General features: G+C 44.0%; 1 protein-coding gene across 1 annotated transcript; it reads right to left on the bottom strand.

Annotated features, from left to right (window-relative positions):
• Positions 1 to 275,452: 275,452 nt before the first annotated feature.
• On the bottom strand, positions 275,453 to 862,567 carry LOC147692287 (serine/threonine-protein kinase D3-like). Its single transcript, XM_086938546.1, has 18 exons — positions 862,029 to 862,567; positions 557,458 to 557,596; positions 550,875 to 551,003; positions 548,585 to 548,742; positions 526,248 to 526,443; positions 441,024 to 441,107; positions 410,570 to 410,732; positions 389,812 to 389,935; positions 389,348 to 389,425; positions 386,513 to 386,783; positions 386,164 to 386,192; positions 361,519 to 361,591; positions 358,241 to 358,347; positions 330,730 to 330,891; positions 329,961 to 330,059; positions 320,263 to 320,530; positions 318,766 to 318,851; positions 275,453 to 278,247 (listed from the first exon to the last, which is right to left on the bottom strand). The coding sequence occupies exons 1-18, from the start codon at positions 862,167 to 862,169 to the stop codon at positions 278,068 to 278,070; spliced, it is 2,487 nt and encodes an 828-aa protein (XP_086794672.1). The 5' UTR covers positions 862,170 to 862,567; the 3' UTR covers positions 275,453 to 278,067.
• Between the last annotated feature and the right edge of the window lie 290,866 nt (positions 862,568 to 1,153,433).

The following is a 1,153,433-nucleotide window of genomic DNA, read 5'->3' as shown; positions in this document are numbered from 1 at the left end:
TGCGGGAACGGGCACACGAACAGCAGGAGGGGGGGCGGCGGGAACGGCCAGCACTCACCTGGACCTGGACTTCCTCCGGCTGTGGTCGGCCGCGGAATGACCAAAAGAAACCTGGACAAACAAAAAAAAAACCCCGCCCACCGCCGCACTGACGTGATACAGAGGGCTGGATGAGAAAAAATCTCAGGAACGCCTACGAGTTGCCTCGCAAAATGACGGATGCCTCTCTCTTCCAATGGCTAGCCTCCATTTATGGAGCTAGCCAATGGAACAGAGAGGCGGGACTTTTGTCCATACTGGTAAACAAATGTTTTCGCCTGCACGAAACGCTGCTTGCGCAGCTGTTCGCCAGGCGAAACCTAAAAAGTAGTCCACTGCATTGCCAGTGGTGGTAGGCCTGTGCTTTTATTTCTGCTTTAATTTTTATTTCTTTTAATTCGTTTGGTGATGGGTCACTTCCTACCTATTTTTCTTTTAGAACTCTTTTATTTTTTACTACTTTGAAACTTTTTACAACTATTGCATATATTTGTGAAAATTGTTTTTAAAGCAAACTTGCCAGAACTATTGACTTTGTTGCGTCTGGTTTTCACTGGGTATCTTTTTTCACATATTGGTCAAAAATAATATTTACATGTAATTTTTAGTTTTTTGTGTTATTTAAAATTCGAATATACACGCATTTTAAAACAAACATTTTGCAATTTTTGCTCATGCTGTTCCATAAGGAGTGGGTATTGACCCATTGCTTTTGATGCACTCTAATGAACTCTGGTTCCCCTCCAATGTTGTCAGTAAATTTAAACAAGACAGAGAAGTAGACACTGACTGCCATCACACTCAAGTTTAAACAGTGGCGGCTGCCTCTGAATGGGGTAGTGAGGGGGGAGCGGGTGGGGGTGGTTGGGGGAGATTAAAAGAAAAAGAAACGTACCTTCTCTAATGCCGCAGCACGCCTTCCTTGTCCCCGCACTTCTGCAGCTCTGGAAGCACCAAGGCTTCCAGACTCTGCCAGCCAATCACAATGTTTCAGGAGCAGCCTCGTGATTGGTTTGAGAGTCCTGTTTGGATGCTCATGCATTGCCTTGTGAGGCTGGGCATGTTCTCCACTAGGCTGTGGAACATAGCCCAATGGAGAACATGCCAAGTGTGCATGAGGTTTTGGCCAGCCCTAGAGGGCCGGTCAAAGCGTCATTGCACACTTAAGAATGGGCAAACCACTCCTGCTTCCTCTGGGGTGGGGAGCCCAGCCCTGTCCTGCCCGACCTGGCTGTGGTCTAAAGAAAAATAAAATGATAATAACTGCTGGTATTACCATTTTTTTTCTTTTGCAAAGCTCAAACGAGCAGTGGTGTAATGCTCCTCTGCCTTAGCGGAGGGGCCGCCACTGAGTTTAAATTGCACCATGAAATTTCCTATAGTTACTTGCATAATACTTATGGTATCAGTATTTAATGCGCACTTTATTGCCCGATACAGTGTTTAACTAATCAAATCTGTTTAACCTGATTTACTAAATGTTTGTTATTAGACATTGTCTTATGGACTGATTCAGAGTTTTGATTGATATCCCATCTGACATATTTTTCATACTTTTCTGAATATAGCGACCAAACATATTGACTGCACATAATCATTTTTAAGTAAGAAGTGATTTGTAAGAAATAATGAAGGAAGATAGCAGGGGGTTCCGGACTTTTGTTGAGACTGGAATTTTGTTAAAGATCTATATTCTTTAAAGGGGTTGCTGTGAGTAATAGCAGTTAAAGAGATTGCAATACTGTTAGCCTCAGGTCTCGCCATAAAAGCTCGCCTTAAAACAAAATGACATGTAACCATTGAACTCTACATAATGCTGATACTGATTCTTTTTTATTTCCCTTCATTTTATGGAGCTATATCAAAGGCTATACATTTAAGTGAAAAGAAGTATCCAGTAGAAAGCAAGTAAAAAAAGTATCAGTTTTACCAAAAAGATGCTGATTCCGAAACTATCTATGGTGTAGGATGCCAATTAGGAAATTACACCTGACTGTTTGCTTTGAAGAACTGTTAGAAAAAATGTGTGCAACTAAAACGGACTCTTGAGAAGGTTTTTGATTTAACGCCCTAAGGAAGAAAAGGTGTCAAGAAATACATGTCAGCTGGATTTGTGTATGATAAATCTTTACATCCAAGAAATATTAGCAAAATGTTACTTTAATTGGACTTGGGTCCTTATTTGAGTTTGGTGGAAGGGACACTTAATCACAAACATTACCCCCAGGTCCCTCCTGTCCTCGTCCCATTCCGAAACATAGTGGCGATCACTATCTCTGCGACAGAAAAAAAGAACAGGAGCATGCTGGGATACCTAACCCGCTCCCTCCCGCCGGGAGTACATAAGCAGTACCAACCCAGCATGCAGCCTGAAAATACCAAGCCAACAACCGGAAGGCCGGGCGCCAGGAAGGGAGGGGGGGGGGGTGTTAGGAATGGGACGAGGACAACGGAACCAGGAGTAATGAAGATTACCGGTAAGTAATAGGACATTACCCCCAGGTCCCTCCTGTCCTTATCCCATTCCTAAACATAGTGGAGAATACCAAAGCAAATAACCCGCCCTTCCCGACACCCACCAAAGCCAGGGGCATCAGACCGAGAAACAAAATGGCACTCAACCGAAGCAGAAGGGAGCCCACAAGAAAACCCAGGCAGGAGCACAACCAGCCATGCCTCTACCCAAGCCCACAGAGCCAATACTCCAAACAAGCGGGGGACGACTCAGAAAGGACCGCAAACAAGCACAAGAACTCCCAAGGCAAGCTCGAAGAAGGCCATGCACCCAGAGCCAAGCCCCAAGGGAGCACCCAGCGGGGCAGAAAGAACCCCCCTGAACTACCTGAGGAAGGGAGCCCTGGAGAAGCGGAAGCACCCCAACGGAGCAGCACAGCCAGGAAGGACAAAAGATCAGGGAGAAAAACACCAAGGGAGAAACCCACAGCCCCAGGCACCGCCAAGCAGCCGTCCCACCAGGGACAAAACAGGCCAACCTGGCAAAACGTCCGAGTATACCCTGCCACACCTATAGTGGCCAAAAACGATTCAGAAAAGGGGGTGGTGATGAACAGAGTGTCTGAATTAAGCTGACCACTCTTACCCAGTCCCAAGATCAGGGCTTGATCCATCACTGTTATTTAGCTCACTGCACCATCCCAGCTCAGAACCTGGCTATATGCAAATCAGTCTGTCCCTGGCCCAGTGCATCATGGAAACAGGGCAGACTAAACTACCAAGCCAATTCTTCACTAGAAAGGAGACAAGCTTCCGGGGACCGCTTTCTGGCATTTCAGCCGTCGTCGGCCCGGCTTGCTTGAATCCTGATGGTGCAGTGAGCAAGGGACTCATGTCTGAGTATACCCTGCCACACCTATAGGGGCCAAAAACGATTCAGAAAAGGGGGTGGTGATGAACAGAGTGTCTGAATTAAGCTGACCACTCTTACCCAGTCCAAAGATCAGGGCTTGATCCATCACTGGTTTTTAGCTCACTGCACCATCCCAGCTCAGAACCTGGCTATATGCAAATCAGTCTGTCCCTGGCCCAGTGCATCATGGAAACAGGGCAGACTACTCACTGCACCATCCCAGCTCAGAACCTGGCTATATGCAAATCAGTCTGTCCCTGGCCCAGTGCATCATGGAAACAGGGCAGACTAAACTACCAAGCCAATTCTTCACCAGAAAGGAGACAAGCTTCCGGGGACCGGTTTCTGGCATTTCAGCTGTCGTCGGCCCGGCTTGCTTGAATCCTGATGGTGCAGTGAGCAAGGGACTCATGTCTGAGTATACCCTGCCACACCTATAGTGGCCAAAAACAATTCAGAAAAGGGGGTGGTGATGAACAGAGTGTCTGAATTAAGCAGACCACTCTTACCCAGTCCAAAGATCAGGGCTTGATCCATCACCGTTATTTAGCCTACTGCACCATCCCAGCTCAGAACCTGGCTATATGCAAATCAGTCTGTCCCTGGCCCAGTGCATCATGGGAACAGGGCAGACTAAACTACCAAGCCAATTCTTCACCAGAAAGGAGACAAGCTTCCGGGGACCGGTTTCTGGCATTTCAGCCGTCGTCGGCCCGGCTTGCTTGAATCCTGATGGTGCAGTGAGCAAGGGACTCATGTCTGAGTATACCCTGCCACACCTATAGTGGCCAAAAACGATTCAGAAAAGGGGGTGGTGATGAACAGAGTGTCTGAATTAAGCAGACCACTCTTACCCAGTCCAAAGATCAGGGCTTGATCCATCACCGTTATTTAGCTCACTGCACCATGCCAGCTCAGAACCTGGCTATATGCAAATCAGTCTGTCCCTGGCCCAGTGCATCATGGGAACAGGGCAGACTAAACTACCAAGCCAATTCTTCACCAGAAAGGAGACAAGCTTCCGGGGACCGGTTTCTGGCATTTCAGCCGTCGTCGGCCCGGCTTGCTTGAATCCTGATGGTGCAGTGAGCAAGAGACTCATGTCTGAGTATACCCTGCCACACCTATAGTGGCCAAAAACGATTCAGAAAAGGGGGTGGTGATGAACAGAGTGTCTGAATGACGCAGCTATGTTTAGGAATGGGATAAGGACAGGAGGGACCTGGGGGTAATGTCCTATTACTTACCGGTAATCTTCATTACTCCTGGTTCCGTTGTCCTCGTCCCATTCCTAACACCCCCCCCTCCCTTCCTGGCGCCCGGCCTTCCGGTTGTTGGCTTGGTATTTTCAGGCTGCATGCTGGGTTGGTGCCGCTTATGTACTCCCGGCGGGAGGGAGCGGGTTAGGTATCCCAGCATGCTCCTGTTCTTTTTTTCTGTTGCGGAGATAGTGATCTCCACTATGTTTAGGAATGGGACGAGGACAACGGGACCAGGAGAAATGAAGATTACCGGTAAGTAATAGGACATGATGACCCATCCACCACAATGCAGGTCCATCATAGCATATGGCACTTGTCTTATGATGGAAGGGACATCCTCCACATTTTGATGGCATATTCCATACACAAATTCTAATTAAGACCCTGAGCAATGGTGAAAAGAAATTCTGTTGATCAAAGAGTTAAATTTAGAAGACAATACAAATTTGTTTGCTGCCTCCTTCTCTAGCACATTTAAACATTTACGAATAAAAGGGCGAATGAACATAAACTGTCAGTTTTTAACTTCCTGAATATGTGTTGGAGGTAAAAGTCTTTGTTTGGTGTAGTCCTTCTGGCGTGACCTGAATTTTTTATTTGATATCACTGAACAACACAGTGATTATGAGGCTAGAAAGATTGAGGTTCAGACGCTGTCAAACAAATGTATTGTACTCAAGTGAGAACGGTTACCCTATGACACAGGCCCCCTGTTAAGATATTCAGAAATTGCCTAGATTAAATTAAGTTTAATCTAGGCATAAGTCACTTTGGCATAGGGCAGATCAGCAAGCTGACTTGCTGTTTTGCCGTACTCGAAATCGCCATAAAAGAGGGCCTATATTTGTAGGGCATCATTGCAAGTCGCAGGAATTTGTGCCTGAATCTGGTGACAAACTGTGTAGGAAAAAATACAAACTGGAGGAACTTTCTTCATACCCATTTCACCACGAAAATCTGATATAATGTACTCATTACAAGCCAAACACTAGAAGGGACAGATGTAATAAATTCCGAAGCAGGGCCGGACGGACTACCGGGCGTTTTGCAATGCTGCCGAGCATATTTTCACTCGTTGCTATTGAAGACAGAAAGTTCAGTTTGCTCTCGGCACAGAGAATTTGGGGGAAGCCAGCTGTTTTTCGCACATCCACAAACTCAGAACCTGACACATTGCACAGCGTGAATTCAACAACCTGTGGTATCTGTATGCACCAGTTGTGGTATAACCACGCCAATAGCTGGACAAACTCCGGTTTTCGTTAACCCAATAGGAAATTAAGATCCTCCTGAGACACGCTGAAAATCATTGGAGGACTATTTAAGTCAGATAAAGCTTCATACCTTCCCCAGACGTTTGCTAGCGCGATTACAATTAGGCAGTCCAAAGCAGACTTTAATCAACAAAATGGTAGAAGATCCCAGCTCATGACAAACCTCCACAATCTCCGCCTTCAAAAAACCTAATTTTCGGGGGGCGTGGCTAGCAGCCGAGTAAAATGGCTGCTGACTAAAGGAGCTCTGTTGCAGCCGTAGCCTTCTGCACTGATCCGGACATCTATCTGCAACACACATGTACCCCAGGGACTCGCGCTGAGGCCCTGGACCGAGCAGCAGCTGCAGAAGGAATTCCAGTCAGATTCCGACACCGGAATCGTGCACGACGAAGAGCGACCGTCAGCGGCCTACAGACCACGCTGCCGCCGGGGACTGGATTACAGGGCGAAGACGGCACAGGGCATAACTGTGGCGGCAGACTGAAGGATTCAGGGGCGGCGCCGGAGCACCTCGGAGCCAGGTAGAAGAGTGTGTGATCTGCCCTGGTGCCGGAGCAAACGCTGGAGCCCGAAGCCTCGGAGAGGGAGGAGAAGGCAGCGAGGTGAGGCCAGCCAGCCGCACAAATGCTGGGGACTAGAGTGACTGAGAACCTCTGAGGCCTACTCGGACCGACGATGTGGAGGCCAACACCTCAGTAGCAACCGGGGTGGCAGTACCTGCACCAGCGGGGGGACCCAGTATACACCCCTCCCCCCCCTACCTACATGACCGCATGGTGAGAGATCCTGACATCTGCGGGGGTGGAATTCAGAAGGCGCACATGCACGGCCCACACGCTGAAGGCAGTTGATTGAATGGCCGATTACGGACACTGCTATTGGGCTCGGTGGCCGGCAATTAATCTGGGCAGAGACAGATCTGGATGAACGGCGACCCCCCCTCCCCGCCTCTTACGGGCCAAACTCAACCCCTGGGTGGGCGCCCAATATCAGACGAGGGGCCCTGGGTACATCGCTGGACTGAAGGTGCTGATCAGCCCGAGAACAACGCAGTGCCTCATAGCAGGGTACCCTAACCAAACACCAAAGGCATAATGACGGGCAGGGGCCCACGGACTCAGGCCATGCAATCTAAACTAGACAAGTATACCTATGGAATGGACTTTCCGCCACTTCCGAAACGAAGAAATTCCACGGAGAAGGTCCCCGGAGGCGACGGTTCCAAAAAAGTGACGTTGGAAGATATAATGGCAGCCCTTACAAGTGTCCGGACAACGGGGGGTTCAATCTCCACGGACGTCTCCCTATTGAGAGCGGATTTCGAGAAAATGACAGCTCGAGTCACGGAAGTCGAACAGGTCACCAAAACTCTGGTGACCGACACTGCTGCCCTGCGAAAAATAGTATCACGGCTCGAAACCGAGAATAAATTGTTGGCTGAGAAGCTGGACGATCAAGAAGGGCGCTCTCGTAGAAACAACGTCCGAATTCTAGGAATTCCGGAGAGTGAAGGGAACCTGGCAATAGACCTCTACGTGGAGGACCTTATAAAGAACCGGCTACAATCAAAGGGACTATCAACCTTCTTTTCAGTAGAAAGAGCCCACAGAGTGCTGGGGGGAAGGTCCAAACCGGGGGCACCCCTCAGACCAGTGCTTGCCCGCTTGTTTAACTTTCGCAATTGGGACGCCATACTGCAAATGGCCAGAGTGGCCCCACCAATCCGAATCCAGACCTCAGCAGTATACTTCTTTCCTGACTACATGACGGTGGTCTCCAGGCGCTGCCGCAGTTTTCTAGAAGTCAAAAAAAGAATTACGAGCCAAAGACCTGCCTTACGCAGTGCTATTCCCAGCAAAACTTAGAGTGGTGGCGGAGGGCAAAACATGGTTTTTCGAGCCGCCCGAGGAGGCACATAACTGGCTAGATGGCTGACGTTGAACGGATGGACCGCGATGTGGGACAAGAGGCGAGCGCCACCGAGGCAAGAGAAAAGACACGGACGGTCAGGATCAACGGTGACCAGACGATTAATGTTTACAACACACCCAAAATGAAGACTCCGGTCAAGGATACCGCTGGCGACTTGGAAAAGAAATGATAATTCAAAGCACGAACACAGACAAAATGCAGATATGCTGGCTCTGGACACTGGGCTGATGCAATCTATGGGGGGACGGGAAGGACTCCGCTTCTCATTGGACCCATTACCCCCTTCACGCAAGTACAATGTTCGGGGTTGGGATTGAGCGCTCTGCTAAGTTGGGTTAGGCGGGCAGTTCGAAGTCCGTCGGGCAGGGAGGCAGAGTGGGAGGGAGGGACACGGGGTTGGGTTGTATGGGTTTTGAGTTTCTTGGTTCTAGTTTATAATGGCAATGACGGAATGGCATCGTACTCGCTGGCTGCTATGCTGACACATTCTGCGGATGAGGTAAAACACACAGCCCCTGACTACCGAACGGGCCCACAACACACGGTCAGATTAGAGCTTCTGCTCCTTCAATACCTTACACATGGTGACACCTATCCCAGTTGAGAGCGTGTCGGAGCTGCCCACTAGTGCTCCGGTGACCCCCCTAACACTGCTTACTTGGAACGTTCACGGCTTGAGAGATAAGATAAAGAGGGGCCTTGTACTGCAGGCCCTCAAGCGCCAGGCCCCAACGCTGGCCCTCTTACAGGAAACACATCTCACTGGCACTGCATGTAAGGCGCTAGATAGGTGGGGATACAAGATGGTGGTGCATTCTGAGTTCTCATCTGGCTCTAGAGGGGTCGGCATATTGATGCGGAAAAATGCCTCCTTCTTAATACATCACAAAAAGAGATGACCAGGGGAGATTTGCAGCCCTTCAGGGTCAGTGTGAGGGCAGGCCAGTAAATGTGGTGTCGGTCTATATCCCCCCGGTTCTACACGCGGTGGCATTACCAGCTCTTGGGGACTTTCTGCTTGCGCTGCCAGAGGGTGATCTTATAATTGGGGGCGATTTTAATGCCATGATGGATAATAACCTAGATAGACACCCAGTGAGGACACACACACACCAGGCACCTCCCGCCTGCGGGGATTCGTGGAGGCCCTATGGCTGATCGATGTCTGGAGGCACCGCACAATACAACACGACAATACACTTTTCACTCGAACGCACACAATAGCCTATCCAGAATAGATTACTTCCTGAAAACCACGAACAGCCTGCAAAGTGTCGACAACATAATTATAAAACCCAGAGGTATCTCAGATCACTCGCCAATTCTATTGACCTTTTCGCACCATCGTGAGACCCGTAGACGACTCTACCCTATACGCCTGGGCTACCTACAGGTTCTGAAAATCCGAAAAGAGCTCTGCAAAACCACAAAGTACTTTTTCGAGGAAAACACTGCATCTGTTAGCTCCCCTGCTACTCTGTGGGAAGCTTATAAGACCGTACTAAGGGGACAGGCAATAGTCACGATTGTAGGGCATAAACGAGAGAAGCAGCGAGAACTGTAAGACCTGGAATTGGAACTGCATGAAGCTGAGACACGACATGCGGTAGACCCCAAGCCAACATCTTCACATACACTAAGCCTTAAGCAACAACAATATAGGGACCATTACAAAGAAATGGTCTATGCACAGCTCGTGTCCACCAGACATAGGGTATACGACGTTGGGGACAAGGCTGGGAAACTCCTCGCTTGGCTAGACAGACGGGAACAGGGAGCTAAGGGAATAGCACAAATACGGATGGCGGATGGGCAGCTCACAACAGACCCTCGAGACATTATACATACAATGGTAGGGCACTTCCGGACAATGTGCACCCCTATAGCTAACATTACAGAGGAGGAAGCTGCAAATACCATTAAAGATATAGTTATGCCCAAGCTGGCCCCAGAGGCCGCCCTTGAACTAGAGGCTGACCTCACGGAGGAGGAACTGCAAACCGCGATTCGATCACTGCAGTCAGGCAAAGCAATGGGACCGAATGGGGTCCCGATTGAGTTCTATAAACATATGATGGGCATTGTTACTCCCCACCTGTTGCGGATGTATGTGAACAGCTTAGATAGGGGAGAATTGCCACCGACCAGCGATTGGCCACGATAGTGGCGATCCCAAAACCCAGGAAACCCCCGACTAAATGCCCCTCATATCGCCCAATTTCAGTCCTCAATGCAGAGGTTAAGATACTCGCTAAGGTACTGGCCAGCAGGCTAATGCCTCACCTCCCAGACCTTATTCACTCTGACTAATCCAGCTTTTTTCCAGACAGAAACACTTCCTTAAACCTCAGACGCCTGCATGGGGTACTGGCTAGGATCCCAGCCCTGCAGGAACCAGCGGTGTTGATCTCTCTGGATGCGAGGAAGGCCTTTGAAATGGTTGAATGGAATTTCCTCTTCGCAGTCCTTCACCATCTGGGTTTTGGACCCAAGTTCTGTGCATGGATCCGCTTCTTATATACCAGACCCTTGGCATGCGTGACAGCCAACGGCCATCTCTCTGATAACATTCCACTAGCTAGAGGGACGCGCCAGGGGTGCCGGCTATCGCCGATTCTTTTTGCATTAGCTCTGGAGCCCCTGGCGGCGTGCATCAGGGGAGAACCACTGATGAAAGGCATTCACTGGGCGGATGGGTGGTAAGACCGTATCTCACTCTACCCAGATGACATTTTGGTGTACTTGTCCAATCCTGAGCATTCCTTGCAAGTCATCCTTCAGATTTGTGATAACTTCGGGAAAGTGTTGGGATACACCATAACTGGGTCAAATCCATTATGTATGTGTTAAGTGGCCCCATACCCCGTCTTCCAGTAGACTGCGCACGTCTGGTGGCACAGGACTCGTTCAAATATCTTGCGGATTTCTTTGCCAAAAAGTTGGTGCCCCCACTGGAGCGTTTGAGGAGAGATGTGACATATTGGGAATCGCTCCCCTTACCATTGCTGGGGAAAGCGGCATTGTTCAAAATGATGGCCCTTCCCCCGATTTTTATACATCCTTGAGAACACACCACTTCCAGTGCCTCTGAAATATTTTAAGCAAATAGCGGCTCAGGTGTTCAACACTGCTATGGGGCAATAAGCCAGCGCGAATTGCGCAGGCAAAGCTACACAGGGGGTGGTACGATGGAGGGGTGGCGCTCCCTAATATCCAATTGTATTATTGGGCGGCACACCTTAAGGTTATTAACCAATGGATACACGCCTCCCAGGATGATCCAGCATATCAGGCAGACAGGGTCCTGCTGGACATGGGGAATATACTGGCGGCTCTCTACAACAAAGGCCAGATTCCAAAGCTAATTGGTCCAACAAAACACACAGTCATGATATGGCACACAGCGCAGACACGGTTGGGATGGGAGGGAGTCATTACACGACTCACCCTGCTTTGGGACACCAAACGACTAGGGCACCTGAGAAATACCAAGGGCTTTGACCAATGGGACAACATAGGCATCTCTACGGTGGGCGACCTATGAGACAAAGAGACGGTAATCCCATTTGCGCAACTCAGAAAGCAATATGACCTTGCACCTTCTGAAGCTTTTCGTTATGCGCAGATTAAACATGCACTGTTAACGGTACTACCCCCGGACACCGACCTCCCAGAGGCCTCTCCGTTAGAGGACAGGCTTCTCACTGAATACACGCAAAAGCTGGCCACATCCTTCACATATCGCAAACTAATAATTAATTTACCGGATCCGACAGTCGCCCTCCGAGAGAAAAGGGTGACGGACATGGGAGAGTTGGACGATACAGAGTGGCAGGAGGCATTGTCCTCCCGCAAAGAGATGGGCATAACCTCACGACTCAGGCTGGTACAGCTCAAAATACTACACCGCACATATCATACCAGGCGCAATCTATACAAAACGGACAGAGCGCAGGATCCATATTGTTTGAGAGGGTTTGGGGAGGAGGGTTCCTTTTTTCACGCATTGTGGGATTGTCCCGTGATAGCCGATTATTGGAAAAAGATCTTACGAACAGTGTCACAGACGGTGGGGATATCACTGGTCCCTGAACCACGCAGATGCCTGCTAAATGTGTGGGAACCCAATGATTTAACGCGCCCTGCGCAAACATGGGCCACTATGGGCCTAATACTGTTTAAGCGCAATATAGCGCAGAAATTGGGAGCGGTGGCGGGACCATCACTGATGAATTGGTGTAAGGACATGGACATGGCCATGATGGCTGAAAAAACAGTATTCGAAAATCGGAAATGTCCCCGAAAATGGAACAGAATATGGGGACCATGGAACAAATATAGGGTGGACATATGTGAGCCACCACTAGAGGTGGAAGACAGTTCCGACGATGAGGATTAATGTAAATAGGGGGAGTGGGGTTACAGGAAGGTCCGATGTGTTGCCAGCAATTGATCAAATTTGTATGAGCGTTGGAAAGATATGGAGATGGTGGGGTAGTAAGTGCACTGTAATTTATGATATTAGAAAACAAAGTCAAGAGCACACAACAAATGTAATGATATGAGTGATCACAGTATGGTGTTTAAGGATAAGATCGCACAAGAGTGTTCTTTCTATCTTGTTTTAATGGATATGTGGATAGTCCTCCTACGAAAGGAGACCCACGGAGCAAGAAATCAGCCAACACGTGTTTCGTCAGATCGGGTGTTAACCCGTGACTCTTCAGTGCTGAATACATGTGGAAAAACGTGGTATCGGGGGACCGGTGATATTTCCAACCCGGTCCTAGTCGGGTCTTTACACCAAGTATAAGCACCAAGGTGCGTTATGTGGCGAAGGCTGTAGGGTAAACAGCGCGTGTTGAATAGAGGCGGGTAATGCCTTCTATTGAAGCAAAAGCGGCTGAATGCCGATGAGTAGCGATCGAGGTTTGCCGGATGTCGTAATTAATGATATTGTACGATCTGACCTTATTGCCGAAGTTGTTCATGAAAACAATAAACAGATTTTTTTTTAACCTAATTGTCTCCCCAGTTCTAGACCACAATTGCACATATTCTATCACACCATAGCTTCATATTTTCTCACCAAAAAGAAACCATTTATAACATGCTGCTATTTCCACTCATCTCTGATAATAACACTTCTTCAGTGTGCGAGCTATGTCAGGTCTGGGAGTCCTTTCAGCCGTTACAATGGAATGAAACTCTGGAGCTCCTTGTCAAATCTAAAGCAGGCTCTCCCCGTGGCCCATGCGTGATGGAGGTGTTGTAGAAACTGACAGCTTCTATAAGCAGCAACATCACAAACGTTTTCAACTAGAAAATAAAATGTCAAACCAGGTGACTTAACAAAAGGTGAAGTGATGGCGGCCCAGCTCTCAATGTTTGCCCGTAACAGCCAGAGATGCCGACTTTGAAGCTTGGGAACCAAGTTCAAGTCTTGGCGTTGAATCAATATCCAATGATTCTGAACAAATCATTTAATCTCATGTGCCTTCAAAAAATGAATGTGTCCTTTTGTAATGTTACTGGTGTTCATGCAAACCGCTTCAATACCTTCGGGTCGAGCTTGCGCTATATCACAACTGCAAAATAAAGCATTGAACATTGGCGGAGGGAAGACTGAATCTTCTCTTCTCTTCTCTGAGGCCTCCCTGATAAGAGACCTGCCTGATTTAGGATGATCGACACACCGCAACTTTGATCTTATTAGATCTTACAGCACCTTTGATACAATGGACTACGAAATTCAGATTAACCGCATGACACACAGACTGGTTCTCTTTTGATTCAAATTCTTTTGACCGACCGTACCCAATTCCTGTCTCTACCATATTTTAACTCAGGCAAGGGGGCCTCGATGCAGAGTTCCTCAGGACTCAGGGGTCTTTCCTTATCACCACTGATCTTTTTTATTTTTTTATTTCAGTAATTTTTTATTGAAAAAAAAGCATATATACATGGTGCAGAGTGAAACACATGGGGGGATGGGAAAAGACAGGGAAAAAAGCGCCCTGGGGGGGGGGGGGGGTGGCCGGGGGGGGGGGACCAAGCATTGTCCTGGTTTGCTTGTGCCTGTTCTGTTTGTCCATGTTCTCGTGCTTGCCTCTTCTTCTTCTCGCCAGTGCTTCAGGCTTCCCCCCTACCCATAACAAACTGTCTGATTGTCTTTTGCTCCCCTGGTGGCGTGAAGAGAAAAGAGAGGTGTAGAGATATAAAGAGTAAAGAGAGAGAGGAGGCAGATTGTGTCGCATAGTAGGTGATGCGTGTGGTTTATGCCGTGTTACCTGGTATGACCGTTCAGGGTGGCTTATGGGAGGACAGGTAGTTGTGTAGCGACAGCCACATCTCGCTTTTTTTCTCTGAGTTGGGTAGGCTGTTGGTTGTTATGGTGTCAGCTCCTCGTAGGAATATGACCCAGTTGAACCATGCTTTAAAAGTGGCCTTTGCTGTGTCTTTCCAATTGTTCAACACCGTCTTGACCACCGCTGTGAGCAGGAGGTCAATCAGGTCCCTGTCATTATCTGTTGTTATGGAGGTGTCGGTGTACCCTAGTGCTAGATGGTGAAAGTCCAGTGTTAGTGTGGCTCCTGTTACGTCATTAATTAGAGTATTTATTGAATCCCAGAATCTCCTGATCTTGGTGCAGTGGAAGAGGAGGTGTGCCAGGTCCCCCTTCTGCTTATTGCAGTTCCAGCAGGAGTTTGTCTCCCTGATACCCATGGTGGCTAGACGTGCCGGGGTCCAGTAGGCCCTGTGTAATAGCCAGAATTTTGTCTGATCTAGAGTTGTCCGATCTAGAGTTGATCACCACTGATCTTTAACTTCTGCATAGATTCCCTTCCTCAGCTTATCTGATCCTTTGGATCCAGAGCTTTTTCTTACATAGATCATTGTTAGACTAACCAATCTAGACCTGGTATCTGCATTTAACTAAAGGATTGTCTGGTCTCGGTACAACAGTGAAAAACAGCAAAAGGTCACCATTTCTGAAAACCTAGTGCTTGATAAACAGAACTTCTACATTTGTGCAACATCGATGCCCACTGGTACAATGTGTTTTGGGCCTCCAAACTTGACTTACAGTCGCAATAGCTTCTAAAGCGTGGTGCATCTATGAATAAAGACTCCTAGGTACTTTATTCATACTTTTTAAAATGTCAAATATAAGGACGATTCTATCCTTTCTGTCTGCTGACAAATATTCCGGGACCAAAGTAACCAGGACACACATTGGCCCTTTCGAACTGGCCCATTTGACAATGCCAGACTGGCCCGAAAAGCCAGTCCCACGCTAGTATCTGCTAAAAACTAGCAAGACCTGAATTAAGCAGCATTTTTGTGCCCTTTACTCCTGTCCAGGTTCTCCTGTTCAATCTCCCCAGAGTAAAAAAAAATCTTGCCGGGCGGCAGCTACTTCTACTTTCTCGCGCCTACTGTTGGAACTCCCTTCCGCTGAGGATCCTGAAACTGCTCAACCACTTAGCTTTCAGGTGAGCATTGTAATCAGTACTTTTTTGTAACAATTGTTTTCTGTAGCTCACTATTCCTCTTACGTTTAGGTTGCTCATCCTTCTCAGTTAGATAATACCCTAACGGCCTTAGTGCACTTTATAATTAAAACATCAATTAAATATTAAATAACTTGTAATGAGACCCAGAGAAAGTTACATATAGTCTGAAAAACAAAAAACTCTAACATTGGGGAGGGCACTGTGACGCTTAAGACACCAATGCACAAACCCGCCAGAAAGTATGAGACAGGCGCAGATTTAGCAGCGAGGGGAAGGAGATATTTGACCAGTTTATTTCATTCAAATGCTGTGTTTGCACTACAGTTCAGAATTTTCCAAAACATCCTCACATCCAGGAGCACAATGAACATGGCGCCCAAATATGCACGTCATAACATTCACATATATACCAAAAACATACCTCTACTCATGCTCTTTGGCGCATGGAAATCAATCAATCAATCAATCAATCATAACATTTGTATAGCGCACTACTCACCCAGCAGGGTCTCAAGGCGCTTGGGGGAAGGGGTCCGCTATTGCTCGAACAGCCAGGTCTTGAGTTGTCTCCTGAAGGCGAGATGGTCCTGGGTCAGCCGAAGATGGATGGGGAGGGAGTGCCATGTCTTGGCCGCCAGGTAGGAGAAGGATCTGCCTCCGGCGGTGGCTCTTCGGATGCGTGGTACGGCGGCGAGGGAGAGGCTTGTAGAACGTAGCTGGCGGGTGGGCGTGTAGAAGGTCAAGCGGTCGTTGAGGTACCTGGGGCCCAGGTCGTGGAGAGACTTGTGTGCGTGGGTGAGGAGCCTGAACGTGATCCTCTTGCTGACGGGGAGCCAGTGCAGGTCCTTCAGATGGCCGGAGATGTGGCTGCATCGGGGGATGTCCAGGATGAGTCAGGTGGAGGCGTTCTGTATGCGTTGGAGTCTTTTCTGTAGCTTGGCTGTGGTTCCGGCGTAGAGGGTGTTTCTGTAGTCCAGTCGGCTGGTGACGAGTGCCTGGGTGACCGTCTTCCTGGTTTCGGTCGGGATCCATCGGAAGATCTTGCGGAGCATGCGCAGGGTGTTGAAGCATGATGAGGAGACGGCGTTGACTTGTCTGGTCATCGAGAGGGAGGAGTCCAGGATGAAGCCCAGGTTGCGTGCGTGGTCTGTTGGCTTGGGAGTGGCGCCCAGGGCGGGGGACCACCAGGAGTCGCCCCAGGCGGAGGGCGATGGTCCCAGGACACAACCCACATGTTTCCCACCAGCACAAAAGCAACTGTCCATTTGGACAGCAGCAGGAAAATGTCAGTGGGGTAATGCAAAAAGGTGGGACCACGCTGAAAAATGTGATGAGGGACCCCTTAGTCGCCCATGTCTCACTGATACTCATTGGCATTGGGCTGAAAGGGGAGACCCTGAAGGGTTGGTGCCCCCTGAAGGATTTGTTTGCACCCCTAGAGGTGGGCAAGCCACCTAAAGGTCTAGCCAGGCTCGAGCCAGTTGCCGGGCTCTGACCCAGCTCGAGGTGCACTAGGAACCTCGAGTAAAAGCGAGCCAAGCTTTATGTGGCATCCGCCCGCTACCTCTATCCTCGTGCACAACGTTAAAAACAAAACATTAATGTATGAGGTTAAAAGGAGAGGGAAATAGATACCCATTTAATGGATAATCTGTACAAAGTGCAACCAGAAAACCTGGGAATCATCCAGGCTTAATCAAACTGCATGACCTAAGACAAAAAGGTTTGTTTCATCAATCATCCCTTTTTTCTGCAAAGCTCTCAATTAACCCATAATAAAACCAACGTTTTAATTTCAAAGCTACTGCACGTTAAAGAAATGTTTTTATTTTTGTTATATTCTGAAGAGGCTTTATCTATTCTACCTAATGTTTGTTCCATGATTTACATGGTAAACATGTACAGGGCTCGCCTCTGACATGCTCCCAGTTAATTTGTTGATTGAAATTGAAATTAAAATATTTATAAAGCGCACATACACCGAGCGGTTTCTTGGCGCTAGGGACACAGACCATAGGACAGTGGGAAGGAGGAACTACTAGTGTGGGAAGGCTTGAGCAAAAAGAAATGTTTTCAGAGCTTTCCGAAACTCTGGATAATGGGGGGAGGACCTGAGGAACGGGGGAAGAGTATTCCAGAAGGTAGGCGCGAGCGTGGAGAATTTAACGCCTCCTGACTTCTTCTTCTTGAAACGAGGGACAACCAAAAGAGATTGTGAAGAAGAACGCAACTCTCTGGTAGGACGGTAGGCCTTGATCTCAGAGGAAATAAAGCCAGGGGCTGTCCCCGCCCTGGCCTGGAAGGTGATACAACCCATCTTAAACAGGGCACGGTGATTGGCCACCTCTATGCACCCATGCACAGCAGGTGCTGCAGAGGTCTGTGTTACTCCCCTCGGAGCAGAGCCATGGGTCACACAGGACATGCTGGTCAATAGAAAGAAATGCATCTTCATAATCATCCCCATGCAAACAGCACAACGGAACTACGCATGTGTGACTCATCTCGCGAGAATAACATCATCCAGAGAGCTCTTCACCTATGAGAAGGGGGAGCTGACGGTACTCGGCTAGAAACTCTCCTGGGAACAGAAAAGGCTCAACGAGCTGAACTGTCTATAAAAGCAGTTGTGAGATACAGCATTACTGACAGGTAAACAACGATGTTCATGCTTCTCAGAACACTTTAATCAGCAGCTGGCAAAACCCTCCCCCTCCCGGCTTGTTGGGTATGGAGGAATCGGGCTGCAGTTTCCGTGTAGCTTGAAGGCCTCTACGCCCTCGGCGCTGAGCGAACATCAGTAAAGGAGACAGCCATGCCTCGGTGATAAATCAACGTGTTTCGTTATCCCGGCCCAGGATAGACGTTTAGCATCCCTGGAAATGTTTTCACCTGCCCTCTCTGGCTTTCACACGCCGTCGGATTTGTGCGGTTGCCGCTAGAGTATTTTTATCCCTCGCGCCGCAGTTGCCAGGCTGGGATCGCGATCTATCATCCTGTATCTCGGAAGACTGCATCTAAGCGGCCTTTTTTTTCCCTTCTATATGTGTGCTATGCCTGGGTTGAAACGTGCTGAGTAGAGTGTTCTTGTGTTTCTGTCTTCGCCCGGGTGAAATAGAGGTCTGTCGGGATAGCGAACGGTGTGGGATTGATGGTATCGAGACTTGCCATACCCTGCCGCCAGGACCAGGGGCTCGGTGCCCCTTAACTGTGATCCTTCCCGAGAAAGACGCGTATGATTCAGTGGCTTTGCAAGGGTTCAATGGGTCCGAATCCAAGCAAGGAAACTGAGGCGCCCCTATTATCTTGGTTTTGTACTGCAAAGAAGTCACTAATAGGCTAATTGGGGTGAGGAGGCCCTCGCTCCCATGGGCCGGGTGCTACTGCACCAGCTGAACTATCGATAGCTACGCCCCTGTTATAACTGGATGTAAGTTGGCAACGGACCTTCCAGCTGGTGTCTATGGCTATGCGAACTCCGGGCGGAGTAACCAGTCGGAAACGAGGGACTGGGGCACTGCTTTACCGCGCTTTTCGAGTAAGAGACAGGTGATCAGACAGTTTGCAATCGCTGTCTGTTATTATTAAGTGCCGTGTGAGCGTTATGAGACCCGAGGATGTGTAGTAGACACACACACAGCCACGGCACATGGCGAAAGAAGCGGCACCTAACGACCAGTTAGAGTTTGATCTCGACTGGCTTTGACAGAGGTCCAGTAAGTATGTACTCGGGTGCCACAGTCTGACACTCGAAGACAACAAACAAACGCACAGCAACAGCGATTCGAAATGTCGGAGGATTGCATTGGAAAGAGGACGGCTTTGCAGCAAAGACAACCAGAAAACACTGGTGCGTCAGTGACATCCAGTGGTCGGTGACGGTTTGACATTGATGGAAGTCGTGACAAATGGTGGGACGTATTCACATTTACATGCAATGGGTGGGAACAATCACTACAGTCTAGGCCAGAGGTCTTTAAACTTTTGAAGGTTGAGCCCCCCAGCTGAATTTTTTAAAATGTCGGGCCCCCCCACCACCTGACAGAAATTTCCTTGAACATTTGCCCCTCAGTTCTTTGATCTGCATGCTACACCTTCTTTGCAGCAGGCACAATAACCCTCTGTGCTGTGAGGGTGGCAGTAGTGCTCATGTGAGTGCACAGTGAGGTATGCGACAGTGTGAGATTAGGGTAAGTGGAGTGACTGCAGGGTGAGTGAGGTGACCATATGAATTTGGGTGTGCATGTTAGTGCAGAGTGGGACTAATGAATACATGGTTAGTGATGGGCTTGTTTAAGTGAGATTGCAGATTGAGCAGTGAGGAGGACAGGTGAGTGAAGTGGTACATGAGTGCAGGGTGGGTAGTGTGCTTGTGTGGCTGCAGGTGAGGTACAGGGAAAACCGCTGAAGTGCATTGTGAGAGCAGAGTGATCACTGAGTGCAGGGTAAATGGTGTGAGTGCATGGGGGTCAGGATGAGGGAATTGTGATCGCTGTGAGTGCAGGGTGAGCATGAAAGGGAAGGGCGAGAATGAGGAGCAAGTTGTCTGAATGCAGGGTGCATTGCCAGACACTTGCAGTAACTCAGCATGTTATTGACGGCAGCACAGGGTTTCAGATATGTTAAACTATTGCTATTGCAATTATGGCATTAACCAGGGATCGAGGGTGGAGGAAATAAATACTGGGCTGATCTTGAAACAAACTTCCAGTTTTATGGTTAGGGTTGCCAGCTAATTATTTTGATGCCCCAGGTGGTACAAAAATAAGCAGACACCGAAAGCTCTATTTTCAGCACTTACCTGTGCATACTATGAACAGCAAATATAAATAGAAAGCATTTTAAATTGTGTTTTAGGGCTACCTGAGTGATATGACTGATAATAAAAGGGAATAAAGATAGAAAAGTCACATCATAAATGAATACATACTTCTTTACAACCCATATTTAGTGTCAAGCAATTTTCAGGCTGTTTAAACACCTGACTGGGATTTGTCTTTTGGCAACTTAAAACACTTTTAGCCCTGTGATCATTGTGCTCCTGCCAGTGTAATTTAAAAAGCAACATTTTCGCCTGGGTTAAATTCCTAGGGCTAAAATGCTTCAGCTGCAGTGGGAGGCAGGAAGCCTTCTCTGCTAAAACTGAAAGTAAGTGACAGACCTTCATTTCATCTGCAGTGTGAGGCGAGGAGTCTTTTCTGCTCTGAAATAGTCGCTTTCAGTTTTAGCAAAGGGGGCTTCTTGCCTCACACTGCAGCTAAAGCATTTCAGCTGAACCAGTATAGCCCCCCCCACCCCGTGTGTGGCAGCCTGGATGAGACAGCGGTGCACACAGCCACAAGTATGTCACAGGTCTTTAAAAGACCTTTTTCTTGTTAATGAGGCGTTAATGGTTTTCACCCCTTCTTAGGGCCCCTGCAGCTCCACTCTGCCGTTTGTTTGAAGAGGACAAAGGTGAGATTTTAGGGAGGAGTGCGCGCCCCCCATGAGACGGTGTCGCGCCCCCCAAGGGGGCGCGCCCCACAGATTGAAGAACTCTGGTCTAGGTGGTGGCGGGCCAGCAGGCATAACTTTTGCAGTGGCGTAATAACCATAGCCCCCGCAGCTCCTGGGGGGGGAGGGAAGCTCCAGTGGGACCTCCCCCGACACTGTGCACAGGCTACAGGCTCCTGTCCCAACAGCTCCTGATTGGGTTCGGACAGTGGTCGAAGTGGGGAAAAAAAAGTAGGGGAACTGTGGGTGGAGAATCAGGGGGTAGGAATAAACGAAGGTTGAATCAGTGGGCGGAGTCAGGGGTGTGGCTAGAAGTAGCAAAACATACCAATTTTTTGTATGTTTAGCATTTCACTGACCAGTTACAGCTTATAACGTTATTTAATTCAAACAATGGATGAACATGTTTATTTGAGGTTTAATTCAGGAAAAAGCAAACACTCAATGGGTATACAGGTTTATGTAAAGCGTGCGAAATATAAGCAGGAACAACATGTTACATTAATGCTTTCACTCTCATTGTTCAGAAATCCATGATTATTTTTTGTCTCAAACATTAAGGTCACGAATACAGGGCTCCTCCTGTACACATGTGTTAAGCAGGGCTCAGAAGAGACAGGGACTCTTCAGGAGAATCTAGACTCACAGAAACCCACAAAGGTTCCTTCACATTCATGTCAGCCAAGTAGCAGCTCAATTTTAATATAGCAAAAAGAATAACTAGTGGACAAAATGCAGAACACAATGTCATACATTCACCCCAGTACAGAGATCTGGGCCTAAATCCATCATTTCTTTGCTCGCCATTCCAGTCTGGCCCCAGCCATATTCAAACCAGTCTTGACCCTGTGCCTCATGGAAACAGTCCAGCCCGAACTGTCAGGCCAGGTCCTCCCTGGACTGGAAACAAGCATCCTGGGACTGGTTTCGGGCTTTCAGCCCTCATCAGCCAGGATAGCTTGATTCCAGTGGCATGGAGAGCACAGGACTCACGTCTGGGCATACTTGTCCCACTCGGGGTGACAAATTCCAAAAGAACATTTGATGGACAGAATGCAGAAAAATGTCATACATTCACCCCAGTTCAGAGATCTGGGCTTAAATCCATCGTTTTTTGACCACCATGCCATTCCAGTTTGGACCCAGCCATACGCAAATCAGTCTTGATCCTGCACCCAATGTGAACAGTCCAGCCCGAACTGCCAGGCCATATGTATTCAAGTGTCCTTTCATTCGGGAAGTGAACACAAAGCAGTACCCACTGAACTATGCACATAAAATATTTCTCTTTGTTATGCATGGTGCATGTTCTTTGCAGCAGGAATATTACCCCTCTGCGCTACCTTAGATGAGTAAAACAGCCACTAGACAAAGCATGCTACCATCTCTCTCCAGCAGGTACATTGATCACCAAAGTTATCTTGGCACTTATTGTTGACCGAAACCTGCTGAATATACGAAGAACTTTGCAGTATTTTTAAAACTCCTGCACTTGTACAAAACCGGTCCCACAAACTAAACCAGCCCCCTACCCTTCCAGTCGCCCTGGAAAAGGCCTGCTCCTGCCCTTTCACTGCTCCTGTTCAGTCAGTACTCCTGATCATGCTCGATCAACACCTCCTGCTTCGTCAATTTCCCGGCCCCCTCCCTTCTCATGCCCCATCACTTCTCCTGGTGCTTCACTTCTCCTGCCCGTCACTTCTAATGCCCCGTTCACTGCTCCTGTCCGTTTACCGCTCCTGCCCGGTTACCACTCCTGCTCATGCCTAATCATCTCTCCTGCCCCATTACTTCTCTTGCCATGTCACCTCTCCTGCCCATCACCTCTCTTGCCCATCACATCACCTGCCTATCATGTCACCTTCCCATCACTTCTTGTGCCCGGTCACCTCTCCTGCCCAGTTGCCTCTCCTTCCCCGTCACCACTCCTGCCCCATCACTTCTCCTGTCCCGTCACTGCTCTGCCCTGTTCACTGCTCCTGTCCTTTCACCGTTCCTATCCTTTCACCGCTCCCACCGGTTACCGCTCCTGCTCATGCGCCGTCACCTCTCCTGCACCGTCACCTCTCCTGCACCGTCACCTCTCCTGCACCGTCACCTCTCCTGCCCCGTCACCTCTCCTGCCCATCACCTCTCTTGCCCATCACATCACCTGCCTGTCATGTCACCTGCCCATCACTTCTTGTGCCCGGTCACCTCTCCTGCGCGGTCACCTCTCCTGCCCCATCACCTCTCCTGCCCAGTCACTTCTCCTGCTCTGTCACTTTTCCTGCCCGGTCACCTCTCCTGCCCAGTCACCTCTCCTGCCCAGTCACCTCTCCTGCCCAGTCACCTCTCCTTTCCTGTTGCCTCTCCTGCCCTGTCACTGCTCCTGGCCTGTCACTTTTCCTGCCTCGTCACATTTCCTGACCCGTCACTTTTCCTGCCCCGTCACCGCTTCTGCCCGTTCACTGCTCCTGCCCATTCACTGCTCCTGCCTGGTCCGCACTCCTGCCCGATCATCGCTCCAGCCCCATCACTTCTCCTGTCCCATCCCTTCTCCTGCCCCGTTCACTTCTCTTATCAGTTTACTGCCCCTATCCGTTCACTGCTCCTGCCTGGTTACCGCTCCTGCCCATGCCTAATCACCGCTTCTGCCGCCTTCACTTCTCCTGCCGCATCTCTTGTCCTGCCCCGTCACCTCTCCTGCCCTGTCACCTCTCCTGCCCTGTCACCTTTCCTGCCCTGTCACCTCTTCTGCCCTGTCACCTCTCCTGCCCTGTCACCTCTCCTGCCCTGTCACCCCTCCTGCCCTGGTCACTTCTCGTGTCCCATCACTTCTGCCCTGTTCACTGCTCCTGCCCTGTTCACTGCTCCTGCCCCGGTCACTGCTCCTGCCCCATTCACTGCTCCTGCCCGTTTTCCGCTCCTGCACTTGCCTTATCACCGCTCCTGCCCCTTCACTTCTCCTGCCCCATCACCTCTCCTTTCCCGTCACCTCTCCTTTCCCGTCACCTCTCCTTTCCCGTCACCTCTCCTGTCCGTTACTTCTCCTGCCCGTCACTTCTCCTGCTCCGGTCACCTCTCCTGCCCTATTACTTCTCATTTCCTGTTGCCTCTTCTGTCCCATCACTGCTCTGCACAGTATCTACTGAAAGGTATATCAGGGATGCTTCTCCTTTGCTTTTCTAACATCCTGCCACTCCAGGCTGTTTCTGCATTAATTCTATGTTTTTGTGTAGTACAAGTAGGCTTTCTTCTTATCAAAGTGCCGCAGAACCTCGCGCTTTTGTGATTGTGTAACAGGTGCCAAAAGATGCCAACCATTGGCAAGAGGTCTCTGCCCGGAGTCAAAGAGTGAACAGGAATTACAACCTGCTGCCACTCATTCCTGCTGTTGCAGAAATTATGCTTTCCTGGACAGCCACGGAGGGCAAAATGGGGTCCTGTAGCTCTACCACCACAATTTTCAGGTTCACAAATCTTGTAGTGACTAACAGAAGCAGATGCTCGCTTCGCTACTAGATCTTCTAGGGGGAGTTTGAAAGGGGACTTTAAACTCACAAAGGTGCCAAGTAATTGTGGGAAAAACATACCTTGCTAAACAAGAGTGGAAGTGGTCACGTATTCTCCCATTGGTACTCATTAAATATGGTTACAGTCATGAAATTTATAGAGTGCACTTTCACCCGAAGGTATCATGGCACTAATACTCCGGGAAGAGCAGACATTATGTGTCAGAGCCAAACACTTTACTGAATAGCCAAGTTTTAAGTTAGCACGGCTGGCGCATTGTCATTCAAAAGGGGCTAATCGGCCTCAATCGGAATGACAATGGGCCTGCCCTCAGTCTGTGTGAGCTAAGGGAAGCAGAAAGAAAAAAAAAAGTGCTCGTTTTTAAGGAGGACTATTCCTACTGTCCCGGGATGCTTTTTTGAAAGTAAGAATTAGGGGAACGGACTAGAATAATTTTTAGAAGTAGGGGCACGCCGTGTCCTTCCGTCCCCGCTCACTTTCACCACTGTGTTTGGAGCATGATGCCACCCCCATGTATTTGCCCCCACTCCATGTATTTTACATACATGCCCCTCTCAAGTTTCATGATGCCACTGGATGCTTGTTAAATTGAATATTGACCTGACCGGTTACCTTACTTTGGAAGGAAGTGAAGATCACACAGCAAAGGCCACTCAAGGAGCCATCACCATGTCACAGCGGTGTGGTCAGGACTCTGGATAATAGTGATGAAGTGACAAAGCCAATAGATTTGACACAGATAGACACACCAGCGCTCTCAAAAGAAAAATAATGCACACTGCTGTAAAAAACAATTAAAACAAGCATTGCCAGAGCCAGTATTATCTTAGCAAGCCTGCACATTTTTTTAAATTCATGTATCCTACGAACACATGCAGTCAAAATTAAAAGCCTACTTTTTTTTTAAGTGGTGAGTGTATGTGTGCAAAAGTATGTAAAATGAATCAATAGTGAACCATTGCCCATCACTATCAGAATCAACTGGTTTCCGGAAAACGCGTTTGGTGCATTGTTGTGCATTGTGGACTCGAGCAGAGCAGAGACCTTCAGCCCGCCAAGGAGACCAGACAGCGGTGGAGCCGTGAGTACTTTCAAACCGCGGATCGAGCAAGTATTTCCAAACGCGGCAGGAACCGCAAGAGCGTTTTTGCAACACGGCCGGAGCGGCAAACATTTCCATCGCGGCAGGAGGCACCCCAAGCCGTAAGAAGCAAGAGCGACAGGCGGCAGGCGGTAAACGCGGCAAACGCCAGGGGTTGTAAGCTCCTTTCCCGTTGATCCCCGCCCTTGTGTTCGGCGGGAGCCTGCCTGCTGCCCGATGCGGCTGGACGCAGCGAGAGCTCCCCAGAGCAGGAGCCACCTGCGGAGGGGTGGCGCAGTTGGAGGATTTTCGCTGGTCATTTTCTAAACTCCGCAAGACCCCCCCTCCTCCCAGGCCGCACAGCGCCTCTTCCGGGAAAGCCGCGAGGTAGCTCTACTGTATTGAAGAAATACTTGTGGGCAGAAATATCTACCACCAGTCAAATTTTCAGGGCAGCAGGAGCTGCTAAACCCTTTTTCTGGCGCTAAAAAAAATATATTTTACGGGGGCAGTAGGAGCTGCAAGTTCTTCCTTCTAGTGCAGCAGGAGCTGGAGCTGCAAAAGCCTTGTATTTGGTGTGCAAAAAAACTGCAGATTTTTTACTGGAGCAGTAGGAACAGTGCAGGAGTAGTGCAGAGCAGCGCAGGAGCAGCGTGGTGAAGCTCCAGTGCAGTGCTAAGCAAACGAGGGCCAAGTGCCAAGTGAAGTCAATCTCTGGTGAGTCTAAACCAGCCACTCTCCAATTTAACCTTAATTCAATCTCAGTATATTGCATTGGTGGGAAGGTGGAACTCTCAATAGCTTTCAGGTTGAGCTGGGTCGAGTCGGGTCTGAGTGGGCGAGCATTAGAACCAGGAACCGGGAACTGAGAGTTATCGCATAAACCAAAACACAAGCACAAAAATAAACAAAAAGGGGGTGCAAGCGAACTGTAAGTTCTCCACAAAGTCAACTGCAAGTCAGTGCAAGTTTCAAATAACAAAACGAAAAAAAACAACACCAAAAACGCAAAATCAAACAACATAGTTGCAGCACAGTATTGCAAAGTATGAGGTCAGGACGTGTGCGTGGAGGAGGTACATCTACAAATAATTCCAGCAAGCGGAAGGGAAGCTGAAAGTACCTGCTGGCACTGTGGACGAACCACAGGCAAAAACCAGACCAACTACACAAAACCCTGACGCCATATTTGAATTAACTCCATACACTAAAAAGTTAAACAACACAAACAAGATAACTTCAGGGGAATTTTTTTTTAAAGTATCATCTTTTTCAGCCCAAAATAGACACGAAATTCTGTTTCTTAAAAAATGCCGCCGACACTCTTCTTTCAGGCCCTACTCCTACAATGGGCCTTTTGACTCCCCTACAGCCCCTTTACCAACTGGGAAGTAGAGACAGTGAAGGAAACATATATCAAAGCAGTGGGGCGGAAGCTACTGTTCTAAACAGTCCACACATCTTACCAACAAATCAACAAATAAACAAACAATTGTACAGGATCTAGTTAGCTCAGCCCCCAGGAGGTCTTAGACCGCGGGAAATAAACGCAAGGAAGATGCTACAGAACTAACAAGGGAGATGTATACAAAGATAAAGATTGGAGACGAATGGGAAGTCACAGCTGAAAGTATAGGGCTTCAGAACCTCGAAGAAAAAGTCATTTCAAAGAGCAAATCACAATACAAGGCCGAAGGGGGTAACTGCGTTATAACAGAGGTTCTAAGCATTCATGAGCTAGACAGCTTTGAAGAAAACCAACAGGCAATGGAAGGAACACATACGCCTGCCAAGGAAAAAGAAAATACAAAAAAGACAGAGGGTGCACCCGAAACCCAAAACGAAAACTAGGGCTTTGAATACAAAAAACTGTCTGTTACATCACTAACTCAACACAATCTTGTAACACTCCATCCCAGCGAATGGAGCAAGCTGGACGCGAGCAATAATCTGGATACATTTTCAGAACTTGATAAGGAAGAATGGGAGGCACTCCTTGAAACCTACTCTCAGGACAACGGTAGGAACAACACCATAGCAGACAAAAAAGGTAGAGGAGCAAGTGGGGCGCATGTTCCAGAATAGAGGAGAGGGGCCGCAAGCAAAAATGAACGTATCTGGTTGTCTAAAGAGTGCGCCCGAGAAACAACCCGAAAACACGCATCAATCAGATAATGGGAATGCCTGAGCAAGTTTGCTAAAAACAGTGCAACTCCTGGTGGAGGCCCTGCAATATCAGTCCGACAAAATGGACACCCAAGTAACTTTAATGAACACATTGGCAGTGTTTGTGGTTGCAATTGACAGTAAGCTTGGCACACTGAACACCTCCCTGCAGAACATTCAGGACTATGCTTTAGCCAACAGTCAAAGCTGCGGATGCAGCCCGATCATAGACAAACTAGCCACTCTCCCGACAATGTTGAGCGATCTATGCGCACAAATAAAAAATGTTCAAATAATCAATTAGAAACTATAAAGACATGACAACTCACCAACTTGCACCCATCAAGGGCGAGAATCAACCCACTAAGACTAAACCATTTAAAAACAATGGTAAAAAAATGACCGGCAAAAAAACACAGACTGAAAATACAGTGCCAGAGACTTCCGGAGAGGAGAAAGGGGAAAACAAATTGAATGCAAAACAAAGACGAGCACAAAAGAGAAAAGGTCGGAAACCGAAAACAAATCTTTGACAAAAATGGATTCATGCACCTCTTCAGGAAAACAACAACTGAGAGAGTGCTTGACCAACAAAATACATTGACACTGGAGACAACTAAAACTAAAGGATTTAACATGAAGTCGGTATCAAGTCATACTTCTACATTCAGGACCACAGAAGCTAGAGCGATGGAGCAACTAGGAGAGGCAGTTGATACAGACTCTACACAGCCATCTTCAGAAAGGAGCAGCATTACAAAATGCTGCAAAAACTCTAACCTAGAAACTATGGGGAGAAACCAGTCGCAAGAATACAATCAGGCTGACATGCCAACTGGAATTTCGCAAAATCCAACTACTAATGGTCATGTTTCTGGGGGAAGCAAAGCAAATTTGGACAATCAAGATATTACTTGTACGGATTTATAGATCACAAAGAGGGCCCATCACTTCAACCAGGTCATGGTCCACAGGGAAATGGAGAATACTAGCACTTATCAACCTCGAAGTGAGGTCATGACAGACATACTTGTTAAAATATAATCGACAGACATGAACATCGCCGGCACCATCTTGCCTAACAAGAGCCACTGTATGCACGTAAACGGCACCCATTTTAGATTCTGCGGCCATTTCATGCAATGCTGATCACCAGCGCATCACCCTGACCTCGCAATCATCCCCCGGGCTCTGCCAACCCCCAAGCACACATGCTGGAACTCCCTCCCCACCCACCTTTGGCGAACCCAAGACCATCTCTCCTTCAGGAAGCAGCTCAAGACCTGGCTGTTCGAGCAGTAATATACTCCTCTCCCCCAGCGCCTTGAGACCCTACCGGGTGAGTAGCGCGCTTTACAAATGCCGCGATTGATTGATTGATTGCTAGAGTCATAAAGCATCCTCAGCGTGACCCAGCCCCGGAGCCTCTTCCTGTGCCTAACGCCCATGCCCTTTCATCTCCTCGCACGAACAGGCCCATTGATAACCTCCTCCCCTGCACCTGGTTGTTCGATCCGGTCCCAGGCAATAACCAGCCCTTGCAGATGAAGTTTATTACTCCGTACAGTAGAAACTCGCTCCCCATCAAAGGAGTCGGAATTAATCAATGACACAACCCTCTTAGATCTGACAGATTCCACATACTTCAGACCCTGGCAAAATGCCCAGATGCGCGATAACAATCACCTGCTGAGACCAGGGTGGGAGACATTTGCTGGCGTGTATATGCTGCATGCAGAATCAATCTCAGTGCCAGTGAACTAGTTCCCCCTTCATCAGCAGCTCATGCTGTAAATTTGCTCTATTCAGACTCAACACAAGTAACAGATCTCAACATTATAATAATCAATGTTTACAATCAACCAAAACGTAAAAGCAAACTAATAAAAGAAATGTGCAATTTGGTGGAAACATATATTACAAAAGGACCAACAACAGATCTTATTGTTACGGGTGATCTAAACTTAAATTAAATGGGATCCTCCATGGATGTCGAAATGTCCATACAAAATACCATCTGGAATATCCCAATGCAAGGGAAGCCGCTTTCTAGTAGGCAATCAAAGGTGGGACAGTCGGCCCTGGAGGAATTGGAACACCTAAACTTAAGAGCACTATATGCAAAAACAACAGTTGATGGACAGAATGCAGAACAATGTCATACATTCACCCCAGTACAGAGATCTGGGCCTAAATCCATCGTTTTTTTGCTCACCAAGCCACCCCAGTTCAGACATGGCCATATGCAAACCAGCCTTGACCCTGTTCCTCATGGGAACAGTCCAGCCCGAGCTGCCAAGCCATGTCTTCCCTGGACCGAAATCAAGCATCCTAGGACCGGGCTCTGGCTTTCAGCCGTCATCAGCCAAGATAGCTTGACTCCAGTGGCGTGGAGAGCACAGGACTCACGTCTGAGCATACCCGTCCCACTCGGATGACAAATGCAAAAACAACAGTTGATGGACAGAATGCAGAACAATGTCATACATTCACCCCAATATAGAGATCTGGGACTAAATCCATCGTTTTGTTTTGCTCGCCTTTCGTAACGCTTTTTTCGTCCTAAGTCTGCAGGGTATGCACAGACGTGGGTCCCTTGCTCACCTTGCCACTGGATTCAAGCTAGCCTGGCTGATGACATCTGATTAGCCAGAAACCGGTCCCTGGATGCCTGTTTACGGTCCAGGGAAGACATGGCTTGGCAGTTCGGGTTGGACTGTTTCCATGAGGCACAGGATCAGACTGATTTGCATATGGCCATGTCTGAACTGGGGTGGTGGAGTGAGCTAAAGAATGATGATGGATTAAACCCAGATCAGTTGACTGGGGGTGAGTGTTTGATTTGCTCAAGCGCTCTGTCCATCATCCCCTTTGGTATCGCTTTTTTCGCCCTAAGTTGGCAGGGTAGGTCCAGAAGTGGGTCCCTTGCTCACTTTGCCACTGGATTCAAGCTAGCCGGGCTGATGACGGCTTATTAGCCAGAAACCGGTCCCTGGATGCCTGTTTACGGTCCAGGGAAGACATGGCTTGGCAGTTCGGGTTGGACTGTTCCCATGAGGCACAGGATCAGACTGATTTACATATGGCCATGTCTGAACTGGGGTGGTGGAGTGAGCTAAAGAATGATGATGGATTAAACCCAGATCAGTTGACTGGGGGTGAGTGTTTGATTTGCTCAAGCACTCCGTCCATCATCCCCTTTGGTATCGCTTTTTTCGCCCTAAGTTGGCAGGGTATGCCCAGACGTGGGTCCCTTGCTCACTTTGCCACTGGATTCAAGCTAGCCTGGATGATGAAGGCTGATTAGACAGAAACCGGCCCCAGGATGCTTGTTTACGGTCCAGGGAAGACATGGCTTGGCAGTTCGGGATGGACTGTTGCCATGAGGCACAGGATCAGACTGATTTGCATATGGCTATGTCTGAACTGGGGTGGTGGAGTGAGCTAAAGCATGATATTGGATTAAACCCAGATCAGTTGACTGGGGGTGAATGTTTTATTTGCTCAAGCACTCCGTCCATCATCCCCTTTGGTATCGCTTAAGAGTAAACGGCCGATCAGGAGGAGATAATCCCCCGTAGCAACACACTGCTCATTCAGAATGAACAGTATACTTTATTACACTTTTGTCTCCCTTGATTTGTTCCACCAAAATACCCTATTTCATTTAGGTGACAAAGGAGACAGTGATCACCGGCCACAAGAAAACGAGCTCAGAACAACTGTTTATATGTTCGAGCAGTGGAGCAGACTACACTATCAACCTTAAGAGAATCAAATTTAGGACTGCCAAACACTTCAGAATGTTGGGAATTGCTAAAGAACACTTGACTTGAAGGCCAGACTAGACGAGGTCAAGAAGTGGGAAAGTTTCACGGATACCATGGCAGTCTATGCAACCAATATCAATCCCAAAACCCAAAAGAGGCTCGGCGGTGCGAAGTCTATATCACAATCTGCTCTGAAAGAAATCAAGGAGCCAAGAGAGTTATCTATCGCTCATTGAGACAGCTATGGTGTAACCCTCAAGATACAACACAACTAAACTCATTGCGAAAGAAAACGGCTCTGTTGAAAAAACAAAAAAGGGATGCTAACAGGGACATAGAGAACGTTCTGTGGGCAAAACTGCATGCTGATATTAAACAAAATAACGGCGCACGTTTTTGGAAAACCATAAATCAATTTTTTCATCCTAACAACAATGGAATTACCTCAAATATTTCGGAGGCAGTCTGGACGAAATATCTTTGGTCTCATTTCCATGAAGACACAGAGTTTAGCACAACAGGGAAAACTCCTTGGGCGCATCTGACGGTCTTAACATCAGTGCAGCGTATGCAAGAATCAACCAGATCACACCACGCATAGCCGAAGAAGACATCCTAATTGATGACTCACCAATAAATCGAACCAAGATCATCGAAAGGCAAATAGGCAAGTGAAGGAGAGAAGGGGCACCCGGCCCAAACAGAATACCACCGCTGCTCTACAAGCAAGAGTCAACGTTCTGGGCTGAAGCATTTGAACCACTGTTCAGGGAAATAAGGATGACAAACATCCTGCCAGAGTCCTGAGAGGATCTAACATTGCACCAATTCACAAGACAGGGGATAGGTCAAAGTCTCAGAACTATCGACTAGTGGCACTAATGGACAATGAGGCAACATTTTTCGCCGGTATGCTACTGGAAGAGCTCCAGGCATGGGCAGAAGAAAAAAATCTGCCATTCCTATAAACCAGATCGGTTTTGTAAAAAATGTAGGGACAACCACAAATATAATACCAATGGCAATGCTCTTTGAAAAGGCTAAAATGACAAGGAGCTCCCTGCATTTGTGCTTTATTGAATATAAAGCAGCCTTTGATCACGTAAATCGAAACAGACTGTGGTCCAAACTGCATAGCTGGGGGCTCCCCCAATCCCTTCTAAACCTGCTGATAAACCTGCATACCAATACCTGGGTCCAGATCAAGCTGGGTGACGGAACACACCTGTCGAGACGCATTCCAGTGAACTAAGGGCTTAAACAAGGTTGTGTTTTGGCACCTACACTATTCAACATGTTCATAGCTGATCTTGTACCGATATTAAACGCCTGTAACTCACATGCTCCAAAATTGGGAGACATCTTATTGCCATGCCTCCTATACGCGGACAACATAGTCCTTATTAGTCAAACAAGAGTAGGCCTTCAACACCTTATAAACACTACACAGGACTAATCAAAAGTAAATGATCTAACAATAAATCTTGACAAAACAAAAACCATTACAGTCAGTAAAAAAAAGGGAAAAACCTACAGCATGGTTCTGTGGTAACACCCGAATAGAGGGCATCATGGAATATAAATACCTGGGTGTAAAGATAGACAAAGGCTGTCAATTCCTTGCGCAGAGAAACAGCCTCAGGCATAAAGGCATTGCCCTGGAAATCTCCCTAAAAAATCTGAATTCTAAACTAACCGGTCCGTCGATTCTGCCTATAGCGCAGGTGATCTGTGCAAAGTTACTGCCAACAATTACTTACGGAAGCGAAGCCCAGAAAGGAAGAGATGCCACACTACTGGACTCCACAGTAACCACTAAGTATAGGATTATTTTTGGGCTGCCTAAATACACCTCCCCCTTGCAAATTAGGCTTGAATTCGGCATACAGAAGCAATCTATTGCGAGACAAGGGGCATACATTATAGCGTGGGACAAAATACGAAAAGCCGCTCCTGGGTCACTAAATGCACAGTTATGGAAAGAGATAAACCGTTACACCACCTCACCCGCAGCGAGATATCTCAAATATGGATTAAACAAATTGGGACTGAACCAACTGTGGGAAACACCCTCTAGTACCAGTGTGCTTAAGAAACTAGTCTGGAAAACAGTCAAACACCTTTCGTGGCTGGAGGACAAAGCCTCACTCGCAGAAAGGTCTCACGGATGGATGACTTTCAATACCTACTGTGAGCCAGCAGCTCAGAAGTACTTCAACTTGGGTTATGCCAAGTATACAGAAATGAGTTTTATGAAGTTCAGACTTGGCCTGCTACCCTGTACTTAGCATATCTCACCCTGGATAAAGGAGAAGACGGATCCTAGGTGCCGCTTATGCCGGTCAGCACTGGAAGATCTGCTGCACCTACTATGCTCCAGCAAACAATTCTCACAAGAACGGAAACAACTGCTGAAAGATAAATTCAACCAGCGTGGAATTCGAACTAGGAGGCAGGCTGGCCTGGCTTGTTTCGCACCAAGTGATCCTCAACAAGACTGTGGTTTGGTAAAATTTTTGATGACATGCGAGAAGAAAATGCCGGAAATCAAATTCTTGGCAGACCATTAACTCACTAAATTAATTTTCGCATGTATAAATAATCAACACATTAAGGGACTATCGTGGACAAACAAATGAGACATGCACTGCGGGTCATAACGCGCCTAAAAACTAGACTTGCATCATTTGAATAAGTATAGTACAGTCTTTTAACAGAATTTTAACGCTTTTAGAACTATGGAGTTTTTACATTGTCTTGTAATGAAATATCTTTGTATTGCAATGGTTTTAATGAACTATGCAAATAAAATAAACTTGAAACTTGAATCAATAGTGAACAAAAATAGAAATGAAATGAGACATTGTTCTACCATCCTTTGGGTGGCACTGAAATCCACTACTTTTTAAGCTGATTTTCTTATGTTATTACGAATAATGCTCTCGCTGGGAAAAAGCAAAAAGCAAAGGTCAATTCAACAGACCAGTGAACGACGAGGGCTTAATCATTGCCCCTACCTGTGTGTAGTTATGTTTTTCTTTTTTATTATGCAAGAGGTTGGCAAGGCAGCTAAAGTTGACTGAAGGCCAGATTTGAAAAAACTATTGCTTTATACATTTGTGCATGGATGAGATAAAAATTCAATATGTAATGACAGAGTTTACTTTTCAAACGAAATATAGTCCCTCTTGCATTCCAATGGAGGTGAATGGATGTACCTAAACAGCCAGCAGAATGATGGAGAGAATAAAATATTTCTGTGGGCTTCCTATATGTTGTGGTAGAAGAAAGCAATATATTAATGATTATTTAATAGACCAATGGATGAAGAGGGCTGACTCAAAGGCTCTCTATGTCTGTTTATATGTATGTATTTTTATTCAGGAATTGTTTTAAATACTTGACGCTATCAAAAACCTTAAGCTCTCTCTAGACCAGACCTAAAAAGGATTGCCTTCTCTACATAAACTTGCAATGAGGCTCTAAGTAGCTCTAACTCTGAGTTATTAACATTTTATTTGTTTCTTGTTGCGGCAGCTTTGTGGGCGGGGCAGACCAGGACTGTTCTGCTGACAGAGCAGGAGAGGGGATGAGTGGTTTGCACTCCCTAAAGTGAGCATGAATGTTTGGCTGGCCCTCTGGGACCAGCCAAACATTCATGCGCACTTTGAATGTTCTCCATGCAGGCTGCATTACAGACTGCATGGAGGACATGCCCATCCTCCGCTCTCTGGCTGATCGCCGATGCACGGCGCTCAGTCAAATCACAACGCTGCATTGTAGCATTGTGATTGACTATCGGGAGGCTGGGAGCAGGGTGATCCTGCTTCCTGCCCTGGAAGTGGGGACGAGGAGCGAGAGGAAACTTCGGCGGGCAGGCGGAAGCGGCAGACAGGTAAGGATGTATTTTTTCATTCCCTCCTCTCCCTTCCCCTGTGACCTGCCCCTGTGCCTTCCAATACCAGCCACCACTGAATCTAGCCATAGACCCTCACCCACTGCCTTGCCTCAGTTCTTACATTTCTGAATATGTACTAAAGAGTCATGCCTCCAACTGGAGCCATGTATCTCAATAAAAAGATGCACCCTGTCCACAGTAATGCAAAACCATAATTTCTAATGCATCTCCAGGGCTCCAGGTATCGAAGGGAACTAATGTGAAACTGCATCCTGAAATAAAGGTGCTGACGGTTGTCCAAGCTTCAGCTCAGCAAATATCGGAACTGGCATTTCTTTCCAAACTTTAACCACAAGACTTCCATGCTTCTGGTGAACCCACTCCGTATATAGCAACGGCCCCTCGCGGTGGGATGCCTGGCTTTCACCTTGTGGATACCCTGCCAGGGTTATCTCACAGGGGAATACCAGGACGGGTTCCCTAAGCAAGCGCTGAGATGCCCCAGGGTAAGTCGTGCGCTATATAAGTTTCATTCATTTCATATGACCAGGAAGACCCCAGCTCTCTTGCTTAGAGACAGAAAATCGTCTATAACCAAGATCTATCGGTGGTCTTGGAAGATTGTATTAATAAGCAAATAATTCCAAATTGGTAAAGAGATGATCATTCTGCTGAACAATTGACAAATGGTCTAAGTACATCGTCACAGCCACATTTAGTAGATGCTGATGAACCCTGGTTCCTGGAACAGCTCCCGGAATAAAAGCAAGCACAATACTTTCCTGAACCTTGTGAAAAACAACAACAATCTTGGAAATGAAAAATGGTTCCGACATTTGGATCCTTCAGTTTGAAATGATCCTCCAATAGAAAGATTTGCACTGTAACCTTCAGAAGTAGAACAGACACTTTCCATTTTAGAATACTATCAAGGACAAAAGCGTTCTTTAAAGACATTTCACTGATACCTACAGTGTGTGTTGAAATCATGGTTTCTGCAAAGCGGCCATCACCAGGTCAAGATCTCAGGGAGACATTTTTGCATATGCAATTAGTCACAGCTAGGAAAACAACCTTATTAACATGGCAGCTACAGCTTCTATATATGCCAGACCTTCACTGGCACCCACAATGCACAGATTGCCACTTACTGCCTCCTCAAGGTGGCAATACAATCATAGATCAAAGCTATCGTACACTGTGTTTAATATAAATCGAGGGTCGCCCTGAAGTGGTACCACATTCTCACTCTAAAACCAGTGGTTGAAAGAGAGCCAATGGTGGTCATAAGCCATCTACATGCCTGGCATATCCGAGGCCTGAGCAGGCTGTGAACTGGATAGGGCTAAAGTGCTGAAGGACTGAGAGCTGACAGGATTCAGAGCCTGTGAACTTGGCACACGCTGAGGATTCAGATATGCTTATGTAAGAGTATTGTCCATCCTGACTCTCACCACTGATTATTTCTGTACAAAGTAATATTAGAACTCTCTAAACTGCTGGTAATTCTCACTAACTGGACAATGCTGTTGGGTCAGTTGGACTGAGTACCCATGTGCTGCGCAGGTTTTCAGTGTTTCTCCCAACCCAGTGGCATCAGGTGTTATCACTACTGTTGTGGTGCCAGGGACAAAAAAATCACTGCACTGCATGTGATAGTCATTGATTGTGTCAACTACTGAATGTGATTAGGGATCTCTTCTGATATGGTTATCCCATATACAGAGTTTGGTGATTCTGCCAAAATCGTAGGACACTAGGGATCATGAGACCAAGATTCACATGAACCCAATCAATCAATCAAATAATAAATCAATCATGGGAATGGTAAGCATGCCACTCACCCGCTAGGGTCTCAAGGCACTGGGGGGGGGGGCATGGGGGATAAACAGCTCCGTTCAGTCAAAAAGCCAGGTCTTGAACGTCTTCCTGAAGATGTTTAGGAAGGAGGCACATCTGATGTTGAGTGGGAGTTCGTTCCAGGTCTTGGCTGCGATGTAGAAGGTTCTTCCACCTGTTCTTGTTCTGCGGATGCATGGGATTTCGGCGAGGTCGGTGGATCTGAGGTTTCTTTTTGGTACGTGGTGGGAGATTCTCTCATTGCGGTATTGGGGTCTGGTGTTGTAGATGCATGTGTGGGCTTTGGATGAGCATCTTGAAAGTGGCTCTCTTCTCAACAGGGAGCCAATGGAGGTTCTGGAGGTGTTGGGTGGTGTGCTTGTGTCTAGAAATGTCGAGGATGAGTCTGGCTGCGGAGTTCTGTATGGTCTGGAGCCAGCGGATCAGAGACTTGTTGATCCCGGCTTAGAGGGTGTTTCCCTAGTCCAGTCTGCTGGTGATGAATGTGAGGGTGACGGCCTTCATTGATTCGTGGGGGATCCACTTGAAGGTCTTTCATAGGATTCGGAGGGTGTTGAAATAGCTGGAGGCGACAGCGTTGCCCTGTCGGGTCATGGAGAGGGAAGAGTAGAGAACAATGCTCAGGTTTCGGGTGTGGTTTGTGGGTGTTGGGGGGCTGCAGAGGGCAGTAGAACACCAAGTGTTGTCCCATACCAAGGGGGAGGGTCAAAGGACAAGGACTTCAGTCGTCTCCAAGTTGAACTTAATGCAGTTTCTGCTCATCCAGGATGCAACGTCCTTCATTCCTTCCTGGAAGTTGAGTCTAGTGGGTATTGGGCCCTTGGTGAGGGAGAGGACGAGGTGGGTGTCGTTGACCTAGGATACTATGCTGAGTCTATACTGTCTGACGATGGTGGCGAGGGGGGCCATGTAGATGTTGAAGAGCGTGGGGCTGAGCGATGATCCTTGGGGCACTCTGCAGTTGATTCCCGTGGGTTCAGAGAGGAAGGGTGTTAGTCTGATTCCTTGGGTTCTGCCAGTGAGGAAATAGCAGATCCAGTCAAGGGCGGTTCCTTGTATGTCGGCGTTGTGGAGTCTGGCAGTGAATGTGCGGTGGGAGACGATGTTGAATGCTGCAGAGAGGTCGAGTAGGATCAGGGCTGTGGTGTGTCCTTGGTTGAGGAAGGTGTGGATTTTGTATGTGGCAGCGAGTAGGTCGGTTCCGGTGCTGTGGTTGCTGCGGAATCCGGATTGGTAGGGGGCGAGGATGACGTTTTCTTCGATGAAATTGGTTAGTTGTGCGTTGACGATCTTCTCTGTGACCTTGGCTGTGAAGGGGAGGAGGGAGTTGGGTCGGTAGTTCTTGAGGTCAGTGGGGTCTGCTGAGGGCTTCTTGAGCAGGGGACTGACTTCTGTGCTTTTCCAGTCGTCGGGAAGGGTCCTGGTCTTATAGATGGTGTTAAAAGTGTGTCGTAGTTTGGGAGCGATGGCGGTGGCTGCTCTGTGGAAAATGTGCAGGGGGCAGGGGTCCGTGGGGGCCTTTCATGTTTGAAGTGGTGTCTTCGATGGTGACTGGGGTCCAGGAGGAGATGGTGGGCTGGATGGCATTGCTGGAGCAGGAAGTGGATTCAGAGTTGGATGTCTGGTCGTTGAAGTTGTCGTAGAGTGCCTTGATTTTCAGAGGAAAGTAGGATACAAGCTTGTCACAGAGGTCCTGGGAAGAGGTGATGTCTGTGGTTTCGCTGGGGGCTTGGTGAATTCCTGGATGACGCTGAAGAGTTGCTTGGAGTTGCCGGCATTGGCAAGGATCTTGTTTTGGATGAAGGTCCTTTTGGTGGATCTGATGTGTTGGTGGTATTCCATCATGGCGTTTTGTAGGTGGTGTGGTCTTCTGGCGTTTTGCTGTTTCTCCAGTTCTTCTCAAGATGTCTACAGGTGCGTCTGGAGTCTTGGAGACCGGCGGTGAACCAGGTGGCTTTTCTGTGGCGTTGTCTGTTGGGGTTGCGTAGTGGTGCAAGCGTATCTGCGCAGCTGCAGATCCGTATGTTGAGTTCTTTGGGTACAAGGATGGTGTCGATGTGGTGGGGGTATTGCAGTTGAGGGTGGAGTTGAGGTGTTCCTCAGTGACTTTTGTTCCGGTTCCTTAACGGGGGGCACAGTGCAGGTTTGGGCAGCGTGGGTTTGTCGACGTGGAAGTGTGCGCAGTGGTGGTCTGTCCAAGGGGGTCGCATGGTGTGGTTGAAGTGGATGTTGTTGCCTCCTATGAAGATGGGGTCAAGGGCGTGTCCTGCCTTGTGGGTGGGCCTGGCGACGAGCTGTTTCAGTCCGATGTTGGCGAGGCTGTCCAGGAGGGTGGTGGAGTTGGGATCGCTGGGGTTATTGAGGTAGAAGTTCAGGTCTCCATTGAGTATGTAGGCCATGGCGTGGGGTGCGGTGAGGTTGGCGATGGTAGATGCGAACAAAGCGCGGGGTCCAGAGGGTCTGTAGGCGAGGGTACTGCGTAGTGAGGTTCTGGTGCTGGTCTGAATCTGAAAGTGAAGTGGAGGTGTTGAGTGGTGAGGAAGGAGTCCTTTGTGGTGGATGGGGAGAGATGGAGGGAGCTCTTGTGTACGATGATGGTGAGTCCTCCTCTTGGGCGGTAGGGGAGGTCCTCACTCTGGATCTTGTACCCGTTGGGGATGGCGGTGGTGATGTGGGAAACGGAGGAGGCGTAAAGAAGGTGACATCTGGTGAGTGGGAGTCGAGGAGATCCCAGATCTCTACGGCATGTCTGTGCAAGGACATTGAGTAGGATGCACTTCAGGGCTTCGTGTTGTTGACATTTTGTGCGGGGGCCATGGAGGTGCGGTCGGCGGTGAAGAATTGACGGCAGTGACAGTAGGAGAACTGGCCGTGGGTGGTGTTCGGCGTTGATCGCTGGCAGTTGTTGTTCCTTCCAGGGTTGACTGTGAGGAGGGCAGTGGAGTTGTAGCGGTGGGAGGTTGTAGATCCAGGGTTCCTGGAGCTGGCTGCATTCGGGTCATGGATGGGCACAGGCGGGATTTCCTTTGGTGCGTTCGGTTCACCGATGGGCACAGGCGGGCTTGCCTTTGGTGCGCCAGTGGCACGGCCGCACATCGGCCGGCATTAAGTGGTGAGGGAAGCGGGAAACCGGCTGCTGGGTCAGCAGTGGCTGGAAAGGGCACGGAGAGCAACGTGCACAGAAGACTGAAAAAGGCTAAAATATGCGCACAGGTACAACAACTGCAACAATAAAAAAAAAGTGAAGAGGCTACAAGAAAGACAGAAAATGGGCACAGAAAGACAGAAAGACATAAAAACAGCACAGAGACAGACAGCAACGGCCAGGAGAAGAGCAAGGATCTCCCACTGGACCACCAGGGATGAGGCACAGGCAGGAACCTGCAGGTGGAGGAGGGCCTCGAACAGCTACCTGCACAGGGACAGCAGCAGCAGCACTACCACGGAGCTGCTGGGAGAGAGCGAGCAGATCTCTGACCTGGAGGTCAGGGGACTAGCCCAGGAAGTCATGAAGACCTGAGAGGCCTGTAAAAGAGAAATAACAGCAAGCTGACATTTGGTCAAAGCCTCCTATGTAGAACAACCTAGAGTTTTTATGTTTCTATGTTCCTGGAGCCATTCCTTGTCTGATGCGTCATTCCTCAGCCACAATCGGCCCAATCAAATCCTCAGCTAGTTGGCCAGGCCTTCCCAGCAGAAAACCCATGCCAAAGACAGAAGTAAGCCCCAATATACTCCAAATTACCTCCTCATCTCAAATGTCTTACTCTTTGAGGAGATGACCCGCCTCCTTAGACCAGCAAGGTTCCAAACATTCTTGCTTGTTTCTTACTTTGCTCCACCAACGACAGGGGCCATAAAGGACCCTTGTGCCTAGATTATATCTGTTTTTGTTTGTGGCCACCCTCAGAAAAGCACCTCCAGACTCCGGTTGGTGTAGAGCCCCTTCACACATGAAGTTATTGCACGTTTCTCTTTTTTGAAACCTAGGGTACGCGTTTAAGTCTTTCCTTGGGATCTCCTAAGAGTTTTCTTAGCCCTATAGGTAATGTCCTTGGAACTGATGAGGGCGCTGTAGATTAACTTTCAAAGGTCCACTGATAATCGCCAGAATGATAGGCATTCAGTTTTTAGGTGCTCAAGAGGGGTTGCAAATTCTCCTTGGCTACTCTGGGTTGACGGATGAGGTCGATGATTTTCTTGAATGATGATTCTGAATCAAATCATGTGCAGAACGCTCATATTCAGACATACTAGGCTGTTCATTGTTTCGTCTTTCCGGTCTTAAAACAATCCTGTGTAAATCTTTACTTTGTACAGGAGTGCCTATAATTCTAGCTTCTCCTATTGGTGTACTCGGGACATATCTTGTTTCTATTCTTTCAGGGAAATCTCTGAAATTTAATGGCTGTCCTGACTAAGCATGGGCTGAAAATTCGTTCCGCTCGCGGAATTTGCGGATTTTCCACAATTTCGCGATCCGCGAATCTCGCAAAATCGCGGTAAAATCCGCTAATCAGCGGGGACGAATTTTCAGCCAAGCACTTACAGGGTTACAGCAGCAGGTGCAAAAGTTGAAGCTAAATTTTTGTAACCATTTACAAAAGGGTTACAAAGAAATTAACTTCAACTTGGGCACCTGCTGCTGTAAGCCTGTAAGTGCTTCCTGGCGCCTCGTTGCTTACTTACAACTATTCTCTGATCCTGCTTTGACCCTTGAAGCAGGGTCAGAGAATAGTTACAAGTAGGCAATGAGGCGCCTGTCACGAAAATTAAACCTCAACAGGAAGCACTGACAGATATAAAAACAAGCATTTGCAATGCAATAGGTCTCGCATTAGGAAAGTTTGAGCTGTTGGTCTTGTAAATGACAATTTTTTTTATTTATGTGTTGGTTTTGAAAATAGCTAAATTAATAGCTTTGTCATTTACAATGCCAATAGTTATAACTTTCGCAAATGTGACACCTATAGCATTTGTAATACAACATGTTTTGTATTTACGTGACTTAGCTGTATTGATATTACAAATACAATGGCTTTTAATTTTTTTAAATAATTAATACTTAAATAAAAGTGATTTTAATTTATAATGGCAATAGCTTAAACTTTTGTAAATAATTTTTTAAAGATTATTTTCAGTGTATTTTATTGTGACGAAAATCCAAGAACAGAAGTGAAATATTAACATCTTTTTGTGACATTTGTAATAAAGTTTGAAACATTGAGAGAACATATTTAATTTTAAACCAGTTGTTGTTGAATGGTTGCGCAGATTGATGCTGGGGTGGCGCTGAGTGGTGCTGTGGTGGCGCTGAGTTGTGCTGTGGTGATGCTGAGTGGTGCTGTGGTGGTGCTGAGTGATACTGGGATGGTGCTGAGTGATGCTGGGGTGGCGCTGAGTGGTGCTGTGGTGGTGCTGAGTGATGCTGTGGTGGTGCTGAGTGATAATGTGGTGGTGCTGAGTGATAATGTGGTGGCACTAAGTGATGCTGTGGTGGCGCTGAGTGATGCTGTGGTAGCGCTGTGTGGTGCTGTGGTGGTGCTGAGTGATAATGTGGTGGTGCTGAGTGATAATGTGGTGGTGCTTAGTGATGCTGGGCTAGCGCTGAGTGATGATGTGGTGATGCAGAGGGCAGAAAAGCACAAAAAGCAGTTTAACAAAGGGCAGAAGGGCAGAAAAACAAGAGAAAAACAAGTCTAACAGAGGGCAGAATGGCACAAAAAACCAGTCTAACAGAGGACAAAAGGGCAGAAAAACAAGGGAAAAACGAGTCTAACGGAGGGCAGAAGGACCCAAAAAACTAATCTAACGGGGCAGACAGGCACAAAAACGAGTCTAACAGGGCAGAAGGGCACAAAAATCGAGTCTAATAGAGGGCAGAAGGGCACAAAAACAAGGGAATAACAGAGGGCAGAAGGGCCCAAAAAACGAGTCTAACAGAGGGCAGAAGGGCAGAAAAACAAGGGAAAAATGAGTCTAACAGAGGGCAGAAGGGCACAAAAAACGAGTCTAACAGGGGGCAGAAGGTCACAAAAAACGAGTCTAACAGGGGGCAGAATGAATCCCGCCCTGCGTGTTTGTCCACAAAGATGCCACCTTTTTGTGCAATACCTCTACTCAACTGGAGTACTTTCTACTGTCTAATCAGTAAGTGCTCCCTCGTTGGCTAAATGAATAGGGGCGGATTTACAATAACTGGCGCATCCCCAGGGATGCACCAGCTATTGTGCACCGCAGCTCCGCCACCCATGGTGCGCCGCATTTACAATGCAGCGCACCATGTGGCAAAAACAACACAGATGCGTCACGAATCTGTGCCATAAAAGCAGCGCATTGCTGGAGCTGCATCGAGCTTGCGACGCAGCTCCAGCAATGCTCTGGGGGACCCTATCTCCCCAATGCTGCATCAAGCCTTGCGCCTGCTTCAAGCAGGCGCAGGGTTTTGACGCAGTATTGGCCTAAAAGTGACTGAGTGAATTCTTGTAGATTTCACTCAGCCACTTTTAGGAGGCGTTCCTGCGCAGGAACGCCCTCCCCTGTGCCGGAACGCCTCCTGATGGCACAGGGCTTTACAACGTGATGCATCTCTCAGATGCATCTCGTTGTTAATACCCAGCACCATGGCGCATCTTTTGTGCTGCCGCTGCGTCACAAAAGACCTCGGTAGAGGGTGGGAGTGGTGAACCAGAGGGTGGCAGTGATGAACCAGAGGGTGGCAGGGGTGAACCAGAGGGTGGCATTGAAGAACCAGATGGTGGCAGGGGTGAACCAGAGGGTGGCAGTGCTGATCCAGAGGGTGGCAGGGGTGAACCAGAGGGTGGCAGTGAAGAACCAGATGGTGGCAGGGGTGAACCAGAGGGTGGCAGTGGTGAACCAGAGGGTGGCATTGGGGAACCAGAGGTTGGCAGTGGTGCACCAGAGAGCCGCAGTGGTGAACCAGAAGGTGGCAGTGCTGGACCAGACGGTGACAGTGGTTAACCAGAGGGTGACAGTGGTGAACCAGAGGTGCTGTGATGAACCAGAGGGTTGCAGTCATGAACCAGAGGGTGGCAGTGGTGAACCAGAGGGTGACAGTGCTGTACTAGAGGTTGGCAGGGGTGAACCAGAGGGTGCTGTGATGAACCAGAGGGTGGCAGTGGTGAACCAGAGGGTGGCAGGGGTGAACCAGAGGGTGGCAGTGGTAAACCAGAGGGTGGCAATGCTGAACCAGAGGGTGCCAGGTGTTAACCAGAAGGTGGCAGTGGTGAACCAGAGGTGCTGTGATGAACCAGAGGGTGGCAGTCGTGAACTAGAGGGTGGCAGTGGTGAACCAGAGGGTGACAGTGCTGTACCAGAGGGTGGCAGGGGTGAACCAGAGGTGCTGTGATGAACCAGAGGGTGGCAGTCATGAACCAGAGGGTGGCAGTGGTGAACCAGAGGGTGACAGTGCGGTACCAGAGGGTGGCAGGGGTGAACCAGAGGGTGCTGTGATGAACCAGAGGGCGGCAGTGGTGAACTAGAGGGTGGCAGGGGTGAACCAAAGGGTGGCAGTGGTGAACTAGAGGGTGGCAGTGCTGAACCAGAGGGAGACAGTGATTAACCAGAGGGTGGCAGTGGTGAACCAGAGGTGCTGTGATGAACCAGAGGGTGGCAATCGTGAACCAGAGGGTGGCAGTGGTGAACCAGAGGGTGACAGTGCTGAACCAGAAGATGGCAGGGGTGAACCAGAGAGTGGCAGTGCTGAACCAGAGGGTGGCAGTGGTGAACCAGAGGGTGGCAGGGGTGAACCAGAGGGTGGCAGGGGTGAACCAGAGGGTGGCAGTGATGAACCAGAGGGTGGCAGTGGTGAACCAGAGGGTGCTGTGCCCATACACGACCGCATGGGTAACTTCGCCATGCAAGCGGCCCGCGAACACGCAAAAAGCCCCGTGAACACGCAAAAAACCCCGTGAACACGCAAAAAAACAAAATTCTGCAAATTCGCACGAATACGCGGAATTTGCGGAATGCGAATTCGATTTCGCGCGAATTCGCAGAACGCGAATTCGCACATTTCGCCCATACTTAGTCCTGACGTTTCATTAACTTTTTCTTCTGTCATTGGGGCATTCTGGGTAGTCCGTAAAGAACTTGGTTGATATGGTGGCGGTCTTCTATTTAATATTTCCTCTAACACAGCATCCTCTGATTCACTTTCACCATAGCTTTGATTTCCTAATTCAATATTCTTCTTCTTCTTCGCTGCATTTTTCCGTCCCTCATATTCTTCTACCAATCTGACCGGATACATGCCATCGCACATGCTACTATCTCTCTATCTTCGCATTCTAGTCTCATGTGTCTCTCTCCACAAATCTCTACCTCTACCTCTCAGTCTAAGATGCCTGCTCAACCTTTCACTTTCCATTTCATGCATCTCATATTCCCACTCAACCAATGCTTCAAACTGAGTTGGTCTAGGTCTCGGTTCAAGTTTCATCATTTTGTCTCTCAAATATCTCAAAATTGCCACAGCAAACGATCCTCCTTCTGGAAAGGCTAACACACCATCATCCTTGGTATACTGTATCCAATTATCCAACCAAACACATGTATGATATCCATATTTCGTCAACATGTAAGAAGCAGTTGTTTTCGGTGAAGGAAGTATCTTTCCCTCTCTTGTAACTACCTCCTTGTCTTTTACAAACACGTTTTTCAGTTTTTTAAACCATGAAGGTTTCTTCTTGTCATTGTCATAATAGTATTATGACATTTTTGGTAAACTTTCCCTTCTCTCAAAAGATATCGTACTATTCTGCCGCTGATTCCGTAACACCAACCTATCACAGCACGGTTTGCACGAATGCACCAGTAAGAACACGATGCGTCACTATAATGCTTAACCAATAGCTTCTGCTGCTTTCTGTGATGAACCCATCAGCTCCTACTCTGTCTTGGTCACGCGGACCAATCCCAGCGCGACACTTCTGACGTCACCAGCGCTCCGGCTCCTACAGCGCTGACTGACCCCTCCTTTACAAGGATTTTTCAGGGAGACGTATTTACAAGATATTTTACAAAATCTGTTAGTAACTTACACAAAACAATTGCACTAATCTGTTTAGCTAATAAAGTAATAGAATTTTCAATCACACAAGTATTCTGTAACCGGAGTAGACGACGCTTATCTCCTCAGAATTTTTAGACTCGCCGATAAAGCAAGACTACTGGCCTTACCCTTCTGTCGGGCAATATTGATCTCGTTTCTTTAGGAAAGTACATACAGAGCTCTTTTTCACCTCCTTAGAGGCAATCCCAGAGTTTCACTTGAACGCGTATTGCAATTACATTTACACACGTTCATACGGAAAACCCTATTCATATGTACATGAACTCTGTTCACCAGTAGGCAGCCCATCCATCTAACCCACCACAGAATTCCTCTATTGTTATCAAAAAGAGACGCCGCTCCTTTTACCCTTCAATCAAGCTCGGGTTAAGACCTATTACTCTCCCAGCAGTAAGTTTTAATCAGGATGCACGGAATGATCCCTATGCTTGAAGGCTGAAATTTCATAGACTGTCCTCACTATACATTTATCCTTTCACACCTAAGGTCCCTAAACAGTGATATGCGACAATACCACCGCAGTATTCAACAATACTCCTTTTTGAAACAGACTAATTCACTGTGCAACTTTACCTTGCCACACTTCCTCCGTCTGCACACTTGGAAGCCTTTTTCAAACTACATATAACATAATACAAACTCAACAGATGTTAGTCATAAATCTATGCATCAAATTATACATAGTATTTTATACATAACCCTAGCTAATTTCCTTAGCAACCACTACTCTGCTGCCAAGATATAACTGCTACAGCGCGGCTCCAGAAATTATTTCTAATCATCACTCACCATTTCCCTGAAACCTTTAAACACACAAAACATGCACCACTGGGGCCCATAACACTGCGCATTTACTCTGCTCACTTACACTTGGCTTCAAGGCTTTTGGTGAATCCCAATGGAGAAATGCTGTAACATTTGGTGGAGCGTCCAAACCTATTTAACTAATTATTATTTACAGCTGCAATTTTTAAAAACAATTTATCATAGTCTATTAAAACATTTGATTATTCAGACACAACACCATAATGGCAATGGATCTGCTAGAAAGAAAATTAGGCGTAGGAAAATCACAAGACCAGCTTGTAAGATTCCATTTCCCAATTTTATTAAAAGCAAAACTTTATTATGTCTGACATTTATGCATTAGTCAAATCTTTATTTAGTAAAATCTTAATCTTTATTTCAATAATGATAATTTTATTCAGCGCTCAAGAAAAATCACTTCAGTTTAGATTTCAGTAAAGTTTAGCAAAGAACAGATAGTTCCAACTTCATTCTCTCCTAACACCCCTGTCTAACACCCTCATCTTATCCTTAAGTCCTGCAAAGCAAGCAAGGTAAAATTGATAGAGTCTGACATCCAGGAATCGGTCAGCAAACGGGCAGCATCTCCGATAGAAATTGAAAAAGCGACCCCTTCTAGTCAAATCCAGGGGTTTTTATACCTTAATTCTCCTAACTTCATCTATCTAAAAGTAACTTGTCAGTCCTCATTCAAGTTCTCATTGGACAGTTCCGGGGTGGGTGAGCATCATCTCACCATTACAACATACTTTTCTCAACGTGTCAGCAGAAAAATAAAGGGTCTTTGTTATGTTCAGTTTGCGGCCTAGGCGCATCCTCGATTAGCAACATCGATCATCTTTCCCAGGCTCTTGAGCATTACATCGTCCATGCTTGGCACCCATCCTAGGTTCCGGGCCACATCAGCCTTAAACTTTCTCGGACACAAGCAGTTCACTCTGACTTGCAGATTTTAGCACGCCTGCGCTATTCAGCTCTTGCTCACACGTCCATTTTGTTTAGGCCTCAGAGGCCACTTTTTGGAACTATCATAGAAACAAACACAAATTCATGTTAGTTATTGAATTGAAACCCATTCTGTTTACCTCCCACCATACTAATGTTTCCCATTAGTTGTTACCTAGCAAATAAGCCACACAAATGCATTTTATACTTACATAATTGGCCTTCTCTTTTCACAATACGTGTACAAAAAACACATTTACATAGCATTTTGTTTATAACTAAACAGCACATTAGTTCACAATACAATAACATTACATATTAGCTAGGTTTATTGCAACATGCAAGCAATATTAGTGTTCTCGTGTGAAAAAATAAAATAATGAGTACATCTTACCCTATGGTTGATTATTTTCACAAAACATGCAATTAGTAAACATTATTGTTATGGGACATTGACTTCAAGAGGGGTACACAAAATTTTGTGTTTGCCACCTCGCTCCATCAGTGACCACCACATCTTCACATTCATTAACCTTCACCTCACTTTGGGCTGCGACTACCACAATTTCCCATCCATTAAACTCCACCTCCCTTTGGGCTGCGACCACCACATCTCACCATCCATTAAGCTCTAGTAGTCAGGCTGCCAAGATGGAGGCATTTGAAATATATTGGCAAGGCTAAAAAGGTAATTGCATTTGTAATTCTGTCTCTGAGCAGTTTACGTGTGGACATTGTACATCTGTTATTTCAGCGCCAAGATGCCCCGTTGCTGGGGCGAACGTGCGCTTTACAAATACACCTGTTATGTTATGTTATGTTATGTTGTCTGTCTGCGTATGCCTGAATGAAGCATTTTGCTTACAACCAAACTGGACTCGGTCAATTCCACCAGTACCACAGTAACACTTTCTTAAATGCTGTAACTCTTGTTCCATTGCGTCACCCATCACTGCATGTCCAATATCGGGCCTGGCAGAGGCTGCTATAACAGGGCGATGTCCTTCAAGCTATAGCATAAGATCAATTATATAGCGGCTGGCAGAGCTCGGTGCACCTGGGCCGGGTTCAGCTACCTTATCAGTACATTTTGCACAATGCACTTTAGCTTCTATTTTTGCTGCTCATAACAGTTTTAAAAGGATCAAATCTGATGCTCTACCCTCTGGATTGGGGCATAGCCCAGTGTTTTCACATTTCACTGACTGTAACCATTCTTTGTATTGGTTTGCCCCAGGTGTGCACTGCCTGGACTGTATTAGGTCAGCCTTTGAGCAAGACAAGTTTGTGACCTGTTTTCGTTTAGTACTGTTTGCAGATCTGTCATTCCTCAACAGGCCTGCGTATTTTGCACATTGGTTTATAATCTACGCGTAAAAATGTGATCCATTACTTGCACTACCCTTAAAAATATTGTTGAGCTGATGTTCCTTGCCTGTACTCTGTAGATCTGTTGTTTCGCAACAGGTCTGTGTGCTGAGCATTTTGCATACTGTTTTAATTCCATGCTTTCTTGCCAACTTTTTAAAAAATCGGTGCAGCTGAATCCTCTCTGCTTGTATTCAGTAATGCTTGTTTTCGTCATATGGTTTTATCATTGTATGCTGTATACTTGTATCTCTTTTTAGAAGTTTGTAAAGGTTTTACATAACCATATATTAAATTTGACTATTACTATGATGAAGCATTTCTGCTTGCTGAACTGTAGGTGTCTGCTGGAAAGTGCCCCTTTTGACATGGGCAGCCCTCACTTTTTGCCAAATGCATGATGTGATTTTGAATGTAAGTGCGCTGGGTCCCTGCTAACCAGATTCCCAGTGCTAGATCTCTTTCCTAAAACTATACCACGATTGGTACAACTTGCTCATCCCCTGTAAGTCCCTAGTAAATGGTACCTCTGGTATCTAGGGCATTGGTACCTAAGAGGGTCCTCTAGATCTGCAGCACAGATTGTGCCACCCTAGGAAACCCTTTCCAAGACCATGCAAACTGACATTGCAAGCCTGATATCGAAGACCCAGCAGGGACTTCAGAGGGCCATTGGGGTTTTCGAATCGTTTTGCACAGACCATGGCCTTGTTATTAATACAAGTAAAACAAAATTTATGGTTTTGCATAAACGGAGACACATCAGAGGGAAGGTCATTATGGACGGGGTCCAGCTTGAACAGACTCAGGTCTTCAAGTACCTCGGAATCAATCTGTCCTATAATTTAGACTGGAAACAACATACTAATGAGCTAGCCACAAAACACGCTCAATTGACAGGAGCCCTCACTAAGGAGCTTTTCTCATCACACACTAAACCAATTAGACCTGTCCTAAATATCTACAACGCAAAGGTTGGAGCGGCAGTTCTTTATGGAGCTGAACTCTGGGGGCCCAGTAATCTTACTAAGTTGACGGTAGCACAGAATAAATTCCTCCGCAACATTACTGGATTATCCATGTCAACCCCCTTGATACCTCTTAACTATGATTTGGGGTTTTATAGCTTTATGGACATGGCCACGTATAGATCAGTGGCCTACTGGAGAAGACTATGGGTAACCCCAGAACTCTCCCAGTATGCCCAAGGCTTCTTAGAGGTGAGAACCCTGGATACAAGTTGTAAGATAGTCTGGATGAGAGAGGTAAAATTTTTATATAGGGCAATGGGTTTATCTCAACTGTGGGATGATCCCGTAAATAATGCATTTCCACCCAAAAAGACACTTCGAGATCTATATTGGAGCATGTTAGAGATTAAGTGTTTTAGAAATCATATTGATCGTTCTTTTACTTATGATTACCTAGAACTCAAGCATGCACCGGCTCTAGAATCTTATTGGGACTGGATTACCGTTCCAGGGGACCAGAAGAGGTACCATCAGTTGAGGGTGGGGACGCTACCTTTAAATGCCCTAACTGCGAAATGGAAAAAGATACAAACTTCAAGGTGCCCCTTTTGTCCGGATCATAATGAAAACATTGGTCATGTGCTGTTTGCTTGTCCCGAATATAGTGTCCCTAGACGATCATGGCTAAAACCAATCTGCACTCAGCTAGGCTTAAGAACTGCAAATGAGGCTGTTAGGATTTTAAGAACTGACACCTCTCAGCCTGTTGTTATAGCCATGGCAAAATTTCTCCACTGGATGCGGATAATTCGGGCACGCAAAATGAGTCTGGAGTAATTGTAGGATAGATATTGTCTGCTGTTATTGTCTGCTGCTATTTAAATTTGCACTCTGTATTAATAAGTGATTAACTACGTACATTGCATAAGTAACTGTTATTTTTGTATTTTTGTACCAATGAATTTAGCTTTTACAACTGTTTTTAAAAATTGCTTTTAACAGTTTTCTTTTAAGAATATGTAAAAATGTAAATAGGATGAGTTAGGGAGATATTTAATCTTCCTTTTCTTTTTATTGTAATAATTCACTGTGGATCCTGTACCTCTGTGGGGCGGGGGTGGGGGGTGGGATCAAAAACAACAATTTTTAATTGTAAAATGTCTTTTATGATTGAAAAATATCGAAAAAAGACTATTTAAATTGAATTGACATTGCAGGCCGTATGTCTTTTTGCAGAGAAACCAAAGAGTCACCATGGCACACAGACCTGTGTGCCAAGCCCACATACACTGCATGAGGTAAAGGTAAGTCACCCCTACTGCAGGCCTTACGGCCCTAGGGCAGGGAGCACTATATCCCATGTGTGGACATATCTGCATGAACAGATATGACCCTGCAATATCTGAGCTATTCTTGGATTTTGTAGGTGCACAGGGAAGCTATAGAGAGTACATGGACTGGATACTTGCCATTATGAGTTTCCTAGCTCCATGATGGCTTCACTATACCCTAAGATGTTTGGTACCAAACATCTCATCTTAATAAATGCTCACTGCTGCCAGTGTTGGATTTAATATTAAATGGACACAGGAGACCCATTAAGAGGGTCCCCTGAAAACCTACCATACACTGGTGTGGTCTCAGACTAGTCTTAGCCAGCCAGCCACCACCAGTCATGCTTCTAACCTCATGGGTGGAGAGCCAGCACTCTCAGGGGCCTGGAACAAAGCCTCCATTGAGCCGAGGTGCTTCACACCTCTTCCAGGCTGAGATCGCCTGCTAAGGCAGGAAACCTCAAAGGTGATGCCACCTTTAAAATGCAACCCAGGCCTCTCCAGATAGTGGGGGATGCCAACACTCTTTCCTACTCCCCTTTGGAAGGAGGACAGGCGGAAAAATTAGTTAGAGTAGGAAGGGTGCCCGTATTCAGCCAACACCCCCCATAAGGTGGTGCAGGAGATGAGGACACTACTTTTCCATTTCCTACACCATCAAATATTAGGAAATCAACCTATCTGGGCTAGGGTAGTGCCCCTTTCCACAGAATGTGGTCACTTAGAGGGTGAAGACACCCTAATGGTAGGTAGCATGTTGACTACCTGTCACTCCCTTTAATGCCCCTAAAATGGAATTTAGGTGGCATTCCTGGACCGTTAACTTAGATCTGGCAGTGCTAAGAAGAGCAATAGACAAAGAAAAGTTTCTGTACCAAGAACCGAAGACCTGCTGCAGAACATTGGTGTCAAACCCTCCCAGCTGCTTCAAGGACTGAACAATTGTTGTGTGCTGTCACTTCCGGCAACTGTGAGGCCTCCCAACAACCCTGGAGCCCCTCCAGCCTTCAACCAATTGGTGAGAACCTCCTTTGAAGTAGAGCTACCTGCATGCACCAAACGACGAAGTTTGGTTTATCAACTTGCTGCTCCCTTGCAACTCTAAAGCAGCAACCAAGCCAGAAAAGGTACATCAGCTCTAGAGGGTCAGATATGCCCCCCCACTAAGTGAGAGGACACCAGGATCTACTGGACCGTATCTTGTCAATACAATGGGCACTGGACCCCTTACACAAAAGACCAAGAATATAGAGTCCAATTTGGAATACAACTTCGCAGGATGCACACACCCATCAAGGGACTTCGAGAACCCTGAGACCCGCTCCATGAGTGGTCCACCATCCGGGCACCGTCCCTGCAACCTGCCTGCCCTGACAGCCAGGACCATCTTGACGCACAATGCTTGGCTGCCGTATCTGCTCTGTACCCAGCCCTGCCAGCCTGGGTAACAATGAACCAGCTGTGCTTCCTTGGTGCTGAGGCCCTTTCAACATGCTCCCTCGAGTAGGATCAATGGGCTTACCTTTAAGTCCCTCTGTGCAGCATGTTTTCAAGTGGGTCCCTGCTTTGTTGCACACCTGCTATTAATAACCACAGCACCCTGTTCCTGGTTGAATCTGGGATGCCCGCAATCTTCAGCTGCTATAACATTGGACTTTGCCTTGCTGCTTACCGAAATCCAGAAGGTGAACTTTGAGAACCCACTTAGCTATTTCATATCCTTTTTCCTATTTTCTCCCATTGACTTCTATTGTGCGTAATTGCACCTAACAGTGATTTATTTTGTGAACTTTGAAAAATCATATCTTATAAAGAACTTACCTTAGAACGAAGTACCTAGTCTGAAATATCATGTTAAATTGCAGTTATGTTTATAAATTGGTGTTGGATTTATTCTTGAGTTTGTGTCTCATTTTTTACCTCTGTGAGCACAATAAATGCTTAGCACTACCCTCGGATAAGCCTAACTGCTCACCCACACTACCTTTACATTAGTATTATCTACTTTTGTATCTGTACACTAGTAAGGGATCCAATGGAGTCTCTGCACGCTGTACTTCATTGTAGTACACTATATAGAGATCCAGCTTCCTACAAACAATGCCAATGTATTGTCCACTGCTACTGTCCTGTTTGTGTGAAATGCTTGCATGACTGCTCTCTGTACTGTAACTGTTCTATGTTGGCAAACGTGTGCAACAGTGCTAATGTGTGTGCACTTGAAAATGACACAATTGAAAATAATGAAACTTTCAACAAAGATCTAATTCTGAATTAAAAGAATAGCAGTATTGTTGAGCAGTCCAGGTATTTACCATTAATAATAAATCATCTCTGCTGAGAGGTACTGACAATTACATTTAAAAAATATAGCAGTCATATTGAGAAGTTTTGATACTGTCCACTTTAAAGTATTTCCCCTGAAAAGCCAAAGTACTGCCCCATTCAGCTTAAGGCAGTGCTGTTGTGGGAAACTTGTATTACCTCACTAGTTGTTCAGCAGTATCAACAAGGCATTTAAAACAATCACCTTAAAATTAGAAATTCCATCTATGAGGGGCTGTAAATCTCCCACTGAAAGCACAGTAGCACCATTATAAAGTTCATGTACTACCCGATTTAATTCACAGGAGCCCCACTGAGATGTTTCCACACTGTCTCAATAAAAAGTCCAGCAGTCCAGCTAAGAAGTGCAATTAGTGCCCTATGAAAGCTCTAGCAACTCTGCTAAAAGGGCAGATCTGTCAGATTTCGAGTAGGACAGCCCAGCTGGGCAGTGTCTATTTGTTTTTAAAACAGATTTTATTGATTGTACATTCAACAAATATGGGGCCAAGGAGTCGTGCCCCTGCCAGTTAGCAAAGTTACAATCAGGTTATTTGAGATAAAAGTGTGGCAACATATGATGTCTATGGCATCATTCCATTCGTGTTATACTGTTAGCACGATATTTATTCTCATCAGCTGCAAACACCCATCCCTATCTGCCCCCTCCCCACCCTTCCCACCCCCCCAGGCGAGTCACTTAAGACCAATTCGTTAAGGTACAGAAGGTCTACTTGGACTGTGGGGCTTCGACATTGAACGGGGTAGTGCAGTGGTAGAGCGCGCTCTAACTTGGCAGTAGAGTGCCATCTCTGGCAGTGAGGCTTCAGACCCTAATATGTCTAGTACTGTCCCCGCAGTGGGCACTGTCTATATGTTATAAAATAGGTTTAATCGGTGTTAACCCCTTGAAACACATAGACACTGTCTATACTGTTTAATTGCATGAACCATAGCCTTACAAGGAAATGTTGATACTATCCAATTTAAGGTATCATAGCTATGGTAAGAATTTTTGATTCTGCCCATTTAATTGTCGGAGCTTTGCTGAGAAGCGTAGAACCAGTCCAGTTAAACGTATAACAGTCCCAATGAAAAGGGAAGTTTGTTTCTCACACGTTGTACTATGTGCCCTATATCTGCTTACGAAGGTAACATGGGGATCAGACCTGGGAATAATTCAATTCGCTGCCTTTGCCACTAAGACTACTAACAAATTAATGTATATTCTTCAGATACACAACCGTACATTTTTTTGATGCACAACAAACTTTGAAACTCATTTGATCAACACTTTTCATTGAAAAAATCTGTTCAACTGGTTTTGTCACTGTTTGTTAAGGAACGGTCCTCGAATTTAATCCATACATTAGATGGTATTTACAAGGCTATAAGCTGGAATTTGTGGAAACCTACAGATACCTTGGCGTCTTATTCAATGATAACTGCTCCTTTCATCGACATAGGCAGGAGCAACAATGCAAGGGTAGTCCTCTAACCTTGCCATTTCGAACATTACAGAGATCCTTGGATGGCCCAAATGTATAACTCTTTTAAAGGTAATAGCAGCAAAATTAACCCTAAGCTTGTCTTATGGAAGGGAGGCTCTACGAGGCAGAGATGCAATGGCCCTGAATTCAATCACCACAAAAACTTACAGACTCCTCTTTTATCTTCCTCCCAACAGCCCTCCAGCTCAGATCAGACTCGAGTTTGGTCTGGCAAATCATCAAATTGCTAGAAAGGTAGCATACATCAAAACATGGAAGATAATACAATCCTCGGTAGGCAACCCATTGACCAAAGCCCTCTCGTACAAAATTCAAAAATAGCCAAACATGCTCCTGCTCGTCTGTACCTAGAGTCTGGCATTGATGATTTGGGAGTGCGGGCATTATTACATAAGAACACTTCCCCAGGGGTCTTTCAAAAAATGAATAAATTCCATTAGTAAGAAAATCTCAGCTGTCAGTGATTAAGAGACACGATCAACCAGATCATACGCCTGGACCGTCCTAAATAATTACAAAGCCCTTAAACCCCAGCCTTATCTGGAGGCCGGATGGTCCAAGAAGTTAGAGGAAACCTTTATCAGGTACCACTTTGGCCATCTACCGGGCTCGCCAACACGAGCCTTGGCTCCGGAAAACAGAACCCTAACCACTTCTGTACAGAGTACAGACTGTGTCTCATGGCAGAGTAAATTGATACTTGTATAGCGCATTACTCACCCGCAAGAATAAAAAGTAGAATATTGTACATCTATTGTGTATCTGCCCTAACCTGAATGATAGAAGGGAATCTTTGAGAGCACTTTTTAAACAACAAGCCATCTGATCATGTAGATGGGCCGTTATTACTTGTTTTAACTCAGCTGATGCCATTTTGAACTGTTTTGGAAGCTAATTAAAATAGTCACAGACACAGATGAATTTAAAAGGCAGCTTTGTACATATATGCGGGAACAGATTGCATGGAAAACGCAAATGTCCGAATTGCAGAAGTTCAATACATTCTTTTATGCACCCAAACCGCAAAAGGCGTTTCATTCTCTGTCACAAAAATTAGAGCTCAAATTCAAATTTATTTATTATGTTTTGGCTCTCAAAGAGGGCCACATAAACATATACAAGCAAAGCAACACAATCACCAAAAGTACAAGAATTATAAAAACATAATATTCGAACCGAAATAGCTACACTGCAAGCCATCAGTCCAACAAGGCCGGGCAGACACAGTTTTCTAGAGAAATTAATAAATAGCTAAAAATCCTTTAAAAAAGTTAAAAACATAAGCACAAAACATTTCATTTGGTGGGCAATAAAGTGCATGAAGAAAATCTTGTAAAGTGACAATGCTGAGGCGGAGACAGATTACTTTAAGCCATCGATTGCGCAAGTTACGTAACATAGGACAAATCAAAAGTACATGCATACAGTCCTGGTTATTCAATTTACATAAATTGCACAAAGGTGAAGTGCCATGCCATTTGGACAACAACACGTTAAGAGGGATTAAGTCATAACGTAATAAAAACCAAAACCTACGTATCCCATGTGGTAAGTTCCATAGGGCATAAGGTTGAGGCTGTTTCAACCTATAGGAGGAGATGAGCGGCTCCACATTCCTTTTATCTCCAACTGTTTTTTTGTCGGATAGAAAACAATACTCCCACGAAGCCTCCTTAAGGACCTGCTTTAACTGTGTGGGAGAGTAGGAGAAAAGAGCGCTTTCATCCAGTTTAAGGATTTTCACCGCCCCTCTAAAATTACTAACGAGTTTAGAGAACTCCCTAAAATTGCCCAAAAGTTCATTTTTGAGTAAAACTCGCAGGGTTCCCTCTCTCGCTCTGGCCAAACTGGCTACCCACCTTATTAGGGCGCACAGCCCCTGAACCCAGGCACTCCTGAGTCCAAAATCCAGCCTGCAGGCGGCCAGTGGACAGGCATTGTTAAGAGTCGAGAGGGATCTTAGGAGTTTTCCCTCAGTCTTGTGGCAAAAGTCCCAATATTTTATCTCTATTATTTCTATACCGTACAAGATGGTTGCGGGGATTTTAGCTCTAAATACTTCTAGAAGGCTAGAAAAATGTCTTTTCCCCGTTGCCAGGTATAGGGACTTTAACCCATTGCCATGGGCAAGAGCTTTGCGAGAGCAGTGCTCTATATGGAGATTCTCGCTCATATTGGCTGAGAATATTTTCCCTAAAAAGGTATAACAAGTTACAACCTCCAATCTATGCCCTCCAATAGCCCAACCAAAATTTGTCGAACGGCATTTCTTCCTACCAGCAATACACATCACTTTACTTTTGTTAGTATTGATCTTCATATGATGCTCCCCGGCAAAGTCCTGAAGGGCCTGAAGCCGGTTTGCCAGACCCGTGGGAGTCAAGTCGAGCAGCAACACATCGTCGGCATACATCAGACAGGATATTGGTGCCCCTCCTATCAACGGCGCGATCCCCTCACTGCGAGACACAGCAGCAGGGAGGTCAGTTGTATATAGGGAAAACAAAAGGGGTGCCAATAAGCAGCCTTGTTTAAGGCCATTCTGAGATGGTATTTTGGCCGAAAGCCCCCTTTCGCCCCCCATTAAGACCCTGCACCAGGTCTCAGTGTGCAGAGCCCGCACCAATTCCAACAGGGGAGTAGGGACACCCAGCGTCGCCAATTTTCTCCACAGCGTTCCACGATCTACTTTATCGAACGCTGTGGAGAAATCAATGAAGGCGGCGTATACAACACCCCCTCTCACCTGGACATATTAATCAGTAATCACCTGAAGGGCAGTCAGGTTATCCAGAGTGCCATGCTCCCTTCGGAAACCATATTTACAACAAGGGGTGGTGAGGGACAGAGTCTCTGAATTAAGCAGAAAGCTCTCACCCAGTCAAGAGATCAGGGCTAGATCCAACACCGTTTTTGAGCTCACTGCACCATCCCAGTTTCAGAACCTGGCTGTATGCAAATTAGTCTGTTCCTGTCCCAGTGCATGATGGGAACAGGGCAAACCAAACTACAAAAGCCAATTCTTACACTGGGAAGGAAACAAGCTCCCGGGGACCGGTTTCTGGCATTACAGCCGTCTTCGGCCCGGTTTGCTTGAATCCTGATGGTGCAATGAGCAAGGGTCTCACATCTGAGAATACCCTTCCACGCTTAGGGTGGACAAAAATATTTACAACAAGGGGTGGTGAGGGACAGAGTCTCTGAATTAAGCAGAAAGCTCTCACCCAGTCAAGAGATCAGGGCTAGATCCAACACCGTTTTTTAGCTCACTGCACCATCCCAGTTTCAGAACCTGGCTGTATACAAATTAGTCTGTTCCTGTCCCAGTGCATGATGGGAACAGGGCAAACCAAACTACAAAAGCCAATTCTTACACTGGGAAGGAAACAAGCTCCCGGGGACCGGTTTCTGGCATTACAGCCGTCTTCGGCCCGGTTTGCTTGAATCCTGATGGTGCAATGAGCAAGGGTCTCACATCTGAGAATACCCTTCCACGCTTAGGGTGGACAAAAATATTTACAACAAGGGGTGGTGAGGGACAGAGTCTCTGAATTAAGCAGAAAGCTCTCATCCAGTCAAGAGATCAGGGCTAGATCCAACACCGTTTTTTAGCTCACTGCACCATCCCAGTTTCAGAACCTGGCTGTATGCAAATTAGTCTGTTCCTGTCCCAGTGCATGATGGGAACAGGGCAAACCAAACTACAATAGCCAATTCTTACACTGGGAAGGAAACAAGCTCCCGGGGACCGGTTTCTGGCATTACAGCCGTCTTCGGCCCGGTTTGCTTGAATCCTGATGGTGCAATGAGCAAGGGTCTCACATCTGAGAATACCCTTCCACGCTTAGGGTGGACAAAAATATTTACAACAAGGGGTGGTGAAGGACAGAGTCTCTGGATTAAGCAGAAAGCTCTCACCCAGTCAAGAGATCAGGGCTAGATCCAACACCGTTTTTTAGCTCACTGCACCATCCCAGTTTCAGAACCTGGCTGTATGCAAATTAGTCTGTTCCTGTCCCAGTGCATGATGGGAACAGGGCAAACCAAACTACAAAAGCCAATTCTTACACTGGGAAGGAAACAAGCTCCCGGGGACCGGTTTCTGGCATTACAGCTGTCTTCGGCCCGGTTTGCTTGAATCCTGATGGTGCAATGAGCAAGGGTCTCACATCTGAGAATACCCTTCCACGCTTAGGGTGGACAAAAATATTTACAACAAGGGGTGGTGAGGGACAGAGTCTCTGAATTAAGCAGAAAGCTCTCACCCAGTCAAGAGATCAGGGCTAGATCCAACACCGTTTTTTAGCTCACTGCACCATCCCAGTTTCAGAACCTGGCTGTATGCAAATTAGTCTGTTCCTGTCCCAGTGCATGATGGGAACAGGGCAAACCAAACTACAAAAGCCAATTCTTACACTGGGAAGGAAACCAGTCTGTTCCAACGGCAAAATGTTGCGCTCCTCGACCCAATCAGAAAGAGAACTGAGGAGACATTTCGCAAAGACCTTTCCGATGGAGTCGAGGAGCGCAATCAAGCGATAATTACTGGGGCTGTCCCTTGCCCCCTTTTTGAAGATAGGGACCAGGATGCTTCCTCTCCAAGAAGCAGGAACACATTTGGAAAGATGGCATGCCCTAAACAGGGGGTACAAGATTTTGCTCCAGCTTAAGGGGTCTTGTTTTAGGACCGTCATCGGAAGCTCATCCGGTCCCATGGCCCCAGAGGATCGCATATTTTTTATAGCCGTCTCGATTTCTTTCTCGGAGGGAAAGAAAACCAGGTCATCAGGGGCAGCATACATGAAGTTATCCACACCTGTGGTCCCGTTCCCTGCATATAGTTCTCGGATATGAGAGGACCATAGATCTTCTGGTATAGATATGGGGGTAGGGGAGTGGCGTGTACCACATCCTTTCCCGATTATTGCCCAAAAATCTTTAATGTTGCCATGTGCAGCAGATTCCCTTAATTTAATCCATACTTCATCCTCCCTGTCCCTTTTAATTTTTAGCTTAAGTCTGCTTCTCTTTCTTTTTAACCTAGCAATATCTTTCCCACGTTCCAGTACCCTTTCAACGTACTGTTCACGTATTAGTTTATTTAATTCCCTATTCAGATTACGCAATGTCAGAGGAACTACCTCTCCTTTTTTCCTAGGGGGGACAGTTTTTTTAGCATTCAATAAAATCTTTAACATAAATTCCTCAAAACAAACTATTTCATTTCCGTTCCACTCTTCTATTCCCCTAAGGGTATCGGTCAGTAGATCCTGCACCCCATTGATGGCAGCATTATTCCAGAAGCATCTTCCAGATGTAAAGTGGAAAGTAGCCTCCTTGCCATTTAGCGACCAGGACGCCGTATTCAGAGAGTTTAAAGAAACTGATAGTAACAATATACTATGGTCGCTCAGAGTCGTGGGTATGATCTTTAAGTCAAGAGTATGGGGAAACAGACCATAGCTGGCGATAGCATAGTCCAAAATTGATGACCCAAAGGGGGATTTGTGGGTATAATTTGCGGGGACGTCAGATGGAAGTCTTCCATTTAGAATAATACCATCCCCGATCGCTAGTTCTTTTAGCAAGATCTTCCCCCTTTTATTTGTCCTTAAGTTTTCCGGGAAAAGCGTCTGGGGGATGCAATGTACTTCCTCCTTAGCTTTATCCCTGAAGAGTTTTAGACTAGCGTTTGAAATTTTACAATTCAAATCACCTATAAGCAAAATTACAGGAAAAGGAGGGGAATTTTTTATCTTTTCCATATACTGGAGAACCCGCTGCAATTTATCATTAAAACATTCCTCAGGCGGAATATACACATTAAAAATTACCACGGAGTATTTTACATTATCATGGAACAAATTTTCTAATGTTATTGTGTGGAAAAGTCTACTGGAATCAATATAATGGGAAAATCTCCATTGAAACTTATTTGACAGTAAACAGGCGAGCCCCCCCCCTAGCATGCCCTTTCTTAGAGGGCGCAGCCGGAACTTCCAAAACATAAAAATCTTTTAAAGGCGTTAACCTATCTATGCACCATGTTTCCTGGATGCACACTATATCAGCCTCCAGAGTGGATAGAAAGGCCATTTTCTCCGGGCTGCTGTGGAATCCGGCCGCGTTCCAGGAGATTATGTTTAATGCTGGGTTAAAGATGGTGGAACAATTTGGGGTTATCCTTAGTTTTTGTTGATAATGCACTATGGAGCCAATTCCACCGGTTATTATCATCATTGAGTGTGGAATTCTCAATTAGTGGAAGAGGCTTCACGTGCGATACTGAGCGTTTTCCCCTGGAAACCCAAATTTTCAGGTCTCTCAGAGGAGAGGTTACCCCGTTTTGCTCACCACCCCTTAACCCCTGCTTACCGAAAGAGTTTGGCTTGCCTGGGGTAGAGATAGGGAGAATATCAATACCTAAACGTTGAAAATTTTCAGCCTGTTCTAGTATCAAATTTGTTATGATAGGGGAATAAAATTTCATCCGAATACTCAAAACCCGACTTCCACCCAACAGAGACACCAGTTCTATGTCTCTAGACTGAATGTGATAGAGACTTTCAACCTCACTGAAACGCTTAAGAAGCCAGGCTCTATTTAACAAAAGGTCAGTATCGAATAATGGAACAAAATCTAGTACACGCACATCCACAGGGGCCTTTGACATATTTACAGGCCGGGCCAGAGGGCAAGAATTTTCAGAATCAATTGTTACCACAAAGGGGGGGGCCAAAGGGTTTAAAGTCCCGGATGGATAAGAAATTGGTCCTCCTAGTGCACTCCGTGAGGGAGAGCCTGGGAGAGAGCCCCCAATTTGTGGTAAATCTTCCTGAGTAAGCAGGCTACATTGTTCATTTTCCTCCTCCACTGAGGTTGAAGCGGTTAAGTTCACATCCATGTCTACTTTTAAGGAAGTAGACAAGGATTCCCCATTCCTTATTTCATTCTCCCTTGCCTCTGTGCATTTTTGGAAAATGATCCTCCGTTGCTTCTTCTTTCTATATTTTCGAATTGGTTTCCTCTTACTGGCTTTGGTACTTTTTTGTTTACCATATTTTCTCTTTTCTTCATTGACCTCAGGTTTGTCGGCCGGGAGATCTTTTCCGCATTCCGGGACAAAGATAGGAAATAACTCCTGGACCGTTTTGGGGCCAGGCAAGACTTTATCCTCCTCCTCTATCTCCAGGACTATATTTTTGATACAGTTAGATGCTGCAGTATGAGGCACCTCCTTGTGAGGGACCATAGAAGGCACTTCATTTTTCCGATCTAATTCGCTTCTAATGTCTGTGTATTTCCCCTCAGATACAAATTGTTCAGGCTTAGGGGGAGAGGCCTTACTCATATCCGGCGCTTTCTGCAGCAATAACTTTAGGATTTGGGTAACTGATTCAAGAATACAGTCCGAGCTGCCTACAAATTTCCCTAGAAGCAGCAAAATTGAAGCAAGAAGTTGTTCCAGCGCGATCATGGACTCAGAGATCGGCTTTTCTCTCGCTTCCGCAGTGCAAATATTATCCAGGAGATTAAGGTCGGGGCTCTTGGAGGAGATTAGCAAGTCAGATATTTCATGTCTATTTAGCGACGGGGTGCTACTATACAGCATTAACCCTGAAGGGGTGGCTCCCCCCGGAACTTTAAATTGCTCCAGTGATTCCACTTTAGCAGGGCTTACGTAGCGTCCCCATAGTTCCAGATCAATGGATAGTGCAGACAGGTCATCCCCCGGCCTGTCATTCATAGGTAACTGAGGAATCGATGGTATGTGCACTGGCTCACTTACAATCATCAGCTTCCCGTCTGTGGGGTCCCGAAAGGGAGACCCCCCTACCGTAGTTTGGGGGGCCCCCTGCTGAACCTGGGGAGATCGGGGGTCTGTGGTCGTTGGTAAGTGTACTTCCAGGGCTTTAGTATCTGGTTTATCTAGAGTCGCACATTTGGTTGTTTTTATACCAGATAGATCCCAGAGTTCAAATAACCGACATTGTCCTTTCAATGGTGGGTTGTTTACTGACTTGTTTCTTGTGCGGATGGTAGTTAATTTTCGGGCAGGTTTTTCTCCCACTACCCTTCCTGATCGTAAAGTTTTAGACATTTTCCACAGTAATAAGTTTAAAAAGAAGTGTAGAAATATAAAACGTATAAAAGTCTGGAATAACGTCAGTCCCTGTCGGACCAGGTAGGACCAGGGTGCAGTATAGCTATCGCAGTATTTGCATCAATTTACCCTCCTACTCAAGTGGGCACAAATGCAAACAGGTACTAACAGTGAATAAAATAAAATATAAGGGACCGGGCCCAGCCCGGCCTACCTCGGTCACTGAGGGTCACAGAGGGCCCGCCCTTTGCCCGGGCTTAGCCCGGCGACGCCCGCGCGCGTCCCGCGATGCGCGGGCCTCCAGCAGAATTAAAGGCAGGTGAGGGGGGCGTGGCGATGAGGTGCTCCAAGCCCAACTGGCTTGTGGGCAATGATGTTTCCACAGGTCGCCTGCAGCCCCACAATAGCGAGTGTTTCCCGCGAAGCGGGAAACACGAGAAGTTAATCACCAGCGCTGTTGGAATTCGCCTTCAGGGCAGCGTTTTACCGCTACAACTTCAGAGCACCAGGCTGCAAGATAGCGCTTACAGGGTAGCGTCCTCTCCACAAAACAGCGTTCTCAGCCAAACGAACACAGCAGCAGTCACCGTGAATCACCCTTTCACAGCGGGCCTCCAGCAGAATTAAAGGCAGGTGAGGGGGGCGTGGCGATGAGGTGCTCCAAGCCCAACTGGCTTGTGGGCAATGATGTTTCCACAGGTCGCCTGCAGCCCCACAATAGCGAGTGTTTCCCGCGAAGCGGGAAACACGAGAAGTTAATCACCAGCGCTGTTGGAATTCGCCTTCAGGGCAGCGTTTTACCGCTACAACTTCAGAGCACCAGGCTGCAAGATAGCGCTTACAGGGTAGCGTCCTCTCCACAAAACAGCGTTCTCAGCCAAACGAACACAGCAGCAGTCAGCGTGAATCACCCTTTCACAGCGGGCCTCCAGCAGAATTAAAGGCAGGTGAGGGGGGCGTGGCGATGAGGTGCTCCAAGCCCAACTGGCTTGTGTGCAATGATGTTTCCACAGGTCGCCTGCAGCCCCACAATAGCGAGTGTTTCCCGCGAAGCGGGAAACACGAGAAGTTAATCACCAGCGCTGTTGGAATTCGCCTTCAGGGCAGCGTTTTACCGCTACAACTTCAGAGCACCAGGCTGCAAGATAGCGCTTACAGGGTAGCGTCCTCTCCACAAAACAGCGTTCTCAGCCAAACGAACACAGCAGCAGTCAGCGTGAATCAAAAATTAGAGCGTTCTCGGCAGTGTTTGATTATATGCCACAAGAATAGGAGAGTTTCTTGGCAGCTAAGAACTAATATATCATGTGTCTATGCTATGGACAGTTCAGGTGACACAATTATGAGATACAGAGTCAATCAGAAGAAGCTAATATTGCGTGCTACCTGCATGTTACAAGGTGGTGGTGGTCACATCCTTGCCACTTGTCCATATCGGGACAGTAGGGTATTTCCAAGCTTAAGCAATGTGCTAGTAATGGTGAATGCTGTCTGAAAGGTTTGTAATACTTGTCAAATCAGGGACACATAGGCTTTGCCACTTCTAAATATGGTGTCGCCAAATGTCTGCTGCTAAGCTAGCATCATGTGCTGTGTGCATATTGTCTTTCAGCAAGCCTTGCATTGCGATGCCAGCTTACTTACAGTAGAGTATATCAGCTCACAAACGTTCGAAATTTAAGCTGTGCACATTCTACTGGCAATATCAACATTGAATATCATAGAACTCAGCAAGACAAAATGGATTCCCATGCATGACAGATAGACATGATTCCACATTATGCCCTCTGATAATTAATGATGCATCTCACACATGTTCCCCCATTGACTATTTGCCTCCCTCCTCTTCTGTCTCCTATTTCATATCTTTTGTCAGGGAAGTGGCATTGGAGGATGTCTAGAGCAATGCTATTCTATATCACCACAGCTCCCACTGCATTAAGCTTCTTTGTAATGTTCCCTAGGGCTGACACTATGGATCCTGTCGGATCTTTGATCAGTCCAACCAGCTTACATATAAGGGTGGCATAGGCCACTCCTGCTGGGGGCAATAGAACTCCCATTCCCGTCATCATTTTATCCACCCACAAGGCTGTTCTTCTGTGTCAGGCTTTTAGGTGGGCCTGGAATCCTATCTGTGACAGGGTGATGATGTGCGTCATCTGTGGCAATACAAATGAGAGGCAGCAGCTGCCATACCATCCGGTTGGCATGCGAAAGTATGACAACCCTTTGTATCCCACTAACTCTGGTGACAGATGTAGGGACCCATTTTTATCCTTCCTAAATTGGCATAATGTGCCCATTTGCTATTATCTACAGAAATATTCGGCTTTGGCATCCTACGAATTCGGCCTTCCACACTCGTCCCACTTGTCCCTCAGGATGTCATAACACTGTTAATATGGGTGGTCCCTACATTCTTACCAACCTTGTTTGCCCCTGATTAGTTCCTGAAGTGTACCCGGTAATGGGGCTCCTCAACAATCAGGGTGTTGTATCTAGTTATTGTCTCCTTAAGCACCAATGTACTGTCATGTGGAGAAGTGGAGACGTGTGGCTGAATGATTAGAGCGGCAGACCCTGATGCAGAGGTCTAGCCCGGGACCAGGGTTCAATTCCCCGCCTCGGCGGGTCTTGGGCATAAAATTCCACGGACCTGATAATTCTCACCTCAGTGCCTATTCCAATCATGGAGTCCCACTCTTCAACTCTGGGCAATAGCTTGCTTACAGCCCGATTTATCAAGCGAAATTGCGCTCGCAAAGGGCCAGATTCCGAGAATCTGGCCCTTTGCGAGTGCAATTTTTGAATTTGGGATTCATCATCCCAAATGCAAAAATCGCTATTAGCGAAATCGCATATTTGCGAGGAATTGGATTTAAGGAATCTCTAATAGAGATTCCTTATATGCAATTCATCAACCAATTTGAAATTGCAAATTCGCAATATTTGGTCGCAATTTACCACGAAGTCTGACTTTGTGGTAAATTGAGAAAAAAGAGTAAAAAGCACCTTAGTGCATTTTTTTCTTTTGCATGTTACACACACACATGTCCTTTGGACATGTGTGTGCGCAACACCTTTTTAAATTTTCATTTAAGGGGTGCTACAGGGTGTCCTTTGGACACCCCTGGCACCCTTTAAATCGCTATCTTATTTGCGATTAGCAAATTGCTAATCGCAAATAAGGAATACTCCCAATTCATTCCTATGGGCCTTAGGAATGAATGGGGAGTTATTCCTTATTTGCGATTAGCAATTTGCTAAACGCAAATAAGGAATGTGTAGGAATCGCATTTTATTTTGCGATTCCTACATGAATCCCGTTTTGCGAGTCTGTAATAGCGATTCCTTATGAATCGCTATTAAAGACTCGCAAAACGGGTCTTTGATGAATCTGGCTGTCCACAAAGGCCCCCACAACGCTAAGGATGCCTGGCCTCCACCTTGGGGGTACCCAGGAGTGGACGCCTCACAGGGAAAGCCAGGATGGGTTCCACAGCGGTATTCGTACAAGCGCCTTGAGACCCTTGCGGGTGAGTAGTGCGCTATACAAGTATCAATTTACATTTACAATTTACATTTACATGGTGCCCTCCACTCTCAGACCTGGTACCCCTAGGTCCTCCGCCTTCTTCTCTCTAGAGAAGTAACAAGCCGCTTAGACTGTTCCCCTGCCAAACCTTACCTTTGGCTTCTTACAAAACCAGCTAACAGCAACTCATCCCCCTTAGTGGGCTGCAAGTGCACACATGTAGTGGCTATAGTGCAGTGTGCCCAGGTTCATTGTAGTTCTATTCTGCTCGGTGAGGGATATGGTCCTGACCATAGTGCAATCTACATTGTTCAACATTGGTAACAGGTATCATAATTTATTCGTTACGAATGTAATGTCTGGCATATGTGACTGTTCTACCTTAGTGAGCTATTAGTATTGCTATGTAGTACTATCTATGGTGCCCTTTGGTCAGTATTTGGTGCATAGCCGATACATTGCTATCAATTACATTTTGGGAAATATGTGTCTTATGAAACGTAGTCATTCATTAGTTACCTGTTTGGTGTGAACTTTTCTAACCTTTCCTAATGCAATTCCTAAATGTGGAAGTCTCTAAAACTTTCTTCTTGACATCCATTCTTATCAGATAGGAAATGGAACTTCCATGTAGGTGTATTTACTCTATAGTTATAGATGGTAAATTGTGATGTACCCAATTACTCTGCAAGTCATTGTCTACTAAGCACTGTTGGAACTGGTGTGCGCAAATACTGGATGACATAATACATGTACCTAACTGTGCATCATTTTATAAAAATAGTATTTTCCCTTCAAAGCATGTTTTACTTTTCATTTTTTTCATATTCCTAAATCAATGGTAGAAGTTTAATCTCAGTGTCATTCAATGTTCCTAGTTGAAGATCTTTAGATGAAATCCGTAGGCACCATGAGCAATTAAATAGCACAAATAACTGTTGAGCCTCAGAGCTATTTCTTGGCGACCTTGCATTGGTGGCAGTCATTGGTGACTTGAAGAATTGCAAAAGAAACCTTTAAAATGATCAATCTCCTGTACCTTTTTTATTACATCAAAGGTCACCAGTGTTTGAGCAATAGGTACTCTAAAACGAGGGTGAGGTGCGTAAAGGAAGGAGACTCTGGCAGAATCTTTCAGCCAGAACCGCAGATGATGAAGGCGATGAAGGCTTGTAACTACCTAGCATGTTCCACACTCCTATTGAGGCGGGCACCAGCAATTTTTGTGCCAAAACGCAATGAAAGGTTAATCTTCCTTTTAGGTGGTACCTGATCCTATGGCTCAAGAGGTTTACCAGCACTTTGGCCATTCAGATACTGTTAACTTGACAAATTACAACAATGGTGTCCTGTTGCTGCTGCTTTGGCCAAGGGCATGGAGGCTGGCTTTTAGTCATTGATGTTCAGGGCCCACTTGCACATTATGCTCTCCAGGTGATGTACAGCACAAGTAGCCCTCTTTAGCTCCTAGTTGCCGCTTGGGTGGAGTGGACGTTGTACTGCAGGGTGCACCAGAAGCTGCTGTTGGTGCAGTTGATGCTGTTGATGCTTGGTGTTCTTGTTCCGTTCCTGATACTTTCTTGGTGTGAGGGCCATGACTGTCTCCGACTTGAACCAATTATTCCATACTCCTACCACACTAACCTATCTCACTTAAACATGCAACCATTCACCTTCTTCTCACCACATCTCTGTCCTTGTATGTTCCAGGGAAGAAAAGAATAGAGAATTAATAAAGAAGTTCCCCCATCGCCTGCGGCAAACTGTATCCCCATCATGCTCCACACCTCCTCTTATCCATTGGACAAGATCCATCAGCAAAGAGGTACCTACCAGCACCGGGCAGTAGCAATAACAAATAAACAATAAGAGATAAAGAGGGAGAAATATTTGATATTGGTATTTTCAATACTGAAGGCCATTGTGGACAGTATGCAGCCGCGACCTGCTTACATATTGAGGCCAATCCATGGCACCTTACTTAATATATTAGGATGTACCCCCCAAAAACTCCCACAAACATTAAAAATAACACAGAGCATAACAGAGACAGACACCTATAAAAACACATCATCTGCTCTGTCATGTTATGAAACTTAGGGAAAAAGAAACATGGAGGGGGCGTGGCTAACATGGCAACATGGCAACCGAGTGAGATGTCTCTCCTTTAGTATCCTCCCATGCACTGAAAGAGATCACAGGCCCCAGGTTATCTCTCTCAACACAAGGCCAGGGACTCATAAACCAGCCCCCCAACCTGTCAGGGAATATATACCGAAAATCTAAAGCGACTGAAGTGGATCGACGACATCAGCCCTAAAATTTTACAAGTGTGCATGGATTTCATAAAAGACGGTAACAATCTAGATGCCTCACTGATTGCTACATGGACAACGCTCTGCTCCCATCTGACCAGCAGTTTTCCAGCTAAAACGCAGGTTCATAGCCGAACTCAGTCTCATACGTCTGTAGCATCTACAAAAACAAAATCGCTTAAAAAGGCAAGAAACAACTTGCTACGGCTACTCGTTAAATTCCCCGGGAACAGTGAGATCTTAAACACATATCACAGAACCTAAAAGGCTTTTAGGCTGGGGATTACCAAGGACAAGCGCGGACCCACGAAAATCAATTTCTGGTGTAATCTGGTGTGGGAGAGTAAGAGCAAAAGCTCAAGGAAATTCTGAGCCCTAATTAACCATTCAAACTCGAGTTTTTCAAGCTTTGGAACTGCAAATATCCAAGAAGCAGAATGGGTTAATTTCCTTACGGACCACTTCAAGTCACAAGCCCATCTAGACTCTGCAGGCCATGGATCGCAAGGAGAAACGGGCACTGGTCTCGGCACCAAAGGGAGTACCCCCACCGAGCCATCACACGTGTCTGACGAGGCTTACCAGATGCCCGAAGATAGGGTCATTATTGCATTGACAAAGGCTAGACAAGACGGAGCACCCGGGCCCAACGGCATCCCACAAAATCTTTTTAAATTGGACATAATCTTTTGGTCTGGATTGTTAACAAATCTTTTTAACTATGCATTGAGAACTGCAACAATCCCAGACTCGTGGCGGGGTGCACAAATTCACCCTATTTATAAATCTGGTTCGCGTGCTGTCCCTAATAATTACAGACTCATAGCCCTTTTGGACATTGAGGCAAAACACTACGCAGGGCTCCTTTTGGAGGACCTGAGGCATTGGGCAAAAGATCATAACCGGGTGCCAATGAACCAAACCGGGTTCACTGCCAACTCGGGGACCATGACCAATTTATTAGCGGTGTCATCCATTGTCGACAAAGCCCTCTCTACATCTAGGTTTGTGTTCTGTTGCTTTGTCGACTTCAAAGCCACCTTCGATAGGGTCCCTAGGGAGGCCGTTTGGGAAAAGCTGAAGAAGTGGGGAATCCCAGACAAATTATTGAATGAAATCATTCTACTGCACTCACGTACCTGGGTTCGAGTAAAGTTAGGGTCTGGCACACATCTCTCGTGAAAAATTTCAACAACGAGAGGCGTTAAGCAGGGATGCTTGCTGGCCCCTCTCCTTTTCAACCTGTTCATGGCCGACTTATCTAGCACCCTGGATGATGTTAATAGCCACCCACCTAAGGTAGGGGGCACGGCATTAAGTAATCTCCTATATGCCGACGATCTGGTGCTGTTCAGCCTCACAAGGGTGGGGTTGCAAAGGCTTCTTGACTCATTGCTGCAATATACGATTAAGTATCAACTAGAAGTCAACATGAAGAAAACCCAGGTAGTTCCGTTTGGGAAGAAGCGATATGCCGGCGGCGGATGGTCATTTAATAACAATAGCCTCGCCATAGGTAAATCGTACAAATATCTGGGGGTCCATTTAGACTCCAGGGGTAACCTCACAAAGCAGCGTGATGAGATCGCGGTCAAAGCAACGATGCTCGCAGTGTCATTGACTAAGCTTTCGAAAAATCTGTCAGGTCTCACTTTGTCACCCCTTCTGGAAGTCCTGAAAGCGAAAATTGGCCCCACCCTGTCTTATGGCTTAGGGATATTCAAGGGCAAACTGAACACTGTTCTAAATCAGCATACAATCAAAATTTATAATAAGGTCCTTCAGTTGCCATATTCTGCTTCTCCTCCACAGATTAGACTAGAGATGGGGTTATTGAACTATGATGCTTCCAGTATCGGGGTATTTCTTAATCTTTGCCACAAACTGAGACAATCCATCCAAGGCACATTAGAGTTCCTAGTATGGCAAGAAATAAGTGAGAAAAACCCAGGAAGAACATTTGGCCTTCTTTTTAAGGATTATATCCAACAAATGTCAGCAGACGGCCTCTGGGCCCTTAACCCCAGTCAGTCAGCATTTAAGCTCGCAATTAAAAAATGTGTAAGAACGCGATCTCTTATTAGTGACAAAGCACTGTTCTCAAAAAGAAGTCACTCATGGGCAGTTATTAATTCTTATAATCGGCTAATCTCTGCCTCCTACCTCTCCAGCCCTTACTCACTGTTTTTAAAACGCAGTTTCATAACAATTAGAATGGGTGACTGCGGATTTTTGCAAAATGTACCCCCCTGGCATCGTACGGAGGCGGATACAATATGTAGAGGGTGCAGCGAAGCAGCTGAAACGCTACTGCATGTGGTTTGCATTTGCCCCGCCTTCGACCTCCAGCGTAGGTTTAAGCTGAGGGGGGAATGGAATCGGCTGGGTGTCCGGACCTGCAGGCAAGCCATCATTGCGGCTTTGAGCCCAGATAACACAGATCTAAACATAAGACTGACAAACTTGATCCAGCTGGCATATCGCATTTTTAAACAAAAGTGACCAGTTACAGCTTTCCCCTAACCTTTTTTAACTTAATCAACACTTTTAAAAAATCTCAAACCAATAGGCAATTAGCGACAAGAACAGTTTAAATAGCTCCTTGTGACCATGGTTTGTTTTATGTATGTAATCACAGCTTAGGGGAGCAGTTTTAATAATTTTTGCAACTAGGAGACCGAGGAGATGATCATTTATATTTTTGCTGTGTATTTGATTGTTTGTACTGTTTTTAGCATTTGTAAATAACATGAACCTGAAATTTCATTTTAAAGATATTTGTTTTATATCTAAATAAAGGTTTTTGATTTTTTTTTGAAAAAACGTTTTTTTTAAAATGTCTCTCCTTGTCGCTCAAGCACCGCTGCTGATCTGCCACTGTCCAGGCTCCGTAACTCCCCCAAGTTGCCATCACAAGGGACAGGAACGCTGGGAGCACCACCTGCACCCTTTTATTGAGCCTGCCAAGTCTGGCAAACTGCCCTGAAATGAGCAAGTCGAATGAGGGAGGGGAGGCCTACTGGGCCTGATTGCGCCAGCTGGCATGGGAGGATGGGTCCGACCTAACGACGGCACCGGGTAGCTGGAGTGCACTTCCCCTACTCGCCATGGCTCAGCTTGGACCCCCTGCTAAAAGCAACAGCGCACCGGCAGCGGTGGGAGTCTGATCGAGCTCAGCACGGCTCGGGCCCTGGATGCAGAGAGGCGGGACTGGCAGAGACAGGAGATATGACGGAGCCAGGCTTGGCTCATCGGAAAGAGACGGAGCTGTGATCGCTCCTCTGCCCCGCCCCCGCTGGGACGTGGACCCTGACAGCTGCATGTAGAGACGACAGCCTAGACTGGGCAGGACACCGTGAGTGTGTGGGGCCTGCGTCTGGAGGCCCGAGAGCGTGGAGCACCACTTGCCCTCACAGTACCAGGCTCGGTGTGAGCAAGGTGGGATGATCCCCAACCCCGAGGGGGAAGAGATAACACTGCTAGGGTCAGAGAGGCTTCTCTGAGGCTCCTGGTCGTGGATGTGCAACATGGTGAACTCTGCAGACTGAGACCCAGAGATGACCCTACCATACAAGGGGGTGAGGAGACCAGTTGGGAGCACAGCTAGAGCCCAGGCCCAGCACACGTGGGATCCTCCTTCCACCTACTGCCATTGTCGGGACTGCAGGGGTGCCCAATATGTCTGCAGAGAGACCCACAGTACCAGGCTCGGCATGAGCAAGGCAGAATGAGCCTTAACCCTGAGGGGGAAGACATAACACAGCGGGACTCGGAGGGGTTTCTCTGAGGCTCCCAGTCGCGGGTGTGCAATGAGGTGAACTCTGCAGGCTTAAACCCAGAAATGACCCAACCATACAAGGGGGTGAGGAGAACAGTTGGGTGCACAGACCCCAGGCCAAGCACACATGGGATCCCCCTTCTACCTACTGCTATTGGCGGGACTGCGGGGGTGCTCTATTGGTCTTCCAAGAGATAGAAGCACACAGCGCCGGCCGGCACTCGGACTAGAGGGTGGGGCCCCCCCTTTTTTCCGCTTAGATGCAGCACCCTACTTGTGCCTGGTCACATTGCGATTACGCTGCCCTTCACTGGTGCAGTAGACCCGGCCTTTGGCGGCTCTTCCACACCGGTCTCCGGAATAGATTTCAACATGTCTGGGCAGCCCCAGGAGTTTGTGGTTGTGTTTGCCTGGGCTGGGAGGATAGCCCACACACCATAGACGGCTCTTGACTTCTGCCCCATGATTACTACCCGGTCTCGCTAAAGGACTGCCGAGAGGACTACTGCTAGCCCTAAAAAGGACAGGTCGCTTAGGGACATGCTTATCAAACAAAGCAGTGGGACCCCTCGACCTAACGTGCAAGCAGTTCAACAGAACCAAGAGGAAGACGAGATGGGGTAGCCGGTGACTAGGACCTTCCTTGAGTCGCTATTCGCAACTCTCCAAGAGGATTTGCGGGAGGTCAAAAAGGACTTATCAAGCGATATTCGAGTCCTGCTGAGAGACATGGACAGCCTGAGGGACAGAGTGGCGACCCTGGTGGAACAAGGTGGTGGCCACACTGAAGAAGTTGAGATGCTACAGCTATAAATCCGGGCTAAAGGGGGTACAAGGGAACAAAGAGGTTGATAAGAGCCTTGGGTAGTAATTTCTAAACCAACAATGGTCCTTAAACAGAACTGTAAGAACTTACAGATATAATATAGTCTTCAATAAGCACTATATTCATTAGTGTCCAGCCGGACATATTTAAGCAATCAAACAGAATTCACAAAATAATCGTAATGTTGCGGACAAATAATACAGTGGGACACAATCCTGCATCCAATTTACATGAAAGAACAAACAATGCAGTGGGACAGAATCCTGTATCCGCTTTACACAGAAATAAAATAAAAGGAAAATATGGGTTAAATACAAACAAAAAGTATTTTCAAGCAACAGTTTGGCGAGAGCTTAAGGTCAATGAGAACATATAGACAAGCTATCCGCGACAGCTAGCACACTAATAGGACACAATAGTCGACTGTGTGAAACTATACAGATGGTCATCGGTGTTTCGATCACATAAGACATATAGTAGGATTATCATCTGGACTTGTTGCAATTCACATGCCTGAATTGTATTACTGCCTTTTAGGAAAAGGGGGTAGAGAAGGCAGAAATAAACATGGAGCTCAATAGAACGTGCAGCTAGTAAAATAGTTCTTCGTAGGAGACCATGCAGTACTCATGACAATGCAATGCGAGGGAGCATAGCGAGAGGTGAGATCTAGTGAAGAGACCAAATAATGCTACTAGTGACAATGAGGGATAAGGTGACTAGGTAGGAAATGAAATGGATAGTGAGCCGGTGTTCAGCGTCTCAAGCAGTAGTGAGCCTAATAAGTAATGGGCCGCATCGCAGGCCGTATTAAAAACCATGTTGTGAGGCCGATGGTTACTGACGGGGTGTCGGTGCTCTTAAAGATCCCCGGCATCGGGTTTTGCGGCACGCTATGAGTGGGCGATGGGGCCTACAAATGCGCATAGTGCCCGAATAGTTCACGGAGAGAGCGGCAGTGATCTAATGGTGATCCGAGATGAGGCAAACCGGAAACTGTGTTTGCCTAAAGCCAAGTAGAAAAGTCCTCGAGTTTGAGTTCCGGCGTACACAAGTGAAGATGTTGTGATCGAGTGATGAATACACTATAAAGAATGTCAAACCTCGGTGAGGTCAGTGCTCTAGCGTGCTGTGGCGGTAGGCGTGGGTGAAGTAGATCATCAAGGTGCCGCACCTAGAGGGACAGAGGAATCTGTGAAGGAGCGTAACACGGTACGGGTGAGGGATAAATAAAACAAGCATGGGAGAGGCCGTTACCTTTGGTAATTGGTGAGTGTTAGACCTGACATCATTGGCTTGAGTCTCTCCTCCATTTTTTCTGTTTGCCTCCACTGTTTTTCGATGTTTTGCTGGTATATGCTTTGGGCGCTGTGCCACGGCTGATCTGTGCCACAGCACAAGTGCTCCCTATGTTAAATTGATGTATCTATTGTATCCATGTTTGGCTTATTTGGTTTACTGTCAGTCCCTATTCTAAGTGCACCAGGAGTGCCGGGGCTTGTAAATACAAATGCCGCTCGTGGGCTTGCAGCACGTGTTGTGCCACCCACAGGAGCGGCCTCGTAAAAGAATGTCTACGGGTCGGTCATTGCGAGACCCACGTACAGTCTGGTACTGTCACGCGGGCTGCGCGAGTATACCTACTTGCCAGCCCCTCAAACCTTTCCTTGACTTCATGTTAGTCACCCCTATGGTAGGCCCACGGGCAGGGTGCATTTTAAGTATAAGGTAGGACACGCCTGACCAAGTCCTAATAGTGAATTACAGCCATCTTCGTTCTTCACTATTGCGAGGTAGCCTGCTCTCCGTTGGGTAGAATGGACCACCGGGATTATTAACGCTATGATCCTAGCTGGCTCGGGAGCATGGTGCAATGTCGAGTTTGGTATCCCTGAACTCGGGGTTTAAATACGCATCCGTTGGTATGGATGGTTTTTGGACTCTGGGTTTGAAAATAGCACTTTTAGAAAGTGTCTATTTTCTTGTCTAAGCATATCTGGTTTCTGCTGGTCTTGCGTGTGTGTGACAGGAGCTGGGTGGCTCCACAGGTCTGGATGAGTCAGTGTGGGATGAGTGGGACATTTGCGTTGAGAGTAGGGGGAGAGTAGTTGTTGATAGCCTGCCCTGCCTGGTACAATGCTGGCTCCACCTCCTGCCAAGCGGCTGATGGCTCTGTGCTTGCCATGGACGATCCTAGCCCCACCTCCTGCCAGGAGTCCGATAGCTCTGCTCCTGCCAGTGTCAATGCTGGCTCCACCTCCTGCTGGGCGTCTGAGGACCCAGCCCTGCTCAGTGAATAGGCCAGGTGCTTCTGCCTGGCTCCACCCACAACAGACCCAGGATGTTGGGAAATCCCCGGCATGGACAAAGGGATCAAAGCCGGAAAGGGGTATAAGAGAAGGACCCCTGAACGAAGAATTTAGATCACTTCTGACAAGGAACCCTGTAACCAAAGACAAGAGGCCTGCTGATCTGAGGACTTGCCTACCCCTTCTGCCAGTGTGCTGTTTGCTGGGGGGAATCCTGCAGTGCTTCTTTATTTTTGCCAAGGAACCAGGAGAGAGGAACTGTGTGTGTACTCTCACGCTTGCTAAGAAAATCTCCAAGGACGGGAAGAGTGCCAGTCTCCTGCTGAAGTCACAGGGCTAAAGGACTTCATCTGCTAAAGTGCTATTTGCTGGAATCGTGAATCCAGCACCTCTGAAGGAACCAGCAATCTCGACGCCGACGGACGTCGCCGAATCCAGCTCGACGCAGTGGGTAACGGCCCCAGTGTCCCGCTCCCTCGACGACCGGCCGCCGGGCCCGACCAACGCCAGCAGCAACGCCAGTGAGTGGGAGTACGGCTCTAGCTCCAAGGGACCTCGTGTCTGCACCGCTGCTGATCGCATCAACTGTGTGCCCTCTCAACGCCGTGAGCGCTGCTCACTCTGTGCAACCGCATCATCGACGACGCCTGCTGAGGCCTGATCGACACCGAAGACGCGACGCCGGATTGCTCGACGCCGCTGATCATCGTGTGCTTCATTTTCCTAAAGGTACTGTGTTGTTGGGGGTCCGTGTGACTCCGGGCTCGACGTAGCGCTCCTTGCGGTCGACGTCGAACCTTTGGAATAACTTTGCCTCGACGTCGTGTAGCCCCCGTGTGGGTTACCCTGTTGCTAAGAACTGTATTGCCAAGAAGAATATTTGCTTTGATACGAAAGACTTTGTTCTAAAGAAGAAACTACCTTTGAACTATTTTTCCCTTCCCAGAGTATTTATTAAGATTGTGTACATTTTTGTCGTTATTTGGTCTTGTGCCAAGCCTTATATAAAAATACTTATTTTTATAATACTACTGTGTCGTGTCCATTTGTAGTGTATTCACTTTATTACTGTATGTGGTCATAAATGCTTAACACACAGCCTCTGAGATAAGCCTGTCTGCTCTGCCAAGCTACCAAGGGGGTGAGCAGGGGTTATCGAAGGGTGTGATCCCCTTGCCCTGACTAGAAAAGGTGTGTCCCTATTTGTCAGAAGTGTATACCTCTGCCAACTAGAGACAGCCGGTTCTAACAGTGAGACTAATGGCGTGTGGGCAAGGTTGCTGATGAGGTTATTTAGAAGAACAACCAGCCAAAAGTGGATGAACAAGGTACCACATCTGGGGATAAAAAAGGAACTTAGTGAAGGAGCTTAGACCGGATCAGGTGAAGGTGATTAGAACAAACAAGGCAGCAGCCGTTACCTTGGTTAAATGGTGAGACTTCCGACGTCAATGCGGGTTGCTATGAAAGTATTCAGATAAAGAACCAGCGGATAAGGACAATGCCTACGGGTGGAAAAGAACGTGTTAGAGTCCGTGTGGGCGAGGTGAACCCAGGAGCGAGGATCATGTAGGGATTGCTATTACCTTACGGGACCGCACAATGGCTCCCGACCGCTACCAATAACGCAATGGCACGAGCTGCTCTAGCGTGGGGGTGTGGCCTCGTATTTAAATACTAGTGAGTGCGGGTCCCGAAAGTGTGGCGGCCATATTGAGTGAGTGTGAAGAGCTGTGGATAGTATAAAAAAGGAACAAGGAAATATAGTTTGAGTTCGATTCTCCTGTGAGCTCTGATTCAAAAACATTTCATAAAACAAAGATATGCTGATAGGATTTAACCATAATTTAACATTAGGGGAAATCATTTTAAAACAGGAATGTGTCCCACTGTATTATTCCTGCTTATTGTCCCACAATACGTCTTATGGGACCGAAACGCTGTCGACCACCTGTATAGTTTTACACAGTCAACTATTGTGTCCTATTAGGGTGCTAACTATCACGGATAGCTTGTCTATATGTTTCCATTGACCTTAAGCTCCCGCCAAACTGTTGCCTGAAAATACTTTTTGTTTGTATCTAACCCACATTTTCCTTTTATGTTATTTCTGTGTAAAGTGGATACAGAATTGTATCCCACTGCATTGTTTGTTCTTTCGTATAAATTGGATGCAGGATTGTGTCCCACTGTATTATTTGTCTGCAACATTACGATCATTTTGTGAATTCTGTTTGATTGATTAAATGTGTCCGGCTGGACACTAATGAATATAGTGTTTATTGAAGACTATATTTTATCTGTAAGTTCTTACAGTTCTGTTTAATGACCATTGTTGCTTTAGAAACAGCTATAAATCCTGCAGCTCCGAGACCAAGAATTGGATCTACAGGCGAACACGGAGGACCTCAAAAACAGATCCTGGCGCAATAACATCTGAGTCCAGGGTGTGCAGTCCAAAGCTGAATGTGCTGGCATTAAAGAATTCCTAACCCATCTCTTTCGCTTAATTCTGGGCACCGAGCCATCCCTAGAAATCAAGATGCCCCACGCGCACCGAGTGGGATCCCAGTGCTCGGGCAATGCTCCCCCAGCTGACATCCTGGCTTACCTCCAAGATTATGAACTGAAGGAGGAGAAAAATCCTATCACCTTTCAGAATCAATCAGTGACGCTATACCAGGACCTTGCGGCGTCCGCACTACAGAAGAGGCATACTTTTTGGCCAGTAACTGCATTTTTGCATAGTAAAGGCAAAGCTTACTCCTTTCGACTTATCTTTCACTGGGACAGTCGCCTACTTCAAATAGCCTCCTACGAGGAGACATGCAGAGTCCTGGACCTGGCTGAGGATGAGCAAACGGAGCAGGCCTCTGAACACAACACCTCTGATTGGGTGCACTGGTGCACAAGAGGCCCCAGATTCCAAATCACCAAGCCTGATCCGGACACCATAGCTTAAGGCCAGCAAGACACAGTGGAGGCACTACCCAAGGCCTTAAAACAGTCAGACCCGTCTTGAGGCAATTGGGTTAATCGCTTTGACTGCTTCGTGGGCGGCGGCCTGGCGGCGAGTCGGGGGTGGGGGAAGTAAGGCCACGCAGATGCCCCAAGATGAACCATTCAACTATGGACTGTGAGTATATGCACCCTCTACACCACTGGCATTCCATCCTCATTTCCTTTTTTTGCATGATAAGGGTGCCATCGATAGAGCACACAAAATGGGCATTAAGACACTGGGGGATCTATATCCAAATGGCACTTTTTTGAGGCAGCGGGATGGTCAGGCCAGGGAAAGAACTCTGGTTCCGGAATGGAAAGCACTCCATCCCACTTTTACACCCCCACCCCCTCTATCCGGATGTACCATGTTACAACGCATACTATTACGACTACCTACCATTACAACTCAACTTTTACAACGCAAATACTTTTACAACGCATGTATTTACAAAGCATTTTTTTACAACGCAGGTACCTTTACAACGCATACCATTACAACGTAAGTATTTGTAAGTATATATTAATTTAATAATCGTAAATAAATTTTTAAAAAATAAGTTAATGTTATTTAATATAATTTAATATCAAATAATTAATTTAATTTAATTTTAATTTTAATTTATTTTTACCCTGTACCCCTGTACCCCAAAAATTAAAAACTGTCCCTGAACCCTAAAAATACCCCTTTACCCAAAAACTCAAAACTGACCCTGAACCCCAAAAATACCCCTTTACCCAAAAACTAAAAACTGACCCTGAACCCTAAAAATACCCCTTTACCCAAAAACTAAAAACTGACCCTGAACCCCAAAAATACCCCTTTACCCAAAAACTGATCCTGAACCCCAAAAATACCCCTTTACCCAAAAACTAAAAACTGACCCTGAACCCTAAAAATACCCCTTTACCCAAAAACTAAAAGCTGACCCTGAACCCTAAAAATACCCCTTTTACCCAAAAACTAAAAACTGACCCTGAACCCCCAAAAAAACCCTTTACCCAAAAACTAAAAACTGACCCTGAACCCCAAAAATACCCATTTACCCAAAAACTAAAAACTGACCCTGAACCCTAAAAATACCCCTTTACCCAAAAACTAAAAACTGACCCTGAACCCCAAAAATACCCCTTTACCCAAAAACTAAAAACTGACCCTGAACCCCCAAAATACCCCTTTACCCAAAAACTAAAAACTGACCCTGAACCCTAAAAATACCCCTTTACCCAAAAACTAAAAACTGACCCTGAACCCCAAAAATACCCCTTTACCCAAAAACTAAAAACTGACCCTGAACCCCAAAAATACCCCTTTACCCAAAAACTAAAAACTGACCCTGAACCCCAAAAATACCCCTTTACCCAAAAACTAAAAACTGACCCTGAACCCCAAAAATACCCCTTTTCCCAAAAACTAAAAACTGACCCTGAACCCTAAAAATACCCCTTTACCCAAAAACTAAAAACTGACCCTGAACTCCAAAAATACCCCTTTACCCAAAAACTAAAAACTGACCCTGAACCCCAAAAATACCCCTTTACCCAAAAACTAAAAACTGACCCTGAACCCTAAAAATACCCCTTTACCCAAAAACTAAAAACTGACCCTGAACCCCAAAAATACCCCTTTACCCAAAAACTAAAAACTGACCCTGAACCCTAAAAAAACCCCTTTACACAAAAACTAAAAACTGACCCTGAACCCTAAAAATACCCCTTTACCCAAAAACTAAAAACTGACCCTAAACCCTAAAAATACCCCTTTACCCAAAAACTAAAAACTGACCCTAAACCCTAAAAATACCCCTTTACCCCAAACATATAACATTTAAAATATAATTATATACTTACCAATACTTGCGTTGTAATGGTATGCGTTGTAAAGGTACCTGCGTTGTAAATACATGCGTTGTAAATACATGCGTTGTAAAAGTTTTTGCGTTGTAAAAGATGAGTTGTAATGGTAGGTAGTCGTAAAAGTTGCGTTGTAACGGGTGTATACCCCTCCATCCACTAGAACACCTATTGGTCGCAACGTCCCCTAAAAAATTTAGTCACTAGGCTTTATGTCCAGACGCAGGCACACACTCCGTGGACAGGGCACTGGCAAAGTGGAGATCCGAGCTCCTAGGCCAGCAAACCGACGATCAATGGGCATTTTGTTGCTTACAGATAAAGCATTTTTCCCCTAACTACAAACTAAAGCTCATACACTTTAAATTCCTACATCACTATTATCGTACCTCTCTACAGTTATTTAAATTGAAACTGAGAACTGCTTTTACCTGTTGGAAGTGTAGACGAGAGGGGGCTGCATTCTTACACATAGCATGGGAATGTCCTGCGGTCTCCCGATACTGGGGGGAGGTGTGTGATGCAATCCAGGATATTTCAGGCCAGCCCATTGAATGCTCCCCACTGGTAATGCTGTTGGGCTATGTGGAGCAGTCCCTGCCTACGGTTCACCGTCTGACTGCAATGTGGCTAATCCTTGCACGGCGCCGTTTGGCAATCCCCTGGGGTGCTCCCGGATGCCCACATGTTAAGAAGTGGATTAAAGATGTCGCTTATTGCCAAGAACAATTAGCAAGCTATGGGACCTTATGCCTATGGCGTCTTTCCCTAAAGATATCTGGGAACCTTTCACAAACTGGCTTACGATGAAAGACTCCGCTCCTGATAATGATGCATCAGCGCTACCAGTTTCTGGTTTTCCGGAGATTGCCCAATAGAGGTCCAATGTAGACATACTAATAATGGGGCGCTTGTGGTGGACAAGTGCGGTGACTTAAGATCGAGCCTTCCTCTCCGTTTTCGTTCCAAATATGTGAGGGTGCTCTATATGGATGGGATTGTGCATTTTTGTTTCTGGTGAAATGTAAACTGATGTAGTGTCCTGTTATGTTTTATGTTTCTGTATTATTGGTTGCTACTGTGCTTATTCAGCATCACCATGTCCACTATGTGTTGCACATATGCATATAGTTATTCATGTGCGCATACTCTGTATTTATCTGGCTGTCTCTTCAAAAATCATAAATAAAAACAAAAAACAAAAATATGGACTGTGAGTCTTGTACCTCTTTCATTTTTTCTTGTTTCTAGTCTGTTTACTGTTTGCGAGTTGGGATTCACGGGGCACACACCTCGTAGCTTTGCACTCATATCATCACAATCACGAGCTTTCCCTGGTGGACGGGGGATAGATGCTCCGGATTAACAAATAGCATGACTTGGCTACCTCACAGTAACTTCCCACAAAACACTTGACAATGGGTAACCCTCTGAATATTGTTACTCTAAATGTTAAGGGCCTCAATAACCCAGTGAAAAGGAGAGCGGCCCTTTCCTACATAGAGAGTACTGGAGCCAATGTATGCTTCTTGCAGGAAACCCATCTCCTACCACAAGACTACCATAGGTTTAGATCACAGTCCTTCCCCACTCAGTTCTTCTTGTCCACCCGCTCCAAGATGGCTGGGTGGCTTTCTTGGTCTCCCACACCTTTAAAGGTACCGTAGGAGATAAAGTTGCTGAAATAAAGGGACAGCTGCTAACATTCCGGGTGACAATAGGCATATGGTCCGGGGTTGTAGCCTCTCTATATTCACCAAATGAAGGTCAGGAGGCGTTTATTTACACAGCCCTAGCTGAGACACTGTGACATGACAGGAATGTGCTCATGGGGGATATTTTAATCTGGTCCTAGACAACGACCTCGATAGATCCACATCCAGATTTGGATCCCTCTCCCCGGGTGGCTGCAGGGCGCTTAGGGACTTGGGGTTTAGTGACAACTGGAGATCCCACCAGTCCCAGCTTCGCAAATACTCTTACTACTCACACTCCCAAAAGACATATGCTAGATTAGATCTCTTTTTAGACACAGCCAAACTATTACACCTAACGCCCTCAACTGTAATCCTCCCTTCTGCATTATAAGATCACTCGGCGGTGCAGTTGTCCCTTGACATCCTTCCCATTTCCTTCCCTCAATGAGTTTGGCTGCTGCAGGACACTTTACTATCTCGCAAGGAGATGGTCCAATGAATAGAAAACACCATTACGGAGTACCTGTCCTTTAATGACACCCCAGACACAGCGACCTCTGCCCTATGGGAGATGCTCAAAGCAGTGATCCGAGGAGAGTTTATAGCAATTTCCACGACTGATAATAAATTGCACTCGGAGAAGAGGGAGCAATTGGCGGGACGGGTTAGAGAATAAGAATGCATACATCAACGGACCGAGGCCCTATGGGTTTGGAGGCAGCTGACCGAGGCGCATGCCCAGTTGACCAGCATAGATATGGATAAGGCTGAGTTTGCAGCCCTGCGTCTCTGACACAACTATTACACAGGGGGCAACAATTTTGGGCGCTTACTGGCAGCCCGCCTGCAAGCTCAGAAAAAGTGCGCTGCGGTCCGTTCATTGCTGGATCCAACTGGCTCGGTTGTTACTGAGAATGCAGCTATCGCTGATGTATTCCAACAATTTTATGCAGAGTTGTACACTGACCATCAGTTGGATTTAGAGGGGACTGACGCTTACCTGGGGGAGGCCTGCACATCCTCCCTCACAACAGAGCAATCTGAAACACTGGAGTAAGACATCCGAATCGAGGAGGTTGTTTCTGCCATCTCCAGGTTAAGCGTAGCCAAACCTCAGGGCCCTGACGGCTTCTACCCTCTATTTTATAAAACCTTCTGCACGAAACTGGACCCCATCCTTACTCGGTTATTCAATAGTTTCTCATCACCTGGGGGGATCTCCGACAACATGCTTACCGCCACCATTTCTGTTATTCCCAAATCTGGGTAGGATAGGCAACGCTGTGGTTAATACGCCCTATCTTGCACCTCAACGTAGATCTTAAACTTTTTACTAGCATCCTTACCTCACGGTTGGGGCCCCAACTCACTTATATTATAGACCGGGACCAAACCGGCTTCATCCCCCAGCACTAAACTAGTGACAATACGAGGAGGGTACTGTACCTAACTGCTTACAGAACCACTTCTTATTTAATGGGGACATCTATAGGCAGACTCTTGGGACAGCTATGGGCACTTGCTTTGCCCCCAGTTTTGCTAATTTGTTTCTGGGGGCATGGGAAGAAGGAATCAGGAGTGGTCCCACCCTTGCCAGGGATTTTGAACAGGTTGTCGTATGGCTTAGATACATCGACACCCTGTTCATTATCTCGGATGGTACTGAGCCTGAAGCCAATCTCAATCTGTTCATACAGAAACTCAATACTAACAACATCAACTTGAAACTTACCGGCAATATGAGTACTACTTCGGTGGAGTTCTTGGATGTTAAGGTTGAAATTATAAACAACCAATTGCAGACCAGACTTTTCAGGAAGGCTACTGCTGGCAATAGTTTACTCCATGCATTGAGCAGTCACCCAGAAAACCTCAAATGGAGCATCCCCTATGGGCAATTGCAACACTGAGGAGGCCTTTGTACAAAACCAAGCTGTCATGCTGAGTAGATTTGCCGAAAGAGGGTATCCCAAATGGGTTCTCGGCAGAGCTGTGGAGAAGGCCCAGTTGGTCCAAATCCACCACTGGAAGAAAAGCCAAATCTACCATCACGATTCCCTCACAGGATGACAATGATACCACCAGGGTCATCCTCACGTATAGTAACAATGCCAATGATGTCCAAAAAATACTAACCAGAAATTGGAAAATCCTGACCAAAGATCCCATCAAAGGGAATTCCATCACGGAAAGACCACGAATCACCTATCGCAAGGGACGCAATCTTAGTGCATAGTGACAACACCACGTATGCCAGTCCCAAAAAATTTGCCCTGCAGGGATTTTTTCCCTGCAGTCACTGCAAGGTCTGCCACAACAGCACGATGAGAAAAGAATACCCCAACAAAACCAGAGGGATCAATATTCACAGCAGTCAATTTCTCACATGCTGTTCCACTCATGTGGTATATGTCATTGAGTGTCTGTGCGACTTGCGGTACATAGGGAGTACCAAGCACATGGCCAAGAAACGTGTTTTTGGAACACATGCAAGACACAGGCAACAAATACCAGCGTTACCCCATTGCGAGGCACTTTGAAGCTTTTCACTATTCTCACAGTTCCAAACTCAAGTACTTTATCATAGAACAGATCCTCACCAATACCCGGGTGGGTAATAGAGAACTTGCACTGAGGAAAAGGGAGTCTAAACAAATAATTGATCTAGGTACTCGCCATCTGGGGAGGACACAACATCGACAAAGAGATGGCAATTCACCTGTATAACGAATGATATGTATGTCACTCCCTTCAGACCCATGGTCCTCTGTTCTATTCTGCTCCCTGTACCTAGCAACCTTTCCCTATTTTCTCCAACTTTTTTGTCTCCAACTTTCTCCTGAATATTTACTTTATGAGATTTTCATCTTCAAGAAACATGATCTTCCATTCCAGCTCTACGGACATAGTTAAACAACGTATTGTTTTTTCAAATTTCTTCCTGATTATGTATATTTTACCCGCCGGTACTAACTTCTTTTCCGTTCACTTCTGTTCCATCTGTATATCCTACTGTCTTCTGTCACATAGGTTCTACAATGTTTTTCTAGAGGCACATTGTTTTTTACTGTTTTTAACTTGTACATTTGAATTGATGCTATATTGCAGACAGAGAGACAGTGTTTGATTTTTCTCTTCTTACAGGAGAAACGGAAGGGACCATCAGACCCGATTTTTCAGCTTTTGGGATTCCTACCCTTTTCTTTGTATCGGATTACCACTTTGGATTTGATCTCATCTACCCCAGATAAGAACTGTTCCATTTTTTGCACATTTTTATTTTGTTTTCTTCATACAGCATGCATACTGGATGCATCATTCACTCCCACTACGGGGTTACCTTTTATTGCCTTGGACTGTGATATGAACTTTCTACCAGCTATGATATTCATACACTGTGGATACCAAGTTTCGAGCTATCTGTTTGCCCACTTGGGGAATGCAGTGACCGATACAAATTGTATACACTGGTTACAACGTGTGTGTTTCAGAGAGATGTCCACATCTCAGACACTGCGGTTGTGACTATACTGTTTACCAGTTTAGATTTTGATTCTGGGCAACATTTCCTATGGTATGTTATCACAACATGAGCTTAATCGATTTCATTTTTCATTATGAACTTTCATGGTGTCCAATTATCATGTCACTTTCATTTAGCAATGCATTCTCCGCTGCATGTGTTTCCACTCCAATATGGCCGACATAGTTTCTGCAGCATTGGTGCATTTTGGAATGTAGTCCTTTTTCATTGTTTATTCTCATTTGTATATAATGCACTCCAGTATATGCTTTCACTTATGTGATCAAGGCCGCTTGACGGCCGAAACACGTTGTGGATTTATGAAGGAATAAATCTTCTTTTCCTTCAAATCTGGTGTCACTGAGAGCGCGCTTTATTCTACTTTGTTCACGCAATATATACTTAAATATGTGCAATACAGAGAGTTTTTGTTTACAATGCGATAATAGTATGTTGTCCATGTTTACCTTATGCAAACTGAGCACTAGCACTTTAAAAATGACAATCACAGTTTGAGCCGTGTCATGTGACCAAGGCCGTGGGACTGCTGAAAAGCGTCATGGCGGACTAGCTTGGTGGCAATAAAGAACTTTGAAGCACGGATTGGGTCTACGCTCGATTTTTCTGTGGAGGAATGTATAACGAGGAATTCTCAATATATATATGTAGAGATATATATTGGGAGGATGTGGCCTAATGGCTAGGGCGGGCGACCTCAAATCTGGGGAACCGGGTTTGAGTCTCGGCAAGGGCACCAACATCCTGTGATTCTGGGCAAATCACTTAATCTCCCGTGCCTAAAAAAAATTAATGTGTGCTCATGTAAGGCAATTGGTCTTCGTGTAAAGCGCTCTGATACCTGATACCTTCGGGTCAAGCTCAGTAATTAAATTAAATACAAAATTATATATATATATATATATATATATCTTTCACCAAACTTTTCACGAAGAAAAGAAATGAGCCACCTGGATTTTGACAAACGCGGCATCCTTTATTTCAAATAACAGCGATGAGCGGCATGACGCGTTTCAGCATTGTGTGCTTTCCTCAGATGCCTTCTTAGATGTCGTGCTCTGTGTCCACTGTTTTATGCAGGGCGCCTCACTAACGATTGGTAGAGGCACTCTGTCCAGCGCGGAGAGGAGGTGTTAGAGAACTCGTTGCTCCGAGTTCCCGCTGCAGACTCAGTCTCGTAAGTACAGACTCAAGTGGGCGGGGTCTGCAGCTTCACTCAATCCACCTGGGGCCAGGATGAAAAAAGAGGGTGCCCTTTGCCCAATCCATCGTCCCGCCGCATTCTGCCACCACATACTTGGATAGCAACAGGTAAGTAGATGTTGCCATCGACGTGAAGTCACATCCCAGGGTAGAGCTGGCTTGATTCCTGATGCAGCGGCATGTGGCGGTTCGGCGCATTCCCAAACATTGAGACAGTCCAAAAAATGCTATGCCACTATTGCGCCGAACACTTGGGGGACGGGGGCTCCTGGGTGCTCGTGGCCGCACCCTAACATCTTTCACCAAACTTTTCACGAAGAAAAGAAATGAGCCACCTGGATTTTGACAAACGCGGCATCCTTTATTTCAAATAACAGCGATGAGCGGCATGACGCGTTTCAGCATTGTGTGCTTTCCTCAGATGCCTTCTTAGATGTCGTGCTCTGTGTCCACTGTTTTATGCAGGGCGCCTCACTAACGATTGGTAGAGGCACTCTGTCCAGCGTGGAGAGGAGGTGTTAGAGAACTCGTTGCTCCGAGTTCCCGCTGCAGACTCAGTCTCGTAAGTACAGACCCAAGTGGGCGGGGTCTGCAGCTTCACTCAATCCACCTGGGGCCAGGATGAAAAAAGAGGGTGCCCTTTGCCCAATCCATCGTCCCGCCGCATTCTGCCACCACATACTTGGATAGCAACAGGTAAGTAGATGTTGCCATCGACGTGAAGTCACATCCCAGGGTAGAGCTGGCTTGATTCCTGATGCAGCGGCATGTGGCGGTTCGGCGCATTCCCAAACATTGAGACAGTCCAAAAAACGCTATGCCACTATTGCGCCGAACACTTGGGGGACGGGGGCTCCTGGGTGCTCGTGGCCGCACCCTAACATCTTTCACCAAACTTTTCACGAAGAAAAGAAATGAGCCACCTGGATTTTGACAAACGCGGCATCCTTTATTTCAAATAACAGCGATGAGCGGCATGACGCGTTTCAGCATTGTGTGCTTTCCTCAGATGCCTTCTTAGATGTCGTGCTCTGTGTCCACTGTTTTATGCAGGGCGCCTCACTAACGATTGGTAGAGGCACTCTGTCCAGCGCGGAGAGGAGGTGTTAGAGAACTCGTTGCTCCGAGTTCCCGCTGCAGACTCAGTCTCGTAAGTACAGACCCAAGTGGGCGGGGTCTGCAGCTTCACTCAATCCACCTGGGGCCAGGATGAAAAAAGAGGGTGCCCTTTGCCCAATCCATCGTCCCGCCGCATTCTGCCACCACATACTTGGATAGCAACAGGTAAGTAGATGTTGCCATCGACGTGAAGTCACATCCCAGGGTAGAGCTGGCTTGATTCCTGATGCAGCGGCATGTGGCGGTTCGGCGCATTCCCAAACATTGAGACAGTCCAAAAAACGCTATGCCACTATTGCGCCGAACACTTGGGGGACGGGGGCTCCTGGGTGCTCGTGGCCGCACCCTAACATCTTTCACCAAACTTTTCACGAAGAAAAGAAATGAGCCACCTGGATTTTGACAAACGCGGCATCCTTTATTTCAAATAACAGCGATGAGCGGCATGACGCGTTTCAGCATTGTGTGCTTTCCTCAGATGCCTTCTTAGATGTTGTGCTCTGTGTCCACTGTTTTATGCAGGGCGCCTCACTAACGATTGGTAGAGGCACTCTGTCCAGCGCGGAGAGGAGGTGTTAGAGAACTCGTTGCTCCGAGTTCCCGCTGCAGACTCAGTCTCGTAAGTACAGACCCAAGTGGGCGGGGTCTGCAGCTTCACTCAATCCACCTGGGGCCAGGATGAAAAAAGAGGGTGCCCTTTGCCCAATCCATCGTCCCGCCGCATTCTGCCACCACATACTTGGATAGCAACAGGTAAGTAGATGTTGCCATCGACGTGAAGTCACATCCCAGGGTAGAGCTGGCTTGATTCCTGATGCAGCGGCATGTGGCGGTTCGGCGCATTCCCAAACATTGAGACAGTCCAAAAAACGCTATGCCACTATTGCGCCGAACACTTGGGGGACGGGGGCTCCTGGGTGCTCGTGGCCGCACCCTAACATCTTTCACCAAACTTTTCACGAAGAAAAGAAATGAGCCACCTGGATTTTGACAAACGCGGCATCCTTTATTTCAAATAACAGCGATGAGCGGCATGACGCGTTTCAGCATTGTGTGCTTTCCTCAGATGCCTTCTTAGATGTCGTGCTCTGTGTCCACTGTTTTATGCAGGGCGCCTCACTAACGATTGGTAGAGGCACTCTGTCCAGCGCGGAGAGGAGGTGTTAGAGAACTCGTTGCTCCGAGTTCCCGCTGCAGACTCAGTCTCGTAAGTACAGACCCAAGTGGGCGGGGTCTGCAGCTTCACTCAATCCACCTGGGGCCAGGATGAAAAAAGAGGGTGCCCTTTGCCCAATCCATCGTCCCGCCGCATTCTGCCACCACATACTTGGATAGCAACAGGTAAGTAGATGTTGCCATCGACGTGAAGTCACATCCCAGGGTAGAGCTGGCTTGATTCCTGATGCAGCGGCATGTGGCGGTTCGGCGCGTTCCCAAACATTGAGACAGTCCAAAAAACGCTATGCCACTATTGCGCCGAACACTTGGGGGACGGGGGCTCCTGGGTGCTCGTGGCCGCACCCTAACATCTTTCACCAAACTTTTCACGAAGAAAAGAAATGAGCCACCTGGATTTTGACAAACGCGGCATCCTTTATTTCAAATAACAGCGATGAGCGGCATGACGCGTTTCAGCATTGTGTGCTTTCCTCAGATGCCTTCTTAGATGTCGTGCTCTGTGTCCACTGTTTTATGCAGGGCGCCTCACTAACGATTGGTAGAGGCACTCTGTCCAGCGCGGAGAGGAGGTGTTAGAGAACTCGTTGCTCCGAGTTCCCGCTGCAGACTCAGTCTCGTAAGTACAGACCCAAGTGGGCGGGGTCTGCAGCTTCACTCAATCCACCTGGGGCCAGGATGAAAAAAGAGGGTGCCCTTTGCCCAATCCATCGTCCCGCCGCATTCTGCCACCACATACTTGGATAGCAACAGGTAAGTAGATGTTGCCATCGACGTGAAGTCACATCCCAGGGTAGAGCTGGCTTGATTCCTGATGCAGCGGCATGTGGCGGTTCGGCGCATTCCCAAACATTGAGACAGTCCAAAAAACGCTATGCCACTATTGCGCCGAACACTTGGGGGACGGGGGCTCCTGGGTGCTCGTGGCCGCACCCTAACATCTTTCACCAAACTTTTCACGAAGAAAAGAAATGAGCCACCTGGATTTTGACAAACGCGGCATCCTTTATTTCAAATAACAGCGATGAGCGGCATGACGCGTTTCAGCATTGTGTGCTTTCCTCAGATGCCTTATATATATGAGGGATACTGAAAAAACATTGGCCATTACTTAAAACCAACATCAGTTTAGCTTCTCTGATACCGGATGAACCCTCTATTGTGTTCAAAAGAGCTCCCTCGATGAGGGACGCCCTGATTAGATCTAGTCCAGAGGTGGTTTCTAAAACTAACTGGCTATCAGATAAATGCGGATTTTTCAAGTGCATCTCTTGCAGAGCATGCAAGTTTGTTATGAATACCAGTGAATTCCATTATGCATTTGATCCCAAACCCATTAAAATCAGGAATCATTACACCTGCCGTACTGATTTTGCGGTTTACATGCTCCAATGTACTTGTGGACTCAAGTATATATATATTTTACCTACTGGCGGTCGCCAGTAGGTATATATAGTTAGGATTTTTTCTCTATGGGATTTTTGAAAATTCTATGTCTAATAACTTTGGCGTTTGTGGACAGAATTGGCTGAAATTTTCAGGAAAATGGCACATTTTGTTTCTGAGCAGCCCCTGAAAATTTGGGGGGGTTCGTCAAGGGGGGCCGAGAAAAAAGGGGGGTCCCAAAACGCGTTTTTCCCATGTTCATTTCCATAGGGCGGTTGGCCTCACTTTTAGCTCGAATGGCTGAATGGATTTGCATGAAACTTGGCAAAATTGTAGGGACTGTTAGCCCGATGTGCCTTTGCTAGGTCTCAATATATGTGCTCCAGTGGATTTTGATAAATTAACGTTCAAAAAAATATATATATCTGTGACAGCGCTCCGGGTAGCGCTCCGGTTCGCGTACTTGACGCGTAACGGAACTTCGCGAAGCGAAGCTGATTGGCTCTCCGGTGTCTTTCAACATTCTAAACAGTCCGGAGCGGCCGCCATCTTGTCTCTCGGTAGGATCGAGAGACAAGAGGAGACCAAAACGAAGGGGGAAATGACCATAAGGGGGCATAGTAGATCCTCCCTGACCCCCTAGGTTTGATGTGGAGGCTTTAAAAGGGCCCCGCGGGGCAAAAAAATAAAAAAATCATTTTTTTTTGCGTGGGGAGCGCCCGGTACGCTTTTGTGCAATGGACGGTGGTAATCTAAATGATGAGGAGGGGGGGGGCATCGTTCAAAGCACATCAGCGTGCATAAACACGAAAATGTTTTTATCTACCACGTACTTGACTTATCTCTCTGATATGCATTCCCTTGTGTTTCGGCAATGGTAGTCTGTTCATTACATAGATCGCCCGAGGGCGGTAGTACAGACCGCGCGTAGGAAAGGGTCAAAAGCCAGGGGTATAGGAGTATGTAACAAGCGAGCCATTTAATTGAAAAAACTAAAAGTGACAAACGGTTGCAGGATCAGTGAAGGTTGATTTTATAATTGAAAGTATAACAGGATCAGTTACAATAAAATCGTCCATACGCACACCATGGGCGAGTATCATGGGTAATATTATTTCGAAGCTTTATTAATACAATAATCAATAATGAAAAATCGACATCAATAGGGTTGTCTGTATTCACAGTCAGTACCGTGGAGAAGTGTGGCTCACTGGTTAGAGGAGGCAGACCCAGAAGCAGAGGTCGGACCCGGGACCAGGGTTCAATTCCTGACGCGGCAGGGTCTTGAGCCCAAATGTCCACAGACTTGATAATTCTCGATTCGGTGCCCACTCGAATCATGGGTTCACACTCTGCAACTCTGGGCATTAGCTTGCTTAATCTCCACAACGGCCCCCCGCGGCGGGATGCCTGGCTTTCACCTTGGGGATGGGTTATCTCACAGGGAAAAGCCAGGACGGGTTCCCAAGGCAAGCGCCGAGATGCTCCAGGGTAAGTCGAGCGCTATATAAGACTGTACAATAATAATAATAATAACAATAATAATACCCTTCCCCGCCCACCATGTGCACAAAGACCACATAGATCCCCCATAACGTCAAGGCTAAGTAACTAGAACGTCATAAGGAGTTGCAAGTCGCTCCCATACTGGCGCCATTTTGGTCGAGGCCAGGCAGGTTCAGAGTATAGTTCAATGTCTCCAATAAGTAGCGGCAGGACCAGAATCCCTTTCGGCAGTTCTGGCTTCGTCATTACGAGCACTAGAAAACAAAACATTCTGGGCAATACCACTCTTGACGCAGCCCTTTATTCCTCAAGTGGTGTCTTTCAAAAGCCAGGGGTATAGGAGTATGTAACAAGCGAGCCATTTAATTGAAAAAACTAAACGTGACAAACGGTTGTAGGATCAGTGAAGGTTGATTTTTTAATTGAAAGTATACCAGGATCAGTTACAATAAAATCGTACATACGCATAACATGGGCGAGTATCATGGGTTACATTACTTCGAAGCTTTATTAATACAATAATCAATAATGAAAAATCGACATCAATAGGGTTGTCCGTATTCCCAGTCAGTACCCTTCCCCGCCCGCCATGTGCACAAAGACCGCATACATCCCCCATAACGTCAAGGCTAAGTAACTAGAACGTCATAAGGAGATGCAAGTCGCTCCCATACTGGAGCCATTTTGGTCGAGGCCAGGCAGGTCCAGAGTATAGTTTAATGTCTCCATAAGTAACGGCAGGACCAGAATCCCTTTCGGCAGTTCTGGCTTTGTTATTACGAGCACTAGAAAACAAGACATTCTGGGCAATACCACCCTTGACGCAGCCCTTTATTCTACAAGATGGTGTCTTTCAAAAGCCAGGGGTATAGAAGTATGTAACAAGCGAGCCATTTAATTGAAAACACTAAACGTGACAAACGGTTGCAGGATCAGTGAAGGTTGATTTTTTAATTGAAAGTATAACAGGATCAGTTACAATAAAATCGTCCATACGCACACCATGGGCGAGTATCATGGGTAACATTACTTCGAAGCTTTATTAATACAATAATCAATAATGAAAAAACTAAACGTGATAAACGGTTGTAGGATCAGTGAAGGTTGATTTTTTAATTGAAAGTATAACAGGATCAGTTACAATAAAATCGTCCATACGCACACCATGGGCGAGTATCATGGGTTACATTACTTCGAAGCTTTATTAATACAATAATCAATAATGAAAAATCGACATCAATAGGGTTGTCCGTATTCCCAGTCAGTACCCTTCCCCGCCCGCCATGTGCACAAAGACCGCATACATCCCCCATAACGTCAAGGCTAAGTAACTAGAACGTCATAAGGAGTTGCAAGTCGCTCCCATACTGGCGCCATTTTGGTCGAGGCCAGGCAGGTCCAGAGTATAGTTTAATGTCTCCAATAAGTAGCGGCAGGACCAGAATTACATTTATGAAGAATGTTGAAGAGTAGTATGTTGAAAATCTGAAGCCATTGTTCTACAAACTCTCAACCAGCATTGGATGGAAAAATCCTGAAGAATGTACAAACTGAAAACCAGTTTTTGTCTGCATACCATCAGCAGCAACACTTGAGTCAGCTTTGTGTGAAGCCGCCATCTTGATCCAATCAATACCGTCCCCTTGCACACATTCAGGGACCAGGCCGCAGGACGTGTCTTCAGATCAAACGGATTGTGGGACAAGGTCCAGAATGGAAGAGTCATCAAAAGGCAAAAAGTTCCGCCGGACCCCGGGAGCCGGCCGCCTATGTCGGGGGCGATCTCAGGCCACACCAGGGCAACAAGACTTGGGGAGGGGGCAGGAGCCAAGTGCCCCTCCCAGTCCGCGCTACCACACCGCCCCTCGGGGGCCTCCGTCAAGCGGTTCAGGGAGGCACCGCAGGCAGCTGTTCTTCAGATCAGTGGCTCCCACCGGCAAGGCTCCCCTCCGTTAGCAGCGATCGTTGGCGCTGTGGTTGCGGCCGGAGGCCCCGCCTAGTCAACGCCCCGGCCTCTCCATGTCGTAGGCCGCAAGAGTGGTCGCAACTCTGCTGGCCGAGCGAGAAATACCGTCCCCTTGCACACATTCAGGGACCAGGCCGCATTGCGAGGGCACCGCAGGACGTGTCTTCAGGTCAAACGGATTGTGGGACAAGGTCCAGAATGGAAGAGTCGCTGTATCGCAAGAGTGGGTGAAATTTAGCCGGATGGCGGGTGAGACGCTGTAATAGCAAGAGCAGGCTCAACTCAGCTGGCCGAGAGAGACTTGGGGAGGGGGCAGGAGCTAAGCGCCCCCTCCCAGTCCGCGCCACCACAGCGCCCCTAGGGGGCCTCCGTCAAGCGGTTCAGGGAGGCACCGCAGGCAGCCGTTCTTCAGATCAGTGGCTCTCACCGGCAAGGCTCCCCTCCGTCAGCAGCAATCGTTGGCGCTGTGGTTGCGGCCGGAGGCTCCGCCTAGTCAACGCCCCGGCCTCTCCATGTCGTAGGCTGCAAGAGTGGTTGCAACTCAGCTGGCCGAGCGAGACTTGGGGAGGGGGCAGGAGCCAAGTGCCCCCTCCCAGTCTGCGCCACTACACCGCCCCTCGGGGGCCTCCGTCAAGCGGCTCAGTGAGGCACCGCAGGCAGCGGTTCTTCAGATCACAACAGAGTCTCATGCTTGATCGATTGAGCTGGCCGAATCAGGCAACAAGAAGGTGTGGGGGGGCACCTCTTGCTCAACCACCACCTGAGGAAGTGGTACTCTCTTCCTAGGAGGTGGTGGGGATGCACCAGCTGAAGCTACAACACTTGCTATTGCTAAGTGATGAAAAAAGGTCTTCCTCTCACAAAGATGAAAGTCAGAGTGAGGAAACAAGGAGGGGTTTTCATCATTTGGGACAAAAATAGTTCTCAACCAATGAAAAGTGTTATTTTTAGGTCACATGACCTAGTCTTACATCATTAGGAACCCAAAAGTGAAATGAACCAATGAAAAGTTTTATTAACAAGTCACATGACCTGTTATGCTTACGTTACGCGCTCCGCGCCTCGCCCGGGATCGCTTCCGGGAAGCTGCGCTCCGCGCCTCGCGCACCGGAGCACTTCCAGGTGCGCTAACGCGGCGCATCATATGACAGAAGGGACAGGCAACAAGAACCATCAGTCAAAGAGGGGAGGGCAAGTTCTTCTCTACCGGGTCACGTTGGGGCTCCACCGGAACTGATCGAATTGGTAGTCTACAGTGTTTCTGGATGTTTCAGACTGAAGCTGGCGTCAGCATGAGAGCATTCCGTGGCTACGTCGTGGCCATTCCGCGAGCAATCATGGCAGTCGCTCCCCACCGGAAGTCTGCGGGAGTCGGGGGCCCCGGTGACTCTTGTAGAATCTTCAAGGCTGAGGGGACGCTTTTGGGAATGGGGCCCATGCCCTAGCAGTCAAGCGTCCGAGTTCCAGGGTTGCCCTGAGCCATCCTTGCAGGCCAGGCCCAAGTCTGTGGAGCCGACCGCCATTTCCTGAGCTCCGTGGGAGCCGCCTATCGCTGTACCGCAAGAGTGGGTGCAATTCATCCGGATGGCGGGTGAGACGCTGTAATAACAAGAGCAGGCGCAATTCAGCTGGCCGAGCGAGGCCCTGTGCCGCAGGAGCGGGAGCAACTCAGGTGGCCGAGTGAAGCGCTGGGGTGTAGCTCAGAAACCTCCACCTGGGGAGGTGGGGGAGGCTCGTTTGCGCCGCCTCTCCCTTCCAGTGCACCCCACGCCGTCTCCTGGCGCAGGCATATGTGATGGTTGGACCAGGGCACCGCAGGACGTGTCTTCAGGTCAAACGGATTGTGGGACAAGGTCCAAAATGGAAGAGTCACCAAAAGGCAACAAGTTCCGCCTGACCCAGGGAGCCGACCTCTTATGTCGGGGGCGATCTCAGGCCACACCAGGGCAACAAGACTTGGGGAGGGGGCAGGAGTCAAGCGCCCCCTCCGAGTCCGCACCAGCACACCTCCCCTCGGGGGCCTCCGTCAAGCTGCTCAGGGAGGCACCGCAGGCAGCGGTTCTTCAAATCAGTGGCTGTCACCGGCAAGGCTCCCCTCCGTCAGCAGCGATCGTTGGCGCTGTGGTTGCGGCCGGAGGCCCCGCCTAGTCAACGCCCCGGCCTCTCCATCTCGTAGGCCGCAGAGTAGTCGGGGAGAAATCCCGGGAACGGCGGCATGCATTTGGATCGATGTTGCAGCAGGCTGCCATGTAAATAGTTATTTAATAAAACGTTTTACCCTGTTACTTTGCTGGTGTGTTGTATATATTTATAATATTTGCATAGGGTTTGTCGTTGTTTTGGGCGGGGTGGGCTGCGGAGCCGAGCTGTCTTGCAGCCATCATGGCGTCGAGCTCAGTTCCTCTCACTAGTTTCATATTTCTCATGAAGGGTTGTTCCTAATGTTTCTATTTTAGCGAGGTCAAAAAGAGATCCCATTAGTGGCCTACTGATTTTGCTTGATTCCTTTTGTTTTTTCTAACGATTTTTCACTATCTGCAAAGACTAAACAGAGTATTGCGACTCTGTGCTTGTTTGTAAATAGAGAATGAACCAAAGAGAACCAATTCCAAAACAGTAAATGCTTGGATAACAATTAATCAAATGGAGAGGGAAGCAGGCACGACAGATTACAACGGGGGCAAAGGCCTGCGTTACCTACCCTTCACTATCTGCAAAGAGAGAATACTCCTAAAAGAAAAGAGGGGGGGGGCAGCGTTCAAAGCACATCAGCGTGCATAGACACGAAAATGTTTTTATCTACCACGTACTTGACATTTTACAGCTTTTGATATTTGCTATTAAAAAACCATTGAAATTCACTGAAAAAACCATAGGTTATAGACCATATATAGTTAGGAATTAGCATTTACAAAACCTTGAAAATTCACTGAAAAAACCATGGGTTATAGACCATATATAGTTAGGAATTAGCATTTACAAAACCTTATTTTACTCACACAAAACCATTGAAATTCCATATATAGTTAGTTGCACTAACTATATATCGCGCACCCGCAATCCACTGCTGATGATGTCACATATTACATCATTCATGACATGGTCAGTGACATCACTGATGACATCACTGATGACAACTCAAATGACATCACTGACAACATCACTGATAATATCATTCATGTGATAATACGATGAACCTCTTCAGACTCTAATATAACCTTAGATACAATCAGTGTAAACAGACACTCACAGATTGTCACTCATCCATGGAGTTACTCATACATCTAAAAAGTCATGCAAAGAATCAATCACACCTCCATTCCCTCAACTATACAGTTATACACACCTTACTAATTCAAACATATTCTAACACATATTTACTCTCCTATACAATCCCTGATACAAGTTCACAATGATCAATACAGCCACTCACACATTCACTGGCTCTTATGCACAGTTATTTATATATGTCAACTCTCACATGTACTGTGTTTTACATATGTACTTACTTTGACATGTAGCACTGAGATATCCATTCACTCACCAATACACTCATGCACACAGTCAACTGCCCATGCAGCTGTTTCCACATGCACTTTTGAACCCATACATCTAGTGAATCAACTGCTCACACATCTATGCACAGAGTCATACACCTCCCAGCCACTCACACACATACTCAAATACTTGGGCAACCATTGAATAACCCATATAGTTACTCATACAGCTACTGATTAACACATTCAGCAGTTTACAGAACAACAGACATAATGATGCACAAATTAAGACAGTTTAATCACTAACCCATGCACTCAGTGAGACACATTTAATCACTCTCTCATACAGTCAGTCATGCACCTACTAAATCCTTCATCCAGACACTTATACATCCACTCATTCTTCAATATGTAAGACATATTTTTAACTTTACAGAAACATACAGTCATTGGATAATGTCATCAGTGATGTCATTTGAGTTGTCATCAGTGATGTCATCAGTGATGTCACTGACCATGTCATGAATGATGTAATATGTGACATCATCATCAGCAGTGGATTGCGGGTGCTCGATATATAGTTAGTGCAACTAACTATATATGGAATTTCAATTGTTTTGTGTGAGTAAAATAAGGTTTTGTAAATGCTAATTCCTAACTATATATGGTCTATAACCCATGTTTTTTTTCAGTGAATATATATATATATATACACACACACACACAAATGCAGGCAGAATATACAAGGGCCATCAAAGACAATCAGCTCAACTTAAGAATAACTAGTCATTTCAGCAGAGCAGAGGTTGCCTTTTTGGATCTCCTGGTATTTGTGTCAGAGGGCAAACTGTGTACAAAACTTTACAGAAAGCCAGCTGCTGGGAATACGTCCTACATCCACAGAGCCAACATCCACGCAATCTCATTAACAGTATACCCTACGGTGAACTATTGAGATAGAAACACAATTGCTCCCGCCCAGTAGATCACACCACAGCAGAAAGAGACTCCCTCCAAAGATTTAGTGAGAGGGGCTATGCAGATTAGTCTGCGAGATGCCACAGTGAAAGCACTGTCATGGGAGAGGAAAGATCTTCTGGCCTTGAGAGAGAAGAGGTCTGCCATAGAGCAAGGAGATTCCAAGGTCAGACTGATTCTCTTCTTTTCAGCCGAATCTCAGCAGATCCATAGCCTGATTAATAAAAACTTGGCATCCTAAAAGCAGATGGGGTGATTGGGTAGACTCTACCGAGTAGACCTGATATAACCTACAGGAAGAGTTCCTCATTGAAGGACATTCTTGTCTAGAGTCATTACATTGATAAACCTCAATGTAATTTGGACATCAAAGGCTTTTTTCCTTGTACCAAGTGCATAGGCTTCAAAGGCAGATCGAAGGTAAAGTATTTCCGGGTCCCAGGGAAGAAAGAAATGTGGAAGATCAACAAATTGCAGAATTGCAATTCCAACTTTATAGTCTACTGCCAGGTGTGTCCTTGTGGCCTCCAGTACGTTGGAAGCACCATACACCCGGCAAAAAAAACGTATTTTAGAGCACATAGGGGTTATCACGAATGGTGACTCAGCATATCCAGTCGCCAGACATTTTGCCGAAAAACATGAGGGAAGAAGTGATAAAGTAAATTTTTCAGTATTGATCAGGTAGCTCAGAAAGAGAGAGGGGGTGACCTTGTTAAACTCTTGCGACAGCTGGAGTCTAAGTACATTGTGGAGCTCAGGACTCGATCACCTCTTGGACTGAACTGCGAAGGGGAGCTAGGCTGACCTTTACTCTGAGCTGGCGGGTGAATTGTCCTTGAGAAACTGGTTCCAAATCCAGTTACCAACAGTTGGGCTACCCTGAGGGCTTTGGATATATGGGCAGACCAGTAGGGGTTTCTGAACAAACAAGGCAACAGGCAGCAGACCGAACCACATGAGGCAATTGCTATGTTATTTAATCTCGATGTTCTGAGGATATCATTGGAGATGTTTTTCCGTGGGATAAATATGGAGAACTACATATCAGTAGTAGAGGGATCAATGTAGGCCCATTCAGGGTGCAATTACGACTTTCCCTATTGATTGGATATCCAGTACTGCTACTTAGGCCATATCAAGGGTCCATATGGTTCCATTGGAACTTAGGCTTGTAACAACATGGCACCAGCAATCGATCAATATGGACACTCCCAGTAAACTATTCACTATTTCTCCCAATAAGATGTTGAAAACAGATATTGGATTTTCCCAGGAATGTACTGATAGATTGTACTGCAACTTTTATACAATCCTCTATATCATTATCTTGCAAATTTGCACAGTTCGAATTGATTTTTCAATATGTATTTGTTGATTTCTGGGTCAGACCCAATAGGTATAATAATGTGTTGTGGGCATGCATCTGAATGGTTCATATACAACGATTGACGTTTTAAGATGCAACTTTTATACAATCCTCTATATCATTATCTTGCAAATTTACACAATTCGAATTGATTTATCAATATGTAGTTTTTGATTTCTGGATATCTGGGTTAGACCCAATAGGTATAATAATGTGTTGTGGGCATGCATCTGAATGGTTCATATACAACGATTGGCGTTTTAAGATGGCATTCATGCTGCTCCAGTCAGTTTTCTATTTTAAGTAATGAATTGTTAACCAATCACAAAGTAAAGTGTTAAAGGTTGTCTGTCACTCAGGGACACTGACATTGACAAAGGCCAGGAGGCCGGAACGCGTGTGTCAGTTCAATGTGGTTGCACTGGTTTAAGAAATAAATAACTTTAATCAAATATCCCACGAGTGCCCAGTATTGTCTTTACAACGGTTCTCTTGATGTGTGGCGCGAGACCGCCACCGCGAACCGAGGCACCCGCTGTGTTGTGAGCGGCGTTGTGTGGGCGGAAAACGTGAGAGAATACATATATATTTACATATATATATATATATATATTATATATATATCTATACTACTATTATAAAGGAAGAACTTTGAGGCTTTGAGGCGGGTAAACTCGGGAACCACAGCGCCAATCCACACACCCGATACATCGTTGTAATCCTCAGGGTGTGCAGATGGACATAGGCTATATAGATAAAAAATAAATAAGTTATTTAAAAACTATAAGTTAAAAAAAAAAGTAGTCCCTTTAAAGTAGCGCCGGCCGCGACGTGCGTGCTGACATCAGCGCGGGGAGGAGCAGTGACGAGCGGAGGAGCAGCGGACATGAGCGGGGGACAGGCGGTGAGGATCGTGGGCAGGCAGTGAGGAGCGGCGGCTGGGAGGAGCGGTGAGCGGCGGATGAGGTAGGGCGCCAAGTAAGCAGTGAGCAAAGCAAACGTGAGGGAGGAGCGGCGGCGGGAGGAGCGGTGAGCGAAGCCACAGGTACCAAATGGGGCATTACAGGAGGAAAAAGAAACGTGTTTAGGTTACAAAAGTGTACAAAGTGGAGCGGTCAGCTTAAAGCTAAAATGACAATCGGGAGAAGGTAGCAAATGGGGCATTACAGGAGGAAAAAGTGACGTGGGCAGTGACGTGGGCAGGTACCAAACGGGGCATTACAGGAGGAAAAAGAAACGTGTGCAGGTTACAAAAGCGTACAAAGTGGAGCGGTCAGCTTAAAGCTAAAATGACAATCGGGAGAAGGTACCAAATGGAGCATTACAGGAGGAAAAAGTGACGTGGGCAGTGACGTGGGCAGGTTACAAAAGCGTACAAGGTAAACATAGAGGCATAATACTGCACAACATCAGGGCGGGCGGGGGCCCTGAGCCATGATTGCTCCCGGACAACGTCGGGACGGGCTGCTAGTATATATATATATCCCTGCATACAGGGTGCATTTATATTTGGAAAAATCAAATAAAGTCAGAATATTGCGACAGTGTACAACATACCTATCCAGTTGTGCATTTGTATTTCATTTCTCCACTACGAACAATACAAACTGAACTTGTCAGGCTACCTTGCACATGAAGTATACAGCTATCAGCAGTCACAGGATATCATTACATTTGCGCAGCTGTGCTCTTAGAACAACGTGCAGGGTCCGAGGCTAGCCAGAGTGAATCAGCCTCAAAAGGGGAAGTTAAACTCTACAGGCATATCTATTATGAAGGCGCTTGTATATGTTCCTATTCTTTTAATATTATAATACATTCTAATTTGCATGAATTGTGGCTATTTTACCTTTCATATTAGTCGGGAAATTAAAGGGCATATTAGCAACAGACGGCGATAAATATCGCAAAGCGCGCTTAGCGCTTTCATATTTATCGCCACCTATCACTGTTATTTATCGCCTGGTTAGCAAGTTATTTCCAACGTGCATAACCTAGGTGATAAATATTCCAGTGTTAGCGCAAAAATGGGCAAACATTGCTGGAAAACCAGCGATATTCACCCAAAAACAGCTAAAACATTGCTGATACGAGCATGTGGTCGTAACCACATAATCTACATCCCATGTAAAGTATACCCTAGTCTGAATTTTAACAGACATTAAAATCCAGAGCTACGGGCGCGTAAGCGTGATTAAGGTTATCGCTATGCCAGATTTGGGGTCCTTGTAAATATCGATAAAGCTGGTTCAGCGATATTTTCCCTTGGAGTATTGTCCGGCACGCCTCCTTTGCATCTCATCAAAGATGCGATGCGAGGCGTGCTGACAACGGGCGCTAAGACAAGGAAACACGCTTTAGCGTGTCCTTGTTAATAAAGCGATAATATTATCGCCGCTTTTCGCCCGAAAACGGACGCCAAACCAGCGATAATATTATCGCCAGCCCTTGATAACATGCACCTAAGTTTGCTGGTCTCTCAGGTGGATTATCATCACACAGAAAGAGAGGGGAAAAAAACATGAGAGGGGGAGCCCCCAACTGGCAATGCATCTGGACAGTCGCTAGTTTGTCTGGACTGGTGCTCGGTATGGGATGCGAATACTCTTTCCAATAGACCCTGACCCTCTGCCACTAAACCACAGGCCAACTGAGCCAAATTGCGATACTCTCTCAACAGAGAAACAGCAAGATGATCAATGTAAATGGTATCTCATTGTGTATCCAATCCATGTGTTACGTTGGAGGCAGAGAGCAGCTCAGTGGGTTCTATGCCTGTTGCAACTTTCACTGCTTGTGGCACTAATCTGAATTCCAAAGCCTTAATAACGGCACTGAATGGCCAATCATGCTCCTCGAACATTGTTTTCCCCTCCTCTTCATTTAAGTCAGGGAACAGGCTTTACAACCGCTGTAAGTTCAGTTCCTCGCTCTTTCAGTCTAATGAGTCATCAGGATGGCATGTGGTGCAGGGTGCTAAGTTTGCAACCGAGTTGTACTGTGGCCATCTTCTCTCACAGCACTCCGGTTGGTACATTAGGGAGCAGGTGCTACGCCAATGGCCAGGCTTGTTGCAGTTAAAGCAAGTGGCCCCTGGTGGTATTTGGGGTGTTGTCCTTTTGCTTCTAGATCTATCTCTACCCCTGTGTTTACCCTTATTGCTATTATGTGTTACAGTCCCAGATCGCATTTTCTCCAAATCCTTGCTATAGTCCTCCAATCGACTATATTATAATATTTCAGTAAACATTCCTGCCATCGTTCGAGCAGCCCCATACCATGTACGTAAAGCCCTTTAGCAAAGTCTATGGTCTCCTGTAGAAGAGATGGTACTGCTTTCTTATTGAGACCCAGGAGGGGTGATGCCTCCTGCATTCCTGAAGATACAATAGCTGTCCCTACCACATTACAACAGTTTCACTCACACTAGACACCACAACACAAGTTAATTCGCTGAAGGTAGGTCTCAGAGGTTATGACCACAGACACCGACAAAAGGGTGGGGAAGAGAGGAAGAGAAACACATTTGCATACATTTCTCATTCAGCCTTGCACAATATCATTAGTAGAAAGCAAGATGTGCAGTCAGCCATGCCGGCATTCTGAAAACAGATAGTGTGTTACTCATTAATTAGAAAGCACTCAGTTAAGTATCTATGCATACAAAGAAAAGCAGTCAAGTGACCCTGTTCTCCCAGGTCTACTAGACGTGTCCTACCCACACACCACAAGTCCCAAAGCCCTATCCCAGGGAACAATTGGAGGGGAAAAATAGTCGCTGCATAGTACAAACACAGAAAAAAATATTAGCAATATATACCATGTGGCAATAAAAAAAAGCTAAACCGTCATAACAAATGTACGTTATTTATAAAGTATGACAAAGACATCATCAACAAAAAAATACAAAAATATGTAATACACCCTAATCTCACCCGTTTATTGCCATAAAATGTAAATTACCCTAATCTACTTGTCACCCTCCTCTTGCAACCAGGGCGAATCTGCAACTGAATACAACCGGACACCCCCAGGGTACAGGTCCCTAAAACTTAGTGGAAGATACTCAACCGTCAAGCGCACCTTTGGTATGTGTGAATCTCAATGTCGACAGAAGAGACATTCCAAAATCAGCGGAGCACCCCCTGCTCCCTGCAAATCTGGAAGGGCCATCGCCTTCCACTACTGGCCAGTACGACTCACCACAAGCTGCACATATCTACACCTGGGAAAGCCCCCAGAGAACACCACAGTAACTCACCCGGGACACATGCCAGCACAAAATCGAAGGAAAAAACCCTTCCTGAGGACCTTTCCCCCCCTCCCACCCAAACCTACACAGTAACTGCCCTGGCATCCAAGTGGAGGACTACAGACCTACTGGAACTGTCTCGAGGATGGGTATCACATGGCATAAACACCAAGTGATGGTCGCCCAAACGAGAAGGAACCTGCTCGGTACAAAGTGTGCCACGTGGTGCCTGGAGGTCATTGTGTCAGGGAGGGAAAACCAAAACCACAGCAAGGAAACTATTACAGCATCACAACATTACATCTAGCAGGATATCCTGACAAGAGTCTCACAGCACATGGGTGGGGAAGGCAGGGAGAGATGTCAGGTCAGAGGCAGGTGCCTTGCAGCGACTTTCCACCGATCCAGAGCGATCGCCACTGAAGGACACCACTCCAGGACCGCAATTCTTCACCAAAATGTGGAAGCTAAATAAAAAAAGTCACAGACGCAGGTACATTTAAAAGGCAGCTTTATATGTATATATGGACACAGATGGCATGGAAAAACCAAATGTCTGAAGTGCAGAAGTTCAATACAGTTTTTTATGCTACCAAACCACGAAAGTTATAGTTAACAGGAGTATGACCCATATACCTGATTGGGACTGGGTAAGGAAGGTATAGTCAAAAAACAATGTCCCAATAGGTAAAATTTAAACAGTCAATTAAACAAGCATGCACTTCGCATTGCTACCAAGAAAGAAGGAGAACACTCTAAAACTTTTTAAGACAAGATAGTCAAAATCATCTTATTTATAACATACGGTCATGGTCGAGAGTATACAGTTATATAAGCAGCACTGTGTAAACTCAATTACGTGACAACTATAGAAACTTGGTGCTCTACAAAAGTGACTGTTGTGAAAGTGAAAGTGGCGACGCAAGTGAAGAAGTAAACAGCGTGAACGGCGCACTGTGAGTAAAGTGCAAATTATCTACAGTGGGTGGCTCGTATCATGTGACAAGGTGATATCACAGACTACAGTTTTTTTCCCTTATTTGAACCACATTGGTAAAGTACGCCAATTATTAAGCTGTGGAGTCGACGGCGTTTCGATCCACGTTAATGAGGATCATCATCAGGACTTGGTTGTCTAACTCTGGAAGTGCTGCAAGGGAAAGAGAGTGTGTCAAGGACTGGGTGAAAGGGACTGGGGGTGTTGGGTTGTGGGAAAATATGGTGAATAGATCAAAGAAGAGAGCATGGTATTGCCATCGTGATGTCCTACTCACGACTCAACCCAAGAAATCCATGTCAAGGATCCCATTTGTCTCTACATTTAGTCCACACAGTAACAAGGTCAGCGCAATTATCAAGAAGAATTGGCCCCTCCTTCGCGCCAACGAACATTTTCATGAAGCCCCGCTATTCTCTTACCAACGCAGTGACAATCTGGCCAGTCACTTAGTACATGCCATCACTTGGCCAGAAACCAATCTAAAAAGAAACACCATCACAGCAGCCTGGGGCCTTGACCCGATTGTGGGACATTACAAATGCCAAAACTGTAGTGTGTGCAGTTTAACCTTCAACACAAAGGAATTCAAAATCAATGAACGCTATACCAAACCACGAAAGACATTTTATTATATGTCACAAGAAAAAGAGAGTTTTTCGGCAACTATGGACTGGTATATCACATGTCCATGCTACAGACAGTTCATGTTACACAATTATTAGATACAGAGCCAATCAGGAGAAGCTAACATTGTGTGCTGCCTGCATGTTACAAGGTGGTGGTGTTCCCATCCTTCCCATGTGTCCAGATTGGGACGGTATGGTTTCTCCCAAGCTTAAGAAATGCGCTAGTAACGGTAAATGCTGTCTGAAAGATTTTGCAATATTTGTCCAATCAGGGACATATAAGCTTTGCCACTACTAAATATGGCGTGGCAAAATGCCTGTTGCCAAGGGAAGACTGTATAGGGCCACTGGGAACTTTATACAAGAGTCAATGGCCACTACCGGCATTAATCATTGGAAAAATACGCTCTAATTACGTGTCCTCCACTCCAAGATGCATGACCATAACATATTTGTCCTCCGATGATGTTGGCACAACAAATCCATTGAGCGCACTCTATCTACTGTCTTTAACTAATTAGGCACAGTAGATGGTCCCCAGCTTTGGCCAATTACGACAGATCACTCACCTGGAAATAAGCATTTGGTAAAAGAGGCATTCTGACAAGTCGCTGAGCTGCAGATCCCCAGCCACATATCCATACTATATACTAAAGACCAGCTTAGATTTCAGGCGATGCTTAGGATTGTATGGAAAAATGAAATGCGTAAAATGTCATGTCAGTGGACAAGAGTGATAAGATGATTAAACTAATACATAGTTCAAGGTAGCCCTTCTACATCCTTAACATTTTTTTCATGCGGAAAGGGATGGGGGACAAGAGGGCGTTGGATATAGAGCATAGAGTGGTTTTGTTTACTGAATTGATATATTGTTTCAATTCAGTCACTATGAGGTTTTGTAGTTGGGTAATTGTCTCTCCCTTTAAGGGTCGACCCAAGTTGTCATAATAGGTATGTCACCGGACTAAGGATGGGTTCCTCTGGGAGGGGCACGGGTGGGATCACAGGGTTGGGAGCATAATGGGAGAAAATAAAAAAAATATTAAAAAGGGTAAAAAGAAAATCCTCATTGCTGGCCGGGTACAAAATACCATGTGGCCATTGTACATTTTAGAGCCCTGACGAAGTCGTGGGTGTACCACCCTGACGAAACACGTGTTGGCTTGGCGTTGCAAATAAACTCTGAACTGAAGACTAACATCAATCAAGAACATATCAACTTCATTGACTCTGTGCTATATTGTGCATGATTTGCCTGTCAATACTGTACAGGGAGATAGCTTACGTGTGCACAGATCCTATGTTTTGTTGCATCTAAGGACCTAGGTCCACTTGGGGGGTTTCAGGCTATTCCTCCTTTCTGGGGCACCGTCATTAATTGATTGTTTAAAACTAAAATACGTGACACACGGCAGGCGCCATAGCTGGTCGGTCTCTTTAAAAAGCCTTGTTGTTTGTTGCTACAATAAAGTGAAGGTAGAGGTGGGAGGGTCAAGAATTCAAACATATGGGACAAGGGCAGAAGCCTGTAACAGCTAAAATAATGACATGGAATGTCAATGGCTGGCGTTGTAGTAGTAGTATGCAGAAGCTAATATGCCAGTATTTGGAAGATACCCCTGCACAGGTAATAATACTCAATGAAACTGATTTCACACTGACAGAATGCCAGGCGATATTAAGTAAACAAGACTGGGGTTAACAAGTGGCTAGTACAGATCAATCAATGTGTGCGAGAGGTGCAGTGATCATAGTTCAGGAGAGATGCCAGAGTGGAATTGGTCGGACATAGGGCAGATTTTGGCCTCAGGTGGATAATTGGCAAATTAGCATCCAGGCAGAGCACTTTCACCTGTTCAGGCTATTACAGTCTGAATTGTGACAATATAGAGGCATTGAATACTATGGTGATGATTTTGTTCGATTTCTCAGTACCTTTTTGATTGTTGGAGATTTAAAAATCATTTTCAGTAGCGATTTGGATAGGTCGGCCAGAGGAGGTACCAAAGTCCAAAGTCGAAAAGCTCCTAAGAAATGTAATACATGATGTTAGTCTGTGTAATAAATGGCGTAGAAGAGCAGGGAAGAAGATAGATTATACTTTTCTTAGTTTAAAAAAATCAGACCTCCTCAAGAATAACAGAGGTTGGCATCATCCCAAATCATTGCTCTGATCATTCAGCTGTCATCTTGGAATTAAAACACCTGAGCCCTAACATTAATGTGAAGTGGACAGTGGATAGAGCCATCCTTTCAAACCCAGAAGTGGTTGATGTGCTGAGAAGAGAGTCTAAGTTGTATTTTGATATTAGTGTGAGCACCGCACATCACAACATAGTGTGGGATGCCTATAAACATTGGTTGAGGCATAATATAAAAATTGGGAGCTTATAAAAAAGAGGCTGGAAATATAAGAATCTAAGCCAATTGAAGAGGAGAGCATGCAGCTATTAAAGAATTTATGGAGCCATTATTAAAGGAGGAAAAGCAGAGGGTAAACGTAACATTGGCCAAACAGCAAAACGTTTTTTACGATAGTGATGGAGACGAGGAGTAGAGCTAGATTCGGGGTGAGCAGCTTAAAGAATTTCAAAAAGAGATGAAAAGAGTGGTCGCATCCTGGCAGGATGGATGGGGGAAGACATGAAGGGGCATATTATCAAGGGGGTTTATCTCTGCTTTTTTGGCTTTAAAAGCCAAGAAAGCGGCGATAAAATTATCTCCCTATTACCTAGCTGTCGCTAACACCAGTTAGCGACAGCTAGTAGGAGATAGCGACCATCTTGGGCCCCGCTTTGCATGTCAGTGATATTTATCACTAATGACATGCAAAGTGGGCGTGCCAAGATGTTAGCGACTGGAAACAGTCGCTAACATCACTATCTCCTATTACCAACTTTTGGAGATATTCGCGCTAAGCGCGAATATCTCCAAAAGCTAACACCTGCCACTGAGCAATTCTTAGCCATGTTATACAATGGTAGGTGGATAACATGGCTAAGAGCATTAGCTCGGTAATGCATGAATATCGCTGACTTTTCAACGATATTCATGCATTGCGGCCGATTTTTATCGCTTAGGACATAAACCTTGATAATAGCAAGGTTCCTAAGTGATAAAAATCACCGCAGCTCGGCGATAATAATATTGCCGCTAAACCAACATAGCGATAATTATCGCTAGTTGTTGGTAATATGCCCCGAAATTAGAGAATTGGTAGTCAATTATATAGGTAGTAGGTCTGATCATGTTGATGAGGTGAAAACCTGTGGTCTGAGAGCATTTGAGACTTTATATACAAAGATGTCATTGAAGAGAGCAGAATTGGGTGAAATGGTTAGAAGATAAGCAGCTTCAGAGATTTATAGCTTCAGACTGTCAGTTTATGCAGGAGGAAATTAGTGATTAATGAAATATGATACCATTAAATAGAGCTAGTAATGGTAAGGTAGCTGTCCCGATGCCTTACCTGATGAACTTGACAAGGCAATCCAGTAACTTATTATTCCTATATGGGTGAAACTGTTTAATGAATTTATTTGCGAAAGGAGACAATACCCCCCTCTTGGATGGAAGCCACTATATCCTGAATTGTAAAGCCTAAAAAAGACACAAATGTGATAGATACAAATAGGCCAATAACATTGTTAAGCTTTGTTTATAAGATCAATGGGGGTATCCTTGCTAGGAGACTCCCAAGTGTACTCAAACATGCACAATTTAACTCATCTCTTAATTTTTGTAATTGATTGGGCCTCTACTAACAATAGTCCACTGGCAATCATTATCCTCGATACCGCTAAACCTTTTGATACCGAAAGCTGGGATTTTTTGTGGGAGGTGATGATAGCATTTGGTTTGCCCACAGTATTTAAAGAGGCTATAAAACAACTGTACACTGGCCCATCAGGCAGGATTTTGATAATGGGGCACTTTACAAGAAGGATCAACATTTCCAGAGGCACTAGACAGGGCTGCCTCCTCTCCCCGCTGCTATTTAACATTTATATAGAATCATTTGTGCAGGCTCTAAGGAAAGATGAGGAGATAGTTCCTTTTGCATGTGGGAATCAGGTGAAGAATATTGTTCTGTATGCAGATCATGTAACAGTATATACTGTAGATCTTAATAAAGCGTTACCTAGGCTCGAAGAACTCTCAGATGCCTTTGGTAGATTTTTGGGGTATTAAATCATTACATCCAAAAAATAAATAATGGGTTGGAACTTGAAAAATATAAGATCTCATCCTCAACCCAAAATTAGATATTTGGAATTCGAGGTGACCCAGATGATCGAGTAGGTGCCAAAAGTAATCGGCAAATCTCCCTTTGACAGTACAAGGGAGGGTGAATCTAATAAAAATGACGGTTTTGTCAAAACTGACCTTCCTCTTTGATGATAACTGCTCAATAATAGCCTTCTCATGAGTCATGAACCTGTGGACATTCCAATCAATCAATCAATCAATCAATCAATCAGGGAATTGTAAGTGCACTACTCACCTCAATGCGCTGGGGGGGGGGGGGGAACAGCGGTTCCGATCAATCGAAGAGTCCGGTCTTGAGCGCCTTCCTGAAGGTGTTCAAGGAGGGGGCGCGTCTGATGTCGATGGGGAGCTCATTCCAGGTCTTGGCCATGATGTAGGAGAAGGCTTTTCCCCTTGTTCTGGCTCTGTGGGTGCGCAGGGTTTCAGCGAGGGTGAGGTTTCCAGAGTGGAGGTTATGTTTTGGTGCATGGAAGGCGATTCTCTTGTTGAGGTATTGAGGTCTTGTGTTGTGGAGGCATTTATAGTTTGATTTGATTTGATTTGATTTTGGGTTTTATAGAGCGCATAGCTACCCTAGGGCATCCCAGCGCTGGTGACCACGGTCCTGTAGGGTGAGGAAACATGGAAGGAGTGCTCAGGGGAAGAGTAGGGTCTTTGTGGGTGAGTATCTTGAAAGTGACTCTCTTCTCAGCGGGGAGCCAGTGGAGGTTTCGTAGAAGTTGGCTGATGCGCTTGTGTCGGGGGATGCCGTGGACGATTCTGGCTGCGGTGTTTTGTATCGTCTGGGGCTTGTGGAGTAGAGACTTGTTGATTCGGGCGTAGAGGGCATTTCCACAGTCCAATCTGCTGGTCACGAGTGCGTGAGTTACGGTTTTTCTTGACTTGGGGGGATCCATATGAAGGTCTTTCGGAGGATGCAGAGGGTGTTGAAACAACTGCGTATGACGGCGTTGACCTGCTTGTTCATGGACAGGGAGGTGGCGAGTACTATGCGGAGGTTTCTGGTGTGGTCGGTGGGGGTTGGCGGGCTGCAGAGTGCGGTGGGCCACCGGGTGTTGTTCCATGTTGATAGGGTGGTTCAGAGTACGAGGACATCTGTCTTCTCCGAGTTGAGCTTCAGGCAGCTGTTGCTCATCCAGGAAGCAACGTCTGCATTCCTTCCTGGAAGTTGAGTCTGGTGGTGTTGGGTTCTTTGGTGAGGGAGAGGATGAGCTGGGTGGCATCGGCGTAGGGTACTATGCTGAGGCCATGCTGTCTGACGATGACAGCGAAGGGGGCCATGTTGATGGTGAAGAGGGTAGGGCTGAGGATGATCCTTGGGTTACTCCGCAGTTGATTTCTGTGGGTTCGGAGAGGAAGGGTGGCAGTCTGATTAGTTGGCTTTTGCCGGTGAGGTATGAGAAGATCTAGTCGAGGTACATTCCTTGTATGCCGGCGCCATGTAGTCTGCAGGCAAGTGTGCGGTGTGAGACGGTGTCGAAAGCTGCTGACAGGTCGATTCGAATCAAGGCTGAGGTGTGGCCTTGGTCGAGAAGAGTGCAGATGTCATCTGTGGCGGCAAGTAGGGAGGTCACAGTGCTGTAGTTGCTGCGGAATCCGGATTGGGAGGGGTCGAGGATGGAGTTGTCTTCAATGAACTTTGTGAGTTGTGCATTGACGGTCTTCTCAGTGACTTTTGCTGTGAAGGGGTGGAGAGAGATGGGACAGTAGTTTTTGAGGTCCGTGGGATCTGCTGAGGGTTTCTAGGCAGGGGTCGTACTTCTGCCCGTTTTCAGTCGTCAGGGAAGGGGCCGGTCGTGAAAGTGGTGTTGATGGTGTGTCGTAATTCTGGTGCGATGGCGGCTCTGTGGCAGAGCTGAGGTGGGCATGGGTTTGTGGGGGCCCCCGAGTGGATGGCTTTCATGGTGGAGGCGGTCTCTTCAGTCATGACTGGTGTCCAGGAGGCGATGGTGGGCTGGCTGGTGTTGCTGGGTGAGGTGGTTGTGGCGTGAGGTGTTTGGTCGTTGAAGTTGTCGTAGGGGTTTTTGATTTTCAGTTGGAAGTATGATCCAAGCATGTCACAGAGGTCCTGGGAGGGAGTGATATCTGTGGTTTCTCTGGGGGGTTTGGTGAATTCCTGGATGATGCTGAAAAGCTCCTTGGAGTTGCTGGCGTTGGTGAGGATTTTGTTGTGGATGAAGGTTCTGAATAAGGACTGCCTCGTTCTTCAGAGGACTGCCTTGCTGCTTGATGAGGACTGCCCTGATGCTCGAGGCCTGCTATGCTCTCCAGAGGACCGCCATGCTGCCTGAGGCCAGCCTTGTTCTTCGAAGGACTGCCCCACTGACTGAGGTCGGCCCTACTCTCCGAGAAAGAATACTAGACCTGCTCTTGTCACCCCAGGCTAACCTGAGTGACTCCAAAGGTCAGTTGGCTTACCTCCTCTTCTGAGCTGCAGGGACACAACAAGCTCCAGAGGCCTCCCTGCAACTATCCAGTTGACATGCTGAAACTGGCACTGTTTTGATCTGCAACTGGACCGGCTTGACTCTGCACAAGGACCTACCTGAACTCGGCTGGTTTCTGCTGATGTGAGTTCCTGATCATCCACAAGAGGTACTTCCCCAGGTTATGGGCCTATGGCAGACATCAGTTGAGCTTATCCTGTGAAATCCTGAAGTTTTGAACTCTGTGCGCCAGACTTTGAGAAGGTAACTTTTTCAGTGGGACTAACCTAGTCTCTGTAACTGTACTGCACTCCATTGAGGTCGGCCTTGAATTTTGACTTTGCCCAGGTCTTACTCCTCCAGATAACCCCAGTTAGGGCTTTCTGCTTCTTGGTGTACTTTGTGCTTAAACGTTTAAAATTACATAAATATGGTTATACTAATGGGATTTTTGACATTTTAGTGTCATTATATCTATTAAATTTGACTCTATTTTCTAAACTGGTGTTGGATATCTCTTGTGTTGTGTTTTCACTTTATTTCTGTTTGTGCGATAGGGAAATACTTAACACAGTGCCTCTAAGTTAAGCCTGCCTGCTTTTGTACCAAGCTACCAGCGGATTAAGCACAGGTCAATTTAATGACTTTTAAGGTTCACCCTGACAAGCATTGTGGTTGTTTCTTGAGAAGGATTTTCTACCCCTCCTTCAACTAATAACACAATTTCTTACAGTGGTAGATGAGAATGGCTGACTTGATCATACGTGCTGCCGCTGGTGGATGCCAAATTATTAGAAAGGACCGGAAAATTACCTTTTCATTAAATAACAGGGAGGCAGTTCAAAACAAAATACTCTTTAGCCAAGAACACAAAAAAGTATTGCTCCATTTCTGGAGATTAGGGAAATATCTTATTGAGTGGGCGAGGAGGATGGAGATATACTTGTGCACACATATCACTACACAAATATGATACATGAGGCATAATACAGCAGATTCTTTAGCAATAATTTGTATCTCGATGACTGTGATTTTAAACACTTAGGGCCTTATTATGACTACGGCGGTCCATCGGACTGCCATAGCCATGGTGGCAGTCCAGGCACTGCGGCACCGGCAGTCCAATCGCCCCATTATGACTTGGGCATTCAGACCACATTAGCATTGGTGTTGCAGCGGTATTGAGGACCTGTTACGCATATTACTAGTTCCCCCCCCTGCCACTGTTTTCATGGTGGTGAGCCCACCATGAAAAGAGTGGTGGAGACGTAACAGAGGGGCCCTACGGACCCCCTGTTGCCTCTGTGCCAGGTTTGCATGCAGGGGGGGGGCATGGTGTGCTCCCCTGTCTGCATGCACCCCTAGTTCCTGCAGGGCAAGGACTTGACCATCCATGCCCTGCAGGAACCTGCAATGGCGTACCCACCACAGTGCCTGTTAGGGCTCTCCAATGAGCCTTTAAACAAGCACTGCTGTGGGCCAGCTGCCAAAGGACTACGTGACCTGGATTCCAGTCTGAAACCAGCTGGCGGTCTGATTATGGCTCTGGCGGCGCAGGTCCTGGCTTTGAGGCCTGCACCCGCACCACCAAAGTCATAATAATGCCCTTAAGTAGGGCAAGTAGTATGCCTTCACTGTCTGTAGAAAGCAATGAGCTGAGGCGCATGGGTGCTTGATTTGTAAACAAAATAAGTGTAGGGGCCCAAAGTTTTTCAGAGGAGTCCACAAACGGCTCTGCAGAACCCTGGAAGGTTGCTGAATTCCAAGGCTACATAGTCTTTATTCAACATCATACTATCTCCTTCCAGGACTTTAAACTTCATGTCTGTTCAACTCATTCATGAAGGTTCTTCTTCATCCCTATGTCATTGTTTTCCAATGTTTCTCTATTTTACTTCTGTTACCACCTTTCTTCATCTTGCTCCATGTCAAATTCTGATGATGGAAAATAAATTCCAGTCCCTAAAAATGAATGTCTATGACTACCACGTGCAAAAACTGACACAATTAAAGAACTGAGGGCGGTCCTGTGCATTCATTAAGACAGGGCTAGTGGGATAAAAAACAAGCATTGAAAATGCAATAGGTCTCGCCTTTGATTAAGTTAAGGCCATTTGCTTTGCTAATGGTATCGTACAGCAAAGCACATGACTTTAACTTAATGAAAGGCGAGACCTATTGCATTTTCAATGTTTGTTCCGTTTTGCTCCAAATGCTCGGTATCTTTTGGTCGGTGCCTTCCTCAGGTGCCCAGGTTTCCATACTACATTCTGTTTGCTCTACTTGCCCTGTTTCCACGAATGACGCTAACAACTTCATTTTAAGCCTTCAATTTCAAATTTCTTCTGATTTATAGAGCGTTTAAAATGTTTACTTTTTGCAGTTGATCTTTTTATGTATCTGTGCTTTGTTAATCTGCTAATATTTCATTATCTTAACACAACCCCTGGCAACCCCTTCCTCGAAAAGGCATCACAGTCTATTTGGGGTCTGTGGACCTTAAATTATGAAGCGCAGCTATGAGGAGCACATATACATAAGGTAACCTCGCGCTTAGGAGCTGCAGGGGAGCATAGATGTGGGTCAAGCCTAGACCTGGATATGTGCCTGCGTGAGGGGGAGTGGAGGGATTCACCATACTATGGAAAACACAGTTCTGAAAATCTGACGAACTCCCCGGAGGTAATACAGAATTTGAAAATATATTGTTTTCGTATTCTTAGTTGATCTGGTCATGAAATAAACAGAGCACCGCAAAATGATTCTGTCCCAGTTTAATTATCTTTGCTTATATTGATTTTGTGACTACATTCCCACGGAAAAGGCGCACATATTTCTGCAAGACTACAGACATTCAGGGCAACATTTCCTGTATTGCATTCAGTGGCCTAGGTTTCACAGTTTCAGACAAGCATTAAAAAGTAATGGCAATATTGCCATATTTTCCCATTATATCTTCATGCTGCTGTAGGTATTGCCCATCTATAGCACTCTGTGACTAAAAAAACAGTTTGCATGGGTGCGGAAGGCAGTCGAAGAGTTGCTTGTGTTTAAAAATCAATTACGTTGTTCACACAAAAAGCTTTTTAACAGAGGGGCAAAAATGCCTGCATTGAAAGGCTGAATAGCATTTTTTCGACTGTCTGTACGATTGTTATAACTAGTCTGAATCTGTTCTTGCACTTGCTCTAGTCATTCATCCATTAAATCACTTTTACAATTCATATTTTCCCCTTTATGTACTCTCAAACACAATTACCCACACCCACACAACAACGCATGAGCAGCCCAAAGGATGGTGGGTTAAAACTTTTCAACAATGAATTCCAACTCTAGCCCACTGCACAATAGCTCAAATCCTTAAGAGGCTGAGACCAGGCAAACAGCTATCTAGTTAGTTCCAAGATCCCCCCCCCCCTGCTTCTAGTTCAACAGACGGTGACTGGTCAGGCAGAATAAGGATGAAAGGCGTGTCATTGTAGATGAAAGGTGCACAATCTCAGATGGCATGTCATATGGAAAAAGGATTAGGATGTGGTTGGCTTCCTTCTTTTATTTTATTTTCATTCCTCTTTTACAATCTAAGTATTAATATTCCAGAAGAAGTTTGGAGCTGCTTTCACAAGGAAGTTGAATAAGTATGCAGACAATGTGTAAGGTCCATAGTTACTGATCACGAAAGTGAAACTCAAAGGGGCATGGGCTATGGAATTAAGGGCGTGGTTTAAAACCAAAACTAGAAGCCTGTGCTTAGCAGAGGGTGCTGCCCGCTGGTATTTTGCTGCTGCTGGTATTGTTACCATATATATATATATATATATATATATATACTACTGCAGGTGACATTGCACCTATAACATGCCAGGACTATTGGGTGTGTCAATAGTTGTTAGTTGTATAAGATAAATAAGCAACAGCTATGGCTTTGTTGTATAGAATATTGAAAAAGCTTAAGGTCTGAAATGGTTATACTATGAAAGAACTGTAACGAATCTCTTCGAAGTTGCATCTAAGGGTGGCAGAGTTAAGACTGTATTTCGGTCTGAGGGTAAGGGCAAAAATGGAGAGCCCGATAGGGACACGTCTCTGCACCTCCTTTTTAGAACTGCTGGTGCTGAGCACCAACAGGACCTGGCCCACTTAAAGCCATGGTTCCGGCACTGTTTCTTTGTGATGTGCCTTCACGATTGCCCGATGGCATCTGCCTTTAGAATTGCCCTCAATGGTCTAGGACATTTTTTGGCGGCGCCGTAACTAGAGCCGGTGATTGTCGGTAAGTCTTCTAAGCACAACGCAGGTGAAGGTCAAGAGGACAATGCTGGTCACATCCAGAAGCATTCCGCATATGCAGTTTCAACACTCTGTGTAAACACACAGCACAGAGCCGCAAGGCCGCATTTCAAAGAGCTATTAGTGAACGGCACCACGCTGCATTTTTCGGTAACCGCTCCTCGTGCTTTTCAAGGCCTGGCCATGGCCCCTGCTTCTGTCGGTAATCAAGGCTACGCCAGTCGTAAGTACAGGGTTTTGTCACGCACTTTGTAGGCTCTTAAGAGTAGGGATTACACAGAACAGTCATAAACTGAGCATGTGATGGGCTAATTTAAGATATCTGTGCTCCAGCGTTTTGGGCTGGTTGGTGCACCAGCAAGTATACTGTGATGCTGCACGCCATAGGGGCGAGTGGAGTGAGCTTAGGGTGGAGGGTTTTCAAAGGCGTAGCTACAAAACTAAATATTTTTCGATGTTTCACCCACAGCTAACTACATATAAAATAATGCAAACCTTAAAGCTGTCCCGGTGCCAAAAAAAAACCAAAGCCCTGCTCCCACAGCCCTCTCTCTGCCAGAGACCTGTGCGACGGGATGAAAACACAGCAACAAGCACAATCCGCTTTCACTTTCGTCCGTCGTGAAAGCTTTCTTGTCTTTATGGGGCCATGTGAAACACATGGCCCCATAACGATAAGAAACCTTTCATGGCAGAAGGAAGGCAGACAAGCCCGTCCATGTGGGCCATCTGTAAAAGAGAAAAGTCCACCTCACAATAAGTTCTTTCCAAATGGCTGGCCACCATTTAGCATAAACGGTGACACCGTCAATGGGAAAGAGGGGCGGGCTTAAAGCCCTTTAATGAAAGCCCTCTAAATCATGAAATCTTGCCAGTGAGACTGTGCATGTGCGCAGCCCACGCCAGTTGAGACCTACAAAGGAGTAGTCTCTCAAAAAGGCATGGGCGATGTAAATGAAGGGTGTGGCTTAAAAACACATAAGCTAAAAATCTTTGCTTAGCATAGTGTGCAACCTGGCTGGAATTGTGTTGCTTCTGTCATTGCATTCAGATATATGATAAAACAAGTAACATTACACCTACAACAAGCCAGGGCTATTGCTGTTGTCAATGGTTGTTAGTTGCATATGATAAATAAGCACCAACTACAGCTTAGTTGTATATAATATGGTAAATGCTTCAGTTCTGACATTATGAGACTATGAAAGAATTCTTGATCAAAGGCAAAAAAGGGTGGTACTTGATCAAAGGCAGTAAAGACTTTTTTTTCACCCTGAGGGTGAGGGCAAAAATTTAGAGCCTGATACAGATCCGTCTCAGCACCTGCTTTCAAAAACTGCTGTTGCTGAGCACCTGCAGGACCCGACCCACTTAAAGCCATGAATTGGCTGGTATTCAGGCGTAAACTATCACTGGAGCCAAGTGTGGGAGAAACTGGTGTTTGCAGGGAATATATGACCTTACAACGCAAACAATTAAAACGCATGCCTTTACAACTCGGTTTTTACATCGCAACTACCATTACAACCCATGATTTTACAATGCATGCCATTACAACGCATTTTTAGAAACTATCATTACAATGCATACCATTACAACGCATACCATTACAATGCATAATATTTTGGGGGCAACAGTGGAGTAAGTGTTGGATAGTGTAGGGGTAAAAATTACTATTCCCTCTCCAGTGAGTGCAATGGTAGGGTAAGTATTGGATAGTATAGGGGTACAAATGACTATTCCCACTCCAGTGAGTGCAACAGTAGGGAAAGTGTTGGATAGTGTAGGGGTAAAAATACTATCCCCATGTACTCCAAAACCCATACCCACCCTAAAACAAAAAAATACCCATTACTTACCTTATAATGCGCTGTAATGGCATGTGTTGTAATGGCATGCGTTGTAGTGGCATGCGTTGTGGTGGCATGCATTGTAAGGTCATGCGTTGTATTGAAATGCAATGTAAAGGCAGTTGCGTTGTAACAGCTGCCTTTGAAGGTAGTGCGTTGTAAGGACTGCATTGTAATGGTTGTTTCCTGTTTGCAGGGCCTTAATACAAACAGTTCCATCCATGCGCCACTTTGAAGGATGATGCCCTGGCCGTGCGGCTGTGCCAAGATGCAGCAGTGTTCCTCAGGACCAATCTATGGTCCATTGCATAATGGCACCCTGGACCCACTCGACTTGAGCATCATGCCACTGGTCACCACTCACCGCTATTTGGCCCTTTACCTCTTTCCTGCCTGTGCACCTGTCACCTCGAGTCTGTTTATTGGCGTCACACAGTTCGCCACGTTAGATTCCTTCAGACTTTGACAAGTAAAGAGTGCCTCCGAGTGCCACGCTTCGCTTTCCTCCACGATGTCTTCATCCCCGAAGCGCGAGAGACGGATAGGGCTTTCACAGTAATCACACCAGGCACCCAGACATAATCTAATATGTATCACAATTACCAATGTGAAGTGTCCTGGCGCTTGAGCTGTCAGACGCTGCCCGAGGTTAGTGAGAGGGGGTCGGGGGTCTCCTTCGCTCATTCAACGTTCGAGGAAGCGTCAGGCATAGCACGGGAGATTTGGGAGCTGGGGAAACAAAATGGAGTTTCCTGACAAGCGTCTCTGGAGCTGCTGTCGGAAAGGCTTTACCTCAGTCTGCTGCGCCCCGGGCAGCGTGCAGAGGTGGTGTACAATTAGGGCAGACGGGAGCTAGCAAGAAGAACGTAAACAAACGAGAAGCGGGAGGGCCAGCCTGTCTTCCCATGCTCTGTTAGGAAAGTGGGACATCCTGCAATATATCTCGTGGTCATGGAAGTCTCAGGGACCGGAGCAGGCTGCAGCTATCACCTAGATCTGGATCCTGTGACCGGTTGCTACCCAACGCCGAGTCTAGTCCTCTGCCCCACCTGCCCCGCTGAAGAAGGTGCGATGTCTGGCTGTAATGCGTTATAAATCACAGTGACCGCAGCCTCACCTCAAAACAATTCAGCCATACAGAAAGCGATTTCCATTTGCGCCAGCAGTAATGTCTCCATTTTTTCCTTTCTCACAAAATTTCCCTTGTGAAATCTCTGATGTGATTTCTGGCCTCCTGCATGCTATTAATACTAGCTTCCTAAAAAATAAGTTAGCAATAGTAGCAACTAAGAGCAACAATAACACACGGCCATGGCTCATCTTTGTCTGCGACATCAAAACTACAAAACCCTTCACTGGCTTCCTGTCAAGAAAAGATCACAGTTCAAGACAGCGTACCTATCCCACAAGGCACTTTCTGATCAAAGCCCTGCAGGTCAGTCAGCACTATCCAAGACCCATGATTTAGCGCAAAAATATATTTCTTATTGTAGGGGTGCGTTGTAATCGCACGTGTAAACTGCACCCACATGTAATCTTTTGTTGTGTTAGCTTAAGGGTTAACTTCTTGTTAGTTTAAGTTTTAGATTCTTGTAAGGTGATAACATTAGTGTGATGTGTTTAGGTCAAATATAGAATACCTGAAGAAAATAACATGGAAAATGAATGTATTAGCAGAGAATATAATCTGAACACACTTGCTGTGCCATAGACAAATATTTTATTACTGAGTATTCTTACTTATCGTACCATTTTAGATGTAGGGGAAATTATTAAGTGTACATGGTTCAATTTCTATATAACTTCGAATAGTTCATGCTCACTTCTCTTATGTTAGCTGAATTCTGTAGGCTTGAAATGGATTTTCCCTGGAAGCTCTCGCATTAGAATTAATAACTGAATTTCATGTGCATGTTGGATTCTGATCTTTCCCATGTTTCTGTTGCAGGTGGTAGAATCATCCTTGTCAGTTAGAATAATGTCTTTGTTTTAGGAGTTAGGCAAGGAGAGAAGGGGGTACATTGAGTGTTGATCCAGGTAATGGAGAACTGTTGCATTTTCTCACCGGAGAGAGCCAGGGAATCAAGGTCATCTCACTACCGCTCAGGAGCATCGCTGCCCAATGGAAAAGTACCTTTGAGGATGTGACCTGACCAGATGTCGTGACCATAAAGGATCTTGGGAAGTCACCTGTGCTCTTGATGTATCGTAACTAGGGAAAGGGCCCCAGCACTTCTTCTCTGCCTAGAGAGAGAGAGAGAGAGCATCCTAGAATGAGCTCTGTAGCTTCAGGCTGCTTGACCCGCTAGTTGTGGGGAGACTTCTAAGGAAGACCTCACACATGGACACCTTAATTAATCCTGCCCAGCACAATACTTATTTAGGGATGTCACGTTGGTGCTAGTGTAGGGACAGATTAATACTTTATTCCCACAAAACTTTGATGCAGGGGAACTTGGACATTTGTTCCTTAATCTTTTGTATCCTGATTCTTCAACTAATGATCTTGTGCATGTTGCACCACCTTAATTTCATTTGTAGATTTGGCTTTGTATTAGTTCCAATGTATTTCTACACCCTCATCTTGAGGTATCTGTACGTTCTGTTAGTTTGGGCTTTGTAATAAACCAACTAACCTCATTTTTTAGTCTGTGGTTCTTAAGAAACCTTTTGCGAATCACAATTGAAATGATTGACCAGCTAACGATTCCCCTCCCCCCACACACTTTCATGCTGATAGAAAGTACCATCGACTCTAGATTCTAGAGCAGATCTAGATTGTGGAAACTTGGCTTCTTCACCCACAAACCCGAAGCCAGACATTTTAAAATAAGTGCCATCTATCCACTGAGTTGTAAAAGTTTTAGAGGCATTTCTCAGGCTGTCCAGTCAGAAGAATAACATTAGCCAGCATTTTCCTGCCAAGTCCTGGCTCGTTCATACATTTTTCATGGCTCTATACACTAAAGGGATGTCATTTTGCTAACTTCTATTGAGTCTTTTAATCCATAATTCAGCTTTGAGGATATGTTAATTTAGCTCAATCCTTCCAACTATAAACAGAGGGTAGTGATTACCTGGATAGGCCAGATTGGCCCTAGTGTGGAGCAACCAGTGGCGGATGTGGCTGAGTGGGCAGTGGATGAGGAGGTGTGACTGAGGGTTCCATGTTTAAACATCAATAACAAAAATATAGTTAACAAAAACATTGATTAAAAAAATATCGACTCCCTATACTTAAACAGGTAAGTACAATAATATTGACTCAAAAATATAGATGTAAAAAAAATAGATGTAAAAAATATTGACTTTAAAAAATAACAAAACTTAAATAAAAAAAATTAAATAATATTATTATTATTAACAAAATAAATTAAATAAAATTTATATTTTAACTAATTATAACATATAAACTTAATTTAATAAATATAAACACAAAAAATGTGTACATATACTTATATTTACTTAAATACATGTTATTAACTATTATCTTTATTTAATTTTATTTAATTCATAAACTTTAATAATGATATACAAATAAAATAAACACATATATGAAATATTTTAAATAAAATAAAATATTCTACATTTAATTAACACAATAAACTATAATAAATACATTTAATAACAAAATAAAAACATTAGTAGTTAAAACATTGGATAGCGAAGCGATAACAATTACTATTCCCACTCCAGTGAGTGCATCAGTAGGGAAAGCGCTGGATAGCCTAGAGGTAAAAATTACTATTCCCACTCCAGTGAGTGCAAGAGTAGGGAAAGCGTTGGAGAGCGGTGGGGTAAAAATTACTATTTTCACTCAAGAGAGTGCAAGAGTAGGGAAAGCTCTGGATAGCGGAGGGGTAAAAATTACTATTCCCACTCCAGTGGGAGAGAGTTAGGGAAGTTACACAGACTATGTGAGGTTGAAACTCCTGGTCCCGGGGTTAATTGTAACAACAATGGAGGAGTACCCCCTAAGGGAAAAAAGCTGAAAAATCTCTGCTTCTAGAGCTGAAAGCTCAGGTCAGCACAGTGTGCCCCAACCCGTTACCGGACAATGCATGTCCTTTAAGAAGACCCCTCACTCACCAACCTGGTTGGTGACATGCTTCATCATCGGGGTCCTACCCTATAGGCCGAGTGCCCATAGGGTGTGCTGCGACACCTGACTACAGTGGAGCGGGTTTCTTTTTTCTTTTATATGTGCATAAAATTACAGTGAAAAGTGTGTTAAAAAGGGGCCAATACTACTCACTTCAAGACTTTATTCCTGAGTGCATGAACCCCTATAAAACCAGTGTGGCACCCGTGCCTAATTAGGAAGGCTTTGGTGTCTCATAAAGTGTAATACGTTAAAAATAGCGAAGTGTGCTATGTGAATATTATAAGAAAAAATAATAAGGTCTACATGTTTCAACCATTAAAAAGATTCTATGGTTTTCGTCAGGACCGTGAAGATTGGATGGGGTGGTACGCACACGCTAAGGTGCGCCCAGCCCTCGTGCAATTTAAAGACCACAAATTTGTGATCTGGTGTAAAAGGGTGTGTCTTTTCCTCATTCAGGAGAAAAACACTTGAGGCGGTAACTATCGCTTCATGGGCATCAGAACTTCCAAGACGGCAAGTGTTCATCACTTGCGGCTTCCGATCGACTGGCGGTAAACCTACTTGGTTACTGCTCGAGATGCCCCATGGGTGAATTATCTCATGTTTATGAAGGAGCTCGATTTGGGTGCAATGTTCCCACGATATTGCCTGACACAAACTTTACAGACCATACCTATCTGTGACATGGTTGGAGATGGATAGTGTACATGTAACTGTTTTTGTTCCTTTTGACAAAATCAATAAATAACGTCTTTTTAAAATAATCCTTTAAACCGCCTGGTTTAGACCTGGTGCTTACCAGGAATAAACCAGAGTTTTCATTTGACTTTTACTAACAGACTCATAATTATCACATCTTAAAACATGCTCTTGCACCAGTTGTATTATATGTAATGCTCCAGCTCTCCATCCCTGCAAGGCACTCTGATATAGTTTCTATCTATGTGAGTTCTACGCTGTTAGGCCTGCCAGCCTTAGGGTGGTTTCCCCTCAAACTTTTTGCCTTTTCCCATTTCAATTCTTTCTGACCTCAATTATGCTGGTCTTAGGACACTGTGCACTTTACCGCTGTTAACCAGTGCTAATGCACGTGTGGCCTTTCCCCCACACATGGTAGAATTGGCTTACATCCTATTGGCACATTTAATTTACTTATAAGTCCCTAGTAGAGTGGTACCAGATATACCCAGTGCCTGTAAATTAAATGCTGCTAGTGGGCCTGCAGCATTGATTGTTCCTCCCACTTAAGTAGTCCTTGTAAACATATGTTAGCCACTGCAGCCATTTTGTGCAGTTTTTAAACTGCCATTTCGTAGGACCAGTGCTTAATTGGTGGTTTCCGGTGCTCGGCACAGGCACTTTATTGTCAACACCTGCCCTTATGACAGCCTGACACATGATGGCACTGGTTAGCTTATTTTTCGAGGAGCACAATACCTGTTGTTTAATAATTATATATGCATTACAATCACTTATACCTCCCACCGAGTCTGTTTTATCACACTTGTATGAGTGTGATGGCAAGTACTGATAATACTGTCATTGGCAGCACTTGTGGGAGCAATGGGTGGTGCAAGATACACTGACCTCCAGACAAGGCCTTGGCACTTCTTTTTTTTACAAATTAAGTACTAAGAAAGATACGTTGTCTTGCCAGGTTTAACCCTTCCTTTTCAATACATATAAGCTACCCCTAAGTGAGGCCCTGAATAGCCCCAAGAGTAAGGGTGCAGTGTATGTAAAAAGTTGGACATGTTCTTTTAAGTTTTACATGTCCCAGTTGTGAAAAACTCCTAAATAAATTTTTCACTACTGCCAGGTCTACGTCTCATATAGGATAACGTGGGAGTTACCTTATCACATTTAAAAAGCTGTAACTTCCAATTGGGAGCAGGTAGATAGTTCGAATTTGGTGTATAAGGACTAGTAACTAAAAACCCTCTTTAATAGTAAAGTCATATTTTTTATCACAATTCTGAAAACACCAACATTAGAAAGATGGTATTCTCTTGTCTCATGTTAGCAATCAATGAGAACTAGCTCTGGTTTAAATTGTTTGTATGTCTGCGGGTGGAGGAAAACCATTAGGTTTTATGAAGGCCCTCACCCACCAACCTAGTTGGTGGCATGCTTCATCATCGGGCCCCACTGGAGGTACCGAGTGTGCCTCAGGTGTGCTTCGATGCCAGATTACTGCGTAGCGTTTTTTTTTTGGTTTGTGAGGATGCTGTGAGTGTGCTGTGAGTGAGGTTTAAAATACTGTCCTAGGTGTCCCAAAGACTGTTTTAATGGTGGGCTCCAGGCAGTCAATTAAAACAAAGGCTTTCGGATGTGCACGGTAGACTTATGGCCTCTGACGTGCGGTCAACTAGTTTCAGCCAGCCTTTTCTTCTATTGGCTTTCGTCAGGACCAATCAATCAATCAATCAATCAATCAGTACATTTATAGAGCGCGCTACTACCCGTGAGGGTCTCAAGGCGCTGGAGGGAGGGGGGGTGTCGCTACTGCCTGAAAAGCCAGGTCTTGAGGTGTTTCCTGAAGGTGAGATGGTCCTCGGTCAGTCGTAGGTGTCCGGGGAGGGATTTCCATGTTTTGGCTGCCAGGTAGGAGAACGATCTTCCTCCGGTGTTGGTTCTGCAGATCCGTGGGACGGTGGCAAGGGCGAGGCTGGCAGAGCGTAGCTGGCGGGTGGGGGTGTAGAACGAGAGGCGGTTGTTGAGGTATTCGGGCCATTTTCGTGGAGTGCTTTGTGTGCGTGGGTGAGCAGCCTGAACGTGATCCTCTTGCTGACGGGGAGCCAGTGCAGGTTTCTCAGGTGGGCGGATATGTGGCTGTGGATGTTGAGGATGAGTCATGCGGAGGAGTTCTGTATGCGCTGGAGTCGTTTCTGAAGTTTGGCTGTGGTTCCTGCATATAGGTCGTTTCCTTAGTGCAGTCGGCTGGTGACGAGTGCCTGGATGATGGTCTTTCTGGTTTCGGTGGGGATCCACCAAAAGATCTTACGGAGCATGCGCATGGTGTTGAAGCAAGATGACGAGACGGCGTTGACTTGCTTGGTCATTGTGAGGGAGGAGTCTAGGATGAATCCCAGGTTGCGTGCGTGGTCCGTGGGTTTTGGTGCGGAGCCCAGCGCTGTGGGCCAACAGGAGTCGTCCCAGGCGGAAGGGGATTGTCCGAGGATGAGGACCTCCGTCTTGTCTGAGTTCAACTTCAGGCGACTGAGTTTCATCCATTCTGCGACGTCTTTCATTCCTTCCTGGAGGTTGGTTTTGGCTGTGGCTGGATCTTTGAAATGAAATGAAATGAAATGAAAAACGATTTTTAACGCGCAACTAAGCCCAGATGGGCGTCAAGGCGCCTAACCAAATAATACCAGATAACAGAGACTGATCCTAATTACGGATAAGCCCTGACAAAACACCAGGTCTTGAGCGCCTTTTTAAAGGAAGACAGAGAAGGTTGCATCTTAATCTCAAGAGGTAACAAGTTCCATAGTTTGGGAGCAGCAATGGAAAAAGCTCTGTTTCCCCAACGAACCCTTTTGGTACGTGGGACAACCAACAGATTCATCTCAGAAGATCTTAAAGATCTACCCGGCTGATACCGGGTCAGCAGGGCACCAAGAGGGTCAGAAGAGCCCTCTGCCAGAGCTCGATAGACAAGACAGAGGATCTTAAACGAGATCCTGAGATGAATGGGCAACCAATGAAGGATCTTTCTGGCCATCGTAGCAGATGAAGCTTTGGGAAGTGCTAAAACAAAGCGAGCAGCCGCATTTTGAACTACCTGTAATCGCTGAATGAGCCCCTTGTTGGAGTCTACATAGAGCGCATTACAGTAGTCCAACCTTGAACCTATCAATGCTACTGCCACCTGTTTGCGTGCTGAGGGAGAGAGATAGTGAAGGATCCTACTGAGAATCTTTAACACTCCCCAGCAGGTGGCCATCGTACGGTTGACCTGCAGAGTCATGGATAAGGAGGTGTCAAAGATTACCCCAAGATTTCTTGCTGACTGGGAGGGGGATGGACAGGTTCCCAGTGAGGCCGGCCACCACTCATCCGACCAGATATCCTGGTCCTTGCCAAAGACCAGGATCTCAGTTTTGTCACCATTTAACTTCAGGGAGTTCTGAAGCATCCAATCAGAGACTGTCTGCATACAGATCCTGAAGTTGGTGGCGGATGATGATACTGAGTGGGCCAGTGACACCATAATCTTTGGTGAGGGAGAGTATCAGTTGGGTGTTGTCAGCGTAGAAGATGATGTTGATGTTGTGTTTGCGTGCGATGGCGGCGAGGGGGCTCATGTAGATATTGAAGAGGGTTGGGCTGAGCGAGGAGCCTTGAGGTATGCCGCAGATGATCTCGGTGGCCGCTGAGCGGAAAGGAGGTAGGTGGACTTTCTGGGTTCTGTCGGAGAGGAATAAGGTGATCCAGTCCAGGGCCTTTCCTTAGATCCCTGTGTTGAAGAGGCGGGTTATCTGGGTGTGGTGGCATACGGTGTCAAAGGCAGCAGAGAGGTCTAGGAGGATGAGAGCAGTTGTTTTTCCGTTGTCCATCAGGGTCCTGATGTCATCGGTGGCGAGATGAGGACGGTCTCGGTGCTGTGGTTGGTTCGAAATCCGGACTGGGACGGGTCGAGCGAGTTGTTTGCCTCGAGGAAAGCAGTCAGCTGTTTATTGACGGTCTTCTCGATGACTTTAGCCGGGAAGGGAAAAAGAGAGATGGGGCGGAAGTTCTTGAGGTCTTTGGGGTCCGCTGTGGGTTTCTTCAGAAGGGCGTTGATTTCTCTGTGCTTCCAGCTCTCAGGGAAGGTGGCTGACGTGAAGGAGTTGTTTATGATCTTCCGGAGGTGGGGTGCGATGATGATGTCAGCTTTGTTGAAGATGTGATGGGGTAAGGGTCAGAGGGGGAGCCAGAGTGTATGGTGTTCATGACTTGGGTGGTGTCTTCAGGGCTGATGTGGGTCCAGGTGCTGAGGATGGTGGTGGGGTCGGTGGTTCGGTGACTGGAGTCCGGGTCTGGGGTAAGAAGCTGTTGTGTATGTCTGTGATTTTGCGGTGGAAGAACGTGGCGAGGGAGTTGCAGAGGTCTTGTGATGGTGTGATGTTGTTGTTGCTGGCGCTGGGTTTGGAGAGCTCTTTGACGATGCTGAAGAGTTTGTTGCTGTTGTGGGTGTTGCTGTCTAGCCGCTCTTTGAACAATGCCCTTTTAGTGGTGCGGATCAGCTGGTTGTGTTTGCGAGTGGGGTTCTTGAGGGCAGTCATGTTTTCGGTAGTCTGATTGTGGCGCCAGGTTTTTTCTAGTGTTCGGCAGGATTTCTTTGAGTTTTTGAGGGTGTCGGTGAACCATGAGGATTTCCTGTTGCGGGACTCGTCTGGGGGGTTCTTCTGTGGAGTGAGGTCATTGGCGCAATCGGTGATCCACTGTGCGAGGTTGTGGGCTGCGTTGTTGGTGTCTGCGGTGTCGGCTGGCAGGTTCTGGTTCAGTGATGAGAGGAGCTGGTCTGTGGTGATTTTGCTCCAGCATCTGCGGGGGGATTTGTTGGGTGTGGAGGTTGGATGTAGTCTTTTTGAAGGTGAAGTCAATGCATCTGTGATCCACTGTGCAAGGTTGTGGGCTGCGTTGTTGGTGTCCGCGGTGTCGGCTGGCGGGTTCTGGCTCAGTGATGAGAGGAGCTGGTCTGTGGTGATTTTGCTCCAGCATCTGTGGGTGATTTGTTGCGTGTGGAGGTGGGATGTAGTCTTTTTGAAGGTGAAGTGAATGCATCTGTGGTCGGTCCAGTGTAGCCCGGTGAAGTGGCTGAAGGAGACGTGGTTGTTGGCGGAGAAGATGGGGTCGAGCTTGTGGCCAGGTAGGTGGGTTGGGGTGTTCACCAGTTGCTTGAGTCTGAGGTTGGTGAGGTTGTCGAGCAGGGTGGTGGTGTTGTTGTCGTTGTTTTTCTCCAGGTGGAAGTTCAGGTCCCCTAGGAGGATGCATTCTGGTGAGGCTAGGGCATGCGGGCTGATGAAGTCGGCGATGGTTTCGCTGAATTGTGTGCGCGGGCCCGGGGGTCTGTAGATGAGCGTTCCTCTAAGGGTGGTCTTGGGGTCGGTGTGAATCTGGAAGTGTAGGTGTTCGGCGGCGGCTGAGAGTGTGTCTTCGTCGTTGATTGTGATGTTGAAGGTGTTCCTGTAGATGATGGCAATTCCTCCTCCGGTTTGGTTGACGCGGTCCTCCGGGTGATCTTGTAGCCTTCTGGGATGGCTATGGCGATGTCGGGGGCTGAGGAGGCGGTAATCCAGGTTTCCGTGAGGAAGGCGACGTCTGGTGCTGTTCTGTCGAGGAGGTCCCAGAGTTCAACGGCGTGCTTGTGGACAGAGCGGGTGTTGAGGAGGATGCACTTGAGGTGGTTGTTGTCGATGTTAGGTCTGGTGGTAGGCCTGCAGGTTCAGAGGCAGGTGAATTTTCAGGCTTGACAGGTGAAGCGTCCGTGAGTTCGATTCGGGGTGGCTCGGTAGCAGGTGGGTGGTCGTCCGGTGTTGAGTGTGTTGAGGGCGGCGGAGTCGTATCTCAGTCGGATAGGTTGGCTTCGCCGGGGGCCAGGGGTACTGGCGCTGGGCGCGGTCCAGGTGCGGACGGGCACAGACGGGCTTGCCTTAGGCGCAGCTTCGGCACGCCACCGTCGCGCCCGCTGCTCGGCCTCCATAAGATGGGCTGTTGGAGGGAGGAGCAGCTGGGAGGTGGGTGCGGGGCGGCGGATGGGAACAGCGGGGGGCGGGGCTGCAGGGACGCAGAGGCGGGAATGGTGGCACAGAGCGGAAAACGGGAAAGAGGATACAGAAGGTAAATTGGGGTAAATGGGGCACAAAGGGCACAACAGGTGAAGGGGGTACAAAATAAAGGCAACAAGGCAGCAAGAACGGAAAACGGAAAGAATGGAAAATGGGGAACAAAGGCGCAGAAGGCAAATCGGGGTAATGGGGGGCACAAGGGGCACTACAGTAGAAAGAAAGGTGGTACAAAACAGATGGCAACAGGCAACAAAATGTAAAGGCACAAGACAACAGGAGAAACGTGGGACAAAGACCAGAGGAGGCGAAAGGGGACGGCGAAGGACTCACATTACAGCAGGCACGAGCAGGCGGCAGCTAACAGCGGGGGCAGCAACACAGGGGGACCTTGTGGCGGCTGGGAGGGCGACCTACCTGCTGTCAGGGTCAAGGTCGCTCCCCTCACTGCTGCGTGGCCTCCATATGAGGGGATGTGGGAGGGAGGAGCAGCTGGGAGGCGGGAGCGGGGCGGCGAATGGGAACAGCGGGGATGGGGCTGCAGGGACGCAGTGGCGGGAAAGGTGGCACAGAGCGGAAAATGGGGAAGAGGATACAGAAGGTAAATCGGGGTAAAGAGGGGCACAAAGGGCACAACAGGTGAAGGGGGTACAAAATAAAGGCAACAAGACAGCAAGAATGGAAAACGAAAAGAACAGAAAACGGGGAAAAAAGGCACAGAAGGCAAATCGGGGTAAAGGGGGCACAAGGGGCACTACAGTAGAAAGAAATGTGGTACAAAACAGATGGCAACAGGCAACAGAATGTAGAGGCACAAGGCAACAGGAGAAACGGGGGACAAAGACCAGAGGAGGCGAAAGGGGACAGCGAGGGACTCACGTTACAGCAGGCAGGAGCTGGCGACAGCTAACAGCGGGGGCAGCGACACAGGGGGACCGTGTGGCGGCTGGGGGGTCGACCTACCTGATGGCAGGGTTATAAGGACCTAATATGTGTAGGGTGTTACAGGGGTTTGTATGAGTTTGTCAGTGCCCTGTGTGTAAAGCACACACTACGGTGCTTATATGTGCAAGAGGTGTTCCCTCTGGAGATGTACCTGTGGGGGGTAAAAAATGACAGACATAACATTTAAGTAAAGGCTCCTTGTATAGGGCTAAAAGCATTCAGTGAGGCCGCGCTGGGTGCCTAGAGGTGACCACGGACAAGGCGGTAGTGTTGGCGTCAGTGGCGGGCAGTGAAAGTGTGGCCGGTCTCACAATATGCGTAATTATATGTGAAATTAGGTCTAAGTACCGTAACCGGAGTAGGCGTAAACAGTGTTGAAGGAATAAAAAACATAAAAATAGAGTTGCTTACACCTGATTTTAATGAACAACACAGCATGGAGCTCAGCCGGGGGCCAGGACCATGTGCACTCTAAATTGGGGGAAAATAAAGGCAAAAGGCTGTTGGGGAGGGGGGTAGTCTGGACCCAACAAGGTAGCGGTAAAAGGATGCACACACAGACACGGCCTGGGGCAGCATAAATGGTGGCTGTACCGTTAACAAAGTCGAGTTCAGGTACTTACTGCGCAATGTCGCTGGGTCCGCAATGAACCTGTTGTCCGGGCAGAGGCTCAGTGAGAAGTGAGTTTCAGTGTAGAGAGCGCTTAAATACCAGTAGAAAGCATCAGGTGTTGCTTGTTAGCTGTGTCAGGTGTTCTGGCCTGGGCATGTGTAACGGGGCGTGTTCAGCTTCCTGTTGTCTCGAGGAGATGCCTGTAGTAGAGGAAATAGAAGAAAGACTCGCATGCAGGTGTATGTTCAGCTTCCTGTTGTCTCAAGGAGGTGCCTGTAGTAGAGGAAATAGAAGAAAGGCTTGCATGCAGGTGTATGTAGCGCTCTCTCTATTTATTTACATGGCGAAGTTGAATGTCTAGATCGCTTACATGTGCGTGCAAATGTGCGGTCATCTAGAAGAGTGCTAATCCATATAGGGGAGTCTCGCTCCATGTGTGCACTATAATGGAGGGGCGCCCTCTCTATTTGTGTATAAAGAGGCTACTAGGCAGGGCTATGGTGGTAACGTACACTAATGTGCAGTGATGTTGCTACATATTGGCTCTGCCATGAGTGGAGGTGATGAAGCCACTGTGTGGGGGGGCTCATGAGATAGCACATGGGGGGGGACATTGTGGGGTCATAATAGTCTTGTGTGGGTATATACCCTGGCACAGTGTAGTGGGTCCAGGCCGGCCATGGAGATTGAGTGCCCTGCCGGGTGGAGTAAGATTCAGGGGGCATCAGTGGGCGGGATCTGGTATCGTCCCACAGAGTGATGGTTTAGCACATTTTGAGAAGGAGCTGTGAGTGAGTTGGTCACAACCTAGGTGTTAGAGCCAGTATGTCACACTGAGGACGTTTGGTGTTGGGACATGTAACAGGGCAGGGTCATCCCAGGCCCTGCGAGGGCGCTGTTAGCGAGATGGCACTGGGAGAGTGGAAATGATGTGTCAGGTGTTGACAGAAGGGGGGCCTCATCTGCTGAGGCTGTTCCAGGGAATATTCTCATTCAGTCCCTCCGTGTGCTTCTTCAACATGACGGATGTTGTGTGTGTGATTATTCCACATTACGCGGAGTGAGGCGGGGAATCTCAGCTGGGCACGCGCCCGCAATGAATTCAAAGTCGTGAGTCTCTTCCCGATCTCCCATTGTTTTGTCGCAGTAATATGAGAGACATCAGAGCGCATTGTGAAAGAGAAGGGGGTAAAAAAGGATGTTGATCTTATTGAGCCTGCTTTGAGGGCCAAGGAAGGAATCTTCTCTTTGATGGTATATGTCAAAAAATTGACAAGGATGTTCCTAGGACGCTCCTTCGCAGGGTTCTTTCTATACGGATCCCGATGGACACTCTGAATGTCCGTCAATAAATCTTGATCAACATCGGTTGAGTTCTTTAGGATTGTTGTTTTCAGAACAGCAACGATAAACGCCTTAATATCATTTCCCTCGAGATCCTCAGGCACATTCAGGAATTTTAGATTATTCTTCCTTGAATGGTTTTCAAGTCTTTCAAGGTCATCCTGCATTTCTCGGTTTTGTTGAACCAGTTTATCCATGGCATCTGAGGAAGGGGCAATTGCTTCTTTGATCTTGGGGAGCTCTGCTTCCAGGGCGTCAGTCCTTAAAGAAACCTCCTCCACCTTTTTGGCCACGGCCTCACACGAGGCCTGAATGGCCATCTGATTCGTCTCTGATATGGAGAAACGCTTCCCTATGTCCTCCTTCAGGTCCAATAAAATAGCTGCCAAGGTCCCCGGGATAAAAACTGTCTGAGTGGTATCGCTAGCAGATGTACCGCTATTAGTTGGACCTGTGCTCTCTGGGTTATGATTACTCCCAACCTCCTTTCGGTTAGATGAGTCATTCTTGGATTCTCCCGGATCTCTCACAGCTATATCCTGCTCCTCTTGACCATCGTGGACATCATGGATATCAAGGGCGGAAAAGCTGTTGGAAAGTTCTATTGCGGGATGATCTGTGTCCGCTAATGGCGATGATGACATCTGTATCTTGTCGCTAGATTTAGATATCTCACCCTCGGTGTTCAATGCAGTCAAAACAGTATCTGCCTGTATTTTACTCGAAGTAGGAGTAACATTAATTACATCAATTTCAATTAGAGTAGGTGCAGCGTTATTTGCAGCCATTGTCTTTGACTTTTCAGAGCCAGACGAAGAGAGGACTTTGTAATAGGATTTCAACGATGGAGTTACTTTCACTGAGGCAGAGGTACCGCCTTTAGGTTTCCTCCAGCCTTTTCCTCTTCCAGGAGGAGTACCCGCTCCAGTATGCCCCCCTCCCCTTCCCTCTATGTGAAGTAGACTTAACCTGAATTATAGGAGGGGAGAGGGATGGGTTTTTGTTTAGTGAATTTAATGGAGCTGATGTTAAATTGGCAACCCGATTTCTTAATGTACTGGGGGTAGCTCTCGTTTGATGTATAGTTCTTTGGGCTAATGCCGATGCCGATGCCGTTGTAGAGCCCAATTCTAGTACGGGAGCTTCGGGGTCACAAGCCACTGCACATTCGCCATCTGTCTCCATACAAGACTTCGTCCTGCTGTCGGATTGGGGATCGCTAATGAAATCAGGATGTGGGTACCCACTGGCGGAGTACTTATTGGATTCGTCCCCGATATTGATACTTATTATACTCAAGGTCCTAGAAGAAACCCTGACCAACTCTCAATGGGAACACACCACAGCTAGAGAATTTGTCCTAGACTGCGCAAGATTGGCATTAAAAGAAAACTTTTTTGAATTTGAGGGAACATACTATCTCCAAACAAATGGAACGTCCATGGGCAGTATTTTTGCGCCCAGTGTGGCGGGACTATACATCTACCACCTGGAACAGTCACACATCCTCGAGCCCAACAACCCTTTCACGGAATCAATACTTTTCTGGCGTTTACATTGATGACGTCCTCATGATATGGGAAGGCTCGGAGGAGTCCTTGAAGAACTTCCTGACCTGGCTCAACACACCTGATCCCTACCTACGCTTCACGTACACCAGCAGCAAAGACCAGTTACCTTTCCTGGACCTACTGATCAAGGCCACCAATGGTAAACTGTCCACCACCACGTATTACAAACCCACGGCAAGAAATTCATTACTGGCCTTTGAAAGTTTCCACCCTCGACCACTAAGGGAGAACCTGTCCTATGGCCAATTTCTGCGCATAAGGCGCAATTGCAGCAATAGGGAGGACTACAACACACAGGCCACAGACCTTTCCCACAGACTACAACAACAGGGCTATCCAACAAGGATCATCGACAGGACCAAGAAACGGACAAAAAAACAAAATAGAGACGCCCTCCTGGAAACACCGACCCGTCAACAAACAACAACACCATTGACCTGTGTCACCACGTACAACCCTATCTCCAATACAGTGGCTAAAATCATTAAGAAAAATTGGAGAATCACCAACACGGGCAAACGAGAATCAGACCTGCCCCTCTTTGCCTATAAAAAATGGAACAGCCTACGGGATCAACTCATCTCTACACGGCCTAGAACTACGGAAACCACCATCAACCCCACACTACATCAAGTGTGGAACCTCCCCAAAGTCACAGGTTACTACCCCTGTGGCGATTGCAGCATTTGCCATCTCACGACACATACCAAAAACCTCAATCTGGAAACGGGAGAACATGGCACCAATGCAAGCACACGAAATGCAATTCAACCAACCTAGTGTACTTGATTGAGTGCCCATGCCAGCTCCGATACGTGGGGATGACCACGAGAAAAGTATGCACCAGAATCACTGAACACAGAAGCACGATTCGGTGCAAGAAAGCTATCAGCAAACTCACAGACCACTTTCTTAGGCTGGGACACACCACCAATGACCTCAGATGGACAGTCATCGAACAGATCCCTGTCCACCTTTCAGACAACGAGAAGCAGCTACTGTCCAAAGAACAACGCTGGATCTACATATTGCCAACCCACACGGAGGGACTGAATGATAATATTCAGTGGAACAGCCTCAGCAGATGAGGCCCCCCTCTGTCAACACCTGAAACATAATTTTCACTCTCCCAGTGCCATCTCACCAACAGCACCCTCGCAGGGCCTGGGATGACCCTGCCCTAGTACATGTCCCAACACCAAACATCCTCAGTGCGACGTACTGGCTCTAACACGTAGGTTAGTGACCAACTCACTCACAGCTCCTTCTCAAAATGCGCTAAAACATCACTCTGTGGGACGACACCAGATCCCACCCACTGATGCCCCCTGAACCTAACTCCACCCGGCAGGGCACTTAATCTCCACGGCCCGCCTGGACCCACTACACTGTGCCAGGGTATACACCCACACGAGACTATTATGACCCCGGGATGTCCCCCCCATGTGCTATCTAATGAGCCCCCCACACAGTGGGTTCATCACCTCCACTCATGGCAGAGCCAATATGCAGCAACATCACTGCACATTAGCCTACGTTACCACCTTAGCCCCGCCTAGTAGCCACTTTATACACAAATAGAGAAGGCGCCCCTCCATTATAGTGCACACATGGAGCGCGACTCCCCTATATGGATTAACACTGTTCTAGATGACCGCACATTTGCACGTGCAAGTAAGCGATCTAGACATTCAACTGCGTCATGTAAATAAATAGAGAGAGCGCTACATACACCTGCATGCAAGCCTTTCTTCTATTTCCTCTACTACAGGCACATCCTGGAGACAACAGGAAGCTGAACATACACCTGCATGCAAGTCTTTCTTCTATTTCCTCTACTACAGGCATCTCCTCGAGACAACAGGAAGCTGAACACGCCCCTTTACATGTGCCCAGGCCAGAACACCTGACACAGCTAACAAGCATTAGCTGGCGCTTCTAACTGGTATTTAAGCGCTCTCTACACTGAAGCTCACTACTCACGGAGCCTCTGCCCGGACAACAGGTTCATTGTGGGCCCAGTGACATTGCGCAGTAAGTACCTGAACTCGATTTTATTAACGGTACAGCCACCATTCATGCTGCCCCAGGCCGTGTCTGTGTGTGCATCCTCATACCGTTGCCTTGTTGGATCCAGACTACCCCCTCCCCCAACAGCCTTTTTCCTTTTCTTCCCCCAATTTAGAGTGCACATGGTCCTGGCCCCTGGCTGAGCTCCATGCCGAGTTGTTCGTAAAAAACAGGTGTAAGCCGCTATGTCCCGCTTGGCCACCGCTAATGCCGTGCCCAACAAACACTTATAAGCTCAGGAGCCGTCTAGGCCATCAAACACCCCTAGTAGGAGACGGGTGGGATCATGTGAGACTTGCCACCCCAAAGTGTTTGTGAGGTCGGTTTCTACACATGCCCAAAAGGAGGCAAGATCTGGGCATTGCCAGGCCATGTGGAAAAAGTCTGCTGGGGCCTGGCCACAACGTGTCCAATTCGGTGAGGGGCGTAAACCCGCCCTGTGCATGCGAACGGGGTGAGGTATGCAGTGTAGAGGTAGTACAGCTGGATGAGGCATAGTTTTGAGGAGCATGTCAGAGTTTTATAGGCTATCAGGGCATCACGCCAGTCCACTTCCTCTAGGGGACCCACCCATCCCTCCCAGTGGGCCCGCAAAGCATCCAAAGTGACAGGCCGTTATTCACTAGAGAGCGATATATTTGTGATTCTCCCCCTTTACCCAAATTGGCCATCATGACCTGGGCTTCCAACGGATTGAATTCAGGGAGTGAGGTATCAGATGTGACATGTGTAGTAAGGGTGTGATGAAGTTCTAAGTATTTGTAGAATTGAGTAGGGAGAAGGGAGTAGCGTTGCCACAGGTGAGAGAAGGCCCGGATGTGATCTCCCACCCAGATGTCCCCAAGAAGTGTAATCCTGATCCTATCCCATCTTTGGAACCCGTGGTGAGCCGAAATGTCACACAGCCATGTACCATGCCACAAGGGTGTGTGCCGGGTAAGATTCTTATCCCATTGTGTGTGACGCAGAACAGTGCACCAGGCTATCAGAACCGCTCAGGTGATTGGTGGGATGGTCAGTGGAATGGGGGTCCCATAGAGATAGGCTAAAATCTGTGGAAAGTCCATAATCCTGAGCTCAGTTCCGTATGCCAGATTTGACCAACCTCCAGTGAACCAGTCATGGATATCAATAATACGGGTGACCAGGTAATAAAGGTGAAGGTTGGTCACTCCCATACCCCCATCAAAGGGAAGTATCGGACAGCTGGACAAGGCCATGCGCTGTCTCCCATTCCCTCACAGAAACTTGGTCAGTACACCATCGAACTCACGGAACCAATTACCCGGGAGATGGATAGTGGTATTTTGGAGGATGTGTAAAAAGCGAGGGAGGATAATCATTTTAAAAAGGGGCCCTCTGCCCAGGGGGTTGAGCGGGATGGACTACCAGCATTTAAGGTCAGATTTGTCTTTCGTGACCAGGGGTGTGAGGCTAAAAGCCCACTCCAATTCGGGAAGTAGGGCTATCCAAATTCCCAGATATTTGAACGATTGCCTCCAAGAGGGATAGAGGAATGTCAATCAAAGCAGGCCCTCGAGGGGTGCAGGGGGACCAAGGTGGACTTCGCCGGGTTTAGCGCAGACCTGAGGTTGTCTCAAAATTCCAAAGCACCTCCAGACAGCGAGGGCTGGAGGTATCCGGGTCGGCCAAGAAAAGCAGAACATCGTCCGCGTATAAGGCAATTTTGTCAGTCTGGTTGGGGTCCCAGGACTACCCTTGGATTTGAGGGTCGCTACATATGAGGCATACCAGCGGTTCCATTGCCAGCGCAAATAAAAGCAGTGAGATGGGGCAGCCCTGAAGGGTGCCTCTGCGGATGGGGAATGCTTCTGAGAGGGCACCGTTGGTCACAACCCTTGCCCTAGGACTCGAGTACAGGACTCGAATAAGATGTCTGAAATGTGGGGGCCGAAACCCATCGTGACCAGTACATCCTCCAAGCAGCCCCAATCCACTGTATCAAAGGCCTTCCCAAAGTCTATTAGCAACAGGGTCAAATATGGGGTGAGCAGGTGGCGATGGGCCAAGGCAAGGTGGAGGCGCCATATGCAGTGCTGAGTACCGCAAGCGGGCATGAAATCACACTGGTCTCAGTGAATCAGCTCATGTAACAAGTGACGGGGACGTTGCGCCTACGCTGTGGAGAAGATTTTCATCTCAGTGTTAATGAGAGATATTGGGCGATACTCTGTGCAGGAAAGTGAAGGGGTTGGGTTTTAGGAATGACCACTATGGTGGCCACGTCAGTCTCAGGAGGAAAAGAGCCAGACTCTGCTACATATTGAAAAAGGTCAAACATATGAGGGACCAGCACGTCGCAATAGGTTGTGTAATAATCCTGCAGAAAACCATCAGGTCCCGGCGTCCTCTCAAAGTTGAGGAGGGAGATAGCGCCCTGGATCTCTTCAGGGGTAAGGGGGAGGTCGAGGTCTGCCAAAGCGGTATGGGGTGCACAAGGGAGGTGTGCTCCGCTTCTATTCAGCAGGCTGGCCAAGGAGGCACCGGGGGGCCGAGCTGAATAGAGCTGCCAATAATAGCCCGCAAAGGCTTGGGCGATAGCCACCAGGGTACAATGGGAGGTATCCGTAGCATCTCGGATTTCAGGAATAATTCTATTCGCTCTGGGGTAGGAGACCAGATTATGGAGTAGCTTACCATTTTGCTCACCTCATCCATAGACACGTGCCACGGAGGAGCACTTGGCCGAGTCCAGGGAAATCTGGTGGATTTCATCACGGAGCACCGCCAATTGTCAAGCTAGGTGGGCGTCTTCTGAATCACCCGAGGTCACCTCCAGTCGGGTGGCTTGCGCCTCGATTTGGATCAGGCGTGCATTTTGCTCCGCCCGTTTTGCATGGACCAGGCCTCTAGCCACTCCACGCAAGGTGGAATTGCCGGCCTCCCATAGCATGCCTGCAGAGGAAACTAAGCCCATGTTGGTCAAAAAATAGTGTTTCAGCTCCACGGCAAGGGCATCCCTGAGGTCCGCGTCTTGCAGAAACCATGCCTTGAAACTCCATGCTGAGGGCAGACTCTTGGAGGTGTGTCCCAGGTGGAGAGAGATAGCGGAGTGGTCCGAGATTCCCAGCGGGAAAATGGAAACACCAGAGACCAGCTTGCAGTCGGTGGCGTGTAGGAGGAGCAGGTCAATACGGGAATGGGTATGATGTTCCGCCGAAGTGTGAGTGTACTGCTTTAGGCAGGGGTGACAGATCCTCCAAGCGTCACACAGACTGAGGGTGGACGACCAGTCTGATAGTCATTTCGAACAGGCAAGTCATGATGAGGAGGGAACACATGTGGCGTCGAGGGTCGGTTGCATTACAGCGTTCACGTCCCCCCCTATTATGGTGTGGCCTTGGGGCAGGGCGGAGATTGCCTCCGTAAGATGACGGTGAGTAGAAGGAAGCGTGGCCATAGGAGTATATGTGGAAAGAAAGTTGAAGACTTGTCCCTCAATCCGACTGGAGAGGGCCACATAAGGGCCCTGTGTATCAGTTCTTACTTGGATAGGGGTAAAGGAAAGCCCACGCTGAGTAAGTATGGCCACCCACGAGATCCCCGTGCGAAACCCGAGTGCCCGACCCCCCAAAACCATATCAGGCAAGGACAGAGCATTGGGTTCCCAGGAGATGCATCTCCTGGAGGAGAAGTATATCAGTAAATGCTTTTGAGAGATTTAATAAGACCAAAACACTTGCCCGCTAAGGCTGCAATTTGACTCTCGAAAGTGAGTTTATCGTCAAACCAAAAACCGAAGTTTTTAACCTTGGGTTTAGGCTGAGGAAAAGGGCCCTGAGACTCCGACCACCAGGCCAAGGACCATATCAAGGGCTGATTGCCGAAGATTGGAACCTATGTCCTACCTGCTTTTAATTTCAGGCAAATTAGGTTCTTCCAGTGAGACACTTCTGACAAGCAAGCCCTCAAAGAGTCGGCTACAGCAGTAGAATTATGTGACAAGGTGATGATCAACTGAGTATCATCGGCATAAGATAATATTTCAAAGCATACCGCATGAAGCTGTCTTATAGGGGTGGATGTACAAGTTAAACAGCGTAGGGCTCTACAAGGAGCCCTGTGGAACACCCTGAGACAGAGGTACCATCTTGGAACAAAAAGGCTTCTGGAGGACCTGGAAAGTGCGACCATAAAGAAAAGATACCAGGGGCCTCATTTATGAAAAGTGACACATCGCTGCGTGAAAACAGCGATGCGTCACTTTTCACTGCGCACTCCTTGCGACACCAATGATGCGTCATATTTAATGTATGATGCATCATGTCGCAAGGACTTACAGATACGTCAGTATTTCTGACGTATCTGTAAGCGCAAAAGTGACGCATTGCTGGAGTGTGTCACAAAAGTGACGCAAGTCCAGCAATGCGTCCTTTCACATGGGGAAAGCCCCATGTGAAAGGGCTTGCGTCAGTCTTACGCCTGCTGTGAGGCAGGCGCAAGATTTTGACGCAACAGCATCCTAAAAGTGACGCAGTGAAATCTCATAGATTTCACTGCGTCACTATTACGAGGCTTTTTGCGGGGGAACGCCCCCTCTGCATACATTATACCTGACGCAGGTATAATGTGGCGCAGGGTTTTAAAAAGTGACGCATCTACCTAGATGCGTCACTTTTTAAATATGGCGCAACAAGGCGCATATTTTACGCCGCTGGTGCGTCACAAAAAGTGACGCACCGGTGGCGCAAAACTGACGCAAGGCCTCATAAATAAGGGCCCTGCTACTTTAGGGCTTTATGGCCGACACCGTAACCTCACAGCTGATCTAAAAGGTGACAGTGGGTATGGTGCCAAAGACTAAACTTAAATCCAGAAGTAATAGAGTTTTTGTGTCCCCTCTGATCATAATCTGGTGCATAAATTCTGAAGCTAGCAGAAGTGCCGAGTCTATACTATACTGAGGGCAGAATCCAGATTGTGTTCTGTGTATGAGATCCCTCTCCTCAATAAAACATGACAGTTGCCGATTGTTATATTTTTCACCCACTTTTGATAAAAAAAAGGAAGTAGAGAAATTGGCCTATAAATCTGGTTTAGTAGGATCTAGAGAAGGTTTTTTAAGCAAAGGAATGACCAAGGCCTGTTTCCAGTTTAGAGGTATCCCTGAGCTGCCTCAAAAAAACTGTTAAGCAGTTCTTTGAATACAGGAAGAAGTTTGGCAGCTTCACGCTCAAGGATACTGGGAGTAGCCGGGTCAAAAGAAGAATCCAACTTAATAGAAGAAATGCACACCTTTAGATCATCCCCATCAATGGTTTGAACTAGAGCAGGCAGTTGCTTTCATTAGAAGGCTCAAAGACCATTTAACAACAAGGTACATTTCTAGCTTCCTCCAGATAGGAGGAATAAATACTGGCAACCTTGTCTGAAAATACATTTGCCAGCATGTCACAGCTTTCCTCAGAGGATGGTGTTGTGCAGAAATTTGATCCAACAATGGTAATGTTTTGACAATAGAGAAAATCTCTCTACAGGAATTTTGAGCCATCTAATTTTTATTAGCGTAAAATATTCATGCTGCACTTACCTAATATGACTATGGTCCCTACTGGTCTGATCAAAAGTCCTGCACCAAATGTGTTCACAGTGCTTGCAGCTCTTTCTAAGCATAGCCAATTCCTCATCACGCTTAAATTGAGCAAGCAGAGGTTATGTCTTCAAGAGATCAATTACTTGGGTCATGTCATTTCAGCCCAAGGTGAGAGACCTAAGGATAGTTTGGTTAAGACCGTTCCTGAACTTGCTCCTCCAGAGGAAAAAGAAGAGATACAGACTATCCTAGGCATGGCAGACTTTTATAGTAAATTTTTGTGGAGAAGTTTGCAAAACTTATTTCCACCATCAGAAACTTGCTAAAGAAAGTGGTCCATTTTGTGTGGACAGAGGAGTATTAAAAGGAATTTGTGGATGTTAAGGAGAGTTTATGTGTGGCCCAGCATTTGAGAAGTTTTGCACCTTTTGGACGTTCGTGTTTCCTCCTCACTGATACAGTGGAAAAGGACTAGGGGCGGTGCTCAAACAAGTTCAGGATGCTGATTTGGTCACCATTGCATTTGCGATTCAGAAAAGGGGGTGGTGATGGACAGAGTATCTGAATTAAACAGAACACTCCTACCCAGTCAAGAGATCAGGGCTTGATCCATCACCGTTTTTTAGCTCACTGCACCATCCCAGCTCAGAACCTGGCTACATGCAAATTAGTCTGTCCCTGGCCCAGTGCATCATGGGAACAGGGCAGACCAAACTACCAAGCCAATTCTTATACTGGAAAGGAAACAAGCTTCCGGGGACCGGTTTCTGGCATTACAGCCGTCTTCAGCCCGGCTTGCTTGAATCCTGATGGTGCAGTGAGCAAGGGACTCACATCTGAGTATACCCTTCCACGCTTATGGTGGACAAAACGATTCAGAAAAGGGGGTGGTGATGGACAGAGTATCTGAATTAAACAGAACACTCCTACCCAGTCAAGAGATCAGGGCTTGATCCATCACCATTTTTTAGCTCACTGCACCATCCCAGCTCAGAACCTGGCTACATGCAAATTAGTCGGTCCTTGGCCCAGTGCATCATGGGAACAGGGCATACCAAACTACCAAGCCAATTCTTATACTGGAAAGGAAACAAGCTTCCGGGGACTGGTTTCTGGCATTACAGCCGTCTTCGGCCCGGCTTGCTTGAATCCTGATGGTGCAGTGAGCAAGGGACTCACATCTGAGTATACCCTTCCACGCTTATGGTGGACAAAACGATTCAGAAAAGGGGGTGGTGATGGACAGAGTATCTGAATTAAACAGAACACTCCTACCCAGTCAAGAGATCAGGGCTTGATCCATCACCACCCCCTTTTCTGAATCGTTTTTGGGCACTATAGGTGTGGCAAACAAATATGTGCAACTTTCAATTATCATCGCTGTGCGTCTGGATTTGGGGTGTAGTGACGCCCCATCTACTTTATTGTATTGTTAACCCTCACGTGGCAAAGGGCGGACCACGTTATCCAGGGAGCACGCAAAGAGGTTTAAAAATGCTAAACAATGACTACAACCGTTCAAACAGCAAAAAAAAGGGTGTGCACGGCAACCCATGTCATGATTTTCAAAACTACTGCCCACTCGCACGTAGCACCCACGAAAAGAAGGAACCAGTCAAATCACTGATTAACAGATTCCGTTCTGAAAAACGCATGTGAAAAGCATATCTTTAATGCCGAAGAAACTTGCTGGGGAACATTTTGTTTTCGTGTTTACAAAGCATGAACATAAACATTACGAACTTCTGCTTTGGACGTGGTTTTATTGTTTATCTTTTAAATTGGTTTACTTGTCCAATGTAAAATGCATAAACTGTATGATTAATTCAACGTTTTCGGCACATATGATAAGATCAACAGGGTGGGCGGGGGATAGTTAAGAATCAGTTGGAATAATCACGCACAGGTGCATTCACCGGGTTTTGTGTACAAAGGCATTCTGGGGGATGTAGGATGATAGCGTGGAGGTCATTGATAGGTTGTGACACATGAGGGAGATAAGACGGGGCATCATCCAAGAAGTTAAATTAGTGGAAGAAGACGGCGTGCAGTTAACGCCGCCATCGTGTGCACAAATGAAGCTTAACGCTACAGGTATGGAGAGGTAGCAATCTCTGGGTGAATAGCGAGGGGGGATTAAAACGTAGACCACTGGGGTGGCACATTGGGCCCCGTTCGTAAGGTTATGGAGGGTTTAACATCGAACAAGGGAGTGAATTTAGAGGATTCTTTTCAATCTAATCACGGTTGCATTTCTGCTCCGTTTTCTGAGGGCAGTGCTTAAAACGTTCATAATCACGGGGAGATTTCAAAAGCAGTACAGTCATGTTATTGGGTTATGAATTGCATTCAAAATGTTTATAGCAACGTTTTTTAAATTTTACAGTGAACCCCTGAGGAAGGACTTTGTAAAGTATAATATTCAATGAAGTAACCATTAATGCGAAGGAATTATGCACTTGCAACACCCAGAATGTGGTCTACTTAATTGTATGCCCCTGTAATCTGGGGTATGTGGGTGAGACCTCTCGAGCGATAAAAACACGCTTAACTGAGCATAGATCTGCAATCAAAACAAAAAAATCACTGGCACCTCTGGTAACCCATTATTTGGAATACAAACATCTACCTACAGCCATGAAATGGTGCATTCTGGAAAAAATACAAATACCGGAATCTAAAGGAGGTAACAAAATTCGCAAAAAGAAAGAGGTCTACTGGATCTTCACCCTCAATACCTTTAATCAGGGATTGAATCTTGAACTCCCATGGGAAAATGCTATTTTGTAAGGATTCTATCCCTGGGTAGACAGTAATTATATGTTATCTCTATATAAAATTCCACGACTTCTGTACAAATCTTATTCGCGTGTGACACCCATTAGAATCTGGGCGAACTAGTAAAGTAATGATTGTCTTTTCGCTAGCGGAACAGTCAAATTCAGCTGTAGAAATATTTGATAAATAGTTGTTCATGTTCTCGATAGGTGATTTAATAACCAGATAGGTATTCTCTGCCTCGCTTAAACATATTTGGCTTACGGTTGTGCTAATGCCCTTGTTGGTCACTGGCCTTCCGTAATCTATCAGTGTAGCCCTTTAACATATTTGTCCTACGGTTGTGCTAATGCCTGTGGTGGTCACTGGCCTTCCGTAATTTAACAGTGTAGCCCTTTAAGAAAGGGGAGGTTTGAGTCCTGTTACCGAATGGGCCGGGTGCTATAAATTCACCAATCAGCAGTTTCCTCACATTCCCTCATCTCTGCCACGGACACTTTTGCCGCCATCAACCACGCCGGACTGCTATCAATTAACAGGTATGCGCCTCGCGTTCCTTCAAACAATGCCGTTCACAAGTACTTATCCAGGCCTCCTTTTAATTCCGTGTGTGAAACACACTACACGCTCGTATAATAGGCAGTATGAGTGAGCGTATGCTAATATTGGTGTATTATTCCGGTTACCATTTAAAAATGTTCACTTCCTAACAATTTATGAATAATTTTGCCCTTAGCGAGGCATACATGAGAAAAGAACAGTTGTTTCTCGCCCCTTTTTAAGAATTATCCCAATGGGTAGAAATACTAATATTAAACTCAGTCAATCGAGTGTGTGTCTACCGGCGCAGGTTTCCACTTGCAATCCGTCTGAATTATGTTTTCGTCTGTTTCGCCAACCATAGAAACCGCGCTATTGGAGCACGTCTAGCTTGCTTTGAACTGTAGCCGCCTTTGCAACAATGTTACACGTCGACTGCCAGCGGACTGACTCTATGTACGTGCTTTTCTTTCCTACTCACTAATATCAAAGCTCGGTTTATGTAGGCATCTCAATTAAACACAAGCCTTTTTCTTGTTTACTTTTTTACAAAAAGGTAAATACATTGGCAAAACTCGTGTGACGCTATCCATTATCCCGTACTCTGGAGATTTTTGAGAGCACGCTCAGATTAAGTGCGAAGGTAAGCTGTTTACGTTAGAAACCACCTCGTTTATATAGAGTGGCTGTAGGAAATATTTAATTCTATACACTGTATCGGTTCTCCTACAGAACTAATGACTATTCATGAGATGAGTATCGAACATTGAAGATTCCTGACATATTAACAGGACCCATATATTCCACTTATAAAGGTAATTTTTGGAGATATCACTGAAATGTCAGCAATCAGGTGAATTTTGGTCAGATCATTTGTATAACCTTAACTGAGATACCCTGTGTTCTTACTTCCTTAATAGCGGAATGACTGAAATTTTATGACACTGCCTTTTAATCGTCTGAATTTATAAACTTTGAAGATTCCTTTGAGAAACAGCTTCAGGTATGCATTAGTTATAAAAATAAATTAAGATGCTGCACTACCTAGCTTTATAGACTCTATAAAAGATGTTCTGTCGATGATTACAGAATAAGAACTCTATAAATACTTTAATTTGGACATACTTTTTCAACCATGGAATCAGCAATGATAACATAGACTAATAGCTGTAGTACAATATAAACCGGAGGAAAACCCAAATTCTAAAAAGTGAGTTTACTATCCCCCAATTGATTAGATATTTAGAATATGAGTCAACACCATTCCTGTCTTTTTTCCCGTATTGATAAAACTTAGTAAAAAGAATGTGCCCCCGCTTCTTGCTAAAATAGTTTATAAATCAGGTAGGATACCAATACTTAGGATCCATCCCCTACTTTCGTCCTCTATACTCTAAGGACCAGAATATATACTAATTATGTTTGTTCCAATGTGACCTATTTATGATTTTTCTTGTGTATATAATGATGTGTGTATATGTTTGAGTCTTTTTACAAGGTTACCAAAAGATCGTGCCAAAATATAGTAATCTTTAGGTAGCACTTAATATGTATAAAAAACTGTTAAGAACTAAATGTATATACTTTGCTACTTTGTCTTTCTCTCATGTCCTTTTTTGCGGTAAAATTTATTATAAATACTCTCTGGCGTTAAATGTTAGTGCAATTTATCAAATTTGATGAAACGTATCGATTTAAACACAAGTAAAAGCTTTCCTGTTATCCCTCCATATGTTTAGAAATGTGCTGATAAGGTGCTGATAAGGTCCTGATGAAGACACTTTGTGTCGAAACGCGTTGACACCGACCCGAGCCATCAGCAGTGGGAACCATTTCAGTTTCCACCTCTGCCTTTGAGACAAAGAAAATAGTTTATCCGTGTTCTCTCTCAATGTCATTTTTATGTTTGATGTTAATAATGTAACATTTTTATCAATTTATATTAATGGTATTAAATTTGATATGTGATTATAATCAATGGTTATTCTGATTTCTTTTACTTGTGTTTATATAATATTGCACTATACTGTTTTTTTGCCAGATTATTCTCATTGCCTGGATACTATTGTTCTTTATCACTTGTTGTTCCCTGATCCAGGAATCTGACTTTGCTCAGGGGGTCCCTGTTTAACACAATAATGAAATGCATTGGGTGACATCATCATTGTATATTGAGGATATTATATGTTCGACGCATGCCCGGAAAAAGGCCTGTTGTGGCATATCCGTGGTATGAGAAGTGTCTTAAAAACATTGGCTAATCATGTGTGGACGTTACATTGGAATTAAAAAACTGATACAACTCAAAATATGGAGTAAAATGGATTTATTAGCAAAAGGAACTGAGAAAAAGCAAACAAATATGTGCAACTTTCAATTATCATCGCTGTGCGTCTGGATTCGGGGTGTAGTGACGCCCCATCTACTTTATTGTATTGTTAACCCTCACGTGGCAAAGGGCGGACCACGTTATCCAGGGAGCACGCAAAGAGGTTTAAAAATGCTAAACAATGACTACAACCGTTCAAACAGCAAAAAAAAGGGTGTGCACGGCAACCCATGTCATGATTTTCATTACATTTCCACACATTTTGTGTACACATTTCTAGAAGAGGTATTCTATAATGATGGTTTCACCAGCTACATTCTCACAGACAATGGTGTGCAGTTCACCTCGCCTGAAATGGAGTCCTTTTTAAAGCAAAGGGGAATTGGCCACGACAATTGCTCATTGTACTATCCAGAAACAAAATGAATGATTGAAAAATGTAACCCCACTTTGAACGAGCCTATTCAGATTTCTAAGTATCATGGCGAAAATTGAGTTGTGAAGATGTTGGACCAGGTTTTAGAGTACAGGTTCACCCCACATTCCACCATAGGTCTCTTTCCTTTTGAAATGTGGGGACCCACATCAACCACCGCATGCAGGGGAAACTTCAGCCCCCACACTGCCCTGCTGTTCTTTGCGCCTGGAGGCGCCACTAACCTTCTGCGTGCCCGGAGGCGCATAAAGGCAATCGAGAATCCCTTTTTGCGGGACCCGCATCACCACCGCACGCAGGGGGAACTTCAGCCTCCAGACTGTCCTTCTGTTCTTTGCGCCTGGAGGCGCCACCACCTTCCTGCGCACCCGGAGGTGCATAAAGGCAATTGCGGCTGCTGCTACACCAAGGGCGGGCCTGTCCTTCCCCGTCATCGACAGGAAAAGGCAGAGCAGGGCCACCCCCCTTTCATCTTACAGCTGGTACGAGCATTTCTTTTTATGGTTATTGTGTGTAATTATCCCTCGGCTTTGGTGTCTCTGAACACACTGTAGCTGTTTACTTTTTCGTCGGAACTCCATCTTTTGGGCTTAATCTGCATCTGCTGTTATTGACATTCGAACATTGGTAACATTTTTGAATTTCTTGTGGAAGAACAATTATATGGAATTTGCCCAACTTATTTCTGTTGAACTATGGGGAAACTGAAAACTATGGAGGGCACAGAGGCGGTTATTAACACTAACAGTGGGGTAGGCAAGGTGAAAAGGGCTAGGAAAAATCTGAAGCACTGAGCTGGTACCTGTGTCATAGACAGAATTGATACTCTCATCACTGAGGGTGAGGATATCCTAGCCACAGAACCCTCATTAGCACGTCCTAATGGTCATTATTCTCCTACCCACGCCAGCCAGCCATGCCCAAAAATTATCCCCGCAATGTTCCAGAAACATCTTGGAAAGGGTAATCCCGATAGTGGAAGTATCCTATCAGATTTTCAAGGAAAAGGACATGCACATGGGCAGGTGGAGGACACTAATATCCCAGAGTCTTCTATTGGTACTCTCAAGTGTGTACCCCAACCTGTAGTCTCATGTTCAAATAGGTTTGCTTTGTTGGCCACGCTCGACCCCAACACAAATAGAGATAAACAGTTGATAAGCCCAGAACCAGTACACCCACATGCACAAGGCAGTGAAGACCAACAATCTTCTAATTTGCAGGATATTTCCCTAACTGTTAATTCACTTAAGGGCTAAATAATAACTTTAAGACAGATGATGGAAGATCTCACTGTGTTGGTTAAACTTTTATTGCCACTAGTCCCGATTTGCCAGCAGCAAGTAAACGTTTGGCTTCATTTTAATCATCCTAATCAAAACAAGCATTTACAATGCAATGGTTTTGCCTTTGTTAAAGTTTGAGCTATTGGCAATGCTCTTGACATTATTTTTATATATGTTTTTTTTTTAACATAAATAAATGGCGTTGTCATTTGCAATGCCAATAGCTTTATCTTTCGCAAATGGCACCCACAAACACCTACAGAGAGCCCCCCCAACACACACCCACACAGAGCCCCCCCACACACTGCGAGCCCCCCCACACACGGGCCATCAAACTAAAGAGGGTTTTATGTGAGTACTGGGCTATTTACACCATTCAATCACTTGTTAGCTTGGTTCACACCACAGAAGTTCTAAAACATAAAAAGAAACATAACTGATGTCAAGGTGTAGATGTGTTAAAACTAAACGATGTTTTGAAATTAACTTTTGATCCACTTAAAAATGTAAATACATTACAGTTAATATGTACGAATAATATTTTTTATTCATGTACCCAACTATGCGTTATTCATAAAAAAGACTAACAAAATTTAAGGAAAAAAAAAAAAGAATCTAGTGCTAGTCGTGACATGAAACCGGACTAATACAGGAAAAAATTGTCATCAAGAGGAAATGGTCATTAAGCTACAATAGGAATATTTAGCCCAACACAGGTATCAGCAAGCAAAGCTGCGCTGTAAAGTTAACTCTTCAAAGAGCATCTCTTGCCAATAACAAAGAACCTCATCTCCTTCTGCCCTCTAGAGCAACGCTTTTGTAAATGATATTGAATCGTTCCCACTCTGCTACTTCTCAAAACAGCACGCTTCAGGTATGGAGCAGGTTTGCTTTCCCATGTATGTCTGTATTTGAGGTGAGCTGCATGAAAAAGATGCATCACCTTATCAAAGAGGAACTCCAATAGCCCCCAGCACCTCCCTTTGCCTGGAGGATGTGAACTCCTACACAGAAGCAGGGCAGAGTCCTCCATGCTGGGCCCTTGGCCCAGGATAGAAGGAGACGCATTCTATGGAGAATGACAATGTGCTAAATGGGGACCCTGCCCCAGACCTGACAAACAACACCTACATCTGACCTCGGGAATTTGTCCTCGGGCCCCAGAGAATAAATCCGACCTTGGCTGAAGCCTTAGGCCGGTCAGCAGGTCGAAAGCAGCAGGGCCGTCATCCCATGCAGATGTCAACAGTGGAAGTGCGCAGTTTTTCTGTCGACCTAAACTTCTCCCCCGTGTCCCCTCCACTCCAAAATCTAGGGGGGGAGGGGATAAATCCCTTACGCTTCCTGTTCCCATCAACGAAGATAGTCAGAGCAGTCACAACAGACACACATGGACATGGTCATACACGAGCAGTCACCGAGCAGGAGCTCACACAGACGTGTAGGCGCACACAAACCGGTGGTGTCACTAGCAGCATTGAAGTTTGACAACTCGTCTGGACATCATTTAACAATAGTATTAGACAGGGGGCTTCTTGCAGACAGTCACAGGGCCTCGAGAAGAACCACCCATAGGTCCCCGACAGACGTTCGTAGTCTTTACGGTCTATGGGGGCGGACATTTCCAGTGTCCTGCGGATCCTGCTTTGGAGGTGTTTATGGGATGGGGAAAGAGACGAACACCCCCACCCCGCCTTCTTTTTTTTTATTCAGTCTTGGTACACGCACTCTTCCTGTGCGCTGGGTTTGCCCTAGTTGCATCCAAATTATGAGCACGAGGGGCAAATATGAGTGTATCCAGACCATTCAATCCTTGGCCTCTATTTAGAAACAAGAACCTCCCACCCCGTTCCCCCCCCCCACACACACACACACTTCTTCGGGCAAGAAAGTCGTGCCATTTCCAGGGAATTCCAAGGTTAGGAGACAGAGACGACTGCTGACATGACACCGTGCCAGCCCCTCCGCCTCGCCTCCTCCTGCTCTTCCTCTTTTTACCTCACCAGATCGTACCCGCAAGAACCTTATCTGCTTTGGGAGTCGCTGGGCCTCAACCCTCCGCGCTGCCAGATGTTCCTCAATGCAAATCCCTTGCCTACATGTTTGTTGTCCCTGGCCCTTCGGATTGTGGCAAGCGTCTTCCCCGGGAGAGAAACGCAGCGCTGAGCGCTCCACGTCCGAGATAAGGCGAGGAGTGACGCACTACATCTGCAACAGATTGCTTACCACACACCTTTCTCGTACAATTCATCTTTCCAATGAAAGACAGGTTCGTCGTCAAATTGTTTGTCCCTTATGTGGTGGTTAGAATGCAGTGCATGTTTAGAGGCCTTTCTGAATCACTGACGATCCCTTAACACTAGATTGCATGGTCACTGTCAGGGCCCACTGCTCAAACCTGCAACTGCAGTACTCTCGATCGATGTCCGCATTTGACATGCTAGAAGTAAAATAATCCATTTGCCCCTCACAAGCGTAACAAATATGAAATCAGGTGACCTGCATGTAACTGCCAAAATGTAAACAAGCCTATTCGGAGAGCGGGAGGGGGGCGGGAACGGGCATTGTAGAGCAAAGCACGGGCACCAGCGGGAGGGGGGCCGGAACGGGGCCGGAGACACGGAGAGCGGGAGAGGCAGCGGGAGGGGGGCGGGAACGGGCATTGTAGAGCAAAGCATGGGCACCAGCGGGAGGGGGGCGGGAACGGGGGCCGGAGACACGGAGAGCGGGAGAGGCAGAGGGAGGGGTGCAGGAACGGGCGTTGTAGAGCAAAGCACGGGCACCAGCGTGAGGGGGGCGGGAACGGGGGCCGGAGACACGGAGAGCAGGAGAGGGGGTGGGAACGGCCAAAAAATAAAAGCAAGCACTCACCTGGACTTCTTTACATCTAAGAACACACAGAAAATTACAAGGGGCAACGTTTTGGTAATCGCATGCGTAATAATGCAGCAATATCCATCACCACGGGGAATCTAGCGGGTCTGACCTAAAGATTATCAGACAAAAATATCATTCCCTAAATATTGTTCGCCCACAAAATTGCCTCACTGGAGTTAATACTGGTAAACCTAACCTAAAAGGAGCAATGTTTTTTGCAAATAATATTTACAACACAATATTTACGTCAGGTGATAATTTTGTTATCGATACTCTGACATACAACCAATCCAGTGCCGTCCCGTTAAATTCCTGTAGGACTAAAACAGGCCCCTCCAGTTGATATTAAACACAGCCGAGATGCAAGAACACAGAAAGCGTGTTCATGGATGGCCCCAATAAAGCAATGTATGCCATACGCAATAAACGGCATCTCAGTAGGATTTTGTCCAAATGTTCCATCTGCTTCAAGGCACCTCTCGCTCATATGGTGGCCGGGTCTCACTTTGCGTATGTCAATGGTTTGCATTTCTTTCCTGTGTGTATGCCGTTAGTGGGTGAAAATGTAAATGGAGCCCTCCGCGGTGTTGTGGCCTACCACACCAAGCCAAAGGAAACGTGTGGAGGACAGAGCGGCCTCGACGGCTAAGGTACAAGTCAACAGCAAACTTTGAAAATAGATATATTTTGCCTTTAAAGCTCTTTGTGGTCTTGTGCTATTCAGTTGACCGCATTTGAGCCTCTATTCCTAGGTAGACGCTGAGATGTGGAAGGCTGAAAGACGATTACAATAAAGAGGAAAATAAGTAATTTTAGAAACGACGCCAGAAACTTGTCAGTAATGACTGCTCTTATAGTGTTCCAATGTTTACCGCACTATATTATTGCACTCACGCTGTATTGAAATATATCGGACATGTTTGTAGGCATGAAGCCTCCCTGTGGCTGGCACGTGACGCTGTGTCACTCGTACCTGGAAGGGGAGGGCATGACGGAGGTCACTCCGACGATAATGAACTCCAGCACACCGGACCCCGCGCAGGGCTACTGGACGGTGACGTGTCCGCATCAATTATCCCTCATTGGAATCCATGATGCGTGGCCTTTGTACTGGCTTCTTCTGTAAAGGTGATCGCTGTTGGTCCTTCTTCGAGGCTGTAGCCAATGGATGCGCCACTCTCAGGGCGAGCCTCCGATGGTGGCGAAGCTGCGGCCAATGGCAGCGCGGCTCCAGCGATGACGCGGCGGCTCGAGAACGACTCCTAGCGCGGCGGCACTGAGGAGGCTCGACCACCTCAGCCAATGGGAGATGATTCAGAAAAGGGGGTGGTGATGGACAGAGTATCTGAATTAAGCAGAACACTCCTACCCAGTGCAAAGATCAGGGCTTGATCCATCACCGTTTTTTAGCTCACTGCACCATCCCAGCTCAGAACCTAGCTATATGCAAATTAGTCTGTCCCTGGCCCAGATAAATAACGGTGATGGATCAAGCCCTGATCTTTGGACTGGGTAAGAGTGGTCTGCTTAATTCAGACACTCTGTTCATCACCACCCCCTTTTCTGAATCGTTTTTGGCCACTATAGGTGTGGCAGGGTATACTCAGACATGAGTCCCTTTCTCACTGCACCATCAGGATTCAAGCAAGCCGGGCTGAAGACGGCTGAAATACCAGAAACCGGTCCCCGGTAGCTTGTCTCCTTTCTGGTGAAGAATTGGCTTGGTAGTTTAGTCTGCCCTGTTCCTATGATGCACTGGGCCAGGGACAGACTGATTTGCATATAGCCAGGTTCTGAGCTGGGATGGTGCAGTGAGATAAATAACGGTGATGGATCAAGCCCTGATCTTTGGACTGGGTAAGAGTGGTCTGCTTAATTCAGACACTCTGTTCATCACCACCCCCTTTTCTGAATCGTCAGCCAATGGGAGGGCAGCTCCTTCGTTCTTGCTCTCCGCGGCCCCGGCGAGGTCCTCAAGTTATTCTCGGCCCCGGGCAGCGGCGGCAATCAGGGAGGCAGCGTTTGCACCGTAGTAGGAGGCGGCAGAGCGCTCGGGTGCCACTAGTGCCTTACCAGATTCGGGGGCGTTCCCGAGAATCGGCTTTCGGCTGACGTAGCGTGACGTAGCCAAAAGCCAAAAATTCTCGGGAATTCCCCCGAATCTGGTCCGAGATTGACGGACAGAGCCTTCTCCCAATGGCTAGCCTCCATTTATGGAGCTAGCCAATGAGAGAGTGGGGACGGTCCAGTCCCCACACACAGATATCATTAAGTTTTTCCTAGCGCATGCGTACTTCGTACGCATTGGCTAGGCAAAACCTAAAAAGGAATCGCCAAACAAAATTCTTCCATCTGGAAGGACTAAATCAAATGGAGCCCCGATTCCCTGTGCTTCATTCCCCACAAATTCTATCTCCCAAACTTTGAAACCCAATAATCATATAAATAATACTGTATTAAAAGGCTCAAACATACTAAAGCCCAACACATCCAGAAAGCGCCTTAACCAAACTGCCTCCAGAACACGATCGGACCAAGTAAGCTATGGTCGCACACCCTTGGTAAGAAACATTCGGGCTAAATTACACCGGCAGACTCACTACCCACCCGTTGCTCCCCAGTCACAGGGACAAACCATTCTTATAACTAAAGTTCCCAAGCTTAATCCTAATGCTGCTAAAGAAAGTCCTGACCCCTTAACAAACAAAGTAATACACTGGATCTGTCACACAAGGGGTTGCCCCTCGTTGATACTCGAGGATATCATCTACACACGTAGATGTTCAACCCCCGCGCAAACATATGATTACATTGAACTTACACTTTGTTCCAGCGATCTGGCAGAGAATCTGCTTGCCCTGGAATTCAGAACCTGTCCCCAGTCAGCTTCATCCATACAATTCAGGAGCAGACGCTCTCACTTTGGGGGTGGGTCAACTGATATTCCTGAGCAAGGGACATCTTTAGAAGCAGTTGACTGACTAGAGACCGCCCACTGTTCTAATATGGACCTAAGTCCCATTCCCTTGGTTCTACATACAACCCACAAACTCCTTTACCTAAGTCTGACGCACAAGGCATAGCATTGGGTAATCATGTGAATAGGGGACTAAGTGACCACCTTGAGACTGTTCAAAGGATATATGGGACTGGATTAAGTAAATCTTTAGTTCATCCTGAAATGCCTGATCCGCAGGAGCAGCCAAGCTTGCTTCAATCGACAAACGATAATTTGGCTGTGACTCCCTCTACCACTAAGCTTAGGATTATATTGTGGAATGTAGCAGGTTTACAAAATAAACTCCTACTTCTGCACCGGAATGAACTTATTGAGGGATTTGATATCTGTATCTTTCAAGAGATATGGAGTTTGGTGTCATTACAGAAAACAGGTTATGCCTACTATTGCATTCTTGCTACCACTATGGGGAGAAGGCGTCCCTCAGGGGGTTTGATTGTTTGGGTGAATATGGCCCTAGGCTGTCGTATTCTCACGCACCCATCCCCAACTAATGATATCATGAGACTGACTATTAGGGGCTTAAATGGGGGGGATATTTTAGACTTGTTTAATGTCTGTATCAGAGGAACCAAGGGGGGGCAATCAATCGCCCACTGTTCTGCTTTTAGAGCAGGCTATATCTAGCTGTTCTCCTGGCAATCACATTATGATTGTAGGCGATTTTAACTGCACCTTTGAGCCTTTGAGCTTAGACGATATGCTGAGTACGATAGGGCTGATGATAAAGGGACAGTCCCTCCACTTAATATAACTCCCATTAAAAATTGACCAATTTAGCCATTCAACTTAATGCATTAGTCACATAGTTTGATCTTAGGGCAACCAATGGTAGAAACCCTTCGGACACACAGGGAGCAAACACCTTTAACACAGTCTGTTGCCCCTCACGAATCGACTATATTTTACTTGATGTAAATTTGTGGGATGAGATAACTGACATGTCTGTGGGTACACCGACTGACAGCGACCACAATCCTCTATGTATGACCATCAGGAATCTGTGGGCTCCTCCTCCAGACCCTCAGATTAGTCAGGCAGTGACCCGTATTACCAACATCGTCCCCTCTAACTATAAAAGGCACCTAAAGCGGGACAAGATCTCTTTGCATTAATCAAATCTATTGGCTAACCGCAAGACCTTGTCCAAAAAAACAGCTGAACTCCAGGCTGCGGTCATAGATACAGCTGGGTGTGACATGGTTCCTGCTGTCCATTCTTGTACTGTAGAGTCATTAAGTTCCTATTTTCAGGCCCCTTGCAAGAATAACACTCCTCGTGTTCACCAAAAAAAACAGCACTCGTGGTATACTAAAGACTGCAAGCTCAAAAGACAATCTCTGACCTTAGCAATCAGAACTAAAAATTGCACCAGGGTTAAAATGGCCAGGAAGGATTATAAGGCTCCTATGCATAAATGCAAAGATCGAGTGGGATGAACGGTATTGGCAAGAGCTGAGGTATACAAGTCTGGGGAAGAACAAGAACCTCTTCTGGTCCTTAGTGAGTCGGAGAATGAATAGGGACTTAGGCACTAAGCCCACCCATATTAGCAGTCACAAATGGCAAAATCATTCTGCGAAACTATATTCCACTTCAGAGGACGGATGTCTGGAGGAGCCATGCGTCACCACAGACATCCCTCCTATAGAGAATGTTAGTGAACCCTTTTCGCGGGCTAAAATAGAGGCTACGATTTTGAAATTAGTTCCCGCTAAAGCCCCATGGCCAGACGGGTTGACAGGAGACCTATTTTTGTTCGTTCCTAGAAGGTGGTCGTGTTATTTTCCGCTATTGTTTAATGCCATAGCTGCAGGTTGCCCGGTCCCAGAAACCTTGAAAGGCGCAGAAGTAGTTCCAATCTACAAAAAAAGGTGACAAGGAAGACCCCTCAAAAACAGGCCCATAAGACTAACTGATGTAATGCAAAAAGTGTTAGGTAGGGTCCTCTTACAGATAATTCAATTATGGTCTGAAGAGGAGTACATTCTTTCGCAGTACCAGGGGGCTTTAGAGCCAGTACCGGAACGATTGACCAATGCTTATATTTTGGAAAGTAATTTTAATTGGAAAAGGCAGCCTCTACCTGGCCTTCATTGACTTAAAAACAGTGTTTGGCCTGGTACCTAGGGCAAAATTGTAGCAGATTTTAAAAGATATGAGTATTCCATCGTTAATTCTTAATTTACTAATCCGTCTTCATGAGGGAACCTATGCCCAGGTGAGATGGGTGCCCAAGGTCAGATGACGGAGCAGATTCCTGTTGGCAAGGGAGTCAGCCAGGACTGTGTTATGGCATCACCCTGTTCTCTTTGTATGTGAACGGGGTGGTGAAGTTTCTGCAGGAAGATCCAGCTTATGGCCTAATACTGGCTGGCGACAAAGTGCCAACGCTTCTGTTCGCAGACGACACCCTGTTGATATCAAAGACCCAGTTGGGCTACAAAAACGAATGAATAGATATCAATCTTTTTGTAATGCACTGGGCTTAGTTATTAATATCACCAAGACAAAGCTCATGGGTTTTAACCCCCATAAATGTTTTAGGAATAATTTTATGCTGAATGGTACCCCTTTGGAGAGAGTCGGGAACTTTGAATATCTTGGCATACGACTCTCTGACAAAATGCACTGGAGGCCCCATATAACCAAAATGCTTTCGAACCACAAATGCGTGACCGGGGCACTAAGCAAAGAACATAGCTCCTCGCATTGTAGGCCAGTTGCCCCGGCACTCGTAGTTTATGAAGCAAAAGCATTTAGCTCGACTCTGTATGGAGCCGAGCTATGGGGGTTAAAAAATGTGGATGAAATAAGTAGGTCTTAGCATACATTTTTGAGGGATTTGATAATGTTCTCCCATAACACCCCATTAACACCTCTAATGTATGACATGGGCAGGCAACCATTTATAGAAATTGTGTGTCCCTTTACCTTACCTGAGCCGCCGCTGGGGGCAATATTTGAGGCTTGCGTGCAGTAAGGGCTCCCGCTCGTCCCTCTGTGCGCACCCGCTCCCGCCCCGACTCCAATGTGCCCCTTTACCTTACCTGAGCCGCCGCTCCTCCCCGCGCTCCTCACTTCACCGCTGCTCCTCCTCGTCATGACGCACCTGAGCCGCCGCTTCTCCCCGCGCTCCTCACTTCACCGCTGCTCCATGTCCGCCACTCCTCCTCGTCATCACGCACGTCGCGCCGTAAACCCTCTATAAATACATCTGTGGTGCTCCATGTTTCTTGGAGACACACTATGTTGTGTGTATTAATACAATCCTTCCAACCTGGCATATTGATCTTATTTACCAAACCAGCCGTATTCCATGGTACGATTGAAAATCCCCCCCCTTGATTAAGTACTACAGGGTAATCTGAGATACCTTTACTAACTGTCTCAGTGGGGTCTTCTAGTGATGTTATTAATGGTCCATCTACTATCATACCTACTCTTTTACACACAACCTCCTCTGTCTGGTTTGCTTTCACAATTATATCGTCATTGTTTTCTAACATTGGCTTATAATTTACAGGTCTACTTCTTTGTGTACTGGACTCTAAAGGTACCTCGATGGAACAGTAACTATTTCTCATATCAATATCAGAGAATTTCAATAGAAGCCCATGTTCACACTAGAACATGGGCTTCTATGGGAATTCATAAGGGCATATTATCAAGCCCATTATCGCCACTTTAGCGTCAGTTTCCTGCGGCTAAAGCGGTGAAAAGTTAATGCTGTTTTTTGATAATATTCCCCTGAGGAAGGCCCTAAATGCACATCCCAGGTGAGGTCTGAGATTCATTAGGCATGTTGAGAGTATAAAACTGCTCTGCTACTTAGGAAGAGGAAACTGTACAGTAAGGACTGGGAGTCATTGGAAAGTGCAGCACTTGGGAAGGACAGTAAGTCCTTTTGGGGCCTTGTAAAACACATTTGTTCTAGGAATTCCTGCAAATCCACTCTTGCAAAATAATATTTCAGGTTTAAACTGGGTTTCTCATTTTACTTCCATATATCACATTGAGGATTGTCCGAATATGTTAGCTTCTCTGTGTAATAGATTACAGAATTTACCCCCCACCGCCTTTTATTATATCTTTGCAGGAAGTGGTACTAGTCATTCAAGACAGTATGCAATTGAAACTTGATATTTTTTCTTAGTTGTAATGCTATTAAAATAAATATGAAAACCAAGGTAAGTTCTTATGTGTTGTTTGCTTGAAAGAACTGCCTTAGATGTGATGCATTCACTTTCCATGATTCTGCTGACATTCAAGGTAAATGGTGGATGACTGTTATATAAAAAACGTGTTAATATCAAATTGTTCATCTATATCCTTGGTAGTCATTTGTCTTCCAGAAACAATTCTAACAATTCTATGCCAATTATTCCAATGATTTCTCTTATAGAAACAGTTGCAGTAATTATTCAGTTCTTAGTCAAACCCGATGACTCTTTGTAGGAATAATACAGTGCAAGGTAGAGTTTATAATCCTGCTGGGTGATTCCTTGTGAAAACAAGTGACCTATTGATACTTGAGAGCGTCGTAAAAAAATCAAACTTTGGGACTGCACTTGATGATGACAAGATGGTTGACGTCAATATTTATTATTTAGAGTCACATCCTAAGGCAAACATGGAAGGATCCTTGTATTGGATATTGCAGAAAACTGGATGGATTTTCTACCCTTAACCCACTTTGAGGGAGAAACAAGACCTGGATCTGTACCAGTTCAAAGCACCAGGGTCTTTATTAACAGGAGGGTACATGATCCTGTGCCATAACGCATATGAACTGGAGCAATGGGCTGGGTGATGCATGACGGGGTTGTGCATCTAATTAACCACAACTAGATAACAGATTGCACCCAACTTGATGTGACCTCAAACTGCATCCTCTCAGATGATGTCAGATTGCACCCACCCTGGTGGTGGTGTAGAGGGCCCTCACTTATTGCCAGAGTCCATCTGCACAGGTACTAACAGAGTGGCTTGGCAGCCACCCATGTTGTTTTTAAAGGTGTGCTCTGCATGTGAGTGGTCTGTCCCACTGCCCACACTCGACTGGTGCAGGACACCCAGTATCCTGATTTTTGCTCCTCATGGTTGGCTGACAGACGAGTCACCTCGAGGCACCTGGCAGGGTGTCCCCATCATTGTATTTCAGGCATATATGAGTTATGAAAGAGGTGCCTGTCTGTGGCAGGTAGGAAGTGGATACAGAACAGGAAGAGTTCTGCCCAATGTAGCATAAGGGACACAATGACCCTTGGAGATGCTGATAGGGAATATGGAGAGCTGCAATTAAATAACCATGAATGTATGAAGAAAACCATGCTGGGGCCATATGATAACAATAAACATTGTGTGTTTCTTCAACTAAGCCACCTTCAATGTGCCCACAGATTATCAGCTCAGAGGACACAAGCACACAGAGGGTACAACTTTCCCTAGATCAAAAAATATTGAAAATTTGAGACCCAAAATTGCAATGCAGCAGTGTTTGTTCCAAGGGTGGTGACGGTGTTGACTTGGTCATGTTGAGTTTGTTGTCAATGACAATCCTGAGGTTTCTGGCATAGGTTCTGGGGGTGGATCTTGGCCCTAGCTCTGTTAGCCACCAGGTAGAGCCCTTTGGTGAAGTGTTCTTTCAGAAGATCATAATTTCGGTCTTGTTAAGTTCAGTTCTAGACAGTTGGTCTCCATCCAGTGAACAATGTCAGTCATGTAGGTATTGAGCTGGACCTGGGTACTGCTGTCTTGTCCCTGATAAAGAGAATGAGTTGAGTGTAGTCGACATAGGAGAGGATGTTGTGAGAGTGCATTATGCTGGCTAGAGTGATCATGTATGCATTGAAGAGGGTCAAGGAGGAACATTGCAGAACTCTGCAAATGAGGTTGTGGGATTCCGAGGTGTACGGAGCCAGGCTGACTGACTTCTCCTTCCAGTCAGTAGGGAGCAGATCCATCAGAGTGCGTGTTCTTGGATTCCAGTGTCGTACAGGCTTTTGATGAAGATGAGGTGGGAAACCATGTCAAACAATGAGCAGAGGTCCAGGAAGATGAGGACCATTGTGCCTCTTCTCTCCAGAGTCATGTAGATGTCATCCATGGTGGTGAGTTTTTCTGATGAGTTGGTTGTCATTGAGGTATTCAGTAAGGTGTCTGTTGATGAGTTTCTCTAAGATTGGGAATGGTAGCAAGAAGATTGGGCTGCAGTTTGCAAGCTTCAAATGGTATGCAAGGGTTCCTTTAGCAATTGGAGGACAGTTACATGTTTCCAAGGACCTGAGAAGGTCACGGAAAAGGAGGAGACATTCAGAATGGGTGTGAGCATGGCACTGATGGGTTGCAGTCCTCTGAAGTAGGTGTGGTGAGGGGAAGGGTCTGGTGGGGTCCCTGGGTGGATGGACTTTTGGATAAGATCAGGAGGTATTTGGCGAGGTCTGTCGGGTCCTGTTGCGGTTTGAAGTTGCTATAAATTATGGTAATTTTGTTGCTAAAGAGTTATGAGAGATTGTTGCAGAGGTCCAACAAGGGTGTGATCGAATTGAGGTGACTGCTGGTGAGGTAAAATCCTTCACAATGACGAAGAATTCTTTCCTTCTGTTAGTGCTGGCACCAATGCTATCCTCCAGAGAGGTGCTTTTGGTGGTCTGGATCATTTGGTGTTAGCATCTCAGGGTGGATTTGCATGTGCTCCTGTCTGCAATGTCTTGGCTCAGGCTTCATTTATGCTTCAGTTGTTTGCAGTGATATTTCATCAGTCTGTGTTCCTCTATTGACCAACCGCCCGGGAATCTAGATCTTCTTGTATCGCTGTATTTGAGGGTGCCAGGGTGTCAGTGAAAAGGTTTCTCCAGTTTTTGAAATTCTTAATGGTTTTGGCGAGATTGTTAGTGTACTTGGGTTGTTGGGTGCTGAAAGCGGTGTTCCAGTCTTTGTCACTGATGCTGTTCCAGTTTCGGTACGGTACAAAAGGGGGTGGTGATGGACGGAGCCTCTGAACCAACCAAACACTCACACCCAGTCAACAGATCTGGGTTTAATCCATCACCGTTCTCTAGCCCACTCTGCCACCCCAGTTCAGACATGGCCATATGCAAATCAGTCTGACCCTGTGCCTCATGGGAACAGTCCAGCCCGAACTGCCAAGCCATGCCTTCCCTGGACCGGAAACAAGCTTCCGAGGACGGGTTTCTGGCAGGTCAGCCGTCTTCAGCCCAGCTGGTCTGTTGTGGTGTGTGGGCAATGGACCGGGACGAAGATGCTGCACTTGACACAGGTGTGGTCTGTCCAAAAGACTGGTGTGGGTTCATCAACTCTAATGGTAATGAAGGTGGTGAAAATAGGGTCTAGGAGGTGTCCAGCAATATGGGTATGTCCCTTTACTTATTGGATAAGGCCCAGCCTTCCAAGGTCTTTGATGAGTGTTGTTGAGTTTGGGTCAGCGTGGTTGCCTAGGAAGAATTTCAGTAGGATGAAATTGTTAGTGTTAAGAGAAAATTGTGCGTCAAAGTCCATGACCGAAGTGAAGTTTGTGCGCATTCCCTGTGGTCTATAAATGAGAGTGCCACTTAGGGTGAAGTTGACCGTAATGTGTTGCTTAAACAACACGTGTTCCAATTTGAAGGATGATGTGTCCCTGGAGGTGCTGCAGTTGATGTCGTTCTTGAGGATGATAGCAATTCCGCCTCCATGCTTGTAAAGTCTGTCTTGCCTGATGATCTTTGAGCCAGTGTGTGGGAATGGCTGTGGCAATGTCTGGAGCCAATGCAGGGTTTAGCAAGGTTTCCGTGAGGAAAAGTATGGCAGGGGCATCGTTGTGCAGCAGGCCATAGATCACTTGCATGCTTGGTGAGTGAGCTGGTTCTGAGGAGCATGCATGTGATTATGGAGTGTTTTGTGGCTGGTTGCAGAACTGAGAACTGTGAAAGCATGGGGTATTGGGTGCTTTCGGTGCACGTATGGTAAGTGTTGGGTGCGGGTAAGAGCATATAAACTTGCAGGAATCATAGGATACCACTCCATGGTTGTAGTGTGGTGCGGCGAGGCAGCGGTGTGTGGAGTGGTAGCCAGAGTTGAGAGCATGGAGGGTCATAGTTGGCTAGCCTCGGGATGGGGGAAGACCAGGGTTCCTCACGCTGGGTGCAGTTGAGGTGGGAACGGGCGCAAATAGGCTTCTCTTTTGCGAACAAGTGGTAAGTCTACTGCGCCTGTCCACTATCAGTGCGACCTGCGGCTGCCATTAAGTAGATCCTGGGAGAAAGGAGGAATGATATCACTTCCTGTGCTGAAGAATGATGATAAATCCAGTAGTGTCACTTCCTTCTCAGATGGATGATGGGAAATCCAGTGATGTCACTTCCTGTGCAGATAAACGATGGAAATGAGTCCTTTTACTTGGCTCCTTCTTATAAAGACAGTTTTGGCAAGAAACCAGTGAAGGTACTTCCTGTGCATGTGGATTATGGGAAATCCAGGGATGTCAATTCCTGTGCAAATGGATGATGGGAAATTCAGTGATGCAACTTCCTGTGCAGATGGATGATGGAAATTAGTCCTCCAATCTGGGTTCTTTTTAATGAACTATCAGTGTTATGTATAGGCTTTGCAGCCTTGCTTTGAATGGTCGACTGGTACCTCCCCACCCATAGGGTTCCAGCAGAATATGAGTGAACACTCCATAGAGTCTATGGAAATATTCTTGCCTCCTCTCAAAAGTAATTCAGGGTTGGTGCAGTATATCTACCCCACTGCCTCAGTGGCACACATTTAGAGAGTGCCAGAGTGCATTTTTTCTTTAATAATATGACACATGTGCATGTCAAAAGGATTCCCTCATTTGCATATGCCACAACCCCATGAAAATGAAAATTGTGCCCTAACTGTTTGCCTGCACAGTGTATATCATAAAGGGGAGTGGAGAAGTGTGGCTCAGGGGTTAGAGGCGGCAGACCCGGAAGCTGAGATTGACCCTGGACCAGGGTTCAATTCCCTGCCTCGGCGGGTCTTGGGCTCAAAAATTCCACGGACTTGATAATTCTCGCTCCGGTGCCTACTCGACTCACGAGTTCACACTCTGCGACTCTGGGCAATAGCTTGCTTAATCTCCACTAAGGCCCCTCGCGGTGGGATGCCTGGCTTTCACCTTGTGGATACCCTGCCGGGGTTATCTCACAGGGGAATACCAGGATGGGTTCCCTAAGCAAGCGCTTAGATACCGACCTCGGTTGGTGATTTGCACTATATAAATACATGTACAAGGGTGTCACACCTACACCTGAAGACCGTTGTGTATATTGTCCCAAGAGCACAAACATGTGCCCACATGATTGTTGAGCACCCAGTGCAAATAACATAATATGGTTCCAGATACCCTGCCTGACTTAATCTGTGAAGAGATTTTCTTTGCTTCCTCAAAGCAATGTGTACCATATTTATAAAAGATAGTGCAGCTGTCAGTGGAAGTGCCTGGATCCCAGACATTGCATAAAAAACACGTTTACTATCTTCCGTGTGCATTTCCCTTCAGCAGATGGCACCCAACTTGAATAATGGTGCAACGACTGCAAGGTGAAGTAGAGTTTGTCACAAAGACAAAAAAATACTATCAGAAACTTGTCTCAGATGAATATAAAATGCAAAAGAGCCTGCCTGTGTGGAAAACAGACTCTGCGGGTATTAAAAAAAATGAAGTGTTTTTGAGTCCCAGAACCCATATGGTAAAAACTGTTAAATAAAAGCAGTGAATGGCTGATTCTTGGCAAACTGGCACGTACAGCGTACAAAAGAAATGTAAACTGAAAATAATGTGGGTAGTACACTGGAAGCTGGGTGTTAAGGGCGAAAGTCCACAGCTCTCTGTCACAGTAGTATCATCCAACAACTTTCCCTTTTTCTACTTGTGAATTGTTATGTTATGTTATATTAAAAGTATTTCTACCGCGCACGGACACCAATTGGTTTCATGGCGCTCAGAGACAAAAGCAGGGAGGGTGGGCAGCGAGGGTTATTCGTAGGCTAGCTGGAAGAGGTGGGCTTTAAGTAGTTTACGGAAGCAGGTGTAGCTGGGACTGAGTCGGATAGTAGTGGGGAGGGAGTTCCAGGTTGAGGGGGCAAGGAAAGAAAAGCAAGAGCCTCCGTGCTTTTTGCGTTTGAACCTGGGGACGGTTAGGAGGTTAAGTGTAGAGGACCGAAGATTCCTAGACGGAATGTGACGCTTGAGGCTGAGGGAATTCCCATGTTGCAATATTTTTGGCATGAAGGTCACAGGTGACATTTGGCAGAGGGGAGGGGTTGTATGTGGAGCATCGCCACCCTTCTTATTTCCTCCACTGGAGAGTAGAGCACTTGGCGGGTCAGAGGTGGCTGCATAATCAATGGGCAAGTAACTCTTTCAGTCATCCCTTCGAATGAGAGCTACTGCCTGAACCCGGTAAACCCCTGTTCCATGTGCTTGTGTGTGTCTGCCTGAGTGTCTGTGTGAATTAGAATTCTGTTACCAGGGAAGGGTGCATGAGACTTTTTCCCTACTGCAGGGCAGACCCCACTTTTAGGGCTTCATTTGCCACTGGAGCGTCACTTTTTCTGCCTCTCTCAGGGTGCACGCCTCTCAATCCTATCTATGAAGCAAAGCAAAGCCACCCTGCATGGATTTGCATGGCCTCATAGCTATGGAGTAAGGCAAGGCAGCACAAAGCGCTGTCTTGCCTTACTCTACATCATGGAGGCATTCCATTGGCGTCAGAGGCGCAACTAGAGCCAAATTTCGGGGGGGCTAAGAAAAAATTTCGGAGGGGGGCTGAACCTTTAATCAGTAGGCAGAGTGGAGCTGCAGGGGCTCTTAGAAGGGGTGAAACAACTGCAGGGCCTAATTAACATTCGAATGGTCTTTTAAAGACCTGTGAAACGTTCGGGTGCGGCTCTGTGTGTGCCCGGGGTCTGTCTCATCCCGGGCTGCCACACACGACTGGGGGGGGGGGTGGGCTGAAGCCCGGTGAGTCCAATGGGTGTTGCACGCCTGATTGGCGTTGCTGTGGGGTTTCCCAAGCAACACCCATAGCTTTTGACACATTCTCAGATTTACAAGGATCTGTAAACCTGGGAATGCGTCAAAACTTTATTTCTCCTCATTTTTTCCTCTTTCGATGCGTGCTGCATTCTGAAGCATACAAAGAAAGAGGAAAACACCTTCATTGATTCTTTTTGTGCAGGAAGGTGTCACTTCCTGCAAAAAAACAATTGTATCAAGTACGCAGGCACCCTTGCATCATGGTGCAAGGGTGCTTGCGTTTGCCCTAGGAACCAATTGGTGGTCCGGCGCAGACAGAGAGGACAGAAATGCACTATATTTGATTAATACAGCAAATTCCTGCCCTTTCTGTTTGATGCAGGGCAGTGTAGCAAGGAGACTTGTGGCACTGCCCTATGCCCTAAAGTAGTAAATGACGCCCAAAGGGTGCCTCTGTGCTGTGGCGAATTTGTCATGGTTCTTTGCGGTAGGGCAGCATAGGTACATAGAAAAAGAGAGACAGCCCACCTTAAAAACACTGCTCTATTTCAAGAGTCAAATACATATAATAATAATACAAAAATACTTTTTTATATGTAGAATAAATCTTGTACTTGATTTTCTTTATAAATTCATAATTGTAATCAATATATTAGAACATAGTACCTTGAACATAATCATTTAGCAAAGGAGAACTATCACTCCTTCATGAACTAAAATTCATCACACTCACCGACTTCATACATATCATTCACACCTAACACATCATTCAACAATTTAATAAAACTATATTGTACCACGCCTCTTTGACGTACAAGAAACATGAACCAAAAGAAAATGAATTTTTAGAAATTATACAGTCTAATGAAAAATTAATCATACATTTTGAAAGGCTAGTAGATGGAAAAATTTGCAGGCCACAGTGAGGCACATCTTCATTTAATTTATAGTATTAATACAATTTATGGCATATGGTTATTTCTGTAGTCTTGATCAATAGTATTCTATTGCCATGGCAGAGAGACAGAAACTCAGGTTCTGAGGCGTATTTTGTTGTATAGTTGCCAGCCGACCGCCCACCTTATAGAGGGCACAGGCTGGAAGTTCCAACCAAGATTAAAAACAAGGGATAAGGGATAAAGGTATTTCCCACTCGTTCTCTAAAAATAGAAATAAATATTTGTGTTCTGTGCATACATAGGTACCTCAGAGGTAACACCCAAGAGAGAAGACAGAGTGCAGGACAAAATACAGTAACCATATACTTATACTAACTTATATCCTTCATACATACACCCAAAGAGTGAACCAATCACAAAAAATGTCAGGGAAACATAAATAACCATCACCAAACCAAGTGGCAAATAATGCCCCCCATCATCAGCCAAAATTGGTGCATTTCACTTTAGGCCCCAGTGTCCAAAATTCACTACATCACCTTCTAATCCCATTATTAGTAATATAGAGATATATGAAAATATACACCTCTTTTCACAGGGATAAACCAACACTTTGACATCAATAGCTGGTATCAGTAAAGTGTAAATAAAGTAGATATTTTCAAAACGGTCACAGGACTCATAAATTCCTACCAAAAAGAGTCAATAAAGAAATAGAAATCAATGGATTAGACCATTATGAATCTAAGAGGCAGGAAATCCTCCAAGTTAACAAAGAATATGGAAAAGAAAAATATACCTCCTGTCGCATTTTTCTATAGCTACGCATAGATGTAAACCTCACAAGGAAGGCACGAAGAAGAAAATGGGATGCAAAATGATCCTAGAATATGAGAAAAATGTGGCCATCCTTAAAGATTAACGGGCATATTTACAAGGGCTTTATCTCCGCTTTTTTTGCTTACAAAGCCTAAAAAGCGGAGATAAAACCAGTGCCATATTTACAAGAGGGTGCTAACATGCATAATCGCATGTTAGCACCCTTCTTCCCAATGCCATCCTTTGCATCTCCAATGATGTGCAAAGTGGGCGTTACTTGGCGTACCCCAGATGGACTACCTTGCAAGTATTACTTATGTTTACATTGCGATATTTACAAGGCAGCCCACATGATTTTAGCACGCATTAGATTTTGGCGAAAACTGCTGTTTTCGCCCAAATTTTAACGGCTGCTAAAATCCTGATTTAGCCATCCCTAACATAGAGGGTGGATTATGCTTATACGACCCTGTGGGTCGTATCAGCAAGGTTATCGCCCTTTTACTGGGAACATCGCTGGAAAACCAGCGATGTTCCCTGCAAAAGGGAGATAACCTCGCTATCTCTGGAATTTTTATCGCCCTGGAGTAACGCGTTGTTAATTACGCGCTACCAGGGCGATAAATACCAGCGATAGCCTGCGATAATATCATTATCGCTAAGCACGTCCAGCGATGATTATCGCTGCCCGTTGTTAATATGCCCCAAATTTCTTTAAAGAGGGTACACTTGAAGACTCATGCGGGATGAGTATAAGATGACCAAGTATTGCCATTGCAAAAGTATATTTGAGAACCAGCATAAAAAAAGCAAGGCAATCTGGTTTGTGCCATTAGTCACTAATGTTAACAACAAGATTAGACAAGTGATCAGTGCCCGGTGGCATATTTGGAATATGAGCGACGATGGCCTGATGTTACCTAAACCGGTTTTTGCATTTAGACATAATAGGAATCTGCAGGACAGACAGGTTGTTATGTTATGTTATGTTAAACAAATTTGTAAGGCGCAACTAACACCATTAGGTTTCTTGGCGCCATAATGAAGAGAGCAGATGAGGGAGCAACAGAGAACATTTATTTGTAGGATTCAGTAAAAAGAAGAGTTTTGAGTGAAGATCTGAATTTGGGATACGGAGTAGACAATCTGAGAGACAGAGGGAGGGAATTTCAAAAGGTGGGGGCCAGGAAGGAGAACTTGAGCCCACCGTGTTTCTTCCTTTTGTATCTAGGAGTGGATAACAAGGCCAGTTGGGAAGAACGGAGAGTGCGAGGAGGGACGTAGGGTTGAAGGAGGGAAGAAATAAAGAGGGGGCCCTGACCGGCAAGGGATTTGAAGATAATGCAGCCCAACTTAAACTTGCAGCGGGCAGCTACCGGAAGCCAATGGAGGCTTTTTAGAAAGGGGCGGATGTGTTGATCTCTTGGGAGGGAGTGATTCAGGCGGGCAGCCTGATTCTGAATCAGCTGGAGCCGCCTAAGTTGGTAGGCTGGAATGCCAACATAGAGCGCGTTGGCGTAGTCAATCCTCGATATTACTAGCGCAAGCAGGGCCAGGGTAAGGGCCTCAGAAGTGAGTAGCCGGGAGATTTTCCTAATTTTTCTTAATTGAAAATGGCTGGAGGAGACTACTGCGCTAATCTGGGGCGTCATGAAGAGGTCGCTGCTAATGACGACTCCCAGACTTTTGGCACAGTTGGCAGGGCGGGGTGGACTGCCAAGGCTGACTGGCCAGAAGAAAGAGTCCCAAGGTTATAGCTAGACCTAAAAAATCAGTCACAGTTTGACCAGAAGTCCATCTCAGGTGACAACCCTATCAAAGAAAATGAGCACTGTGTCCAATGCTAAAGTTTACAGCTCACGGATCTACACCAACTCAATGAGCACACTACTTTTTATATTTAGGTAAGCAGGGCTTTAAGTGGGATGAAAAAATGGTGGAGCCTTTCAAAGGGGCATGGCTGATGTAATTAGAGGTGTGGCTTAAAAACACATAGGTTAAAAATCTGTGCTTAGCATAGTGTGCAACCTGACTGGTATTTTGCTGTTTCTGTCATTGCATCCAAATATATAATACAAGTAACATTATTGAAAATGCTTCAGAATGAGGAGACTCTGAAACAGTTATAACAAGTCTCTTTAAAGTTACATCAAAAGCAGTGAAGGGTAATACTGCTGCAGAGTTAAGACTTTACTTTGAGGAAGAGGGCAAAAGTGGAGAGCCAACGCTGATCATTGGCCGTACCTGTCCCACTTAAATGCCTTTAAGCAACCTAAGGAGGACTGACCTATCATTAGCCTGAGTATAATATAGTATTGTTAACACCTTGGCTGCTCACGATATTCCTCCTCTGTGCTGGAAGTCAATGAAGATGGGTGTGGTCATGACGAGCTCAGCTCGTCATGAGTACACGAGCACTGTGCCTCATGACGGGCTCAGCTCGTCATGAGTACCGAAGGGGTTAATTCATATATAACGATTCAGTCTCATATTAATAATAATACAATAACAATCAGCGGTTGGCAGCCAACTGTGGCGTAATCCTTGTATACTCACATAAGACAGATCAGCTATGGGTCTTGTCCATGATTCGGTATTGTAGCAGCCAATAAACCAGTCATCACCAATTGAATAGGCATGGAATAACTGCAAAGATCTGCCCCACACAGCTGGCCAATCAGAGGACTCTAATTTAGTCCATTACTGCAGTGCTCAACTAACTATGCACTATGACCACTTTTTTTCATCTCACAATGATATTCAGATAAGGAATGATAGTAACTAAGCTCATCCTAGCAGATCTCCCCATAGCTTCTCTCTCCAACAATGCCTGCTCAGGACCCAAAAACTTGTAACAAAAAATAAAGTTAGACCGCCCAGTGCAGTAACCTGCTAACTAGACTCTGATCATAAGAAATACGGTAAAGGAACCTGCAGAGCTCCTCAGAGCTGTTAGATTACTGAAAACCATAAAATGTGCATCTATCACTCAGGCCTCTTCATCACCATATTGCTAAGAGCTGCATCCCATCACCCAAGGCGGTCATCACGTACCATGATGGAGCAAGGTGGAAACAACATTTTTTGTATACCCCTAGTTAAGTCAATTCCCCATAACAGTAACATGTATTAATCGTGTGGTATTAAAATTAACCAACATAAAATAGAATGCCCCTACACAAATACACGTGGGATACTAAATTGCATGCAATGGCCAAGTGTAATTTACTACTTTGTTATGCATCTCGTTATAAAAAATAAGCATTTGTCATAATCTAATCGGAAATTACATGAATGTGCTTTCTGTCTGTTTATTTGTGGCATAAATCATGAAGATTGGTAAGTGAATTCATGCATATGTGTTGCTTAAAGCTAGGTGAATACTAACTGAGATACTATTAGAAGGGGGAGGTAAACAGAAGGGCTTTATTATTTCTCAAATTTACTTTTATTTGTGTTTGTTTCTATAATAGTTCCCAAATTGAGGCCTATGTGGCCTAAGAAAATGGAAGCGGACTGTGACTCTGAGGTGGCGATCTAAACGTGCATGCGGTAAGAAGAAGAGCGAGCTGCCTGTGCCTGTGTAGAATGGGTCAAGGACAGTGTGGCTTGCCACTTGGAACAGATACCAATTTTTTTTTAATGTCAGCATCTTGAACGTGAGAATAGGGCATCGAATAACTAATTAAAGGACACAATGGAAGAAGCATGACATGATCAATGGGTTTACTATTTTTTTCTATTATAACGATGACCATGCGGGAATTGAACAGTAAGGCAATGAGATGATGCTCATCCACCCCTTAATTGACCAATCACTGACACTCCAGGACCCTAGAGTTTCAAATTTTAGATAGATAAGTTAGTGAAAAGGGGTATAAAAGAGGACATTTGGGACGATGAAATTAGCTTGCTTTTCGATCTAATCTTTGCACCCTGAGATGCTGTCGGACTGCACAATTTTCCTGTGTCGCAGGAACTTTGAAATTTTTCTGAACTTTAATTTCTGAATGGGTGCGGAGTCCTATGTGAGGGGAACATCGAGAGAGATAGAGAGGTGTTCTTTTGGAACTATTCTGTCTTACGCTGATATCTGCGTTTATACACCTTGGTAATATTATTTTTTATTATTTTCCGAACTGTCATGCTAATAAATGAATGTTTTGAATTTCAAACTTTCCTTTCAGGTTATTAATGCATAATTGAATGTTTCCTTTGAAATAAAACATAGAGGTCATACTAGGAGATTTTATTTCTAAATAAAGCTTAAATAAATGGATTAAGCAGGTCTTGTTATCCTTTAGTTAACTTTTACTAGCAGATCCATTGACAAATAATGGTGGGGTGTTTTAAATGTTTTCCTTTAAATCAAAACCATGGTATTAAAATTAAACTGCAGATGTAAATAATGTATACAATTTTAGTTCGAGACACTCCGCTATAATCCAGCATGCTCTCCTTCAGTCGTGTTTATGAGTGATTTGCAGTGTTAGGGGCCCACTGATAAGTAAATTGTGAATAGCTCCCTGGATTAAGGTGGTGGTTTATAGAAAATTTCTGGAGCCGCGCTGGACCAACCACATGGAGACATTTCCCACATAGGATCGAACAAAATGAAGACAACACCCTTCGAACCACACACCCTACAATGCAGTAGCTGGCTGCCACACAGGAATAGGGAGAGCTAATATAATGCTGCAATACAATACAATAAAATATGACACCTCACATCCCAACAGAGGCTTTATTGTTTCGGCCTGCACGCATCCCCCACATTCTCAATCAGACTTTTCTTCTGACATGTTGTTGTAAGCACTGCTCTTTTGAGTGAAACCTGGACTCCTGTCCAGCTTCCACCCTTAAGCCAAATACACATGCACAGAAACCAGACTCTTATCCAGGTACCTCAAATTTGGCCTAAGGTGGCTAGTGTGGATGAACTCCTGATTTGTAACTCTGTACAGCCTGTCTTCCTCCAGCTGGGACGAAGTTCTGCCTGAAGGATTAACTGGAGATATAAGAACACCCCAGCAAGAGAAGCTGATATTAGTCCACAACCATCTGCCCACCACATAGGGACCTGAATGTTGCCTAAGTCAAGGACAGTGACAGTGAATGAAGTTGATCCAGTGGTCCTGAAAGTTAAAAAAATCCAAGTATGTTTTTTTCCATTATTTGCTCCTGTGAAATTTTAGCAATGTGCACCAGTTCACTGGTTCTGAAACTTGCCCAGTAGAACAAATTCATGAAAAACTGACAAATGTGCCCTGTAAGCAAAACTTCTCCACAGGTGGATTTCGCTCTCTCATCAGCGTCCTATATCGTCACAACCAAAATTAGAAGACATAGGAAGAGGTAACACAGAGAACGAGAGTGGACACACAAACAAACACTAAGGAACCTCCAACAACAGGTCTTTCTTTTCAGACCGCACAATTTATTTAGGGCTATGAGTGCAAAGACACAGGTTAAGGCTGAGGAGTGCAAAACTTTTTTCCACGTGACAGTATCCTGCTTTCTGGACCATCCCATTATACAAATAGTAACACCAGAAAGTAGTGCGAAAAAACGGTGGCAAATGATGGACTGTGTCCGATACAAAATCTCTGTAACATAAACATAATATAGTAATCTCTACCAGGGTAAGATTGGGATGGTGGGTCAGTCGGGCATTGTAGAATGGGCTGGTGCCTCAGGGTCATTGTGGCCCATTTTTAGGGCCTCTGTAAACCAGCCCCAGAGACTTAGGCACAGATTCTGAAAGAAGTCAGGAAACACAACACAGCAGCCAAAAATGGTGTGCTGCGTTGCAAGACAGGGAGAGAGCAGGTGAGTGTCATTTTCAGAGAGATATCGCTCACTAATCCCCCATACCTAGCACTGGTGCTGATTTCAACTGCCATGTGCCAGCTCCATAGTGCTAGGGTGCGTACCTGAGGGATGTATGACATTACAACGCATGCTTTTACCACGCATGCCTTTACAACGCTGTTTTTACAACGCATGCCTTTACAACACATAGTGTGCTTTGGGGCGCTGGATAGTGAATAGTTTAATTTACTATTCCAACTCCAGTCCCCGTGGATAGTAGGGAAGGTGTTGGATAGTAAATTAAACCTATTCCCTATCCTAGAACGCCCCCCAGCGCAATGCGTTTTAATGGTTTCATTGTAAAAGTTGCGTCGTAAAGGCACTTCGTGTTAAAAGTTGCGTTGTAAAGGATGTTTCCCGTACCTGAGTCTACCATAGGGTTTGTACAGGAAGGGTAACCTTCCTGTACAAAATACTATGGCTAGACACACCTTAAGCTTTCCTACTTTGTATGTGTGCCCCACAGTGCAGCAGGCATGAAAAGTCTTAAAAAGGGGAAACGGAAATATTTCTCCTTTTAACGACTACTTTCCAGCTGCGTTAATTTTTTGTATGCTGGGACCTTGGTGGGAAGGGGCAGTGATTTTTTGCTGTTGGGCAATTCTCACCTATGCGCCCCTGAAGCAGCAGCAGTTGTGTGTGCTTTTCTACACCCTGCCAACCAGGTCACCGCCCTGAGGCTATGCTGGGCTGTGGAGGGAAGGGGTAAGTAAGAGAAGTAGCCTCAATAGTGGACTCAGTGTTTTTAGGAATTTTTTTAAGGAGTGGGGGCGTGCCTTAAGCCTCTTAACTACTTGCTAACTTTCTAGATTCCAATGAGACTAGCTGGATGGTGATCCATGAAAGGGGCAATATGGGAATGTGGGCCACTTTTTTGGGAGTGCCCTGGACTAATTGTGATACCAATCTGACCCTGATCTCTCCTCATTTCTTTCTCGAACCCACTCATTTCCCACTTCATCTCCTGACCCCTTTTTCGTTGCTCATTTAACCATACATGCCAAGTCTCCCGTTCAGACAGCCGACTACCGATTTGAAAGGTAGTCTCCCACCTCCCGAATCCTGGATGCAAAAACCTGTTTCCTCGGCAGGCTTCAGAAAGCTGAGGCTGGTCTTGTGTGACCTGGATTATGCACTTCCAGTAACCTGCTCCTGGAAGCAATCGCACAACATTTTTATCACGCTTTCTCTGCCTGCCATAGCAATTTCTATGTGCTCCTGACAGGTATGGAAAAAAGATGTTTGAATTTCTGATTTCTGATCCTGCAGCAGCACACGTGCAAGTCCCATACACCAGTGGTGGCACCTCCGCTAAGGCGGAGGAGCGTTGCCTTACAAGAAAAATAAAATGATAATAACGCCAGGTTATTATAATTTTATTTTTCCCAAGCAGATCTCCAGGTGCGGGTCAGGGCTGGGCTGCCCAAAGAGCAGGGGAACAGTCGTAGCCTCTCCCCAAGTGCACATGAAAGTTTGGCCGGCCGTCTCGGGCAGGCCAAAGAGTTATGTGCACTGTGCATGCTCCCCACCCTGCTGTAATGCAGAGCATGGGGAGGAACATGCCCAGGCTCTCATTCCCCATCTGAGTGCTAAGCCACAGCGCTCAGACCAATCACGACACTGCATAGTAGCGTTGTGATTGGCTAGAGGAGTTTGGAAGCCTGGATGCTTTCTGTTCCTGCATCGTGGAAGAAGGACGGAGGAGAGGCAGGCACCAGTAAGGTTAGTATATTTTCTTTTACATTTTTCAGTTTTTCATTTTTTTAACCCCCCCCCCCCCAGCCTCCCTCCTGCCCCACCAATGATGCAAGGTAGGAGCCACTTCTGCCATCTACACCAATAGACCCAATGCAGGTCCTACTAGAAGTCGATGGGAGAAATACATTCTCCTGATTATTATGTTTTAAATCTCCAACTTTCCTCTTCCAGAATGTTGGCATGTATGATTTAACACTTCTCCATTTCTGTTTGCTACAAATCCGTCCCCTAATTCTTTTTGTGTGTCTTCTCAACAGTATGCTTAGTAGCAGTTTCTATTTGCTTTCCTCTCATAGGGGCATATTATCAAGCCCCAGCGATAATTATCGCTAAGCGCCCTTAACACGCTTTTAATTATCACCCCCTATCGCTGGAATATATCGTCAAGCTAACGCGCTGTATTATCAACGCTTTAGCACTTTGTCGATAAATATTCCAGCGATAGTTGGGTTTTCCATGGAATATCACTGGTTTTCCAGCGATGTTCCATGGAAAACGACGATAAGCTTGATAATAGGCCCTGTGGCCTTAGCCCCACAATCCACCTCCCATGTTAGGTATGCCTTAGTCAGTAATTTAGCAGACATTAAATTCCTGAGTTAAGGCAGAGTTAGCACAATTTAAATTATCGCTACGCCTCGTTGTTAAGATCGCAAAGCTGCCTTCGCGATATTTTCCTATGTTGTTTTCATAGCCACGCCTACTTTGCATCTCATTATCGATGCGAGGCAAGGCGTTCAAAAAACGGGAGTTAATTCAAGGAAACAAGCGTGTCCTTGTAAATAAAGCAATATAATTATCGCCACTTTGCGCCCGAAAACCGATACTAAAGCGGCAATAGTTGTATCGCCGGCCCTTGGTAATGTGCCCCATACTTTTTTAGGAGTGCCAGGCGTGACCGGGCTGGGAACAGCGATGGCAGATTGCTGTTCGGTTGGTCTGGAGAGAGGGGGGTGGGGAGGGTGGGGGGGACACACACATTGGTACTTCCACTTTTGTTACAGGGAACCGATATTGCTGCACTGCTTCAAAGCCAGCCCCCACCCCTCCAGCCCACCGGCGAAACGGCCGGTGCCCCCTCCGGCCAGTCCGGCCTCTGGTGCCCGGGCCTAATTGTGATCCCAATCCAACCCTGATTTCTCCTCATTTCTGTCTCGAACCCGCTCATCTCCCACTTCATCTCCCGTCCCCTGAGCTCTTCATTTTCATTTGCTACGCATCCGACCCCTGATTTTTTTTGTGTGTATGTGTTCTCAACACTATGCTTACCAGCCGTTTCTCTTTGCCTTCCTCGCTTGCTTTGTTTTTATGGTCACAATTTTTTTCGGGCAATAGCTTGTATTTATTTCCTCCACGCTTCTTTCCATTTCTCAATTTCTTTTTATTTTTCCCACGTTTGGTAAATATCTTTCTTTATAATGTTCCTCTGTATCTCTTTCTCTCGCGCCCTTTCTCCTATTTCTTCTATTGCTGTTCCTCTGTTTTTTCACAAATGTTATATGTATCATTCTGCCGCAAACTCCCCATGCCTGTGTCTGTTATGTTGAGCCATTAAAAAGATAAACGCTGGGACATTGGGGAGAATGTGTAGCCTGTGTTCCAAGACTACAAAGTTATCTTTTAGAGATACATTTTGCTCTCAAGTCATAATAACAGCGACTTATTTCACTGTTAAACCATTAGCCCATATCATTGTTTATGAAGCTCTACTGACCTCTAGTGGAAAACATTGTGAAGTGCGTCTTCTTTTGACTTTCTACAATTAGTGCCAGATAAATTAACTGAACATATGGGCCCGTCTGTTTCATTGTCTGCTTTGCTAAAATATATGTGTACTTCTTTCATTCATGCTACTCTGTGCACTACATGTTTACATGTTTTTTTTAATGTACAATACTTCTTCCTTCACGCTCACACACCCCCTGGATGGCTCTCCAGATGTTAATTCTTACTGCTAGTGCTAATTCGTTTCATTGTTTGACATGCTTGATGCCCCTGAGGAGAACTCATACACAGATAAATGTGAATGTATCACGACTGTCTCGGCACAGAAATGTCTGTGTTGTTCATGTTGCTGTGTGGAAGAGGACAGTGACTATACATGGGTGCACCCGTGGAATGATAATGTCTAGAATTTAGGCTTATATTCTTCAGTCTTTCCCCTACTGCAACAAACCCTAAATACTCAGGGCCTGATTTATGAAAGTGTTGCGATTAAGCAGGGATACACCAGTTCTCTGTACACCCTCCTTTCGACACAATGGAAGCACCGTATTTACTGTACAAAAAAGAACAATTGATGGACAGAATGCAGAACAATGTCATACATTCACCCCAGTACAGAGCTCTGGGCCTAAATCCATCGTTTTGTTGCTCACCATGCCATTCCAGTGTGGACCCAGCCATATGCAAATCAGTCTTCACCCTGTGCCCAATGGGAACAATCCAGCTCAAGCTGCCAGGCCAGGACCTCCCTGGACTGGAAACATGCATCCTAGGACCGGTTTCGGGCTTTCAGCCCTCATCAGCCAGGATAGCTTGACTCCAGTTTCATGGAGAGCACAGGACTCACGTCTGGGCATCCCTGTCCCACTCGAGGGACAAATGCAAAAAGAACAATTGATGGACAGAATGCAGAACAATGTCATACTTTCACCCCAGTACAGAAATCTGGGCCTGAATCCATCATTTTTTTGCTCACCATGCCATTCCAGTTTGGACCCAGCCATATGCAAATCAGTCTTGACCCTGCGCCCAATGGGAACAGTCCAGCCCGAACTGCTAGGCCAGGTCTTCAGTCCTTCGCCTACTGCAACAAATCCTAAATACACAGGGCCTTATTTATTAAAGTGTTGCGATTAAGCAGCGATACAACACTTTTCCGTACACCCTCCTTGCGACACAATGGAAGCACTGTATTTACTGTACTGGCCATCGAGTTGCAAGGAGTTACAGATACGTCAGTATTACTGACGTATCTGTATGTGCAAAAGTGGCACATTGCTGGGGTGTGTCTCAAAGCAGACACAACTCCAGCAATGTGTTCTTTCACATGGGCAAAGCCCAATGTGAAAGGGCCTACGTCACACTTACGCCTGCCGTGAGGCAGACATAAGGGTTTGATGCAATGGCGTCCTAGAAGTGGCACAGTGAAATCTTATAGATTTCATTGCACCACTTCTACAAGGCTGTGATGCATGGGAGCACCCACCCTGCATGAATTATACCTGACATAGGTATAATGTAGCGCAGGGATTTACAAAGTGACGCATCGGTCTAGATGCGTCACTTCGTAAATATGGAGCAAAGTGGTCCATTATTTACGCCGCCGCAGCCTCACAAAAATTGACTCAACAGTGGAGTAAATTTGACGCAGGGCATCATATATACTCCCCTCAACACCAATAAACCCATTTCAACATGTAGTTGAAATGGGTTTATTGGTGAGGCTTACCTCGCTTTGTCTTTTCCAGCCCCAGAAGCACCAACTGACCAGTAGTACAAAATTCCCAGCCAGCCCCCACCTGCATTTCTTAATGCAGATAGAACCCCCATGATATCATATGATCACCAAGCATAAACTTAATGGTTAAAAGAGCAAAACATGCAGGTGAATCTAATGTAACCAGAAAAAGAAAAGAGGGAAAATGTGGCTGTCCAAAGAATAATATGAAAGAATCCCCCTTCTTGACCTACAACGCAGGAACATGCTCAGCACTGCAAACCACCTATCACTCACGCACAAACCACACAAGCACATGCACATCACAATTCGGGAACTACGAGCAACCAAAAGAATGAATGGATAAGACACCAGGAATAACTAAAATCTTGGCATCTGAGCAGTAACATCCCCTAACTACTTTACTCCACTATCCCTGCAGACTCGCCTCCATCTTTCATTATCCCATGCGTTCTCCTACTTCACGATGAATGTGGTAAAAAACTCCTCTGATTTACTCCGCAAAGAAACCATATGCCCTGGAAAGCATTTGCATTCTTGCATACCTGCCGCTAGCCTCGCCAACCTAGTCATAATTTACTAAAAAACCTTGTTGCACACTTTGCAGTACTTTGTTTCTCATTTTTAATCAACTTAACGGCCTTCTCCACAATATATGCTAGAATATGGTGCTTCCTAAAGAACTGCTAATGCTGTCTGTTTAGTGAAAAATGAGTCTCTCTCTGATACATTCAATGCAGATGAGGCAAACAACACTGAACATTGGCCAGACTCTCTTGCACAAAAATGGCACCTACAGCTCATGCGTCCACAATAATCCTTGATTATTATTTCCTAACATTATTCATAGAATGGGAATATTTATAATATCTTGTTTCGCCCTTCTGAATACTGAAATACCCCAAATTCAAATTTCGTTCCTGTGTGTACCATCAAATGCAACAATTCTGTCTTTGTAGCACAATTGTGCTTAAATTCAGTGCTATCCGTCCTTATCCATTGATGATTGAAGCATCCTGCCCAGCTTTAGTACTCACCAATGACTATGCCACACACAGCATTCTACGCCTGCATTCACCTCGTTTTGCTCTAACACTTACGTTTCAAATATATACACAATCATAGCTCTTCAATAAGATTTAGTTGCACTTTTATCACCCGTTCTGACTGTGTCTTCGGAACCTGGAGACAGGAAGTAGAAGTGCCTATGACCTGCGTTGGTGATGTGGTAACAATTTCAATCAGGGGATTTTGACTTGTCCGTTCAGACCCAGTCTCTTTATTGACACCAATGCCTAACGAGCAATAAGCCACATGTCAGAAATGTGAGGAATCTCACATAATAGACTTTGCAGGATGTTTGGCAGTCACCATGTGTCCTTTGGTGGTCAGAACATGAAAGGGCTCAGCATCAAAGGGTGCATCAGATTCCCTTTTCTATGTTGAGAACAAGCACTCGATCTCCTCTAGTGAACGTAACATCTTTTGCATGTCACCGCTTGTCTGCATAGACCGCAATTTTCCTTTTACGATCCAAGTTTTCCTGTGGGTTTCTTCGGCCCCCAGCGCCTTGAAACCCTTAATGGGTGATATGTTGGAAATTTACACATAGGGATTATTATTATTATTATTCCTCAGTACTTGATCTTCTATTGGTCCAATGAGGTAACTTGTTTGCCATTGCTCTCCCAAACATCAAAGTTGCAGGGCTTTTCCTGTGGTCTAGTGAAGGGTTGCACAATAAGCTCAAAGAGTAGAGTTCAAGACAGTCTTAAGAGCGAGCTTTTACAATACAGCCCGCATAACAGCTTTCTTAAGCATACTCATGAAATGTTCGACAAGGCCATTGGCTTATGTCCAAAAGGTGTGCTATTCGGATGCTTAACATAAAGATGACAAAGAAAGTCTCTCAATTCTCGACTGTTGAAATGTGGACCGTTGTCAGATTTTAAGTTTGCAGGAACATCCCATGATTCGAAGATGCAATCTAATCTCATGAAGACTCTCTCTTGAGTGATAGTTGAGAGATCTTCAATGAAAATGGGAGTATTCATCAATAATCACCATTAAGTGATGTCCATAGTCATGAGAACTGAAAAAGTGAACAGCAATTCTTTCCCATGCATGGTTTAGCAACTTGGGCATGTTTAAGGTATGTTGAGTAATTTTCGATAAAAGGCAGTTGCATAGGTGACAGAACTTCAATTCTTTTACAACTCTCCCATTGAGATGTGGAAACAGACTCAGTCTTGGAGAGCTCATTTGGTAGCCTTGATTCTGTGACGTCCTTCAACACCCACTTCAACTATCTGTTGTTGCAGACTGTCCAGACTAGCAACTCTCAAACCTCTTGGGATAATACCTTCCTGAGTAACGGACAGTTAATCTTTGACATTTTTAAGCTTCTGTTATTCACTGTAATTGGTAAGAGGTCAATAGTGCTGGTGCCACGATGTATGTGTAATAATGCCTTTCAGTTTTAACATCTCACTGTCTTGACTCGTGCCAGAGACAATTTGTTCCAACGAAATGGCAGCTAGGCTGCTTGATTTCACAATGAAATTAATGTATGTTTCAGCCAACTTGGAATGGGTGCCTGGGACTGCACAGGCACTCGTGAGAAGTAGTCAGCAGGGTTTTGATTTTTCGCTGGGCGGAGCGCGATTTTGCAGTTGTATTTTTGTAATCATAGATGCGAGGAGGCATCTTTGGATTGCCAAAGATGGTCAACAATGCTTGATGACCTGTCACAAGCTTGAAAGACTTCCCTCATAAGTATACCTTGAAATGTTCACAGCCCACACCACTGGTAAGCTTTCTTTCTCAGGTTGTGAATAATCATGTTCAGTTTGTGACAAACCTTTGCTGCATATGCCACAATATGTCTTCAAAAATTTGGGTGTCCACTGTATTGAGCAAGGATTGTGCCTTACCTGACATGGCTAGCACTAACAACAACCTGGGTATGATTCTTTGTATCATAGAATGCCATTTCAGTAGCATCCTCAATAGTTTATTTATTTTTTGGAAACTTTGCTCTCATTCATTTGAGCAATTAAAAGAAACATTCCTTTTCATCAAATCTCTTAATGGTGGACTGACAGTGGCAAAGTCTTGTATATATCTTGAACAGTAGCTGGCAATGAAAATGAATAAACATAACATGGAATCTTGTGGGTGACTAGCAGTTGACAACGCTTGCACTTTAGCTGGATCAAGTGTCATACCCCCATCAGAAAAGATATGGACAAAGAATTTTAGCTTTGTCTTATGGCACTCATATTTCTCAGCATTCACAGTTAAGCCTGCATCAGTGATAGGAGTGGGCTGTAAACTCCACTCCGTTCGCGAGTTTGTGGAGTTTTCTGTACTCCACGCTCTGCACAGTTTGCAGAGTGCAGAAAACTCCGCTCCGAGTAGTGCAGTGGAGTTTTTTACTCGCTCACGAATGCTAAATTCGTGAGCACGAGCTGCATGCTCGGGTAGAATTTCTACCTGAGGGCAGGAAGACCAGCATGAATGGCAGTTCTCACAGCACTCCAACACTTGCGGAACTCTGTGTAGTTTTTTTGTCACTTCGCGGAGCTCCGTGTAGCAAAACTCTGCAAGCTATGTCCAGGCCTGATCAGTGAGCAAATGACACAATTGCGTGAGAGCTTTATCGTGCTTCTTCTGTGATGCTCTGAAAACCATTATGTCATCACTATATAAGCATTCATGGCAGGTTGTATGACACGCTGATTGATATCTTGAAACAGCTCTGCAGCTGACAAAACACAGAAACGTAGTCTTTTGTAATGGAACAGAACAATATGTGTAGAAAGGATTGTAATTTACCTGCAATTCTCCTCAAATTCCTACTGATGATATTCTTTATTCAAATCAAGGCGAGAGAACATCTTTTCACCATTCAATTGTGTTATCATGTTAGCAATATGTCTACTGGGCATAACCAGGCATAACTCACAAAAGGAAACTATCAACAAATGTCTAGACCTGGCACTCGGTCTCGCTAAACGCAGACTAGCCATGGCCTGGAAATCCAACTCACCCCCACATTTGCATATTTTGATCACCGACCTCAGCAGGGCACTGAGAGTTGGCACAAGACAACTTCAAAAACATTCTACAGACACTAAAGGTCCAGACAGGAATCAAAACGGGACCAAACTACACCAAACTCTGGGCCCTTACAGGATTCATCCTATAATGAATGGCAGCTGACTAGCCACCCTCCTGTTGCTATCATCCCACCACACTCCCCCGTTGACCAGAAAGGATGCACACCCTAGTCACACTCATGCGGCTACGCAACCAGACTGAGACCCACCCCCGCACACACTCACAACTTGCCCAGACTCCATGTCTTTAGATCAAAAATCTTTGGTAAAGCATATCCGATACCCTACCAAGCCCCCTTGATCTGCCTGGACATCTTCACAGGCACACGATAGTCGCAAAGGTATTATAAACTATATTTGTAGTGTTGTATTGTATTGCAATAGTCTATAATGGAGCTACTGTCAGCTTTATAAGAATGTTAAATGCAGCAATTGACATATTGCATTATGTTGCCATGTAATGCCAATACGTAGTCTTCAGGATCCCAAAAAATGTAGAAAGAGACTTAAAACCTTTCTGTTCAATTAAGCTTTTTTCTCCTTTCTCTGCTGGTTTCGTCTCCCTTTTGCTATTTCCACTTTAGGCTCAAACCGGGACACTTTTTGAGTAGCTGTGCGCATTATAAACTCTTATAACATAACATTACCTCAATGCTATTTAAATTAAAGCACAAAAACACTAAACACTACTTAAAAAAAATCAGGCTAGCAATGTGTGTACCTGGATGTCGTTCTATTTCAATTGCCATGTTCGCTTGACACGCATCCACGCATATGCGTAAAGTTCCTTCACTGTCCTGTTTAGGTACTACCACTATCTATGGGAGAAACCCTTGGAATTGGACCAATGGAACGCTCAATTATATCATGTTTGAGTAAGGATTCAAATTCTTTTTCAGCAGCTTCCTGTAAATGAAAGGCAATTTGTCTGTGTCTTTGAACAATATGACAAATGGCCTCATTAATGTGTAATTGTACTTTCATAGTGTTGAGTTTTCCTAACTCCTGAAACAACAAAGGGAACTTACTATTTCTTGATGAGTATTCATGTTATAGTTAACTGATATCAGTCCCATATCAGCAGCGGTGCTGAAGCTGAGTAAACAGGCACTTGATGCTGTACCTTGAAGTACATGAATGGTTGCTTGTACTTTTGCTTTCTTGTGTTTCATTGTTGCTACAAATGAACCTTGAATTTTTAATGGCATTGATTCAGCCCATCTATACACTTTAGTTTTCTATGGCATGTGTCTGGGCAACGGAGAGAGTTTATTGTATTTTTCCTCAGGCATAATGTTTATCGACGCACCACTGACGATAATAAAAGGTATTAAGCAACTACTGACTTTTAATGTGACATTCGGACAATGCTTGAATGACTTTACCGCTTTGTCATGTCATTTTTTCTTTGACTGGCAGTTTTCCTCACATGCAGCCAGTCCAACATGTGCACATCACTCTGAGGTAAACATCGGCATTGCACATCCATATTTTTCACATTCACCTGACATTGATACTGAGGAACTGTTTGACGATGATCCAGATGATGATCGACTTTGTTCGGTGTTGATTTGCCTCAGCTGGTGTGGTCGCTTGTCCTTGTGGTTGTGCGTCGAACATCGTTCCTGGAACTTTTGGTAGGCTATTTTGTCTTGGCGCCATGACTTACTTTTTCCTTCACCTTGAAGACTGTTACAAAATGGTTCTCCTTCCCACAGCCTTTGCAGATCTGTCCAGTGGAGGGACATTTACCTTCATGTGGAAACGAACAGGAGCATCTAGCATGGCTCACAGGTGGCGGGGCAGGGCGGTAGGGTCAGGGTGCATGGGGGTGCAATGTAAAAAAATGAATAAACACTTACCTTGCCGCCGGGTCGAGCATCTCTTCTCCACCTCTCCTTATCGGACTCAAGGAACAGGAAGCACAGCCAGGCCCCCCTGACCAATCACAATGCTGCAATGCAACATTGTGATTGTTAAGCACTCGGGCTCCCCTGACCAATCACAACACTGCAATGCAGCCTAGCGATTGGTCTGAGCATCCTGGTTTGACGCTCAGCCAGGGAATGAGGGCCTGGGAATGTTCTCTGCGCAGGCTGTATTGCAGTCTGCCTGGAGAACAGGGAAAGTGTACATGACTGTTTTGGGTAGCCCGAGAGGGCCGGCCAAACAGTCATGTGCATTTTGGAGTTGGTAAACCACTCCTCCCTTGCCCTGTTCAGAGAGCAAAGCAGCCCCACCCACCAGCCTGCCCACAAAGCAGCATGGAAACCAGCACTGACGGAAAAATAAAATGATAATAACTCAAAGTTATTATCATTTTCTGTTCCTTTACTTTGCACTTCTTAAAAGCAGTGGCGCGATGCTCCTCCGCCACAGTGGAGGAGCCACCATTGGAAATGAAAATCCACACCTGTAGCCCAAATTATTTTTCTGTGTCCTTCTGCCTTGTGCATTGACTTACTTTCAATGTTCATGACTGACTCACTTTGGGCGCCTCCGGCCTCCATGTCAGCAGCTTGTCGATCAGCATATTCTTCAGCTATGGCAGCCAGGAGAACTCGCTCCAGACTGAGTTCCTCTCAGCATTTGTCTCTCACTCTGAGGCATATAGCTTCCTCATAATTAAATTCATGGGGGCAGATTTACAATTACTGGCGCATCCCTGCTAATCAGCAGGGATGCGCCAGTAATTGGGCCCCGCAGCTCCGCCACCCTTGATGGGGTGGCAGAGCTGCGGGCTGCATGGGGCATGGGGCAAAAATGGCACAGATGTGTGACACATCTGTGCCATAAAAGCAGCGCATTGCTGGAGTTGCGTCAGAAGCACGACACAGCTCCAGCAATGATCAGGGGGGCCCTATGTGCACAATGCTGCTTCAAGCAGGCGCAGGGTTTTGACGCAGCATGGGCCCAAAAGTGACTGAGTGAAATCTTGTAGATTTCACTCATCCACTTCTGGGAGGCGTTCCTACACCAGAACACCTCCCCCTGCGATGGTAAGCCTCTTCTGGAGCAGGGCTTTACAACTTGACGCATCTGGGAGATGCGTCATGTTGTAAATAGTTTACCCCGCACCATGGCGCATCTTTTGCGCCGCCGCTGCATCACAAAAGTGATGCAACGGCGGCGTAAAAGCGGCGCAAGGGGCTTGTAAATCTGCCCCATTGATTTAAAGTGTTTCATGATCATATCCAGTCTTTCAACAAATGTGTCAATGGTTTCATTTACCTTCTGTCGTCCTTGACTGAAAAAGTATAATTTGTAATCTACATTTGGCATTAAATTGAACTTGAGATTCAACACTGCTTTGATTTGACAGTATGTAATTTCGTCAGCTTGCGGCATTTTCTTAATGACTTCTTTACACCTTCACCAGCAAGATTCTTAAGCTATTTAATAATCTTCCTGTTATCTACTTCTTCTATCACATCAAATAAATCATCAAATGTCTCTATCGAAGCAGTCCATCTGTCGCCAATATGTCACTTTTGGGGATTTCGAATGGTGGTGGTGGTTTCAAGAAAATGGTGGCATTGTAACCATTTATGAGGTTGGCTGCCATTGAAGGTGAAGTTCTCTCCGACACTGTATGCTGTTAGCTAGGATCTGCTTCATACATACCATCTCTAAGGCCCTGTGCTGCGCTGGACTTTGGGTCATCTTGGACTGTCTGTGGAACCTTGACTTCCCTCTTAGTCCCCAGGGGAGCCGTTTACTTTTCTGGAAACCTTTGGAGTTGTTTTGAGCCAACACTAGGCAGCTTTTGTGATGTGCTGCTTCGGGTATGGATGGCTCTGTGAAGCATAACCCTGGGCACTTCTTTGCCCAGTGCTGTGGTATGACGAATTTCATGAATCAGTTCTGGTAAGCAGATGACTGTTTCTTATATCTGGTTCACTATTCTTTTAGGTGTCTCTGTGTGCTGTCTGACACAGTGGCGGCTCCTCCACTAAGGCGGAGGAGCATCGCCCACTACTTTGAAGCAGGGAAATAAAGGAGAAATACATTTTTTTTTCCTGCAGTGGCAGCTATGCGTGATGGGTGGGCTGCTCTGTTCACAGAGCAGAGCAGGGGAGGAGTGATAGCCCCCTCCTAGGTGCGCAATGATGGCTTTGCCAGCCCTCTTGGACTGTGTATAGTATGTATGAGATATTGAAAATCTCAGGAGCCTATTAAGGTGTAGGAAAGTAGGACCTCATTCTTATGGTTACCCCCACTTATTGTTTGATGTTACACTGTTTTTGACTAGTCTGACTGGGATCCTGCTAATCATGACCCCAGTCTATCTGCTTTCTCCTTACAATGGTATGCATGTACTTAGATACACTACTGATTAGATACTGGGGTACCCATGTCAACCCCTAGTATATGGTACACAAATACCCAGGGCATAGGTACCCCAGAGGCCTCACATGGGCTGAAGCATGTATTATGTCACCCATGAGAGGCCATGCAAAATGGACCTACAGGCCTGCCATTGCAGCCTGTGTAAGCTGGTGCTTGCACCACTTAAGTTAGATATAGGTTTACTATATCTATAGGCCACTATACTTAAAACCTATAAGTCACCCCTCTGGCAGGCCTTGACAATCCTGAAGGCAGGGTGCTGAGTTTTATGTGAGAGGGTGCCCCTACATGAGCAGAGCCCCTCTGCAGCCTTCGGAGACCATTCTCCCGAGTTGTCGGTGACACAGCCAGACATATAGGTAGAGGTGCATTATATGCTCAAGTAAAACACTATCTCAAAAACAGCTGCACCAAAACATGTTGTGTTTGATATCAAACACCTTGGAATCATACCTCCACATCGGTAACCGGTGTGGGAAGTATGATTCCACCCCTCTGAAGCAAGCTTTGTGGGGTCACTGGTCTTTCCAGTACTAGCCTTCTCTTCCCAGGCAGCACAAATAGGTTGCTGCTGACCACAGACACATTTCTGCCCTCCTGGTTCTGAGCCAAGCTCGTGCAGGGAAAAGCTGGACAATGGGCATCCTGTCACCACCTCCCAGACAGGATTTATTGTATTGGGGGTGGGTGGGTGCACTTCCAAAGTGCCTGAAAGTCTGCATCTCAGGCACACTTGGTGTCCCTGTGTATAGTCCAGTTCAAACCAGTCCTGGGAACCATTGATTCCTGCTTTGGCACAAATGTGGACTAAGGACATGGGAGTATCCTTCCTACAGTCCTGGCTCTCCCCTGGGAAGGGTCCCCTGAATCTGTCCAACGCTCTCCCGTCAGTAAAAAAGGTCTTACCTGGCTTTTGAACCCTATAAATGAAGCCATCACAACCGAATGGGTTACCGCACACCACTGCCGGCAGCAACAGAAGCAGATATCCCCTACTCCCCCACATCAAATCGCCATACGCGTTTCGAGCGTTATATTTGCTCTTCATCATTGGCTTTAACAAAATCACGGAGACAGCGGTTACAGCGGACAGACTCTTATTATTCAAAGTCCCGCCCAAATGGGCGCATGGCCTCCTGGATATAGTAGTCCATGAAATGTTTACCAGAACTTATAAATCCATCTTGATCCCAAGTGGGTATCGCATTATTCATGAAAACAATTTACCCAAGTGGGAATGTATTGATGATGTCTCTCCCATGTTGGTGTAGGCACGTAAGAAAATAGCTGTCATGCTCCCCATAGTGTCCCGACAGTGAGGCCCCTTTCGTTCCACACAGTGCCCGCCGTTGTGAGCACCTAGGATCCGCCTTGCACCCGGCGGGACATCTTTGTGATGGTCAGACGCACTATTTCAAAACCAAGGTGTGCCCAAATGAAGACATCACACCCGAATGGGTTACCGCACACCACTGCCGCAGCAACAGAAGCAGAGATCCCCCATTCCTCCACATCAAATCGCAATACGTGTTTTGAGCAGTATATTTGCTCTTCATCATTGGCTTTAACAAAATCACGGAGACAGCGGGTACAGCAGACGCACTCTTTTTATTCAAAGAATGACATGGCCCTGGATATAGTAGTCCATGAAATGTTTGCCAGTACTTATAAATCCATCTGGAACCCTAGTGGGTACTGCATACTTCATGAAAAGAATTTACCCAAGTGGGAATGTATTGATGATGTCTTTCCCATGTGGGTGTAGGCACTTGGGGAAATAGTTATCCTGCTCCCCATAGTGCCCCGACAGTGAGGCCCCTTTCGTTCCACACAGTGCCCGCCATTGCGTGCACCTAGGATCCGCCTGGCACACGGAGGGACATCTTTGTGGGTGGACCAGCTGCACTATTTCAAAACCAAGGGGTGCCCAAATGAAGACATCACACCCGAATGGGTAACCGCACATCACTTCCGGCAGCAACAGAAGCAGATATCCCCCACTGCTCCACATCAAATCGCCATACACGTTTCGAGCAGTATATATGCTCTTCATCAGTGGCTTTAACAAAATCACGGAGACAGCGGTTGCAGCTGACACACTCTTTTTATTCAAAGTCCCGCTCAAATGGGTGCAAGGCATCCTGGATATAGAAGTACATGAAATGTTTGCCAGAACTTTTAAATCCATCTGGAACCCCAGTGGGTACCGCATACTTCATGAAAACAATTTACCCAAGTGGGAATGTATTGATGATGTCTCTCCCATGTGGGTGTAGGCACGTAGGGAAATAGCTGTCCTGCTCCCCATAGTGTCCCGACAGTGAGGCCCCTTTGATTCCACACAGTGCCCGCCGTTGCAAGCTACTAGGATCTGCCTTGCACGCGGCGGGACATCTTCGCTGCCAGACCAGCTGCACTATTTCAAAACCAAGGGGTACCCAAATGAAGACATCAGAACCGAATGGGTTACCCCTCACCACTGCTGGCAGAAACTGAAGCAGATATCCCCCACATCAAATCGCCATACGCGTTTTGAGCGTTATATTTGCTCTTCTTCATTGGCTATAACAAAATCACGGAGATGGCGGTTACAGCGGACGCACTCTTTTTATTCAAAGTCCCGCCCAAATGGGCGCATGGCATCCTGGATATAGTAGTCCATGAAATGTTTACCAGAACTTATAAATCCATCTTGAACCCCAGTGGGTATCGCATTATTCATGAAAACAATTTACCCAAGTGGGAATGTATTGATGATGTTCCTCCCATGTGGGTGTAGGCACGTAGGAAAATAGCTGTCCTGCTCCCAATAGTGTCCCGACAGTGAGGCCCCTTTCGTTCTGCAAGCTACAAGGATCCGCCTTGCACGCGGCGGGACATCTTCGCGGCCGGACCAGCTGCACTATTTCAAAACCTCAAGGAATGCCCACATGAAGACATCACACCCGAATGGGTTACCGCACACCATTGCGGCAGCAACAGAAGCAGATATCCACCACTCCTACACATCAAATCACCATACGCATTTCAAGCAGTATATTTGCTCTTCATCAGTGGCTTTAACAAAATCACAGAGACAGCAGTTACAGCAGTTACAGATACTTGGGTTGGCAGACTACATCACTCTGGACACAGACTCCAAAACAAACTTGAGATACCAAGGTGGAATGTCTGTGACAGCACTTTTGCACAAGAAGTCAAAATAAATAATGCAGTGGAAGGATGACACAATACCTTCCAATCCTCACTAAGCAGAAAAACCCAACCTACAGTTTATAAATTTGTAGAAGCCCTACAAAAAGAGTGAAGCTACCAACAACTATGAATGGAGAAATCTGTCACCCAAATTCTAACTAAACTTAGCAAACAAAAAACAAATGAACTTCTGACATGCTACAATTTAAAGCTAAACTCTTCATAAATATCAAAGGAGTAAATTACCTGGCCATAATAGCCAAAAACATATTATAAAATAAATACTAACCTACAAAACTCCCCAAAAATTATAATATAGTCTTAGCCAGCATGAAAAATCATTTTTATATAAATAATAAACATAATATTTTTTTCCCTGTCATGTGGTGGTATCAAAGCTGCATGGATGCCATCAATGGATCCAATCACATGTGGCATGTAAGCAAATCCATAAAACGCTGCCTTCACATTTGCCAAATCCTCATATCTGGGGAACTAGATTAGCTGTCAATGTGTCATATCAAAGAAGAAATGACTTCTCCTAGAACACCACTGAACATTGGTGATGACATACCAACAGATATTGTCACTGTGTACTGGAATGAACCGGTGACAAACAATGCAGTGCTGCCATTAGTTTCACTATTGGTGGGATACATGTTGTGTTGTGAGGCAGAGGATCAGGCTCCAACCTATGACATACATCATGGATTGCTTGTCTATTCAGGCCAAACTTTTTTATTACATCCCTACCTTCCATTGCCTGTTGGTCTGGAAATGGGCTGTACACTGGAGGCTGCTTTCTACTCCATCTCCCAGGGTACCTATGTGTGAAGTGACAACATATCAGTACAATGATCATAATAACATATGTGCAATTTCAAAAAAGTAATCATATGACACAGCATAATTGGTGAACTATTTAATGTACACATGTGATGTTAGTAGTCTCCTGTCCAACATCGATCAATAATTCCCATTGTACACTTTACATGTTTTTTCGGCATTGATGTGTAAATATTGCCTCACAAACGTGATATTTGCACCTTTTTATTTATTTATCAATAATTTTTGGGCAAATGAAGGGTATATGGGGCACATTCTGGACGGCACAATAGTTAGGTCACATAAGGTCTAATTAGTTTTGCTCATAAGAATGGGGAAACATTATAAGAAGGTTAATCAATTGTTAATTGACAACCGTCACAGCCTAGGGACCCTCCTGCTATTAAACCGTAAGCAGTAGTCCAATCCTCTTCTTGCTTGAATGTTACCCAGAGCCGAGTCCTCCGTTTCTCGTATTATAATGGCAAAGTCCTTACCTGTCCGCTTGGCAAAACATCCTGTATTTTCACCAGTTTGTATAAAATTCAACAAACCAGATCTTACCGTTATAGTTTATGTACCCTGATCTAAGTACACCAGGGGCGGCTGGTGTTCAGGGGCAAGATGGGCATCACCCTGCCACCCTAAGGGGGAGTAAAAAAATCTGATATAGAACACAGAGCAGCTAGCAATAAAATGTGCTGGCTGCTCCGTGAACAAACATGTAAATTTGTGTTTTTGTTTGCACACGTGGGGGAATATCGCCCTTGGCTCTGTGCATATCTTGGCTAGGTGAAGATTTATTTGCCCTGGAGCCCGAAAGCAGGGCAGTGAGGACACACTGGTGGGCGCGGTATGTGTAACACAGCCAGAATAGTGTTTTAGTTTGGGCGTTATTCACGTAGTCTAGGGAGGAGTCGGAAGACTTAGATTCATTTCAATGGCTGGGGGCGGGGCTGCAAGCTTAAACAATGTAGGAGTGGGGGGTTGTCAGTGGCCTCTGATTCTCCCACGAGACCCAGCAAAAGTTGTTCATTTTAAAAATGATTGGTTGGGTGGGGTCTGGGGGAGGAGTCGAAATCCAGAATTTTCTAGTTCCTTCCAGGCTTGTGCCATGCTGTCTGCAGTCCAGTCATGCGGAGGAGCCTGGTGCAAGAACATTCTATTGGTGAGTTATCTATTTATTGACATTTCCACACTGTTTTTTCTGCTTCCATCTCTCTTTCCATTTAGCTGCTTAAACAAGCCTGCCGTCCGCATTAGCTTTGACGAGAGTGGCAGCGTTCGGTCCACAGGGGCTGCAGAGTGTTTGCACAGATAAAGGCGGGAGGGAATAAGTTTCTAATCCATTTCAAAGGGTGGCACAAATGAGGCTTCAGAGGAGCCTAGCTCGGCGGGTCCTGCTTGAGAAACGGGGGCGGGAGGGGGGAGCGCATCATCAGCAGAAGCTGATCCCGGCCCTATCAGCGTTCCGCGGGGCGGCCCGTACCTTACAAATTTAAGCGCTTCTCGGCTCCCCTCTGAACATGTTCTCTCGCGCCTTGTGACCTTGGGGCGTTGGTTGAGGCCTTGTCAGCTGCGTTACTCAGCAGCCATTTCTCTAGACATAAAGGGCCATGTTCACAATGATTAATTTTCTCAGTAGGTGACAAGAATAGAGCCAAGGTGTCCCGGTAAAGTTCATTTTGCTGTTGGAACACTCCCCTTAAAAACTCGAATTTTCTTGCATGGTAGTGAACCTGCATCCTTACTCGCCTGCCAGCTCATCTGAGTGAAACGTTCCCTTGATTTTCCGTGAATACGCAAAATCTATAAAGGGTCTTTCTGGATCGAGACCACGGACAATAAGTATTTGGTCTGCAGTACATTATATTGATCAAGAGAGAGAGAGAGAGACTGTTTTAAAATGACCGAGCCCTCTCCAAGGCTTTTATTCACCAACTGCTCGAGTGCTAGCTCTGCTTTCAGAGCCAGAGATAAAGGTAATTTAGTTAAGACGGATATATGTGAGGCCTTTCCTGCCAAGAAATTTTGAAATTATGAGGCCTTTCCTACCATGCATCCTTGGGTTCTTTTTAGGTCTCGCTCTCGAGACCTATTGTTGTTGAGATGCCTCTCAAGGGAGACAGACCGAGGCACGCGCAGATTCTTGCAGATTCTGCTTTGTGGACACGCACGTGAGGCGCACCTGCCACAAAGCGTGTGCGGGCGGCGCCATGTGGCAGAATCTTCACTCTACATTTACCTCCGGTGCCCGACAGCGCCCCTGCCCATCTCCGCACCCACCGCTGTCCCGTCCCACACCACCACGCCCCATTTAATTTTATTTATTACTTCATTTATGCGTTTTTATATAGCGCCGACTTTACCAGAAGGTGTCAGAGTGCTTCACAAAAGAAACAGGACTGATATAAGAGAACATTAGAAGTGAACAAATTACAAAAGCAAAAGTTACATTACATGAGGCAAAAGTCGCAATCGTAAGTGAACAAAGTACAAGAGAAAGCTAACGGTGCATTACAGGAGGGAAAACTGACATGTGTGCAGGTTACAAAAGCGTACAAACTACAAGTAGAGGTGTAATACTGCAATAAATGGAGGACACTCAAATACAAGAACAAACGTTACATAGGCAATGGTAGCACTTTCCACCACTCCCACACTGAGGATGAGCCCCCCACCGCCGCATCCCAACAGCAGAGCCTCTAAAATTCCTCTCTACGACAAAGCAGCCTCTGTTGACTGCCCATCAACGCGCAGCAAAGCGCTCCTCCCTCGCCACTACACTGCACCCTGGCATCCCCCACAACACCCCCGACCACAGTAGCAGTACCTCTGCGGCTCCCACCTCCGAGTCCTCTGCAAACCGCAGCACACTATGTGTCCTTGCCCCGGCAGCCCCCTCCCTGGGCCGCACGACCTGCGTAGCACACACCGACCTGAGCACGGTGAAGCCTGCAGGCGCCGCCACTGGGCACGAGCCGCAGACCACGGCAATGTGCATGCCCACAATGCGTGCGCGTCTCTCCCACCCCTCCCCATTCAAGCAGCAAGCTGCCCATTGTATTCTTGTTTTTTTTAGGTCTCGTGACCTACAATACGCGCAAGCGCATTGAGGGAACGAGAATTCAAGTGGCCAAAATCCTCTTCAAACCACGGGCTTTCAGCCGCGGTTTTCTTTAAGTTCACGTGAATCACGTGATTAAACATGCACGCGCATCGGCAGCATTTCTCCTGCACAAGGCTCGCAAAAGGCTCTCCTCCCTCCCCACATCAAAGGCATCAATCACCCTCCCACAGGCTTCCCCAGCGCTGCCCCGCCCCCTGCTTCACGGCCAGGCCATCTGTTCCCTGCCAGACCTCTCACACCTCCGTCACAGCATGCCTGTGCACTTCAAAGGCTTATCACTTCACACGGCCGGCCGCAGGCCGTGCAACCAGAGCACTTCAGTTGGTGCGCAGCCCCCCTCCCAGCACTGCCTTGTTACTCTCGGCAGCCGTGAGTCCCTAAACACTTTTTGTATTTAATTAGCAGCAGCAGCATTTCTCCTGCGCCAGGCCACATCAAAGGCTCTGTGCCACTTTCACCCACACAGCACCACTTTCAGACACGCAACGCCACTCACACCCACGCAAGCCCACTATCACCCACGCAACACCACACTCACCCACGCAACGCCACTCACCCAAGCAACACCACTCACACACGCAACGCAACTCATCCACGCAACCCCACTCATCCACGCAACCCCACTCATCCACGCAAGCCCACTCATCGAAGCAACGCCACTCATCCACGCAACGCCACTCATCCACGCAACGCCACTCATCCACGCAACGCCACTCACACATGCAACGCCACTCACCCATGCAACACCACTCACACATGCAACGCCACTCACCCACGCAACGCCACTCACTCACTCACTCACGCAAAGCCACTCACACCCACGCAGTGCCACTTTCACCCACACAGCACCACTTTCAGACACGCAACGCCACTCACAACCACGCAAGCCCACTATCACCCACGCAATGCCACACTCACCCAAGCAACGCCACTCACCCAAGCAACACCACTCACACACGCAACACAACTCACCCACGCAACCCCACTCATCCACGCAACGCCACTCACCCACGCAACGCCACTCATCCACGCAACGCCACTCACACACGCAACGCCACTCATCCACGCAACGCCACTCACACACACAACGCCACTCACACATGCAACGCCACTCACACATGCAACGCCACTCACACATGCAACGCCACTCACACATGCAACGCCACTCACACATGCACATGCAACGCCACTCGCACATGCAACGCCACTCACACATGCACATGCAACACCACTCACACATGCACATGCAACGCCACTCGCACACGCAACGCCACTCACACATGCACATGCAATGCCACTCACACATGCACATGCAACGCCACTCACACATGCAACGCAACTCACACATGCAACGCCACTCACACATGCACATGCAACACCACTCACACATGCACATGCAACGCCACTCACACATGCAACGCCACTCACACATGCAACGCCACTCACACATGCAACGCCACACACACATGCAACGCCACTCACACATGCAATGCCACTCACCCACGCAACGCCACTCACCCACGCAATGCCACTCACCCACGCAACGCCACTCACCCACGCAACGCCACTCACCCACGCAACACCACTCACCCACGCAAATCCACTCACACCCACGCAGTGCCACTTTTACCCACACAGCACCACTTTCAGACACACAACGCCACTCACACCCACGCAAGCCCACTCTCACACACGCAACGCCACACTCACCCATGCAATGCCACTCACCCATGCAATGCCACTCACCCACGCAACGCCACTCACCCACGCAATGCCACTCACCCACGCAACGCAACTCACTCAAAGCCACTCACACACACGCAGTGCCACTTTCACCCACACTGTGCAGTGCACAATAGGTCTCGCAGTAGGAAAGTTGGAGCTATTGGTTTTGTAAATGACAAAGCCCTTTATGTTTTTAAAATGAAAACAAAAATAAAAGGCATTGTTATTTGCAATTGTAATAGCTCCAACTTTCCTACTGCGAGACCTATTGGCAACGCCAGTGCTTGTTTCTTTATGCGTTTTAATATAGCGCTGACTTTACCCGAAGGTGTCAGAGCGCTTTACAAAAGGAACAGAACTGATATAAGAGAACAATACAAGTGAACAAATTTCAAAAGTTACATTATATGAGGCAAAAGTGACAATTGTGAGTGAACAAAGTACAAGTGGTTGCAAACGGTGCATTACAGGAGGAAAAAGTGACATGTGTGCAGATCACAAAAGCGTACAAAGTATAAGTAGAGGTATAATGCTGCAATAAATGGAGGACGCTCAAACACAAGAAGAAACTTTACATAGGGAATGGTGGCACTTGGGCAAATATCGAAAGCCAACAAAAAGTACGAGGTAGCAAACTGTGTGAACGCGCTTTCCACGAGAAGATTCTGGTCTGTGAACATGCTTCACTTGAATAACTTTTGTGCATTCATTGAATTAGAGTGCTACTCTCTGGAAGACTTGCTGTGTTAATTATAGGTCCTTTCCGTGAGAGGTGCTATTAGTTAGCACCGTGGGGCGCCTGCCAGTGGTGAAGTAGTGCGGCTCACTGGTTAGAGGCGGCAGACCCGAGAGCAGAGGACGGCCCGGGACCAGGGTTCGATTCCCGGCGCGGCAGGTTTCTGGACCAGGGTCAGCGGACTCGATAATTCTCTCGCCTCGGTGCCCACTCTGATCAGCGATCACACTCGGCAACTCTGGGCATTAGCTTGCCTCATCTTCACTAACGGCCCCACCAGACCGCCGGGGATGCCTGGTCTCACCCTGGAGATACCCATTAAGGGACCATCTCTCAGGGAAGCCAGGAAGGGTTTCGCAGCGGTCGAAGCGCCTTGGGACCCTACTGGTAAGTAGTGCGCTATATAAATGCCAATACATTTACATTTACAGTCCGCATGCTGTGATAATGACTTTCTTTGATCTGAGGGAGCATTGTCTTGTTGTTAGGTCTCGCGCGCCGACAAGCGCTGTTAACGCGCGCGACGCCGGCCAGCCTCCCTTGCGTTGAGCTCGGCACAGGAGCTGGCCGCCCGCTGACAAGCGCTGGGAGTGCACGCACGGCATCAGCTTCCCTCGCGACAGGACCTGTGCACTCGCCTGTCGACAAGCGCTGCGAGCGCATGTGGCGGCGTGCGCTTGTTTTCTTCTTTCAGTTCTCCCTTATTGCAGTGTTAGTCAGCCTATTGAGCTGCTATCCAGGTGCAGCCAAGAAACTCACAGCAACAGGAAGCGTGTAAAGTGAAGTGAAGTGAAAGCCGGAACGAAGACGTGCCAAAGAGACGTTCCAGCCAGTACCTGTGAGAGAACGAGAGCTCTGACAGCCGCAATGTTTACTTCCAGTCAGCTGCTGGCGTGGCCGACAGAATACTTCGACTCCTTTATGAGCTGCTCTCTATTGTAATACCATCAAGCTCTTTTATATGACATAATTTATATTTTCAATGAAATATTTTATATCTGCATACCTGCAATGCTTTTTACTAACTGTGCATTAACAATAAATAAATAAATACTGGTATTCTTCAGGCACGCTTGGCAATGTTATGCCCTCCTGTACCTCTGCACATGTTCCCTGCCTCTGCTACCTGGTGTGAACCTGCTCATACTCAGACTTTAGGTTTCTTTGCATGGTCAATGTTCTGATGGAGTAGTGGCCTCCTGCCCCATGACTCAGCTTCATTTTGCATCCTCAAGAGTAAACAATGCTCACATATCAAATGCTTGTCTTTTTTGCTGACTTTGTTAAGGCCCTGCACGTCTTTCTCATCTGCTGCAGCTTCACTCAATGGTGCAGGCGGACTTGACTCTCTTGACTGTGCAACAGCTGGGAAAAATTTGAGCAGTGATTTCCTGAAACACCCTCTTAAGTCTCCTGCTTCTCACAAAATGGGGCTACTGCCTCTAGTTGCCAGGAAGAAAGATTGCCTACCTGATTCTGGCAGCCAATCAGAAAGGAGAGAGGCATTTCCCTTGTTTGTATTTATATTCATCCATTCACACTCCTCTATGTCAACATAGCCATAGCTTTACTATACAGTTGCTAATAAAAAATTATAATATGGTCTAGTGTGCACTTTTTTTCTTTAAATAATCATTCCACTGCAAAAACACATTACCATTTACAATGCCAATAGCTCCAATTACAACAAATGCGAGACCTATTGCATTGCAAATGCTTGTTTGTGGTGTGTCTTTGCTGCATAGCCCTCCTCACATTTGCGTATTGACCTTGTCTCCATTATGTAAGTCGGAATGCAGAGAATGCACATCAAACACTACATGGCATGAGACTGACATATATTGCACTAATGGGGAGTATGTGCTGTATGTCTCGATAATCCTTAACATCTTGGGCCTTGACAACTTTTGGCCAGGAGCAATATCGAGCTCGGACCAGCACTGTGCGGTAAGTCTGAGGGGTCAGGGAGGAAGCAGGGGCTGCCAGGGTACCAGCACGGGAGGAGAGAGGGAGAGGAAGAGTATAGCAGGCGGGAGACCAGCAGGAGAGACATGAATGTGGTAGTGAAAGAACACCAGAGGTGGGCAGAGAGCAGGTGAAATAGAGAGGAAGCGGAGAGTAGAGACGGAGAGTTGGAGGGCAGGGAGATTAAAACCAACAAGAGAGCACGAGGGAGAGGACGAAAGACGCACCTGACAGATAGGAAGAGAGGAGGAAATAGAGAGAGCGCAGGAGAGGGACGGGTACAATTGGGGCGAGAAGTGAGGAGATGGCGTGATAGAAGGAGAAAAAAGATAGAACAATTGAGGGAATGCACGAGCGGGAGAGCGGGCAAGTAAAGAAGAAAACCGGAACACAATATAGACAGGAAGGAATGTATGGGGAGAGAAGAAGGAAGGCGGGTAAAGCAGGTGAGAGATTAAAGAGCAGGAGAGTGCATGATAGAAAGAGGGATAGAGAAACAAACAGCAAGAGCGCAGGAGAGGGAGCAGGGGCAAAAGAAGATAAGGCATGAGAACAATAGAGCGAGCAAGGAAGAGGTGGGATATAAGAGGATAATGACCAGAGGAGGAGAAAGGACACAAGATTGGTGAAAGAGAGGAGGGAAGAGGAGGAGAAAGCGGAGATACAGCAGAACAGACACAGAGGAGAGAAAGAGGGGGACAGGCTGCATGAGAGACTGAACATGGTAAGAGATCACGAGGAGGCTGTGGAATGCAAAAAAACGACAGAGTGAGAACAGAGATAGATTTGGGGTGATATTGTGGGCCATGGGTAGACCACAGGAGGGAGGCCAAGGGAGCATGTGGTATTTGTTTTGTTGTTGACCTTATCATTAAAAGATGTGTGGTATAAGCTAGAAGGGCAGGGAGAGGGTGTGGCCTAGCAGCTAGAGCAATCAACCTTGAAGCTGGGGAACCAGGTTCGAGTCTCAACAGGGATGCTCAACATCCTGTGATTCTGGGCAAGTCACTTATTCTCCCCCTGCCTAACAAAAAAAATGAGTAAGTCCATCTGTAACCAACTGGTGTTCAGGTAAAGCACTCTGATACCTTGGGTCTAGTTTGTGCTATTTAAACACCCCCCCTTCCCCAATAAAAAAGGCCTGCTTGCTTTTATTTGCTCACAACATTTGTTAGACTTCTTACCTGGGATCAGACTTACCGGCTATATCCAGAAATCTGGTGATGTAATTGTGATATGTGGATTTTCAGTGTAGCCCTTCATCTCGTGAGGTACGTTCAGCCAGAGATGTGGACCACCCTCCAAAAACACTTATCTCCTTTGCTTTTCCTTGTGTTCCTGTGGATCTGTAGTATAGTGGCTTAATCAGAGTGGATGTAATTGGTTCTGTTTTAAGTTTTTTTTGGCGGTAGCTGGTTCCTGGTCCTTTTATTGGTGACTTATAGAATCTTTAAGGTAATTTTGGCCTGCGACAAAAGCCATTGAAGATTTCTGACTTGGAGGGAGGGCAAGTGCATGTTAGAGTGTCTGCTGTGGTCTGTTGGAAAAACAAGCATTGGCAAAACAAACGTGTGTAAATGGCATCACCCAGTGTATTGATTTGTATTGATCGTGTTAAAATATTTGTTTACAGCAAACCTCAGGATTACAAAAAAATGTGGTTCATTTGTGCTTGCTAATTCTGAAATATTTGCAGAGTTCATTTACAGACATTTGAATTATGTTTTGTGATAAAAGTATTTCCTTTCAAACCCTAGATTGAGTTTTCAGTTATTCTCTTTTAATGTTTGAGTAATTTCATTTTGAGGTAAAACTCAAGACAAATGAAAAGACACCATACCTCAAGCATCTTAAGAATGTGCCAAGTAAGCTCACAGTTTGACCTTGGCTTGTACACACCTTTACTTGCACACTGCTGTGCACACCATGTGCACAAAGGTATTGTGATCATGTGCGGTCTGAAGGCGATCTTAGGCAACTTCTTTGCAGTACCCTAATCTGCCAGGCCTGTCAGACCCATCACAGCCTACCCTATCCCGCACTATCGTGACATAACCCAGGAAGCATTGACTACAGTACCAAGGAATCAGAAATACAGTATAGAGGAAAGGCCACATCGCCCCCATGATTACCAGATGCATCCACGGGTCACTAGGATGGCTACCCACCTGAGCTCATGAGGGTAGTGCCGGGCTCAAAACCTCTAAAGGGTTAGGATAGGGCAGAGCAATGTTTGGACCAGTCAGGTTTTTCAAAATAATCACTGCCTCCAACACAAGGATTGGGAGAGCAAGTCAGGACTGCATCCTCAGTAAATCTGACAGACTGTGTGAAGTAAACAAAGGACCTGAATCTGCCCGGGCTGTCAGACTGTCAGAGGCACTGATCTGACATATGATTGACACCATCCCATCCCTACCAGCCTATCCGAAGCACTGATCTGGCCACTGATTTTTGATCCGTTCAGCCTGGCTTCCCTAGCGTCCTACAGTAGCCACACTGCACACATGGCATTAAGCAGTATAAGAGATCCTCCGCTTTTTATGCTGGCCTGTTTCCGTTGGTTGGGTGTGCTTTGCATGGGGGTCATTTTGCAAGCAAACCAGTTTGAGGAATGGGCACATTTTTCATTTGTTTCTAATGTTTACTTCACACTTGTGCTTTAAAATGCTATTTTTGGATCCCTTTTTGAAACAAGTTGCAGTAACTATGCGGCATAAAGGCCACAATTTGAATCAATTTTTTTCAAAACTTTCTTGCCGGAGTAAAATCACCCCCACCCTTCTTTTACACTTCTGGCTCGCTGCGCTCGCTCATTATACTAGGGTACACAAAATTACGCCCCGCCACTTCCAAAATCCACCAGCCACCACTGTAATCAGCCCATTTTCTATAGACTCCGCCCGGGGTTTGAATTCCGGGTCGGACAGCTCTTCTGGTATTCGGAGTAAACATAGAAAACGGGTATTCATTTTCCTACACTAGCGTGTTTAAGGGAAGTTGCCGCCATACTGGAGTGTATCGCTTATCTCCATATGTTATATATGTTGTCTGTCCATCTGAGTTACAATATATCACACGACTCATGAGTTCCCTACACTATCATTTAGTTTATATTCTGCTATATGTTGTCAAATGCAATACTGTAAAAATTGATTTCCATAGTCTCAGTGTATTTTTTCTCCAATCTGCCTAATTAATACTCACTCCCTGCTCGTTCTAAGTATATTTTAGAAGACATACACCAGGGGGAAGACTCTCATATTCAGGTGTGTCATTTCTCCTCATTTATCTATACGATGTCTATATATCTAGACTGTTATCTGTCGCCTGACTATCACATATCTACTATTTAATGCATCACTATCACTATAGTTCGTGTTATTTTGTGTTTACTCTGATACAATGTCATAAGAGGGCTTACACGCTCCAAGTGTTTCTTTACAGGTACTATTAAATCGGTACTATCTCCCTACTCGTCATTATGTATATTCTATTCTATTTGTTGACCACTTTCTATTAGGCATCGAGTGTATCCTACCAGATGCTGCTAAATCAGTACTAGCTCCCTATTCGTCAGTGAGTGTGTGATATATTCCTTATTGACCTCCCTCTGTTAGGCATCACGTTCATTGTGGAAGGACATCCAATCCCCGGGTAGTAAATCGCTGTTTCCCCATCTATGTATACATTTCAGAGAAAACTAGCTTTAAAAATATGGCCAGCTTACACAATGAAGGACATCCAGTCCTCTCTGGAGTTCAAACCTGTGTTTATAGTGTCATGTTTACACATATACCATTGCTCTCTCTTTTTTCTGTTCTTATCTGTATCACCTCCTCATCTATTTATTATCATTTTGTTCCAGGATGAAACACTTGAAATCATCACACTGATGACTGAATTTAGAGTAGTGTTCAGTAAGTGGCAAATGTTCTTTTTTTGTTCGCAAGGCTGATTTATGTTCGAAAAGTCTCCATCTGAGTTGCCGGCTTGTCTTGCCCAAGCAGCCTAAACGACATCAGCAGATCAAGAGATACACTAGATTTTTACTGCAACCGTTGTTCAGTGATTTTGAGGTACATTTATATCATTAAAAACAAAGATTTGTGCGGTTATGCAATGTTCGCAGATCGAACAAGTTCTGCATTTTTGGTTGTTTACGGTAGTCTGAGCACTTTCTTCACTATCTTTATAGGTATAGACTAGGGAGTTTTGTATATTTTGATTCTGTCTAAATGCATATGATGGTTTGTCTAGACGGTTTTCTCTCTCATTGTTAAGAATTTTTCAATTCCTATTTATTATATTTTTATTTGATGGCTAACATTGGAGAATTGACTCACAAACACTACTTTTTCTGTGTCTTCCTTCTTTTTTCTCTCTCTATTCATATCGAGCATGTAATCTCGATCGTAAATCCTGGCTCTCTTGAAAGAATTTTTAATGATTTATTTTGGGGAGCCTCTATCTCCCAATTTTTTCATAAGGACCTCTGAATGTGCACAGAAATCTTCTATTGGCCTGCAATTCCTGTGCAAGCTTAGGAATTCCCCAAAGGGAATGTTGTCCTTTTGTGATTTTGGTTACTCCCATAGTGCAGGAGTGTGTTTTTATCTGTAGGTTTTGTATACAACTCTACAGCCAATTAATGATTGTTGGGAACTATACATTGTGGATGTGCCATCACCATTGTTTGGGGGAAAATATGAAAAGGCCTGGAGGCCATATTTGGTGTAAGTAGCCATATATGCCTTCATACATTTCATGGTTCCCGTGATAGTATTACAATTCTGATAATGCCAAAAATGACAACAACATCAGAGTCATCCTCCGGTGGACACTCTGGAGTGGTGGAGAACCCCACAGGAAATATACCACCATCTTCCTTGTTTGCCAACCCACTTTACTGCTCTGCCCTCTCAATTGATCCCCACCCAGTTGAACGGGTCCTGTTCCCTAAAAGAGGACACATCTCCTTTGCTCCAGGCACCTCAGCCCTGCCCTTGTCTCTCCCCGCTGTGCTGAGTGAGGAGGCTATTTATCTCCTGAGGAACATCTCTGTCTGTGGGCCATACTTCACTGCTGAATGCCTTCCAGGGGCAAGGCAGCCATCTGCAGCAGATGGTGGCCTACCTGGAAGGCATACCCAGTGTCACGTCAAGCCTACGGGGACCTTATCAGGCTCTAGCCTCCTCACTGACTGCAGCCTCCCCTGCCCCACAAACTTGTATTTGTCCCCCTGCCTCTCTTCGATCCCAATATCCCATACCCATTTGCACACACCCACCCATGCAGACACAAGCAGCACATCTACACACAAGAACGAATAGCACACAAAAGGGGAACATGCATCCAAACATACATACACTGCACCTACATACTCCCACTACTCGCCCATCACATCCCCACATTGGATAGGGGGCACACCACACACAAACACACACACCACCCACACACTATTGCACCATCACCCACCATAGACACACCCATAGCCACAGTCAGCACAACCTCACCATTCACAACACCCATACCCAGCACTACCACTGCAGCAACGTCAATAGCCACACTACCCACACTGTACACACCTAAAACATAGAGGTGCACACAATCAAGGACCTAGCATACACCAGATAAAAAAGACATACCCATACAAGTAGCACATATACCTGACAAATATGCACCTACAACAGACCCAAGCACATTACTCAAGGTTACTTCCTCTACCTTCAAGTCCCCACTCCTTCCCACACCCCCTCCCAAGTTCCCTACAAAAGACCCTTCCTTTTCCCTTGCCCCCACCTCTACCAAACCTCCTCCCACCCCTTACTCCTCCTGCCCCAGCCTAGACCACCGCTTCAACCTCAAAATCCACCCATGTTCCTGAACTATCCACCCCTTCCAATTACCCAGCATCCCCCTTTTAAATTTCGCTAAAACCTTTTCCGACTCAAAACCCTCCTCTCCTAAATGCCAGTCCACCCCTTCCTCTTCCAAAGTCACACCTCCACAATCCAAGGATACCCCTTTCAAATGCAAAAGTTATTTCCCTAAAAAGATCATTGAGGGGCCTGATATGCCCAACTCATGCCCTTTTGTGAGGAGGGTCCCTGGTAGCGTCATGAAGGGCAAGTTTAGTGGCACAGCAGTGTTAGAGACCACATAATGAGGTCATGGACTGGCCATTGGCCTTTGGTTTACTCCATCAGGTTAATTTGGAGAAATAAGACATTTGTTTACTTTACAACACCCACATCAGTCCTGCCATTACGTTTCTAAATATTTCATGTTCATGTATACTTTGGGATGTGTGACTACAGTTGTGTTTGTTTCACCCTGATTGCTGTTCCATTTGAAGGGATTTGTGTAATCTGACATTGGAACCAGTGCTGGAGTTATACAGGAGAAGGGTAACTGTTCTAAGGATAGTTATGTGGGATGAATTCCAAATGGGGCTTACATTACATTGGGTGGGATATCATATGGTCACTATTTCTGCTTACCTAGGGCAATGTGAACATCATTTAGCTTGCAGTTCTCCCGATGATGTAGCTTGGACGGTAAACATTGTGTACCCCCAATGTGAAACAAAGCATGCCCTTACAAAGCGGCCATTACAATGACTACGTTGTTACATCTCATTCCATTACAACACGAGCTGTTACTGCGGCTTGCTGTAGGGGGCAGAAGTTGTTGGATTTTAATCGAACACCTTCTCTACAGCGCCCCCCCTACAGCAAGTCATTGTAATGACTTGTGTATTAATGGTATGCGATGTAACAATGAGGTCATTGTAATGACTGCATCGTTATGGCACGCATTCTAAATGCAGGCGTTATAACGTGGCATATTCAGATTGGTTTTGTGTTTGATGTGTGCAAGTTAGTTATTTGTTGAGCCACACGTGGAGGGTGGTGGATAGTCAAGGCTTTTTACACTTTAGTTTATGGACAAGTGTCCTTTTTAGTGTGATTAGCTTACACCTACTTAATATATGTTTGTGACAAATGATGTCAGCGCTGTGTTTGCTTTCATGGCTTGCACTTACACATTATCCACATATGCATGGCACTTGGTTATGATTAGGCTGTCCTGTTTTAAGTTCAAACTTATAATAACTGATAAAACCCCACTGAAAGGGATATAGCTCCCACCGGTGTAAAAATATAAACACTGAAAAAGCACCTGTATAACCACAAATTAAATGCCATTCAAAGAAAGGAAAAGGAGAGTGAAAGAGTAATTTATATTCCTTCTTGAAGCGGCTAATACAATGTAACCTAATTGGACAAGGTAGCAGTAAGAAAGACTGGGCTAATATTATTCTGCTTGAGTTTTGTTGTTTAGGGATGTCACTAAAATATGGTTACGTCTTCCTTTGGCTTTTTTTCAGTTTTGCGGTCTTTTGCCTGAAAATACAGGGTTTTGAAGCATGTTTTAGGTCCTATTTAATTATTTTATAAACTGTAGCGAAACCGGAAATATCAAAATCATATTTGATATTTTGGCTATGTTTGATTCTTTCACCGATAGGTTAAAGGGCTGGTTTCATAAGAATCGTTCCCAATATGTATCCATCACATTTCCTCACAGACAGAGAATGGGTGAAACTCTTTGATACATAAGCCATGTTTAATAGCGAGTGAGTATTGATAGTAGGTGAATTGCCAAACACCCCAGGCTTTAAGTAGTCAATGCAAGGTGTAGTGACAGGTATATAAGAAAAGAGTCCTGTCACCAAGCACAGCACCGGACACCGTGGCCAGCGGGCTCGATGAAACATTTTGGACTATGCCCCCCTAGATGGAAACTATAACCTATCTGTATCTACTCCGGTGCCCGAGAAAACTCTGGCCGATGACCGGTGGAGCTCTCCCATGCAGCTATAGAGGAGTTTGGCTCTGGTTCATCCCTCGGCTGTCGCCTATCCAGCCGTATGTTCGGACACTGTTTTTCCTCGTTTCCCAGTTGTGCCTCCTATACCCTCACCCTCCTCCTCCCTCGATTATTCTCCTCTACCGCCCCTATTCCTTCGCTCTCTCCCCTATTCTTCACCCCCTTGCCTATTTTTTTGTTTTTATTTTTTTCCTCATGATTATGCTATGCCTTTGTACTCATGTAATTCCTGTAACTACGCTTCAGTAACTGATGTTACTTTGTAACCATGTTCTGAAACAATGTTTCTTCCTCATGTAAAGTGCTATGATACCTCCGGGTCTAGCCAACCCTGTATAAAACTCAATGAATAAATAAATAGTGACAACATGACACCAGACTTTTGGAAAACATGGAATGCAGAGTCACTTGGAATGCTGCTGCAAAAAGTTATTTCTAAGTTCAACAAAGATTGGAGAGATATTGTTTGTATTTGCAGTGATTCAGCTATGTATATGAATAAGATGTGTTATGACCTGTCAAAATTGGTACCCGAGCTGAAGTGCTTCCCTGTAAGAGATCCTTGCCACTTGCTATATGGTATGCTGAAAGCATTTTTACAATCTTCAGAGTTAATGAAGAATGCCATTGACTTTGTAGTTCATTCTGTTTTGTTATGCGCATGATCTAAAACACAAATATTTCTCATTTTGTGCTTTATGTGGCATCAAAGAAAAAGTCAACACAGCTGTGTCATTTAGCCAGTGGTTTTCATCCCTAGAGGCTGTGAGTGCTAGATAGTATGCATGTGGTGATCATTTACTGAATTTTTGCTTAGTGATGATGCCAAAGGCAAGAAATGTGAGGCTCTTCAGTCGAATATTGATAGTGATGTGAAAAAAGTAACACTCTACTCCATTCTTGTACTTTTACAAGAAAAAATAACTGCTGTAGTGGACATAATAAAAAACTAGAGTCTGAAAACACACTTGTCTCCCAAGTGTTCAGTGTAATTGGTGTAGATTTGAAACAGCTTATTGAGAGTAGGCAGGCGATACATTTAGTGACTGTTCCATGTTGGAATGCCACTGGTCAGAAAAGAAATGTTGAGTAGCAATTCAGAAAATGTTATTTTATAATGCATGAAAATGGCTTGCAATGATGCATAGAAATGTCCCTTCACCAACCATGGCATTTGAAGTCAATGAAGCCTCATGGCGGCACGCTGCACAAGTTCTAAATCCCTTCAGTAAAGGGAATATTTCTCCAGACTTTGAAAAGTACTGCTTCGTTTTTGATCACTTCAATAACTCTGAGGTCATATGTGCCCAGTTCAATCGATATGTTTCAGTACCTGTCCCAGGGAATCACAATCTTTAGGTGCACCAGTATTGGCATGGAAAGCTATATCAGTGGCCTGAGTTAGCAAATCGTATACTGGCTGTTTTGGTGTTGCCTGTCTCAAGTGCCAATGTTGAGAGGGCATTTTTACAGATAAAGTTTACATGGGAAGGAAAGAGCGAGCTTGCATGACCAAAGACTCACTGAAGAAGCATTGTATAGTGTACTACAATAGGTTTGATTTGGAAAAAGTATTTGGACCTCATATACACTGTAAGTACAGTGTCTACATACCATCCATGATCAGTAAAGAAAGCAAGCAATAATAAAAGCACAATGTTCCATAAACATCTGAAAAACACTGTTTATGATGTTTTTAATGGCGCTAAAATATGTAACCATTGATAACCACTGTTTTTTAACATATTGAAAACACTGAAAAAATCTCACCAGAATTGACCAAAAATAGAAACTGAAAACAGGAAGTAGTTATGACATAGGCTGTAACTGAAATATACTTCAAGCCACAGGTCCTGTGCACCAAGAGGTTTTGAGGCATGTGCAAAGTGGACTGTGGCAAAAAGGGCCCAGCTTCTCAGTGGTCCCCCTGGTAGAGGCAAGCCTATTCTACAGAGAGTGTTCACTTTGTGACCTGTGTATGCTTCTCACACAAATTATTTGACATTCCTCTTACATCACATTTACTTTTTATGTGGGTCATGTGTAAGAGTCTAGTACATATTTTTATCAGAGAGAGTGTGTTTAAGTTTCATGACAGGTCTATCCAGAAGTCTCTTTGACTATAAAGGACCTATCAAGTGGTAAATGTGAGGGTGTCATGGAGATGAATAGCTGGGATATTAATTGAAAGGTGCTGTTATGTAAGACCAATCAATGCACACACCAGTAACCTGTCCAAAGAGGGCATCATGGAGCAGTGCTTGGATCATACATTCAGATTTATTGGGAACGCGCTGCCACATGACATGTTTGGGCCAGGGACCCCATACACCTTCGCATGTCCAATTACGAACCAACTATTTGCTGAGGAGTCAATGGGAACAGGTAACTATATGGCTTACCATTGGTTGCATCCACGACGGTGTTGGTCGTCATCAAACAGCAGTGGCAGGCTGTTGAGGGCCGGCTCCATGGAGGTACGGAACGTGTGAAGGTCAGTGAAGGTGACTTTTTGCCTTATATCCTTCCCGTTCCGCCTGCTCAGGTGTGGAGGATTAACTGCCACAGTCATGTCGGTGGTAAGGCACATTGTAATAGGGCAGGTGGGAAAACTGTCAGTCTGCCTTTGACAGACACATTGGCCTATCCCGCCACAGACTCTGTCAGAATTTATTGAGGTGGCAGCGGTGCCACAACAGTCTTTAGTCGTTTGGAGTGCATGGATCATAACAGGGCGGTCGAACCGCCTATTCGGCGGTGGTGATTCTGATAACAATTCTACAGCGGTCGCGTTAACACCAAACTCGAAATCCGGCCCATAGTCTTAACCATGTAAGGTTAAATCTATGCTCAGAATTCTCTGTCCAAAAAGATATGGCTCCAGGCCTGGAGTGGTAGAGAGAGGCACATATTTGAGAACAGAAACCATATTGAGCAATTTAGTTAATCTTGTTTCCTCTCTATGTTCAGTGAACCTTTGTTTTATCAGCTTTTATCATGAGGACCGTTATCACCAGGGGCATCGAAAAGTTGGCTCAAGCCTAGATATAAGAGGGTATACTTAACATATGGCAGCCAGCGAATAGCTGACATATTCCTTAAATTAAGACAATCCTCCATTACATTTTTGTTTCTTTTCTGTTTTTTGTCCTCATTATGCAACAGATTAAAGTTTGGAGATTATCAGGATCCTTTCTCTTACTCAGACCTTCCTTTGTTTGTTCATGGGTCTGGCCCACGACTTTCCGGTATTTCAGAGAAAAGGAGCCCTTTACTTCCAGATACTTTTATGGAGAAGGACTCTTTTTTCGATCAAGGGTAAGGTAGCGATTATGGCTACTTTTTAGGAGCCTTCATATGTTGTTGCATTAGCGTAATCATTGGACTTAGAAAAGTATATGGAAGAGCCCAAACAGATATATACTAAGACATTTGCAGAACCCACTTTATAACTTAAATCAAATCAAACCCTATGAAACTCCTCCCATATTTCCCAGAATTTAAATTTCTTAGAAAATAGTTTATTTTTTCTGTCCAAATTATGAACTTTAAGGACTGACGCTAGCCAATCACTGTGAGTAGGAGGTGCGGGACTTATCCAATTTATGCAGACCTCCCTCCTTGCCAGGAGGATCAACATAAAGATTAGATTTTCCTGGGCTTTAGTTAATGTTCTTAAAGTATTTATGCCTGTAACCCCAAAAATAACTAAATCCATACTTATAGTTAGTTGTTTTCCCATTACCCCTTCTAAGGTGTTTCCCACATCCTTCCAGAAACCATCGAGACTGGGACACTGCCAGAACATGTGCAGGTCATCGGCCTTCTGTAATCCACATTTTGGGCAGCTCTTTACCGTGGACCCATTCAGTTTGGATAGTCTTTTCGGAGTCCAGTAGGCTCTATGAATGGTGAGTAAATGGTTTCTTTTAAGAGCGGCAGAAGTTACAATCGACCAGCATTTGCTCATAGATACTTGCCATATGTTGTTCGTATCCAGCTTCGGCAGGTCTTTCCCCCAGATGCTCTCCGGAATCTGGAAGTCCTCCTCCCCAGCTGAAATTAGGGCCCAATACCAAAAGGATACTTCTTTCGGGAACGGCTTATTGCCCAACATCTTTACTTCAAGTGAGATGTTACCTTTTATGGTCTCTTTGTTTGATTTGGTCCAGCTCAACAGTTGTAATATTTAAATTTCGATAATGTGGAGTTCGTATATTCTGATAGTATTTCCCAATCTAGAAGCTTGTTCTGAAATAAGAGTTGCCCCATTCTAGTTGTCCAGCCTATTTTAAAGGTATCGCTAAGCTATCCTTAAGGCACTCTGGTGTAGTCTGGAAATCCCAGATCGGGGCCTTATCGCTATAGAGGGGAATGTCCAAAGTGGATCTAATACAGTACCATAACCTAGCGGCTTTTTAAAGAATGTCGGGTGACCGAATTTGTACAAAAAGTGGCTAGTATTATTTGTAAGTTTCTGGAGAAATATAGGATAGGTTTCGTAAGGGCCCAGCAGAGCCTGCTGGATTTGAATTGGAAGGCCCTACAATATTCTAAGAGATCAGGACTGGCCAGACCTCTCTGCTCCTTTTTCCTCCTTATTTTATGCCAGGCGATTCTTGGTCTTTTTGAGGACCAAATAAAACTGGATAAATCTCCCTGAATCTTTTTTAAGGTTTCTCTTTTAAACTCCAGCGGGATAGAGCTAAAAATGAAAGTGAATTTCGGCAAGATTGCCATTTTTATAATATTGGATTTACCCAAGAATGTTAAAGGTAGCCCACTCCATACTTTCAACAACTTTTTTACCTCAATTTCTATCCTGTGAATGTTAGTGTGGGGTATTTTATCCAGGTCTTTTATGAGATCAATACCCAAATATCTTATTTTGTCTTTGCAGAATGGGGATATAAATTCTTCATTCCAGCTCATGGTTTCAGTTTTAGTTTGGTTTATTTGGTAACCAGACAATTTCCCAAAACCAATCAGAGTCTCCTCTGTTGCTTTAAGAGCCTCTTTTAGATCTGATGTAAAGATCATGAGGTCATCCGCATAGAGAGCTACTTTTTATGCCACCCTTGATATTCGAAGGGGGAGATTGTTGGGAGGTTTCTAAGACATTCTGACACAATATAGATATTAAAGAGCAGGGGAGAGAATGGACATCCCTGGCGAGTTCCTCCTTCTATCTAAATGTTATCTGTTAAATTGCCATTGATAAATATTTTGGCTTTAGGAGAGTTATAGATGTTTTCTACCATTTTCAGAATGTTTACCCCTAGATTAAATTTCTTTAGGACCTCGCTTAAATACTTCCAGTTAACTCTATCGAACGCTTTAGCAGCGTCAATTGTAATCATCGATAGAAGAGTTTTCTCAGTAGTGGCAATATCTATTGCACCGATCTACTCATGGGTGAGGTCTTGAAGGTGTCTTCCTGCCATGAAGCCTTTTTGGTTAGAGTTTATCAGTTTCCCCGCGATTTTCCCCAGTCTTTTGGCCATGATTTGGGTGAAGATCTTATGATCACAATTTAATATAGATATTGGGCGGTAGGACTCGCACTTTTTTGGGGTTTTACCCGGTTTTTAAAGAATGTAGATGGTAGCATCATTCCAAGTCTCTGGGATTTTAGCCTCATTTAAGAAGATTTTATTGAAAAGAGTTGTTAATTGAGGGACCAATATATATTTTATATCATATAGAAATCATTTGGGAGGGCATCCGGACCTGCCGCCTTACCTCTTTTTAAATTTTTTATAACTCTGTCTAATTTAATTTCTAATTTAAAACATTTCTAAAGCGCAGCATACACCGTGCGGTTTCTTGGCGCTACCTCATCTGTTGTTATTTCACTGTTTAGTGTATCTTTCAGTTTAGTGTATCTTTCTCTTCAGAGAATAGGGTGGGGCTGTTTTGTACATCTAGAAATGTTATTATTTCTTCAACTTCCGGGATACAATCCTCCTTATATAATTTTGTAATGAAGACTGAGAATTCCTCTCTTATTACCGCCTCCTCAGAACCATTTCGGAAACTGTCTATTGGGTCTATACTGCCAATTTTATTGCTTGCTTGATCTGATTTAATCTTCCAAGCGAGCATTTTCCCACAACCTTCTCCATATTCATAATGAGCGAGCTTATTACACTCCCATCTCTCTCTAACTTTAACCTCTAGTATCGTCGATAAATTTTCCTTAAGGTTAAGCCTTTCCCTTTCTAGAACTTGACTTCTCAGGGATGTAATATCTGAGGATATCTGCCAATCCAGTGTTTTTATATTGGCTTCTATTTTCTGGATCTCTTTTTTAAGTTCCCTTGATTTATGTATAGTCAGTCCACAGATCTTGCCCCTAATTACTGCCTTATATGCCTCCCATACCATTTGAGGTGAGGCACTCCCGTTGTTATTCTCAAAGTATAGTTCCGTCTCTTGTATGAGTTAGTCAATATTTATGGGGTCTAGGAGGGCTGAGCGGTCCAGTGTCCATCTCGGTGTCGTTAAGACATTTTTTATTCTTAATGTAATTTGGACGGCGGAGTGATCCGAAAGATGTGCAGGAAGGTGAGATACATTTTGAGTATTCTCTAATAACCCTTGATCTATTAGAAAATAATCAATTCTAGATTGTATGCCAAGCTTCTTATTTTTAAAAGTAAATTTATCTTGTTTAGCCCTCTTCTCTTTCCATATATCGATAAGGCTTAGGTCTCTTTTGTAAATTCCAAACTACTCTCTCATTTTTGGTAAACTTGCCTGATTACCTCTGGGGTACAGATCCACTTTTGGATCTAAAATAATATTAAAATCTCTGCCCAAAATCACTGGAGATGTTACCGAAATCAATTGAGAGTATAGCGATTGGAGTGGCATGGGATCATCTGTATTTGGTCCATAGTATCCTACCACGGTGAATGCATCGCCAAGTATGCTGACGTTGGCAATAGCCCATCTCCCCTTTAAGTCTGAATCAGACGAGGTTATTCTTGCTTTTAGGGATTTTTTTAAAAGGATAGCTACACCTTTTATGACACATTCTTGGTTGGTGCATATGTAGGAATCAACCCAGTAGAGAGTTTTCACTATCTCTTCCCACTCTTTTTTTAATAGATGTGTTTCCTTTAGTATTAGAATCTTGCTATCAATAGATTTCAAGTATTCAAAGATTTTCCAACGCCTGCTCTTGGTTCTTAGCCCGTTAACATTCCAGGAAGTTATTTTTATATTTTTAAACTTTCCTTCCATCTCTTCCTGGTTTTAGCCAATTTTCGCAAATTATCTCGTACCCTGATTACCCCCTTTCCTTCGGACTCAACATTTTGCTGAGGACATTTTTTTTTATTTTTCCCTACTTTGCTCCCTTCTCCCATGTAACCCCCACCCCTTTCTTCCCTCTAGTGTATACATTAAACCAAATGTGTATGTGCAAAATAAACAAGAGAAAAAAAAGAAGGCACAGGGGTGCACTCTCCCTCCTAGGGGAAGCCTCCCTTTCTTTTGGGCCTTACTAATAGCCCACTGCGAGTCCCGTGCCTGGGTGATTACAATTCTATGTAAATGCTATGAGAGAGCTGTTACTATTGCTACTACTGCCATTTTTATCACTATTGATTACATTTGAGCTAGGAATGTGGGTGTGTTTGGATCTGGTCACGCATCTGTTCTAAAAGCGTATCGACTTCCTGAGGATCTCTGATGTTGTGCATCCTATTTCTCCACATAATCCTAAGTGAGGCCAGGAACTTCATTTGAACAGTTGCCCCAAGCGCTTTCAAATCGGGCATTTTTTGTCCTAACTCCCATTGCCTGTCTTGGGTCACTTTCGCAATATCGGATCGAATCCTAAAAGACTAGTCATCTTTTCTGTAGACCCCACTTTTCAGAGCCTCGCCCAGGATTCTCTCTTTGAGACTATAAGCTCAAAATTTATCCGAATTTTCCTTGGATTTTTCCTCTCTTTGGGCTTTCCAAAAGGGTCCCGATGAACCCGCTGAATGTCTTCTTCCAAACCAAGGGTTTTGCTCCATGGGAAATGCTCCTCTATAAGTGCTATTACAAGTTTCTTTATGTCCGACCCTTCTTGCCCTTCTGGAATATTAAGAAATCTGAGGTTGCACCTTCGGGACTGATTTTCTAAAGCTTCCAGCTTTTCATCTATGCTTTTGTCTTTTGCCTTTAGAGTTCTAATGTTCTTCTCAGATTGCTCTAATTTCCTAGTCAGACCCTCAACTTCTGCTTCCACTGAAGAGACTCTGTCATTTAAAGCTGTTAATTTAGAGTCCAAGTATTCAAATCTTTCGTGAAATTTGTTTTGATTATCTTCTGATATTTAAAACCTGGACCTTATTTCATCGAGCATTTTTTCCAAAATAACGTCTGTACTGCTTCGTGAATCACTTTGCAGATTGGTGGAACTAGTAGAATTAGTTGAAGTAGGAAGACTTTTTAAAGGACTATTAGGTGTGATTCTCGTGGGGTCCTTAAGCGAGCCTTGAGCCTGGCTCGTGTTGTGACTAGAGGATGAGCTCTGGGTTGTGGTCTGTTTTAGGACCGTAGGCTGCGACCCTTCCTGTAGCCATAGTTGTTCTATTGGCTCCCTTACGGAGACCTCTGCGGGGGCATTAGCAACCGTTGGAGCTTTCACTATCACTGGAGGAACAGAGATTTCCATGGAGAGTTTGTTTTGACCCCTCTCTTGCACTTTAAAATATGACCTTAACGAGGGAGTGATTTTTAATTTGGCGGTTTTTCCCCCTTCGCCTACTTCCAATTTATCTTCACCAAGCCCCCTTTTACGTAATATTTGCCTGCTTGTACTTTCAGCGATTTTCGTGAAACTCTTTTTGTGACTCGTGGTATTACAGGTTGTTTAGCCACAGATGGGAAGTTGGTTTTAAGGAACTGCCTGCTTCTCAAGCAGTATGAGGACCTTAGTTCAGGGTCAGCTATGATACCCTTATCCACCTTAGCCACCTTAAGTGCAGTTATTATTATTTCTTGTTCATTGAATTTGTCCAACGGCAAGTCTATTAGGTTGGGTGATGGATAGGTTATGCTATCTGTATTATCTTTTTCCCCTCCACTTTTACTACACAAGACCTTCATGTAATATTTATATTTTGGTGAGGTGGTGAAAAAAATAAATGAGGGCAAGATTCCTGTTCTAATGCGTCTAGTGAGCCTTCTATCTGATCAGTCAGGTTAGGATCTCTCAAATGGTTTAACCTGCTCCGGAGTTTAGAGTTAAAGTGAAAATCTGTTAACTGCACCCCGTTTTGGTGCTGGAGCAATTCAAAATCAGACCGACTTCCTAGGTAGGTTTTAAAATTTTTAGATTCCCAAGACTGCTGTACTAGATTGTCCCGTACCTCTGCTACCCCCGCCTTACCTCTCACAAACACCGAGATCCGGCTCGCTGCTCTCCTACAGTTTTGACGAGCCTGCGACGCCGCCTCCCAACAACAACCAGTGTTTGGGCAGAATGCCGATTCGTGGATGAGAGATCCTCACTGTGGAGACCAAGGATTTTGATCCAGTACTTCCGCAATGTCGGCACCCCCAAACAAAGCGCTGGAAAAGATTACGCTTCCTTTGCCCAGCCCCGGTGAGTTTTTTTCCGGTAAAGGAACGGGAACCCCTCGAAAGATAATTGTTAATGGGCTTTGGTGCTCGCCCGTAGTTCAATGGCGTGTGTAACAATGCGAGAGTGCTAGAACGCGAGAAGCATTAGCATCGACAGAATAAAAGCAAAAAGTGAGGAGAACGTCTTTTAGAAATCCTCGGGCTTCTCAGAGTGGCCACAATCCTAGAATTATTAAAACTACGGGTTAGGACTGTTAGGCATAGCAGTTCCTCTCTGTAGCGTCATTTCTGCAGGGCTCAGGCACGGAGCTCCCGACCGAGCCTATCGACCGGCCGCCATCTTCCCCCGTCAATCCTCCATTACCTTGCAAGAAAAAAACTCTGGGGTGGTCCATACTTTTAGCCATAATAAGATGGGGGCCAAACTGATATCATCCTCTAAATAACATAAGCCTAACTCTTGGTGTAAGTTGAGGCTGGACTTTGATTTGGGGATAGCCAGTAGTCTACACAGGAATTTGTTTTCAACTTACTGTAGCACACTCTGGCTTGCAGAGCTCCACACCTCTGTCCCATAAGTGCCAGCTTATAGGCATTTACCACTATATAATGAGGACATCTCTTTGAGTGACTCATGGTCTAACTTTTTTGCGAAGCTGAAAATCACTTCACAGGAAGCCGCCATCTTCTGATATCTTTGGGTGACTAGCCTATCCCAGTTCAAATTAGCATCAAACCGAATACCCAAGTAATTTAAGTTGGAAATCTTAGCTACAGGAGTCCCCCAGTGTAAAACCTTTTAGAGCAAGTGTTTTTTGAACCGTAGGTCAAAGTAAAAGAATTTTTATGATTAATCTGCACTGTTAGATCCCTCATAAAATCATTAAATCCATCTGAAAGGGGTGAAACCTGTTGGTTGATTGTGCAATAATGACCATGTCAGAAGTACAGGTACAAAATCGGAACCTATTTTAGGGACATCAAAAGTGCGGGAGGTTAAAAACAAGTCTAAGTTGTAAAATAAAAATATAAAGGGTTTCAATGCGCAGCCCTGTCTTATCCCATGTGTGACCCTTAGAGGGTGAGTGCAATTGCCAGTTGGGGTATGGATGTATCCCAAAGGAGTCACTTTAAAAGGTTAATAAGGGTGGGTCACTACCTGCTACTTCCATCAAAACCCACATCACATTACTTCAGTCAAAACATTAAATAAAACTCTAATCTTAAATAAAATAATATGTAAATTATTTATATTAAAATCTAAACCTCGCTAACCCAAAAGCTTAAAGAACAAACCCAATGCATTGCCTAAAATAATTATATCACTTAAAATACACATTTCCAAACAACCATCAAATAATAGTAATGCAAATAATAAAATATGATATTTCCCACCCAAAACAAATTATTTAAATATGACTTACTGTTCTGTAGTTGCAGATCATCCTCTGTATCCAAGTACTCAAAAAGTATTATCCATCAAAAACAAGAAACTTATTTTCAAATAAGCCCCCCAAAAATTCAAAATTAAAACCATTCCAATAGAGATCCCTCGAAGCAATCCAAAGTTTCTAGAAACTATAAAACAATTGGGAAAAGTGTTTAAACAAAGAAACACTGCTGGATATCAGATTTATTTTGTACAAATATTGGTTTATAATAAACCAAAAGAAATGTTCTTAAAAAAAAAAAAACTGTAAATGCAAATGCTCTAAGGACACCTTCATCTAGAAAATTCCTGCAAAGTAAAACAGAAAACCCACCCGCAAAGAGTTTTACATTCCCAAAAATACATATGCATTGCACTTAATAATTATAAAGCAAGTAACATAACACAACATACTATAACATATTGTTACAGTCTAAAAGAGTGTACAAAAACCCATATTTACACATTAGTCAAAAACATTACAAATAATACATCTAACTGTACATAAACCCCACAAACTAACATCTAGACCTCCCCTACCTGCTCCCAATCCTCCAAACCCTAAACAAAAATTTTAAAAGGGCTTGTTCCGATGAACAGAAGACCCATACCTTGACCTCGATCCTGGAATATAAACAAAAAATGACACAAATAGCCTACAAAAAAGAAGGTAGCAATAAAAAACAAAAATCGCTCCTAAATAAAACTAAAAAATGACTACCTCCTCATAAAATGAATGGGAATATTAGTGAAAAATGTTGAATAAATGTATTTAAAATGAAAAAAAGTAATAAACATGTAAAGAATGTAAAAAAGGATGGTAAAACTAATGAAATTAAATAATAGTGTGACGATTTTACAATTATTTATTATATACTGGTAAAACCTATGTTAAAATGATGATAATATTATGTATATGAAACAACGTAAGAATTGTTAAAAAAAAGAATGTTAAAAAGTAAAAACAAAACTTGGAAAATATACAACATACTATACAATTAAAAGGATTTACTTTGTTTATTTATTAATACAAATGTATTAGGAATTGTTTTATCAATATAAAAAGGTTTTATTTTTACTAAAAATATATATGTTTACAAATGTAAAGATATACATTAAATAACCTTTGAAAAAAGAAATACAAATTGAAAAAATGTGTTACATGTCTTTATTATAAGACAATGTGTCAATAATAAGGTGGCCGATTACGATATTCGTTGGTCAGACTGTTGACCACTGTTGCGATAGTCAGAAGACCTTCCGACAAGCAATCGCGGGTTCAATCACCGAATCATGATGTCACCGCCTTGCTGGTGGTCAGGAAAGTGCACTTTTACATTGTGACTTTGGCTGCAGCCCAGGAAAAGGGGCACAGTAAAAGTAACAGTGTAAATGGGCACTTTGTGCACATCCATGCACCGTGTGCAAGGCACCATGAATTGCCTGGCACACGGTGCATGAATGTGCGTGGAAGCACTACATGAGCCCCTAGGGCCACTTATCAGTGGCCCACGGAGGACGGGGTCCTGCTTGGGGCCTACAAACTCTGTTTCCGACAGCCATTTCATGGCGTTCGGACCGCCATGAAATGGCAGATGTACGGGACATCCTAATCCCTACAACAATGCCTGTGCAGGCAACGCCTCCATGGAAGGAATAGGATTCCAACCACCACCCCAATAGGATCTTGGATTCTGTAGGAGGCAGCTGTCTTTCCCCCCAACCTCTGCTATCTGACCATCTGCATTGTAATACGGCGGTTGGACCGTTGGCCTACCTGCCGGGCAGATTCCCACCGATGGCCTGTCAGTGGAGGTCCGTCTGACATCGTCAATCAGGCCCTATGTCATTTATTAAACACATACAACTTAGGGACTCATTGCGTGTTTAGTGATGAGGGAGTGGAGCGCCCCGTCCCAGCACCGCTAAACCCGTGGTTGAACCGCCCTCCAGATTAGGAGTTTTCTCCTTGCTGGTGGCCGGTTCATTGGTGTTCCAAGGGTGGTGCTTATGAAATAGGCACCGCAATGGGAAAGTCAAAATCAGTACCAGCCGGCAGGGACTGCTGCAGTCCATGCTGTGCAGGTACTGGGGGTGCATGCACACAGGGGGCGTACTATGTGCCCCCCTGCATGCACCCCATGGCCCTGATGCAACAGGGGTCCCTGTGGGGCCCCTTTTCTTTCCTCTCCATCACGGTTTTCATTGCAGGCTCACCACCATGAAAACCATGGTAGAGAGGAGACCTGTAGTATGTTTGGCGGGGCGGTGGTCCTCCAAGCATATTTCAACCTCATGACTGCCACACCACCACAAGGAATCTCCGATCCCTGGAGGTTGCAGTGGTTCTAGCGCACCCTAATCACCCTGGTTGTGAGAGGGCAGTTGGACGACCAGCACTGATGCACCCCCGGGAGTCTGGCGGTCCATGGACTGCCAGACTCATAAAGAGGCCCTAAGTATTTTTTACTTATCTTTCTAAACACAAACAATACAAAATAAATAAAATACTTTTACTACATCCAAATACATTTTAACAAAAGTGTTTCACATGAAAATGGTTAAATTACATAATCACTCTCCAACATAAACCATTTAGAAGAAAGTGTTGGACATTAAAGTAGTGACATTTACTATTCACACTCCACTCTCAACTAATTTGAGGAAGGTGTTGGGCACTAAATCAATGACATTTACTATTCCCACTCCAGTCTAATACAATTTGGGGCAGGCGTTGGACACTAAAGGGGTAACATTAACCATTCCCACTCCAATCTATACTAATTTAAGGAAGTTGTTGGATATTTACGTGTGACTTGTACTATTCGTACTCCAAACCAAACCAATTTGGAGAAGGTGTTGGATACAAAGGGGAAACATTTACTATACCCACTCCAGTCTAACCCAATTTGGGGAAGGTGTTGGACACTAAAGGGGTGACATTTTACTATTTCCACTCCAATCTAAACCAATTTAGGGAAGGTGTTGGACACTAAAGGGGTGACAGTTACTATTTCTGCTCCAATCTAAACCAATTTTGGGAAGGAGTTGGACACTAAAGATGTGTAAAGTACTACTCCCATTCCAATATAAACCAACGTCAAGAATGTATTGGACACTAAGGGGTCTATTACAATGTTCGGTGAAAAGCTTCCTCCTGAAAGTCAGAATCTCCACGACGACCGAGACAGAGCTCTTCCAACCGACTAAATCGGTTTCCATTCCGACCGCCCGATTACAATATTCGCGGTCGGAATGTAAACCGTGCGGTCATTCAGAATTGGTTCAGAGTGACTCGCGGAGTATTCGTGTAGGTCAGAATGGCATCATAAATCCCTATAGACAGCGTTTACTCCCTCGGGATTACAATGCCGTTTCTAATAGCCCTTCCACATCAACCTGACTAAGAGGGAAAGTTTGTCGGAAAGTGACATTGAGGGCCCCTGGCAGGGCCCCCTTGCCCCTGGGGCCCACGGTTGATGGCCGAGGCAGTACCTAAGGGGCCCCCTGGAAAAGCCTGGACTGTGTGGCAGGCATTTGAGGTGCCTGCAACAGGGTACAGGGTTTTCCGCAAACACTCCATTTCCCCATAAGAGCCTGTGTTACGGCTGGTTGACGGGTGGAACACAAGCTCCCATAGGGAACAATGGGACACCACCGAACAGTGTTTGGTTGTATCGTAATCCTGCAGTTGGAACGTCTACCCCAAGTCAGTCAGTCCCGATTTCGAGTCGGTGTCGGGCAGAGGCTTCCCGCCCGACATCATAATGAGTTCCTAAATGGGTCACATTTGCCATTCCCACCGCAATTTAAACCAAATTTGTGTGAGCTATTGGACACTAAAAGGGAGACATTTACTATTCCTATTCCAATGTAAAACACATTTGTGGAAGGTGTTGGACACTAAAGGAGTGACATTTACTATTCCTACTTCAATCTAAATCAATTTGTAGAAGGTATTGGACACTAAAGAGGTGACATTTACTTTTCCTACTCCAATCTAAAACAATTTAGGTAAGCTGTTGGATACTAAAGGGGTGGAATTAGTATTCACACTACAATCTAAACACAATCTAAACACATTTTTAGAAGGTGTTATACTCTAAAGGGGTGACATATACTGTTTTCGCTACAACCTAAAAGATTTTTTGCAAGGTATTGGATACAATATTTTTTATATACAATCAATACTCCACAATCACATATAATTGTTGATATATAAAGTGAATTAAAATGACTTAAAAAACGTAATAATCCAAATTAAAAACCTATATATTTATATCTAAACATTAGCATATAAAATGGTATGTTTCTCACTACTAATAATGATATACTTTAAATCATATTCACTAATATTTGTAAACTTGGGAACATAAAATTTTAAAAAATCATACCGCAAAAAGGAAAATCCTAAAAGCAGAAAAAAACGTGTAACTATTTTTCAAATTAATATTAATAATCTTTTATACATAAAAGTAATACATTTTAAAAGATATATTCCGAACAGAAAAATCTATTCCAATAATTATTATTATATATTTTGAATGTTACCAATATTTCTATACTTTACACAAGTATGTTTATATTCACAATAACAATGTTTGTTAACATTTAATATGATTTATATATACTTTCATATTTAGAAAAAAATATTCTCATAGCAAAATTAATAAATACATTTCACAATATGCATTTGCATATCATTGACATGATTTATATGAATTTTAATTAAACTAAAATATCCACTTTTTAAAACAAATCTCCCTACCCTAATGCCCTAAAAACCCAACAACCGGTAACTAAAAAATAGTAATAAATAATAATAACATATACATTATTTTTAAACATTAATAACCACACTATAATCAAATACAAAATATTTTTTTTTTATTTGCTTACCTTTGATATTCCTGTTGATGATATTTCTGATATCCGATATTCTTGGCACAAAATATTTTTTGGATCAAAATATTTTTCATTCAATATATTGATTAAACACCCTTCAGACTGTCAGACTTATCTAGCGCCGAAATTCTGACATAGCCTTTTTTCCAATTCAGGACTACAAAGTAAACCCTGGCTATCCCAAACAGGAAAAACTAAAAACGTCCCTCACATCCTTGGAGTAAAATTCCAGTGTCAAGACAAACATTTTTTTAGAGTTAATAAACAAATGCTGCCTTGCAGTTTGTTTTTTGCAAAACAAAATGTTGACTGAGCAGCTGCTCAAAAGATGGCTAACACTTTTATTGCCTTCAGAGGAATCACTGTAGTGGCAGTTCCTCAGAAGGTACAACGATCATCACCAGGCATGTGGGTGACAAGGTGGTGGATGTTATTTCTCTGTCACCCTGGCAGAACAGCACACCCCCCCACAAAACTCTAAATAACCCCCTAAAAGTATTTTGATGCATTCATCTAGACAAGATCAGCTAGAGATGTGTTTTACTATACCAGGGTATAGCCCATCTTTAGCACTTAATTGCTCACTCAAAATATACAAGAAGGAAAAACTCAGGAGACAGGCATACAATCCGAGTATCTTGCAAAATAACTATAATAGATAAAATATTTATGGAATAATAGCAAATCTTTATCCTTATTTGTCATCCTTCTGTGGATACTCTAACTACCTGTAGATTCCTCCCCTCTAGAATCTCTTCCAGATAGCAGACTGGATACATATAAGGTTGAAATAGCTCTCTAGAGCAGACAGGTGGCGCTAAAGCTCCGCCAAGGACATGACAACACAGATCCACAGTACTTTAAATGGGCTGGTACTCACCTGCACTTTTTCATTTTGTCCCCTTGAGTACCGGTTCTTTTCCTAGAACGAAGAGAGTATCGGTACTCATGGGACCAGACTTCCACCGGGGCAGCGCTTCCTTCATCCCTCCACTACCTCTGCAGCTCCTTTAACAAGCACTGCAGGGAATTAATCACGGGAGCTCTTGTCACCAGTAACCAGCGTGAGCTGCTTTGGAAGTCATCAGGGGGGGGGGGATCTACAGAGTGGCTATCGGATCCATTGTTCTTTCACAGTTGGGCTGAGAGGGGGCTGTACCATCAAATGGGTGGCGGTGGGACGCACTGTTGAGGTAATATAAATGTTGTGATCGATTGTGTCCCCTATCTTAGACCCCAACGACTCCGTGTACACGCTACAAGTACATGTATGTTCCCTCCACTTCAAGCTATGAAGACGCAAATACATTTGCGTCCAACGCTAACATGTCCTCTTTCAGATCCACCATGAATGGGTCAAATAGTCCGTTCCTAAATATGCCATGCCAACGTCTTTATGTAGTGTACTTTACACGTTTTTCAGTTCTGGCGAAGTAGGCCCTGAATTCTGCCATCGAGCCTTTTCCTGCCTTCTGACTCTGAATCTCAAACCTGGGCCTGCATCTGTACCCGTGACCTCTGCCTTACTCCTTGTGCGGCTAACGGTGCTTGGCTCAGCCTGTTGCCTGCCAAGACTGTATTCAACCTTCGAATTATCTGCTCCACTCCTCGAAAATACATTCCTGTCTAGTAGTTTCATGTCAACATCCTTCCAGCTGCAGAGCAAAGGGCTCGGCCTCACTGTCTCTGTGCAAGTAATTCATGGCTCTGTTTCCATGGTAGGCCCATGCCCTCCCTCGCACCCCTCGCATCTCATGCAGACACGTAGACGCTCATAGTCAGTATAGAATAGCCTCTTGTCCGAAAGACCTTTTCCTTCCAGATAATACAATTCCTTAAACATGAGATATTAGATACGATTTGGGATTAGGTTGATCTGACATCCAGACATCTGTCTCCACATGTAGGGCTAAATGTCAAGTCCCCCTTCACCCCTCAAGTTACACGTACATTACACGTCATACTGCTGCGCGCGCATCTCTGCCATGTATTTCTGCTGACACTGCCGGATTCACTCATGGATCCGCCTACTTGTGACATCATGATAAATGACGTTCTTGTTCACGCCTTCATGCACGCCTATTGTAACGCCTTTTTGTATTACGTATATGGACTCTTATCTCTCTTCTCAGCTGTTACGCCTCCTGCATATGCCTTTACTGTAATGCATTGACTATATATATGAATGCCTGTCAATAATGTATCGTCGCATACTTGCATACTCGCATATTACCATTGACTCTGTAAGTCTGTCCCTTCCCGAACCTGCGTGGTGACGGAACGGTATGCCACCTTGGCTCGAGCCAATATGCTAATCACCCAATTCCTTTTTAAGGAATAAAACCCTTTTTGAGAAACCTCAAATATCACGGATTTTGCCTCTTATTTATTATGAGTTATTCTTATTGACTTTACCGCATAGAAATTCAGTACCAGGTAATTAAATTTACCACATAATTGGCGCCCGAATAGGGACCCCTCCCCCATCTCACCCGCCGGAGGTGCTTTGCAGGCTTAGTCCCCTGCCACAGCCGGACGGAAACTACGCGTACCCGCAGGATTTCCTGTATCTCCCTCAGGCCAACGGAGGTGACTGAGGCCGCGATCGACACCCAGACGAGGCGGTGAGAAGTGCGGAGGATCCCGACCAGAGCCTAGCTGAGAGAGCAAGATCCGAGGTATACGGAGGCCCACCAGGTTCCGAAGTTCCGAAGTATCTGCGTCACGAGTCGAGTCCGAATCCAGTCCGAATCCAGTCGAGTCCAGTCCAGTGTTTCCGAGGCCTTCTGTTTCTGTGCTTCCCGGTGAGTACCGTTGCTGGGGACGCATCTAGACGTGCGCATTAGGTTGTGCCGGTCAAGACAGGTTTGGGTACACAGACCTGGTCTGCACTGTTTTAGACAGTGTATCTGTACTGTTTAGCAGTATATCCAGTCTGCACTGTTGAGCAGTGTATCTAGTATTATGCAGTTAGCGAGTTACATTCTAATTGTTATTGTTCATCTCAAAATGTTTTAATGTGTCTCAAAATGTCGTGGAATGAGTGATTGTTCGATCGTCATTATTGTGATTATTGTGTTCATTGTGTTCATATCTGAGTAAGCACCAAGTAGCCAGATTTTTAAGATGCCGTTATTCTCCAAATTAAGACAGATAAAGACTAGAAAAGGGATACTCGAGGAAGCTGTTCCCATTCCACCTAGGGACACTCCAGGGTACTTTATGTACCACAAGCACGGCCTAGATGCCGTTCTATTTCTCGATTTATGGGTGGACTACACTAAAGATCTAGCAGAGAATCAGAGATGGCCCGCTGCAGGGACATGGGATTCAGATTGCATCATAAGAGTAGAAGAAGCATTACGGAAGAAGAAAGCCAGACAGTCACAGAAAGATGCCATCGAATTATGGCGTAAAGAATCGCATAGGCGTACAGAAAAAGCACTTAGAAAAGAAGAGAAAAGGAAAGAGGATTCAGACAAGGCCCAAGAAAACGTATTAGTTGAGGAAGGTATCCGAGTAAAAATAGAACAAGTAGACAGACAACTAAACACCCTTAGGAATGGTATGTATCCTCTCCTGACCGAAGGTTTACCTAAGGCCACTCCGGAAGTACCAAAAGATCTACCACCTCCCATGCTCCCGACTAAAATGCATCCCAAAACCGCGAAGGACATTTTCCTTTCTTCCTATCTAGATGATGTAGCGCCCGCATATGCTAATGCCGCACCGCCGCGCACACCTCCTACTGGCGGCGCTCGACCCCGAGACAATCAGCCCCTACCCCCGCGACAAGCTACTCCTCCACCTCTTCCTCCCGTTCCGAATGTCCCTCCTGGTCATCCTCCCGTTCTTCCAGCTCTTCCCGCATCCATTCCTCCCACTTTTCACCCGGACAACCCCTTCGGAGCCAGTGCCTCAGGAGGCGCGTCCGGAGGGGCGATAGGTTTCCAGACACCTCCACAAGTACATAGATTGACTTACAGGGATCTAGCACAACAACGTACACTTCGATCAGTCGATTTTGATATAATAAAAGAACGCCTCGGGGATTGTAGATATGATCCAGTACCCGGTAGAAATGATGAAAGATTAATACTAGCATCAGTACGACTAAGACGGGTCACCAACTTTTTGTTGACCCTACCCGGAATGGTTGAACATCTAGACAGAATATATCATTTTGTCCAAACAGGGCAAGGACCTGAAAGTATTAAGGAAGCCATGGCTCACCAGAAAGTTGACACTCAAGCCAAGATATTACGGTTTTTTATAAACTGCTTAATAAGAGAACAAGATAGGCCGGGGATGGACCCGGAGGAAATGAAAGCACTTCATAGATGGGGTCAGAATATAGCAGACGGGAGCCATGATAAACAGAATTGTATAAAAAACATGTATCAAAGAATCAGAAGCGTAGTAATAAAAATACATGAAACAAGACAGTTAGAACCAGAAAATGAATCAGACAAGTTTGAGTCCTCAGAAGAGGAGCAACCAGAAGAAGCTACAGGACAAGCACAATTACCAGTTAGAGAAACGATAGCGTATGTAGGTAAAGGAAGACCCTTTAATAATTCAATGCGCCCAGTGCGTCCAGAAAGTAAAAGAATTTTTCAAGAAGCCATGTGTAACCCAAGAACTCCTGAGCACTTATTTCAAGCTACTGATAACAGACTCCGAGAACGAATGGGGTACCATGTACTAGATTCTATGGATGAACAAGAATTAGCGAGGTCAGCAGTACAATGGGCTGACAGTCCCGAGAAATATAGTGATGATGCGTTAGCACACACATTTTTGAACATGACACCAAGTGAACAGCGTTTAGCTGGTACATACATGATACAACACCTACTTCTATTGTATAGAAGCCAACATTCCGATCCAGGCCCCCTGCCTGATATATTAGCAGAACTACTCATGAATAAGTGGAGAGGTCTAGGTACCGATCTAATTAAGGTAATTCTAGAACATCGGCACAGATATAGTGCCTTTCTATGTCCACAATCTGATTCAGCACACTCCATGGAAAGAAAAATGTACTACATGGATAGACAGAATCCGTTACGAGAAGTGCACCCAGTTCAGAATACCGATAATACACTTAGACATGTGTTTGTGTTCACACCCATAACCAAAATAGAATTATTGGAAATGAAAAAACTAGTACCTAGCCATGATAAAGACCCCGCAGGTTTTCACCGTGAAATAAAAGACATGTTACTCATGGGTGACTATACTTATCCCGACCTTATGAAGATATTGAAAGTATTACTGCCTCCTGGTATTTATGAGAAACTTAAAGAAAAAGAATGGGAAGAGGGAAATGCAAAGATTGATTGGACTGCATTAGAAAACGAAGAAAATACTAGAATTCCGGGCCAAGGGCTTGGGGATAAGGGTAAAGCATTACCAGGATTGTTAGTACAAGTGTTGCCACGTTTATTAAGTACGAAAAAGGAAGATTGGGGTGCAATCTCAGCCTGTAAACAGAAACCCGATGAAGACACTAGTGATTTTTATACTCCATTTGAGAAATGTTTTGGTATTAATAGCGGCCTGAAACCAAGCAGCGAGTCATATCCACACCTTTTTGTAACGAAATTAGTCGAGAATTCACTGCCCCAGGTTAAGAACAGAGTACTGAAAGTCGAAAGCACTTGGCAAGCTAACACCCCTTCACAAATGTTACAAATGTTACAGTACCACCAGAATAGAATTAGAGAAGAACAAGAACATGAACAGAGACGTATGAAAGACACGAAAATGAAAATGTTAGTTGCCCAGTCAGTTCCTGCTGATGGTCACAAAAAGGGTGTGACCCAGCCTAGTAATTCGACGGCTCCTGTTAAAGGGACATGTAACTATTGTAAACAGCCAGGTCATTATGTAAACGATTGTGCAGTTCTGAAACACAATATCTCCACGGGTAAGACCAAGGAGAGACCGCGCGCACCTAGACAAGATCAGGCCCAGCAACAAGTACCACAGAATATACAACATATTCCGCCTATGCCAGCTTCATCACAAACTGTAGCAGTACCACAGCAACAGCCTATTACTGCAACACAGAACACGACACAACAGATGTACCAGTATGCACAGAATGACTACCCCGATTATCAGCGATACACATGAAACGGCCTAGAGAGGGAGTTTGGCTTGCCCCTTATTGAAGTTCCTGTAGATCAAGAGGGTCCTTATGTACACAGTCAAGTGTTAGGAAAAGACAGAAAGTTTTTAATTGACACAGGGGCAAGCAGGACCACAATCAGTCACAATGAGGTTCCAGGGGCACCCCTCTCAGGCTCACAGAATGTTGCCCTTGGATTTTCAGGAAAGCCTATTATTAATGAAGTATCACAGCCACTTCCCCTTGCAGTTGGTCCTTTGACACGGACTACAGATTTATTGCTTACAAAATCATGTCCAGAAAACTTGTTAGGTATAAAGACACTGAAAGCTCTAGGAGCTATAATATGCTGTTCTCCGGAAGGAGTACGATTATTCTTGCGAGACTTTAAAGGCCATTATGTATTAAGAGACATGGATCCCCGGTTACAGAATGTACCTGCACACTTGTGGGCGCAAGGCCCCACTGATGTAGGTTGTATGCACATTACACCATATCAAGTCACACTCAAAGCAGGAGTGGTATTACCACGAATTCGACAATACAAGTTACCTCCAGATGCTGTAGTGGCTTTACTGAGAATAATTGACGAGCTCATTGCACAAGGAGTGGTCGTGGAAACCGGCTCCAATGTATGTAATTCTCCTATTATTCCAGTTCGTAAACGTACTGATCCAAATGCACCACCTGTTTATCGATTAGTTATTGATCTGCGCGAATTGAATAAATGCATTGTACCACAGTATCCTGTGGTTCCAGATATCTCTTCATTACTGACAGCTATTGATTCAGAAGTGACGTTCTTTACTGTAATTGACCTCAAGAACGCCTTCTTTAGCGTCCCAATTGATCCAGAAAGCCAATACTTGTTTGGATTCAGTTTAAATGGACGAAGTTTCAAATTTTCACGCGCACCTCAAGGATTCACAGAAAGCCCCAGCATCTATAGCCAAGCACTGAAAAGACAACTTGACAGTATCCATATGCCTGTTAACACCGCCCTACTCCAGTATGTCGATGATCTGCTGATCACCGCACGAAGCGAACCCGAATGTGAAACAGCATCACTGACGGTTTTAAATTTCCTGGCTGACAAGGGGCACAAGGTTTCCCCTTCAAAGCTGCAATTCTGTGTTCAGCAAGTTGTGTACCTGGGTCACTTGCTGCTCACCCCAGATCGCATTCAGTTAATTGTAAACATGTCACCACCGAAAACACAAAAGGAGGTGCGGGCTTTCATAGGCCTCACCTCGTACTGCAGACAATGGATTCCCCAATATGCATTTCTAGCAAAGCCACTCATTCAGTTGACGACTCAGGAGGCAGCGACATCGACTGTCCTCCCTTGGACTCAGGAACATACACAAGCTTTTGAAGACTTAAAGAAAGCCTTATGTCAAGCACCAGTTTTAGCAACACCATGTTACAGTAAGCCCTTTACACTTTTTGTTACAGAACGTGAAGGTACTGCCTTGTCAGTCCTCACTCAGGAACAAGCAGGTTCACACAAACCGTGTGCTTACTTTTCTAGCACATTAGATCCAGTAGCCCAAGCTTTACCTACATGTTTGAAATCAGTCGCAGCGACAGCTTTAGCAATCAGACAGAGCGATTCCATAGTATTAGACATCAATTGACAGTACAAGTTCCACATTCCGTGGAAGTTCTTTTAAATCGTACACAGACCCAACACTTGACCATAGCAAGACTGACAGGTTATGAATTGACATTGTTTCAACCACACATAGACGCTGCAGCACATTGAATCCTGCCACACTTTTGCCATTAAGCGGTGTAGACCCACTGAAGCATGATTGTATCGAAGTCATCACTATTACGACGAAACCCAGACAAGACTTGACAGATGTCCCATTACCAGACCCAGACCTGACACTTTATGTGGATGGTTCATGTATGAGAACAGGTACAGGAGAATTAGTGGCAGCTTACGCAGTCACGACAGACACCGAAGTTATAGAAACAAATTGTATCGACACCCTGTCAGCTCAAGCAGCAGAGCTCATCGCTCTGACACAAGCCTGTATTCAAGCCAAAAATAAGAGAGTTAACATATACACTGATTCACGTTATGCATTCGGAGTCGTTCACGATTTCGGAGTCCTCTGGCGAGAGAGAGGTTACTTGACTTCTCACGGTGCCAACATTCAACACGGTCCCCTCATTCAAGCCTTGTTAGATGCAATACATCTACCTACTGCGATATCTATTATGAAGTGTAAGGCACATACAAAGGTTACCGATACGATCTCCCAGGGTAACGACCTGGCAGACCGAACAGCTAAGCAAACTGCCCAGAATCGAATGCATGCAACTGACTTGACAAAGACAATAGTTCCGACACAATTACACTGCATGACAGTCAAGGATCCCGCACATGATGTAATTGACATACAGACACATGCCACACCAGATGAAATCAAGAAGTGGACTGAACTAGGAGGGATCCAAACAGATCAGGGATGGATGACGAAGGGAAAATCTACATGGTTTCTTCCCGATTCTATGGTTCAAATCATCATTAACACTATACATAGCCCAGCACACCTAGGAGAAAAGGCAATGCTAGATAGCATTCAACACATATGGTACAATAAGAACTTACGAGCCGCAGCGAAACAAAAAGTGCGTACTTGCATGATTTGTTGTCAGTTCAATCCAGGTAAAAGCATTCCTGTAGAGAAAGGTGGATTTCAGCCTCCCGATCACCCTTTTGAAGTCCTCCAGATGGATTATATCCAGATGGAACGTTGTCGAGGATTCAAGTATGTCCTCGTAGTCGTATGTGCACTTTCCCGATGGACAGAAGCATATCCAGTCCCAGATTACACTGCTCCGACCACTGCCAAGCAGCTGGCTCGCGAGTTCTTCCCACGGTATGGTTTGCCCCGTATCGTGTACTCAGATAACGGTCAGCCATTCTCATCCGAGCTTGTGAAACACATAACACTCCTGTTAGGGTATCAGTGGAAGTTCCACTGTGTCCGGCATCCCGAGGCAGCAGGTCTCGTGGAGCGCCATAATCAGACTCTAAAGATCCGACTTTCAAAAATATGTAGAGAGAAAGGCGTTGACTGGATAGTAGCCTTGCCAGTTGCCCTTTTCTATATGAGGATGGTTGCGCACTCTCGAACCGGGCTATCCCCGTATGAAGTGGTCTTTGGTAGGCCACCAAATATGTGGGGGACGCCTATACCTCGTAAAATCACAGATGTTGATTGCGTTATGCTGACAGATTACCTTGCCTCCTTGATGTCTGCACTACAATCTTGTCGTTCACAGGTAGCTGCAGCCTTTCCCGACAACACCGAGGTGAAGCCCCATGAAGTGGTCCCTGGCGATTTTGTGTTCGTGCGGAACTTTGACCGGAGAAGTCCACTGGAGCCCCGCTGGCAGACCCCGAAGTTGGTTCTTCTGACGACAAGGACGGCTGTTAAATTGGAGGGCAGAAAAGGATGGCTGCACTCGAGCCACATCAAAAAGTTTCACGGACTTCCTTCGGACTTGGACTCTAAGCCCTGCCCTCCTCCACAAACTGACTCAAAACTCCCCCTGGTTGAGAAAACCGCCTCCGAAGAATATAGACTAAAGTTACGGTCTAGCAAGTCAGACAGTTTAATTGTTTAAGTCCTCCCCTAGGTGAATCGGTTAAATTAGTTTCTGACATGTATCCCCTAGACCGAGATAGAGAGAGAGATAGACAGAGACAGCTCAAGAAACGTGCATATTGTAAATCACTTCGTAGTCACTGTATAGTGACATTATTGATTATGTTTTTTCTAAGCTTTCTTATTATTGCTGCCAGTATATTATTGCACATGTACTACCCTATTTTCAAGCGTGCACAATCTGCTTACAATGTCACTGTCGAACATTCCTTTAGCGAATTACCTCCCCATGAATTGTCTTACAGACTTGCGCTGCGCAACAACACATTCATTAGTATGTTACATCACTTCCATCAGACTAACAATGCTACAAACTGCTGGATATGTGGCCGACTCCCTCCCTACCAGAAATACAAGGGAGTTCTGCCCCTCTTTCCGTACCCGTTCACTCACAATGGCTCCTGTGGGGCATGGTTTAGATTGATTAATTCCCTAGATTCTGACATTGCTGTTTACGATGGGAATTGGGTCTGGGGAAACCTGAACTTAGTTCTACTTAAAGTCTGTTACCCTGACAAGAAGGGACTTCCCACTAGAACAGGAACTGATCTAGAAAATGAAGTATATGGATTAGGTAATTACACAATTAACCTCATGATTCTAACTGTTGAATCCGAAGCCGCACCAGTATTGCCTGCTATGTCAGTGTTACCAGTCAAAGGTGAATTATGTATCAGAAAGAATGGTTCCATACACTTAGGTCATAGTAAATGTACTACTGTGATCGAATTCAGTGATCAAGGCAAATCCACGTTTAGAGCTACTCGTCATTCCTACTTTGTCTGTGGCCATACCGCATACATACGTTTGCCTCCAGATTGGGATGGTACCTGTTACATTGCATTCCTTCTGCCACCTGTTTTCCTAGCTCCTCCTGATTATCACAGAAATACCAATCTAGTAAACAATAGACTCTGAAGAGATCTCCCGATTGTCGACTACACTGAAACGGCATGGGAGCAATACACAGACTTCAATAAAGGTTTCTTCCCCTACATAGGTACTGTTACTAATAGTAAACTGATACGTAGATTAACTAGAACACTCGAAGCAGTAGTGAATGAAGCTACTTCCGCTCTAGGTAACTTAACAGAGGAACAGTCTGCCATGCGGGTTGTTGTTCTTCAAAATCGTCTCGTCATTGACGTCATCCTAGCTGATAGGGGTGGAGCTTGTAAGGTCATCGGGTCAAGTTGCTGTGTTTTCATTCCAGAAAACGTGCCAACGGTATATAAAGCTATAACACGTCTCCATAAAATTGCAAGTCTGATACATCGGAATCCAGGCACCTGGACTTGGTCCGGTTGGTTCTGGACAACGTTGACCGCTTGGGGATGGAAGATCCTATCCTTCCTAGGCATTGGCCTTCTCATAGTATTCAGTTGCTGCCTGTGTTTACAATGTGGACCGGCGATTTGCGGCCTGTGCGCCACATCATGTATTCCGCATTCAAATTCCCATTCAAAACGTCAAAAGAAGAAAGAAGAGCAAATGATGTTACATGAACAGATTGATCGATTCATGCAGATCGATATATCATGAAGGGTCCGTAGGGGACAAGGAGGGAATGAGGTAATATACATTTTGTGATCGATTGTGTCCCCTATCTTAGACCCCAACGACTCTGTGTACACGCTACAAGTACATGTATGTTCCCTCCACTTCAAGCTATGAAGACGCAAATACATGTGCGTCCAACGTTAACATGTCCTCTTTCAGATCCACCATGAATGGGTCAAATAGTCCGTTCCTAAATATGCCATGCCAACGTCTTTATGTAGTGTACTTTACACGTTTTTCAGTTCTGGCGAAGTAGGCCCTGAATTCTGCCATCGAGCCTTTTCCTGCCTTCTGACTCTGAATCTCAAACCTGGGCCTGCATCTGTACCCGTGACCTCTGCCTTACTCCTTGTGCGGCTAACGGTGCTTTGCTCAGCCTGTTGCCTGCCAAGACTGTATTCAACCTTCGAATTATCTGCTCCACTCCTCGAAAATACATTCCTGTCTAGTAGTTTCATGTCAACATCCTTCCAGCTGCAGAGCAAAGGGCTCGGCCTCACTGTCTCTGTGCAAGTAATTCATGGCTCTGTTTCCATGGTAGGCCCATGCCCTCCCTCGCACCCCTCGCATCTCATGCAGACACGTAGACGCTCATACACGCACTCACAGTCAGTATAGAATAGCCTCTTGTCCGAAAGACCTTTTCCTTCCAGATAATACAATTCCTTAAACATGAGATATTAGATACGATTTGGGATTAGGTTGATCTGACATCCAGACATCTGTCTCCACATGTAGGGCTAAATGTCAAGTCCCCCTTCACCCCTCAAGTTACACGTACATTACACGTCATACTGCTGCGCGCGCATCTCTGCCATGTATTTCTGCTGACACTGCCGGATTCACTCATGGATCCGCCTACTTGTGACATCATGATAAATGACGTTCTTGTTCACGCCTTCATGCACGCCTATTGTAACGCCTTTTTGTATTACGTATATGCACTCTTATCTCTCTTCTCAGCTGTTACGCCTCCTGCATATGCCTTTACTGTAATGCATTGACTATATATATGAATGCCTGTCAATAATGTATCGTCGCATACTTGCATACTCGCATATTACCATTGACTCTGTCAGTCTGTCCCTTCCCGAACCTGCGTGGTGACGGAACGGTATGCCACCTTGGCTCGAGCCAATATGCTAATCACCCAATTCCTTTTTAAGGAATAAAACCCTTTTTGAGAAACCTCAAATATCACGGATTTTGCCTCTTATTTATTATGAGTTATTCTTATTGACTTTACCGCATAGAAATTCAGTACCAGGTAATTAAATTTACCACACTGTTCAGGATTGAATATTCCTTGGACAGAACAGATTTAAAAGTGGATTTATGGCTGTGGGAGTGATATCCACTGAGTGTTATCTCACAGCGGCACATTGAGCGCACTCTGGCTGCTGTTTCAGAATGAGTCACAGGAATGAACGCAGTTCACTCGGAAGAACACACTCTTCGGAAACCCTTAAATTTTACACAAAAAAAAAAAAATGTTCATGAAATTCTCGATTTCACTGTTGCACAAATAGAACACACTCCGCAAATAGACAACCACCATAGGCAAACACAGTAGTGACGCACACAACACAGTATCGGATACATGCTCACAAACCATAATGCACAGATGCGGAGGAGTACATACTGCACAGATGTACATTCACCAAAGATTCATGCCCAAGCACGCACATGCAAACACTTGCGAAAACCACACACGGACACACAGCACACACATTCCATCGGTAGACGCACACAACATGCACACATCCAATTAAAAACATACCAAACGCATAGGAACTCACAAAAGAAACTATGGAGCTTCTACTGGTCACCTTACAGTATCTTGCTGCGCCTTTCTTCACAGCATAACATTTCATGACGCCACATTTTCTTTATGGTTATCTTGATAAATAACTACCACCTATAGTGTGTGCTGTACAAACTGAGCAAAAGACACACATTTGATGGACGGAATGCAGAACAAATCAAAACATTACTGTTTTTGTTGATAGAGCCTTGTGTTACCTGCAGGTCAAAAGTTAAGATCCTCGTAATATAGCTTAGTGAGTTATGACCCTGCAGCAAGGACCTGCCTGCAAACAATAAGGCATATGTTTAGAACCTCGCTGTTATTTACTCAACCTTTTCTTATTTTAAAGATGCTAAAAAAGGCTACTTTGGGTGGTAATAAACACTTATTAGTAAGTGATATATATATAGGTATTAGTGAGATAACTTATGGACAGATACATCCGACATTCTAACAATGCATGCAGATTTTGTGCATACAACCTTGGCAACGTCAAAAAGTTAACCCCACCCCTTGTCCCACCTTAGCACCTCCTTAACTCTGCCCACTGCTCCTTTTGGGGAGTACCTGCACTTATCTTTTTCCATTTAAGGCACTGTAGATCCATATGTGGCACCATCCAAACTCCCGATCTTCCTTAACGTTGCTGATATTTACAAATAATTCAGAGTGCAAGAATATACTTTGGACCTATTTAAAAAAATGTAAGAACACGGCTCAGAACTGGAAGGTGTGCAGGTCGAGTGAAGAATCTGAAGACAGACAAAATATCCATTTGAAAGATTGATATTGAAGGTAAGTAACTTGTTCTTATAATGGATACTTCAATAAGAAGTTTCTTGAATCAATACCCAATAAGTACTTCACATGAGGGGGTACAAACCAACGCACACATGTTGCACTGCCGCTCACACCCTTACGCCGAGGCTAGCTCATATTTATCCACTTGCACAGGCACCCCTCGCTGCACACAGGAAGATCTGTCTCCTAGGCCTACATCATAGGGACAAAAAACACAGGGCAACTTCCTGCTTCCTTGACTTGGGTTTATTGTTGGCCAATCTCTCATTCACATGAAAATGAAAATTGCCTACACCCCCAACGTTGTCACATGGGATCAAGCAGAGAGTGTTGCCCTGCAAAGTGAAGACACCAAGGGCTTGTGCAAATATCCCATTGCAGCCAACCGGTACACTATCCTGAATGACCTTCAAACTGCTTTACAACAAACAAATGACACCCCGGACACTGGAGACCAGGGAAGTAGCAGCAGATATGTAGGGGGCCCTTCAGACAACTAACATTCACAAGACACAGTGACAATCCTGCACCAATCGATCTAATGTACATATCTGAAACGTATTTTACCTGCTATCTTGCTGGACAGTACCACATGCTGTTGAGTTGACGGATATGCATCCGGGTCTCATTAATTACTGTTAGTAGGTTAACACTTTATTTCTTTTTTCCTACTTGAGTACTATTGAATCTCCCAGTTCTGATGCAATTGCTTGCAACATAGACAATAGGTATGGACATGTCTACTGAACTGTACACTTGGGTCGATTCCGATTCGGGAAACTAATCCGTACGACGATTCGTATTCATAGCTGTTTCCGTACGAATAGTAGTAATCCGTACGAATCGCGTAGTACGATCCGTAGGTCAAAAATCCGTCCGAATCCTCACAAACCGTATGAAAAACAAAGGAATATCCATACGATATACACCCTTACAGTGAACCTTACGATTCGTAAACATGCCGTACGACCGGCAAGGTACGATCCGGACCAGGGACTGTGTACGCGATTTGTACGGAAAACGTTGCGTATAGGCAATTCTTACGGAGAGCCACACAATAACATATGCACCATACCCCTAAATTCAAGGGGTGTATGCACGGGGTATAAGCACTATACACCTACATACTTGGGGGGTATGGACCGTACCCCTAGGCACCGTACAACGACATTCATGGGGTGTACGCACGGGGACATACTCACCGTACCCCTGAAATCCAGGGGTGTACACACTGTACACCGATGCACCATACCCCTGCTATCAAGCCCCTAGGTATCGCCTTATGCTGTCTGACATAAACTGCTGCACTAATTTGATGTCCATTTCTATGGGATGCTACCCATACAAACGTGTTACACGTATTGATGTATATGATATTTGTTAAGCTTAAAACCTAATAAACAGATTCAAACAAAAAATAGCGGGTTCAAACAAAAGAGTCTTGCAACACAGATCTAGCAAAATGGGCGTTTCTTGGGATTTCAAAATCAGAACAGTAATGGCTGGTGAAAAGTGTGGACCAAAGCCCACTTGGCAACTCAGCAAATATCCAACAATGGCAATTTCCGGACCCAACAGAAAGTTGAACAAGTGACCTGTGACTTTGTGAAAAGGGCCCTCATGCCCATTCCACATTCTTGGTGAAGGCTCAGCAGATCTTGATGCATAGAATGATCCAGCAGGGAATAATTTGCTTATAAATAGCCTTGCCCTTCCTGAAGCCTGTGTAGCCCAGGAAATATTGGTTATAAATCCAAAAGGCCAGGGTTCAGTTAATGTAAAGACCTATCCTGTAAGGGTACAGATAGTGCAATCATTCTCCTCCTTGGAGAAATAAAGAGACAGTTAGAACATCAGAAAACTGATCAAATGGCCCACATGAAATGGAGTAACCACTTTGGGAAGGAAGAACAGGCTGGACTGGTCTGCAAAAATGAAGGGAATGGAGGTCAAAAAAACAAAGCCTACAGCTGAATAACATGATAGGCCAAGGCAATACCAATCACAAAAACTGTCTTCAGAGTGAGAAGCCTCATAAGGCAGCTGTGTATAGGCTGCAGAGTTGAACCTGTCTGAAAAGTGAGCATAAGAATAAAGACCCACTGTGCCATGACAAATGGTAAAGGGAAAAATGTGTCAGCCCCTTCTAAAAAGCATATCAATGGGAGACTTGAACAGCGGCATCTGATTCCGCAAACAAATGCTGCAAGAGGGGGAGGGGGAGGGGTGAAATAATCATTAATATTGCAGCCAGCAAAACCTCACAAGCCCAGGAATAGAGAAAAGTGCAACACAACCCACATATACAACCATGGGAGGTTGAACTCCCTACCCAGTGGACCAAATAACAAATATTGACATGTGTCCAGAATGCAGTCATAGTTGAGACTTTGCAGGAAGGTCAAAAGAACTGAGGGTGCCCTCCTCAGTCTAAAGGTGTGTAGTTGGTGTCTCTGGACATTTAAAAGTAGAAATTGCACCCCCTACTGCAAGAGAAGCTCCACCCTGAGTGGAACGGGCGGTCACAAGAATAGGTGGAGTCAATCCAAATAACACACTATCCATAGCAAGTCCAGTGCGATCAAGATAATCGGCATGCACCACTGATGCAGAGTCCTCAGAACCGGAGAAATCAAAGGGTTGAGTTAAAACATGTACTGTAGAAGGAAAATCAGGGCTACACATCTCCAAAGGATCCTCCCAGTGAAAACCTGAAAGCACAGAACAGAGGGCAGTCAGGGTTCTTCTGAGCTGTAAATGAGTCCACCAGAGGGGTGCAATAAGAGGAACAAGGACTTAATCACCTTTGGATGGAGATGCCACTCGAGATCAGCTAGATGAGTACAACTGAGATCGTCTGCCTGAATATTAAGGAAGTTCGCCAGATGTTGAACAGTCAGACAGCATAAGATTGTGCACAAGCCCAACATTTTGAGGCCTCCAGACACAGTGGGTGTGAGCCCACATCACCTTGTTTGTTGGCATAACTCCTTGTGTGTGTGCTGTCTACTTGAACTGAATAACTGCGGAAAGAAGGCAAAAATGTTTTGAGTGCTGGGAAGATCACGATGCACCAGCAGACTGAGATGAGACCAGCAGTAGTTGGGAGATCACAAGGCTCTATCTCCAAGGCATCAAGGTGATCAATTCAAGTGATGAAAGAGGCATTAGTCTGCACTGTGGCCACTGCTGGTGGAAGGCAGAAGGCTCTCTTGTCACCTTCAGGGAGATCCACATTTTATCCATCATGCCCCCCCCCGACCTGGGCCCACGGAAAGTTAAGACAGCACTAAAGCACTTGCATATGCCACTGAGTATGGGAACCAGCAAAATGCACAATATGGGCATAAACAAGAGGCAAAATATTGAACTCATTGTGCAGATAAGGGAACGTTTTGAGGGAGACAGCGTCCTACTCCACCCTGATAAAGATGAGATGCTGAATGGGCTGGAGGTGAAAATTAAAGCGGTCAATAGAAAGCTCAAGATCAAAGAGCAGAGTGGTCATGGTTGGAAAGTAGTCCAACACAAGCTGTGTCAAGCCAGCCTTCAGAAGCCAATCTTCAAGGGTATGATAGGATAATATCTATAAAGCGCACCGATACCCGAGGGTGTCAAGGCGCTAAACAGACGTGGGAGGAGGGAGAAGTGTTAACATGCAGCTAAGAAGCAAATAGCCAGGTCTTCAAAAGTTTCCTAAAGACCGGAAGAGAGTCCGCCTTGGAGACGGAAGGAGGCAAGGAGTTCCAGATTTTGGTGGCTGCCACCGAAAAGAAGCAACCGCCCCATCTGGACCTGTGAAATCTATGAAAAAAATGTTTTTTCTGTGAGGAGGATCTCAAGGTCATCGATGGACTGTACCACTGAAACATGGTTTTTAAATGTGATGAGCCTTTGCTATGCATAGCCTCATATACCATATTCAGGACCTTGAAGGGAATGCGCCTCCTGATGGGGAGCCAGTGCAAGGCTTGAATCCCTTCCCTAGTAGACTGATACTTTGGGATGTTAAAAATCTGCCTTACCGCTGAATTCTGTACTACCGGACGCTTGTTCAGGGATACTGGGCTGATGTTAAGGTACAGGGCGTTGCAGTAGTCCAGCAGGGAGGTGACTGGTGCGATGATAATGGATTGATGCAGTTCAGATGGAATATACGTCAGCATCTTTCTCAGGGTTTTTAAGATGTAAAACAGGTGCTGGCTGTATGGTTGACCTGGGCATCAAAGGTCAGACCCTCATCAAAAGTGACCTTCAGATTATTTGCTGTTCTGACCAGACAGGAAGGGACCACCATTTTCAGGCCACCAGGCCTTAGACCAGATAGAATTCTGAGGGCCAAAAACTAGCACCTTAGCTTTATCCACATTTTTAATGAATTGCCCTTCAAACAGCATATAATGCTCCACATATATTGATTCAATCAATCAATCAATAATGGTTTTTGTAAGCACAGCTACTCATCCAGAAGGGTCCCAAGGAGCTGGTGGAAGGGGGAGGGCAGCTCCTAGGCACTCCAGGAGTGTTGGCGGAGGCCAAGTGGGTCAGAGGTCTTCACTGGCCTTTAAGGGTATGTGCAGTACCGGATGCTCATGTTGATTTGTTGAAGAGCCAGGTCTTGATGTCCTTCAGGAACTTGGAGAGAGTAGGTGTCCGGTGGAGGTGAAGAGGGAGGGTGTTCCATGCCTGTGCCACGGGCATGGAGAAGGAATGACCTCCTGTTCTGGTCTTCTTGATACAGTGTACTGTGGCGAGGGAGAGCTGGGCTGAGTGTAGGAATCTTTGGGGTGCATGCAATGAGAGGCGGTGGTTCATGTAGGCCCGGCCTCTGTTGTGGAGAGCTTTGTGGGTGTGGGTAAAAGGTTTGTAAGTGAGACTCTTCTTGAAGGAGAGCAAATGTAGAGTCTGCAGGTGTTAGGTGGTGTGGCAATGTCGCAGTAGGTTGAGGACTAGTCTGGCGGCAGCGTTCTGGAGTTTGTGGGTGAAGTTCTTGTTGATCCTGGTGTAGAGTGCGTTGCTGTAGTCCTGTCTGCTGCTGATGAGGGTGTAGTACTAGAAAAATATACCATACAGCTATACTTACCAATAGCCCATATACCTCATTTATCATACATAAATCAGCCGGCAATGGAAATGGTTCAATTGTTTATTTTGTAAAGCGTCCTGTACAGGGGAGCCTCCCACTCGCCACAGCTCTCAAAGGTGTGCAGAGGAGACTGCTGGATCACGGTCAAAACAGTGCATATATACTTTCGACATACCTCATAGAAACCCCGTACATGGAAAAGTACCAGTTCAAGAGAGACCAACAGGAACACCCATATAAGGCACAATAGATTGGTTCGAAACTCTGCTAAAGCTATTCCGGGGGTAGGTCAGTAAAGGTGCCTCCCTTTCGTTCTGGTGCATGGGAGTACAAGCATGGCGCCTGCAGGAATGTGCTCATCCTACAAGAAAGAGCAGATGTGACCTTGGGTTTCCCAAGTTAGAATCAATGCTCTGTTCATAGCCTAGGCCGACCTTTCAGACTCTCCTCTTAGCAACATGTCACGTGTTTTCCTTACTAACGAAAGAGGCCTCGGGAAACAAAACCAAGATGGCGTTTGCTCAATTCGGCCCGATTCTTAAGATGTACATGGGTCGAGTGTATTTACAAGAGGCTTTTATCGAAGTTGCAGATATATATTGGATATGTTATGCCAACATTATATAGTATCGATTTTATATTCCTACAGACCACCCTTTTGGCATAATGTAGCCAATATATAAAGACTGGTCTTCTAATCTAAAAACACACCCTCATCTATCTGCATGAGGTCCGCCACCTCCTTCTGCACTAACTGCCTTTCAATTTTAGTCTGTCGGGAAATTGTTAATGCGGAAGTAAGTTTGGCTGCACAATAGGAGCAACATGCCGGGCCACAATGAAGGCACAGGCAACAAACAAATACCACTACCAGTGCTCCAGCCATAATCATGAAAATCTTTCAGCCCCAAGTAGAGAGGAGATCCCAAAACCACCCGGTAAAAGACCAAGTGCCAGTGTCAGCATGGACTTCTGCAGCTAAGCTACGTGATTTTTGAATAGCTAGAGGTACAGTGGGAGCAAAATCTGGAATATATACACAGCAGGAGCTGCAGATCACGCAACATGCTCCTCCTCGATCAGCTAGGATGACGTCGAGCACCATCCGATTTTGGAGCGAGACAAGCCTCGTAGCCTGAAGCTCTACCGTGAGGTTAGTCAAAATCCCAGCAGTAGTTTGAGCTACATTTTCTACTACTGTAGAGAGACGCCTAACATCTCTACTAGTGAAAATGGGACACCATATTGGAAAGAGACCCTTCGCTATGTCCATAAACTGCTGAGCAGCAGTATCAGTCTGATCAGTGCCTTCAGTACTAACACTTCTGTATACTCGATAAGGACCTAAACTCTTTTTAGTCAGCTGGTCTGTTTTGTGATAGTTAGAAGGAGCTATATAAACTGTAGGATACAAGAAGGACAGGTAACATTTTCCGTCCCACCCTCTCGGCAGCCAAGTATAGGCGTTCTCTCCACATACAAAATATACATTGGGAGGAGTAATTAGAGGTGGTGTACTGGTAGTATGCAAAATGCAAGTAGAGTTACATCTACTATTCCCTACATTAACATGACCTTTCCCTTGTATACAAAAGAAAGCAGTACTATTCAGCATAGGAACTGGCATTGCCTTATCATCGGTGACATTTCGATCCTGGAAATGCTGAAAATATTGGGTAGAATTGAATTGTTAAAAGTCCTACATTTCCTCCTTTAATCAAGTAGCATTTTCATAAGAGGTTTAAATATTCATACAAGCATCCAGGTCTAAAGATCCCTCCCCTTGGTTCCCCTGTGCATCAAATCCCTGATGTTGTTCTATATATTTTAGAACAGCTTCATAATCCTTTTCAGTATATCTTTTGGGGTCAGCTACATAATGCAAATACATGAGGGATAGTAACTGAAACCAGGCTTCACAACTTGCCAAGTGTGATAATGGTAAGGAAATAAACAAATCATGGCGATGCATTACAGATGGCAAGAGACCACATACCCAGCGGTTTGTCTTATTTGTAGTGCTATGAGCCTCATGCAACATTTCTATAAAAGCATTTTTAACATAAGTTTCTCGCTGTCGCTCTTTATGGGGAGGCAAAGTATAAAAGAAATGCTCACCTAAAACATGGTGCATTGGGTATTGAAATTCTAAATATATAAACACGCTCATTAAGATTATCATAATTACTGCAATAGTTATTACAAAGGCTATCTTCACTCTGGTAGCCCAACCGGAAAACATAGGAATATTCTCAATAAAAGGTCTGGGTGCAAGAGGTAGCTCATCTTCAAGAGCAAACCGGGCAAAGGGATACATCCTAACTATAAGTCCAAACTAAACTCGGGAATAGATGCAAGCCATCCACAAAATGATGTTCCCAGTAATTTCACTGTTGCAATTTAGGCCCTTTGAAGTACAGTCTTTCTTTCTGAACAGAGCAATGTGTTAGTTCCAAGCTCTCAATGGGTTCAGTCCAGTGTCTTGCTCAATACCCCAGAAAAGCTTATCTTTCACCCTACAACTCGAGTCTTTCCCTTTCTCCTGCAATCCGAAACTGGGGTATTGCGTGATTTTCGGGGCCATAAATTGTATTGCAGATAGCCAGGTTGTTCCTGATCATGGAACAACACAGCAGCAGGGACATTTGGTGCAGCACAATTTTCAGAAGCCTCAGGGGGGTCAGCTTTATCACAAGTTTCAGAAATCAAGTCTGATTCACCTCTTTGTGATATCGACAATCCTTCCTCTTGCCCAATTTCAATGAAATCCGAGAAATCCGAGAAAGGCACAAACTGTACCCTTTGTTCTCCCTCTTGTGTTAGAACCCCGTCTCGGTTCTGTTGATCAGAGGGAAGCGGTAAGAGTAGCTTCTTCACATGTGATGCATGGATCCAGTTCTTCTTCCCATCCATATTCACTGCTGTCCGAGTGGCCAAGAGGATCTGGTAGGGGCGGCTCCACCTCGGTTCCAGACCCAATTTTCATTGGTAATTCCATACAAGGACCCACTGTCCTGGCTCCATGCGATGTCCGGGACCCTCCGGCAGCGGCTGAAGTACTGCTGAGACCTGTTGATGAATAGAACGCAGATCTTTAGTTAAAGCGTACAGGTTGTCTGTCATCATAGGGTAATCAAGATCACGGAAGGATTTGGGTCTTGGGACACTCCACACGTTGGCTGGTTGTCCAAAAACAACCTCATAAGGTGACAGCCCAGCTCGAGACTGGGGGGTTACTCGTATCGACATTAATGCTAGGGGCAGCACATCAGGCCAACTTAAACCTGTACTCTCCTGTATCTTTGCCATTTTCAATTTCAATATGCCATTATATTTCTCGACCGATCCTGCAGATTGTGGGTGTCGTGCTGCATGAAATTTTTGTTTTATTTGCAACCCCGCACAAACATGCTCAATGATTTCTGCATTAAAATGTACCCCATTATCTGTCCATATAATTCGGGGTAAACCGAATTGGGGCAGAAATTCCTTCATTAAGGCTTTTGCAGTAGCTAGGGCAGTGTTTTCCTTGGTGGGGTAGGCGTCGACCCATTTACTAAATGCACACACCACCACCAGTACATACTTGAGATTATTTACTCTATCAAATTGAATATAATCATTCTGTAATACTTCAAATGGTAAAGAAGGGGGGGCAAAATTTCCACTATGGACTGTCTCTCTTACTCCAGGATTATGCTCCAAACAAACCATGCAACATTTAACTACATGGGCGGCAGTTTTAGGATTATTCGAGTTGTTCCACACTGGGTCCAATAATGAACAAATATCTTTTGCGCCAATATGGGCAGTGCCAAGGGCCATCACTACTACAGCATACACCAGGGCATTAGGCAATAGTCATCTCTGCCTGTCCGTCAAATCAATCCAACAATCATTTTTGTCTAACCCCCCTATTTCCTGTTCCCATCTTAACAGTTCATCAGACGTGGCCTCTTTCTGCAATTCCTTAACACTTTCAATAGTGTTATCAAACACTGTAGTCTCTGCCACCCATCGAGTTGCTACACTGGGGAACATCGTGGACGTTTTAGTTTTTGCTGTTTCTTTCGCTACTTGATTAGCAAAAGCATATCCTTCTCCTGTAGTATCAATGATTTTCTTATGGGCACTACACTTGATGATAGCTACCTTTTTCCGGTAATGTTAAAGCATATAACAGTCTTTCAATCAACTGGCCATGTTGTATTCTTTGACTGTGAGAAGTAAGAAATCCTCGTTCCCTCCACAGCCGCCCAAAACTATGGGCCATACCAAAGGCTTATCGGCTGTCAGTAAAGATACTTACTCTTAACCCTTCACTCAGCTCACAGGCCCACAATAATGCTATTAGTTCAGCTGCTTGCGCTGAGTGCTGAGAAACCCAAGCGGTCTCTACTACCTTTCTAAGAGTAGTTATAGCATAAGCAGCTGTGGTTGTGCCATCTGGTAACTTGAAGAGCCATCCACATACACTTCCCCTTGTGGGTCAGATAAAGGGGAGTCGGCGAGGTCTACACGTCCCTTCGTTTCTTCTTCCGTCCGAAATATACAATCATGGACATCGTCCTTTTGATCACTCGAAGGGAGGAGTAGTAACGTGGCTGGGTTCAGAGAGGCACATTGTTTAATTTTAATGTGGGCTGCAAAAAAGTTAATTCATAACCAGTCAATCGTGCACTTGTGAGTTGCTGAGTTTTTGTTCTGTTCAAAAATATGTCCACAGCGTGCGGTACCATCACTGTGAGATCAGTATTTAAACCGATCCCCTCCGACTGTCGAATGGCCACCGCCATAGCAGCAGTAGCCCTCAGACAGCTAGGAAGGACTCGGGCAACATTATCCAATACTGCTGAGAAATATGCACAGGGTCGTTGTTTTCCGCCAAAATCCTGGGTTAACACTGAAAGAGAACAACCATCCACTTCATGCACATAAAGTACAAAAGGTTTTCGGTAGTCCGGAGTACCCAGAACAGGTGCAGAGCAAAGAGCAGATTTCAAAGAATTAAAAGCATCTTCACATTCATCCGTCCAGGGTAAGGGTTCATGCACATCTTTTGTAACCAAGTGCAACAGAGGTTTAGTCCGAAGAGAAAAATTAGGAATCCATTGGCGACAGTAAGAGGTTATGCCTAGAAAAGCACGAACATCACGTTGAGTACGTGGTACAGACATGTTAGTAATAACAGTTATTCGTTCAGGAGTTAATCGTCTCCCCGCTTTTGACAGTAAGTGACCAAGGTAGGTCACTTCCTGTCGACAATACTGAAATTTGTACAGGGATACTTTATTACCATGAGTAGCCAGATGATGCAACAATTTAACAGTGGACTCCTTACAACCATCCGCCGTATCAGATGCCACCAAAATATCATCCACATATTGGATGAGGACATTACCAGAAGGGAGGACTAACTCATCCAGTACCGCTTTTAGAGCCTGGCTATAAATGCTAGGACTTTCAGTGTAGCCTTGGGGTGTGTGACAAAATCTAAATCTGCGGCCAGATAATGAGAATCCAAAAATGTGACAGCTGTCTGGATGTATCGGGATACTAAAGAAAGCGTTCTTTAGATCGATCACCGAAAAATACTGCGCGGTAGGGGGAATCATAGTCAAGATGGCAGTGATATCAGGGACCAAAGGATATTGAGGAATCACTATTTTATTAACCTCTCTAAGGTCAATTACAAAACGATAAGTATCTTTATAATCCGGGTCACCATCTAAAGGTGCCTTTTTCAAAATCGGCAAAATGGGACTATTACAAATATTTGATGCTGTTTCCTCTACAACTCCTTTCTTAATCAAATCACAAATAACATGCAATAAAGCCTGTTCACCTTCAGGCAAAATTCGATATTGGGGAATACATGGTAAATGCGCATTTGGTTTTAGGGTTATGGATACAGGTGGTATTTTCAATAATCCGACATCCATGTCCCCTTTTGCCCAAAGAGTGGACGGTATATCTGAGCACTCAGGAGGGAGGGGTGCATTTTTTACTAAACATTGACATACACGTTAAATGGGAGGCTGCAGTGTTAGGTACACACCATCAGGAGAACAATAAATACGAGCATGCAACTTCTTCAATATGTCCAAGCCTAGCAAATTTTCGCCGCAACTAGAGGTAAGCAAAAACGGTGATTCTACAGTAACGGGTCCAATGATAAAGGGAAGTGGTTTTGAAACGGGGCTGACCACGAGAATTCCTGAAAATCTCACTGATACTTTATTTTGCCCAGACAGAGCAGCCCCTGGGACCAATGTATGAGCCACAGAACTATTCATAGCTCCAGTATCCACTAAAAACTTCTCAGATGTCCCCATCAATTTGCCCTGGACATAAGGCCCCTGCTGGTCAACTGGTACTGATATATGGCCCCTGCTCTGTCCTTGGCTGTCTCATGCATAATTGTTTCCACAGTAGCTGTTTTCTTGATAATCCTCATTGTAGTACTGCCTTCCTTGAAAATCATCAAAATAATTTTTACCTGCCTCATCGCCGGACCGGTCACCAAGTTTCATAATACTCCAATCAGTACCTCCTTTTCCTCGTCCACTATTGAAACCACCCCGTTCATACAATAAAGGACACTGGGCTCGCCAGTGTCCCTCCTGTCTGCAATTGGAGCACTGATCATACCTTAAAGGGGGTCCCTGTCCTCCACCTCCTCTCATCATTGCGCCCCTAGGGAAAGGGCCCCTGCTCGCTCTTCTTCCATTTTGCCCTCTGCTAACTTGCTGCAGCAGCACATGAGTTTTCAAGTCCTTAACCTTTTTATCCGACTTATCCTTACTCTAATTTTCCCGATGCTCATAATACTGAGCCATGCTAAGGATACCTGAAGGGGTTGATGTAGTCCAAGTACTTTTTCGGCAGCCTGTAAGCGGGTCTTTATTTCTGGTAACAAATTAGTGACAAATCTATTAACAAATAGCCGTATGCCACCTTCGGTGGACAAATCCTGTCCACTGAAGTCAATAAATACTTTCTCAAACCGGGTAAAGAAATCTGACACATTCTCATCCTTCTTTTGGATGCAGGCTGTTAACTTATCCCCATCTACCTGCCGCGGGGGAATTAGGGTTTGCACAAATGTAATAATTTGAGCCGGTACAGCTAGAATCTCGTCTTTAGGTTTATTGCAAGGCTTTCGATCTTTGTCCCATGCCTTAATTTGATCCCAGGTCCCTCCAAGTTCGGCGGCATGATCTGAATAATGAACTTGTCTTCATATATCCACTTGTGCTAAAAGAGCAAAAAATAACTCGATGTCATCTAAAGTCATAACGGCCAAATTCGCCGCTTCAGTTAATTCTTTATAATAAGCTGCAGGATTTTTCCGAGGGTCAGGGAGCTGAGCTTTTAAAATAAGGACTTCACTCTGTTTTCCAAGGGGTATACACCCACTGGTCTTGGAAATGTGCCTCTACACATGCTCTAATGATCTGGCCTCCTCCGTACAATACTTCGGGAACCTCGGGGTGAAAGAGGGGGTGCACTTCTCTCATAGGGTACTGTTTCCCTGCATCTGGGCATCTCCTAACCATTCGGTCCCGATAATTTATAAGAGTTTCAACATTCTGGAACACATCATTGACCTGTAATTTGAACTTAAATGCTCGATCTCTGATGTCACACAATATCTGAGGGGCCAGACCTTCATGAAAGCATTGTTCCCATAAAGAAATCAGTCTTATTGCCATGTGTTCTAATGCTAGTTTTTGAGTAACTGGTTCAAAATCTTTCATAGTACTTCAAATGTCCTCTAGAGTATAAATTGGATTCAGCATCCATTGGGACTCCTGAATCACTACGGCCCGTCTTTCTTCATCACCTAAAGATGATTGAGTAAAAACTTGAAGACCTTCCATCCCTCCCATAGGGCGTCGCGGGGTGTCATCTGAAGAGGCAGCGGTCATCCCGCTATGGGGTAACCGTCGTTACTCTAGCCTGGGGTGTCAAGAATACTGGGGAGGCAGGAGAAGCGACCACCGTCCCGGGTAACAAGGTGATTAATTCTGAGGGAGTGGGACGGAGGGTAGGAGGGACAGACAACGGGGCAGGAGGGTGCACAGCTACTGGAGCAGTCGCAACCGCTGCTCCTATCCCTCCCTTTCGATCCACTGGAACTGCTGGGTACAAACCCAGGGGCGCATATGGTGGCGGAGGGCGAGTCTCCAACAGTTCCTCTATTTCATCTTCCGCTTCGGTTCGGGTCACATAACTTTTATAAGTCTGTAATCTACACTGTCTATCTAATTGTTCGATATTCTTCTCTACTTTTTCCTTTTCGTACACCACTGCCTTTTGGGTTACAGTCTGTCCTGCTTTAATTTTTTCTAATTTCTCTCCTTGTATTCGCCGTCGCTTCGCCTCCTTGACCCATACGGTCAAGGAGTCAAACATACTCTGACAGCTCCTTCTTAAAAATATTTTTTTTGCAAGTAATTTATTTTCCTTTCATCAAAAGACCCTGTTAAAGGCCACTGTAATTCTGCATTGTCTTTAGTATATTTGTTCCACAATGTATTAAACACAATAGGAGTAAGACCATTTTTAACATACATATCAAAACTAGGACAGCCTTCCGGAGGAGCGGGCTGTCTTTCTTCCAGCCGCCCCCTTTTCTGTCGGCAGCACCCTCTAAACTGTTATAATGGTGGTTCCCAGGAAGATGAATATTTGACTCACCCGCACTTTGAACACTCTGCAAAAGGGGGTGCCCTAGAAGAATTACTGATAAATTTGGATATGTCAGAACCCGCTTTTGTGAACCCAAAAGACAGAGTGGTAACTTATAGTGCTAGAGGTAGTAACACTATCATTGATTTTATCTTTGGATCACCTAGCATTCTCAAAAATGTCATCTCATATAACGCCATTTTGACGGTATTTAGTGACCATAATCCGGTTATTATGGAATTGACTAATACTAATCCTACCATAATAAATACTGGTCAGCAATCAATCTACCCCACTGCAATCCGGGCTTACGACCAAGGTAGACGAGTTAAATGGTCTAGGATTAACGCCGAGGACTTTTTTAATGACCTGTGTGATAAACTAAGTGTTGAACTAAATATATGCAGGGATCCATTGACCACAGGAGAGAATGTCATTAAAGCTTTTGAAACCATATGTAAAAATGTCGCACTGACACTTACAAGCGTTTCCGTGGGAGGTACCGAAAAGCATTGGAGACTCTGCTTCATAGGATCAGTTTCTGAGCTTTCCTTAAAGTCGTGACCAGAAGTCAGATGTCCAGAGAAGTTAGCATAAATGGTGGTTATTTTCCCGGAGAAATACTGCGCTATTTTATTGCAGGTTTCAACCGAGTCATTACAGGATTGGTTGTCATTGGTAAGCACCGAAATTTCTTTGAAAATTTTGAAAAGCTCTTTAGAGGAGTTCTCAGCCTCCCCTATGCGAATTTTATAGTGGAGAGCTCCTCCAAAGCTCTCCACTATAAAATTCGCATAGGGGAGGCTGAGAACTCCTCTAAAGAGCTTTTCAAAATTTTCAAAGAAATTTCGGTGCTTACCAATGACAACCAATCCTGTAATGACTCGGTTGAAACCTGCAATAAAATAGCGCAGTATTTCTCCGGGAAAATAACCACCATTTATGCTAACTTCTCTGGACATCTGACTTCTGGTCACGACTTTAAGGAAAGCTCAGAAACTGATCCTATGAAGCAGAGTCTCCAATGCTTTTCGGTACCTCCCACGGAAACGCTTATAAACATATGCAAAAGCGTTAAATCAGGATCCCCCCGGGACCCAGCCCCTCCAAAAGTTCTAACCACTAGCCTACAAGTACTGGAACCCCACTTCAGGCATGTCATTCAAGTATTTTTTTCCTTGGCTTGCCTTCTGGAGGATTGGAAAAAAGCGATAGTATTGCCCATTAAAAAGAAACCTAACGTCAGTCAAGACACTTTAGAAAATCTCCGACCTATCTCCCTCCTTCCCTATCTCGCGAAAGTGGCCGAGAAAATTGCAAACAAACAACTTATGGCCCACTTAGAATCCAATAACTCCCTACATGGATCCCAATCTGGTTTCAGAACGAACTACTCTACGGAGACAGCCCTCCTAAGAGCGACTGAAACTCTTCGGGCAGGAGCTGACGAGGGTCACACAATGGCACTCATCATGCTGGACCTCAGTGCTGCGTTTGACACTGTAGCACATTCCATCTTGCTACAGTGTCTAAACAAAGCTGGGGTCACCAAGACAGCGCTAGGTTGGCTTAAAGCTTTCCTCTTGGGCCGCAGCTTTCAGGTCCAAAGAGGATCATTCCTCTCAGACAGCATTGCTCTTGAACAGGGGGTGCCTCAGGGCTCTGCCCTGAGCCCTACCCTGTTCAATCTGTATATGGCCCCTCTGGCAGATGTGGTACAATCGTATGGCATAAAATTAGTATCCTACGCCGACGATACCCAACTGCTCATCTCGCTATCCCAAGCCCCTACCTTAGCTGCAACCAACTTCAAAAACTGCATGCAGGAGCTGGCAGGTTGGATGAACCAACATTGCCTAAAACTCAATGGCTCCAAAACAGAGGTTCTTGTGATAGGTGGTAGCGATACCAGCTGGACTCAGGATTGGTGGCCCTCTTGTCTGGGACCTCTACCTACCCCCGGCAAGGAAGCCAAGAATTTGGGGGTCTGGGTTGACCCCAAACTCTCTTTTGACAGTCACGTCCACAAAGTGGTAGGGAAGTGCTTTGGGGTGCTAAAAACCTTAAATCGAACTCTAGACCTCCTTCCTCCAGAGGCCAGACGCACCCTGACCCAAGCACTAGTCACCTCCCGTATTGATTACGGTAATGTGCTACTTTTAGGGACAACAGAAAAGAATATGAAAAAGCTTCAAGTCCTACAAAATACGGCAGCACGGTTAGTCCCCAGGCTACCTAAAAGAGCTCCCTCTAAACCCACCTTAGATGCTCTTCATTGGCTTCCTATAAAAAAAAAGGATCCTCTTTAAAGCATTGCTCATATGCTACAGGATTAACTCCATGAAAGCCCCTGAATACCTCAAGGACTTAGCTATACCCTATGAGCCAAATAGAGCACTTCGCTCTATGGGAACTGGTCTCCTCAAAATTCCTCGTATAAAGAAGGCCAGGATGGGAGGACGTTCCTTTCGTGTGCTGGCGGCAAAAAACTGGAATGTCCTTCCCATGAACATCAGACTAGCTGGAACAGAAACAATTTTCAGGAAACTCTTAAAAACCTACCTGTACACCCTATAACTTTGCCCTCCGTCCTGCTACTCTCTCCACAGCGCGGGGACACGCCGGGATGGCGTCACCAGGCGCTTTACAAACTCCTTTATTATTATTATTATGCAAATCCACTAATAAGTTATGCAAAGTACAGGGATGGTTTAATACCGAATGTACCAAGGCACATAAAAACCTTCTAGAAGCCCTGAAATGCAAGCCACGTAATTTAATAGAAGTGTCCAAATTAAGGAAAGAATATAAAAGTACGACCGAGGCTCGAAAAAGAGAAATAAAAGATAAGGCCTGGGAAGCACTATATGATAATCTAACATTAAGGGATAGTGCCAAATTTTGGTCTATAGTGAACTCTCCTCTATTTAATGGTAGAGAGAATGAAGCACTAGAGGTGAATATCACTGAGAAACAATGGCTAGACCATTTTGAAACCATCTATGGAAGTAAGATCACTACTACTCCTTTTACCCCTATAGATTCCTTAACCACAGACAATCCACTAAGAGTAACGGTGAAAGAAGTACTAAATGCCATAGAAAACACTGCTGGCGGGAAAGCCCCCGGCCCGGATGGGGTTCCCGCTGATATGTATAAAGCACACCCTTATATATGGTCCATAGTACTTGCAAATGTTTTTAATTTAGCTTGTATGAATACGTCTGACATACCGATCTCTTGGTCACACTCGGTCATCATCCCAATTTTTAAAAAGGGGTGATCCTAGGTGTTATAGACCGATATCGTTACTCGATTCGTCATTTAAGATTCTTGGCAAGGTCATTTTAAATAAAATCAACATGTGGGAAAAGGAAAATGAAATTTTATGCAATACCCAATATGGATTTAGAACGGGGAGGGGTACTGAGGAACAGTGTCTTAATTTATACATGACCATTTGTAAATATACTGTCGCTGCTAGGGGGTCGGTCCATCTGGCTTTTATGGACTTGTCCACAGCGTTCGACCTAGTAAATAGGTCGAAGCTGTGGACGATTCTCTCAGAGTTGGGTTTGGACCCTGCATTGGTAAACTTTCAAGCCTACCTGCACAGTGACTTGACTGCATCAGTGCGTATGACAATGGATGGTAAATGCACCGCTGGGTTTAGATCAGCAAGAGGGGTTAGACAGGGGTGCATTTTGGCCCCCATGTTATTTTCATTGTATATCAACTCTCTGTATTCAGTTTTAGCAACAGCTACCCCAGATATACCTAACATGGGTGGGTCCCCTCTGCCCGTACTGATGTATGCCGATGACACGGTCCTCATTGCCAGAACCCCTAATGGTTTACAGTCGCTCCTTGATTCTTTTGGGGCTTTTATGAAAAAACTAGACCTGGTTGTAAATATGGAAAAGTCGCACGTTATGTCTATTGGGAAAGGAAAGAAAACTACAAAAACCCTGCGATGTAATGGAGTGATATTGACCAAAGTTAAAACATTCACATACCTTGGTGTTATTTTTGATGATTTGGGCACCTGGACCCCACAGATTGTAAATAAAGCGATGGCTATACGAAGGTCATTTGCAGCCATATTGGGCTTTGCAAAGAGATTGGGGGGGAAACCTACTGAAGCCATACTCACCCTGTATAGAGCCAAAACCTTGGCCCTGGCTAGATACGGGGCTGGGATTTGGGGATATAGGGACCTAGTCCCGATACAGAAAGAAGAGAATAGGTCCATGCGCTCTTTATTGGGTCTACCGCAGTCTACACCCTCTTTCTCTGTCCTGTCAGAATTAGGGCAAGGATATATCGAGGATACCCTCAACCTGGCCCCACTACTTCTTTGGGTGAAACTATGGCTGAACCCCAGCTTGACTCTAAACCGCCAAATCATCAGTGACTGCATGGGGAGAGATAGAGTTAAAGATATAAAATGGCTGAACTATATCAAATCTGTTGCTACTCAATTGGGCCGTACTGAATTGTATAGTAACCCGGAAAGGCTGTGTAAAGATGATATTACATGGATTAAAGCTCAATTTTTAAAATTTAGAAACATGCATCGTGAAGCCCAGGAAATTGAGAAAATCACTGTAAGGGCTCACTACACGGTAATCTCAACCATGTCCATCCAGCCTTATTTGATGGTAGTGAATAGGCCATATCACCGGTGGCTTCTAACGAAATTCCGTTTCAATCAGATGCATCTCCTTCTGGGTGAATACCCGAAATGGAATAAGCCAAGGGATCACGCTCCATGCAAATGTGATGCTTTTACTGACCAAGACCTGACTCATTTTGTATTTTTCTGTCTTTTTTTTACGGAGGGGAGAGAAAAATACATTCTACCACTTTTGAGGAACAGGGGATTTATGCAAGTGAAACCCGCCCTGTTGTTTCTACAACTCATGGAGACCCCTATTGTGATGTTTGGGGTTGCCAACTTTTTGGTAGCAGCGATGAGAGCCAAACGGCTTAGATTATTGAATATCTCAATCACTGAATGTACTCTGTAAATAGCCAAGGTTTAGATCAACCTTTTCCCTTATGTATCGTACATTTTTGTCCCCTGAAGAATCAAAGTAATATGGGAATGGTAATGAAATTATCTATAGAACCAAAAGTGATGGATTAATTAAGGTACATGACCTATTGTTTACAAGAAAAAAGTAATAATTGAACCTGACTTCTCCCTGCACAAATGTTCTTAACCGTTTTTAACGTTTTTACAAATGCTTGCTATGTATTGAACAGTATTGTCTTATAAATGTATGTATGTCTTTTCTATTTTAAAATGTGTGTGTAGTATACTTTTATGATTTTAATTAATCGAATAAAGTATTTTTGACTCTGACTCTGACTCTAACTCTGTCGGCAGCACCCAAAACATAATTTACTAAAACAAGACATTTTGATAGATATTCAACAGATCATATCATTCCAATTGCAGTCACACTCATAGACGCGTCTACTCACCATACACTTTTTCACTTTTTCCACTTACGACAAGTCAATATACATACTATACTTAAAGTGCATAAATTTCGATCGAGAGAAAATACTCCGGTCATGACCTTATGATTTCATACGACATGTCTCATACGCGAACAGAGCCCGTTGACTCCTGTTCGGGGAATCTATAACCCTGGATTCCAGACCACCAAAAGATTTCACAAAAGAGACAGTCCAGAGACTGCCCTGGGATCATCTGACAGGCGAACCACGGACCCTCTTACAGACTATACCCCAGTCCTGTGCTGGTTGGGCCAGGCATTATGGGCGCCACCCCAGACTCTGCGCTTACCCAGTTGCTCCTGGGGGCCTTTCCAAAGAGGATACGGCCGAGTAAGCACCCACCGTGCAACACAAAGGCGTCCGACGTTCTCCCAATTATTCACCAAACAAGTCTGTGGAGCATCTGCCCATCAGACCCCTAGATTCCCTTGTGGTTCACCAACCACCATACCATACGCAGTTAACTGTTCTTCTGAGCCACTTCTCAAAAGAGCTCATTTCATATCATACAATTCACTCACATGGTGCACGCAGGTCTGATTGAACGTTCTCCACCGCCAACTTCCTTTATAGACCAACACGGTCAGCTGTTCCCTGGTTAAGCCCGAAGGACTCAGGCGAAAGGTTATTTAGCAGCTGGGAAGGTCTCTGGGTCGAAGAGTGGAATTTTCCGCTTCTACCACAAACTGGTTTCACAATTAGGATTCTTTTTCATTCCACCCCCTCAACCAGAACCCCACTCCGTCCCTCTTCTCCCGTTTACGGGAGGGGATAACCCTATTGCGGAGTCCCGGCGGAGTCGCCAACTGAAGTACTAGAAAAATATACCATAGAGCTATACTTACCAATAGCCCATATACCTCATTTACTATACATAAATCAGCCGGCAATAGAAAAGGTTCAATCGTTTATTTTGCAAAGTGCCCTGTACAGGGGAGCCTCCTTCTCGCCGCAGCTCTCAAAGGTGTGCAGAGGAGACTGCTGGATCACGTTCAAAACAGTGCATATATACTTTCGACCTACCTCATAGAAACCCCGTACATGGAAAAGTACCAGTTCAAGAGAGACCAACAGGAACACCCATATAAGGCACAATAGATTGGTTCGAAACTCTGCTAAAGCTATTTCGGGGGTAGGTCAGTAAAGGTGCCTCCCTTTAGTTCTGGTGCATGGGAGTACAAGCATGGAGCCTGCAGGAATGTGCTCATCCTACAAGAAAGAGCAGATGTGACCTTGAGTTTCCTAAGTTAGAATCAAAGCTCTGTTCATAGCCTAGGCCGACCTTTCAGACTCTCCTCTTAACAATATGTCACGTGTTTTCCTTTCTAACAAAAGAGGCCTCGGGAAACGAAACCAAGATGACGTTTGCTCAATTCGGGCCGGATTATTAAGATGTACATGGGTCGAGTGTATTTACAAGGGGCTTTTATCGTAGTTGCAGATATATATTGGATATGTTATGACAGCATTATATAGTATCGATTTTATATTCCTTCAAGGGTGTGGGTGATGTTTTTCTGTGTTCGAGGGGATCCAGTTGAAGGTTTTTCGTAGGAGATGGAAGGTGTGCAAACAGGAAGAGGTGACGGCGTTGATCTGGCGGTCCATTTTGAGTTTGGAGTCCAGAATGATTCTCTGAGGTTGCGTGCGTGGTCCGCAGGTGGGGGTGGGTTCCCCTAGGGATGGGTGCCACCAAGGTGTCGTTCCAGGCATTGGGATGTGGGCCTATGATGAGTACTTTGGTTTTGTCTGTGTTCAGTTTTAGGCAGCTGTTCTTCATCAAGGCGACTGCTTCAATTCTTTCTTGAAAGTTGTGTTTTGCAATGTTGGGATCATTGCATAGTGAGAGGATGAGTTGCGTGTCGTCTGCGTATGATACAATGTTGAGTCTGTGTGATCTGACGATGAAGGTGAGAGGAGCCATGTACACGTTGAACAGAGTAGGGTTGATAGAGGATCCTTGGGGGACTCTGTAGGTGGTTGGCGTGTGCTCCGAGATGAAGTGAGACAGTCTGACCTGCTGCGTTCTGCTGGAGAGGAAACAGCAGATTCATTTGACCACTTGGTTCCGGATTCCTGCATTGTGGAGTCTGTGGGCTAGGGTTGGGTGTGAGACTGTGTGGAAGGCTGCGGAGAGGTCCAGGAGGATGAAGGCCAGTGTCTTCTCTGTGGAGGAGGCAGCGGATGGCATCTGTCGTGGAGATGAGGGCTGTTTCTGTGCTTTCGTTCTTCCTGAAGCCTGATTGGAAGGAGTCGAGGATGTTGTTCTCATCGATAAAGGAAGCGAGTTGGCTGTTGACAGTTATTTCAATGACTTTTTCCGGATAGAGAAGTAGGGAGATCAGTCTGTTGTTCTTGAGGTCGGTGGGGTCCGTTGATGGTTTCTTTAGGAGAGGGTTGATCTCAGAGTGTTTCCAGTCGTCAGGAAGGAGGCAGTCTCGAAAGGTCGGTTGATGATTCTTTGTAGCTCTGGGGTGATGATGTCTGTGGCTCTGTGATAGATGTGGTGGGGGCAGGGGTCCGTGGGGGCCCCGGAGTGGGTGGTCCTCATAGTCTTTAGGGTGTCTTCAATGCTGAGGACGGTCCAGCTGTCAAGCGTCAGCTGTGTGGTACAGGGAGTGGTGGGGGTGGGTCCCTCGTTGAGGTTGTTGTTGTTGAAGTTGTCATAGATGGTCTTGATTTTGTGATGGAAAAAGGTGATGAGTTTGTCGCAGAGGTCCTGGGAGGGTGGGATGTTGGTGGATTTACTGTTGGTTTGGGTGAACTCTTTGATGATGCCGAAGAGTTCTTTGCTGTTGTGTGCGTGGGTTGAGTTTCTGTCCTGGAGTGCTTTCTTCCTTGAGTGTCTGATGAGTTTGTGGTGGGCAGTGGTGGCTGTTTTCTAGTTGTTGAGGTTTGCTGGGGTATTTTGTACGTCTGCAGGTTCGTCTGGCTTCCCGGAGTTCGGTGGAGAACCAACTAGCCTTCTTGGCCTGAGGATTGGAGGATTTTTTGAGGGGGGTGATGGTGTTGGTGCAGTCAGTGATCCATTTGTGTAGGGTGCGGGAGGCGGTGGTGGGGTGGTTGTCCGAGTCAGTGGTCGTGGAGCCACTGAGGGTGGTGGTGAGCTGCTCATCGGAGATCTTGTTCCAGATTCTGCGTTGGAGCTGGGGGGAGTGACCGATTGCAAATCATTTGTTATGGAAACAATTATTTCTACGTAGGAGAGCACCTTGAATCCGAACGAGCTCACCAACTCGGCCAGAGGAGACACATAGAGGTTAAAAAGAGTGTGGCTAAGTGAGGATCCCTGGGGACCTCACAAGGAAAGCCAAAGACCTTTGCTCTGAAGCCGCCACAACTAACAGTGTGCATTCTGCCGGTCCTAAAAGAGTGGACAAGCTGCAACCATTCCAGTAACTCCCACTTCCTGAAGTCACTGAACCATGTGTACTAGGGAGACAGTGTTGAATGCCACCCAATGGTCGAGCAAAATCACCACCCCAGATCTACCTTGGTCAAACTGCATACTAATACAGTCAGCGGCTGCTACTAAGGCGGTTTTGGTGCTGTGACCGGCATGAAACCCGTTCTGAGAGCTGTCAAGGGTTGCCTGTGATTCAATGTGTTTCATCAGTTCCAAATTGATGAATTTCTCCAATATTTTGCCAGGAGCGGGGAGAAGGGAGATGGTTCAAATGTTCTTCAAGTCTGAGGGGTCAGCGTTAGGTTTTTTAAGAAGAGGTGAGACAATTGCTTCCTTCCAGGTGGCTGGGTAGTTGCTGGACCGGAGTGTGTCATTGACGACCTTGCACAGGAAGTTGGCTATTAGGTCAGGAGCAAGTCTGAGTATGGAGGGCGTACAAGGGTCCGAAGGAGCTCCGGACTTTAGTCCGAGTAAGATTTCCTTGGATGCAGAGCTGTGATTTGTGGAAAAGAGGACAGGGCATACTTCCAGAAGACCTGGGTAAGTTTCCCCTTGAGCAGATCATCACTTTCCCCTTTGGCTACCCCTGTGGTAGGATTATCACCTATATTAGGGGTGAACTCATGAAAGATTTTATGGACTTTAACCTGGAAGTAGGTTGCTACTCTGTCACAGAAGTCTTGGGAGTGGTTCAGGAGCTGTGTCCCTAGTGGCTCAGCAATCTCCCTTATTAGCCTGAATAGCATGCTGGAGGAGTTGTCTGCCGACATGATCTTTTCAATGAGGAAACAGGATTAGGCCTGAAAGATAGCGTCTTTATTGTCCTGCAGAAAATATTTCTGCTTGGCCTTTTCCCAAGGGCAGGAGTCATCACGCCATTTTCGTTCTTGTCTATGGCATTAACACCTGAGAGGCATGAGCTCTTCCGAGAACCATGGAGCCGGGGGTTTTGCTCTTTTGATGACAGTCTTTGAATAGACCAAGTTTGTCTAAGGCCTCGCTGATCCAATCAAGAAAACCCTCTGGCGTGGGAGGATGAGCGATGTAATTCCCATCAGAAACTGAAGCCAAGGCGGACTCCCAGTTGGTGGCTGTAACCTTGTTTAGTGCCCTGCAACGTATATGTTTTAGGGGATAACCCTCATTCGCTTTAGTGAATTGAGGGACAATTATTTTGAACTCGACCAGCCAGTGGTCAACCCAGCTGAGAGTCTGAACTGCCTCAATCATTAGATTGTTGTGATGAGCAAAAATGCCATCCAAGGTATGGACAGCATTATTGGTGGATGAACAGACTAATTGCTTAAACCACATGGATGTCATAAGATCTAAATGGTGAGCAGAGTCATTGTCCTGTCTGTTTTCGAGATGAAAATTGAAATGCCCAAGAATGATGTAATGAGCCGTGGTGACAAATGGTTTTACAGTTTGGCACCATGTCTCCAGAAACTTGCCTCTAGGCCCAGGAGGACGAAATACCAGAAGGCCTGAAAGGTCAAAACATGGAAACATCCATACTAATGAACATCTGACACACCACTTACAATGACTTGGCAAAGACACAATGGGCCAATGTCACCATGAAGAGAAAGACAGCAAATTGATAGCGGGTGAACCATACCATTTCCTGCATGACTGTAGGATTGGTACATGAAAATATGCATCCTGCATATCAATGGACAACATCCAGTCTTTCTGTTCCTAAGTCATGGTGATCTGCACAAGGGAGAACAGCTTGAAATTCACCTTACAAAGGAAAAAATCCAGGACATGAAGATCCAGCAAGTGATCAAGAAAGTAACAAAAGTAAGACCTGGGCCCAATATCATTCTCTACAACCTACAGTAGGACCTCCTTGCTCAACAGCATGAGAACCTTCTGCTAAAGAATGGGGACATGGTTGCTTAATGTAATGTAAGGAACAAAGGGTAGAGGAAAGAAAAGCCATGGAAGGGGAGGGTATAAACCCACTTCAAGTTCTGGAAGACCCAAAGGTCTATGGTGATGAGCTGCCAGTTTGTCAAGTAAAAGGGCACCTTCACCTCAAAAGCTATACATGCACCCTCACGGGCGAACAAAATGGTTTGGTGGCAGGGCCAGGAGAAGAGGAGAAGAAAGAGGACTATTCTTGCTGTCTTAACAACACTTGGAACTGCAAAAAAGCTTGTTGGGTTTTTGCTCCAGTTTCAAGGACTGACATTGCCCTAGGAATATCCTATGAATGTCAAATATTGCTGGTGAAATCGGAGTGCTGGGCAAATCAAAGCCCATGGAGCTTGCAGTGTCCTAGCTTAGCATTAGCTTAGCAAAGGATCAAAGCAGCCTTCTGGATGAAGAGGGAAGCTCCATCAAATGGCATGTCCATGTTTGTCCATTTAACAAAATGCCTGGACTAGCGGAAGTGACATCATACGCCATTTCATCTTTATGTTCACTTACACAGACATGCTTAAACATACACACAAAATCACGCATAGACATGTCTCACATAAACATACTCTTACCCAAATGCACGCACACAACATACCTTTAAAAGCCTTATTTTACTTACTTTTTCTGCCAGGAAAGGTCATATTCTAACTAATTGCACTCCATTTTTAATAATAATGAATAATATAATTGTATTCACTACTAGCTTACCCGTTGCGCGTTGCTGCGATCTCAGAAGAAAGGAAATTCAATGAAACTTGTTATGATAACATTAAATTTACATTGTGTCATTGTTATTGAAACTTATTCATTTTATTTTTGACAACATTTCTAAGTGTGGCTTGAGCAATGCGTCCCAGATTGGCTTCCAATCTTGATTCTGGTTGCTTGTTCGTTTGAGAAGAACGGGCTTGAGCAGTGAGTACTCGATCGGCTTACAATCTTGATTCTCGTTGCTCGTTCATTTGAGAATTACGGGCTTGAGCAGTTTGTATTCAAACAGCTTCTAATCTTGCTTCCTGTTGCTCGTCTGTTTCTGAAGCTCGTAACGCCTTTTTCTTTCGTGCTTCTGATGTAGATTGACCAATCGATTTCCGTTTGGGGGTCATAACTGTTGACGATGCTCGCAAATTCGCAGTCTATTTCAGTATTCAAAAGATTATAAGGGCCGTGGGGGGCCAATTTTAAAAAAATGTTTTAACAGAAACCTTTGCGGGAGTGTACTCAACAACTTCCCAAAGTTTCATGGCGATCGAATGAATGGTGTAGTAATGCATAAAGGACAAACAGACATACTTTCGTTTTTATATATGTAAATAGATTAACAAAATAACCAAAAACAAGGATATTGGAGCCCCATGTTCCGGACGAGCTGCCACTGTTTTCCTGCTATTGAGTTTGCTACCTCTAATGCCAGCAGTCGCAATTGCAGTGGCAGAGGTTGCAATGGGCAAGCCATGGATCGCAGCAGCGACCGCTGACGGCTCGCTAATGATGTCAATGGGTATGTCCCTCTGAGTCGCCTAGATTTCACCCGTAAATTCTGAGGAGGTAATTCAGGCATTGCAACAGATAGCCATAGAGGAACCCATGAACTATATCATTGAGTTCAACATATTCAGGTCCCATTAGTGGACCAAATTAGTAAGCTGCCTGAAAGGATGCCCTTCTTCCCCATAGCTTCACTCCGCTTTGATTACCTGCCATACAGAGTGGAATGGAAAGGGTCAGAATTCTGTTTAGAGAAAGAGGACGCTTCAACAAATGACGCTCCAGGGAAGGTGATCCATTAGGTTGGATCATCAAGCACCTGACAATGCCAGCCAGTATCATGGAGATTTACTCCATGTGACCATGATAGTCATCATGATGTTCTTTCGCCTAACAGAATCTGTCTCCTAACGTCCACTCTGATTCGTCAGCCTCCACTGCTAACGGAGGGACCCTTCAACAGAACACTACATCATCAGAGAATAATGTAGGAAGTGGCTTATCCCGCCATTCTTGTTTCTCCACAGTGGCTTCACTGGTATTTTACGCAGGACTTCACCACAGCCTTCCTGGTGGCTAGCCGAGGGCCCATCATCGCCATGAGGCTGCTGCTGCTGGAGGGGTCAGCCACGGGCTTCCTGCACCACTTCCTGATTTTCATGGTAAGAGGCTGAGGCAGGGTCAGGGGGTCACAAGCATTGTATTTATTACTGTAGCTCAATTTTCAAAAGACAAAGATAGCCACGCGTTCACCGTATTAAAAAAAATCACACCACATTTAAAGTTCCGATGTTGTATAAACATATGCCGCTGTAAACACAGAGATTGGCAAACAAAACCTGTGTTAAGTGTAGCATATTGATATTATGCACACTGGTACCCTGGTAGCTCTGGGCAGACTTGGAACAGGAACTACGTCATATGCAGGGAGGTGTTAGGGTGTGGATATTATTGAGTTTGTGATAATGCACCTTGTGTGAGTGTATGCTGAGGGATAAAAAAAAGTGTTTAACTGCAGCTACCGTGTGGTACATCTTAGTTGCATTCTCCAGGGCTGGGGAAGACACCACATTAAGATTGTTTAGGTTGACTCATAGCCTGCCCACGTTCCTCTCTCATTCACTAAAGGTAAACCACTATATTTAAAACTCATGTAGACCCAATAAAGTTCAGCCTTTACATTTTACTTTCAAAAGCACTTTGAAAGGTCCAGGTGTGTTCTTTTTACATCTATTAATTTTCTGGATGTTCTAAGTAGAAAGTCTGAAGCTGAGGTTGCAGTTGAGATTGTAACCTGATGGAGGTGACATGTTCATTATGTTCTGCACTAATAAACCACCGGTTGGAGGAGTGGTTGCGGGTCAGTGGCAGCCGAAGCAGCCACTGTCACGGGAGTGGGAACTTTGCATTGTGTTATTGACTCCTCTGTGAAGTTTTACCATTCATTGAGCATAAGCCATGAGCTAGCTCGTTGACGCTGATTACCGTAAAGATAAGCTTCAAGGGTTATTTCTCTATTGTTAGCCTACGGCGCTTGAAATTACATTTCTGGGACACAGGGTGTGTCGTAACGGCCAGAACCGCCGACTTTGGAACTGAGGAACCAAGTTCAAGTCTTGGCGTCAGCTCAAATTCCTGTGATTCTGGACAAATTACTTAATTTCGCAGTGCATTAAAAAATGAATGTGTCCTTTTGCAGTGTAACTGTTTCTCATGTGAAGCCCTCCAATGCATTTGGGCCAAGTTTGTGTTCAATAAAACTGAAAAAAACCTAAAGAGATCACTTGTGTAAATTCCAAATATATATACACAGATAAATAAAATTTAGAGAAATGGAGATATTTAAAAAGCGTGGAGGCCTGTGACGTTCTTTAAAACGTTTACCTAACTACCTTGGTACATACTAACTGGGTGATTGTTACTTGGTGTCATAAATATCACTGCTGCACTATTACAGTTTTCACCACAACCCCTGCAAGGAGAGTTGGTAAAAGACAGCCTATTAAGCAGAGCATCAGCTGTCACTCGGTAAATGTAAAGGGATGACTATCTTTCCAGCTCCCTTTCTATTGACATTCTGGTAATTGAAAGTTCAGTTATTTGTTCATAAGGAAAGGTACATTGAAATACGTTAAGATTTCAAACGTCTTTTCAGGCTGATCTCCAGTCACATCCTTTGTGTAGTGATGCTCCTCACAGCAGGGCTGTCTCCAGCCTCGAGTGCCCATAGCGGAGGCGCAAAGGGGTGTTAGGGCTCTTCATGGAAGTGTTGGCAAGGTAGACAAAGGCTTGGCCTCGCCTAAAGGGCCCCCTCAACCTGCAGCTCCACCCCTACACACCCATAGCATCCACAGAAAGGCCAGTGCTTCAGGAAGACTAATCAGCAGCCATTTGGTAACACAAGTGTTCCTTGAATTTGTGGAGGGAACCCTTTTCATCATCTCCACACTCACACCAGTCTTTGCATCTTAGGCCCTCCTGCGTCTGGAATGCAGGTAATACACTTCCACTGTCTGGAAAGCTGTTCTTATCTTTCATTTGGTGCCAATGCAAGCCTAAGTCATTCAAATGCATTCCACTCTGCTGTATAATTAATACTGTGAGTCAAAACTGAGGATGCACACTAAAATCTTTTTCAATGTGTACATTATTCCCCATGTATTTTCTCGACATATACGTCCAGCCAATATTTTTCACTTTCAACCCTTGAGCTAATCAACTAACCTGGGTGTATAATTGGCGTAGCAGTAGCCTAGCAGCAGAGGCATGGTTTATCTGATCCTAACACTTATCAAAAACTCCTTTATTAAAACTTCTGTTTGTTACCTCTCCGATTTTTTTCTTCTCTCTTTCAAATGCCCCTCTGCTTCCCTAACATCCTCTGCATGCCTCCTATCTCTGAGCACAATCTACTCTGACAAAGGCATGTTTGCTTATTCTCTATTATAGAATGTCTGCAAATTTCCCAGAACTCATTTACAAGATCACAATCACTCCTATTCCTCTGAAAGTCATACCTATGCAAACCAGCAAAACCTAATCTAACTCCTCTATTAATCCCACCAACCATGTGCATGAGCTTACTCCCCCACTAATAATCGCAACCATCCACTATTAACTCCATCCATGCTCATGACGAGCTCAGCTCGTCATGAGGCACGGTGCTCCGGTGCTCATGACGAGCTGAGCTCGGCATGAGCCTTGGAACGCTCACACGCGGGGATAATTCCCCTGCTGTGCTGAGCGTTCCACAGGAATGGGTGTGGTCATGACAAGCTCAGCTCGTCATGACAACACGAGCTCTGTGCCTCATGACGAGCAGCTCGTCATGAGCACGGGTGCGCTGTGCGCGCCCCCCAGCACAGCCGGGGAATTACCCCCGCTGCGAAGGGGTTAATTTAGTCCATCATAAAGAAACTGGAATGACTGCATGGAATTGTCTGCTTTGACCCCACAAGACTAATCCAATAACTAACAGGAAACAATAACACTGGACTAGCCACTAATCTGGGACTTCAGAGCAACATTCTGTCCGGCATTAAAGTGCTTTCAAACCTCGTCAGGGGTAGTAAAGTCTATATAATTTCTATTAGAATTATAATGGGATCCATCAAAGCTATGTTGAAGGGAAGTAAGGCTCCATGGAAGAGGAGGCAGGTTTCAGGGTTTTCATGAGCAGCGTTGCTTTGTTTTCCTTCACCATCCAAGACAATTCCAGAAGCTTGACAGCCTTGCACAAACCAACCATAAAAGAGGCCACCGCCTCAGTGGGAGTCCGATGCACGTTTCAGAACCACATCAGTAGAGTATGTGGCACAGTGGCACCGAGCAGGGCCTAATAGTGACCAGCGTCAATGACTGTAGGGGGTAGAAGATTACACATCTCACTACTGTCATCATCATCATCGTCATCATCATTATAAACTATGTCAGGCATCTGAAAGACTCCGAACCAAAGATCTCATCCACCCGACCAAAGTACTCACCATGAGGTAAGAGTAAATTTCAGGATTCTTCCTCAGCTGCCTGTCTTCGCTTATACATCTTGAACTAAAAAAATGACAATTGTTTTTGGAAAGTTTGATACATTTTGCATCAAATTTGAAGTTGGTGCTAGAGATGTTGAGTATGGCTCTGGTACCGGTGGCACAGTAACAAGCAAGGTCTTCAGAGATGGAGGAGGAGCTGCCAGTACCAGGATGGCATTAGAACAAGGCAGAACAGGGCCTTCACCAGGACAGGTACTGGTAGCAGAAGACCCATTGAGTGTCTCAAATGATCTCTGTAGCAGCCTCAAAGCACACCAGAGAGAGATGTAACAGAGCCAGTATGGCATGGATGAATCCGACAATCTGAGCAGGGTCAGCGCCAAGTGCTGAAAACCCTGGGAAGGCAGTGCTGGCCCCTGGAACAACAGCTGATTAGGAGCAGGTTCCCTACTTGTTTTTCACCAATGCTGATTCTGAAGAAGACTCAGGTGCCAGATTTTGGGAGAGATGCCGCTGACTGACATACCTCCTCCTTCCGAGGTCTCAGCATTGAAGTGTGGGAGAGTCCTTCTTGTGTTGCTTCCTGTGGGATGACTTGTCTTTGAAGGCTACCCCTGCAAAGTCTATAGATGGCAAACCATTGGGTTGGCACCTAGTGAAGCATCTGGAATGGTGACAACATCATGGTCCTGAGCCATGAAGAGCTTAGCTTCTCACTACCTCGTGGCCTTGGTGTGCATGAGGTCGTGTTTCTCATAGGATGGGGAGCCATGTTTCAACCCCTAGCAGCAGCTGCAGATGTTTTGGGTGCCCAAGATCAACATCTGTTTGTTGCAGGAATGACAATAGTGAAACCCTGACAATTTTGGGGGAAGCCATCTACAACACCAGATCCACGTTGAATGGCACTGCAAACACATAAACTGATGTCAGTGAGCCGTATATGGCTCCATGACGTATGTCTCGGGTTCGCCGCAGAGACAAGTCAACAAATTGGCATCACCTGTCAGGTCAGGGGAGCTATTTTTACTTTCTTACGCTCAAGTCTGTTGCCTAAGGACATTCAAGTGCTGAACAATCTGCAGGTGGAAGGTTCCATCTGAAATGACACCAAGAATTCTGTATTTATAAGTGTACAAGGAAAATGTCAATGTTCATGTTATTTTAGTTATGTTAGTGGGCCTGAAAAACAGTGGGGCATATTATCAAGGAGGTTTATCTCTACTTTTTTGACTTTGAAAGCCAAGAAAGCGGAGATAAAATTATCTCCCTATTACCTAGCTGTCGCTAATACCAGTTAGCGACAGCTAGTCGGAGATAGCGATCATCTTGGGGCCCGCTTTGCATGTCAGTGATATTTATCACTAATGACATGCAAAGTGGGCGTGCCAAGATGTTAGCGACTGGAAACAGCCGCTAACATCGCTATCTCCTATTACCAACTTTTGGAGATATTTGCGCTAAGCGCGAATATCTCCAAAAGCTAACACCTGCCCCTGAGCAGTTCTTAGCCATGTTATCCAATGGTAGCTGGATAACATGGCTAAGAGCATTAGCTCGCTAATGCATGAATATCGCTGACTTTTCAGCGATATTCATGCATCTCGGCCGATTTTGATCGATTAGGAGATAAAGCTTGATAATAGCAAGGTTCCTAAGCGATAAAAATCGCCACAGCTCAGCGATAAAAATATCGCCGCTAAACCAACATAGCGATAATTATCGCTAGTTGTTGGTAATATGCCCCAGTGCCTCGAGGTTTTCTTGGGCTTTTTTGGCTTAGGCCAATATTTAATTTGAATAATGTTATTGGACTTTCTAAGGCAGACGAGTTGAGTATTTCCGGTTTACTTGGTGCGATGTATAAAGTTACTTTGTGTGTTAGTGTACATGGCATAAGAAAAGCTGCAAAAGTCTCTGTTGAATGGTGTGAATTGGAGCTTTCATGAATTTCTGTAGGCTGTTTGAGTGGGTTCATTATGCAGTGTTTGTTCCGCTGTTGATTGGATTGGTCTCCTATGAGTATAAGTTGGGAAGTTATTTCACTCTTCATAAATGTTGTTATTAAAGGTACATCCAGACTCCTTGTAGTATCATAAAAAGGTCTAATGTTCGCAAGCGCCTCATGCACAACTTGCTTATCTCCTGAAGTCCGGCTATCTTCTCAAAGATGCAGCCATTAGATTCCATCTCACTTGGCAACACCTCCAGAAAAGTATAACATTTTATTGGATAAGAATAATACACACCTCATCTGTACAAATCAACACATATTTCCATCATGTTATTCACACATATTTTACTCAAATAGATATATAGATATATTGTATTACGAAGTGTACACAATATGAATTAAAAGGTGAGTTAGCATTGTTGACTTACGTACGCAACCTAACAAAAATGACTAAATCTGCTCAAAAAAATGTGTGTGTGGTTGTCTATACTTTCATTAAAAACTGAATGCACATCAAGTAAGATGTACTTTAGTGATGGTCTCGCTGTAAAACGTTGTCCTTCCAGTAGTTCGATTTATTGTTTGTTCTCCGTGCTCTCTGTTTATAATTCTCTCCTTTGAAACTTTTTCTTCTCCTGTTAAGTACCTCCTTCTAAACTATACTTCCTATCTATTGCTTTATCTTCGTCTCTATCAGCCTGATTCATCAAAGGGCCGTTTTGCGAGTCAGTAATAGCGATTCATAAGGAATCGCTATTACTGACTTGCAAAACGGCATTCATGTAGGAATCGCAAAATAAAAAGCGATTCCTACATATTCCTTATTTGCGATTAGCTAATTGCCAATTGCAAATAAGGAATAACTCCCCATTCATTCCTATGGGCCAAAAGGCCCATAGGAATGAATGGGGAGTATTCCTTATTTGCGATTAGCAATTAGCTAATCGCAAATAAGATAGCGATTTAAAGGGTGCCAGGGGTGTCCAAAGGACACCCTGTAGCACCCCTTAAATGCAAATACAAACAGGTGTTGCACACACACATGTCCAAAGGACATGTGTGTGTGCAACATGCAACTTACGTTTTCGCTATTTACCACGAGGTTTGACCTCGCGGAAAATAGCCGCCCGAAATTGCGAATTCGCAATTGAAAAATGGATGATGAATTGCATTTAAGGAATCTCTAATAGAGATTCCTTGAATGTAATTCCTCGCAAAATAGCGAAATCGCTATTACCGATTTTTGCATTTGGGATGATGAATACCAAATGCAAAAATAGCGCTCGCAAAGGGCCAGATTCTCAGAATCTGGCCCTTTGCGAGCCCATTTCGGCTTGATGAATCAGGCTGTATCTTCTTGTTGATGTCGCACCCTGACCACTCTTACATAAGTTCCTAATTCAATAGTCTTCTGCTAGTAAAGATCTTTCTGACTTGCAACAGTTTTGTACATTTTGACCATTTATTTTTCTCCACAGACCTTTTTATTTTCATCATGTCTCCCACTTTCACTAAGGCACGATTCACAAAGGTAAACGTAGACGTTTGGTCTAAACTGAGACCAAACGTCAAAGTTTACGACTTTGGGAATTTACAAAGGGCATTTACGAGTACTATCTTTAAGTCCACACTAGGGCCGGATTTCCGCCCAGAGTGCGGACAAAGATAGTATTAGTAAATGACCTTTGTGAATTCCCAAACTCGTAAACTTAGACGTTTAGGTCTAAGTTTAGACCAAACATCTAGGTTTATCTTGTGAATTGGGACCTGCGGGTTTAACTGAGTTCCCTCAAACAACAGGCTTTTATCTTCTCTTTGTGCTGTTTACTTTCCTTTTTCTCCACTCTCTTTTCTTGCTTTTTCTTGGAGATATCCTTTATCTGTTGCTATTCATTTACCGATGGTGTTCATACAAAGATTGTTGATCTTCCTTTTAATAATTCAAATATTGATTTACCTGTGAGAAACAAAAAATGACATTTCGCAGCACTCAAAACAGAACCAGCACCAACCAACAGCCCTCGGCTGCGGGTTTCAATTAAAACATATCCGAGTAGAGGGCATGGTCATGAAGGCCAAGATGGTGGATGCTCCGCTTTGTGCCCCTGTCCCCTGGCCAGGATTGCTGTACATCCTCGGTGCTGGCAGGGTTCACTTGGGATCCTAAGGACCCCTTTCCTCTCCTGACAACTTGGTCTGGAGGATTGCCGAAGATCCAGTGGTTGTCCACCGGAGGTGGACCCACCATGCAGTTTGCAGGTTACCAGTGCAGTGATGCCAAGATGATGCAGCATGTCTTTCTTGAAAGCCATTGCAGTTTCACCAGTGGAACCAGTGACTCTGCATGCATTGGGATATGGTGTGAAATCTGATCCTCAGTAGGAGACCAGGACTGAGTGGCACTTTGATGTCCCCGCGACTTCTCTGATCGAGAGTAGCAGAATGAGGGAAAATCCTGCTTTGACTTATTTTTAGACTTGGTCTAACCGGTTGATGAATGCGAGGAGGAACTTTCACAGGAGAAGGTTTGAGAATGGGAATGGGAAAGGGTCAGAATCCCCAGTTTTGACCATGATTGGACCTCCTGCCCCTTCAGAATGCTTTTGATAACTTAGAGATTGGCTTTGAAGTCCCAAATCTCTTTTGGATTCATCTGGGCACAGTGAACGCAAGACTTTGAGTGTGCAAGGACCCTAGGCACCAGAGACATACCTGGTGGGGTTCTGTCACAGACATCTGCTTGTGACACTCCATACAACGCTTAAACCCTGTAGTTTTCGATGGGGACATGTTCACTTACGTACTATAGAGGAAAACGTTTTGTTAAAAAATTATTCAAAGATAGAAAGAAAGTTAAGGTACTAGTTCCAGATCCGCGTACCAAGGCACTGAAAGACATTAACTGGTGTTAGAGCACAGAGGTGGTGCTTATATCCTGCCCTAATATAATTTCCAGGATGGAAGGAAGAAAATGCAAAGCCGCACACCGACACTTACCAGCACATTGGAGCAATGCTATGAAAAACATCCGGATCCAGTCTGGCACCTGGGGGAATTCACAGGGTTAGGAGTCTCCAGTTAAAAGCATTCATCAAAATTCAACAGCTTCTTTGACAGTTAATAATGGGTGTTAGTGTTCTGTGAGATGTCTGCTAGAATATCCTTCCTTCAGTAATGAAACTACTTGAAGCAGAGATTGTCTAAAGCCTTACCTGAACTTCTCTAACATTAAATTAAGGGCACGATTACGAGTTTGACGGGGCGGTGGCGGGACTGTCCCACGGCCACACCACAAAACCCACCTGAGAACCGCCCGCCGTATAGTTACTTTTTTAGATATTGTCAGGCGTTTCCTTTGCCATTCGCGTGGCAGTGCCTAAAAAATAGACACAGCAATGGGAAAGTCAAAGGAAGTTCCAGCACGGCATGGAATGTGAAGTCCATGGCGTGCTCGAACTGGGGGTGCATAAACACAGGAGGGCACATGTTTTGTCCCATTGGGTGCATCCACATGGAGCGAGGCACATGGGGGCCCTTTATGGCCAAAGAGCCCCTTATTTCCCTACTGCCACTTTTTTCATGGAGAAAAGACCACCATGAAATCAGTGGCAGTGAAGAAAGTTGTAATATGCTTGGTGGGACAGCAATATTTACAACAAGGGGTGGTGAGGGGCAGAGTCTCTGAATTAAACAGAAAGCTCTCACCCAGTCAAGAGATCAGGGCTAGATCCAACACCGTTTTTTAGCTCACTGCACCATCCCAGTTTCAGAACCTGGCTGTATGCAAATTAGTCTGTTCCTGTCCCAGTGCATGATGGGAACAGGGCAAACCAAACTACAAAAGCCAATTCTTACACTGGGAAGGAAACAAGCTCCCGGGGACCGGTTTCTGGCATTACAGCCGTCTTCGGCCCAGTTTGCTTGAATCCTGATGGTGCAATGAGCAAGGGTCTCACATCTGAGAATACCCTTCCACGCTTAGGGTGGACAAAAATATTTACAACAAGGGGTGGTGAGGGACAGAGTCTCTGAATTAAACAGAAAGCTCTCACCCAGTCAAGAGATCAGGGCTAGATCCAACACCATTTTTTAGCTCACTGCACCCTCCCAGTTTCAGAACCTGGCTGTATGCAAATTAGTCTGTTCCTGTCCCAGTGCATGATGGGAACAGGGCAAACCAAACTACAAAAGCCAATTCTTACACTGGGAAGGAAACAAGCTCCCGGGGACCGGTTTCTGGCATTACAGCCGTCTTCGGCCCAGTTTGCTTGAATCCTGATGGTGCAATGAGCAAGGGTCTCACATCTGAGAATACCCTTCCACGCTTAGGGTGGACGAAAATATTTACAACAAGGGGTGGTGAGGGACAGAGTCTCTGAATTAAACAGAAAGCTCTCACCCAGTCAAGAGATCAGGGCTAGATCCAACACCGTTTTTTAGCTCACTGCACCCTCCCAGTTTCAGAACCTGGCTGTATGCAAATTAGTCTGTTCCTGTCCCAGTGCATGATGGGAACAGGGCAAACCAAACTACAAAAGCCAATTCTTACACTGGGAAGGAAACAAGCTCCCGGGGACCGGTTTCTGGCATTACAGCCGTCTTCGGCCCAGTTTGCTTGAATCCTGATGGTGCAATGAGCAAGGGTCTCACATCTGAGAATACCCTTCCACGCTTAGGGTGGACAAAAATATTTACAACAAGGGGTGGTGAGGGACAGAGTCTCTGAATTAAACAGAAAGCTCTCACCCAGTCAAGAGATCAGGGCTAGATCCAACACCGTTTTTTAGCTCACTGCACCCTCCCAGTTTCAGAACCTGGCTGTATGCAAATTAGTCTGTTCCTGTCCCAGTGCATGATGGGAACAGGGCAAACCAAACTACAAAAGCCAATTCTTACACTGGGAAGGAAACAAGCTCCCGGGGACCGGTTTCTGGCATTACAGCCGTCTTCGGCCCAGTTTGCTTGAATCCTGATGGTGCAATGAGCAAGGGTCTCACATCTGAGAATACCCTTCCACGCTTAGGGTGGACAAAAATATTTACAACAAGGGGTGGTGAGGGACAGAGTCTCTGAATTAAACAGAAAGCTCTCACCCAGTCAAGAGATCAGGGCTAGATCCAACACCGTTTTTTAGCTCACTGCACCATCCCAGTTTCAGAACCTGGCTGTATGCAAATTAGTCTGTTCCTGTCCCAGTGCATGATGGGAACAGGGCAAACCAAACTACAAAAGTCAATTCTTACACTGGGAAGGAAACAAGCTCCCGGGGACCGGTTTCTGGCATTACAGCCGTCTTCGGCCCAGTTTGCTTGAATCCTGATGGTGCAATGAGCAAGGGTCTCACATCTGAGAATACCCTTCCACGCTTAGGGTGGACAAAAATATTTACAACAAGGGGTGGTGAGGGACAGAGTCTCTGAATTAAACAGAAAGCTCTCACCCAGTCAAGAGATCAGGGCTAGATCCAACACCGTTTTTTAGCTCACTGCACCATCCCAGTTTCAGAACCTGGCTGTATGCAAATTAGTCTGTTCCTGTCCCAGTGCATGATGGGAACAGGGCAAACCAAACTACAAAAGCCAATTCTTACACTGGGAAGGAAACAAGCTCCCGGGGACCGGTTTCTGGCATTACAGCCGTCTTCGGCCAGTGCGACACGACCGGCAAGGGCGTAATGTGGAGGTCGGAAGACCGTCACTGCCTCCCCACCATGAGTCTGGCGTTCCGAGGACCGCCAGACTCCTAATTAGGCCCTAAGTGTGAGAATATCTCCGGGACCCAAGATTTACTTCAGAGCAAAGTAATGGGTTTAGAAAGCCGTTGGAGATCCATCTCTTGAACCTATGATCAGAGCTGCTCAATGTGGTTACTGTAGCCAGCATCTGACTACATAAACAGGATTATAGCGTTAAATACAGTGGAAGCATTCACTTTTATGAATGCAGGACTAGTGCTGCTTTAAAGCAGATTTCAGTGTTATTGGTATTTTATTGAGAATACCAAAGTAATTCAATACAAATAAAAGAAAGAGGCAGACAGCATGATAACAATTTACATTTTAATAGTTGTTTTAGGTGGAAAAGCTTCAGCTGATTTATCATGAATTCCTTCTCAGCAGTCACTAATGTAATGAATGGAAAAGGGAAAAGCCTAATACATGTTCACTTGATTTTTTCTAGGGTGTTAGCATACAATAGGAGCTTTTCAAAGAAAATGAACCTACGCTTACCATAGGGCAAAGGTGATTTGTTTCACTTGCAAAATCCTGAAAAACCTGCCTTACATTTCTCATCCCCACCCCCACTCTTCGAGGACACACCCATACAAAAAGAAGATTTGTACACAACCAAACTTAGAACCACACCATACACTTCAAGCAGTTCATCCTTTATGACTGCAAGTAGGTGCCTTAAACTCCCATTGGTTAGAAAATGCGCCCAGTCCATGTGGGGATCTAGGAACAGGGTTTAAGCTTTCGATTCGTGGTATACGTAGGGAGGGTTTCCTGTTTCAAATAAAGCCCCACTTTTAACCTCAGTGGTGTGATCAGTGAGGCAGAGTCCATGAGAGAAACGGAGAAAGGAGAGTAAGAAACAGAGAAAGGGGTGGGGGTAAAAGATCAGATTAAGAGATACATAGGGGGAAGAGTGTACTGGAGGTTTAGAGGCAATTTACTATATTAGAACCAGATTTGTGGCATAGCTGACTCTCACTGTTTTCCGGGCCAACTCACTTTTTAAATCTATGTTATGTTTAGCCCCTTCGCTGCAGGGCTAATTCCCCTGTGGCGCGGGGGAGGGGTGCTGCAGTGCTCATGACGCGCTCGGCTCGTCATGACTCCGCCCACAATATGGAACGCTTGCACAGGAGGGGAATTATCCCCATGTGGGCGTTCCACGGCAGTCATGAAGAGCTCAGCTCGTCAGAAGTACAGCTCCACTGTGCAGCGCCGAAGGGGTTAATCAGTCCTGCATCAGGAACAGTTGATCCTGAGAGATAGCTAAGGCCTCTGGCTCTGGCGACAGTTCTTCTGTCTAAGTTCTGAAGTTATATATTCAGTGTCACTTAAGGGATAATTCTCCTGACATCTGATCATATATATTCAGTGCCACCTGGTTGATAGATCTTCTGTATTTTGCCAAACCTGTGTCTCCCGAGAGATAGCTCTGCTGTCTAAAGCAAATACATGTATGATCTAAGTAACCTGAGAGAAATCTTATGTTGTAAAATCTGAAGTCTGCATGTTTGGTGTTCCGTGAGGGACTCTTGGGCACTTTGATGCCTGCTCCTGTTAACTTTTGGAAACTGGGGACCCAGCTCTACAACCTCAAGTTAAAGCCTGATTAACCTGACAGATAGATCTCCCGGTTTAGGCCTAGGCTGTAAGCGCCCGATTCACAGAACTAACTTAAAACAAAATCCTAAACCTACTACTTTTGGTATTCACAGAAGTTAGGATTTTGTCTTAAGTTTGTCTTAAGACAGACTTAAGACAGACTTAAGACAAAATCCTAACTTAAGTCTGTCTTAAGTCTGTTTTAAGACAAATTTAAGACAAAATCCTAACTTCTGTGAATACCAAAAGTAGTAAGTTTAGGATTTTGTCTTAAGTTAATTCTGTGAATCGGGCCCTAAGTGCTTTGTAACCTGTGGTGCAGCTTTGTTGCTTGACATCGTAGGTTGTGCTTTTAACTCCAGAATGATAGCTAGGTCTGTTCTGTAAACCCTAACACTGTAAAGAATTGCGTAACACAAGGAAGAGCTGTAACAACTAAATTAAAGCCTTTCGGCCTTTGGGGTTGCTCTGTGGTGTGGGCATTAACCATTTGCTTCTCTATCGCCATATTACTTCAAGTATTTGATAGTTTTCTCTGTGGAGGACAAGAATGCCCCCATCCTTTAAAATTAGGTCTTTCATTAATATTCGTTGTACAATGTATTCCCTCCCCCTTTGAAACTCCTGAGTTTTTAGCCAGGCCAAGGGGACATTTTTGTCAGATACCTGAACATTTGGTGCAGAATGCTTCATGAATGCAATGTCACATCACACAGTCAGCTGTTTCTCTATTTGCCACTAAATGGAAGATCTCCAAGACTTCTGCCTGTTTCAGTGTTTGCTTGGGTGAAAACATCTGTTTCAACAATGCCAAAATATACAATATGAGACAAACACAATTTTCTTGGTCCTTGTAAGCAAACTATAGTGGAGAAGGCCATTCTGGTTTCTGTGAGGCCTTGATTTCCTCACACCACCAGAGAGGCCATGTGACCCCAATTTCCATACAACCTCAGGACACACCTGTTCCAATGGTAAATGAAACAAACCAAGCTCAATGTCGACCATTTGATTCATTTTTTTTTCGGTTGTACTTATTTTCTATAACTTATTAGCATTGTCTACTGGATTGTTTTCGCCCCCAATTGCCACTAGTTGAAATAAAATAATATTGTTAAAACCTTCATCAGTTCCTCGGATAAAGAGTAGCATTCACTTTGAGTGGTATGTTGTCCCCAGATAAGCCAAACACTTCACTTTGGCGATCACTCCTGTTTCAGTCCTTACGACAGTCAATCTGTTGGGCAGCTGGAGAGAGGTCAGTGCCAAACAGTGTTTTGCGCTTTCTCTGAGCCCTCCTTCTAAAAGGAGAAATTATGTTTCTCAAGCTTGTTCCTCCTCCTCCAGCTCATCCATGCTAGGGTCCATGATAAAATTATCGGGGTAGTCCAGTCCATAATCCTCTGCGTACTTGCGCCAGCGATTGTCATCGCTTTCGTGGGTGATGTAGCGTTTGCCGACCCGCGTCTCCAGCTCCCGAAGGTCCAGCCATGTCTGGAAGTCCTGTGAAGTAACCAACAGTGGATTCAGACGACAAGATCGATCCTTTTAGACTGTTACTGCCCACTAACCCATGTTTATAGTCATCCCACCATTTTGTTTACAATTGATATATTTCCCTGCCAATTTAATTAAGAAAAATTCAATCTTCAGTCCCATGTTTTACCTTAAAAAGCATTCACTTCTAAAATGTAATTCACTATTCCTCAATTGTGATCATCACTGGCCTCTAAAATATACTTATTTAGCCTCAAAGCAGCTACGAATCTACACTTGAAATGGTCATTCACCTGCTCATAGTGTCAATCGTGTACCCCTCTGATTGACACTCATTTGCCCATACACCACTACATATTTTGCCAGCAAGAATCACTTAATTGTCTTTCACCATTATGAATGTCCCTAAATAATACTATGTTTTCCTCCCAACACGGTCATATTGAACTATCACTGGCCAGTCATAAATAGGGCCGGGGAAATTGTGTTTACGCTGGCGTAATCTCACATGCTCACTTTTGGTACACTTGTTACACGAAATGCCTGAGTTTCCGACATTGTGCCACATCGCGTAAAATAGATGTACTTAGTACTTGAGGTAAAAATCATAGCATTGGAACAATGTGAACGAATAGAACACAAACAGCAATTGTTTTCTTCACGTGTGATCTTAAGCTATCAAACTTTTTTGGACCTTTGCAGAAATTACTTAAATTTCCCTTAGGCCTAATCATAAGCCATCAGTCATTTTCTTACGAACCATTCATCAGTGGCTACCCCAAACAGTCACTTAATGAGCTCCCCAAACGCCCATTCATTTTTACACCAAACCCAGTCTTTAATAACTTTGCATGTGAAGCCATTTGTTATCTGCTGTCCAAACCCGTCGTCACTCATTTGATTACCCTGACAAGAAAATCAGCAAGATAGGTCTTGTCACTGATAAAAACTTAGCCAGGATGTACTTTAGCAGAGCAAATACAAAACATAGAATTATTGTAATTCTGCTCTGTTAGTCATATTTCTCCTTAATTTACAACTAGTTGGGAGCGCCGCTAGTTTTAGGCAGGGTTGAAAATTTAAAAGTGACCTCCCACAAAACACGTTCCTGCACACCAAAGCGGCCATTCCTAACCAGCATCTGCCTAGCACCAATTGCCTGTACTCCATTCATGTTTCTCCAATAGGAACAGTTGAGTTACAGTAGATGTGTGGGTGCTGTGTAGGAGAGAGAGGGATGAGGAAGTAACGGAGTAACCAAGAAAGTATTTGTAGGTCGAGCCTGGGCAGCGCATACGGCTGCTCTGCAGTATGCTGTATTGGAGTATGGTATAGAAGCCCCGCCCACTCCACCCCTATTTGTCATTGGCTTGTGTCAGTGTCCTTCATAAATGCTGGCTTCTGATTTGTTAATAGGCTTGCTAGTCCCTCCTTAGTACCGCCTTGTCTTCATTCCTTACCTCCCATGGGGACTGGCTCTGTTACTTCAGTTATTACACAGTATGTCTTTTTCAGTCTGTATGCACTATTTTCTTTAATGAGTTTCTAATCCTGCAAGCACTACAGGCTTTCCTGCAACTTTCAGCGTGCCGTGCGTGCTTTCACTTTCCGAGCAGCCGGAACAATGACGGCTGCTTCTTTGAATAGGTCTTGCATTTAAAAGAGTTGGAGCAAATTGGCATTGTAAATGACAATGCCTTTTATTTATGTGTTAATTAGCAAAACAGATAAATAAAAGGCATTTTCTTTTACACTGCCAATAGCTTAAAGTCTCGCAAATGCGAGATCTATTGCATTGCAAATGCTTGTTCCTTTACTTGTGGTCTTGTTTTTAACCATTTTATCAACTGTTTATGATCTTAGTTGCAAAGCACTAGAAGGAGGAGATAAAATACGAAAAGTTCATTCCAAGAAAAAGTGGTTGCTTAGACCGACCTCATCTAGATAAGCTATCTTTATGGAGGATGCGCTTAAGGAGTACACTGGACTGGAAGCATTTAGTGTAGCCCATGTTGCTGCCCTACAAATTTCAGAAACATTTGCTCTAGTTTAATGAGCCTGTTGTCCAAGGCGTAATCAAGCACCCGCTATACCAATTTGAGAGCGGCTGGTAGAATAATACAGTTGTATGGCTCTTCTGAACTTTGAACTGTGACTCCTTGGTTCAGGACAGAAGGAGAAGCAAAAAATAATAAATAACAGAAAAAATATACCATGAGGCAGCTGTGGGTGTGGGCCTAGGGTAAGAAACAGACACAATAAGGATGGACAGAAAAAGAGGAATGAGGGAAATGTAAGTGAGAGGCAAATGGAGTGGGAGCACAATAGAAGAAATGAAACAAAAAAGGAAGGAAAGGTACAATAGAAAGGAGAAAAGAGAAGGAAAGAAGAAAGGAAGGAAAATTTATTTGGGGAGACAATTCCTGGGATCTTAGGGTCAGGATTTGCACGAGTTGCTCTCTCACTTTTTGGCAGCCATATTTATTTATTTATTTATTTATTAGTGACATTTCTGAAGCGCAAACAAAGGCCCGTGGGCGTCTCGGCGCTGAGATATCTGTTGTATTTAACTTGAGAAGGGGAAGCGGTGTCTAATGGTTGAAAAGCCAGGTCTTAAGTTGCTTACGAAAGATCCAGAGAGAGGGACTGGCTTTAATCGAGTGAGGCAATGTGTTCCACAACTTTGGAGCTGACACCAGGAATCTTCTGTCACCCCATGAAACTGTTTTGGTGCGAGGAACCACGAGATCAATGAGAGTTGAAGAACGTAGTGTTCCGGACGGACAATAGGGAATCAGATTTTGGACAAGATAATCTGGTCCCAGATTATGCAGGGCCTTGTACACAATACGGAGAGTTTTAAATTTTATTTGGTTTCTGATGGGTAACCAGTGTAACTCTCTGATGGTGTCAGAGGCGGATTGATATTTGGGGATTTTTCCCAGAAGCCTGGCAGCTGAGTTTTGTATTATTTGCAATTTGTTTAAGACTCCTTCTTGTGTATTGAGAAATAAAGCATTGCAATAGTCCAATATGGACAATACAAGGGAAGTGACCAATGTTTTACCAGCTGTGTCAGGAAGGAAGGGAAGTATTTTTTTGATGAGTCTCAGTTTGTGAAAGGCTGAAGAGGTGATCTTGTTAGCATGTGGATGAAAAGTGAGACGGTCATCAAAGATGACACCTAAATTCCTCACCTTGCTGACAGGCTCGGGAGGAGAGCCTAGTGAAGATGGCCACCAGTTGGATGACCATTCAGGAGTCAGCGGTCCGAAGATGACTACTTCCGTCTTATCGGAATTTAATTTTAAACAATTGGAAGCCATCCAACTCCCAATTGCTACCATGCCTGATTTAAGATCTTCCGCTATTTCGTGGCCGTTGTTCTTAATGGCCAGGACCAACTGTGTGTCATCTGCATATAGTTGAAGGTGGGGGATATTTATTTTTTTGTGTTCCCCCTTCCTGTTTGCCTGTGCTCAAATCAAATTCCTCAAATTGCCTAACTCTTGGACATGCAAGATACTATCTAACTGGTAGAATTGGCATCATTGCTTTATTAGCATGGGCAAGTCCGCTATAAACAATAGCCCTGAACGAACGTGCAACTCCAATACCCTTGAAATATCGAAACGATCCAAATTATCTCCAGAGGAAGAGCACGAGGCTTATGATGAAAACTGCATCACATTCTCTTGATGTAGGAAGAATTGGGTCACAATTTAAGGACAAAATAAAAAACTTGTTTTCAGATCTACCTTGTCATGCGAAAGACAAAACATGATAGTTTGTATGACAATGTCTGGAGTTAGTTATTCTTCCAAGAAGAAGTCATAGAAACCTAAATTGTTATCTTCCGAGTATGATGATGTAAGTGAAAGGAACGAACAAAATATATATATTAATAGTTATAAAATACTTGCAGACTCTGCCCACTACTGGCAGCTGATGGCCCTATCTATTTCTCGAGTACTTGATTGGTCGATTGAACAGACACCCAAAATTGCCCTATTGGGACTCCTAGAGGAGGTGTGTGTTGCGGGGTGGGAGTGGGGGGAGGGGAGGCAGTCACAGAGGGGACCGTACACTCCTGGGTATGGCTACAATGGTAGCCAGGAGAGACTTGGGGGCATATTATCAAGAAAAAGCGTTAACATTAAGGACGCTTTAGCGGCAGAAAACTCCAGCTAAAGCGGCGATAATGGGCTTGATAATACGCCCTTGTGAATTCCCATAGAAGCTCATGTTCTGGTGTGAACATGGGTTTCTATGGGAATTCTCTATGGTAGGTAAAAAGCTTTATTTTGATATGAAATATCTTAAAAAGTACATGGCAGTTAAAATACAATTCATTTTTAAAAACATTACATAGTACTTAAACGAGCATATAAGAATAAAAACAAAATTAAACCAGATGCAGCTTTGGACGTGATTAAAAAGCAGTTGCCTCATAAAATTATCTTAGGGCTTTCAATCTGATCACCCATGCCCAACTAAGAAATTTAGCCACCCGACAGGCTAGGGTGGTGTTAGGATCGGTCTGCAAGATTCTAAGGGCAAAGTTGTGATTCTTGGTCTCAAGCAGATGGCAAACAGGTTTTAACCATTTCGACCTAGGTTTGTTATAGGCGCAACATAGGAAGAAGAAGTGTGGGATGGTTTCGGGTGCATCGGTACAAAACGGGCAATTGGCAGGTGTTTGGTTAGGGGGTTTCCACTTGCAGGTACGTTCACGAACCGGAAGAGTTCCCAGTCTGAACTGAATATATAAGGCCCTATCTCTGGGTTTCCTAATGAAATCCAGATAGGGTTCAAGATGATGTACTGTCTTGTGTAGACGGAACTCATCTGTCAACCTGCCCAGGTTGGTATCTCTGAAATCTTGGACATCAACCCATAGCCAATAAGCTCTCTTGATCTCCAGTTTAGACACTGATACACCTGTCTCCCATGCAATATTAAAACCAATAGCCAATAAAAACTTCTTTACCCTAGTAAGCCAAATTCTCTATGGCGTATTATCAAGCCCATTATCGCCGCTTTAGCAGCAGTTTTCTGCCGCTAAAGTGGCAATAATGTTAACACCCTGCTTGATAATATGCCCCTTAGTGCACAAACGGAACCACCGACAACTCCCAACATCGCCCGAGTGGAGAGCCAGCATAGACTAGTATGCCAAGTAGGAAGAGCCAATCTATATTGTCAGGGGATGCCCTCGTAAATTTGAGAAGATATGGGGCAAATGAGGCAATTACTTTGGACTGTCGATTGGGTCTGCGGGCACAACCCCCAGCTGTGGTGATTTCGCTCGATCTTCCTGTTGATCCGTGTGCAGGGAAGCGATGTGGAACTTTGTTGTTTGACACTGTTGCACTCATTGTGCTCTTCAACGTCTGTCTAAAATCACGTTAAAAAATAAAACAAAATACTTGCAGACTATTGGATGACTCATATCCAAGGCTAATGGGTTATACAGATAGTTTCGGTAGGACATCAACTAGAATACAAACATCTCCTTCCATGCGCATATTTTGGTAAACTCCTCAGCCTAAAGATCAATCCAAAAAAGGGCCTCTTCTAGTAAGAATATAAAAAGGCAATCACAAAAGTACCCAAAAGGAAAAAAAGTGGAGTGATTTACTCAATTCTGTTTCCATGAAGAGACCCTTTCGAGGAAATGAGGCCCGTTTGAACTTGAAAGGAGTACATATTTCCCTAGAGGTTCAAAATTGGGTCATTATCCTCAGTCATCCCTCAAGTAGCTCCTGGAAACTTTCTAGCCACACTGGACCTTCATCCTTCTTCATAGAGTCATGTTTTTTTGCTCTGGGTATACAGTCCTACACTTTAGCCTATCCACGTCACCTAGAATTTTCAAAAACGTATTAGCCCCAGTTTTTTGCTTTTTGCAATTAAAAGGTATTCACATATTTCCATAGCTGAATGACTGGGTAATTGTGTTCCTTCTTTGTTAAAGGCACTGGAACAGATAGTAGTGGTTTGCACAATTCTACAGAAATGTGTGTTCATAAGAACAGGTAAAAGTGGCACCTATGGCCAGCTCAAGAACACCACTTTATAGGTGCATATTTTTGCATAGATCTGGGAAAGGTGTTCCTGCAATAGAAACAATTACTGGTGCTTAAGTCGCAGCTTTCAGGTCTTCTGGCAGCAGACTAGGGGCTGTGAAACACTTCCTAAAGGTGAGGAGTTTATGTCCTTACTACACCAGTGCTGCCTTGGGCTCAGCTGCATCTGAAGCTTCTTGATCAACATCTATAATAGCACTTGGATCCAGCTAGACAGCACATAAATTAATTCCAGCCAATTTGTGAGAATGTTAAGAACTTGTTGAGTATACCTTCTAAGCCCACCCGAGCTACCCCTTATCGTTGGTTTGATCATTCTTGCTTCAAAGCTCAAAGAGATCTGATTTGTGCTTTGAAAAAAATAACCTAGGGTACCGAATGAGGTAATAACTTGCAGAGCTGCTTTTAGATAAGCAGTCAAAGGTAGAAAAAGATTGCTTCAGCAGGAGGCCTGGGATCAGCTCTAGTATGTTAGTGTATCAAAAAACTCGGCCCTTTTTTGAGAAATTATTCATCGTCCTCTTTTTCCATCCAACCAAGAAAACAATATGGAGCATATTATCAAGCAGGGGTTGAACAATTATCATTGTTTTAGTGGCAGAAAACTGGCACTAAAGCGGCGATAATGGGCTTGATAATATGGCCTTGTGAATTTCAATAGAAACCCATGTTCTGGTGTGAACATGGGCTTGTATTGGTATTCTCCACGGCATATTATCAAGCCCATTATCACCGCTTTAGCGGCAGTTTTCTGCCTCTAAAACTGCGATAATTTGAACGTCCTGCTTGATGATATGCCCCCATATGTGCTCACATCCCTGCGGATCAGAGGGTTAGTCATTTTGAGGGAATATATGATCTTCCCAGTTGTTCATCTTCAAGCCATGTCCCCTTTAGTACATCTGTAGCCTCATGTCTGCAGGTTACGGTAGAGGAGGTAATAGAGGCGATTAAAGTGTCTTCTAAAAATAAAGCTCCAGGACCCGATGGTGCCGGCTGGTTTATTTCAGAAAGAAGTTTTGCTCTGGGCTCCACTTAAAAATATCATTAAATCTGCAGTGACACGTAGTCTTCCCAACTCCTTTCATTGATTGTGCCTGCCTTCTATAATGGTGATAAGGCTGACCCTTGTTGTTATAGGCCAATCTCCCTGATAGACTCAACAAATAAAATCTTGGGATGAATAGTTCTAAACTAACTGACCTAATTGGGGGGGCGGAGAATCAGGTACTTTCTGAAATTCAGTATAGTTTTAGGTCAGGCCTAGGGACGATTAATAAGTGCCTAAATCTTTACATGATTATCAACAAATATACAATGGTGAAGAACGGATCTTTACATGTTACCTTCATTGCCCATAGTTCAGCTTATGATAGGGTCAATAAGGAAAAACTATGGAACATTATGATCTCCCTAGGTGTTGAGCCAGAAATTGTATATTTTCTGCGAGCTCTTCACCAGAATTTGATGGCTTTAGTTAGATATAGGCAGGGAGGGGAATACTCCATTTTGTTTAGACTAAAAAGGGGGGTTTGCCAGGGCTGCATTCGTTTTACTCTTTATAGCAATCAATTCGAATACACTCTAGTACAGGGTGATCATGATGTGCCCATTGTGAACGCCATCCACTCCTGTATTATTGTACGCAGACAATACCGTCTTAATAGCCAGAACGGTATTAGGACTCCAACACTTATTAACTTCTTTTGTGGCTTTTTATGTACTCCATTGTCTTAAACACTAATTAAACAATTTCACATGTAATGGTGTTTGGCCCTAGGCATATCAAATCTTGAGTTTTTAAGTGAATGAAAACATTATCAGCAAGGTTAGTTTGTATCCTTATTTAGGACTGTCATTTGGTTTTCCTTGAACCTGGTCTTCTCTTGTATCATCTAGACCAATTACATTTAAGAGATCGATCTTTTCTGTTATGGACTTTGCAACCAGACTCAGCAATAGATTTTTAGCAGCTATTTTGAAGATATATGAGGCAAAATATATTTCTATTGCCTCTTATGTATGCATATCAAGGTCAGTATTACTTATACTACTTAGTACACGGTGCGCTATTTGGCATGGTGATTTACACTTATTGAGAAATTTGACTCATGTACTCACTATAATTGGGTCTTTGAGAATCCTGTGAACGGATATGTACTTACTCTTGGATTACAAATATCGTTCTGTGGGATTTCTCTTTATGTGACACATTTAATTCAAGGGGTTCTTTTGGAGCCTTTTCTCTGTTGCTGGATTGTTATTGCTTTTCACATGTAACTTAATGGGTTTTGAAGAAAGAACAGTGAATTAGCCCGCTTATTGGTTAAGCGGTACTGAACTATTCCACTTTTCTTCTATTCATCTTTTTCATTATGAGTGTCCAACGTTTCCCTGCTAGCCCTCCTCAAGCATTTTGGCCGGCTGGTGGGGAGGCTTGTATAAAATGGCCAGAAAGAATATTTTGCAATTATTTAGTTACTATAGAAGCAAGTGTTATGTCCACATAACAGAAACATCTTCCATACCCTAGGAGTCGAAGTGTTAAAATGCTTAATGAAATAACAAGCAAGTGATGCTGGTGATGCAAATGCTTTTGATAATGTAATTGCAGACTTTGATAATTATTTTACACCAAACGTCTGCAATGAAATTGTAAGATTTTTTTTCCCAGATAACAACATCTGAATGAGCCTATAGATGAATATATCTGCCAGCAGTCTGGAAGCTTTCTCTTGATTGTAAGTTTGATACCCTTCAAAAAGACTTATCGGGAGCCAAGTAATAATGAATTCAAGTGCCCCTGCAATCCAAGAGAGATAATGGGTTCATGAGGACTCAGAGTTTAAATGACATTTTAGCCAATGTGAGAAAGGCACACTGGTTGGAATGTGTGCTGAAGCTGTTATATTACGGTAAAAAGGGATGAGTGTGAGAATGCTGGGAAAGTCATGGTATGGACAATATTAAGAATTTTAAAACTTGTAAAAGAAGAAATATTTTGTGGGAGAAATTGGTATCCAATTTTTCCAGCTGATATACAACCCGAGGGGTACACTGGAGCGAATATTGAGATGTTAGGGTACAGAACACTTATTTTCAAGTTTAAAAACTGGCACACAGTAGGAAAAATGTACATTGCTAATAAAGGTCCATTTATTTTAGGATGGTTTGACTGAGGGAACCTTCACATGGTTTTTTAATCCTGACAGTGAGTAGCCAGTATTAGTAGTGGATGAGGGGAGACCAATAGTAAAAGGATGTTGTAGAAGATACGATCGTTAATGTGTTCAGTGTCACCACAGGGAAACTGATTGGATTTTAATTTAAGATAATTCTAAAGGCTGATGCCTGTTCAAAAATACTCAAAGCCTGAAACATTCCCATGTATTTAAGGCAGGAAGTTTTAAAAAAGCTAGATCATTTGGTAGATTCGGGTATAATAGAACCTTAAACGCCTTCAGTCGGGTTTCTCCTCAGGTTATTACAGGCTGCGGTAATGGTAAGATTAGGATGTGTATTGACCTTCAGCACTTAAAAAATAGTACTGTGGTGGATAGCTTTTCTCTTCCTAAAATGTCTGAGATGTTAGTCTTGGTGTGAGGGGCTAAGTGGTTCTCTACTATAGAGCTGTGAAACTCTTATAGTCCGATTCCTCAACAACATGATTTCATGAAGTACAAAGCCCTGTGCACTACTTCCACTATAAGCATATACCATTTGGCTGTTGGCAGTCGTATTTCGGGGGTTAATGTTTTCATTGTTTGAGAAGATGGAAGGAGTTCATTGCTTTAAATGCAATACATATATATATTTTTTTTTAAATTATTAGTCCTCATTACGCAACATTTAAAAGTCAGGAGTTTTCAGGGATCCTTCTCGATATTCGTGGCACCCTTGAGAAAGGAAACTCCTTACGTCCACATACTTATAGGAAGGAGGCATAGTTGGTCATAGTGGGTTGAGCTAGCCATTTTTGCTACTCTTACAAGCCTTTCTCATCATTGTTGCGATGGCGTAATCATTGGACCGTAAACAGAGGAGATGATTCGGAGAGCCAGGAGTAATGCCTTCAAATTTCAAATAAACATTTTATTTACCACACCCTTTAGTTCAATGCTTATGGTATTCTTCCCACAGGTCCCAGAATCTATATTTTTTTGAGGTATACCTCTTATTTTTATCTAAATTAAACACTTTCAAAATTGAGGCCAACCATTCATTATGAGTAGGGGCAACCGGAGTTATCCATTTTACACAGATCTCTCTCCTTGCCAAGAGAATCAGAATGAAAAGTAAATTCTCTTGGGCTTTAGTAAGAGGCCTTCCCACAATTGTTCTTGAGGTCCCAAAAATAACTAGGTCCATACTTACAGAGAGTTGTCTTCCAAATACCCCTTCTAAGGTAGTACCCACTTCATTCCAAAAGGCATCCAGGCTGGGACAACGCCAAAACATATGTAAATCGTCAGCCCTCTGCAGACCGCACTTTGGGAAATTCTTCACTGTGGCCCCGTTAAATTTGGATAATCTTTTCGGAGTCCAGTAGGCTCTGTGTACAGTGAGCAAATGGTTTCTTTTAAGAGCAGCAGATGTTACGATTGACCAGCACATGTTCATAGATACTTGCCATATGTTACTTGTATCCAGCGTCGGCAGATCTTTTCCCCAGATGTCTTCTGGGATTCGGAAGTCTTCCTCCCCGGCCGAGATTAGGGCCCAGTACCAGAAGGAAGTTTCTTTCAAAAATGATTTAGACGTCCACATCTTCATCTCCAGAGTAGTATTACCTTTTCTAGTTTCTTTGAGAGACTTACTCCAACTCTGTAGTTGGTAGTATTTAAATTTAGAAAGAGTGAAGTTTGTGCTCTTAGATAATATATCCCAGTCAAGCAAGTTATTCTGAAACAGAAGTTGACCCCATTCCTTTATTCCTGCTGATCTTAGCGATGTCGCTAAACTATTCTTGAGGCAGTCTGGTGTAGTATGTGAATCCCAGATTGGGGCCTTTTCACTGTAAAAGGGGATATCCAACGTAGATCTAATACAGTACCATACTCTTGCGGCAGATTTCAGGACCTTTAGTTTAATTTTTTTAAAGAACTTTGGATGTCCGAATTTGTATAAAAAGTGGCTGGTGTTGTTTGTTAATACACATAAGAATGGTGGGTAATTTTCATATGGACCCAACAATACCCTACTACTTTTAAATTGGAAGGCTCTACAATATTCTAGTAGGTCTGGGCTTGCTATTCCTCCTTGCTCTTTTGATCTTCTTAATTTACGCCATGCAATTCTTGGTTTTTTAGATGTCCATATGAAGCTGGATAAGTCTCCCTGGATCTTTTTTATCTTATCTCTATTGTGCTCAAGCGGGATGGCATTAAAAATAAAGGTGAATTTTGGTAGAATTGCCATTTTTATGATATTTGATTTCCCCAGGAATGTTAAGGGCAAAGCTCTCCAGACATTCAGTAATTTTTTTACTTCAACCTCTACCCTATGTAGATTTATTTGTGTAATTTTATCAATCTCCTTTACCAGATCAATACCCAGGTATCTTATTTTGTCTTTACTAAAGGGGGATACGAAGTTTTCATTCCAGCTTATGGTTTCAGTTTTTGTTTGATTTATCTGGTAACCAGATATCCTACCAAAATTCAACAAGGTCTCTTCTGTTGTTATAAGAGCCTCTTTTAGGTCTGCGGTAAAGATCATGAGATCGTCCGCATATAATGCGACTTTCTTGTGCCACCCTTGGTAAGAGAATGGGGAGATTAAAGGAAGGTTCCTAAGGTGTTCTGCGATCGGCTCAATATAAAAGTTAAAGAGTAGAGGGGAGAGTGGGCAACCCTGGCGTGTACCTCTACCTATCAGAATGTTATTAGTAAGGTGACCATTAATTAATATTTTAGCTCTGGGCGAGTTATAAATATTGGCTACTGCATTTACGATGTTTTCCCCTATATTGAATTTCTTTAGTACTTCATTTAGATAGGACCAATTTACTCTATCGAATGCTTTAGCAGCATCTATTGTAATTATTGATAGAGGAATCTTTTCTGTTATAGAGATGTCGATTGCTGCGATTAACTCGTGAGTGAGGTCTTGTAAGTGCCTTCCTGCCATGAAGCCTTTCTGGTTAGAATTTATTAAGGTCCCCGCTATTTTCCCTAACCTTTTTGCCAGGATTTGAGTAAAAATCTTGTAATCACAATTCAAGATGGATATTGGGCGGTAAGATTCGCATTGTTTTGGATTTTTTCCTGGTTTTAATATGATAGAGATGATGGCGTCATTCCATGACTCCGGGATTTTAGCATTGTTTATGAAAATCTGGTTGACTAGTGTTGTTAAATGGGGGACAAGCGTATCTTTTAACTTTAAATAGAATTCGTTGGGGAGGGCATCAGGCCCTGCTGCTTTTCCTCTCTTTAGCTCTTTAATCGCTTGGGCAACTTCCTCTGATTTTATTTCACCATTTAAAGTTATTTTTTCCTCTGGAGTTAGAACTGGCATATTTTGTGATTGCAGGAAGTTAGTTATTTCTTCAACTTTTGGGTTGCAATCCTCAGCGTAGAGTTTAGTAAAGAAAGCCGAGAATTCTTCTTTTATTATTTTCTCTTCAAACCCATTATGAGAATTGTCTGTTGGGTGAATGTAATTTATTTTATTTCTAACTTGGTCTGATTTGAGTTTCCATGCGAGCATCTTTCCACAACCCTCTCCATACTCGTAATTAGCAAGTTTACTACATTCCCATCTCTCCCTAATTTTCCCTTCCAATAGTGATGATAATTTTTCCTTCTGGTTGAGCCTTTCCCTCATTAATTCTTGACATCTCGGTGAGGACGTATCTAACAAGATCTGCCTATCCAAATTTTTTATGTTTTCTTCCATTTTCTGGATCTCTTTTTTTGCCTCTCTTGATTTATGTGTTGCCAGGCTACAAATCTTACCCCTGATTACAGCCTTATATGCATCCCAGATCATTTGGGGTGAAGCACTTCCAGTATTATCGTGAAAATACTGATCTGTCTCTTGTATAAGTAAATCAATTATTGTAGTATCCAGGAGGATCGAGCGGTCTAAAGTCCATCTTGTTATAGATTTAACATCATTTATTTTTAATATCATTTGCACAGCCGAATGGTCTGAGAGATGGGCGGGGAGGCAAGTCAGTTTATGAGTATTCTCTACCAGTCCCTGATCTATTAAGAAATAGTCAATTCTTGATTGTGTTCTCAATTTTTTATTGTTAAAAGTAAATTTATCCTGTTTGGAGCCCCTTTGGTCCCATACATCAATGAGATTTAAATCTCTTTTGTATATTGTCAGCCATTCTCTCATTTTGGGCAAGGTGTTTTGTTTCCCTTTTGGTATCCGATCTGTGTTTGGGTTTAAGATTATATTAAAATCACCTCCTAGGATCACAGGATAATTTACCGCGATTAATTGAGAGTATAAAGATTGTAATGGGGTGGGGTCGTCTAAGTTAGGGCCATAATACCCGGCTAAAATAAAGGTATTGTTGAAAAAAGTTATCTTGGCCATGGCCCATCTCCCTTTAGGGTCTATCTCAGAGGATAATATTTTAGCTTTCAGGGATTTTTTTATAAGAATAACAACCCCCTTTGAGGCGCATTGTTGGTCAGTACAGACGTAATCTTCAACCCAATAAAGAGTTTTAATGAGCTCTTCCCATTCTTTTTTCATTAGATGAGTTTCTTGTAGGATTAATATTTTGCTATCGGCAAGTTTTAAGTATTCAAAGATTTTCCTTCTTCTGCTCTTGACTCTTAACCCGTTAACATTCCAGGTAATTATTTTTATATTCTTCAGGTTTTTTTCCATCCCCCTCTGTAAGGTATAAGGCGCTTTTTATTGATCATCTGGTTCCCGATTTTCTTCTCTATTTTGCGATGAGGACATTTTTTGTTTTTTTCCCTAGTTTGCTCCCAAACCCCATGTGCTCCCCCCCACTCCTTCCTCCCCTTTTAAAATGGCTGAAAGCCATTCGTGTTCGTGAGTTTTTATTAAAAAATGTAGAAAAGAAAAGAAAAAAGGAGGGACGTGGAGACACACACCCTCCCTGGGAAAGCCTCCCTTTCCTTTGGGCCTTAATTATGGCCCTCTTTGAGCTCCGTGCCCGAAAAGGAGAAAGACTAGATAAGGATGCTAATGTGAAAAATATATCCTAATTGTACAGTTAGATTTCATAGAATCATAATAAATGTGATCTCCCACAGCAAGTGTATTTAGCTTTATGCCTAGGAGTGGGCTTGAGATTGTATTTGAATCTGGTCCCGCATTAGTATTATCAAGTTATCAACCTCTAGAGGATCTCTTATATTGTACATCTTGTTTCTCCACATTATTCTAAGTGAGGCCAGGAACTTCATTTGAACTGTTGCCCCCAGTGATTTTAATTCGGGCATTTTTTGGCCCAACTCCCATTGCCTGTCTTGTGTCACCTTTGCAATGTCAGATCGGATTCTAAAAGACCAGTCATCTCTGTTGAATGTTCCTGTTTTTAGAGCCTCGCTCAGAATCCTTTCTTTGATGTTGTATGATTTAAAATTCACCAGAATCTTCCTAGGGTTCTTTCTTTCTTTAGGTTTCCCAAAAGGGTCACGGTGAACCCGCTGGATGTCATTTTCTAGGTCTGAAGATTTACACCACGGGAAGTATTCCTCTAGTAGGGAGTTGATAAATTTCTTTACATCTGGCCCTTCTCTGCCTTCTGGCACATTAAGAAATCTCAAGTTTGACCTCCTAGACTGGTTCTCCAAAGCTTCCAGTTTTTCCTCCATACTTTTGTCCTTTGCTCTTAAATCTCTTATATTTTTTTCAGATGCTTCCACCCTCTTTGTTAGACCCACAGCTACAGCTTCTACTGTAGAGACTCTCTCGTTTAGTGCCAGTAACTTTGAGTCCAGAGATTCAAACCTTTCATGAAGTTTGGTTTGGTTATCTTCTGATATCCTAAATCTGGATGTCATCTCTGTGAAATTTTTTTCCATAAGTATCTCCATACTACTGCTGCTAGACTCACAGAGATTTTTAGCAGAATTAGCTAATTTATCAGATTTGTTCGGGTTAGAGTCGGGGTTAGCATCAGGGTTAGAATTAGTGTTAAATATATCCAAAGTGATAACGTCAAGGGATACAGAATTTGTAACATTCTCTAGATCTGGAGTAGTCGGCATAGTGGAACAACCAGGGACTGAGACAGGTTCATTTCCAAGGGAGCCTAGAGGAGTAGTCGTAATGAGAGACTGATTTTGACTAGTAGTTTGATTCTGAGGTTGATCTATCATCTGTGATTCCTCAAGATCCTGACTTTCTATTTCCTTCATTGAGAACTCAGACAAAAAGATTCCCGGATCGCTTATATCCCCCACTAGTGGCTGAGGTAACATTGGTACTTCTGGTGAGGCAGACTTTTCCATAACAGGTACAAAGTGTGTTCTGTCTTGGGGTTTATCCTGCATTTTAAAATAAGTCCTCAGAGAAGGTGTAATTTTTATTGCAGATTTTTTTCTTCTTTCCGCTAGTTCCTGCCTAACCTCCGAAGTTTCTTTCTTATTTATTGGTATTCCTTTATCTGATTTAGGGGCTTTACGCGAAACTCTCTTTGTGATTCGCGGGATTACCGTTTGTTTGAGAGCAGGGGGAGCTGATTTTTTAAGAAAAAGCCTATTCCTTAGACAATAGGAGGACTTCTCCTGTTGACATAAATCGAGATGAAGCTCAGATTTAGTGTCCAATTCAGTAATGTCAGCACCTACGGTTTCAATTCTGTCTGCACCTGAGGGACTTTTGTTGAAAAGAACTCTTGCCTGTATAGCCTGTGTTGCCAGCTCTGGGATTACTGGAGGTGTGGTGGCGCAGATTGTGCTTTCCTTCTGTCCCTCCACTTTTATTCCGGCCAATCTCCCTACAGCGATGTGCTGCAATTGTGATTGTAGTTGTAATTGTAACTGAAGGGATTGTAATAATATTTTACTCCCACAGGCTCCTGGCTGGAAAGTCAGCTGGGGTAAATCAACCGAGTTGATTAAACTGTATTTTTTATGTAACCCCCCCAAAACTGGAATGTCAATTGAAGAACAGGAGCAAGTCTCAAGATCAAAGTTCTTCACTGAACAAGATGTCCAGTTTCTAAGTGCTTCAACAGTCCCCACCTTACCTCCGGCACAGAAGGAAAATCGGCTTGCCGCTTTCCTGCAGACTCGACGAGCATGCAGCGCCGCCTCCCACTTTCCAGTGTCTGAGCCAGCTGAGAACTTTGAATCGAGCTCCGAATCGCCGATGGAAGGGCGCCTCTCACCGGAGCTCTCTGTCCTAATGGCGGAGGTTGAGTGGGAATCCTGAGCGCTAACACTAGCGCTAAGCGGGGTCAGCATCTGATAAAATTGAACGCACACAGCAGGTAAGCGTCGGGCTCACTTTTTTCTTTCCTTAACCCGCTGCCTTAAGCTGTCCACAACGTAGCCACAGCCAGAGGGCAAAAAAAAAAAAAAAAAGAAAAGGAAGCAAACTCCGCTGCTGACTTCGCTGCGTCCACTGTGCCTGCGTCCACTGCGCCCGCCACGTCCGTTAGAGCCAACGGCCCTCAATAGCCCTTAATAGCTGCAACCGACTTTCCGGAATCACGCAACCCCCTGCATATCAGTCCATCACGGGTATTGCAGAAGCATCACACAAGTATCAAGATCTTGATTTCACAAGTGATTTTTCGAATTTTGCAGGCATCCTTCTTCTACACATAACTGCATACGGAGCTCAGGCACGGAGCTCCCGACCGGTCTCAGCAGCCGGCCGCCATCTTTCCCCCTCTTTAAATGCAATACATATATTAGTATTTGGAAAGCACAAGAAAGAACATGGTGAGATATTGAAGTGTGTGGTAGTTGTTTTGGAAAGGAGAGGTCTGACTGTGGAATTCACTAAATGTAAATTTGCTGAACCATATGTAACATATTTAGTACATGTTTTAAGCGAAGATGTGGTTAAAACAATACCTTAATTGGTGAAGTCAATGTGAATGCACCAGCAAATAGAAGCAAATCTGAGGTATATTCTTTCCTTGGGCTTACAGAGCTCTACTCAAAATAAATGAAGGGTTTGCTGAAAGACAATTCCATATCCAAAGTTTAAATCGAATGGAGAGAAAGTTATCAAAGTAATTTTGAAGTTCCTTAGTAGGCAATTGCCAGGGCATTCACCTAAAAGGGTTTGGTCCATCATCGGAGAGTGGCATTAATACTGGTGCCAGCTGCATGGACATGGGTGCTGTCTTGTTGCAGAGGGATAATGAAGGGAAAGAGGTGATTGCTTATGCATCTCACTCATTGTCACCTGTGGATTAAAAGTACTCACTGAGGAGACTCTTGTCTGTGTATGGGCTTTAAAACACTTTTGGCCTTCATTTGGGGTAAACCATTCATACTCTGCAGTGACCACAAATGTTTGGTCAGGCTGAAGGAGAATGTAATCGCTGATTTTCTTTCAAGGATGCCCATGGAAGTAAAAGAACATAAGCATGAGGAGTGGGATGACAAGCCGGTTGCTACTGTTCATGACTGTGATATACGCTTTAAAGAAAAAAGAACGATCTTGTGAATATACGAACTACCCTTTGTTTACTTTAAATTAAATTGTATTCGAAAAACATGGATGATCCTACGAAGCAGCAAGCAAAGACCCATCAATAAGGTCAAATTTCATATAATACAGGGGTGCAAGTAAAACTGGAAATATGAAAACAAAATAAAGCCCCTCAACAATTGCCAACCAACCCTTTAAAACAGCGGACGCACTCTACTGCATGGTTGGAGCCTCCACTTGTCTCAGTCATTTCTTTGCTGGATTACCTGCAATGAGAGATAGATCCAGCCCACTAATATCTGAGAATTGATTCTATCAGCTAGCTGCCAATAAGAGGATTAGTGTCCAGCCAAAGTTGTGCAATGCATACACTAGCAGTATTTATCACAAAAACCCCAATACCAGCAGACTTTGCAGGAACAAGCTCAGACCTACTGAGAATGATTAGTTGGATTAGTGGCCATCAAACCTTCCTCAAAAACCCGTTTCCAGGAGGAAAATAGATGGCAACAGGAAGAAAATATATGGGTAGTGGCAGCCATAGGTTCTCCACACCAAAAGCATTGAGAGTTCTGCTGGCAACCCCATTTAAATAGCCCAAATGGGAATATAGTAAAGATCTTGTATAACTTTCAAATGATGCATGTTCAATCCAGATACATTCCCACACAGGTTGTTGAGTCGAGTTGTTATAAAATAAGGGGCATGTCTCCCTGAATGGATAAGTTATAAGACTGTTAAAATGCCAGCAAAGATACATTATCAGATTGATAACGGGCTGTTTATAAACTTTGCTCAACGTACCCTTGCATTGATTGTTATCAAGATTTCAATGCATGGTATTTTAACCAGCAACTGGAGAAAAAAGGTTTAATTTGGATATATTTAAAAATACACATTGTAGGAATTATCTGCTGTGCATATAAATCAGAAAATAATTGATGGCCCCTAAATAGCTACCCTACATTTTGAAGATCAGACTTCGCCCAAGCATCAGTATGAAGATCATGTAGAAGGAAATTAAAATCTGAATTATACCATAAAGATGTATATGTTGTCACTGACTGTAATGCCCACTTATCCTTTATATTTTCCCAAACCGATAACACTGCTGACAAAGTCTTTAAAAAAGTGTGTTTAAAAATACAAAGGGTCATAAAACCTTGGCCTGGAGCCTGATACAAATTGAAGTGGCCACAAATATCAAGTATCATGAAATGGTATAGCACAAGAAAGTTGGTCCTCAAAAGCGGACCAAAAGTATAATTTGAGATTTGAGAGAGACAAACCTCCCTCATCCATCATAAGTTACAATAAGGCAATTGAGAGTGGATGATGCTTATATTGCCAATTAAACTTGCTTCGAGAGTTCTCCGCCTAATAAAAGAAATCAGTAGTCAAATTCAGTGGTATTGCTCTACACAAACATAGAAATTTTGAAAAATTAGCATTTTGATTAAATTGCATCTCGCGGTCAGACCCAAGTGTAGTCTGTTCCATTGCTCAATATTTGTTTGGAATTGTAGAGGAGTGGTTCTTAATTCAATAGAGTAATATCTGAAATCAGAGAAGATACCTGAGCACCCAAATATGAAGATGAACCAACATAAGGATTATTCCTCGATGGTTTGGTCTGACTGTATATTATTTGAGTTTTGGATGTATTAAGTTTATAGCCAGACAATGCACCCAAGGAAGTGGCTTCTTTCTTCAATCCCCCAAATGGCCCTTGAAGGATTAAAGGTAAAAACAGCTAACTCACCGGCATAGACAACAAGACTAAAGATTGCCAAGTTGATGTTAAACTGAGACTGTTAGTCGGAATTCCTCAAGTGGTGCAAATAAGGTTCAAGATAAATCGCAAATAGCAGTGGGACGAGAAGACACTCATGACGTATTCCTCTCATTATTCTTACCTTTTCCAGTATCATGCCCAACTAATTTTCTTGGCAGAAAGGTTTGAGTAGAGTACTCAAACGATTGACAGCATTTTTATACCAGAGCCCATAACTAACAAGGTTGCCGATATCAGAGGTCAAGAGTCCATATCAAACACCTTCTCAGCATACAACATTATCATGCCTGCTGGGACCCCAAGTGTAATGGCGATATCGAAAATGTAATTTGACACATTTTTGTGAGCTCATCAAGGGATGAACCTGTGCTGCTATCAACACAAACTGCAATTCTTGTTGCAATCCAATTCATCAGAATTTTAGAGTACATCTTGGCATTGGAGTTAATCAACAATAAGGGTTGATATGGGGAGCAGATCTGAGGATCTTTCCCCTTTTTGGGGAAAATGGCTATAAATGTTTCACAAAACAACAGAGGTATCACCCCAGCTTCTTCCATGTATTCTAGTAGTTAGTGGAAATGGTAAAAAAATGACGTTAGATAAATCTTTATAGAAATCTGATTGAATCGCATCGTGCAAAGCTGCCTAGCACCCTGAAGTTATTTAATAGCTTTATGTATTCCCAAAGCTGGGATTGGAGAATCTCGGCCAAGGGCAATTCTAATTTATATTGAGAACATTATATTTTGACAACTCTATCAGTCAGCACTACCCAATAACCTGAGCAGGGTTCAGTAACATTAGTGTTTTTGTGACATCTGATTTCTATCCAGCTACAGTAACTTAACAATGGCAGCTCTGTTGAATACTTAACTTTAGGAACTAGGTACCTTGGTGTTCTTACAAGAGCCAGCAAAGTAAAAAGTTGCTTATAATGGACATACTTTTTTTCTGTAACAGATACTCATGCTAAAGAACTTTTTGTGCACAGGGCCGGACTGACTACCGGGCAGTTTGGAATGCTCCAAATGAATAGAAAACGTATGACCGCAGAGGACAGGTCCTATCTTGTTATGTGCGGAGTTCTCCGCCCGACTGCAGAATATCCACAGTCATAAACTTACTATTACATTGAAATGTGTGAACAACAAAAACATCGTAAACTTACACAAAAGTGTAAGCTTACCTTTATCAAGCAGGCCCTATATGTCTACCATTTTGTAATAACTTCTTCATGGACAATGGAAGTGTTGGAAACTGAGTTCTTGTTGCAGCCCCCTCCCCCACTTTTTGCCTGGTTTATGATGCAACTTTTACCGAGGTATACTGGGTACCTACTAACCAGGTTCTGAGTACTCGTGTTTTTTCTCTAAACTTGTACCAAAATTGGCACAACTTCAGCAACACCTCTAACTCCCTAGTAAATGGCACCCCTGGCACCTAAGGCATTGGGAGTGAAGAGGGTTCACTGGGGCAGCAGCACAAAGTGTGCCAACCCAAAGACCCCTCACCAAGACAATGCAAACTGCCATTGCAGGATGCGTGTCCTGGTGCAGAGAAAACTGAAGAGTCAACATGGCACACATCCCTGTGTGCCATGCTCACAGACACGGCATGAGGTATAGGAAAGTGACCCCTACGGCAGGTCTTATAGCCCTAAGGCAGGGTGCACTATGTCCCTGTGTGGACATAGCTCCTTGAGCAGATATGACCCTGCAATATCTGAGCCATTCTTGGATATAGTGGGTGCACAGGGAAGCCATAGAGAGTACATGAGCTGGATACTGGTCATTACAAGTTTCCTAGATCCACAATGTACCCTAAGATATTTGGTACCAAACATCTTGTCTTAATAAATCCTCACTGATGCCAGTGTTGGATTTATTAATAAATGCACACAAGAGACACTTTAGAGGCTCCCCAGAAAACTTACCAAGCACTGGTGTGGTCTTTGACTAGTCTTAGCCAGCCTGCTACCACCAGACAAGTGCTTGACCTCATGGGGTGAGTATCAGCACTCTTAGAGGCTCGGAACAAAGCCTCTTCAGGGTGGTGGTGCTTCCCAACTCCCCCAGGACAGGGTGGCCTTCTGAGGTGGGAAGCTTCATAGGCGATGCCACCTTTGAAATGTGACCCATGCAGCTCCAGCTAGGGAAGGATGCCAACCCCCCCTTTCTGCTCCATATTTCATCTGAGGACAAGCTGGAAAGTTATGTAAATTAGGAGGTGGATCTCCATTCAGCCACACCACCCCAAAAATGGGGCAGGTGATAGCGACCCCACGTTTAATTTCCATCCATCTTGGTTTGAGGGGTATTAGACAATTAGGGTCAGGGTAGTGCCCCTTCCTGCAGGAAGTGGTCACTTAGAGGCTGTAGACACCCTAAAGATAGGTAGCCCATTGGATACTACCTGTCTACCCCAGTAAAGCCTCTAAATTTAGTATTTAGGTGGCATCCCTGGACCCTGAACTTAGATTCGATGGACACAATGAAGAAAAAGACAAAAAAGAGCTGCTGACCCGAGAACTGAAGCCCTGCTGCAGAACAGTGGTGCTAAACCCTGCCTGCTACCATAAGGATTCAACAATTGTAATGTGCTGTCTTGTCCGGCAACTCTGAGGCCTCCAAGAACTCTGGAGCAACGCCATCCTTCTACAAATTGCCAAAGAACTCCCTTGGAGTGGAGGTATCAATCCCACGTAGCCCACAGGCACCGAACGGCAGAATCCATTGGCACCTACTCGCTGCTCCCACGCAATTCTGACACAGGACCAATACCCGCTGTACGGGACCCTCTGCAGCATTCGCCAAGACTAAGAGTCCAATCCGGACTCCAAATGCAGAGGAAGCAAGCACCTGTTGAGGAACGTTTGGACCCCTGAGACCCACTTTGTGATAGGCTCAGCTGTCCCAAATTCGCCTCCCAAGCTGCCTGCTCCTGTCCCAAAATCGCCTCTCCAAGCTGCCTGGCTCCTGACTGCAAGGATATCTTGACACACGCTGCCCGGCTGACCTATCCACTCGCCATCCAGCCTGCCTTGCCTGGGTACCTATGATCCAGCTGTGCTCCCATGGTCCTAATGCCCATGTGACAGGCGCCCTTGAGTGGGACCCCTTGGACTTATCTTTAAGTACCCTTGTTCATTTGCATTATCTGGTGGCCCCCTTAATCATAGTGGACCAGCTACCAATGACCTCAGCAGCCTGGCCCCGGCCGAATCTGGGACACTAGCAAGAATTTGCAGGTGGAACATTGGGCCTGGCCTTGCTACTTACGTAAATCCGGAAGGTGAACCTTGAATCCAACTGTTAGATTTTATATGGATTTTCTTGTTTCTTCCCATGGACTTCAATGGTGCAGAATTGTGCACAAAAATAATTCATTTAGAAAACTTGAAAAATTCATAATGTAAAAAGTACTTACTGTAGAACCAAATTCTTGGCCTACAAAATTACATAAATATCAGTTGTATTGTTATAAATTGGTCTCGGATTTATTCTTGAGTGTGTGTCTCATTTATTGCCTTTGTGAGTACAACACATGCTTAGCACTATATTCTGATTAGCCAAACTGTTTGCCCACACTACCACAAATAGAGCATTAGTATTATCTTTTTTGCTTCTATATACCAATCTGAGTCTCACTGGACTCTCTACACAGTGTACTTCAGTTTAGTGCACTATATAGAGAACAAGCGTCCAACACGAAGATCTACTTCTCCTGCTATTGCACGGGATGCCATTAAAGCCGTAGTGTGATTCACAGCACTAAGCTTTGTAATATGTAGGGATATGGAGTTGTGTAAACAGGACAACTTTTTCAGCCGGATGTTATTGGGCTTAGAACTGGTACATGAATATACACTATGTCAAAAGAAACTGGATATAGAAATCATCGGTTTACAACAGAGGTTAAACTTAATTAAAAACAAACTCCAGCAAGTAATTTGGGACAAGATTGTTAAAATTTCTCATAACACAATTTCTTTTGAGAATAGGGAAGATATGGGACGCCTCCTGTCCATGCAAATAAGGGAAAAAAGGATTGAGTCTGTCATGCAGTCTACTAGGGATGCTAGTCATAAACTCCAAATGGGGTCCGACAAGATAACACAGGTTTTTTAAGAGTATTATGGTGTGCTATATGGAGAGGAAACAGTAGCCCCTTTAGAAAATATTCAATCCATACATTACTGTAGTGACTGCAAAGTTAATCTCTGATGCAGAATAAATTAACAACTCAGTTTAGCAAGACGTTTTGGGTTAAGTGAATGGATGGCTCAATAAAGCTATGCTCAGTCCTGTGCTGAAATCTTTTTGGGAAGCTGTGTGATTGAGTGACAGAAAGGTTTGGACTCTTTAAAGGGTGACATTTGGCATGAAGCTAAATTTCCAACTAGTGGAATGGTGGATGATGCATGTTTTGAAGGTGCCCTTCAGACTGAGAGTGCTTGTGGTTATTTTGGTTACAGCTCAGCTACTGTCAATAAAAGTGAAGTTACTTCTATGTGTAACATGGGTGACCAGGAGGAGTGTTCCCTTTCTGGTGGTGTATCAGAAGGATCAGAGAAGGAGCTGCATGGACATGATCCTTGCGAAAGTAATATAAGTGAAGGACAATTTGAAGAGGGTGGTGTGTTTGTTGAAGGTATGATGAGTAAAAGGGTGAAGAAACCCCCTGAGTGGTTGGAAGATTATGTTTCTGATGTGGATGTTAAAATCTAGTACTCCATTTTGAAGGATTTGGTTTTTACACATTTTCCTTAGAACCGTATAACTAATTTCTTTCATATTCTTTCTTTTTGTTTTTCTTTATTTTATGTTTCCTATGTATGTGAGTATCACTTCGTGTGCTCTTTCTTGTATTGCACAATTTATTATTTTGCTGAAAATGTGTTCTGTTGTGCTCCTCACACTATATGTGAGCATCAATAAATATAAAAATACAATGAAATTTATATTGCGTTGTCCAGCCATAATGACCACATGGTGATCCCGCTATCTTACGTATAGGATTGAAACGTCATCAACTACTTGACACCTTAACACAATCCTATGTATCATTCTAAGTGTGCTAGGGTGTTTTTCTTTATTTATGCTTGCCAATGTGTTGTTTTCTTTATCAAGCGTTAAGATATGACTTAGTCGTTCTGTGTGTTTGTACTCCGATTTACACAGAGTTTGTGTTCCCACTTTATTGTTGTGTCACAGATTCTTCTAAGATTCAATTATTCTTACCAGGCTGGACAAAGCAATATACATTTCATTCTATTTTTATATTTATTGATGCTCGCCTATTCCCTTTGTGAGGGACCAATGTGTTTGTAAAATACTTATTCCCAAGCTCCCTGACCAATCCAATTGGTTTCCCTTGTTTGTGAATAATACCTCTGAAAAGAAGAGCCTTCTGAGATTTCTTTTTTTGTTGCAGTTTATTATAAATGACATCTCCAGCACAGAGCAGCATACATCTTCTTCAAGTGCTCCTCAACTGATATTACTAGAATTCTAACAAAAGAACCCTTGAAATGGAACATGTGCACATTCTATGACATATCTCCCTTTTTCCATCACAAAATTAAAATTAGAGAACACTAGTGATATTAATAAAACATTGTACTAAACATCCTAAAATAAGTCTAAATAGAAAGAAAAATTAACATCACAAATACAATGTTCGTATAGCTCTACAAACTAAAACATCAACATTGATTCACATTAAATATAATCATTTACAAAAATATCTTATCTTATCAATAAAATGACCTTATGGTTCGCATAATTTGCATATATTTCCCAAACTCCATGTAGCACCATCATCCAATTTGACAACACTTCCTTTAATATTCTTGACTTGGAAAGGTCCTAAATATTTACTTTCACCCTTCCAAACCCACTCATTTTTCCAAACAACCACCCAATCTCCTGTTTGAACCCATATTTTTGTTACTCCTTTGTTAAACTTATAAACTCTTTCCATTTTCTCTTGACTTCTCTCAACTCTCTCTTTGACTTCCATACGATTAATCCAAATTCAATTTGTTTTACTAACCACACTGGACATTCTTTCTTAACAGGTTTTCTCCCTTTCATAGAATCAAACGGAGGTGCACCAGAAACTGAATGTGGACTGACCCTATGGGTCCACATCATCTTCCTTAATTCCTCTTGCCAAGACAACCCATTAGCAACAAAAAGTTGAATGTTGTCCATTATAAGACAATGTACTCTCTCCACTAAACCATTCACATGTGGTCTGAAAAGAGCTACTCTTTCATGTTTAATTCCCATCCTTTTCAAGTACTACTCCATTTCTCTGGAGATAAATTGCACTCCATTATCAGATACTAAGGACGTAGGTATTCCTTCTTCTAAAAAAATCCTCTCCAAAAATCTCACTAGACTTCCAGTATTGACTTCACTCATGGTCTCTACCACAAACAACTTAGAATGGTAATCCACCAACACGAGAATATACCTATTCCTGTACCCTAATTTACTTGCAGGTCCAATAAAATCAATGGCCAATCTTTCCCATGGTCTAGTCGAATATTCAGTACACACTAGAGGGGGTTGTCTTACAATTTCAGATTTGTCACTATTAGCACATATGTGACAATCTTTTACTACAACCTCCACATCTCCATCCATTCCAGGCCACAAGAATGATTCTCTGAGCCTGCGTTCAGGCATATTACGACCAGGATGCCCTTCATGAATTATATTTGAATATGATTCTGTATACTCCTAGGAGGAACTAGCTGGTGTCTTCTTCTAACTTTTCCTTCAGATATGCTTAACTCATCTCTCACCTTAAAGAACTCACTTAATCCATGATCCCTACCATCTTCAATATTCCAACCTTGAACAATCCTCTTTTCAACTTCCAATAACACAAAATCACATTCTCTTGCTTTCTCCCACTCCTCAGAACACAAAGCAAATTCTCCACTGTTAACCACATCTACATGGTCATTGATAATTTCATTCCAATCTTTTTCTAATAGCATCCTTGATAAATAATCTGCAACCACATTCCTTGTGCCTTTTACATACTCTACTTCAAAATTAAATTCCATAACAGACAACAACCACCTTGAAATGCAGGGTGTTACGCTACCTTCCATGTAGAGATGTCATAGAATGTGCACATGTTCCATTTTAAGGGTTCTTTTGTTAGAATTGTAGTAATATCAGTTGAGGAGCACTTGAAGAAGATGTATGCTGCTCTGTGCTGGAGATGTCATTTATAATACACTACAACCAAAAGAAACCTCAGAAGGTTCTTCTTTTCATGGCGACGATTTTCCTGTGCAGGGAGCAGGTACCGACATCTTCATCCCTTGAATTTTATGACTGAAGATTTTTTTTCCTTATCTACTTTCCTTTGAGTAATCTCCTTTCTTCTATCTGGACATTAATTGACTTTAGCAAAGAGGGAAGAAAAAATTTCCTCATTTGGGACTAATGCTGCTTGATTTTGGTGTGATTTATTGTTTTTTCTAAATCAAATAACATTGTCTGGCATAGTGCGTCAAACTCCGCTCACGCTGTATACATTCAAATGTTTACCAGAGAAGCTGCCAAAGAGCGTGCCTTCTCGAGATCTTGCACAAGTTTATTTTGTTGCTAGGACACGACTTCCTCAAGCTTGCGCATGCTATGGACTTGGAATTCTGCATGTGTTTATTGTGTTGCTAGGAGACAATTTCTTCTCGAGTCTGTGCACACGATCGTCTCTAAAGTGTGACTCTATTGCCCAACAATCTGGTATCTCTGTTCAATAACCAATTCTATCGGCCGTCTTCAACTAAATTTTGTCATTCCTTTGGAAATCAGATTGGAAGAGTGGAGTTTGCTGCCTCCTCGTGGTTCTTTATTGACCTTCATCAAAATTCACCTACTGAACAGCTATTTTCATCTCAAGGAATACTAGAGGAAAAATTACATAAGAAATATGTAACAATACTTAAGGAGTATAATAGAAGAATATAAAGAATATAAAGTGATACATGAGGAAGAATTACATACGAAATATATAACAATACTTAAGGAATATAATAGAATATAAAGAATATAAGGAATATAAATAAATACATGAGGAAGAATTATACAAGGAGTACAAAAGAAGGCCCAAAGGATTTGTTTTTATTTTAGATTTTTAATGTTTAATTGTTATTTTAGATCGTTATTTTGAATTTTTATTTTTGATTATTATTTTGTGTGTTCTTTTGCAGGTATTATATTACTATGTCTGATCAAGGTATGTCCTCTCCTCCTCCTTTTTTGGCGACTTCAGGTGACACACCGATTCCATGGAAACAGTGGAAAAAATATTTATAACTTATTTATTGGCAACAGGTGGGGAAAAATATGGACCTGTAAGGCGATAAGCAATACTTCTTCATCACCTTGGTGTTGAGGGAAGAAGTATAAATGAAGAGTTATCAGAAATCTCTTTAGGAATGGACGATGGACAGTCTAACAATATATATGATATGTCAGTCAAGAAATGCATTTTACTCCAAAGACCAATGTTGTATTAGAACGTCACAATTTTTTTTGCAGAAGCCAAAGAACAGATGAAGACATTTCTTCATACGTATCTTTTTTACGAGGTTTAGCATTAATATGCAATTTTGAACAATCCAATGATTCCTTAATAGGAGACCAAATAGTTAGATGTACTAGTAATAAAAAGATAAAGGAAAAATTGTTAATGAAGGAATATAGTTTAGACAAGGCTGTTCGAATAGCTAAAGGAATGGAATACGCTGTGTTATGGATTAAAGAAATGGGAAATTCTACTGCCACGAAAACTGGGATGGTAGAAGCTGTTGAAAAAAAAATTGAGAATAAAAAAATAGATGTTTGATCTGGGAATGATTCAAAGGGATCACAAATAGAAAGAAAAACTTTTCAGGTAGAGATATCAAATGTTTCCGTTGTGGGTCCCTGGGTCATATTGCATCTTGTTTAAGGTGTATGGCTAGAAGTACACTATGCAGGAATTGTGGAAAGAGAGGGCATTTTCCAAAGTTCTCTCGTACCAAAATGCCAGAAAATAATAAAATACAAGAAGTTGATGATACTTGTGAAAATGTGGATGAAATTGTGTCAACAATTGATGATGTCATTGAATGTAGTCAAAATAATACTGTAGAAACGATCAAATTCGATCCTGTAGTGAAAATGGAGAGTCAGGATAAGTTAGAGAAACCTCACTGCAAAATTTCTAATGAAGGAAAGGAGATAAAAGTGTTAGCAGATTCCGGAAGTTTATACACTCTTATTTCCAATGCATCTCATGTTCAAAATTGGCCAGCTTTATGTAATTTTGATATTCGAGCTGTAGTTTATGCTGGTAAAAGGATTGAGATCAGAGGGATATGTTGGATGATTATGAAGTTCAAGGGAGAAGCTACACAAGCTCCCTGACCAATCTAATTGGTTTCCCTTGTTTGTGGAAAGGGGCGACCAACTCGGTCCCCCCGAACGTATGGCCGAGTGCCTCGATCCCCCCGGGAAGCCATTTTTGGGCGGGAGGCGCGCCTCAGCTGGTATGCCCGAAGCGGCGTAGCTGGGGCGCGCTCGTTCCCGCCCTAGAGTGGGCTGGCCTAGACACCGACGTAGCCAGCCACGCCCTCGGGGCAGGCAGGGGCGGGTATACGCCCGCCCTGAAGACGGATAAAAAGGGACGCAAGACCAGAAGACATCCTCTTGTTCTTGTGCTCTGAAGCTGCACCTCCTCGCTGCACGTGAGCTCGGGACAGAACGAAGAGCCAATTTTGAGCGTTTTAATCTTTCTTTTGTCTTCTAGATACTTCGTTTGAAAAATGCCCAAGAAAGGCGCGAAGAGAATGTCGACTGACCAGATGGTTCGGGTTCTCATGAAAGAAATGTCCGAGATAAAGAAGCAGTTGGCGGGGCGAGACGGTGAGGAGGGATCGGGGCGTCCACCGGCCGGAGGGAGGCCTAAGAGGCCGAGAAGGGGGCCGGTCGGGGGAGACGTCCCGGTTCCCTGTTCCCCGCTCGAGCCGCCGGCCCCGGGACCGGTACCGCAGGAAGGGAATCCGATTCCGGTTGTAGTCACCCCGACATCCGCTGAGGATATGCCTCCCGAGTTGGCGGCACAGTTAGCAGCGTGGTTGGGGGACAGTAGCGAGGGCGCCACGGCTGCCGAAGCGCAAGCACTCATGAAACAGTTGCGCGAGAAACGTGATACAGCCAAGGTGCCCGCGCCGGATGCGGTGATAGACAAACCACGAGGGGCGGAAGTAGCGTCCGGTGCAGGTAAGCGGCCATTGCCGATCGCAAGGGATGAGTCAACACCCTCTCGTAGAGAAAAATTGGGGCAACATGTTCCTTTGGCAATAAAGGAAAAGATTTGGGCGGGGGAATACGTAAACATTTTCTCCCTGCTCGTTGATCATTATGAGGTCGAAACTGTTAAGGGTCAAAAGGATCTGATGCATCCGAGTGTTTGGCGCGCCAAAATGGCCGCCTTTAAAGTGAATGAGAATATTGGCAACTGGGGTAATGCTTGGGGAATTTTTACGTCAATTTTGGGGGAACGTAGGCCTGAATTGCTCCCTGAATTTCCAGTATATCAGTCACGAATTATGGGGTACTCGACATCGCACCAAGGTAACCAATGGTTCTGTTATGACAACCTTTTCAGGAAAGCGATGGAGCATAACAAAAGTTTAACCTGGGACTGTTACGATTCTTTGACATGGAATAAAATGAAAGAGTCGGGGATGTTGAAAGTGCCGTTGGTGGGGAGTACTGTTGGTGAATCCTCCCGCCAAAATGGGGGGACGCCCTTTCGGTCGGGTACGGGTACAGACGATTATCCGAGACCCGCCGGCAATACAGGGAAGAGGGGTTTCTGTTTCAATTTCAACAAAAGTAAATGTACTAGGCCCCCGGGATCTTGTAAATTCAAACACGAATGTAGTGGTTGTGGGGCACCCCATCCTGAGTCCTCGTGCAGAGCCAAATCGGGTGAAAATGGGGGTAGAGGAGGCGCCAAACAGGTCTAATATAGTCCGAGGGGCGCCTTTACCAACCCCGATTGATACCCTGGCGATGATTCCCTGGCTCAGCGAATACCCAGATCGTACTTCTGCTGGGGTGCTACGAAACGGTTTTTCATACGGTTTCCGCATCCCGGTGGGGGACTTTCAGGGTGTCGGGACGTGCAAAAACCAGCTTTCCGTCTTGCAGCATTCGACTGTAGTACAGGATAAGATCCGGAAAGAGGTTACCCGAGGTCGGGTTGCCGGCCCGTTTAGTGTTCCCCCGGTACAGAATTTTGTTTGTTCTCCTTTAGGGGTGGTCCCCAAGAAGGACCCAGGTGAGTTTCGATTGATTCACAATTTATCAGCTCCTCATGGCCTTTCTGTAAACGACGCAATTGATCCAGAGATATGTTCGGTGCGATACGCATCATTCGATGAGGCCGTAGCCATTTTGAATTGCCTGGGGCCCGGGACGCTGATGGCGAAATCAGATATCGAGTCAGCGTTCCGTTTGCTCCCGGTATACCCGGAAGACCAACGTCTTTTGGGATTCATGTTTCAAGGTTCGTATTACATGGATAGGTGTATGCCGATGGGGTGCTCTATATCTTGTGCATATTTCGAGAAATTCAGTAGTTTTCTACAATGGGTTTACACGAAGAAAACGGGTTTTCGAAATGTGATGCATTACCTCGATGACTTTCTGTTCCTTGGGGCCGCTGGGGATGATGAATGTGCCCGGGCCTTGACTGAATTTTGTGTTTTAATGAATCAATTTGGCGTGCCATTGGCACCAGGTAAAACTGTGGGTCCCACGACTTGCCTCGAGTTTCTCGGGATCGAGTTGGACTCTAGTGAGGGTTGTTTTCGTTTACCAGCTGCCAAAGTGTCGAAATTCAGGGCAGCCCTGCAAATGTGTATTACTGCATCTAAAGTTACGCTGCATCAATTGCAGCAATTGGTGGGGAAGTTGAATTTTGCCCTAAGGGTGATCCCAATGGCCCGCCCCTTTTCCCGTTCGATTGCCCAGGCGATGGTCGGCCTAAAGGAGGGTCATCATCGCACAAGACTATCGGCCGAGGTCCGCCAAGATATGCGTATTTGGTTAGCATTTTTGGCGGATTTCAATGGTCGAGTCGTCTGGTACAAACCAGCCTTGTCCTCTGAAGAGCTTGGTCTATGGACGGATTCAGCGGGAAGCATAGGTTTCGGCGCCATCTTCGGCACAAAATGGTCGGCACAAAGGTGGCCAACATGGTGGCATGAAGAGGGGCTGACGAGTAATATTGCTTTCCTTGAACTGTTTCCCATTTTTGTGGCCCTCAGAACCTGGCCCGATGGAATCAAAAATCACTCTGTCATATTCTGGTCTGACAATATGACCGTTGTAGAATGCATCAATAGTCAGGCGGCACGTTGTAAAATGATTTTAAGGCTGCTTAAAGAAATTGTCTTACTGTGTATGCAACTGAACGTGGTGTTCAGAGCAAAACATGTCCCAGGGGTGATGAATCAGGCTGCAGATGCACTGTCTCGTTTTCAAATGCAGGCTTTCTCGGGTTTCCTTCCCTCAGCGGACCCCGAGCCAGCACCCTTTCCCGAAGCTCTATGGTCTCTCGGTGCCCCGAACTTCGTTACCTCGTGGGAGAGAGTCTAGCACCAAGGACGAGGAAGGCATACGAAGGGGCGTTTCGGGCTTATTTAGCCTTTTTGGGGACTGAGAGAGGGGGACTTTGGGGGCATGAGGATTGGGTAGTACATTTTCTGATGTCCTTGCGTAAGGCTGGGAAGTCGGTGGCTACAGCCCAGAGGCATCGTGCTGCCATTTCCTTTGTTGCCAGGGCTCACAATATCCAGGACCCGACAGCGTCTTTTGTGGTACAGAAAGCGCTGCGTGGGTGGCAACGCCTTGAGGGTCGCAAAGTAGATGAGAGGCGCCCGATAGGTCTGGATAGGTTGTCCCAGTTGCTGGCAACACTCCCCGCCACATGCTCGTCTCAGTTCGAGGCCTGTTTGTTCCGAGCTGCTTTTACGCTTGCATTTCACGGGGCAATGAGGATAAGTGAGCTGGTAGCAAGGAGCAAGCGGGATGTGGTGGGGGGATTGTGCCGGGAACACGTTCAGATCAGGGGTGAGACGATGACTGTATCCTTTGTCAAGTCAAAAACCGATCAAAGTGGGGTGGGAGACTGCATAATCATTCGCAGAATTCCAGGGTCTTCCATGTGTCCGGTGAAGTGTTTAGAAGATTACCTAACACGAAGGGTGGCATCATGGGGGGGGACATTGTTGAGACACGCGGACGCCACCCCACTGACGAGGTTTCAGTTTCAGCGGGTGCTCGCGATGTCAATTACCGCAGCGGGCTTGGACCCGGGTGAGTTTGGGACCCATTCCTTTCGGATAGGGGCTGCCACTGAAGCTACAGCCAGGGGTCTTAATGTGGAACAAGTAAAACGAGTGGGGCGTTGGTCCTCCAATTGTTATAAGAGGTATGTGCGGTTGCACATGTTGTGAAGCTGTAATAATGTACTCACGCTTCTTGTCTTTTGTTTGGTTTTCAGTTACGCAAGCCTTCGAGGCGGGGCGGACTATGCAGTCGACCCAACACCCGGCCAGCGGTCAGACATCACCGGCTGTGAGAAAGGAGGTGTGGGTCGTGGGCCACTCATACGTGAGGCGTGCCGCAGACGTATTCGAAGCAGGTGACATGATTCATGTAGCTGGGGAATACGGGTACAGAATGTCCTTCTACGGATGGGGCGGTCTCTGTATTGACCAGTTTCAGGCATTCTTTGAGGGTTTGTTAGGGCGGACGAGGTCACCGCCGTCTATAGTCATAGTGCATTTAGGGGGCAATGATTTGGTCACCACCGGTAGACGACTTCTCCTGGAGGCAATGCTTTCCACTGTAAGTTGGTTGGCGAGGAAAGTTCCGGGGTGCATAATTGCGTGGTCTCATATGATCCCACGAAAAGTGTGGCGGGGGGCTATTTCGATCCCTGCTTTGAACCATTCTGTTAGAAAACTTAATAACAAAGTGAGTAGGTTGTTCCGTTCCAAGACATTGCATTCTATCTCGCATGGTTGTATTAACGATGACAGTATGTATCTGGGGGATGGTGTGCATTTGTCTCGGGTGGGAAATGAGTTACTTATAGGAGACTTCTTAGCATGGTTAAAAACGTTGGAACATGACCTTTAGCTAGGAGTTTTTGTGGGGGGCCCGGATAGCCGGTCAACTATCCGGGCCTGTGGCGGTAAGGTCATGATCGGTGAGCACTAATTAGTAGATCCCTATGAGTGGGCGTCACCCAACACGGATGGGAGCGCTCGGGAGAGGTGGCCATTGGCCCCTCAGTGGGGAGGCGGTCCCTTCTAAGGATGGGTCGCCGGAAGTAAAGGAAAGGCGGTCAAGGCCCCTTCCTTTGTAGGAGGGGTTACAGCCCCCTCCTGGGGAATTTCCCGGGGCCAGTGACATCTGCGACGGCAGATGCGGTAAGTTGTGTGGGGTTGGGATAAGGTCTACGGTACCTTCTAGATACCTCACACGAGTATTCGAACGACCGTTAACTGGCGTCGAGTCTTTAGGTGCCCCCGTACAGTCAAGGGAAATTGGTAATAGTTGCACTTGAGGTACGCCTCCGTGCTGTCGCCCAGCCCCAGTGGGAGGGGTAAGTCTGGTTAGGGATCTTGACACCGGTTATGACCTTGCCGTTGGCCCTTAAACGTTAGGTTGTACAATTTCAATATGTCAAGAAATGTTTTGTAAGATGCTAGTTCGGCTAGGAGAACCTCTGTATTAGAGAATCTGTTAAGGTTAGCCAAACATCGCAATATGGTAATGAAATTGTACATAACATGAAACGTTTAATGTTTTAATTTTGTTTTAATAAATACGGCCGGGATGGTCACTCCATCCCACTTCCAAAAACTTCAAGAACTGTTTCCGGTTTCCCTCCTTTCGGGGATTGTGTTGAGAGGGGGTGGCGGGTATCTCGGCCATATGAATAATACCTCACACTATATGTGCCAGCTGTTCTACTTTTTAGAATCAGAATGCATTTAACTATACATCTAAGTCTAACTTAATAAAACAAAAAGCTACTGTAAACAACTTTGGAGTCTCGATTGCTGGTACCCAACAAATAATTCATCCCAGAACAAAATTTCAAATGGGCAGTTCAAGTCCAAGTTCTATCAAGACTGGACTCCATTGTAACTCAATGCTAATTGTAATCTTCAAAGCGTATTTCACTCCCCTCAAAGTAGGCCGGCAGACAGCAGCGTGACTAGCCTCAGGAGCAAGGAAATGTTACCATATATCTTCCATCTTTATCTCACTGATGTGTCTCCCAGTTGTGGCAAAAAATATATTTAAATTAGCTTGCATCACTCACAGAGTAATACACTAAACTATCTCACAGGCAAATTACGGAGTTCATGTTTTCCACATCATATCATGGAAGAAATCTACTATGATAAATGAGTCCTCCACCAGAAAAACTCCCAGACTCTGGAATTCCACCCCTCTGGAGATCAGGACAATATCATTCTTCAAACTGAAACTGAAAAACTAATGCTTGAACACCACCATGTCACTTACGCAATCAATGCTCGTCTCCCGGACTGAGAAAAGGGAGTGCTCCTAATCCACACATTTATTGGAGCCTTGTTCTACAGTCTTGTCTCCATTTTCGAAAGATTTGGATGCAGAAAACACTGCAATGCTACCACCTCGCTATTCTTATATATAGTAACTCTTGGTTTTATCATACTCCATGACGTATTTTCTTTCTTTACAATTAAATGTTTCAGGGCAAGCAAGTTTGACCATAAGACCAGTTGGGAACATCACTCAATATTTATTTGACTTGCTGCTGCATTGTTTGCCTTGTCCCTGCTTTATAAAAACAAATACATTCATGAATAAGAGGGAAGTGTTTAATACTCTTGCAACAAATCTACATTCAATTTTCAAAACCTTGTGCAGAAGAAAGAGAAAGCTGGGGGAAGTTGAGCGTAGTGCCTTCTCTGAAATAAATGGAGAACCTTATGGTGTTTTATATGTGTTCATTAATGAAAAGAAAGCAGGACAGTCTGAGTCTAATTGAAGATGTATGTTTGTATGTTCCATAATGAAAGGAGAAGTAACATAAATCCGCCAATGGAGTCAAGGTGACCACTTAGTTGACTTTTGAGGACGTGTAAAGAGTTTGGGTTGTTAGATAATTTTGTTCTGTTTTTAAAATTATGCTATAGTTTTTGCTATAAAGTTGTCTTTTTTTGTAAGCCATGACTTAAATGCTTGAAAGGATGTTAAAGTTATTTCCTAGCTGGCAACAACGAGCAGCAATTTCACTCACAGGCTGACTGTGAACTCCTGTTTTGTTTAGATTGAGCTGGTAAATCTTTGCAAGTGAACAAAATGGTGAAGGTACAATAGTTTTAATTCCCTGTGGTACTTGTGATTACTTCACAAGTTGCCCATCACTACAAGTGGCTCATCATTAGGAGTCTTGCAATCAGTGAATTAGTGCATGAAGTGACGGCTAAGAATGACAATTCTTACAGAGAAACTAGTAACACTTGATCACTGATGCATCCAAAATCAACATATACTAAGGGTCTTGTTATGAGTTTGGGGGTGCAGGAGTGGGACCGCCCCACTCCTGCACAGCCAAACCCATGTAGAAACCGCCCACTAGATTAGGGGTTTCTCCCGTTTGGTGGCCGGTTCCTTGGCATTCCCTGGGCGGTGGTTATGAAATAGGCACTGCAATGGGAACATCAAAGTCATGCCCACAGGGGGCACACAGGGGAACACATGTTGTGCTCCCCTGTGTTCATCCACTTGGCGTGAGAAACAAGAGGGCCCTGTAGGGCCCCCTTTGTTTCCTTACCACCACACTTTGCATGGCAGTTAAAAATGTGATGAAGAGGAAACTCATAATATGCTTGGCTGGCCGCTCATACCACCGCACCACTGCCAGGGATCTCTGATCCCTAGTGGTTGTGGTGATGCCAGGGCGGTCCAACCACCCTGGTTGTAATGAGGTGGTTGGAAGACCGCCACCACTGTGCCCCCATAAGTCTGGCAGTCCGTGGACTGCCAAACTCGTAATAAAGCCCCAACTCACAGATACATGTGCAAATCTAAAGAAAATGTAAGAACAGCTATGTTTGGGGCCATTGCTCAAAATAAGAGCCTGCAGAACTTGAAACATTAACACATTTTAAAAATGTTTCATAAACATAGGCCGAGTTTGACTATACTTTGAACTCAGTGGCGGCTCCTCGAGGGAGTACTGCCGGGCGGTGAGGCGGGGGAGGGGGAGGGGCAGGGTGGGGAGTAGTCAAATCTGGCATAGGGCCGAACCGAGTTAAATACATAAATAAATAAATCAAACAAATTACATTGTGCGCTCTGCAACCTAATCAGCGCTGCAGCGCGTTCAATGTAATTTGTTTAATTTATTTATTTATGTAATTAACTTGGTTCGGCCGTATGCCGGATTTTACTAAACCCCCTCCCCTCCCCCTCCCTGCCCCACCGCCCCGCAGAACTCCCTCAAGGAGTCACCACTGTTTGAACTGCAGAATCGGTTTCATAAGAATCATAGGTTTCTCTAGATGGCCGAGGCTTGTGAACTGTAGGTATCAAAAAAGGAACCACATCTTCAAGAATCTGGGTACTGGAATGGAAGGGTCCAGTAGAATAGGAAGCTAATGCACAGGCAAATTGATATGAATGTCTTTATGACGGCATAAGAAATCTCTTTAGCCAAATAAATAGCATATCCTTAAGGATCTGGAATAGGCTCCACATAGAGACATCTGAAAGGTTTCTCAGTTTCTTGTTCATGGACGCGAATGGAAAATGTTATATTAAGGGATGGCCATTATTACTTATATCGTAAGAGACAAAGGTGTTTCATACCAGGACGTTTGTCAAATAGGCAAGCGAAACTTGCTGAAGACTGAAACACTGTGAGGAACATGTGTGCCAAATCAGAAGATTACAACTGTGATGCAGGGGAATTAGACTTGCAATTGGGATTTTCGAGACATGAAGTGTTATAGTGCACATCTCATGGAACTCTGCTACCAATTTCCAGGTACTAAGGGGCTCATTACGATGGCAGGCAGACTGATGTCTGCCCGCCATCGTTGTGATGCTGGGACTGCCTGCCAGACGTCCAGCGGTCCCACCACATATATTAGGATGAGCCCGCCATACTTGCAGGCGCATCCTGGGCTTTTAACATTGCGAACGGTGCTGCTGGCTGCAGCACCATACGCAATGTTAAAAGAGCATGCACTGCATTTCCCGGCACCACGTGGCAGGTACCACACGGTGGCTGTCACTTGGTGCATGGAAATACAGGAGGGTTCCATGGGTACCCCCCAGTGCAGCCACCCCCCTCCCCCAAACACAGGGGTTCCGTAATGGGCCCCAAACCCAGTCCTTGCTAGCCTTTCCATGGCGGCATCGCCGCCATGGAAAGGCCTTTACTGAAACTCACATTCTGATGTGGCGGACGGTGCCTGCTAGGTACCGCCACCATTTCAGGGGGCCTGAACCGTCCGCCAGGCAATTGGTGCGATTGCCTGTGGCGGTAAAGCGGCAGACTGACTTTGCGTACGCCACCGTACACACCGCCATCGTAATTTGGCAGTGGGTAAATCACTATGTGATGGCGGAAGGACCGCCACCGCCGGCCCGGACATCATAATGACCCCCTAGGATCTTGAAGCCTTCTCAGCCTACTTTTTTGGTAAAGAATTGACCAAAGCCTTATCAAACATGCTGGCACACCTGATCAAATCTTTGACAACCACAAGATGCTCCATGCTGGTTTAGATTGGTATCAGGGTAGAACCATGCCTCTGCATGGATATAGTGGCCAAATAAGTACTTGAATAGGATGTCCTGTCCTGCAGAGGTTTGCTTCTTGCAAGATAAGCTTTTTCTATAAGGTATTTTCAAATGGCAGATGCTAATGCCACACCTGTCACCAAATCCCTCTTCCCTATATTAGACCATCTGCTATCTGAATCAAAGTTATGTTACCTGTGCTGCTTGACACTCCTTCAATGTAGATTGATATGTTTTCGTCAGTTGTCTCAGCTTAGTTTTAGAACAGAATGTGGAAGAACTCGTTCGATGGAATTTAATGCAGCAGAAAACACAGACTCTTTGTGCACCTTGGCTTCACATTCCCCTCTGCACTCAGTACATTGCTCAATTTCGCTGCCATAATTAAAATTGTAGAGGGAGGCAAAGTTATTCCCTTTTGATTTTTGACATGCCAATCAAAAGTTAATCAAATTACAGGGAATAATTGAAAAGTACTCTTTTCAGGAAGCCTTTACAGCAAAGAGAAATGCCAGACAACACTCTTTTTTATTGAAGGTACATTTTATGAACAGTTTTTACCGTTAGTAACACACAGTGTCCAATCGTTGTGTGAAAACACATTGAGAGCAAATGGAAAAAAAAGGAAAAAAAAATATTTTTTTTTTAAATGAACTCTATTTTTCAAAATGTAACAAATAATTGTGCAAATTGTTTACAGATAGAGTATCTGTATTTTCCGAATGGGGAAATAGTGCAGTATTCCTAGGTTTACCAGGATGGGTCTGCTGAGAATTGGTAGCTTATGCAGGGGTGGTACATTTAGTACAATGAAGGGTAACAGTGGCATAATGAAACTTGAGGGGGCCCCCTGCAAAGTATATACCAGGGTGCTCCGCTCTCCAGACCTAGTCTGGGGCTCTCAGGTCAGGGACCTGCCAGTGCTCAGGGTCTCCCCACACAGCAGGGGGCTGTGGGGGCTTTTATAACATCACTGAAGGGTAAGGGTTTCTTAATGACATTTACAGCAGTCACCCCATCTTTTAGAGCATTCTTCTCCAAACCTATCTTCAGACACACACATTTTCATGCAGATGGCAAGGAGAGAGAGGAGAACAATAGAGCAAAAGACGGTTTAATGATACAAGTTCTCTTTGGTACATATAATGGTGAGGTCAACATAACTAAACTAGGCCTGGGCGGGGTGGAAAAAATCCTCCGCCAAGCTACGTGGAGTTCAGCAAGCAACTGAGCGCGTTACCCTGCGTCGTTCGCACTGATTTTTAGTACCGGATGTGTGTCCCGCGCTGTAAAGTCAGTGTGAACTGCATCATGTGCAGCGCAAAAGGGCGCTTCTTCTTTCTGCCGCTCGAGTAGAAGTTCTACTTGAGGGGCAGCTTCCTCAATGCGAATGGAAGGTTTCTCAACAAGAGTGGTAGGAACCATCTGCGACCACCCGCGTTGAGAAATCTAGCTGGGAAGTGGTCTAGCGTTGGATTTTCCTCGCTCCTGCTCGCCAACTTACAGTTGGCAAGGATGGAAAAACTCTGCTCCGCTACTTGAAGTGGAGTCTTTCAGAACCTTGCAAGTTCTGCAGAGTGTGGAATCTAAAATCTCTGCGTACTCCGTGAACGAAGCGGAGTTCATCAACCAGGCCTAAACTAATCATAATTCAAACATCTATGCATGTTAAAATCAACGTAGAAAAGGGGAAACCTGGTGTATTATGTGGTCAAATTGACAGCTGGCAGTATAACAAGTTATTCTCTAAAGTTTCTTGTAGGCTTTGAGTATCCATAAATAACTTCACCAAGATGCAACTTGAATAGCCATGCTACCAACATTAGTGCATGATTGAGGTTCTAAGTAGCCAGCGGGGTTGTGCGTCCAAATGTCAAAAATGCCATCTGAAATACATAACATTTACCAAAATAGTATTCCATTGGGTGTAGATTTTTTATTATTAACTAGAATGGAGCAATATTCTGTAAAAAATATAGTGGACATGATATTTATGTTAGACAATATTCTGACTGCAATATTCTGGCACTACAGTGCCAAGAGTGCTATTTTGCAGTTAAGTGCCCAAGACTGACGTGAGTGTGGGAATTCGAACACGCACTACCACCCAAATCCTTACCTGCAGCCAGTTGTGACTTAGAGATTTTTCCACACTGAAGCGTTTGCGGATCTTCACCTGTAGCAGACTATTGATCAAGTTCACAGCTGTAGGAAGGAGAACAACCAGAAAAGCCATAAACAGATAAGAAACATTAGGTGCTGCATGTCTTCAGTTGCAGGCATTATAGCCTAATGAAAAACCCAGGCATGCAGAGTGCTGAGCCCATCAGATTACAAGCATTTTGCAAACCAAATAGTTCTGGCATCAGTTGTCACTCTTTTGGCTTTGTTAATGCTTTTTTATTTTGTTATGGCTTTTGCAAAACTGTTTTGCTGGGGAAGCTGCCACTCCAATCAATCTAAAAAAATCTGTCCTCCTTGGAGAAGGGCATAGCAGGCGCAGCAGCACAGGTAAGAGTGGTGGGATGGGCAGGGGTGGGGAGGGCAGGGGGGGAGTCAACAGACAACGGGATACGCGAAATAAAACTCAGCAATGTGGCAAGCGCAAAATAAGTGGTTTTATTTATTTATTTACTTTATTTTACCTATCCCGTCATCCATCGACTTGCCCCACCTGCCCAGTCCACCACCCGCCCCACTGCTCTTACCTGTACCGGACGCTCCTGGGGCAGAGAGTCATCACTCACAGTGATGATAGCTAATAGATGAAGCTGGGTAACCTACTGCTCTGTGCTGTATGCTGTAGTGGGCGGAAGAAAATGTGAATGACATATTTACAGACTAATGGGCAAAGATGGCTAGCTTAAAACACCTATAAGTAAGCATATCATATATGTATTTTTATTAAAATAAAAAAAACTAGGCTCCTGGCAGACCTAAAAATGAGAGATCAAGACTAGTTTAAGCTTTTTCTAAGAACATGCTGGTTTCTTTTATTTACAGACATCTCTCTGAGGGTTGAAAGCATGAGGCAAAATAGGTTCTGTACTTTGCTTACACGGTTATAGAGTAGGTTTTGCATGAACCTCCTATGGTTTTTAAAGACACACATTAGGAGTGGCCAGTGATTCCAGCCTCTGTAGTCAACATGACCGAGCAGTACCGGCCATCTTAGAGTCAGAAATACTGAGCCACTTCAAGTTGGACTCTGAGGCTCTACTAGGAAATGGGAAATTGCAGGCAAATCAAATTTACCATATCCACTTCTCCTTCCGTGTCCATTTTTCACAGGGAGATTTTGGTAGCTTTGAGCAGTCAGAGCCTCAGTGGAAATTGTATGGGCTCACAGGTTTACTGCTTTACCAGTATCACAACTGGCCCAGTAACTCCTGCTACTGGGCTTATCAGAGATTATGAGCAGCTCATAGTGAGCCCCAAATGTTGAGATCTAAACAACATCCTCACAATAAGTATACATTTTGGAGTGAACAAAACGCAAGATAGCAGAGTTGAGTATTGTGAACCTAAAGCTGCACACCAGATCATTTCACATACTGTGTCCTTATTCCGGATCTACTTTTGATGAGTTTGAACAATATGAATTATGATATCTCACCTTCCTCAGAAATTTCATTCCAGGGGTACTTGGGGTACATGAAAGCAGCATTCTGGATCTGATCATTGATGTCTTCCTCCTCATTGAAGGGAAAGGTGCCGCTTAGACTGACGTAAATTATCACCCCTACAGACCACATGTCCAGCGAACGGTTGTAACCCTTATTCCGGATAACCTCTGGGGCTAGGTAGGCAGGAGTACCCACCACTGAGCGGCGAAAGGACTTCTCCCCAATGATGCGTGCAAAGCCAAAGTCACATAGCTTTACCTTTGGGATTATGGAAAGAAAATGTATTTAGAGGTGTAGAAATTCAAAGAACACTATACCAAGGTTACCAAAACAGCAGTTACTGTGCTCCCACAAATTTCTCACCTTTCCACCATTTTGGCTCAAATAATTAGCATTGTATTGCTTGTGTTTTCTTGCATTACCTAAATCTAATTAAAGACTTTCCCGTTTTTCTGCAAGCATACCTGAATAATATCCACAATATCTGCATTTCAAATATGCCCTCTCTCAGGTAGTGCAGTGAGTATCAAGTGTTGAAGGAAATAGAAAGAATTAAAAATAAGTATAGCCAAAGTGAATAGGTAGTGGCTTTAAAAGCTATTTGTCTTTGCTAATGCTTTTTTCCCAATTTCCCAAGAGGGGTGCACATGCATAGTTCCCACTGTTGGAATTGGTTTTCAATTAAAGAAGATATATTGGAAGATAATGGCTGGTGCACACAGACATGCATTGCAACACTGCAGCTTGACAAAGCATGAAAAAAAAGAGTGGGCAGCCCAGTGGGACTCTGCAGCTGCTGGTACCTCATAAAACACAATGCAAAGAAAAAATAAAAAACAGTAACAATTTCAACATAGGGGCGAGTGAAATGTGGGATGGAGAGCAAGGAGGGCAGCAACAGGAAGAGGGGGAGGAGGAAGTAGGGAAGATAAGAGAGCACGCCAGGAAGAGGAAGGTGTAGAGAGAGCTAGGACATACATGCACTTATGTGGAGTGCTAATTGTTAAATTAAAAAAGAAGCCCCTCAAGTATGCAGTGGAAGGATACAACTCATGCAATCAGAACAATGTGTCCATGAAATGCTCCTAGGCAAGACAAATATGAGAATAGGGAGGAAAGGCATTGAATCAGAAGCAGGAAAGTAAGATAGCTAACAAATCAATCTGAATATGAGTCAGGGACTTACTCAAAGGCCAACTGATATATTTGTGGTGTACTGAACATAATAGGCCTGGCCAACAGAGAGGTAAATCTGCCTCAAGTCGAGATCTAAAGATGGCCTCACCAATCCTGGGTGTGTCATACTTATTTGCCCTGATTTAAAGTATTTCGGTAAACCTGCGGTATTACACAAATTTGTTAACTGTAGTACAGCATGTGATGCACATGTTATTGCCGCATATAAAGGTTTGGAGTTAGGACATAGAGGAGCACAATTTAGGCTTCACCCTTACAGATCAATATAATGCAAATATGGTAAATGGTCAAAATATCGATTCCAAAATATAGACTAACCTAAATATCGACTCTAAAATATAGAATGGACCAAATATCGAATGGACAGAATATAGACATAAAAAATATCGTTTTGAAGGTAAGTAATGTAATATCGATTTTAAAAATATAGACAGTCAAAATATCGAAGTACATAATATAGTTTATTAAAAATATCGAATTTTGAATAATATCGAATTTTTTTAAGTGTTATGTATGTTAGTATATGTGTGAAAAGTATATATATTTTTGTAATTTATTTTAAGTAATTCATTTTATGTTATTTAATTTTTGCGTGATTTAATTCTGTAGCGGGTTTGGGGTTTATGGGGAATAGGGTGGGAAGTATTTTAATTATAATTAATTAAATATGTTAATTAATTAATTTGTATTTATTTAGAATGAATGATTTAATTAATTTTTAATTGGTAATTAATAAATTCTTAATTGATAATTAATTTTTATTAATTGATAATTATGTGAATTAAATTAATTTATTTTCTGTAGCGGGTTGTGGGTTTGTAGGGGAATAGGGTGAGAAGTAATTTAATTATAATTAATTAAATATGTTAATTAATTAATTGCTACTCATTTAGAATACATTGTAAATTAATTTTTAATTGGATATTAATTAATTCCTAATTGATAATTAATTTTTATTAATTGATTAATTGATAATTATGTGAATTAAATTAATTTATTTTCTGTAGCGGGTTGTGGGTTTATAGGGGAATAGGGTGGGAAGTAATTTAATTATAATTAATTAAATATGTTAATTAATTTATTGGTATTTATTTTGAATAAATTGTTAATTAATTTTTAATTGATAATGAATTCTTAATTGATAATTAATTTTTATTAATTGATTAATTGATAATTATGTGAATTATATTAATTTATTTTCACTAGAGTGGGAATAGTAAAATTTACCCCTATGCTATCCAACGCTTTCCCTACTGTTGCACTTACTGGAGTGGGAATAGTAATTTTTACCCCTACGCTATCCAACGCTTTCCCTACTGTTGCACTCTCTGGAGTGGGAATAGTAATTTTTACCCCTATGCTATCCAAGGCTTTCCCTACTGTTGCTCTCTCTGGAGCGGGAATAGTAATTGTTACATCTACGCTATCCAACGCTTTCCCTACTGTTGCCTCCTCTGGAGTTGGAATCATAATTTTTACCCCTACGCTATCCAACGCTTTCCCTACTATTGCACTCTCTGGAGTGGGAATAGTAATTTTTACCCCTACGCTATCCAACGCTTTCCCTACTGTTGCACTATCTGGAGTGGGAATAGTAATTTTAAACCCCCACGCTATCCTACGGTAATAATATTGTGTATTTTTCATTAATATTATGTTAATATATATATGTTTTAACAGATATGATTGTATATTCTTTTTTTATAAGTTAAATTAGTTATTTAATAATTTTAAGGTAATTTAAGTATTTTTAAGTATATTTTAGCTATTTATTTTTAATATCTTTTTAATTTTACATTATTTTTAGGAAATTCGATATTTTTACAAAGTATATATATATAAACTGTATTTTGGGTGCGATATTTTGGTACTTACCTGTTTGTAGATAGGAATTCGATATTTTGTCTGTCGATATTTTGGAATCTATATTTTGGGTAATCTAATTTTGTCCCTCGATATTTAGTCAGTGATCCGCAAATATATACTCATACCAGACATTATATTATTGTGTGCCCTAACTTCATTAATATGTGTTAGCATTTGAACATATTAATGGACTGAAACCATTGTAGGGGTTAGAGATTTATACATCTGGACGCTAATGTTTAGTTGGCACATGTAAAAATGTAGGGGGAGATTTTCAAAAAAAGTCACGCAACTCAGCGCAGCCCCCGTGATGCTGCGCTGCATTGTGTGACAGTGAGGGAGCAAGAGAGTGGCATATCTTCAGAGATATGGCTCTCTCACCCCTTTCCCTTGCGACGGTGCCGATTTCAGCTGCCCTGCACCATGCACACACCTTAGTGCCGCAGAGCTAGGGTGTGTGCATGAGTGTAGCATAGGTTTTGTACAGGAAGGGTACTCTTCCTGTATAAAAAACTTTGTTAGGCACAATACAAATCTTTTCCTATTACATACGTCCTGCACAGTGCATTTCGCATCTAAAGTCGGAAAAGCATCGAGAAATAAAAGCATTTCTCCTGTTAGCGCCTCCTTTGAAGGGGCGTTAACTTTTGGCGCAAAACCATGTTTACAAAATATGGTTTGTAAATATGGTTTTGCAGTACAAGGCATTGGTGGTTGTATGGGAATGCCCATGTAACGCCGGTGCAAAGTAATGCAAAGCAGTGATTTGCGCTGCTTTGTGCTACTTAGAGGGCGCTTTTCAGGGCAAATTGTGCTGGCGAGAAGATAGCAACGAAAAATTTGCGCTGGTTAGCATCCCTTTTCGGATGCTAAACCAGCACAAAAGGTTTGAAAATCTCCCCTATACTCTTTTACTCACATTTTTCACCTATTCCTCACATTATACGCGTGGATGTATTCAAGTTTATATAAACTGTTCAGCTAACTTAGCCTGACGACAGGCCTCAATTGATGTGTATTTTGCCTTGCCAGCATATTCTTTCCTTCTTTGCAGGTGTATTATCATGATCTTCGCTAGTTAGAGAAAGGCTTATTGGTTGTACTAGACTGCTGATAGTGAGGCCTGGAGGGTACACCTTGGCAGTGAACGTGGAAGGAGAACTAAGGATCGATAGAGGCTTTTGGCTCATCATGTACCAGGCCGGAGAGATGCTCAAGATTGAGTAATGAGTTGGTTGGTTCCTGGTGGTGTGAAAGGAGATAAGGATGTTTCTCAATCCCGGGTACTCTAATTAGTGTTCGCACAGTTAGGATGGCAGATTCCTTTTAGACTTCAAGAGGTATAGACTTCTGCTTGCCTTATTCTTGTGAGTGTGAAGTTTTAAGATGAACACTTATTCCTTTTCCAAGACTTCTATTGAAGTCTAATCAACTTCTATGCTCCCTAAATAGAAACCCTGGGTAGGTATCCCTGTAGCTGATTCATGTTTAGAAGAGAGAAGGGAAGTTTCTTTACGGAACACCTGTTTGGTTTAATTTTTTCTTTATTCTTGTGGTGTCGCTACTATGTATCTAATTTAGTTACATATTCATTTACTGAGATATTTCAGCTTATCTGATGTATTGCTGTATCTTTTGAACTTAATATTGGTTTTCTTACATACTGAATTGATTGGTAATCTAAAATAAATCCCTTTGAAAGTATTGTTGATGTCTGGTCGTTTACAGTGCTTCACGTCAACCAGCAAAGGTCCATCTGACCAATGGGGAAAAATCTTTGACAACTTCATTAAGAGATTGCTTTGTAAGTATCAGTATGCTGTCAGACACTTTATTTCTGGTTCTGTACTTTTTTCTCATGCTTTATTGGTAGTATTATTCCATTTGTAATGGACTTTTACCACATCAAATTAAATTCTATCCCTTTTACCACACATTTACCAGATATTCTGTACACATTACACCATTTTATTTATTTTTATTACTAATTTTTAGAGTTTTCTATAGCGTGTACCAGACCCAAGGTAGGGTATCAGAGCATTTTACATAGTGAGCAAAATATTGGAGAGCACATATAGTAAACATGTGGCATAACAAACAAAAACCACATCATATAAGGTGGTCAACAAAGCATAACCTAGTTCAGGGAAAAAGTAGAAAAGAGAGTAATTCTGAGCGATAAAAGTCAATTTGAGACTGTGCGAGTCTTAGCTTTTAAATATCAGTAGACGGAGAGTGTAGTCAAGTTTAAGGTTGTAAGCAGGTGTGGTGATTGTGCTGATTTAAGGGAGGAAATTGCTCGTCAAGAATAGTTTTACTTCCTTTTTGAAGCGAGGTATCGGGACGATTATTTGTGGTGGATGACGGAAGCGAGTGCCAGATTCTTGGCACCACTCCCGAAAATGCTCTGTTGGAGGTTTTAGTCTTGTTGAACCGCGAGGCTTTCAGGAGTAGATTGTCTGCACTCCTGGAGTGTCTTTTTCCTCCAGATAAGGTACGTTTCTGGGCTAGGTATTGTGGAGTAATGCCTTGTGAGTGATGCATACCATCTTTAAGTGAATGGGAGCTTCATAAGGTACAACAAAGAAACTTAGGGGTCTAAGCTAGAAATCCTTTGGTGATTTCTTAGAGTTATCCTAATGCAAGCTTCATAAGGTAGCCAGTTGAGAGCCTTTAGGTGTGGCGATATGCAGTCAAATTTCCTAGATCCTGTTATGAGTCTTGCTGCGGCATTGAGACAGGCTTTTAGAGGGGCGATTGAGATTTTGGGAAGCCCTGAGAGGGTAGAACATCTGTACTCCAGCCTTGATATGACTAAGGACTGGACTGCAGTTTTGAGGTCCGGGTTTTCGATGAATGGCTTCATTTTTCTGAGATAGCTGAGATGAAAGTAAGCATTTTTAGCCATCAGGTTGATCTTGCATGTTAAGGTTCTTATTCAGTGTGATTCCAAGTGATATTATAGAGTCCACCAATGTTGGTGTACTGTTCAGAGCAGAGATCATTTTGGTTCATTCCTTTGCTTCCCTGGAGTTGTTGGGGGTGGGGGAGATTAGATGAAAGTCAGTTTTTTATGAGTTTAGCTTGTGGGAGTTGGTTGCTAACCATTGGACTGTTTTTTCGAGAGCTAGATTCATTGTCTTTATCTCTTCGATGAAGGTGATCCTAATGTACAGTTGAGTTTCGTCCGCGTATATATGGTAGGAGATGTTGGCCTGTTGTAATAGAACGGCAAGTGGTTTGATGTATAAGTTAAATAGTGTAGGGGAGAGGGTCGAACCTTGTGGTACTCCTAGTAGGTTAGGTGAGGAGAGCGAAAGAATCTTGTTGGTCATGAACGATTGGGTTCTGTTTTCCAGAAAGGATTTGAACCATAGAAGGACTGTGCCAGATAAACCAATCCTGTCTTCTAGTCTTCTTAGGAGTTTGTCATGATTGACCGTGTTGAAGGCTGAGGAGAGGTCGAGCAGGACTACTAGACAGGTTTCAATGCTATCAAGGGCTAGGAGGGCCTTGTCTACTATATGCAGGATGGCTGTTTCAGTGCGATGCCCAGGTCTGAAACCCGGCTGGTTGATGTTCAGTAGACTGAAATTTGTGATGTGTTAGTTCAGTGAGGTGTTAGCTGTTGGTTTTTTGAGGATGACTCAAAAAACTGGTCAAGGTGACTTGCCCAGTTTTTAGGCAGTCCGGAATGTGACCTTGTGTTAATGAGGCATTGATGATTTTGGTCCATAGAGGGGTGATGATATGGTAGATGTGGGGTAGGCAATTTGTTGGGGCAGGGTCATTGAAGCGGCTGTTGAGTTTGATAGTCTTTAGAATTTTGGTGATGTCATTGAGATCATAAAGTTTGAAAGTAGACCAGTGAGAGTTATCCTTGGGCAGGGTTAACTCATGTTGTACCATATTGATGGCTAGAGTGATCTTTGGGGAGGCTGAGTTGATTGCCCCGTACTAAGTTCGAGAAGGAGGGAATTCATTTTTGCTGCGAAGAATGTGGAAAATTCTTCACTACTCGGCTGTGAGGTTAATGTTAAGAGTGATGATTTAGCCAATTTGTTCAATTGTTGTTTCAGAATTTCGAAGAGTTTTTTTGTTCTATTTTTGGCATTCTCTAGCTCTGATTTAAAGAAGTCTTTTTTTGATTGTAGAATACTTTTATTGTATGAGTTTCTGGTTTTCCTGAGTAGTTTAAGATGGAGGGGGAAGGATGTTGCCTCCATTTCCGTTCTGTTGATCTGAGTTTGTGTCTCTCTTAATTCAGAGCTTCGCTGAACCATGGATTTTTATCTTTGGCCTGAATTCTTTTAAGTTTTGGCGGAGCGGCTTGGTCGAATACTTTGGTCATCATGGAGTTATAGTGAGCAGTGAGGGCATGAACGTCTGATATGTTATTGGGGGGGGGGTAAGAGCCTTCTCACAGTGGGAGGCAAGATTGTTCCAGTCGATGTTGTTTGTGTCTCTTATCCATTTTTTTGGCTTGATTTGCTGCAAGAAAGTTTTTGTGTTATTGGAGGGAATTTGGAAGGTGATAATGTGATGGTCTGACCAGTCACAAGGGCTGATTGAGATCGATTCAATTGTATTTTGTTTAGAGATTAGCCAGTCAAGAGTGGCACCTTTTATGTGAGTAGGCTCTGAGATAGCTTGGATCAGAGAATGGTCTGCAAGGAAGCTTTTGAGGGTGTTAACCTGCTTGTCCAGTGGGTTCTCCCAGTGGAGATTGAAATCTCCAAGGAATATGTCATTGGAATGAGGGGAAGAGTTTGCAGTGATGATTTCCATAAGTTGTTCTGTGAAAATTGTGTTCAAGCTTGGCGGGTGGTTGAGTACATGTAGTTTGTGAGAGCGGTTACTTGACGATTTCACAGAAATCCCAAGGTATTCACAGGAGTCCAGGGGTTCCAATTGAAACTTTGAGATGGAGATGTCAGAGCGGTGTATGCAGGCTAAGCCTCCGCCTATTTTGTGTGGTCTGTCTAGTCTAATGATGTAGTAGTCTGTAGGGACAAGTAGGTCTAGGCAAGTTGAGGAAGAATCCTTGAGCCAAGTTTCTGTGAGGATGATTATGTCCATTTTCATGTTAAGGACAAGGTCAGCAATGTCAGATGCGTGTTTAGTGGCTGAACGGCAGTTTAGTAGAAGGCAAGAGATCTGGTTTGAGGAATTTTTTGAAGTAGGCTCCTGACTATCGTGGTTCGGGGTTATAGAATGAACATTATTCTGGTTTATTTCTCTATTGATTGGATGGGATGTTCTGCTTGGGTTGATGGGGATTGGGAGAATTGCGTATTCCTCTTTGTCTATGATCGGGCAGGAAGGACCTTCGTATATCAGTAGAAGTGTTTAAATTTCCTGGTCTGATAAGTAGTTGGGGAGTTTGCGTGTGCACGAGAGTCAATTGGTTAGCAGCAGGGGGACAGTTTTTGTCACGTTGTCTGTCGCTAGCGAGTTTCGAAGATGCTTAAGTTTAGCAAGAGATTTTGCCGCAATTTGTAGAAAGGTTCAGATTTCTAGGATAACGTTTTGTAGGTTCCTGGAGTTGAGGTAAGACTGGGTTTTGAGTGAGTCGTTTTCAATCTGCTGCTGTGGATGGGGAGACCAGATGTTGGGTGTTGATGGAGTCGTGTTGTTGTTTGCTCTCATGGCATTTCTAGGCGATGGTGTTAGAGCGGTGTGTGTTAAGTAAGGAGAGTTAGTGGTGTTTCTATCATCAGTTATGGGTGAGGGAAGGGGTCGGGGCACTTCAGGAGAAGGGGGTGGGGGTATTAAGGTTCTGAGAGGCGCTGTGTGGGGTAGCTGAGGGTGTCCGTGCGGTGCGTGGTAAGGGAGGAGAGTTGGTGATGGTTCTTTCACCAGATCTGGCTGAGGGAGGGGGTCGCTGTGAGGCGCTGCGTGGGTTAGATGACGGTGTTGGTGCAATGTGTGATAAGGAAGAAGTGTTGGTGATGCTTCTTTCATCGGATCTGGGTGAGGGATGGGGTCGTTTATTTTTAGGCGCGGAACAGGTGGTGGGTTTAGTAGGTTCCTGAGAAGTGTTGCATGAGGTGGTGGTGTGGGTTCTCAGTGTGATGAAGTATTTGTCGAATAGTTCTAGGTCCTTGTTAGCAGCTTAAATAAGTACAGTGCCATTTTTGTAGGACGTTCTATTCAAGGTGGCTCTGAACTTCTGTGTGGGTGTCGTTGTAATCCTGGTTCCGTAGGGAATGATTTTGTGGTCATGGATGGTTAGTAGCTTGTAGAAGGCAGATCACCATTTGGCTATTTTTCTTGTGAAAAATATGAGGTTATTGATTATAATGCCTTTTTAGCATTGAAGGTGGTCAATGCTTAGATTTTACTATTTTCCAATGTAAAAATAGAGGACATATGGTGAGTCAAGATGTAACAATGACCTTGAGAACTAGTGTGTTTCTCCTTATAGAAATGTATGCATTGATTGTACATTGTTTTAGAGTATTTTACAAAAGATATGATAGGAGAAAATTATAGAAAGACCCTTACAACATGTCTGCTGCTATGAGGTAACAGAACAGGCTATGTTTATCTTAGCTGATAATCTGGATTCCTAAATCTCCGAAGGGATCAACAGAGATGAGGGACTATCAGGCTCCATATGTACCTGTGGGAAGGCATCGTCCGAAGACAGCAGGACATTCTCTGGCTTCAGGTCACAATGTGCGATGCTCATGAAGTGAAGGTGTCGGAGAGCCATTAAGATCTAAGGAGAGAAATATGGAAAAACATGAATGTACGTTTTGTGTGTTCTCTATACGTTATATCTGTGTTGAACCTTCCACTACTTTCTTTCAGATGCCCTTTCAAGTCAGTCTTTGATTGAGGCACACTGTTAAAATACAGAGCAAATGAAACAAAGATGAAACCCTCTTTATTGCAGCCCCCGTCCGGTGTATCCAGCATTCTCATTAATTGTACAAGATAAAGGTATTCACTTGAAGACAACGCCAGAGACATGTTATAGTATGAAAAAAAGCTGAGCAGTAATGCAGTACATGGGCCCTACTGTACTGTATTAATCTTCACGACAAGCGTCATTCAGTGACCAAGGACATTGTGGTTGGAAACTGCTGAAGTATCATAGAGGACATAATTTAGACTTGTGGTCAATGTTCTTACATTAAAAAGCTCTTAGTTAGAAATAACAATATCAGGGTCAGGCAAATTCACTTTTTGATGTCCTGGAAAAATGAGTCTTTGCCTGTACCACGTGTCCGCAAATAACCTTCCAAGGTGTTTAATATCAATATTAACCTTTTGTTAAATGTGTTCACTGACTTAATTGAAAGTGTGGTGTACATTTTACCAATGCACAGATGTGTTAATAGATTTTCAATAAACCTACCCAGACCTATCAGAGAAAGGACACCCACCTGGGTTGTGATGAATTTTGTGATCCGTTCAGGGAGCCGCCCCTTCTCACTTGACAGGATCATCTCTAGCATATCCCCATGCAGCTTCTCCATGATGACAAACACCCTGTCAGGTGTCTCAAACATGGCCTCTAGATTAACAACTCCTGGGAAGCGCAAAGCCTGAAGAAGAAAATAGGGAAAGTTATCCATGTTGGAAAAGCCTGCAAATTAAACCTGATAAGAAAAAGCAAATGTAGAGTTTAATGCTAAGTTTGAGGGCTTGTCTGTTGAAGACTCCAGGCTATGACCCACCCAACATTGTGACTATGAGAACAAAATCTAGAACTTCTGGAGCCTCCCATTTTAACCTGTGAAAGGGATGCCCCAACTGTGACGTGACAACCTACAGAGAACGTAACATTATAAATTGCCTGGCTGTGATACATACACAAACATCAAGCTTTATTTAATTCAAGAATAGATTGTGCTAATAGATTGTGGGCTCCACTTCCCAAACAACAGTTTATCTGATTACAAAAGTTTGAAATGAGCCTGCAAGAGAAAGGTTTTGTCTTCGGAGATGTAATTCAGCATTTAATATTCAAAACCCTCAACAATAAAGTTACAATTCCACAAGACGGATACAATCCATGACTTAGTGCAACATATTTTAAATGCGTCTATATCGAAAAGATTGATGATTTGCACCATGCTGCTATGAAAATCGTCCAGTCTTCCGAATCGACTTCCCAATGTTACACAATGATCATGTCTGATGATACCAGGACAGGAACCCCCAAAAAAAGATTGAGACATCCATTTCTGATACAATCAAGGGTAAATGAAAACATAGTACCACAGTAAGCCAAATTGGTAGGAGTGTGGGAGATATGTAAGGCACACAGCATTATTGAGCTCTTAGTGAGTGACTGATCAAAGAGGAAAAATAGCTGTAGCTGAGGAAAGATAAGTAAGACATTAACTGATCTTTAACTTCAAGCCATCCCAACCAAATTGGGAAGTCTGAGGGGCATATTTACAAGATAAGTGCAGAAGCGTGTCGTTAAGCCAAGAAGGCCAACAACAAGCTCCGTAACTTCAGAAACCCCGGGTGGACCATATTTATACGAATATGGTGCATCCCTGCGTTTCCCCCTGCGCTGGCGCTAAATTTAACTGCTTAGCGCCAATGCAGGCACCCTTGCATCATAATGCAAGGGTGTCTGCGTTGCAGGGAAATGATTGTGTATGAGCAGGAAAGTGTCCCTTCCTGTACACAATCTTTAAATACTGTTTTCTAACTTCTATGTGCGCTGCTCAATGCAGCCCCCATAGAAGTTGCAATACATATTTTTTTTTAATGATTGTTTATGTGCAGGAAGTGACACCTTGCTGCACATAAACAATCATTGGCGTTTTGCTCTTTCCATATGTGCGGAACAACGCAGCACAAATGGAAACAGCAAAAACAAGTAGAAAATAAACATTTTCCCCCATTGTGCCAGGGTAAGACAAGGTTTTCCTTGGTCTTAATTTTGGCACTGCCCCATATTTACGCTGCTCTTGTTAATATGGGGCAGCATCAAAATCAATGGGTGTCGTGATGGAACACACCCAGCAACACAGTAACTTGTTACGAGGTGTTTTTGCTTTGCGTGTATAATACTGTGATCCCTGTGGATGCTGCTGCACGTTCGCACTTTACTTTCATATATCTTTTAAATTGATGAAAGCTATCTCTAACTGTTTTTAAATACTGTTCATACATTTTAGTTTGTTTTAAAACTATAAATACCTTTACTGGCTCCTTCGACCTCGCTGTGTCCGTCTGTCAGAGCAGGCCTGTTTATTAAGAGGTCAACACTCTAGCTTCTCCACGCTTTGCACCCATAAAAGCTCCATGCTGGTTTGGCCACGCAGCGTGTTACAAGGTGTTTCTGCTTTGCGAGTATAATACTGGGATCCCTGTTAATGCTGCTGCACGTTCGCACTTTACTTTCGTAAATTTATGAAAGCTATCCCTAACTGTCCATACATTTTAGGCTGTTTTAAAACTATAAATACCTTTATCGGCTCCTTCGACCTCGTGGTACCCGTTTACTCAGAGGTCAACGCTCTATTTTCTCCATGCTCCGCTCCCTTAAAAGTGACACGCTGGCGTGGCCGCGCAGTGGATGCGCGCAGTGGGCATGCCACCAGCGCGCCAAAGGCAAGCCCGTCTGCGCCCATCCGCGCACCTATCACGCACAGCGCCATCCACCCTGCCCGTTTGAAAAAAGTCGGAGCTGGAGACTGGAGGTATTATTATCCCATGAAACAGCTGCTTGAGATTGGGGCAGCAGGGGGTAGGAGAGGCAGGTTCAGGTTAGAGGAGACTGCAGAGCCTGAATCTGACTTTGTGAGAGGAGGTAGTCTTAGATGTGGGTTGCTTAAGGTTAGATCCCTGCCAGGCACCATCTGGAAACTCAATTGATAATAGAAAGGCATGAACTAGATGTGTTGTTTATGACTGAAACGTGGACACACCCTGGTTCAGATTTGGAAATGGGATTAGCTTGCCCACCTGGATATAAAGCCTTCCACAAGCCTCGACTAAGTGGCAGAGGAGGCGGTGTGGGGGACATTTTCAAAGAAATCTGGGACTTTTCTCCTTTTAATATTGATGAGCTAGAGAGCATTGAACTTTTGGGATTCCTAATAAAGGACCCCAAAGGACAAGTATTGAATGGCATAGTCAGCTATAGACCTCCTGGAACAGCCAGTCCTCAATTACAGCAGGGGTTTATTGAGGCCCTGAGCAATCTGGCATTGACCCACTCCAGACAGCTTGTCGTAGGGGACTTTAACTTGTGGCCCAACGGGATCTTGGATTCGGGATATTATAATCTTATCCAATGCAGTGGAAATTTAAATTTACAACAATGGGTTACGTAGCCCACACATAATTGGGGACACACACTGGATTTAGTATTCTCTGATGAACAGACAATGGGAACAGTAGATGTCTTACCAGTGTATTGGTCAGACCATAATCTGATTGTTTTCCAGCTATATAACCCCATGTTGAATAAACTGACTCCTAAGAAAAGCAGGAACTTTCAAAGCAGGTACTGTGATGTAAATAAGCAGGTGGAAGAGAAGTATGTAACATATTGTGAACAAATAACAACTAGGCTGGACCAAGTTGCCCCGGTCAAAAATCATTAAAAAATGAGGTTGACAGTCAGCCACATGGTTCAATGAAAAAGTGAGAGACCTGAAGCTGGGCTGTAAAGAAGCGGAAAGGAAATGGCGTAGGGAATATGCAAATGAGGAGAAAACTTCCTAGAAGATGGCAATAGCTGAGTATAAAAAAGAAATTCTTGTAGCAAAAACTTCGTTTTTTGCAGACTCTATTCTGAAGGCACAAAACAGTACTCAAAGTGTCTTTAGGATAGCAGATAATATGATCAATCCAGACTGCTCAAAGAATAAGATTGTCCCTAGTCAGGAATTATGTGACAACTTGGCAACCTTTTTTGAGGATAAGATTAGTAACATTATTGATGGACTTAAATTGGGTAATTCGCCAAAGGAATCTCCATCTGCAAGACAGGCAAGGGTAGATAAATCTTATTCCCTGGATCACTTTAACACACTTTCTATGGAAGAATTAAATAAAATGGCCATGGGGGTATCTTCAGGTTACCCCTGGATCCCTGCCACATAAAATCTGGAAGGAGTTGGCCCCAGAATGCTTCCCGGTACTACGGCAAATTTGCAATCAATCGTTGACTAGTGGATCTGTGCCTACTTGCTGGAAACAGGCGTTGGTGACGCCCCTACTGAAAAAAGCATCACTTGACACAACCTGTCCAAAAAGCTACAGACCTATTTCTCTTCTACCATACCCAGTTAGAATCTTGGAACGATTAGTTAGTAAAGCACTTTCCCAGTTCTTAGAAACAAACAACTTTCTGGACAAGGTGCAAATTGGATTTCGCCCAGGCCATGGAATGGAGACCGCCTTGGGGACCGTTATGGACGATCTACGCATGCATGCAGACAGGGGACAGTCAGCTATACTGATTCTTCATGACCTGTCTGCCGCATTTGATATGGTAAGCCATGAGATTCTTCTGTACAGGCTTGAAGAGGAGGGGATTATGGGCACTGCCTTTAAGTGGTTTCGATCGTATCTATCTAACAGACAACAGGCAGTAGCCCTCCCCCTTTTCACTCAAAGTTTTTTAACACCCTGCATGGAGTCCCACAAGGATGTGCGACTAGTCCCATATTATTCAACATCTATATGAGCCCTTTACTTGCTATTATAAGGGCTCATAACGTAAACCTTGTGAACTACGCAGATGACACCAGGCTTATCTTGTCTCTAGAGGGTGAGCAATCTGTATCCCTAGAAAACTTTCACGCCTGTCTGCAGGACACAGCACCCTGGCTTAGGGAGAATTCTCTTCAATTTAATTCTGATAAGACAGAGATCCTACACTGTGCAGCAGGTAGAATTTCCCCTACATTCCTGTTTAACTTCTGGCCTACTCCCACTGCTATTTCATGGGTTCCCAGCAACACAGTACGTAACCTGGGAGTCATGTTTGATAATAAACTCACACTTAAAAATCATGTTAACAAAACAGCTTGACTAGAGCACTTTGGAAAATGTTCCCGATGTTCTAAAAACAGGCTAGATAGTTAGAAGTACTATCCTCAGTAGATTGGACTATTATACTGCTTTGCAGTTGGAATCACCAAAGTATCTGATCAAGAGATTACAGAAAATACAGACCATGGTGGCCAAGCTGGCATTGATGAGATCACGCTGCTCTTCCGCCTCCCAGGCACTCTCAGAGTTGCACTGGCTTCCAATCTTGCTGAGGATACAATTTAAGGCATTGTGTATAGTGTTCAAAACCTTGCATGACCGTGGACCCAAATCACTGCAGGATAAGTTCGCATGGTATGCCACCCCCAAATGGTTTGTTCCTCTTCGGCCAATCTGGTGAAGGTGCCCAGAGTCTGGAAAATTAAATCATGAGGCAGGGCTTTTAGTACGGCAGCCTTACACCTCTGGAACGAACTTCCATCTGATATCAGAAAAATGGTGGTGGTGGTGGTGGTGCTCAGAGTTGATTATCCTATTTTTTCATTATTGGTGTCATTCCTCGAATGCATATGAGGTGATATTAATGTGTATATTTTTCAGTGAAAAACAGTTCGACTGCATTCATATTTGTTATAAAAGGTCTCATGTTTATTTAGGGCTCTCGCCAAATATCCACCAAATATTATGGCTGCCTCTAGATTGAAGTTTGTAACTTGGAACATATGTGGTTTAAATGATCCCAAGAAACGCAGAGTTTTCTATGAGTTGTTGAAGGTAATGCAGGTGGATATTATCTGCCTGCAGGAAACCCATATCCCATGGGGTAATCGGGCATGTCTTAGATTTTTGGGTTATGAGTTGGTTTCCTGTACCCGACAGACCTCTACAATCAGGGGAGTTGCTATTATTTTAAAAACTGGGCTAGGACTTGTCAAAAGAGTAAAACAAGACAATTTTGGTAGATGGCTAATAGTAGAATTATCAATTAAGGGCCGTCTTTTTTCTATTTGTTCAATATATGCCTCTAATCTAGATGACCCACAGGTCATAAGGAATCTAAATTTAGAGCTAGCTATGTGGCCTCACCCGTTGTTTTTCTATGGAGACTTTAATATAAACATTCCCAGTCATTTAGATATAATAAAACATAATATATATGTCGGACGGAAGCCTCAAGTGTATAAGGCACTCCGGACTCTCCTGGTTGAACATGGATTATCGGATACATGGCATTACCATCATCCAAATCAGGCGGGTTTTACTTATTATTCGATACCTCATAGCAAAATGGTCCGCATTGATTATGTCTTCACCTCTCTTCAAATTGTTGGATCTGGTAAGATTGAAATCAATCCAAGAACAATATCTGATCATAACCCTATTCTCTTTAGCTTTCCTTGGGATCGTCCAATTAATCAAATCAGATCATGGACATTCGATAGGAAACTCTTAGCTGACAAACTATATCAAGAACAACCTAATTCATGGATCTCAGAGTTTTTTTCAATTAATACTGGTACTGCTCCGGTCGGTATTGTCTGGATACATTCAAAGCCGCATTACGCGGTGAAACCAAAAGATTTGCCTCTTATCGTTGGTAGACTGAGCAGCAAGCTGTAAAAACTAGACTCTCAGCTCTCCAACAAGCTGAATTGGATCTAAGTTCTAATATTCGTAAGGGAGAAGACATAGCAGCCAGCATGAAATTAGTTGCTATAGCCAAATCTAATTTATTAGAACCCTTATATAAAGATGTAGCAACTAAATACTTTCAATTTCGAACTACTATGTATGAATTGGGTGAAAATTTGGGTAAGGTCTTAGCAAAACGTCTACGACAAAGGGCCATAGCTAATCAGATTATTAAGGTCAAAGATAGTTCTGGTACTATCCAGGACACAATTGCCGGTGTTTTAGATGTTTTTGTTGACTTCTACACAACTCTATATACGGAAGAAACCAATATAACCTTACAGCAACAAACTGGGCTAGATCAATTTGTCCAATCTTTGGATACTCTGAGAGTTACAGATGACCAGAATCAAATCCTGGCTGAACCTATCAGCTGGGAGGAAGTTCTGATGGCCATGAAATCTCTTTCCAATGGTAAAGCTGCAGGGCCAGATCTTATTCATCTTGAATTTTATAAGACTTTCTCACATCTATTCAGGCAGCAAATGTTAGAAGTCTTTCGTCTTGCTCAGTCTGGATCAATTCCTGATTCATGGCGACACTCGACTATTGTACTTTTTAGGAAGAAAGGTAAGGATGAACTAAACCCAGCTTCATATCGACCGATTGCATTAATCAATACAGACAGTAAAATCTATTCAAGGATACTCGCCTTTCGCCTAAACCAAAACAATTCTCCCTTTGGTTTCTATCCGCCAACACTGGTTTTTTCCCGGTCGGGATATGACAGATCACATTAGGCGAGTAGTGGCACTTCTGGATTTGGCAAGGACCACAAATTCTGCCCTCGGGGTGATCCTGTTGGATGCCGAGAAGGCATTTGATAGGGTCTCCTGGGGGTATTTGTGGTCCGTTATGTCCTGGAAGGGCTATGCACCCGAATTTATCCAAGCTTTACAAGCTTTATTTATATCTCCAATGGCTAAAATCTGTATTTCTGGTAATGAATCATATTATATTTCTATTAGCAGGGGCACCAGGCAAGGTTCCCCCTGTTCTCCCCTTCTTTTTGCTTTATTTATTGACCCGTTTTGTATCCTTAATAGAAAACTCCCAGCTCATTACCCCTGTTACAGTGCATGGAGCTAAATATAAGTCATTGGCATATGCGGATGATATTGTAGTGCTAACTGACAATGTCCCTCAATCCTTTCCTGCACTGGAGATTCTGGCAGCTCAATTTGGTATAATCTCGGGGTACAAATTAAATATCGCAAAAACCCAAATTTTACAATCCTTGGCTATGCCTATTTCACAAGCTCTGTTGCAACATATCTTGGGGTTCAAATCTCGCCTGATGTAGATCAGATTCCAGATTTGAATTATTCTTCTACTATTGATTCTCTTCATAACAAATTGGAACGGCTTGATCACCTACATCTCTCGCTGTTTGGTCGGTCTAATATTCTCAAAATGTTTGTCCTCCCTAAATTTTTATATTTTTTAGATCTATCCCATTATTAATACCATCTCTAATTTTGAAGAAAGCGGAAAGAATATGCCAACGATTTTTATGGTCATATCGCAAACCAAGACGGGCAGCTAAATGGACATGCCTTCCACAGGACCGCGGGGGGTGGACAGTCCCAAATTTAACATTTTACTACTGGGCAGCCATGGTTCAACATTTTGCTGTCCCTCTTCTAGGGGATGTTGTTGAACTTCCAGTTCATCTTTCTCCTTCAATATATTCAATATCCTTGGGAGACCCTATAAAAGGGGTACTTACTCGCATACTCGAACCTAGTTATTTAAAAAAAAAAAAAAAATTTAAGGTATTATGGGCATTATTTTCAATATGGCAAAAAGTCTGACGACATTTTCACATTTCTAAGATCATGTACTATACCCCATTAACAGCGTCTAGACTACTCCCAATGATCTTTCAAGAGGGGGTGGCAAATATTTGGATAACTCTTGGTTTAAGGGAGATAGGTGATTTAACCGATTCAGGCCAAATAGCTTCCTTTTTGTTTTTAAAGGAGAAATTTCATCTCCATTCTAATCATTTTTTTAAATATCTTCAATTGAGAAGTTTTTTAGATAAAAAGCTTCCTCAACACCCAATAATGTTTCAAAAACTTGTTATAGTTGAATCTATCAGAAGGAAAATGAAAATTGGCAATTTATATCAAACTTTTTTATCCCAACTTCCTGACGATCTTAATTATCAGAATAACAAATGGGCGACAAAATTTGGACTACCCATTATTGATCTAAAATATCCACTTGTATTAGCCAGGTCAGTTTTGGTATCAGGCACCCTTCGATCTCAAAGCTATATGTCCATGTTCAATCTGTATTACACGCCGGCAAAACTTGTTAAATGGGGGGTGGTCCGTGGGGGTAAAGGGTCATTCTGTGCCAGATGTAAATTTCCTTCTGCAGATTCTGTTCATATGTTTTACAGTTGTCCGGAGTTATCTTTTTTCTTTAATCAAATTGAAACCTTTCTCATGCAGATTACTCACATTTCTGTTAAAATAACCGCTGAAATGGTAATCACTGGCTATGAATACTCTATGGCTTTGGAAAAAACAAGACACTTACAAGCTTTTATTTTTATATCTATGGCAATGATTAGACTTTGTGTTACGTCGCTCTGGATAAATCCTGAACCTCCTACTTTTTGTCATTGGAAAGCTGGATGCTGGCTTGGTATAAACTTGAGACTTCAGTTCAGCCCTTCAGAGGAACGAGAAGACGCCTAATCGCCTCTAAGAACTGGGCATCATTTGAAAAATGGGTTGCAAATTAATTAATTAATTTTTATCATTATTTTCTCATTATGCTTATATATTTTCTTCTTTATGTTCTTGTTTGATGTATGCTTTGATGATCTACCTCTTCCCACCACCACGGGATGAAAGGGGGAAAAAACAATAATAAATAAAAGATATCAGAAAAATGGATGATTTCCTGCAGTTTAGAAAAAGAATAAAGACATGGCTTTATCTCCAAGTATGATCTCTGACATCTTGTTAATCTTCCTTCGGGTAAGGGAATTCCATTGATATCTGCACTTAGCGAGACATTCGTATCACAGTGCCAGGGTACTTGTAAGGTGCTAGTTGCGCTCTATAAGTGTCGATAATAATAATAATAAATATGGGAAAGCGTCAAAATCAATGGGTGTTGCGATGGAACACACACAGTAACACCCATTGCTCTCCCCTTTCACGCTAAGTGTAGCGTGAAAGGGTGCCTCATTTACAAGGAATCGTTAAGCCACATTAAGTGGCTTAACGCTGCCTTGTAAATAAGGTAAGGCCGCTATCGCCACTACAAGTCCCGAAAGATTTACTTGTGGTGGTGATAGGGGCTTGTAAATATGCCCCTGAGTCTTTTAAATGTACAAATGCTTTAGGTACATCATCCGGAGGAATTTATAGTTCCAAAGATGGCTGTCTCAATGGAACTGGAGGGCCATCAAATGACGACAACCATGGATAAACACTCAGACGTCACTCTAGTGTACAAACGTATCCACAGAAGACATCTTGAATGTCTGATCCTGTAACTGGGTGGGCAGGCAGGCTTTTGCATGGGAGACCAGAGATACAACGTGCCAAACATGAGACACCATAAGTAAACTCAAGGTGTATAAAATAAACACTGCATAAACAATAATTTGCCCTTTTGAACAGAATTGTCAATTAATCATAGGCACAAACTCAGCCATGTTTAAGGACTTCAACGAGCTGTGCTGAGACATGACTTGCCCTGATGTTGTTGGCAATTTTGAATTATTACTGCTTGAATAGTTGTGTGCAACTCGACCTAAGATTTCCGCAAAGTTGCGGAGCTCCGCGCCGCACCCGACATCGCGGCTCCAATTTGGCCGGTTCTAGCGCCGTTTTCTTCATCTCACAGATGTATTCCTGAAGCAGAATACCTACTCTCCTGGAGGATGTCTCTACTGAACTTCATATCCCTGAAATAAGTCACATTTCCTTTTATTGACTGTTTAGTGGCTTTGCGGCTGACATTTAGTTTTTCTTCCTGAATGGTTTGTCTTCAAACTTTGAATGGAATGTACCCTGGACTGTTATTTTTGATATAATTCTCTGCTACTTTGTCACATTAACTTTGACTGAGCTGTATCCTTATATTGGAAGGTAAAAATGAATTAGTCCAATTTAGGACTTTTCTGCAATAATTTACATCCCCAAAATATTTCTTCTCTTACTTCCCCACCATTTACTAATAATTCCTCTCAGCCTTCTGAGGAATTTTCACCAGCGGCGTTCTCAAGTCCTTCAGATCTACCGAACATGGCGTTCAAATCCCAACTACCTGTGTCTACTATCAAAAGAATTGAACAGGATCCTCACTCTTCTCCAAAATCTACTTATCCTGTTTCTTTGGATATCGTTTTGTAGGAAATTCACGCTCTACGACCATTTATTGAGGAAACAAACTTTTGAGTGCAAACGCTGGCCAATAAATGGCACTTATCGCACATTTATCAGCAACACTCCAACTTCCCTAGACCGACTGCGGGCTCAGTGGGATGATTGAGTGTGCACCCTGGAGGAAGAGGTTTGGCGTGATGCCCTTATTGCCCCTAGGACGTTCACCTCCTTCTGCCAGGCTACGCTCAGTACAGCTCTGTTACCTACATGCTGCATACCTCACCCCGGTGCGCCTTCTCCAGTGCGGGATTTAGCCCGACCTCTGCCTGTACTAGGTGTGGCCATGACCCAGCTGATTTCCACCACATGGTATGGGCATGCCCCCGCTTGCTGCGGTTCTGGGGGGAAATCGTGGAAGAACTCACTGAGGTCTTGGGGTGGGAGGTTCCCCATGACCCAAAACACACGATCCTGGGCATCACTGATGGGTTGGATGGGTCTTGGGATGAGAAGTTGTTCTTCACTACAGCAATGGTGGTTGCCAAAAAGGACATTGCGCCCTCCTGTTAATGCCCTGAATCCCCGAGTGTTGGAAGATGGAGGACTGGGGTGGACTGGTACGCCACGGTAGAGAAAGTCATGAATGAGGCGGGTGGGTGTCCCAAGAAATATTGTAGGGTCTGGGGAAATGGTTTGGGGTGTGGTTTAGTCACAAAGGGAACGCCCAAATTCATGTTGTTTTGCATTTATTAGAGTCTGTAAACTGGGTGGCGCAAACTCTTATATGTACTCCTGGATTCTCATGGTATTGTGATGACTGGCTGGTGTCTTCTTTCATTTCATCAAAATCAATAAAAATGTGTTTATCAATAAATGGTCATCTATGGATTCCCGCATCTCTGTGGTAGAACAACAAATCAGCGACGTACAGGATTCATCTTCCAGAATTTCAATTTTGTAGAGGGAGGTCCTGCAACTAAGAAGAGCTTCTGAAGATCTTAAAAATAGAAATCGCCGTAACAACCTTCGCTTATACGGTGTTCCTGAGGGTCTTCAGGGTGATGACCCAGTGACATACAATATTTAATTTCTTCCACAGCTCTTGAACCTTCCTACTACAACCAAATTAAATATTCAGCGTGTTCATAGACTGGGACCACATCTATCCTCCTCATCTACTTCATCTAAACCTCGTGGAGTGATTCTCCTATTTCTGCAATTCACTGATATCCTAAAGGTTTTCAACAAAGCTAAATCCATGAAACAGATGAACTGGGTTGGTACAAAATTGTTTATCTCTCAAGATGTTTCCTCAGCCACCGCTAAACGACGCAAAGAATTCCTGGACCTTCGTCCTGCTCTTCGGTCTCTGGGTGCTCGTTAGAGCCTATTTCATCCGTGCTTATTTAAAGTCACCTTTATGAACAAAACTTCTACATTTGAAGATTCTGCTGATCTCAGGAAATTTATTCATTTTCATTCATCTTCTTCGATGCAGATCGCAGGTCCTTCCCCGAATACTTTACTTTATTCATATCTTTTATTTGTTCTTGTATTGAAGCATGTGGCCTAGTTACATTATACTTTTGTTTCTATGACCTTTCACCTTATGACCTTTTGATTCTTATTGCATGTTCTTTGGCATCTTGTACCTGCCTCATTTCCCGTTCCTATTTATGTTTCATTGATGTTCCGGTGTGGTGTGTTGCCCTCTGTTGGGTGTACCGTCCTTGTCGTCCGTTGCCGCCTCTCATCTTTCACTTGTGTTCCCCTGTAAAGGTATGTATTGCAGTCGTCAGATTAACATGTACTGTCTCGTTTGACTCTTACTTTTTTCCCCTGTTTCTTTTTCTTTCTCTGTCTTCTTTCCTATCTTTTTCCTGGTGTCACTTCAACATTTTCTCTCTACAATTTTTTCTTCACATGATCACTCGATATCTCTCATTGCTTCATCTCTTTTCCTTTCCTTGACATCATTCCAGTGTACTCTTATCCTTTATCTGTCTTTCTCCTCTCTCCTACATTATTATCTTATTGTTGAACGATTTGCTCTGTATATATTGTTGATTTTTTTCATTCAGAGTTATTGCATGGAATGTGAATGGTTTAATTAATCCAATCAAAAAACAGAGAATATTATCTCATCTTGCTTCTTACAATCCTGACTTGGTGTTTTTACAAGAAACCCATCTCACGGAACCTGAAGCCTTAAAATTGAAAAGGGGCTGGTTTGGTTCTGTCCTAGTATCCCCCACTTCATCTAAAAAAACAGTGTCATCATTCTGTGTCATAAAAAACTGAAATGTAAAATTCTATCACAAGAAACTGATACAGAGGGGAGATGGTTATAAGCCAAGCTACTTATTAATAATATTTCTTTGACTGTATTTAATATATATGGCCCTATGCAACCAGATTATTCCGTTTGGCTTACGATTACACAAAAATATATTCCGTTTAGATATGATCTCTTTATTCTTGGAGGCGATTGCAATCAAGCTGTTAATCCCTTTAATGACCGCAAATCCCAGGTGTGCTTCATCCCTCATAAATCTCATAAGCAATTTCTTAATTGTATCTTGCAATCACATCTTGTTGATTCCTGGAGGCTTTCCCACCCTGACACTATTGATTTTTCCTTTTGCTCTCCTCCTCATAACTCTCTTTCCTGCTTATACCATATCTTTCTTTCAAAATATCTATCTCAAAATCTTATTTCTTCCTCAATCAAACCTATTGTTATTTCTGATCATGCTCCAATTGTCACTGATTTAGATTTGCTCCCTCTGCAGCCTAGATCTTCCCACTGGCTCTTTAATAACTCCCTTTTGCTGGACCCTTTCTTCTCCTCTGCATTTACCTCCTTTGCAGAAGAATCTTTTGTATTAAATAATAATCACAATACTCCAATTCATATAATATGGGAATCCTTTAAAGCTACTGCTTGAGGTTTTATTATAGATTTTGTCTCCCAAAAAAAAACCGTTTCCTTCAAAAACACAAATTTACACTGGGAAATATCAAATCCCTAGAACATAAATTTTATACATCTCCTTCAGACTCTGTTCTCCAAGAACTTGTTTGTGCTAAATTAAAATGTAATAAAGCCAACACTGACAATACTTCATCTATACTGCTCCAAAGCAGTGCTCGCTATTATGGCGGTCATAATAAAATGGGTAAACTGCTGTCTAATTATCTTAAATTACGGAAAGATCATACTCTATTTACTCTTCCGATGGGAAGCTTATCCATAAAGACAAGGATATACTTGACCACTTTATGTTATTTTATTAAGACTTATACACTCCGGAATCCCCTCCTTCCATTCCTCTTATTCAATCTTATCTTGATAATATCCCTACCCAATCTAATATTTATCTCAATTTCCCTAAACTTGAATCGGATCTATCTCTTGAAGAAATTTCTAGTGCCCTAACAAATCTAAAGAAATGTAAAATTCCTGGCCCGGACGGCTTCACGGTTGAGTATTATTTACATTTTTCTACTTTAATAATCCCTAAACTTCGCCACCTCTTTCATTCATTTACTCTCTCTGGCAATAGGAGTGGCACCTTCCAAGAAGCTATGCTTTGTTTAATCCACAAAGAAGGTTGAGATACTATGTTTTGTAAAAACTACCGCTCTATATCCCTTGATAATTTTGACTATAAAATATTTGCTAGATTGATTGCTTCAAGACTGGAACCCCTTATACCCCACTTAGTTGGTAAAGAGTAATGTGGCTTTGTCAAGGGTAGGCTTACCTCAGATAATTCTCGAAATTTTTTTAATGTATTAAATAAAATTCCTTCTCTCTGCACCTCCCTAGCCGATGGTCCGTTGATGCTTAAAAAGCATTTGATAGGGTAGATTGGTCCTTTTTATTTTAATCTCTTAACTGCCATGGTTTCGGTCCAAACTAATATCTCTTATTTCTGTTACATTCTGCCCCTAGAGCTTCCGTATTAGTTAATGGCTGCACATCCTCCTATTTTTCTTTACAACGTGGAGTTCATCAAAGCTGTCTCCTCTCCCCTCTTCTTTTCATCCTAGCTCTCGAAACGTTTCTATCTTCTATACCGTAACAAGGATTCTATATCCGTTTTTCCTATGGTGATCACCATTTGAAACTTTCAGCTTATGCAGATTACATTTTACTTTTCATTTCCAACCCGGAAATATCTATACCTTCCTTATTAAATGAAATCTCTTCATTCTCCTTAGTTTCAGGCTATAAGATTAATTCTGATAAAACTGAACTTACAAAATTTTGTACTCAACATTTGTTTTACAACTGGGTTTTCCTGGAATAGATCTAAAATTTTATATTTAGGAACATGTGGCCAGATGTAGGTAATCTCAATTTACTTATTCTTAAATACCGAATTTTACCGATTCTGTATTTAAGAATAGGTAAATGGGATGTAGATAATTTTTCGGTAAAAATTACCGAATCAGTAAGATTCGGTAATTAAGAATCGGTATTTAGCGATTCGGTATTTACTGAATCGGTAAATAGCTATTCAGTAATTCCCATTCATTCCTTTGGGCCTGGAGGCCCATAGGAATGAATGCGAATTACTGATTCAGTAAATACCGAATCGGTTAATACCGAATCGGTAATAGGGCGAACCCTATCAAGGGTGGCAGGGTGTCACATTTAGATCCCGTTGCACCCCTGAATAGTGCATGGGTGCGTGGGTTGCCTGAACACACTACTGACCTTGCTGCTGTGGTTGCCCTTGCTCCGTGCTGTGCCCTGATTGCTCCTATTGTACTTGGCTACCGTTTCCCCCGCTGCCGCTGCCGTTTGCGATCAGGCGTGGCCGCCGAGAGAGGGGGAGCGGTGACTACACTTCCCAGGAACCTCTACTCCGTGCATGACCACAAGGTGCCAGGAGGCATTTAAAAACTCGGCAAAAATCCCGCGTCGCGGGACGCGCGCGGGCCAAGCCTGGGCCAAGGGCGGGCCCATCTAAGCCCGTCCAAGACCGATCAGGGCCGGGCTGGGCCACCCATTTTGGTTCTACCATCCTGAACCTCCAGGACTAAGGACTTGGTAAGGGAACTTTTGCATAATAAAAGCCGGGCACCTGGACCCTATTTGGGGAGTTTGTGTGTGTGATACTCACGATAGAACTAATAAAATGTCCACTGAACCGGTCAAAGGGAGGAAGGAGCGTGGGGGGGGAGTGTGAGAGGGACTTTGGACACTTATCTTACTAAGGCTGTTTCAACCTGGACCATGAAATCTCCATCGCTGAGTGTCGCCTGTCTTTAGAGTTCCAGCAACATAACAGGCGTTCTTTCATGGGCCCTTTAATATTTTCCACTTCACCTACTGCAAATAGCACACAGAGTGTAGGGAACACTTTTAGGGCAGATTTTAGCATCCCTCTCTTACTACAGGATACATCTCAATCCTCACCCCAAGGGTCAATCTTGAGGTTGGACCACTCCATCGTCGATCTGGACCCCTCAATAGATTTATCCCTGGAAGAGCCTTCTCTACTAAAATTGCTCAACCCTACGGCCCTGTGAGCAAAAATAGTAAAGCCCCTCAAAAGGTGCTGGGGAAAGCAACACCACAGAAAAGGAAGAGGAGGGGATTATCGCATCGGGGTAGGAGAACTAAGGTACCTAGAACAACTATAAGCCCGCCTCGTAATAAAACTATTCCTGAACACCTGAAAGATTTACCCCTCCTCTAAGTTAACCGCACAGGGGACAAAAAGCTCTCCTGAAATACTGAAGGGGAGCTCGGAACAACAACAATGCACGGTCCAGAACATAGAACATCTTGTTAGATCGTTACTCCTCCGGTTATTTGAAAGGATAAAAAGGTTAGGTGATCAGGTAAACATGCTAATGGAAGAAACAACACTAAATACCAAACTCTTAAAAGGGTTGACATGCCATAGGCAGAGCACCGGAAAGGGGGGGAGAAACCTAACACAATTGCCTCGGCGCGGGATATTTTATCTCGCCCAAAAACACCTAGTAAAAAGAAGGTGGCTGAGCTTGCAGCCTCTGGGATTAAGTAGATACGGGGCAATTTAACCCGCTCAAAGAACGTCAGTAAGCCAACTGAAAAATCAGCTGTAACATCAAAGGAGACGAGGGGTAGAGATCCAATTAGTAATGCATCTAAACACCAAATAATACCAACTAGAGCTTTGAACCTGGATGAAGCTTATTCTCGTGATAAGGCACCAACAAGGATAGGAAGTCATATTGACCTGCCACCTGAGGCCGCCCCATATGTGATAATCCTTACAGGGGTCCCAGAACTGAAAGATGGGAAGAGGGAAGATTATACTGAGCTAAAAAAATAAAGTAATTTATTGGCTCAGGCATAATAGACCCCTCCCCAGTAATTTGAATGGGGAAATAGCACATGTGCGAAGACTTGCATGGGTAGGATCAAGACCCAAAGACATTGATGGGGACATAATTGAAATCAATTTTAGAGATTGTAGGGTGGTAACATATATCACAGACTGGTATCAACAGCGTGGAGGTAGTGAGATATCTGCCCGGCCCTTAACCTACTTTTATCCCGAGTCACTGTTACACCCACAGGGCTCTGTGGCTTCTTCCATCAAACCCAAATACCCTTTCCACACTTCCTATCCCTCACATAATAATCATCAGAGACTAAACCATCCGGTCTATGGATATATGGACAGGCCTGTTACTCACTGGGGAACTAGGATACGTCAAGGCTCATACACCCCTCATTGGTCAATCCCCTTATCCAACCGGTATAGCGCTTTCTCTGGTCTGGACGATCTGGACTGACTCCCGGGACATATCGAGGTGGAGAAACCACTAATATACATAGAGCGGCATACTATGCTACCAAATCAACCATCAAGGCATGTGGCCAGGGGGACGGGAAAGGCTTTAAATAATTCAAGGTGTGTCACTGTGGGGGAAGCCACTACGGACAGTAAGGAAACTAGGCTTATTACAACGACCAACATACCGACAATCGCTGACCCCATGTTGGAATTCGAGGTTGATACTTCCCCCCAGCTTATCACTGGAGACAGAGTAGACCTGCCCCTAGAGAGTAACTCCCTAAAGCAGACGGATAATATATCCACCTTCCTTTCTTGGAATGTAGCTGGCCTAGCAAGAAAATTGACACAAAAACAGCGGCTAGACCTTGTTACTGAACACAGAATTTTCTGTCTGCAGGAAACATGGTATATTGAAGAAAGACATATATTGGGGTTCCAAACTTTTCATACCCCAGCAGGGGCAAGTGTTCAGGGTCGAAATAGACGGGGGCTCTGCACATATGTGTCTACATCTGGGGCTTGAAAGTACATACTTTTCTGTTTACAGAATTCTACCAGATCCTGCTGCTAAGCTGGGGCCACCTAAAAAATATGATTGTAGTAAACTTTTATAACAACATGCCTTCTTTGTTGATAGAGCCTATGATTAATAAGGTCTTGTTGAGCCTAATCGCCTTAAATGACCAGATAGCTGGAGAAAAGGTTATGCTATGGGTGGGTGATTTTAATTGTATGGTCTGTCATCATGGCTCGACAGGCATGTGCGGCCTTTTCGAGCATGGGGAAGACAGTCTCACCCACTTTAATCATATGAAACTAGGTAGTGCTCTTAATAATATTCTTTTTTATTTTAATTTGTCCTTTATAAATGAGGCATGCAGCCCGAGTATTCCATTCAAGCCGACCTTTAACGGAAGGGGGTCCAATTCCACAATTGATTTCACATTAATTTCTGCTGCCCATACAGGGCTGGTCGTATCCTGGGTAACTGGCGGCTCCCCGCTCAGTGATAACTATCCCATATCATTTAGGTTAAAAATTAAAAATCAAACACGTAGGATAGGAACTACCACTCCATATTCAACAGAAATTAGACTGGCATCTAAAAATGGTTATACTATCAAATGGAACAGGGTGGAGTCTCTGGATTTCCTTGAAAAATTAGTTACGGCATGCCCGGAAGATATCTCAATTTGTCTGGCATATGACGAGGAACCAGAAAAGGTACTGGCTTTTTTTTTAAATTACAAGCTGCCATAAAACACTATTAACAAAAGAACACCTAGGTGAGACAAAAAGGGCTCAAGGGTGGTTTGACACTAAGTGTACAAAGTCACTTTCAATCCTTAAAAAGGTCTTACATGCGAAACCAAGAAACCCTGGGCTAATTAGGAAGGCCACAAAGTCTTACAAAGACACAATAAAGGAGAGGAAGGCCACTTTGAAGAAAGAGGCATGGGTGGCCTCAAAAGAAGCATCCAATAAAAGAGATAGCACAGCCTTTTGGAAGGTGATAAATACGCCTTACTTTCAAAATAAAGAGGCGGATATGATAGACATCGCTATAACGGGGGACACCTGGGTGACGTATTTTACCTACCTGAATGAAAAAGTTACCCCACTTGAAGGAGAGCAGGCTAATAACAACAAGACTGCTAGCCCTCTGGTCAGTAATCACCATTGCCCATTCCCACTACCTATATCCTTTAGTTGCCAGGAGGTCACTAAAGCAATAAAGGATAGCTCCTCGGGAAAGGCCCCGGGCCCGGATTGGGTACCGATTGATGTTTTTAAGGCTGAACTTGACCTCTGGGCACCGATGTTAACGAATGTTTTAAACAAGGCCAACCACTGTGGCTTCATACCCTCCTGGGCGGATGCTATTGTGGTCCCCGTCTTTAAAAAGGGTGACAGGAATGACCCTGTATGCTACCGGCCATTTTCTTTGTTGGATGCTTCGATGAAGGTGGTAGGATGAATTATCCTGAATAGGATTCAAACCTGGGGGGAGGAGAATAATATCATCTCGAATCTCCAGTATGGGTTTAGACCTGGTAAGGGGACTGTTGAACAATGCTTAAACCTAGCCCTACTGAATTCAAAGTACACTCAGGCAAAGAACTGGAACCTTTTTGTTACTTTTATTGATTTAAGTTACGCTTTTGATTGTGTAGATCATGAGTTTATGTGGGACACTTTGAGTGATATAGGGGTTGACACCCACCTGATTTTGTTTATAAAGGAAATCTATAGGGGAGCTGGTGCTAGTGTAAGGTATGGATTGAAGGGGGAGTGTTCTGACAAATTTCCTATAATGAGGGGGGTAAGACAGGGGGGCATTTTGGCACCCCTGCTATTCACCATATATATAAACACAGTTGGAGATTACCTTAGAGAGTAGCAGCATGATTATCAAACTATTGATGGGATCCCTACACCAATATTGCTGTATGCGGACGATGCAACATTATTGTCGCGGACCAGATTAGGACTGCAGAAGACAGTGGATAAATTCTCCGGTTTTATGAGGGCTAGAGGCCTCAAAATTAACATATCAAAAACCTTCACAATGACTTGTGGGAAGGGCTCAAAGAAGGTGCCCTGCCTGATTTACTTAGAGGGTAAGAGAATTAAATCCACAGATAAGTTCACTTATTTAGGTGTAAATTTTGAGAGGAGGGGAACTTAGCACGCAGCAGTACATGCTAGGCATCTGTCCTTTATGCGTTCCATGGGAGCGATAAGAAATTTTGCTTCAAAACTAGGGGGGAAACCAGTAAAAGAGTTGATTCATGTATATAAAGCTAAATGTGTCCCCGTAGCAACATATGGAGCAGGAGTGTGGGGAGGAGAAAATGCTCAGGTCCTACAAACCGGCGAAAATCAATTCATTTGTCATCTTTTGGGACTTCCTAAAACGACTTCTACATACATGACACACATAGAAGTAGGACTATCCTACATATTGGATACCATCAGGATCACCCCTATACTTCTTTGGCACAAGGTCTGGGTTACCAGTGAGACCGCTTTAAACAGAGACCTAATAAAGGATTGTCTATCTCTGGACGGGGTCTCTAACATTTCATGGCTCTGCTACCTTAGACGTATGTTTAATGAGATGGGACATCCAGAATTCTTCGAGAAGCCGGCTAGTTTAGAGATGGTGTCGAGAGGTTCCCTCAAAAAGATGGCTTTAGACCACTTAGTTGATGTTAGGTGGAACCTTGAAAAAAGGGAAAAATACCACTCTCAGATATCAACAAATTACTGAACAAGAAGGGCTTCAGAAGTATCTCCTGGTCGAAAATAGTCCATATGCTCGCTTGCTGCTGACCCGGTTTAGGCTAGGTATCTTCTTTCGTTTAGTTACCTTTCCCCAATGTAATAATTGGTCAATGGATAAACTTCTTTGTCCCTGTGATGATGTTTCTTACCAAACAAATGTACATGTTATTTTGTTTTGTAAATTTTATCATGCTCCACGTAGGGCCTTCTTATTACCTGTTCTTAAATCCTGGGGGATTAGATCATGCTCTGCAGCTTTCATTAAGCTTCAAAAACTAGATGAAGATCATGTTATTCTCGCAGTTACTAGTTTTTAAAGCTTGTGATTAAATTTCGGAACACAATGTAATGTCCTTTTTATCAATATTTATTGTTTTTAAATAGGATTCTCTTTTTAGTTTTACTGTAGACTTGCTGTATTTTTTATTCAATTACCTAAGATTCTAAGAGCTAGATGTCGGTAAATCTAATTTACCGATTCATAAATACCGAATTTTACCGATTCGGTATTGATGAATCAGTAAATTGGAAGGAGGCAGATGTAGGTAATTTCTAAAATACAATTACCGAATCTGTAAGATTCGGTATTTACCGATTCGGTAAATACCGAATCGGTATTGCCCATTGATTCCTTTGGGCCTTGAAGCCCATAGGAATCAATGGGAAATACCGATTCGGTATTTACCGAATCGGTAAATACCGAATCCTGCAAGGTTGCAGGGGGTGTCACTTTGACACCCTCTAGCACCCCAAGTACAGGCTTGTGTGACATGTGGCACACATACATGCCCTAAGGGCATGTCTGTGTGTCACATTGCACAAGTGTGCATGCACACCTGAATTCGGTATTTTACCACCGAATAGGATTGGGTGGTAAAATACCACCTCTTAAGGGCCTGTGGCACTCTTAGGAGTGTCACCTACATAAGGATTTACCGAATCGGTAAATATACGATTCGGTCTTTTACTGATTCTGTAAATTTACCGATTCGGTAAATTTACAGAATCGGTAAAATATAGGCCCCCTACATCAGAAAACCCTAATACCGGCCGGTAACGGCCGGATTCGGCCGTTACCGACAAGTATTAGGGCTCCTACATCTGGCCCTAGTCATAATTATGTCTTGTATACTGGCTTTCTGTCCGAATGCTGTCAAATGTTTTTATATCATGCGCTTTTATGATTTGACATTTTAAATCGAATAAAGCGTGTTTGAATTGAATTGCATGGGTGCACATGTGGCACACATACATGCCCTAAGGCCATGTATGTCTGCCACATGGCACTGAATAAAAAGCAAAAAAATTGCTTTTTTAAAGTAATTTGTTAGTAATAGTTGGTGGTAAATAACGAATCCTTAAATGTAAGAAGCACTCACTTGAGTGCTCCGTACATTACGGATTCAATAATTTACAGAATCAGTATTTTAAGAATTCGGTAATTTACTGATTTCTTAAATTACCAATTCGGTAAATTACCGAATCCTACAATTTGGCCACCTACATCTGAAAAGCCTAATTCCGGTCGGTAACGGCCAAAATTCGGTAATTTCGGCCATTACCGACCGGAATTAGGCTTCCTACATCTGGCCCATGGTTTTCTAACTCTATATCTTCTGCAGTCAAACTCAATATGACAGAAGCTCTGTACGCATTGACAAACTAATTTCTTCTTGGAATCCTCGGTTTCTTTCTTAGTGGGGATGGCTTGATGCCATCAAAATGATGATAACTCCTATTTTACTTTATATTTTTTCTATGCTTCCTGTGTTTATTCCTTCTTGATGTTTCAAGAAAATAGATTCTCTTCTTTCCAAATTTCTTTGGAAAGTAAAAAATCAAGAATATCTTTATCATTGCTTCGGAAGACAAAATCCAATAGTGGTGTCAATTTTGTAGATTTTAGAAATGATAATAAATCCGTTAGCCTTCATCAAGCTTCCAAATGGCTTCTCTCAGATCCCTCTCCCTTCCCACCTTTATGGCTTACTATTGAACAATCCTTACTTCTATCCTTCTCTATGAAGGAGATATTGGCCTTTTCTGCCAAAACCCCTCTAACTTCGCTTCCTCTTTTCAAACACATGTGCTCCCTATTAAAACCATTTACTCAACCAATGACTAATTCGAGAGAATCCTTTTTATGCTTACCTTTATGGCATAATCGCTTTATTACTATCAATAATAGAACTTTATTTTGGAAATCCTGGAGACTTCGGGGAATAACTTGGGTCAATAACCTATTGGATGGTACGTCCCCTTGTTCATTTCCTCAATTCCAATCCACTTTCAACTGTCCTTGTTCCTTCTGGTACAGATTCTCTACTCTAATGGCAATCATCCTTGACATGTACTATTCGCTTCCTTCAACTCCTTGATCTTCAAGGGAAAATTCTCTCCTTAAGATTCTTGTTACCCTTCCTGAGGCTCACTGATATATAAGCACATTTTATCTTCTGATCCAGCCAGCTCTAAGAGTACAGAGAAACTGGCCTGCGATTAGAGCATCGCCTTTTAGGACAAGTTTTGGGGCCAATCTTTGAAAAATCTCTAGATCTGTCTCTGTCACTCAATCTATGTTTTTCTTACATCAAAGGCTATAATTTACTCCTATTGCTACTTTCTCTCATTCCTCTACCACGAATTGTTGGACATGCGATTCCCCCTCTGCTGATCTAATGCACCGTCTCTTCCTTTGCCCTAATGTTATTAATTTTTGGAAGAAAATGTGGTACTATATTTCTCTTATCTTTACAATGCGCCTCCCCTTTCTAATACCACCCTTTTATTAGGAAGCTTAATAAAGTCCATAGACCTTCCTACTCATAATCATGACCTATTTGACCTTATACTGCCTTTAGCTTTTCAACAAATTACACTCAATTGAAAGATTCAGCTAAACTTTCTGTCCAACAGTAGTGGAATAATTTATGCCACTACCACTGACTTGATATTGCTTTTGCCTCCTCCTGCAAACCATTTGTTAATAGAGAACTCTTCTGCTTGACACTTAAAACATATTTAGATAAGAATATAAAAAGTTCTTGGATTTGTGCTGAAAATGTAAAACCTCTATATTTGGTTTTTTTTCTCTGTTCCTTTCTTACTAATTCTTGTTGGCACATTGGTGTTCTAATTAGTATAAGCAGGTTTTTGAAATCATTTAATATTATGCAATATAACACGTTCTTCATTTATAAGCGTTTGCCCCTCTCCATCACTCCCTGTTCCCCTTTATTCTCTTTTATTTTCTTGCCTGTATTTTTGCTATAAAATATAAATAGCTTTCCTTGTTGTTCTTAATTCTGGTTATACTTTGAATTCAATTACTGAATGACTCGTATTACTGTATATTGGCTGGTCTTATTTATCTCTCTCATGTTATTCAATAAAGCTTTTTAAACACAAAACAAAAAGATTACTGCTGCTTATGCTAGGGTGTCTACCACTATATGTTGCCCGAGTAGAATGGGAGTCCTTAAGGCCATGGGCAAAGGCAGACTCTGGCTCTATCTGCAACAGGACCCCATGACTCGACTGGTCATTCTGAGGCAGTTGCACTCAAATTTTAGCACTGTGACATTCAGTCACAACTACTAAGTACCAAGTGAGATCTCAACTACTGGACAGCCAAGAGAGGGCATTCCTCTCATCAGTGTTGATGGACAGGATTGCCCACACAAAATACACTACCAGAAGGGTCTGGACGCCCGGCCCCTTTTTAGCTTTATCGTGCAGGTAAGCTACCCATGAACATATACTTTTATACTTTTTTAGTCTATGGCATCTGGTGCTTTATATGTAAACTAAGCGAACGTTTATTTTCTTGGGATGTCGCCTAAAGCGCAGGACGTCACAGGAAGTTAAAAGACTGCTAAATGTTTTTAAGCATGCTCTATTCGGTTATAGGATGATATATCAGAGAATGTGCCTTTGGCAGCTGTCAAAAATACAGTGGACTCCCTGTTAGCCAAACACAGACTGCAATACCATAATACCAATGTAATGTTTTAGAAGTGGAACAAAGTGGAGGAAGGACCTGTCGCTGTTGCAGGGCCTAAGCAGTATATGTTTCATGTTCACTTTTGCACCAACTGTTTCTAATATGGTAGCTATTATAAGGGTATTATGCACCCAAGTAACCAAAACTGTGCTTCTTGGACTAAGGATTTCAGCAGTACTGACTTAGGACCTGACCTGATTTGGACTTTGGCGGATTGGATGCACAGTCACAAATGTGGCGGATATCCTGTTCATCGTATTAAAAGTGTATGATATCCTACTTCCGTTATAATACGGCGGACAGGATACCCGTCACATTTGTAACAGAGTTACCCAACCATCAAAATCTAAATCAGGCCCTAAATATTTATGGCAGTGATGATTGTGTACCGATGTATTTACCGAAATTGGAGATGTGAACTTCTTTCATTGCTTTTGGAAAAAAAAATGTATTTTTAAGTAGTGCCATTGTTCTCATACATGTCAGGCACACATGGACAATTCAACCCTTAAAAGTGTTTGCCTTGATCACGTGTCACTTAAGTATGTCACACTGTCGAGATAAGCAGCTCTTCAGGGACGGAGTTCGAACAGTAGCTGTGCTTGGCGCCAACTGACCTCAGGATAGCTGTAATAATTGATCGACTGCAGCTGCTATGTATTATGTTGCTCTTTAATGTTGTGGTGGTCACTGGTGGTCACTGAATAACATCCATTTTAAAAAATGCCTTCAGAAAGATATTATGCTTTTGAATCATCCAACAGTTACGCAAGCCAAGGTGTCTCCTTGCCACCACAGAAGCACTAGAAGCTACAGCCACTGCTCTCTGGCCAACTGGAATTACATCAAATCCATGATCTCAGAGCAGTAGAGCTGGAGTGCTGTAAAGAATGGATCTATATATTTTCCCAAGGACCATGCGATAGGTAGAATAGGTACATTCCCTTATTGTAAGATTTGCACCACATCAATCTTTTTATCTGTCGGATCCGAGTAGCATCTTTGGTGTAAGTTGAGGCATGACCTAAACAGCTACGTAGCTTCAAATCTACCATAAGGCATTATGAACACTCAATCTCTGTACTAGGGATGCGTGAAATTCGTGTAAATTGCTTCTGTTAAAAATTGCATGAAATGTAAGAAAAATGATGCAAAGTACGCATGATTATGCAATATGCAGAGCTGGTATTTAGCACATTATTTTAGAAGGAAATATGTCCTTGAGTCAATTTTGGAATCAACGATACACTTGACGCTAAAAAATGTAGTCTCAAAAACACATGTGCTGCAAACAGCTCTCACTTGCATTCTGGTCATTCACTGGGTTCCCTTGTGCTCGTGCTAGTTTGTTCCCATGAACAGAGCATAATTACGCAATTATGCAACATGGCTCAAAACATAATTTCACTTAGTATGAAATCTGAAAGTACCAAAACTACGCAAAATTACACCAGCATAACAGAAACTTTGCCCAAGCCTACTGCATACCTTCCAGGAGGTAAGGCCTGATCTTGAAATTGGAAACTAAATGTATGCCTTGGTCCCTGGATACAACTATAGTAACTAGAAGTAACTATACAGCAGTGCGACCTTGTACGTTACATAGTAGATATTTGTTTAAACTACTAGACTATCGCACTGGTTTTATTATCTTGGAAGCAGAGAGGTACTAATTAAACAAATGTTCCTCTTTTCTCTCCAATTTTAACTTTATTCACTACTTTTGTTATTTTCATATTTTTTCACGCACTGCTGTATAGTTACTTCCACTTGCCCATATACTTTCAGCTCAATGGGATACCCATTGCTACAAGCGAAATCAATGTTTGAATGGGCACGAGCTTTTACCCTTCCTGGTGAGAAAAATCCCAGATGATAACAAGGGCGGTACCGGTCATAAACTGATGGGTATTTTTCACAAACGGAAAGTATCCAGCTGATCTAGTGTCATTATTCTCCTAAGTCAGTTACATGTCTAGTCAATAGTGTGTGCTTGTTTGACCCACAGCTACTTTGTGTTTGCTATAAGTGTTGTACTTGGGGGTTGTAGCTGTGCCAGGTCGGTAAACATCCCCTTGGACCCTCCTCTTCACTGTTTTGTTTATGTGCTTGGATGTACCCTTGAGTCATTCTAGGCACTGCAGTATTCTTTAACACTTTCAGTTGAGCCTGGGAAAAAGGTGACATTTCCCTGTGAGTATAATTGGATGAGAAAGAGTTCGCTTCAGTCATTTTTCCTGAAACTGGATTGTGAAATAGCATCATAGCTGCAAGAATGCCGGCACGTGTTTTCTGGCACTGCCCATCTTCATAATTGCAGTTCTAAGTTCCACCAAACAAACCCACTACAGAAATTAGAAGTACCTTAAGTACTCACTTCAACGATCCATGTAGTGGGGTACAACCAATGGCAAGCACGCCCTATGTTTCCATGCAATGATCCTCAAGGTTTCCTTTCCACTGCAGATGGACCACCTACACAGTGATGGCAGTAGTGAGCCATGAAAAAAGAATCTTGTAGGTGCTAGTAGGGGTCTTTTTTTCTGTGACATAGTCACTAAACCTGTGAAAGCCCCCGCTCCTCACTGACTACTTCCTTTCATCCAGAAAAAGAGCTCACACTGCCTTTCAAGAGGAGATGACCACCACTGGTCAAGTACCAAAGAGACTTTACTTCCCCCTCCACCATAATTAGTATTTTCTGTTCCAAATATTCCTTGTTTTGGTTGCAAGACTACTATTGCTTACATTAACCATGATGTGCCTTGGGGAAACTTACCTGCAGGATAGCCACCTCGTTCCGCAGCTGGCTTTCTTGCCGTGTTGGGAATCGCAATTTGTCAATTACTTTAATAGCCACGTTCCTCCCAGACTTCCTGTGTTTCCCTACAGCAGATCAAACGGGTTGGTTAGTTAGTGTTTCTGGTGACCTTATAAAGCATGTTTTGAACGAGTCCCCATGATTTTACTGGTGGTCATTTTAGAAGGTAGGAAAGCCTGCATTCTCTCAATATGTCATTTTCCCCACCCTTTGAAATAATCTGTCAGATGAAAGACTGCAAGAATAATGTCATAGTCTTATATCATAGTCTATTCTTCTGCTGCCTTACCTTTCTGATACATAGGCACTCCCTTGGAAATTGAGTTGTTGGAATCCTTGCTTCCCTCTACTTTTCAAAGCCTGCACATGCCCAGTTTATGAAGTCATTAAGAGAGATGGCTTGGTGAGTTCCATAAGCGTGAAGATGGCACTTAGCTAGTGGTGTTGTCTGGGTAAATAAAGAGCAGGGGAATCTAGCAGTCACTGATACTCCCAGATGCAAAGTCGAACAAATCACATCAAACTAGCCAGTTACCCAGTGCCTTCATTACCCTCCAGTTCCATTGTTCATCATATGCCCTCGGTTTTACCAATAGAGCAATCTACATCAAGGCCACATCTACATTTAATCCCACTTTAAGAAACCACCAACCAATCCAAAACTTTAGATCTACATGCATATCTGCTTCTAAATATTCATGAGACACTCCCAGAAGAGGGTCAATGTGAGCTCTCGTTTTTTTTTGGCTAAAACACTATGACAAAACATCAGTCTACACTTGTACTTCCTCGCCATTTAAACTACTGAAATCTCCCCACTTTACTCTAAACACATTGGAACCTATTCACAAAAGTACATTTCGCTGTAGACACATCTTAGTGGTCCCTTAGAAAAAGTGTTAGGTGGTGGGCCAGGGAGGGGGGGCTCCATGTACTTTGCATGGGGGGCTCTCAAGTTTCGTTATGCCACTGGTTTACATTAGAGTTGTATTAACACCTACAGACATGGCTGATTGTAGTCATTCACAGTCTCCTTCCATTTCCGTTTCTTCTCTTCAAAGGTTTAGAGATTTGATTTAGCTAATGGCTGGCGTAACAACCCTTCTAGAGTGAGAAGGGATCTTATCTCCACTAGATTTTCTGGCAGTGTAAGTAAGTATTTTTTTCCAAATGGAAAATATTGGTGAAAAAATGTGCCTTTGCACAGGTAACTATATTCCTCGGGCCTCATTTATGTGGCTGTGCGTCACTTTTACGCAGCTGGTGCGTCACTTTTTGTGACACACCAGTGGCGTAAAAAATGCACCTTGTTGCGCCATATTTACAAAGTGACGCATCTAGGTAGATGCGTCACTTTGTAAACCCCAGCGCCACATTATACCTGCGCCAGGTATAATGTATGCAAGGGGGGCGTTTTGACGCAAGAAAGGGTAATGGAAGTGACGCAGTGAAATCTATAGGATTTCACTGCGCCATATCTTGGCCGCTAATGCGTCAAAATCTTACACTTGCTTCATGGCAGGCATAAGACTGACGCAGGCACTAACAACATGGGCCCTTCTTTATGAGGCCTTGCGTCAGTTTTGCGCCGCCGGTGCGTCACTTTTTCTGACGCACCAGCAGCGTAAAAAATGCACCTTGTTGCGCCATATTTAAAAAGTGACGCATCTAGGTAGATGCGTCACTTTTTAAACCCCTGCGCCACATTATACCTGCGTCAGGTATAATGTATGCAGAGGGGGCGTTCCCCCGCAAAAAGCCTCGTAAATAGTGATGCAGTGAAATCTATGAGATTTCACTGCGTCACTTTTAGGATGTTGTTGCGTCAAAATCTTGCGCCTGCCTCACAGCAGGCGTAAGACTGACGCAAGCCCTTTCACATGGGGCTTTCCCCATGTGAAAGGACGCATTGCTGGAGTTGCGTCACTTTTGTGACACACTCCAGCAATGCGTCACTTTTGCGCTTACAGATACGTCAGAAATACTGACGTATCTGTAAGTCCTTGCGACATGATGCGTCATACATTAAATATGACGCATCATTGGTGTCGCAAGGAGTGCGCAGTGAAAAGTGACGCATCGCTGTTTTTATGCAGCGATGCGTCACTTTTCATAAATGAGGCCCATGGGACTTGCCCATGTGAAAGTACACATTCCTGAAGTTGCGTCACTTTTGTGACACACTCCAGCAATGCGTCACTTTTGCGCCTACAGATACGTCAGAAATACTGACGTATCTGTATCTGTATCTGATGTATCTGTAACTCCTTGCGACATGATGCGTCATATTATAAATATGACGCATCAATCATGACTCAAGGAGTGCGTACTGAGAAGTGGCGCATCACTGCTTTCACGCAGCGATGCATCATTTCTCATGCATGAGGCCCCTCGTGTGGAGTTCTCCACAATGGAGAACGCAACAAAGAGGGAAAAGGATCCAGCTGGGAATGTCATGGGAATACATTTGAAAACGTTCGCTCAGTGAAGCTTTCCTAGCATATTCCTGGGAATGTTTGTGAATTCCAGGAAGTCATGAATCTACACTCGGACATACGTGCAGATCTGCCAGAGTAGATTTACAACTTTTTTGTGATCTAGGCTCAATGTTTTAAACGAGAAAGTTGGGCAAGAAAGAAAATGATAGAAAACTGCTGCTGGAACAGGAAGGCAAAATGATTATGTAAGAGAAAGTCAGGCGTTAAAAGTTACGGGATGGGGCAAGATGGAATAAAATAGAAAGACATAAAAGAAGAAAGGTTTAACAAATTAAAATCAAAGAGTGATGGTCCGCAAAGAGACGTCAAAATAGTGACGATGAAAAGACAAACAAAAGAGAATAGATTTGAGAATTACTCACAAAAGGGAAAAAAATAAAAAGTGGAAGGCAGGATACTTACATTAGTGAAAGAGGACTGGGGATCCGATTGAAAGATAATGGGAAAGAGGGAGAGAATGAAAGAATGAAAAAAAGTCAACACAGAGGGTTGAAGAAATAAGAACGTGTAGAAAGAGAGGGAAACTGAAGAAGGAGGAAGAGACTGCAACATTACAGATAGAAAGATGACTATAAAAGGGAGTCAAGACGAAGGAGGGTAGATTGTTAAAGAAGTAAAGAAAAAGGAGAGTAATCGAACAATGTCAATGTACCTTGAAAATGTAAATGGAATGACTGTCAAACAGAAAGAGGAACAAAGCCCGAAATAAATTGTTGGAGAGGTTTACAAGTAACGTACCTCCGTACACAGTACCGAACTGTCCAGAACCAAGGACATCATCTGGGAAGATCTGATACAGATTACTGATATCCTGAATAAGAAGGTAAAATAATGTCAGTTAATGATTGAGACCCAAGACTTGCCTGCCACACACCTGCTTATTTGCATAGACGCTCTTTTCATAGAAAAAAATAAATGTTGGCGGCTTAATAAATAATAATACATAAACTATGTTTGAGTGAAAGTATTTTCTGAGAATACAATCTCTACTTCTATTCTCAGTATCTTCCCAAACAGGGAATTCAAAAACACCAAAGTACAGCTGGCGTGCCTTACCCACAGAAAAGGGAGCAGTAGCAATGCATGGGAACCCAAGGTAAAGCTAAACACCAACTTCTTGGAACCTACCATCACAATTTATACATACTTTTGTGCAATATCCTATTATTTTTAAAAGAATGATCTTCCACCTTCATTTCAATGTATACATAAATCGGAAGAGCAAGAGGGGAGATTTACTCACATTTTGCTCTGGGTTTGCAACACCATTATGGAAGTGGTGTTAACTTTGATAAATACCTTTGGTACTCCAAACTTTGCTGACTTTGTATGTATGCTGAACTATTAAACACGCATCCAATGGGGAAACAGTTTTAAAGTTTGTCTAGTCCTAGTATTTTGGAATGGATGGGTATCTTTTCAGTACAAAACCTATGCTAGACATCATCCAGACACCACTGCACTATGATGCAAATGCTTATGCATGGCACAAAGCAGCCAAACTGTGAGTCAGTGCAGGGAAGGGAGCAGGAAAGTGCTATTTCTTTAAATATAATGGCCCTTATTTATGAGGCCTTGCGTCAGTTTTGCTCTGCCGGTGCGTCACTTTTTGTGACGCACCAGCGGCGTAAAAAATGCGCCTTGTTGCGCCATATTTAAAAAGTGACGCATCTAGGTAGATGCGTCACTTTTTAAACCCCTGCGCCACATTATACCTGCGTCAGGTATAATGTATGCAGAGGGGGCGTTCCCCCGCAAAAAGCCTCGTAATAGTGACGCAGTGAAATCTATGAGATTTCACAGCGTCACTTTTAGGATGCTGTTGCGTCAAAATCTGCTGCCTGCCTCACAGCAGGCGTAAGACTGACGCAAGCCCTTTCACATGGGGCTTTCTCCATGTGAAAGGACGCATTGCTGGAGTTGCTTCACTTTTGTGACACACTCCAGCAATGCGTCACTTTTGCGCTTACAGATTCGTCAGAAATACTGACGTATCTGTAAGTCCTTGCGACATGATGCGTCATACATTAAATATGACGCATCATTGGTGTCGCATGGAGTGCGCAGTGAAAAGTGACGCATCGCTGTTTTCACGCAGCGATGCGTCACTTTTCATAAATGAGGCCCATTGCACTTTCCTGTTCTCTTCCTCTCACACAACCCAGAGCAGCAACTTTCTCTGTTTATTATTGCACTTCTGTCAATACAGAGGGTTTGTAATGCTGAAAGGCCCATGAAGTATTGGTGGCCTGAAGCTCACGAGTAGGGACATCTTGCTTGATTTTGTAAGTACCTGTACAAGCAAGCTGTCTCACAATACCAGGGCATGAGGTTTCATATTTGTCGTATTGGTTTTTACCTGGGTTTTTTTTTTTAGCATGGTTTAGAATATGTTAGATATGTAAGGAGCAATCTGTTTAGTTTGGCCATACGGGCAGAACACTAAAGCTTAATTATGAGTTAGGATTAAACTACGATTTGCGTCCAAATGTTAGTTTCAACAGGAAATATGTATATTATGGGGAATATGGTGGGATAAATAATGATCATGAATCTCAAACCTTGATGATGCATGTTATGCCTCATTTCTGAGTGCAAACCTCAGGATAGAAGGTATTTACCTCATCCAGTAATACCTGAGTGGAATCAGTATTTCATGGTAAAATTGTATAGGTTCCAGGTAATAGCAATATCTAAGACTTTGCGTTGAATATGAGGTTTGATTCTACAATGCTTTTGCTCCACTGTGTTAGAGCAAAGATTCACCATTTGTGGGGTAGTGGGACTGGAATATGCAGTGGTGTAGCATGGGTTGCCAGCGCCCAGGGCAAGACAATGTATCCTTCCACTTTTCTTACAAAATTTAGCGCCCTTATAAAAAGTTGCACCCCTAAAAATACCCCTAAGAATTTTGTGCCTGGGGCAACCTCCCCTGTGGCCCCCGCTACACCACTGGGTAAAGGGAGCCTTGAAAAATGTAGACAAAATATGGCCAGGTTCGGATACAAGCACACATTTTTTTTTGGCTGTTGGATGCTTTTTCATCATTTTTTTGGCCTGGGAGTGGTATTGTTTTGCTTTTTTATAAATATAAATTAAATGAAGGCAGATCATTCAGTATGACGCCACAGTGGGCAAGTATTTGGATGTTCAACATTGAGAGCTCCATTGTCGTGCCCGTGTCTCAGAAGCGTGGGTGTGATAACATTGAAAGGAGGCTGCTGGATCAACATAGCATCAGAAGGTGGCCTACATTTGCATGTGTGGAAACGATCACAAAAATATCAAGACAGCATCTTTAGGCACTTCTGAATATAGATGTTGTAACTTGAAGTTTACAGTTATCCATGTTGCCTATTGGTATGAACCCTCCACCCCTCCCTTTCCCGCAGAGTGTTGTTACCCACGGTGGAACGCTCGATAGGAGCTCACCATAGAACGTTGAGTGAGGAGGCGATCGTGCCATGGTCAGAACGCAATAAACTTGCTCTTCATCTTCATGCGTCTGAGAAGTTATTTATGAGCAGTTTTAACAAAGTGGCGATGGGTCTGCGCAGGGGGCAGTGTCTGACCTTCCCCTGTTTATTCTGCACGAACCTTCCGAGCCCGAGGAGCGACATTGACGAAGAGCTCTGGCGGGCTGTGAATCCAGCGAAGTGAGCCAAGGCTGGTAAGCAGTATCAGCGTAAAAAAAAACTAACGGCACATCAGGATGTTATATCAAGGCATACTGAACGAAGGGTGCAGATAAAAAATGAGCTAATGATGTGAATCTGGCACTGGACCGTTTTGAGGATATTGCCGGTTGACTTAAGTGACTGGAAGGAAATACGTGAAGTACGAAAGTGTAGGAATTGACGAATATTGAGGAAATATTGAGCGCTTATACGTGTGAAAATTTGAAAATGAAAGAGACTGTTTTGTAGGAAGAACATGGCAGAAGCGCATTAACAGAACTGTTGTTGAGTTCGTGCTGCTGTATATGCTGCGGGGTCATACGCTGCACCAATTTAGAGAAGGAAGTTGCCTGCGCGCGTGACAGTAAGGGATCCCGCATAGCACTGACAGCGTGCAATCGGTAGATCAGTGATCGGACCGGTACAGCGTGAGGAAGTGACAGCGTTTTCCCTCAGCTGACAAGTCTGGTGGGCGCTCCGTTCTTAGCGCTAGAGGGCGATCTGGTCTGCCGATGAACTGTTCTTCAATTGAGCCTTAGTGCGAGGCGTCGGTGCGCATAAAAGTTGAAAAGGAGGAAAATACCCTAAATTAAAGGACAATTAGGAGTAAGTGCAAGAGGAAGACATCACTTTTCAGCCCATAGTCGTGGTTTGTGCTGATAGGCTCGGCATTGTTCAGTAAAGAGCCTGCGTGCAAGGTACTTTTAACCCACTACCCCGACAGGAAAATTTGGGTGAGGAAGGGTGAGAAAAGGACAAAGGTCAGCGAGCTGGCACAGGAAAAACATACTAAGTCACCGAAGTATCGCAAGAGGCATAGTTTGGAAGTGTATGGGTTCATGATGTTAAGAGTACATTCTGAATAACGAAGAAAAAAAACAAGCATTGGTAAAGGGTAAATGTGAATTGTAATTTCATTTATCTCCTCAGCCACATATGTATGTGAGAAATTTTGCCTGCAATTAGCATCTGTACAAGGCTCGCACTACCCCTTAGTTCTTCCAGGGCCCCCTAGAGCATATATATAGCTACTGCCTCTCACCCCTTGTTTAACTATGGCATCTTCAATGACATTGTCACAGCCACCTCCATTCCTGAGTGAGGATGGTGAACCTCTCACCGCATGGAAAAATTGGGTAAATATATTTGAGTCATATTTAATCGCGATAGGTGGAAACAGATTCTCATCAGTACGTAAACTACACATATTGCTACATAATTTAGGAAGACATGCAAGGGAAATTTATGACAATTTACCGGACACTATAATTGAATTGGGAGCTGAAGAGGGAGAAAGTGAGGGCACCCCCTGATGTTTTCAAAATAGCTTTGAAAAAGTTTGAGGCACAATTTGGCAAGAAAATCAATGTGGTGCTTGAACGCCACAAATTTTTCTCAAGATCACAAGGGAAAAATGAAAGGGTAGCTAATTATATTGCAGTGCTAAGGGGGTTGTCGACCACGTGCGATTTTGGAACCCTAACTGATTCTCTTATAAGAGACCAGCTAGTGAGGTGCACATCTGACAAAAAAATACAGGAGAAGTTACTAGTGGATGCACCTGATTTAAAACAGGCGGTGGACATAGCGAAAAGCATTGAACACACAGCGTTCTGCATGAACGAAATGAAGGAATCTGTTGAGGTTAAGCAAGGTTGTGAAGGGGAAGTGTTGAAGGTGAATATGAAGGGAGATAAAAACAGAGGTGCACATGCAGGAAGTTCAAATCGAAAATCTGAGACACAAAGTGTTACCTTTGTGGTAATCCAAATCACTTAGCAAATAGTGTGAAGTGCCCTGCAAGAAGTGCCTTGTGCAGAACATGTAACAAATGTGGTCATTTTACTAAGGTGTGTCATGATGCGAGAAAGGACATAACTCATGTCATTCATGAAGAAGAGGTACAAAGGGGGGATATTGTGTTCCAAGTTAATGAACTTCTTGAGAGCTCTACTAGCAATTACCCTGAATGTAAAATTTTGCTTGACAATGTATCTTATGATGTTTTTGCTGATTCATGCTCACAGTATACTCTCATAAGTGAAGAAACTTTCAAAAGTAAATCAGGATATAGGGAGTATGTTTTGTTACCTCCAGACATGAACCCGGGGGGATACAACCGGGATTCAATACCCCTGGTTGGCATGCTGATTATGCAAATGAACTTCAAGGACCGGTTCACGGTTGGTAAGGTATATATAACAAAACAGGGTTCAAACTTATCAGGGTGGAAACATCAAAAAGACCTTGGCATTAAGTTGGATTCGAATGCCTCAGACCCGGTGTACTTGGTGGAACGACCTAGCATAGGTGCTGATGTGGGTGGAGAGTTTCCTGAGGTATTTTCGAAGGATCTAGGTTTGATGAAGGTGTTCTCCATAAAATAAAGTTGAAAAAACATTTAAAACCATCGGTGCATAAGGCCAGATTGGTACCCTTGGTAGTGAGAGATTCCCTCAAGGATGAATTGGAGAAGTTGGAGTCTATGGGGGTAATTGAGAAGATTGAAAGTTCAGAGTGGCTCGCCCCCAATGTGGTCGCGGCCAAGGCATTCGATTATGTGTGGACCTCAGGGATCTCAATGCCAACATCTGGGTGGAGAGACATCCTCTCCCCAAGATAAATGAGATGCTCAGTGTCATACAGGGAGCCAAGTTCTTCAGCGTCCTAGACCTCTCAGCGGCATATCACCAGGGAGCCCTACATCCAGAGTCAAAACAGCTGACTTCTTTTATAACACCATTCGGGGCATACCAGTACAACAGGATGCCATTCGGATTGGCATCCGCAGCTGCCGTATTCCAACGGATTATGCATCACATACTTGATGGTCTAAGAAAAATATTGTGTTTCCAAGACAATATTTTGATTTATGGTTATTCAGAACTTGAACATAACGAGAACCTTAAAAAAGTGTAGAAAAAACTGAGCAAGGCAGGATTTACGACCCAAATAGACAAGTGTAAAATTGGGGTCAAGTCCGTAACTTACTTAGGACACACCATTTCAGGAGAAGGAATCAAGCCCAAGTCTAGTTTGATGGATTCTGTTGTTTTGGTCCCGGCTCCATCGAATAAAGACGAGCTTAGAACCTTCTTAGGCTTAGTGGAGTACTTGAACAAGTTCATAGAAAATTTTGCTGGTCACACAAGTGCCAAGAGAGAGCTTTTAAAGAAGGGTTCTTCTTTTGAGTGGAGTACGAAGTGGCAACAAGAATTCCAGTATGTCAAGGCAGCCACCCACACTAGGCATGTTTGACCCAAATGCGAAAACTACCCTTACCACGGATGCTAGCATAAAGGGGTTGGGTGCACCCCTTACTCAAGTGGTGGACGCATGCGAGAAAATAATTGCATTCGCATCTAGAGCCCTGAAGGAAGCAGAATCAAATTATTCCACAATCGAGAGGGAGGCCCTGGCGTGCTATTGGGCGATAAACCACTTCAAATTTTTCTTGTGGGGTATTCCTTTCACTTTACGCACCGACCACAAACCCCTCATCCCACTATTTTCTACAAAAAACATTGAGAAGGTCACTCCTCGCATCTCGAAGTGGGTTTTGGCATTGCAGGGTTACAATTTCACGATGTGTTATGTGGCAGGTGTTAAAAACACAATTGCTGACTGCATGTCAAGGTTACCCATACCTGGTGATGATTCAACATGCAGTCCACCTGATGAGGTTGTTTTTTCCATTGAATACCCTGCCATCAACAGGAAGGAGTGGGAGAAGGAAGCAGAGGAAGATCAGGTGCTGAGAGAGTTGAGAGTGATGATTGAGAAGGGGTGGCCCAGAACTTCAAACGAGCTACCAGATGCTCTCAAACCTTTCTGGATTGTGAGAAATGAACTATCCCTAACAGGGGGCCAAGTGTATAGGGGAACAAGAATCATTCCCCCAGGTAGCATGAAAAAACGAGTGATTGACATCGCGCATGAGGGACACCCAGGTAGAAGCATGACCAAGAGCAAAATTAGGCAACACTATTGGTTTCCCAAAATGGATTGGTTGGTTGAAAGTACAGTGAAAGAGTGTGTTTCCTGTGGAATGAGTAACAAATCTAAAGTGGTACAAAAAGCACCCCTTATCCCTGTGGTGGTGCCGTCTAAGCCATGGGATAAGCTCGGCCTAGATAATATAGGTCCATTGAATCATCTCAGCAGTCCCCAAAGATTTATGTTTGTACTTATTGATTATCATGCCCATTTGATTACTACTAAACTTGTGCCCTCTATAACCACTTAAGACCTAACTGAGTTCCTTAAAGAAATATTTTCAAAAGAAGGAGTACCTAGTGCCCTCGTAACGGACAATGGTGTTCAAATTACATCAGAAATGATGAGAGAATTCTAAGAAGGTTTAGCCATTACGCATGTAAAGACACCCCTCTACTGTCCCAAGGCCAACGGGATGGTGGCAAGAGCTAATAGAATGTTAAAAAACACTATCCAGATGGCCGTCACTTTGTGAAAGCCAGTTGAGGAAACCATCAGGAAAACATTATGGTCACATCACTCATCCCTGAATGCTGTGAGTGGAGTGTCTCGTTTTGTGTCCCTCAAGGGGAGAAACTCAGGGTCCAAACTCACCCCTAACTGGCTCAATGGGGGCAGTCCGGTATGGGTGGACAGAGATTCTACTATGAGAAAGGTGGTTCAATACCAAGTGGAGTACAAAACTAGACATGACCAGAAATGGGGAACCTCCAGTAGGAGATTTCATGAGGGACAGTGGGTGGTGATCAAAAAACCTGGTATAGGGCGTGCCAAGGTCTCCTCCTTCTCCAAACCATCGAGAATCAAGAGGGTTGGCAGAAACTCTGTTGTTTTGGAGGATGGCAGCACTTGGAGTATGGACAATGTGAGTAATTGCCCCAATGTGTGTGTACCTGTACCCGATTGTGATGAAATTCCAGAGGATGCACCATCCAGTGGTTGTTTGCCCAAAGACTCTAGAATATGCCGGCCGCCACGGTGGCAGGAGGTCTATGTCAAATAGCATTGGTGTAAATAGATGCCTCCTCCGGAGAAAATGTATACAGTAATTCTCTTTTGGTTTTTACAGAGGGAGATGTGTTGTAACTTGAAGTTTACAGTTATCCATGTTGCCTATTGGTATGAACCCTCCACCCCTCCCTTTCCCACAGAGTGTTGTTACCCATGGTGGAACTCTCAATAGGAGCTCACCATAGAACGTTGAGTGAGGAGGCGATCGTGCCAAGGTCAGAACGCAATAAACTTGCTCTTCATCTTCATGCGTCTGGGAAGTTATTTATGAGCAGTTTTAACAATAGCTATAATCTTTTAATAGAAGATGGATGAAGGTTATATGTACATGTCACCGCAGTATGTGCATGTGTTCATGAGGTGGCCATTACATCTGTGATATTCTGACATTTAGAGATGGCTTAGAAATGTCAAGAATGGGGAGAATTGCCTTTTTTGGCTTTTGTGTGCATTTCCAGCGGGTGGGCCTAATGAAGGAACAATCTAGCTACCATACTGATTTTCTTTTTACCACATTTATTCAGCAATATTTTCTTTACAGGCTGTGCTTTTGAAATAAAAATATATTTTAATACATTTCTTATTCAGTAAAAGCTAGCACCATTTGTCATGAGGCTCAAATGGAAGAGATACATAAGTTAAGCTCCAAATCCGTTGGTCCCCCTTTGCCTAAACAGGGTAAATCTTGGTTGAAAACACTAAATCAAGAAATTAACCGACTAGTCCGAAAACAACATTTCCATTTCTCTATGGATCAACAGCAGGAAATTAACTGCCTTAAGCGAGTAAGAAGTCGCTGCAAACTTAGCGACAAGAGAAGAGAGTTTGACGCTAAGTGGATCGGGTTGAGGGAAGCCGCAAGGGCTAAAGACTCAAGAAACTACTGGCATTTGATCACGGAATATTGTGAATCAAGACAGAGGGCTCTCCCTATACTGATCCCAGAAAAGGAATGGGTGGATTATATTTCATCATTATATAAAAACAATATCCAAGTAGTTACTGTGACATTTGTTGTAGAGGAGTCTTCCTCTTCTTTTCTTGAATACGGTCCCCCGTCAGGGGATGAAGTAGTGGATTTTATAACGAACGCCAGAACCTCCGGTGCGGAAGGGCCAGATGGAATTCCGACTGTGTTAATTAAAAAGGAGCCAGCGGCATCGGGAGCCCTCTTAGCACCATTGTTTAATTTCTGTTTTCGAACAAGCAATATTTCCCCTTCTTGGAAGGGGAGTTTTATGGTCCAGCTGTATAAAAAGGGCCCGAAAACTTTACCAACTAGCATCAGACAGAATGCATTGTTGGATGCCTCGGGCAAATTATTTGCAAAAAGTTTATTATGTTGTCTGCATCAATGGGCCCATAATCAGAATATTTTACCACCAGAACAAGCTGGTTTTAGAAAGAACCATGGTACTCTGGACAATATTGTGGTTGTCCAGACCATTGTAGAGAAATATGTTTTCACATGAAGTTTGCAAGTTTATATGGCATTTATTGATTTATCCACGGCTTTTGACAAAGTGGGTTGCCAAACTCTGTGGAGAAAGCTCTCCCATCTAGGTATACCACACCATCTTTTGGGTCTCATCGTAGAATTACATACAGACGCCAGGTGCCAAGTTCTGATGGGAGGTTCGCTGGGCTTATCATGTAAGATGAAAACATATAATGGGCTTAAGCAGGGTTGCCTGCTGGCCCCTCTTTTGGTTTTTTTGTACACATTTGTTCTCCTCGGTGCTTTGAACTCAGTAAGGGGGCATGCCCCCAGAATTAGTGCAATGTCCATTTGTTCTTTATTATATGCGGACAAAGTGGCAATCTTTGATCTAATGCCCATTGGTCTGCAACATTGTTTGGATGCTTTAACTAAATATGCAGAAGAACATTTTTTGAAAATTAATGTTGCCAAAAGCAAAATCTTGGTCTCCCGCAAGAAAGGGCTTAGATTAAACAGAGGGTATAAGTGGATGTTGGTGTTTGATGAACTGGAACTAGTTGACTTCTATCTATATTTGGGGAAGGTCTTTTAAAAAACTGGACGAGATATAGAGCATATTAATCTATGTGTTAGTAAGGCTGTCTACCAGTCTGCAGCTTTGAACAGATTTAGCAAAACTTGTGGGAGACGCCACTTCAGTCATGTTCTATCAGTATTTAAGGTTAAAATTCTCCCTTCATTAACATATGCTGTTGAAGTACTGGATATGAATCACCGGCTTTCCTTTGATAAGGCTGAAGACCAAATTCTACGCCAAATCTGTAATTAAATTCTATGGCTGCTTCACATGTACTACATTTGGAATTTGGTCTAGTCTCTTCATATACTTTATCCGTGGCAGTGGTCCTGAAGTGGGGTAACTCCCTCTGTTGGGAGTACAAGGGCACTCTTAGGGCTATTTTGAGAATGGAAATTTTTGATAAATTGAAAGAACAATCAACATTTTTCACGTTCTTTGCATAAGCAAATGATTTATTCGGGCTTAGCTTAAATGTTCATTACCTTATGCCATAGTCTGCACTGAAGCTGTTTCTAAAAAAGTCTATAACTTCTATTAGCACGATTAGAGATATTGCTTTAAGTCAGTCCAAGCCCTGTGATGAAGTGGTCTGTGGGATTGCTTTGGGGAGTAAACCACAGCTGTATTTAACCCAGAACCTTCCTCATGGGATCAGAAGGCTGATACTTCTATTGAGAACTAACTTGTTGCCTTTAAGAGTAGTTACAGGTATATGGGACAAAATACCAAGAGAAGAGAGAATTTGCGAAATGTGCTCTTTACAAATTCAGGATCTTAATCATGTGCTATTTGTGTGCCCGGCACTACAAAGGGCCAGGCTTAATATCTCTTCTGCTCGGGAGGCTCGTGCATTTGTTTTGGCCCCACCAAATGAAATGGTTTGCCATAGGTTATATCAATTTTTTAAAACATTCTTGGTTATTTATTAGGTAACTTTTCAAGTCCATTTTTGTATGTTGTAATATCTAATGGTTGGATATTGAAGAAATGTGTTGTGTGTATATATAGTATGTCCTTTTATCTATTTTAACTTTTTGAAGTACTTTTGAAGAATTGTGTACTATATATAAAGTATGTCCTTTTAATTTATTGGCGTACTTTTTTGGACCTCCGTCGGAGTTCCATATCAAAATAAAATAAATTATATTGAATTGAATTGTATGTCATACCTTAACTAAGACATGCTTTGTAATTTACTGTATTGTTTTTTTCAATATCTTTTTATTGGCAATCTTTAAACAGATACAATGTTCAATAGACCTTGAATCATAATCATATACCGAAATATTGCACAGTATACACTAGTGAGTGTGATTTGCTAGAATTTTACATCAATATAGTCTTCTAAGTTAACTGCCCACTCACCTCCCTTAAATCTACCTCCCAAACTATCCAACCCCTATCCCAATCTTTTCCTTCTAATTGTAAGTGGCAGAGTGGGCAGTCCCTGTGGTAAATATGCAGTCACCGACTTTTCCGGCGCATCAAATAGTCAGTTTGACTCTAAGCTAATCTACATAGAAATCTAGCTATCTGTATACTCGGTTCAGTCTGTTTCCAATAAGGTGGGAAACCCGTGAGATAGTGTGACTGTAGTGAGTCGCTAAAGGGGGATGTGTATCCGCTCTAAAAGTGGGACTAAATTTCTCGGCCAAAGAATTCCAATCTTGGGCAATGGGGTGTTTACGTATGCCTTGATCTTTTCCTGATGTAGGTGGACACTTTCAGATGTCAATCAGGGGTGGTTGCCTCACCCCAGGACTATATTGGAAAGATGGATAAGAATCAGCTATTTTGTCAATCCAATTACATCTATACAAGTTTTCAGGACATGGATGGCCAATTTCTCCAGTATAGGGCAGCTAGAAATCCATCCACATAAATGATAGAACGCCATAAGTGTGTACATCAGCCAGTGTTCTCAAAACTGAACAAAATATAAACTTGCATTACTAACATAGAGAACCATTGCAAGGCATAGTAAAAATCAGCCATTTCCTGTTAAGGGAAAGGTGGGTCGCTGACATACATAAGAACTTACAGGTCAACAATGATAAAGGCTTGGTTATTTTACATAGAAAGGATCTCATAATGCAAGCAGTAAATATATTCAATATAATTATAACCATGGGAAATACCTGACACTTGAGGTACAAAATTAAGATGTTTGGATAAATACATGTGGCTGAGATGTAAACTAATGACTACAGATGTCCTACATATAATGTGGTTGTGCAAGCGATTTTGGAATTACTTGGGGAAATTACTAACAAACGCACAATCTAATGTATAAAGTAGGATCGCCCCATGCCAAAATATACCTATTGGGGTTCATATTATCTACAAAGGGGAGAAATACATGGTGAGGTTCTCTGACACAGCAGTTTTAGTTGGCCGAAAGGAATATAGTTATGGTGTGTAAGCCAAATTAGAGTCTCTCATTCATGGGATAGATGTCTGATCTTCATAAGGGACGCCTAAAAGAGACACCAGCAGTGCTAGGGAAGTATGGGCCCTGAAGGCACCCTACTGATGAAAGAGTGTGTTGAACATTTTACACCAACAGAGGGGTAGATAAATGTATTGGATTCTCTTAAAAAAGGTACAGAATTCTCCAAAACTGAGCTGATGCAAGGTTTAGCTATTGAGACAACTCTCCTCACAGCAATTAAAATTTAAATTTAAGTCCATTCTCTTGATAGAAGACTTTTGAGTGATTGGGGCATACGGATTTTAGTGTGATGAGTAAGATTGAGACCAAACTAAAAAATAAACAAACATTTCCAGATAATTGATTCAAATATGTCAAAATAAATGGGCAGCTTCAGAAAATATATCTAAAGACCCTGAGATTGCCATCAAGAGCGTAGAAAAGGGGGTCATCTGGCTAATCTGAACACACATGATTACATTAGGGAAGTATGCAATTATTTGAATGATGTGAGAATATATGTTACAGTCAAAGTGTGAAATCCTGAATTCTATAGAATGCCTAGGTAATGTATAGAATGCCTGAAAATGCCTAAAAATCGAACGTCAAAGTATGAAATTATTGATATTTTATACATTGCCTAGGCATTGCATACTTTGCCGGATTGTCTGCCGGCAAAGTATATAATACGCCTAATCCCGCCATTTTATTCCCGCCCGGCAATGTGTGAAATTCGGCATTCTATAGAATGGCTAGGTATTGTATAGAATGCCTGAAAATCGAACGTCAAAGTATGGAATGATTGACATTTTATACATTGCCTAGGCATTGTATACTTTGCCGGATTGTCTGCCGGCAAAGTATATAATACACCTAATCCCGGAGACAGCACAAGTTATCAGCAAGCGAGGGGCAGAATGCCAAAATAAGAGGTGCCTTTGTGTGAAAAAGAAAATCAAATGCAATTCAAAATGTCACTCTAGCCTTCCCTGCTGCAACAAGTAGGTCATGCCAGTTATGCTTTGTGTTTCACCGGTAACAGTATTCTGTTCACATTCTTCTTTAAGTCGGGAAATGTATATACAAGATCAAAGTGCCAAAATAGAAGGTGTTTTTGTGCAGCAACAAGTAGGTCATGCCAGTTCTGCTTTGTGTTTTACCGGTAACAATATTCTGCTTGCATTCTTCTTTAAGTCGTGAAATGTATGTACAAGATCAAAGTGCCAAAATAGAAGGTGTTTTTGTGTGAAGAATAAAAGTGAGTACAATTCCACATGTTACTCTGGCCTTTATAAGTGTAACAAGTACTTCAATCTCAGTTCTGCTTTCATTGTTTTCCGGTAAGAATATCCTGTGCTTAATTTCGTAGTTTTGTTCTTTCAGTTTTCAAATGCGTATTAATTAATAAAGGCTTCTCATCTTGTGTCCTTTTAACACTTTGCGTAAATGGTACTGGTCATTCTGTATAATACCTAGGAATTGTATAGAATGCCTAGGAAAGGTATGTAACATTTTCACAAAAAACTTATATTTCATAGTTTGCCTCTAAACCATCAGGCATTCTATACATTACCTAGGCATTCTATACATTACCTAGGCATTCTATACAATGCCGGGATTTCACACTTTGCCGAATGCCTAGGAATCTCATCTTGTGGCATTTTAACACTTTGCGTAAATGGTACTGGTCATTCTGTATAAAGCCTAGGAATTGTATAGAATGCCTAGGAAAAGTATGTAACATGTTCACAAAAAACTTATATTTCATAGTTTGCCGAAAACCATCAGGCATTCTATACTTTACCTAGGCATTCTATACAATACTGGGATTTCACACTTTGACTGTAACATATATAAAATGTTTTAAGGGATACCTCTAACTCCTTTTGTGTCTGTGCTACATTTTTTACTACCGGAATGGTTAAACAATAGTTTGTTGATTAGAAAAGAACTGTCTTTGTCAAACTCTGAACCACCTGCATAGTCTTCTTCAGACTGTGGGTACTCAGCATGGGGGGCACAGGTGGAAGAAAATGGGAGCAGAGGTCACAACCTGGCCTAATGAAATGGCCACAAAGAGAGTGGGTTGTTCCATAGCAAGAAAGGGCCACACTCTGAGAGTTTAATTGAAGACTCCCCCCTTAATGTGAAAACCTTCCGAGTGGAGTGCTTTACAGAAGTGTAGGAGCAGACAGGAGCCCTAATGACCTTGAATATTTATAAACAGATTGTTTTAAATACCGTTTTCCTTTAATTTATTTATAATGTGGGCGATGTGTGAGGGTCTATTTAAGACATTTTGCAGAGCAATATTGTGTTTATGTTTCATCCAACAACCTTAAAACACTTTTTTTTAGATAAAACAGTACTCCACATATGAGAAATGTAGGGTGTCACAGAGATTATTTGCAGTAATATTAGTGAACTGCTGCTGTGTTCCAATATTGAAAAGACACATCGCTACTTGCGTTACATGGCTAAAGAGGGCTTGAAAGAAATGAATTTGTATCATAAATTCAAAACAGTTTCAAACAGGGTCCCCCAAATACGTTTTGTCCAGGGCCCCTGAAATCCTTATGATGTACCTAATCATGGGACTGTTTGAGATAGGGCCTGGGCACCACCCCGACACCTAGATCCCTGCAGGATACAGGTCCGATGGCAAGGGCACACACTCCCAAAATCGAAGAGCAAAACAGTTAGTATGTTGTGACTGGCTGGCATGTGGGAGAGAGGTCAGAGGTTGAAAGGGGAACCCCCTGACTCAAGAAGTTGGATGATTAAAGGTACATTTTCTAAGCGGACTGGCTGCAGAGAAAGCGATGGGGACACTGAGCCGAACTGCGGCGGTGCTGGTTACAGTGATTCAAATACGTGGATAGGCAATATGCCAAGAGCTGAGGGCAAAGACCCCATTTGCCAGTATGAAACAATGGGACAGTGGGTTGCAGGGGACACCTCAGAGTTTGCGTTTGGAAGAGAGTGAACTAGATCATTCAGAAGATCAATACAGAGATGCAGGGGAAAGAGGTGAGCTGTCCAGCAGGAGACTGAGTAGGGATCTGCCCATAGGGTGAATGATCAGGGAGCCAGAGCAATTTCCATGGCAGGGTTGAAGATAACTTTTGAGACAGGTGGAAACTGGAGCATGAAAAAGAGTCCTCATGTGTTGATGAGGGACCTGCACCCTCTACTTATTTATGTCACAATGTTGTTAAAGACAAAGCTAGCAATTATCTATAAATTGCCAAAGAAATTCCCATATGAGATTATGGAAAATGTGACAAGGACTTTGTTACATGCAGCATGAGATACCCTCGTGGTTCACATTCCATAGACAAAATAAGCACAAAGGGCAAAAAACTATGGATAGCGTGCGTATGCCTTTCTAATGACAACTGGGTCAAGAGATTAGACTCACCTGAAAAGACTTAATGTAGTTTAGGAACTTTTTATCTTTATGTAAAATAATTACATGGCACTATTGCAATGCTATACTATGACATGTAGCAAATGATTTCAAATTACAGCATGCTATTTAAATTTTGCATTGTATTTGTACTTTAATTTTCCTTTTTATTGAATAGTTTAATTCGCCATTGTGTTCTGTTTTTATAGAACATACGGTAAACTTTAACAACCTTACAAAATGGTTCTGTGAATAATTTGGAGAATCCTTGAATACATAAGAAGAAAACCAAGATTCTGATTCGATTATTTCTCTTCAGAAATCCAAAACGATTTTGTACATTTAATGTAGAGGTGGATGCCACATTATTTCTTTGAACCTAAACAATGTGGTATACAATGCTCTAGGGGTCTGTTTATGACACCTGAAGATTTCCATAAAATGGTATGTTTAGTAGTGTGGATATGTAATGTCTGAGTGTCAATTAAATGTAAATGGTCTAGTATCGTACACAGTGCGATTCAGAAAAGGGGGTGGTGGTGAACAGAGTGTCTGAATTAAGCAGACCACTCTTACCCAGTCCAAAGATCAGGGCTTGATCCATCACCGTTATTTAGCTCACTGCACCATCCCAGCTCAGAACCTGGCTATATGCAAATTAGTCTGTCCCTGGCCCAGTGCATCATGGGAACAGGGCAGACCAAACTACCAAGCCAATTCTTCACCGGAAAGGAGACAAGCTTCCGGGGACCGGTTTCTGGCATTTCAGCCGTCGTCGGCCCGGCTTGCTTGAATCCTGATGGTGCAGTGAGCAAGGGACTCATGTCTGAGTATACCCTGCCACACCTATAGTGGCCAAAAACGATTCAGAAAAGGGGGTGGTGGTGAACAGACAGTCTGAATTAAGCAGACCACTCTTACCCAGTCCAAAGATCAGGGCTTGATCCCTCACCGTTATTTAGCTCACTGCACCATCCCAGCTCAGAACCTGGCTATATGCAAATTAGTCTGTCCCTGGCCCAGTGCATCATGGGAACACGGCAGACCAAACTACCAAGCCAATTCTTCACCGGAAAGGAGACAAGCTTCCGGGGACCGGTTTCTGGCATTTCAGCCGTCGTCGGCCCGGCTTGCTTGAATCCTGATGGTGCAGTGAGCAAGGGACTCATGTCTGAGTATACCCTGCCACACCTATAGTGGCCAAAAACGATTCAGAAAAGGGGGTGGTGGTGAACAGAGTGTCTGAATTTAGCAGACCACTCTTACCCAGTCCAAAGATCAGGGCTTGATCCATCACCGTTATTTAGCTCACTGCACCATCCCAGCTCAGAACCTGGCTATATGCAAATTAGTCTGTCCCTGGCCCAGTGCATCATGGGAACAGGGCAGACCAAACTACCAAGCCAATTCTTCACCGGAAAGGAGACAAGCTTCCGGGGACCGGTTTCTGGCATGGACAGGAATAGACTAATTTGCATATAGCCAGGTTCTGAGCTGGGATGGTGCAGTGAGCTAAAAAACGGTGTTGGATCTAGCCCTGATCTCTCGACTGGGTGAGAGTATTCTGATTAATTCAGAAACTCTGTCCATCACCACCCCTTGTTGTTAAGTCGTACACAGTGCAGCACTTGTTGAACAGCTGTAATGTTAACTGGACAAGGCTTCCCTGTGTCCTCTCTTGAAATACAAGCTACTTCCCAATTCTTGGTATTAATGTGTGTCTACGTTGTTACTCTGTTCCAGGCTTTCAGAGCCAAGTTTAGATTTGGGCTGTGAGAAGGTGGCCTGGTATATGCTGTCCACTAATTAAAGTGGGCATCTTGTACCAGTCCACGTGACCCTTATGATGTATGAGGTCAAAGATAACCTTTAGAAAGCTATCCTAGTGGTAGCTGTGGTGAGCAGCCTTCAGGAGAACCACACAGTAGTTATATAAAAATATTTATTTATTAATATAACTATCTCCACTAATCTCTACACGAGATTAGATCATAAAGGACACAATACTGTATCAATAGAACATTCGTAAGTAGCACTATACACAGATGGCTCCAGGGTGAGACCGACCCATATACTAACAGAATTTTATACCAATCACAACGTCAATAGACACAGTGCCTAGAGTACGTAGAATCGCTGGGACCCCAAGGAACCACCCATGGCAGTGACACTGGGAGCCCACTGAGGACAGGTGCAGTGAGGAAACACGACAGCCTGCTCTGTACAACTCTATGGGAAAGTCGTGTTTGCAAACTTAAAGTTTAAGGACACTTCTACGAGGACTTCAAGCAAACCCTTTGGAACATAGGAGGTTGTAGAGCTAACCACCAGTGAGAACAAAAGTACCTGTGTTATCTATCCCAGAGGAGCCGGGTGTATAGGGGTCAAGTGGTGTTGGAAACCTTCGTCAGTTTCAATGGAGAGCTACAAAGAAGTACTGCTGCCAGGAAAGCAAGGAGTGTCCGGTGGAATCCAAGCCTGGAGTCTAGGTGAGAGGAATCTGAAAGCAGAGGGGACAGAGTCTGAGTCATGTCAGGTGCCCAGGGATTCGGTAGTCAAATGCCCACCTATGTCGGGTTTTTCAAGTGTGAAGGGATGCTTGACGCTGCAGTCACGGGGACCAGGAGACATTGATGATGACCAGGATATGGAGTTGAGCTGTGCCACAAAGGATACTGAGTGCTGAGGAGTCGGTGTCAGGCTGGAGCACCAACAAGTCTTGCTAAATGCAACCCATGCGGGTAGAGAAAACAGGTTACGGTGTGGACCAGCAAGGTCCAGGAGACTCTACAGGCAATGGGAGTCAGGACACATCTGGTGCGACTAGGTAAGCCCAAGAAAAAAACAAGGTGACACTCACCAGGATGACCAAAACCAATACCTTAAGTTTACTGTTGAGTTCAGCCATGAGAGAACATTCTGGTTGCAACAATTTTTCCTAAATGGTTTCATGCTCAACCATTGTTTATAACACGCTGCACCTTGGCCATGTAGTTTGGGGAGAGAGTGTCTATTTTTAAAACAACTGGGGTACGTTAATATTGTATAGAAATGAGGGAGCAAGTTAGCTACACATCGCAAATATTATTTTGACGGTGGTTCTCAATTCACTTTTCCATTTCCATTTAACAGAGCAGGGCCTCATTTTTCCCGAGCGGGTGCCGGGTGAGGTGAGGTTACTTCCCACATAATGCTTGGTGAGTATGATACTTTAAAAACATACTTGTGAATTTTATCATAGAAGCCTGGAGGACTGCAGCCATCTGTGAAGCGTTGAGACTTTTTCTTCGCTATTTATGTGTTGTCTGTACTGTTTTCTTTGTCACTTAGGGATCACTGTAGACAAATTTATCATATCATATATTCTGTGCACTGTTTCCCTCTCTTGTTGGATAGGACAAATAATTCATTTTCCACCAGCTTACATTGGGGATCCAAGTTCCTGGTAGGAGTATTTTGATTTAATATTGCACAGTATTCTTATTATTATAATTTTCACGTTTAACTCACTAGTATCCTTTTGCAGTCGCTATTAGAACTCGGTCCTAAAGAAAGCTGGACAGTTTGTTCCATACAGCTGAAACATGTCGACCCCAATGCACTGCGCCATTATATAGTCATATTTTCAGACTATCAGGCGTCATTTTAATCTTGACACTAGGACAGTGCCTATTAAACTTATTTTCTGCTCTAGTAGCCAATTTTATATTCTCTCACTCACTTTTTTCACAGCACTGCACACCATCTGCACCACTTGAAAGACACTGTGGCTAGAGGACTATCTCGGAAATCCATCTCTGCACCATCATTAGATGGGTTGGGCGAGATTTGGATCACCATCCGTATCCTACGTGATGATATTCCGCCATAAGGGTGGGCTGATGGGAGTTTCTCAGCCCAGTGTATTTTCATGTTGTTGGTACATGATCCCTTTGTGTCTTTAGCTTCAGAACAGCACACATTTATCATTGTGAACAGACATCTCCTGTTATTTTCATCTGACACTCACCAGGACCCAGAGACCAACGGACCAGGGATCGGAGGAGACCTCAAGCGAGTTTGCAAACCATCAGCCCACAGAGTACTCAGTGAGTGGAAGCTGGATATCTGTGGTGCAAATACTGCTCGTGGTCAGGACTACACGGAGTCCAAGCACAAGTTTGGGAATCACCAACAAGCATATGCACTTGCAAATGTGCGTGGTGCACAGGGGTTCGGGTTGCACAGTCCCCACGAGAGATACTGGTATTGTAGTGTAGTTCCTATATTCCCAATAGGCTCTGCGCATTGGAATAATATATCCTATAGATTATACGTAGGACTGAGATCAACTAGGTCTCTATCGAATATATTAAACTTAATAGTGAGTGCCAGCTAGCTCAGAGGTCACTAGAAACTTTCTCGAATTCAAAAGAAAGGATTAGTTTCTGACAACCGCATAAACATGACAACTTTGTTTCCCAAGAATAAGAAATATATCTCTAGACTCGTGCAAACAATAGATAAGTATTTCACTCAGTCACTCGTGCATGCTTCGTTTCTACAGAGATTCAGAGAAAGATAGAGACAAGTGTTTTCAATAAAAAGGTTTTATTGAACAGTCTTCTTTCTCATGCAAGTAAAGTGAACTACTACAATTGTAATACAGAATGTAAAGTATAATACGTACAGCGAGAACAATATTATGAAATAATACTGTAAGAGCATTGTAAGGTTTCTAACCCATATATAAATACATACATAAATAACAATGGCTAAAAATGCACAACTGGTGCTTCTAAAGTACGCCTACCGCAATGTACCTAACCTAAGTCTAGTACGTGGGAAGAATTAAGTATTGTGTAGTATAGGTTTAGTTTTCTTTGCCAAGAATCTATCCAAGATTTCTCTAGGTTCTAATCAGCCCCATACCTTAGTTTAGAATGAAGGAGGTGTGGTATCTCAGGAGCTCTGGAGAAGCAAGCCGGTCAGATGCGCTTAGGTGCCTGCTACTGCAGGGGAGTAACTCCTTTACTCCAAGGGAGATTCTTCAGTCGTGCAATCGTTGTGCAGGCATTCAAAGTACTTGGTTTCTTCTTAGCAGAATCTTGTCCAGGTAAAATCTAAAGTCCTGTAGCCAGGTAACCTACTTTATACCCATGGGAAGGGGTGAAAAAGATTCTAGGGACCCTCCTAGGGGAGGGGCAGGACAGAGGGGTGGCTACACCCATGTCGTTTGTCTAGTTTCATGCCAGAGCAGCAGCAATGGCTCCCAGAACTGGTTTCAGATGGATTATGCACAGGGACACCAAATGTGCCCCCAATGCAGACTTTCTGGAACTCTCAGAGTGCACCCACCCAGCCCCAATACACTAATTCCTGTCTGAGAGGTGGTTACACCTCCCTGTGACAGGATGCCTATTGTCATGCCTTCCTCTACTCGAACTTGGCTCAGCAGCAGGAGAGCAGAATCGTGTCTGTGGCTGGCAGCGTCCATTTTTTACTGCCCAGGTCAAGAAAGCTGGTACCGGGTAGACCAGTGACCCACAGTAGTGGTTTCAGAAGGGTGGAATCATACCTCCCACACCAGTTACTGGTGTGGAGGTATGATCCAAGGTGTTTGACACCAAACACGGCATGTTTCTAAGCAGCCGTTTTAAAGTTAGCATTTACTGCGAGGTTATAAAGCACTTAGACCTGTATATCTGGCTGCATCACAGACAACCCCGGGGAACGGTCTCCGAAGGCTGTAGAGGGGCGCTATTCTTGTAGGGGCACCCTCTCACATAAAGCCCAGCACCCTGCCTTCAGGATTGATAAGGCATGCCATAGGTGGAGAAGTGTGGCTCACTGGTTAGAGCAGGCAGACCCTGAAGCAGAGGTCAGACCCGGGACCAGGGTTCGATTCCCGACGCGGCAGGGTGTTGAGCTCAAAATGTCCACGGACTCGATAATTCTCGCTTCGGTGCCTGACCTAATCATGGGTTCACACTCTGCAACTCTGGGCATTAAGCTTGCTTAATCTCCACAACGGCCCCCCCGCGGCGGGATGCCTGGCTTTCACCTTGGGGATGCCCTGTAGGGGCTATCTCACAGGGAAAAACCAGGACGGGTTCCCAAGGCAAGCGCGGAGATACCCCTTCGGGGGTCGATTCTGGCGCTATATAAGAAATATAATAATAATAATAATAATAGGGGTGACTGATTATTAAGTGTAGTGATTTAGATAGATATAGTGAACCTATATCTAAGTAAGTGGTAATACCTGATGGGACATGGGTCACAGCTGGCCAAATGGCTGTCTCAGGGTATCCGTACCATAGCGGCAATCTCATTGGAACCCTTCCGTGACAAATGGGTAAGAGACGTGCGCTGTGCATTTTACAGACAAAGAATGGGACATCATAATAGGTTATCGCAAGAAGGTGTCTCGTAATCCCAAATTTAAATTCATCCAATTGATGCTGCTACACAGAGCCGATCTGACCCCACGTAGACTATGCACCATGTTTCTGGGAATGAGGGACACCTGCCCACGATGTCACACATGCAACGCGGGACTGATACACATGGTATGGGACTACTCGAGTTTAGGGCATTACTGGACATCTGTATGTCAGATACTGAAGGATATTGCCCCAGTGTGAAATAATGACTCAATGGAATATTTTATACTGGGCCTAGGGCCCCATGGAAAAAAGGGTAATCCAATACATAAGTTCGCTAATCTTGCGCTTTTCCTAGCTAAAAGGAACATTGCAACACGTTGGAAAGCCACTAGGGCGCCATGCTTACAAGACTGGCATGCGGAAATGGTCAGATGGGGAAGGGCGGAAGGGCTGAGTTACAAAGAGAAGGGCATAGGGGGTTGCGAAAAACACCAATATCTATGCCTTGAAATGCACTGATGGAGGAATATGTTGCGATTGACATACTATCATACTGAGAGAGTATAGTTGCACCTAGCCGGGCCCCGGACTACAAGCGGTGATCACACATGTCATCAATGTCAGTACTTCCCATTACAGAAAGAAATGAGGTGCAAACCGGAATGCATACAGAGATACTATATATGCAGGAACATGATATGGGCATGTGAATATACTATTAATGGGTAGGTTTGGCCGGGTTAGTGGGAGGAGGGAGGGACAGGGAAGTTTGTTCTTATAAGTTAGTAATAAAATGAGAAGATTTGATTTTTGCAAATTAAAAAAGTTATATAATGGCTGATTTTTGTTAGTTGAGCGGGAGGCATAAGATTGCACATTGTTTTAAAGCCATGGACCTACTTTATTGTACTCAAGAAATAAAACAATGTTAATTGAGCAATGTATAAGAATCTCGGGGATACTGTTGGAAACCGCTGTATAACTGATGTAAACGCATACGACATGTGCTGTACGAATATGATGCTAAATTCTCGCCTTTTTCTTATATCGGTAACTGATGTACAAAAGCAATAAAAATATGTTTAAAAAATCAATGAGAAACAGTTTTTAGATGCAAAACAGTGTGTTAACATGCCGTTATCAATAAACATATGTGTTATACCTGCTGCTCAGCCAGTGTGACTGGGGTGTGGAATGTTGGTGTGTGGTGATGCTGTGGAATGTTGGATGTTGAGAGAGTCAGTTTGCGAATGGGCTGAGCAGCAGGAAGACTGCTCATGGTGGGGCTCTTCATTATATCTCGTGATCTTAACATCTTTATAAATCATATTACTTAATCTAAAAAAAAAAATCTAAGTGGTGCAAGCACCAGCTTACATTAGCTGCTGTAGCAGACCTGTTGTGTCATTTTGAATGGCCTTTCATGGGTGGCATAATACATGCTACACGCTGGGGTAGTACCTATGCCATGAGTACATGGTGTACCATATACTAGGGACTGATAGGGGTACCACAGTATCCAATGTGGAGTGTACCTAAAGTACATACATAGTCATTTAAGGGAGAAAGCAGATAGACTGGGGTCCTGGATAGCAGTATCCCAGTCAGACTAGCCCAAAAGCAGTGCTACATCAGCAAAAAGTGGGGGTAGCCATAAGAAGCAGATCCTACTTTCCTACATGGGTGTTATCCTTAATATATATCTTACACAGTTATGATTTTCAGTTTGTACGAATGAAATCGGAATTCAGTAGATAGTGTTATCCTGAAAATTGAAATTAGAAGACTGCTTCTCCCTCAAAATTAGACATAAATTGATAAATAACACAATATCCATTTATTTTATATTCTCTTGATATACTATTTTGGTTTCCCATTTATTGTTGTGCTCCATTTTTTTTAAGTAAGTCTCCCTGTCCTGATAGCCCCTTACTTTATAGAGCAATTTTAAGTTTTCTTAGCTTCGGGGTAAAGCTGAAACATTGTACTGGGGAATGAGTACCTTGACAGTCCATTTATGAGTGTTGACACCCAGACAAAACCAGAGATAGTTAGGCAGCATCGATTTGCCGCTCTTGGATAAAGGTCTATCTTCTATCTAGAGACATCTTTCAGACCTCACTCCATTCTTGTTCAAAGTCAGTTAAGACTGAATGCTTCTCCCCCAGGGAGATGATTGCTGCTACAGGCTGAGCCATTACAGTCAATGACAGGCACTAAATGACTTTACCTTGGAAGTCCATTCTTCTGATAGAACAAGGCAATGAATTCTGGTAGCGGAAAGGGGCACATAAATAAAGTAGGTGAAAAAAGCACACTGATCACACCGGCTCAGTCAACCCAAGACTTCGAGTTCACCATAGTAAGTGTAGTCCATTGTGGTGTACATGGTATATAAATAGCCTACCTGCAGAAACAGAGCTCATTACATGGAGTTAGGGGTACAAATGTTATTTTGTAAAGAACTTACCATGTTCGTCTGCAGCCCTAATCCGCTGCCTGTGTGATGAAAAAGAGAACAGAACTTCAAGTAAAGAAATAAATCACTATACTGAATACTCAAGCATTGAAGGCAATTCACTCGAATGTAAATTGTAAGCAATGACAGGAACTCAAATATTGGTCCATGGACTTACATTATTGGTGTAATTGTACCATCAAATAATTTCTAAAAACCTAAGATTAATCTTTATATTTTCAAGGGAGCTTCAGACCTCACAGGCTGTATCGGGGTTACAGACAGACATTCAGCATACCTCCCAACATACAGACTAGAGTTGACCCCCAGAATGTTGAAGAGTCAAAGTCTTCCTTCTTACCACCATCCTTAGGCTGGCCGGGCAGTGGAGATGCACTGGATTCGTTCATGCCAGGCCTTAGGGCTTGCCTGATCACTTTTTCCCAAGCCCCTCCCACTTCGTTCCCCAACCAAGGTTGGCCTGGCTCAGGGTTGATGGAGCGCTCTCCTACATAGTACACCATGGTATCGGTGAGTAGCTCGAAGCAGTGGGGGCTTCCTCCCTCAGTCGGCGGAGCTGATGACGATGCCTTCCAGGCTTGGATATCAAGTATGTTAGACAATGGCAGCTCCTACAGGAGAATGGTACACGAGACAGAAAAATATGTGCAGACTCTGCCTAAAAAGTACTGGGAATTATGCTGATGTCATGAATAAGCACAGCAGATATTTCAACATCTAATATACACTCCCTAGGCCCTCACTCTGAAGTCAACTGTCCCATGTTAATTGAGGTGAAGACAAGGAGATAAAAGTCACACTGATTTTAAGTTCAGCTTTTGAGACTCTGATTATCTTTTGAGCACTAGTTACTAGCAAAGCATAACAATGTATCCCTGAGTGGAAAAGTAGGAATAAGGCAAATTACTCCCTGAGCTCAAATGTGGCCCCCTGGCTTAGTCATTACTAATACTTTACCAAACATCAGAAGCAACTATGCTCCAGCATAGAATGCTTCATAGATTCACATACTATGAAAATATTGAAGTGTGAGTCTAAAAGTTCTTTCAGATCCCGATCTGGCTCTGTTCTAAGTGAAGCTATGAAATATGCTAACAATGGATTTGTAAATTAAGAGATAGGTCAGGTAAGTGACTGTTTCATACCATGTCTTCATAAGGCGTATATACCCGCCATTGATTAACGCTGCCCAAACTGCCTCAGCGGCGAGCAACTCACATACTATAACAACTGAAACACTTTCCTTCTAACTATAGTCCGTGTGCACACACTCTCTTCTTTAATTCATGACTGAACAGGATCCCTATTAAATCATTTTGAGACAACGATAAATACTACGCATAGATAATGAAGCAGCATAATCAATGAAGTGCAGATATGCATACACAGAAGATATGGGGGGGGCAAATTTAAAAGATGGCCGATATCGCTACCAAACTGGATTGGGAAACCCGTGTTCTGAAGATAATAATTAAATGGGATACATGTAAAGCTTCTTTAACTTTGTAATGCGGGTGAATTATAATCTGACATCTTGATTTTATATATATCTAGAGAATGAACACATTTATAGTCGCTCGTATTCAATGAATATTGTGTTGCGAATGAAACAGAATATTTGAATCTACTCAAGCAGTTATGTACTATGACTATACAGAGGCAGAGCCACATAGTTTCTTTCTCCATAATTAAGGGTAATAGTGTATTGCAGCGCAAAATCAATTGTGTTCGCAAGTCTCTCCACAATGGATCAAACCTTCATAAGATGGCCGCCGCTGTTGTATCCTTAGCTGTATGAAACCTGCCCACCATGCCAGGTTTTTCTTGACGTTTCCCGCAGTATCTATGTAATGTTACATTGAATAAAGTCCAGACTTAAGGACAGTGGACACTTATGAATACAAAGTCACCAACTACATTTGCAAATGAAGACTGCTGAAACCAAAAGCTCCGCAACTCAGTGATGTTCTAATTATTGAAAGATTTAGTGTAACTCATCTTGTATTGACTTCCCTGGATTTCTGCTTTTTACTATGGAAGTCAGATTTCAAGATTAGAATGAGGGTTAGGACGTTATATATGTATGATCTCTTTGATCTATAGACACATGATCTAAATTCTAAATTGAGTGATACATGGTTTATGTAGACTAAACACCAATGTGAGTGTACATTTAAAAAAAAGAAGATGCATGTTATTTATATAAATATCTATACTAAACATAAAAAGATGAGATTTTTTTCCTACTCTATATGTCTGCTACTTCAGAGTCTTTGACATTTATAGAAACCTTATGACTACTGGATTTGAAATTTTACGACCTTCTAAAGAACATATTGTATGCCATACGTTGAAGGTACGGGGTTATCATTATCATACTAATGTTTCTATGGAGCCTCCTCTCTCTTTTTTTTAATATACTTTATGACTATTCTTGTTTTTTAACAAACCATGCTAACTGTTTAACTCAGTGATCATAACCATACAAAAACGCTTGTAGACAAATATTGTTTTTTGAATGCATTATAATTTGATTTTTGTATGTTCAATGGATGTGCTTATAGGATGTGTTTTGAAGGAAGTAATCATGTACACGTTTTTGTAAGAATGTACGTCTGTAGTAATGTTTGTTCTATCTTATGTAACTGTTATTGATGGGTTTAGGCTCATTTTTTTAAACTATATTAGTATGTATTTTTTAATAGCCCTGAAAAAGTCTCTTGGGAGACGAAAAGCGTTGGCTATGATCGTTTATTCATGGAACATTAAAGAAAAAACCCTTTTGTGATAACTAAAGAGAAAGTTCGTCAAGAAATATACATCCTGGATCTGGACGTTTCTTTATGCGCCAATTGTTTTTGAAGTTTGATGTGACACGATTATATCATCTTATATAGTGCTGAAACTTATTGCATTAGACAAAGATAAATACTATAATGGTCCTCAAACATCATCAATCTCCTACTAAGGAAACCACAACCCTAAGCTGTTGAACATCTCCTCCTAATCACAGCCTCCCAACCATTCAACTAATTTATGGTGCAACTTTTTCAAATTGTTAATACTTCATTTCTTCCTGTCACCGTGGTATAGGTGTAAAGCTAGTCTTAAATTCCATGGCTTTTGATATTGGATTCAATGTGCTCAAAAGAGGAAGCTATGAGCTGAGGCCTACCTTATAGAATTTTCCTCCAGTTTCATTGTGGAAAAGTGTGATACATTTGCTGTCCAGCTGCCAATAATGGCGCTTCCGCTGCAGAAAAAATTTACAAAACATGTTTGGTTAGAAAAGTCAGACAAGTGATGCAGTGATGTTATGAGTATTGGAAATAAACAACTGCAAAGTGGAGTCGGTAAGAGCACAGTTTCTAGAAAGGGCAACTGCTGGAGACCTTAAATGGGTCTAAAGTGAAAAATTCAAAGGCGCTATTGATGCCGGCCAAAAGAGTATCAATGAAGAGGACATCTCTTCCTGCAGACTACAACTATCTTTTAAGCAAAATAAAATCTAGTGACTTGCACAGTCCTTCCTGAGATGTAGGTTTTATATCATCCTGAAGGGACAGAACGTGTACCAGATTGAATGAATCTGAAAAAGCATTTTATATTTCCCTATCAAGAAGAACCTGAAACACTAACCATAGAATCTTTGCTGGTGAAGTGAACCATCCAGCCTTCCATGAGCATGTAACTGTTCTTCCTCTTGACGTTGCGGACAGACTGGACGACTCTCATCAGAGGGATGAAATTGCTGAAACTTGGGCTGCAAGACAGCATCGCAGAGCTCAGACATACATTAGGGATCAAATTGTATAGTCAAAGTGAACATATCAAAGCACAATTTATTACTGACCACATTTATACAGTACATTCTGACTTCCCTTCTCCACCACACACTTTTAAACATAAGCATTTTGTTTCTTAAATTAAACACCAAAACACTAAAACAGCAATATCAAACACAGTGTCATTACAGCACTAAAACATTAGGTGGTGGGATTAAGGACCCCAAATATGGGGCATTGCACAGTAGTTATAATCAGGTGCCTCTAAGAGTCAGTCTCACTAAAACCTGGTATAGATAATATGACCACCCTAAACTGTAAGGGGGGAAGGAGATCCACTATAGGACCACCCTGCCTAGGTCTCTACAGTCACACATCAGCAAAAATTATAGAGTGCCTCAAGTATACCCACACAGATGCAGAAGCCTCACAAAAATATAACTTTATAAGCCATTGAAGAGGAGTTGCTCTCCCGTGCTAATAACTACAACTTTGGAGGTGGTATAGCAAAATATTGCTTTTTTGATATCAAACTGCTCTGCACAGTGGCATCTACCAACATAACATCAAAGTAAGAAGATGTGCAGTTGAGGATATGTAATTTACACTTTACTATTTATTTTTAGGTGGAAATATCACTCTGCTACAGAAATGCTGAAGTGTTAGCAACGGATTTAGTTTCAGTTTTGGGGGCAGTTTCAGGCCTCAGGGCGAGTGGGATGGGTCAAGGTAGTTTACTGTGGTAGGATACAGTTTTTAGGGCTCAGGACGGGTGGGCTCGGGTTGTGTATGTTTAGGGTGCAGGGACAGTATTTAGGGCTCAGGGCGGGCCGGGGAAAAGGGAAAGATTTAAGGGCTATGGGCAGTTTTGTGCCTAGGCCTCAGGGCGGGGTGGGCTGGGTCGGGATTGGGATACCTTATGGATGTAGAGGGCATTTTTTAGGGCTCAGGGCAGGAGGGAGCTGGGGACAGGGTCGTTTTTAGGGCATGGGGTTTATTTTTAGGGCTCAGGGCGGGGTGGGGGAAAGGGACAGTTTTCAGGGCTAGGGGTAGGGGTATGATCTTTAGCACACATGTCCCTTTACCAATCAAAACTTTACCACACAATTGCGTGGTTAAGGCATGCTTGGTAAAGGCCTGTGTAGTAAAGACGTGGCATGGTTAAGACCTCATGATTCAGGGGCAAACAAGGTGTCCAATACATAGTCCAGTTCAAACCGGTGCTGGGGCACCCCAGCCCCAGCTCTGGCGCGAAACTGGACAAAGGGAAAGGGGTGTAACCACCCCCTTCCCTGGGCCCACCCATAGGAGGGAATAGCAGGTAATCCAGCCCCTAGATTTGGTATATAGGTAGGAACTGAGTCCCAAGACTTTAGATTTGATCCTGACTGAAACTTGAAACGAAACTCTGAACCTTCGACATTCTACCTGAAGATAGAAGACTGAAGAATCTCCCTTGTGGTCAAGGAGTGACCACCCTGCACAAGCAGGCACCATCCAGCGATCAATGGCTTGCTTTGTCGACTCTCCCGCCAGAGCCCAAGCACAGAGCCTGACAAGAACCGGACTTCCAGACTTCCAGACTTCCTTCAGCCCGATACACAGTCCCAGCAAAGCTGAGACCCGTGGAGGCGACGCGAGACGTGGGACCGGCCATCTTGAAAAGTCAACGACTTGCTTTCCGTGCAGCTCCTGAGGCATCCTCAAAGCTCTGCATAGGGGATTGAGAAGCCCCAGCCCCGAGCATCATCTGCACCGAAGATCAGCCCTGCACACTCCGTGAGTTCTGCGTGGGGCCCTTCTGCATTTTCCTGCTCGACGCGTCTGTCCGGTCACTTGCCCGTTGGCTAGTGGCCATCTTGACGACGAAACCTTGAATTTACACCACTGGTCTGGTTGCTCCAGACTGGCCCCTGCTTCCCTGAAAAGAAGCAGCCCATCAGACCTTGCTGGTCTGATAAAGAAGCCAACTTCGATTCCTGTGTGGGTTGCCTTTGCCAAGGCTTGTTGACTCCAATCCCGAAGCTGACACCGCCGACAGCGAGAACCTTTGTGGGACAGTCCGTGCCTGACTCCTGGTCATCGTCGACGCCTCCTGGTCCACGTGGCTGCAGAGACAAGCTTCACGACATCACCTGATTGCTTCGCGACATCGCCTGGTTCCTTCCTGGTTCCTTCCTGGTCACTGGCAAGTGACCCAAACTCTGTCCCCTCTGCTTTCAGGTACTCTTCACCCTTGATCCGCCCTTGGATCCAACCAGACACTTCTCTCCTGGTCGCCTGCAGCATCTTTCTTCACAGCTCCATAGGATTCAACGACGAAACCCGACACACTTTGACACCTATTCACCCGCTTCCTGTGGGTGAGGTAACGCGAGTACTTTGGTGCTCCTGTGGGTATTGACTATCCAACTGTCTAGGTTTCAAGTAACTTTCATCGAGTCCAGTCAGAAGTGTCCTAAAAGAACTAGTTTCTAACTCTTTCATTCCCATTCATTCTCGATGGTAACCTGCGTGTGAGTAAAGACTCTACACACGCCTCCCGTGGGCCTCCTGCTTCCTATCACTTGGTAGCACAGCGTAGCCCCAGCGATTCCCTAGGCCCTAGGTCTATTCATTTTCCGAGCAGTAGTACTTATACCACTATTTTAGTATATGGTTTAGCGTGCCCCTAGGGCTCCACTGTATTTTGTGCAACTTATTGTATTTTAATTAAGTATCTTGTTATGTGCTTGTGCCTCTGACCTCATAAAGAGTTCAGAGGGATTGTCTAGAAATAAATACATATATATTGTATATATATCCTGTGTGGTGTCCTTTCATTTGGTATTAAAGGGGTTACATATGGTAAAACAGCTGGCTTCACATGCCCTCTTGAGTTTAGCCTAAGACTGCTTTGTCCATGCTTCCACTAGGATAGCTGGTCTATAAGGTTGACTTTACAACCATCACCATAAGGGTTGTTTGGACTGTTGCAAGGTGCTCACTAGAATAGTGAACATCATATACCAGGCCAACTTCTCACACTGGGCATTCTAATCGGTCATTAGGAAATGTGTTTGATTAGTTCAGAAACCAAGGTTCTGAATCGGATTCTGCAATACTGAATCCCATTTCAAGCCTTTCCAAATGACATCGTAATCGGACCCTTAATAGTGAGTAAATGGCCTCATCTAGATTATAAGGACAGAGTACTCCACCACAAATGTGGAGCAGTTCCACGTTCTCAATACTGATGGTCCACCTACCTCTATTTAAAGACGGGTAGACAGTTATGTTGGGTCAGCAGTGCCCCTGGGGACTCCGTTAGTGGAAATCTTACTGACAGCCCAACGGAATTGGAGACATTGGCGTAAGTACTGCAGGCCATTCATCCTGTTTATGTCTGGCTTGCTGATGTACTTTATTACTGTTCCCGACCTCCCAAAAAACAGAAGGACCTGAATATAAGAAAATGACCACATACACTCCGAGGATTAGTCTTTTTCCCATAAATAAAAAGGTTGCAGAGAGGCCCCATGGAACATAGCGGCCATTCAGCAATCTTTTAGTGCCATTCAGAGAAGTCGATTTGGTGCTGACCCATCTAAAGGCACCGAGCCCATGCTTGCAGCAATCTCTACATATTTACAGGTTGTACATACACCAGGGTGGTGGATTTGAGACAGCCCACAAGTCTGGAATGAGGTAACCCTCTGATAACTGGCCACAGTGCCTGACCATTCATGAGCTCATTCGCAGAGGTTGGAGGCCCTTAGAAGTGTGTCCTGCAGCACAGTACTGTTGTTTTGCTTAGATACCAGGAATATTTGACTAGCAAGCATTCTTGGAATGTTTGTGTTGAACTGTTCATGCAAGGGTTGGGACAGTTGAAGGGAGGACAACAGGAATGCTGGACTTGTTCTTCTGTACTTCTCAGCAGATAAAGCTATTCTATTAGAAGCAGGGCCGGACTGGGTACCACAACCGGCCCCGGCAAAGTGCTCGGCCAGCCCCCCCCCCCCCCCGACTGGGGGGGGGGAGGGTTTGGAGGTGCGGCTTAGTGCGCTGCTAGCGCCGCTTTTCGGCCGATTTTGTTGCACGGCCCTGTAACAAGATCGCCCCTAGGGGCCCAAAATCGGCCCCCCACCCGTGCGTCGCACCGGGGGATTGCCCGGTGCCCGTTCTGGCCAGTCCGGCCCTGATTAGAAGGACTGTGCGGGGTCCTTTTTGACACTGCTGACAAGCGCTGAAGAACTGCGAGGATTCATGTGTGCAGCGGAGTTAAAGGAGTTTTTTTTAAATTTCATGTTTTTCACATCAGATACTAAAGGCAGCTGTAAGCTTCAGATGACGTGTATTTTTGGCTGATCACGTGGAATTGGGGAAGCACAACTCACTTGTGAAGGTGCCAGTTGAATTTAAGGCGTGCATTCCTGAAGATGGCGAATCGCTGGCATGCGCGGATTCCTGGTGCCATTGCAGTCAGTTACCTCCGCTGGGTATGCGAACCACTCACGGCAGCATGGGAGCAAGTTGGCCTCCCTGCGCTTTGCAATGCCTGTGTGGTGCTCTCTGGAGTTGTTGGACGACGCAGCCTCAGGCTGTGACGAGATGTAGGAAGTGACTTCATCACGCGAGGTCATGCAGTGTGACATCACAAGCAGGCATTTTGTTTATTTTAATATCAAATTTCCTATCTCCTCATTGGAATAGCAGCATTTCAGCAGAGATGTCAATGACCTGAATTTTGAAACAAGGAATTTCAAGATAACTGGAATGCATTTGGTTTCAATGGAATTTACCTAATACATTTCTATATTTTTTTGTCTTCATCTGGTTGGTTCATTTTCATTATTTTGTAGCCTTTATATATTTTTGTGGGAGACTATATTTACCTATTTCATACTTATATCAGCCTGCCTGGGTACCTCTTGTGTTGTGAAGGAAAAGACAGTGAACTAGTCCTTGAGTGAAGTGTAGATAATGGACAAGTCCATAAACTATGATTACCCAAAATTATAATATCAGTCCACCTCAAGCATTTTGGGCAGCTGGTTCAGAAACCTCTATTAAATGGCTGGAATGGAGGGCATATTTTACGAACTACATAGAGGCTGTGGATGAGGCTGGAAAAATTGCGACAGCTCAGAAAAAAGATACTTTTACTGTTGTTAGTGCCAGCAGTATTGAAAGTGTATAATCAAATGACTAAACCTGTGATTGCTGGTGACATAAATGTATATGATCTAGCCTTGGTACACTTAGATAAATATTTTGCACCCCAGGTATGTATTGGTTTTACCAGATTCACATTTTTCCAAAGTAAATAAGGTAAATCTGAGGCGGTCGATAGCTATGTTTCAGAACTTAAAACATTAGCATTAGATTGTAAGTTTGGAGGATTGCACAACGATGTTGTTAGAGATCAGGTTTTTATGCATGCATAAAACTCCGCAACACAATAAAGGCTTTGGGTTAACGGTGATGCACCTTTGGAAGAAGTCCTAGCGATAGTACGCAAAGCAGAAATGTCTAGTAGATGTGCGGTCGTTTTGAAAGGAGATGCACCAGATACCTTGTTGGTAAGTAAAGTGAACTTGGGTAGGGATAGACAGGAGAAACAAGGGGTTTCAAGATATGATCGTGGAAAACCAAGAACTAAAGAACAGGTAAGGTGTTACAGATGTAATAGCTTAGACCACTGTGTAGAAAAGTAGGATTTGCTCCTTAGCAGCCTTCGGAAACCATTCTCCCGGGCTGTTGCTGACGCAGCCAGACATATAGTTAGAGGTGCATTATATGTTCGCGTAAAATGCTATCTCGAAAACAGCTGCAACAAAACATTTTATGTTTGGTATCAAACACCTTGGAATCATACCTCCACACCGGTAACTGGTGTTGGAGGTATGATTCCACCCTTTTGAAGCAAGTTTTATGGGGTCACTGGTCTTCCCGGTACCCGCATTCTCGACCCGGGCAGCACAAAATGGTTACTGCTGACCAGAGACACATTTCTGCCCTCCTGCTGCTGAGCAAAGCTCGAGCAGGGGAAGGCTGGACAATAGGCATCCTGTCACAGGGAGATGTGACCGCCTCCAAGACAGAATTTAGAGTACTGGGTCTGGGTGGGTGCACTTCCAACGTGCTTGAAAGTCTGCATCTGGGGCACACTTGGTGTCCCTGTGCATAGTCCAGTTAAAACCAGTCCTCTGACCCGTTTGCTCCTGCTGTGGCATGAAACTTGACGAAGGACATGGGAGTATCCTCCTCACTATCCTGACCCTCCACTGGGAGGGCCCCCTGAATTTGTCCAACCCTCTCCCATGGGTACAAAAGGGCTTACCTGGCTAAAGGACCCTAGATTCAACGTGGACAGGATTCTCAATGAGAAACCACTGAACTTAGATCATCTGGACACTCTGGACTTCGACTGAGCCTGACTTTGTCTCCCTCTCCGTCCAAAGCATCGTCTGTGCCCGTGCACCATACAGGCTACGTGCAGGACCTGTGGTGATTCAAGGACAACTGAAGAATCTCCCTTGGGGTGAAGTAGTCACTCCGCTGCATTCGCAAGCACCATTATGAAACTGACCGGTCTGCTGATCCTTAGCTCCTGGAGACTCTGAAGGCTCCAGCGACACAGGAGGGGGATTCCTAAGTTCCTTGAGGTTGAGCTGCCCTCTCACCAAGTTTTAGGCAAGTATCCCTCGTGGCCACCTCATAACCCGGACCCTTGTGCACTGAGTACTTTTGCAATTGCATATGCTTTTTAGCGTTCCCCAACTAAGTGCATTGGAATATCGATAACCCTAATCTCTGTCCACATTTTGTACAAAGGATTTTTGCCTATTTGCACTCTTTACCCTACAAGATGTTACTTTGTGAAAATACTAGAGGTTCCCTTGTGACACCTGTGCCTCCTGCCTGTGGGTTCAGTTGAGGGACAACACTTCTTTTCTTGGGCTCCTCAGGTTGCTCCAGGCCTACCCTGACTCCCCTTGCTGTGGTGAGTTTTCTAGTCCTTGCTGGGCCAGACCGTAACCTTACTTGACCTTCTCCATGGGTTGCTGCTGCCAATGCTTGTTGGTGCTCCTTCCGGACACCGACCCCTCAGCACTCGACATCCTTTGTGGGACAGCTTGTATCCCACTCCTGGTTTTCCTCAACATCTCCTGGTCCCCGTGGCTGCAGAGTCAAGGTCCCCATCTTCCAACTGAAGCACCCAACATCGGTGGGCATTTTATCTACCGAGCCCCTGGTCACTCCTGAGTAACCCAGGCTATGTTCCCTGTGCTTTCAGGTTCCTTCCATGAAGAATACACCTGTAGGTTCCACCGGACACTTTTTTTCTGTCCAGCAGTGGCATTTCTTTGAAGAATACCATTGAGATCGACAACTGTTTCCAACGCCACTTCAGCCCTATGTACCCGGCTTCCCTGGGATAGGTAGCTCTGGTACTTTGATATTCACGGGTGGGGTGGCTCTCCAACCTTCTATGTTCTAAAGGGTTTCTTCATGATCCACTGGGAAGGGTCCTTAAACACTAAAACTGCAACTGCGACTCTCCCATTGAACTCTACGTAGCACGCGGTCGTGTTCTCACACTGTACCCTTCCCCTATGGGGTCCCTCCTTACTCACCTTGGGTGGTTCCTTGGGGTCCCAGTGATTCTACACCCTGTAGACACTGTCTTGACTTGAGTCATGCTTCTTATACCACTATTTTAGTATATGGTTTTGTCTCCCCCTGGAGCCCACTATGTATTAGTGCTAATTACGTTTGTTTCTGTGCTACAGTATTGTGTGCTTTGTGTTAATCTGCGTGTAGCAGATACTGTGAGGTATTTAAGGTGTGTTATAATAATAAATACATATTTTTATAACTACTGTGTGGTTCTCCTTTCATTTAGGCAATACAATAAGGTTGCATACTGGTTAAACAAGCTGCTTATCCATAAAGAATTTCCACAGATTACCAACACACTGTATAGGCAGAACAAAACCAAACTCTGTAACACTCCTTCTCTCAAAGAATTTAACAAACTTACAAAAGAGGACACCCTCGTTCTACTCTGTAGGATGAAATCGGGTTCACCTACTGACCCTGCATTCTCACAGATTTTATCCAAAATTGGTCCAGCACTCATCCCCAACCTAACCCATATCTTGAACCTCTCACTCTCAGAATCCACTGTGCCTGCACACTGGAAGTAAGATATCATCAGACCCTTCCTAAAAAAACACAACAGCTGACCCCAAACAACACGCCGACTATAGACCTATCTCTCTCCTACCTCTTTTTGGTAAGGTAATGGAAGCAGCAGTTAACCAGCAGTTATCAACATATCTGGAAAAAAAAACATTGAATCCATCCCAATCAGGCTTCTGATCCTATCATAGTACTAAGACAGCTTTGGTGGAGATTATTGATAACATCAGGCTCTCCCTGGATGCCAGACAGTCGGCTATTCTCATCCTGCTAGACTTGTCGGCGGCCTTTGACACCATCTCGCATGGCATCCTTCTGGAACGTCTATGGGAGCTTGGTGTCGAGGGCCTGGCCCTGAAATGGCTGGAGAGCTAACTGTTGGAACAGTCTACAAAAGTACAAATAGGGGGCTTCTGTTCCAAAAGTCAACCTATTGATAAAGGCATCCCCCAGGGATCCATTTTGAGTCCCACAGTTTTTAACCTTTACGTGTCGCCCCTGGCCAAGATTATCAGAGACTATGGCTTTGATACAATCTCCTATGCCGACGACACGCAGTTGTTGATCACTCTTGATCCAGATCCCACTGACACGCAACACAGGTTTAAACAGTGCATGTCATCAGTAAACAAATGGATGTCAACTAACCATTTACTCCTAAACGCAAGCAAAACAGAAATTATGCTCTTCGGAGATGTACAACATGCATGGACCATGGCCTGGAGGCCCTCTTCACTGGGACCATGCCCTCCACCCAAAATAGCAGTTCGTAATCTAGGAGTTATCATGGACAATAAACTTGAAGGACCACATTAACTCCTTGGTCCATACTAGTTACGGAATAATGCGCTCCTTAAAGAAAATCTTTAAATGGATTCCCCTCTGCTCTAGACTGCCCCTTGTACAGGGCTTAATCATCAATCGATTGGATTATGGTAATGCGCTGTTTGCACCCATAAATAAAGGACTCCTGACAAAACTACAAGTGTTGCAAAACACGGCAGCTAGATTGGTCCTGAATTTGCCTTCCCGCTTTCCATCAGCTCCGAGCCTTAAAGCCCTCCATTGGTTACCCATAAGGAGTAGGATCTCCTTTAAACTATGCTGTCTGACTCACAAAACCTTGAATAACCAGGGTCCGACCTATCTAGCAAAGAAACTGGTTAAATATCAGTCAGGGCGCTCCCTCCGCTCATAAAACAAACACTTGTTGAGGATCCCTGTGAGAAGTTGGCCTGATATATGATGTTTCCAATTCTGGAACCACCTTGTATCAGTCCAAACAATCCCTTATGGTGTCTGGTTGTAAGTCAACCTTATAGACAAGCTATCCTAATGGTAGCATGGACTAAGCAGCCTTAAAGGCTTAACTCTAGAGGTCGTGTTAAGCAAGCTGTTTTACCAATCACAATCCCATAATATCTAATGAAAGGACACCACACAAGTATATATTATAAAAATATATGTATTTATTACTAGAATAATCCTCTGTACTATTTATAAGTGCAGAGGCACAAGTGTTTAAACAAAAGCACAGTTAAACATATGAAAGTTGCACAATTATGGATGAGGCCGGGAGGCCACGCAAACCATACATTAAAAAAGTGGTATAAGAGATACCAATCGAACAGTGGTTAGGCCTGGGGCCTAGGGAATCGCTGGGAGCAGTCGGGACTAGCAATGCTGAAGTCGGGAAAAGCCCGCGGGATTCGGGTGCAGCGCTTAAAGCACAAGCATGCACCAATGCAAAGTGTTGACACCGGCGTTGATGAGTTACCTCACCCACAGGAAGCGGGTGCACAGGTGTGAAGTAGTGTCGGGTTTTGTCACGCTGGTTGATGGTGCTTGAAGCTGAAGATGCTGCAGGCGTCGTGAAGGTGAAGTGTCTGGTGTGATCCAAGGGTGAATCGGAGTTGTAGAGTACCTGAAAGAAGAGGGGACAGAGTCCGGGTCACTCAGCAGAGACCAGGGTGGAACCAGGACGGAACCAGGCAATGTCGGGTGCAATCAGGTGGTTGTCGAGGAGCTTCTCTCCGCTGCCACGTGGACTCTAGGGCATCTGCGACGTCCAGGGGTGGATCACGAGCTGTCCCACAAAGGCTCTCGCTGTCAGCGGTGTCGGCTTCAGGATTGGAGCAAACAACACTTGGCAAGAGCAATCCACACAGGACTGGAAGATTGCTTCTCACTCAGACCAGGAGGGTCAGAGCGGGTGCTCCTTTTGAGAGGAACGAGTGCAAGTCTGGAGCAGCCAGAATCACAAGTTAGATTTTGTAGTTTGTCGGCACAGGGGCCACAAGCCAACGGGCAAGTGACCGGGCCAAAGTGTTGAGCCAAAAGATGCAGAAGGGCCCCACGCAGCACTCGGTGAGTGTAGAGGGGTGAGCTTCGGTGCAAGAGTGGCTCAGGGCTGGGGCTTCTCAAACCCCGATGTACAGCTTCGAGGGTCACTCGTGGGCTGCACGGTCAGCGTCTCGTGGTCTTGCCAAGATGGCGGGCCCCACGCTTCCGGTCACCTCCACGGGTCTCAGCTCTGCAGGGACTGTGGATTGGGCTGTTAGAAGGCAGGCACGCTTGGTCTTGTTGATCTCTGTCACTTGAGTTCCGGCGGGAACTGCAACAAAGCAAATGTTGAGGCTCTGGATGGTGCCTGTTTGCACAGGGTGGTCATTCCTTGACCACAAGGGAGATTCTTCAGTCTTCTACGTCGAGTAGGATGTCGAAGGGTCCAGAGTTTCGTTTAATAAATTTCAGTCAGGATAATCTGAGTGCTTTGGCACTGCTCGCATTCTTATACCAATCTAGGGGGCTGGATTACCTGCTAGGTCCCCTCCTATGGGTGGTACCCAGGAAGGAGGTGGTTACACCCCTTTCCCTTTGTCCAGGTCGCGCTAGGACTGGGGCTGGTATGCCCCAGAACCGGTTTGACCGGGTTATGCAAGGGGAAGCCTTGTGCTCCCCAGGCAGTGTCTGGTTTCTTTCAAACCTCCCTGCTACAATCCACTATCTCCTGTCTGGGGTGGTGTGACACCTCCCTGTGACAGGAAACCCTTTGTCCAGACCTCCTTGGCTGAGTTTCGGTCAGCAGCAGGAGGTCAGACCCGTGTCTGTGGCAGAAGCATCCATTTTGTGGTGCTGAGGCTCCTTTTAAAATCTACCGCGTTTTAGCAAAGTAACATGTCGCCTCCCTCTAGAGGGGTGGAATGCTATCCCCATTGACAGGACTGTCGAGGGGATAGTATTCCAAATCGTATGACACCCTACACGACATGTTTTGATAAAGCCAAGCCAAAGTTAACATATAACCGCGAGGATTATAATGCACTTAATAGTATATGGTATGGCATTATCCCGGAACAGCTTTGGGAATTGGGCCCGACAGCTGCAGACAGGCTCAGCTCATGCTAGAGCACCATCTCACATAAAACCAAGCACTCTGCCTCCAGGATTGTTAAGGCCTTCCACAGGAGTGATTTATAGGGATATATGTGTCCAGATAGGTTTAGATATAGGTATAATATATCTACGCAAGAGGTGATTACACCAACCTGCCCCAGCTGAGTGATCAGCCAGTTTTGTCAATTTTGGATAGCCTGCCAGGGGTGGCAAAAGATATGCTGCAGCCCCTGGTAGGCCTTGGATGCACCTAGGCCCTGGGCACCTATAGTGCACTGTACAGGTGCAGATAAGGAGACCCAAGCCAATTTAGTTATGCACCTAGGGTACATGGAATCCATTTTACGGAGAGAGCAGATAGCCTGGGGCCCTGATTAGCAGGAAGCCAGGCCAACTAAGTTGAAAACCAGCTAAACACAAGGCAAAAAATCTGGGGTAACCATAGTCAGGTATCCACCTTCCTACAATCCCCAAAGTTCGGACTGTAAAACACGGGGATAGATCTTTTTCTAAAACTGCACCAGAACTATGGAACTCACTGCCGCTACGACTTCGCCAGGAAACAAACCACAAAACATTTCGGAAAGATCTCAAAACATGGTTATTTTAAGTTCTGTCTCTTCCTTTATTACCTGTGTTGACAAAGCGCTATGAGACCTAAGGGTGAAATAGGCGCTCAATAAATATCTACTACTACATAACATTCTTTCAAGACTAAGCCTGAAGGCTGCTCTCCACAGCTACCACTTGAATAGCTTTCTAAGGTTATCTTTGACCTCTTAAATCACCATAAGGATTGTTTGGACTGGTGCAAGGTGCCCACTATAATTAGTGGACATCATATAACAGGCCAACTTCTCACAACTTGGCATACAGTAAAAACTGTCCTGCAGCTAAGCAAAAATGTAGCAACTGTAGCCTTTTTGCCCATTATGCTAAGGTGTTCGGGAAAACACGAAAATTACATTTATAAGTGAATTGGAAGAAGATCCTGGTATGTCGGGTAATTCAGGAGAAGACGCATCCGTCAATAGTCTTGTTATAAATGTTAGGAACAACCGTGTGTTAAACATCAATGATGTCGTATGTGGGAACAAGCAGGAATGTTGGATGATGTTTGGTGGAGTTAAACTAAAAGGTTTTACCGTTTCTGGCTGACCCTATACGATTATCAATGAAGGTTTATGGAAAACATCATTTGTAAATAAAGTAGGGAAGCACTTATTGGAACCTGACGTACATCCTGAGGGTTAGAGTGGGGAGAAGATGGATTTGATTGGCTTCAGGTCCTTCACATTCCAATTCAAAAATAGACAAAATTGGGGAAAACTGTATGTTGCAAAAACTGGTCCACCTGTTTTGGCTTTGGTTTGACCGGACAATGTTACATATCATACTGGATCCTAAAAGTAAGGAACAGGTTTTAACTGTAGATGAAGGCAGTAAATTAGGGAAAGAATCCAGGATCAATTGTCCACCATTTTTAGTAACAAATTGGGGAATCTTTTGGGTTTTGAGCATCTAATTCGTCTCACGGAGGCATGCTGTTTCCAAAAAAATCAAAGTCGTAATGTGCCCTTGTTGGTAAGAGATGAATTTGCAGAGGAACTTTGGAAATAAATTGATGCTGATGTAATCGAACCTATTGAAGCTTCCGATTGGATCTCTCTGGTAGTTATCGCTAGACGGGGAAATGGCAAAATTAGACTTTGTGTGGACTTGCGGCACTTGAACCATAACATAGTGATTGACAGGTTTCCACTACCGAAATCAATGAAATGGTCACATGCTTAAAAGGGGCTGAATGGTTCTCCACCATTGACCTTTCATCAGCATACCACCAGAATTCCTTGACACCTGAATCCAGGAAATATACGTCATTCATTACTTCTTTTGGCTGCTATCAGTATAAGTGCAAGCCTTTTGGGTTAGCTTCAGCGGCAGCTGTATTTCAGCGTCTGATGTTTTAATTGTTCAATGGGAAAGAAGGTGTTACCTTTTTCCAAGATGATAGCCAGGTTTTTGGTGCAAGTGAAAAGGAACATGAAGCTAGACTTCTTAATGTTTTAAGGATTTTAGGAAAAAAGGCCTCACTGTGGGGTATTCAAAATATAATTTTGCCAGCAATAGTGTTATCTATTTGGATCATGTGATAGATGAATTTGGGTTTAAATCAAAACCCACATTGGTAGCAGCTATCGAAAATGAATCTACACCTGCTAGCAAGGATGATGTGAGATAATTTGTAGGCATGGCAGAATTCTGTACAAAGTATATTCCTAATTTTGCTGAGAAAACATATAACATTCACCAGTTACTCAAGAATGAGTGCCATTTTCAATGGGCTCCTGATTGTGAGAATTATTTCTGATTTCTTCAGTTGGCAGTAGTTAATGCTACAGCCTTAAGCAGTTTTGACCCTGCTGATAACAGCATAATCACTACGGATGTGAGTAATAAAGGTCTGGGGGCGGTTTTGTCCTAGTTGGTTGACAAAGGAACGGAATGAATATTAGCTTACACTTCTAGATATTTATTTCCTTGTGAGGAGAAATACCCTATCATTGAAAAGAAGCATTATCTTGTGCCTGGGCCTTGGAGCACTTCAGATCTTTCATTTGGGGTAAGGGTTGTACTTTGAGATGTGATCACAACCCCTCAATTATGATTCTGACATCTATGGGGTCGGAGAATGTTTCTGCAGGGTTGGCAAGAATTTCTATGTAAAAGTAAAATGTTACTTACAGAATTATCTATTCCCCTGGGAAGGATAATGTTGTAGCTGACTTTTTCTCTAGAATGTCTGCAATGCTAGAATAGTGAGAGGATAACAAGTGGAATGACTTTCAAGTAGCTTTGATTCATGATCAAGGGCGTTCGGCAATAAATAAGACTGAGTGGGAGTTGGAATTCCAAAAGGATTTAATTTTACTAGAAGTTGTCTCATATGTAATGAATGGTTGGTCTACGAAGGAATCGCTCAGTGAAGCCACAAAACTCTTTTGTCAGATCAGAACTAACTTTGGATGAGGGATGTTTGTTGAGAAGTGAGAGGATCATTCAGTCAGGTAGTTTACGTGCAGGGATTGTTGAGTTATGTCATGAGGGGCATTCGGGGATTACCAGATTTAAGTCTATCTTGAAAAATACATTTTGGTGGCCTGGGCTGGATGCTGCTGCTGAAAGGGTGGCAAGGGAGTGATGTGCTTGCAGTAGGGCAGACACATCCTTTCAAACTTTGAAACCACCAATTTGTGGAGGATTCATTCATAAGGAACCATGTGAGACAGCTAGTTGCAATTGATATCATGGGGCCTGTAATTGATTCTAACCATGGTTTCCGAAGGTATTTAATCGTCTTGATGGATTGGTTGTCACAATGGCCTATCATTAAAGTAGTGGACAAGGCAGACACTGAATCAGTATTACAATTTTTGCATGAAACCTTTATGTCTCTAGGTATTCCAGCATGCATTGTAAGTGATAATAGAGTTGAATTTTTATCTAACAAAGCCAGGACGTATTTTAAAAGATTGGACATTAGGCACAGGACCACTGTCTGATATAATCCCAGTGGGAATGGAATGGTGGAAAGATTTAACCGTGTGTTGAAGGAAACCATATAATTAGCTATGAATGGAAGTGAAGCTTGGATTACGCAAGTGGGGAAGATGGTTTGAACCTACTGTGTCACATGTTAGAAAGCTACAGGGTTACCATCCTTTGTAATAATGTGAGGACGACAACCTAGATCTAATTTTAATCCGGCTTGGGTGTGTTTGTCTGGAGTTGAATCTGGGTCGAATGAAGAAGTAAGGAGCAGATTGGAACGAATGCATGACAGGAGTAAACAATATTATGATATGAAACATGGTTTGAAACCCAAAAAGATTGAAGTGTGTGACTGGGTTTGGGTTAAAAAAACTGGCTTAGTTAGAAAAGGGGAGAATTGATTTGTTTTATGCAGAAGAGGTTGTGGAAGCGCTACAAAATGCTGTGAGACTTAGGAATGGTAAAGTTTGGAATCTCAAAAGGATGGCTAAAAGTAGGAGGATGGATGAGAATGATGAACAAGATGGTGGAACCAACTGGGAAAGGCTGATGGATGATGGTTACTTGGATTTGGTTTCTGAAGCAAATGTATACTCTTCACAAAATGTTGGTACATCCAATGAAAATATAAATGAAGGAACAGGATCTGCCATATCAGAGGAGCAGGTTGGTGTAGAGGCACCTTGTGTCCATAACGATGTTAGAGCGAATCATCAGGGGGTCTCTTGTCTTTATCCACTTCTCATGTTTTAGACTGCAACAACTGCAAAAGATCCCACACTGCGCATGGGAACAACATTGTCTTGTCACACACAGTCCATGTCGCAACGTTGCTGAATAGGCTCTTCAGTTAATGCTCAGGCTCTCCATGTTCTTTCATCAAGGTCTTCTTCTCAGTCTCTTTCTCTATCACTAGTACAGTAATGTGTCTATTCTTCAACAAACAATGCATGTCAATACGTGCAAGAAATGTCATGTTAGCAGAAAATGAAGACCAGTACTTTATGCAGCATGAAGAATTATAGACCTAAACTGTCAACTTAAAATATTAAAGCAAGAGTGCACATTTATTATGCGTGTGCACATTTAAACACAAGCAAAGGTAAAATGCTACATTACATTCAGATTGCATAGGGCATACAGTAAAGATCTTAGAAACACGTTTGTAAGCATGGCTAAGAACAACATTTAAATGCAATACATGAAACATTAATGCACACATTGCATAAAATCTTTGTTGTTTCCAGTTCAATCATTATTCACAGAGAAGGGGAGAGGGTCAAACATAAACTCTACTTCCCCTGAATCCCCAAGGTAAAGCTGTACACACACAAGAAGGGTGGAGAGATTAGAACACATGTTTAATAGTACAAAACAGAGAAAAATTCATCTGTTTTGAAAAACTGCCCTCACTCACAGACCGAAATGTGTGACATGCTTCATCATTGGGTCTGCTTACAATACGGCCTGGTGTAGCCACACTCAGGGCGGAGCATAAGGGAGGGGGTAAAAATAAAAAATGGTACAAAATCACAAGACACAACACATACAGAAATATGACGCACACTGTGGTCAAGTGCCAATTCTCACCCTGTAACTAGGAATGGTGATACGACAAAAGTGCAGTTAATGGGAAAGTGCTCTAAAACTGGTTTGGGGATACCAATCAAAACCTTTATTCATAGGTTCCACAACCAGGATTAAAAGAAAGAAAGGATGGGTTGTGTTTAGAGGAGAAATAAGGTTCTCAAAACACCCTTCCTATTACTGCTTGTGCCAACATGTTTCGACCGACTTACTGTGCCTCGAAAGGTCACCCCTGTCTTCGTCAGCACGCCTGTCATTCCCAATCCTGGACTTGGCCAAGCCACAATTCGGTCAATGTGCCAAGTTTAAAAAAAATATTTTTTTTGAAAATGATCGTAGTTTGATCATCACTTGTAGTGGAGAATCCCAATAATACGGGATGCATATACAAGTATATCAAAGTTCAAAACCCGAAACGGCACCCGGCAGGGAGGTCTCCCAAGAACACAACTGTTCTGTGGGAGCAACCTCTCGTCACTGCCTGATTCTGAGTTGCAGTGCAGTTTTCAGTGTAATCACATTCTACCTACATGAGGATGGTTCTTATCCAATTATCTAAACCATAAATGTTGTTCAATACATTAATTTCAAAAATTGAGGGGAGTTAGGCCCACAGGACAAGGGATAGGCAGGGCCGTTATATTGTGAAGCAACCAGGGATAAGCCTATTCCTCGACGTTTTCAAGCATAAACAATTTTTAGCTTAAAGGATTAACGCTTCTTCTTTATGTTTATCCTGGTATATTTATTTATACCTTCTACTTTATATTTTAGTTTTACATTTCCTTAAACATTTTACATTAATGTAAAATGGTTTTTATGTAGTGTCTTTTCTATGTGACTATGAAGTGACAATGTCTTCATTTTCCATGTGTTAATGTTTGTGGAAATGAAAAACTAAAATATAAAGTAAAAGGTATAAATAAGTATACCAGGATAAACATAAAGAAGAAGTGTTAATCCTTTAAACTAAAAATTGTTTATGCTTGAAAAAGTCAAGGTATAGGCTTATACCTGGTTGCTGTTCAATACATTAAGGCACACATTAAGAAAGTCAAATTTTATCTTGATAGTGAATACATGTCTACTAAGTAGAGATGGTTTATTAATTTCTCATTTAATACAGCTAAACACATAGGAGCATATTTTTAAGAAATGAAACACAGCAGCGTTGCTTCAGCAAATTGTCAAAACAACTTGTGCTTTGGTACGACAGAATCCTACACAATAGATGCGTTGTATTTACAACATGGTGCACCATGGCATTAGGATATGTGTGCATAAAAAAAATGATGTATCTGTGTGTACTATGTCTTAAGGACATCTGACACTTCTGCTGCAAAAGAGACATTTACGCAAATCGGCCCTACATCACTTTTGAGTGCAGTAGTTAAAAAAACTGGCTTAGTTAGAAAAGGGGAGAATTGTTTTTTTGATGCAGAAGAGGTTGTGGAAGCGCTACAAAATGCTGTGAGACTTAGGAATGGTAAAGTTTGGAATCTCAAAAGGGTGGCTAAAGGAAGGAGGATGGATGAGAATGATGAACAAGATGGTGGAACCAACTGGGAAAGGCTGATGGATGATGGTGACTTGGATTTGGTTTCTGAAGCAGATGTATACTCTTCACAAAATGTTGGTACATCCAATAGAAACATGCAAGCACTAGGAAGTGTTTGCAGACATACTGCGTTCCCTTCAAACACACCAAGCATGAGATCTAGCCTCTTTACACGTTATGCATATTCTCTTACACCATTGTGATGCTATCCCTACAACAGTGACAGGGGCATTTTTGTATTCTTATGTCTGTAATTTTCACAGGTTTAGCCGTGATTTTGCACATATTGCTGTCCTTTGTAATTTTTAGACCATCATTTTTTATGCTTCTGATGTAAATGTAAATTGATACTTGTATAGCACACTACTCACCCGCAAGGGTCTCAAAGGCGCTTGTACGAATACCACTGTGGAACCCATCCTGGCTTTCCCTGTGAGGCTTCCACTCCTGGGCACCCCCAAGTTGGAGGCCAGGCATCCTTAGCGTTGTGGGGGCCGTTGTGGAGATTAAGCAAGCTATTGCCCAGAGTTGCAGAGTGGGACTCCATGATTGGAATAGGCACCGAGGCGAGATTTATCAGGTCCGTGGAATTTTGAGCCCAAGACCCGCCGAGGCGGGGAATTGAACCCTGGTCCCGGGCTAGACCTCTGCAACAGGGTCTGCCGCTCTAACCATTGAGCCACACTTCACTGGTACTGATGACATTTTAATGTGATTTGGAAAAACTGGGGAAGTAGACTGATACTGTTGGTGCTCTACATACACCCATAATATCCTATGTTTGCGACACCACTGTGGTTTTATGCGCATCTTGGGCATGTTTCCCTGCTAGGCTAGAATGACCCCCGAATGTCAGACAAGTGGTAACTCTTCAATCCCCTTTGTCTAAGACTGCACTTGCAGAACATTGAAGCGCGTTTTGGTCTAGGCATCCACTGAGAAACTATAACTGGAGGAGGTCCTTGAACAAGGCCTGGATGAAGGCTCAAAGCCTCACTACGATTGATCCCTGTTGCGGCAGACTGTACCAATGGTGACAGGTGTCTGCACATGAGTGTCCTCTGGGGAACTGATGCTTAATCCTATTGTGCTTCCTTTCTAGAAAGATATAGAAGGCCAATATGTGCAGCCAAAAATGCAAGAAATTATTCTTCAGGTTCTAGGGATATTTGGTGATAAAGCCTGAAAAAAAAGTTGTATAAAATGTTCGGGAACGTGAACGGGGCCCCTGCAGAGTATCCTAACTTCAAAACCCTTTAAAAACAAACTATGCTTTGCATTGGTGTTTCAGTTCCTGTCCAGATCATAAAAGATATCTCATTAGTGTGAAGGAAGACAGACAGGACCTACGAGTCTTTGAATGCAACAATGGACAAATACTTTTATAGGGGTAAACCCCACCTCTAGGAGTGAATATTTAATACAGCTAAACAATGAAGGACACTTTACCATTAAGCAACAGCCACTGTTCTCAGGTGCACACCAAAACTGGACACATTTTCCATTTTAAGATGCCTTAAATAACATGCACCTGTGCACTGAATCACAAACTGATATGGTCCTGTGTTTTCAGAAAACTTGTTGTTGTCATATATTTCCTACATAGCAAGTGGGCCATTTCTACAGTAGATTCTAATATCTTCTATCTATTAACACATTTCTCAAGGTCTCTTGCAAAGCTCACTCACCACAATTTCTCTCTAAAAATAACTTCCAAATTTTCAGGAAGAATTGGGATGCAAAAAAATCTTTTCCTCAATTTGCCCGGGCTGTTGCTGATAGTTTTTTATATTTTATCTCATATGGAAAACTTCTAAAAATGAATCCTAGGGGCATATTATCAAGCACGGCGTTAACATTATCGTCACCTTTGTGGCAGAAAACTGCTGCTAAAGGGACGATAATGGGCTTGATAATACGCCCTTGGGAATAGAAGCCCATGTTCTGGTGTGAACATGGGCTTCTATAGGAATTCTCTACGGCGTATTATCAAGCCCATTATCGCCCCTTTAGCGGCAGTTTTCTGCCACAAAAGTGACAATAATGTTAACGCCGTGGCTTGATAATATGCCCCGTAATTTACAAATGCTAACGAGCTCCGAACTCTGGGTGGTTTGTATTTTGCCTTTACCACTTTGCCCAGGCCTTCTTGTAGGATCAGACATTAGATAGTAGACTACTTCTCAAGTTAAAGGCAATAGATATGTAGCCTTTAGACTGTATTTGTAACCCTAATACGCCAACCTAAAGAACATCATGATCTAATAAGTGCAAAAATATGCCATTCAACGATCAGTAGTTCTGATACTTTATATAAAAAGTACTATACCTAAGGGATGTGCGTAAATCCATTTCGCTAAAGCTTGTCGATAACTCCATGTCTTCCTTATTAGGAGAGCCCACCTGCTCAGGGCCGTTCTCACTGACACTATTATGGCTGATATCCGAGTCTGGGTCCATCTCCTCGTTATGATTGTCATTGCAGTCAACATCTAGAAAGGATAGCCAAGCAAAATAAGACAAGTTACTTGCCTGTAGCTTGGATCTTGATACATTAAATAGTTCCACATGGTTGGTAGAATTTTCACAGCACTCTAAACATTAAACAATGGAGCAATACCAAAGGTGAGAACAGGATAGCACATGCCATAATATAGCAAGACACAATTACGAATGTCATAAGAGGCTTTATAGAAGACACCCACACTGTATAGGGGAAAGTTAGCCACAGTTCCTCTGTCCTGTAGAGCCATAATACTATGGAAAATCGCAGCAAAAGAACTGGCAAAATGCGACCCTGCCAAGCAGCCAACTAATTAGCAGATTTCTCCCAAATGCATTGTTATATTCGTCATTATTTTTAAAATAAGTATCTCCTTATTCTGACATCAACTTTAAGTTTTTTTAGGTTTTTTAAAATGTATATTCCAAAGCACTGCATTTTATGATGGCTGTCCATCCTTTTATGATTTTTTTAATGAATCAAATAAAAAAAAAGTATAGGGGAAAGTTAGCCACAAGTAACACTTGTTCTTGATCCTCGCTTGGTCTTGAAACATTGCAACAAGTTTGTTCTAACCCTTCAGCAGTGGTAGAGTAGTCCATAGAAATGAGAGATCACTTCAAGTGAATGGCTAGTATTCTACCTAGTAAAAGAGCTGTCACGATGTATTATCAAGAATCTGCACGAGGTTATTAAGAATGGGCAGGAGTTCATACTACATACATACATACAAAAAATTATTATGTATGATACTCTAGGAAATTGCAGAATACATATGTTTTTGGCAGATAGATACATTATCATCCGGTAGATTTGTCATCTTGGTGTATGTAATTATTTGTAGCAGTCATCGCTCACTGAAGGGATATGTCGGCTCAATAAGGTGCTGACGGACAATTGACGTTAGTTCTGTCCAACTTCTCCGCTCCATAGTGGCTGGGAAGAAAGTCTTGAGCCTAGTAAAATCATAATCAAAGAGCAACTAAACCAAAGAAAACACAAAAGAGTAATGAGAAGGCAGAATATCTATCAGAAAAAGCATTACAGAATGTAATTTGGTTTCAATTTGATACTTCTTCCTGTAGATTCCACATATGGAAATGCTCTTCGAAGAAAGGGGAAGGGTCTCAAGAGCACTATACAATTTTTTGTATTTGTAAATATTCCTTTACTGATTTGTCTTACATTGACAATGCATAATGTTGCCAGCATAAAGGGGCAGATTTATGAGTTCTGGCGCATCTCTGCAAATCAGCAGGGATGCGCCAGAACTGATGCGTCACGCTATTCCCTCCTTGCGGCACCAAAGATGCGCCGCATTTACATGCAAAGAAAGGAGGGGTTTGGCCCAGTAGGGAAGAGGGTAGGTAGGGCCTATTAATGCCAAAAAAGTAGAATTTACCTATGCCTCTATATACATGATTACGACATTTAATGTTGATCAAAGAGAAAAACCCACACTGTTAGTTAACTCAGACAATTGATTTATGTCGATTATTTTTTGAAGTTCATAAATTGTCCATGATTTACGACAGGAAAAAATACATAGTCAACTTTACATTTAACACACAGAAAAAGATTTTTGCAAGGGAAAAAGCACAACAAACAACGTGTAAACCATAATTGTGTGAATTATAGTGAACATATCACCAAAAAGTGCATATACATTGTACACAGTGATTGAGCAATTGTATCAAAACAGTAAACAACAGGCTTTCATAAATTATAATGAGATAATGAACAGTTTTGGGGGTACGTCTTATTCAATACCTGCCCAACTTCCTGTAACACTATTTATTATGGGATTATGATTGTGTGGGTGAATACAGGAAAAAGGAAAAACCAAACATCAATTAGGACATGCCAATAATTTTGGGCAAAACAATGATGCTAAATGCCAACGCGTTTCGAATACCAATGTACAAATCATCGGATTCTCATCAGGGCGTGGAGTTTATCCGTTGGTACTGTTTGGGGAGAGAGGACAAGGAATTGGATTTAGAAAGATGAACATTTAAAATAAGAAAGCTTTTTCCATATGAATGCATCGTCCGATGCAGCATACCTTATGCGACCAAAGGATTGTGGTCGTTTGAGTCTTTTAGGAAATAGTCATCATGTGCCGTGGGAGTCAACCTGCAATGTAGTGACATTGGCATGGTGAGTGTTTGTCAAATGAAATATAGGCCGGCACTACTACGTGCATGCATTTATGAAATTGAGAAGATTACCTCTGTGTATGGAGCAGCAGCTCCGAGGTCGAGGCCGGGAAGGATGCGGTTCTCAGTACAATAATGTCCCTTTATGAAAATCTAAAAACACAAGGAGATTGTGTGTTTTAGCGAGGACGCGTGGTGTGTCTTATGCCCCGGAAAATTAAAGAAAGTGGTGAATCGCTTACTTTTCTCCAAGGATTTAGAAGGCGAAATATATCTTCACCGTATTCTGTGAAAAAAAGAGGAAACAGGCGGGGAGCTGATCAATGCCCTGTCTCTAGTTATGCCAAACAGAGAAGAAACAAATTCGGTTGTACGCCGTGCGGCGTCTTACCGTGGATTGTGACCCTCGGTGCATCGGGTCACCCGTCTGCTTAAAGGGCAGAAGTCTTGATCAAAATTGATTCCTGTGGGGGAGGGGAACCAAGCAGGTTAATGCCCGGTCGCGCCCGAGAGCAAGCGCGTGTATGTGCGCTAGCCGCAAAGCGGGTCTTACCTTAGGTTATTGGATGACCGCATTGTATTTTCGAAATTGGGATGGACACAACAGCTCGCCGCCGCGAGTGAAATAGACTAAGTTGTGTCTGTTGGTCACATGGTGCCGGGAACCAACCAGCGTGAAGGGCCCTCTCGCTAGGGGTTATGGGATATGTAGTCATTGATTTTAAACCGATGATAGGAAGCCAGTTATATGCTAGTGACTTCGCTAAGAACATTTAGCCCATTGTTAACAGTAATAAATTTCAAAAGGAGGTAGGCCTCCTTGCGTAGTAGTACCGCCTCAATGTCCTGTACATACTGTTTAGGATCAGCCCATGTAAGGACCGTCCATTTGAAATCATTTTCCCCATGGTTATGACTTGTGAAATGTTCAACCATGGGTGCAGAACACACTTTTTTCCTTATTCGGGATCGGTGTTGTGTGATGCGTGAATTGACAGGTTGACAAGTTTTGCCTATGTACACCTTGTCACAGGGACAAACCACGGCATAGATGACATTTTTTGTACGACAATTGGTAAACATCTCATGCTTCCATGTGACCCCATCATGGTCAAATATGTTACCTTCCAAGGTAGAGGAACACGATATACAGTTGCCACACTTGTGATGCCCGCTTATGGGTTTTAAGTTCCATTGCGAAATCAAATCGCTTTTGGGTTTTGGAATGTAGCTGTCTGCTCTAATCAGTTGTTGACCAATGCTTTTATTTTTGCGCATGGCAAAAATGGGTTTCTTTAGAGGACTTGGTAAATCTTCCAATAGGTGCCAATTTTTCAAAATAATGCGTTTGAACTGATTTGTGTGTGATCCATAAGTTGTAACACACACCAGCTCAGTCAATTCATTTTTTTCTTTTTTTACCAGGAGATTCTCCCTAGCGGTGCATCTGGCACGTTTTTTAGAATGGTTAAGAAGTTTCTTTGGGTAACCCCTTTTGGCCATTTCTGCGCAAAAATTTGTAGCATGTTGATCAAAGTCAGAAATTTCAGTACAATTCCTTCTTATTCTTAACAATTGCCCAAAAGGGAGATTTTCCTTCAGGCACTGTGGATGCGAGCTTTTAAAGTGAAGGATGGTGTTTCTGTCTGTAAGTTTCTTGTGTAAGGTCGTTGTTAGGATATTGTCGCGGACGCCTACTGTGATGTCCAAGAAAGTCATTTTACTTGTGCTGGATGCTATAGAGAAACCAATGTCTCTGTGCCTGGAGTTAAGCCAATTGTAGAACTGGTCTAGTTCCGTCTGGCTCCCCTGCCACAGGAGCCAGACGTCATCAATGTATCTAAGCCATTGGATTATATGGCCAACAAATGGATTGTTCTCAAATATGAATCTTTGTTTATATTGTGCCATATAAAGTACCGCCATCTCAGGTGCGTATGGACAGCCCATAGCAATGCCTTTTATTTGGATGAAGAACGCATTCTCAAATTTAAAATAGTTACTGCGTAACGTGATTTCAGCCAGTGAAAGGATAAAAGAAGTGGGGACCCGGTGCCGTCTTTCTCGTTGTTCAAGGTATATTTCTAAGACCTGCAATGCCTCATCCTGAGGGATTTGGGTGTAAAGTGAGGTGACGTCTAGGGTTAGACGTCACCTCACATTACACCCAAATCCCTCAGGATGAGGCATTGCAGGTCTTAGAAATGCAGGGGTCTCCAAACCGGTCCTGGAGGGCCGGATCCATGCCAGATTTTTAAAATAACTACATGTATCTCAATGGGGATATCCAAAAAATCTGGCATGGATCCGGCCCTCCAGGACCGGTTTGGAGACCCCTGGTCTAATGGCTAGAGCGTTTTATGGGATGGAACCCTGCACTCCCAGTGAGCAGCTGCCGTGATTTAGTGCATGAAGGTTTGTTGCTGGAGAGAGGTGAGAGTTCACCGATCAAAGATGCTTAGCAGATATTTACGGCAGCACCGACTTTAAGGACAAATTGGCCTTTGTTCCAATAGCCATCATGCATGGTCTAAAGTTTTAAAGATGATTCTTGAGGCAAGCAGTATTTGGTTTAAGCCTTTCATGGCTGATTTATTATGTTCATGTTTCTGCAGACTCATGCATGTCCTGCTGAATTCTTTGTAGTCTGACCTTTTTGGGAGGACTCGAACACATTTAATTACAAAAATTTGGTTGTGGCATCAATAGATTTCTTTTCAATTCAGGGAGCAGACAACTAGAGAGGTAGGACTTTGCTAAGCATTGCTCACGATCCTGTCTGCCAGGTTGATTGGTGTACAGGGATGCAAGAGAGGCCCAAGTCTGCAGAGTGGAGTGTGGCACAAGTAGTGGATTGACACACTAGAGCAATAGTCATCAAAGATCTGCACAAAGGTGTCCCTGAGAAGAAACCACAGTGGCAACTAAAATGAAAGAAACGCTGCCTACGGATGAACTCTTTGGGGCAAATATTAGGAAACACTGAGACGCCCTCCCAAGAAGGTATGGTGGGTTGTATGGACCCTGACCTTTCAAAGGGTAAAAGAGTCCTGGTAACATTGCTGGACAGCATCCATAAAAAAGTGCATGCCCGGGAAGTCAAAGATACAGCAGTAGAGGTGATGAGCTCTTATCGAAGTCAGTAGAAAGTGGCTACATGGGCCCTTGAAAACAGAACATCCACACTGGAGTCTTTCACTACTGCGCGCCAAAACACCAATGACTCTGGTGATACCTTTCAGCCTATGCTGTCACTTCCATCATGAATGTTATAACTAGAGTGAAAAGATTTGAAAATGCAGAAAGTCCGACTTTTAGCATGTATGAACATTCAGGGGTACATTTACAAGGGAATAGCGCCACCAGAATGTCACTTTTACCGACGTTCTGGTAACGCTTTATGTGGTATGTTATTATTCGAAGTTGGCATGGGCGCACACGCACGCATGTCAACTTGGAATAATATTCGCGTGGATGTTTTTGTTTGAATGTAGTCGCGTGTGAGTATGGCAACATGCTGGCTGCCGCGAGTGTGTTGTATGTGTTTGAATGGGTCGAGCGTGTGAGCTGTAACAGAGTTGATGGCCGCGAGGTATGTATGGGTTTGAATGTGTGAGGAAAATATATATACAGGAGAAAGAACAGTTGGGTTTATTCATTTTGTGAAAGACTACCGTAAATTGGGGGTCTAAAGGGGTAGTTTATAGACCACTAGGTGTACGTTCCCTGATACAAGCTCAACACTAAATTGTACACCTATAGTCTCAGACATATGTGTGTAAAAAAATGTGAGTAGTGTCTCAACCAACAAACTGCTACAGGAAAAACATGACTGGGGGAGACATCCCTTAAGGATAAGAACCCTCACTCACCCAAGGGTGACATGCTTCATCATATGGGTCCTCCTTACCAGTGTGGAAAACCTAGTCACCACTGGGAGCTACTACTTCGGTGTTTAACACCTTGGCTGCTAATGGTTTTCCCCTCCTGTGCTGAGTGGCTTTGAAAGCCACTGATGACGAGCTCAGCTCGTCATAAGCACAGCTCCACTGTGCCTCATGACGAGCTGAGCTCATCATGAGCATGGAAGGGGTTAAGGAAGGAACACAGAGATGTTTTTTAAAAATAAGGATGGTAATCCCATACGTGAGAAGATTGGTGTAATGAGGTATGCAGCGCTGTGTGAAGGATAGATAGGTGAAATTAAAACTATCTAAGTGGAGACACTATATAACTTTATTGATGTGTTCCACTTGACAGGGTTAAAAAGGAAACAGCACAGTGGTATGGATATAGAACCACTGTCACTTAATGGTCAACATGTTTCAGCCAATTGATCTACAAAAGAGTATCAGCGGCTTTCTTCAGGACCAGATCAAATATGTGCAAATGTTGCTGCAAAAATAAGTGATAACTAATGAATCTAATAGAATAAAGTAAAGTTTATACAACACCGGTATTCCTGCTTTTCATTTGTTGGTCAGGTCATACCCAGGTATCTAGAATGAAACACAGGTAGCAAGAGAGAGAAAGAAAGAGAGAGACACGCATACACATTGCTTGGGTAACATATGTGTTATTTGGCAGACTAAATTTGTTCGTCGCTAATTACTAGTATAATAATGCTTATAACTAGTCAGGACTTACCCTAAAAAGTAGGAAAATCCTGCCTCACCTCTACCTGGCTGGCTGCTCTGGAAGGAGGCCCAGCGCTGCAGGGAAAAATGCAAGTGTCTGATAAGGTACACCATAGAAACTTCCAAAGACTAAGTGCTACAACAAACAGGAGGACCAAAGCTCCTCTCAGGCACACATAGTGCTGCCCCAAGGTTTATACAACATTTAAGTGAAGACTACTAGTACAACACTAGGAGAAGTCTATGTCTATGGCAGGAGACCTATTCTAGGCATTCCATCAATTTAAAATGTCCAAATAGATCATAGGATAGTCAAAGCCTAAAGTCTTACCTGTCCGTCGGTACCTCGAAACCCAGTAGAGCTCGCCCCGGGAGGTACCGATCGGAAGGAAGACTGCTCTTTAAATAACGCACATCTAATTACCAGCAGCTGTGCGTGTGGGTCCTGCCGAGTTAGCCGTCTTGATCAGCGCCGGTATACACTCTGCGCATGCATCGGGGAAAAGTGGTAAAGCCCAGCGCGTGCGTGATACGAGAGCGGACACTGGTCCTAGAGAGACACTCAGTATTTTGCCCCTTTTAATGGAAATTAGTAAATCCATGAACCGATTATAGTTGTCTCAGGCTCATATTACACACATAAGAGCATTCCTTACATGGCTCTTCGTTTAGTACTCTCAAATGAAAGTGTTGCGAGGGATTGTTGTCTCCTCGCACTCGATGGATATACTAATTTCCTTTAAAAGGGGCACAATACTGAGTGTCTCTCTTCACTATCATCTCTCTCATCAAATGTTTTATATTATGTATATCAACTCTTACAGTGTTCCAAGATCAGTTCGGGATGTACAGCAAGCGCATATCGTTCATCTTCACGCATGCACACAAGGTCCAGTGTCTGTCCTCGCGTTCGTACTACCATGCATGCGCGGGGTTTTACCACTGCTCCCCGACGCATGCGTAGCTTGCATACTAGGACCAGTGTCCGCTCTCGTATCACGCACGCGCTGGGCTTTACCATTTTTCCCCGACGCATGCGCAGAGTGTATACCGGCGCTGATCAAGACGGCTAACTCGGCAGGACCCACACGCACAGCTGCTGGTAATTAGATGTGCGTTATTTAAAGAGCAGTCTTCCTTCCGATCGGTACCTCCCGGGGCGAGCTCTACTGGGTTTCGAGGTAACGACGGACAGGTAAGACTTTAGGCTTTGACTATCCTATGATCCATTTGGACATTTTAAAGTGATGGAATGCCTAGAATAGGTCTCCTGCCATAGACATAGACTTCTCCTAGTGTTGTACTAGTAGTCTTCCCTGAAATGTTGTATAAACCTTGGGGCAGCACTATGTGTGCCTGAGAGGATCTTTGGTCCTCCTGTTTGTTGTAGCACTTAGTCTTTGGAAGTTTCTATGGTGTACCTTATCAGACACCTGCATTTTTCCCTGCAGCCCGGGGCATCCTTCCAGAGCAGCCAGCCAGGTAGAGGTGAGGCAGGATTTTCCTACTTTTGAGGGTAAATCCTGACTAGTTGTAAGCATTATTATACTAGTAATTAGCGACGAACAAATTTAGTCTGCCAAATAACACATATGTTAACCAAGCAATGTGTATGCGTGTCTCTCTCTTTCTTTCTCTCCCTTGCTACCTGTGTTTCATTCTAGATACCTGGGTATGACCTGACCAACAAATGAAAAGCAGGAATACCGGTGTTGTATAAACTTTACTTTATTCTATTAGATTCATTAGTTATCAGTTATTTTTCCAGCAGCATTTGCACATATTTGATCTGGTCCTGAAGAAAGCTGCTGATACTCTTTTGTAGATCAATAGGCTGAAACATGTTGGCCATTAAGTGACAGTGGTTCTATATCCATACCACTGTGCTGTTTCCTTTTTAACCCTGTCAAGTGGAACACATCAATAAAGTTATATAGTGTCTCCACTTAGATAGTTTTAATTTCACCTATCTATCCTTCACACAGCGCTGCATACCTCATTACACCAATCTTCTCACGTATGGGATTACCATCCTTATTTTTAAAAAACATCTCTGAGCTCCTTCCTTAAACACCGAAGTAGTAGCTCCCAGTGGTGACTAGGTTTTCCACACTGGTAAGGAGGACCCATATGATGAAGCATGTCACCCTTGGGTGAGTGAGGGTTCTTATCCTTAAGGGATGTCTCCCCCAGTCATGTTTTTACTGTAGCAGTTTGTTGATTGAGAGAGACACTACTCACATTTTTTTACACACATATGTCTGAGACTATAGGTGTACTATTTAGTGTTGAGCGTTATTCATTTTGTACCTGAGCTGTTAACTGGATGCAAATAAATGCTTCTACGGATCATCTTCTGTTTCCTGGTTTATTCGACATATTTTTTGGAAAGAATTACCTTTGTTACAAAGTGGTGCTAAGCCACTTTGAGTTGCATAACACCGCCTTGCAAATATCGCCCCTGTACATGCATCACTTTTCATGAAAGGGGCGTGCAATGGGTGTTGCTGTGGGCGTTGCACCACAACTCCCATTGCTTTTTGATGCAGCCCCAGATTTACAAATATGTGTAAATCTGAGGCAGCGTCAAAAACTAACGTCATGCAACAGCAGGCGTTAGAAAGGTGCAACGAGGAGAAATACTTTTATTTCTCCACGTTTTTGTTTTTCTGTGTGCTGCAATCTGCAGTACACATAGAAAAAGCAAAACACCATTAATCATTGTTTATGTGCAGGTAGGTGCCTCTTCCTGCACATACACAATCAGTTAATATGACGATTTGCTACTTCTATGTGCTCTGCAAAATGCAGCACACATAGAAGTAACAAATCACCATTATTGATTGTTTATGTGCAGGGAGGGACCTTTCTGCACATAAACAATCATTCCCTGCAAAGCAGGCACCCTTGCACTATGGTGTAAGGGTTCCTGCATTGGTGCTAGGCAGCTACTTATAGTGTCAACGCTAGGAAAAACACAGGGGTTCGCAATTTGTTGTAAATATGGACATCCCTGCATTTTGAAAATGGCAGAGCGCGGCGGTCCAAATTTGGCACAGCTCCGTTCTCCGCCATTTCCTTGTAAATATGTCCGAAGTTCAATAGAAACTTTTCTTGGATGGCCATGGACCTTTGAGATGGGTGGCACAATTGCCAATGAGAAACAAATCTGTTGATGTGGCTAATATCCGAACTGCACTGACTATGTAAGACAAGACAAGTACAAGTGCAATCAGGCCCTGAGGTGGGCCACAAATCAAGGGTACTGGGTATTGCATAGGATGCAGAGTTTGCTCTTCTGTCTGGATGTCCTGAAATCCACAGTTAACAGTTACCTGTACACAGTGCCAACCATCTATTCAATTGTGGTCTCTATTCTGAGGAACGATATGGCATACAGATGAACAAATTGAAGGCTACATGTTGTTGTGCAACAGCTCTAATGGATTTCTCCCTGCATTTGTGGTCCGTGATTCAGATAGCATAGCAATTAATCAATTATCGTTTTTTGCCAGAATTATTTTGAGTTGTGTATATCATCTTATGCACACCCTTCTACAAGGAATAGCAGTCTGGTTGGTTTCGCTGTAGTGATTCGATGGTGAATTGGAGGTAATGTTTAACTCGATGGATTGTTTCTTGCATTTGTGATCTGTGATTTAGCAGTACTTCTAGTTCTCCTCTTCTGTGTTGGAGTTATTTCGAGTCGAGTGGAATATTATTACCATGTCCTATAAACATACTGTTTGGAAATATTAGTTGAAATAATTTGCGCACCACAAAATGGTGCTTGTGTTTTCCAAATATTAAAAAAGTGTCTAGAATTGCTGCCGCACAGAGCATGCGCATTTAGAAAACCAGGCAGACACAAGATAGAATATTTGTTTTACACATATATTTCAGCACTGATAAAGCATCTTGTTGCAATCCCCAATTATTGTGATGAACAAAGGAATATAATTACTTAGTTGGCGGCTCAGTAACAATGTAATGGAGAGCCTTGGTGTGAAGTCACGGTATAGTTGTTTTTGTCGGGATATACCGTTTCAGTTCTATACTCTGGAAATGGTAGGGATTGGTTTATATATTAATTGATTTGTCAAGAGGGTAGCTACAATTTTCCACCCATGAGTATGCCATTGATAATCCCAACATTATTTTAGCAGGTGATTTAAATCAGTGGTTAGACCCTTTTAACAACAGAAAATCTAAATGCAAATTTAATCCTGATAAATCCCATAAGGCATTTCAATCAGCCATTACCACTTGTCCATAATTTGATGTCTGGAAATCTTGTAATCCTGATACCTATGAGTTTAAATTTTTCTCTAGTGTACACCATAACATGTCCAGGATAGATTATATTTTAGTTACCAAGTCCTTTCTTCCTTCTATTCAGTCCTCAGATATTGGTTCCATTTTTATTTCAGACCATACTCCTGTTTTAGCTACATTTGATTTAAATTTAAAAAACTTCATAATGGGTCGCTGTAGATTCAGAAACTTCCTGTTATCAGATCAAACTTTTTTAGCAGAAGCAACTGCTTTTATTAGATAGTTATTGGGATGTTTTTAAAGCCTACTTCTGGGCCTTCACTGTAGTGTATTAAGCTAAAAGGAAAAAGAAATGAACATACTTACTTCAGCTCTAGATCCTTTTCTGTTTTACATGAACTGATTTCAGCCAAATCTACTCTAAATACACTTGCTACCATTTATGCATTTAATATCATACCTAAGGATAAATCTAAGTTTCATGGTGGTCAAAAAATAAAGCAGGTAAAATGGTGGCTAACTGCTTAAAAATTAAATCTGAGTGTAAAAATATTGGGCCCATCCGTAACAAGTTCACTAACAACCTTGCAACCTCTGATTTGGATATTTCTAATCTCTTCTAAGAATAATACAAAGCAGTGTAAACAGAAGATACCAATCCCTCAGCCCATGATATAAATACTTTTAATAATGGTCTTCCTAATCCTCCTTCGATCCCCAATGCCTTCAAAGCCCTGCAAACCAACATAACTCTTTGAGAAATTGTTAATGCACTCAAATTCCTAAAAAAGATGAAGCTCTGGGCCCAGATGGATTTTCTATTGAATGAATTTCTTCCTTTTCATCCTTTTTTGCCCCAAAACGGCTTGAGCCTTATAATTCTTTTTGTGGGATTCAAAGGCCAGTGTCTCTTTCTTGGAAGCCCTGATTGTTATTATCCATAAGCCTGATAAAGATTACACCCTTTTTAAATTGTTTGAAAAGATTTCATGGATCAACTATGATTGTAAAATATTTGCAAAAATCCTAGATTCTTGCCTTGAAAATGTTGTTCCCCTACTTTTTAAATCTAATCAACCTGGTTTCATTAACACCTTGGCTGCTATGGGTTTTCCCGCTGGGTACTGAACTCTTTGAGATTACATTGTTTATGACAGAGCCAGCTCGTCATAAGCACAGGGCAGGTAACACCCATGACGAGCTGGCTTTGTCATCAGCACTGAAGGGATTAAGGTCAGACTTGTTGTGGACAATGCCAGAATTGTCTGGCATTGACTAAGAAATATTAATCCCCCTTGCAGCCCCTACCCCTTGATGCTGAAAAAGCATTTGACCTCAATATTTGGCAATTTATGTTCACCACTCTCTATTAGTTAGGTTTGGTACCTAAATTTATCTAATTTATAAAACAATTACACTCTTGTGTCAGCGTTTTTGTTAAAGGATGATTTTCCCCTATATTTTAACTTGCATTGAGGTACCAGGTAAGGCAGTCCCCTCTCTCCTTTGCCTTTTATTCTTTATCTAGACCCTTCCTTGAACTCATTCATTGTAACACATATCTCCGGCTTTAAATATAATTTCCTCAATACTAAGCTATCGGCATATGGTGACGATATTTTAATATACCTGTCTAATCCCCTGTCCTTCTTAAATCTTTTTTTACAAGACATTACCTTAAATTCTAATATCCCTGGTTACGAACTAAACTTTTTCAAAAATGGAAGCCTTACCATTGAATTTTTCGTGTTATCAATATATGTTTGCAAACACTAACTTTACATGGTGCCCTTCCAGAACAAAATACTTGGGTTTGTGGTATTCTCCTACTATTTCCAGCATCATTTACCTTATTTCCCTGTTCTCTCCTGTATTTATCATGGTGGGGCAGATTAGATGCCCTCACGATCTATACAACAGACTTTTTCATCTTCCTTCATTAAGGGTTCCTAGTAAAGTCTCATCTACTATCTCAGCCACAGTAACCAGACGAAATCCCCTGCAAGTTCTGGGAAAAGTTTTACAGATTGGACCCAGGCTAATGTACTTTATTCAGCTTTATTAAAAGCGATAACATCGACGACACCACAATGTTTGCGAAAGCAGAAGCAGCACAGCTTTCTTGGATTCCATTAAACCAAGGTTTTAAGCATTATTGAACAACATTGCTGGTGTGTGTGTTCTCTCTTTCTGCCAACTGTCTTGGGGGCATTCTGTACCTTCATAAATTAATTTGTGTTCACATTTTCCAGCACCTGTTTGTTAGTCTTCTAGCTCAAAAGGGAATTCACAACTATTGAAGAGCTTGTAAACCTTTCGCAAAAATCCACTGACCCGAGGCCACACAGTCATTTCCAACCCCTACATAGTCTGTACTTGTGTTTTTGCTATTCACTAAATGCTTTGCAGTAATGAGGTTCTTCTTAAGCACAACATTTGATTACCACAGTTGAGGTACTTTGGTAGCATTGTGATAGGTTTAAAGCAATGAATAACAGAAATCAACATAGTCCCAATAATACCAGTCTATTCCTAGCTTGTTTAAATGAGGGAGACGCCAACAATCTCACTCAGTTTTGATGCTGACAGGGCCTTTGATGTCATTGTGAGGGTTCATTTTTGCCACAATAGACACTTTCTGTTGTGGCCTAAATTTTAGATAAACTCTTAACGCGTAGTTATGAAGGTACTCTGGTGAAAAATGTGATAAATGGTAAGCTATCATTATCAATCAAAGTAGGATGTGGATTAGTGGTCGGCGATGAATTCCGCATCACCAGCGGAGTTTTAGCCACTCTGCTATATTCTTGTAATGCAAGGTTTTGGCCAAACTCTGCCAACCACCAGTGGGGGAGTTTTTTCTCAAGCGGAAGTGAGAATTGGCGTCCCCTAGTGACATTTTTGGGTGCTAGTTTTTCTCAATGAGGGTGGTCGCGACCGTTCACAGTGTCAAAGCTGCTGCTTGAGTAGAAAATCTACTAGAGCAGCAGTAAAGAAGCAGCACACTCTGGCATGGTGCCATTGGCGCTGATTTTGCAGCTTGGAACAAGACCCCAGTGCTAAAAATTAGCGTGAGCAGCATGATTTGTCAATTTTTGCCCGCTCACGGAACTCTACTTAATCTCACAGAGTTTTCATGTAACTCAACGAAATTCACTGGAGGGGAACTCCTTGAGTTCTACCCACCACTAATAAGGATCAAAAAAGGTGCTTCTCACTCTTCTTTTGCACAAGATGATTGAAGAAACACGACAGTGGCTTAAAGTTGAATTTCTTTTACTAAGATGACATGATAGAATCTATAGGTTCAAAACATTGATGTATGCTGGTGACATGATGCTTGCTGGTGGCAATTAATCCTAAATGTTTGTAACATGGAGAGCAAATGAAAAATGTCAACAGATATAAAATCAGATGGTATAAGTTTAAATCAATGTCAGTATCGGTACACAGACAAAATATCGATTTTTAAATATCGATATACAAAAATATCGAAGTTTAAATATCGATGGGACAAAATATCGAAGGTAAGTAATATCGACAGTCTTAATATCGATATTAGTATGATATCAGTAATATCGAAGTTGTAAATATCGATGTCAATAATATCGAAATAAATAACTTCAATGTTACTAATATCAATTTTTAAATAAATTTAGTGTGTATTATATTGTATTTATTATGTTTTATTATTTATTTTTAATGTAATTTAATTAAATATTGTCTTTTACTACTGTAGCGGGTTGTGGGTTTATAGGGGAATAGGGTGGGAAGTAATTTAATTATGTTAAATTAATTATTAATTAGTAGGAATTATTAATTAGTTAATTGAGAAATAATTTTTAATTATTTTTAATTAATTGATTAATTGATAAATATGTTCTGTAGCGGGTTATGGGTTTATAGGGGAATAGGGTGGTAAGTAATTTAATAATAATTAATTAATTGATATATGTTTGTACATATTTTAATTAATAATTAATTGGTAATTAATTTCTATTAATTAGTTAATTAATTTATATAATTTTGTACATATTTATAATTATTAATTAGTTGGTAATTAATTAATATTAATTATTTAATTACATTAAATATAATAATTTTTTTATATATAATGTATTGTTATTCTTAAGTAATTAATTGGGAAAAATAATATTAATTATTAAATTAAATTAATTACAGCAAATGTGCTAATATATTTACTTTATTGTTATTGTTAATTAATAATGAATTGGTAATTAAATAATATTAATTAATTTTGGGTAAAGGAGTATTTTTAGGGTTCAGGGTCAGTTTTCAGTTTTTGGGTAAAGGGGTATTTTTAGGGTTCTGGGTCAGTTTTCAGTTTTTGGGTAAAGGGGTATTTTTAGGGTTCAGGGTCAGTTTTCAGTTCATGGGTAAAGGGGTATTTTTAGGGTTCAGGGTCAGTTTTCAGTTTTTGGGTAAAGGGGTATTTTTAGGGTTCAGGGTCAGTTTTCAGTTTTTGGGTAAAGGGGTATTTTTAGGGTTCTGGGTCAGTTTTCAGTTTTTGGGTAAAGGGGTATTTTTAGGGTTCTGGGTCAGTTTTCAGTTCATGGGTAAAAGGGTATTTTTAGGGTTCAGGGTCAGTTTTCAGTTTTTGGGTAAAGGGGTATTTTTAGGGTTTAGGGTCAGTTTTCAGTTTTTGGGTAAAGGGGTATTTTTAGGGTTCAGGGTCAGTTTTCAGTTTTTGGGTAAAGGGGTATTTTTAGGGATAAGGGTCAGTTTTCAGTTTTTGGGTAAAGGGGTATTTTTAGGTTTCAGGGTCAGTTTTGGGTTTTTGGGGTACAGGGATATTTTTAGGGTTCAGGGTCAGTTTTGGGTTTTTGGGGTACAGGCGTACAGGGTAAAAACAAAAAATTATTACATTAAATCAAATAAATTAAATGAAAAAAATTAAAATTACATTAAATTATTAAGTGTTTTATTTATTTTAAATGTATATGTATTAGTTTTAATTTTGTTTTAATATTTTTATTTAATATTTGTAAAATTATATGTATTTTAAAATTATTTTTACATTATTATTAATACATTTAAAAAAACGATATTTTTGATTCCGATATTTTTGTACTACAATATTATTTTTTCGATATTTTTGTACTTACCTTAATGAAGATAGGATTCCGATATTTTTGCTGTCAATATTTTTGCTCCGATATTTTTGCATTTCGATATTCTGTCTGTCGATATTATGTCAGACATTCGTCAGTATCAATTACTAATTTTAGATCAATCATATTTGCCAGCAGTTTGAGTGGACTGCAGAGTACATTCAATAAATATGCATTAAATTCTACAATAACTGATTAAAAGTGTGAGTGTAATTCTAAATCCACTGTAAGCAGGGTTTCAAATGACATAGAAAGATCGTGTTATTTGAAAGTATGCTACACAATTCTACCATAGCTTGGGAAATCTTTTGTGTCCGAACCCAGACAGCAAACACATCTCATTTGGGGACATTTTGAAATGAAAGTTTCAAGTTTATAGGACACATTTTGTCAGTCTTTCAGCAGCTAACTGTTCCAGTCTAAAAGTGTGGAGACCCTTAATTTGGGATTGATGAAGAAGCATGTGTAATATGAAATGTAGAACTTTTACAAATGTTTAGGAAGGACTAAAAAACAAAAGCTTTTTCTGAAAGCAGAAAAGTATCTAAAAATGTACATTGCTGCATTAAATATGTTAGACTATTGATAATGAGCTCAAAATGGACCTGACTCTGATTATGTCTGCAGGAGTTTGAGAATGGGGAAGTACTTACTTACCAGGAAAAGAATGGACAGAGCATAGGACTGTATTTGTAAAACAAATTTTGGAAAAAAGGGTATCAACATTTTTGACCAATGTGCATGTGATTTATTTGGATGGAAAAGGAAAATGTTTGAAGACATACAATAACGTGAACAATGGGGCACCCACTGTACACGGGACGGGTATGCCCAGATGTGGGTCCCAAGCTTCTTGTGTTACTGGAACCAATCTATACCTGGCTGATGAGGCATAACTAGGGCAAAATTGGTACTGGGTTGTTTGTGTTCCGTTTCAAGGAGGACCTGGATTCGTTGTTTGGGGTGGCCTGATCCGATTGGAGCAGGGTCAAGACTGATTTACAAATAGCTTGGTTCAAACTGAGGTGACATGGTGTGCAAAATAACAATGGATTGGAATGCAGCCCAATTAATGTCCAGTGGCTGAGATTAATTCAAGTATTCCATCCATCGATCTTTTGTATACAGTTTGTCACCCAGAGTGGGGCGGGTATGCCCAGGCACCGGTCCCATGCACACTGTGTCAATCTACTTCACTCCACTCCAGTCTACCCTAGTCCAATTTACCTAACTCCATTTCATTGTTACCCTACTCCTCTCCAAACTCCACTGCAATTATCCAACTCCTCTCCACTCTAATCTAACCCACTCCAGTCCATCACACTCCAATCAACCTATTCTACTCCATTTCACTCTAATATGCCACATTCCAATCTACTCTACCCACATCTACCCCTCTTCACTTCACTCCAATCTATCACACTCCAATCTACCACACTCCATTCAAATCTAACCCACTCCACTCCAATCTAACCCACTCCACTTCATTCTGCCCAACTCCACTCTACTCTACCCCACTTCACTCTACCACACTCCAATCCACTGTACCCAAATATACCCCACTCCCCATCACTCCAATCTACCACACTCCACTCACATATACCCCCCTCCACTACAATCTAACCCACTCCACCCCCACAATCTACCCCACCCCACTCCACCCCAATCTACCCTACTCTATCCTACTCTACCCCTATCTAATCCACTCCAATGCCCTCTACTCCACTCCAATCGACCCCCCTACCCCAGTCTACTCCACTCCACCCCACCTTGGTGTAATCTCCCCCACCCCACTCCAGTCCAAACCACTCCTCTCCAATCTTCCGCACTCCACTTCAGTCTACCCCACTCCAATCTACCCCACTCCATTCCAGTCTATCCACTCCATTTCAATCCACCCTACTCTAATCCATCCAATCTACCCCACTCCACCCTAATCTACCATGCTATGCTCCAATCCAATCTGCCCCACTCCAATCTTCCCCAAACTATCTCACTCCACTCCAATCTATCCCACTTGACCCCAATATACCCCACTCCAATCTACCCACTCCAATTCACCCAATCTATGCCACTCCACTCTATCTCAATCTACCACACTCCATTCCACTCTACCCAATCTACCACACTCCATTTCACTACACTCTACCACAAGCCACAAAATCTACCACACTCTAGTCTAATCTAACCCATTACACCCCACTTCATCCCATTCCAGTCCACACTACTCCATTCCACCCCAAACTACCCTACTCCAATTGACCGATCCACCCCACTCCAATCTACCCCATTTCAGTGCACCCCAATCTACTCCACTGCAATCTACTTCACTCCACTCTACCCCACCCTAACCCAATCTACCCCCTTCAATATAACCAACCCAATAAAATCTACCTCATGCCACTCTATCCAAATCTACTCCAATCTACTCAACTCTAATCTACCCCACTCAACCCAATCTACCCCACTTCAATCTACCCCATTTCAAACTACCCCACTCCAATCTACCCCATTCCAAACTACTGCACTCCGGTCTATCTCACTCCAATCTACCCCACTCCACTTCCATCTGCCTCACTTCATTCCAATTTACCCTACCTTAATCCACCCAGTCTATCCCTCTCCAATCTACCCGACTCCACCCTAATTTCCACCACACCACTTCAATCTACTCCTCTCCACTCCTCTCCACCCCACTCCAATCTACCCCACTCCACTCTCCCCAATATACCCACTTCACTCAAGTCTACCCCAATATATCCCACTCCATTCTACCCCAATATACCAAACTCCAATCTACCCCGCTCCACTCAAAACTACTCCACTCTACCCACTCCAATTCACCCAATCTATGCCACTCCGCTCTATCTCAATCTACCACACTCCATTCCACTCTACCCAATCTACCCCACTCCATTCACTACACTCTACCACAAGCCACAAAATCTACCACACTCTAGTCTAATCTAACCCATTACACCCCACTTCATCCCATTCCAGTCCACACTACTCCATTCCACGCCAAACTACCCTACTCCAATTGACCGATCCACCCCACTCCAATCTACCCCATTTCAGTGCACCCCAATCTACTCCACTGCAATCTACTTCACTGCACTCTACCCCACCCTAACTCAATCTACCCCCTTCAATATAACCAACCCAATAAAATCTACCTCATGCCACTCCATCCAAATCTACTCCAATCTACTCAACTCTAATCTACCCCACTCAACCCAATCTACCCCACTCCAATCTACCCCATTTCAATCTACCCAACTCCACCCCATTCATCCCCAATGCACTCTACTTCACCCATGCCTACCCCAATGCAATCTACAGTACTCCCCCACTCCAATCTCCCCCACTCCAATCTACTCCAATATATCCCACTCCACTCTACCCTAATATATCCGACTCCACTCTACCCTGATCTACCCCACTCCAATTTACTCAACTCCACTCCAATCTACTACAATCTACCCCACTCTACCCCAACCTACCCCAATCTATTCCACTTCAATCTACCACACTCCAGCCCAATCTACCCCATACCACTCCAATCTACCCCTCTCCACCCCACTCCAAAATACCCCAATCTACCCCATTTTATTCCATTGCATCCTACTATAATCCACCCAATCTACCTCACTCCAATCTAACTGACTCCACTCCAGACTACCCCACTCGACTCCAATCTAACCCAATCCACCCCACTCTACTCTTTTCCAAACTAGCCCACTCCACTCCAACCTACTACAATATATTCCACTCCACTCTTCCCCAATCTACTTTGATCTACCCTCCTACTATTTACCCCACTCCAGTCTGCCCCACTTTAATCTACCCAATTGACTCCACTCCAATCTAGCACACTCTACACCAACCTACCCCACTCTACCCGAATCTATCCTACCCCACCCCACTCCATTCTACAGCACTCCATCCCAATCTACCCATACCACTCCAATCTACCCCTCTCCACTGCACCCCAATCTAACCCACCCCAAACTACCCCAATCTACCCCACTTCATTCCATTGTACCCTACTATAATCCACCCAATCTACCACACTCTAATCTACCCCACTCAACTCTAATCCTCTAATCTAACCGACTCCACTCTAGATTACTCTACTCCACTCCAATTTATCCCAATCCTCCCCACTCTACCCTTTCCCAATCTAGCCCACTCCACTCCAACCTACTGCAATATATTCCACTCCACTCTTCCCCAATCTACTTTGATCTACCCTCCTACTATTTACCCCACTCCAATCTGCCCCACTTTAATCTACCCAATTGACTCCACTCCAATCTAGCCCACTCTACACCAACCTACCCCACTCTACCGCAATCTATCCTACCCACCCCACTCCATTCTACAGCACTCCATCCCAATCTACCCCATACCACTCCAATCTACCCCTCTCCACTACACCCCAATCTAACCCACCCCAAACTACCCCAATCTACCACACTACAATCTACCCCACTCAACTCTAATCCTCTAATCTAACCGACTCCACTCTAGACTACTCCACTCCACTTCAATTTATCCCAATCCACCCCACTCTACCCTTTCCCAATTTAGCCCACTCCACCCCAATCTACTGCAATATATCTCGATCCACTCTTCCCCAATCTACCTCGATCTACCCTACTCCTATCTGCCCAAATGTAATCTATCCCAAATCAACCCCACTTCAATGACCCCAATCTACCCAACTCCATTTTACCCTCACTACACTCTACGTCAGTTTACCCCACTCCACTCTACCCCAATATACCCCATTCTACTCTACCCTGATCTTTCCCACTCCAATCAACACTACCCCACTCTACGCCACTAACTTTTAGCCGTACTGAATAGCAGCCACACTGGAGTGCATAATGGCTAAAACACATTGGGGTAGATTACGATCTCGTTCGGGAAGCATACCAAAGCACCCAGTCCAGAATGCTTCATAACGACTCAGATTGGGGGAGTCGGACCAAACAAATACGATGCATTTGAATGCATCCGGATACGATTCGGTTGGGCTCCCATTGGCTTCAGTGGGAGCCTGTGTTTCGAACGAGAACGCAGGCTCACATTGACTAAAGGGGGGGTTGGGGATAATCGTGCACCCTGTGGCGGGCATCCCTTGGTGCCTGCCACACTGTGCATGGTCTGAAAGCGAGGACCCATGGGTACCCCCACGGGCCTATTTTGGAGGACCCGGGTAAAGGGGGGCCTGCTACAGGACCCCAAAGACCTATTCCAGCAGCCTTTTTGTTTCGGGCAAGCCAATTCGGAAAGGCTGTCTGAATCGTTCATCGTACTTGCTTGCTTGCAAGTCCATAGAGCTGTAGGAATCGGCTCTGGAAAGGCTCTATCTCTTCAAATGCCTTTCGAAAATGATTCGGTCAACGCTAAGGGTTCCCAGGCATTGTACTTGGTTGTTTGGAACTGGGAAAGAGTCGGTCGGAAACAAGGGCTCCGGATCTGTTTATGCAAAGCCAAATCCGATTCGGAGCCCTTCCGACCGAGATCGGAATCAACCCCATTGTCAAAGCCAATAACTCTTGCATAGGTGAGACCTATTGGTTTTTCCAATGCTTGGTATATACTGCCTCCGGATCCAAGAATAGACTATTTGTAACTCACTACCCAATTTTGTTTGCCTCTCTACATACTCAAGCTGCTAACGTTGCCATTGTTGGAGATCTCAATATCTATTTTGATGAATTCACTCTTCCCCAAACCAGCGCCTTCTTGAATATTAAGAGATGCTCGGACTCCAGCAGTTATTCACGGCCCTTCTGACTTTGCCAGTCACAGACTAACCACGCCCCCTTTATACCTGAGACACCCCTTCCTCTACAACAAACATATAACCGTAATGAGATCATGCCCCAAAGATCCACCCGCCAAGCGAGCCTTGCGAAACTTATGTAGCCGATGGAGCAAGAATGCGATTGCCCAATCATTTCACACAAAACAAATTTGACATAGCCTGTAAACTAAGCGTCTGATATATAGTTGGGGACGGGTCACTCCATTACGTTTGTGACTGACCGCTCGTCAAGGAGTCACTGACCTGTGCTGCTGCTGGCCGTTTGGAGCCCCGTAGGACATCGGAAACGCTGCAGGGGAGTGCTTGTTGCAGGAGGACGGGACTGCGAGGCCCACCAGGTTGTGCGCGTCACACCAAGCACACCTGCTGCCTCTTCCCGTGTCTCCGCCCCCTGCTTGTGCTGACGCTGATAACTCCTCGCGGCGCCCGCTCCGCGGGTGCCGCTCGTCAAGGAGTCACTGACCTGTGCTGCTGCTGGCCGTTTGGAGCCCCGTAGGACATCGGAAACGCTGCAGGGGAGTGCTTGTTGCAGGAGGACGGGACTGCGAGGCCCACCAGGTTGTGCGCGTCACACCAAGCACACCTGCTGCCTCTTCCCGTGTCTCCGCCCCCTGCTTGTGCTGACGCTGATAACTCCTCGCGGCCCCCGCTCCGCGGGTGCCGCTCGTCAAGGAGTCACTGACCTGTGCTGCTGCTGGCCGTTTGGAGCCCCGTAGGACATCGGAAACGCTGCAGGGGAGTGCTTGTTGCAGGAGGACGGGACTGCGAGGCCCACCAGGTTGTGCGCGTCACACCAAGCACACCTGCTGCCTCTTCCCGTGTCTCCGCCCCCTGCTTGTGCTGACGCTGATAACTCCTCGCGGCCCCCGCTCCGCGGGTGCCGCTCGTCAAGGAGTCACTGACCTGTGCTGCTGCTGGCCGTTTGGAGCCCCGTAGGACATCGGAAACGCTGCAGGGGAGTGCTTGTTGCAGGAGGACGGGACTGCGAGGCCCACCAGGTTGTGCGCGTCACACCAAGCACACCTGCTGCCTCTTCCCGTGTCTCCGCCCCCTGCTTGTGCTGACGCTGATAACTCCTCGCGGCGCCCGCTCCGCGGGTGCCGCTCGTCAAGGAGTCACTGACCTGTGCTGCTGCTGGCCGTTTGGAGCCCCGTAGGACATCGGAAACGCTGCAGGGGAGTGCTTGTTGCAGGAGGACGGGACTGCGAGGCCCACCAGGTTGTGCGCGTCACACCAAGCACACCTGCTGCCTCTTCCCGTGTCTCCGCCCCCTGCTTGTGCTGACGCTGATAACTCCTCGCGGCCCCCGCTCCGCGGGTGCCGCTCGTCAAGGAGTCACTGACCTGTGCTGCTGCTGGCCGTTTGGAGCCCCGTAGGACATCGGAAACGCTGCAGGGGAGTGCTTGTTGCAGGAGGACGGGACTGCGAGGCCCACCAGGTTGTGCGCGTCACACCAAGCACACCTGCTGCCTCTTCCCGTGTCTCCGCCCCCTGCTTGTGCTGACGCTGATAACTCCTCGCGGCCCCCGCTCCGCGGGTGCCGCTCGTCAAGGAGTCACTGACCTGTGCTGCTGCTGGCCGTTTGGAGCCCCGTAGGACATCGGAAACGCTGCAGGGGAGTGCTTGTTGCAGGAGGACGGGACTGCGAGGCCCACCAGGTTGTGCGCGTCACACCAAGCACACCTGCTGCCTCTTCCCGTGTCTCCGCCCCCTGCTTGTGCTGACGCTGATAACTCCTCGCGGCCCCCGCTCCGCGGGTGCCGCTCGTCAAGGAGTCACTGACCTGTGCTGCTGCTGGCCGTTTGGAGCCCCGTAGGACATCGGAAACGCTGCAGGGGAGTGCTTGTTGCAGGAGGACGGGACTGCGAGGCCCACCAGGTTGTGCGCGTCACACCAAGCACACCTGCTGCCTCTTCCCGTGTCTCCGCCCCCTCCCTTCTTCATCCTGCATAAGATCAGGCTTAGCCACGCGTTAGCGGGACGCGTGTGCGGGACATTACCCGGGACAAAGCCCGGACTAAGGGCGGACCCTCTGAGACCCTCCGAGAATCGAGGAGACTGGACTGGCCACAAACCTTGGCCTATAAGGTACTTTTTGTTGCCATCACGTTTTATATCTTTGATTGCCTTGGCCCCTTACCGTAGCCTATGCGAATGGCTTCGGTAATTTTAGATCTGGCTGTACCTGACAAACAGGGAGTGTTGCTAAATGGCACTCTAGATAATTATTTCTCCAAATCATCCCCCGACATTGCTAGGGAGTCGGTCCTGGCTGAGAAGAGGGCCGACCGACGCCGCTCTGTGGAAAATATAAAAAATGGCCTAGTTCCTTTGCCCTTGCTTCCAGCTAATGGTTCTAATGACACTGACATTGATCTAACAGTAAATGACTCAGCCTCTTTATTGGATAGCCAGCCTTTGGAAGCTAATGTCATTGTGCTTACACAAAGCTCTTTATCCGCCCCAGATGCGAGTATGTCATCTTTACTTTCTAATAACCAAAGTTCATCAAAAGGAGAAGCTTCGCCTGTTGTAAAAATAACTCGCTCTAAGGTTAAAAAACTGATTCCTGCTCAAAAAACCTATGGTCCTCCACCGAATAAAAAACCGCGGAAAAGGGGAGATCCGCTCCAACCAAAGCTAAGCTGCCGCGACTTTGGCAAGAAAATAAGTAATGCTGTTAAAGAACTTAATACGCCACATACAGATTGTGAGGGAGGTACTGCTTCAATAATTTCTCCTGCCATGCCAACTACTCCACTAACTAATGAAGATTCAATGGACATATCCTCGGCTACTAATGCACCTATTGCGAGCAGGGACCCTGTGTCCCTACTTGACATAGAGAGTTTGATTAAGTCTTACTCAGCAAGCATACTGGAGAGGTTGATGGAGGTGGAATGTAGATTGTGTAACATTGAGCGTGTCTTGGGTAAAAAGGATGATGTAATTAACATCGGTTTGGGTAATGCGACTAAAACAACTGTAGCAAATGTCCCTCAAAATATATCAGCCAAAGCTCAAGCACCCAAAGCTACTAGTACTCTTACTAATATCCCACCCCCTAATGCATCTACTTCTAAAACCATGGGTAATATGCAGATGACGACTGTACAAACTCTCCCACCCCTTAATCCTCCTCACCCAAAAAACCTTGTTGCTATACCATCTTTAAATGTTACAAATAAAAACACTGGCAACATATCCAATCCACCTTTGGTGAAACCAACAAGGGAAGCGGGAGATACGAGCCATGCTTGGGGGAAAGCTAGAAGGACACCTCTGCCCGAACTTCCACCAGAGGCAGTACCCTACGTGGTAGTTTTAACAGGGGTGCCCGTGCTTGGACCAAACAAGAGGGAAGGTTTTGCCCAATTAAAAAATAAGATCATGCATTGGCTTAGCTTGTATAGGCCCATTGCAAAGCATGTAAATGGAGAAATTGTTCATGTACGTCGCCTGCAATGGCTGGGGGGTAGACCCAAAGATATTGATGGTGATGTAGTGGTGGTGAACTTTAGGGATCCAAACGCTGTCCAGTTCATATTGAACTGGCAAGCTGGAAATTCTAATAACATAATAATCCCAAAACCATTAACTTATTTTTATCCAAGGTCAGTGGTTTTTCCTTCACAGTTTTTCTTGCCGCAGAATCAGCAACCACACCACCTACCCACAATCCAACCAAATAACCATTCCATTGTACAAAATGCTGGGAGTAATTGTTATCCGTCATATGCCCCGCCTCTGCAGAATGTAAATAATATGCACTACATACCATGCCCCACGATAGCACCAGATCCATTGGGATGGAACTATGTATCGGCCAAAAACACCCAGAGGGGCAGAATGGATAATCTGAAACCATTTACACCGCTAGAAACCTCCAATAGATATGACATCTTTAGCGGTCTAGACAACTGTGATTGATGCCATGAGATGCTGGGGGGTGCGGGGTTAGATATACTGAATGGTGATGACGTGAGTGATATCACTCAGAATGTATTGGCTAATACTGTGTTTATTAATGAAGTGAATGATGTATTGGTTAATTCATCTCCTTGTTGTATGGGTGGAATTGACAATGATAATGTTACTGTACCCCACGATGTCATTCCAAATCCCCAGGCAGTGACGCCTAGGACTTTCCCTGAGAGATTAGTAACCCCCGATATTCCGATAAACATGATCTGCTGGAATATAGCCGGAGTTGATAAAAATTTAAGGGATCCAGAGTGGGCCACCTACATAGAGTCCTTTGATTTCTGCCTTCTGCAGGAAACTTGGGCTGTGGAGACACCTCACAGGGTAGGTTACAAGACTTATGGGATTGGTGCGATACCCTCTAGAAGTGGTAGGCCGTCAGGGGGACTTTTGATATGGGTGAAAATAAATATAAGGGTAAACATTGAGGAGATATCCACTAACTCCGTAGACATACTGGCCTTAAAGATTACAGCTTGCAATGGGAGGAACCTATTTCTAATAAATGTTTATAATAGGCCTTCACCTTCCTCAAAAGAATCACCGACCATTGCCAATTTAGATTGCTTTCTGAATAGATTGGACCCCAGGGAGGACTTTGTCATCTTGGCTGGTGATTTAAATTGTAATTTTGAGCCAGTCTTAGGCCTTAGTGAAATCTTTGATGATGAAGACCAGGCAAACAAAATCCCTATCCTGGAGAACGTAAAACAGGTTAAATGTACAACTCTGAGCTTACAACTTATGAATTTATGTACGGAACACTCCCTTAGGGCATGTAACGGACGGTTACCCTCCGACAGCTTAAAAAAACCAACATTCACCAGGAACAACTATAAAAGCAATTTAGATTTTGTGATTGCCTCTATTCCCCTTTGGCCTCATCTTATAGACCTCAAAGTAATGGAACGGTATGAAAGTGATCATTTTCCCTTAAACCTGACTCTGGATGCCTATTTGTTGAATGACATGGTCCAATATTCAACATCTGAGGAAGATGAAGTCGCTAATCCGGAGATCCTTATCAGTAATAATAGAAGGTCCCTAAAATGGCCATTTATATTGGATCATAGTGATATTTTAAGTGAAATATACACGCTTTTGGCAGACACCTTTGGTCCTTACTTAGAAAGAATAGGCGATAATGATGGTTTTACTTCATTTCTCCAAATCCACCAAAATTTTTTTGTCGATCTGAAGTTATTAGTCACTAAGATGCCTAAAAAAATCAAGCAGAAGACACAGAATTTGTCCCATAGTAAGCCCTGGTATGACAGATCCTGCAGAGAGTCAAAGAGGGAACTACTATTGGCAATTAAGACCAAACCTCCAATAGACGTAAAAAAAGCAAGGAGTGACTACAAATCTGTTCAAAGGGCTGCAAAGATAGCTTGGGAGGAAGATAAATGGGCTGAATTGCTGCTAGCCGCCAAGTCACGTGATAATGTGGCCTTTTGGAGGCTGGTCGCTAATGGGAACCATGTAGGTAGGGTATCTAAAGATGTTTTCTTGGATGAGTTAACATGGGTCACTCATTTCACGAATTTATATAAAAAATATGATGACCCATACAGGAATATGAGTGTGGAAAATCTTGAATCTCCAACTGAACATCTGGTTTTTACTATAGGGGAATCAGAGCTGGCAATATCTCAAATCAAATCCGGTAAAGCTCCAGGTTTGGATAAAATCCCAGGGGACTTGTATAAGCACAACCTTGAAGTGTGGGCACCTTATATTAACTACTTGTGTAATACATTTTCTTGCACTTTAGAATTTCCAGAAAGTTGGAAGGGAGCAGAAATTGTTTTAATTTTTAAAAAAGGAGATAGGATGGACCCTTGTAATTATCGGCCAATAAGTCTAATGGACATTTTACAGAAAATATACTCACGACACATTCTAATACGAGTGAGTAATTGGCTAGATGAAAACTCCTTTTTAACCAAATTCCAAGCCGGTTTCAGATCCAAGGTCAGCACAATAGACCAAATTTTTAGATTTTGCTGCCTCTACTGGAAGTACGTAGTGATTGAGAGGTGCCATTTATATGTAGCCTTTGTAGATTTAAGGGCTGCATTTGATTTGGTGCCCCGCAGTCTCCTATGGGCTACCTTGAGTGCAGCAGGCTTGCCAAAAAATCTTGTCGCCCCGATAAAAGAGTTACATAATGGGAACTTCGCGAGAGTTAGATGGGGTCCAAACGGCGAATTAACTCAAAAAATACCCATTGAACGAGGAGTACGCCAGGGTTGTGTTCTGGCCCCGACGCTATTTTCCATTTTTGTAAACGACATCCCCTCTTTTTTAGAGAGATGTAAAAATGATGCTCCAAAATTGAATGGTGAAAAGGTGACATCCTTGCTATTTGCCGACGATACCATTCTGATCTCCCAAACTAAAAATGGGCTGCAGACATTATTAAACACCTTTAATGAATATTGCAGCCAAAAGGGATTGGAGATCAATGGCAAGAAGACCAAATGCATGGCCCTAAATCCTATCAAACCAGATAAGGGCTGTCTAACACTTAAAGGAGTCACGCTTGAATCAGTGCCACATTTCTCTTATTTAGGGGTGACCTTGGACTCAAACTTTACTTGGAAAGCCCAAATTGACAAAAGTAAATTAACATATATGCAAAACGTCAAACCAATACTTAAGGAGCAAAGTATGAGTACTAGTAAAGCGGTATCCCCAGTGATGGAATTATTTAAATTTAAGGTCCAAGCATCTGTACTTTACGGTGCTGAAATATGGGGTCCCGGGTCTAGGGAATCTTTTAGTGTTTTAGATAACAATTTTATGCGTAGCTTGGTTAGGGTCCCCAGAGGCACCCCTTTAATTCCCCTGGAGCTTGATTTAAACCTCAAAAGGACTGATCACCAAGTTTTGATTCGACCTTTAATGCTGTGGGTGAGACTATGGCAAGTGCCCGAACTTCAAGATTACCGAGATGGGTTAAAAGAAATCATGATTCTTGACAGCCAGAGTACCACTCCATGGCTAAGGCACATCAAGACATGGTTGAACAATATAGGTTTGAAACATTTTTGGGAGAATCCTGAACAACTACCTGCTAATCCCAAATTAATCCTAAAAAGAGCCTTTTGGAGTTTCATGCTAAGTAGGACTGTAAATATTGCAACCAGTGGTACCTTAGTCGCAAAGTTCCTAAACTTTAAGGATGAACCGCTCTACGAGACGTTTATGGATGAGATCGAGCCGCCACTCGCAAAAACTTTATTTTTAAAGTTTCGTTATGGTAATCTACTGATCAAAACTACTTTGGCACGGTGGGCTAGAAATCGTGACACAGCAGCCCCAGAAATGGACGAACTCTGCCCAATGTGCGACCAAAAACAGACCGAAAATGAACAGCATATTCTTTTTTTCTGCCCCTTATATGCTCAAGCTAGAAGGAGGTGGATTAAACCAATATGCTTACTTTTGGGCTTGAGGTCATGCTCCCAGGCTCTTAGAATCTTACTAACAAATACATCACAACAAATAACATTCAGTGTCAGTAGATTTTTGCTCTCTATCTTTTATCAAAGGAAAAAAATAGGGCATCAACTGTAACTGTATCGATGCTGGGATTGACATGATGGTCCTCTTTATCTCCTTACGAATGCATGTATCTGCTCAAATTACTCCCAACTTGTATTGTATTTTATATTTTGTGTTTTATGTATTCAAGTGATAATATGTTTTTAACTATTAATGAAATGCAATGTAATGTATGCACTGTCTTTTATGGCATATTAGCCGAAATAAAGAATTTAATGAATGAATGACTGAGTCACCCGCCCGCCGAGCTCTAAATCAGGTTCTAGGTTTGCTTGTCTTATATGGGCAGTAGGAGTTGCTGTAAAGTGCTGTCCTGTATTTGGACACCAAGACAGTGAACGGATGTGCAGTAGTTAACCTCTGTGTAATAAAGTAGGAATGCATGTGTGTGCAGTGTGATCGAGTGTCAAATCAATTTGCATGACTTCCAGCTTTAAATTGAATGAATTATCTTTTAGTACTCTGTGTGTAACTGTTCAAACTGATGCAGTATCAGAACGTTTTTTTTATCGGCATGTGCAGAATAATTGATGCCTATGGAAATTGCCTAGTGTTGGATAACTGCTTTGTGCAAAGCATTTGATGTTATTTAGTATATGGTACAGGGAGATACAGAAACTGAAATGAAGCATTACCACAGAGGAAGAAAAAGTACCATGCTTACGTGTACTATTATATACATACCATCGGCCTCAGAGGAGTTGCTCTCACCAATGCAGTCATCTGGAATAAATGGGATACAGCGCCTGTGGCAGTTGAATCTACAATCTGCAATAAACAACATTAGAATATATAACATGATATACATTAATATACAACATTAGAATAAACAATAGAAGGCGGGGCCAGTCGACACAGTGACTGCCTGCTGAAAGATGCCATTCTGCAAGCCATCTATGAGGTGACCTCTAAGGCTGAACTTACCAGGATCGAATGGGATCTTAACTGTTCAATAGTGTAAATGATTTGGACAAGCACTTTCACAGTTCCAGTACTTTTCATTTTTGCAATTAAACCATATCTTTTTATTTCATCATTCTATTCGATCATGGGTACTCTCAGCCGTTTTCCCAGGGGCCAAAATATTTGGTCTGTTATGTGACCAAGGGCAATATTGATGCCACGAGGGTAGGGGTCTGGGCTGGGGTAGGAGGGTAGACTTGAGGAGAGGAGGGAGAGTGTGGGTGGTATGGTGGATATAGAGGAAGCTACATACACACACACACACACACATATATATATATATATATGCGGCTGAACTGCGCAATGTGAAACCAGAAATCATGGGATTAATCCCGGCTACCCCACTTTACTAAATTGTGTGACCCTAGGCAAATGTTTTATTTCACTTTCCATCCTTTTTCTTCATTATTACATTTAAGAGGACCTTGAAATTCATGACTTCAGGATGTGTGCAGTGCAAAACCACCTCCTGGGTTTGATTTAATAAACTATAATGTTCATGAACAAGAGGAACCCAGGCCACCTAGAGGGTGTATGTAACAATTAACTTGCCTCTTTAGTTCACTAGTGGCTTTGTTGTCAGGGTAGGTGGAAGAATGAACTTCCTAAATTCACGTTTGACAACTATCACTTTTAAAATAATACTTCTCAATGCACTGATATAATCTCACATACTAAGGAGAAATGGTTCTGCTTGTTCATGAAATACCCTTTTTGAATTTTAAAATAACTTTGTCATATTTGTACAGGTTTGTTGCAGGATGCTTTCACTTTAAAGAAATGCTTGCCAGTTTATTTACATTTTTTTAAATGTTAGTGCTGAGTCGAGTAAACAGAAGTGCTGGACTGCTGTGGACCAGGGGGTCGGATGAAAAGGTTAGGAGGGCCGCATGCGGCTCCCGGGCCGTACTTTGAGTATCCCTGTAATAGATACTTTATTTAAGGCATATTATTGTATATGTACTCCTGCTGAGCATAGCCATCTAGATATCAATGTCTTTTGACCAAAAATAGCTAAATGAAAACGATCTGGAAGACCCACTTTTCTGCCTATTCTCCCTGGAACTGTTGTACTTTAGTCCATTTCTCTTCACATCTTTTCTGCACCGTTAGTACCATGTTATTGGGGGGGTCAGATCATGCAACCAGCACATTGTGAATGCATGCACCCATCACTTTATGCTACACCCCTTTGTGTGCTCTTTATCTCCATTATGCTACTCACGCCCTAGTTACAGTGTAGCGCCCCTGCATTCAGGGACTACATAGAGGAAACACTTGCTGGAATGCCCTACAACCGCAGACCAACCCCTATCCCTGAACCTAACCCCATTAGACTTACAGGAGCACCATATGATGTCCGTCTCCAATCCTATCTGCCTCTCCCTGAGTGTTCTCGCCTCGCCTCAGTTGCCAACCAAGGGAGTAGCCAGCAAATTAAAATACCCCCCATTTTTATCCATACCTCGAATGTCATTGGGTGAACGTAGTAAGGAAGTCCTACCCATTGTAGATGAGGTACCTTATAAACACCTTTCGTTCATCTTTAAGCCTTTCATATATACATTCATCCATCCATCTTTTCATACTTTCATCCATACTTTTACCTTTCCATCCATCTACCCTTTCATTATTAATTTTCAATCCATCTATCCTCCCACTCCCACTTCCAAAAATTCAAACATCCTTTTACTCATTCATCCATCCATTCTTCTTTTATCAATCCAGCAATCCATCCTTCCACATCTCCACCCAGGGCACAATATGCACAACACACAGAGGACAACCTGAAACCCACCCCTCAGCCACTCTCCCTTGTGCTCATTCTCCAAAATTCTCCTCATCCCCTAGAATGGATTCACCCTCACATTTTCTGCATATAGTGTTGATCTCATCCTAGGTTCTGCGTTCATTCAACCAAGTTAACTGCGGCGCAGCATGCTAGCGGTTATCATACAGCAGTTATGGTTAACCCTGGGCAAGAACTCCACTCCGCTTGCAGAGTTTTGCAGAATCCATGTTACGCGGAGATCGTGGTGTTCCAAAAACATCCACTTCACGGAATGGAGCTTTTTTCCTTGCTTTTGTTCGTCAACATCATGTTGGCAAATGCGAGCAAGGAAAATCAACCTCCCGGTGAGATTTTTCCTTGTTCGCAATCGTCAACATCAATTGGCGAGTGCGAGCAGGGAAAATCAACCTCCCAGCGAGATTTCTCAATGCAGGGGTTCAGATTTCTCATTGCGAGTGGTCATCTATCGTCACGACGGCTCGCGTTGGGAAACTGTCCATTTGCGTTGAGAAAGCTGCACCTCGAGTGAAAATCTACTCGAGCGGCAGAAGGGAAAGGAGCACCCGCTTGCGCTATACATGGTGCCATTCGCAATGATTGCACAGTGCGGATAAGCATCCGGCACCGCATATCACTGCAAACAGCATTTTACTATCGCACTCCCCCGCTTGAAGAGCTCCGCATAGCGCAGCAGAGTTTTTTTTCCACTTCACCATAACAGACCCCGGGCAGAGTTTGCCAGACCAATGCAGAAGTCTGGCGAACTCTGCCCAAGGTTTGTTATGGTGTCTGACGCTCCCTTGCAGCGTAGTAGTGAACAGCATATATGAGCAAGGGAGTAAACAAATAGGGTTGCACACGGCTGTGTCGGTTGTTGCATGCGACCGAGAGAGCTGTGAATGATCCGTGGCATAGGGTTCAACTCCAGGCACCCCACCAGAATCGGGGCTAACCTTAGGTCTTCCTTTCCCTAACCCCACCCTTGCATCTCTCACTCAGGGTTGGATTTGGATCAAAAATCGTCCGGGCACACCAAAAAAAAGTGGCCCACATTGGTGTATTGCCTTTCCGAAAAACACTGCTTCAGCAAAGTTTTCTGAAAAGAAAGGGAGTGGGGGCTTGTTTTATTAACTTTACTTAGATAAAAAAAAAATGCACAGAATAGTTCATACTGCTGAGCCACACATGAATGCAAGTGAGACCATTTCTGCTCAGGCCCCCTGTCCACGCTCAATCAGCATACCTTAATGGGCCGGCCCAGGAAGAATAAGGGAGTGATGCCTCCACCCATCTGCCTCTAGAAAGGCCCCTCAAGCCCCCAATGGGCCTCTGGCAGCATCCTAAGAGCACAGACAGCCCCCAGGCTTCCCAAAAAAGCGGCCACGGTTAGAACTTGGCTACAGACCCTTTGCCTTTTCCCGAGGGCCCGCATTATCAATCCGACCCTGCTCACATTACAACCAATCACCAATTTGCCTGCAGGACTTGTCTGGTCACGAACTTCCCTTGGGTGAAGACTGGTGGACGAGGTGCAGCACAGCTGTGCCTTCAACTGCAGTCCTCCTTGTTAACTAAGACGAACACTGGAAGGTAATTCCACCTCCCTCATTTTGCTTTTCTCTAGTTCTCTAAACTGATCATGTGTCTTGCAAATAGTTATTTAACCTTTCTGAAAGCATTTTTTGTGGTTGCCCTGGGTGCACCTGTTTTGTGATAGAAAATGGTCATTCTGAAGTGGCAATGAGAACTAAAGGAGGTGGAGACGTGGTAATCGAGTGAAGGGAAAGTATACTGTGTGCTTTGGGGTACCCCATCGTTTTCCCCCATTCAATTCTCTACTTTGGCCAGGACTGCCTTTGACTTCCATATGAGCACCCAGTGTCCAGCCCCTTGCTGTCCATCTATAATGAAGTCAAGCATGCGAGCACAGTCTCCTTTGTACATAGAGGAACGTGGACAGCAAGCAGCTCAAGCGGGATGTATGATGTAATAATGCGATCATTTAGATCGCGGTACATTACATCGCTGTTTTTACAACGAAAGTCGTTACCACAACTTGCGCTGTAGGGCGCTGGACTTAGGAATAGTATGATTTAGTATTGCAACTCCAGCCTACGTACAGTAGGGAAGATGTTGAAATAGTAAATCACACTATTCCTTAGTCCAGAGCGCCCTCCAGTGAAAGTCGTTGTAACGACTTGCGTTATAAAAGCAGCAATCTAAATGTACTGCAGTGTTTTGACCGCATTGTTAAGGTCGTTTCCCTCTCTAGAGAGATAAAAGATAAGACTCAAAACCTCAAACTAATATAATATATGGAACTCCTCCTGACCTCACAAACCCAGCTTTTCTTCAGGCCAGGGCGCCCAGTGGAAAAGACACAAAGCAGTGTGTGGTAGTACTTGAAAGATTCTAGTTATGAGCTGGAGCAACACGAAGAGATTGCTATTCAGTCTGAAATTTACACAAATCATCACAGCTACATAAAAGTCATGATGGTGTCCATTGAGAAAATTAGAATTTGTCAATGATATTGTTTGCTCCAGTCTGGGCCTTTGAGCTGGCACCCTTTTGTTTCTTTTGTCTTCCCAATGTATCTTCTCTTCACCTTTGTTTGAGGGAACTTAAGTCACAAAATCTTACAAAATGCCATCCTTGAACCTTTGCACCCAGCATAACAGTGGCACATACATCATCCTGCCCATGGGTCAAGTGAACCTTCTGTCTTTGGCTTGCTGTGAGTGTCATCTCTGATACTGTTTGCCCCATTCTGAACCACAGAGTTGTTAACCCTTTTTGAACCTTCACATTAATTTGTATACCCCATCCTCACAGTGGACTAAATCATGAAATCCTAATCAGTTTCCCATTTTAGACTTCTCCTATCTCTGCACATCTTTATTCTTTGCTTACGATTCTGACTACTTTCCATCTATTACGTAACAACATGCACTTGCCCATCCCTAATCACAAGTGATGGTGACGTATAAAGGATGTACTACCTTGGGACTAATGAAAGCAAAGAAAATACCCCCCTTGTTCCGGTTTGTTAGTACCACACAGCTCTAATTGTGGTGCAGTGGCCCTCTCAACCCCCTGAACACCAGTGCCCTGCACATGCTACACTTATTGTAATGATGGGAGCAGTCTAGTAGCTGGGTGTGGGTGGAGCTAGGGGGTTGGAGGAAGAGGAGGAGCGAGGACAGGAAAAGGGCAGTTAGAGTAGGGACAGCGACGTGTGAGGAGTGGATTAATGAAGCTCCATAAACATCAAGTAAGTGTCTTCCATTATTGCATGCACAACACTACAGCTGGCGACGAGAGTGGGATGCTGTGACCTGCCATCCCTGGATGATTAAAAGTAAACGTCCTGTCCCGGGCAGCACAAGAAAAGAGGTCGCCGTCGCAACACGTGTGCCCCCAGAGAAACCGCCGCCTGAAGCCAAAGGCCAGCGGTAAGCGCCTCAGCTCCGCGATTCGTTGATCGCGTGGAGCCCTGCCTGACCAGCGTGAGTGAGCGCTGAAAAGAATCGGAGCCGAGCGCTACTTCGCGCCAAAGTTGGGAGCTCACCCCAGATGCGTGCAATTTGGCATGGCGTCGGAAATGGCCCGAGAGTGAAGAAGTGAAGTCGGGAGCCCACCCCGATCCTACCCGGATGGTCCAGCAAGTGAGGGTGTGTGGAGCGCTGCCACCGTGTTGCTGCCTGCAAGACCGGTTCTTCGGTGAGTCCCGGTGACTGAATCGGCGTGAGGGGAATGAATGAAGCTGAAATCTCGGGGGAACCGAGATTTCCTTAGCGGCGGCCATCTTGGAACCAGGCAGCTGATAGGACAACCCCTCTGTGCAGATTGCAAGCGGCCATCTTGAGGTTAGGCAGTACAAGACATCACAAAACAAGCATTGGCAAAGGCCAAACAAGCATTGGCAAAGACAAGAGGCAAGCAAGCATTGGTAAATGCAAAACAAGCATTGGCGAAGACAAGAAGTAAGCAAACAGGCATTGGCAATGCAAACCAAGCATTAGTGAAGACAAGAAGTAAGCAAACAAGTATTAGTAAATGCAAAACGAGTATTGGCAAAAGCAAGAAGCAAGCAAACAAGCATTGGCAAAGACCAAACAAGCACTGGTGAAGACAAGAGGCAAACAAGCATTGGTACATGCAAAACAAGCACTGGCAAAAGCAAGAAGTAAGCAAACAAGCATTGGTAAATGCAAAACAAGCAGTGGCAAGAACCAAACAAGCACTGGCAAAGACAAGGGCCAGTAAACAAACATTGGTAAAAGCACAACAGGCACCGGCAAAGGCAAGAAATAAGCAAACAAGCAGTGGCAAAGAGGCAAGCAGGTGGAGAGTGTCATTGACACAGTCGCACTGAAATGGAGAACTCACCTCCCCGGAATGGCGACGGTGCAGCTGCAGCCACACCAGTTGCGATGGGAGTTTCACATCTGCACCCCCCGGAACCCCTGACTCTGGTAGCTGGCGGAAGCATGGGCCCCAGGTGGCAAGAGTGGTTCAAAGACTTTGAAGACTATATTGAAGGATCAAAGGTCATGGGAGACAGAGATAAATTAATTGCACTGCGCAATCTGGTGGGAAAGGAAGTCTGCAAACTGATCAAAGAGTTGCCGACAGACGATACAGGAACATATGACAAAGTGCGAGATGCTTTAAACAAAAAGTTCTTACACAAAAGGAACGTGGATTATGAGAGATACATCTTCCATCAGGCCCGTCAAGAGAAGGAGGAAATGATGAGCACATTCATCTCTAGGCTACGCCGACTGTCTCGGTATTGCAACTTTGACGCGTTCTCAACGGAGGATGCCATCCGACTGCGAGTCATTGATGGTTGTCACTCAGAGACACTTCGAAGGCGGTTGCTGAGGAAAAGCCATAATGTCGATGAGATTGAGGAGATGACCAGGGTGCATGATCAGGCGGAGGAACATGCCAAAAGAATGGAGACAGGGCGTAGTGAAAGAAGAGAACAAGCATAAAGGATGCAAGCCCACAGCACTCGCAGAAGATCAAACGAACGACAGAGAAAGTCCCGACCAGTATCCCGCCATCAATACACAAGACACAGACGTTCACGGGGCTTGGAAAAATGAACAAATGCTTGATTTGACTACACATTAATGAGCAAGTGCATCCTGTGGCACAACACCCCAGGCGAGTGCCTTTTCATCTTCAGCAAGCGGTAGAGGATGAAATTCAGGAGTTGTTAAAGGCAGACATCATTGAAAGAACTGAAGGCCCCACACCCTGGGTATGACCTGTCGTCATTGTACCAAAGAAGGGCACCCCTGAGAAGGTGCGTCTATGTGTGGACATGAGGCTTCCCAACACCGCCATAGAAAGAGAGCGTCACCCAAGACCCCACTTGAGTGACATGATATCCGCATTGAATCGAGAAAAAGTCTTCTCCAAACTTGATTTAAACAAGGGGCACCACCAGCTGGAATTACATGAGAAGTCGCGATACATAACAACGTACGCCACTCATCTGGGTTTGTTTCGATACAAACGGCTGAGTTTTGGTATCACCTCTGCGGCGGAAATATTTCAAGAAGTCATTCATCAGACTATCAGACACATACCCAATACGCTCTACTACAGTGATGACATCTTGGTGTATGGGTCAAACACCCAGGAACATGACAAAGCATTAGATCGAGTATGCCATGCTCTCCTGGAAGCCAACCTTACCCTCAATAAGGACAAGTGTGAGTTCCATCAATCCACTCTCAAGTTCTTCGGACATGTGTTCTCTGGAGCCGGGATGAAGCCTGACCCAGAGAAAGTGACAGCACTCAATGACACTAAGAGCCCCCAGGATGTGAGTGAGATCCGATCGTTTCTGGGCATGGCCAGCTATTGTGCCAGATACATAAAAGATTACGCCACCATCAGTCACCCACTACGAGCTCTCACCAAGCAAGGACAACCGTTTGTTTGGACTTCCCAGTGTGAGCGGGCATTTCAGGAGATTAAACAAGCTGTAGAATCAGCGGACAATTTGGCCTATTTTAGCCCCAAGAGGAAGACGGAGATAACGGTGGATGCCAGTCCAGTGGGACTGGGTGCAATACTGGCTCAGTATGACAATCACACTGATCAACGACACATAGTGGCCTATGCCAGCCGCAGCCTATCAGACACTGAGAAGGCTTATTCCCAACCCGAAAAAGAAAGCCTTGTGGTTGTGTGGGCCTGCGAACATTTTCATGTATTTATCTATGGCAAACATTTTACTGTGGCGCTCTTCACCATCTTTGGAAACCCCAGAGCCAAGATGCCACCTCGAATCGAACTGTGGGGTTTGCGCCTACAGGAATACACCTACACAATAATACACAAACCGGGGAAGTCAGTGAATCCTGCGGATTACATGTCCCGACATCTTCAAGCATCCAAGGTCTCACCTCCCTCAATCGCGGAAGAATACATACACTTCGTAGTGGGCGTAGCCCGGCCACCGGCGGTTCCTCTGGAAGCGATACAGGAAGCCACTGCACAGGACAACATCCTTCAGAAGGTGGTGCGCCGACTGCAAACACACCACTGGAGACATGACAGTGAGGAAGAAAGGAATGACCCTCAGGTTCGCCAACAGATGCAAGCGTTCAGGCACATCAGCGAAGAGTTATCTGCCACCTCAGAGGGGCTCCTACTGAGAGATCATCAGATCGTCATCCCGAGGCAGTTACGCCAAGGCGTTATCAACTTAGCCCTCGAGGGCCACCGTGGAGTGGTTGCGACAAAAAGAGCTCTCCGAGAAAGAGTGTGATTTCCACTGCTGGATCAAATGGTGGAGCTCACCTTAAAGGACTGTCCGCAGTGTCAATTGGTTAGCCACGGTGATCCGCCCGCTCCTCTCCAAATGACTAAGCTACCCAGTGGAGTATGGCAAGAGCTTGCCATGGACTTTTATGGACCCCTCCAGTCAGGCAAATATGTCCTGGCAATAATGGACGAATACTCGAGGTTTCCAATAGCACAGTTTGTATCTTCCACCAATGCCTCCAGCACGATTGCTGTGCTAGATGAAGTATTCGCTGCCTGGGGCGTCCCCAAGGAACTCAAGACAGACAATGGGCCTCCTTTCAACGGACATGACTTTAGTGAATTCGTGAAGCACCTCAACTTCAGGCATCGCATGATCACGCCCCTGTGGCCACAGGCCAATAGCACCATTGAAAGATTCATGGCGACTTTGAAAAATACATTTCAACAAGCTACCTTGGACAAAAGGGACTTACAGGTGGCTCTCAATGAGGTTCTGAGAGCGTTTCGGACTACCCCACATGCCACCACAGGAAAGTGTTCTGCTACGCTCATGTTGGGGCGACCCATTCGAATGCGGATCCCGACATGGGAAGGAGCGTTGTGACCAGTGTCTCCAGCATGTGCCCATCAAGAGCAAAATGAAAGTCTATGCAGCCACTCGGAGGAGAGCAAAATCTCCATCCTTTCAAGAAGGAGACTGTGTGGTGGCTAAACAAGACCAGCTAAAGAAAACGGACTGTAAATTCAAAGATGAACCCTTGGTAAACACTAAGCAGAAGGGTACAATGATTACTGCGGAGTCAGAGAATAGACGGATTACCCGAAATGTCTCGCATTTCCAAAAGTGTACACCTGCCATGAAAGAGGTTCTTGACAGAACACTAGACCAACGAGAGTCAGAGGGACCTGATCAAGTGGTTGCAGTACAGAGACCTGAAAGTCAGATTGAAGTTGCGTCTGGAGATCTCGGCGTGAATCTCCATCTTTGAAGGAACATTCAAAAGCCCAAGAGGCTAATTGAAGAACTCTGATCCAGTCAGTTATTTCTTTTGTTAACAAAGGGGGAGATGTATTGATGTGAGCAGTCTAGTAGCTGGATGTGGGTGGAGCTAGGGGGTTGGAGGAAGAGGAGGAGCGAGGACAGGAAAAGGGCAGTTAAAATAGGGACAGCGACGAGTGAGGAGTGTATTAATAAAGCTCCATAAACATCAAGTAAGTGTCTTCCATTATTGCATGCACAACACTACACTTATGGTAGCCAGGACCCTGGCAAATTGATGACGGGCAGGCCCGGACTGGCCGTTGCAGTCACCGGGCAAACCCCCGGTGGGCCGCATGGTTGGGGGCCGTTTTTGGGCCCCTGGGGGCCATTTTATATTACAGGGCCGTTTTTGCATCTATGCTGCAAAAACGGCCCTGTAACAAAAACGGCCGAAAACCGGCCCTGGCACAGAGTGTGGTCGCACCCCACCCCGCCCCCCGTCCTCCCAGAGGGGGGAGGGGGGCCGGCCGAGCACTTTGCCAGGGCCGGTTCTGGTTCCCAGTCCGGCCCTGATGACGGGGTAAATTTTTCTGGCAACAATCATTTGAGCGACTGCTTAATTCCCTTTCAACTTGTTCCCCGTTCTCTTGACCGTCCAGCGAGCAGAGCCTGAGTGCGGTGCGCCCACGTTCCTGGAATGTACCTGATCCCTCTTTAGAGCCACCCGGGAAGCCTTAAACAATCTTTCTAACATGACACATCGTAAAACATGGGCCTAATATCCGAATAAGGCTATAAGGGTTACATGGTATTTTGCCATAGAGAAAAATACAATAAACAGGTTGGTAAACGGCTGGTTTCTTCACAGTGCACAGGAATACGGATGTGCGCACAGGTTAGGTTATACGAAGGTAGGTGTTTACAATGCACATGTTCTGAACCACAGAACTTCCAGGAAACATTACACACGTATGTTACATTCCACTAGAAGTCCCCAGGAGTACAACCATTGAGCATAAAATAAATGCAATTTTTTGACTGAAATATTATGTGTGCTTCACTGGCGTAAAAATAGCCCCGCGGTGCGCGGGCCCCGAGGTTTAGGGGGCCTCCTTACCACAAATACAAACTGGCCAATTAGTTTATTTAGCAGCAGCAATGTCACTGAGTGAAACACAGCCCCCCGCCCCCCACACAGTCTCTGCGCCAGTTTTTACATGCCTGCCGCCACACCCGTGCACCGCAAGTGCTGTATTATGACCATGGGCCTGGCCAGCAGGCCATTATTAATGTAATATGTGTCCCCCTGGCCTGCCTGGAGACGAAGGTTCGGCTCCCACGGCCGCACAATGCTGCACGCTCACATTTGTGCATGACACGCATGCAGTGCTGCGCCGCTGCTGCGCCGTGGCGGTGACCACAGGCACCGTGGTCTTCAATGTGGGCACAGGAGGATGGGTTAGTCATGTGCGAGTGTCGGTTGTGTGCAAGAATTCGAAACTGGACCGTAATGAATGAGTGGCACGTCTATTCTGCGCCTGGCCCTGCCACTGCTTAGATTGCTGCCAATAACATGGTAGTAAGTGTGAAGTAAGTGAAGCAAAGCAGAGCAGCCTGCAATGTAATTGGTACTACTACACCGGCACCTGACCCATCAAGGTACCGACGTGCAGTATATTTCCAGTCACCTCACCAAGACCCATTGAATGGTGCTGTTGGCGGTGCAGGTTATCTGGGGAGTGTACCGGGCCTGTGGCAGTGTTATTATTGATGCCTCCTTCCTTGCCCCTCCAGGCTCCCCTATTAATATCATGAAAACATAGCAGCTCAGGGCAAGCTGCTTTTTCTGTGCCGGGCCCAGTTACTTGCCACAGGTCTGATATGTGCTGCAGGGAGAGGGTGAGTCTTCCTTTCAGATACATTCAGAGATGTTTTAAGGCTTGGGCAAAGTGGGCTCTAGCCCAAAGCCCCAGCCTTCCAGCGCCCCCCTGATAGAGCCGGCTCTGTTCTGTAGAGACATAGAGTCTTGCACTAATGACTTTGAATCATAAACAGATAGTTTTAAATAAGTTTTCCTAGGATGTATTCTTAATTTGGGTGATGTGTGAGAGTCTGTTACATGTATTTTGTAGAGACATGTTTTCTTTGTGTTTCATGCAACATCCATAAAAGTATTTTTTTTAGATCAAAACAGGACCTCACATATGCTGGTTTGATTTTTATGCTGCTGAACTTGTTGTTTCACCAGTCAGTTTAAAATGTTTGCACCTTCAAAAAGGTGATTGTTTGTTTCAACTGGTTTGATTTTTATGCTGCTGAACTTGTTTCATTAGTCACGTTCAAACATTTGTGCCTTCAAAAATGGAATTGTTTACTAAAACTGGCTTGATTTTTATGCTGCTGAACTTGTTTTGTTTCACCATTTACTTTGAAATATTTGTGCCTTCAAAGAGGGAATTGTTTGCTTCAACTGGTTTAATGTTTATGCTGCTGAACTTGTTATTGTGTTGCCAGTCACTTTGAAATATTTGCACCTTCATGCACAAACCAAAGGGGCATAGGTTGACTAGACTGGATTTATGTTTGTATGCTGATGCCTGCTGTTTTAACAGTCACTTTGAAATGTTTACATCTTCATGCACAAACCAAAGGGGAATAGTTTGATAAACTAGTTTGAATTTTGTAAGCTGTTTCACCTGTTTTTGTTTGATAAGTCACTATGAAATATTTGCGCCTTCCAGCACAAACCAAAGGGGGAATCGATTTACTAACTTTGCTTCATTTTTTAAATACTACTGGACTTGTTTTTATCATGCACTTTGAAAGTATTTGCACCTTGAGGCAAGAAGAAACAAGCATTTGCAATGCAATAGGTCTCGCAATGACATTGTTTTGAGCTATTGGCATTGAAAATGTTATTGTTTTTTTCCCCTTCGTGAACTATTATTCAAGTAATGGCATTGTAAATGACAATGTCTTTTAGCCCCTGTTGACCCCCGCATACAGACATACATAGAAACCGCACTACAAACGGGCACACATGCATACATACGCTGAGAAACACACGCACCACGTGAAACAGACACACTAATACATAGAGGCACATGGGTCCATGGGTGCACCAAAGCACATGATCACACATGCAGGCACACTGAGTCACAGGCACACTGAAGCTTTGGGTCTGAATGGCCCGTTCAAACCTGGCTGAAGCCTGACTGATTCCCTCCCAGTCCGACCATCATTTTGAAGGTTGATAGGAGGAAGGATTACACAACCCCAACTCTGTAACACTGTTACAGTTGAGTCAGGCATGTGGCTGACTTTCTGTCACTTTTAGGAATTTAACAAGCGACCCTGCCCCAGTCAGTCTGGAATAAATGAAGTGTCCAATTGTCAGAGAAGCTCCCAGAGATGAAGCGGCTCATATGACCCAGGCGGGGCCCGCGTCTAGTCTGGAGACCCCGGGACTAGAGGGCCCCTGGGCTACCCATGTCAGGTCTTTGAGTCCGCTCTGCTGCACCCCTGTGGTGCTGTGCTGGTTAGTGGCCCCTCAGCACCCCAAACTGGGAGGAAGCAGCGCTCTGAGGCCTGGGATTTTAGCGCCTTCATCGGGGCGCTGGCTGACGTCACAGGGGTCTGTGCAGACTGAGGGCCCCATGTCTCCCCCACATGAAGCTGGTCCTCTCAGAGGCCTCTCTGTGGAATGGGAAAGGAAGGAGCAAGAATGCAGAGCAGCTATGGAAACGGGGGAAGGTGAGGGAAGAATGCGGGCACTGGTCCTTTAAGAGAGGAAGGGAGCACTCAGCAGACCCCAGAGGGAGATGGCCGGGCGGGAGAGGAGGGGACAATGGATGGCGGGAGCAGGGGCATGGGACGGAGAGGTGGGGAAGAGGTCAGAGGACTCTGGGGTTGCAGGGGAGAAAGGGTATAGACTATGGGTAGGCAGCGGAGGGTTGGGGGGTGTTGAAAATGGAGAGGAGAGACCCAGAGATGAGGAAGAGCCTAGAGCAACAGATGGTGGGAGGAAGAGGTGGCTACACTCAGTAAAGTGCTTCAGTGCCTCGTCAGGAGGAGGAAGCGCTATATAGTTCCACTTACTGTACACCACGGAGAGGAAAGCACCTGCTGCGAGAGCTTGCGCCGGAGAGAAAAGGAGGCGGGAGGGGTTGGGGAGGAAAGGGAGGTGGGGGTTGGGAGGGACAGGAAGAGGGGGCGGAGCAGGACGGGGGTGAATGCAGAGAGAGAAGGGGCGAGGGAACAGCCTGGACTGAGAGTCCCAAAGTCTTCCAGAGAGGGAGAGAGAGTCCTGCTGAGAGTGAGGGGTGTGAGGTATGGGGCACCGAGTGAGGTACTGCAGCCGGGACGGGGCCTCAAGAGCGTGACCTGGAGGGATGGAGGTGGACCAAAGGCAAAGGACCGGGCCGGACGTGACTGATACAGCTAAAAGTAACAGAACCGGGCCAAAGGAAACAGAACAGGGACAAAAACATTAAAAATAAGTGGGAACCAGCTCTCGCCATTGCGGGAAGGCAAAGGGTCATCTGTTTTCACGCGGCTGAGTGAAAACAGATTCCCCCCTAAATATAAGAAATTGCTTCATGACAGCCCCAAAGCAGACGAGCCTGTCCGGATGGGCAGTCTGGAAAGGAGAAAGGGCAGTGACTACAAAACCCCATTTCCAATGGCAGGCGACGGTTTAGCATAAACAGTGATGCCAGACAATGAAAATGAGGTGCAGGGTTGGCGCCCCCTTCTCAATTCTCCTCTCTAACCATATGTCTCTCCGAGCGTTCAGCGCATGCGCTGCAACGCTAGGGGAGACCTAAAATGGATTGTTTTACAAAACATACTTGATTTTTGTATATTGCTGGATTGGTGATTGTTTTATTATGCATTTTGAAAGTATTTTCACTTTTTCCATTTCTTCACAAACTACAATTAGTTTAGATTCTGTCTTTAGGTACTTGCTAATATGGTTTGTTTATGTTCTACATGATGTGCTATTTACGGTGTTGTTTGCACTTGTCTGTAATATGTGTGCCTTAAATCTTGTGTTTGAAAACAACTGGGGATGGCTCTAATCGGTAAGGCTGAGCCGTAATCACTAAACAACAGAGAGAAAGTGCCAATACTGATCATCTATTTATCTTCTTATTCTAACATCCGAAGCGAAGACACCTTATCAAAGCTGGGGCATACTATTCAAAAGCTTTTTTTATTTTAGCAAAATCATTTTAGAAAGTACATTTATTTTAATCATATACTGTCACTAGAAACAAAACATTTTTCAATAACAAAGAAAATTAGGACACAAAAATAAAGCATTAAAATCAGACATGCATTCCATACTCAATCATATCACAATCATACCACAACCGTTCATACATTCAATACACAATACTAAGCCCTATTGAATACCAATAGACAAACGGGCTGAGTATTAGGTCTGCTACGTAATATACAATTATTTACAAGGAATTATAGGTAATGGATCTGATAATGTATCTGATACAGTAACTCTGATTTTAAAGGCACTGCTGAATAATAAAACAGGATCAGAAGATGTTACTCATCAAAAAATTATCACTCCACCCAACCTAGATGTAGAAGGAACCGGGGAAGTAAAAACAAAGGAGAATACATTGACTAATACTCCACCCTCTATCTTCTCCATTTTCATTCCACAATTTAATAAAGAAACTTCAACCCTCCCTGTTGTTTCGGATAAAATCTCTCCATTAAAGGAGAAAAAAACGGAAATAGCACTATCTAAAAAACAACGATGTAAAAAAAGAAAACCAAATCGTAGATTTTATAAAAAAAGGCAAAGGAAAATAATTTTTAATTGTGAACAAGAACCTTCGTCGGATATTTCTAATCCTGTAGATTTCTACTCTAACCTGTCCCATGAGCCAGTGGGAACTATAAAGATGACCTCTACAGACATACAACAAGATCCTATACCTCATATAATTCAACAGCATCTAGATGAGCAGTTAAAATTGGTGAAGGACCAAAAATCTACATTAATTATAGATCCTAAACCAAAATCAACCCTTAACCCCCTGGCGAGTTCTTTTTCAGACGTAGTTGCAACTGAATATGCAGCTAAGACAGTGCCTAAGACTAGGATAAATGTGAATACCCTCTTCCTTGATTTTATACCTATTTTTGACCCACACCTCATCTTAAATAGATCTGCTTTAGTTAATTGCTTTCATGAAATAGAGAGCTTAAAATTGATTCAATCTGCAGATCTAGATATAATAACATTAATAAATTTAGAAAATGGGATGAAATCACGGGTAAAATTTCACTCAAAACTGGTAACAAATCACGTCCTACAATGGGCGGAAGAACTTCAAATAAGAGGAATCGATGTTGATCCTTTTATTCGGTCAAAATAGAAAGTTATAAATTCCAAAAAATGTTACCTTATCAGGGTAAAAAATCTGGTCCTCTAGATGGTTCCTCTACAGTGACCGAAGAGTTAAAAATACGGATATCAAAAAATGAGCGACAGGTGATAGTAAATAATCCGCTACCCATTAAACAAACTAGGGTAAAGGATGCCGATCTGGAGTGGAGCTGGTTGCCCGCTGTTTTATCAGATAAATCTGGTTTTGTACCTAAAATGAATTCAGAAATTTAGCGATAACTTAAAAATAATATCGTGGAACACTGCTGGTCTAAACCAGAGCACAGAAAAGTTGTCATACTTGCACTCTCTAAATGCTGACATTATTTGTTTGCAAGAAACGTGGTTGGTAGGGAATTTCCCGGCTGTAAAAGATTATTATGTATTAGAGAGTAATGCTACTCCCTCTACGAGGGGTCGAGCAAAGGGAGGGTTAGCCTGTCTTTTGACAAACAAAGTTAAATGGAATTATACCCACTATATTGATTCAAATAAATTATTTCAGGCAATAACCTTAATAAATTTTGCTAAAGATGTTCCTCAGAAATCACTGGTAATAATTAATGCTTACTTACCTCCAGATATAAACTATAATCCGGGTATTAAGATGATTTGTTCTTTTATTTCAAATCTTCAGGAATCTATTTCCCCTCCTCATATTTTATTATTAGGTGATCTAAATGGTAAAATATCTAATAGTGCCATGGAATTATTTAGGAATAAGGAAAAAGAGGAGACATTCACGATACCTAAAGCCATATTTCCGGAGAATATTAAAACAAATAAAAGGGGGAAATTAATCTTGGAGAGTCTAGCAGAAGTAGACTGTATCATAATCAATGGAAGGCTTCCTTCGGATAGTCCCGCTCATTTTACTCATAAGTTAGGGAAAGGCGGTTCAATCCTAGACTACATGATAGTTGATAGTTCCTTTTTTGGCTTTTTAGAGGATTTTTCTGTACTTGTCACTGATCTTAGTGATCATAATGTTCTTCTCGCAAAATTAAATGCAATCTCACCACAAAGAGATTTATGGAATATTGGAGATGACTTATTGAACCTTAATAATAAAAAAAGGAAATGTTATTGGAATTCAGGGTCTATTAGAAGTTTGTTCAATATATTAGAACATACAGCAAAGAACATAATCCATTGGGAAGGTAGAGAACTACTCTGTTTTGCATCCCTTTTACATACTTTAAAATCTAAAGTTCAAAAGCCTCCACTTGGAAAGATAATTCCTAAAATCCCTTTTGATCTACGTCGTTTAAATACAGAAATAAATAAACTAGTTAGGGCCCAGTATCTTTCCTTTATACCTGAACGTAGTAGAAGAATATCCCTTTTGAAAAGAGGGAGAAAAAGGATAAAGGCGAGATTAAAACAGGAGAAAGAAAATGCCCTCTGGATCAAACTTCGCGAGGCATCTAAATGTGGGCAGGCCAAGACCTTTTGGTCATAAATTGGAGAAGGATGTGGGGTAAGATCTAGACCCTCTCTGATATCTATTAACGAGCAGACATGGGTTGATTTTATACAGCAACTATATAGCAGTAATGGTGAGAAGTTTGGCCCTGGTAAGCTGCAGGAGGATTCATTTCCATACGATCCTCCGTCTGAACTGGAAATAGTTGCTGCAATAAAAGCTTTACGCACTTCTGGAGCATTAGGCCCAGATGAAATTCCGATTTCAGTGTTAAAATCATACAGTATGCTGTGGGGGAAAATGTTATACCCAGTCTTCAAAACTTGCTTTATTAATGGCACTGTCCCGTATTCCTGGAAGGGGAGTTTATTAATCCCTCTCTATAAAAAGGGGGCTAGAAACTTACCCCAAAACTATAGAAAAAATAGCCCTCTTAGATGCCATAGGCAAAGTTTTTGCTAAATGTTTATTGAACTCTTTAAATGACTGAGTATCAGCGTCTGCAATGCTTCTGCTAGAACAAACTGGCTTTAGGAAACAACATGGTACCCTGGACAATCTTACTGCCCTTCAAATCCTGGTGGAAAAATATGTTACAGTTTGTAGAGGGAGTGTATATGGGGCCTTTATTAACTTCTCCACGGCTTTTGATAAGGTAGATAGTCCTTGCTGTGGAGTAAGTTAACTAAACTAGAGATGCCCCCTAGTCTATTGAAGTTAGTCATTGCACTACACACAGACACTAGGGGGGTCATTATGATTGCGGATTTTCCGCATCCTCGGGGCCGGCGGAAGCCACCGCCGGCCCCGAGGATGCGGAAAATCCGCAGCGGACTGACCAAAGACCCACCGCCAGATTAGGATGGCTGGTGGGTCCTGGTTTCCGTCCGCAGCTTTTCCGCCGCGGTCGTATTACAACCGCGGCGGAAAAGCTCTAATATGGTGACGGTGTCTCTCAGACACCGTCCACCATATTAGGATGGCCAGTAAAGTATGCTTTTCCGCATACGGAACTTCACTGCGGGGGCCCGTTGCGGGCCCCCTAGGTGAAGGGGGGGTGGGGGGTGCACATGGGGGGTACCTATGGTACCCCCCTGCATTTGCATGCAGAAAGCGGCAGGCACCGCACGGTGCCTGCCTCTTTCTGCATGCAAATGCAATGCGTGCATTTTTAACATTGCCGCGGGTGCAGCTTGAAGCTGCACCCGCGGCAATGTTAAAAATAGAGGATGTGACCGCCAGGGTGGCGGTCACATCCTAATTGCACAGGAGGGAACTCCGCATGCCATGCGGAGGTTCCCTCCTGCTCTGGGGTCGCGGACAGACGCAAGTCCGTCCGCGATCCTAATCGACCCCTTGGTGTAGAGTTTTAATGGGTGGTGAGAGAGGACTGTCCCGGGTTATACCCACTAATAATGGACTAAAACAGGGCTGCCTATTGGCTCCCCTGTTGTTCTCCCTATATATTGCTGACCTCCCTAAGGCTATATTATCATCTAGTAACGGATTGCACCTATTTTGGGGAGAACTCCAATAGCGTGCTTAATGTACGCTGATGACATTTTAATGCTGGACCTCACCCCAAAAGGTTTGAATGACCGTTTGCAAGCTCTGTCCTCCTATGCTGAGGCTCACTTCTTGAAAATAAACATTTCAAAGAGTAAAATTATGTGCTTCCATGGAAGGAGAAAACCCAAATATGAAAATTATTATTGGTCCATAGGGGGTGAAAGGTTAGAAGTAGTGAAATCATATCCCTTTCTTGGAAAGATTGTCATGAGCAATTTAAGCGAAAAAACCCACATTGAGAACAATAGCAGAAAAGCCCTTGTTCAAGGGAAGAGCCTTATTTCCTTTTACAAATTAACAGGTAGAAGGCATTTTTCCACACTGCTCGAGGTCTACAGAGCAAAAATCCCTGCATCCCTAATCTATGGACTAGAAATAGTGGATATGGTATGTTGGAAATTTTTGGATTCTACCGAAGGAAAAATATTACGTAACTTAGCTTCTGTAAATACTGCAAATTCTACGTCTTCGTTAAGACGAGAATTTGGTATGCGCAGCTCTCGGGCCCAGGCAGCTGCTAGTGTGGTACGTTGGGTTTTCAATATTGCTGGAGGAACGCCTGGTACTTTGAGATATTTAATAAGAAGTGAGCTGTTGGGTTCCTTTAATGCTTATTCCTCTATTGTAAGGAATTTCCGACAGGCTGTTACCTTACTACAGCTAGATGAACAAAACCTATTTTTACAAACTGCTGCCCAACTAAGGTTATCCTTAAAATCTGCATCTTGGGAGTTGAGCTTTAGAGTTGATAGTGGGTCAAGTAAAACTGCGAGCAGAATGTTCCCCATTGGTAAATTCTGTGAAATAAAAAAAAACCCAACCATACATATGTTGGAACCTCCCCCATGGAGTTAGGCGTTTTATTCTTTTGTTAAGGTATAACTTACTTCCTCTGAACTGTCTTCTGTCCAAATGGCATGGTGGTTCAGATATTTGTAATTTCTGTAATTGTAATTCCCAGGATTTGTACCATGTTGTCTTTGTTTGTCCGGCTCTTATGGCATTTAGCCGCAAATGGTTGAGACCTATGTGCCTCCAATTGGGTATTTCCACTGCTTATGATTTTATTGAAGCAATGCTTAATCCTCCAAACGAAATGTTTTGTTTTAAATTGTTTAACTTTTTTAAATGTTTTTTAACATTATATTGATAACTGAATATTCTGTAAAACTTCTTTCTTGTATTCTCATGAAATTTGTTGTTTATTCTTTATTGAATTTTTATGTGGACCTCAATTGAGTTCCATTATCATAAATAAACAAAAATTTGAAATTTGAAAAAATTTGATACAAGGAATTATAAAGTAAACTCATACTTCTAGATATAAATCAAATTAATCATGATAATCAAGTGGAACAGTCAGTCAGAGTAAATAAGAGATTCAAAACCAATAGTGTAACAGTATATTAACACTAAGGGAAAACCAGGAAGAGCAGACACTAAGCATGAAAGGGCCTACGCGTTTCGAATCCCTAGGGGTTGGAAGGGATTCTCATCAGGGCCATGTCGCTCTGCAAAAAGAAAAAGAGAACTTTGTGTACATTTGTTTAAAAAGAATCTAACGAGCACTGTACCACCCAGAGTAACCTCTGCTTACCACTATGGAGATTATCCAGAGATCGAGGGATAGATGTCACCTGTGTTAACAACAGAAGAAGAAAAATAGAAAAGGTGTGTATCTAAGCTACAGCTCTGTATTTAGTGTCATCCCTGCAGCATAGGCATATTCACAAATTTACCTTAGGTGTACAAAAAGGTGTGTCCAAGCGTGTCGTTGTTACGGCAGAAAGGTCTGGAAGGCCTGTAAAAGATGTAGGCTGTTTAATGTCTAAATAGTTTTTTTGAAGATGACCCTCAAGGTAAAATAAATGGGAGTTCTTCTTACCTAGAAGTTTTGAACAGCCACGTCGAAAGACGGGGGTCTGTAATTAATTCAGTCGGAAGTAAATTTTCAACCAGCTTCTTTGAGATAAATGAGAGAAAAGCGTGTCAAACAATGGTTTCACACGTGTAAATTACCAATATTAATGAAGTGCGAAAACAGTCTGGGCTTACCGGCTAGTTAGGTCCTAGTTTTTGGCGAGTTTTACCGGCGTCTACAACCGCACTGATCTCTCGCGCATGCATAGAGTGTATCGGCTGAAGTAGGACTTCTCTATTTGATGGAAACACTATGTTGTTGCGCATGCGTGTTGTTCCAAAAGTGTCCCATCGGCTTAGAGATGAACGAATCTGCCCAAGTAACATGGTGTGTTCCTAAGGTATAGCTGGGCACTCCGGGGCCTTGAAAAACGGCATGGATTTTTAATGCCAAAGATACTTATAGTGTCATGTGCTTCAGTTCCCAGGATTGTATTTAGGAGGCAACTAATGTGAAAACTATCGATGCTATGCAGGTGTGATTTCCACATCAAAAGTAAAACTGTACAGGGACAAATAACAGCCAGGCATTGACTCCCTAAAGTTTATATATCTCTGATAATTCGTTAGGTCCCCTAACTGCTGTATCGAACTTGACAATTAGATAGGCTTCTCTTTTTGAAAGTTTTTGATCCAGATCCCCACCGCGCAAGTCTTTTTCAACGTGGGAGATGACAGTCCATTTCATGTCACTTATGAGATGTTTGCAATGTCTCCAGGGATTCACCAGCGGTGCAGTTTCTACTCCATTTTTTATTCTAGATTTGTGTTGGGCGATTCTGTTACGAATTTCTTGGTTAGTCTTTCCTATATATAGGAGTCCACAGGGGCAAACAATTCCATATACTACGAACTTAGACTTACAATTACTGAAGGTTTCGTGTTTCCATGAGATGCCACTATGTTGAAACAATGATCCTTCTATTGTTAGATCACAGCACAAGCATGTGCCACATTTGTGGTGGCCGACAATGGGGGCTAATCCCATCATTCATCTTAGGGATGGTTGTTCTTCTTTTTTCATTCATGCTCTTATTATGTGGTTAGCCACACTGTTCTCCTTTTTAAAGGCGAATATCGGGCGAGCGTGTAAACTTTCATCCAAGTTTTTTATTAGATGCCAATTTTGTCCTATGATTTTTTAAGGTTGTTAGCATTAGGGCAATAGGTAGTTACACAAACCTGCTGGTTGGGCTTGGGTTTAGTTTTTCGTTCAAGAAGACTGTCCCTTGGTGTCCATCTTGCCCTTTAAATAAAATTGCGGACCAATTTTTGGGGGTAACCGCGGTCACATAATTTGGATACAAGATTTTCGGCGTGGAATTTGTAGTCCTCATTGGAAGAACAGTTTCTACGAATTCGTAGAAATTGGCCGAAAGGCAAATTTTCTTTTAAACTCCGCGGATGGTTGCTGGAGAAGAGCAATGCCTTGTTGCGATCTGTGGGCTTGGTAAATAAAGATGTTGCTAATTTACCATTCAATGGAAAAACTTCTACATCCAGAAAAGAGATCTTAGTTGCTGAATGTGATATACTGAATTGTATGTCTAGTGTTCTTGTATTGAGCCAATTGAAGAAAGATGTTAAAATTTCTTCTCCGCCAGTCCAAATCATGAAGACGTCGTCTATGAAGCGCCACCAAGTGGCAATGTATTCCTTAAAAGGATTGTTGTTATGAATGTAGGTATCTTCATAGAGCGACATAAACAACACCGCCAGCTCGGGGGCAAAAGGGCACCCCATGGCGACTCCTTTTATTTGGAGGTAAAATTCATTATCAAAGCTGAAGTAGTTCTTTTTTAGAGCAAACGTAGCTAGATCCACTAGGAATTTGGTTGGCACCCTAACCGGTCTGGGTCTTAAGTCTAAAAAATATTCCAGTACCCCCACAGCTTCATCTTGAGGTATTTGCGTATAAAGCTGTGTGACATCCAAAGTGACTAAGAAGTCATTGTCTCTATCAAATTCAGCACCTTCCAACTTATTAATGAAGTCAGTCGTATCCTTTAGATACGACACAACACAGTCCATGAATTGTTTTAAGAAGCAGTCGACGTACTTGGCTAGTGGCTCCAGCAAGGAATCGCACCCTGCCACAATAGGTCTACCTGGTAGCTTGGTCAGATATTTATGGACCTTGCGTAGGACTTAGAACATGGGTATTTTAGGGTGTCTATTTTGTAAGTATTCCAGTTCTTTCGGGCCTAGGAATCCTGCTTCAAAACCTTCTTTAAGAATGGGAAATAAAAGATTTTGTAATTCTGATGTAGGGTCCTTACCAATTTTACGATAACAAGTCTGATCGTCTAGTTGCCTCCTGACTACGGCTGTGTAGTCGTTGGTGTCCCAAAACACGATAGAGCCGCCTTTGTCGGCTTGTTTAATTGTTACTGTGCTGTCATTTCTTAAAGTTGTTAGGGCTTTCGTTTCATCTTTGGAAATATTGAATTTTACGAACTTTCTTTGTTTCTCCATCTCTGAAATGGCAGAAAGGACTGTCCTTTCAAAAATTACAATTTCTTTTGGTACTTTGTTTCCTGGGGGGCAAAAAGTAGATTTTTTCCGAAGTCCTGTGACTTCAGATGGTGTTGCGGTGGGATTTGCTGAGAAGAACATCGTGAGGCTCAATTTACTGCAAAACTCTATGAATTCGGTCTTCATCTTAACAAAGTCAGTTCTTTTAGACGGTACAAATGATAATCCTTTGGACAGGATACTTTCCTTGGCCGATGTTAGGGCTCTATTAGAGAGATTGAAAATTGGGGATACCGCTAGTTTTTGTAGTGTTGGCGGCGGGTGGTCATTTCCCATGGTTGGTTGTATCGTTGCCTTCCCCTGGAGCTCGTTTGGCGTCTCCCTAAAAAAGAGTTTGAAGATTGTCCCTGAGGTTGTTGCATCTGATTCCATTTTTGGTTCTTATTTTGTCTGCTGTTATTGGTATCACTGTCTTCCCCTGAGGATGAAGTGTCCGAAAATGTGATGAACTTTTTACGAGATCTACCTCGATTGTCTGAGAGGTATCGCCTAGAGTCCGTTTTGGTATAGAAATCCGGTTGAAGGAAAGGATACACGTTTTCAATAGAAAAGTTTTTTTTGTCTTTCTCGAATTGGTTTGTTTTTGTATGATAGTGAAGTCCTTGAATTCCTGAATTTCTTTATCTACTTTTTCTAGTAGACCCTTTGAGTCCGTGATTGTTTGGTTAGTACTGATTTCTTCCTCTAATTTAGCGATTTCTTCAAGTTCGATTTTAGAAATCCTAGCCGCTGTTTCAATTGTAAGGACCATAAGGTCCCTACTACACTTTGTTTCAATGAAACTAAACCCCTTCTTAAACACGGGATCCTCAGTGAATATGACAGGAATATTTTTTATCTGAAGCCTCCCTGGAATGGTACCCTCACGGAGATGTTTTAGCAAGAAATGCCCGTGTAGGTCAGTTTTATGTGCTTCTTTTTTAATCTTAAAAGTCTATCAGACTCGTTCTGTGAAGTAGCCGAAGTGCTTAGGGAGACTGAGGAAAAAATGGGTGGGTCGCTCAAAAGATTCTTGATATGGTCCTCGCTATAAGCAAAGGTGTCCTTCTCTGTCATATCGTGTAAATAGTGAAAAAAATATAATCAAAAAGTGCAACTAACAGAAAAAAAGGAGAAAGAGACATATATGACAGTGAATGATAGAAGGTGGGCAGAGACAGCTGAAAACCGCCACCAATTTGAAAGCAAGAGTTAGAATCCTCTTGGTCCTACTCTTGTAGGGTTACAAAAACCTCGCGAGACAACTCCCGCTATAACAATCTGAAAACAACTGGGGTTGGCTCTAATCAGTAAGGCTGAGCCGTAATCACTAAACAACAGAGAGAAAGTGCCAATACTGATCATCTATTTATCTTCTTATTCTAGCATCAGAAGCAAAGACACCTTATCAAAGCTGGGGCATACTATTCAATAGCTTTTTTTATTTTAGCAAAATCATTTTAGAAAGTACATTTATTTTAATCATATACTGTCAATAGAAACAAAACATTTTTCAATAACAAAGAAAATTAGGACACAAAAATAAAGCATTAAAATCAGACATGCATTCGATACTCAATCATATCACAATCATACCACAACCGTTCATACATTCAAAACACAATACTAAGCCCTATTGAATACCAATAGACAAACGGGCTGAGTATTAGGTCTGCTACGTAATATACAATTATTTACAAGGAATTATAAAGTAAACTCATACTTCTAGATATAAATCAAATTAATCATGATAATCAAGTGGAACAGTCAGTCAGAGTAAATAAGAGATTCAAAACCAATAGTGTAAAAGTATAGTAACACTAAGGGAAAACCAGGAAGAGCAGACACTAAGCATGAAAGGGCCTACGCGTTTCGAATCCTTAGGGGTTGGAAGGGATTCTCATCAGGGCCAGGTCGCTCTGCAAAATGAAAAAGAGAACTTTGTGTACATTTGTTTAAAAAGAATCTAACGAGCATTGTACCACCCAGAGTAACCTCGGCTTACCACTATGGAGATTATCCAGAGATCGAGGGATAGATGTCACCTGTGTTAACAACAGAAGAAGAAAAAATATAAAAAGATGTGTATCTAAGCTACAGCTCTGTATTTAGTGTCATCCCTGCAGCATAGGCATATTCACAAATTTACCTTAGGTGTACAAAAAGGCGTGTCCAAGCGTGTCGTTGTTAGGGCAGAAAGGTCTGGAAGGCCTGTAAAAGATGTAGGCTGTTTAATGTCTAAATAGTTTTTTTGAAGATGACCCTCAAGGTAAAATAAATGGGCGTTCTTCTTACCAGGAAGTTTTGAACAGCCACGTCGAAAGACGGGGGTCTGTAATTAATTCAGTCGGAAGGTAATTTTCAACCAGCCTCTTTGAGATAAATGAGAGAAAAGCATGTCAAACAATGGTTTCACACGTGTAAATTACCAATATTAATGAAGTGCGAAAACAGTCTGGGCTTACCGGCTAGTTAGTTCCTAGTTTTTGGCGAGTTTTACCGGCGTCTACAATCGCACTGATCTCTCGCGCATGCGTAGAGTGTATCGGCTGAAGTAGGACTTCTCTATTTGATGGAAACACTATGTTGTTGCGCATGCGTGTTGTTCCAAAAGTGTCCCATCGGCTTAGAGATGAACGAATCTGCCCAAGTAACATAGTGTGTTCCTAAGGTATAGCTGGGCACTCCGGGACCTTGAAAAACGGCATGGATTTTTAATGCCAAAGACACTTATAGTGTCATGTGCTTCAGTTCCCAGGATTGTATTTAGGAGGCAACTAATGTGAAAACTATCGATGCTGTGCAGGTGTGATTTCCACATCAAAAGTAAAACTGTACAGGGACAAATAACAGCCAGGCATTGACTCCCTAAAGTTTATATATCTCTGATAATTCGTTAGGTCCCCTAACTGCTGTATCGAACTTGACGATTAGATAGGCTTCTCTTTTTGAAAGTTTTTGATCCAGATCCCCACCGCGCAGGTCTTTTTCAACGCGGGAGATGACAGTCCATTTCATGTCACTTATGAGATGTTTGCAACGTCTCCAGTGATTCACCAGCGGTGCAGTTTCTACTCCATTTTTTATTCTAGATTTGTGTTGGGTGATTCTGTTACGAATTTCTTGGTTAGTCTTTCCTATATATAGGAGTCCACAGGGGCAAACGATTCCATATACTACGAACTTAGACTTACAATTACTGAAGGTTTTGTGTTTCCATGAGATGCCACGATGTTGAAACAATGATCCTTCTATTGTTAGATCACAGCACAAGCACGTGCCACATTTGTGGTGGCCGACAATGGGGGCTAATCCCATCATTCGTCTTAGGGATGGTTGTTCTTCTTTTTTCATTCCTGCTCTTATTATGTGGTTTGCCACACTGTTCTCCTTTTTAAAGGCGAATATCAGGCGAGCGTGTAAACTTTCATCCAAGTTTTTAATTAGATGCCAATTTTGTCCTATGATTTTTTTAAGGTTGTTAGCATTAGGGCAATAGGTAGTTACACAAACCTGCCGGTTGGGCTTGGGTTTAGTTTTTCGTTCAAGAAGACTGTCCCTTGGTATCCATCTTGCCCTTTAAATAAAATTGCAGACCAATTTTTTGGAGTAACCGCGGTCACATAATTTGGATACAAGATTTTCGGCGTGGAATTTGTAGTCCTCATTGGAAGAACAGTTTCTACGAATTCGTAGAAATTGGCCGAAAGGCAAACTTTCTTTTAAACTCCGCGGATGGTTGCTGGAGAAGAGCAATGCCTTGTTGTGATCTGTGGGCTTGGTAAATAAAGATGTTGCTAATTTACCATTCAATGGAAAAACTTCTACATCCGGAAAAGAGATCTTAGTTGCTGAATGTGATATACTGAATTGTATGTCTAGTGTTCTTGTATTGAGCCAATTGAAGAAAGATGTTAAAATTTCTTCTCCGCCAGTCCAAATCATGAAGACGTCGTCTATGAAGCGCCACCAAGTGGCAATGTATTCCTTAAAAGGATTGTTGTTATGAATGTAGGTATCTTCATAGAGCGACATAAACAACACCACCAGCTCTGGGGCAAAAGGGCACCCCATGGCGACTCCTTTTATTTGGAGGTAAAATTCATTATCAAAGCTGAAGTAGTTCTTTTTTAGAGCAAACGTAGCTAGATCCACTAGGAATTTGGTTGGCACCCTAACCGGTCTGGGTCTTAAGTCTAAAAAATATTCCAGTACCCCCACAGCTTCATCTTGAGGTATTTGCGTATAAAGCTGTGTGACATCCAAAGTGACTAAGAAGTCATTGTCTCTATCAAATTCAGCACCTTCCAACTTATTAATGAAGTCAGTCGTATCCTTTAGATACGACACAACACAGTCCATGAATTGTTTTAAGAAGCAGTCGACGTACTTGGCTAGTGGCTCCAGCAAGGAATCGCACCCTGCCACAATAGGTCTACCTGGTAGCTTGGTCAGATATTTATGGACCTTGCGGAGGACATAGAACATGGGTATTTCAGGGTGTCTATTTTGTAAGTATTCCAGTTCTTTCGGGCCTAGGAATCCTGCTTCAAAACTTTCTTTAAGAATGGGAAATAAAAGATTTTGTAATTCTGATGTAGGGTCCTTACCAATTTTACGATAACAAGTCTGATCGTCTAGTTGCCTCCTGACTACGGCTGTGTAGTCGTTGGTGTCCCAAATCACGATAGAGCCGCCTTTGTCGGCTTCTTTAATTGTTACTGTGCTGTCATTTCTTAAAGTTGTTAGGGCTTTCGTTTCATCTTTGGAAATATTGAATTTTACGAACTTTCTTTGTTTCTCCATCTCTGAAACGGCAGAAAGGACTGTCCTTTCAAAAATTACAATTTCTTTTGGTACTTTGTTTCCTGGGGGGCAAAAAGTAGATTTTTTCCGAAGTCCTGTGACTTCAGATGGTGTTGCGGTGGGATTTGCTGAGAAGAACATCGTGAGGCTCAATTTACGGCAAAACTCTATGAATTCGGTCTTCATCTTAACAAAGTCAGTTCTTTTAGATGGTACAAATGATAATCCTTTGGACAGGATACTTTCCTTTGCCGATGTTAGGGCTCTATTAGAGAGATTGAAAATTGGGGATACCGCTAGTTTTTGTAGTGTTGGCGGCGGGTGGTCATTTCCCATGGTTGGTTGTATCGTTGCCTTCCCCTGGAGCTCGTTTGGCGTCTCCCTAAAAAAGAGTTTGAAGATTGTCCCTGAGGTTGTTGCATCTGATTCCATTTTCGGTTCTTATTTTGTCTGCTGTTATTGGTATCACTGTCTTCCCCTGAGGATGAAGTGTCCGAAAATGTGATGAACTTATTACGAGATTGACCTTGATTGTCTGAGAGGTATCGCCTAGAGTCCGTTTTGGTATAGAAATCCGGTTGAAGGAAAGGATACACGTTTTCAATAGAAACGTTTTTTTTGTCTTTCTCGAATTGGTTTGTTTTTGTATGATAGTGAAGTCCTTGAATTCCTGAATTTCTTTATCTACTTTTTCTAGTAGAGCCTTTGAGTCCGTGATTGTTTGGTTAGTACTGATTTCTTCCTCTAATTTAGCGATTTCTTCAAGTTCGATTTTAGAAATCCTAGCCGCTGTTTCAATTGTAAGGACCATAAGGTCCCTACTACACTTTGTTTCAATGAAACTAAACCCCTTCTTAAACACGGGATCCTCAGTGAATATGACAGGAATATTTTTTATCTGAAGCCCCCCTGGAATGGTACCCTCACGGAGATGTTTTAGCAAGAAATGCCTGTGTAGGTCAGTTCTTATTTGCTTCTTTTTTAATCTTAAAAGTCTATCAGACTCGTTCTGTGAAGTAGCCGAAGTGCTTAGGGAGACTGAGGAAAAAATGGGTGGGTCGCTCAAAAGATTCTTGATATGGTCCTCGCTATAAGCAAAGGTGTCCTTCTCTGTCATATCGTGTAAATAGTGAAAAAAATATAATCAAAAAGTGCAACTAACAGAAAAAAAGGAGAAAGAGACATATATGACAGTGAATGATAGAAGGTGGGCAGAGACAGATGAAAACCGCCACCAATTCGAAAGCAAGAGTTAGAATCCTCTTGGTCCTACTCTTGTAGGGTTACAAAAACCTTGCGAGACAACTCCCGCTATAACAACCTGAAAACAACTGGGGTTGGCTCTAATCAGTAAGGCTGAGCCGTAATCACTAAACAACAGAGAGAAAGTGCCAATACTGATCATCTATTTATCTTCTTATTCTAGCATCAGAAGCAAAGACACCTTATCAAAGCTGGGGCATACTATTCAATAGCTTTTTTTATTTTAGCAAAATCATTTTAGAAAGTACATTTATTTTAATCATATACTGTCAATAGAAACAAAACATTTTTCAATAACAAAGAAAATTAGGACACAAAAATAAAGCATTAAAATCAGACATGCATTCCATACTCAATCATATCACAATCATACCACAACCGTTCATACATTCAAAACACAATACTAAGCCCTATTGAATACCAATAGACAAACGGGCTGAGTATTAGGTCTGCTACGTAATATACAATTATTTACAAGGAATTATAAAGTAAACTCATACTTCTAGATATAAATCAAATTAATCATGATAATCAAGTGGAACAGTCAGTCAGAGTAAATAAGAGATTCAAAACCAATAGTGTAACAGTATATTAACACTAAGGGAAAACCAGGAAGAGCAGACACTAAGCATGAAAGGGCCTACGCGTTTCGAATCCTTAGGAGTTGGAAGGGATTCTCATCAGGGCCAGGTCGCTCTGCAAAATGAAAAAGAGAACTTTGTGTACATTTGTTTAAAAAGAATCTAACGAGCACTGTACCACCCAGAGTAACCTCGGCTTACCACTATGGAGATTATCCAGAGATCGAGGGATAGATGTCACCTGTGTTAACAACAGAAGAAGAAAAAATTGAAAATATGTGTATCTAAGCTACAGCTCTGTATTTAGTGTCATCCCTGCAGCATAGGCCTATTCACAAATTTACCTTAGGTGTACAAAAAGGCGTGTCCAAGCGTGTTGGGGCAGAAAGGTCTGGAAGGCCTGTAAAAGATGTAGGCTGTTTAATGTCTAAATAGTTTTTTTGAAGATGACCCTCAAGGTAAAATAAATGGGCGTTCTTCTTACCGGGAAGTTTTGAACAGCCACGTCGAAAGACGGGGGTCTGTAATTAATTCAGTCGGAAGGTAATTTTCAACCAGCCTCTTTGAGATAAATGAGAGAAAAGCATGTCAAACAATGGTTTCACACGTGTAAATTACCAATATTAATGAAGTGCGAAAACAGTCTGGGCTTACCGGCTAGTTAGTTCCTAGTTTTTGGCGAGTTTTACCGGCGTCTACAATCGCACTGATCTCTCGCGCATGCGTAGAGTGTATCGACTGAAGTAGGACTTCTCTATTTGATGGAAACACTATGTTGTTGCGCATGCGTGTTGTTCCAAAAGTGTCCCATCGGCTTAGAGATGAACGAATCTGCCCAAGTAACATAGTGTGTTCCTAAGGTATAGCTGGGCACTCCGGGACCTTGAAAAACGGCATGGATGTTTAATGCCAAAGACACTTATAGTGTCATGTGCTTCAGTTCCCAGGATTGTATTTAGGAGGCAACTAATGTGAAAACTATTGATGCTATGCAGGTGTGATTTCCACATCAAAAGTAAAACTGTACAGGGACAAATAACAACCAGGCATTGACAACCTAAAGTTTATATATCTCTGATAATTCGTTAAGTCCCCTAACTGCTGTATCGAACTTGACGATTAGATAGGCTTCTCTTTTTGAACGTTTTTGATCCAGATCCCCACCGCGCAGGTCTTAGATTCGTTCATCTCTAAGCCGATGGGACACTTTTGGAACAACACGCATGCGCAACAACATAGTGTTTCCATCAAATAGAGAAGTCCTACTTCAGCCGATACACTCTACGCATGCGCGAGAGATCAGTGCGATTGTAGACGCCGGTGAAACTCGCCAAAAACTAGGACCTAACTAGCCGGTAAGCCCAGACTGCTTTCGCACTTCATTAATATTGGTAATTTACACGTTTGAAACCATTGTTTGACACGCTTTTCTCTCATTTATCTCAAAGAGGCTGGTTGAAAATTACCTTCCGACTAAATTAATTACAGACCCCCGTCTTTCGACGTGGCTGTTCAAAACTTCCCGGTAAGAAGAACGCCCATTTATTTTACCTTGAGGGTCATCTTCAAAAAAACTATTTAGACATTAAACAGCCTACATCTTTCACAGGCCTTCCAGACCTTTCTGCCCTAACAATGACACGCTTGGACACACCTTTTTGTACACCTAAGGTAAATTTGTGAATATGCCTATGCTGCAGGGATGACACTAAATACAGAGCTTTAGCTTAGATACACATCTTTTCTATTTTTCTTCTTCTGTTTTTAACACAGGTGACATCTATCCCTCGATCTCTGGATAATCTCCATAGTGGTAAGCAGAGGTTACTCTCGGTGGTACAGTGCTCGTTAGATTCTTTTTAAACGAATGTACACAAAGTTCTCTTTTTCTTTTTGCAGAGCGACCAGGCCCTGATGAGAATCCCTTCCAACCCCTAGGGATTTGAAACACGTAGGCCCTTTCATGCTTAGTGTCTGCTCTTCCTGGTTTTCCCTTAATGTTAATATACTGTTACACTATTGGTTTTGAATCTCTTATTTACTGACTGACTGTTCCACTTGATTATCATGATTAATTTGATTTATATCTAGAAGTATGAGTTTACTTTATAATTCCTTGTAAATAATTTTATATTACGTAGCAGACCTAATTCTCAGCCCGTTTGTCTATTGGTATTCAATAGGGCTTAGTATTGTGTTTTGAATGTATGAACGGTTGTGGTATGATTGTGAAATGATTGAGTATGGAATGCATGTCTGATTGTAATGCTTTATTTTTGTGTCCTAATTTTCTTTGTTATTGGAAAATGTTTTGTTTCTATTGACAGTATATGATTAAAATAAATGTACTTTCTAAAATGATTTTGCTAAAATAAAAAAAGCTATTGAATAGTATGCCCCAGCTTTGATAAGGTGTCTTTGCTTCGGATGTTAGAATAAGAAGATAAATAGATGATCAGTATTGGCACTTTCTCTCTGTTGTTTATTAAATCTTGTGTTTAGCATTATTTAAACTACAGCCATGATAAATACAAACAGACAAACATCAGCATCAATGTTCTCAAGCATCCAAGCAATTTTTATCCTAAGCCTTGTTTGCCTTCCTGTTTTGTCCTGCTTACTAAAAAATCCATGATGGTTGAAATGACCTCCTCAGTTGATTTTAAATACTATAGAGTGGTTTTTATCATGCTCAACCACAAACAGGCAAAAGTGTGTGGCATGCAGATAATTCACACCAATGTATTTCTCTTGGAGCTGACTGGATACTGAGTTATATCTTATGTACTCCTTGTGTACATTGTCAGTCGAGTTTTTGAAATTGCAGGTTTGTGTTTGTCTCTCAAATTTCCAAGTTATTTTCCATCAATGTAATTTCTATTTCAGACCCTATGCATGTGTTCTTTGTTCTTCAGCAAAAGGCAGTTCCTGAAACAACATGACTGCTCCTGGGCATTGTTCTGTTTGCTGTCTCAGTTGACTAATCTACACTTCACAATAATGTTACAAAAAAAGTAGCTTATGTGTTAAGGGTGTTTCTCACTTTCTTATTAGAACTTTGCGCAAGACAATATAGAGGCATTTCAATTAATGTTGGAGGTTTCAATTTTAAAAAATGAGATTTTTGGGAGGTGGCGCAAAGTTATAGGTGGTGGACCGGAGAGAGCCTCCTCCATGTACTTTGCAGGGCGGCCCCCTCAGGTTTCGTTTCTCCACTGATGTGCTCCAAAAGAATCATCACATAAAATAACTCTCAAACAACAAAGAGGCAACTGTCAATAAAGTTTTTCTAAATTGTGACAAACAATAATACTAATAATATCTGACTTCCAATATCATCTCCCCTCATCAAAAGACCACCAATGCCTGTGTAATCTGCATGCTGAAGAGCATGTGGCTAAACTCTATGCAAACGCTCCTCACTACCCTTCAATCCTACTAATACTTCACACATACCCATCTGTGTCTGAGTATCTGAGTCTTAACAACACTGAGTCTTAACAACACTGACTCAGTGGACGTATTCCAAAGAACTATGTCCCACATATTGAGTTGGATGAGCTGCAATCATCTGAAGCTCAACCCGGGCAAGACCGAGCTGGTCCTGCCCGGACAGAGCCCACTAAGCTGGAACCCTAACTTCTGGCCCACTAACATGGGAGCCCCCCCCACTAAATCTTCCGTGGTCAAAAACCTAGGCATTTTCATCAGCGAGGATCTCTCGCTAAAAAGACAGGTTGGAGCGGTGGTATCTTCCAGCATTTTTCAACTGAAGAAAATAAGAAAAATTGCTCGCTTTTTCTCTTCAGCAGCCCTTACACAGATTGTCCTCTCCTTGGTCCTGTCCAGGCTGGATTTCTCTAACAGTCTTTACCTCGGCCTCCAAATTGGTGAGCTTAAACGCCTCCAGCTTGTTCAGAACCAAGCTGCCAGGCTACTGCTGAATATATCCAGGAGGCAATCCATCAGACCTGGCCTTAAGCAACTACACTGGTTGCCAGTTGAGCAACGTGTGGCCTTTAAGGCTGGGTGTATTCTGTTCCGTTCTCTGAACGACTCTGGCCCTTCTTTTATCAGAGATCTTTTCAAAAAATATTGCCCCTCCCGTCACCTTCGATCCACCTACAAATCACTTTTGATTGTTCCTCCATTCAAAAGGAAACGCCTCGGAGGCAGCTGCTTCGACCATCAAGCTGCTGTACTCTGGAATTCTCTTCCTCTCCATATAAAGCAGAATGATAACATCCTCAGCTTTAGGCAATCTCTGAAGACCTGGTTGTTTTCTCAAGCTTACTACTGATAGCACTGCTTATCCTTTGACTGTCTTGTTTGGCTCCTTCTACAGCGCCATGAAGCCTCCGGGCGTACGAGCGCTTAACAAATCCCAACTAACATTAACATTAACATTAACCCAGAAATATGAAAGCTTTAACCTCTGGGTGGGCTTCTTGAACAGAGCATTTTAGATTATTCACGTTTGCAATTCTGTTTCCAGTTTTGTAAATGCTTACATTTATGATTTCTTTTTTCATTTTATATACAGTTTATTTCTCAATTTCAAGTGAATAATTAAGAGTTGTTCTCACTTGAGTTGATAAAAAAGGTAGTTTGTTTTAAGTCCATTTTATATTTCTTTGTGCCATTCTGAAAGGGCACACTGGGTCAGAGTGGTCAATGCATTCTCCTGCTTTGAATTAAATAAGTGCCTCACCAGATTACATGCACTGGCAAAAAGAAAAACACATATATGAAAAACAAATAAGCAGACTACTGGGTAATTACTCTCAATGGAGTGTAGCACCTATATTTAGTCGCCACCTATACGAGCGGTGATTTTGTCAGGTGAACCTTTGGGTCTCTTCCTATTTTGCTAAACTCTATATTCTCTTTGTATGAAAGATGGAGTGAGTGGGGTGCCTGAAAACCTTGGAAGACTTGCTGGAGTATCGGAGCTCAGTTCTGCCTGGTTAGCTCTGCCTTCTCAGAACCAGCATCTCAGGCACACTGGGTGTGGTCAAATATGAGCAACCATGTGAGCAGACACCCGGAAGCCTGTAGGAGTGCTTGCTACAACATATTGCCTTTAGCTGCATAGAAATGCAACCACCAGCTTTGGGTTCAACAACCATTACAGAACAGTAGCAAGCTTAGGCAGAATCCTGAGGCTCTTGAGCTCAGAGAACTGCCTAGAGAAAAGGTTTGTCCTCATGGACAGAACTGGGAGGCTCTGGTACTAGAAAATTATTAAAAATCCTAAACTAAAATGTGTCCTCGAGTCCTGTCTCCTTTTCACTTGTTATGTTATGTTATTAGTTTTGTAGAGTGCATAGCTGTCCCAGCAAAGGGGAGTCCCAGCGCTGATCCTAATTCAAACAGAGAGCCAAGGAGCCGCTGGAAGAGAGGAGGAGGTTATTTTGGAGGGAGATATGTTTTTATAGTCTTTTGGAATGACAGATGATTTTGGAGGCTTCTGATGTTAACAAGAAGGGCAATCCGGAGCTTAGGAGCGAGGGCACTGAGGGAGCACCCTCCGGCTAGGGCCCTCTTAACACGAGGAACTTACGCCAGGTGTTGACCCATAGGTCACAGCTGACGGTTGGGTATGTAGGGTGTGAGAAGATCGGCTATAATATTGGGGCCTGGGCATTTAGGATTCCATGGGAGATGCACAGGGCTCTGAAATTAATTTGTTTCTCCACCGGGAGCCAGTGCACACGGCGTACAATGCTTGAAATAGAGCAGGTTCTCAGCAGGCCAAAGAGCCTCCGGGCAGCAGCATTTTGTGCCCTTTGTAGGCGATGAATTTCTGCTTTATTGGCCCCTAGGTACAGAGAGATTGCGTAATACAGCTTTGATATTATAGTAGCCTGGATAAAAACCTGGCGGGTGTTGGCGTTGAAGAATCCAAGCAGTAATTGAGACTGCGTAGGAGTCCAAAACAGACTCTGACTTCCACCTCTTGTTTGAGACTGGTAGATTGACGCAGAGTCGAACCATATGCCCAGATTTTTTTACCGTCTGTTTGGGAAAAGGCGGGGGCCTAGGTTGGACGGCCACCAGTGTTCGCTCCACAGATGAGTGTTTTTGCCCACCAGGAGGATCTCATATTTGTTGGCATTCAATTGAAGACAGTTGGCTGTCATCCAGTCCACAATAGCTGTCAAGTAGTTTTTAAATTTGGTAGCATCCGTGCGGATTGATCAGCTAACGCAACTACTAACTGTGTGTCATCAGCATAGGAGACCACAGTTAGGCCCCTGTCCTTGGCCACTGCAGCCAGAGGTTGATTGTAAACATTGAATAAAGTAGGACTCAGACCAGAGTCTTGTGGGACCCCTAGGTGCACAGCGTGCATTTTGAGAGCAAAAGAGGGGGGGGGATCACTTGAAAGCATCTCTCATCTAGAAAGGAGGAGAACGAGCTTAAGGCCGAGCCACCAATCCAAATATCCTCTAAGCACTGCAAAAGGATCTGATGAGACACCATATTGAATGCAGCGCTCAAATCCAGAAGGCTTAGAGCCGAAGCACGCCCTTCATCCAGTGAGCTCCGAAGATTTTCCATAACTGCCAGAAAGGAAATTTTGGTACTATGTCGTGGACAGAAAACATTTTGGGAGGGGTTTAGCAGATCGTTGGCTTCTATGAAAGTAGTGAGAATGGAGTTAATATAGGATTTGGTGACTTTAAATACCAGAGGAAGAAGAGAGATATGGCAAAAAAAATTCCAGCTTGGAATCATCCAGATCGGATTTTTTGAGTAGTAGAAAGAACCTTTGCATGTTTCCAGAAGGTGGGGACTACAGCAGAGGACTAATACAGGTTTATAAGATCGCAGAAGGTGGGGTAGAAGCTGAGGTAGAACTTTCTGAAATGGATCAGGTTTGAGGGGATCCGCTGGGGATCCTGATTTAATTTTATTGCAAATGGTGAGTATTAGTTCCTGGGAGAGTGCACGAAAGGTAGAGAGTGAAGATCATGTTGATCAGGGTTAAGGAGCCTACCTTAATCATAGTAGGGGGAAAGGCTTTGTAAATGTCCTCGATCTTCTTAACAAAGAACAAGGCCAGTCCCGCTCATTGCTGGTTGGAAGAGAAGGGGAATTTATTGGGTTGCCCAGAAGATTTGAGATCATTAAGCGAGGAATAGATGCATTTTGCCGGATTGCTGCTATTTTTGATTTTATCTGCAAAGTAGTCGGCTCTTGATTTCTGAATGAATTTTTGGTAATTTTTAATAGCCACCCGATATTGTACACCCTGTAGTGTCATGGATACCAGACAGTGGTCAGTCCAGCTCATGGGAATGGGAAGACTGGCTGTTCGGGAAGGTAAGTTAGAGAAAATGGGATCTAAAAGATGCCCTGCCGAGTGTGTGCTGTTCGAGACGCGTTGTGTTAGTTGGCACACTTGTATACCGTTTTGAGCCACATTTTCCGAAAGTTTTTATTTTTATTTTAATGGTCTTTCATATAGTGCAGATTACACCCATCCAGGTATCAGAAGGCCGCAGAGGAGATGTGGACACATTTGCTGTGTGTCACATAACAGGTGAATGTTAGCATAGTACAACATTGGTCAGCAGTAACGCCAGAGGTGACACTGCAGCACATGGAATGTATACTTTAATTAGATTAGAGATTTATATCCATCCAAGAAACGTAGACATTTTGGAAAAGTGAGAATGCAAGACACAGGCAGCATGCATATATTCAATGACAGATACATGTCCAACATAGAAGACATCTACCTGGCTACATTCTAATGGCGTTTTAAGGAAGCAACCAAGATCATATGTTCAAACCAGAATTCACATGTTCAGTTTATATAGTGTCAGGCATCAAAAAACGTATTTAGGAGTGAGGAGGCAAGTAATCAGGATGATGGAAGGGAAGGAAAAAACAATAACTGGATCAAGGTGCATTACACATGAATCACATGTTTGGTTACAGAGTAAGGCAGAAAAAGTATTTCTAGAGCATTGTATCACGAGGGCACGAAACTGGACCTGAAACTGCTACACTAGTTAAAAATCAAAGAAAGACTCAGATTGGTTCTTTCTGCATTAGTTTTGTTGGTGGCTCTTTGAAGGGATATTAAAAATGCATTTATTCAAGGGCTAATTTCTTCAACTATTTGATTTGTTTCAGGCCATAATTTATTGTGTCCTATTGCATTGCTCTCAAAAAGGAAGACTGAGGAAAGTAACACCACCTTCTTTGCCTTGACAAAGATAACATTGTATCCACTTGAAATGAGACTATATGGATCAAAACTCCTGTTTAATGCTATCACCTGGCAAATGCCTGGAAAACATTATTTTTCCTTTCAAATTTAGTCCAGCCTTAAGTTTTATTAGTACACGTTTTAGATTTGTATGCCTTCATACCATATAGCCGAAATGCCAAATTTAGTTTGCCTTGAATGAATTTCAAGTTTTATTTCTACTTTAGTTTGTCTTCCGCTAAAAGTTCACTGATTGCATTATTTCTGAAGATTCGTTTCAGTTACAGAGAAAGAGATATAGGTGTCTCGTGTTAGATTCCAGCCGGCCCAAGCACTGCAGGAACGTAGCATGCACCAGTCCCCTTTACCTGCCCACTGGACACCCACAGGTCAAACTCTATGGGTGCCCCAATGGACCCGAAAAGAGGGTGGTAATGTTGAGGAGACACCAAGTCTTCCCCCCATAAAGGTAACCGGACACAGCTCCCTCCTGTCTTTACGCCTCTGCACCTATGTACAACAGGGGGAAAGCATAACATTCATATATGCTGTTTATACGGGTGTATCCCAACCTCCAATGACCATGCCTTACCACACAAACAGCATCCTCCTTACCAGTAAAGAGCGCAGGCTTTGCCTCGTAAAGATGTGGAGTGAAATAACAGCAAGTCGTGGTACTCCAAAATCTGTGCTATTAAATCATAGCGGAAGTAGGGAAGGAGCCTTCGAAAATATGTCCAAGTACCAAAAATTAAATAAAGGGGAAAAAAGGTCTGTCAGATGGCAACTAGCCAATACCTAAAAAAACCCTTTTTCTGATAAGGGAAAACGAAGGGACAGGGAGCAGGGAAGCCCTCCTTACCGCTACACAACCAACGCTTTCGGCAATGAGACTAACGCGGAATGACCCAAAAGGTCACTTCCGCACATAACGAGGAAAAGCGTCTTACCGCAAAGACGCTCTTGAAACAACAGCGAGTCTCAGGAAAGCCGCGTAGTGTGTAACGCTCGCTAGAGTGCGCGGGAGCCCCCGGACACTCAGCGAATCCAAATAATAAACTTGGTTACAAAAAGGGGAAGGGAGGAGAGAAGGGGACACCAGGAACCCGCTAACTGTCTAGACAAATGGAAATAACGAACGGGGACGGGGAAGGACAAAAATAGATCGGGAATAAGTGCGATCCCTTCTCACGAGCCCGTGAGGAAGGGCAAATCAGCAACAAGGCTTCAAAACAGCAGGAAGGGCTCTGCTCAGCAGCACTCAGCAACCAACAACCAGGAAAGGAATCCAAACACTGGCAATAACGCGCAATGAGCCAAAGGTAGGACTAACTTTTATCCTCCCTTCCCCTGTCATGTGATGTTAAGGCATGGTCATTAACATAGGACTAGCTTGATTCCTAAAAGTACCCCCCCCTACAATCCTCCCCACAGGCCGGGGCTTAGAGGAGTGTAGTCTATGGAACAACCGAACCAACCGCGGAGCGTGCACACCCCCAGCTGGCTCCCATGTCCTGTCCTCCTTTGAGTACCCTTTCCAGTCTACCAGGTATAAAAGCCGACCCCTAACCCTCTTTGAATCGAGAATAGCCTGAACCTCAAATTCCTCCTGCCCATCAATCAGCACAGGGGCAGGGGGTGGCAACACCTGTCCTGTTGGTACATAGGGTTTAAGCAAGGAGGTATGAAAAACGGGGTGCACCCCGAACTCCTGTGGTAACTTAAGCTTCATTGCTACGGGGTTAATCACCTGGAGGATGGGATATGGACCCACAAACCGGGGCTGCAACTTACGGGATCCCTGAAGTCTCAAATTGCGCGAAGCTAGCCATACTAGATCCCCTATCTTGTATGCAGGAGCAGGGACTCGATGTTTATCTGCCTGTGTTTTCATAGCCTCCTTTGCCGCCAATAAGCTTTTTCCAGCCAAGGCCCATATATCTCCCAGTTGCTTACACACATCATCAATGGCTGGCACGCGACCCGTGGGCTATATAGCCACTGCCCTAGGATGATAACCAAGAGAACAAAAAAAAGGTGTCATGCCCAAGGCGGAATGCACACTGTTGTTATAGGCGAACTCCGCAATGGGCAGAGCTGTTACCAAATCACAGGACAAAGATGTTATCAGACACCTTAAATATTGTTCCATTGTCTGGTTAGTGCGCTCCGTCTGACCGTCGGATTGAGGGTGGTAAGCTGAGGACAAACGTATCTCTGTTTTAAGCACCTGACACAACTCGGTCCAAAAGTGTGAAACGAACTGAGCCCCCCTGTCCGATACAATTACTTCAGGCAACCCGTGCAATAGCACCACCGAAGACATAAACACCACCGCCATCTCCTTTGCAGAAGGGATTTTAGGAAGCGGTATAAAGTGGGCCATTTTGGTGAACAAATCCACCACCACCAATACGGCGGTGAAACCCGAGACAGAGGGCAAGTCCGTTACAAAATCCATACTCAAAGAATGCCATGGGCCCGGCGGTACTTTCAAAGGCTGTAAGAGTCCCGAGGGTTTACAATGCGAAGGCTTGCTAGTCGCACACACAGGACAAGCACTCACATAACCCAATATATCCTTAGTCATGGACTCCCACCAAAACCACCTCATGCACATTTCCTTGGTTTTCCTTATACCTGGATGAGCTGCCAGGGCTGAGGAATGACACCACTCCAACACCTCATCCCTCAAGGCAGGGGGAATGAACAACCTGTCTTCCTTATACAAAAGTCCATCTTGCATTGTTACCTGAGGTATAGACACCCAGGGAGCCAGATCTAATTGGCTCATTTGATCTTTCACTAGCGCAGGGAAATACTCCACTACCAATGCCCCTATGATCCTTTCCTTAGCAATCATAGCCCTGCTCACGTTCAAAGAGCCTTCTTCCTTTACATCCACATGTATGCGAGAAAGAGCATCAGATTTCACCTGTTGGGCCGCAGATCTGTATGTTATAATGAAGTCGTACTCATTAAAGAATAAAACCCATCTCATCTGACGAGGAGTCAATGCCCTAGCGGAACGAAAGAATTCTAAATTCTTATGGTCTGTGTAGATGGTGATAACGTGTCTGGCACCCCATAAATAATGGCGCCATTCTTCAAACGCCAATTTGACCGCCAGCAGCTCTCTTTCTGCCACAGTATAATTACGTTCAGCTGGCAATAAAGTTTTGGAAAAGAACGCAATCGGATGCATATGGCCAGTAGCTTCATCCCGCTGTGACAACACCCCACCTACAGCACATAAAGATGCATCGGTCTCTACAAAGTACGGCAGGGCAGGATCAGGATGCACCAATACTGGAGCAGACACAAACTGCCTTAGTAACATACGAAAAGTATCCTGAGTCTCATTCGTCCAATCGAAAGGGACGCCCTTTCTCAAAAGGCGAGTCATCGGAGCCACTATGTCAGAAAAATGCAGGATAAACCGCCGATAGAAATCAGCGAAACCCAGGAGCACCTGTATTTGTTTCACATTCGTTGGCACTGGCCAGGTCTCTATCGCCTGGATCTTTTTTGGGTCCATCCGGATACCTGCAGCGGATATGACAAATCCCAAAAACTCTACTTCAGGAACGCTGAACTGGCACTTCTCCAGTTTAGCGTATAAATGATGTTCTTGTAACGTCTGTAGAACCTGTAACACATGCTTGGTATGATCAAGCCCTTTCTCTGAATAAATAAGGATGTCATCCAAATACACTATGACTGTCTGATCCAGGTACCTACCAAGGACTTCGTTAATAAAGAACTGAAACGCCGCTGGCGCATTGCACAAGCCAAACGGCATTACGGTATACTCGAACAGTCCATACTTTGTTTTAAAAGCCGTCTTCCACTCATCTCCCGGTCGGACCCTTATAAGATGGTAAGCGCCCGCAAGTCTAATTTGGTGAATACCGTAGCCTTGCGGAGCTGGTCAAGTAACACGGAGATGAGCGGAAGAGGGTACCTGTTCTTAACTGTAGCAGAATTCAATGTTCGATAGTCCACACACGCCCTCAAAGACCCCTCCTTCTTGGGTATGAAAAATATAGCCGATGACACTGGCAAGGAAGAAGGACGAATATACCCCAACAACAACATTTCGTCTACATACGTCTTCAGATGAGCCTCCTCAGGCTCCGACAGCGCGTAAACCCGACTGCATGGCAACAGAGCCCCTGGTATTAGTCAATCTTACAGTCGTACGACCTATGCAGAGGAAGGCCTTGGGCACATCCCTTATCAAACACGTCCTTAAAGGCCGAATACTGGGGAGGAATCCTACCTGTCTCGACCATGGCACAGGACAAGGGATCAATCTGTTCAGCTGCCACAACATAGCAATTCTTTAAACAATGTACCGAGTCCAACGTTACCAGCCTTTGCACCCAGTCGATCCTCGGGTTGTGTGTTTGCAGCCATGGGACCCCCAATACCAGCCCAAACGAGGGTGCGTCGATCAAATCAAAAATCACGGATTCCACATGCCCATTGTCAGACAATAAACCTAATGGTTCAGTCTGTCGGGTAATACACCCGAGGTCAACTCCGTCCCATCAATAGCCCTTACTGGCTCGGGTTGTTCTTTAAGGTGGCAAGGAACCATCAACTTCTCTGCCATCGAGATATCCATAAAGTTCCCCGTGGCCCCGGAATCTAGTAACACTGACACAGGGACACGGTTCTGAGCCGATATCAGCAATTGGGCGTTAATCACAAAATGTCTGGGGGCTTGATCTATGGCCCCCACCACTTCATACTGAGCTTTCCTGTCTTTATCTGGGCTTACATCCACTTGAATACATGCCACCTTTTTACCAAACCCCATGCCAGAAGGTTTCACGGGGCAATCACGTGCAAAATGCCCCCCCTGCCCGCAATACAGACACAAATTCTTCTCACGCCTTCTTTTCTTTTCTTCTGAAGTCAGGGGGCCCCGTACTCCACCTATTTCCATTGGCTCAGGGACTGCTCTACTCTCTCCTCCTGCCTTGACCTCTGGCTTCACATAACCACCCCGGGAAGACTGGAACCGGCAACGTTCACCTCGCCGTTCCGTCACTCGATGATTCAATTTCACCACCAGGTCGATAAAAGCCGCACAATCCTCAGGCGGATCCACCACCTGCGACACTATGTCTTTCAACGCTTCACAAAGACCCTGATAGAAAAGAGACGTCCTCTTCTCGGTCGGCCAATGCGTCTCCGATACCAATCGATTAAAATTGGCTATATAAGACAATAAGTCCTGCCTGCCCTGCCGTAATTTCAGTAGTTCAGCATCACTGGCCTGCATGAACGCATGTTTAGCGAAAAGACTACGCATCAATTCTTTAAATGCCTGATAGTTGTACAGCACACGGTCGTTATTTTCTACCAATGGAATCGCTCATTGGGCCGCGTTACCAGCCAGGTATGACAGTATAAACGCAATCTTTGCAGAATCGTCAGGAAAGGCGTTCGTTCTACACATAAAGTGTAGCTGACACTGATTCATAAAGGTACCAAACTTATCACTCTCTCCTGTGAATCTCTCTGGGGGAGCTAAAGGTACTGCTACGGGGGTTGATACTGTCACCGCTATGGGGGAGCCGCTTGCAGTACTAGATCCCGCCCCTCCTGTGTACTGGAACGTGGCGGGCTGTATCACTGGACCTGTTACCCTATGCTGTGACTGTTCTCTGGCCCTTACGGCCACTAACTCCTGTTTCAGCCCCACATTCTCTTGTTGTAACTCTTGTACCTGTGCCTGTAGGGTATGTACAGCGCCCATTATATCTTGCATCGAGGGACCACCCGTCCCCCCACCCAGCGCGTTCCCATCCTCATCCATGCTAGTCCGGGCAGTGCGGTTTAAACGTGGGCTCGTTATTCTGTTAGATTCCAGCCGGCCCAAGCACTGCAGGAACGTAGCATGCACCAGTCCCCTTTACCTGCCCACTGGACACCCACAGGTCAAACTCTATGGGTGCCCCAATGGACCCGAAAAGAGGGTGGTAATGTTGAGGAGACACCAAGTCTTCCACCCATAAAGGTAACCGGACACAGCTCCCTCCTGTCTTTACGCCTCTGCACCTATGTACAACAGGGGGAAAGCATAAAATTCATATATGCTGTTTATAAGGGTGTATCCCAACCTCCAATGACCATGCCTTACCACACAAACAGCATCCTCCTTACCAGTAAAGAGCGCAGGCTTTGCCTCGTAAATATGTGGAGTGAAATAACAGCAAGTCGTGGTACTCCAAAATCTGCGCTATTAAATCATAGCGGAAGTAGGGAAGGAGCCTTCGAAAATATGTCCAAGTACCAAAAATTAAATAAAGGGGAAAAAGGTCTGTCAGATGGCAACTAGCCAATACCTAAAAAACCCCTTTTTCTGATAAGGGAAAACGAAGGGACAGGGAGCAGGGAAGCCCTCCTTACCGCTACACAACCAACGCTTTCGGCGATGAGACTACCGCGGAATGACCCAAAAGGTCACTTCCGCACATAACGAGGAAAAGCGTCTTACCGCAAAGACGTCTTGAAACAACAGCGAGTCTCAGGAAAGCCGCGTAGTGTGTAACGCTCGCTAGAGTGCGCGGGAGCCCCCGGACACTCAGCGAATCCAAATAATAAACTCGGTTACAAAAAGGGGAAGGGAGGAGAGAAGGGGACACCAGGAACCCGCTAACTGTCTAGACAAAGGGAAATAACGAACGGGGACGGGGAAGGACAAAAATAGATCGGGAATAAGTGCGATCCCTTCTCACGCGCCCGTGAGGAAGGGCAAATCAGCAACAAGGCTTCAAAACAGCAGGAAGGGCTCTGCTCAGCAGCACTCAGCAACCAACAACCAGGAAAGGAATCCAAACACTGGCAATAACGAGCAATGAGCCAAAGGTAGGACTAACTTTTATCCTCCCTTCCCCTGTCATGTGATGTTAAGGCATGGTCATTAACATAGGACTAGCTTGATTCCTAACATCTCGTCACATTGCAAAGTTATGTTAACAAAGCATTGGCTAAGCGACCTCGTCAAATCTTCCATCGGCCACAGTGCAAAGAGGCTTTACGCAAGGATTTTCAAAAGTCCTGCCTCGTCATTATTCATGGTGTAGGATTTTTTTAGTGAATCCATACAACTGGTTGTGAAGATACAGATAGAGTAAAACAAACAACAGATTTCAATCTTATATATCTCATTTCAGTGAGTGCAACAGTAAGGAAAGCGTTGTATAGCGTAGGGGTAGAAATTACTATACCCAGTCCAGAGAGTACAACAGTAGGGATAGTGTTGGATAGCGTACACATAAAATTTACTATTCCCACTCCAGTGAGTGCAACAGTAGGGAAAGCGTTGGATAGCGTAGGGTAAACATTACTATTCCCACTCCAGAGAGTGCGACAGTAGGGAAACCGTTGGATAGCATAGAGGTACAAATTACTATTCCCACTCCAGTGAGTGCAACAGTAGGGAAAGGATTGGATAGCGTAGGGGTAAAAATTACTATCCCCACTCCAATGAGTGTAACAGTAGGGAAAGCGTTGGATAGCGGGAGAGTAACATTTACTATTCCCACTCCAGAGAGTGCAACAGTAGGGAAAGCATTGGAAAGCGTAGGGGTAAAAAATTTACTATTCCCACTCCAGTGAGTGCAACAGTAGGGAAAGCGTTGGATAGCGGGAGAGTAAAAATTACTATTCCCACTCCAGAGAGTGCAACAGTAGGGAAAGCATTGGATAGCCTAGGGGTAAAAATGACTATTCCCACTCCAGTGAGTGCAACAGTAGAGAAAACTTTGGATAGCGTAGGGGTAAAAATTACTATTCCCACTCCAGAGAGTGCAACAGTAGGGAAAGCGTTGGATAGCGGGAGAGTAAAAATTACTATTCCCACTCCAGTGAGTGCAACAGTAGGGAAAGCGTTGGATAGCGTAGGGGTAAAAATTACTATTCCCACTCCAGTGAGTGCAACAGTAGGGAAAGCATTGGATAGCGTAGGGGTAAAAATTACTATTCCCACTCCAGAGAGTGCAACAGTAGGGAAAACTTTGGATAGCGTAGGCGTAAAATTTACTATTCCCACTCCAGTGAGTGCAACAGTAGGGAAAGCGTTGGATAGCCGGAGGGTAAAAATTACTATTCCCACGCCAGAGAGTGCAACAGTAGAGAAAGTGTTGGATAGCACAGAGGTACAAATGACTATTCCCACTCGAATTAGTGCAACAGTATGGAAAGCATTGGATAGCGTAGGGATAAAAATTACTATTCCCACTCCAATGAGTGCAACAGTAGGGAAAGAGCTGGATAGCGGGAGAGTAAAAATTACTATTCCCAAGCCAATGAGTCCAACAGTAGGGAAAGCATCGGATAGCGTAGGGGTAAAAATTACTATTCTCACTCCAATGAGTCCAACAGTATGGAAAGAGTTGGATAGAGGGAGAGTAAAAATTACTATTCCCACTCCGGAGAGTGCAACAGTAGGGAAAGCATGGGATAGTGTTGGGGTAAAAATTACTATTCCCACTCCAGTGAGTGCAACAGTAGAGAAAAAGTTGGATAGCGAAGGGGTAAAAATTACTATTCCCACTCCAGTGAGTGCAACAGTAGGGAAAGCGTTGGATAGCGTAGGGGTAAAAATTACTATTCCCACTCCAGAGAGTGCAACAGTAGGGAAAGTAAATACTTCATATACGAATAAAAATAAATTAAATTAAATATTAATACCAATTATAAATAATTTAAAATAATTATTAATTTTATATAATATATTAATTAATCAATTAAAAATACAAATGAAAATTAATTAATAAATAAAATTACCTACCAATACAAATTATTCACCAATTAACAATACATTAATTAACAATTAAAAAATTATTAAAAATGACAACAAAAATAACCAATACATTTAAAAATGTAACTATTTATAATTCAATTACTTCCCACCCTATTCCCCTATAAACCCACAACCCGCTACAGAAAATACATTAAAAAATAACGTAATTATCAATTAACCAATTAATTAAAATAATTACCAATTATATTTTAATTAATTACCAATTAATAATTAATTACCAATTAATTTAAAATGAATACCAATAAATAAATTAACATATTTAATTAATTATAATTAAATTACTTTCCACCCTATTCCCCTATAAACCCACAACCCGCTACAGAAAATACATTAATATAATTAACATAATTATCAATCAATCAATTAATAAAAATTAATTACCAATTATATTTTAATTAATTACCAATTAATAATTAATTAACAATTCATTCTAAATAAATACCAATAAATAAATTAACATATTTATTAATTATAATTAAATTACTTCCCACCCTATTCCCCTATAAACCCACAAACCGCTACAGAATTATATTACGCACAAATTAAATACCATAACATTAATTAATTAAAATAAATTATAAAATAAATATACACTTTTCACACATATAGTAACATAAAAAACACTTTAAAAAATTGATATTAACTTACTTACCTCAAATTCAATATTTTTGTTGTGCTATATTCTGTCCATTCTATATTTTTGTTGTCTATATTCTGTCCATTCTATATTTTTGTTGTCTATATTCTGCCCATTCGATATTTTGTCCATTCTATATTTAGGATTCGATATTAATGGTATTCTATTCGATATTTTTGTAGTCTATATTCTGTCCATTCGATATTGTGTCCATTCTATATTTTTAATTTGATATTAATGTAACTCGATATTTAAAACTCGATATTTTGAGTGTATACCATTTTATTTTTCATTGCTGTCAGCCTGTTTCAGGTCTAATGGTAGGGTGGGGCCATTGCTGCTGAATTTGAGCATCAGGGAGGAGTAATGGCACTGATAGGCCACTCAAAGTGCACATATCAGTTTGGCCGAAGAACATGACATGCACATTTTAAACGGGAGACATTGTTTACTTTGCATGCATTACATCGTGCGCCATTACAACACGGTCATTACAACGACTGTGTTGTTACATCGCATACGATTACATCGCAAGTTGTAACAACAACTTGCTGTAAGGGGCAGAAGGTGTTGGATTTACAATCCAACACCTTCCCTGCTGTTGCATAAACTGGATTACGAAAAGTAAATTATACTATTCCTAAATCCAGCACGCCCCTTACAGCAAGTCGTTATAACGACTTCCGATGTAATCGTATGCGATGTAACAACGCGATTGTTGTTACGACCGAATTGTAATGGCATGTGATGTAACAGATTCTTTATAATGACATATATTCCTTTAAACCTCTTCAACCTGAGCTGTGTTACACAGCCAAGTGGAGAGCAGAAACAGGCCCTCAGCATCTGAATGAGTACTGGGCCAGCCCGTTCCAACCAGTCCTAGAACTCTCCTCATGCTGGGTATTATTATTTACTGCATGAGAGCAGGGTCTAGATTGGTTAGGGGTGTTAAATCAGGGCTCTGAGCGGAGAGTCACAGACTGAAGAGGAACACCGAGGCAGTAGGTAAGTACACTTTTTATTTTCAAATAGAAATTCCTTTTGACTCACTGACAGGCACTGTGAGAAACTTGCACTGCCTTAAGCTCCAACTCTGGAGCTCTCAATCGTTGTCTGTTATAAACACTGGTGCGTATTTACAAAGAAATTGGTCTAGCACTGCACTGCCCTATACCAATTTGAAAGGGCAGGAATGCACAGTATTTGAGCATTCCTGTCCTTTCAGCCAGCGTGCAATTAGCAGCTGTGTGCCAATGCAGACACCCTTGCGCCATTGTGCAAGGGTGCCTGTATTGTTGGCATGATTGCTTTTGTGAAGGAAGGGACATCTCCCTGCACAAAAACAATAACGAGAGGCATTTTCTTCTTTCTATGAATGCTGCAGATTGCATGTGGAAAGAGGAAACAATTAGGAGAAATGTAAATATTTCTCCTTGTTACGCCTGCTCTAGGGAGGCGCAAGGTTTTTGCGCTGCCCATAGGTAATGAGTTATTGTAAATCTGTAACAGAGTCAAAGTCCATGGGTGTTGCGTGGGAACACTCAGCCAACACCCATGGAACGCCTCTTTACGACTTGCGCTGCTTTTCCTACTCCATATCTACAAGGCTATTCAAAGACATCCAGGGTGGCTTTATGTGGCCTTGTAGATATGGCTAAGACCTGTGCAGCACCAGGACGTCACAAAAAGTGACTTTCTAGTGGCTCACAGGATTTGTAAATATGCCCCACTGCTTATAATGTACTACAATTGAGAGCTTTGGCTTTGAGCCTAAGTGCATTGAAAGTTTCTCACAGTATCTGTCAGTGGGTCAAAAGGCTTGCTCCAACACTTTCAAATGTCAGCGGCCACCTCTGCTGTAGGCAGATATTTGGTTACAGGGAATCTTACAGATTACCATAGTAGTCAAAGTTGTGGTGTAAATGAGTCACTTGAACAAACCTTGGGATAGAACATTTGCAGAGCGAACTTATTACACCCTTTGAGAAGGAATTTTATAATGTGTTGATAAATCTAATTTTGTACATAATTGTATCTTTGTTATGGTATATCTCATTACTGCCTTGTGGTGGTTTCTTGAGGTGAATGCAGAAAGTCGGAGTTGGTTTTGGTATCAAGTCAATAATAAAGGCTGTAGGCTTGAAAGGTTCATTGAAAAAGTTATTTCTGATGGCATAGAACAGACTGGTTATTATGGAAAGTTACAGCAAAGGTGGTAGGCCTGGTTTATTCTGAAACACGTATTAAAGCCATAATGCTCTGAATAGTGAATTGATACTGCAGCAAGTTAAAGCCTGAAAATATATTTTGTTTCAAAAATCTCACAGATTACCTTTGTAGGAAAACATTTTTCTGCTGATTTGACAAACTTTGGGGCTATAAGATGTGCGCTGTAATAATTACTGACAGAATCCCTTCCGAATGCCTGACAGCCTTAGTTGTATGCCAGGATCCTATAACTAAAAAAATGATTAAACACACACACACACAGACACACACACTTTGAGGTATCCCTGTTCTGCAATTGTTCTATTTTAGAGTAATTTGCAATCTGCTTCCATCCATGAGAGCATGCAGCAATGGGCAGAAGGTCAGGAATTGCTTCCCTTGGCTAATAAGTGATACCATTTCTCTGATCACATGTGCACATCTGCCTGAAACTAAGGGTGTGCTTCAGCAGCATGACTGGTGGTAGGGTTTTCTTTTTTCTCCTTTATAAGTCCCTTTTAATTTCGTTCCTTCTCTTTTTATTTCTATTTGTATAGCATATGACAGCACCCCAGACAGTGCTAATGGTAAACTTGCTTGCTGCTCATTCCATCTGTAGTGATCCATAACCTGCATAGTTACTGGCAGTTAAGTAGAGAGCTTATTTATGAGAGCCGTACGTCACTTTTGCACCACGTAAAGTGGTATGTGCATGACGAAGGTCTCTCACAAAGATGTTCGATGCCATGTAAAGCAACCCTGTGTGGCTTTGAGTATCCTCACAAATTATGAGTAAGGCTACGTAGCGCAAATCACTGCATCACATTACTCTGAGCACGGGAGGCCTTCTATGGGCATTGCAGTGGGTTTCGCATGCAACACCCATGGAATTTGATGCTACCCCAGATTTATCAAATGATGTAACCCAGAGGAAGTGCCAAATCCATACGTCTCCTGAGGTGAGGCATAAGGAGAAGAAATATGTTCATTTCTCCTTGCTTTTCCTCTTTCCATTTGTGCTGCATTTTGCAGCACACATGGAAAGAGAAAAACACTGTGTGCTCCTTCCTGCACAAAAACAATTCTACATGCACCAAAAGCGCCCTTGCTTCATGGTGTGCTGGTGCCTATATTGACGCTAGGCTGCCAAAATGGCGCCAGCGCAGGCTGAAAGGACAGAAATCCACCATATTGCTTAAATACGGTGCCTTCCTGCCCTTTCACTTTGGCGTAGGGCATTGCAGCAATATGCCTTATTGTTCTGCTGTACACAATAATGCCATAAATGAGACCCTAGGCATCCATCAAGGAATGGCATTTTCCATTGTGTATCATTATTGTACCATCCCAGGATGGACAAACATTGGTTCTTAAAACGATTGCATGCTGGAACTTTAAAACAATGATACATTAAGAACAATATATTTTAAAGACAGTTACCAGATGCTCTGTTAATCTCTTTTTATTGCAGTATATGGCCACCATGTTGAGGTGGCAGCGTGTTCCACTTTTTTACTCTTTTAATTTTCCTTGCATATTTTGTTAAATTTGTGGTTGTGCAAGGGGGTGAATGCAAGAATGAATCAGTGGGTTGGTGAATGAATGCATGACTGCAAAGATGGGTGAAATTGCATGTGTAATTAACTATTGAGTGCCTAAACTCATCAATGAAGGAAGAGGTACTTATAACCCAGACTATTGGCACGCACTGCCAATGCTTGTTTCGAAATGTTTTCGGGGAGAAAATCTCCACACCTCCGGATGAACTCAAGCTCTGCATCAGATTCAAACGTCACCAGCCATCATTATTCAAGGCACACACTGCTTTAATTATGTCACAGCAATCTGAAAGTTCTCAAGCCACACTGACCATAAATTACTAGCTTTTCTCGATACACTCTCAATAAAATTTGGTTGAAATAAAAAACCTGCCCTGACAGCTGGCTTTGAAGTGCTTTAATAGGTCGGTAGGTGGTGCTGTAAGCCCTTATTCAAATGAAATTGAAATGTTCGAATTCATGTTGGCTACTGAAATGCAGGGAAGTGCGCTTGTCGGTGTTGCATAATTACAGTGCTGTGTTTGCATAATGACAGTGCTCTGTTGTGCACCAAACGTTTACAACTTGCCTATGCGTAGTAACGCTCTGTTTTCGTCAATGTGATCTATCCACCTTGTGTTTTCATGATGCTCTTCTCAGGAGGTGCAGGAAGGAAGTCAGTGCAATCTAAGAACATGACTGATGGGCAATTTCAAAACAAGCACAAAAATAGAGGCAGAGTGGAAATGAATACACAAAGGGCGGAAACGAGGCCCTTGAGCAGAAACATGCACGGGGGGTTGAGGAGGGTCAGAGGAAGACTTGAACCGGGGACCTGTGAAGTAGAAATCCCCAAGGGGCTCTCGTACGTGACTCAGTGGGACCAGGTCGAGAGCTATCATGCAGGAAACCTCAGTCTGTCCTGTACCGCGAGCACTACAGAAAGGCCATGTTTAGTCAGGGCACCCAACCAAAGCTGCGGGCGAAGAACGAAGGTTTCCTGACATGACATACTGTGTCAAGGCAGAGGACAGAACACGTTTATGTATTTATAAAGCGCGCATTCACCCGTTGGCTTTTCTTGGCGCTGGATAACAGATATTTGTTGTTACCCAGGGATCTCATTTTATTGACTATGGAAGGATGAAAAGCGGAGTGGATCTGCTGAGATGAGGACCTCTGACTAAGAGGTCAAACACATATTGCTGCAGTGTGTATTATCCAACTGACACATACATTTCAGCTCAGTGTCAGTGTACACATGGAAAGCTAGGCCACAGCTATGCTCCCAGGTGGTGCCTATGTGAGTGCACGACAGCGGTTTTTACCACACACTGTACTGCGTGCAAAGGTAAGATTCAAATGCAGCCCCCCCCCCCCTTCCTTCCTTGCCAGTGCGGTGCTCTCCCAGTAGAGGGTGCTTCGCCAGCTTTAATGCGTGACGTAAAAAAGGCTACACTGCACCCGAGGCCAGTGATAGGATCCCATAAAGTTTGTATGACTGGAAGGAGGTGTAGTCAGGGGTTGAAGTGCATTGAAGCAGACAGTGGCAAAGCCAATAGGTCTCGCTTATGCAAAAGATCAATTGGCTTTGCCAATGTCATTTTTTCCTTTTTTTCTGTTTAGAATGCTTTTTTTAAATTGTGCAGGTACAGCAATAAGAAAAGGTGTGCAAGCACTTCAATTCAAGCAGAATTAGTGAAAAAAAATAAGAACAGCCAATAACTCTAATAATTAAAAGTGAACAATTATCTAAACATAAAACTGCCAATGTCCTTTTAGCCGTGTTTTTATCTTTTATTTTTTTTTACTTATTAGTTTTTTCAAAGTATAGAGAATAAATGCATCTTCAATTCCATCATGTTACCAAAACATTTCATACATTTTAGCCATTTCACCATGTCACATATATGGAGACGGATTGTTGTGCAGCCATGTTGTTTGTGTTAGAATAAAGAGCAATTGCAAAAGTTTAGGTCTCAGCCATCATCATCAACAGGAGCGCAGTTAATGGACCCCATGTATCTCTTGGCCTCGAGGGCTGTGGGAGTTCCTCAGAATAATAGTCCAGTTGATCACTACAGTAAGCCATATCTTTCACCCACCTGTCAAGTTTAGGGACTGCTCTTACACCCCAGTGAATGTCCACCCTCCTTTTTGCCAGCAATAATGCCACAGCTACTGGACCTCTATTGACTGGCTGGAGAGATTTAACAAGACCAAGAAGAGACAGGTGGGGGGTGCATGCCATTTGTTCCATCACCATAGCTGAGAGACCCTGTGTCACCTGTATCCAGTAGCGATTAATGGGGTTGCATGACCTAGCCAAGTGAAGGAAGTCTGCTTCCATATCACGGCAGCAAATGCATTGTGCATCCGTTCAAGGCTCATACTTTTGCAGTCAGAGGGGAGGGGAAACATCCATTTTCGTGGTGGGAGATAAAAAAGTGTCTAACTGAGGTCTTTGCGTGGCTGCAACTTAATCAGCTGAAGTGCAATTCAGAAAAATCCGAAATTATTTTCTTTGGTTGCACCCATTATGAGGACTGGAATGCATGGTGGCCTAGTGATATGTCTCCTCCTTCAGCCCCAGTTAGCTCGGTGAAAAATCTAGGAGTCAAATTGGATTCAAGCCTGGCAATGAAGGCCCAAATTCAAGCGGTCGCTGGCACTTGTTTTGACTTGATAAAAATGGTAAAGAATTTTCTTCCTCTCCTCCCGATGGAATCCCGTAAAATTGTTGTGCAAACCTTATTTACATCTAGGCTGGACTACGTGAACATCCTGTACCTGGGGTTGCCTGAGTATTTGCTCAACCGGCTGCAGGTTGTGCAGAACAATGCTGCCAGAGCTATACTTATGGTAAACACCAGAACACGTATGTCACCCCACTTGAAGGCCCTACACTGGCTCCCGGTGAGGAAGAGGGTTCAGTTTAATGCCTTAGTGCTTGCTTATCGTGCCTTTCATGATACAGGTGCAGTATATCTGAGGAACAGGATCCAGTGTTACCAGTCTCAACGGGTCCTTAGATCCTCCAAGCAATCACTCATGGTGATTCCTAAGTTTACAAAAGCTTGGATAGGAGGAAGGTCATTCCAGGTTCAAGCGCCACCTTTGTGGAATGAATTACCTTTACATCTTAGACAGGCTCAGGACTTGCTGTTGTATAGAAAACAACTGAAAACGTGGCTGTTCCAACAATAACTACTGGTGGGGCGATTCTTCAGGAAGCTTCAGTTTTGAGACTAGCGACCGGACACTCTTAGTGAGTATCTGTGCGCTATGTAAATATTTCATTTCATTTCAGTACAATGAAATTTGTTCGCGTACCATTACTACGCACAAGTTAGTACGCATGCGATGTAACAACGCGTCGCCTTTAGTACACGTGCTGTTACATCGCATGTGTTGTACAACGCAGGCGTAGGGGGCGGGCGCCGCTTTTGGTGGTCGTCTGCTGGTGCTTTTCCGGGTCTGCTGCTGGTGCTTTTCCAGGGCTGCTGCTGCTTTTCCGGGTGCAGGCGAGGACATAGGAAGCCCACAACGGAGGAAGCCGGAGGAAGCAGGAAGGGGGAGAAGATTGGAACCAAGCGTGGTAAGAGGTAAGTGGGACAGTGTAGGGTCGTGTAGGGGCTATGTAGGGTCGTGCAGGGTTGTGTACTTGTGAAGGGTTGTGTACTTGTGTTTTTGTAATGTAGAGTAGTGTTGGGGGTCATGCAGGGTAGTGTACCTGTGTTTGTCTGGTGTAGAGTAGGGACAAGACTGAAGCTAGGGGCAGAGTCGTGCTGGGGGGTAGTGTTGTAGGGTTTAGGGTAGTGTTCTGATGTTAGTGTAGTGTAGGGTACTGTTTTAAGGTGGTGTCGTGCAGGGTAGTGTTTGGGAGTAGGGACGGTTGTGTAGGTGTAGTGTAGAGTAGTTTATTTGGGTGTAGGGTAGTGCAGGGGGTCATGAAAGGTAGTGTGGGAGGAGGGAACGGACTGGGGTAGGGTCAGGGTTGTGCAGGGGTTAGTGTTTTGGGGTTTAGGGTAGTGTTGTGTTGTTAGTGTAGTGTAGGGTAGTTTTTTAGGGTTTAGGGCAGTGTTGGGATGTCATGCAGGGTAGTGTTTCAGTGTAGGGACAGGACTAGGGGTAGGGGCAGGGTCGTGTTGGGGGTAGTGTTTTAGAGTTTAGGGTAGTGTTGTGGGGTTAGTGTAGTGTAGGGTAGTGTTTTAGGGTTTAGGGTAGTGTCTGGGGTTGTGCAGAGTAGTGTATTTGGGTGTAGGGTAGTGTAGTGTTTTAGGGTTTAGGGTAGTGTAGTGGGGTTAGTGTAGTTAGGGTAGTGTTTTAGGGTTTTTGGGTCGAGGGTTGTGCAGGGTAGTGTTTGGGAGTAGGGACAGGTCTGGGGCTAGGGGCAGGGTCGTACTGGGGGTAGTGTTTTAAGGTTTAGGGTAGTGTTGTAGTGTTAGTGTAGTGCAGTTTACTGTTTTAGTGTTTAGTGTGGTGCCGGGGGTTATGATGGGTAGTGAATGAGTGTAGGGAACAGAGTAGGGGAATGTGTATGTTAGTGCAGGGGGTAGTGATTTAGGGTTTAGGGTAGTGTAGTGGTGTTTCAGTAGTGCAGGGTAGTGTAGTGTTTTAGTGTTTTGGTAGTGTTTTAGATGTGTAGGGTAGTTTATTTTCTATAGTGTTGTGTTTTAAACATTTGTTTTTTAAATATGCCATGTTATTCCGCATACCATTTTTATTACTAGGCAAGTTTTTACTTCGGATACATTAACACTATCAATGTAATGGTATGAGAAGTAAAAACTTGCCTAGTAACAGTTATTGCTAAGTAATAACTGCGTAGTAATAGCATGCGAAGTAATGCCATGCAAAATAACGTCTCATATTCGGAGGGGAGAGTAGTACATTTGTTGCAGGTACTTAAAATGCATGATTCTTAAATAGCAATTAGATGTTAGTCCACACGTTAAGGTACAAAAAAAAAATCTCAAACCGCTAGTGTGGTTGAGTCATCTAAAAGTGGATTCCACCTATCCAGTACAGCGGTCAGGTCTAATGTTCTGTCTTACTAGGAGGCATTGTATAATCTGGAAATGATACTCTTACGCGTATTGCAGGTGAGTAGCACATGTAGTGCCCCTAGCATTGTCCGTTCATGCGGGAACTGCAGATAAAAGGCCTCATGGCTGCACAGAGTCAATAACACATAGAAGTCAAGAGTTGGGTCTGGCTCTGTGTGTTGAAGAAGTCCTCAAGTGTTATGAAGCCCCCTGCCCCCTAATCCCCCCCCCCCCCCCCCCCCACCGCCGCCGGCTAGGCATCCGCCCAGCCGCAGCAGGCACAGGTAAGCGCGGTGAACGGGGCAGGGCACGGTCACATTGGTCTCCTCTGACCAGTCAGATAGATTCAATGCACTATATAGGGTGTATACAGCTTATCTTGGGACTGGTCCTAGCTTCTTTTTGGACAAATACATAATTAGTTGTATGAACCCTCAGAAAGGGCCTTTTGTCATTGCATCTGACTTCACTGACCCTGTTGAAGCATGCATTATACCATTATACAACGAGGCCAAGGGGGTGGTGGTTGAGGGGCAAAGAGGGTCAGGTGGCGGTGGGTACCTAAGGAGGAAGAAGGTGCATCTGACAGAGTAGGGAGAGTCCTATGGAGTCCTGTCCAGACGGGACAGGTAGGAAACTGACTGATTTTAGCCCAGAGCGCCTGCACAGTAGGGAGAATTGCCTAGCATGAGTGCCGGTGTGTATGTGGATGTGGGCATCGATGAATTGTTTGAGTATGAGGAGGAGGAATTGAAAGAAGGTGAACTGAGGAAGGCTGCTGACAACGAAGCAGCAAGGTGGTTGGCGCCCAGTGAACTACACCATGGGATGCCTGGGGCATTATGATGGTGCTTCTGTTAGTGTTTTGCAGGCCATGAATAAGGAAACAAAGACTACAGAATCTGCTCTTCAAATTAAGAAGGATGGACGGCAGGGCAGTGGACCGCAGTTCCGGTCATGACATTAAAGCCAGGTAAAACAAGCATATTGGGGCCGACAGCAGGATGTCAGTCAGTAGTAGGAGTGGGCACAGGGGAAGGTGGGTAGGAAGCGGTGATCAGGTTAGTAAAAGGGAAATATGACCAGGATCAAGGGACAGAGCAGAAAGCTAAGGCCCAGATTGGGAATGATGACAAGGAGGTAGGTTCTGAGGCAAGAGACGCTGAGTTAGACAAGAGGAAGGAGACAAAAAAGGAAGGAGGTCATACATAAGAAGCACCCATACACTGGCATCACAAAAGCGTTAGTGGCCCATCTTACCATGGCCACAAAAGAGATAATATGGAAGGTTGAGTATATTGAAAAGTTCAAGTTGCTATATAGAGAAGGGAGGACATACGATGATTCAAAAGAAGCAAAATAGGAGTTGTCCAAGAGCCCAAAGGTGTCAGTTAACATTGAAAAATGGACAATTGCCTTTTGATATATGCAAGCGTCTATTGGGAGAAGTTTCCGTAACAATGTGTGGCATTGTTCAAATATTTGGATGTTGTGCTCATGGTGCAGATTACCCTTGGTGGTTGGGCATAGGTCAGGTATGATGAAGAATTTAGAGCAAGAGTAGCAGACGATGCAGATGGTGTTTGGGGAGACTGGGTAAAAAGTTGTTTTTGCAAAACATTTTGCCAGCAAGGCCAGCCCCAACGACATACACAGCTAGTGGGATGCCTGTGATTTGCAAGCACTTTCGTGACCGTCCCACTACATAGGGCGTGGGATCCACTGGGAAACGACAGGCAAATGCAAAAGGGACATGCTGGGAAATTAATAAGGGGACATGCAATAGGGAGTATTGCTGTTTTCGACACAAACTTTCCCAATGCAGAGGGAGACATCCTGTTTTGCAGTGCGGTCCTCAAAAAGTGAACAGTCAAGAGGGCGCCCAAGGGAGTCTGTTCAATAGTGGGGGCAAGTGGCAGAATAGCAGTGACAGGGGCAGAGGGAGAGTTTGTGTACATACCATAGAAAAGGCTTGTAGCCCATTAGGCTCAATCATTTGAGGTACTGAATACATTACTGTGCACTGATAGACAAAGTCGGACCCCTGTTACAAAGTTTTGATGATGGATTTACGTTGGGCTATGAAGGTCCACAAGAGCATCACTTGGCTGAGAATTCACATTCCGTCCAGGGACAGGAGGAGCTTGTATGGCTCAAATTGTTGAAAGACGTTGTTGAAGGGAGAATGGTTGTCCCTTTTTCCGATTGGCCATTGCCACCCTAGATTATTTCTCCCGTTGGGGTGATACCTAAGAAAGAGCCAGGAGAGTTTATGGTGATTTTAGGATGATCCAAAATCTTTCGTGGCCAGAGGGGCAGTCTGTCAATAATTTATATTCTTCAAGAAAGGAGCAGGGTGCACTATGCATCTGTGGACTCAATAAACGCCATGATAAGGAAAGCGGGTTGAAGCATGCTGATGCCAAAATGTGACATCAAATCAGCCTTTTGGCTGGTGCCGGTCTACCCAGGTGGCTTTGAGATGTTGGGCTGTTCTGTTCTGTTTCTTGCCCATTGTTTGAAGCTTTCAGTCTACAACAGTTGTTTCAAATTGTAATAAGCTCAGATGCCCTGGCACAATATTTACTTGATTTTTCCTTGGTGAGAGCACCACATTCCTAGGAGTGCAAAATATTGTTGGACAGATTGCAGGGCTTATTGCAGGATTTGAGAGTTCCTATTGCTCCAGAAAACACTTGTGGACCGGTGGAGGTTTTGACCTTCTTGGAAGTGCAATTGGATTTTTTTTTTTTTAATTGCATTTTAACCCCATTTTTCTCCCAGGCAGATTGGGATACATACAAAATATTCATCATGATTATGGTTCAATTCAAAACATAAAATAAGAGCAATAAAAGTAAATCATATCTCTACTATCATTAATCAGCCCTCCCTGCATACCTAAATTAAACCTTCAAGTTTCAGTTGTTTTGATCACCCCCATTCGGACCCCCCAACCGTCCCGACATCCAATCCAAAATGGGAGCCCAGATTTTAGCACCCAGTCTTCTCTTCCTTCTCCCTTAAGTTCTGTACATTGACGATTCAAAATTATACTTAGCCAGCAATCTAGCTCTCCAATTCAAGAAAGTTGGAGGAGCTAATCCACTCATTAGTGATACATGCTCGAACCACTGCCATCATGATAAACAAAAGTGCACTTGAAGAGTCGCTTCTTATTTTGGCCCCTGAGTCCAAGCCCACCCCAATAACCACTAGGTCGCCCGTAATCACTATGTGGGTTTGAAATATAATACTTAAAAATCCCTCCAGATCTTGGTAGAACCCCCCCAGTCTTGGACAAGAGAAAAACATATGAATTGAGTCAGCCGCAAACAGCCCACAACGATTACACTTATCCCCTGCTGTTGCTCCCCACCGAGAAACTTTTCTAGGGGAGTAATATAGATCAAATAGAGCCATATAATGCTGGCGACGTGATCTACCTGTCATTAAAACACTGTTAGCAAGATCCAGCGACTTACTCATATTAAGTCCTACCACACCAAGTTTATGCTCCCATTTCATTTGACAATCCTCCAAATCATCTCGAAGGGCTGCGACCAATTGTTGATAATACTGCCCAATCGGAGTCTTCTTCTTAATTTTCTCAATTAGAGCGTTTTTCACAAATTGCTTATCCATATTTGAATCAAATTTACCCATAAAACTCTGGATTTGAAGATATTTAAAAAATATTGCTTGTCTAGGGCAAACTTCTCTCTAAGATCTGAAAATGCCAACAAACCAACTTGGTCCAGCAGATCCCCTAGACAAGATATGCCTTTTAGACCCCATTTGAATGCAACATGATCCCGAAAGATTACCGGTAGCAACCCAGAGGCCTTAAAGGGAGTATAGAAATGTATTTTGGGATGTGATATAATCGTTTGACTTGTACCCAAACTCTATAAGCTGCCTTCAAAATCTTAAATCTTGTTTTTTGTAATAACTTGGCTCTACAATAGTCACTAAACAGCCATTGGCTTCATCACCTATCCCAAATTTATAGATCGATGGACAATGACTTATCGAAGTAGGGGCTTTGCTCCCCACAACCAACGGCCCCATAATCTGTATCATGACAGCCCAGTAATACATTATAAAGTGTGGAATACCCCAGCCACCATGGTATCTTAGAAGAATTATTTTCTTGTGGGCCCTTCTCATTCTTCGGTACCCCACAAGAATCTGGAACACAACCTCTCCAATTTTATAAACAATGAATTAGAGAATTCTAAGGGAATTGTTCTGAATATATACAAACATTTGGGGAGAACCAGCATTTTTAAGGCATTGCATCTACCGTGAAGGGAAAGGTGAAGATGATCCAAGTGTTCCAGAGTGGTATTTACCTTCTCAATGACTGGGAGAATGTTCAAGCCTGAGATCTTATCCACAGTAGGAGTAAATATAATCCCAAATATGTTGCCTCCGATGTTACCACCACACCTGCCGGGGGATCTTGGCCAGAGTAAAGAATCTGAGTTTTTTCAATATTTGGCTTATACCCCGAAAAATGACCAATAATGCTAATGCTTTTATTGCTGGGAGGACAGTTGCAAGATCACTAGATACTATAAATATATCATCGGCATAGGCGAGTGCTCTATATTCGACACCACTAAAACTAATCGGTTTAATACCAGTATGACAATTTAATTTACACAAAAATAAATCAATATATAAGGCAAATAAAAAGGGGGAGCACGGACAACCTTGTCTTGTACCTCTACTGATGTTAAATCCATCAGATTCCAGCCCTGATATAACTATAGTAGCCACCGGACTTAGGTATGAAAGCTTTATTGCTTGAATTAATTCTGGACAAAAACCTTTCCAATGCAGGACCTCCCACAAATATTGCCAGGAGACCCTGTCAAACGCCTTTTCAGCGTCCAACAGGATCGCGCCGAGTCGGTTGCCTGCGCCCAGTCCAAAAGATCAATAACCCTTGTTACATGATTAGCAGTATCCCTCCCTGGATAAAGCCATGTTGCACACTAGATACAAGTGGAGTGATAACTGTCCCTAAACGTAAAGCAAGGATTTTTGAATTTTTTTTACTATCCAAATTGATCAGTGATATTCGTCTATAAGAAGAGGGAGAAAGCTCAGGCTTACCCTTTTAAAAATAAAACAATAATCATAGTTTTTTGCCATGACTCTGGTGCTATCCTATGATGGGCATCAAGAAATAATGTCATAAACTCTGGCATTTTGATCTTGTGTAACTTTATTCATTTCCATATTGCCACAAAATTCTTCCATTTGCCCTCCTGCGCTAGTTGTTATATCCTCTGTATAGAGGCCAGTATAAAATCTACGGAAAACATTCAAAACTTTGGCTGGTGAATCCTGTATCCTATTGTGATGATCCTGTATCCTACATATTCAATTCAAATTCTCCCTTTGGTGCATTCTTTTAGCTAGGATTCTGCCTGCCTCTTCCCCTAATTCATACACCTGAGCTCTATATGTAGCCAGCTTTGTTGCGATCTTTGTTACAAAGTGTTAGTGAATTTTTATTTTCAGAAGGGCAACAAAGGTATCATCTGTATTTTGCTGATTTGACAGCTGACCCATAAACTGAATCTCCAAAAGCCTAAGCTGCTTCATCCCCTCATTAGTTTCCATGAGTAGTTTACGTTGTTTGGCTATCAAATAACTCAATGTAGCTCCCCTCACTCCAGCTTTAAATGTATCCCAAACAATAGGGTCTGAAGCTGTTCCCCGATTAATTAAAAAAAATTCTGAGATCCACTCACACATATATTCACAATATCCGGAATCTAGCAGAGGATTGCGTTCAAAGGTCCATACTTTTAAGTGCTTCCTTGCTTTTAAATCAAATTCCAATACCACCGGATTATGATCCGAGATTATCCTTGGTATTATCTCTATTTTAGCATTTGCCACATTCTTAGTCGAAAAAAAAAAGATATCTAAATGAACATTCTTCTAATGGGGAGCGGAGTAAAAAGTATTACCGGGAGCACTGTTCTTCTGAGCGACCCATGCATCAGCCAAACCAAACTCTTTAGCTAAACCTTTGATGGCTTTGAAAACTTTGGTCTTTTTTCACATGTAAGGGCTATTGCTCATAATGTCAAAATCTCCCTCGAGGTGAAGATTAAAATCCCCGCAAAAGATGAAGGGGGCTGGCCAAGCCACCAGTTCGATGCTTAAATAATGTAACACCCCTGAATCATCCAAATTGGGTCCGTAAATTGAACAAACTGTCAACGGAGAACCATTGATAGCCAATTCCACAATTACCCAGTGCCCCAAGGCATCCTCTTTTACCCGCCTCCTCACCCCTAACCTGTGTCTCGTAAAAATTGCCACCCCTCTTATATTAGAGCCTTGTTTGGTACATACTAAAACATCCATACCAAGATTATTAAGCCACTTTCGATTGTTTCAAGCTACATGCGTTTCTTGTACACATAACAAATCATATCGCTGCATCCGCAGCATTTGAGCCATCACCCCCTTTTTCTTTTGTCATTTGGGCCACAAATGTTCCGTGAACAAATAAAAAATTGACCCATATTTCTTATTTGGTCAGGCAATCTTGTCTACCCTTCCTTCGCCATACAATACTGAAACAAAGCATTTCCTGCCTCAAACTCATTAGTACCATAACCATTCTACACACAATTAACCACAACCAACCCTCCGTGCCTTCCCCTCCACCCTCACCACCCACCTTCCCTTCCACCTGCAACTACCCCCAGCCCCCTCCCACCCAAATGAGGCATAAGGACTGAGTCCTCAATGATGGATAGTGTATTGAAAACCGTACCCCCAACCACCCCTTGACTCTCCACACACCCAAAACAAACATTTTGGATCAGCTCACTTTGCAATTGGAGATCATATAGCTACTTCAAATACATGTTATCATCACATTGCCTTCAGAAATTCCTCTGCTAGTACTTCTGACAAAAAGTACTGATTCCTTATAAATTACTTTTAACTTCACAGGATGCAACAGAAAAGCCTGCCCCCCTTTTGACTGAAAAGATGAGATCAATTGGCGAAGCTTCCATCTCTGTTGAGCAGTAACCTGACAGAAGTCTGGACGGACAAATAAGTCACACCCCTTACCAGTCCTCCTCCTGTCTGGCCCAACCAAATCATACAATGCCTCTCGTAGCAAATAATTGTTCAAACAAATAAGTATCGTCCTAGGTTTTTCATTAGATCGCCCAGCCTTCCCTCTTTAAACAAAAGGAAATCTATGTACTCTGATGATCTCTGTCTCCCAACTCCACTGCTTAGGATCTGGAAATTCTTCAGAGAATAGCTCAATAACATATTGCCTAATGTCCTTCCCCTCCCGTCCCTCTGGAATGCCCAACACCCGTAAATTATTCCTTCTGGAACGATTTTCTAAGTCTTGTTTCCAGTAGGTGTCTTCTTTTAAGTTTTGCCATGCTGCAATCGTCGCCTTCTGTTGTACTATCTGGTCTTCCATTGTAGATATCCTCTCCTCGGCTTACCCAACCCTAGTCGATATGTCAGTACATGTCTTCACGACTCGTCGCACCGTATTCTCGCGCTTGCGAACCGCACCCTGAGTTCGCAGCCCTTCAGCTTTAGTTTCTTCTCTGTGTGCCATTATCAATTAATCTATCGTACTGAGAGTGATTTCACTTTTTCCATCTTTTGCTATATTGAGCATCGCAACAGAGCTATCAACAACAACTTCACCATCCATCTCCAGCTGAGAGGAGGGTGAGCAGTCCCACACCAGGGGTCCAGCTGGGGTCGGATTTCCATTCACAGAAGGGTTACCAGGATCTTGAGTTTTCCGAACTGTCTCGATTCATAGATAATTCAAAGCTTAGATCATCCTCATCTCGTTGGGAACTATTTTCATCAGACCAGTCCCTTTCATTCTCAGAGGAGTTGGAAACATCGGACATTGAGTAGAACTTCCCCCCAGAATTGCCTGATTCTATATAATTTAGCATCTCCTCAACTTGATTTTCCGGATTTTGTAAATTTTCCGCCATATTTGGCACTTTAGCCCCTGGGCTAGCCCGAACTTTAGTGCTACAGTCAACTCCCACCTCCTTTCCACAATTTCTGGCTGAGCTGTTGGTCGACTCTACAATTGGCAACATTGTTTCACTCTTAGCTATCTAATCTCCCACAGCAACAGATACATTATTTCCACAGGACCCCCCTTTCTTCTGACCTGCCAGTTTATTATCCAATTGATCCTCCGGTTTGCCTCTCCCTGCGGGTTTCTTTTCAAAGATAGCCGGCACCGTTCGCACTTTCTGAGGCATACCACGTTGTTGTAGATCACTGCTATGTGGCGGGGAGAAGACAACCTCCCCCGCACCTTCAAGCTGCCGTCCGCTCTCCACTCCAGCGACCTCGGATCGACTGCCGATATGCCGCCTCTCTCTTTCCGCAAGGGGGAGGCGCCGATACTGCTGCCGGAATGGCAGATACTGGAGCTGCTTCCACTGCGGCTGCTGCACCTCGGGTCTTTGCGCCCTTGCTACTCCCTTTCGGGGCCATTCCGCTCAACACCCGTCTCTCTGTACCTTTCAGAGCCCTTTTGTTGCTGGAGCCGCTGGAGCCGCCTCGGAACCGCCACTGAGCCACAGCTGAGTACGGCTGCAGGAAAGATAAACGCCATAGGCTACTTCTCGCGCCCATACCGGTTCCTGCACTCGCAAAGACTCTAAGGAGGTGCTGCCACAAAATTACCCACTTGGTGCACACATCTCAGCGGGTAAAGGATAGCCACAGGTGAGGAGGAATCCACGAGGATGTTTTTTGCGGGGAGCACGTCTCGAAAGCCACTCACTCAGCCACAGCCACGGCCGCCATATTGGCTCCCTCATCGGAAGTGCAATTGGATTAAATGAGAAAGGAGGTGAGGTTGCCTGAGAATAAGAGAGTAACATAGTTGAGATTGTTGAATGAGATGCTGGCAAATGACAAAGCAAAGGCAACAAATGTTCAGGTGTTGCTAGGACAACTCTATTTTGCTTGCAGAGAAGTTTAGGCAGGGAAAACATTTTGTCCCAGGTTAGGTTTGGCTTTGTCTGGGGCTTCGTTTCAACATCATAGTCAGGCTTAAGGTAGGGGTGAAGGACGATTTGATGGTCTGGTAAACCTTTTTGCTGGATTTTAATGGAATATCAATAGAAGGGATGGGTGACGAACTAGAGTAGTCCCTGGAATTGTTTTCTGATGCAGCTGACAGAGTAAGTTTGGAATATTTTGGAAAGCGCATTGGAGTGCAGAGAAATGGCCTGACAAGTAGATTAATGGAGGATGTAGCATTGTATTTCTGGAAAACTTTCCCTTGGTGGTTGCAGTTTGTGTTTGAGCCGAGAATTTCTCAACAAGAAAGTGCTTTTTCATGTGGACAATTTGGCAGTGGTGCACATTGTGAATAAACAGTTAGCAAGGGATATGCACTTTTTAAAGCTTTTAACAGTTTTTGGGTTAGAATGTTTGTGACTGAATCTGGTCTTTAGGGCACAGCATATTACAGGAGTAGACAATAGCATGGCCAATGCTCTTTCTCATTCCCAGCGGCAGTGATTCAGTGGGCTTGCACCTGGGGCCGATGCAGAGAAGACATCGATGCCTGGCTACCTGTGGACCATCGGAGAAAAAAGTTGATGCAGCTGATTAGGGGTCACTTGTCTGATTCTACATGGTGAGCATACACTCAGGCCTGGAAGGAATTCAGAGAGACAGGCACATGTAAGAGGGGACTAGAGGAAGTGGGACATTTGCAAATAGAGGATTTGGTGAAATTCATTATGATATTGAGAGAGGTTTGTCGTCAGTGAAAATTGTGGGTAAGCTAGCAGGTTTGGCCTCTTTTGGGAAACTCTATGGGGGGTATAAACCGTCTGCAAGAGAGTTGAGGAGATTGTTAGAAGGCTTGGCCAGAGATTGGGGTCCACATGGACGTGTGAGGAGACCAGTAAATCTAAGTTAGTTGAAACAATTGATTGGGGTGTTGCCACAAGTCTGTCACTGAGAGAAAGAGAGCGAGAGCATTCTGTTTTCGGTGGTGATGGTGTTGCTGTTTTTTGGGGCATTCCATGTAGGTGAAGTATTAGAATTGGGGGTCTCAGTTGGCAGAGGTAGGTACCTTTGTCCAACTTGGGACCCTTGCTTCTAGTCAGGGTAAGGAGGATACACACTTTAAGTTTAAATGTATGTATTGAGTTTTCCACAAATAGAAAACCATACAGAGGCAGGATTGAAAACACAGTATAAAATTATATACATTCCATAGCTTGTCTTGTGGCAGGAAATAGCATATCGACATCATAAAATACAAATTAGAGAAAGCATGTGCATAGCCGGGAGAGGAGTGCAACGTGAATTGCTCTGTCCCTGTCGGAAACCAAAAACATCAACCCCCCTCCCACCCCGTCTGTTAGCCTCAGCAACACATTGGTAAAGTCCCATTTCTACATCTGTAACAGCGCCAGCTACTCAGTGGGTGGGATTGGTGGGTCCTTCCAAAGATCTGATAGTCGTAACACTCTTAGGTATTTGGGCTGTATGATCTCATTGAATTCTGACGAAAGCAGTTTTAGGACTGGACCCCAGATTTTCTGAAAGGAGGTGGTAGAATTGTTTAGAGTAGCTGAGATGTTCTCTATCCCCAGGATGTACCAAAGCCTATGTAGTCAACCTGTGTGTGTAGGAGAAGTGGAGGATCCTCAATGTGATAAGATATTTTGCAGTGCTGCCCCTAGTGCCAGCCCTATCTGGCGTCCTCTCGTGCTTTTAAGTGGATAGCTAATTGGATTCGAAAGGCCTGAAACCAAATAGACGGGAAACCTCTGGATCTTTGTGTCAAATAGTTCATCTATCTGGTCTAGGATCATGGTCCAATAGCTAGACAGTAGTTCGCACTCCCATAATATATGTAAAAGTATTCCCTCAGCATCACAGCTACGCCAGCAAGTGGAGCTCCGTTGCAGATTGCCTCTATGTAAATGTGAAGGCATGAGGTACCAATGCATGGCTATTTTCACAACTGTTTCTATACTAGCTACATTCCGGGCTATATTATCTCCCTATAATAAATCCCTTCCCAGCCCTTCTGTGTGAGGTCCCCCCCTACTTCTCTCCCTCATCTCCTCTGGACCGGCATGACTTGCGACGGGGGTTGTGTCTAACTATGTCAAACAGTTTGGAGATCAGCCCCTTATCAGTAAGTTTAGCAATAAGCCATTTCTCGAATTTAGTCAGTCGATGGCCCCCCTGTTCCCTCACCTCCGGATGAAGTACCCAGTGCTGTAGTTGCCAGTAGCGCAATTGCTTGGACTCAGGGATCCCATAGTCAAGCTTCACCTGAGCGAATGAGAGGAATCCAGAGAGGTCAAATAGATTCCCACAGAATGGCAGGAGGTGTCCCGCCAAGCCTGGTAAGATTTGTCAGACAGGCCAGGTGTGAATTCGCTGTTCCCGAACAGGGGAGTTACAGAAGGAAAAGTTGTAAATTTCTTGGTTATTGCCACCCATCCCAGACCGACACCATTGACTTGGTGATTCCCCTCTCGATGCAGGGAGCTTGATGGAGTTTTCCTGCTGATATGAGCAGAATTGGGCGGAGGGGAGCTGGGAGACTCAGGGAGACACGTCTTACCCGCTCACCATATTAGCCGCACCCCAGGATACACACTTTAGATAACCCCTGCTTACCCCCTGGGTAGCTTAGAACGAACAGACAGACTTATCCCAAAGGTAATGAGTAAAGTATTAGTACTCAAAACACACAATAATACAGTAATAACACCATAAATGGACACCACACCAGCTTATGAAAATTAAAGTATCTTGATCTAAACTCAACAAGACCAAAATGACACAAATCCAACATACATGTAATAAGAATATGACTTTTCAAAGGTTTCAATTAACTGGGTCCATAGAAAACTATGTATGCATGAGTCTACACAAAGTACATGTAGATAAGTCAAAATTCACAAAGCCAAACACCCGCCGAGATGGGAAGCGTCATGAAACAAAGAGATGCGCAAGTTCCTGAGACCTTGGGAAGACGATTCCAACAGTTCTGCTGCATGCAGGAGAAGTGATGCTGTAGGGGGAAGTGATGTATCGACTCCAAGAAAATTCTGGTCGGCAGGTGATATGTCGGGAAAATTTGCCACACAGGTGCGATTCATGGAAATCCGGGATGCATTGGTGATCGATGCAACTGCGCCAAGCGCAGCTGCATCAGTTGCTTCAGCCATGATCCCCCAATGCATCAGTTCTTGCAGCTGCGACAGGCACTGCTTCAGCTCGGCAGTGGCAATGCGTGAAGATTCTTCTCACAAGGCGGTGCTGCGTTTGGAAAAACTGCTGCATGAAGAGTGATGTGTCTATTTCTTCAGTTCTTTGGGTTTCTTCCAGTTCACAACAGCGGGAACAACTTCCAGAGGCCCGCAACTGAAATAGGCACCTCCTGGCAGGTCAGAACTTTCAGCAGCAGAGTTCAGGGGAGCTGGTGGTGAAGTCTTTGTGTCCCTGAGATTTCGGAACAGGAGGGCCACACACACAGGCCCATGGAGATCATATTCAAGCAGGTTCGAAGCAAAGTTCCAGGCTTTGTCCTTTAATTGGCAGAAACAGCAACTGCATACCAACCCCACACAGCACACCGCAAAGGGGCAGTACTCCTCCTCAAAGCTCTTCAGCTCTTCTCCTTGGCTAAGGTTCCTCTTGAGTCCAGAAGAGATCTAAAGTTTTGGGGTTCAAGGTCTACTACATATACCCCATGTTGCCTTTCTTCTCTTTGTGCAAGGGTCTCTAAGCCCAGTCCAAACCAGTTCTGTCTTCACTGATGTAATTTGACCACAGGAGGTGGGTACAGCATTGTGCAAGGAAGACAGGCTCTATTAAGGTGCAAGGAAAACTCCTCCCACTACTCTAAATAAGTCAAATCCCATACAGCTCAGCTCTGAGTCATCCAGTAAGGGTCAGGCACACCTCTACCCCCCAGTGGCGGTCTACAGTAAATGCATATTCCCAGCCCCTGCCACTCCAAAACCAGACAGTCAATCCACAAACAGGCAGAGGCACACAGATTGGTTAAAAAAGAAAATGCCTACTTTCTAAAAGTGGTATTTTCAAACACACAATTTAAAAAACATCTATACCAAAAGTTGTGTTATTAAATTCTGAGTTCAGAGAGCCTAAACTTTGTTTCTCTATCTTGTCTCAACTCAAGTTGAAGTTATACTTGTAAGATGTTACAAAGTATTTCCCATTCTATCCTATGGGGCAGATAGCCTTTCAATAGTGAAAAACTAAATTGGCAGTATTTTACTATCAGGACATCACACACACCAGTACATGTCCTACATTTTACATACACTGCACCCTGCCCATGGAGGTACCTTGGGCCCACCATAGGGGTTTCTTACATGTAAAAAAGGGAAGGTTAGGGTTTGGCAAGTGGGTGCACTTGCCAGGTTGACATGACAGTTTAAACTGCTCACCGACACTGCAGTGGCAGTTCTGAGATACCTTTTCAGGGCTACTCGTGTGTGTGGCACAATCAGTGCTGCAGGCATACTAGTGCATTTAATTTACAGGCCCTGGCACATTCAATGCGCTTTACTAGGGGCTTACCAGTAAATCAAATATGCTAATCAGAGAGAACCAATTGCAATAAAATTTTACACAGGGGGCACTTGCACTTTACACTGATCAGCAGTGGCAGGTGCCCAAAGCATCTAAGCCATAAAAAACGAAATCCAGACAGCATCAAAAATACAGGAGGCAGAGGTAAAAAGTCTGGGTAAACAAGCCAAAGATGCTAAACCTAACATGAAGTGATTGGACCAAGAGGAATGGGGACATTCAAGAGAAGGGTGTTTGTGTGTTGCAGAATGAAGTATGGGTGTAGCTGCCTAAGTCAAAGACAGATCAGAGAGATGCATGATGCTTAGGAGATACCCTGACAAGGCAGTACGCCTGGACAAATGGTGAGAAAATTACGCAGGTGGGGTATCTACAGTAGGTAAAATATTTCACCATGCCTTGAGGAGAAAGGGTATTTGGGATGCGAATACAAAGACACTAACTATGCAGATATGGAGCCACCAATGTAATTTCTATATACTCATAGAATCATGCAGATACTGCGTTTATTCTGAGGGAATCACCTAGGCACTATCCATGCACTTTTCCAGTCATCCAGGGAATATTGTTGGACTCAACTAGAAAAATATGCATTTGCAAGTTTTAGTGAGGTATATGTTCTGTTTTAACACAATCTGGTGAATTATTTATGTAGCCTGTCAGACATTGCTTGCATGTAATCTGAAGAATTAGTAAACTATATGCTGTGATACAGATTAATGTGCAGATTTTGATATGCAGTGCTTCTTAAAATGTAAATCTTACACATCTAAGTAGGAAAGTACTGAAACACTATATTTACCAGTGCCACAGTGGTAGAGAGGCACATAAATCGCTCTAATGTTGTATTTTTCATATTTACTGTATTGAGACACTGCATGTACATTTACATTTTGAGTGATGTTTATTTTAAAATTTAGTACAAAAGGGATAAAGTGTTATTTTAATGTGTATAAGTGAGAACTGAGATATGGTGCATCTGTGTTGTAGGAGAGGGTGCTATAATATTAAAAGGTAACTAATAAATAAAGTTTTGTGTTTTGGGTTTGGTACATTGAAGCAAGTAAGTGCTTGTAGTTATGTAGCTAGGTTCTGTAGGTTTAAAACTGCAACATACATAAAAACTCTTTTGTATTATAAATAAGCCAGTACTAAAGTAGTTGATAAATTGGCTAGAATAACAGTTTTAATATACATTTTTTCATTTGTATAGAACAATATCTGTGTAACTACAGACAGAATGCCTTCAAAAGCCCTGGGGGAAAAAGGAATAAAAGCAACTACAGTATCTATGCAGAACAGAGACGCAAAGGGAAAAATGCATAAAAGGTGGTAAAAGAAAAAGAGCTACTGGTAAGAGGACAAAGTAATTTCTTAAAAATATATGTGGACATTTCCAAAGATTACAAAATAATGAAAATAAAATTCAAACTATAATAAAAAATAACAGTGGGCAAAATCTATGTAACAAGAACAGGAAAGAATGTAACAAAGACGGACACACCTTAACCAGGAGATAGAATCAGTTTAAGGAAATCAGAGCCAGGATGTTTCGTAGTAGAGTAGTTATAAATCTACTAAGAACTATGAAAAAGTAGAGAGGAGGTAGAGATGCACTGAAACAGAAATAACAAAGTGAGGGCGTAGTTGATAAGGCATTTGCTTTGAAGAGTAAGCTTTTCATTTTGATAATAAACAGAATGAAGAATCTTGACAAAATGGTGTTGTGCATGAGCAGACAAAACCAGAAAAAAGATTAGTGAATAAAAGTAACTAATGTTGTATTTTACTCTAGAGGTACGATCCTTCTCTTTGTTTAAAACCAAATTGAAATCTCCTCCAATTATTATTGGCCCTGTAGTATTCATCAGACTAGCCTCTAATCTTTGAAGAGCCCCTGGATTATCCTCGTTCGGGCCATAGTAGACTGCACAGATTAGGGGTGAATCAAAAACTGTCAGAGTAGCAACCAACCACCTCTCTGAATTATCCGACTCTTGTTTTATGACCCTGATGCCTGCATTGCTCCTAATGATCAAAGCCACCCCTCTGGTACTCCCCCCGTTTGTCAGAACAAAGATTTTAATTTACTCAATATATGGAGAAGATCGAATCATGACATTAGTGACTTTACTTTCTATAGTCAAAAATATAAGCATCATTCGAGAATTGATTTTTTTTTGGTAGATTACGCATTGTGTTCAGAGGTTAAAGACATTAAACACGTTCCGGCAATATTGTTAGATCACTCCGTAGTTATTGGACAGTGATGTGATAACAGAGATGATTAATAAAACAGACGAGTATTTCAGATTTAATATCGGTACAGCGTAAGCTCAGACGGTATGGGAGGCTTATAAAGCTTATATAAGAGGTGTTTTTAGGTCTATCTCGGCCGGCAGAAAGAGAACTATGAGAAATGAAGAAATGGATACAATTAAGAAGATTAAGAATAAAGAAATAGAACTACAGAAAGCATCCATGGATGCCAGAGGGCCCACAGAAGTTGTCTTACTCCTAGAAAAAGAATTAGATAAACTTCGCGCGGAGTTTCAAGCCAAGATTGAAAAGAAACTATTAGATAAGTGGAAAGCCAGCAAGCTTCAGCATTTTGCTTATGGAGAAAAATGTTGTCCTTTGTTAGCTTGGAAGGCAAGAGCGGACAGGGCTAGGAATTTGATAAAGAGTTTAATTTTGCAGGGCTCTGGCAGACCAATTTGTAGTGAGGATGAGATTTTAGAGGAAGCAAGAAGTTTCATGAATGACCTATATAAAGAGGATATAAGCTTAGCACAAGAGGGAGTAGAAAGATGGTTAGAATTAGTGGCGCTTCCCCAGTTGCCGGAAGAATTTTGTGCCTTTTTACAAACTGGTATTACGGAAGAAGAGATCTGAGCCCAATGTAGAAGAACAACTAGGGGAAAGGCAGCGGGTCCAGATGGGCTCCCTAGTGAGTTTTACCTAGGGGGTTTGGAGAGTCTAATACCAACTTTGAAAACGCTCTTTAATAAAAATCTATATGGACGGCAAAAATACACCAGGCTCATGGGCAGAGGCCACTGTTACATTAATACTAAAACCTAACAAAGATCCTCAATCGAAAGAGTCCTATAGACCTATATCTTTATTAAATTCGGACTGCAAACTTTTCACTGGTATATTGGCGTCCAGAATGGTAAAGGTTATTAAGACGGTATTCCATTCCGATCAGAGAGTTTTTATACCGGGGAGGCAGCTTAACGAACTGACCTTTCAGGTAATGGGGGATTTTGACATTGCTATAAATAAGAAAGTTCCCCTGACAATAGTTGCTATAGACGCTGCTAAAGCATTCAACCAGGTTAATTGGTTATATCTTTGGGGAACCTTAAAAAGATTTGGTTTTCCCCATAACTTTGTTCAAGCAATTAAGAGCGTTTACCTTTCCCCCAAAGCTAAGGTTTTGGCAAACGGAATGTTGACAGACTGGTTTAACATCGGGTGAGGCACAAGACAGGGGTGCCCTCTGTCACCACTTTTATTTAATCTTTACATTGAACCTTTTGTTACTATGCTTAGGCAAGATACTGTTATTTAGCCTTATAGAATGGGGGGGGGTTAGAACTTAAAACTGCTCTTTATGCAGACGATCTGCTCCTGTATACTACTAATCTTACAGAGACCATTCCACGGTTATTTGAGAAGGCAGAAACATTTGGACAGGTTTTAGGCTATAAAATTAAGAAAGAAAAGACAGAAATAATGGAGTGGAATCAACCTAACAGTTATCAAGGGGTGAAGGGCCAAATTAGGTATTTAGGGGTCCAGCTAGTGCAGAACTTAGAGGATATTCCAAAAGTCAATTGGAGGAGGACCTCAAAAGAGGTAGCCAGTTTACAAGATGGGCCAATCTCCCCTTAAACATTTTTGGGAGAGTTAATCTTATAAAAATTATCATTCTGCCGAAAATTACCTTCCTACACAATGCAATCCCTTTAACATTTAAGACAGAAGATATAGCCATATTGCAAGGTAAAATAGGCACTTTTATATGGGCAACAAAAAGTTCCAGGATAGCCTGGAAAAAATTGAGAAAAGGCCTTAAAGTGGGTGGGCTCGCCCTACCAGATCTATTAATTTATTGTTATGCCTTTCATTTTAAAAATTTCAGGATTCTGGCGAATAAACCCGACTCTTCACCATTAGGTCTTTTGTTTGAAGCAATGCTAAAGGATGTGCTTTATGGGCAGGTTTCCTTCCTATACAAATATGGTGATCCTAAATTCTACAAAAAAGTAAGGTTAAAAATATTGATCACTGCACTGAAAACCTGGGTGTTTATAAGGAACAAAATGGATATCCCGTATTATACTATGCAGGCGCCAGTTTGGGACTCTCCTGGCACTCCAGAGTGCCTACAAGATCAATTGAGCCTGCCACTAAAAGTAGGTGGAATAAAGTGTTGGGGGGACCTACAAGATGGTTGTAATCTTATAAGTTGGGAGGCACTAAGTAGGTTAACCCAAGGATTACTGACAAGGTTTAAATATTATCGGATTTCATCTTGGTGGTCAAGGCAGAGTTGGCAGGAGGAGGAGATTAATTTAAATGTGTTAGATCAAGTGGCAAGAAGAGGCACCTGGAAAAAGGAAGTTTCTTACTGGTATGCAGAAATCTTGAACACTGAAGATCAGGGAGAATCTGAAGTACGTAGACTATGGGGGGAGGAAAATGAAGGGAATGGAAGGGATGTATATAAGGTGTGGTCTAACTCCTTTGTTATGTTACAGGACATAGTAAAACCAGCAGCATTGCGGAGAAATCATCTATAAACTGTGTATAGAGTATATTGGTCCCCGAAAAAGTTGTCCAAGGTGACTGGGATGGCTTACAGCTGTCCAAGGTGTAAACACCCAGATGCAGTTGTTGTTCATATATTTAAGGAATGCCCAGAAATTAAACCTTATTAGACGGAGGTATGTGAATTTTTAGAATCTGTATTGGAAAGACCAATTGTTATAAGTACCAGCCTGATTTTTTTTGGTTTACCACATGATTACCACATGAGTACACCTATGTTTAACTTTATATTTTACGTGATCATTCTAGCGAGGAGAGAAATCTGCAGGGCTTGGAATTCAGAACATCCTCCGACTTGCTCAGAATTTTTAAGAAATGTTATCTGTACTAGTGAGACAGACATGGTATGTGATCTAAAAAGTAAGATGAAGACCTGGGCAGATCTGTTGTATTGGAGAGAAAAAGGCACAGGGTCCAATGATTAAGCCATTACACCGTCGGACCTAGCCTCCTCAGTAACTTGGACGGTAGTAGCCGGACAAAAGTGAACAGGAGAGGGAGAAGGTAACGGTGTCATGTATGAGGGAAAGCTCTATCTCTCTCCAATGCCTCTACGTAGGGCCGGTAAAGAATGGTATGGAGTAGTTGGAGGTATCCCTTCTTGAGTTTTTGGCAGTATGAGGACACAAAAAAAATAAAGTAACTTATGGACAGTTTTTAGTGGAGAATACATACTTACTTCTAGTACAGAGCATTTCTTTAATGAAGCAAGCTATCTCCAGGATAACAGATTATTTCATGCTATTGAAATCTGAGGAAGATGTTTGAAATGAAAAATGGCAGTCCTATAGCAAAAGAGGTGATGGTACCTAGAAATGTCGAAGAATTTATTGGAGAAGAGGTCAAAGGAAGGCAGAGTCAGGCACCTGTATACAAATGAAATTGTAGTTGTGTTGGTAGTATTCAACAGCAATCCATTGATATAATAAGGAAATTTCTGCATATCTTTCCAAGGCGAACTTTAAAACACTAAATAAGTACTTTACGAGGATTGCATTCTTGCAAGATTAGAAAGCATACAAATTTGCAAGGACACCCACTAGCGACCAGATAACACTCATGGTGAATAGCAATTCCTTGCACGCTATTATCACTCTGCTTTTAATCATACCACCTTGATGGACAGACCCAATAAAGTTTTCCTATGACATCAAGATAGGTATTTTTTCTTGCATGCTATTATCACTCTGCTTTTAATCATACCACCTTGATGGACAGACCTAATAAAATTTTCCTATGACATCAAGATAGGTATTTTTAACCACTTGGATTATTTTCCTTTTTCTTTTCATTTTTTCACTATTTCTGAACACTGCAACTTTGCCCCTTCAGCCTTTCACTCTGTCATCTTTTGTGGTTGAGGGTCCAACCATTGGGTCCTTGATTTGCCAGCCTCAGGTTTGTCCTGATGAGAGGCATATTGGACACCAGCTTCCAAAAAAAACCCAGATGAAGAAGTTCCACTAATGAGTGGGCTGATGGGTACACTTTTCATCTTTGTATTCTGTATCTTTTCTCCTTGTTTTACCTGCACAAAGGTCTCTCTTTAGGATTAACCTTGTTTGATCCTATCATTCATGTGGAACACTTGATAGGTTCCAAGCTAAGTAGACTTCTGGTACCTTCCGTGTGTTTAAAAGAAATTAAAAGAGCACCTTTGCATGGTACTGTGGCAGACGTAGAAAAAGTTTGCGATTATGTGCAGTTTCATTTCTTTGGTCCTGAGCAGGATTCTAGAGAAAATTAAGATTTGTTAAGACAAGGAGCTGCAGAACAGTACTCAGATATTACAGTTGATAGTTTTGACGAAGAGATAACAAAATTGAATACAGTGTGGTCTGAAAAACCAGAGTTTGTTTGTATATGTTATCGATGGACTCACTACAACATTCAAACATGGACTTTTGACTTGTATTTAAAATGTGAAAAAGAAAATAATGATAACTAGATAAAGTTAGCTGTGTGTTTATTTGTAGAGGAATGCTTTGACTTTTCCATACAGCAAGTTATATGTAAGTACTGTTACAATAAATTAGAAGATAATAAAAGGCCTGCTAGTGTAGAAAAATTATGAAGAGCAAAACAAAAAATCAACATTTATGATTCTTTGCAGCATTTTGGAAGGCTGTTATGGACTGCTCTCCATCACTCACTGCAAATCCACAATCCATGCAGTAAGATGCCATCCAGGAAAACTCTGGAGCCACATCTTGAAGTTGGGATTAAACCTCTGAAGGGACTCTCTGCCCCGATGTTGTTGCGCTGCTATTGAAGTTGAGGGTCCTTCAGCCTTGCGTTGCCTTCTTGCTGCTTTTAGATGATTGTCATGGCTTGTTTTTAGATGGTAAGCATGGACATAGTCCCTCAAGAATATTTTTGATTTGTATCCCTTGACAATGTCTTGTCACATATAATGCTTTGCGCAAAATTTGGCAACTGTTTCTCCCTACGGAATCCAGAAGAAATCCCAGGCAATCCTTGATTTCTTCTGGGGAGGCCCCTCATCTTCAGATTCACCAGAATCCACCTCTTGGACTTCCTGGTCTAGCTGCTTCTCCACCAGATATCCATTTTCTGGCTGAGTAGCCAAAACATGCAAAAAACACTCCAACAAATGTTAGTAAGCTGCTCACCATGAACTCCTCTTAAAGAATGTTGAAGATAGATAAATGGGCATGTTCTTCCTATTCTTATAGTTGAAAAGTGTATCATCCAATCATATCCGTTTATTTCCTGGTCACATGGTTTTCGCAATAATCAGTGTCTTTTTTTAGAAATAGTGAAAAAAACATTTTTTAAACAGCACTATTTTTAAAATGAGTTTGGGTAACAATGGGTAGTTTGATGGGTGTTTGGTAACTGTTCTATTCGTGAGTTCAGATGTTGAATGTTGCTTTTAGAAACTTGTTTTTTACAAATGTGCTGTTAAAATATAGTTAAACCAATATGTTACTAAATAGCTAGACTCAAACGAGGTGTAAAATATGTTTGTATATCTGTTTTACACTTTTTCGTTTGTATTTATGACTACTGATGTCATTGCGACCTCCAGTGTTGCTGTGAAGAAGGAAAATGTATTTCTGATCAGTTATTTCAACAAATTAATACAAAGAGGAAAGTTAAGTTAGTAGCTTACTAAATAGCTACACTGAAATTTTATGTAACATATGTCAATATTTATGTTTTACACATTGCCAAAAACGCACGGTATTTGCAGTGTCTCCTTGGCAATTGCACTCATTGAATTACACAGACACTACCCATGCAATCATAAAATCACCCAGGCACTACTCATGCACTTGCGTAATTACCAGACGTTACACACTCACTAACAGAGACATACAGCCACTCACACGCCCACTCTCAAAAAGTTTATAGGTTACAGGTAGGGAAAAAGAAATACCTTCGAAATTCACTGAAAAAAACAAAGCTTACAGGGACATTTTAGTTCAGAATTAGCATTTTAAAAACCTTAGAAATTCACTGAAAAAAACAAAGGTTACAGAGAAGTTATAGTTAGGAAATATAATTAAATAAACCTTAGAAATTCTCTTAAAAACAAAAGTTAAAGAGACATTATATTTAGGCATAAGTTTCACTCGTACAAAACCAATGACATTCAGCAGTTATAGTTAGTTGAGCTAACTATAACTCGTGCCCGCAATGCACTGCTTATGACCTCACATATTGCATCACACATGAGATGGTCAGTGACTTCACTGATGACATCTCAAATTACATCACTGGTGACATCATCCATAGAATTTCTGATAAACCAACTCACACTCCAATATAACTTTTATACACCCACTCCAAATTCCACACTACCATTCTCAACACCATTGACACACCCATATCAGTACTTACATCCCACTCACTGATTCATAGGTCTACACACACATCCACTCATAAATGCATACAGCTACTTATATACCAACTCACTCATTAAAACAGCCAAATATATCCACTCATATACTCATATAGCCACTCACACACTGTCAGTCACCCATAGAACCTACGCAGACACCTACTCACTCACCTATAGAGTCAATCACACAGCCACTTACTAACCCATACAGTTATACACACACCCACACACTTATTCCTACAGATACTAACACATACTCACTCACCCATACTGTCAGTGGCACAAGCACACACTCACCCATACAGTCACTCTCACAATCCCTCACTCACACATATAGACACTCATATACTCCAAAACTCACCTATACTGCTTTTCACATATGCAGTTACTCACCCATATACTACTGACACATCAATTCACTCACTAGCACAACCATTCACTTAGTTATTCACCCATACAGCTCCTCACAGAGGCACTCATTAACCCATACAGCCACTGACTCACCCACTCACTCACTCACTCATCCATGCAGACAGTCACACACACCCTCACTCACCCATACAGACATTCATACACCTATTCAGGTACTCAGACAACCAATGAATTACCCATACAGCCTTCATGTACCCACTCACCAACCCTTAGAGCCACTTAGACACCAACAGATAGACTGATACAGACATTCGGACAACCGAGTCACTCACCCATACATTCACTGAGACACCTAATCTCTCACTTAAACAATCAGTCATGCACCTGCTGAAACGTCCATACAGGCACACTTACACCCAATGATTCATCAATACACCTTAGTATATATATTTAACACTCATGAACCTTTTAAAAACACTCACAGTCACTGGATTATGTCATCAGTAATGTTATTTGAGATGTCATCAGTGATGTCAAAAGTGATGTCACTGACCTTGTTGTAGGAAAGCAGAATCTGCTTCTTATGGTTAGCCCAACTTTTTCCTTGATGTTACACTGTTTTGACTAGTCTGACTGGGATCCTGCTAATCAGGACCCCTGTCTATCGGCTTTCTCCTTAAAATGTATGCCATGTACTTTGGTTCACTCCATATTATATTATATTATATTATACACTGGGGTGCCCTTATAAGTCCCTAGTGTATGGTACACATGTACCCAGGGCACAGGTACCCCAGAGGCCTCCCATGGGCTGAAGCATGTATTATGCCACCCATGAGAGGCCATGCAAAATGGAATTACTGGTCTGCCACTGCAGCCGGTGTAAGCTGGTGCTTGCACCACTTGCTTTAGATATAGGTTCGTTATATCTATAGGTTATTACACTTAAAACTTATAAGTCACACCTATAGCAGGCCTTAACAATCCTGAAGGCAGGGTGCTGGGTTGTATGTGAGAGGGTGCCCCTACATGAGCAAAGCCCCTCTGCAGCCTTCGAAGACCATTCTCCTGGGTTGTCTGTGACTCAGCCAGACATATAATTAGAGGTGCATTATAACCTCGCTGTAAATGCTATCTTGAAAACAGCTGAAACAAAACATGTCGTGTTTGGAATCAAACACCTTGGAATCATACCGCCACACCAGTAACGGGAGTGGGAGGTATGATTCCACCCTTCTAAAGTGAGCTTCATAAGGTCACTGGTCTTTCTGGTGCCAGCCTTCTTGACCCGGTCAGCACAAAATGGATGCTTCCGACCAGAGACACATTTCTGTCCTCCTGCTGCTGAGCCATGCTCAAGCAGAGGAAGGCAGCACAATAGACATCTTGTCACAGGGTGGTGTGACCACCACCCAGACAGGATTTAATGTATTGGGTCTGGGTGGGTGCACTTAAAAAGTGGCTGAAAGTCTGCACCTGGGGCACATTTGCATAGTCCAGCTCAAACCAGTTCTGGGAGCCATTGGCTCCAGCTCTGGCGCAAAACTGGACAAAGGACAATGGAGTAACCTCCCCTCTGTCCTGACCCTCCCTAGGGGTGTCCCATAAATCTGTCCAACCCTCTTCCGTGGGTACATATAGGCTTACCTGGCTGTAAGACTTTAGATATTACGTGGACAAGATTATGCAGCAAGAAACCACTGACCTTCGACCGTCTGGACACTCTGGACTTCGCTGGACTTCGACTGAGCCCAACTTCATCTCCCTCTCTGTCCAAAGCATTGTCTGTGCCCTTGTACCATACAAACTCCGTACAGGAGCTGCGGAGCACAAAGTACAACTGAAGATTCTCCTCTGGGGTAAATGAGTCACTCCCCTGCATTCCCAGGCACCATAACGCAACTGACCGTTCTGCTGATCCTGAGCTCCTGCGGACTTCAAAGGCTCCAGCAACTCAGGAGGTGGTTTCTGAAGTTCCGTGAGGTCGAGCTGCCCTCTCACCCAGTATCCCTCGTGGGGACAGCATAACCCAAACCCCTGTGCACCGCATTGTTTTGCAAGTGCATATGCTTGTTTGCAATTCCTGAGCTTGCGCATTGGACTCTGTGTAGTCCTGATCCTGAGCAGTATTTCCACCAAAGAACTCCAGCCTCCTCACACCTTTCTCTCTCCTCACACGAGTGCTCCGTCGGCAGGTACTTGGTGATCTTGCTTGAGGTCCAGTCCCGACTCCTGGTCATTCGACCTCTGGGTCCTCTTGAAGCTCATATTGGTTTCAATTGGGCTTTCCTGGTTGTTCCAGACATGCCCTCACTCTCCATTGCTTGGTGAGTCCCCTGGACCTTGCTGGTCCACGCCGCAACCTGCTTGACCTTCCTGCCTGGGTTGCTGTTGCCAAGGCTTGTTGGTGCTCCCCCCGGACAATGACCCCTTAGCACTCAACATCCTTAATGGGACACCTCACATCTGGCTCCTGGTTGCCCTCAATGTTTCCTGGACCTCGTGGCTGAAGAGTCAAGCATCCCTTCTTCGCACCTGAAGTACCCGACATCCGTGGGCATTCGTCTACTGAGCCCCTAGTCACCCTAAAGTGACCCAAACTCTGTCCCCTGTGCTTTTAGGTTCCTGCCATCGCGAATCCACCCTTGGATTCCTACGGACATTTTCTTCCTTCCCGAAAGCAGCTCTTATTTGAAGCACTCCATTGAGAACTATGGCAGTTTCCGACACTACTCCAGACCTATGGATCCGGCAACTCTGGGATAGGTAACTCTGGTACTCTGGTATCCACAGGTGGAGTGGCTCTCCAACCTCTTCAGTTCCAAAGGGTTTCCTCGAAGTCCACCAAGAAGGGTCCTTAAACCTTTAAAAGTGTAACCGCAACTTCCCCATAGAATCGTACGGAGCCCACGATCGTGTTAATACACTGCACCCGTCCTCCATAGGGTCCATTTCTACTCACCTTGGGTGGTTCCTTGGGGTCCCGGCGATTCTACGTGTTCTAGACACTGGCTTGACTCCAGTCGTGGTTCTTTTACCAATATTTTAGTATATGGTTTGGTCTCCCTCTGTAACCCACTGGGTATAGTGCTACTTATAACAGTTTTTTTGCTAAAGTATTGTGTGCTTTGTGTTGTATCCTGTTGTGGAGGTTACTAGTGAGTGTTATATAAATAAATACATGTTTTTTTATAACTAATGTGTGGTTCTCCTTTCATTTAGTTCGAACTTTAGGTAATATTCTGGTAAATCAAGCAGCTTTACATTCCTTCAAGACTAAGCCTGAAGGCTGCTCTCCACAGCTACCACTAGGATAGCTTTATAAAGGTCATCTTTGCCCTCATGCATTATAAGGGTAGTTTGGACTGGTGCAAGGTGCCCACTTTAATTAGTGAGCAGCATATACCAGGCCAACTTCTCACACATGTCATGAGTGATGGAATATGTGAGGCCATAAGTAGTGCATTGCGGGGGTGTGAATTTTCCTGCTTTTGTGCGAGTGAAACTTGAGCCTAACTATAACGTCTCTGTAACTTTTGGTTTTTTCATCGAATATCTATATATGCGTGTGTGTGAAATTTTGGGGACAATGCCACATAGTGTTGCACAGGGCTTTAAGTGGACCGGGTCTCACCGGTGCTGAGCACCAGCTAATTTTTAAACAGTGCCTTGAAACGGGTCTCTATCTGGCTCTGTTTGTGCCCTGGCACAGGTGGTCCGGGATTTTTCAGACTGCAGGGACAGCAGGCACAATCAGTGTGCACGTGCTCACACTGCTCAATTCTCAGTAGTGAAGTTACGGCATGACGTCATGCCAGGTGAGCATTCTAGGGGTAGGGAAATCCTTTTAAGAGAGTCATTTTCTCTCTGGATTTCCCTTCTCTTTTTGAAACTCAGGAGCAGCAACATTGCCCTGGTGTCACCTGGGCTTTAAGTGAAAGCTTTTTCAATATAATAAACAACAAGCCATATTTGCTGCTTTTTATCGTATGCAACTAACAACCAATGACAAAGCCAATAGTCCAGACTTGTTGTAGGTATGATAACACTTGTTGTATCATATATCTGGATGCGATGACAGAAACAGAAAAATACAAGTCGGACGGCACACTATGCTAAGCACAGATTATTAGCTTACGTGTTTTAAGCCATGCCCCTAATTACATTGGCCCGCCCCCTTTGAGAGACCCCCCCCAGTTTTTTCATCCCACTTAAAGCCCTGGTGTTACATGTATTTAAGTACTTTTCCATTTCAAGGAAAACACACTGACGGACTTAAAGTGGCCTGAACTGAATTGAAAATATGCACCTTATGAACAGCTCAGTAACTACTGCATGTTGGCCAGGTGGTCTTATATTATAATGTAGATATTTTAGGCACACAGATGGGTTTGGAAAAAGTTTTTTAAATATTTTGCACATAGGATATCCTAACCCATACATTAATGTCAAAAGTGTTTTTTTAGAGACGTCTTAGTCTTTGTAATTTTGGAAGAAGAACACTTTTTGCTCCCTCAGTATTAATATCCACTTTCTTCATTTTCGTATTGTGGAAAGGATTTTGATGAGTAGAATTTTAACATGGTTTTAATGATACAAAGGATTTAGTTTACCGTGCAAATAAACTTGAAACACTGACTGAATACTGATTTATTGAGTGCTATGTGTTGCATTGCAGAGTAAAGAGTTTTTAACCCACACCAAAGCAGTCCCCCCTGATTGTTCTGCCTAGATACCCAGAGAACCAATGCGAAAAGGGGTTCTTGGTTCCCTGTTGTGTGGCTGACAGTACAGGTACCCCAGAACATCAGCAGCAAACGATATTGGCTGTTTGATACAACTGGGGCCTAGCAGCTTCTTTTTGTCTTAGGTCCCCTGGACACAGATTTCCCACATTTTGTCTCTGGAAAAATTAGACAATAGCTAGTAGCCTGCCATTATTTATTTTTGCCTAAGGTGTTTCCACCAGGTTGGTGGACGCAGTTTCAAGGACAATAACCCACCCATCCAGTGGAATACTTTTTGGGGAGTTGGGTGGGAGAAATCTTGCTTTGCTGGATGGCAAAGGTCTATGCAGTAGACTTTCCATTCAGTGGTCCAGGGTGCAACTAGAAAAGCTATACTTGGCATTTGTTTCATCTTTCTGGCCTTGAGAGGCCTGTCTAAAGGGCTTGGCCAAGCAGCACTATAGGGTCTGCCAGATGCTCCATCCTTGACATATCATGTAGCTGTTATGCTATTATATGCTGCACTCCCCTTATCAAGCCACTATACATATAGGGCCTGATTAACAAAGGGCTTCCTTCCGCTCTGGTGGCGGAAGCGCCGCAGTTGCGGGGGAGTATCCGCACTCGGTAAAATGAAAATCCAGTATTTGTAAAGCGCACAGCTACCCGTAGGCATCCTGGCACTGAGGGCCATCTGGAAGATTAAGCAAGCTAATACCCAGAGTCTCATGGTGGTGGTGGAAACCATGATCCCCAGCATTCCAACATCAGTCGGCCTGGCCGCTGCGCCACACCTCTTTCCGTAATGAGATGACTCAGACTCCCCATGCGATGGGCCTTTGCGAATCAGGCCCTCTATAGTTGAATTTATGTTTGTATTGTGCTACCGGTTATCATACTCTGAATGACGGCCTTACCTTTGCACTGCATTCCTTGGCGGAATAGGCCTTTCAGGAGACGGCGGCAGTGCTGGCAGATGGTCGGGCGAGTGTATGAATGAATCTGGAAGGTGTGTGGGACTTTCACCCTGTTTCGGTCCAGCCAGTCCCTCCAGATAGGGCGTCCGCTGAATGAAGGCACCCGAGCACTGTGCCCACGCTTCCTTTCATTTATCTGAGGAAAAAGGATGAAACGAATATTTAATGAAAATGGCAACTAAGAAAATTCTGAAGTTTAGTACACAAGGCCAGCTAAGGGTTTAGGAGACCCTCCTTTATTTATTCATGTTTCTTTACTTTTATGTTGTCCCACACATCATAAGTGTATCAGGTCACTGCAGAGGCAATTGAGAAAGATAAACAGTAATTCAAACACAAAGCCATGGTGTCAGACTGTGTTAAGGATTGCACTGTGTGAGCAGGCTGAGTCTTCAAGCGGTTGTGGTAAAGTTTTGTGATAATATCAAGAAGGGTTTGTTTGGGTGTGGATGAAAGCAGGTGCCATGCATGGAATAATATCTAAACAGTTTGCAAATGTCCCTGATCTGGGGCAGGCCTGTGGTCACCGTCTGTTGTAAGCTTGTTTAACACGCTTTTGGATTTTGTCTGTATTTGTGTGTGTCCAATTTGTATGTTTGTATGCAAAGCTTTGGCATGCATAATTAGCATGAATTGATCGGGAGATAAGGTGGAACTAGAACAGTTGCGTTGTAAAAGGATGTCCGAATTTCATGCCAGAGTGTAAATGCTGTAAAATTCTGGATACCAAGGAAGGATGAATTGTTTAACTAAAGACAGGGATCTAGGTAGCCTTGCCTTGTTAGTTTTAATGTATGCTTTATCTATTATTGATCGCATGGACATGATTAAGGACTAAGAGGCATATTATCAAAACAGGCAATAAAATTATCGCCGCTTTAGTTTATATCAAAACCTCTGTCAGACAGCTGCAGCAGTCTTTAGCCAGACAAGCATAGTATGTTGACCACTTTCCACCAAAACTGTTTCTCCATTGAGGATTTTGATAATTTCAAGCAAAAAAAAAATTCATATATATACTGGAAAACAAAGTCCACCCAGCATTTAAATAGTCACATTATCCATATGGATATTAAGGCCATTTCTTTAGAGTAATCACAATCACATGTTCAAATATTTAATAAACAGAGGTTGACTTATATCAAGTGTACATGACAGTTCCACATGTTTCGATATAAACTATTCAAGATTTATGAAACTGTAAATAATGTAATGTCTTTTTGTGCGCATGTTTTATAATGTGTTCCCAATTAAGAAAAATATAATAATATCGATCGTTGTAGGTATTGTGCATTTCTTAGCCAGTCTGTTCTTGTTACACTGCACAGTAGAAGTTGTTGGGGCATATTATCAAGACAGGCGATAAAATTATCGCCGGTTTAGCGGCAGAAAACTGCAGCTAAAACGCCGATAATGGGCTTGATATTATGCTCTCTGGAATTCCAATTGAAGCCCATGTTAGATGTGAAGGACATCTAACATGGGCTTCAATTGGAATTCCATAGAGCATATCATCAAGCACATTATCGCCGTTTTAGCGGCAGTTTTCTGCCGCTAAACCGGCGATAATTTTATCGCCTGTCTTGATAATATGCCCCAAAAACTTCTACTGTGCAGTGTAACAAGAATAGACTGGCTAAGAAATGCACAATACCTACAACGATCGATATTATTATATTTTTCTTAATTGGGAACACATTATAAAACATGCGCACAAATAGACATTAAATTATATTTACAGTTTCATAAATCTTGAATAGTTTATATCGAAACAAATGGAACTGTCATGTACACTTGATATAAGTCAACCTCTCTTTATTAAATATTTGAACATGTGATTGTGATTACTCTAAAGAAATGGCCTTAATATCCATATGGATAATGTGACTATTTAAATGCTGGGTGGACTTTGTTTTCCAGTATATATATGATTTTTTTTTGCTTGAAATTATCAAAATCCTCAATGGAGAAACAGTTTTGGTGAAAAGTGGTCAACATAGTATGCTTGTCTGGCTAAAGACTGCTGCAGCTGTCTGACAGAGGTTTTGATATAAACAAACAAAATACACACAGAGAGGCATTAAGTCAACTCCTTCAACCATTGCTTGGTTTAGGTCAGTGCTATGCAGTCACTCATTGAGAAAAGTGTCATTCACATATTGGATCAGCTCAGAAGAGAATTTCCTCTTCACTTTCCTACAGCCATTTAGGCGGTTCACTGCTTGTGTGAGTTTGCCTAGGGACTGTTTCCTATGCAATATATGGACAGTTGAGAGTCTTTGTACTGCAATGGGAGGTCATTTGTTTTTATATTTTTATGCTTGACTTTTATGACCCCTTCTGATAATGTGGGTACTGCTATCACTGTAGACGTCCACTGGAGCATTTTTCCTCCTTTTAGTCTGCCATCTTTTTTTAAGGTCAATAAAATCACGATTAGCTTGCAGTAAAGAATGCCACCTACAATTAGTTTGGCATGAGTTCGGCCAAACCTAAATCCTGCCCACTGACCCATAAAAGACAACACACACACACACGTACACTGTTTCATAGTAAGTCATTGTACTGAGAGCTCTATATGTGTAGTGGGGTCAGTGTACTGTTGTTAAAGCACAGAAAGGACAGTGGTGAACACAGAAGCCAAAACCGAGGAAAAGAGGACAGGACGCCAATTGCTTTTAAACAGCGCCACACCACATTTATTTTGCTTCAGGAAGAGCCTTCTAAACACACACAGGGGACAGCAATGGCTAGGAGGGAGGTCAGGCGTTGCTAGCATACACCACAAAAGCTTGTGCACTTTAGTAAAGGCTCTAGAAAATCTGTGAACGTGGCACAAACTTGGTCTCTGTCTTATAACATAATGTTCTACTGTAAACTGCAGTGCTGTCACCCCACAGCAGCCACTTTTCTCCATCAGAAGTTTCTCAGTATATGTGTATGAAGTTCTCACTGGTGCTGGTTGAAGTGTTCCTTTTGTGTACCTGCTTAGGGAATGTTTTAATGACACTGATTATCTTGTACGTGTTTTGCTTGTGGAAGTCTTACACTTTCTGGGTGTGCGTGCATGCGTATGTGTGAGTATATGGGGCTGTGCACGGACAGTGTGCCTCACACCTGCTCAGAAGTAAGAATCGGCTTCATGCCCATTCAATCGTTGGCCTCTCTGCTGCAGCAAAAAACAGTGGCTGGGGTGTTTTATTAAAAGAACAGCATTCTGTTGTGCAGAAAATCTCCCTTTGGGAGTCAGCTTTGCATTCCTGATTCTTTTTTGGACTACATAATGTGTTTTTTTCTGTCCAATAATAATTTAGAGACAGCAAGGAGATGGATGCTCCACCTATGTTGCTCGGGCTCCTAAGGAAAGCACAAGGCTCGGCTGACAGAGACATATGTGGATTAGACCTCGGTGAGAGAGCCTGCTCGGGAGCCACGAGGATCCACAGACCAGCTGACCTCGACAGGACATGAGCGATCAGATGGATATTTGTATCATGAGAGGGTTCAGGGTGTGCCAAGGACACCACAAGAATGAGCCGGGTGATGAACCTGTACTAACCAGAGCTGTCCCTTGTACACCTGTCCTTTGCCCTCATTGGCCCTCTTGACAAGCAGCCAGTATTTCCCAACGAGGCCGGTAACAAGAGCTCCCTACTGTATCAGGAATCACACATTGTGCTGTATTACTCTACTGAGTGTTTCCTGGTGTTATAGAACTTCAAGTTTTACTGGGGACAAATCCTTCTGGTCTCACCTGGAGGACATTTTCCCAGGCAAATACAATGGTATTATGAGTGTCAGTGTGGTACCACCGATTGATTTCTACATGGTGTTTCCCATGGCATTGGAGTCCATAGGGGTAAAGTGTGACACCTGGTACTGTTGACAATCACAGTATCGGGATTACTGTGTGGTGTACTAATCGGTGAGCAGTCAAGATATTGAATTTTTAATATCGATCTACAATTATATTGAGTTTACAATATCATAGGGACAGAATATTGATGTCAATAATATCGTTGACCAGAATATCGACCTTAAGGTAAGTAATACAGTTTTTTTTTATATCGGAGTTAGTAATATCGAAGTGAGTAATATCGTAAGCAAAAATGTTGTTGTCATTAACATCGATATTTATATTAGTGTTATGTATTTTAGTATGTATTTTATATGTATGTTTAACATTTTTTGTAATGTATATGAATTATTATTAAATATCTGTATTACATGTTTAGAAATTAGTACTTTTTTTAAGAGTAAATTTTGTATTTTAGTATCAGAGCGGGTTGTGGGTTTATAGGGGAATAGGGTGGGAAGTAATTTAATCATAATTAATTAATTCATATTTTATTTATTTATAGTTATTTATTACTAAATTATTGTGAATAAATTATTAATTGGTAATACATTTTTCATAATTGATTAATGTATCATTATATTAATTATAATAATGTATTTTTTTATGTATTCATTGTTATTGTTAATTAATTAACAATTGGTCATTCATTTTTATTAATTGATCAATAGATAATTACATTATTAAAAGTTAATCAATATGTTTTAATTTATTCTAATCGATAAATAATTTATTGTTAATCAATTATTAATTGGTAGCTAATTTGTATTAATTGAATAATTTATAATTATATTAATTATAATTAATTTACAATTGTTTTTATTTGTTTTAATTGTTAATTTATTTATTATTAATTGGTAATTAATTTTTATTAATAGATTAATGGAACATTAAATTAATTGTGTTCTTTTTGATGTGTAGTGGGTTGTGTGTTTATGGGGGAATAGGGTGTGCAGTAATTTAATTTTATTTAAGTAATTATCAATTCAATTGTATTGGTATTTATGATTAGTTTCTTAGTTACTTAATTTTAATACGTTATTTATTTTACAAAAAGTATTTAATTAATAAGTATGTTAATTTAACCCCTACGCTATCCAACACTTTCCCTGCTGTTGCAGTCTCAGGAGTGGGAATAGTGATTTTTACCTCTACGCTATACAACACTTTCCCTACTGTTGCATTCACTGGAGTGGGAATAGTCATTTTTACCCCTCCGCTATCCAACACTTTCCCTACTGTTGCACTCTTTCGAGTGGGAATAGTAATTTTAACCCCTAAGCTATCCAACACTTTCCCTACTGTTGCACTCACTGGGTTGGGAATAGCAATTTTTACCCCTGCGCTATCCAACACTTTCCCTACTGTTGCACTTTCTGGAGTTGGAATAGTAATTTTTAACCTACTCTATCCAACACTTTCCCTACTGTTGAACTCGCTGGAATGGAAATACACATGTTTACCCACCCACTATCCAACACTTTTCCTACTGTTGCACTCACTGGGGTGGGAATAGTAATTTTTACCCCTACGCTATCCAACACTTTCCCTACTGTTGCACTCGCTGGACTGGGAATACTAATTTTTACCCACCCGATATCCAACACTTCCCTACTGTTGCACTCATTGGAGTAGGAATAGTAATTTATACCCCTCCGCTAGCCAACACTTCCCTACTTTTGCACTCTCCGGCGTGGGAATAGTAATTTTAACCCCTACACTATCCAACACTTTCCCTACTGTTGCACTCACTGGGGTGGGAATAGTAATTTTAACCCTACGCTATCCAACACTTTTCCTACTGTTGCACTCTCTGGAGTGAGAATAGTACATTTTACCCCTACGCTATCCAACACTTTCCCCTAATGTTGCACTCCCTGGAGTGGGAATACTAATTTCTACCCACACGCTATCCAACACTTTGTCTACTGTTGCACTCACTGGAGCGGGAATAGTAGTTTATACCCCTCCGCTATCCAACACTTTCCCTATTGTTGCACCCTGTGGAGTGGGAATAGTAATTTTAACCCCTATGCTATTCAACTCTTTCCCTACTGTTGCACTCACTGGGGTGGGAATAGTAATTTTTATCCGTACGCTATCCAACACTTTTCCTACTGTTGCACTGCCTAGGGATGGAATAGTAAATTTTACCCCTATGCTATCCAACACTTCCCCTACTGTTGCACTCACTGGAGTGGGAATAGTAATTTTTACCAATACGCTATCCAACACTTTCCCTAATGTTGCACTCACCGGGGTGGGAATAGTAATTTTTATCCCTAGGCAATCCAACATTTTCCTTAGTGTTGCACTGTTTTGAGTGGGAATAGTAATTATATTACTTCTGCTATCTAATATTTTTTATATAATTTTTGTTAATGTATTATATCATTAATATTAAAAAGAGTACATTCTTTTTTTATTTGTTATATATATTTATTTCATTGTTATTTATATTATTGTTTAATGTGTATAGATGTATTTATATTCTACTAGCTTACCCGTCGCACGTTGCTGCAATCTCAGAAGTGGGAATACTAATTTCTACCCACACTCTATCCAACACTTTGTCTACTGTTGCACTCACTGGAGCGGGAATAGTAGTTTATACCCCTCCGCTATCCAACACTTTCCCTATTGTTGCACCCTGTGGAGTGGGAATAGTAATTTTAACCCCTACGCTATTCAACTCTTTCCCTACTGTTGCACTCACTGGGGTGGGAATAGTAATTTTTGTCCGTACGCTATCCAACACTTTTCCTACTGTTGCACTGTCTAGGGATGGAATAGTAAATTTTACCCCTATGCTATCCAACACTTCCCCTACTGTTGCACTCACTGGAGTGGGAATAGTAATTTTTACCAATACGCTATCCAACACTTTCCCTAATGTTGCACTCACTGGGGTGGGAATAGTAATTTTTATCCCTAGGCAATCCAACATTTTCCTTAGTGTTGCACTGTTTTGAGTGGGAATAGTAATTTTATTACTTCTGCTATCTAATATTTTTTATATAATTTTTGATAATGTATTATATAATTAATATTAAAAAGAGAACATTCTTTTTTATTTGTTATATATATTTATTTCATTGTTATTTATATTCTTGTTTAATGTGTATAGATGTATTTATAATCTACTAGCTTACCCGTCGCACGTTGCTGCGATCTCAGAAGAAAGGAAATTTAAGGAAACTTGTTATGATAACATTCAATTTACATTGTGTCATTTGTATTGAAACTTATTCATTTTAATATGGTAAACATTTTAAAGTGTTGTTTTAATTCTGTTTATTTATTTGAGTGCTTGTGGATACACTGTATCTTTTGTTTTTTCGTGTGGTGCGTACACGAATAAATCAGAAGGTTTTCCAATGCGTGAGCTGGCCACATACAATTGTCCATGTGAGAAGCACAGATTCTCCAAATCTAGGGGCATATTACCAAGCAATAGCGATAATTATCGCTATTGCTTGGTTAGAGATAAAAATTATCGCCGAGCTGCGGCAAATTTTATCGCAGATAAACCTTGGTATTACCAAGGTTTATCGCAAATGCGATAAAAATCGGCAATAATGCATCAATATCGCTGAAAAGTCAGCGATATTCATGCATTACCGAGCTAATGGTCTTAGCCATGTTATCCACCTACCATTGGATAACATGGCTAAGAACTGCTCAGGGGCAGGTGTTAGCTTTTGGAAATATTCGCACTTAGCGCGAATATCTCCAAAAGTTGGTAATAGGAGATAGCGATGTTAGCGACTGGTTCCACTTTGCATGTCATTAGTGATAAATATCACTAACATGCAAAGCGGGGCCCAAGATGGTCGCTATCTCCTACTAGCTGTCGCTAACTGGTGTTAGCGACAGCTAGGTAATAGGGAGATCATTTTATCTCCGCTTTCTTGGCTTTTAAAGCCAAAAAAGCGGAGATAATCCCCGGAGATAAACCCCCTTGATAATATGCTCCCTAGTTCACACACTTGCAGCACTTGTCCTTGTGTTTTGTTGATGGTCACTGCAAAAGCGAGTCGCACCGGAAACTTTAAACGTTCAGTATTGGAAAGATTATGAGGGCCCTGGGGTCCGGGGGGCTGATATTTCACAAATGTTTCTTTTTTTTTTGCCAGAAACCTTCGCGGAAGTGTACTGAACAACTTTTAACAAAGTTATATATATTTTCTTTTGTAAATGTTTTAATTTGTTTAAAACATTTTTTTATCCAGGAACCTTTGCAGGAGTGTACTCAACAACTTCCCAAAGTTTCATGGTGATCAGATGAATGGTGTAGTAGTGCATAAAGGACAAACAGACATACTTTCGTTTTTATATATATAGAAGAAGATATGATAATTATTTTATAAGCTATTAAAAAAAGATATTAAAAATTATTAGTAAGTATATATATATATATTATATGTATATGTTTAATTTATTTTTACATTATATATATTGTTTATAATTTGTAGACATTTAATTTTTTTTAACTATGTTTATTTTAATTATATGTATTCTTTACTTTATTTTACATGATTTTTTAAACTTAAATAACAAACGATATTTTTAACAACAATATTTATGACATTGATATTTTTTTGGTTGCTATTTTTGTACTTACCATAATGTAGATAGGATGTCGATATTCTTGATCTCGATATTTCGCCTCCGATATTTTTGTCGTCGATATTCTTGTAGTCGATATTCTGTCAGTGATTCGTAATAATCAGCCTATTTTACATGATACTCCCCGTGAGGGTCAGAGTGAGCACCTGGTCCCATAACTCAGTGTTGGACAGGGAGTGTGGCCTGAAGAAAGATGCACACATCATTCACCTTCATGGAAGTCAGTCCACATTGCTCACTTCCCAGCCACGGAGGAAATTGTTCATTGTGGTTATCAATTTGGTACTCTGAATTCTGCATCAGTGGCTGTTTAAGTCAAGCAGCCCAGGCGCTATATTAAATGCATGTTTTATTTTTGTGTATGTCTTAAGAATAGGTGGCAGGCTCCGTGCACTATGAACAGCCAGTACTGGGTGTAATACGGACAGGTGGCACAGTGCCTGTACTAAAGACGTGCACCCATGTGTCTATATCAATTAAATGGGACAGCGTGATAAAGTGTAGTCTGGATTTAGGGATGTGACAGTCTTTGACAAAGTCTCCGTATTAGAGACAGGTGACACAGTGTCTGTATTAGGACAATCTGACATTGCCTCTGCATTAAGGGCAGACGGAAGAGTGTATGATTTAGGGTCAGGTTTTGGATTAAGGACAAAGAGCAGCTTGCTTCAACTCAGGTAGCACAGTCACTGCACTAAGGCAGGTGTCCTAGTCTGTATCAAAGACAGATGCAATAGCATGTGTGGTAAGAGAAGCTTTTTCCATGACTCTCGTCTGTATTGCATTTAATGGAATTGCATTCACAAAAATCCTTACTACCCCTGACGAGGTATTGAAGCTCTTTACGGCGGGTTGCACGCTACTCCAGAAACCAAGGTTAGTAGTTATTGGTTATAGTTGGTCATTGGTTGGTTACTGGTTAATAAAGGCTGCGCATATTACATGTTAAGGACCAGTGGCTCAGCCAGTGCATGAAGGGAAGGTGGCATTTTATGCCAGGATACTGACAGCCCATTATTCTTGCAGCTACAGTGTCCTCATCCTTGCCACATGCCTCCGAACTGTTCGAGGGTCTCTCGAGCCTGAATTTTACCCAACTAGTCAGGTCAGCCACCCATAAGGGTGGCCATATCCTCGACCACATTTGGACTCATGGAGTCACGTCCTCTCGCCCACTTATAACACCTTGTGTGTGGTCAGACCACTTTCTGATCGACACCACATTCTCGGCGGCTGGTCGGATTAGGGCCCCCCCAAGGGAGGGTGGCACGGCTCGCAAGTGGAAGGCTGTCGACCCCTCCAAACTATCGGATCATCTTTCCCAAACGTTTCCCCTGCTACCCAATGACACTGGCACCGACGAGCTCTGTAGGCTTGTGGCAGACTGGCTCACCACAGCCAGTGACATCTTCGCCCCCCTCACTAAGTTTCCCCAATCCCGCCACTGTCATTCCCACAAATGGTTCACCCCCCACTTAAAAGCCCTTCATTTAGAACTCCGCCAGCTTGAACGCAAGTGGAGGAGGGACTACTGCTCCCCAAGCAGAGATGCCTATGTGGCTGCACGCAATAGGTACAAACTTGCCATCTTGGATGCCAAAAAAACCTATGCCTCTGGCAAAATCCTATCTGCCCCCTGCCAGTCTAAGGAAATCTTTAAGGTGCTTACTGAATTCACTTCCGACCCCAGGACGCTCCCTACTCAGGCCCCCACACAGGAAGCATGTAACACTCTTAGCACCTTCTTTATCGAAAAAATTGTATCAATCAAGGCCACCATACCCGTCATGTCTCCTGGCGCTGGATCTGTTTCCCCTCCTCACAACTCTTCCTCTTTCACTCAATTTCCCCTTCTAGATTCTACATCTCTGGCCACTCTTGCTACCCGCGTCAAGTCGGGATCTCCAGACAACTGTTGTCCCCCCTCTATACTCCGGGACATCTGCCATTCTCTACCCGACTGCATCCTCCCCCTGTTAAACTCCTCTCTTTCTTCTGGTACAGTGCCGGGCTCCTTCAAGGAGGCCGTGCTGGTGCCCCTCCTGAAGAAGCCTGGGGCCGACCCCGCTGTCCCGGCAAACTACCGCCCTATCTCTCTCTTACCTTTCTTCTCAAAGATCCTGGAAGCCCACGTCACCACCTGTCTCTCTCAGTTCATCGAGAGTTCCAACTTTCTCGAGACCAACCAGGCAGGCTTCAGACCCGGTCACTCTACGGAGACAGTGATCTTGGCCGTGCTGGACGCCCTGAGAGACAGTGTTGACAAGGCCGTTCCCCAGGCCCTGGTATTACTAGATCTGTCAGCCGCCTTCGACACGGTGGACCACAACATCCTTCTCCACCGTGTCGAACAGGCTGGCATCAAGGGCCTGCCGCTGGCCTGGGTCAGATCCTTTCTGACAGACAGGTCCCAGACCCTCAGCCTGGGCGCCTTCAGGGCTCCCAGAGAGCACTCGCTCTGTGGGGTCCCCCAGGGTTCCTCTCTGTCCCCTCTTCTCTTCAATCTCTATCTTCGCCCCCTTCTTTTTTCCTTGAGGCAGTGGGACGTCACCGTGTTCAATTACGCGGACGACCTGCAACTCATCTTTTCTCTTAACTCCCCCTCTGCTATCCCCAACTTTCAAGCAGTTATGTCCCACATTCTCCAGTGGATAGGCCATAATCAGTTAAAACTGAACCCCGGAAAGACGGAGCTCCTCCTCCCCGGCAAGAGCGCCACCTTCTGGGGGCCTCAATTCTGGCCGGCGGACTTGGGCCCCTCTCCCACTCCTGTAGCCTCGGTGAAGAGCCTGGGGGTCACTATAGATTCCGCCTTATCCCTAGGGCCGCAGGTAGGGACCGTGGTCTCGTCCTGCATTTACCAACTGCGCAGGATCAGGAAAGTGGCATACCTCTTCACACCTGATGCCCTCCTGCATGTTGTGAGAAGGTGGCCTGATATGCAGTGCTCACTATTCTAGTGAACACTATGTATCAGTCCAGCAACCCTTATTGATGATTGGTTGTAAGTCAACCTTATAGACCAGCTATCCTAGTAGCGTGGATACGAGCAGTCTAAGGCTAAAGACTCGAGAGGGCGTGTTAAGCCAGCTGTTATACCACATATATACCCCTTGAACACCAAGTGAAAGGACACCACACAAGTGTTATGAAAATAAACAAGATATTTATTAAGAATCACAACAGCCCTGTACTCTTTATGAGGACAGGGTACTAAGCACAAAACAAAACCTTTACGAAAATACTTAAGTTAGCACAGTATATACAAATGCCCGAGGGGCACGGAAAACCATATACTCTGAAAGTGGAATGCGAAATTACTAGCAGGTAAGTACAGTACTAATAGGCTTTGGAATCGCTAGGACTTGTCTATAGAACCTTCAGATTACTTATATGAGGCCTAGGGGACTCGGGTGCAGAGTGTGCACTCTCACGCGGGATGCCGGACAAAGTCTATGGTAGCTAGAATTTGCAAAGTTAGTGTTCTCGGGCGAACCCGACCTGGTAGGAGGAAAACGAAAGTGGATTCTGACCCTTGGATAGTGAGGCTATGCTGGGGCACCGGAATGCCGAAGTTACCTAGCCCAGGGGCTGCAGCTGCATAGGACTCAAAAGACGTCGGGAATCCTCGTTGCCGGACCAGGAGCCTGGAAGAAAGAAGTTGCTGGCAGGCGACCAGTGAAGAAAGTTCGGTGGATCCAAGCCTGGATCGATGGAAGATGACACCTGAAAGCAGAGGGGACCAAGTTCGTGACTACTAGCCAGTAGTCAGTGGGCAGCAGGAGGGCACCGGATGGTAGCCACCTCCACAAGGTGAGTGGGTGACGCTGTGCTCGGAGATCTCACGGACCAGGAGGCGTTGTCGGCGACCAGGATGGAGGAGCGAGCTGTCCCACGAAGATAGAAGCTGTCGGCGTCGCTGGACCCAGGATTGGGCAACAAAGCCTTGGCAAATTCAAGCCCACGCGGTGGACCTAAAATGGCGTCTGGAGTGGACCAGGAGGGTCCGGGGTGCCTCTCTTGAAGAAGGAAGCAAGGGCCAGTCTGGAGCAACCAGACCAGCAGCAGTGATGTCGTCCGGCGTCGTTCAGAAGGCCACAAGCCAGCCGGCTAGTAGCCAAACAACGCGGTGCACAGCAAACAGCAGAAGGGCCCCACGCAGATCGTGGAGATGCAGGGAGGCTGATCTTGGATGCTGGAGCTGCGCAGGGTTGGGGCTTCTCGGACCCCAAAGCACTCACCAGTGGAAGACTCGGTGGGCTTGTTACAAAGAAGTCGTGCAGTCTTGGCGATCGTCGGTCCCTCGAGGTATCGTCGCACTCATGGTTCTCAGCTTGGCTGTAGAGGTGAGTAGAGGTCAGAGGTGCCAGGGAAGCCGGGTCTCGTCGAGCTGGGTCATCGGATTCGTGAAGAAGGACTTGCAGCAGACCGCAGTGTTCTTAGGATGGTGCCCGCTTGATGCAGGGTGACTACTCCTTAGCCACAAGGGAGAATCTTGAAGAAGAAATCTTGAAGTCCTTTCGAAGAAAGTCGTGTCTTGATTCCAAAGGTGATCTAATTTGAACAGGGGGCCCGCTCCCATCTTTATACTAAAAAAACGGGCTGACCCGGTGACTAGGTCCTGCCTATGGGTGGGACTAGGAGGGGGGTGGTTACACCCCTCTCCCATGCCGGACTTCCCCAGGCCAGGGGCTGGTGTGCCCCTGGAACTGGTTCAGACTGGCCTATGCGTAGTGAGCACCGGGGTGCCACTCAGCAGTCACCTTCCTGAAAAGCCCTGCCTACCCAGGATACACAAAACCATGTCTGGGACGGTGCTAGCACCGCCCCTGACAGGAAACCCTTTGTCCAGGCTCCCCTCGCTGGAAGGACTCCCAGCTGCAGGGGGTCAGACTCGTGTCTGTGGTGGCAGCATCCATTTTGTGGAGCTGAGGCTTCAGTTAACTTTAACCGGGGTTCACAGTTACATACATGTCGTGTCCCTCTAGAAGGGTGGAATGCTAACCCCGTCGCCAGAATTGGCGAGGGGTTAGTATTCCAATTCGTATGACACCTTACTCGACATGTTTTGATAAAGCAATACCAAAGATAGCATTTAACCGCGAGGATTATAATGCACTTAAGAGTATATGGTATGCGATATCATGGAACAGCTATTAGGACTTGGTTCCGCAAGCTGCAGACAGGCTCAGCTCATGCCAGAGCACCATCTCACACGATTCCAAGCACTCTGCCTTCAGGATTGTTAAGGCCTGCCATAGGAGTGACTGATAGGAATCTGTGTGTCCATTTTAGGGTTAGATATAGGTATACTATATCTACAGCAAAGGGTGATTACACGACTTTGCCCCAGCTGTCATGCAGCCAGTTGTGTCAAATTTAGGAGGCCAGCCAGGGGTGGCATAATACATGCTACAGCCCCTGGCAGCCCTGGGTACACCCATGCCCTGAGTTACAGGGTCTGATAGGGTGGCCCAGTACCAATTGGAAATGCACCTAGGGTACATGGAATCCATTTTAAAGAGAGAGCAGTAGGCCTGGGGTCCTGATTGGCAGGGTCCCAGGTCGACTATGTCAAAAACCAGCTAAAACACAGGGCAAAAAGTTGGGGGCAACCATAGTCAGGATGTACCTTCCTACACAACCCCCCCCCCCCCAAACGAAAGGAGATAAGGCTATCCTTGTCCAGGTAAGCCTCTATTACCTAAGTGGTCATATAAGGAAGGACCAGCTCTGGCTTGGTTTCCCCCCGTGTCATGGTCCACTAGGCAACCCCTCACCCTAAGGGTATCTGAGGGTCTCCACCATAGGGAATCTCTGTCTCTGGTGTGTCTTGGGAAAGTAAAAGGCTGATGCTGGGATGGAGTACTGAAGTGAGGCTCCTCTACCTCTGGGCTCAACTTCCTCCAATCACCATTCATCATGTGTGCCTTTCTTTCTTTAGCTGAGATGCACTGAGCTCTCAGGGTCAGCCTCTGGCTACCTAACGCTGGAGACTGAGTCCCTCTGTTTGGCTTACTGGAGGGACAGGTCAGGTCTGGGGTTTTTAGGCCCCATGTTTGGCTGTGCCCAACAGTGTCCAGCTGTGGGAGGTCCCTAACTACTTTTAAGGGGGATCCCTCAGGAGTCTGTTTTATTTTCACTTGGCTAGGTTTACCAGCTTCAGTGATCCTAATCTGCTGATTAAGGGGTTCTTTTGGACAGGGGGGCCTTTGGGGTCCACCACTGGCCTCCCTGACCTCCACAGCCCTGGGCTGACTGAGGCAGGGTGGAGAGGTGCAGGTTACCTGCTCCAGACTGGGTCCCACCTGGGAAGGGTCAACTGCCATCAGGGGCTCTGCCAGGCTAGGCCTGACTACCTCTGGGGCAGTTCCTTCAACAGGGGTAGAGTCAGTTCCCTGAGGAGGCTGGCTCTCACCTAGTGTCTGGGAGGGGGAAGACTCTTCTTCCTCCTCAATGCTCTCTGTTTGAGTGGAGTGATCCATTGTTTCAGGCTTCACAACCTCACTATCTGTTTGAGTAGAGGCTGAGACCATTTCAACCTTGCCAACCTTTTCAGGAGGGCACTCAGTTTTTGTTTGGGCTGTGACTGTCACAGCCCGCCTATCCTGTTCTGGAAAGTCTGTCTGAGCCTGGGCAGTGGCTACCACTGCCCTTCCAACCTTTTCAGGGAGGAATGGTGCTTGGACTGGGGCTGTAGCTATTACTGCCCCACTAACCTGTCTGGATAGGCCTATCATTCTGGAGTGAGTTTCTTGCTCCACCTCAGCCCATGCTGAGAGTTCCAGGTCATTCCCCAGTAAGCAATCTACAGGTAGGTTATCTGTCACTGCCACTCTCATGGGCCCTGTGACATTACCCCAGCTGAGCTTGACTACTGCCATGGGATGCCTTCTCTTCACTCCATGAATGTCTGTCACCTGATAAGTAAAACCAGGGGTCAGTTGAGCAGAGGGGACCAGATGGTCAATCACCATGGTGATGCTGGCCCCTGTGTCTCTGAATACCTCAACTTTCTGACCATTCACTATGACTTCTTGTCTATACTTTCCCAAAATGTGGGGTCCAGTAGTGAAGTTGGCAAACCCCATGCCAGTCTCACAGACAAGAGTGTGGTCAGGGGACCTGGCTAGGCCATAGTCCTCCTGATTGCCCAAAGTAATGCCCACCACATTCTTGGGGGCACTCCCACCACCTGGGGGATTACCACTAGTGGTAACAGGAGGTCTGGGAGTGTTACTTGGGGGTATGTTTTCCTTATTGCTATTTTTAGGGCACTTGGCATCACTTTTGTAATGGCCCACCTGTTTACAGGTATGGCAATAAGGTTTCTTCTGTTCTGTAGGAGTGTTCTGGGACCCACCACCCTTGTTGGAGTTTTGGGGCCCTTGGGAAGTCTTCTCTGTGGATTTATCCCCACCCTTCTCTTGAGGCTTGGTTGATTCCTTCTTTTGGTCACCACCCTGGGTTTTAGGCCTGACCCTGGTTCTGACCCATTTGTCTGCCCTCTTACCCAATTCCTGTGGAGAGGTCAGATCAGAGTCTACCAGGTGCTGGTGTAATAACTGGTTCTGACAATTATTTAAGATTTGCTCCCTCATAATTAGATTATACAATCCTTTAAAATCAGTAACCTTACTACCCAGTAGCCAGCCTTCAAAAGCCTTAGTGGCACAATCAACAAAGTCAGTCCAATCTTGAGACTGAGTTTTCTGGGTGTCTCTGAACAGCATCCTGTATTGTTCAGTGGTTAAACCAAACCCATCAACCAGTGTATTCTTTAAGATTTGGTAATTGTTAGCATCCCCAACTCTAGTAGTGAGGAGCTTATCTCTACCTTTACCATCAAAGGAGAGCCACAAGATAGCTGCCCACTGACTTTGGGGAACACCCTGCACAGTGCAGGCTATCTCCAAAGCAGTAATCCATTTGTGGATGTCATCCCCTTCTTTAAAGGGGGGCACTATCTTATTCAGGTGCTTTGTATCAAAACTCCTTTCCCTATTGCTAGGTTTATTGCTGCCACCAGTGGGCTGTAGCCCACATAATTCTTGCTCTCTAGCAAGGGCAAGTCTCTCTTTGGCCAGGGCAAGTTCTTCCCTTTCAATCCTCAGTTTGATTGCCCTTTCTTCAGCTTCATACACTCTCCTCTTAGGGGAAGACATCCCTCTGTGAGAAGAGTTGAGAGAGCCATTGGTTCGAAGGGATCTGTTAGAGCCTCTTGATAGAGACCTAACTCGTCCATTCCCAATGTTAAGCTGACCTGAGAGTGGCCCCAGGGGTCCCCCAGTACCAATCTCATGTCTGCTTAAGTTGGACCTGGTTAGTCTTCTGACTTCTACCTGTCCCTTATCTGCCTCATCCCCTGACAACTGATCCTCATCCTCATCCTCAGCATCATCTGCTTCCTGGAGGGGATGGTCCTGGCTATCAAAGGGTCCCTGTAAGGAGGGCAAACTCCCATCTGGATTAGAAGGGTCTGGGTTACCAGCCCTACTGGCATCATAAGCCTCTAAGAGACCAATCAGAAAGGAAGTTGTGGGGTTAGACCCCTGTTTTAGCTTCCTGAGGGTACACACTTGTCTCATCTCATGGAAGCTAAGAGCAGCATACTTTGAAGTGAGGACCTGTGGAGGGTCCACTGACACAAGGGGATACTCGGAGTTTCCTCCTTTGTCTGACATGCTGATTCTAGTGTGGTGTAAGTGATGCACCTACCTACACTATGTGTTTGCCTACTGATCCCTTGCTAAGAGTTGCAGCCAAGGTGTGCTAAGCCTTGAGGAGCTGCAACAGCTGGTTCAGTAGAACTCAGAGTATTCTAAGCTTAGTTATATGTACCTGAAGTACTTATGTGATCTTTCAACAAGATATTCTTAGGATACGTGTGGTAAAACAACAGCAAGCTCAAATCCCAACCGCTGCTCACCAATGTGAGAAGGTGGCCTGATATGCAGTGCTCACTATTCTAGTGAACACTATGTATCAGTCCAGCAACCCTTATTGATGATTGGTTGTAAGTCAACCTTATAGACCAGCTATCCTAGTAGCGTGGATACGAGCAGTCTAAGGCTAAAGACTCGAGAGGGCGTGTTAAGCCAGCTGTTATACCACACATATACCCCTTGAACACCAAGTGAAAGGACACCACACAAGTGTTATGAAAATAAACAAGATATTTATTAAGAATCACAACAGCCCTGTACTCTTTATGAGGACAGGGTACTAAGCACAAAACAAAACCTTTACGAAAATACTTAAGTTAGCACAGTATATACAAATGCCCGAGGGGCACGGAAAACCATATACTCTGAAAGTGGAATGCGAAATTACTAGCAGGTAAGTACAGTACTAATAGGCTTTGGAATCGCTAGGACTTGTCTATAGAACCTTCAGATTACTTATAGGAGGCCTAGGGGACTCTGGTGCAGAGTATGCACTCTCACGCGGGATGCCGGACAAAGTCTATGGTAGCTAGAATTTGCAAAGTTAGTGTTCTCGGGCGAACCCGACCTGGTAGGAGGAAAACGAAAGTGGATTCTGACCCTTGGATAGTGAGGCTATGCTGGGGCACCGAAATGCCGAAGTTACCTAGCCCAGGGGCTGCAGCTGCATAGGACTCAAAAGACGTCGGGAATCCTCGTTGCCGGACCAGGAGCCTGGAAGAAAGAAGTTGCTGGCAGGCGACCAGTGAAGAAAGTTCGGTGGATCCAAGCCTGGATCGATGGAAGATGACACCTGAAAGCAGAGGGGACCAAGTTCGTGACTACTAGCCAGTAGTCAGTGGGCACCAGGAGGGCACCGGATGGTAGCCACCTCGACAAGGTGAGTGGGTGACGCTGTGCTCGGAGATCTCACGGACCAGGAGGCGTTGTCGGCGACCAGGATGGAGGAGCGAGCTGTCCCACGAAGATAGAAGCTGTCGGCGTCGCTGGACCCAGGATTGGGCAACAAAGCCTTGGCAAATTCAAGCCCACGCGGTGGACCTAAAATGGCGTCTGGAGTGGACCAGGAGGGTCCGGGGTGCCTCTCTTGAAGAAGGAAGCAAGGGCCAGTCTGGAGCAACCAGACCAGCAGCAGTGATGTCGTCGGGCGTCGTTCAGAAGGCCACAAGCCAGCTGGCTAGTAACCAAACAACGCGGTGCACAGCAAACAGCAGAAGGGCCCCACGCAGATCGTGGAGATGCAGGGAGGCTGATCTTGGATGCTGGAGCTGCGCAGGGTTGGGGCTTCTCGGACCCCAAAGCACTCACCAGTGGAAGACTCGGTGGGCTTGTTACAAAGAAGTCGTGCAGTCTTGGCGATCGTCGGTCCCTCGAGGTCTCGTCGCACTCACGGTTCTCAGCTTGGCTGTAGAGGTGAGTAGAGGTCAGAGGTGCCAGGGAAGCCGGGTCTCGTCGAGCTGGGTCGTCGGATTCGTGAAGAAGGACTTGCAGCAGACCGCATTGTTCTTAGGATGGTGCTCGCTTGATGCAGGGTGACTACTCCTTAGCCACAAGGGAGAATCTTGAAGAAGAAATCTTGAAGTCCTTTCGAAGAAAGTCGTGTCTTGATTCCAAAGATGATCTAATTTGAACAGGGGGCCCGCTCCCATCTTTATACAAAAAAAAGGGGCTGACCCGGTGACTAGGTCCTGCCTATGGGTGGGACTAGGAGGGGGGTGGTTACACCCCTCTCCCATGCCGGACTTCCCCAGGCCAGGGGCTGGTGTGCCCCTGGAACTGGTTCAGACTGGCCTATGCGTAGTGAGCACCGGGGTGCCACTCAGCAGTCACCTTCCTGAAAAGCCCTGCCTACCCAGGATACACAAAACCATGTCTGGGACGGTGCTAGCACCGCCCCTGACAGGAAACCCTTTGTCCAGGCTCCCCTCGCTGGAAGGACTCCCAGCTGCAGGGGGTCAGACTCGTGTCTGTGGTGGCAGCATCCATTTTGTGGAGCTGAGGCTTCAGTTAACTTTAACCGGGGTTCACAGTTACATACATGTCGTGTCCCTCTAGAAGGGTGGAATGCTAACCCCGTCGCCAGAATTGGCGAGGGGTTAGTATTCCAATTCGTATGACACCTTACTCGACATGTTTTGATAAAGCAATACCAAAGATAGCATTTAACCGCGAGGATTATAATGCACTTAAGAGTATATGGTATGCGATATCATGGAACAGCTATTAGGACTTGGTTCCGCAAGCTGCAGACAGGCTCAGCTCATGCCAGAGCACCATCTCACACGATTCCAAGCACTCTGCCTTCAGGATTGTTAAGGCCTGAATAGGAGTGACTGATAGGAATCTGTGTGTCCATTTTAGGGTTAGATATAGGTATACTATATCTACAGCAAAGGGTGATTACACGACTTTACCCCAGCTGTCATGCAGCCAGTTGTGTCAAATTTAGGAGGCCAGCCAGGGGTGGCATAATACATGCTACAGCCCCTGGCAGCCCTGGGTACACCCATGCCCTGAGTTACAGGGTCTGATAGGGTGGCCCAGTACCAATTGGAAATGCACCTAGGGTACATGGAATCCATTTTAAAGAGAGAGCAGTAGGCCTGGGGTCCTGATTGGCAGGGTCCCAGGTCGACTATGTCAAAAACCAGCTAAAACACAGGGCAAAAAGTTGGGGGCAACCATAGTCAGGATGTACCTTCCTACACATGTTATCATGGCCCTCGTCCTCTCCCGCCTAGATTTTTCTAACTCGATCTACCACGGCCTGTCCAAAACATCGATGGCTAGACTGCAAGTGGTCCAAAATCAGGCGGCGAGACTGGCCTTAGGGATTCCGAAGTGGCAATCGGCCAGGCCCCTTCTTGTCAAACTCCACTGGCTCCCTGTCGTCTCCAGGGCAGCCTTTAAGATCGGCTGCCTTGTTTTTAAGTCATTAGCTGGCCCCTGTCCTGCTTTCGTCAAATCCCTCATCAGACCCTACCGCCCATCCCGCAACCTGAGATCCTCTCACCTCCATTTTTTGACTGTTCCTTCCTTCAAGCTCTGTAGATCTGGAGGCCGGAGATTTGCTTACCTGGCCCCCAAGCTTTGGAACTCTTTCCCCCTCCCTCTCAAAACCTCTAACTCTTTAACCCTTTTCCGTAAGTCTTTAAAAACTTGGCTCTTCCCCCAATCTGCCTAGTCTCTCTGTCCTCTGTACTCCCAACCAGCGTCAGGAAACCCATGGTGTCAGTGCGCTTTATAAGCACCCCTTACGATACGATACGATACGATCCTTCTAAGACCCAAGCTCCCGTGACAGCCTTTCCCACTCTTCACAGCTCTGTTCTGCCATTTTCATACTTATGCTTCTTCTGTCCCCATACCAGTGTTTAATTTGAGCCAGTGGTATCCGGTGCTCGGCACCAGCACTTAATTGTCATCCACACACTTATGGCACTCTGCCACATGGTGGCGCTACTCATGTAATTTAGAGATGAGCAGACGAACAGGTGTTTATGAACATAATATACATTAAAAAATATAAATACCTGTGTCCCCAGCCATTTTTTTAGCTTTGGGGACCTGGTATATTAGTAGCCTTACAGAAGGGGCAGTAGAGAGCTGTCGAGTGAAACTCCTGGGTGCTTTTAACTTAACAGTAGTGGTTTGATACACATCTTTGTAAACATTTCTGAAAACTCATTAGTTGGCACTGGGCGAATTGGGTGTTTAAGAATAGAATTGTGGTCTGAAACACTGGTGTGCAAAAACAAGGTTGAACACATATATATACACCGTGTCGTTGTTTTTTAAGGGAGGACATTCACTTTACAATATCATTTTGACTCACTAACTTTGTAATATTTAGGCGAAACAAATTAAGTGCAGTATTAATTTGTTAATAAAGGGCGTCAATTTTTAATTCTGGCGTTAGCCAAGAGCTTTTGATTTTACTAAAATTATGTAAATTGAATATGCTTGCTAATGGGGGTTTTCTTTTTCAGTCAGCCCTCTTCATCAATTGGCATATTGTAACATTCAAATTGTTCTTTCACCCTTTACAGAATACAGCATGGTGCAACAGGCCAACCCACTTTAGCCATTGACAAACATCACTGTGAGTGATGGCATTGTGCTCTCTCACAAGGAGCACATCCACACAAAAAGTGTTTTCCTTCACTGCAGGGACTATTCTAGCAATGTGTGCTTTTTAAGATCAAAAAGTATTTTTGCATCCAGCCAACGTTTCTATTATTATACAGTTCAGACTTCCCCCAACAATAACGTTTTACAAAAACAATGCCAAAAGAAAATAAGCATTGGCAAAGCCAAAAGTGCTGACACCCAACACTAGACCTTTTGGATTTGTTTTTGTCAACTCTTGTTTTTATACGTGCCTCTGAAAAACATATCGAAACAAAATTGTTGGCTGACATTTTGTGATCGGTCATCGGGAAAGGACCTTGATCTGTCGAACGACCATTATGAATTCAGAATTCAAGGAAGGCTTTAAGAATTCTACTAGTATAAATAATCTTGCTTTGTCACTCTGTCATAACAAGAAGTCTTTGCTCTCTTTGAGAGCAGAGCTTAAATAGAATACAAGCGTCATTCAATGTATCTCCCACCCTTCTGACTGCACGTGTAGAAGTAAAGTAGGCACATCTATGGTGTTTGATAGGAGCCTCATTTTTTACTGTTACTACTGCGTTTGGTATGTGTAGGAATTTGTTCAACCCAGATTGGGAGCAACCATGCTCTGCACAACACACATAAGACATGAAAACTATATTGATGGAATAATTCTGCATTAGAAAGGATGTCTTCTCCAGCTTGATGTCCCATCAGCTCAGTGCTGTTACCTCTTCTAAGCTTCCTCCAGCAGGCTGTGAGACGATGGAGGCTCGCGAGAAGGTGCTGGTTCCCACCAAGGATCTGCTGGAGAGATGACTTCGCCTCACGCCCCGACAGTTGTTGGGAATCTGGAATGCACAGCGCTTGTGATAGCTTAAGCCACAGCCTTGATGGGTGAGGAAGAGAAACAAAAAGAGAAAACGTCAGCAGTTTTGTCAATAACTGTTAGAAAGGATACAATGATATATATTTTTTAAACTGTGTTTTATTGGTTTTGCATAAAACATACAGTGCAAATGATACAGTCCTCATACATATTTACACCAAAGAATGTACAAACGGGGGTGTCAGTCAGCAACACAATGAGACAGAGATAAGAGAAAGAGTACAGATTAATGGATTCCACTTTGACATAGTTGGTCCACCAAAATAAACGCTACAAACAATGGCCAAACCACGTTCACTCCAGGGGATCAGAGCCGCTGTCGGTCCCCGAGGCATCACCCTTCTGAAACCTAATAAGTAGCTGAGCCCATAGCACTATCTCATCACCTGCTTCTCATCTGTACATGACCTTGCGGAGTGTTGCTCCTTCACAGCCCGACACTCCATTAGATCCTTCAACCAGAGTTTCAGAGTTGGGGCCCTTGACCCCATCCACCCAATAGCCACTCGGCACTTCGCCAACAATAAAGCCAATTGAGTAATTTATTAAGGGATTTTTCAACCCTTTGGTCTGGTTACCGCTTCCAGCAGCTGAGCAAGCGGTGTTCTAGGGCTCAGCAGGCCAGTAACGTTCAACATAAACGGTAGGACCTGTCCCCAATACTCCTGAACCCAGGCACATTTCCATGCCAGATGCAAAAAAGTTTGCACCAACTTCCCCACACCTGGCACATTTACTCCCCTACCAGAATCCATTTAATGTAATGTATAGGGAGTGACATAAATGCGGTGTAATAAATGAAAATGCAGCAAATTAAGTGTGTTATTGTGTGACACTGTGGCACACGAATGTTGCCGCTTTCTTCCAATCTGGATCCGAAATGGGTAAGGCCAGGCCCTGGTCCCATGCCCCACGAACAGTACACAAGATACAATGATATTTTAGACCAGCCTACTCCAGCAAAATGTGCTATGTTTCTTCCCTACAGACTTTCAGATGATTTCTGTACATAATATGTGCTTGTTCTGAATTATCCACTTCTTCTTTCCATCCTTGTATTTGAACGATATATGTTTTCCAGCAATAAACTTCCGTATCATGAAAGAGTGAGTGTGCTCTGTAGCAACGAACCATGCCTTGTCACAATACCCTTGCCTTCACTCTTCTCCCTAGTTGGATTTTCCTCACATCTTTCCATATATCCAGTTTTTTGTCCCTTGATCACCTCTAGTATTCACAAAAAATGTAACCCAAAAACCATCCTGAGTCTTTTGTCTGTGTACAGAGTCTGCCTCCGCTTGTCTATAGGATAAACATCCCACAGGCTTCTCTTCTTTACTTTTCATAAACTCATCCTCCAGGGCAAATCGCTTACAATCTCTGGGATCTAATTATTGACCCAGATGTGTGACGATTCACAGATGCACAGAGCCTGATAGCATGCTTCATGTTCATACCCATTTGATCCTAGAACTTGGATATTTGTCAAGGTGTGAGCGCCAAAGAAATCACAAAATGTCAAGACTTGAACATTAGACATGATATCACACATTAGCAAGATTCCCTATCCTTCCAGCAGATTCTAAAACTTTCCCTGGCTGCTCTCCCAGTGCAAATACCTCACCTTTCCAAAGGACTCCCCACATGCCCAGAACCCACATTCATATAATAAAACACTTTCCCATCAATTTAAGCCAGTGCAGCTGATACAATCTACCTCCCCGCCTAGGCTCCACCCCTTTCACATAGATTCACAACTATCCTAAGACCCATCACTGCCCGTAGAGATCAGCTTTTTCCACATATCTTCGCAGCTATCCACCCTTTTCCAAACTGCGCACAGATATCCATACCATTCCAAAAGGGGATCTACAAGTCCACAGACTAAACCAATTCCCAAAATGTACCATTGACCAAATGACTATCTTTGACCATGGATTGATCTCTGTACGTAGATAAACCATCTACCCACAGACACCTCCTCCTTCACCTAGACCCATTCACTGCACCTCTCATGTTTGATTGTTTCTCCAATCACATATATCCTATCGCCCATCTAAAAGTACTAAACCAGAGCATTCAGAATTACAGTAGACACTTCTCTCACAAAGCTCCTGTAAGACAATATATACCTTGGCATTTCAAGCCCTGGCGTACCAGTCCCCACAGCATCTCCGCGCAGTAGTCACAGAAGGCTGGTGATTTGTAGGAGTGGACAAGTAAATTGTGAGGCCGGATGATAAAATCCAAGGATGCTGATTCTGTGAGAAGCAAAGACAATTATATTAGGGTAAGGTAAGCAAGACCCTTGTAGGGTGCAATATTTGACTACAATGACAACCATAACAACACTTATAGGCACAATCCAGGTGAAGATGTGTTTGAATATACTAAAAAACACAAAAGTAGACGAAAAACCTAAGATATTGTTTAGGGGCTGGTTTTAACTAAACTTTAGTTGACTAGCCTATCTGGTTACAGGGAAATAGCAGTGGTTGTCTCAGATTTACAATTCCTTGGTTTAGTGCTAGGCAGTCTTTCAGGCAGCTGGGATTCCTCCAGAATGGAACTGGTGATCCAGACTGAACTAGAGGGGATGCAGGGAGAGATGCTTGGAAGCATACAGTCAGCAACGGTTTTCAGGTACCTGTTAAAGGGAAACATGCTTTTCACCCCTTTACAAAGGCCCAGCAGAGTGAAAATCTAAATGTGTCCTAGCTAAGTCATACATACAGCTTGCAGGTCTTTTGACAATGTCTGCTTTAAGTTGTAAAACCACTAAGTATGGAGGACAGATAACTTTATCAATGTACAAGTCTGAAGCATTAAGGGCCAGATGTAGGAGCCCTAATACCGGTCGGTAACGGCCGAATTGGGCCGTTACCGACCGGTATTAGGGTTTTCTGATGTAGGGGACCTATATTTGACCAATTCTGTAAATTTACCGATTCGGTAAATTTACAGAATTGGTAAAATACCGAATCGGTATATTTACTGATTCGGTAAATCCATATGTAGGTGACACTCCTAAGAGTGCCACAGGCCCTTAAGAGTCAGTATTTTACCACCCAATCCTATTGGGTGGTAAAATACCGAATTCAGGTGTGCATGCACATCTGTGCATGCACACCTGTGCAATGTGACACACAGACATGCCCTTAGGGCATGTATGTGTGCCACATGGCACACAAGCCTGTACTTGGGGAGCTAGAGGGTGTCAAAGTGACACCCCCTGCACCCTTGCAGGATTCGGTATTTACCGATTCGGTAAATACCGAATCGGTATTGCCCATTGATTCCTACGGGCTTCAAGGCCCATAGGAATCAATGGGCAATACCGATTCGGTATTTACCGAATCGGTAAATATCGAATGTTAACGATTCGGTAATTCAAAAATAAAAATTAGCCACATCTCCCTCCTTCTAATTTACAGATTCATAAATACCGAATCGGTAAAATTCGGTATTTATGAGTCAGTAAATTAGAGTTACCTACATCTAGCCCTATGTAATTTATTCATAAGGGCCATACGTTCTGGCGCATGGCACCGAGCATTGCTTTTTCTTTTAAGAAAAAATAGAAGCGCTTCACAGTTCTCACCCTACAACTACCTTGCTGAAGGCAGAAATCGTCATATCTTCCAGGGCTTCTCTCCTTCTCTGTCTCCCGCTCTCTCTGCGATTCTGCTCTGTGCAGCTTATGCCCGATGGCTAATTGCGGCCTCCCTGGTGAAATACCATTATTTTTCTTTGCTGCAGGCAGGGAAACTGTACTAAATGCCCAGTCAGTGGCAAGATAACTTTCTGCAGTATTGACTTCTTTGCATAGCCAGATGGGCTGGAAAATCCATTTCTCCATAACGCTAGACACCTAGCACATTATACAGGTAAACAACCTGACCACAAAACCGTCACCCCGCATGTTGTGACAACGCAGTTGTTACAACGACTGCGATGTAACAACGCATATGGTATTGTGGCAAGAAAGTGCAGCCGGCATGCTGGTGTAGCTCCGGAACGTTGGTGAACGATTTCAAACAGGCATTCCATTTGATGAATGCACCCTAAAAATTTTTTACCGGAGCTACAGTGTCTGTAGAGAAGCATCAGACAACTATAGGACTCGCACAGATATACACTACGTTTGCGCAGCTGAAATAAGAAGTATATCGGGATCTCCATTGAAATATATATGACAGGTGTCCTGCACATATGAGAAAGTGCATTCTGTTGAAACTTTCTTAAGCCGATACTCCACAGGAGCCTTTAGCATTGTCCTGACTGGCTCCATTACAGTCTCTTGAATGGGAAGACCAGTTGTGAAGCCTCTGTCCCTGGGCACCGTATGAAAATGGCCTACATTTCTTGGCTTTTAGTGAAGGAGTAAAGGAGCAACTTTCTGATACGTTGGAACCTTACATTTTTAATAAAGAGATACTAAACTCCAGGTTGCGAGACACTCTGTTGCAATTGCCCCTGGCTGGCCCTGATGAAGGTGGTTTCCATTGCAGTTCTTCCACCGAAATGCGTTGGCCCTCCCTTCTAATTAGATCCAACCTTTGGTTGTACAGTGGACAAAGTGGTGCAAAACAACGGGTGTTTTTTTGGTTGTAGTAAAGTGATGTATGATGAGGATATGTGATAGAGTGTGTGTGTTGTGTTTGTGGTTCTCGACCTGGGGTATTAATACTGTCTCGCTATTTTAACAAAATGATATGTTCATCTACTCTGATTTTGTAATATGAATCTTTGTATATGTATTTAATACAGTGAATAACTATCTGTTTTCAAATAAGAAAAAAGCAAAATATGAATTTTTGAATGACCAAAAAAAACTTTAAAAATAAAAAATGAATAAATAATCTTAAAAGTTGTATACGTGGTTGATGTATGCCCTTGTTATTGGAGGTTTTCCCCAATCATAAAATAGATATAGGTCAAGAGGGAGTTCTTTTTCTTGTTACAACGCATACCATTACCACGCAAGTCGTAACAACGACTTGCAGAGAGGGGAGAAGGTGTTGGATTTAAAATCCAACACCTTCCCTACTGTCCGCACAGACTGGAGTTGGGATAGTAAATTATATTATTCCAACACCCAGCGCCCCCCTCCGCAAGTCGTTGCGGGATAATGGTATGCGTTGTTACAACGCGGTTGTTGGAATGACCGCGTTGTAACAACATGCTGGGTGACTGACTGGAAAAAAAGCATATCTATACTACTATTATAAAGGAAGAACTTTGAGGCTTTGAGGCGGGTAAACTCGGGAACCATAGCGTCAATCCACACACCCAATACATCGTTGGAATCCTCAGGGTGTGAAGATGGACATAGGCTATATAAAGTTAAAAAATACGTTATATTTAAAAAATGTACATTATAAAAAAAGTAGTCCCCTCGAATTAGCGCCGGCCGCGACCTGCGTGCTGATGTCAAGAGCACGGGGAGGAGCGGCGTCCAGGAGTGGCAGACATGGCACGGGGAGGAGCGGTGACGAGCGGCAAGGAGCGGTGGACTGAGGAGCGGCGGCTGAGGTAAGGCTGCGGGAGTCAGGGCAGGCGGTGGGAGGGGGTGATGTAAGGCTCCAAACTACCACGATCACGCTCATTAGTTTTACCTCATACACAGCTCAGGAAGTTGAACTGCAGAGCACCAGCATTTCAGCTTTAAGGGTATAGGTTGACACGCGGGCATTATGTTACCATGCTGGAATCTCGACATGCCGAGCTCCGTCACAGGTAAACCCCGCTCAAAGAGACCGCACAGGCGAAAGTGATCCGTCAACCCCGGAGCCGTGTTTAAATGTCCCCTCTTTTTGTGGTACTTTTCATGTGGACGGGGAAAGCAAACAATCCGAAGCGCACTGCTGTGAATATCATATGTCTCCTTTTTGTTAGGGTTTTTTTGAAAAGCGCACGTACGCCTGTGGGCTTCATGGCGCTGTTGAAGTAGGAACCTAACACAACAACTTACTGAAAATAAGCCTGTCTGAACAGCCAAGTTTTATAAGAACGTCTGAAAGTTAGAAAGTCTGGGCTGAGCCTAAGGGAAAGTGGTAGGGAGTTCCATAGGACAGCGGCTAAGTAATGGAAACAGCTGCCGCCCTGACGCTTTCTCTTGTAAGAGGGAACAACTAGCAAGCCTTTATTGATGGATCTAAGATTGCGAGTGGGCTAATATTTGGAGACCAACTGATTGATGAACTGAGGCCCTGTGTTTTGTAGACTCTTGTATATGATACAACCGGACTTAAACATGATTCTTTGAGATACAGGCAGCCAGTGTAATTGTTCTAGACCAGGCCTGATGGAACACCGCCTAGGTTGTTTAAGAACAAGTCTGGCTGCCTGGTTCTGCACTAGTTGGAGTCTTTTTAAAAGGCCAGATGGAAGGCCCAGGTACAGACTGTTAGAAAAGTCCAGCCTGGAAAGTACCAGTGCGATGGTAACCTGGATAAGGACTGAGTATGTCAGAAATTGTGCAATCTTTTTTATTTTTCTAATCTGATAAAAACTAGCAGAAACAACTGCTCCAACTTGAGCTTTTAATGAAAGATCCGATGCAAGTGTAACACCAAACTCTTCACTGAAGAAGCAGGGACTGGGGCAGGACCAAGGCTCAAAGGCCAATAATGAGGGCCCCAGCTGATACTGCTGTCCCCGGGAAGAATTAACTCGGTTTTACCCGGGTTGAGCTTAAGGTGGTTTAAGCTCATCCAGCGTTGTATCATAAGCATAGTTTGGTGGAAGTGGGCGACTGAGTCAGGAGTATTCAGAGGGAAAATTAGCTGTAAATCGTCAGCATAATTAAAGATTGTGACATTGAATTGTTTTAGAAGGTGAAGAAGGGGGCGCAGATACAAATTGAAAAGCAAAGGGGAAAGTGAGGATCCCTGTGGGACCCCACAAGTGGAGATGGTTCTTGAAGGAGTGAAAGGCCCTAAGCGAACCGCTTGAGTGCGGTTCGAGATAAAGGAAGTGATCCACTCAAGGGCGGCGCCCCTGAGGCCGGCCTGCTCGACACGGCTAATTAGAATAGAAAAATCAACCGTGTCGAACGCGGCTGACAAATCAAGGAGAACCAGTGCCTGGTGGATGCCTTTATCCGCATTTGATCTTAATGTGTTTTGAACGGCCAAAATGACGGATTCCGTCGAGTGACAGGGACGGAAACCTGCTTGGTTAGTTTCCAGATAGTCACTATCCTCTATAAATTTGGAAAAAGATGTGGAGATGTGCGCTTCCAATATCTTCGACAAATATGGAAGTAGAGAGATTGGTCTATAGTTGACCAAGGCTTGAGGATCAGCCCCAGGTTTTTTCAATAGAGGAATAAGGAGGGCCTGTTTGAATCGGGGGGGGACCATGCCACTCACCAGTGAGGAATTCGTAAGTAAGGCTCCGGGGGACAATGTCGGTGCAGGCGGGGGTCGGGGCAGGCGGGTGACGGGGGGGGGGGGGCTGGGACGGGCAAAGCAAGCAGCCCGAAGAAAAGCCAGGAAATCTGGTTCGGTTTATCCCCACTCTAAACACATGGAAATGGTAATTTCCAGGCGAAGGCTGGAGTAATAGCTGCAATACAGTGAGACGGTTTTACATTATAATGCACTGCTGTGACTATCATTAAGGCTCCGCTGGACAATGTCGGGGCAGGCGGGGAAGCCTGATTGCTCCCATACAAGGTCGGGACGGGCTGCTAGTTCATTATACATCTCTAGACTGGACTACTGCAACAGTTTGTATTTTGGAGTGTCCAAATAAAATGCACAGAATCTGCAAAGAGAGCAAAATGCAGCTGCCAGCCTTCTCCTGAACCCTCCAAGATGGGCACACGAGCCACCAGCTCTGGCTTACCTTCATTGGTACCTCTTAAGAAGCGTATCAGTTTTAATGCCATGTGCCTATGTCTCAAAATCCTTAACCACAGAGGACCCCGCTATTTGTGCAACCTGGTAAGGTATTACTTGTCTGGCCGATGCATTAGATTCTTGGATACTGCACTTGCGGTTATTCCGAGGGCAAGGAAATCCTGGATGGGTGGCTGCTCCCTTGGCGTTTGCACAGCCAGATTATGGGACACTCCCCCCTTGCATTTAAGATCAGAACGAGTTGAGGCTCCCTTTAGGGAAAATCTTAAAACCTGCCACTATAGTCAAAGTTACCTTTCCTGGTCTTCATTAGATCTTATCTGCCGCTCATCTTTATTTCTCCCTGAGGTCCTTTTTAATTTCTGATCATCTCCTGATACCTCCTGTTTTCTATCCTGATAGCAATCCTAGTGCTAGGACAGTCCAGTTGGAATAAGCTGCACATTTTTTAAACCTTATTACATAACATCTGTATGCATGTTGGGGGGTCAATTTCCCAATACACATACACGTGATATTTCAAGAAAAGGCTCTGCTGTACTTTTTAGGAACACAAGACTGATCCTGTCCAAGCCATGTCAACCTTTCCTGGTCTATCATACTGTCCAAAAAAGGCTGTAACCTATTAATTGGGATACCCTTTTTGTCTTATAAAAAGAAGTGGGGGCTACATTAAATACAGAAAGATGACATGCGGGCTTTCCAGCAAGTAATGGTCCTAATTAATACGCTTAGATCCAGTTGTCATTCTATCCAGTAGAGGAGATACAGTGTGACCACCAATATTCTCTTTCCCTCTTTCCTGCACCTTTGCACCTTAAAATTAAAGTTGATTAGAGACCCAAACCTGATAAAACCACCTCGATCAGGTCTCCGTTTGAGATGGTGGAGTCCACGGTCAGCCGCCGCAGTATGTTATCGGAATCAGACTTGTGGCAGAAGAGTAGAATTTTATCAGAAACTCCAAGGAATCCATATTCTGGGAACTGGAAGAAAAAAGAACAGAAAACATATGGAATTTATTTTTCATGTCCTCAGTGGTGATACCAAAGCTTTCTGTCCAATTATCCAAGATCTGGAGTGCTCCAGCAGTGAGATTGGGCTTTTTGTAATTAATTTAACATGGTACACCGCTGACAAATTTACATTTACATGAGAGCAGAGCAAAGGTATCAAGATGCATCGCGTGCAAAGGAGAGGCAGAATGCTGTGCCACCCATGCTCTGCCATACATCAATACTTCTTGTAAGAAACCAACCCTATTGCTTCCAGCAATCACATACGTTTATTTGATATGTTAAAGTTTTTTGTTAAAGAATGACAAGAGTGCATTAGGTCCCTGTCATCCCAGTCATCTTATCTAGATTCTTCCAAACTAAGGATCTCACAATATTCCATACATTTTAACAACTCCATAAGCAGGACAGTTTTTAACACACCATGAGGCAAATCAGCAACCACAACATGTACACAAAAAGCTACACCCCACACCCAAGCACAAATACTACACATAACAACATCGTCAAAATAACCACTGATGCATTTCACTCTATCTGAAACTGTGAGTCTGCTACACATCTTCCCCCAGCACACGGACTCACCCTACGAATCAGCTGTGGGATGTGACTCCACGTCAGATGCACTCTAACCAACACCCTGAGCTGTATCTTCCAACTCTTTAAAATCAGACTGATGGGTCTCCCATTGACCTTCAAACAAATAGTCAACAGCCGCAGTCTTTTCACCAGACCCCAAACACATAGTAACCTCCTAACCATGACTTACCGAATTTTGACTCACTTTTTTAAGTTGTTCCTAGACAAATGTAGATATAAAATGTATTACCTACTACAAACTTCCTTTTGTTGACCTCCATTATGAGTTGAGTGGAGCAGAATTTCCTTGCGGAATTGTGCTCCGCTCAATTTTGAATTGTTTGAGCCCCTGTTTCTGCTCACCCACCCCCTCCCCACCGACCATCAGACTAGGTACAGCGGGGGCAGGTAATGGTGCCCCCTGCCAGCCAACAGTCCCTTCTTCCATCCTCACCCACATCCCTTGACTCTGCTTCACACTAGCGCCTCTCATACATTTACCACTTGCTGATAACAAGTGGTACTTGTGTGCTTTTCTTTTTAATAATCAATTTCATTGATTTCCAATGAATACATGTTCATCAATGTAAACATAACCAGCGTTTTACACAGTGAGCAGTACACAACAGTGACAGATAAAACAGTGGGGAGGAAGCCCCTCACATAGAGGAGTCCGACGAGGAATGCCAAGCGACAATGTCCACAACCATGTCTACAGGAAAAGTTCAAGAAGGTCAGTCTTCTACCACCTGACCCATTTACCCCACACCCTTCGAAACTTTTTAGGGCAGCATACATGGGGTGCTCCAGTGCTGTACACCAATCTACCCCCCTTGTGCCACAGTGTCATGGAAGGGGCCAATGGGTCCAGCCAAAGGGCTGCAATATCTTGAAGCTACCATCAGGACCGTGGTGTGACCAAGCTTCCCCGCCCTGTTCACGTCCAAACCATCAGTAACTCCCAAGAGTATGTTTATCGGGTTCAACGGGACCTCCCAGCCCAGGACCTCAGTAAGCTCAGCGGTCACTAACTCCCAGTAATGCGCAATATCAGGACAGAGCCATACCATGTGATAAAAATCTGCTTGGGGGCAGTGACAGCGGGGACAAGAAGCATCAGGCCGAAGCCCAGAGCGATGAAGGCGCAATGGCGTGACAAAGGCCGCGTGTAGATAGTATACTTGAACGAATCAGAGCCGCGCAGAAGCTGTAACTACTTTAGGGGCCATCAGCGCATCCCTCCAATCAGCATCATATAATGGACCAATATAACCCTCCCATTTATCCCGGAGAGAGGAAAGGGAATTGGGGTTGTTATTCACGAGGGAACGGTAAATGTGGGAAATTCCCCCCTTCCCCAAATTACCAGTCATAACCTATGATTCAGGTGGGTTATATTCGGACAAGGAGGTCCCTTTCAAGAAGTGCATATGGAGTACATGGCACAACTGAAGATAGCAGTAAAACTGAGAGGCATGGAGGGAGAACTGGGTCAGTAGGTCTGAGAATTCTAAAAATGTGGCTCCCGCGCCATACATCCCCCAGGATGAACTCAGGGGGCCTGAATATAGAGGGACCCCTCTTTTCTTTCAAGCGGAGCCAGAACTTAAAAGACGTACTTGTACATACAAGACCCAGGGTGTTGACCGGTACGAGGGGCACGACAACTGTGGCAGGCTTGCCCAGATTGATGGGCCACACACGGTGTGGCTCATGTAGCGTATGCCATCTTACGTGCAATACCCAGTCAATTGAGCTTGGACTATCAACCCCATGGGAACAAAGATCCCACACTAATTGCAACTCACAGGGGGTCATTTATTTGCACCTGTCCTTGTGAAAAAATGTATGTGGGGATGACGAGCAGGAAGGTGCGAACGAGAATCACAGAACATCGAAGCACAATAAGGTACGGGAAAAACAATACCAAACTCACAGCACACTTTCTAGAACGGGGACACACGATTGAAGACATTAAATGGACTGTCATAGAGAGAGTACCACTAGGGAGACATCAAACGGGTGACCAGAGAACATTGCTGCTGAGAGAGCAAAAATGGGTCTACCGTTTAAGAAGTCACCTAGTTGGGCTGAACGATGAGATCCCGTGGGAGTCATTGGGAAGACAGTAGAGACTTACTCTTTAATGACGGAATTGCACCAATATCAGCATACTATGGTGTAATTTGAGGTATAAATACCTTCGATCATGCCTTCATGTGTGCGTTGCAATGATTACACCTCTGGCACACAGGGGGAATGAAAAGGACCACTATGGCCCAATTACACTTTTCACCACTCTCAGGTGCTTCCTCATGGTGCGTCATGACCGGTACGTCTTGTGCCACCCTCCTCCACCTAAAACAGTATTATTCTTGGGCACCAACCAAAAACAGGTTTCTTATTATTTTTTGATGAAACCGAATTCGAATTCGAACTAACAACAGTATACTATGGTGGAATTTTGGGTATAAACACATTCTATCACCCCATCATGTGCGCAGTACTGCAATTATTCTGCTTACACACAAGCGCACTAACATCAGTATATTATGCTGGAATTTTGTGTATAAGCTCATTCCATCATGTGCGCTTTACCATAATTACACCATTGACACACAAGGGGAATGCAAGGAACGCTATGGCAAAACTACACGTTCCATCATCCTGAGGCGTTTCCCGACGGTGCGTGATGACGTCCTGGGCGGGACCGTCAGATCACGTGTGGTGCGAGCCAGCCCGTTTCAGGAAGTAAACAGCCTTCTTAAGAGCCAGAAGATGTCTCGTACACCGTCTTCAAGGTGATCCGGACAACAGGCAGAGACGGCAGGGCAGGTCCACGGAACAGTAAGGAGATGAGATATAGGGAGGAAGGGGCACCTCTGTGAACTATGAGAGACGCTGGAGGGTGCCGTGGCATTATGTTGTTGTGAGGAACACGGACTACACTATCAGTCCAACATTGGTGGAGAGGGGTTTACGGCCATTTCCTTCTCCTTATTCTTTCTTTGTAATGCAGATTGTGTTCCCGGGATACCCTCCTGACGAACACCAGTTCGAGTTTATATACCATATAAACTCAGGGAGTGCTAACGCGGGCATAGTTGACCACGCCCGATTTTTAATAACGAGAGAGGGAGGGGTGTGACTAAGGGAAGAGACAAGGTGATAGCTGGAGTGTGTGTGTGTATATATGCAGCAGTGGTGGTCCTTCTAAAACAAACAGAAGTAATACCATTTAAAACGTGTTTTTAACTCGGATACTCGAAGGACCATTTGCAAACCCGGGTAGAGAGTTGAGAGGGTGCATTTATACGCCTCTGACCACACAGTGAACTCAAAGAGATATTTTTTATGTATAAGGAGGAAAAGAGATTACCTGGGAGTGTAGCATATCTATACCATCTCCTTTCCTTTCTAGTTAATGTTCTCCCTGACTATTGGGAACATTCACTTCATGTGATGAGAAGGGCCAGGATCCTATTAGACCGGCTCTGACTTCGGGGCACACTAACCGAAATACGGTGGGGCCAGAAGTGGTACTGAAAGCGACATCAGTCCTGAAGAAGACCGGGGTGACCTTTTGAGGCACAATAAGTCGGTCGAAACATGTTGACCATAGCAGTACCAGAAGGGAAGTCTTGAGAAGCCTCATCTTCTTATCAAGACATTACCCATCTTTTTCTTTTTAATCCTGGTGGAGGAACCTTGGAATAAAATTTGTGGGTTGGTATCCTTAAACCAGTTTTAATTATTTCCCATTAACTGCACTTTTTGTTGCATCACTACTTTCAGTCACTTGGTGATTTCCACTGCTTCATCACTTTTGTATGTACACATGTATCATGTGTTGAGTTCTGTGGTTGTACTTTGTTTTGTGTGGAATTTATTATTTTTTCCCCCTCCCTTAAGCTCCGCCCTGAGTGTGGCTACACCAGGGCGTATTGCAAGCAGGCCCTATGATGAAGCATGTCACACACTTCGGTGTGCGAGTGAGGGCAGTTATTTCAAACAGATGAGTTTGTCTAGTTTGTTATATGTTAAGTCTCGTGCTTTCTATCCCCCGTTGTGTGTTTACTTGAGACTTTATGGGGGTTCGGGGTGGTAGAGTTTATTTTGGACCCTCTCCCCTTCTATGTGGAAAGTGGTATATTGGGTTAACCTGCCCGACCACCAGGTGTGACACAGGGCGGCTCGCCAGGCCAGAAACACCCCAAGTGTAACTTCCAGCAAAGTGTGAGGGATAGCAGTTCCATAGAGCATTCCTTGAATACCAGAGAAACCCAACGCATGCAGTTCCAGGCGGTAGGCCAGATCCGTCCAACCACCATTGAACCAGTCATGTACAGTAAGAAGCCTGGTCGCCAGATAATAGAGATAAAGGTTTGTCATGCCTATCCCCATCAAAGGGCGGAATCCTGCATTGATTGAGGGCCAATCTCGGCCTCCGACCCCCCCCCACAGGAATTTTATGGCCAAGCCATCCATCTCACGGAACCAGGACCGCAAGAAGGCGAGGGGGATGTTTTGGACCATATAAAGGAAATGGGGCAGGACCATCATCTTGAACGGAGCGATCCTGCCCATAAGGTTCAGTGGTAACGTCTAAACCCACAACATTTGCTGTTCACCCTATGTGGGAAGGTTATGCCCAGACGTGGGTCTCGTGCTCACTACGCCACTGGAGTCAAGCTATCCTGGCTGATGACGGCTGATAGCTAGAAACCGGTCCTAGAATGCTTGATTCCGGTCCAGAGAAGACATGGCTTGGCAGTTCGGGCTGGACTGTTTCCATGAGGCACTTGGTCAAGACTGATTTGCATATGGCCATGTCTGAACTGCGGTGGTGTGGTAAGCAAAATAACAATGGATTAAACCCAGATCTGTGACTGGGGGAGAATGTTTTGCCAATGTGCAACATTTCGTCCATCACCTTGTGTGTTTCAGTGGCAACGTCTGCCATCGAAAGAGATCAGTGCGAACCCGCTTCATCAGAGGGCTGACGTTGAGAGACCAGGCATGATCAGGAAAGAGCGTCACCTAGATCCCTAAGTACTTCAACAACTGCTGCCGGAGAGGGATTGAGGACTGCCAATCAAAACACTCTCTCGACAGATGATGGGGGGCCAGGACTTATTTGGCCACGTTCAATCTGAGACCAGAGACACGCTCAAAGAGGTGTAGGGCCCGGACCCAGCCCTGAGCGGGCTGGGTCTGACAAAAAGATCAGGCGTCGTTGACGTAGAGGGCAAACTTGTCCTCTGCCGGACCAGGTCTTCGCCACCCCGTGAGAAAGGGTCCGCGTGGATGAGAGAAGCAAAGGGCACCCTTGCTAAGGTGAAAAGAAAGGGCTAGAGTGGGCAACTTGCCTCGTGCCCCTCCCAATGGGGAAGGGGTGCAAGAGGGATCCATTAACTATCACCTGGGCCCGCGGCTTGCAGTACTTGTGTGCATTAAACCCAATGGAAAAAGGAACGCTGAAGAACACCCCTTTGTTATTCGGGTCTTCACGTTATTCCCCATACTGTGGGATTTCACTCTTAATTACACAGTACTGATGGGTTGTTACTAAGAAATGCTGGTAACTATGGGAGCAGAGTTTGCACCCCGCCAGCATTGTGCAATTCGTAATCAGGGCCTTTAGACCCTTATTTATGAAAAGTGATGCATCGCTGCGACAAAACAGCGATGCATCACTTTTCATTGCACCCTCCTTGCAACACCAATGATGCATCATATTTACAGTATGATGCATCATGTCGCAAGGAGTTTCAGATACGTCAGTATTTCTGACGTGTTTTTAGGTGCAAAAATGACGCATTGCTGGAGTGTGTCCCAAAAGTGACGCAGCTCCAGCAATGAGTCATTATACATGGGCAAGTCCAATGTTAAATTTGCCTGCGTCATCTTACGCCTGGCGTAAGATATTGACGCATTTCACTGCATCACTTATACAACCCTTTTTTGCGTCGGAAAGTCCCAACTACATACATCATACCTGGTGCAGGTATAATGTGGCGCAGGGGTTTACAAAGTGACGCGTCTACCTAGATGCATCACTTTGTAAATAAGACGCAACATGGCGCATTTTTTACACCGCTGGTGCATCAGAAAAAGCCACATGAAAACCAGCCACATGTCTCTTTATGCTCTGAACAGCAACTTATTTATTCTCCTTCCGATTCCCGTACGCCACTGAGACACATCACTGCCTTCCTTCCCCTTTAACAACTCAGAAGGACTTCGCCTATCACCAAGTGAGGCGTGATGCCCAATGACTATACCCCCATCTTCCATCAGAACATTACACAGCCAGAGAGCATAGAGCACAACCCATAAGGGGAGCCTTGTGACTATGCTTTGATTAAGAACCATCCTTTTGCCAATAGCAGCCTCATAAATCAGAGGCATGTGGGTAGAGGCCAGAGTCCCTATTGGAATGAGGGTTTTAAATAAGGGTACCTTCTTCTGGGTTTTTGCGTCCCACTCAGTGGCGGCTCCTCTGCTATGGTGGAGGAGCGTCGCCCCCTTGCCAGCCTCAACACTTAAAATATAAAACGATAATAAAACAGATTTATTATCATTTTATTTTTCAAGTTCTAAGTGCCAGGCCAAGCCTTGGGGGCTTCGCCATCACGGAGGCAGTCAAGAGGGGGAGTTGTGGTCACTGCTATCAGTGTGCATGTCGGTTTGGTCAGCTGTCCCAGGAAAGCCAAACCGACATGCGCACTGAGCTGTCTCCAACCTGAGCAACGTTGCCCGGTTGGAAACAGCAAGCACAGGCTGCCAGTCATTCTGGGAGTGAATTCAGGGCACTCAGGCCAATCCTGACGCTGCTTTCATGCTGCTGCAGCATGAAAGAACCATGAGGATTGGCCACAAGGAAGTCTGGGAGCCTGTGTTTCAGTAAGGACATGGAGCAGAAGAGTGACAGATGGCTGGTAAGTTCTTTTTTCCCATTCTTTTGTGTTTCCTTCGTCGTCCATACCCCCACCCTACCACTCCACTTGCACACCAGCCGCTACTTGATCAAAGATGTAACAGCAGCATCTAATGATAGAGGAGACAGGAATATACAAATGTAATACCCTGAAGAGATTTACAAATTCTGCCTCTTAAATTATCTAATAAACTTAAAATCCCTCATTCTGTTGTGCCTATTGAGAAATGTCAGCTTACCTATTGTATTGCTATACTTATTCAACTTACTTGTTGTTTGCATATACACTGGATTTATTGGTAATACAAACAAAACTCTATAACTATAATTGGTGATGTACTGTTGATCTCTGCTCCATTCCAATGCTTCACATCAACGAACAAAGGTCTATACAACGGCGAGTAGCCAAAATATTGAGTTTAAAATATCGATATACAACAATATCGATGTTTTAATTTCGATGGCACAGAATATTGATGTGCAGTAATATCGATGGACAGAATATCGACTTTAAGGTAAGTAATATCGAAGTTAGTAATAGTATAGTGATATCAAATATATTGATGTTACTAATATCGAAACTTTGTTTAGTGTATTTTTAGATGTATTTTATATGTTTGTTAAACATGTTTTTTAATTTATGTTAAATTAGTAATTTTGTTTACAGTTTGCGTTTTAGTATCAGAGCGGGTTGTGGGTTTATAGGGGAATAGGGTGGTAAGTAATTTAAATATAATTAATTAATTTTTATTATTTTTAATATTATTGATTAATAATTAATTGTTAATCAATGATTAATTGGTAATTAATTATTATTAATTAGTTAATTAAATTAATTAGATTTAATGTATTAATTTTTGTAATCTTTTGTTATTGTTAATCAATAATGATTTGGTAATTAATTATTATTAAGTGATTAAATGATAATTACATTTTTGATGTGATTTATTTATGTGTAGTGGGTTGTGTGTTTATAGGGGAATAGGGTGTGAAATATTTAGCTTAAATTAATTAAAGAGATTTTATTTATTTATTGGTATTTATTATTAATTAATTGTTAATTAATTAATTGGTAATTAGTATTTTTTAATGTATTTTATTATAATAATTATAAATATTGTATTCATAAATATTGTTTATTCTTATTGTAAATTTCTTGTAATTATTATTTGGTCATTATTCATTCATTGGCAATTAATATTTGTTATTTACAAAAATTATAATTACATCAATTTAATAATATTAATTGTTATTAATTGATTATTTGATATTTTGATTAATTGTGTTTGTGTGTATGTGTAGTGCGTTGTGTGTTAAAGGGGGAGTAGCGTGGGAAGTAATATTTTGTTATTTAAGTAAATATTATTTATAAATATTTGGTATTTAGTAATATATTTTTGTAATTTAAATATATATATATTTTTTAAATATGTAATTGATAAGTATGTTAATATAATGCCTTCGCTATCCCGTGCTTTCCCTACTGTTGCACCCTCTTGAGTGGGAATAGTAATTTTCACCCCCACGCTATCCAACTCTTTCCCTACTGTTGCACCCTCTGGAGTGGGAATAGTAATTTTTACCCCTACGCTATCCAACGCTTTCCCTACTGTTCCACCCTCTGGAGTGGGAATAGTAATTTTTACCCCTACGCTATCCAGTGCTTTCCCAACTGTTGCACCCTCTGGAGTGGGAATAGTAATTTTTACCCCTACGCTACCCAACGCTTTCCCTATTGTTGCACCCTCTGGAGTGGGAATAGTAATTTTTACCCCTACGCTATCCAGTGCTTTCCCTACTATTGCACCCTCAGGAGTGGGAATAGTATTTTTTACCCCTACGCTATCCAGCGCTTTCCCTACTGTTGCAGCCTCTGGAGTGGGAATAGTAATTTTTACCTCTACGCTATCCAGCGCTTTCCCTACTGATGCAATATGTGGAGTAAGTATATATATTAATTTATATGTAGAGTTTTTAATTTATTTTAAATGTGTTTTATTAGATATCATTTTTTAAATATGTTTTAATGTTTATATGTATAATTGTTTTAATTATATGTATTTTTAAATAATTTTTACATTATTATTAATATATTAAAAAAAACGATATTTTTTACTTCGATATTTTTGTACTAAGATATTTCTTTTCTCGATATTTTTATACTTACCTTTATGTAGATACAACTTCGCTATTTTTTATGTCGATATTTTTGTGTCGATATTTTTGTATATCTATATTATGTCTGTTGATATTATGTCATACAACCGTTTCTAGGGGTTCAATAAATTACCTAGGTTTATGTTGCAATAAAAGCGATGACTGTGCGCAGACAAGTCATTCATCAGCACAAGAAAACACCATGAAGAAAAGCAGGGCCTGCATATGCACAATGAAACACACTGCACATGCATGTGGTAACAGCCTACTACACACAGTATCTTTCTTTGCTGAGAACACGGCACAAAGCCCAGATAAAATAAAAATTATACTTTAATGTCATTTGAGTTTCAGCTTTCCTGTTTTTTTTGTCTGGTAAGGGATTGTGGCATTTAATGCGGACCAAAAATGAAAGAAAGTCTGCCTATAACCTCTGCTGGAAGGTGTCAGAATCGTGAAACCGTACTTTTAATGAGTAGCACAAGCACGTACAATAATTTACAGATTTGCCTGTTATGGTACAGTACTGCCAATTTATTGAGGAGGGCACAAACACTGCAAGGTTGTGCAGATATTTGAATAGTGAAATCCCTGATGACCATTGAAGAATAGTATTCTTTAGGAGCAAGGAGCACAGATTTGGTTAAAGCAGGGGTTCTTAAACTTTAGCTCCATGAATGCCAGCGGTTTCGTGAGGATTTTTCAAGGGTCCATTCATTTTTATTATCAATTTAATAAAGTATATACACATAAAAAACACAAATCTAAAACCGAAATATTTCAAAAGTCTGTAAATGTGAAGGAATTTGAAATTAGAGGCTAAACCCTATGGGGCTCATTAGGATGACGGGCGGACTTAGTCCGCCCGCCATCCTGTCGGAAATCAGGACCGCCCGCCATTAGGGTGGGGGTCCCGTGGGGGGTATTAGGATGTGCCCGCCACAGTGGCGAGCACATCCTGCATTTATAGCATTGTGGCGGGCGGTGCTCTCTGCACCACCCGCCACAATGCTATAAATGCATGAATGCATTTGCATAAACAAAGCGGCAGGCACCGCGCGGTGCCTGCCCCTTTGTTTGTGCAAATAAAGGGGGGTACCACAGGTACCCCCCATGTGCAACCCCCACCCCTCCTTCACTCAGGTGGCCCACAGGGGGCCCCCAGAGTGAAGACCGCATGCCTTTCCTTGGCGGCATTGCCGCCACGGAAAGGCATTAGTAAAACCGCATCCTAATATGGCAGGCGGTGTCTGACAGACACCGCCACGATAGAAACCCTTTTCCGCTTCGGTCGCCTTGTGACCGGGGCGGAAAGCGGCGGACGGTCTTTCTGTCCGCCGAGGTCCCCCCTGCCATACTAATATGGCGGGGGGAAAACGAGTGTGGATGTCGGGTGGATTGCCCCCACCAGGCTGGCGGTGGCTACCGCCAGCCTGGCGGGGGCAATCCGCCCGACATCGTAATGGGCCTCATAGTTGGTATCTTTGATTAGTGAGAGAAGGGTAAGTAAAGCAAACACAATTGGTGGCCTTAATTAAAATCTAATATGCACTGGCTATGCGGGCTGATGCATATGGAGCAAAAACGACTAAGCGATATACCAAGCTAGCAAGTCGATTTTTCTTTTAGAAATAAAACCACATTTTAACAAGCTTTAACCTTCCCATTAAAATTTTAATTTCTTGGGGAATTAAAGAAAGGGCTTCGTAATTTACGAATTTGATAAATATGTGCCTCTGTAGTTTGTTGTATCTTTTTTAGGTTCCAACCATAGAAGTTGCTTAGGCTAGGGTCCACTGATTACAACAGTGATCCAGGGACGATGTTATTGTCTTCTCTGAGTAGCTGTGCAAATGGTTCTATATAGAGATTAAACAGGAGAGGGGAGAGGGGCAGCCCTGTTGTGTAGTACCCCTAGTGATTGTAAAGGGATCTGTCAAAAGACCATTAACAAGCAGTCTGGCTGTAGGGGCGTTGTACAATAGTTTTATAACACGGCAGAAGCCTCTTTCTACATTAAACTTCATCAGCACATCAGAGAGGTATGGCAAGTTAACCCTATCAAAGGCTTTGGTCGTGTCTAATGTTAATACAGCCAGGGGAGGGTAAAGGCAGACGCGATGTCAATAGCACCTATTAGATCGTAAGTTAGGTCTGCTAACTGCCGCCCTTGAATAAAGCCTTTTTGATCTTCGTGGATGATATTACCCAAAACTCCCCCCAACTTTTTTGACAGGATGGCAGTAAAGATTTTATAGTCACAGTTAAGGAGTGAAATTGGGCGGTAAGAGCCACAGTCAGTTGGAAGTTTTCCAGGTTTTAATATTAGAACAACTGTGGCTTCACTCCAAGACCCTGGGGGAGCTTCTCCCTTCAAAAGAATGCTGTTGAAAAGCTTCACCAACACAGGGATTATAGGCTATTTAAGAAGACGATATTCCTTTTCTGGGAGGCCTTCTGGCCCTGTCGCCTTTCCTATTTTAGAGAGATTTATTGCCTTTCTAACTTCGTCTTCAGTGATTTCCTTATCTAACCCAGCTTGTTGTTCGTTCGTGAGACTTGGTAGGCAGATCTTTTCGAGCCAATTTTTCCTTTTTTCAGGATCATCAATTGTATCCTCCGTATAGATGTTTTGGAAGAACTCACGAAAGGACATGCCTATACCTGAGTTGGATGCTCTAGGCGATGTCTCCCCTTCAACCTTAATCTGTTTAATATGGTTTCGTACCTGATATGATTTTACTTTCCACGCGAGTAGCTTTCCGGCGCTTTCACCAAATTCAAAGTGGGACATTTTACTCGCTTCCCACCTGCGAGCAATTCTCTCCTGGAGAATGTTCTCTAGATGTTTTTTAAGTGAATCTAGTTCTTCTAGGTCTGCTTTCGGAACTGGTCCTGATTAAGAATTCAGTTTTAGTTGTACTCTATTCATCTCTTCTTCCAACCCCTTGATAGTGTTCCTAAATTTTTTTTTTCCTGAAAGAAGCTCGATTAGTTCTGCTGCCTCTCTAATAGGCTTTCAAGGTGTCCCATACAACTGCTATGTTAGTTGTGTCTAGATACGTTTTGAGGAATTGACTGGTCTCAAGTTTCAAAACATGTATCTCATCCTCCTCTAAAAGAATTGTACGGTCAAAAGACCATGATCTAGGCTGTTGTTGCTGTGGGAAAGAAAGACCAAAAGCTGCTGCTGAATGGTCCGATAAGTGGGATGGAAGGTACTCGATATGTTTAACCAAATCCTTTAGAGTGTAACCAAATAGTGCATAATCGATTCTAGATCTGTGATGGTATTTTAAATTGATAAATGAAACCCCTGGTTGATCACCTGAGCGCTCCCTCCAAATATCTGACAGACCGATTTGCCCCATGATATTAATAAGGGTATGCCGTGATTTAGAGGGGACTACCGCTCGTGACTTGGGGGATTTATCTAAACCAGGGTCTAAGACAATATTGAAATCTCCCACCCAAAAAATAGGATCAGGGAAATCGATCAGATGGTTACGAATCGTATCCAAACAGGAAGGATCATCCTGATTAGGACCGTAATAGACCACCAAAGTGATAGGCATATCGCCTAGTAGCATTTTTAAAATGAGCCATCTACCACTAAAGTCCTCCCTACATTTCAATACTTGTGCCTTAGCTTGTTTTTTAAGTAAAACCTTCACCCCTCTGATGTTTGTTGATTGATCTGTACATACATAGGTATCAATCCACTTCTGTTTTGTTAGTATTTTTTTTTTTGCATTTTTCTTTTTTTATTTCAACAGATTTTATTATTGACTCTGCCTTTAAATTGATTCCTGTATGGCAATGACCTGCGCCATCGAATCTCTTAAGTATTGTAATATTTTAGCTCTTTTATTCTTTGTGCGCAGGCCATTGACATTCCATGACAGAAACTGTATCAATGCCATCTTCGTTTTTTTACCACCACCTGTACTGCCATCAGGCAAGCCCAGCCCCCATATGAATCTAATCGTACTTTGTCTCCAAACCTACCCTGAACCGAGACCAGGGCTCTCTGAATTCTCTCACAATGGAAGTTGAGAACAAAAACATAGTAATGGAGTGTCAACAAATGAAGATATTTTACTCTTATTCCCCCCGTGCCCCTCCCCCACCCTTTGGGAAACCCATCCCTTATTCCAATGGCCTGATAATCGCCCAATTTGCGTCCACTGCATCTGTCGACGCCCCTCCCCCGCCACATAGCATAGCATGCACTGTCCAAAATTATCCAAATTATCCAAATTTTCCAGTGCTACACCAAGGGGTCCATTAGGATAGCGGGCGGTGGCACTACCGAAACGATGGCGGGGCGGAAAAACAGCTTTTTCCGCCCGCTAGCAGTGGAAATCATGTCCGCCACATTAGGATATGTAAACACAGGTCATTTCCCGTCCGCCGCGGAGCGCCTCGCTCCGCCATCAAGGTGCGCCCGCCACCGCGGCGGCTGCAGCCAATCGAGACCCTCCGCCGCGGTCGATGACGTCCGCCCCGCTCGACAAATTAGGATGGGCCAAACAAGCTGACGCACCGCACCGGAGACACCGCATAGCTCTAGCAGGCGGAAAGTCTACAGCGGAGCACGCACGCCGAGATCCGACATGAACCCCATGGACCCAGCCCTCCACATGCATCCGGTCATGTACCTGCTGCAACACTATCGCCAGATGGGCCGCCGCGGACGCCGCCGCAGGTACGTCACTACACATATACACCACACAACACACATGCCGACACAGGTCCCAAGCACAACACTGGCATCCTGCTGGGGGGCACAACACATCCACATGGGCACCCACACATCACCCACCTCAGAACAAGGCACCCCACGGCATCCGGAACACACAACGTCGGCCAACCTGCAGCAACATCACGGTCACGGACACGTCACCACCGCGGTCAACACATGCGCACAATGCAGAAGGCAGGGCAACACCAAGGCATGGACACATTCCAAACATCACAGCGACACACCACCCCGACCAACACTGCACACCACCCGAAGTAGTCACAGGCCAGGTGCCAATCCCGTGCACCCCCTTGCACATCAACAAGCACTGTAACAACAAGCACAATACACACACACTGCGACACACAACCAGGGACAAAGGCACAGCAGGATTGCCTGACAACGGACACACAACACCAGTGCACTCCCCACAGCCCACACAATTGTATACAAACATCCACACAGGGCAAGACAAAACATACAACAGGCATACAACTCCTGCCTGACACATGTGTGTCTCACACCATACAGGGGCACACATACATACACTACAAACTAACACCCTTCACACTGCACACCTCTGCCACACACATGCCATGTAAGCCATGCCACCAGGACCAAGGGCCAACACAAGACGACCATACACATACACGCCAGGGCACACAGAATGGGAAACACACACCTCATCTCATCATAAACATCTACTACACCACAGCACAGCTGCACACCCTGTGCTGCCAGTGTCCCCCAAGGTGACCTGTGAACAGTGTATGCAGCAATAGCAATTCACCCACACGAAAACTGCATGGCCTGCCAAATAACCATCACAGAGTACAACATCAGCAGGGCCACAATGGACTGAAGAACCTGTCCCCCTGTCTAAAAATCATATGGCCACATACAACCTTGCAATGGTGATGTACAAAATAGACCATGGAACTCAGTCAAAAAGAAAATGACTTTAATCAGTAAGGAGACAGAGAAAACACACCATAATGTACTGTATTTATTCACATATTGCACAGATGTCGCTACCCAACATAAGTAGACAACAGCAACTCTCAAAATCATGTGCAAATGCCATAGACTATGCACTGGTGAATCACAATCGGGAAGTGCAAAGTCCTTGGCAGGGCAGGGTACAGCACATCAGAGCAACAGGCCCAGAGTCCCTGGCAGGGGAGAGCACATCAGAGCAACAGGCCCAGTGTCCTTGGCAGGGCAGGGTACAGCACATCAGAGCAACAGGCCCAGAGTCCCTGGCAGGGGAGAGCACATCAGAGCAACAGGCCCAGTGTCCTTGGCAGGGCAGGGTACAGCACATCAGAGCAACAGGCCCAGAGTCCTTGGCAGGGGAGAGCACATCAGAGCAACAGGCCCAGAGTCCTTGGCAGGGCAGGGTACAGCACATCAGAGCAACAGGCCCAGAGTCCCTGGCAGGGGAGAGCACATCAGAGCAACAGGCCCAGTGTCCTTGGCAGGGCAGGGTACAGCACATCAGAGCAACAGGCCCAGAGTCCTTGGCAGGGGAGAGCACATCAGAGCAACAGGCCCAGTGTCCTTGGCAGGGCAGGGTACAGCACATCAGAGCAACAGGCCCAGAGTCCTTGGCAGGGGAGAGCACATCAGAGCAACAGGCCCAGAGTCCCTGGCAGGGGAGAGCACATCAGAGCAACAGGCCCAGTGTCCTTGGCAGGGCAGGGTACAGCACATCAGAGCAACAGGCCCAGAGTCCTTGGCAGGGGAGAGCACATCAGAGCAACAGGCCCAGAGTCCTTGGCAGGGCAGGGTACAGCACATCAGAGCAACAGGCCCAGAGTCCCTGGCAGGGGAGAGCACATCAGAGCAACAGGCCCAGTGTCCTTGGCAGGGCAGGGTACAGCACATCAGAGCAACAGGCCCAGGAACACACCCACATCGCTAACAATGGTGTACTGTAGCACACCTATGTGTGGCACAGGCGTCTGAGGGTGTTGACAACTCACTCCTGGCTGTCATGTGGAGTGGAACCTGGCTGTGTGTCAGGGACTGCAGGTCGACTTGACTGGTGTGACAGAGGGACATGTGGTGTGGCTATAACAGAGGGCCTGCAAGGTGGAGGGCTGTGCGGACCAGGTGGCACCGTGGCACGTGGAGGTGGAGTCATGCACGCCCTTGACACAGTGTGGGTGGGAGAGGTTGGAGGGGTGCCCTTCCACTTCTTTGGAATATGAATTTGCTTCCCTGTCATGGGGTTGATGGGAAGTGGCGTTGACACCACCTGCACACCCCCCAACTGTTCCACTTCAGGGGCAGACACTGCCACTCCCTCTGGAGAAGTGCTTGATCCTGCAGTACGCTTGTGCTGGCTACGCCTCCGGACCACTTTAGCCTCTCTGGAAGGTGTACCCCCCACAGTGACCACCTTCCCACTTACCCCAGGGATGGCCACTACACTGCCCTCCTGTCCCTTCTTGCCAGGGATGGCCACTACACTGCCCTCCTGTCCCTTCTTGCCAGGGATGGCCACTACACTGCCCTCCTGTCCCTTCTTGCCAGGGATGGCCACTACACTGCCCTCCTGTCCCTTCTTGCCAGGGATGGCCACTACACTGCCCTTCTTTGCCACAATGACTGGGCTGGTCACAACAGGGCTTCCCTCCACCTGCCTCGATGTACTTTGTTCTGGGGTTGATGTGGTAGGTGGGTGTGTCCCTGTGTTCACCCAAGGTGTAGTCATGACATCCCACACATCCTCTGTGGGCATAGCAGAGTCAATATCTGGTGATGGCTCAGCAGCATGTGAGCCTGATGTCTGACACAATGTTCTTCTGGCCTTGCTCTTCTGTGACTCCACCTTGTCTGTGCATATTGGGGGGTCCCTGCCCTTCGTTGTGGATGGAGTCTGTGGACGGGATTGTTTGCTTTGGGTCTGAGCTGTGCTCCTAGTGTTGTAACGTTTACTTGATGTATGTCCCAAGTGCTCACTGTCATCTGATGTGGCCACTGACTGGGTGGACGTCACAGGCACCTGAGCTGCAAAGGGGGCATGTTGGAGGGCTGACGTCACTGTACCTGACAATGACAGGAGTGTACGATGTAGGCCACCCACGTCACAGTGTATGCCCTCCATGAATGCCAGAACCTGCCCTATTTTGTAATCGTGGGCACTGAAGGCATTCAGCAGGGCGGTCTGGCCCACGCAAAGTTGCCGCAGGAGCTCTACGCACTCTGCACTGAGGGCAGCAGGGGAGACAGGTGCAGGTGCTGCGGTGCCACGTGTGAATGTCACACGTCCCCTCTTAGTGACACGGATACGGCCAGCCCCAGAGGAAGTGGATGGGAGGGTGGGCAGTGGCCGTTGGTAGTCAGATGCAGCAGCAGAGTCCCCATCCCCTGTGGCTGCTAACAGGGACTCATCCCCCCTGCCATCAGATGAAGTGGTACTCTGTGTCTCAGCCACAGATTCCTCATGCATACTCCTGTCACCCTCAGTAGCGCTGGTGTGGTCAGTGTCACTTTGCTCCGTCTCACCCTGCTCTGCTGCCGCTGTCGTGCTGGTCTCCCCACCACTTTCAGGATCATGTTCCGCCGTGGTGTCTTCCGAATCTGCATTAGTGACAGAAACATGGTTGTATAAGTGTCATAGTCTGGTCACACGATATCAGAGCAATGCAGCACATGAGAGGCCTAGAGCTACATGGTAACCACCACACCCTCAAATCATTGTGCTGCTACACACCAGTTACACCACAACTGAGCCTGTCATGCGGACAAACAGGCAGGAGTGGACCAATGTCGATGACACACAGCACTACACCCTGCCCATGGATGGTGTTCCCCTAGCCCACATGGACCTGCCCCACGGACATGATGTAGCCACAACTAACATCACCACTTCCAGAGCCTAAAGGGATCCAGAGGGGAATACACACACCTGTTTTGTCTACACATGCCACATTGTCAAATAGGCCATTACAATCACCATGTGCCAATGTGGGTTCACATTGTTGTCAGATGTGTGGGCCACTACCATGCAGGTGCATGCAAAGTAGACTGACATGGTGCACCACTCATTAAGTGGACACAGCTGTACAGCATAATAGGGACTACACCCACCATCACAAAGAAGAGTGACCATGTGGACAACAAAATATATGTCAAGGACTGAAAACTGCAGCCAGGAGCTGCAGAGTAAGGCCATGGTGGGCCAATGCCTCATACAGACACACATCACAGTTGCCACTCACATCACATATCACAGCATGGCAGCACACGCACATCACATGTGTCACCGCAGACACAGGCACTCTACACATGCATCCACTCCCAGACAAACTCTCCCTCCCCGGATACTCACCATCGCTGTCTTGCTGCTGAAGCCCCTTCAGACGTGCATCCAGGTCTGGATAGGTCACTGCCAGTAAGCGTGCCATCAGCGGAGTCATGGTGCGGCGTGCCACACGCCCTGTGCGTGGTACCATCCCCAACTTCATCTCTGCCACTTGCTTAGCCAGCCGGCTGATGTCGTCCCACCTCTTGTGACAGTGTGTGTGTCGTCTGTTTGATACCCCCAGGGCTCGCACCTTTGCTGCTATGGCCCACCAGACAGCCTTACGTTGGTGTACTTTGAGCTGCAGGTATGAGAGTAAAGAAGGACTAATGAACATTTACACATTGTCATATGTCAGCATCTATCAGTACAGCAGCCAGACACTGAATCTGGACGCACAGTGACCCCCCTCCCTCCAGAACTGGGGGTACCCTCACAAGGCCACTCTGCATGGCATAAACATTAGTGAATGCATGCACACATTGAGCTTCGTAGTCTCCATGATTATCACACTGAAGAATGATGATTCAACACAAATGCATCGACAGCACTGTGTAAATCATAAATTGTACAGGGCATTGATGTGGCATATCCACTAATCAGTGTGCAGCAACTGTAGCATGTAAGTTGGCTGATGGACAAACTTTGGAAGGGCAGCCACTGAACCTACTCTGTGGGGCACACTGACTATGACTACAGGGGCACCCTGAAATTACATCACAAGCGGACACTGTCCAACCAGCTACAAGGCAAACAACCGTTGGTCATGTCTGCCCCAAAAAGTAGCACATCCCACTCACACATACAAGTATTGGCCTAGGACAGAGTCATAATGCAAAACACACACTCCCACCACCTGCAAACATCTTGTCTGTCAGTGTTTGTCAGCACCACACATCCAAAATAACATACAGCTGCATCATGAATACACGTCTGACACCACCCTGCCCTACTGCTCCCTACATGGTGACTTACCACGACATTGGGGCCACCAAACAGCCGTGGGTACTGTGCCAGCACCTCGTTCACAAGGACATCCAGCTCCTCACTCGTGAATGGACTGGCACGGATCTTATCTGTTCTTGACATCCCTGTGGATATGGCAGACCTGTGGCGGAAGTGAGTTGTGAGGTGTCCCAGCCAGCAGGCTCTGTGAGCAGCAGCAGGAGAGGGTCCCAGGCAGCAGCAGGAGAGGGTCCCAGGCAGCAGCAGGAGAGGGTCCCAGGCAGCAGCAGGAGAGGGTCCCAGGCAGCAGGCTCTGTGAGCAGTGGGAATGTGTGGCTCACTCCCACAGATTTATAGGCCCATGGGGTCGTTAGGAAGCTGATAAGGTGCTACAATTGGTTGTCTGGGTCAGCCTTATTCATAAGCATCCAATGACCGGCTCCGCGGCGGCGGCGCGCCGCTTCCGCATTATTCAAATCTGCATCATGCCACATTGAACACCCATGCCATTGGCTGTATGCAATGCACCATGGCGGTGACGCACCGCGGGTGTCCGGGGTGCGCTACCGCGATGGTGCATCATTCAAAAGCATCCAATGACCGGCTCCGCGGCGGCGGCGCGCCGCTTCCGCATTATTCAAATCTGCATCATGCCACATTGAACACCCATGCCATTGGCTGAATGCAATGCACCATGGCGGTGACGCACCGCGGGTGTCCGGGGTGCGCTACCGCGATGGTGCATCATTCAAAAGCATCCAATGACCGGCTCCGCGGCGGCGGCGCGCCGCTTCCGCATTATTCAAATCTGCATCATGCCACATTGAACACCCATGCCATTGGCTGAATGCAATGCACCATGGCGGTGACGCACCGCGGGTGTCCGGGGTGCGCTACCGCGATGGTGCATCATTCAAAAGCATCCAATGACCGGCTCCGTGGCGGCGGCGCGCCGCTTCCGCATTATTCAAATCTGCATCATGCCACATTGAACAACCATGCCATTGGCTGTATGCAATGCACCATGGCGGTGACGCTCCGCCGGGGACCGGCGGTAGGTACCGCGACTGATGCGGCGGAGCCTAGCCAGCGGCATGGACACCAGTCCATGTGCCAATGGCTACCTTGGCTGGGTAGATGGTGGTGCTGGGGTCACACCGCCAGGGACTGGCGCTAGGTTCTGCCATTTTCGTACACATTGCTGTGTATGTCAATCATGGACAATGTATAAGTGCCATGCAGCTACATGGTGTAGGGCACATCATTGTACACACGATGCCACAGAGCCATTGCATCCACAGGAGGACGCACGTTCAGTCTGAGCCACTTTAGCATGTGTTTGTGCCATTTTAGTACGGCTTTTGATGGGTGCTGATAATTGACAGACGTCAGGTGCTCTACATAGATGTAGTGAGGTTTAATGTGTTGTTGTTCAGTGCAGACCTTGACCAGGCTGGTGGCACTGCATTGTATCGTACCTGACTTGTGCATTCAGAACTGATCATGCACACAACCAGAAGTGTCCCTGCTATTGTGATCATTGTGTTGATGAATGCTTCCACAATGTACATGATGCATTGAGGTCTGGCAGGTACGGCAGATGGGTATGACAGACATGTTAAGTCACATTAGATTTGTGGCTCTTGTAGCTCCATGTCTGCGCATGTCACTCGTTTAATCATTGTATCCACATTATTGTCACTTGGGTATTGTCACTGGAGAGGCCTGCCCTCTGTGTGTAGCTATTGGGCAGCCATGTAACCAGATGTGCCATGCAGCTTTCTGGCCATTGTTTGTTACCCATTACATCATTGATGTTTTGTGCTATGGCCATCTCATGATGCTTGTCATTGACCTATTGTTATCAATCCTAAACTAGGAGGAGGCCAGATCTCCTACGTCAGGTGATTGTGCTTGAGGACATGGAGAATGAGGCAATCATCAGGAAATTCCGGTTGGACAGACCGACATTGAAGATCTTGTGTGATCTATTGGAGCCCCACCTGCAGCCTCGCCGTCACTATCCTACGGCATTCACACCCGCCCACAAGGTAATGGCAGCACTACACTTCTTTGCGACTGGTTCCTTCCAGGAGACCGTGGCTAACGCTGGGGGAATGTCGCAGCCCATGTTCAGCATGGTGCTGAGGGATGTACTCGAGGCCATGATGATCTATCGGAATCGCTACATCCATTTCCCCCGGGGACGTGAATTGGCTGCCGTTAAGGGGGACTTCTATCCACTTGGGCACATCCCACATGTAGTCGGTGCGATAGATTGCACCCATGTGGCTCTGGTGGCACCGCAGGCGACGGAGCACATTTTTCGAAACCGGAAACACTACCACTCCATGAATGTGCAGGTGGTGTGCCTTGCAGACATGACAATTTCACATGTGTGTGCTAAGTATCCCGGTTCGGCACATGACTCTTTCATCATGAGGAACAGCATGGTGCCACGGATGATGGAGAATCTGCATCCCGAACGTGCCTGGATTGTGGGTGAGTTACACAACTGCTATCGCGTGCTGTGTGTCACTGCCTTTACTGTGGCCGTACAACATTGCAATGTGTATTTTTTCCCCCACAGGGGACTCGGCTTATCCCAGTAGGCCATGGCTGTTGAGCCCACTCCGTAATCCCCAGACACCTGCAGAGATCCGCTACAATGAGGCCCATGGCAGGACACGACGGGTAATTGAACGTACTTTTGGGCTGCTGAAGGCAAGGTTCCGGTGCCTTGACAGGACTGAAGGCGCACTTGCATACTCGCCTGGGAAGGTGTGCAAGATCGTTGTGGCATGCTGTATGCTACACAACCTGGCCATCCACAAGGGGGTCCCCCTGCTCCTGGATGACGGTGAGGAACCAAGGCCACAACCTGCTCAGGGACCTGAATCCAGTGATGAGGAGAGTGGAGAGGAGGGAGGAGTTGACCAACGGCAGCAGCTAATCCAACGCTACTTCACTTGAAGGTGTGTGACGAGTTACAACGTCTACATAGTCTAGTGTCTTAGCTTATGTTATGAATGGTTATGCGCAGATGTTCCCAATAGCCACATGTTCTGTCACCTATGTATGGGATTGTTGGAATGGACGTTACGTCCGGAGATGTATTATGGACGGCATTACAGCATTTCAGATAGACACTGTGTAGGGTACCTGTGATAATTAGGATATTTGTGGATCAGTGATCTGTGTGTGTTGCCACGATGAGACCAGTGACTGTAGTTCTGTTGTGTCTCCCTAGGTTCTCCAGCGTGTTCCTGCCCTGCATACTGTACATCATGTTTACATATCATGGACATAATCATCATTGTAAATTATGCACTTAAGAATTCACTACACAAAATCTGGATTGTAAGGTATTTTATTTACGGGGTGGACATGTGAATTGTGCGTGAATATTTACAGGAAGGTGGGGAATGAGCAGTGAGTTGACAGTCATGGTCGCTGAGATGCAAGAGTAGACACCACATGAATGTGGTGACCCAGTCCAACAGACAGGTGCCATTGCCAAGGCAATGTGGGGAAAGATAGTCCAAAAGAGTCAATGCAGTTGGGGAGAGGGTTGTCTTCAAGGCTGGCTCCGTGACTGGCGTGTGGCAGGTGCTTGGCTTCCAGAGACTCCCAGGCTCTTCTTTGGACGCCCCCTAGATCTTTTTGGCGGTGGGGAGCCTGCTGAATGGCCAGCGGCGTCAGAGGACTCGCCCCTCTCTGTTGGCGCAGGGGAGGATGGTGGACTGTGATCCTGCTGCACAACAGGAGGGGATGGCGGTGGTTGGGACACAGGCCTGTCCCTCTGCAACGCCACTTGCTGGCCCATGAGGTCCACCATCTGTCCCATGTGGTTATTGATGGACCTCATCAGCAGGATGAGCTCCCTGAAAAATTCGTCCGACCGGCCACTTTGTCCCTGGACCTCTTGATAGGCATCCACAACTCTGGTGAAGTGGTCCAGGGATGGTGTCCACTCCGCCCGAGGTCTGGTGTTGGCCCTGGCCCTCCCACCTGCTCTGCTGCCACGAACCTCTTCCCTCGCCACTGGTGCGCCACGCACTGGCTCCCTGCCCTCCACAGTTGTTGGTGTGGGCTGGTCATCCCTAGGGACAGGGAGGGTGCTGCAGGTGGTACTGGTGGTCGTGGTGGTGTTGGTGGCAGTGGCTGCGGTGGTGGTTGCGGTGGAGGCAGAGGCTGTGACAGCAGGGGTCTGCCGCGTTGTCGTTGCAGCAGAGGTGGTGGTGGAGAGGATGGGGGCCTGGGACCTCTGGGTGTGTGGAACACCGGATGTGCCGGGCTGGAGCTCATCGTCCATACTGTCCTGGGAGTCTGCATCTGTGAGTCCATGTGCCGGAGGTGGAGACTGGCTCTGCGGGTCGTTGGTGTTGTCCCCAGCAGTGAGTTCTTCATCACCTGTGGAGTAGATGGGGAGTGGTCAGTGTTTGTGTCATCTGTGTATCATCAGCTGTCTGTACACTAGTGCATTGTGCTGTCATCAGTTGTACAAATCATGGCAACATCGTGTTACATTACATAGTGGATAGTTAGATCATGGTGTCCTAAAGGTTGATTGTCTATGCATTTTGTACAATAGTAAATAGATTAATACACACACACTTCATGAAGATAAACGGTAGTTACATACCTGTAAGGTGATCGTGCAGGGTATAATGGCTGACACTTGCTCCTGGGTGGGGGTAGCCTCCATGCTGCTGGGCTGTGGGACAGGGGGCATGCTGGGAGTAGTGGTACAGGCCTCCCTCCCTCCCTCGCACCCACAAACACCCTCCAAGTGCAGATGGCTACCAACCTGTAAGTTTGTTTGTTAAACAGTGCAATGGCTGACACTTTCTCCTGGGTGGGGCAGGCCTCCATGCTGCTGGGCTGTGGGACAGGGGGCATGCTGGGAGTAGTGGTACAGGCCTCACCCCCACAAACACCCTCCAAGTGCAGATGGCTACCTACCTGTAAGTTTGTTTGTTAAACTGTGCAATGGCTGACACTTTCTCCTGGGTGGGGCAGGCCTCCATGCTGCTGGGCTGTGGGACAGGGGGCATGCTGGGAGTAGTGAGACAGGCCTCCCTCCCTCCCTCGCACCCACAAACACCCTCCAAGTGCAGATGGCTACCAACCTGTAAGTTTGTTTGTTAAACAGTGCAATGGCTGACACTTTCTCCTGGGTGGGGCAGGCCTCCATGATGCTGGGCTGTGGGACAGGGGGCATGCTGGGAGTAGTGGTACAGGCCTCACCCCCACAAACACCCTCCAAGTGCAGATGGCTACCTACCTGTAAGTTTGTTTGTTAAACAGTGCAATGGCTGACACTTTCTCCTGGGTGGGGCAGGCCTCCATGCTGCTGGGCTGTGGGACAAGGGGGCATGCTGGGAGTAGTGAGACAGGCCTCCCTCCCTCCCTCGCACCCACAAACACCCTCCAAGTGCAGATGGCTACCAACCTGTAAGTTTGTTTGTTAAACAGTGCAATGGCTGACACTTTCTCCTGGGTGGGGCAGGCCTCCATGCTGCTGGGCTGTGGGACAAGGGGGCATGCTGGGAGTAGTGAGACAGGCCTCCCTCCCTCCCTCGCACCCACAAACACCCTCCAAGTGCAGATGGCTACCAACCTGTAAGTTTGTTTGTTAAACAGTGCAATGGCTGACACTTTCTCCTGGGTGGGGCAGGCCTCCATGATGCTGGGCTGTGGGACAGGGGGCATGCTGGGAGTAGTGGTACAGGCCTCACCCCCACAAACACCCTCCAAGTGCAGATGGCTACCTACCTGTAAGTTTGTTTGTTAAACTGTGCAATGGCTGACACTTTCTCCTGGGTGGGGCAGGCCTCCATGATGCTGGGCTGTGGGACAGGGGGCATGCTGGGAGTAGTGGTACAGGCCTCACCCCCACAAACACCCTCCAAGTGCAGATGGCTACCTACCTGTAAGTTTGTTTGTTAAACTGTGCAATGGCTGACACTTTCTCCTGGGTGGATCAGGCCTCCATGATACTGGGCTGTGGGACAGGGGGCATGCTGGGAGTAGTGGTACAGGCCTCCCTCCCTCCCTCGCACCCACAAACACCCTCCAAGTGCAGATGGCTACCAACCTGTAAGTTTGTTTGTTAAACAGTGCAATGGCTGACACTTTCTCCTGGGTGGGGCAGGCCTCCATGATGCTGGGCTGTGGAACAGGGGGCATGCTGGGAGTAGTGGTACAGGCCTCCCTCCCTCCCTCGCACCCACAAACACCCTCCAAGTGCAGATGGCTACCAACCTGTAAGTTTGTTTGTTAAACAGTGCAATGGCTGACACTTTCTCCTGGGTGGGGCAGGCCTCCATGCTGCTGGGCTGTGGGACAAGGGGGCATGCTGGGAGTAGTGAGACAGGCCTCCCTCCCTCCCTCGCACCCACAAACACCCTCCAAGTGCAGATGGCTACCAACCTGTAAGTTTGTTTGTTAAACAGTGCAATGGCTGACACTTTCTCCTGGGTGGGGCAGGCCTCCATGCAGCTGGGCTGTGGGACAGGGGCTATGGTGGGAGTTGTTGTACTGACATTCCGGCCCCATACAAGCCTCCTCAGCAGAATGGCTGGCTACATCTTGTTTAGGGATGGACAGTGTATTGGTGGTTGGGTATTGCAAGGAGGTAAAAGTCAATGTGGTTGTCTGTACTTACCAGCCTCCGCTCCCCCGGCTACTCCTGTGTAACTCTCAGGTAGCAGGATAGCAAGCACCTTCTCCTCCCATGGTGTGAATGTCTTCAGTGGGACGGGAGGGCCACTGCCAGTCAAGTTTGCCACAGTCCAGTTCTTGCTCCTCTTCTCCTTGACAACCCTCTTGAGATCATGCCACCGCTTCATGATCTCCTTCTTGGATCTTGGGGTGTCCCCAACTGCATTCACCCTTTGGACAATCCTTTCCCACATTTGTGTCCTGGTGGCGAATGGTGTCTGTTGGACTAGGTTCCCAAATAGTTGTGGTTCTACTCTCACAATCTCGTTGACCATGACTGTCAACTCACTCTCTGTGAATTTGGGCATTTTTTGTGAGGTCATGGTGTGGGGGTGTTGAGGTGTTTGTGGGTGCAGGGGTGTGTGGGTGCAAGGGTGTGGTGATGAGGTGTGTTCTGTGCTGGGGGTTTGATTGTGATGGTGTGATGGTGGTGTTGATGGTGGTGGTGGGTGTTGTGTGCGATTTTGCCTCTCTCAGATGTGGTGTGTGGCCTTCTGTTCTGGGAAGATGCAAAGGATTGTGGTGAGTGGAGGGTGTGGATTTGTACTCAGCTGTGTGGGTGTGTCCAATTGGATAGTGGTTGTCAGGTGTGTAGTGGGTGTGGTTATGTAGTATTGTGTATTTCTTTGCCATTTCTGTATCTGTGTGTGTGTGTTGTATGTATTTGTGGCTGGGCTACTTTGTTTATGCAGTATTTGGCATCGCTGCGGTGCTTTGACATCGACCGCGATGGATTTCGTGTTCGTCCGCTGCGGTGACTTTGCTGGTGCTTGTCCGTCATTTCTCCCATGCAATCCTGCCTTCGACCGCGGCGGTCGGTGCCTGCCGGTCCGCCCGCGCCACCCTCGGGGATATCGTAATTTCCTGTGCGGTGTCTCCGCTTTCCCTGTGGGCGGTGTTGTATTTCCAGCTGCTTTTCCGACCGCCGCGGTCGGAGTTTTGTCATCACCGCACACGTCGGCCGGTTTCATTTTCACCGCTACCGCCGCGGTCGGTCTCTAGTGGCGGTCGATCCTAATTTGTCTGCCGGTTGCACCGCCTCCATGGCGGGCGGTTGTTTCCCGCATCCATGGCGGGCGGGGTGGTTTTCCGCCCGCTATCCTAATGGGGCCCCAAGTGTTTAACGCGGTGCTATAGATATACCATCAATATCCCAGCCCACCACGCAATTTAGCAAGAGAGAGAAAACCAGGTTTTGTTTTTATTTTTATTTTTTTCTTTACTTTTTTTTCCTTTTATTTTATTCTCCCTTTTTCCTATCTATTTTGTTTTTCAAAGTCGCCTTTTCTTTATTCTTTTTCCCCTTCATCCTTTTTCATTTCCATCCTTCCAAACCTTCCCATCCATTCTGTTGCCTCACGGCTTATTTCTATAGGGTTTTTTATGTATTTATTTAAACGACTAAACGATATGCAAAGCTAGCAAATCGATTTTTCTTTTAGAAATAAAACCACATTTTACCAAGCTTTATCCTTCCCATTAAAATTTAAATTTAAATTTCTTGGGGAATTAAGGAAAGGGCTTCGTAATTTACGAATTTGTTAAATATGTGCCTCTGTAGTTTGTTGTATCTTTTTGAGGTTCCAACCATAGAAGTTGCTTAGGCTAGGGTCCACTGATTACAATAGTGATCCAGGGGTGGTCCACAGAATTCAAAAGGTAAAGAACCGCTCGGTTAGAGCGGTGCTTTGGTCAATCTCTGTGACAGAGACGTTTTAAGGCATAAGTAAAATGGGGAATCGCCCGGACCCACACTTTCTTAAGGGCCCCGGGCAAAGACGTCTTTTTTTCAGTTTCTCTCACTCTGTCTCACTTTTATTAATTTCTCTATCGGAACCTCGCTCTATTCCTACCTCTTCCTCTCACTCTGACACTCTCTCTACCCAGTGTCGTTTTACGCAAATCATATTTCAGGTGTTTTTTTTCTAAAAATTTAGGTAGAATATTGTTTGGTGCCATGCAGGCTTGAATTATTAGAAAATAGGTAATGCGATTCTAACTTGTTCTGAACAGGGTACCCCAAAATATGTCTTGCACGTGGCCCTAAAAATCATTTTCATGACACTAGTCAGTGAAGGCAAATACTGCCAACATAGAAAAGGAGGTTTTCCAGAAATTAAGCTGCGCCTGCTTTCCTTCCCAGAGTAGTCTGTCTCAGACATATTCTTATCACATTAATTTGCCACATGTAGTTGGACTCGGTGAGCCAAAATGAACAAGCTGAAGTATGTGACAGGCTGGAGCAGAGACCAGGTCCAAATCTGAGAACAGAGTGCCTTTTAATTCTGCCACTTGGCACACATGACATGTGATAGAAGATAGGGCCCTGCTTTCATAGCTGGATAGGTAAAACCCTGAATAGAAGAGGGTGGCATTGCAAGTCGCCCTTTCACTGCCTCCCTTACACTATTAAATGAATGCCTCAGCCGACATATGGGTTGATAACCCCCCCCCCCCCTGTTGAGATACAGGAGGAAAATAACTATTACTTGTCTGATAATTGTCATTTGGCCCTTCTAATGTCCCCTTGCATTTACCCTGATCGCTAAGGCCGAACATAATGTGTGGGCGCGGATTGGGTGGGAAAGAAAGAGAGTTTATTTTATGCTGTATAGTGTGGTAGTGTGCTTGTAAGGTTCTGAATGTCTTTGGGATCAACCACGTTAGCACTGATATTATACTGGTTTAGTGGACTATGAGGGGAAGAGTGGAGAAATTCGGAGGCCAGCAATGACCATTGAAGCTGACTGTGTACCCTAGCCATGATAGCTTAGGCCTCATTGTGACCTCTAAGCAGAATACTGTGTCCTATAATGTGCTGTCCTTTTTTGCAAAAAATGAAATACACATACCATAAAAAGGTTCCTTTGCGGTAAACCAGTAGCAGGTATTTGGAGGGGAAGAAGCTAAAGAAGATGCAAAAATAACGTGTTAGTAAGGGCAGCGGTGTAGTGTGTGTTTCCAGTGCCAGGGGCACGGTAAGTATTGCGCCCCCTAATCTGTGCCGGGGTCCAACATTTTAAAAGAAAAAAAAATCTGCAGCAAGAGTCCTGCTGTCGCATTAAATTCTTGCGCTCCTAAGAATTGAGAGACCGGGGCAACCGCCCCTGTGGCTCTACCTATGCTATACCCTTGATTAAGGGCCACCTGAAGATGGGTTTTGTTCATTTCACAAGAAGCAGAGCCTTCCTGGCAGCAGCTGTTTCGTCAGGTGAAGGAGTGCTTCCGTTCAACAGACCTTCTCAGTCTGGCTACTTCCAGTTAAAAGTGAATGTTTGGTCCAGAGGCATGTTTAGTCATTTGATATGGAAAGCAGGTCTGATAATTGTAGGAGATTGTTCATTTGAACAGCTTTGAAAGTGAGAAAATTGATCCGCTTTTCTATTGGAAGCCAAAAGAGGTCACAGAGCGTGGCGTCATTTGGTGAATTGTTCTTATGGCATGATCAGACTGCCAAACGAATAGGAGTATGCTATGAGCAGTGCTTGTAAGTCCAGTCTGAAGACAACAAGCGCTTAAACTGCTCTTTTAACCTGGTCTTTGAAGATCCCCCCGCATATCAGAACCATACCGTCCTATGCGGAATTCAAGAGCCAACTCAAATCCTTGTTCCTCATCCGTTCTCTAGGTCCTGGGTAACTAGGATCAACAACCATCCCCAGAACTATGTGTTATCTCTGTATCCTATTACCAAGAAGTCCTACTGTACGAACTTCTCCTCCTCCCTAATTGTCATTCGATGATCGCCTTTATTTCTTACGTGTCTTTTTGTTCACCTTTTCATTCCTTTTACTGTAAAGCGCTCTGCTACCTTCGGGTCTTGTTAGCGCTATAGAAAACGTCTAAATAAATAAATAAAAAATCATTATAAGGTCTTGTAATTCCCAGTGTGGTCGGAAATGGTATTTGTAGTTAAAAGCTGGTGAGACCACAAAATTCCCAGATCCTGATATTACCAATACCTTCATTGTCAATAATTTTGATAGTGGGAATGCCAACATGATATTGCTACTGGACTCATGGTGGAGCACTAGGTAAATAATGTTTTGAGCACGTGGCAGTATAAATTTGACGACATGACCACTCAATTGATGTGTGGTATGCAGGTGAGGGCTGAATCCATAGTGAGGGTCAGAAATGAGGAGTCTTCTAATTAGATAGGCGCAGTAGCCCTGAATCGAATTCCTATGAGATCTTATAAAGAAGAAGCTGAAGTATATTTTTACGGTCTAAGTTTAAGAATGTATCAATATTCATGTTTGCAATATTACTAAGCACGTTTGAAGTGTGTAGATGTATTCAACTGCTAATGTTTTTGATAGATCTGTGTGTCATCTGTGTTTTCATGTATGGAGACAACAGTTCTCTTTAAGATCAGATCAGTCTCTCAATTGCTAGACTGAATAAAGCAGGGGAGAGGAATATGCCCTCTATGTGTATCACAAGACATATCAGATGTTACTAAAATGTTCTTAATATTCTTCATAACTTTTTGCCTGTTGATGACTAAGCAGCAAATCAAACTTAGTAGCTAACCATGAAAGTCAATGTGGTGTTCTAGAGTTTAGATGAACCTGCTGTTGTCAACTGTGTCAAACACTGCTGACAAGTCTATACGTATAAGTAAACAGGTGTCTCTTTTGGGCAACAGGTAGTGAATATCATTTAAGATTTTCAGTGTGGCTATTTATATGATGAAACCAGACCAGACACTGTTTGACAGTCTGTAAATAGATATTCCTAGGCAGTGATTGTATTAGATTGATTTGCAAAACATCTCTACCTGTTTTTTTCTAAACATGGAAGGCTTGATATCATGCAAAAGTTAAACAACAGGTTTGGATTGAGATTTTAGTTTTTTAAGGAAAGAGTTTCTCCACTGAGAGTGTATCAAGTCTTTCTAGAGTCTGTGAAAATTAGTTGGTGAAGGATGCTCTATCAGATTGCACCAGATGGATTAAAATATGAGAAACCTTTACTTGATATTTCTAGGTAAATGGTTTTGATAGGAGGGATGGTTGCAAACTGTCAAACCACTGGCAATAGCTTGCTGCTGAAACCCAAAAATCATACTTGTGTGTCAAATTTGAGTAGCTTCATTAAGGAAACATAATTGTTATTGAGGGGAAGAAAAGGGGGTCTATAATGTTTTGTGGGAGATCGCCCCTGATTAAGAGGATAGATCTAAATTTGTATCTGATGGAACAGATCGTGCCGTAAAGTAGAGGAGGAATCCCTCATATTTAGTGAATGAGAGGATGAATTCCAAGTAATGAATGCTATTAGATCATATTTTCCAGAAGATGTAAAGAGTAGGGCTGGGCAAGGTGCACAGTCATTCTTAGACAACGTTGAATTTACCTGGTAAGATGACATGTTGGTAATATTTTCTCAACCATTTTAATATGGTGTGGAGTAGAGGTGATATGGATACTGATTATTGATGTTCCGCATTTCTGATGAGTCTTCTTCGAATACAAACCAGACACCAACAATTTTGCAAATAGGAACTACTGTGTCACACAATTGCGCTTTTGACGCATTCTTACATTGCTTTATTTTGTTATACTCATATTTATCTGGAACTGATGACTTTGTATTTTGACAAAGTGATCTAAAGAGCTTATTGCTTACCATCTTGGCCTAATCCCCAAAATAAAGACCCAGCCACACAATTATATACTTTGGAAACTTTTTTCTAGGTGAACTATCCCTGTTGGTATCCCAACCAGGTTTGCCATCAGAGCTAACAACATGAGTTTAAGTGGGGTTGGATGTGAGGAAGGAGGTCTGTCAAGGGCATGTGGGAGGGAAGCAAGGAAGGAAGGGAAGGAGGTCACAAAGATGGAAATGGATAATTCCCGCCTGAACTTAAAATCTGCCGCCGCACTGCGAATAGACTACTTCATCCCCATAATAAACACCAATAATTAATTGGAAACATTTTTAATGCGATCATGTATGTCTCTAGGAAACACATGCACCAAAAAGTTCCTTGTAAAAGCAATTTAGAGAGAAAGATGTTGAATGCACAAGCATCTACGATTTTTGTATTTAATTGGTGGATTATTTTTTCTAGATATGCAGCTCTCCGGGCAGGAGGACCACTATCCAATGCCGTTTTCCCATCCAAACATTTTTTATCTGCCTGTTTATGGGCTAAATGGTGAAGATAATTTGGTCTGGTCATGTCTTCTGGTGAAACTCTCTGGCAGTCACTTCAGGACAAATAATCTTGGGAGGAGACTGAAAAGAAGCAATGGAACCTTCTTGTAACAGGTTACCTCCTCATGATCACAGTCATAAATGAATGTGAGTTGCAAGACTTGCTGCCACTCTGCATAGGAGTTATTCAAGCAGAGATTATTTTCTTTTCTCCACTTAAGTCATTGCTGCTCATCTCAAATTCACTCAATCATGATTACAGGCAAAGGCATTATCACGCTTGTAATGACCTTTTAAAGGCTTGCACTTAATTCCTCTAAGATGGATATTCAATTGTCTTCTTCTAAAATATGAGGGGAGAAGATATGGCCTAAGGGCTAGAGCTGTCGACTTCGAAGCTGGGAAATATATTCGAGTCTCGGCAGGGGCGCTCAACATCCTGTGATTCTGGGCAAACATCTTAATCTCTTTCTGCATAATAACAATGAATGTGTCGCTCTGTAAAGCAGCTGGTGCTCATGTAAAGCCCTCTAATACCGTTGGGTCAAGTTGGCGCTATGTAAAACTGCCACAAATGATAGGTGAGCATTTATGACCTTTTGCAAGCTCAAAGATAAATTCTTATGTGGCTATTAATGTAGGTAGCATGGATATCTGTACAGCCAGATGCTTATATGCGGCTAGTGATGTGCACAGCATGGATAACTGTGCAGCTGGATGTTTATATGTGCCTTGTGAGGTAGGCAGCATGGATATCTGTGCAGTTGAAGGTTTATATGAGGCTAGTAATGTAGGTAGCATGGATATCTGTGCAGCTGGATGCTTATATGTGCCTAGTGAGGAAGGCAGCATGGATATCTGTGCAGTTGAAGGTTTATATGCGGCTAGTAATGTAGGCAGCAGGGATATCTGTGCAGTTGAAGGTTTATATGCGGCTAGTAATGTAGGCAGCATGGATATCTGTGCAGTTGAAGGTTTATATGAGGCTAGTAATGTAGGTAGCATGTATATCTGTGCAGCTGGATGCTTATATGTGCCTAGTGAGGAAGGCAGCATGGATATCTGTGCAGTTGAAGGTTTATATGCGGCTAGCAATGTAGGTAGCATGGATATCTGTGCAGTTGGAGGCTTGTATGTGGCTAGTAATGTAGGTAGCATGTATATCTGTGCAGCTGGAGGCTTATATGTGCCTAGTGAGGAAGGCTTAAACAATTCACGGTGTGTATTAAATTCACAAACCTGAACACAATTAATGAGAATCAGAAAAATAGGCAACAGCAACAAACTCAAACTTTTTATAGCATTTAATCCATTCTTGGAATCAAAATTCAATCTGCAGTTTTTCTGTACATTTTATATACAATGCCCCGTATCAAGAGCGTGCAGTAAAGGAAAAGAAAGTGTCAAAGGGCGTGATCGTGATGAGATGAAAAGGAAAAAGAAATCACACAGAGTTTATAAAAATTATTCTGTATTATTCAGAAAAACCAGTCAAAGAAGGACTGGAACAGTAAATCCTGGCCACTTCAATAAGTCAATGTACAGTCCTTAATATTATTCATGAGACATAAGATGTATGAATGTCTGCACTAGGGGGGAGATAACATTAGTGGTCCAGGTATTTTTAGTTAGGTGTCGACGTTTCGAGACTCGCATGGCCCAGGCATAACCAACCGCAAGGCCGCAAGACGAGTCGAAACGTCGACACCTAACTAAAAATACCTGGACCACTAATGTTATCTCCCCCCTAGTGCAGACATTCATACATCTTATGTCTCATGAATAATATTAAGGACTGTACATTGACTTATTGAAGTGGCCAGGATTTACTGTTCCAGTCCTTCTTTGACTGGTTTTTCTGAATAATACAGAATAATTTTTATAAACTCTGTGTGATTTCTTTTTCCTTTTCATCTCATCACGATCACGCCCTTTGACACTTTCTTTTCCTTTACTGCACGCTCTTGATACGGGGCATTGTATATAAAATGTACATAAAAACTGCAGATTGAATTTTGATTCCAAGAATGGATTAAATGCTATAAAAAGTTTGAGTTTGTTGCTGTTGCCTATTTTTCTGATTCTCATTAATTGTGTTCAGGTTCGTGAATTTAATACACACCGTGAATTGTTTAAGCTTTGATTTTTCGCTTTCAAAAAAGATTGGTCTCGGACCATTGTTTGTTTATATTAGTAATTACCCAGGTCCAGTACCTCTAGGGTTACCCCATTATTATAATAGTGAGGAAGGCAGCATGGATATCTGTGCAGTTGAAGGTTTATATGCGGCTAGTAATGTAGGTAGCAGGGATATCTGTGCAGTTGGAGGCTTGTATGTGGCTAGTAATGTAGGTAGCATGTATATCTGTGCAGCTGGATGCTTATATGTGCCTAGTGAGGAAGGCAGCATGGATATCTGTGCAGTTGAAGGTTTATATGCGGCTAGTAATGTAGGTAGCAGGGATATCTGTACAGGTAGAGGCTTATATGCGGCTAGTAATGTAGGTAGCAGGGATATCTGTACAGGTAGAGGCTTATATGTGGCTAGTAATGTAGGTAGCATGGATATTTGTGCAGTTGGAGGCTTATAAGCGCCTACTAATGAAGGTAGCCTGGATATCTTTACATTTGGATTCTTAGGTGTGGCTACTTATTTAGGTAGACCGGGTAGCTATGTAGTCGGATGCTTATGTGCACCTACTAATATAGGCAACATGAATATCTGTACTGCTGGATGCTAATGCGTTTAAAACCATCTGAAACACTGATAGTTCCTCAGTTGGAAGCTTACGGGTGGCTACTCAAGTAGGTAGCATGGGTTTCTGTACAGTTAGATGCTTATGAGTGGCTACTAATATCCATGCTACCTACACTAATGTGTGGGTAGCATGGCTACATGTACAGTTGGATGGTTTAAAATCCATCCACTATTACATGCCGGTATACCAGCTAGGCTCAGCGGGCCACTAAATAACAATGGACTTTTCCTGCAGTGCTTAGTCAATCACAAAATAAGCACATGGCTGCTATGTTTCATCATTATATTCTGCATCAAACAAAATATTGGAGAAAATTAGAAATGCTAAAGTGAGATTATGGTTGATTTGCAGGGCAAAATGTGGTACAATGAGTGGGCTGATGCCACAGCACTTTATGGGTGCAGTAAATATTCTGGGCAAATTGTAGCCCGGACCGCTAAAGATTGTCAAGCTTGCTGAACACGTAACTGTAATAAATATGTTATGAGTATGAATCAGAGATCTACTAGCAAACCAAAGAGTGTTGCTTCGGTTCTTTCATGTTAATGTCATACTTAGCTAGGTGGATGGGGCGGCTCTTTGAGAAGTTCTCCAAGTTCATTGCACAGATTCAGGCCACCCTCATGGGTGTCTCCGGAAGTACTTGGAACCAACCCGGATCTGAATTTGAATGGACAACGCATGCACAATGGGCCCAGCGCTTCATGTCAGAGCATCAGTCACTAACATGCCTCTTGGTGTTCATTAATCCTGTCTGAAATGTCATTACTCCTGCCTGACATTCAGGGAAAGGAAAAAGAAGTTTAAAAATGGGTGCCAACAGTTTAATACTGCAAGGGAAAGTCCAGGTGCATTGAAGGGCATGTGGAAGGTTGGTGTGGGGTGGGGCTGTGAGGTGTTTTGTTTCCGCTCACGTGCAATGGAAACTAACCAGGGTGCATACCTACAGCAGCAATTGGGCTGCACGACTACATCCTGTTTTGAGGTCAGACTTTGTGCATTCGTGTTTTTTTCTCTCTCTAATTTTAGTACCTTCTACAGTCTTTCTAGAAGATAGATGCTCGCCTTGCCGCAGATACTTCCTTTTCTAACCTCAGTTTTCTAGCCTCAGACTAACTACAGTCACCTGAAAAGCATACTGATAGGTTACCCTCATGCTACATATATTTTGTGTGTACATTACATATTTATTGTTTGTCTATATAAGCATTTACAACAGCAGATAATGATGCAAGCACATGCTTCTACCATTGCAACTGGCACTCTCTCATGTCAATGATGCTACCCTTAACTACTGAGTGTAAAACAGCAATGAACGTACATGTGGCATGGCTGACACTGCTGCTGAAAAAAACAGGGCAATTTGGATGCTTAGTAAGGTAAACAGCCTTTAAAATGCAGGCATTACCACACAATGCCTTTACCACGCATCATTTACCATGCAAATGTTTACCACGCATGTGCCTTTACCATGCATGGTATGTATAGTTATGGTAAGTATTTTTGGGTGTAGTGTTTATTTATATGTACATACATGTATATGAATATATGTATGCATATATGTATATGCATATGTATATCCAAAGTACCCTGAAGCATTAGGACGGCACTCAACAGCACCCTGCCATAAGGCTATCTGATGCAGCATGCCTTTTTGCTTTATATTTATTTATTGTTGCCAACGCGTTTCAGGGTATTCAAACCCCTTCTTCATGGGCTGAAACAGACATTTGAGGCTCGCATTGCAGTATTTCCGGTTTCTTAATTGGTGTCTCTGCACCCAGTGGGCGTAGTCTCAGTGCAGTTTGTTTGCCCTCACCAAAATGGAAGATCTTCAAATAGTGTGATTCAGGTGGTTACTGCGGTATTCATTTACTATTAAAATGTAGTATTCATTTAGTAAGCATGAAGGCTAAGTAGTATGCCCACCAGCCGAAATATGCTAATGAGGGAATACTAGTTCTACTCAACTACCCTTCAAATACATGAAGAACACTTCAATTGATTGCTAAAAGAAGACTAGTAGTATTCTAGAAGAATAGTATCTGAAGCTTAGTAGTATTCTGTTAGCGTTTATTTGCAGCTCTTGTGCTATTTCAAGAGCAAAATGAAGGCTAGTCTCATTGCTTGTGACCACTGTTTGAAGACTAGTGGTATTCTTTGTGAATACTAACTGAATACTAACTGAATACTAACTGAATACTAACGATTGCTGGGGAGATGGGGGGGTCGCAGGGAGATGGGGTCGCAGGGAGATGGGGGGGTCGCAGGGAGATGGGGGGGTCGCAGGGAGATGGGGGGTCGCAGGGTGATGGGGGGTCGCAGGGAGATGGGGGGTCGCAGGGAGATGGGGGGGTCGCAGGGAGATGGGGGGGTTGCAGGGAGATGGGGGGTCGCAGGGAGATGGGGGGGTTGCAGGGAGATGGGGGGGTCGCAGGGAGATGGGGGGGTCGCAGGGAGATGGGGGGGTCGCAGGGAGATGGGGGGTCGCAGGGAGATGGGGGGGTCGCAGGGAGATGGGGGGTCGCAGGGAGATGGGGGGGTCGCAGGGAGATGGGGGGTCGCAAGGAGATATGGGGGTCGCAGGGAGATGGGGGTCGCAGGGAGATGGGGGTCGCAGGGAGATGGGGGTCGCAGGGGGGTCACGCGGGCTTGGACAGTGTATGCAGAGTACTTTGGATGTGAAGGGTTAAGGACAGATGTGAAGGGTGGATAAACAATGGATACAGAGGAAAATGTGCACATGAAGTGTGGAGGGCACACCTGGATTCTGAAGATTGGATATGGAAGGGGGCCAAAGTGTATGGAGAGCACATTTAAAGAGTGAGACCGATGACCAGTGTCGAAAGTGTGGTGAGGGGTTTGGAGAGTGGATGTAGAATGCAGAGAGAGGATGGAGACCATAGAGTGCAGATGTACATAGGTGCAGAGTCAGTTGCATTTCGATTGCAGATGTGGTGAAGTGGTGTGAAGAATGGATAGTCCGAGTTGGTGTCAACCACCGACAGTGGATGTATGGGGAATCTTGAGGTTGGAGAGCAAATGCAATTAGTTGAAACCCCAAGTGGAGGTTGGAGAGGGCATATACAGTTTAGAGATAGAGGATGCGGAGGGAAGAGAGTTTAGGTCCAATGTGAAAAGCAAATGTGGTGGGACAGGAAACAGATGTGAAGGGTAGGGAGGCAGATGCGAAGGGTGGTGAGCAGAGTAGTTTGATAGCAAGTGCATTTGAAGTACAAATCTATCAGTTGGATAGCACATGCGGAGGGTGGAGATCAGGATGGTGTGCAAAACCAATGAAGAGGGCAGGGGTGGATGGCAGAAAGCAGCTGGTCACTGAGAGGAGATGTGTTGCAAGGAAAGAGAATAGAGAGGATGTAAAGTGTGGATGTGACTGCCATACTTAAAGTGGCAAGAGTATGGATGCAGAGAATTTAGAATGGGTGTGTATTGTGTAGAACAGAAGTGGAGGGTAAATACAGAGGGTGCACATCCGGATTGGAAAGTAGTGCACATTAGTGGACAGTGCACATAGCTGGAGAGGGTGATGTATATGGAGTGCAGATGATGGAATGAGACTGGACAGGAGGTAGAGCAAATGTATAGTTTTGGAATATATATGGAGTGGATGCAGAGCATAGTGGGTGGATGTGGGCCATGGAGTACGGGTGCTCATAGTAGAAAGTAGATGTCGTATCTGCACAGTAGATGTAATGAAGTCGTATTGAAAATGGATTTGGAGTAAGTGTGGACCACAGAGAGTAGGGAGCGGTATAGGCTGGATATTGTATGTGCAGTATAGAGCACATGTGGGGAGTTGCTGTACAAGGCAGAGAGCATGTGGAGGGTGGATAACTAGTATGGGTGGTGTAAGGCATATCTTGAGGAGAGGGAGAATTCACCTGGAGGGTTTGGAACAGATAGTGTGGAAAGGAAGGCAAGGTGGCGACAGCAAATGGAGATTTGAGAGAAAAGGTACAGGTTAAAGTGCATATGAACAGACTGCAGACTACAAGTGGAGAATGTAAAACATGTAAAGTGTAAAGATGTCTGGGGTGGAGAGTGATATGCAGGGTAGAGAGTGGATGTGAAGGGGTGTGGATTGTGGACAGTAAACACGAGGAGCGCATGTGGACGCTGGAGAGAATGCATGTAGAAAGTTTATGTGGAAAGATGTCAGCTAATGTGGAGGACAGAGCACACATTTACACAGTGGTAAATGGATTATCAGGTTGTAGAGCATGCATAGACAACAGATGTGGAGGGTTGAGAACGCAGTGGGATAGTGGTTAATCCGTATGCAGGGTGGACAGCAAAAGCACAATCAGTGGAGTAAATTTGACAGTGGAGAGCAGATGCAACGGATAGAGTGAGAATACGAAAGCCCCTTTACTGCATTCACCTTTCTGCTCTAAATGGAAGCAGACATGGTGCGGGTGTGCCTACTGTGTCAGCAAATTATCCTAAAGCAAATTCACCATATTACCGTTGGACCTGTCGGGATCCGGCTCAATAATAGCTGCTGGATCTGGCTGGATGCCCCTCATATGCAGCACTGACCCCATGTGCTAATTTAAGACACTGTGCATGATTTAGAGTTTTGTGGACTGGTACTTCATCACACACATGAAGGACTTCTGGCTGCCTTATTACAATTAAATTAGGCTATAATCCACTTGTAATAAGGCATACCGGATGTCTGTCACTTTTGCGATAGATTACCCGTCCCCCAAACTCTAAATAAGGCTCAGTCTTTGCTCATTGCCCTTGTAAATTAGAGATTCTAATCTTGGCAGGGCTGATGTAATCTTTCAAGCTCCTGAGGTTGATTGTTTTAGAATGGTAACCCAAACCTCAGCTGTTTTTAGCGACTTGAGTCGATTCAGTATGTTGTCAGCGCTACCTGGCTAACAGAAAAGAATATGACAATACCTCTTAGAATTGCAAATAAGAAAACCTGCATTAAAATAGTAATTTATCAGTCCCCAAAAGCAGGACAGTCCTTCATAAAAGAAGGGCGATGGCGAATTAGGACATTATAAAACAATGCTTGAGGTTCGAGTTGCTGTTCCCCTTTTCTTTTGCAGAATAGAAGTCAATGCATTTTTCTGAATTTCAAAGTGCAAAGTTATACATCTAGCTAGGGAGCAGGTTGAGTTTGCAGGATAGAAAAATCAGCCCGGGTGTTCTTGTAGAGATGACCATAGCTGCCAAAGTTTCAGATTGCTTATGTGTGACATTTTCATAATTTCCGTGTAAATATGAGTGACATTCAACGACTATGAGTATTTCGTGAGCAAAATCAAGCTATGAAGATGAGGGAAATATATAAATTACACCCATTTGAGCAATGAGTAGGCTAAAAAGCCCTCCTTGTACCTCCTATAAGTCCTACACAGAGGGATTCCTGAGAGCTGGTTGGAGGCCCATCCACCTTTCTCCACCACTCTGCAAACGCCATTACTGCTTAAAAAACTATAGACATTCGCTGAAAAAAATAAAGGTTACAGGGGCATTATAGCTAGGAAACGGAGATTGAAAATGTTTTAGTAGTTCAATGAAAAAACCAAAGGTCACAGGGACGTTTTAGCTAGGCTCAGGTTTCACTTGAACAAAACCCATGAAATTCAGCTGTTATAGTTAGCTGAGCTAACTATAACTTACGCCCCCGCAATGCACCACCTATGACCTCATGTATTACATCACTCATATGGTCAGTGACATCACTGATGACGATCCACAAAATCACTAACGCATCCACTCACATCCCCATAGAACCTTTTATACACCCACTCCCACATGATAATTCACAAACCCATTTACAGACAGATACCACTACTTACACACCCACTCACAAATTCATATATCTACACACACACCCACTCACCTATACATACACCCACGCATTCATACAGTCACTAATATATTCACTCATACACCCATATTATCCCCCACACACTGAGTTAGTCAGCTGTGGAGCTACTGACACTTACTCACTCACCATACAGTCAATCACACAGCCACTTACTCACCCATACAATTACCCCCCCCCACTTCATATGCATACAGATACTAACAGGGACTCACTCACATACAGTTGCTGACACAAGCACACACTCACCCATACAGCCAATTACATACCCCACTGCTCACCTATACTGCCCTTTACATACCCAGGTACTCACCCATATATCACTGGCACATCCATTTACTCACCCTCAAAGCCAAACACACACTCACCCATACAGCCCCTCACACATGCATTCACTAACCCATACAGCTACTGACTCACCCACTCATTCATCAATACAGGCAGTTGCACACCCCCTCACCCAGATAGGTGCTCAGACAACTAATCAATCGCCAATACAGCCACTCATGTACCCACTCACACCCCAATACAACCACTTAGACACCAACTGACAGACTTATACAGTCAATCACACACTCATTGAATCATCCAGACAGCCACTCATACACCCAACGATTCACCATATACACCTTGGTATTTTTATTTAACACTTAAACTCTATAAAAACAGTCAGCCACTGAGTGATGTGGTGGTGTTGTGAGGCATGCAGCAGTGTGAGGCCTGCAGCAGTGTGTGGCGTGCAGCAGTGTGTGGCGTGCAGCAGTGTGTGGCGTGCAGCAGTGTGAGGCGTGCAGCAGTGTGAGGCGTGCAGCAGTGTGAGGCGTGCAGCAGTGTGAGGCGGAGGCGTGCAGCAGTGCGAGGCGTGCAGCAGTGCGAGGCGTGCAGCAGTGCGAGGCGTGCAGCAGTGCGAGGCGTGCAGCAGTGCGAGGCATGCAGCAGTGCGAGGCGTGCGGCGTGCAGTGCGTGGCATGTGGCATGCAGCAGTGTGTGGCGTGCAGCAGTGTGTGCAGCAGTGTGTGGCGTGCAGCAGAGTGAGGCGTGCAGCAGAGTGAGGCGTGCAGCAGTGTGTGGCGTGCAGCAGTGTGTGGCGTGCAGCAGTGTGAGGCGTGCAGCAGTGTGAGGCGTGCAGCAGTGTGAGGCGTGCAGCAGAGTGTGGCGTGCACCAGAGTGTGGCGTGCACCAGAGTGTGGCGTGCACCAGAGTGTGGCGTGCAGCAGTGTTTGGCGTGCAGCATGCAGCAGTGTTTGGCGTGCAGCATGCAGCAGTGTGTGGCGTGCAGCATGGTGCAAGCCATGTGCTTGAATTCAGACTAGGAGTGATTCTTTAATATAATTTCAATTACAGAACACACAAACAGAGCCCATTACATGTAACAGTGCAGAGATGTTGGTTATCAGTGACTCTTGATTGAACATTTTTAACCAATTAATTTTACACATGCTAATGTGTATACTTTCAACCTCGTAAATTTCAGATTACGAACAAAGTAAATCGTGTTTAACATGATTTGCAGCTGGATTTAATTCCAACCTTACTCTAGTGCCTTGTTTTTAGAGGGACAGAGAGCACTGTAAGTTTGGTGTTTTAGGAATTAACGTCAGCAGGGCACACTGCTATTGGCAAATGACAGCTATTCATTTCGCTATTTTCAAAACCAACACATAAATAAAAAAATTGTCATTTAAAATACCAATAGCTCAAACTTTCCTAATGCGAGACCTATTGCATTGCAAATGCTTGTTCCTCTACCTTTCTCTCCCATGTGCTATGCATTACCCGACTATCCCTTTACTGCCATGATTCCCTCCTCTCCACTAGGCTCTTACTTGCTTTTGGCAATGGACAGGGGCGGGTGTTCACCTTCCTCCCCTCGTGCCGTGGGGATCCCAATAAAAAATTGGAAATGTCTGGGAAGCAGCATTAGAACCTGAACCATTCAGGGGATCACAGTGATGAGCAGCTGATTCCATCCATCAACGGCCAGCAGTGCAGGACGCGGCCATATTGATGCGGGGGCGGACATCAGTTCTTCATAGTTAGTCAAGTCACAACTCACCTGTACAACAGACTCGGGAGAGTGACCTTTAGAACCACGCTATGCGAGAAGCTGTTATGATTTGTGTGATAAATCGCGGTGATGTGGCAATACACCTTAATATGCTGTTACTCTAATGCTCGATTTGTGACACTTGGCAAGGCAGCTTTCCTTGTATGGGGAGAACTCCAATGTGACTTTAATATACAAAGAAAAAAAAAAGGGAAAAAAGAACATTTCAAAGCAAGGCGCAAGAGTTGCTTAGAAAGCTCATGGTACTTCTAAAAACTGCCAGTATAACACATACGAACTCCCTTGTATTAAGCAACTGAAATAATGTAGCAGGCGGGAACAGTCATTATTCTTGCAATACCAATCTAAAAGTGAAAAACATTCATAGCGGTGCATCAGGTCGTATAAAAATAAAGGCTAAAACTTTAGCCAGACGACAATATATATTTTTAAAGGGGCACATTTTAAACCAACTTTAAATATCTGCCCTGAAAACACTGTAAAGAGCGGTCAAGGCAGAGGCCCGAAACAAAGAGGTTGCCATAACTGAACGAAATTCAAATGGCAAAATATAAACATTGAGTTGGCTAAAAGCCTTTCTTGGCATCTTGGTTTTCCCAACTCATAATACCGTGGGACGCCGTCGAACCCCATACATCTAGGAAATATTGGATGACATCGGAAGGAAGGGTCACGGCACTAATGAATAAATCTCGTATCTGGCACAAGGTATTATGAGACATGTAGTATACGCCCCTGCACTTAGAAAACAAACTAAAACTACAGTGAAGTGAAGTGACCTAGACTGTTCAAAAAAGCATCCCGCAATTGCAGACAGACAATGGACGTCATACTGAATTAACGGGCTGTCCCTGAAATTGACAGAGGGTTGGTCACCCTATATCAGAGCGTCTCACAGAGGTTATCGAAGGCGCTACATAAATACAAAGGCAATACAAATCCATTATAGCTCACACGGTGAGCTAGTTAAAAACTGCAGATAAAGCAAATAAAACCCTTTAGGCTACACAGTGAACAGCACGCATCCTATTCCACGCGCTCTCCGTTGCCCAGTCAAGAATATCACACATCTTTCATTCTATGTGAAGGGAGCGCTCTAGTGAAACAGTGTTCGAGGGCTGCAATTTAAATGGCGGGCTTCCGTCTTTCAAATGAAGCACCGCATTGTAAAGAACCCCAAAGAGCGATGAGAGGCGGGAAATCAAACCCCTTGCTTTCCGTCTCTGCTCATTCTCGACTCCACAACACCACTACAAATACAGAGTGAAATAGAACACTGATTTCTCCTTCCCTCTTGTATGCAGCACCAGATCCAAGCGTGGCTCGCCCCAGCAGCAATACTCTTTTGTCTCGTCCTCACTCAATCGGCCCGGGCTGCTTGACAATGTAGGGGCGGGTGGTGGGCCAGGCTGCTGCACAATGTGCGGTGAAATGAGGAGCGCGGGGGAGGAGCGGCGACTAAGGTAAGGCTTCGGGCAGGCGGGGGTCGGGGCAGGCGTGGGTCGGGGCAGGCGGGGGACAGGGCGGGCTTCACAATGTCGGGGCAGCGAGGGTCAGGGAAGCCTGATTGCTCCGGACAAGGTCGGGACAGGCTGCTAGTATGTATATACATGTATATATATATATATATATATATATATATATATATATATATGTGTGTATAGACATGTATGTGTGTATATATATATAGATAATACAGAGACTCATGCACTCTCTCACAGACCCACTCAGGGACTAATGCACTCAACCGCAGACCCACTTAGAGACTTATGTACTCACTCACATAGATCCACTCACAGACTCACACACCCACTAGCAGACTCACTCACAGATGCACACTTCCACTTATAGACCCACTCAGACATGTATGCAGTCTCTACTGCCACAGACACACCCACTCACTCACCTATTTAAGTTACAAAGCATGCAATACATCGCATGCCATTACAACGCGGTTGTTACAACAACCGCGTTGTCACAACGACCACATTGTTACATCGCATACCATTACAACGCAAGTCGTTAAAACTGCTTGCTTTGGGGGACGCTGGATGTTGGAATCGTATAATTTAGTATTCCAACTCCAGTCTGTGCGACAGTAGGGAAGGTGTTAAAATACAGCAACTTCTGCCCCCTACAGCAAGTCGTTGTAACGACTCGCTTTGATATGGTTTGCGATGTAATAAGGCGGTCGTTGCAACGACCACGTTGTAATGGCATGCGATGTATCGGCTGCGATGTAAAAGATGTTTGCCACCTATACAACTACTCACAGACCCACTTATTCACCCATACAGCCAGTCACACACTCACTCTCATACACATATAGCCAAACGCACTCCCACACGGATACACAGAGTTGCACAGACACTCACATAATCTATGTTTAAACAATTAATTACTAAGAAGTACACACACTACACAAATTTAACTTTTGTAGTACCTTGGTATGTATTTTTAACACTCAGACCTTTGGAAAACACTCACAATCTGAGGTAATAGAAATTTTCAGGTAGCTAATGTGTCCCCCACTCGCACCCTATCCATGCACCCATGTTCCATGTATGTCGTGTAGCTTCTGTTCTATACATGCTAGAAAGACGGAAATACATTTGCGTCTATCCTTGACATGTTAGTTATCCAACCATACCAAGAAATCCCGTTAATTATGTTCCTAGGCATACGGTGCCACCGTCTTTATATGGTGCACTTCTGAAATTCTCACACGTTTTCTCCATGTTTCCTGGCCCAGTCGAGCTAGGCCCTTAACGAGGCCCTGAGCCTCATCTCTCCTGTCTCCGAAGCTGCACGCATCCCTGACCTCTGCTTTACTTCCTGCCAGCGCAGAGGTGCCCGGCTCGGCCTGGACTGCCTGCCAAATTCATGTTTTGCCTACAGGTATCTGCTCAGCCTCCTCGAAAACACATTCCAGTCTAGTGAAATGGGTAAACATATTCCCGGCTGCAGAGCAAAAGGGCCCGGCCTTCCTGTCCTCCCTGCAAGTGATTTACTGAACCCGTTACCATGGTAGGCCCATGGCTCCGCGCATTGCACCAAGACACGTATGCATGCACTAGCATTCCATATTGAACGGCCCCTGCCCGAGAGACCTTTTACTCCAGACATTACATCCTCCAAACAACCGATACCAGATATGCTATAGGTACAGGTTGCCCTGACACTCCAGACACCAGTCTCCTCCACTAGTGCTAAAGTCAAAGCCCCAGTTTCACGTCATACTAGTTGCGCGCGCATACAGGTGAAGGGTTTCTGCTGATTCTGCAACTTTTCTCTATGCATCCACCCACATGTGACGTATCTTGTGACGTTTCTCTGACATGTACAGTGCACGCCCATGTGTACGCCTCTTTTCACGCCTCCTCTTACGCACATGTGTTCTTATCTCTCTCTCATGTCACTTGTAACGCCTACTGTATTGGATTCAATTGTAAAGTTTTACTATATATATTGTATGATGTTAATAAAGAACGAGACTGTCCCTTCCTGAACCTTAGAGGTGATGGAACATGATGCTCCATCCTCGAGGATTTTCCATTTAAGCCCGTATGACTCAGATTCCACAGACTCTGCCTCTCATTTGAATGAGCTATCTTGTATTGATAATTATATGGAAAAATAGTACGGTAAAATTAATTTACCACATAATTTGGCGCCCGAATAGGAACCCACCCTTCCCCACTCGCCGGTGAAGTCACGCGGCCTTTGACCCCTTCTACAGCCCCGACGGAAACCGTGCACGTTTGCGGGTCTTCCTGCTATCTTCCCTCGGGCCCACGAGGGAGACGGAGACTGCGGTCCGGCGTTCAGACGAGGCGGTGAGGAATGCGGAGGATCCCGACCAGAGTCCTAGTCCAGAGAGCAAGGTCCAAGGTGTCCGGAGGCCCACCTGTTCCGAAGCGCATGCGTAGGAGAATCGTCACCTGACGCAGTCCAGTCCAGTCCGGTTTCCGAGGCCTTCAGTTTCTTGCTTCCCGGTGAGTACCGTTGTTGGGAACGCATCTAGACGGGTTCATTAATTTGTGCTCGGTAAAGACAGATTTGGGTACACAATCTGGTCCTGACGTGTTCACTTAGGTGGATACGGTCCGACGTGTCTCTTTATGAGACCGGTCTGTACTGTTTTAGCAGTGCATCTAGCTATTCAGTATTATCTCGAGAATTTTCCAGAATATGTGTTTTTTTGTGTTCCAGGTAGTTTCAGTTCGACATGTTTCAATGTGATTTAATGTTGTGGTATGAATGATTGTTTTGCTATCCTTTATTGTCATTACTGTGTTTTCCTGTGTAAACGTTTAAAGTAATCCGACCATGCCGCTGTTTTCAAAATTACGTCAGATAGGTACTAGGAAAGGGATACTCGAAGAAGCAGTACCTGTCCCACCTAGGGACACTCCAGGATATTTTATGTACCATAAACACGGCTTAGATGCTGTGCTGTATTTAGACTTATGGGTGGGGTACACCAAGAATCTGGAAGAGAAGTTTCGATGGCCTGCCTCGGGGACATGGGATGCAGATTGCATCATGAGAGTAGAAGAAGCATTATGGAAAAAGAAAGCCAGACAATCTCAGAAGGACGCCATAGAATTGTGGCCTAAAGAATCACATAGACGAACAGAAAAAGAAATCAGAAAAGCCGAGAGAAGTAGAGAAGAATCCGAAAAAGCCAGAGAAAAAGAGTTACTAGAAGAAGGAGAACAGGTCAGATTAGAACAATTAGACCGCCAAAGAAATGCACTCATAACAGGCATGTATCCAGTTTTGGCCGAGGGCCTGCCCAAGGCAACCCCGGAAGTACCCCGTAACTTGTCACCACCATTGGTTCCGACTAAACTCCGTCACAAAAAGACCGCAGCAGACATTTTCCTTTCTTCCTATTTAGATGACGTAGCTCCAGCATATACCAATGTACCCGTACAACCCGCTAATAATGTACCGCAGCATGTTCCGGCTGATCAAGCCACGACCCCTCCACGCCAAGATTCACTTCCCGCACCTGCTGTCACTTCCCCTTCTGCTGCTGCTGCTACTGGTCCTCCTACTACTGGTCCTCTCAATCCTTTTGCGACAGATGCGACCCAGAGTCAGTCCCCGTTACATGTACCTTTCCCACATGCCATGACGTCAAGTCATGCTCATGGTTCTGCTCCAGGAGGTGCCGTAGGAGGCCACCTTCACACCCCACCACAGTTACATCGAGTGACAATGAGAGAATTAGCAACACAGCGTACTCCGAAAGCGATGCCACATGAAAAACTTAAACAGTACCTTACAGATTGTAGATATGATCCAGTACCTGGCAAGAAAGGAGATATGATGTTAGCCTCGTTACGGCTACGACGTGTTACAGATTATTTGATGTTATTACCAGAAATGCCAGAACATCTAGACAAAATATATCATTTTATTCGAACGGGTGAGAGGCCAGAATGTATTCGTGAAGCCATGGCATATCAGAAAGTTGAGACACAAGGTTTGCTATTACGATTCTTGATTAATTGTTTAATAAGGGAACAAGATCAGACAGGTGTTGTTAAAAAAGAGATGGAAGTACTGACAAAATGGAGTCAAAATATTGCAGACTGTAAACATGATAAACAAACCTGTATAGATGCCATGTCCAGAAAGATTTGTAAAGAAGTAGTAGCAATACATAACAGACAGAGGGCGGAACAGGAAGCCGGGTCAGACAAGAATGAATCCTCGGAGGAGGAAGAAATAGAGACTCCAGTAGAGGATGCAGATAGGATAGCGTACGTAGGTAGAATGAAACTCCCTAAACAGTACTCTTCTGATAGACCTTTTGACAGACCCAGTCGTCTAGAAAACAAAAAACGTTTCCTTTCCCCGATACCAGAGCAATGTTCTCTTGAACGTGTTTTTCAAGTTGCTGATAAAATACTGAAAGAAAGAATAGGTTATCATGAACTCAATACCTTACGTGATCAGGAACTAGCCCGGTCAGCAGTCCAATGGGCCGGGGATGACAGTATATATAAAGATGATTTAGTAGTGCAAACATTTTTGAGCCTTACTCCAGAAGAACAGCGACTAGCTGGTATATACATGACCCAGCATCTCATTACACTATATGAAAATCAGCAATCCGATCCAGGTCCTTTGTATAGTTTATTGCAAGACTTACTCCTGAGAAGATGGAGAGGCCTAGGTACCGATTTAATTGATATCATTCTAGAACAACGTCATAAATACAGAACTTTCTTGACTCCACATCTTGTTTCCGTTCCACCCCCAGTAAGACAGCCATACCATCTAGACAGACAGAATCCCTTACGAGAAGTCCATCCAGTTATGGGTACAGGGGGTACGCTTGAACGCGTATTCGTATACACTCCTTTGACCAAAATGGAATTATTGGAAATGAAGAAAATTGTACCTTGTCACGATAAAGACCCTGCAGGTTTCCACCGTGAATTAAAGGACATGTTACTTATGGGAGATTACACGTATTCCGACATTCTTAAAATGCTAAAAGTATTGTTGCCAGCAGGGATTTACGAAAAACTAAAAGAAAAGGAATGGGAGGTGGGAGATAAAAAGATTATTTGGACTGAATTAGAAGACGAGGAAAATAGACGTACCACAGGTGTAGGTCTTGGGGAGAAAACTAAAGCCCTACCCGGATTATTAGTACAGGTTTTGCCTAGATTATTGACAGTTAAAAAGGAAGACTGGGATGCGATCTCAGCCTGCAAACAGAAACAAGACGAAGACACTAGTGATTTTTATTCGAGATTCGAGAAATGTTTCATTATTAATAGTGGCTTGAAAACAAGTAGCGAGTCATTCCCACATCTTTTTGTGACCAAATTGGTAGAGAATTCCTTGCCCCAGGTTAAAAACAGAGTATTGAAAGTCGAAAGTACATGGCAAGCTAATACGCCTTCCCAAATGTTACAGATGTTACAGTACCACCAGAACAGAATTACAGAGGAACACGATCATGAACAGAGGCGTATGAAAGACACGAAAATGAAAGTACTAGTTGCCCAGTCTGTTCCAGCAGATGGTCAGAAGAGGGGTAACACGCAGAACGCACAGACTAGTCATTCTACAGGTCCGGTTAAAGGAAATTGCAATTATTGCAAGCAGCCAGGTCACTTTATAAGTGATTGTGCCGTTCTCAGACACAATATTGCTACAGGCAAAACGAAAGAAAGACCACGTCCGCCTAGACCAGAACACGTTCACCAGAATATTCCACAGAATCCGCAGCCTCCACAGAATGTACAGCAACAGACAGTAGCTGTACCCCAACAGCAACCGATTGCCGCAACACAACACGTCACACAGCAAATGTACCAGTATGCACAGTCAGATTACCCCGATTATCAGCAGTATACATGAAACAGCCTAGAGAGGGAGGTTGGCTTGCCCCTTATCGAGGTTCCTGTAGATCAAGATGGTCCCTATGTACATAGTCAGGTATTAGGGAAAGACAGAAAATTTTTGATTGACACCGGGGCGAGCAGAACTACCATTAGTCATGACGAGGTTCCAGGGGCACCCCTCTCAGGCTCACAGAATGTTTCCCTTGGATTTTCAGGAAAGCCTATTGTTAACGAAGTATCACAGCCAGTTCCTCTTGCAGTTGGTCCATTGTCCCGTACTACAGATTTATTGCTTACGAAATCATGTCCTGAAAACCTGCTTGGTATTAAAACACTGAAAGCTCTAGGAGCTGTTATATGTTGTTCTCCAGAAGGAGTGAGATTGTTCCTTCGTGATTTCAAGGGCCATTATGTGTTTAGAGATTTTGATGTCAGATTGAAAAATGTTCCACAGCATTTATGGGCGCAAGGTCCAACTGATGTAGGTTGTATGCACATTACTCCCTATCGTGTCACACTCAAGCAAGGTGTTGTACTGCCCCGAATCCGACAATACAAATTGCCCCCCGAGGCTGTAGCAGCCTTACTGAAAATTATTGACGAACTCATTGCCCAAGGAGTTGTTGTAGAAACTGACTCCAATATATGTAATTCTCCAATCATTCCGATCCTTAAACGAACTGACCCAAATGCACCTCCGGTCTATCGACTGGTGATCGATCTTCGAGAACTCAACAAATGCATAGTACCCCAGTACCCAGTGGTTCCAGATATTTCGTCACTACTGACTGCCATTGATTCCGAAGCTGCGTTCTTTACTGTAATTGACCTCAAGAACGCCTTCTTTAGTGTCCCCATCCATCCGGAAAGCCAATATTTATTCGGATTCTCATTAAATGGTCGAAGCTTTAAATTTGCACGTGCACCTCAAGGGTTCACGGAAAGTCCTAGTATTTACAGTCAAGCCCTGAAACGACAACTAGACAGTATTCACATGCCTACTGACACTGCTCTACTACAGTATGTTGATGATCTACTGATCACAGCACGGACCGAACGTGACTGCGAGCGCGCATCACTGACAGTCTTGTATTTTCTGGCCGAAAAGGGGCACAAGGTGTCCCCTTCGAAGCTCCAATTCTGTGCCCAGCAAGTGGTATACCTTGGGCACTTGCTGTCCAAGAGGGGTAGACAGCTAACACCAGACCGTATCCAGTTAATTGCACATCTGCCACAACCCAAGACTCAAAAGGAAGTACGGGCCTTTATTGGCCTTACTTCGTACTGCAGACAATGGATTCCCCAATATGCATTTCTAGCCAAGCCACTCATACAGTTGACAACACAGGAGGCAGCGACTTCGACTGTCCTCCCTTGGACTCAGGAACCCACACAAGCTTTTAACGAGTTGAAGAAAGCTTTATGTCAAGCACCAGTTTTAGCGACACCATGTTACAGCAAACCCTTTACACTTTTTGTCACAGAACGCGATGGCACAGCATTATCTGTTCTCACACAAGATCAAGCAGGAAACCATAAGCCTTGTGCTTATTTTTCCAGTACATTGGATCCAGTAGCCCAGGCTCTGCCTGCGTGCTTAAAATCAGTTGCAGCAACAGCTCTAGCTATCAGACAAAGCGACTCAATAGTGTTAGGACATCCCATGACAGTACAGGTTCCACATTCCGTGGAAGTACTTCTGAACCGAACCCAGACTCAACACTTGACCATAGCACGACTGACAGGTTATGAACTGACACTGTTCCAGCCACACATAGAAATCAGACGCTGCAACATACTTAATCCTGCCACATTGTTACCCTCGAGCACGATTGACCCGACACCACATGACTGCGTAGAAGTCATCAATACAGTAACGAAGCCCAGACAAGACTTGACAGACATTGCATTACCCGATCCAGACCTGACACTTTACGTGGATGGTTCATGTATGAGAACAAACACAGGAGAGTTAGTGGCCGCCTATGCAGTGACCACTGAAACTGAAGTCATAGAAACACAGCGTATTGACACACTATCTGCTCAAGCTGCAGAACTTATTGCTCTGACCCAAGCATGTATTCTAGCCAAGAACAAGAAAGTAAACATATACACAGATTCACAGTATGCATTCGGAGTCGTTCACGACTTCGGAGTCCTCTGGGAAGAGAGAGGTTTCTTAACTTCTCAGGGTACCAAGATCCAGCATGGTCCCCTTATCCACGCCCTGTTAGAAGCAATATACTTGCCTACAGCCATAGCCATCATGAAATGCAAAGCACATACCACAGTCACTGACAATGTTTCCCAGGGTAACGACCTGGCAGATCGTACAGCCAAACTCACAGCTCAATCAGACATTCCAACTGACATGACAAAGACTGATCCGACTACACTGACGCATTGCCTGACAGTTAAGGATCCCATTCTAGATGTACTCGACATACAGACACATGCCACACCAGACGAAATCAAGAAATGGACTGAACAAGGAGGGATCCATACAGATCAGGGATGGATGACGAAGGGAAGAGCCACATGGTTCCTCCCCGACTCTATGGTTCAAATCATCATTAACACAGCACATAGTCCCGCACACTTAGGAGGGAAAGCCATGTTAGACAGCTTACAGAATCTCTGGTACAACAAACATTTACGAGCAGCCGCAAAACAGAAAGTGCGTACTTGCATGATCTGTTGTCAGTTCAATCCCTGAAAAGGTGTCCCCGTGGAACAGGGTGGATGTCATCCTCCTGACCATCCTTTCGAAGTCCTCCAGATGGATTATATCCAGATGGACCGATGTCGAGGATTCAAGTATGTCCTCGTAGTTGTATGTGCTCTTTCCCGATGGACAGAAGCATATCCAGTCCCCGATTACACTGCTGCAACCACTGCCAAACAATTGGTACGTGAGTTCTTCCCACGGTACGGTTTGCCCCGTGTCATGTACTCTGATAATGGACAGCCATTCTCGTCCGAGCTTATGAAGCAGGTTTCACTCCTGTTAGGTTACCAATGGAAGTTCCACTGTGTCCGACATCCCGAAGCCGCAGGTCTCGTAGAGAGACACATTCAGACCCTGAAAACACGCCTAGCCAAAATATGTGCCGAGAAAGGTGTAGATTCGATAGTTGCCTTGCCAGTTGCACTCTTTTACATGCGAATGGTAGCTCATTCTAGGACAGGGCTATCCCCGTATGAGGTGGTCTTCGGTAGGCCTCCGAATATGTGGGGGACGCCTATGCCCCGTAGAATTACTGATGTTGACAGTTGTATGCTGACAGATTACCTGGCTTCCTTGATGTCTGCACTACAATCTTGTCGTTCACAGGTCGCGGCTGCCTTTCCGGACAACACCCAAGTAAAACCGCATGAAGTCCGCCCTGGTGATTTGGTCCTCGTAAGGAATTTCGACCGGAAAAGTCCGCTGGAACCCAGATGGAAGCAGCCGAAGTTGGTTTTATTATCTACAAGGACTGCAGTTAAGGTAGAGGGGAGGAAAGGATGGCTGCATTCGAGCCATGTCAAAAAGATTCACGGACTGTGTCCAGACTCTCCCATTAAGGACTGCCCACTTTCAGAGACTGATACTAAACTCCCCCTGCTAGAGAAAACTCCCCAAGAGAAGTACCGTGAAAAGCTAAGGTCCAGTAAGTCAGACAGCGTTTAATTGTTTAAGTCCCCCTCGGGTGAAGCGGTTAGACAGGTTTCTGACATGTATAGAATAGACCCAAGTAGTCAGAGAGATAGGCGTAACGAGAAGAGAAAAAAGCATTGTAAAGTTTTGCACAGCGGATGCATAATTGCCTTGATCTCGATGTTTCTTCTGAGTCTTACGATAATCTGTATAAGTTTAATGTTACACGTTTTTTTCCCTCTCGATTCATATGTACATGCTTCCTCTAATGACACTGTGGAGCACACTTTTAGTGACCTGCCCCCACATGAATTGTCCTATCGTTTAGCCATGCGCAACAATACATTCATCCGTGTGTTACACCATTCACACCAAACCAGCAACGCCACTAATTGCTGGGTATGTGGCCGATTCCCTCCCTATCAGAAGTACAAGGGAGCTCTGCCCCTCTTTCCTTATCCGTTCACATATAATGGTTCGTGTGGTGCATGGTTTACTTTAATGTCCTCCCTAGATAGTAAGTCCAAGGTTTCCCAAGGTAATTGGATATGGGGGAACTTGAATACAGTCATGAATAAAATATGTTACCCAGACCAGGAAGGTCTCCCCCAAAGGACAGGGACTGATCTAGAAAATGAAGTGTACGGATTAGGTAATTTTACACTTAACCTCATGATTCTGAATGTGCAGTCTGAGACAAATTCGGACTTGCCGTTTATTACAGTTTTACCAGTGAAAGGTGAATTATGCGTCAGAAAGAATGGTTCAGTACATCTAGGACACAGTTATTGTGATACTGTTGTCGAATTCAGTGATAAAGGAAAGTCTACTTTCAAAGCCTCTCACCATTCTTATTTCATATGTGGTCAGACAGCCTATGTACGTCTGCCATTGGATTGGGATGGGACGTGCTATATTGCGTTCCTATTGCCACCTGTTTTTCTAGCCCCGCCTGATTATCACAGAAATCCACATCTCGTTCATGTCAGACATAGAAGGGAGATCAAGATCCCAATTGTCGATCAGACTGAAACTACATTAGAGCAATATATAGATTTCAATAAAGGATTCTTTCCATTCATAGGCACTGTCTCAAATAGTAAACTAATTCGAAGATTGACCAGAACATTAGAAGCAGTAGTGAACGAAACTACCTCTGCTTTAGGTAACCTGACCGAGGAACAGTCTGCTATGAGACTTGTTGTTCTTCAAAATCGCCTTGTCCTTGACGTCATCTTGGCAGACAGGGGCAGGGCTTGTAGAGTCATCGGATCCAGTTGCTGCGTTTTTATTCCTAATAACGCGCCATCCGTGTATAAAGCCATAACTCGGCTTCATGAAATAGCTCATCTGATACACCAAAATCCAGGCTCCTGGACTTGGTCCGGTTGGTTCTGGAGTGTGATATCCACCTGGGGATGGAAATTGTTATCGTTCCTAGGGATCATATTGGCCGTAGTATTCAGTTGTTGTCTCTGTCTGCAATGTGGGCCAGCGATTTGCGGCTTGTGCGCCACAGCCTGTATTCCCCATCCACGTACACGTTCCCGCTCCCGAATAAAGAAAGATGAACAAATGATGTTTTATGAACAGATAGATGGTCTCATGAATATAGATATATCCTAAAGGGTGTAGTAGGGTCCAAGGAGGGAATGAGGTAATAGAAATTTTCAGGTAGCTAATGTGTCCCCCACTCGCACCCTATCCATGCACCCATGTTCCATGTATGTCGTGTAGCTTCTGTTCTATACATGCTAGAAAGACGCAAATACATTTGCGTCTATCCTTGACATGTTAGTTATCCAACCATACCAAGAAATCCCGTTAATTATGTTCCTAGGCATATGGTGCCACCGTCTTTATATGGTGCACTTCTGAAATTCTCACACGTTTTCTCCATGTTTCCTGGCCCAGTCGAGCTAGGCCCTTAACGAGGCCCTGAGCCTCATCTCTCCTGTCTCCGAAGCTGCACGCATCCCTGACCTCTGCCTTACTTCCTGCCAGCGCAGTGGTGCCCGGCTCGGCCTGGACTGCCTGCCAAATTCATGTTTTGCCTACAGGTATCTGCTCAGCCTCCTCGAAAACACATTCCAGTCTAGTGAAATGGGTAAACATATTCCCGGCTGCAGAGCAAAAAGGCCCGGCCTTCCTGTCCTCCCTGCAAGTGATTTACTGAACCCGTTACCATGGTAGGCCCATGGCTCCGCGCATTGCACCAAGACACGTATGCATGCACTAGCATTCCGTATTGAACGGCCCCTGCCCGAGAGACCTTTTACTCCAGACATTACATCCTCCAAACAACCGATACCAGATATGCTGTAGGTACAGGTTGCCCTGACACTCCAGACACCAGTCTCCTCCACTAGTGCTAAAGTCAAAGCCCCAGTTTCACGTCATACTAGTTGCGCGCGCATACAGGTGAAGGGTTTCTGCTGATTCTGCAACTTTTCTCTATGCATCCACCCACATGTGACGTATCTTGTGACGTTTCTCTGACATGTACAGTGCACGCCCATGTGTACGCCTCTTTTCACGCCTCCTCTTACGCACATGTGTTCTTATCTCTCTCTCATGTCACTTGTAACGCCTACTGTATTGGATTCAATTGTAAAGTTTTACTATATATATTGTATGATGTTAATAAAGAACGAGACTGTCCCTTCCTGAACCTTAGAGGTGATGGAACATGATGCTCCATCCTCGAGGATTTTCCATTAAAGCCCGTATGACTCAGATTCCACGGACTCTGCCTCTCATTTGAATGAGCTATCTTGTATTGATAATTATATGGAAAAATAGTACGGTAAAATTAATTTATCACAAATCAATATATGATGTCATCCGTGATGTCATTTGAGATATCATCATTGTTGTCACTGACCATGTCGTAAGTGATGTAATATGTGAGGTCATAAGCAGTGCATTGCATTTGCACACTTGCTAAATCAGGCACGACTCCCTCCCTTCACCACTGTGCAAATGCACCCCCTGGCGCATTCTAAGTTGGGGGATTAATTCCGCTTGAGTCCTGACGGTCCCTGGGGGCCAATTAGCCCACCAGGTACTTCCAGTAAGCGCCACAGAGCTGTGTTGCAGAGAGGTGTAAAAAGGGGCATGGTCTGAGAACACCTCTCTGCAACGCAGCTCCCTGGCGCATACTGGAGGTACCTGGTGGGCTAGTTGCCCCCCTAGGGACCCTCAGGATTGAAGGGGACTTAACCCCCCAATTTACAATGTGCCAGGGGCTGCGTTTGCACACTTGCTATGTCAGGCCCCACCCGGTCCCTGCACCACTGTGCAAACGTGCCAAAATCAAATAATAGAAAATCTTTTTTGGGCCTGGGGTTCCTTTTGGGACCCCCTGAGCAGGCCTGGGGGTCAGGGTGTTTCTACCCTGCCCCCTTCTCTTGTTTTATATCTTTGTTTATCTGTTTTCTAGTGACTCGCTTCTACAGAACCACAAGATGGCTGCCAACACTTCCTGGTTAGGAGAGTTGGCAACCAATCACAGTGAAGCTTGTGCATGGGACTAAGGCTCCGCCCAGATATCAAAACTTTTATTTTTCGCATTTATCAGCAACTACTGAACAGATTTACACCATTAAAAAAAACGTCACTTTCTGACCCACGCACTACCTTTGTGTCAGATTTGGGGTAATTACGTTCAGCCGTTCGGGCTGTAGCTCTTCGCAAAATTTCCTATGGAAATTAACATAGGGGAAACGCGTTTTGAGACCCCCTTTTTTCTCAGCCCCTGCTTGACAAATCACCCCCAAACTTTCAAGATAGAAGCTGACCTAAAATGTGCAACGTTTTGGAATATTTCATAAAGATTCGTTAAACTATGCCAAAGTTATAAGCAAATCAAAAAATGCTTTTCCTATGGAAACTAGGTTGAAACTATAACTACCTACTGGCGACCACCAGTAGGTAATATCGCAGGTAAGCATAACTAAGCATAAATAAGGTAAGTCCCAAATATATATAATTACCTGCTTAACTTCCAGAAGTGCTCCACACGAGGGCACTCAATCTAGGGAGAGAAGGGAAGGGGGGACCATAACTATTGCATCCTCAACATGAATGTGGGTGAGACAGATTACAAACTTAAACAGCGGTCCCATTCCGGTCTACTACGGCGCCATGCCTGAATCTAAAGTATAGTAAGGGGGGCAGGGTTAGATCTAAGGTGCCGGAACGAGTCCCCCCTTCCCTTCTCTCCCTAGATTGTGTGCCCTTGTGCAATGCATTTCTAGAAGTTAAGCAGGTAATTTGGTTAATGTTATGTCGAGATGTTGACACCTTGTGAATAGCCTTAGTCCCTTTTTTGGTTAATATACAACAATCACCTCTCCGTTTGTCTAGATTTTAACTAGGGGCCAGGAACTGATTAATACGGCCGGCCTTGATTGAATACACCTGTTTGTCTACGCTATATGTAAGTGGTTTAGCTACCCTTTTTTGACTGTATTACAGTTAACATTTGATGATGGCCGCCAGCCCATTTGTCATTTAAGCACGGGTGGACCCATAAACTACAACTTACTTTTGTAGGTGCAGTTACCCCGCTCTCTTCCTCTCGGAGCCCACGTGCCCGATCTTCTCTTGTCTCATCCCTCCGTGTAGGGCCTTTTTTGGTAATTATTGCGAGCTTTGGCCCACAGCTTATGTTTTAATGTTTTCCCTTGAAGGCTTTCCCATTTTTAATACGATTTCACTTTACCCTAGGTGCCCACCACCACCCACCCTTCACAGTCCTGAGGAAGACCCCATTGTAAGGTGGAAATCAACCTACATTGTTCGGGGGTCGAAATGTCGAAATTCCTAGCTAAACCAGCCCAAAAACAACGGACAATTTTCACTGTCTTTTATTATATGGGCTAAGCCAACAACTGTAACATCCCATGTGGAGAAATAACAAGCTTATTGGACCCCAAATGTGAATTGTTTGATTGCACCAATTCCTTTATCTGTCTATATCACTCCATCCTTCACCAAATTCACATACTTTCCCCATTACCCCCTTTCCTTTTTTTCTGGGCACAATGCCAATGTATTCACCAGACTTGGAACCCTGAGCAACACTTTGACGCCTTAAGTAGTCCCCTCACATAGTTATCTCCTGTCAGAAAGAACAGCACATACCTTGTGCTGAATTACTTGAACCCCATATTACCGGGCACTGTAGTATTGCCTCTCCTTGTAAGATTCAGCGATTTCTCACAGGCTTCTGCAGGACTCTACTTTTGGGTACAAAAAGTGTCCTGTGATACAGAGCAGCAGAAGTGAGGGAAATTAACTGTTGCCTTGCCACAGGCTGATAAAGTTAGTCTGATCTATATGAATCGTAACTGGTGAGGCCTATCCCAAGTAATCTTTTCGACTTCCGACATCCATGCTCCCACTAATGTGAGTGGGAAACTGTCCTTTCACATGAGTTACTTTTGGGAGCCATCAGAACGAAGGAAGCTCAACATGCATTGATTTAATGGTCTTTAAAACCATTTAGGTGTTGTAGACCCTCCAACATACCCATGAAAATATTTTTAAAGAATGCCCAATGTTTTTCACTCAAAGATGGTAGTCTGAAACTGTTCTGATGAAGTATGCAGATGATTTGGCCGTTTTTGACTAAACAATGATTGGGATGCAGAAGTTGAATATTTGTCATTACAATGCAAACAATTACAACGCATACTTTTACACTGCAGGTTTTAGAATGCAACTACCATTACATCCCATGATTTTACAACGCATACCATTACAGCATATTTTTTAAAACTACCATTACAACATATTCTGTTACAATGCATAATATTTTTTTCGGCAACAGTACGGTAAATGTTGGATGGCATAGAGGAAACATTTACTATTTCCCCTTCCAGTGAATGCAACAGTAGGGAAAAATGTTAGATAGCGTAAGGGTAAATATTAATATTCCCACTCCAGTGAGTGCAATAGTGGGAAAAGTGTTTGATAGCGTAGGGGTAAAAATTACTATTCCCACTGCAGTGAGTGCAAAAGTAGGAAAAGTGTTGGATAGCGTAGAGGTAAAAATTACTATACTCACTGCAGTGAGTGCAAAAGTAGGAAAAGTGTTGGATAGCGTAGGGGTAAAAATTACTATTGCCACTCCAGTGAATGCAACAGTAGGGAAAGTGTTGGATAGCGTAGGGGTAAAAATTACTATTGCCACTCCAGTGAATGCAACAGTAGGGAAAGTGTTGGATAGCGTAGGGGTAAAAATTACTATTCCCAACTACCCCAAAACTCATACACACCCTAAAACTTAAAGTTCTCCATTACTAACCTTACAATGCGTTGTGATGGCATGCATTGTAATGGCATGCATTGTAATGGCATGCATTGTAATGGCATGCGTTGTAATGGCATGCGATGTAAAGGCACCTGCATTGTAAAAGTTGCATTGTAAGGGCTTTGCGATGTAATGCCTGCGTTGTAAGGGATGTTTTCTAAAGAAATTACTCAAATGTTCTTGACAGTTACAACTATATCGATTTTGAAATAGTTAACAACATAAAACCAAAATCTTGATATTTAGATGAGATGACCCTTTGCACTGCTTGCAGATTAGCCCTGTAGATAAGGAATGGGTAATGTTGGGATGGTAATATCCCCTTTATAGTCTACAGTAGTGTCCCTTGCTCTGAGTGCCTACCTGTATTCCCGTGTTTTTTTGTGACCACAAATTCACACTGATACCTAGGATTGTTCCTTTATGAGAGTGTGGTGCATGACTGCCCTGTACCTGGAGAGGCACACCAAGTGCGCCGTTCAAAGTAACAGAGGACTACTATATCTGTCACGGGTTCACACGTGTAGTATGGTGGTGGCATCATACAGTGTTTCAACTTAACTATGTCACAGGGTGATGGCAAACTAGTTCGCTCATGTAAAACTCCGCTGCTACTGGTGAACCCAGATCCTTGCATGGATATCCCGAGCTCATGCATGTACGAAAATAAGTGAGTGGCCAGCATGGTTCACACATTTTTAGTGACTGAGTGGCATAGAGTGAAGAAGGCCTATGGGTTCCAATTTGGAAGCAACTGGGCTGTTCATGTGCACAAGATGAAAGTAAAGTTACTTTTTCAATGCTATGGTCCTGCATTACCACATGAGTTTTGGAAGGAAGTCCTGTTGAATATAAGAACAGCGACAGGCCTCACCGTAGGAGAAACAGTTGGTGGCTGCATACTGGGTATGCACAGATGCCCACAATTACAAAAAATGCAACTCCAATTTACAGACCTAGCCTTTCTAATGGCTAAAGGCTTCGTAACAATGAGATGGAAATCAACAAGGCCCCCAGCAGTTCATATCTGGCATGGGGAGGTGGTGTGATGGGGGTGCAGAGAGCTCAGCCATTAGACGGGAGGAGGCTCGAGGATTGCGCAAGAACCTGATCTCGATGGACTGGGACCTCCTGTTGGAGGCTTTCAAAGACCTCGAACCTGCACCTGTCCCTGTGGCAAATGACACAGGAGAGGCCCCTTAGATAGTCTCGATACAGCAGGACCCCACCGGGTACAGACCAGGTGCACAGCATCATAGTAAATCCACATCATGCTTCTACATGTAACAGGGTAACCGAGACACAACACAGCAGCAACAAAATTCAGGGAAGAATCGGAGAACGAGGGTGGGGGTGGGGAAGTTTTGTTCTTAAGTTGATGCACTCGCAATCATATCTAGTTCTCTTCATGCCAATATTAAAAGCAGGTCTCTGTAATATGTACTACATTCCAAAGCTGTACAAGTTAAGTATCGATCACCAGTTGTAAAGAATTGGTACTTGTAAAATGTATAACAACCTTTCTTCCAATACAATCAGTACCAATTGTACTCATGATTATACAAGGCTCAGAGAAATAAAAACCAATAAAATGTGTTTTAAAAAAGGTTACTTTTCCAGACAGTATGTTCATGTGTCTATCTGACAGACACTCATGAGAACTTGACTGGGATAACCCTAGCTTGCAGCCAGCTGAAGCAGAGGATTTACAGGACTGCCGAAGTGTGGACTGTTGCAAAATCATGGTACACATCAAGTGTACCTCAGTTGACTTTGCTGTTGCAGCCAGTGTGCCTGAGTGGTCTGCATCACTGAAGAAGCGATCTTCGAAATCCTGTGGCACTTGCCCAAATTCTATTCTGTTTACCAGATGTAAAATGCGCATGGCTACTGTGAGAAGTTGGCCTGATATATGATGTTTCCAATTCTGGAACCACCCTGTATCAGTCCAAACAATCCCTTATGGTGTCTGGTTGTAGGTCAACCTTATAGACAAGCTATCCTAACGGTAGCATGGACTAGGCAGCCTTAAAGGCTTAACTCTAGTGGTCGTGTTAAGCAAGCTGTTTTACCAATCACAATCCTGTAATATCAAATGAAAGGACACCACACAAGTATATATTATAAATATATATGTATTTATTACTAGAATAATCCTCTGTACTCTTTATGAGTGCAGAGGCACAAGCGTTTAAACGAAAGCACAGTTAAACATATGAAAGTTGCACAATTATGGATGAGGGAGGGTGGCCACTCAAACCATATATTAAAAAAGTGGTATAAGAGATACCAATCGAACAGTGGTTAGGCCTATGGCCTAGGGAATCGCTGGGAGCAGTCGGGACTAGCAATGCTGAAGTCGTGAAAAGCCAGCGGGATTCGGGTGCAGCGCTTAAAGCACAGGCATGCACCAATGTAAAGTCAATGGTGCGTAAAAGTTATAAAGTTATAGTTTAAGAAAATTTCCGCTCAACCTAGAAGGACGAAACTTAAGACACATACACTAGAGGTGTGTACCAGTGTGGGAACACTGGCGTTGCTGAGTTACCTCACCCACAGGAAGCGGGTGCACAGGTGCGAAGTAGTGTCGTGTTTTGTCACGCAGGTTGCTAGTGCTTGGAGCTGAAAATGCTGCAGGCATCGAGACGAGAAGTGTCCGGTGTGATCCAAGGGTGGATTGAAGTTAAAGATGATCTGAAAGCAGAGGGGACAGAGTCTGGTCACTTAGCAGTGACCAGGGTGGAACTGGATGGAACCAGGCAATGTCGGGCGCTTTCAGGTCGCTGATGGGTTGCTTCTCTCCGCAGCCACGTGGACTCTGGGGCACCGAGGATGTCCAGGAGTGGATCACGAGCTGTCCCACGATGGCCTTCACTTTCGGCGGTGTGGGCTTCTGGATTGGAGCAAACAACCCTTGGCAAGGGCAGCCCACGCAGGATTCGAAGATGGCGTTACACTCAGATCAGCGAGCGCTCCTTTTCAGGGGAGCGAGTGCAAGTCTGGAGCAACCAGAATCACAAGTTAGTTTTCAAGGTTCGTCGGCACAGGGGCCACAAGCCAACGGGCAAGTGACTGGGCAATGTGTTGAGCCAAAAGATGCAGAAGGGCCCCACGCAGCACTCGGTGAGTGTAGAGGGGTGAGCTTCGGTGCAAGAGAGGCTCAGGGCTAGGGCTTCTCAAACCCCAATGCACAACTTTGTGGGTCACTCTTGGGCTGCACGGTCAGCGTCTCGTGGTCTTTCCAAGATGGCATGCCCCACGCTTCCAGTCACCTCCACGAGTCTCAGGTCTGCAGGGACTGTGGATCAGGCTGTTGGAAGGCAGGCACGCTTGGTCTTGTCGAACTCTGTCGCTCGAGTTCCGGCGGGAACTGCAACAAAGCAAATGTCGAGGTGCTGGATGGTGCCTGTTTGCACAGGGTGGTCACTCCTTGACCACAAGGGAGATTCTTCAGTCTTCTACATTGAGTAGGATGTCGAAGGGTCCAGAGTTTTGTTTCATAAGTTTTAGTCAGGATAATCTGAGTGCTTTGGCACTGCTCCCAATCTTATACCAATCTAGGAGGCTGGATAACCTGCTAGGTCCCTCCTATGGGTGGGACCCAGGAAGGGGGTGGTTACACCCCTTTCCCTTTGTCCAGGTCGCGCTGGGGCTGGTGTGCCCCAGAACCGGTTTGACCGGATTATGCAAGGGGAAGCCTTGTGCTCCCCAGGCAGTGTCTGGTTTCTTTCAAACCTCCCTGCTACAATCCACTATCTCCTGTCTGGGGTGGTGTGACACCTCCCGGTGACAGGAAACCCTTTGTCCAGGCCTCTTTGGCTGAGTTTCGGTCAGCAGCAGGAGGTCAGACTCGTGTCTGTGGCAGAAGCGCCCATTTTGTGATGCTGAGGCTCTTTTAAAATCAACCGCGTTTTAGCAAAGTAACATGTAGTCTCCCTCTATTGGTGGAATGCTATCCCCGTCGACAGGACTGTGTAGGGGATAGTATTCCAAATCGTATGACACCTCACACGACATGTTTTGATAAAGCCAAACCAAAGTTAACATATAACCGCGATGGATTATAATGCACTTAATAGTATATGGTATGGCATTATCCCGGAACAGCTTAGGGAATTGGTCCCGACAGCTGCAGACAGGCTCAGCTCATGCTAGAGCACCATCTCACATAAAACCAAGCACTCTGCCTCCAGGATTGTTAAGGACTGCCATAGGAGTGCCGTATAGGTATATATGTCTCCAGTTAGGTTTAGATATAGGCATACTATATCTAAGCAAGGGGTGATTACACCACCTTGCCCCAGCTGAGTGATCTGCCAGTTGTGTCAATTTTGGATAGCCAGCCAGGGGTGGCAAAAGATATGCTGCAGCCCCTGGTAGGCCTTAAATGCAGCTATGCCCAGGGCACCTATAGTGCACTGTACAGGGGCTGATAAGGTGACCCAAGCCAATCTAGTTATGCACCTAGGGTATATGGAATCCATTTTACAGAGAGAGCAGATAGCCTGGGGCCCTGATTAGCAGGGAACCAGGCCAACTAAGTTGAAAACCAGCTAAACACAAGGCAAAACATCTGGGGTAACCATAGTCAGGTATCCACCTTCCTACAGCTACCCTACCAGGACTTCCCAGCGCTGTCTGGTCTAGCTAGAGCCTGAGTACCTAAAGGCTAGGAGAAAAGATGGGTGTTTTATTTCTTTCTACAGCTCAGGAAATTTTAGGCCAGTCTCAAGTTGATAGGTAACGAATTCCAGAGTTTGGAAACAAGAAAAAAGAAGGAGCAGCCTCCACTTCTAGCTCTTCTAACTCTGGGGACAGTAAGAAGGCCCCAAGTATTGGACCTCAGAGCTCTGTTGGCCAAGTGAGGGCCAATCAACCTGCTGAATGACCTGTGGGCCCCTTTATATTTTGCCTGATGTGTGATGCAGAGTGCCTTGATTTGTACTCTACAGTTAATGGGCAGCCAATGAAGAGATTTGAAAGCTGTTCTAGCTAACTCCTTTTTAAGAATACCTAGCAGTATTCAAGCAGCCTCATTCTGAATGACTTGGGGTTTCTTATGACTGATATTGGACTGCCCAAGTAAAGTGAGTTACCACGATCAAGGTGGGAGAGAATCAGTCCTTGAGTAAGAATTCTTCTATGCTCCATCGGAAGCCATTTCAGGGGCTTCCTTAAAGCTCTTAGAAGGCCAAAACAGCTGCCAGCTACCTTTTTTGCTTTAGTTTTGATGGACAAATGACTTATTCTAAGGTAATCCTCAGGCTTTTAGCTTCCTGCCTAGGGGATGGATGCTCTCCTCAGGCAGGAGACTAGCTGATTTGGTCCCCGAGTCCGGGGTTATTGCCGACCACCAGGACCTCTGTTTTCTCTCCATTACATTTTACACAGCTAGAGGCCATCCATTTAGATATCTTCTCTAGGCAACTGTTGAGACTCTTAGAAATGAGGCCTGTATTAGGTGTTAAGGAGATAATCAGCGTAGGCCATCTGCATAGGATACCATCGCAAATCCATATGAACTAATGATATCTGACAACTGGGGGTCGTACATATTAAATAAGGTGGAGCTCAGGGAGGAGCTTTGCGGTATCCCACAATTCACCTGATGGCTCGTTGAAGAAAAGGGACCCATGCTAACTTGAAAACTGCAGTTCTCAGGAAAAAACTCAAGCCATTTTAAACCTTGTCCTGTAATATCTCTTTCTTCCAGTTGGAGGAAAGGAATTGAATGCAAGACACTGTTGAATGCTGCACTTAGATCAAGGAGGATAAGAGATGTTGACCCCCTGATCCATGATCTCTTTAACACCATGCGCGCTACGCGTTTTCCCGCTGTGCGCTGAGTTTTTAAAAAACCTGCAGTTCATGACGAGCTCAGCTCGTCATGAGCGTACGACAGGCGTAACTCATGACGAGCTGAGCTCGTCATGAGCGTCGAAGGGGTTAAGATCTTCTGTAGCCCATAACAGCACTGTTTCAGTTCCGCACCGGAACGAAAACGCATTTGAGTGGAATGGAGAATGTTAGTGAATGGAATTCTATTGTGAAGCTGATACCTCAAGGCACTTGGCAATCTGTGCCAGAGTGACTGTAAGGCTTACTGAGGTGCTTTCAGAAGTGTGCTGATTGAGCCAAGCTGCTATCACACTAAAGTGCCTTGAAATGACTCAGCTGCTGTCTCTAGACCTGCAACTCGAGTAGGAATGCATCATCACTGTGATCAGGGAAGTACCAAGCCACTGAATCAACCACTAACCCAGTGCTGGAGTCCCTGCTGCGACCTGCTGGCTCTTCCGCTTCCTGAAAGAGAGTGACAGACAGAAGACAGCTGCATGTCTGCCATAAAAGCTGTGGGATGCACCTGCAGCCATTGTGCCTGCCCCACCGTGGAAGGCTGATGTGAGGAATACCATGCATCAAACTGTGTGTGAGGCACACTGAGAGACCGTGTGACCGTTAATGCCTATTAGGAAACAGGGGGTGCTACAATAGGAGACCTCTGAATAAAGAAGGTGGAAGGGGGTCAGAGGAGGCATACGTGCGGGGGTTGTAATAATCATGCACCTCTAATGCGCAGTACCTGAGAATTATTGTTTTTGTGTGTAGTATTGAGTTTTACTATGTATTAAAGTACTTTTCTTTTTTACAAAAACAAGCACTGGGCTGGAAATTCATGTAATTATGCTGTTGGGTGTGTGTTGAGTGCTGAACCTGTGTATCCCCACACTAATCTCCCTGAATAGCCCGTGACCGCTCGCCAACACTACTACTTGTATGTTAAAGTGGTTGTTCATGGCCCAGTTTGCAGAGTCATAGTAGGACGGGTCTCAGGACATCAGACAGACCCTCCCAGGATATTGCAGCATAAATGAGTAAATTTAGCGGCACAAAAACCTGAATGCTGTGGTGCAAAAATTTACATTTTGCAGCATTTTAACAGCTAAATATTTTAGTCTCTTTTTAAAAACAAAAGAGAAATTGAACTCAGCGAGTACTGCATCTGGACCTCTGATGACTGGGCAAACACGTTCTTAATTTTTTTAAAAAATATTGCCCCCAGCGGCCAGAATTCTGCTTTAAAAAAAAATAAGTGCCACAGCGGGTCACACCGCATGCCCACAGGCGGCAGGCCCAAAAACGTACTTTGTTTTTAAATCATGTCCCTGCAATCACACCATCAGCTTTCAGCCTGTGGATGGTGGGAGTACTGAAGGCAGGGAAAGAGCAGCAGAAAAACTGCATATCCTGCGGGCTGAGTCCGAGCAGCAGCAGTGTTCTCTCGGCACCTCAATGCAAGGGGATGCAATGCAGCAGGTCAGGAAAAGAAACCCTAGTCTGCTCGCTGACCCCGTCCTTTTATTTGGCTCAGCAGACAACACTGGGCCAATAAAAATAATTTCGCGGGCACTTCTGTAAAAATTGCGAAATCCTGGAAGGTCTGATCAGAAGCAAACAATCCCATTCCCCATTGCAGTTGCCCAGGGACTCCTGCTTGCCTTGTGGCTACCCGACGACCGGGGTTTGACTGATATAACTTCCCTTGTGTGGTTTATTTATTAATTTATTTTATGCAATTTGTTGAGCGCACGATTACCCAAGGGTGTCTTGGCGCTTGACAGAAAAAATTGAAGGGTATACCCAAGAAATGACGGATCTAATAATTAAATAACCAGGTCTTCAACTGCTTTCTAAATGCTATTAGTGTAGGGATGTTCTTAAGATCACCTGGCAAGGTGTTCCATAATTTAGCCGTGGCCACTGCAAAAGATCTGTCTCCCCAAGTGGCCTTATTGGTTTTGGCTACCTTCAAAAGGTTATAACTTCCTCGAAAGCTGAGGTTTCAAGACATAGCTTGGCAGCTTTTAATCGGCCTTTGTGTGGTCTGTCTGCTACCCCACAGATGAGAACGTTTCCTTATGAATTCAGCACTAGTTCATAACGGGGCAGCTGACAAAAATACTTGAGCCAGTGAATGCCTGCACCCCAGTGAATTTGCAACTGCAATGCCTCAAATAATGCTAAGATTTTGTAGATTTTTGTATTGTCTGGACTGTGACGAAAATGTTCTATGCTGAATACACTTATTTCTCAACTATGGAAAAAAAATCAGTAGTAGTCTCTTGAATTATCAGGAGTATATTCGAGAGAAGTACCATCTTAAAAGATCATGATTAGACGATCGCATGTCTGGGATATGAAAATGGTCTTGACGACCACCAAAGTTAGAAAAGACGCCTAGACAAGGAAGTCAGTGCATTAAAGGTCTTCTAATCGTTTCACTGGTAAGGGAACTCCGGACAGAAATAAAAGCTCGGTGTTATCTCGTGGAGCCAAAGGGCCAAAAGTTATTTTGGTTTTTATGCACTATTGTTCATCAGAAGAGAGTATTTATCGATTACAATTGTTTGAACTGAATGACTGCTGCATATGCATGTGTGCATATGAGTATGTGGCATTCATATATAGCAAACCTAGCTGAAAGGTAGCGGAGAGCTGTACAGGATTAAAGGGAGGGATACAACCAGAGAGTGGCTCCAGACAGGGGTGCAAGGTTCTGGGGAAGGGAGGATTATTATGTACTGCATCGCAATGTAGGGTTCAGTAAGCCAGGAGAAGTCTTGATGGATATAGGCATGTTGCTCCAAATCCTGAGTGTGTATATGAAGAAGGTCTGTTGCCTAGAGTTGTCTTTCTTGCACTTTTACCTCTCCAGGCTGATGAAGCCCTGGCTTCAGGTGTTCCAAGCTGTACCAAAGATGGTGAGCTTGTCAGTCAGATAGGCAGGTGTGGCTGTTGTGAGAGTTTTGTAGATGTTATGAATGGCTTTGAATGGGGTGCAGACAGGCAAGGGGCATATATTAAGTTTATGATTGTTTGGGATGGGTGATTTGATATGACACTTTCTTAGGAATTATGGGGAGAGGATGTGGCCTAACGGCTAGGGCGGTGGACCTCAAAGCTGGGGAACCGTGTTCGAGCCTTAGCATGGACGCTCGAAATCCCGCGATTCAGGGAAAGACAGATCTTAATCTCCCGGTGCCTAACAAAAATGAATGTGTCCATCTGTAAGGCAACTGGTGCTCATGCAAAGCGCTTTGATACCTTCTGGTCTAATTTGTGCTAAATGAAAAAAATATATATATTATTTGTTTATGACAGAGGTTTGGCTAACTGGGTATCATCATCTCTCGTACGATTTATCAGTTTTGCAAACAAAGGTTTAACAATTCTTTATTTTCTGTTATAAGGGTGCATTGATGCATGGTTGTGATTTAAGGGTCGCTGTTGCAACTACTTGCTTTCCATTCCGACCCCAGGTACTGCCTTTGTCCCCCTGGCCTCAGAGGTGGCAAAATCAAAGTCTAGAAATACTAGGGCAGCTGACCCTTACGGGTGTCGGGCTTCCATCTTCTTGTTTTATGGCCATTTTCTACTACACTGATAGTGAATAATAATAGAAATTGCGCTCCAGGAGATGGAAATGGATCTTCACTGGCAGCTGGGGTGACTAAAATAAAATGCTTTCAAATGTATGTTGTGAGTATGTGAGGGTAAGAGCGAGCGTGTTTCTGTGGGAGAAAGTGTGTGTATTTGTGAATGTCTGTATCTGAATCTGTGAGCATGTGTGTGTGTTTTAATGAAAGTGTGTGAGTAATGTTGAGTGAAAGGTAGGGATTGAGAAGGAGTGAGTTTGTGTGTCAACACATGAGCATGAGAATAAGAGTGAGGGAGAAAAAAAGAGGGAGTGTGAGAATGGATAAAAATGAATCTGAGGGAATGTACGAGAATATGAATGAGAACAAGTGAGTTACATAGTGAGTATAACTGTGAGTGAGAATGAATGAGTAAGAGGGAGTATGAATAAGTGTAAATGAGTGTGTGAGAGATAGAGTGAATGTAAGTGAATGTGAGTGAGAAGGCATTAGTTGGGGAATAAATGTAAAAAAACTGGAGTAAAACTGACTGTGAATGAATGAATGAATGAATGGGAATAAATGACACTTAGTGAGAATGAGTAAGAGTAAGACTGCTTGTAAGTGAATGCGAGTGAGAAATTATGAGTGTGCCAGTAAGAGCCAGTAAGAGTGAGTGACAATTAGTGAGTGAGAATAAAAGGAAATTCAACAAAATGGGTGCATACTAATGAGTGCAAATGAATGAAAATGAATAAGTGAGAGTAGGTAGAGTGAGAATAAGTGTGAGTGAGTGAATATAAGTGAGCGTGAGTGAGAACATGGTAGTATGCTTGAAAGGCTGCCATTGAACCTGTCATTCAGCAGGCATTTCATACCTTAAACAGGTGCACATGACAAAATGCTTGCCTGGTGCTTGCATAAGAGCAAACGAGTCAAACACGGCATGTCACATGAATTTTACTCTATGCCTAGGCTCATGATTGAAAATAATATAACAGGTTGAGTTCATTTTGTTTCGAATGGCCGAAATGTTTCATTAACAAACAAAACTTTACAGGCACATTCATCAGGGCATAAGGACCGATAGCCACCCACCTGTGCACTGTACCATATGACCACCGGGTGAACGCCTACCGGCTGGGTATAGCTGGTGGCACGTTATATTGTTTTAAATCATGAAACCTAAGCATAAATTAAAATGTATGCAATATGGTGTGTTTGACTCCTTTGTAATGCATGTTTGGAATGAAGACATACCATGTTTTTCTTTCTTTTATGAGGACATACAGGAGGCTGATGTACTTTTGTGGCGTTAATTACTAGCTATACACATTGAGCACCATCAGTGATATGCATGGTGCCGGGTTCTCCTGTCATTATAGGAAAGTGTTGCTTATGATGCAGCTAGCCAGTTGGTGATCAATACTAGCCAATCGCCTCATGGTGGTCGCTTACATGAGAAACTTCCTATAACACAACAAGGGTATCTATGCTGCAAGAACACAATATCAGTAGGCCATATATCCATTTCCCTTCTCCCCTCTGCAACTCACTGCAGAGAACCTATGATCCATGTACTGCAGATACCCAGGTTGCTGCAGATGTATGTATGTAGGTATGTATTTCTATAGCACAAACCAAGCCAAAAGGCAGCAGAAAACAGTCCATGGTCCAAGTCCAGCATTAAGTCAACAAGTGATAGAAGACGTTGGTCTGTGGACTGTTAATGCATTGTGATGTAATGTTCTTTAAAGTAGGGCATCTCAACTCTTTCCTTAATTGGAACAGCATTGGGGTGGTCCTAATGGATATAGGGGTTCTGATCTAAATCCTTGTTGTGGAGATAGAAAATGCCTGCACCCTTGTGTTTTTTCTTTTTTATACTTCTTAATCTGCAGTCTGATGTTGTCCTGGCTGCAGGTGTGCAGAGAACCACCTGAGCCCATTCACCGATATTGTGCTATCAGTTCCCTCCCACCCCTTCTTTGATAAGTCCCATGATAGTCCATAGTCCTAATAAAAGTGCAGAGGCCCAGCCATTTCTTAGGAGCCTGCAATATTGTAGCCAAAGGCCAGGGTGTAGTATTCTTATTTTAACTTAAGATGTGGTGTTCCCTTGAGGGTAGAAGGAAATCACACTCGTCATCAGTTGTAGGAACAAGTTTATTCACACAAAGCTGCCACAAAAAGAGTGGGTAGTGCAGCCCTCACTGACCCTTCTTCAACTGCAACAGTCTTGATGATTTTGATTTTTCTAGATGAAGAGAAATGTTGCAGAGGCTAAAGCCAAGCAAAAGGAGGTTTTTGACAATTGTAACCATGTAATTAAGGTCAGTTTTCGGCTAGGGGACGTGGCACGCACCAAGAAGGGTGGTTATGTGAAGAAGAGTGATGAAAAATTCAGTTGTTCATTTGTGGTGATAAGGTGTGTGGTATTGAGGTCCGAGTTAATGGGTCTTATTGGTGCAATTTTGGCGGAGTGCTTCAGATGCAAAGTTGGTTCTGGTTCAGGCTCTTTCAATGAAGTTGATGGAGCAATGCGAGTAGAGCTCGACGTGAAGATGTCCCTGAGAGATCTCCTTCTCAGGGTATGAGTGTCGTGAAGAAGGACAGGGAATGTGTGTCCAACGCTCAGCATAGTCCCAGTGTCATAATTCGCAGGAGCACTAGATTCAGACAAGTTCCAGTCGATGAGGGCTGCTACACACTCTCCTTGTGTGGCAGTTTTATGTTAATAAACTTATAACTACAACTGATGACCCGTATGATTTCTTTCTACCCACAAGGGAACACCAAACAGGCCTGCTGATGACCAAGGCTGTCTGGTTTTAAACCCTTCTCATGTCTCTTTATTACACCACCTTACACTTCATTTCTCTTTAGCTCACTCTTGAGAGTTCTCTCCATTTCTGCATGATCTTTGTTGTGTTTTTAACATCCTTCTCTTTGTCCTCTTTTCAATATTTTCTTCCTCTCTCTCTCTTGCTCTGGGTCCAAATCTGATGATGAAAAATAAGCCTGTGCCTTCAAACATCAGTGCCAGTGCCCACCACCTTTAATCACTGCCACAAATTAAGCACATCGTATGAGCAGGACAGTTGCTAGGTGTTGGCTACAAGCAGTTTTAAACTGTTGTTTGGCAGGTCTTTTATTTCTAAAACATATTATGTATTTAGAGTGTGTTTTGGGTCAGCCATTTCCTCATAAATGGATTGGCTTTCTTGGGTATCTCTGGACTGCGCTCTTCAGCCAATGGCTTTCCTCCCTGTTCTTGGATCTGCCCCACTGAAGGGCATTTCAGTATCTCAGTGTACTGATTGGATGAGTTCCACCACTGCCCTAATGGATCTCTTTTTTCTTCATTTAGCAGCAATCCTTGGAGTACAGATTTCTTTGCTCTCTGTCCCTTTTTTACGTATCAGAACATCATGAAGGTGCATGTGTTTCCTGACCTCTTGTGTACTTTCTTTTTACTCTCCTCTCCGCGTTTTAAATTCTTATTTATTTATGCATTGATTATGGAGGCTCAACAACTGCACAGTGCTGGTCAGCAACCATGCTCTATGTTTTTACTCCCCTTCTCCTCAGCCTGCTCTCACCCCTCTCCCCATTTTGTTTATTATTTTGATGTATTTATGTTTTTTGCATGGGCAAAGCTGCTGCAAGGACTGCTCTCTTCCTATTTCTGCACTTGCATGCAGCCACGGTCGGTAGTAGGAGTTCATGCAGGGCGGTGACGTGGGGAGGGGGAGGGGCAGGGTGGGGGGTAGTAATGTATGGATTACGGAGTTTAACAGGTAAGTAAACATATACAAAAATAAAACGAAATTTGTTGCGTGCACTGCATCGCATTTTGTGTTGCAGTGCACGCAACAAAATTTGTTTTATTTATTTATATGTTTACTTACCTGTTAAACTCCATAATCCATACATTACTAACCCCCACCCTGTCCCTCCCCCTTCCCACGTCACCGCCCTGCAGGAACTCCTACTACCGACCGGGCTGCTTGCATGCACTGTTTTTAGCTTTATATTGATGTAATTTATGTCCAGACATAGTCATCTGAAATGTTAGAAAGGTAAATAAAAAATGGGCAACATGTGTCATGGCGCATGCATGAGCATGCATGTTGATAAATGCTTGTGTCTCCGTCACAATGTACTTATAAGCATTGGTGACCATATTTTAAACGGTTTTCCTAATAGAGTAATTATTACAAGATTGGAACTAAATCACAGAGACCAGCTGGGCAAATGCCCTCAGCATCTCCAGCCTTGCTACTGCCACCATTTCAAACAGGGAGTAAAAAACCTCAACGTCTGGATCACCAATTATGCAGACAGCATTGTCCCCATCAATAGCAACATCCAGAGAAAATCCTCCAAAAAGGCCAGATGGTATACCCAAGAACTCAGAACAGTGAAACGAGACAGCAAACAGTTGGAGAGATGTTGGCAGACCAGCAAGGATACCTCCGACTGGGCAGCCTTCAAGATGTCCCTCAACCTCTTCCACCACCTGCTGAGGGCAACAAAGAAGACAACCCTTTCTGCATGCATTGAAATCAGCATCAAAAATACCAAGGAACTTTTCAAAATTGTTAAGGAATTCTCCAACCCAGCTGCCAGCGAAAACAACATCACACCCTCACAGGAGCTGTGTGACATTCTCAGCCACTTCTTCCATGACAAGATTACAAACATATACAGAAACTTCGAACTCCAACCTAAACCTACGGAGTTCCTTGACAGATATGCCATCACTCTAACCAAAACGAACCACACACTGACCACCTGAAACATCCTCTCCACCCAGGACACCACCTCCACCATGAACTCCATCCGCTCAGGAGCTCCCACTGACCCACGCCCGCTTCACATCTTCAACCTTTGGAAACCAAAGGATCGTCCAACAACTCACCACCATACTCAACACCTCTAACAACATCACAATATATCCCGATGCCTGGAAACATGCCGAAGTCAGACCACTACTCAAAAAACCCTCTGCTGATGCAGCGAACTCAAAAACTACTGTACAATCTCCCTGCTCCCAATCCCAGTGAAGGTACTGAAAAAGATTGAGTTTGAGTTTGAGTTTAAAATTACTTATAGAGCGCACGTCTACCAGCGGTTTCTTGGCGCTATAGCTAACAAGGTCCAGGGCTAGAAGGCTGGGGAAGCTGCTGGCGTATTATTCAAAGGACTTCGTGAACAAGAAGGTCTTGAGGTGTTTACGGAATTGTGGGTACAGAGCGATAGAACGAAGTTCAAGGGGAAGGGAGTTCCAGAGGGTCGGGGCAAGGGTGGCAAATTTTGAGCCTCCCCACTTCTTTCTCCGGTAGCGTGGGATGGTGAGGAGGGACTGGGAGGACGAGCGTAGTTCCCTGGTGGGAACGTATGGAATGATCTCGGAAGAGATGAACGCCGGTGCCAGGCCAAGTCGGGCCAAGAAGGTGATGGAGGCGAGCTTGAATTGGACCCTTGCTCGCACAGGGAGCCAGTGTAAAGATTTCAAAAGAGGGGTAGAGTGGTGAAATTTTGGGAGTTTGAAGGCCAGGCTGGCCGCCTGGTTTTGTATCTGCTGTAGGCGCCGCAGGCTATATGCGGGGATGCCGGCATATAGGGCGTTGCCGTAATCCAGGCGGGACACCACCATGGCCAGGATGATGAGCTTGAGAGCGGAGAAAGTGAAGAAACGGGACACCCTGCGTATAGTGCGCAGTGAAAGGAAAGAAGAAGATACCACAGAGCTAACCTGGGAGTGAAGGGTGAGTTGAGAATTGAGTTTTATGCCTAGGGTTTTGACAGAGGAAGAGGGTACAGGAGAGGGGCCAAGGGAGGGGGGCCAGAAGAGAGGAGACCAGGGGCTGGATGAACTACCCGTCAATACCAGCTCGGTCTTGTCGGGATTAAGTTTGAGGTGATTGTGGTTCATCCAGTCCCTGATATGGAGCATGACAGATTGAAAGTTTAGAACAGAAGAGGGGGAAGAGGATAGATTGAAAACAAGCTGGAGGTCATCCGCATAATTGAATACGGCGACCTCCATCTGTTGGAGGGAAAAGATAAGAGGGGCGACATACAGATTGAACAAGAGGGGGGAAAGGGAAGAGCCTTGGGGAACCCCGCACTGAACTTTCCGGACGTCCGCTGTGAAGTCACCCAGGCGGACGGCCTGGGTGCGGTCCCTCAGGAAGGAGGAGAGCCAGACCAGAGCGGTCCCCCCGATCCCCGCCGCCTTGACACGGGATAGCAAGATGGTGTGATCCACCGTATCAAAGGCGGCTGAGAGATCGAGGAGCACTAGGGCCTGGCGCTGATTGGTATCCATACCCTCCCTGAGGTTGTCCAGGACCGAGATGACAACGGACTCCGTAGAGTGTGCGGGGCGGAAGCCGGCCTGGCATGGGGCAAGAGCTCCATGCATCTCCACAAAGGAGCTCAGAGCGCAGGTGACATGGCGCTCGAGCACCTTAGCCAAAAATGGCAAGAGGGAGATGGGGCGGAAATTGGCAGGGGACACCAAGAAGGGTGGTTATTTGAAGAAGAGTGATAACACATTCAGTTATCCGTTTGTGGTGATAAGGTGTGTGGTATTGAGGTCCGAGTTAATGGGTCTTATTGGTGGAATTTTGGCAGAGTGCCTCAGATGCAAAGTTGGTTCTAGTTCAGGCTCTTTCAATGAAGTTGATGAAGCAATGCGAGTAGAGCTCGCCGTGAAGATGTCCCTGAGAAGTCTCCTTCTCAGGGTATGAGTGTTGTGAAGAAGGACAGGGAATGTGTGTCCAACGCTCAGCATAGTCCCAGTGTCATAATTCGCAGGAGCACTAGATTCAGACAAGTTCCAGTCGATGAGGGTTGCTACACACTCTCCTTGTGTGGCAGTTTTATGTTAATAAATGTATTCCTACCACTGATGACTCCTTTGATTTCCTTCTACCCACAAGGGAACACCAAACAGGCCTACTGATTACCAAGGCTGTCTGGTTTTAAACCCTTCTCATGTCTCTTTATTACACCACCTTACACTTCATTTCTCTTTAGCTCACTCTTGAGAGTTCTCTCCATTTCTGCATGATTTTTGTTGTGTTTTTAACATCCTTCTCTTTGTCCTCTTTTCAATATTTTCTTCCTCTCTCTCTCTTGGTCTGGGTCCAAATCTGATGATGAAAAAAAAGTCTGTGCCTTCAAACATCAGTGCCAGTGCCCACCACCTTTAATCACTGCCACAAATTAAGCACATCATATGAGCAGGACAGTTGCTAGGTGTTGGCTACAAGCAGTTTTAAACGGTAGTTTGGCAGGTATTTTATTTCTAATACATATTATGTATTTAGAGTGTGTTTTGGGTCAGCCATTTCCTCATAAATGGATTGGCTTTCTTGGGTATCTCTGGACTGCGCTCTTCGGCCGATGGCTTTCCTCCCTGTTCTTGGATCTGCCCCACTGAAGGGCATTTCAGTATCTCAGTGTACTGATTGGATGAGTTCCACCACTGCCCTAATGGATCTCTTTTTTCTTCATTTAGCAGCAATCCTTGGAGTACAGATTTCTTTGCTCTCTGTCCCTTTTTTACGTATCAGAACATCATGAAGGTGCATGTGTTTCCTGACCTCTTGTGTACTTTCTTTTTACTCTCCTCTCCGCGTTTTAAATTCTTATTTATTTATGCATTGATTATGGAGGCTCAACAACTGCACAGTGCTGGTCAGCAACCATGCTCTATGTTTTTACTCCCCTTCTCCTCAGCCTGCTCTCACCCCTCTCCCCATTTTGTTTATTATTTTGATGTATTTATGTTTTTTGCATGGGCAAAGCTGCTGCAAGGACTGCTCTCTTCCTATTTCTGCACTTGCATGCAGCCACGGTCGGTAGTAGGAGTTCATGCAGGGCGGTGACGTGGGGAGGGGGAGGGGCAGGGTGGGGGGTAGTAATGTATGGATTACGGAGTTTAACAGGTAAGTAAACATATACAAAAATAAAACGAAATTTGTTGCGTGCACTGCATCGCATTTTGTGTTGCAGTGCACGCAACAAAATTTGTTTTATTTATTTATATGTTTACTTACCTGTTAAACTCCATAATCCATACATTACTAACCCCCACCCTGTCCCTCCCCCTTCCCACGTCACCGCCCTGCAGGAACTCCTACTACCTGGGAGTGAAGGGTGAGTTGAGAATTGAGTTTTATGCCTAGGGTTTTGACAGAGGAAGAGGGTACAGGAGAGGGGCCAAGGGAGGGGGGCCAGAAGAGAGGAGACCAGGGGCTAGATGAACTACCCGTCAATACCAGCTCGGTCTTGTCGGGATTAAGTTTGAGGTGATTGTGGATCATCCAGTCCCTGATATGGAGCATGACAGATTGAAAGTTTAGAACAGAAGAGGGGGAAGAGGATGGATTGAAAACAAGCTGGAGGTCATCCGCATAATTGAATACGGCGACCTCCATCTGTTGGAGGGAAAAGATAAGAGGGGCGACATACAGATTGAACAAGAGGGGGGAAAGGGAAGAGCCTTGGGGAACCCCGCACTGAACTTTCCGGACGTCCGCTGTGAAGTCACCCAGGCGGACGGCCTGGGTGCGGTCCCTCAGGAAGGAGGAGAGCCAGACCAGAGCGGTCCCCCCGATCCCCGCCGCCTTGACACGGGATAGCAAGATGGTGTGATCCACCGTATCAAAGGCGGCTGAGAGATCGAGGAGCACTAGGGCCTGGCGCTGATTGGTATCCATACCCTCCCTGAGGTTGTCCAGGACCGAGATGACAACGGACTCCGTAGAGTGTGCGGGGCGGAAGCCGGCCTGGCATGGGGCAAGAGCTCCATGCATCTCCACAAAGGAGCTCAGAGCGCAGGTGACATGGCGCTCGAGCACCTTAGCCAAAAATGGCAAGAGGGAGATGGGGCGGAAATTGGCAGGGACAGAAGGGTCTGCCCCAGGTTATTTCAGAATAGGCACAATAACCGCGGACTTCAAGGGGTTTGGAACTACGCCTTGAGCAAGAGAGCTGTTGAGGAGATGAAGGGGGGGGTCTGGGCAGGTAACAAAGATATGGCGGAGAATGTGGGCAGGACAGGGGTCAAGCGGAGAACCAGATTTGACCAGGGGAACTAAGGAGGTCAAAGATTCCCTAGTGATGGGGGGGAGGGTGGTGAGTTCACCCTTGGGAGGGGGACATTGGGGGTCAACAAAGGAGGGAGAAGGGGGAGGGATGTTGGCCTTAATGGTAGCGATTTTGTGAATAAAGTAGTTATTGAGGGAGTGGCAGAGTTCTTCGGTCGGGGCGGGCTTAAGGGTTGTTCTGTCCGAGAACGCCAGGTTGTGGACGATCGTGAATATCTCCTTAGACTGGTTTTCCGCGGCTAGGATTTTGGAGGAAAAATATGATGTTTTGGCCTCCAAGATGTCTTTTTTATACTGGGTAAGGATGGTGGTATACTCCAGTTTTAGAGTGGGGCAATAGTTTCTCCTCCATGCCCGCTCCGCGCGGCGTACTTTTAGTTTGGTGGCCTTAAGCTCTTCGTTGAACCACCGATTGGCATCCTTCTCACGGTTGGAGGTGATGCGCTTGAGCGGGGCGACGGAATCGCGGCCAAAGGAGAGCCACTGGTCTATGGCCTTAACCTGGGAGAGAGTGGAGAGGCCCTGCAGGGAAGGGAGGGAGGAGGTAAGAAGGGAGGAGAGATTTTCCGGATTGACTCGGCCCCATGATCGGACCCAGGTGTTTTTGGGGCGGGGGGGCTTAGTTAGGGGGTGGATAGGAAGGGAGAATGAAATCAGGTGGTGGTCAGACCATGAGCAGGGCGAGATGGAGAGAGATTCCACAGGGCAGTTCAGGGACCAGATCTGGTCAAGCGTATGACCTTTGATGTGGGTGGGGAGTGAACATAGGATGTGAAGTTGAGGGATTGGAGGGTATCGGAAAATTCCTTAGAGGACGAACATTCAGCAGGGTCGGAGGGCCAGAAATTGAAGTCGCCAAGAAGCAGAATGGAGGAATTGTTGACTGTAATAGTGGCCAAGACATCCAAGAAGTCAGGGAGAAACTGTAGAGGGGTTTGAGGAGGACGGTAAGTGAGAAAGCAGGTCAGAGGGGGAGAGGCGGAAGTGGTGCGAATCACCAGATATTCAGTGGTCGCGATGTCAGGCAGGGATAGAATTTGAAAGGGAAGATCGGCACGTGCGATGACCGCCACGCCACCCCCGGCTCTGCCAGTAGGGCGGTCAGCCCTAAGGGCATAGTAAGTGGCCGGTAAGGTGGATAATAGGGCGGGGAGGGAGTCATCGCAGAACCAGGTCTCCGTTAGGAAGAGAAGATCTGGGGCATGAAGATCCAGCAGGACCGAGAGTTCATGCGCATGGGCGACTGCAGACCGGGTGTTAAGATAAAATACCGTGAGGGCTTTAGGGGTTGCAGGAGGAATGATGCTGCAAGGCGAGAGAGAGGGGCCAACTGTAGGAAGGGGGATGTGAGGGGGGGCGGCGGGGGAGAGACCAAGGGAGGAAATGCGAGAACAAGTGGAGGCTGTGATGGGCCAGGGTCCCTGGAGACTGCGTAGTTGGTCCGGGGTATAGGTGGTGAGCGGGGCAGAGTGACGTGCCCCTCGCCCCGGACAGTCGCGGACGGGCGCAGACGGGCTTGCCTTAGGCGCGCCTTCGGCGCGCAAACGGCGCGCCCACTGCGCACATCCGCTGCACGTTCTGGGGTTGCACATTTAAATAATAGACCGTAAGGGCGAGAAGGGGGCGTGGCCTATAAGTGGGCGTGGCTAGCGGCGATGGGAGCCGGTAGAGGGTGTCACGTGACAGCGCTAGGTCCGCTGCACGGCGCCCTAAAGTGCTAGAGTGCTAAAGTTTAAAAATACACAGTTTTAAAATCACAAGTTTGAGGAACAAATGCAGCAACTCCCGGCTTTTCGCCTCAGCACAGATCAGCACAGATCCATTCTAGACATACCTGGAGCACAACCAGCTACTCAACACCTCCCAATCTAGGGGGTCATTAGGATGGCGGACGGACCTGCGTCCATCCGCCACCCCCGAGGTAGAGGGACCATCTGCATGGGCAGCGGTGGTCCCTCCATGCAAATTAGGATGTGACCGCCACCCTGGCGGTCACATCCCGTATCTTTAACTTTGCAGCAGGTGCTGCTTAAAGCAGCACCCGCCGCAAGGTTAAAAATGAATGTATTGCATTTACATGCACAAAGCGGCAGGCACCGCGCGGTGCCTACCGCTTTGTTCATGTAAATGCAGGGGGGTACCATAGGTACCCCCCATGTGCACCCCCTGACACCCTGGGGCCCACAACAGGCCCCCAAACTGAAAAGACCACATGCTTTTCCACGGCGGAAAAGCCGCCGTGGAAAAGCATGTTTCCTGCCCCATCCGAATATGGCTGGCGGTGTCTGATAGACACCGCCACCATATTAGAGCTTTTCCACCACGGTCAGAAGGTGACCGCTGCGGAAAAGCGCTGGACGGTTTTCCCGTCCACCGATTACCCCCCAGCCATCCTAATCTGGCGGGGGGTCTTTGGAGGCACTGCAGCGGTGATTCCGCATCCTCCGGGCCGGCGGTGGCTTCCGCCAGCCCTGTAGGATGCGGAATCACCGCAATCCTAATCGGCCCCCTAATTTCCACAACAATCACTGCACCAAAACCGACCTGATCGCAGCCACCAAGGACACCCAAACCCTCCTTGACTGAGGAGAAACTGCGGTTTTGATCCTCATTGACCTCTCAGCAGCCTTCGACATCATATCCCACCACACACTGATTGAAAGACTCCATCAAAATGGCATTTAAGAGGACGTGTTTCAACATTAGTAAGGGACGGGATGCACACCTATACTTAACATTTTCAACATTTTTAAACCATTATTTTCTCTGTTTCAGTTTTTTAGCGTGCAGACTTCTCAAGTGCAATGCCCAAACGCACTTTTGTAAACATAACACCATTTTGGAACGTCTTTTCGCGCCAATCCGTCGCACAGCATCATAATGCCTTCTGGCACATTGTCCAACAAGTATACCATATTTTATTCCAACTAGTCATCCTTATTCCTTAGTCCATTACTAATCTTTCCACATGTTATCGTATTCCTCAAACGGAGTGTTCATGCCATTTGTCCAGATTTCTAATGTTCCCACCGTGTCCATCCAGACCTCTCAATGAAAACACGAATGAAGCATTCTTCGTTCAGGACAGTGTTTATTTGTTTAAAAACCCAACGCATTTTGTGCATAATTGCACTTCTTCAGGGGTCACTATAAATATAAAAACAGTAACAATAATCACTTTGTGGAAATATTATCTTTAACTTCTCCTACTGATGAAACCCATTTTTAAAGCATTTAATACATGTTGTTTTATCGCGCATCTGCCGAGCCTTTGAACTCGAATTTTAGGCAGACTAATGGAGTTCAAAGGCTCGGCAGATGCGCGATAAAACAACATGTATTAAATGCTTTAAAAATGGGTTTCATCAGTAGGAGAAGTTCATGGCAAATCCCTCGTGAATGTTGGGAAGCAGAGTAATGTTAAACGGCAGCCCAGAATAAAGATTGTCATAACTATGGAATGATTATAAAATGCAACCAGCTAACAAAAAAGTTTATATATTCAGAGGAGGCAGCAAGGGTTGTTTACCTGCAGTTTGATAATCGAGGGGCTAATACTGGATACTTGATAGAATATCAGGAGGAGTTTGTTGTAAAGAGATGTTAATGTCTGTTTTGTGTACACGTGTAAAGATAATATTTCCACAAAGTGATTATTGTTACTGTTTTTATATTTATAGTGACCCCTGAAGAAGTGCAATTATGCACGAAATGCATTGGGTTTTTAAACAAATAAACACTGTCCTGAACGAAGAATGCTTCATTCGTGTTTTCATTGAGAGGTCTGGATGGACACGGTGGGAACATTAGAAATCTGGACAAATGGCATGAACACTCCGTTTGAGGAATACGATAACATGTGGAAAGATTAGTAATGGACTAAGGAATAAGGATGACTAGTTGGAATAAAATATGGAATACTTGTTGGACAATGTGCCAGAAGGCATTATGATGCTGTGCGACGGATTGGCGCGAAAAGACGTTCCAAAATGGTGTTATTTAAGAGGACGTGCTCATATGGATCACCTCTTTCCTCACCGGAAGAGCCCAGAGGATCTACCTCCCACTTTCACCTCTGAACCCCCACCCGGCAATGCAGACAGTATATTACTGGGTGTGGCTAAACAGTGTTGGAAACGGTTTATTCATGGGAGAGCGAAGGCAGCACCCGTTCATTATACCCGATGGGAGACTGCACAGAAGCGGGGGTTCAGGTATGGGCAGACTTGATCACGGATAGTAAACTGCAAACTTTTGAGGACGTAGTGTGTGAATATGGCCTGGGACTGGCGCAGTCTCTACTATACTCAGCCATGAATGGAGTTATGCGGGCGACGTAGGAAACTGATTGGAGTTTTCCTTCCACTGCAATTCTGCTTTAGGTGCTGCTGACCAATGCAGGGAATAGGAAGGCCATCACCGGCCTCTAGGGAGAGCAGTGGTGCCACTGCTCTAAGGGTACTAGTTATCTTAAAGACTGGCGGGGTCATGCACTATCGACCAAGATTGAGATAAGTTATGGCACTGATGGCTTTGATCCGTCAAGAATGTTTTGTGAAATGCCAGATTCCGGCTTGTCCAATTCCATCATATTCATCATACCGATGTGACCCCAGAGAGACTTGGAAGAATGTACCCATGAGCAAATACCACTTGTCCCCGATGCTGGAAACACTAAGCACATTGTAAGTATATGGTTTGGTCTTGCCCAGAGCTATCTCAGGTCTAGCTGCAAGTGACACAGAGCAGATGGGTGACAACCGCCTGTCTCATCCCATTGGACCCCCTCTAATGCCTGCTGGATGTTAGGGCCAATAGCAAAAAGAGACTTCTGGCCTTCAGAGCTTGGCCCTGATCCTGGCAAAAAATGCATATGTTTGGCTTGGAAGTCTGATGAATCCCACCTACTGGTGTGCTGAGGTGCGGAAGTTGCCCAGTGCGAAGTTAGCTGTTCATAGCACTTTATGTTCCAGAGGGGGTGCGGAGGACTACCTCAGGCTGTGGGACACCTATGTGGCACAACTAAACCTGTAGTCCAACGAATCTAGCTGTGAATGTAGAATCTGCCACTTAGCAGACTTGTAATGGGCAAAAGAGAGTGAGTGTAGGCAATTAACCGATACAAGTGTGACACTAGATAATACAGCAACAGCTGCCAAATGCCAGAACTGATTGGCACAAGTGAGGACATTATTGTTGGGACCACTCCAATGTGGGATCACATAGATTGATTGAGCCGGGAGAGTTCCTGGGGTGGGGGGTGAGGGTTGGAGCAGAAGATGCACACATTTCATTAACTCCAGTTCATACTACTAATGTGGTTGTAATTGCTGTCTTTGTCTTCTTTTTTTTCAAAACACCACACCATCATATCGGACACCAGCACTAATATAAAGCATATATTAAGGGAGATATGTAAATTGAGTGTGGGGTCCCCTTGTACCATTTTGTTTATTTTGTTATGGGTTGCCAGATATATGAAACTGTATCAAATGATGTAATTATAATAAACAATAAAAAACTTACAAGAAAATAAAAAACAACTTTGAATATTTTAGAGATTTTTTTTCATGATAAGTCAGAAGAGTGGGAACAGTGGAGAAAAAAACCAACCTTAGCACGCTTCTTCTGCCACGATTCGAAACCTAGAGATTTATGTGACTTCCAAATGCTGTTCATAAAGAGTGTGCTAGGAGTAGGAGTATTGTGATGGAGACTTAACCTTGCACCTTCGTCTTCTGCTCGCTTTAACACTCAATTCAACACAGTAATGCTGTTTTACCCGAGGGGGCTTCAATATTTCTGGGTAGATGAGATGCAGAAACAAATCTGCTTCTAGTATTTTGGCAATGATCTGCAAGACCAAAAGATGTGCAACCAGTTTCAAACTAAGCACCAGGGCACTCAGGCAGTCATTAGAGATGATGTTATTTTTAATGGCAGTAATCTGGTGTATAGTAAATAAAACATATGCTAAAACTTTCATCCACTACAGATTACTTTGTTGATGGGACAATGTATGAAAGGGATGTCTTCTACACTATTCAGATTTAGAACACTCTATCCCATAGCCTTCTTTCCATTTCTATGGAATTTGAATTTATAAATGTCATACTGCACTAATGCAGTAATAAGTTGTACGTCAGAGAGGATATTACCTCCTGCTGGGTGTGGCCATTCTGCAGGTCATTACCAAACTATTTGCCTTCACCCTCCTGTTTTCTGAACCCGTTTTTGTTGGCTTTTAGGACTTTTAGGACTCTGTGAACTTTACCACTGCTAACCAGTGTTAAGTTGTTTGTGCTCTCTCCTTAAACATGATGAAATTGGATTACACTCAATTGGCACATTTAATTTAATTGTAAGTCCCTAGTAAAGTGGCACTACATGTACCCAGGGCATGTCAATTAAATGCTACTAGTGGGCCTGGCAAACTCCTTGTAATGCCCAGTTAAGTACAAGTATCATGTCCCAGGCCTGCCATTGCAGCCTGTGTGTACAGTTTAAACTGCCATTTCGACCTGGCAAAATAAACCTTTTGTTAGGCCAAAACATTCCTTATTAATGTTAATGATATATGTTAATGTTATATGAACTTTTAAGGCGCATGGCTGCCCCAGCCAAGGGGCGTCCCGGCGCCAGCTGCATGAAGTTGCACAGGTGTTTGTGCTGTCATAGTAGGGCTATTGCATACTAACAGAAGAGGTGAGTCTTTATGGCTTTCCTGAAGGGTAGTAGATCCTCAGTTCTTCGGATTTGAATGGGAAGTTCATTCCAGAGTTTTGCAGTGAGGTATCTGAATGAGCGGCCGCCCATTCTTGCTAATTTAAAGTGGGGCACTACTGCCAAGTTCTGTCCCTCTGAACGCAGCGTGCGTCGGGGGACGTAGGATGTGAGAAGTGGACATAGCATGGGGGGAGGCAGTTTTGAAGATTTTAAATGCAAGGCAAAGGGTTTTATACTGGATCCTTTTTTCCACGGGGAGCCAGTGAAGTTTTGTGAGGACAGTGGGCACTGACTTGCAACGCGGGAGACCGGTCAGCGCTCTGGCGGCGGCGTTCTGGACTCGCTAGAGTCTAGATTTCTCTGCTACGTTTGCCCCTAACAAGAGGGAGCTGGCGTAGTCCAGCCTTGACAGGATTGCTGACTGCACCACTAGTTGGCGGGTTTGGTGGTCGAAAATTTTTAGAATCGGTCTAAGATTACGTAAAAGTAATACATATAAGTCAACCCTAGGGTAGGACCTAAGCAGCCCATAGGGCAGGGTGCAATGTATTTAAAAGGTTAGACTTGTACTTTTAATTTTTACATGTCTTGGAAGTAAAACAATCTTAAATTCGTTTTCAACTACTGCAAGGCCTACCTCTACCATAGGATAAAATTGGTTTACCTTATTACAATAAATAAGTGACAATTTCCAATTGGGAGCAGGTAGAAATGTTAAGTAGGGTCTCTAAAAGATTGTAATTCAAAACGCAAGTCACAGTTCTGAAAATGGCACTTTTAGAAAGTTTTTAGACAATAGAGAGCAACCCAATATTCCCTTGAGGACTTGGGTCAATGTAATATAATAGGTATGAATGTCAAACATAGGAATTATTCCAGGACTAATAATTTTAATTAATTTAATTAATTTAAACTAACTTAATTGAAGGTTATTTCCAAATAACATAAAAAGAAACTCAATTTCAAAAAGCAGGAGTATATATTCAGAAATAGTCTTTTTATTGAAAAAGATAAATCTTCATATATACAATAACAGGAGTTTACAAAAACAAATCTTATGACACATTGAAATTGTTCATTACTTAGTCGTATCTAACTTTATATGCCATATGGCAATGTATCAAACAGCCACTTCCTATATACATGGGGTAAGCCTGTCAAAAAAGATGCTAGGCTTAAAATGGTATATTTATCAATAAATACAAAGGAAGTTGGAATGTACATCAACGTTTCAATCCCAGTAGTTAACAAATCAGTGGGAACATCTTAAAGACTGTAGATATGTCAAGATGATGAGGGACACCTCTCTGTTGCCTAATTGGTAAATGCCTGTTAGAGATGTTGTCACGCAATTAAGGGCCACAGAAAGACATGATTTAAGTAGTATTTGGGACGCTCAGTGTACTCTTTTGTTACCACCGATTTCACAGCAGGCAACCATGTGGTGAAAGAATCACCACACCCTTATCAAGCAACCCTGTCTTCCTTCGGATTGCGTAAACACCATCCGTGTTTAAGGGAGTTCAATGTGAGTTTAACTTTTAAAACTTTGGCATTTTCCTGTCCTAACCATTTGGTGCCTGCAGTCTGTATCCTAAGTCACATGACTAGGTGTAGCTGGCATTTGGCTATTGTGTATTACTCCCAGACAGTTAGACCAATTGGGGAGAAGGTGTTAGCAGTTTGGGCCAGTTCTGACTTGATAGGAGAGAGGAGCTGCCACCTACCACACTTGCACATCATAAAGGCTCAGCCTCAGCACACTCACAAAGGGCTTCACACTAGTATTTTGTGCCCCCAGACAAGCTGGGAAGCAGGGTAGGGAGGAAGGAAGGAAGTCTGAAGCCTGTGTGTGGGTGAAACCCTCTAGAAACTTCTCCAAATTTAAAGCTGGCACCATTCTTAAATAGTGGCCCCTTAGAGCCAACTCTTTAGTACGCATTTGGACCTGTGGAAAACTCAGACGAAGGACTGCTGTACTGCTCTGCTACAAGATGGAGTGCTACTCTGCTGTCCTGCTGTCTGGCTGTCCTGCTGCCTGTGCGAAAAGGACTAGACCTGCATCATGACCCCATGACCAACAGAGTGACTCCATGGGCCAGTTGGCTGGTCTTCTGATCAGAGCCTCAGGGACAAAAAAGGTTCCAACCATCTTCAACCCAGCACACAACTCTGTCTGCTATGAGTCTTGCTCCCCAAGTGGTGTGATAACAGTCCTGGACCCATGGATGTGGGCCTGAGCATGCTCTGTGAGCCAAGCTGGGCATCTCCTCGCAGCTCTGCATCGGAACCGCCAGTGCACAATGCATCTCCAACGCAGGGTCTTGCATCACACCCTGGAGCTCCTCAAAACCATGGCTGTACAATGCATTTCCTATGCAGGACTTCGCATTGCAAGTCTTGTTGACAGCATCCTCAACAACGACACAAGACCTTGCATTGCAAACCTTGTTGACGGCTTTATTAGCACCACAACTAGGTGACATATCTGCGATGTAGGACCATACACTGCAGCCCCAAGGTTTTCTGATTCTCCACTCCTCGCCATATCCTTGATGCAAAATCTTGCAATGCTCCAGGATTTAGGGTACTTTGTTCAGTGGGTCCAAATTGTTTCTGGTATTCAACCTGTGCTCCATCTCGGTCAGCCTGAACTTGGGACTTTGTCCTGGTCCATTACGACCAGAGAAACACAATTGGCACTTCGAACTTTGAGGCACTATTTTTATTTAAATCTTAAAAATTACATATCTCTGGATCTATCAAATTTTTGTTGTTTTTATCTCAAATGATTTATTACATTTTATTCTAATGTTCTAAATTGATGAGGGATTTTTCTTGTGTTGTGTTTTCACTTTATTGTTGAATGGCAGCATAACTACTTCACACATTGACTCTAAATTCAGCCTGACTACTTTGTGCCAAGCTAATAGAGGGTTGAGCACAGATTAATTTAGGGGTTGCTTGTGTCTCACCCTGACAAGACTTGTGGTTGCTGCTTCAGTAGGGTTTCACCTCAATCAGTGATCCAATTTCCTACACCTCCAATACCAAACATTACAACATTCAAACAATATGCAGGTTAGAATGCTAAATCTCAAGTTATTCAGGCAACCTCCAACATTGTAAAACGTTTACCAAATTTTAAGTTAATAGGTCCATCCCCAAAAATTGGAAACATTCTTGTTTAATACCACCATCACAGTCATCCTTCCACTACTGCGAGAAAGATATGTGGGAGCACAGTTCTTCAAAAACTCAGCTGATAGGCATGCCATAAATTATACTTCCTTTTTGCAAAACTTAATGCATTTGTTGATACAGGAGACTCACAGGCCGCTCACCTTGATAGGACAATTCACTTTTATAAAGATGTTAATTCTAATACTTTTTATTTTCTTTTGTGATGCCACTCGTCATTTATTTTTTAGTTTTTTTGGTAAAGTGGAAAGTAGACTAAGTTGTTTTATCTGGGCAAACAGACAACCAAGGCTCAATCTGCAAAGATTTAAAATTCAATGTTTCTGAAGGAGATTTGGGATTTCCTAAGCTTTGTTCATATCACATGGCATCTTTTTGTTGCATTTTGCTGCTTTTATATATCCAGAAAGCACAAGTATTTTCGCCAGTACACTCATAAATAAATTGAAATTTATATTGATACCAAACCCATGCTTTATCTGTAGTACTCCCACTGTGTAAAAATCAGTTGCTTTTAAATACTTGATAAACTGCTGCTTTTTTATTCATTAATATTACTAACACAGGTGTGGAAATGTAACTCCACAACTCTTTGACTCTTGCCGTATGAAACAATAACATTCCTATACAATGATGCAGCGGCGGATCCACTGCAATGGCGGAGGAGCATTGCCCCACTGGCTCAGAGCCAGAAGCTAAAAATAAACTATATTTTACTATTGTTTTATTTTTTGGCAGCTGGCTCTGAGCCAGGGTGTGCAGGGAAGGGCGGGGCATGGGAGGGGGAGAAGGAGCACAATGTGCTCTCTCTAAGTACGCATATATGTTTGGTTGGCCGTCTCAAGCTGACCAAACAGAGAAACCCCATAGGCTCCCTGGGCTGAGCGGAGCATCTTTTCAGCCTGCTCAGTGAAATCTCTGTGCTGCTCTCATGCTTGAGAGCAGCACTGGGATTGGATGGGAGATGTGATGCCTTTCCAGGGACTCCTAGGACAGGAAATGCAGAAGAGGAGCACAAGGCAGCCTGCAGCACCAGTTAAATGTTAATTTTTTTATTTTATTTTTCATCATTAACCCCCGCTGCCTCCCCCTCCTTCCGTGCACCCTCCACCCACCTCACCGGTATTTCCTAGTGCCGGCTGCCACTGCAATGATGGAAACATTTTTAAGGTAGAGTTTTAACATCTAACTCAACTAAATAACATATCTCAGCTTCTGGTAAATAACAGAGCATTTAAAGTGGTCGCAGCATTCATTTTACAGTTAAAAGGAGATTGTTGCAGAATATCTGGTCCAAAATGTGTCAAATGATCACCAGGGGCAAACATCTCTTTAAATCAGACTCAGGTAGATAAGGTTTAGCCAATACGACGTCTGGAGTTGTGTGACAGGTATGTACAATTAGGGAAGGTGTTGGAATGAACTTAAAAGTGATAGAAAGAAAAATATTTGTGTGAGAGACTGGGTAATTTTTGATTTTTCCCAGAATTTCTTTACATAATTTGGTTTTTGTTCCTGAGGTTAACAGCTAGGAAAAATGTCTAAGATTGGTTTGCTCAAGTTTTGCGTCCTTTTCTTTTTGTTTATACTATCTTTGTTTGTGCTTGATGTATAGACGTGCATGACTCATAGTAAGATTTTCACCATTGATCGAATAAGTAATTTTATATTGCTGATAAATGAAAAACCATATATAATCTAGGCAAAATGGCCGACTTAAAAAAACACATACAGGTAGTCCAGTGAACTATTAGGCACCCAGAATGCCTTTGAGCCTTTCACAACGGCAGCGCTTTACCTGATGGCGAGGAGGATGAGGCTCGAGGTAACAGCACACAGAAGGAGGAAAATACAGGAGCGCATCTTCAGAGTCTGCATTACATTGCTAGGGCAAACGGATGAGGAAATATACGAGAGGTATATGTATGATGGTGCCAGGATCCTTGACTTAATAGAAGAATTGGTTCCCATATTGCGGCGTCAGACTCGTAGGACCAATGCAATACCCACTCATGTGCAGGTCCTATGTTGCCTGCACCTACTTGCGTCAGGCAGTTTTCAGGGGGTAGTAACTGTAGATGGAGGGGTGTCACAAAGCGCACTTTCACATTTTTTCAAATCATTCCTTAATGCCATGATGTCAAGGCTCATCTAGCACATTAGCTTCCCTACAACCACACATGAACTGAATAAGACCAAACAGGAATACTATCAGCTAGCCCGCTTCCCATGTGTATTAACATGCATTGATTAAACCCATGTCACAACATGTCCATCAGCAGTTAATGAATATTTATTTAGGAATCAGAAATGCTTTCATTCTCTAAACATACAGGTAGTCTGCAATGCAAAATATATAATTACTGACTTTGTGGCTCAATACCCTAGAAGCGGCCATGATTCCTACATATTTCGCCAGAGTGGCCTACACACTCGCCTGCTCAGGGGTGACTTCGTAGAGGGACACCTGCTTGGTAAAAATGTGTTATGATTTCTCACAGACATTGTACGTATGCCAATGCATTACTGTCACTGACCCTTTGCTTACTTCCCTGTAGGTGACAGCGCATACGCCATGCGTAACTACATCATGACACCAAACCTCAATCCAACAACCCCCAGTGAGCAGAGCTACAATGCTGCACACATCGCCACCCAGAACATCATTGAGCGCACCTTTGGACTGTTAAAGATTCACTTCAGATGCCTACACAAGACAAGAGGAGCATTACAGTACAAACCCGACCAATGCTGCAGGATTGTGGCTGCATGTGCCATGTTACACAACATTGCCATAAGGAGAGACATTCCGATTGAGGTGTCTGACAGCGAGTCCGACGACGACAACCAGGAAGGGGCACAACAACGTGCAGCACATGGGGCAAGTGCAGCAGAAGGGCGCAGGAGACGTACAGAAATCACTCAAAATTATTTCTGATGTGAGTAATGACAAGACAATACGCAGCTTTTTTGACTTAACTATATTTTTCTCAAAAAAAATATCTTGTAGGGTCGAAGCACATTTATCAGGTGCACAGTAGCACATGGATAGCATTCCTGAAAAATTATACAAAGAAATAAACATTTGACTTGAAAATCAGTCACTAGTAATGTCTTTGGCAATGGTTACCTCACCATTGTTGAATGTCTCTGGACATGCCAGTCTATCTCTTCCTCCCACGCACACCCAGACTCCTTTCGCCTGCTTCATCTCCATCCCTCATGTTGGATAGAGGGTGTTGTGCTGTGAGTGTTGTGCCTCCCTCAAGTGGTGACAGGCATTGACAAATTACTGAGACTTGAGGCCTCCTCACTCCCCTCTTTCCCCGTCACATTGTTAGCCCCGACAGTGGCAGCATGCATTTGTTCTACGGCATTTGTTACCTGGCCCAGTGCCTTGGCCACATCCCCACTACAATGGGCCATCATAATCTTGCATGTTGACGGACCTACGGGACAGCAGATCAGTGTTGGTGCTCAGGTGATTGTTTGCTTGTGTATAGCTGTGTAAGCGGTGCATCAACTGGGGATGGTGTCTCCTCTGAGTCACATGTCCCTCCTTTTACACCCTGGTCAGCTCCTGCGTCTGCCTTTTGCCCTCCACCACAGCTGTAGTGAGTTCCCTCACGCAATTAGTCAGTACAGTGATGTTACCTGCCATCAGGCTGATTTGCGCCTGTACTAACCACATGTTTTTTGCCTGCAGGCGCTGCACCCAGAGCATCTGGGCCCCCAGACCACCCCAGACATCCGTAGATTGTTCCTCCTGCTGCTTGAAGCGTGACCTTGTTCTGCGCCTCCGGCTTTGGACTGTGCTATTCCGGACCTGTGTTTTTGGTGTCGGCGTGGGTGTACCTTGAGCCTGGCTTGTCTCTGGTGTTCTTTGGGACTCATCCTCAGTTTCCATGGTCTGCAGTGGTGAAACTGTTGCCCTGCGTGTAGTGGGAGCATGGGCTGTTGTCTGTGGGACCACAGGTGTGTCTATTTCATCCACAGCCATAGTATTCTGGGTGTCTATGCAGTCACTGTCCTCAGTCTCTCCTTCTTCTGCATCTGTGATGTTAAACAGTGCAAATCTAAATTAATTTTTGAGTGTGATGTCATGTCACATTAAGCCCCATTTTGCTCATAATAAATTAATGACTGTCACACATTGTTCACATGTTCTGACTTCTCATTGTGTGTTTGCCTACGAACCTGCCTAACCTGCCTGGGACTCTCATAATGCACTTGGTTGTGGCTGGAGAATGTGGACTGTAGTTGCTTTCTCTACACTTGTGCTGAACTGAGGTGATGTGCAAATTCTAATATGTCTCTTGTGATGGTCACTTGCATGCATCTTACCTTGAGATATGTTGGCCTCTCCAGATGTGTCCAGCTGCGTCACTACTACCAAGCTTCAGGCTGGAGTGTGGACTTCACCAGGTCCTCCATGGGTGTGTTCCTAGGCTGTGTTGGTGGTCTCCCTCCGGTCTTCTTGGCTTCTTTCAGCCTCTCAGCAACCCTTTCTTTTGCACGGCTGCGCAGGTCGTACCAACGCTTCTTCAGTTCATCAATTGAGCGGTATGTGACCCCCACTGCATTTACTTTATTCTGAATCCTGAGCCAGATTTTTCTATTTTGTGCCTCTGGGACCTTCAGTGAAAGTTTTTTAAAGAGCTTGTCATGGCTTATGACTACATCCTTTATGAGTGTGTCAATTTCCTTCTCACTAAATTTGAGTTTGAGTACTCTCCCCTGATGTAGTTGGATCCATTTTTGACAAGGGACAGGTCTGCAAACAGAGTTGTTGGATGTACTGTCCTGCTCCTGCACTCAGCTTCCTCCTCTCACTGCAACTGAGCACTGAATTAAGCATGGGCTGGCTGACTTCCTGGTTGTAATGTCATTAGTACGCATCAAAAAGCGACCTCGCAAGTAGAGATTTTGCTATTTGCGAATTCGCTAATAGAGAAATTGCTAATTGCATGATCGCAATTAGGTTTTCTTTATTTGAGAGTTTTTCACATTATATCGCAATTTGCGATTGCGATTATTAGCGATTTGCTGATTAATCGCTAATACGGTCATGCAGTGAATATAGCGATTCTTTATTTGTGATTCCTTAATTTTCGCAAATAGGGAATCGCTATTTTCAAGTTTGATGTATGTGCCTGTATGAACCATGGTGCCTTATGCAACAGTACATACTGTATCAGTTGCAGCAACGATGCTCCTATTGGATTGATTTCCAAATAATATTTATCCTTCTATAAAAATGCAAATCATGAGCAATACATTCTGGAAGAGGTGCCCGCGGGTATTTAAAAAACCTTACAGATTTAATCTTTCCCTCATATTTATTCATGTGTTCTCTTTTCAACTCCTAGGCACTTTTGATGCCAACCTTTCAGTATTTTTCGTACCATGAGTTGCAGAGGAATGGGCCATGGCCTATTGGAAGCTATCCTGTCGAGTTAGAAACTAAAAGTCTGATTCAAATCCCATATGCATCTCCTGCATTATAAAGAAATCTGCATTAAGAAAAATAATGAGGAGAAATAATTTCCTTGTCAATATAGTAGTCGGGGAGAAGCTTAGGGACAACGTGTGTGTCCTTACCATCACCAGGAGAACAAATTGAGGTCACAGAGCAAAGAGAGGTTAAATGTTCATTCAAAAGCAAAAACAGACTAAAAAACAAATTAAAATTCGATTGAAGAAAATCATGTTTGCCAAAGGAAAAACAAAATGCAGCTTGTCAAATGGTGGGCTTTTTTTAAGAAAGAAAAACATTTCCTAGATGCTCTACTAGTGGCCCTTTGCTGTAAGATATTTCTTACATGTATTTTTGTTGGTAAGCAATTTTCTCATGGACACCATCTATGAATGTCTGGCTTCTGCTTCTATTAGTCCTACTGTTAACCTTAGAAGCATGCTACTCCTAGGACTATAGGCCCACACCTGAATTTGATCTCTGCTACCATGTAGGGCAATCTCGGTGTTATTGACTGTCAGTGAAGGCAGCATATATTAAATAGATCCAAGTGTGCAACCGACTTCAGGCCAATGTCTGGGAAAGTTTCCTTCACTGGTATTTCCTTCCTATAGTCCAAGTCGCGCCATGCCACAGTTTGAATAAGAACACAATACAATTACATATAGGAATGGCAAACGATGAAGTTAAAAATTACACTCAGGCAGCTTTGTTATTTTAATTCACTTTGGGTCTTCTCTCCCTAACATTCATTCTACATAAATCATTGTTCACTATTGAGGAAGCATGGGCTTTGGGGGGCACTAATATGGTGATCAACCATCACAACTTAGCCGCCCATGCAATGCATTATTGACAGATCTCAAATGTAGACAGTACTTTTATATCAAATTGGAGATTGCTTGATGTCTTCTAATCATTTTCCTGCTGGAATATAACTAGAGACTACCCCATATTCTCCTTACAAAAGAAGAGGACATCTGCATGTATCAATTCAAAAGTACTGGTCAAGAGGCCTGCCATTGCTTCACTGGCTACCATTCACATCATTCAGAACCTCAGTATAACCACCTTAATATACCTGAATTGACCATTTAGAGGGACTTGTAAAGAGGATTTTGAGGCACGCAAACTATTGATCTGATGTTTGAGTTTGCCAAAAGCTAATCGACACACAAGAGGCAATTTAGAATTTGCTGGATGTGGATACATTGCCAAAAATTGGTGGATTGCCAGGCCGCACTATTTATAGTGTGTTCCCAGGTATACATTCTAAATGGGGTATATCGGACATCTGTCAATTTTCAGGCAAACATCTTCCACTTGGTAGACTTTGTTATCCTACTCATTACAAAATTGTTATGTTGATACACAGACTTAGAAAAGAGCATCAGAACTTTCATTTTCTGAGTCTTACCATCCCAATCATCAATCATGCTGCCTAATTTGTCACCACAGATGTGGGATTATCTTTCTTAATTTTCTTTGTTTTTCAACAATTCAGTTGTGAAAGTCTCAAAATGGGGTTTCTTCTAAATAAGCCAAACGTATTCCAGAATTGAGAACTCCAGCTGTCAAAATGTCTAGCAAAGAGCTATAGTAGACACTGTCTACACAATAAGGTACTTGTCCAGAGGTAGAGAAAATGAAGAGTGTACAAGACAAGCATTGGCAAAGCCAAAAGGTCTCGCATATGTGAGCACTACTGGCTTTTGGCAATTTGTTTTAGCCATGCTGTACACCAGTGTGGTTGCTATTCAGTATAGGTCAACATTAGTGGCATGCAGTAGGGTGGAGTGGCGTAGATTGGAGTGGGGTAGATTGGGATACAATCGGGTGGGGTAGAGTGGGGAAGACTGTAGTGGGGTAAATTGGAACGGAGTAGAGTGGGGTAGATTGGAGTTGCATGGGGTAGAGTGGAGTGGAGTGATGTGGAGGGATGGAGTGGGGTGGGGTTGGGTGGTATAGATTGAAGTGGGGTAGATTGGAGTATGTTAGATTGGAATGGTGTAGATTGGGTTGGAGTGCAGGTAGTTTGGAGTGGCATGAGGTAGACTGGGCAGAATAAAGTGGAGTGGGGTAGATTGGAGTGGATGGGGTAGACTTCAGTGGGATAGATTGGGGTAGAGTAGAGTGGGTTAGATTGAAGTGGAGTGGGATACATGCGAGTAGAGTGGGGTGGATTTGGGAATATTGGTGTGGAGTGTCGTAAACTGGAGTGGAGCGGGTAGGTTGGAGTGAAGTTGGGTAGATTATTGTGGAGTGGAGTGGGGTAAATTGGGGTAGAATGGAGTGGGGTATATTCGGTGGAGTAGAATATACTGGGTGGATTGCTGTGCTGCACATTAAAGTGGAGTGGGGTAGATTCGAGTGGATTGGGGTAGATTCAAGTTGGGTAGATTGGGCTAGAGTAGAGTGGGGTAGATTAGAGAGGAGTGAGGTACATTGGGGTACAGTGGAGTGGAGGAAATTTGTGTAGACTGGAGTAGAGTGGGGTAGCTTGTTGTAGACTGGAGTGGGGTAGTTTGTAGTAGACTGAAGTAGTGTAGATTGGGGCAATTTGAGCTGAGTGAAGTAGACTGGGGTAGAGTGGAGACTGTAGTGGAGTGGGGTAGATTACAGTTGAGTGGGATAGATTGGAGTGGGGTAGATTGAGGTGGAGTGGGGTAGGTTGAAGTGGAGTCAGGTAGATTGGGGTAGACTGGTGTGGAGTGATGTAGAATGTGGTAGATAAAGACTGGAGTGGGGTAGATTGGGATGGAGTAGAGTAGCTTGAAGTAGAGTCAGGTAGATTGGGGTAGACTGGAGTGGAGTGGGGTTCGATTAGTGTGGATTGGTGTAGATTGGAGTGGGGTAAATTGGAGTGGAGTGAGGTAGATTGGGGCATACTGAGTGGAATGGAATAGATTGGAGTGGAGTGGGACAGATTGGTGTGGAGTGGGTAGAATGGATTGGAGAGGGGCAGATTGGAGTGGGGTAGATTGGAGTAGAGTAGAGTGAAATGGGGTAGATTGGGTAGAATGGAGTGGGGTAGACTGCAGGGGAGTGGGGTCGATTGGATTTGAGTGGGCTGTTTGTAGTGAAGTGCATTTGGGTAGAGTGGAGTGGAGTGGATTGGGATCGATTGGAGTTGATTTAGGTAGATTGGAGTGGAATGGGTTAGATTGGAGTGAGGTAATTGGAGTGGAGTGGGGCAGATTGGAGTAAAGTGGGGTAGACTGAAGTGGAGTGGGGAAAAGTGGTGTGGAGGGGAGGGCATAGAGTAGAGTGGAATGTTGTGAAGTTAATGGGGTAGAGTGAAGTGGCATGGTGTGCCATCGAGTGTCTTAGAGTGGAGGGGCAAAGAGTAGAGTGGCATTTCGTAGAGTTGAGTGGCCTACCGTGGTGTGGAGTGCGTAGAGTGTCATAGAATGGACTGGCATGTCATAGAGTGGAGTTGAGTGTCATAGAATGAAGTGGCATGGCGAAGAGTGGAGGTGCACAGAGTGCAGTAGAGTGTTGTAGAGTGGAGTGGTGGAGTGTGGAGTGGCATACTGTGGTAGTATGCATGTTGTGGTAGCGCACAGCAATTACAGACACAACACATTTGCAATTGAAATGACCATTACATTTGCACAGACATACAATTTGTAGAAATGTCATCACCTACAGTATTGATGTGTTTTGATCCTATTCAAATATTTGTTTCCACAATACTGCAGAGTTACAAAAAAAGAAACAATTTGTACTGTTCTAATTCTGATAAATTCTGAAATATCAGCCCAATTCATTTTCATTGTGTGCTAGAAAAAGTATTTCGTTTCACAGCAAGATTGCCACATAAATTCTCTCACTTTGAAGTTAGAGAAAGAAAAGTAAACAACAAGCTCCCACGGAAGACAGAGTCTGACATTTGACCTCTGTTTTTGAATACACAGCAAATGTGACAGGATAAGAACTCGATGTAAAGGCCTGTTTAAAGAAAACAAGCACCAGAAGGATACAGTAAACAGGCAATGCCCACCGGACAGACAAACTCAAGCTGGACAGTCTAAAACAAATAAAGCAAGCAAATGTGAGTTACAAACCACAAAACCAATGGTCAGCAATAGGTGGAATGCATTACCAGATAAGCTTTCAGAATGCCTACAAAAGGTTGGGCTTCGACTTAAAAACCCTTCACATTCTTCACAAAGCAGAAATATACTGTCTGTTTGGGTGAGTAATGAGGATCCATAAACCTCAGGCGGCAACACAATTTATTGAGAGGGCCAATGAGCCCAGGATTCCTCCTTCACGTTTTTGGAACTCTACAAAAGAGTCTTATGCTACTCGCTGAATTTATAAAAGAAAATGTCAACTGGAAAATTCGGGTGTCACTATTAAATCACTGTGTGTGGTTTATACTATGTGGCTTGAGTGACTTCAAGTCTATTAACCACATCCGCGCTAGTGGAATTCTCCTTCTATGCTGGGATTTACTAAATCCCATGCTTCATGACGAGCTGGGCTCGTCATCAGTGTGCGAGGAGGCTACACCATGACGAGCCCAGCTCGTCATGAGCCTGGAAGGGGTTAATCGGTTAGATAAGCCATGCTATCAATATTTTTTTTATTTTTTTATTTTTTTGGGAAAACCTTTATTTAAAAATCAAGGCACACAGCTATTCAGCCTTACATCCCGGAGGCTAGGCAGCATTATCGGAGAAAGGATATATGGTGTACACAGTACAGGTTGAAAAATCGTACCAGGTTTAATTTTATAGTATGGTAACAATAAACGTATAAGGTAACAAACTAAAGAAACACTAAAAAAGGGGGTAAGTAGGCAAGGAAGAGTAAGAAAGCGACAATACCCAGTTCAAGGGGGTAGGCAGGGCTGTGCGCCCACAGAATGCAACTAAACAGTGTAACTTAAACGACAACAGGGGGAAAAGAGTCAGGATGTCACTTAAATAACAAGTAGGTTGGAAGTGAGGGCTAGGGGGAAAGTCGAACTTCCAGTGGGTCAGCGTCAGGAGGTAGGCAGATATTGCCCCTATATTCATTCCAGGCCCCCCAAACCGTTCTCCACCTCCTAGGCTTACCCCTGGCCACATACACCGTCTTCTCGCGGACCATGCACCAATCCATATTGGTCTTCCACAGTTCCACAGAGGGGGGCGACTGGGCCCCCCACTTCTGGGCGATGTCCCGCTTCGCCACCATATTCCCCAGGGTGACCCATTGGGTTTGAGCAGTATTGTAATCCGTGGGGCCCCACACATTCAACAGGCAACGCCGGGCCTCCGCCGACAAGTCCACACCAGTCACCTTACGCATCACCACATGAACTCGCCTCCAGTAAGAGGCTATAGCATGGCACTCCCAGATGATATGCATGAATGTGGCCAGTTCTCCACAGCCGCGCCTACAAACGCCATCCACTGAGAGTCCCATATGAATCAGTCTGGGGCCAGTCACATAGACTCTATGGAGAATTTTCAGTTGGACGAGGCGTAATCTCGCTGGAATTGCCACTCTCTTAGGAGACGACACCGCACACTGCCAATCCTCATCGCCCAATTCGACACCATCACGCACCCACTGGTCCCTCACACCCAGCAGGAGGTCCGCGCGAACATTGATCAATTTTTTGTAGATCAATGAAATGGCACTGTCCGGCATGTGGCCATCCAGTACCCTGTCTTCCAGCGGGGAACATTCAGGGACCTTCTCTCCCACCGGCAGCACCGCCATAAGAGCGTGTCGCAATTGGGCATATCTAAAGTATTCTGTCGCTCCCAGTTGAAACTCCGTTTGTAGAGCGGCAAAAGACTTTATCTCGCCCCGGGCCATCATATCGTCCACTTTAGAAACACCAATAAGGTCCCATCGATCAAATCCCTTTGTGTGCCACAGTTTGCCCAGCAAGTCAGAATCATAAAGCGGAGTAGCCAATGTAAGCCTACCCTGCCACCCCTGCGCCTTCGTGATGGCCCTCCAAATATGTACAGCCGTCTTAGTGGGACCCGTCATTCCTCCATCCAGAGATCTCAAATATAGCGCCCTGTAGTACTTCCCGTCGTCAAGGAGCCACCGATCCATGGCGTACCCTGGGCTATCAGCCGGGCCGTAGAAACCGTGGTTGAGGGCGGCCAACTGGGAGGCCCAGTAGTACCGCCGGATATCCGGCAAAGCGATGCCGCCGTCATACCAAGGGAGCGTCAATTTGGTGATAGCAATCCACGGCCTCCCCTCCCAAAGGAGGGTCCGCTGCAAACCTTCAACCTCCCTAAAATACCCGGAGGGAACAGGGTCCTGTGTGTTCCGGAGCGCGTATAAGAATCTGGGCAAGGACATCATCTTAAACAATGCCGCATGTCCGAGCAGGGACAGCGGCAACTTGCGCCACCCCTCCACATCGCGCCGAAGGCGCACAAGAGGGGGAAGTAAATTATTGGAGTATCGCGTCCGGGCATCGGTTGAAATATAAATGCCCAGGTATTTGAACCCCAGCCTCGCGATCTGTATAGCGCAACCCCTGGGGAGACGCGGAGTCTCCCCATTCAGTCCATAAAGGTGAGATTTGAACCAGTTAATAACCAGGCCCGAATATCTACCGAAAGTACACAACACATCACAGGCCACAATCAAGGATTTAAAAAGGGAGGTGAGGTAGAGCAGAATGTCATCCGCGTATAACGACACGCGGTCCTCAAGGCCGGGTGACCACTTCATCCCACAAATGTCTGGGTGGGTCCGTAACCAAGCGGCAAGAGGCTCAAGCGCCAATGCAAAAAGCAGCGGCGACAAAGGACATCCCTGTCTGGTGCCTCTACGCAGAGCAAAAGAAGCTGACACTCGCCCGTTGACCGTGACGTTGGCCAATGGGTTAGCATATAGAAGTCTGACCCATCCGATAAATTCGGGGCCAAACCCAAACTTCATCAGCACTGCCCACAGGTAATTCCACTCAAGGGAATCAAATGCCATCGTCGCATCCAAAGATGCCAAGACGGACGGCTCCCGGAGCGTGTTGACCCTTGCCATGACCGCATGGAGTCGCCTGAGGTTGAGGGCAGTGTTGCGATGAGGTATAAAGCCCGTTTGGTCCGGGTGAACCAGGTCGGTGATCGCACCCACCAACCGGTTGGCCAATAACTTAGCCAGGATTTTAGGCTCGGCATTCAACAAGGAGATCGGGCGATATGACCAGCAAAGGTCTCTAGGCTTCCCATCTTTGTGAATGACCACAATAGTGGCCAGTCGCTGGTCCAAAGGGAGCTCACCCGCCTCGCGCGCCTCCAGGAACATGTTCCGCAAAGGCAAAGCAATGGCGTCAGCCTTTATTTTGTAAAGCTCTACCGGAAGTCCGTTGGGGCCGGGAGCTTTGCCAGACCTTAAGGAGCGTATCGCAAGCGCCACCTCGTCCGCTGTAATACCTCTGTCCATGTCGTCGCGTTCAGTATCCGACAAACAAGGAAGTTCAATCCCTTCAAGGAGAGGTAGAGTCCGCCTCGGTCATGTCAGAGGCCGATGTGTATACAGACTCAAAGTAGTCGGCAAAGACCGTAACTATAGCGCTGGGGTCAGTGACAACCAGTCCGTCATCACCGCGCACCTCGGGAACCACTCGGGAAGCCATCTCCTTCTTGTCAAGCCACGCAATAAGCTTGCCTGCCTTATCCCCTACATCGTAGATCCTCCCCTGCTGTTCCCTGCCCAGCACCTTGGCAGCGTCAGTAGCAGTGGCTCGGTACTCCGCCTGCTTGAGCGAGAGAGCATGTAACAGGGCCGGCGTCGGATCAGTCTCCAACTGAGAATCGAGATCCTCAATCTCTGATTCCAGCCGCACCACATCCTCATCTCTGCGTCTGCGCGCCTCGGCTATTAAGGAGAAGGCTTCTCCTCTCAGGACAGTTTTGAAGGCCTCCCATAGGGACAAGGCCGACGTCACAGATCCCGTATTTTCGGAAAAATAAAGTTCAATGGCTTTAGCCAGGAGGTCACGAGTCTTAGGGTTACGGAAGTACCACGGATTGACTGGCGCTACTCTAGAGGCCACTACGATGTCAAAATCAAAGGACACCCAGACCGGGGAATGGTCCGATATGCCTCTGGCCATCAAGCGGGTATCAGAGACGGCTGACGCATGGGCAGCCAGAGCCAAAACGTAGTCAATCCTGGAGAGGCTGCCGTGTGCTCCCGAGTGGAAGGAGTATTGCCGCTGAGCGGGATAGAGAAGTCTCCAGCAATCGATAAGCCCCATGGTGTTCAAAAAATCGGGAAGCCAGGACTGCGCACTGCGAAGATCTCTGGATGGAAAACGGTCTAAGGTCCCGGACCCAACTGCGTTGAAGTCCCCACCAACTATAAGCACGCCCTCCGGCAGGCCCAAAATGGCGCACCCAAGATCTTGAAAAACCGACGTTTGTAAGCCAGGGGGGACATAAACAGAAACCAAAACCAGGGTACGTCCCTCCCACCTACCGTGACAGCGACGTAGCGTCCTCTCTCGTCAATCACCCTAGTCTACACCTCAAACGGGAGAGACATGCGCACCATGATCCCCACCCCTCGGGACCCCGAGGAGAACCCCGAGTGTGCCACCATTTTAAAGCCTTTTCTGTTGAGTGCGTGGCATGTATTGCCAATGAGATGAGTTTCTTGCAACAAAATGACATTGGGCATGAATCTTTTAAACATTTGCAACACGACCCCTCGCTTAATGCGATCACCCAGCCCATTAACATTCCAACTCAGAACATTTAACTTCTTACCCCCCATCATCAACGTACAGGCCCCCGCCACCCCCACAGGGAACAGCCGCTACAGCATATTCAACAGAAGAGTAATCACCTTGCCATGGGAAAGAAAAGAGAAAAAAAACACACAAGAAACAGTTATTCCAACCACCCCCCACCCTGCACCCCTGCATTAGACTAAAAAGCCCCCCCAACCAGCAGTGTGCCTGTCGCCCCAAAAAACTAATCTACGAAAAGCCCTTAGAGGAGAAAGGAGTCAGCCTACCCCCCCCTTTTCCCCCGTTCCCTGAGAAAGAATATCAGCAAAATACAAAAGTCCGTAACTGACTGCATGAGCAGACTCAGCATCCGAAGACGGTCCGAAAGGGACCTCTCACTCCTGAAGATCGGGGCCGCCCGACGCTCCTTCCGACTGTTCCTCGGGCGCGCTCCGGCGTTGGGGCAAAGTGTCATTCCAGTCCCCAGACGCTTCTGGCATGTCGAAGAACAATGCCCGGCCATCATGTTCGATGCGCAGTTTCGCTGGGAATAACATAGAGTACTTCATCCCCAACTCTCTCAACCTACGCTTCACACCCATGAAACTTTGCCTTCGCTTCTGCACCGCTTGGGTGAAGTCCGGGAAAAAGTTGATTTCTGCATTCTGAAACTTTAGCGCCCACCTCTCCTCGAGGCCTGCAGGATAGCGTCCCGGTCCCTAAAATTGAAGACCCTGGCTATAATTGGGCGCGGAGAGGCCCCCAGTTTCGGTCGGCCTCCAGGTAGTCTATGTGCTCGCTCTACCGAGAAGAACTTGCTGAGTCCACCGGGAGCTAGATGGTTCTGAACCAGGTTCTCGACGAAGAGATCAGTAGCATCCTCCTCAGCGCCCTCCGGAACCCCAATGATACGGACGTTCTGGCGCCTGGCCCGTCCTTCAAAATCATCAAGCATGCGGGCAAACAACATGTTCGCAGCTTTTAGGTATCGGATCTCCGACTGTAGGTCCGTCACGTCAGAGGTTAAACTCGACGATTTTATGTCGAGTGACTTGACTCTGTCGTTAGTCTTGCCGAGATCGGCTCTGATCAGATTGATCTTGATGGCTAGCGTGTCGACCTTGTGTGTTAGCACCTCATGTTGTTTATGCATCTCAGCCTTGATGCCCGCAATGGCTCCCATGACGTCCCGGAGGGTCGGATCTGAGTCATCCGGCGACACGTCCCGCTGCATGTCTTTAGTCCGTCCTGTGACTCCGGGCGATCCCTTTGGGAGGGAGTAGCGACCGGAGATAGTGGGTTGAGAAAGGGACGTTTTTCTGCTGACTCTGGGTTTCCCTTTGTCTGGATCGCCCCTGCCCGCCATGTTGGGCAAAAAGGTCGCTCAATCAAGAAGACTCCCTGGTCGTCGTTGGGGCCCCAAGTCGGTAGGCGTTAGCATCCGCCCCCACCGCTCATCCAGCACTTCAGTCCACAGAGTAACCTGTCCAATGTTTTGAGACGGGGCGGCCTTCTTCTCCCCGGACTGCCACCGTGTAGCAGCGCTACAGTCGCCCACGTAATTCCGGGCTATGATGGCGTCGTCGTCCCCAACCTTCAACACGGTGTAACTTCACCTAGAAGACTCGGATCTTCGATCGGAGAACGAGTCCCGCATCAGCAGCAGTTCAACAACATATTCCCACTACTGTGGGGCAGGATAAGAGACAGGATTAATTTGGAGGATCGGAGGGTCTTCGGAGCTCCGAGCTCACGCGGCCATCTTGGTTGCCCGCGTAGCTCCTCCCCATGCTATCAATATTGACGTATCGCTAAATTATCACCATTAGAAGAATGTATCATATACCAAGCACCATCTTGCCTTGAGGAGACAGTAAAGTCCTACATACATCATAGGAGCAGGATGTTTTTCCAAACTACAAATGTTTCATTGTGACCCATTAGAAGGCAGGTTATTGGGCCATCCACTGCTCCCCAACAGAGGAGGTGCCCAAGGAGACTGGTAGAATCTATGCAGTGTAGATGGATACACTTCACGTATTCAATTAATGATGATCTAAATGATGCAAAAGAGGTGAATAGAATACTATATTCTCATACATTCTTACATGCCAGTTCTTCTCTTCACGGTTATATTTTTCTCACAATTGATTTGAAACTTAACTACTTAAAAATATTTGTTCTATCTTCTGTTCCGACATGTTAGTCAAAGTTATAATGATTTATTGTTCGATTATCTCTATAAGTTAACAACAGAAATGTAGGTTGCTACAATCTGCCTACAAAAGACAGTAGTCAAGATGGCTGATTTTTTTCCATGTTCATTTGTTAAAAAAATAAGTAGTTTTTTTTGTTCCTATTTCTTATTATACAAAATATTGAATGAATAAAAACTATAGGCTTGATGCATTTAAGTGCATGCTACTTCCCAAAAATTAATTTGAGAGTTCTATGGAGGGTGGGGAAAATCGGAGAACTAATGCAACTATATAAATGCAAATGTAATACAATACAGTCCACAGCAGGTGCCTATATTTCACAAATTTGAATCCTAGTGGGCTCTTTTCAGGCTTTCGCCGCTGTGAGATCGATACAATGAGCACCACTGATTTCAGTAAAAGGAAACATATTATCTGTGCCAAAAACTGCTATGGTAATGAGCATACAACTGCAAAGACACTGTTATGCTTGGTGCAAAATAGGAGGGTTCAGTTTTCCGTTTCGCCTCTCAGCCCGCTGTTTATCTATGCACTGCTGCACATGGCTGGTCTAGAAATCTGATTTGCTAGCATAATTTTGCTGAATTAACAAATACTCGTTTGGGACTGGCAGGTCGCTGCACTTAGAGGCCAATAAGCTAAATGGGGAATAAAATGATGGTAAAAAATGTGTACATCTTTATTTTCAAAATAACTTGTTTAATGCTACATATTCCACAGGGTGGTTATTCAGCAGTGCAGGCCATATATGCACCTGCATACCAGACAGAGACTGAGGTCCCTTCTACATAGTACTGAACCAATCACATCGAGTGAGCCAATTAAACTCTCCTTCCTCAGTTGGAACCCAAAATGCTTCAGTACCCTATAGTCTAGTGCCTCTTTCCACCAAAGCCAGAGGACCCTCTATTGGCAGAGACCGTCCAACTGAGGATTTACTATTTCTTCCAGGAAGCAAAGGATTTTCCCTTACCCAGGAGTTTAAGTGTGCCGGGTCCTGCTGGCGTGGCAGTTCTAAAAATCAGGTCCTGAGACGGGTCCCTATCGTGCTTTGCATTTTTACCCTCACCTTCAGGGTGAAAAACAAATCTTACCTCTGCCACAGAACCACCCTTCACTGCCTCTGATGTACCTTCAAAGAGACTCCTTGCAGGACTTTCATAGTCTCATCATTTCAGAACTGAATCATTTTTAATATTATATACAACATAGCCCTAGTTGTTGCTTACTTATCTCATACAACTAACAACCATTGGCAAAGCCAATAGTCTTGGATTGCTGTAGGTTTAATGTTAATTGCTGTATTATATATCTGGATGCAATGGTAGAAACAGCAAAATACCAATCAGATGGCACACTATGCTAAGAACAGGTTTTTAGCTTAGGTGTTTTTAAAGCCACACTCTTTGTTACACAGGCCACGCCTCTTTGAGAGACCCCTCCAATTTGTTCGTCCCACTTAAAGCCCTGCCCTTACCAATTGCTCCGAACCAGGCCCACAGAGTGAGTATGGAAAGATCTGATGTTTGTGAGGTAGTACCTGACTGTGAAGTACAGAGCGGGTGGATTTGCCTCTTCAGAAGGGGTGCTTTGCTGGTAAATCCAAGATGTAGCCCAGGGAGTCCAATAATAAGAGATTAACTGAATATCTCTTCGTTTTGGACCTTTAAATGCCAGGAAAACTAGAATAGATATGTCAGTGCGTCTTGTGGCTCCTGGAAGGTGTTTCTTACAGCTTGACACAGAACAGATCCTTCCTAAGAAACAACACACCTGAGATGTTTTGGCACATGTTTGTACTATAAGTTATTCTTTCATTTCTTCTTACACTAATTTAGCTCTTCAACAGTGTGACTCCTTGTAGCTAAGAGCTTTCTCTCTGCTTCTTAAACATGTGAAAAATCGCATCCTTTTTAGGACACACTGGGGCCACTTGCAATGATAGTGAGCTGTTCACCAATCATGTCTACAGAAGAACATAAGCTCAAACACCCCTTTAAGGTGCTTAAAGTAGTAATGATAAAAGCAACAGGTATCCCGACCCCTCATTGGTGATCTGAATGGGCGATCAAGGTGGATATTCTCTAGGGAACTCTTCGGCAAGACTGTAGACACACATGCTAGGTTGATCACCCTAACACCATGTTCTCAGGAGGTGTGAAGTCGAAAAAAGCCCGGAAAGCTTGGCCACTAGCTTGAGGAACTCTAGATGGGGGGAAACAACACTTACAACGCAACTTTTACAACGCACTACCTTTACAACAAAACTTTTACAACGCAACATCCATTACAACGCATACCATTATCACGCAACCATTACAACGCATGTCACTACAACGCATACCACTACAACGCATGTCATTACAACGCAGTCATTACAACGCATACCATTACAACGCATACCTACACTATCCAACACTTACCCTACTGGTGCACCCCCTGGAGTTAGAATAGTAATTTTAACCCCTACACTATCCAACACTTACCCTATTGCTGCACCCCCTGGAGTTAGAATAGTAATTTTTACCCCTACACTATCCAATACTTACCATACATGCAATGTAGCATGTAATGGTATGCGTTGTAATGGTATGCGTTGTAAATGTAGTATGCGTTGTCGTGGAATGCGTTGTAATGGATGTTGTGGCGTAAAAAATGCGTTGTAAAGTTATGCGTTGTAAAAGTATGCGTTGTAACAACATACATCCCTAGATGGGTATACTTTGTCAGGATCGTTTCTGGGGTAAACCAAAGAATGCAGGATTTTTTTCAAAAACACATTGTCGGTGGAAGATGCTTGAGAAAGAAAGGTAAATCATGACCTAAGGCAAATGCGAGGTGAAACAATTAAATTCAGTGGTGAACACCTAGAATGAGAATGAAGTAGTGACCTTCATCATACAGGGGAGAGGGAAGGTAGTAAACATCCGCACTAGGGTGACCACTTCACTGCAGGTCATTACAGAAACGGTCCCCAGGCCTGACCATTTCGCTGACATATTTATTGATTTCAGGTGTGTTAGTCTGATTAGAATAATGGAAGTTAAACACGACCAAAAAAACAGAGAATTAGGCATCACACAAAATCCAGTACTGGAAACAGTGTGAATGATGACCTTAAGGGAGGTGGTCACCCTAATTACTCCAAAAGGAAAAGGGGTAATGAGCTTCATCCTAAAGGGAAGAATGGTGGCGGTGAACATCAACAACCAATCAAAAGTGAGACAATGAACTTCAGTACAAAAAAGGGGCAGGTGAACATGAGCAAGCGAGGGAAAGGGAGGGAGTGAACTCCAGCACAAGGCGAGAGAGATGTGAACACAACAAGCAAGCAAGGAATAGAGAGGTATTGAACCTGACACAAAGGAAACAGTGAAGGAGTTGAACATCAGCACCTAAAGAAAAGCGAGACAGTGAACGTTAGCATACAAAAATTGGCTTGATCAGCAAGTAAGGAAAAGCGAGACAGTGAACGTTAGCATAAAAAATGGGCTTGACAACATCAGCAAGTAAGGAAAAGTGAGACAGTGAACTCTGACACAAGGAGCGAAGAGTAGTGAACAACAGCAATCAAGGAGAAGTGAGGAGGGGAACTCGAAACAAAGGAGACAGGGAGGTAGTGAGCATCAGCACCTAAAGAGAAGCGAGACTGTGAGCTTCAGCACATATGGAGGCAGGAGAGCTAGTGAATAACAGCTACCAAGGAAAAGTGAGATAGTGAACTTCGATACGAAGGTGGCAGAGAGGGGGAATTAAAATAAATTGAGACAGTGCACTTCAATTTCCATGGGAGTGGAGAGGCAGTGTTATAAGTGGAGCGGTTTGGCAGTAAAACTGAGCTCCCAGGGTAGATGTGAGGCAAGGAACTTTAGCCCCCAATGAAAAGTGAGCATTGAAAAATAGCAGCTAGGTAGTGAACATCAGCGCTCAAGGAGAAGCGAGACAATGGACTTCAGTTTCCAGTGGCGTGGTGAGGTGCTGAACTCAGCTACCACGAAGAGGCAGTGAAATAAAGCACTCTTGAAGGGAGTGATGCAGTGAATTTCAGTTCCCAAGTGTAAATTGAGGATATGGGCTCCCTCCCTCATGGGAGGGACGAGGCACTGAGCTTCTGCTGCCAATGGAGAGGTAGCAGTGTAAATGACATCTCAGAGACGAGGTGACACAGTTGTGCACAGCTCCCTTGGGAACGGTGAAGCAGTGAACTTTAACATAATGCGAGAGGTGCTTCAGTTCACAAAGCATCAGTGAGGCACGAAACTTCCTCATTCATGGGAGGCCTGAGGCAGCAGACTTAGGCCCTGGAGAGGTGAGACGGTGATCTTTACTTCTCACGTGAGCGATGAGGCAATGAACGTCAGCATCCAGGGCAAAGGTGAGGCAGTGGACTCCTTCTCTCACGAGATAGGTCAGAAGATGGATTTCATCTTCCAACTTAGTGTTGAGGAGTGAACTTCAGCTTCCCATAGATATGTCAAAAGGAACAATTCAAAACAAATCCAGGGGGAACTCTTTTTACAAGATCCATCAAGTCGCACAGCCATTCACTGGGTATGAATCAAATGAATTAAATTCAACCATATTCATCTTCTTTTTAACTATTTTTTAACTGTTTAGTTCTTCCTCCTTTTTAAACTATAACTTCAATTCGTTTTATCCATACATTTTCTATGAGACTAGTCAAAAAGACATCGGGGCACAGGTAGATTCCGCACATCATGATGTTTAATTTAAAAAAAGGACCCATTGCATTTCGGGATAAAACAATTCCTTCATCAGGGGAATCTAAAAAATAATTTAAACACAGTGGTTATGTCAGCCAACATCAATCCATATTGTGCATTTCAACAGTGAACAATATATCTCTTGTTATCCTGACATATTCAGAAAAGTGTAAACATAGTATGCCACAACAATTACTCGACATTCTGATTTACCAAAAATCCACAAAGAAAGTTACAAATTGAGCCCCCTTATCTGCAGCTATGTTGATATACTAACATTGTATTCTATGTCCCATCCCTTTTGTAACCCGTTTCCTTCTCTAATATGCCACCCAGCAATTTAAACAGCATTTGCGCTTACCATATCATGTGTTTATATTTCATAGCGAATCACTTCTTAAAAGGAACAATTCAGCACACAGAAGAGGCAAGGCAGGGACGTTCAGCCCCCCCTTGAGAGAGCTTAAGCAGTGAACCACAGCTTCCAGGGATGATGTCAGGAGAGTAGCTTTTGGCCCAGAAGAGAGACAGTGTGCCTCAGCTTCCAGAGGAGAGGAAAGATAGCACACTTTAGTTCTTGGAGAAGATGGGATTTAGTGCAGTTTAGAGGAGAAGGGGGCCAGTGAAAATCGATACACAGTGAGAGGCGATGCATTGAACTTCAGACCCTATGTAGGATGCAAGTTAGTGACCAGCAGTACACACTGGAAGTCTTTAGGAAATGCACGTTATCACCCAGGGCAGAAGAAAGAGGTGATATGGGGACTCAGTTTCTATGGTGAAGGCGATGCAGTGAGTTTAAGATCTCAGGTGAGAAATAAGGCAGTAAACCTCAGCACCCAGGGCAAGGATGAGGCAGAGACCTTCAATGCCCAGGGGAGGTGAAGAGAAGAAGGTAATATGGTTATAGTCGTTCTGTAAATGGCTGAATGTAAGAATGAGTCAGTGGGTGGGTGAATGGATACATGCATGTATACAAGAACCAGAGACAAAGTGCATGTATGATTAATTTGCGTGCCAAACGCCATCAATGACTGAAGAGACACTTTCATTTATAAGCTAGATCTATTGGCATTAGCAGTGATTGTTTATCTAGTAGACAGGATGGCTCAAGCATTTTATCCATAGTTGTTGAAAGATGTGATCTGGTGCTAACAAGCTGGTGTCCTGGAAAGGGTGAGCTAACATATTTTAAATGTGCCATGTACTTGGAGGGGCAAGATGGCGTCTGAGTGAAGCACAATCACTCTCACCTCCTTTCCAGTCCGCACCTCGCTGTGCTCTCCTCCGAGCTGGACCGCCGAAGGGCTGCTGATGTTCGGGTGAATGACAATCTGATTCCCGACAGAGTAATGAGACCAGGCTCATCATAAAAAAGAACCCCCGAAAGAGCGCTAAAATCAACACTGAGGGAAATGCGAGATACTCCAGTGTTCTCCCGGGTATGGTGGCTTCATAGAGGTAACGGAGCCCAGAGGAGTCGATGCTTGACGGCCGGCTGGGAACCTATCACTCGGCTTCTGCTGACAGCTGCAGGAAACAGGCACTGCTCGAGCTGCAGGCTGGGGTTGCCTAAAAACGGGAGCGCTTAGAGAAACCGCTGAAAGAATCGGGCCAAGGCAATGGTAGCACGAGGTGGCCGCAGCAGGACACGGCTAAACACACTTTGTGGATCCCACAATGAGAGCGACCCAAAGGCAGAGGTGGAAGCCAAGAAACCAGACAGTCGCACAGGCAAGGGGGCCAAACCGGAGAAACGAGAAAGGAAAAGACAAAGACAAAGACAAAACCGAGGCTCCCAAGGGCATGAAAAACAGTGAACTGAAAGGTACGGTGCCGGGGGGCCAGGGAGAAAAAAAACAAATCGTAATTACAAGCATGTTTCCCCCTATGGATGGTAATAAGAAACTGGGGGAATTACAAATGAACAAAAAAAACGATTAACCAGGGAATGAGAAGTACTGAGAACCCCCAGAGTTCGCCGCTAGCCATCCCTGAAGAATACGTGGGAGATGGGAGACAATCCTGGGGATCATGCGAGGAGAACACTGTCCTTGGTTTCCCATAAGAACCACACAGGGACCCCCAAAGAGTGGTGGATATTGAAGGGAGTGCCCGGGAAAAGGAGATTACACCTACAATTTGCAGTAAGCCTGAAGAAAAGAGGGCTGTCTCTGTGCAACCTCATCAAGTAGCACACAATGAAGGCCCCACCCGAAGAGCAACCATGAGACAGGGTATCTCTCCCCTGATTCTATGGAGAAATTTTACTCACTGAATGAAGAGTCAGCAGAATCAGAGACCGGGCTCTCCAGCAGTAGTGAAGGGGTGGAATGTGAAGACACATCCACAAGTAATTACAGTCAACCAGAGTAAAAGAGAGCCCAGAAGAGAACAAAACAGGGGTCAGATGGGAAGAAAAAAAGACATAAGAAAAACCTCGAGGAGGAAGGTGAACTAGGATGGGATTACTCAACGACTCCACTACTATGCCCAATAACTCCAAAAAGAACAGAAAAATTCACAAAAGATGTTCAATCCAGCCGGGGGGGGGGCAAAAAATCATGATGGGACTTTAGAACCATCACTGACAATGATCTTTCAGTCCTTAAAATCTTTCCAGGATGAAATAAAGGCTGAAAATCACCAGGCACGACTTGCCTCAAAAAAACTGCAAGGTACCATGCGCAAGGTGGGTAAAACGTGCACAGAAATTGCAGATAGACTGGGCATGGTGGAAAAACATACAGAGGACTTAGAAAATATGGTGGATACACTAAAAGATCAGTCATCCTCACAAGACAGTATGTTAAAAGATGTCAGGTGGAAGGTGGAGAAAGCAGAAAATCGACAGCGCCGGAATAACTTGAGACTGTTGGGAATCCCTGAAAATGTTGAAGGAAAGGATATAAGGAAGTTCACAATAAACCTCTTGAAGAGTTCTCTACCGGAACTGGCTCATTGGGACTGGGACAAAGAAGTCCAGCGGGTGCACAGATTTCCCCTATCAATCCCCAAGCGCCCAACGAGTGCACAAGGGTATCCACGTGTAATTCTAATTTACTTCGGGAATTTCTTACTCCGGCAGGCTGTCTACGATCTGGCTAGACCCAACATGAAGAGGAAGGGGGAGAACTTTCTGTATTTCGCCAAACCAGACTTTGCTCATGCTACCGTCGAAAGAAGATGGAGACAAAGACAACTCATAACCCCTTTCCAAAAAGTTGGCGCAGCGGCCTTTCTACAACATCCAGCGAAGCTGAAAGTCATTCATCAAGGACGGAACTTTTTTTTCACATCCGAAATACAAGCTCAGAAGTTGTTGGATGAGATTATATCAGGGGTGAAAAAATCTGTTGAGGCTAAATAAGCCTACTAACCGAAAACTAGAGACTGGAAGTGAGAATGTGAATGCACGTTCCCCTCGTTCTTCTGTCAAGACAAGTGACAGTAGGAAAAGGTAGATGGGTAGCATAATGGGCTATCCTCCTCAATACACATTAGGCTGGGGTATTCAGTTTCTTTTACCGGTAACGTCGATTTTGTATATATTTTCCCGTTTCTGTTTTTCATATTTATAGATCTGAGCACAAGGCGAGGTGACAGAAGGGGGGAGGGAGGGTGGGCGCGGTCAACCCAGACGCTATCACACAGGCTCAGGATTGAGCCTGATCGCCCTAATAGGGGTGGGGGAGGTAGGTGGGAGGGGCTGGCCTAGCACAGGGTGGGTGGGGGGTGGAATTAGACCACAAGTACTTAGAAGGTACAAGACATGTAATAAAGACAAATAAACCAAGGCGCATCAAGCATCTCAAAAACCAAGGATTAAATGAATGGCATGAAGGGACTCTATGATCAATGAAGGGGGGAGTTAAAACCTTAAATGGCTAAACTAACATTTTTATCTCTTAATATTTGTGGTCTCAATGATCTGAAAAAAAGGGAAAAAGTGTCGGTGGGATTAAGAACAGTAGGGGTCGATATTATATGTCTCCAAGAGACACATGTGGAGGGGTCACAACGACAACTTCTTCAAACCCTTTGCTATCGGCTGATAGTTGCCACAACACAGGCAACAAAGACAAGGGGGGTGGCCATCCTGGCAACGGGAAGGGGAGTTCAATTCACCAGATCAGCTGCTGATAAGTATGGCCGATGGGCAATCACGGAATGCCAGCACGGTGATGTGGGAAAACTAACTATTTGTTCTATATACGGCAATGTCACAGACGATCCAGAGGTTTTGGAATATATTACTAACGAACTAGCTCATTGGCCACTCCCACTGATTGTCTGTGGTGATTTTAACGTGAATTTGTATGTGATTAGTCAATAGAGTCTGGATTTGTCTATAAAGGGAGGAAACCTAAGGTATTTTGTGCCCTCAAACACCTGTGCACCATACACAGATTGTGGGACTGCTGGCAGTCGAAACACCCTAAGGATCTAGTATACACATTTTTGTCCAATCCGCATGCCAGATTCGCTAGGCTAGATTATATATTTGCAACTAGTGCTGTGATCTCAAAGTGCACAATAGATAGACTACCACGGGTCCTCTCAGACCAAAATCCCTTAATTATAAGTGTTGACAGTAGAGAAATGAACAATGACCAGAATATCTGGACCTTTGAGAGAGCCCTGCTCCTGAATAAAGAGTACTGCCACCACATAAACAAATGGATACCCGAATTCTTAGAGGATAACATGGGCAGCACCTCTATAGAAATAGTGTAGGACACCCTAAAGGCTGGAATAAGGGGAGAAACTCTATGATTTCCGTTAAAATATAACAGAGAGGCTAAACTAAAAATGGGGAAACTGCAGCAGAAATTGTCGGAAGCAGATGAGGGACTCATCAGGGCGGTGGACACAAGGTCAGGATATTGAGGGAGCATTAAGAGTGGTGGCAGTTGCTAAAAACATTACAGATATCTTTACAGAAAAGGCAATGTGCAAGGCTACAATGAATAGAGAAAGTGGTGCATTAACTGGCGGTTCTTACTAGACAACGAAGTAAGGCTAATACTATTAAGGAGATTAAAAACACTAAAGGCCACCTTAAAAATGATCCTAAAGAGATAAGAGCTGCATTCCAAAGATATTATCAAGAACTATATGAAGAAACTAATGTGCAACAAGATGAGAAATAGCTAGATCAGATCTTAAACCCAAGGCTCACACAGGAGGATCAAGTCACCCTAGATGAAACACCACAATGGGAAGAAATATTACTATCAATAAATAGCTTAAGCACTGGAAAGGCAGCTGGGCTACATGGTATACCAGCAGAGTTTTATACTAAATTCTATAAACCTCAAAAGGGGATCTTAAGGGATCTACTTGTACACGTCTTTCATGGAGGGCATCCGCCAGGGTCATAGGCACGTGCTAAAATCGCAGTGTTCCTAAAAAAAAACAAAGATGCCACTGAATTGGGATCTTATCGCCCCATCACCTTAATAAACTGTGACTCCAAGATATATGCGAAGCTGTTAGCCAGCAGATTAGCTCCAATTACCCATAAAATAATATCAGGCCGTCAGCACGGATTTATCCCGAGGAGATCCACCACTGACCATATACAGAGGACACTCACACTCTTTGACATTACCGATATTGCAGGAGACCCTATGGCACTCAAACTATTAGACGCAGAGAAAGCCTTTGAAAGGGTCTCCTGGCAATATCTATGGGCGGCAATGTCAAGAAGTGGAATAGAGGAAAAGTTCATAAATGCTATTTGTATACTGTACATAAACCCTGAAGCAGTAATAATGGTGAATGGGGCTATGTCAGGAAAAATAGATGTGGCTAGAGGGACAAGACAGGGATGCCCCTGTTTCCCACTACTATTCGCAATCTTTATAGACCCATTTATCCGTAGACTTGAAACCAACCAGGCAATCCCACCAATAAAAACCCAAAATGGTGACACAAAGACCTTAGCCTACGCTGATGACATCGCGCTGGTCACAAGTAATCCAGACGAAGCAGTAAAAGTGATGGAAGAAGAGGCAAAATATTTCGGGAAGATATCCAGGTATAAGCTAAACCAGGATAAAACACAAATAGAGATCAATAACAAAGCGCAGTGTATGGATGATCGGATAGTAGAGATTGCCACATACCTGGGGGTTAACATAACTTCTAATTTGGATAATTTGGTAAAGGTTAACTTAGATCCGCTTATAAAACAAACTGATAAAGATCTCAAGAGGCTAAATAACTTGCATTTAACCGTAGTAGGGAGATGCAATGCGATAAAAATGTTGTTTTTCCCAAAATGTTTGTATTTCTTTAGGGCAATCTGCCTTGAATTTACACCACAAATGTCCAAAGACATTGATAATATGTTCTCTCAATTTATTTGGGGATATAAAAATCCCCATAGGGTGCTCAGATACATTTCTCTTCCGAAAGATAGAGGTGGCCTCGAAAACTGCCTAATTTTAAATTGTATTGGTGGGCTACGATTCTGAAATACTGCAGTGAATTGTTAACCCCAAATGAGAACAACCGGCTAGATAGAGATATACCAACACCACAAGAACTTATTTTGGCCAATGAGGCCAGCAAGTACCTATGGTGACATACATACAATTGCTACTTTAAAAGAGTACGCTTTAAAACCCTGGCAGGTATTCATACAGACTGGAATAATGTGCGTAAAACTCTTTGGAATTGGTAGGGTATCTCACTATACCTCTCTCTTCAAAAATCCTAATCTTCCGGAAATTTTTAATGATATATGCATGAATAAATGGCTAAATGCAGGGATTACCCGGTGTGGCTATCTTTATTCATCAACAGGGCTGAAATCATTTGAAGATTTAAGAAAGGAGTACACACTACATCATAGAGACTTCTACGAATGTTTACAAGTCAGAGGCTTTTTAATGAAAAAGAGGTGTGGACGGTCTAAATTTCAGAGAATTCAGACCATTGAAATAATAAATAAAAATAAAAACGTACAAATCGGTGAGATCTACGACAGTTTGATCGCCATACTCTCTGATGACATGAATACATTTGTTATAAAATGGCAGGATAAACTAGGAACAACAGAGGAGGTGGGGTTGAGATCATTTGAATTATCCCAATCTATATTAATGTCTCCCAGATTACAAGCACAAGACTATAAAAAAAATTCCACCTATACTATACACCAAACAGAATAGTCAAATGGGGCTCTGGCAGAGGCACAGAATGTACTAACAAAAATAATGAGTGGGATTTGCACTGCTCCGTTCACAAATGTGATCCTTCTGTGATGGTCTGTGGCGTGCTGAAGAGGTATCGCTGTCTGTACCTTATAGCGTGTGTTAGGATGGAGACTATTGTGATGCTGTCCCCACCATGGGGAAGACTCCTCCTCGCACTGCACAAGAGACTGAAACAGTCTTGTTCATTTGTCAGTTTTTAATAAAGTTCTTTCAATCACTTTTTTTGCAAGTTCGATCAACACATTGCTTTCATGTTTTAACGTATTAACATCTCTATCCAATGCATAAAAGTCAAGTTATATATCCCAATGCATTTCGGGCTATCCTTCAGCCCTTCGTCAGGGGACAACTCTACGAAAAAAGAAAGAATAAAGTGGCTCTTAGCCTGGGTGCCATGATACGTAAATATATACAAAAACGATTCAACAATAATGGTTATTACGCCTGGAGTTAAATGATGTGAGCTCTGATGAACGAGACTGATAAAAGTGCTCGAAGTTAAATAGTTTAAATTCCAAATGTGACTAATTGTGCCGGTAGTGCTGATTTGTTATAATTCTCATCGTGCCAGACCTGTGTCAAAAAAGGGAGTCAGAAAAGAGTATTCCCAAAGTAAAAAGCCACGGTGCTTGGCAGACGAATGAAACCAATGATCCCCGTGTACAACCAGCGGAAGCTAAGTCCGCGTTAACTCACTGCATACTGTTGCATGTGTCTTCCGTAAGTCTGAAAGATATCAATAGTGCACGCGTCTGATTAACACTAAATCGTTAAGGTCCGAGGATAACAAGTCCCCCTTACAGAGGTACTTACTGGAGTGTGGTTAGAAGTTCCGCGTTGTCGACCTGCCGGGTGTTGGTGAAAGTGAACGCCGTTAACCCGGAGTGCTGGTTAATATAAACATAAAAGGTGGACTGGCCCACGGTTACGGGCGCCATCTTGGAATGGTGAAATAGTTAGGGTTAGAAGACACCCTTTTTTGACACAGGTCTGGCACGATGAGAATTATAACAAATTTGCACTACCGGCACAATTAGTCACATTTGGAATTTAAACTATTTAACTTCGAGCACTTTTATCAGTCTCGTTCATCAGAGCTCACATCATTTAACTCCAGGCATAATAACCATTATTATTGAATCGTTTTGTATATATTTACGTATCATGGCACCCAGGCTAAGAGCCACTTTATTATTTCGTAGAGATGTCTCCTGACGAAGGGCTGAAGGATAGCCCGAAATGCATTGGGATATATAACTTGACTTTTATGCATTGGATAGAGATGTTAATACGTTAAAACATGAAAGCAATGTGTTGATATTTGACATCGAACTTGCAAAAAAAGTGATTGAAAGAACTTTATTAAAAACTGACAAATGAACAAGACTGTTTCAGTCTCTTGTGCAGTGCGAGGAGAAGTCTTCCCCATGACAGCATCACAATAGAGGCACAGAATGCCCATGATGTGCTCTATTCAAAGCTGACATCGTACACATATTAGCAACATGTGATGCATTACAACCATTGATTAGAGAAATTTCTAACTTCTTATCTGAAATTTTTAATGCAAGGATCGAAATCACAAAGGGGGAGAAATAATGCTAGGCATAGATGGAGATACCCGACCAAAATATATGCAAGGGTTGATATTTATTTCTATGGCAGTATTTACGATATGTCTGGCTTCGGCATGGTTGGATCCAAATCCACCCGCATTCCAACAATGGCGACGCAACTAGTGGCTGCATATAACCTAGAGATTGCTATATATAGAAGGAAGGGGCGGAACAAAAAGAAGAAGGGGCTGAAGATCTGGGACCCCATACAGCAATGGATGCAAAGTCTAGAACCTCAGGATTAAACTATACAGAATAAAAAAAATAGGTAGAAAAGCTATGATCGTATAACTAGGATATAAATCGTATGAAATTAACTCTTGATGTGCTGCAATAGAGATACCTGATTTTCAAACTAAAATGTTATATGTATGATGTTATAAATGTACCTGACTTTATGTAAATTTTGGGACTACACAATGCCTGGGGGGGGAGCAGGATGGGGGTGTATGCATATGGAAAAAATTTCAAAATAAGGAATATTAAAAAAAAAAATGTGACATGTACAGAAAATAGAAATTAATGAATTCATAACAAGCTGTCACTGTGCCTCTGTAATGGCATAAGGAAAAGCGATGGGAGGACAGGCTGGGTGCTTTGGTACTGAGTGTCACCTCTTGCTGTTCCGGTAAAAGGATATGGGACACTAGCAGGTAGAGGCATTGAGAGAAAGGTGAGACAGAGTCAGGAAGTCATCCAGATATAGAGATCATGGGATTCTGTGGATGTGGAATGCAGGGGAAAAAAGGTCCAATGGTCTTGTCAGATGCATGAAAGAGTATGGCTGCCATTTTAAACTGTCTGAAATGCTTTCAAAGTTCTTGTGAATGTGTGTAGTATCAAAACGTTGTAACCATTTTCGATTAGGAACCATAATACTGGTTTTAATAGGGGTTATGCTGCCATTTTTTTTGCATGTGCCCTGCCAGACCCAATTCGGATGGCCACTGTGCAGACAGAGGATACTGGGCCCAAAACCATTGTTAATAAGGTTGATTGCCACTACTGTCTGGTGTCCATCATACTTTTAACCTACAAACTGGGCCGAGCACAGTAATTCGGCCCTTGACTCGCAAGGTAGCAAAGGTGAGCAGTCACAGGTTTCTCAAAGATAATGTGGTGACCAAGAGCTCAAAACTCAACAACCAAGAGGCACATTAGCATCACACAGGAGAACTAAATACTATACAACAAACATTTCAAAACGACATCCAGGATTGCAAACTAAGTTATGTTGACCAGTGAGGCCCTGCACTCTTCTTTCCAGTAACTCCCCAGCATCCCACTTCTTCCGGCCATGCTCAAGATTCCATACCTAGAGCTCCCACCACACTATGGAAATTCATTGCCTCACTCCCTTCAAGAGAGCTTCATTTTACTGCCTCTTCCGTGGTAGCTAGAGTTCAGCACCTCACATTTCCACTGGATACTGAAGTCCATTGCCTCACTTCTCCTTGAGCCCTGAGGTTCACTACAGCTCCAATATTTTCCAATGCTCACTTTTCATTTGGGGCTACAGATCGCTGCCTCACATCCCACCTGGGAGCTCAGTTTTACTGCCAAACCTCTCCATTTATTATTAATATTACAAAACTTGAAATGCGCGCAGCTACCCCAAGGTGTTTCCCAGGTCAGGGCAGAAGTAGGGAATAAAGAGGGAGAGATCTGTATAACAAGTTAGAAAAGTCAGGTTTTTAGCCCCTTAGGGAATGCAAGAAGAAATGCCAAATCTCTCAGGGAAGCTGGCAGGGAGTTCATATTATTGGCCCTAAATGGGAAAAAGAACGGCCTTTCATGCGAACCAGTCAGGTTTTTGGTACAACAAACCTAGTCTGTTGCGCAGATCGCAAGGGTCTGGAGGGATGGTATAGGTAAGCTAAATCCAGGATGTATGTAGGAGCATATCCCGATTTGACCCTGAACATATAGCAAAGTGCTTTGAACTTGATACTGTTCGACACAGCCAGCCAGTGTAGGTTACAAAGAATGCTGGAGACCGAGGTGAACCTCAATGGGAGATAAAGCAGCCTGGCGGCTGCATTCTACACAAGTTGCAGTCTATGAATAGTTGATTTGTCGGATTACAAACACAGGACATTGCCAAAATCCAGTTTAGAAATCACAAGGGGTTGGATCACCGCCCTCTGTGCTGTGCTTATACAACTGACTTTCCACACCCATGGAAATTTAAACAAACTGTCTCTCTCTATTTTAATTACCTCCCCTGCCCTGTTTGTATTGAAGTTCACTATTTCACTTTTACTTGGTAGCTGTTATTCACTAACTCTCCTGCCTCCAAATGTGCTAAAGCTCACAGTCTCACTTCCCTTTCGGTGCTGATGTCCACTAACTAATCTGTCTCCTTTGTTTCGAGGTTCACCTCCTCACTTCTCCTTGATTGCTGTTGTTTACTACTCTTCGCTCCGGTGCCAGTTCACTGTCTCACTTTTCCTTGCTTGCTGATGTTCTCTAGCCCATTTTTGTACTGAAGTTCACTGTCTTGCTTTTCTTCAGGTGCTGATGTTCACTTCCTCCGCTGTCTCCTTTGTGCCGAGGTTCATTACTCACTTTTCCTTGCGTGCTGGTGTTCACTTCTCTTCTATCCTCTTTGTGTTGGTGTTCACTTACTCACTTTTCCTTGCTTGCTCATGTTCACTGGCCCCTTTTTAGGGTTCAGCCTGGGAGAGCATGCTCCAGCACATGCATCTCACTTGCATGAAACTCTTGTATACAGAAGACAGTTTAAGCCCAGCCATTGCTTACCATTTGTTGGCTTGTGTGGCACTCTTTTTTTACAGCCTCGCAATTCATCAAAGTATGCCTAACATAATTTGCATTCCTCTCTGTGGAGCAGGGACCAAGCAATGATTGATTCAACCTAATCAGTGCCGGTCCAATGCTCCTACCGTGATTGAGGTACTAATGTGTTCTTTTTAACTTTGAATGCCCTGCAAACAGAAGGCATGTGACTGGCAAAAACGTCCCCAGCAGGACAAACAAAATGGAAAAGTTTTTTTTCAATAGTTAACTTTCTTTTATTTTGGCAAGTCTTTTTTCTCACTTTGCAGTCATGTTTTCTTTTGTTTTTGATCATGGGCACTGTTCACAAAAGATGAGGATTATGTTAGTACAAAGCAACATTGTTTCTTTCTTTCTTATGTGTCATTTCTGAAATTGTGTTTTAACACATAATCATGCAGGAAGCCCCAATGTGCCCCACTACAATCCATGGCAATTCACTTCACCTCACCCCACTGAATCCAATGCATTCAGACCAATTCAATCCACCACACTCCAATCAAACCACTCACTCCAATCCACCACACTCCAATCCTCCCAACCCACTTTACTCCATCCTGCTCCACTCCAATCTTCCTCACTTCAATTCGCCCGCTAATGTGTTCTTTTTAACTTTGAATGCCCTGCAAACAGAAGGCATGTGACTGGCAAAAACGTCCCCAGCAGGACAAACAAAATTGCAAAGTTTTTTTTCTATAGTTAACTTTCTTTTATTTTGGCAAGTCTTTTTTCTCACTTTGCAGTCATGTTTTCTTTCGTTTTTGATCATGGGCACTGTTCACAAAAGACGAGGATTACGTTAATACAAAGCAACATTGTTTCTTTCTTTCTTATGTGTAATTTCTGAAATTATGTTTGAACACATAATCACGCAGGAAACCCCAATGTGCCCCACTACAATCCATGCCAATTCACCTCACCTCACCCCACTGAATCCAATGCACTCAGACCAATTCAATCCACCACACTCCAATCAAATCACTCACTCCAAACCAATCCACCACACTCCAATCCTCCCAACCCATATAACTCCATCCTGCTTCACTCCAATCTTCCTCACTTCAATTCGCCCGCTAATGTGTTCTTTTTAACTTTTAATGCCCTGCAAACAGAAGGCATGTAACTGGCAAAAACGTCCCCAGCAGGAAAAACAAAACTGCAACATTTTTTTCTATATGAATCTGCCCCACTCTAATCAAAAACAATCTGCTGCAGTCCAGTCTTCTGCACTCCACTCTGTCCCACTCCAATCCAAAACAATTTGCCCCTCTAATCCGCCCCACTCCAATCCACTTCACTTCAATCCAATTCACCTCTCTTCACCTCAATCCAATCCAGCTCACCCTAATTCAATCCATCCCTCTCCAATACACCCCACTCCTACCCAATCCAATCCACCCACATCAATCCAATCCACTCCAATCCAGCCAAATCCAATCCACCCCAATCCAGCCAAATGCAATCTACCCCACTCCAATTCACCCCACCCACTCCAATCCACCCCTCCCCACCCCACCCCAATCTAAATCACCTCAAACCAATCTACCCACCCCAATCCAGTTCACCCCATCCCAATTTAACCCATATCAATCCAAACCAATCCAACCCACTGCAAACAAATCTACTCCTCTCCAATCCACCCCATCAAGCCAAGTCCAATCTACTCCACTCCAATTCACCCCACCTACTCCAATCCACCGCAATCCAGATCACCTCAAACCAATCCACCCACCCCAATCCAGCTCACCCCATCCCAACTTAACCCACATCAATCCAATCCAATCCAACCCACTGCAAACCAATCTACTCCTCTCCAATCCACCCCACTCCAATTCATCCAACTCCATTCCACCCAATGCCATTCAACCCCAATCCAGACCAATCAAACTCACTCCACTCCAACCCAACCACCATTAAAGCAACATGCCTGATTTATAGATGCTCATTTTATTCAACACCTTAATATTCTCTACCAAAAGATTATCATATCTTAACCTCTTGATTTAAATAAGTTCTACAAGAATATGTTCTCAGTTCAAGCATCCGTGTTCTAGATCAGCCTTTCAGTCCATATCCAATTTAACGTCAACTTGATGCACATTTATTCTAATCACAGTGATTAGGTCAGCAGTGATACGTATTTACTGTATTTGCACTCTGGGAGTTGTAGTCCTGTTCGTCCCATTGTAAAACAAGGACTCTAAGTCCCAGAATGCACTAATAAACCTGGACGGGAGCACTTTGTCACCCTGGACATCCTGCATTCCCCCAGAATGCTTCCATGGTAGAGATGAAACAGTGACCCATAGCTCACAGGGAGAGATGACGTGTATCATTTCTCCGGGGATCGATGTGACAGTGAGATAAACCTCCAGTGTCCATCTGCAGAGATGTGGAAGTGAACTAAACCTCCCGAGTGAGAGGGAAGGCAGAAAACTTGAAGAAGAGGGGAGAGAGGCGTGCACAGTATTCTGCTTCATATGGAACCCAGGATGCCAGCAGCTTGGTATTGAAACGGAGAAGCCAATTTAATTTCTCAACAACCACTGAGAGCTGAACGCACCACATGTATAGATTAAAAAAATACACGGGGTTCAAAATCCAGATTAAAATGCAGTTTCCATTAACACATCAGGATCTGAGTTCCCAGTGCCAAAGCGCGACTGAGCTGAAGCCAGATCTACAACAAAGAGGTTTAAGGACAATGAGACACATGGAAAGGCCGCTGCTGCTCAGGTCCTCGGACCTAAATGGAAAACTTGTGCACACACCAGAAGAAGTCCTTTGCGGCCAGAGCGGAAGCTCCCGGCACTACAGGAAATGACCTTGTCTTCCTCAGAGACTATGAATATCTGTGCAACAACAGAGGCCCTTAGTCGGTGTCGTAGGAGGAAGGAAGATATGTAGGGAGTGGCCTCAGAATTCATCAACATGTAATAGGAACGGTGGGTGGGGGTCCCTGGGAAGAAATTCTCTCCCTCCCTTACAGATGTCACTTGTTTTCCTTTGTGTTTGCTCTATTATCCTCCTTCCCACCTTGTCTCCTGCATGTGAACCTTTTCTAACTAGTAGGGCCTTTATCTTCCTCGCTGAATATACACGAGTATTTTCTTCTTCTTCACCAGCCTCACCTATCCTCACCTTCCACAGCCTCTTCCTTCTCCCCATCCCCATCCCTGTGCCCTATTGTTATACTGTTTACACTTTCTTGCCATTTCAATAGTCTCCTCTTTCCCTCCTTACTCTTTGCCTTCCTATTTCCCCATAGTACTTCCACACCCTTTCTGTATACCTCTAAGTCGAAGCATTTCTCTCCTCTGCCTCTATTTAGACACCTCTGACTGTTGTCAGTCTTTCCCACACATCCATCCATGGACTTTGGTGAATTCATAGATTTATTAAAGCAAGTAAACCTGGAAATGTGTCAAAATGCTACACCGTCCCAAATGAGGTGTTACAAAGAGAAGTATATTTCTTCCTGTTATTTCCTCTTCCTATGTGTGATGCATTCTGCATCACAAATTGAAAGAGGAAAATGCCTCAAAGTATTACCGGCCGGCAGTTATGCTGGCACTGAACAGCCAGCAGCTGCAGACAGCCTGTAGGGCCACCAGATTTCTTCAGAAGGCGAGCCTCTTAATAATGCAAACAGAAAAAATGGCGAACAATGGTATCAAATCAAAGGATTAAGGATTACAAAAGATGCCGATTTCAGCAAATGTCACAATTGTTTTATTCTTTTTTTTTCTTTTAAAATAGAGTTTAAATGCAGGTTTTCATTCATTTTTCATTTCTATGATTTTTGTTATATTCTCTTTGCAAATTTTGTAAAGGTTGTAATTAACCATATACAATAAAATATTTACTTACTTATTACTTTTGTAGAGGAAGGTGTCCCTTCCTGCAGTAATACAATCCTGCCTCTATCCCAGGCACCCTTGTACTATGGCTCAAGGGTGTCTGTGTTGACGCTAGGCTGCACAAAGTGCATTAGTACAAGGAGAGAGCAGAAATGCTGCATATCTTTGTAAACATGAAGCATTTCTTCTCCCTCCCTTTCACACAATACAGCACAACAACTTTGCTAGCTGCCCTGGGTTTTGTGGACATTGAGTATATACGCCCCCATGTAGGTGTAGGTGTAAATGTATTCATACACATTTAGCACACTCACACAAGTAGCTCATTTATGGCCCTGCCGTAGCTTGTGCATTAAATGCACTACAAACCCATCAATCAATGCAAGATGCATTTAGTGGTTTAAGATGGAAAGACAGGTGTAGACAACTATTTATGCTAAAGAACAATATGGTTCTTAAAACATAAACATTTGTTTTCTCTTTTTAGAACTTCAGTCTTTAAGCAGCCTACGTTAAAGGGCAGTCAGTGCAAGCCAGTTGTGTAGATAAACCTATTTTCAGTTATGTGTACACATTCAATGCATGCTTTGAATAACAAAAACAAAGTAGAGAAGGTTGCAAATGAACCATTTTATGCTACTATGTACCAGATCAGTCACGTTTTATACTTCTCTATAACCATGTGCACCCCTTCGCCTGGCACAGTGGGTGAGTGATTTAAACACTTGCTGCTGGCATCTTCAGTGATCTGCTTGTAACACAATCAAACTTTGGCCAGATCAGTTCATCTTCTTCAACCGTCAGCAATTTAAGAGCTCTTTTTATTTTCTTGCAGTTTTATATAGGGTGAACTTGACCCACAGATATTGGAGCACTTTACATAAGCACCGTTTACTTTACACAAGAACACATTCATTTTGTGGTAGGCATGGGAGATTAAGTGAGTTGCCCAGAATCACAGGATGTTGTGCCGACACTGAGACTTGAACCTGGTTCCCTAGCTCCAAAGTCAGCAGCTCTGACAGTAGTGCCACATCCTCTCCACATCCTCTCCCATTAAAATGCATAACAGTTTCACCTGTTAATTCACAGCTCTTACAAAAATGCCAGAAGTGCAGTTTGAAGTGCCTTATAAAAAGACAATATGAACTGAAAAGACAGTTTGCCCACTTTGGGGGGGTGAATTGCAGTGGGGAAATGCATTAAATGCTCGCCCACTTAAACATGCCATGGAAATTATCATGTGCACAGAAACAGTCCGGCTTTGTGCCCCTCATACCTGGCTCCGTGCCCTCCACCTCAGCTCTGCCCTCCTCACTGTCCATCTTCCTCAGTGTCCGTTGTTGTAAGTCTGACCTTTTCCCTCTTGTGTATGTTGCGCCACGGCTTGTCCCCGATGTCAGGCTATCTCCCTGTTTGTCTCACAGCAGCTTGTAACAGGGCATCCAGGTGTTCCCTAAAGGGCCTCAGAACCTCTTGTGCCCCCTCCACCATAGTGCAAAGAGAGACATTCATTGGTACTGTATTTGCCAACGCCAGAGTTCTGCAGTCACTGGGGCTAGCAATATTTATATATTGAGGGTAGCCAGGGATCCACCGTTCAGACCCAAAAAGTAACACTGTCCATCTTCCTGGCCTCCCTCATAATAGCGTCTTTGACGTAAGACATCCCAGATTGCCTATTATTTTTCTCAGGTAAGCACCAGGAGAGTCATTCCCATCCGGTGTGCTCGGGGTCGTCTTTAAGCACAGAATGGAAAAGAGCTTTGCAATAGTCCACTACATTGTCCCCTTCTTCTTATTCCGGGACATTGCAGATCTGCACATTGTCTCTCGTGAGCAGTCTTCTAGGTCCACACATTGTCCGACAATGCTTTAACGTCTCACTCCATCTTTGAGTGTGGCTCTTGGAGCTTGTCCACCTCTTGGCTCATGACCACTATATCATTCTCATCAATTGGTCTCTCAGCTGCTGAAGGTCCTTCGTCACCTCAGAGAGACCCAAAATCATATCAGCTTTAAAGCCTGCAGTTGCATTACCACCATATCCAAGATCCTATCGTGAAGGTCCCCCAGGCAGGCTGTCAGATCCTCCTTCATAATTGGACTCTCCACGTTTCCTTTCTTTATTGCCATGGCTGCTTGCCACTCCAGTGGGCCAATTTCTCCGCTCTGGCCACTCCCAGAGTGCACCTGCAACCGGCGGTTCCAAAAATCCACCAACTGCTTTTGTTTGCCTGGCCTGCGGAGCATATAGCAGTGGTGTCCTGTGTCCCAAGGTCAAAGATACTCCAGAGCACCTCTGTGCTGCATACTGTATGGGTCCAGGATGCCGCTGTGCACTCATAGATCGGGTCTGTAGTTGGTGGCCTCTTGCAAGCAGTCAAATATCACCTCTGCCTGGACTCAGCTGTCTCCCAATCCATTAGGTCCAGTTGCAGAAAGAGCCTCCTTTCCAGCCACAGAGAGTCCACCAGGTGTGGACAATCCCCCTGGGGGCAGTCTCTGGGGGCCTTTCAGTCACCAACTTCAGCAGCCACCTCTAGGAACATCTAGGCCCATCCCTCTCACACTCCAGATTCATGTGGGCAGAGCACCGCTTCCTTCCATGTAGAGGACCAGAGTGGTGCTTCAAGCAGTCAATGTTGGGTGATGGCACCAGCGGGAAATAAACAGTCACACAGGACTCCTCAAGGCTGCTCACAGTCAAACACACCCCCGCAGGGCCTCCAGCTAGCCATCCACTCAAGGGCTAGTCCCGCTTCCATGCTCCGAAGTCGACTAAGTCTCACAATATGGCCACCGCCCACATTTCTCAGTGCAGTGCACCACACCGGCACGGGGTTCACAGGCGCTCACGTCCAGGCTGCCACGGACTGCTCCTCACACTTCTTCAGGCCTCCACCACCCACTCCTAACCCCAGGGTGTTCAGGGGATTGCCCCATTCGTGCCAAGCGAGGGCCCAGGACGGGAGGTCAACACCAGTGCCCCCATTTGGCTCAAGCCACCCCCCCCCTTTTGAAAGAATGATTTTTATAGGTTTTAGTTAATATGGTAATTTTAGGAGTAGGTACAATTGTTATTACATTTTAAAAATTTAGTTTGTAATTTAAAGTGATTTCGTTTTTTTTGTAATGCTATTAGTGATTTATAGTGTTGTAGCAGGCTGTTGGGTTTGTAGTTGGACAGGGTGGGAAGTTATTTAAATTAGAAATATATTTAATTTTTGTTCATTAATTATTTTTTTTTAATTGATTATTATTTATGCAAATCCTTTAAAGTGATATATTTATTTTGAGTTTACAATTTAAATGTTAAAGTTTTATTTATTTTTATTATTAGTTAGAGTAAGTTATATTTTAGTAGTGAGTTGCTGGACTTGTGGGGTATAGGGTGATGAGCTAATTAAGTTATAATTAATTTTTAATTATTGTTAATTAGTTTTTATTGTAAATGTTTCGATTGATTGTTAATTATGTATTTGTATTTGAGATATATTGTAGTTGTAAGTTGCTTGCTTTGCAGGAAAATAGGATGAGTGATTAAATTAAATAAAGTGTATTTTAATTTCATTTCATTAAAAAATATATGTTTTAGTTATTAATTAAGTATATTACTTATTTTATTAATCTTTATGTACATGTTGCAATTTTGCATTTATTTTAATACATATTTGACTTTCCACATTTTTATTAAACATGTATTTTTTAATTCATTTCTTTTTTAGATGGGTTGATTGCTACAGAAATACAAATCTATTATATTTATTATATTAATTTATATTTATATGTAATTTATTAAGTGGAAATAATTATATAGAATGCTTTTAGATGTATTATATTTCTAGATCTAATTTATTTAATTGTAAGTGTTTGTGAAAATTTGTTTCAGAGTTGATATTTGTTACTATAAAATTTTAAAAAAATGTATTTGCTTATTGAAATTGTATGAAAGTCATCAGTTATGGCAAACATTTTGCGGACCACACAGAACAGTTAGAAACATGGCAATTACACAGTGTGTGCATTTTATCACAGCATTGAGTCTCCATTTGTAGGGAGCAACACATCAATCCTAGAAGTGGGCGAGATAGGTGACGGTGACCAAGCGATATGCTGCAGATACAGACGGATGGTGCCTGGATAAATTAATTTGTTTTTAAATATTAGTTCAAGTCAATTAAATAAGTAATGATTTCATTATAGTGTTTTTTGTAGTTAGTGACGTTGATATTATATGTAATTGTATTTTTGCTTTCATTCGTTATATGTTAAACTCTTTTCAATAAAAATATTTATTTATTTCTGTACCATAATTTAATAATCTTTTGTACTGAGCATTCACATTATTTTTACTAATTAAATATGATTTACATTCATGTATGTAATACGTTTTACGTCAAGCCCTTCCCCTCCTGTTGCTAAGGGCCTGATTACGACTTTGGCGGTCCTACAATGGGGCAGCAACACACCATCTGCTGTAGGACCGCCAAAGCCGTGATGCAACCGCTCGCCACACTAGGAGATGAATGTGAGTCTGGCAAGAGGTCCTGCAGAAGTCGGACGGCGGCTGCGGTTAAGCTCATAGAAAAGCCTAACATGCGTACCATCCCTGTCAGAGTGCCGACTGCACCTTCCTGTACGGTGTGGTATGCCTACATGCTACACAGTGCAGGAACTGGCGCTGAAAATGCAGGGGGCCACTACATGTGCCCTCCCATGTCCAGAAGCAGCAGGAGTTGCCTCTCTGCCACCCTTTTCATGGACTGGCTCATCACCATAATATGGGCAGTGGACAAGCAACTTGTAATAGGCTCGGTGGTGCCGCAGCGGCACCACCTGCATATTGCTGCCCGTATCAACACTGCCTCCACCGCACAGGATCCTTGATACCGGTGAAGTCAGCGGTCTCATGGCAGTCCAACCGCCATACTCACAAATCTGTGGGTAAACCCGCACTGTGGCAGGGGTTGGAATGCCACCACTAGTTTGGCTGCCATACTCGTAATCAGGCCCTTTGACTTAAGTGGGAATAGTAAATCTAACCCCTTCGAAGTCCAACGCTTTCCCTACGGTTGCTTCCATTGGAATTGGAGTGGGAATAGTAAATTTAGCCTCTCTGAAGCCCAACACTTTACCTACTGTTGCTCTGACTGAAGCAGGCATAGTAAATTTAACTGCTCCGAGGTCCAGCACTTTCCTGACTGTTGATCTGTTTGGAGTGGGAATAGTAATCTAACCCCTCTGAAGTCCAACACTTTCCCTTGTGTTGTGCATACTGGAGTAGGAATAGTAAATCTAACCCCCCAAAGTCTTAAACTTTCACTAACATTGCATAAACTGGTGGGGGAACAGTGTATCTAATCTTATCATAGTCCAATACTTTTTTAAATAATGGTTACATAGATTTTATAGCATTATTTGTTGATTTTTTATATTTTATATATATTTATTTTCATTTAAATTTTTTATGTTTATGGTATTTTTGTAAATGAGGTTTGTTTTTGGGGTTTACATTTTTCATATTTTATATATTGACTAAATAAATATATTTTGTTTTAGAATTGTTTATATATATATGCATGGATTTTTGTGTTTGTATCTTGTGGAACTCTGGGTATCTCTCACGTTTTGGTGAACAGCAACTCAAATATAGAGCACCCTACAATACCAGAAACACTCTGAATCTGCTCACCTCAAAGCTCTGTTTTTTTCTAGCAAAGCTTTTAGGCATTGGATTAGTGCTGTACCATCCACACCGAGTTAGAAAGTGACAAAGGGGCTCATTGCGTGACCGGCTGACAAGGAGTCGGTGGTACCACCCACCATATTTTGATCGAACTGCAGTATAGGCAGGCATAAAATGCCTTTTTCTGCTGCGGCTTGTGCTGTTGCCCAGAAAAGGGCAACAGCACAAGTCCCAGTAGAAAAAGGCATTTTTCAAACATTCATGCCTTGTGTGCCAGGCACCATGTGATACCTAGTACTCTGGGCATGGATGTTTGGAGGCACCATGTGTGCCCCTTGGTCACCTATCAGTGGCCCACAGGGGCCCTGCTTGGGACCCCCAAAGCCCCTTTCCAACAGCCTTTTCATGGCGACGGGACCGCCATGAAAAGGCTGTGAGAAATGGACTTCGCTATCCAGACGGTGATGCCTGAGCAGGCACCACCTCCCTTCAGGATCACGATTACACCCGCCGCCCCGATGACATCAGTAGATCCTGTCAGAGGAGGCGGTCTATCCCCCGAGATTTAAGGAATCGACCACCTGCATCAAATTCAGCAGTCGGCCGAAGGGCTGTCTGTGGGTGGGACCGCAACCTACAGGTTATCGTGGTAGTCTCACCAGCATTGTAATGTGTCTCAAAGTCTTTTGCTTTTTTTCCAGCAAAGTCTTTAAGCGTAGGATTAGCTGGTGCCATCCATGCCATCCACTCTGAGCTTAAAAGCTGACAAAACATTTGTACAAATCCAGGCATGGTAATACAGCTATATAACTGTATATATGCTTTTATAGTATATTTAACATTTAGTATATTTCAATAAAAAATAATAAAACGTGTGTGTGTGTTTATATGCTGATATATGTACAGATAGTATTAAATATTAGTGGAATGTGTTTCATTTTACATTATATTAATTTCATATATTATAATATTTATCATTTACTACTTATAATTGTATGAATATTACAAAATCAGTATTTTTGTATGTTGTGGATGATATTACTGTCCATGATATTTTTTCCATGACATTTTTGTACTCACCGTTATAAATATAGGAACAAGATATTGTCTAAAACAATATTTTTGACACAACATTTTGGTCAATGTATTGTTTACAATGATATTGTGTACTGATCCAACTGAGAGCTGACAGCAGATTTACTTTAGTTCATCTGGTATCCTGAATATAAGCTGATCTCTTTTATGATTTATGTAAGGGTGACAAATGTTTAGCCAGGGTTTGAGTATGGATGATAATATCATCTGCTTAAAGAGTGGTCATTCTGTTCCAGGTGTTAAACCTAAAGGGGACAATTCGTAGTTTTTGCATTATATACTCTTCCGATGGTTTATGCGTCAGATCAAATAGGGCTGTGGAGAGAGAGGACAAGCTTGCTACTTACTCCTTTGTATACTAAATATAATTGAAAGAATACCAGTAACCAAAAGCTTAGCCAATGGGGAGGTATATCGTTTTTAGATCAAAGCTATAAACATATTTCTTAGCTGCAATACCTGTCATTGTAAATCATTGTAAATCAGATAACACTACCCAAGAGCTGTATTTTCATAAGTTCCTAGCCGCATAATATCTACCCATGAGATTCATAGCTAGTACCAGGGACAAGACTCATTAAAGTATCAGCCCAGATACCCCTTCTCCTTTTTTAAACTAACAGCTGGCTGTGAATATCATAGAGTTCTAATAATGAATTAGAGTATTCACCTAGCTTAAAGAATGCACCTGACATGGGACAAAATACATATTTAGAAACATTAACCCCTAAATGCTCATTTACTGTTGCAGAAGAAAGGAGTTAAATTCAACAACATTCTAATTGTTCATTAAACTTCTGAAAGTAGTGAAGCTAGAGTAGAACACAGAGGAATCATCTGACAGGCTTCTACTGCTGATGGAAGTGCATGTTTGGCTTAGCATGACAGTCCTTATTCTTACGTGGATGAGAAATATATTTGAGATTTTATTGAAAATGTGTCCACATTTTAGCTTTCTGGATCATTTACCATAATTTCTGTGACTAAATTAAATCCCTCACTTTGTTCATTTACTGTGGTCTCCTCTATAGGTGAGTTTTCCAAATGTATAGTTCTTATTCCAGTAACATGGTGCCCATGAGTGCTTCACATGTGTCATGAATACAAAATGTTAGCATTCTAGTTTTTCATTAAAAATCTATGATGAAGCTGCATTAGAATACTGTGGAATCAACTATCAGACTACTTCTGCTGGAAGTACATGTTTAACTCATCATGTGAGACTTCTTGTACATGGGCGGGAAGGTATATGTGAAGTTATAGAAAATGTGCATTATTTTAGATAATCACAAGATAACTGTTTTCTCCCAAAGATGGTTCATCCAATCGCTGCAAAGGTTCAGCATTTTTTAAAGTATGAATTGACCTTAGAACTCACCACAATTTCTAAAAGTAACATGACTCCATTAATAATTAAATTATATTGTGACTAATATCTAATATCACGCTTTCTATGTGCTCCTTTTTGTTACCCCCTCCTAACCGTATATGGACTACAAAGCATTTAGAAAAGACAGCAATTGCAAAACCTTATCACCCAAAAAAATCTAACAAGCATGCTTCTATTCTAAACTTCCATCTAAACAGTCGCATGAAAAACATACCATCTCTCAAACATTTTTGTGAATTTCACCACAAACTTTACTGGTCTGATTTACAATAGCAAATTATTCAAAGTGAAGGGCACTCCCAGGTAGTCATTGATCGTGGTGGAATTGGCCCCTCGACTTTCCTCTGACCCTCTGGCTTCAGCCCTGAGATTTTACCGGGTTTCAGCATTTCTCAAATTAAGGCCCTCGCCCACCTGTCAGGTTTAGAACCTCTATTTAGAGTGCAATCAAATAGATAATTAACAAATCCAAAAATGGAATAGTGAACTACATGGAACAGCTTCACTTAAAGACCGCTTGGGCTTACAACTTTCTTTTTTTGGAGGTTCTAAGTAACCCTGGGCGTAGTTCGCGTAGTAGCGCTACGCGTATCTACACGAAGTGCACTTTGCACTACACAAGCTATGCGTAGCTACGCGAACTGCGTAGTGTGGAAGGGAAAATGCTGTTCGCACTGATTGCACAGTGGCGGATGCTTGTCCGCACTGTGCAATCATTGCAAACGGCATCTTGAGCAGTGCAAGCCGCTCAAGTAGATTTGTACTCGAGCGGCAGCTTTCTCAAAGCGAACTAGTAGTTTCTCATCATGAACGGTTGCAAGCGTACGCGACCTCTCGCAATGAGAAACCTGACCTCTCCGCATTGAGAATCTCGCCAGGAGGTTTATTTTCCAGGCTCGCGATTGGCAACTTGATGTTGCTGATCGCGAACGAGGAAAAAGTTTCGCCGGGATTGTGATTTTGCTCGCACACAGTCGCTGACTTGACGTTGAGGACTGCGAGCAAGCAAAAAAAGCCTGCTATGCTACACTTGCGTTTTTACACTGTGCTATGTGCAATTCGCGTAGCGCGTAGTTGCGCAAACTACGCACATTCCGGGAACGTAGCATAGTGTTCCACCCAGGGTTAGTTCTAATAGATGTTTCTATTGCATTTCTGAAAAATAATGCGTGGTGTGCGGCACACCTTCTTGTAATTGATTTTTTTCCCAATGTATTCTTTCTCCGTAAATTCCGGACGTTCCGAATAACTCTTCTGGGTGCCAATGGGTAAACCCCATCTGATCTTGGGCAGTTGGGACTTGAAACAACGAAGAGTGCAGTGTCAACTGAACAACACTGTGCCCGAATGTTACTCCTTGTGAGACGTTGTCTCTCACTGTAGTACAATTGTAATCCGTTTCTGTAGTGGAAATAATGCACTCAAAATCCATTCATCATTAATGTATGCAAAAGTTCATTTTTTATTTTCATTAATACATTGTTGCCTCACAATGTGGATCAATTCATTGTAGTATTCTTGCTTCGACAAAATGAATATTGCTTCTTCATTGTGCTATAATTCAAGTTGCGAAATGTACATCCCTATGCATTTCGGGACTCAGGCCCTTCATCAGGGAAATGGTGTACAATCTAGAAAAATGAAAGGCGATTGCTATGTAAAGGTTAGGTATGGTTCCTCTCCCAAACAACAGTACAAGGGTGAGGGGTCTGAAAAGACATGTCGTTCTGTGTCAGTGAAAAATCCTGTAAGCAATGTCATTACGTAATGGTGATCGTGAAGAGTATTGTGATTAGGTACACGGTGGTGCGCTGCTGTTTTGACGTCTAAGAACGCCGTAGATGCCTGATTCAAAAGTTAAAACACTTCATGAGTGGAATAACGTAAGTTAAATCAAAAGGTGTTGTGAAAAAACAGAATGCTGGTGTGTGCCACGGTGCCGATAAAAGTATTGAGGAAAGCCGTCACTCGGTGATAAACATTGGAATCCATGGCTCCGTGATAAACAGTAACAGTGAAGTGTTATGTTCCCCGTGCATGCAAGTTCTAAGGAGTTAAAGGAGTAGTGTATGTATCTCTCTGGCGTTTGAACGTGGTCTGCAATCTCAAGATGTGGACTGTGCGCACGTGTAGGGAGCGTTTAAAGATCTTCCTACTGAAAATCGAAGATGGACTGTGCTACATGTCGGCCATCTTGAAAAAGTAAAGTTGCCTGAAGTTGAATGAGGTGAACGCTGTCATAGAATCAGTGGGGAACGCTGTCAATAACGTGCAAAGTGCATTCAAAATGTTGTAAAGCAGATAAGGGAGGGGCGCTTGTAGTAATGGATTCCGAATTCTACCAGGAGAGCGTGAATGATCATGTACAGAATCCGGAGCTTATAGGAAATTGTCACAAGACCCTACCGGGGCTTTCGCCAAAATTTTGAAAACTATTCTGGGCAATGCACACACCCTGGGAACCATCACAGAGAAGGACAACATTTTTTTAACACAAGACAACCCAAAGAGTCCGAGTTTACACATGCTCCCGAAAATTCGTAAAAGCCTGAACAAACCACCATTTCGTCCAATTGTATCCACCAGAGGTTCCATTCATGAGCCGACAGGGAAATACATAGATATACATCTTCAACCACTTGTGAAGGACATGACAACGTATGTATTTTCAGACCCCTCACCCTTGTACTGTTGTGTGGGAGAGGAACCATACCTGACCTTTACATAGCAATCTCCTTTCATTTTTCTAGATTGTACACGATTCCCCTGATGAAGGGCCTGTGTCCCGAAATGCAAAGGGATGTGCATTTCGCAACTTGATTCATAGCACAATGAAGAAGCAATATTAATTTTGTTGAAGCAAGAATACTACTATGAATTGATCCACATTGTGAGGCAACAATGTATTAATGAAAATAAAAAATGAACTTTTGCATACATTAATGATGAATGGATTTTGAGTGCATTATTTTCATTACAGAAACGGATTATAATTGTACTACAGTGAGAGACAATGTCTCACAAGGAGTGCCATACGGGCACAGTGTCGTTCAGTTGACACTGCACTCTTCGTTGTCTATTGTGTTTCTGACAGCTCTTATACAACTTGAAATCGTTCTAATCCTCTAGACATTCATCTATTTTGGCAGAATCAGAAACTTACTCTGATCAATGTTGGATCACCAACTGAAACTATTAATTATGATAAACTCTGAATTGTTATATGCTGGAGATACAAATATGGAGCAGCATCCTGTATGAGTGTTGAATATTGGCGCTACCACATCTTCAATAAAAGCAATTGGATAATTGGACATTATTGTCTCGTTTAGACTAATTGCATTAATTGTGTTGATTTTGTTCAACTTTGGAAGCCTGGTGGCTCGAAGTTTGTGCGTCTGGTTTACTACCCGGTTATCCGCTACTGGCTTTTGGATTTATATGCGTGTTCTGAGCAGAGCATGCACCAGGGTTGCATACTAAAAACATTGATTGGTAGCATTTGAGAAAGGGTAATTTGATTCTATCATTTATATCATTTATATTGTGTTTTTGCCAGCTCTTAAGTAACTTGAGATTGTTTTAATCCTTTAGACATGCATCTATTTTGGCAGAACCTGGAACCTATTTGTTATTTCGGGGCCTGATTCAACATGTTTTGTAATACTTTGACTGCTAATTTTGTCTATGTTTTTCCTACCCAACCTCTCTTTAAACTTTCATGTGAAAACCGTGGTACTTTTCCCTCCCTGACCCATCTCTACCAGCACAGCAGCTTCTCACTCCTACCTGAATAATTGTTCTATAAATATCTTTTTGCTGTTGCATCTTGTTTCTACACTGTTCACTTCTGGAGTCCAAAAAAATAAACTAATTACTGAATTATTCCTTAAGATTATGACATTTCTGTGCCTTTAATTCTTTGCAGGCTCAAGGAACGCTCAATGACACAACCAGGGAGTATGGCTTAACACCCCAGTAAGAACTCCACTCTCTTCTTTCTAGGCTCTTCCTGAATCCCTCCAATTCATAACATTGTACGATCCACATTGCAAAGTTACCTTTATTCTGCAAACTAATTTGCAGTTTTGAACAAAATACAGAGAGACTTCACAAATGCTTATACAAATACTTACAGGCACTTACATCATCTTTTAGTACTTGGACAAGTAAACATAAATAGAGACAAGAATTTTTCTCATAGTGAGAATAATAATATTTAATTTGTAAGTTACTTTAACTCCAAATATCAATAAACTTAACATGTTGCATTAGCCTACAAAGGATCTGTTTCACATTTTGCTTTCTGGTGGATTTTGATAATCAAGTGCAATAGTAAAACCATCCATACTCCATTTACATATTTTTTTCTAACCAAGACTTATTGTAACCTGCGGAAAAATATTCAACACATACTAAACACAGACTGAGACACTAGCGCCACCAACCTGTCCTGTGCACATGAAGAGAGAAAAGTTAATTTTGTCTAAAACTTGGTCCTGGACAATATTGCAGTCTCTCCAGTAAGTAAACCCTAAACATGGAAATCAACAACTCGTTAATGCAGCCTGCCCTTGTCGCAGGCATTCTGCTTGTAAGCATAACAGTGTCTTGAGATGATAGGACGTTAGAATGTGGTAACTGAGTCTCTCTACAAAGTCAGTATCTATTGGCTAAAATCCTGGCTGGCTCACAGTGCCGCACCTAAACACTCCTAGTATTCCCAGTGTAGCAGGTGTTTTTGGAGACCTTAGAAAATAACCTTCTAGTTCCCAAGGGAACCGTGGATACAGATCACCCCCTTTTGTCACTCACTCATGCTAGTTCATAGTAAACAATAGAAAGACACAAGAAAAGTTTTCAATCTATTTATTGAAACGATTGTACTTAAATATGAAGCATATATGCTGCGATAATTAGGCAAATACAACTAAGCAAATTAATCAGCATTACTAGCAGGCTGTTTACAATGAACAACACCACCAATGGCAAATTATCTATCTGTCTATTCATATCCTTACTGTGTAAGCAAAGGTATTTATTAGTGATCTCTGGGATTAGCAACAGACCCCATACCTAGTATGACATCATTCCAGGACAGGTCTCTCTGCCGAAATTCTCTTCTCTGCCCCAAAGGGAAAAGACACAGTTTATATTATAAGAACTACTGTATTAGAAAGCCACAGCTGAGCTACTGTGTTATGTCTAGAACATTTGGAGCTGTTGCTGACCAAGCCAAAAACATTACAACATAGTGTTATGCATTCTAGACGACCTTGTGGGAAATGTGCAGACTGAATTCCATGAAGAGTCACTGAATAACAAAACAACATGTACATCATGTTTCTAAAATAATGTCACAAAATACAAAAGTGTTATGTGTGGCTGCACAAACAGAGGCCCTTGCTCACTTTGCCACTGGATTCTAGCAAGCCTGGCTGAAGACGGCTGTAATGCCAGAAACCGGTCCTAGGAAGCTTGTTTGCAGTCCAGGAAAGGCATGGCTTGGCAGTTCGGGCTGGACTGTTCCCATGAGGCACAGGGTCAGACTGATTTACATATGGCCATGTCTGAACTGGGGTGGCAGAGTGGGCTAAAGAACGGTGAAGGATTAAACCTGCTTCTAGAAACTTTAGCATCTAAAGGCATTAGGGACAGAGTACTGGGATGGCTGCGGTCCTTCCTATTGGATAGAACGCAATCAGTGCACATGGGCAATTTTGCATCTCCGCGCCGGAACATCAAATACGGGGTCCCACAGGGGGCCTCACTAAGTCCAACATTGTTCAACGTATTTGTGTCTTCCCTGGCAGAAATAGGCAGAAAGTGGGGTGTCGAAATCTGCTCTTATGCAGACGACACTCAACTAACAGTAATCTTGGACGAGAGGAACGATCCCAAGGATAGGTCACTAAAGTGTCTCTCTGAATTGTCTGACTGGATGCACAACCACTGCCTTAAATTAAACGCAGACAAATCAGAGATACTGCTGTTCGGCGGACACACTCAATTGTGGAACAACAGTTGGTGGCCAGAAGCTCTGGGTACTCCACCAGCTCCAACACCAACAGCAAGAAATCTTGGAATAACAATTGACACCTCTCTATCCATGAAATCTCACGTAGCTACCATATGCGGCAAAGGCTTTATTTTATTTTATTTTATTTTTTTATATGCTTCTATAGCGCCTGAATAAATCCCCGAAGGGGTATCTCCGCGCTTTTGCTTGCTAAGGGAGGTCTACATCACACCAGTTCACTTTCTAGGGTACACAAAACATGGGCAGATTAACTAATAGTAAAAAGGTAAGTCTTGAGGGTTTTACGAAAGGATAAGTGGTTAGTGATTGTTTAAAGTTTAGGGGGAAGGGAGTTCCAAAGAGCGGGTCCTGTGTGCGCCAGAGCACGGCCTCCCTGACAAGACTTTTTTATTTTAGGAACCTGTAGTAAGTGAAGACTACTAGATCGTAAGGATCGGGTTGGAACATAGGGTTGGAAAACATTAGTAAGATACTTGGGGCCCTTGCCTAACAGGCATTTATGAATAGTACACAGAATTTTAAACTTTGTGCGTTGTCGCACTGGCAGCCAGTGAAGATTAGCTAGTAGAGGACGGGAGGGAGTTCTAGATGGAGCATTAAGAATTAACCTTGCCGCCGTATTTTGGACTACTTGCAGTTTTTTTAATTGGCCTTCATTAGTTGACAGAAGAAGGCCATTGCAGTAGTCCAATCTACTAATCACTAGCGCCTGGACTAGGGTTTTCCTGTGGCTATCCGGTATATAGGGAAACACCCTTTTCAGAAGTCCAATGGCCCCAAAGCATGTGCCAGCAACTTGGTTGACATGATGTTTAAAAGTCAAGGCTTGATCGAATAACACCCCTAAGTTTTTGACAGTCTGCTTTGGGACAGGTACTGGTCCTAGTTCTGGGGGCCACCATTCTCCAGACCACAATGTCGTTGCTTCCCCAAAAAATAGAACTTCCGTTTTGCCTACGTTGCATTGTAGGCAATTCTCGGCCATCCAATTTGACACAGCCTTCATGCCTTCTGCAAAGGATTTTTGCAGAGCAGGTGTAAAAGTCTTGAAGGGGAACAGAAGCTGGGTGTCATCGGCGTAGGATATCGGGGTAAACCCAAAGGACCTCACTAAGTTGGCCAGGGGGGCCACATACACATTAAATAATGTGGGGCTAAGACAAGAGCCCTGTGGCACCCCCCTGGTGAGCTCCCTGGAGATGGATTTATGGGAGCCCAGCCTGACTTCTTGGGAGCGGCAGGAAAGGAAACTTTCCACCCACGACAGAGCAACACCTCCCAGCCCTACATCCCTCAGAAGGTCGAGAAGCACTTCGTGAGACACCGTATCGAAGGCAGCAGACAAATCCAGCAGCACCAGAATCATAGACCCCCCACTATCCAGTGTCGTCCTGATGTTATTGGTCACTGCTAGTAGGGCCGATTCGGTGCTGTGGTTTGGCCTGAACCCAGATTGTGAAGGGTCCAGGCCTTCTGCTGCCTCAAGATGATTCGATAAATGGGTGTTCACGTGCTTCTCTGTCATCTTACCGATGTAGGGTAGGAGGGAGATGGGCCGGAGGTTCGAAAGATCTGTCCAGGGGGAATCCGCTTTCTTCCTTATAGGGTTTACCACAGCTATCTTCCATTCCCTCGGGACTTGTCCCTTTGCTAATGAGGTATTCATTACTGACTGAATGGAGGGCCCCAGGATGGAGATCAAAGGGGCCACCATTTTGGCAGGAAGGTAGTCATTGGGGGAGCCGGTTTTCATATGGTTGATAAGGAGAGGAAGATCCAAATCACTAATTGAAGGAATAGTAAGAAGTGTCTTTTTAATCTGTGCCTGGGGTATACATGTGGGGGGAGTCTGAGTTACTGTGCTGTGGGAAGCAATAATTTTGTTATAAATCAAATTAATTTTGTCCTCAAAAAACTTGGAAATCTCATCACACAGTGTCTGTGAGGCAACATCAGAGCTCTCACTGGCTACAGGTTTAACGAAACTTTGCAAAATTTTGAATAATTCTCTCGGACAGTTGCCCGCCTCTGCGAGTTGTAAGGACAGATTATTTTTCCTTGCTAGTTTTATGTTTTTGTAGTAATTTGACTGGGCCTCTAAAAACACCTTCTTTTCCTGCTCGTTTTTAGATTTCCTCCATGCTTTTTCTAGCCTCCTACATTTCTGTTTTTCTTTCCTGAGATCAGGGGTATACCATTTTTCTTGTTTAGTGGGGAGATACTGCTTATAAAGTTTCAACGGGGCAAGGGTGTCAATAGCTAATTTAAGAGAATTATTATATTTTTCCAGTGCCGATTCGGCTGAATCTGATTCGAGGAAGTGAGGTTGTTGCCAATGTTCACGCAGATTTTCAACAGATATTTTGTGCCATTGGCGGCGATGAATAGGGGGAGGTGGTGTTCTGGGTTGACGTTTAGTAGGTCCAGCCAAATAAAACTCAATCAGAAAGTGGTCTGTCCAAATGATTTCTATGGCGGGGAGACACCTGATTTTCATAGAATTGGAAAATATGGAGTCAAGGGTGTGACCCCCTAAGTGAGTTGCGCCACTATTTATTGCCTCTAGTCCCAGATTGGATAGGTCGGCTGTTAATTGAATAGTTTCTGGGTGTTCTGGGACGTCCATGTGTATGTTAAAATCACCAAGGAGGAAGAAATCCTCCTTTGCCCTAACATGAGGGGCCAATAATTCCAGAAGAGACAAAGCAAATTCTTGATTGGATCCCGGTGGGCGATATATTAATGCACCCTTCCATGAGATGTTACTTGCTAGGTTGATTTTAAATACCATAAATTCCAAAAGAGGGGTTGAGTCTTGGTCTAACATAGCTATCTTATAAGTGTCTTTAAATATAATGGCTAGTCCCCCTCCTGTTTTAATTGGCCTGTCCACATGTATGATTCTATAGCCTGCTGGGACCCTGTTATGGCTGGATTTTCTGTTTAGATGGGATCAGCCCCCAGGGGCCCCTATGACCCAGCCAAAACGTACTCACCTTCCCTCCTCAGATCGTATTCACAATGGATAGATTTACAGATATATATACAGGTCGCACCTAAGGATGGGGAATGATAATATACATGTAGGAATTTTCTACAATATCTTATTCACATCAGTTGGTCTCGCGGCCACCCCGACCCAGACCGGTCTACCCTAGGGCAGATATTGCGCACAATCCGGTGCGACTACACATGGGACTGCAGAACCCAATGCTCCCGTTTCCAAACGACCAACAATCCTGTCGATCTCCACGCTAGTTCGACCCCCTAGCGCTCTCACTTATTCAAGCCACAATCCTGTGGGTATCGGCACTGGTAGTCCTCCCCAGTGTTCTCACTAACCCCGTATTTCAACGACGACCACATTCCTATGAACAGTTATCGGGACCAAGTCTCAGTTACCTACCCGGGGTAAAACTATAATAATAATAACTTTGAACATAGTTCCAAATTGTATAGTGTACTCCCTGCTCTTGACATCACAGGTCCACTCACTCCCTCTTTATTTGATCACCATTTACCTGATCGGGATTTCTCATCCGTTCACATAAACAACTCTCAACTAGGAATGTAGTTTACCAGGATTGAACATGAACACCAGGTACACAATAATTCTATAAGAATTAGGGTATTTATTAACAATAGACACCAATCACATTACTATGCAACAGACATTCTGCAAAGAAAAGGTAAAGATTAGAGTGCACATTCTATTAAAGTTTAGACAGAGGTCACCTTATTAGTGGGAAGTCTGGACTCGGCAGTCATCTAGGTTCCCTTCTCGTCTCTGTATCCTGGCTCGCCTTGCAGTCACACCCCAGCCGTCACAAGTACACGTCTGCACCGCTAGGCTCAACCTCGTCTGCCTCCCTTCAGGACACCGGAACCTTGCTGATTATTAGCTACCGTCTCTCTCTCTCTCTCTCTGTCAGTGCGCTCCGCGCTGCTTCTCGTTCAGTCTTTCTCAGAGAGTTTCGGTCTTAAATCTTTCTCCGACTTCAAAGATGGCGACTTGTCCACCATGAGATGAATAATGGCAGAGATGCTAACGGCTAGATGCCGCCTACGGACTAACTGACAAACTGACTAACACCTTCGCTAATATCAAAGCCCGTTCCTTCATGGAAATTCACGGCCAGTAACCTGCCGCCCACCAAATTCTTGTACCTCCCCGTACCAAGGACACTTTCCCAGCCGGCCGGCCTGAAGTTGTGTCTTCGGAGTGGAGAAAAATACATTCCTTCGATAAGGGTCAGCCTGAACCGGTTCTCTCCAAGCGAACAACAGCTTGAAACTAAAACATTACACTTCACCTAGAAAGCCTTCTCGAGCTACCGGGCAGAAAGCAAAATGGAGTCTGTCTCGTTTAAGGCCTACGGAGCCCACAATATGCATAGCTCCATAGATAATAGCCCAGCATGTTAGTAAATGAGCAAATCATAACTAATACTTATATATCTATCCCCTAACTTAAATTCATAAGCCTTACTTTAAGGAAAATGGTACGAAAATGCCCTAATATATGTAAGACAGGGTCCCTGTCTATCGGCCTAATCCCTATGCTATGGGGGTGATAGGCTGGAGTCACTCTCCATCATTCTCCTTCTCCAAAGAGCTAGCAAAAAGGCAGCCATTACAGACCCCAAGTGTAAATTCAGTTACTGTATGGGGCTTCATCCACGTCTCAGTGAGAAAACATATATCAGGCTGCTGGGAAAAAATCAAATCCCAGACCTGCAGTTGGTGTTTAGGTAGGGACCGTACATTAAGGAGAAGACACTTAAGTTCCAAGAGTGGTACTACTGTAGACACATTATCGTGGCTGCTGTCTATTGGCACATGTGACTGATATTGACATTGTAGGCATGAAAAACAACCCTCGAGTGACTTACAGGCTAATCGAGTATCACAAGTATTTGTAGGTTGTAGCAGGCGTAGAGCATCAGCGGAATAAGTGAGAAAACGAATATCTGTATTATCAGGGTCCATAGTAAAAGGGCCCTAGCCCCTATGCCACGTCCTGGCGCGGACGGGTGCAGACCGGCAGCTCTTTGGCTGGTCTTCGGCGTCGCTTTGGCGACGCTGCGCGCGATCGCTGCGCGTATCTACGGGGCGATGGCTAAATAGGCCCTCAATAAGCAAGCACTAGAGCGCTAACCAGGCAGGAAGTGCCCCCGCAGGAAGTGACTGGCTCTCCCTGACCCGCCCTCCGCGCAACGGTACTGGCTACCGCGTCGGACCGGGGCGGGCAGGAGTGATGACAAGCACAGCCTTCCCCTTTGCTATGAGTGCTCCCTCCCCTTAGGAATCCGGGTGGAGGCAAAGATATGTATCTGCAATACTAAAAATGCTTAGAAGAGTTTTCCCCTGGATTCCCTTAGAGTGCAGAAAGATCCTGGTCCAGTCTCTACTGATGAGTAGGCTGGACTACGGAAACTCCCTGTTCGTAGGCATGGCAGATTATCTCTTCAACAATCTTCAAATGGTGCAGAACGCAGCGGCCAAGGCCATTTGCATGAAAAGAAGGTTTGACTCAGCCAAGAGCTGCCTACATGACCTCCATTGGTTGCCAATGAAGCAAAGAGCAACTTTCAAAATGATGTGTATAACACACAGAGCGCTGCACAATACAGGCCCACTTATTCTGAGAAACAGGATTCAGTTCTATGCTCCAACCAGAATCCTCCGCTCTCAATTCTCGGCACAAGCCAGAACCCTTCGGGTAAAGAGAGCCAGGATGGGTGAGCGAGCCTTCTCCCACATAGCTGCATCCAAGTGGAATGAATTGCCTGTGGCCCTCCGACTCACAGAATGCCACCTGGCATTCATGAAACATCTAAAAACCTTCCTCTTTCCTAATTCAGACTAATCTAACTCGACCCATGCCAACCTTCCACGCACTTTAGCTTTTACAGCGCCGTGATATCCTACTTGGATGATTGTTAGCGCTTTATAAGAAAATAAAATAAAATAAAAATCTGTTGACTGGATGTGAGTGTTTGATTGGTTCAGATGCTCCGTCCATCACCACCCCCTTTTGTACCGCACAAACAGAGGCAGCCTAAAATGTTTAATGCATAAAAGTTAGGGAGAACTAAAGTGGGCAAACATGGTAAATATTTAACCCTCAATATCTGATTTGACTCTGTCGCTTTTGAGTGGGTACATTTTTCCATGTAGAGCTCCAGGATCATCCTAGCTCCATGTGTGTTCCTCAAACCACTAATTATGGGCATTTATAAGGCACCTAATCACTGTTTAAGAGATGAAAGAAGACTTGTTTGGGGGTTGTACTACAGCAACAATAGGTGGGTTGGTTCCATTCTTGAATTAATCTCAGCCACTGGCGATTACTCTGGGCCTCAATCCAGTCCATCCTTTATTACCCACCATGGTCCTCTAAATAAAGGCTTGTCTTATGCAAATCGGTATGAGCCTCATCCTTATTGAAAGATTCCATCCTAAACTGCCAGTCAAGGCATCTTCCAGCAGGAACTACAAGCAACCCCAAAACGGTGTTACCTACTTGGAACTCATGAGTAGGATGTTGCTTGCGTCCTATGGCACAGTGAGCACTGGCTCCATGCCTGATTATACCCATCACGCTTTGAGCTTCCACTACTACAATAACACAATGATGGATTAAATACTTGAATTAGTCACAGCAATTGGCAATCATTCAGCCTGCATTTCAGTACATTGTTTTTTGCCCATCAGGTCACTGTAAAGAAAGGCCTGCCATATGTCAGAAGTGTGTAGCTTTAGTCCAAGGGCACCGTGAGCATGTGACCGACTTCTAGGCATACCCATTGTACTTCGGGCATCAACTGCAACAAAAACAAGTTGATACATGGAATGCTTGACTTGATCTCAACCACTGGCAATCGCTCGGCCCGTATTCCAGTCCATCGTTTTAGCCCACAATGCTACTCTAGTCAACAAAGGCTCACCTTAAGCAAATCAGTACCAATCCTCCTTCCCGTGAGAACGGTCCATCCTGAACCGCCAAGTAAGACCTAATTCTTTTCATGGCCCTACAGTAAAACGACTCTACAGATACAGCTAATTTATGACAATTTATTCATCTATAAGGCACACCACTCAAATACTAATGAGATTTAAAAAAACACAGATGCTGCCAAGGGATCCAAAACACTTTCCAATTATTAACAAAACTGAATGCAAGTGTTATGAGTAACTCTCTAGCATCTTGCAAGAGAGCATCAAATTGCATAACTCCCTGATATCTTCCATACAAATCAAATCCACCAAAGGATGCTTCTTTCTATCTGGAAACAGCAAACCTTGAACCCAAAAAGTGTTCTTCCACCACCAGCTCCAGAACTCCTGGAAACGATGGCTGATCTGAAAAAAGGGTTACTAAGACTGCCTGACACCTCTGCTTCCTGACAGTCGTTAAAATTTCTAGATCATAGCAAACAGGGGAGATACTTATTCTTCCAATTCCCTCCAGTCTTGAATAAAAGCACCCACCACTAATGCACCTGGATCTGTCATCTAACTGAGATAGCTCAGAAGCTTTGCTCTTAGAATAGATACAAATAGAATGTCTTTGAACTGACACCACTCTTCTTGAATCATCCTAACGTTGCCTGATTCAATTTCCAATCCCTGTAATATTTAAACATCTTTGAATTTCTGCTGGCTACTCTATTGTCAGGATCTGGTAGATACTCCACCCTGAGTAAAATCCTGTGTCCTAGGCAAAAATGCTGTAACTCTTTTGCCAATTAGAATAACTTTCTCTAACCGCTGCCACCTAAGTCATTTATCTAATCATCTGCCAATATATTGTCCATCATTATGAGAAGTGAACACCTGACTATCTGGTCTGCAAAGAAACATGCTTTTATTTCTAAACAATTTATTTGGGACTCCTTCTCTTCTACCAATTGCCTCCGGTTCCAAAATTGCCTAACCTCACATCCCAGCCAAACAGGCTTGCATTCAACTCCACTGTATATTGCAGGCTCACACCAAAAATAGCCCTACCATTCCAGGCTTCAAAACTGTCCAACTGCCAAATCAATTCCTCTTTGTCTCCTCTGTTAAAGACAGGAAATCTCTGTACCAAACACCAGCGCACAAGTGTCTCTCCTTCAGTCTCTGTAGGTGCCTGCGCGCACAAGTGTCTCTCCTTCAGTCTCTGTAGGTGCCTGTAATTAAGCAGTTAGAAAAACCACATGTACAGAAGATAACAAAAAACCTAATCCTTTTGCTAATCTCCTCAATGTAAATTGGTTTTAGCTCAACAAATGATGACTCGCCTCTCTGATCAGTCTTATCTTCTGGCTTACAGTAAGAACACCGACTTTACCATGCCAATCTGAAAACCTCGAAACTCCAGGCGTTGGCTCAGAACTAAAATTGACTTTTTGTGAAGAAACACAAATTCTCTAACAATGTCATTGTCATCTGCAAATGACTTTTCCATTCCACTGCATCCCAGGATATTATCAGAAAATCGTAGAGATACCTTATTCGCCACACACATCTCTCTTGAAACCACGCTGCTACTGGCCTCATCACCTTCATAAAGGACCATGGTGCCAATGCGCAACCAAAGGATAAAGGAACTAACAAAGATGACTGCCCACCTGAATTAAACAAATAACTCACTGTTTACAATAACTGAAAAATATGCATCTTTCCGATCCAGTTTCATGAGCCCGTCACCATCCTGAAGAATATCTCTTAGAAGATGGACCGCCTCCATTGAAGTTATGACAATTACAAAAAGAATTTAGATCTCTAAAATGATAAGCGGGTGCTATTTCTTGCCCTTTAGAAAAAGTGACCTTGCAAATGTCTTCAATTCTTCTGGCAATGAGAACTTTCAATAACACTTGTTCCGCTTTCAAAATTACCAAACAATTCTGCTCCTGCGTACAAATGGTCATGCTTGGATCCTCCATCTGAAAAGTATTCTTTGCAAATTCAATCAGATGACCTCTCACTTTTATGCAAACCCATGGATTGCTTGTATCCATCGCCCAATTGTTCTACAACAAACTCAGTCTGAGGTGTTGGTCCTGGCTGAGGCGGGGAGTACTGCTGGGCCTTGCCACGCGAGACAATCCCTTGCATCGTGGGAGCGGAGGACGGCGGCCCCTGACTGAATTCCGCGGTCCGGCTGCTGAAAGGAGGAGCCGGTGGTCTGCTGCAGGCATTGCAGACCACAGCTCTCGGAGGAGCTGTAAGAGAGGCCAAGCTTACGGCCGGAGCCTTGCGGGGGGTTGTCTTGCCGATCCCGTACACCTGCGGCTCTGAGGTCGGCAGTGAGGAAGAGGGAGCCTGCTGAGGGGGAGTGAAGACTGAGGGGAAGGAGGACCTCGGGCTGCCCGCCTCGAAGCCTTCCGGCTCGGTCTGCGCGGCGGGAGCCTGAGTACCGGCTAGAGACATCGTAGCGGAGCCGGATTTGAGTGGCTGAGGGACACGGCGAGGCTGCGGAACGCCTCGGGAAGCCGAGCTGGCCCGGTCTCTGAAGGGGCAGTGAGTGGGGCCTGCGGCAGACTGTCGGGCCTGCTGCTGAGAGTGGGACAGACTGTACTGATTTAGATATGTGAGGGGACGCTCCTGCCGTGTGGAGCCTTGCTGCAGGGTGCAGAAGGGACCCGGTTGATACTACCGTGCCGTGAGAGGAAAGGCCAAACAGCCCCAAGGCAATCCACCGTGAGGGAAACGGCTGCCAGTAAACTACATCCCCCAGAAGCCCAGGGAGGTCGCCGAGGGTGACGAGCTACACGCGCCAGCCGCCGCCTACTTCTTCGGCGGGGCCCCAGGCACCACGGGACGCGCGCGATCAGCGCCGGGAGGAGCCCGGGACAAGGGCGGACCCTCTGTGGCCCTCGAAGGCCGGAAGGCGCAGGGCAGGGCACCTCACTTGTTTCTTGCCTGCTTACCCTGGAAAAAGGAGGTACACCTTTTAGACCTTTTAGACCCCTAACAGTAACTGCCTAGAACACTGTGGCTAACACTTAAAGATTACCGCGGTTACTACGTAACACGTTGGTTCAGCATAGGTGTCTTTTCTTACTATATAAGAAACCGACACTATGACTGGTAAAGAAGTTTAAAAAAACGTTATCTCTCAGGGGGGGCCTCGGAAGGGGACTTTGAACATTTACCTAACTAGGGTAACATCGGACATTGAATGCGAAATAGAGAAAGTTGAAGAAAGTCCTTTAATAGAAGCCACATATAGTTGCCAATCCCCTTTGGCGGTAGCAGACCGATGCCAAAATCTAACCTTACTGGAGGAACTTAAGCCTAGATGTATCAAGCATTTTGCGATTCGTTAAGGCCGAAATTCGCAGAATTTCGGCCTTAACGAATCGCAAACTGACATTTTGCATCTTTTGGGATGCATGTGAAATTAGCAAAATAAGGAATCGCAAAAAATTGCGATTCCTTATTTTGCTTAAGCATTTAAGGAATCGCAATTTTGCGATTCCTTAAATGCCATGTATGAAGCTTTTTTAGTTTGCGAATTCAGGTTAAGGAATCGCAAATTAACACGAACTTGAGGTTCGTGTTAATTTGCGAAATCCTTTCAAAAACCAAAATGTGGCAATTTTGAGGGTGGCATGTGACACACATACATGCCCATAGGGCATGTATGTGCGCCATATGCACACACATGTAAGTTTCAGGGGTGCAGCAGGGTGTCCATGAGACACCCCTGCACCCTTGCAATAATTCTCACATTGCGATTAGCAAATAGCGAATTCGCAATTTGAGAATTATTTCGCAATCATTCCTATGGGCCTCCTGGCCCATAGGAATGAATGGGAAATTATTCCTTATTTGCGAATTCGCAACGTGCGAATTCGCAAATTAGGAATAATAAGGAATCGCAAAAAAATAGCGATTTAAAACATACATCCCATTTTGCGATTTCTTAATAGCGATTCGGTAAAAATCGCTATTAAGAAATCGCAAATAGGAACGATGATACATCTAGGCCTTACTCTGCTCTGCCAAACTGTATATGCCAAAGTTGAAGAGGGAAACAAACAACAATCTGGTGCCCCATCCAAACCTAAAGTAAGCCATCCGGGAACCCCCCTTTTACCTCCAGCAAAAGCCAACACTCAATCGATAATGAACCCTCAGACTCTCTCTGTTAAAAGAAAGCGCAGAGGTGCCAAACAAAGGGGTAGACTAATAAAAAAACAAAAATTGTACTCTAGTCCCCCCACCAGTCATTAGCAACACCCCGAAATCATCCAGGGCATGCTCAATTCTAAATTTCCCTCTATCTACCATATCATCTGATCTACTGGCCCAGATCGAACTTCTTGTCAAATCCTTAATATCCCCACTGGTAAAAAGAATCATGGTAATAGGGGATAAGGTCACTAGTATTGAGGAGACAACGAAAGAGAACACAATACTCTTAAAAAGATTGGTAGGATCCAAGCAGGTAGAGTCTCTAGTCGCTACTGATGTTCCCAACATCTTGGCACAAAGCACTACTGCCCCAGTCCACTTAGTTGCCCCAAAAACGCCCTTAATATCAAAAACTTGGTACCCAACACCAAACTCGGTAGTACCGCAGAGCACAGTTAATATAGTAGGGCCGACAAATGTTCCCACGCCCTTAGAGGGGACTTTTCCCAACCATGGCCATATGCAAAGAAAGTTTACCCAAATTGAACAACCGCCGGAGGCCGCCAAAACTAACTAATGGTAAGATTGAAGGACAAGCGGAATTGGCAAATAAGGTATCTTTCTGGCTAACCAAGAACAGGCCCCTTCCACCAAACATCGATGGGAAAATTTTAAACGTTAGAAGGGTGAAGTGGTTGGGACCTCTACCTAAAGATATAGCGGGTGACCTGATTATTGTAAACTTTAGAGATCCCCACGTTGTCCCATATCTGCAAGGCTGGCAGCCACAAATGAGAGACGGCCCTATAGTTACTAGGGAACTTAGAGACTTCTACCCTAGAACTGCATACTTGCCCCTTGTAAGTTTAAACGTAGAAAAGAACCACTGTAGAGGCAATAGAGGCCATACATTCAGCAACTTCAACATACCCATCCGTAATCGTTTTGCTGAATGGCCTGTTAATAATGACTCGAAGCCTGGGGTTGGTCTTTACTTGAATATGTTTTTTCGCACTGTGGACTCCCGCATATTCTGAAGCCCATTTGTAACACTGTGGTGAATCTATTGTCTACACTAGGAGAACTGCGGAGGAGACAGTATTAAGTGTAGAAAAGCTACTATTAATAGATTGTTTTCATCAAGAGACCTTGAGGGTTGCATCTCTTTTACAACGAATGAGGATTTTTATTTAGTTTTCTTTTTGGTGTACTAATTTTATTATTCTTTGATATAGTATTTCCTTTTTTACTATGTATTGTAATGAATGTATTTTAAATTTTGTACTGTGCTTTTATGGTTGCTCTGTTTCAACCGAATAAAGCTTATTGAAATCTGAAATCTGAAATCAGTCTTCATATCTACCTTAGTTTGTGGCAATCGGCATTGCCCTGCCACCTCCTTCTGTATTTCTACTTTCTCTGCCTCTCTGCAGGAAAAACCCTGTATTAAAATAAAAGCAACTTTCCCAGTCCCCCAATAAGCTCCTTGGCTGCAGCCACACAGGAGATTAGTATCTGCATGAACACTATCATAGTGAGCCTCTTCATCCATGTCTAAGATCCATGCTAATAGACCCTCAGCATCACATAGTCTCTATTGGCACTGTTTCAGTGCTCTTTTTAAGGCTTTTATTGAGTCTCATTGCAACTTAAAAAGATAATTGATTAAATCCAGATCTAAATCTGGCATTACAAATTCTTTTTTTATCAACCACTGGCCTTAAACATTAAGATCTTGCGGTGCTCCTTCTCAGTTTTGTGATGGGCCGTATCATCCAACAATCAATGTATTCACTGAAAAGGACCAACAGCCACCAGTTTGTACTCTATGAGTGACCAATATTATTTAGATTAAACATCAATTTCTCTAACAAATCTTTTATGACACCTTTGAAACTTCTTAATAGCCAAATTCCCCACCCTTAGATCCAATTAAGTTATCAACCTCAGTTGTACTCTCAACATTCACAATACGATGTGGATCATCATCATAATCATTATGCAGGAACTGATTCTCTTTCTTGCCACCTGGAACACCCTGTCATTTGCCACTACGAACACCACTTCTATCGATGGTGCTAAGGCCGTCCCAGATTTCTGTGAAAATCACAGTTTTTTCATTCCACCTCAATCCTAATGCTTCACCTCCTTTGCTTTCTTACTTCTTTTCTTGCATTCCTCTTTGTTACCCTCAGTCAAAGACCATTACTCCTCATGAGAGGAATCACCCAACTTCCTCTTACCAACCACAGCTGGAAGAGCTTCCTTAAAAGACTACACAACCTGCAATGTACAAGCCTCTCTTCCTGCACTGTTTCTCAAGTGTTGGCTGCTGAAAGTTCAGCAAACTTAGACATCTTTGAAAAACTTTTACTGATGTAATCTGCCCTGACACTCTTCAACAAACCTTATTCAAAGTCTAACAGAAATGAAAGGCTAGTTGTCAAAAAACATCACATGACATTTCACGTGTGATTGTATTAGCATACTTGCATTGGTTGTAATGGGATTCTTCCCAATCAAAAATGATACCCAAATGAGAGACAACGTGCTCGTGTGTACTCCTCTCTTCCCAAACCACACTCATTGCAGACATTTTGATCCCAACACAGGAGATCAACAATAGAGGTGCTCACACTACCTGGAGCCTTCTAGTCCCGAACTCCAAGGTAAGACATGCACAAGTCATTTTTCACTCTGCAACACACTCTGCAAGGCCTCTATCACCTGTTTACCACAGGGCCTCTTTCCTCCTGGACTGGGTGCATTGTCAATTTAGAGGCTTGGTCCTTCTTGGGTCATGACAGTGATGTGGTCTGCTTCTGGTCAAATGTCAAGGGATAGCAGCTGAGTCCCTCCTAGTAACCCTAGTGTTGCAGTGGGCGACTTGGTCTAAATTGGCGCCCTTCTGGTCAGCACCTCAGCAGAAGCACAGGCACTTGGGCACAGAGTGGCAAGGGCTTCAAGGCAACAGCATCACTTCTAGTGGTATAGTCCGCACAGGCACATGTTGCCACAGGGCCAGCCACAAAACAACAGACTTACACAGATTGCTTCTTCGGTAACACAGACCACTCATGCACACTCAGCGCTACTCCAAGGCTGTGACAGCAAGGTCTATTCAGGCACACTTGGCGAGTGCCACAAATTAATGATTTTCTCTTCTTCAGCAGTGCAGGCTGCTCCGTTAAACTTGAGGGAATGGCCACGGCTGTGACAGCAGGGTCGACAGGCGATCCCTGTGGGCACACTTCATCTGTGCCATAAATCCTCCACTTTGCCAATGAAAGCCTACTATAAGCTTAAAGCATTCCATTCATGCTTCCACAAATCTCTGTCAGATGTACCCACAGTAACAGGGTCAACTTATCATGCCCATTAAGAAGTCTGCTCCTCCAGCAGGGAAAAGTGAAGGCTCACTCCTTCACTTTTCTTCCAGGCAGAAACCTCCAGTATTTCCAGGACAAGAAATAGATCTTCTTTCCGGTCAGTCTCAAGGTGAATTCAACGAACCTCTGGGAAGCAGGCTGGCAGGCAGACACCGGTCTTGGCTGTACAGTAGTCCTCTGGGTATTCTGCAAAGCACCCCTCCTTGGTCGAAGGGAACTTGAAACTGGGAACAACAAGTTGATCAACAGCTTCCACTTTCATACAGGTACAGTAGACAGAGAATCTGTACTCTTTCTCTGCACTTTCAGAACTGGAATAGGTCTGCTTTTCATTTGTGTGTCATTCTCAGGCTGTCTTAGAGACTCAGTCTAAAGTGGCTGGTGACCATCACAGCAGGGTCTTTTACAGGTTGGAATACCCATAACTTACCTAGAAAGAAGTGTGAGCGTTCTGCACCTAGTTATCACAGCCACTCCCGGCGGTGATCTTGAAGAGAAACAAAAGGAAGACTCCTTTGTAAAGGACTCTTCACACTCTGACAACATGAACTGCAGTCTCACCATATAGCCCTACCATCCACCATATAGAAGTATTTAGGGAGACTATTCACCAGCTCAAAGCAACAAAAGTCTCAGGAATGTTAGACAAAACATTTTCACTGTCTGGGAAAGTAACTTCACTGCCACCTTGTCGACATGAACAGGAGGGGGATTTCACAATGGAACCCACAGGCCTCCTTCATTCTGGTTCACTCAGATGCCCATGTGTGTAACACTCAGACCACACAATACATACATTTGTTCATGATATCAACTCATGCGGGATCTCCTATAGCAGCAGAACTTCACACAAGTGGGCCAGTAGGGAACCACTACAGTGACACTGACAAAAAGATTTGGGCAGGCTAGAAAAACTACAACCACGCTATGTTGCCACCACCGTGCTACCAGCTTGAACTTGTTCAAGGGACAGCAGTGCTCTGTCACTACAGAGAGTGGGCTTGGTGGGTCCCTCCATGTCAAGGACAGGTCCCGGACAAGACTCACATCAAGAGACACATTCTAGATTTAGCTTGAGGCTTGGGCCAAAAATCTAAAACCCAAAGCACCAGATACTGTATTTGGGCACTCGGAGTAGGGGGCAAGACTATGTACCTTGTAGGAGCCATTCCTACCACAACACTCACCTAATTTAGTATCTTAAGGCAGAAATATTTGTTTTCATACAGACTCTAATCTCACTCTGGAGCCATACATTTCAATGTTAAAGATGAGAGGCTTTCACCATCTGAACTTGTTACAGTGTATTTGGTACCACCTCACTTTCCTCCCACAGGATATAATGTTTTTTATTATTGGTAATATCATGTACAAACAATGGCAACAGCCACTATTAAGTTATTCCAAACTTTTAACTTCTCATGCTACACTGGATCGGAAATGCTGGGGCCAGTTTGATTCTTGGTAGATACAAGCATATGTCGGTGACACTGCCTCCCTTCACTTTCTCCCTATTGATGAGAATTGATCATAAGACCATCTGCATCATATTTAGAGCCTACCCCATTTTAGGACCTTCTTTCCGAAGACAGAGGTTGGTTCAGTACCAACCAGGGTGCTTTGTAATCAGTCCATTGACTGTTGGTTTCTAGATTTATGAAACAGAAAGGTAATGGGAGTCTTTTTGGTTTTCAAGCAACAGATCTTTGGCACTCCATTCCAGTCTCACTTTGAGAGACTAAGGACCAAAAGAACCTTTGAAAAGCAACAAAAACATTTCTGTTATTTCTGTTCCTGTATCGTCAATAAGCAATATTAGTTTGAGGACTGCTGTGGTAAACTGTTTCTGTGTTATGTGCTTGATGACCCCATCAAAATGTGATTAAAAAGGAAAATTAACATCACGTGTAAGCCATGTCTAAAATTTGCTTCTTTATTTGGTCCTACACCCACAAAATGGTGGAGGTGCCGAGTAGGCACCGTCCGCCAGATTTGGATGCTGCATCTCCGTCAGCTGGTCAATGGCGGTTCAACCACCATTAAAAGGCTGGCGGGGATGTACTTAGGGGGCCTGCTGTGGGCACCCCTTGTGCAGGGGCATGTGAATTTTGCACTTGGGGGCACCCATGGTGCTCCGCTACAGTTCCTTGCACAAGGTGGTAGGCACCACATGGTACCTGCCAAGTAGCGCGGTGAAATGCACAAAATGCATTATTAACAATGCGGCGGGTGCTGCAGCCAGCAGCACCTGCTGCAATGTTAATAATGCCTTTTTGCGGCTGCCGTACTGGCCCCCACATTGTAATATGTTGCGCCGGACCTCCGCCATATAGGCGGGCGGTCCCAAACCCCGGGACGATGGTGGACGGACTTAAGTCCGTCCGCCATTATAATTACCCCCATAGAGTGATCCTGGTTGGTATTTTTGCTATTTTATGGTTTAAATGTCCTTATTGTTTTTAACACAAGCATATCATATACATTTGGCTGTTTTTATGCAATATCCATACAATACAACTAGACAGAGCCAACTGAGGGCACAAGCCCAGCCTTCAAAACAGAATCAGTCCGTTGTAAGTGTATGGAATAAAATCATAGAAATAAGAAAAAAGGAGAAAAACAATCCCCCTCCCTAGGAACCCCCTCCCTCCCCAGGTCCAGTGCTCCTTGTCCCCAACTAACCCCCCATCACTCTCCCAAACTACGCTAAGCCCCCAATGACCCACCTAGCAATCCGTCTTCTGCTGCTCGGTGAGACGCAGCAGTCTAAGATATTGTGGACATGTGATTTCTCGAAATTCGGTAGCCAAGAGCGACAGAAATGGTTGCCATAGGCCATCATAGGTAGATCCCTCTCCCGCCATAGTGAGGGTCAACTTCTCCATCCCAAGTACATGCCACAGTCGGTGAAGCCATCCGACAAAGGAGGGCTCGTTGGGAGTGCGCCAATGTGTAAGTATGTTTTGTACCGCTGAGCCTAGTGCGATGGCTATCTGTCTGCCTCTACGGGATTTTAGCGGGTAAGTCAGGGAGTTAGGGAGACCCAGCAGCACATAAGCCAGGAAGCAAGAATCTCTGTCTCAAAGTGCTTATCCACCTCTTCCAACACCTGAGTCCAGTAAGGTTGAATATGTACGCACTCCCACAACAAATACACCAGGTTGCCTACCTGGCCACAGCCACGCCAACAGGTCTCCTCCCGGTTGCGGTCCATTGCATCTAGCCTCTCCGGGGTATAATACCGATATGTCACAACTTTCGTGAGTGTCTCTGTGAACCCCATATGATACGCAGAGTGCCGAGCCCTGTAATATATCCCCTCCCATTGTTTGCGGCTAAGTGTCCTGCCTAGTTCTCTCTCCCACCTCTCCCTCCTAGAACTCTATGTGTGTGTCTGTGTGACCTGTAGCATCTTGTAGAGATCGGAGACAAGCTTAGCATCAGAAGTGCGGGTGATGAGCCATCTTTCGTATGAGGATAGGCGTCTATCTGCGCTAGAGCGTATTTGAGGTTGGAGTGCCCAGTATTGCACCTGTAGATACCTCAGCCGCTCAGTCTCTGGGAGACCATATTCCTGCCTGAATTGGGAAAAGGGGACGACCCTCTCGGCTCCGTACATATGGTACAGGACCGGCAACCAGCAGGCCTCCAATGTGCAAACGCCATCTTGACGGTGCCCGGGGGGAAGTCGGGATTGTTGACCAACGGGGTGAGGGGAGATGGGAAGGTTGTGAGGTCGTGCTTGATATTGGTGGCGTCCCACACCTCAAGGGGAACCCGCGTTATGTGCGAGGCGTACAAATTAGGGGGCCTATGAGGCTTGTGCAGAAAAGGAATTTCCTGCAGCGGTCTAGCCGCAACCGCCTGGTCTTGAAATAGCTAGTGCTTCTCCGATTCCCATCTACTCCACTCAACCAAATATCGTAATTGTGCCGCCTGAAAGTACAATTGGAGGTCGGGAACTCCCAGTTCTCCCATTTCCGGGAGAAGCGTCACCAGCGCTCTCCGCATCCGTGGTTTCCTACCATTCCAGATGAACTGGGCTAAGTCACACTGAGTCTGTCGGATCCATCCAGCAGGCGGTCGGAGAGGGAGGGTATGGAAGAGGTACAGAATGTGGGGTAAACAGTCATTTTGACCGCCGCAATACTGCCCAGCCCTGGAAGAGGGTAGTGTTTCCACCGACCCATCTCACGGCATATTTTCCCGCGAAGAATAGCATAGTTGGTGGAAACCATAGTAGGGAGGGAGGAGGCCAGCTGAATTCCCAAATATGGGATTGTATCCACCTCCCATTGAATGGGGAACGAGCTCTGTAAATATTCCCGGGTGGGAGGGGACAGGGAAAGGTCCAAGGCCATCGACTTGTCAGCATTCACTTTGAATCCGGCAACCCAGGCAAAGGCATCTAGGTCTGCCAAACACTCCGGTAGGGCACTCCTCGGGTTAGTCAGTGAAATCAGTACATCGTCTGCGTATAGGCTAATCTTGTGGACATATCCGTCAAAATTGATCCCTTAAACCGCCAAATTCTGCAGTATTTTCTGACCTAGAGGCTCCCTGTATAGGGCAAAGAGAAGGGGCGACAACGGGCACCCCTGTCTCGTACCCCTTTCAATAGGAAAACTAGAGGAAGTGTATCCATTCACCCTAACTGTGGCCGTAGGGAATTTGTAACAATTAAATATGAAGGTATGGAATTTCTCCTGTATCCCACCCTCTCCAGCACCTGTTCCAAATAGGGCCAATGTACGCGATCAAACACTTTTTTGGCGTCTATGGCCAACATCATATATTCTCCGGGCACTCTGGTATCTTTCTCTATGAGATGGAGAATCCGCTTATTATTATCTGACGTCTGGCGTTCGGAGATAAAGCCCGCCTGGTCCGGATGGATAAGGCCGGGCATATGAGGGCCCAGACGAGTGGCAAGAATTCCTGTGTACAGTTTAAGGTAAACATTGAGGAGGGATATTCGGCGACATGCCCCGCATTTAGTTTCCTTCCTAGGTTTATGTATTACTGCTATTGATGCTCCTAAAAGGTCACTTCGTATCGCACCCTGTTCAGTTAAGGAATTAAACAATCGAGGAAGGAGTGGGGCAAGCACAGCACAGAGCTTCTTGTAGAAAATAGTGGGGAAGCCGTCCAGCCCAGGAACTTTCGCCAACTTAAGGATAGATATAGCGGCTATGACCTCTTTTGTGTGAATATTCTTGTCCAGGTGTTCGGCCTGTGCCGCTGTCAGAGATGGCAGGGAAACCGAGTCTAAAAAGGCGACCCCCTCGGAGCTCTCGGCTGGGCCCCCAGTGTAGAGATTAGCGTAAAAGTCGCGGAATGTTTCCGCTATAGCAGCATCCTCCGATACCCTAGTCCAATCCGGCCGGGCAATCTCCCAGACGCCCTGTTGTTGACAGGCCTCTCGTAACCTATTGGCCAATAGGGGTCCGCACCTGTCCCCTCCAGTATAATAGGCGTGTCGCAGCCGTAGGGCTGAAAACTCTGCCCTGTCTTGATCAAGCGCTACTAATTGATGGTGCGTAGTCTTAAGTTGTGCCACACCCTAGGGGCACCCGTCCTCTGGTGCATCTGTTCTAATTCACGGACTCTTTGTGTGAGCTCATCTCGCTTACGCTGGCATTCCCTACTATCAGCAGGCGAGAGAGCAATAAATTCCCCCCTAACCAGAGCTTTCAGCGATGCCCATTGGGTCACAAGTGATGTATCTGAATTCGCATTATGGGGGAGGTAGTCAGTGGTGGCGCTTTGTCTGTGCTTTACCAAGTCAGCTCTGTGTAGGAGAGTGTCCCTGAGACGCCAAACCCTGGAAGGCCGCAAATGGGGGGGGGTTAGTGTGGCAAACACCAGAGCGTCGTCCGATAGTGAGGCCACCCCTATCTCCACTGTGGTTGTGATCACGCGCTTCGGGGCAGAAACCAGCAGGTGATCAAGTCGTGCGTATGTCTTGTGTGCATTGGAGTAGTAAGTGTATTCCCTATCTAGGGGGTGGAAGCTGGGCCAGAGGTCATGAAGTCCCAGGTCTTGCAGACACCCTAGCCCCTCTGTAGAGAGTGCACCCACCTGGTGAGTGTGTTGACTGAATCTGTCCAAAAGGTTGTCAAATACCAGGTTTAAGTCGCCCCATGAAATGATATTACTGTCCGACGTGGCTGTGCCACGGAATGTAGGAACCTCTCCTGGCCTTTGTTCAGGGCAAACAGGGAACGAATAGTAAATGTTAGACCGCCTAAGGTGAAACAGTAGGTCAAGAGTCTCCCCTTGATCTCAGCGCCTTTGTGTAATACGTCCCCTTTAAACCGTTGTGCCACCAAAATCGCCACCCCAGCCGTCTTAGTAGAGCATGAGGAGAAGAACTGAGTGGGAAAACTGCGGGACCGCAGCCTATGACAGTCACGCACCAGCAGATGGGTCTCCTGAAGTAAACATAGATCGGCCTGTGTGCTCTCCAAACACCACAATACCGCTCTGCGTTTCACTGGGTTATTAAGACCCCTCACATTGAGGGTTAAAATCTTAAGGGTGGTATCGGGAATGACCAATAACTGGCAGGGTTAGGCTTGGAAATGGGGAACTATGCGTTGCGCCTCCAGCGCTCTTAATCACTAGGCAGGGAAGGGCTGTAGGGCGTGCGGAGCTACGCGAGCACTAAAGGAAAATAGAACGTGGAGCACTGGACACCCCCCCTCAAACCCACGCTCAATTCCCAAACTACAAAACATTCTAAAGAAGTGATAAGAAACAAAAACATGAAGTCCATCAACCATGGTTGATCAGAGATAGATTATCGGGGTGAAACACCAACAGGAACGACAACACCCTCCCACCAACAGCCTAGGCCGTAGGAAACCAGACAATCGGTAAGGCATAGCGTCCAAAGTCAGCCAGGTTGGTTACCCGGAATCTCCGCTGAGACGGCCTCCAAAGCTGATCTCCTGCCCTCCATGACCTCCGCGGCTCGGGATTTCCTGAGACGGCGCCTGCGGCCCTGCATCCGCCATCGGGGCCTGGAATCCTCAACTTCCTCCTTGGAATCTTCATCTCCGCCCTCCGCCTCCGGTAGCTCCACATCCAGCAGCTTGCAGGCCTCGGACAGGGAACGCAGCTGGTGCAGTTTATTATCCATGCAAAACACTAGTCTAAACGGGTGTCCCCAGCTGTAGGTGATGTTGGGCTGCTGTAAGTGCATAGTGATAGGCTTGAAGGTTCTCTTCTTCTGCAGTGTGAGAGTGGACAAGTCTTGATAAAGTACAGGGGTGTAATCACGAAACTGTATGGGGTGCAGTTGCCGAGCCTTTTGGAGGATAGCTTCTTTGGTGCAAAAATCTTGGACACAGACTAGTATGTCAGGCGGTGGAGCCGATGGAGCCCTCGGGGGACCCACCCTGTGCGCCAGGTCCACTCTCAGCTCCATCTCCAGTAGTCTGCCCAGTATGTGATTGAAGAGTTCTCTGGAGTAGGCGAATAAGTCCTTCGAGCCCTCATCCATCTTCACCCCTCTTATACATATATTGTGGCACCGGGACCTGTTTTCCAGGTCCTCGGCGTGTGCTTGGAGGTCTACCTGTTGGTCATGGATCCTGAGAATCTCTTGCTGTAGTGCCGCTATCTCCGTATCCCTCCAATCGCTTTTCCCTTCCAGGACAGCGACTCTCTCGCCGATGCCGTCCACATCTCGCCTGAACTCCCGGATCTCGGATGTGAACTCTTTTTTGATGGTATGGATGTCATCCCTCAAAGGGACAAACATGGATTCAAGAAACGCCTTGGTAATGGGTTCAGCCCCGTCTTCCTTCCCTGACTTTGGGCCCGAGGACCCCGCCGCCGCATTAGAGGCCATGTGATCCGTTTGTGCCTTGATAAACAAGTCCTTGATGGTCTTGTCCTTCTGGTTTCTGGAGGAGGACATAGCACACTCCGGGCAAGGCTCAGGAGCGTCGTGCAGGGCCCTCCCCTTGTCGCTGTGACCTGCTCCTCTCCCACAATTAATGTCAATTAGCGTCCTCTCTGCCTCACAGAGGCGTCAGCGCATTGGGTGCTTCTGAAGAAGTTATGGGGGTGCTGTGCTCACCGCCCCCCAATACGCTCAGGTACTCTTTGCTGTTTCAGGGTTCACGTTAGGCCTCATAGGCCAGAGTCCAGCCACTCTACCCCGTGGCTCCCTGACGCTCTTGGTGTGCTCAGACTGTGGCGCTCACACCTGCGTCTGCCCATCACCACCTCCGCAAGTATCAAGGGTCTCTCCGGTCGCTCAGTCTCATCCACCATAGACCAGGGCAGGCAGCCGCAGAAGCTGAAACAGCGTGGGTGATATTCGGGCCTCAGCTGGAGGCGCCGCACTCCCCCTCTGCCGCTCTGCTGTCACTCCCTCTAGGGCTACTGGTACCCCATTCACAGGCAGATCTGTCTCCTCCACTATTGACACCAACAGCCGCCGCAGGCGCCAGGGGCGATAGTTCCAGAGGGGCACCCCGGGAGTAGCACTTCTCCCCATAAGCCTGTCTCCCGGTGCTGGGCTATGCACAGCGACGGTCCCACTCGGCCTCTCTGACCACAACTGCGGCCCACAGGTCAGCCAGTGATGTAACTCCAGCCCCCTCTGCCACTCAGCGCCGCTTAGCCATCCACCGCTCCACTCACCGGTGCCCCCAACGAACTCCTCAGTTGTCCTATGCCGTCAACCAGAAGTCTCAGGAGTAGGCCCGCTGCAAGCCAGCACCTCAAGCCTCCTTCCCTCCTGCACTGAAGCCGGGCAGCTCGTGTCATACGGGACCCCCAGCCACAGTCAGGTGGTACACCTCTGGGCCCTCCCATCCCCAGCCACACCGCCGGGGTCCACTCTGATGTCTGCGCCGATCCGGGCGCTGCAGGCCAGTCGCAAAATGGCGGCCACGTTTCTTCACCTCAGCGCTGCCACCGGGCCCCCCCCTCGGGGGAGCCTCAAGACTTAAGGGGCCAGTCTATTTCAGAAGGGGCAGGCCTCTCCTGCCTGCAGCCCAATCCAGCGACCCGGGCCCAGTCTAAAATGGCAACCGGCCTGGCTCTGCCACAAAGCCGTCGTCTCCGACCGCGCTTGGGGAGGGGAGGGCACCAACCTGTCTCCGCTTTGTCGCTGCGGTGCAGTCCGCCACTCCTTTGAGAGTACCCAGGGCACACCGACCCGACAAGGGCGACGGGCAGCGAAACCAGTCCACGCCACTCCGCCGCAGCTCCAGGTCGCACCGGGCCTCTTCCAGTCGCGGTGGTGATCAGCCCGTCGCTCGGGCAAATCGGCCCTCCGGGAGTCGCTGACTGCCTCGACACTGTCCTCGATGAACCCTGGACAGATTCCCACAAGGATGAAGGCCGACTGTAGCAGAAATGGCCCAGGGAGCCGGTGCTAATACAGGCCGTCGGCGGGAGCTCCGGAGCAGCACGTCTGCTCAGGCCGCATTCTTAGCCATGCCCCCATTTTTGCTATTTTAAATACATTTTAATATGACAGCTTTTAACAGTGATGCACTGCACTTTTCTTTTTGTAATGTTTAGGAATGCTAAGATGTTTTGTTTGTAAGCCGATTAACTGTTCAATGTCATGAAATGGAATTGATTATTAGATTTAGAATTTTATGTATAAAGCCCTTGCATGTACATCTGGGTGTTATTTTAAAATACTGGTTATTTCTATAAGACACATTCTTGGAAATACATTACTTATTTACTACTATTTACTTAGTAGTTTTGTAAAGTATTGGTCATTTTATCTTCAGGGAGCTTTGGCGTGTGTAGAACATATTCAGTCAGTCAATCAGCCAAAATCACTTTATTTGATACATAAAATTAAGATCATAAAAGTACAAAATGCAGATTATAAAAACAGTTTGCAATCAGATTAGAAAGAAAAAAATAGTTCATTATATAAAATTACACAATTGTCTACTCTTCCATGAAAGGAGTAAAATGAGGCCACAGAATAACACACTAATTGGTAAGGCAGTGATTGTAAAAAATACATCCAAGGACAACATTGGCTAAAACAGTATTTACGCATAAGCGGCCAAATAAATCTAATGCAGTGAACTTTATCAAATTTGCAAAAGAAAAAAGTATGTAGATTTTACTGAAATGAGATTCATCACACTGACGGGGGGGATTTCAGAGATAGAATATATTCTGGCTGGAAAAGAAAACATAGAGGGGGATTAAATTCACTCTGAACCTCACTAATATGAGTCTGTGGCGTGAGATGGTCACAAATGATAAATAAGAAGCTGTGCCTTCCTGGTCTAATGGGCCTTCTAGGTACAGTTTTACAGACACCTTTGTACTGTTCATCTTAAGATGCTCAGCTGCTTTTTGGTTAGAGTATAATATCTTGATTTATGTTTTTGAGACTGAAGTGCAGCTTGATGGTGATATAAACAAACGTCTTAATCCAAAAGAGAAGAGGCTATCTTTAACGTGTGTTAGCCATGAAATCCTGTGGACATGGTCAAGGGAGAGGCAATCTTCTATTGGTCTCTGGGTAATATTCACAGATTCTCTCCTCCAGATTAAGGGGCTCATTAGGATGGAGGATTTTCCGCATCCTCCGGGCCGGCGGTAGCCACCGCCGGCTTGGAGGATGCGGAAAATCGTCTGCGGACCCACCAAGACCCACCGCCACATTAGGATGGCTGGTGGGGCCTGGTTTCCGTCCGCAGCTTTTCCTCCGCGGTTGGCTTACAACCGCGGCGGAAAAGCTCTGATATGGTGACGGTGTCTCTCAGACACCGTCAGCCAGATTACGATGTGCTGGGAAACATGCTTTTCCGCGGCGGCTTTTCCGCCGTGGAAAAGCATGTGTAACTTCACTGCGGGGGCCCGTTGCGGGCCCCCTAGGTGAAGGGGGGGTGGGGGGTGCACATGGGGGGGTACCTATGGTACCCCCCTGCATTTGCGTGCACAAAGCAGCAGGCACCGCGCGGTGCCTGCCGCTTTGTGCACGCAAATGCAGTGCATGCATTTTTAACATTGCGGCGGGTGCAGCTTGAAGCTGCACCCGCCGCAATGTTAAAGCTATAGGATGTGACCGCCACCCTGGCGGTCACATCCTAATCTGCACAGAGGGAACGCCGCTGCCCATGCGGACGTTCCCTCCTACTCAGGGGTCGCGGACGGACTCAAGTCCGTCCGCGATCCTAATGAGCCCCTAAGTGTCATGAGACTGTTGGTGCTAACCTAATGGTATCGATAATGTAAGGGATATCTAGTTCTGCATAGCAAATAAAGTTGGAACAGCTGGGAGCGAGACCAACAAATCTTTTCCAAAAAGAGTCCTCAATGGTCTGGAGCTAAGGGGGAGTTTGCAATTTCCCAAATCCCAGCCCCATAGGTTGCTACTGATTTCGATTTGGCAGAGTAGACCTGTTTGACCACGTCAAGGGGCTTAGCGCACAATTTCTTAATAAAAGAATTTAGTGCGATTATACTCTTCTCAAGTGCTAGTCCCCTGTTGGTGATCATATGGTCATATGAGACCAGGTTAATTGTCTATCAAATGGTATTCCAAGATAGGAGAAGGTGTCTATGTGTGCTATTCTACTTATTTATTTATTTATTTTTAATATTTATAAAGCGCTGCTTATACCCGTGGGCGTCAAGGCGCTGAAACCAATATTAACTAAGGAAATATGAGGGCATAGGTTGAGTGGATCAGATATGACAGAGTGGAAAAAAAAAAGATTATTGAGAGAACAGCCAGGTTTTCAGGAGTTTGCGGAACTGAAGCAGTGTAACACTTTGTCTGATATTGAGAGGCAAGGTGTTCCAGAGTCTGGGGGCCACCACCAAAAAGCGTCGGTCACCCCAGGAGACTGTTTTGGTTCGAGGGACAACCAGTTGGCTGAGAGTGGCTGATCGTAGAGCTCTTGTGGGTTTGTAGGATTGTAATTGGTCTCTTAGAAAATGTGGTCCTTGATTATTGATTGATTTGAAAACTATACAGAGTGCTTTGAAATGAATTCTTTTTTGTACAGTCAGCCAGTGAAGATCTTTTATGTTTTTGGAGATGGGTTCGAACTTTGTTTTGCCGGTGAGGAGGCGAGCTGCAGCGTTTTGTATAGTTTGAAGTTTTGCAGTTACTCTGATTTGAGCATTGAGGAATAAACCATTACAGTAATCCAGGGATGAGAGGACAAGAGCAGAAACCAGTGTCTTAATGGCAGAGTCGGGAAGAAAAGGGCGTATTTTGCGGATCATTTTTAACTTCATGTGAGCTGTAGATACGGTTTTATTGGCATGGTTCTACACCATGCTATGTAAAGGTTTGGGCCCCTCTTTTGTTTACTCCCAGACATTAGGACAAAGGTTTTCGCCTCATTGGTCTTCAGATCTAGGCTGCTCATATATTTGACATAGTTTGCCAGTAATGCTGCAGGGCTTGACCAGTGCGGGCGATTAGCACAGCATCATCTGTGAAAAGCAGAATTGGGGTGCGCGTTTTGTTAATCATCGGGACATCCTGTGTGGAGTTCAGTAGGTGTGATTCCACCCCATTCGTATAGATTGAAAAAAGGAATGGAGCGAGTACACATCCCTACCCGACTCTCCTATTAATTGGGAATGACCTAGAGCACTCACCCTGTTTCCCGTAAGGGACACTTGCCGAGACTGAAGCATAAAGTTGTCTAATAAAATAGTTATTGCCTCCTCAATTCCCATTTCTGCCATTATATTCCACAGGAGGTGATGAGTGGCACAGTCGAATGGTGCTTACAAATCCATAACATAGACAATATTCAATAGTGACATCTACTCGGCAGGGAGAGACAGATTAGACATGTTTACATAGGGCGGTTTTTATGCATTTTTAGAACCACAGGTTCATATCCTTACTTAATTCCATTATTCAAAGCTTTCTACAGCGTGGACTTAGGACCCTGGGTTTTCCTTCGTATTTAACAGTCAGGTGCCAAAGGGATCCTAAATCAGCACTAGCATTTTGGAGGAGGCCACTTTCTATATTTAGCTCCTTTGCCAGTCCCTCTATGGTTGCATCCACTTTCCTCTCTCCTGATCCCTTTGATAAGTCTCTCCAACCCACACTTGGGGCTTTTTGGTGTCTTGAAGTTGGCGATGCAGCGAGCGCAAGGTAAAAAGTTCATTTATTTATTTACTGACTTTACTCCTGGCCACCGTATGTCCAACTCTACGCCCCCTCCACTTTGCCCTTCCCCCGCCAAGCCCCACCCCCTCACAGCACTCTCTCTGGAAACCACCACCGAACAGACAAGTGTACCTGATTTTTTAGTTCACAGCCTGTTCACCAGATACTGACAGGGACAAGAGCTCTGGCCTATCACAGACTAGGGGCCACATTTACTCATTTTTCACGCAATGCATCACAACAACCAAATTTACTGTGCTACATTACACAAATGGGAAAATAGTGAAGACCATTTCTAATATGATTGACCACTGTTGAGATTATCCTCTCCTCTGGTGCACAAACAGGCTGTCTTATGTGATGCACAGCCTTGCACCATGGTGCAGAGGTGAATGCATGCTGTCTAGCATAGGATTTGTACTAGAAATATAGTCTTTCATTACATATTCCTATGCCTAGACATACCCTGAAAGCTCCTACACATTGGCTGTGTCCTCTGCACTGTAGTGCATGTACAATGTATGTGATCTTTACTGAAATAAACAGATTTACCCTTGTTAACATCTGCTCTAAGGAGACATTATGGGCTCCATTACGATGTCAAGTGGATCGCCACCGCCATGGTGGCGGTGGCGATCCGCCCGACAGAAATGCCCGCCCGCCCGCCACCCTTTTCCCCCCGCCACATTACAATGGCGGGGGGGACCACAACGGAGAGAAACACCGCCCGCCACTTTTCCGCCCCGGTCGCCTTGCGGCCGGGGCGGAAAAGGAATAATATGGTGGCGGTGTCTAATAGACACCGCCAGACATATTAAGATGAGTGGTGTGCAGTGCCTTTCCGCAGCGGCGATGCCACCACGGAAAGGCATGCGGTCTTCCCTCTGGGGGCCCCCGAGTGAAGTACAGGTGGGGGGTGCACGTGGGGGGTACCTGTGGTACCCCCCTTCATTGTCATTTGCAAAGCGGCAGGCACCGCGCGGTGCCTACCGCTTTGCATATGACAATGTTAAAGTGCATTTTCAGCATTGTGGCGGGCGGTGCAGAGAGCACCGCCCGCCACAAAGCTGAAAATACAGGATGTGCCCGCCACTGTGGCGGGCACATCCTAATGGCACCCCCGGGACCCCCGCCCTTATGGCGGGCGGTCCCAATTTACAATGGGATGACGGGCGGGCAAAGTCCGCCCGTCATCCTAATGGAGCCCTATGTTTTGAGACAAAGCTCAGACTGTTTATCATGGTAAATTGAGCATTGTATCAAAACCTATGGGTATTTGTAAGGATGTAGTTACCATGGAGGTATCGGGTGGGACACCCCCTTATAATGTCATAGTTGGGTCATGGCTTGGCAGTGACAGTAGGATCGGTTTTCTGCAGCAACAGTGACATTTATTCACTGCTGCTGCAGATTTGATAAGGGTGGGCAAGCCAACAAAAAACAGAGAGAGCTGAGCCAGAACAGAGCTGAGGACGTGGCTTGGGTCTGAGAGCCCGTCCACGAGACGGGTCCTGAACATATTTGGAATATAAATCATGCAACAAGAATCATGAAAAAATTTGAAGTTGCTTCCAAATTACAACAAAATCATATTTTTTTACCATACTGAAGCATTTCACCTTAATGCATAGATGATATCATTTAATTGAGAGGAATTTATTAAATGTGATAGTTTCAAAATATGAATTTAGAAATACTCAAGCTTTCATCCCCAGCCCTGGCAACAATGACATTAGTCAACTCAGAGGCAAGTCAGTTGTTTTGTGCACCCAGTATGTGGCCTAGATTCTTAATATAAATGGAGCAGCATTATAGTCTGTTAAATCAAACACAATAGTTTTTTGTACAACTCACTTCCTGAACTCATGTATTTGAAGGTACTGTCACACATGATAATGAAGAAAAAGGCGGCTTGGTGAAATAACATATTTGCGTAGGAGCACACAATTTGTTCAAGCAGGGAAGCCAAGACTATTCCATATTTTCTGGTGTCACATTGTGCAATTCAGCCCGTGGATGGGTACCGCTCTCACCCATTTTACACCAAAGCGGACCATGTGGCATACTCATCACAACAGCCAATACCTGGTACTTGGGAAACGAGGCAGAAATACTGTTTGAACAACTGTTTGTCCGAAAATGCATCGGGAATCAAATCATGGGATATTTATTTAGCACACATATCACTCTAAAGTCTCATGGCGCTGGTGGATGACTCTAAAGATAAGCTTGATTTGATGCAGTTGGATGTCAAACAGCCATGTCTTTAACTTCCTGCAAAAGCAGTTATGGTCATTGATGGTGCGTAGGTGTGGGGACAGTTTGTTCCAGAAAGCCGGGGAAAGGAAGGAGAAAGATCTCCCTCCGTTTGTGGTAGTGCGAATTCTGGGAGATGCGAGAAGTGATTGGTTACTAGATCTCAGAGTTCAGGTGGGTTGGTACCAACGGAACTTTTTTGCCCAAAATCTCAGACCTCTTCCGTACATATTCTTGTGCGTTAAGCATAGAATCTTAAAACGTATTCGTTTTCTTACAGACAGCCAATGTAAGAGTTTCAGGTCGGGTGCCGATGGGGATCTTGGTGGAAGATTTAATACTAGCCTGGCTGTGTTTTTTTGCAGAACCTGCAGTCTTGAACAAAGGTTTTCATTTATGGACGCCAACAGGGCATTTCCGTAGTCCATGCGATTGATAATCAGTCCCTGAACTAGGGGTTTTCTTGCCTCCGTCGGAATCCATTTAAAAACTTTGCATAAGTTACGCATGATGCAAAAATAGGATCTAACTGTCTTATTAATCTGATTTTTCATTGATAGTATATTGTCCATTTGGAAGACTAGGTTCCGGATCGTCTGGGTTGGGGTTGGGCAGGGGCCAAGACTTGAGGGCCACCAGTCGTGTGACCAATACTCATGAGTCATGCCATAGAGCATGATCTCGGTTTTTCCTCCATTTATTTGCAGATGATTTGTGCTAATCCACTTGTCAATGTGGGACATGCAGTCTTTGAAAACGTGACTTAGTTTCCATTGGATCTCGGCCAAGAGTGATAAAGATCTGAGTGTCGTCGGCATACGACACAACATCAAAACCATAAGATCCGATCACTTTGGCCAGAGGGGTGACGTATAGGTTGAAGAGTGTCTGGCTCAAAATAGAGCCCTGTGGCAGTCCCATCCTGACTGATCCACTACACAAGATGGTGTTTACCACCTGTACTATCATAGTTCGATCAGTTTGATAATTTCTGAGCCACTGTAAAGCCTTCCCCCTGACATCAATCTCCCAGAGCCGACGTTAACGAATGCTGTGGGAGATGGTGTTGAACGCTGCTGATAGATCTAGCAGGACGAGGATAGAAGACTGCCCTCTGCCCAATGCCAGTCTGATGTTATCAGTTACATCCAGCAGAGCTATTTCCGTACTATGGGCTGCCCTAAAACCCGATTGTGAGGGGTCTAGCAATTCCTGGCTCTCAAGATGAACAAGGAGCTGTTCATTAACCAGCGACTCGAGCATCTTCCCAAAATGAGGAAGCAGCAATATTGGACGATAATTGGAAAGAAGTTTAGGATCTGCTGTAGATTTATTTAGTATTGGTCTTACTCTGGCGGTTTTCCATATCTTGGGGACATCAGATTGTGACAGTGACTTGTTAAATAGGTCTGTAAGGTTATCTAGCAACGCTGAGGCTATGATTGAAAGGAATCTCGGTGGCAGGGGGTTTGTGGGTGAGCCAGATTTTATTTTTAGCATAACTTTAGTCACTTCTTCTGAATTACACTGGGTAAATTCGTCCAGAATGTGAAGGGGGTCTGAAGCTGTCGTGGGAGGGTTTCCTAAGACATTAATAATGTCTTGTGGGGGAAAGGAGTTATGGATTGCTATTATTTTGTCAACAAGAAATTTAGAGAGGGAATCTATTCAATCCTGTGAGATAAAGGCTTGTTCCTGAACAGGTGGAATTGTGACTTATTTTAAGATTTAATACAGCTCCTTATTGGAGTTTGCTGCCTTCTCAATCCGATTTAGGAGAAATAGTTTTTTTTCCGTATAATTGTGGTGAATACATTTATATGTTTCACGATCTGTTGGATCTTTGATTTTTCTACATTTCCGCTCCGCTGTCCTACAAGAGAGCTTTGCTGACTTCAATTGCTCCGTAAGCCAGAGGGCGACTCTCGATTAGATTTTTAACCTTGTGAGAGGGGCAATTTTGTCAAGCGCATTGGTTATTGTTTTTTCAAATGAAATTGCTTCCTGATCAATGTTGTTGTTTAGGCTGAATTGGGTGGAGCTGAAGTGGGTTGTAAAAAGGGGTACAGTGACTTTACGCCATGATCTTCGCCAGATTGGTTCTTTCCTGTGGGGCCGTTTTGCTGGTGTGAACCGGGATAACAAATTTTACTAGGGCATGGTCAGACCACAATAATGGTAGTGGTGGCTAAACCGTAACCTCTGTAGAATTTGTTAACAGTAAGTCTAGCATGTGACCAGCGATGTATGTGGCCCTGTTACCAATTGGGCTAGTCCCAAGGTGCTCATACTTGAGATTAGCTGATCTGTGTCTGGGTCCTGTAGTAGTTCAGCATGGTAGTTAAAATCTCCAATTAAAAGGAAAAGGTCGAAGTCCAATAGGTGTGGAGCAATTGTCTCGAGTAGCTTGTGTGGGAAGTCGTTATTGGGGCCAGGAGGTCTATATAGTAATACTGTGCTCCACACCCCTCCTAACAGACCCTCCATTTTAAAAACACATAGTTCCAGTTCATCAGTACTCATGGTTTCTAAAGAGGTAATATTCACACCAGGGATAGTGGCTATGAGTAGGCCTCCTTGCCTCTTCTTTTCTCTGTCCACTCTTATTATGTTGTAGCAATGACCACATCTGTGGAGGCATACTCATGTAACCAGGTTTCCATAATAAAACAGTTGTCTGGTAGTTCAGTGCCCATGAGGCTCCAAATTTCAACGGCATGTTTCGGGATAGAGCGCACGTTAAAATTAATTACTTTTAGTGATTTGGAGATTTTGGTGTGATTCAGGTTACTTGATTACAGACGGGCTTTCCTTTGGCGCTCCTTTGGCGCGCCGCTGCGCGTGTCTGCTGCCCTGCCCTGCCTTTTGTAGGGCTGAAGGCTGGTTGAGAATAGGCTGTGCTAACTGCACTTCCGGGCGGCAGACCGGCAGACCGGAAGTGGTATTGATGCCTTCTCATCCCTCCACTCAACCGGCACAAGCCACGGTGGACCAAGGACTGAGGCAACTGCTTTCCAGGTAGGCGATTTCCGAAATGTTGAAGAGAATATATGCGGCACAATTAAAATTGATCGGGGTGAATGCAGCGCTAGTCTTAAAAATTGAGAAATTAAGTTTTTTACTTTTATCTAGAGGCCTAATTCATGTATATATATGCGGCAATTAAAAAAGACGGGCATGTGACCTGTAATAAAAACCTGCAGCCTACACTTCAGAATTGAAAGTTTATGACACTATTGATTATAATAGGATGATTATAACAAGACACAGTTGGTCATGATTCAAAACTAAAGAATTTGATTTGATTCCAACTGTTTCAATAAAAAGTAAATAACTGAAGGAGCATTATCAAGGCATGCAGTCCATTTTTTGTCAATGCGCTTTGGGATATAACAGAGTGTCTGCTGTAGAAAGTGAGAGAAGCCAGGACTGTTCCATTTTTTCTGGTTTCACAATCTGCAATTCAGCCACTAGATGGGTTTTTCTTTCTCTCACCTGTTATACACCAAAGGTCGCTGCTTGGTCTTTAATTCTCAGCGCATGAGGCTAGAACATGGTGTCAGGCAGAAGACACATTTGCTCAAGGGACTAAGAGGACCTCAAGATGACCCACCACGAAAAATCTGATCTAACCTGGCTCGAGGTTTTAGTGGTTGACTCACCTCTACGACTAGGCTTGTGATGGCAGAGTTTCCTACAATGATATGTGTGATGTCCAGGCAGGGTCAATGTGTATACCAAACGACAATGTCTCAACAGGTAATGATAAAAGACAAATCAAGAATGACTGGGTCCACTCCACCATCAATTAGAGTTATTTTCACAGATTTGGAATCCTTTTCTACTTTCTTAACATGTTTGTATTTGTTATCATTTAGTTTTTAACACTTGATTGTATATGCTTTTTCAATCTTTCCTTTATATATTGCTATATATATTTATTGTTCTAGATAGCATGATATTAAATATTGTTCTATATATGTAATTACTTTTTAATTTATATCATATGATCCTTACGCTTATTACTTGTATTTGAGTTTTCTTGTTTTGTTTATTGATTCTGAAATGCTAATAAAAAATGTCACCACAAAAAAAGAATGACTGGGTCTACAGGTACACTCCTGTGGTTTGTTTACAATACACAGGCAGGGTCAATGGCACAGATTTTGATTGGGCCCCTGCCTCGCACTTACTCCGCAACAGGTTGCTCCCTGCACAGCTTTAAGTGGGTTTGATCCTGGCAGGTCTCAGATGTGGCACAAATTAAAAACTGTGTTTGAAATAGACCCTGATTGGGTCCTTAAATCATGTCCATAACAGGTCAAAACAATGCTTGAATTCCTTCGACCGACCGTACAACGCCTTGAGGTAATCCATAACAGGGATGCATCCCTCTTTAAGTTTAATTTTAACTTAATTTGGCATCTCTAAGAGTATTTGTTTTTCCATGTGTTGTACTGCTGTCGTTTTTTCACGACATATAACTCTTTTATGTGACCTGAGCCGTACCAGACATCTGGGTGAGTTCTGGTTGTGGGTGAGTATTCATGATGGGGCACGAGTGAGTGCTCTGGAGAGAAGTATAAAGGTAGTTTTAATTTGTCACAGGGCAAGTCAGTGCGTCCTAAAGGTGTTCAATTCTGGCCTCTCAAGTGCGCATAGTGCGATGGCCATATATGTGCCAATTGGAATTGTGGGAGAAGGAGGTACACAGCTGTCAAAAAAATGACAATGCCAAAGAGATGAATATTATCGTGGTACATGACTAACACCATTGCTGGAGTCACTGTTTCATCTGTAACCTTGGATGTGACTGTAGAAGTGGAACATATATGCCAACAACATGTTATACATCCTTTTGAGATGGCCCATTGATGTTCTTCAATCTGTTATGAGCTTCTCGTACAGCCAAGAGTAGACAAGTCACAGCGTCACATCAAAGAGATCATGTTTGTCATTAGAGAATCTTTTGCTACTGGGATATGATTCCTAAGTACACACAACACAACACCCAGTCACTGTGCAGTATTAGGAATCTTGATGAGAATTGGTAATGGTGCTTCACCATAACAGAGATTCATTGTGCTTTATTGCCCAGCACGTAAACGTGCAAGCTCTGAAAATCAGTAAGCACTTTTCACAGAGCAGCAAGTGTGCAAGGGGAGTAGTTCCAAATGCACCAGCAAGCAGGTGATTAATCGCACCCACTATTATACGTTCAGTACCTGTCTGTTGGTGCCGTGGAGAAGCATCAAGTGGGTTGAAAGATTTCATATAGAAACATACTGGACATTTGTCTTCTGACGTTATGGTAGGAGATGGTACTTAAATAGCAGTTTCTGTAAAACCTCCTGTAGTTTTTTTTCTTTAACATAGCAATTCTGACTTTGTTTTAATAAAAAAAATTAGGACAGGCTAGAAGTGCTAAAATTCTTTTGACGCGTTTTCATATTGTTGCTACTTTATGTTTATATTTCCGATTGGAAAAATACTGGATTGTGATTTTCATGATACTCGTGATTTTTCTATCTACCTTGGCACAAAAATACTATCCAGGCCAACTGTTGCAGTTACAATCCTCTTATAGTAGCACCATCTGTACCAGAGCATTACATGCAATGTTAGCTCTTATCTTTGAGGTTTAATTAAGATAGCGTGGAGGTTAAAACGTTCACTACAGTCATCCTTGTAGAACCCTTGTCCCCACTTGCTCTTTTCCTTTCGCATCTACCTAAATGCCCCTCATTCTCTGCTGTGCATAGGGTGGCTTGGATTCGGTGTCTCTCAGCCTCTTTTTGCCACAGCCTGGTTCCATCTACCATTTCTATCATTATCTCCCTTCAAAACATTGGGCGTGATTAAGAGTTGGGAAAATGGGTTACTCCGCCACAAATGTAACTGATATCCCGTCCGCCGTATTACAAATGCCATAGGATATAGTGGACTTATAAAGGCGGATTTGTGACTGAGTAACCCGGTCTGCCAAACTCTAAAATTAGGCCCATTGTGTGGTGGTGACCTGTCACATGCCAGTCGATGAGCAGACAACATCTCGGGCAATCATTCAGCTAAAAGCCATCCAGATGGTTCCGTGTTTGCTAGATCGATAGTGCATAAAGCTCAAGCCACACATCATCTTACCACATCAGTACACATTAGGTACAATTCTTGTCACCATCATATGCACAATACAGATCAAAGCCATGCAGGTGTCGACGTGTTTGCTCCCTCAGTGGTGGATCCTCTCAAGTTATACTGACACATTATATCATATCATCAATCCACATATTCACTGAGAAAAGGTTAGATTAAACCTACCAAACCCACAACATTTAGAATGGCATCAGAGACACATAATAATCAGGAAAGGTAGCTCAAAACTTTACAACCATCTGAAGCCAAACAATGGACAACTGTATAATCCAGTAGAACAAATGTAATGACAGTGTCCTTCAGCATGCAATTCCACAGTTATAATAATCTTTATGTCTTTAAATGTGTGACATCATCTCCATATTTGCTATTAAAAGGGTGAAAGGAGTAGGAATTATGTATTCCTTGCTGTGTAGATCGGCACAGTGTACAAGGTTTTTATGGTCCAGGTAGTTACAAGCTTTCCTTTCTTGGAGTTTTGGGTGCTTTGTGTCATTACACACTGCTAGGTATTCTGCAGCACTTTTATTTTTTCACAGCTTGCAGCTAGCCTTCTCTTCTTGATTACTCCCTTCTTCCAAGTCACGATGTGCTGCTGGACTTGGGCTACTCAACGGCCAGCTCTGGAGGGGGGTGGGTGCACACTGCCTCACATCACAGCACTCAGTTTGCCCCGATGCATCACAGTAAGTGCAGTGCATGATAACACTTACTTCGGTGACAGGCTTTAGTTTTTCACCCTGGTTGGTACAGGCAGTGCTGTGTATCTTTCCACATGTGTTTTAGGATAGTTGTCCTCCTTCAGTAGAGAGCAAAACATTCTTTTTGGGGGTGCTGGAAATGCTGCCCAAATTCTTCTCAGGTCTCTGTACCACTTGCTGGGTGCAGGTGCATCAACCAGAGCTAAGGGGTAAAGTGTGCTGGTAAGTAAAGCAGTGTGCTCCCATCCCCCTTCTTTTTAAGAAGGCTCCCATAAGTGAGCCACCGAGATGACAAGCTCTTGGAGATGCACCTGTGCACCACGGAGAGGTACAGGGACCTGAGAAGATTGTGGCAGCTTTCTCAGCAACCCCAGATAAATTTTATGTTTATCTCTACTGATGAAGGGTAATATCCAGAAACACATGTCTAGAGATTAACAGCACTAACCTGCACCAACTTTGGTGAAACACTTCAGCAACATTTCAAGTAAGTATTTAAACTGAACTGCATTTACCAGAATTTTAAGGGGTGAACTGTGCTGGGAGGTGAAACAGTGTGCTCCCACCCCCTTTCTGTTAAAAAAGGCTCCCTTGAGCCACTGATCTGACTAGCTCTTGGTGATGCACCTGTACGCAAGGGAGAGGTACAGAGACCTGAGAGGATTGTGGCAGCTTTCTTAGCAATCCCAGATGAATTTTACTTTTATCTCTACTGATGAAGGATAATAACCAGAAACACATGTGTCTATAGATTAAGAGCACAAACCTGCACCAACTTTGGTTGAAACACTTCAGCAACATTTCAAGTAAGCATTTAAATTGAACTGCATTTACCAGGATGCTAAGGGGTGAACTGTGCTGGGAGGTGAAACAGTGTGCTCGCATCCCCCTTCAGTGTAAAAAGGCTCCCTTGAACCAAGCTAGTCGCTCTTGGAGATGCACCTGTGTGCCAGGGAGATGTACAGAGACCTGAGTGGATTGTGGCAGCTTTCTCTGCAACCCCAGATGGATTTAGTTTTTATCTCTACTGATGAAGGATAATATCCAGAAACACATGTGTCTATAGATTAAGAGCAAGAACCTGCACCAACTTTGGTGAAACACTTCCGCAACATTTCAAGTAAGCATTTAAATTGAACTGCATTTACCAGGATGCTTAGGGGTGAACTGTGCTGGGAGGTGAAAAAGTGTGCTTATTTTATTTCCACCAACAAAAGGAGCCTCGGGCAGACCAAGAACTAGGCTTCCCTACCAGTTCACTTGACTGACCACCGCCCTGCTACATGCAGAGAGACATACAGCAGAAGCCAGAGCGGGCAGGCCTCTTAGTCCACCGGGTATTTCCTAGGTGGGCTAGAGCCCTTGTAAGCTGTTTTTAAAGGCTGTTGCCTCTGTCATTTTGCACAGTTTCACCCAGAGGTTTTCACTTCCCCAGTACTTCAGACTAAACAGAGAAAGAAAGACAGCACCCGAATTACTTCAGCACAACAAAGGATATCTGAATCCAAGACAGTGCAGTTTGAGAGAGTGGAAATTACACAAGACTTTCTCCAACAATTTCTTAAACTTATCTAAATAGAAATATGCAAAATTAGAACTGAATTTAAAACCTTATTTAAAGAGTTAAAAGGAGATTTCTCTTCTCCAGGAGTGCAAATATATATTATTGAAAGATTCGTAGAAGAAAGATCAAAGATTAGCACTGAATGTGGGGGATACTTCAAACTCCACAGCAATAGACCAATTAGCCTAATTGACACTGACTGTAAACTTTTCTGCAAATCAATACTTAAGGCCTTAGAGAATGGGTTAATCCCGATAAAATACCAACCCCAATCCAAGGGCCTTTCAGAAAAGGCCTTCTTCATATCATCCATAAATACAGCACAGCAAAACAAATGCTGTGTTTGAAAGCTTTATTAGCAAATAAATTGAACAAATGACAGAAGGAATTGTATACAAAATCTGTAAACGAAAAAGAACTATAATATTCCTAAAGTCAAATATAAAACGAAAAGCATTTTATAAATTTCCAAGGATGGAGAAAAAAAAAGGGGGGAAGGAAAAGGAAAGAAAGAAAAGAAAGAGAGGTCAGAGAGAAGACAGAGATGAAAGAAGTAGGAAAAGGAATTCTAACAGAACTGTATACTGTATATCAAAAACAATGAAGCACACATAATAGATCAACAAACTGATGAAGTAAATAATGAATCAAGGGAAGAATAGAGATAAAGACTAACCAAACACGTAGACAAGGAGAAAATATTCAAGGGGGTTTAAAGTTCTCCGTGGTGGTGGGCACTGGCCGGTCCTTAACAGCAGATCGATCCAGGTAAACAGTGAGTGGGAGCCAGTAGAGTTCCACATTGCGAGGAGGTTTGCAGGAGGAGGTGAAGGAAACATCTAGTCTATGAAAATGACACAGAGAATTCCACCAGTGTTGCATAGAGGCAGATGTGAGAGATTTCCAATTAGAAGAAATGTGTTGAAAGACAAGTGCAAGCATGAGGTCAAAGAGACCAGCAGAGTGGGAAGGAAGAGTAAGAATATCTGATAGGCTACCTAAGAACAGAAGAGGGGGGAGAAAAAGGGACAGAGATTGAGAAAATACGAGAGACACAAGACCAGACTTGGCCCCATAGAGCAGAAACCGAAGGACAGTAAAAGAACATGTGCAAAAGATCAGCAACAGGAGCATTACATGACCAGCAAGCAGAGGAAGTAGAGGGAGAGAAACGGGAAAGAGAGCAAAACAAATGCTAATCTATGTATCTTACCTTTATTTTACAGCAGCCTTTGACCTAATACTCGGGCACAGGTTATGAGAAAAGTTGAATGCCTTGGGCTTAGATCCTGCCGTACTATCCCTGACAGGCATGCTATACTACACAATGTCTCAGGTCAGGATAAACCAAAAGGCCTACTTAGTAAAAGATTTTGCACTGTGAACGGAGTGAAACAGGGATGTCAGGGAAGTCTGCTTGCACCTTTAGATTTCTCACATACCACCTGTACAGTTAAGTCTTGAAAGCAAACATAAACATCCGGGCGAATCAAAGCTTCCAAGCTCTTGACCTTATGTAAACAGATGAATCCATTCTAATTGTTAGCACTCTAATGATCGCAATAATAGTAAGGGCTTTGTTTCAAGTGTGTACGAGAAGAAATCAACATCCAATTCCCAGTGAACAATGGATGACGGAGTAGAGCGAGGTACTGCCAGGAGTCTCTGTAGAAAGGCATTTTCTACTTTTTGAAGAATATCCTTGTCACTTATAATTCCTATCCCTGGCCATACACTGCTGTTGAAATTGTTTTAGTGTTATAAAGGGTGTACTTCATGGCAATTGGTTTGTTGCCTAACTTAGTTTCAAACCTCACCAACCCTTCATCGTTCCTGATCATGTTTAATACCCAGATCTCCCTATGGCGGAGTCCAGTTTAGATGAAAACTGGATCCCCAGATAACTAAAAGTATTAGTATTTTGTAATTTCCTCTCTTTAGTAACAAATGTGTGTTGTTTCCCTCCTGCATGACCACAACTCATTGTGTAAGTTTTGGCGAGTTTGATTTTCATATTCCTCTTTTCCACAATATATGTGAATTAATTTATTAAAAGCTGCAGACTTTTTGGGGTACATGCTAAGACAGCCACATCGTCGGCACACAGGAGTTTTAGGATCCTAGGTGTACCTGCACCCACCACCTGAAGTGTTTCTTCAAAATCAATTATGTGTAAAGAGAAGTGGTTAGACCCCAGGAGACACCTCTGAGTGACCCCTCTGCTTATACCAAAAGGTGTGGTCAAGAAGTCAAAACATTTACATACCTGTGATTATCCCTTTCCAACATCCTCAAATGGCACAAACACATTAAGACACTCATAGATAAATCTGTGCCTTTTTAAAGGCCATTTACAAAATGTCTTGCACTCATGAAAAATCTTTTTCATACAACATTAATCGGGTAGTTTAAGCAAAGGCAGGAGGCAGAATAGCCTATGGCGCTGAACTCTGAGGCTTGGATAACCTAACAACAAAAATAGGGGCTCATGAAAGAAAGAAATGGAAGTCTTTGCATTCCTACAATGGCCGTGGAAAAAAATCACATTTTCCTCACAACCAAGAAGATTAAAAATTGCTCCAATCAAATATAGAAAGAAAAGTCTAAAAGTGAACATAGAAAATCTAGTCATCAACAAATTTGCCTTTAAACTTAATATCAACAAAAGGCAACCAACAAAGAGCTTACCATATTAGAATTAGAAAGAACACTTAAAGTGCTTGAAACCTTTTGGCAATAGGCCAATTCTGCCTTTTTGACTGAAGAAAATAAAGGAAATGGTCTGCGATGTCTGCCCCTGTGGTCAAACTGACGATCCGAGCCACTTCTTGCTGAACTCTACACTATACTTAGGTTGGAGGATACACCTTCACAAGCCTACAAACAAGGAGCAACTGGTTAGAGATTAGGGGTGTATTTTCTCCCTGCTGAGTAATATCTTGGAAAAAATAGCCAAGCAAATCGGAGGATTTGTTGTGAAAAGCAGGGAAGTAAGAGAAAAACACATTAAAAACAAAACCCAAGATGAAAATATCTTTATGATAACCTGATAAAAATGTGTACGTTCTATATAGGCTTAGGATGCACCCATGCATGACTATGTACGCAACTCTTTTCTATTTTATTTGTTTTCGTTTAAAGACTGTTTTGATATTTGTATTGTCTCTGTCTGGAAGGCAGCTGTGGATGTTGAAAGCAACTGTAAATAAATCTAAAATTCAAATACAGGAACAGACGGACAAACTCCAACTCAAACATGAAGACCTGCAAAACAGGTTGTACAGAAACAATATATGCACTAGAGGAAATCCGAGCTGTACTGAAATGCAACTTGTCCAGGCCATCATCACAGACCTTCTACATGCCATTAGGGGAAGGCAATACAACTTACTGTTTCAACTGGATCATACACACCTAGCTGGAACAGAGGGAACAGATTTCCAAACCTTTGACATACACAATTGCATTTCTTCCAAGAAAAGTGGAATTGGTGAGCCTAACCGTAAATCTCCAGGACTGTCATCCCCGGGCCACAAATTCCTACCTTATAATGATCTTACAAACTTCAGTAATGGAGAGGAGAACTAACGGAAATTCTTTGCACACACAAAATTCCATTTAATCGGGGACACCGCTTTTGCATAATCTTTGAGCGGCAAGGGAAAGAAAATCATAACCAGAACACTGAAGACTGCCAGAGGAACAGTGGGACTTCCAAAGATACAGTGACTACAAAAGAAGCACCTCCCTGGTGAAAAGGCTGTATGAACAACAAGTGAAAATGGCATAGGACAGGGCCCCAGAGAAGATAGTGGAAACCATTGTCTGCTGATATAGCCACTTCACAGGCTAGAATTCTCCAAAGTTTGAAAGACAGCAGCCACAAATAGGAGGACCTGCTAGAACCAGCTGAAAACAAGGGTTCTGCCTAGTCCTCAGAATAATTGAATCAACCTTTCTGGTTTTAAAGGCTGATTGACTATGATCTTTATCTTAACCTCAGGTGTCTGTTTTTAAGAAATGGTAAGGGGACCACATGGTTAATTTATATGAACTTTACTTTCTTGAAGCAGCGGTCCAAGTAGGAGTGTAACAGACTATTCTGTATAGTTTGAGTGTGTGGTCTAACCCATGACGTTTTTCTCAGTTCCTGAAGATAGTTTTGTTTTCTTTGATACGCCCATCAGGGCATGTGAAACTGGGATGTCTTAATCCAGTTCAATTTATCCGGCTTTGATAATCTCACTAATGACAGGCATGGAACGTATACATAATGGAATATCATACCATAATGTTGAAGATTTTTAGTTTGGATGCTAAGGGACTCAGCACACCAGTTATAAGATTAGCAGTGCTCAACTTACTTCAGATCACAACGTGTGACATTTGTCTTATTCAGGAGATCCATCTGAAAGATTGCTTCCACCTCAAATCCAAATGATTCCCTAAATAGTTCTTGCCCTTTAAGTTTAGGCCCAAATGATAAGAGCAGGTATCTATGTTTGTAGCCCAGCACTCTCCTAATTGGACATGATCTCAGATAATGCAGAGTGATAATTAATATCAAATAAGGTTCTGCCATATCAATAAATATATATTCCCTATGGTTACCCGGAAAAATCAATTAAAAGCACAGTTGCAGCCATGTTTGAGAAAGTAGAAGGTGAGCTGATAATTGCAGCTCCCTAACTCTACAGACTACAATTTTCTTTTTTTGTTAGCCAATATTTATTGAATTCCAGTGTATAAACAAGTCACAAAAGGGAACATCACTGTCATCGCCACCACTTCCATAGTTTTCCCCACAAGCCCACAGGAACAAACGTATTAACATGTCTACAGGAAGGCCCTTAAAGCATAGTACTCCATCCATTTTCCCATATGCATTTATATTTGCCAGAAGCCACCCAGTGCTATGTAATATGTTCATCTAGTGCAGCACGTTGGTGCAGTCCCTTCTTCCATTCCGTCAATGTTAGTGCAGGGGGTCTTTTCAAGCTCCAGGCCATGTCTCCTTTCACTACTACTGTGGCCATCCTGATGAGGTATGTTTGCCCTCTAGTATTACAGAGGCCATCTAGTACCCCTAGAAGGGCCTTTCTAGTCATCATTGTTAGTGTGTAACCCAAAACCCTGGAGAGGAACGTTGTCACTTGTCCCCTGTATTTGATGATTGAAGGGCATGGCAATATCATGCAAAAAAAATCTGGAGTAGAGCAACAGAAGCAGGTAAAGGTCGACAGACTACTCTTTATACTTGGCTACACATAAAATCTACACCTGATTTAACTTTTTTGAGGATTCCTTGCTACTTCCCAATGTATAATGTACAGCAAATGGCCACATTGCCTTGTCATATCATATTCCGGTCTGCATAATTGTAGTCTAATGTAACCTCCCAAGACAGATAGATGCTCTAGGGGAAAACAACACCTTCCAAAAAGACAAACCTCTTTATGATGATACTGATATTGATAAAATGACCAAAAAACAAGCTAAGAGAAATAGGAAGGAAATAATCTTAAGATTTGTATGGTTTGGGATGTGCTTAACAGAGTAATGGGGGGTCCTGGCCGGATGTAGAGCAAAATTGCCACACAGTATAGGTTTTCGTTGAATTATGCTAAACATGGCCAAAAAGCGGCTCCTAATCCATGCATGAAGGACCACTCTGAAGACAACCATAAACTCTCCCAATCATTGGGTGTGGGGGAGCTAGAAAGTATTCAAAAGTTTACTCTCCATAATGAGAGAGATCCAGAATGAAGGGCACCCCCTGCCCCTCCCTGCAGGAAAAAAGGTCACATGAGTTACTGATGGCATCAAGAACAGCAATGGAATGCAAATGTCCATATGGCGTCACTGCTGCAGCTGATAGAGAAATGAGGAGATGGGGCTGGGTGAGAAGGAATTTCATCCTCCAGTGGCCCTCAGTAAGAGTTGACAGTGCCAACAGGAGACCTGTGGGCGGGCTGCAAGGACTTGGGGTGGTACTGGAGATAAACAAAGAACAGAGCGCAAAACAGTCTACAAACAGCAGAGGAGGGAAAACAAATGCAGACCGAATCTATGAGGCAAAATACCCTTCGATTGATGATAAAGCCCTTAAATGGGGGGTTAGGGTTATCAAAACCACCCTAGGGAGTCCTGGGGATTTCACCTTTCTTCATTCTCTATGAAGCTAGCATACCCATATACATACATGGGCAAACAATATAAAAACAGGGAAAACAGGAGAGGGGTCAATAGAAAACCCTTAGAAAAAGCAAACTACCCTGACTAAATAGACACAGCTCCTAGGCCTACAGAGCACACTAACCTGCGGAGAGAAACAGGATAAAGAAGCTGACAAGGAAGATTGATATTTTAGAAGGAGACATACTTAGACAAGAAGACACTACACAAATCACCCAATAGCCAGAGCAAAGGTAAAGGAACTGGAAATTGAACCTCAAAGGGGTGAATAGAGACACAGAATTAAACCCCAACACACCCTAAACTAGCAAGTAAAACACCAACTGCAATCAAAAACGGTTCAAGCCATTAAAGGGTGACAATCTTACCATAGCAAACTAGAAAGTGGAACGAGAAGACACAATGGAAGACTGGGCAGGAAATAGACCCCAGAACCAACATTGATGGAACTATGACAGACTCAAGAACTGCAATGAAGCACAAAAACGTCTCTGTGTCAATAAAATGAATCTACTAAGAAAGACCTCAAGAAAATGGCAAACAGGGTGAAGTAAATAGAGCAGAACACTAAAGAACACTTTGAAACAACCAAAAAGCTACAAATAACAAGAAAATAGCAAGTGACAGCTACAAAAACTACTGAAGGCAAGAGCAAGAGATGCCAAAGGGAGAGCAAGAAAGAACATTATGTTAGTTGGACTGCAGGAAAAGGTTAAGGACCTTTGCATGAAGGTGTAGAAATCCAAATGTATTTCTATTTTTTTCATAGTGGAGAGAGCACACTGCATTACAGGGGCTCCACTTCCCCGTGCATCCCCAAGGGCTATCATTATGCGTCTCATGAATAACAAACTATAGGAAACAAGACACTAACCTATGAAAATGTAAAGGAGTCCCTGTTCCCCGACTTCATCTTAGGAGTCCAGAAACTGAAGGAGGTTCAACGCTGTAAAAATGGCTATAAGGGACAAAGACCCAAAATACAATATGATGTTCCCTGCATGGATAAAGGTAACCTCAGAAGAAAAAACGTAGCTCTTCACCACACAAGAAGAGACATGGATCTGGCTTAAGATATGAGAACTGTGTTGTCAATGAAAGACAGTTTCCGGCTATGAGCTGAGGTTTAAAATAAAGTAAAAACAGAGACTGAAGACACAATAATAGAAACATCGGTATTGAAGTAGGTGACAATAGCAGACCATGAGACACATAATGAGAAAGAAAAGATGAGCATGTAAACATAATTGTGGCATGGCTCACCCAAAAGCAAGTACCAGAAACATGAGATGTTAAATAACCACCAAGAAGAGAAGATGTGCCCAAAAGATGGACTTATAATCAGGCTTATGTAAGATGAAAAATGGTTAACCAAACCAATAAGGATGAATGTAGTGGAGATCAGAATTAGGACTGTGTTAGAAATTATTCCACAAGAAACATTGGGGGGGATGAGTAAATAAAAAGAAGAAGATGATCATGGGATGGGGGCGATAAGGAGAGAGAGACACTGTTCAATGAACCTGACCACCACCGCCATTACTACTGGTTCAGAAGTTAAGCTAAAGTTTTAGAATGGCGACAGATACGTCCTGCACATGGGTGATGTGTAGTTTTAGACACATTGCGGAAAGGAGTGAGGATGTGGGGAGTTGGCGGGAAATGGGTGCTCAGAAGTCAGTCAGAGTACAATAACAAAATGAGAATATTTGAAAATGATACAGTGGGCCCATGGAGAACACAACTAGCATCTGAAAGTATTCCAATGACATCAAGTCATAATGAACTTCTGGCAATGTCCTGCAATGCGAATGGAACGGGTAATACGATTAAGAGAGGAACAATATATCAGATTTTGCAATGGAAGGGTCTTGACATTGTACTACTACAGGAGACACATTTACTGAGTAATAAATTACACTTACTAATAAGGGAAAATAAATATAGAACAGTTGCCAATGCTGCCATTTCACTCCGGTCCAGAGGAACAGCGATTCAAATTAAACTATCTTTACTATCTGTCATTAAAGAAATTTGGATGGATTCAGGAGGCTGCTTTGCAGCAATTTTGGCATGTTTGGATGGAGAAACAATTAACATACTGTCAGTATACTGCCATCAACTCCACAAAAACCTACATTAAACAGATAAAGTAACCTCCTGGTGAGACTCCACATTGGACCTTTACCGGTAGAGGAAGACTTCAACCTTCTCCTAGATGATAGATACCAGCAGCGAAAACAACAACATATAACAAATTAATGCTAAATAAATACATTACTGCCCTTGCTTTGCAGGACATTTGGGGATGCTCACATGAGAATTCACACCAATCCATCTTCTGTTCTGGGATACATAGGACATTGAGGAGGCTGGAATATCTATTTACCCCAAAGACGAAACAGGTAAGATTTTCAGACAGAAAAGATACTGGCTAAGAGACTATTGGACCATTCCCTACTGTCAACAATAATAAAATCCCAAAGGCATGCAAGTAATGGGAGGTGGAGATTGGACACCTTGAGAGGAAAGAAGTGACATTAGATCAAAGCATATAAAAGGAACGCCAGTAGGTAACACATTAATATATTAGAAAAGGAGACAATGTTTCTAGAAGTGAATGATACAATTTATCCATCATTTGGGAAAATGATATGCCTAAAAACAAAGGACACAATTCACATAGGGCCTTGTACCCTCACTTGTGGCGGGACCTCCTCACTGCAGTTTCTCATTGCGGAACTCCTGGCATGAGTTGCAGGTCTCCCACCATGACTGCGAGGCAATCGCCATGAGTGCAGAGCCCATTATGACTCAGGCTCATAATTTTCAGAATACAAGCTTGAAATAGCTAACTTCCTGAAAGACCTTTCCTGATGACACTACACTAGTTATACAAAGACAAACTAGACCAAGACCTGGATAGTGAATAGTCTAGTTACAAAGCAGCAAAGTCACACAACCCAATGGATTATCAGAAGAACTTTTCCAGTAGTAGAGACATAACAGACCACCAACTAGCACAATAGCACAATATACAGAGGTCTATAATGTAGGCAAATCTTCCCCGGAAAAGCTACAATTACCATGGTAAAGAAACCTATCAAGCCTCCAGAACAGCATCTTCATAAAGACCAATTTTTTACTCAATGTAGAAAAAAAGATGGTAGCCAAAATAATTGTCAAATAGATAATGCACCTGTATAGATACTTTGAAAATCCAGGACCAATCAGGGTTCTTGCAAGGTACAGCAACTAGACATAAATTCCCTAAGGTATATATGACATCAGAAAATCTGAATTCAGAGACAGAATTCAGAGACAGAATCGTCAGTGCATCTCTTGCATGATGCAAAGAAACATTTGAGTCAGTTGAATGGAATTTTATACTCACAGTTCTTCAGAAAATGGGCCTAGGTGCCACGTTCATATGTTGGATACAGACACTATATAACCCCCAAGCAGCTGAAGCTAAAATAAATGGAACGCTATCAGATCCATTCTTTTTCTAACGAGGCATCAATCAAAAGTGTGGACTATAACCCCTAACATTCGCATTGGTAGTTGAACCGCTGGCATGCTGGATTATGCCATAATTAGTATATTGAATTTCTTCTTATGTATGGGGAATATTCACGATAAATTGGACAAAGTTGACCCTGGTTTCCGTTATCACCATGGACACCTGAACTCACGTTCCAATCACCCATTAATACAAAGAGGGTTTTAAATACACATTATAAGATATAGGAATAAGAGCTATAAAAATACCTGTAATTAATAGAAACATTTAAGATGGATGTGGAAGCCTGGTGTAGGCTTCCTTTGTCTCTAATGAGCAAAGAGGCCATGTGCAAAATACCCCCTATTGGGCAGTGCCTAGTTTCAGCTGGTGTTTGCAGGTGGGGCTCACTAGCACTCATTTTTGGGGACCTGCACTTATTTGACCTCATCAGACTTTCAGAGAGAGAAATACACAGAAGGGGTAAGGGAAAGGAAGATCAAAACAGCAAACCAGTGACAAAGGGGGAAAGCGGGGTTGAAATAGAACCTTCAAAAGGAAGGTAAAGGAGCATACAGTGTCTGCTAGTGGATGAAAGAAGAATGAGGTGAAATCAAGACTAAGCAGCTTTGTTAGTTACGAACTCTGATATATGTAGTGCTGGCTGTGGACTTTTGAGCAAAGTTTGGCCCCCGGTCCCTATTGTTTTACAAATTAGGCACTGCTACTTGGTAACACAGGGGTTTTTTAATCAAATAATGGGTTAATTACACGATCACCCTAATGAAATTATACAAAAGGGTATATGATGGGGGTCATGGGACTTTAGAATATTTGTAAGTATCATTGGATAGCCCAACGAGTGGTGCTAAATGACTAAATATGTGAAACTTGAAACAAAATGATTTATATATATATAGCTTGGTCCTCCTGGAACAATGTTTTGGTGAAAACCAAATGTTAGTACCTACATATTATGGAAATGGTAGAAGTTCTTTCATTGATCATATTACGGTGACAGAAAATGGTGAATGTCTAATAGATTCCTATACCATTACCCCAAATGCCCTTAGTGATCATGCTGCCCTGAAATTGGTCCTTAATATAAATATTTCAAGATCGAATAGTTTGCAAAATATGAAACAAATTGAAATGCATGGTAAAAGTGGTTTCACTTTACGATGGGGAAATATTGATGGTATAGCAGAAACAGAGGAAAGTATGGCAGAATTCCTTAGAGATTTCTACATAAGCACAGATTTTATGTCTCCCCGATGCTTATCATGGAAGCCTTCTGCAAAATCATGACTAGAATCTCGGAAAAACTTAAGTGCTCAACCAAAGGGAAAAGTAACAGAAACAGGGGTTGGTTTAATACAGAATGTTCCTCGATAAATGGAAGACTAAGGAAAGCCCTACGGGATTCGCCAAGGGACAGAGGAAAAAATCAATAGATTGAGAACTATGTGTAAAAATGCTCTAGATAAAAGGAAAAGAGAGATAAAGGAAGAAATGTGGGGAGATCTGCTCCAGGGGGCTGATTTAAATGATAACTCCCTTTCCTGGAAAATAATAAATCTTCCATTCCTAAAAGAGAGAGGAGACCGAAAGATTGAGACATCTGTACAACAAGGGGAGTGGATAGAACATTTTAATAACATTTTTGACCTAGAAAATAGTATTTTAAACTTGCCACTTACACATTTATTTCAAATTGAAGCTGCTTACATTCCCGATATAACTTTAGAAAAGGTCATTAACGCTCTAAATAAAGCAGCAAGTGGAAAGGCCTCTGGCCCGATGGTGTCCCAATAGATATTTTTAAAGCACTTGGCACTTTATGGGCTCCTATGCTGACCCAAGTCTTTAACTCCACAGTAATCCCAATATTAAAAAAGGTAACAGAGGTGATCCAAAATGCTACCATCCGATATCTCTAGTGGACTCTAGTACTAAATTAATGGGCAGAATCCTCCTGGGTGGGTTGGAAAAACGAGTGGAAGAAAAATACATACTTACTGATACACAATATGGGTATAGAACTGATATTGGAACAATAGAACACTGTGCTAATTTAAATGTTTTCATTAATAAATATATACGGTAGCAAGGACAGGACAGGTGCACATATGCTTTGCAGATCTGAGCAGTGCGTTCAATCTAGTAAACCATAACAAACTATGGGAAACACTTGTGGATTTGAGAGCCTCTCAGGGCATTATTAACTATCTGTCCCAGTGGTATTCCTATCTTACTATGCAGGTGCGATACGGACCAAATGGGGAATGTACAGACAGCTTTACGGTCACCCGAGGCATTAGACAGGGTTGTGTGCTTGCCTCCCTGCTCTTCTCCCTCTACATAAATGGGGTGGATGAATGTCTACAAAAAATTAAAGCTGTTGTCCCCGTGGTCGGTACTCGCTCTGTCCCCATCTTATTATATGCGATGCAGTCCTCCTATCCAGAACAGCTAATGGGCTGCAGCTTCTGATAGGTAACTTTGGTAAATGTATGGATAATAAAGATATGAAAGTTAATCTGAAGAAAACTGTTTTCATGGTAGTTGGAAAAGGAAGAGCTAAAAGAGGATACACCATATAAAGGGGGAGGGGTTAGCAGAGACACACATTTTTACATACTTGGGTATTCAGTTTACTGCATTCGGGTCCTGAGAAAGTCAATTAAATATGTCTAAAATGTCATTTTTAAGAGTGATAGAATCAATTTTCAGGTTTTCTAGTAAAATAGGCCAAAAACCGATTAGAGAAATGTTGATGATGTACAAAAGTAAATGCCTACCAAGTGTTGTCTGTGGTGCTGCCCTATGGGGTATACAAACTGAGCCAAGATGCAGACACTAGAAAACATGTTTTTGGCTTGGCTACTGGCCGTCCCAAGATCAAGATCAAGCTCAACGTCTATAACACATAAGGAAGTGGCAGTTCCTTTTTTAGAGGATGGCCTACAGATCATGCACTTTATTTTTTGTTACAACATATGGTGCAAAACAGGGACACAGTTTACAAAGGACATACATTTAGATTGCCTCAGGCTAGATGCTGCAAAGACAATTAAATGGCTATCCTATTTACATGCCTCTTTAAGAAAAATGGACCCCACTATAGGAGTAAATGACACAGTTAAAATCTTTACCTACTCTAAAACAGAAGGTAGGACTTTACTTAGGGAACAAAGAGAAAAAGAGAGAGATTTTAACAAAAGTAAACAATCCACGGTAGCTGGCTACTCTCTACACTATGTACATGAGGGCCAGCCAAATTATTGGACAATCGTTAAAAATAGTCAGCAAAGATTCCATCTTACTAGACTTAGATTAGGCATATAACACATACACTTTGCTTTCCCAAAAAGTGGGGCATGGACTAATAGTCTGCCTTGTGATGGTAATTCACGACAAAGCACAATGCACTTTATTTTAGTTTGCAGTTTTTATAAGGATCTTAGGACATGTTGTTTAGCCCCCTTTTAAAAAGCAGGTAAATATATCTATTAACAGGATGGTTTTAATTATTTATGTGCCCCGGAAAATAGTGATATCTGTTTATCTGGTATATAATTTATTACAATGGCCATAGGAAGAAGGAAAAAAATTGCATACCTGGAGGTTCTAACCTATGAGACATCAAAGGAAATTTGTATCTCCTAGTTTGATTGTATAATATGAACCTTATCATCCATAGTGAATAAATCCTGGGTAGGGTCTGAACTAACGCGATTAGTAATGACCCTTAGACCCCTATATAGGCCTTTGCCGGTCACTAAGATGTGATTCTATCCTGTCTAATTACAATTGTTATGGGGAATATGTATGAGGAAGATGTACTTGTACGTAAATCTTCGACACCATCTCCCACAACACCTTGTTGTTTCGATTGTCGGAGATTGGTGACGGAGGTCCGGCCTTGGGGTGGATCAAGAGCTACCTGTCTGACAGGTCTTCCAAAGTTCAAATTGGTCCATTTACTTCTGAAAAACTGAATATCGATAAAGGTGTTCCTCAGGGGTCCATATTGAGCCCCACAATATTCAATATCTACATGTCCCCTTTAGCAAAAATCATCCGGAACTATGGGTTTGACACAGTGTAGTACGCTGACGACACACAATTAGTGATCAAGATTGGAACGGACCCTGATGACACCAAAAACCAGATTCCTAAACTGTATGACCTCAGTAAACGAATGGATGACCAACAATCACCTGTTACTGAATGCCAGCAAATCGGAGATCTTGCTCTTTGGTAACGCGCAGAGAGCCTGGACAAGTGACTGGTGGCCATCGGTCCTGGGTCTATGCCCCTCCCCGAAAAAGTCTGCTCGTAACTTAGGTTTCTTCATTGATGACAAGCTTTCTATGGCCGAGCATATAAATACCACGGTACGCACTGGCTTTGGCATCCTGAGAACCCTAAAAAAAATCTTTAAATGGATCCCGCTTTCCTCCCGGATGCCTCTTGTCCAAGGCCTCATTATCAGCCGTTTAGATTACGCAAACGCACTACTGGCTGGCTGTAATGAGGCATACCTAGCCAAACTTCAGGTACTGCAGAACACGGCAGCAAGAGTGGTTCTTAGCCTCCCCCCTCGCTCCCATTCGATCCTCGCGCTGAGGGCCCTACACTGGCTGCCTGTGAAAAACAGGATTATTTTCAAGACCTGCTGTATAATTCACAAAACTCTTAGCGGCAAAGGCCGCTTGTATTTAGCAAATAAACTAAAACGTTATGCACCGGCTCGATCCCTTCGCTCATCCAGTAAACACCTTTTAAATGTTCCTAAAGTGCGAACTGTCAGAACAGGGGACAGAGCTTTTTCCAAACTTGGCCCTCAATCATGGAACTCCCTCCCAATCCAGCTACGTGAAGTAACCAATCACAAAAGCTTTCGTAAACTGCTGAAAACGTGGCTTTTCCGAAAGTAGCGAGCCCTCCACAGTGAATCCCTTTCTCATACCTGCTAGCGCTGTGAGACCTACGGGTGATACATGCGCCTAATAAATGACAAATACATACATACAAATGTGATTCATGGATTGTTATTTATTGTCAGCTTCTAACTGTTTTTACTCTGTACTTTTATGGTTTTATGCCTATAAACCGAATAAAGTTTTTGAATTAAAAACCTTGAATGATCCGGAATTTAAATTACACTATGAAGCAGTAGTTAAAAAGTGATATACAGGTCTGATATACGGCAAGGATACATCACACGTGGGACCACAGTCCAACCAAGTAGTGAGATTAAATTGGAAGATAGCCACTCAGATGATGGGATGGCATATTGCCTTCACGAGTGAAACACCACTATGGGACAGTATTGCACTGAAGGAAGTAGGACCATTACACAGGTTTAGTAAATGGGATCTAATAAGAATTTCCTAATTGTGAGATTTTGAAGAGCCTAAGTGATAAAAAATCATATGTAGAGCTTTGGGAACAATGAACCCAACAGGATATACACTTCTTTAAATTTATGCCATTTTAAATTTGCACTCTGTAGATACAAAAAGTGTTATGACAAAATATTGTTTATAGAAACATTGTAACACAAGACTATTGTGATAAACATATTGTGAACAAAAATATCAAGTTTACAAACCTAGTATGTCAAGTGGCGAAAACATATTGCTTGGTCGCTCTCAAGCAAGGCTGACGCTCGTTTACACTTGTTGGTAATTGCTGCACTGATGCTCTGAACTATTTGACTTTTAAACTGTATATACCTTTTATCTTGTATTCCCTTACTGTGGGCCCACTCACCTTTGTCCTGCATTGCTCCTTGGTCCACCGTGGGCTCATCCCGTTTGTGTGGAGGGAGACTAGGGCTACTTCCGGGCTGAGAGGGAGGTTGGAGGTTTGCGGTTTGCTGCCTAACCCCCTCCAGAAACCCGGCTGCTAGTCCAGACGCGCAGGGGATGCGCGCACTGGGCTTGCCCTGCTGGTCCACGCCCTGCTGTCGCCAGGAGCCAGGACACCTGCACTTTTCATGCCAAAACGGGACTATAGTCATAAACTAACCTATTCAAGTTGGGATTTACTTGATATTAGAAGAGACATGACACCCCTGTGCTCTCATCACTTATGGGATATGGTTAGGACTCTCCCAGCCATGGACGGACCCTTTTCTTGCAAATCCTGCCAGTTTCAAAGCCTCAAAATAGAACCAAAGCACAGTGACCCTAGTGGCTTTCTCCATGAGAAAGGACATTGCATACCTAACAATGTGATCCTACCTCCCACGGCTTTAGAGAAACCTCCAAACAACTCCAGCCATAGCTAGAAATGTTTCCTAAGAAATGTTAGATCCCTGCCAAAACATGCGGTTAAGGTGTGGGACCTACTCAATTCCGAGAAGCCGGATATAGGAGGGGTTAGTTAATGCATACATTTATGAAATTACTACCAGTTGTTATTAATGCAATATCCATAATTCAGCATAATTAATCATGTTTGAGCTGTATTTATTGTAGGCCTCAGATCGTGCTTTTGTTCTAAAACGTGAACTCATGAACTGAATAGTCTGAAGACAGTGGGAACATTTAGCAAAGTTGCCACTTGTATTCTAACTCTCAAATGTTTCCTTTGACATTCCCAGGACAGCTTAACTGCAGTAGCAACAAAATATGTTACATGCTAGAACAGATGCTTGAGAAAGGACAATCGACAGCTCATAAGCATTTTTTCACTTACTTTCTGAAATATCTCATTGTTCATACGACTAAGCTTACAATGGTTTAGGGAAACTACGTAACTTGAATTAATTAATTCTTCTGGATTGTATACTTTTTACCTACTACATCATCCTTATCTCATTGAAGACGACCAATAGGACAGAGTGGTTTGACATTTCTGGTCATGCCAAGGGGTGTCACCCCGGAAACCTTTTGAATATAATTGTTCAGATTTTGGAACTAAATGTGTGGCCAGCTTTGCAACTGTGAGTAATGATGGCTTGGATCATCTGTCTGAGGACTAAAGGGAACTCTGACGCTATACTGCGATCTGCTGCCAACCGGTGTGCTAGCCCAGTTGAACATTTTTGGCTGAATGGTTTGTGTCATGCTGCTGTGATCTTGGTGTTGCAGCAACAGACTGACTTTGATTAGTTTCTTTAATAAACTGAAACTGGTCACTTGGAACTTACTGAACTTTCCTAAGGGTTTGTATGAGGCTCAACTGATTTTCAGTTGACCCATATGCTATGGATGTCCAAATCTCCCTAGGATGAGGAAGATTTTTCCCCTTTCATCATTGGATCTCTGAGAATTTAACATTACTTTATTAAACCCAGGACTCATTTAATCCTACAACTGTACGCAGTTTATTTTAATGTTTTTTACTTCTGAATGAATAACTAAACTTGAAACTTAACTCAATTCTGCTGATTCTGACTCATTATTCCTTGTGAATAAATCATTTGATTCATATTATTTAGCCAGTTCATTGAGTTTCATAATTTTATGAAAAAAACACTTAAATACAGCAACTATCTTATTCCTGGTCCTCATTGGATAATTGCTCATCCTTCGAATGTCCAGTCCCTTTCAGCACAGAGCAAGATCCTTCGGAGGACCAATTGAATGTGATACGAAGCCAGAGGTTGGATAAATATAATTTAAATGCAAATAAGTTTGGGGGCCAGTACAAACGCTACAACAGTTTCTCTGGTAGATTGTCAGATGGTTTGCTGTCTGACAAAACTAGGATATAAGGGGGATGCATTTTGAGGTCCCTATAGAGTTACCCTAAACCCAAGTTCAGTGAAATTTGACCAAGGGCCAGTTGTGAAGAAAAATGACGAGATGACGAGACAAGTGGTTAGAGTATTAGTAGGGTGTGCGATGCTATTGCTTAATGTGTAACTAGCGAGAATTGGTAGAGAGATGTGTCTTAGTGCTCATGTTTGAATATGTTTTCTTTATTGTTGTTGTTGAATTTAATTTGTTATCAGGTCCAAAGTGGCCTAAGATCCCTGGACATACACCTACGGGTCGTCTCAGTGTAGCATACACTGTGCAAGTTTGTCTGCTATGTTTCGAAGGTGCTGTGTGTGAGACATTGTCAGCAGTACCACCAGAGAAGGGATCATTGTGAGAGTGTTAATCATTAGGATTTTTCTCAAAGTGCACAGAGAATAATCGTAAGTATCTTTTTTAGGTGGAGGTGCGCTGGTCTATATTTCGCTTAGACTATATGGTTAAGTGTTTCCTCTGATTGAGTGAAGTTCTATAATTTTTCGTTAGTGGAGCAAATAAGAGTTTATTTTGATAATCCTTTCTGATTACACTGCTTTTAAATAAACTGTGTTGAGATCAATGCTGAAAGCCAGTTGGATTGTAAAGGAAGGGCAACTGCTGCAAGGAGTCTTCAGACTTCATAAAGTGTTGCAATGCGATTGGCTGGTTAGTGTGAAATCGTGCTGGGATTGGTTGATAGTGTCATAGAGAGCTGCACACAGACTGGTAGTTTAAACAGTAACATTGAAGTATTCACTGGAGACATCGGGTGAAGAAATTTGGAGAGGACATTTGAATGATTTATTGAGAACAATGGAAATTTTTAAGAGTAAAAAAAACATGAATACAGGGAGATGTGCCCATACCTACTAGAGAAGGGGTACCACTACCACCTGAAGGTACACCAGCCTTGTACATGACCAAAGAGAGAGGCTATCATACATGTAAATGGTTAGAGAGTTAGATGAAGTATACCGAGTATGATGGACCTTAAGTTTTCCCACAATATGGAACATTTAATATACAAATTCTTGAAAATTTGTGGGGACAGTTGAAAGATATTAAACCACCTCCGAGGCCTATGCAGTGTGAAGCCCTTGGAAAATGGGAACATGTTGCCTATCAGAAAGTAAAACAGAAATGTCAGGGAAGATCTCAGACATTGGCATTAACTGATAAGAGTGAGAATAAAATAGAAGATGAATTTTTTAATTAATTATTGTTAAATCAACTTCCACCAAATAACGAAGATCAATATCAAACAGGGTCAAATCCTTTTTTAAGAGCTTTAACAGATGCCCCTTCACTGCCCAACAGCTCAAATACTCATAATCCTTTCCTGATCGAAGAACAGACACCTGGAGGAACAGGATTTATTAACCCCATGATACCGAATGTTCCTGATGCTCTTTCAGATCCAGTATAGGTTCCTTTGTATCAATCAGGTAGTGGAGGACAGCAGGTACATTCATTGACTGTTCCCACCCGATTGGGAGGAACAAATATTATTCCACAAGGATCAAATATGTAACAAATAAATCCAAATTTGATAAATCCAAATTGTGATAATTCTCATCAAGGAAATGAATCAGGAGTTGTATAGAAACAGTTCAAACCAATGTATCACACAATCAAATGAGACTGACCCCATAATTAGGTACAATAAAAAGAAACATACAGACTCCGAAAAGAGGAAGAAGAGTCATGGTATGAAAGACCTTACAAATGGGTACACGAGATTCTGAAACAGATGTTACACCACGAATGGCGGGAGCTAGTGAAGGGTTGCCAGAGGATGCATTGGATAGACCAATAGGTCTTACCCCGCAGAGACATGATGATTGATTAAAGATATAGCACCATCTACATTTGACAAGGGTATGGAACTTCAGGGGACATCTGTAGCAAAGAATCCAAATGAAAAATCACTTGATGTAGCAAAGCTTTAAGTGGAATTGAAAGAAATTATTTTAGGTACTATCAGTCCTGGTAGAATTATTCATTATCAGGATGATGAATTTTTATTTATATTTAAGGATATTACCAGAAAAGGTAGGAATACTCATGAAAATGTAGCAGAAGTTACACAGAAATATGGGGTGGACATACAAAAAAATCAAAGACCATACAAAAGACTTATCGATTTGACTTCTGTGACAAAAATCATGAGAATCTAAAACCCTCAGGCAAGAGATTAAAGAGCTATTGACAACTCTTAGGAAATGGGGTTTGTTGTGGAGATGGGAAGGTATATAGGCTAAAAAGAAGGAAATAAAGAAAACAGCTATGCCAATGTATCCAATGTTTGAAGGGGTAGCAGAAAAATCAGAAGTAAAAACACTTCCAATGAGGGAGGTGCCTGGAGAAAGTTATATTCCTGTTCCATGAACTAGACCAGATATACTGTAATTTACAAATGATTTTCCAAAACTAAGGGAGAAACCTGTGGAGTGATATAGACAAGTTGAAAAGTTTGTGAAATTTTCAAAGGTTTTATTGAAAGATGTGAATACTTTATTTGATATTGTCGGCCCTAGTGATTTATGGACTGAATGTAAAATTGCTATAGATTGGCCTGAAACAGAACCTGCTAGAGATCAGAGAACTGGTGCACCCTAACCTGAGGTCATGAAAAAATATAACTAAGCCATTGCTATTTCAAAGGAAAGATTTCCCCAAAGGAAATTGATTGGGTAAAGATTGAAAGAACAACACAGGAGTTAGAGGAAACAGTACATGCATATTATGAACGTCTCCTACAGGCATTTAAGCAGCACAGTGGAAGGGAAAATGTGTCTGGAAAAGATATGAAACATTTAGGGTATCGATTTGTGTATAGATTAAGACCTGAAATAAGTTCTATGATACAACAGCATTTGATTTGTTGGCAGAGCAAACCGATAGATGAGATTCTTTGGTATGCTGAATATTGTGGAAAGAAGTGGATTTAAAACATAAGAGATTAATAGAGAAGATGATGTTGGCTCAAATGAGGGCAGCAAAGAAAGGTTACATGGGAGCTGGTGAAGATTGTGCCATCGTTGTACAGGGAAATGGTCAAGCACATAGAGGCATGCGGGGAGTAGCAGTTGGACAGAAACAGAATGCACCGACTCAAGGTAGAGGTAGAGGGACCTCAATAGAAATGTTGAAAAAGACCAATCTGTGTCACATTTGTGGCAAGTTCAGACATTGGAAGTGCAAGTGTAGGTTTAACCCATTAAATCAAATGAATGGATAGGTATCCCAGGGTAGAAATGGACAGCCCCAATCAAGAGATATGATGCAGAGTCAGCTGACTCAAAGACAGAAACATTAAATTTAAATATGCCACAAGCCCCTATGCCATACCTGAATGGTCAAGTTCAAAAATATATTGTGAACACAGGATTCCATACCAATGTCCCAACTAATTCAACTCCAAATGTTACTCAGCAATGTGTGATGCAGATGGAAGACAGGGATTCTGAGTTGTCGCAATGAGAAAAGTGTGATTGGCGCATCCTTAGAGGTAGACCAGAGTGGTCCCTATGTAGATGGCAAGGTAAACGGAACACGTGTTTCATTCCTTGTTGACACTGGTGCTACCATTCAGTACAAGTTGTAGGAGTTACAAATCTATCAATGTCAAATCCTGTAACTGAACCTGTTAAGGTACAAATTGGGTCATTTGAGGACTTGCACAAGTTTGTGATATGTGATTCTAGTCCAGTAAACCTTTTGGGGCGAGACCGGTGGTGCAAATGGAATTTAATTCAATACCAATGATGAAGACATTGTATTTGAAAATTGGCCAAACAAAAATCTGAATCCGAAGGTTTATTACCCTTCTTAACGAGTGATGATTTACTTTTGGAATTAGGAGACACTGAGTTACCTGAAGTTTGGGATTTCACAGGAAAAGATATCGGACTGATCAAAGGGGAGACTCCGATATGGATTTATTCAAAGCCAAATGCAGAATTTCCAATGTATAAAAGTGAGCCCAGAGAAGGTTGCAAGCATAACACCTTTATTTGAGTCATTCATTGAACAAGGAATTCTAAGAGAGATCATGGGAAGCCCATGTAATTCACGTATTATGGTAGTTCAGAAACCGAATGGAAAATATTGAATTGTGCCGGATTTGCGCACCTTCAACCAGATTGTGATCTCATGTTGGTCGATTGTGCCAAATCCAGCAGTGATACTGTATCAGATTCCATGTGAAGCCAAATGGTTTTATGTCATTGACTTGTGTCAATCTTTCTTTTCCATTCCCTTGCACTGGGATAGGCAATTTGTATTTGCTTTCTGGTTCGGAAACTGTGTCTTAGCATGGTGCCAAGTTCCACAACGGTATAAGGAAAGCCCTTCCACTTTCAATCAGCTATTGAAGAAGAACCTAGAGTCATTGGTAATGCCAAATCACTCTGTGTTGGTTCAGTACATTGACAACTTGTTCGTAGAGTCAGATACTCCGAAAACTCGGATATGGGACACCATTGCATTATTAAATCATTTGACAATAAGTTGACATAAGGTATCACCAGCAGAGTTACAATTCTGCAGGAGAGAAGTCCTTTACTTAGGACATCACATTGAAAAGGGAGCCAGAAAGGTGTCACAGGATCGGATTACTGTCATTCTGCAGAATGATCCTCCTAAGGCATAAAAAGGAAGTTTGCATGTTCTTAGGAAAGGTTGGCTATTGTTAACAATAGATTCCAAGTTTTTTGTTGAAAGCCAAACCACTTCAAAGACTTACACACAACAATGTGTCAGTTCCAGCTCCATGGAATGATGAATATATGTGCTCTTTTAATGAACTTCGAGAGTGTCTGTGTCTAGCTCCAGCATTGGGAATGCTCGACTTTAACAAGAGTTTCACTCTGTTCTGCAGTGAGTGCGAAGTCTGTGCACTGTCAGTTTTAACGCAGATGTATGGAACTGTACGCAGATCTGTTGCATATCTTTCAGCTCCATTAGATCCTGTAGTCACAGCTTTGCCTGGATGTCTAAAAGCTGTTGCTGCCACATGTGTGAGTTTGGAGCAGTATGAGATCATTGTGATGGGCCATCCATTGCAAGTACATTTGCCATATTCTGTTGAGATCTTTCTTACTCTTACTCGAATGCAACATCTCACTAGTAGCCTATTAACAAAATCTGAACAAGCTATTTTGGGTGCTGAGAATGTGTCATTGTTATGATGTACCAGTTTGAATCCAGCTAAATTGATGCTCCTGCCTGGAAATGAAGTTGTGATTGATGAAGCAGATCATGATTGCCTGGATGTGACTGAATTGTGTACAAAGCTTCAATCGGATATTCTGGGTGTTCCATTACCTGAGTCAGATCATGTGTAGTTGTGGATGGATCTTGTTTGTGAGATGGAGAAGGAAACTTGAGAGCTGCTTATGCCATCTGTGCTGTTTTGGGAGCGCGAGAAGCTTCCTGGTTGCAAGGAGTGTATTCTGCCCAGGTTGCTGAGTTGGTTGCCTTGGCGCGGGCTTGCAGCATCACAGAAAAATTGAGAGTACCATTTTTACTGATAGCCAATATGGCTTTGGGGTCGTCCAAGATTTTGGGCAGTTGTGTTCGCAGAGTGGATACATGACCTCTTTGGATTTAACCGTCCGTAACGGAGAGAACGTGAAAAATCTGCTGCTGTTGTTACAACTGCCCACCCAAATTGCAGTATCAAGTGCCCAGCCCATCAACAGGGGAAAGATTATGAGACAGTCGGTAACCGATATGCGGATTAGACCGTGCCCTGTTGCGCTCTAAATTTATACATTTTTTATGGAGACCCCTTACAAGAGAAAACTGATGTCACATTGTGAGAAGTTGGCCTGATATATGATGTCTCCAATTCTGGGGGCAGCTTGTATCAGTCCAAACAATCCCTTATGGTGATGGTTGTAAGTCAACCTTATAGACAAGCTATCCTAAGGGTAGCATGGACTAAGCAGCCTTAAAGGCTTAACTCAAGAGAGCATGTGAAGTCAGCTGTTTTACCAATCACAATCCTGTAATATCAAATGAAAGGACACAACACAAGATATATATTATAAAAATATATCTATTTATTACTAGAATAATCCTCTGTACTCTTTATGAGTGCAGAGGCACAAGCGTTTAAACAAAAGCACAGTTAAACATATAAAAGTTGCACAATTATGGATGAGGCGAGGGGGCCACGCAAACCATATATTAAAAAAGTGGTATAAGTATCACTAATTGAACAGTGGTCAGGCCTAGGGCCTGGGGAATCGCTGGGACTAATCGGGACTAGCAATGCTGAAGTCAGGAAAAGACCGCGGGAGTCGGGTGCAGCGCTGAAAGCACACACATGCACCAACCCAAACAATATCACCCAAGCCGCCTTCAAAAACGCCACCCGCAAACACCACCAACTAATCCGGACAGCCAAGAAATCAGCACTCAAAGACCGACTAGACAACAACGCCCACAACAGCAAGGAACTTTTCAACATCATCAAAGAATTCACCAACCCTACCGCCAGCTCCAACGACATCACCCCCTCTCAAGTCCTCTGTGACTCCCTCGCCTCTTTCTTCCATGACAAAATCGCCGACATTTATAACAGCTTTGACAAACAACCCGTAAACCCCTCTCACCTCCGAACCTGTACCCCCCCTGAATAACCTTCTCAACTGGAACCCAATCACCACAGAAGACACCATCCTCCTAATGAACTCCATCCACTCCGGATCCCCCACAGACCCTTGCCCCCATCACATCTTCAACAAAGCAGACTCCATCATCGCACCCCATCTCCGAGACGTCATCAACTGCTCCCTCAAATCCGGCACATTCCCAGAAAAATTGAAACACGCCGAACTCAGCGCCCTTCTGAAGAAACCCACTGCTGACCCCACCGAACTCAAAAATTACCGCCCCATTTCGCTCCTCCCTTTCCCTGCCAAAGTCATTGAGAAAGCCGTCAACAATCAGCTCGCCGCCTTCCTCGAAACCAACAAATCACTCGACTCCTCACAGTCTGGCTTCCGAGCCAAACACAGCACCGAGACCGCCCTCATCGCAGCAACAGACGACATCCGTACACTACTGGACAACGGAGAAACAGTCGCCCTCATCCTCCTCGACCTCTCCACAGCCTTCTACACAGTCTGTCATAGCACCCTAATACAACGCCTCCGCAACATCGGAATACAAGGAAAAGCATTAGACTGGATCATCTCGTTCCTCGCTGGAAGAACTCAGAGAGTCCGGCTCCCCCCTTTCAAAGCAGGCCACCGAAGTCATCTGCTGCGTACCACAAGGATCTTCTCTCAGCCCTACCCTCTTCAATGTCTACATGAGCCCCCTCGCAACCATCGCACGTCAGCACAACCTCAACATCATCTCCTACGCGGATGACGCTCAACTGATCCTCTCACTCACCAAAGACCCAAACACCGCCAAAACCAACCTGCATGAAGGGATGAAAGAAGTAGCCGAGTGGATGAAGCACAGCCGTCTGAAACTGAACTCGGACAAAACGGAAGTCCTCATCTTAGGTGCATCCCCTTCCGCCTGGGATGACTCCTGGTGGCCAACGGCCCTAGGAAAAGCTCCCATACCGACGGACCACGCACGGAACCTGGACATCATCCTGAACTCCTCTCTCTCGATGACTAGACAAGTCAACGCCGTCTCCTCGTCGTGCTTCAACATCCTACGCATGCTCAAAAAAACATTTCGCTGGATCCCCACCGAAACAAGAAAAACGGTCACCCATGCACTGGTTACAAGCCGTCTGGACTACCGAAACACCCTTTACGCCGGCACCACCGCAACACTGCTGAAAAAACTCCAACGCATCCAAAACGCCTCAGCCAGACTCATACTAGACATCCCCCACACAGACCACATCTCCGGGCACCTAAAAGACCTTCACTGGCTCCCCGTCAACAAAAGGATAACGTCCCGCCTCCTCAGCCATGCACACAAAGCCCTCTACGAACTTGGTCCTGATTGCCTCAACACGCGCCTTTCCTTCTACACTCCCACCCGCCAACTGCGTTCGTCCAACCAAGCCTTCACCGCTGTGCCGCGCATCCACAAAGCCACCATGGGGGGAAGATCCTTCTCCTACTTGGCGGCCAAAACCTGGAATTCCCTTCCCATCCACCTCCGCATTACCCAAAACCACCTAGCCTTCAGAAAACAGCTTAAAACCTGGATATTCGATAGGTAAACCTCCCCCCTTCCTCAAGCGCCTTGAGACCCTCTGGGTATGTAGTGCGCTATATAAATTCTAACTTGACTTGACTTGAATGCAAAGTCAATGGTGCGTAAAAGTTATCGAGTTACTGTTTTAAGAGTCTTCCGACTAGAAGGACAAAACTTTAGACTTAGGCACTAGAGGTGTATACCAGTACAGGAGCACCGGCGTAAAAGAGTTACCTCACCCACAGGAAGCGGGTGCACAGGTGCAAAGTCGTGTCGGCTTTAGTCGTGTAGATCTATGGAGCCTGTAGATGAAGATACATATGTTACACCGTATGTTCAATGTATACCGAATGAGACATGCAACCAATGGTGTAATTTAATTTCTTTTAATGCATCATTTTTCAGAAATCGCTCACTTTCTGCCTAAACCATTCTCTTGTTTCTTGCCTCTTCTTATCTTTCTATTTTGCCGATTTGTAAGCGTGAGGGCACAGGCTTGTGTCTCACTCTTTGTGAATGTAAGATAATCCGTGTGTTGAACTTTCTTAATAGTAAACATTTTTTGTGATCACTGTCCGGCTGGATAAATCACACTAACCAATATAGTTCCATTGTGTCTATATTTATTTTACTTGCCACTTTTTCTACACATAGGACCACTGTTGTTGAATATAAAAGGGAACTGCAACAAAGCAAACAGTGAGGCGCTGGATGGTGCCTGTTTGTACAGGGTGGTCACTACTTGACCACAAGGGAGATTCTTCAGTCTTCTACGTCGAGTAGGATGTCGAAGGGTCCAGAGTTTCGTTTCATAAGTTTCAGTCAGGATAATCTGTTGTCCGTTGGCACTGCTCCCACTCTTATACCAAACTGGGGGGCTGGATTACCTGCTAGGTCCCTCCTATGGGTGGGACCCAGGAAGGGGGTGGTTACACTCCTTTCGCTTTGTCCAGGGTCGCTCTGGGACTGGGGCTGGAGTGCCCCAGAACCGGTTGGACCAGATTATGCAAGGGGAAGCCTTGTGCTCCCCAGGCAGTGTCTAGTTTCATTCAACCCACCCTGCCCCAATACACTATCTCCTGTCTGGGGAGGTGTAGCACCTCCCTGCGACAGGAAACCCTTTGTCAAGGCCTCCTCTGCCAAGTTTCGGTCAGCAGCAGGAGGCCAGACTTGTGTCGGTGGCAGAAGCATCCATTTTGTGATGCTGAGGCTCTGGTTGGAATTAACCGCGTTTTGGGGGGGCGTGGCCAGCAGCATGGTTGGCTAAGACGTGCCTCGCTGGAGCTCCGGCCGGGCTGCACATTAATCCGACGATCACTAACACCCGGAGAACGCACCTTTCACCTGGCGGTGTGTGAATACTTCAAGCACCCGGTGAGCGCTTCGCGGAACCGCCACCTGCACGGAGCTACCCGAAATCTGAAGAAGAACTGGCGGCTGGCCGGGAGCGCCCGTTGCGGACAAGATGGCGGCGAGGGACTAAGCGACTACAGGGACGGAGCGGAGCAGTCCCATACCCCTGTTTCACCACTGAGGCAAAATCGGAACTACGGCGCAGACGGGGCCTGATCTGAGCCCCGTTGAAATACCGACAGCGGAGCCTGAACCGGAGCGGCAGATCCGTATTGGAGTCCGGCCGCCTTTACCAAGATGGCGGCCGGCTGATTACTGGCCCGGTGCACGGTGAGCGGGGGAGGAGTTTGGCAGCCCCCCACACGACACAACGCTGTGAGGCGGCAGCGGATGGGAGCGGTGAACAGGAGGGGCTCCCCCAGCGACGGAGACGGTGGAGACGAGCGTCTGGGACTGCGTCGCCTGTCCGCACCTGCAGAGGTGGAGTAGGAGTGGAGTCGACAAAGGAGGTGAGCCCGAGGGGGGACGCGCCGATGGAGGGGGCTCCCTGAGGAGAGACCTGGCTGTGGCGGCCCAGTACGCCCGTGATTGCCCCTGAGCCTGCTTTTGGGGCGCCCGCATCGGCCGCGCCCCCCTCCCCTCCCCCCGCTCGTCCTGGCACGCAACACCACACTGCGTGGGAGAATCGGAGGGGCCTTGAGACTGGCTGCAGAGAGAGGCGAAGGGCCGGAAGAACTCAGTCACCATCCGGGGCGGCGCCGACTGGATACCCGGGGTGCGCAGCTCGGTGTGGCGGCGAGGAGCGGAATGGGGCTGGGGCCAGCCACCGGCTGCGGAGCTGCTCGTGCGGAAGGCAATGCACCCAGCCAGATGGGGGGGAAGACCCTGAAGGCACAGAGGGGAACCAAGATCCGGGAGTGGAGGCGGTGCCCCCCTGGTACCTGTAAGATCGGAGGTGAAGAGACAGAAGGGACGGCAGTGTACGGGAGACGGTAGGGGGGAGCACACAATCCTAGCAGAATACGAGTGGACAGGGCAACCTTCCCCGCCCGCCCTGGCACCAGCGGCCACCCCGCTGCGGACTACGTGTTAAGGACAATACGCCTCTGGCATCGGAGACGCTCCTCGGCCAGGAGCAGGGGGCAGAGTTTGGCGCACCTGGAGGCCCGCCACAGTGAGGAAAGACCTTTTGGTGGCACGGAGGGAAGCAGACAGGGGGTCAACGCTGATCCCGGAGGTGGGCGAGGACCCACAACACCAAGGAGAGACACAGAGAGAGCCCGGGCGGTGCGGTAGCCCCCTTGGAGATACTTTCGCACAGGCCGCGGAGGTTGGAGTGGAGACGACCCTGAAACCAACGGTCTCCGGAGTGCAATCCCCCACAAGCAACGAGTTTCAACGCTACAGACGAACCGCCCATAGAGCCGCCAGCCCTGCAACGAGGATCACCATGGGAAAGAGAAATCAGGTCCCTACGCCAACTAAACAGGGCCCCATGGATAATTTTGCGACATCGAGGCCGGCATTGGAGCATCGGCCGGAGACGCCTGGACCACAATCCGAAACAGCTATGCTGCTGGCAGCCATCCAAGCCTCTAGGAGTGACATCCAGGAATCACGGGCAGCCCTGGAGGAGAAGATTGGAGAAGTGGGCTCCGAAATATCTTTGCTGCGACAGGACTTTCGAAATCTAACGGAGAGAGTGACAGTGGCCGAAACTAGAGTCACTGACAACGAGACATCGATCACAGCATTAAAAAAGGACATGGCGGAGCTCCAGGCCTCACATCGTCACTTGCAATGGAAGGTGGACGATGCTGAAAATAGAGCACGGCGCAATAACCTTAGCTTTGTAGGTTTTAGAGAAGGACTCTAGGGGAGGGATATGGCCTCCTTCCTACACACGTGGCTAAAGACTACTTTCCCGGCGGCGCAGTTCTCAGCATGCTTCGTCATTGAGAGGGCACATAGGGTGCTCCTGGCCAAGCCACCGGAGGGGGCAAGACGGAGACCAGTCATAGCGAGATTCTTGAACTATGCTGATAGGGATTTGATACTTGGGGAAATCCGCTTCGAGAATGCCACAATAGTGATCTTCCCGGACTATAGCCAAGAGGTGTCAAAACAGCGCCGTTCCTTTGACTCAGTGAAGATGAAACTACGATCCTTGAATATAGCCTACATGCTCCTTTTTCCAGCGAAACTCAAAGTAATCTACAAGGGCAAATCCATTTTCTTTACATGCCCGGAGGACGCCTGGCAATGGCTTGAAGAACGCCCTATCCTGAACAGTAGGGAGGCAGCCGGGAGAGAAGCCATGGACAAATCACTGAGGGAAAAGTCACGCTGGGAGCTGCCGAAACCACAACGTAGACGATCTGGAAAGATAAGGAAACGTACGCCAGCGACGCCCTATCAGACTCGGGGTGCCAGTGAAAGAAGAGGGGGCAGATCGACGTCTCCGGGTAAAGAATCAGTAACGGGCTCCAGGTTTAGCTGCCTGCGGAATGGCATCCGTTCTGACGGGGACGAAGAGGAGGACTCGGAGGGACATATTTCAGGAAAAGATGAGGATGACGGTCTTGGCGATTCAGTCCACCCACTAGTCACAGAAATACAGCTGTTGGAGCAGGACTCGTCGGGGCAAGGCCCCGCAACAGACACTCAGGACTCACACTTATGAGTACAGATCTCCAGGGAACAATGAGACAGCAGCCCGGTTACCGGGAGCACGCAAGTTGACACGCCCTCCTATGTTGTTTGCATTGTTTATACAGTTATTTGGTGTGTGATGGGAGGGATATGTGGGAGGGCGACAGGCCTTCTCCCATGGATAGTTTGGTCCCTGGTTGGGACGCGACTGGAAGGGGAGGGAGGTGGGGATGGGGGTGCAGGGAGGGGATGGTTTTTTTACTCAGTCAAGTTGGGGGACCAGGGGGGGAGGGGGGGTCAGTTGAGAAACAGCAGCGACACGCCATGCCACACCGTGAGCCACCCCTGTTCTGGGGTCCCACAGGGGATGAGAAATGTAACACGCAATGGCAGATACACTAGATACCCCACACACAGGTGACGCAGGAGTCACCGTATTAACATGGAATGTGAATGGCCTTGGGTCGAAGATTAAAAGAAGCCTGGTAAACGCTTACCTTAAAAGGCTAGCGCCGGATATTATCCTTCTCCAGGAAACTCACCTTAGAGGCAATCAGTGCGCGTTTATAGCAAGAGGCAGGCATGTAGTGTTAGCACACGCAGGTTACACAACAGATTCCAGGGGTGTAGCGATCCTCATTAAAAAAACGACACCGTTCACTGTCACGCGTACCTGGCTGGACTCGCAGGGGACTTACGCAGGAGTACAGGAAGTCTGGAAGAGGCGTAGGTACACGATCCTCTCAGTATATGCCCCCCCAAAGCTACAGGCACGCACCCTCAAGGCAATCACCTCTATCCTTATAGACACGGCTGACACGATTCAAATAGTGGGGGGGGATTTTAACGACGTTATGTGTGCCACAAGGGACAGACCGGGGACACCACACACATTAGGGCCCGGCACGGCTCTACGAGACAGATGCATATCATAGGCCTTACAGATGTATGGAGGTGGCTTCACCCTACGCCGGAGGCCTACTCCTTCTACTCCGGGGCCCACAGGGTATTTTCAAGGCTAGATTATATATTTGTGTCCAGGCAGGATGTCTCCGTGAGAGATTTAGCAGAATACAAAGCACGGGGAATCTCAGATCACTCCCCACTATATGCACAGATGGGGCGGGGGAAAAGAGGGAGGAGGGTGGACTGGCGCCTAGCAGCATGGGATATCCAAACGCCAGAACTACTGAAGGGCATCAGAGCAGACTTACGGGTGTATGTGGCCGAAAATGAGGGTACGGTTGAATCAGGGATCACCCTTTGGGAGGCAATGAAGCCGGTCCTGAGAGATCGCATTCAAAGCAGCCTGGGAGAGGCTAGGCGGAAGCGACAGGACACGGTAACTAGTGAAGATGTGTCTATCTTAGCACTAGAAGCAGAAACCCACCAGAGGAAGGAAGAGGCAATACTTAGGAAGCTTTTAGACACGCAAAGACACTATAGGGAACTCGTCACGGATGAAGCACGCACGCAGGCACTGGCGACGCTCCACTGATTATATGACGTGGGGGATAAGTCTGGCAAACTCCTGGCATGGCTGAGCAGGAAAGAAAGGGCAGCAGGATGGGTAGATAGGATAACGCTAGCAGAGAATAGATTGGCATGCACGGATGAGGCCATAGCAGAGGCCTTTGCGACCTATTACGAAAACTTTTATAGGGCCAGAAACCTGGGTGGCGAGGAGGACGCACAGCATTACATGTGCGACATGGAGGTGCCGACTCTGTCACCTGAGGCCATCACGGCCCTGGAAGCGGAGATGACACTAGAGGAAATATCAGAGGCTATAGCATCGCTGAAACCGGGGAAGACACCGGGGCCCAACGGCTTCCTGGTGGAATTCTTCAAGCGGACGGCTGACCTGTTGCAACGCCATGTGAAAACTTTATTTATTGAGGCATATCAGGCGGAGAGCCTGCCACCAGACCTCGCCCTGGCCACAATTGTCCCAATATACAAGGAGGGCACACCTAGGGATGAATGTGCCTCCTACCGCCCGATTTCCCTCCTCAATATGGAGACGAAGATTCTGGCAACTGTTCTCGCTAAACGTTTGCGGCAGGTAATATCGGATCTGGTACATGCGGACCAGTCCGGTTTCCTCCCCGATAGGGCAACCAAATTGAATCTCCGCCGCACGCATAATTGGCTGCAGGAGGTCCGAGGGAGGAGCGAACCCCACTGGTTCCTCTCACTGGACGCGGAGAAGGCCTGCGATGCAGTCCATTGGCCATTCTTGCTGGAGACGCTGCGGAGGTTTGGCTTTGGCCCCAAGTTTTTGAAGTGGATTCGGCTCCTATAATTAGCCCCGAGGGCGCGAGTGCTGGTCAACAGGAGGTTGTCTCGCGAATTCCAAATCGGCAGGGGAACGCGCCAGGGTTGCCCACTGTCCCCCCTTCTTTTTACACTTACAATAGAAATACTAGCGATCAGGATTAGACAGAACCAGGGGATCAGGGGCTTCACATGGGGAGACTCTGAAGCTACACAGGAGAAAATTTCACTATATGCCGATGACGTCCTGTTGTTTGTCACCGACCCAGACACGACAACCCCGATACTGTTCAAGGAACTGGCTGATTTTGGTGCAAGGGCAGGCCACACTATTAACTGGCACAAATCGGTTCTATATGACCCGCAAGGTCTGGAGCGGAGGGAGTGCCTGCCAGAGCTACTCATTCACACCACAGAGGGCTTCCAATACTTGGGAGTGTACATAACACTAGACAGGACGCTCTCCTTTACTAATAATGTGGCCCGAGTTATGACAGGCGCAACGGCAGAGATGGATAGGTGGCGACAGCTCCCACTCACTTTATTGGGTCCTGCGGCACTATATAAGATGGTGCTGCTCCTGAAGTTTCTCTATGCACTTCAAAATGAATACTATCCGTTGCCGGTTAAAACTTTGAGTAAAATCCATGCGGATCTGCATACATTCTTGTGGCTGGGGAAACAGCCGAGAGTGGCTTTATCCACACTGCAGCGCCACCAGTACAGTGGAGGGATTTCTCTTCCCAACCTAGAGGCATACTATTGGGCAGAGCATCTCGCCCCGATTAACGAATGGTTGCATGCGACAGCGGATCACCCTACCTATGCACTAGAACGGTCTAAATGGTCTACCAACATATTGTATTACTTATACGGAGGGACCGTAGGAAAGCAATTTCTACCGGCCACAAGGATCACATTGGCGGCGTGCCATAAGGCGACTAAACGCATGGGATGGGACAAGCGGCCCACCCGACAGACGCCGTTATGGCACTGTAAATGGCTCGGTGAACTCAACAAACTGAAAGGCTTCAGACGATGGGATGATATAGGCATTTCAACAGTAGGGGACGTGATTGCAAGGGGGGAACTGAAAACCTTTCAAGCGCTCAGGGACGATTTTGGTTTACACAACACCCAGTACTATGAATATGCGCAACTGAGACACGCTTGGATGGCACAAAACATCACACTTACAGACATCCCAGAGTACGCTCCACTGGAGGGTAGGTTACTACAGGAGCAGATAAGGGGCAGGGCGATATCCCTCACGTATAAAACACTGACCAACAACATGTTAGGAGACCTAGAAGACCTACGAAACAAATGGGAGGCAGACGTGGGGGCCATGGAGGACCTAGACTGGGAGATTGTTCTTATGCACCCACGCGAGGTGGCGATTAAGTCTAGGCTTCGGCTCATACAACTGAAGGTGCTCCACAGGACCTATTTTGACAGGTTGTGCCTTTTTAAGATGGGGAGGATAACTGACACAGCGTGCCTTAGGTGTCACCAGCAGAATGGCGACTTCTTTCACACACTCTGGGGATGTGAAGTCATACAAGTGTACTGGGAAGGAATATTCACGGAATTAGATGAGGTCCTGGGAGTGACCCTACCGCGCGACCCTGGATTGGCTTTGTTGGGCATGACAACCGAAGTTGACCTGGCCCGCCCCTTGATCATCTTTCTGGTACTTGCTCTGGTGGTGGCGAAGAGGGACATCGCACGACACTGGGGGGCACCCGTACCGCCAGATTTGGAGGAATGGAGGAGGGGGCTAGATTTGTACATGGCGGCAGAGAGAGGGACTTACAAGGCCAGGGGCTGCCCAAAAAAGTTTCGGAGAGTGTGGGCGAATTAGAGACAGTACCATGGGTTGGAGTGAAGCCCCAAGGAACTCGAGTGGGAGATTTGGAGAGACCCCCAGTATGACAGGCCAAACGGCAGTAACTCGGGGAGGCCATGTACAGACTTAAATGTTAAGACCAGGTAAGAGCAGTGGGTGGGAAGGGACTAGGGGGAGTGGTGGGCATGTGGGCTGCTGTTTTAGGGGTTGCTTTTCTTTTCTTAAGTTCTTGCTATGTTGTCTGTTAAAGATCCAAGCGTTCTGTTGCCACATGTGGACTCCAGGGAAACCCAAAAAAAAAGAAAAAGTTGTGTAACTGACGGACAAGGCTAAATGTTGACGCCTGCCCGTGTGCTCATTTTTTCATTTGTGATGCTTTCAATGCAACAATAAAAAGTAATAAAAAAAAAAAAGAATTAACCGCGTTTTAGCAAAGTAACATGTCTTCTCCCTCTAGAGGGGTGGAATGCTACCCCCGTCGCCAGGACTGGCGAGGGAGTAGTATTCCAAATCGTATGACACCTTACACGACATGTTTTGATAAAGCCAAACCAAAGTTAGCACATAACCGTGATGGATTATAATGCGCTTAAGAGTATATGGTATGGCAATATCCCGGAACAGCTAAGGGAGTTGGTCCAGACAGCTGAAGACAGGCTCAGCTCATGCTAGAGCACCATCTCACATAAAACCAAGCACTATGCCTTCAGGATTGTTAAGGCCTGCCATAGGAGTGACTTATAGGTATATATGTGTCCAGATATAGGTTTAGATATAGGTATACTATATCTAAGCAAGGGGTGATTACACCACCTTGCCCCAGATGAGTGATCAGCCAGTTGTGTCAATTTAAGGACCAGCCAGGGGTGGCAAAAGGTATGCTGCAGCCCCTGGTAGGTCTTGGATGCACCTATGCCCTGGGCACCTATAGTGCACTGTACAGGGGCTGATAAGGTGTCCAGTACCAGATTGGTTATGCCCCTAAGGTGCCTGGAGTCCATTTTACAGAGAGAGCAGATAGCCTGGGGACCTGATTAGCAGGGAACCAGGCCAACTAAGTCGAAAACCAGCTAAACACAAGGCAAAAAATCTGGGGTAACCATAGTCAGGTGTCCACCCTCCTACATAACCCCCCCCCCACCCCCACCCCAAACGATAGGAGATAAGGCTATCCTTGTCCAGGTAAGCCTATATTGCCTGAGTGGCCATATAAGGAAGTACCTGCACTAGCATGGTTACCCCCTGTCTCATGGTCCACTAAGCAATCCCTCACCCTTGGGGTATTAGAGGGTCTCCACCATAGGGAATGACTACCTTGGGTGTGTTTTTGCAAAGTAAAAGGCTGCTGTTGATATGGAGTACTGAAGTGAGGCTCCACTAATGTAGGGCTCAGCTTCCTCCAATTATCTTCCACCATGTGTGCCTTTCTTTCATTGACTGAGTTGCACTGTGCTCTCAGGGTTAACCTCTGGCTACCTAAAGCTGGAGGCTGGGTCCCTTTTGTTGGCTTACTGGAGGGACAGTTCAGGTTTGGGCCCTTTGGGTCCCAGGTTTGGCTGTGCCCAACAGTATCCATCAGTGGGAGGTCCCTAACTACTTTTAAGGGGGATCCCTCAGAAGTATTTAAAGTTTTCACGTGGCAAGGGCTGCTAGCTTTGGTGCCCCTAATCTGCTGATGGGGGTCCTTTATTTGACAGGGGGCACTTTGGGTCTCACTGTCCTTCTTGTCCTCTGCAGCCCTGGGCTGACTAAGGCAAGGTAGAGAGGGGCAGGTTACCTGCTCCAGACTGGGTCCCACCTGAGAAGGGTCCACTGCCATCAGGGGCTCTGTCAGGCTAGGCAACCTCTGGGACAGTTCCTTCATCAGGGGTAAGATCAGTTCCCTTAGGAGGCTGATCCTGTCCTAATGTCTGGTGGGAGGGAGATTTCTCTTCCTCCTCAATGCTCTATGTTTGGTGGAGTGATCCATCGTTTCAGGCTTCACAACACATGAATCAGTTGAGTTTGGGCTGTGGCCATCACAGCCCCACCAACCTTTTAAGGAGGAGACTCAGTTTGGGTATGGGCTGTTACCATAACAGCTCTGCTAACCTGTTCAGGAAGGGCTTCTGCTAAAGATGGGGCTGAGCTTTGCACAGCCCTACCAACCTTTTCAGGAAGGACATCTTGGATTGGGGCTGTGGCCAACACAGCCCCACTAACCTTTCCATGCGCATTTACCATTCTAGAATGGATTTCCTGTTCAACCTCAGCCCAGGCTGAGATTTCCAAATCATTTCCAAGTAGACAATCCACAGGCAAGTTTGGTGACACTGCCACTCTCTTTGGGCCAATGACACCTCCCCAGCTGAGATGTACTACTGCCATGGGATGATTGGTTTGTATTCCATCAATATTGGTCACCTGGTATGTGGCACCAGGTATAAGTTTCCTCGAGGGGACTAGACATTCAGCCACCATGGTGATGCTAGCCCTTGTGTCTCTAAAGGCCTCAACTTTCAGACGATTGATGAGGGGCTCCTGTCTGTACTTGCTCAAAGTGTTTGGGCAAGCAGTGAAATTGGCAAACTCCATGCCATTATCACAGACAAGAGTAGCTAAGGTAGGGGGCCTGGTTAGGCCAGAGTCCACCTTTGTTCCAAAAGTATACCCAGACAATTTTTTTGGTTGGGGGTGCTCCCACCACCTGGGGGACCACTGCTAACAGTGACAGGAGGTGTTGGAGCTTTACCTGGAGGTATATTTTCCTTATTACTATTCTTTGGACAACAGCTGTCTGTTTTCCAATGGCCAACCTGTTTACGGGCATGGCAGTAAGGATTTTTCTGTGTAGAGGAAGTGTTTTGGGACCCACCCCCATCCTTGGAGTGTTGGTGCCCTGGGGAAGTCTTCTCTTTTAATTTATTCCCACCCTTTTCTTGAGGTTTGGTAGACTCCTTCTTTAGGTCATTACCCTGATTTCTAGGCCTAATCCTGGTTCTGACCCATTTATCTGCTGTCTTTCCCAATTTTTGGGGAGATGTCAAATCTGAGTCCACCAGGTGCTGTTGTAAAAGCTGGTTCTGACAATTACTTAGGATCTGCTCCCTCATAATCAAATTATACAATCCTGTACAGTCATGTACTTTTCTGCCATGTAGCCAACCTTCCAAAGCCTAAGTAGCTCAATCTACAAAATCAGTCCAGTCCTGTGTCTGTGTCTTCTGGGTGTCTCTGAACATTAACCTGTACTGTTCAGTGGTTAAGCCAAACCCATCTATTAGAGCACTCTTCAGGACAGTGTAGTTTTTAGCATCCTCGGGTCTAACTGTGAGGAGCTTATCCCTCCCTTTCTCAGAAAAGGAGTACCATAAGATGGCTGCCCACTGTTCTTCAGGAACATGCTGTACCATGCAGGCTCTCTCCAGAGCAGTCATCCATTTGTGGATGTCATCCCCTTCATTGTAGGGGGGAACAATCTTTGTCAGGTTTCTATTATCATAGGACCTGTATTTCTCTCCAGGAATTATGTTGCTGCCACCAGTGGAATCTAATCCACTCAATTTGTGGGCCAAGGCTACCTCTTCCTTCTCTATTTGGAGTTGGACAGCCCTCATTCTGGCCCTATGCTCTCTTCTCTGGGGTTAAGTCATTCCCCTTTGAGATTCCCTTGAGTCACTAGAAATGTGAGAGTCCCTGGAAGGAGATCTCACTCTTCTATTGCCTGGAACTATTCTGTTATGTACTCTGGGGAGGTGCTGGCCCTCTCCATTTCCATGTAGGTCCAAGTTGGCTTGGCTAAGCCTCCCCACTTGTACCTGGATATCCCCTTGATCCTGATCTGAATCTTCACCATTTGATTCAGGGTCCACCTCCACGTCTTCTACCTCTGGGGTTGTGTTCTCAATCTCTGGGGGATTCACTCCATCTCCTGACCCTAAGGGAGCTACTCTAGCTTTCTCAAGATCATCCTTCTCCAGGATGGCTATCAGGATTTGAATGGTAGGGTTGTGACCCTTTTTCAGCCCCCTTGAAGTGCACAAGGCATTCAAGTCCTTATGGCTGAGGTTATCATAGCTGGAGGGTGCCTTGGTAAGGTCAACCCTCACAGGTAGAGAGCTGGAAGCTTCACCTGTGCCAGACATGACTGCTAGTGAGGTGTAAGTGGTGCACTTACCTACACTAAGTGTTTTCCTACTGTATCTTGCTAGTGAGTTGTAGGCAGGGTGTGCTGAGCCCTTTTATCTACAACTACTAAGTTCAGTAGAACTTAAGTATGCAAGCTTTGTTTATATGTACCTAAGGTACTTGATGTGATCTTTCAATTTGATAAAAAGATTGCAATGGTAAAACAACAGCAAGCTCAAATCCGCACCACTGCGCACCAATGTGAGAAGTTGGCCTGATAGATGATGTCTCCAATTCTGGGGGCACCTTGTATCAGTCCAAACAATCCCTTATGGTGATGGTTGTAAGTCAACCTTATAGACAAGCTATCCTAAGAGTAGCATGGACTAAGCAGCCTTAAAGGTATAACTCAAGAGGGCATGTGAAGCCAGCTGTTTTACCAATCACAATCCTGTAATATCAAATGAAAGGACACCACACAAGTTATATATTATAAAAATATATGTATTTATTACTAGAATAATACTCTGTACTCTTTATGAGTGCAGAGGCACAAGCGTTTAAACAAAAGCACAGGTAAACCTATAAAAGTTGCACAATTATGGATGAGGCCGGGGGGCCACGCAAACCATATATTAAAAAAGTGGTATAAGTATCACTAATCGCACAGTGTTCAGGCCTAGGGCCTGGGGAATCGCTGAGACTAATCGGGACTAGCAATGCTGAAGTCGGGAAAAGCCCGCGGGAGTCGGGTGCAGCGCTGAAAGCACACACATGCACCAATGCATAGTCAATGGTGCGTAAAAGTTATCGAGTTACTGTTTTAAGAGTCTTCCGACTGACCTAGAAGGACAAAACTTTAGACTTAGACACTAGAGGTGTATACCAGTACAGGAGCACCGGCGTTGAAGAGTTACCTCACCCACAGGAAGCGGGTGCACAGGTGCAAAGTCATGTCGGCTTTCGTCGTGTAGATCTATGGAGCATGTAGATAAAGATGCTGCAGGCGGCCAGAAGAGAAGTGTCCGGTGCGATCCAAGGGTGGATCGAAGCTGAAGGGTACCTGAAAGCAGAGGGGACAGAGTCTGGGTGACTCAGCAGTGACATGGGTGGAATCAGGAATGAACCAGGCAATGTGGGGCGCAATCAGGTGGTTGTCGAGAAGATTGTCTCCGTTGCCACGTGGACTCTGGGGCACCGAGGATGTCCAGGAGTGGACGACGAGCTGTCCCACAAAAGCTCTCGCTGCCGGCGGTGTCGGCTTCCGGATTGGAGCAAACAAACCTTGGCAACCGCAACCCACAATGGATTCAAAGATCGCTTCTTACTCGGACCAGCAAGGTCAGAGTGGGTGCTCCTTTTCAGGGGAGCGAGGGCCAATCCAGAGCAACCGGACTGGCAGAGCAAATTCAAAGGTTCGTTGGTACTGGGGCCTCTAGCCAACGGGCAAGCGACCGGACCAATGCGTTGAGCAGCAAAATGCAGAAGGGCCCCACGCAGCACTTGGGGAGTGTGGAGGGGGTAGCTTTGGTGCAAAAGCTGCTCAGGGCTGGGGCTTCTCAAACCCCAATGCACAGCGTCGAGGGATCCTCGGGAGCTGCACGGTCAGCACTTTATGGATTTTCCAAGATGGCCGGCCCCACACTTCAGGTCGCCTCCATGGGTCTCAGATTCGCTGGGACTGTGGATCGAGCTGTTGGAAGGCAGGAACGCTGGGTCTTGTTGATCTCTGTTGCTCGAGTTCTGGTGGGAACTGCAACAAAGCAAACAGTGAGGCGCTGGATGTTTCCTGTTTGCACAGGGTGGTCACTCCTTGACCACAAGGGAGATTCTTCAGTCTTCTACGTCGAGTAGAATGTCGAAGGGTCCAGAGTTTTGTTTCATAAGTTTCAGTCAGGATAATCTGTTGTGCATTGGCACTGCTCCCACTCTTATACCAAACTGGGGGGGCTGGATTATCTGCTAGGTCCCTCCTATGGGTGGGACCCAGGAAGGAGGTGGTTACACCCCTTTCCCTTTGTCCAGGGTAGCACTGGGACTGGGGCTGGAGTGCCCCAGAACCGGTTTGACCGGATTATGCAAGGGGAAGCCTTGTGCTCCCCAAGCAGTGTCTAGTTTCATTCAACCCACCCTGCCCCAATACACTATCTCCTGTTTGGGGAGGTGTAGCACCTCCCTGCGACAGGAAACCCTTTGTCCAGGCCTCCTCTGCCAAGTTTCGGTCAGCAGCAGGAGGTCAGACTTGTGTCGGTGGCAGCAGCATCCATTTTGTGATGCTGAGGTTCTGGTTAGAATTAACCGCATTTTAGCAAAGTAGCACGTCTTCTCCCTCTAGAGGGGTGGAATGCTACCCCCGTTGCCAGGACTGGTGAGAGGGTAGTATTCCAAATCGTATGACACCTCAAATTCAAATTTCAAATTCAAAAAGTGCTTTATTTGAGTATTACTCATAAAAGCAGACATACAAACACATAATAAAATACAATTAAATTATAGAATCGAATATGACGTAAGCACATTGAACATATGAAAGAATTACAATTACATTTAAAAATACTACATACAATCCCAGGTGCAAAGTTCATTTGATAAAAATCAGGTTAAAAAACAATCCAATATCACTATTAAAAGTCATTAAAAAAATTTTTTTAATTATTCATCCGATAAGACACCTCACGTGGGAACAGAACAGAGAATAGATAATCTAGCAGTCTCTGTTCAACAACTAAGCAGAGAGTAGTTACCCTACTAGCAATCTCTGCCTAATTACCCACGCCCACCCCAAGTACTTTGCAGTCGCTATTATAATCCAGGTTAGGGAGGTAGATTTTACAATACGCAAGGCTACCATACTACTTTTAGTGCCCAAATTTCTACACATAGGAGCCAACCAAACACGTCTGGGAGCAGAATATACATAACAGGAGAACAAGAAATGACCTAACGTTTCCTTTCCTTCCCCACATACTGGGCAAGTAGCTGGACCTCCATCTCTCCACTTAGATGTTAAATTGCGTAGAGGTAGAGATCCAGCCCTCATTTGGAAAAACAATTTCCTGTCCATGGGTTTCGTTATAAAATCCCAATACATTTCATACATAGGAAGCAGCTTAACTTCAAGGAAAGCAGAGGTCATAGACCCATTGTTAATACTAAGCAAACTCCTGTTTTCAACCCGTTCCCAGAAAAGTTTTTTTATGAATAACTTAGTTGGAAAGGATGACCCGGCTGGATCGGACCACAGATCATTTAGTCCTAGTTCACATAATGCTAATTTTAGTGATTTAAACCATCTGATTTTGTTAAAACGGTCCGCTTTGATAACATCAGCGAACCCTTCTGCATAATGTGTCAACTCAGGAGTGGTCCAGATTCTACGCCAATATAATATCGGACGAAGTTTACACGTAGCCGAGATTTCTTTCCTGCCAAGGTCATATCTAAGAGGCAAAAGGGGACTGCTCTGTGGGGTACCTGTGAGTTTCCGAAGGAAGTTATTCTCCGATCTCTGTAGCTCCTGGAGGTTTTCTTGCCCCCACAACTCTGCCCCATACAATGCTGATCCTATTGCCTTAGCCTCGTATATGATCAAGGGGGGTTTAATCGGTTTGGTCAATGATTTACTGTGCTCCTTAAGGATGGTACCAGCCAATTGCTTATGTCTTAAAACTGCAATATTTAAATGCTGGTTCCATCTGTTATCATTAGAAATATGAATCCCCAGATAAGTAAAAGAATTTACTACTTCGAGGTGACGCCCACTCATGGATATTTTAGATTTAAATTTTCTACAGGGATTAAAAACCATGAGTTTTGTTTTAGCTGCGTTTACCTCCAAGCCGTGGTCACTACAAAACTTGTCAAAAATTACCAGAGCCTTTTGCAGACCGCTGGGGGATTTTGATAAAATGAAGGTGTCGTTGGCAAACATTAAAATAGGGACTTTAGCACCTGCGAGAGAGGGAGCATCCACAGACTGAGATTCCATGCGGGAAACGATGCCATTAATGTAAAGAGTAAACAATGTTGGTGCCATTGAACATCCCTGTCGAACCCCACGCTCGACAGGAAAATCGACAGTGTCATTCCCATAGCCCCCCCATTGGATTTTAGCATAGGTTCCCTCATGGAGTCTCATGATCAAGGTCAACAGGGTCATTGGGACCCCCAGAGCTGCCAGCACCTCCCACAATTTTGCCCTAGGCACCAGGTCGAATGCAGCCCGAGGTCAACAAATGCTGCGTAAAGACTACCTCCACCCAGTACCACAGTCCTCCACTGGATCAATTGAAAGCGGAAGACCTGGTCCACAGTGCTGGTTGCTCTGCGAAACCCAGCCTGAAAAGGAGATAAAACATTTTGTTCCTCTGCCCAATCAAGCAAGTTGTTAATAATTACACGCCCCACAACCTTTTGAACAGTGTCAATTAAGCTGATAGGGCGGTAATTGCAAGGTTGGGCACGGTCTCCCTTTTTGTATACTGGAATAATGACAGCACCCCGCCAGGATACCGGAATTTCGGCACCTCTAGCGATGTGATTTAGTAATAAGCAGATGTATTTGCTCCACCTATCGGTGTCATTTAAAAAAACATCCGCATGGACTCCGTCAATGCCCGGTGCTCGGCCACTGTGAATAGATTTCAGGGCAGACAGTACTTCACTCTGGGCAAAGATATCTTCATCTGCGAACAGGTAAGTGAGGTAGGTACTGGTACCGGATTGGTCCCTGGAGGAGTACTGTTCACTAAAAAATGTGACCCATGCATCATGAGAAACGTTGTTATTGGGAGCTTCTGGGGGACTATCGTGACCCCATTTGACAATGTGCCAAAATAGTCTAGAGCATTTACGATCGGTTGCACATTTCAACTTCTGCCAGTGGGCTTCGTCCCATTCTCTTTTAGCCCTAGCAATACAATTTTTATAGTGCTTCCTAGCAGATCGGATCTCACCCAGGTTGTTGCTCTTGATGGCAACTCCTAGGTTGGATCTTGCCACCCTACAATCCTGATTATACCATTTTGCAGCTTTGTGTAAGCAGACCCTCTTGTTATATATAGGTTTTAGAAAGTAACTTTTAACTTCTTTGAAGAGAGTCAAGTGTGCTTTAGTTATGTCTTCAAATCCCTGTGAGGCCCCAGTTGCACTCTCCAGGGCCGCAATGGCCCTGTCTGCCGCTGTTCCAATTTTTTCAAGGACCTGCTGGTCTGTCCTGACACCTGACCATCTTAACCTGCGCATATTGTTAGTTGGGACAATCATCGGGAGCAAAGGTTGGTCAGAAGGGGTTGGTACTGATATATTGGATGACCACCAATAATGAGAGACACATAGAGGGTCATGGTCGCTTTCTGGCCTTGCTGTTACCACCATGTCACTAATAGATGACCATATAGATATGCTGCAAATTACATAATCAATGCGACTTTTGTTTCGGCCGTTGTTAAAAGTCATAGCAGGGACACGATCTGACTTGGTTCGACCATTCAGGGCTCGTAGCCCATGCTCCAGGCACATAGCATTTAAGCCTAATATGTCAGCTGTCCAGCGAGTTATCAGTAGAGTATCTAATGAGGGGATATCCCATAGCTTATCCTCCTCTACCCCGAGAGGGGAGTCACCAGTGATGAGAGGTTCAAAAGTGCGATTTAAATCGCCTGCAATTAGTATGTTTTTCCCTGCAGAATGTATCTCAAGGAGATTAAAAAGGCTCAAAAGAACCTCAGATTTGCCTTTGTTTCCACCTCTAGCATAGATGTTATAAATATCTATGGAGATGGATAAGTCACTAGTGAGTCTGATGAGCTGGATATCATTTTGGTCAAATTCCACACATTTTACAACAGTTTTTAGAGACTGCCTGATCCATATAGTAAGACCCCCCATCGGACGCCCTTTAGGGCCTTTGGTAGCAGGAACATGAAAATGTATGTACCCCAGAGCAAAGACAGGGTCACATGCCCAAGTCTCTTGGAAGATGCAAAGATCGTACTTATTAATAAATCCAAACCAGTCAGCACACTCCAACTTGGAACATAGTCCAGCCACATTCCAAGACAAAAGATTCCCCGTGTTAGATGTCATGACAGACCTAGAGCGTGTAATAGTCTTAGGCAACATCTTTCCACCAAAATCATTAGAATTAGTATTTTCATTGGATGGGCCTGCTAGATCCCCAGAGGGGTTCACCTTAGGTCGATCTTTAGTTAAGTAGCTGACCTCGCTTATAGTGCTTTTATCACAGACAATCAGTGGCATTGTATTACAAATAGGTGGTTGTCAATCACAAGCATTCAAATTTGATAATGCAGAGAAACGATTTTCCAACCCCAAGCCCCAGTCCACCGAGGCAACATCCTTCTTCCCCCTCTTGGTTACAATGTTCCATTTGGTTCTCAGTATGCTTGAATTCGGACCTCTTCCCTTCCTTGGGTAAAAGAAGTCCAAAGTCAGTGGAACAATAGAGGTTGATCTCCGCTGTGGTGGTAAAATGTTGGGCAAGATATTAGGCAAAACCCCTGGGTCAGAAAAGTGAAGGACAACACACTCTCCCTTGAACTTTTTGACCCTGTCCCCAATCCACTGAACCCTTCTCGCATTTACTAGCTCTTCCGAGAGTTGCTGCTTACCCCATGGAGAAATGACCATGTTGTTGGTCAACCATGATAAAGATTTGTTTATTAAGGAAGATGTAGTTTCATGTTCACCTTCAGCCAAGGGAGGGACGTTAGCAAGAACAAGTACCAATGGAGAAGCTTCAACTACAAGCTCAAAAGTCCCTTTCTCAGTGAAAGGGTCAACAACAGCGGGAACTGGAATCGAAACATTAGGAGCATCACCAGGGAAGATAATCCTGGGTACCGTTAGAGGGTTAGGTACAGGGATAGGGAAAGATCCACTATTACCTACAGTGGCTGGTTTGCTCAGAGTAGACTCGATCCTAGAAAAAACAGTTTCCGGAAGTTTACCTACTTCACCCAGAGTTTTTTCTAATAGTCCTTCTAATCGGTTAACCTCGGCGGTTAGCTTGTCTATTTTGCTGACCAGAGGTTTAACTACACCTTTGATTTTTGACTCCATCATTGACATTAGTTTGTGAAATTGGGCGTTTGAAAGTGTAACATAAGCCTCACTAGCTAGATCAGCCTCCTCTTCCTCTGAGACTTTTCTCGGAAGGTTTGCTACTTTATTCTTGGCTGACCTTAAACCCTCCCGTTTTGCCATACCCTTTTGGTTGTCCCCATTAGTCCTCTGGACTGAGATGGATGCTACAGGGGAGATTGGGGACTCGTTACTAGTGGATATCTCTATCAACGCCTCATTTACACTATTGTCTTCAATACCAGCAACAATACCACTAGGCTGGATGACAATAGTATCAGGAAGAGAATCATGCATTTCACCATTTGAGCTGCTATTGATCTGAAGCGCAAAAGGATCATCTGACTCAATATCAATGAGGGGAGATTGGGTAGGTGAATCTATTCCCAAGGAAGATCTCCTATCACTATTGATTCTTTCTACAACTTGTACAAGATAGTTATCAATAGTGTTATTAGGAGTAGTTTGCTTTTTCGGAGGCATATTTCTCTAGGCACAACAGATACAATAGGAAGCAAAAAATAATAATGACCGAAATGACCAGTAATCTGCAACTGAGTATATATCACAGCAAGCCAAGAAACCAGGCCCAACCCAACCTTGGCCAACCTCGGACGGCCTCAGATGGCCCGCCCTTTGTCCGGGCTTCGTCCGGGCGTCCCGCGTTGCGGGCGAGCCCCTCCTTTGTAGCGCCTCCAGGAGCTGGATTGTGACGCTTTCCTGGAGCGCCGGTGCAGAGGCCCCTGAGAAACCGAGTTTCTCCTCGTAACGACCGCTGATGGTATCTGTGCGGCGGCGGGAGTACTCGACAGGCGAGATAGGGCGAGCAGCTGTCTCCTGTAGCACAGCGGTAAGTTCCTCAGCCTCGTTTAGACTTGCAACTGCCCCTCAAATCGGAATGCAGCAGCCACTATTGGCCAGGCGAGCCCCTCCTTTGTAGCGCCTCCAGGCGCTGGATTGTGATGCTTTCCTGGAGCGCCGGTGCAGAGGCCCCTGGGAAACCGAGTTTCTCCTCGCAACGACCGCTGATGGTATCTGTGCGGCGGCGGGAGTACTCGACAGGCGAGATAGGGCGAGCAGCTGTCTCCTGTAGCACAGCGGTAAGTTCCTCAGCCTCGTTTAGACTTGCAAATGCCCCTCAAATCGGAATGCACCTTACACGACATGTTTTGATAAAGCCAAACCAAAGTTAGCACATAACCGCGATGGGTTATAATGCACTTAAGAGTATATGGTATGGCAATATCCCGTAACAGCTAAGGGAGTTGGTCCCGAAAGCTGCAGACAGTCTCAGCAAATGCTAGAGCACTATCTCACATAAAACCAAGCACTCTGCCTTCAGGATTGTTAAGGCCTGCCATAGGAGTGACTTATAGGTATATATGTGTCCAGATATAGGTTTAGATATAGGAATACTATATCTAAGCAAGGGGTGATTACAACACCTTGCCCCAGCTGAGTGATCAGCCAGTTGTGTCAATTTAAGGACCAGCCAGGGGTGGCAAAAGGTATGCTGCAGCCCCTGGTAGGCCTTGGATGCACCTATGCCCTGGGCACCTATAGTGCACTGTACAGGGCCCGATAAGGTGTCCAGTACCAGATTGGTTATGCCCCTAGGGTGCATGGAGTCAGTTTTACTGAGAGAGCAGATAGCCTGGGGCCCTGATTAGCAGGGAACTAGGCCAACTAATTTGAAAACTAGCTAAACACAAGGCAAAAAATCTGGGGTAACCATAGTCAGGCTTATTTTGTCAACTGTGGAAACATGGGAAAAAATAAAAAGCCTTGCAAGATGAAGAGCCAGAAACTGAAGACAAGGGTGGATTAAAGCAGGGTGCACACAGAAACAGGAAGATGAGTGTCGTGTCGTTATGCCGGACTGCCCAGCGAGACAGGTCAGGCAATGAGGAGGAGGAAGCACGGACAGGAAAAGGAGGAGCAATTAGCCTGTGAGCCAGTAACTTCCTGGCAGGGAATAAAGAAAGTTGCCCCTGTTTGAGCTCCGTGTCCTGTGGTCATTTGGGCGGGCTAAAGCGTGACAATGGCGACGAGGGTGGGATGAGCCAAGACCCACACACAACGTCGCGCAGCCCAGCCGAGCACCGGCCCCAACGACCAGCCAGCAGCGCCAGAAAGAGCGTGCAGAAGAGCGACGCCTGCGTCGGATCCTGGCTCACGGACGAGCGGAGCAGGAAAGAGCACGCGAGGGCGCACCTGCGTGATAGTGCCCAGCCGTGGGGAAGTGGAGAGCCTGCCAAGCGGCGCTGGGGTGCGCGAGTACCTGCCCCTCCGAGGTCTGAGGACCTCAAGAAGTGGAGAGTCCAGTCGAGCGGCGCCGAGGTGAGCGCGATGTCCCTGCATCCCTTCGAGGCCTGAAGACGGCGAGGGTGAGTCTCCCAGCACACGCGACCGCTAGACAAGCCAGAGCGGATCCACACGTGCGTCCGAGACTGCCGAGAGCAGGGGAATATGGCGGCCATGTTGAAGTCAGGCGCCGGCCCTCAATAGACCCACGCGTCCCACACGGCGGCCATTTTAAAGTCAGGCAAGTGACCCGAGCACCTAAAAAGGCGGGAATAAAGCCAAATACACCACGCAGGAGCAGCAGAAGACAAATATAAGCTGAAACACTCACAAGCACTACTAAAGAATACAAGAACAATTGAATACTGCTGACAATAAGTGCAAATACCTACTATACAGAACTACCATGTCTGATACCGATGCTCAAAGCGCGTCCTCGACCGGAGGTGTACCCACGCAACCCACCACAACGGCGATGCCTCAAGTAGCGTCCATAGGAGCACCTTTCATGCGCCAACCACAGCCGCTGGTGCTGACGCCTGGCAACACCATGGGCCCTGCATGGAAAACCTGGAGTGAGGATTTTGAGGATTACATGGAAGGGTCTCTTGTACAAGACTCTAAGCGCAAGCTGGTTGCGTTACGAAACCTTGCTGGCCAAGAAATAGCACAAATAATCAAAGAAATGCCCAACGTTGCCACAGCCACTTATGACGAAGTGAAGGCTGCCCTTGATCGGCGATTCCTGCACAAGCGCAATGTCGATTACGAACGCTACGTGTTCAACCTAGCGTCTCAGGAGAAAGGAGAGTGCATGGGTGATTTCATCACACGCATCAAAAGGATGACGCGTCACTGTGACTTCGAAAACTTCAAGACGGAAGACGCATTACGGCTCCGAATCATCGACGGTTGCCGCTCAGAATCGCTACGCAGACGCCTCCTAAAGAAGTCCTACACACTAGACCAAATCGAAGAACTTACAAGGATTAACGACCAAGCAGAAGATCATGCTAAGAGGATGGAAACACACAAGCCTGAACACAAAGACAAAGACCACAAAGAACAGATTTTCCGAATACAGTCGCGCGCAAACACCCGCCCAGGGTCGGGTGCGCACAGGACAAGCAAGCATCACCGCAGCTCTCGGAAATCACCACCCCGCCGAGACTCATGACATACCAAACACACCAAACCTGCACCTGCCTGTTATCGATGCGGTCAAGACTACCCCCACTCAGGGCAGTGTCCGGCCATCGGACAACGATGTCACCAATGCGGAAAAGACAATCACTTTGAGATAGCCTGCCAAGCCAGGCAATCTGCCCGAAGGTCACCCACTCCACGATCTGACACCCGGCACCATGCCCGTGCCGTAACGAGAAGAGAGAGCCACTCGTCAGACTCCTCAGGTTCTAGTACCCGCTCGGCATACTCTCACCAACGTCACAGCCGATCCACAAGTGTGCCTCGTTCTCGTCATCACTCCACGAGATCACGGGCTCACCACTCTTCATCCAACAGCTCATCGGCACTCACCACAGTGTCACAAGACAGTGATGAATATGTCTGTAGAGTGTTTGACTCATCAACAACAATGCAGGACAGTGACGAATACATATGCATGGTGGCTGACCCAGATCGGCTCAAACGATATCCAAAACTTGACATTCTGATAGGAGACCATCCAGCGAAATTTGTCCTGGACTCAGGCGCTTCGTTGAATTATATATGCACGCTAGAATACAAAAAAATGAAGAACCAACCCAAACTAGAGACAGCGGCAGTCCGCATCTTCACATGGATGTGCCGGAAACCACTGCCGTGCCTTGGCCGGTTTCATACCACACTGACTTTCAAGAACAGGAAAATTCCTGCATATGTCCACGTCGTGGAAGGACCCGACTTCGCCGACTGTTTGCTCAGTCTGCCAACAGCAGAACGACTGAAACTGGTGGAGCTGCTATACATGACGGAAGATGCCCCTGACATCGTGGCAAAATTCCCGAAACTTTTCAAAGGTCTAGGCAAACTGAACCATTTCAAAGTAAAGCTCCACATCAACGAAAACATCACACCTGTTGCCCAGCATCACAGGAAGGTGCCCTTCCACTTGCAACAAGCCGTTGATGACGAACTACAAGACCTTTTACAATCAGACATCATAGAACGCACGTCTGGACCCACCCCTTGGGTATCACCGGTCGTGGTGGTCCCGAAGAAAGGACAAGACAACAAAGTCCGGCTATGCGTGGACATGAGAGCGCCTAACACCGCCATCGAACGGGAGCGCCACCCAGGACCTCATATCAGTGATATGATTACAAAACTGAATGGTGCCACCATCTTCTCCAAACTTGACCTGAATAAAGGTTACCACCAACTAGAGCTCCATGAACAATCACGCTATATCACAACATTTACCACGCATCAAGGCTTATTCCGATACAAGCGCCTGAACTTCGGCATTTCATCAGCCGCCGAAATCTTTCAGGAAACCATCCGAAAGGTCATACAAGGGATCCCGAATTCCTTCAATTACAGCGATGACCTGCTGGTCTTCGGCAAAGATCAAGTTGAACATGACACCGCGCTGGATAGAGTGTGCCACGCTCTACTGCAGGTAAACCTGACACTGAATGCCGAGAAGTGCGAATTTCACAAAAGCACCCTCAAATTCTATGGCCATACCTTTTCAAGTGAAGGCATGACACCGGACCCCGACAAGGTAGCCGCACTTGCTGACACGCCGACACCCAAGGATGTAAGTGACCTCCGCTCCTTCCTGGGGATGGCGAGCTACAGCGCGCGATACATCCGCGACTACGCTACCATCAGCTACCCGCTCCGAGAACTGACACATCAAGGACAACCCTTTGAGTGGTCACGAGCGTGCGCCACAGCCTTCGCAGAAATAAAACAAGCTGTTGGGTCTGCAACTAACCTAGCATACTTTGACACAAACAAAAGGACAGAGATCACTGTTGACGCCAGTCCGGTGGGTCTGGGGGCCATCCTCGCCCAATACCGTGAACACTCTGATCAACGGCACATCATTGCCTATGCGAGTCGCAGCCTCACGGACACGGAACGAGCGTACTCCCAACCGGAGAAGGAAAGCTTGGCTGTGGTGTGGGCGTGCGAACACTTTCACTTGTTTGTATATGGGAAACATTTTACCATTATCACTGATCATCAAGCCCTCCTCACAATCTTTGGCAATCCCAACGCTAAGATGCCACCCCGCATCGAACGCTGGGGTGTGAGACTCCAGGACTATGTGTACACGATTGTTCACAAACCAGGCAAAGCTGAGAACCCTGCGGATTATATGTCCCGCCACCCGTTGCCGAGTGCCACGAAACCTGAATCTCTTGCAGACGATTACATCCATTTCGTCATCGATGCAGCGTGTCCCCCTGCAGTTCCCCTGGAAACCATCCAAAATGCATCTGCTTCTGACCCGCTGATTCAAACTGTCATGACCCACGTGCGCAACAACTCCTGGCGAACCGCACTGAACACCGCGCCTGGACCGGATCCTCCCCAGCACGACCTCACAGCGTTCCACCGCGTTCGTGAGGAACTGTCCATCAGTGATAACGGCCTTCTTTTGCGAGGGGGGAGGATCGTGATTCCTCACAACCTGCGACAAGGCATCATTAATCTAGCCCATGAAGGACACAGAGGCCTGAATGCCACAAAGAAGACTTTGAGAGAACGAGTCTGGTTCCCCTCTCTCGACTCCATGGTAGAGACAACTCTAAAAGACTGCATGACGTGCCAACTAGTGAGTCGTGAAGAATCACCGGCACCTCTTCAAATGTCCGAACTGCCAGATGAGGTGTGGAAGCAAGTAGCGGTCGACTTCTTTGGACCGCTCCAGTCTGGACAATACATCATGGTTGTCATGGATGAATATTCAAGGTTACCCTTTGCACACATGATAGCATCCACCAGAGCAACTGCTGTCATTCCCGTGCTGGACGACATCTTTGCAGCATGGGGCGTCCCCGCAAGAGTCAAGTCTGACAACGGGCCTCCGTTCAATGGCCATGAGTTCGCGGAATTTGCGAAGCATCTCGACTTCAAACATCACAAGATAACTCCACTGTGGCCACAAGCCAATGGCATGGTAGAGAGGTTTATGGGCACATTAAAGAAAGCCATCCAACAAGCAGAGATAACACGCCGAGATGTCCAACAAACTTTGAACGAAGTACTAAGAGCCTACCGGACCACTCCCCACAACACCACGAATCAGTGCCCAGCCACAATAATGTTGGGAAGGACACCGAGAACAAGAGTGCCCATGGTAAACACCACGCCTCAATCAAGGACCGTTACTGTGGACCATGAAACACTAGTCGACATTGACAGGGAAAAGAAACAGAAAATGAAGACCTATGCAGACAGTCGCCGGCACGCCAAAGAAGCTGACATCCGCGAAGGCGACTGGGTCCTAGTGAGAGGAGACCGGCGAACAAAAGCAGACAGCCGATACCTGAACCTTCCTTTACAAGTCCACAAGAGAAAAGGAACCATGATTACAGCCAAAGCTGATCACAAGCAAATAACGAGAAACATATCTCACTTCAAAAGACACTATCCAGTGAACAGGCATGAATCATCCTCAGGCCACACGTCAAGTGACTCTACCGGTCAAAATGACAACGCCGAGATTCACCATTATCAACAGCCAAGAATGGCCAATAGTCCTGAGCGACGCCGACACACGCCAGAGAGAGAGACTCGCCCCAAACGCCTGGTGAGGAAACCACGGCGACTCGTCGAAGAAATGTAGCACCACTTCTTTGAACAAAAGGGGGAGATGTCGTGTCGTTATGCCTGACTGCCCAGCGAGACAGGTCAGGCAATGAGGAGGAGGAAGCACGGACAGGAAAAGGAGGAGCAATTAGCCTGTGAGCCAGTAACTTCCTGGCAGGGAATAAAGAAAGTTGCCCCTGTTTGAGCTCCGTGTCCTGTGGTCATTTGGGCGGGCTAAAGCGTGACAATGAGGTGTGGGTGTACACGGATGGAAGACGAATCCTACCTGATAGTTTGTTGACCCTCAAGGCAAGAAATTAACATGGTCCTGCATGTCAAACATGGTTTAATTCCTGATTTAGAGCAAATGCAGAAGTGCTGCATCAAAGATGTATAGTGTGCCAACAGCAGAATGTGGGAAAGAAAACACTGGTCACAATCAGTCATGTGGAAAGATCTTGGGGACCCTTTAATAGGATGCAGCTCAACTTCATTGTTTCCCCCTTGCAATGGTTTGAAATATCTTTTGGGGATTGTGTGTTTGTTCTCTCATTGGGTGGAAGCATATGCAACTAGGTGTAATGACAGTCTTACTGTGGCAAAATGATTTCTCTAATCATATTGTGTTTTTTATTTCTGACTTCTTTGGAATCCGATAGAGGGACTCATTTTAAAAATGAGGTTTTGAGGATGCTTTGTGCAGCATTACAAACTGAGCAGAAGTTACACCGTGCATACAGAACAGAGGCATTAGGAGTGGTTGAGCAGGTTAATGGAACACTGATATTCAGAATGGTGAAAGTGTGTGCATCCACGTCTCTGAAATGGCCTGATGCTTTGCCCTTGGTGTTAATGAGTTTGAGAAGTACCACAGACAGAATAATTGGACTGTCCCCACACAAAATCATTATGGGGAGGGCTATGAGACAGCATGCAGCCCCAGCAAATCAGTTTGTGATTATTACTGATGATTTGGTGCTCGATTACTGTAAGGATTGGCTGATGTTACGTTCTGTGTCTCAGCAGGTTGGGGAAGCTGCTACTTCACCTAAACAGGAGCAGTGCCATGACCTTAGTCTCGGTGACCGGATCCTGGTGAAGAAACACGTACCCAAGTTGTCTTTGGAGCCTCGTCGGCATGGGCCATACCAGGTGTTCCTTATTAACACAACTGATGTCAAATGTGGTGGTCTGCTAATTGGGTACATGCTGCCCACACTCGCTGAGTCCCATGTCCCCTTGAAGGTGCAGTACATGTAGTGGATGTACCAGCAGTCACAGTGAGACATCTGACTCACGTCAGTCAAATAGTAGAGGGGGCACCAGCTGATGGGTCTCGAAGCACGAGTTCAAGTAAGGGTCCGAGAGAGTCAGTCCCTGTAGAAGGTCATGGGGAAAGGGACCTGACTAGGCGATATACTGACCCAGTTGATGCGAACAGTGCAACTGAAACGCGACAGACAGACTAAGGCAAAGCCTGACAAAAGGCAGAGTACCCCCAACTATTATTGAAGTCTTGGGTCAATCAGAACAGAGCGATACCGAGTTTGATGGACCAACAGTAAGAAAGTCGGTAAAAGCCAAGGTACTAAATCGAAAATACGCTGCACCCGAGTGGACATATCTGGCAGCGCCAGCGACTAGGAGAAAAGACACCACACTTTTTGCTTCAAAGATGCAAGCTCACAAAAACCACAGTGAGCAACTGTCATAACAAAGGAACAATATCAAAGCAGACAAAAATAAAAAGGTCTACAAAAATCTGAAGAGACAAAAATACACTGATATGCACCAGAAAATCTGATACCTGTGTCTTGTGACAGTGAGAGTAAATAAAGAGAAACTCACCTAAGAGCTCAATTATAAACATTTGTTGCAAATGTAACGCTATATCAAGCAGGCACTGCAAAACTTTAACAAGAGTGATGAAATCCAGTTCTGGAGAAGTTGGAAATTCAAACCCGGTATCAGTAAAACCCAAACGCTTTTGTGCATGTTTGCTAGCAGCTTTTTCTATAGGTATTGGTGTGTTCCTTATTGTCCAAAATCTTCCTCATCACTTCTATATAGAGAATTTTATTAAACCCACTTCTGTTACTAAACCATTAGAAGATAAATATTATGCAGTCACTAAATCAAAGGAGAGAGGGAGGACTAGGTAAGCTAGTCTGAATCCCCGCTTTTATATATCAAAAATCAAGAAAGACTAGCTAGGTTTATGCAGGTAAGACTCAATGGAGTACGTATGTCAAGGAAAACCAGTAGGTTTTATTAGAAAGCCCTCACCCACCAACCTAGTTGGTGGCATGCTTCATCATCGGGCCCACCACAGTGGCACCTAACGTGCCCCGGGTGTGCTTCGACGCCAGATTACTGCGGAGCTGGTATAATTACTGAGTGTGCAATGTGGTGAGTATGAAGGTGAAGATTAAAAAGCCATAGAAAAGTCCCAGCACCCGAGGGTAAAAACTATTTTAATTAATTTACAGTGAGTGTTTTTAGGATTTTATGTGTAGCACGCGCTAAGGTGCTATATGGGTGAGAAGGGGATTCCCTCTCGCTTTGACAGTGTTTATCTGTTCAAAGCCTCCTTGGGTCGCCTGGCAGAGAAAAAGACCGAAACTGTCGATCTGGTTCCTCCTTGGACCTGTAATCCTTCTGCGGCGCCCGGTTTTCACAACCTAAAAACACTCACTGTAAATTAATTTTATAAACCCACACATACTCACTTGGTCCTGAGGAAAGCCTGTTCCAAATTAAGAAAGGCCAGGCTGAAACATGTAGACCACACAGGACACTGGAGGTCATAATCCATACTCCACCGTGTCCGTTTGCCTTTTTAACGTGCCAACAGATACCCAGTTTCATTAAAATAGTTTTTACCCTCGGGTGCTGGGACTTTTGTATGGCTTTTTAATCTTCACCTTCATACTCACCACATTGCACACTCAGTAATTATACCAGCTCCGCAGTAATCTGGCGTCGAAGCACACCCGGGGCACGTTAGGTGCCACTGTGGTGGGCCCGATGATGAAGCATGCCACCAACTAGGTTGGTGGGTGAGGGCTTTCTAATAAAACCTACTGGTTTTCCTTGACATACGTACTCCATTGAGTCTTACCTGCATAAACCTAGCTAGTCTTTCTTGATTTTTGAAATATTATGCAGTCAAATCTAACATATTAACTGACAAAACTCTACATCAAGATCAATCTATTAGTGATTTCTCTCTAAACATCTTTACAAAATTATTGTATGAACATGTTGACACCATGGATGCTCGAGATTGCTATGTATGTATGCAACTACCTGCTTCTGTCCCAGAGAGGGTGACTTAAAATCACCTACCTGTTACTTATGGAATTTCATGTAGCGTAATAAATAGTTTGTTTTATTGCAAGAGACAATTTCAGTATTACTATTCCAACTGTGATTTCGTTTTTTCTGAAGTAACACTTAGGAAAAACATGAATATTGTGACAGACACACAAGCTGCTGAAATAATGGGTCAGTGTTTTTTTCCAAACCGCACAAACTACAGATACAGTTTATACACACAGATATAACTTAGCATGCCTCTTACATAATGTAGAAAAAGACTTTATAAATTCAGTTGAAGATAGATGTGTGTCATTCAAAGGTTCCACCCTGGGCACACAGGGAAAATGAATGTAAAAAGGGTGATGTACAACCTGATATGCACATTGCGATGCAAACTGAAGTTATCAATACATTTGTTGGTTTTAGTGAATGTGATCTCACCTTTTAAATTGTGGGAGGATGGGGTGTGTATATTGGGGGAGTAGATCCTGCATTTTATAGGACATATTACATCTGTGGGAAAAATGCCTATTATAGGTTACCAAAACATTTGTGTGGATGCTGCTATATAACAATAGTATTTCCAAAAATGTATCATGTGGGACAAACAGATGGAAGCAACAAATTCAAACATACACGCTTGAGAAGGGGAGTAAGTGCTGCCAGAGTAATTGGGGATATATTTGGTGCAATAATATCATCAGTTGGGGTGATTCTAAATTCTCAAAAAAATTCAAAAACTTTCCACTGTGGTTGGATGTTTATCAACTGATACAGCTTGAGGATTCCTTCCCATAGGTCCTGAAATGGTTGCCATCAGATCTATGGTGTTACAAAATCGTCTAGCATTAGACGTGCTTCTTGCAAAAGAGGGCCGGGTCTGCCGGATGCTGAAAGTTCAGCAGAGTGTACTTATATCCCTGACAAAAGCAAAGATTTGCTTGGATATATTAGCAACATTACCCATTTAGAAAAAGGACTTGGGTGAACTTAAAACTGAAGGAGCTTGGGAATCAATTGGGAAAGGGTTTACTTCCATGGGAAGATGGTTTGCACCCTTGTTAGGTGTAATGTAGTCCCAAAAAGTACCCTGTCATGCAGGACCTACGACGATTACGGATAACATATACTATGGGTCTGGTGACAGACTGACTCTGTACACCCCGCCGCATATATTAGCCTATGGTTCACTTTAGCTAGCTCGCAGTGCCACTAGAATCTCCTGTTATTAGAGAGATTCGTTTTTGCAACTTTTGACACAATAACCTCAGACTTGTGGAAACAATATATTACTTTTCACACAATCGCTCATGCTTGCTTGATTTTGATCTCAGAGAGATACAGAGAAGAAACAGTCAAACGTGTTTACAATAAGAATTTATTGTACAGTAGTTCTTCTCATATAGAATAAGTGCGCTGTTATGACTGTAACACAGTAACAGAGATATAAAACCAGCAGTACCGTAAATAAGAAGAAATAGTATTGTTCTACCATTTTGCAACAGTCATGAACATATACATGAATATAGAATGTATTTATAAAATAAAGTGCGTACTCCTAAGATGCCTGACTAGATGCACCTAAGTGTACCTAGCATGTGAGTAGGTGCAATATAGCCTAAGCCTAAGAGCCACGAATCCCACTAGGCTTTAGTCAACCCCCATACCTGAAAAGTTAGAGTGTGGGACTTCGTCCTGGACTTGAGTTGGACACCCCGCAAGGGATGGTTAGACCATTGTCAGCTGGAGCGACGGCATGCTGGGAGCTGCAGCGTCTCTGGTCAGTGTGTTGGTCTTGAATTCTCGATTCCCTCCTGCTTACTGATAGAAAGAGGTACTGTATTTATACAGTCTATGTATGTGTGGACCCATTGTTCAGTATGAGGATGATGTTTTGGGATTAAACCTTGTGCGTCGATGGGAGAGGTGAAGTGTACCTCCTGGAGAGTGTACTCACTCATTATTCATATGTGCTAAGGATGACGTCTTAGCAGTATCGATCGGGCAGAACTCACCCTCGTCATGAACTAGGTGAAAGGTTTAGTCCATAAAAGGCTGCAGACCTTATAAGGCAGTATGTCCATACAATGCAGTCTTTCCTTATTTGGAGTTATGTACTTATAAGGCTCGTTCATATGAAGTGACGGGAGCTAATGTAGAGAAAGTGTATGATGTTCTCTGGACCTATATTAGGGTACCGATATGAAATATAACAGAGGTAGTTTAGTGGGGAAAATATTAAGACCCATACTAACCATTGCTATCTGCATACTACTAATAATAATAATGTTTATTAAATTCCCCAAACTCATGACAGCAAAGAAAGAAACCAGAGGATTGAAAAGAAAGAAATCAGAAATTGAACTAGAAGAGAGACAATGTGGTTAGTGTGACAAACTAAAAGCCTTCAAGCAATCTAGGCTAAACATTTGAAAACATCAGCCGTTTAACTGTAGCATTAGTTAAGATTAGAGTGTGATGGCTTGATTCACCACCAAAGGGGAAATTGATAGAGCAGAGTTTTTACTTAACAAATTTGTGACAAAAAGAAATGAGCATGACAACACTTTACATAAATGATGACAAACGTGTGTTAAACTTCACATTTTGGGAAAACGACAAATGTAACCTTAATTAAGCTACTGCATTGTTAAAGCATGTTATATTTTATGTTTACTTTAATAGATATGAATTATTAACAATTATTAATGATTTGATCATATGATTTGATAATGTGACGTTTTTGAAATACAAGACATTTTATGTGTAAAAGCTTATTTGACTTATGAAAATGTATAATTGTATTATTTCAAGCAGTAACTTGTACACTGAAAATTACAAAGTAGTTGTTACACTGGGTTTGGCTAAAGTTTTTCCACTAACGTACTTTTTAAATATGTGTGCCTTAATAGTATACATGCAAAAAGATTTGTGTGTACTTTTCCTATATGTGTAACTTGACACTTGCAAAAAAGTGCCTTATACTCCCACGAATCAATTATGTAATCAATTAATCGCAAAGGAGACTTCAAGGAGAGGGGATGCGGTGCCCATAAATCAGGCATGCGGGTGGGGGGAGAATGATAGGTGGCTGTCCCTGTTTGTATAAAGGAAATATCAGTTCTGCACTTATGCGCTCGGCACGTTTGGCCTGCAAACACGACCTCCAAATGATAGCACAATGTACCTGCCATTGATGTAGGGGACTTTACCAACACAAGTGTAAACTGGCACTGACATAATACATGGTTTCACCTAAAAGAACGATGCTACTTCAATCCAAGAATTCAATCCGGAGTTGCACGAAAGGGATTCAGTCTGCGACGTGGTCGATATATAACAGATCTCGGCTGCACGCGCCCAACCCACCGAGCATGCCCCCTTTGCAGTAAGTGATGGAGAGCGCCCTCTATGTGTACCATGGGCAGGCGGTCCCGTCATAAAACAGGTAGTGAACAGGAGCGCAACACCCATTGGGCTCATGGGGCTTCAGGTGGGCTTTCTCTGTACATTTAGAACAAAATTAAAATATTTCATTCATAGAAGGATATTTTCAAAATATAGTAACCAAACAACTGGCATTCCTTCCCTACCCCACCTCAGCACCAAAGCAGCAACAAGATGGGAGCTGTGGTATTGTGACTGAAGGTATATTACAAATTGAATGCGTCAAGGGTGTGAATGTGTAATAAGATGTGCAATGTATATTTGCAGTGTTTGACAGTGCACGGCCAGCCAACACTTGCTGCTCTTTGGTCCTTTATTGTTGTAATTGACTGTAGAAAGTGTACTTGTCAAGAAGTGGTTGCCACAAGTGTCTGAGTAACAAACGAGAGATTAGCGGCTAAGTTAGAGGTCCTCTGTTTTCTATTAAACATATTCATGGGAAGAGAAAGGGCCAAGAGGACTGTGTATCAAAGTCAGCTTTAAAGCAAAGAAGGGGGCCATGGAGTATTAAGCAAGAAGAAAGCGAATGGCCAGTGACTTTCACTTATGACGATGTGTTTGCAGATGTGCCCCAGAGCTCAATTGGGTATTTATCAGACGAGAAAGGGAATATAGCAAAGTAGTGAGCATAGTGAGCAAGAATGAATGCTTCTGTGAAGGAAGAACCTATATATAAAACGTTTGGCCAGAAAGAAGAGATCTAAGGGATATTATTGCCATGTACACAATACAGGAATTATTGACGATTTACACAATGGTTTGATAGTTAGGGGAGAGATGATTAGACCAAAGACAGGATTATGATAGGACATAATGGTGCTATATCATGAGGGACACAGTGTTATGTATGGAACTAAAGGGAGAGCAAGAGAATCTGCATCCACATTAAAGTGTCATTTGTTATGCAATCTTTTCCCTCCTGTTGCTGTTATTGGATGCCATTAGCCTTCTGACCACTCAATATCTTGTTTAGCTTTCTGCTGGATTGTGACTGTACTCTTCCATTTTTTTAACCCCCCACTGCTTCTAAACCCTTAGAGGAATGTTGCCTGGGTTGACAGTTACTCTGCCAGACAGTACAGAGAATTGACACATGGAATGTGGCATGTTAGCATTCCTCGAGCCTCTCTCATGTCACTGTGAGGCAGCCCAGGCTCACAGAGTAGGACTTGTGATGAGGAAGGCTACGGATCAGGGTAATGAAGATTACCTATAGGTCATCTGGCATTATTAAACTTGAAATCAGTGAATCACACCAGTTATTGACCCCTACGTTATTTATAGCCCCGCCCATCCCGAAATACTGGGGAGGTAGCATAAGCAGAGTTAGGCACTGTAAATATGCAATGCTACATGGTTCAATATTAATTGCAAAAAAAAGTCAATAAAACATTGTTTTAATAAAAAGATGGACAGCAATGCTCGAAATAAGCACCCACATGAAAAGCTCCAAGTTCAACTCCCGACTTTCCTTTCCAGGCCTACCCAACACGACCATCACCAAACACAGGCATGTACACATGCACATGCACTCACAGGCAGATATATCAAGTGTCTCAAGCCCATGACATAAATGGGTTTGTGTTCATGGAAGAAACACACCTTTGATATATGATGCCCTGCAATGTCATTAAGGGCCTAGCCATGGCACAAGTGCAGGATCTGTGCGAGTGGTAGGCTTCATCCTACTAAGAAGTGTAGAGTTGATGGTATAGGACGGCATTCTCCTGCTGTTTATAGATAGAGGACGGTTTCCCCATTAGCTCAAAGGAGGAGATTTGAGGAGGTTGTAGGAGGTCGGAATAGTTAATGTCAGTTCAGCAATGAGTTGAACTTGGGTCACTTCAGCATCACTGTTGGAATACTTAATTTTTGTATGCTATAGCATACCACCTCTTGGGGTGCTATTGTACTATTTTAACCTCCAGTAACAGGTACATCCATAATAGCATTTCCCTATTAAAATATGCTTTGTGGTTCTATATTATTATGCTTGGTAGCAATGGTTTCATTGCATGCAAAGGATATGTATTGTTGTGCCAACGGGTGGCTTGGTGAAAGGAGGCCAGACTCACAGTCAACGTCACCTTTTCTGATTTTGGTTCCAGTAACAACCTGAGGAGTCAACTGGATGTAGGTGTGGAACACACATAGAGTGAAATACCGACACATCACACACACACCTGTTTGAAGGTGTTCAAGATAATTTGGTGTGGGCAAGGAAACGTCTGTGTCCCTGGGGTGGGCTCCCCGGGACACAGCTAGTGAACCAGACCTGGAGGATGGGGTCCCCAGGACCATTTATGGCTCAGGGAGAGGAGCTGTCCTCCTGTTTTAGACAGCTAGCAGCTCTGGGAGATGGGGTCCCCAGGGCCTTTTCAAGGCTCGGGGAGGGGTGCCACATTCTCCCATTTTTTTGTTAATTTCGGCCCCCCGGGGCCTGTGATGGCCATGGGAGGGGGCCGCGCACCCCCCTCTCCTTATTCAATAAGGCCCCGGGGGTGGGCTCCCAGAGTCTATAATTGAACAATGCGGTCCTGTCCCCATTTTGTTTTTTGTGTTTTCCTGATCCTGCAGAATTGCAGCAGAAACAGAATTTTTTTTTATTTTGGCCCCAGGTGGTCTCTTTGGGTTCTCCCATGGGCCTAAGGGGGCAGAGTATTCCTACCTTGACCCCTATATAATTTATTTTTGCATGTTCAGGACAGGGGGACTAAGCTCCCAAGTCCTCTTATGGCTACCAGCAACATTTTTCTCATGTTGCTGGCAGCCAATCAGAGCACCTGCTCCCACAGTGGCCTGACTCCCACAAAATCGTGATGGTCTAAAGAAAATAAAGCTCCCTGAGCCAGTCAGAATGCTCCATTGCCACCATTTTTAGGTCTCGCTGAGTCAGCATGCATGTGGTGCTATGAGAGACATTTAGTAGCTGCTTTGGGAGTGCTCCCAAAGCAGCGACCAGCTTGCTAAAACGCGCAACAAGCAAGCAAGCTTGCGCGCGCCTCCCTTGCGTGTTTTAGTGAGTCATCGCGATCACTTTCACTTTCACAGTGATCGTGATCGCGATGACTTTCATGGCCAATGCTTGTTGTTTCAGGTAGCCCGTAGAAATCCCCTCAAGAGAATTGTGGGTTATACTGAGCAGTTTTATCACGCTGCCCTTTACAAACTCTCTCCTTTCTATTTCACTCGGCTTTGGGTTTTCTCTAGCATGGCGTGTTTCTTTTGTGTTTACATTTACAAGCATTGACATTCCTCACTGGTATTTTACTGGGCAGGCAAAAGATACCTGTTCAAGCAAAGCGTGACACCCCACCCTGCAACTTAAGTAAGCGTCTTCATACCTCCATCACTCTGCCTGTTGTTCATTGCTGCTGGAGTTAGTTCTACTTTTGCTCTTTGTCATAGAATGATTTCTTAAGTGCGCTTATCTAGGTTTTGCTCATGTTTCCACTGTGTTATTTTCTCTGACTGCAATGCACACATTGAACTGTATACCTATCTAGCGTCTGGGCTCAATGTGGATCGCACAGCGGTGGCTTAGTTAGAAGCATGTCCTTTTGTGGAAGTTGCAGCAGCCCACTTTGTTTTGTTTGTAAGGACAAGGTGTCGGGGAGCCTGCAGCAGGGAGCCCTGAAAACCGCTTGATTCATGCAAACGCTGTGGAACGGTCGGGGCAAAACGATATAAGCACATATCTTAGGTAAGATTACCTACCTGCGTCCACATTTTATTGATTGATATGGCATGCTAGGGGTTTCACCCATGTTTACTTTACTTTAAAGTAATCAAGGTACCTACAAGTGTTCTAATTAACCAAGAACTTCATCCATTCATTAGCGGTACTTCATGGGCGTTCATGTTCTACTTATTAACACTGCTTGTTAAGAGCATCATCTCGGAGTCAAAAGCGCAGCTGCTGCTACTTTTGATTTATAATATACAGCAGAGTAGGTACAAGCAACCCAAAAGTCCCTAAGTCTAACCATTTTATGCGCACACACCACTTGGTACATTCAGTAACAGCCTCCCCGGTTCCTCTGCTCTCTTCTGTGATTAGTCGGGTCAGGAGGAGAGCCACCCCAGATGCTGGATTTACTTCAGGCTTTAATTAGTTCTCCTAACTAATGTCTGCTGAGCCTACTTTTCATTGGAACAATAACAGCATATAGGCAATAATAGCGCATTCCTTGAAATTAAGAAAATACTTAAATGCTCCCCACCAAGTCGGGCAGATCTGTGGGAAACCACACTTGTTCCCTGGAGCATCACTAGTGGTTTAAAATTGTTAGATTATGAATTGCTGTACAGAGTTATATTACTCGTTATTTTATCAGCACATGTGACTGCTGTATGAATAGACTAGGGCATGGTGAACATTCTCTGGAGTTGTGATTTCCAGTAGCTAGTTCCATTGTATCTTCCCAGTTTTTGTTTAAAGATTGGAAAATTAAAAGAGAATTATCGCATTCCCATGAACAGAGCACAGGGTGGTTCTTGTTTGTCCATTAGCTTCCTTTAGTCTTTGTTTTAGTGTCACAGAAGGTGTATGGTTTGTAGGTTCTCATTTCAGGTGTTTACCAGTGAATTGTTTCAATTGCAAAATAAACAGAGATGAGGCAGACCAAATAATATGTTTTACACCTTGAGCCAAGGAAAAGACAAGATTAAAGAAATGGGGCTATCTGCTTGGATATACCCAGTAAAATAATTGCATCTATGTTGATAAGCAAAGTAACCCATTGTTCAGCATTGCTTATTATGCACAGCTTTGTTGGCTTGAGGGAGATGTTGAGGCTGGTCTCTCTAAAAAGGGTGCACAGTAATGTAAAAAACAAGCGAATGCCACCAGACTGTGAGGCCTTTGTGCTAGAGGGCAGTAGGGCAGTGAGCAGTTAGTAGGTGGTTTTTAATGCGAGTATTCTGGTTTACCCCTGAGGGTGCTGGGCCACCACTACTCTCACACTCCAGTTGGACCATCAAGTGGCTCGCATTAAGCACTTGACTCTTTCGAACTTGTAATACTAGAAGAGGTAGTCCTTGGATTATGCACCCATGCTCTTCTTTAAGAATGTGCACAAATATCTACACATTTATACCTGTTGCATGGGAGGGGCCAGATAGAACTCCAGCCTGGGAGCAGTCTTGCAACTGATGCTGGTGTTTCTTCATTACCAAGCCTTTATTACCACACTGGGATTATGCAGGAGATCTGATGGATGATTCAAAAAGGTATCCAATGGTATCTGACCTATCCAAGTGCCTAATTACTGTGACATTTTTTTTATAAAGCACCTATACCGAATATTTGCTAGTCCAAAAATCTTTTAATAAACAGCTGACTCTCTTGCCCAATTTTACAGTACTTTCTGTGACCCGCAAAATATCAAATTTGGGTTTGTTTTGCTCTTGCAATGTGGCGTAGCTGACCATAGCGGAGGACTTAGCAGTGGGCATTTAATTTGTTGAGACTTTTTCCTAGTTAATATCATTTTAAGTACGCTTAATTGTCTATTTATCAATCTATCTTGCACTTCCAGCCTGCTCATCTCACCCACACTGCCCCTTCATCTCGTCCTCACATTCCCACTGCCCCATCTCATCCCTCCCTCACACTCCCTGTCTCCTCTCTGGACTGCTTGCTCACACATGCTGCCTTCCTCAACACCACTCTACTCTATGCCACAGGACTCAATACCACTGCACTCTACCTTGCACCACTCTACACTACACCAATGCAATATACCAGACCCTCCAGGATATCGCGATTTCACGATTTGCAAAAAAATCGCGAAATCTGCAGTTTTGTGAAAATGCCGTGATTTTTTACAAAACTGCCCGCGAAATCCGGCACTTTCTATTGGCTCCATGGCTCTCATCACCACGGAGCCAATAGAAAGGATCAAAGGGTCTCTCAGGTCCCGTGCATCATGTATATACCCCCACCTCACCTGTGCCGCCTCCTCACCTGCTCCTCTCAACGCGACTCTGAACTTCCCTGCAGGCAGCTAGTGTTTGGCGCTGGACGCACCATCATGATTCAGTCATGTAATATTGACGAGAGTTGTTTGTTTAGAAGTGGAGTGATGCAACTGCTGTGATTGTTTTGCACACCCAAGACACGTGTGTGAAGTCGAGTGGCACGCCCACGCCCTCTCACACATACCTATTCTCGTAAAATTCCGGAGGCACTCAGACTCTCTCTGACTGCCACCCACTTGCTGTATATCACTGTCACAGTGTGACGCCCAGATACCCACCCACATGCCCTGTCCATCACATTCGTTTTGTCTGCCTCAAGCACACGCACACACCCACAGTATCATATACTGTCTCATACACGGTATCCCGGACATTTGTGCTCTCTCATATACACACACACTTACCATATTTCATTCTCAAATATTTTCACACTCTCCTCTACCCACAGCGCCACGACTGTTCCTTCGGTGAGCTGCATCTGCTCTTGGAGGTCGCAGGGTCCCTAGGCGGGTCTGGACCATGATTATACACAACACTACTCTGTGTCAGCAAGCGTATTGCCAGGCACATAATTAACAGAGCTACCCAGTGGCTTTTGAGATATGCGACTCTTTAATTCAACACTGACCTTTTTTTCCAGCAACCCATTGCATTGTGGGACTTGTAGTTTCGTTTTTAACTTTGTACGTATGAGTTCTAAAGTAGCGGTGTGAAAAGTTGGCTAAAACGCCAGATGTGTTTCAAAGTGATGTTCTTTACATGAGGTCACTTTGCACCTATGCGTTGCTCAAAAAAGTTCTAATAGATAAGGGTCGAAAGAAAACGGAAATGTACTTTCCAAGATCTCACACCGAGTGTCTGTTGAGCTGAGATGTGAACACAGTCTGAAAAAATATTCACAACTAATTTGTATTCAACTCCTCTTGCCTTCCTCAAGGAATCAACCAGGGCACACAGTTGGTTTGCGCGAGCTTGGCACTTTCTAATTCCTAATACTTGGTTGGCACCTCCTTCACCCTCTCCTGCATTACCTAGTGCTGTAGAGGGTCTGATGACTGATAACTGGTTCATGTTGTGATGAAATGTGGATCAACTGGTTCAACGTATGTGTTGCTCTAAAGTCTAATGGGTCCTCAATTTAATAAATGGAATGTGTCCTTTAAATACAAGGTGCCTGTTTGTTACTAGATTTAGAGGAGCGTGAAACCAGCTCAGAGCTGGTTTTTGTTATAGTCACCTGTTCGCCAACTAGGCCTGGAGCGGCAGGATACCTTGATGGTAATGATGTGTGGAAACCCACGACCTCGGAATAGTTGCAGACTTCTGTTATGCCCCCTTTTTTTGGGCCGTTTCATAAAACGTTAACTGGGCGCAAAGGCAAGTAGAGCTCTTTACATGAGCACCAGATTACATTACAGAAAGTAGAATTCATGTTTTAGATTCATCTGTTTACCTTTTTTAGACATGGGGAAATTATGAGATTTGCTCAGAATCACAGAATGTTGAGCCGACGCTGGGCCTTGAACCTAGTTCCACAGTTTCAAAGTTGGCCTGTATGTAGCCTTTTAACCAAAACAAATGGCCTGAATTGTAAATAAACAAAATATGCATAGCTCCATGTTGTAAAATAACTGAAACAATCATATATCTGTGTTTGTTTTGGGAAAAAACCCAAAATAAAATGCAGCTAAATTCCAAGATTTGTGCCGCTAAATTTCCTTATTTGTGCCGCTAAACTTACTAGTTCATGCCGCTATATCCTGGGGGGTCTGAATATACTCTGCAACACTCCACTCTATGCCACTCTAATCCATTCTGCACCACTGCACTCCTCACTACTGCTTTCAACACAACTCTAAGCCACTCTACCATGCACCAATCCACACTACCCTACGCCACTCTACTCTTCGCAACTTCACTCTATTCTGAAGCAATGTACTCTATGCCACTGCACTCTACTACACTCTACTATACTTTCAAATACTCCACTCTATGCCATTGCACTTTACGCCACTGCAATCTGCTCTGCACCACTCTACTCAACTTTTTCTGCACTCTATGCTAATGACTACACCACTTCACTCAAAACCACTGTACTCTTCGCAAATCTACTCTACACCAGTGTACTTTATTAGACTTCACTCTAGTCCACTCTACTCCAAAACTCCACTTTACTCCACTTTATAATGCTGTACTCCATTACTCTTTGCAACTTTATTCTATGCCACTCTACTCTATGCCACTCCACAACACTCTGCCACTCTACAACGCTCTATGCAACTCCCTCTATGCCACTTTACTCCACTCTGTTCTATAATACTACTCCACTCTACTCCAGTGCATCACCTCCAACCAGCACACAACACCTCAGCACCACCTCAGTCTGCCCTTGAAATCTGGCATCTGTTGATTCTCCCCTAGTGTCCGTCTGCTGTTTGTGTTGTAATTCAGGAACTATTTCCCAACCTCCACCCCACCCCCTTGAAAAAACAAAAAACTATAACGAATATTTGGAACAGGCAAGAAGAAGTTGCCAGCACTGCAAGGACAAAAAAACAAGAAGGCCTTTTTTAAATTCTTTCTTTACTAGGATCTTTCAATTGTACATAATGTCTTCTTAGTTATATTTAAGGTAACAAAACTGCTTAAAAACTTTCATATTATAACTTTTCAACATACTGCTCAAGTAACACACTACTCTACAACATGACTTAAAAACATTGGCTAAGCCAATAGCTCTAGCTGAACACTTCTAAGGTACCAAAGGCAAGACCTATTGGCTATGCCAATGCTTGTTTAATTGGTGCTCTGGTGTGAGTCTCTTGAGCCTCTCATGGACCCAAGAGCCTAGATATCAATATTTCTTTAACCTTAATTTCTCAAACACTACTGTACAGATTTACATCAAATCACAAAAATACAATTTGTGTACCAAGATCTAGCCTCCTGCCAAATTTAGTGTAATTTTATTCAGCTGTTTCTGCTATAGCCTTATCTGAAAAAGTCTATGAAAAATACATGGAGATTTTGCGTTTGGGACTTTCCCTTTTTTTTCAGCTCCCGCATTACGGAACATCCTGAAACTTTCCATGCACATACTAATCACAGCTCAGCACCTTTTGGGAAAAATTAGTGGAGATTCATCAAATGTTACCAAAGTTATTAGCAACACAAAAAATGCTTTAACTATGGAACAGCTGACCTATAAATACACACACATACATATATATGAATGTGTGTGTGTGCGTGTATATTTATAGGTCAATATATATATATATATATATATATATATATATATATATATATATATATATATGTATATTATATATTATATATATATATATATATATATATATATATATATATATATATATATATATATATATATATATGTAATGCATTAATTGTTAGTTGCACTATGCACTTTATTTCACTGTATTTTGCACAGCCAATAATTTCTGACCTAACTATAGGAAATTCAGTATGTCAGTCGAAGGTAGAAATGTATATACACTATGTATTGATTACCTGAGCTGCTAGATGTATTCTGCACTTTATTTATTGATCATGTTATCTGCGCACATCAGTTGCCATAGTCTGTTTTTTAGTTCTATTGTATAGCATTCAGTTAGCCTATTTTCTATGGCTAATAGTGCACTTCATTCACTTTAAAAACATCATTGTAAAGGAGACGCATCATGTGATCAAGCTCCCATGAGCAGCGAAACGCGTCATGGAGGACACTTGTTTGTGTTATTATTTGTCGGAATACATTTGCACTGCATTTCCACAAAATTGGTGTCGAGGTCCGGGATTTCTGTAGGAGACTCAGTGAGGTCCGAGCCGGTGTGGTGCCGTTCCAAAGACTGGGGCAGACAGGACTCTTTATATATATGTATATTATATATTTATTTATGTATTTATATGCATGTACATTGAAAAAAATCAAAGGTTGAAGTAACGTTATTGTTAAGTTACATAAAAAAAATCTGTTTTTTTGTTTAAAAAGCCTTAGAAATTCACTGAAAAAACTAAGACCCAAAGGTTACAGTGATGTTATAATTAGGTGAATATATTACAACATTAACATTTTAAACTAAAAAAACACTGAAATTCACCCGTTATACTTAGCAGAGCTAACTATTCCCCACCTGCATCAAGGTAGGGTTTTGCGATTCCTTAATTGTGATTATTAAGGAATCACAATTATGGAATCGCAAAAGCCTACGCATGTAGGAATCGCGAAAAAAATTGCGATTCCTACACATTTCTTAATTGCAACTGGCAAATTGGGGGTCGCAATTAAGGAATGGATTCCCATTCATTCCTATGGGCCTACAGGCCCATAGGAATGTATGGGATTTGCATGCGCAATTTGCGAGTACCCATTAGGTACTCGCAAATTGCGCATGCAATTTCAAGGGTGCAAGGGTGCAAAAAGGACCCCCTGTTGCACCCCTGAAATTGTAATGTGAACCCATGCTGCACACACACATCCCCTAAGGCCATGTGTGTGTGTGTAACATGTAACTTTAGTGCATTTTTCAAAGTTGCTGCAAATTACTGTCCAGTTTCATTTGACAGTAATTTGCGGGCCCTAATAGTGAAATCACTATTTCAATTTCCATCATACATTGCATTTAAGGAATCACAATTTGCGATTCATTAAATGCAACCGCAATTTAAGTAATCGCAAACTCTGCTATTACTTAAATTGTAATTTCTGCATTTGGGATGATGCATCCAAAATGCAACAATACCGGTCGCAAAGGGGCAGAGAATCTGCCCGTTTGTGACCGGTTTTTAGTTTGATACATGGGGCCCTATAACTTGCACCCCGCCATGCACTGCTAATGACCTCACATATTACATCACTCATGACATGTTCTGTGATATAATTTATGACATTACTGATGACATTGCTGAGGTACTGATTCATTAACCACAATGCTGAATCACCCAGCCTTCCTATTTGCTTCAGGATTGTAAAACGCCTCCCTTTGATGTTTCACTACACTTCTTGTTACAAACCCCTGCATCTCGTTTGAAGTGAACTGCACTGCATTTTCCGAAATTCGTTTTTCCTGAAAACCTTCCAGACTAAACTTGTCTTCTAGGAAACGTGAACCTAGCTCAGTGATTACACTGTCTACCACACAACCTCGTGTCTCTTGATATAGTAATCTGCGAGCACAATAGCAAAAGAGTCTTTCTCTAGAAGAACAGAAACAAAATCCATAATATCCATGGGCAGCTTCTTCCATGGTCCATCCGAGACCTTCACTGGTCTCCCTGGAACTCTGGAGCTTTGGCAAACCTTGTACATGAGGGGGATACCCTAAAACTGACAGGTATGTTGGACGAGGGGATTCTGCACAAGGAAAATTGTTTCTACTCTAAGCAACAAGAAAAATTAAGAAGTGTAGCTGCACATGGGACTCACATTTACACATGCCACAAATACAAACTTTTCAAATTTACACGAGGGAGATAATTGTGCATATGAATACTTTGGAATTCACAAGGAATCCCGGAACTACTACTTTGAATTTGCGACAAAGAATTTCAGAACTGCTCCTTTGAATGTGTGATATGCTGTTTTCCAGAGCACTCTTAAAATTCTGAGTGAATCCACCTTATGCACACAACAAACTAGATTTGATTGGATTCGAAAGTGGATCAAGAGAGTGGTTCTCAGGCGAAAATACAGAATATTACCTGTCATTTACAGTAAATTGCAACCATTCCATGAAGGTCAGGGGTATGATAGAGGTAAAATATCACTTTCTGCGACTTCATTGCCCTCCTCTGAACCGATTTCTATGACACGGGAACCAAAGAATAATGCTACAACACAAGTTCCACGAATTTCTGACATCAGAACTTCTTTAAATGTTAAAATGTGTTTACTTGAGTCTGTGGTGTACTCTCCGAAGAGGAGTGGTGGATCTGAATGTGGTTTGACTGGAGTCCTCAGAAATTAATACTTCATTTTCAAACCAGAAATGTCCTCAAGGTCCCTGCGTGTGACTGCTGCGCACGACAGCAATGTTGCCTGACGTTGAACTTTGTTTTACCTGAGGGTGGAATGTGAAACTCGTGCCTGAAGAGTGATCACGTGCTGCTTGGCGGTAGTTAGCTTTCTTTGAGGGGAAAACAAACTACTATCCTTCAGGATCTTCTGTCTCCTTCTTCAAGTGCAACCTATTCCTCACCAAGGACAGATGGGCGCTATGATGCCGAAATAATACAGGCAATTGGAGCACAATGTCAACATGTGATATCGCCTGAATATTCTTGTCTCTTCAAAATTCTGACAACTGCAGATCCACTTCCTTTAATGCTCTGCTGTTGCCTGCATTTGTGCTTGCCCTTCTCCACATCCATCTGGGAAGCAGTTGCATCCAAGCGCCTCATACTTTTCCCATTTATCATGTGCCGACCTGAAAATCCAATTTTAACATCTTAATCTGCTTCAAACTGACTGTTCACATACCAAACACTTTTTTCTTCTTTCTTTGTAATCCAAGCTCTCTGAACAAAAGCATCTATTAGTAACTGTTGTGGCAACCAATACTCCCTCCAGAGTGGAGTAACCCCACACGGACACAGAGTTTTACCTTCCCATGCCCTTCAACTTTTAGATCTAACCCAAAATCCCCAGTAGCTGCACCAATGGAAAATAAATTGGTGTCAAAACGACCTGGCAAACACTCATCACTAGACAAACATTCCCTTAGCACACGCAGTAACTGCCTGCCTTTCACTGGGGACCCATCCTCATGTTTGAATGCTGGCCCGACAACTGGACCTCTCATCCGTGCATAGAACCTGAAAGCTCTGACTGGGCAAATCTCCCTAACACCCAACTTCATCACAGCCTGAGCCCCAACTCCACTCTGATCAGTTTGCTTTTCCTTTGAAAAATGTGCATCAAATCATTTTCCAATCTAGCATCTCCCTACAGCAAGACCCTAATACGACTCGGCCCCCACCACCTCTGAAACTTTGAAGGCCCCAAAAATACTGATGCAAAGACAGCTCAAAAGAACTGAAATCCCCAGGCAGAAGTGAACACAACTCTCATCTACTCAATAATCGCCTTCAAAATGTCAATAGTGATTGCCTGCATACAATTCTGTCCCATGCCCCCTTCTCAAGCCCTTCTTTTAAAAATGCACCTCTCATCAGATCCGCGACCTCCCACCTGACATCCGTACCCCGTATCAGAAGAACCAGATGTGGAGGCCGCTCGCTTGCCTACAACCTAGCCAGGATCTGGAATTGTCTTCCCCTTGCAATTAGGTCAGAATCCAACCTGCTTACTTTTCGAAAACTTTTAAAGACTTGGCTCTTCAATAAATCCTTCACTTAACCTGTTCCTCTGCCTCCTGCACTCCCACCCCTATAGCACAACCCTTCAGTCTGTTAACAGCGCTGGGAATGCCTCCGGGTAGCCATCGCGCTATATAAATCCTCATTCCATTCCATTCCATACTGACTTCCACTGGACGCATTCCTCTGAAAAGACTCCCTTTAGTAGGCAACTCCATGAACATTTCTGGAGATAGTAACTGGGGCTAGTAACAGCTCAGTGAAACACCTCAAAAAGTTAATCGTGTTTGTTATTACCACTAACTCATTGAGCTCTCGAATGCCGCTCTTATTGATGGAGCCAGCCACCCTTCTGCTAGATGCAGTGCCATCACAGTATGATCGACCACATGCTCTCTTATCACATGTTCTCAGGTGCCGGAGTCACTTAGTGGTCTGCATTAGGTGCCAACTGATGGAGCCTTGCCCACTGAGAATGAACAGTGCATCATCTACTTCATTATGAAGATTGGAATGTGCCTACCATCAAACAGAATATTTAATCTCAAACAGCGCAGAACCAGTTCCCTGAACAATCACAATACCCATGGGTCCCTGGCCCATATCCTGTTGGTTACTCGGATCACTGCCACATTGCTGACTATGGGCATCACTTTCTTGTTTCATATTTCTGCAGCCCACACTCATACTAACACTAACGGAAAAAAATTCAGAAAGGCAATACTGTGCTTTCTCTTTTTTATTTATCGGATGCGGTAGAGAAAGAAAATCAAGAAAATATTGGATGACTAAACAGTATCTCCCAGCCACTATGGTGACCTACATCAAATGGGAACTAGTTTGCTCCAACTGGAGCCCAGACGTTCTGGATAAGGACACCTCATCCATTCTTTTGTGGCATGCTTCATCATAGGGAGCCTTATCCCCATCATAGTAAGGAAGTAACACCCGAATGGACGTCACTTCCTGATAAAAGTAACAATGGATGTGCACAGGGATCCAGATATTAAAATTACCTCAAGGTTAATAAGATTATTTTGTTTAAATTGAAGATACCCTGGGTAAGATTTAATAAAAAAGCATTGAGAATGTCTGGTGAGTTCTATGACTCTAACATACATCGAAAAGCCATCATGTTATAGGCTGTTGGCTGCCTCAATGTGCCATAGGCATTCTTCAGGACTAGAGGTAATTTGTACATGACCTGTGCATTCACTCGTGCATACATGCTCCATACATGGTCAAAGTCATAGTTTGATAAGTTTATCATCCCCCAAAAGGTCATGAATTCAAAATTGACAAAACCTGGGGGTACATAAAACAAAGAGCGTAATCATGAGGACTATTAATGCATTGCATAGGTAAATGCAAAGATGAAAGTGATGTTTCCATGGTGATATAAGGGAGAAGGCACTGCAAAAGAACAACATATGTGTGAGTATGGACACACTCTCTCATTTAACTTATCATATATATGGGTTACCATATATTAATGTTCGAGTAGAGCAGGTACACTTTGAAGCTATACAAATTCCAATGTCCATAGCTACATTCTCTTAACACCATCCTCACCCTTCTGCAATCCCATCACCCACTTGATCCCCATATACCATAACATTTTTGAGGTAGAATAGCACTTGAACTGAACCCACTACCTCAAGAACCCCCCATTAAAATGATGCGCTGAAAGAATAAACATTCATGCATTCCATAGAAAAACACGTTGGCATGAACTTTTCCACAAAATTAATTTGAGGGACTTTCATAGTTAATAGTCTTTCAGATGAACATGTATCCGCCAGAATTCAGTTTTAATGCCTATCTTCCCCATCTCAGCCACTGCTCCACATTTCCTCCCTTTGAACAGCCTTATCAACACAGATGTACATCACTGTACACTCGCTATGATCAATAAAGTCATCAACTGGGTGACCACCCAGCAACAAGAGATGTATTGAATTCCCCTTTAGCCTTCTTCGGGGCAACTCCCAATGTAGAAATGATCAGTCCAGCAAATGTCGTCCACCCAAAGTCATCAACTGGGTGACCACCCAGCAACAAGAGATGTATTGAATTCCCCTTTAGCCTTCTTCGGGGCAACTCCCAATGTGGAAATGATCAGTCCAGCAAATGAGATGGATGTAAAGGGACTGCCATTCGTCCACCCAAAGTCATCAACTGGGTGACCACCCAGCAACAAGAGATGTATTGAATTCCCCTTTAGCCTTCTTCGGGGCAACTCCCAATGTAGAAATGATCAGTCCAGCAAATGAGATGGATGTAAAGGGACTGCCATTCGTCCACCCGATACTTCTTGAAGCAGTTTGTCATGTAGCGTATTGGTTTTCCATTGGATTAAATGTAAATTTTCGGTCCACCGCACCAACTTAAGACTCCCATAACGTATTCTGAGCCCCTGTGTAACACCTTTCTTAGGAGCCAGACTGCAACCTTATCTGGGTATTATTGCAGCCTCCTTCCTACAGCCTCTACCTTAACTGGAGTACTGGCTGTTTTTTAACACTCTGTGTTGACACCTATGCTATTATATCCAGCTCATTCGTCCGGCGCGCTGCATCATTTACCTCCATATCTGGAACAATAGTGTCAGCATTTGCAAAGAGTAGTTCCAGCATACCCGTTACACCTGGCAAGTGCTTTCGTAACCGAGGTGGCACATCATGGAAAAGGTGAGGCAGAAAGGTATGTCCACTAATCATGGCACTGGTGTCTTTGGCAGGTCCAGATCACAACCTGGAACTAAGGCTCATTGTCCCTTTGATAGTTTGGGGGTTCAGGACTCTCCTCCCCCTAAAATCATTGCATAGCCATTTTAAAGCACTAAACCCTATCTAAGCTATTATGATCACATCAAGCTATTTAAAGACACAATACTGCACAGTGGGATTTTTGTCAGACAAATTCTGGCATTTATTGTGAATGCAGCTCTCCACTTCTCAGTGCTAGTGAGCACCCCTGGTTGTTATGCCAGATGCGTCTCTTCAGTGTTCGCAATCTCCATACACTGTGTTTCACTATACAGGAGCTTGAATATGTTTTCATATTCACTCACGCCCTTTTTTTGCGATACTTTATTTGCATGTTTAACAAGCACAACATATTAATCACAATAATAGTGTATCAATACAAAAAAAGGCAAAAGTAAGGAGTTAACATTTATCCATTCTTTGTAAGATTCAGGGCCATTAAGCAAAATAACCAAACATACCTAGACTTGACATTTCTCATCAATATCTAGAAGTGATAGCTGCTAATGTATGTAACCCCTGTCATTCAAAAGGACATGATCAGCACCTTCTAGTAGTAGTGGACACCATAACACTGTATTGATAGCCACTAACGACAACAAATGATAATATCCGGCAAAATTGTTTAAACCCTTCGATGCTGATGACGGAACGGTTCCGTCATCAGCGTCGGTTGAGCTGTGCTGATGACGGAACCGTTCCGTCATGACTCTGCCCGCGCAAGGTGGAGTCAGCATGGGCGGGGAATTTGCGCCGCACGGATGCGGTTAATGTGAACAGTGTCATAAAGTGACTGCAACAAGTATTGCGTGTGGCTCTAGATTGAGCCACTACGTCACATCTAGATAATATGACCTTCTCCAGTGTACACCTTCCGGTGTGTTTGTATGTAAGTATAGAAGTATACACTTCTCTCGACTCCTCCCTATCCTTTGATGTTTACTTACGTACAGCTCTACATGTAATCAGAATACAAACTTGTGTTCCCATGTAACAACTTCATAGCTGGGAGTATGTTTGAAACAAGAGTCTCTACCTGTACAGAAAGATGAGCTGTCAGCCTTCAAGGTGCACATTGGGGTGTCTCAGGGTTTTTCATCCTCCACGTTCTCCTTCTCAGCCAGGGCAGGATCTAGGGGGGCAGCTATCTATTATTCCGACTATAATTCCTGGGATTCTGCAACCCCTGTATAAACGCCAGTCTCTAATTTCTTTATAATACATGGCATTCTGTACTCCCTGTATACACGTCAGACTCTAATTTCTTTATAATTTGCACCCAGTTAGTGATCATAAAAAAAGACATTAGAACTCACTCGGCTATTATAAGCTATTACACGTCACAATGCCTGCTGCCAGAGCCAACAGCCAAGGCAAAAGGCCGTCAGGTCACAGAGCTTAATTGAAGCAGCTGATTAAAGCAACAAAAATGTACTTCCAGAAAAGCTGTCCACATCTTGAGGAATCTGGGCTTTTATCTTGTAGTATGTATAGTAGCCTCTTATATCATACAATTGTATGTATCTTAATCTACCATTCTTCCAGCGTGGGTGGCTTACGGGCTCTCCGATGTTGCAGTATGTATATCTTTACCATTGCCAATGCTGTAGATATCCTGCATCTTAGATAGGAATTATTATTTTAGATGTCCATTGTTTTGTATAGTGTAGCTAACCTGTGGGCTAGATGTAAAGCTTGATCCAACAAACTACTCTGGGTATCCCATACATAAGTACAGTCCCCTACGAAAAAAGGCACGTTCGTAGGAAGTCCAGCAAATTGTAATGAGGTTGCTTATATTTCCTGTACATTTCGTTATGTCTGCATGTATTGGGGTTTCTAGCAATTTGTATGGAGTCTAACACCAACTCTGGATAATTTTAAAATGATTGCCAGGCATTTAAAGTACCTTGAACAATTCATCTTCTGAATACTCATGGCATAAATTGAGTTGTCACCCATTCCTAGAGTATGTTTGCAGAGTGGCGAGCATATCTGATTCACAAGTTCCTGGTATGCACGAGACACCAAACCTCTGACACCAAAACAAGACAACTGACCTTTCTCCATCTATGCACCTAGAATCTGGAACAACATCCTCATATCCATCAAAATCAACACATCGCTACTCCAATTTATGAAATAGTTAAATGCTCACCTCTTTAAGAAATACTACATCCCGATGCATTAACCACCCTTAACTCAGCATCCTCTACTATTACTCGCCGACTTTAAGCTTGCCTTTGACCATGTATAGTGCCCCACTACCTTTTGACTAGATACGGTTACAGAAATAACATCTACATACATACCACGTGGAAGACTCTGAAATAGCCTGCAGTCTTGGCTCCTATTACTCTTTTGAGGAAGTATATCATTTAGTTGTACCTTCCCTTTCGTGAGAATGGCAGTTAAAGCGCCTGTTCTAGGGTGCCAACTGGCAAAAAGGCACCTCTGCATAATGTTGGTCAAAGGTCATTATACCTCATGTAGTCAATTGGAGCGACTTCGCCCCCATTGCATTACCTCAGTTATACCACATAGGTGCATGAGTGTGTTAGTATTCTTTTTTAATATTGTGTGCACTGATAGACATGCCTCAATCATTGTTTGAATTATTGGATTGGTTGTCTCTGCCGTGGGTTTTTGGTGAAGTATATAGGGGTGAGGTTGGGATGATCCCTTGAATTTCCCTTTCGATTGTTACCCAGACGGATGCTTCCTTAGTATTGGGTGAGAGATAGGGTTTCTGTGACAGATGGAATGTATTATAGTAGTATTAATGCATGAAAGACTTAAGCCACTGAGGTTTTGTTTGCTATCAGTGTATACAGTTTCAATCTTGGCTTTATTGAGTCCCATATGATCCGGGCCAAACGTATAATTACAATATAGCGCCACCATAATTTAAACCTTGTGTGCAAAACAACGATGGACAATGATGAGGCCCGAGTAATTACCAGTGGCTGAGATTAATTCAAGCATTCCATCCATTGGTTTTTGCATGCTTTAGATTACCTCTATGAGTATTCCATGTAAAAGCAGTCAAAAAGGATTATAGAACAAATATTATGTTTCCGCAGGCATTCTGGGCACGAAGACCTAATGGAAGTGATTAAGGCACTGGTACCCCACGCGCCAGACATGCCGATGACAGGAGGGAGTGGGGTGGAGAGGGAAAGTGCAGTATAACTGGACATGCGCTAGCCCAATCACGTTGGACTGTAGAATAGTATCAACTATAGGCATTGGAAGTAGGGGTGCAGAGGATGCTGCATCCCCCTCCCCAGAGGATGCTGCATCCCCCCTCCCCCACCAATAGAATAACCATGCTGAAATTCAGAAGGTGAATGAACAATAAAGATGCGTTTTTGTCTTGTCTTTTTTCACATGCATTCAAATATAGTGGCCATCTGTCAAGCTATGTATTCTGGCAAATTGATGCCTATTGTTTTAACATGGAGATTTGATTTAACTTTTCTTTCTTTGACTGCAAATTGAGAGGCTTTGGTAAACTGAACCATATGAAAATCTTGCTGGGGTATAGGGAGTGTGAAAAGATAGGCTGTAGGATGTCAAATGTTTAATACACAACAATATGTAAGTATCTGTAAATGAACTGTACTAATATTTCAAAATATATCAGCAGTTAGAACAGCATAAATGAAGCTGTTTCTGTAATTCTGAACTGGATGGAAACAGCGATTTTAGCAGGATCAAAACGAATCAAGACTCTTTACTTGGTGATGTGTAAATGATAAATATTCGCTGGAACCAGTTTACACACATTATCTTTTTTGTGCTGTATCGTTTTATCTGTACAACTAAATGTCTATCAAAATGTAGTGGCTATTTCAATTGAAAAGGCTCTGATTGTAAATGACAGTGTGCTACCACACCTTGCTTTAGCAAAATATTTGGGGAAATGTGCTCCAAAATGCAAATATTACCCCCTTATCATTGCTGAATGAGCAGGCCCACTTGTCACGCTTGGTCTTTGCGTGACGCTTGGATTTTTTGTAGCGCCTCCACTTTGAAATTTGCTCCAGCACCACTATCAGCTTAAGAGAAGTTGATAATACCTAGTCTACAAGATCTAACGTGGAGTGTATGACAGCCTGCAAAGCAGAAACATGTATGTATAAGAGGTACTCACACTTACAATTATTCATTTCTGAGTAGTGAGCCGAAACAGGTTTAAAAAGTATCCCATGTCTCATCTTCATATAAACCTGTAGTAAGTGCAGGAATGGGGTTACGGTGATGATGATGTGACAGATATACTGTAGGATGACTAAAAGCAGAAGAGTACATATGTGTGTGGGTGCGGTTTTCCTGCACCTAGAAAATGTGGGTGACGGAACACCAGGCCAGTCAAAATTGGGTACAGGGTTATCTCACCTGTGGGTTCCACTGGTCGAACTAGTAATCAGGACTGAAGTGAGCAACTGCATAGTTACTGCGCAGTCAGCTTATGCACCCATACCCACAGAGGCCTCATTTGCCCGCCTCCTATACATATACTTGGATCAACAGCACACTTGGTACGCTGCTGCTTCAAATATCATTGGTGTGAGCCAACTACTCTGGTAGAAACCCCAGTCCTGCGTGTAACCTCACCATCTAAAAATCGTGACCCCAGCCAGCTATTACTGACAAACAGACTTCTCCTCTTTGTGTTATCCACAGGGTAAGAATGATGCGACTAGTGCCATGGCATCCTGCACATCATTTGGGCCATTTTGAAGCTTAGACCAATCCCTTAACAGTGGGCGGTAATGGCCCCTCCTACCCTCCATTATCATCAGTTGCGGCTCGCAGAGGGAGTGCTGCGGGGCGTTGAAGTGGGGCAAGGCGGCAAGCCCGGACTGGCGGTAGCGGGCACCGGGCAATCCTTCAGTGCGCCGCATGGGTGGGGGCCGGTTTTGGGCCCCTGGGGGCCGATTTTGTTACAGGGCCGTTTTTGCAGCACGGCCCTGTAACAAAATCGGCCGAAAACCGGCCCTGGCAAAGAGCTCGGCGGCACCCCCAACCCCCGGAGGGGGGGTGGGGCCGGCCAAGCACTTTGCCAGGGACGGTTTTGGTTCCCAGTCCGGCCCTGCAAGGCAGGGGAGGGGCAGGGTGGGCGGGTAGTGGAGTTGGACATACAACGGCCAGGAGTAAAGTAAGTTTATAAATAAATAAAACGATCTACCTTGCGCTCGCTGCATCGCTGAGTGGGCGAAGCAGCGAGCGCAAGGTAAATAGTTTTATTTATTTATTTACTTACTTTACTCCTGGCCGTAGTATGTCCGACTTCCCTAACCCCCACACTGCCCCTCCCCCGGCCCACCCCACCGCACTCTCTCTGCGAGCCGCCACTGATTATCAGTATGGAGATTAAAGGCCCTGAACACCAACCAGTAGGAGTCTTATTATTTGCTTTGGGTCCGAGCTCATTTGTAGGAGGTGGGCTCCATGGATACTCCTTCAAAACCACAGACTGCCTCAGGTCACATGGAAAACAACTAACAACTGTGCACACTTATCCTGTACTGACAGGTGAAAAGGGCAAGAACTGGTAAAGGCAGTGTTAATGCTCCACATATGTCACCCACCACTTCTATGCCAGAAGTTGACTGGACTCTGCTCTACATATATATATTATTACAAACATACATCAATATTATTTTACTTTAAATATGTACGTTTTAGTGTGCAAGAAATGCTTTCATTCTTATATCAGTTCAAATGACAAAAACGTTAAATGTACATGCAGATTCTTAAACCGGAAAGAATTCTACAAATGAATTTCAATACACTCCTATTTAAAACAATATTAAAGGAAATGACGTTACTTGATCATGCTGTTCATTAAATAGGGAGTTTAATTCGTCAACATAATCCAAGCAGCCACTATCAGCCTGATTCATCAAGCATATTTGCGCTCGCAAAGGGCTAGATTCTGAGAATCTGGCCCTTTGCGAGTGCAATTTTTGCATTTGGGATTCATCATCCCAAATGCAAAAATCGCTATTTAAGAACTCGCAAATTTGCGAGGAATAGCATTAAATGCTATTCTTGAAACATTTAAAAATTGCGAATTCGCAATTTTGGGCCGCTATTTACAGCGAGGTCAAACCTCGTGGTAAATAGCGAAAACTTAGAAAAATGCTTTTAAAAGCATTTTTCTAAGTTGCATGTTACACACACACATGTCCTTTGGACATGTGTGTCTGTAACATCTGTGTACTTTTACATTTCAGCGGTGTTACAGGGTGTCCTTTGGACACCCCTGGCACCCTTCAAATCGCTATCTAATTTGCGATTAGCAAATTGCTAAACCCAAATAAGGAATACTCCCCATTCATTCCTATTGGCCTTTTGGCCCATAGGAATGAATGGGGAGTTATTCCTTATTTGCGATTAGCAATTTGCTAATTGCAAATAAGGAATGTGTAGGAATCGCATTTAATTTTGCAATTCCTACATGAATCCCGTTTTGCGAGTCTGTAATAGCGATTCCTTATGAATCGCTATTTCAGACTCGCAAAACAGGTCTTTCATGAATCTGGCCGATAGATCCCAACTGGAAAGCATCAACCACTTCAGCCCCAAAGAGTCATAGAGCAGGTAGTCTACATTTTCAGTACTAATGCCACTCATTTATTTATTTATATATTTATTTCTTTATTTACTTAACAGTTTTCATTTGTGCTACTATACCAAGAGGCGTCAGGAAGAACAAAAAACAATTACTGCAAGAAATACAATATTGCGGAAGTGAGAGAAGCATGGAGCATAATAGGCAGGGGAGCGATATGCAGAAAGGTATTTCGGGGAGTTAAGTTTAGGCTATAGTTTCTTGGAACCCTTTTTAAACATAGACAGAGTAGTTGCACATCTATGAATTAATTAATACCACAACTGTTTAAATGGGCATGACAAGAAGAAGTGTACAAAATGGAGTATCCCAAACACCCCCTTAACATGATAGATGAATGAGGCAGTGTTATCTCAGATTGTTCCCCATGGCATCTTCTCATACATTGTTGGGTAGTTCAATGATCCCATCCACCACACCACCATCACCAAATATAGGACCGCCGCCAATAAAAAGCAAGGAAATACAGTGAAATTCTGGAGGACCAGCTTTCTTCTTAGAAACACTCCCTTTAAATATATATATTTCAATAAGAGAGAATTATAATTATGACTGTAATTGTGTTTATATAGTGCTTACAAGGCTTTGAAGCACTTTACAGAAGTAGCACGCTTCCCCCAAGGGTAGTGGTTAATCCAGTGGTTATTGGTGGTTTTTAGGATTAATCAGGTACTGTCCAGAACAAAATGCATGAATTTAATTCATTTACTTTGTGATAGAATATATAATACCAGTAAGGTATGATCATTAGTGGAGGCTATGTGGTTTCAGGTGAATGGTTGGTGAGATAGATAGGCTGGAGGAGATTAGTTAATGTTACAGGGATAGGGTTTTTAGGAGAAGAGGTTGTGATCTATAAAATGAGATCTCACCAATTGCAGAATTTCAATAAGAAAATTAAAGTGGGAGGCAAACGACTGCAAGGAGGCTATGCAGAGGATGGACTGTAAGGAGAGAGTCACTCTGAACAAAGCAAGGAAAGGAATCAAGCGGGAGTAAGTCAATTAATTTTCATGCTGGGTTTTGGAGCAGTATAATTTTGTCTCCACCCATTCACATCTCAACTGTGTCACATATATGTGCATGCAGTACCATCATATCATTAACGTAAAGTTTTGCACTTGACAGAATTTCTAAAGGTGCATTCGCTGTATAATTCAGACATTTACACAAGTGTGCATACTGATGTTTCTTATATATAATATATATATATATACACACACATCTATACACATTTTGAAATGAATGTGTGAATATATATGTATATCTATAAATATAAAGCTGACCAAACAAATTATCACATTTTGAATTTTGTTTTTGAGGGCACACTCTGCTTCCTGCACGCACGCACAATGATAAAATCATCACTTCATCCCCCCAGCAACACCTCCAAGGACCTATCACTGGGGACTCTGCGACTTGTAGTTTCCCCTTACTGACTGGGCGCTACACAGGTGTGCTACCTTAATATGCAAGGGGCGGTGCAGACTTGTAACAACAGGTTTAAAAGTGTTGCATCACTCGTGGAGGCTTTGGGCGCTGACGAAGGCTATCATCTTTAGATTGAGCCGGGTCTGAGCTTAATCACGTGACACGGAGATCCAATGAGAAACTAGTAACTAAAAATAAATATCACACGCCCCAAACACTCGGCGATCCGGTGCTGAGGAGACGCCGAAGAGTCCTTTGCCAGTGGTATTTACTTTACTTTGCAGCACACGAAGCATTTGGAAACGGAGCTCCCGGTGAGACTAGACTAGCTTTTCTTAATGTCCGCCTACGCGGGGCTGTTTCCTTTTGTCTTGAATAGATACATTTTCACGGGAGGACAGACTGCACTTACCGAGTGGGAGTGGGTCCCCGACTTTTCAAAACTGATGAATGTAATGGTATGAAAGTCGATGCTATAGCCAGGTAATTTACATCCCCGCAGTGTGGCTGGTTGGCAATGATATACAGCTCACAGTGCAAACACAGATAGCTCCTTACACGTGCTTTCTTTCTTTGATTTACAGCACCCAAACCACAGTACTTTGCTGGCAGTGGCTTTTTTTAAAAAAACATCTTTGCCCTGAAGAAATTGCCTGAATATTGACCATGGCAATGAAACATGTCGGCAGCGAGTTGTAAGCGAATCGATAGGGAGTATTCGCTTCTCTCTTTGTTTTATATATGTGTTTACTGTTAGCGGACAGGAGAATACAAATAAAGAGGTCCTTATTCTTGTGCGCTCAGTATTTGTTTTGTTATATGTTGAACGTTGTTAGTCCTTGTCACATATAAGTTTGTGTTCACTGCACCATTCACTGTCTTTTCCTTTTGGGAGTCGGTCACGTTTTCGTTAAGCTAGTTGATACCAATGATGAGAACAGGGCCACCCTGGTGAGTACCAACCAGGGGCCCCAATGGTGGTGCGCCCGTGAGGTGTCTTCTAGCTACTCACACATTTTTTCATGTGTCGTCTCTCTTGTGAATGTATGTCCTATGTTGTCTAAAGTTAGATGTATTAGAGATTGGCTACTTTTATGACTTACTGGCAAGTATCTGGAGCAATACACCTATTGTTAAACTTAAGGGTGTGGTGGAATGATCTTTAGACATATCCACGCATACTCACAGATATACATTAAACAATTGCCTTGCGGACTAGGTTACGTTGTCTTTTTGATTGCTTGAGTGGAGGGCGACCTGGTCCGGTAAAACCCTCTGTACTCCTAATATATGAATGTGACGTGTACGGCAGATTAGCCGTGAGAGTTTCCAACGTAGCCGGTTCAGATACACTCTGATTTTTATTCGTGCTGTTATTTCATTGATACTTGCTGTGTATTGCACCCCACTTTTCTGTGGAATGGATAAAAATTGCCTGGCTTTCACAGACGCGCAAATTGCAGCAATTCTAGCAGGTCCTTCCCTCTTTAGCGATAACCCACTAAAAGGGACTAATAAAGTAAGAGAGGAATGGGAGAAACTCAGTAATCTAAAAAAGAAACATATAAGGATTGCTTTACATGGAGCTCTTATGTCAGAGTACTACCAGGCAGGTGCTTCCCCCGCTAGCCTAATAGTCAGAATTGAGCCTCGCATCTTTTTGGATGATAAAAAATTCCGTTGCGATTGGAGTTACATCGCCAACAAATGTACAAGGGACTGGTTAATCCTCATAATTAGTACAGCTCAGCGACTAAGTGAGGAGGTATTAAAAGAAATTGCTGAATTAGAGGAAACCATTAACCGAGACAGTAGTTTTACTGATGCCAAGGAACACCTAGAGAAGATCAATATAGAGTTGGATGAGTATAAGGAATACATGGTGACGCAGAAAACAAGAGGTTTACAACGTAACCTCCAACGTTACACACACGAGTGGGCATTCCCCTATACCACCGATACATACTATCAATCCAATCAAGAACAACAGCCACAGAGTAGTGGTAACAGAAGCGGTAAGACAACCCGGTTTCAGCAACGTAAAAGAACACCTGCCAACTGGTCATTTGCTAACACGTCAAGCGAAGAGGACCCGGAACCAGGCCCTAGCACCAGTAGAGTGAGATTCAATCAACCTGAACCAACTAACACTGACTTAAGCACCTTATTGAGGAATTTTTTAGAACAGGGCCAAGCTTCCAACAAAGGCCCGGGCTTCCCACAACAACAAGGAAGAGGGAGAGGACGCGGGAACCGCCAACAACCACAATGGCAAACCTCGTCACCACGACTGACGCGGAGCAAGGGGAAGAAACCGGTGTAAACAGCATTGTAATAAATCTTTCCAACCATCAACTGACTGCTGGAGAAGAGAAGGTGTTAAATAAAGGCCTTGGCTTTGTGCCTACACCAAACCATGATGCTTTCAGATGTCGAACTGAGTTCCATGAAACAATGCGCAAAATAAAACTTAAAAAGTTTTTTGTGAAACAAATATCAGAAGAAAGTAAGGGTTACAATTCAAACTTAAGGAAACCCTCATCATTTTGCCCTCCAACTGCATCTATCGGCCCTGAAACAGCAGTGTTTGAAGCAAAAGTTCTGGAAGAGATCACAGCCATAGAGGATAAAAACAAGTCTATGGGCTTCAAAAATATGACGAGAGAAGACTGGGAATCCATCAAGTCCCTTCAGAACAACGAGAAAATAATCATTAAAAGCGCCGACAAGGGCGGCGCAATTGTAATCCTAAATATAGATGATTATGAAGCCGAAGTACGAAGACTGTTGGATGTGAGAGCTAACTACCAACGCCTCGCCAGAGATCCAACACCTGAATTAAGGGACACCATCGCTCAACTAGTCGCCAACGCGAAGGAAAAGAAATGGATAAATGCTAAAGAGGCTGAGTTTCTCATTAACACCAACCCAAGGACCCCTGCTTTTTACATTCTCCCCAAGATACATAAGCCTGCCAGGCCTCCCCCTGGCAGGCCCATTGTATCAGGTATCCAATCTATATTGGAACCCTTGTCCCAATTTGCAGACTATTACCTCCGAGAATCAGTCATAACCCAAAATTCATATGTAAAGGACACGACCGACATCTTGAATACCCTGGACCTCATGTCATTCAACCCAACCACTGAATACATCGTGACCATAGACATTGAGTCTTTATACTCATGTATCCCTCAAGAAGCAGCCCTGGTGGCAGTAGCGAAAGCATTGAGCAAACAAGAATGGTTCTACGATGCGCCACAGAGCTTCATTTTGCAATGCGTCGAGCTTGCGCTTACACGGAACTATTTCAGTTATAAAAACGATCTCTTTCTGCAAGTGACGGGAACATCTATGGGAGCGACGATGGCACCCAGTGTAGCATGTATCTACGTGGGTCAGTTTGAGGAGCACGTCATTGAATCAGACAACAACCCTTTCAAAGACCGTCTACGTTTATGGAAACGTTATATTGATGACGTGCTCCTCATCTGGTCTGGTGAAGAAGACTTACTTGTCGAATTTCTTGATTGGCTGAACACTCAGGATAGGAGCCTCAGGTTTACATGGAAGTACCATCATACAAGTGCAGTCTATCTCGATCTAGACATTGAAGCCAAAGATGGAAAAATTACCACCAGCGTACATCAAAAACCAACCGACAGGAATTCGCTACTAGCCTACCATTCATACCACCCAAGAGCCTTGAGGGATAACCTTCCAGTGGGCCAGTTTATGCGGTACAGAAGAAATTGTTCATCCACGGACGTGTACAAAGAACAAGCCAAAGACCTAAGCAGTAGACTAAAAGCACGAAATTATCCAAACAAAGTTATCCACCAAGCAAATAAGAGGGCCCTGAACACACCACGTACAGCCCTTTTGGAATCACAAACAAAAGAAAAATCTGAATGTCTACCCGTGGTCATGACCTTTGACCCGTTAGCCTCCAAAATTCGGCAAGCCATTAGAAAACACTGGCATATTCTGTCCACACAAGAGCATAAAATGCCTCCACCTCGGTTTGCGTTCCGTAGAGCACAGAATCTCAAGGACAAATTAGTCCACACAAGAATGGTAGAGAGAACACCAACTGAAAGAACCACTGTACCGAATGGCCACTACCCTTGTGGGGGTTGCTCAGTCTGCCATCTTACCGAAAAATGCACCACTGTCACACTAAAATCTGGGAAGATATGGTCATTAAACCATTTCAGTAACTGTAACACTGTAAATGTTGTGTACAGATTGAGCTGTGAATGCGGCCTGGAATACATTGGGCTTACAACACGCAAGATTAAGCTCCGTATTCAGGAACACCTCAGTACCATACGACAAGGAAAATTGACTACTAAACTAGTGCAGCACTGCCATCGTAACAAACATGCATTTTCCTGGGTGGTTTTGGAAAGAGTGGTAGGTGAAGCGCAAACCATGGAAAGACGCCTGTTGACAAAAGAGGCACGCTGGATATATCAAGAGCGGAGTGAACAGCAGGGGCTAAATGAATTGTTGGAATGGAACAAACTGCGTTGAGCAGGACCCCTTATACATAGTTATAGGTGTTCCTTGGCACAGTACTTTATGGTCAAACATGTGGATAGAATGAAAATTACCTTGGAGGTTAGATACACTAATTCCATCACATGGGGGTTGAGCTGTTGTAAATAAAACCTCTTCTCTGTTGATAGTATTTGTCACCCACCACGAAAATATAAATAAGAGAAATATACACACCATCTTACTAAGGGCCATGACCATCGGTCTTTATTAATTTGCATTAACTGATCACATGAGATAAAATATTTGAATGGAGCATCCCCACTGAGCACTTGCCCTACCAGGGCGATGACCATTGACCTTCATTAAATTCCATCAACTGCATAGAGGTCTTGGTATAAATATGGGATATAACATTTTGAATTGCGCAGCTCCATTGAGCTCCTGCCCCACAACACCGGCGCGCCTCCTTTAAATCATTTTTTTTAAAACAATATTATGTTCGTGTTCACTTGTACAAATAAATCCACTCGCAGCACTGCCTATGGAACCCTTTAACGGCCATGGCCAATCGGAACCGAGATGCCACGGCAAGCGAGCACCATAACCAATCAGGTGCTCGCTTTAGATTGAGCCGGGTCTGAGCTTAATCACGTGACACGGAGATCCAATGAGAAACTAGTAACTAAAAATAAATATCACACGCCCCAAACACTCGGCGATCCGGTGCTGAGGAGACGCCGAAGAGTCCTTTGCCAGTGGTATTTACTTTACTTTGCAGCACACGAAGCATTTGGAAACGGAGCTCCCGGTGAGACTAGACTAGCTTTTCTTAATGTCCGCCTACGCGGGGCTGTTTCCTTTTGTCTTGAATAGATACATTTTCACGGGAGGACAGACTGCACTTACCGAGTGGGAGTGGGTCCCCGACTTTTCAAAACTGATGAATGTAATGGTATGAAAGTCGATGCTATAGCCAGGTAATTTACATCCCCGCAGTGTGGCTGGTTGGCAATGATATACAGCTCACAGTGCAAACACAGATAGCTCCTTACACGTGCTTTCTTTCTTTGATTTACAGCACCCAAACCACAGTACTTTGCTGGCAGTGGCTTTTTTTAAAAAAACATCTTTGCCCTGAAGAAATTGCCTGAATATTGACCATGGCAATGAAACATGTCGGCAGCGAGTTGTAAGCGAATCGATAGGGAGTATTCGCTTCTCTCTTTGTTTTATATATGTGTTTACTGTTAGCGGACAGGAGAATACAAATAAAGAGGTCCTTATTCTTGTGCGCTCAGTATTTGTTTTGTTATATGTTGAACGTTGTTAGTCCTTGTCACATATAAGTTTGTGTTCACTGCACCATTCACTGTCTTTTCCTTTTGGGAGTCGGTCACGTTTTCGTTAAGCTAGTTGATACCAATGATGAGAACAGGGCCACCCTGGTGAGTACCAACCAGGGGCCCCAATGGTGGTGCGCCCGTGAGGTGTCTTCTAGCTACTCACACATTTTTTCATGTGTCGTCTCTCTTGTGAATGTATGTCCTGTGTTGTCTAAAGTTAGATGTATCAGAGATTGGCTACTTTTATGACTTACTGGCAAGTATCTGGAGCAATACACCTATTGTTAAACTTAAGGGTGTGGTGGAATGATCTTTAGACATATCCACGCATACTCACAGATATACATTAAACAATTGCCTTGCGGACTAGGTTACGTTGTCTTTTTGATTGCTTGAGTGGAGGGCGACCTGGTCCGGTAAAACCCTCTGTACTCCTAATATATGAATGTGACGTGTACGGCAGATTAGCCGTGAGAGTTTCCAACGTAGCCGGTTCAGATACACTCTGATTTTTATTCGTGCTGTTATTTCATTGATACTTGCTGTGTATTGCACCCCACTTTTCTGTGGAATGGATAAAAATTGCCTGGCTTTCACAGACGCGCAAATTGCAGCAATTCTAGCAGGTCCTTCCCTCTTTAGCGATAACCCACTAAAAGGGACTAATAAAGTAAGAGAGGAATGGGAGAAACTCAGTAATCTAAAAAAGAAACATATAAGGATTGCTTTACATGGAGCTCTTATGTCAGAGTACTACCAGGCAGGTGCTTCCCCCGCTAGCCTAATAGTCAGAATTGAGCCTCGCATCTTTTTGGATGATAAAAAATTCCGTTGCGATTGGAGTTACATCGCCAACAAATGTACAAGGGACTGGTTAATCCTCATAATTAGTACAGCTCAGCGACTAAGTGAGGAGGTATTAAAAGAAATTGCTGAATTAGAGGAAACCATTAACCGAGACAGTAGTTTTACTGATGCCAAGGAACACCTAGAGAAGATCAATATAGAGTTGGATGAGTATAAGGAATACATGGTGACGCAGAAAACAAGAGGTTTACAACGTAACCTCCAACGTTACACACACGAGTGGGCATTCCCCTATACCACCGATACATACTATCAATCCAATCAAGAACAACAGCCACAGAGTAGTGGTAACAGAAGCGGTAAGACAACCCGGTTTCAGCAACGTAAAAGAACACCTGCCAACTGGTCATTTGCTAACACGTCAAGCGAAGAGGACCCGGAACCAGGCCCTAGCACCAGTAGAGTGAGATTCAATCAACCTGAACCAACTAACACTGACTTAAGCACCTTATTGAGGAATTTTTTAGAACAGGGCCAAGCTTCCAACAAAGGCCCGGGCTTCCCACAACAACAAGGAAGAGGGAGAGGACGCGGGAACCGCCAACAACCACAATGGCAAACCTCGTCACCACGACTGACGCGGAGCAAGGGGAAGAAACCGGTGTAAACAGCATTGTAATAAATCTTTCCAACCATCAACTGACTGCTGGAGAAGAGAAGGTGTTAAATAAAGGCCTTGGCTTTGTGCCTACACCAAACCATGATGCTTTCAGATGTCGAACTGAGTTCCATGAAACAATGCGCAAAATAAAACTTAAAAAGTTTTTTGTGAAACAAATATCAGAAGAAAGTAAGGGTTACAATTCAAACTTAAGGAAACCCTCATCATTTTGCCCTCCAACTGCATCTATCGGCCCTGAAACAGCAGTGTTTGAAGCAAAAGTTCTGGAAGAGATCACAGCCATAGAGGATAAAAACAAGTCTATGGGCTTCAAAAATATGACGAGAGAAGACTGGGAATCCATCAAGTCCCTTCAGAACAACGAGAAAATAATCATTAAAAGCGCCGACAAGGGCGGCGCAATTGTAATCCTAAATATAGATGATTATGAAGCCGAAGTACGAAGACTGTTGGATGTGAGAGCTAACTACCAACGCCTCGCCAGAGATCCAACACCTGAATTAAGGGACACCATCGCTCAACTAGTCGCCAACGCGAAGGAAAAGAAATGGATAAATGCTAAAGAGGCTGAGTTTCTCATTAACACCAACCCAAGGACCCCTGCTTTTTACATTCTCCCCAAGATACATAAGCCTGCCAGGCCTCCCCCTGGCAGGCCCATTGTATCAGGTATCCAATCTATATTGGAACCCTTGTCCCAATTTGCAGACTATTACCTCCGAGAATCAGTCATAACCCAAAATTCATATGTAAAGGACACGACCGACATCTTGAATACCCTGGACCTCATGTCATTCAACCCAACCACTGAATACATCGTGACCATAGACATTGAGTCTTTATACTCATGTATCCCTCAAGAAGCAGCCCTGGTGGCAGTAGCGAAAGCATTGAGCAAACAAGAATGGTTCTACGATGCGCCACAGAGCTTCGTTTTGCAATGCGTCGAGCTTGCGCTTACACGGAACTATTTCAGTTATAAAAACGATCTCTTTCTGCAAGTGACGGGAACATCTATGGGAGCGACGATGGCACCCAGTGTAGCATGTATCTACGTGGGTCAGTTTGAGCAGCACGTCATTGAATCAGACAACAACCCTTTCAAAGACCGTCTACGTTTATGGAAACGTTATATTGATGACGTGCTCCTCATCTGGTCTGGTGAAGAAGACTTACTTGTCGAATTTCTTGATTGGCTGAACACTCAGGATAGGAGCCTCAGGTTTACATGGAAGTACCATCATACAAGTGCAGTCTATCTCGATCTAGACATTGAAGCCAAAGATGGAAAAATTACCACCAGCGTACATCAAAAACCAACCGACAGGAATTCGCTACTAGCCTACCATTCATACCACCCAAGAGCCTTGAGGGATAACCTTCCAGTGGGCCAGTTTATGCGGTACAGAAGAAATTGTTCATCCACGGACGTGTACAAAGAACAAGCCAAAGACCTAAGCAGTAGACTAAAAGCACGAAATTATCCAAACAAAGTTATCCACCAAGCAAATAAGAGGGCCCTGAACACACCACGTACAGCCCTTTTGGAATCACAAACAAAAGAAAAATCAGAATGTCTACCCGTGGTCATGACCTTTGACCCGTTAGCCTCCAAAATTCGGCAAGCCATTAGAAAACACTGGCATATTCTGTCCACACAAGAGCATAAAATGCCTCCACCTCGGTTTGCGTTCCGTAGAGCACAGAATCTCAAGGACAAATTAGTCCACACAAGAATGGTAGAGAGAACACCAACTGAAAGAACCACTGTACCGAATGGCCACTACCCTTGTGGGGGTTGCTCAGTCTGCCATCTTACCGAAAAATGCACCACTGTCACACTAAAATCTGGGAAGATATGGTCATTAAACCATTTCAGTAACTGTAACACTGTAAATGTTGTGTACAGATTGAGCTGTGAATGCGGCCTGGAATACATTGGGCTTACAACACGCAAGATTAAGCTCTGTATTCAGGAACACCTCAGTACCATACGACAAGGAAAATTGACTACTAAACTAGTGCAGCACTGCCATCGTAACAAACATGCATTTTCCTGGGTGGTTTTGGAAAGAGTGGTAGGTGAAGCGCAAACCATGGAAAGACGCCTGTTGACAAAAGAGGCACGCTGGATATATCAAGAGCGGAGTGAACAGCAGGGGCTAAATGAATTGTTGGAATGGAACAAACTGCGTTGAGCAGGACCCCTTATACATAGTTATAGGTGTTCCTTGGCACAGTACTTTATGGTCAAACATGTGGATAGAATGAAAATTACCTTGGAGGTTAGATACACTAATTCCATCACATGGGGGTTGAGCTGTTGTAAATAAAACCTCTTCTCTGTTGATAGTATTTGTCACCCACCACGAAAATATAAATAAGAGAAATATACATACCATCTTACTAAGGGCCATGACCATCGGTCTTTATTAATTTGCATTAACTGATCACATGAGATAAAATATTTGAATGGAGCATCCCCACTGAGCACTTGCCCTACCAGGGCGATGACCATTGACCTTCATTAAATTCCATCAACTGCATAGAGGTCTTGGTATAAATATGGGATATAACATTTTGAATTGCGCAGCTCCATTGAGCTCCTGCCCCACAACACCGGCGCGCCTCCTTTAAATCATTTTTTTTAAAACAATATTATGTTCGTGTTCACTTGTACAAATAAATCCACTCGCAGCACTGCCTATGGAACCCTTTAACGGCCATGGCCAATCGGAACCGAGATGCCACGGCAAGCGAGCACCATAACCAATCAGGTGCTCGCTTTAGATTGAGCCGGGTCTGAGCTTAATCACGTGACACGGAGATCCAATGAGAAACTAGTAACTAAAAATAAATATCACACGCCCCAAACACTCGGCGATCCGGTGCTGAGGAGACGCCGAAGAGTCCTTTGCCAGTGGTATTTACTTTACTTTGCAGCACACGAAGCATTTGGAAACGGAGCTCCCGGTGAGACTAGACTAGCTTTTCTTAATGTCCGCCTACGCGGGGCTGTTTCCTTTTGTCTTGAATAGATACATTTTCACGGGAGGACAGACTGCACTTACCGAGTGGGAGTGGGTCCCCGACTTTTCAAAACTGATGAATGTAATGGTATGAAAGTCGATGCTATAGCCAGGTAATTTACATCCCCGCAGTGTGGCTGGTTGGCAATGATATACAGCTCACAGTGCAAACACAGATAGCTCCTTACACGTGCTTTCTTTCTTTGATTTACAGCACCCAAACCACAGTACTTTGCTGGCAGTGGCTTTTTTTAAAAAAACATCTTTGCCCTGAAGAAATTGCCTGAATATTGACCATGGCAATGAAACATGTCGGCAGCGAGTTGTAAGCGAATCGATAGGGAGTATTCGCTTCTCTCTTTGTTTTATATATGTGTTTACTGTTAGCGGACAGGAGAATACAAATAAAGAGGTCCTTATTCTTGTGCGCTCAGTATTTGTTTTGTTATATGTTGAACGTTGTTAGTCCTTGTCACATATAAGTTTGTGTTCACTGCACCATTCACTGTCTTTTCCTTTTGGGAGTCGGTCACGTTTTCGTTAAGCTAGTTGATACCAATGATGAGAACAGGGCCACCCTGGTGAGTACCAACCAGGGGCCCCAATGGTGGTGCGCCCGTGAGGTGTCTTCTAGCTACTCACACATTTTTTCATGTGTCGTCTCTCTTGTGAATGTATGTCCTGTGTTGTCTAAAGTTAGATGTATCAGAGATTGGCTACTTTTATGACTTACTGGCAAGTATCTGGAGCAATACACCTATTGTTAAACTTAAGGGTGTGGTGGAATGATCTTTAGACATATCCACGCATACTCACAGATATACATTAAACAATTGCCTTGCGGACTAGGTTACGTTGTCTTTTTGAAGGCTATCATCTGCCAGAAATGCATCCGCCATTTACCGCAAATTAAAAGCCTCCAACTGTTTACCCTTGGGTCTCTGCTCTTTTTCTTTGGGAAGGAGTTCTGCTGTACATACCTATGCGTCAGCCAGAGACGCACTACAGAGTACCCCCGCCTCACTCTGGGCTAGGACTCCACTGGCTTGAACTGCTGCAGTTCTTTGTGTCGCCAAAAGTGTTTGGACGGTCCCAAGCCCGCCTTGGGGCCCGGGAAAAATTTGGTGGTTGCGAGGTCATCCAAACTTTGCGCTGGGCAGTGTGCACTGTCATTGCAGCCCCTGCCGCATGTATCCCTGGACTCTGAGGCTGAAGCTGTACAGGGGAGCTGAGGAGGCGCTTTATTGTGGACTGCAAAGCTGAACAAACAAATCATCACATTTTGAATTTTGTTTTTGAGGGCACACTCTGCTTCCCGTACGCACGCACAATGATAAAGTCATCACTTCATCCCCCCAGCAACACCTCCAAGGACCTATTACTGGGGACTCTGGGACTTGTAGTTTCCCCTTACTGACTGGGCGCTACACAGGTGTGCTGCCTTAATATGCAAGGGGCTGTGCGGACTTGTAACAACAGGTTTTAAAGGGGCGGGACCTACCAGCAGAGTGTTGCATCACTCGTGGAGGCTTTGGGTGCTGATGAAGGCTATCATCTGCCAGAAATGATGTAATATGTGATATCATCTGCAGTGGATTGCGGGTGCGCGAAATATAGTTAGTACAACTAACTATATAGGAGCAATTTCAATGGTTTTTTAAATGCTAATTCCTAACTATATAAGGCCTGAAACCTATATATATTCATTTTAAAATGTGTATAGAAGTGTTTTGCTATGTTACCTTGACTGAAGGACTTAAGCATTTGGACTCTCATTTTTATTCTTCAGCGTGAACATTTGCTTGGTTGCAATGTTTTCTTCTTCCTTGCTGGTGCGTTCATATTATCTCATACTTAGTGAAAGGCCCATTGTGTATAAGAGATAGTGAGGCTCGGAAGGAAAACGCTTGGTAAAGACAAGAGGTGCTAACAAGAAAGGAAAGACTCCGGTTCATGTTAATATAAGGAGACAGGAGGAATCCAAGGATGTCCTGATGTTCAGTCCAAGAGATGGGAGTATCAAATGAAACAGCCAAGTTCTACTGTGAGAAGGCGGGAAAGTACTGAGACACCTGATGTGGGATTCTCAAATGTTCTGTGAAGTTTTAATTAGTGGTCACAGTTCAGCTTTAGGCAGATTTCTCTTTAGACTTTGGGCCTCATTTACAATGAGGCTGCGCCGCCAGAGCATCACATTTTTTGATGCTCCAGTTGCGCAGGTGCCTGCTCCATATTTACCATGCAGCAATAAGCCACTTTTTGTGGGTTAATGTTGCCTTATAAATATCATTCCCTTAACGCAGTTTTCTGCGTTAAAGGGGCATGCAAGGAGTGTTGCTGGGGGTGTTTTTTGACACTGCCTCAGATTTATGAGGAATCATAATACTGAAGCAGCGTCAAAATCTTACGTACACCCATGGAAGGCATAGGGGAGGCCCAACGAGGAAAAATACCTTTATTTCCCCTCGTTTTTCTTTTTTCTATGTGTGCTGCAATTCGCACCACACATAGAAAGATAAAAAACCTCTTGTGATTGTTAACCTTCCTGCACAAAAACAATCCTCCCACAATGCAGACACCCTTGCACCAAGGCACAAAAGTGCCTGCATTGGCACAGGGCAGCCCATTGTGCGCCTGCACATTTGAAAAGGACAGGAATGCGCCGTATCTGATAGATACGTGCATTCCTGCACTTTTCTTTTGTTGTAGGGCAGTGAAGCAGAAAGGCCTGCCCTGCAGCAAACATTTCTAAATAAGGTTCTTAGATGGGTACAGACATCTTTTGCTATATTTCTGTTGTGTGGCTTTATGCTATGCAATACTCTTGATTTGGAGAACTTCTACAGAAGTCTCTACAATGCTGACACCTTCCTTCTTTACTGGATCTAATTTGGGTTTTCTCGATCAAACCTACTTAGTTTAGGATTAGTTTAGGGAATTTAGATTTACTCATGTGTAGGCAAGAGGACCAGCACTCATATACTGATCATCAGATTGTATTCCCTATTTTCTGGCTTGCTATTACTGAATTCATGTTATGCTTTATGCTATAGAGGTTAAACTTTGTTAGACAATTTGGACTACCAGTAGTGGTTCTGTATTTTTACAATATTTCTTGAGACTTGAGTACATCAGTTTGGCTTTGAATTTGTGATAAACCTATATTTAATCTCGTTTATCGACTTTTGGGTCCTCACTATGTAGCCAAATGGGCCACACTATAAATTGACATTTTGGTAAAAAGGCTCATAGCAGGGAAAGGTGGATATTTGACTCAGTGCTCTGGCAGTTTTAGGAGTATAGTGGGAGAAAGACTTTCTGAAATTGCCAGCAACTGGAGGTTTCAAACTCTAGTAAGAAACAGCATTATACATACTGCTTTATATCCAGGGCAGACATCTTAAAGTTGATTTCGAGTGTAGACATCATTTAAACATTAGGAGCCCTAGTTTGTTGTGAGCGAAGCCTAGGACAGCCCTTTTAAACCTAGTCCACATTATCACAACCTTGGATTAGGGTCTGTGTGCTGCACAAGGGGAGTTGGCGCCCAAAAAAAAAAGGTATCATTTGAAGACCTTCCCTCACTAGTCAATAATTAAACGTTTTTTCACTCACTCACCAAACATTATTTATCTGCAGTGGCTGAGAGCGTTTCACCAATGCACATTCAGATTTACACCCTGTTTTGTCACCTAATCCTATCCAAGTGTATGTTGTGTATGAGTGCGTAGCCATTGCTGTAAATGGATAGTATGCATAGGCAAAGCAGAGTTATAGAGGCCTGTGGGTTCCATTTTGAAAGCCCTGGGCCTGCTCATGTGCCCAAAATGGGGGTGATGTTTTACCAGTAGCTTGTCTCCTTTCTGGTGAAGAATTGGCTTGGTAGTTTAGTCTGCCCTGTTCCCATGATGCACTGGGCCAGGGACAGACTGATTTGCATATAGCCAGGTTCTGAGCTGGGATGGGGCAGTGAGATAAATAACGGTGATGGATCAAGCCCTGATCTTTGGACTGGGTAAGAGTGGTCTGTTTAACTCAGACACTCTGTTCATCACCACCCCCTTTTCTAAATCACCCTTGCACCAAGGCACAAAAGTGCCTGCATTGGCACAGGGCAGCCCATTGTGCGCCTGCACATTTGAAAAGGACAGGAATGCGCCGTATCTGATAGATACGTGCATTCCTGTACTTTTCTTTTGTTGTAGGGCAGTGAAGCAGAAAGGCCTGCCCTGCAGCAAACATTTCTAAATAAGGTTCTTAGATGGGTACAGACATCTTTTGCTATATTTCTGTTGTGTGGCTTTATGCTATGCAATACTCTTGATTTGGAGAACTTCTACAGAAGTCTCTACAATGCTGACACCTTCCTTCTTTACTGGATCTAATTTGGGTTTTCTCGATCAAACCTACTTAGTTTAGGATTAGTTTAGGGAATTTAGATTTACTCATGTGTAGGCAAGAGGACCAGCACTCATATACTGATCATCAGATTGTATTCCCTATTTTCTGGCTTGCTATTACTGAATTCATGTTATGCTTTATGCTATAGAGGTTAAACTTTGTTAGACAATTTGGACTACCAGTAGTGGTTCTGTATTTTTACAATATTTCTTGAGACTTGAGTACATCAGTTTGGCTTTGAATTTGTGATAAACCTATATTTAATCTCGTTTATCGACTTTTGGGTCCTCACTATGTAGCCAAATGGGCCACACTATAAATTGACATTTTGGTAAAAAGGCTCATAGCAGGGAAAGGTGGATATTTGACTCAGTGCTCTGGCAGTTTTAGGAGTATAGTGGGAGAAAGACTTTCTGAAATTGCCAGCAACTGGAGGTTTCAAACTCTAGTAAGAAACAGCATTATACATACTGCTTTATATCCAGGGCAGACATCTTAAAGTTGATTTCGAGTGTAGACATCATTTAAACATTAGGAGCCCTAGTTTGTTGTGAGCGAAGCCTAGGACAGCCCTTTTAAACCTAGTCCACATTATCACAACCTTGGATTAGGGTCTGTGTGCTGCACAAGGGGAGTTGGCGCCCAAAAAAAAAAGGTATCATTTGAAGACCTTCCCTCACTAGTCAATAATTAAACGTTTTTTCACTCACTCACCAAACATTATTTATCTGCAGTGGCTGAGAGCGTTTCACCAATGCACATTCAGATTTACACCCTGTTTTGTCACCTAATCCTATCCAAGTGTATGTTGTGTATGAGTGCGTAGCCATTGCTGTAAATGGATAGTATGCATAGGCAAAGCAGAGTTATAGAGGCCTGTGGGTTCCATTTTGAAAGCCCTGGGCCTGCTCATGTGCCCAAAATGGGGGTGATGTTTTACCAGACAGTGGAAGTGTACCCTGGGTGTTGCAGGAGGGAGGAGACCTGGACAGTGCAGTGAGGACAAAGGATACAAGGCTCCCATAGAAATTCGATTAGGATCTTTTCCTTAGAGGCGCTCCTGACCAGTCTTCCTGTAGTACTGCCCATGGTGGATGGGGGGATTGAAAGGGGTTGGAGTTGATCAGAGTGAGAAGCTAAAAAAACACTCTAATGTCTTTTTCCTGATCACTGTCTTTGCGGCTTTTGTTCTTCATGACCCTGTTGTGGGTGCTCCTGGCTGGAGACTACCCAGAAGAGAGCAGCATCAACACGACAACAGAATAGAGAGGAAATTGAAAAGAGAGCCCACCCCAAACCAGTTCTCCTGGGCGAGTATTTTAATATGTTAAGCTTTATCTAAAAAGTTTTCTTTTTTTTCAGTTTAAAAACTTTTTATATATAAAACTAGCTTACCCGTCGCGCGTTGCTGCGATCTCAGAAGAAAGGAAATTTAAGGAAACTTGTTATGATAACATTCAATTTACATTGTGTCATTTTTATTGAAACATTCATTTTAATACGGAAAACATTTTAAAGTGTTGTTTCAATTCTGTTTATTTATTCGATTGCTTGTGGATACACAGTATTTTTTGGTTTTCCGCCTGGTGGGTACACGAATAAATCAGAAGGTTTTCCGATGCTTGAGCTGGCCACATACAGTTGTCCATGTGAGAAGCACAGTTTCTCCAAATCTAGTCCACACACTTGCAGCGATTGTCCTTGTGCTTCGTTGATGGTCATTGCAAAAGCGAGTCGCACCGGAAACTGTAAACGTTCAGCATTGGAAAGATTATGAGGGCCCTGGGGGGCCGGGGGGCCGATATTTAAAATTGTTGTTTTTTTTTGCCAGAAACCTTCGCGGGAGTGTACTCAACAACTTCCCAAAGTTTCATGCCGATCGGATGAATGGTGTAGTAATGCATAAAGGACAAACAGACAGAGAGACATTCGTTTTTATATATATGGATATAGATTTTTTATTTTTATTGCTGCAACCGTCGCCTAGATTGAGGGAAATGTTAATTTTATTAGGCACTTCAGATTTTACATAGATTTAGCCATCTGCTTTAAGATGTTTCTTGTAATCCAGGAACTGCAGCATGGTCAGGAGCTGCTGTTAGGTAAGGAGCTGCAATAAGGACAGAAGCTGCAGCAAACTGAGCCCTTGAGATGCAGGGGGATGTGGAAGTTCAAGCTGCAGGAAACTTTCAAGCGCAGGGAGTACCAAGACCTTCAGGAAAAAGATGGATTTGCAGGAAGAAGCAGGAACTGCAAGGGGAGCCAAGATCTATTGGGTGAAATGGAGCTATATAGAGGCTAACAAAACTTCAAGGGAGAAGGCCCGAAAAGAGACCAGGAAGAGCAAAGGTAGGACAGATAAGCAAGAGCCCAGGAGATGCAAGGAAATATGGTGCTAAAGAAGTCATCAAATGAAGTGATTCAGTAAGATCAAACTAATTCTGATTTTTTAATGTTACTTGCCAGGAAAACATTGCATGTCACACATAAACCAGTACCTGGCAAGCAATACTTTCAAAATGTACAGTTTTTTGATTCCCAGGAGGGAAGTACCACTGAGAAGTTTCCAGTTGAGAAGGGAGTGAAGCAGGGGTGCGTACTTGCATCTACCTTATTCTCAATATACATCAACGGGGTCTTGAAATATTTTGATAACTATCCTACTGATGCCCCAAGCTTAGCAGGGAAAAAGATCCCTCTCCTAATGTTCGCCGATGACACTCTCATTCTCTCCAAACGAGACAGGTCTAACAATGTGCCCTCTCAAGATTTGAGGAGTTCTCTGTGGATCATGACCTTTTTGTCAATGTGGACAAAACTAAGTTTATGGTCCTCCAGAACTCTAGCAAAACCATCGGCGAAATTAGGATGCAGGATGGTGTCCTTGAGCAAACATCAACTTTTTCATATTTAGGGGTAATTATAGATAAAAACTGAGTTGGAAGCCCCAAATAGATTGTCTCTCGGTGCGACATGCCCAACTTTCTGGAGTGTTGCTTAAGGAACATAGACGCTCCTATTCCAAACCCATACCCCCAGTATTACAAATTTACAATTCTAAAATTGGTGCTTCTATCCTCTATGGTGTAGAGTTGTGGGGTCAGGTAAACATGGATCCTTTAGTGGTGGGTCAAAACAAATTTTTAAGATCGTTGATTGGCCTGCCGCAATCCACCCCACTGATCCCCCTTTATTTGGATTTGGGATGCCATTCCATTAGGGATATAGCAAGCTATAGACTAGTTGCATACTGGAGGAGACTTTGGGTGACTCCCAAGCTAGCCAACTACTCTATGGCGGTGTTGGAAGTTAGGGAGCTGAATGTAAATAATAAAATCGAGTGGTTAAGGAGTGTCAAAAACACTCTTTCTGAGCTGGGTTTGAGCCGGCTGTGGAGCCGTCCTTCCAGTAGTACATTTCCCAGCAAATTAGAGCTTAAGGCTGCTTACTGGTATGATACATCTTAGACGATTTTCAGCCTCCAGTAATTCCACCCTTTCTTGCACCTTTCTTGAAACTAAACACAAACCTATATTTGAACAGTACTGGGATCTAATCACATTAACACGTGATAGAAAATTATTTCACTAGTTTAGAGTGGGATAATTACCCACCAAGGTTTTTACTTCAAAGTGGTCGAACCCGGGTTCTCTTAACAGCAACTGTCCTTTTTGCCCGAACAGGGTGGAATCCCTGGCCCACATTCTCTTCGCTTGCCCAGCATATAGGAATCCCAGGCGATGCTGGTTGAAACCAATGTGCTTACTTCTGGGAACTAGTTCTTACAGCGAGGCATATAGATTACTAAAAATAGCAGTAGCTGGCCCCCTTGTGATTGCCACAGCTAGGTTTTTGGGCTGGGCGTGGGTGATTCGCTGGAAAGCAGGAGGTACAGATAAACTTTCTCCGTTATTTCCGCGATTACATATACTCTACTGTTATATGAATTTTATTGTATAATACTGGTGCTCTTTTTAATCTGGCCACAGTGACAGGAGTGTTTTTTAGACTTTTTATATTATTTATTGTTTTAAAAGGGGATTACTATATGTCCACAGTATAATTAATTGATTTGACATGGCGATTCGTTGTATATTCCTATCTGGTTTCTATGTATGTTTGTGATGACTTTTGTGATTTTTCTTAAATCGAAATAAAGTTTATTAACTGAAACTGATTCTCAGGAGCTAACAATAATTCATTAACTGAAAACTTTATAGTTCTCACAAAAGTTACCATTCGGTGACAGAGCGAAGGATGCATAAATATGTGTACGTACAAAAGCTGCAATCAATCCAAGAGGCAACAACAGAGGTGGACATACAACACTTGGAATTCAAAGTCAATTATTTAAAATAACAATCAACACCCTAGGCTGCAAAGGAGCCTATGACGATGTGATCTTAGGAAGCAGCTAAAAAGATCACCATTAGGACAAGTATTTTATGAGCACAGCACACCATGATTGTGAACGGGAGCCAAAACTCACCAATCAACGTGTCATAGTCAGGACAGCATCAAAAGGCAAGGGGAGAAATGGGGTTAATGTTGAAAAATAAAAGCAATGATAATGAAGCCTCTCCTCTTTCTGGAAAGACACTTTATAATCAACTCACAACAAGCAGAAAGCCTGAACACCTTTGACTATCTAGGTGTAGGACATGCTCACTGAGAGAAGGCTACAGGGAAGAAGAAGAAGAAGAAGAAGAAGAAGAAGAAGAAGAAGAAGAAGAAGAAGAAGAAGAAGAAGAAGAACTATCATTCCTATTCCCAGTGTCAAAGACAAGATCGGCAGCCAACCACGAAGAAGAAGAAGAAGAAGAAGAAGAAGAAGAAGAAGAACTATCATTCCTATTCCCAGTGTCAAAGACAAGATCGGCAGCCAACCACGAAGAAGAAGAAGAAGAAGAAGAAGAAGAAGAAGAAGAAGAAGAAGAACTATCATTCCTATTCCCAGTGTCAAAGACAAGATCGGCAGCCAACCACGAAGAAGAAGAAGAAGAAGAAGAAGAAGAAGAAGAAGAAGAAGAAGAAGAACTATCATTCCTATTCCCAGTGTCAAAGACAAGATCGGCAGCCAACCACGAAGAAGAAGAAGAAGAAGAAGAAGAAGAAGAAGAAGAAGAAGAAGAAGAAGAAGAAGAAGAAGAACTATCATTCCTATTCCCAGTGTCAAAGACAAGATCGGCAGCCAACCACGCAGCACAATCCTAGAGGTGCACAGGCAAAAGGTGTTTTCCGCCATATATGAAGCCTAACTCTAGGGGCCTACTTGTACAAGAAACCCCCAAATAATAGAGAACAGGTTTTCTGAATCAAGACCCTGGTACTACTTGGGCACCACTGTACCTGAAACGTTGCATCAAACCAGTTTTGCATATTATTGTACCTCTACTTGTGTTGTATGGCTTCTGATTGTGTAAAGATGGCCCTGGGGAACGATATTTAAACACTAATATTTAGGGTTTTAGCCCCTGAGGGGTCCTAACAACTGTTGGGCAATACATGTCAGATGTGTCCTCATGAGTTTGTTTTTAGGAAAATTATGGTACGACCCTATTAAAATTGAATCAGACACAATCAAACAATTTAAAGGCTATTAGTCCCTACAGCTTAAAAATATTGCTGCTACATACAGGACTCCATAATTGACATTTAACTATCTTTCCATCAAACTAACAAAAGGATTTGTGCAGTATTTTGACCATTTAAGTCCAGAGCAACAGTGCACTTTATATATAGGCTGTCTCGGATCGTGATTTCTCTTTTGGGTTTGGGAGACAAAAGTAAACATTATGCTATTTTGCACAAAAACAGAAGATCAAGGCAAAAGTCTTGTTCCATTATTTAAATTGTTATCTATTAGATCTATCGATGAACTTTAAAATTTTAATACAGAATAGACGAGCCCATGATATATTTTTCTATAGCTTGTTATATCTGGTCCGCATGGCTCACATCGAAATTGGCTTAGTCGGGCTGTGATCGGAATTGTTAGAAGCAATATTTCTTCACAGTACACCATTTGGAAGGTGACTGAGTAACTCATCAGACTGACTGATATGAACTGTTTGCTATAAGTATTTCCCAAATATCTATATTGAATAATAGAAATGTCAAATGTTTTTACCACGAAGCGTGAGGTTTATACGGATAGAATGATTATACTGGTATGCTTTATGTTTTGATATTTAAATTTAAATTGTTATGGCTATTGCCAAAACCATTAAAGAGACTGGCCGATAAAAACATCTTAGTAAATCCGTAAATCAACCGCCAAAAGACTCATAGTTGCAAGCGCTCTTCACTGCCCGACCTGAAATCCTTCAATTTGCATAAATTAACGAGAGGCTGGCACTTTACTCTGATTCTGACACTGAGCAACGGTCAGAGTTAAAGTTGAACAACACTCCTGTGTGCACTACTTCACATTACGAAGTGCCACTTCGCACCACATGAGTGCTTGAGCAAACCCTCAGAAAATGTGGGCCTATGTACTTTTTCCTTGCTTTTACCTCCCTAGCTTTCTCCGTTTAGCTTGGCCTATTTCATCCCAAGATTATTGGACTGTGAGCCTTCTGCCCGTGCCAACAAAACTATGCCTCATTCATGATTGAATAGGTTACTAGGCAGACAGCCCTACCATCCAGCCTCTCACAACCACACCTAACAGGGGTTCTGTTTGACTTAATGGCATTAGCTACATTTGAAGCTGGGAACGAACATACAGGAAAATGCAGCTAATGGTTCCTGGTCAGACACTTATTGGTGACAAATTGGGTTTGTGTGATCTACTTTTAAAATCGCCCACATGTACTTTAGAAAGTTTGAGTTTGTAAAAGTCATTGTAACTCTTTCTGCTCATAACCGGCCCTGTCTCTACAGAGCATCTAGTCTTCTGGAGATCAGGTTGAGCAGAGGTGAAACCTGTGCGAGATAGTTTCCATTTATTCCACCATGGGCATGCCTCAGATGTGGGAATCCTGCCATTCAGTAACTGGAACAGAATAACCTCTGTAACGAAACTTGGGGGCTTCGTGTATGCCCATAGCCGTGCCCTAATAGTCAAAGCTACTTGGATCTGACCTTGACAGGCAGTAGGGACGCTGTCCATTAGGTAATAGGTAAACTATTCTACTTCTTAATTACTCTGGTGATCATTGAGAGTTGTTTTGATATGGTGTATGTGATATCTTTTAAGGGAGTCAACCATCTCACTAGAGGTGAGTTGCACACCATTTCCAGTGACTTTGGTTTGTGGGAAACCTTTTTTGCTGAACATTTCTTACAGAAATCTAGAACTTCGTGGGTATTAACTCCCTCTACAAACTTAACGTTTTGACACTTAGAATGGTAATAAATTAAAACAACAGCATCTTGCATACGAGTAGGGAATTTTTTTTAACCCGTCCCCTGCTGGTGACGAAACCACTCCATCATCAGCCGCGGTTGCGCTGTGCTGATGACGGAGCGGTTCCGTCACGGCCCGCTCGGCCGCCTGCGCGGCGCGGATTCCGCGCCTGCGCTGAGCGTTCCATTGAGTGGGCGGGGCCGTGACGGAACCGCTCCGTCATGAGCACAGCGCAACCACGGCTGGTGACGGAGCGGTTCCGTCACTAGCATGGGCATGCCGCGCGGACCCCGCCCCCTTAGCACTGCGGCGGAATAGCCGCCGCAGTGAAGGGGTTAAAGGCGAGCTATGTCAAGTCCCCAGCTTCTGCCAAGCAAATTGGGGCCAAGTAACTGGCATCATGGGAGTTATTAGGGTCCTTAATTCTTATCAGAGGCCCTACACACTTTACACTCCTTTACACACTGATCAGCGTCCACATCCATTCTTTGCCACCAAAACAAAGTTCAGAGCATATTTTTCAAAGCAGACATACAAACATGTAACTTGTGGCAGGCTTGGAGAATTTTCCCATGTATATCCACAGGGGAATATGACATTTCATGTTCAAAGATAAAACCACGGCAAACACTCAGTTCTGCAGATACTTGCACAAAGGAATGTAATAGGCCTGACAAGAATGTAATTGAGGATCACACTTCACATACATACTTTTTACTAATTTCCGAATTTTAATCTTTAGAATCTTCAGACATCAACATTTATACAGATAACCCTTCATTTTGCTGTCCACGTGAATCCGTCAAGGATGCTACAACATCAACCGCCTCACTCTCTGACTCACTCAAACATGTATCCAGACATGGTAGTCATAGGAAACTGTCTGCTGGTTGGTTTGTGTTTCCAGTAATATGCACAATATCACAACAATAATCTTGGAGATTGGACCAAAGCCTTTCGATTTTTGCAGTTACTGACAGACCTTCCCCAGGGATAGAATGTGAACCAAGGGCTTATGGTCAGTTTGTGATATAAAATTATTTCATCAGATAAAATGCCTGAAATGGATGATGGCCCATTCTAGAAGTTCGCACTCAATGACGGCGTAGTACCTCTCCGTGTCATTGAAGATCTCGGCGGCATAGACCACCACCCATTCCTAGTCCCCTGATTCCTAGCCCCTAACCCATAGAAGCTGGTATCAACTGAATTAATGCATAGTTTTCCAAAAGCAAAAGGTTTGAGATTCAGGGCTGAGATATTCTGTGTTTTCATACCTTCAAAAGCTTTTTGTTGTTTATCACCCCAATTAAAGTCAACATCTTTGCGTAACAGTTTTATCATAGGCTCCAGTATATTGGCAAAATCCTTCACAAATTTAGAATAATGTTCACAAAGTCCTGTAAAAGACATCAGTTTCTCTTTCTAACAATACCTAACTTACTGTAGCTCATCTACTAACCCACGAACCATGTATATGTGTCACATACCCCCCCACTAATAACCGTTATTAATTCAATCCACCACAAAGAAACTGGAGTGAATTCATGAAATGGTTTTCTTATGAACATAAGATTAATTTCAAAAAGCCTAAAATAACCAATACAACTGGACTCACCACTAACCTTGGATTCCCGAGTATTGTGTTCCCCAGTGCAAAGCACTTCAAAGCCTCGTCAGTGGTAGTAAGCACTATATAAATACAATTAGATTGAATTATGCTTTGACAACGTAATAATTTTAAATATGAACTTTCACCCATTTAAAGTTTTCCAACAGCACTGCCGTGAATGAACTAAAAGATATGTTTGACATGGGAACTTTATATATGGCCAATGTTTATGTCATGTGTGGTGCAACATTATTATCTATTAAACGGTACCTAAATGAGGTTTTTATATAACATACTGCTAACTGGACTTTTTCAAGGTCTTCTCAAATTTGAGGTTCAAATAAAATCAGGCACAGTGAAACAAAATGATTTGCAGAGCAGCACATGATTTAGTCCAGGAGGAAGATGGGGTTTTGACCCAATTTTCCTAGTGCAGATTGTGTTATTCAGCAATCAAATGGACACGTTATTTTATGTCCCTTTACTACCAAGGGACAGTGCTTATTTATTGGCCAAAATGAGTAAACTTTTTTCATTTAACACAATTTCACTCGATATTTACAAATGTTAAACTGTAAGCATAAGGGGAGGCAGGAGACTGGTTTTATGTTATTTTCCCCTGACTTTGAAAACATTAAAGAGTGAGAGACTATGAGCACCTCATAGATGTTATTTTCACTGAAAAGCAAAAAAAGTAGACCATAACTTCCTCCAGGTCCTCAGTAAGATATACCTGAATTACAATTTAACCCAGCCGCTGAAAAACACATCAGAAAAGCAAATTTTTAGATTTCGTGCACTAAGCTGTCATGCGTCTATTTTTTTTTTTTTACTTCAATCATACGGGGAAATGATAATAGTGTCCAGGACGTTTGTCTCAGCCCTAGTCTGGATCACCAGCAGGGCCGGACTGAGAACCAAAACCGGCCCTGGCAAAGTGCTCGCCGGCCCCTGTAACAAAAACGGCCCCCAGGGCCCAAAACCGGCCCTCACCCTTGCGGCGCACCGGGGGATTGCCGGGTGCCCGCAACGGCCAGTCCGGGCCTGATCACCAGTCCCCTCCGAAAACAGCTGAGCCATCACCATACACTCTTCTCTGGCCCAGAGCCCTACACTTTCAGGCCTAATAGAGCCAGCTCTGTTCTGTAGAGAGTCTTGCCCTGATGACCATGAATAATTCTTAAAGAGATTGTTTCAAATACTGTGTTCCTTGCGACAGACAATTCGCAGAGAAATGTGCTGGTGTTTCATTTATCATCCATACAAACGTGTACTTTACATCAAAACAGGATCTCACGTATGACAAATGGGAGGGTGTCAAAGAGATTATTTGCAGGAATAATAGGGAGCTGATGTTGTGTTACAAGATTGAAAACAAATATCAATCTCCCTGAATATTAGATGTAAACACTTTTAGAATGTGTACTAGTATGCCTGTGCACTGCCATTGACCTGGCCAAAGAGGGCATGAAAGAGCTGAAATTGGGTCATAAATGTAAAGCTTTCCCCCCCTCCAAATCCTTAATATATCCCTGATAAGGAGAACACATATTAAAAGTACTATTTGAATAGCTTTATATTTCCATAACACTAAACTACTTGGAACTCGCGGATCTATATATAGGCATTGCCCGATGTATATAGCATTTATACTGCTTGCATTGATGCGAGATAACTAACCAGTGTATTGCACAGCATTAAACAGGAATGTGTGTACACATTGGCTTCCTCTGAGTTGTGGGACTTCTAGCAGTGGCCTGTGGTACTGCAACCTGCATCAAGAGAGTGACAATTGTGGAGCAGTGTAATTTTGGCTCCACCCTTACACGTCATAAATATGCAATGTAAACGTGCACTTAACACTATATACTTTATGGGTCTTTACGTTATTAATATAAAGTGTTGCACTTAAATTCAGTACTGAAGTGCATTCACAGTAGAATTAAAAATTCATATACACTATGTGCCTAAACCTATTAAAATGAAATGTAGTCTTTAGAGATTGGATAAAACCATCCTCACATTATTAAAATGTATTTACTTCAGAAAACGAGAACGATTTATGTAACCATGTGCACTAAACACAAGGCAGCAAGCCTTGTGATTCTAGTGAGGCCATTTGTTAGACTTGATTTGATTTGCTTTCTTGCGGAGGGGACTAATCCTAGCTGGCTTCTTGAAGCCAATAACTCCACACCTGGTGGGAGATGAAACATCTAAAGAGGAGTAAAAGGGGAATTGGTATTTCTGGGTCTGATATCCCTGATAAATTCTCATTTTTCCCTTGGCATGTCTACTGCTTTCAGGGGCCAAAAGCACATAATAAAACAAACATCTGTGGTCTTCCAGTGTGTTAGAACTGTGAGCCTTAAGGTGGCCTTCCCTCCAACTTTTTGTCTTCTTCCTCCATTTTTTCTGACCTCATTTTTTCTGGCCTTAGAACTCGGAGCACTTTAACACTTCTAACCAATACTAAAGTGCATGCGCTCTCTCCTCCAAACATGATACTGTTGGCTCACACCCAATTGGCATACAACATGTACGTATAAGGCCCTATTAAAGTGCTACTATAAGTGCCTAGGGCCTGTAAATTAAATGCTACCAGTAGGCCTGCAGCACTGATTGTGCCACTCAATTAAGTAGCTTTTTCAAAATGTCTCAGGCTTGCAATTGCAGAGCCTGTATGTGCAAGTTAAACCACAATTTCAACCTGGCAAAATAAGCCACTAGGGTAGGCCCGAGACAGCCCAGAGGGCAGGGTGCAATGTATTTGAAGAGTAGGACATGTACTTTTAAGTGTTACATGCTCTGGTAGTTGGAACATTCTTGAATTTGTTTTGCACTACTGCAAGACCTATAACTCTCATAGGATAAGATTGGGATTACTTTGTAAATTTATAAGTGTCATTTCCAAATGGGAAAATATAACTGGTTCAAAATTGGTGTCTCCAAAATACTAAAGTAAAATCCTAACTTATGGTAGAGTCAGATTTTAAATTACAATTCTGAAAATGCCGCTTTTAGAAGTTCAGCAAAACACACAGTTGAAAGTTGGCATTTTCTTGCCTTAGCCTATCTGGTGCCTGCAGCCTGTCTCTAGTTACATGACTGGGTGTAGTTGGGGTTGGGTTATGTGTAGTCTTCCTAGACAGTCACACACAATTGGAGCTTAGATGTGACTGAGTGGGCCATCACTGGCAGTATGGGAGGGAGGATCTGGGCCAAGCAGCACATATACCTGAATAGGCTGCATCTTGTCCCCATACAAAGGGCTGCATACCCCCTGTGATAAGTCCTGATAAAGGTCAGGGAAGGCAGAGCATCTGTGCACTTCAAAGGCTTGCCTGTAGAAACTCCCCCCCCTTCAAAATCAAACCTGTGTATAAAGGAAGGACCTCAGACACTCTGCTGGACTGCAATCTGCTGGACTCCTGCTCTGTTGTACTGGCCAACTGCCCGCTGGCCTCTTGCCTGAGTGAAAAGCACTTGCCCTGCATCTCTTGAACCCAGAGTGACTCCAAGGGCAATTTGGTCTGCTTTTTGATCTGAAGCCTCAGGGACATAACAGGCTTTCAACAAACTAGCAGCTGCACCTTGACTCTGCCATTTGAGAGTTTACCCTGCCAAGTGGTGCCACACCAGTCCTGGACCCTTGGAAGTAGGTCAACGGTGCTTGCCAGGGGAACTGATGCAACTTCTCTGCTGAGTGGCATGTTGTCAAGCAAAACTGAAGCATTTCCTCGGTGGAGCAGCATATCCCCAAGCAGAACCGCTGCATCGCTGCTGCATGGGTTGGACCCATCGCAAAGACCCGCGTTGTCCCCGCAGTCCTTGGAACTGACACATTATCCTGTGGTGCATCCACAGCCCAGGTCCTCGCATCTTTCACCAACTGCAGCCGTGATGTTGATGCCGACTCCGCATCGCAGCCTTGCAACTCCTTGGAACAGATGTATTGCCAGCTGCACACGGCATCTCCAATGCCACACTTCGTGTCACAAGCCCCGTCGAAGGGATCTTCAACAACGATGCAACAGGACCTCACACCGCAGCCATGCCGCAACTCAGAAGCGGTGCAGCACTTTGGCTATGCAGCACATCTTTCACGCAGATCCACTCAATGCTCTGCAGCCAGGATTTAAGGTACTCTGTTCAGTGGGCTTAACTGAGTCCCTGTAGCTGTCCCACACTTCATTGCGGACAGCCTGAATTAGTGACTATATCCTAGTCTTGCACTACCAGATATCCCAGGAGCTCTTCGTGTTTCTTGGTGCTATTTTCACAAAAAAATCTAAAATTCAGTATCTCCCATTCTACTAATTGGATTTTTGTCATTTTGGTCTTGTTGCATTTATTAAAATTTCCTTTATTTTTCTAAGTCGGTTGTGGGTTTCTTTTGTTCACTGTGTTACTGTTAGAAGTGTTGTACAAATACTTTACACTTTGCCTCTAACTTAAACCTCACTGCTCTGTGGCAAGCTACAAAGGGGGTGAGCACAGGTGAATTTGGGGTTTACCCTGACAAGGATTGTGTTTGCTGCTTGACCAGGGCTTACACCCCTGTCAACCTACAACCCAATTTCTTACACAGTGGATCTCAAAATTCAGATGGAGCTGGTAACTGCTGTCACTGGCACCTTTGAAATTATGAAGGATCTCATAATGAAGCCCAAAGAGTCTTAAGTTAAAAATTACTGAGAGACTTTTTCAGGGAAGTGTTTCTGGAGACACTCTTTATAGATAATGTGTAAACATAGATTTCCACCTTATTTATTTGAGATCAGAAATTGGGTGAACATTTCTGCACCAGGATACTAGGAAAACGTAGGTCCGAAGCCTGGATGTCAGCAATCCTGAGATCGGGTGTGCTTTGAGTGGAGACAGAGATTTTTATAATTCGACCTGAGATTCAAGGTATGGGAAATGGAACTAAGGCACAACGTTTTCCTACTGCATGTCAGAGCTGCATGTAGTACCTGGAAGACGTTTCCTGAGCAACCACAGCTAGATGGCAGTAAGATGAAGTATATACGTTGATAGTAGTGGGACAGTCCGTGCGAAGTGAGCTGAGGAGGAAGGTATCCAGGTAACTACAGCCGAATGCGTAGGACAATACCTGCAACATTTTTCAACACAGAATTTAAATGACGCCATCATAAATGTGTGCTAAGGGTTTACATCACTCGCAAGTGTTTTGCAGGATGATCTCAGAGTGCAAGACAAAACTCCTTCCCTGTTGTTTCAAAGTGTGGCAAACATCCATGCCTATCTGTTTGCACTTTTCAAGTGTGGCTGTACTCGAGCACATCTAAAATAATTTTTAAAAGATGTTCGTTGTTTTATTACAAAACTTGCCAGTCAAGTGTAAAGAGGGAAAAGACTACTAAGTTTACGAGGTTGGATTATTTCTGGCCCATAAGGCAGTTTAGAACATTGGAATGCTGAGAGATCCATTGAAGACAATGGAGTAGCTCCGTGCTTATAGCAGCAGGTGTAAATCTGGAGCTCCAGCATTCCAATGTTTGTCTTCATGTTTCTCCCATTTTAATTTAGAACATTCTATCCTTTGTGCGTGGAATGTTCTAATAGCCTTATAGCCCTTCTTCCTCAGGCTATAATGGTTAAACGCCCTCTACCTCGCTATAAGCCCTTTCCACATAGCCTTTAACAAACAGTATAGCCCTCGTCAGTGTGCTATAGGCTTTATTGTTAAGAGCTTTCTCGATTTCATAGCCTAAAGGGGTGGCCTTGTAACATGACATAACAAAAGCTTAGAATCATGAGGGCGCCAATTTGGTAACAGTATCTTAAATATGAGATATATTTTTAGAATCAGTTGATCAACCATCCAATCTTAAGCCTCCCCTTTAAAGACAATGCATCATAATGTCCACAACTAAATGGGTTTATTGAAATGTAGTTAGAATATACCATGTTCGTACGGACTGGGGAAGAGAAGGCAGAATGGCAATTGTTGTGTCAAACATAACCATCACCTTCTGAAATATTTATTTCACTTTTGTTAGCTTGAAAGTCAAAAAGGTACTAATAAGCGATTAAGTCATTTTACCATATATTATAATCCATTTCACCAGTATAATTCATCCCTTAATAAGGTCCATCAACACCAAGGTAATGGCCGCAATAAATATTCTATTAACACCAAAATGATATATCCTATGGGTAAAGGATAAAGAACCTATTCCGTGGCTGTACAAAGCCGTAAGCTGAGTACTCTTTATAAGGTCAATGAAATCCAAGGTCATTTGCAGGACCCTTTGAATGTATGGCTGGGGTATTTTACTTCTTATAATGTCAGTTGCATTTTCATAATTCCTTTCATTGTTATGAAGTGCCTTTGTGTCATGTTTGACACTTTCTCAAAGTTTTGGCCTTTTAGCCAGAGCAGTTTGTATGATGGAACATTTTGGACAGCATCTGCACTTTTATATTGTCAACTACATGTCACATAATATAACTAAACAAGCATTAGAAATGCAATAGGTCTCGCAATTTTTATTTTAGTTAGAGCTATTGGCATATCTCATCAGCTACCAGACAGAAATTTCCCCTTTGCAGGTTCCGAACAGAGCCTTGCTCCATGAAGCGGCGTAAAAGCCTAAAACAATGTTGATACCCTACAAAATAAAAAGGCAGATCAGGATGACCAGGAGGAATCGACGTATGGCCAACGCAAGCAAACAATGAGTGAAATCACCTGGGCGTGACTCAAGCACGCAAAGGCGGGGGAATCAGACCCAATGCCCCAATGAAAACCCTGTATTTCTAAATGGCACATAAATGAACAAATGGCAATTCATGGGCATGCCAAAAGCCGACAGAGGAGATAACAACATGTCTTACAGACAGCGCATGCGAGCTGACTAGGTTCAACCTAAAAAGAAGGAATTGCAAACATTTTCACCCATGATATCGGCTATTTGGAAGCTACACAGTTTCCAAATCAAAACAAGTCTGCGTTGGTCAGAGCTATTTTCTGGTGTATGCACGGAAATGAATGCATAAGTCAACATTAAATTACAAAGAGGTTTTGTGCTCTCCATGCTGCCGAGTGCTGCAATGTTGATTCCATTCCCTGTTTTGCCCTGTTTTTCATATTAATAATTGACTTTCATTAAAAGCAGGGGGTTGTTTCAAAAAAGAGATTGAGCATTCTTGGCTTGTAGACCATGTCGATGTTCTGCTTGTTTGATTTGTTTATATAGAATAAGGGTTCTGAATCATGCTTCTCTGAGACAGAGGCCCTTGCCTTGGATATAGTGAGGAGGATAATAAAAGTTTAGAAGCAAGTAGTGATGTGATTTTGTTATTAAAGTCGCATTCTCATGTCAGAACAAGCCTGTAAAAAGATTACAAATGCAACAGGAGTTTACACATTTATAATCTACTCCCATTTATTTCATAATCCGTTAATTCTAATATAACACACCTAGTAAGAATCCAAATGAACACAATATAACACACTTCATGCCATGATCTATTCCAAAACAATTTAATAGCTATGAAATAATTCAGGAAAACCGATATAACACTAATAAAATAACCCAGATGTTTCTAACATATTCACCGTCTACATGAACACAAACAGGTGCTATCATGACATAAGAAGCCTTTGTTTTTTGCATATACACAGCAAGGGTTATGTTCCCAAAGAATAACAGATGCTTAATATTACTAAACGCAATAGTACACATTTTATAGACCAGTGGAGGATGAAAGAATGAGTTGAATTCTAACTTTGACCACTGAGTCAAACGCAGATCCCTGTAGTGGATGCATCAGTCCACTGATGCTACTTGTTGAAAATATCTCATCAGTTCCAACCCCAACATATAACACCTCCTCTGAATGCTTCTCTGTATGCTCCCACTCTTACCCTTCCATCCCATCATATTTGCCTACATACCTATTGTTTCTGTTGATACATGGCCAATTAAAAGACCAAGCACATCAATCCCCAGACCCACAGTGGTCGCGCTTCTAAGGCAGCGAGTGGGGGCGCGGAGGGTGGCCCTAGCGATCCCAATAGGAGTTTTTGATTACCTGCCTTGTCCACAGAGAAGCTGTCAAATGCCAGATATAGAATTTTAAATCAATGGTTTCACATATATGCATTAGTCACTGACAAGACATGCACGACCAGGTCCTAGTCATGGCCCTCAGTAAAAATACCTTACACATTTTCCTGAAATTAGCATAATGGTGTACACCATTAGAGCAATGCTTACAATCATACTGAGACTTGAACTATTTGGGAGTCATCCATACATTAAACATTCTTCAACAATGTATAATGTCTCCGAATTTCCAATGAACTCCTGAAAATAAATATCTCCAGTTTATAAATGAATTGTATAGAGCACTACATGGACAACTCTTCACTGTCAGCATGTGCAGAGTAATCCACTGAATAATGTTTTGAAAGGATATGCTTTATTTGTTCTAACATATTTTGTCAACTGGATTCTGAATTAAGCCACACTGTAGGAACTGGGGGTCACCAGTTCCCCGGGGGTAGCCTGGCTCGAGCAGGTAGGCACCCGAAACCTTAGCTGTTAAGTGACTACACAGCACACACATCCACTGAAACAATAAATGCATGCAAAGACTGTGACCACACCAGTGAGGTTGATTAAGCAATGTACTTTTATCTAGAATAAGATCAAGGTTGATAGTTCATTCAGGGTGAACAAGTCATCAAGGTAGCATTAACTCAATTCACATTTCCTTAAAAAGCATACTTTTCATCACTCAGCCATAAATATATAAATACATAAATATTATATATTAAATAACTGTAGGCCTGGTATCAGCCTTGCTCCTAGTAAGCACCTGCAAGAAATTGATTAGTGGAAACCACCATCAATATTGCAATTAGCAGGGGCAGATCTGGTGCATGAGGTCGCAGTCAGCTTCTCAATAAATAGGCAAAATGAACGTTACATCAGGCCAGGATAGACGTTTCCTTACGTAAAGCAACCATTACACTATATAACTGTGGGCATTCAGCAAACCTCTCATGAAGCCAGAAAGAACATCTCATTGTCTGCAGTAGCAAGTACACCTCTTTTAGTAACCCCTGGTAACATCTCCGGAGGTAACTCCACTAACCCACAGTAACGGGGGCCTACTGCATACTCTGGCCCCAGTTCTGGCTCATTCGTGGGCTAGTTGGGGGCCAGCTGGCCCAGTCTCTAGTTTTCACAGGGGAGAGGTGCACTTGGAGCCTCCCCCCGCCTCCCCGGGGATTACCTTTACCTTCGGCCCTCCCGGGCCCTTGCTGGGCGTTACAGCGTGTTTGGCAGGGAGAGAGGGCTCACGCTGACTCCGGAGCCCCCTTGCTGGTACTCTCAGCCTTGACGGGAATTGGGCCGATCAGGGGAGGCCCGCGCAGCTCTGGCGTGGTTCCCGGGCCTCCGGTGATCCGGGGTTTCTCCCGGCGTCTCTAGGCCAATCCCCGATGGTCCCTGGGAGGTATGGAGCCGGCCGCAAACCCCAGCGCGGACGGCAGAGGAGTGCAACAAGCCCAGCCAATGGCAGGGCAGAAGGGCGGAGTCCAGGATGCGCCCCCTCACGTGATGCAGGTCGCAGGCTTCAGGGCCTAGCGCGGCCCAGCGCGGCCTGTCAGAAATTCCGGCGGCCCTCTCCTGACACCGGGGGCCGCCGCGGAGCAAAATTGACGGTGCTAGCCCCAAGGAGGGAGCGCCGGGCTGCGGCGCTGACAGGGAAAGCCCTGAGGACTCCTGGGCCGCAACGGTGAGTCTGGCCTTGCCGCAGCGCTTCTCAGCACAGCGCTAAGTTCCTCACAAGGCAGGGCAGCGATCAGGGCAGCACGGGTGCAGGCAGTACGGCGCTGGTAAATTATAGCGCCTCAGGGACAGTTCACAGCGCTTTAGAGGCAATTGACAGGACGGCAAGCTGCAGCGCTTGGGGGACCAGTACAGCGCTTCTCAGGGCACAGCAATTTCAGCAGTCCACGGCGCTTCTCAGGGGCACAGTAGAAGAGCGCTGGGAAGGTAGAGCAGCCAGATTAGCAGCCCAGTCAGTTCAGTCAAGGCAGGACAGCTGAGGGGATGATGCAGGGGCAGCGCAGGGGCCCAGGGGCGACCCAGGGGGCAGAGATGGCACAGCCCGGTACCTGGTTGATCCCCAGTTGTCCTGGATAGCACAGGTGGTTTTCTTCTTGGCGCTTGGTGGTTCTGGCGCCCTTTGAAGGTAGGTGCTTGAAGGGGGGGGTTGGAGTTGAAGGCTTGAAAAGTTTCCTTAGCAGGTCACTTCAGGTGGTCCCTGGGTTCCCCTCCCGCCGGGCCAGATCAGTGGGCTAGTTCAGTGTTCCTTACTCAGCTTGGTGGGCAGTGCCTAAACCGTGTCATCCCCAGTGGTATAGGTTTCTGACTAGGCCCTACCGCCTAAGTCTCCTGCGTAGGGTCCCCCAGGTCAGTGATGCCCCAACTGACTGGAAAGTTTCCCTCCCTTTTCTTTTATAGTCCCAGGTCAGGTGACCACTCTCTGAGGTCGCAGTTGGTGACCACTCCCCTCTTCCGGAAGGTTTCAGGAGCTTCCTCACTCTAGCTCTGGGCAGGGAAGGTAGGCTGGTGTTGCAACAATGTTTAGGGGTTCCAGCCAGCTCCTGGCTACTAGAGTGCGTCTAAAAAGACCATGCTGCAGTAGCAGGGGTCAGTGGCAGCTATATTGGGGGAAAAGAGCACCTGCACCTTAGCATTGATTAGCAATGGGAAGGTGCTCGGAGACCTAAGGACAACAAAAAGAAGGTGGGAAAAAAATGATGCAAGGGCGAAAAAAATAGGGAAAAACCACCCTAGGGCTGACAGGTCTAACACACACCCTATTTGTAACATAGCTCTGCAACTCACACTAGTTGCTCTCCGTCTCTACTTTGTTCAAATGAAGTACTGTTTTCAGTTAAAACCTAACTGATAGTTGAACTGGTCACCATATAAATGTTAGCCTTAGATATGTGTGAACACAGTCAGTGTGCACATCCCAGTGTTTGGGCACTCCCTCTGGTTCAAATATAGATAGACTCCGTTGAATTTTCAAAATTTCTTTAATTTGAATGTATTGTTGTCAGTCTTTCTTTAGTGGATTAATTTCATTCAATTTACATGACTTTACACAAAATCATCGTCGCTCCAATGCATTTCGGGCCGGTTGCCCTTTCTCAAGGAGCTCTGAAAATAAGAACGATCTGCATTTGTATCAAATTTGCATGGTATTGTGGTCATATAACGATGTTCAAAAACAAACATATCCCAGTGGTGATTAGAAAAACAAATGCGTGTGCAAATGGGTATAGAGGAAACCGGTAAAAGTAGTATGAGATGCCAAGTTGACTGAATGTGCTGGAGAATTATGGGCGCACCCAGGGAAAGTGAAAATGGGTCTGTAAGCGGGTGGCGGCAATGGGGAAGTGAAAAAAATGAAGTTGAAAATGCTCACGTATAAATGCAGCTGTCATACGGTGCTGTAACGAACAGAATAAAATGAATTAGCGTTTGAAGGAACACTCCATGGGCGAGTGTAAACGTGACAAAGGCTGGCTGGCAGAGGCTGAGCTAAAAGCTTACCGGAACGGGATTCTGTGAGGGGACTGTCGAGGTCTCCGAGTTAGCTGGCCGCTGAGTGAAGCCGCCGGGTTGGTGTGTGGATGGCTCGCGAGGGACACTGAATCAATATAAACAAAGGACGAAGTTGGCGGGTGGTAGTGAGAATCGAGGAAGGACCATACTGTGGTGAAGGAAGGGGCCATCTTGGAACGGGTGAAGTGAGGAGAGGAATCTGAACAAGTGTGTAATCAGCAGAAGTGCAAAGGGTGATGTGTTGAAACGTGGTAACAAACCCATGTTAAAGGATCAACCTGAAGGCTAGTCACACAAAAATAATGGAAAATAATCACAAAGAAGTAGACGTAAAACATAAATATGGAAGGTACATGACATTACAGTAAATGCGCACAAGATATATGTGTCCTTAAATACCCCGCCGGGTATTTATAAGAAGCAACTTAGTTCAATACGGTCATTAAGACCAAAAGGTTTACAAGATTGTAAACGAAAAATCCATGAAGTTTCTCTTTGTAGAAGGAACTTGTTATTGTCCCTTCCTTCTTTCTTCTCAACGGTTTCAAGGACCATGAATTTCAACTGTGCCACTGTGTGATTGTTTTCCATAAAGTGTGCGGCCACGCTGGATTTTGTTTGTTTGGTCCTGATGTTAGATTTGTGTTCGTTCAACCTGACTTTTATTTTTCGCTCTGTTTTTCCTACGTAGATCTTTCCACAAGGACATTTGAGCAAGTATATGAGGTTGGATGAGTCACACGTTGCGTTGACTTTCACTTTGATTTCTGTGCCTCTCATGGGGTGATTGATTTTGCTGCCAGTGATGATATTGTTGCAGTTATTGCAATTAAGGCACGGTTTTGTGCCTTTGTATGTGATTGGGCTTGGTGTTTCTTTAGATAGAATCTCCTTTAGGTTATTGGCTCTGGTGTACGCAAAAATTGGAGGATTTTTGAACATGTCTTTGAAATCTGGTTCAGACGCCAGGATTCTCCAATGTTCTAGGATGATTTTCTTGTATCTTCCACTTAGTGTGGAATATTTGGAGACGACTACCATCCGGTTTGCCTCTTTTTTAGTTGTCTTTTTTAAGGTCGTTTCTCGTTGGATTAAAGAAACTTTTCTCATGGCTTCATTAGTGGTTTCTGGCGGATATCCTCTCTCGATAAATCTTAGGTTCATTTCATCGATCCTTTGAGCATAGGTATCTGGATTGGATACTATGCGTTTTACTCGCAACATTTGGCTGTAGGGGAGGTGGCGTTTCAGTGAGTGTTGATGGAAGCTTGCAAAGTGCAACGTATTGTTGCGGTCAGTTGGTTTCCTGTAAAGGTCCGTTATTAGGCCAGTGTCAGATCTGGTGATGGATACATCCAGGAAATTGATTTGAGACTCGTCGAGATTCCATGTCATTTGAATTCGGTGGTCTTTAGTATTTAGGTTGCTCAGTTCTTTTTCCAGCATCGTTCTGGTGCCTTTCCACAAGAAAAATAAATTGTCGATGTACCTAACGTACATCAACAAGTTGTTAGTCCATGCTGGGTTGTCGTAGATATACAGTTGCTCAAAATCAGACATATAGATATTAGCGTACGCTGGCGCGGCGCAATTGCCCATGGACATGCCAGATGATTGTTGAAACCAATTATTGTTGTGACAAAAGTAGCTAAGATAGAGAGTGAAGATCATGAGCTCCATTAGGAAAATTTGCATGGGTTCAGAGATGTTGCTGTGTGCTAGGATTTTCTCGATGGCTTCAATTCCACCTCCATGTGGGATAGATGTGTACAAACTATTCACATCCGCTGTACAAAATATGAGGTTGTCATTTTGATTGGTTTCAATTTCCGATAGTTTAAGTATAAATTCAGTTGTGTCTTTCACATAGCTTTTGAGTTCTTTGACAAATGGTTGAAGATACCGGTCAAGAAATTTGCCTACGGGTTCGTGAAGTGATCCCTTGGTGGACACGATTGGCCGCATTGGAGGATCCGTTAGGTTCTTGTGTATCTTCGGTAGTAAGGTCATGGTGGGACTTCTTGGGAAATCAACCAGTAAAAATTTTTTGGTGCGCTCATCAATTGTTCCTTTATCATGGGCTTTGTCAATAATCGATGCTAATGCGGCTTTGTATTGGTTGGTTGGATTGGATTCTAGTGGGATGTAGGTATCGGATTTGCCGATATGTTCATTCATTTTTGCATTGTACATACTAGAATTCATGACGACGAGGGCCCCGCCTTTATCAGCCTTTATGCATTTAATCGATTTATTGTTGGCGATCTTTCTTAATGTGTCGTTGTCTTTTTGTGTTAGATTCATTGTTTTGGTTTTTTTCTTAAAGTTGATTTTACCCAGGTCCTGTTTGACTAATGTCTCAAAAGTGTCTATACTTTTGTGGCTGACCGGTGGTATGTATGTGCTTGTTGGGCGTAATCCACATAGTTGATCGGGTTTTTGATCAGTTGTCGGTGGAAGCACGTTTTCAAAAAAATGACGTAACCTTAATTTCCTGGTTAACTTGAATGTACTTGTCTCCAATTCAAGTTGATTGGTAAAGTAAGTTGGAATAAATGAAGTGCCTTTTTGTAGAAGCTCGGTCTCATGTTGCGATAGTTTGATGTCAGAGATGTTAATGACTAATGATTCGTTTTCTTTTTGTCTTTCTTGGAACCTCTTGTATTTGGAGCACCATATAAATGTTACCATACTGAATCAGACTTGTCTCCAGGGCTACACTATTTCTATTTCGTAAATGTGCACATGTACATTAGAGTCAATCAATCCTCTATATGTTTGGGGGGCACATACTGCCTACTTTGTTTTCTAAAATTATCTAGTGGTTTATAGAGTAATTTGAGAATCAGTAGCTTGAACAATGTCATCAATTATGTCATTTGAGATGTCATCAATGATGTAATTTTACATGTCATGAGTTATGCAATATGTGAGGTCATATGCACTGCATGGTGGGGTTCAAGTCATAGCTAGCTCACAGAAATATAAATGGCGTATTTCAATGTTTTTTTGGTTTTAAACATAAGTTTTCAGCTCATTTCAACACCTAAGTATAACATTACTTTAACCTTTGTTTTTACAGTAAAGTTGAAGTTTTTTTTTAACGTAAGCTAAGATCTTATTACCATACCGAACTATAACTTCACATTAACCCTTGTTTTTTCTGTGAATTCTGGCTTTTTTTTTACTTTAAGAGAAGATCATATTACCATACCTAACAATAATGTCTCTTTAATCTTTTTTGTTGTCATTAACTCAGCTGCTCATGGCATTTAAAAATGCAGATCAGGTGTTTGGCCAGGCCCACTGTCCAACACAGGGCCAACCCACCACAGCCAGCCCTCTATGGCCAGCTTGCTGCAACTGCCCCTCCCGCCTGCCCTCCGTTCTCTGTCTGCATCCACCTGCCCCCTCTCTCCTATCCTGAGTGGCCAGCTTGATGCCCCTGCCCATGCCGGTTTGTCCTCTGTGGTCAGCTTGCTGTTGTGCCCCTCCCACCTGACCCCGATTCTCCATATGCCTGTTCCGCCCCCTCCTGTCTGCCCCCACGATCAACTTGCTGCCCCTGTCCATGCCAGTCAACCCTCCCTAGTGGGCGTGCTGCCCCTACCCAAGCCCTGCTGCCCTCCGCACTTCATAGTGCTGCAATTGACCCACCCGCCTAAACTGGGTGGGCAGCTTGCTGCCCGTGCCCTCTGTTCTCTGTGTGCACGCCCCTGTTCCCTCCCTGCTGGCCTTTGTACTTCATTGTGCTACTGCTGCCCCTCCTGCCTGTCCTGCAGTGTTAGCTTTCTGCCCCTCCCCCGATCTCCTTTCTCCATATGTGTACCCCTGCCTCTTCTCTTCTGCCCTTCTTGCTCTATTATGCAGTCATTGCCCCTCCGGCCTTCCCTGTGTTGCCAGCTTGATTGCCCATCCCCACTCCCTGCCCGCTATCCTCTATATAACCTTTTTTAGCTGTCTCTCTATTGCAGCCCCCTGGCCAACTACAGAAGCCGCTTCAAGACACGTTAGGTCCTCAGGCATGGAAAAAGAAGACAAACAGACAGACCTTCCCTTCTTCCCCCCAAACCTCTGAAATAGGCTCTCCCCTCGCTTGGAAATAGTCCACCATTCATGAACCTCATCAAAGAACCTAAAATCCTCAATTTCTCATTACAGCTACCCACCTCTCCCTAAGTTCTCATCCCAGGTAATTAAACTGTGTTTTTAAAAATGTTTCCCTTTCGGTATTAGCCACACAGTTGTAAATACGGCTGTAAATGCCCAAACATTATTTCTGTAACCTGCAAGCAGTGATACATTTCCTTTCACATATATTCCATTACCAGCCACATAACAAACGATGAAATAATCCATCAACACCCATGTAAGACACCCCGGTGATAATACGCAAGGACAGCTATGTGCTTCATTACAAAATCAAACAACCCATAAACATGAAAATAATTTATCAAAACCATTACATCACACCTTGATAAAAACCCATTAATATCACACTACACTCAGGCCGATTTGAGGCCCCAAACCTCTTTTGTAAGCCAAGTTATACCACTTGAAGAGAAGTGGTGAGTTGATTGCTGTTGGGTGAATGAGGGTTGTTGGTGGAAATGGCTTTGAAGGGCTCTGTTGTCTTCTCTAAAGTTTCTGCTCACTTCACCTCCTCATCCAGGTGCTTATGATGTTCACTAGATTGCAATGGAAAGATGAGGCAGGGACTAATGGGAGGGGTTTTGGAACAGCTGGAGATTAATTGCTTCCTATAAATCTACCTTCTGGGCTCATCCAGCATTCTTTTCTTCTCTATAAAGGTTTCTAATGGGATTTCAGTGACCTTCCTGAAATATGTCTGAAGAGTTCTAAAAGGAGTGCACTCCTTTATCCTCAGCATTTCTGTACTCAGGGACACATTAAGGTTTTTTGAGGCCCTGGGCAAGACAGATGGGTGAAATATGATAATTTTCCCTTTAATTTTCTTCCCCTGCTTTGTCCCGCCTCTTCTCTTCTGAGAGTGTACTTCTCTGCCAAGACCTTGACCTCCGATTCTGCAAAGTAAGGGAAATGGGAGGTGGCAGGAGGATGGTGGAGAGACAGGCGAGGTAGCGAGAAATAGAGCTAGAGGTGGAGTGGTGAGGTGGGGGTTGAGATAGGTAGGGTACCTGATGGAGAAAGAGAAAAAGCAGAAGGGTGAGGTAGAGAGAAAGTGTAGAGAGGCAAGGGTAGTTACAGAGGAGCAGTGAGACAGGTGATAACATGAATAACAAGTAGAGAGGTGTGTTGAAAGAGAGGTGAAGTAGACAGAAATGGGGTGAAGTAAGGAGAGAGGTGTGAGACAGAAAGTCATGTTAGGCATAGAGTGGTGCAGTGTGGGAGTGAGAAGGCACAATGTTTTCAGGGAGAAATGGAAAAGTGAGGTAGAGAGAAGAGCAGGGGTTTAGTGATTGGTGAGGTAGAGAGACAAGCTATAACAAAGTAGAGAGATGAAGAGAAACGAAGTTGAGAAAGGTGCATTTGAGAGTGGAGACGTAGAGAGAGGGAGTAGACAGAGAGATGTGGGAGTAGAAAGGAGGTAAACAGAGGCGGAGAGATAAAAAGGGCTGAGCAAGGAAGGGGGAGAGACATGACAGATTGATCGGTAGGTGATGGAAGCAGAGGTGGATAAGTAGCTAGAGCGGTGTAGCATGGCTAGGTGGAGACACATGAATTCAAAAAGGTATGCAGTTCCTTAAAGATACAGGGGGAAGAAAAGGAGTAGTAGACCTTTACTCTTTAGCTACCACTGAACATTATACCTGTGGTGTGCTAACTCAGATTTTAGCCTAGACAAGTTGACTCACCGATTAAAATTATTTTTGAGTACTACTTAGTCTCCTTTTAACCTCTCTTACACATCCCTCAGGTCCTCTACACTCAACTACACTCCTCGACCCTACACTCCCACCTCACCTCACCTTACAGCTTGGTAACAAAAGATCTGCAACAAAGAGCCCCTCAAAGGGTGCCCGTCAGTTATTGCAGCACAGGCCTGAAGAGGAGCATGCCCTATGATGAAGCATGACACCCTGCCAGGTGTGTGAGGACCTTAGTTCCAAAAGTGGGAGACTCACACTACTACTTTGAATATTTAATGTTACTGACCTATCCTCTACTCCACCTTTTCTTCCCCCTGTATCTTTCAGGAATTGCATAGCTTTTTGAATTCATATGTTCTAGTGGGCTTGGATGCTGGACCTATAAGAGCCCCCAGTCCCCCTTCCTTATGTTGATATAGGTGGAGACACAGTCAGAGGTAGTGAGAGAAAGGTGAGAGAGGCTGATACTGCCCCCCTCGCCTTATGAGGGGGCTATGTGGAAGGTGGGTGGCCTGCGTAATTGCCAACTTTCCCCTTGCCTTAAAACGTCTGTCAGTACGGAATACAACAATCCCTCCGACACCCTAACCAACCGTAAAATGAGTACTTTGTGTAGAACCAGTTGCCTTCTTCAACAGAATGCAGCCACTGCAGCAACACGAGAAAACAGGTGATAAAACCTGACTCAAGAAACTATACCACAAAGGACCCCACAGCGCACCAATGCAGCCCAGGCTCCACTATTCCACCGCGTCTTTGTAAAGCCTGATGTTGCTACCTTGAGGTAGGTGAGTGTCGCAAAGATCAAAACCACGATGTTCACAATAAATTAATAACACAGTTTTACAGCAACCTCACACCAAGAATTGTATTATAATACAAGAGCGTGATAATTATCCTCAAACATGAGACTGACCATTAAGTACAACTCAATCACAATAATACACATCGATTACACCTTAAAACACTTTAAACTGTCTATTAATGAATCAACACTGTTATAACACAAACACAGTTCAAACATGGTTTAGTCTCTCTACAAGATAACACACTTCAAAATGTAATGCAATCTGTCGACAGCATTATAGCTCACACCAAAGATTATATGATCAATTGAAGCCATTATAACATACTCCACTCATAACATAAACCCACCAACAGAAACCATCCAATCACAGTAAAACCCACCAAGGCATTTATTACGTAGCTCAAATAGATATACTGTATCAACAATATTATACTATATTAAATCATATTAAAATCCAATATATTTCTCACATACCCCGCGCATATTGTGATTTGACATCGTTATGAAAAGTCGCCATTATTATGTAATCCATCAACCACCATTTAACAGCCGCTGCACAAAAGATAATTTATCAGAGCAATCATAAAACTTCGCAATCGTGAAACAGTGCATCAAAAAGTACCATAAGTGTACTAATAAACACCCATGTAAAAAACACATCAATGACACAAGTTTTCACCCGTTTTTAAACAACCCCCAAAAGTCACACGAGCCACTGAAATACATACAAATTACGTCAATTGGGGCACAATCCAGCAGTGGCTCCAACACACACCAATCATGACATAATCTTTAATCTTGCTATATAATAAAATCAAATATCAAACACGAAATAACACACTGCTCGCATGAAAATGAAATATCAGCACAATACGAAACACAAGAGGTATACCGCATTCAACCTTCAATGCCTTTATATAATACACCTCACAGCTCTTCAATAGCGCGCTGTACGTCAGGTGCGTTTGCTCGCGCTAGGTCAGGTGCATGTGATTAGCGTGACCTCTGCCTCGTGAGCTGCATGCTAGCAAAGACCTTCAATGGATGGACGCCTCGCGGCATTTTAGGCTTCTCTGTGGCCAACACTGCTCAGAGAACACCATGACGGACAACAAACCCCACGGAGCTCCCTCTTCCTTGCAAGCAAATAAAGCAAACACAGTGCAATACCTTCTTCTCCACTAGCTCCAGCGCCAGCCGGCTCACCGTGCCGAAGTTGGCCTCGTTGGGATGCAGCGAGAAGGACTCCCGGGACATTCCAATCTGGAGCTTGATGCATATTTTGCCGAAGGCTTGTATTTCCAAGGCCATTTTCTGTTGTCCAGGAGTGACTGACCCTTCGGTCAGCCGAGTATCTGAGGTCAAGAACCGTCCTCTGCCGATTTCACCCTTCACTGGACAGGCACAAGGACTTTGAAGCCTCGTTCTTTGGAATCTCCATGGATTCACACTAGTGAGAGAAGTTGGCGCGCCACCTGCACAAATCCCACAAAAACATCGAAAGTGAATAGATCCTGCCAAGCTTCGCCGTGAGACTGACGAGCGGGAAATCTGCGACTTCAAGCATCCATGACCACCTCTACAGCAGCGAGCGAGTTATACTACGAGAACCGCCCCGCAGCAGACTCAACTCAACTGGGTCCACTCGACGCCCAGCATCCGTGGGAAGGAAGCCGACAAGGAACGCGAACGACGAGCAGACTCTCAGTGCCAGTCAGGCTGACCGGCTCCGTGCCGGGGAGAGCTTCCTCGCACCGACAGCCTCCGAGAACCCTCTGCTGACAGACAGGAAATTCAAGTTTTAACACCCTGCTTCCTCCACGAGCCCGGGCTTTCATGGCGACGTCTGCTGCGGGCTAGCCCTGCAGAGAATCAAAGAGGCCCGCGGTTATCTCTTCACGACAGAAACGTGCCGCTTTAATCTGTAAATACTTTTCGTGTTTTTGAATTGTTTGGTTTGCAAAGAATGAGAGCAAGCTGAGGTAGAGAACGACCAGACTTAAAAAGTTGCTTTATGAAAAGTTTCCCCGGTGATGCAAAATAACAGCTACTTAAAACTTTTCTATCCAACAAAATAATGATTCACATAAAAGGTTTGGCCCAAGAACCCAACATTTTTGTTGTCAATAATGACTGATTCAACTTTGGCCGTATAATTCCTAGCAATTAAAAGGGTGTACATTAAGCAGACCTATAACTACATCCAGGCAGCTCTGGCATCTTCTGGAATCTAAATAGGGAGAGAAGGGAAACAGTAATTCTCAAAGCCTAAATCGCGAACACCGGTGGAGAGAGTGAGGTATATTTGTCCATTCAATCAATAAACTTTTTGGGGAGTGAAGACATGAGTGAGAAGGAAGGCCATTTGAACAACCCCTGATAGGGGAGACCTCTCACAAGATGGAGTCCTACTTTTCAGCCAACACTGCTTCAACAGCTACTTCTGCGTGTGGTCTCTGCACATTAGATATCAGCAGGACCACTGGAATTATGGGTTTGTGCGGCCACAGCGATTTTCGCATAATTGTAGATTTGCCACATAAATCATCTGCTGCATAATCTGCAGATATGAACAAAAACATGTTTTTTTCGAGCTCAAACAGTTCATAAGTTAGTAAAAATTCAACAACACAAGTTGCCGTGTATCAGAAGGCCCTTTGCAAAGGTGGACTGGTCACCTTACTGTATCTTATTGCTGTATTTGGGTGTTAAACTGGTACTAATGAGGTACAACTAATGCCTGGAAAGTGTTAACAAGCTTTAAAAGACAACATAATGAAGTAATACTATGACAAAATGTGCAGCAAAATGCCACATAATTTGACTTTTCTTGCCGCATACTTTACTCAACCCTGTCACATAATTTGCCCCTCCCCTGCTGCATAATTCCAGTGGCCCTGGCTATAAGTGTAGCAAAAATGACTTTACCTAATTTGAGCTGGGAATGCAACAGCGGAAGATTTTCCATGTACAGTCTCTTCACCTAGCTGGACCTTGGAAACTGCACGTGGGTGTGTGTGTTTGAGTGTGAGTGTACAAACCAATTTGGCGTGGTTCCCAGTAGGAGTGCATCTCCCAGTTTACCTAATCTTTTCCAAATACCCAAGGGACCTGTCTGCAAATATCCTGGCCCAGTCAATGGCCCCAATTGACATTTTATAGTATTGGCTTGGAATCCATCCAAATGTTGCTGAACTTTTAAACGCAGTTTGGGCGGAGATTTCTGATGTTGCTAAGATTATTATACATTTTTCTGACAGTGAGGGTGAAACTGAGGAAGATGATTTCGAACAGCTGGCCTATCCATTGTGGTACACACCAAGACAGCCCACTTGTCACCACTGATGGGACCATGTTAGAACCAAAATTGTAGTATGACAGAAAATACTTGTCTTGCATTGATCTAAATCACAATCTCAATAGTAAGACAGAAGATATTTGGCACAAATCAATGAATGTCAAACCAAACACAGAGCAACCAGTATGGCATAGTTAAGTTCAATCCTTCCGGATTTAAATTTATTTCAGACTTGAAATATATCAAAATGCATAAACAAGATTATGCAGTGAAGTGCAAGACAGTTTTACCATCACCCAGCGGTGGTGACACTGGATACATCCTCCAGCATTTGGAGTGCAAGTGGATCAATAAGTGCGACTCCATGAAGAATGGACTTAACTTCAGGGAGGGGTGGTGCAAATTCATTGCTCTTATGAACTAGGATGGGTTCAACGTCTAACGTGGAAACTCTGGCTGACCTTAGCACAAGAGGTGGTAGTGCCTTCCACTGAATATTGATAATGTTCTTCTGCTGAACTGGTCTTAAGTTACACTCACTGACTATTCATGTATATTCAGACATACTTTGTGTACTGTTCATTGTCTACATGTCTATATGTTAGCCTAGTCCCCTTCGTGGGTGCCTACTCACTCTTTCATGTTGTACCAGCACATCCTGAGCGATTAGCAAGGTGTCATGGGGTCTCCTCTCACTGAGCTTTTCATGCATTTCCACCCAGCTGTTCCCATTCTTGGTCAATTGTGCCACAACTGTGCCATTGTGCACACATTTGGTGCAATTTTTCATGCGAGGTTGATAGGTATTTTAATATACAAATGTGTCTGAGAGTCTTCATATTTTTCTGCCTATTACACTTGTGCACACCCAATTCACTGTTGTGAATCTTAAACAGCAAGGACAATGAGTGCCTCGCATCCGCACTGGCGATGTCAGAAGCAAGCCTCCTGCCATGCCCCATCACGCCTACCGTGCAGGGACACGCCTCCTCCTCACTTCGAAGACGGTAAGCAGTTAAAGCCTCAGTTTGGGACGTGACTCCATTTAAGTAGCTCAATTTATCAAACCCCTTGCCGTAGATTTCTTGTAGATATTTTAAAAGAGTTAAAATTTCGCCATGCTAAAACTGCTTTACTTTTTCTGCAAAGAGCTTCTGACATGTGCACCTTATGCTCTATTATGAGTTTTCTAAAAGTTGCTGTTAACTTAAGAAACACGAGCGCTTGACTTAGGATGCACATAATTCCATATGTTTTTAAAATTGTATTAAAATTTGTTTTTAATATTCTATGGTTCAGAAATGTAATGTAACTGATGATTTTGTATTAAGTTTTTTTATGATAGTTTTTAATCATCGAAATAAAAATGTACTGAACTGAACTGAAGTAGCTCGATTGCCAGAACACTGATGATACAGTGGCAGCTCCTCCGCAATGTCGGAGGAGCGTCGCCCAACTGTCTGTCGCAGAGCCAGCAGATGAAAAATAAAACTATGCTCTAGCATTATTTTCTTTTTCGTTTGCCGGCTCTGAGCCAGACTGTGCATGGAGGGGCAGGGCATGGGAGGGGAAGGAGGAGGGCTTGTGCACCCCCTAAGTACGCTTATGTGTTTGGCTGGCCGTCTCAGGCTGACTAAAGCACACATGCGCACCTAGGGTTCCCCAGCTCAGCTGTATTCAGCAGCCAGGCTGGAGAAGCCCCACAGACTCCATGACCTGAGTGGAGCATCTTTCCTGCCCGCTCTGACCAATCCCTGTGGTGCTCTGCAGCACAGGATTGGATGGGAGTCTGTCCCAGGGGCTGCTGGGTCCTGGAAGAGGCCAGCAGGAGTGACAAGCGAGGTGGCCGATGGCATCAGGTAGGTTTTTTAAAATCATTTTTACTATTAACTCGTCCCCCCACATGCTCGCCCCCTGCACTTTCCCCACCCACCTCACCACCCTTTGTCAGTGGCGGCCCCAATTGTAACAATCATCCCTTACTCATTCAGGCGATTTTCAGGTTGGGAGTTTGCCACGCTTGTACCGCCAGTGGCGTCATGAACCCCCTGCTTTGGCAGCTTAAATTGGGGTTAACTTCTAAAAGTTTAATATTTTTACCATGGCCTCCACCAGGGCGTCAGAAAAAAGCCAGGGCAGTGCTAAAATGTGTGGTTTGAACGCTGCTATGTAAGACATGTTCAGCAAATGAGAGGAAAATAAATGTTGCAAACAGAGGAAAAAGGTACAAAGTGAGCAGAAAATAGTGTTTAAAGAAAGGCATGTAAGCAAATATGAGAAAATATAGAATTGCTTCAGTTAGAAACTGCCAAGGATGAACGGGAGAATGCAGAAGGAGAAAGTAATGAAAGGTGCAAAGAAGGAAGGAAGCGCAAAGTGAATGAAATGGTTGTTGAAAGGAAAAGATGAAGAGTGAGTGCAAGAATTGTTGGTTGGAAGGATGAATAGGTGGATAGGAGGGAAAGGATTAGTTGGTGCAAGATTGGAACAAAGGATTGACAGAGAGATGGATAAGTGGATGGAAAGGTGGACAGAAGAGTGAAAGGATGACAGATCTTCGTGTGAAGTGAATGGTCATTCATTGGATGGATGGATGAATGGATGGATGGAAAGGTCAAAAGGTGGATGGATGGGTGAAAGGATTGATGAATATGTGAACAGATGGGCGTCATTTCAGTAGCTGGTTAGAATAACGAAAGCATGGATGGAAATGTGAAAGGCTGATCGATGGGTGGAAGAGTGGTAGGATGGATGGACAGACGAGTTGATGCAAGGGTGAAGCAAAAGCTACAAGAAGGACCAGGCTTACTTTCTTCGCTCACTCAGAGTCATTAGAGGTTTGGTTCAAAGTGGGGGTATTTGAATATTCTGACTACTCCCTTCCATTACCAAATCCCCAATGTGGTCCTCCAGCTGCTTGAGTTTATGCATGCTCCCGGGTAAGGTCGGTTCTAAAGCATTTCTTTTTGTTAAGTGCAAGCTTATTCTTATTCCTTGTGAGCTGGTCTTCCCCGCTCCTCTAAACACTCTTTTTTATCAACTGCAAATAATTGGACCAGTCCCGAGAGTATGTCTCATCTTACTCTTGCACTTTGGTTAATTTATCATACAAATGTTGCGTTTATCGTTCACTACTTACATTGGCCCCAGGTAAGCGGCTCTTTCAGTAAATCAATCTTGGGTTGGTAAAGCACCGCTAATCACCCGAAGAGGCCTCAAGACGCTGGGTGGGAGGTGCGCAACTCCAGGATGTTAAGGCGATTCGTCGAAGAGCCAGGTCTTGAGGCCCTTCAGGAACTTGGCAAATGTTGGTGTCTGTTGGTGGTGGAGAGGGAGGGTGTTTCATGACTTTGCCACAAGTAAGGAGAATGAGCATCCTCCTGTTCTGATCTTCTTGATGCGGGGTACCATCGCAAGAGAGAGCTGGGCTGAGCGGAGGGATCTTTGGGGTGTGTGGAACGAGAGGTGGTGGTTCATGTAGGCTGGTCTGGTGTTGTGGAGGGCTTTGTGGGCGTGGGTGAGAAGCTTGAAGGTGACTTTCTTCTCGACGGGGGGCCATTGTATTGTCCCTAGGTGCTGGCTGATGTGGCAGTGGTGCGGCAGTTTGAAGACTAGTTTGGCGGTGGCGTTCTGGACTTTCTGAAGTTTGCGGGTGAGGTTCTTGTTGATCCCAGCATAGAGTGCGTTGCCGTAGTCCAGTCTGATGCTGATGAGGGCGTGGGTGGGAATCCAGCTCTTTCATAAGAGATACAGGGAATGAGTGACATTTCCTCTTGCAATTTCTGATTGCCGTGTGTTTTCCCCATACAGGCACACCCCTTGGCCTTGTCCTTGCATCCTTTCCTAGAATACTGAAGCTACTTCCTACACCCAGACTCCGCTACATAGACTGATCAATGTGTATTCTATGATATTATACATGTTTCCCCTGACTATTATGACTAGTGCATGTGCTAACTCTGCTCATATCCTTAGCCCCCCCAGGTCATCCCCAGTCCTGAGCAGGCCCATCAAAATCATTATAGACAGACCTTTTGCTTCAAATCACACATGGTGGAAACTGCCCAGTGGTGCTTCATGCAACGAGTTAATGAGGCTGTCCTGTAAATCCCAATGTACTACTTACTCACACTTATTTTGTCACAATGTTTTCCTCTAGGTCTAGTTTTCTCATTTGGGGCCTCTCAAAATACTGTCTCACCATTCACTTCATTGACTTGGGGCCTCTCGAAAAACGTTCTCACCAATCACTTCACTGCGTAATCTTGAGTATGCCTTTTGCTATATTACATAGTCTAAAATAAATTAAAATCCGAATGGATTGAATTTAACTATGACATACTGGGTGCTCTGTGTTTGGTTTGAAATTGAGATTCATGACAGATATCTTCTGTACTACTATTGAGACTGTGATTTAGATGAATTCAAGACAGATATTTTCTGTCATACTACAATTATGGTTGTAACATGAGTTCCATGTTCCTGTTCCAGGTTTATACTTGATACACATGTTCACATGGATATTGGGTCGATCTTGTTATTATGAACCGTACTTTGCGCAGTGACTTACGACAAGGGCTAACTACATTTCTTAAGACTCATCAGGGTCTTTTTGTATTGATTGTTCTATGTTATTGATTGCTTTGTTTATCCGCTGTTTTATTGTTTGTGTCACACTAGGGTACATACAACATAATACATTTACAAGATTCATTACCCCTTTCTTTACTGTTCATTTCTGTTCTATTTTTTTCATATAATGTCAGATAGGGAGGCACCACTTTATACTGAAGAGTATATAGCTAACGTTATTAGTGGACCATCACTTTTTCCTCCAGCACGCCTACATTGTTATTGAGCCCAAGACAAGCAATCCTAGAAAAGTTAGAGAACGCAAAAAGAAACACGTTAGAACATAATTGCATGCCCACATGCTCACGGAATACTTAAAGGCAGCCATCATAAAGCTCAGGTTACATGTCTGTAACTTCCCTGGAATCTTCTGAGAGGACAAAAAATGTAAAGAGGACCTCGGTCATATGTTCAAGGCACTGGATGGTCCTAGGAATAAAGACAGCACTTGAGCACAGCAAGGAAGAGCTCAAAGAGATAGCAGATTTAAAGAACAAACTCCTTGGTTGTGACAACATATTAGAGGCCAAATCAGCTTTGGACAAACTTAATAAAGGCATTTCGGAATTTAATACTATTGAACTCAAGAAAAAGGCAGACAAGGTCCAAAGGGACATTAAGAACTTCAGCAGGGAGAAAGGGTACCTATACTTACACAACAAGTACTACACCCAAACACAAGCACCATATAGGAACAACCCTTGGGGAAGGAATAAGGACCAGAGACTGTCCACCTTCTCTGAATCCTGGGGGCTTCAAGAACTCTAAGAATGCAGGTAAAGGCACTAGCGGCAGCTCAGGTAACCAAGGCCCCATTAGCTTTTTAGAGTTAACTGAAAGAGGCAGCTGCAACAGAGGGAACGGAGGGAGACCATGGAATCAGCATCCGGGCCAAGAGTAAACACACAAGATAAATTACAAGTGGGGCCAATTGGAGGGACAGTAAGGCATGGAAGCACCAACAGGAGCCCTGCACCTCACAGAACACTAACCCCATAATAACACTAACAGTGGACCCAACCACCACTCAAGCTACCTTTCAATGTATTCCCATCTTTAATTTATCCAACCATTTGCTTCCTGAGATGACATCACCATACTCAGTAAAGGGTTATCCTTTGTCATAATAGAGAAAACAGATTTCTTCAAACTACAATCAGAACTCCACAGATTCTTCAGGAGAATTAGACTGAAACACGTCTTCCTAGACAGGGACCCCCCCCCCCCCCCCACCCCCCACCACCTCTTCAACTTCACTACTAGTATTGAGATCGTGATTTAGATTTAGAGTAATTCAAGACAGGTATTTTTTGTCATTCTGCAATTTTAATTCTAACATGAGTTCCGTGTGAATGCCTGTTTCAACTTCATTTGTACATGGGTATTTGGGTTGCTCTTGTAATTCTGAAATACACCTGCACTCTTTGGGTAAGCATGACTCTGGAAATCCTCCTGATATTGAAGATGGGCAGAGTAGCTTTGACTAAAATGATTTTCCTACCCAGGTTTCTTTATTATTTCTTAGATATCCCTATTGTGCCTAAAACTGCAAAAACTGAATACATTGCAAAGGCCTCAGCACCAGTGACCATCATAACGGAGGTTTGGGGCATAACTCCAACAGTGTATTTCCTGCCTTCCCGATTCCCAGTTGGTAGACATGGTGAGGAAATTCAGGACATGTTACTTTAGAAAGGCTCAATTGTAATCTGTCTACTCCTCGCAGCTGCCTTTATAGTCAGCATCCCAGTTTGACGGAATAGCAAAGAAAATTCTCTTTGAGCATTGTAATACAGCAAGTGTCCTCTGCGTTGGCCACCTTTCAGAGGCAAGCACATTTGTGGCCATTGAAGAACTTTTTTGAGCTCACAGTATCTCAGTAGACAATTCCTCACCTATAAATTGCTTACATGCAGATTTAAAAAAATATTTGGTAGTTCCTGATTGACTAGAACAAAGTTAAAAACAAAGTGAATATACTGTTCTTCATACAAATGGAAGAACGTTTGTGTGAACGTGGGCTCTGCTGAGCGGCATTTACATGACTATTTACATCACATTATTGTAAATCTTCACGCTGGTTTTGCGCTTATAAATATTATAACTTTTTTGGTGTAAATGCTGTACCTAGATTTTGACACGATGATTTCAATGTATCCATTACGATCAAACCATTACAATATTTCTTCATGTTAGTCCCATTTCTATGACCATGATGCTTTACCATTATATGTTTCCATATATATATGACTGTACGCCTCCTTCGTGAAAAAGAGTAGAGGCCACATCGGGGGAAACCATGGAAGCAGCTTTATTGGCATCTTTATGGCGAATGCATTTCGGCAGGATTTGCCTTCTTCAGCGCCCACAATGTATTTGCAGCTTTCAAGTTCGCAATGTCTGGTGTCCTGCCGCCCACTTTGTAGAAGTTGGTTGGCTCCGCCCCCTAAGTAGATGGTCCACCACCTGTTGCAGCTTACTGTGTAGCAGGAAACTTCAACTCCCAGAATACCTTGTCAGGGAATCCGAAAGGTGGTGATAGGAATAAGATCCCCGTGGGGTGGGCGGATAAGCGGACTTGCGTTCCAGTGTTCTCCGTGCCCTTTGTGAAGCGGGGACCTCTAAACTGCGACTCTGGCACTCGCAGAAATTATGACTGTACACCTCCTTCGTGAAAAAAAGTAGAGGCCACATCGCGGGAAACCATGGAAGCAGCTTTATTGGCATCGTTATGGCGAATGCATTTCGGCAGGATTTGCCTTCTTCAGCGCCCACAATGTATTTGCAGCTTTCAAGTTCGCAATGTCTTGTGTCCTGCCGCCCACATTGTAGAAGTTGGTTGGCTCCGCCCCCTATGTCGATGGTCCACCACCTGTTGCAGCTTACTGTGTAGCAGGAAACTTCAACTCCCAGAATACCTTGTCAGGGAATCCGAAAGGTGGTGATAGGAATAAGATCCCCGTGGGGTGGGCGGATAAGCGGACTTGCGTTTGAAGAGCCGTACAGTGAGTTCTAGTGAGGACAGCAAATCTTCACGCTGGTTTTGCGCTTATAAATATTATAACTTTTTTGGTGTAAATGCTGTACCTAGATTTTGACACGATGATTTCAATGTATCCATTACGATCAAACCATTACAGTATTTCTTCATGTTAGTCCCATTTCTATGCGTAACAGGCGAAAGTGGTGCGGTACATTCTACAAGTCTATGACCATGATGCTTTACCATTATATGTTTCCTGCATTGGTTGTTTTATTCACGTGAGCAAGCTTCTTTGGGAAGTGAAATGCATTGTGAATAAACACGGAGGTGAACTATAATGAATACAGAGTCTGGCATTTCTGAGAGTGCGCTTATATGTTGCGGCGTGCGCGGTCCAGGAAGTCCAGAAGGAATGTTGCTATGATTGGATATATATATATATATATATATATATATATATATATATATATATATATATGTATGTATATATATATATATATATATATATATATATATATATATATATATTCATTGAAAAAAACATTGGTTATAGACCATATATAGTTAGGAATTAGCATTTACAAAACCTTAATTTACTCGCACAAAACCATAGAAATTCGAATATATAGTTAGTTGCAATAACTATATATCGCGCACCCGCAATCCACTGCTGATGATGTCACATATTACATCATTCATGACATGGTCAGTGACATCACTGATGACATCACTGATGACATTTCAAATGACATCACTGATGACATCACTGATGACAACTTCCAGTGACTGTATGTTTCTGTAAAGTTAAAATATGTCTTACACATTGAAGAATGAGTGGATGTATAAGTGTCTGGATGAAGGATTTAGTAGGTGCGTGACTGACTGAGTGAGTGAATAAATGTGTCTTACTGAATTCATGGATTAGTGACTAAACTGTCTGAAAGTGTGCATCAATATGTCTGTTGTTGTGCAAACTGCTGCATGGTTTGATCAGTAGCTATATGAGTGGCTATATGGGTTATTGATTGGTTGCCCAAGTATTTGTATGGAAGACTGAGTGTGTGTGTGGCTGGCTGGGAGGTGTGTGACTCTGTGCCCATCAATGTGTACTTGTATCAGTAATTGTATAAGAGAGTAAGTATGTATTAGTATATGTTTGAATAAATAAGGTGTTCTGTGTTTAACTGTATCGATGAGGAAATCGAAGTGTGATTGATTATTTACAGGACTGACTAGGTGTGTGAGTAACTCTATGGATGAGTGGCAGTGTTTGAGTGTCTGCATAGGTGTATGAGTGCATATGATAGTGTTGTAATAATGAGTGACTGTATGTATGAGTGATTGTATGGGTGAATGAGTGAATGTGTGTGTAGACGTAGGAATCAGTGAGTGCGTATGTAGTAACTGGTATTGGTGTGTCAATGGTTCAAAAAATGAAACTCTGTATTTAACACTGGGTGTAACAGAGGTTATTTTAGAGTGTGAGGAGGTGCATTGTATTATCACATCAATTATATCATCAGTGACGTGATTATTGATGTCAAATGAGATGTCATCAGTGATGTGATCAGTGATGTCAATTGAGATGTCATCAGTGATGTCATCAGTAATGTCATTTGAGATATCATAAGTGATGTCATCAGTGATGTCATTTGAGATGTCATCAGTGATGTCATCAGTGATGTCATTTGAGATGTCATCAGTGATGTCATCAGTGATGTCACTGACCATGTCATGAATGATGTAATATGTGACATCATCAGCAGTGGATTGCGGGTGCGCGATATATAGTTATTGCAACTAACTATATATTCGAATTTCTATGGTTTTGTGCGAGTAAATTAAGGTTTTGTAAATGCTAATTCCTAACTATATATGGTCTATAACCAATGGTTTTTTCAATGAATTTTCTTGGTTTTGTAAATGCTAATCCCTAACTATATATGGTCTATAACCTATGGTTTTTTCAGTGAATTTCATTGGTTTTTTAAAAGCTAATATCTATAGCTGTAACATATATTTTTATTCTAATTCACAAATATTTTTTATATATATTTGTATCATATTTTTTTAATTCAATTTATATTATAGTTTAAATTATTTTTTCTTGTTTCGTTGCCGGTCCGCGAATCGGTAAACGTTCCGTTAGTGCAAATACCGCGTTAGAAAGGCACATCGTGACGCGTCCCGTAAACGCAACATATCGCGTTACTACGTAATGCCCCTTATGACGTGCTGCGTTAGCGCACCCGGAAGCGTTCTGGAACCCGAACAAAGGCGCGAAACGTAAAGCCCCGGAATCGATCCAAGGAGCGGTGCGGAACGCGAAACGTAAGCATAACAGGTCATGTGACTAGTTAATAAAACTTTTCATTGGTTGATTTTACTTTTAGTTTCCTAATGATGGAACGCTTGATCATATGACGTAAAACAAACACTTTTCATTGGTTTAGAACATTTTGTTTTCTCAAATGATGAAAGTCCCACCTTTTTTCCTCACTCCGGCTTTCATTTTTATGAGAGAAAGACCTGTTTTTGTTTGCTAAGACATGGCATTTCTATTAGCTGCAGCTGGTGGATCTCCACCACCTCCACCACCACCAAAGAAGAGAGGACCGACTAGCCAGGTCATCTTCGACCAGGAAGAAGAAGAAGAGGAAGACGAGGAACAGGAGCAAGGGACAAGTGGCTTTCTGAAAGAAATGCCAAGAACGTCCCGTGTGAAAGTGAATTTTATCTGCCAATTTTTTTCTTTTCCTTCTCATGAAAAGAAAGTTAATGCTAGGTACGTTACCTGCCTCATCTGCAAAAAAACACTCTCGAGAGGGACCGAAAAAAAATATTGCTTTGGTAATCATACCATGCATCGGCACATGGAGACTTGGCACCCTCTTAATTATTCCAAAGCGCAATTTCGAGATTTGGTGGAAAACCCCCGACCGGCAAAAACATCCACCAATGACTTTACAATAAGTGAGTCAGAGGCAAGGGAAACGGTTCCAAATCTGCAAAAGAACTTTGGGCAGATGAGATTGACTTGTGTACAGTGTGGAAAATTAATTTCATGCGGAGAAATTAGTATTACTTTAATAAATAGATCATTTGAAAATCATCAATGTCCAAAACGTCCTAGAAAGTAATTTTTTTGTTTTGTTGCTCCTGTTGAGCCCTTTGAAGTAAATCATTTTTGTTTCTCCTTCCTCAAAAAAAATTCAAAAAAAATATAAAACATCAAAAAGAATAAAAAAAAGTTCTTTTCAGAACTACCTTCCCTTTTCAAAAAAAATTGCTAGAATGTTTAGCACTCTAGCATCCTCTATTTCTATTGATACGCTTCCCGGTTAGCGTTCGAGTACGCGAACCGGGAGCGAAGTAAAAAAAATATTTTTTAAAAAAAGACGAATTAATAAACAGAGAGTAATGTGAAAAGAAAGAAAAATAGAGTGAGTAACACACAGTTACTGTAGAAAGAGGGACTGATAAAAGAAGTGAAAAGAGTAGTATAAATAAGTAATAGAAAAAGAAATGAAGGAAGTAGCAAAGACAGGAAACTAAGGGTTAAAAAAAAGAAGCAGAGGAACTAATAAAAGTTAAATCTGATAGACATGTAACGTAAAAAGTACTAAACGCTTACCTTATAATTGTCATTACCGTACTGTATTGTCATTTTCATACTTTTTATCTGTGTAAGAAAGAACAAAAAAATTTAAATTATTACAAGATGGTAAAAAAAGAGTGAGCATAAGACAAAATGAATGTTAAATGTTAAATGTGGTATACTAGTAAAGCGTACAGCTGACCCAGCAAAGAAGCGTCCCGGCGCTGTATTTTGCTGGGGAACCCATCCTGGCTTTCCCTGTGAGATAAACCCTCCTGAGCATCCCCAAGGTGATGCCAGGCATCCCCGGCGCTGATGGGGCTGTTAGTTGAGATTAAGCAAGCTATTACCCAAAGTTGCTGAGTGGGACCCATGGTTGGAGTAGGCATCGAAGCAAAAATTATCGAGTCCGCTGACCAAGGCCCAAGATCCTGCCACATCAGGAATTGAACCCTGGTCCCAGGCCGACCTCTGCTTCTGGGTCTACCGCCTCTAATCAGTGAGCCACACCAATCCATATACATATTACAAAATCACAATTCAAAGTAGAAAATTAATTAAACATATTTAATGGTTTATTTTTGCTGTTATCAGAAAAAATCAAATTTCACTGAAAACAGTGAGTTGAAGGTATTCATCATATAACAGCAGGGAAAAAAACACAATCAAAATGATTGTGTTTAAAAAACCCAAATAATATAAATAAGCAGAAATAGGAACTTCTCCAAAGTAACTTACTTTCTATGACGTCAAAGGATATCCTATGAACAGCTTATACTCAGTTGTGCTGTTACTATTTTCTGCCCGCCACTTTCTGAAAGATAAATTCAATTGTTTTAAGAAAACTGAGACATACAAAGCAATTTGAAACAGCACACTAAGTTACAGCAACACCTAGAATCATTGTAGTCCAATTACCTACCCTAAATTCTGACTTCAAAAATCAAGTTAAAAGGCAACATAGCTTCATACTCAATTAGTAATGTTTGCTGAAAGAATAGCCATTTTTAAAATTTTAAATAAGCTGTGTAATATCCAGATGTTGTCAAAGGACCAGCATATTATGTAATAACTGCAGTTGCAAATGTTCTTCCTGAAATCGATGACTGTGTAGCAAAAACATTTTTAATTAGACTGGACAACTTATTTTCTTCTAGTTTATGTAGTTGAAATTGTAAAATGACATTTCATCCATAAGTTTTCAAACATAATGTGGACAGCATTGCAGACTTACATTTCCTCTACTCCTTTTTTTGATCTGCTGCTTGACTTTGCTTATAAAAACAAATAGTTTTCGCTCTGTACTACAATTATCCACAAGGCCATACATAGTAGGAGCCATTAGAACCTCTGTAAATTCCTCTAAACAAATCCCAAGCTTCCTTTCCTAAAATTTTGGTTGTAAGAACACCAGGTAAGAATTTTGAAGGTGGAAAGGCAATCTTTTTTTAAAAGTTAAAACAGAATCATTGCAGAATGACCATCCGTTTCCAGATTTCAAATAAGCTGTGTAATGTCCTGAATTAGTTGAAGGACCGTTATGATATATAATTGCAGTAGTTTTAAAAGTCCTTCCTGATATTGACAACTGCGAAGCCACAAAATTATTAATTAAAGTTGTCAATTTAGTTCCATCAGGCCTACATCGTTGGAACATTAAAATGACATACTGGCCATAACTTCGTACAATTAACGTGGACAGCATTCCAGACTTACATTGGCTGCACTCCATGTTTTGATCAGCTGCATTTACTAGCTTATTGAAGGATACTGATTTACTGTCAGGCAAAGTTAAATATATAAATCTTTCTGAGTCTACACTAGTAGTACTTGATAGCCTACAGTTCTCGCAGTCATGCTGCCATTGATAAGAAAGGCCAAATAGATAATCTACATCTACACCCTCATCTTGCAATACATCAAGCATATACATTAAAAACTCCTGACAATCCTGCTGAATATTTTCAGAGAATTCTGTTTGACCTGAACATTCGTCTAACAGAAAACGAATTTCAGACACACTTTCTACTCTCGTTTTATCAGCACTACATTTCTCTAACACAGAATTCAACAAACAGCATAAACTTTGTTCCGAATTGATCACAATCTGTTCTTTGAAAGTCTCTAGTGAAAAGAGAACATTAACAACTACATCAGCATAGCAGTTGACACCAGAACTATTTTCAAATTTAAAACCAACAACATTTTCAACAGAATTCATTTTATTCCTGCTTCCACTTTTGGGTTCATCGACTTTTGCTCTTTTTGCTACAACCTCCCTACTATTACTGATATTTATTCGTTTCCGGCCTACCACACGTTTCTCAATCAAAGGATATTGAGGCAAATGTGGCGCATACTCTCTTCTTAACCTATTGTATTCCTTAACACAATCTAGATCTGCACAAATGTTTGTGACATCACAGTCAATCAAGTACAAACCCGATAAAGTTTTGACTCGTGACAATGCTACATAAGCCATACCCTCTTTGAATACAGAACTGCCAATATTCACTAAAGCAGTGTCTACACTTAAACCTTGCGATTTATGAATTGTCACCGCATATGCCAAGCAAACAGGAAACTGCTTACGGCGAACATATAAGTCTTTAACAAGCAAAAACCTAGCAGAGCAACGACCAATTAGCTGTACTTCCTCAATGCCATCAAATTTAATTTTTAAAAATTCAATTCCATCTCTATTTCTGTATTTGTCAAAATCAACAACATTACCCATTGATCCATTTACCAGACCTCTTTCAACATGTAAATTCCTTCTCAAAATGATTCGGCAATTTAAGCACACATTCAAAGTCTTTTCAAAACCCGAAGTTTTAGATATAGTCTTCTCTAATGAATCCAATTTAGATTTCAAATTCCCTGACAAAATAATTGTTGCTCCCATATGCTCTATTTTGTCAATAGCTTCAAGTTTTACAATCTCTTGTTTTTCTAAATTCAACATTTTGTTGTTGAAGATGGAACATTCTGCAAGAGTTGGCATCAAACATATTCCAGATTTCTTCACAGTAATTTTCTGAAAAATATCCTCTGGCAAAAAGTCTTCTTCTGGATATAAATTTGACAGTAAGCGTGCATGTAAAGCTTGTTTACCACGCTCAGTCACTCTCCCGATTCTAATATCTTGTAGAATATTCTTGTAATCTTCGTCCTTCGCTCAGCATAACTGAAGTTTAACCATATGTTAACGTTGCCAATGCTCCCTAGGCACTTCTTGGTATCTTTATGTGTAGGCAGTTTAAACACTGGTTGTCCTTTCACTGGTGTCAGCTGCAGAAGATCACCAAAAACAATGATGTGTTTGCCACCGAATAACACATCATACTCTGTTTTAAGAACTTCCTGTATTCTTAAATGCACAAAAGCAAGCATGAGATTGGAAACCATGCTTACTTCGTCAATGATAAGAAGTTTCATCTTCTTCAAAACTCGAGATACTTCACAACAAGCATCTCCAGATAACTTGTGGTATTGTAATTTGTTATCATGCTCCACTGGCAGCATCAGTAACCGATGCAAAGTAATCCCTTTAATGTTATGAGCTGCCAGTCCAGTTGGAGCGGTCACAACACAAGACAGTGATGAATCAGTCCTTTTCTGCATATAACATGAAATTGCTTTAATAAGGAAACTTTTTCCAGTTCCTGCTTCTCCACTCACGTACAGTCGGACAGGCTTCAACGACGTACATGAGCACTCTTTCTTCTCATGACTTAATCCATGCTCAATTTGGTTGGTAACTTCGACATATATTTTCCTCTGCTCAACGTTAAGTTGTCTTTCCAATTCTTCTAAGTTAACCGCATCCTTCTGAGCATGTGCCATGGCTCTTTCCACTTCAATCATGGCAGTGGCAGCTTCATTTTCAATAACTGGTTCTCCTAGTGGTTATTGAACTGGTTCTCCAATGAAACAGAACTCTGACTGTCCTGAGAACTGTCTCTAGCAATCTCGGCTGCAATTGTTGCTTCCTGCTCAATTTCTGCATTCAACATTTGTAGATATTTTGGAAAAACAGGACATTCTATGGACTCCTTGGCTGCATTGAAAGAGTCTTCGTAACAGAGGAAATCCCCAAGCAGTTCCTCTTCTGCATGCCAAGGCTTGAAAAGTTGCAAAAGAGCTAAATAGAAAAACTCTTTTCTTTCCGGAGATTCGCAATCCAATTTTCGATGATTTATCAATTGACATTTTTTTTGCTTGACCAGACATCCCTCACTTCCAATTACAGCATACACACCTTTATCAATATCTTCTTTGATGTTCCTCTTGAAAACATAATTTTGAAGAACTTCATACAGACAAGCATTCTCCAGGTGACTGCTTCTATTTGGATAATATGTATCCAACATGTTGCTCTTCAAAATATCTGTACTGTTTGGCTCCTTCTCCGCCAAATACTCAATTTCCCGTACAGGTTTCAGAACTCGATTACGCGTTGCAGCAAGACCAAGACTCGCCCAAATGATACTCCTAGATTTGGCATAGATCCTTGCTGAAGATAACCGGTCAGAACATTCGTAAGCTCCAATTTCTCGATGCGACAACATCTTCAGACTGAAACTGTACAACTTCTTACTGAGGCTCTTTTCATGGGAAATATCCTCCCACATATCCTTCAGTTCTGTCTTTTCTTTTTTAGTGATGTAAGACGTCACATACCAAGCCACAGCCATACAGTTGTCAGACACAAACTGTATATCCATGTTAGCATTCCACATGGACAAAATCACTGGGTTGTAGTCGTTGATGTACTTGGACTCTTCGTTTCTTTTCAAATTGTATGTGTTTTTGGGTGATTTCCTCGTCACATTATGTCGCAGCGATGACATCAAATTGTTAACTCTTCCTTTTGATAACACCGACCGTGGAAATGCAAAACGACATTTGGTGTAGTATTTGTCCTTGTTTCTGAATTTACGACGACAGTACTTTCCACAACGATGGCTTTGAAACCATAAAACTTGTTCTCTTAGACATTTGTCTTCATTTGTCTTGGGAACAGCACATGTAGCATACTGTTCTATGAAACTCATCACTAAGTCATCCGGATCTGTTCCAAATTTGGGTGCATCTTTGATCCATAGTAGCATATGTATATGAGGAGCACCTCTTGCTTGATACTCCTTTCTCCAAATGAAATCCAACACCTCTCCAAAAGAAATCCAACACCTCTCCAAGAGGTGTTGGTGTTGAAACAACTCAATAGCATTCCCCATGACTTCCTTGGAATGCAAAGGATGAACACTATAATGTTCATATATTTCTTCCTTTTAGAGGCTTCTACTTTCTCAATTTGACCAGGACACAAATCGCTGTCCTCTTCTTCACTTACTTCCTCTTCTGCAACACATACATTCTTGTAGTACTTATTATTTTTTATCAAATACAATGTTGCCTTTTTAACTTTCCTAACATCCACTAAATCTTGCCAGATTTTCTTACTCTTTGTCGGAACACCATTAACTATGATAACCAGAGGTTCCTCTTCCACTTTCTCTACTCCAATTGTATTAATGTTTTTCTTCAAATCCAAAGGCAAATAAACAACCCTTTCCTTTAATCCTCTCTGTAAATCTGATGGAGGCAACTTCCCTGTCTTTGGCTCCATTCGTACAATAGCCTGGAAGGGATGGACACTTTGAATCAAAATAGATTCATAAGTATTTAAATCCTTCAATTCATAAGGAATGTCATCTAATTCCAGATTATTATAAACCGCTCTAGCAGGCATCTGGTTTTGGTTTAATTTGTTATAGCAATAAGTACACATACGTTGGTCTGCTCCCAAATCAAAACAATTTTCTACCATCAAGTATGTGGCAAAATCATTCCATTCACTATTGTTTTCCATATCACTCTTTGCATATATATCCACTAACTTAGTCTGATTCTTATAATAAGTCTGTCGACAACACACACAAGTGAAATTATGCCTCTCACTTGATTTCACCATAAACGTGGAAATTTCCTTGTGAAACTTATCTGTACTGAAAATCTGTTCACTGTCTTCCACATTACCATCTTCTAGTGGTTCAATATCAACATTGTTCTCTTTACCAGCAAAATAACAGAACTCAATTTCTTGACAAATATTCTTCACATCTACTTCAGAACCATGCAAAAGAGCTTTGCTTAATTTTTTAAGCATAATTGCTGGACTCTTAGCATAATACAACATTCTAACTAATTTCCTCACTTTATTATGAGGCACTGCAAGCATCCTGAAATGATGAAATACACTCTGGCATACTCTCCTAGAAAGACAAGCCAGTGAATGACCACGCAAACCTGTCACTTGTCTCACTCTGCAAGGATCTAATTCTTGCAACAACTTTATTTTTTGCTATACACTTTTCTTATGAAATGTCCGTATAAAATCACAAAGCAAATTGATAGAATCCTGTTGCACTCTGCAAATAGAACTACACTTCCAGGTGTACACTGGTCCCTTAGGACGTCTCCCTAAAACCTCATCACTTAGCGCCTCTTCTGCATCTGCAGACACAAGTATTTCTTTTTTAACCGGATGACCATCTTTTACCTCATATGCTCGACCACTGCTGTCAACTGCATGCACCAAAACATTGTCCTGAAAATAACTCTCCTCATTAAAAAATGCCTCACTATTTGAACTATGCATCCATTCTCCTAAGAAAACTTCACAAAAATTACTCCGATTAAAGTCTCTCTACATTTTTCTTTTTCTTATAAAATGACACTTTCTGTTGACCTTTTTTAAATTGTTTTACCAAATTGACAATTACCCTGTTACGGAACATTCGCTTACGAATGTCCCTGAAAATATTTGCCCTTCTACTGCCATGCACAGAGGTATCTCCTGCTCTAGCACAAACTTTTTTCACGGGCCTTTCCTTTCCATTTAAATTGGCTCTCTTTTTCTGGACTAAAACTTGTTCTGTAGTTATACTTTTGTTTCTACAAATGTTTTGAAGCAATGATTTCGTTCTCTTACCCGGTGTTCTCTTCGTCCGTTGAGGTAATATTAATGTAGAGGACTGCTGCAAAATATTAGGTAACTGCTGTCTTTGACGTTTTGTAGCCTTTCGAATTCTATCCTTAGACGGCATTGTCTAATTCCCAAATAATCTGCAGTTGAATCTGTGGTGAAATATAATAAAAAATGTTATTAACCACTATTACCAAACAGTAAATCAATAACAATAAGAACTAGATTCGACAATGCTATAAAAAAAATAAAAAAAAGTATGCACAAGGGTGCAGGGGGTATCACTTTGACACCCTCTGACACCCTCAAAACAGGCACAGGTGCCATGTGGCAAGCAAACCAGCCCTAAGGGCAGGTCTGCCTTTCACATGACATAGGTGTGCGAGCACACATGTGCATGCACACCGGAATCTGTATTTTACCATGAAGTTTGATTTCATGCTAAAATACCGATTCGTTAAGGCCTTTGGGACTCAGAAGACTCCCCCCTACATAACAAATTAACAGAATCAGTAAAATTACCGATTCGGTATTTTACCGAACAAATAATTTTCCGATTCTGTAAATGTAGATTTACCTACATGTGACCTTGGATTTAAGCCCCTACATACCGATTTGCCATTTAACGATCGGAAACGGCCGAAAACGGCCGTAACCGGTCGGTAAATGGCCTGAAACAACCACCTACATCTGGCCCTAAGTGTGCATGCATTTGATTTCAAACAAAGTTTTATAACATTTTATGTAAAACAATAATACACCTAGGGCCAGATGTAGGTAAATCACATTTACCGATTTTGAAATACCGAATATTACCGAATTTTTCCGATTCGGTATTTCAAAATCGGTAAATGGGATGTAGGTACCAACATCTGATTTATTACCGATTCCTTAAAAATTCTGTATTTACCGATTCGGTAAATACCGAATCGGTATTTGCTATTGAATCCTATGGGCCTTGAAGCCCATAGGATTCAATTCAAATACCGATTCGGTATTTACCGAATCGGTAAATACCGAATTTGTCAAGGGTGCAGGGGGTATCACTTTGACACCATCTAGCACCCCCAAAACGGGCATGTGTGCAATGTGGCACACAGACATGCCCTAAGGACACGTCTGTCTGTCACATGGTATATGTGTACATGCACAGATGTGCATGTACACAGGAATCGGTATTTTACCATGGATTTGTATTCCATGGTAAAATACCGATTCTGAAAGCCATGTGCCAATGGAAAATTGGCTACCCACATTTCAATCTTGCATTTTCGGTAAAATTACCGAATCTGTAAAATTACCGATTCGGTAAAATTACCGAATCGGTAAAATTACCGATTCGGTAAAATTACCGAAAACGCAACATTTAAGGGCCCCTACATGTCAATGCCCATTTACCGGTCGGTAACGGCCGAATTCGGCCGTTACCGATCGGTAAATGGCTATTTTCAGCCACCTACATCTGGCCCCTACATTCATGGGGAACAGACTTAAAATGCCCTAATACACATGAAAACGTTTTTTTAAGGAACTTGCACCTTTTTTTCAATAACTTTTAACATGGCTATGTAACTCAAACAATCAAAATGAAAATTTGCCAGGCACACATGGAGGCGTATTTACAAGGGCCTTACACTACAAGGAAAATGACTTCAAATGACCAGACACACATGGGGACGTATTTACAAGGCCCTTGAACCCGGGGGAAGTGACTTGAAATTGCTAAGCACACATAGGACAGTATCTACAATGCCCGTGCAACACTTATGCATCATTTTTTACATGTACACCGTAACATTAACAACACAATTACATCATATATCTGTTCCGCAAAAGCGACGCATTGCAGGAGTCACATCATTTTACCATCAAAAACAATTTCTCCGATTCTGTAAATGTAAATTTACCTACATGTGACCCTGAATTTAGGCGCCTACATACCTTTTCGCCATTTACAGGTCGGAAACGACCGAAATCGGCCGTAACCGGTCGGTAAATGGCCTAAACGACCACCTACATCGGGCCCTAAGTGTGCATGCATTTGATTTCAAACAAAGTTTTAAAACCTTTTATGTAAAACAATTATACACCTACATTCATGTAAGGACAGGTCTGCCTTTCACATAACATACGTGTGCATGCACAAATGTGCATGTACACCGGAATCGGTATTTTACCATGAAGTTTGATTTCATGCTAAAATACCGATTCGTTAAGTCATTTGAGACTCAGAAGACTCCCCCCTACATAGCAAATTTACAGAATCGGTAAAATTACCGATTCGGTATTTTACCGAACCAATAATTTTTCCGATTCTATAAATGAAGAATGCAAAATCGCCTTTGAAAGTAGAATGCAAACACGACGCAAAACATCATTTTAAATACACAGCTGACTTTCTTATTTACGCAAAAAAGCATACTACTCTTTAACTAAAATATATAAACGATAACTCACCTTTACAAATTCTTTTTGAAATTGAAAACAGTCTCAGAAACACAACAATTATTCTGTACCAGAATTAAAGGTATGCACTCCAGAGGCTGGAACCAACAAAGGCACCGAAACGCTGATATTCAGCACACATATCTCTCATGTCAGCCAATAAAAACTCTTCCCTCACTTTTTTCAAATCAACACCCTTCCCCCCTCTGCCCTTTCTACCTCTTTTCCATAGCAATACCACCTGCCTGACCTATCATGGCCACAAGTTTACACAACAATGTTTCAAATGAACTCTGAACTCTCAGTACACCTGCTAATCCACTGCAATCTTTCATAACATTTTTAAATAACCATTCAAAATACATCTTTCAAAGAACACATCCATGCACCCTAACTTTCTGTTTTCAGCAATGAAAATACACCAATCACTGCTAATGAATCATTTGCACTTAAACTCCACAGTTTTTTACATTACAAACATCACTATTTCAACTGCCATTTCATTCCCACACTTCATCTGACTGCAGCAAAAACTCCTCTAGCCATGTTTTCGGTCTGAATTCTGGGACATAGCTACATCCACTGGGCTCACAGGTATGCTGATAACAGAAATTTACACAACCTCAATTTACAAAATGTGGAAATCAAATGGATTGGTCGAAGAGGATTGAAATGTCACCAATTGATACCATTGGTGAAAACCTTTTTACATTTGCCAAACCCTGACCTCATAATAGTGCACTGTGGAGGAAACGATTTGGGCACTTTGACTGGGGTAGGTCTGGAAATGCTTTTAAAGGACACCTTTGAGCAATTGATGACACTTTTTCCTCAAACTGCCTTGGTATATTCTAATATATGCCAAAGACAAAAATGGAGGTGGTCCAATCAATTTTGTCCACAAATTGAGAAATCGAGGAAGCATGTAAATAAGTCTGTTTCAGCTTACATGAGGGACCATGGAATGGGCTGCATCTACAACAATAACTTGCGTTACTACATGCAAGATATCTACAGAGGAGATGGCGTGCATTTCTCAGATGAGGGAAACAGAGTTTTCATACTAAATTTAAGAATGTGTATTGGTTCCTACTTATAAGTTTCTAGAACATACACAGAACCCAAAAGCTCTTTCAGAGCTTCCTTAACTTAGTGTACTCTTTTGAAATTTCGAATGTACCTTTTTTTTACCCTCCATCTTGTATCTCAATTCTACCGAAACACAAAATGGAGGACTCCCGTAACACTGCAAGTTTGCGTACCGGGAAACGCACTGACAAGCACTCGCTCAAAAAAGGTGGGAAAGTAATTTACAGAAAAACCACTGGAGACACTTTCACCAATTAAACAGTAGCTCATACTACATACATACTACATACCAATCCCTACCATTTTCACAAATTTAGTTGGAATACCATTTAGCCATTTAGCATGTAGAACTCTCTAAAATCCCTGAGGTAAATTACTTCACAAAACATATCGAAAGTGTTGGAAATGACAACCAATTAAAATATTACTTTCAATTTCTACTATTATATCATGACATTTGATTGGTTATGTACCTGAATATATATAAACAAAGAGAGAGAAACACAGCCATTTTGACTATTACTTCGTGAAGTGCAGAACAACAAAAAATCAACTGATAACTTCAAGTTATATTTAAAAGGTAAGATATTATTTTTAAAACTAAAGTATGTTCTGTACTGAAAGCTAATTAGAAAAACATTTTCAGACAGTTTTATTCTTTCACTCTGTAATACTTATACAATAAAATAGACTTCTCTGTTTTAGTTATGGCAGGGCCAGTCCAAGGATTTGCGAGGCCCTGGGCTAAAAGGGAACGTGCGCAAGGCCCCCTCCAAATTACATAAGTGACCACTTAGAAGGAGAACATTCACAGACACTGTGGGGGCCCCATTGTCCAGCATTTTGACGCCCCCACAGTTTTAACTTTTAATCCACACGCATTTCTCACACCTTCATAGGTGTGAGAATTGATTGTGGTCTAAAAGTTAAAACTGAGGGTGCGCCAAAATGCTGGACAATGGGCCCCCCACAGTGTCTGTGAATGGTCTCCTTGCAATTGAAGGAGCGTCTCCTTCTTCCTCCCCTATACCTCCTGACACCATCCATGAGAGGCCCAAGGAGGGGCCCCCGCCAATGAACCTTAATTGCAGGCGACACCTTTCTTTGTGATAGATCTCCAGGAAAACAAAAGGACACATCACCAGTGTGTGGCCCCATGCTGGTGGGCTGAGTGCGAGTGCCTGAGCGGCAGCCCACGCTGCCCATGCCTAGCGCAGGCCCTGAGTTAAGGATAGAGTTAGACTTCTCTAGTATAATTCAGAATTGACTAAGAGTTTATTTGATAATTTTCTCACATTTCTACTTCCAATTTGATACCATACACTGCCCAAAGAAAAAAACACTGTTTAAATAACCAAACTGCCTGTCTGTACTGAAACCCAACAATGCCCTTTCTGTACTGATATATTTTAAAAAAATTAATTTTTCAGAATTCAAAATGGAAGGACAAGAAAATAACTTGAAAACTGAAACAGAAAAAAAAATTGAGACAGAAGTTGACATGGATTTTTACGACGACACAATAAACAATGAACTTGTGCAATGTGTAGATGCAGTAGATTTTCTACTGAAAAATGAAGAAAAAAATGATCACGATTTTTTAGATTTTCTTTAAAATTTTGAAAAACAATCTGAAAAATAAATTTTAATTTCTTAATTCAAAAATTGTTTGACACATTATTTATTTTTATATGTATATTGAAAACTAGTAGCAAATTGATTATAACGTGAAGTCAGACTTTAAATAATCTGTGCAACTTTTTGGTGTTACATACTAACTTTGTTCATAGTTACTTACTTTCTCCCACTATATTATCTCCAATGTGTATTTAACATCTCTTTATCATCTCCTGCCTCCATGTTGTTTTGGCTTTCCAGACAGACTATGGTATGAATTCCATATACCACAATAACTTCTTTAACAACAAGCAAGATATCTACAAAGGAGACGGCGTTTATTAAATTATAGACTCTAAATTGATACCTACATGTAGCTACGTAAATAAAAATAAACAAAAAAAACAACAAAACGAACAATCAATAAACATACAATAAGTTAAAAGTCAATCATTCTTGTTTCCTTATAGTACGCTCCCCAGACCGCTTTCCGGTACGCGAACCGGGCGCACCCCACGAAAAAACTGGTTTTATTTTGGTTTTTTTTGGCCCCGCTGGGCACTTTAATATCCCCCTCATCAATCCTAGGGGGTCAGAAGGGGTCTACCTTGCCCCCTTTCCTTCATTTCCCCCTTCGTTTTGGCCTCCTCTTGTCTCTCGATCATACCGAGAGACAAGATGGCGGCCGCTACGGACTGTTTAGAATGTTGACAGACACCGGAGAGCCAATCAGCTTCGCTTCGCAAAGCTCCGTTACGCGAAAAGTACGTGATCTGGAGCGCTATCTAGGACGCTGTCAAAGATATATCTGTTTTTTTAAACAGTAATTTCTCAAAATCCACTGGAGCACATATATTGAGACCCAGCAAAGGCACATCGGGCAAACAGTCCCTACAATTTTGCCAAGTTTCGTGTAAATCCATTCAGCCGTTCGAGCTAAAAGTGAGGCCAAACGCCCTATGGAAAAAGGAATGGGAAAAACGCATTTTGGGACCCCCTTTTTTCTCGGCCCCCCTTGACGAAACCCCCCCAAATTTTCAGGGGCTGATCAGAAACTAAATGTGCCATTTTCCTGAAAATTTCAGCCGATTCCGTCCACAAACGCCAAAGTTATTAGACATAGAATTTTCAAAAGTTCCATAGAGAAAAAATCCTAACTATATATATCTACTGGCGACCGCCAGTAGGTAATATATATATATATAGCAATTCAAACAAGTTGCCCTTGTGAAGACGCCACTAGTCAGGGAGTTTAAACACCTTTACAGAGTTTCAGTCTCCCACCAAATTGATCAGCAGCCCTTTTCAAGCACTCCTGTGCTCTTGTTCACGGGCGAAAGGAAGAAGGGAAGCAGCAGTCCTTCAATAGGGAACACCTGATAACTCCACCAAGTCCCGCCCCAGTGGGCGTGTGCGTGCAAAGCATGCTGGTACTTGAAGTTCCCTTTGAGTTTTACCCTCGTGGGTGTCGCCGCCTCTCTCCCAGTAGTCCAAAATAAAAACCCCAGAGAGGTGAAACACACCGCCATGCTGACTTGTAAAATGTCTCACAACACGGCTATCCCTGGTTCCAACGTGTCTGATTGCGCAAACACAGGCTCTGCACCTTGCAGCAGGGCGTCTTCGCGACCGAGCCAGCCGCCACAAAATCCATTTAAACAAGTTGCCCTTGTGAAGACGCCACTAGCCAGGGAGTTTAAACACCTTTAATTGCAGACTTCAGCTTACAGAGTTTCAGTCTCCCACCAAATTGATCATATATATATATATATATATATATATATCTTCACTGAAAAAACCATAGGTTTCACACCAGTTATAGTTAGGTGGAAATTTTACTCGCATAAAACCATTGAAATTCCCACGTTATAGTTAGTTGGACTCACTATAACCTGCGCGTGCAATGCACTGCTGATGACGTCACATATTACATCACTCATGACATGGTCAGTGACATCAGTCATGACATCACTGATGACATCTCAAATGACATCACTGATGACAACATCCTTGTGACAAAGTGGCAGACCTCCTATCAGCATAAAATAACCTTTGACACACACATTCAAAAATAGAAACTAACATTTTCTTAAAAAAGGAGAAACTAATACCAATTACAACAACTTATTAGGTAATTCCAACATCACATACACATCCACTCATTCACCAACAGTTCTATATAGTCACTCATGCATGTACTTACTCATCATATGTACTCATACACCTATACATCCTGTTACACACTAATACTCATTCATATAGTTACTCACACACAAATTCACACATGCAAATAAACTATCAAAAAACCATTTACTTGATTATACTGCTATATACACACCACTACACATACTTCTACAGAAACGGAAACATATTTACTCTCTTAAACAATCAATTATAAAAACACATACTCACTAACCCACCCATACACACAATCATCCACCCATACAGTCTTGCACACATGCTGTCTTCAAAATACATACAAATAGTGAGTCACTCATTCATGCATCTGTGCTCTAAGTAATATCCCCCACCGAACCATACAGACACTGATACTGATACTCAAAAAAACAACTAATAACCCATATACACACTCATGTAGCTACTCACCAACCCATGCAGCCACTTATACACAAAGTGAGACACAGATACAGATATTTAAATATTTAAGCATTACTCGCTAATATATGTATTCACTAAGATACATTTAATAAGTCAGTTAACCAATCAATTTTACACAAAAAAACATCCATTTAGACTTTTATTTACCCATTTATTCTTCCATCAACCTTTAGATATACATATATAAAAAATATTTATTTTTCAGAAAGATACACATTCACTGGATGATGTGATCAGTGATGTCATTTGAGATGTCATCAGTGATGTCAGGAGTGATGTCACTGACCATGTCATGAGTGATGTAATATGTGACGTCATCAGCAGTGCATTGCACGCGCAAGTTATAGTGAGTCCAACTAACTATAACGTGGGAATTTCAATGGTTTTATGCGAGTAAAATTTCCATATAACTATATCTGGTGTAAAATCTATGGTTTTTTCAGTGAATTAAATGTAATAGGTTTTTTAAATGCTAATTCCTAACTATAACTGGTGTGAAACCTATGGTTTTTTCAGTGAATATATATATATATATATATATATATATATATATATATATATATATATATATATATATATATATATATATATATATATATATATATATATATATATATATATATATATATATATATATATATATATATGGTATATGTATATATATATATATATATAAAATGGCAAAATGAAACCCCTCATTTTGTTCCTTTTCAAATTAAATGTATTAAGTGTTACCACTTTATTCTAATCAAGATGACTTCAGGTGTGCCATGCTTTTGTCATAAGTAAGACTGTTAGCGTTCTAGTTGTTCTTTAGCACACTCTGGGACATTCTGTCATTGGGCTATAGTTGTGCTACATCTGGCTGATATTTGGGCTACATTTGGGCTCTTTTGTCTCTGGTGGCGATCTTGGGAGACTGCATATCAGAATTTTTTTAATGAAATATAAGAGGATTTGAGAAGTCACTCAAAATGTGTCCTAATTTTTCTTTCTTCAGCACTAATCATAATTTCCATGGCAAAATGAACCCCCTCATTTTGTTCCTTTGCAAATTAAATGTTTTAAGTGTTAACACTTTATTCCAATCAAGATGACTTCAGGTGTGCCATACTTTGGTCATAAGGAAGACTGTTAGCGCTCTAGTTGTTCTTTAGAACACTCTGGGACATTCTGTCATTGGGCTAGAGTTGGGCTACATCTGGCTGATATTTGGGCTACATTTGGTTTTTTTTGTCTCTGGTGGCCATCTTTGGCTACATTGGGCTACATTGAGCTACATTGGGCTACATTTGGGCTCTAACATATATATAGCCCAATGTAGCCCAATATATATTATTTCAAAGTTAATTTTCGTAAAAATCACTGGAGCATATATCTTGAGACATAACAAAGGCACATCGGGGTACCAGTCCCTATAATTTTGCCAAGTTTGGTGGAAATCCATTCAGCCGTTCGGGCTAAAAGTGAGGTCGACCGCCATATAGAAAATTAACATGGGGAAAACACGTTTTGGGACCCCCCTTTTATCTCGGTCCCCGCTTGACGAATCCCCCCCAAACTTTCAAGAAAGGACAGGAGCTCCGCGAGACAAATTTGAGGGAATTTTCAGACAGATTCAGCAACCGGCGCCAAAGTTATTCACAATAGAATTTTGAGATTTTGCATTGAAAAAAATCCAACTATAACTACCTACTGGCGACCGCCAGTAGGCAATGTATATATATATATATATATATATTGAAACTACCTCCTTCGCAAGAAAAGTGTAGAGGCCACAACTGGGGACAGCAGGGAAGCATTTATTCTCACAGATTTTGGCGAATGCATTTCAGCATTAATTTGCCTTCCTCAGTGCCACAAGTGTCCTGGATGCTTCCCTCCACGCAAAGGATACCGTCCTGCTGCTTTCTATAGCCATGTGGGGAGGCTCCGCCCCCGATGTGCAAGACCCACCTGCTGCAGTTCTAGGCGTGGTCCCAAACTGCAACTCCCAGAGTGCAGCTCTTAGCCCCCAGGTAGGTGATGGAATGAGATGTTGAACCCAGTGGCCGGGCGGAAATGCAGGCTTGTGCAGATGGAAACCCATCCCTGCTTGTAGTAAACACAATGTGCCCCCATACCGCTTCAGCTTAGAAGTTCAGGTCCGATTTATCACGGGGCAGCAGTGTCAATATATATATATATATATATATATATATATATATATATATATATATATATATATATATATATATATATATATATTCACTGAAAAAACCATAGGTTATAGACCATATATAGTTAGGGATTAGCATTTAAAAAACCTTATTTTATTTGCACAAAACCATTGAAATTCCATATATAGTTAGTTGCACTAACTATATATCGCGGACCCGCAATCCACTGCTAATGATGTCACATATTACATCATTCATGACATGGTCAGTGACATCACTGATGACATCACTGATGACATCTCAAATGACATCACTGATGACATCACTGATGACATCACTGATGACAACACCCAGTGACTGTATGTTTCTGTAAAGTTAAAATATGTCTTACATATTGAAGAATGAGTGGATGTATAAGTGTCTGGATGAAGGATTTAGTAGGTGCATGACTGACTGTATGAGAGAATGATTAAATGTGTCTCACTGAGTGTATGGGTTAGTGATTAAAGTGTCTTAATTTGGCAATCATTATTTATGTTGTTCTGTAAACTGCTGCATGTTTAAATCAGTAGCTATATCAGTAACTATATGGGTTATTGAATGGTTGCCCAAGTATTTGTATGGGAGACTGAGTATGTGTGTGGGTGGCTGGGAGGTGTATAACTCTGTGCATAGATGTGTGAGCAGTTGATTCCCTAGGTGTATGGGTTCAAAAGTGCATGTAGAAACAGCTGTATGGACAGTTGACTGTGTGCATGAGTATATTGGTGAGTGAATGGATATCTCAGTGCTACATGTCAAAGTAAGTACATATGTAAAACACACTCCATGTGAGAGTTGACATATATAAATAACTGAACATAAGAGCCAGTGAATGTGTGAGTGGCTGTATGAATCATTGTGAACTTGTATCAAGGATTGTATAAGAGAGTAAATATGTGTTACTATATGTTTGAATAAGTAAGGTGTGTATAACTGTATAGTTGAGGAAATGGAGATGTGATTGATTCTTTCCATGACTGACTAGGTGTGTGAGTAACTCCATGGATGTGTGACAGTCTGTGAGTGCCTGTTTACACTGAGTGTATCTAAGGTTATATTAGAGTCTGAAGATGTATTATCACATAAATGATATCATCAGTGATGTAATCAGTAATGTCAAATGAGATGTCAGTGATGTCATCAGTGATGTCATCAGTGATGTCATTTGAGATGTCATCAGTGATGTCATCAGTGATGTCACTGACCATGTCATGAATGATGTAATATGTGACATCATTAGCAGTGGATTGCGGGTCCGCGATATATAGTTAGTGCAACTAACTATATATGGAATTTCAATGGTTTTGTGCAAATAAAATAAGGTTTTTTAAATGCTAATCCCTAACTATATATGGTCTATAACCTATGGTTTTTTCAGTGAATTTTCAAGGTTTTGTAAATGCAAATTCCTAACTATATATGGTCTATAACCTATGGTTTTTTCTGTGAATTTCATTGGTTTTTTAAAAGCTAATATCTATAGCTGTAAAATATATTCTTTATTAAGTGACGTATCACGTAGCCCGTGAGACGCCTCATGATGCATCGCATAACCGTGACGTATCGTCTCTGCAGCGCAAACCAAACCCAAAACGTAAGCGCGCCAGAACACGCTTAAAGATATATATATATATTTTTAACCTTAATTAGACAAAATCCACACGTGCACATATCACAAACGTTCAAAAAACACAATATGTCGGACTCCCGTTACGCTGCCGGTTAGCTGCCCGGTTAACGTACCAGGAAGCACCTTTACCGCGAAAAATCACAATTTTTTTTTTCTTTTGCCCCGCAGGGAACTTTAATAGCCCCCTCATCAATCCTAGGGGTTCAGGAGGGGTCTGCCTTACCCCTTTCATTCATTTACACCTTTTTTTTTCCACCTCTTGTCTCTCGATCCCACAGAGAGACAAGATGGCGGCCGCTCCAGACTGTTTACAATGATAACAGCCAATCAGCTTCTCCTCAGACTCCTGTTACACTGCCGGTTAGCTTCCCGGTTAGCTGCCCGGTTAGCTGCCCGGTTCGCGTACCAAGACGCGTCTCTACGGCGAAAAAATCGTTTTGTTTTTTTTGGTTTTTTTTGGCCCCGCGTGGCTTTATAATATCCCCCTCATCAATCCTATGGGGTCAGAAGGGGTCTACCTTGCCCTCTTTCCTTCATTTCCCTCTTTGTTTTGGTCTCCTCTTGTCTCTCGATCCTACCGAGAGACAAGATGGCGGCCGCTCCGGACTGTTTACAATGTTGACAGCCAATCAGCTACTCCTCAGACTCCCGTTACACTGCCGGTTAGCTTCCCGGTTAGCTGCCCGGTTAGCTGCCCGGTTCGCGTACCAAGACGCGTCTCTACGGCGAAAAAATCGGATTTTTTTTTTTTTTTGGGGGGCCCCGCGTGGCTCTATAATATCCCCCTCATCAATCCTAGGGGGTCAGAAGGGGTCTACCTTGCCCCCTTTCCTTCATTTCCCCCTTTGTTTTGGCCTCCTCTTGTCTCTCGATCCTACCGAGAGACAAGATGGCGGCCGCTCCGGACTGTTTAGAATGTTGACAGACACCGGAGAGCCAATCAGCTTCGCTTCGCAAAGTTCCGATACGCGAAAAGTTCGCGAACCGGAGCGCTACCCGGAGCGCTGTTACAGATATATATCTTGTTTTAAACGTTAATTTCTCAAAATCCACTGAAGCACATATATTGAGACCTAGCAAAGGCACATCGGGCTAACAGTCCCTACAATTTTGCCAAGTTTCGTGGAAATCCATTCAGCCGTTCGGGCTAAAAGTGAGGCCAACCGCCCTATGGAAATTAACATGGGAAAAACGCGTTTTGGGACCCCCCTTTTTTCTCGGCCCCCCCTTGACGAACCCCCCCAAATTTACAGGAGCTGCTCAGAAACAAAATGTGCCATTTTCCTGAAAATTTCAGCCAATTCCGTCCACAAACGCCAAAGTTATTAGGCATAGAATTTTCAAAAGTTCCATAGAGAAAAAATCCTAGCTATATATACCTACTGGCTATCGCCAGTAGGTAATATATATATATATATATATATATATATATATATATATATATATATATATATATATATATATATATATATATATATATGCAGAGAACTCCTTCCAGAAGAAAAGAAGCAGAGGCCACGTAGGGGATGTCAGAAACCACTTTAATGAAGCTTAACTCTGTCTCTGCGGATGCATTTCGGCATGATAGCCTTCGTCAGCGCCTAGAGTTTATGAGCAGGGTGTGGGCGAAAGATGGTTTTCAACAATGTCCTGTCGCACACCGATAGGGTCGCGTCTGACCCCACCTCCAAGATAGTTAATCTAGCACACCTGTGGATTCAAGGCTGCTGCAGAGACTGCAGATCCCAGAATGCAGTTCTTTGGTAAGGTGAGTTATGTGGGGGGAATCGGATGCTTGTTGCGGAATTCAGGGCTTGTCACCATCGCTTTCACAGGTGTCCCGCATGTGGCTTCTATAAAGGTGCCCCCTCGAGTCCCCTGGACCGCAAAACCCCCAGAGTGCAGGAAAGATAATGACGGGGGCTCGTCCGGCAATCCAGCGCGCCCAATGTGGTGCATGAATGCTCCAACACCGCTAATTCTTTACTTCCAACTCCGAAGGTGAGCCTGGTAGTTTCAGTATCCTGAAGAGTAAATGTGCTGTAGCAGTTACCAGTAAGTCCCAGGCCAACTTTGGATGCGGGGGCCCCTGTTGCACGATACTGGCATTCGTGCTGTAAATGCAGAGAACTCCTTCCAGAAGAAAAGAAGCAGAGGCCATGTAGGGGATGTCAGGAGCCACTTAAATGTGAGGTAGGTGATGGAATGAGATGTTGAACCCAGTGGTCGGGCGGAAATGCAGGCTTGCACTGATGGAAACCCAGCCCTGCTTGTAGTAAAAACAATGTGCCTCCTTGTGCCCCCATACCGCTTCAGCCTAGAAGTTCAGGTCCGATTTACCATGGGGGCAGCAGTGTCAATACACGCCGCCCTAGACAAGGATAATATCCTCGCCACTGCTTCCTTCATCTCCGAACGTCGTGGCGGGCCCAGGCCGTAACAATCCATTGGTGACACAACAAAGCCGAAGCAAAGCCATCAACTTGATGAAGCGGGGGCCTCCATACTGCGTCTCTGGCACACACGCAGATAACATCGAAACTACCTCCTTCGCAAGAAAAGAGTAGAGGCCACAACTGGGGACAGCAGGGAAGCATTTATTCTCACAGGTTAGCTTCCCGGTTAGCTGCCCGGTTAGCTGCCCGGTTCGCGTACCAAGACGCGTCTCTACGGCGAAAAAATCGTTTTGTTTTTTTTGTTTTTTTTTTGGCCCCGCGTGGCTTTATAATATCCCCCTCATCAATCCTATGGGGTCAGAAGGGGTCTACCTTGCCCTCTTTCCTTCATTTCCCTCTTTGTTTTGGTCTCCTCTTGTCTCTCGATCCTACCGAGAGACAAGATGGCGGCCGCTCCGGACTGTTTACAATGTTGACAGCCAATCAGCTACTCCTCAGACTCCCGTTACACTGCCGGTTAGCTTCCCGGTTAGCTGCCCGGTTAGCTGCCCGGTTCGCGTACCAAGACGCGTCTCTACGGCGAAAAAATCGGATTTTTTTTTTTTTTGGGGCCCCGCGTGGCTCTATAATATCCCCCTCATCAATCCTAGGGGGTCAGAAGGGGTCTACCTTGCCCCCTTTCCTTCATTTCCCCCTTTGTTTTGGCCTCCTCTTGTCTCTCGATCCTACCAAGAGACAAGATGGCGGCCCCTCCGGACTGTTTAGAATGTTGACAGACACCGGAGAGCCAATCAGCTTCGCTTCGCAAAGTTCCGATACGTGAAAAGTTCGCGAACCGGAGCGCTACCCGGAGCGCTGTTACAGATATATATCTTGTTTTAAACGTTAATTTCTCAAAATCCACTGAAGCACATATATTGAGACCTAGCAAAGGCACATCGGGCTAACAGTCCCTACAATTTTGCCAAGTTTCGTGGAAATCCATTCAGCCGTTCGGGCTAAAAGTGAGGCCAACCGCCCTATGGAAATTAACATGGGAAAAACGCGTTTTGGGACCCCCCTTTTTTCTCGGCCCCCCCTTGACGAACCCCCCCCAAATTTACAGGAGCTGCTCAGAAACAAAATGTGCCATTTTCCTGAAAATTTCAGCCAATTCCGTCCACAAACGCCAAAGTTATTAGGCATAGAATTTTCAAAAGTTCCATAGAGAAAAAATCCTAACTATATATACCTACTGGCTATCGCCAGTAGGTAATATATGTATATATATATATATATATATATATATATATATATATGCAGAGAACTCCTTCCAGAAGAAAAGAAGCAGAGGCCACGTAGGGGATGTCAGAAACCACTTTAATGAAGCTTAACTCTGTCTCTGCGGATGCATTTCGGCATGATAGCCTTCGTCAGCGCCTAGAGTTTATGAGCAGGGTGTGGGCGAAAGATGGTTTTCAACAATGTCCTGTCGCACACCGATAGGGTCGCGTCTGACCCCACCTCCAAGATAGTTAATCTAGCACACCTGTGGATTCAAGGCTGCTGCAGAGACTGCAGATCCCAGAATGCAGTTCTTTGGTAAGGTGAGTTATGTGGGGGGAATCGGATGCTTGTTGCGGAATTCAGGGCTTGTCACCATCGCTTTCACAGGTGTCCCGCATGTGGCTTCTATAAAGGTGCCCCCTCGAGTCCCCTGGACCGCAAAACCCCCAGAGTGCAGGAAAGATAATGACGGGGGCTCGTCCGGCAATCCAGCGCGCCCAATGTGGTGCATGAATGCTCCAACACCGCTAATTCTTTACTTCCAACTCCGAAGGTGAGCCTGGTAGTTTCAGTATCCTGAAGAGTAAATGTGCTGTAGCAGTTACCAGTAAGTCCCAGGCCAACTTTGGATGCGGGGGCCCCTGTTGCACGATACTGGCATTCGTGCTGTAAATGCAGAGAACTCCTTCCAGAAGAAAAGAAGCAGAGGCCATGTAGGGGATGTCAGGAGCCACTTAAATGTGAGGTAGGTGATGGAATGAGATGTTGAACCCAGTGGTCGGGCGAAAATGCAGGCTTGCACTGATGGAAACCCAGCCCTGCTTGTAGTAAAAACAATGTGCCTCCTTGTGCCCCCATACCGCTTCAGCCTAGAAGTTCAGGTCCGATTTACCATGGGGGCAGCAGTGTCAATACACGCCGCCCTAGACAAGGATAATATCCTCGCCACTGCTTCCTTCATCTCCGAACGTCGTGGCGGGCCCAGGCCGTAACAATCCATTGGTGACACAACAAAGCCGAAGCAAAGCCATCAACTTGATGAAGCGGGGGCCTCCATACTGCGTCTCTGGCACACACGCAGATAACATCGAAACTACCTCCTTCGCAAGAAAAGAGTAGAGGCCACAACTGGGGACAGCAGGGAAGCATTTATTCTCACAGGTTAGCTTCCCGGTTAGCTGCCCGGTTAGCTGCCCGGTTCGCGTACCAAGACGCGTCTCTACGGCGAAAAAATCGTTTTGTTTTTTTTGGTTTTTTTTGGCCCCGCGTGGCTTTATAATATCCCCCTCATCAATCCTATGGGGTCAGAAGGGGTCTACCTTGCCCTCTTTCCTTCATTTCCCTCTTTGTTTTGGTCTCCTCTTGTCTCTCGATCCTACCGAGAGACAAGATGGCGGCCCCTCCGGACTGTTTACAATGTTGACAGCCAATCAGCTACTCCTCAGACTCCCGTTACACTGCCGGTTAGCTTCCCGGTTAGCTGCCCGGTTAGCTGCCCGGTTCGCGTACCAAGACGCGTCTCTACGGCGAAAAAATCGGATTTTTTTTTTTTTTTGGGGCCCCGCGTGGCTCTATAATATCCCCCTCATCAATCCTAGGGGGTCAGAAGGGGTCTACCTTGCCCCCTTTCCTTCATTTCCCCCTTTGTTTTGGCCTCCTCTTGTCTCTCGATCCTACCAAGAGACAAGATGGCGGCCCCTCCGGACTGTTTAGAATGTTGACAGACACCGGAGAGCCAATCAGCTTCGCTTCGCAAAGTTCCGATACGTGAAAAGTTCGCGAACCGGAGCGCTACCCGGAGCGCTGTTACAGATATATATCTTGTTTTAAACGTTAATTTCTCAAAATCCACTGAAGCACATATATTGAGACCTAGCAAAGGCACATCGGGCTAACAGTCCCTACAATTTTGCCAAGTTTCGTGGAAATCCATTCAGCCGTTCGGGCTAAAAGTGAGGCCAACCGCCCTATGGAAATTAACATGGGAAAAACGCGTTTTGGGACCCCCCTTTTTTCTCGGCCCCCCCTTGACGAACCCCCCCCAAATTTACAGGAGCTGCTCAGAAACAAAATGTGCCATTTTCCTGAAAATTTCAGCCAATTCCGTCCACAAACGCCAAAGTTATTAGGCATAGAATTTTCAAAAGTTCCATAGAGAAAAAATCCTAACTATATATACCTACTGGCTATCGCCAGTAGGTAATATATATATATATATATATATATATATATATATATATATATATGCAGAGAACTCCTTCCAGAAGAAAAGAAGCAGAGGCCACTTAGGGGATGTCAGAAACCACTTTAATGAAGCTTAACTCTGTCTCTGCGGATGCATTTCGGCATGATAGCCTTCGTCAGCGCCTAGAGTTTATGAGCAGGGTGTGGGCGAAAGATGGTTTTCAACAATGTCCTGTCGCACACTGATAGGGTCGCGTCTGACCCCACCTCCAAGATAGTTAATCTAGCACACCTGTGGATTCAAGGCTGCTGCAGAGACTGCAGATCCCAGAATGCAGTTCTTTGGTAAGGTGAGTTATGTGGGGGGAATCGGATGCTTGTTGCGGAATTCAGGGCTTGTCACCATCGCTTTCACAGGTGTCCCGCATGTGGCTTCTATAAAGGTGCCCCCTCGAGTCCCCTGGACCGCAAAACCCCCAGAGTGCAGGAAAGATAATGACGGGGGCTCGTCCGGCAATCCAGCGCGCCCAATGTGGTGCATGAATGCTCCAACACCGCTAATTCTTTACTTCCAACTCCGAAGGTGAGCCTGGTAGTTTCAGTATCCTGAAGAGTAAATGTGCTGTAGCAGTTACCAGTAAGTCCCAGGCCAACTTTGGATGCGGGGGCCCCTGTTGCACGATACTGGCATTCGTGCTGTAAATGCAGAGAACTCCTTCCAGAAGAAAAGAAGCAGAGGCCATGTAGGGGATGTCAGGAGCCACTTAAATGTGAGGTAGGTGATGGAATGAGATGTTGAACCCAGTGGTCGGGCGGAAATGCAGGCTTGCACTGATGGAAACCCAGCCCTGCTTGTAGTAAAAACAATGTGCCTCCTTGTGCCCCCATACCGCTTCAGCCTAGAAGTTCAGGTCCGATTTACCATGGGGGCAGCAGTGTCAATACACGCCGCCCTAGACAAGGATAATATCCTCGCCACTGCTTCCTTCATCTCCGAACGTCGTGGCGGGCCCAGGCCGTAGCAATCCATTGGTGACACAACAAAGCCGAAGCAAAGCCATCAACTTGATGAAGCGGGGGCCTCCATACTGCGTCTCTGGCACACACGCAGATAACATCGAAACTACCTCCTTCGCAAGAAAAGAGTAGAGGCCACAACTGGGGACAGCAGGGAAGCATTTATTCTCACAGGTTAGCTTCCCGGTTAGCTGCCCGGTTAGCTGCCCGGTTCGCGTACCAAGACGCGTCTCTACGGCGAAAAAATCGTTTTGTTTTTTTTGGTTTTTTTTGGCCCCGCGTGGCTTTATAATATCCCCCTCATCAATCCTATGGGGTCAGAAGGGGTCTACCTTGCCCTCTTTCCTTCATTTCCCTCTTTGTTTTGGTCTCCTCTTGTCTCTCGATCCTACCGAGAGACAAGATGGCGGCCGCTCCGGACTGTTTACAATGTTGACAGCCAATCAGCTACTCCTCAGACTCCCGTTACACTGCCGGTTAGCTTCCCGGTTAGCTGCCCGGTTAGCTGCCCGGTTCGCGTACCAAGACGCGTCTCTACGGCGAAAAAATCGGATTTTTTTTTTTTTTTTTTTTTGGGGCCCCGCGTGGCTCTATAATATCCCCCTCATCAATCCTAGGGGGTCAGAAGGGGTCTACCTTGCCCCCTTTCCTTCATTTCCCCCTTTGTTTTGGCCTCCTCTTGTCTCTCGATCCTACCGAGAGACAAGATGGCGGCCGCTCCGGACTGTTTAGAATGTTGACAGACACCGGAGAGCCAATCAGCTTCGCTTCGCAAAGTTCCGATACGTGAAAAGTTCGCGAACCTGAGCGCTACCCGGAGCGCTGTTACAGATATATATCTTGTTTTAAACGTTAATTTCTCAAAATCCACTGAAGCACATATATTGAGACCTAGCAAAGGCACATCGGGCTAACAGTCCCTACAATTTTGCAAAGTTTCGTGGAAATCCATTCAGCCGTTCGGGCTAAAAGTGAGGCCAACCGCCCTATGGAAATTAACATGGGAAAAACGCGTTTTGGGACCCCCCTTTTTTCTCGGCCCCCCCATGACGAACCCCCCCCCAAATTTACAGGAGCTGCTCAGAAACAAAATGTGCCATTTTCCTGAAAATTTCAGCCAATTCCGTCCACAAACGCCAAAGTTATTAGGCATAGAATTTTCAAAAGTTCCATAGAGAAAAAATCCTAACTATATATACCTACTGGCTATCGCCAGTAGGTAATATATATATATATATATATATATATATATATGTATATATATATATATATATATATATATATATATATATATATATAGGTATATATATATATATATATAGATATATATATATATATGCAGAGAACTCCTTCCAGAAGAAAAGAAGCAGAGGCCACGTAGGGGATGTCAGAAACCACTTTAATGAAGCTTAACTCTGTCTCTGCGGATGCATTTCGGCATGATAGCCTTCGTCAGCGCCTAGAGTTTATGAGCAGGGTGTGGGCGAAAGATGGTTTTCAACAATGTCCTGTCGCACACCGATAGGGTCGCGTCTGACCCCACCTCCAAGATAGTTAATCTAGCACACCTGTGGATTCAAGGCTGCTGCAGAGACTGCAGATCCCAGAATGCAGTTCTTTGGTAAGGTGAGTTATGTGGGGGGAATCGGATGCTTGTTGCGGAATTCAGGGCTTGTCACCATCGCTTTCACAGGTGTCCCGCATGTGGCTTCTATAAAGGTGCCCCCTCGAGTCCCCTGGACCGCAAAACCCCCAGAGTGCAGGAAAGATAATGACGGGGGCTCGTCCGGCAATCCAGCGCGCCCAATGTGGTGCATGAATGCTCCAACACCGCTAATTCTTTACTTCCAACTCCGAAGGTGAGCCTGGTAGTTTCAGTATCCTGAAGAGTAAATGTGCTGTAGCAGTTACCAGTAAGTCCCAGGCCAACTTTGGATGCGGGGGCCCCTGTTGCACGATACTGGCATTCGTGCTGTAAATGCAGAGAACTCCTTCCAGAAGAAAAGAAGCAGAGGCCATGTAGGGGACGTCAGGAGCCACTTAAATGTGAGGTAGGTGATGGAATGAGATGTTGAACCCAGTGGTGGGGCGGAAATGCAGGCTTGCACTGATGGAAACCCAGCCCTGCTTGTAGTAAAAACAATGTGCCTCCTTGTGCCCCCATACCGCTTCAGCCTAGAAGTTCAGGTCCGATTTACCATGGGGGCAGCAGTGTCAATACACGCCGCCCTAGACAAGGATAATATCCTCGCCACTGCTTCCTTCATCTCCGAACGTCGTGGCGGGCCCAGGCCGTAGCAATCCATTGGTGACACAACAAAGCCGAAGCAAAGCCATCAACTTGATGAAGCGGGGGCCTCCATACTGCGTCTCTGGCACACACGCAGATAACATCGAAACTACCTCCTTCGCAAGAAAAGAGTAGAGGCCACAACTGGGGACAGCAGGGAAGCATTTATTCTCACAGATTTCGGTGAATGCATTTCGGCATTAATTTGCCTTCATTAGCGCCACAAGTGTCCTGGATGCTTCCCTCCACGCAAAGGATACTGTCCTGCTGCCTTCTGTAGCCATGTGGCGAGGCTCCGCTCCCGATGTGCAAGACCCACCTGCTGCAGTTCTAGGCGTGGTCCCGAACTGTAACTCCCACAGTGCATCTCTTAGCCCGCAGGTAGGTGATGGAATGAGATGTTGAACCCAGTGGTTGGGCGGAAATGCAGGCTTGCGCAGATGGAAACTCAGCCCTGCTTGAAGTAAAAACAATGTGCCCCCATACCGCTTCAGCCCAGAAGTTCAGGTCCGATTTATCACAGGGGCAGCAGTGTATATATATATATATATATATATATATATATATATATATATATATATATATATATATATATATATATATATATCCAACATGTAAGTTGCCCCAAAAGGAGTGAAGCCACAGCAAGATACTTTGCACCTTAATTTATTCACATCATGCACACAGACAGCATTCCAGGTACAAACTTCATTAGATTGATTTGGCCAAACGTGTTTCAGGAAATAAACTCCCTTCTTCAGTGGCTCTATCAGGAATAATTCGAATCGCTGTTCTTTAGCACACTTTATATTCCAAATGCCGGCCCCAGTGGGCGTGTCCCTCGCAAGGTCCTCTGGTCATTGTAGTGCATAGAGTTTTCCACAAGTGCGGCGGTTTCTCAATGTCTTCATATTGTACAAATTTGAACCCCAGTAGGTGGAAGTCTTATCACTGAGTGTTGCCAGCCCCGCTTTCGTTGATGTGAAATCTGTGCGTCAAGCCAGCACCATCCTGCTTATGACGCTGTAGTCATTGCGGGCTTGCTGCTGGCTTCAGAATGTTGCTTGCGGGTACGAGAGGAAGCAAGCTACAGCATCATAAGCAGGATGGTGCTGGCTTGACGCACGGATTTCACATCAACAAAAGCGGGGCTGGCAACACCCAGTAATAAGACTTCCACCCACTGGGGTTCAAATTTGTACAATATGAAGACATTGAGAAACCGCCGCACTTGTGGAAAACTCCATGCACTACAATGCCCAGAGGACCGTGCGAGGGACACGCCCACTAGGGCCGGCATTTGGAATATAAAGTGTGCTAAAGAACAGCGTTTTCAATGATTCCTGATAGAGCCACTGAAGAATGGAGTTCATTTCCTGAAACGCGTTTGGCCAAATCAATCTAATGAAGTTTCTACCTGGAATGCTGTCTGCGTGCATGATGTGAATAAATTAAGGTGCAAAGTATCTTCCTGTGGTTTCACTCCTTTTGGGGCAACCTGCATGTTGGATTAAAATACTGCTATGCCCAGCCGTGGAGTGTAGCCCACCACAGTCATTGCGGGCTTGCTGCTGGCTTCAGAATGTTGCTTGCGGGTACGAGAGGAAGCAAGCTACATCGTCATAAGCAGGATGGTGCTGGCTTGACGCACGGATTTCAAATCAAAGAAAGCGGGGCTGGCAACACTCAGTGACAAGACTTCCACCCACTGGTGTTCAAATTTATACAATATGAAGACATTGAGAAACCGCCGCACTTGTGGAAAACTCTATGCACTACAATGCCCAGAGGACCTTGCGAGGGACACGCCGACTGGGGCTGGCATTTGGAATATAAAGTGTGCTAAAGAACAGCATTTCCAATGATTCCTGATAGAGCCACTGAAGAAGGGAGTTCATTTCCTGAAACGCGTTTGGCCAAATCAATCTAATGAAGTTTGTACCTGGAATGCTGTCTGCGTGCATGATGTGAATAAATTAAGGTGCAAAGTATCTTCCTGTGGTTTCACTCCTTTTGGGGCAACCTGCATGTTGGATTAAAATACTGCTATGCCCAGCCGTGGAGTGTAGCCCACCACAGTCATTGCGGGCTTGCTGCTGGCTTCAGAATGTTGCTTGCGGGTACGAGAGGAAGCAAGCTACATCGTCATAAGCAGGATGGTGCTGGCTTGACGCACGGATTTCAAATCAACGAAAGCGGGGCTGGCAACACTCAGTGACAAGACTTCCACCCACTGGTGTTCAAATTTATACAATATGAAGACATTGAGAAACCGCCGCACTTGTGGAAAACTCTATGCACAACAATGCCCAGAGGACCTTGCGAGGGACACGCCGACTGGGGCTGGCATTTGGAATATAAAGTGTGCTAAAGAACAGCATTTCCAATGATTCCTGATAGAGCCACTGAAGAAGGGAGTTCATTTCCTGAAACGCGTTTGGCCAAATCAATCTAATGAAGTTTGTACCTGGAATGCTGTCTGCGTGCATGATGTGAATAAATTAAGGTGCAAAGTATCTTCCTGTGGCTTCACTCCTTTTGGGGCAACCTGCATGTTGGATATATATATATATATATATATATATATATATATATATATATATATATATATATATATATATATATATATATATATATATATATATATATATATATATATATATATATATATATATATATATATATATATATATATATATATATATATATATATATATATATATATATATTCACAATATTCTTCCACAGAAATCTGCACTCGAGACGTAAGTAATTCCTTTACTTTATTGACAAGACTCTTGGCAACTTAAATCCAGGATGCGTTTCAGCTGTCTCTGCTGCCCTTCTCAACTGTTCAGAGTGGCGGTATATACAAGATCTTCACAATTTTTTGTAAATATTTTACTCCATTATTTGCACAGTATTTTAAATAGGATTTTATACCTATTTATATGGTTTTAACTATTTTCTTATTGTGCTGAGGATGGTTTGAAATCAGATGAATTATGAATTTTTGTGGTTTAACTGTAATAATATACTTTGTTATGTATTAACTATAAAATTGTTTGATAGGATGTTTTTAAGTTCTCGTCCGGTCAACATATCTCTGCTGCTATGTCATTCGTCACTTTATAATATTCAGTAATTTTGCACTTTATCCCATTAGAAGAGAAAAAAATCCCTCCCTTTAGTGATTATAAATTTGCCGTATTTGCACTTTTTGCACTTAGCACTTTTTTCACTGTTGAAACATCTTGCGATTGGCTATATGCTTGAAAATTACCTTGCTCTCATCCAATGTTTGGATGTAATATTTTTGCACTATTTTTTTGCACTATTTTAGTATGTGGTTTTAAACTTTTTTTACTGGTTTTATACAATCGCCCTACAACAACGTAATATACCATTTTATTGATTAAATGCGTAGTTTGCACTGGCTAATCATAAAATTTGGGCACTTGCCCTCCATTGACGATGAATTGAACTGATTAATGTACACATTGGAAAAATATATTTTCTGTATTCTTTGAGCAATTTGTTGTTTATCAGCCGAATTTGTTGTAAATGGTATTTCTTCTATGTTGTTGATATTATGGGAGGGGCCTTGTGTTAGTATAACCAGTATTTAACCACAAGATTTTCTGGGTTTGTCATGTGATCAAGTCCGGGTTTCCCGGACGAAACGCGTCATGTTGCCGTCCCCATCGATGGAATAAAGCACTCTATTCAATTTTAAAACCCTCGTTTGTGGTCTGTACCTGGTTCCTGTCTGTGCGTGGTTGCTGGCACCTCAGGATTGTGGATACATATATATATATATGCAGGAACACCCCAAAGCCACTTCCAATCTCCAAGGACCGGCGAAGCAGGAGACGGAGCAGAGGATCTGTCAAAACGATTTCTTTATTAGTGCAGGTAAACAGCAATGACGCGTTTCGGGCTCTCGAGCCCTGGATCACATGCAGAACGCTTGAACCTTTTTTTTGTTTTTATAATAGCATTGTACGTGCACGCCCCATACATTCTCTTTGCCGTTCATGTGACCATAGACCATGTAAAAATACTGTCCACACGTCTTCCTGAAAGGTAACATGAAACCTTATCGTTTTGTGCAATTGTACAGTTTCCAAATACATAAATGTAGTAAAAACCTTTAAACAACACACATTGAGCAGCATGTTGGTGAACACTTCTTTCAAAGTCATTAATAAGTATACAAACAAATAGATCAGCATAAATGCCTGCAAACTTTCAATCTTCCTCAAAAATATATATTTGTATAAATACATCCTCAATTTTAAAAGGATAAATCCTGCGAAATGTAGGAAGTAACAAATCTAATCAAATATAGATTATTAGTATACTCATGTTGGTGCTTTGGACAGTACTGAATGGAGGATATTGTCATAATAAAGTGCATCGAATATTCATATCTAACTAGATAACACCTCTGCCTGATGTGCAAAAAATGTGCAAAAATCAGTGCAATATATACTATAAAGTGCAAAGTGTATGATAAAAAGATATATGTATACATTTTACTAACAATAAAATTGGTCATCACCCAAATCCATTGTTAAAAGCATATAAATAACATATTTACAAACAGTAATTCATCATACCCAATAATAGTGCACAACCTATGTGTGGTGTATATAAAATGGAAAGCAATATTTTATCATATACGCAGTAGAATGATGGAGTACTTTCGCATATCATTGGTAACAGGAAACCTGTCTACCAACAAGGGATAAGGGAAAACTAGGACTCTAAATGGATACGTCACTGGAGAGAGAAGGTTCATGATGGTAAGACCTGATCTCTTGTAAAAGTTGCTAAGGGAACACTATACTCATAAGAAGGTATACATATCCTCTGTATTGTTAAGACCATTGGGCCATTTGCTATCAAATTCCAAGATCATAGTTGTTTCGAGTTGCCTCAACTGATGTTCTCTGTTTCCACCTCTGCGCGATTTAGGAATGAACCCCACCAAATAGTAAGTTAGGCAGGCTACGTCATTGTTATGTATCCTTTAAAATGTCGTGATATATATATATATATATATATATATATATATATATATATATATATATATATATGTATGCACCAAACAATTTCCACCACTTCCGACGTGCGGCGAGGAAGGAACACAGACCACCACAGCGAGTCAGGCAAGATGCAGATTTTATTTGCGTTTCTTTTCCAGCCTACAACGACGCGTTTCGGGCTTCAAGAGCCCTTGATCACATTCAGCAATTATCGCGACCGTTTAAAGTTTTATACGTTTTTTAAACACCAAATGTACACACCCCCTGCACTGCATGGTCAGTAGGTCACATGATTACTAAACATGGTAAAAAGACTATCACACGGATCTGCGTCTTTCCCAGGTTATTTTACAAAAATATATAATTTTTGATTAAAAGTAATGTTTTACTAACTGCTTAAATGCGAGTTTGAGCAATTATTGTGGCATAGTGGTTTTGTGATGTACCATTGTGAAGACCGCTGATATATGTCATCAGGCTTTAAATAATAGGTTAAATCCATTTATAAAGTTTTTACCCAATATGGGTCATTTACACAGTCTCATAAAAGATTTCTTTCTTTATATTTGCTTAAACCACTAATATATGCCATATGTACATTACAGCCTGTGATCATGTGTTTAGAATCAAAAAAATGCAAATTCATATTAACCCATGACAGATTTCCAACAAATTTAAACATAAAGTGCTTCCTGTGATAGTAGTGCAAAAAGAAAAAATGATAAAAAATGTGTGTGGCGTGTAAACAATACTCTCTTAAACTGGTCAATTAAAAATTCTATAGTCATACATTACTATGCATATATAGACATACAGTATTGTACAATTCATTATTACAATCAGTATTAATCAGTGTATGTGTTACATCTGAAATGAAGTTAGGTACCATATGCTATGTTTTGTCAAAAGTAAGTGTAGGCTATTCTGAGGACAGGAGGGATTCATGGGAGCTGACATGGCAGAGGGAATGAACATGATTTGTGATTGGGCAGAAATTACAGTGTAACGATAGCTGCATCTTAAGCCAAAACAGGTGGGCACTTTATTCCTCTATAGATATGTATACATATCCTCCGAATTATTGAGGCCCCTGGGCCATTTGCTGTCTAATTCCAATATGAACTTGGTCTCCAGCTGTCTGAGCATTCTCTCTCTGTTTCCGCCGCGTTTAGATTTTGGAACTGCGGCGATAACAAAATAAGAAAGACAATTGATGTCTTTGTTGTGGCATTTGGCAAAATGCCTGGCCACCGGATAGGTAACATCATTGTGGAGAATGGCCCTCAGATGCTGAAGGATCCTGACATGCACCTGTAGCTTTGTGCTTCCCACATAATTCAAACCACAGGTGCATGTCAGGATGTAGACAGCGAATATATATGTTTCTAGTGCTTGCATGTGAGTCAATTAGAATACAGTAGTAAAAATACTTCAGTTCTCAGCACCAAATTCGATTTGTTTAAGTCATAAACCAGTGTCTCTTTATATTCATGGACCAGTGCCTATAAAGTGCGAGAAAAATAACACCCACTGTGCAAAATGTGCCATTTTTTAAAAATAAACCAGCATTCCTTGTCAAGTTGATGTTGTTGTGATTCTTTAAAATCAATTTCAGTATCCCCAAGGCGCTGTTACTACCTTGAGCCTCACCACTGGGCAGCTGCCTTCTGTGGCCCCAGCTCCGAAAATACCTCTGTCATCAGGACGAGGGTCACCCGATTTCCTTCCGTCACTCAGTAAAACTTCGGGGGCACTCAAGTCTCACATGTCGTGACCCTTCACAGTTGCAGTGTTCCAGAGTGCTCCAAATCCCTAGGGGTGTAGAAAAAGACGTCACCCCTGGCGTCTGTCAACATTCACGATATTCCTCCACAGTGAAAGAAGAAATCTTCACTCAAGACGTAAGTATTTCCTTTTCTTTATTGACAAGGGAGGCTTGGGGGGGCAGCCGACCGCAGGGAGGTCCCCCCACCCCGGCAATTTGGAAGGGGTGGAGGGGTGGAGGGGGGGCTGCAGCAGCAAGGCAGGTTTTTTTAAATTTGGGCTTGTTTACATGTAGCCCAAAAGGAGCCCAAGCATAAATGCTTTGGGCTCCTTCTCCCAGCCACCATTTTAGGTTCGTGACCTGGTGGCTGGGAGTTATTAGGCAGGTTAATTTTTGTATTAAATTGGCTAATTCAGTGGTTTTCGATTCGCTTTCGATTCGAGGTGGCAGCAGAGGATTATCGTGTTCTCTAAGCCATTAGGCTTCTTAGTGAGGTGGAAAGGATAGATCTGATGGTGGGGGACATGGTGGGGCCGTCGCGCCCCACACGCCAGGCCTCCGCCGGAGTGGCAGCGGTCGTGGCCGCCTGTCTGTCTCCCAAGCGACCCCGGATCTAGTCGGTAAGTGAGCGGGGCCGCCCACGCTTCAAAAAGGCAGCCCGAGTGAAAGTACGCGCCCCGCTGGGGTGCTTATGGCAGGCACAGTGAGCGCATTGGAGCGGGAGGGCGGGGGGCCCCTTCTGTGGCAGACGTGTTAATTGTGGAACCGCCGGAGCTGCTCTCTGCTCTGGCGGTTCGTGGCAGGAGATTGTCAGCTCCCGTGCGAGCGCGGGGGAGGGAGGGGCAGCCAGTGGTGCTCGGCCTCGCTGTCTGCCACCCCAATGGAAGTCACGGCGATGGGAGGGGGAGGGGTAGGGGGCACAAGTGTTTCCGCGGCCGGTCTCGAGGTGGAGAGGAATGTGGGGCAAGAAGTGAGGGAGCATGAAGGGGCCGCTTGAATGCGGTTGAGCAGGATGTTATTGTGGTGCAGGAGGGGAGGGGGGCTGGGAGCAACACCCCGGGGCAGGCTCTTCCAGTCAAAAGATCACAGGGCATGGCACGTGCTGGGAGGGCCAGGCATGATACAGTGATGTATGTGGCAGGGGGGAGATGGTTCCCTTGAGCCCCCTCCTTTTTTCACCTCCTTATGGTGATCAGGGTGATGTGGCATCGATAACTAGTGGCTCGTTGGGGGAGGGGAAGTGGGCTCAGGTGGGCGGATGGGGCAGTTATCAGGCACAGGTGGTTGACCAGGATACAGGGTTACTGCCAGCCCCCCCTGTGTGGTTTGCAGAGGAGCCTTTTGCTGTAGGTTCAGGTGGTGCGAAGGTTGTGGAAGCAGCAGGGGTGGGGGAGAGGGAGCAGGATGGGGAGGGCAGATCATGGGAGGGTTTGGATAATTTTCCATCCAGGGCTGAGGGTGTTCGGGATATTGGTGTGGGAATGGGCAGGGCAATTTCTGGTATACCCCGGCGCGGTGCGGTAAGGGGTGCTTTAGCAGGTTTGGTAGGGGGCGGGGGGATAGAGGCAGGGTAGCAGGGGATTTTCTGGGAACAGATCTCAGAGGGAGTGGGGGCCAGGTTCTTGGGCTGGCGGGGGTGTTGGTGCAAGCAATGCTGGAATGGAGTAGTGATGGGGAGGGGGGACTCCCCCCCCGCCCTGAAGCTCTTGGAGGATGTAGTGGGGTGGCTGGACATGCTGGGCAGAATAGAGATGTATGGTCAGGGGAAGGTGCTTCGGGGAGGCGAGGGCACTGGGAGGTTTTTATTGGTGAGGGAACCAGCACATCAGTCCGAACTCTTTCTCCACAGGGCAGAGAGTGTTACGGAGCAGCACACTCGGTAGGGCGGAGTACGGTCCAGTGGCGCCGAGGTGAAGGGAGTGGTGAAGAAGTCATGGGCTGGGGGCGGGGAAGCTTTACAAAGGTTGGTATGTTAAAGATCAAGGTGTGGGCATGGTGGAAGGGGAAAGAGCATTGGGCACTAAAAAAGTGGCGAGTTAGGTGAATACCGAGGTGATTGAAACAGGTAAAGAGCCCTTGCATAGCAAGGAATGAAAGATTAAGAAGGTTTTGGGTGCCCATTTGATGTTAGCAACCAAGGAACGGATTTGGAAAGGGGAGTATGTTGAAAAATTTTAACTTTTGCACAGGGAAGTACGCACACAGGAAGGGATCGAAAGAAGAGGAGTACGAGCTTGCTAAGCGGCCGAAAGTGCCTTTAGTATACCGGCCCTTTCAGGTGAAGCCCACCCGGGGAGGGGTGGAGAGTGCAACAGCAGAACAATCAGGGCCTGGGGCATGCTGGGATTTTAACAAGGGCATGTGCACAAGGGAATACTGTAGGTTCCGCATGAGTGTTCACAATGTGGTAAGAAACATCCCTTGGTCAAGTGTTGGGGTGTTAAGAATACAGTCAGCCAGCAGTGGCAACAGCCGAGTGCCAGCGCTCCAGGCCCCTCTCAGCAATTCCTAGGTGCTAGAGGAGCTAAGGGTTCTCAGGGGTCTGGGCCCAAAGGCTCCTACTCCGGTTAAGATAGCACCATTTTCAGAAGGCCTGAGGGATTATGGGGATGTGAGGCAAAAAATGTGTTATTGTAGGGATTTCAGGAGGGGTTTTGGCTAGGTTACAATGGGCCATGGCTGCGGCGACTGTCAAAGAATTTGAAATCGGCTGATGAAAACAAAGTAGTGGTGCAAGACAAACTGAACAAGGAGGTGCGAGAAGGGAGGATGGCAGGGCCATTGGAGGACATGATTGTTTCCCCAATTGGGGTAGTTCCCAAGAAAGAGGTGGGGCAGTACAGAATAATTCAACACCAGAGGGGTCTTCAGTCAATGATTTTATTGATGAGGAGGCGGCCTCTGTTTCATATTCCTCAGTTGACGTTGCTATGTCACTGGTAGTGATCGCGGGCGCAGCTGCAGAGATGGCAAAATGCGATATAAAATCTGCATTTCGATTGCTTCCAGTCCATCCAGATGATTGGAATCTTCTGGGGATCCATTTTGATGGTAAATGGTACGTGGAAAAAGCATTGCGATGGGTTGTTTAATGTCTTGTGCCCTTTTTGAATGTTTCAGCACCTTCTTGCAGTGGTATTTTACACAACGCACTGGTCATGAGTTAGTAACACACTATTTGTATGATTTATTTTTTGTTGGTTCCCCGGGCTCCACGGAGTGCCAGGCAGCCCTGGACACTTTCCAAGAGGTCATGGAGGACTTGGGGCTGCCGTTGGCACCAGAAAATACAATGGGTTCGTGCGTGACCATGTCTTTTCTGGAAATTGAGATTGATTCAGTAGCCATGCAGGCTCGCTTGCCAGTTGAAAAGAAAGTGAAGATGTTGGAGCTCCTGGAGTCAATGGTAACAAAACAGAAAGTGACAGTGAAGGATGTGCAGGTTCTGCTGGGCAATCTTAACTTTGTTTGCAGGGTTGCCAGGGCGGGGTGGACCTTTTGTAGGCGGCTGGGTCGGGCACAGTCAGGACATCATTTGCCTCACCACCATGTCCGGTTGTCTGCCGGGGTTAAGGAAGATCTGCATATGTGGACAGTCTTTTTACACTCTTTCAATGGAGTTCCTTTAGCCAGGGAGGAGGGCTTACAATGAGATGTACAGATCTTTTCGGATGTAGCAGGCAGTGACGGTTTCGGTCTTTACTGGCAGGGCAGGTGGTGTGTGGAGAAGTGGCCGGCTCAATGGACGGAGAAGGGAGAAGCAAAGCCTTTTAGCAAATCTTTCCGGTGCTGGTGGCCTTGACATTATGAGGGTAAGATTTAGCACATAAGAAGGTTCTGTTTCGCATTGACAACATGGATATGGTGGACATTATCAATAGGCAGTCGGGGAGAGACTAACAGGTTTTGAAGCTGCTGCGGGTTTTTGTGTTAGGTGTTAGGTTGCCTCAGATATGATATCGCTTTCAGGGCATTACACATCCACGGCGTGGACAATGACATTGCGGGTGCTTTGTCTCGTTCACAGTGGGAGAGATTCCGTGGGCTGGCCAAGGAGGCGGACAGGACACCGACCCCCATGCCGGATCGCTTGTGGTATGTCGGCAACATAGGGTCATACTATTGGTGGTAGGTTCATTGTCTGCGTCGACTCGGGCAGCATACGCGCTGGCTTGGAAGGATTTCATAGCATCAGGAGCTTGTAAGCGGGAGGCAGGATGGCGGCTGTCTGAAGATGTTATACAGTTTATACTTGACTTAATGGACAAGGGCCTGTCTCAGGTTACTGTAGCCGGGAAGTTAGCAGGCATTTTTTTTTTATCTTAAAACTCCTTTGGGGCTACCCACCTTCTGCGGGGGAGGTTGGAAGGAGAATGTTGGAATGTTGGGCTAGGGAGCGGGGAGCGGAGCATTCGGTTCGGTGCCCCCTGTCGTGGCAGAAGTTAGCCCGCTTGATAGAAGTTTTACCGTTGGTTTGTAGGGATAGTTTTGAGGCTTGTCTGTTTTCCACACTCATGGTATGGGTGTTTTTTGGGGCTTTCAGAGTTTCGGAGCTGTTGGGGTCTAAGTTAAAGGGGGGCATAGGCTGGCAGGATGTTCGTGTGTCAGAGAGGGGTGTTCATATTTGGCTGTCAAGCTCTATTACAGAACAGAGGAGCTGAGGAAAAGGGATCTGGTTGAAAGCCTCCTCCCCTGTTTTGATGTGCCCTTTACATTGGGCCCGGCGTTGGAGGGAGTTATCCAGTGGGACAGTGGAGGAGGGAGTTTTCTGACATGCGGATGGGACCCGCGTCTCTGAATACCAGTTGCGCATGGTGCTTGGTAAGGCTTTGTGGAGTATCGGGTTGGATGGGGCAAATATGGAACCCACTCTTTCAGAATCGGGGCAGCGATAGAGGCCCATAATAGGGGTTGGTCTTGGGAGGACATAATGCGTCTGGTGGCTGGTCTTCTAACTGCTTTCAGCGCTATGTGAGAAACAATGCGGGGGAGGCGCATGTGTCATCCTCATTGCCATAAGTTTGATATTGCTTTTCTCGTTGTAGGTTTAGTGGCTAGCCCCCGCTCGACGGAAAGGACCATCTGGATTGTGGGGCATTCTTTTGTTAAATAGGCTCATGTTCAAGCATGCCGTAGTTATTTTGGGTCATTTCTGGGTTTTAATGAGCGTTTGTTCAAAGTGGTGTGGAAGGGAAAGGGGGGGATGCTTTGGAGGGAGTTGATTCCTGCACTGAATTCTTGGTTGGTCGGGGGCCAGTGCCCTGACGTGCTGTGAATTAATTTAGGCGAGAATGATCTTTGTGGGGTGAAGGGAGTTTATTTGCTGAGGGCGATGAAAAGAAATTTAACACTTCTAAAAGAGCAGTGGTCAGGTTGTCATGTTTTGTGGACAGAGCTGGTGCCCCGCAAGACATGGCGGGGTGTGCATAAGCCTAAAGCGATTGACAGGGCGCGCAATAAGGTAAACCTAGAGATTTCCAGATTTTGTGGAAGCTTGGGTTTTGGGAGAGTGACTCACAGAGACTCACAGAGATATTCGTTTTGATGCAGTTGAGTTTTTTCGGAGTGAGGGTGTTCACTTGTCCAGGTTGGGGATAGACCTGTATCTTCTGGAGTTGAGAGAGGTGCTGTCTAGGTGTTTGAGGGTTCAGGAATACGCCAGTTAGTCCACACACTACAGAACATTTTTTCTGTTAGGTTGGGGGGCAGAAAGGGGGGTAGGCCGCCCCCCCCCAGCTTTCTGGGTAGCGGGGTTAGCGGTGTTTTGCCAGGGTTCGGCAGAATTGTTGTTGTTCATTTGCGTAGTTGTGTCATCGACAGGATAAGCTGTTGGGGTAGTTCCATAGGTTGGGGGATCAAGAGTTGTCAAGGGGCAGGCAGGGGAATTTGTGTAAAGGATTGTTTGAATCGATGGGTTTAGATGATTAAGCAGGGATTTTGCATTGTTTGTATTTTGTAATGATGTAATGTATGGGTGGGGGGGCGGGGTTAAAGAGACCTTAGGGGCGGGGCGGTGAGTTGGGGTTAAGGAAGTGTTTTTATTTAGTGAGGTTTAGTTTTGTAAGGCATTGGCCGACGTTTTATAATTGTTAATGTGCACCTGTTTCAATAAAGCGGCCTTTTACACACAAAAGCTGGTTTGTGGTCTGCTCCCCCCCACCCCTCCCTCCCAAGGGGCGCTTGGGGGGGGGCTGCGGACCCAAGGGAGGTTCCCCCCCCCCCGGCAGTTTCAGAGGGGTAGGGGGGAGGGGCTGCAGCAGAAAGGTGGGCTTTATTAATTTGGGCTTATTTACATGTAGCCCAAGCATAAATGCTTTGGGCTCCTTCTCCCAGCCACCATTTTAGGTTCAGTGACCTGGTGGCTGGGAGTTATTAGGCAGGTTCATTTTTGTCCCTCTCTCTTTTTCAGGTTTTTTCTTTAGGATTTTTCTTTTCTGGTCTGGTTAGGTTCCCCTTTTTCGGTTGGTTTTGTTGGAACAGGTGGACAGGGGATTATTTTGTACTGTCGCTTGGAACAGATGCAGTTCGGGGGTTAGTGGTGTTTTGCTAGGGTTTGGCAGAATTGTTGTTGTTCATTTGCGTAGTTGTGTCATCGACAGGATAAGTTGGGCAGGCTAAGTTGTTGGGGTGGTTCCATAGTGTTGGGGGATCAAGAGTTGTCAAGGGGCAGGCAGGGGAGTTTGTGTAATGGATTGTTTGAATTTTTAGGTTTAGACGATTATGCAGGGATTTGCATTGTTTGTATTTTGTAATGATGTAATGTATGGGTGGGGGCGGGGTTAAAGAGACTTTAGGGGCGGGGCGGTGAGTTGGGGTTAAGGAAGTGTTTCATTTAGTGAGGTTTAGTTTCGTAAGGCATTGGTTGGCCAAGGTTTTATAATTGTTAATGTGCACCTGTTTCAATAAAGCAGACTTTTACACACAAAAGCTGCTTTGTGGTCTGCTCCCCCCCCCCACCCCTCCCTCCCAAGACTCCTGGCAACTTGAATCCAGGTCCGTTTCAGCTGTCTCTGTAGCCTTTCTCAACTGTTCAGAGTGCTAGTATTTATATATATCTATATGTTTTTAGTGCTTCCAAGTGAGTCAATTAGACTACAATGGTAAAAATACTTCAGGTCTCAGCACCAAATTCCATTTGTGTATAAATATATACACACATATACCCAATAACATAATAAAATTTAAAAAAAACAATTGAATTCCAATTAAAAGAGTAAATATAAAAAACTATCAATTTATTTAAAAGTAATTATTATTATTATTATTAAAAATGGTAAATATTTTAAATTATAAACATCATATTTTTAAAAACACAAAAGATAATAATTCAGTTTCAAATAAAATAAACTAAACGTTTGATAGAACAGCGCATGCCTCAACAATGCATTCTTGAGCCAGAAGGTCTAAACCACGATCCCATCTTTACCCATGCATGCCTTTACCACGCAAGTCTTTACCATACAATTTTGTGGTAAAGACAGGATTGGTAAAGGGATATGAGTGGTAAAGCTCACACCCTTGCCCCTCTGCCCTGATTCCCAAAATCTGTCCGTCCTAGGTTGTTTTCTTCCGCTTCAGCCCTCTAAACTTCCCTCTATCCAGAGCCTTAAAACCCAACCACCTAGCCCCAAATACTACTCCGACCCTAGCGCCCATGCTCTGAGCCCTTAAAGCTGCCCCCAGCCCTGAAAACTGTCACTTTCCCACCCACACTGATCCTATAAACTGCTCCATAGGCCTAAAAATGGCCCCTTTCCTGCACCCTCTCCTGAGCCCTAAAACTCAGCCCGCTAAACATTTCTCTGACCTCAGCCCCTTCCCTGAGCCCTAAAACCCATTCCTACCCACTAAAACCTAAGCCAACCTCCCCCGGCCCCAGCTCAACTGCCCCCTAGGCCCTAAAACTGTCCCTTTCCTGTCCCCTGCCCTGAGCCCTAAAACTCAGCCCCCTGACATTACTCTGACCCTTCCCCCACCCTAAGCCCGAAAACCAGCCCCAACTTGCTAAAACCTACCCCCACCCCAGCCCAACTTACACAACCACATACCGGTCCGTCCTTCCGCTGCATGTCCTCCAGTTCCTCTTCCATCCACTGAGAAAGCTACAACGTGAACAGCCTTAACCATGCATATTCTTGGTTACGGTATATGTGTTGTTAAGGCAAGCGCTGTTCAGCTTGCGGGGATACAGCATGTGTGCTTAAGTCCGCATTGTTAATTTATATAAGAGTACGAACATTTTTTGACTCTGGAGGAGTCAAATTTACTACTTCCACTTCAACCAGTGCATCAGTATGGAAAATGTTTAATTGAGGAGGTGTAAAATTTTCTATTCCCACTCCAGTCAGTGCAACAGAAGGGAAAGTGTTGGATTGGGGAGGGGTAAAATGTACTATTCCCACTCCAGTCAGTGTAACAGTAGGGGAAGTGTTGAAATGCAGAGGGTTAAAAAGTACTATTCCCACTCCAGTCGGTGCAAAAGTAGGGAAAGTGTTGGATTGCGAAGGGGTAAAATGTACTATTCCAACTCAAATCCATGCAACAGTAGGGAAAGTGTTGAATTGTGGAAGGGTAATATTTACTATTCCCACTTAAGTCAGAACAACAGTGGGGAATGTGTTGTATTACGGAGGGGTAAAATATGCTATTCCCACACCAGTTGCTGCAACAGTAGTTAAAGTGTTGGAGTGCGAAGGGGTAACATTTATTATTCCCACTCCAGTTTATGCAACAGTAGGGAACATGTTGGATTATGCAGGGGTAAAACTTACTATTCCCACTCCAGTCAGTGAAAATCTTTCTTAGAGAGTGGTTACCGGAACCAGGGATGTCTAGAATACTCGATCGAGCTGATAGAGAAGAACTGGAGAAAGAAATCACAATGGAAGAATTAGAAAATGCACTATCAGATCTAGCTAACGGGAAGGCGGCTGGGCCCGGCAAGATCCCATTAGAGCTATATAAATTGTTGGGTAAACAGATACTACCCTACTTATTAGATCTGTTTCTAGGGGTACAACATCACTCAGCTACACCAGAGTCTTGGAAGCACACCAATATAGCGATATTTCCTAAAAAAGGAAAACCCCCCCAGCTTCCCTCTTCATATAGACCCATATCACTCATAAACTCTGACGCAAAGCTTTACTCGAAGATACTTGCAAGCCGTCTAAGGGGGGCCATCGAACACCTCGTATCCCCGTGGCAACACAGCTTTATCCCAGGGAGGGGAACGACTGATCATACTCGCAGAGTCATTGCCTTATTCGACATCATGGGTGCCACGGGGGGAGAGATGTTGATGGTCCTACTCGACGCCGAAAAGGCATTTGATCGAGTGTCTTGGCGGTTTTTATGGGAAATTATGAAATTTAACAACTTCGGCCCTGGCTTTATTAAAGCCCTGAAAGCTCTATATATCAACCCTAGGGCTAAATTATCTATTGAGGGTTTTGAGTCAGAGTTTGTAGAGGTACAAAGAGGTACTAGGCAGGGTTGTCCTTGTTCCCCGATATTATTTGCCCTAGTAATTAATCCTTTAATTTTAAAGCTTCTTAACTCCCCTCAAATTCAACCAGTTAAGGTGGGTCCGTATTCTACTAAAATATTGGCATACGCCGAAGATATTGCTGTGCTCACAACCAAACCAGCAGACGCAGTAGCTGAAATAGAGCAAATAACTCAAAATTTTGGACTCCACTCTGGCTATTCACTCAACAGAGATAAAACCATGGTTTTATGTACAAACAATGTCATATACGACAGTCCCTATAAAGTTAAAAACGCAATATATCTAGGTGTAAATATCTCTCCTGAGATAAAGGAAATTAACAGGCTTAATTATGATCCTCTGATCAATTCAATAAAAACAGATCTGAAGAGGGTAGATAACTTACACCTTTCAATAATAGGGAGAGCAAATTATATTAAAATGAGTATATTTCCTAGAATACTCTATTTATTCTGGGCTATTCCATTGATGGCCGACGGTACCACTGTTAAAATCTTTGCTCAACAATATCTAAATTTATTTGGAATGATGGTAAAAGCATTACCAGCTTTAACTCTTCCCCTACATAGAGGCGGCCTAGGTATCCCGAACTTGACATTCTATCTCTGGGCGACACTACTCCAACAAATGGGCCTGCTCTTTAAAGTGAAACCTTCCAACTTACCCATCATAGATTCTTATATCCCCTCTATTTTTGAACTTGGACTAGGAGATAAATGCCGAGGGTTATTTTTGAAACAGCTCGAAGCATCATATTATAAAAAGACCAAGTTCAAGGTAATCGAAGATGCATGGAAAGTCTGGAAACTTGCCTCCAAACAACTAGGCATACCGAAAATAACAAGGTATACCTCTCTCTGGCATAGCAAGATCATATCATCATCTCTAATAGATACTGTCTCCAGGAGATGGGAGAATTCAGGCATATATACACTTGGTCATTTTTTCGGGCAGAATGTTGCTCCATCTTTTGAGGGACTACAACAGAGATTTGATATACCAACTACAGATTATTTAAAATATCTTCAAGTATATACCAACATTCGTAACTTTAAATCTACTATTAATTTAGATAGCTTTTATTTTTTTTCTATTATAGGGAAACGAGCTACTAGAAAAGGTACTCTATATGATTTATTTTCTCAATCCTTTAATGATGATTTAGATAGTGTTGAGAGATCCTGGGCACAAAAACTCGGTAACCCAGATTTAGATATTAATTATTCTATATCTCTTTACACAACATTATTTTTAGCACCTAACCTTAAAGCGCAATACTTCAAAACTATCTACAACCTTTATTTTACTCCGGCTAAACTCTTCACCTGGGGTATGCGAGTAGATGACTGCTGCCCCAGATGTAGACAGGGACAAGCAAATTTAATACACATGTTTGCCGAATGTCCGAAACTAGATGACCTACAAACAATGATTGGAGGATTTTGGACTCAAGTTTTCGGGCGGAATCTCAGATCCTCCGCCACCCTATATCTTCTAGGTCACGACGAATCCTTAGGTTACAGTTTAGAGGAACAGAGGATTGTCTTTTTGGGTACTGCCGTCTTTCGTATTATTCTGGCGGCATGCTGGAAAGATCCCAATGTACCCACCTTTCAGATGTGGCTTTGTCGATTTCTTGCCACTTATAAGCAGGAGATAGCTATATATCGCACAAGGGGTAGGAAAACTAGAGCCCGGGGCACTCAGATCTGGGCCCCAATTTCTAATTGGTATTCCAATGTAAGATCCCCCCCCTGATATGAGAAGGGTTGACATGGGCTGACATGGTAAGACGAGGCAAACTGTGTAAATTATAATTGTCTTTTTTCCTTCTTTCTCTTTCTTTTTCTTTCTTTTCTTTGTTATTTTCTTTTTTTTCCGTATGTATCTTGTTCTTAATAATTTTACGGATGTATTATTGCTTTATTAAGAATGTATTCCTTTTTGTAAAGAAAATGTTTTATTGAATACTACAGATCATGCTCAATAAAAAAAAAAAAAAATACTGTTCGCACTCTACCTCAAAAACCACTACCCGCACCTAAAATTTAAAGTTAAAAAAATTAATGACACAATTATCATAATTATCAATTACTTAATTAATGTTAAATAAAAGATAATTATTATTAAGTATAATTAATTTACTTCCCACCCTATACCCATACAAAGCCCACAACTTGCACCTAGAATTTATGTTAAAACTCTTTATTACAAGAGTAACATACTTAATTATTAATTAAATATTTACTATTAACTGAAAATTAATTATTATTTAATTATAATCAATTTAATTCCCATCCTATACCCCTCCTGTCCCATACATAAAATAATAACACAATTAACATAATTAATGATCAATTCAATAATTCATGTTAATAAAACACAAATTAATATTCAATTATTATCAAATTGCTCCCCATCCTGTACCCTTATAAACCCCACAACTTGCTATGGTACTAGAATTCACAAAAATGTATGAAACCACATTTACAGAAAGAAAACCATTTATTTTTCTGTGTGTATTTATTTATTTTTAAATGTGTATAGCAATGTAAATTATGTTGTTTTTTTAAGGATTCTGAATGCTGTCAATCACGACTGCCAGGCCACAACAATCATAAAACTTAACATTAGGGAAATTATAATAGATAATAGGAATTACTAGGCTGAGAGGAGTCCTCAGCGGTGGTGCTGGTGTTCGGCACCTCCTCCCCAGCTCTTCGCAGACTGCTCTGCCCTGCCCCTTTTCTTGCCCCTGGGTGCCGATGTAAGAAATGAAGATTAAAAAAAAATAGATTAGTCGTAGAGTTAATTGGCAAAAAATTATTATGACAGGCAAACACAGTCACATTGTACTTATGCAAACCAGATCGCCCATAGTACTAGATTAGAGTCTATCAACTGTTGTTCAGTTGGCCATACTAATCCTAAAATCACAATTCCAAAGTTCCTTAAGAAAACCTACGTTTGGAACTAATGCATTGCAATGAATGATCTTTGAATCTATTCTCATTTCTTAACCCCCTTGATGGACCAACTCTGTCTTCCTTTTTTGCAATACATAGATAAATACTACACATCAATGTGAAATAGCTTCGGACTTTACGAGCTACATAAAGAAAGTCACAGAGAAGGCTAACTCACTGATATCATTGATTCACTATGGTGACAGGAGGACAGAGAGTCTACAATGGCTTCTTAATTAAACAGCCAAAGCGGGCGCCAATGAGTACGATTAGGTAGCACTGAAACTGATTCACATAATAATAATATTCGAATGGAAAGTAAATGTAACTTACCTCCATGTGTGAGCAGCATGCTATTCAGATTTTTTTTTAGCATTGTAGAATGCAAACACAACAAATACTCACCGAGCCCCGGAATCTCGACACCACGCAGGTCAAGCATGTCCTGCTCTCGGTCAAGGAAATGTGCCCAGTGGCGAGTCAGCTGCTGGACAGTGTGCCGAACCCGGCTGGTTCACCGCACAAACTGGCAAACTCTCCCCCAGCGCAGCCGAGGCTCCCTCAGGGGGTACCCACTGCCGCCAGCATGGAGGAGAGGTGGCATTGCACAAAAAAACCCTATGCTACCACCTCCACCTCACTGAGGATAGCCCAGGGCTGCATACCTGGGCGGCGCCTCCATCCGTAGGTTTGATGGCTGGTTGGTCGCCTGGCGCTGCCGTTCCCCTGTTCTGACATGGCACTGGGTGGGTGGACAGGGTAAGGAAGGAGGGAAGAAAGTGAAATACAAAGGAAGTAAAAAAAGTACAAAAAGTCACAAAATAAATAAAGACAACACAAAATATAAAGACATAAAAACATACACTGATATAATAAATAAAAATTAGGGGTAGATTAGTTAAGAGGGTGGAAGATTGCAAGGATTAACAGGGGATTCAAAAATAGGACCAGCACCATGAACGGAACAGACAAAAAAAGATAGCAGTGCCCATGCGAAATTCTTAGCACCATTTGATTGCAATTTCCAAAGCAAAGATGTACTTCGCATTGTGTTTGACGTGAAAACGCAATGCAAACAGGCGCACCCAAGCCTAATTTAAATCTGTTTTTAATCATAAACAAGATCATTGTTGCACATCCTGGTTATCTTCATGTAGCCTTCACGGCCTCACGTCCACATTTAATAGGATCAATCGCAGCAGGCTATGTGATCTTATTCTTGCACTAGCGGTTGACTCGGGTATTGTGATCCTCTTGTCAGATCTGCATGCCAACACCACAGCTTCGGTGCGATATTCACTGTACCTGGTAATTTGGCACTAGCAGTGCAGGAGTATATACTCACCCCCTTTTTGTATACCCTCTACATTAATGGGCTGTAAAAATCACTTCTTTCTGTGCAAGCAGACAGTCTGAGCGTGGGCACCTGGCCTCTTCCGGTCCTACTATATGCGGACGATGCCATTCTCATAGCTCACACTGCGGTTGGCCTGTTGTTATTAGTGGAACAGTTTTTAGCTTTTTAGCTTTTTATGAATAATCTGGACCTGACGGTAAATTTCTCAAAATCATATGTCATGGTTATTGGCCCCCGGTGCAGCACCTCTAACACATGTGTGTGGGAAACAATACACTGGCTAAAGTTCAGCTTTTTCATATCCTTGGTAGCCCCTGATTGAGAGGCGGCAGGGTAAACTCATTAAGACTATAGGTGCTGTGGTAGGTTCTGGCCCCCGTGTTCCCTGGTGAAGTTTTACTAGGCTAAATGGGTCTCTAGAGCCTTATTTGGTGTTGAGATCTGAGGTTGAACATGTATTGAGAAGATCCAGGTGGCAGAGGATGGGTTTCTTAGATGTATCTTGAAGGTGCCTACCAAGCTTTCTGTGTCCAAAAAAGCTTGGCGTACGCTACATAGAAGACCTTGCGGCCTCCGATCCCTCCTTTGCTGGAACAAATTTGGACCGGGGTGGGTTCTCAGTTAAACCAGCAGATCCTTTTAGATTGTTTAACTCTCAATCATGCACTCAAAATCCTGTGGATTACCTATATGAAGGCAGCCTTTGCAACCATGGATAAGGAGGATATATTTTCTGACCCCCAATCCCTTTATCGTCAAGAGCTGAGCTTAAGAGGGTGAGGGATTTGTATTGAGAATGGGCTGCACTGCGGCTTGAAAACACAGAGCTGAGAAAACCAATACTGTTGAAATCTGTCCAAGGCTTGGAGCCATAGTTAACCTTTGTATTTAGCAGGAGGGACAGTTTTCTTCAGACAAGGTTTAGGTTTAATTTGCTCAATCACCTTTTGGCAATCCTAAGTGGATGGTCCTATCCTGAAGTTTGGGGTCCTGTGGCTGCGACAATAGGTCTCTATATGCTACCCTGCATTTTGTGTTGCTATGTGAATATTTTAGCATGTCAAGGAAATTATTTCTTATCTCCATACTGAAACACCTGAACTTTACCCAAGGTAGCCCAGCCCTTGTGTTCTTGCAGCTTTTATCTAATGAACTTATTTTAGCTGATATTTCATGCTTTTTATATGCTTCCCTGAGATCAAGGCTTTTTACACCTGATTAACTAATTTGCTGTTACTTGGGAATTGCTTTTTAAGGTCACGTGTATGTGATATTTTTTTTAAATGAGAAGTTTATATTGTTGTGTATACATTTTTATTGATTTTCTGTACAGTGTATATTGTATTTTATGTGGTTTTATGGTTGTTTTAAAAACAGAGTACAGTTGATTATATAGTGGACCAAAACGAGGTACACTGTGCAAAGAAACCAAACAACCCTTATTGGTTTATAGAGGCAATAATTATAACACTATATGCTCTCTTTTGTGGTAGTGTTGGGGGACAGTTTAGGATAATCAGAGGGCAGTGCTATGCATTTGTTGTACTCACAGAGGCAAAACATTAAACACACACTCAAGAATAAATCTGTGGCCAATTTAGAAAAAATAACTTGTGTTTTTATATAAATTGTGATACCTAGAACTTGTTTATCAGTTAAGTACTTTTTAAAATATGAATTTACGCAGATAAGTATCAGATCACTTAAATGCGTTTTTATGCAGCAATGCTTCCCTATTGGAGAAAAAGGCATAAGTTGCATAAATATATTTATGGTGGGTTTCTGTTTTCTCCTTCGTGACTTAGGGTGTTAGGTGGTCAAGGTCCAAAGTAACACCAGCAGTTACTTGTTACCTGCCCTGGGACGTCTGGGTGCAGAGGTGCTAGTTGGGCTGATAGCTGTGAGCGCTACGCCATTGGAAAGAAGGGTGCAGAAGGGTACTTGGGGACAAGTCCAGTAGCTCCCAATTGGGGGCTCGGATCGCAAGGGTCCTGGAGACAAAGGGGGCACAGCTGGTTTGTCAGTACTCAGACTAGGGCACTTGGGTGCCGATTGGAAAGGTCGCATGGGCCGGGCTCTGTGCGTCCTAGGGCCTTGCTAGTCCTGCATGTTGAGGGTGCAAAATCAGGATATTTGTGGAGCTGATGTCCTTCAACTGCTCTTTGGACTCAAAGCAGTGGGAATCTGGACTCAACTCTAATTGGCTCTGTTTCCTGCAAGGAATCCGGTAGCAAGGGTATTGGTCTGTGCAACTCCAGTTGGTCCTGGTGTCCTCTCACTTGGTGGGGAGACAGATCCGACCGTCAGGAGCATAGGGTCCTCTTCCTAGGAGGCTGCTGCATTGGGCTGGCCAGTTAGTGTCAACTCAGTAAACTGGTCTTTACGTTTTCTGTGCCTTCGGACTGCAGGGAAGTAGCTCCAAGGGAGATTGCTACCAATTTTCTAAGGTCTGACAGTGTTCCAGGGTTTTTGAAAAGTTTTTCAGCTGCAGGACAAGTCACTGGTCACCGTTGGAGAGACTGGCACAAGCAGGCAGGGTTTGGTGCCAAACATCCGCAGCAAATCTTCAGTTTTCGCTTTTCTCGTGGCTCTTCTTTGTCCTATTCTTCAGGATCCATCGGATCTAGGTTCCTGGTGTCAGGGGTGCCACCCAAGTACTTAATTTAGGGGTGTTAATGGGAGTGATAGGTAGTAGACAGTGGGCTAATTACATTTAGGGTGTCTACAGCCTCTATATGAGCACTTACTGTGGGAAGTGGGCATAACCCTAACCCAGAGAGGTAATTCCCCCGAAACTAGGATGGTGGAATTCTAAAAGATGTTTTCACATCAGGTAGCCCTGCATAGGGTTATTACTATCCTGAGAGGAGAACATGTCTCCTTACTAGTTTATTTTCCTGCCTGTCCTGGTTCCAAATGGACCAGAGGCAGGGGTGGCATTTCCTCTGTCTGGTGAAGCCTTCGGATGCATATCAAAGGCGGCAGAGGCCTTTGAAGCCTTCTGCCTTGATATGCCGATCACTTAGCCATCCTGATTGAAGAACATGACAACACCTTCGGCCAGAGCAGGCATGTTTCTGCCTTCAGAGAGCGTGGGCTCCCACCAGCAGAGTGTCAAAAACCTGACAGGCTTGGGAGCAGGCTGGTCTACACCAGTCAGCCCGCACACTAGAAGTCAGTAGGTTTTCAGGGGGCACCTCTAAGGTGCCCTCTGGGTGCATGTATTATTAAATCCATCTCTGGAATCAGTGTGGGTTTATGCATACAAGATGTTTGGTATCAAACTTCTCTAGTTTCAGTGAAGCCATCATGTAGCTGGTGAACTCGTAAATATAAGTGTCCAGCACATGTTCTAAAAATGCCTTCCCTGATCTCTTGCAACATCTAAGAATTGACTTAGATATCACTGTGGCATTCTATGCAGATATGTCCACACACATAGTATAGTGCACCCTGCCTTAGGGCTATAAGGCCTCCTGTAGGGCTGACTTACCTATACTGCATGCAGTGTCTGTAGGCATGGCCCACAGGAGGTGTGCCATGTTGTGTCTTCACTTTTCTCTGCACCATGGCACGCAGCCTGAAATGTCAGTTTGCATGTTGGTGCTGAGGAGTCCCTCACGGTGCCACAATATATACTGCAGCCCTTATGGACACATTTTGTCCTCCTTGCCATAGGTATCAGGCTTGCCATTTACTTTTGTATTACAGGGGAACTTAAGGTATTACTAATTGGGGGAACAATTGTACAGTTTGATTGAAAGAGATCTGGCACTGGGGACGTGGATAGCAGGGACCCAGTGCACTTCTGTCTAAATTGCATCAGATACCAGGCAAAAATTGGGGGTGACCATGTCAAAAGGGGCTCTTTCCTACAGGGAGTTCTCCCCTTATAAGGATTTTTATTGAACGTCTTGCATTGCAATATATTAAGGGCTGTAAACAGTCAACCACAGGAAAAAAAACAATGTTAATTGTTCAACTTTAGAGTAACTAAGGGAACGTGGTGAACCTTTGCCATAGCTGCCATTTGAAAATTAGTCCTAAAATCCATCTCCCTGAGACACCGGGAGCCCTATTATGCCAGAAAGTCAATAAAGCCCCGTGGCCACACTTTGTACCTGTTAATGTGTTTTGTGCCTGTCCTAAACTATGGGTCAAAGTGTTAACAAAAGCAAATAATAAAGTTTTGGCAACTAATTACATCCCAGCATCATGTTGTTTGACTAGTTTAGTGTCCTTGAACAAAAAGGTCAGCCGATTGGATCCGTCCAGGTATAGGCTAATAGAACTTTTAGATAGTGTTTGAAATTTTTTAGCCCACATTCTACAGATTACAGATCTAGGTTGACAGACATAGAGACACTATCCTTATAGATTCACATGCTGGCTTCTTCAGGAATAACTGTGATTTATGAAGCAATCTGGCTACACATGATCTGTGTTAAAAACACCAAAACATAAAAAGTGGCTTTATATTTGTCTTTTATTGCTCTGAAATCAGACTTTCACTCAGTTAAAGGATCTAAATTATAACAAGAATTTGACAAGCTCATAATTGATAAGGCACTATTTCAGACAGTCAAAGGCTAACATATTGTAATTAATGCAAGTTCACTAAAGTGCATCTTTAGAATGTAGCAACATCCTACCTATTTTCTCAGGTGTACATCCGGCTATGTATTTGAGCACCATTTTTATTCAATCTCTTTCTTAAAGATATTGGTTAAACATCTTTGTTGGAAATGACCCTTTTTGCAGGGTTATCCCCAAACTTTTTGCTTCTTCCTCCTTTATTTTTCCTGACCTGTGGCTGTTGGCAATAGGACTTTGGGCACTTTACCACTGCTGTTCAGTGCTAAAGTGCATATGCTCTCTGTATAAATTGATGTATGAATTAGTGATTCCATGATTGGCGTGTTTGGTTTACTTGTCAGACCCTAGTACAGTGCACTGAGTGTGCCCCGGGCTTCTAAAATCAAATGCAGCTGGTGGGCTTGCCGCACTGATTGTGCCACCCACAGAAGCAGCCTTGTAAAATGTGTCTAAGGCCTGCCATTGCAGAGCCTGTGTGCAGTCTGGTACTGTCATGTTGACTTGGTAAGTGCACCCACTTGCCAGTCCCTAAACCTACCCTTTTCTTCATATCAGACACCCCTATGTATTTATTTGTGGTTTTGTATAGCGCTAGAATCACTCCGACAGGAGTATCTCTGCGCTTTTGACCGGTAAATCTGCGGACATACTGAGGGATGAAGTTCGATTTCATTTTTGAATAGGATAGTTTTTAATTGCTTGCGGAATGCTAGATGTTCTTTGCATTGTCTTAAAGTCAGTGGTAATTTGTTCCACAGTTTTGGGCCCATGGTGGATAAAGCTCTACCTCCATGCCTGACTTTTTTGACATGGGGGACCACAAGGAGGAGATTGGTGCTTGATCTGAGGGATCGTGCTGGCACATAAGGAACAAATTTCCGTTCAAGGTAGATGGGTCCCTGTCCGTTCAGACACTTGTGGATCAGGCAGCATATTTTAAATTTTGCCCTTTGTCTGACTGGGAGCCAGTGCAATTGCTCAAGGAGGGGTTTGGAGGCAGTTCTTGGAGGGGCGTTCAGAACAAGGCGGGCTGCCGTGTTCTGAATGTCCTGCAGTTTATCTAGCACTCCTTCGTTGGCGGATAGTAACAGACCGTTGCAATAATCTATCCGACTCAGGATAAGTGCTTGAACCAGGGTTTTCCTCACTGAGTTAGGTAGAAGAGGAAAGACTTTGCGGAGCAGGCCGATAGTATGGAAGCATATCCCTGATATATAGCTGGCATGCTGTTTTAGTGATAGGTCGTGGTCGAGCCGAATACCCAAGTTCTTCACAATCTGCTTAGGTTCAGGGACAGCTCCCAGCTCTGAAGGCCACCAATCCGGAGTCCAGAGTATCTTAGCTTCCCCAAATAGCATGATCTCCGTTTTGCTGACATTACATTGGAGATAGTTGGAGGACATCCAATGTGCCACTTCTTTCATGCCAGACAGGAAAGAGTTCCTAACCTCAGCGGAAAGAGATTTGAAGGGGAACAGGAGTTGTGTATCATCTGCGTAGGATACGGGGACAAAGCCGTATCTACGCAACACTCCTGCCAGGGGTGCCACATAGATATTAAAGAGCGTAGGGCTCAGGTATGAGCCCTGTGGCACCCCCTTAGAGATCTCAATTTCCGCCGAGCGATATGTACCCAAGGTGACTCTCTGGGTGCGTTCAGCTAGGAAACTCTTTAGCCACTCCAGGGCTTTGTTCTTAAGGCCAGCGTTCGACAACCGTTGAGTTAAGATGGAATGAGACACGGTGTCGAACGCTGCCGATAGATCTAGTAGAACCAAGATGACTGATAGGCCCTTGTCCTGGTAGGCATGGAGATCATCAGTAACCAACAACAAAGTGGATTCGGTACTGTATTTGGGGCGGAATCCCGATTGGGATTCATCCAAGGCCTGTACTTGTTCAATATGTCTGGATAGATGTCGATTGACATATTTTTCTATGACTTTCCCCAAGAAAGGTAGCAGGGAGATGGGTCTTAAATTTGTCAGGTCAGACCATGGTAAGGCAGTGTTTTTTCTTATAGGTCTGACGAGAGCTCGCTTCCATTCCTTGGGGACAGTTCCTGAGATGAGTGAAAGATTCAGTGATCAGTGGACTAAGTTGTTCATCCAACGTGGGTATTAGTCTAGCCGGGATAGCATCCTCTGGACTACCACTTTTAATCTGTTTTATAAGACTCGATATTTCTTGAAGTGAGACAGGAGGAAAGGTGTCCAAGGATTGTGAGTCCGGTATAGAGTCAGTGAGAATAGGTAGGGGGGTCATGGAGGTTGTTGTTGAAGCCTGATTGGTACATAAAATTTTATCATAAATTTTATCAATTTTGTTAGTGAAGAAACATGAGATCTCATCACACAGCTGCTGGGATGAAGTATCAGGAGCTTCACATGCTGTCGGTTTAGCAAAAGTCTGTAGAATTTGAAAGAGAACTCGAGGGGAGTTTCCAGCTTCTTGTATTTGGGTAGCAATATGTGCTTTTCGCGCACAGCGTATTGCTTTATGGTAGGAGGAAAATGCACTCCAATATTTTTCTTTATCTTGGGCCTATGGTAGGCCCAAGGGCAGGGTGCGTTGTAAGTATAGGGTAGGACATGATCTGGTGTGTGTGGCATGTCCTATTAGTGAATTACAGCCTTTTTCGTTTTTTAATATTGCAAGGCTACCTGTTCTCTGTAGGCCAGAATGGGCAGTTAGATTATTACATTTTATAATCCTAACTGACTCAGGGAACATGGTAGAAATTCGAGTTTAGTATGCCTGAACTCAGAATGATAAAATACATATTTCAGTGAAGTTGGTTTTAACATTCTATTTTTGAAAATACCACTTTTAGAAAGTCAGTATTTTCTTGCCTAATTAGCCAAGCCTGCCTCTGCCAAGTTGTGTATTCCTTGTCTGGAGTTTGAGTGACAGGGCTGGGGGATTCCAGGAGACAGAATGAGTCCGCCCAGTGGTGAATAGAGCGATCTGCATCTAGATGGGAGGAAGGAGTTGCACCGGGGTCCTGAATAGGACTGTGCCTGCCCCCCACAGTGCTGGCTCCACCCCTTGTGGACCGTCTGATGTTTCTGCCCTGCACTGTGAAAGGAAAGAAGGAGTCATGTCAGCAGAGTGCTCCAGAACTGGTTTGGACTGGGCGAAGGCCCCTCTGCCCTCAGAGGACAAAAGATTGTGGGGTATAAATATTAGGACCCTAATCCCAAGAATTAGATCATCCTGGGATAATCCTCTGCCAAGGAGAAAGCTGGAAGACTGAAGAGGAAGGACTGTCCTGCTGTGTACTTGTGGGATGACGTGCAGTTGCTTTGCTGCCAAGGAGAGGGGAAGGATTTTGCTTTGTGCTGTGTCCCCTGCTTGAAGAGATCTCCAAGAGCATGAGTAGAGCTGGTTCCCTGTTAAGAAGTCCCACGAACAAAAGGACTTCACCCCCAGCTTCCCCCTGGACTCTTCTGAGAGAGTTCTGTTCTTCCTAGAGTGCTTGGGTCAGTTGTGGTGCCTCTGGAAGTTGTACCTGTTGTTGGGAAGCTGGATAAGAAGAAACTAAAGACAAGCTGCAAAGTTTCATGCATCGCTCGCTTGCGGAGTGCATTCCCGTCAGTGCAAGGAAATTCCTGTCGCCGCTAAGGTCGAGATCATTGCAGCGCCTATTGCCGCTGCAAGAACCGACGCATCCTTCGCTTGCGGAATGCATCGCTCTGGTGCCGGAAGAGTACCATCGCTGCGAGTATCATCGCAGAGCCTGTCGTCACTGGGTGAGATTGTCGCACCGCTTGCTTGCGGACCGCATCACGTCGCTGCGAGAGTCGTCGCCGAGCCATCGCATCGAGGGGCCGTGAGAGGAGAAGATCGACGCTGCACCGCTCATCGCCGCTCATTGTTGCCGTCCCAAAGATCGTCGCATCGTACCTTGGAGAGACGCTTCCTACGACACCTGCGCACCGGAATCCATACAAGGTATCGCATCCCTCCCCATACAGACCGGAGTCACTGCAACACGCCCGCTGTGTCCAGCGGGGTTGTCTCATCGCCTCCCCAGGGTCTCAAGACTGACGCATCGCTTGTTTTTCAACGCTGCAGCTTTTCCTTGGAACTTTTGTCGCATCTAAAGGTACTTTCGGCTAAAACGTGACGCAACTGTGGATTATTTTAACGCAACCTTAAAAAGTCTTTTGAAATCATATCCTTGAACTGTGTATGTTGGATGTTTGTCGTTTTGGTCTTGTTTAGTTTAGATTAAATACTTCTATTTTTCTAAACTGGTGTGGAGTCCATTTGTGGTGTTTTCACTGTGTTACTGTGAGTGTTGGTACAAATACTTTACACATTGCCTTTGATAAAAGCCTGTCTGCTCGTGCCAAGCTACCAAGGGGGTGAGCAGGGGTTATCTAAAGAGTGTATCCCCCTTACCCTGACAAGAGGCTAGGGTCCCTATTTGTCACAAGTACCTACCTGTGCCAACTAGAGCCCCTGAATTCTAACAATCTTGATAAAACTAATCTTGATGTACTGAAACTATGCATTTAGAAGATATCAATTCTCCTCTTTGCAGATGATGCAGCCGTACTTTCATGCACACAACATGCTGCACACAGGTAGTTGCTGGATTTTGAGAATGCCTGCAGAGAGAAAGACCTGAACACTAACTCTGCCAAAACTAAGTTAGTGGAAATTAAACCAGCTGCTTCTTTAAGAAAGTTCCCTTCAGTTAACAGCCAAGAACACAAGTGAGTATCAACCTTTGGTTATTTTGGCTTATGCTTTAACCATAACTTACAATGGCATGCCAATACAGAAAAGCAGCACTTGTACTAAAATGAAAAACTAATGCTGTACAACATGTTAAACATAAAATTGTGAGTTAATCCCTTAGTGTAATAATATAAGTTTATAGACAGAAAGCAGTAGGTGATGCAAGCTATTGTACTGAACTTTGGGGCTGTACTAGGACGAGGGATTTGCAAACAATACCAAATGGCATTCAAAGGTATCTACTAATGCTGGGTCCTGGAACTCAGTTAGTTTTTGTGTATATCGAGCTATGCATTAAACCCATTTTAGTCATTATTTCACTAAGTCCTGTACTGTATTGGTTATGATTGAACAGGAACCACTATAGAGAAATATGTCTAAATCCATAACAGATGATGGAGCAGGGTTTTGCGGAATAAAACCTGCTTGGATTAAACTCCTCATTGTGTGCATTATTAACAAAATGGTGGGAAAGTTAACAGTGCAAATCTAACAAGCATTGGCATAGCCAATAGGTCTCGCTTTTTGGACCCTATGAGTAATTAGTTATGCAGCAGAATATCCTTGGTGCAACAACACCAACTGTTGCATGGCTAAACACTTATAAGGTCCCAAATGCAAAACCTATTGGCTATGCCAATGCTTGTTAATAATGACGAGGAAGCTAAAGCAGCTAACACCACTAGACTGAGCCACATGTGGTGTCTGATGAGTTTTCACTTTTATTGCAGACCATTTATTTAAGCTTTGAAACAGTTCTATGGGGCTCTGATTCAGTTTGTAGACCCGAGTCCCACAAAAACGTCAGCGCACATCTAGACCCCCAGAGCAGGTGCCCCCGGACATCCCAGAGCAGTGTAGCAACATTTCGCGTCAGGAGAGAAATACGGCACTGCCAACCAGGCAGCCAAGAAGAGTGTGGCACTCGTCTCTCAGTCCATCCAGAATGGCACCGCAGTGCTGTTATAACAGCCAAGCAGACAACTGCTTCCGCTTTATGGGGTCTGTGTAGGAATTTCCTAGTTTCAATTCCATTTGTGTAGAGCGCTATGCAAGTGTGTTGTCAAAACACACCCAGAGCGGTCTCGTTACACAGATATCTAAGAAAAGGGCATTTCTGGAACCTTCGGCGGTGCTACTACACCGGTGGAAAACGTGATCTGTCAGGCATCAACTGCGACATTAATACTGTATTCCATTATTCAGTTCCCCGTTATCCCACAAGGGGGTAGTATTGCATTTATTAAACGAAACGCCTCCGCTTATCTATCTGCGCCGCGGCTGTTATGTAACTAATGTTATCAGTTCGGTTCTTACAGCTGCTAACTTTAAGGCTCTGACCTCACAGGCTCCACCTGCCCTGGTCTGACCGCACCAGCCCTCCACTAACTGGTTTGAAGTTCACTCTGTCTTTTCTCCTTGTAACGTTCATGGCTTGAGGGACTTCATATGTGTCCATTTTACTGGTTCTGACGTCGCTTCTTCTCACCGCATTGGTTGTGACTTCACTTTTTGTGATGTCACTGCCTCTGCTCTTATTGGCTCTCGCTTCCCTGACCACCTGAAGAGCAGCGCGATCAAGCAGCAAAAGCTGTTAGTGTAAAGTGGAGTCAGACACGAGATAAGTAAATTAAGTTCCTTTATTCATGAACAGAAACACTGGTGCAGCAAGAAGGGGGAACCCTTCATTCTTCATCCAGCGCCTAAAGTCCAATGCCAGGGATCTAAAATAGAATCACTGACATGGGCAAGGAGCGGGGCGCGGAACATAGAACACATATGCAAAAGTAAACACAACACATCTCCCCCAACACAAAACAACCAGCACCGCCTCTCCCCTACCTCCTCCACCCCCGAGGATTCCGCAGGAATGACTGCAGCAATGCAACACACAAAAAAAAACAGCAGGAAATGCAGTAGTGAATCCCGCCCCTCCCTGACTGGTGACCTGACTCATGGTTGCCATGGCGATATTTCAGAGAATACGCTTACGGCACTGTAAGTCACGTCACCCAGTCCTCGAGAGGCGGGATTACAGCCGGACAAATCACCCAAACAGGGACATTGTCCAGTGGCAGGCCTCCATTCCGCGAGGCCAGCCAATAGAAGAAGGGGCATGGTTTCATGCCCCTTCTTGTTTACAAGAACTCTTGCCTGCGGCAGCGCATGCGCTGCAATGCAGGCTTTGACCTAAAAAGGGGAGGATGAAAAATGTGCAAGTGTGTGCTGGAAAGAAACTAGTGTTTCTAGTACTTTTATAGTAGGCCGGAAATGTAAATGATGAATATTTCTAGCTGTTTGAAAATATACATAACCTGTTGCAAAGAAACATAATGGAGTTTTGTAAAGTGACAACGATAATCACATGTGGATTTGTTTTCCATAGAGCACATGTCACTGTTCTATAGAAAAGGCCTTGAGAGTCTTTTTAGGTTTAATTTGCTTATTAAAATATAGGCTGTAGATAATGTATTTCTTCCTTTATGAGTTCCTGATGATGGCCAAGGCTGTGTGGAGGAAGTAATGAACATTTTGAAATAGAATTTCCTTGCCGAGCGGAGTATGCGAGAAATTGTGCTATAAGATTGATACATGAGCAAGATGGAGAAATTTACAAGCTGCAGAAGAGATATCTGGGTTTCCTCTGCTGAAGGTCAATGACGGAAGTTTTCTAAAGACAAAGGAATGGTTGAAAAGTTAGGCACACCGAAAGTGGAGTGACCAGACACCCCCTGGTTTTGACCAATGGGGTTAAAGGATTTTTCGTATGATGACACATGGGGGGTTGGATCCTTAGTGAATTAGGGTATAACTATTAGTACTGAAATTTTTCTAGAGAGAGAGGGGTTTTGCAAGATTTACTTTGCAAGAGGAGAGAGCTGTGTTGATGTTTCCCAACTTAATTAGCTGGCTGTTGTTCTGCCGATCCTGACTCTTTGACTTTGCTCCTCATTATCTTTGAGGGTGCCTCAGGTATTCTCTCAGCCAGAGAGTAGCTTTTCAGACTTCTAGTATTTTGTGCTATCAGTTAGTATGATATTCTGAATTTGAATTAACCTCTTGGGTGCCCATGACGAGCTCAGCTCATCATGCAGCACGGTGGCGCTGTGCTGATGTCGAGCTGAGCTCGTCATGACCGTTACGGAACGCCCACGCGGGGATAATTCCCCCACTGTGCTGGGCATTCCATTGGAACGGGTGTGGTCATGACGAGCTCAGCTCATCATCAGCACAGCGCCACACTGCTGCATGACGAGCTGAGCTGGTCATGACCACAGCGGCACAGTGCGGCCCCCCTGCCCCCGCGCCTCGGGGAAATTAGCCCTGAGGCGAAGGGGTTAGATCTCATTTTGCAAATGCCTTTATTCTTTTGTCTATTTACCTATCCACTCTCTCAAGGCACGGATATTTGAGATGTGTTTTATGAATTACTATTTTGTTATTTTACTTGTATGATGATCTATGATTCAAGCTGTATTGTACTTGATGAGCATTCACATTAATTTTAGATAAAACCATATTGATAAGTAATCAGAGTCTGTCTTTATTAATGTCAAATGGTTATATTGAATGATTTTTTCTTTGCTTGGGTCCTCGTTTTAGAATACTGTCAATCTTTCTCCAATCCCTAACAACTAAAAGATTTATTGGTGAGGAGAGAAGATCAATATAGAATTGGTGATATTGGTTTAAACTCATGCAGCATGAAATGGACTGGTAGATATTAAATTGGGTCCAGATGTTAAATTGCCAAAAGCCCCTTTTGCTGCATCAAAGACGTATCCGCACTATGAAGGGCTGACAGTATTTTGTGGGTAACACATTTTATAACATCCGTAAGGAGCTAGGATTTGGTCATTTTTGCAATAAAATGCACAACAGATGATGGGAGGAATGCTTGCAATACGTCTAACCACTGGCAATCACTCAGGGTAGTATTTTAACCTATTATTCTTTTCCCCACCATGCCACCTCAGTTTGTATGTATCAAGAGAGAGGGGGCGACTAGGAGCTAATTATGGTTCAGTACCCGTGCTCCCTGTGTTTGTCTCAATTCAAACGGGGGTACCTGTTCCATAGTTGGGCGCATTAGTCACACGCCACAAAGAAAAAGAAAAAGAAAGGAATCAAAATAAGTAGGGCCTAGGTCTGCAGCCAACAGGCAAGAGGCAAGTGCAAATCTTGTCGCTCGATGCCCTCACACATCTCGATTGCTCCTTGTCGGGCCGGTGCTGCAATGCCCAACTGGTCCCCAGAAGGTCGCTTTGGTGGAAATCTCTTTGGTACTGCCTTATGATGAGTGAGGGTGTGAGATAAAGGGTTTTAAGAGAGCAAATGCGTGAGTGAGATAATGATAAAACTAGCTAAGGGATACCAGGGTGAATTAAGTTTGATATGCAGGCTCCATTGCCAGGTTAAAAAACCTGTAGGTCGTGTGTTACTGATGAGGCGTAATGTGCCATAGTAACTATTAGTTCAACATGTTTTGCGCCGTCTAAGTGGTCAAAATGATCCATGGCGCTTCTTCAGGACCAATGAAGTGAGTTAAAAGTGGGTCAGAAAAGACCGTGAGTGGGTCCAGAACCCTTCTCAAAAGGAGTGGACCACTCTTGTGAACAACTACAAGGTGGCTACAGCTCTATTGATTGGCCGCTCCTGGTGCAACTTAGGAATATAAGAAGAGAAAATTTGGAGAACAAAAGCACACAATGGACATCAATTTAATCCTCTCTTTGGGCAGACAGAAGAGTGCATTGCATATCTGAATTGATCAACAAACGAGACAGACAACATACATTAGCGACCAACTCCAGAATGGGATAAATTCGTAGTACTACCATATCATTGGTGCGTAAGCCAGTGGGTAGAGTAAATTCTGTTCATGGTGGAGGCATAGCGGATCACTGTGTGGCTTAAGCCGGGCGCCAGTGGTACAGTGCAAACTCTACTGAGAATTAAAGAAAATCATCTGCTACGTCCGGGTAGTCACAATGATGGTGTAATAATGGATACATGTAGATAAGGATATGGCTAGCATTCTAAGTGCATTCATTTCTAAAATGTGACATAACAGTGCAGAACTATCAAAAGAAACCAGTATCAAGGCATGCAGCAGTAGTTCTTACCTTGTCTGGAGTAATTAGTTGCTCCATAGGCTAGCGCATGCAATCACCCACACTTTAACAGGCTTAAAGGAGAAGATACATGCGGAGAGGAGACAACGTTGTCATGGTCGCTCAAAAGTAGGACATGGGATATGAGCATGACCTGATCATGGTCGAAAGTCTTCTCATCCTATCAGTACTTACGGTTGCCGTCGGGTGCATTGCCTGTCAGCACCTATCCCTTAACACGTCTGCCTGCATATTACCGGCCTGCTCGTCGCCGCCATATGATATAGTGCAGGGAACTCATTTGGGGAGTAACAGACTTTTGAGGCGTGGAGGAGCGCGGTGGTGCCCATGCGCCATCTTAGAGTACCTTTGAAGAGGTCTAGTTGTGTGAGCGCCATCTTGGAAGGGTATAACTCGTACACACAGGTAAAGTGGTGAAATAAAGACACATAGTGCAAAAATGTTTGTGGAGCCACATGGTGCCCTATAAAAAGAGGATATGTTAGTGCTCTCTAGTGGGGAGGGCTCTTACAAGACAGGAATATGCACTCACAGGTGTAGATGCATGGTGCCCTCTATGAAGAGTATTAAAATAGGAGATCTCTAGTGGGGAGGGTCCTTACAAGACAGGGATATGATTAACAATGGAATATGCAAACACAACAGTGGCGAAAAGTGCAGCATCATGTTGTTAAGTTAACTGTGGGGCTAGACTCGAACTGCATGGCCACTGTCCATGAGAGATAGCCCGGGATTGCAGGATCACAGACCCGAGAGTTTGGGACATGTGTATGGGTGGGATACAGAGAGGCTATTTTCCAAGTAAATGGTGTGGGTTGTCAGAGAATGGTGTAAATGACAATTGTAATCTTATGTCGTAGCCCACATAATAGTGTCTTCAGAGGGGTCGGCGGGACCCCAGTCATGTAAGCAGGCCACCTCAGGGTTAGAGGGACACCTTGTGTCTGGGGCACCTAGGTCTGATAGACCTCAGATTTCTGCCCACGGAATCTCATCGTTCAGACCCCTAGCGTTTGTCTGAAGGCGGTGTACCCAACATTGTTCACGTCTCAGGAGCGTGGTGTTGTTCCAAGTTAAATTTGCTTCAAGGATTGTCCATTTTATGTCAGCAACTGAGTGTCTCTTTTCAATTAAATGGTTGCACATTCTTGTGGCCGTGCGCCCACACCGTATTGTACTTTTGTGTTCATTGATCCTTGTCTTAATAGGTCTGGTGGTCATACACAGGTAGAAGAGGTCACATGGGCAGGAGGTAAGGTACACACAATTACTGGAATTACAATATGTCTGTTGGCTTTGTTCCCACACAAAGTCCCCAAGTTGTTGTTTCTTAGTATGCTTGGTGGAGGAACATGTGTTGCAATTGCCGCAGGGGTAGTGTCCAGTGATAGGTGGTAGATTCCACAGGGTGATGTCTGTCAGTTTCTTACATGGACAAGGTTGTGTGTTGACCAGGTGGTCCCTTAAGTTTGTGGTTCTTTTGAATGCGAACCTGGGTTTGGCTATGTTGGGAGAACCAGAGTTTAAGATCCTCCAGTTCCACAAGACGATGTTCTTGACTTGGTTGGACAGGTGAAGGTCGTCACACAGGTCATAACTTCATTACTCTGGTGTTCCTTGGTCTCCAGTAGGCCCTGGCGGTTGTTGTTCTAGCTCTTTTTCTGACCTTGTGTATGGCATTCACCAGGTAATTCCTCTCTCTCAGGTTAGAAGTGAGAGTAGTGGCCTGAAAATCAAATTTGGTGATGGAACTGCAATTCCGCTGGATCCTCAAAAACTGACTATATGGTAGGTTCTCTTTCAGGGCCTTGGAGTTGTGGCTCTCGAAGGAAAGGAGGCTGTTGCAGTCTGTTTCCTTCTTGTACGTCCTGGTATGCAAGTGTTCATTTTCCAGGGTTATCAACAAGTCAAGGAAAAGCACTTCCTTGCTTGATTTTGTTTTGGTGAAGTGTAGGTAGGGGATCAGACCGTTAATCCAGTCATGGAAGGTTGAACAGCTCCCTTCCGTGCCTTTCCAGAACATGATGCTATCATCGATGTACCATTTCCCTGTATGGATATTTTCTTGTAAAGGGTTGTAGTCTGTGAAGATGTAGAGGGATTTGAAAGGGGCCATATACAGACCCGCCAGACTCAACGCAAAAGTACTCCCCATAGAGGTGCCCTGTACTTGGTGGTAGATGGTAGTCCTGTACATGAAGAAATTGTTTCAAAGCACTGGTTATGAATTTCAGAATGAAGTCGACAGGTGTGGGGGTGGGAATGTCAGCTTCCCGTAAAAGGTTCTCCACAACGCAATGGTGACATCTTGGGGAATATTCGTATATAACACCTTGACATCGAGGGTTAGCAGGAAATTAATTTATTTGATGTTGTCATCACTGACATCATTGATTGGGTTCAGGATATCGCTGGTGTCCTTCAAGTAAGCAGGTGTCGTTTGGACCAAGGGGAGCAGAAAGAAGTCACTGAACTGGCTCAGAGGTTCTAGGAGTGATCCGATGCCAGACACAATGGGGTGTCCAGGTGGAGGCACAATGCCTTTGAGTATCTTTGGAAGAAGATAGAAATGCGATATTTTGAGTGTGGTGTTTACAAGGAAGCCTGCTTTGTGGGTGGAGATCCAACCCTCAATCTGAGCTTCGTTTACTAGGATCTTGATGTGAGGAGGGGAATTCCGTTGGATCAGTGCCCATTTTTTGGTAGTATTTTGTGTTATCCAGGTCTGAGCCATTCAAGCTCATGGTCACTGGTGTTCATAATCACTGTGACTCCCTTGTCTGCTGGTTTTATAGTGCTGCCGTTGTCCTCCGTGAGGGTAGAGATGGCTTTTCTGAGTTTGTTAGGTAAGTTGTTGTAGGAACTCCTCTTCTCAAGTTAGTTCGCTTCATTCAGGACCGCTTTTTCAAATGTAAGTAACTTGCTGGGGACCATGGCGGATGTGGGTGTGAACTTGTATGGGGGTCTCAGACCTGTATCTTCTCTCTCTGGGGTGGTAAACAGTTGGTGTAACTCCTCATTGAGTCTGAACTTGTCTTCCTTTGGTGTCAGTACGAATCCGGTACCCTTTTCCAAAACTGCAATATCGTTTAAGGAGAGTATTCTATCCAATATGTTTACAATCAGGTCTTCTTGCTTGTCTGGCTCCTCGTTGTTCGCAGTGACTCTGAGTCTTGCCACTGGGCCTGTTTGTTTCCTCTTCATCTTCCTATGCCTCTGCCCCGCCTCTGTTACAAAAAGGAAGAGGAGGGTGTTGGAAGAAGGGCGGTTGGAAACGCTGTTGGACCCTAGAATTGGCTGGGTACCACATCGGTCCATGTGGGGGTATGGTTGGTTGGTATACCCATACATTGTAGGTAGGGCGGTGGGAGGAGAGCCAGTCTGTTTTTGTTCCTTCCCCGACTAATATTACTCGAGTTGCTGTTTGAGGAAAGATTGGAGTGGTCTGATGCTGTATAGCTGTCATCTGAAGATGCATCATTGTCAGACAGTTGGAAATCCTCTTTTGAGTAGGGGTACATCTTCTCTTTGTTGAATCTTTTGATGTCTTTTTGGAGCTTCTTCATCTTTTGTTGCATTAGCTAACCGTGATGTTGCGACATTTTAGTGTTGATTTCAGGCAGACGTGTTTTAAAAGAGGAGATGCTGATCCCAGTTTGTTGAATCTTTTGATGTCTTTTTGGAGCTTCTTCATCTTTTGTTGCATTAGATAACGGCGATGTTGCAACATCTTAATGTTGATTTCAGGCAGACGTGATTTAAAAGAGGAGATGCTGATCCCAGTTTTACGTCCGTTCTCAGCTATATTGATTTTATTAATCGAGGCTTCAGACAGGCGTTTCGCCATGCTTATGATGAGTATCTGCCAGTCGCGGGTACATTTCCAGGCGATCTGGCTCCACTCGCATCTGAAGATAAGGTCATCCTGGAAAATATGTGGTGCGGTTCTCACTATTAAGCCATTAGGGTCCACATTGGCCCTGAAGTACTCCATCCTCACTGCCCCGTGTAGTGCTATTTTCACCTGCTTTTTCTTCAGGGATGCACTAGAGTTCCAATCCCCTTGCATTCTGACGGTAGCCATGTGACCATCACTGCCAAGTAGCGATAGTGTCCTAAGGATCTCTGCTACAACATCTTCTCCAAAGCTCAGTCCCAAATTGTCATTCATGTTGGGGGTAGTCATGTGGTTGTGTCTCATAGAGTGAAAGACAGAAAGAAAAAATGAGAGATAGTCCCTTCAGCTGAACCGCCATGCTGAATATGTATCAAGAGAGAGGTGGGACTAGGAGCTAATTATGGTCCAGTACCCGTGCTCCGTGTGTTCATCTCAGTTCAAACAGCAGTAATTGCTCCAGGGTGGGCGCAATAGTCACCCACCACAAAGAAAAAGAAAGAAATCAAATAATAAGGGCCTGGGTCTGCACCCCGCAGGATAGAGGCAAGCGCAAGTCTTGTCTCTCAATGCCTCACATACCCCGAAGGATGTCATGCTCATCATCCGGCGATTGCTCCTTGACGGGTCGGCGCTGCAATGCCCTATAGGCCCCCCGAAGGGTCGCTTTTGCAGAGATCTTTTTTTGGTTCTGCCATATGATTAGTGAGGATGTGAGATAAAGGGTTCTAAGAGAACAAATGCATGAGTGAGTGAATTATAAAACTAGCTAAGGGATACCAAGGTCAATTAAGTTTAATATGCAGGTTCCCTTGCCAGGTTAAAAAACCTGTAGGTCATGTGTTACTGATGGAGCGTAATGTGACGCAAATCGACCACTTGTTAATGTCTCCGCTTGAAAAGTGAACCGGCTTTACTTTGGAATCATGTAGTCTGATTGGGAAGGCTCGAGAAGCTCCTTAGGGAACACACAATCTTCTGAGCTCCCTGAGATGCCTTGTCATGCTATGAACCAGTCATAACAGTTCCACATCTATCTGCCATATTCCCAAACTATGAATGGATAAAGTTCACAGAGGGACAGTGACTGCACTTGTCTTTAATTTGAAGGACGAATCCTTCAGTCGGACCCACTTGCAGTCTAAGGGTCATTTGGTCACGAGAGGTGCCAGTTCTGTATTGTTGGCCTTTGAAGACTGAACCGCCTATATCAGCCTTTACTGCATGTGCAGCAAAGTAACCCTCCACCCATCTCTACTCATTAACTAATATGGACTTGGATCACTGTGTTTCCTTTGAATGGTGGCTCTGACTACAAGAGGTTAGTCGCAAACATGAATGAGTGACCCTTGGGATTCCACTGGTCAATACAATGCAAGGGTAGACAAGGTCCCCATCCAACCCATGATTTATGGACTGTATAAGAGGATGCTGCTCTCAAAACTGGCCTTTACCTTTCAAAGACTGAGTTTAACAAACACCGTATGGGGACGCAGTTGTAAACTGACCTGATTTTGATCCCTTCATCTCGAGCCACACCGGGAGGGAAGCCTTTTCTGTAAGGTGGGGGACCCTGCTCGTTGCCATCTGCCCTGCCGCCATTTGCCCTTGCCGCCTGCAGTCTCCTCTCCTCCGAAGCCGCGGACCGCACGCTGCCTACTACAACATCCACAAGGCAGTGCGGTCCCGAGAGATGGGAGGAGGGGGCGGAGCCACTGGACCTACAAGACCTGACCGGGGCTCCCGCAGCGCAGGACCCCGTTGTAAACTGACCTGATTTTGATCCCCTCATCTCGAGCCACGTCGGGAGGGAAGCCTTTTCTGTAAGGAGGAGGACCCTGCTCGTTGCCATCTGCCCTGCCGCCATTTGCCCTAGCCGCCTGCAGTCTCCTCTCCTCCGAAGCCGCGGGCCGCACGCTGCCTACTACAACATCCGCAAGGCAGCGCGGCCCGCGAGTGGTGAGGAGGGGGCAGAGCCACTGGACCTACAAGACCGGAACGGGGCTCACGCGTCGTGGGACGCCATTGTAAACTGACCTGATTTTGATCCCTTCATCTCGAGCCACGCCGGGAGGGAAGCCTTTTCTGTAAGGAGCGGGACACTGCTTGTTGCCATCTGCCCTGCCGCCATTTGCCCTTACCGCCTGCAGGCTCCTCTCCTCCGAAGCCGCAGACCGCGCGCTGCCTACTACAACATCCACAAGGCAGTGCGGTCCCGAGAGATGTGAGGAGGGGCGGAGCCACTGGACCTACAAGACCAGACCGGGGCTCCCGCGGCGCGGGACCCGCGCGGGCGTGCCCGGGCCAAGGGCGGGCCCGTCCGCGCCCGTCGGAGCATGAAGGAGGCTGGGCTGGGCCGACTCCCTAACATTAATTTAAGAACTGGTATATCCTTTGAATTCCCGTTATATTTGGTCAAGTAAGCAACTTATTGGTGACACTGGGAACACAACACAAGGGAAGCACTATGAGTAAAAGAAAGAAGACCCAAGCTGACGCAAAGGGCTTGCCAGAGACACAAATAGGGGGCCAATCGTCACTGCTTTCGTATCTTGTGGGGGCCATGGGTGTTATTGAAAAACAGATTAACACCGTAGAAAAGACCTTGGGGAAAGGGGATATGTAATTTGGACTTAGAGCAAAGTGCATCTGTACAACCTTTGGACATCCCTACAAAAAAGAATCACCCTCAGGAGAACGCTGGTAATGGATGTATACAACAGTAAGTGGATGCCATAGAAGTGAGTTTCTCAGAGGAAAAAGCCCAACCCCCAAATAAGCTGCCTAAGAACCCAGATAGCATGGAGAGGGGAAACAATTCCATTATACATTCGAGTATCATTCGCATTAGCCCAAGTAACGAGCACTCCACCTGAAAGCACAAAGGGAAACAACCTCCAACTAAATCACATGCCCCTAAGATTAATAAAAACCCATGCAAACCTTAGTTTGCCGACACAATCTGAGCGCAATAATACGGCAATTGAAAACCTTACAAAAGTATAGATTCTCTCTGCTGTACTATGGTACAGGTGTTACAGTCCCGGTCTAATAGAATTTCCAATCTGGAGGTGGCATTTAATGAGAAACACTCCATGATTAGAGGGAGCAGAGACAGCCTGGCCCGGATTGGTACCCAAGACATAGTCACTATTAACTCCCAGACCGTAACCGATATACCGCCAGTAATGGCAAATGCCTCACAAGTCGACACCATGCAATCAGGCCCTAGATTAACAATAACTAGAAGTACACCACCAGCGTACCCTGGTCTACCCAATCCCCCAACCAAGGTCAGTTGTCCCAATAGGACTAGAAGTCCCGCTATCACCCCAAAAGGACCAACTAACCTAAATAATACTCATATAGCGGACCATCTTGATTTACCTCCTGCCGCTACGCCGTATGTAGTGGTGTTGACTAATGCTCCCATATTGCTATCGCCGAAGCATGAAACTTGGAGAGAACTCAAGAACAAGTCACTCTATTGGTTGAGGAAGCAAATTGGGCTAAACAATGAATTGTTTAAATGTTTTAAAATTGTAAGAAGGGTAGCATGGGTGGGTAGGGAAAACAAGATTTCGCCCGGAGACTGCATAGTCCTGACTTTCAGTGACCCCAGACGTGTACATGAGATTCTATTAAGAACTAGATATAATTCTAAAGAGCATAGTGCCATGAGCATCAATCCATTGGGGGCCTTCTATCCTCCGAGCCCATAGAACGCAGCAGACAAGACACACACCAAGGTGGAGCATACCCTTGCACAATCAATATGAAGTGTTGTCACGCATGGATGATCAAGATTGACAAGGAAGGAATAGGAGGGAGGAGCAACCCTTAGAGGTGCTTATCTCATCACCGATAGAAACAACTGGGAGCCACAATTTGGGAGGGGTGGGGATTTACCAGATTGGACAGTGGGACATAGATAAATGAGTCTCAGATGCCAACAATGTGAGAAAGACGACACAGTTAGAAAAATCTAAAGACCATCAGCACCTAGTGTCTCCCCCCATAAGGGCAGAACTAATACTTACTAAGGGAGGGAATAAAGGTACTAAAGAATTGGCCCTTGAAAGGGCATCTTCCGCGGGAACAACAGTTAAGCGGCAAAAAAAATGTACGTTGGAACATTGCGGGGTTGTCGGACAAAGCAGCCCTACCACAATGTTTAGACACAGTAAATAATCATAGTATATTATGTTTCTAAGAAACGTGGTCTGTTCAGGAAATTAATTTTATTGGGTAACAAACTTTTAACACACCGGCTATTATTAGCATACAGGGCAGAAATAAAGGGGGGTTATGTACCTATGTCTCAACCTCAGGAGGGATTACAGTTGCTAAGTTTATTACAACAGAGTATTATCAGATTTTAACAGTCATATAGGGAGGAGTAAAAAACATGGTTATAATACATTTCTATAATAACATCCCCACACCCTTATGGGAAAATGTCGTCAACAACCTTATTAGCAATCTGCATAGTTTAGAGGAACAGATGACAGGAAACATGGCTTTATTATGGGTGGGCGATTTTAACTGTACCCTGTGCCCACCCAGTGTCTCTGGCACTTGTGGCTTAGGAGATAATAAGGAGGATGCTCCCACCCACTTTACACACTCAAAACTAGGGGACTCGCTGAACAATTTGATTTTTCACTTTGATTTATCATATGTAAATGAATTATGCTCACCAATGATACCTTTTCAGCCCACCTTCAATGGGAGAGGGTGCAACTCGATTATCGATTTTGCACTCATATCGTCTAGGTATTCAGCACTTGTGTCCTCATGGGAGATAAATGACACTCTGTTGAGTGATCACTACCCCATTTTCTTAGTATTAAAAACTAAAGGGGTGGATGAAAACTCGAAGAGAGAGGCGCTTCATAATGCCCCTATTAGCCTCGCGAGTTCAAATGTATACTCCATTAAATGGGATAAAATTGAACCCGAGGCTTTTCTTCAAAAGCTAGTTAAGAATACCCATGATCATATGGAAATATGTCTTTCGCAATCCGGAGAAAACCATACTGTCTATGATTCCTTTTCTAAAATTACAGAGGAAATAGGAAAATTACTATCAAGGGATCATTGTCACAGTGCTAATAGGACCCAGAGATGGTTTGACAAGGATTGTACAAAGGCACATATTAATTTGAAAAGTACCTTACATCAAGGCCCTAGATCACATGAGTCAGTACAGTTGGCTAGAAAATCGTACCGTGCTGCGATAGTTAGCAGGAAAAATTATCTAAAAAGGGAAGCTTGGCAGACGTTACATGAAGCATGTCTAAGGAATGACAGCATAGCCTTTTGGAAAGCGGTTAACGCGCCTTTCCTACAAGACAAGGACACAGACGTAATTGATCTAACCATCCCAGGTGAAATTTGGGTTAAACATTTCACGGGCCTATATGATAAAGTTAAAATAGATGGTTGTGAAAACGAAACTGAAAATGTAACTGGAACATCTGATGAGAATAATCCGACTAGTGCGTTTCCTCTGGGTAATGAGTTTGATTGTAAGGAGGTTGTCAAAGCGATTAAAGGAAGTGCCCCAGGAAAAGCGCCAGGGCCGGATGGCGTCCCTATCGATGTCTATAAATCTGAAATAGACTTATGGGCACCTATGTTAACTAATGTCTTAAATCATTCTAACAGTTGTAAATTCATTTCAACCTGGCAAGAAGCCATCAGGATTCCTATTTTTAAAAAGGGGGAAAGGAACGACCCAACCTGTTACCGCCCCATATCCCTACTAGATGCCTTAATGAAAGTGGCAGGTAGGATAATTTTAAATAGGCTACAATAATGGGCGGAGGAGAAGGACATTATTTCTAATTTACAGCATGGATTCTGGACAGGGAAAGGTACGATAGAACAGGGCCTCAATCTATCACTGTTAATAGCCAAATATACGCAGGCTAAGAAAGCAAACCTCTTTGTGACGTTCGTCGATCTAAGCTCTGCTTTTGATTGTGTGGACCACGAAAAATTATGGAAGACACTTGGGGTCATAGGTGTTGATCCCCAGATTCTTTTGTTCATCAAGGAACTGTACAGAGGGGCGTGCGCTAGGGTACGGTATGGCAGGAGGGGAGAGTGTTCAGCCAAATTTGAAATAAGGAGAGGTGGAGACAGGGGTGCATCTTAGCACCCATTCTCTTCACCCTGTACATTAACAGCATAGGGCACTATGTTAGCGAATTTCAGCTTGACTACCCAACTTTGAAAGGTACACCTGCCCCAATCCTCTTGTATGCGGATGACGCCGTAATCATGTCATGGACCGTGATCGGTCTTCAAAGGGCAGTAAAAAAAAAATGCTGCATATATGAAATCCAGAGGTTTAAAGGTTAATGTGTCTAAAACGTATTCAATGACTTGCGGAAATAGGACAAAGACCACCCGAGCGATCTTCCTGGATAAGAATAAGATTGAGAGTACCAATAGATTCTCTTATGTAGGAATTAACTTTGATAGAAATGGAACTTGGCAGGCAGCTGTGACAGTAAGGAAACTAGCTTTCTCTAGGGCCATAGGAGCACTGATAAATTTTGCAAAAAAACTGGGTGGGAGACCAGTACAGGAACTATTACAAATCTATAAATCTAAGTGCGTCTCTACCAGTACCTATGGAGCAGGAATTTGGGGGATCAAACAGGTGGAGTAGATGCAACGTTGTGAAAACCACTTAATCCGCTATTTATTAGCGGTTCCTAAAACTACGGCTACTTACATCTGCCACAGCAAAGTGGGTTTACCATATATTACTGACACCATCAAAATCTCCCCCTTATTGTTATGGCACAAAATTTGGGTCACACCTGAAACAGGCTTAAATATAGAAATCATTATAGACTGCTTCAACTTAGATAGAGTGGCTAACATAAAATGGATCAAATACGTAAAAAACATGATGAACAAGATTGGGCAGCCAGAATTCTTTGAGACCCCCAATCATTATGGAATCGGTGTCTAGAAGTACACTAAAAAAGATGGTCATGGAACACTTAGACAATACAAGGTGGCTTTCGGAAAAGGGTAAATGCACAGTAATGGAAAATCAGTTATTGACCATCTGTGAGGGGATTCAACCTTATTTATTACTTGAATCAAGTTGTTATACATGGATACTGCTGACACCTTTCCGTACTGATTCATTTTTTAGATTGATAACCTTTCCAGAATGTAATGATTGGTCACTGCTGCCTTCCTTGAATGTGGTAGCCGTTTCTCAGGCTCCCTCTCCGGAATCGAACCCTGATTCCCCGTTACCCGTGGTCACCATGGTAGGAACAGAAAATACCATCGAAAGTTGATAGGGCAGACATCCGAATGTATCGTCGCCGTCACGGGAACGTGCGATCGGCCTGAGGTTATCTAGAGTCACCAAAGCGGCCGGGCGAGCCCGGATTGGTCTTGGTCTGATAAATGCACGCATCCCGGGAGGTCAGCGCTCGTTGGCATGTATTAGCTAACAACATTAACATATTACGACAAATTCTTGCTGACCCGGTTTCGTTTCAGTATTTTCCACCGCTTAGTGACTTTCCCAAGACCAATGATTGGTCCGCAAACCTCTCCACCTGTCCTAGTGATGGGCAGTCAGAGCAATCGCTTCTCCATGTAATGTTCTTTTGCAGCCTCTATGACCACCCACGGAGAAATTGGATTTTACCACTAGTAAAATACATGGGATTGTGCCAATGCCACCTGGCGCTCCAAGCCCTACTATGTTTGGACACTGAGTTCTCAATTGTCCCTATACTTTGTTTTTTTAAATCATGCATTAAATTCCGAAAAGATTATGATTAATTGTTACATTTAAAGTATTGATTACACTATTGTGTAATACGTTTTAGAAATCATATTGTGTTTAGTATCCTTTCTTCTTTGTGTTCTAAGGATAGATTTATTTTTTTAACGTAATAATTTAGTTCTTATTTTATTTCATTTTATCTGTACTAATCTAAGGAATTTGTTGTCTTTTTAAAAAGGAAAAAATTGCTTTTTATTCAGTACAATTGATTTGACCTGTCTGTACTTTTATGGATAAGTTCCCTTATCCGAATAAAGTTTTATTTGATTTGATTTAATGATTGGTCAAAGGACCTGGCTACCTGCCCATGCGATGATATATCCCACCAATCAAACATCCACTGTATCTTGTTTTGTAAAGTTTACTTTATTCCAAGGAAAAGGCTTCTGGTTCCTATACTAAAGAGGTGGGGGGTTAAAAAGCTGCAGAGTAGCATTTTTAAAACTAAAACAACAGAAACTGATTATGTAATTAAGACAGCATCCACTTTTTTTAAAGCTACTCATCAGCTTTCGGAACACCATATGAAGGGGTGCAATTAGTCAATATATTTTCAACATTGATCCTGGGTGCCTGTTTTTGTTTATATTTTTTCCTCTTATTGGAACGTTACTTGAACGAATGTACATAGCGAATATTTATACTTGTAACATCTTGTATTGAATATGTAGACACAATGATTCTCCGCCCTTTCATCGGCAATGGCCTAACGAAATTAACTGTACAGAGTGACCATTTTAACAACTCACAGGGCATGTATTTTAGTATTTTAACATAGTCCTGTTTTTAATTCTGTATAGATTTTTTAACACTTTTTTAACCTGTGCTTTTATGATTTTTGCAGTTAAAATCGAATAAAGCATTTATTGATTGGTTGATTCATACACCCTGTTTTAATTTGTCTCTAGGTCGCCATAACCTACCATTAATCTGCAGACTGTTTAGTTATGGAACTGGGGTTCTTTAGTTGTCAAATGCTATTTATTTTGGATCATTTGAAAGGTCAGTTTGTAAATGGGTGTCAATGTGTCTTTAGCATGTTTGATGAACCTTTGTACCAAAATGAGGTAAGCACGGTTGGTTTCTTGTCTACGTTTGAATCTACATTTCTTTTAATATCCTATGTAAATCAAGTCAGGTTCTTTTTTTAATAAGGACATAAACTGGCTGGATTTTCACCTGTACTGTATTTGTTGATGCCATATTCTATTATATCCTACTGCCCTTCTCCTCCTTGAGCGCACATTAAATACCATTTAATACTCGACTCTACTAGCCGTGAGATCCAAATCTTAAAATAGGAATCCTAGCCCCTTGAGTAGGTTCATAATAACAAACCCACCTGCAACAGTGCTTAATTTTAGCCAGTGGTATCCGCTGCTCGGCACCTGCACTTAATTGGCAACACCAGCACGTATGACAGTCTACCACATGGTGACACGGTTTGTCTAATTTAGAAGCAAGCACAACAACAGTTGTTTATTAATTCAGTATACATTAAAGTGACTAATACCTGCAGCCAATGCCATTCTTATAGCTTTGGGGACCTGGAATAGTCAGAATTGTCACACTTGTAGGAGTGTGATGGTTAGTAGCTGTGTTGATACTAACAGCAGCAATGGCTGATGCAAGCGGACGTGGCTCTGTCTCCTAACACTGCTGCTGTGGTTGAGATGGTCTCATGCCTGTGTCTGCCTGAACAAGAAGGCAACAAGAGACTTAAGGGGGCAGGTGGATGCTACAAAGGAGAAAGGAAAACCAATCAAAATCAGTAAGGGGTTGAATAAGAAAAGAAGCTTGCAGATCCTCAACAGGGACCCAAAGGAGTTAATCTGATGAATGTCAATGAAAGGCTCAGGAGAAAGAATCCAGTCAGGCCGAAGGGCAGTATGATGCAGTTGAATGGCGAGGAAACTGGCACACCTCATCCTATCAAATGTTGGGCTTTTTTAAGTAACATTGAGATATGCGCCATACCTGACTGATCCTGTCAGAGCCCAAATTATGGTAGCACTGGCCTTCAGCCACTCTACTTGTAATCTATCAAAGTGCACAATCCTCACATGAACAAAAAAATGGGACTGGCCAAACGAACTACAAAGAGTCCATCGTACCCCCTTTAAAGTACGAAGGAATGCTAAAGAAGGGGATAAACCCAGGGCGGTGCTGATATTTCTTGGCAATTTTATTCTATGACAGGCAATCGCAGAGATGGCAAGACCAGATGCCAGGAGAAACTGTGATGGGGTGTCGTTTTTTGTTCGCCCGGACTTTTGCCACGTGACTGTGGAAAGGCGCTGGCATCTTAGGGGTTGATCAAGCCCTTCCAGGACAGGAAATTTCAAGCGTATTTAATCAACCCAGCGCAGTTAAAAATTATTAATGAGGGGAAAACATTGTACTTCTCTTCAGAGATCAAGGCCAATGAGTATCTAGACAGCTAGGGCAAATAGGCCTATCTATGGGGCTTATCTATAGGGCATAAGCTGCTGCTTCTTTAGATGACTGGAGAGGTGCTTCTTGCGCTCTGTTATAAGTGTTTTTGTTTCCCCTTTTTTTGTATGGGCCTAATTTAGGTGTAAAGATTTGTTTATTGCTGTCCTCAATGCAAACACTGCACGTCCGTCACATGCACAGCTCAGATCTGTGCGCCTCACTGAGTGGGGGTGGGGGGGCAGGGGGGGGGGTCGGGCTGTAGGGAGGTTGGGCGGGGTGAAAAAAGAAAATGGGAGGAAATGGTGCATCATTGGTGTTGTTTTTGAGGCTGTGTTATCTGGACTAAAAGGGTGTCTAAGGAAAACTAGCGGGAATAAGGTCTATGGTCTGTTGAAGGGTCGAACCAATTGCAAAGATGGCAGACATTAGAATCTGTACAATGAATGTGGGTGGTTTGAACGACTGGAGGAAGAGACAAAGATTGGCATACTTTGTCAAATGTAATAAGATTGATGTGCTATGTCTCCAGGAGACTCACCTTCCTTGGTTAAAGCGGAATCTGTTGTCTCTAAATGGGTTTGAGTTGGTCGCCTGTTCATCACAATCTTCAACAATTAGTCGGGTCGCCATATTGGTTAGGAGATCTTTGGGAGGTGTGAAAAGGAGGAAGGTAGATAGTTGTGGCAGATGGGCTATCGCAGAATTGGAAATGGGCTATACTTTGTGCGCAGTTTATGGCTCAAATGGGGATGACCCAGAGATCTTCAATTATTTGGAAATTGAATTAGCTGGTTGTCTGGCACCGTTAATAGTATGTGCGGATTTAAATATCTCTGCTAACTGGGTCAATGGGGGGCACTATGCTGGGCGGAAACCTAGGGTCTTCAGGGTGATAAAGGCCCTCATGGATTCACTCAGATTAGTGGATGTCTGGGGGACTAAGGAGCCCCAAAACCCTGGCTTTACTTATTTTTCAAACCCAGCTCAGAAATACTCCAAATTGGATTACCTGTTTATTTCCACTCCGGAAATTAATAGCGTTGCTATTGCTAGGCTACCGTTTGGTACTTTAGGACCATAAATGTAAATGTAAATGTAAATGTAGGTGTACTTATATAGCGCAACCTGTCACCCAAAGGGCATCCTGGCGCTTGCTTAGGGAGCTCGTCCTGGTATTCCCCTGTGAGAGGCCCCGGCAGGGTATCCACAAGGTGAAAGCCAGGCATCCCGCCGCGAGGGGCCGTTGTGGAGATTAAGCAAGCTATTGCCCAGAGTCGCAGAGCGTGAACCCGTGAGTCGAGAAGGCACCGGAGCGAAAATTATCAAGACCATGGAATTTTTAGCCCAAGACCTGCCGAGGCGGGGAATTGAACCCTGGTCCAGGGCCGATCTCAGCTTCCGGGTCTGCCGCCTCTAACCCCTGAGCCACACTTCTCCACCCTCTAGTAATTACATATCAAAGAGGGGTCTGTGAAAGGGTAAGGTCCTCTTAGTCCTTCGAAAGGAGACTATTGGAAGATACTAGATATGTAGCCCACATTAAGAGGTGGACGGATGACTTTTTTGCTGCCAACAGATACAGTTCATCTCGTAATGTAGAGTGGGAGTCCTTTAAAGCGGCTTTTAGAGGCGAAACAATCAGCTTCGCAGCTAAGATGAGGAAAGAAGATAGGATTGAGGAAACGAAATTATTGGAGAGGTTAGCAACCATAGAAGAAGAGCACATTAAGATTATCACTGCATGTGGGGATATTAGTAACAGCCATTATGTTTTATTGGCTATTAAGGCAGAATTACAGAAATTGGCTACTCAAAAGGCGATAGGGGCATATCAGGCCACCAGAACTAAGAGGTATGAAACGGGAGAACACGCAGGTAGAGCCCTGGCCCTTCGTTTAAGGCAAGAGAAGTCAAAAAATGTAATTACAAAAATAGTGAAGAGCGGTAGGGAGTTTACAGAGGCTAAAGAGATCATACCGCTGTTTAGAAATGTTTATCAGAAATTGTATGGTGGGGAGGTTATGGACAGAAGGCATTTGGACGACGTCAGAGATATAGGACCGCACCTGGACGACTCACTTCAGGAAGAGTTGGACAGGGATATCACGGAAATGGAGATCAAGGTCGCCCTACAGGAGCTAGCCTCAGGGAAGGCTGTTGGCCCCGACGGCATTCCATTGGAGGTGTATAAGCGTATTGAACCAGAAATCATCCCGCTACTAGTAGATCTTTTAAATGGGATTGTTTGCACCGGGCAGATCCCGGATTAGTGGAGAAAAACAAATATTATTATAGGCCACAAAAAAGGGAAGCCTAGTGAGAACCCGGGGTCGTATCGACCAATCTCATTGATCAACGCCGATACCAAGCTGTACTCAAAGATCTGGGCTTTGAGGTTGGGCAGGAATATTGGCGGTCTCGTTTCCCCTTGGTAGCATGGGTTTGTCCCCGGACGTGGCACTACGGATCATACTAGCAGGGCAATAGCCCTATTTGACGCCTATGCTGCCACGGGAGGGGAGATGGCCATGATCCTGCTCGACGCAGAGAAAGCTTTCGACCGTGTGGTCTGGAGCTTTCTCAGGGGTATCTTAGCAGGAAGAGGGTTCGGGCAGAAAACCATCAGAGCACTTAGGGCAATGTACTCAGAGCCCATTGCCAGAGTCACAGTTATGGGTGAGAAATCTGACCTGTTTTCTATAAGGAGAGGAACACGTCAAGGGTGCCCGTGCTCCCCAATTCTTTTCTCTCTTTATATTGATCCCCCCATCCAGGCTATTTTGGGTTGCCCTTGTGTAGGAGAGTAGGGTCTGCTATCCTATGGTCACCCCAATTTTTGCTTTTTTGCTTCACTGGTTTTCGACTTACTGAGGCTGTGGGCCTACTAATCAGACCCCCAGCCTGCTGTTCTCTCTCTAAATTTGTAATACATGTGCTATAGGTACATACCTCAATTGGAAATGGACTCCTTGTCAGCCCCTGTACCATGCACTATAGGTGCTCAGGGCATAGGTGCCACCAAGGCCTACCAGGGGCTGAAGCATAGCTTTTGCCACCCCTGGCTGGTTCTTAAATTGACACAACTGGCTGATCACTCAGCTGGGGCAAGTGGGTGTAATCACCCCTTGCTTAGATATAGTATACCTATATCTAAACCTATATCTGGACACATATAAACCTGTGAGTCACTCCTATGGAAGGCCTTCTCAATCCTGGAGGTAGAGTGCGTGGTTTTATGTGAGATGGAGCTCTGGCATGAGCTGAGCCTGTCTGCAGCTGTCGGGAACAACTCCCTAAGCTGATCCGGGATAATGCCATACCATATACTATTAAGTGCCTTATAATCCTCGCGGTTATATAGCAACTTTGGCTTGGCTTTATCAAAACATGTCGTGTAAGGTGTCATACTGTTGCGTGTTTAGGTTCCTGATCGATACTGTGACCGTATGCCCCTATTCGGCTATAAATCCATTTATTCCCTATATTGGCATAACCGTTCAAGTGCGATATTCAGAAAGTCATCTCTGGCCTCACACGAACAGAGCCACATTCCAGAATAGTTCTCTGCCACTTCCTTTGCAACCAATTAGTGCAATGACAGAGCAGAAGTCACTATCTGATATTCCTAGATTAACACTCCGAGTTCTTCAACAAGATAAAAACTCAGCAAACCTGGAAATCCCTGCTTGCTGTGTTTTGATTAGTAATGGAACTCTAATGAGCAACTGATAGCTATCACTTCCTAGTGACATCTTTAATTGACGTCTTATGTCCAACAAACTTGCGTAAAACCAGGCACCTGTCAGGTATAAATATTACCAACGTTGCCTTAAGCAATTGCTGTTGTGTAGGCTGTTGTCGCCTGCCTGTTGCTAGCTGTCTGCAAGACCCCGTTGTATGCTGAAGCTAGCACCCTGTTGCTGCAGCCTGCTGCCCGTCGCCTGAAGCTGCTGATACCATTATCGCTGCTAAAGCGCGAACGATGGTGTGGTGTAACTAGGAGCTGAACAGCCGTCCCTCTGCGAAGAGCCCAGCAAAAGCCAAGCTGCCCACGGACGCTGTCCCCCCTCCTCCTCCTCGACGCGCTGAAGAGAGACGCTGTCTTTCTCCTGCTGAGAAATCCAGCGCCAGCGTTTCTGGTCTGACCTCGCGGGTGTCTGGGATACCGAGTTCCCCCTGAAGGAGATACCAGACCTCCATCATTCTATTCAGAGGTATGGTGTTGACTAAACCCTTAGTGAGAATTCTTGAAGCAAACCTTGGCAAAACCAACTTAAACTGAAGCTACTTACTTACTCCCCTCCCAAGTATTAGGCTTAGGTCAGGTACACTGGGGTAGGCGTAGTTAGAAGCACCAGTTGAGTATTTTAGCCTAATGTATATATGAATGTATATATGTTTTATTACTTTTAAACCATTGTATGGCTAAGAAACCATTTCAATGCTTTTACAGTATTATTTCGCAATACTTATCTTACTGTACGTACTTTTTATCATAACAAGTCTTGCCATTGTGGCAATACATTTCTCTTGTACGAGAAGAAAGACTGTTCAATAAATGTTAACCTTTTATTGACAAACGCCCGTCTCTCTATTCTCTACATCTCGTGAAAGTAAACTGCACTAACCTGACTGAGTGAAATATATGTCTATTGTTTCACACGACCCTAGAGATTGACTCTTAATCTGAGGAGCAAAGTTGTCATGTTGCACGGTTGTTGGAAAGCTGAATCCCTTCTTGTCTGTGCCAGGGAAGCTGATCACTTCCTATGCAGAGAAGAAAGTTTCCAGTGACCTCTGAGCTAGTTGGTAACACACCCAATTAAGTTTAGCATAGTCAGTAGAGGCCTGGAAGATCCGCACTTCTACATCGATACTACTGTTTATGTTATTCCAATGCGCAGGGCCTAGTGGGAAACTAGGAACTACACTACAATACGAATTGGAATACTACCCCCTCGCCAGTTCTGGCGACGAGGGTAGCATTCCACCCTTCTAGAGGGAGAAGACATGTTGCTTTACTGAAATGCGGTTGATTTTAAATTAGCCTCAGATCCACAAAATGGATGCCTCTGCCACAGACATGGGTCTGGCCTCCTGCTGCTGACCGAAACTCGGCAGATGGTGGCCTGGACAAAGGGTTTCCTGTCGCAGGGGGGTGTCAAACCACCCCAGACAGGAGATAGTGGATTGTAGCAGGGAGGTTTCAAAGAAACCAGACACTGCCTGGGGAGCACAAGGCTGCCCCTTGCATAATCCGTTCAAACCGGTTCTGGGGCACACCAGCCCCAGTCCCAGCGCGGCCTGGATCAAAGGAAAGAGGTGTATCCACCCCCTTCCTGGGTCCCACCCATAGGAGGGGACCTAGCAGGTATCCAGTCCACCAGATTCGAATAAGAGTGGGAGCAGTGCCAATGCAACTCAGATTATCCTGACGAAACATAAGAAACAAAACTCTGGACCCTTCGACATCCTACTCAACATAGAAGACTGAAGAATCTCCCTTGTGGTCAAGGAGTGACCACCCTGTGCAAACAGGCACCATCCAGCACCTCGACCCTTGCTTTGTTGCAGTTCCCGCCAAAACTCGAGCAACAGAGATCGACGAGATCAAGCTTGCCTGCCTTTCTCCAGCCCGATCCACAGTCCCTGCAGAGCTGAGACCCGTGGAGGCGACCGGAAGCGTGGGGCACGCCATCTTTAAAAGGCCACAAGACGCTGACCGTGCAGCCCACGAGTGACCCTCGAAGCTGTACACCGGGGTTTGAGAAGCCCCCACCCTGAGCTACATTTGCACCAAATCTACTCCCTCCACACTCGACGAGTGCTGCGTGGGGCCCTTCTGCTCGTGTTGGCTCAACGCGTTGGCCCGGTCACTTGCCAGCTGGATTGTGGCCACTGTGCCAACGAAAACCTTTAACCGACTTGCTTTTCTGGTTGCTCCAGATTTGCACCAGCTCCTGTGAAAAGGAGCCCCCGCTTTGACCCTCCTGGTCCGAGTGAGAAGCAATCTCCCGGTTCCGCATGGATTGCTTTTGCCAAGTGCTGTTTGCTCCAATCTCAAAGCTGACGGTGCTGACGGCGAGAGCCTGCGTGGGACAGATCGTGACCTGCTCCTGGACATCGCAGATGCCCCAGAGCCCACGTGACAGCGGAGAGAAGCCTCTCAACAACCATCTGATTGCGCCCGACATTGCCTGGTTCCGTCCTGGTTCCACCCTGGTCACTGCTGAGTGACCCAGACTCTGTCCCATCTGCTTTCAGATTCTTCTCGACTTTGATCCACCCTTGGATCACACCGGACACTTCTGCTTCCCATCGCCTGCAGCATCTTCAGCTCCAAGCACCAAGAGCCTGCGTGTCAAAACCCAACGCCACTTCGACCCTGTGCACCCACTTCCTGTGGGTGAGGTAACATTGCAACGCCGGTGTTCCTATACTGGTACACACCTCTAGGGTCTGTGTCTTAAGTTTTGCTCCTCTAGGTTCAGCGGAAGTATCTTTAAACTAATTTTTGGGTAACTTTTACGCACCACTGACATTGCATTGGTGCAAGCCGCACTTTACGTGCTGCACCCGAATTCTGCGGGCTTCTCCCGACTTCAGCATTGCTAGTCCTGACTGCTCCCAGCGATTCTCTAGGCCCTAGGCCTAACCACTGTTCGATTGGTATCTCTTATACCACTTTTTTAATATATGGTTTTAGTGGCCACCCGCCCTCATCCATAATTGTGCTACTTTGTATGTTATACTGGACTTTTGATTTAACGCTTGTGCCCCTTTGCTCATAAATAGTACTGGGGATTAATTTAGAAATAAACACATATATTTTTATAATATATACTTGTGTGGTGTCCTTTCATTTGGTATTACAGGATTGTATGTGGTGAAACAGCTCGCTTAACACGACCTCTTAAGTTAAGCCTTCAAGGCTGCTTAGTCCATGCTACCCCTAGGATAGCTTGTCTAAAAAGGTTGACTTACAACCAGACACCATAAGGGATTGTTTGGACTGATACAAGGTGGTTACAAAATTGGAAACACCACATATCAGGCCAACTTCTCACACCTAGGTTAAGACCGGTTGTTTTCAATGGATTTGAAAATAAAATATTAGCGTACGCGGACGATCTTGCGGTTTTCTCAACCGACCCCCAGCAGGCAATGGTGGTCCTGTCCGAGCTTACCAAACATTTTGGTGCTCGTTCTGGTTATTTATTAAACGAAGCAAAGACCCAGATTAATTGCACAAAAAATATAGCAAATACTGATTCCAGATTTGTGGATGCAGCAATTTACTTAGGAGTGAAAATTAACGCCTCCGTAGATAAAATAGTTGAAGAGAATTACATACCGCTTATTAAATCCATAGAGACCGATCTGAGAAGGATGGATGGGCTACACCTTTCATTGATAGGTAGGGTGAATGTGGTCAAGATGACGATGTTCCCCAAGCTGCTATATCTCTTTCGGGCTATACCGATATTCCTGGAAGAGAAAATAATAAAAAAATTTGAATCTGTTTTTATAAAGTTCATATGGCAATTCGGGAAAGTAAGGCGGTCAACAAATTTGATGTCACTTTCCAGAGAAAGTGGTCTGCTGGCCATGTCTAATTTAAGATTGTACCATTGGAACTGTCTCCTGTCACAAATGTCGGTACTTTTTCAGACAGAGGCATGTTCTAATGATGTACACCCTGAAGGTCAGCAGCCCCCTTCTATATATCAGCTATTGTTAGGTAGGAAGGTGCTGGGTTTAATGCTATGTGAAGTAGACCGCAGATTTTACAAGAAAGCCAGGTATAAGATTCTGGACAGTGTCTGGCGGGTGTGGAAGGCCTGTCAAAAGCAGTGTAACATCCCCAAGGTTAACCCATACCTACATATTTACAACTCAAGTCTCTTCTCAGGGATACGTGCTGATAGGACCTTTAAAACTTGGAGGGGGATGGGTATTAAGACCATGGGAGAAGTAATGAATGGAGATGCGGTTGTAAGCTTTACGGCCCTACAAAACAGATTTGGAATCCCCTGCAATCATTGGTTTGTTTATGAACAACTGTTACGGTCCCTGAAGGCACTTAGACCAAAACCGCCACCCCTTGATAATTGCCCGTTTTTGGAGGCATTGACTAAAGGATGTAAAAAAATTAAGACTCTTTATAACTTCTTTCTCTTAGAAATTCAAGATGATGTTGATAAGGTGGAAGTAGCCTGGTCTAGGAAACTGGGGAATCCTGTTGTAGATCTCGCCCAGGCTTTACAATTGAATAAAAATATTTTCAGAGCATCAAATCTGCAGGCCCAGCACTACAAAATTGTGTTCAATCTGTACTACACTCCCGCTAAATTGTTTTCCTGGGGGGTGAGGGATGACGATACCTGTCCAAGGTGTGGGGCTGGGCAGGAAGATATATTGCATATGTTTTGTAATTGTAGTCTCTTGACCCCTGTGAAGAATGAGATTGAGAAATTCTGGGAGGGGCTGCTAGGTCAAAGGATCGATCTATCCCCTACCCTGATGATCATGGGCATCGATTTGAATCAAAAGTTGGGGAAAGAGGAAGAAGCCCTGGTTTTTATTTCTGTGGCTGTGCTCAGGATCTTAATATCAGCAGGATGGAAGGATGTTGTGGCCTCGTCCTTTCAAATGTGGCTTTCTAGGTTTCAGGGAATCCATAACATTGAAACTTGTTTGTATGAACAAAAGGGGGTGAAGTCAAGGGATTTTCGAAGAAAGATTTGGGCCCCGGTTACCAATTGGAGGCAGATCAAGTTGTAATCGCCTGAGCTGCAATTGTGCTCTATCTGTTTTTATCACCCTGTTTTAGATGTCTCGACATTATGAACTGTAGGACAAGATGTACTGTGCTATTTATTATCTATGGATTGTATTTATGAACTGTTGTTGATGCCCAAGAGCTGTTTCTTTTAATGACCGGATTAACTCATAAATGTTTTTTCTATTTTTGTTGCACTGTAAAATCCCAATAAAAATATATTTTTAAAAAATGAACCAAAAAAATCGATTACCTGGATGGATTTGAGCTCAATATAGGAGACGGATGGGCCATGAGTCTGACTTCCTTGCCCATAGACCCATTGCTTTGCATTGTCCCAGAGAATTTAGATTAGGACTGGTCTTGAAAGCTTTAACCCCTTGCCTGCGGCCGTAATTCCGCTCCTGTGCGGCACATTCCGATCGCGGGCGTGATCATGATGGCTGGGAGCCGTCATCAGCACACAAGCACTGTGTGCCATGACGGCTTCCAGCCGTCATCAGCATGGAAGGGGTTAAAGCAGGGTGCTGAGTACCAGATGAAGAGTTCTGTGCCCCACTTTGCACACTTTAGCCACTGGTGAGCTTGTAAAGCAGGGGGTAATACTGGCCCTGATTCCAGTAAGCAAGCCTGCCAGCTGCCATGATGATTCAGGGAGGCTCTCCCACCTAGATAAAAAGTGGTAAGAATGGGCTCAAATAGTGCATCTTAAAGCACAAGTTTGACATAAATGTTCCCAAAAGACAGGCTCTGACAGGGCATTTATTAACGCATCAAGTACTTTCCAGGTGTGACAAGCCAATGCAGCCTGACACCCACTAGGAGTGCGCCAGGACCAGCGTTTTGTCATGGATTTCACCTATATGGAAAGGGTGTCTCCATGTGCCAATAATTATATTCAGTATGCCAGTAACAGCATTTTTTTCAATGATGCCATCCATGCAACATAAGTGAACCACATGTCAAAAATTACCTATAGAATGCTAGTACCAGCATTTTCCCACCACCACGCATATTCCATGGTGGTCCTCCCCTAATGCCAGGAATTATGTTCAGTATGCAAGAGACAAATAAATAAACATAAGAGGGACCCTGAAAAACCCCATTAGTCGGGGACAACCCACCAGGGAGAAAAGTACACTAAAAAACAGGAGTGTCCCCAATATATGCAAAAAAAGGACAAAAGTTCCAAAATGAGAAAACGTACACCCACAGAAAAGCTCACTTGAGTTTCATTATTTGTTTTTCATTTTATTTTTCATTGAATTATTCTTTTTCATAAGTATCAAAATTCAAAAATGTACAGATAAAAGTTCACATGAATAAGGTTCAACAGCCACAAAATAATCACAACGAAGACCAACACATTTTCCAAATTACATTTCAAAAACCTAGGACAATTCAGACAACAATCAATATGACAATAAACCACTTTAATAAACACAGAAAGAAAGCGCCAACGCGCGTTTCGGAAAATACCAAAAACACATTTATAAAAATTCCTTCATCAGGGTGCACATATTATATTTCATATATCTTAAGTGACCCAGAATCCAGTCATAATAATATTGAAATATAAACCAAAGTGAACATCAGGGCTGGGGACGCATATCTGTGGGCGAAAGAATACACAAAAATATTTTCTGAATGTTTCTGGTGATTATCTTGCTCAGTGTTTGACCAATTTTATTCATCTCTTTGCTCTTGCATTCAAAAAATATTTTTGTGTATTCTTTTCCTTGTTTCCCGCCTGTGCACCCCCCACGCTCCCTGATCCCCGCCGCTGCTCCCCTGCGGCCCCGCCCCCTTCTTCTTTCTGTATCCTCACCTCCCTTCCCATTCGCCGCCCCGCTCCAACCAGCTGCTCCTCCCTCCCACTTCGCCATTTATGGCGGAGGCCATGCGTACGCGCAGCGGGCGCGCCGATAGTGCACCGAAGACGCACCAAAGGCAAGCCCGTCTATGCCCGTCCGCGCCTGGACCGCGCCCAGCACCAGGACCCCTGGTCCTCGACGATGCCAGCGCACCCGACAAACCTACGGCGCCGCCGCCCTCCACACACTCAACGCCGGCCGGAACCCCGCCTGCTACCGAGTCGCCCCGATACGCACCCACGGACCCTTCTCCTGCCAAGCATGCAAATTCTCCTGCCTCCGAACCTGCACCGCACCCGCCAAGCCAAGCACCAGCAACAACCACCTCAAATGCATCCTGCTCAACACCCGCTCCGTCCACAGGCACACCGTCGAACTCTGGAACCTCCTCGACACAACATCACCAGACGTCGCCTTCCTCACAGAAACCTGGATGAATGCCTAAGAGCCCCCGACATCGCCGTAGCCATCCCGGATGGCTACAAGATCACCCGGAGGGACCGCGTCAACCAAACCGGAGGAGGCATTGCCATCGTCCACAGAAACACCATCCGCATCACCACCAATTCCGATGACACCCTCACCGCCGCTGAGCACCTTCACTTCCAGATACACACCGACCCCAAGACCACCCTCAGAGGTACTCTCATCTACAGACCCCCGGGACCACGCACACAATTCAGCGAAGACTTCGCAGACTTCATCAGCCCACACGCCCTCACCTCTTCCGACTACATTCTCCTAGGGGACCTCAACTTCCATCTGGAGAACAACAAGGACTGCAACACCGCCGCCCTGCTGGACAACCTCGCCAACCTCGGACTCAAGCAACTGGTGAACACCCCCACCCACTACGCCGGCCACACGCTTGACCCCGTCTTCTCCTCCAGCAAGCACATCCCCTTCAGCCACTCCACCGGACTACACTGGACAGATCACAGCTGCGTCCACTTCAACTTCAGGAGAACCACGACCCTCCACCACCCGCAACAAGTTCCCGCAGAAGCTGGAGCAAGATCACCGCCAACCAGCTCACCACCTCAGCCAGAACCCTCCCACCAACACGGCGGACCCCAACGAAGCAGCCCGCAACTTCACACAGTGGATCACCATGCGCCGATGACCTCGCACCACTGAAGAATCCCCCCAACAGACCCGGCAGCAAGAAAGCCTCGTGGTTCACCAACGACCTCAAAAACTCCAAGAAAACCTGCCGCACCCTCGAAAAAACCTGGCGCCACGACCAGACTGCGGAACACATGACAGCCCTCAAAAAAGCCACCCGCAAACACCACCAGCTGATCCGCACCACCAAGAAGACAGCATTCAAAGAACGACTGGACAACAACACCCACAACAGCAAGGAACTCTTCAGCATCATTAAAGAGCTCTCCAACCCCAGCTCCTGCAATAACGACATCACACCCTCGCAAGACCTCTGCGACTCACTCGCCTCGTTCTTCCACCGCAAGATCGCCAACATACACAACAGCTTCGGCGCACAGACACGCACCCAACCACCGAACCAACGCCCCCCACCACCACCCTCTGCACCTGGACCCCTGTCAGCACCAAAGACACCACCTGCCTGATGAACACCATCCACTCAGGCTCCCCTACCGACCCCTGCCCACACCACATCTTCAACAAAGCGGACTCCATCCTCGCACCCCAGCTCCGGAACATCATCAACAGCTCCTTCGCATCCGTCACCTTCCCGGAGAGCTGGAAACAAGCCGAGCTGAGCGCCCTCCTGAAGAAACCCAGCGCGGACCCCACGGACCTCAAGAACTTCCACGCCATCTCGCTGCTCCCCTTTCCAGCCAAAGTCATCGAGAAGACCATCAACAGACAACTCTCCGCCTTCCTCGAGACCAACGGATCCCTCGACCCCTCACAGTCCCGTTTCCGAGCAAACCACAGCACCGAGACTGCCCTCATCGCAGCCATCGACAACATCAGGTCCCTGCTTGACAACGGGGAAACTGCAGCCCTCATCATCCTGGATCTCTCAGCAGCCTTCGGCACCGTATGCCACTGCACCCTGAAACAGCGCCTCAGCAACACCGGTATCCAAGGAGCGGCACTGGAGTGGATCATCTCGCTCCTCGCCGGAAGAACCCAGAGAGTCCACCTCCTCCTGTTCCGATCCGCGCCCACCGAAGTAATCTGCGGCGTTCTACAAGGATCCTATCTCAGCCCCACCCTCTTCAACGTCTACATGAGCCCTCTCGCAGACATCGCTCGCCAACACAACCTCAACCTCAACAAGTGTGTTGTCCCCCATTGCAGCCGATTAGGTGCTGCTCGGGTGTATTACTCAGGTGCCATCTTGCTTGAGGCGAGGAGCAGGCGAGCGGTCTAGTGCTCGGCCCCTCCCGCCCTCTCAGCCATAACAACCCGACAGCAGCAGCGTTCACCGATTGACAGTTGAACGCGATGTCCTGAGGTGGAAGCCGGGACTTAGATGTGAGCGTGTGATTGAGTTGTGAAACATTCTCACTACTATACTTTTAATTCCACTTGCACTAGCGATCGTTTCTAGCACCACTTGTTGATTTTAAAACTTTGGGCTACCGCGCTCCCTGCGCTGGCTTTACCCGCTAAAAATAATACTCAGACCACCTGAAGTGTGTTGTCCCCCATTGCAGCCGATTAGGTGCTGCTCGGGGTGTATTACTCAGGCGCCATCTTGTTTGAGGCGAGGAGCAGGTGAGCGGTCTAGTGCTCGGCCCCTCCCGCCCTCTCAGCCATAAAAACCCGACGGCAGCAGCGTTCACCTATTGACAGTTGAACGCGATGTCCTGAGGCGGAAGCCGGGACTTAGATGTTAGCGTGTGATTGAGTTGTGACACATTCTCACTACTATACTTTTAATTCCACTTGCACTAGCCATCGTCTCTAGCACCACTTGTTGATTTTAAAACTTTGGGCTACCGCGCTCCCTGCACTGGCTTTACCTGCTAAAAATAATATTCAGACCACCTGAAGTGTGTTGTCCCCTATTGCAGCCGATTAGGTGCTGCTCGGGGTGTATTACTCAGGCACCATCTTGGTTGAGGCGAGGACCAGGCGAGCGGTCTAGTGCGCGGCCCCTCCCGCCCTCTCAGCCATAAAATGGTTCCCCCGTTTAGGAAGCGTAGTGGACGAGCGCAGCGGGCGCGCCGGCGGCGTGCCAAAGGCGAGCCCGTCAGTGCCCGTCCGCGACCAAACGGGACTCGGGCGAGGCATGCTGCTCGTTTGAGATCATACTCCCGTCACAATCTTCTTACCTACAACATCGGCCATGGTCACATACCCAGAGAGGCGTATAATAGGGCTAAGAAATCAGGGATCCTGGTGGATTGCACAACCGTTGGAGAAATCCCTATGACATCATGCACTGACCGTTTTTGTCAGGCTAAGTCTGCTCCCCATCCCTGTTCCCTGACTATCTTCTACCTAAATACTCGCTCTCTTGTCAAGCATCAGCAGGATATTTTTCTACTATTGATTACTGAGCATTCTGACATCCTTCTACTAACTGAGACCTGGCTGACCCCAGACTCTGCGCCTGATATAATAGCCGCACTTCCTCCGAACTAATACATCATACATGCGGATCGTGCCTCAGGCAAGTCTGGCGGGGGTGTGGCAGCAATTATTCACTCTTCCTTAAAAGTCACCACTCTCACCTGTATCAACTTGCCAGACACTGATAATCTAGCCCTAAAACTCGAAACCCTTAATACTACCATTTTGTGTGTACTTTTGTACAGACCCCCTAAGTCTATGCCGTCCTTTGCCTTTATATTCAGTGAGCAAATTGCCAACCTAGCTATGGAACATACTAAGATTTTCTTGGTAGGTGATTTTAATTATTGGTTCAATGACCCTTCGGAAGGCCCCCAATCTAGTGAGCTTACTGAGCTTCTTACGAACCTGAACTTTTCTCAACAAGTCCTTTCCCCAACCCATTGTAAAGGACATATATTGGACCAGATCTGGTCCAACTTTCCATTATCCACAACCCCAGTAACTATTCCATGTCTCTGGTCGGACCACCTTCTCCTCAAGTTTAAACTTACCTGCTTCCCTATTAAGTCAACTACTACCCTTGCTAGTAGTAGAGCAAGGAAATGGAATTCACTAGACAAATCTGAGTTTATAAAAACATTAAATAATACGATACCACCTCCTCACCCTGACATCAACTCAGCCGAATCTAACCTGGCCGGCTGGCTTCAAGCTGCAAGCGACATCCATGCACCTTATAAAGAAATTAAGCTGGCCCGGCGTGCAGACGCTCAACGATGGTTCTCCCAAGAACTAAAAGCTAAGAAACTGTCCCTGCGCCAACTGGAGCGACAGTGGCGTCGCAGCTATTCCTTTGATTTAAAATCTTACTATATTACGGCCAGGAAAGAGTACATGAAGGCCATTCTTGTCACAAAAGCTGCTTATTTCTCCTCCCACATTCTTAATTCTTCAGACAGACCCAAGGATATTTTTTCAATTCTAAACGAGCTGACTGATTTAGACCGTGTTCGTCCTAGGGTGACTCCAACCCAGTCTTTCTGCGATGCACTCAATGTTTATTTTACGGATAAAATTGTGGACATCAAAGAGAGTATCCCAAAATCCTCTATCAATACTCCCTCTGTTACTCATACCACTACCAATAAGGTCACAATAAATAGGTTTCCCACTATTAACTCAGAGCAATTCTTGGAGCTGTTGGCAAGAGTAAAATCGGGAGCCCCCTCGGACAAATGCCCCCCCTATATCCTTAAAGAGTGTTTGTCCGCCGTTCCGTTTTCAGCTTGCACTCTGCTGAATGACTCCCTTACATCTGGCTTAGTACCCCTTGCTTTTAAGGAAGCAACAGTCATTCCACTTTTGAAGAAACCTGGGGCTGATTCCACCTGCATGGCAAACTATCCGCCAATTTCCTTGCTCCCTTTCTTGGCTAAAGTAATGGAGGCTCACGTCGCAAAACACCTGTCCAATTTTTTGGAGGGATCAAACTGTCTTGATCCCTATCAGGCAGGTTTTCGTCCTGCCCACTCAACAGAGGCAGTGGTAGTCGCGTTCCTAGACACGCTCCGGGACTGCGCTGACAGACGTTCCCCCAGGCCCTGGTGCTGCTGGATCTGTCGGCTGCGTTTGACACGGTCTACCATGGTATCGACCGTGTCAACCAGGCCAGTATTAGGGGCTTAGCTGCCTGTTGGCTGAAGTCCTTCTTAGATAACCGATCCCAGGCGGTCCACCTTGTTGCACCCTCGGACATCTGAACATTTCAATATTAGTCGAGAACGCCGTCTTGAGCAACCTCGTCCAAACTACAACTCCCAGGACAACCTGCATTCAAGGACCTTAACAACAGCTTCCTTCAAATACGCTGAACCGGAAACGATAGCCCGACGGCGTCTGCACTAATGGCGACACCGCACTAAGTAGGATATCACGAAGATCCGAGGTTAATCGGCGAGCTACTTCGTCCCTTGTTAAATACTCCAAGCGCCATTCCGCATTCATTTATTAAGCTGTGCGGCGCCTTTAGAAATATCATTTCCGACCTCTACAAGCACCAACAGAATATCGGCGTATAACTGCTGTTTAGTCAATGACACTTCCTACTCTGCCATAGCATTAGCACGACCCGGCCACGCTTAAATGACATGTCAGTTTTTGACTTTTGCGACTCATTTGTGCATCCGACGGCGTTTACTAAGCAATTCCGCCCTGTTCCGTTTCTTACAAAATGCAACGCATCACTCATTGATGAAAAATACGTTCTAATACAGAACCCACTTTGAATCTGTTGATCGTCCTAAACATGTAAGTGGCATCTTCAGTTTATAAATTTCGACCCGCAGCCTCCCCACTTTTTAACAAATAAAATCGTTAGACATGTTCACTTTATCCTTCCAGACACGAAGACATGGAAAACAATACAAAATAACTCAGGTATGAATCAAGAACTTGCTGAGCCGTATGTAAGTTGAAGGTCGTTCGTTTGTATATCTGACAGCACGTTGTTCATTTTATGTTTTTCAGATATTGTTTGTTGGTCCTGAAGAGAATACCCCAAACCCCAGGTATTCGAAACGCGTCGACCCCCCCCCCAGTGTTTCTGATTCATTCTGTTTTAGAGACCAATCTCTTTTTTTCTAAAAATGTTTGGAGTATAATAATGTTGGATGGTCGCTTTCCTAAATGAAATTTGTACCCGTTTTTCCCTCCATCTAGTGGAGTAGGCCTACCTGTTGTATTTAGAGCAGGATTTTTTATAGGGCCCCTCAATACTAAGAAACTATGGGCCAGATGTAGGTAAATCACATTTACCGATTTTGAAATACCGAATATTACCGAATTTTACCGATTCGGTATTTCAAAATCGGTAAATGGGATGTAGGTACCAACATCTGGATTTTTTACCGATTCCTTAAAAATTCGGTATTTACCGATTCGGTAAATACCGAATCAGTATTTGCTATTGAATCCTATGGGCCTTGAAGCCCATAGGATTCAATTCAAATACCGATTCGGTATTTACCGAATCGGTAAATACCAAATTTGTCAAGGGTGCAGGGGGTGTCACTTTGACACCCTCTAGCACCCCCAAAACGGGCATGTGTGCAATGTGGCACACAGACATGCCCTAAGGGCAGGTCTGTCTGTCACATGGCACATGTGTACATGCACAGATGTGCATGTAAACAGGAATCGGTATTTTACCATGGATTTGTATTCCATGGTAAAATACCGATTCTGAAAGACATGTGCCAATGGAAAATTGTCTACCCACATTTCAATCTTGCATTTTCGGTAAAATTACCGATTCGGTAAAATTACCGAAAATGCAACATTTAAGGGCCCCTATATGTCAATGGCCATTTACCGGTCAGTAACGGCCGAATTCGGCCGTTACCGATCGGTAAATGGCTATTTTCGGCCACCTACATCTGGCCCTATATCTTGATAGAGGAAAGGTTCCCTCTTGCTGTGTCTTATTTATTTGTTTGTCTGTCGTCAAATTGTTGTCCATGAGTGTCATATGTTATATGTATTACCTTTTGAATTTAATCTTTGGCATTTGTGCCTCTTTTTCTTCTGTGTTCAATCATTAGGCAAAATACCCTCTTGTTATCCTCCTGGATTATACTGATCAATGCATCAGATGTGAATTGTAGTCATTCATTAGTTGTTTCTACGATCTCCCCAAAAAATTTTGTTTCCTCGAAACACTCTCTTTAAAAGAATCAAAAAGCAAAAGAAAAAATCTAACAAAATAAATCAATTATTTTTGCTAAAAACCTTGACTGAAAGAGTGGTCCTTGGGCTGAGCGATAGTGAGTTCAACCCGTTTCCAAACGTTCAAACCACTGCACAGTACTGGCAATCTCTTTTGTTCATTCTGTTACTGGCACAGCCTTACTGTGCTTTAGCCAAAACCTCTTTTGTTAATTATTATTGGTGCCTTGGTCGGTACTAAACAATCCATCACCTGTGGAGTCCCTCAGGGCTCCTCGTTGTCACCCCACCTGTTTAATATTTACATTCTTCTTCTACTCCAGGCCTTAAGAGATAAACAGGTGACAGTGTTCAACTATGCGGACGACCTGCAACTGCTCTTCACTGTAGACAACTCCACCTCCTCCATTTCCCATTTTCAGTCTACCATGAGGTTCATCCAAACCTGGATGAACCAAAACCACCTAAAATTAAACCCAGGAAAAACCAAGCTGGTGCTCACAGGAGACAGTGCTAAATTCGGGGGCCCAGACTATTGGCCACCAGATGTGGGTCAAGCCCCCTCCTCCTCTGCGAAGACACTTGGAGTCTCCCTGAACAGTGACCTTTCTTTAAAAACACAAGTGGGTCAGGTGGTCTCCAAGTGTTTTTTCCAGCTCAGGAAAATCCGAAAGGTGCAACGCTTCTTCACTTCAGAGGCCATTATCCAGGTGGTGATCGCCACGGTGCTTTCCCACCTGGATTAGGCAAACTCCATATACCTAGGCCTACCTCTATATCTGCTGAAGCGCCTCCAGATGGTCCAGAACCACGCGGCCAGACTTATTACGGCACAGCATGGATGGCATTCAGTATCCCCACTGCTTAGGAACCTTCATTGGCTCCCTTTGGCCCAACGCTGCTCCTTTAAAACCGGTTGCATGATTTTTAAATCTCTCCATTGCAAAAGTCCCAAATTTATAGATAATCTTATCATTAGGCATACTCCCTCTCGCAATCTGCGCTCTGCCCATCTAGCCCTCCTCCAAATACCTGCCTTCAAAAGCAAGCGCTCTGGAGGCTGCAGAATTGCTGTTCTTGCATCCCGTCTGTGGAACACCTTCCCTTTTGAGATTAGGTCCTGCGCGGACCTCATGTCATTTAGGAAAGCTTTAAAAACATGGCTCTTCAGACAAATATATCTCTAATCCAAACATTTTCACGATTTCAGGTTCCGTTCTCTGTTTATTTTAGCGCCAGGAAACCAATCGGTGGCAGTGAGCTTAACAAATATTTTTTAACATAACATAGCATCATCTCCTACGTCGACGACACCCAGCTAATCCTCTCCCTCTCCAATGACCCGGCCACTGCCAAAGCCAACCTCCAAGAAGGAATGAAAGACGTCGCAAAATGGATGAAGATCAGCCGTCTGAAACTGAACTCAGACAAGACGGAAGTCCTCATCCTCGGACCATCTCCCTCTGCCTGGGACGACTCCTGGTGGCCCCCAAGCCTGGGCATCGCACCCAAACCAACAGACCACGCCTGCAACCTAGGCTTCATCCTGGACTCCTCCCTCATGATGACCAAGCAAGTGAACACCGTCTCGTCATCCTGATTCAACACCCTGCGCATGCTCCGAAAGATCTTCCGATGGATCCCCACCGAAACCAGGAAGACGGTCACCCAGGCCCTCGTCACCAGCCGTCTGGACTACGGAAACACCCTCTTTGCTGGAACCACAGCCAAACTCCAGAAAATACTCCAGCGCATTCTGAATGCCTCAGCACGACTCATCCTGGACATCCCTCGCCGCAGCCACATCTCTGCCCACCTGTAAGAACTGCACTGGCTCCACGTCAACAAGAGGATCACGTTCAGACTCCTCACCCCCGCACACAAGGCTCTCCACGACACGGGCCCGAAGTACCTCAACAACCGCCTCACACTCTACACACCCACCCGCCAGCTCCGATCCGCCAGCCTCGCCCTCGCTTCCGTCCCACGCTTTCGGAAGTCCACCATTGGAGGAAGATCCTTCTCCTACCTGGCAGCCAAGACATGGAACTCCCTCCCCACTCACCTATGGCTGACCCAGGACCCTCTCTTCTTCAGGAAACAACTCAAGACCTGGCTGTTCGAGCAGTAGTGCCCCCCCCCCCCCCAGCACCTTGAGACCCTTGCGGGTGAGTAGCGCGCTATGCAAATTTTGTTGATTGATTGAGTAGCAAGGGTCAGCATTTTTTTAAATTATTCCAATAGTGTAAAAAAGGCTGTCGTTCAATGTTGCTACATTAAAAATGGGGCAGAACAAAGGAGGGCATAGCCCAGACGTCCCTCCATCTGCAAGTCACTGCTGTCTGCACTCCTTGCCTCCAAGCAGCCTGTGGTGTGGATCATGAAGAGACTTTCCAATGACTGGAGGCAAGTGGGCAATATGAATAAAGATAGAGATTTGATTTGATTAAGCTAATCAATCCTCCTTATGAGTGTGGTATGCATTAAATCAAGGGCATCTGGAGTGTTTAGAGGACACTAGGCACATTCACGGCATTGACCAAGCAAACCATTGTGACCAAACTGTCCAGAACTGAAGATTATGTATTCTTTGGATCTCCGGGGCCTTTAGAACCTCATTACATTGGGACAGGACCCACAGGTTTTCTGTTGAAAGTCAATCACAATGGCCAACAATGCAGAGATCAGCCTTCTGCGACACTACCTATAGCCATGCGTACCTGTGTCTACTTCTGGCTCAAAATTTATATTCAGCTATTTATGTCCAGCATCTGTTACAGTTTGTTTTTGGTGCCTCATCAGTACTTGGCTTCATTTTAGGACAGGTTTAATAAATAAAAGGGCCACCGAGTCTTTATTATGAATCATTATCTCAATCTTGCCGGATCTTTTCCATCCATGTTTTCTTCCATTTTTACTGTTTTACTTCTATATCAATTTTATGCCTTTACCCCAATTATTCAGAGTCAAAATCTGATGAAAAATATTTCCCAGTTCCATAAAAGAAGGGTCAATACTATCCAGCTTCAATAATATCTATTCGGGTTTATCGCCTTCTGCTACATCTTTGAAGTATAGTATTATTGTTCTTACCTCCACATCTACACTTACCTTACGATGTAGTGGTTTAGTCGACGTAGAGGGTACAATATGTTATACTGTATGGGGCATATCAAAATGAGTGCAGTGCCATCATCTGCAATTATGGACACAAATTAAGCACTGGTCAGAAGAAAGAGATTAAGAACTGATAAAATGGTTGTTTTTGTCTGCACAGATAGTGAGTGGCAAAGCAAAGGCACAAACGGCCACATGCATCATTGTTGCCGTTTGCGATTTCTTAATTGCGAAAATTAAGGAATCGCAATTAAGGACCCCCCCCCTGCACCCCTGAAATATAACTTTAAGTGCATTTTTCACACACACATGCCCCAAGGGCATGTGTGTGTAAAATGAAACTTTCAAAATTGCACTTTTGTGCATTTTTGAAAGTTTTCGCAAATTACCATGAAGGTCAACTTCATGGTAAGTTACCTCTACCTATTTGAATTTGCAAATTTAAAATGTTCATGCATTGCATTTAAGAAATCTCAAATTGCGATTTCTTAAATGCAATCGCAATTTTAGAAATCGCAACATGATTGCGATTGCGAAAAACATGATGCATCCCAATTTTGTCAATTGCATTAGCAAACGGCCGAAAATTGCGATTCGCACCGTTTGCGAATGCAATTGACAATGATGCATGTGCCCGTTAGGCACAAAGACCCTAATAGCAGCAACGCTATTGCACCCCCATCCATCGGTTTGGTAGCAAAAAATAGTCGGTAGTTGGGGTGAAGTTGGCCTCTCTATGCCCTGGGTCCTGGTGCCACTGCACATGCTGCACAGCTGATAGCTACGCACCTGGGAGTAGGCCGTATTACAGTAAACAGTCAAATACAATCTGACATGGACAACAAACATAAGCTTTTATTTCAAGTTTAAATGGAAAGGCACAAAATAATTGGACGAAAGTAAAAGGGAAACGAAAAGACGCGGACCATAAGCCGACATGCAACAATACCAGGAAAACATACCGCCATATGTCGAAAAACAGAAAACAGTGTACGGCATCTGTGCACTCTGCTGCCTCTAAGTGGTAGGAGGGGAAGTAGCTAATCAAGAGAGTTTCATATGCTCAGTACCTGCGGCGCAAAAACCTTTTTTATTATATAGTCTGACGCACCAGTTTACGATTTTGCCACATGATGGCGCATTGCTCCCGTAAACCTTAAAAGAAACTAGCTCACGAATTACAAGAGGAGTACGAGTACGTAATTGAGTTTGAATTTAATTGTCCGTCGTACAGGGGTAAACAGAGCACTTAAAACTCTAGAGCCAATTGAAATTATACAATGAGAAAAACGGATTATTGCATTGTACTTTTCTTGTGTGGTTATCCCTTTCGATTTATTTTTAATTTACCTTTTTACATCGTTAGTCCTCCAACTACATAGTATGCCCCATCTTTCTTCGCTGCTTCATTCAGCAACCGTTTAAACAACTAGTTGTTGACATTTTATTTTCTAAATAATTATTACAATATATAGTTTGTCTTTTAAATACTTGACATTTGTTCTAATGTTCAGATGCTTGTGATTTAACACCGAAGGAATACAGTCGATATACCTGTATTTTACTGTCGAATGATTAATTAGAGTGCAGTGGTCCTCTGACCACCAGAGGGCGCTTGAGCTCTACATATGAGCTTGCCGTACCCGTAGTGTCTTTTGATCTGCGCACTATCATTTTATTAATTTATTTTATTTTATTCAATGCATTTTTATAAAGCGCGGACTTTACCCGAAGGTGTCAGAGCACTGTACAATAGAACCAGTTACGTTACATGAGAGAACTGTTACAAAAATTGAACAAATACAAATAGCAGGCCATAGAATAATCAAAACAACGCAGTCAAAAGGAACACAATATCAAACACAGCAAGCACAGAATGTACAAACAAAAATATAAATATATATGACAAATTAACAATGACTAAAGAACTGCCGGCGGGGTCTGAGAAGGAGGGAATTCGTTCTGAAAGTGTCTTTGGAATAGAAGAGATTTGAGGTCTGCTTTGAAGATCTGGATGGAGGTGATGGCACGGAGCAAAGGAGGAAGCGAGTTCCAGATTCTCACTGCATTACCTGAAAACGATTGCACCATCAATTTTTCCCTTTTGAAGGAGGGGGGCTCAAACAGGAACTTTTCCGCATTCCAAGAAGGTTTTGAGCCTCCAGACAATTTCAGTTTATTCTCCAGATAGCGAGGGGAGGAAGAGTGCAAAGCTTTGTGGGTGATGCACGCCGTTTTGTAAATAGCTCTAGCCTCGATGGGAAGCCATCGGAGAGAAGACAGGATAGGAGTGATGTGGTCACTTCGTTTGGACCCTGAAATGAAGCGAGCTGCTGAATGGAAGACGGATTTGAGGGGGGAGAGGTGAGATTTGGGAAGGCCAGTCAGAAGAGAATTACAATAATACAGTCTAGAGAGAACTAGCAATTGGACCAAGGTTTTTAGGTAATTTTCTGGGAACATCAGACAAATTCTCCATAGAAGGCGCAGCTGATAACGTGCGCTCTTGGCAATGGAGTTGATGTGTGAGATTAGGTTGAGTCTTTTGTCAAGTATGACACCTAAGGATTTAGCGCAGTCAACAATGACAGGTTTACTGTTGAGTAAATTCAACTGATCCGTCCAAGATTGAACAGGAGGTGGGGAGAGAGAGCTAGATAAGAGGAGGAATTCTGTTTTGGTGAGATTGAGAATGAGTTGATGAACTAACATCCAGTTGTGAATAGAGTTGAGAGTAGAGTTGAGTAGTGAGAGATCATGAGAGGAAAACACTTTAAGGTAGATATGGGTGTCATCCGCATAGAGATGGTAGAGGATTCCATATTTGCTAAGGAGGTTCCATAATGGTTCCAGATAGAGATTAAACAGAGTGGAAGCAAGGATAGAACCTTGAGGGACGCCTTGACCAACCACCAGTGGAGACAAGAGACTGTTCGCAATCTTGATCATTTGGGATCTGTCCAAGAGGAATGAGGCACCATTTGAGTACTGTGCCTTCCAAGCCCATTCTCTGTTGAACAGTGTTAAGGAGGGTGTTTTGATTAACAGTGTCAAAAGCTGCAGAGAGGTCAAGAAGAATCAGAAGGCACAATTCCCCCGAATCGAGAATATGCAGCTCATCATCGATCACTTGCAGCAGGGCTGTTTCAGTGCTGCAATTTTGAATAAAGGCAGACTGGAACATGTCAAGGAGATTATTGTCCATAATGTGTTGGGAAAGTAGTTTTGCAACGCATTTTTCTGTGATCTTTGAAAGAAAAGGAAGATTAGTGATGGGGCGGAAGTTATTGAGATTGTTTGCATCTGCAGAGGTTTTTTTTAGAAGGGGGGTTAACCTGTCCTGTTTTGAGGAAAAAAGGGAGGGATCCTTGACTGAGGAAGAGATTAAGTAGCCTGGTTCAATAGGAGAGAGTGTTGGTATAGAAATCAATGGCGATGACACTGGGTATGAAGGTCAGAAGAATGGTTGGAGGGTTTGGTTTCGAGGATGCATTTGAGGAGATCATCTTCCAAGATGGTGGCAAAGTTCTGCCAAGTGACTAAGGATTTTCGTTCCTCAATCGGGGTGGGGTGGGTGACATGTTCCACCAGAGATTTTACCTTTTGATCTAAGAATGTAGCGAACTCAGTTGCTTTCTTTGAAGCATTCTCAGGTTTGATGGTTTGGGGAGAACAATTTGGGTTTTTGATGAGGTTGAAAAGTTTTTTGGGTCTGTTTTTAGAATCAGGGAGGGATCTGAAATTTGATGTTTTTTCCTGGAAGATGTGCTTGTGGTATTTGGATCTTGCTGAACGCAAAAGAGAGAGGTTGGAGGTGGATGGAGATTGTCTCCAATGTTTCTCCAAGATTCTAAGGTTTTTTCTTTCGTTATAGAGAGCTTTATTGAACTAAGGAGCTGATGGGGTGGGTCTTTTCCTTTTGCTTTGGAGTGGAGCAACCTTGTTGATTTCGACTGCAAGGATTGAGAGGCAATGGAGAGTGAGATCTTTGACATCCGTATTGGGGTCTAGACTAGGAAGTGAACACATAGCAGAGTCACATAGAGTCCCAAGATCAATGTTTTTTGTGTTGCGGGACCAAGTAGAGGCTCTCTTAGGTTAGCCGAGAGTTATGATGTGCGAGAGGTGAAAACTGAAGGGAATGAGGAAAAGGTCTGACCAGTCTACACGGATGGGGGAGAAGTGGTAAGCTGGTCTGATTTAGAAATAACAAGGTCCAGAATTGAGCCCTTGGCGTGTGTAATTTTCGAGCAGTGTTGGACAAGATCGTTAGCTGAGAGAAAGGTTGCAAGCTTGTTGGCAGCCGAGTCTTCCCCGGAGCCCCTGTGGAGATTGAAATCACCTAGGAAGATCTGCTTGTCGCTTTATGAATATTGGTCACTAATGAAGTCGATGAGTTGCTCCATGAAGGAAGAGCAATTACCAGGCGGGTGATCGATGGCATGGAACCTGAAGGGTGAGCCATGATGAAAGGAGTTCTAGGGAAAGGCATTCAAAAGTGCGAAAGAGGATGGTGGGAAAGGCTTTGATTTGAACACCTCCCCCGATCTCTTCCGTTCTGTCGTTTCTGAGGATAGAGTAAACAGTAGGTATCAAAATATCAAATGAAGTGTGAGAGGAGTCATTAAACCAGGTCTTAGTGAGAAAGAGCATGTCGAGATTGTGGTGGGTGACAGTGTCAGAGATTTCCAGTTTGTGTTTGGTTGCAGATCTGCAGTTATGGAGCTACATTGTAGCTCTGACTTAACTGTTTTGGTAATGTGAGAGTCTGGACTGATAAGGGGGATATGGATTAGATTCTTGAATGAGGGTGCTCCTTGAGGGGGAGGCTGGTAAGTTCTGACGGAAGAGATGGTCTGAAAGGCAAATTGAGTAGAATTGTTAGGAGAGGCGAGTGGAGGAGAATTGACGTTGGTAGTCTTGTAGTCTTGTAGCTAGCCAGTAAGTTGGTGATGACTGTGGAGGGCAGACTGTGGTTGGCTTTATTGGGGCGCGGGAGCAAGGAGCTCCTCTGGAGGTTATTCGGGGAGGGGGATATCTTAGCACATAAGAGTGAAATGGACCCTTCAACCTGGGGAATGGAAGAGATGAGAGAATCAAGTTTAGTTTCCAGAGAGAGGTGAGCTGAGCACGGAGTGAAGGGTGGCTCAATGGTTAAGGGAGGGAGTGGCCTAGGCGAAGGAGGACAAGGGGAAGTGCGGTGCCGGGGAGAGTGTCGGGGTGCAAGGGTCGAAGGTGGGGAGGAAGTAAAGTAGGTGAATGAGGACAGTGGGCTGTCGGGGACTGGGGAGAGAGATGTGGTGCAAGGGTCTGAGGGGGGAAAGATGGTGATAGAAAGGAGTGGATGGAGTTACAGTGATATTTTTACTGGTGTTGAGCAGAGGTGAAGAATAGAGATCATACATAGGAGGAGAAAATTGAGAAGAAGAAATGGATGGTGAGAGGAGGAGGGGGGAGGAGGGGGGTTATGGGAAGGCCATGGATACGGTGGGATGAGAGGAGAAGGGGCTGTATAGTGAGGGGATGGAGGGAGTTCAAAGGAAGGCCACAGGAATGGGGAGAAGAGAGAGGTTGCAGGCCAGGTACCATGGGTAATGAAAGGTGAATGTAGGGGTACAGGCACCAGGCAGAGTGGGGGGTTTGAACTAAATGAGAGTTGTGGGAGGAGTGAAGGACTGTGCGGTCAAAGGGAGGGAAGAGGGAGGAATTACCAAGAGGGGAAACATGGTTGTGAGGCATAGGGGGAAAGTGTAAGTTGTGGAGAGATGGGAGGTGTGGGGTCATTGGGAGGGAAGAAGATGGAATTACAAATAGGGGAGGCAGGGATGTGAGGCATAGGAGGGGGAGTGAAGGTTGTAGAGATATGGGAGGTGTAAGAACAGAATTGAAGGTATGAGGAAAGGGGAAGAGCGGAAAGGGGTGATTAGAAGAGGGGAGGGAGGGGGGTAAGGCGAGTTGAATGGTAGTTCAGGTTGTAAGAAAGGTGGATTAAATAGGGGGGAAATGGGTAGGAATAGGGGAGTTAGGGGGCGGGAAAAGGCAGTCGAATAATGGGGAGATGCAGGATGTAGAGGTGAAGTGGTGTGTAAAGCAGATGAGGTAAGGGGGAGGTCCAGTTGGGAAGGGGCAGAACGGGAGGGGAGGGAACAAGAGAAGGGAGGGATAAGGGGTAGACCTGTGACTCCTGGGAGAGCGGGCTGAAGGAATGTGTGGGGTTCAAAGGGGAGAAAGGGAGAGAGTAGACAAGCTAGAAGAAGAGGCAGAATCTAGTGAGATAGTAGTCGCAGGGGTAGGACGAAGGGAGTGGAAGAGGTGGTCAAAGAGAGAGAGACAGAAGTCTGAAGCTTGGATCATGACAGTGCCATTGTTATAAAGTGTAATGGTGAGCGCCATTAAAGCAAACGTACAGAGAAATCTTTAACCACTTCCCATGCGGGAAAGAAGAGGAGGAGGAGACGTTGAAGGAATTGAATGAGCTGGATGACCAGGAAGGGATGTCATGAGTGAAGAAAATGAAGTCATCTTTGATCTTCCCTAAGCGCCCATTATGGCAGAGCCGTTTTAAAGCATGGGCAAAGTGGGCTCTGGCCCAAGGCCCCAGCCTTTCTCGGGGCTCCCTGACAGAGTCAGCTCAGTTCTCCAGAGTTTTGCCCCAATGACCTTGAGTATTTCTTAAACAGGTTGTTTTAAATACTGTTTTACTTTCATTTATTTTTGATGTACCTGATGTGTGAGAGTCTAGTACAGCCATTTCACAGAGTAATGTTGTGTTTATGTTTCTTGCAATATACATTAAAAAAAGTTTCTTTTAGATCAAAACAAGGCCTAACATATAGGAAATGGGTGGGCATCACAGATATTATTTGCAGTAATATTAATGAACTTCTACTATGTTACAATATTGAAAACACACGTACTATCCCTGAATATTAGAAGTAAACACATTTAGGTCCTTATTTATGAGAAGTGATGCATCGCTGTGTGAAAACAGGGATGTGTCACTTCTTAGTGCGCCCTCCCTGCGACATGATGGATGAATCATATTTTCTGTATGACGCATCATGTCTCAAGGAGTTACAGATACGTCCGTATTTCTGACATATCTATAAGCGCAAAAGTGATGCATTGCCGGGGTGTGTCTGAAAATAGACGCAACTCCAGCAAGGTGTCCTTTCACGTAGGGTAAGCCCCATGTGAAAGGGCCTGCATCAGCCTTACGTCGGCTGTGAGGCAGGTGTAAGATATTGACAAAATGGCATCCTAGAAGTGGCGCACTGAGTTCTCATAGATTTCAATGCACCACTTCTACGAGGCTTTTTGCGTGGGTACGCCCACCCTGCATACATTATACCTGGCGCAGGTATAATGTGTTGCAGGGATTTACAAAGTGATGCATCTGCCTAATGCGTTACTTTGTAAATAGGGCGCAACATGGCAATTTCTTTACGCTGCCGTTGCATCATAAAAAGTGACGCACTGGCGGCATAAAAGTGAAGCAAGGCCTCATAAATAAGCCCTTAGAATTTGGACGAGTGTTCCCCTGCACTGTCAGGGAACTAATGAAATGGAATAGTGTATTTAATAAAGATCACAGCTACTCAGTCTAGAGTGTCCTGGCGCGTGACGGTGGGAGGAAAACGTGCGTAATTGACCCATCAGTTATTAAAAAGCCAGGTTTTTAAGTTCTTCTTGAAAGAGAGTACTTCTGTGGTTAGTCTCAGACTCAGGGAGTCTATTCCACAATTTTGCGCCTAGAAATCAGAGGGGTCTGCCTTCAGTGCAGGCACAGCATATTTTAGGCATGATCGCCAGGTTGGCATTGGAAGATCTTAGGGTTCTAGATGTTGTTTAGCGAATAATGTGCTTATTTAGGTAGCCGGCCCCTAAGCCGTGGAAAGCTTTAAAGAAGATGGTCATCGCTTTGAATTCGATCAGTTCTTTTATGCAGAGCCAGTGTAGAGACTTAAAAATAGGGGTCATACTAGATCTGGGTTTAGGTCTCAGGATGACTCTGGCCGCCACTTTTTGTACCACTTATAGGCGCTGGACAAGGGATTTGGGGAGACTGAGGTACAAGCTGTTGACATAGTCAAGCTTTGATGTCACCAGAGCCTGCATCCCGATCTTTCTGCTCTCAAGCGGTAACAGTGGCAGGAATTTCTTTAGCATCCGCAGTATGCCAAAGCAAGCGTCACTTAGATTGTTGATTTGAATGCGCATGGAGAGTGTCTTATCTATGACAATTCCTAAGTTTTTTACTTTCTCCTTTTCCGCTGGCGGGGGAGGCAGATCTTTTGGCCACCAAGAGCTCCAGTCAGGTGATGCTGGATTACCAAAGAAAACAACTTCAGTTTTGTCAGGATTGCACTTCAGCTGATTGATCTTAAGCCAGTTAAAAACCTTTGTGAGGCAAAACCTAATCATTGTCCTGTCAAAGTTGGTTCCTTTTTCACATGTAAAAATAAGCTGAGTGTCATCAGCAAAGGAAACAATTCTGGGCCCTCTTCCTCTACCAGAAATGCAAGGGGGGATAGATATAATTTATAAAGGGTAGGACTGAGAAGGGAGCCCTGAGGGACGCCTACATTCATGTCCGGAACAGGGGATGAGAAAGGGGGAGCCAGATGTCCTGAGATCTATTTGCCAAGAAGGATGACATCCATGTTAAGGTGGCACCCCTAGGCCAATGTTAGCAAGCCTCTCCAGGAGCCTCTAATGTGGGACCGTATCGAAGGCCGCCAACAGATCGAGCAGTATCAGAACAGCCTTGCCTCCCTGGTCGAGCTTACCCTTGAGAAATTCAGTCACTTCCAGCAGAGCGGACTTCGTACAAAACAAACAAAAGAGACAGTGGAACCTTCCTGATCACAGCACCTAACCTGAATAACTCTTCATAATAACATTCCCTTTCTATTAACTTAGGGACTTGTGTGCACACTGATTGGCACCCACCATCACAATGCTAGTTCAAAAAGAACTTTAACAATATACAAAAAAGCACAGGTGCACAACATAAAATCAAACAATATACTAAATTCAAGCTATAATAATCACAGGAGTAGAGTTCCTCAATTTTCATTTCTTTTATTCCAAAATGTGGTAAAAAAGATAGTACAGCCGACGCATTTCATCCCACTTGGGACTTCTTCAGGGCTGTATTGAACACAAACATATAGACATACAATTAAAAACATGGCCAATGCTCAGCCGAGCATTAAGACAAACATCTAATAATCAACATTGGCATAACATGCATGTCCAGTGTATTTACATAAATTCATCTAAAAATACATTCAAGAGCTAGGTACAAAAATAGGACAGGAGCTGAAGTTTACATTTGAGAAGTTGTTTCATATTGTACAATCATTTTAAACTAAGAACAATTTATCTACTATTTTTGACATTTCATATATTCCTAGGGTCTGTTACGGGTAACATTTTTAAGAGAGGTAAAGGGAGGAATGATTCAATAATAACAAGACCTGTAAGTGAGAGGTAGAAGAAAGAGGGAGACAGAAAGAAGAAGTGAGATGTGATTAATTAGATCATATACAATAGTAAACCCAAAAACGAATATATACTATACTGTGCATATCGGGGATTCCATGGTAATCTTAGTAGCATGATCTGCACAATTATGTGGATCAGAAAATAACCAGAAAAGCCACCAAGTAAATGAGATAAGAGAACAGGGACCTATTTATTTCAGGACTTAATGAGTTCATAGTATATTTTCCAAGGTCAATACAGACATCGAATCCCAAATAAGGGTGCCAACCTACCGGTTTCTGATTCAAGCAATCGTGTTGGTAAGTCCTGAATAATAGGGTTGTCATGCCGAACCACAATCTTGGGTCTTGATAATGGATCTTGAAAGGATAAAACAGGCAAATAATTATATGAGCAACTAATGGCTATGAAGTATGCATGTAGCACTTATATTTGTATTTTATCTACGTATAGGTGCTATGAAACTCTTACATGTGATATAAGTATCCAAGAGTCTCAAAAAGATGACCAGAAGATAACTGATGAGGGCAAAGGTCAGTCTGAGATTCAGAAGTGTAAATTGCAACAATCCTTCAATATAAAAGAGGGGGTATGTGCATCCCGAACTATGAAGAAAAATGGGCAGAAAATCAGGAATGTATATGTTACAAGATGGTAGCACCCAATTATCAGGCAAACTGCCTCCTAAAAATGTCACAGACTGTTGGTCAGTAAACTTACATTCCAAGTCAGGAATTGTGGCACAAAGGCCAGTGTCGTTTGCTGGATATGTAAAAAAGAGGGTTGTCACCGGCAAGTTAGAAAACGCGCAGCCAAATTTGGTGACTCTATTAATAAAGACAACAAAGGAAGCAGAAGTATATATATTAAAAAGCGATAATATACATAAGATCTCAACTGAAGTGTCATAAGGCTACCTCCTTGAACTTTGAGAAATTTATTTGCAAAGTATGACGGCATGCTAAAGAAGGTCAACATTAAGGATAATATCAGGATATGTGCATAGCATAGGACAAGAAATTCCCAATAGGTTCATATATTGAAATTATTGGAACAACCAATACTCCATTGTGGCAAAATGAGTCGCTAGATTGAGCAATACCAACTTACCAAGAAACTAATTAGTTCATAAGATTCTATATGCCATGCTCGAAGTTCATAAGAGATATCACAAATGGGCCCAAGAAGATGGAAAGTGAACAATAGGGCTTTTAAGAAAATCCTTGGAAATTAATGACCTAAGATCGATATGCATCACATGTTTATAGTATCCAGCCTTATCTATGAAAAGAAGGGTCACTGTTTGTCCGTTAATGGAAAGAAATGACCGCCATCTGATATCAGCAACCAGCTCTAAGCAATGAGAAAGCACGAACCAATTTAAGAAAAAGCACCTGAATAGATCTCCAAAAGAATGACATGACAATAATTAATCTACAAAACCAAGCAGTCAAAGACAGCAATGTGGCAGAGTCTGTTGCCTAGTTATGGGGTACCACGATCACTATATGGGCATTTTATCTAACACAGGCAGTAAATGAACCTAAATGACGCTGTCATGTGAAAAATGACATGATAAACATCAAAAGTGGGTGGCACAAATTATTCAAAAGGAAGACAAGTGAATTTAAATAGCCTCTGTCCTGAAAGCATTTAAGCTTGACTCTATACAGTCCCTGGGGACAATAACAAGCCCCAGCATTTAACGGGCAGACTATAGCAGCCCAATTAGCCATGACCCTTTAAGTGCACTTACCGTGATATGATAGTCACGGCCCAACACGTCCCCCTCCACGAATACCAGCAGTAACAGGTTCCGTGCAGCACCAGGCCGGGGAAGTGAAAGAACCGCCATTTAAGTACCGCGTTTGTAATTAAAAAATGTCAAACACCTGGTTTGAAAAAAGCATGGGCCATCACCGCACTTGGAACGATGGAATTGGTTGCCATATTGGAATTCCGATAAGGTGTACACGTACATGCTACTGTATACTATTCTTAATAGAAAAAGGAAATAAGAAAAATTGTAAAAAAGTGTCATAACATAGATCATATAAGTAATTGTGACAAATACCCCCCGGAATTCAAAACATAATAAATATCAACAGCTGTTAACCAATGATCATGATAAATACGGGACATTGAGTAGCACAAAGTGTAAGTCTAGACGCAATGAGTTGCACCAAACAATAAAGGCATCGGTACTTTGAAACGTCCGATGTGAATATCGATGTATTGGATATTATAAATAGAAAAACCAGACTGAGTCCTATCATAGGAAAGTCACATGATTAGAAAGGAAAAACGGGCTGCCATCTTAGAATGTCCAAGACGAATAGGAGCATGAATGAATTTCAATGAGAAAAAGACGAAAATAAATCTTTATGTGAAATAAATCACGTATGCCCGAGATATATATCTATATTTATGAGTCAATTATCGTGATGAGTCCAACGGTGATAATACTTCCTCCTAATACAGATTTTCCCAAAAATTGAACATGTATATACGCGACTTCCAACGGTAGGGTGAATAAGTCTTGGTTTTGTATAATAACCCAATAGAAACCTTTAACGAACCAAGTATTGATAATCCATTTAAAGAGAAAAGGAAGGAGAAGACAGGCTGAAAGAGTCATATTGAGGGTTATTGTCACTGGATCACCGTCCCTGCTGATTGGTAGAAATATCACCAGTTTAGGGTTGGTACATTACCTATTAATACTTTCACAGCCAAATGGAATGGTGGATGTAATGCAAGTTGTTCCTTTTGTCCCACCCAACGAGAAAGCATTGGTCATATATTTTTTATTTGCCAAGAATATAAAGTTCCTAGGCAAATTTGGTTAAAACCTATCTGTTTGTACCTGGGTCTTAAAACCGGTTGTGAGTCTTTAAGGATTCTTCGCTCTAATAACTCCCAACCGGTAGTTATAGTTGTTGCTAAGTTTCTCCACTGGATGTGGATCATTCAAGCTCGTAAAATGTGTTTATATTGATAAATTGTCAGTCATTTTAAAATTATTAAATGTGATCATGCCACCTATATATATATATATATATATATATATATATATATATAAGTTGTATGTGAAAATTCTAGAAATCTTTTCGTTTGATTTTAAAATATAAACTTTTACAATTGGGAATGAATCCTATATATTTTAAAATTGATGTAATAATATATGAAATCCTCAGATTAATCTATTTAATTTATTGTTTTAATTAGCTACTGGACGGTTGATGATTGGTTCTAACCTTGTACTGCTTTGTGGTATTATGATAATCTGTCGAATGAAAGCTAATGTATAGGTTCAATTGTGTAATGTTTAGTTTTTTATTATGTTGTCTTTTATGATTTCCAAATCGAAATAAAGACTAATGAAATGACCTAGCAATCATTAAAAATGGGTGATATCTAATTATCGGACCAGAAATTAAAGGTCAGTTCCAAAGTCAAAACTAAGCAATTTCATCTCTTTGGAGAGGAAGGAATGGGGATTTTAGTTTTTGCCACGGATAGTAAACTGAATATTCCTGATCAGCAAAGGTCAAAGAATAACCACTGTGTGGGCTATGTGTATGATTATAGCATGAAAGAAAATAATGCATTTCATCGTCAATGTTATGGCCAAGTTCCATGCTTCTTAATCTACAAATCCACCCAGCTTCCTTCTTTCTAAATGCTAGTACCCTATCCCCACCCCTAGGGTGTGCAGGTACATGGTCAATACCCATGAACCAAAGGTCATCTTCCGATGTATGCTTGTCTTGCATATGAAAAGTTAGGGGGTACTTGAGGTCACCATTCAGACGTGCTCGTACATGCTCTTGTATTCTCAGTTTGAGAGCTCTTTTTGTACTACCCACGTAGATTTTTTCACAGGGACATCCTATAATGTATATTGCATATTTAGTATTACAGTTGATCAGATGATTAATCTGATATCTGTGTGTGGTGTTAAAACAAAAATCTTTTGTTTTGTCCCTGCCCAATTTGCACATGTTACATCCTCTGCACGTGTGGAAACCTACTTTCTTGGATGTCACCCAACATGATTTTTTCTCAGTTATGACATAACTTGGACACAAAATATTCCTAAGGTTCTGTCCACGTCTGTATGTCACCTTGGGTTGGGGTGGCAAGATATTTTGCAGACTTAGTATGTCTGTGAGTAGATGCCAGTGTTTCCTGAGAGTGTTGTAGACCCTACTGCTCTCATCCGTATATTGTGTAGTGAAAGCAATAGGAGTTTTCTTCTGTTTCTTAAGTGACACGGAGTTGAGGGTAACCTCTCTTGTCACCTTCATAACCCTTTCATGTTCTTTATAGAGGGTTTTGGCTGGATAACATCTCTGCCGGAAACGATCCTCAGTTTCCCTGATATTACTTAGAAAGGTTTCCTCTGTGCTGCAGTTACGCCGCATTCGAATCATTTCTCCATAAGGAATGTTGTTAATTATATGGCGGGGATGCGAGCTTTCGAAATGCAAGGTGCTATTACAAGCGGTTGTTTTTCTGTGTGTTCTGCTGTTTATTTTGTTGTTTTCAATAAAGAATATCACATCCAGGAAGTCAATCTCATTTTTGTTGAATTCCATTGTAAATCGCACATTATAAGGGTTATCGTTGAGATAGTCATGATACAACATCAATTCTGGGACAGGTCCATTCCAAAGTAAAATAACATCGTCAATGCACCTGCCCCAGAAAATCACATGTTCCGACCATCTCACTGCATGGCGACCACAGGCATGCTCCCGCTCAAACCAGCCCATGAAGAGCCCGGCATAAGGGGGAGCAAACCTGGAGCCCATTGCCATGCCCTGGATCTGTTGAAAGCAGACAGAGTCATGGAGGAAAAAGTTCTTCGATAGGATGATATCCGTCATCTCCATCAGAACCTCATTATGAGATAGGTGGTCAGCCGTTCTCTGGCCCAAATAAAATTCCAGGGCCTTTGTTCCAAACTCTTTCTTTATACCAAACTCTTTCTTTATACAGGTGTAGAGACTGGCAACGTCTAAAGTGACAAAGATCAAATTGTCAGCCAACATAAAGCCCTCAAATTTGGCCAGTATATCCTTCGTATCTTTGATATATGCTGGCAAATTTTGTACAAAAGGTTGTATATGCAGATCAATGTATTCAGATAGTCTTTTAGTCGGTGAATTTACCCCAGAGATGATTGGGTGGCCAGGTGGAAAAGGGCCGCCCTTATGTATTTTGGGTAATATGTACATACATGGGTAAGTCGGCTCAGATACCATCAAGTATCTACATTCTTCCTCACTCAGCAATCCAAACTCAGATTTATTTCATTCACTCTGTGTGCAGGAACAATATTTACATTAGAGGGATTGACATCGGTAAAAGAATTTCTTACAAAGTGATCTTTCAATTTTAATGAACGAGTAAACTTAGACAGATAAACAAACAGGTCAACATCACCCCCTGATTGATTGGTGCAAAAGCCCAAACCTTTGTCCAGCACAGAAATCTCATCAGTAGATAACATTCTATCAGAGAGATTAACAATGATCGATTTCTTTCCCCCTGCTGTATCACTGTCATTCGAATTGGTTAATTCCCTGTTTTGTTTGATCTCGTCTTCTTTGCAACCGTTTCCACATTTGGATTCCTGCCTTTGTTTGCGGTCCTGCCATCTCCTCCCCCACTTCTTGTTTTTGATCTTTGGGTCTTGCACCTATCCGTAATCTCTCCATCTCCAATAAAAAATTATTGGTATTGGGTCTGTTCTCACCTTCCACCGTTTCAACTGTAACCTCTGTTGAGATAGAACTAGCTACCGATGAGAGCGACGTTATGCTGCTGGCGGAGGTCAGTTCAGAATTATCCTCTCTTGGTCTTTTCCCCTCCCCAGCAATTTTAATGTTATCATACTTGTGAGAGAAAGTGTAGATTCTCCCATATTTATAGTCTTTGTCGTCTCTTTTTATTTTTTTGATCTTTTTGTCCCTTAAATATAACTGATAACTTTCAAAGATGCCATCTAAAATGGCACAGTTTTTCTGAACTGTTTCCTTGAGTGCAGAACATTGAATTTCTTTTTCAAGTTCCTCAATCACCCATTTTAACTTTTCTCCCTTTTTCTCAGCATTTTTTATGAGAATTCTCATCATGTTAAAGGAGGCATTGCGGAGGTTACTACCCAATCCTCTAGTTGTTCCGGGTCTAAGTCCTCGAAAATTTAAATTCTGAGGCCCGCAGAATTTTTTCATTTTCAATATATTGCTCCAAAGTGGTGCCATCCCACCACCTTGACATTTCATGTTTTTTGAGTTTTTCTAATTTTTTTAATTTGACTTTAAGGCCCTCTGTATTTGGGACAATCTTAGTACCTGATTTAGGATTTGTAGCAAAAAGGTCCTGGGCTAGCTCCTGACGTCTATCTTTGAACCCCGGCATGATAAGTTCCACACAGATTATAGGGACTTAATATGAGTAAAAACTGGAATCGTACTGTAGTTAGCACTAAAACCGGAATGGGACTCATGAAGGAGCTTCCCACCTTCAATGTGTTTTTGGAGGGCCTTGTTTACATGCTTCTCTAATACTTTGGAGAGGGCCAAAAGAAGGGAGATTGGCCTGTAGTTGGCAGGGTCCGTCGGTTTGGCGTTAGCCTTTTTTATCAGTGGAAGAATCTTAACATTCTTCCATAATTTTGGCATGTTGCCTGAGGAGAGGGAAGCATTAAAGAGCTGGTTTACCTTGGGATTTATGGTAGGAGCTTATGGGCTCAGGATATTCGCTGGACATGGGTCGGTAGGAGAGCCAGACTTAATGCTATGGAGAAGGGTCAGTGACTCTTCAAGCTGCAACACAGGGAAAGCTAGTAAAGATGGAGGATCCAAGAGGTGAAATTTGCTATTAGAACTAAGGTAGAAGGTCAAGTTCTTCCTCTGAGATGTTAGTGAAGGCTTGTTGGATCACGGAGATCTCTTTGCGAAAGAATTGAGCTATTTGCTTAGACCATTCTTCCGTGCATGGCCCTTCCTTTGTGCTGGCTTTCGGAGCGGTAAAGGATTTAACTATGCTAAATATTTCCTTACTCTTATTTTGGGCATTTTCTATCTAGGTTTGTAAGACGTTTTTCTTGGCTGCCTTCACCACAATGTAAGGAGCTTGTAAGGTGTCTTTATACACCTTCCTGTCCTCAGAGGGATAGGATTCATGCCATTTCCATTCAATTTTTCTACAATTTCTTTTTGCTAGATCTGGGGAAATTGTTAAACCATGGAGCTGGTGGGGCTGACCTTTCTGAGAAGCGGGAAACAACCGGTAACGCTGCACCAATGTAGGTTCGGAGCCATGAATCTATTGAGAGGGTGTCCGAGCCGAGGCAGACAGACAGCTCCGGTGAGGAATGACCAAGGGCATCTGCTAACATTGGGATGGATATTTCATGGAACGTCCTATAATTAGGGACCCTATGCCCTGCGTTAGCCCGAGGGACTTTGGCAGTGTTGGGAATGACGAATTTTATTAGGAGGTGGTCGGACCAAGTAATGGAAAGAGGTAGGCTTACTGATATGTCAAAGTTGTGAAAGATTTGGTCTATGTTATGGCCTTTCACATGGATGGCTGAAGAAATAGATGGAAACATGTTGCAGGCCTGCAGCGTCTCCAACAAGGAAATAGTTTGAGGTTCTTTTCCATTGTCCATATGTCAAGTCAAGTCAGTGGCATTTGTACAGCGCACAAATCACACTGGAGAGTCTCATGGCGCTTGCAGATGGCTCTGACAAAAGGACAGGCCGGATAGTTTGCAAAAAGCCAGGTCTTTAGCTTCTTACGGAAACAGCTGTGTTCTAGAATAATACCGAGATGAAGGGGCATTTTATTCCACGAAGCAGGAGCTAGAAAAGAAAACGCGCGGCCTCCATTTCTGGAAGTTTATATTCTTAGAGGTGTCAGTAGGAATTCGCTGGTAGATATAAGTTTTCTTTGAGGCTGATACCATGTTAGTTTTTTTGACCAGTATCCAGGGCCTCTTTCATACATGTGTCTATGATCCAGGCATAGAGTTTTAAAAAGGATTCACTTTTATATTGAAATCTCCCAGAATAAGGCAGTTGTTGTATTTCAAGGCCAAGGAGGTTGTGACTACCAGGCGTAGTAATAAAATTTCCAATTGCACAGGAAGGTCTGTAAATCAGAAAACCAGCTATGCTATGATGGGGGATAAGGTACAGCAGAAGCCTAAGGACTCAGCGCCCTCAATGTTTTCCATCGGGATGGTAGAGCAGTCCAGTTTTTTATTGTAAATGATCTCGACACCGCCCCCCTTGCCACTCGGTCGGTCCCACCTAAGAATTTTATAACCCGGCCGAGGTGATAGTAGGGTTGGAGGCTTCAGACAGCCAGGTCTCAGTGAGAAATTAAAGATCAGGTTGTTGGTCTAAAAGTTGTTCATAAATGTGTGGTTCATGCTTTTGCATAAAGCGACAATTTAAAAGGGCGGCTTTTACGTCCTCTGTTTTCTTATTGTTTTTACACTTATTGTTGCGTGGGACGATCTTGGGTGCGAGTTTCCTGGGCTGGAGGACAGATCAGTTGCACTTATTGCATCGAAAGTCTACCTTCAAGCTCGGATCAGCGGCTGTAAACTGACATAATAGTAGCTGGCTAAGGCTAAGCAGTTTTCCCTACTGTAATTAGGGATCCCGGTTTTATGGAATTTATTTTTTTAACATTTCCGTCTGTATTTATCCATATTTATTTTTGGGAAATTTTATCTGTATTTATCCACATTTATTTTTTTCGCAAGCAAATGAAGATGCTCCAGCTAGTATTTTTTTCACATTTATGCAAGAGAGGGGCTATGGAGAGATTGTGAGGACTGCACGCTCTTAGAAAGTTACCAAACAAAATTGAAAACACTGGAAGACAGAACATTCCATTTTAAACAATAAGTGTGCATTTATTGTACTGACATCTGAGGTCCATTAAGCAGGCAAGGTTAAGCAGCGCGTTCTGAAAGGGAGTGATAGGGGGATGCAGCTCTTTTTTATGGCAATGTTTGAAATAGTTATTGTGATGGCATCGAACTCGCACTGTGGTACAAAATCTCTCCTGAAAGTTACCCGCAACCTGTTCTAACCCCTTGTGATGCAGAGAGCAAGTGCGGCGTTAATGAGGAAGATTAGAAAAAGAATTAAGAAACCATGAAAGCATGGGAAATTACTTTACCTCTTGATGGAGAGGGCTAATTGTACAGAAGCTGCTATCATTCCACATGTAAACAGTTTAAAGAAATAAATAAAAAGACAGAATTTAGTGTTTCTTTATGGTTTAAATCTTTGAATGAGATTTTCCAACTTTGACATTACTGGTCTCCCAAAACATTTAAGACAACATGGGTCATGTTTTCTTTAAACGGGGTCTCCATAGTGTTTGTACACTGTCGGTATGTTAATTTTTTAATTGCTCAAAGCCTGCAACCTGCAGTCGGGTACACCACTACCTGCTAACAGGCCTCTGCCTTGCCGCCACTGATTGGTATGCACAGACTACCTTATTAGCACTGACCCCCGGCAGGCCCTGCCAGATGATGCCTAAATTTCTATCAGTGAGCCGGCCTCCTGATGCACACATTAACACCTCGTGCTCTGCTATCAGGCGTCTCCGCCCCTTTAACTTGCAACACCTAATACCACCTGCTGCCTTGTGCTTCTACCTTACCAGTTCTCTTAAACAGGCCTAAGTGGTTCAGATTAGTAAGAGGAGCATGGCGAGGTAACCCTGGGTAGGAGTGAGGCTGTGGCGCAGTTTGTCAGTATTTTCCCGTTTATAATTTATAAATACTGACAGAGGAAAAATAGAATTCCGTCAGTATTTATGTGTAAAAATCCGTTTAAATGGAAAACCGGGAGCCTTAATTGTAATATAGTGGAAAAAACTCACAGGAGGGGAACTGGGCAGCATGGCCAGCGCCAGATGCCCCCGGGCTCAGAGTAGCTTGCCTTTGGTGCGCCTTCAGTGCGCCAGCGGCGCACGTCCGTTTGCGTCGGGAATATATAGGCTAATGCCTATGATGCAAACTGGATTGCTAACGCAGCTGAGAAAGCAGAAACTGATTGGGCGGAAGTGAGGAGTCCGATAGTAGCCCCAGCCCTCCGCACACTAGGCGTATCAGCTGTGGCAGACCAGGACAGGAGGAAAAGCGAGATGTGAATCAGAGCAGCTAAGGAGGTGTAGGCATGCAGAATCAAGTAAAGTGCAAGTGTTCATAGGTAGGAGAAATTGTTAAAAAGCACAGAGTATTTCAGCCACACATATACAATTAAAGTAATATAAACCTAGTAAAACGGCAGGAAACACTAAATACTACAGCTGTCAGCTGTGCACGTCCGTTTACATTGGTAATATATAGGATAATGCCTATGATGCAAACTGGATCGCTAAAGCAGCTGAGGAAGCGAAAACTGCGTGGGAAACAAGAGCTCAAATTGGATCATACATTCAAAGCTGTTCTGAACAGGGGCCCCCCCAATATGTTTGGCCCATGGCCCCCAAGATCCTTAAGATGTCCCTGCATTATGGAATTGGTCAACAAAGAGGAAATCTGGAAAATTTCCAATTATGTCATGTTTGAACCGTTTTGCTGCTGCTTTGGACAGATAAGGGGGATGAATGACTTTGAAGCAGTTGATACCAGACTTAATTTGACCGGAAGCCATGATAAGGAGATGAGGTGAAGACGTGGTGTGGTGGATAGAAAAAGGGGCCACTAGGGTGGTGATAGCCCAAAGAAGTAAAATAAGAGGAGTGCGCATATTCCGGAAATCAAGTAAGAATAAAACCAATAGGAGTGAAGTCAAATCAGGACCAAAGGGAGATACCTAACAAGGCTAAAAACAGACAGAGATGTATAGGGGAGAAGCAGCATTGTATCATGTGTGCATACCTCTTCTATTTCTAAAAGTGGAAGAGGAAGCACCAAAAGGGTTGCCCAATCCAAGATGGCCAACCAAAGATTGAAAGAACATTTCTCTTTCTGTTTCCATGTCCACTTTGTCCTGAATGTATACCTCTTCTTTTTCTGATAGTGAAAGAGGAAGCACAAAATGGATGCCAGTCCTTGGTTGATACTGGAGAGGATTGCTTAGAAATCAGCCATTTTGATGGTGTCGAGATGATGATACCACCCAGATTAATTTTCGGGTACACAACTGTGTAGCCCCAAGACACTGCCTGTATTCCTTGCATCCCCACCGAAATTACAGGGGACTCTGTGAGCTGTGGTGGTAGTTACTAACTAGGTGAACAAGGCCTCCCGCTGTCTTGAGGAGTGCTCTCAATTTTGTGCCCCAATTAAAGTTTCAACAGCGCTTCTCACAACAGCGCTTCTCTCAATTCTGTGTCCCAATTAAAGTTTCATCAGCGCTTCACTCAATTTTGTGCACCAATTAAAGTTTCATCAGCGCTTTTCTCCACATATCCAGGAGTTTCGGGACTGCCGAAAAGCCATCTAATATGCTGTTTGGTGCCTTCCTCCCCTGCAGGCCGCAGGGCCCTTCGTGCCATTCCAGCCTGTCAGCAGCTTGTAGGCGGCAGCCTTACGCCTGGGCCCGCACCTTTCTCCACAGCCACGGGCGCAGCTCATGCAACACCCCCACTCACCGCTCTTGACTCCCGCGTTGTCCGCCGTACTTCGGAACCCGCATGGGCCTCTGGCAGGGAAGTGCTGTTACCCGCCGGTTTCCTCTCGCAGCAACGGCAGCAGCGCAAGCACAGCAGGCCACCAGGATCTTCCCCGCACTCTCTCAGTGCAGCTCCGGCTGTCCCAAGTCTCACGCAGTGGCGGGCGGGACCGGCCCAGCAGGATGACCACTCCACGGCCGGTTGCTCTCCCCTGTGTTAAGCGCTGCAGGGCACCGCAGTACCTCCTCCAATGCGCCTCCAAGTGGTAGTTCTGCCTTAGTATGCCTCCTCTAACCCACAGGAGGTCTCAGCAGGTCTCTTTCATATGCCGCACACGGGGCAGTTCATTGTAACTAGACCCCTGGTGCCCACTACCTCTGCGGTCGCCGTCTTGCAGTCCAGGCAGCCCGCCTTCACAATCCAGCACCAATAGTGCCCACCGCAATCAACCACAAACTTCAGAAATATATCGCCTCGGTCTGCGATTTGTGTAGTACCAGGACAGGTGCAAACGCTCACCACTCTGCCGTCAGGTCTCGCTCGTGAGCGAGCAAGGTCACAGGATCAGCCACAAGCCCTCCATTGTCAATTCAGCACCATCTTGCTATCCCGGGGCCGTCCACTTCCAGCCGTTGCCACTGTCTCCCAACTGACGAAGTGAGGTGAAATCATGTGAGAGGATCTCGAAGAGCCAAGGCTGACAGTTGCTCTTGTCCCTCCAGCGTTGTGCCGGGGTTTTTAATGTACGGGCTTTTTATTTGAGGACGCATCTTTGACATGGGAAATGAACCCTCCACTCTGACATGCTCTTGTTTATAACAAAACTAGACCCCACCAGAGTCTTCGAGCAGAGTTACCCGTGACCGGGATCCTACAGTCAGGCAGTCTGAAACTTCCAGGGTCGACACAGCTCTGAACTGTCCATATCCAGGCTGCCACCAGCTGAGAAGGTGCCGCTTTCATTTTACCGACAGGATGGTTTCTTTTCAGATTTGGGCAATGCAAATTGTGCCTTTTCCATCGAATGGTGATGATCTCTCCTTATCAAAGTAGATTCATGAGGGGATCGTTCTAGTTCTGAGGCTGGTCCAGTGGCTCACAGAGGTCTTTTTGGAGTTCTTTTATTAAGGAATTAGACACGTTTGTGGCAAAGGTTCTGTAAAGAGAATTTTTCCCTAAAGGTTTTGGCAGGGATCGGCCATGACTGTGGGCGCTCAGCCAGCTATTTCTCCCACCAAGGATAGTGGGCAAGACATGTCCAGATTTGGTGGTTTCTGCCCAACCAGAGGTTTCCAGTGACACAGAGGAGGCAGAGGTCACTTCTGTTGCTGTTCTTTTGGATTCACTAACTCCCATGAGTGTTACCCTTTCCCAATTAAGAGTGGGAGGTAGATGAGCACAATATGTTCACAATTGGAGGATTCTTATAAGGGATGCCTGGGTTCTTTAGAGAGTGCAGGGAATCCAAAAAGAATTCTTGGGTTCCCCTGTTCAAATTTCATGTCCTCATACTCTAATTTTTCCCAACAAGATTTTGCTCAGGTTGTATTATGAGACATAGCCCCTGCAGAAGAGAAGACAGGCCAAAACAGGTGAACTAATGCAAGCTTCAATGCTGTATAGTATGTCTCAGTACTAAAGGACATTGAGAATTAATTTTCCTGCCCATGCGCATTGCCCTAGAATCAACTACAAAGAGATTCATTAATTAATGTTCCGCAGTAACTATTATGTCAACATGATGTAGTGCATAGATATAGGTGCAGAAATAGGGACACTGAAGTTTCCTTAAGTGGCACTGACTGTGGGAAGGCGTTAAGTGGGTCTTTAGTGTGCAAAGAAGTGTTGCTTCATGGAACGTGTAATGCGTCAAAAGCAAACTAATCTTGCTACTTGAAAGGCTCCCCAGCTGCCACGATCCATCTGTTTTTTAATTACTTTCAAATGGAAGTTATTTAGTGCTGAATGATCAAGGCTGTTGTGGAATGGCGCCAGGCCTTTCATATCTAGTCACAGTAAACTTCAGGTTTGTTTGCTGTACACAAGTATTATTTTCCCCGGCTCGCACAGTTAGTGTTGCGATTACCAGCTTCCAGACATGTACAGGAGGTAGTGTGAGGGAACAACACATAACACATTTCCCTGTTGCGCCTGTGATATCTTCAATACGCCATTATTCCAGGTACACTACATATCCCAGAAGGCATGATGGGGAAAGAGCTTTCAGGTGACACTACAGAGTCAACATAAGCCCCACCTCTTCCTGAGGACGGCGCTTGACAATCGACCTAGACCGAGTAGCGGAAGGTGCTTCCCCACTGGATTGCCTCAGTATTTTGACTGAGAGATGCTGAGTCTCTAAATCTGCAAACTTTCCAGAGAGCCTGCAGAGGCTCATTCCACGAAGAAACCAAAGACCACATAGAGGCGAGAAAATGGCCGGCGCGTCATTCCAACTCATTTCAGTGAGCCGGCATGGGCTCCAACTCCACACAGAGGACTCGCACTAACGCGGTGGTAGACCCGCGCAGCTTACATGTATTTTCTCCTTTACCCTTTGAGAATGGAAGACTGCGCCTGGAGGAGCTCTCCTCTCGGTGATTTTTTGACAAAGCATTTGATTGCCTCATACGTGTTTATTTAGCAGAGCAAAAGCCTGCGCTCGGTCATGACATTCGCCCTGTGCTCGCAGACACACTTTCTTCATGATCAGTAACGGAGTAGTTAATATTTGTTTCTGGAAACTCAGTGAATTCGCTGCTTGCTGTACAAATTCTATGAACCTCTTTATTGCTCGCAAATACACAGATCCTCTTTTGAGGCAGAACTATTCACGGTATAATTACGAACTGGTGTAGAGAATCACCATTTGTGAGGAGTACAAGGTTGGTGCTAAAACAAGGTGATTGTGTACTATGCTATGAATATAGCCTTCCTGAAATTAGAAGCACATGACAATTATTGGGCATCTTCAAGGAAGGCTGTTCTCATTGATATAATGTGTTAAAATCCTGATGTAAGGATTCCTGGTATCCTAGCAGACTCTAGTGGAACTAAGGTACATACCAGAGTGTATATAACCTAATGTCATATAGTTGAATGCGGAAGGAATGCATGTGGTGTCTCTTACTGTCTTCTTGCCTTTTTCTTTACATACAGAATCTGTCCAGATGAAGACAGGAGAACTAGCGTAGACCAGATCTCAGAAGTATACCGACATTTATGATTTTGTCCCCTTCCCTTTTCCCTTGGGTACTTCTTCTTTCGCACCCGGGAATGTATGTAGTGCTGTAGGGGAAGTGTTCGGGGTAATAGGGAAGATACTCTTCATGGCATCGCTCCTGCTGGCTGCTGCAGATGAGGTTAGTGGCAAATTATTATCTTGCGCTGCTGACAGCCACGACAGTTAGGGATACACCACTGTGGCCTTCATTGAATGTTTCCAGTATACGGTTTGATTCGCTGAGCAGACTGAAGCCCATGTTGTTTCAACAAAATGTAGCCTTAACTTCAGCCCAAGAGACTTTTGATCTCCAGGTTGCAAGGTCTTCAGCAGAGATACAGGCCCTGGTCCATATGAATTCCTGATCTATTTCGGAGAAATGGTTCATCCTATCTTTAACCGCATCGCTGCGGCGGTAAGCTCAGCTCGTCATCCGCGCACGACCACCGTGGCTGATAACGAGCTGAGCTCGTCATCAGCAGCGAAGGGGTTAACATGTCTGATATGAGTGGGATCGCACACTTATTTAAGCAACTTGTATCAGGTCTCTTAACCACCTTTCAAACCCTCATCGGAGTAATTCCAGTTTTCATACACCCAGTACTTGGAAGCATATTTGGAGGGCTTCCTTTGGTCTTGCTTTCAGTAGCGGGCATCCTGATTTTAAATCTCTTGCTTTGCAATGGACGTCGCTATCCCTCAAGAGATGGAGAGAACACTGTTGGAACTACGTTGTTGTGAGCATATAGTGTTCTACCTGACTATGCGTTGGCTTTGAGAGCTGAGTGAGCATTGATTCCTGTGTTTCAGACCGGTCTGACTAGACTGTGTCCTGCTGTGTTCCCTAGCCTATTCTGCAGATTTGGCAGAATGTTGGACCTGTGTCTGACACTTCCATAGGTTAGCCCGCCGGACATAGATGTGCTCCTGGAGCCTTTGCAAGCCCACGTGCGCTGTAGTATCCAGTGTATTCCCATGTTGATGACGGCATTTCCAGAGCCCCCAAGGGATGCTTCCACTCCTGTTGGAAGAGAAATTGTCTCTGCTCCAGAGGTAAAGGCATCGGTATCAGGTGTGCAGGCATCTAACTCTTCCCCGGTGGCTGCTGTGGGAACCAGAGATAGACATCTTTGCTCACTCGACATGATACTGGAAGTTCTGAAGGGACTGCCACCTGCAGATACGATGTTCAGCGATGTTGAGTCTTCAGAGCAGGAGTCACAAATAATTTGGCCTCTCCTGTGCTGGGAACTGCTTAGCAACTTTTTAAACATGTACCAAATTGAAGGTCGAATGTTACTTTGTTTTTATTTTTTCTTCTCAGCTCTGAGCTTCCTGGATTTCAAGGTGTTCAGTGCAATATTAACAACATATACAAGTTTAGAGGACCTTTTGAAGGCTTTTTTAGGGGAAAAAGACTTTTCTTTTATAGACATTTTTTCAGGCTTTTAAAAATGATTTTTAGTATATTTTATTGTAAATACTTTTAATGCTTTTTAATTACTTTGAGCTTCATCATTACCTAACTGACCTTGTTGACCTTTTGATGAGAAGTGGGTGTCATCTCCTTTAGGCTAGTCCTGTCATGTGTACCAATAATACATACATTTATCCCATCCACACGACAGTAACGATTCTAAACAGGTGACCTTTTACCAAGTAGCTTGCTCCTGTCTATTCGACACAAGGCTCTTGGTACTCTATCATAATCCCTTTACCTGACGTACATAAACATGTCCCAAGGCATGGCAGAATTATTCTGTATTAGGGTCACCACTTTTTTCATCCTTGGCCAACAGCAAGCTGTGCATGATCGCATTTGTTTAGAAAAGTATTAGTGACTGTTTTCAAAACATTTATGATTGTTTTAAAAACATTTATGATTGTTTTAAAAACATATTGATTCTAGAAAAAACCCTGGAGTGACACTTTAGTATAAAATACCCTCACTTCCCCTTACAAATTAAGGGAGAATTCCTTCCAAGCTGAGACGAGTTCCTGCATGCTGAATCTTCGACAAGCAGAGGTCTGACATCCCTTGTGGCCTGTCATCCTCGAAGCAGAGATGTAGTCCTCCATTCTCAACCATCAGGTGAGTGGGCTGGTTCATCCCTAGTGGTTTCTTGGCTACAGATACACGCATATACATGCTAAACATACATATCTAGGCTAGGTACATTTAGGCAAATTACTTAGGGTGCACATTATAGGAATATGCAAGTGCTACTGTTTTTATCTGAACTGCTTATGTTCACCTTATTAGCACTATGGTAGAAATGTATCTACTATTTACTATATTGGTACTAGCAATCTCTTTTGTATGCTTCTGTCTCTTGATTGTCGCAGCACATATGTTTTACGCAAGGCTGTTGCTGGACCAATAAATACTTATTGAAAAGTCCTAATCACCATTCTGTGTATTTTCTGAGAGAAAACAAGCACAAATGTTTGAATGAAAGGTACTGTACTGTTTTCCACGATCCCTGAGGAATAAGGATTGCCATGTTCAATGGTTGCCAGAAACTAACAACACCACCGTAGAATACAGGGGGGTGGTAGTGGCACTGTAGAGTTAGCTGGTCTAACGGCTGACATATCCTGTGGGGGTGTCCTGAGGAATCAGGGTTGTCATGTTCCTTGGTTGCCAGAAACTACCTACACCACCGTAGAATACAGGGGGTTGGTAGTGGCATTGTAGAGCTAGCTGACCTAACGGCTGACATATCCTGTGGGGGTGTCTGAAAGAGGAAGGGACACAAAGCCCTCAGTTTAGGTCATCCAAAACGCCCAGGTCTTGGTGTACTCCTAGGAACTACAGGACATGGCGCCGTCACGTTGGGTTGCTTCTTATATTAACAGTGAAAATCTGAATAGTTCAGTCATGCTTTCTCAGAGAGCCCTACTCACACAATTCAGAGACATCTGAAGTGGGAAGGGGAATGCGCCTCAGCTGAGCAGATATACTCAGTGTATTGGCTGAAGGTTTAGAAAGCTTGTAAGGATAAAAGGTTCCCCACATTGTGGAAAACCCTAAATTTCTAAAAACATTTATTCTTCTCCATTTGAGAATGACTGAGTCATTGAGTGGTGGTTCGGGCAGTTTAGGTCATCTAAAATGCGCAGGCCCCGGGGAACTCCTAGGAACTACACAACAAAGCAACAGATAGTAACAGAGAGACTCAAAGAGGAGTGTTCTGCCCCACTAAGGCAATCCCGGACAGATCTGATCAGGAGGTTGGCAATGTTGTCTAACAAGTAGTTAGCTAATAGTGTATTCATATTGCCAGAGCAGTAGTTTTAATGCACATGAGGAGAGGATCTCAATACAGACTGGTTCCAAACTGGAGGGTAAGAGCTAGGGCAATTCCCAAGGACCCACGTCAGGATATAAGCAGAAAGGACATGGGAGGGAAGGACATTTTGTCCATGCCCAAAGTGGTAACTTATCATAGGCGCCACTAAGAGAGGAATTATAAGAGAAATTGTCAGGTAAATGACCCAACATCAGCTGCACCCATGATGATCAGTGTGTTAACTGTAGCTAAGGCAAAAAAAATGGGGTCCGGTGGCACTCAACCTAGTGAACATTGACTTGTTTGAAAAGGATTCAAATACCCAGAAGCACATTTCTCTAAATACCATGAGTTTTGTGTGGGAAGCTGGTATCAATGGAAAGAAGGTTACGCCACTCAATGATACTGGTTCTTGCAGGACTGGTTGATAGGAAGTATATCAAATGTGAGGAGCTTCTGCCTGGCGCCAATGGACTAGGACTGATTGACAATGCAGATGACATGGAGGTGTCCCAGGTGGAGATACAAGCCAATGGCAAGACAGCCTGGTCAATGGAGGGGTGAGAGAGAAACAAAGCTGTGTTGGTCTTTTAAGCAATGATTTGATAAGGCCTGGTTTAGTGCCAGGGTCAGAAGTCTACATGGCATAGACCACATCAGGAGTGTTTATCAGAGCACAGGCTTCATGCCAGTCTCGGAAAGGAAAGTGAATACAGGAGCCAATTCAAGTTGAAATTAGTATTTAATGAAGATTATAGGAAGCGACCCCCAGAGCCAACCTCTCAGCTCCACAGCCAAGCTTCTCTGCTGGACTGCACATACTGGATTCCAACAGTAGAACCTTGTTGCCAGGAGCTAATTAAAACTAAACAAATATGTAAAACATAACACATCTCCCTTTATACATGACAAACAAATTAAGAACAAACATAATCATTAAATTTCTTAGGTCTTACTTTTGGACTAGTACTTGGAGCTCTTATATTAGTTACCCAAAGCATTATCCACATTTTCAGGATTTTCTTTGAACCAGAATCTTAATTCAGCATCATTACATTTAACCACTTCGCAAACATTCCACCATTTTCATCCTTATTTGTCTTGACTAATTTTTTTGGATTAGAATTTAACACACACACCGTGCATGTTTCAGCTTCAGTCTTTGGACTACTTTCTGATAATTCTTTTACATACTGAGATGTGTTTTCAATACGTCTAGCTATTTCAATAGATTTATCTAAGGATGGGTCCTTTAGATCTAATAGTTTTTCTTGGATTTTCTTATTATTAGTCCTATTGATGAGCTGATCTCTACTAATTTCATCCCTCAAATCTTTAAACTTGCATGTTATAGATAATTTTCTCAAAGCTGCTACATATTGTTCAATCTTCTCTCCTTGTTTTTGTGAACGAGAGAAACATTTGTGTCTCTCTACAACTATACTTCGTTTTTTGCCAAAATTATCAGCTAAAGCATCTAAAGCCATTTCATACACATCTTCTTCTTCATCATCAGAATAATTATCAACATTAGTAACATTAGGTTGGAAACTTGGTAAAGTTTTTAAAACATTCCTACCCTCAACACCTAAACAAACCTTTAAAATCGCTAATCATCATCAGAAGAATTATCAACATTAGTAACATTAGGTTGGAAACTTGGTAAAGTTTTTAAAACATTCCCACTCTCAACACCTAAACAAACCTTTAAAATCGCAAATTTCCTTTTAGAAATGAACACATCGCCACCTATTGCTTCCAGGTAAGTGGTAAAAGTCTCTTTCCAATCCTCCCTGTCCATACAGGGAGAACCTGGTTCGGGAAGAAATAATATATATTATGCTTTTTGCATAGCACAATCATGTCATTTATGTCTATTAATAATTTTTTGTAGTAGCATCTGACTATTGCAACCAATCACGGTTCAAATTACCCTGCACTTGCACTTTAAATTCTGCCTTCCCTCCCCCATGCGTCATGTGACCAAGGCCTCTGTGTAGGCCGAAACGTTATGCTGAGGTGGGCCTTCCACGCTATTAAATAAAATCACTGGTCACCTGCACTTTGGGTCTTCCTCTCTTCTTCTGCGCCGCTGGTATCCAGAAATTGGGCTCCTGGTGAGAGAATGCTGAGATTGTGCCTATATATATGTATATGTATATATATATATATATATATATATATATATATATATATATATATATATATATATATATATATATATATATATATATTACCTACTGGCGGTCGCCAGTAGGTAGTTATAGTTAGGATTTTTTTCAATGCAAAATCTCAACATTCTATTGGGAATAACTTTGGCGCCGGTTGAGGAATCTGCCTGAAAATGTCCTCAAATTTGCCTCGCGGCGCTCCGCTCCTTCCCTGAAAGTTTGGGGGGGATTCGTCAAGCGGGGGCCGAGATAAAAGGGGGTCCCAAAACATGTTTTCCCCATGTTAATTTCCATAGGGCGGTCAACCTCACTTTTAGCCCGAACGGCTGAATGGATTTCCACCAAACTTTGCAAAATTGTAGGGACAGGTAGCCCGATGTGCCTTTGCTATGTCTCAAGATATGTGCTCCAGTGGATTTTGAGTAATTTAGGTTCAAAAAAATATATATATCTATATGCGCGCCCCGGTACGCGCACCGGGCGCGCTACGCGACTTGCGTGCGGAAAGCTGATTGGCTCTCGGGTGTCTGTAAACATTCCAAACAGTCCGGAGCGGCCGCCATTGTGTGTCTCGGTAGGATCGAGACACAAGAGGTGGCAAAAACAAAGGGGGAATTGACCATAAGGGGGCAGAGTAGACCCCCCTGACCCCTAGGTTTGATGTGGGGGCCATAAAAAGGCCCCGCGGGGCAAAAACATTTTTTTTAATTTTTTTTATTTTTGCGGGGGGCGCCTGGTACGCGCACCGGGGAGCGCACCGGGGAGCGTACTAGGGGAAACCCAGTGAAATAGTAAAATAATAATTTAAAGAGCTTAGAGGTAGGGTAGCTCTGCATAGAGTTGTTGTGTTGTGTGGGTGATATAAGTACCAGCATGTAGGTACCAATGCAGAGTCTTAAATTTAATGTAGACTGTTTTCTCTGTAGATAATTTGAATATTGTTACAGAAGTTATTGTGGTATATGGAATCTATACTATAGTCTGTCAGGAAAGCAGAAACAACATGGAGGCAGGAGATGATAAACAGATGTTAAATACACATTGGAGATAATAAAGTGGGAGAAAGGAAGTAACTATGAGCAAAATTACTATGTAACGCAAAAATGTTGCACAGTATACTATAAGTCTCACTTTATATTATATTCATTTTGGTACTATTTCATAATTTACATATAAAAAAGAATAATGTCTTGAACAATTTTTAATTTTTAAATAAAAATTTATTGCTGTGATTTTTCAAAATCTAAAAGAATTTCCAACATTATATCGTCAGGTATGGCCTCATTTGGATTCGATGATTCCATTTTTTTCACACAATTAAGTAAGTCTTGGTCCAGAGACTGATCCAAAAAGTCTAATTCATCAATCTCTTCCTTAGGATTGTTCTCCAGATCAATTTCGAATGAAATATTAAATTTCTTTTGTTCTCCTTCCATTTTCTTGCTGTAAATTGCATAAAAAATAAATATATCAGTAGAGATAGGGCACTGTTGGGTTTAAGTTCAGACAGGTACTTGTGAGTTTTTAACAGTGAAGTTATCTTTGGGCAGTGTATGGTATGAGGTAGGAAGTAGAAATATAAAAAAGTGTATGTGAAGAAGCCTAAGAAAATTCATAATTATACCAGAGAAGCCTAATTCAAACTATAACTATAACAGAGAAGCCTATCTCAATCTGTAATTATAACAGAGGGACAGTAAATAACTGTCAGAAAACGTTTTTACAAATGAACTTAAAGTGCCCCTTACAAATTTATAACTTACCTTATAGAAAGGTGATGAAGATAAATGAGAAAATCCTTTAAAGATGTATCTCAGGTAGTTGTAGTCAAAAAGGCAGTGTTTCCCTCTTATTTTTCATTTATATTCATGTACATAACCAATCAAATGTCAGGAAAAAAAAGTAGAACATGAAAGTAACATTTTAATTGGTTGTAAATTGTAACACTTCATATGTGTTTTTGTCATGTAATTTACCTCAGGATATTTAGACAGGGCTACAGCCCAAATGGCTCAATGGAATGCCATCAAATGTGGGATAATGGTAGGGACTGGTATGTAGTATGGTCTATTCCATATTTGGTGAATGTCTGTCCAGTGGTTGTTATGTAATTTCATTTCCCACATTTTTTTGGAGAGCGATTACCGGTGCGCGCCCCGGTACGCGTACCGGGAGCGCTACGGGAGTCCGCCATTTTGTGTTTCGGTCGAATTGAGGCACAAGATGAAGGACAAACAACGTTGGGAATGGGTAAAAAGGGGCACAGTAGACACCCCCTGACCCTCTAGGTTTTCTGAGGGGAGTTTAGGAGGGGCATATATGCAAAAAAAAAAATAATAATTTCGCGGGGGAGCGCCCAGTACGCGCACCGGGGAGCGTACCGGGGAGCGTACTCTGGTGAAAAATAATGAAAAAAGTTAGAGTAAGATAATCATTTTGAGTGATCAGAGATTGGGTAGCTCTGAAAAGAGCTTTCGGGTTCTGTGGCTGATTTAGGTACCTACAAGTAGGTTCCAATGCACAGTCTTAAATTCAGGAGGAATATTCTATTCCCCTCATCTGAGAAGTGCACACCATCTCCTCTGTAGATATCTTGCATGTTGTAACGCAAGTTATTGTTGTATATTGAACCCATTCCATAGTCTCTCATGTAAGCAGAAACAGATTTATTCACATGTTTCCGTGCTTTCTCAAATTTCTTTATACACTTTTATGATTTTTAACTTCTTGACCTGTCTCTTTTATTTTAAAATATATATTCTACTAATTATAACTTATTTTTTGTTCTCTCTTTCACAGATACAAAGTGTAGAAAAAAAATATAATTAAGTTTATATTAATTATATGGTAAGTGTGACTAAAAAAATGTAGTTTGTCATGATCCTTTGCTTTAACCTCACTACTTTTCTCTCACCCTACCTTACCCCTGTTTCCTTACTCTGCTTCCCTCACTTATTCTTATCCTCCATGTTTATTTGCCTTTTCCTTTCTTTCCTACAACATTCAACTTCTTTCAGTCTTCCTGCTCACCCACACTCCCTCACTTTCCTTTCTTTTCTGGTTCACTCAGTCCCTTTCTGTCACTCCTTCCTTTTCTCTCTCTGTCCTTTCTCTCTGTCACTCCCCATGTCTTTCCTTTTCTCAGTTACTTCCTCTAACACCTTTTTTCTGTCTTACACAGTCTCTCTGTGTTCCTCCCTCTAGCTCTCTTTCTCTTTACACCACTCTTTCTGTCCACTTTCTTTATGCTAACTCCTTCATTATTTTGTTTCTTTTTTTGGGGGGGTGCGTTAACGGGACGCGCCCCGGTACGCGCACCGGGGCGCGCCGGATCACTGCGCTTACCGGTCCGCCACCGGGAGCGCTCCAAGATAAAAAAACAAAAAAAATTATGAACAATATACATAAAAAAATAGTATTACATAAATATACAATATAGGATTCATTTAAAAAAAATATAACATTACATAGCTATAGAAATTTGCTATTAAAAAACCTTTGAAATTCACTGAAAAAACCATAGGTTTCACACCAGTTATAGTTAGGAATTAGCATTTAAAAAACCTATTAAATTCACTGAAAAAAACAGAGGTTTCACACCAGTTATAGTTAGCTGGAAATTTTACTGACATAAAACCATTGAAATTCCCACGTTATAGTTAGTTGGACTCACTATAACTTGCGCGCCTGCATGCACTGCTGATGACGTCACATATTACATCACTCATGACATGGTCAGTGACATCACTCATGACATCACTGATGACACCATCCAGTGAATGTGTGTCTTTCTGAAAAATAAATATGTTTTATATATGTATATATAAAGGTCGATGGAAGAATAAATGTTTAAACATGCCTAAAACCTATGGTTTTTTTCAGTGAATATAAATATATATATATATATCACGCTAAAATGCTTTTTGCATAGCACAATCTGTTTGAACATCATATTAACATGCATCAAGACTACCTTTTTGTTTTGGTTATGATGTTTAGTTGTAACCTGTAATAGGTAATATGCTTCACAATCCCCCAGCTGTTTAACTACCTAATTTAATTCATGTCCGTGCATACTCGCCATTTCAACATATATAGTAAAATACTAGAAATCACACGCAATTCCTTTTTCCCTCCTTGCAGCGGTTGTAGCGCATGAACTGTTGCTAAGCTACAACAGACAGTATCATCAAAACAATGATGACGTTTTAATCAGGTCAAATGGTCTCTATGAGGTTCTTGCCGGTTCCGCGTTGGTTTGCTAGGATGCCGATGACAACATTCAGGCCTACGTCGATCCTCTACATAGATTGTTTACAGTTGAAACTCCTTGTAATCACTGCGCATGCGCCCGTACGCGTTCTTTGTTGATTAAACTTGCCGTCAGCATACATATTATGCGTCACACTCGCGCGTCTCCTTTCGTTGCTTAATAACAACAATAGTTTCCCGGCAACTGCCCTGCACATTACAACCCGCGCCGCATCTCATGCACCTCTCAACGTGGATTCCAGGAACTTTCACCACAACAAAACGAGGTTTATACGAAAATTTCCAAATCACCATCAAAGTGAAAATTTGAATGTTCCAACGCAGCTGCCACCAGTCCTTACACGCAATTTCCGACCTCCGTGGATGCAATGTGTTATATGTTGTGTTCGTAGTTGACACGCACGCGATTTACGCGCGTCAACAACGACCATCATGTGGGTGATGTGTTGATGTTTGAAGGCTGCCGCGTATGTGTGGGAGATGTTGTTGGGATCGCGTGGGGAGGTTATGTTTTGAATGAGGGTGGAAAGGTTGTTAGGAGAGAGTCGGGCGGTTTACCGGCATTCATGACTTGGATGACTGAACTTGCACAAGGAATAAAGTGCTCACTACTTGGACATACCGGATTTGTGTATTTCTTCTTTCATAACAAGGAATGCCTCTTTGTTGCGACGATCGGGAACGCACTCCTGCGTAGGATGATTTTATTGTGATTTGTGTTGACAGTGTCCTGTTACTAGCGTAGGATTTTCTGTGTGCCTTGCTATTGGAAGGAGCCTGCATGTGCGATTTGATAAACAACTCGGGGAAGTTCTTTTATTGACTTTCATTAGGTAAGCTTCCTTGGTTGTCATTGGTCTAAGGAATTTTCAACCAATCCTGTTGTTCTTGACAACAATTCACATCGGGAAAGTCTGTTGTGTCTTTCATTTTATACCGATAACAAAACCTTCTCTTTTCTGGAAAACTACACAATTATTTCTCTTTTGTTTTCAACGCTAGTGCTGTGACCACAACCACAAGAACAACTGTAAGTAAAAGTACTGTGACACATTTTCAGCGTGTCATACATTATACCAAACGAAGGGAAGGAAGTTTATTGGAATACATAGCCATATATTTTATATAACCTATTGGTGTTTTCTACTAATAGTGAAATATGTCTGGTATTCAACCGCCACCTTCATTCTTATCTATGCCTGGTGATCCTCAAATTGAGTGGGAAATATGGGAAGCAATGTTTTTAGCTTATGTGGATGTTCTTGAAGGGGAAGAATGTGAAGCTGACAGGAAATTAGCTTTACTCAAACATTGTCTTGGGGGTATTGCTCTAAAAGAATTAAAAAATCTACCTCCTTTGAACAGTACTTCTAATTTGAATAAATATCAAATTGCATTTAAACAACTTGCTATCAGATATGGAAAGAAAATAAATCTGGTTATGGAAAGATTTTAATTCTATTCAAGGAAACAAAACAGTGATGAGTCCATTGACAATTATGTTTCTGCACTAAGAGCATTAGCAGTTACATGTGACTTTGAGCATATAATTTATTATCAAGTTTTAAGAGATCAGATTCTTATGCGTACAAATAATATAAAAATACAACAAAGGCTTTGGCCCACTACTGATATGTCACTTAATGCAGCAATTGAAATAGCAAAAGCTATTGAGCATTCAGAGAAGTTTGTAGATTAAATTAGATCAAGTGATAAGTCAGACATTCATATTGTCAACAAGGGAAATGATAAGCAGAAAGATCTAGACCAGGGGTCCCCAAGCCGGTCCTGGAGGGCCGGATCCATGCCAGATTTTTTGGATATCCCCATTTAGATACATGTAGTTATTTTAAAAATCTGGCATGGGTCCGGCCCTCCAGGACAGGTTTGGAGACCCCTGATCTAGACAAACAAAAGAAGTTTACAAATCAAAAGAATGAAAATCAATTTAAATTAGGAAGTTGGAATAGATGGCAAAAACCAGATTCAAGAATGAACTATTGGCAAAGACCAGATTCAAGAATGTATGGCACTTATTGTTTCAGATGTGGGAGTGGTTATCATTTTTGGAATTCTAAGTCATGTCCAGCTTTAGGGAAGGTGTGCACAACGTGCAATAAAAAGGGACATTTTTCAAGAGTATGTAGATCAGCTCCTAGGAGAATCAATCTTATTCACGGACAAGGACAAGAGGATACAAGTGACTGTGAATTTGATGTCAACACCATAATGTGCATAAACAAAAACATGAATTGCAAGAAATTTCCCTCTTGTGACATGGAGTCTCAACTAAAGTATTTGTTGACTCTTGTTCATGGTATACTATTCTACCCTGCAATTTATTTGAATCTAATTGGCCAAATGTGAAATTGATACAACCTGATATAGCGCCTAGTGCCTACACGGGTCATAAGTTACAACTAAATGGATATTTTATAGCTGAACTCAGCTTTAAAAACCGAAGCACAAAGGGGAAAATTTATTTTACAAAGGCCGGAGAATGGCTACTTGGTTGGACTCATCAAGAACAGCTTGGTATCAAACTGGATCCTAATGCTGATCCGCCTGTGTATTCTATTGATGATTCGAATATGTTAACAAGAAGTAGTGACTCATTGCTAATTGAGATCAAAAAGAAGTTTCCTTCTCTGTTTAGTGACAAATTAGGCAAATATAAAGGATTTAAACATTGTATAAAAGTACATTCCAATGCTTTACCTATTCGCTATAAAGTCAGAAATGTTCCATTGTCATATAGAGTTAAATTGAAAGAAATGCTACATGATATGTGTGAAAAGAAAATAATTGAACCTATTGAGTCATCTCCCTGGGTTTCTCCAGTGGTGATTTCAATTAAATCTGGAGGGGATCTTCGTTTATGCATTGATCTACGCAGTTTAAACAATGCCATTTGCGTAGATTCACATCCTCTTCCAAATTTACATGAGATGGTATCGATGTTGGATAATGCACAAGTGTTTTCTTGCCTGAATCTTGCAAGCGCATATCACCAAGTGGTTCTTCATGAAGATTCAAAGGACTTAACTGTTTTTGTGACACCGGAAGGCTTATATAGATTTTGTAGGATGCCCTTTGGGTTAGTCAGTGCTGCTGCTGTCTTCCAAAGGTTGATGAAAGAAACTTTAAATGGTCTAACAGGGGCAGTGGCTTTCCAAGATTATATTTTGGTGTTTGGCAAAGATGATAACGAACATGACAAAAATTTGATGGAAGTATTGAATGCTCTTTCGAACAAAGGGCTGACACTCCGTGCTGACAAATGTAGATTCAGAAAGAAGGAAGTGGAATATTTGGGGCATTGCATTAGTGTAAGTGGAATCAAGCCAAAGGCATCACATTTGGAAAATATCAGCAAAGCACCGATCCCACAGAACAAAGATCAATTAGTAGCCTTTTTGGGATTGGTAGAGTTTTATGCTAAGTTCATTCCAATCTATGCTAGTGTAATAGAACCCTTTAGGTCTATTTAAAAAAAAAACGCAAAATATGTATGGACAGATTCTATGACAACAACACTCAATTCAGTGAAAGAAATGATTGCCAAGGCCCCTTGTCTTAAACCATTTGTTATTGGGAAAAAGTGTATTGTAATGGTTCATGCTAGTGATTGTGGTTTGGGAGCTGTTCTGATTCAAGAGGAATGGGGTAAGGAATGGATAGTAGCATATGCATCAAGAACATTAAGAGAGTCCGAACGTCATTACTCTGTGATTGAAAGGGAACTTTTAGCGTGTGTTTGGGGGGCCGAACATTTAGACCATTCTTGTGGGGAACTAAATTTGTTATTAAGTCAGACCATAAACCTTTAGTGCACATATAGTCACCTGGTGGAGGACGTATGCTTTCATCAAGATTAGCGAGACTTTCTTCCAGGTTGCAAAATTTCCAATATTCTTTAGAATATGTTCCTGGGACATCTAATATTCATGCTGATTGCATGTCAAGGATGCCATTAGCGTGTAAAGATTCTGACAACGTTGATAAGGATGAATGTGAAGTGGCTTATGTGGTAGGTGATGTGAATTTAGTATTTGGCGAGGACTCAGTAATACAGGAACAAATGTGGAATGAGGAAAGGGATAAAGATTGGAAATTAAGGAAGTGAAGAAATTCATTTTAGGTAGTTGGCCTGAAGGGAAAGGATTTGAGGGGGGTTTGATGAGTTACCACAAAGTTAAGGATGAACTAGCGGTGGAGAATGGTATTGTGTTAAGAGGGATGTTGGACCCGGCCTCATGGCGTGGTCCCCCTCCTCCCGCATGGTGGTCCCTGGACTACCTCGACCCCTGTCCTCCGGCCGAGGGCGGCACCATCCACCCTACACGAGAGCCGCCCCTCCGGGCAACCGCCGGCTCTCCCTCTCTGGAACTCGGCAACCCCTCCTCGCCACGCTCGACTGGTCCGAACCCTATCCCGGACCACCATCTCAAACACTGACTCCATCTTGGACCCTCCACGACCAGGCCCCGTGGCCTCGGCCCGACCCCGGCCGCAGACCCAGCGAAGCCCTGACATCGAGGCACCACGATCCGACCAGGTGGTAAAGAGGCCACTTGACAGATCAATGAGTGGAAGAGTTTCAATGGTCCTCCAACCGTCCCCCGATGCCTGGTTTCGATCGCCTCCGGCCTCCCTGGGCGCTGGCTCCACCCCCCTGCTGGGTGTCTGGACACGCTCATCCCGGCCCCTCCGACCCCCAGGTGCGAGGGTCCGGACATCAAAGGACGACAGACCAATATCTGGGGCAGCCCTGGAGGAGGTCGGCAGTTGTATCCTGGAGTCGAGAGACCCCGAGACAAACTCATCCACGTGGAACCCGTAACCATCCTTGAGGCCCTGCTGGCGCTGCTGCAGCCCATCTTCGTTGAAACCATCCTTGAGGCCCTGCTGGCGCTGCCGCGGCCCATCTTCGTTGAAACCATCCTTGAGGCCCTGCTGGCGCTGCCGCGGCCCATCTTCGTTGAAACCATCCTTGAGGCCCTGCTGGCACTGCCGCGGCCCATCTTCGTTGAAACCATCCTTAAGGCCCTGCTGGCGATGCCGCGGCCCATCTTCGTTGAAACCATCCTTAAGGCCCTGCTGGCGCTACCGCGGCCCATCTTCGTTGAAGCCATCCTTGAGGCCCTGCTGGCGCTGCCGCGGCCCATCTTCATTGAAACCATCTTTGGAGCCTTGCAGGCGCTGCCACGGCCCAACCCTGAGGAACCCCCAGCTCGAGGATTGAGAGCTGAGCGTAGGGTATCCCCGTACCACGCTGGTACCAAGACTGTCCCGCTACCCCCTTCCCTCAGAGACTAAACCTAAAAGGATCCCTGGATCCAGTTACCCCTGTATCGCTTTGATAACCTGCCTTAAAGTATTGATAAAAACATTGAGAACATATCTTTGTGTGGTGTCCATCTGTAGGGGGGTGATTGCTCATCTGTACGATCCTAGGAGAGGAACCTCGCCAGGAGGCCCCTCAACTTTGCTCGGCCAACTCTAACATCCCCTTTCCAACATTGGTGGCAGGCGGTCGGATCCGAGCCAACACAGATCGTACAGAGAGTAACTCGCCCCACTACGAACAGAAACACGCGACGAGCATGACTACCAAGGAAACCGGACCGACCTCAGAGTTCCAGATGGAACGATTAGAAGACTATAGCCACAAAGAATTGAAGCAATTCTGCAAGGACTTGGGTATTGCTACCACAGGACTAAGCACCAAAGACGATCTCAAGAAGTCCCTGCAGACCTGGGTGGAGACAGGAGCGACGCCACCCCAGAACGAAGTCATCACAATCCCCGATCCGCACCCAGAGAACATCGCATCCCCAGCGGAGGAGAGAAACACGGGCCTCTCCCACGAGGATGCCCGAGAACGAGAAAGGAGCCGGCTCCACGAATTGGAACTGGCTAGACTCCGCTTAGATGGAGAACTACAACTGGCCGAAAAGAAGATAGCCCTTGAGCAACTACGGCTACAGGGAGACCTGGAAGAGAAAAGAAGGCAGAGGGATTTAGAGGAGAAGAAGCTCACATACGAACACGAGTGCGGTTTAAAAGAACTGGAGATTAAGGAGAAAAACGGGGACACCGGCATCTCCGGGAGCCGGAGCCCCCTCCTTCTACAGACACAAAAGTCCACATCCCCAAAGATGTCGTCCGAGAGTACTGTAAAAACGACGACATCCAGCAATGGTTTAAGACCTACGAGGTAGCCATGACCTCACACCGGGTACCACAAAAAGACTGGGGTGCCGGGTTATGGGGGAGGTTCGTCAATGAGGGGAGAGACGCCCTGCTACAGCTCCCCGACGCCGAGATGACCTCGTACGAACACATGAAAGCCGCCCTCCTCACTCGCTATGGGCTCACCCCCGAGATGTACCGGCAGCGATTCCGAGCCTGCAAGAGGATCCCCGGTACCACCTGGGTGGAATATGTGAACTTCTATAGTAGAGCCTTAGAGGGATGGATCAAGGGCAGCCAAGTCACCACCTACGAGCAGCTGTTCAACCTCATTGTATGGGAACACCTCTCCAACAACTGTTTCATCGAACTCAGGCAGCATCTCCTCGACAGCAAACTGACCGAGCCACGTAAACTCGCCAACGAAGCCGATCGAAGGGAAAGCACCCGGGTCCCCCGGAACTGGATGGGAGACCAAGGCCGAGCTCACCAGCGATCCCACCATCAGCGAGGTGGAGGAGGCCAGGGCCGGGGCAGGGACACCGCCACGGTGCCCCCCATCAACCCTTCCCCTCCTCTGGCCGGAAGAGGAGCCCCCCCAGCACGGCCGGGGCCCCGCTCGAACCTTATCTGCCACAAATGCCAGCGACCCGGTCAATACGCCAATGACCCCAACTGTCCCAGAAACCAGCCATCCAACCCCACAGGTCCGCAAAACCGCCAGATTGCCGCCGCCTCCCTGGGGGAGGAGCAGGGCGATGAAGAAGACTATGACCAAGACCAGACCGAGTGGGAGCCCGCAGCCATGTCCCTGGTATGTCTGGGCGAAAGAGACATGGTCCCCCGGGCCCCAATCCCAGCCAACACTCAGAAGTACAGCCAGTGGGTCACCATTAACGGACACCGGGCCGAAGCCCTCCGCGACAAAGGAGCCAGCGTGACGGCCGTCCGTTGCCACCTGGTGACCCCGGATCAAATCTTGCCCAATGTACTGTGCCCAGATGGCCCGCGTCCCCTTTGAATGGGGGGGGGTGTCAGGCATGCTGAAAGTGACTGTCCGAGATGATGCCCCCGTAGACTGCCTCCTCGGGAACGACCTCTAGAGCTCCCCCTGGGCTGATGTCGAGCGGAGAGAGCATCTGGGGATGCTAGGCCTCCCTGAGTGGGTCTGTGCGACAACCCGATCCATGGCCGCCCGAGCCATCACCTCAACCGAAGAACCAGAATGGCCCGAGCCTCCAACGCCGACGTCTCCGAAGACACCGACCCAGAACCCGGCCCACCGGGGCTCAACTGTGAAGAAATTGCCCCGCGCAGCGATCTCCCGGAACTGGCCCAGTGGCGCCAAGAAGGTGGCTCCACTCGAGAACAGTTCCGTCAAGAGCAAAAAACTTGTCCCTCCCTCGAGGGGATCCGACAGCAAGCCGCAGCCCAGAGCACAGGGGATGCCTCGGGGGCCCACTGGGTCTATTGGGACAATGAGCTCCTCTACAGCGAGCAGAAGATTGCCGAGCTAGGGGCCAGTCGGGTACTGGCAGTCCCCCTCCGATTCAGAGACTTCCTCCTGAACCTGGCACACGATGTGCCCCTTGCCGGGCACCTGGGGCAGGACAAGACATACAGCCGTCTGGTGACCCACTTCTACTGGCCCAAGATGAGGAATGATGTGATCAATCACTGCCGGACTTGCCCCACCTGCCAAGCCAGCGGGAAGAGCGGCGGAAAACTAAAGGTCCCCCTGCAACCTTTCCCAGTCGTCAACACTCCCTTCGAGCAGGTGGGCATCGACATCGTGGGGCCCCTGGAGCCCCGAACATCCCAAGGTCACCGTTTCATCCTCGTCCAGGTGGACCATGCCACCCGCTATCTCGAATCCATCCCTCTCCGGACCGTGACGGCTCCCGTGGTGGGCCGGGCCCTGATGGGGATCTTCTCTCGAGTGGGCTTCCCCTGAGAAGTCATCAGTGATCGGGGTACAAACTTCATTTCCCGCTACATGAAATCCCTGTGGCAGCAATGCGGGGTCACGTACAAATTTATGACCCCCTAATACCCCCAAGGGAACGGACTGGTGGAACGCTTCAATCGCACCCTCAAGAGGATGATCATGTGCCTGGAAGAACCCTTACGACGCCAATGGGACGTGTGGCTGCCCTGCCTCCTCTTCGCCTATCGGGAGGTCCCCCAGAAGTCCCTGGGGTTCCGCCCCTTCGAACTATTGTACGGGCACCCGGTCCGGGGTCCCCTAAGCCTGGCCAAGGAAGGCTGGGAGGTGACTGCCCAAGATGCTCCCCCAGACGTATACCGGTACCTCCTGACCCTCCGGAACCAGACTCGGCGGTTCCGGGAACTTGCCAAGGCCAACCTCGAAGCCAGCCAAGAAGACATGAAACGTTGGTATGATCAAAACGCCTCTTCTATTGAGTTCGAGCCGGGACAACAGGTCTGGGTCATGTCCCCGGTCGAACCATGTGCCCTCCAAGACAAGTGGACTGGGCCCTTCAAGGTGGTGGAACGCAAGAGCCCCGTCACCTACCTAGTGGACATGGAGTCCCCTAGGAACCCCCTCCGGGTCCTCCACGCCAACAGACTCAAGCCCCACTTTGTCCGATCAGAACTTAGCCTCCTCATGGCTACCGACAGTGGGGCTGAAGATGACTCAGAGCCCCTACCAGACCTCCTGAACGCCCTCAAAAAAGACGGCTCCGTGGAGGAAGTCAACCTCTCCTCCACCCTGACCCCAGAGCAACGCCGAGATTGCCAAAAGCTATTGGGACACTTTGCCGATTTATTTTCTCTTACCCCCGGGGTCACCCCGTGGTACGTCCACGATGTCGACACCGGGACTAGCCCGCCGGTGCGACACCTGGCCTACCGGGTCTCTGATCGAGTACGAGCCTGCATTCAGTCAGAAGTGTCCAAAATGCTGGCTCTGGGGGTGGTTGAGCCCTCCGACAGTCCTTGGGCCAGTCCTGTTGTCCTGGTCCCCAAGGCCGCCGCCCCTGGCGCCGCCCCTGAACTCAGGTTTTGTGTGGACTACCGGGGTCTGAACGCCGTCACCCGGACAGACATTCACCCCATCCCCCGCGCTGATGAACTGATCGACCGCCTGGGGGCGGCTCGTTACCTGAGCACCTTCGACCTGACCGCGGGCTACTGGCAGATCGGGCTCACACCAGGCGCCCAGGAGCGATCCGCTTTCTCCACCCCCGATGGCCACTACCACTTCAGGGTGATGCCCTTCGGAATGAAAAACGCCCCCGCCACGTTCCAGAGACTGGTGAATAAGGTGCTGGTGGGGCTCGAGGAGTTCAGCGCCGCCTACCTGGACAATATCGCGGTGTACAGCCTCCACTGGGCTGAGTACCTCCAACACCTCCAGGAAGTCTTGCCCGCCTTCCGCCGGGCAGGATTAACCATAAAAGCCAGCAAATGCCAGATCGGCCAAGGTTCCGTGACCTACCTGGGACACCAAGTGGGAAGCGGCCAGGTGGCCCCCCTCCAACCCAAGATCGATGCCATCATGGCCTGGGAGCCTCCGATCACCCAGTCAGAGGTCTGAGCCTTCCTGGGGCTCACTGGATATTACCGGCGCTTCATAAAAGACTATGGCAGTATTGTGGGCCCCCTCACGGAACTCACTTCCAAAAGACAACCCCAGAAGGTGCACTGGACACCCGAGTGTCAGACTGCCTTTGAGACCCTTAAGACAGCGATGTGCACCGCCCCCGTGCTCCAGGCCCCCGATTACAGCCGGGAGTTCATAGTTCAAATGGATGCCTCCGATCACGGTGTTGGGGCGGTTCTCTCACAAGTCAACACCGAGGGAATTGATCAGCCGGTGGCCTTCATTAGCCGACGACTGCTGGCCCGAGAACAGCGCTGGAGCACCATTGAGCGGGAGGCGTGGTGTGGGCCCTTAAGAAGCTCCGGCCCTATCTCTTCGGTACCCACTTCCGGGTACAAACGGACCACCGACCTCTGTGGTGGCTGATGCAGATGCGAGGGGAGAATCCGAAGTTGCTGCGTTGGTCCATCTCCCTGCAAGGGATGGACTTCACTGTGGAACATCGCCCAGGCAACGACCACGCCAAGGCAGACGGCCTGTCCCGCTTCTTCTGCCTCGGCGAGGAGAATACCCAAGAGGATGGGTGACTCTCCCTGTATTCAGCTGGGGGGGGACGGATGTTGGACCCGGCCTCGTGGCGTGGTCCCCCTCCTGCCGCATGGTGGGCCCTGGACTACCTCGACCCCACACAGCCAATCAAGCACTTTTGAAGCTACTGCTCACCACCTACTCCTGCCTGCTGGGTTGCGCACCAGCCTTCAGCTCTCAACTCTTGACCTGTGGCTCTCAAGTGGTGGAATTAAATCCATGAGTGCAATGTCTGAATTGGCCGTAGGGGTGTCTGGGGGCCTTAGCCTGTGCTGCAGAGGAGCAGGAGAGTGGCGATGCAGCGGGCAGCACTTAAGTTCTTTTTGTTGTGTGCTTCTGTTGTCGTCCCCCAACCCTGCTACCCGGGCACTCCTTTTCCGACACTAGCCACTCCCGCTTGTGTACTGCAGACTATCCATTGCATTACACATATCATACGTACTTAAGTAGTTCACGGCAAGAAAAAACGGGTAATAATGAGGTCGTGGGCCACCCCAACTAATTGAGCGCATAAGCAAACACTAGCTACTCTTGAACCAAAAGGGAGCAATAGGAAAAGTCACAGAAGCTGTCCTCCCACGGATTTCGCCTTCCTTTGGCCTGGATGAAAGTGCAGTCATCCATTTTACGAAGTTCAGCTTCTTGAAGGATCCGTCTGCAGTAATTTTTTCGACAACTAATGAAATTGCAGTTCTACAACTTCCACTAAATCCAATTATAATAATAGGTGATAAAACTTCAAATTCACTACTATTGTTATCCCACTTGGGAGAAATAGTGACTGAAAAAGAGAAAGAAAAAAAGAGAAAGCCATTTAAATGGTCATCCTGGGCCACAACAAAATTAACAGAAGAGCCATCTAAGCTCCCATCAGCGCTGAAGACACTCCAGCTCCCAGCTGCGGATGCCTCTACTAGCTCAGCGGAATTTCAGAATGCTCCCTGCCCTGCTTGCTCAGAGTAGCATTCATTGCCACCTTGAGAAGGAGCAGCCCTGTTTGGAGTCAACAAATGGCAAACAGGAGGCAGCGGAGCAAAATAACAGATAACAATGCAAGGGCTACCCATAACATAGAATCTATAGGAGCACTAGCCTCAGTAGCAGCAGCCCATGACAGGGCTGTTACATTCTGTGTCATACTTTTTCTATGTTCATTAACATCTGGGTAAGTGACATCATGATGCTCCTGAGCAGCTGTCCATGCGCCATGTTGATATTCTAATAACATTCTGCATTCTGGAAGGTGGTTGGGAGAAGGGAAGCCAGTTGCATCTGGATCTTGAAGCAGTGGGGCTATGAATGCTGTGCTGGATAATAAACACCAACTTAATTTATTTGATTGCTGGATTTGATTATAACAGGGCCATATCAGAAGAGGAAGTCTTGAATAAGCTCGAGTCCTTTGGCCTTATGCTAGAAGACTTAGAATTAGAGATAATCGTTGGAATGTAACATAAGGTTACAGAAGAGAACGAATGGATTATGAAGAGAGAAGGCCACGCATGGCTTTCACACATTTTGAAGGTACAAGAACCAGAAATAGATTGCCATGACCAGTGCTTTAAATGGGCCGGTACTCACCGGTACTAAGTACCAGCACTTCTACATTTTCTGCCCTTGAGTACTGGAACTTCTCAGTGTCCAAAGAGAGTACCGGTACTCAAGGGGTAGCAAGCCAAGCTCAGTGAAATTTGGCTTGTACAGAAAGAAGCCCGACAGACCTGATGAGTCAGTCCGTTTTCGCGAAGCACTCTAATAATCGAGTGATAATCTGCCCTCATGTGCTAGCTGCGGGGTGGCCCGTATGCATTTATTCAGAGCTGGCAGACAGTTTGGGAGGGGATGAAGTCACACTGTGATATTTGACACTCAGGCTCTGTGCAGTCAAGCACTCTAGGCGTGGGAGCAGGGCCTGCTAATAAGCACATTGTCACTGTGGGAAATCTAAGAGAATGCTTCCTGCTGGCATTGCAGAGTATGGCTGCACTTGTTTGAACAGATTGAGGAGGAAGGTGGTGAAAGTGAAACTGTAGCACAGCCGGCGGGAGTCAAGGTTATCAATGCGGGCAGCAGCCAGGGATGGATTGGCAAAGCGCCCATTCGGCTGATGGGCCATGTCTGAGTGTCACCTGTGGGCTGGTTTCATGGAGCAACACCACCCACAATATCCTACGGGCCACCTGACTAGGACACTACGGAATGTGTAGGGGTGCTGCAGCACAAAACGCTGTGCTTAGAGGTGGGGAGCTGAGCCGAGTGAGAGGCCAATTTTGTGGCTGTAGTTTTGGGCCATCTTCACAATAACCCAGACCTCACAAGCCGTGCTATTCTGCATTCCTTCCTGCCATTCAGTCCGGCCAGTTTTTGCTATACCTTTTAGGCTATTCCCACAACAGCCCTAAGGGGCTAGCCCAGTGCAGAAGCCATTTGTTTCAGCTGACCTCTCTGCCAGGCCATCGCATTCAGGCCATGATGGGTGGGAGGGTGCAAAGGCTCATGCCTCGCTGGGAGGCCAGGTGAGGTGTTGTCGCCATTGGGACATTTTAAGCTCGACCCCAATTTCAATAATTAGGTTACCTGCACATGTTCCGATTTTCAAATTCCAACAAAAGTACTAGTCGAAAAGATCTGGGCTTTATCTGATAACATTTTTGACTCATCATAAGTTAGCACAGAGGGTTCATGTGCTTGCTGCAAAACACAACATGTAACATGTTGATTGCAGATTTGTATTTTATGTACAAAGGCATGTGGGTTACTAGTTTAGTACTGCAATTAAATCTCAACCAAATTAAATGTGTGCCCCTGTCTGGGTCCCTTAGCACTTCCCGTAGCCCCACCCCCAAAGCCCCACTCTGCCCAACCCCCACCCCCTAGTCAACATCTCAATATGGTGAGTACCTGCACTTATTTTTTCCCATTTAAAGCACTGGCCATGACAACACACCCATAACGGCAGACTCATCACACAGTATTGGAATATACTTTAAAAAAACTTTTCAAAAGACTGTTGATACCCTAAATTGTCAATAAATGAAACTTAAGCTACATGTGAATCAGCTTAATAACTTAGCGATATACGTCACAGGCATTGACACTAAATTAGCCAACCTTAACAGCCTCATTACACGAACTTGGCAGGAGTCAGAGCCTAATCTATCAACCCGCCTTACCCCAAAGGACCAGGGACTAAAACAGAGAAGCTGTGCATGTTCGCCATGGATTGATAAATTAAGTTAATAACCAGCTTTGGTTGATACAGTCTTAACAAAGATAAAGTATCAACTAAAAGAGTAAACGAACAAAGAGAGTGCTAAATTAGCCAATCAATGAGAGGAACAGAGCGAATCAGGAACCTCCATTAGACCAGCAATATTGACCCCACGTGCCCCCCACGCCCCAAGCCCAAGTCAACCTAAAGCTCCAGGGAATATGGGATTGCATATATCTGTTACCGACATCTCAGAAGCGAAGGAACAAAATGACCAAAGCAAGACCCCGATATTTAAAAAAAAAAAAAAAAAAGCAGCATGGTCTGAAACTAGCGGAAATGGTTGTGGGTCAAGCAATAACAAATCAGGTCATTACAAAAAGGCTGTGGAAAAGACAGCGAAAGGCTCACAACAAAAAAAGGTCATGGGCTCTGCGAGAAATGGCTATATGGAAAATGTATTCTTGATTTTTGCAAGGCCCCATTTGCAACCTGAACGAACAGATAAGAAGCGAGTATCGAGGAAAGCATCCGCAACTATTTGCCCTTCAATAGATATCCAAGAATCAGAGACACAAATAAAAACATTAGTATATTAGAGGAGGATAGAAGCGCAGAGAATTGTTACAAGCGGGAATTCTAATACAGCAGTGCATTCTCAAACAAATAACTCATCACAAATGCACTGGGGTGAAGCCCCAGTTATAAATGCTCCCAAACCAAATACAGTCAAATTTGATGGAAACACCCGAAGTCAAGCAAAGAACTATGGCGCTCAACTACAGAAATCTAAGCAAATCCAACTAACAGCTATGCACCATGCATAATCCACACCCTCAGTACTTGGTGATGATCATACTTCTCAATTGAGAGCCCCAAAATCCTCAGCAGTAGATGAAACATTTAGAACCCTTCCAATATCAATAAGGGGACATGATCCAGGGCTCCGCTCAGCTCTGCAAGCATATCGACCTAGGGTGAAATGTAATCTCTGGAGTCATTGGTCTGCTCGGATATATGATCCATAGCTTTTCAACCACCACAAGCAGCATACGAAAAAGAAGCTATTATGGTTACCTGAGCAAATGAGAATAAAGCACACAAAGTGCTAAAAGAAAAGGCTCTCCTCGAAAAATGGGGGATTACAATTAAATCCTATGGTCACATTGAATATCTAACAATTTTACTACCAAAACATGTAATGGCTCCTCTAGTGGGGAAACAATATAAACCATTCCATGGACTATGAATAACAGAGGCGGGCAGTTAAGCAGATCCAAAAAAAGTCCCACAGTCTTCTTTAGGGGAGCTACCGGTAATACCTCATTATTTTCACAAATCAATGCAGTGGTCAACTCTAGCCCAAGCAGGCTCTCTGAGCCTGGTTACCAACAATACCACAGCGAACAAGCCAAAAATAACACTTAACAACAAAAGAAAGCAGCAACAATGGCCTGCTTGAAAGTTGTTCATGGAACATTGGTGGTCAAGCTCTAAAAATCTTAGATCGGGATGTCGTTACTGGTAATCGTTTCAATAACAATGTTTCAAGAAACATGGGAAATGCAACCAGTATTAATACCTGGATACATGGTATTTGACAAGTCTGCAGTGAAGGCCTCAATTTTTGGACGACAAATGGGGGTCTAGCCGTTTATGTTTCTGCGTTTAAAGGGTTTACTTGATCAATCCCCATTGATCATCTGGCTGTAAGATTCTTGAAATAACTAATTTGATCTCCGGGACTAGGACCTTGCTAATAAATGTCTATATGCATCCTAACACAAAAACAAAGAAACAATGAAAATAATTCTGGATACAATTCTAGCGCTAATAAAAAGGTCTCCACAACCTCAAATCCCTTTATTTGGAGACCTCAACTTGAACTTAATCCATGCATCGGATGTTGAGGAAGATGTCATTGTACAAAACGGCATTTGGAATATTCCTACAGTGGTTGTGCAACCAATGAAAACTAAGGAGCAAGATACATTAGGTGCCGCACTGGCAGTGGAGTCGGAGGAGCTCGGGTTAAGTTTACTGAATAAAAGACCCCCATGGGATGTATCCCCGGTATATAATCAACACTCTTCCTCCAAACAATTAATATTGGACTACACTTTCGTGACAATATCTCTTTTACAAGCAAATGTGACCTTCCGTTTAGATCCTAGGCTGGACAGGGACCACTTTCCTCAGTCAATAATCCTGGCTCTTTTACTATCAAACTATGAGGAAGCCAAAGATAATCTTGGAACAATTCATATGTGCAATTATAAAATAAATTATTGGTCTGCTAAGTCAATAGATGTCACAGGACTCTTGGCCAAACAGATACCAGAAGCACTTGAACCTACCCAACTTGACCAAATAAAGTTATGGGCTGCTCTACCCTCAACTTTAAATGATAAGTATGCAAAAAGCACTCTGCTAAAGTCTGCTCCAATGGGAAGAAGCCAGATTACAATTTGTACTAGCAGAAACTTATTGAGGCCTGTAAAAAAACTAAAGGCAACTCAAAGATTTTCTGGCACTGGTTAATAGTGTTAACAGACAGGTGAAGTCACTTTGTCAATAAGTCAATCAATTAGTAATTTTTTAGAGCGCTTCTTTGTACCCGTTAAGGTATCCAGGCGCTGGCAGAGTCCAGTTGATTAGCCAAATAGACTGGTCTTCAGGGACTTTTGGAACTCTGGAAGAGATGGGGAGGTCTGAGATGAAAGGGTATTGTAGGAATCGTGCCAGGAAACGAAGGTAGAGAAAGGTGGAGGTTGTAGTTTATTCCCTGGAAAATATCCCATCCACATCCCAGCAGTGTCCTGTACAAACGGTCACTATTTCATACCAATACATTCTAAACCCCTTGTTGACATAGCATGATTCCAGTGCATAAATTCTACTAAGTCATCAGCACTAGGTCAAAGGAGAGAACCAGATACCACACACCTCCCTCCTACACACACAGCTCTCAACTGTAAACATAAATCATCAAAAAGTACATCTGAAGGGAAAGAGGTGTTCCAAGTGCATGAAAAAACAGTTTAAAACCAATATATATAACACAAAACAGGAATTGTAATTTATCCAAGAAGGATGATCTATGTTACACATAGTCTTTCAGATGTGAAGATCTCTTCACTTCCCTCAGAGACCTCCTGGAGTCATTCTTAGAAGAAGAACTCTCCTTAGAAGAACTCTCCTTACATGCCACAGGTTCACGACTCACATCTTCACCGACCAGACCTGGACTCTTGTACATCACAATTAGGGCTCCCGGTTTTATGGTATTTATTTTTTTGCCATTTCCGTCTGTATTTATCCATATTTATTTTTGGGGCATTTTTTCTGTATTTATCCACGTTTATTTTTGCCACAAGCAAAAGACAACGCTACAGCTAGTATTTTTCCACATTGATGTAAATTGACAATGCACACATGCGCTCACTTAAACTAGCGATTTGTTGTGGCTTTAGTAGTACTTTAAATGGTCCGGTACTGAGTAATTTGAAAAGGAGAGTACCCGTGCTTCTCAGTTGTGCTATAAAAACACTTTAGCATAGTGAATGGGTCAAAATATGTGTAGAATGACGTGTTGAGAAAACAAAGCAACATTAATACCAACGCGTGTACATCGAAGTGGCAAGGGGAGGTTGGGATTAAGAAGGAGATCTGCGGTTTCTAAATATTCCATCCCTGCAGATCATCCTTTGGTAAACTAATAACTGCTGCTCGATATGCAGTGGATCGAGTCAGTCTTAGATAGGTTGGCTGTGGCCATGAGAGTGGCCTTAGCCTCTTATGCAGGAAAAATGACCCAGTTGGGTGGTCTGTGTCTGTGAAAGCGTAAAGGAACCCCATGAGACTGGCCCTACACAAGCCATTGGTGACCCATGTGCAGCATGAACCTGTGACTTATTTCTCCGTGTTTGAAAATGATCCTTCTGCATTCCTTGCTCCAGCAGGGATCTCTCAGTCTGCGTCACTGCTCCGTCACACTCCTGCAATCGGATTGTATGCTCTCGAGTGGCTTTCGAGGGCAGAGCTTTGTGTGCGCCTCACACAGCTGTCTTGTTAATTTCCATGTGAAAATGTGCTTGTCATGAAAGTCCTTACTGGATATAACCTATCATTCAGTGGAGGCTGGTGACATTTCAAAGTGGTGAGGCACCGGAGTTGGGGATTAATTTGTGTGTAGCGCGCGAGTCCGGGCGACCTAAGGGAGTTCAACGCAAACATCATTCACTGAATCATTCCCCCAGTAATTCATCCATGTTTCCATCATCTACTGACTGCATACATCTGTTCATGCATACATACATACATACATCCTTCTAGACTGTCCCATTCAGGCATCCACCCTTCTATCCATCTATGTATCCATTCACTAGAAAATCATGGATTCATTTGTTCATCATATGGAGCATTCATCCATTCATGTATACATCCACTCATTCTTTCGGACTTAGTCTCCTGTAACTCTTTCCCCACCCATCCATTTATGTATCCTTTCACCACTGGTGAATCACCAGAACATCCAACCATCCATCCATCCATCTTGATAAAAATGCATTTGCTTGACTGTATTTGAATCACGTTTTCTGTTCACATATTTTGGAGGTGAGTCATTAACAGTAATTCCGTCTCGGTCTACAGCAAGGCTGGATGGACGTGCCTTTCTAAACATAAAGTAAGTCAGGTTAACAAGCGGCATATTAAATTGTTTTTCTGTTCTTACACACAGAATAGGTTAAACTTTGCAAGAGAAAGATCGACTGTGACTGAATGTAGATTGCAAATGGGGAGCCTAACGTGGCCCTGTTATTAATTCCGATTTGCAATGAACTGATGACAGATTTTTCCTAATCTGCTCAAAAAAAGTTTGCCCATCCAATTTCTCAGAAACAAGCTAACTCGAGTATTCTTAATATTTAACATATAAAGGGGCCTATTTCAAGTTTTATTTTTTAAGCTCATTACAACCCTGCTCCCTCTAGCCCCCTTCCTCTGTATTTCTGAATGATCGCACTTGCCTCCTGGGATATTTGCTGTCAGCCATCCTTCTAATCATGTCTGCTTCACCTTGGCATGGAGGAGGGGTCAAGTGAATTTTGAGACTGTGGCTTGGTCTGTGCTCTGTGGCCTCCATTTCACCTCCGTACCCCTGCTCCACACCCTGGACTCCGAGCGCCATTTCGCATTTAATGACAGTATGTATGCAGTGTTGAGTTTCTGTGCTAGATAAATGTGGCCATACTTTTTAACGCTGGGTATGTTTTAAAGGTGTTTGGCCTGGCATCTTGCCTGCCGCACTGTGCTGCACATGTGTCTCTGCATGTTGTTATATAATGCAATTGAGCACTAAATGAATGGGGTACCTGTTTGTGGCTGAAACGGAAGATGTTAATCACCATCCATCCTGCCTGTCTGTAAGTGCTTTAATGAGGGCATCCTCGGGATCTCCTTGTTGGTAGGTGTCGGTTTCCAAGACTACTATGATTCACACCACTTGAGAATTTCCTCAAGGAAATGAAAGAAACGAAAATTGAAAAAACAGTTGCAGGACGATCTCCGACAGCAGACAAGAAACCGCGAAGAAATAAACTTCCATGTTTGTATGCACATATGGAGGCCACGCACAGCATCTTATAGGAGGAGGTTTTTCAGTAAAAAAAGGGCATTTTTTCCTAACGGAGCTTCTCTTTCATTTCAACAAAGAAAGACAAATGTACGTTTATTTTACGTGACATTGACAAATCCACGAGTCCAAATCCATGAGTGTGAAGCACTTCATTTCCCTCTTTTCTCAGTAGAAATAGGTCACTTTCCTATTTTTTTTTATTCAGACTAAATATTCTGACTGGAAACAAAACGCTATCTGACATATAAATACCCCTAAAGGCATTAGTGGGCAGAGCTGAGCAACTGTATGGGGCCTGGGACAGGAGGTGTCAGTGGCGCTGGAGGAGGGTACGTCATGGGGTGAAAGGACAATCAAGCCTCTTTAGCAAGTAAATGGTCTTTCAAAAGACCTGTGAAGTACTCAGGTGCGGCTGTGTGTGTGCCCCATCAGGAATTTCCAGCAGCAGGAAGGGATCGTGGGGAGATAACTCTGTAATCGAGACGGCAGCGCAGCAACATTTGCTAGTATTTTGCCGTTTTTACATATAAATACAAAAATTGTTTTCCGTCTGTATTTATATGTAAAAATCTGTTTAAACGGAAAACCGGGAGCCCTAATCACAATCCTCCCAAGGTTCCACATTCTATGATCTTGCATCTTTACGGCATTATCAAACCTCTTGATGACACGGATGGGTGTCCCCCAAAACAGACTTGCGTACAAATACTGATGAAGTCTTTAAAAGTATAAGGAACATTTCCTTCTTCCTCCTTTACTCCGTTTCAATATATATTAAATTATTATTATTATTATTATTTTTTTAAATATATATTCACAAAACGAATTCCAATCCCCCGACCGCCTCACCTGTTGCTCCGTATACAGTATATAATAATGCCACGAATGAAGAGCTGTCACCCTTAACGCTATATTTTAAGTTCTGTAACAGCGTCTTAACTCTTCACAATTAATTCCCTCTTCCGGAAGAATTACAACAAATATGGCTGCCACGTAAGGTAAGGAGGCGTGACCTTACGTGAATACGTCAGGCGTGGTGCCGCGCGTATCAGTGCTCCTCGCGCATATGCCAGAAGGCATGATCACATCAACAGTCACTGCCTCGCGCTCCAACGACTTCGGCACTCTCAAAAGATGCGATGTGATCCAATTAGGTAACAGCCACCAAAGACAAATATAAGGTATCTTACTTTCTGTTTCTAACGATGTCAGATGTTCCTCACAATAGAAAATCTTCACGCTGATGTAATTACATTTGAAAAGCCTCCGTTGCAATCTCCGGTCAGGTTACGTTAAGGCCGAAAATACACACAAAAAAAAAATTCCTTAACTCATAGGGTTTCGTTTCCGCATCGTCGCCAATTGTGGAGTTGAATGATACACAGGAGTAGCATAATTCCTTGTAGATGAATGTTTATTCAACAACAGGTGAGAGCCAGGGAAATAGGTATCAACGATCTCCAGTCCACACCAGAATGGCTTCTCTAGAATCCTCTAATGACATACATGCATTCTACCTACAAGCTCGAGCTACTTACAGATATATAGCTCGAGCCACTTAAAGGCACATAGCCTAAGCAACACTACAATGGGTTTAGAGAACTTGGAACCACCACCACACCCCCAGGACGTTTGATCATCACCATGTCACCCACCTCATCAACAGTTTCTTTCACAGCTTTCCTGCATCATCAAAATTAATTTTATTTTTCTGCACCTTCTTTTCTTGTCTCACACCCCAAGAGTCTGCAGGTGCATCAGGTGCACCATCATATTTATCGTCTCTCATGTTTTTCGCCCATGCTGGTTCATCAGCAGTGATGGGAGACCTACCCCTAAAAAGTTCTAACTGAGACGTCCCCATCGTACTGGGTGGAGTCATCCTGTGCAAATGCACCTTTTTCTTTAATTCTTCCTTCCAGTTCTGACTATTAGTTTTAGCCTGTGATATGGTCTCCTTTAGTAGCTTATTAAATCTTTACACCATGCCGTAGGAGAGTAGAGTCTGCTTCCTATGGTTACCCCCACTTTTTGCTGTGATTCACTGGTTTTTCGACTTTAGTCTGGTTATGGCCCTGCTAATCAGGACCACAGCCTAGCTGTTCTCTCTCTAAATTGATAACATGTACTTAAGGAACATACCAGATTGGTTACTGGGTCACCCTGGTGAGCCTCTGTATATGGTACCTTAGGTACCCAGCGCATAGGTACACTCTAGGCCTACCAGGGGCTGCAGCATGTATTGTGCCACCCCTGGTTAGCCTCCCAAACAGACACCACAGGTTTGCAATTGCAACCTGGGTAAGGTGGTGTAATCACCCTATATATATATATATATATATATATATATATATATATATATACACATATATACATATATATATATATATATATATATATATATATATATATATATATATATATTCAAGATAAGATATCCATTTCACGTTTGAGGAAATCATGCGGCACTCAAACGCAGGTATCATCAGTTTCAGGCTTTCTTTATTTAAATTATATATATTATATATATATATATATATATATATATATATATATATATATATATATATATATATATATATATATATTCCAATGTTGCTCGCTTCAGCCACCAACTCCAGCAGGGTTAGAAAAGAAAACGAGGCAGACCCATCTCTGTGCAGTTTTAGTTTATTTTCACCAGTCCTCACGACGCGTTTCGGCAGATCCCTGCCTTGATCACATGACAACACGTCAGTGAAGCACATTTCCTTTTAAAGTGCAAGTGCCCATTAATAAAAATAGAAGAGTTATTTACACATTATCCGAGTCTCTCTTTTTTCCTCTGTCTTTCTGACAGCTCCTTTCCAACTTTGTAATTATATGTAAAATACATTGTGCAATCCCTAGAAGACACTACCAGAAATACATACGGTAGGTAATGTTAAAATAGTTATTTACAGCAATAAAAACATTTCATACTTCGGAAAAAATAATACATGTAAAATACCTTTTTCTACTTTTACAATGATTTGTATAAATACATACATCCAAAATAGCGCTTTATATATATGGATATATACATCCTTATTGCCCTATTTTACATTTTCACTTATGGATTGCAGCTACTGTATTATAATTATATTTACATGTGTTGAATTCTCTTCTAAACCTTGTAGCATTGTGCTTCTCCTCAGGAACAACCCATGAATCGCCCTATTAGTGTATTACACCTAAAAGTGCTTACGAGTGCTAAAAATAATAAAGTGCAAGTGTGACTAAATTATATTTCATTATTTCCATTGTGCGGTTGCATATTTTTTCTTTTCATAATACATTTTGTATCTGTCTGCAGTTTTCACTCCAATAGGAATACAGGACAAATGGACAAGGACTTCACTAGGTTCGAATTATAAAACATGATTCCCACAATTAGTTTAAAAAAAAATCTTTGTTAAAAAATGCCTAAAAACCAATTTCATGTTTGAACAGTAACAATTCCGGTCTATTTAAAATTGTAAAACTTAATATTAGAGCATATAAATAAGACAAAAAAATCAACAATTAATATTCCCAACATGTTAAAATTATGTTTAAACAATTTCACAAATTTTCATATTTTGCAGATCCACCTTATATAACAAGTTTCTATATGTCTCACATTCATTTATTCGTTTTTGTATACGGACAATTTCTTGTGTATGTAGGCTAATGCAGTGATTACGTAGTATGTTATCTCTTTTTAGTTGCTTCATTAGACCATATACTGCCCTCTAATCCAGATATGTGTATAAGTCTTCCCCCATATTCGACCCATTGGGTTGCTTGCTATCTAATAGCAGTATGTAATGGGTCTCAAGGCGACGTAATGCACCTTCCCTGTTACCTCCCCTTCTTTGAATGGGGACACTATCTATCAGGTAGTACTTTAGATCTTTGGGTTTTCCACCATGGTGTTCTTTGAAGTGGCGGGCTACCGGGTAACTAGGGTCGCTATTAGTTATTGCCCTGATATGTTGCAGTATTCTTTGGTATCCGGGCAACTTTGTGCTTCCCACATATCTGAAATTGCAGCTACACTCTAAAATGTATACTACGTATTCGCTTCTACATGTTAGATGCTGTTTGATCATCTGGGGTTTTGGGCTGAAGGCTGTCATATACGATGTTCTATTCATTCCAAATGTACAAGCCTTGCAGCTAATACATTTGTAAAACCCTTTCCTTGCACTAAGCCAGTCTGTGGTATTTTTACATTCTGGGCTACTGGTGACTAGAATCGATGTTGACTTTCTAAATGTTATGGCAGGATACTCAGATAGGGAATTACCAATGACAGGATCATCTTTTACAATGTGCCAATTATTCTTGATTATTTGGCACAAAGATTTATGTTGGCGATTGTACGTTAATATGAGCCTAGGGTTCCCATCTACTTCTGATGTCTTAAGTTCCTGGGATTCTGACTCTATATTAGTTTGTACCAATAAATCCTCCCTAGGTCTAGCCCTAGATTTCTGAATTGCACTTTTGATTGTTTTGGCACTGTAACCCTGTTCAATAAATCTCAATTTACTTGCCTGCTGATTCTTAAATAGCTCTACCTCACTGCTGCATATCCTGCTTAATCTAAGCATTTCCCCATAGGGGATACTTTGGATTAGGTGAGCTGGGTGAGCACTTGTTGCGTGCAGTAATGTGTTCCCAGAGGTTTCCTTCCTATATAGCGTAGTGCTAATAGTGAGATTCTCTATTTTAATGAGGACATCTAGGAACGGGATTTGCTCCCTACTGATATGTGAAGTAAAATTGAGATTTGTGTCATTGTCATTTAATTTTGTAACAAATTCCTCTGCTTCATCCTCAGTCCCATTCCATATGATCATCAGATCATCTATATACCGTAGCCACGATATAACTTTGTCCTTATAGGTGTTGCCATGATGTCTCCTGAGGACCAGCTCCTCCCACCAACCCATAAACAAACAGGCATAGGTGGGGGAGAAGCTGGCCCCCATCGCAACACCCTGTACCTGTCGAAACATTTGCTTTCTGAAGAGAATGAAATTATGCTCAAGGCAGAAAACCAACATATCCATAAGCATTTTGTTATGCATAGTATATTCTATAGGTCTCCTTTCCAAAAAATAATCTACTGCTTTGATGCCATCAATGTTTCTTATGCAAGTATATAATGACGTTACATCTAGAGTAATCAACTTGTATCCCTCCTGCCATTTAACTTTACCAATTTTACCCAGAAAATCTCCAGTGTCTTTCACATAAGATTCCAGACCTTGTACATGTTCTTGAAGAAAGAAATCTATGTACCTCGACACGTTTTCAAGTGGTCCATCACAGGCCGCGATGATCGGGCGACCTGGAGGTTGTTCCTTATTCTTGTGAATTTTGGGTATAAAGTAAATTACCAGTGTTTTTGGAAAATCCTTCTTTAGAAATTTAAATTCTACCAGACTTAAGAGTCCCTTGCTCTTCCAGGCTAGTAGTTTACTCCAGAGTTCATCCTGCATCTGCTTGTATTTGAGGGGGGTACTATGGTGGTAACATTGTGTATCATTCAATTGTCTTTCCGCCTCGGTCAGATAGTCTTTAAGGGGCCACAAAACAATATTTCCCCCCTTGTCCGAGTTCCTTATCTCAATGTTATTTTGCTTTTTTAGTTTTTCCATTAGTGCTCCATAGTTCCTTTCTTGGATGGTGAGTTTCCTTTTTGAATTTGTTATTTTTATATTTAGTTTTTTTATTTGTGAAACTACAACATCATTAAATACATCGATGGCGTCTTTTGTCATTACTGGCACAAATTTAGACTTTTTCTTGAATGGTGTGTCAGGTTTTTTATTTCCAATATTGTCTATTTCCTGGGTATTAAAAAACGGAAAATCCCGCTGGCTCCCTTGACTTTCTTGGGGGGCAATGATGGTCTGAGTGCTTGGTGTTATATTCAAAATAGATTGAACATCCCTTAATAGATCATAGTCCCCTGCCGATAGATTTGGCATAGTTGTTATGTTTGCTGATGCTATGTTGGATTTGGCCTTGGTATTTGCCTGTTTGTGATATTTACACAATTTCAATTTCCTTATATATTGATACACATCAGCCCTGGTTTTTGTATAATGGAAATTTGATTCCGGACAATATGATAGACCAAGGGACAGGAGCTGTTTTTCTGCTATCGTTAGGTCAATTCCTGCCAGGTTGATGATGGTATTGGCATTGCTGAGGGTGGTCTGAGTTTCCGTTATTTGGCTTTCTTGTTTGTCCACGACCCCCTGCCCCTGCTTCCTCTTTTTGTTCTGTTGTTTATTTGCGGTCCTCCTCGCCCTCCTCCTCTTTGTGCGCCGTTTTTTGCCGACTGCACAGTGCTTGAGCGTAGAGTTTCCCGCCGGCTTTGCCTAACATATTCCAATTCCTCAGCCATAGTTAGTTTGGCAACATTGTCCATACCCTGACCGCCCTCAGAGTCCGAGCTGTTTTCTATTATCCCACTGCCGTCCGACATAGATGAGATCTCCGGCTCTGATTCTTCCGCTTGTACAGGTGACTTGTTGCTGCCCTGTGTATTTTTCTTTGCAGCTGTCTTTCGCATAATGTCAAATTTTCTTGTGAAAGTAAAGATCTTTCCGTCTTCATAATCCTGTTTATCTCGCCTAAATTTGTATTGTTTCCGGGCTTTAATTTTCTCCTCTTCCTTCTCCAATTTTTGTTCCATTTCCTCGTTATATTTGGTTTTCTGCTCTTGTGGGTCACTCATGGCTTCTATCTCTTTCCTTAGGGTTTCAATTTGAGGCACTAGTTCCTCCCTGTCACTTTCAGCATATTTAACTAGCAGTTCCACCAGTTTACGAGAGGAATCTAAATTGCACTGTGCCCATTCAGCCATTAATCGCGGGTTGGGAGTGTCGTAACTTGGGGCAATCATTATTCGTAGCCCTCTCGGTATACGACCCACATCCAAGTATCTTCTAAGAGATTTAGATTCCCACCACTTCGCTGTTTCCCTGCGAATTAGTTTTTCCAATTGTCTGTATTTGTCCCTTAGTCCTGTTCCCACATTGGTGTTACTTGTGCCGGCAGCCTTGCTGGTGTTTGCTGACTGCGGTGTCTCGTCTGAGAACACGTCAGCTGCCGCACTCTCTCTGTTCCTCAGTGTTGTCGCGGACATGGTGGTGATTTGTTTTTGAAAAACTTGTTGTATGCCTACTACTGCAGTGACCCGTACAGTGTTTGTATAGAAAATGCTTGTCGTCACCGCTAGTCTAGGCAAAGCACTCCTCCTCACCTGCCGTTTATCTTGGATTCGTCTTTCCGCCGACGCCGTCAGATTATCTCGTCACAGAAGCTCCCTCATCCCAGCTCTTCCGAACTGCACTCAGTAGCCTCTGGGCGTGTCACCTTCCGTTTTACTCAGCTGGACGTTATCTTTCCAAATGCGGCAGAGGGCTCCGTGTTTTGCTCCGTTCCCGGTTCGTTTGCAGCCGGCACCCTCCCGGAAAGCACTATCTCCGGAAGTCAGGTACCTTAAACTCTCCTTTTGTTCCACGGTGCCAAATCTTACGAGGAGGGGGTCTTGCTTTACTGGGGAAAGTTAACCAGTATGAATTTCCAATGTTGCTCGCTTCAGCCACCAACTCCAGCAGGGTTAGAAAAGAAAACGAGGCAGACCCATCTCGATGCAGTTTTAGTTTATTTTCACCAGTCCTCACGACGCGTTTCGGCAGATCCCTGCCTTGATCACATGACAACACGTCAGTGAAGCACATTTCCTTTTAAAGTGCAAGTGCCCATTAATAAAAATAGAAGAGTTATTTACACATTATCCGAGTCTCTCTTTTTTCCTCTGTCTTTCTGACAGCTCCTTTCCAACTTTGTAATTATATGTAAAATACATTGTGCAATCCCTAGAAGACACTACCAGAAATGCATACGGTAGGTAATGTTAAAATAGTTATTTACAGCAATAAAAACATTTCATACTTCGGAAAAAATAATACATGTAAAATACATTTTTCTACTTTTACAATGATTTGTATAAATACATACATCCAAAATAGCGCTTTATATATATGGATATATACATCCTTATTGCCCTATTTTACATTTTCACTTATGGATTGCAGCTACTGTATTATAATTATATTTACGTGTGTTGAATTCTCTTCTAAACCTTGTAGCATTGTGCTTCTCCCCAGGAAGAACCCATGAATTGCCCTATTAGTGTATTACACCTAAAAGTGCTTATGAGTGCTAAAAATAATAAAGTGCAAGTGTGACTAAATTATATTTCATTATTTCCATTGTGCGGTTGCATATTTTTTCTTTTCATATTAAATTTTGTATCTATCGGCAGTTTTCACTCCAATAGGAATACAGGACAAATGGACAAGGACTTCACTAGGTTCGAATTATAAAACATGATTCCCACAATTAGTTTAAAAAAAACATCTTTGTTAAAAAATGCTTAAAAAACCAATTTCATGTTTGAACAGTAAAAATTCCGGTCCATTTAAAATTGTAAAACTTAATGTTAGAGCATATAAATAAGACAAAAAAATCAACAATTATTATTCCCAACATGTTAAAATTATGTTTAAACAATTTCACAAATTTTCATATTTTGCAGATCCACCTTATATAACAAGTTTCTATATGTCTCACGTTCATTTATTCGTTTTTGTATACGGACAATTTCTTGTGTATGTAGGCTAATGCAGTGATTACGTAGTATGTTATCTCTTTTTAATTGCTTCATTAGACCATATACTGCTCTCTAATCCAGATATGTGTATAAGTCTTCCCCCATATTCAACCTATTGGGTTGCTTGCTATCTAATAGCAGTATGTAATGGGTCTCAAGGCGACGTAATGCACCTTCCCTGTTACCTCCCCTTCTTTGAATGGGGACACTATCTATCAGGTAGTACTTTAGATCTTTGGGTTTTCCACCATGGTGTTCTTTGAAGTGGCGGGCTACCGGGTAACTAGGGTCGCTATTAGTTATTGCCCTGATATGTTGCAGTATTCTTTGGTATCCGGGCAACTTTGTGCTTCCCACATATCTGAAATTGCAGCTACACTCTAAAATGTATACTACGTATTCGCTTCTACATGTTAGGTGCTGTTTGATCATCTGGGGTTTTGGGCTGAAGGCTGTCATATACGATGTTCTATTCGTTCCAAATGTACAAGCCTTGCAGCTAATACATTTGTAAAACCCTTTCTTTGCACTAAGCCAGTCTGTGGTATTTTTGCCTTCTGGGCTACTGGTGACTAGAATATCCGCCATCGATGTTGACTTTCTAAATGTTATGGCAGGATACTCAGATAGGGAATTACCAATGACAGGATCATCTTTTACAATGTGCCAATTATTCTTGATTATTTGGCGCAAAGATTTATGTTGGCGATTGTACGTTAATATGAGCCTAGGGTTCCCATCTAGTTCTGATGTCTTAAGTTCCTGGGATTCTGACTCTATATTAGTTTGTACCAATAAATCCTCCCTAGGTCTAGCCCTAGATTTCTGAATTGCACTTTTGATTGTTTTGGCACTGTAACCCCGTTCAATAAATCTCAATTTACTTGCCTGCTGAGTCTTAAATAGCTCTACCTCACTGCTGCATATCCTGCGTAATCTAAGCATTTCCCCATAGGGGATACTTTGGATTAGGTGAGCTGGGTGAGCACTTGTTGCGTGCAGTAATGTGTTCCCAGAGGTTTCCTTCCTATATAGCGTAGTGCTAATAGTGAGATTCTCTATTTTAATGAGGACATCTAGGAACGGGATTTGCTCCCTACTGATATGTGAAGTAAAATTGAGATTTATGTCATTGTCATTTAATTTTGTAATAAATTCCTCTGCTTCATCCTCAGTCCCATTCGATATGATCATCAGATCATCTATATACCGTAGCCACGATATAACTTTGTCCTTATAGGTGTTGCCATGATGTCTCCTGAGGACCAGCTCCTCCCACCAACCCATAAACAAACAGGCATAGGTGGGGGAGAAGCTGGCCCCCATCGCAACACCCTGTACCTGTCGAAACATTTGCTTTCTGAAGAGAATGAAATTATGCTCAAGGCAGAAAACCAACATATCCATAAGCATTTTGTTATGCATAGTATTTTCTATAGGTCTCCTTGCCAAAAAATAATCTACTGCTTTGATGCCATCAATGTTTCTTATGCAAGTATATAATGACGTTACATCTAGAGTAATCAACTTGTATCCCTCCTGCCATTTAACTTTACCAATTTTACCCAGAAAATCTCCAGTGTCTTTCACATAAGATTCCAGACCTTGTACATGTTCTTGAAGAAAGAAATCTATGTACCTCGACACGTTTTCAAGTGGTCCATCACAGGCCACGATGATCGGGCGACCTGGAGGTTGTTCCTTATTCTTGTGAATTTTGGGTATATAGTAACTTACCAGTGTTTTGGGAAAATCCTTCTTTAGAAATTTAAATTCTTCCAGACTTAAGAGTCCCTTGCTCTTCCAGGCTAGTAGTTTACTCCAGAGTTCATCCTGCATCTGCTTGTATTTGAGGGGCGTACTATGGTGGTAACATTGTGTATCATTCAATTGTCTTTCCGCCTCGGTCAGATAGTCTTTAAGGGGCCACAAAACAATATTACCCCCCTTGTCCGAGTTCCTTATCACAATGTTATTTTGCTTTTTTAGTTTTTCCATTAGTGCCCCATAGTTCCTTTCTTGGATGGTGAGTTTCCTTTTTGAATTTGTTATTTTTATATTTAATTTTTTTATTTGTGAAACTACAACATCATTAAATACATCGATGGCGTCTTTTGTCATTACTGGCACAAATTTAGACTTTTTCTTGAATGGTGTGTCAGGTTTTTTATTTCCAATATTGTCTATTTCCTGGGCATTCAAAAACGGAAAATCCCGCTGGCTCCTTTGGCTTCCTTGGGGGGCAATGATGGTCTGAGTGCTTGGTGTTATATTCACAATAGATTGAACATCCCTTAATAGATCATAGTCCCCTGCCGATAGATTTGGCATAGTTGTTATGTTTGCTGATGCTATGTTGGATTTGGCCTTGGTATTTGCCTGTTTGTGATATTTACACAATTTCAATTTCCTTATATATTGATACACATCAGCCCTGGTTTTTGTATAATGGAAATTTGATTCTGGACAATATGATAGACCAAGGGACAGGAGCTGTTTTTCTGCTATCATTAGGTCAATTCCTGCCAGGTTGATGATGGTATTGGCATTGCTGAGGGTGGTCTGAGTTTCCGTTATTTGGCTTTCTTGTTTGTCCACGACCCCCTGCCCCTGCCTCCTCTTTTTGTTCCGTTGTTTATTTGCGGTCCTCCTTGCCCTCCTCCTCTTTGTGCGCCGTTTTTTGCTGACTGCACAGTGCTTGAGCGTAGAGTTTCCCGCCTGCTTTGCCTAACATATTCCAATTCCTCAGCCATAGTTAGTTTGGCAACATTGTCCATACCCTGACCGCCCTCAGAGTCCGAGCTGTTTTCTATTATCCCACTGCCGTCCGACATAGATGAGATCTCCGGCTCTGATTCTTCCGCTTGTACAGGTGACTTGTTGCTGCCCTGTGTATTTTTCTTTGCAGCTGTCTTTCGCATAATGTCAAACTTTCTTGCGAAAGTAAAGATCTTTCCGTCTTCATAATCCTGTTTATCTCGCCTAAATTTGTATTGTTTCCGGGCTTTAATTTTCTCCTCTTCCTTCTCCAATTTTTGTTCCATTTCCTCGTTATATTTGGTTTTCTGCTCTTGTGGGTCACTCATGGCTTCTATCTCTTTCCTTAGGGTTTCAATTTGAGGCACTAGTTCCTCCCTGTCACTTTCAGCATATTTAACTAGCAGTTCCACCAGTTTACGAGAGGAATCTAAATTGCACTGTGCCCATTCAGCCATTAATCGCGGGTTGGGAGTGTCGTAACTTGGGGCAATCATTATTCGTAGCCCTCTCGGTATACGACCCACATCCAAGTATCTTCTAAGAGATTTAGATTCCCACCACTTCGCTGTTTCCCTGCGAATGAGTTTTTCCAATTGTCTGTATTTGTCCCTTAGTCCTGTTCCCACATTGGTGTTACTTGTGCCGGCAGCCTTGCTGGTGTTTGCTGACTGCGGTGTCTCGTCTGAGAACACGTCAGCTGCCGCACTCTCTCTGTTCCTCAGTGTTGTCGCGGACATGGTGGTGATTTGTTTTTGAAAAACTTGTTGTATGCCTACTACTGCAGTGACCCGTACAGTGTTTGTATAGAAAATGCTTGTCGTCACCGCTAGTCTAGGCAAAGCACTCCTCCTCACCTGCCGTTTATCTTGGATTCGTCCTTCCGCCGATGCCGTCAGATTATCTCGTCACAGAAGCTCTCTCATCCCAGCTCTTCCGAACTGCACTCAGTAGCCTCTGGGCGTGTCACCTTCCGTTTTACTCAGCTGGACGTTATCTTTCCAAATGCGGCAGAGGGCTCTGTGTTTTGTTCCGTTCCCGGTTCGTTTGCAGCCGACACCCTCCCGGAAAGCACTATCTCCGGAAGTCAGGTACCTTAAACTCTCCTTTTGTTCCACGGTGCCAAATCTTACGAGGAGGGGGTCTTGCTTTACTGGGGAAAGTTAACCAGTATGAATTTCCAATGTTGCTCGCTTCAGCCACCAACTCCAGCAGGGTTAGAAAAGAAAACGAGGCAGACCCATCTCGATGCAGTTTTAGTTTATTTTCACCAGTCCTCACGACGCGTTTCGGCAGATCCCTGCCTTGATCACATGACAACACGTCAGTGAAGCACATTTCCTTTTAAAGTGCAAGTGCCCATTAATAAAAATAGAAGAGTTATTTACACATTATCCGAGTCTCTCTTTTTTTCTCTGTCTTTCTGACAGCTCCTTTCCAACTTTGTAATTATATGTAAAATACATTGTGCAATCCCTAGAAGACACTACCAGAAATACATACGGTAGGTAATGTTAAAATAGTTATTTACAGCAATAAAAACATTTCATACTTCGGAAAAAATAATACATGTAAAATACATTTTTCTACTTTTACAATGATTTGTATAAATACATACATCCAAAATAGCGCTTTATATATATGGATATATACATCCTTATTGCCCTATTTTACATTTTCACTTATGGATTGCAGCTACTGTATTATAATTATATTTACATGTGTTGATATCTCTTCTAAACCTTGTAGCATTGTGCTTCGCCCCAGGAACAACCCATGAATCGCCCTATTAGTGTATTACACCTAAAAGTGCTTACGAGTGCTAAAAATAATAAAGTGCAAGTGTGACTAAATTATATTTCATTATTTCCATTGTGCGGTTGCATATTTTTTCTTTTCATATTAAATTTTGTATCTGTCGGCAGTTTTCACTCCAATAGGAATACAGGACAAATGGACAAGGACTTCACTAGGTTCGAATTATAAAACATGATTCCCACAATTAGTTTAAAAAAAACATCTTTGTTAAAAAATGCTTAAAAAACCAATTTCATGTTTGAACAGTAAAAATTCCGGTCCATTTAAAATTGTAAAACTTAATGTTAGAGCATATAAATAAGAAACAAAAATTCAACAATTAATATTCCCAACATGTTAAAATTATGTTTAAACAATTTCACAAATTTTCATATTTTGCAGATCAACCTTATATAACAAGTTTCTATATGTCTCACATTCATTTATTCGTTTTTGTATACGGACAATTTCTTGTGTATGTAGGCTAATGCAGTGATTACGTAGTATGTTATCTCTTTTTAGTTGCTTCATTAGACCATATACTGCCCTCTAATCCAGATATGTGTATAAGTCTTCCCCCATATTCAACCCATTGGGTTGCATGCTATCTAATAGCAGTATGTAATGGGTCTCAAGGCGACGCAATGCACCTTCCCTGTTACCTCCCCTTCTTTGAATGGGGACACTATCTATCAGGTAGTACTTTAGATCTTTGGGTTTTCCACCATGGTGTTCTTTGAAGTGGCGGGCTACCGGGTAACTAGGGTCGCTATTAGTTATTGCCCTGATATGTTGCAGTATTCTTTGGTATTCGGGCAACTTTGTGCTTCCCACATATCTGAGATTGCAGCTACACTCTAAAATGTATACTACGTATTCGCTTCTACATGTTAGATGCTGTTTGATCATCTGGGGTTTTGGGCTGAAGGCTGTCATAAACGATGTTCTATTCGTTCCAAATGTACAAGCCTTGCAGCTAATACATTATATGTATATATACACACTTCTTAAACAAAAGACCAGTGAAATACAGTGAACATTCCAAGATGATTATTGCCATGATCTCTATGTGTTTGGAAAATAATGTGTTTTTATTCTCAAACCATCTGTTCATGCAGACTAGAGGTGTGGCTATGGGGGCCTGCTTCTCCCCCAGTTATGCCTGTTTACATATGGGCTACTGGGAGGAGCAGGTCCTCATGCCCAGCCACAACACTGTCATGAACTCACAGGTCAAATGTTGGGTAAGGTATATTGATGACCTGTTTTTCATATGGGATGGTTCTACAAGTGAAGTGACCATGTTTATTGAACAACTAAATATTAATGGCTTAACTCTCCAATTCACCAGTACTATCAGTGTGCAGTCAGTGGTGTTTTAGATGTGGAAATAGTAGTTGAAAATATCAAACTACAGACAAGGCTCTATAGAAAGCCTACGGCTGGCAACACGGTGTGGCACGCCACCAGCCACCATCCAGCCCATCTAATAAAGAGCATCCCCTATGGGGAAATACTCCGCATCAGGAGAATCTGCAGCAATGAAACAGGGTGTCTTCAGGCCCAGAATGAGAGCAAGATCAGATTACCAGCCAGAGGTTACAACAGGGCTACTATTGACAAGGCCATCAATAGAGCCAATAGGCAGGAAAGAATGAAGCTCCTGTGCCCAGCGGATGATTGTGTTAGAATTTCCAAATCTACATTTGCCAATGAAATACGTCTAATCATTGGTTATAGTAATCAACACAAATCAATCAGCAGGATAGTTAAAGAAAATTGGTCATTAATAACCAGCGACCCGATAGTAGGTAACATGGTTACTAAAATACCCAGCATAACATACAGGAAAACTAGGTCAATGCAGGACAGTTTGGTCACAAGCAGCCCCGAAGTAGTCACGGGCTCGTGGCTAGGAAGGAGTGAGGGATTTTTGAGGTGTGCTTCCTGCAAAGCTTGTAAAAATGGTGTTAGTAGAACAGAATACAAGACTCCACTTTCCCCCAAAACTATGAAAATCAGAGAGAAATTAAATTGCAGGTCAGAATATGCAGTGTACGTTCTAGAATGTCCTTGCGGTCTAAGGTATGTAGGGAGCACAAGACCACAAGTGCATAAAAGAATTCTGCAGCATTTAAGAGCAATTAGCAATGCAGACCCTGCTTATCCTGTAGCCAGGCACTTTGAAAAAGTACATGGGAAAAATCCAACTGGGCTAGTTTATTTCGTAATAGATTGTGTGCCCCCTCAGAGAAGGGGTGGTGACAGAGAAACCCTACTACGTAAACTAGAAACCAGGTACATTATCATGTTAGATACAAAGATGCCTAACGGGCTGAATAACAGCGAGGATTGTCACACTTACCTGTAATCAGTACAATTTGTCATCATTATCGTATAAATACATATATTAGCCCATAGATCAGAAGCTGTATTCGAAATAACTACAGAACTACCTTGTCCTTCACATTTTGTACAAAATCCTTTTTGAAACATGAGATATTTTATCTATTTCTCCTACATTGATTCACACATTTTTGTTTACACAGGTAGCACTTTGATTTTACTGTTGCGTATTTTGCACATATAGCAGAGTTTGCACAAATAACAGGAGTAGCCCACATGGGCAAGACTTTTTTCATGGTTCATAACCATGGAATGCATTATTCATATTGCATGTTTTGCACTAAAACCCCTGTAGCTAAACTACAGCATACAGCGGGCTTTTTAGCATTAAGTTGTACCGTGACATACAAGTATTTATTAAGACATTAGTACAGATTAGTAATATTTATACGTTTTAAAACATTTTTACTATTTATGTTTTATCGTGTTTATTCTGTATTATTAATATTGTCTGTAACTCTCCATTGTGCGATATTTTTACACTGATTTTAGCGTAATGAGGTGTTGTTAATGTATTATACAGTTACAAATACTTCAAAACAAACTTGTATTGCCATTTGCACATTACGCTACATGCATTTATGCAATGATTTCCGTAGTATTTCTACTATGTTTATCACGCAACAGGCACTCTTGCACTTTAAAAATGGGTGGCCAGCCCCCATGACTGTCATGTGATCAAGGCTTTTGGTAGCCGAAACGAGTCATGGCTGACTGGTGTTGGGCAATAAAATAACTTCACCAAAGAATTGGGTCTCGCTTCATCCTTCTGCTAGGCTGAGTTTGGACGACTACGAGATATATATTTATATATATATATAAATTCACTGAAAAAACAATAGGTTTCACACCAGTTATAGTTAGCTGGAAATTTTACTGACATAAACCCATTGAAATTCCACGTTATAGTTAGTTGGACTCACTATAACGTGCGCGTGTAATGCACTACTGATGACGTCATATATTACATCACTCATGACATGGTCAGTGACATCACTCATGACATCACTGATGACACCATCCAGTGATTGTGTGCCTTTCTGAAAAATAAATATGTTTTATATATGTATATGTAAAGGTCAATGGAAGAATAAATGTTTAAATAAGTGTTAAAAAAAATTGATTGGTTAACTGGCTTATTAAGTGTATTATTAAGTGTATTTTAGTGAATACATATATTAGCGAATATTGTTTAAATATTTAAATGTTTGTATCAGTGTTTCAATTTGTGTATAAGTGGCTGCATGGGTTGGTGAGTAGCTACATGTGTGTGTATATGGGTTATTAGATGTTTTTTTTAGTATCAGTATGAGTGTCTGTATGGTTTGGTGGGGGTATTACTTAGCACATAGATGTATCAATGACTGACTAACTGTTTGTATGTGTTTGGAAGACAGCTTATGTGCAGGACTGTATGGATGGATGAGTGTGTATATGTGTGTGTTAGTGAGTGAATGACTGTCTCACTAGTGTCTTTATCAGTAACTACATATGTTTTAATCTAGTATATGTGAGTATTGATGTATATAAGTGAGTATATGTGAGAGTGAGAGATTGTAAGAGTTCCTGTTTAAATAAGTATGTGTTTCGATAAGCGATTGTTTAAGAGAGTAAGTATGTGTAAGTTTCCTTAGAAGTAAGGTGGTAGTGTGTGTATAGCTGTATATGCAAAGAAATGGATGTTCAATAGTTTATTTGCATGTGTGAGTATCTGTGTGAGCAACTTTTGGAAGACTGTCGATGTGTTACAGGATGTATAGGTGTATCACTACATATGATGAGTGAGTATATGTATGAGTGACTACATAGAACTGTTGGTGAATTAGTGGATGTGTATATAAATGGTGGAATTACTGAATTGGTTGTTGTAACTGGTATGGGTATCTCCTTTTTTTTTTAAATTTTAGTTTCTATTTTTGAATATGTGTTTCAAGGGTTACACTGAAAGGAGGTCTGTCACTCTGTCACAAGGATGGTGTCATCAGTGATGTCATGAGTGATGTCACTGACCATGTCATGAGTGATGTAATATATGACGTCATCAGCAGTGCATTACACGCGCAAGTTATAGTGAGTCCAACTAACTATAACGTGGAATTTCAATGGTTTTATGTCAGTAAAATTTCCAGCTAACTATAACTGGTGTGAAACCTATGTTTTTTTCAGTGAATTTAATAGGTTTTTTAAATGCTAATTCCTAACTATAACTGGTGTGAAACCTATGGTTTTTTCAGTGAATTTCATAGGTTTTTTAAATGCTAATTCTTAACTATAATGGATGTGAAACCTATGGTTTTTCAGTGAATTTCATAGGTTTTTTAAATGCTAATTCTTAACTATATATAAGGCCCCAAACCTATATTTTTTTCTTTGAATTTCAAAATTTTTTTAATAGCCAATGTCTATAGCTATAAAATGTAATATTTTTGAAAAAGAATGAATCCTATATTTTATTTGTATTTAAAACAATCTTTTTAATGTATATATATATATATATATATATATATATATATATATATATATATATATATATATATATATATATATATATATATATATATTTATTCTTTTGTTACCCTGGAGCGCTCCCGGGGCGCGCCCCGGTGAGCGCCCCGGAAAGCGTAGTCTTTTTAAGCGCCCCAGGGCGTCCTTCCGAGAGCGTCCCGTTAGCGCTTTTGCCGCGAACGAAAACATCATCGTGACGTATCACGTAGCCGCGTCCACGTGATACGCACGGCATAAGCGCACCCGGAAGCACTCGAGCGAATACGATCGTGCAACGTAAACATGTGACGCGCTTACGCGATGCGCCCGGGGGCGCCGCGTAAGCGCGTCGGTCATGTGACCTGAAAATGACACTTTTTATTGGTGCAGAACAGTTTTGGTTTCATAATGATGAAATCCCTGGTCTTGTGACCTGAAAATAACACTTCTCATTGGTTCAGGCCTTTTTTTTCTCCAAATGATGAAAGACCCCACCTTTTTTCCTTATTCTGACTTTGTCCTTTGACTTAGGAAGACCTGTTTGGCAATCTTTCAGATATATTTTGTATGCTCCTTAAACGTGTAAAAGCGTCTGGTCGTGTAAGTTGAAATCCCAATAAAATCTGGGAGAGAAAACGTTTCTGCAAGTGCTGGTGCATCATTTTGTGTACCGTGAGCTTGGGATTTTGCAGATCTGCGTGGTGTCCGTCACCACGCAATGAAGCATCCAATCATGAGTGCAAGGGAATCAAGACGGAGAGTGAGCACAGTGTCAATTTCCCATCACTGCCGAGGAAGCAAATCAGTGCTACATTGTATTACCAGAGTCCAACGGTCACCGGATGATGTCATCAGTGATGTCATCAGTGATGTCATTTGGGATGTCATCAGTGATGTCATGAGTGATGTCACTGACCATGCCATGAATGATGTAATATGTGACATCATCAGCAGTGGATTGCGGGTGCGCGAAATATAGTTAGTCCAAGTAACTATATATGCGAATTTCAATGGTTTTGTATGAGTAAAATAAGGTTTTGTCAATGCTAATTCTTAACTATATATGGTCTCAAACCTATGGTTTTTTCAGTGAATTTTCAAGGTTTTGTAAATGCTAATTTCTAACTATATATGGTCTCAAACCTATGGTTTTTTCAGTGAATTTCAATGTTTTTTTAATAGCAAATATCTATAGCTGTAATATATATTCTTCTATATAATGTATACTATATTTTCTATGTATGTAATACATTTTTTTTAATGTTTAATATTCTTTTTTTTTTTTTTTGCTCCGGTGAGCGCCCCGTTAGCGCTATTGCCGCGATCGAAAACAACATCGTGACGAGTAGCGTAAGCATGACGTATCGCGTAGCCGCGTGATGCGTCTTATGGCGCATCGTGTAAGCGCGACGTATCGCGTTGCCGCGCAATGTATCTTATGACGCGCTGCGTAAACGCACCTGGAAGCGCTCCGCGGCGCGGCGCGGTGCGCATAACGTAAGCGCGCCGGAGCGCGTAACGTAAGCGCATCGGGTCATGTGACCTGAAAATAACACTTTTCATTAGTTCTCATTTTTTTTCTCCAAATGATGAAAGCCCCCTCCTTTTTTCCTCATTCTAACTTTCTTCATTGAGAGAGCAAGAGCTATTTTTGATCAGTGCAATGGCATCACTTGTAGCTGCAGCTGGTGCACCCCCAAAACCACCACCACCACCAAGAAAAGAAGGTCCACCACCACAGTTCCTTGGAGGACAAGAAGACGAGGAGGAAGAAGAGGAGGAGGAGGAACAACCAAGGCGCTTCCTGCCTGAAGAACCAAGGCAAAGGCACGTTAAAGTGCACTTTATTTGGCAATTCTTTTCATTCCCTGAAGACCAGAAAAAGGTGAACGCCCCAAAAGTCACCTGTCTAATTTGTGGCAGAGTCCTCTCCAGGGGCAATCCCAAAGTAAAATATTCATTTGGTAATTTTACCATGATCCGCCACATGGAGAGGTGGCATCCCAATAACGTAGCCCAGGCTGAAGTACAGGAACTTCAGAACAACTCACCCCCTGTGGCCAGCACCTCCTCTACTGAAGACTCACTTTCTGGTCCTGAAGGACGCCAAATGGTGCCAAATATACAACAAAAATTTGGCACCATAAAAATAGTTTGCATTTTCTGTGGCAAAACGTTATGTTATGGTGAACTTAGTGTCACCTTAATAAATAATGCTGTGGACAACCACCAATGCAGCAAGAAAAGGAAGCAGTAATTGTTTTCTTTTTTTTTGCTCCTGTTGAGCCATTTCCAATTCCCTGTTTTTTGTTTGTTCCCTTAAAAAACACAAAAAAATATAAAATTGTTCAAAAATACAAAAAAAATGTTCAGAAAAATAATAAAAAAAATATAAAACAACAAAAAGAATAAAAAAAAAGTTCTTTTCAGAACTACCTCCCATTTATAAAATATTGCTAAAAATTTTAAACTCTGGCATTCTTTTTTCTCTTTTGTGCGCTTTCCGGTGCGCTACCTGGCGCGCGTACCGGGCGCTCCCTCCGCGAAAATGGAAAAAAAAAATCTTTTTTTTTTTGCCCCGCTGGGCCCTTTTATAGCCCCCACATCAAACCTAGGGGGTGAGGGGGGGTCTACCCGGCCCCCTTTTGGTCATTTCCCCCTTCGTTTTTGCCACCTCTTGTGTCTCTATCCTGCCGAGACACAAGATGGCGGCCGCTCCGGACTGTTTGGAATGTTGACAGACACCGGAGAGCCAATCGGCTTCTCCTCGCGAAGTTCCGTTACGCGCCCAGTGCGCACACCGGGGCGCTCACCGGAGAGCTGTCCCAGATATATATATTTTTTTGAACCTTAATTACTCAAAATCCACTGGAGCACATATCTTGAGACATAGCAAAGGCACATCGGGCTACCAGTCCCTACAATTTTGCTAAGTTTGGTTTAAATCCATTCAGCCGTTCGGGCTAAAAGTGAGTTCGACCGCCCTATGGAAATGAACATGGGGAAAACACGTTTTGGGACCCCCCCTTTTATCTCAGCCCCCGCTTGACGAATTCCCCCCAAACTTTCAGGGAAGGAGCGGGCCACAAACTTTGAGAAATTCGCGAAGATTCGTCCACCGGCGCCAAAGTTATTCTCAATAGAATGTTGCGGATTTCCTATGGAAAGTAGATCCTAACTATAACTACCTAATGGCAACCGCCAGTAGGTAATATATATTATACATACATATATATATTCGTTTCGCAACAAAACTCCTTCCGGGTCCCTTGACCCATGAAAGGTGGCGTGGACGTCGGCGGAGTGAATCCGACAGAAATATGCTCAATAAACAAAGTCCATAAACCACGCTCTCAGGAAGCAACACGGAGACACAAAAATGAAGCCAGTGCTGTTTAATCCACAACGCGTTTTGCCGACAAACGGCTTGATCACGTGAATTAGCGTTATCGTATCAGTGCCATATATCACAAAATAATGGAAATGAAAAGAGGACTGATGTGACAAAACATAGTGTAAGTAAAGTTTCTCAATCCTGTTCTGTCATGGAAAATAACTTGTACATTCTGTAAAACAGTGTAAAAGAAATGTTGAATAATCACATACTTTACACAAAGAATAAGCGTTATAATGAAACAAAGTAATAAACAGTGCAAACATACATAATAATACATTCATATGTCAGCAACTGAAACACGACATTTACCACAGTGAATAAGGCATATTTAAACCTGTGGATCCCCTTTCTCGTGCACCAAAGCCTCGCCCCTGTTGCACGCCCAATGCATGAAAAAAGAGAGACTCACTCAGCGCTGCAGGCGTCTGGAAATTAAAGTGCGCCTGCGCAAAAGTTCATGTAGTTGTACTCACGATGGAATATCTAAGAATACAATGAGGGAGGTGCAAGGAGGGAAATTATATTAGTGGCGAGTGCCCAAAAACCTACTCTCAATCAAGTTGTCAGTCCAGAAAATCTCCAAGTCTTAGTGATGGCAGATCCATAACGCAAAAGTGCTCATGTGACAAGAACCGGATTAGGGGAGGGGTCCCGTGAAGTGAAGTGACGGTGAACTGGGCCCCTTATCTCGGTCCTAAAACAAAACAAATAAACAGAACTAATTAAAAACAGTTTCATTTCATTGAAAAGTTACATGAAGCTAAAATATAATCATCAGACAGATGAACAAGGTAAAAGAAGAAGAACGCTGTATTTTATGTTCTAAGTTATATTAGTCCTTAAGGTGTACGGCTAGCTCCTCAGCCTGGTTAAGACCCCCCGGGGTCTTGGTTTGGAAGTCTATAATGAGTTTGGACTCCCTTTGGCGTAATTTCAATACCCTATTGCCCCCTCTGGGATTCTTTCCTATCTGTTCCAAGATGAAAAAACTCAGATCCTTGACATTGGAGAAATGTTTATCTCTAAAATGTCGTGCCACTGGGTATTTGGGGTCAAAATTGCTGATGGCTCTAGTATGTTCCAGTATTCTTTTTTTGGCCATACACGTCGTACTACCTATATACCCTTTGTTGCATGTGCATGTAATGGCATATATCACAAAGGTCGAGCTGCATGTGAGAAAGGGTACAATCTTTTTTTGGACACCATTGTACTTCACTTCCTTTACAGATTTACTGTTAGCACAGGCTTTACAGTGCCCACATGGGAAAAAACCATCTAATCCCTGAATGTTACTGGGTGGGTACACTGTGATGTCGCTGCGAACTAGCATATCCCGGATACTCCTCCCCCGTCTATACGTTATACTGGGTCTCGGAGGTAGTTCTTTCCCTATAACACTGTCTGTTTTGAGAATGTCCCAATTTTTGGCTACAATTCTCTTTATATCTTGGGAGTCAGTGCTGTTGGTTAGGATAAGTCTGGTAATGTCCCCACCTTCATCCTTGTCCTCAGTGTTGTCTAAGAGGGTATCAGGTCTTTGGATATTGTTGGCTCTATCCTTAGCTCTTTTAAGAACCCAATTAGGATAACCTCTCTCCTTGAATCTGTCAAGAATGATACCACTCTCTTCTAGGTATGCTGTCGCAGTGTTACAGTTGCGTTTGGCCCTCAGCAGTTCTCCAAATGGAATACTCCATTTCAACTTTTCCGGATGACTGCTGAGGGCATGCAGCACACTGTTGCCCGCAGTTGCCTTGCGAAAAAGTGAAGTGTGGATTTCATTGTTCACAATCTCGATTTTGACATCTAGATATTCAATGTTCGTATGGCTTTTGCAGCCACTGAGAACAATGTTCAGGGAGTTGCAGTTTAATTTCGTTATGAAATTGTCTGCTTCCTCAATGGTGCCCTTCCATACAATAAAAAGGTCATCGATGTACCTCAGCCACATCGATACCTTTTTAAAATCCTGTTGCAGAGTCGGGTCAGATCTGATATCCCTTTCCCATTTACCCATAAACAAATTGGCAAAGCTAGGTGAAAAACATGAGCCCATGGCAGAACCGCTAACTTGTCTGAATAGTTCTCCATTGAAAAGGAAGATGTTATTTCCCAGACAGTATCTCACCATGTTAAGCAACATACGGGTATGCTCTCTGAATTTAACATGTCTGCTTTTCAGAAATTCTTCACAGGCTTCCACGCCTTGCTCATGATCAATAATGGTGTATAGACTCTGTACATCAAGTGTTATGAGCACAGAGCCTGCCTCCCACTTCAATTTCTCAATCTTATTTAGAAAGTCTTTCGTATCACGAACACAACTTTCTAGTTCCATGACATGTTCTCTCAAAAAATGGTCAATATATTTCGAGACTCTTTCCGACACACTGCCTCTGGACGACACAATGGGTCTCCCTGGTGGTCTAGTGGCATTTTTGTGTACTTTAGGCAACAAATAAAGTACCGGTAAAATGGGATAATCACATTTTAAGTATTCATATTCCTCCCATGTGATGATTCCCCTCTCTTTCCATTCAAACAGTAAGTCCCACAAAACACAAATACTCTTATCATAGACTTCCATCTCAATACATTCATAGAATTTTTCATCAGATAATTGTCTATTGGCTTCTTCTAAATACATTTCCCTGTCGAGGACAACAATATTTCCTCCCTTATCAGCAGGGCGGATGATAATAGAATTATCTTCCATTAATGATTTGATAGCCTCTCTCTGTTTGTATTTAAGGTTTTGTCTGTTTTTTGATTTGGATTTGTGTCTCTGTTTGTGTCGTAGATCATTCAAGTTTTTGTTGACACATTCATGAAAAGAATCAATGTTATCATGGGGTAAGATAGGTATAAAGTTAGATTTGTTCTTAAACTTGGTATTAGCTGCAGTGTCTGTACATATATCCAAGTCTATAAGCATTTGTGTAGAACTACATGGAGTGCCCCCCTCTCCGTCATTAGCTCCCAATTCCATGACAGTGTTCAATGTCTCAACATCAGCAATGTTGAAATTATATACATTTGAGATGTCAGTAATGTTGGAAGGGTTTTCACTTTGTGATATATGCCATTACATGCACATGCAACAAATGGTATATAGGTAGTACGACGTGTATGGCCAAAAAAAGAATACTGGAACATACTAGAGCCATCAGCAATTTTGACCCCAAATACCCAGTGGCACGACATTTTAGAGATAAACATTTCTCCAATGTCAAGGATCTGAGTTTTTTCATCTTGGAACAGATAGGAAAGAATCCCAGAGGGGGCAATAGGGTATTGAAATTACGCCAAAGGGAGTCCAAACTCATTATAGACTTCCAAACCAAGACCCCGGGGGGTCTTAACCAGGATGAGGAGCTAACCGTACACCTTAAGGACTAATATAACTTAGAACATAAAATACAGCGTTCTTCTTCTTTTACCTTGTTCATCTGTCTGATGATTATATTTTAGCTTCATGTAACTTTTCAATGAAATGAAACTGTTTTTAATTAGTTCTGTTTATTTGTTTTGTTTTAGGACCGAGATAAGGGGCCCAGTTCACCGTCACTTCACTTCACGGGACCCCTCCCCTAATCCGGTTCTTGTCACATGAGCACTTTTGCGTTATGGATCTGCCATCACTAAGACTTGGAGATTTTCTGGACTGACAACTTGATTGAGAGTAGGTTTTTGGGCACTCGCCACTAATATAATTTCCCTCCTTGCACCTCCCTCGTTGTATTCTTAGATATTCCATCGTGAGTACAACTACATGAACTTTTGCGCAGGCGCACTTTAATTTCCAGACGCCTGCAGCGCTGAGTGAGTCTCTCTTTTTTCACGCATTGGGCGTGCAACAGGGGCGAGGCTTTGGTGCACGAGCAAGGGGATCCACAGGTTTAAATATGCCTTATTCACTGTGGTAAATGCCGCGTTTCAGTTGCTGACATATGAATGTATTATTATGTATGTTTGCACTGTTTATTACTTTGTTTCATTATAACGCTTATTCTTTGTGTAAAGTATGTGATCATTCAACATTTCTTTTACACTGTTTTACAGAATGTACAAGTTATTTTCCATGACAGAACAGGATTGAGAAACTTTACTTACACTATGTTTTGTCACATCAGTCCTCTTTTCATTTCCATTATTTTGTGATATATGGCACTGATACGATAACGCTAATTCACGTGATCAAGCCGTTTGTCGGCGAAACGCGTTGTGGATTAAACAGCACTGGCTTCATTTTTGTGTCTACGTGTTGCTTCCTGAGAGCGTGGTTTATGGACTTTGTTTATTGAGCATACATATATATATATATATATATATATATATATATATATATATATATATATATATATATATATATATATATATATATATATATATATATACACACAATCAATTACTTGATTTGCAAATAACCAAAATTGAGCCGTGTATCGGCAATTATCCTTCCCTACCTATATTCAAGTCTGTTTATCCAAACAAAACAAATCAACCATGTGCTATTTATAATTACTGTACATTTTATCCATTGTTTTTCTCTTATATTTCATAATTACCATTACAATAAATCATTAAATCGAATTCATATGTTTCATTGTGTTGCGGTCAGAGGACCACCAAGGTTTCTCATGACTTCATTTCTTATTTACACTCATGCCACGGATCAATCATCAGAGAGACCATGGAATGCATTATTCATATTGCATGTTTTGCACTAAAACCCCTGTAGCTAAACTACAGCATACAGCGGGCTATTTAGCATTAAGTTATACTGTGCCATACAAGTATTTATTAAGACATTAGTACAGATTAGTAATATTTATACGTTTTAAAACATTTTTACTATTTATGTTTTATCGTGTTTATTCTGTATTATTAATATTGTCTGTAACACTCCATTGTGCGATATTTTTACTCTGATTTTAGCGTAATGAGGTGTTATTAATGTATTATACAGTTACAAATACTTCAAAACAAACTTGTATTGCCATTTGCACATTACGCTACATGCATTTATGCAATGATTTCCGTAGTATTTCTACTATGTTTATCACGCAACAGGCACTCTTGCACTTTAAAAATGGGTGGCCAGCCCCCATGACTGTCATGTGATCAAGGCTTTTGGTAGCCGAAACGAGTCATGGCTGACTGGTGTTGGGCAATAAAATAACTTCACCAAAGAATTGGGTCTCGCTTCATCCTTCTGCTAGGCTGAGTTTGGACGACTACGAGATATATATTTATATATATATATAAATTCACTGAAAAAACAATAGGTTTCACACCAGTTATAGTTAGCTGGAAATTTTACTGACATAAACCCATTGAAATTCCACGTTATAGTTAGTTGGACTCACTATAACGTGCGCGTGTAATGCACTACTGATGACGTCATATATTAAATCACTCATGACATGGTCAGTGACATCACTCATGACATCACTGATGACACCATCCAGTGATTGTGTGCCTTTCTGAAAAATAAATATGTTTTATATATGTATATGTAAAGGTCAATGGAAGAATAAATATTTAAATAAGTGTTTAAATGGATGTTTTTAAAAGAAAATTGATTGGTTAACTGGCTTATTAAGTGTATTTTAGTGAATACATATATTAGCGAATATTGTTTAAATATTTAAATGTTTGTATCAGTGTTTCAATTTGTGTATAAGTGGCTGCATGGGTTGGTGAGTAGCTACATGTGTGTGTATATGGGTTATTAGATGTTTTTTTTAGTATCAGTATGAGTGTCTGTATGGTTTGGTGGGGGTATTACTTAGCACATAGATGCATCAATGACTGACTAACTGTTTGTATGTGTTTGGAAGACAGCTTATGTGCAGGACTGTATGGATGGATGAGTGTGTATATGTGTGTGTTAGTGAGGGAATGACTGTCTCACTAGTGTCTTTATCAGTAACTACATATGTTTTAATCTAGTATATGTGAGTATTGATGTATATAAGTGAGTATATGTGAGAGTGAGAGATTGTAAGAGTTCCTGTTTAAATAAGTATGTGTTTCGATAAGCGATTGTTTAAGAGAGTAAGTATGTGTAAGTTTCCTTAGAAGTAAGGTGGTAGTGTGTGTATAGCTGTATATGCAAAGAAATGGATGTTCAATAGTTTATTTGCATGTGTGAGTATCTGTGTGAGCAACTTTTGGAAGACTGTCGATGTGTTACAGGATGTATAGGTGTATCACTACATATGATGAGTGAGTATATGTATGAGTGACTACATAGAACTGTTGGTGAATTAGTGGATGTGTATATAAATGGTGGAATTACTGAATTGGTTGTTGTAACTGGTATGGGTATCTCCTTTTTTAAAAAAATTTTAGTTTCTATTTTTGAATATGTGTTTCAAGGGTTACACTGAAAGGAGGTCTGTCACTCTGTCACAAGGATGGTGTCATCAGTGATGTCATGAGTGATGTCACTGACCATGTCATGAGTGATGTAATATATGACGTCATCAGCAGTGCATTACACGCACAAGTTATAGTGAGTCCAACTAACTATAACGTGGAATTTCAATGGTTTTATGTCAGTAAAATTTCCAGCTAACTATAACTGGTGTGAAACCTATGTTTTTTTCAGTGAATTTAATAGGTTTTTAAATGCTAATTCCTAACTATAACTGGTGTGAAACCTATGGTTTTTTCAGTGAATTTCATAGGTTTTTTAAATGCTAATTCTTAACTATAACGGATGTGAAACCTATGGTTTTTCAGTGAATTTCACAGGTTTTTTAAATGCTAATTCTTAACTATATATAAGGCCCCAAACCTATATTTTTTCTTTGAATTTCAAAAATTTTTTAATAGCAAATGTCTATAGCTATAAAATGTAATATTTTTGAAAAAGAATGAATCCTATATTTTATTTGTATTTAAAACAATTTTTTTTATGTATATATATATATATATATATATTTTTTTTTTTTTGTTACCCTGGAGCGCTCCCGGGGCGCGCCCCGGTGAGCGCCCCGGAAAGCGTAGTCTTTTTAAGCGCCCCAGGGAGTCCTTCCGAGAGCGTCCCGTTAGCGCTTTTGCCGCGAACGAAAACATCATCGTGACGTATCGCGTAGCCGCGTCCACGTGATACGCACGGCATAAGCGCACCCGGAAGCACTCGAGCGAATACGATCGTGCAACGTAAACATGTGACGCGCTTACGCGATGCGCCCGGGGGCGCCGCGTAAGCGCGTCGGTCATGTGACCTGAAAATAACACTTTTTATTGGTGCAGAACAGTTTTGGTTTCATAATGATGAAATCCCTGGTCTTGTGACCTGAAAATAACACTTCTCATAGGTTCAGGCCTTTTTTTTTTCCAAATGATGAAAGACCCCACCATTTTTCCTTATTCTGACTTTGTCCTTTGACTTAGGAAGACCTGTTTGGCAATCTTTCAGATATATTTTGTATGCTCCTTAAACGTGTAAAAGCGTCTGGTCGTGTAAGTTGAAATCCCAATAAAATCTGGGAGAGAAAACGTTCCTGCAAGTGCTGGTGCATCATTTTGTGTACCGTGAGCTTGGGATTTTGCAGATCTGCGTGGTGTCCGTCACCATGCAATGAAGCATCCAATCACAAGTGCAAGGGAATCAAGACGGAGAGTGAGCACGGTGTCAATTTTCCATCACTGCCGAGGAAGCAAATCAGTGCTACATTGTATTACCAGAGTCCAACGGTGACCGGATGATGTCATCAGTGATGTCATGAGTGATGTCATTTGGGATGTCATCAGTGATGTCATGAGTGATGTCACTGACCATGTTATGAATGATGTAATATGTGACATCATCAGCAGTGGATTGCGGGTGCGCGAAATATAGTTAGTCCAAGTAACTATATATGCGAATTTCAATGGTTTTGTATGAGTAAAATAAGGTTTTGTAAATGCTAATTCTTAACTATATATGGTCTCAAACCTATGGTTTTTTTAGTGAATTTTCAAGGTTTTGTAAATGCTAATTTCTAACTATATATGGTCTCAAACCTATGGTTTTTTCAGTGAATTTCAATGGTTTTTTAATAGCAAATATCTATAGCTGTAATATATATTCTTCTATATAATGTATACTATATTTTCTATGTATGTAATACATTTTTTTTATGTTTAATATTCTTTTTTTTTTTGCACCGGTGCGCTCCCAGTGCGCGCATTGGGGAGTGCACCGGTAAACGCAATTTCGTGGAGCGTCCCGATGCGCGCTCCGGTGAGCGCCCCGTTAGCGCTATTGCCGCAATCGAAAACAACATCGTGACGAGTCGCGTAAGCATGACGTATCGCGTAGCCGCGCAATGTATCTTATGACGCGCTGCGTAAACGCACCTGGAAGCGCTCCGCGGCGCAGCGCGGTGCGTATAACGTAAGCGCGCCGGAGCGCGTAACGTAAGCGCATCGGGTCATGTGACCTGAAAATAACACTTTTCATTAGTTCTCATTTTTTTTCTCCAAATGATGAAAGCCCCCTCCTTTTTTCCTCATTCTAACTTTCTTCATTGAGAGAGCAAGAGCTATTTTTGATCAGTGCAATGGCATCACTTGTAGCTGCAGCTGGTGCACCCCCAAAACCACCACCACCACCAAGAAAAGAAGGTCCACCACCACAGTTCCTTGGAGGACAAGAAGACGAGGAGGAAGAAGAGGAGGAGGAGGAGGAGGAACAACCAAGGCGCTTCCTGCCTGAAGAACCAAGGCAAAGGCACGTTAAAGTGCACTTTAATTGGCAATTCTTTTCATTCCCTGAAGACCAGAAAAAGGTGAACGTCCCAAAAGTCACCTGTCTAATTTGTGGCAGAGTCCTCTCCAGGGGCAATCCCAAAGTAAAATATTCATTTGGTAATTTTACCATGATCCGCCACATGGAGAGGTGGCATCCCAATAACGTAGCCCAGGCTGAAGTACAGGAACTTCAGAACAACCCACCCCCTGTGGCCAGCACCTCCTCTACTGAAGACTCACTTTCTGGTCCTGAAGGACGCCAAATGGTGCCAAATATACAACAAAAATTTGGCACCATAAAAATAGTTTGCATTTTCTGTGGCAAAACGTTATGTTATGGTGAACTTAGTGTCACCTTAATAAATAATGCTGTGGACAACCACCAATGCAGCAAGAAAAGGAAGCAGTAATTGTTTTCTTTTTTTTTGCTCCTGTTGAGCCATTTCCAATTCCCTGTTTTTTGTTTGTTCCCTTAAAAAACACAAAAAAATATAAAATTGTTCAAAAATACAAAAAAAAAAATGTTCAGAAAAATAATACAAAAAATATAAAACAAAAAGAATAAAAAAAAAGTTCTTTTCAGAACTACCTCCCATTTTTAAAATATTGCAAAAAATTTTAAACTCTGGCATTCTTTTTTCTCTTTTGTGCGCTTTCCGGTGCGCTCCCTGGCGCGCGTACCGGGCGCTCCCGCGAAAATCGAAAAAAAAAATTCTTTTTTTTTTGCCCCGCTGGGCCCTTTTATAGCCCCCACATCAAACCTAGGGGGTGAGGGGGGGTCTACCCGGCCCCCTTTTGGTCATTTCCCCCTTCGTTTTTGCCACCTCTTGTGTCTCTATCCTGCCGAGACACAAGATGGCGGCTGCTCCGGACTGTTTGGAATGTTGACAGACACCGGAGAGCCAATCGGCTTCTCCTCGCGAAGTTCCGTTACGCGCCCGGTGCGCACACCGGGGCGCTCACCGGAGAGCTGTCCCAGATATATATATTTTTTTGAACCTTAATTACTCAAAATCCACTGGAGCACATATCTTGAGACAAAGCAAAGGCACATCGGGCTACCAGTCCCTACAATTTTGCTAAGTTTGGTTTAAATCCATTCAGCCGTTCGGGCTAAAAGTGAGTTCGACCGCCCTATGGAAATGAACATGGGGAAAACACGTTTTGGGACCCCCCCTTTTATCTCAGCCCCCGCTTGACGAATTCCCCCCAAACTTTCAGGGAAGGAGCGGAGCGGAGCGGGCCACGAACTTTGAGAAATTCGCGAAGATTCGTCCACCGGCGCCAAAGTTATTCCCAATAGAATGTTGCGGATTTCCTATGGAAAGTAGATCCTAACTATAACTACCTACTGGCGACCGCCAGTAGGTAATATATATTATACATATATATATATATATATATATATATACACACACACATATATATATATATATATATATATATATATATATATATATATATATATATATATATTCTGCTCTAATTCTCCCGTTTTCGAACAAAGAATTCTCTGCACTCACGGGGTATCTTTTCAAACGGTTGCTTTCTTCAGACAAGACAGACGCCCTCGCGTTTCGGCATTCAGCCTTTCTCGATGTCAATGACCCCTAGACATTGCCATGTTTTTAAACACTCATTCTGGTAAAGGAAGGACTACTGGCTACCTGACAATAACCAGCGCCATCTTAGAGTGGTAAATATTTACAACGATGAAATCAGCTTACATGCACATTGTATCTTAAACATGCATTATTACCACTCTTTGCACAAGTATTATCGAAAAGTGAATGTACATAAATTGTAACCACATCACATGTACATTTTTTGTACTTAATATCGAATTACTTGATTTGCAAATAACCAAAATTGAGCCGTGTATCGGCAATTATCCTTTCTCTACCTATATTCAAGTCTGTTTATCCAAACAAAACAAATCAACCATGTGCTATTTATAATTACTGTACATTTTATCCATTGTTTTTCTCTTATATTTCATAATTACCATTACAATAAGTCATTAAATCGAATTCATATGTTTCATAGTGTTGCGGTCAGAGGACCACCAAGGTTTCTCATGACTTCATTTCTTATTTACACTCATGCCACGGATCAATCATCAGTCCAAAAGTGAAAAATATATACAGAAAATATACATTTCATTTGAAAAAGTTCCGCCCCTGTTAATTCCTATGTACATATATACATATATACACACCTATACACAGATCTACAGGTAACGATCTATTTATCACAACTTGCAATTTCAGATTTACAGTTTATTCATGTACCAATGTGTACCATCATATCTTCGCCACTATTCTTACCCCAAGGTGTTTTTGTGTGGAGGTCGATGATATACCTCGACTCCAATCTACGCAGTTTCTTGAGTCTGTCCCCCCCCTCTGATGTTATCGGGGACTGAGTCTAGCCCATTGAACAGTAACTGATTTCGGTCACTCTGGTGTTTCTCTGCAAAGTGTCTTTCGACAGGGTAGGCTTGGTCCACCTTGTCATTCACTCTCATGTGGTCTAGTATCCTGATTTTAAATGGATGTACGGTGCTGCCGATGTACTGGAGCCCGCACGGACACACTAGACAATACACAACATACGGTGTACTGCAAGTGATGAACTTGCTGATTTTTTTCACCATACCGGTGTCTTGAATGGTATATGTGAGAGCTCTTTTGCTATTGCTGCAAGCTTTGCACTTGTGACACGGGAAAAAACCTCTCATGCTTTTTAAGGTATTCGTTTTAGGGGATATTTTCTCCAGGTGGCTACGTACCAATTGGTCATGAATAGATCTTGCCTTCTTAAATGTGACCAGGGGGAAATTCGGGACATCATCACCTATTACATTATCCCCGTTAAGGATATGCCAATTTTTTCTCAGCATTTGTTTCAGATGGTTAGCTTCCGCTGAGTATGGGGTGATTAGTCAAAATTTGCCTGCCTCAGTTTTTTTGTCTTTCCTCTCGTCCAACAGACTCTCCCTGGTCATGGCTTTTACCTTGCAAAATGTTTTATTCAATGAAATGGGGTTGTACCCTCTAATGACAAATCTGGCTATACTTTCAGTGGCTGCCTCATCAAAATCACAATCGCGTGTGCAATTTCTTCTTAATCTTAACAGCTCCCCGTAGGGGATACTTTGCACTAGTTTTGGTGGGTGGCTGCTGGTTGCGTGCAGTATCGAATTTCCAGCAGTGGTTTTTCGATACAATGATGTTTCGATCTGACCACCAATAATCTGCACTCTAAGGTCCAGATAGTCCACAGAACAAGGACTAATGGTTCCTGTAAAGTGCAGGTTTAGATTGTTGTCATTCAAGATTGCGATGTAATTGGGGGCAGTTTCCTCAGTCCCTTGCCAAATGATAAATAAATCATCGATGTATCGATGCCATTTTATCACTCTACCACTTGACATGTCGTCCCTGTAGGCCCTGGGCACCTGCTCCTCCCACCAGCCAACGAACAAGTTCGCATAGCTGGGAGCGAAGCAGGTGCCCATCCTGTGCCAGACACTTGTTTGTAGTATGTAGTTTCGAAAAGGAAGATGTTATTATTCAAACAAAAATGCAAGAACTCAATTAGCATGCAGTTATGTTGTGCATATCTAAGTTGTCTTTTTTTCAGATATACATTAACTGCTTCAATTCCCTTCGAATGTTCAATACAAGTGGAAAGACTTGTTATGTCTAGGACAACAAATATATAGTCAGATTGCCATTGCACATTTTGGATTTTAGTTAAAAAGTCCTTGGTATCTTTCACGTAGGAGGTTAACTTTTTTACCAAGCTTTCCAAGTAGAAATCAAGAAACTTAGAAACATGTTCAGTCGGCCCCTGAACTGAAGAAACAATAGGTCTTCCAGGGGGGGGTGCAGGTTGTCTTTATGTAACTTTGGGATGTGATAAAAGGTCGGGCAAATGGGATTTGAGCTGCGTAGATATAAATATTCTTCATTTCCAAGCATTCCTTTCTTATACCACTTATTTACCAATTCATCATAGGCTTGGATACTTTGTTGGTATATTTTAAAAGTGGTTTCTTGATGACAACTTGTATCCGATAATTGCCTCATTGCTTCTCGATGATATTCCTCCCTTGTTTGCACCACAACTTTACCCCCTTTGTCTGAGGGCTTTATGATGACGGTATTGTCATTAGCCAGTTTTGTTAGAGCCAATTTTTCTTCCTGGGATAAATTTAATCCACATTTCACAGTCTTCTGTTTCTTACGAAACTGTTGCAGATCTTTAATCATTGCCTCAGAGAAAGTGTCCAGGGCATCAAATGGCATTTGCGGGTTGAAGGTAGAGCATGGTTTGTATGGACTCTCTTCTCTGTCCTGTTCAATACCGACATCTATTGCTCGATGCACTACTTCTTGGCTATTTAGTTCCTCCGTCATCGCCTCATTTCTTAGGTCTTCAAGTGTTTCAATTCCTGAGAGATCATTGACTGCAAGGCTATCCGTTGCTGTTAGTCTTGCTACTGTCTTTTTGCTTGTTTTCAAATGAGTCCTAATTTTGAAATACTCGTGTAGTTTCAGCTTTCTCACGAAACTAAACAGATCAATCCTGGTCTGGGTATATTCCAGATGTGAATCAGGGCAGAAGGTAAGGCCCAAACTTAGCACTTTGTTTTCCGCATTAGTTAGTGGTTTAGTTGTCAGCTTTACCACTGTGAGATTGGTTGGTCCCATTATCTTCTGTTGTTCCATCTGCGGTTGGTCCAAGTTGCGCCTTTTGGCTTTCCTGCCACCGCCAGATCTTCTTGTCCTCCTGCGCTTACATTTGCTTCTGGGGGCTTGTTCTTTCTTCCCCGTAGCCATGACTGCCTGATGACTTGAAATTCGGTCTGAAAAGGGGTCTGTTTATCTGAGCCACTCGCCACCAATGCGGCTTGATCGTCGCTTGTCGTTACCCGTCAGATCAGACTCTGATGTTTCCACTGTCCGTGTTGGTGCTGTTGTTTTAGAACTTAATTCTTTTCTTGGGACATCGAATTTCTTAGCATATGTTAGTACTCTGCCCTGAGTATAGTCTCTTTCGTCTCTTTGAAACTTTTCTTGTTTACGCATCTTGATTTTCTGCTCGTATTTCAATAATCTGGGTTTCATTTGATCCATTGCTTCAGTTATTTTCTTATCATCTTCCTCCTTACGTAGGTCCTCTTCCATCTGTTTAATTTCCGCCAGGGTCTTATCACGGTCGCTCCACGCATATTTTACAAGCAGTCCCAGAGTGCCTTTGCAATAGTGGGCTGTGTGTTCCGTCCAGTCAGTCAAAAGTTGAGGATCAGAGTTTTTATACGAGGGGACAGTGTAAACTTGCAATCCTCTTGGGACTCGGTCCACCTCGATATAGCCCTGCAGACTGGTAGCCTCCCACCATTTCCTGACTTCGTGCTCATACAAGTGCTCCAATTAATCATAGTTTCATTAAATTTACTTCTTGGTTGTTTGGGATCTGGTTTGTTAGCTGGGGCTCAGCCCACATTCGATTTTTTAAACATATCTTTGGCATCCTCATGCCTGGTTGATTCACAAAACATGCTCGTGTCTAAGGGCTGTTGTCTGGGACACAAAAGTTATTTATGTTTTTGTAATCTTGTGCAACTATTTCCAGGAAATAATGCCCCTTACGTCGCGCTGCCACACATCACTGTCTTTTGTTTAAAACAGTAGGAGACGCTTCTCGCTCACCCAACGCAGATCTTCGCGGCTCGCCACGCCTCCTCCGAAGCGCCGCTCCTCGCTTCCTCCCGCAGTTGGTGCCGCTTGTCAATCCTCTCCCTGTGTCCAAACCCGGTGCTCCGCTTCACGTCCGTTCCGGACACAGCTCCGTAGTCCCACAAATGGCGGTGCACTCTTCGACGGGTGCGGATAGCGGATGTGGATGCCGCTAATTATTCTGCTCTAATTCTCCCGTTTTCTAACAAAGAATTCTCCGCACTCACGGGGTATCTTTTCAAAAGGTTGCTTTATTTCAGACAAGACAGACGCCCTCGCATTTCGGCATTCAGCCTTTCTCGATGTCAATGACCCCAAGACATCGCCATGTTTTTAAACACTCCTTGTGGTAAAGGAAGGACTACTGGCTAGCTGACAATAACCAGTGCCATCTTAGAGTGGTAAATATTTACAACAATGAAATCAGCTTACATGCACATTGTATCTTAAACATGCATTATTACCACTCTTTGCACAAGTATTATCGAAAAGTGAATGTACATAAATTGTAACCACATCACATGCACTTTTTTTGTACTTAATATCGAATTACTTGATTTGCAAATAACCAAAATTTATGCAGACATTATATGCAACCTAGGACAACAATAGTCTTGAACCTGGTGACAACCACAGACAGTGCATGATTAATTAAAATTGAATACTTTCGTTTCCGATGGCAGAAGATGACCACAGTGAAAGGATTAGGGTACTTGTGTCGTAGGTCAAAAGGCACCATCCCTCCCTTTGCATCTGTGGGATAGAAGAGAAAAGAAGAAGGCAGTTAGATCAGGCTTAGAGAAAGAAGAAACCTACAGAACTAATCAGATATTCATGTCATACATTTCATCAACTACAATTATTCTGCACATTGTTATTCTTGAAGATGTACATTATATTCTGCATCAATGTTACGGCCTTCAGGGGAATGCCGTTTGTAAAGGGATATTGTGCCGGTGGCTCCGCCGGGAACGAGCCACCCCAGCTGAAGGCGAGGGGTTGTCAGAAGGAGCGAATTGCTGTGAGATATTGATTGAAGACAACCTACGCGGTCAAAGAACAGGTCTTGCTATTGGAGTTCAATGGACTGTCCTTAACGGAAGACGTGGACGTAAAGTCTCTTGTGTGCAGAATTGCATCTACATGAGGTAAGCGACCCGTTTTTCCTTGTAAATGAGCCCAATCATTGTGTATCTGCAAGACTGAGTACGTCAGAACGAAACAGCCCTGGGAGAAATAAACAGTGCCGGGCTAAGTGTGATTCAAGACGTCACTGTTCAAGACATTGGGGAACTCTGTATTCACAGAGGGACATCGTTTTCAATACACAGTACCACATTACGAGTCCAAGGGGAAAAGTTGTTTTTACCCAGTAACACGATGGATGATGAGAAAGAAAGAAGAGAAGCTGCAATGACTTTGTTTACTAGAGCACCTGGGAAAGGGACAACTCTCCATACACCTAACAGGGCAGATAAAACAATTATGGATCGACTACGCAAATATGAGAAATTGCATAAACTGGAGGTCTTGAAGTGGTTGGAGGCGACTTCACTACAAGACTATTTGGATAAAAACATGATTCTGAGAGGTTTACGATTGTATCTAACTCCATCCTACGATTCACTAGATCCGCAAATGTTAGAGGATTGGTCAGAAAACTCTACCAATAGCTCCAGGGTTATGATGCAAATTTTAGTGAAATACGCCTGGGCAGATAGAATCAAAATCAAAAAAGAAATAGAAGAACTAACAGAAGAACTTAACAAACATGATGATCAAGAGACAATTATCAAATTCATAGAAGAAATGAAGAAACGATTAAAAACTCTGGAAGATGACATAAAGAAAAGGAAACAATATAAGTTACATAGAGACTGTGGTGACTATGAGTCAGGTAGGATCCTTACTCATAGTAAAAACTATGATCATCTATATGATAACAAGGCCCAAGCATCAACAGTTACAAACACCAATGAAGAAACTGAAACAGAGGATGATGAAACAAGCGATTCGCTAACTGATATGTCGGATTTGACCAAGAGCTCTGAAACCATCAAATCAAATGAAGGAGCAAAACCTAAACAAAATCATTTTTTAGTTGAATACCGGCTCATGAAACAGAGCCGGCAAGCCACCAGATCCTCGATGAGACTAAAGGAGAAGAACAACCCACAAACACCAACTATAAGAGGAAGACCCAGAAATACCAGATCAGGAGGAGGAAGAAACGCAAACACAGGAATAAACAAAGCAGGCAACCAGCAGCCAGTGGGAACCAAAAGGGCTCAATATCGAAAGAGAAAATAATTATGGATGAAATACAGGTAAATCAAACTATAATAAACTTATCTGAGAGACTAATAAGTCAAAAAGACAAAAGAACCCTCTGTCTAGGTCTATCATTTTGCCCAACGGTCCACATGAACTATGTAGATGAAAAAATTGACATTTTCAAATTTTGCAGAAACTAAAACTAAAGAAATGGCATAAATTAAAACCGAGCAAGAGCAGAAAACAATGGAACAAAGATTTGCCAGTAGCAAATGATAACATGATCATAGGGGATATTGATAATCTAGTGGCAATTGATGAACTGACTAATGAACAAGAGGAGCTTGACTTCAGCAGTGAGGCTATAAGAATTCTGGATGTGTTAGAAATACAACACTATCAAGCTGCTGGCACAGCTTTCAAGCCTAAGTCAACCTTTACTCCTAAAATGAACCATGACAGCATTGATACCTTTCAAGAGCAGATAGGAAAAGAACTCTTAGAACTACGCAGTCAAAATTGGACAAAAACTATGAAAAAAGTCAAATACAATATGACTGCCACGCAGAAAAAAAGCGATGTAAGATCTTGCTGAGGATGAAAGTATCCTTATTAGACCCGCAGACAAAGGTGGGAATATCGTCATCATGCCAAGGGAAATGTACATATCAGAGGAAGAAAGACAATTGTACGATGGCAAAACTTATAAATCCTCTAACCGTACTGAATACAATCAAAGTATCAAAGAAATATGGGACAAATTGAGAGAATGGAGGGAAAAAGGCTGGTTGAAATGGGAGGAATATTGTTATCTTAAAAAAGACCACCCGATTCTCCCCATTTTATACCTTCTTCCCAAGGTACACAAAAGTAAATCTAATCCCCCAGGAAGACCTATAATCTCATCCAGGGGATGTGTATTGGAAAATATCTCACGATACATAGACCATTTCTTGAGAGATTTTGTCGCTGGACTTCCTACGTATGTGAGAGCTACAAAGGATTTCCTTGACAAAATCAATAAAGTTATCCTTGATAAGGATTGTCTATTAATAACCATGGACGTAAATGCCCTGTATACAATAACTGAACACAAACAGGGAATGGAAGCGTGTGCAAGATTCCTCAAGGGGAGAGATATCAAATTTCTAGGACACACCACCATGATACTAGACATGATCAAACACTGCCTAGAGAATCATTTCTTTGCACTCAATGACGACATTTTTGTCCAATCCCATGGTACTGCGATGGGTACTATATTTGCACCGAGCCTAGCGAATCTCTTCATGGGAGCATGGGATGCTGACATAAAAAATAATGTAAGATACAAGGAGGACTTTAAAAAAGTCCAATTTTGGCTACGGTACATAGACAATATTTTCGTCATTTGGAAAGGTGGGAAAACACAGGCACTAGAATTCATAGAGAGATTAAATATGAACAATAGAAACATCACTCTTACCAGTAACATCAGTGATAAGGAAGTAGAATATTTGGATACAAAAATCCAAATCAAACATAACACCATTCATACTGTACTTTTCAGAAAAAGTACAGCAGGGAATACTCTGCTTCCTGCACAAAGCAGCCATCCAGAAAACCTTAAGTGGAGCATCCCCTTTGGGGAGTTACTTAGGGCGAAAAGGAACTGTAGCAACAATAATGACTACAAATCAGAAGAAAAAATCATGACACAGAGATTCCTCACAAGAGGTTATCATATGTGGGTCATCAAAAAAGTGAGCAAGAAAGTAGCAGAAATCAGAAGGGAAGACTTACTATCTATCAGAGAGAAAGATGAAAATGACAAAGAGGAACTGGGTACAACCAGAGTTATCTTGACATATAACGGGAACTCTAATCAAATCAAGAAAAGTTTGGTTAAAAATTGGAATTTATTAAAGAACGATCCCATCATAGGTGATACTCTTCCCTCACGACCAAGTATAACATACAAAAGAGGGCGTACTCTTAAAGATATTCTTGTACACAACAACATAGGTAAGAGCACAATCCCTAGAGGTAATTAATTTACAGGGCTTTTACCCTTGTGGCCATTGCAAAGCCTGTGCAAATAGTCACATGGTAAAAGAATATTGGAATCCCAGTACCAAGACCATGCAACAGATCACGCAATTTTTGACATGCACCACTACCTTTGTCATATATGCGTTGGTCTGCCCTTGTGATTTAATTTACATCGGCAGCACAACACATATGGCCAGGAAACGGGTACTAGAACATACTCGTGCTATGAGTAATCTGGACCAACAATACCCCATAGCACGCCACTTCGAAAGCCATCATTTTTCGGATCCCAAAAAACTAGCATATTACATTCTAGAACAGGTCAACCTAGGCCCAAGAGGGGATAATCGTTTATTGAAGTTGAGACAAAAAGAATCCAGATACATCATAGGATTATGTACCCGTTACCCTAAAGGCCATAACATTGATGAAGAATATAATGTACATCTTCAAGAATAACAATGTGCAGAATAATTGTAGTTGATGAAATGTATGACATGAATATCTGATTAGTTCTGTAGGCTTCTTCTTTCTCTAAGCCTGATCTAACTGCCTTCTTCTTTTCTCTTCTATCCCACAGATGCAAAGGGGGGGATGGTGTCTTTTGACCTACGACACAAGTACCCTAATCCTTTCACTGTGGTCATCTTCTTCCATCGGAAAAGAAAGTATTCAATTTTAATTAATCATGCACGGTCTGTGGTTGTCACCAGGTTCAAGACTATTGTTGTCCTAGGTTGCATATAATGTCTGCATAAATGGGATAATTGCAATGTCAAGTAACAGATGTAACAATCTCTAAAAAACGAGATGTAATGGAAATTAATGTCGAATGTTGATAAATTAATGTATACGGACATGGCAACTGATACCAGGTAAACTGGGATAATGCTAGACGGATTGTTAAGTTAAAAGTCTAATCCACTAACAAGGACTGCCACCTTAAAAACATTTTCGTATCTCTTTCCGCCCCCGTGTCTCTCTCCCCTCGTCAAGTCATCATAATCTTGCACGGCAATGGGAGTGACTACGAGTCACCGCGGTTATCATGGAAACCGCCCACGTACACACGCCTCCCTTGGTTCACGATATGGCGGACCTTGGGAAGCGGCTACTGACTCATTTTTAAATCGGTCATGATGGCCAAATACTATTGATAATATCCTAATGACCTGGTAACTAAATCCGGTATAATTCCAATTATTAACATCCAAGTGTGTCAAAAAGTATACAAAATTATCTTACATTTGAGTTGGTGTTAACGGCAGTATAAAGAGAGGAACTGAAAATAATATTCAAATAGCAGGATAATAGGGACCAACACTATCAAGAAAATGTATAGTTATGTATATATATTTTTTGACCATTCCAACATGGCGGCACTTGGAAAAATGTTCAGTCTGCTTTCTATGTTGAAGACCGGGTAACTTAAATAGTTTGTAATGGTGATGACAACTTGTGTGATCAAGCGCTCCGTGAAGTGCGAAACGCGTCACGTTTGATTTATGGAGTAATAAATCTAACTTCTTTGGACTGGTACGTGGACTGTGTTTTGTTCAACGACGCCCGAGTGCTCGCTAAGGAACGCCGTTTGTAAAGGGATATTGTGCCAGGGGCTCCGCCGGGAACGAGCCACCCCAGCTGAAGGCGAGGGGTTGTCAGAAGGAGCGAATTGCTGTGAGATATATATATATTTTACCTACTGGCGGTCGCCAGTAGGTAGTTATAGTTAGGATTATTTTCTATAGGAAAACCGCAACATTCTATTGGGAATAACTTTGGCGCCGATTGAGGGATCTGCCTGTAATTTTTCTGAAATTTGCCTCGCGTCGCTCCGCTCCTTCCCTGAGGGTCTGAGGGGGATTCGTCAAGTGGGGGCTGAGATAAAAGGGGGGTCCCAAAACGTGTTTTCCCCATGTTAATTTCCATAGGGCGGTTGGACTCACTTTTAGCCCGATTCAGAAAAGGGGGTGGTGATGAACAGAGTGTCTGAATTAAGCAGACCACTCTTACCCAGTCCAAAGATCAGGGCTTGATCCATCACCGTTATTTATCTCACTGCACCATCCCAGCTCAGAACCTGGCTATATGCAAATCAGTCTGTCCCTGGCCCAGTGCATCATGGGAACAGGGCAGACTAAACTACCAAGCCAATTCTTCACCAGAAAGGAGACAAGCTACCGGGGACCGGTTTCTGGCATTTCAGCCGTCTTCGGCCCGGCTTGCTTGAATCCTGATGGTGCAGTGAGAAAGGGACTCATGTCTGAGTATACCCTGCCACACCTATAGTGGCCAAAAACGATTCAGAAAAGGGGGTGGTGATGAACAGAGTGTCTGAGTTAAGCAGACCACTCTTACCCAGTCCAAAGATCAGGGCTTGATCCACCACCGTTATTTATCTCACTGCACCATCCCAGCTCAGAACCTGGCTATATGCAAATCAGTCTGTCCCTGGCCCAGTGCATCATGGGAACAGGGCAGACTAAACTACCAAGCCAATTCTTCACCAGAAAGGAGACAAGCTACCGGGGACCGGTTTCTGGCATTTCAGCCGTCTTCGGCCCAGCTTGCTTGAATCCTGATGGTGCAGTGAGAAAGGGACTCATGTCTGAGTATACCCTGCCACACCTATAGTGGCCAAAAACGATTCAGAAAAGGGGGTGGTGATGAACAGAGTGTCTGAATTAAGCAGACCACTCTTACCCAGTCCAAAGATCAGGGCTTGATCCATCACCGTTATTTATCTCACTGCACCATCCAAGCTCAGAACCTGGCTATATGCAAATCAGTCTGTCCCTGGCCCAGTGCATCATGGGAACAGGGCAGACTAAACTACCAAGCCAATTCTTCACCAGAAAGGAGACAAGCTACCGGGGACCGGTTTCTGGCATTTCAGCCGTCTTCGGCCCGGCTTGCTTGAATCCTGATGGTGCAGTGAGAAAGGGACTCATGTCTGAGTATACCCTGCCACACCTATAGTGGCCAAAAACGATTCAGAAAAGGGGGTGGTGATGAACAGAGTGTCTGAATTAAGCAGACCACTCTTACCCAGTCCAAAGATCAGAGCTTGATCCATCACCGTTATTTATCTCACTGCACCATCTCAGCTCAGAACCTGGCTATATGCAAATCAGTCTGTCCCTGGCCCAGTGCATCATGGGAACAGGGCAGACTAAACTACCAAGCCAATTCTTCACCAGAAAGGAGACAAGCTACCGGGGACCGGTTTCTGGCATTTCAGCCGTCTTCGGCCCGGCTTGCTTGAATCCTGATGGTGCAGTGAGAAAGGGACTCATGTCTGAGTATACCCTGCCACACCTATAGTGGCCAAAAACGATTCAGAAAAGGGGGTGGTGATGAACATAGTGTCTGAATTAAGCAGACCACTCTTACCCAGTCCAAAGATGGTTTTCCACCAAACTTGGCAAAATTGTAGGGACTGGTAGCCCGATGTGCCTTTGCTATGTCTCAAGATATGTGCTCCAGTGGATTTTGAGTAATTTAGGTTCAAAAATATATATATATCTATAAGCGCGCCCCGGTACGCGCACCGGGACGTGCTACGCGAGTAAGCAAGTGGAAAGCTGATTGGCTCTCGGGTGTCTGTTGTCAACATTCCAAACAGTCCGGAGTGGCCGCCATCTTGTGTCTCAGTAGGATCGAGTCACAAGAGGTGGCAACAACAAAGGGGAAAATGACCAAAAGGGGGCAGGGTAGACCCCCCTGACCCCTAGGTTAGATGTGGGGGAAATTTTTTTTTTTCCGATTTGCGCAGGGGGAGCGCCCGGTACGCGCACCAGGGAGCGAACTGGGGAGCGTACCATGGGGAAAAAAAATGACAGATTTTTTAAAAAATGTAGCATTTTTTTATAAATTGGAGGTAGTTCTAAAAAGAATTGTTTTTTTATTATTTTTGTTGTTTTGCATTTTTTTATTGTTTTTTGGAACATTTTGTACTTTTTTTGGCTTTTATGAACAATTTTATATTTTTTGGGGAATTTTTATGGGGACAAACAAAAAACAGGGAATTGTAAACGGCTCAACTGGAGCAAAAAAAATTAAGGTTTCTTTGGGCACTTGTGGTTGTCACCAGCACGGTTGATGAGTTTAACACTTAGCTCACCATAGCAAATTGTACGCCCACAAAATATGCAAACTATTTTGAAATTTCTCAACTGAGTTTGGATATTTGGGACCATCTCCCTTGTCTCTGTTCCCGATGGAGTTGGTTGGGTACTTTGGGAGGTGCTGGGAGAAGATTGGGGAGGGTTTCTGGTCAGTTCTCTGACCTCTGCCGCACTATAGTTGTTAAGGTGCCGGCGTTGCATGTGGCGAATCATGGTGTTGTTGCCAAAAGAATATTTTTTGGCAGGGTTCCCCCTGGAAAGTACAGTGCCACAGATCAAGGGGGTGGAAGGGGGAAGGGGAAGGCAAATCCGTGGAAGAAAAAAGAGAAAAACCTTGAGATGGAAATGGGTGTGATTTTGGTTAGTAGTGGATTTATGGATAACAGACATTGTAGGAGAAGTAACTTTATCAATAATGTCAGACATTAAGATCTGTACAATCAATGTAGGGGGATTAAATGACTGGAAGAAATGACAGAGACTGAGTCACTTTGCTAAATGCAATAATATAGATATACTATGTATACAGGAAACCCATTTACCCTGGGCTAAAAGGAAGTTGTTGAATATGTATGGCTATACTATGCTAGGATGTTCATCGCAATCATCTATGATTAGAGGAGTGGCTATTTTAGCTAAACGTAATTGGGGGGGGGGGGTGAAACGTACTAAAACCGATGGGTCCGGTAGATGGGTCCTGGTAGAACTAAATCTAGGGATTACACTTGGTGTGATCTATGGCCCAAATGAGGATGACCCTATGGTATATGATAAAATAGAAGAAGAGCTGGCTAATTGGGGTACCCCCATGATAGTATGTGGGGACATGAATATTTCGGCTGATTGGAGACAGGGAGGGAAATACACAGGTCGCAAACACAAGATTTATAGAGCTCTTGGTTCTTTAATACAGTCGCATGGTCTGGTAGATGTATGGGGGGAAAAAGTGCCTGGTGACCCAGGGTTTACATATTTCTCACATCCGGCGCAGAAATATTCTAAACTGGATTATTTTTTCGTGTCAATGGGGGAACTCAGTAAAGTCAGAATTACTAAACTTCCAAGAATAGTCTCGGATCATAACCCTTTGATATTGACAGATAAGGTCCCTAATACTCTGAGGAAAACAACAAGATGGACATTTGAAAGGAAACTTCTTAATGATGAAAGGTTTGTAAAACATATTAAACAGTGGGCAAAATAATTTTTCGAGATGAATAGATATAGTACATCCAGGAATGGAGTATGGGAATCCTTTAAGGCATCATTAAGGGGGGAGACGATCAGCTGTGCCGCTAAGTTAAGGAAAGATGATAGAAGTAAAGTGGAAAAACTCACCTCAGAACTAGCAGAGTCAGAGAAACGACACATAGAGGAAATAGTCTCAGGCAAGGATGGCAGTGAAACTGCTAGAAGTATGGCTCTGATTAAGGGAGATATCTTAAAAATGATCACGCAAAAGGAGATTGGAGAATATCAAGTATATCGTGCAAGGCGGTACGAGACAGGCGAACAAGCTGGGAGAGCATTAGCGCTACGCATTAGGCAAGAGTCTAACAAAAATAAAATATATAAGATTAAGTATAATGGGGTAGAACATACGGATCCGAAAATGATAATGGATGTGTTCCAGAAATTTTATCAGAAATTGTATGATCAGGAGTCAGGGGACTTACCAACTAGTCAAGAGCACGGGCCACCATGCCCAATGTTAGAGGAGGAGGATAGGGAGCAGCTAGACTTAGATATTACAGCAGAGGAGATAAAGACCGCATTACAGGAACTAGCTGCTGGCAAAGCTGCAGGCCCAGACGGCATACCCATAGAAGTCTACAGGGTTTTAGGGGAGGAAATTCTTCCCGTGCTCGAAGACCTATTTAATGGTATAATCTGCTCTGGGAAGATCCCTGATACTTGGAAACAAACTAACATCGTAATATTTCATAAAAAGGGAAAACCAGAGGAGGATCCCGGGTCATATCGGCCAATTTCGCTGATAAATTTGGATGCCAAACTTTATTCAAAAGTATGGGCTAAGAGGTTAGGGAGAATTATTGGCCAACTTGTCTCACCGTGGCAGCATGGGTTTGTCCCAGGAAGAGGCACCACGGAACACACGGCACAGGCGATTTCGCTATTTGACACAATGGCTGCCACGGGGGGAGATATGGCCATGATTCTCTTAGACGCCGAAAAAGCGTTCGACTGTGTGGTCTGGGATTTTATGTGGGATGTCTTGGCCAGAAGGGGCTTTGGAGAGAAATGCAGGAAAGCAATAAAGGCTATGTACATGGATCCTGTAGCCAGAATTACTACGATGGGTATGCAGTCGGAAGAGGTGGTTATCAGAAGAGGTACCCGTCAGGGCTGTCCCTGCTCCCCGATACTTTTTGCACTCTATATTGATCCCTTAATTAGGAGAATCCTTGCTTCTGATAAAATATCTCCTGTTATAACTAATGGGTATACCACCAAATTATTGGCGTATGCGGATGATTTGGCAATAGTCACTACTAATCCACAAACGGCAATGCTGGAACTGAGCCAATTGGCACACGCGTTCGGATCATGCTCTGGGTATAAGCTCAATGAGGAAAAAACAATAATAATTGGTACAAATAACATTCATAAAGCTGACCAAAGGTATGTGGATTCTGCGGTATATCTTGGGGTTAGAATTAACGCAAATGTGGGGAAAATCATACAGGAAAATTATCTACCCTTGATTACCTCGATAGATAAAGAGTTGAGAAGAATAGATGTTTTACACCTATCCCTGATTGGTAGGGTAAATATATTGAAAATGTCAATGTTTCCGAAAATATTGTATTTATTTCGTGCCATACCTTTACTAGTCGAAGAGGGTTTGTTGAAAAAAATGGGAGCTGTTTTTTCTCAATTTGTGTTGCAATATGGTAAAAGTCGGAGATCATTGACTCGACTTTCTGCACCATTGGAGGGAGGGGGTCTATCTGCACCAAATCTGAGGTTATATCACTGGGTTTGTCTAATGATGCAAATGAATTACCTTTTGAGATATGATGATATAGAGGTGCCGACTGGTTCATATAGAATCCCCACAATCTATGAATTAATAGTGGGAGAAAGGGCACTGGGGCTTCTAACAAGAGAATTAAATTCTAGATATTTCAAAAGGAGTAAAAGCAAAGTAATGTTAAGTGTGTGGGGAACATGGAAGGCTATATTGAAATTTCTGAAGGTCCTGAAGATTAATAGTACAGTAGATCTTTGGAGCTCAAACCCTTTTACACATCTCGGACAGAACAGAAACAGCAGGACTTGGAAAGTGTCTGGTATTAGATGTCTGGGGGATGTCATGTGTGAGGATGAATTATTGGATTTTGGCTTACTTCAACAAAAGTTTGGTATACCTACTAACCAATGGTTCCTATATCGACAACTAGAGCAAACAGTGAAGTCATTTAGACCAAGGATTTCAATTCAGGAGCTAAACCCGATTGTGAATTACGTAAGGAATGGGGGCAAGAAGATTAAAATTGGGTATAGCTATCTTTTACAGGGTGTGGGAGACGATATAGGACAAACGGAATCTGCTTGGGCGCAAAGGATTGGGGATCCAGATATAGATATTGATTATGCTCTTGCACTGAACAAGAAAATACTAAGAGCAACAAATTTAAAAGCACAGCATTATAAGATGATGTTTAATTTGTACTATACCCCTGCCAAGCTGTTTAAACGGGGTAAAATAGAAAATGATAGATGCCCTAGGTGCGACCAAGGCCCCGCAGATTTATCTCATATGTTTTGCACCTGTCAAAATCTTACGCCAGTTTTGATAGAATTTGAAAGGTTTTTAACGGGGCTGCTAGAGCATCAGATTTCTCTATCCCCTACTGCTGTATTGATTGGCAGGGATGAAAATCTTAAACTTGAACAAGAGGCCGAAGCATTCATCTTCCTATCAATGGCTGTTTTTAGAATTTTAATTGCGGCGGCCTGGAAAGACTCTGCAGCCCCCACCTTTCAGATGTGGTTAACTAGGCTGCTGGGAATTCATAATATAGAGGAATGCCTATACAGCTTTAAAAGAAAGAGGTCGAAAGACTTTGGTGAGAAGATTTGGGCTCCTCTTAGAAATTGGAGAGAAAGCAGATGAATAACAGTAAGCAGATCTAGAGCCATTGTTGATCGATTCTCCTACATAATACTGTGTGTAATGAAGTTGGTTTTATGCTATGTATTAATTAATTGTGAAGATTCTGAAGATTTATATGATGTATATTGTTTATATAGTAATTCCAATGTCTGATTTTATTCTGTTGATCTATGTACTTTTTTCTTTTTTGATACTCAGATCCATCTCAATAAAAAAAAAAGAAATTCACTGAAAAAAACATAGGTTTGAGGCCCTATATATAGTTAGGAATTAGCATTTAAAAAACCTATGAAATTCACTGAAAAAACCATAGGTTTCACACCAGTTATAGTTAGGAATTAGAATTTAAAAAACCCATTAAATTCACTGAAAAAAACATAGGTTTCACACCAGTTATAGTTAGCTGGAAATTTTACTGACATAAAACCATTGAAATTCCCACGTTATAGTTAGTTGGACTCGCTATAACTTGCGCGCCTGCAATGCACTGCTGATGACGTCACATATTACATCACTCATGACATGGTCAGTGACATCACTCATAACATCACTGATGACTCAATTTTTGTGACAGAGTGACAGACCTCCTTTCAGTGTAATGTAACCCGTGAAACACATATTCAAAAATAGAAATTAAGATTTTCAAAAAAATGGAGATACCCATACCAGTTACAACAACCAATTCAGTAATTCCACCATCTATATATACATCCACTCATTCACTAACAGTTCTATATAGTCACTCATACATATACTCACTCATCATATGTAGTGATACACCTATACATCCTGTTACACATCGACAGTCATCCAAAAGATACTCACACACATACTCACACATGCAAATAAACTATTGAACATCCATTTATTTGCATATACAACTATACACACACTACCACCTTACTTCTAAGGAAACTTACACATACTTACTCTCATAAACAATCACTTATAGAAACACATACTTATTTAAACAGGAACTCTTACAATGTCTCACTCTCACATATACTCACTTATATACATCAATACTCACATATACTAGATTAAAACATATGTCGTTACTGATAAAGACACTAGTGAGACAGTCATTCACTCACTAACACACACATATACACACTCATCCACCCATACAGTCCTGCACATATGCGTTCTTCAAAACACATACAAACAGTGAGTCAGTCATTGATGCATCTATGTGCTAAGTAATACCCCCACCAAACCATACAGACACATATACTGATACTAAAAAAAAATCTAATAACCCATATACACACACATGTAGCTACTCACCAACCCATGCAGCCACTTATACACAAAGTGAAACACTGATACATATATTTAAATATTTAAAAATTACTCGCTAATATATGTATTCACTAAGATACAATTAATAAGCCAGTTAACCAATCATTTTTTTTTAAAACATCCATTTACACACTTATTAAAACATTTATTCTTCCATCGACCTTTACATATGCATATCTAAAACATTTTTTTCAGAAAGACACACATTCACTGGATGGTGTCATTAGTGATGTGATGAGTGATGTCACTGATAATGTCATGAGTGATGGAATATGTGACGTCATCAGCAGTGCATTGCAGGCGCGCAAGTTATAGTGAGTCCAACTAACTATAACGTAGGAATTTCAATGGTTTTATGTCTATATATATATATATATATATATATATATATATATATATATATATATTTCTCCACTCCCAAGAGCAAGCTGCTTGCCCTCTCTCTCTCAGAAAAGAAACGTGGAGCACAGACCCGAGGTAGTTACAAAATTTGCTGGTTTATTTAGCTGCTGTTCCGTCGGCCATTACACGTTTCGGTACTGACGTACCTTGATCAGGTGACACAGCGAAAGGTCACCTGGTTTCTTAAATACCAACATTTCACTTTTTTTTTTTCTGTGATGCAAATTTAAAGTGACAGTGCTTATTATAACTGCAAATAACGCTACAATGTGACATTTTTCTCTTAATCTCGGTGAAATACCAGGTTTGAATTCATTTGTTTGTACATTTCTTACTGTTAGGCAAACAAATACATTTCCATCCAAATTTACATGTACTAATGTGCAAATTACGCAATACAGTACATTTCTATGTGCGAACATTTTGTAATGCACAGTTCGCTACAATTATCTCGGTATAAATACCAATGGAGCTTTTTGTCTCATGTAAAAATATGTATAGTTCTTGTAGTTCATACATTGCAGATAAATGAATAAATAGAAATTTGTTTAAAACCATATTTTTTCTCAAGCTCCACACTGTATGTATTTTGTGCGGTATAAATACCAGAAGTGCAAAATTAGATGTGCAAAATACGCAATACACATAATGTATAAATATAGTGCAAATTCAAATCTTTCAATAAATAAGAATTTTTTATAAAACCATATACTATACACTTTAAAAATTATTATATACACTTCAAAGCACGATATTTCATTTTTCTTGTGTTTGCCTGATTTAGAATTTTAGTACTTTTATATTGTCATTTTTACCCTATAGTTTTTCCTTATCCCAGATATAGAGTATTGGTGTCACTATTCCCTTTAGAATTGGTAGCGGAATTCATTACCCTGCTCAGAAGCCTCTGGTAGGGATATGTATTTAGTGTAAAAAAGAAAAGTGAAGTCGATTTATTTTTGTGCAAAACCTAAATGGTGAAAAAAAGGAAACTTATTTTCTAAAAAAAGCAACCAACAACCAAAGTATCATAAACCATGATTATATACATAGATTAAAAGGTTGCGCTTCATGTTTATAAAAACTTTTTCCATTTTTGTGAGACTATTTTGATTCTTAAACTTTGATTTATCGAGTCTTCACCAATGTTTTCTACTAAGTGGGAGTATGTCAGTAATTATTATCTATGTCTCCAGGTTATCTATTTTGTACGTTTTTACCAAACTATTTGATGTTTCTCAGTTTTTACAACCCGGTATACAAGTCTTCCGTCAAGTTTAATCCATAGGGATGTTTGGAATCTAACTCCAGGATATACCTGGTTTCCAATTTTCTAAGTTTTTCATCCCTATCCCCCCCTCTCTTGCTTGGGGGTATAGTATCTTTTAGGAAGTACTTGAGCAGTCTGACATCTCCTTGGTGTTTCTCGTTGAAATGCCGGGCAACTGGATAAGTTGGGTCTCGATACTTGATCGCACGTATATGTTGCAAAATTCTTTTATGCCCCTGCAGCTTTGTGCTCCCCACATATTTTAATCTGCAGGGGCATTCGAGGATATAGATTACATATTCCGTTTTGCACGTTAGCATTTGTTTGATCTGTTGTTCTCCTTTTCCAAATGCTAAGGCAAAGCTTTTTGTGTTCACTCCATTTAAACACGCCTTGCAAGTTTGGCATTTATAGAATCCTTTCCTCTGGTTAAACCAGTTCTTTTCGGGGATTTCTACAGGGTTATATATATATATATATATATAAAACCACACAAGTTTTCCCTTGAAGAAAAGCCACTTACAGGTAGGTTGATTTTCGTTTTTTAATATAGAAGCTGCAGCCAAGGGGAAAGCACATTCACAAAGGATTACTTAAATCTTCCAAACCACCTGCCTCAGTGGGCGTTGGCTCGTGCTGAGCCTGCTGGTTCTTGTAGTGCACAAATAACACTCGAGTGAGCTGCTGCACTTCACCAAAATAAAGTTCAAATTAAACCACAGTGGGTGTTGCAAAAGTCTTTCTTGCACTGGGCTGCACATATGACCTTCCACAAAACGACCTCCTGTCCTAAAAGCGCTGGTAGCAAATACTTCCAACTAGGTCCACTTCCATGTGGCAGAGTGTAATATCCTGTTATTCTCAATGTGTTGGCTTTCCACCACCAATGGAATGTTCATTGGAGTAGCTGTCAGAATGTTGGTGTTCTGCTGAGTTAGTGACAGTTGGATGGGCTGAGCACATAGATGGATGCTCCTGGTGGGGTCTCCTTATGGTCTCCAACTGAGCTTATTATTGACTTAACCTAACTGCTCAATAAACCTACTTGGGAACTACCTACAAGCGTGGACTACATTATTACATTATTTTGGCGACGAGATTTAAAGAACCCTCTTCTGTCACCTCTTCAAGCGCTACAAGCAAAATACAAGCAAGTTACTGGAACAAGATATTCTGAAATTTATTCAAGGCACCTCAACTGGCATCGTGACCCCACCAGTGACCTGCCACCGGTCGCCCACAGCAGTCTGCCAGTTGTTCAAACGTCTAGAGGTTCTGGTGTGCAAGCCTTTCTTTTTGTCAAGCCTTCTAACACCCACTTTTGAAGCCCTGCATCTTTGACTGTCTGCTGCATCAGTGCCAACCTGCCTATCTTCTGCCTTTCTACTGTGCTGGATGACTATTTCAGTCCTCAACCTTACAACTGTTTAGTCCATGGGGCTCTGGTGCAGCGTTTTTACTTCAAGAGAGTTTGCAAGACTGAGTTCATTTATTATCCGGTGGGTCTGCAGTCACTTCGTTACATACTGCCTGGTGAAGGAGTGTTTTATTTTTTTTTATTGTCAGCACTTGCCTGCACGTCAGTACCTACGACCTGGCACTTTGAAGTTTTCTTCATCAAGAGGGTTTGTGTTTACCTGACTATGTGTTTGAGACAGCGCTGTGCACAGCTTCCCAGTGGGCCCTCTCACACGTTAATCTATTTATTTCTAGAAGATTCGGCGATTTTTGGTGAGTGGACTTTATTGCTTTTCAACATTTTTCCCCTACTACGGTGGTTCAACTGTATCTTTTCATATTTAAAATGGCAGCGCGTGTCTTTCGCTCTGCGTGTTCTTACCTGCTGTCTTCTTCGAGGCTCCTATGACGTGCTGCCTTCCCTGGATTATCAGCCTATTGCTCTGTGGTGTAAGAGGAGCTGTGAGCCACCGGCTGTGCGTCGATGTACGTGCCTCCATTTTTGCATATACAATTTTGTCCAAGCATTCCAGTGATGTTTTCCACGGCTGTGTCTTCCTTGTCAAAACAACATTTTCTAAACACATCGAGTATTTTTTGGAAACGCCGGAGCTGGAGGAGTATTCTCTTCATTATTTTAATTATACTTTGTTAACAGGCATGGGGAAACACTGTGGATATTTTTTTGTTTTACCACGGTGTTCTGTGGACATATGTTCAGTTATCAATAAAGTTTTGTACTCGACGGCTCATCATCACAAGAGTACAAGTCATCTCAGTGGTGTTATGTTCGGGACCCCAACACCCCTCATCTTTATATTGTCAACCTGTATTCATTTTGCCGTCCGATTAAGGTACTGTGTTCATCATTCTTAAATGCCGGAGTCTTTTGTTTTTTTCTCCGCTTTCTGTGAAATGATAAATAAACTTTCAGTGACTGATTTTTATTCTCGAGTTGATGGAGAAGAGCCACAGTTCCTTCGTGCATCTATTTTGGTTATTGTTTTATCCCTCTATTTAGTATTGTACTGCCATCTAGTGACCTGTTGCCAAATTGAACTAATTTTATTCCTATATGTCACATACTTTAACTTTATTATTGGCAATTCTACACCTACTTAGTTCATGTTTAGTATCTTGTATACTTTATGTCGTATTTTGGTGTTGTTTGGGCACATTTATGGTGTGGGTAGTTATGTATGGGAGCTGGTCTCCTTATCTTGGTCTATCCTCAGTGTTGGGTGGTGCGCACACTTCTTCACTGGTCCCTCCTTTATGTGCCTGGTCTTTGTTGTTTAAGCTTTTCACAGTCTGACTTTTATTCTTCTTGGCAGTAATTTTTTTTTTTGTTGTTGCAGTGACTTAATTTTCATTGCACTTTATTTAGTGTAACTTGAACTGGTATCTTACCTATGTTTAAAAATACAGCTGTGTGTTTTCTTTAGCTATTTTAGCTGTATTTGCTTAGGGTTTTAGTCCCTTTTAGTTTTCTGTGCTGCATGTCAGTTTTCCATACACAGACTTTTTCTGGGTTGCGTAGGGTTTTAGTCCCTTTAGTTTTCGGTGCTGCACGTCAGTTGTCGATACACAGACTCTTTTTGTGTTGCGTAGGGTTTTAGTCCCTTTAGTTTTCTGCTGTCCACGACAGTTGTCCATACACAGTTTTCACTGTTTTAGTTTGTCTGCAGTTTGCATTGGGTTATTTTCCCTTTAGTTTTTCTGCGCACATCTAGTGTCTATACACAGATCACTCCAAATTTTGTTTCTCTGTGTTTTGCTAAGGATTATCATCCTTTTTAGTTTCCAACAGCACTACATTAGTTCACACATGGATCTCACATACATTTTGTAGGTGCTCTTTTTATGGATTTTATTGAAATGTTTTAGTCTTTAGGACTTTTCTTGTCTTATGTTCCACTCATTTCTGCTGTGTGCTTTCACAGTTTTGTGTCTTGATACTTACAACCTTGTAAGTTCTGTTCATAGTCTCTTGCACTGTGCAAATGAGATTTTGTCTTCTTATCATATTTAGCTTTAGTTTTATGTTTATTTAAGTGCTTTCATGCATATTTAGCTAAATTTGTTCTGTTATTGTATCTTGATTAATTTTTCTCGCACTATTACATTGCATTACTGTTTTGTATTTTGTTTATGGTTAATAGTGTTTTGATGAGGTTCTCCCTTTTTGTTCCTCATCTTCTTTTCTGTTTTATTATTCTTTCTCTGCTTTTCTGTGTTATTTAATTTCTATTCGTTTTCATTCTCCATTCATTCCTGTTCTGGCCAGTAGGTATGCGTTGGAGTTGTTTTTCGTATCTTCTTCTATTCTTTTCTTTTCTCCTGTTGTGTAAGAAGGGAGGATGGTTTGTATGTTTGGTTCTATTCTTCTATTCCTATTTCTGGTTTTCTCTTTGCTTGTTCCTATTCCAATTTCTGGATTTCTCTTTGCTTGTCCCTATTCCTATTTCTGGTTTGTTTCTTTTCCTATTTCTGGATTTCTATTTCTGGTTTCTTCCTATTCCTATTTCTGGAATTCAATTTCTTTATTTCTCTTGTTGCTTTGCTCGTGACAGGTTGTTCCCCTTTCGCTGTTTCTTTCTTTCTTTGCTTACTTTCCTTGTTTTATTTCTCTAGTTCTTATTTGTGGTTTCTAGCTTTTGTTTTCTGTATAAGAAAAGGGGAGATGTAATATCCTGTTATTCTCAATGTGTTGGCTTTCCACCACCAATGGAATGTTCATTGAAGTAGCTGTCAGAATGTTGGTGTTCTGTTGAGTTAGTGACAGTTGGATGGGCTGAGCACATAGATGGATGCTCCTGGTGGGGTCTCCTTATGGTCTCCAACTGAGCTTATTATTGACTTAACCTAACTGCTCAATAAACCTACTTGGGAACTACCTACAAGCGTGGACTACATTATTACACAGAGCTTCTCGCACGACCGGGACCAGCCGTTTCAACATTCAACCACACAAGTTTTCCCTTGAAGAAAAGCCACTTACAGGTAGGTCGATTTTCGTTTTTTAATATAGAAGCTGCATCCAAGGGGAAAGCCATTCACAAAGGATTTAATCAGCCTGACGCGTTTCATGCTCAAAAAGCATTACTTCAGAGGCAAGTTCATTAGGTGAAGTGACGCACGGTGCAGTACTTAAATCTTCCAAACCACCTGCCTCAGTGGGCGTTGGCTCGTGCGGAGCCTGCTGGTTCTTGTAGTGCAGAAATAACACTAGAGTGAGCTGCTGCACTTCACCAAAATAAAGTTCAAATTAAACCACAGTGGGTGTTGCAAAAGTCTTTTTTGCACTGGGCTGCACATATGACCTTCCACAAAACGACCTCCTGTCCTAAAAGCGCTGGTAGCAAATACTTCCAACTAGGTCCACTTCCATGTGGCAGAGCTTCTCCCACGACCGGGACCAGCGGTTTCAACATTAAACCACACAAGTTTTCCCTTGAAGAAAAGCCACTTACAGGTAGGTTGATTTTCGTTTTTTAATATAGAAGCTGCAGCCAAGGGGAAAGCACATTCACAAAGGATTTCATCAGCCTGACACGTTTCATGCTCAAAAAGCATTTCTTCAGAGGCAAGTTCATTAGGTGAAGTGACGCACAGTGCAGTACTTAAATCTTCCAAATCACCTGCCTCAGTGGGCGTTGGCTCGTGCTGAGCCTGCTGGTTCTTGTAGTGCACAAATAACACTCGAGTGAGCTGCTGCACTTCACCAAAATAAAGTTCAAATTAAACCACAGTGGGTGTTGCAAAAGTCTTTCTTGCACTGGGCTGCACATATGACCTTCCACAAAACGACCTCCTGTCCTAAAAACGCTGGCAGCCAATACTTCCAACTAGGTCCACTTCCACATGGCAGTGCTTCTCCCACGACCGGGACCAGCCGTTTCAACATTAAACCACACAAGTTTTCCCTTGAAGAAAAGCCACTTACAGGTAGGTTGATTTTCGTTTTTTAATAAAGAAGCTGCAGCCAAGGGGAAAGCACATTCACAAAGGATTTCATCAGCCTGACGCGTTTCATGCTCAAAAAGCATTTCTTCAGAGGCAAGTTCATTAGGTGAAGTGACGCACGGTGCAGTACTTAAATCTTCCAAACCACCTGCCTCAGTGGACGTTGGCTCGTGCTGAGCCTGCTGGTTCTTGTAGTGCACAAATAACACTCGAGTGAGCTGCTGCACTTCACCAAAATAAAGTTCAAATTAAACCACAGTGGGTGTTGCAAAAGTCTTTCTTGCACTGGGCTGCACATATGACCTTCCACAAAACGACTTCCTGTCCTAAAAGCGCTGGTAGCAAATACTTCTAACTAGGTCCACTTCCATGTGGCAGAGCTTCTCCCACAACCGGGACCAGCCGTTTCAACATTAAACCACACAAGTTTTCCCTTGAAGAAAAGCCACTTACAGGTAGGTTGATTTTTGTTTTTTAATATAGAAACTGCAGCCAAGGGGAAAGCACATTCACAAAGGATTTCATCAGCCTGATGCGTTTCATGCTCAAAAAGCATTTCTTCAGAGGCAAGTACATTAGGTGAAGTGACGCACGGTGCAGTACTTAAATCTTCCAAACCACCTGCCTCAGTGGGCGTTGGCTCGTGCTGAGCCTGCTGGTTCTTGTAGTGCACAAATAACACTCGAGTGAGCTGCTGCACTTCACCAAAATAAAGTTCAAATTATACCACAGTGGGTGTTGCAAAAGTCTTTCTTGCACTGGGCTGCACATATGACCTTCCACAAAACGACCTCCTGTCCTAAAAGCGCTGGTAGCAAATACTTCCAACTAGGTCCACTTCCATGTGGCAGAGCTTCTCCCACGACCGGGACCAGCCGTTTCAACATTAAACCACACAAGTTTTCCCTTGAAGAAAAGCCACTTACAGGTAGGTTGATTTTCGTTTTTTAATATAGAAGCTGCAGCCAAGGGGAAAGCACATTCACAAAGGATTTCATCAGCCTGACGCGTTTCATGCTCAAAAAGCATTTCTTCAGAGGCAAGTTCATTAGGTGAAGTGACGCACAGTGCAGTACTTAAATCTTCCAAACCACCTGCCTCAGTAGGCGTTGGCTCGTGCTGAGCCTGCTGGTTCTTGTAGTGCACAAATAACACTCGAGTGAGCTGCTGCACTTCACCAAAATAAAGTTCAAATTAAACCACAGTGGGTGTTGCAAAAGTCTTTCTTGCACTGGGCTGCACATATGACCTTCCACAAAACGACCTCCTGTCCTAAAAGCACTGGTAGCAAATACTTCCAACTAGGTCCACTTCCATGTGGCAGAGCTTCTCCCACGACCGGGACCAGCCGTTTCAACATTAAACCACACAAGTTTTCCCTTGAAGAAAAGCCACTTACAGGTAGGTTGATTTCCGTTTTTTAATATAGAAGCTGCAGCAAAGGGGAAAGCACATTCACAAGGGATTTCATCAGCCTGACGTGTTTCATGCTCAAAAAGCATTTCTTCAGAGGCAAGTTCATTAGGTGAAGTGACGCACGGTGCAGTACTTAAATCTTCCAAACCACCTGACTCAGTGGGCGTTGGCTCGTGCTGAGCCTGCTGGTTCTTGTAGTGCACAAATAACACTCAAGTGAGCTGCTGCACTTCACTTCACCAGCAGAGCCTGCTGGCAAGCTGCTGGAAAGAATAAATGAAGTTTTTTGGATCCATTTTGTGTGCTTTCTTCCAAAAGATTTCCTGCTTTGTTGGATGTTTTAACGGCTGTTCCCGGTCGTGGAATGAAACCCACTGCAAGAAGCAGGTCCAGGCTGACACTGACTCGTGTTAACCATGGAACGAAAAGATCTGGGACCCTGCAGGGGGGCCCCAGGGACACTTCACCAGCAGCTATAAAGCAGGGCAGGCCCCTGTCCCTTGTGCACTTGAACTCCACTTGGATTATGAACTGGTTTTAATCTAACAAAGAGATGCATCCACTTGGAAATTACCTGGCACTACAGATCCCAGACAGCCGCAATGGAAGGACACGCCCAGTGGGGCGGGATCTGTTTGAATATGTGCATTAAAGAAGGCGTCCCTTTGGTATCTCAACCTATGCCATTGAAGAAGAGAGCAGTGGCTCTCGAAACGAGTCTGGCTTTTCATTGTATCAAGGACACCTGTGACGCAGAGCCTGCTGGCAAGCTGCTGGAAAGAATAAATGAAGTTTTTTGGATCCATTTCGTGTGGTTTCTTCCGAATGGGCTTCCTGCTTTGTTGGATGTTTTAACGGCCGTTCCCGGTCGTGGAATGAAAACCTCTACAAGAAGCAGGTCCAGGCTGTCACTGACTCGTGTTAACCACGGAACGAAAAGATCTGGGACCCTGCAGGGGGGCCCCAGGGACACTTCACCAGCCGCTATAAAGCAGGGCAGGCCCCCATCCCTTGTGCACTTGAACTCCACTTGGATTATGAACTGGTTTTAATCTAACAAAGAGATGCATCCACTTGGAAATTACTTGGCACCACAGATCCCAGACAGCCGCAGTGGAAGGACACGCCCAGTGGGGCGGGATCTGTTTGAATATGTGCATTAAAGAAGGCGTCCCTTTGGTATCTCAACCTATGCCATTGAAGAAGAGAGCAGTGGCTCTCGAAACGCGATTGGCTTTTCATTGTATCAAGGACACCTGTGACGCAGAGCCTGCTGGCAAGCTGCTGGAAAGAATAAATGAAGTTTTTTGGATCTATTTTGTGTGGTTTCTTCCGAATATATTATATAATATATATAATATTAATATTCAAGCTGGACATTTCTCTCATACAAAACCATAGAAATGCCCCTGTTATAGTTAGTTCAGCTTCTGATACTCAAAAAAACAACTAATAACCCATATAGACACTCATGTAGGTACTCACCAACCCATGCAGTCACTTATAAACAAAGTGAGACACTGATACAGATATTTACATATTTAAACATTACTCGCTAATACATGTATTCACTAAGGTATAATAAGTCAGTTATACAATCAATTTTACAAAAAAAACATCCATTTAGACACTTATTTACCCATTTATTCTTCCATCAACCATTAGATATGCATATATAAAAAATATTTATTTTTCAGAAAGACACATTCACTGGATGATGTAATCAGTGAGGTCATCAGTGATGTCATTTGAGATGTCATCAGTGATGTGATGAGTGATGTCACTGACCATGTCATGAGTGATGTAATATGTGATGTCATCAGCAGTGCATTGCGGGCACGCGCGTTATAGTAAGCTGAACTAACTATAACGGGGGAATTTCAATGGTTTTGTATGAGAGAAATGTCCAGCTAACTATAACATGAGTGAAACCTATAGTTTTTTCAGTGAATTTCTAAGGTTTTTTAAATGCTAATTCCTAACTATATCGTGGATGAAACCTATGGTTTTTTCAGTGAATTTCTAAGGTTTTTTAAATGCTAATTCCTAACTAAAACGTGCCTGAAACCTATGTTTTTTTCAGTGATTATATATATGCACTGGAAAACTAAACACCCACTTCCTTTACAAAGAAATGGAAAGTTTGCATCTCTGCAACCTCTCTAATTTTTCACCTTAGTCATCTTCCACTCAATCAACACAACCATAAATACACACACCTACTTGCTACCATTCTTGCCTAACCTTATCAATTATTCTTCTTTAATTCAAATTCAAAGTGCAGGCCCTTTATTCAGCCTTCTTGGTAACTACTACCCATGAATAGCAGTGGGTAATTTGCACACTTCTGTCCATTCTTGCGTCTTTTCTACCACACACTGCGGCAGGTTTACAAGCCCCTTGCGCCACTTTTGCATCATTTTTCCCACGACCTTGTAAATCTGCCCAACTGTGTGTACTTTATGCACTAGCTTTCTTCCTTAGTTGTTGTACTAGTTCCTCTTGCTCTCACTGCGGAATCCAACACCCTATCTGTGTAATGACCTGGAAATCCAAAGATCCACTTCACTGACAATGCAGTGGGTAGTTTGCGTCTCTCCAACCTTTCTTATTTTTCACGTTTTTCATCTTCTACTCAATCTACGCATCATCCACACATACACACATCTAATTGCTGCATTCCTTAGCTGTGATTATTAATTATTCTTCTATTTTACATTCATATTCAAAGTGCAAGCCCTTTATCAAGCCTTTTTGTTGTAACTACTATTCCAGGAATTCTGCTCATACACAAAACTGTGCATAAAGACTTAGGACCTCAGTGAATTACGGTGTACCAAAACCCACCTTACTACACAAACTCCCTACCAAAGTAGCAAACAGTCACTCATTGGTTCTTCCCCCTAGAGCAAAAACACCATTGACTAGTCAACCCAGAACATGCGACTTAGATTACATGAAGTGAAGTGGATAACAAAAACACTCTTTCAATATACTCTTACACCAGTCAAAAACAAGATGTAAATAAAGACACGTGCAACTTTGAAATGTTTATTTCTAACGCCATAATCTCATGCACACTACCTTAGAAAATATAACCAAACATATTATCAGAAACAAGGTTGTCAGCATTGTTACTATTCTATGAAATACAAATAGAAAAAGCATCCTATAATGCTAAAGGTAAACAAATTTAAAATATACCTACATTTCACCCTCCCTACCTAGCAGATTAGTTTATAACTACAGAAAGTCTCATAGGATTACATGGGCACACCCAAACCTCTGGTAGCAGTAATGGATCACATTCAGTGCTCCACAAACTGTCAAGATATGAATGTTCTCCAACTGTGTGTAACTTTGCCTCCCAAATGGATTATGAAACGCGCAAGTATCAGAGGTGCCCACAGCTCCATATGTATTATGGCTCGAACATGCGAGGATCATTCTGAATAACAGACACAGTATTCAAGATAACCTTGATGTTCCATGCTCTCACTATACACACAAAACTAGCGAGGCAGTTTACAAATCTAGCATACCAAATTATTCTCATATAAAGCAAAATACTCAGCCTTCTCTAAACAATATCACAAGTATGTGTGGTGTGCAAAGCAGAGCAGGAAAGCAAAAATAGCGTGTAAGCTTCTAATAATAATAGGGAGATTTGTAAAGCGCCTGGTTACGCGCACCGGCGTGTCCCCGCGCTGTGACTAGTGGAAGCGACAGAATCAGGCAGCCAGAAGCAGAGCATATCTAGCGGGTAAAGAAATGGGTTTTAAGTTTCCCCCTGAATCTGGATTCGGATGGCTCCTGGCGTAGCTCCGGCGGCAGTCCGTTCCAGCTCCTGGCTGCCAGATACCGGAAGGACCTGCCCCCATCTGAGCTTTCCTTACTTTGGAGACTTTCAGTAGCCCCGCACCGGTGGAACGCAGGGCACGGGATGGCTCATAGCGAGAAATCAGGTCCCGTAACGGCACCGGCGCCTTACCATGCAAAATGCGGTGGCAAGTACACAATGCCTTATACTCAATCCTGCTTCTCACTGGGAGCCAGTGAAGTGCCGGGAGCGCCTTCCCCGAGGCCGACCTTCGTGGTAGTCTCAAGACCAAATGGGCCGCGGCATTCTGCAACACCTGGAGACGACTGATGTTCTTTCCCGTAGCCCCCAGATAGAGCATATTGCTGTAGTCCAGTCGCGCCGTGACCAGGGAATGCACCAGCGTCCTACGGGCCTCCACCGGAAGCAAGTCAAGGATCTTCCGCAGGCTTTTTAGGACACCGAAGCATACCCCCACCACACGGCTAATTTGAGGTCCAAATGTGAGGTCAGCGTCAAGCCATACCCCAAGATTTTTGGCTTCTTGACACGGTGTGGGTGTCATCCCCAGACAGGTTGGCCACCATGCCGGCGACCACACCGACGGGCCACCCCACCACCACGAGCACCTCAGTCTTGCTGCCATTTAACTTTAGGCAGTTGGCAGACATCCAGGCTGCCAACTCCTGCATGCAAACTCTAAATTTCTCTACAGCAAGACCGGGCGCGCGCGATAAGGAGATGGCCAGCTGTGTGTCGTCGGGATACGACACTATGCGAAGCCCATGGCTCTCAACTATGGTACCCACTGGGGAGACATACAGGTTAAAAAGGGTTGGACTCAGGGACGACCCTTGGGGCACGCCCTGATCCAAATTAACCATTCTCGAATAGTAGTCTCCCTGCCTTACCTGAAAGCCTCTACCAGTCAGGAAGGACTGGATCCATTTCAGCACAGCACCAGAGATCCCACCTTTGTTCAGACACTGTAGCAAGATGGCATGAGCTACAGTGTCGAATGCTGCGCTGAGATCCAGCAGGATCAAGGCCATTGTTTGACCCTCATCCACCCTCAGCCTCATGGTCTCAACTGCCCTAAGTAGGGCCGACTCCGTGGAGTGCCGGGGCCGGAATCCGAACTGGGTATCGTGAAGGAGGCTTGCCTCCTCCACAAACTCCATAAGCTGCATATTCATGACCTTCTCCGCCACTTTGGCCATGTACGGTAACAGGGAGATAGTGCGAAGATTTTCCAGTTTTTCGAAGCTAATGTTAGGCTTCTTTTGCGAGGGGAGCACTACCGCCTGTTTCCAGTCTTTGGGTACTGTATGGGTCCTAAAGGAGACATCTAGTAGATGCCTAATGTAGGGCTCCAAAAGCGGAAGGCTATCGGCCAAGCGTTTAGGGGATGTCGGGTCCCTAGGGGAGCCCGATTTTACCAACCTAAAGATCTGTATCAGTATTCTGGCGGAGGAGTAATAAACCTTGCCAACACATGTAGACCCTTGGTTCCCCTAGGAGGTTCAACAAACTTGGATCCTGCCATGGTCTGGCTGGGGAAGGAGGAGTATATTTTAGAGACTTTTTCCGCGAAAAAATCCGCAATACGATTGCATGAGTCTACCGAGCAATCCCCAGGTGCAATGGCGGATTTTCCTACCGAAAGTGTCTTATAGATCAGGAACAATTCTTTCGCGGAATTCTCTGCCTCCCTGATTTTATCAGCATAGTAGGCTGCTTTAGCCTTCCTACTCTTCCCATGGTAAATGCACCTTTTTACTAAATATTCTTGTTTGAGCTGGCTCCTAAAGGCTACCCGCTACTGCCTCTCTGAGCGCTTGCACTCCGCCTTAGCTGCCCGCAGCTCGTCGTTAAACCACGGGCCGTTCTCTGAGTACGGCAACCCGCCTGCTTCCAGCAAAGAGGGACCGTGCAGTCCAGTGCCTCCCTAATGCGTTTGGTCAGATTGTTACTGGCTGTTTCCACATCCTCCCCCCCGGCTCCCTTCCCGATGTAAGTGCCGCATTGAACTTTGCTTGCGAAAACTTTGTCCACTTGCGGCTGAGATAGTTAAGGGGTGCCTGTTCCGACACTCTAATGCCCGGGATTCGCACCACAAAGGGCACCAGAGAATGGTGCGATCAGGGGACAGGAATGACAGGTTTGGCCTCTACCTCCCCCCAGTTGGCGAATATTGGGTCCAGTAAATGGCCCATCTGATGGGTGGGGGACTTTACTCTTTGCTCTAGCTGCAGGGCCTGTAGTTCCTGACAGAGATCCATTGCCTCTCTGTCCAAGGGATCTTCTAGATGGATGTTAAGATCCCCTAACACGAGGAACTTATTTCTGCGTAACGCGGCCTCAGTGCAACCCTCTACCAGACTGTCCTTGAACCTAGAATAAGTGCCAGGTGGCCGGTAGATCAGGAAGCTCTTCTCTGTATTGCCACCATTCACTTTAATAGTGAAAGCACCTGCCTCACTATCAGAGATTGGTGCTTGCTCCATTTGGCAGCATAGCTGCTCTTTAAATATGATGGCTATGCCCCCACCTCTGCTCAATGGTCTATCTTGCCTAATCATATGATAGCCCTCTGGTAGGGCCTCAACTACGTCTGTGGCGGAGTCCCCATCAAGCCATGTCTCTGTGAAGAACAAAAGGTCGAAATGATTCTCTGCGAGCAAATCATAGACATCTAATCTGTGTTTGCACAAAGATCTCACATTCAATAGCCCACAGATTAGACTAGTATACTCCTGTTTCCCCTCCCTTTTCGTATTGCAGCAAAACCTGCAGTGCCTACAGTCCACATCCACCTCCACTCTCATGCTATGCTGGCACACATTGGGGATGTTACTGCGGAGAGTCAAGAGTTGATCTCTGCTCCATTGTATCCTTCTCCCCATTTGACCAGGGGTTTGGGCCCTGTCCCACGCCCGGGCACAGACGGGCTCGCCTTTGGCGAGCCTTCGGCGCGCCCGCTGTGCTCGTCGCCTGCGCTGCCGAGCAGGCATCCGCCTTTTAACCTCCCCCAGCGTCTGAACCACTAGAGCGCTGCCCGCGCACCGGAAGTGGCTGGCTTGGACCTGCCTCGCCCTCTGCACGAACGGTGCTGGTCACCGGCGTCAGAACGGGGCGGGAAGGAAGAAAACAAGACCAGCCCTCCTGCGTGTTGTTGCAGCCGCTAATAAACCCATGCTAACTTAACAGGGTGTGACTGCAAGACTCAGCCCCACGGCACCCTTCCTTGATCAGCACGTGATATAAACGTGAGCGAATTAGGAACGCAGAGTCCAAGCCTAAACAAGCACTAGCGTTGCCAATAGGTCTCGCAGTAGGAAAGTTGGAGCTATTACAATTGCAAATAACAATGCCTTTTATTTTTGTTTTCATTTTAAAAACGTAAAGGGCTTTGTCATTTACAAAACCAATAGCTCCAACTTTCCTACTGCAAGACCTATTGGCAACGCCAGTGCTTGTTTACAATGGGATTATCACTGCAGTGAGCTTGTTACTCAGTCTGACCCTCCTTATGAAGTGGTCCTGTTGCTAAAATGACATGTTCTTCTGTGAGGCAGCCTTACATTGTAGTACCACCGAAGCCCCGCAGAGGCCATGTCTTGTACTCTTTCACTGAACATAAAGTTCTCTTTTGCACCAGTTCATGCAGTGACCCTTCGATGGCCATTTTTGTGCAGTGGCGATTTCCTGCAGTGGTATCTCTTTTAGTGAATGTAAACTTTCCTTTTAGTGTGGCCCATTCGAGCAGGGCCCCTCACATGTGCCTTTCAAACTGTGGTCCTCTAAATGCCATGAAATCTATTGCTTGTCCGATATGCCTCCCTTGTAGACAGGATTCCTCTATAGAGGCTATCTCTTTCTTTGTCTTGGCTAGCTGCTATCAACGTCCTTCACACCGACATTGCTAGGTCCTGCTGTGAAGTGAAGTTGCGCTGTGATGACCACGTCCTAAAGAACCCCGCCCTGCAGGACAGTCACTGCCCCCTGCTGAGCCCCTCCTCCCACTGTGACCTTATTTTTTCCCCACGACCTTTCATGACGGAAAGGGGCAGCGTCCTCACCACTTATCATGAGCTCTTCATCCTCTGGTCCTATATATCTATATGTCTGCCACTCCAAGCTGACCAGTCTCCTCATTCCTTACTCCAAATTAAGTGGCTGACAACACGCACCCTTTGACCACATGGAGGGGTAGGGAGGCTTGAGAAGACATCCTCTGCAATCCTAGGCACTGAGAGAGAGAAAATAAGCGGGAACTTGGGTGGGGGCTGTTAACAATGTCAGCAAATGAAGGAAGCCGATGTGTGGGTGTGGTAGATATAGGGAAAGGGAGTGGGAGTATAGGAGAGACCGAGGAGGACGACAATTGGGGAGACTGACTGACTAACTAGGAAGTGTCTGTGTGGGGATATTGGAAGTCTCAGATAGCTAGGTGACAGAGCACAGCAAACTGGGAAACGAGGAAGTAGCAATAAGGGGTAGATGCTGTCTAAAGGTCACAGCATTCCCCAGCAGCAAATAAAACGAGTATTACTTTGTTTTGTTAAAACTAAATTCTTGTCAATTAAAACACATCAGAGACTCAAGAGCACTATATAAGGCAGAGGGAGGCGACACCAAGATATGCAGGAAAATTCAGCGCAGAACAAATGCGCTGTCAGCTAAGAGAGCAGCATGTTGATCGGTGACTGGTGGAGCTGCTGTTTTGTTCATTTTATTTCGCAGTAGCAGGAGGAATGTAAACAAAGCAGCCATGTCCCTCCCCCCCCCCCAGCGCCGGTGAGGAAAGAAGACAATGATCTGAAGTGCAGCGTCCCTGAAGCGGGTGTCGTGCTGATAACATAAAAGCCGTGTGGTGTCCAAAAGTATATAAATAAACACATTTTGTGCAGTTCAAACAGCTACAAACACTTCCTTTTATTTAAAAAAAAGTAATTTAGAAAATAGCTTACAACTGCAAGAGCTGCAATTAATTAACAACTGTACGCACAAGAGCAGCTGTTAAAAAAAATTATTAAGAAGGGAAGCGCATGAACATGCGTTAACACAAGCCCGAGGCAGACCCAAAAAGGAAATAGTGTGGACGAAGGAACATAAATTAAAACAAGACAGAGGGAAGGCAGAAAAGGGGAGGGGGAGGAGAAATGCGACACGGCGGGCAGGGGAGGGGGCCAAGTGGGGAGAGCGGCGATGAAAATCCAGCAAAATGAGGGTGTGAATAAGCCGCACAAACATACGAAGAACTCCCATGCCACATCAATTAGGCACTGGTGTCCACCCTAGTCCACTTTCAAGAAGCCAAGCATTTTGCAGTATCAAGCCTAATAAAATTAAAATAGACGACCTTTGTTGCACAGTAGCCCACGACTATGATAAGGGCAGAAACAATGAAAAGACGGACGAAGGGGGTGTGTGCAATGAGGGAGGGTGAGGGAATGAGGAGCAGCAACTCAGAGAGGTGGTCGGTGGGATGGGAAAGGTGCAATATAAGGCTAATATTTGTAAGCAATGCGGAAATGTTATAGCACATTCACTAATGCTGATATTTCTTGCCCGGAAGTGTTGCGTACGTGAATGGCTAATGAAAACAAGATGGAGGGAAGGCAGAGAAGGGGAGGGGGGAGGAGAAATGCGACACGGCGGGCAGGGCAGGGGGCCGAGTGGGGAGAGCGGCGATGAGGGTGTGAAGCAGCAGGGGCCTTTGAAGTGAAGCTAAGCTTCACTTCAAAGGTGTGGGAGGAGTGATGCTACGGCCTGGGGGAAGCTGAAAGTTTATGGCCCAAAAGCGCGTGCCTGTGGCCACGTGAACTCTAAGAAAACCGCACGAAAAAACCCGTGGTTTCACGAGTTTTTTGAGCACTTGAATTCTCGCCATTTCCCATTCCTTCGGAATGGAAAAGGCGAAACCTAAAAACAGAGTCAAGTTCACATTTCCAAAAAAAAGTTATTCGCTCTTTGATAGAAACAGTAACTAAATAATAAAGAATATGTAGAAAAATGAAACATTCTTAATCCAACAGAGTGTAAGCACAGTATGTAGCAACAGCCTCCAACAGGAAGTCATTGTTCTCATCTGAAAAAAATTCAGCCATCCAATTCAATAGTGAGAATGAGCATACATGTTCCTCAACAACCGGAGCCTCTATCACCATCGGAGGAAAACTCGGGTCATCTTCAATGTAACTGCGTGCCAAGAACTCAAGCGCTGCTGCAAAAACATTTCAAAGTCCCATTATTCCATGTGTCGCTGCTAAGGCCATAATCCCGCCGCCAGAACAGAGCAAGTCCTGAACCACTAAGGGGCTCATCAACTGGTCATAATCCACGTTGGGAGACACCGTACTGCAGAGACACAAATCCAGGGCACAGTCGAAATCGCAGCTCAGGCAATGGAACACAGGTTGAACGCATGTGAAAAAGGGAAATCGAAACGATAATCCATAAGCTGCACTCAACGTTGCAAGAGGCAGCGCTCCATAGTAACTAAGCATTCGGTTGCCGAGCAGCAACACCCGGGACATATTATCGTCTGCTGCAGGATGTGCATCCATATTTATGTAAACAAATTAATAAAAGCACACCGGCAACTAATGCGAGTATTAAGCGCAATCCACCAAAGCTGCTGGAAAAAAAATCGAATGAAAAAATCCCCAAAAGACACCAAATATACTTTCTACAGAAGTCACAAGGCCAATGCTTCTAACTTTAAAAAAAGTAAGGTAACCCCCTAGTCAAGGACACATTAAAGACACTCTAAATTAACTCCCCAAAATTCAAGAGCACATCTGTATTTAATAAATCATGCACTTCTGTGCGGGTGCTTGCTACACAAAGGACAAATGTTTCTATACCAGATATAAGAGCGACCTCTTTTTGAGACAATAGCGCTCTTATACGACTCATTTGGTTGACTCTGCTTTCAAGGTCAAAATCGACCGCCAAATGGAAACATCCAGCTTCCCATGCAGAGGAGTTAACACAACTTTTTTTTAGTCAAACCACACGCTCAGTTACCGTAATCATGTAAGCAATGCCTGCTAACATTGCACAACAATCTCCAATATTTCAAAGTAAATAACTCCTGTTTCCAGTAAACTGAACGTTGTTATGATAGCAAGTGTCGGACTACCTTTCAAAACTCAGTCCAAATCAGTCGCATCTTCTATACAAGAGCCATGCAATTGTATGTGTCTACAAATTAAGGAGTGATCTGTTACTATTGCAGTGCTGGATGTTAAAGAAGAGCTGTGGCAGGCGGCTGCCTGACTGCGGCGCCGTACTACTGGAGGCGGGGCCTGGCTGGGGCCTGGGGCATTGGAGTAGGCTGCAGCTGCTGCCGCCTCCTCCTCCTCTGCCTGAGCCGATTTTGTAACACACAAACAGATAGATGCGGTACCCCTCACTGAGTTATTTGTCCTACTAGTACTGTCAGTCTCTCCTCCTAGTCCATTACACCACCCACCAAACTTATCTTACCTGTGATTGATGATGATTAACATTGGCACAGCAATGGCTGCATCGTTTCCGAAGAGAATAGAGAAGATGCCATGGTTATGGTGGTAGTCGTAGACACTGGCAGTAGCATTTGCACAAAAAAAAGAGACAGCCACTTGCCTGAGAGAGACTGTGGGAGGAGTAGTAGAACAAAGTAAAGTACAGTACAGAAGAAGACTGACAATTCCAAACAAACAATATTGCAACTGCTCAAGTAAAATAAAACATAATGGTGGCGGGGACAGCCTAGTACAAAAAGTTACAAACTGTAGTTGTGTCGAGTGAGTCACTTAACACAATCGTAATTCGTAACCTTTACTGCTGTGTAATAGGATGTTGATGATGAATCCAATCAATGACAGCAATTAATTATGATGTATTTTTTTTTGTCCTCATTTTCGCCCTTGGTGATCAACTAGTAGCATGTGGATACGATCTTACTGTCTCAAATAAACTGGAAGGAGCTCCGGGGAGAGCAGCTCTAATTGCCCCACAGTAAGTAGTATCGTAGTCCAACAAAGCCACCTTGAAATAACCATATGGGACACATGCTGCGTTCATATACCCATCGTGATGGAATATATTGGGTATAGTCAAACGGAAAAAGAAGAGGATGCCAAGCAGCGTAATCATTGGACCTTGGGAAAAAAAAAAAACCAAGATCAACTAAAGCTCTTTACCAGTTTAGCAGGCTCCAGAATTTTCTCTTGCTTTGATTTCCTGATCTTAAGAGGTCCATCTTTGATGTTGTAGAACTGACCTTTGCCAATCCAGCAAGATTGGAGGTGATGGATCTTTCCATTTTTTACATATTTCCCTCCTTGCCAACAAAATACAGAAGAAAAGTAAATTTTTTGCTGGACCATGAAACTCTGGAGAAATTCCAGAAATAACAAGAGCAGGTGTTAAAGTTAGTGGAGATCCCAAAGAGGTAGATATTGAAATAGAGACAGAGTTCCAGAATGGTGTTAGCAGTGGGCATTTCAAGAACATGTGTTAGTCCGAGGCCTCTGCCAAACCACATTTAGGGCATAGAACCTGCGTATTGTCTGTAAACTTCGACAGGTGTTGAGGCGAATAGTAGGCCCTATGTAGTGTGAACAGATGATTTTGGCGTAACCAAGATGGTTTTACTATGTTCCACATGATTTTAAATGATTCATGCCACATATTCTCAACACTAAGACCAGTCATATGTATAGACCATAGCTGATCTGGTAATAGGAACTCACCCTCTGCTTCATCCAATAACATATTATACCATAATGAGACTTCTTTCTGAAATGGGAGTCTATCCGTTAGTAGTGACACTAATGTGCTATCACCTCCTATCTGAAATCTACCTTTAACACGGGACCTTGCATTTGCCCAACCTTGCATTTGGAGATATTTGAACCTAGAAAACCTAGGCCCCACTTTTGAACTTAAAATCTCCCATGGTAGTAAACTTCCTTCAACAAAGATGTCCCCCCAAATTACCATGCCCGCCTCACGTAATGGTGTTGCAAGACTATCCAGAAGCCAGCTCGGAGAGCCAGGAGAGTTCCATAGTGGGGCTTTAGCAGAATAGTAGTCAATTTTAAGGGTACACCTAAGTTTAGTCCATGTTCTACATGCATCTCTAAGCACCTTTAGTTTTATTTTCTTAAAAAACTTGGGGTCCCCAAATTTAAACAAAAATTCATGATCTGCCACTTTTTCTCCTCTAAGTAATGCAGCAAACATGTGTCCACAGGCCAGGTTTATAGGGGATTTTAACAGCATCCTGACATGGGACATTTGAAAAGCCCACCCTTTCAGAACGGATGGAGACGCTTGAGAATAATGCTCGCAAGAATAACCTTCGTCTAATGAATATTCCAGAGGATAAAGAAGGCTCAGACATCAAGCAGTATGTTATCTCGCTATTGAAGGAGGCACTAAGACTTGATCAATCTGAAGAAGAATTAGCGTTAGATATCCAGCGCATACATAGAGAGCCCTTTAAGAAAAACCCTCAAAGAACCAAGCCCAGAAAAATTCTGGTCAATTTTCTTACATACTCCCTTAAAGAAACTATTCTTAACCTGGCCTTAAAACAGAAAACTGTCACGGCAAAAGGGTTCAATTTTCAAGTAAGATCTGACCAGTCTAGAACCACACTAGACAAACAATGGGAGTTTGGAAAAAGGCTGGAGGCTTTTAGAAGCTATGGTGCAACTGCCCAATTGGTTTTTCCTGCTGCACTGAGAGTAATGTATAATAATACTATGCACAATATAAGATCAGTGCAAGCAGCGGATGAGCTACTGCTCACTATAGGTAGAGAAAAAGGAGAAAGGGGAGCAAGAAATTAGAGGTAGCTTTTTTGGGATAACTAAAACTGATTTGGTTTGTACTTTGAACTATAGGTAAGATAATAGAAAAAAGAAATTTCAATTAGACATGAAAAAGACAAGAAAAGAGGGAGGTAAAAAAAAATGTCTAGACACATATAAATAAATAAATAATTCAAATAAAAAAAAAACTCTTATAAATTGTTTATAAGCTAATATAAGGAGTATGTGAAAAGGAAAAAAAAAATGATCAAGGTTAGTTACCAAAACACATAACAAAAGTAGTGTATTACACATATGAATATAACAAACGGACTTAGGTAAAGAGCACATATGTTAGTTTTAACATATTCCTTAGGGGTGACTATTCTATCCATTTTATTGTTGTTTTTTTTCTTCAACCATAACTAGATAGGGAGTTCACAACAGAGTGCTATCTTCTGGTTTTTCCAGATAGATAAAACAAGGGTTTCCCAGGGGTTAAGGGGAGGTAGACAGGGGCACTGGGGGGGGTTGCAGGGGAGAAAATCAAAAAGAGTCCTTTTTTTCGCACTATTTTGGTTTTTTGTTTAATATGGTCACTGGTAAGATCTGTCTCAGTTATAACTGTCTCTAGCATGGGCATATGGACTACAGAGCCTTTTTTGGGGGGGAGCGGTAAGATTGAAGAACTGGAATCAATATATTAATGAATTATGATGTATTAGGTCCCTTTGGAAAATTAATTGGCTTGCACATAGACTGAGCATGGGTGGGCAAGCAGAAGAAGATCCTCGCCCTGCCTTGAAATTGAATTAGTGTTGCTTTCACCACATCTGCCCCACGAAGCGTGTGATCAATTGTTGGTGTACATTTAATGTAGTCACATCACACCTCAATATAAATCACACAGCCCAGGGGAAGAAGGTTATGGTTTGATGAATGGATGGGAAGGAGGTTTGAGGAAAGGTTTGACAAAGAAAAACAGTACGCATGGACACAACAAAAGCAAAGCACAATCTTGGCAGAAAACCATGATCTTATCCCATAAATCTATAAAGGGAGAAAAATGAAATGCATGCATGAAGATAATTTGATGGTTAATGAGTAACTAACTACTACTAGACAGTTAGACAGCACAGTGCAGCAGAATTTTAATATGCAATTTGCCTTGCCTGTATTCCCTCAGAGAGACCCAAATTACATGTTGTACCGGGCTTACTCTTAAAGATAGCAAAGAAAATGAAAAAATTGTTGTAGGGATCAATTAGTAAACAAACAACAACACGCAGTCGTAATGATTGGAGAGAAAAAAGGAATCAAATTAATTAAAAGACAAATGATGAAGGATACTAAAGTTACTGTATTATCCTGGTTAAATTGTAGAGTTGAATCTCGTCATTCCTCTTGGTCCTCCCTTCCATGGACGCTCTGCACATCAATCTTGGGTGCCACTGCCTGCCTGATGCGGATTGGTAAGGTAAGTGTGAGTTGTTTCTCCCAGTATAGCACAGGGTAAATCTCAAAGTTACCGAAACTCCGCGAGCGTAGGTCACCGCCCAGGGTTACTTCAGTGTCATGCAAAACATAAATCATCATTGTGGTGGATCATTCCATCTGGTATCCTGAGGCAGTAACTCTGAGAAGTACAACCACTAGGGTAGTAATGGGAACACTCCACAGAATCTTCTCTAGGATTGGGTTTCCCATGATGATGATTACCGGCAGAGGGATAAGTTTCATTTTGCCCTACATGAAAAACATGTGGAAACAAGCTGGTGTGACATACCGCTTCTCCATAACGTACCAACCACAGAAAAAGTGGTTAGTGGAAACTTTCATCAAGAATCTTAGGGAAATATGGAAACTCTAACAGAAAACCTCTGGAGGAGCAAATTCAACTGAATAGAGTTGGGCATATGGTCTGTGGACTCCTGTGTGTGAACCATGTGCATGGCCTACTCACACGAGCAAGGCAAGGTTGGAAAAGAACTTCTGGGTCACCCCAGAAGGAAGTAGTGGACTATGTATTTGGCCATAGGCAGTTGACAGCACATTACATAAGCTGCCAAAGAGAAACCTTCAGGCTAGCCAAGAAATTATGAAGGAGTGGCATGACCAGAAAGCACAGCTGTCTGGTACCAGGAGAATCAAGATGAGTTGTGCTGAAGCCCAGTTTCCCTTGAGATTCAGATGGCAAATTGTGTGGGTTTTTCATGGTAGTGCAGAAAGTCTCTGAGGTGACCTGCCTGGTAGACTCAAGTTCCATATAGGGATTTAGGGAAGTGTTCCATGTGAACTGGCTCAAGCCATACCTCTAGAGAGAATGTACTATAAACATCCTGGCAATGGCAGATTTTGTCTCAATTAAACTTAAGTTTTGGTCTTAAGAGACCAAAACTTAAGTTTAACTGTGACAAAATCCTAACTATACGACTTTTGGTTTTTACAAAGGGCCTTTAGAAGTAGTAAAGGTGGGATTCCTAACTTTACCACTCCTAAATGTCCTTTGTGAATATCGAAAGTCGTAAAGTTAGGATTTTGTCTCAAAAAACGTTTGTGAATCGGGACCTGTGTTCCCAGCATCAAAAGGCATATGAGTTTAAGGGTATGCTCTCTAGACTCAAAAATGCATCTGCCATGTTTCAGTAACTGGTGCACTATCTTCTATCAGTGATATATGGGAGCACTATAGAAGATATTGCTCTTTTCATTAGTTGTGAGAGGACCATTGAGGCATCTAGAACAGGTCCTGGTCACAACAGAAGGGGAGAAACCCACCATCAAAGCAATGAAGTTTCAGGTGGTGGAGTTCTATGTGGCCTACCGTGGGTAATGGAAAGATTCTCCGACTGGATGCCATAATCTAGGCTGTGTTAGAATCGGAAGGCAGCACTGCCTAGACCGAAGGGGGAGTAATTTAGGACTCATGGTTTACAACATGCTTGTTGCTACTTTGGAGGTTGCTGCTGACCCGTTGACCCGCTGTGTGTGTTTTTTGCAGGTGGAGACGCCGCTGCAGATCCCTGCGTGTCCTTGCCCTGGTGGGACTCGTGGTCACAGGGTGCATCTGAGGCCCAATTGAGACCAGCTGTTGCTGCAGGGGGAGGCGCTGCCATCGCGCTTAAAGCGCCGCCTTCCCCCACGCAGCGCGGGTCCTTTTTAGGTCGAGCCTAGACGAAAGCAAAGCGAAGCTTTGCTGTCTAGAGTGAGACAACTTATGTAATCACTTTTGGGGGAATGTGGACAGCAGACTGTCACGCGCTTCTCCTGCCGGAGATTTGACCTCGTGAACGCGCACGCTTTCGCGTTGGTGGAACAGGAACAGGCACGCACGCAGGCACACACGCACGCACATGCACGCAGGCACACACACACGCGCGCGCGCGCAGGCAGGCACGCACACACACACACACACACACACACGCAGGCACACAGACACATACATACAGGCTCTTTAACAAACGAAAACGTGTTGTTGCTAACACGATGGTGTAAACACTCCCTCATTTACAATGCATCTCAAAACACCCTGGCAGTTAGCACCTGCGCGTTGTGTCTTGCCCCTCGGAGCGGGCTTTAAACCAAGTCCATTGAGGCTTGGAGGTATGGTAGGTGTGAGGGTGGCAGTCCAGCTCTGCCCACCACGGAGGTTTGAGAGCGAAGCCTGAGGGACTCCAAACTGCAGAGGGGAGGCTGACGAAGGAGTCTGACTGCCCCAAGATTGACACTCACCACCCTCTTAGCGGGTCCAGGCAGCTGCACTGCACCCGACGTGGGTTGTTGGAACAGGAGGTGACCAGTCGGCCTGATCCCTGCGCACACAAGGTGCTCGGGAGGGAGGGACGGAGGGCCCGCAGGAGGCAACGCACCGTGGTGAGGAAACAGCCCGGATGGCTCTCGGGGGTGGAAAGCACCTCAGGAGCTGCTGCGCAGTGTATGAGACCCGCAAGAACTCGGGCGTCTTAATGAAGAGAATACTCGCCACCGCAGGTACAGATCATAAAGGTCACCAATGAATCCCTGATGTCTCAGGCCCGGGAACAGGCAAAATCACACAGAAAACAATCAGGGATCCCTTTCTTAGGACATACACCAGCCATAATTCTGTGCCAGGGAACGTGCAATAGCCAGGACACTGTAGCCAATGAGAGCACCGGCAAGTCTTTTGCCAGCCAATGCCAAGCTGTGGTACAGTCTCCGAGGCTTAACAGCCAATGAACAAGGAGAACTCCATAGTCAATAGAAAGATAAGCATTGTACTGACTAATCCACTATCTTCAAGCTTTTCTATTAACAGTGGAAAATGTGTCCTCCTACGGGATTGGTCTAAGCAGCTGGGCAGTGCACTTCATGCTCCGAAGTTGCCGCAATCATGGAAGACTACAGTAAACGAAGAAATGACAGCCAAGGTTTTCAGGCTTAAATGTGCAGAACGGGGGCCAGTTAGTCAATCTAGTACATGGGTACGAGGAACCATTTTCCCAGGGGTCAAAACGTTTGTTCTGTGGTGTGACCGATGGCCGCATTGATGCCAGCAGGGTGGCGGTTGGGAAGGAGGGGTAAAAAAAAGCATCTAGTGGCAGAATTGTAAAATGTGAAACCAGAAAACCAGGGGGCTTATTTACAAGTCCCCTGCGCCACTTTTGCATCATTTTTCCCATGTTAAAAATGAAGCAAAAGTGGCGCAGGGGGCTTGTAAATCTGCCCCCAGGAATCAATCCCGGCTTTAACACTTGTTATTTTTACTTTAAAGCTCAGCGCAGGCGCCCACTTCAGGGACACCGCACAACGTTTCCGCTTTTTTTTTTACCTCAAAGATAAGAGGGGAGGCCACTACAGGGGCACCGCACTTTACGTTTTAACTCATTTGCCTTAATTAATCCTCTGGTATGTTACCAAACTTGATGGACATGCCATTCACCAAATGCCTGAAGGGGGAGGGCAATGGCTTGCAGGTTGTTTTGCAAGTACTAAAAAAGTAAGTGTGTATGAAAAAAATCCATGTTGAATATTAATCGTATATGGCAACATGAACTCAGGGCTGGGAGCCCTCGAACTGAAAACATGAATTACCTTTGCTTTGTTTATCTATCATTGCACACATCGCCCTACAAACACATCAAACACCCTCAGAGCCAATAATCCCCTCACACCCGTCCGTGCTTTACATCTCTTTGAAATACCAACAAGCTGAAAGAAAACATTTGCATCTCCCCCTCGGACCCTTCCTCTTTTTACGTCTAGTGTCACTTCTAATATATCACTTCAGTCTACTTTTCTAGAATACAATAGCGACCTGCGCCTTACGTTTTTTAACAATTTCAAACCCTAGCTGCAGTGTAGACGCTTGCCTGGTCTTTGTGAGTTATCCCAAGAGAGAGCTCTCTATAGAGGGACAGTGGGCCCTTTTAACAAACCCAAAGAATGTCATAAATGGATCATTTATTTCATTTGTTGTGGATTTGTATACGGACCTTGCTGTCCCAGTGGGTACAGCCAGGGCTTTAAGTGGAATGGAAAAACGGGGAGGGATCTCTCATAGAGGCATGGCCGATTTAATTAAGGGCGTGGCTTAACACTTAAGCTAAAAATCAGTACTTAGCATAGTCTGCCGCCCCAATAGTATTTTGCTGTTTCTGTCACTGCATCCATATATATAACAGGACAAGTAACATTACATCTACAACAAGCCAAGACTATTGTCTTTGTCAATATTTGTAAGCTGCATAGGATAAATAAGCAACAACTATGACTTTGTTGTATATAATATTGAAAATGCTTCCAATCTTGTGGGTGAGGTTGTGGCATAAGTCAATAAATAGCTGAGGACTTTAGAGCTAAGCAAAGCCGGTTCGAGCTTGACATCTGCTCAACATCCCGTGATTCAAAACATCGATATGTCCTAGTGTACGGTAACTGGTGCTCATGTGAAGTGCTCCAAGATGCACTATATAAAACTGAAAAATGAGTCTCTTTGAAGTTACATCAAATGCAGTGATGGCTGGTACTATTGCAGAGTTAAAAAATATATTTTCACCCTGAGGGTAAAAATGGAGAGACCGATATGGACCCGTCTTGGCACCTGCTTTAACCAACTGCTGGTGCGGAGCACCGGTAGGACCTGACCCACTTAAATCCCTGTGTACAGTGACTGTCTAAGACATTCATTGGCTGTCTACTAATAATCTAAGTCAGAAATTCTGATTTATGTGGTAAAACGTGCGCCTTTTCCTCTGAAACATATTTTGCCTGTGAAAGTTTACAGAAATTAACCAGGAAATAGATCTCTGAAAATGTGCAGAAATTGGTGCAAACACACCGACTTCCGAAGTTAATCTTTTGTCGAGGGGCTAAAACTTGCAATGGGCCAATAATATCGGATCAGATAATTACTGCACCATATTGGTGATTGTGGGCATGATATTACTGCGCTGGTTTTCATGCGAAACTCACAAGGGCCTAATTGTGGGTGACTCCAGAATATTGACGAGCTATTAGCTCACTCGTAAATACAAATACTTTTGGTAGTTTTCAGGTGCCAGAAGATTGTATACCAGAATATCAAAGACGAAAACATTGAGCAGGTGAGTAAATAGGTAATCATAGATTTACTATTCCTAACTACATACCATGAAAAAAATTACTCATCAAGGTATATGTATGTTAACTATATTAAACCTATGCTTACCTATATAAACATACCTTTACAATCCTTTTACCACAGTATTCTTGCCTTGCTAAATTCTATAGTCGATATTCTAGTGGAATATCATTCAGCATAGTGTGGTACATTGGATTTGCAAAGCATCATAATTAGCTAAAAATGTTTAACTGTTTGCAGCAAAGAATATTGGCGTTGCTTTATTATTATCAATGGCAATAGCTCAAACCTTTAGTAATGCGAGACCTATTGCATTGCAAATGCTTGTTCTGCTTATTGCTACTTTGGAGGTTGCTGCTGTCCCGTTGACCCGCTGACCTGCTGTGTGTGTTTTTTGCGGGTGGAGACGCCGCTGCGGATCCCTGCGTGTCCTTGCCCTGGTGGGACTCGTCGTCCCAGGGTGCATCTGAGGCCCAATTGAGACCAGCTGTTGCTGCAGGGGGAGGCGCTGCCATCACGCTTAAAGCGCCGCATTAATGTAATGTAATGTAGTTTCTTATATAGCGCACGTATCACCACAAAGGGTATCTCGGCGCTTGCTTTGGGAACCCGTCCTGGTTTTTCCCTGTAAGATAGCCCAGCTGGGCACCCCCAAGGTGAAAGCCAGGCATCCCGCCGCGGGGGCCGTAGTGGAGATTGAGCAAGCTATTGCCCAGAGTTGCAGAGCGTGAACCCTGATTCAAGTAGGCACCGAAGCGAGAATTATCAGGTCCGTGGACATTTGGGCTCCAAACCCTGCCGCGTCGGGAATTGAACCCTGGTCCCGGGCCGACCTCTGCTTCTGGGTCTGCCTCCTCTAACCGGTGAGCCACACTTCTCCCACGCAACGCGGGCACCGCCGGGAGAAGCCCGGGACAAGGGTGGGACCGTCTGCGGCCGTCATAAGCAGGAGGAGGCCGGGCTGGGCCAGGTCTCTTGGTGTCACTACTAGCTGTTTAGTGGATGGAACATCTGAACGACGGAACCACAAGTAATTGACATCACTGCTGATTGTAATAACCCACAATTGACTCAGGGTTTGTAACCCCATATATTTACTGGATCTGAGAAACAACAGAGTGGGCCAACAGGGGGACCGGGAAAGAAAGCTTGTGACTAGCCTTAATCGCCCTGTAAGATATCATTATATATCTTGAACTTGACCAATTACTTGTCCAATGTAAAAGAGCCGAGTACGACCCTAATGAAATACTTGACGGGCGCAGTAGGAGCCATTGAGAAACAAATCTCGAACGTAGAGGAAAAACTTAACAAAGGGGTGCCCGCCACTAGTATTAATGAACCTGCTAGAAATGAGTTGAATGATGTACCTGCCATTTGTACAGCAAATGCATCCCCCCTCGATCATCATAATGGGTGTGTACAGGAAGGAATACAATCTAGCTAGAAAGAGATGCAAGCGTAAAATCAAAGATCAGGCTTGGACCAATTTAGATGACGCCTCGTTAAAGAGGTACATGTACATGAATTTGTTGTCTCCGTGCACACCTGTTTTTGGCTTGGCGGTATGGTGATCAGTGCCTTCGAGTACTAGTCAGTTGTGTGATAATGTGATCACTAAGGGCGCGCTCCTTTAACATGAACCTAGAGGGTTTCTTCACTGGCTTTTCAAGAGTGAATTCAACAATCATCAGGGTCAACCATTTAATGTTTGAATCATTGTTTCTTTATTCGATTGGTTGGAATTCACCAATTCAAAGATTTACGTTATTCATTCGAATCATGAATTCTTAAAGGGCGTTTCATTATACCCAATGCATTTCGGGTTAACCAACTAACCCTTCGTCAGGGGTCTGTAGGAAAAAACATACAGGACCTTAGCATTCAGATCATCACATATAAATATAATATGCATAGCTGTAGTGAGTTTAACTGAAAACAATATAATTCATATGGGTTCAATTCATAACATGTCTAGTCATATTGTGGCAAAATCATTTCGTAATATATCTAGTCATATTGCAGAAAAATCGAAAGTTCTATTGAATGTGCACACGTGATGTGGTGGTCTACATAAGTGAAATGCTGTGTCTGATGTTGGCGTCTATTCGCGAGTGATGTGAATGGGTACACAGAGGCGTTTTAACGAGTGAGTGTAAGGTTAAAGTGAGGACTGTAGGAGAAAAGTAAAGTTAAGCCTCAGACGAAATTAGATGCTCACAGGCGTTTCTTACATCAATCGCCCGTTTAAACCAAGTTAAAAGTGGAGCAACACAAGGGAAACTTACTTCGTGAAACGCGCTGGTCGTTTCCGGGTATGAAATCGGCTGGTTTAACGGAAGCCTATGGCGATGCTTCTTCTAGAGTGATCAGAAGTCACGTGATGCGGCGGCATGCAATGGGATGGGAAATATATGCGGGGTCGAGACCCTGTTCATCTATATAGGCACATATAAAGTGAGCATTTAAGGCTTGAAACAGTATTTGCGATGCAAGTATTGTGCATCGTAACGTAGTGATAAAAAACTCGGCAAGCGATGCTGGCAAGCTGCGTTACCTCGGTTACTAAAAAGCCTCGTTCTGATTGGTTAAAGGTGTTGAAGCTCCGATTACGTGATGTCGCGTGTCAATAGCCGGTGGAATAATAAAGATTTCAACACGATCCATCTCAGATAATGTCCCATCTGTGGGGGGCTCATGTGACTCTGCAAAATGCGATGAATTGTATATAGTGAGGCATGTGTGTGTTCACATCTTGAGTTCTGGCAACCATTCAACAGATGCAAAAAATGATAATACAAGCTTCAAATGGTGAAAGCTAAACAATAAAAGCAAATCATACATGATATAAAAAATATATAAAATTAAATAAAAAAGATAATATCATGTTCTCAGTCTCTTGAGTAGATCCAACAGTTTGTGTGCTGTGCCAAGAAGGGCATGTGGCCTTAGCTGTGCTGAGTTGTGGTGTAAGTATTAATCATAGGAAACATGAAAATTCAATACGATCGTTCATCCCTGCGGGCTGCAGGGAGTTCAGTTTTTTGATCCAAAAGAATTCTGCCTGTAATCGTTGTTTAACAGGATCCATGTTATTGTTATTGTTGTTATTGTTGTTGTTGCAGCGATGTGGGAGTATCTCCAGTATTGTGAATCTCAATTGCGAAATTTGGTGATTAGCTTGGAGCCAATGCAAAGCTACAGTGGATTTATTGTTCATAGTTCGTATGTTGCTTTTGTGTTCTGACATTCTCACTTTAACTTTCCGTTCTGTTTGCCCGACATATATTTTGCCGCATGGGCATTTAATTGCGTAAACAACATTTGTGGAGTCGCATGTTCCTGTGTACGTTAACTCAATATTGTGGCCTTTGGTTGGGTGCATAAAGACATTACCAGGGATTACGTTATTGCAGTGAATGCAATTTTGGCATTTAGCCATGCCTTTAAACTGTGGTTTTACCTCCTTTTTGGTGGATAAGAACTCTTTCAGGTTTTTGGATCTTTGGAAAGCAAATGTTACACGTTCATCATATAAATTTTGTAGGTTGGGTTTAGCTTTAATTAAATCCCAATGACGGTTGATAGCTTTCTTGATCCTTTGGGACACTGTCGAAAATTTCAAGACGCACACTGTTTTTTGTGCAGAGGTTAGGTTTGATGGTTTAAGTAGTTTTTCTCTAGGTAGCTTCTCCACTTTTTTGAGGGATTCTTCTACTATATCTGTAGGATGTCCTCTTTGTAAATATTGTTGACGTTGATCTCTTAGTGATATTTTTAGGGTGTTGGCATCAGAAGTGATTCTCTTTAAACAGATGAATTGGGATGTGGGTAAATGTTTTTTCAGAGTCTCCGGATGAAAACTCTGGAAGAGCAGGCTGGAATTACGATCTGTGACTTTCTTGTGCACTTTGGTGTGGAGTTGGTGATCAATGATGGTAATTTGCACATCCAGAAATGGTATGGATTCTTTCTCAATCGTATGTGTAAATTTGATTCTTGGATTCAGGTTGTTCAAAATGGCTATATTCGCAATGAGTTGATCTTTCCTGCCTTTCCAGATCAGGAATGTATTGTCAATGTACCTTTTGAAGGTTATTAAGTTGGTGGTCCATTCTAGGTTGTGTAAAATATGTTCAGTCTCAAACTTGGACATGAAAAGGTTCGGATATGAGGGGTGCCCCCCCAAAACCCATTGAGGTTCCATTGCAATGATTATAGTAGTTATTTTTCCATTGGAAATAACTGTGATAGAGTGAGAAATGCATCAACTCAATCAAGAATACTTTACGAGCCTCACAATCATCTTCTTTGAGCAGGCTCTATTCTAGGGCTTCAAGCCCTTCGTTATGTGGAATTGAGGTATATAATGCTACGGCGTCCACTGTGCAGAGCCAATACTCTGGCTCTTCATTCAGTTGGATGGTGTTCAATAGGTTGAGGAATGCAGTTGTATCTTTAATATACGTTTGGCATTTCTGTACTATGGGCTGCAGGTACCAGTCGACATATTTACCAATACTTTCTGATATTGACCCACAAGCTGACACAATGGGTCTGAAAGGTGGTTTGGATGAGTCTTTATGGATTTTCGGTAACATATATAGTTTAGGTCGCCGGGGAAATTTAGTTTCAAGAAATGTGTGCATTTTCTCATTAATCCACTTCATCTCCAGTGCATGATCTAAGATCTGTGATAGAATTTTTTGGTACTCAGTTGTGGGGTAAGATTCTAAAAGTAAATAAGTATCCTGATTGTTCACGTGATCATTGACACTAGTTTCGTAGAATGTGGTGTCCATGATTATGAGAGCTCCTCCTTTATCGGCTCTTTGAAAGGTCAATTCGTGATCATTAGCTACATTTTTTAATGTGCTCCATTCTTTCTTGGATAAATTCGTTTTTTTGGTTTCGAAAAGTTGATCTTTTGTATTTCAGAAATTACAGATCTTTCAAAAGCTTCAATAGTTTTGTGTGAGTATGGTGCGCAGAAGTTGCTCTTGGGTTTAAATTCTTTAGTGCCGGTGGTTGTGGTTTCTTGCACATCCTTAAAGAAATATCGGAGTTTCAGCGTTCTGAAGAATTTAAATAAAGCTATTTCAGTTTCTGGAAGATTTGTATTGTATGTAGGGACAAAAGAAGTTCCTTTGTTAAGCACTGACGTTTGTGCTTTTGTGAGTTGTTTCGAGGATATGTTGATCACTAGGTCACTTTCATCAATTTCTGACTTCTTGTCCTTTTTGCTATTTCTTCCTCCGTTTCTTCTGCCCCTCCTATTTTTTCGATAGGTGGTGCGTTGGCGGCCGGGCTGATCACCATCTATTGACCTATGGCAGCAGTGATATCCAATAAACAGCCCAAGTAACTTATCTGGACTGTGGAATATCAACAGTCCTTGGAGGACCTGAAAGCACACTTTGTTTTGCACTCCTGCTGAAGGCACCTGAATACAATTATTGTACAGGCTGATGCCTCAGACAAGGGTGTAGGAGCAGTCATGGCTCAACTCTACAAAAATGGCGCCCAGGGGCATTTATCAAATTGCTTCCAAGGGAACCAAACTTGCCATTGAGGAGTGCTGTGCAGTGGTTTGGGTCTTGAGGAAGTTCCAGCCTTACTTTTTAGGTACCAAGCTTGTGATCCAGACAGATCACATGCCACTTAATATGCTGCAGGCAATACCTGGTGAGATTCCCAAGTTGCTCAGCTGTTCTGTCTTGTTAGAAGGAGCCCAAACCAGGACTGCAACACACGGAATACAGATGGACTTTCCAGTTGGTTTTGCATATCCAAGGACTGGGCTTCTCCAGTAGTAGAGCTGGCATCTGGGTAGTCTGATGTGGGAGGGGAGTCTCATGAGATAAGAATTTAACTTGAAACAAGAAATTATTGAACAGGACATAGGTTATGGTTAGCAAGGAAATAGTTTAAAATTCAGTTCCAATCCTCTTCAGACAGACCAGCAACCTATCAATCTATTCTCTCCTTTGGTCGTGCACTTTGAAACACACTAACTTCCCTCACAAGCTTGAATTCCTACATTACATCAAAATTCTTGTACTAGTCCGTATATGCTTTTTTCCTGGGCTCTTCAACTCCGAACGTCTACAGAGCAACTACACTAAGAGATACAGTTAATGTGCCAATAATGTGGAAACATGGATGTTTGGCCAGAGGGCCCATCATCTGTGGTTTGGATAGAAGGTAGCATGGACTGGGTAGGTCTGTCTGCCAAATTCGCTGTACAACTCTCATGCTAATTAGTGTTAGCTCTGCTCCCACTGGAGGGGGCCTTACCTGCAACCCAAATTGGGTCAGTCTGTAATAACTTCCTGAAGTTATTTTCATACACCCTTCACCTTCCCTTTTTTTTAACAAATATATTAAATTATTGGAAACCTCTAAGAAGTACATAATTATAGACTCCTATCACTGTGTAGATTAGGAAGCTTGGTCCTGACGAATTGCCACAAGATCGACTTATAAAAGCAAGAAACATGTTGACACACCTATACACTAAACTAACGGCTGACACAGATCATTGTCTCTATTGACAGTCTTCACTATTTTTAACCAGACAAGAGGGCACACCTATTAAACTGTTAGGGTACCACTTAGTCAATTTTGAAACTTACCATCATTACTAACAATCTACACTAGCAGCCCTACACCCATTCCCACACTTCACATACAGCAAAAACAAAAGATCTGCGGCAGAGAGTAACTTGAGGGTGCCTGTCAGGCATTGCAATGCTGGCCTGACGAGGAGCATGGCTTATGATGAAGCATGACACCCTTTGGGTGTGTGAAGACTCTTGCTCCTGAACAATCAGACTCCCACCTAGCTGATTCCTCAGCCCACTACTGACCTGTCTCCTCTATAACCCTTCAAATGGAACGGCATACCCCTTTGTCATGACACTTGGCTAGAAGGACTGCAGTCATGGTAAGGTATTTTAGATCTCACTGATCCGTGCCCTTTCTCGATGAGACCTAAAAGGGAGTCCGCACAGCCACAGAGCTAAGAGACGAGTACCACGGAGGCCACTCATGAGATAGATATTTTCCCTGCAAGGTAAATAGGTCTGTGCGCTTTCCCTTAGTCTCCTGGCTGCAAGTCAATCTGGTATCCCAACTTTCCTTTGGCCAGCACACATGAAATCCTATTTGTGTGCTAGTGAAGCTCTGGCAGCAAAGGTGACCATGAGAACCAGAGGTCAAGAACGGATACCAAAAGCATACTCTCTAGTTGACACATGACTACCCTGCCTCTGGGACGTGTATAGTGAGAAGTGGAGCTAACAAAACCGATTTGATGTCTCGCCTACCAGACAGCGCAAGCTTAGCATGAACTTACAGTGGGTTTAAAACCCATCCATTGCTTACTGTTTGTTGGCTTTATTGCCACTCTCATTTCTTTAATTCTTATTTCATGTCCTTCATTAACCATCTTGTTTCAGCTTCAGTTTGTCAATCCCTGGAGCATAGCCTCTTTACAATCCTGTCGATTGTTTGACTTGTATCCTTCTACTACTTACTTTTAGAGAATTAATTATTCATTTGTGTTAAGTACTCCATTAGATACATGTAATTACCAGATGTCTCCTTCATGTGCTTCTCTTTCTCCCTGCACTCTTTTACATTCTGCTTCTCCCTGCAATCTCCGCTTTCAGTGTTGCACCCTTTTTTGTATGTTTCCTTCTTCCCTTACCCACCCTGTTGCTCGGTTCTCATGTGCTTCTTTTTCCTCCTCTCCACACCCACTCCTTTGCTGCCCCCCCAAACTCACGTAGTCTTATTTTAATCCTTTTTTATATAATTGCGTTCCTCTCCACTGTGTTAAAAGGGCTTTCACGCTACTTAATTTTCATTTTGTAATTTTTCGATCCATATTGGATCAGTAAATTAAAAAAGTCTTCACGTCATTTTGACACATCAGCACATATACTTCATCACATATGTTCACACCTACAAAATGATGTGGCTCTGTCATAGTACCTTTTGCCATGCTTTCCCTTTTACCCATAATGCACATCTTTTTTTTTGGTCATGTTATTTTTTTGTAAATGTTTTTATTACCATTTGGGTATTAACAATACATTTTCATACATGTGCATTGTATCAAATTACAGAGTTCTTACTTCCATTCAGCGAAGATACAATTTCACTTATCATATCATTAGTTACTTCTCTTCACTTCTTCCAATCTTACCACACAAATCGCATATATCACTGTCATATTTCCAACTGTAAGAAAGAAGAACTTTAAACGTATCCCCCTCCCGCCGCTCGGTCATGGGATGCTATACATTCTCGGGAACTAGAGATCCACCTCCTTATTGCATACCTCATCTCTCTAAACTAGTATCTGGTACAGGAGAAATCTCGGGGTGTTGCCACTGTGCCATTTCTTTCCGTAGTGGACTGTAATGGGTCTACTTCCTCCTGCATGAGGTTCTTCCCCTTGTTTATATCAGTTACCATCAAAAACCAAACTCTTGCATCTTCAAGTTTGTCGTCCCTTCTAACTTTTTTCAATTGAATTAATTCTGCAGTGCCCCCTCCTGCACATCCCTGGCCCACCTCTCAACTGTGGGAGGATCACGACTCAACCATCAGATCGGTAATTTTCATTTTGCTAATACTAAACCCAGCTGAATAAATTTCATAGTGAGTTATTTGGTTTTTGGTGTGGGAAGAAGCCCCAACCCTATTTGATAGTGGCTAGTATTATCCGTCCAGTGACAGTCTGCAGGCTGTCTAACAATGTCCGCCAATAATGTGCCAAATCGGGACAGTCCCACACCATATGACCGAAGTGTGCATCTGAGTGCCTACTTCTGGAACAATGATCTGCATGTTCCGGGCATATTTTATGAAGCACTCGGGGAGTTAGATATGCCTGGTGTATTACATTTAGGGCTCCCGGTTTTCCGTTTTTACGGATTTTTACATATAAATACAGACGGATATCTATATTTCCTTTGTCTGTATTTATATTTAGAAACGGAAAAATACTGGAAAATGTTGACACACTGCTGTGCTCGAATCCAGCTAAGCCTCCTTCCTGCTTCTGGTAATTACTTCCCGGGCGCGCACACAGCCGCACCCGAGTCCTTCACAGGTCTTTTGAAAGACCATTTACATGTTAACGAGGCTTTATTGTTTCACCCCATGCCCTAGCCTCCCCCAACACCCATGACTCCTCCAGTCCCAGGCCCCACACAGCGCACATTGTAAGCACTTCAATTCTCAGTGCTGCAGCAGATGAAGAATGAATAAGCAAAGATCAAACTTGTAATTAATCAACTCCCGTCATGCTGGCCGCCCCACAGGCTTTCCTTGTGTGCACACATATGAAAGAAAACAAAATGATCCGGTGATCAGTATACAAACGGGGCACTGGCTGCAGCATCACACAGATCTGATGGTGCCTCGCTTTCTGTTTTAAAGGCAAAGCACCCCAGACAGTCACTTCTATGCACTAGTAGGCCAGAGATTCTAGGCGGAAACGGGCAGTTTGATTCTTTTAAACTGAGCTGCCCTAGGTTGTCCCTGCCTCTTAACTTAAGTGGTATTGGCAGGATGTTATCACTGAAGGGCCATCTGGCAGTCAGTGGAGCCCCTCCTCCCCCAAACATAATTTTGGTCCCAGGCAGCCGGTCTGATTTAGAGAGCAGATCGTTGTCCACAGAGGCCAGTCTTCTCTGCTGCAAAACCAGCAGAGCGGACTAGCAAGAAGTTGAAGTTCACAAATGACGGCTGAAGAATACCTAAAACACCCTATTCACATTTCATACCTTTAGTCCATAGTGCATTCCCGAAGACTATTTCCTTTTACTAACTGTTTTGTAGAGTTTAACAACACTGACATGACGTGCTTATGGACAATTTCAGAGAGATGTTGGAAGAGAAATAATGAAAGTGTTTAAAGAGTGAAAAAATGCAAAGGACAGTAAGAATGGAAAAACGTGATAGATTCAAGCACTCTAAAGAATCCTTCCCTTCCACACACCTTCATAATACTTAAATGATAGTCTAATATTTTCCAGAATTGCATGATTTTAAACTCTAATTCACAACAAAAAACATTATTAATTACTCATTCATCTGATACTGCTAACAAACATTAGTTACACCATCAGTTCTTGTCTTGTTTTAGGGTATGTTAGTTATTGTGTTATATATCTGGCTATAGTAATAGAAAACTCTCAGGCACAAAAGTAACAGTAGTCATTAATAATCATTACTTTGATTTACTCACGAGGACATGCCACTCGAAGTGTCACACGTTCAGTAGTAGAATGTCACTCATTCACACAATGACAACCTGTAAATGTCACATATAAGCAATAAAAAAAAATTGGCAGCAATGCAAAGTTGAACTTAAGAATCATATCTGGGCCTTTGTAAAATGTTAGAATGAGAAGAGAAAGCTGGTATTTTTCTCGGGGGTGGGAGAGATGCAGAAGTGATGGGGTTCTGAGGGTAGTTTCAATACCAAGCTGGCCCATGCTATAAAATGTGCTTTTTAGGCTAGCGCGTGGTCATGAATTATCAGGTCATCTTCTGAGCAGCAGCAATGTCTGCCTGCCCTGGGTTACTGAAAAATGCAGTCACCATTGCATCTCTGGTTGGTGCCCTTCCATTTCTGGTGCTTTATAGCAGTTTTAAGCTCTTCTTAGAGTTTCTCGTTGCTCAAATGAGTGTACTTTCTGATATTTATATGTTCCTCTAATCTTCATTGCTTGATTTTGCTTGTGAGAATGTGTCACTCATAGTCATTCAAATGTCACTCCTAATTACACTGAAATTATGAAAATGTCACACATAACATGTGAAACCTTGGCAGCTATGAGCAGAGAAGGAGCCGGCGTTCCCCTTCCGGGGTATTGAACACAGCTTTTGGCAGCAGAGAGCTCCCAAGCTACATGCACGTCCTTAATTGTTACGTATATATATATATATATAATATGTATCAAAAGGACATGGCGTGTAGCTTGGGATCTATCTATCTGTCTGTCTACACACAAACACACCACCACCAATATAGGTAACCTTACGTACTTTCTGTGTGAAAACCATAGACATTTGAAGGCAGATTTCTAGCTGGCTTTAGATTGAAATACAGAAGTGCTGGTATATGTTTGCTCCCGATAAGTGCTTGTACTCTATCCTAAAGTGTTTTTATAGCAGAACTGAGAAGCACAGGTACTTTCCTTTTCAAATTACTCAGTACCAGACCATTTAAAGCACTGCTAAAGCCACAACAAATCCCTAGTTTGAGTGAGCGCATGTGTGCATTGTCAATTTAAATAAATGTGGAAAAATGCTAGCTGTAGCGTCGTCTTTTACTTGTGGCAAAAATAAATGTGGATAAATACAGAAAAAATGCCCAAAAAATAAATATAGATAAATACAGACGGAAATGGCAAAAAAAAAATACCTTTAAACGGGGAGCCCTAATTACATTATATTGTATTAATTTGAACCTTGTGTTGGAGCTTATCTGTTTGACCTCTTTGTGTACTTTCTTGCAATGTTAAGTCTAGCTATGGAAAGAATATAAAGAACCCAGTCAGTAGCCCCTATGCCAAGCAGGATCATTTTTGGAGTAAGTACTCCTGCAGGAGGTTGTACTATAGATATCTGCTGTTGTATCAAAGACGAAAATAGTATCAGTTTAGGAAATGTAACAAACATATGGGCATTATCAGCTGCTTCGAGAGCACAATATGGGCAGCCATTTGATCTATTATACCATTTGGACAATTTGGATGGACTAATGTGAAAATAGAATATTGTGCGATAAATCTGGCCTCTTTGTTTAGTAGAGGTGACAACTTTGCAGTATTGCACAAGAATGTTGGAGAGCTCTTGAATAGAAACATCTTCATTTAAGCTAGCTGTCCATTTGTCAGCCCTGGTTCCCAAATCATTGAGAGTATTGGATAAGACTGCTATATTTTTTCGAAATGCTTAATGAATGCTTACCAAATATCATTCGTACCAACGGGGTAATGATATTACTATTCCCGCTCAGTAGAAAAGTGCGAATCTGCAGGTATTTTAAAAAATCGCAATGGTGTGTTACAAATTCTGCCTGTAGATCTATGAAAGATTTAAGCCCCAAGTCATCCATCAGGTTGCCTAGCCAATTAATTCCCAGCTGTGACTAAACACCAAAAAAGGAAGAGGTAAAGCACTCCAGTAAATCTGGGTTAACCAGCAGAAGTGTATAGGCATGAAAGAATGGGATTTTCAAGAACCTTCTCATATTATTCTGACTCTTTTCAAGAGCTATTGCAGCCTTATTCTAACTTTCTTGAAAAATGCACTGCTTTTAAATTTCGTACTACTGCTACCAGGATCCTTCATGACTAAGATGGTATGAAGTAAGTTTTCCAGATGAACGTCATACAGCATGCGAATACGGTCAGCCATTCTAGCCCCATTATAAAAACACCAACCAGGAAGTGCCCAGCCACCTTCAACTACTGGATGTTCTAGAATTTTTAAAGATCTCAGGGCTAGATGTAGGTAATTGTAATTTACCGATTCGAAAATACCGATTCGGTATTTTCGAATCGGTAAATGCAATGTAGATAAAAAGTCGGTAAAAAATATCGAATCGTTAAGATTCGGTATTTACCGATTCGGTAATGGCCATTCATTCCTATGGGCCTGGAGGCCCATAGGAATAAATGTCAATTACCGAATCGGTAAATACTGATTCGGTAAAATAGGGAAAGAGTCAAGGGTGGCAGGGTGTCACTTTGACACCCTGTTGCATCCCTGAATAGTGCTGGTGTGCACATGTGGAGAAGTGTGGCTCAGGGGTTAGAGGCAGCAGACCCGGAAGGAAGCTGAGATCGGCCCTGGACCAGGGTTCAATTCCCTGCCTTTGTGGGTCTTGGGCTAAAAAATTCCACGGACTCGATAATACTCGCTCCGGTGCTTTCTCGACTCACGGGTTCACACTCTGCGACTCTGGGCAATAGCTTGCTTAATCTCCACAACGGCCCCTCGCGGCGGGATGCCTGGCTTTCACCTTGTGGATACCCTGCCGGGGTTATCTCACAGGGGAATACCAGGACGGGTTCCCTAAGCAAGCGAGAGGAAACCCACTGCGGGTAGCTGTGCGCTATATAAGCTCAAATACATTTACATTTACATGTGGCATACATACATGCCCTAAGGGCATGTATGTCTGTCACATGACACAGGTGTAAATGCACAGATTTGCATTTACAGAGGAATTCCTTATTTACCACCAACTAATAGTTGGTGGTAAATAACGAATTCTTAAAGCACAAAAGCACTCTTTAAAGTGCTTCCTACATCTCATTTACCGATTCGGTAAATGATGATTCAGTAAATACCGATTCGTTATTTAACGAATCGATAAATATACCACCTACATCTGAAAAGGCTATTACCGGTCGGTAACGGCCGATTTCGCCAGTTACCAACCGGTAATTGCCTTCCTACATCTGGCCCTCAGTTCTTTTTTTTCCTGCCATATGAATTTTGTTAAAATAGAGTTTAGCATTTTAAAATGTGTATCAGGAATGTACATAGGTAATGAACGAAAAAGATACCCAATTTTGGGGAGAATGTTCATTTTAATTAAATTAATTTTCCCAAAAAGAGAAATATGTAAATGCATCCATTAATCTCATAATAGTCTTAAAGACCATAGTTGTGCAGTATAATTAGATTCATAGGACAACCTTTTCGTAGGTCCCAAAATAATACCTAAATACCTTGCTTGAGTCATCACCCTTTGATCACAGCTAGTCGCACCTCCCACAAGGATCAATTGTGTTTTATGAGCATTTATTTTATAACCTGAGACCTGGACAAAATCTATAGCCACACTCAACACTCTTAATCGTTGGCTCAGAACATTGAGAAAATATTAAATCTTCTTTTGCATAGACGGCCGGAGGGGAGGTCAAAGACACATATGGGTTACTCTGAATTTTTTTGCGTAAAAGCCTGATATATGGCTCCATATATCATGCATACAGAGCGGTGGAGAGCGGGCAGCCTTGCTGAGTACCCTAGGAAATATAAATTAAGGGTGTCAGATCCTGTTGTTTACTAATCTGAGCTTTAGGAGCCTAATAAATGGCTTTAACCATTTTAACAAACCTAGAGCTAAAATTAAACTGGACAAGCACTTCCCAGAGAAACTTCCAGGATACACAATCAAATGCTTTCTTAGCATCAAGTAAAATACTATTAAGGGGTTCCTGGAAAGTCTCAGCATGATCTATTAGCGTAATAATTAGATTTACGAGGGAGGTCGGATCCTTCCCTGTTGTTCAGGCGATACAAACTATAAAATAACCATATTAACTTGATTGGCCAAGAGCACGGTGAATATTTTGGATGTTAGCATTAAAAAGTGAAAGAGGCCAATATGAGGTACATTCTGTTGGATCTTTATCCTTTTTCAGGAATACTGTAATAATGGCTTCATTCCAAGAAGTTGGGACCCAGTCTACAATCTGAATTTCTTTCAACACCTCCAAAAGAGGCAAAGTGATTATAGATCCAACAATTTAATATATTTCTGATGGAATTAAATCTGGCTCTGGCGCTTTTCCTGTTGGTAGACAGGCAATAGCCCTTCTATGTTCATTTGCATTGAACTTAGCATCCAATGATTCATTATCACTCCGTGCTAGTTTAGAGAGAACTAAGGGGATAAGATAATCCTTAATACTTGTAGGACTCCACTGCAGCTCCTCTTGATACAACCCTTAGTAGTAGGCCATAAAAGTAGATAGAATATCACAGTGTTGAGTGCAGACCCTCCCTGTGGCTTGTTGAATTTGTGTGATAATAGTTCTTGGTGTATCAACACGACAGAGACAAGCCAGCAGTTTTTCTCACTACTCCACAATCTTGCAATTGTGGACTTGAGAGTGCAAATCTTTTTTATTTATGCAGGCCATTAGTAAAGAGGATACCTCGCAAACCCAAACTTTGCAAGTATGTAGCTTGAGCTGCGTCTGAGCAAGTTGCAATTTGTGTCATGTGTAATTGAATTCGATCCTTCAATTCTTCAATTGACTCCTATGGATCTCTCTTCTTGATTGTCTGCCCTTGATATCTGGACAACAAATGATTGCAAAATACCCCTGACATAGGCTTTGAGCATGCTCCATATCACAAAGGGATGGGCTGACCCTTGGTTGGTTGAAATAAATTCATGCGCATGAGTACACAGATATTCGATGTAATCAATACGATTTAGCACTTACTTAGGGAGGTAAGGCTGAGGTAAATTAGTACGAAAAACAACAATTACCTTGCCATTTTAGTTCAATAGCCGAGAGATCAGAATGTACTAAATCTAAACTCTCAGTTATACAAATCAAAACAATTGAAGCACTACTCAGGCAGAAATCTATACAGGAGTATTGGGGGAACATCACTTACAACGCATTTTTTACAACGCACTACCATTACATCGCAACCATTACAACGCATACCATTACAACGCATTGCGCTGGGGGGGCGCTCTAGGATAGGGAATATATTTAATTTACTATCCAACACCTTCCCTGCTATCCACGGGGACTGGAATTGGAATAGTAAATTAAATAATTCACTATCCAGCGCCTAAAAGCATTATGCGTTGTAATGGACTGCGTGGTAAAAACCGCGTTGTAAAGGCATGAGATGTAAAAGCATGCGTTGTAGTGACACCAATCCGGAGTATTGTCTATGGGGCCTATAGAAAAAGGTATAATTTTGAAGGTCAGGCTTTTGCTCCCTCCAAATATCTAGCAGATTCAGATTAACTATCATGTCTACTACAACTCATACGAGCTGTATGATCAGTATTGGTCGTATCAGGCACTGAATTCAGGGTACAATTAAAATCCCCATTTATGATAATAGGTAAATTAACTTCACTAAGTTCTAGCATCATATTTTTGGTGAAAAATTGCGGGTTCGGATCGTTTGGAGTATAAACGCTTACCAACTTTGTTGGTCAGCAATTTCTCCCTTATCCACCTATCATTGTGGTCTGCTCTAGAACGTTTAAATCTAAGTGATTTATTAAAAATCCTAATACAAACCCACTGTTGGCCTGAGCAGAATGCAGCACTTACTAAATCATATATTTTAGGTGCAATATAGCCCCAACAGCATTTAGATTTAGAATGACTATCAGCCTCTTTTTTTTAGAAAGATGAGTCTCTTGAAGAGCCAAAATATCAGGTTTCGTAGAGCAGGCTTCCGAAAATATCTTGGCTCTCTTCCTCCTCCCTTTTAAACCAATGATATTCTAAGATATAATATTTACCACTCGGTTTTATTGACATTTTTATACTCACAACCTAATAGCAAACCAAAATGTTGGCATGTACTCGTTTTTTGGAGTTAATTATAAACCATATGTTCCTATCTATTAACTACACACCATTACAGCATGTCTGCAAACTCTTTTCACTTTGTCTCCCATCCCCGTGTCTGCCCCCCCCCACTAGGGCTTCCAACATATCTCTAGCTCAGCAACGCAAGGGAGTGGAGCCCCCCCCCACCCCCCCCCCCGAAACCTTGTGATGTCACAAAAGACATCCAGGCAATATTAGAGTGTTAGTTCCCACCAACCACAAATTAACTCAATCCAGTGTTCCAATGTATTCCCCCTGCTAGCCATCTTTAAAATAATTCAGAACTATTAGCAAGGGCATCATACTGCCCCTCAATGTCCCAAAATAATTCAACGTGGAATGCCATCAGAATACAAGAAATGTTTAATCTGCTCTGGTTCTGAAAATTATAAGAGTGAACTCTTCCAATTTATTTTAAGAGACGAACCCCCTACAAATTAAACTGGAATGGATGCGGATTTGAACTTAGGTATGAGGGACAGCATTTCCTGCATCCTTGTTGCTGTCTCCCAGGCCACATCCTGAAAGATGTAAAAAGAATAGCCATCTGGAGGGGTGAATCTTCAAAGTTCTCGAGCAATTTACTAAATTCTCTCCTTAATCTTATAGTCCTGAAAAAAAAGAAATATAGTGCGAGGCCTGTTTACAGATGTAGGTGGCCCTGACCGAATCCTATGTGCACGTGCAATGGACAAAAGACCAGCCTGGTATATTACCCACGCTGCCAGACAATGTATAGGTAAGAAGAAAGTTGACAGTCCATTTAATCATCGCAACATCGGAGTGATCCGTATCCTTGGCAATCTCTAAGCCCTCTGGCACTCCCACTATTCACAGATTCACTATACAGGAGTGATTTTCCAGGTCCTCACATTTGTGCTTAAGGAGTTTCCTTTGCTCTGGCATCACTTCCTGCTTGCCCTCCACCCAAGTTATCTGTATTGCCAGCCTCTGTAACTTTTTATAAATTGCTTTATATGTGTCTGTAAGTCCGCTCGCAGCTGGACTTTTGGTGACTGAATTGCTGCCAGAAACGCTTGGGGAACTACGAGGACCAGGGGCCCACTAACGAACCTCACCTGGCCTGCATACTTGTCCCGCCCACAGAGCTATATTATGGCTCGCGGGAGCCGCTCGCAGCCGGACTTTAGTGATTGAATTGCTGCCAGAAACGCTTGGGGAACTACGAGGACCAGGGGCCCACTAATGAACCTCACCTGGCCTGCATACTCGTCCCGCCCACAGCGCTTTATCACGGCGCCCGCTTCGCGGAACACGCGCGGACTCACGCCGGGCGAAGCCCGGGTTAAGTGCGGGCACGTTTGAGACTGGGAGAGGCTGGGCTGGGCCCTCTCTCTTAGTTATTCAAGGCTAACGGACACCTCGGCTCGCTAGTAAGTGAATATTGACCAATTCAACGGGCACTTTGTGATTTCTATTAAATTGTGAAAAGCGATGGCAACACGTGAGGGGCGTACAAGGAAAACTGCTGGAGTGGGCTATGTTGCAGGAACATTAGATCAGTTCATTACGAGGGCATCATCTGTTTTAGCCCACGGGATAGCTATTACTGAACGCAGACTTTCGGTGGATCCTATATTTTTTTTTAAAGAGGTCTTCACTGGGGGGGATAATGAATGTTCGCTCACCCAAAAATGCTCCTCAGTCCCCCCCTACCCCCGTTTCTCAGTTTTTGAGTCCAGGTTTGTAGTGTAGTTCCTAGTTTCCCACTAGGCCCTGCGCATTGGAATAACATAAACAGTAGTATCGACGTGGAACTGCGGATATTCCAGGCCTCCACTGACTATGCTAAACTTAATTGGGTTGTGTTACCAACTAGCTCAGAGGTCACTGGAAACTTTCTTCTCTGCATAGGAAGTGATCAGCTTCCCTGGCACAGACAAGAAGGGATTCAGTTTTCCAACAACCGTGCAACATGACAACTTTGCTCCTCAGATCAAGAGTCGATCTCTAGGGTCGTGTGAAACAATAGACATAGATTTCACTCAGTCAGTCTAGTGCAGTTTACTTCCACAATATGTAGAGAATAGAGAGACGGGCGTTTATCAATAAAGGTTAACATTTATTGAACAGTCTTTCTTCTCGTACAAGAGAAATGTATTGCCACAATTGCAATAACTGTTATTATAAAAAGTACGTACAGTGAGATAAGAATTGCGAAATAGAACTGTAAAAGCATTGATATGGTTTCTTAGCCATACAATGGTTTAAAAGTAATAAAACATATATACAGTCATATATACATTAGGCTAACATACTCAACTGGTGCTTCTAACTAAGCCTACCCCGGTGTGCCTGACCTAAGCCTAACACGTGAAAAGGGGGAGTAAGTAAGTAGCTTAAGTTAAGTTGGTTTTGCCAAGGTTTGTTTCAAGAATTCTCTTCTAAGGGTTTAGTCAACACCATACCTCTGAATAGAATGATGGAGGATTGGTATCTCCTTCAGGGGTCTCTCTCGATATCCCAGTCACCCGCGAGGGTAAACCGGAAGCGCCGGGACTGGATTTCTCTGCACGAGAAAGGCAGCGGCTTCTCTTCAGCGCGTCGAGGAAGGAGGGGTGACAGCGTCCGCGGGCAGCTGGGCTGGATGTCTTCGCAGAGGACGGCTGCACGGCTCCTCAAGCGTACTGAACCACAGTTCGCGCTGTAGCGGCGATAATGGTAATCAGTAGCTTCACCACCACAGGATAGCAGGCTGCAGCGACAGTAGCTCTCGCTCAACAGCAGCTAGCTTCGCTCCCTGTTCCCAACAGCTCACATTGCTTAAGGCAACGTTGGTAATATTTATACCTGACAGGTGCCGGGTTTGACGCAAGTTTGCTGGACATAAGACGTCAATAAAAGATGTCACTAGGAAGTGGCAGCTATCAGTTGCTCATTAGAGTTCTATTACTAATCAAAACATAGCAAGCGGGGATTTCCAGGTTTGCTAAGTTTTTATCTTGTTGAAGAACTCGGAGTGTTATCTAGGAATATCAGATAGTGACTGCTGCTCTGTCATTGCACTAATTGGTCGCAAAGGAAGTAGCAGAGAGTCATGCTGGAATGTGGCTCTGTGGCTTTGCTCGTGTGAGGCCAGAGATGACTTTTCAGAAAATCGTACTTGAACGGTTATGCCAATATAGGGAATAAATGGATTTATAGCCGAATAGGGGCATAAGGTCACAGTATCGATCAGGAACCTAGATAAGCACATGACACCCACTCCACGAATTCATGTCCATCAAAATTACTAAAACTAAGCAATTAGATGCATGTGTAACATAGCCCACCCCAAAATACATAAATGCATTCGAAATAGGCGTACTTGTAATACATGGAATTTAGGTACTGTACGTTTTTTAAAGCATAATAATCATTCAAAAGGTATTGCATATGAAATCAATGAACGATTATGCAAAAGATATATACATGAAGTATCTCTGACAGAAGAAATGCGAGATAAATCATCACATAAAAATGCATTGTAATAATATGTGTGCTAGAGGCTGGTGTAATGTTGTTATGTCTCTAGATGTGTTTTAGAAATAGAAGTGTGAAGCTTCTGTTCTCTAAGAATAGTTTTTACGTTAAGCAAAGAATTGTTCGTGCCAAAAAAGAAAAGGGTCAATATTTGAAAAATTGTCCAATTCAAAGAAAAATCAGTTTACCAAAGCTCCTGGCAGTTTTTTTGTTGAACAAAACTGAAGGCCGAATCCAGAGTTCATAGGAACGCTGTGTGTCGGAAAGCTTTTCAAAAGTTATTGTTTCTCTATGGGTGAGAACATCGTATCAGACAGGCTCGCAAAGAATTGGTCTACAAAATCAGGTGATAGTTCAACCAAATTAGATAGCGCTGAAACTTGGCAGGTGTGAGAATGATTGCTGTCATCGAAGGCAGGACCAGCAATGCTCACAGCACGTTGTACCTGGATGATGTTGCTTTTGTCACTCGCTCCACTGTTACCACTTGGCTGTAGTACAGGAGTCTCCACGAATGCCGTCATCAGGATTGGTAGCCGCTGGGGACAACACAATGCGTGAGCCGTTATTGGACTTAGCAAAGTATCGACGTCCATTGGTACTGCTGATGGAAGTGAAAGACAGATGTCCAACACGCATTCATCGCCGCAAAGCATACACCGTAGCACAGGTAAAATGCAATTTTGCCATATCGGTCTGAATGAAAGGAACCAGGTCATGTTTAGATCTCTCAGCCTGGCCAATCCAAGGACGTTAGTTATCCTGTCCCTGTAGCGCATTGCTAGGATTGTCTCTTCCATTCCCATGGGAGCTATGTCTGAGCCGAGGCTTGCCATAACGTAGCAGGATGGTCAAAAATAGAATCCCTGCGATGAGTCCAAAAAATAGTGGAATACCACAAAAAATGGAGTGCACAAAATTAGGAAAGATTCCCAAAATTGCCTGGAAGGGTGTTAGCAGTCCTGTAACGACTGTCTTAAATATGCCTGGGATGCTCGTGGCACTAGACATGTTAAGGAGCTCGTCGAGCATTTGTACGAAATGCACGGGGCAATTTGTTGATAAAAGGTCATGAACCTCAGTAGCCGTCCTTGCGACTAGAAGATCATACGTCTCTTTGGATGACGTTATAGGCACTGTTGTCTGTAAAAGCACAGATTTCATTTTGCTTAATGTATCAATTCGTATAGAATAGAGATTCAGATGAGGCCAGAGGGGAGTCACTATGTCTGGAGGCCCGCTCGGGAACAATGCTTGCATACAGCATTTGACCATGGACGTTACTTCTACTAGATAACTTAGTCCGGGCGCGAGGCCACAGCACCTGTGATCCGTTCTTAGAATGTAACTCCCGTTTGCGAGTTGCATAAAGAAGGGCTCTATCTGAGTTGCAGGTGTGACTAGCTGGTGGCATGAAAGGTTGTTTGAATTTCCATCACATGCTCCGTGTAAATTAATACCCTGACACAAAAGTATACCGCTTAGTGAATGTTTACAGTTCTCACCACTAAGAAATACATTTTTGTCGCTGTCACTGTAGCAAGAATGAGTGTATGGTAATTTCCATTCGGATTTTAAGTATCCTTTACCCAATTGTTCATATTGGCCAGCAGGTATGTATTCAAGGCACTTATGAAATCGGAAAGTTGTAATCGGAATTGTGATAATTCCGTGTATTATCCATACAATGACAGGGCTCTCTGACATTGTCAATGGTAATCTCTCGAGTTTCTCGATGCTCAAGATTGTATAGTCTGCTCCTTTCTGTGCCAAACTGATCTGTTTATCAGTAAGGTTAAAAATGGAAAACAATGACGTTGTGTTTATCAGACGCCAAGGCACATAGCCTGAACGAAGATTTTGCAGCGTCCAGCCTAGTTCTATAATAGAGCGTAATTGAGACTGGCCATGTTGTAACATTAGCAAATCTCTGTCTATCACATCAAAGGCAGATGATACAATATTGTCCAAAGAATATATTCTGGAAGACAGAGTCATTAACCCATTGTCTACTACAGAAAGTGATTTCTCCAAATTAATACGATCAATTTCTCGTATCTTTTCAGCAGTTTCAATTTGCTTTACTTTCCAAGCCTCGTTGTAAGCAGCATAGATGCTGGTCGCTATGAAACGCTTTTGACGCTGTTTGCGTGGTCCAAGAATGAAATCGCGCAAATCAGCACCATCTTTTAATAAAGACAAGTGTTGCTTAATTTCAGCCAGTGTGGATGTAGCTAGCCATTCTAGGCAGAGTTTACCTACACTGTATGTTGTTATAACCCCTGGATGTTGTCTCTGGGAGTATCTTGGGTCTAATCTGGTCATTTTTAAACCCTGTGTTTTATTCAGGAACCTATCTTGACAGTTATTTGTGTCTGTAGGCCAGATTAACCACTTTTTCCAATCAGGATGTGTTCTGTTGAAATGTAAAATGTGTGACACGTCTAACTCATTATCTGCAGTTGCATTTTCAGCTATTGGCTTTGGTATAGACGGTGTTTTCATTTCTTTGTTCTTAGCTAGGCCAAGACAGGATGTTTGGTGTACAGTGTCATTTAAAAATAACATTTGTTCTGGTATCATGCAGGTTCTAAATAGTGCTTCAATGCCTTGCACCTGCCAATCTTTTGTACCCCAAATTGTTTTCGTTTCAATATTATTTTTCCAATAATCAAAACCAAATGTCATCATTTTGTCATAAAATGCTTCTGAATATATCAATTTAGAATTTGTCAGCATTGTTTTCATTCCTGTTTTATCTAACAGTTTGTAATAAAACGTTTCTGCATCACTTGTGTTAAACCCTGAGAAGTATTTGAATTTCTCAAAAAATGCTTTAGAACTGCTTTTAGGTGGTGTAGCACAATGTTCCCATTGATTATACATAAAAACATTTCTAGGCTGTGCAGATTTATGCAAGTAATGATCCCCATAGTGGGTGTAACAGAATAACTGCTCATAACTAGATGAACCCTGTAAATAATCATGATCTGTGAATCTAGCTGACATTACTAAATCAGACATCATGTTATTAATATTGTTAAAGTCCCAATCATCAGAGAATGTACTTGGTGTCACAAAGTCACTTAAGGAAACCTTTAGTTGATGAGGATACTTCAGGATTTCGACCGGACCATAGATCTCATAGTCTGTTTTCTCCCATACTACCCCACCAGGTATTGGAATTGCTGTGACATTTACTGTTGACAGTTCTCTTTTCTTCACGTGGGATGATCTGTGTGGTTTCAGGACTAGGTTGATGTTCTGACTTGCTGTGTCCATTCAATTGTAATGAACTTCCCTAAAATTAAAACTAAAATTAGGCATAGTAGGAGTATGAATACCCCTGAGATAATCCAATGCTCAATCAACGGTGAATCCAGATATAGTTCTTTGATTTGTTGAAGGAGTCCTGTTGTATTTTCTTTAGAATACTTTTTTGTTTCTGGCATCACTTCGGGGTCGTTTAAATCTTCAGAGAAGTTGTCGAAGTTGATGAAATAACCAGAGGCAGTTCTGTCAATTCTTTCAATCTGTCTTTCGGTAGCACTTTCTGATGCCACATCATTGTAGACTGGTGTTTCTTGACGAACTGATTCAATTTGTGTTTCAAGAGGCACGAGTTCCATGGCATTATTGCATAGTCCTTCATTGTGCACTGCAGGCTGATCGAATGTGATGAGTCTTTCAGTTTGAACCTCTTGGATTGTTGCAAGTTTGGGTATTCTGTTGTTTCTTGGGAGTCCACTGGGCCTACTGTTGATTATAGGCCACATGCTTGTGGTTTTACCAGATCGATGGACACGACTCTGTTCTCCTTTTTACCAGCAAGGGGCGGTAGCACAACTGATCTTGTTCCCGTGACTGCCAAGACAGGTACTGCTTTTCTGTAAGAAGGCCCAAATTCCTTCTTAACCGCGATCTTTTCTCTGACTAGATCCCCAATCTTTGGAATCCAGACAGGCCTTGCTGGGGCTGTTGCGGGTGGTGCCTCGTCAGTGGTATTTGGCTGTTGCTTTAACTTTATGTTGCTTAATGATTTTCTTGTTTCATTCAGTTCCTGTAAAACAGCCAAACGGTCTTTTACTTCAAACTGCTTTGTTTCTTTTTGTACCACTGACATCTGACTATCGAGGTCCTGAACGTTCATTCTTATTCCGAACAATAGTTCGTATGGGCTGAAACCTTTTAGAGAATTTCTTGGCATGTTGTTAAGACTAGTCTGGACACTTATTAAATGTTTGACCCACCCAGCGCTTGAACCTAATACCTTCGCTGTTATAGATTGCTTTATGTCCCGGTTTTTTCTTTCTATCACACTATTCCCTTCCGGGGTATGACTGACAAGAATACCACAACCCAATTCCCATGCTATCCATGGCCTCCTTATAGGCTCGAGAGCTGAAAGCAGGACCCTGGTCAGAATGGAACGTGGTAATTGCGTATGTGCCGATATGGACTCGCTAATCTTTTATAACTGTTCTAGCGTCAGCCGAGCGCTGGTGGCCTCATTATTTAAGTATATTTCGTCTTAACTATTAATAGGACGCAGGGCGGGGTGTAGGCAGGGTTACGCTCTTTCTGATTGGTAGCCGGTAGCAAGGTTCGCTACTGCGATCCCTATTGCAGTTTTCACAGTTGTTTGCATATATTTGGTGTTCTACACTCATTCCCGGCCACCAGAATACTGATTGTAATTCAGTCAGTGATTCCTTGATCTTTCTGTGCCTAAGACCCAAACCCATATGTGCGTCTGCTATTAAAAATATTCTCCTGTTCGTGTTTGGAATTACTCTATCCCCCACTCCAGGGATTCGAGCAAACGGAACGGAGTTTGCATCGATTATGTATGCATAATTGAGTGGATAGTTTACGGGTAGTGCTGCACAGTCGCCTTTTACGGTCGTTTTTACTGCCAGCATTGTTTCCCCGTCTATATACTTATCTGTACGCTTTTTTGTGGCTACGGAAGCCGGGTTAGTTGCTTCCGTGGTGGCTGTATTAGCCAATGAATTCCCTGCAACGTGAACGCCATCACGTCGAAGACTCTGTGCGTGAATCACGTGAGTCTTTTGTAGTTCTTTGTGTAAAAGAGCTACTTGTTCCCAAAGCAATTTATGCTTTATTGTGGCACCTGTGTCATCTTTGTAGTCGTTTTCGATCCAAGTCTGCAGCTTATTGTTGTAAGAGTTGACGCAAAAATGAGAATCGCACACTATAAGTGTGGGGAATTCGCGTTCTACATTTTCGAGCGCCATCTTTAAAGATCTGATTTCAGTTCTTTGAACCGAACAGTACTTTACTGATTCGGTTTTTGTTATTTTTGGTCTGAATTTACCGCACAGCCAACGACCTTTAATGATCGCACATGCTGCATTGTAGGATTTACTCTCTACATTAAAATGCTGTACAAAGCTATCTGTATAGATTATACATGCGTATTGTGGGAGAGGCAGGATTTCGATCGGCAGAGGATATTCTTCTTCATATTCTAAATCATTCAGTTCTTCATATTGCGGGGCGAAATAGTATTTCACGTCTTCCGCTCCTAGAGAATCTATACACTGTATCCATTTCGGATCCAGTGACACTGTAGGCAGGTTTACTGGGCTGAATAGCGCCTCGAAGGCGGATTCCGCTGTGAGGATATTAATCCGTTTGCCGTGTGCTAGTTCTCTTTCATTTGCTAATGCGATTTGCACTGCGTTCACAGTTTTTTCTGTGCGACTGAATGTTTTTTCTGCTTGTGTGTACAAGTGAGATTTAATTGAAATAGGTACCTTTTCTCCCTCATTAGAGGTCAGGTACGTGAATCCGCATCTTCCTGGGATGACTCGGATTACAAGATCGATCGTGTTGTCACGTGTATCTAATTTTGTTTTTGCTAACATGTCTGTTTGCAGGGATCTCAAAATTTCTGTGTGTTTTTGAGTCCAATTGATTTGTTTTAAATCAGGTTTAATTAGTTCGTAGAGAGGTTTAACCCTCTCTGCGTAATTTAGGATGTAAGTTCTTCCGAAATTCAGAAAACCCAGTATTGATTGTAAATTCTTCAGCGTTTTTGGAGCTTGGAGTACAGCGCACTTCTCTAAGAAGTTGTCCGCTAGGCTTTTCCCTTCACTTGATAATTCGTACCCTAAAAACAGTACTGTCAGATGGGCAATTCGGGACTTTTTAAAGTTGAATTTGTAACCCTCTGCTGCGAACCCAAGTATAATGGTGTTCACTCTTTTCAAGTGAGTATCCAAGTCGTCGTCTGTGAGATAAATATCATCTACGTAAGATAATGCTTCATCATCATAGATTTGTAGTAACTCTGTTACCCTAGCTGAGAATAGTCCTGGGCTGTTCTTGAACCCCTGTGGGAGTCGACAGAATTTTTTCTGCGACCCAAATGCGGAGAAAGCGGTCAAGTATCTGCTTTCTGGTGCAATGTTTTGACAAAAGAAACCATTAGAAATGTCTAATGTCGTTTTGTATTTTTTCCTAACTATGTTATTCATTAGGGCTGCACTATGCGAGTTTTGTACTGCAAAGGTTTTGCAACATGTATTAAGGTGTCTGTAGTCCAAAACTAGACGATATGAATTGTCTGGCTTGGAGACAGGAAACAAAGGATTGTTCATTTGAGAGGTGCATGTTTCAATCACCCCCTGGTACTCAAGTTGATCTAAGATCTCCCTGACCTGTTTTTTAGCTTCTTGCTTTATGGGATACTGCCGTTGGGCAGTTGGTTCACTTTTTAATTGGATTTTGTGAGGCATTGAATCCTCATCCCATCCTACATGATTTTTATACAATGCAGGTGCCTGGGCTACTGCCCATTTCCTTGCATATGTGTATTTTTTATGAATCGGTATGTGATTCGAGAAGGCAGGCATAATCACCTCTTCGCCACGAGGGCACTCCCTGACAAACTCCGGGGGCCAATCTTTTTCAGCTAACAGAATATCATAGCCTTTTGAGAGTTTATCCCAAAATAGACCCTTAATTTTCCTAGTCTTATCACCCTCCATACGCAATGTTATTTCGTATATTTTATGGGGCTCGCTAAGTCTGGCGTCGGCAGTTTCAACCTGAATGTATTCATTCGTGTCCACTGTCTCCAGATGACTCATCAAGTTCTTGCGCGCTATACTGATCTCTGCTGCACTGTCCAACATTGTCAATGCCCACTCCCCGTTTTTCAACTGTGTCCTCAGTATTCTCGGCATGGTTGATTACTCTAATACTGGCTACCTTCTTTTTCTGAAATTGAGATTTCTTATTTTGAGCAGGTTCCTTGTCTTTGGACTTGGTGCGCTCTCCTGGGTCTGACCGTCCTCTTCTTTCCGAATTCTGTGGAAGAGATCGAGAGGGACGTGTATCAATACTTTGATATCTATCAGGTCTTTTTATATTATCCCTATTTCTAAGGTTATATCTTTTCTCAGAGGGCTCCCGTTGGGGAGACTGGCGTTCTCGAGTCGGAGTTCTTTCCCTCCGTCGAGGAGACCTTCCTCTGGACTGGAAAACTTTTTCCTTGGGAGTGGATTGTTTATTTCCATCCCAGCTCTTTTTAGGAGTGTTTGAATTATTTTTAATAAATAATTTTTCTGGATTTTCGAGCAGTTGGGGCTTAACTGGTTTCCCACCCAAGCTGTCTCTACCTAATTCTTCATAGCATTTTTCTATGATTTTTGCAAGCTCAACAGGATCTTTTATATCTGTTTCCCTCAACTTCTGGCGAATCGCCACAGATGCTGCTTCTCCCTTTACATTGGCTAATAATATAGCCGTGACCTGCTTGAAGTCTTTCAGTAATTTCATACCTAGATTTAAAGCTGGCTCTGGACCGAATTCATTTTGAATCCTTTTTAGCACGTCTGGTATTACCGCCATAGACGGAACACCGTGTGTTTTTGTGTAAATGGAAGCAAAGACTGTACCCCAAGTGTCGCAGTCCTCCACGTGTGGTGCGATTCCCATAGGAAGGCAGATGGTCAAGATTCTGTGTTTCTCAATAGGGGTAGTATCAGGAAATACTGCCTCTATTGGAGTGATTTTCTGGGCTAACCAGAAAGGAATTTGTTCCCGTTTTACGGGTGTTTTACCAAGACATGACTGTATGTTCTGTGGTGTAATTTTATTTGTGTTCCCCTGATGAGGGGTCAGCTGTGGTGTATTAACAGCTGGCTGGACTGTTGCAGTCCGTATTACATATTGGACTAATTGCCTATGTATTTTTATTAATGTGTTTAGCTGTGTTAACAGCTCTTCCTTAGACATTTTTGCAATGTCAGGATGTGGTGTGTAGCTGGCTAGAACCGGCCACGTGGCTCCTGGTCTACCTAGAGGACCGAGCCTGGTAATGTGATCATTGTGTTTTAGGGCGCCATTAAACCAGAGCAGGTGCTCTTGAAATTTAAGTGGAATTTCAACCTCCTCGAAAGGGGCGTACTCATCCGGAGGTTCCTCTATTTTGTAATAGTGAAACTCTTGTGTTATAGCGTTTACCGCTGGAAAGTTTATCCATGAATAGAATACCTCTGTCTGCCGATACTCGTGAGCCTCTATCACGAAAATTACTGTACCACCTTGAGGTGGCAGTCCGTTTTCTATAAGTTTTAAAGTTATAGATCTTCTTAACTGGACCGGGATGATAATAGCATCCGGGTCTGTGTATTCGGGACCTTGCTGAGTCGCATCTACTGCGGCCCCAGAGGTTCCGTTTTCTGGCATTATAAAAATGCGAGGTTTGCAGAGTAGGTCTCCAAGGAGACAAAGATTAGATGCACAATATTTTGGAACACTGTATCCTTCAACGTTGAATAAACCAGAGCTTTACATAGGAATCTCTTCCTACTAAGGTCGGGCGGATTTTAACCTTTCACCCACTCCAGACGTCTATTGGAGTATTTACGGGAGAAAGGGGTGTGAAATATGCACGACTGAGTTACTCTACAAGTCTTACGTTAGTTTATCGCCTTACCAAACGTTGGGCGCCATGTAGTGTAGTTCCTAGTTTCCCACTAGGCCCTGCGCATTGGAATAACATAAACAGTAGTATCGACGTGGAACTGCGGATATTCCAGGCCTCCACTGACTATGCTAAACTTAATTGGGTTGTGTTACCAACTAGCTCAGAGGTCACTGGAAACTTTCTTCTCTGCATAGGAAGTGATCAGCTTCCCTGGCACAGACAAGAAGGGATTCAGTTTTCCAACAACCGTGCAACATGACAACTTTGCTCCTCAGATCAAGAGTCGATCTCTAGGGTCGTGTGAAACAATAGACATAGATTTCACTCAGTCAGTCTAGTGCAGTTTACTTCCACAATATGTAGAGAATAGAGAGACGGGCGTTTATCAATAAAGGTTAACATTTATTGAACAGTCTTTCTTCTCGTACAAGAGAAATGTATTGCCACAATTGCAATAACTGTTATTATAAAAAGTACGTACAGTGAGATAAGAATTGCGAAATAGAACTGTAAAAGCATTGATATGGTTTCTTAGCCATACAATGGTTTAAAAGTAATAAAACATATATACAGTCATATATACATTAGGCTAACATACTCAACTGGTGCTTCTAACTAAGCCTACCCCGGTGTGCCTGACCTAAGCCTAACACGTGAAAAGGGGGAGTAAGTAAGTAGCTTAAGTTAAGTTGGTTTTGCCAAGGTTTGTTTCAAGAATTCTCTTCTAAGGGTTTAGTCAACACCATACCTCTGAATAGAATGATGGAGGATTGGTATCTCCTTCAGGGGTCTCTCTCGATATCCCAGTCACCCGCGAGGGTAAACCGGAAGCGCCGGGACTGGATTTCTCTGCACGAGAAAGGCAGCGGCTTCTCTTCAGCGCGTCGAGGAAGGAGGGGTGACAGCGTCCGCGGGCAGCTGGGCTGGATGTCTTCGCAGAGGACGGCTGCACGGCTCCTCAAGCGTACTGAACCACAGTTCGCGCTGTAGCGGCGATAATGGTAATCAGTAGCTTCACCACCACAGGATAGCAGGCTGCAGCGACAGTAGCTCTCGCTCAACAGCAGCTAGCTTCGCTCCCTGTTCCCAACAGCTCACATTGCTTAAGGCAACGTTGGTAATATTTATACCTGACAGGTGCCGGGTTTGACGCAAGTTTGCTGGACATAAGACGTCAATAAAAGATGTCACTAGGAAGTGGCAGCTATCAGTTGCTCATTAGAGTTCTATTACTAATCAAAACATAGCAAGCGGGGATTTCCAGGTTTGCTAAGTTTTTATCTTGTTGAAGAACTCGGAGTGTTATCTAGGAATATCAGATAGTGACTGCTGCTCTGTCATTGCACTAATTGGTCGCAAAGGAAGTAGCAGAGAGTCATGCTGGAATGTGGCTCTGTGGCTTTGCTCGTGTGAGGCCAGAGATGACTTTTCAGAAAATCGTACTTGAACGGTTATGCCAATATAGGGAATAAATGGATTTATAGCCGAATAGGGGCATAAGGTCACAGTATCGATCAGGAACCTAGATAAGCACATGACAGGTTTGCAGCAGAGTGAAATTGTGACTATTACTATGGAGGGAGTTGTATCACACTCTTTATTGCTCCGAACTAAAGCACTGCAAAATCCTCCCAATAATATTGTTTCATGTACTGCCTTGGTTCATAATCAGTCCGTCAATCCCAAGGAACATGATAGAATTCCCTTTTCGATGCCCCACCCATCACTATCTACATATGCAAGTTAGCATCATGTGTCTAACTGATGAAGTATACACATACGTTTTGTTTTATATTTACTACTTATGTGATTATTCATTTATATGTGTGATATTTGGTTTCCTTAGCTTAGCTCGTGTGCCTCCATTTTGTGTATTCCTCTGTGCCTGCGAGTCGCACTCGCTCATCCACCCCTCCCCGTAGGAATAGGAAAATCACTAATGCAGCAGTTTTCGTTTCTCGGCTAACTGTGGCCGAAACTAACAAGTTTCTTATCAGTAGTGGTCTCATGCTCCAGAGACGCTGAGGCTCAGCTCTGCGGCCTTGGGCAAAGATAGCAAATGTATCCCCTGCAGGTGCAGATGCCTCTTGTATGATGCCATTGTTCCTCTGCCTGGGTTTCAGTAATTTTCCAGAAGGGGCGTACCCTAATTCACTGTACCATGTTATAATGTATTGCTGTGATGATATGAGTTGGTCCTCTCGGCGCACTCTTAGGGGTGAGGTCGGACAGGGCCCTCTCATATGGGAGTTTGTGGCCTAATAAAATTACTCTGTTTATTCTTCTCCACTGTCCGGCTGACTTCTTACTGAGTTACTATAGGTGAGTGTGGTAAGTCACTCGGGTGGATTTGAGCCACGCTTATCAGATGGCGCCCGAATAGGGACCCCGGGATAAAGATCTTTCTCACCCGTAGCGGGGTAGCAGAAGACGGGGACCCGCTGGTCGGCACGGTGGGTCCGTGTACCCATTTGATGCTGAGCTTGGTTCTCGCAGCGCTGCCCCACCGTGCTGATCGGGAGAGGTCCCGGTTCGGATCTTATGCCGGGGTCCAGAAGGCGGAACCTGGAGCTGACCGTGTTGGTCCTGGCAGCCGGAGGTGGAGAACGGTAGAGGTCGGTACCGCATACGGAAGGTGAGTGGTCCACCTGTTGTTGTTTGAGGAGCTGGAGTGCTCCGGGAGACTAGGGTGTCTCCAATGGTTTGAGGAGCCGGTGCGCTCCTGGGGCTAGTGTGCTCCGGGGAACTCAGAGTGCGAGTGGAGCTCTGACAGACTTAACGGGGGTTGGGAGAATATTTGTGTATATTGTTTTGTAGTCATCCGACCGGGTGGTACTGTGGTGAAGGCGTGGCTCATTACGGGTAAACTCCGGAACTCGCCCTGAACACCTAGAGTGGTGGTTCGGTGGAAGTGAGTCCTGGGTCTCCTGTGGTAAAGTGCACAGTGATCCGTAGTGCCGCTCGGGTGGCGGATGTGTTCTCTATCCCCAGAACAGTTAGTGTACTGTTCGGTCTGCGGTAGGGTCCAGGTTCCCCAGGACTTGGTCGACGGGCCTTGTCCCATTTGGTAACACGTGTTTGGAAGGATCTATATGTGTAGGATGCGTGTGTGTGTGTGTTGATTCCCAATGTATATTGTGTGTTGATTCCCAATGTATATTATATGTGCGTGAACGAGTTAGGAGTTAGTGACTAGAGGTAACGAATTTTGTGAGAAGGTGTTTTTTTACACTAAGGTAGAGATGCCGTGTTTCAGTAAGTTGCAGTGTTTTGGATGCTGTTGTCGTGTATCAGACTCTAGACTGGCTGAGAGCCAGCCTGGACCTCCGGAGGGCACTCCAAATGTTGACATGTATGTCAAACATGGATTGCCCCCGATCCTGTTTGGCACTCTATGGCACCGATACACCAGTGACAATGTGGATTTGCAATGGCCCCTGACAGGTTCCTTTGAGATAGCTAAATTGGATTATTTGCAAGATAAATTATTTGCTAGGCGCAGTCGTCAAAGCATGTTCGATTCCTTAAGAATGTGGCAGAAGGAAGTTAGGGAACGTAAATTGAGAGAGGAGAAGGCGGCGCAGAAAAGGCAGCACAGACAATGGCGCAGAAAGCGAGAGAACACACAAAGAATGAGAATGAGCAACGCTTGGAGCGCGCAGATAGGCTTTGCAGGTTGAAAGAAAATAAAAGTTACGTATTACATGAGGATGAACAGGATGAAATGGAGGACATTTTGAATACTCGACCCCCTCCTCCTTATTCCTTATGCCCCGCAGCCACTGTATCCTACCCTACCAGTTCCTACCTCTCCTGATGGGGTTTCGGGTTCACAAGCGAGTGCCCCACACCAGCCCGGCGCAGCGATCTCTACCTCCCCGTCATCATTGGCACCCCTCGTTTCCGTACTCCCGGCGAGTTCACCCGCTCCCTCCCAGTTTTCCCTAGCACTCCCTACTGTCTCTGCCAGCACTACCCCTAGTCAGGAGTTATTAACACCAAGTAGAGGCGCAGGCAGCGGATTGCTTTCACAGGTACGAAAATTGCCTACGCGTTCTACGGTTGGTTTAGACGAGAAAACAGTGGTGGCCAATCAGGCCTGTCAGTGGGCTAGGAATAACATTTATTCGTTTGAAGACATTTGGTCCACAATGAAAGATTTTGAGCCTTTGATGCAGCAACATGCTTTGTGGCACATGTCAAATATATTGATAACGTTATGGGAGCAGGGGTATGGAGGTGTGGCTCCAGCGACTTTACGAGATATAAAAAATGGAGCCTATAGAGCTAACACTGGGGTGAAGGAGGTGATGCGCAGCTTACGAGCCATATTGCAGCATAGAAATGAATTACCCTCTGCAGGTTCCCCTCATTTTCCTGGTATACATCCAATGCGAGAGGTGCACCCTATCTTTCACCCCGAAACACCCGAGGTGGTAGATCCGGTCACAAATGCTGTCACCAGGGCCCGTGTAGACGCCCATTTTCAGGAGCAGTGGGTATACACACCATGGAAGAGAAGTGAGGTCTTAGCCTTGAAGGCTCAGTTACCAGACTCTAGAAAGGATACGACTGCTTATTATAAAGAACTAACGGAAGCTGCATCTTCCACTGTGATGACTTTAGCTGATATTTAATTGTTTTTCGGACTTTTGGTCCCAGTAGATGTGTGGCGGCAAGTGAAGGGTACAGAACATGTGGAGGAGTTAGGTGGCACGTGGACGGAGTTGCAGGATTTGGACAAAGAACGTAAGCCAGGGGAGAAGCCAAAAGCCGAGATTCTGGCGTTACCGGGGCGAATTATTAAGTATATGCACACTCTTATTCCCCCGAAGAAAGTGGACTGGGATAAGTTGACAGCATGTAGACAGAAAAAGGATGAAGCGGTCTCTGATTTCTTTACAAGGTTTGAGGAGACGTTTATGGATTTCAGTGGACAGGATGTGTCACAGGACGGAGGGTTACGACTTTTTGTTAATAGGTTTGTAATGAACTTATTACCAGAAATTTCGGCAAGGTTGCAAGCGTCGGAGAGTACGTGGACGACATCCACTCCCTCCGGCATTCTTAGCATGGCTCAGTATTATGAGCATAGGGAAAATGAAAGTAAGGACAAGCAGGAAAAGAAGGCCAAAGATTTGAAGACGAGGGTCTTGTTGCAGCAAGTATCTAAGGGTCGAGGAAGAGGTGTTTCGCCTGGGGCTGTGGGACGAGGAGGTGGCGGCTATGGGAGAGGCGACAATAGAGAGAGACTGGGACCGAATCAATGTGCGAAATGTAAACAGGAGGGGCATTGGTGGAGAGATTGTCCTCTGTTCCAGTCGAACGCTGGTCATGGCCGGGGACGGGGAAGAGGTGACTCCCGGAGACAGAATGTACAGTCAGATGGGGCGGGAGACCAGGAGGAAATTGTTTTGACAATAGCTCGGACAGACAGCACTTTCAGAGGGGTGGTGGTCAGTATTACAATGATGACTATTCTATGGATGATTTGACAGGATTTTCTCAAAATTAGGACAGCGTAGGACAGAGCGAGGGGCCAGTTTCTGTGGAAGTTGATCAAAAGGGACCCTATGTAACAGCAGATCTATTGGGGTCTCAACAGAAATTTCTAGTAGATAAGGGTGCAATGAAAAGTTCTGTGGCTCGTTCTCAGGTCCCAGGAGCGGCTCTGTCTGGCAAGAACAATATCTCTGTGGGTTTCTCAGGCACCCCGGTGATTAGCCCCATTTCTAAACCACTTACTCTTACGATTGGCCCTTTCACTGTTGATTCACCCTTTTTGTTGACTTCCAATTGTGGCGAAAACTTACTGAGTTTAGACTTATTGAAGAGATTGCATGCTACCATTTATTGTTCTCCGGACGGTGTGTATATCACGCTGGGCCCTACTGTTGCTCACCCACTACAATGTTTCTCGAAAGATGACCCACTGCCACCTGAATTCAGAGGGATCCCTGAAAGCTTATGGGCTACCAACGATACAGATGTGGGTAAGATGGATATTGCCCCAGTGACGATTAAGGTTAAGGTGGGAGCGAAATTGCCCAGGATACCACAGTATAGGATACATAGAGAAGGAGAGAAAGCCCTGTTACAAATAATACAGGATCTGATCCAATCGGGGGTGGTGGAGGAAACGGATTCTAATATATGTAACAGCCCTATACTACCGATTCTTAAAAGACGGTCACCTGATGCTACTGACGATACGCCTGATGTTTATAGGTTCGTGATTGACTTGCGCCACGTAAATAAAGTAGTGGAGCCCCAATACCCGGTGGTGTCTGACATCACTACGATACTGACAATGATTCCCCCATCTGCTAAATATTTTTCTGTTTTAGATCTGAAGAATGCTTTCTTCAGTATTCCGGTACATGAGGATAGCCGTTATCTCTTCGGATTCTCATTGGCTGGCCGAAATTTTAGGTTTAAAAGAATTCCCCAAGGTTATACAGAGAGCCCGAGTATATACAGTCAAGCACTAAAGGCACAATTGGACGATTTGGAACTTCCCCCCGGCAATGTTATGTTGCAATATGTGGACGATATTCTGATAGCATCGGACACTGAGGAAGGTTGTCGGGATGCTACGATTAAATTGTTACATCATTTAGCCAACAGAGGGCACAAGGTGTCCCTTTCAAAATTCCAATATTGTCGAACGGAGGTCACCTACTTAGGTCACCTCCTTTCGAAAGCGGGGATGAGGCTGACGCCAGAGCGCATAAAAGCGATAACTAACATGAATGTACCTAACACGCAGCGAGAGGTGCGAGCATTCTTGGGCATAACATCGTATTGTCGCCAGTGGATACCCAACTATGCATTACTAACAAAACCCCTATTGTATCTGACTACTAAAGAGGTGCGCGATCCCCTACCCTGGACTCCCGCATGTCAGGAAGCTTTCGAGTCACTAAAAACTGCTTTATGTTCTGCACCCGTCCTGGGAACACCTGATTACCAGAAGCCTTTTGTGCTTTATGTACACGAGGCGGAAGGTTGAGCGTTGTCTGTCCTAACACAGTGTTTCGGAGGGAAGCAGAGGCCTTGTGCCTACTTCTCTGCGATGCTCGACAACGTGGCAAGAGCGCTGCCGAGCTGTCTGAGGGCCACAGCGGATGCTGCGGTCTCCATAAGGCAATCGGCGGGGCTCGTACTGGGTTCAGATCTCACAGTGATGGTACCGCATGCTGTGGACATTTTGCTAAATAGAACACAGACGCAGCATTTAACTAGTGCTCGTCTCACTGGTTATGAGATGACCCTTTTCGCACCTCACGTCACGATAAAGAGGTGTGCCACTCTGAACCCTGCCACGTTGTTACCCATTCCAACAGAAGCAAAGGACGATGACATACCTGATTGTTTGTTTCGGACAGAGGAGGAGACGAAAGCGAGAATAGATTTGACTGACAAGCCCTTAGACGATCCGGATGGGGAATTGTATGTAGATGGGTCTTGTTTTAAACTTGCAGATGGCACATCAACGGCAGCATATGCTATTACGACATTACAGACAGTAGTGGAGACTTCTAGAATACCTTATCATTCGGCCCAGGCTGCAGAAATAATAGCTTTACTGAGAGCATGTGAACTGAGTGAAGGACTGGACGTGAACATTTATACTGAGAGCCAATACGCCTTTGGCGTGGCTCATAGTTATGGGCGACTGTGGGCGGAACGGGGATTTCTAACTTCACATGGACAACGTATACAACATGGCCCATTGATATAACGATTACTGACAGCATTGACATTACCTAGACGACTGGCTGTGATAAAGTGCAGCGCACATAAGGCAGTGGTGGACGATGTGGGACGAGGTAATGCTTTAGCGGACCAAACAGCAAAAGAGACTGCGAGGACAAAACTCCCACGAATGTTTGTGGCAGGACCAGCTAGATGGGTACCAGATGTTAACATGTTTGCAGATAAGGTACAGAGTGTAAAGAATATACAAGAAAAGGCGACTGAGGAAGAATTGAGGACTTGCAAAGATGGTGGGGGGAGGTTGGATTCTGATGAATGTTGGACAGATGTGACTGATAAAAGACGATGGTTACTCCCAAACGCATATGTTCTCCCGGTGGTGACAATGGCACATGGTCCGGCACATATCAGTGCAAAGGGTATATGCAAGCTGCTGGACCCGCCGTGGAGTAATAAGAACATCTCTAGGGTGGCGACACACTTGGTCCAGCAGTGCATGGTTTGCTTGAGACACAATCCAGGGAAGGGGACACCTGTACCAGTAGAATGTTTTGCACCTCCCTCTTTCCCTTTTGAGGTGATACAGATGGATTATATAGAAATGGAATGGGTTAACAATCTTAAGTACGTTCTGGTGGTTGTATGCTCTTTTAGTAGGTGGGTGGAGGCATATCCTACTAAGGATTGCACGGCCATTTCTACAGCTAAAATGTTGATTAAGGAGTACTTTTCACGCTTCGGATTGCCTAGGGTGATCTGGAGTGATAATGGTACATCCTTTAATGCTGAACTTACTAAGCAAATATGTAAAGGTTTACAGATTTCCCAAAAGTTCCATGCGGCCCGACATCCTCAGGCCACTGGCTTAGTGGAGCGATTCAATGGCACGCTCAAATTAAAAATGGCCAAAATACAGGAGAGCACAGGACTCCGTTGGCCAGACGCCCTTCCCTTAGCTTTGCTTTCTACCAGAGTGACAGTTAATTCCAAAATGGGTGTCTCCCCTTATGAAGTGAGATTTGGCCGTCCGGCCAACGTTTGGGGGGTACCCAGACCCAAGTGCTTCTCACAGATAGAATACCCACTGTTGATAGATTACTTGTATGCTTTGACTAAAGATCTTCGTTCTATTCATCAACAGGTAGCAGACACCCTGAAGCCGTTGCCGGAGGGGCCTGGACATTCCATCCACCCAGGGGACTGGGTGCTTGTGAAGAAGTTTCAGCGGAAATCCTGCTTGGAGCCCAGATGGTCGGAACCACGACAGGTGCTACTTACAACGCGTACCGCACTTCGAGTTGAGGGCAGGAAGGCGTGGACCCATGCATCGCATGTCAAAAGGGTCCCCCTGCCGTTACCCTATGACCAGTGGGTAAAGGAGGGTGTTGCTGATGAAGAACACGAGCAATTACCTACCTACATTCCTTTCTCTGATGCCTCACTGAAGGGAGGAGAGCCAAATACAAAGTCCAGCGCAGAGTCAAGTGCACTGAAAGAGAAAAGAGAAAAAATTGTAAGCTCCAATACTCCCATTGATGCTAGTGATCAGGCATTGACGGATGCGACTCCTGCTACAGATGCACCCGTTTTGTTTATAGATCCTGAAGTGCGAGGGAGCACTCATTATAATCTGCGGCCCCGAAAAGGAAAAGGCATAAGGGACTGAACACTGGAAGAAGGGCTTAGTGGACATTCAGTTGCAAAAGAAGATTAGTGATAGGGATGGACTTGTAAGAGCCCTGGTGTTTAGCCGAAGATTCTGTTCTATGAGACTCTAGAGTGGTGTGTGGGCCCAGATTAAGTGCTCCTCTGTTACAACTGCTGTGTGACAAGCGACGTGGGATTAGGGAATGAACAATAAAAGCCTGCCTGTGAGGCTTTAACGGACACAGGGAGAAGATCCCTTTCAAGGGTTGAAGAACCCCTCTGGCCGGTTTTAGGACTGTCTGGGACAATTTTTCTAGTTTAGTTTTTTTCTTTTTTGGTTTTTGGTCACGTTATAATGTATCCCTTTGGTCGTCCTATCCCCAATGAGGAGCAGCCTTTTGCGGCTCCTCGTAGACCTGAGCCCGCTTCCCCCTGGTTGGCCCTATCGAAAAAAGGAAAAATAGTACTCATCATAATAGTGCTTATTGCTTTCCTTGTGACTCTTGGTATACTGTTCTTTCTGGATAAGGCTTATCCTGTACATGTGTTTGCACCCACACCTTCTGCAATTCCCGAACATAATATAATAACTGTCGACTATGGTGAAAGAAGCCTAAGAAAGGAATACAAGGATAATGTTTTTATTAAGACTCTACATCATGCCCATGCCGTCTATAATGTTACAGATTGTTGGGTGTGTGGGTTGCTACCTTCTGCGGCTTATAAGAAGGACAGATTCCTGGCACTTCCTTTGACACCTGTGAATAGTTGTGTAGGGTGGTATACATTGATTGGTCTGGTCAAATATTTCCAACAGCCAGATTTTCTAACTCCTCGACTGCAAGGCAGAGGGTCAACTATGACAATGCGAGTTCGCCCTATGCCCTCTTCTTCCCTTGGACGGTTATATACTGACAGACGCTTTGATCAGACATTTATAGAGATGTGTGAAAAGAAAGTGGGACGGTTTTTGACTCCCAATGGCACTGATAAAGTTAGAGAGAGTTTCTTACAGTTAAACTCTTCCCTGTCATATAGACACCCACCTAAAGGGAATGGTAGCAACAAGTCTTTAGTGCCCTTGGTAGTAGTGGGCCCATCACCATTCTTTTGTATAGAGGGTAGGGGCCCCATCAAGGCTGGGAACAGCTCCTGTAACGTGACAGCATCAATACGCCTGCCCCTTAGTCCCTCTCTGGTCACACCTCCCAATATCTACTTCGTGTGTGGAGACAATGGGTACTTGTGGTTGCCTGAAGGTTGGGGTGGGGTCTGTTATCTAGCTTATATGATTCCACCTGTGTATGTAGCACCCTCCGATTATCACAAAACTCATCGCAGGTTTCCAAATTCACCAGAGCAGCGTAAAAGGAGGGAACTCCAGGTTGACGACGTGGACCAGACAGATACTTCTTTGCAACAATGGACAGATTTTTCTATGGGTCTTTTGCCTTTCTGGGGTCCGCTATTTAATAGTAGGGCCATTCGTCGGTTATCCAGGGTGATGGAAAAAGTAGTAATTACTGAAGCAAAAAACAGGAGAGAGTTTTCCCGAATGAACCCAGAAAGGACTGGGAAATAGTGACACCAAAAGAGGGGGGTTTCCTTTCTGTGGTTATTTCATAATCATTATACAATAAATCGGACCAATAGAGCAAGACACCTGTTATGAGACAGATTTTAACTTAAATTGAATTACAGTATCCTCAGAAACACATATACCTTCAGACCAAAGATTGTATCAAAAATGTCACATTTATTAAAAAAGAAGAAACAAGCATTTATATTAATGAATTCAAACAATTTCACATAAGCATTATTATATCATAGAAATACATGCATATACTTTTTCTTCCAAGTGTTACAGTATAAAAACATATAGAGACAAATAAAAAAGCCAGTGTTGTCGACGCGTTTCGGTGCTTAGTTGGGTAGAACACCTTCTTCAGGACTTATGATTAAAAACTTCATAAATCTAAAAGAAATATATGTGGCATGAAATTAATACAAGGTACATGAGGATTTTTTTACAGAAACACTTTTGTCTCAATTCATACAGGGTTATGAAATTGTTTGAATTCTTTAATATAAATGCTTGTTTCTTCTTTTTTAATAAATGTGACATTTTTTATACAATCTTTGGTCTGAAGGTATATGTGTTTCTGAGGATAGTGAAAAACAGAATAAATGATGGACCCTACCTGAAGCAAGCACCTGACTACCTTTCCCCCGTGGGGTATCTTAATCCTTTAGTTTAATCAAGGGGGTTGTGTGCACACTGAATGGCACCCATCATCACCGTGCCTATTCCCTAGGGAATTCTAATTCAGAACAAACAGCAGCAAAGGTGCACCACAAAGCATAAAACAGTGAGTATAGACGACGTTTTAGAAAAATAAGAAGATATTCCTCAGAGATGTTGGAGTTCTTCTGTGAATCTTTATTTTCAAACGGTAACAAAACACATACAGCCGACGCGTTTCGTCCCAAATTGGGACTTCTTCAGGGCTTTTAAATCAGATGGACGTCGCATGTGTGGAAGAACATGTATGGAAGCGGGGTCCAAGGGTCACCTTCCCGGCTAATGTAATCCTGTTCTATAGTTGTTCTCTCGGAGGCTGATTATACAAAACGAATTCTTGGTAAAAGTTAGATAGCGGTTAGCAGTGGAAGAAGTATCTTTGGAATAGTTGGGTGGTCTGGAGAATCATGTCACCTCGCTCTCAATAATTGCTCTGTCCGTATGCTGAGTCAAAAAAGGAACTGGTGTAGGACTGGAGGTCCTGTTAGTCCAGTGGAAGAGGGAGTGGGCACTGTATCCCAGCAGACCGATCCTGATAAACCGGCCGGCACCCATCCACAGCCCTCGACCTGATGATACACCCGTGGCGACGGACAGAGCAATTATTGAGAGCGAGGTGACATGATTCTCCAAACCACCCAACTATTCCAAAGATACTTCTTCCACTGCTAACCGCTATCTAACTTTTACCAAGAATTCGTTTTGTATAATCAGCCTCCGAGAGAACAACTATAGAACAGGATTACATTAGTCGGGAAGGTGACCCTTGGACCCCGCTTCCATACATGTTCTTCCACACATGCGACGTCCATCTGATTTAAAAGCCCTGAAGAAGTCCCAATTTGGGACGAAACGCGTCGGCTGTATGTGTTTTGTTACCGTTTGAAAATAAAGATTCACAGAAGAACTCCAACATCTCTGAGGAATATCTTCTTATTTTTCTAAAACGTCGTCTATACTCACTGTTTTATGCTTTGTGGTGCACCTTTGCTGCTGTTTGTTCTGTGTTTCTGAGGATACTGTAATTCAATTTAAGTTAAAATCTGTCTCATAACAGGTGTCTTGCTCTATTGGTCCGATTTATTGTATAATGATTATGAAATAACCACAGAAAGGAAACCCCCCTCTTTTGGTGTAATTACTGAAGCAGACATTGCAACTAATATGTCTGTTGAGATTCAGGCTATGAGATTATTCACGATCCAGAACAGGATGGTGTTAGACGTCATCCTTGCTGATAGGGGTGGGGCCTGTCGCGTCATCGGGACGTCTTGTTGCGTGTATATTCCAGACTCAGCTCCGACAATTAACTTAGCAGTGCAGAAACTCCATAGGTTAGCGGCTGAACTTCATCAGGATAACAGGACCTGGTCACTACAAGGGTGGCTTTGGGGTGTTTTCTCCTCATGGGGTTGGAAAATATTAATGGGTCTAGTTGGTGTGGTGAGTGTACTTCTGACATGTTGCCTTTGTGTTTACTGCCTTCCCCCATGTTGCTCAATGTGTGCTACCCATTTGCGACCCTTCAAAAAGGTGACTGGTCAATATCCTGCCTCCACTGCTGTTTAACTCCCTGATGTTCGTTGGATGATGCTCATTGAAGATGATATTTTTGATTGAACAGTTCCTCGCCCCTAGACTGGATGTAAAGGCGCTACCTTTTGGCAAATAAATGCTACGCTCCAGTTAGCCAATGATGCTAAAAGGAGGGTCTGATAGAATTCACTTTTCGATGCCCCACCCATCACTATCTACATATGCAAGTTAGCATCATGTGTCTAACTGATGAAGTATACACATACGTTTTGTTTTATATTTACTACTTATGTGATTATTCATTTATATGTGTGATGATATTTGGTTTCCTTAGCTTAGCTCGTGTGCCTCCATTTTGTGTATTCCTCTGTGCCTGCGAGTCGCACTCGCTCATCCACCCCTCCCCGTAGGAATAGGAAAATCACTAATGCTTCAGTTTTCGTTTCTCGGCTAACTGTGGCCGAAACTAACAAGTTTCTTATCAGTAGTGTTCTCATGCTCCAGAGACGCTGAGGCTCAGCTCCGCGGCCTTGGACAAAGATAGCAAATGTATCCCCTGCAGGTGCAGATGCCTCTTGTATGATGCCATTGTTCCTCTGCCTGGGTTTCAGTAATTTTCCAGAAGGGGCGTACCTAATTCACTGTACCATGTTATAATGTATTGCTGTGATGATATGAGTTGGTCCTCTCGGCGCACTCTTAGGGGTGAGGTCGGACAGGGCCCTCTCATATGGGAGTTTGTGGCCTAATAAAATTACTCTGTTTATTCTTCTCCACTGTCCGGCTGACTTCTTACTGAGTTACTATAGGTGAGTGTGGTAAGTCACTCAGGTGGATTTCAGCCACGCTTATCAAACATGTACAGGGGACAATCTCCAAAAGGAAGCGAAGAGGAACCCAGCAGAAGGGGAAGACTACTAAGGTATCCAAGCGGAGCAAACCGGATGAAAGCCCACAGGTGGGCCCTGAAATTGAGGCCTCACCGCTAATATTTCCAGTGATAAATGATGGGAACACAGATGAAAGTGTTACTGGACTACCAAAGACTGATGAAGAATACTGGCTAAAAATAGGTGCCCTAATGAAATTATCTTTGGAACCTTTATTAACGACACTCTTGTCAATTGAGAATAGGCTTATGGAACGAGTCCTCACTAAGCAATGTAGCTAATGGTATTAAGAGCAATATAACGGGTGGTGCACAGGGTAGAGACCCCTTGAGGGAGGGAGGAGGAGGGGAGGCTGAGGTTTCAATTGGTACTAATCTAGCCACAACTGTTGGTCCGGGACCCCAGCCAATGCCAATAAATACTCTGAGACCGGAAACAAATACTAGAGAAAAATTGGCGGCTGTAGAGTTACAGGGCGGGTGTAGTTCCTCCTATGGAGAATCCCAGGGCCACTCTCAACTAGCTGGGCCTGTTCATAGGGGGATGCAGAAGGATAGAGAGGTAGAAAATGTACACCAACATTTAGATCTTCCCCCCGAGTGTACACCCTATGCACCGTCCTGACTGGCGTCCCAGAACTTAAGCAAGGGCATTCTGAAACATACGAACAGCTAAAAAACAAGACAATACACTGGTTAAATATCAACAGACCACTCCCTTGTAAGGCACAGTTTAAAATGTTATTTGTAAGAAGGGTGACCTGGGTAGGATCTAAACATAAAAATATACCAGGAGATTGTATTGTTGTTAACTTCAGTGATCCAAGGGCTGTTGAGCATGTCTGCTGGGGTGCATTGGTAAACCCGCAAACTCTTATACAGGCTAGAGATCTGAGCTACTTCTATACCTCTCCAGACCCTATGTTCAATCAAGGGAACTATGAGTTTGTGAAAGGTAGGCAGGGCCAATCAGCGAGGATGAAAATCTGCCCAAGTAGGGAAAACGGTGGCCGATTACCAACAGTCCCCCTGCATAATAACAAGGTAGCACCGCGCGGAGATGTAGAGCAGTCACCTAGCTTATTGGGCGTAGTGGGGTGCAATAAGGCTATAGTGTCTAGACCGGGAGAAAAGGGGGAGATTATTTAGATGCCACTTGTTTAAAGACAAGTGTTCACAATAGTGGAGAAGTTGTCTGCTATGTTACAGGAACCCTGCAGATTACTCCTGAATATAGTAATCCTGGGATCACCCTTGAATTTAGTAACTCTGAGAATACCCCTGAAAGTAGTAATCTTAGGGCCTCTGGTAGTCCTTCGCTAGAGGGAACGAGCGGGTCAACTGTACTATTAATCCCTGGTGGCTCTAGAATACTATCATGGAACATTGCGGGTCTTGTTTCTAAACTAGATCAAAAGATTGGGGGAATATATTGATTTGCATTAAATATGCTTGTTCCAGGAAACTTGGGCGGTAGAGCCACAATATAGGGCAGGCTATGTAGCATACTGTGAGGGGGCTGTGAAGGGACCCAAAGGGAGACCGTCAGGGGGTCTATGCATATGGGTTGCTTCACATTTAGGATGCAAGGTTAAACGAATTTGGACATATTCTTCAGATATAACCTGCATCCTTTTGTCACACAAGAATTTTCCAAAACGCGCCATTATTAATATCTATTCTTGTCCGGTCCAGTACGGCGGGACATCCCCAACGATAGACAGTTTATCAAACCTTTTAAATAAGCTGGCAGGAAACCTAAACTTTATAATCTGTGGAGATTTTAATTGCCACTTCGAGCCACTGAATGGAGTTATGAATACAATCACTGGTGAGGAGGACTCCATCTGGTCAATCCCTCCTCCTAATATGTATCCTTTTTTAACCAATGGACTCCACTAGTCCTACAGTTAACCTCCTTGACTTTGTGTTTTTCATTAAGGGCTTGTAATGGCCGGTTTTCTGGTGATGACCCTGGCCGTCTGACCTTTAAGAGGTCTGGACAGGCCACGGTCATTGACTATATTCTGGTCAGTTTAGAGCTGTGGCACAATGTGGCGGATTTTGCTGTAGGAGAACAATGCGAGAGTGACCACAACCCTATAGTCATGGTTTGGGATTTTCAGTGGTGCGGCTCAAGAGGAGATAGAGATGAGCCGTTCCAAAACAATCTGGCGATTGTAGAGGGAGGGAGGCGGATCAGATGGTCTAAGTTAAAGCAAAAGGAGGAATCAATGTCCAAACTATATGCCAGTATCATACCTGTATTAGAGAGACTAGTGCTGTAGTGGCAAAATTAACATACCCCGATTTCGATGGTGATTTAGGTGCACTGCATCAAGAATTGACTGGGGCCTATGCCGTTTTCTTTTTTAAGAGCATTACCTCCAAACACAAATCTGGTGGTGCGAGGAAATCATGGTATTCGAAAGCTTGTAGGGTAGCGAAACTAACCTTGTTTTCTGCATTGAAAGGGGCTGATTCTTCCCGTATCAGGGAGGCTAGGACGGCCTATAAGAGTATAATTTTAACTGCAAAAATTGAATGGGAAGCAGAAAGATGGCATGAGATTAAGATGGCTCTAGATCAAAAAGATAGTAAAAGTTTTTGCAACTTGGTCCATTTTTGGAAAGTGGAAGGTAGAACCACACTTGATCCCAATATTGATGAGAATGCCTGGCTCTCGTATTTTAAGGATTTATATTCCTGTTCCCACTCTGATGCAAGTCTTAATAACACTCCACTGTGTAATTTTAATCTTCAAAACCTATGTGACGCACCCCCATTCGTTATGTTAGAGTTGACATCTGCTTTAGCTAAATTGCAGCCCAATAAAGCCCCAGGATTGGTTAGAATTCTGGGTGACCTATTCAAAAGTGAGCAGTCAATTTGGGCCCCATATCTTTTAGCATTATTTAATGCAATTCAATATGGTCTCCCTGCACCTCCAACATGGGCAGACTCAGAGATTGTTCCAATCTATAAGAAAGGCTCTCCATTGGAACCATCAAATTATAGGCTCATCAGTTTCATTGACGTCTCTCGGAAACTGTACGGGAGGTTGCTGCTAGGGAAACTGCAGGATTGGATGGAAGATCGTGACATACTCACTCCATTACAAGCTGGCTTTAGAGCCAAGATGTCTATGGTATCCTCCCAGTAGTGGACCTAATCTCGAGCCGACCATTGTTATATTGCCACGGGCTATGGAGTACAGTCGAGTTCAGACACTATAGGGAGGAACTCAAGGCATTATTACTGCTACCAGGAGCTGTTGGTGGTATACCATGGCTGTCTTTTGTGAGGGACTCCCTCCGTGCCATCAGCAGGGAGGATCTATGGGTCTCTCCGGAGGAGGCATGCCTAGCTACCCCCCAAAAAACTTTATCTAAAGAGTTGAGAGATTTCAAATTGGCAAGGCTAATTCAAGTGGTTAGTGTTACGAGTCTGACTTACAAGTTTTTGAATTTTAAATCACACTATCATTTTGAACAGGCTTTGGATACAATATAAACAATTTCTCGTGGCTTATCCGATGTGCATATAAAGCGTCAAATTCAGATTAGCCACAAGAATTTGCTTCTCTTCCATCCCAGCTAAGAACGCTAACGGCTGTTCATCCCAGGAATTAACATGGAGGGATGTCGAGAGTGGCATCACATTCCCCTCCTCATTAATAGGGCTTCCAGTATAGGGCTTAATTGCAACTACTTCCTCTCTTGTCATTATAGCATTAGGTGTCATATTATCTTAATTAAGTTCATACTGGAGATGAGGCAAAGAGCATACAGGCACTGCATTCTCAAATGTGATAGCCCTCCTGCGTTTAGATAGGATATCCGAGCCCCCCTACACCACAACAGCTAGACCATCCGCAGCATAGACTATTCATTACTTCTGAAGGGCCAAGCGGAGTATCATTTGTTAGGGTGTTGTTCTACAGGTTGCCCCATGGGGGCCACTCATTATCAATCGTATCAGCCATAGTAATTGTGCCCTGTGTGCTATGTGCCTCCGTCACTCCGGGTGAGAGTAAGACAGCCCCCCATGAGAGACTCTGAGCTTTTCGTGACGTCCCCCTGCCACGAGAGTTTGCTGGATTTACTAGATACATTATATTTACACAAGTCTGTTTTCGAAGTGACAGGATTTCTATTTCTGCTAGTCCTAATTTTAATACTGCCCATTATCCAGCTTCAAAAGTTAGGACCTACGATAATACTACGCTGTGATCTCCAGCTCAGGGCCCACAAAAAGGATGATGGCTTAAAACAATTCTAACTCGAATTAGTCAAAATAATCAAGTTAGAATATAAGACAATCAGATTCCTACCATTCAGTCTCTATTTAATCTCCTACAACCAGCAGGAAAGTTAATCAAAAGGTGTCTGCCTTGGGAAGTCACCACAAAAAGCTCTTAATGCTCACTATTCATGATGCCCCGAATCCTAGCTCCAACCACAGTCCCCCCCCCCCCCCCCCCCTCCCCCCCCTCCCCTCTACCTCCTCCCCGAGTGCAAGGAATACATGAAAACGGAGTAGAATAGCAAATCTCCAAAGTATCTCTTGGTTTATTAAAATGTTTTCTTATCGTTTGGTGCCACCTAGTGGACTGCTGACCGGAATCTTACCCATTGGCATCCTGAATGTCGAATGTCTATGGATGACCTGTGTGAGAATGGCAAGCGAAATGCAACCTGTGTAAGGGTGCCATGACGAATTGGACCGAACCACAACACAACGAACATCCAGTGTCATTAATGGAAGAAATGTCACACTGAAATTGCATTATATAGCGCTTACTACCAACGATGAGGCGTTTAAGTGCCTTAGAGAAAAGCCACCCCATCTCCTTCGCCGAAGGGGCCCTGTATGGTTGTCACGTCTGATCTGCTTTCCTAGAAATGTGAACAACAACCGAAAATGTCTCCCATGCCCTCAGTCGTTATTATAAGTCGTTATTATATCCTGATAGGATGTAGCAATTGCTGACGCCAATATGCGAACTGAACCGCGATGTCTCCGCAAACCTTTCCACCCGCTCACCTCCTCCCCTACATCCT

Source organism: Lissotriton vulgaris, chromosome 9, assembly GCF_964263255.1.
Source record: "Lissotriton vulgaris chromosome 9, aLisVul1.2, whole genome shotgun sequence".
Lineage (NCBI taxonomy): Eukaryota > Metazoa > Chordata > Amphibia > Caudata > Salamandridae > Lissotriton > Lissotriton vulgaris.
This window is presented reverse-complemented; position numbering and strand designations above follow the sequence as displayed.

Coding starts and splice junctions, on each gene's coding strand:
- LOC147692287 (XM_086938546.1), bottom strand. CDS start 862,169: ATGGCCTTGGAAATACAAGCCTTCGGCAAAATATGCATCAAGCTCCAG. Junction 389,426..389,811: donor TCACCAGCAAAGATTCTATG/GTTAGTGTTTCA, acceptor TTTTTTCTGCAG/CGGAAGCGCCATTATTGGCA. Junction 358,348..361,518: donor GTTCGGTACTGTGTACGGAG/GTACGTTACTTG, acceptor GATCTGCTGTAG/GGAAACACAGGAAGTCTGGG.